Raw genomic sequence first — 1,153,433 nt, forward strand, 5'->3', positions numbered from 1 at the left:
TATTTTCGAGGGCTTTTCCCTTCCTTGTCTTTTAGCCACTGCTATTTTGGACTCCTGTTTCCTAGTCTAACTACCTAACATTAACTGTAAATATTGCCCTTGGGTATAGATACTCTAGAGCTTTGTTTTTACTTCTCTGCTCATCTCTGACACTCCATTCATCACACTTTTTCTCAGGATTCCTTACCTAATATACTTGTAAAAGAGTACCTAAGAATTGCTGCAAGCTGTTAACTAGTTTCCTAGAACAGACATTGACATTGGAGCCAATTTATTGGTTGTTTCCATTAAAATTTATTATACTTACAAAGCTTTTTCTCTGTTAATAAAACATTTAGATTTCTTATAGTATGTGCATGCATACTGACATGTCAATAGATAGTAATAACATTTTACACGTAAGTTAGCAATAGTCTCTTTTATTGTAATTTTGAGTTTTAGATGAGTGATTTAAATGTTCATAGTTCATTCTATGGGCTGAATTGTGTTCCTCGAATATTCTTGTTGAATTTAATTAAAGCCCTAAACCCTGATAGGTCAGTTGGTAAAGAATTTGCCTTCAGTGCAGGGAACCCCAGTTCGATTCCTGGATCAGGAAGATTCCCTGGAGAAGGGATAGGCTACACACTCCAGTATTCTTGGGCTTCCCTTGTGGCTCAGCTGTTGAAGAATCCACCTGCAGTGTGGGAGACCTGAGTTAGATCCCTGGGTTGGGAAGATCCCCTGGAGAAGGGAAAGGCTACCCACTCCAGTATTCTGGCTTGGAGAATTCCATGGGCTGTATAGCCCATGGGGTCACAAAGAGTCGGACATGACTGAATGACTTTCGGACATGACTCACTCAAACCTCATGGGTCTTTTAAGAGGTGATTAAATTAAAATGAAACTATTAGAGTGGGCCCTGATACAATGTGTTGCCATAAGAAGAGTAAATTTAGACACACAAAAGAACACCAGGGATGCATGCACAGAGAAAATATCCTATGAGAAGGTGACCATCTGCAAGTCAAAGAGAGAAAACTTCCAAGTAAATCAAACCTGTTATCACCTTAATTTTGGATTTCTAGCCTCCAGAACTGTGAAAATAGAAATTGCTATTAAGTGTCCCAGTCTGTGGTATTTTGTTATGGCAGCCCTAACAAACTAATGGAGTCACTTATCTATTTATTTGTTCAAGAAATATTTAAAGCAAATGTCCACTCTACTCCTGATATGCTCCTAGCGTCTGGGGACGGGATATTGAATAAAGGAGAGCATCCTGGGAAACATGAAATGCATGTGAAATGTTAGAAAAGCATGAAAAGCCTGAGAACTTGTTTTTTGTATTGATATTGTTGTTGGAGAGGATGATCAAAATCATGATCATGGCAATGTACCATGGAAAATTTCCAGGTAAATTGTTGAGAAAGGTAAATATACTTTTCATAAGAGATTATGAAATTGGATATTTAACAACCCAGGTTAAGTTGAACACACTTGTTAAGTTGATACTACTTACTTGTTTCTAATTATCTATACATTGTAGCAACTAAGTTTACTCTGGTAACTGAATGTTAACCATGGCTTATAGAAATAGAGAATGTCTTGCTTTATCCCATCTTCCTGACAATTAGTTTATCTATATCTTCTCATTTACATGTATGAATGCCTCATAGTGGAGGGGCACATGTAGACTTACAGGGTGAAAAGACTGAGATGAGAATTATGACAATTGGTGGGATTGAAAATTTTTAGAGAGAACTCTACCTTGATGAAGTGTGAATTGATGAGGCAACTTTAACAACAGATTCTGAGGCTTCTTGTGTTGTGCGGCAGCATTGACCTAGACATGCTGGAAGCAGTATATGCTGTGGGGGTAAAGAACTGTGTGAAATTCTGAAAAAAGTCATGTCCCTTAAGTCTGTATTAATTTGAGTCTCTACTGTATAGAAGCAGAATAAAGATTAAGAAGACATTTCATTGTTTCTTCAGACAATGGAGATGACACCATTGCCTGAGGCAGTTTAGCAGTGCTATAAGCATTAGCCCAAGTTGTTATTGTACAAAAGCTCAGTCATGTCCAACTCTTTGCGATCCCATGGACTGCAACACACCAGGCTTCCTTGTCCTTCACATCTCCCAGAATTTGCTCAAACTCCTGTCCATTGTGTCGATGTGTCATCCAACCATCTCATCCTCTCTTGCCCCCTTCTCTTCCTGCCCTCAATCTTTCCCAGCATCAGGGTCTTTTCTAATTATCCTGAGTAGTGCTCTGAATTGATACCCAATTAGGAAACAGAAGAGTGGGCTAAACAGAGTATGGAGCTGGCTTTGGTTCTGATGATTTTGTGCCTCTTTGGGGATACATTCCAATGGTCTGCAGATTCTGGAGTGGGAAGAATCTCTTGGAAGAGGGCTGAAGCTCTGTAGTTATGAAGGTACACAATGTAGGATTAATGACTAACCCAATTTATTTTGTATTCATGAGAGAATGAGGTCTTGGAATCACAGATGGTGGCACTGAAGCATATCCCCCAACCAACAGTGAGCTGACCAAATAGACTACTGAGAATCTTTGCTGGAAATCTTTATAAACTGTGGGCCTTTACGTTGAAACGTAATTTTTATGCTGGGTACTTTTTGCTATAATTTAGAGCCTCTCAAAAATTGCTGGAGCACATGACTCTGTGGGAATCCATGCATCACATCTATTCTTTGTCATATCTAAGATTTTGTAATGCAGAAAAGTATATGTTTTTTATACTTAAACTACATAATTTCCAAATTTTGACTCTTTTTAGGGATTTATTTTTTAAAAACTCTAAGAGTAAAGATTATTCTACTATTAGTTCCTTTATTGAATTTCTGAATGACTTAAATTTGCTCAATCACTTTCCTCTGTTGCACACACAAAAACAAGCAAGGAATAATGGTGAATTATAGTTGGGTGGCAGTTCTTTTACAGATCAGGTTAACTGATAGGAAATGTATATAGTAAAGTGAAATTATATAAGTATAAAATATACAGTGTTATTTGATTAATCACAATTTATAAGAATTATTATCTGGATTTTTGTGGGGTTACTCATTTCACCTTGAGGCAGACTGTTTCTGAATGCATTTCTTGCTCTTTCTATATAATGTGTGTTTTTCATTTCTTATTCTTTTATATAGTCTAAATTTAAAAGCTGAAATGAGTCCGTTTTACCATTTGCCTTTTTTTTTTTTTTTTTACCATTTGCCTTTTTTAAATGAAGAACTCAAGTCATTCCAGGTTTATGAGCTTCTTGCTACTGCCAAGTATTAGTTTTAACTACAACCTTTTATCAATCTGCTTACAAAGGGGGTTAAACAGGCCAGTTACCTTTCAGCTCTCCTGTCAATTCACAGAAACATAAAGTCACTTAAATTTTTTTCAATCTACCCAATTTATCTAAATCAAGTCAAATGAAATAAATATAAAACCATATTTTTTCCATTGGCTCTGTGTTTTATGAAATTCTGAATCTCTTCTAGCAGCTATTTCTATATCCACCCCCAAAACATACCTCATTACAAATAGAACAAACTTTGTGATGTTAAAATATTAAAAAGAAAATTTAAGGTTGCTCATTTAAGAGTATTGCATTGATGATGGATAGTGAATAGACAAAGGGATAGGTTCACATTTTAATGTGCAATATATAAAGTTGCACACACTTACCGGTTGGTAGATGTTAGTAGCTAGCACAGATATTAACATTCACATTTCTAGTAACTTACAATAATGGGATTAAATCTTAATATTTGAGGAAAATTTTCATAAAAACAATACATATAGTGCTGTTATTAAGATTACATAATAGACTAGGTCTGTCATAGCTTAAATTGTTGTAGTTATTCACTAATCTAGTGAATTTCAAATCTTTTCAGAGCTTAACTAGGCAAATAAGATACTATTTCCCCTCTATGTCTGGTAGTGATTTCCCTTTAAGTGTCATTGAAATTCTTAAGCTGATATGGACAGATAGCCTTACTGTCTATTATGAGACTGGAAGAGTAGATTTTGAAATTTTTATTTCCTTGATAAAGCTGCAGATTCCTCAGCCCAACCTATGAAACTTTTGACTCATGGGACCTGAGATGAGCCAAAAACTGAGTATGTGTATGTGTGTGACTGGTAGGAGAGATAATACGTCCACATTAAGAAATGTAGAAGTAATATTATTAAATACTTCCTTTGGTTTAAAAAAAAAAAAGCCGCTTTGTGTTCCACCAGTACACCTTCTAAATACTTTACCGACGGAGGAGCCTGGTAGGCTATGGTCCATGGGGTCGCTAAGAGTCGGACACGACTGAGCGACTTCACTTTCACTTTTCACTCTCATGCACGGGAGAAGGAAATGGCAACCCACTCTAGTATTCTTGCCTGGAGAATCCTAGGGACAGCGGAGCCTGGTGGGCTGCCGTCTATGGGGTCGCACGGAGTCGGACACGACTGAAGCGACTTAGACTTAGAAACCCAGCCATTGTGAAAACAGTGGAAATATGTCCGTTTTTTTAGAGAGTGCTATCAGCACTGGTGTGTTTGACTGCACTCTGCTGGCTGAGAAACTGAGAATGAAGTAACCCCAGAGTATGAGTAATGCGGCCCCACTGTGGTCTAGCTCTGTCTCTCTGCTGGGGAGAGGATGGGGCTTATACTCCACAGTGAAGACCGAGGGCCAGTTGTTTCCCTCTGGCCTTTTAGATTTCACTACCTGCAGTTGCAAGTATTGAATCAACCACAACGTTTTATTGTATAAAAATAAATTCATGATAAAGGCTTTAGGAATACTATTGCCCCCCCAATAAACCATATTGTCAATTGAATTGCCTAGTATCTTTGAAATGTAATAATCAATGATATAACAAAAACTGAAGATTATAGGAGACACATAAAACAATTATCCAACAAAAACCACTATCTTGCTTAATATTTTTGGCAAGTTATGCTTTTCTTAAAAGTAGCTAGAAAGTTATTATTCATTAAGTGGAATTAAAAATTCATATTTTACCATACAAAGCCAGAAATTAAGTGCAATAAGAAAACAGATCATTACACCAATCCCAGTTATGTTTCCTATGATGTTTGGATAGACAATAAAAAATGGTCTGTAAAGAACTGGGATGTGGCTGGCTTACTGCTTCAATAGATCATTTCCTGGTCTCCAAGAAAAACTGTCTCATGATATATTATCCCTGGCAAAGACATTTATATATTTAAGGCCAGTTTTTTTCGGTATATGCACTGTGTTAGAACTATGAGGTAAACTTTAGGTTGTATTCCTTAGGGAGTGCTCAGACATCATGCAAAGATTTCTATTAATGAACTTGATCTTGATAAATAAAATCTATAATATATAAAAATAGAAGTAAATTAAAAAATTACTCTTCAGAATTAGAGTATTCTACTAAGGTTATAGGACATCAAAGAAGCATAGTCATAACATTAGCATGCCCTGATGTCTTTCTTTTTAGCTTAAGGAAAATGGATTCCAATTTTATAGTTGATATGAGCACAGCTAGAAAAATGAGTAAATATCCTTTGTTACCAGAAGACTTTTATCAGTTAAAAGCTGTTAGTAGCATTATCTTCTCAGGAGGCTTCCCTGGTACTCCAATGGTACTCCAATTCAGGAGGTGCAGGTTCGATTTCTGGTCCAGGAGCTGGGATCTCACAAGCCTTATGGCCATAAAGCCAGAACATAAACAACAGAAGCAAACCAGAATATAAAGAACAGAAGCAATATTTCAACAAATTAAATAAAACCTTAAAAAATGGTCCACATCAAGAAATACATATATATAAGAATATATAATATATATATATATAAAAGAACATTATCTTCTTAAAGATATTTTCAATTTTACCATATTTCAGTTTGTGAATGTCCAGTTCTACTCTTTCGTTATTCTTATTGGCCACTTGCTATGTCACTTTTTCTTAGTGTTTACTTAAATTTTCTTTCTTTGAGAATCTGGTCTTTTCTAATCATGTCTGACGACTCATAAATTTTTATGAGACAATGGAATTTATAAATGCATAATTCTGATACCATTTGATCAGGCACCAGCTCATACAAGATGCTCATAATGAGAACTTAAGATCTGCAATGCAGAAAGGACTTCTTTGAATAAGGATAGATTTGAGAGACATGTATTTTTCCTTCATGTGAGATATCTTCACATGTGAAGATATTAAGCAAAGAGTGATGAAAATAAACCAAGCCCAGTTTCAGACCAAAGTCTATGAGTGTAACATTTTCAAATCTGAGCTCTAATGTTGATTTGCTACAAAACTCTGGTCATTTTTGCCCTTAAGTGCTTTACCTAGTCTCCTGAGGAGAAATTACAAGTGTTTGAGAGTCTTATGACTTTCTCTTCATGCTTTTGTTGTTGCTTAGTTGCTAAGTTGTGTCTGACTGTTTTGCAACCCCATGGACTACAGTCCACCAGGCTCCTCTGTCTATGGGATTTCCATGCCTATCTAGATACTAAAAATTAATAAACCTTCAAGAAGTCTATTATTATTTTTTGTCATAGTGAACAATGAAATGCACATGATATTAAGTAAACTATACAACAATAATATCATCTTTATCAAACTTAATAAAACATTAAATTGCTTTCATCTGGGACATGCACTGGAGGAAGAAATGGCAACACACTCCAGTATTCTCGCCTGGAGAATCCCAAGGATGGAGGAGCCTGGTGGGCTGCCATCTATGGGGTCGCACAGAGTCAGACACGACTGATGCGACTTAGCAGCAGCAGCAGCAGCAGGGACCATTAAATCAGTTTCCAAAATATATCTAATTATAACTAAGTTAGAGGCATGAAAGCAAAGAGGCCAAGGTTAAAACTTTCAACAAATAGGCAGTAAAAAAATGCAAAACTAAGTGATTACAAAATGAAATACATATTCATATGAGAATTCTGTAGGTTGCCATAATGGAGAATAAGGGAGATGTTATCACTCAAATCTGTCTTCGAGGAGGTGATATCTAAGCTGAAGTGAACTATAAGATTGACTCAATCATGGAAGAATCACGTGGACAAATACTGAGTCAGGAAGAGTCTGGAGTGCTGAAGGATCTGAACAAAAGTCTGAGCAACTGAGAAACAGTGAACATCTAAAGGATGCTGAAAAAGTGAGATGCAAGTAAATAATGCAGAGGATTGAGGGCCATGGTTGGACTTCCCAGATGGCGCTAGTTAGTGGTAAAGAATCTGCCTGCCAGTGCAGGAGACCCAAGAGACACGACTTTGATCCTTGGGTTGGGAAGATCCCCGGGAGTAGGAAATGGCACCCCGCTCCAGTGTTCTTGCCTGGAAAATTCCATGGGTAGAGGAGCCTGGTGGGCTACAGTCCGTGGGGTTGCAAAGAGTTAGACACAACTGAGCACACAGCACCAAGGCCACGGTAAAGTGCTTGTACTCCATACTCTAAACAATTTAATTTCCCAGAAATTGTCATGTTTTCTACTGTCATGCTTCTTTCCATGTGCTGTTCTTTCCTAGCCACCCTCTATGCCTAATGATATTTCTATTCAAAGCATTCCATTTTCTTTTAAAATTAATTCTATGCTCCTACTTTATATTCTAATAAACCACCCCTTTTTGGCCTCAGTGTGGCACTTATCATACTATATTGTAAATCACATATTTGTCTAAATCCATAGGCTATGATTTCTTTCGGCGGGGAATTTCATGTTAACCTTTCTCTCTTCAGCATCTAGCACAATGAATAGCACATAGCAAATGCCTGGCAAATATTTGTAGAACAAATGTATTCATTTCTTAGTGTCAGCTCTGCCTCAATGCATTTCATTCAATGTTAAGCTTGTTCAGCTCTCGAAATGTCAATCATCCCCAGAGCCAGGCAGCAGCGTTAGACATGGTGATTGCTCTCCTAAGTGCCTTCATTTCCAGCTGGGATCCTGGACCTGGTACTGAAGCCAAGCTACAAGCGACCTAATTAGTCCTTTGGTTATTTCCAAAAAAATTTGAGAATAATCAAGAACTGCGATGGCCAAAAACTGGCACATGCAGCATTTGATGGAAAGCTGAAATGTTTAGGGTGCCAGATGCAAGTCTTTTAGACAGCATCAATAGTTTCCAAAACAAAGTAGTTTGCATTTTAATTGTTTTCTGGAACTTTTATCAACAAAATATGTTCATTGACTAATCAGATCTTTGTAGCAGATTAGAAATTAACAGTGTGTTGGCCACAGAAATAAGACACAGAATCTTTCTCTCTGGCCCTGCTTTGAAAGAATTTCTGACAGAATTCAGCCAGATGCTGTGCATCTTTTTCCAGAGTGCAATTTCAGGGCTAACTAACAGTGAGCTGCTCTTAGATCCCAAGCTTCTAATCAGTGTCAGGGAGTGGATGCTAAGAAGGCAACCTTCCCAGAGGAATCAGTACTTAATGGAACTTTGACAGGCATTCAGTGCTCTTTTCTAAAGGCTCATCTCTTACTTCACAGTCACAGTTTGTTGGTGAGTTTGATGGCTGATGTCACAGATAAGTGTAACTAATACCTTGTGAAAGTGTTAGCCGCTCAGTGTTATTCAACTCTTTGCAACCCCATGGATTTTTAGCCTGCCAGGCTCCTCTATCCAAGGAATTCTCCAGACAATAATATTGGAGTGGGTAGCCATTCTCTTCTCTGGGGGATCTTCTTGATCCACATCTCTAGCATTGCAGGCAGATCCTTTACCCTCTGAGCCACCAAGGGAGCCCCAACTAATACCTTGTTGGTATCTTATTTATCCAGGGGAAAAAAACCAAGAACAAGACATTCTTTAAATAAGACAACTTTAATGGAGTGGCTAATGAGTTTAAAGTTTAGCACCATGTATTTTAGATAATGAGTGACTGTTACTAAGAAACAATATTCAAATCTTTTGAACACTCCGGCCAGTGACGAATACACAATATGAGGGGAGAAATTTTTGGAAGGGGACTTACATATCATTTGGCAGCATTGAAATGGCTATTGAAATTAAAAATATTTATTTACTTGTAAGGAAAAGAGAAGTCTATATTCAAAGACACAATTGAATAAAATATATTACATGCCTACTTTTACAGACCCTACTGTTGTCACTGACCCACTGGTGTAGGTCCCCAACATGGGTTCCTTGTTTGTTTGTTTTTTGCCCAGGTGTCTCTGGTGCCAAGACAGGGTTCAATTCAGAAGCATTGTTGTTGTTTAGTCACTAAGTCGTGTCTGACTCTTTGCTACCGCATAGACTGTAGCCCACCAGTTCCCTCTGTCCTTGGGATTTCTCAAGCAAGAATACTGGAATGGGTTGTCATTTCCTTCTCCAGGGGATCTTCTCAACCCAGGGATTGAACTCATGTCTCCTGCATTGGAAGGTGGATTCTTAACTACTGAGCTACCAGGGAAGTCCCTCAGAAGCTTAGGAAAGCTTAATTTTTGATCAAAGAATGGAGAGCTGCAAGCTCTTGCTCTAGAGCACAGGTTCTCTGTGACAGGCAGCGAATGTAGCTGCTTTATAGGTTCTTGTCAGCATGAAGGAATTCTCGCGAGATCGGGCTTGGTTGTGTTGCTGTTGATTATTTCAGTCTGAAGTGCTGCACTGCATACGGCCCTGTTGCCGCCATCTTGAGCTGCACTGTAGTGCAGAGTGCTTCTATACACAGCCCTCTGAGCTGAGGTGTTGGTGCAGCCATTTCACTCCAGGAACTCTGCTCTGAAGAGCCGGGATTGAGTCCTCTGCCCAGTCTCTTGTGAGCAAGTGAAACTAGATGAGGAATGCTGCTGCTTCTTAGTCGCTTCAGTCGTGTCCGACTCTGTGCGTCCGAGATGAGGAATAAAGGGGAATAAAAAAAAAAAACAAGGTTAGACTTCATTACGGAGATTTTTTGAAATGAATGGGCTTATAATATGCATTTCTGTCAATGACTAATAAATACTGCCTAGTTTTGAGGACAACAGAACCAAGAAACAGCTTGAGAATCCAAACGGACAAAAAGTAACTGAGCAATATTAGAACCATAATGGTTAAAGACCATGAATGTTGATTTTTCAAAAACAGCTGACATTTGAAGAAAGCCAGGTCTTCTTCTTTGGATTACTTGTGTGAAAGAGGAAACTCAATATAGTTGTGCTCATGAATGAGAACTTTTAGTTGCTTAAACATTAGAGGCCTAAACCTTTTTCTTGGGCTTGTGTGTACAAATAGTTACATTGTCATCACAGAATTGCCTAATACCAGGTGAACAGGATAAAAAAGGAGCCTAGAAAATTAAATGCAAATATCTAGGGTAATCCAGTTTTTAGTCGTTCATTTTTAACTTTTGTATTCATTAAATTAGTTCTTCCCTGTCACAGTTTAAACATTCCAGTACAGTCCTAAAGATTCACTCTACTTCAGTGAAAATGCCAGTGATTCCGTAAAGCTACTTCTGATTATAATAATATAGGTCTTTACGTTTTTCTTTATTAAACTAAGTCTTTAGTTTATGTCTTTATTGTGTGTGTACATACACTGTAGACATTAACTGAGCATTTAAATAGTATGTATTTATCTTCAAGATTAAAGCTTAAATGTATTTATCTAAAAGTCTGGACTCACTTCAGCCAGAAGTTAAGTGCATATTTTAGATGAACACCCCAACTTCTTTTCTTTCTTGTATTGGATCACATGCCTGCTCTATAAAAACTTTTTCCTCTTTTATTTTTACCTTTTATTTCTTTTCTAGGAGAAGATTAAGACATTGTAGGGCTTGAAGGACAGACATTTCAGAGGTCCCATAGAAGAAAAAGAATACAGCATTACAAAGTAAAAGCATGACTGAATATTTATTTAGAAATAAAATGAAATCATACAAACCATAAACTCTAAAAAGTTGAAAAATATCATCTTTTTAGATGAAAATTAGTTGAAAATTTTCACGTAATCTAGAAAATACCAGTATTGTTATTTAATTTCCATAAAACACTCTGTTACTATTAGCTGTCATGTGCTTTTAGTCTCTTTTAATTTGGAACAATTCCTCACTCTATCTTAGTCTTTCATAATCTTAGCATTTTGGGGGAGTCCAACTAATTATATGGTAAATCCTCAACCTTGTTTGTCTGACAGTTTCTTTTAAATGACTGAAACATTTCTTGATTGTGACAGTACTATAAATATCTTTGTTTTATTCTACTCTATTATTATTCCTACAATATTTGCAGCCCTGGATGAGAGAACACAAGCAATATATTTAGCACAGAATTTATCATCTGCATGTTACTCAGTGAATAGTAGTTCTCTCCATTTTTATCTTCCTTCTGTGTGTTGTTAAATTTCTGTCAGAGTTATAGATTTTGTTCAGTTTGGCTACTTCCTGGATCACTCCAGGGGAGTTATTTATTATTGCTGAAGTAAGCTTTTGATGCTTTCTCAAAGTCTCATTCTTGAACTCTTTGCTAACTGAAGCTCTTCACTGTGTTCTCAAGCCTTTGATCCTATGAAAATATATACTCTCAGTATCCTATAACATCTTATGTGTTTTGGCATTTATCCCATGCTCTTTCCTGTGTGTGTCCTACAGGCTTCTCCTTGACTGCACTCTCTTTTCTCCATTTTCTTGAAACATGCTCTGCTATGGACTGAATGTTTATGTCCCCTCAAAATCCATGTGTTGTTGTATCACCAATCTGTGATGTAATGGTATTAAGATGTGGGGCATTTGAAAAGTAATATGGTTTAAATGTGATGATGTAGGTAGAACTCCATTATGGGATTAGTGCCCTTCCAAGAAGAGGAAGTGACAACCAGAGCTTCCTTTCTTCATTGTGTGAGGATATGATGAGAAGGTGTCCTTCTGCTAACCAGGTAGAGGGCCCTCATGAAAAACTGAATCTATCAGCACCTTGATCTTGAACTTCCCAGCCTCCAGAACCATGAGAAATAAATGCCTGTCATTTAAGACACTCACTCTGTAATATTTTGTCATAGCAGTATGAGCTATGATATGTGCTATATTTTCAGTTATTATTAATCTGTCTCCTTTTAACCTTGTGTTCTCTCTCCCACCATTTAATTCAGTATATAGAAATAGAGGTTTTAGTCTTCTCTCTTCTCATTTTTTGCTCTGTGTGTTGTGATTCTGTGCATCCTCTGGCCAGAAGTTTGGGAATCTCATTTTATTTTTTCCTATATGTTTTTGAAATTGATGTCTCTCTTGTTAATTATTTGATATGAATGGTTCTTTCAATTTCTCTATGACCTACATGCCCATGCAAGGAGTTATGCTCATAGCACCTGTGATGCCACATTCCCAAAGTGGAGATATTCTTTCTCAGTTTATTTCATGTCTTCACATCCATGTGATTTGTCAACACCTGCTTTTAATGCACATGAAGAACTTTTGGTTGAGAATATATTTTATGGAAGGTCAAAAGTATTTTCCATGGGCACTAAGTACTTAGGTAAAAGTATACCAAAGATCTGTTGAGTTTGACTTGCTACCCATCTGTTACTCCACTCTCTGCATGCTGTCTATATCTCTAACGTTTTCTGAACTAGCCTATTTATGTATCAAAGGCCTACTTAGTTATACACTATTTTGTTCCAAAAATACATAAATGAAATTTATAACTTATAATAATACATAAAATATTCAATAGCATAAGAATAGATGGGAGAAAAAAATAAGAAAAAACAAAGGCAGGAATATAAAATGAAACCTAAAATGAGCCTAATACAAAAAAAATCATAAAGCATAGTACCTCGTAATCTAATTATATGCTCTTTATGATTAAAGTTATTTCTCCTTATGGTACCTTAAATGGTCTTTAGATTTCTCTTTGGAGGAATATTCTTTTAATATATTCCATTTATTCATACTGTAAGTGTGACACTAGCGGCAAATGAGGACTGGCTGCTTTTACTTGTCAAGTAATTCACAGTATTTCCTCATTGACTATATGAGTGAAGGAAGACAGACTCATTGAGAGGAATTTCTGAGATGCATGTCTCATTCCCCTGGCATGAGGGGAAAGTGCTTAGTTAACGTGTGAAGAGAGATGATATACTGTAACACTCGGGTTTGCATTTCTCTTTCTCTGTGCAGTTAGAGACACAACATCTACGGCAGAGTGAAATTGTTATGGCAGGAATGTGAAGATAAAGATCCAGTCAATATTTTGTCTCAGAATTCCAAAATAGGCTCTGAGAGCCAGATCAGTACAGTTATTCTGAAAGTCAAAACTTTTGATTAAAAAAAGTATTTGATCAGAGGAAAAAAATAATTTGATCTGAGGAAAATGAGGAAGTCAAATTATCTGATTGGATATTAGTATGGAGTAAGATCTAGACAACACTGACCTCAGGGAGAGTAGGTAAGCATCATCTAGCCTGGAAAGAGGAAAGAACTGCATGGTCAGTAGGGTGGGCAATAAAGTGACCGGATCTGAGAGATTATGTAGATAGACAAAGTCAGCACTGTGGGGTTTCTCTACATGCTTTTGCTCAAATCAGGGAGTTGAACTAAGTTAGGATAGCTGTACACTGTCCAATGTCATGGAAGCAAGTACAGTATTTTGCCTGTTCTGAGGAGCCGTGATAGCTGTTCTGGTTGTATCTAGTGACAGATAACATCAGGAGTCTCCTGCCTGTTGCTTATGAATTGTTCATTAGAGTAATGCCTACCTAAGTTTTAAGAAATGCTGAACCATTCTTATTAAATTACCCTATGTGGGTATATCCTTTTGAATTAAATCTAAACAAAAGATGATTTTTTTTTTTTTTTTTGCACAGAAAGGAATAAAGGAAAAGCACCAGTTTCTATGGGAATGGATATGTGTAGCCCTGTTTCAAAGAGAGAGAATCTGTTTTCATGACAGTACACTATTATAGTTGCTGTGAGGGCTAATACTAAGTAGTTTCTATGATATCTTCACAAAATTTCTATGCAAATATTTTTAGGCAATGTTGGGGATTAATTGCTTAGATAAACACCAGTGGGGGGTCTCTTCCCTTATGGAGCTTACAGTCTTATTGGTATGGTACACATTAAACTAATCATTGTGTCAATAAACATACAATTCACACTTACACAAGTTCTCAAAAAGGAAGTTTTATGTTGTTCTCTGTAGGTGTATGTTATATATACACTAACTTTACTTTTTTGGGCTCCAGAATCACTGCTGATGGTGACTGCAGCCATGAAATTAAAAGATGCTTACTCCTTGGAAGGAAGGTTATGGCCAACCTAGATAGCATGTTTAAAAGCAGAGACATTACTTTGCCAACAAAAGTCCATCTAGTCAAGGCTATGGTTTTCCCAGTGGTCATGTATGGATGTGAGAGTTGGACTGTGAAGAAAGCTGAGTGCCGCAGAATTGATGCTTTTGAACTGTGGTGTTGGAGAAGACTCTTGAGAGTCCCTTGGACTGCAAGGAGATCCAATCAATCCATCCTAAAAGAGATCAATCCTGGGTGTTCATTGGAAGGTCTGATGTTGAAGCTGAAGCTCCAATACTTTGGGCACCTCATGCGAAGGGTTGACTCATTGGAAAAGACCCTAATGCTGGGTAGGATTGGGGGCGGGAGGAGAAGGGGACGACAGAGGATGAGATGGTTGGATGGCATCACCGACTCGATGAACATTGGTTTGGGTAGACTCCGGGAGTTGGTGATGGACAGAGAGGCCTGGCGTGCTGCAATTCATGGGGTTGCAGAGAGTCGGACACGACTGAGCGACTGAACTGAACTGAAATAAACTAAAGTGTATTTAGTTTAAAATGAGAGGCTCAAGGAATATGGTTACTTATGAAAAGGATTTAGGGTTAATTGAGAATAGTGGCATTGGATGGGAAAAGAGTGGGGTTGGAGAAGGGAAAAACGTTCCAAGCCGCAGAGGAGGGCTTAGCAAAGGTCTTGCAGTGAATAGAAAGTATTGAATATAAGGCTCTGAAAAAAATCCAAAGTGTCTCAAGCCCCAAGATAAGGAGGAAATTATGGCAGTTATGGCAAGTCTTGAAAACCTGATAGGAGCCAGACAATGAAAGACTTTTCATGCCAGGTTATTTATCCTAAAAGTGGTGTGAAGCTGTTGATGTGTTTTAAACACCAGAGTGACATGGTTATATCTGCATTTTGAAGATATCATTCTGTATCTTATAATTTATGGAAAACAAATTGGTGAGAGGGGCCAAAATGGATGAAGGGAAATGAATTAGGAGTCTGGACAAAGATTGCTAGTGAGAGATGATAATAGTTTAGGCTAAGGAGATACTCATGACAACAGACTAAAAGGTACTAGAAGACACAATAATTATTTCACCCATCATCCAAAGTCACTTTTTAGATATCCAAAATATAGATATTTGAATATATGGGTCTGGAGACCAAAGGAGAGGTCTGGAAGGAATATATGCTTGTAAAGTCATAGCACAGACAGAAAATGAAGCTGGGACATGGATGCATTCCCATACAGAAAGAGTGAGGAGTACAGAAAGAGGAGGCCAGAGCCTCAGGAATTCTAACCTTAACTATAAAGCTTTGTCTATTTGGGGGAAATATAATGGGTATCCATTAAATACCACCACTCTTTAATGCTTTATTGCTTACAAACCCTTAGCAAATTCTTTCCTGTGTTCTCTAAATTATTATTTCTTTTATATTATTATCAAATGTTTCATCTTTAATATTTTTGTCTATTGTATACTATTCTTTCCCTGATTTCTATTTATTTATGTAAAGTAAGAGGATATATTTATATCTGTATGTCTTTAATTCTTCACCATGCAATGATGCTTAAATCTTTAAATTTTCCAGATATGCACTTTTAATTACCCTTTAGCACCTTCCATTCTATTCCTCTCATATCCAGCATTGTATAGTGATGCTTTCCATTTCTGTTGATGAAAGAAATGGCAATTCTTGCCTAAGCCCATCAGAGGCACTGGTCATCCTGTTGCTTGTCCATAACTGAGGCTTAGATTTGCTGGTCATTTCAGACACACTCCTTTCAAAACAAATTCTACCAGTACCCCCACTTCTTGTCATAGAAGCTACTTGCCTCCGGTGTTGTCACATACTTTGCTTTCACAATAGCAGACTAAGATAGTTTTACTTGTACTTTTATTGTATCCTTTTTGCCCTAAGACTCAAGCAAAAACACAAAGGGCTAAGCCAAGTGATATGACTGGCCACTGATGACAGTACTTTATTAAGAATTATTTCCTCACATCTATCCCCAATACTGATCAGTTACTTACCTTGCAGGATACTGTACAAATTGATTTTGTATTTCTAGAGAGACTTCTTCCCAGGTTAACTTCTGAGAGCCTTTTGTAGATAGGTCCCAGGAAAGCATTCTCTACAAGTTTTCTGAAAATGATGGAATCCTTGCATTACTCAGCTAGGTCAGCAGTTAACTCACTCATTAACTCACTGTAAATTACAAAACTGTTAAAATAACTCTTCATTTGAAGAAAGAATGCTTATTCTAAAACCCATTAGAGAACTTCAACTCCATGCTCTGTAATGACATAGAGGTCTGGAATGGGGAGGATGGGGCTCAAGAGGGAGTGGATATGTGTAAACCTAAAGCTGATTCACATTGTGGTATAGCAGAAACCAACATAACAAAAAACATTTAATCTATGAGTTTTTTTCTTTTGTATATGAAGGGTTTTTTTTTTTTTTAACTTTTTAATATCATTAACATACACAAAAATGCATGGACCTTAAATGTGTATAAAACTTCTACAAACATTCCTATACATTTTTGGGGGGAAGGGTCATATGGATTGAAAATACATCTATGTGTAAAATTGCTGACTAACAGGGTAAGTGTTGGCTTGAATCTCTGAGGAATTGCCACTTTGTACAGAATTGCCACTTTGTACAAGTGTTATACCATTATAAACTCCCACTAACAATATTTAAGGATTCAAGGGACCATATATCCCCAGACACATTTGGTATTTTCAATCTTTTCAAAATTAGTCAACTTAGTAGGAGGGAAATGGTATCTAATGGCTTTTAGTTTACATGATTTTAATTATTAATGATACTGAACACCTTTTTTGTGCTTGTTAGTCATTCATGCATCTTGTAAAGTTTCTGTTAAAATGTTTTGCCCATTTTAAAATTTAGGGGCTATAGGATTTTCTTACATATTATGGATACAAGTCCTTTGTCAAATGTATGTGTTCTAAATATTTTCCTCTCAGATTGTGACTCCACTATTGGTTTTCTTAAAGAGATCGTTTGATTAGCAGACTTCACATTGAATAAGTCCAATTTACCAGCTTTTATTTTTGTGGTAAATGCTTTTTGTGTCCTAAGAAATCATTTCTTACCCAAGTTGTGAGAAAATACTCTAATATTTTTTCTTATAAGATTTATAATTTTAATTTATATGTTAGGTCAGTGATCCATTTCAAATTGATATTTAGGTATACCATGAGACAGGAAGTGAGTTTTCCTTAAGAAAGGCTTTCCTTTTCCTATTAACTTCCTTTGGTGCCTTTGTGAAAAATCAATTGAACATATACACATAGACTCATTTCTGTACTCTCTCTTTCTGACTGATCTATTTAACTATCCTGAGAAAATTACCAAATTATCTTGATTACAGTCACTTAAAATAAACTTTGAAATCAGGTAGGATAGGTCCCGATCTTTCTTTAAACTGGATTAAAAAAAATAGTTGCTTCAATGATAGAATGAAAGAAGCTAGACAATTTTCTCTCTCATAAAGAATTTTACAAATGACAGTTGTTGTTAGAGTTAAGTGGAAGACAGTACCGAATGGCTAAGAGCATATATATTTTTTATGAACAAAGATTATATCTTCTGCTTGCTAATGGAGGATGCTTTAACTTTGAGGATGTTGTATCTGCATGTCTTTGTTTCAGCATGTGTTAGTGAGAATAATTGCACTAATCTCATGAAGCAGGTTAAAAGATTAATCTAATAGATGCTAACTAAGCACTTAGAAAAATGTCTGGCACATTGTAAGTGCTAAATAAATATTTCTTATTGTATTACTTATCTATGGAGCATAACAATTTTCCCCAAAACTTAGTGCCTTAAAGCAACAGTTTTGTGAGTCAGGCTTTTCTGCAGTCTAGCTTGGTCCTTTTTTTCTCTCACAAGACTGCATTGAAGATGTCAGCTAGGGCTGGGGAATCATGTATAGGCTTGACTAGGAAAGGAGTAACTTCTAATATCATTTACATGGTTGTTGGCAGGAATTGATGGAATTCCAGTTGAGCTATTTCAGATCCTCAAAGGTGATGCTGTGAAAGTGCTGCACTCGATATGCCAGCAAATTTGGAAAACTCAGCAGTGGCCACAGGACTGGAAACGGTCAGTCTTCGTTCCAATCCCAAAGAAAGGCAATGCCAAAGAATGCTCAAACTACCGCACAATTGCACTCATCTCACACGCTAGTAAAGTAATGCTCAAAATTCTCCAAGCCAGGCTTCAGCAATACGTGAACCGTGAACTTCCAGATGTTCAAGCTGGTTTTAGAAAAGGCAGAGGAACCAGAGATCAAATTGCCAACATCCGCTGGATCATCAAAAAAGCAAGAGAGTTCCAGAAAAACATCTATTTCTGCTTTATTGACTATGCCAAAGCCTTTGACTGTGTGGATCACAATAAACTGTGGAAAATTCTGAAAGAGATGGGAATACCAGACCATCTGACCTGTCTCTTGAGAAACCTGTATGCAGATCAGGAAGCAACAGTTAGAACTGGACATGGAACAACAGACTGGTTCCAAATAGGAAAAGGAGTCCGTCAAGGCTGTATATTGTCACCCTGCTTATTTAACTTATATACGGAGTACATCACGAGAAATGCTGGGCTGGAAGAAACACAAGCTGGAATCAGGATTGCCGGGAGAAATATCAATAACCTCAGATATGCAGATGACACCACCCTTATGGCAGAAAGTGAAGAAGAACTAAAGAGCCTCTTGATGAAAGTGAAAGAGGAGAGTGAAAAAGTTGGCTTAAAGCTCAACGTCCAGAAAACTAAGATCATGGCATCTGGTCCCATCACTTCATGGCAAATAGATGGGGAAGCAATGGAAACAGTGTCACACTTTATTTTTTGGGGCTCCAAAATTACTGCTGATGGTGATTGCAGCCATGAAATTAAAAGACGCTTACTCCTTGGAAGGAAGGTTATGGCCAACCTAGATAGCATATTTAAAAGCAGAGACATTACTTTGCCAACAAAAGTCCGTCTAGTCAAGGCTATGGTTTTTCCAGTGGTCATGTATGGATGTGAGAGTTGGACTGTGAAGAAAGCTGAGCGCCGCAGAATTGATGCTTTTGAACTGTGGTGTTGGAGAAGACTCTTGAGAGTCCCTTGGACTGCAAGGAGATCCAATCAATCCATCCTAAAAGAGATCAATCCTGGGTGTTCATTGGAAGGTCTGATGTTGAAGCTGAAACTCCAATACTTTGGGCACCTCATGCGAAGGGTTGACTCATTGGAAAAGACCCTAATGCTGGGTAGGATTGGGGGCGGGAGGAGAAGGGGACGACAGAGGATGAGATGGTTGGATGGCATCACCGACTCAATGAACATTGGTTTGGGTAGACTCCGGGAGTTGGTGATGGACAGAGAGGCCTGGCGTGCTGCAATTCATGGGGTCGCAGAGAGTCGGACACGACTGAGCGACTGAACTGAACTGGCAGGAATTAGCTCCTTGTGGGTTGTTAGACTAAAGTCCTCTGTTCATTGCTGGTTGTTGGCCTGAGGCTGTCCTCAGGTCCTTGTTGCATTTTGCTTCATTAAAGTGTGCAAGTCAAGAAGACAACAGAGAGAAAGTCAGCTAGCAAGATGGATGTCATACTCTTTTGTTACTAAATCATGGAAGTGACACCCCATTGCCTTTGCTGTATTCCATTTGTCACTGGGTCTAGCCTACACTCAAGGGGATAGATTACAGAAGGATGTGAATGCCGGGAGGCAGGAATGCTTGGGAGCCATCTTAAAAGTCTGCCTACCATACCTATGTATAAGCACTTAAAAATATTTAAGCTTCTTATTTTCACAACTTTGTATATTAATTTTATGCACAAAAGAAGCATTAGATGATTTTATATAACGTTATCTACGTCTTTAGACAAATATTGCCATATATGTTAAGAGAGTATAATATACATAATAGAGAAGTATACAGCAGTTAAAATCATATTTAAATTCCTAAGATAGACGCTACTGCCCTAATGTTACCTTTTTTTTTTTTCAGTTTGAGTAATGACTGTTTAGTTTTGTGTTGCAGCTCTCAGTACTTAATCTATGACTTTTTCTATAATGCCATGGTGTTATTTTCTCATCTTTTCATTAAGAAATTTAAAATTTCTTTTAATTTTTAAAAGGACTTTCCTCTCTTGATGCATTATTATTTTGATCTCCTTCAAATATATCTTATAGTGTTAAGGCTGCCAGCATGCTCATTTTCACCTATGCAGGCCAAAGATTTTGTGCCCTCATAGAAAACATAATGATTTATTCATGGGTAATTAAACTCATTTATGTATTTTATGACTACATTTATTTTTTCTTCTTCTAACTACCTGTGACTTTTTTGAGGGAGGAAGGGGTTCTAATACAAGTTCTACTGGTCCATAATTCCTTGTATAGACACAGACATCTTTAAAGTTCAGGACAAATTAGACAACTTTCAGTGCTTCTGGAAAAGGATTATTTTAATATGTATTAATTTGAGTGAGAGGTTTGTACTTTGGAATTCTCAGGTGAATGCTATCCTGTGCCACAGATTTATTACAAATTTGTGCCCAACTTTCCATTCCAGGATTTCTGCTTTTGATAACTTAGGTCTCATTTCTGTTATCTATAAGAATAAACAAGCCCAAGGATATTTTTCACTGCTGTAAGAAAACTGTCTTGAACATTTTTCTATGAGGATTTCCCAGTGTATGAAAATATAGGCAATATGTGATCACCCATTTATTGTCTTTAAAATTTTAAGAATAATAGTTATTTCTTGTATTGGAATAGATACTTTGCATGAGCAGAGTGCATTGTAGTCCAGTTTATCTGTTTCAACAAACATGTAAATAAGTTCATTTAGTGGTGGTATGCTGTGGCCAACTTTACAGATAAAGAGTTTTCAACTTATAGTAAGACTGAACCAAACAGATATTCTGATTCTAAAACAGTTATATCAACTTTATTTTTTGAGCATATATAGCCTGGGTCCATAAGGTAATATGAAATATACATATAAGATATTTGTATTTGTTCATTGTGGTAGAAATGCGAATGAAAACTGACCTTTTCCAGTCCTGTGGCCACTGCTGAGTTTTCCACATTTACTGGCATATTGAGTGCAACACTTTCATAGCATCATCTTTTAGGATTTGAAATAGTTCAACTGGAATTCCATCACCTCCACTAGCTTTTTTTGAAGTGATGCTTCCTAAGGCCCACTTGACTTCACATTCCGGGATGTCTGGCTCTAGGTGAGTAATTACACCATCATGACTATCTGGGTCATGAAGATCTTTTTTGTATAGCTCTTCTGTGTACTCCTGCCATCTCTTCTTAATAACTTCTGCTTCTGTTAGGTCCATACCATTTCTGTCCTCTATTGTGCCCATCATTGCATGAAATATTCCCTTGGTATCTCTAATTTTCTTGAAGAGATCTCTAGTCTTTCCCATTCTATTGTTAGCCTCTATTTCTTTGCATTGATCACTGAGAAACGCTTTCTTATCTCTCCTTGCTATTCATTGGAATGCTGCATTCAGATGGGTCTATCTTTCCTTTCCTCCTTTGCCTTTCACATCTCTTCTTTTCTCAGCTGTTTGTAAGGCCTTCTCAGACAACCATTTTGCCTTTTTGCATTTCTTTTTCTTGGGGATGGTCTTGATCACTGCCTCCTGTATAATGTCACGAATCTCTGTCCATAGTTCTTCAGGCACTCTGTCTATCAGATCTAATCCCTTGAATCTATTTGCCACTTCCACTGTATAATCATAAAGAATTTGATCTAGGTCATACCTGAATGGTCTAGTGGTTTTCCCTACTGTCTTTAGTTTAAGTCTGAATTTTGCAATAAGGAGTTCATGATCTGAGCCAGAGTCAGCTCCCAGTCTTGTTTTTGCTCACTGTATAGAGCTTTTCCATCTTCGGCTACTACCCAAAGTGACACATCTCTTAGATTGCAAGGAGATCTAGCCAGTTAATCCTAAAGGAAATCAGTCCTGCATATTCATTGGAAGGATTGTTGCTGAAGCTGAAACTCCAATACTTTGGCCACCTGATGCGAAGAACTGACTCATTTGAAAAGACACTGTAGTGGGAAAAAATTGAAAAGGAGATATCCTAGACATCATGGAATATATATTGTTTTTAGGAGAGACTGCCAATAAGTAAAAAAATTAGGAACAAAATGATTCGGTCAGAGGCTGATCTGCTTTATGAAAAGAGATAAAGATAGAAGTATAACGACTACTGAGAATGTTTTATGTTAAGTTTAAATTATTCTTTACAAAGATATTACTCATTTTTTCTAATTTATTCTTAAGCATTTAAAATTTATTTACAATTCCATGTATATCATTTATCTTCATTCTCTATCAAATTTGCTGATAATAAGGAAAGCACTGATATTTCTATATTTATGTTTCCAGGGATATTTTGTAAAATTCTCTAATTATTTTTAAAACTTTTAAATTAGTTTGTTTGATTCGTATAGACAATCATACTAAGAGGAAAAAAGACAAAGGCAAAAGAGGCAAAAGATTATCTCTCAAGGCAAAAGAAACAAAAACCAAAATCAACAAATGGAATCTAATTAACCTTAAAAGATTTTGCATAGAAAAGGAAACCAACATCAAAATGAAAAGACAAGCTACTGAATAGGAGAAGATATTTGCAAATGATATTGCTGATAAAGGGTTAATTCCAAAATATATGTACAACTCATACAACTCAATATAAAAAAAAATAATTGGCGGAAGACCTGCATAGGCATTTTTGCAGAGAAGACATACAGATGGCCAACAGACATATGAAAAGATGTTCAACGGCGCTAATCATCAGGAAATGCAAATTAAAGCCACAATGAGATATCACTGCATAGCTGTCAGAATGGGCTTTCATCCAAAAGACCACAGATAACAGGTTTTGGGGAGGATATGGAGAAAAAGAAACTTCTTTACAGTGTTGGTAGGAGTGCAAATTGATGCAGCTACTATGGGAACATTATGGAGTTTTCTCAAAAAAACTAAAAATAAAATTACCATATCATCCAAAAGTTTCAATTGTGGGTATATACAAAGTAAACAAAAAGTCTAATTTGAAAAGATACACACTCACACACACATAGAAGTGTGTGTGTGTATGTATATGTGTATATGTATATATGTACACACATACATACACATATGCAATGAAATATTACATAACCATAAAAAATGAAATGCTGCATTATGATTAGTATTACGCTTAGTGAAATAAGTCAGAGACAAATACTCTATCACTTATATAAGGAATCTAAAAAATAAAACAAGTAAATGTAAATAACAAAACAGAAACAGACTCACAGATATAGAGAACAAGCTAGTGCTTACTAGTGGGGAGAGAAAAGAGAGGAGGGAAAAGTTAGGAGTATTGCATTACTATGAGCTATTATAAACTACTATGCATAAAATAGATTAGAAAAAAGAATAGGTTGTATAGCACAGGGAAATATAGCCATTATTTTTAATAACTGTAAATGAAATATAAATTATAAAAATAGTAAATACTGTGCTGTACATCTGAAACAAATATAATACTGCAAATCAACTATACATCAATAAAAATGGCCAAAGAAAGAGAAAAGGGAAAAAACTAACTTCATTTATATTTTTTTCTTGTAGAACTTCAGGAGCTTTGTTTTCTGTTAATTTTAATGAAAATATCTTAAAATTGTTTCCATTAACTATAATGTTAGTAATTTGTCTTAAATTTTATTTTTTGTCATACTATGGAAGTATCTTTCCACTTTAAGTTGGTCAAGAGTTTTATCAGAAATAGATGATCAGTTTAATCTAAGATTTTCAGAATTTTAAAAATTATATAATTATTCTACTTTCACTAAAGAATGATCAATAACCTTAATATATATATTTTAAATTTAATAATGAACTCTCTTAATTTTATCTTCATATTTAAAAATTGCTGTAGAGTTAAATTAGCTAGTATTCAATTTATAACTGTATATTTATGGTTTGGGTTTTCTAAACATGATTTTGATATTGTTCAGAAGAATATATAAAACTTTCTAAGTAATAAAATTTTATTATTAATTTTCACATATAGTTTCTGTTTTTGTGATGGTGTAGTTGCAAATTTTTACCTGAACACATTTTCTACATATGAAATTTTGTAAAAGCAATGGATATTCTTGTAAAAACCTAGATTCTTGATTACAACATTTCACAAATCTGTATCTTTCTGATAATTATTTATTGTATTCTGATGCTTTATAATTGTATTGATCAAGCTAACATTACAGATGGAGGGATGTGTTAAAGGCTATTTTTACTGCCATGGGTTTGTTAACATATGTACATACTAATAATCTTGCATTTAATATTTAAAACAACATTATTAGCTACCAAGGTTTCTGTTAAACTTACTGTTTATCGATTGGGGCTTCCCTGATGGCTCAGACGGTAAAGAATCTGCATGCAATGTGGGAGACTTGGGTTTGATCCCGTATTAATTGAGGTACTCTATTTGCGTTACACAATGCTTTTTGCCTTGAATTTTACTTTGAAATACATAGCTGAATATGATCAGGAAGCAGTTAAATTTGAAATTCAAAGTTATTGACTAGACTAGAGGTTAGAATTGGATATCATGTACATAAAGATATTATATGAGACCTCAGAGGTAAATGGAAATATTCTGAGCAAGAGTATACAAGGACAAAGGAACCAAAAGATATATTTTTAGAAACAATAATATTTAAAGTAATGAAAAAAGGGTTAACATAGGAGACTAACAGCAAGCAGGTAGAAAAGAAGAACCATGAAACAGTTTGGCAAAGAGGTGGAGCCAAGAGAGACTAAATCAATAAGCTGGGGTTGTCAAACAGCATCAAAACATTAATGGTTTATGAGGAAGTGAACTGACATTCACTTCCAACCCATATATTCAAATATACACACTCGAGTGTAAGACTGAGGAAAGGAATGTTTTAAAATGTTTTCTTCATGGGGTGGCTCCAGAGCCTAAATCATTGCCTGCAGAGGAGATAATGATAAGATTTGTCGAATTAAAAATATAATCTTGTTAATAATTAAAATAATTAGCACAATAATATACAATTTCAAGACAAGTAAACTTTGATATTCAAATATTTCTCTATGCCCCATTCTACTATATGATAATTTACAGGATTAAATAAACCATGGAGTACAGCAGTTTAAAATAGTTTGGTTATAAAATAATTTACTTGGAACTGTTGCATAAAAATATCAAATATTCGAGTCATAACTCTTTCTTCCTTAACCCACAGTAACTATTTTCATGGAGATATACACATTTATTAATAACACTCAATTTATCTGCCCTAATGTTAATAACCCATCAGAATAAAATAGCCAGGTCCTATAAAATGGAATTTATAATGAAATGCCAGATGAATAATTACTATGTTAAAAACTTTATCTGTTTTGTGGGTTATTAAAAAGTAAAATGGAAAGTAAAGCCCTTTAGTTATAGTTAAAAACAGGTTATTAAAAGCTAATTTTACAGAAGTCCATTAAAACAGTTTATTCCATTTCAGAAATTATTTAAATAAAAGAAGACAAACATTTATCAAAGCCCCACAATTTTTAAGAGGAAAACACTTTGTTAATTTCGTAATAATAGCAAGTAAATTACTGACAACATAAATTAATGCATATAATAATGAGTGTATGCATATTAATTCAACCATAAAAATTCCCCCTCTTTATGGTGTTTACTATTTTGAAATTGTATTTAAAGTAATTAATATACTTATGGGAACTAATGCCAATGATTTTTAAAAATAAACTCTCCAGAAGCTTGTACCATTGAAAAATAACTGTTTTTTAAGGTATCACTCTCTTAGAGAGGCTAGTCACTTCTTCAAAAATGATCCTCCTGTATTTAAAGACTGTCTGGAAAAGGAAACAAGAATAAATACATGTATTTATACATAAATACGTTTGCAGAAGGATGTTGATCTAACAATATTAAATGTTTTCTTTGAAATTATATTCAAAACCTGTGACATATTCTTTTTAAAACAGATTCAAAGATGGTCAAGATTTATCATCTTGAATTTTAGAAATAATGGAGGGTTTCTACATACTAAGCTTGATTGACATTTTGACCTTGTGAAATGAATTATGCATAAAGATCATCAGTAATGCAGACGAAACAAACTATTGGCTTCACTTATGATTTTAAAGCATGTATCCTTTTGGGCATCAGACACCTTCAATTTTCCTCCTTGGATTTTGACATGTATTTTTGTATAAGCCCAGACATCCATATTTCCATTGCAATGACTGTTCTCTTTAGAAATAGGCTGCTTAACTTCCCGTGGAAGAAGAGAATGAATATCATTCAAAATGTGAAGCATGATGTTCTGTGGAAATATTCTACGTGTTCACGATGTTTTCAGAACTAGCCTATCTAAATTCAATGTTTACCATTGTCCTCACAGCCTATCTCATTCTAGAATCAATATCTGACATTTCTAATATTTTCATCAGTGCTTGAGCTAACTCGTAGGCTGTTTTGTATACCATATTGGCCATCTTCTCTATAATTTTTAATGCTTTAGTGCTGGTGAAAACTTTTATTCTTGATATTTTATAGACATGCTTTTAACAAGTCAGTTGTCTCACATGAAGATTTTATTACAGTTACACAAACTGCAAAGTCATTCTCTTCTGTGATAAAGAGCATCCCTTTCTCATCATAACTATTACTATAAAGTAAATGGTTACACTTGAATGTTTTGTTGTAATATGAAGTACACATTTGTATCATCATTCAGTGACCATGCCTCATAGTTTGTATATGCCAAAAGTTAAGCATCTTTACCTCTTACTCATATAACAAGTATGCTGACTCTGTGCTAGTCCAAGATATGAACTGTAGCAAATAGTTAGTACATTTTACTTAAACTTGCCTTTTGCCTCAACAATCACAATACCAGGAGATGGAGGCACAATGAACTTAATACAGGAACATTTTTTTAATCAACTTGTGAACATGCCCTCCTATGTTCTTTGTGTATAAGATGAAAAATAGGAGCTGAATACCTGTGGTGGCTTTGGTTGGGCTGAAATAATAGTATTCAAAGACGTCTAACGAATCATTCATTGTCAGCCCAGAGAGAGGATGCCACCATGAGCTTTGTATTTACACCCATCTTGTTCCACATTTTTAATCAATAATTTGGATTAATAATTTATCATATTTATTTATGCAAGTTACAAATTTAGCAATAGAATCAAATAAATTTAGGTTAAAAGAAAAAAATAACCTGCCTATTCAAGATGAGACGGCTAGATTTTAGCAGCAGTGTATATTTTAACAGTCTTAGGAATTTTAGTTAGAAATCTTAAAATTAGTCAATAGTGGTATCATTTCTAAAAACACACATATTTATGTTATATTTTGAGAATAAGAGAGGACATAGTCTTATTATGCTTTATTCCAGTATAACCAGGGATATTAAAGTGACAACATTAAGATAACTAAAACAGGATGGGGACTTCCCTGGCAGTCCAGTGGTTAAGACTCCATGCTCGCAATTCAGGGGGTGCGGGATCGATCCCTGGTTGGAGAACTAAGATCTCGCATGCCGCACAGCACAGCCTAAAAAACAATGATAACTAAAATAATATAAAAGAGTTTTGATAGATTTAGAGACATTTAAAAGTGTATATGATGTATGTTCTTTAAGACTGGGGAGCTTTACTTTGAATGATAGACTTGGAAGAAACTAACTTTTGCTGTTTTCAAATGTTTGAGAATGCCTGTTAGAAAGAGGCTTCTGAAGCTAATCAAATTGTAAAAAAAAGGACTGTCTTTAAAAGCAGTGAGAGTTTTGTTGCTATGAAGATGTATTAATAATCAGTGATTATTATTTCAAGCTCAGGGGATATTAGATGGCAAAGGAGGCAAGTTGGTAGGATAAGTAATCTCTGTCTCTAACTCAGTAAAATTAGCTTCATGTTTATATATTTTATTGACCCAGCTTTTATAAGAATAAAACAAAAATTTTGTTATGTTTTAAAATGTTATGCATGTGTGCATTTTCAGTCACATCCAGCTCTTTGGGATCCTATGGATTGTAGCCCCCCAGACTCCTATGTCCATGGGATTTTCCAGGCAAGAGTACTGGAGTGGGTTGCCATTTCCTCCTCCAGGGGATCTTCCCAACCCAGGGGTCAAACCTGTGTCTCCTAAGTCTCCTTGCATTAGCAGGAGGATTCTTTACCACTGAGCCATCTGGAAAGCCTTTAAAATTTTACAACTACTGAATTACATAGTCATTTGGAAATAAAATTTCTATACAGAAAATTCAAGCACTTGAACTAGGTAGCCTTTAGGGTCTTATCAAACACTTTTAGTAAGTTATAATGAAATTATAACATTGCCTACAAATAAAGTGTCTGAGATATTTACAAACTTTCTCTTTAATCCTCACCACAGCACTGAAAGAAAGCTTTATCTTTTTAACACATGAGTGTATTGAGGATGAGAAAAGTTTAACACATTGTGCAAGGGTCTATGACATTTGGAAAGAGCTGGATATTATAAGCTTGGTTCTGCTTTTACCATTGCAAGATATTATAAAATCATAGAATTGGGGATTATCTTATAGATCATATCATAAACCATTCTAGCTCTGATATTTTAAGACTCACTTATAGAACCACCATTCAGTGACTGGCTAATCTGTATTTTCATATCTCAAACTCACTTGTTCTTGAGTTATATTGTTCCGTTTGGAGTAGCTCTGAGTATTACAAAGGACCTTCTTATGTGAGCTGCCATCTGCCTTTCTACGCTACCCAACTCAGAACCTATGTTTTTGTCTTTGTCTTTTTTCCTGTCTTTATCTGCTATGGTCTCCCCCTTGAAGGTGTTTTTATTTAAATTGGGGGAGTACAACATGGGGACAAAGCATAACAACATAGGGTTTCTGTGATAGGATTCTACCTTCTAAAAAGGTCTTTTTTTCAAAATAAATTATAGTTTAAAACAATAAGGCTAACACATTCATTATTTTTTTACCATGAAAGTTTTATTCATATCCTTTAAAAATGTGACTTGAATTGACATACATAATTTCCCCTCACACCTTTTTTTTTAAGTGGAAAAGTTAAATAGGGTATATATTAACATAGAATATCATTTGGCAATAAATAGGAATGATGCATTGATACATGCCACATAAATGCATCTTGAAAACATCAGGCTAAGTGAAAGAAGTCAGATACAAAAGCCACATATTATGAGATTTCATTTATATGAATATCCAAGATAGGAAAATCCATAGAGGCAGAGAGTAGAATAGTGATTATGCATATACTGGAAACCTTTGGATTGTATACTTTAAATGGGTGAATTGTATGGGATCACTCATTATTATTTTGATCTACTCTCGCAAACACCTTTGTTATATAAGATATTGTAATAACAAGCATAGTCACAGGTCAAAAAACCAAATTCTTTCAGAATCAAGGCTCAGTTGGCAAGTGCATAAAAGGCATAGAGTAGAAATCACTAAAGAACAAACTCACTACTTCCAGAGTAGTTAATTAGAAAAGGTAATATAAATATCTTACAGAAAGCTAAAGCATGTCTCTGGGGGAAGAAAGCCATAAACTCTAGTTTGAATCTCAGCTGTTAGGATTGGCTAAATCAATCAGTAGACAGCACGCATGTACTTAAAATGGGCAGAGAGAAGAAGAATAGCAGGCGCTGACAACAGGAAGTCGTGTGTTAAACCAAGAGAGATCACGCAACAGGCACTGCAGTACTCACTCATGGAAGTTGTGCTTTCAACACAGTAGTAGTTACTTCTTGGGGCCAAGGCAAGATTTCACTTTTGCAGGCACCAATCAGAAACAAAGCAGCCATGGGCAAACAAAAGATATCTGATTACTGGGTTACAGTTCAACTTAATATGTAGGTCAATTGTTAGGCCCTGTTACCTAATTTACCTATCTATTTATCAAGCGATATTTTAGTTTTATTTCCATTACTATATGAAACTAAGTTGCTATCACTCAGGAGACAAAGTTTAGTTTTTTTAGACAGAAATATGTCTGTGTGTCAGTGGTCTAAAATGGCAAATAATCAAGCTACCCAACTGTAAAAATATTCAGAACGTTGATAAGTTATAAGTTGCCTGATGCACAAAAGGGGTACTGCACTCTGAAATATAATAATAATCACTGAGCTATACCTCATGTCCAAATGCGTCTAATATGTTTTGTACTGTCATTTGGGAATCTGTTGACCCAGAGATAGATATGCTTCCCATTTTGGTTTTAGCATATCACTGAAGACAATGAGAATTGAATACAAGTAAAAGAACATTTTAGGTCAAATTATTGTACTTATTTACTCAAAAGAATATAATGAATCCTTAGCAAAAACAACTTTGATTGCTGAAGTGAGATTCTGTACATATATAGGACTTCAAAAGGTCAAAATAAGAACTACTGCTTCATCACTATTATATGATGCTGATACAAGCAATAAAGAGGAGCTAAATGTGATTCCCTCCGTTTCTTTTTTTGTTCTTCTAGTTTCTAATTTTATGAGTTCCTAGCAAACTAGAGTCTTCTGGGAAAATACTACTTCATTTTAATGGAAATATGGAAATGAAAATAAAGTTATAAAAATTTTATACAACACACACACACTGGGAAATTGCTCATAATTCTCCATCATCCAGGAATCAGCTTCCAACTTCATTTTTTGTCCTAAGATTTCAGGTTCAGATTCTCAAAGGAAATATTTCTCAATTTTTATATCTATAATTTTATTTAAAAGAATTATAAGGTAACTTTATCATTGTACTTTTGTATTTCAGAAAAAATAAAGAATGGTATCCATTCAAACCTTTGTTTCATAATAAAGAAATCTGAGTAACAATAACTGGAAAGAACTACTGAGCATGTTGGAGAGCTAAGATAAAGTTTATAATGAGAGCCATGAAAAGCATTGGAAAGCTGTCATCATTTGCTAATACGTTCTACAATGACTGCTTAAAAGCAAGTAAGATTTTTTTCTTAAATCATATCTCATGTCACTCCTGATATATCATATTATAGCTACCCTCTTGTGGTTGTGCTTATTCTATTGTGATTGAATCGTATATGCTCTCATTTTGACAGTCCTGGGCGGGGGGGAAGTCAGGGTAGTAATAATACAATAGAAAGAAGGAAGAAATTAGCATTTCAACTCATTTTATTCTGATTCCCCTATTTTGGAAATAGTTTCTTCCAACTTGATGGAAGTTATGCTGCAGGGCAGGGTCAATTCACTTTCTAAGTTGTATTTAGTTATTAGCCTTCCCTCTTAGCTGGGAGTGGAGAAGGAAATGGCAACCCACTCCAGTATTCTTGCCTGGAGAATCCCAGGGACAGAGGAGCCTGGTGGGCTGCCGTCAATGGGGCCGCACAGAGTTGGACACGACTGAAGCGACTTAATAGCTGCAGCAGCTTAGTTGGGAGGATAATGCACAATGGTGGAATTGGCATTCAGTTTGAACTTAAATTTTCCAGGGAGGAAAAAAACACATAATCTGCTTTTCCATTCTCTGTGATTAATTTCTGGAATAGAAGATGTGAAGGAACCTGAGTGATGCTGTGCCCATCAAGCTGTGGTGGGCATCTGCTTCAAAGTAGTTAGTAACTTTGCAACCGGATCTCTGTAGGTATCACTTGTGTGCAATGATGCAGAGGGAAAATATGAGGAAGATGAAATGGAAATGATTAATGTAGTTTGTGTTTCAAATTCCATGCAGTTTAATAATGTGTATTGATGATGTATTTTGACAAGAAAGCTATTTAATAATCATTAAACAAAATTGCCATTCCCTAGTAAGAGCAGACTATGTTATAACATATTGCCTAATTCTTTTTTAAATTCAATATAAATTATATAACAGATTTTATGTATATAGCTAAAGAGGAAGATCCCTTTAGTTTAGTTTCCTAAGAAAATAAACATCTTTAGGGAAAATTGACTTTCAGGTTATAATTAGAGAACAAAACTGAAAGCTTGGTTTTTATGTTCAAAATTATCATTAAAAGATGGTAAAAGAAAATGAATATTGTTCCACTGTGGTGTTTTTCAGAAAAATACTTGTTAAATACATGAAACTATTTGGTAAATGTAATATTCAAATTTGCAACCTACAATATATTTGTTCTCAAAGACATTAAAAATTTTCCACGACTTAAGTCCAGGTATTGTTAGTACTGGATGGAAATGGGCAGTGAAGGAGAGGGCAGAGGCTCTGGTGTCTGGCCTCCCCACTGTTCTCCTCCTCACCACTGCCCAGGCATGAGCTAAACATGCTCTTTGTAGGTGGGATTAGGTGGATGTTTTCCTGTTGAGTAAAGTGTGGAGGCACTCTTCTCATCTCTGTGTATCTGCGAAGGTAAAGAGGCTTCTGGACCAGAAAACAGATATTCCTTTGCGTCCCAGTAGATGATCAAATATATTAAATTATATCTGATATTTAGAATTATAAAGACATGTGCTTGATTGAAGGGAAATTCAAGAGAAGAAAATCACCCTAAAGGGAGACATCCACATTTTTAGCTAGGCTTAGCACTAAGGCCAAGTTATTCAAAAGAAGCACATGACTCTGAACATGTACTTGACTCTGCACATCCCATTGTAATTGTTAAAAACATTGCTTATGTTTTGTGAGTTTGGGGTTGATTTTGACATTGTTCTATATATTTTTATATTTCATGTTCTTATATTTTTCAATATTGTCTGGACTTTCATATGACTTCAAATGAGAAAAACTATGTTGGAGAAAAAGAATTATAGTTGAAATGGTTGTATGGTATATAAAGAAAAACTAAAGACCAAATAAATTTAATGGCATGAAATATGTTGAATATTTGCTGCATGAAAAGTTTAGTTAGAATGAATCAAATCACATTATAGAGCTCCCTTTTCATTTAATAGAAAATAATTGTAGTGGATATCAAATAAGCAGATGAAGAGATTTTTTTTTCTTATGAACCAATCAGCTCAGTGTTTGTTTAAATGAAAAATAATATTCTATATCTAAATTGTGTCCATTTAAGGATAAAACATAATATCAGATGATTATATGAATCTATAATTAATGTCATATTCATAATTTTGAATATTCCTAGCTAAAATAATCTTATGCTACACATGAAGTTAAAAACTGTTACAGTACTTTAGATTACTCAAGGAGTTGAACATGTCTGAGCAAATTTGTGAATTGCATAATTTAAATATGCAGATCATGAGGAACTTCTGAGAATTACTCAAATTTTCCCTTCCCTTTTACTAGAAAAGGACAGTACCAAAAATCTTACTGATATTTTGAAACACTATAATGTGCTTCCAAATCTTCTAAAATTTATTTCTGTCAGCCTTCTACATTTTCTTGCCTTGCTTTCTCCAGAGTTTTCTCATGGATGTTCCTCAATTTCTATCTAGCTATCAAATTAATACCTGCTAAGACTTAATAGTGACTTCCCTGGTGGCTCAGATGGTAAAGCGTCTGTCTACAATGCGGGAGACCTGGGTTCGATCCCTGGGTGGGGACGATCTCCTGGAGAAGGAAATGGCAACCCACTCTAGTATTCTTGCCTGGAAAATCCCATGGATGGAGGAGCCTGGTAGGCTACAGTCCATGGGTCCCAAAGAGTCCAACACGACTGAGCAACCTCACTTTCACTTTCAAGCCTTAAGAGTACAAATACTATAAGCCTTCCCTAAACTGCCGCCTTACCAAATTTATTAAGGCACAAATTGTTAAATGACATTTCCTGATTTCTAGATTTCATTTACTAGAACTTTTTCTGAGGAATTATATTACAATATAAATGTATGGAATCAATGTATTATACACCTTAAAATTACATAATGTTATATGATAAATATATCTCAGTTTGGAAAAGTCATCAACATTTAACTTTAAATATGTGTAGTTGTTCCCCAGTTCTAGAGCTCAATAGTTTTGGCACATAGGCTTAGTTGCTTCACAGCATGTGGGATCTTCTCAGGTCAGGGATCAAACCAATGTACCCTGCATTGGCAGGCACAGTTCTTTACCACTGAGACACGAGGGAAGCCCTTGGGCTGATTCTTAATGTGTGCCCAGTCTTGCAAACCACTGGCCATTTTCAAACATTAGGACTTCTTTAGAAGCAAAGTGTAAGAACTAGAAAAATCTTGATAACTAGATTTGCATTAATTTATGGTATTAAGGAGTTGCACTTCATCAAAGGAGAGCCTCAACTATGATTAACAATTTAGATAAGAAAACCCGTCAGAGATAGCAAAGAGAACCAAGCTTCCTTAGCAACAGAAGGAAGAGGTGAAAATGGACACTTGCTAAGAAGCCCGGGGAAGTATAAAATAGAGAAGAATAAATGCCTTTTTCTCTTATCTCCTGATAAAAGGCTATAAAATGCTACAATACACTTAGATTATAATTGTAGAAATTTAGGATGATGAGACAATTTTAACCCTGTGCTAATAATATTCTCTGAAAATAAATAGTATCCTGGAATAGCTACATAATATTTGCAAAACACACTTATGTCTTATTTTGGCATGAATTATTTAGATGATCACTGCAATGCTCTACTCATTTACCCTGAAATTAAGTATGGTTTCAGTCTTAGACTAAACATTAGGGAATTACTTTTACAGCCAAAACAAATGAGTTTGTCCTGCATGTCAGTCTCATCCCCTTTCATTCTATCCCCAGACTCATTATATTTTAGAAATACTATTAGGATCTTTGTATTCAAAATGCTTTCTCCATCATTGGAGAATGATTAGAATTTGATGACAGACAAGCTAGCATTTCTTTCCTCAAACAATTTCAATATGGCAATCAAGCAAGAAGAGAGGGGTTTCCATTTTGCTAACATGTTTGACTAGATATATTGAATACTTTCCTGTTGTGAAACACCTAAAATACTGGATGAAAACACAAAAAGACAAATATTTTAAATATAGAACTGAACTTTCAGTAAAGAAAATATCTATGGTTCAGATTGATGAAGAGATGGAAGAGTAGAGTGGTAAATTTATAAGCTTTACTGTCAGGTAACAAAGAACTTAATTTAGTAGCTTGGTTCCAGTGTCCACATCAGAATAGAAGATGAAGTGGGGATGCTGGTAATGAGTTGCAACTGAGTCTTTGCTCTAAAGTTGGGATCCACAAAGTGATCAGTTGTCAGTGAACTGATGGAATTAAAAATAGTCCTCCCACCAGCAGCTGAGATAAACCAAAAGCTTTTTTTGTTTTACTATGACATGGTCTCTAGATGGAGAGTAAAAAATATCCCCCTTAGAATTTGAAACCATATGTATAGCAGATGCTTTAGAGGCTCTCTATATATCACGTGTTCCAGGACCATCTTCAATTTCAGCTCCAGTGATGGTGATATTTTCCATGCATTTAGCAGACTTCCCATCTCAAGTTACTACCCTTCCACCCCCACTTTTTTTTCTGAAGCCCATAGCACCTGTTGAACAATCCTCAGTCAGTGGAAGATGAGAACCTGGAAAAATATTTCTCAATTCCCTCCCTTCAAAGGCAAGATTCTGAGGCACATCCCACATTGTATCTCAGAAGACCCTTTGGAAGTTTGAGCCCCACTTGACTCCAGGCATGACTATAGCACACTAGCCTGCCCTTTATTGGTATCATATCTTTTTTTGCTTTATCATTTTACTCTCTCATTCTGATTCCTTGGGATCACCCCCAACATAGAACACCTATATGCAAATCATTGTATCAAGTAATGCTTTCAGAGAAATACAAATAAAGACAATGGATTTTTTACCTCATGTAAATTTGTGGTTCAAATTTATATAACAATTATGATCTGGGAATTCTTAAGTTAAACTATCAGTGTCAAGTTGTACACAGATCAGTGAATCCCTGCACTCACCTGACAATAACAAATACAAACAATCTGGTGCTAATATTCTTCTGGTGTCATTTCAGGTCAAATCCCTCTAAAATGGGTTCTAAATACAAAATCACAAAGCAAGAGAAAAAATGATCCAGTCAAAGGAGTGTGAAGAACTAAAGATTGTATTCCTTGTTGCCTAGTGGCTTACATTACACAAATCTCATTACTTCATAGTTTCTTTGGGTTATGAACTCAGTCTCAGATGGGATAGTTTGTCTCTGCTTCCACATCATTTGTGATATCAGCTGGAAGACTTGAGGGTGACTCACTGGAAATAGCTGAAGACTTCTGTCTTAGTCTGTTCTGGCTACTACAAAAAATGCCTTATATTGGATGGTTTATAAATAAAAGAATTTATTTTTTAAAGTTCTGGAGGTTAGGATGTTCAAGATCTTGGTATCAATGTATTAGTTGTTTGGCAAGGACCCACATCCCAGATGTGGTTTCCCAAGTGGCGCTAGATGTAAAGAATCTTCCAGCAAAGTAGGAGATTCAAGTTTGATCCCTGGATTGGGAAAATCCCTTGGAGGAGGACATGGCAACCCACTCTAGTATTCTTGCCTGGAGAATCGCATAGGCAGAGGAGCCTGGCGGGCTACAGTCCGTGGGGTCACAAAGAGTCAGACACAACTGAGGTGACTGAGCACACACACCCTTCCCAGACTGCACCTTCTCCCTGTATCCTCTGTGATGGAAGGCACAAGGGATCTCTGTGAAGCCTCTTTTATGAAGGTACTGGTCCCATTCATGAGAGTTCCATTGTCATGACCTAATCACCTTGGGCATTAAGTTTTTAAAATATAGGTTTGGGGAGGACACAAATGTTCAGACCTAAGCCTGGAAAATATTAAGTAGGTGGACAATTACCTATCTAAGAATTGTGTTACTAAAAGGAGAATGTGGATATTGAGAAAACAAATTGTAGGTTCTGACACAATGGTAAAAAAACAAAGACCCTTCCCAAGAGACCATTAACAAACATAGAGGGTTGAGGATTTTACATAGGCTAAAGCAAGTTTGAGAGAGAAAAAAGATGAAAAAAAGGTGATAAAATAGGATAGATGGAATGGGGAAAGGATAGTAACTATGAATTTTTTAAAAAATTGATTAATAGGATGAATCCTAATTTTGAGAAGCACACTGAATCTGGAGTGAGATAAAACAAAGTTACACATAGATATTTTGTAGTAAAACCAGATATAAAAAAGACCTTTAAAATCAACATAAGTACCCCCTGAGGAAAAGGAGTCTATATTCTTTATTTAAAAATCTGCATTTCAATGAACTACTGTGCTTAAAGGGAAATAAGTAAATCTCTAAGCATCCCTTGAATAAATAACCTAACAAACATACAAAAAATGACCTGAATCCTAAGAAAGAGTCAAGAAACAGTAAACTGCCTTCAAGACACAAAGGGAAAAGTAGACAGAACTAGTCTGAGATAAACACTGCTATTAGCATTGTGCTTTAAGACTAAGCCAGAGAGAGCTGATCTTGGAACCAGGCAGTACGTTAGGAAGCCTGGTTGCAGTTCTTACAAAACCAAACTCCTAGGAGAAATAATTTCTTATACCTCCTGGCGAAACACTGATTTTAGACTATCCAAAGATTGAAATTAAATAAATCAAGCTGTAGTGAATGAGGTGCCAGAAGCAACAAGTATTTAGATTCCTAACGGCATCAGATATTGGAATGATTAGAAGTTGAATGTAGAATGATCAGTTATAAAATGTTTAAGCAAATAATAGGTGGGTCACAAAATAGTAAATTACAAAATGTTATCAAGAATGAGCATATATAGAACACTGCTCTAGTCAAGATAAATAACAGAGACTGGAGTTTTCTATAAACACATAGAAAACTTAGAAAATGTATTAGCCAAAAGCTTTCAGATATAGGATAGTGGGCAACATAGGATTGTAGTCCATGGAAAAAAGAAACAGGCAAGATGAGCCCCATGATCTGCCTGGAAGTATTTTCCAAACTGTGCTGCAGAAGGCTGAGCGCTCACATGATCTCAGTGAGTTTCAGAGATCAGAGTAAGGGGATCCTGAGGTACCTGGAATGTGGCATCTGAAAAGCAGATTACCAAAGAAAAAGAAATACCTGGAGGAGGAGATTCAGGAACGAACAAAGAAGCCTCCTTTCGTCTGTTACTAAACACTAGGTTGTACTTGCATGGAAGAAATTTAACAAGCTGGGAGCTTTTAGGTGAATAATTTCTAGAGCTCAAACAGGGCTGCTGCTGTTTTGAGCTCAAATGTTTGCTTTCAAACTAGCCAGAACATCCAGTGGAGACATCAGAGGGGTCATGCCTTAGTAGCTCAGTTAAAGTAATCCTTAGGTAAAGAATCCTCTAAACCTACCCTAAAAAGCGTAAAAGTATCAAGCTGACAATAACCCTAATCTTAGATCTAACCCAGCAAAATAGGCAGCCAGAGAAAAATAACATGTTATTTACTTAGGAGTCAAAATAAGAATATTAGCACATTTCTCATCTGAAACACTATTATCCAGAAAACAATGAAACTGAATTTTTAATACATTAAAATTTTAGCAGGACTTTTATAGAAATTGACAAGCTGATTTTAAAATTTCTATGTAATGCAAAGAACCTAGAATAGTCAAAGTGACTTTAAAAATGAAGAGCAATGTTGAAGAACACACAATTCCTGATTTTAAGATGTATGATAGGTGACAGTGGATATTTAAATTAGTGAAAGAGAACATAATCCAGAAATGTATGCACAAAATATGTAGTCAGTTGGTTTTTATCATATTTGCCAATGTAATTTAATGAGGCTGAGGTGGTAAATGGTAAATTGAACAACTAAATACCAATAAAGAAGATAAATTAATCTCTCTCCTGTACAATAAAGAATAAGGGCTTCCAGATTAGTGAAACTTAGGAGTTCAATGGTTTAGGGCATCATGGGACATCTAAAAGTAAAGGAGAAATGATTACTTATTGCACTGCTCACAATCAGGAAGGAAGGCCAACATTAGGTAGAATTTTTGGATATAGGAGGTAGCATATTCTACATCTGAGGATGCTGCTCCAACCCATATATTAGATGTTACAAATGTTGACATTCATCAGTGCACACTAACTATGGAAGAAGAATTAAAGTACTAAAAAAAACCCAAAAATTAAAAAAAAAAAACCCTTGGTTCCCAGAGTGACTTGCTCAGTTGACAGCAACCTCAAAGTGCTGGCATGATGGGCATGTAAAAATGGGAACTGTGGTGGCATGAAGGAGTCTGTGCATGCTTTCCATGGTATAGGCTCCCTATCTCCAACACCAGTATGTCTATTGCCACTACATGACATGCAGACATACAGAGACAAGCACCAAGTTCCCTAGCACCATTCTGCATAGAGAGCAATCAGTCACATGATACAACAATGGCATGGCCAGTTAACATTTCCACTCAGGTGCTTAGCTCAGACATGAGACCATACAAAGATGGCATGTCATTTTCTAGGATTTGTAATTATTCTAAATCAACAACCTAGTGTGGTTTTGTTTTCTCAATAGTTAGAATACATGAGTCAAAAATCAAGATCTTAAAATAGGAATAACTCAACATCACCCCAGTTACTTAACAAAGGTAGAATGCATTGGGCCCCAGGACAAACTTAAGCTATGACTTTTTCCTGAGTACGTTGGGCAATTTTTTCCAAGGAGCCAGATGAGAAGTTCACCATACTGGAGACACTAGTTGATCTGAACTTCAGGAAGAGGTAGGACTCTTGTACAAGATAAGATCATGGCAGCCGGTCCAATCACTTCATGGAAAACAGATGGGGGAAACGATGGAAACGGTGAGAGACTTTATTTTCTTGGGCTCCAAAATCACTGCAGATGGTGACTGCAAGCCATGAAATTAGAAGATGCTTACTCCTTGGAAGAAAAGTTATGACCAACCTAGACAGCATATTAAAAATCAGAGACATTACCAACAAAAGTTTGTCTAGTCAAACCTACTGTTTTTCCAGTAGTCATGTATGGATGTGAGAGTTGGACTATAAAGAAAGCTGAGCACTGAAGAAGATGCTTTTGAGCTGTGGTGTTGGAGAAAACTCTTGAGAGTCCCTTGGACTGCAAGGAGATCCAACCAGTCCATCCTAAAGGAAATCAGTCCTGGGTGTTCATTGGAAGGACTGATGCTGAAGCTGAAACTCCAATACTCTGGCCACCTAATGCAAAGAACTGACTCCTTGGAAAAGACCCTGATGCTGGGAAAGATTGAGGGCAGGAGGAGAAGGGGATGACAGAGGATGAGGTGGTTGGATGGCATCACCAACTCAATGGCGATGAGTTTGAGCAAGCTCCAGGAGTTGGTGATGGACAGGGAAGCCTGGCTTGCTGAAGTCCATAGAGTAGCAAAGAGTCAGAGACGACTGAGCAACTGAACTGATCCACTTGAGTGTCTCTCACTGTCCAATATTGAGAGTAAATGCAATAATACAGCAGCTGGTGCCTGAGAAGGCATAGCGACTAAGGTTATAAAAGCCTCATGAATGAAGGTCTGAGTTATCCAAAGTTAGGTCATAGAAACCAACAGAGATGCTATTTAAGACTGAAGGAAATGGAAATCGGTAGTTAAGGAATGTGTTTCAGCTTGGGCGGCTATCGTGCAGTATTGTAGACTGAGTGGCTTAAATAATAAACATTTATTTTTCACAGTTCTGGAGGCTGCAAGTCTAAGATCAGGTGCTGGTAGATTCAGTTCCTGGTGAGGGGCCTTCCTTGGGTTGCAGTTAGTTTGCAATAAACTTCTTGCTGTGTCCTCACAAGATGAGGGTCGGATCTAACAGAGAGAAAGAGCACAAGAGAGCGCTGGTCTCTCTTCCTCTTCTTACAAGGACAGTGACCCCATCATGGAGGCCCCACCCTCACTACCTTATCTAAACTTAATTATCCCCCAAAGGTGCCTACTCCAAATATCATCAGGTTGGAGTTAGGGCTTCAACATATGAATTTTGGGGAGAAACAAACATTCAGTCCATGAAAAGGAGGGTGATACTGAGTATCAGTTGCAGCTTCGAGATCTGCTACACGGTTGGTAGCTGTGTTTTTTTCTCTCATGAGTTTCCAATAGAAAAATGAATAAATAAATAAAACAGAAGCACACCAGAATTAGGGAGAAGCTGCTACTCCTAACACATGTGGAAGTGGGTTCGAGTAGAATTTAAAAATGGGTATTTTAAGTTCCAAAGTGGACTTGTGCTGTAACACCTATTTACTTAGCTATTATTCTGTGGGCTCACAGAGTGCTGCTGCCTGGTAGAACTGTCCTTCTGGAAGTCCTTCTCCTTTCCCTGAAGCACAGTTGTGTTTTGTTGTTGTTCAGTCACTAGATCATGTCCAACTCTTTGCGACCCTATGGACTGCAGCACGTCAGTCTCCCCTGTCCTTCACTAACTCCCAGAGTTTGCTCAAATTCATGTCGATTGAATCTTATGTTATCTAACCATCTCATCCTCTGCTGCTCCCTTCTCCTTTTGCTTTCAATCTTTCCCAGCATCAGGGTCTTTTCCAGTTGTGGATGCAAGGGTATAAAGTCCTGGCCCAGTCCCATTATCTCAGAAGAACTCTAAAATGCCATTTGGAACTCTGTGAAGTACACTGAAGGTTTTTCGTGAAAGAACCATAACGCACCGCACCTCCTTTGTCTTTTAATTCTTTCCATTTTCCTGCAGCAGTTAATTCTAAGAACACTGCCTAATCAACCTCCTGTGCTAAATTTCACTGTACTCTGCTTCCCAAGGAGCATGACCTGCAACATCAAAAACTTGAAAACAAATATGCAAAAGTGAGACTCAACAAAGCAACAAATTTCTTCTTTGAAATGATTAACCAAAGTGACAGACCTTAAGCAAGACTGATCAACAAATCCAGAAAGCACAAATTTAAAGTATCAGGAAAGGAAAGGGCATATCACTGCAGATCTTGAAAATGTGAAAACTGTAATAATAAGATATACTCAACAACTTTATCCCACCAAAAAATTAAATTTTGATGATAAGGACATATTTCTTGAAGAGCACAATTTAGCAAAATAGATATTAGGAGAAATAGAACCATAAAAACTTTGCTAAAAAATTTGAAAGCAGGAAAATTGAAAAAATACATAGACAAACATAGCTTTCCAAATTTTGCAAAGAATAATTGAAATTCCTTTAAGTAATAGATCCAGAATTTAAAGATCTTTCCACAAAGAAAATTAGAGTTTCAATGGTTGTTAAGGAATAAATCATTTAAATTCTGTATAAAACACCAGTGGCTAAAAAATGAAAGAATGCTTTCTGAATCCTTTTTGAGTCCACCCAGTATAATACTGATATAAGTATCAGGTGATAACATGATAAAAGAAAATGATAAAGTTAGAAAATCCTATAACAAAATGTAGAAAAATCTAATTAGCAGAGAATCAAAACAATGATAGGATAGTTTGATATTAGAAAATCAATTAATATAATTAATACTATGACAACAGATTAAAGAGAAATATCACTTAATAGCTGAAGAGAATGCAATGATAAATCCTTAACCTGATAAACAATAACTAACAGCTAGAGCAATATGATTCCTAATAGTGAAACATTAGAAACATTTCCTTTAATACCACAAATATGACGAAGATGCAGAATGTCTCTACTTCAAATTAACATGGTGATAGAAGTCCTAATCTCTGTGGAAATGTAATAAAAAAGAATGACAAACAAAAGGCTTGATGAGGAATAAAATGTGAACCACACATAAAACTCTCTATGTAATTATTATATTATTGTCACAGTTCTATAACTGCTTTCTCCTCCTCTGCTACTCTTCTGCTGATCAGGAAACTTGTGTATGAGCAGAAGAGTTACGTTTAGGGTGAGGCAAGTGAGCCATTTATCTCAGCCCAAAATATGAGGGAGCACCAAAATAATCTAGCAGTTAAATAACATTTTTAATGCAATATTTTAAAAGTAAAAAGTCAATGCCAAAAAAATCTATGGTGAATATAATTATAAATAAAGACAGATTATCATTAGTTTAAGACCCTGGGTGGGTAGAAAGAATAGTTTTCTTTTTATTTCATTTTATTAAAGAATTATTTCTAACAACGACCTGGTTTCCAGGCAGGGCTGCATTTCTGTCACATCGCATGGAGTGGGTTAATGAGGATGGACACTAGCATAGGAGCAACTGGGCAATGTACGGCTTTATATCTAGTTACAAATATTAACTTTTTTCCTTGGAAAAAAATGGAATTCGTTGATATCTTGGATAAGTGCATATTGGAGAGCACATTTATGCTTTTGCCCCAGGATCAGACATGGCTCCACATGGCACTGGTGAAGAGCTTTATTCTTTTTGTGCAGTCTGGGTTTTCCCAATTCTGATCTACCTTCATGATCCCTCTGTTAAAATTATGATGACCTAGATTTATTGGACTTCATTCTTCCCCCAGACTGTCCCTCTGCAGTGGCCTCTGGGGGCTCCTTGCCTCACCCTGACTTTGAGTGCAGAAGGGCAGACTGGAGAGAATTAAAATGTAGGCAAACAAGTTTCCGTGTTATATCACCTTACTTCCTAACTATGCCCCTTTCCCACTTTCTGACACTCATTTTTTTCATGGTAGTTTTCCTTTTAATCATCTCTAAACATTAAAAGAATTTGTGGAATAAACTCACTCTAAAATATAAAAGACTGAAATCAGCTGAGTGAGCAGCCTCTACATACTCTGCACAGAAGGAGTTTCTGTTTTATACAAATCAAAGTTTTGCTAACTAAAACACTAAATATGAAATATTAACTAGTGAGTGAACAAATGGAGCCTTACTATAGCTCCTTAATTTTTTGTAACAATTATCTCTTCTTGAACTATGCATAAAGGCAGTTTTAAAATGTAACATGCTAGAAACACATAACATCTTTACCCATAAGCCTAGAGAGGAGGAAAAATTCTTTTCCATTCTACCTTCCTAGGTTCTCCAGAAATTAAATTTCTGGACCCACTTCCTAAAGTCCAGAAATTAAACTGACCAAAGACAGATTAACAATATAAAAACAAAATGAACTTTATTAGTTTTTGCATCATGCATACACATGAGAACACCTAGAGATGAGTAACTCCAAGAGATGGTTGGAACTTGGGCTTACTAGCACCTTAACAAAAGACAGTAAGCTTCTAGAGAAGTAGGAAGACAAACAAAAAGGACTTTGAGCTTCTAGGGTGGTAAATTGTAGGAAAGCAGATATATGGAAAAGGAAAATTAATGGTTTAGATGAGAGCTAGTTTTAGCAAGGTTTGTTATGGAGATTCCACTGTTACAGTCTCCAGGTTGACAGAGGTCTAAAGTTGTCCCTTGGAGAAGGAAATGGCAACCCACTCCAGTATTCTTGCCTGGATAATCCCATGAACAGAGGAGCCTGGCAGGCTAGAGTCCATGGGGTCACAAGAGTTGGACACAAGTGACTAAACCATCACCAGCAAAATTGTCCCTGGTAATTAACATCTGTCCTGCCTGGTAGAGATGGGAGAGGACATACTTGCAAATTTATGTCCTGTTAATACTTTTAGGCATATAGGGGTAGTGCAGAGAGCTTTTCTTGTACCTGATTTCTCTCAAATGCCTTTAGCTCAAAATAATCCTTATGCCAAAGTGGCACATTTTGGAGTGACATACTCTGCTATTCTACAAGGCCAAGAATTTTATTTACAAAAATAATGTATCTGGATGTGAACATTAAGGACACTACTTCTAAGAAAATTAAATTTTTGAAGTCTTAATTAAATTCAAAATAGGCAATGTGTGCCAACACTACAAAAGACTTCAAAAGTCTCTTCATCTGCCAACTGTTTCCCAATTTGAGCATGAATTTTATTCCTCTCTTGAGTGTCATGTTATACTTCCTGAAACCTGCACAACTGTCATTGAAACCCAGAAGGAATATAGAGTGTTAGATATTATATAGACTTTACTGAGCCATATTCCAGTGACTAAATCCCTATAGTTGAATTCCTGAGTTTGTAATTTAGATAAGTTGGTTTTTTATCTGGTGACTCTTGGGAAGGGAATTTGGGTAGAGATAATAGCTAGCATTTTCTAAGCACTTATCATGTGCCAGGCATGATTCTAGGTTGTTAATATGGGTTATCTCATTTACTCCTCACAATAGTCCTATTTAATCTTCTTTTGCATACTTTTCATGTGAGGAAACTGGGAGATATATATAGATTATGGAACTTGCCCTCACACAGTTAGCATATGAAGGGAAGCCAGTGAGATACACATACTCAGCTGGGAAAAAGGCTTGACGTATCACATTTATAGTGTACTTTTCTAAATCTTTTACTCACCATCACCAATTCATAGTTGACAATTATTATCTCCCTCTCTCTTTCATTAACTCATCAATTTTCCATGACTTGGTAAGCTGAACTTTAAAAAAAATCTCATAATAACCATCTGCAGCCCTTTAAAAAGTTTTGAATATATTTACATATTACATAAAGACCAGTAAAAAGGAATACCTAAAAAAATTATGCAGACCCCTGATCAATCCCAAGGAAGTCTATATGCTCCCTGTTCTAGCTTAGATGTATCAGACTACCTAAATGTGAAGAAAACAAATTCCTGCTCTCCTTTCCCATTAAGCAGATCTTCAGTTCAGTTCAGTCGCTCAGTCGTGTCCGACTCTTTGCGACCCCATGAATTGCAGCACGCCAGGCCTCTCTGTCCATCACCAACTCCCGGAGTCTATCCAAACCCATGTCCATCGAGTCAGTGATGCCATCCAACCATCTCATCCTCTGTCGTCCCCTTCTCCTCCTGCCCCCAATCCTACCCAGCATGATAGGCAAAAACAAAATAAAAGCAAAACAGTTCATTAAAGCAACAGTAACAACTGAACAGTTCATTTAAAAATGGAATTCTTTCAAACTTCTTCCTTCTACTTGTACAAAAATATTCACCCAAACTACATGTTTACTCATACAGGGCAAATTGTGCAAAATTTAATGCACAAAATAACATAAGTGGTGTCCATTATAATGAAATAAAACAAGCATCAAAGGTACAATATTCATAAAACACCTAGAATCTATAACCCACTAAAATTCAGGCTACCAGCCAAATACTACAACAGCTTCAAACATCAGGCAGCTTCAGCTGTATGATTTGAAACTGATAATGCATAATTTCCAAAGAGCTCTAGGTAGGTAAACAACGGTGACGCAATGAGTTATTTGTGCCAGGTATTTATTTCCTTGCTGTCTGATTGTTCCAGCTCCCCAGAGGTTAGGAGTCTATCACCTGCTGTTCCTCAGCTGCTGAGATCAGACTATAACACAGATGGAGGGCCTGCGTTCTCAAAGCTGCTGCTTCACGGAGATAAGGCCGCGCTGGAGAAGTGCTCAGCTTTTCCTCCCTCTGAGTGAGCCTGAACAGCCGTCAATAATACACAGTTACTTCTCAACTGTTATGTTGAACAACACTGCCTTGCACACACAGGTGAAATTTGATAAAAAGGAGTTATTTAAGTCACTTGAAATGCCTATAGCTTCATTGTTTCTAGCTCTTGGGTTATCTCTCTTTCCTTATTTTTTTTCTTCTTTCTCTCCTTCTCTCTAATCTGCCAAAATGCAGTGATTTAAGAACTCAGTGGAAATATTGGGTCACATTTCTCCACCAGTTGTTTGCCTTGAATGTTTCTGGTGAGCTATTCTTTAGCCACTTTGTCATTCTGCTGTTATTCATGGCATTATATCTCTAAGTATGAGAACACTGCAAAAATCTACTATGCCCATTCAGAAACATGCATTATATCTGGTTTTGACCTTGCGATTAGAATAAGCCACTTTTCAGAAGCCAAAGAAAGATAGTTGCAATCCCTAGCATCACACACATTTATACAGTTCTTAATTTTATCAAAAGACAGATCGTTTTCCCTGAAAACTCCTAAATATGCAAATACAAACTGCTCACCCACCTTCCTGCCACTGGAGAGTGGTAGAAAGGATCAGATTGTGCCACTAAATAGTACTTCTTATAATTCACCAGGTTGATCAAACAACTTCATCATTATTGACAACAGCTTTTTTTTTTTTTTTCCCCTGTGAGGTAGAAATCTGCTTAGCTTAGAACCAGAGATCAATTATTGCTTAATGTTATCAATATATTTTATTCTTTCTCTCCTGACAGGTCCTTGAGTATCATGTTTGGTGGCTAAATTTTCCCCCTTCAGCTACTCTGGGGATTCTTGTGTAATATTTTTAAAAAGACTTTACTCTGATGCTTCCACACTTCAGAAGTTTATTGGGAACGTGGGAAGCATGTATACCTTATGATACAGAACCAATGATAAGAAATTCACTGTCACATAATTTTTAAACATTGAACTGATTAAATATGCATTGCCTGAGTTATTACTATATATTTTAAATCCACATATTTTAATGTGTTTTCCCATTATTTCCTTAACTTCTCTTACAGTTGTTGTTTAGTCACTAAGTCATATCTGACTCTTTTGCGACCCAATGGACTATAGCCCGCCAAGTTCCTCTGTCCATGGGATTCTCCAGGCAAGAATACTGGAGTGGGTTGCCATTTCCTTCTCCAGGGGATCTTCCCTTCCAGCTCAGCAAGCAGATTCTTTACCACTGAACCACCTGGGAAGCCCTCGCTTACAGCAGTAGAACCCTATCTTTTATTGTTGATAGAGCATTTTGATTCCTCCATTAATCTCAAAGTGAACTGCGTCATCTGCTTCCCTGGTTACTCAATTGTGAAAAACCTGCCTGCCAATGCAGGGGACTCAGATTCGATCCCTGGGTCAGGAGATTGCCTGGAAAAGGAAATGCTAACCCACTTCAGTATACTTGCCTGGGAAATCCCATGAGCAGAAGAGCTTGGCGATCTATAGTCTGTGGGGTCACAAAAGAGTCAGATACAATGTAGCACCTAAACAACAACAACAACAACAAACTGTTTCTTACTGAAAATCAAGCATTGGGAAAACAGTTAAACATGACCCACCAGAGACTGAACTACCTATTCACATTCTATCATGAAAGTGGGGTAATTTAAACGGAAGTTTGTTTTGTTGTTGTAAACTTATATTGACTTACCTATACTTTTAAGTCATTCTGCCAAATATTGTCTTTGTTGTTCAATTGCTAAGTCATGTCCAATCATTTGCGACCCCATGGACTGCAGCATGCCAGGCTCCCATATCCTTTGCTATCTCCCAGAATTTGCTCAGATTCATTCCCATTGAGTCGGTGATGCTATCCAACCATCTCATCCTTTGCTGTCCCCTTCTCTTTTTGCCGTCAATCTTTCCCAGCATCAGGGTCTTTTCCAGTAAGTTGACTCTTTGCATCAAGTGAAAATGAAAGTCGCTCAGTTGTGTCTGACTCTTTGCAATCTCATGGACTGTATAGTCCATGGAATTCTCCAGGCCAGAATACTGGAGTGGGTAGCCTTTCCCTTCTTCAGGGGATCTTCCCAATCCAGGTATCAAACTCAGGTCTCCTGCATTGCAGGAGGATTCTTTACCAGCTGAGACACAAGGGAAGCCCATCTTTACATCAGGTGGCTAAATTATTGGAGCTTCAGCCTCAGCATTAGTCCTTTCAATGGATATTTAGGGTTGATTTCCTATAGATCGACTGATTTGATCTTGCTGTCCAAGGGACTCTAAAGAGTCTTCTCTAACACCACAATTCAAAAGCATCAGTTCTTCAGTGCTCAACCTTCTTTATGGTACAGCTCTCATATATGTACATGGCTACCAGAAAACCCATAGCTTTAACTATCCAACCTTTGTTGGCAATGTGATATCTCTGATTTTTAATACACTCTCTAGGTTTCTCATAGTTTTTTTTCCCAAGGAGCAAGCATCTTTGAATTTCATGACTACAGTCAATGTTTGCAGTGATTTTGGAGCCCAAGAAAATAAACTCTGTCACTGCTTCCATTTGTTCCCCCTTCTATCTGCCATGAAGTTGTGGGACAAGACACCATGTTGTTATTTTTTTTAATAATTTAGTTAACGCCACCCAAACCCATAGGGCATAATATCTGCTTCTATCATATTTATGCAAAGTATGTGAATCATATAAAACATGATCATTGATAGGTGATATTTGACATCAGGTGAATAACGAGTCTGATATACTGAACAGTGGAGTGGTAGGTATGATGACAGATATCTTTTAATGACACACCTTCCAACCTTTGACTACCAGCAAGAAATGTATCACACTTGACAGAGAATTCTGTGAGAGCTAGAGAAAGCATAAAGAAATTATTTAATTCTAACAGCATCTTCCATCCTCTCTAACCCCAGGTATTGAAACATAAGCTATTCTTTAAGCTATTCTCAGTACTTTTCTCATAATGAAAGTGTTATCAAAAGTGGGGTCTGACTGCTTGCTGTTCAAAAGGCTCAGAATATTACCTACAGCCAATGAGGAGGAGGAGGTCCTTGAGATCCTGGACTTTGCTTAATGACTAAACTATTATTCGGTCTCGGTTGACTGTTTTCTTTTCTTTCTGCATTTTCTCACTTCTCTGATTAAACTCATTGTTGGCTATATTTTTTTCACACACAGAAGGCAGGCTGAGGACCTAGTGGGGAAGGACCATAGGGTCCTTCTCCATTTCAAAAGCACTTTCAAACTGAAGAATAAATGTCACCATTGATAAAAATATTTTAAAATGTATCTAGAATGCTGTACAGCAAATTTCTCAAGGCAAATGGTCTCAATATAAAACCTCTGTGTATGTATGTGTGTGTGTGAGAGAGATTTCTTTTTGATTTGCAATTTTACTACATTTAATAAGGAAGTTAAAACCTATTTTATTAAATCATATCAAAGGTGATATCTCCAATGACAGTCAACTCATGTTTTTTACACTCAGAAGAAATTAAATATTTTATATCTCTAATTTTCAAATTGTATTCTGACTATAAGATATATTAACTTTCAGTTCAGTTCAGTTGCTCAGTCATGTCTGATTCTTTGCGACCCCACGAACCGCAGCACACCAGGCCTCCCTGTCCATCACCAACTCCCGGAGTCCACCCAAACCCATGTCCATTGAGTCGGTGATGCCATCCAGCCATCTCATCCTCTGTCGTCCCCTTCTCCTCCTGCCCCCAATCCTTCCCAGCATTAGGGTCTTTTCCAATGAGTCAACTCTTCGCATGAGGTGGCCAAAGTATTGGAGTTTCAGCTTCAACATTAGTCCTTCCAATGAACACCCAGGACTGATCTCCTTAAGGATGGACTGGTTGGATCGTCTTGCAGTCCAAGGGACTCTCAAGAGTCTTCTCCAATGCCACAGTTCAAAAGCATCAATTCTTCGGTGCTCAGCTTTCTTTATAGCCCAACTCTCACATCCATACATGACCACTGGAAAAACCATAGCCTTGACTAGAAGGACCTTTTTTGGCAAAGTAATGTCTCTGCTTTTTAATATGCTATCTGGGTTGGTCATAACTTTCCTTCCAAGAAGTAAGCATCTTTTAATTTCATGGCTGCAGTCACCATCTGCAGTGATTTTGGAGCTCAGAAAAATAAAGTCAGCCACTGTTTCCACTGTTTCCCCATCTATTTGCCATAAAATGGTGGGACCGATGCCATGATCTTAGTTTTCTGAATGTTGAGCTTTAAGCCAACTTTTTCATTCTCGTCTTTCACTTTCATCAAGAGGCTCTTTAGTTCTTCTTCACTTTCTATTATTTCACATAATAATAAATCATTATTGATTATGATTTACTTATTTACTTATATTTATTTATTCTGAAAGCCAAAAAAAATTTCTAATTTTCATTCTTGATGATTATTTAATTATGCTGAAAGCCAAAAATACAAAGAAATATTATGTATTTTATCATGCTCCTTGCTTCATAAATGACAAATTCTAGCAATACACATAGCATAGATTTATTACAACTTAATAATGGGAAATAGCATATTGATATATTATGCAATTCTTATAATTTTCAATAAAATAAATAAAATCATTATGTCAGATGTGTGATATTTCAATCTTGAGTGCACAGCATTTACTAATTTGTCTTTTAAGATGTGTGTCACTATTTGTTTCTCAATGTTTTTAATAATATTCCTTGAAACACATATTTATGCAAATTGATAAATTAAATTGGACCTTATGAGACAAAGAGAAAGAATTGGATGTTTGACTTGAAAATGAGAATTGACTTTGCTAATTTGGTTGTATTCTGGACAGTTTTTCATAAATTGAATGAAATTAATCTGCAGCTTGAAATCATCTGACAAGTAAATCTTTAAAGTTCAAGCTAAGAACATTTAAAATGATTAAATTAATAAACCTGTAACAGAACTAAAATATCTTCATAACTCCAATTCTGTGTCAGTCAAGATTCAGCAGATGACATGCTAAAATTAGAAATTTTGAAGACAGTTTACTTACAAAGAGCCTAATTAAGGGGGAATGTTGGAATTACAGAAGAACCACAAAGAACGAAATGAGAACTAGGGCCAAAAAGCTGACATTACCATTTAGCCACAGGAACAAGGGAAGGGAGGACTTATTGAACCCTGGAAGGAAAGTTAATCTTGTAGACAAGGCTGCTTGGAAATGAGCACTTTTGATTTGGGACAGCCAGTCTGAGCCGTTTTAAAGCAAAAAGATCCAGGATAATAAAGACCCAGAATAAAAGCCCAGATTTTATTCACTTCTCTCCTTCAGATAATCTGCTAGGGCTTCCTATAGCTGAAGCTAAAGAGAAATCAGGAGGCTTGAAAGCCCACTGACTTCTTGATACAAGGCAGCATACAAGAGCAGAGAGCAGGGCAAAGAAGGAAAGAGAATGAATTTGGAGGGGCACATAAAAAGCATCTAATACAAGACTTTTCTTATTATATCAAGTTAAACAAGATGCACCAAAGAGAGAGAATAACAGGTACAATCAATTGTTATTTACCTATTTTAATATTTGGTGATCCCTCTTGTATTAATGGACTTCCCTGATGGCTCAGATGGTAAAGTGACTGTCTACAATGCGGGAGACCTGGGTTCAATCCCAGGGTCGGGAAGATTCCCTGGAGAAGGAAATGGCAATCCACTCCAGTACTCTTGCCTAGAAAATCCTATGGACAGAGGAGCCTGGTGTCCATGGGGTCGCAAAGAGTTGGACACGACTGAGTGACTTCATTTTCACTTGTCTTAATGAAGGTTCTTCAGAGAAACAATCTATAGGATATACATATAGATATATAGAAAGAGATTTCTTTATGAGGGTTTGGTTCACATGATTATGGAGGCTGAGAAGACTGTTCATGTGCTATCTGCAAGCTGGAGCTTGAAGGAAAGCTGGTGGTGTAGTACAGTTCAAATGTGAAGGCCTGAGAACAAGGGAAGCTGATGATATAAATCCCAGGTTCAGTTGAACTGCGAGTCCTGAGAACTAGGACACCCAATGTTTGAGTGCAGGGAAAGATGGATGTCCAGCTCAAGCAAAGAGTAAATTTGCCCTTTCTCTGACTTTTTATTTCTGTCAGTCCATCTGATAGAATGACTGAATGATGTCCACCTGCACTGTCCACCTGTCTGTGCAACCTTCTTTACTCAGTTTGTCAAGTCAATGCTAATCTCTTCATTCGATAACCAGCTGAAATTGCTTATTAGGTATTTTACTTTTTCTTTGATTGTCTTTAGTTTATCAGTCAGTCAGTGATAATATAATCTACTATATTGATGATTTTAATTGCTTCTTTCCAATAGTAGTGTCTCCACTTCTCCCTTTTTGTGAGATTTCATTGGCGGGAACTTGCTTTAGAAAACTGAAAAGTGTTAGTGATAATATGCTTCATATTGGAATGCCTCCAGTGTTTCACAGTTCAGAATACCACTGAGTATTGATTTCAAATTGATACAGTTTAATGAAAACTTTTTGTTGTTGTTGTTTCTGCTTGTTGATGTTGTTTTCCTGGTTATTCTCCAACTGCTAACTTACCCAATCTACATGGTTAACAGATTTAACCAAATGCCTTTTGGCATACATTTTAATCATTTTAATGATGATTTTAAACTTAGATTGGTTATAATGATGTTTTAGGAATCTCGAGAGAATCACAACCAATAGGATATGTATGGATATGTATAAAAGGAAGTTTATTATGGGAATTAGCTTACATAATTATGGAAACCAAGAAGTCCCAGGATCCACAATCTGCAAACTGGTGAACTAGGAAGTCCTGTGGTGCAATTCAGTTCAAGTCTGAAGGCCTGAGAACCAGGAGAGTTAATACTGTAAACCCCAGTTCTAGTCTTAATGCCTTAGAACCAGGAGAGTGATACCAGAGGGCAGATGAAGATGGATGTTTCAGCTCAAGTGAAAATTCAGCAAATTCACCTTTCCTACCTTTTTCTATTCAGGCCTTCATCAAATTGGGGGATGCCCACCTGCCTTTGGGAGGGCACTCTTCTTTACTCAGTATATCAATTCAAATGCTATTCCCATCTGGCAACACCCTCAGACACCCCCAAAAATAATGTTTTATCAGCTATCAGGTCATCCCTTACCTCAGTCAAGTTGATCATATAATTAAGTTTCACACTTCCTCCCAACAAAAACAATGAATGATTCTAGTTACTGGATAAAAATTTTGTAATTTAGGTTATTTCATGTTCTTTGCTTTCTACAAATCTAAACCATAACCTAATCAACTGATTTATAATTAATAATAGTTTTTGATAATAGACTGTTATGTTATTTGGCATGAAATTCTGAAGGGTTTCAAAGAACTGAGTGATGTTGTTAAACTATAACCTCTTTCATTTCTATCAACTTATACAGATAAATAAGTTTCTTTACTGCTACAAGTAATAAAATGAAAGCTATCAGTAGGGTTGATTATAAACCATCTGTGCTGTGCTTAGTCCCTCAGTCGTGTCCGACTCTTTGCTACCCCATGGACCAGAGCCCACCAGGCTCCTCTGTCCACTGGGATTCTCCAGGCAAGAATACTGGGGTGGGTTGCCATGACCTCCTCCAGGGAATCTTCCCAACCCAGGGATCAAACTCAGGTCTCGCACATTGTGGGCAGACTTTTTACTGTCTGATCCATCAGATGAGCCCTAAACTGTCATATTCTAGAAATAACTCATATTTATCCATAGATAAGTTTAATAATTAAAAATTGCTTCATTAATCTCATTGAGATATGCATGTTGAATGTTAATTTTATGTTGTTTGCTTGTTAAATTAGTAATATGTTTATGCCAAGATCGATTACATACTAGTAATAATTATAATGAAAGTCGATTTAGAAGAAAAACACTTTGATAAAGCCTTATATAACAAAATGTGTAACAAAATGTAAAATTTTATTTTGTGTACATATTTTGTGGTGTAATTAAGATGGAGTATTTAATAAAAGGGTTTTTAAATATAAAGTGACATAGTATAATCATGAAATTTAGTGATGGAATAAAATGGAAGTATGAGTTCAAGATGAAAAAAGAATATAACTTTTCTGAATATTATAGAATAGGTTATGTATATTTTAAAAGGTTGACAAGAATTTCAAATCACTGTGCTCAAGGAAAAAAATAGGGATGAAATATCTTCCTGCAAGGATTTATCCTGAGCTTTCTTACAGAGTGCTGAGACTCTGGTAATTTATATCCATCTACTGCACTCCTTTTGTTGTCTCTGATTACCTACGCCTAGAAGAAAACTTCACCAGAATATCCAGCACACCTACTAAAAGTTTACCTCTGTTTTGTTTGCGTTTCTGAAATCTTTGTTGTTGTTGTTCAGTCGTTCATTTGTGTCCAGCTCTTTGCGACCCTGTGGACTGAAGCACACCAGGCTTCCCTATCCTTCACCGTCTCCCAGAGCTTGCGCAAACTCATGTCCATTGAGTCGGTGATGCCATCCAACCATCTCATCCTCTGTCATCCCCTTCTCCTCCTGCCTTCAATCTTCCCCAGCATCAGGGTCTTTTCTAATGGGTCAGCTCTTCGCATCAGGTGACCAAAGCATTGGAGCTTCAGCTTCAGCATCAGTCCTTCTAATGAATATTCAGGATTGATTTCCTTTAAGACTGACTTGTTTCCATTGTTTCCCCATCTATTTTTCATGAAGTGATGGGACTGGATGCCCTAATCTTCATTTTTTGAATGTTGAGTTTTAAGCCAGCATTTTCACTCTCCTCTTTCACCTTCATCAAGAGGCTCTTTAGTTCCTCTTCACTTTCTGCCATAAGGGTGGTATCATCTGCAAATCGGAGGTTATTGATATTTCTCCCAGCAATCTTGATTCCAGCTTGTCCTTCAGCCAGCCCAGCATTTTTCGTGATGTACTCTGCATAGAAGTTAAATAAGCAGGGTGACAATATACAGCCTTGACATACTCCTTTCCCAATTTTGAAGCAATCTGTTGTTCCATGTCTGGTACTAACTGTCGCTTCTTGACCTGCATACAGGCTTCTCAGGAGGCAGGACACGTGTTCTAGTATTCCCATCTCTTTAAGAATTTTCCAGTTTGTTGTGATCCACACAGTCAAAAGCTTTAGCACAGTCAATGAAGCAAAAGTAGATGTTTTTCTAGAATTCTCTGAAATCTTAGTGCTTATCATTTTAACCCTTTTGATTGTTTGTTTTGGTTATGGTATGAGGCACAGATATAAAAGATGTTATCTCTCCAAATTTATACTCACTTATCCCAACATTGTTTTGTGAACAAATATCATAACCTTTGATGCTTCGTCAAATCCTGTATTTCCTTGTGAATTTGTTTCTGTACTTTGTTTTATTCCACTGATGTATTTGTCTTGTGCTGTGACTGATATTTTTATTTAACAATACTATATCTTTATAGATATACTTTAAAAATTAGCTGGTATAACTATCTCATTATAATTTTTCTTCAAAATTTATGTATTTAGTCTTTCAGATTAACTTTAGAATCATTTGTTTTTTTCAACTTAAAATTACCTTGGGATTGCTGTTGGCATTATATTAAATTTACTATCACTGGTTTGGCTTATATCTCTTGGCTCAGTGGAACTATTAACCATTATTGAAAATAAGTTCCTTGGCTTTTCAACTTGAAGCATGCTAGTAACAGCAGTTTTATGAACCAATTGGAATATAAACCAGTAGGACTTGTGCCTTTCATTGCTCTGTGTTGGGAGAGTGATAATTGAAATCATGGATTTTTTTTTTTTTATCTAACCATGATGTTTTCATGCATATCTTTTGAAATTGGAAGCCTTGCAAAGTTTTTTGCTGATTCTCAAGTCAACTGTTTATTGAGAAGATCCCCTGGAAGAGGAAATTGTAACCTGCTCCAGTATTTTCGCCTGGAAAATTCCATGGACAGAAGAGCCTGGTGGACTACAGTCCATTTGGCAAAAAAGAGTCGAATATGACTGAGCACAAATGTGGTATTTTGTCTTGCATCTTGCTGAGTTTTCTCATAAGTTTGGCTACTATTAGAGTTAATGTACTATGTTAGATTATGTACTTATATTTTCTATCTATTAATGATGGTGATTGTTATCATTTGCATTAACTTTCCATTTTTCAGATGACTAAATTCTCTAATTTTATTACTAAATTTATTAGAAGAATAATGTGAATAATAATTGATGATTTGGGGCTTTTTGATGTTGTTCACTCTTAATAAGGAGTTTCTTATTGATTCCTGATAGTCTTTAATAAGTTAAAGGCATTTTCTTCTAGTCTTAGTTTGTCATATGATTTTTTTTTAAAAAAATAAAGAATGCATACTTATTGTTTCCAATTCTTCTTTAGTATCTAAAGAAATTTTTATATATTTTTATCCTTTAATGTAATAACATATTAGGTTATTAGATGCATGCGTGCTAAGTCACTTCAGTCTGTCTGACTCTTTGCAACACAATGGACTGTAGCCATCCAGGCTCTTCTGTCCATGGGATTCTGCATGCTAGAATACTGGAGTGGGTTGCCATGCCCTCCTCCAGGAGATCTTCCCAACCCAAGGATCGATCCTCTGTCTCAAGTTTCCTGAGTTGGCAGGAGCGTTCTTTACCACTAACACCACCTGGGAAGACCAAGGTTAATAGATGTCTAGTTCTAAAACATTCTCGAATTTTACCCCATAATTTTCACTTCCATCTTGCATATTTCTTTTATTTTGAGTTGATATATTGTTATTGTTACTTCCAACATTGAATATTTATTTTTTCAATCTTCTTATTTTCTCATGAAATACTTAAGAAAATTTTTTTCTGAAAAATTTCAGCACCATCAAATATTATTTTATATGTTTTATTCCCAGTTTCAGTCAGTTCTAATATGTTATATTATGTTTACATATCCTATTTAACCAAAACAATATTTAGAAACAAAAAAATTTGATTTTCTCCCTTCCTTCTTCCCTCTCTCCCTCTCTTTCTTTCCCTCCCTCCCTTTTTACCCTCTTTCCTTCCTTTTTTCCTCCCTACCAGTTCCACTAATCTCACTAATGCCACTTTCCAAAACTGAAATGTATGTGTTTTGGGCTTCAATATGTCATTGCATTTTTAACCAGACACTCAAAACACTGCCATAGTGACAAACACCATGGCTTACTCACTCAATAGCTATACTCCTATCTTGCTTACTAACGAAATTTTAATTTTGTTTTGACACCAATGTTCCTAGTATAAGAGGATCAATTATCATTGATTCTGATCATTTAAACAAATCTTATTTGCTGGGACAGATCCTTGCTTTGACAACTGTCTTTATGTAACTACAGGTGGGCACGTGACATAGTTCTAACCAATGAGTTATAGTTGGGAGTCTCCTGATGGAGCACTGGGAAAAGGGATCTCCTTTTAGACACTAGTGTGCAAGGCATTTATGTCATTGAAGGAAATCTTTTAAATATGTGACTGCTGCAGATGTGGCAATATCACTTGATATCTTAGGAAAAAACAAGAAAAGTACCAGAATATTACAGAAGGAACAGGTTTTTCATGCTTTTCTTTGTAATAGGCTTTCTGAATTTTAGCTGTGCTCATGGGTGCTTGAAATAAAGCTAAAATGTACCAACTTTTCTTGATGCTACTTGCTATCAGGTCATTAAAGATATGCAAATTCCAATAGTTTCTTTCTCTCCCTTTTCTCCTATTGTCTAGAATGAAGATAATATGGCTTTAGTTAATGCAATCCTATACTATAAGGTGAATTAGGAATGGAAGCAATATAAAAATAGTGCAACAAGATAGAAAGACACTGGATCTCCAATTCTGTGGAGCATGTTTCTGGCCATGGACCATGCACTTGAACATTTATGTAATAAATAATTAAATTTCAATGTATTGACCCTTATTTTAATTTGGAGTTTCCTGTCCCTTAAATCCCAAAGTAAACTAACACTGATCCTGATCCAGATTCTTGATTTACAAGTCACATAGTGGAAAGGGTAACTGGTTAATTTCAGATTCTCATTAAGTAAAGTAATAAATGTTTTCTTACTTTGTGGTTGGCTTTTCTGTTGTTGTTGTTTAGTCACTAACTTGTGTCCGACTCTTTGTGACCCTACAGACTATAACCTGCCAGGCTCTTCTGTCCGTGGGATTTCTCAGGCAAAACTGCTGGAGTTGAGTAGCCATTTCCTTCTCCAGGGGATCATCTGGACCCAGGATTGAACTCTTGTCTCCTGCATTGGCAGGCAGATTCTTTACCACTGAGCCATACTTGAAGACAAATCATTCACCATGATTAAAAATTAAAGCTTCACATATATATCCATAGACTTTTGTCTATATTAACAAGTTTTCTATGTGAGAAAAAGAATTTATTAGATTTGATTCTGCTGGGATACATTTTGAAACAACATGATACTTAATGACCTACACTGCTAGTTTGCATAGGCAGAGTTTTTAAAGAGAATAATCTTCCCTACAGTTCAGTTCAGTCACTCAGTCGTGTCCGACTCTTTGCGACCCCATGAATTGCAGCATGCCAGGCCTCTCTGTCCATCACCAACTCCTGGAGTCTACCCAAACCAATGTTCATCGAGTCGGTGATGCCATCCAACCATCTCATCCTCTGTCGTCCCCTTCTCCTCCCGCCCCCAATCCTACCCAGCATTAGGGTCTTTTCCAATGAGTCAACCCTTCGCATGAGGTGCCCAAAGTATTGGAGTTTCAGCTTCAACATCAGACCTTCCAATGAACACCCAGGATTGATCTCTGTTAGGATGGATTGATTGGATCTCCTTGCAGTCCAAGGGACTCTCAAGAGTCTTCCTCAACACCACAGCTCAAAAGCATCAATTCTGCGGCGCTCCGCTTTCTTCACCGTCCAACTCTCACAACCATACATGACCACTGGAAAAACCATAGCCTTGACTAGATGGACTTTTGTTGGCAAAGTAATGTCTCTGCTTTTAAATATGCTATCTAGGTTGGCCATAACCTTCCTTCCAAGGAGTAAGCGTCTTTTAATTTCATGGCTGCAGTCACCATCAGCAGTGATTCTGGAGCCCCAAAAAATAAAGTCTGACACTGTTTCCACTGTTTCCCCATCTATTTCCCATGGAGTGATGGGACCAGATGCCATGATCTTAGTTTTCTGAACGTTGAGCTTTAAGCCAACTTTTTCACTCTCCTCCTTCACCTTCATCAAGAGGCTCTTTAGTTCTTCTTCACTCTCTGCCATAAGGATGGTGTCATCCGCATATCTGAGGTTATTGATATTTCTCCCGGCAATCTTGATTCCAGCTTGTGTTTCTTCCAGCCCAGCGTTTCTCATGATGTACTCTGCATAGAAGTTAAATAAGCAGGGTGACAATATACAGCCTTGATGTACTCCTTTTCCTATTTGGAACCAGTCTGTTGTTCCACGTCCAGTTCTAACTGTTGCTTCCTGACCTGCATACAGGTTTCTCAAGAGACAAATCAGATAGTCTGGTATTCCCATCTCTTTCAAAATTTTCCACAGTTTATTGTGATCCACACAGTCAAAGGCTTTGGCATAGTCAATAACGCAGAAATAGATGTTTTTCTGGAACTCTCTTGCTTTTTCAGTGATCCAACGGATATTGGCAATTTGATCTCTGGTTCCTCTGCCTTTTCTAAAACAGCTTGAACATCTGGAAGTTCACGGTTCACGTATTGCTGAAGCCTGGCTTGGAGAATTTTGAGCATTACTTTACTAGCGTGTGAGATGAGTGCAATTGTGCGGTAGTTTGAGCATTCTTTGGCATTGCCTTTCTTTGGGATTGGAACGAAGACTGACCATTTCCAGTCCTGTGGCCACTGCTGAGTTTTCCAAATTTGCTGGCATATCAAGTGCAGCACTTTCACAGCATCACCTTTGAGGATTTGAAATAGCTCAACTGGAATTCCATCACCTCCACTAGCTTGTTGATGCTTTCCAAGGCCCACTTGACTTCCCATTCCAGGATGTCTGGCTCTAGGTGAGTGATCACACCATCATGATTATCTGGGTTGTGAAGGTCTTTTTTGTACAGTTCTTCTGTGTATTCTTGCCATCTCTTCTTAATATCTTCTGCTTCCTTTAGGTCCATACCATTTCTGTCCTTTATTGAGCCTATCTTTGCATGAAATGTTCCTTTGGTATCTGTAATTTTCTTGAAGAGATCTCTAGTCTTTCCCAATCTGTTGTTTTCCTCTATTTCTTTGCACTGATCGCTGAGGAAGGCTTTCTTATCTCTCCTTGCTATTCTTTGGAACTCTGCATTGAGATGGGAATATCTTTCCTTTTCTCCTTTGCTTTTTGCTTCTCTTCTCTTCCCAGCTATCTGTACGGCCTCCTCAGACAGCCATTTTGCTTTTTTGCATTTCTTTTCCATGGGGATTTTCTTGATCCCTGTCTCCTGTACAATGTCACGAACCTCTGTCCATAGTTCGTCAGGCACTCTGTCTATCAGGTCTAGTCCCTTAAATCTATTTGTCACTTCCACTGTATACTCATAAGGGATTTGATCTAGGTCATACCTGAACGGTCTAGTGGTTTTCCCTACTTTCCTCAATTTAAGTCTGAATTTGGCAATAAGCAGTTCATGATCTGAGCCACAGTCTGCTCCTGGTCTTGTTTTTGCTGACTGTATAGAGCTTCTCCATCTTTGGCTGCAAAGAATATAATCAATCTGATTTCGGTGTTGACCATCTGGTGATGTCCACGTGTAGAGTCTTCTCTTGTGTTGTTGGAATAGGGTGTTTGCTATTACCAGTGCGTTCTCGTGGCAAAACTCTATTAGCCTTTGCCCTGCTTCATTCTGTACTCCAAGGCCAAACTTGCCTGTTACGCCAGGTGTTTCTTGACTTCCTACTTACAAGATAGCATTTAAACTTCAATATTTCATAGCTATATTACATATTTTTCAGCATGATACAATAATCTCCATTTAATTTCATAATTGACTTCATATATTGTGTGTATATATATATATATTTATCTAGGTGTTTGAATTCTAATATTCAAAATTCTATTTCCAGTCAGTTATGCCCTTTGTTATGATATAGCCCAGATACAAAGCTCTTAATTTTTCTCAAATAGCTATGTAAAAATGGCATAAATAAATGCTTTGATCCAAATAAAGAGCATTCTTTTGAGCCACTGTATCTTATAAAGATTGTAACTAGTGCGTTGTGTTTAGAAAGTTAACATGTGTAAAGTTAATCCTTAATTATTATAACAAATATTCTGGGGGCAATAAGTATCACGAGGAAGACAGAGGTTGTTTCCTTTTTCAATTGATTTGTATTTCAGGTTCATTCTGTGTCTTTAAACTGTCAGCCTTACTACTGCTTGAATATCTTGGCTCTGCCTTTATGAACACAGTCAACTCTTTCATTGCCTTGAGCATTGCTGGAGGATATTCAAGCTATTTGCTGATCTCTAGCTATGTTTTAACCAAACTTTATTTTATAAGGAGTCCCTAGGCTCAACTATGAGGCATTTTTATGCCTCCTTTGATTGATGCTTCCTGCCATGGCCCTTAGTGATTTGGTAATATTTTAAATCCCTGCCTAAGTTGTTTCACTATTAGATAACTAGTGTGGAGAGCTGCCAGAGTATTTGTATCCTTTCTTTGTGGCCAACAATAGATTTAATAGTTCCTGAGAGAATTTTATTGTTTGATGGCTCTTCCCATTCATATGTCAGCTTTCTGTGGTTTCACAGAAAACTTACTATCTTTGAAGTCAGGCCTCCTCTACCTATCCTTCTGATCCTACTCCTTCCAAATTTTCTTTTCTCAGAACAGAGAATTAAAAGTCAACCACATTTGATTCAGAATCTAAGCCCTACTAGTATTTGTCTTAGGCCAAAATACTGACCTCTGAGCCACAAGTTCTGTAAGATGCACTTTGGGATAAGTAAATAGTTATGATATAACAGTGCCAGTGCCAGGACATAATAAATAGTTTAAGTTCAGTTTCTCTTCTTTCCTTTTACTCATATTGCAGTTGTAATCAGTCCTTTTGTACCGCAGGTTTAAATCACGAGAGATTTTTTTAATAGAAAGTGTAGTTTGTAGTCAACATTTAGTATCTATCTATATTAATATTTACTAAAGTATTTGTTTCTCTTCCTTTTAGTTCTGAATTGCCTGCTTGCTAACTCAGAACGTTACTGATTTTGTAAACAATTATGTATTTTTTAAATTAGAAATGTATTACTGAAATATAGTACCATCAATTCATTACCCTGGGATCAGTTCAGTTCAGTTCAGTAACTCAGCTGTGTCCGACTCTTTGCACCCTCATGGACTGTAGGATGCTAGGATTTTCTGTCCATCACCAACTCCCAGAAGTTACTCAAACTCATGTCCATAGAGTCAGTGATGCCATCCAACCATCTCATCCTCTGTCGTCCCCCTTCTCCTCCTTGGGATGCACATAGCTTGGGATGGTTATATGCATTTTGGAATTTACTGAATATCTATTTTGATGATTAAACCATCTATCAATAATTTTTAAAAAACCAATTTGAAGTTTTCAAGCTTGTATTCAAGCAGATTATATCTTAAAATGCAGATAATATTTTATATTCCAGTTATGTCAAGAGTATTATTTTGCTTCATTTAAGCTTTAAACAGTTCTTTATATAAAGTCTGATAAATGGACCCTTTGTTATTTCAATGAATTGCACTAGTTTTCTATTACCCTGAAGATTTGGCATAAGCAATAAATCTTTGTATTCAACATGACTTTTTATGTCTCCACAATTACCTTAGTCTCTCATGGACTTTTGTACTTTAAAATTCATAATCTTCTCTTAGTTCTGTAGCAATATTACTCTTGTTTCACATGTAGGGGAAATATTCCTTGTAATTCCTGTGGGAATGAGAATGTTTTCTGAGTAGTGTATACTACTTCAACTTCTGTGCACTGGATTCATGACTTGAGACTTGATAAATCTAGAACCTAGAAATTGTATATTCTTCTGGGAAATCCCATTGCTGGGTATCTCAAAAGTTTTAGAGAAATTAAAAGTAATAAGCTTCTAGGAATAAGAGAAACTAATTACAAATATTTTAAAAATTTAAAGCATCTTTAATGAGTCATTTTTCAAAAAGACTACTGAAGGAACTAGTCCATTAGAAATAAAAGATGAGGACTTCTGTTTCCTTCTACTTCAGATATAGAAAGAGTTGCAAGAGAATGTTCCTCCACCTTAGCAATAAGAATCTTTAAGTCATAGTTTCATAAATTCACAGAGATATGAACATGCAAAGATACCTATTGAATTATAATCCACAGAGTAATTAACTTGACCTAGAAGAGAAGTGACCATGTCTCCTTTTTTATATGGTGAAACAGCAGGAGGAGAAAGAAGCCATCATAGCTGTGACTAAGGAGAAAACAGATCCTTTTAATAAGTTCTTAAAGACTGATAATGTGCTGGTATGACAGTTTAGAATCCCAGGGAGACAGAAACAAAGAAAATTTGCAACTACCTGCCAAATCTTTTCCACAAGCTTCTTTTAGCACTGAGGAGAAAATTGTGCACAGCACAGAAGAGCTGAGACAGATTCCACCTGGGATTCAGGTATGTAGAGAATGCTGAAGTCTGAGGGGAAGACAGTGGACCAACAGAAATCCTTATGCACTTAAGGAACTCATTGTGTGATAGTGCGAAGGGCCTGCTAAAATGTAAAGGCAGGGAGGGATAACTGACAGAAAACCTCCAGGCCTCTACACCTTCTACTGAGTAGGAGACAACGTCTGTTTATGCCTGAAGGAGAGCTGAGAGTAAGCCTTCAGATGCAGGTGCACAGAGATACCTGAATGCTGAGAAGCATGCCGAAGAGAGAGGATTTCCATAGACACTCTGGATCTCACAGTGAGCATGAGGCAGAAGACATGTGTGGCTGGGTGTGGGAAAGAGAGATGAGATAAAACTCTCCAAGGTGCCTGATCATGGAGCCTAATGAAGTCTGAGGACGGGGAAACAGGGATACTGTAGGCATTCAGAACCCAAGTCTACTAAAAAAAAAGGTTTTGAATTTACCTTCAAACAATTTGAGACCTCACTAAACTAAATATAACAAAAGCAGCAACAGATTCTAGGCCAAGCTCAAATGCAGATGGGGTTGATTTAGAATAAGGAGCATGCTTTTTTCTAGACATACATATTATTTATTTTGGACTCCTTTTTTTTTTTTTTACAATTTTATGACATTTAAGAGTAATTTATTAGATAATAAGAAAGAAAACTAGACTGATAATCAACGATGAATCAGGCAGGAGACATTGAAATTATCAATCAGTGATTTAAAAATAACCATGATGAAAATGTTAAAGGGTTTCATGGAAAAGGCCAGGTATTTCAAAGTAACTATGACAAATACATCATAGCATCTAGAGCAAAAGGTGGAAAACAGCAAGAATGAACAGATGGGATGTATCATCAGAGGAATAGATATTATAAAATAATCAGTCAGTCATTTCAGTCATTCAGTCATGTCTGACTCTTTGTGACCCCATGGACTGCAGCATGCCAGGCTTCCCTATCCATCACCATCTCCCAGAGCCTGCTCAAACTCACGTCCATCGAGTAGGTGATGCCATCCTACTATCTCATCATCTGTCTTCCCCTTTTCTCCTGCCTTCGATCTTTCCCAGCATCAGAGTCTTTTTCAATGAGTGAGTTCTTTGTATCAGATGTTATTAGCATACTAATTTGTATATGCACAAATATATATATATATATAATTATTTATCTATCTGTATATCTGTATCTATATCAAGCTAAACATGAAAATGAAAGTTGCTCCGTCTTATCTATTTGCGATCCCATGGCCTGTACAGTCCATGGAATTCTCTAGCCCAGAATACTGGAGTGGGTAGTCTTTCCCTTTTCCAGGGGATCTTCCCAACCCAGGGATCAAACCCAGGTCTCCCTCATTGCAGGCAGATTCTTTACCGTTGAGCCACAAGGGAAGCCCAAGAATACTGGAGTGGGTAGCCTATCCCTTCTCCAGGGGATCTTCCTGACCCAGAATTCAAACCAGGGTTTCCTGTATTGCAGGCAAATTCTTTTCCAGCTGAGCTATCAGGGAAGCCCAAGCTAAACATGGATTCATACAACTGTCTCTGACTCGAATCCATTACCATATGGTTCATTCTAGTCCCCCTTCTCCTTGCTTACATGTGACTCTCTTTCTAATAATGATAAACCTAACTCACAACATTCACCATCCATTAATATTAACTTATTTGTTAACTGTACTATACATATGCAGTCTTTCCAGACTTGTTAACTCATGCCTCTATAAGAAACAACTAGAGGACAGTATTTAGTTCAGAGGGAAAGAATCATCTTTGGAGAAAAAATAGGTGCTATTATTTAAAAGATGTTATCTGGATATATATTTAAAAAGCAATGTTTCTAAGTTGGTAATGTTTTCAGATGTTAAGTGGGTTAAGTCAAATCCAATAAATCAAATTATCAAAAACTGTCATAAAATAATTCAAAATCTGTGTAAAGGTTTTGTCCTGCTGTACTATGAATGACATAGGCATAAATACATATCACTGGTATCAAGATGTTCTGAGTAGATAAAAGACATATAAAAAGAAAGGTTTCATTAGTGGTACATGATCACTAAGGGCTGCATAACATGTGTGTACAAGTGACACTGGAGATAAGATAAATATTTTGAACTATTATGTCTGGGAGATCACTAGTTAATAATAAGTAGAATGATAATGTAAGGGTAAGAGTTCTTACCCTTATTTCTTAAGTTCTTTTCTTATTTCTTCCACTTCTTTAAGTTTAGGAGCAAGGTTTACCATGATGGCATTCTTGATTTATTACAGGTCTCAGGTACCCCTGAGATCACCAAACTTAGCCTTGAAACAAATCCAGGGAGCAGCAGATATGTCCAAATGTTACTCTCAACCATGGCGATGAACTGTGATTTTGAGATCCATTCCAACAAAGTAATCCAAGAATCAGAAAGCCAGCAAGCCAGAATTTGTCTTATTCTGTAAAGATACTTTTCTTAGAGATTATGATGGAAATACAGGCTTCGTTTATCATAGACCCAAAATATATTCTTACTATGGGTTGATTTGACTTTCTTCATTTGCAAAAGACTCATGGAAAATGCACTATAATAGAAGATAAAAGAACTAAATTATAATGTTAGCTCTTTCATTGACTTAGTTGTTTAAACTTCTGAAAGTCACTTTACCTCTGTGAGACTTATTTTAATTTTTCGTACACTAGAAAGTAATTCTCTCCGGATGCTATAAATAAAATTCAAGTAAAATAAACAGGTGAAAGCAAGTACTGATCAGATTTTTCAGGCTATCTCAAAAAACTTTCTTCACCGCAGTTTAATTTAGGCAACTTTGTTGTATCTGTGATGCAAAAAAAATTTAAATGTGTTGTGTTTGCAGTTTCTAGTTACCTGTGATAATTATATATGTGGTGCTATTTTATTTTTAGAATCTTTACTATCTTTTATATAAATAATATATATTTATAAAGTCCATTGATACTAGCAATATAGTTGCTATTAAGAAACCTATAACATTTATTACCAAATCATTACATTTATTACCAAATTATTACATTTGGTACCAAATTATTAGAGATGGATAATATTTTAATTTATTCTAGTATTTACTGATTTTTATGGAGATAATGTCTTAACTCAAAATAGTGATTTTATTTATGAAAACCTTAGTCATTGTAGCAGACCAATACTGGAGCTAGTATTTTCTGGATGGAGATGCATTTCAGTAAATCGCATGAGGGATGTAGTTTAGGATCAGCACTATAATAATCTTAGCTACATCATTAGCAGAGTGATCTTTAAATACACAGAATTTTTAAAAGAAGACTTAACATGGATCTATTATTGCATATAAAATCTCACATAAAAATACAAAACAAATTCCAGACAAATAGAAGAAAGAAAAATGGGCAATGGATTTCATTTTCCCATTCAGGCCAGTACTATCCATGCATGTAAAATCAGAGTTGAATTTTGTGGTTTGAAACATCCCATCACCGATTTTCATACATTACACTAAGCCACAATAAGTCAAAACTTGCATCTGCAAGTCCAATGACTCAATGATCTGGTCATTGGTGAACAATGCTGATTAAGGAGCCATATGTCATTTGGCAATTATTTCATGACACAATGATTATTTCAAAGTTGTTAATTCAACAGAAGGACTTTCATAAGAAGAGTACATTTTTTGAATACTGTTTTATTCTCCAGTTAAGTGCCCATTTACTGTTTTTTTCCACCCCTCCCCTAAAAATCTCATGGAGCAAGTCAATATGTAAATAACTCATTAGCTAAGGGAAAGGGAAATAAAAAAAACCCCAAACTCAACACTAATAAGATATCAGATGGGTTCCTAGTAATAAGCATATGAAAATGATAGATATATATCCTACTTCTCCAGGAGTTTCTATCTGACCTAGTTGCAATTGTTGAGTGTGTTTTCTATACACAAATCTTGAAAAACTGCTAAGAGAAATTTAGAAAGCTTTGTGATTTCTAAATGTATTTTGAAAGTGAAATAACTCTGGTTGAAGAGGATCAATAAAAATAAAACGTTGGTTTTATGAGATTAGGGGAAAAAAGTAAAATCTCAGTGATCATATAAACAAGTGATAATTTAAATTCCTAATAAAATATAATGTAAATATCTGTATTTCTTGTTCCCAGGAGTCAACAAAAGTAAAAAAAAAAAAAATTATCCCAGGAAAAAAACTGGAAGATAGACAAAATAGACCTAAAAGAGAAAATTATAAATTTCAGGAGCTATTCCAGAGCTTAGGCCACTTGCAATCAAGGCCCTTCCTAAAATGACAGTCAGCAGGTGATATCTGTGAGCTAGAGAAACAAGTGGAGTGCAGATTCCTCAGGCTAGACAATGCAGAAGTGATTGCTTTCCCAGAAGGTTTCAGAACTATATCTCACTGCAAACACCCAGCATAGCCCTGGGTGGTGCCAGATTTTGTTGACAAAATCATTTGACATAAACTCTTCCAATATAGAGATTTTTCAAGAGTTACCACGCTGCCATCTAGAACTTATCTACTTTTGTAGTAAGAAGAAAAGAGAAAAGAAAAAAAAAAATTACCTTTGTGATTCTTCATTTCAAAGACCCCATTCAAAATACGAGAAGAGTTTTGTGGAAGCAAAATAGACCACACAGAATAATAAGAGAATTTAAATAGCTTTGTAAGAAAAATGGGCACTAGTTTGTCACATATAGAGTATCTGACATGGAACACTGAAAATTCAGTGATAAATGAGACTAGTGTAGGAGGAAGAAAAAAGTGAGTTGGATACATTCAATTTGCTGTAAAACAAATCTCAGGAGAGGAGTGGGATTTATATTACCTCAATAGCTGGGAGAGAAGTTTGTCAGGGAAAGCATGAAAATGATTAGATGTTATAAATGAACTAATCAGCATTTCTTCAGGGGCTTCACATTTCTCAAAAGACACTCTTACTTGGTTCCATACTTACTCCCTAAAGTTCAGAGAGTAATTGTCTTGATTGCAATTTTGAGGTCATGTTGGAGATGAAAGACAGAGAGGATCTGTGTAAGTCAGTGTGTTAAAATTGCATATAAATAAAATATTGATTGATTTGTCACAATAATTGTAAAGCTGACCTTTTAGATTCCTGCTATGGGCCAAGTTACTAAGGTCATAACCCAAGTAGTGATTGATTTTTGTAAAAACTTTGACCTAATTAAATCTTTAATCACAAATATGTTATAATCTGGTCAAAAGTATATATTAGAATTACATGAAAAAATTAATATTCTTCCAGAATTTTAAAGAGAAGGAAATAGACAAAGACAGGAATAAAACAATGATCCTTTCTGCCATATAAACTTTGAGTTATAGAACACTATCACTGTGGAATAATTAAGGTAATTTTTGTTGTTGTTATTGATTTCGATTTATCTGGCTGTGCCAGGTCTCAGTTGTGGGATGTGGGATCAAGTTCCCTTATTAGGGATTGAACCTGGGCCTCTTGCATTGGGAGCTAGAGTCTTAGCCACTGGACCACCAGGGAAGTCCCTAAGGTAATATTAATAATAACTTTTATTTATTGAGCACTTAGTAATCATATGATAACCTCTGGTTCTTATTATACATCGGATACTGTTCCAAGTGCTTTCATACTGTATTTCATTCAATCCAAATAATAGCTCTGGGAATAAATTTGCTATCCTTATTTTCCATACAAGCAAACTGAGTTGACAACATTTAACAACCGGATCATAGGATAGAAAGCCCAGAGATAACCCATGCACCTATGGTCGTTTCCATGTGTGTGCATTTATTTGTGATATTAAATATTTAGATCTTTATTAATTATACTAGTGATATTGAATCTTTTTCTATTTTATTTTTCTAGTGAGATTAAACATTTTGAACATATTGTGTATGTTTGTTCAAGCATGTTACTTTCCAGTAGTCATTGTAACAAATTGTACCTCAACAGGCAGATGTGTGGTTTCTCTAGTCCATAGAAATCAATGAAAACTGCAAGGAGTCTGAATACAAGGATTGGAAATGATTTAGTAAAAGTATATTTTTGGAGAATCTATACTGGAATGTTTGTTTTCCTATGGTCTCTTTCTTTGAAGAGTCCTTTATAAAATGTTTTAAAATTGCTTTCAGTCTTATTTCTAATTATACCAAAAGCAAGTATTCCAATATACATGTTTGCAAATATAAACTGAGTTGTACTTATGCTCTTTCTTTTTCCTAGATTTTTTTTTTCTCTTGTACTATGTGCAAAACTTTTTATTTTCTGGATTCTTGCTTTTAATTTCCTTACATCAGATTTTAATAATAAATGTGAATTTGATTTTCAAAAATTTTATACCTGTTTTTGCTATATATCTTAACAGTATGATACTGTGTTCCTATTAAAGAATTTAATATTATACTTCATTTACAAGGTTAGTAATCTGATTTTCTTCTTACTCTCTCCATTTAAACTAAGCTACTTGCTTTGTGTTATGGTCAAAATAGGCAGCATCTATTCATCAATTCTCTTTCCAATTAGTTTCTCCTCTTATATCTAAAAATCATAGATACTGCCTTTTCCCCTACAATTTTTACCTATCACCTTCTTTCATCACAGTCAGTACCACGTGAACGAAAACATATATATAGCATCCAACTTATAAGTATTTATTTATTTTACAGGTAAAAAATAACAATTGTTTTTAAGTTTTATCGATATTTGTTCTACAAACTAATTGCTTCATAAAAATTAAACATTTATTGGATATCCATTGAGTGAAAGAACTTTATGAATATAAAGAATCAACAAAGCAATTATCTGGCTTCATGATGTTCACATATACAAACACACATTTAAAGCTTTTCAATATGAAGAATGAGGAAAAGAGGCAATTTTATGCAGATTTTCCTCATTAATTTAGGAACTTTTATTTCTGTGGTGGGTTTGAGATATTGTTGAAGTGTTGGAGAAAATGAGGATCCAGAGAGCATGATAATGATGATAATCAGGTACCTTTAATTTTTACCTTCATAGATGGATCTGGATCTATTTTAAAAAATATATATTTTCTTTATTTATTTGGCTGCACCAGGTCTTGGTTGTGACGTACGAGCATGTGAACTCAACTCTTTAAGTTATGGCATGTGAACTCCTAAGTTGCAGCATGTGGGGTTTAATTCCCTGATCAGGGATTGAACCTCGGCATCCTGCACCGGGATCACGGTGACCCAGCCACTGGACCACCCAGGGAAGTCCCTAAATCTGTTTTTCAATTGAAGGGTAAGAATTCTGCCTACCAATATAATGTAGACTATTTTAATTACTGGGGAATTTACAGCAGAAGCAGGGTCAGGGTTAACTCTCTAACACTGTGGTTAGCTCTCTAACATTGTAAAATCACACCATGGTGAGAAATTTGAGGGAAGATGATTGGAAAAGAAGCAATGGGAAGAAGAACTGACTGGACCAGTTAGCAAAGTAAAACTGCAGGAGAAAGTGTGTAAATCATCATAGGAGCAAGTGGACTAAGCAAGCTTAATCAATAACTAATGAATATCCTGGTTGGGCTGGAACTCTCTCTTTAAAGGGAAGAAGAAATGCAGATACAAGTAAGAGAAGGATAAAAGCCTGAATAAGATGATAAATAGCTTTCCAAATTATCCCATTATAAATACTGCTTTTCAATGAAACCAATGTGAGTGGAATAATTTATGGATATTCAAAAGAAAATGTGGCTACAGACAGAATCTTAGGGGAATAAAATACTGAACAGCATTAGTTGAAAAGGAAGTAAATGGATTTAGTTCACACCAATAGGTCTGATGTGCCTTCAGAAATGGGATTTTCCCACGGTTCTAATTATGAAACCCTCAAGATCCTCAAAACTCTTCCATTGTAGTGTAACTTTTAACTTTACGGGCTTAAGGAAAATAAGTATCTTCATATAAATATAAAACACAGTAACCTTGGCTTATTTTTTTTTTCAAAATCCATGTTGTTAGTCTATAGACTTTAAGAAACATAGGGAGAGTATTAACATATCACTTATATGCCATAACCACCATGCTCATTACATTGAAGGGCACATAATTAAGACTAGTAGGATGTTTTAACAGGGGACAAGTTGAGTGACAATAAGTAAAGAGGACAGAACATTAAAATAATAATGATAATGCATAATGATAATAATTGATGCACTGAAACACAACTTCCAAAATCATTTTGATAGTCTTGGGAAATTTTCTGGTATTTATTATAAGGTATCCTTTTAAGAGGATTAGTTTGGAGCACTCCATGATGGTAGAGTAGAAAGACTTCACTAAACTTGACTTTTACTATGCTTGGTGAAAATCATTCAATCTCCTGAGATTTGTTTCCTAGTTTTAAAATAGCTTTCTGGGATTGTTGCAAGGATTAAACAATTATTTTAATATTTTGCCAATATTAGGTACAGAGAAGGCAATGGCACCCCACTCCAGTACTCTTGCCTAGAAAATCCCATGGACAGAGGAGCCTGGTGGGCTGCAGTCCATGGGGTCGCTAAGGGTCGGACACGACTGAGCGATTTCACTTTCACTTTTCACTTTCATGCATTGGAGAAGGAAATGGCAATCCACTCCAGTGTTCTTGCCTGGAGAATCCCAGGGACAGGGGAGCCTGGTGGGCTGCCGTCTATGGGGTCGCACAGAGTTGGACATGACTGAAGCGACTTAGCAGCAGCAGCAGCAGGTACATATTAAATGCTAGCTTCCTGCCTCTATTTGAGGCACAGACACAAATATTAGCTGCAGAAACAAGTCAATGATTCCTTTTTATATTTGTGCTATGGAGGAATGCTACACTGATTTTTTTTAATGATAAAATATATAGTCGTCACTGTAAGATTTGCTAAAAATTGTTCTCCTTGTATAATAGATATGTAAAGATGAACCCACATTTTAGGTGTTATGGTATAAAAATATGAAAATAGCATTACAGAGAGCATTACATACAAGAAATGAAAAAATAAGTCATTCTCATAAATTTGCTAAAAAGTAATTGATTCTTATAAACTTGTAAAAAGTTTCCCAATATCATCTTTCTGTGACAAACCAAAAAGTTTCTTTCAAAGACTGAATTTTTAATAACGCCAACTTTAATAACACTGGCTATGAAAGAGGCTGAGATATAGCAAAATTTACTCACTGAATGTAAAAGAACACTAAACAGTAGATTAGAGGCAAACATGGCAATAGTTACCACATGGATAGCAGAATTCACTGTTTTATATCTTATTCAATGCTCTCTTTGGGGGCACAAGCACACCTCGTCTGGTAATTTTTGGAGATTTATTGGAGGCATTTCTTTAATTGCTAAATTATTAAAGGTGATGGTGCATTAGTAGATAGAGACCAAGAATGCTAGACATCCTGTAAAGCATGGAGAAGTACTGTATATTTTAAGAAATTCTCTGGATACAAATTTTGAATGTCCCTCATTGCCACTTAAAATTACCTGACCCTAGGAAATAACTCTATAGGCATATATAAAATATTTTTCATGGTTGTAATATATACAAAATTTTCCTGGATTTCATCTATATATCAAAGGGACATTGTCCATTGTTTTCTTTGAATTTTGCCAAAAGTCACTTTTCAGTTTGGAAAATTATATTAGAATGGTAATATTGCTTGCAATATTTGAGCTACCAGTGTAATGTACTTTTTCAGTTTGTATTTATAATTATTACATTTTTAGAGATTCTTTATATAAGTGTGTGCTCAGTTGCTCAGTCATGTCTAACTCTTCGCGGCCCTATGGAACTGTAGCCTGTCATGCTCCTCTGCCCATGGAATTTTCCAGGCAAGAATACTGGAGTGGGGTGCCATTTCCTACTCCAGGGGATCTTCTTGACCCAGGGATCAAACCCACATCTCTTGCATCTCCTGCATTGGCAGGCATATTCTTTACCTCTAGCACTACCTGGCAAGCCCTTTTTGTTGTTGTTCAGTTGCCCAGTCATGTCTGACTCTTTGTGACTTCGTGGACTGCAGCATGCTAGGCCTCCCTATCTCTCACCATCTCCTGGAGTTTGCCCAATTTCTTTTTCATTGCATTAGTGATGCAGTCCAGCCATCTCATCCTCTGATGCCCTCTTCTCCTGCTCTCAATCTTTCCCAGTACCAGGGACTTTTCCAATGAGTCATATTTTGCATCAGATGACCAAAATAGTGGAGGTTCAGATTCAGCATCAGTTCTTCCAGTGAATATTCAGGGTTGGTAACTGAACTGAAGTGTAAATATACTTTTAAAAGTTCTTGTTTAAAACTGTTGAATATAAAGAAAATATATCAATGGTATTCAGGTGATTATGTAACACTGCATTTTGTAGTTTGTCCAATAATTGAGCAACTTCTTATATTTCTAATCTATGAACACATTTTTAAATGAAGCAATAAAAATTAGTGAAATTTAATATAAATTTTACTGAGAAACACACTGATTATGTTAGCAGGGATATATGATATTTCTGAAATTTATAGATAAGTTTGAAAACTATATTAATGTCACCAGATTGCTTTAAATATATCTGATTCAGAGGACTAAAAGTGAAGTGAAGTCACTCAGTCATGTCCGACTCTTTGCGACCCCATGGACTGTAGCCTACCAGGTTCCTCTGTCCATGGGATTTTCCAGGCAAGGATACTGGACTGGGTTGCCATTTCCTTCTCCAGAGCAGATGATAAAAAGACCAAGTAGCTTCACACAGGGATCTGTAAGTACCTTCATCTGGCCAAAATGCTGGGGGTAGGACAAGAGCAGGTGAGCCTGCACCATGCTGTCCGGATGTCCCAAATCTCCCACCTGCCTGGCTCCCCTGCTGGAGGGGAAGGGTTTCCCTCACTGCCTGTGGGGGTCCAGGGAAGCCCTGTTGGCTGGCAAGCCAGAGCAGCATTTCCAGGTGACAGACAGCGCGTTGGTCTTCAGACACCTTGGGTGAGATTCCGCATGTGACCTCGACTAGATGCCAGCACTTCTTCTCACTAAGGAGCAGAGGCCCCTGGGATGGGGCCTTAGTGCAAGGCTGACATACAGCGTTGTTCTGATGTTAATTCTATGGCCGTTCTGGCTCCATCCTATGTATCTATCCTCTGGGCTTATCCAGGAGGGAAAAGGCTTAGAAAGGGCTGGAATGCTTTCTTAGCTGGAGAGGGTGGGATGGAGCAGAAGGAGGCTGGACAGAGCAGTCTCCTGCCCTGTGGAACGGGTGCCCCCACCCAGCAGAGATCTGTTTGGCAGCCTGGAGGTGGGCACGGGTGCCTGCACTGAGACCAAGGAGGCAGGGGAGACCGGGGGCAAGAACCCTGTTCTCAAGACGTTCACACAGTGATGCACACTGCCACGAGAAAAAGACATGGAAATCGGCAAGTTCAAGTGCCGACCAAAGGGTAGCACGGTTTCCCCTCTCTCTCTGACCAGTTCCGTGCTTCGACTCAACAAAACTCAATGAGAAGACCTCTGTGTGTCAACACAAGAGGAAGACCTAGACAAGCTGGGTCTCCTGCTGGCATGCCACGCGAATGAGAGGGAAAGCAGGAGGGAGGTGGAGGGTGAAGAGGAAACACAGCTGAATTTATGGGGTACCAAGCTGATTCAGAAACCTTCTGCTCTTGCCTAGTTCAACAAAGGCATTCCACGAAGACAGCTGGTCACCAAAATCCATGACTTTCACAGCATAAACCTCTGCCGCCCACATTCGGAATTTCCCCCATCCGCTAAGTGTACAGACAAAGCATCGGTCAAGAAGAGGCATAGCTATGGTGCAAGCTTTCTTTTCAGAAGACTAAAGGTTTATTTATTTCTTACAGGATAGCACAATATATTACAAGTATGTAAAACCAAGAAAATTTTAAAAATGAGTCTAGCTGTTTAATAGCTTGTTTTATTTTATTTATAGAAAGAAGTTCAAATGAAAAAAAAAAATCTTGTGCTTTACTGAGCAATGACTTTGTATCAAGAAGTCTTGAAGAGATTGTGAAAAATGTTGATGATCATCTGTGTAATGAACTGCAGTCAAGGAAATTTTCATACAAGGGATGGAACATCCTATGTGAAAATGAATCATTACTGCTCATATATATGTCAGGTTTGTAGGATTAAATAGTAATGATAGAAATGTTACTTTCAAAATTACTGATAATGGATAAAAAGAGACTGTCAATTCACAAAGCTCTTAAGAATCTTATGTGAAAACCTATTCGCTTTCCAAATGTCACTGCTTCAATAGCAGCTATGAGGTGTCTACAAAGTGGATGTAGAGCTGATTATTAATAGCTCTAGGTACTTTAATAATTCATAATATTATTTACTGACATCAGGGATGTTAAAGAAATACTTCAAAATCAACGAAGATTGCATTCGATGTTACTAATAAAATTAAGAGTAAACCATGTCATGATAATAAAAAGAGTTTGAAAATAAGTTGACTTCAATGTAAAGTTAAAAATGTCTTTTATTATTTGAAATTATCAGATAATTCGTTAAGTGAAAAATTAAGTATCACAATTCAAATATCACAAAAATGATATGTCGAGGACATATTTATGTTAGCAAAGTTAAATGGAATCCTTTATAAGATTCTAGAAATGAATATCAATCTCACAGTGAATGGAACTATTGCAGGATTTATCAACAAACATTATTATTTAAAATTAGTTTTTGCGTCAAACATTTTTACAGCTTTCATCTTTGCAGAAGTTAGATACATGCAAATAGATTGCTTGGTTAGATTTAAAATTTTTGGTTTAATTTACAAAACTGGATTGAGTGAAAATTCATTTGAAACAGATGAGGAACGTTTTAGTCAAGATTTTCAGAAAATTTTAATTGAGCTGTAAACCACTGTTGGGGCCAAATCATACTTTATTCAGTCTAATTATGAAGGGGTTTGGATGGTGTTAAAACTTAAACACACTTCTTCAAAAAGAAAATGATTACTCTATATTTTCAACAACGTATTTGGTTGAAATGGCTGCCGAACTGTAGTGCAAAAGTACCAATATCAATACACACATTTTAGCAGAGGAAACATGAGCTTCCTTTTAATATCCTTTGAACACCTTTAATAGCATAGATAAAATTTAGATTTCTCATTGAATTTCATTAATACAGATTGTTTTAGATTGTATATATAAGTAATTTAATTTTTGTAATGCAGAAATAAATCTAGGTTTTAGAAATTACATATTGAAATAGTTTATCTTGGTGATAGAAATTACATATGGAAACAAATTGAGGGTATTCCTTATTGAAAATCAATTTTACTCCACTTCTGTCCTCAGAGGTTTATCACTCAGTTTGTCTATAGCAGCACTGTTCTGTGGAAAGCACAATGCATGCTGCAAATGAGAGCCACATATATAATTTCAACATTTCTATAGTCATACTATAAAAAGAAAAAAGCAGGGGAAGTTAAAGTTAATTATATATTATATTTAACAAACCTATATCCCTCAATTACTTCAACCTGTATTTAATAGTGTAAACATCACTGTGCTATTTTACATTGATTTAGCTTTTAATAAAAATGAATTTAATTAAAATTGAATAAAGTTAATAATTCAGTTTTCTGTAGCACTGACCATATTTCAATAGCCATCTGGGGCTAGTAGTTACCATATTGGAAATCACTGGACTATAGTCTTTGCAGTTATCATCATTAATAGTAATCTTATCAACAATCAACAACTATTAGTTAACCCAACATCAGTTTTTATTTTAGTGTCCATACATATCTCCATTCTTCCATTTTTCTGCACTTATGGTAAGCTCCTCTTAAGTTCAAACCTACTAGAAGGAGGTACAAGAACCTATCAATACTTCATTAAGTTTTTAATGTAGCCAGTTATTTTACTATAAGTTATGTTTTATTTCCTTTACAGTTAGGACATTATATTGATTCAAGAAAATCAATATAATGTATAAATTTGCATTAATAATGTGCAATTGAGTTATTCTTATGTGTGGTTTCAGGGTATGTTTTCTATAAATGCCTTTTTAGGCAGTAAAGGGAACTTTAGAAAATATTTGTTACAGGGTTTAGAGCCACTGATCTACATGAATACAGTAATGGTGGTTTTGTCTCTCTGTGTCAGGAAGAACAAGCCATGTTTTATTGGGTTTTAATGACGGTATTGTGCCATTGATTTCTAGGCTTATTAAACTACCATAACAGCTCAACTCTCTGAACACCGCAAAACCTTACAGGCTATTACACTGACCTTTCTTCTTTATTGGATTCTTCTCTATCTCTCTCCTCTCCTTTATCATTTCTGTCCATTTGACATTTTTCCTAAGGACATTAAAAATATGTGTTTTCTAATTAAGTAATCTAAAACATAAAGTGAAAATATCAAATTCTAAGAAAATGAGTAAGAAAACAGGTCATTGGTAATAAAAAGATAAAATATATTCAAGTACTTATCATGTCCTAGTCATTGTGTTAAGAGCTTAACAAATATATTAGTTGATATATCTCAAAGCACTCTTTTAAGAATGCACAATTGTTTGTCTTCTTTTACAATTGAGGAAGTTAATATTTGCCTTTGTTCAGACTAGGAGTAAGGAGTTGAGCTGAGAATTGCCCTCAGATCTTTAATTCCCCAAATCCTAATCTTGCCTCACAAGGAGATACAGCTTTTAGCAGATGAAAGCGCCACACTAACACACCTGTGTAGAGTGGAAGTTTATTACAATTGCGTGTTGTGTAGTTTTTTCTTTAGTCCTTTTGTTTTAATCTAATAAACCATTGCTGATTTATTAAACTAGCACTCAAATGAACAACACGGATGCATTTATGTAACAGTGCCCCATGACCAAAAGATTATGTGTTGTTTCACTATCTATCTAGTTCTACAATATTAGGTTGGTGCTAGTCATACAGCTTTTGCTAAATAGAGACTCCCCAGGACTGTCCGATTTAATATTGGTTTCAATCATTCTGCTGCCTATGGGGTATTAGAGCATGACAAGGTTGTAGTTGCGTTTCCAAAGCAAAGGACCTCACTGTTCTCAGCTCACATACAACCATTACACTGGTCCTACATAATTTGCCATTCTTGTTTCCCTTTGCTGTTACTTTACTCTTGGTATATGGAGTAATCTGCTTGTTAGGTTTTACAACTAGCTCATAAACTATGTTTATTTATTTATTTTTTCACTTCAGTTAGCTTGCATTAAGGGAAATAAAAATGTTAGTATATTTCCTCAAAATGTTCTCTGTACATTAAAGGACACTCATGCTTTCAAGGGGACCAATTTTAACAGATTACTCTTACTGTACTCTTTATTTTAAAGAATAGGGATTGTATTCTTACTTTGAAGGATTTGTCTAAGGAATTCTCTGATGCTAACTTTAGGCTTACATTTAACCCACCATCACCTGGACGCATGTAGAGTACTGATGTTTAGGAAAGTGGCTGAGATAGGTGCTTTTAAAATGGTGAGGAAAAATAATATTGTCAGTTCTAAAACTTAAATGTTTTCAGTATATCTATTAAATATATTAAAAGCATATTTTATTTAAATGTTAAATATATTTTGAATCTTTTAACATTTTAGCAAAATCTTAAGTCTTCTTATCTGTAAAAGAAAAATAATTATTAAAACAGGAGTTTCTAAGCCTTGTAATAAGGGTCAAAATAAATCATACGTGAAATTTAGTTTATACATGAAATTTGCATGTATTATATTTTATAAATATCTTTGGTGATTGGTAAAATTAATATGAGTTCTATTTAAAGGCTATTTTTGATAAAATTTCTAGCAAATGATGAATTCCCCCTATAAATTTACTAATAGTTAAGATTTTTTCCATCCATTAAGACATTTTCACCTAGTTTTCAAAATAAAAAAGAGGAATACTGTGCAAACACAAGATAGATTCGTGCAAGGTTAGAAAATGTATCCTCAGGTATGCTAAACTCTTACTCCATATTTTATTTTAATTATGAAAATCATCATTTTCTAGTTATTTCTCTCACAGTGGTTTTAACATTTTTCAAAAACTCCTCAGTCAAAATACATTGTCAATTTTCCTAAGCTAGATGAGATATGGCAATGTATTATAGTCGAGAGTAAAATTGTTTAATTGAAAGTTAGATGTGTGTCAGTCAGCTAGTGCTGCAATAATGCTATATGACAAACCACTCACAAATTCAGTCATTTAAAAATTTTTTAAATTAATTTTCATATTCATGAGTTATAGAGTGACTACATCATGACTGGTGTAGGCTGTATTTCAGAAACTAGGCTCCAGGGTCCCAGCTCCAGATTACAGACTGAATTCAGGTTCAGGTTCAGGTCTGCACCTTACGATGATCAGTCTTTTGGGTCTAGCAGTTGCCCAGTGCATGTGGCCATCTCCATGTATCTTACTGTGCAGTCCAGTCCAAAAGACAGGGGCTTTCTGAAGGTAGTTTCTTTTTATAGTGAGTCATCAGGGTTAAAGAAGGCAACCCAAAGTCCACAACCACATTTCAAGTCTCTATTTATAACTTCCAGTAGTATCCCACTGGCCAAAGAAATTCCATGTTCAAGTCAATGTCAAGATGAGGGCAAGTATATTTTGCCCATAATGAAGCTATACCATGGCCATAGTTGTGTGATAATATTATCAAAAAGTGAAAAATTGGAAACAGACTTGCATCTAGGTAAGTGTCATCTAGCATAAGGTAAATGGTTTGTTGAATGAGATATACACAGTAGGATTCAAGCAAAAGACCAATTCTTATTTTCCCCACTTCAGGTGCTGTGATTTCCTTATATAAAAACATCTTTCCTAGCCCTGAGTGAAACATCCCATCCTTTTTTGGTCAACCTGAAATTATAAAACAGGAAACTTAAACCTTTATATAATTCAAATCTTTCCCCCTTCTTAGTGGGAAAAGTCTGCTCTGGGCTTAGAAGTCTGCAATAGAAGGAACAGTTAAGGTTGGACACCTCTCTTTCTTGACACATTTGTTCTTTTTACTTGCTAGCCTTCAGTGCAGGGGTGTGGGAGGGCTCTTTCAGAATTTATGGGAGTAGAGAAGGGGAAGTAAGAGGTGAGAGAACATCTTAAATGACCTGTAGAGTAATAGCATGACATCAAATTCATTTTCAAGGCAAATGGAGAATTTCCTGCCTTTTTTTTTTTAATTGTGAAGCATTTGGTGGGATTTTTCAGTTGTGTGTTTCTGTTTTTTCACTTCTTGTGACTTTGTGTTTGGTTAAGCTGCTAATAGCCTCTTCTTTGATAGTTTAGACTGGGTGAGTCAACAGCTATTCCCACTGCTTTCTAGTATGCTAAAACTAAGAAAACCTAAAACCACTTTAGCCCAGCTCTCTTTCTTTTCATGTTCTGATACAATTAGGATGTTGTAATCAGAAACATATAATGCAAACAATGAATAGAGTGGTTTGTCTAGTAAAATGCCTTTGAAAAAATGCAGTTTCTAACAGGCCATTGAACAGAATTTTCTGATATATGGTGATAGATGTGTTCCTCAAAATCCTTGTTATGCTCTTTTACTAAGGTAAGGGCAACATACACAAAGATGGAAGAAAATCGCATATTAAACCCTTCTAATACCAGACAAACTGAGCCCAGGAGAAAGGTGGGGGTGAGTGGTACTATGTTCAGGGAAAGAGCGCCACCTAATGGTGCTTCCTGCAATAGACTATTCATATAGTTTGACCAGTTTTTCTGTGTTAAGGATTGACAAACTGGGAAAAACTCTTACAACCTAATGCAATTTCTATACTACACCCTTCTTATTACCTTATTAACCCTAATTCACGCAATGGGAACATGCATTTATCAGGATATATTGTTATGGCAGCTTTCCAATTTGACAGGCAGCCACCTGATCTTGGCTAGATGAGCAGTTGGAGGTCCAATTCATTGGGGCGGCCTTTGACCCATTACTACCATCTCAGGCACATTTCAGTCTCATCAGTCCTTCCAGAAATTGTCTAAGCCACTTAATACCCTGCAATAAATCCCCTTCTGTTTAATTAGCTAGAATGGATTATTTTGTCTTGTACTAAATACAGAAATATTACCTGGAGATGTTAAAGTTCAAACTCTAAAGAAAAGAGAAGGCTGATATTGTTAAATTGATCTGATATGGCTTAAAAATAGTAAATATCCCTACAGATACTTAAATTTAAGATCAGAGAATAATGCAGTGGTAATATATGACACATATTTGTGAAAGATCTACTTATATTATTGCCTGGAGTCACTTAGAATAAATAAGCACTTATTAAGTCACAAAGACTGTGTGTTGAGCTGGATATTTTTAGCTTCCTTACAGGATTTATAGGGAAAATAAAATGATAAGCTTAGAGCTTTAGAATTCCTTGCTCACTGAATTATCAGAAGATAAGATATCTCCTATGGCTTCTCTAATAGAATTTGATCCCTGAAGGCATAATGTTAAAACACAAAAATCAGAAACACAGTCTGATTCTCTGAGTTGCCAAGTTACAAATCAAGCTGAATTTATAGGTTCCCTAAATATTTTATTTAAATTTAGGGCATCTACTACTATCTACTATCAATCACCAAAATAGATTGTCACAATTAATGATTTTCTGTTATTGAACTTTGGTGCCTAACTGAAGAATTTAAAGTATTTTATGAAAAACTGACCCCATGTTTACAGCAGAACTCAGTAAAATGTGAGTAAGCAAAAAAAAAAAATAGGGCATCCAGTGGAAAACAGTGAGACTCTAAAAATTGAAATGGGATACTTTGGTGCCTTCAGATACATTTTAGTGTCTGATATCTAATTTCACTGAGCCTTGCCTGTAGAGACAGGCCTTGCCTCTCTGATACTGTTGCCTCTTCATTGTCTGAAGTTGTTGTCTCTGGAGTCACTTGACACATAATGGGTTATAACACAGTACGTTCTTTATTGTATCTGACTTTTTATTCAATACAATATTTTTGAGAATCATCTATATGTTGTTGCATATATTAGTAATTTATCCTGTGTGTTGCTGAATTATATTCCGTAAAATAAATATACTACATTTGCTTATCCATTTTCCTATTAATGGACATCCGTGCTGTTTTCAGTTTGGGGAAATGTGAATAAACCTTTTATGAACATTTTTGGATGTCTTCTTTTGACATTTTCTTTTTGTCTTGTATAAATATCTAGGAGTGGAATTCCTTGGTCATATAATAGGTACTTAACTGCCAAAAAGCTTTAGAAAGTAGTTGTGCAATTTAGAGCAATTTAAGAGTCTGGTTGGCTTAAATCTTTGCCAACAATTGGTGTTGTCAAGTCTTTAAAATTTTAGTCATTCTACTGAGTCTGAAGTAGCATCTCTTTGTAGTTTTAAGTAATTTCCTGATTGCTAATGATGTTGAACATATTTCTTTTTTATTTTTTTTTATTTTTTTTATTATTTTTTATTTTTTTATAAATTTATTTATTTTAGTTGGGGACTAACTACTTTACAATATTGTAATAGTTTTTGCCATACATTGACATGAATCAGCCATGGGTTTACATGTGTTCCCCTTCCTGGACCCCCCACCCACCTCCCTCCCCATCCCATCCCTCTGGGTCATCCCATTGCCCCGGCCCTGAGCCCTTGTCACATGCATCGAACATGGAATGGTGTTCTGTTTCACATATGATAATATACATGTTTCAATGCTATTCTCCCAGAACGTCCCACCCTCACCTTCTCCCTCAGACTCCATAAAATTGTTCTATGCATCTGTGTCTCTTATTCTGCCTCGCATATAGGGTTATCGTTACCATCTTTCAAATTCCATATATATGCATTAGTATACTGTATTGTTGTTTTTCTTTCTGGCTTACTTCACTCTGTATAATGGGCTCCAGTTTCATCCATCTCAGTAGAACCGATTCAAATGTATTTTTTTAATGGCTGAGTAGTATTCCACTGTGTATATGTACCACAGCTTCCTTATCCATTCGTCTGCTGATGGACATCTAGGTTGCTTCCATGTCCTGGCTATTGTAAACAGTGCTGCGATGAACATTGGGGTACACGCGTCTCTTTCAATTCTGGTTTCCTCGGTGTATATGCCCAACAGTGGGATTGCTGGGTCATATGGCAGTTCTATTCCCAGTTTTTTAAGGAATCTTCCACAGTGAGGGATACCCAGAAAGGTTCACTGAGTTACATGGAGAGATGAGGTGGGGGGGGGGTTGAGGTGACCAGGAGGGGAAGAGGGGAATTCAAATGTAGAGAGAGCAATCTAGCCAGTAAGCACTTCCCTCTGTGCTTTCCACAGTTTGGAACCCTCAGAGTGGTTCACAGAGATACATAGAGAGGGGGGAGGAAGGTAATAGAGGTGAGCATGAGTAGAAAGGGAGGAATCAAGAGTGGAGAGAGAGATCTGGGCAGTATCCTGTTCCTGAAGTGTTCTCTGGTACCCAGATCACCCTCAGAGATTCACAGAATTGGGTTGAGAAGAGAAGGAGGAGGGTGGGAGATAGAGGTTCCCTGGGGGAGAAGAAAGAGCATCAATAGGGGGAGAGAGTAATCAGGCCAGTGATCACACTCCATATTTCATATGCTTACTGGCCACTTTTACATATTCTTTTTTGAAGTGCCGATTCAAGAATTTACTCATGTGTTTTAATTGGGTTTTTCTTTTTATTAGTGAATTGCAAAATTTCTTTATATAAGCTAAGTTTTAATTTAATGATTAGTGATTTTTGTGGCTTGTCAGAGAAAACTGTCAAAAAGGATTTTCTCCAATTTATTTATAGATACTTTATATTAAGAGTTCATATTACTTGTCTTTCATGATGATTTAATATTAAAATTTCTACTCGTCTTCCTTTGGTTTATTTCTCCTTGCATATCGTCTTCCATTCCTTTACTATCAAGCTTTTAAAAATCCACCTCCCACCTCTTTCTAAGCTTTTTGTTTATCATATAATGCTGGATCTTGGTTTTATAAATCTATTCTGAGAATTTCTATTTTGGTAAGTTATCTTAACTCATTTACATTTATTTTAATAAACGAATAGATGTAATTTTTTGCAGATATACAGAATTTATAAATTCTATATTTTGTGCCTCACTTGGTATCTAATTTATTAAGTTCATTTAAAAACTTTTTTTTTACAACTTTCTTGATATCATAATCTTTTCTTCCTCTCCATACACCTGGCATGCATTTATTTCCTGATTGTTCATTCTTTACCTCAACCTCCCAAAGCACAATTTTGGTATCATTTTGAGTTTTTTATCTGTTGTTTTGAACATTTTTTGTTTACTACATATTTAGACAGTAGTCAGTCCAGTATGCTATTTTCTCATCCTGACATTATTAATAATGTTAATAAACATGTATTAATTAGCATCCTTATGGATTTATTTCTGTCCTTATTTGGCTATTTCCTCCATGTATAATTTCATGTAGTTTTATTTTTTTTAAACCTTTGAGATTTTGTGTGATTGAAAATAGTCTTAGTTTTTATATTTCTTTACATGAGACTCTGCTAGTGTAAAATTATGCCATTAATTAATTTTATTTTTTCCCAGTAATTTTAAAATGATGTAACTGTTACACTGTTTTCTTGCTTCAGTGTCAGTGATTTATCCTATTCAGTCAATCTAAACCTAAAGCAATCTGTTGCTTGCTTTAAGTCAGATACACTCTTTCCTAGAAACTAGGAGAACTGTCACATTATTATAGAATTCTTGAGTTTCACTGCTATTTATCTAGATTGTGTGTGTGCATGAGTGAGAGATTCTTTTGAAGTATTTATGTTTCCTTAATTCTTAGAAATTATGAATTTTTATTATTTAAAAGATTTCCTTCCTTTTATGTTTTTTTCTTCACATATTAAGACACCAATCATTTTGATATTATTGCATCTTATTCTACTACTTATATCCTTAACTTTCTTTCACATTGCTTATTTTATCTGTTTCTAGTACTTCCTAAAAGTAATTTTTGATCTTTTAACTTAGCAACTTGCTTTTTTACCATTAAATTCATATTTGATATTTTCATTTTAGATTTTCTGTGTTTTATATATAACAGTTGGAGTATCTCTTTTTAAAAAGATCTGTTACAGTAGCCTTCCTGATCTCTTGAAGGAAGAGATTTATTTTGCTTATTTTAAATTATTAGGCTCTCAGGTTCATTATGGAGAAGGAAATGGCAACCCACTCCAGTATTCTTGCCTGGAGAATCCCAGGGACAGCGGAGCCTGATGGGCTGCCATCTATGGGGTCGCACGGAGTCGGACACGACTGAAGCGACTTGGCAGCAGCAGCAGCAGGTTCATTAATTTTTCTTCATCCTTTATTATTACTCAGTTCGTTGACTTTTTTCTCTAGGGTTTGTGTTCTTTAAAGGTCCCATTAGTTTTTTTGGTTAGATTAAATTCTCTTTAGGAAAAGAGCAAAAATGGATTCAAGTCTGACCTCTGATTGGTACATTTGTGCGTAAGTTTAGAGTGGGGGAATGAAGGAGGAAGGCATATTAGGATGGTGGGAACCTAAAATAGAAATATATACTTCAATTTTTCACAGTCCACATGATCCTATCTTTAGTGAAATGTCCTCATCAATCTTCTCTGTAACTCCTTTTCTCTAAGGGTTAATTCCCAGGGTTTTAGTTACTCAGATCTTAGAGTCTAGAGGGGGTTGTGGGGAGAATATCAAAGGCAATGGGGTATTTCTGCACCATTTTATCCATTTTCCATCCCAATTTGATTGCAATCTTTATCTTAGGCTACTGTAACAGTGCCTGTTCTCCAGAGAACCAGGAAAAATAGGATATATCCATAATAACTCTACCTCTAACTCTACCTCTATCTACATCTAATCAGTGTCCTCTTTAGCACTGGAAATCCAGTCATGAGTGCCTTTAAAGCTAATCTGATTGAAAACCTATTCCAGAAATCACAGAACTAATTTAAAAAAAAAAAACCTCATTCTTAAGATTCTGCTCCTCAAGAACCACTGCTCTTGGTACCAATTCTGTATCACTCAGCATTCTCTAGGGCAACAAAATCGATAGGACACACACACACTCACAGAGGGGGTGACTTGGTTCACATGATTTGGGTTGTGGGGCAAGTTTGAAATCTGTAGTGCAGGCAGGAGTCGATGCTGCAGTCCTGAGGCAGAGTATTTTCTTCCCTAGAAAATGTCAATTTTCCATCCTAAGGCTTTCAACTAATTCGATGAAGCCTATCCACATGATTGAAGATTGATTAATATCAATTGATTGTAGATATTAACTACATCTACAAAATGCCTTCATAGCAACACCTACATTTGTGTTTGATTAAATAACAATTCAAAGCCTTGAAACAGTGACATGGTTCAGTAAATGACACAAATTACAAGGCTCTCAAATCCTTCTTCCATAATCTTTTATGTATAAGAAACTCTTTCCGAATCTTATCACTCTTTCCTTAACTCAGAAGCCCACAACAAAGAAATATCCAATCTAAAGTCTATAGTGCCAGAATAATGGAAATAAAAGCAAAAATAAACAAATGGGACCTAATTAAAATTAACAGCTTCTGCACAACAAAGGAAACTATAAACAAGGTGAAAAGACAGCCTTCAGAATGGGAGAAAATAATAGCAAACGAAGCAATGGACATAGAATTAATCTCAAAAATATACAAGCAACTCCTGCAGCTCAATTCCAGAAAAATAAACGACCCAATCAAAAAGTGGGCCAAAGAACTAAACAGACATATCTCCAAAGAAGACATACAGATGGCTAACAAACACATGAAAAGATGCTCAACATCACTTATTATCTGAGAAATGCAAATCAAAGCCACAGTGAGGTACCATTTCACGCCAGTCAGAATGGCTGCTATCCAAAAGTCTACAAGCAATAAATGCTGGAGAGGGTGTGGAGAAAAGGGAACCCTATTACACTGTTGGTGGGAATGCAGACTAGTACAGCCACTATGGAGAACAGTGTGGAGATTCCTTAAAAAACTGGAAACAGAACTACCACATGACCCAGCAATCCCACTACTGGGCATACACACTGAGGAAACCAGAATTGAAAGAGACATGTGTACCCCAATGTTCATCACTGCACTGTTTATAGTAGCCAGGACATGGAAGCCACCTAGATGTCCATCAGCAGATGAAAGGATAAGGAAGCTGTGGTACATATATACAATGGAATATTACTCAGCCATCAAAAAGAATACATTTGAATCAGTTCTAATGAGGTGGATGAAACTGGAGCCTATTATACAGAGTGAAGTAAGCCAGAAAGAAAAACACCAATACGGTATACTAATGCATATATACGGAATTTAGTAAATCGGTAAAGATAACTATGCAAGACAGCAAAAGAGACACAGATGTATAGAACAGTATTTTGGACTCTATGGGAGAGGGCGAGGGTGAGATGATGTGGGAGAATGGCATTGAAGCATGTAAATTATCATATGTGAAACGAATTGCCAGTCCAGGTTCGATGCATGATACAGGGTGCTTGGGGCTGGTGCACCGGGATGACCCAGAGGGATGGGATGGGGAGGGAAGTGGGAGGGGTGTTCTGGAAGGGGAACACATGTACACCCATGGCAGATTCATGTCAATGTATGGCAAAACCAATACAATATTGTAAAGTAAAAAAATAGATTAAAAAAAAAAAAAGTCTATAGTGTCAGTGTTGGAAAACCCTGGTTTAAAGTGACATTTATAAGTAGAAATGACTCTACTTAAAGTTAAGAATGCAATATAAAGTATAAACCATTACTAAATGACCCTTTAATATGCATATGATAGTTTAATACACTTTTGTAATTAAATTCAGTCTTCTAGGACTGAAGTAATATGTTCTAACACAAGAAATTTAGAATGTTGAAAATAATAATTTGAAACAAAGAATCTATTAATGATCCATATAGATGGGGACAAATAATGGTGAAAATATGTTGTGACATGTTTAAGCTCAGAAATAGAAAATGTAGATATGTAATGGAATAAAATATTGCCAAACACTACCAAATAAAATTTTAGGGAAAAATAACATGCAACTTGTTACTAATTGTTTTAAACATTGACTAATGCTTTTCTAACAAACAAAATAGAGCCAATGAACTTTGAGCCCAAGAGATGACTCAAATTCTTTCTTTATATGATTAGACATTTTTTTAAAAGAAACAAAGCAAATGTATCTTACCTTCCTCACCCTTTATTCTGTTATACAAACAAAATTTGTTGAAAGCATAATTTGGAAAATACCAAAAATTTGAAGACTACCACCAATCATATCTGATGACCATTAATATTTTGGTGTGTATCTTTGTTGTTTTCTTTGTTACGTAAATATATACTATCTCTATCTCTCTATATTGAACAATTTATAATCTCTCTATCTCTATATTGAGCTTCCTTTTGGCTTCCCTCGTGGCTCAGTTGTAAAGATCTGCCTGCTAATGCAGGAGATTAATGCGGGTTAGATCCCTAGGTCAGAAAGATCTCCTGGAGAAGGAAATGGCAACCCACTCCAGTATTCTTGCCTGGGAAATCCCACCGACAGAGGAGCCTGCAGGCTACAAAGAGTCAAACAGGACTTAGTGACTAAACAACAAATAATATCTAGACATATTTATATTATATTTAGAATATCCACATAATATTAGAATATCTTTTTTATTCATTACATTTTTGGCATTTTCCTATAACCTTATATTTTCTTCAAGGACACTATTTTAATGAGTATATCTTGGGGAGGTATAATGAATTCAACTGATCCCATTTTATTAGATATTTAATTTCCTCTTCTTTCATAGTGATATGATCCCATACTTTTTAGATCTGCCTCTTATATAATGTGTATAACTTTAGTATTTAGATCAATGTGAGAACTTTTTAAGCAAAGGATTCTTACATATTTACATGTATTGCTATAACTGATGTTGATCTGTCATTTTATGTATTTGAGTTGTTAATTTTCTTGCATTTCCTCTCTTTGACTATAAGTATTAATTTTCGTTTCTATTTTACCCTCAAGTGATTTGTAAGATATTCTGTTAGTGGCTCCATTATGCTATTTTAAAATATCATTATTTAAACTATTTTCCTGAAACTTTTTCTCTATAAAATCAAAACCGTATATTTCTTTCTTATTCTTAGCTTATTTATAGTGAGTGAAATCATATAAATCTCATACAGTAGGCAAACTTATACAAAGGGCATTTGAGAAAAACAGAATTAATAGATGGATTTCCTCAGTATATTTACATTAGAAAGTGAGAAACAAATGAAACTTTTCACACTAAAAATCTCTCCCTTATTTAATAATGTAAGCCCTTTTAATTTTTGAAGAATTTTAGTAAAACTTTTTTATATTCATAAATTTTTATATAAAGTCCATTGTCATAGAATATGCCACTAGAAAATTAAAAATACAAAATATGAAGTTTTTTGTTTTTGTATACCAGTCTTAAAGAATCACTTTATTTTTATGCTTCTACTGTAACTATTGATGATTGTACTGTGTGTGTAAGATTCTGAGGAAGATGGCAGTAAGTTCTACTCTAACGTATATTAATCTCTTTTAAGAAACATATCTATACTGTTTATGTACAACTTTTATGTTCCATTTTCTATCCTCAAATTTCTGTAAATTTGAGAATGATGAATAAAAACTGATATGAAAATTATTGTTCTATCATTTTTTTAATTTAGCAAATATATCCCTTTTGGTAGGTAGGGATGCTTTGATCTTTCATCTCAAATGGTGTCTACTCTTTGGCCCAAAATGAATTATCTTTTGGGACAAATTATTTTCATCTATCCTAATATGTGCAATTAAATCTTGACAATAGTGGTAATAATAAAATATTATTACAAGTGTTTTTTTTTTTAGGAATAAGATCATCTTTAGAGTGCTGTTTGAATTTTAAACTGTACTAAAACAATAACTCAATTGGAGATTTTGATATTTTTACTTAAGGATAAGAAGTTATTTACAAAATTATGGAAAATATTCTGATTGAATATTTCCATAATAAAGGAAAGTTAAATGTTCTTACATTATGAGTGACTAATTAAAATAAACTATGTAAGAGAAAACTATACATTTAGCAGAAATTTAGTTTATGTGCTATATTATTTTTTTGTTATTGTTGTTAACCAGCTCCATGATTTTTCACATTTATTTTCAAACTGATCATGAACCAACTGTCTCTAATGAATGAACGGCTGATATTTCATATTACTATGAATATAAAGAAATGAGAACAAATTTTCCATAAACATGGAAATTCTGCGCAATTTAAAAAATTTGCATAGGAAGATAATAGCACTGCAGCTTGGTGTTTTTTTTTTTTTATAGTAGATTTTAAACTCCCACAGCATACTGCCCTCCTAAGAAATACAAACTTGTTTGGATGCCAAGAATGCTCTTGCTCATTAACCACATTAACTACTATTTTTATTTGCCCTGTGTTTTAAGGGATCTGGGGTTGCTATGCTTCAATATCTTAAGCCATTCACAACCGGAACAATTTACTGGTATATGAAGAACCTCAACTCCTTAAATGCTGGAAGATATTGGAAGACTGGGAAAATCACTTTGGATGGGTATTGAAAGCAGGCATAACATGTCGCAGTGAGGCTCATGCAGAATGTGTGGGTCAGGGTCACTATGGTTGTCAACAGGTGAAAGGTCAGTCCTACAGAAGTATAGGAAGCCTGAGGGGCAATTTTCCAGACTGTGCTCTCAAGGCCTAAGGGTGAGTCAGTGTCTGTAAATACAAAGGCAGCCTTGCCTACAGGCTAGTCTTCCCTTTGTAGGGAGCTCTTCACTTGTCAGGTAAATTCCATCACAATTCTTCTTTGTAATAACTGCCCCTTTACTTAAACCTGTTCTTTGTTCCTGAAACTCTTGCTCTGTTTCTTATCCAGATTTTGTTTTCTGGTGCCTTAGTAAATACAAACTATTTACTCATAGAGGTTCTCAAATGAAAAGTGGAAAGTCACCTAGTTAAACTCTTTATTGAGAGGGAATTTTGCTAGTCTATTCTATGTAGTCTCTATGGATTTTGAACTGGACATACCAAATGTTTCTTACATATTTCTCTGGCTTTACATTCACAAAGACGTTGTAAGAATTCAAGTGCTTATTGCTCCCTACATTGACGATTGGATTTTTTTTTTTTTTAAACTGGTCTCTCTGCAATTATTCTCCTCTACCCACAATTTATTCCACATGCTAATGACATTAAAAATTTCCTAAAGCAGAAACACTTGGCTTTTCAACCAAGAAATCTAAACTCCTTGGCTAGCATTCAAGACCCTACCCAGTCTGTCACCACCTTGCTGTTCATGGATTGCTCTCCCCTGTCATACTTGGTATGCATCGTGCCCTAGAGGAAGGTGAGCTTGGTGAGGCTGCACATGCCTTTCATTTCTTTGTCACTGTCCTTGAGGTTATGCAGTTCTTTACACTAGAAATGCTTCTCCCTTCACTCTCATGCTCTCCCATTCTTGACATCTTTTAAAAACACAGCTCAAATGTTTAAGTCTTCCTTTAACTTTCTAGGATAATTTCTAATCACTATTCATGTCTCTGTTTGGTGGGGGTCCCTCAGGATGTCTCATTCTTCCTTTATTGAAATGTTTTATTCTTATATCTAATTTCTCCTACTGGGTGTTAAGCTTTGTGAAGCAGATCCTAAATCTCATTTTTTCTAATCACAGTAACCAGCAAAATATCTGGCTCATAGAAGGTCTTTAATATACATTAATTTTCATGAAAGATTATAATGTTATATTTTTATATGTATTGAATATTAAAGTAAGATAAATAAAATTAATTATATTTTAGAGAAATATTATTTCATAAGAGCAAGTATTTCCTAATATCCAAAATGTCAAATTCTTTCCTCATGAGAAAAACAAATAGTACCATTGTTAGGAGACATGAATATAGTACAAATAAACATAGAAAATAAAACATATATTTTAAAATTAATAACTTGCTGAATATGTACTGTATATTATTACCTTATAATTATATCTCATTTAAACTAAATCCAATAAAAATTAAAAGATATCCATATTTCAAAACAGTAAGATATTACAAAGAATTGAGATTTAAGATTATGTCTCTAATTATGTTATTGTGTTTAATAGTTTGAAATGACAAGATATGCTTAATATTTGGAGATCTTTTTTCCTAATACTTTTTTTCTCAGATGCTTGATTTAACTCAGTTTCTGCTGCTGCTGCTGCTAAGTTGCTTCAGTCGTGTCCGACTCTGTGCGACCCCATAGACGGCAGCCCACCAGGCTCCCCCATCCCCAGGATTCTCCAGGCAAGAACACTGGAGTGGGTTGCCATTGCCTTCTCCGATTTAACTCAGTAACTATCACTTTTTCTCTGTACTAGCATCATTTAAGAATATATGATTTTTTGTTATATTCAAGTTGTACCACTGAAACATGAACATTTAAGTTCTTAATCTTGCTTTCATTCTTGGTGCTATGTGCATACCTGTGAACTTTCATGTGAACTGATATTTTAGGAGGCAAAATAGTCTACTATTTGGTCAAGAAATTTTATATCAGCACAAAAATCAACTATGAGGGTGAATGGAAACAAGATAGATTTGTATATGTATGCGTGTGTAGGTAAGTGAAGAGAGGAACAGAGTTATATTGAACTAAAGACATATCAGAATGAAAATAGACTTCAAAATGACAGTCTCAGAGGAGAGTAATATTGTTAACAAACTAGGTACATTTGCCCAATGCACAGCAAGCCAAATGCTGGGACACTGAGGTTTACAGCAAAGACTGGGGTGACTCCAAAACCAGTCCAGCAAGAACACTGGAGAATAACCCTCAAATCCACCTCCCTGAAGGCAAGGGGCTCAGGGGTATTTTGGGGATAAAGAATAAAGAATCAGGGTAGTTTGAGGTGGGGGAAACATGTGTAAACGTGTTGGGAAAGGGAGCAACAACTGTGTAAATATTATAGTCAGCTCTGTCTAGTTTCTGTGGCTCAAACTAGACACAGCTGACTCCAAGTTACTGGAAAACAACTCAGACAAATATTATTTAGATTATGTGCTGCTTGGAGGACAGGCAAGTCTTTTGTAGCACAATTAAAGCAACCTTGATTAGTGACAACACGTTACAGGTGAAATTCATTTCACTAATGATTCTCCACAGTTTCAGCAGCACTAAAATGCCGATATGAGTCATTTCTGAATTTGCTCTCCTTACAAGAAGAACAACCAACACTGTTCATGGACAGAACACCACTGAAAGAACCGTAGAACACAAGGTGATTCTGAAGCACCCTCTGAACTACAGATACCAAGGCGGACACCATTATCAGGGTAAGAGGAGCAGCTACACGCTGACGGTGCTGGCATAACACAGTGATGAGAGGTCTCCCTTGAGCTTACGGTTTCTCCAGTGGGAAAAGAGAGCCCAGGGTGGGCTTCTTCAGTGTTGTGGGTCACTTCCTGGGAGTCGCCACTAATTCTCACTCCACGGGGATCACTGGGGAATCTGCTGGGCTTGACCCCTGGGAAAGTGATGGTGAAAGACAAGGGGGGAGGGGCTTGCAGTAACCAGCATGGGATCTCGGTAGAAAGTCTGTCTTGGTTGAGGGCTTACATGAGACAAGATAGGCGGTGTTAGGAGGAAATACTTTGGAGCCTGATGGGCATGTTAAATTCTGGTTTTGCCGCTTACTGGAGGTACATTCTTTGGCAAATTACTTAGTCTCTATTACTCAGTTTATCCTTTAGTAAAGTAAAATAAAAGAAGCTACCTCATATAGTTATGGTATTAAATTAGTCATTTTATAATAATCATTTAGAACTTATTTCTTATCAGCTGTAATTATTTTGTTGAAGTACTTCAAATATCTAGGAATATTAATGATAGCTAACTCTTTTGGTAGAACTTAATTTGTGCCAGGCACTTGACACTTGTAACTTCATTTAATCCATTCAGTTACTCTCTGTGTGCCAACAGGAAATTAATGGCATATTCAAAAAAATAGTGGAAGGAGAGTTGAACCTGCTTAAAGAAGGGGTATCTATAGCACAGGACTGTCACAGCAGGGGGCCTTTACCAACACTAGGCTTGAAGAGGCAGATGGAGTAAGTGGGACCTAGTGCCTGTAACTCTATGAAAGTTGCCAGACAGAAGCCGTAGTCTCTCACAATTGGATGTAGCCAATCTACAGTAATTTGGCAAGAAGAAAGAATAAATACTGTATAGTATCACTTATGTGTAGATTCTCAAAAACAAACAAAAAAGTCAAACTTAGAGAATGAAGAAGTAATTGCCAGGGGCTAGGGAGTGAAGGAAATAGAGGTTGGTGAAAGGATATACATTTTTAGCTATAAGATGAATGAGGTCTGAGCAACTAATGTAAAATATGGTGACTATAATTGGTAACATGTATTGTATAATATAATTGAAATATGCTAAGAGAATAGAACGGAATGTTATCATCAACAGTAACAAACACAGGTATAGAGGTGATGTGTATGTTAATTAACTACATGGTGGGAATCCTTTCACAATATATATGCATAGCAAATCACCATAATAGACACTTCAAATATCTTGTTGTTGTTGTTCAGTCACTAAGTCATGTCTGACTTTTTGCCACCCACGAACTCCAGCAGGCCAGGCTTCTCTGTCCTTCACTATCTCCTGGAGTTTGCTCAAACTCATGTTCATTGAATCAGTGATGCCATCCAACCACCTCATCCTTTGTCACCCCCTTCTCTTCTTGCCCTCAGTCTTTCCCAGCATCAGAATCTTTTCCAGTGAGTCAGCTCTTCTCATCAGTGGCCAAAGTATTGGAGCTTCAGCTTCAGCATCAGTCCTTCTAATGAATATTCAGGGTTGATTTCCTTTAGGATTAACTGATTTGACCTCCTTGCTGTCCAAGGGACTCTCAAGAGTCTTCTCTAGCACCACAGTTCAAAAGCATCAGTTCTTTGCTGCTCAGCCTTCTTTATGGTCCAACTCTCACATCTGTACATGACTGCTGGAAAACCCATAGCTTTGACTATATGACCTATGTCTGCAAAGTGATGTCTCTGCTTTTTAATATGCTGTTTAGGTTTGCCATAGCTTTTCTTCCAAGGAGCAAGTGTCTGTCTTTTAATTTTGTGGCTGCAGTCACTGTCTGCAGCGATTTTGGAGCCAAAAAAATAAAAGCAAATATCTTACCATTTTGTTAATTATATCTCAGTAAAGCTAAAATTTATTAAAGGGATAATGCAAGCAGTATTGATAGAAATAGACATAAATATTATATACATATTATATTGAAAAAGCATTTGCTTTGTCCAGATAAGGTATTTTATATTTGAGTGAGACAGTGATAGTGTTAAACTGAAAAAAGTCATGTTTATACTTTGGACATGGTTCAAGAAGAAAACATACAGGGAAAAATTATGTGGTTTGAGGCTGTCCACATTATATCATTTTAGACTAAGTTCCCATTTTCCTTCAACTTCTGCTAGGAACTGCTAATCTGAAATGAATCATAGTTACATGGAAATTAATCCCAAGACAGGTGAGGAGATTGTTCAAGAGCACTGAATCGTATTAAAGGAGCTTAAGTCACTAGTGCCAGATAAATTAACTTTGTAAGGACATTTCTGCAGTCTTAAACTTTTTCCGACTGTATGAAGGGCACTTTTGCCCAATGTCTTGACAGTAAGTCACATTCAACTTGTAAATGGCATTATTTTTTATGGCTGAGTAGTATTCCATTGTATATATGTACCATACCTTCTTTATCCATTCGTCTGTTGATAAACACTTAGGTTGCTTCCATGTTTTGGCTGTTGTGAATAGTGCTGCTGTGATCATAGGGGTGAATGCATCTTTTGCATTATACTTTTTTTTACCATCTGAGTCACCAGGGAAACCCCAAAATACTGGAATGGGTAGCCTATGCCTTCTGCAGGGAATCTTCCCAATCTTCCTAACTTAGGAAACAAACTGGGGTCTCTGGCATTGCAGGTGGATTCTTTACCAGCTGAGCCACCTGGGAAGCCCAGGTATATGCCTAAGAGTGGGCAAATTCAACCTGTAAAAGTAGTTTATCCTCTATCCCCAAACTTCTATTTTTTTTCTTAATCTGCCTGCCTGCTCAGTTGCTCATTTGTGTCCGACTCTTTGTGATCCCGGGGACTGTAGCCTGCCAGTCTCCTCTGTCCGTGGGATTTTCCAGGCAAGAATAATGGAGTGAGTTGCCATTTCCTCCTTCAGGGGATCTTGACCAAGGATCGAACCCACGTCTCTTGCATCTCCTGCACTAGCAGGTAGATTCTTTACCACTGTGCCTTCTTAATCTGAGTCTCTTAATTAACTTGATTCTCATAGCTCTGAACCTTCATAGTTCTGTCTTTCCCATTTGATGAGTCTCTATAGCCAGTTATTTTTCAGATGCTACTGGCAAGCTTTCTATGACTTTTTAAATCTCCTACCAATCCCTCTCAAGTAATCCTAGTTCAATCTTTTCCTACATTAATTAAAGAACTGCTATACTGAATGTTTATAAAAGAATACAAGGCTGTGTAGTATGCTGCTTATACTGTGAATGATCTCATAACTTAGTCTGCCTCACTCCTTCATTATTGTGCCAACTACTTTCTGGCCTCCTTTTACCCATTTTTGTGCCAGTCTGATTAATCCTGAAAGACTAACTACCAGTTACAACACAAAAAATAGGTCTGATCATGTCACATCCTAACAATCTTTACATGAGCCTTTCCTGAATCACCAAAATTCCATTATGGATGAATAAATGGTGTGCAAGTAGTTCTAAAGTTAATGGTTCTTACTGTCTCCACTGTAAGTGTTGGAGAGTGCGCAGTGAATAAATAAAAAAAGTATATTCTCTTGGAGGAAAATCTCTGGGCTGTTTGATGATTCTATATTGATGAATAAAAAGAAAAGCTCTAAGAAATTCTCCATAAGGTTAACATCTGGTTTATGAATTTGAAAAATATATGCCTTTTTGTAATTAATTTAAGTTGCTGTGATTCTAAAAGTTTTACAGTAGTGAATGGGACTATAACCTTCAAAAATTAATTATGCAACTCTTTAATAGAATTTTTATTGCTCACTTGTCTTTTAAGAATATTGCATAAAACAGAGAAAATAAAATACCTAATTGCTGTATTAGAGGCTAAGCTATAAAAGGAATAAACTTAAGTAGTTTCTTGCCTATCATTCCGAAAACTCTTAAATTCTATAATAAAATTATCATTCTACAAATTTGAATACTCTAATGATGTTAGTCATATTAGATTCAGTCATTTTCACAACTTTTATTTAAGCTTTCCTAATTTTAAGAAACAAAAAGAAGAGGAGATGGACACTACAGTACTGATTTAAAGGGATATTATAGTCACTCATGAATAAGTATTTCTCCTCCAAGCAGTGCCCAGATAGGGCATCTTTAATTATTACAATTTATTAGACTTAATTTTACTCACAACAGAATGAGACAGTTAAAATGTCACTTCACAGATAAAGAAATTGAGGTGCATAGCATTGAAATAATTTGCTCAGGGTCACATTGCTATTAAGAGCTGGAGCTGGAATTTAAGCCCCAGGTTTTGGTCACATTGACATTCCTAGATCTTTCTATTTTGCACTGTTCTTCCAATCAATATTTTTACTAGACTATTTATCACTGCAAATATTCCAAATCCAATTACAGAAGTACTCAGGAGTGAGTTAAATTTTGGCCTCCAACTGCTGCTCACTGGGAATGTGGTAATGGTTTTTCAAGAACTGTCTTGATTTATCTGTAGTCTTCCTCTTGGTTTGTTTCAGAGGGCAGAAATGCTGCTTTGACAAATACCTCACTGTTCTATTATCATCTCTATTTGTAAGGCTTTCTTACATTTGCAACTTAGTCTTCCAGACTCATTTTCCCCTGATTTTTATTTCTTCTGCATAATCTCTTTCATGTTGGTTTCTTTTTCTCCTACCCAACTCATGATTCACTTTCGTCTTTTCTTTTCCATTCTATAGACATCTGGCTCTAGTTTAACCTTAATTCCTGTAGGGGAATTTTACTTTTTGTTCCCACTTATCCTGCAATAATCCTTTCTATTCCTTTAAAACTTTGATATTTAGAAGAAAACATTTTATTCCTGAGCAAGCCCAATGAGGGAAATCAAATTTTCTCAAAAACAATGCAAATATTCTTCTGTTGCTCTTCTTCTTTCTCAAATTTAAGCCACCTTCTGCTGCAAAAAACATTTACATAAGTGACATTGTTCAAAGGTTTTTAAACAGAAACTCCTGCATGGTAAATTGCTGAATTTGCTTTTTAATCCTTTGCTATTCACCTGCATTTACATTTGTTCACCTTTTTTTTTACATAAGACTATGTGCTTTTCCTTGATGATGATGCTTTGAAAATAATACAAAGCTGTTAAGTAAATTTGCTTTCAATAACTAAAGTCTATTTAAGACTGAACCTATTGATAACTAAGAATAATTTGTAAATAGCTAGATTTCTTAACCTGAGTGTTTAGATAATTGAATTGCTAGCTCTTTCATCTCTTTCTTCATTTGTTCTTTGTAAAGACAATAGAATAGGTATTATTTGATAGATATTCCTTAAATATTAAAAAATTCCCTTACTAGTATAAATTATACTTAGAAAAATCTGATCCATTTGATTTCCATGGATATATATGCCAGGTAAAATAAGAATCTTTGAAAACTGTAGGAATTCTAAACACTTCCCAGAGTTCAACTTTTTGAATAAGCTAATTCTGCTAATTACTTAGAGTAGAAAGTGCAGAGTACCTTCAAAAATATTGCACTGATGTGGAGTTAGAGTCATATGGCTTTTTCGTTTTCTTTTGCAAGACCTAGGTGCAGTGCTGTGCTGTGCTGTGCTTAGTTGTTCATTCATGTCCAACTCTTAGGTGCACAAAGTTTGACATTTATACACTATCAGCTTTATATCAATTCTGGAAGGCAGGTACAGATGTCCTGGAAAAATTCTGATCATAAATAATTGAAAAGTGATTTCTTCATGTTAACGAAGCTTTTAGCTGCATCCTGCCAAGATCATAATGTACATGATGTTAGGATGTGAATTAGAGTGTCCGGTGAACTTTCATTGTTGTTTAGAGACAATCTTTGCGTAGTTGATCCTATTCACCTAAAATAGATATTAACAGATAAGTAGTAGAACAGCAAGGTCAACTACCCTGATTGCATAGTCACTTGAATCCTTTCATCATAGATCAACAATGGAAGGGTCACATGGTAGGAGTGGAAAAGTCAGGGAGGGGAAGGGAAGTTAGTGGATACAATAGATATCTTGGCTGGAGGTCAGGTCTACAGATCAAGTGGTCAGGCACTTGGGCACACATAGATGAAGTATGAAGTTCAGCAAACCAAGTGATGGCATCAAATGCCCACCAAAGGCGCTGGTGAACCAACATTCCCTGGTCAGTCAAAGTCTCCTGTCAAGAGTCCGAGCAGTCAGCAGCTTCTGGCTAGGCATGGAGTGTATTATTTTTGCAGAGTAAAAATAGCTTAGACTTTTATATAATCACTTCATAAATAATAAAATGTGTTAAAAGACTCCACACACCTGATTGATTCATATAATATTGAAAACCCCTGAGGGAAAATGTAATTTTTACACTGAGGAAAGTGCTAGGAAGTCACAAGAACTTGACACTTGGCCATGTGTTCTGAGGAAAGTGTTTTATGTGGATCTTGTGCTCATTAGCAGCACTGTGTTAATGCCTGAACTCACACGTGAAGCTTAGGAACATTTGTGGAATAAGAAACTACATAATTCCGACCCTGCAATTTGTTTCAATTCCCAAATAGAATAGATGTACCCTCCTTGTATTTGGCTTCTCTAGGTCTGATGAGGCAGAAAATTTTATGGAAATCCTGGGATGGTCATGTTGTGATAAGAGTTTCTTTGCAAAACTAGGTCAGCTGGACTCCTCATGGCTGAATTTTAAAAGGAAAACTGATGCTTTTGACTAGTAATTACTAAACACTGGTGCTGCTGATACTGGCACTAGGGTTACTTTTATTTGTGTGTGTGTGTGTATGAGCATGCACATGCATATATATGCATATAAATATGTACTTAGTGCTTTATGTGAAATGAGATAAGAAAGTATGCTTTTTTAAACTAAATTGATTAAATATAAAGAATTATTCCTTATTTTCACATAATGAATTTCATACATTTTTAAGAAAAATTAATTGTTCTTTTGTAAAATAATTATAAAGGAACTGAACTATAGTGAAATAGCATTTTTTTTTTTAATTAGTAGAGACTATGTGCCAGGCACTGTTCTTACCTATTATCACCTGCAAATTGGCCCTTGTCATCTCCTGCTAGAAGGGTTAAATAATGAACTGCTGCAATTGCTAACCTTCAACACCCCCTGAAAGGAGTTCACAGCTGAGATGTGATGAGGTACTTTGCGCTGTGGAAAAACCTGAAAGAACAGGTCTTCAAATAGTTAGATATTTTCAGGAGATTTCATGAGCTCAAATCTTGTATCTTCTCATATCTAGAAAAGCAATGAAATCCTTCATGGTGAAGTCTGCTTCTCCTGACTAGAAGTAACCTTCATGAGACTAGCAGAAACCTGTGAAAAATACAGGAATGCATTTATTCCCCCTTAACCAAAATCACATGTATACTGACCTTCCCCTCTACCACTTTCTCAGAACCATCTTAAATGCTGTCTCTTGGGCTATAGTCTTTATTTTGCCCCAGATAAAACTTAACTCATAACTCTCACATTGGGCAATATTTTTTCAGTCAGCACTATTTACATATGCTACTCCTTCTCTCATGAAAATGTGGAGTTTATTCCTTTTCCTTCCAATCTCTGTTATTTGCTGTGACCCATAGCAAGTGGCACAAATAACATTTTTATTACCTCCTAGGCTCAGCCTCAAGATGTTTTTATAGATTCCACTGTTTCCCAGTTGGAATGCTGTTTTTACCTCAATGTAAGAAAATGTAACCTCCAAAGAGGCCATAAGGAGGAGACAGATCAAGGTAGCCCAGCTAACCATCAGATATGTGAGGGTGGCCATCCTGAACCACCTGCGTCTAATGAAGCTCCTGGATGATAAATTCATGAATGATCCCAAGACAGGGAGTCCCAGAGGAACTATTCTGCTGATCCCTGCCCAGACTGCAGAATCCTGAGCAAATGAAGTGGTTAATATTTTAAGCCACTTACTTTGGGATGAGCATGTTATGCAATAAGAGATATCTAATGCACTTCATTATCTATTATGTCACTACTATGCTATTATACCCATTTTATAGATGAGAAAACTGAGATTTAGGGATGTTAACAACTTGTCAAAGTCATACCCCAGCACGTAGGGATTTCTTAGATTCAGGTATATGCAAAATTTTAGAACCTAGTATGTTATTTGTTCTGTTTTTAAATATCCATACCTATTTTTAAAAGTTGATACTATGTAGTCCTCTACATAAAAAAAAATTGCATTTTGGTGAAATAACAAACTTAGGAACTACTCTCAGAGTCTTTATCATATCATAGAGCGTGAGACATGGAGAAGGCAATGGCATCCCACTCCAGTACTCTTGCCTGGAAAATCCCATGGACAGAAGAGCCTGGTAGGCTACAGTCCATGGGGTCGCTAAGAGTCAGACACGACTGAGCGACTTCACTTTCACTTTTCCCTTTCATGCACTGGAGAAGGAAATGGCAACCCACTCCCGTGTTCTTGCCTGGAGAATCCCAGGGACAGGGGAGCCTGGTGGGCTGCCGTCTATGAGGTCGCACAGAGTCGGACACGACTGAAGCGACTTAGCAGCAGCAGCAGCAGCAGCAGCAGAGCATGAGACAATTATATTTAATGAAAACTCTCTATGTGCCCATTGCTCAATGTCTTAACTGAAGTCCCTGAAAGCTATGATGGAGGGAAAGTTTGGCACATAGGTGTTTTATTTGGAAAATGATTCCAGGAGACAGGAGTAAAGAAATAAGATAGAAAAATGAGAAAACTATCCAAGGATACAAAATTAAGTTGGGTTTTGTTACTGGTCACCTGATCTCTATCCAGTGGAACTTCCAAGGGGTCCTATGAAATTAGCTCATGACTCCTTACACTTTGAAGAATGGGAGAAAACTTTATCATTAGGAAGAGTTGTTTCATGGATGCTAACCCTCCACACTTCTAAGTAACTCAAGCATCTTAGAGTAGGAAAGAAGCAGCAGAGAGCACTGGCATGAGGAAAGGCACTGTCAAGTGCATTTTCACAAGCTAGTCAGAGTTTGCAATGAAATGATGACCAGAACTTTGCAGGAGGAAGAGGTGAGGCCAGGAGGATTTGAAGTGGCCATAAAGATGCATGTAGGTTTCCCTAGTGACTCAGCCAGTAATGAATCCACCTGCAATGCGGGAGACCTGGGTTTGATTCCTGGGTTGGGAAGATCCCCTGGAGAAGAGAATGGCTACCCACTCCAGTATTCTGGCTTGGATAATTCCATGGACTATATAGGCCATAGGGTTGCACTGAATAGGAAGGACATCACTGAGCGACTTTGACTTTATTTCACTAAGGTAGATCTTATACACATATTTAAATACTCATTTCACTGGAAGACATGGCAAGATCATTGCTTCATGTAAATTCTCAGTAAGGTTAAATAATCTTAGGCTGAATGCTCTAAAGCCAAAATTAGATTACTACAGGGAAGAAAATGTAAGCACTTTTCTTTATAACATCTGACTTCTGGAGATTTGCTTCCTGCTCAATGTCAAGAGCAAACTAAGATAGGTATTAAACTGCATATGGTATTTGACCTTGCCTGAACTTTCTCTAGTTTGCACTCCCTTCCTCCATCTTTCTTTTTCGCTTTTGAAGCCAAGCATTAGTAAAATACCATGCAAGAAAAATGCTAAAATTCTCTTAATGAGCTACCCTTGCATTTGGTTTATATAAGGTCAAAGGAACGTGCACTTTATATTTGAGCCAAGCCAACTACTCACAGCAATGACAGTGTGAGAGAACCAATTTGAACTTAACATTAATTAGCTTTTTAGTGGGCTGTAAAACTTGCTAAATGTATGAAGAATTTCATAATTATAGGAGATTATGGTCATATTCTGAAGAACTGAGGCAGAAAGACCCCGAATAAAGCGAATTATGTATAGGTCTGAATTATAAGAAAGTTCAATGTGCTTCATATCTTTGGAAATGTTTTGAGATATTTGTGAATTTTATAAACTTAAGAAATGATAAGTAATTGTATTAGGCATACAATGATAAAAGTGCAAATAAATACATATTTACAATTCATAGTTACATGAAATAAGATTTCTTATCACCTGGTATTAATTTTTTAAAGCAATCAACCTACTCACTGTAGCTTTAGTAAAGTACTGAATGCATTTATTGTTTATTTTTTTCTTGTCTTGTATTTGTTGAATATAGTTGGTTTACAATATTGTTTTAGTTTCAGGTATACAGCAAAATGATTTTTATACACACACACACATATATATACATACACATATATTTCAGAATCCTTTCCCTTATAGGTTATTATATAATATTGAGTATAATTCTCTATGCTATACAGTAAGTCCTTGATGGTTATCTATTTTATATACAGTGTGTGATATGTTAATCCCAAGCTTCTAATTTATTCCTCCCCATTTCCCCCTTTGGTAACCATAACTTTATTTTCTATGTCTGTGAGTCTATTTCTGTTTTGTATATAAGTTCATTTGTGTAAGATTTTTTTTTTTAGATTCCACCTATAAGGGATATCATATGATATTTGTCTTTGTCTGTCCAGCTTATTTCACTTAGTATAATAATCTCTAGGTCCATCATGTTGCTGCAAATGGCATTATTTGTTTTTTATGGCTGAGTAGTATTCCATTGTATATAGGTACCACGTCTTCTTTATCCATTCATCTGTCAATGGACATTGAGGATGCTTCCACTTCCTGGCTATTATAAATAGTCCTGCAGTGAATATTGTGGTGCATGTATTTTTTTGAATTATGGTTTTCTCTGAAGCCCAGGAGTAAGATTGTAGGATCATATGGTCGCTCTATCTTTAGTTTTTAAAGGAATCTCCATACTGTTCTCCATAGTGAACACATGTTATTTAACAGGGCATACTGTTACATCTGACCAAGTGTAATAATTTATATTCCCTTATTGGAAAGGGGCAACTACTTTACTCTCACAGAAAACAGCTTTGCTGTAACTGATACCTTTAAGTATCCATACAGCACATATATTAAGTATTTCTTCCAGAATAATGTCAGTTTGCTTGCTTGCTTCCTGAAACATTTAGGTTATTAGTTAGTGCCCAAGAGACTAATTGTAATGGGGAGGCTGATGAGGAGTTAGGGGAATTTAAAGATTAAGGTATATGAGACTAGATACAACCACTTCCTAAACCATAACTGGAAGTGTAAAGAACTTTTGTGAAATGTTTTTGAAACTAAATAGTTTTGAAATTTACTGAAGGATATAGAGTGGATGTTCCAGTAAATATTCATTTTACTAATATTAACTTAATTTACATTCTCTAACATGAGGAAAAGGGTAGAGACTAATATTTACTTTCCTTCCTTTTCTAAGTAATTGTACATAATGTGATGTGAGTGAATTCAGTTCATGAGAGTAATTTTCCCCTTAATTACTGAATGAAACTGATTTAGAGTGCCAAAAAAAGTACCCCTCAGTTTTCAAATTAGTGTTGGTAACTTCAATGACTGTAGTAGTATGTGAGATACTTAAGACTCAATATGTATCTTTTTAATATTTTGTCCAAAATTGTTTGATTTTAAAAATGATTTATTGTAGTCCTTTACATGTTGGATAAAAGTATTTTGTCATATATGTATACATATATATAAATATTTCTGTCACTTACATTATGGTGACTTCTGATGAGCAGAAGTTTATGACTTTGTATTTATGCAAGAAGTCCAGCTCCAGCAACATTTGTTGAAAAGTGTTTTTCTCCCTAGCTTCTTTCCAACTACTTTGGAATCTTTGTCAAAAGTCTACATATTTTATATGTATAGATTCATTTAAGGACTTAATGTTCTCTTCAGTTGATCTATTTATCTGTACTTACACCAATGTCAGACTGTCTTAAATATTGTAGCTTTCAAGTAGGATAGGGTAAGTCTTCCAACACTGTTATTTTGTAGAATTATTTTGAGCAATTCTAGGTCCTTTTCACAGTCAAATAAATTTTAGAATCAGCTTGCCTACATATATACCTATTGATATTTTAATTAAGATTGTACTGAAACCACAGAACTATTTGTGAAGAATTTGTATATCAATGATTGAATCTCCCAATCCATGAGCATAGTATAAACTTCTATTCATTTAAATGTTCTTTAATTGTCTGTATTTTAAATTTGGGAGTTCACAAGCCTTTTGTTAAATTTATTCCAATGTATATTTTTGATGTTGCTGGTTAAAATATGTTTTATCCTAAATATTATATTTCATTTTTTCTACAGAAACACACAGTGATCATGTACACTGACTTTCTTAAGTTCATGCCTTAGTGGTTGGAAGCTTTTTTTGTCTATTCTTTGGGATATTATAGCTAACCATGTACCTGTGAAGAAGACAGTTTAACTACTTCTGTTCCATTCTGCATGCCCTTTTATTTCCTTTATGTTCTTTACTTATTGTTTATACTGGCTAGAATCTCTCATACAATGCAAAATAGATTAGTATGAATGGATATCCATACCTTGTTTGTGGAAAAGTATTAAAATAATGAATTCAATGTTTTTAGTTGATAGAGTTATTCAGATTCTCTGATTCTTTTAAACCATCATAGTTAATTTCTGTCTTTTAAGAAATTTGCAAGCCATCAAGCATTCTTAATTAATTGGCATAAATTTGTTCACAATATTAACACAATATTATTTTATGTCTAAAGAAACTCTCAATTTTAATATTAGTAAAAGAGTCTTTTCTTTGTTCTTCCTGAGTGCTGTTAATAAGTTATCAACTTTACTAATCTTTTCAAAGAGATGGCTTTTTATTTTCATTGCTTTTCTCTTTTCTTTTTGTATTCCATTTCTTTGGTTTTTCACTCTCATCTTTGTTCTTTTTTATTACACTTACTAGTTTTGCTCTTTTTAAATAGCTGCTTAAGTTATTAATATACCATGAATTTAATGTCTGTGTGCCCCAAAATTCATATGTTGAAATTCTAATATGCTCCAATATGATGGCATTAGAAGGTGGTAGGATGGTATTAGGAGGGTCTTTGGAAGGTAATGAGGTCAGAAGGATGGAGCCCTTACAATTAGTGCCCTTATTAGTGGAGACATGAGAACTTGCTCCTTTCTCTCTGCTTTGTCTCCACCATGTGAAAATGGAAGTATTAATAGAAGATTGCCATTTGCAACCCAGGAAGCAAGTCCTCAAAAGGAACTGAATCCAATGGTGCCTTGAATTGGGAGTGGTCAGAAAACTCAGCAGTGGCCACAGGACTAGAAAAGGTCAGTTTTCATTCCAATCCCAAAGAAAGGAATGCCAAAGAATGTTCAAATTGCCATATAAATGTACCCATTTCACATGCTAACAAGATTATGCTCAAAATCCTTCAAGCTAGGCTTTAGCGGTACATAAACCAAGAACTTCCAGATGTTCAAGCTGGATTTAGAAAAGGCAGAGGCACCAGAGAACAAATTGCCAACATCTACTGAATCATAGAAAAAGCAAGGGAATTCCAGGAAAAACATCTACTTCTGCTTCATTGACTAGGCTAAAGCATTGGACTATGTGGATCACAACAAACTCTTCAAGAGACGGGAATACCAGACTGCTTACCTGCCTCCTGAGAAACCTGTAAGCAGGACAGGAAGAAACAGTTAGAACCAGAGATGGGACAATGAGATGGTTGGAACCAGAGATGGTTTCAAACTGAGAAAGAAGTAGGTCAATGCTGTGTATTGTCAATATGATTATTTAACTTATATGCATAGTACATTATGAGAAATGCTGGACTGGATGAAACACAAGCTGGAATCAAGATTGCCAGGAGAAATATCAATAACCTCAGATATGCAGATGACACCACCCTTATGGCAGAAAGTGAAGAAGAAGTAAAGAGCCTCTTGATGAAAGTGAAAGAGGAGAGTGAAAAAGTTGGCTTAAAACTCAACATTCAGAAAACTAAGATCATGGCATCTAGTCCCATCACTTCATGGCAAATAGATGGGGAAACAGTGGAAACAGTGACAGATTTTATTTTTTGGGGCTCCAAAATCACTACAGATGGCGACTGCAGCCATGAAATTAAAAGACCCTAGCTCCTTGGAAGAAAAGTTATGACCAACCTTATGACCAACCTAGACAGCATATTAAGAAGCAGAGATATTACTTTGCCAACAAAGGTCCGTCTAGTCAAGGCTATGGTTTTTCTAGTAGTCATGTATGGGTGTGAGAACTGGGCTATAAAGAAAGCTTAGCACTGAAGAATTGATGCTTTTGAACTGTGGTGTTGGAGAAGACTCTTGAGGGTCCCTTGGACTGCAAGGAGATCCAACCAGTCCATCCTAAAGGAGATCAGTCCTGGATGTTCATTGGAAGGCCTGTTGTTGAAGCTGAAACTCCAATACTTTGTCCACCTGATGCAAAGAACTGGCTCATCTGAAAAGGCCCTGATGCTGGGAAAGATTGAAGGTGGGAGGAGAAGTGGCTGATAAAGGATGAAATGGTTGAATGGCATCACTGACTCAATGGACATGAGTTTGAGTAAACTCTGGGAGGTGGTGATGGACAGGGAGGCCTGGCATGTTGCAATCCATGGGTTGCAAAGAGTCAGACAGGACTGAGTGACTGAACTGAACTGAACTGAATGGAGAATATAATATTCTCCCAATAAAAATTCTTTTTTAGATATGTTGAAAACCATTTTGATGAAAAATCTAGGTCAATGAGGGAGAAGGATAATTAAATGACACAATTACAATTACATGATTAAGGAATAAAGTTAGATATCACATCATAGCCAGAAAGCCTTCAATTGTTCTGGATCATTTGGAAGGATTTTAAGATGACTAATGTTCCCACAAGTTTTTGAGCTTTACTTTAAAAAAAATTAAGGTGGTTTTATTTTTGTCCTCAAGATGGTGTGGGCTAGGAAATGCTTACTAGCAATCATTATATACTTCAATGTTCAGTTCAGTCCCTCAGTCATGTCTGACTCTTTGTGACCCCATGAACTGCAGCACGCCAGGCCTCCCTGTCCATCACCAACTGCCAGAGTCTACCCAAACCCATATCCATTGAGTTGGTGATGCCATCCAACCATCTCATCCTCTGTCGTCCCCTTCTCCTCCTGCCCTCAATCTTTCCCAGCATCAGGGTTTTAGTATTTTTATCATTTCATGTTATCTATGTTTAGGAATTTGTTTTTTTCAATTTTAACTCTTTACTTGAAACAAGCAATTTTAGAGATAGAAGGATAGTCATGACAATAGCTTCTCACTACAATGCAAGGGCAGGCATTGCTCACTGAAGGGACAGGTCAGGTGCCTTGGAACAATATATACAATTTGAATAGTGGCTAAATTGGCGACAGTTATAAAAACATGAAAAGGAGACTGGGGAACAGCAAAACCAACAGGAAAAGAACTGAGTACCCCCATTGCCAGATGCTAAGAGTTTTCTGGCACTACAGAGGCAAGATAGGGAAGAGAGAAGATGGAGGTAGAGGGGGCAGGACCCATGCCCACAGCTCCTCACCTATACTTTGACAACAGATCCCATCCTGCATGACCCAGGGCACTCACAAGTTTGGCCTGGCTCTTACAATGGAAGAAGAACAAGAGTGGGGAATTGAGCCCCAAACCAAGTCAGAAGGTAGTTTTTGCTTTAGGAACTCTGTCCACTGAACTAAAGGGAGTCAGTTACAGAAAAGGGCTAAGCATGTTGGTACCATGGCTCCTGCCAACCTAACATGACAGAGAGAGACAAACATATAAACCATGGGGACAGGAGTCTGCTCCCTATACTTAGAGTCATTCTCTGCCTTTGAAGGAAAGAAAGCATTTAAAAGATTTTTTAAATTGCAGCACCAACAGTTCATATTTAGGACATTGAAACCTTTTTAATATGCATAAATTTTAATCTTCAGATATAATAAACAGAAATTTCACATCTGTTATAATACAGATATAATATAAATATTCACATCAGTTATAATATGCTTCTAGAGAGTGCAAACTTAATTGTGGCTCCAGAATATAAAAATGGAGCAAAGTGCAGGCTACTGTGTCCTGTTTCACTGAAAGATCAGTTCGTGTTTTTCCTAGAACTAGTGCACCATCCTGAACAAAATTGGTGCTACCTAATTCGCTTTTTTAAGGAAGGCTCAACACATTATGTATTTGGACGTATGCACAATAGAAAGTAACCAAATGATTACATTTTTAGAGAAAGCTCGGTGGTGAATTGGTAGTTAGACTAGCTGGAAGAGGAATGATTTAATGAAATTGAAATTGCACGTTGTCCCAAAGTGTTCACCACACAAGGATCGTGCTGAGAAAACTGCAGGTTTCCCACTTAACTTGTGTTCCTATGAATCAAGGCTTAGTTCCTTCACTGTGGAACTAATAAAGTCATCATTATTACTGGGTGCTAACATTCAAAAGAAAACAGGTCTTTCCTTTAAAAAAGGAAAAAAAAAACTACATAGAAAAATTGAATATATATTAAATTAAATTGAATTTTTATTTCATTCACTATATATACTTTAAATACTTTATGTTCCTTAAAATAACAGGCTTATCAGCTATTAAAACTAATTAAAAATGTTCAGTGCTCTATCCAAAGGTATATATTTTTTTATTTTATCATTCCTCTTTTGCTTTTTTTTATAGTTTTGGTGTATTAACAACTATAATTTGGCTAATTGAACTTTTGTACTAAGGAGAAATAGAAGAAAGAATTTAACCCTTAGGCTAACAATTGGGATATTCTTTACATGTTATGTTACATTCTTTTTTTTTTTTTTTTTTTGTTAAATTCTTTCATCTTCAAAACCAGTCCAATCTTGATGATGTAAACCACAACCATTATATTATATCCATATATTTTCTGAATCAAGAATTCATATTAGGTATGGATGGGAGCTTGTCTCTGTTCTGTGATGTTTGCAGCCATGATGGACAGCTTCCCACTTGACTAGAAGGAGTGATTTGAACTGTTGGGAACTAAAATCATCTAGAGACTTCATTCAGATGTGTGGCTTTTGGTCTAGGGTAAGTCAGAGTATAAGCTGGTTGAGGCTGTCCACTGATCATATATGTACCTTTTTCATGAGATTCAGGCTTCTCACAAGGATGGAACAAGCCTTCTGAGAAACCTAAGCATAAGCCATTAGCTTCTTCATGACCCATTCTCAACAGTCATGTAACATCACTTCTGCTGCCTGAAATTGGTTACAAGCAAGTCACTAAGGCCAGCCTATAGTCATGGGAGAGAGATTTCTCTATTTACCTCTCAAAGGTAGAATGGCAAAGTCACATAGCAAAAGAGCAAGCACAATGTGAGATTCAGTCATGACTACATATGGAATGTAGAATTGGCAGAATAAAATATCATAATCTTAATTTTTATAAGTTAATTAAAAGAACTACCGAGTAATGGACTTGCAACCATCTTCAGTGCTTTTGGTACCCCAAAGCCCATGTTATTTTACTTTATTAAATGCTTAATTTGTCTCATACACACAGGCCAATTTTCATATAAATTTTCAGGGTTATGGTTTTTGTCAGACATTTTATGAGATAGATTAATATTTCTTTACTTGGTATTAATTGATCCTGTTGTACATAATCAGGTTCAAAGATGAAATTAGCTTATTTTATAAAATAATATAAAACTAGAGTGCTAGAAGTTCAGTTTTGTAGACAAAGTATTTTATTTTGAACAATTGCTAGCTTTGGGATCCTTAATGGTAGCTTGGTCCAGGGAATGTGGCATCTGACATTGAAAAAGGAATATGCGTTACTTACTGTAGGGGAGAATTCTCCTAAGATCCTTTATCACCTTCTTCCTCCTGATCTCCAATTTCACCGAATAGAATCACACTCTATATAATGTAAATCTACCTTATAATTTATATAAAGTAGTCACTTGCATGTTAAGTTGGAAAGCACAACACTAGAGGATTGTATTAAAAAAAAAAGCAACTTCTTTTCTTTGTCTCTCCTTACCATTCCCCACTAGCTTTAATAGCAGATTTTTACTTGTCTATTCCAATTTCCTATTAACCCATTGATTTGAGAGTGACAAGAAATGTGATTAGTTCATTGACTGTGATATAGTTGCCCTGAGTAGGCAATGAAGTGAGTGGCTTGATCTGATGAAATGAACCAAAGAGTTCCAACTGGCATAACATTTTTGGTTTCAGCCCTTTATAGTATATGCTGTATTGGCTTTAACTGCTAGATACGCAGAGCCAAACCTGGATATGCATAAATCCATTTAAATCCACTTGCGCCAGTGTTGCCTACTTGCCAGTTGTGTCCTTGACATTCACCCCATGGGACTGTGTTCCGGAGTGAACTGCAGATTCTATCTTTCATGGTAAAAACAGGACATATGTGTGTATGTGCTAAGTCATTGCAGTTCTGTCCAACTCGGTGATGCTATAGACTGAAGCCAGCCAGGCTCCTCTGTCCATGGGATTCTCCAGGCTAGGATACTGGAGCAGGTTGCCATGCCCTCCTTCAGGGGATCTCTTCAACCAAGGGATTCAACCTGAGTCTTTTATGTCTCCTGCATTGGAAAACAGGTTCTTTACCTGGGAAGCCCCCAAATGGCAAGTTTTATTAAACATTTGCAGTTCAGAGGAGCCAGCAATGTATGTTGCTTTTCCACTTTACCTAACAATGTCTTTAAAGTTGTTTTTTTTTTTTAACTAGGCATCATATAGATGGATCTTACCTTTTTTGATCCAGTCTGATCATATCTGTCTTTCAAGTGTGATGGTTTGACATTTTTTTCCTTTAAAATAACTATCAATATAATTATATTTAAATCTATAATCTTGCTATTTGTTTTCTATTTAGCCTATCAATTCATTGTCTGCTTTTCCCTCTTCCTGGTTGCCTACCATTTTTAAATTCAATAGAATATATTTTATAATTACCTCCTTTGTTAGTACATTAGCTAGAAGGCCTCTTTTGTTATTTCAGTGGTTGCTTTTAGGTTTATCCTTTGTATCTTTACACAGAGCTTTGCCAGTGGCTCAGAAAGTAAAGAATCTGCCTGCAATGCAGGAGACCTGGGTTTGATCCCTGGGTTGGGAAGATTACCTAGAAAAGGGAATGGCTACCCACTCCATTATTCTTACCTGGAGAAGTCCATGGACAGAGGAGCCTGGTAGGACACAGGTCATGGGGTCACAAAGAATTGGACACAAATAACACACATACATATGTGTTTTTAACTTATTACAGTCTACTTTCAAATGATGTTATTCTGCCTCATGTATATTCTGCCTCATAAAGCCTTCCAGCAGTATAATTCCATTCCTTCTCTCTGCTACACCTATCCAGTACAGAAAAGCTCAAGAGAAAAAATATCCATCTTCCCTTGATGCTGGTTGAAGAGATTAAGTTGAATAATCAGATTATAGAGTATACTTTTTTTTATTAGCTCTGTAAAAGAACTGATTAAAAATATAGTATCATTTAATAAAAGAACTCTACTATACAGATCTATATGAACTCTGGTGTTTCAGGGGACCATTTTGCCTTTATAATTCACAGGAAATTATATTTTATGTGACTTGAACCTCATCTTGAATAAATGAACCTTGAAAATATATTCTATTCAACACATTTTAAAAATCAATCATACATCAAATTGATGCTGAGACAATGTCCATGAAAATATAATCATATGTAAGTCATGATCATCAAAATCCCATTATTCTATACTTTTTGCATTTATATCATCATTCAGAGTTCTTATGTTAATAAAATATATTTATCTCATGAGTAATTTCTAAGAAAATATTTAAAAAATTTCTGAGGAGTAACTCAATATCTGCTGGGGCACAAATAAGTAAGATATTATGTCTTCTATTTTCATATATAAGACTTCACATAAAGTGTGATTTGTTTTCCTCAGTGTCATTTACCATTTGGATCAAGGTAATTTTATTTAGAATTTTGCACTAAAATTTTATTTTAAAATATACTGTCTTAAATATATGATAAATATGCTATGAAATATGATTGTAAACATTTAAAAAAGGAATTATTTTATATTATTCATTTAATTGTCATCCATCCCAAAATACAATGGGAAGCTGAGCAATGATCCATTATTGTTATTGCATTAGACCATGTGAACTGACAATTCAGCACACCCAGAATTGGAAAACAAACTAAAGCCAAATATTTGGAAACTAAACCTTTCAAATTTGTTGTCAATTAAAATGGCTTATTAGTATGTTTCTTCCTTTACTTGCTTTTGATTTATCGGCAATATTGAGATGCCTATGTTGCAAGGCCAGAGTATGGAGAAAGATTCACATAATATATTTATAAATATTTGAAAGTAACAAATTGCAGCAACAGTCTACAATATGAAATATATTTTATAGTTTTACATTGATAAAATCTTCATAAAAATCCTAGAAATTCAGATTTGAAATTGCACTTCTTGAGCTCCTCAGAGTTCTGTGCTGAAATGTGATGTTAAGGGAAAAAAATGCTTCTGAAATTCTTTGATCTTCTACCATGTCTCTATCACTTTTCTACACAATCATGGCTTTATATAGGATTTCTCTGGTAGCTCAGCTGGTAAAGAATCCACCTGCAATGCAGAAGACCTGGTTCGATTTCTGGGTCTGGAAGATCCTCTGGAGAAGGGATAGGCTATCCATTCCAGTATTCTTGGGCTTCCCTGGTGGCTCAACTGGTAAAGAATGCACCTACAATGTGGGAGACCTGGGTTCGATCCATGATTGAGAAGGTCTCCTGGAGAAGAGAAAGGTTACCCACTCCAGTATTCTGGCCTAGAGAATTCCATGGACTGTATAGTTCATGGGGTCACCAAGATTTGGACATAACTGAGTGACTCACTTCACTTCATGGCTTTGCATCACCTCACCCTGACCCTACAACAGTTACCTGTTAACTACCTTCAAGTTTGCATACATGAGTACATGCTAAGTCACTTCAGTCATATCCGACTCTTTGCAAACCTGTGGACTGTAGCTTTCCAGGCCCCCCTGTCCATGGGATTTCCAGGAAGGAATACTGCAGTGGGTTGCCATTTCCTCCTCCAGGGGATCTTCTTTATTCAGGTATCAAACCTGAGTCTCTTATGTCTCCTGCATTAGCTAGTGTGTTCTTTACCACTAACACCACCTGGGAAGCCCAAAGGAGGCAAAGATCATACCAAACCTAAAAATCTTAGATTTAACAATACGGTCACATCATCCTCAACCAAGTGATTGATTATATTTGTTCTACTTTCAAATTTTGACCATAATCAAGAGGAAAAAGTTTTTTGACCGTTCTTTCTGAGTAATTAAAATCATTAGTCTAATATGTGCATTTATACAGATAATACACTATGTTTTTTGGCCACACTTGTAGTATGCAGGATCTTAGTTCCCCAACCAGAGATTGAACCTATGCCCCCTGCATTGAGAGCGTGGAGTCTTAACCCCTGGACCGCTAGGGACGTCCCCACAATATACCAAGTTTTAAGACTTTATCAAATATATAAGCATGTGTCCAAAAAAGAAACACACAAAATGACATGGGTTATAATAGAACACTTTAAGTTTGCCAAGCTTTCTGTATTTAACTTTTGGTTAAAATGGAAATATACTTTTTAGCAACTTAAATTTGCAAAGCTATATGGTCCAGAAATTGATGATATATTTTGAAGATGCTTTGAGAATACCACTATTTAATAACTATGTAATTTTACTTTTATATAAGAATGAATTTTATTTTGTAAAATCCCATATAAATATATTTTCTAATTTAGTTTTACTTTGATGAAGAATTAATTTATTTTCCATATTTCTAGTTTCAAAGGATCCTGGAGAAATTCTCTCACAAATGGCCTTTTCTTGTGTGCTTTATTTCTTTATTTGGATTAGCTCAATTATTCACTTAAGATTTTCCAGCACCACTACTTGAAAAGAGACAAAAACAAATTTCGTTCACAAAGCATCTTAGAATAACAGTTTATTCCAATGATATATGAAACCTATTATCATGTTAAGCACATTAAATTCAATTGAAAAATAAATACAACACAAAAATCATTCATTTGTCGTATGTAAATCACAATATGAAATTAATTACAAGTAGAGTCAGACATAACTGACTGAGTGACTAAGGACACACACAGGTTTTAAGAGGATTTTCAGATCCCTTAGAAAAGTTACATTTGGTACATCCCAGCTAATAGAGTAGAATCTTCCATAGAAGCAGCTCTGTATCTGTAGAATACTTTCAGATTTTCGGAATAAATATATGTGTGTGCATGCGAGTGCATGGGTGTTTAACCACCATTCTATTAACATTTGGCATAGGCCATTCATCTACCTCTGAATATGTATCTCTTAATCCATATATATCCATACCCATTTTCTCAATAAATTAAGTTGATTTTCTCACCATATTAGAGTTTTCTGGAGTTGCTTTAGTATGTGTGGGTTTGAGAAGCATGGCAGTCTGGAGACAAACATATTGGGAGACCTCCAGACCCCTACTCCCTTGAATCTGTTTTGGAGATATTCTGTTTTTATCTATATATAACCTGAGGTATTCCTGTGATTTCATTTGAAAAACATGTTCTATGTCTTAAAAATATTTGACGGTGCCTGGGCTAATATCATTAATTTAGATTTCGGTAATTGTTGTATAATTGTGAATCAATAGTGCCATAAGATTATATACTTTGTTATTCAAATGTAGTTAAACCATATAAAACCAGTTTCTTCTCTTTGGTAAGTTAAAGTAGAAATATCTATCCATAGAAAAATAAAATAAATTCATACAAAACATATCAATAAAGAGGAAAAAAAGGCCTACTTTTATATTAACAAAACTTGTCATTGAGAAGACAAGGGGATATTAGGAAAAATTTATCAATTAAAGAAAATTGACTGGTAAACCTAATTTGTTGTTCAGTTTCTCAGTCATGTCCAACTCTTTGCAACCTCATGGACTGCACCATGCCAGGCTTCCCTGTCCTGCACTATCTCCCACAGTTTGCTCAATCTCCTGTCCATCTAGTCATCTGTTGCCCGCTTCTTCTCCTGCCCTCAGTCTTTCCCAGCATCAAGGTCTGTTCTAATGAGTCAGTTCTTCGCATCAGGTAGCAGAAGTATTGGAACTTCAGCTTTAGTATCAGTGCTTCCAGTGAATATTCAGGGTTGAATTCCTTTAGGATTCCCTGGTTGGATCTCCTTGCTGTCCAAGGGACTCTCAAAAGTGTTTTCCAGCACCACAGTTCAAAAGCATCAATTCTTCAGCGCTCAGCCTTCTTTACAGTCCAACTCTCAAATACATACATGACTACTGGAAAAACTGTAGCTTTATCTATATGGACCTTTGTCGGCAGAGTAATGTCTCTGGTTTTTAATGTGCTGTCTAGGTTTGTCAGAGCTTTTCTTCCAAGGAGCAAGCGTCTTTTGATTTCATGGCTACAGTCACCATCTGCAGTGATTTTCGATCCCAAGAAAATAAAATCTGTCACTGTTTCCATTTTTTCCCCATCTACTTGGCATGAAATGATGGGGCTGGATGCCATGATCTTAGTTTTCTGAATGTTGAGTTTTAAGCCAACTTTTTCACTCTCCTCTTTTACCTTCATCAAGAGGCTCTTTAGTTCCTCTTCACTTTCTGTCCTTTGAGTGGTATCATCTGCATATATGAGGTTGTTGATATTTCTTCCAGCAAGCTTGATTCCAGCTTGTGCTTCATCCAGCCCAGCATTTCATATAATGTACTCTGCATAAAGTTAAATAAGCAAGGTGACAATATACAGCCCTCACGTACTCCTTTCCCATTTGGAGCCAGTTCATTTTCCCATGTCCGGCTCTAACTGCTGCTGCTTCTTGATCTGCATACAGGTTTCTCAGGAGTCAGGTAAGGTGGTCTAGTATCCCCATCTCTTTAAGAATATTCTAGTTGGTTGTGATCCACACAGCCAAAGGCTTTAGCCTGTGGCTAAATGAAGCAGATGTTTTTTCTGGAATTCCCTTGCTTTTTCTATGAGCCAGCAAATGTTGGCAAACCTAATGAACATTGATTATAGGCTATAGGAAGTGTCCAGAGAAAATTGACAATGCATTAACCATTAATTTCCCCCCTCTTCTAAACGAAATAAAAGATCTCCCATGTTTACAGTACTGTGTTCATGTGTCTTTCTATGAAATGAACTGCATGATTTTTTACAGACAATTAGTAAATGCATGAATATGTTGGGTGAATTGAACAATCATATTGAACTAGTTGGGGATAGTTTGTAACTGAAACTTAAAAAAACAACCAGCTTTTTATTCAAGATTAAGTACAAATGAATGAGTTAAGACTTTTCATAAAATGCTTTAGATGGATTGGTGCAACTTATAATCATGTTCTGACTTATTTTACTATATATCTATTAGAGCAGAAAATACTAAAATAGATTAGATTAATAATGATTATAATCTCCTCATATTAATGATAAATAATTCTATAAATAAGTTTTGTAAGCAATGGTAGAATTTTGCTTTAGGATAATCCAATATCATAAAGCACTTAAAACTATTTCATATTTTCATATTATGCTGCTTGAAAAATTAACTCATACCTGCCCAATGGGATTGTCAGCAAGATTGACAATATTGTGACAGACAGTAAGCAAAGAATAAGAAAAAATAACAGATCATCAAATTGGAGGAACTTGATTTAGGGATCAGTCTTAACATTAGCTTCATTAATGATCTGAAAAATGATGCAAATGGAAGTTAATTAAAACTTTAGGTAAAAAGTGATTCATTTATTGGCATATAAACAAAAATGTAAAACTTTAAAAGTAAAGAATGAATAATGAAAGAAAGGAAGGAAAAGAAGCATCACACAATAAGGACTATCAATTACCCTTCATATTGAAAACATTGGAGTACATTTCTATAATGCTTAAAATAAAATATAGATAGGCAACAGTACAAAATAAGGAGATAAACTATAGATGAGATGTGTCATATTCTATTTGGTATCACATATTGGTTATCATCTATTTATTGTGTATATATTCAGATAATAATTTCTTGAATGAGGTAATATTATTTCTAGAAAAATAGTTTGTTCTTAGTAAGTGATATTGTTTTTAAACAATAGAAAATACTATTCCAATAAAGCATAATTGTTATCAAATTAGGAAATATTCATATAAATTTCAACTATTTCCCCCCAAATCATAAGATATGTACTGAAGAAATGTAGAAATATGCTACTCTATGATTTACTTCTATTACTATTACCCTTAAAATTTCACACCTGAGTTAATAAGAAATAAGCTAATCTTTTTCAATGGAAGAAGACATAGATTTTTGTCAGAAATCCCACATATGGAAACATGTCAGTCACTGCTATATAATTATTTACACTTTCAATAGATGTTAAATTTTAACCCACTTGTATGAGAATATATCATAAATGTTACAATGCAATTTATTTAAAATAAAATATTTTACTATTGATGGATAAATGAAACCATAATATGTACTTATTTAACAGGTTAAAAGTAAGAACATTTTCCCCTGATACACATGTTTTTCTTTAAGTTCTCAAGGCAACAGTCATAGGTATGCCCAAGGATATTGAGAAATTTATTATGTTTCTTTTTAGCCAATACCTCAGCTCTCATCTAGAAAGTATATCATATTAAAATGTCTAAAACTCATTGTATTGTAGAGGTTGTTTTGCTTAAGGTGTCATCTCAAGTCATATTGTTAAAATAGAAACAATTTAATTAATGATATTTTGGCAATTGGGTTTTCCTGATGGCTCAGCAGGTAAAGAATTGGCCTGCAATGCAGAAGACACAGGAAATGTGAGTTCGATCCCTGGGTCAGTAAGATCCCCTGGTTAAGGAAATGGCAACCCACTCCACTATTCTTGCTTGAAAAATCCCATAGACAGAGGAGCCTGGAAGACTACAGTCCAAAGGGTCACAAAGAGTCAGATGCTGCTGAGAGACTGAGCACAAGTATATTTCGGCAATTGACTTTCATATATATACAAAATTATATTTTTTCTTACACAATGGAAAGAAATAGATTTCAAATCAAGACAGGCTTTAAAAGTAAAGAACCTTTAAAATGTTTATGTAATATTATGGGAAAAGTCTTTATGACATTCTGCTAACAATCAGTAAGAAAAACAGTGCACTGGAAACATGATTAAAAGACTCTGTCTTCTCACTTGGCTCCCCTGGTTCTGCGTCATCTTTAGCTTTCTTTCCGAAGACCATCTTTGCTTCTCTTGTGAGTAAGCTGGCTACTATATCTTTCAAGATATATCCCTTAAAATTTTAGACTCCATTAGCTACATCTCAGGTTCAAAAACCCCAGTGACTGTTCTGATTAATTCAACTTAAGGCCAAGAAGTCCCTCAAAGATCTTTTATTGCTCTTCTTAAATGGGCCCAATGAATAGACACTGATTTCAGCTTAGATAGTCCAAGAGAATAGCTCTCTGGGATTAAGTGTACTAAAAAATATTTACATGAGTACTACACTGCTGTCTTGAAAACTCTCTGTGTGTGGGTATTAGGTCAGATTCTCCTCAATTGGAAAACAAGGCCTGCCTGATTAAATCCTCTTTATCAGAAGTTTGAAGTGAGGTTTGGGAAGATATATGAAAGTGAATGTGAAGTTGCTCAGTCGTGTACAACTCCCTGTGACCCCATGAACATAGCCCATCAGGCTCCTCTGTCCATGGAATTTTCCAGGCAAGAGTACTGGAGTGGGTTGCCATTTCCTTCTCCAAGAGGGGAGATATATAGTCCAGTGATTAAAGCACTATGAGCTGTATTATTTTGGGTATTACTTCCGATTTCAGTTCTTCACTAGTGAACCTGACAAAATTATTTACCTTGCTTTCTATATCTGTGAAATATGTATTATAAAAATAATGCTTTCAAATATTGCTAAAGGCTTTCTTTTCATTGAACAAATATGGTTGCGAGGCTAGCTTTCCCTGGTTCTATTTCCATGTATGGATACACTAGTTGTAATAAGATATATGTCAAATACCTGCCTACATGGAACCTGGGTTTCATTTGGGGAAAACAAATTAAGAACAAAGCAAGTAGAATATATAGATTCTTAGGCAGTGAGAAGTGTTTTGGTATAAATAAGACAGTGAAGAATGGGAGTGCTGAGTGAGATTACATTTGGAAATGATGTGGTCTGGAGACTTGACCAATAGGAAGGTATCCAAGAATAGATTTAAAGGAGATGTAGGAGTTGAAGTAAGTAGCTGTGCATTTATCTGGGGGAAGAACATTCTAGGCAGGGGAAATAGCCATTGCAAAGGCAGGCATGGTCTTGGAGTTTTTTTTTTTGTTTTTTTTTTAACATAATCCTTACAAATACTACTTTTATTTTTTTTTTTTTAAGATGTCTCAATTTTTTTTTTTTTATAAATTTATTTATTTTACAATATTGTAATAGTTTTTGCCATACATTGACATGAATCAGCCATGGGTTTACATGTGTTCCCCTTCCTGGACCCCCCACCCACCTCCCTCCCCATCCCATCCCTCTGGGTCATCCCATTGCCCCAGCCCTGAGCATTTGTCTCATGCATCGACCATGGAATGGTGTTCTGTTTCACATACGATAATATACATGTTTCAATGCTATTCTCCCAGAACGTCCCACCCTCACCTTCTCCCTCAGAGTCCATAAAATTGTTCCATGCATCTGTGTCTCTTATTCTGTCTCGCATATAGGGTTATCGTTACCATCTTTCAAATTCCATATATATGCATTAGTATACTGTATTGTTGTTTTTCTTTCTGGCTTACTTCACTCTGTATAATGGGCTCCAGTTTCATCCATCTCAGTAGAACCGATTCAAATGTATTTTTTTTAATGGCTGAGTAATATTCCATTGTGAATATGTACCACAGCTTCCTTATCCATTCGTCTGCTGATGGACATCTAGGTTGCTTCCATGTCCTGGCTATTGTAAACAGTGCTGCGATGAACATTGGGGTACACGTGGTCTTGGAGTTTTGAGAAAAAGGCAGAGAGAACATTGTGGCTGGACTGCTTAGCAAAAGATAGATATATTTTAAAATAGAGCCAGATAGATAGCAAGAAAATAAGCATGTTTTGGGGAACCTTGTACACTACTGAAAAACTTTACTTCTACTTCACATGCCATGGAAACTTGCTGGAAGTTTTTAGCAGTGACAAGATCTGATTTAGGTTTGGGATAAGATGTCTCTAGCTGTGTTTTGAGAATAAACTATATGTGGAAGGAAAGGAGAAGCAGGGATGTCATTTAGGATGCTATTAAGATAATCCAAGTAAAAGATGGACCAGACTGGTAATAGTGGAGGTATTGGCATTTGATTCTGAAGGTAGTGTAAAGATAGCCTTCCTATTGAAAGTTTGGAGATATATATGTATAAAAGAAAAATTACAGGAGTAAAAGTTGACTCCAAGCTATTTTACCTGAATAGTTGGAAAGATGAAGTTGCCATTTACCAAGATACTGACAGTTATGGAAGAAGCAGTACTTTTGGAAAGAAGACCATGGTTTCTACTGTGTACACATTAAGTCTGAGATGTATATTAAATTGAAATGAGATGTTGAAATAAAAATTTGATGCACGTGTGCTCATTCTAGAGGAGATGTCCTAAATATAAATAAATGTGACCAATATATACCTAATGATATTTTTCTTCATTTACTCTCCTATCAATATGCTCTTCAATCCTTCCTTCATTTCCTTGTTTCCATCTGGATTATTTTCTTCCTGCCTTCCTGCAGAACTCACTTTAGCGTGTTTATGTTTGTTTGTTTTTAAGTACAAGTTTTCTGGCAAAAAAAAAATATTCTTTTACCTTCTATTGGTCTGAAAACATATTTATCTTACCTGTAGTTTGGAAGATTGTTTTTATTGATCATGGGCTTTTTAGACTGGCTGTTATTTTCTTTCTGCATTGTAAAGTGCCATTCCATTATCCTTTGCCTATCATAATTTCTATTGAGAAAATTTCTTTCTTATTGCTGCTCCTTTGAAGATAAGATACCCATCTTTTTCTTGATGCTTTAACATTTTCCATTTAGCTTTTGGTTTTTAGCAGTTTTGCTATGATACATGATAGAGTAGTTTTCTTTATCTTTTGAGATTTTCAGAGCTTATTGAATCTGTGGCTTGATGTTGTTCATGATTTTGGGAATATTTTCAGACATTTTCTCTTCATATAATTCTTTTAATTTACTCTCTTCCACCTCTCCATACATGTACATACATATAGAGTGTTTACCATGTCCTTCAAGTCTCTTATGACTTTTTCTATATTTTTCATGCTTTTTCTCTTTACTGCAGTTTCAATATTTTCTATTCATCTGACTTCTGGTTTTCTAAATCACTACTCTGGTGTATTTAATTTGCTACTTGCTAAGCTGCTAATACCAAATATATTAATTTTAGCTATGGCATTCACTTGACTTGTTATAAATTGTAACTGTTTGGTGAAATTGGATACTTAATGAAACTAGTTTGTATATATCAAGGCAGTTCAGTTCAGTTCAGTCCCTCAATCATGTCTGCCTCTTTGCGACCCCATGAATCGCAGCACTCCAGGCCTTCCTGTCCATCACTAACTCCCTGAGTCCACCCAAACCCATGTCCACCGAGTCGGTGATGCCATCCACCCATCTCATCTTCTGTCGTCCCCTTCTCCTCCTGCCCTCAATCTTTCCCAGCATCAGGGTCTTTTCCAATGAGTCAACTCTTCTCATGAGGTGGCCAAAGTATTGCAGTTTCAGCTTCAACATCAGGCCTTCCAATGAACACCCAGGACTTATCTCCTTTAGGATAGACTGGTTAGATCTTCTTGCAGTCCAAGGGACTCTCAAGAGTCTTCTCCAACACCACAGTTCAAAAGCATCAATTCTTCAGCGCTCAGCTTTCTTTATAGTCCAACTCTCACATCCATACATGACCACTGGAAAAACCATAGCCTTGACTAGACGGACCTTTGTTGGCAAAGTAATGTCTCTGCTTTTTAATATGCTATCTAGGTTGGTCATAACTTTCCTTTTAAGGAGTAAGTGTCTTTTAATTTCATGGCTGTCGTCACCATCTGCAAGGATTTTGGAGCCCAGAAAAATAAAGTTAGCCACTGTTTCCACTGTTTCCCCATCTATCTGCCATGAAGTGATGGGACCGGATGCCGTGATCTTAGTTTTCTGAATGTTGAGCTTTAAGCCAACTTTTTCACTCTCCTCTTTCACTTTCATCAAGAGGCTCTTTAATATCAAGGCAGAATGGGTGTCAAAAATGAGAGATAAATCAAGCATAAGGTTACTGCCAGGTAACTGGGTCACACAAATCCTCTCACCACTGCCTATGGAGGTTTAGATGTCTAGGGAGAGTTAGTGTTATTCTGAGTAGAAGTTCTAGACTTCTCTAGATTTTTGAAGAGAAAGGAATTATATAATAAAAGTAAAGCTTTTAGGACTGTACTTATTGCATGATTAAATGCTTGATGAATGTTATTAGTACTAATATTACTGGACCTTGCTGATACAAGCTCTGTGCTTTCACCTCCATGTTCTCTGTATCACTATAGCCTATGAATTTTGTGCCTGGGTGCAGAGTTAGAACTACTTACCTGCAGCTTCTGCTTTCAGCCAAGATAGACTGACTGGAATGAGACTTGTATTGATCCATTTGGGTTGCTATAACAAAATACCACAAACTGAAGGGTGTAAACAACAGAAACCTGTTTCCTCATGCTTCTGGAGACCAGAAGTTCAAGATCAAGGGACCAGCAGATTTGGTTTCTGGCGAGGTAGTTCTTTCTGGCTTGTAAATGGTTACCATCTTCTTTTGTGTCTCATCTGGTATCTCCTCTGTGCTCCTGTGGGGTGAAGAAAGAGGAAGAGAGAAAGCACTTTGATGTCTCTTCTTATAAGGACACTAGTCCTATTGGCTCAAGGCCCCACTCTCAGGACCTCATTCAAACTTAACTATATCCTTAGAGACCCCAGGTCCTAATATAGCCACATTAAGGGTTAGGACCTTGACATGTGAATTTGAAGGGATATTCTTCCTACAATGCAGGAGACAATCGAACCCACTTTAATCCCTGGGTTGGAAAGATCCCCTGGGGTAGGAAATGGCAAACTACTCCAGTATTCTTGCCTAGAAAATCCCATGGACAGAAGAGCCTGGCAGGCTATAGTCCATGGGATTGCAAAGAGTCACACATGACTGAGCAACATTTACACTTTCACTTTTCATTCTATAACACTAGCTGAAACAATTTTAAAAACAATATAAATATATGAAACAATGATCTCAAGGCTTTGAAAATAGGCAACAAAGAACAATGGTCTCTCAGAGTAGGAAACCAAATGAGGTGAACCCTACAATTACTCCAGTTTACTGCGTGTGGTAGATATCAGATGTTGGAACAGAGAAAGAAAGCAAGATGGAGCCTGATAAATCTCCTTAAGTACAAACGATAGAACTGGATATCTGTGAAGGCCAATTAGAATTTCTTTCAAAGTACTATAAAGAAGAGAAAGGAATAGAGAGAAAACTCCAGAGATTCAAATACCCCATAAATATTTAGTTGAGCACTGCTCAGGAACCGCATAGGAAGAAACTATCCAGATGTGGAAAAGAATTGGCAGAAAGAATTCGATGGATAGTCCCCAGAGCTCACACATGGCTAGAAATAGTACATTTTCCATCAGTGAAAGTGGAGAACTTCATAATTCATGGGGCATGTTGTAGCATACTCAGTAGTGAGAGGAAAAAAAAAATAGGACCTTGAATAAATGCTATTATATTAGCATCCAAAAAAGTTTAAAAGCAAGCCCCCAAAGATTACAGTGTTTCCAACTATCTACATCCCAGAATAAAGCTCAAAAATATTTATAGAAATACAAAAATGTTCAGCATCTAACAAAGCAAAATTTAAAATGTATTATTGTTGCTGCTGTTCAGTCTCTAAGTCATATCTGACAGTCTACATGGACTGTAGCCTGCCAGGCTCCTCTGTCCTCCACTATCTCCCAGAGTTTGCTCAAATTCAAGTCTATTGTAATGTCTAGGATCCAATAAAAAGTTCCAGCCATGCAAAAACCAAAGGAATGATAACCTTCAAGTGAAGAAAATCTGTCAACTGACTTTAATAATGATGATAACACTAGTAGAAAAGGTCTTTGAAAGAGTATGACTGTGTTTTATATATTCAGGAAGTTTGAGGAATGATTAAAAATGTTAAGTAGAGAAATGGAAGGTTTAAAGAGGAGAACTACAATGGATGAGATAAAACATACACTGGATATGATTGATGGCATATTAGACATTGTGGAAAAATGTAAAGTTGAAAACAGTGATAAAACTTATCTAAAACAAGAAGGAAAAAATGACTTAGAAAGAGAGCAGCACATCAGAGAGCTATGGGACAAACTGGAAGCAGTTTTTCAGGATGAGCATCTGTGAGATGGTGCTTCAAGGAAGGGAGCTGGTTTGGAGCTTATTAAGTTGAAAGCAATCACAAAAGGCCATTAGCCTATGTTAGGCTTGCCAAGATTGCTGTTGGTGCAGATGAATTAGAGGCAACAATCACGAGTTCACATTCATGCTGTTTTTCTGTTGGGTTCATTGGTAATTCTGTGTGTGTTTTTTCTCCTTCTTGGCTAAGAACTTCCAGTTTCTCATGCTGCTGCTGCTGCTGCTAAGTCGCTTCAGTCGTGTCCGACTCTGTGTGACCCCATAGATGGCCGCCCACCAGGCTCCTCTGTCCCTGGGATTCTCCAGGCAAGAATTCTGCAGTGGGCTGCCATTTCCTTCTCCAATGCATGCATGCGTGCTAAGTCACTTCAGTCGTATCTGACTCTGTGTGACCGCATAGACGGCAGCCCACCAGGCTCCTCTGTCCACAGGATTCTCCAAGCAAGAACACTGGAGTGGGTTGCCATTTCCCTCCCCCTCCAGTTTCTCATACCCTCTGCATTTCACTTTCTGCAAATCCTCATTTTCATCATGCTAAAGAGTTTTCATAACAATATAAAGCCATTAACACAGTGCTTGGCACATGCTTAAATATTTGATGAATGCCATTTAATTTCTTTAGTGCAATCCTCCTGGAAAATAAAGAAAAACCTCAAGTAGTTACCTATGTTGTACAGCAATACAACAATTTATAACACATGATTTGAACTAGTGTTTTACTAATCCAAGGGTAAACATTTGTTTGGCAGCCTTCTCCTAGAGTTAAACCAGGAGTAGTCATAGCCAATAAAGTTGTTTAAAGTTTCACAGGGGCATTTGGATTTCACATGCAATGGGGCACTCTGGTTGAGACTGTACCCTATTATTTTTTATACAAAAGGTAGGAAAAATAATAATTTAAAAGTTGTATTTTCACTTGTCTTTTGAGGTAGAGATTTCAGTTTATATTGGGAGCAGGGTCCTTCATTTTAGGCAAATCACCTTAATGGACTTTGGATTTAGCCAGTGTCTAGGAAAACTGTTAACAAGGAATTATACCAGAGGTAATATATACTGTAGGTGTACATGTACTGGAGTTGTATGTTTAAGGAAGTTTGTTATATTTGTTTGTGGAGTGCAGTTAGAAAATGGGAGAAATACATTTTTGTGTGTGCTTGAATGGAGAGAGTTTATTTCCTTAGTGAGGACATGAGTGGTTTTACTGTTGATTTTTATTCATGGGTGGCTTTTGTTGTTCAGTTTTACTTTTGAGAGTTGCTTGCAGGTTATGAGTAATTGAGAGGAGACAGAAGAACTTACTTTATGAGAATATTCTTGGAATTTTGGATTCACATACTGTGGTTTGAGGCACATATTAACAATTATAGCTCAGAGTTGAAAATGTAGTCATGTTTTTTTTGCCTATACTCACAACCCAGCCTATTCTTGTATCACAGAGAGTGGGACATTTTTGCAGTATCAGGAGAAACATCCCTGATGAGGATATTACTTATTTCTTAAGAAACTCCATTGGCAGGTGAAATAGGACATTCCTTTGGGATGATTTAAGGGGCAATGACAATGCACAGGGGGAGCTGGGGCAGCAGCAGAGGAAGACCCTGAGTTGCAACTACAGAGAACTCACTACATTATGAGAACAAAGGACACTCTCTTTTTAGATTCAAAGTAAGTAACAAGACAGCATTCTGCTTTGCTTGGTTTGAGATGCAGCATTATGAGGGAGAAACACAAACATCTGCAATATGGAAACATAACTTTATATTTATTCATATGTTGGTGAGGCCTCAACATTGGATCTACTCATGATTTGCAATTCATAGTAGAGAAGAACTAGGATCAACCAACACATTCATATTCTTGATATCTGTGATCACTAGATAACCTTATAAATAAAGAATTATCCTTGACAGTATAAACTATTCAGTTCAGTTGCTCATTTATGTCTGACCTCATGGATTGCAGCATGAACAGGCTTCCCTGTTCATCACCAACTCCTGGAGCTTGCTCAAACTCATCAATTGACTTTTGTTAAAGGCATTTATGTTTGTTTGTTTGTTTTAAATTTATTGAAGTATAATTGATTTACACTGTTGTGTAAGGCACTTATGTTTTGATATGACCAGGGAGGGAACACAGCCCTGCCCATCAAAAGAAAACTGGATTAAAGATTTACTGAGCATGGCCCTGCCCATTAAAACAAGACCCATTTTCCCACATAGTCAGTCTCTCCCATCAGGAAGCTTCTGTAAGCCTCTTAAACTTATCCATCAGAGGGCAGACAGAATGAAATCACAGAAAACTAACCAAAGGGTCACATGGACCATAGCCTTTTCTAACTCAATGAAACTATGAGCTATGCCACGTAGGGCCATCCAAGATGGACAGGTCACGGTGGAGAGGTTTAACAAAACATGGTCCACTGGAGAAGGGAATAGCAAACTGCTTTAGTATTCTCTTCAGAACCCCATGAACAGTATGAAAAAGCAAAAAGATAGGACACTGAAAGATGAACTCCCCAGGTTAGTAGGGGCCCAATATGCTACTGGAGAAAAGTGGAGAAATAACTCCAGAAAGAATGAAGAGATGGAGCCAAAGCAAAACAACACCCAGTTATGGATATGACTGGTGATGGACGTAAAGTCTGATGCTATAAAGAACAATACTGCATAGGAACCTGTAATGTTAGGCCCATGAAACAGGCAAATTGGAAGTGGTAAAACAGGAGATGGTAAGGGTGAACATCAACATTTTAGGAATCAGTGAACTAAAAAGGACTGGAATGGGTGAATTTAACTCAGATGACAATTATATCTATTACTGTGGACAAGAATCCCTTAGAAGAAATGGAGTAGCCCTCAGTCAGCAAGAGTCTGAAATGCAGTACTTGGATGTAATCTCAAAAACGACAGAATCATCTCTGTTCATTTCCAAGGCAAACCATTCATATCACAGTAACCCAAGTCTATGCCCCAACCAGTAATGCTGAAGAAGCTGAAGTTGAACGGTTCTATGAAGACCTACAATACCTTCTAGTAACACACAAAAAAGATGTCCTTTTCGTTATAGGGGACTGGAATGCAAAAGTAGGAAGTGAAGATATACCTGGAGTAACAGGCAAATTTGGCCTTGGAGTACAAAACAGAACAGAGCAAAGGTTAACAGTTTTGCCAAGAGAACGCACTGGTCATAGCAAACACCCTCTTCCAACAACACAAGAGAAGACTCTACACGTGGACATCACCAGATGGTCAACACCGAAATCAGATTGATTATATTCTTTGCAGCCAAAGAGGGAGAAGCTCTATACAGCAGAAACAAGACCGGGAGCTGACTGTGGCTCAGATCATGAACTCCTTATTGCCAAATTCAGACTTAAATTGAAGAAAGTAAGGAAAACCACTAGTCCATTCAGGTATGACCTAGATCAAATCCCTTATGAGTATACAGTAGAAGTGACAAATAGATTTAAGGGACTAGACCTGATAGAGTCCCTGATGAACTATAGATGGAGGCTCATGACATTGTTTGGGAAGTGGTTATCAAGACCATCCCCAAGAAAAAGAAATACAAAACATCCAAATGGCTGTCTGAGGAGGCCTTAAAATAGCTGAGAAAAGAGGAGAAGATAAAGACAAAGAAGAAAAGGAAAGATATACCCATTTGAATGCAGAGTTCCAAAGAATAGCAAGGAGACATAAGCAACCTTCCTCAGTGATCAATGCAAAGAAATAAAGGACAACAATAGAGGGTAAACACTAGAGATCTCTTCAAGAAGATTAGAGATACCATGGGAACATTTCATGCAATGATGGGCACAATAAAGGAAAGAAATGATATGGACCTAACAGAAGCAGAAGATATTAAGAAGAGGTGATAAGAATACACAGAAGAACTATATAGAAAAGATCTTCATGACCCAGATAACCACGATGGTGTGATCACTCACCTAGAGCCAGACATCCTGAAATGTGAAGTCAAGAGGGCCTTTGGAATCATCACTACGAACAAAGCTAGTGGAGGTGATGGAATTCCAGTTGCACTATTTCAAATCCTAAAAGATGATGCTGTGAAAGTGCTGCACTCAATATGCAAGCAAATGTGGAAAACTCAGCAGTGGCCACAGGACCAGAAAAGGTCAGTCTTCATTCCAATCCCAAAGAAAGGCAATGCCAAAGAATGCTCAAACTACCGCACTGTTGCACTCATCTCACATGCTCAAAATTCTCCAAGCCAGGCTTCAACAGTACATGCACCAAGAACTTCCAGATGTTCAAGCTGGATTTGGAAAAGGCAGAGGAACCAGAGATCAAATTACCATCTGTTGGATCATCAAAAAAGCAAGAGAGTTCCAGAAAAACATCTCCTTCTGCTTTATTGACTATGCCAAAGCCTTTGACTGTGGATCACAACAAACTGTCAAAAATTCTTAAAGGGATGGGAGTACCAGAGCAACTTACCTGCCTTCTGAGAATTCTGTGTACAGGTCAAGAAGCAACAGTTAGAACTGGACATGAAACAACAGGTTGGTTCCAAATTGGGAATGAAGTACGTCAAGGCTCTATATTGTCACCCTGCTTATTTAAGTTATATGCAGAATACATCATGCAAAATGCTGTCTTGGATGAAGCACAAGCTGGAATCAAGATTTCCGGGAGAAATATCAATAACCTCAGATATGCAGATGACACCACCCTTATGGAAGAAAGTGAAGAACTAAAGAGCCTCTTGATGAAAGTGAAAGAGGAGAGTGAAAAACTTGATTTAAAACTCAACATTCAGAAAACTAAGATCATGGCATCTGGTCCCATCACTTCATGGCCAACAGTTGGGGAAACAGTGGAAACAGTGAGAGACTTTATTTTTGGGGGGGGCTCCCAAATCACTGCAGATGGTGACTGCAGCCGTGAAATTAAAAGATGCTTACTCCTTGGAGGAAAGTTATGACCAACCTAGACAGAATATTAAAAAGCAGAGACAGACGAGTCTTGGGAGTTTGGCTGTTACTCCAAACCTGATCGAGAATGGCTACTCTGATCTATGTTGATAAGGAAAATGGAGAACCAGGCACCCATGTGGCTCCTAAGGACGGGCTGAAGCTGGGGTCTGTGCCTTCAGTCAAAGCTTTAGATGGGAGATCTCAGGTTTCAACACCACGTGTTGGCAAAATGTTTGATGCTCCACCAGCTTTACCAAAAACTGCCAGAAAGGCTTTGGGAACTGTCAACAGAGCTACAGAAAAGTCAGTTAAGACGAATGGACCACTCAAACAGAAACAGACAACTTTCTCTACCAAAAAGATAACTGAGAAGACTGTTAAAGCAAAAAGTTCTGTTCCTGCCTCAGATGACACCTATCCAGAAATAGAAAAATTCTTTCCTTTCAATCCATTAGATTTTGAGAGTTTTGACCTGCCTGAGGAGCACCAGATCGCACACCTCCCCTTGAATGGAGTGCCTCTCATGATCCTTGATGAGGAGCGGGAGCTTGAGCAGCTGTTACACATGGGCCCCCCTTCGCCTCTGAAGATGCCTCCTCCACTGTGGGAGTCTAATCTGTTGCAGTCTCCCTCAAGCATTCTATCGACTCTGGATGTTGAATTGCCACCTGTTTGCTATGACTTAGATATTTAAATTTCTTAGCACTTTATAGTTTGGGTATGTATTAATAGTTGGTATTAATAAAGCAATTCTTTATTTAAAAAAATAAAAAATAAAAAGCAGAGACATTACTTTGCTAACAAAGGTCCATCTAGTCAAAGCTATGGTTTTTCCAGTAGCCATGTATGGATGTGAGAGTTGGACTATAAAGAAAGTTGAGCACCGAAAAACTGGTGCTTTTGAACTGTTGTGTTGGAGAAGACTCTTGAAAGTCCCTTGAACAGCAAGGAGATCCAACCAGTTCATCCTAAAGGAAATCAGTCCTGAATATTCATTGGAAGGACTGATGCTGAAGCTGAAACTCCAATACTTTGGCCACCTGATGCGAAGAACTGGCTCATTTGTAAAGACTCTAATGCTGGGAAAGATTGAAGGTGGAAGAAGGGGACAACAGAGGATGAGATGGTTGGATGACATCACTGATTCAGTGGACATGAGTTTGAGTAAACTTCGGGAGTTGGTGATGGATAGGGAAGCCTGGTGTGTGCAGTCCATGGGGTCACAAAGAGTCGGACACGACTGAGCGGTTGAACTGACTAAAATGGTCATGAACTACTGGTTTGAATTAAATAATGATACAGGAAATATACCCTTTAGTAGTTCTGTAAAAGGCACCTATATACATACCTACAGTTGATAAACACTGGACAGATATCACATATATAACTTTCAATAATATTATAGCCCACTTTTTTATTTATATAGCACAGAGAACCTATTGAGGCAAACATGATGAAAGTGAAAAATTTCTGAAAGGATTTATAAAAGTTAAGCTTTAAACAAATTGTTTCATATTATGGAAAATAAGTTTGTGGTAGAGGAATGCTACATGATTATGGCAATATCTATATAAGAAATTGAGAAAATTAGGATAGTGGTAGTAATATTATGATAATTAAGCATCACAGTGGATGTTACATTTCAAGCAAGATATCAGACCATCTGACAACACTATGAAGGTATGCAAAATAATCCTTGATCTTATGACAACTGGAACAGGAAGCAAAGTAGACTACGTTAGAACAGCTTTGTTTGTTTTTGTCTATCATCTCAGATTCTAAGAAAAGTTTACTCCACAGTTAAAACTAAAATATTCATTTATTAAAGGAAAACAAAAGGTGTTTTGTTTTCACAGCCATGGCATAGAATATGAACACATTCCTACCTTTGTGAGGATAACAGGCAGAGATTGGGATATAAACTAGAATGAAAAAGACAGCTTAATAAGTGCTCAAATAGGGGAGAGTTCAGAGAGGAAACCTGGCCCAGAAGAAAGGTAGGAAGGTACCAGTGAAATTTTCCAGTGAGAAACATAAATACTGAGACCTGAGGTAACCAGAGTTAAATTTCCAGACATAGTAAAGGGCATAGGAGGAGATCCAGATGTCAAAGAGCATGAAGATATTCAGAAATTAGGTGAACAAAACCAAACAAGCGATGAAATTGTCTTATAGGCTTGTGTGTAGAAGGGTGAAGGCTTCCAATAGATGAGTCTGAAAAGAAAACTGGTTCAGAATGGTCTTATCTGCTTTGACATCTGTATTCTCTTACCTTTTACTTATTTTGCTTGTTCTGGAATTTATGTGATGAACTTTGTGATATAATCATCTGTTTCTTATTATTTATCTTAAACTTTTCAAAAATCTATCTTTTGGGAGATTTTCAAGCTTTTATCACCTCTATCTGGTAATGAATGTTATCATTTTTTAATTTCTGTTTTATTTAATTCTCTAAGTGCTTATTTTTCATTAAATATGCTGTAAATTTCTATGCTTTTTGTTTTAATTTTTTTTTCTAAGTAACATATAAATGTTACAGTTTCCACTGTTTCCCCATCTATTTGCCCTGAAGAGTTGGGACTGGATGCCATGATCTTAGTTTTCTGAATATTGAGTTTTAAGCCAACTTTTTCACTCCCCTCTTTCACTTTCATCAAGAGGCTCTTTAGTTCTTCTTCACTTTCTGCCATAAGGGTGTTTTCACCTGCATAGCTGAGGTTATTGATATTTCTCCCAGCAATCTTGATTCCAGCTTGTGCTTCATCCAGCACAGCATTTTGCATGATGTATTCTGCATATAAGTTAAATAAGCAGGGTGGCAATATGCAGCCTTGACATACTTCTTTCCCAATTTGACTGGTCTGTTGTTCCATGTCCAGTTCTAACTGTTGCTTCCTGACCTGTGTACAGACTTCTCAAGAGGCAGGTCAGGTGGTTTGGTATTCCCATCTCTTGAAGAATTTTCCAGTTTGTTGTGATCCACACAGTCAAAGGCTTTGGCATAGTCAATAAAGCAGAAGTAGATGTTTTTTCTGGAACTCTCTTGATTTCTTGATGATCCAACGGATGTTGGCAATTTGATCTCTGGTTCCTCAGCCTTTTCCAAATCCAGCTTGAACATCTGGAATTTCTTGGTGCTCATACTGTTGAAGCCTGGCTTGGAGAAATTTGAGCATTACTTTTCTAGCGTGTGAGGTAAGTGCAATTGTGTGGTAATTTGAGCATTCTTTGGCATAGCCTTCCTTTGGGATAGGAATGAAGACTGACCTTTTCCATCCTATGGGCACTGCTGAGTTCTCCATATTTGCTGGCATATTGAGTGTAACACTTTCACAGCATCATCTTTTAGGATTTGAAATAGCTCAACAGAAATTCCATCCCCTCCACTAGCTTTGTTCATAGTGATGCTATAGCAATACATAAAAAACTCAGGAGTGTGCCTGGCACACTAGACTTATGATCATACTAATTTAAATAAGATATCACAGTTTCTGATATATGGTAATGACTCAATGATTTTTAATTTTGATGGCTTACTTGCTTATTTTTTAAATTATTTGTATTTTGTTACATTGGCATTATCTGATCAAGTCATTATCTGATCAAGTAAAATATTTTTAAGTTCTGTATCTATGTGTTTGTTTTTGTTTAGTTTGTTAATTTCTTTTTAAAATTTGCTTGTTTAATTTTTATATTCCATAGAAGAGTGAAATCATATAGTATTTCTTTTTCTGACTTCTTTCACTTAGCACAGTACTTCTCAAGTTCCTTCCATGTTGTTGCAAATGGGAAGATTTAATCATTTTATGGCCGATTAGTATTCTATTATATGTATGTATGTCCATCCTAAAGGAAATCAGTCCTGAATATTCACTAGAAGGACTGATGCTGAAGCTGAAACTCCAAAACTTTGGCCACCTGATGCAAAGAACTGACTCATTTGAAAAGACCCTGATGCTGGGAAAGATTGAAGGCAGGAGGAGAAGGGAACAACAGAGAATGAGATAGTTGGATGACATCACCAACTCAATGGACATGAGTTTGAGTAAACTCTAGGAGTTGGCAATGGACAGGGAGGCCTGGCATGTTGCAGTCCATGGGATTGCAAAGAGTCGGACATGACTGAGCAACTGAACTGAACTGAACTCATGTGTATACATATGTGTGTGTGTGTGTGTCTGTGTATAATAGCATCTGTTAATGGACACAGGTTGTTTCCATATCTTGGCTACTGTAAATAATGCAACGATGAAGATACGGATGCATATAACTTTCTGAATTATTGTGTTTCATATTCTTTGGATAAATACCCAGAAGTGAGACAGCTGGACCAGCTGGTAGTTCTACTCTTTATTTTTGGAAGAGTTTCCAATGTTTTTCCGAAGTCACCGTACCAATTTACATTCCCACCAATAGTGTATGAAGGTTCCCTTTTCTCCACATCCTTGCCAATGCTTGTTATTTCCTGCCATTTGGATAATAGCCATTCTAACAGGTGTGAAGTGTTACTCTGGTTTTGATTTATGTTTTCCCAACAATTAATGATTTTGAACATTTTTTATGTGTACCTGTTGGCTATCCGTATGTCTTCTATTGGAAAACTGTCTATTCAACTCCTCTGCCCATTTTTTTTTTTTTATTGGACTGTTTGTTTTTCTGCTGTTGAATGGTATGTGTTTGTAACATATTTTGAATACTAACCACTTAGTCGATATATCATTTGCAAATATGTTCTCTCATTCAGAAGGGTGTCTTTTAGTTTTGTTGATGATTTCCTCTGCTGTGCAGAAGCTTTTTATTTTGTTGTAGTCCCATATCACATCCTGGGCTGTGCTGTGCTCAGTTGCTCAGTCATGTTGGATGCTTTGAGATCCCATGGATGCTAGCTCAGTAGGCTCCTCTGTCCATGGAATTTGCCAGGCAGGAATAATGGAGTGGGTTGCCATTTCCTTCTCCGTGGGATCTCCCCAACCCAGGGACTGAATCTGCAACTCTGGCATCTCCTGCACTGGCAGGCAGATTCTTTACCACTGCACTGCCTGGAAAGCCATAAAACATCCTGTTATTTTATTAATTCAGGAATGTTTATATTCATTGAGTACTGGAACAAATTATTCTTCAGATATGCCCACATCTTTCAAATATAATTTTGAAAGTTTGCTTCCAGATTTGAGTTATGAGTTGCATAGCTGATACCAATCTATGCATGGTGCTTCTATCAACACTAATCAAAACATCTTTCAATTAGGCTTGATCTGTAAGTGACCACAACTCAATGTTAATATATACTAAATTGAGTGTAGCTGTCTTTTATTCTTTTTACTCATATGGCTGGGAAGTAATGGATGTTCCCTCTTCCCTTTGGATATATATATATATAGCATATGCTCTTTCAATTATTTGTGAAGTTCTAATTTGATCAAAAGGAAATAACATTGTAATTTCCTAACGAGGTAAAGCAAAAGAACATTTTAAAAACAGATTCCTAAATATATTACTTAAATAGCTTCTTCGATGGGAGTCCTCATCCATACATTGTTTTCTGTTTTTATTTTTCATATTTTTGTTTCTTAGGACTTGGCATATTTGTAAATATTTTGTTAATTGTTTGTAGCCTACATATACTGCTTCACTGATCATGTTTTATTGGTTATTGGCTAAATATTCTATTCTATTAATCAATATTGCATAACAATCATAGCCTTTTATTATTGTAGATTTATGACATTTTTACAGTACTGAAGGATTTATGAGTGTTAGTGATTTAGGAAAGTAGACTGGTTGAGCATAACTATATAACTCCCTTCAGGCCTACTCAGACACTAAAATGTATAACTTTTTGGGGGATAAGTATATCTTTCTTGTTTGTTCAGTTATTTGGTGGCATATTTGCCTGTGTCCAGAACAGTGCTCACACAGAGTAGATGCTCAGTAAATATTTGCTGAGTGAATGAATTAATCTTCTTACAAACAGAAGTCTTAGATACCCTTGAAACATCATTTTGTAATAGATTTAGTCAATATACGGGGATGGAAGTAGTTCACTTTGAGATAGTGCAGCTCAATATTTTACAAATTTTGTCATATAAGAATTTCAATTATAATCTCTTTATATTAAATCTATTCCTTAAAATAATGTTTAAGGCTGACATTTCTATAATAGCCTGCATGGAGCTCTTATTACAAGAAGTAGGAATATCTTTTAAAAAAATCTTTAAAACAAAAACTTTATTGATTCTTTATCCTCATTCATATAATGTCTCCTCCCTTCCCTTTAGAGAGAAAGACATTCTAGAGAGTTATGAACAAATGCCTTCTTAAGAACCCCTATCTGCATAATCATTTCAACTCATTATATTCTCTATTAAAGCTTTATTCTTCCATTGAGGAATACCAAGTTGAAAAACTTGCCATGTTACTAAATCCAATGTGTACTTTTGATCCTGTCTTATTCAATAACTGAAGAACATTTGACATATTTAGTTCACTCTTTTTGTGCATGAAATACTTTTCTCTCTGTAATACCCTTCAGTCTAATTTTCTTCTTAGCTCTCAACTGCTTCTTCTCAATCTCTTCCCTTTTCCAACCCCATGTGACCTCTGCATGGAGTATGTCAAGTCTTATTTGTGAATCCTCTTTTCTACTTTAACTCTCTTTCTCTAGATATTATAATCCATTCCCAAGTCTGTATGTAGTAATGACATGCTAACTACTTCACCTTAATCTCTTCAGCTTTGGTGTCTCCCTCAAACTGTAGACCTTATGTACAATTGCCTCCTTGAACTCTCAGATCTTTCAAAAGCATTTTAAACTTAAAATACCTAGATTGAAACTCTTGAGTCTCCTTTTTCCCACCTCCAAACTTACACTTTCCCAAGATTTCACAGTTCAATTAATGGAACTAACTTCTATCTAGTTATTAAAGCCAGAAACATTACAGTTCCCTCACATACATTTAAAAATTCTTAAAATTATTTTCAGTCCTCACTGACACCGCTCAACTTCAAGCAACCATCATCTCTCCTCAGGACTATCTGACTTCCTTTCATCTGCTCTCCTCCTCACTACCTCCCCATGACCATCATTCTTCATTCACTTGTCAGAATATATGAATAAGATTAATAAAAGTCATACTTTTACTTAAACTAATTCATACTTTTACTTAAACTAATTCAGTTCTTTATTATTCAGAAAAAATTCTAAACTTCTTGCCATGCCCTATATTGCTTTGCATAATATGAAATTCCTATACTTCTCTGTCTTCATCTCCTATGACTCTCCCTTTTGCTTTAATTTTTTGTTAGTTTTCAGTAATGTACAAACTCTTTAATATGTTACACCACTTATCCCAGTGACAAGTGTATTCTTATTTTTTGAATTTCTGTTTAAAATTCACTTCCATGGAATAGCCTCAAACAATCATATATTCCTGTCTTTCTCAGTTATGGCCCAATATTGACTTCTTTCTATCAGCTCATCACATTTATATCTGTTAATTTTAATATCTATGAATGTACAAAATGTCTCAAATATTTTTCTATTTTAAAGTTTGTTTATATCATTTACCAATGTGCAGTAAATATAGTTTAAACATTAAGCATATAAAATTCATTGCAGTGTTTCTTCCCCCAAACACTTGTCCTCTAAAAATATATGATGCATTATTTTTAGTCCTAAAATATAATAATCTTTTTAGGTAGCATTTGTTAGTTTTTGCCTTTCTAATGATTTAAATTATATAACTAGTTTTGACTTCCATTTTGCATTAGCTAACAGAATTCAGAAAAGAAACTATGTTCATATATCTAGGTTATGTATTTATGTAATTATTTTATTTTGCTACTTTAAAACATTTCTATGTAATTAAATAAGATCTAGTGAGATGATAACATATCATTTTAATCTATATTGGCTTGCTAATATATATTTTGTATTTTAGTGTAATATAGTACATATATCTTCACTTTTGCAGATGAAAAGGCTTCCATATGGTTTTCTGTGACTTTTTTTTTTACATAGTCTTTATCATTAGGAAGAGTTTATGAAATGAAAGTCATATGTAAATGAGCTCTTATCTATCCTCTAAAATCAGTTAGACTAATTTTAATTGCTTATTTCCTTTTTACGTGTTTTCAACCTAGACTATAAAATTTGAGGGAAGAGGTTATGTTGATTTTGACAAGTATTGTATCCTTGATTTATTTTACCTGGTACTTACTAGATGATCAGTGTTTATTAGATGAAAGAATAAATGGTAAAATTTTCACCTTAAAGCAACTATTGGGACAAATATAAAACCAGTAAAGTATGTTGTTACACATATATCCTTAATGCTATCTCATGTTAAATGGCTGTTAAGATTTGAAATCTTGAGCAGTCTTCACTTTCACAAAATCCAGTCTTGCTAATTAGCTGAGGCAGTGACAAATGGAACAATAGTGCTTGATTCTGCAGACTCACTTACCTCTCTAAGATTTAAAATAAAATGTTTTATCTGACTTATCTAAGGTTATTGCCTTATTTTGTAAATGGTAGACATAGAAATAATCTATTTAATAATATGAAATCTAACATCCCTCTGGGGCTTCCCTGATAGCTCAGTTGATAAAGAATCTGCCGGCAAATGCAGGAGACCCAGTTTGATTCCAGGGTTGGGAAGATCCACTGAAAAACGGATAGGCTACCCACTCTAGTATTCTTGGAATTCTCTTGTGGCTCAGCTGATAAAGAATCTGCCTGCAATGTGGAAGACCTTGGTTTGATCCCTCGGTTGGGAAGAACCCTTGGAGAAGGGAATGGCTATCCACTTCAGTATTCTGGCCTGGAGAATTCCATGGACTATATAGTCCATGGGGTTGCAAAGAGTCAGACATGACTGAGCAACTTTTACTAACATCCCTTTGAGCAAACTTCGTTGGATTATAGGCCACATGACAGTATAATTAATACTTAGAAGGTTCACTCTGCTTATGACACAATGACAAAACAGATGGCTGTTCTTAATTTTCCACTCTGGATTGAAAGAAGCCCTGTAATGAATTAAAAGTTAGGGAGTGTTGATAGTCATATTATCACTAGTGGGAAATAATAAATAGAGTCATTAATTTAGTAAAGAAAGTCTTAAACAGCTAGTAGAGTGTGGAATCAGGTATTTAAAATGGCATGATCATATAAAAAGAAATCTCCAAAGGCGATGGGAAAGGAAAAGGGTTATTGTCAGAAGCCAAGATGTGCGTTAGACTTCAAAATGTATACAGGCTAATTTATAAGATTTCCACTTTCTGCTCTATACTTCTATACTTCGCGTTGTATATTGGCTGGGTATGTGCAGTAACTTCGACCTCAGTTTTATTTTCTGGAAAAAAAGTTTAAAAAGAAACAACATCTATGGAAAAAACTGACTAACATTGTAACTGGGCAGTAATTGGTAAGAAGTAGAAACAAACTCTAAGAACACATGCATAATAGTCTCTTTTATCAAAAAGTAGAGAGAAATTAAGGTGTAAAATCCTTTATTTTTATGTAAGGGATAAAAAGTTAAAATATCTTGCCTTGAAAATGCATATTATTATTTTTATGTTTTAATTTGATCCAAATACACTCCCAGAGATACTGTCATATTATAATATTTTGATAAATGTGTGCTATTTGCCCAATATTGTTAATGCTTTTATATACTCAGTGAAGAAAATTGGGACTGTACTTAAACATGTATATAACTAAGTAAAAAACATCCATAAAATCTATCACTAAAGAGCTACTTAATATTTAGATACATTTTAGTTAGTTAAAAATAGTACAAATTCTAGTTCCAGTTCTGATATTTAAAACACTTGGAAGTTTTCATTTCCATCCTTAAAGTATGAAAAACTTGGACAGCTGAAAAGCAATATTTTTTGGACCCATAAGAGAATTTAGTGGGCAAGTAAGACTATCACCCCAAATCTGGAGAGACAGACATATCCAGAAAATCAGTCAGGATCTGCTTACCTAGAGCAGATGCCACTGGTGACATAAATCCAAGAGATACTTGGAGTAACAGGAACAGAACATTTGGCCTTGGAGGACAAAATGAAACAGGGCAAAGGCTAACAGTTTCTCCAAGAAAACACACAGGTCGTAGCAAACACTCTTTCAACAACACAAGAGAAGACTCTACACATGGACATCATCAGATGGTCAATACCAAAATCAGACTGATTATATTCTTTGCAACCAAATGTGGAGAAGCTATACATAGTCAACAAAAACAAGACCGGGAACTGTCGGTGGCTCAGATCATGAACTCCTCATTGACAAATTCAGGCTTAAATTGAAGAAACTAGGGAATACCACCAGACTCTTCAGGTCTTACAATTATACAATGTAAGTGACAAATAGATTCAAGGGATTAGATCTGATAGACAGAGTGCCTGAGAACTATGGATGGAGGTTTGTGACATTGTACAGGTGGTGGTTATCAAGACCATCCCCAAGAAAAAGAAACACAAAAAGGCCAAATGGTTGTTCCAGGAGACCTTAAAAATAACTGAGAAAAGAAAAGAAGATAAAGGCAAAGAAGAAAAGAAAAGATATACCCATTTGAATGCCAAAGAATTCCAAAGAATAGCAAGGAGAGATAAGAAAGTTTTCCACAGTGATCAATGCAAAGAAATAAAGGAAAACAAAGAATGGGGAAGGCTAGAGATTTCTTCAAGAAAATTAGAGATACAAGGGAAAATTTCAGGCAAAGATGGGCACAGTAAAGGAAAGAGATGCTATGGACCTAACAGAAGCAGACGATATTAAGAAGAGGTGACAAGAATACACAGAAGAACTATATAGAAAAGATCTTCATGATCCAGATAAACACAGTGGTGTGATCACTCACCTGGAGCCAGACATCCTGGAATGTGAAGTCAAGTGGGCCTTAGGAAGCAACACTATGAACAAAGCTAGTGGAGGTGATGGAATTCCAGTTGCACTATTTCAAATCCTAAAAGATGATGCTGTGAAAGTGCTACATTCAATATGCCAGTAAATTTGGAAAACTCATCAGTGGCCATAGGATGGAAAAGGTCAGTTTTTATTCCTATCCCAAAGAATGGCAATGCCAAAAATGTTCTAACTACCACACAATTGCACTCATCTCACACACTAGCAAATAAATTCTCAAAATTCTCCAAGCCAGACTTCAACAGTACATGCACCAAGAACTTCCAGATGTTCAAGCTGGATTTGGAAAAGGCTGAGGAACCAGAGATCAAATTGCCAACATCCGTTGGATCATTGAGAAAGCAAGAGAGTTCCAGAAAAATATCTACTTCTGCTTTATTGACTATGCCAAAGCCTTTGACTGTGTGGATCACAACAAACTGTGGAAAATTCTTAAAGAGTTGAGAATACCAGAGCACATGACCTGCCTCCTGAGAAATCTGTATGCAAGTCAAGAAGCAACAGTTAGAACTGGTCATGGAACAACAGACTGGCTCCAAATTGGGAAAGGAGTATGTCAAGGCTGTATATTGTCACCTTGCTTATTTAACTTATATGCAGAATACATCATGCAAAATGCTGTGCTGGATGAAGCACAAGCTGGAATCAAGATTGCTGAAAGAAATATCAATAATCTCAGATATGCAGATGACAACACCCTTATGGCAGAAAGTGAAGAAGAACTAAAGAGCCTCTTGATGAAAATGAAAGAGGAGAGTGAAAAAGTCATCTTAAAGCTCAATATTCAGAAAACTAAGATGGCATCCAGTCCAATTACTCCTTGGCAAATAGATGGGGAAATAGTGAGAGACTTTATTTTTTAGGGGTTCCAAAATCACTGCAGATAGTGACTGCAACAATGAAATTAAAAGACGCTTACTCCTTGGAAGAAAAGCTATGACCAATTTAGACAGCATATTAAAAAGCAGAGACATTACTCTGCCAACAAAGGTCTGTCTAGTCAAAGCTATGGTTTTTCCAGTAGTCATGTACTGATGTGAGAGTTGGACTATAAAGAAAGATGAGCACTGAAGAATTGATGTTTTTCAACTGTGATGTTTGAAGACTCTTGAGGGTCCCTTGGATTGCAAGGAGATCAAACCAGTCAATACTAGAGGAAATTAGTCCTGAGCATTCATTTGAAGGACTCCTGCTAAGGATGAAACTCCAATACTTTGGCCTCCTGATACATAGAACTGACTCATTTGAAAAGTCCCTGATGCTGGGAAAGATTGAAGGCAGGAGGAGAAGGGGACAACAGAGGATGAGATGGTTGAATGGCATCACGGACTCAATGGACATGAGTTTGAGTAAGCTCCAGGAACTTGTGATGGACAGGGAAGCCTGGTATGCTGCAATCCATGGGGTCTCAAAGAGTTGGGCATGAGCGACTAAACTGAACTGAACTGAAATGGAAATTTTAACGATGTGCTTGAGGCCTAATATAGACTATAATGGTAGTGGGAAACTTCCATAGACTTCAGTTTTGGGGTGGCCCCTACAGTCTCACAGTGTTTCCCAGATGGTGCTAGTGGTAAAGAACCTGACTGTCAATGTAGGAAACATATGAGATGCAGATTCCATCCCTGGGTCTGGAAGATCCCCTGGAAGAAGGCATGGCAACCCACTCCAGTATTCTTGCCCAAGAGAGTCCCATGGACAGAGAAGCCTGGTGGGCTATAGTCCATAGGGTTGCAATGAGTTGGACATGACTGAAGTGACTTAGCACGCACGAACACAGTACACTCTCATAGGTTTTCTTGAGAAAGCCTCAACAGATTCTCATGGTGAAGATTCAAGAAATATCTCAGAGACGGAAAAAGATACCATTGTTAAATATCCTGGAGACTTCTGCTTAACCAAAGACTATGTCCAGCAGAAAAGACTGCTAGAGCCTTATCTCAACAGGAGGAAGGGACTCACTCCCACTTTACTCTTCTCTAGCCTTTTTGTCTTACTTAACAGTTGACACAGGGAACATAGTAAAGAGCTACCAGGGCTTCAAGGAAATAGATTGAGAATGCTGCAGTCACAGACAGAAGTAGATAACAAAGGGGAGAAAACTACACAACTGGAGAAACATTTTAAAATATCAACAAATGGGCTCTAGTGGAAAGATTGTACAATATGCAAGAAAACTGGGCAATGTGAGCAGAGAGATAGAAGGTCTAAGAAATGATAAAAATGACATGTTGGAAATCAGAAAACACTGCAAGAGAAATGAAAAAACTATCTTATGGGTAATCAGTAGACTTAACATGGATTAGAAAAGAATTCATGAGCTTAAAGAGTGGTCAGTAGAAAATTTTCAAACTAAAATGTAAAGAGGAAAGAAAATGAAAAAAGAATACCAAAGAATTATAGATCAATTTCAAAATATGTAACAAACACAATATCAGAATGACAGAAAAACAGTAGAAACTGAAGCAGAAAAAATATTCAAATTAATAATGACATAAAACTTTCTAAAAGTAATGAAGGACATAAAACCACAGATCCAGGAAGGTCATAGTAGACCAAATGTGTTAAATACCTAAGAATCCACACCTAAGCATGTCATTCTTACAAGAAGCCAGAAAGGAGTGGTATGGAATACCAATTAAAGAACAAGAAAAAGGCTTAGAGCATATATCTCATGAGAAACAATGCAAACAAGAAGAGAATGGAATAGCTTAAGTATTTTTTAAACAACAACTTTATACTGAGTGAAATTATTTCACACGTTAAATGGAAATATATATTTTTCTCAGATAAACAAAAGTGGTAGGAAGTCATGCCCAACAGACTTTCCCTGAAAAGAATGTTAAAAGAAGTTGTTTAGACAGAAGGAAAATGATACAGGTCAGAAATTTGTATTTAGGAAGAGAGGGAATGCATTGGACAAGGAATAAATGAAAGTAGAATAAAATCTTTCCTTTTCCCTTTTTTGTCTAAAAAATGTCCAAAAGTTAGCTGTTTAATATAATGATAATGAGGATTTATTGGGTGATTATAGCACATGGACAAGTGAAATGAATATAAACAATGTTACAATTGATAAATGAGAGAAAGCATGAAAACTTTGCCATAAACTGTACAACATCTGAAATGGTATAATGTTTATTGAAGATCAATTTAGATTGTAGTATATACTGTAATGTCTAAGGAAACCACTAATTATTTGCAAAAGGAAGCATTATTGATATGATCAAAGGAATAAAATGGAATCATATAAAATATTCAGTAAAATTAGAGAGGGTAGAAAAAGAGAGGGATAAAGAAAGAAAAAACAAGTAGAACAAATAGAAATCAGCTACAAATATGGTACATAATTAATCAAAATATATATCAGTAGTCATTTAAATGGAGAAGGCGATGGCACCTCACCCCAGTACTCTTGCCTGGAAAATCCCATGGACAGAGGAGCCTGGTAAGCTGCAGTCCATGGGGTCGCTAAGAGTCGGACACGACTAAGCGACTTCACTTTCATTTTTCACATTCATGCATTGGAGAAGGAAATGGCAACCCACTCCAGTGTTCTTGCCTGGAGAATCCCAGGGATGGGGGAGCCTGGTGGGCTGCCATCTATGGCGTGGCACAGAGTTGGGCACGACTGAAGCAGCAGCAGTAGCAGCAGCAGTCATTTAAAATGGGATTGCTAAAATATACCAATTGAAAGAGAGGGACTATCAGAGTAAAAAAAAAAATACAAGACCTCAATTGAATGTTGTCCAAAAAAAATGCAATTTTAACTTAAAAACAGAAGTAAATTAAAGGTAAAATGGTAAAGAAATATATGCCATGCTAGCACTAATCAAAAGAAAGTTGGAGTAGCTATATTAATTTCAAGCAAAGTAGACTTTAGAGCAAGGAATATTATCAGAGCTAAAGAGGAGCCTTAAATAAAGGGGTCAATTCTCAAAAAAGAAATAACAACCTTACATGTACATAAATATAATAACCATACCTCAAAATATATGAAACTAAATTGTCAGAACTGAAAGGAGAACACAAATCCACTATTACAGTTGGAGACTCCAGTGCTCTTCTATCAGTAATTGGTAGATCAAGCAAGAAGAAAATTAGTAAGGATATTAAATGATGTTTATAGAATACTTCCTCAAATAAGAGCATAATACAATGGTATTAAGCCCACTTAGAAGATTTGCCATGACAGATCACATTTTGGGCCATAACACCATGTAAAGTCAACTCAAGGATACTGAAATTTCCTTGACAATTTAGAAAAGAAAATCTATTCAACATATAGCATTGGGGCAAATGAATATCCATTTCTAAAAACTGAACCTAGATGCAGATATACCTTTCATAAAAATTAACTCAAAACAGATTGTGGACCCGAATATAAAATCAAAACCATGAAACTTCTAGGACATCTTGGGTTGATTGATGAGATTTTAGACACAATATAAAAGACAGTTCATGAAAGAAAAAAAACCTGATAAACTGTACTTTATTAAAATGAATTTGTGTGCTCTAAAAGATACTGGATAATTGCTTTCTTATTGTCAAATTCTGAGTGCCTTTTATATTTGGATACAGGTACATTATCAGATATGTATTTTGCAAGCATTTTCTCCAAGTCCTTGTTTTGTCTCTTCAACCTCTTCAGTGTCATAATGAAATAGGCAATTTTTTTCTCTCTCATTGTTTTCCTTTTCATTGCTCTATTCTCCAATTTAGAAAAGTGTTTGGAGCATACTAGAAATCAACATTGTTGTTGTTACTGTTAAGTCTCTAAGTCATGTCCGCCTCTTTACGATCCATGAACTGCAGCACTCCAGGCTTCCCTGTCATACACTATCTCCTGGAGGTTGCTCAAACTCATGTCCATTGAGTCAGTAATGCCATCCAACCGTCTCATCCTCTGTTGCTCCCTTCTCCTCCTGCCTTCAGTCTTTACCTGCATCAGGATCTTTTCCAGTGAGTCGGCTCTTCACATCAGGTGGCCAAAGTATTGGAGCTTCAGCATCAGTCCTTCCAATGGATATTCAGGGTTGATTTCCTTTAGGATTGACTGGTTTGATCTCCTTGCAGTCCAACGGATTCTCAAGAGTCTTCTCTAGCACCATAGTTCAAAAGCATCAATTTTTTGGTGCTCAGCCTTTTTATGGCCCAACTCTCACAAACATACATGACTACTGGAAAAACCATAGCTTTGACTATATGGACATTTGTTGGCAAAGTGATGTCTCTGCTTTTTAATATGCTGCCTAGGTTTGTCATAGTTTCTTCCAGGGAGCAAGCATCTTTTAATTTCATGGCTGCAGTCACCATCTGCAGTGATTTTGGAGCCCAAGAAAATAAAATCTGTCACTATTTCCATCGTTTCCCCATCTATTTGCCAAGAAGTAATGGGACTGGATGCCATGGTCTTCATTTTTTGAATATTGAGTTTTAAGCCAGCTTTTTCACTCTCCTCTTTCATCTTTATTAAAAGGCTCTTTAGTTCCTCTTCACTTTCTTCCATAAGGGTGGTGTCATCTGCATGTCTGAGGTTATTGGTATTTCTCCCGGCAGTCTTGATTCCAGCTTGTGCTTCATCCAGCCCAGCTTTTCTCATGATGTACTCTGCATAGAAGTTAAATAAGCAGGGTGACAATATACAGCCTTGGTGTACTCCTTTCCCAATTTGGGACCAGTCTGTCATTTCATGTCCAATTCTCAATGTTGCTTCTTGACCTGCATACAGGTTTATCGGGAGGCAGGTAAGGTGGTCTGCTATTCCCATCTCTTGAAGAATTTTCCAGTTTGTTGTGATCCACACAGTCAGAGGTTTGAGTGAAGAAAATGAAGCTGAAGTAGATGCTTTTCTGGAATTCCCTTGCTTTTTCTATGATGCAATAGATGTTGTCAATTTGATCTTTGGTTCCTCTACCTTTCCTAAATCCAGCTTGTATATCTGCAAGTTCTCAGTTCACATACTATTGAAGTCTAACTTGAAGGATTTTGAGCATTATTTTGCTAGCATGTGCAATGAGTGCAACTGTGCGGTACTTTGAACGTTCTTTGGAATTGCCCTTCTTTGGGATTGGATGAAACTTACTTACTATATGTGAATGAATACTTAATTAGTTAAGCTAATTTAGAGGCTCAGATCCAGTATTGATATAATGGGCTTACTTGGTCTCAGCCCCTTTTCTGTAGCTGCTACAAATTTTCCAAGCATCGGGCAAGCGTTTTAATTCAGGCAACTGGAGAGGCAGGTGACTTGATTGCTGATGGCACAGAAATAGACTGATACCTTTTAAATTTTACAGTGCATGTTTCTAGGGGATTGGTGAGACTGAGGATAAATTCAAAGGGAAAGATATAAGAGAAATGGTGTTAGATGGTGCTGCATAGTAGGTCACAATGGGTAAATGTTTATGCTTATTATATAACTGACAAATTGCTTACTTTTGCATTTTAGACATAGAATGGCATGCTTTTATGGCATTATTGTGGAGACTTACCCAGATCTCAGTGTATGATTTAGAACCTGCCATTTTCTGAAAATGATGTGGGAGTTCAGAAGCAGGTTGACACAGATAAAGTTATATGCCGAAATCTAGGGGAAATTTGGTGGTGGCTTAACTGGTAAATATTGAGATTTAGTTTACTTTAAACTCTGTCCTAATACCGTGGAGAGAATTCTGGGCAAGCATTTTTAAGTCCGTTACAGTTGCATTTGATATACAATAGCTTATTACAAAAATACTGGTCTGAAAGAGTAGGGTTGCTAAGGTTTATCCAGAGGGGTTTAATTCGGGGAATTTATAATGCCTATTAGACTAGTTTGCAGTGGTATTTTGGCTTTATAAATAAAGCATTCTTCCATGAATAGGATGGAAGCTATACTTGGAACTTACAACTCAATGTATAGTTGTTTATCACTAGACCATTTAGGTAGTAGTTTAAAAGGTTTATTATCAGTGTGTAATTATTTTAGAGATTTCTTAAATAGCTAAGTAATATAAGTTATATATATTCCTCTAGAATAGAAGCCAAAAAAAAAAAGATCAAATTGGAATGCATGTGGGTCAGCATGCCATAAGTGTGTTAGCAAATATGATAACTATAGTCACATCTTATAGAATGCAGTTAAGACTTAGCCTTACATTTTGAACAAAAAATCCCTTTGTTATATACAGAGAAGATAAAGTAGTAGAAATATAAGTGCATGATGTAGGGAGGCTAATTAGGAGGTTATTGCAATTGTCCAGGTGAGAGATGAGGGGTGCTCCTATGAAGATGGAGTTAATAAATATGAGTACAATTAGATAGCTTTGAGAATATTAAAGGAGAACTGATTAGACTTCATTCTGGTTACCTTAGGCATGGAGTGGAGAAAGGAAGGTGTTATGGATGTCAGTCTTCTAATTAAAGCAATTGAATCAATGGTGGTGATTTTCACAAAGAAAGGGATCTAATGAATACAGGATTATGTGTGTGTATAAGCTTATAAATTCAATTTTGAATCTGAGTATGAGATATTTGTGAGACATTTCATTAGAACAGCGAATATGTAGCTGAATATAAGTTTTGCAATTGTGAGGTATTGTCTAGATTGAAGATATAAATTTGAAAGTCATCCTGTTTATGGAGTCAGGGCAGGGGAGTCAATGTGATCTATAAAAAATGATCAGAAAATGACCTAAGATCCATTACCTAGAACTGAGGTCAATATTTTTTTTTCTGTGACAGGCCATCGATATAGAAAATACTTCAGATTTAGTAAGCTCCATGTTCTCTGTGAAAACTATACACTTTGCCATTGTTGTGCAAAACTGTCCATAGACGATACTTAAATGAATGAGGATGGCTGTAATTTGATAAAACTTTATTTAAAAAATCAGGAAGAAAGCTAGATTTCTTTTTTAATTGGATAAATAATTTACAATGTTGTGTTATTTTATGTTGTGCAGTGAAGTGAATCAGCTATACGTATACATATATCCCCTCCTTCTTTAACCTCCTTTCCTCCCACCTCCATCCGACTCATCTAGGTCATCCAAAGAGCACAGAACTGGGCTTACTGTGCTTTATAGTAGGTTCCCACTAACTATGTGTTTTCCACATGGTAGTGTACATACGTCAATCCTAATCTCTCAGCTCATCCCACCCTCCCTTTCCTCCTGGGTGTCCACATGTCCATTTTCTACATATGCATCTCATCATGCCCTGGAAATAGGTTCATCTGTATCATTTTTCTAGATTCCACATATATGTTTTTAAATACAATATTTGTTTTTCTGACTTACTTCTCTATAAGTGACAGACTCTAGTTCCATACACATCTCTACAAATGACCCAATTCCATTCCTTTTTATGGCAATAAAAAGTAATATTCTATTGTATATATGACCACATCTTCTTTATCCACCCATCTGTCATTGGATGTTTAGTTTGTTTCAATGTCCAGGCTTGAGCAAACTCCAGGAGATTGTGGAGGACAGGGAAGCCTGCATGCTACAGTCCATGGCATCACAAAGAGTCAGACATGACTTAGTGACTGAACAACAATGAACAGCATATCCTGGCTATAGTAGATAGTGCTGCAATGAACGTTGGGGATATATGTGTCCTTTTGGCATATGCCTTGAGAAAATCATAATTCAAGAAGACACATATAATCTAATGTTCACTGCAGAAATATTCACAATCGAAAGCTGGATTTAACTCATGGGCCATAGTTTGTAGACCTGTGAACTAGGGCCCTTAATTTAAACATAAGTTAAGTGAAAATGAATTGACAAAGTAGAAAAAGAAGTGAGAGGAGGTAGAAAAAAAATTGAGATTTGCACATTACAACCTCAATTCTAAAATAAAGAAAAAATTATTAATTAAAAAAATCCCATTGGATTTACCCACATGGTAGTCATTGATCACCCAGTTAAACTTTATTTTAATGTGGAGTGAAGAATTGCAATGGTTTGAAGAGAGAGTAGGAAAGGGAGGAAGGGACACTATAAATACATATAAATCTTTTATGAAAATTAAATGTGAAGAGAAGGATAGAGATAAAATATACCTGGAAAGGGAAAAGTTTTCTGAATATGGATATAAAATGGTTATAAAATGGACAGATACCTTATTTATATCAAGATTCGATATAATCCCATGTTTGTACTCCTTAGTTCAAGCTCCTCATTTCATTTTATGTTCACCCATTAAAAATAGAAGCTTTGGCACTTGGTTTGTAACATTTACAAATTGCATTATCCACATTTAACAGAAATCTCTTTCCCAAGCCCTACCCATCATTAGGGAACTAAGACCATCTTATGAATATACTTCTTTAGAACATGAGTGTGAGGTGAAATCATTTCTTCCACTGCCTGTATACCCTACCAATGACAGAACTGTATAACAAAACAAAAGTAAAGAAATTTAATGACATCCATACTATGGTAATTATAAGTAAATGAATTGTCAGCTGATATCTCTTGAAATTCAGAAACCCATTTAAACTTGTCTTAATCTTAAAGAATCTTGAGGTCTCCCTGAAATTTCTATAAAATTATCTATGGTTGACATGGCTGTGTTGTCCACTGACACCACCCTGCTCTCTCCCAGCCTGTGGAAATAAGCAGCAGCTGCTTCACTGTTTTCCACAAAAGATTCCTTGCACCAATAATTTTATGATTGTAATAGTTTTCTGGGTATAATGACCTCTCACAGCCTCCCTTTATTTGACCTTAATACGTTTCCTTTTTCTTTTCATTGATTCCAGATTCTCTGGGATTAACAATTTTACTTTTCCAAAGGTCTCAAGACGGAAGTGCTTTTTGAGAACTTTTCTAACAAATGTGGTTTTCTTTCTCCCTAACAGATAAGGTGTAAGAGTATAACAATATCTGTAACTCATTACATTGTGTACATTCTGCTCTAGAAAGGATTGAACACAGGATTTACCATAAGGGCTTCTCACAGCCACATTTTGACTTTAGTTAAAAGGCAATCAAAATTTCTTCTTAAATTGATCTCTTTCAATTAAAAATGTAACTTAAATAAATGCTTAAATGTGAACCTGCAGAAGATTTTGGTGCAAATTAATTTTTTAGAGTCACTGTTTTACTTCCCTCTGATGTAAAACTCCAGGAGAAGGCAATGGCACCCCACTCCAGTACTTTTGCCTGGAAAATCCCATGGATGGAGGAGCCTGGTAGGCTGCAGTCCATGGGGGGTCTCTAAGAGTCAGACACGACTGAGCGACTTCACTTTCAGTTTTCACTTTCATGCATTGGAGAAGGAAATGGCAACCCACTCCAGTGTTCTTGCCTGGAGAATCCCAGGGACGGCGGAGCCTGGTGGGCTGCCGTCTATGGGGTCGCACAGAGTCGGACACGACTGAAGCGACTTAGCAGCAGCAGCAGCAATGTAAAACTCCAGATCTATAAATGTTTATATGCCATCACAGGCCAGGAGAGGGCAGCAGAAAGCTGGAATTAATGGGAAAGAAATGAAGACTTGAAGGACCTGGGAAACCATGTAGAATTTGGAAGAACGTTGGGGAAAGTGGGTGAGAGTCTGTAACTTCAACTAAGAAGCAAAGCTGTTGGCCCACTCTACTAGGTACTTAAAAAGACCTTGTGAAGGTCTAAGCTATGCATAAACCCAAAATAGAGAGACACCAAATGAAGAAGGAAGATAATAACACTTATAATACTTTGTAATATCTCTTGGAATAATGTGTTTATGAAGGTTTTCAGTACTGATATATTTTCTAAGAAACAGCAACTCATTTGAAGTTATTAGTGTTTAAGTTGTCTTTTATTAGGAGGAAAAGACGTTCCCTCGACTTACCATAAACTTTCCATCACTAATTAAATGTTTCAGCATTCTTGCCAAAGGAAAATGACCAGCTGAGTTTGCTTCAGCATCTTTTTTGTTATGACTTACACTGTCATGAAATTAGAAGGCACTTGCTCCTTGGAAGGAAAGCTATGACAAACCTAGATAGCGTATTAAGAACGGGGGCAGCCCTTTGCCAACAAGAGTCCATATAGTCAAAGCTATGGCTTTTCCAGTAGTCGTGTATAGTTGTGAGAGTTGGACCATAAAGAAGGCTGAGGGCCAAAGAATTAGTGCTTTTAAACTGTGGTAGTGGAGAAGACTCTTGAGAGTCTCTTGGACAGCAAGGAGATCAAACCAGTCCATCCTAAAGGAAATCAACCCTGAATATTCATTGGAAGGATTGATGCTGGATTTGAAGCTCCAATACTTTGGCCACCTGATACAAAGAACCAACACATTGGAGGGGACCCTGATGCTGGAAAAGATTGAGGGCAGGAGGAGAAGAGAGTGGCAGAGGATGAGATGATTGGATAGCATCATGGACTCAATGGACATGAATTTGAGCAAACTCCAGCAGATAGTGGACAACGGGGAAGCCTGGCATGCTGCAGTCCATGGGATCACAAAGAGTTGGACATGACTTAGCGACTGAACAACAACAACACTGTCATATTTTTGTTCTCATGTTTAATATTAGATATATCCTTTTAGACACATTAGATACATACTGCTTGTTATTCTATTATTTCATATACTTAATTTCTTTAAACAAGTAAAAAGTACTTTAACCTGGTGTATTGCCACATACAGAATCACAAGAGTAAATAGCTATGTGCTTTAAGTGATTTGAACTATTTGTAAATAAATACCTTTTTATTGTAAACACAGCATAGGAAAATAGTCAGCTCAGACTATGACTAGTATTTGTTATATAGTGATAACATATGGTCAAAAGATAGCATCTATTTTACCTATAAAAATGGTTTAAGAAGAAAACAATGTTTTTTTTTACAAATAAACTATTTTTTTTGTAGAGCAGCTGACATTAAACACTTAATTGGAAAGTTTTTAAATTGTTGTATATATTCTGCTGTAAAGGTAATTAGGAAAAGCATCAGCTAATTATAATATTTTTCTCAGAAAGCATTAGTTGATTCTTAGGTGGAAGGAAAGTAAGGAAATATTATGTTCAATCTCAGAAAAAGTAAAAAAAGTAAGTACAGAGTTGACATAGTACATAATGCAAATGTAAGAGAGTCTATAGATATAAAAGTCTATGCTATGGATGTGAAACAGTTGAGATCTTCTAAGAAAAGGCAAAAAAAAAAAAATCAGTACTCCTTGCTTACCTTGTACATCAGAATAAGGATATCAATGAAGTGGATCAGAATGGTGTGCAAAATTTCTTCAGAATAAATTATGACAAAGCTAGACAAGAATTTATATAGGTCTGAGGAAAGATAATAAATTTATACACATATATATAGACATATATCATTACCTTTGTTAGATGAAACCAAGCTTATTCTGGTTATCTTTACTAAGAGATCGTGTGTGTGTGTGTGTGTGCACGTTTGCATAATAAACAGCTGCATAGCAGGTATCAGGGCTATGTTGATTTGCTCCAATAAAGAAACTATATATGGCAAGGAACTTTAAATAGAGTCAAATCATGATTAACTTTATAGGAATCCACTGTCATTCTGCAGTATTCAGCGGCCTTCTTCACAAAGGTGCTGTGGTAGGACTCACCCTGCTTTTCTCCTTTAAGACTTGGATGGTGGCAAAAAACTTGACCAATTTTCTAAAGGGTTAGTTTTGGTGTGGTTTCACTAATTTTATGAAGAAAAATAGTTACAATGACTTTTCCATTGGCAAATTCTACCATAAGATCTCCTGTTCTATAAGCCAGGGGCTTCCCAGGTGCCTCTGTGCTAAAGAATCACCTGCCTAGCAGGAGACACAGGTTCAGTCCCTGGGTTGGGAAGATCCTCTGGAGAAGGAAATGGCAGCTCATTCCGGTACTCTTGCCTGGGAAATCCCATGGACAGAGAAGTCTGGCAGGTTACAGTCTATAGGGTTGCAAAGAGTCAGATATGACAGACATTAAACAACAATGATAACAACCAATAAGCCAGAGAACCAGCAAGGTGATTATTCTAGTTTTTAAATAGATACATGGTAACTGTGCATTCTAGAACTAAGAAAATAGCCATAGTTGTATTTGGAATCTCTCTGAGCCTACCATGAGGTGAACCAAAGCCAAAAAACGTCATTAATAAACTGAACCCACTAGTGCCCCCTTGAATGGCAAACTAAAAAACATATTTCATGTTCTAAGGAGTTAATGTCAGTTCAGAGCCTAGTCCAGTAGTTTCTGAAAAGTCTGGGAATTTCCCTTTTCTTCATACAGACATCCTGCATGATTACATTTGTGGTGATTCAAGTTCTCAGTTTGCAGAAACCAAACAAATGCTATAAGCAGATAGCATAGGGGATCCCTGGAGAAAGAGAACCAGGCATGGCTTTCTTGACATAAGAGAAGCCATTTTAGTCTAGGTTATTTTGTGATCTAAGTCTAGCCGTGGTGTTTTTCCTTGAAGAGGACCCTGTGATTAATGATCTTAAGGGAACAAAGGAAGGCAAGAACAAAGAAAAAACAATTATGAAACAATAGTTCAGCAATAAAACAGTCTGAGTTTCTTCTCAAGGCATATAACAATATCATACATACTTTTGAGTTCTGCAGGAACTAAGGCCCCCACCTGGGTGGAGGATGGTAATTACATGCTGAGACCCCAGACTGGTCAGAACCTAAGGAATAATGATATTGCACTTTTCTGACCCTCCTGACTTAAGTCAACTAAAGCTTGGACTCTGTTGACCTTTGTTCCAATTCTATGCTGAATTCTACTCTACTCAAGCCCCTTCATGAATACAATTGTACTCTTAGCATAAAACTTCCCCAGTTTTGCTCTTCAGGGATATATTGCTTTGGGAAAGATCTCTAGTGTTCTCTTTACTTGCTGGAAGTAACAAATCTTTCCTTCTTACACTCTTTGACTTGGTTGTGTCAATTGGCTCAATACCCACCAAGAAGCAAATTGAGTTTTTGGTTAACAATGCCTCTATAAAGATTTTTTTTTTTTTCATTTACACTGCAAGTAAAATGTTAGTAGACTACACAAGATGTTAGCTATTTCAACCCAAGAAACATGAACCATTGTGAATGCTGCTCTGAGCCTGCTGTTCATTATAGTACCCACAACCATCCTGTTTGACTTGACTTCATGTATGGGCTAGATATTGCAGGACTTCCATCTGGTTTCACCAGAGGTTCCTTACATGAAAGATTCTTGACCCTAACCCTTGTCCCAGTCTGATGGGACTATCAAACTCACTGCTTTGCTCTCCAGAGGCTACTTAGTTACCTTCACTCCCCATGTACCTCTACTTTCCAGCAAATGTTGAGAAGGAAACAGGTTTAGTGATGCCTCAGCTCTCATTCCTCAATTCACATAAGGCTAAATTCTCATTCCTCTCTTTGTCACTTCTCAAATCTGTATGGCCTCCAGAGTGAACTACAAAACTCTATTCTGTCTCTGCTTCCCAAAAGAGAGCTTTGCCCAGGCAAAATCCAGATTGTCCAACTCTTGCCTAGTGGCCAGAGTTTTTTCCTCAAGGGAAAAAAGCTGCAGAATGTCAGTTCATCTCTTCATAGTTCTCTCCCATGGGGAATCTCATTTCCTTTATTCCAGGTTGATTCATTAGCTCCCTAAAGCCTATAAAGACATAATTTGTATATTTATATTTACCATTTTAGTTGCTCTCAGAAGGAGCGTCAGTGTACCACAAACTACTCCATCATACCTGGAAGTAAAAGTTATACTTATTATTTAAAGCAAATGAAATAGTTGTTATTCGTTGATTAAATTTTAACAAGGAGTGCTTTTAGAATAGCAATCCTATGCCCTATATTTCTTCCCCTATTGCTTTATAAAAAAGTAATCTTACAGATGGAAATTAGGCCATCCTGCTCTATTTTATACTTGGGTGCTTAAAGAGTTTGCTTTCATCTTTGTACCTGATATGTTTTTACTTGTTTGGTTTTTTCCCCCTAGCAATTATAATACACTCTCTATACACAGATTCAAATCTCTTGCTTTGGATATTCTAGAAACTTACTTCTGTCTTTCTTATTTCTGGTTGCCTGTATCTAGGCAAAATTGTTAAACTTTAAATTTCACTTATCTATCGCCTTAAAAATTTTTTTTTTCATTTCTCTATTCCTTCACTTTGAATTTTGAGAAGAATTTCTCAACTTTTCTTCTATGCCAGTAATATACTTTACTAAAAGGTGAGTTCTACACTTAGGATTTAATATTTTTTAATCATTTTTTTATTTGAAATACTTATTTGTCATATATATTCATATTTAAATCTCAGCTCACCTTTTGTTATGACTTTGATTATCTTTCTTGAATCCCATGTCTCTAAGTTAAGAATTTCAAAGAGTTTTTGAAAAGTTGTGCTTTTAGTTAACTGTTTTATCTCAGTTAAGATCTTTCATTGAGACTTTAGGAAACCATTCCATTTTGCATGCCCTTTAGTGAGTTTTTAACAATAAAATCTTAGATTTTTCTTTTACTTAATTAATCTATGATGAAAAGAGATTTATCTAGGCCAGGATTTTGACAATTGGTGATTTGCCATTTTTACATGTTTAAGTTAGATAAAAATCTTTATTAAAACTAAAATCAAAGTGTCAAGCAATATTATAAAGTTCTATCAAATATTCCCTACCTAGCAGGCATTCAGTATAACTTTACTGAAATGAGTTGAAATGGGCTATTGTTTAACTTCCATTCCTGATTCTAGGACACTAACCTGGAAGGGTATAAAAAAAATTAAAAGTTATTAGCATAAATGCTACCAGGGCTCTTCCTGTTTTTATCCTATACTGAGTGCTTAATTTTTGTGACCAAGAAATGCCAGGTAACTTTTTGCTAGCAGTAGTAGCTGCCCTTCTCTTCAGCTATCTCCCAACCCAAATCAGGCATTACCTGCCTCCTACATTTGGTGTTTGTTCTCCTGGAAAAACAATCTATAAATGTCTACGGAAACTGTAAATTGATGGACTACCTCAAAAACCTTTCTTATATAAGATGCAACATTCTTAGGTTTACTGTCTAGTTTTCTGGTTGGTATATGACTGGTTCGCGAACAAAAGTTTAAGCAACAGAGAAAGGAATACGATCTCTTACATTTCTTTTTTCAGAAAGATTGCATTTTAGGTTGACTAGTAGCCAATAGTTAGATTGTAATTTTTCATTGTATTCCATTGTTCTTGCTGTTATAGTAAGAACAATGGAATACAGCTATAAGGTAAATACCATGTTTATATATATATATATATATATATATATATATGCATACACATATATACATATATAGTTTCTTCTTTGTCTTTAAAACTATTTTATTTGCAACTTGGCACAGAAAATACTAGATATCATTTTAAACAAGAAAATATTTCTATGATTTTAATAGGATTATAAAAATTGTGTATAAATTTTTATTCTTAATATTTTACTCTTGGCCATTTTAGAATTTTATATAGAAGACCCATTTGTGAAATTAAATGTAGTTATTTTTCTCAGTTCTAGGCTCATTACAAGGGAAATAAAAAACCCCCTTTCAAAGTTGGGCATTACATGTAGTTGTTAAGTACCTCTACATGCATTAAAATAAACTCCTTGAGTAAACAACTTTTTGGTTTGGCATTGTATTTTCAGTTTCTAAAATGGTGCTTGACATCTATCACCCACAAAAATAAATTTGTCAAATGAATTATAATCTTTCTTTACTCTTTTAGGTCCATAAATTTGAGGCCACTGAATGGAGAGCTACCATTTGAGAATAAAACCATGAATCTCATTAGTATAGCTGGGCATTAAGCAGACAATTGAAAAAAAAAAAAGAATTATTTATTTTTGGCTGCCCTGGATCTTCTTTGCTGCACATGGGCCCCCTCTTAGTTGCAGAGAGCACGGACCACTCTCCAGCTGTGGTGCGTGGGCCTGTAACTGCAGTGACCCCTCCTGTTGGGGAGCATGGGCCCCAGGGTGCACAGCTCTCAGAAATTGTAGCACAGTAGTTGTGGCCCCTGGGCAGATCTCTTTTATATGTCTAAGTTCATTGAGGAAACTAAATTGATTTTTATCCTATGGAAGAGTGAGAATAGGCCAAGTATATTGAGATTTGGAAGGAGGGAGAGTGTCCTCTTTATTCAGTTTCCTTGGATACTAATGGGAGTTAGGACAGAGGTTGTAGATGGGGATATGGGAGAGACAGTGATTGTGGATCCCATCCTTAGTTAATACAGATGCCTATTCCTTTTGCGAGGTTCATTCAGGGTCCTGAGAATCAAGTTTAATAAAGAGGAAAATGGGCCACCAATGAAAACACCCATTTTTTCGGATCATGTGGACACAGGGAAGGACCACAGTGGCTTCACTCACCAAGGATTAAGGGTTAGAGTCTTTCCCGTGTTCTTGCTTGATATGTTTTATGATTCTTGCTTGACATGTTTTGTGGTCACCAAATAAAAGAAGGAAACACTTCACCTCCTTTAGCATTTACCCAAATGTTCGACATTTAGAGCTTTATGCTTTCTAATTATCCATTTTTATGAAATTGAGCCTCGCTGTGCATTGAATTTGGGGAAGTGGTTACATTTATTTTCTTAGACTATTTTTTAAGAATTGGAATTACTGGGTAAAAGGAACAAATGGTTTTAATGCTCTTAATTCACAGTGCCAAATTGTTTCCTCCAAAGTTGTTCAATTTTCTTTCTTTTTTAAAAAAAATCTTTTAAACTTTACTTTTCTTTTTTTCCTTCTAGTTTTATTGTGACATAATTGACATACAACATTATAGAAGTTTAAGTTGTATAGCCTTATAATTTGATTTAGATACATCATGAAATGGTTATCAGAGTAAGTTTAGTGGACATCCATCATCTCATTTAGATGCACAGAGGAAAAAAAAAAAAGTTTTCCTTGTAATCATAACTATTAGAATTTACTCTTAACAGCTTCCATATATAACATATACTGCAGTGTAAATTATATTTATCATGTTATATGTTACATCCCTAGTAGTTATTTATCTTATAACTGAAAGTTTTTACCTTTTGACTGCTTTCATTCAATTCTCCCTCTTTCCTTCATCTCTGGTAACCACAAATCTGATACTGTTTTTGTTCTCTGTGTCTATAACTCAGTTTCTGTCTTTTTATGTTTGTTCATTTATTTTGTTTTCTAGATTCCATATGTAAGTGGAATCATATGTACTTTCTCCCATTTCATTTAGTGTGATACCCTCTTGGTCCATCCATGTTGTTGCAAATGACAAAATTTTATTCTTTTTATGGCTGAGTAATATTCCTGTGCATGTGTGTGTGTGTGTGTGTGTGTGTATACACAAACATACACGTACATATACACATACACATATTCTTTATCCATTCATCTATTGATTGATACTTAGGTTGCTCCCATATCTTAGCTATTGCAAATAATGCTGCCAATAAATATTGGGTGCATATGCATGCATGCTAAGTCGCTTCAGTTGTGTCTGACTCTTTGCAACCCTATGGACTGTAGCCCACCAGGCTCCTCTGTCCATGGGATTCTCCAGACAGGAATACTGGAGTGGGTCACCATGGCTTCCTCCAGGGTATCTTCCTGACCAGTGATTGAACCCGCATCTCTTATGTCTCTTGCATTGGCAGCCGGGTTCTTTACCACTGGTATCAACTGGGAAACTCTTGGGTGCTTATATGTTGTCTCGTTAGTGTTTTTGTTTTCCTTGGATAAGTACTCAAGAGTGGAATTGCTGAATCATGTGTAGTTCTGTGTTTAATTTTTTGAGAAATCTCCATACTATTTTCCTTAGTGGCTGCACCAATTTATATTCCTACCAACACTGCACAAGTGGTCCCCTTCTCCACATCCTTGACAACACGTATTTATTGTCTTTTTGAAGACAGCTATTCTGACAGGTGTGAAGTGATATCCCATTATGGCTTTGATTTGCTTTTTCCTGATGATAAGTGATATTGAGTATATTTTCATGTGCCTATTGCCATTGTATGTCTTCTTTGCAAGCATTCACGTCCTCTCCCATATTTTAATTGGATTGTTTATTTAATAAAAAGTTGCATGAGCTCTTTGTATACTTTAGGTATTAACCCTTTATCAGATATATTGTTTGCAAAGGGAATGGATACCCACTCCAGTATTCTTTCCTGGAGAATTCCATGGACAGAGGAGTCTGGTACAGTTCATGGGGTTGCAAAGAGTCAGACATGATTGAAAGACTCTCTCCTCCATTCAGTAAGTGGCCTTTCCATTTTGTTGATAGTTTCCTTCGTTGTGCAAAAGCTTTTTAGTTTGATGCAGCCCCAATTGTTTTTTTTACATTTGTTTCCTTTGCCTGAGGATACATATCCAAAAAAATATTAATAAGACCACCGTCAAAGAGTGTACTCCGTGTGTTTTTTTTTCTAGAAGTTTTACGGTTTCAAGTCTTACATATAAGTCTTTATTCTATTTTGCACTTATTTTTGTGTGTGGTATGAGAGAGTATTCTAGTTTGATAATTTAACATGTAGCTGTCCAGTTTTCCCAACACCATTAATTGAAGAGGCTGTCTTTCTTCATAAAATTTTTCAATTTTTGCCACCATAAATGGTATATAACACATATTTAAACATTTATCTATCTTTCACAATTAAAATATCAACATATGTCATTTCTAAATATTATTTTTATATTATTTGTTTAAAAATAAGGTTGACTGGGAGGCCAGTGGTTAAGACTATGTGTTTCTAATGCACGGGGTGCTGGTTGATCCCTGGTTGGGGAACTGAGATCCCATATGCCTTGCGGTATGGCGAATTTTGGACATTTTACTGTTAAATTGGAATTTGATTTTATTAGGAGAGGAAACTACATTAGTTTATTATGCAAATATCCTACAGTTTTGAAGTTTATAAAAAGCTTTTTTTAAAGCTGTTGTTTGCTGTATTCAAGTAAAGAATAGCCGTTTTATTTTATTAAAGGAAAAAAAAACTGTATCCATCCTTGTTTCACATTAAGAAGGATTAGTATAAAGTGTCTTGAAATTTTTGATAATCTATACATTTCAAAGCTGTGCAACCATCTTTAATTTTCTAAATATTGTTATAAATTTTTTCAGATATATTTTCTAAATTAGAATATGCTAACTCATAGGATTAGCAGATCGTCTTCTCTACTTGTATGTTGTAATAATTCCTATGTTAAGCTTTCTTATTTATGAAAATAAGAACAATAAAATAATGCAGTGTATGTATTACATACACACATATACATATATATATATAAGTACATAACTATTTGTCTATATGTAAAAAGTCAAATGCATAAGACATGAGAGATGATTAAAGAATCACAAGTAAGGCAAGAATTCTAGATTTAAAGCTGATTTAGCAGTATCTTTCCAGTTTGCCATATTACAATAAGTTTTTAAAGATTTCTAAAAATAATTATTTCTAAATATATGACTTCTCTACTATATCCTCATTAAATGTTTAGAAGAGCATTTTTGTTTGTTTTGACTCAATGGACACAATGCTGTATCTATTATAGTAGTTGATTCTGTAACAAGGGAACATAAAGTTATGTTTCTTTCTCGCTTTCTCAAATGAGAGTTTGCAGCATAAATGCATAATGTGACATAGTCTATGTGTGTTTATGGATCCTTACTCGATGACATCTCCATGTGACATAAACTTTAAAATATCACCTTGAAACAAAAGCCAAGCTGTGAGACCCCAGATAGAAACTGGATTTTTAAATATATGCTGCTATTTCTCTTCAGATTTGGCTTATAGTTTTATTCCATAAAAATTAGCAGAAAACATTCAAGACATTTAAATTTTGACAGGACAGTCAGAGACAGAGGGTATTAACATGTTTAAATGATTTATCAAATTGTAATACATCTTATTAAATGATCTTTATTGGACACTGATTACATAAAATTAACTTTTGCCTGCAACTTTTTGTTAGGTATTTCACTTCCTGGTGTTGCATAGTATTGAATAGTCTTGTATCTTTTATTTTAAATGATTTTTGATTCATCTATACTCTCACTATGAAAAAATAAAATGTGTTGCATCATAACAATCTCTATTATGTTAGAAATTTGGTTAATTTGGAAACTATGTTCTTTACCTCTGATCTTTTATCTGGTGACATATCCTTGAATTAGTCATTTTATCACGTAAGGTGTGAGCTAAAACCATTCTATGTGCATATTTTAAGTCATAAAGCCTGAGATTAGAAACTTGAATATGAGTCCTATTGAGAGGTAGATACTACTGGTTACTTACACCTGTGCCCTGGCATGTGGACTTGATTCAGTGGAACTGAACTCATGCCTCATAAAACTGATTGTATTTTGGCCATATTAGCATCGTTCCATTTTGCAATAGACAATAATTGCAATTCCCCTTGTCTTCCTTAACCTGCTTTCATGAATAAACCATACAGAAGTAAATCATTTTATTCTATTAATAAAGCAGCCATAGTTATAAGAACCAGTTGAAAGAAAAAATGTAATTATAATAACTTCTTATCTAACAAATCAATTCATAAAATTTAATCTTCTTATAAACTCAGTCATTGGGGATGCAAAAAGCAGATGATTGAAATGATCTAAAAATATCCCTTAGCCATCTGGGTGTATACAGATTGATAGAGCTTCTGCTGACATAGTGATGAAAAAAACTCCTTAAAGATATTTTGATTTGAAAAAGAGAGGGCAGGGGCTAGTTCTGGATGGAGTAGGAAAAGAATAAAATGAGGGAGAATGGGGGAATGTGAATACAGACTAATTACATGCACAAGAGCCAAATGAAGATCTAACATTAAGAACATTGTTTTAGGTTTTCGCTGCTTATAATTTTAAGAATGGTATAGAAAATCGAGGAAGCTATACTTGGTAGAAAGATCCTATAATTTTAAAATATGGCCTTGAGTTTATACCATAGCTTCAGTAAATTTACCCCCAGAAACAGTAGTTAGGATTAAAGGAATCACTTTAAAAACAAATCAAGATAATGATTCTGCTTCTGCTATTTCATTGACCCCTAATGGTCATCAGAACTGAAAAAGCTCCAAGTGTAACTCTAGTTGATAAATAAGACATGTGATGTAAAGCATATGGTTAGAACTAAGATTGTCAAGTGGTGAGTTAGGATTAATGAGTAGGGGTGAAAAAATCACGTAAGGTGAAAACTCAATCAAAACAATGATAAAAAGTGATATGATTGAGATTTGGAGTCAGAAACTACTGTATTCAAATCATGTTTTCCAGCATTATTAGCTGTATGAGCTTATTTAAACTACTTTCTGAAACTCAGCTTTCTCAAAAAGTGAGCACAATAATACACATCTCACACATTTATGAGGATTAAATGAGCTAAGGCATCCAAAGAACCCAGCACAGTGACTGGCACATAGCAGACACAGTATATTTTAGTTATTATTATTGTCATGATTATTACTCATATATCGTAATGGTGGTGATGTCTAGTTGTAAGTGACAGTTTTCAGATCTTGAAACCCAAGGGGGTCATGGTTTCAGAGTCAAGCAAAAACAATACACAGGGACCCAATTTATCAATCAACTCATGTCAGGAAATGCAACAATAATTAGAAAGTAAACAATAGTGGAGATTGAAGTTTGAGACTAAGTGAAGAATAGCAAAACAATCCTCCTGAAAAAGGTAGGACATCAGGTCTTCTCAGCCTGATTTGAGAGTGCTGAGGATAGAGCAGGAAGAGGTAAAGTAAAATCTAGACAAAGATTTTTTTGAACTAAGTATAATTCAGGAGTATGAAAGGAAGAGGCAATTGCTATGATGAAATTAAAATAGAGTAAAAAATATTTAGATATAGTACCCAGGTATGACCTAGGACTTTTTAAGAGCCCCTTGACTAAGGACAAACTGGCTAAAATCTTGATGCCCACCACAGGTGAACACTAACTTTTGACAATTTTTGAGATTGCAGAAATGTTGCTATAGGGAGTTGATCATATCACTATATATATTGTGGGTCAGAGTTTTGGAAGAGTTTATGCTAGGTTTACTTCTCTCTCCTGGAAATTTCTGGTACTGGCTTTATCTTACTCCAAAAGTTGATCATGTGGTTTGAAATGACTCACCTACTATCTTATTGACTTTTTAAGAAAAGTTTTTGCTAGCAGGGGCATGGTCCATGTAGACTGGTTTATCTTTCAGTCTCCCTAAGAATTTTTGATCAAGTGTCAAGAGATGGTAATTCTTAATACAAAAATTTGGATTTAATTTTGAATTTCTAAAATTGCAAATTATGCAACTAAGATGAGGGATAAACTGCTGTTTTAAATAAATTTATACTGAGACTTCAGGTTTTAAGGAAGAAATTTCATAGAATAAATGAGGAATGCGAGATTATTAATGCTACATGTATGCTGCTGCTGCTGCTAAGTTGCTTTAGTCGTGTCTGACTCTGTGTGACCCCATAGACGGCAGCCTACCAGTTCCCTCCGTCCCTGGCATTCTCCAGGCAAGAACACTAGAGTGGGAATGCTATATGTATAAATAAATATAAATTAGAGATGGCAGAAGGAAGTGAGAAAATAGAGGTCAGAGACCAGGATCATAAGAACATTTTTGGTATATAAGTTTTGTTAAGTTCTCCTGTTTATTATATTACTATTTCTGTTTTCTTTCCTTATAATAATAACTGGTAAAATTATTAACATGTGAAGGATTCATATGTTTGTCTTCTGTTATATCAAAGAAGAAGTAGAAATAGTGTCCCACTTTATATCCAGTCTTTGAAAAAAACATCTTTAAAGACTAATATAGGCATTGGTAGCTTTATAGTGAAAATCAGCTTAATTAATCCATGCATATAATAGAAAAAAGAGAATAATATGAAGAAAGAATTTGATTTCAAGAAAATTATTGAGGATATCACTTTTTAATCTCTCCTTCTTCCAAGTAAGAACAGATAAGCTGAAAATTTATGATACAGTAGAATAATAATGTCAGTACTTGGCAAATGGTACCCTGTGCTGATATGAAATGCTCAGTGATATCTAACATTATAAAACAGAAATATAATGTATAATAGTTTCAGATTGAAGCTAGAGACAATATATAGAAGTTCAACCTATTAGTCAGACTATATATAAGAAGTGTGTTATAGCTATGAAGTAAACAAAAGATAAAAAAGTTATATCCTTACATAACAAAAAAGGAGAGAATTTGATGTGAGTGCTTTATACATAAGCAAACACAATGTGGCTAAGGATGGCATGGTGAGAAAATTAGGATATAAGGTTTCAGAGTATGGAACCAGGGTTTAAATTCCCAACAGTTAAGTATAAGATACAGCTTTGCACCTATTCAAAGTGGGGCTAGAATTAGGCGTTTTTATAAATCAAGAGCTTTAGAGACTATTGAACTTATGAAAATAATATATTTTCCAAGTATATAATATTCTCAATAATGTCTAAATTAGCACACTGTTAGTAAGTAGCTTGTCTATATGAAAGCACATCCCAGGTTGTAAAGAATCTGTCTGCCAATGCAGAAGATGCAGGTTCCATCCCTGGGTCAGAAAGATCCCCTGGGGGAAGAAATGCAACCCACTCCAGTGTTCTTGCCTGGGAAACCCCATGGACAGAGGAGCCTGGTGGCTCCGGTTCATGGGGTCCTAGTGAGTCGGACACAACTGATCAACTAACACATTCATTTATTCATATATTATATTTTGCTAAATTGATAAGTGAAATAGTGGGATAAATGTAAACCTTAAATACTAGAACCCTAAAGAAATGTGTTTAGTAGAACTTCCCTGGTAGCTCAGCTGGTAAAGAATCCTCATGCAATGCGAGAGACCTGGGTTCAATCCCTAGGTTGGAAAGATCCCCTGGAGAAGGGCTTGTCAACCCACTCCAGTATTCTTGCCTGGAAAATCCTCATGGACAGAGGTGCCTGGCAGGTTGCAGTCCATGAGGTTGCAAAGAGATAGACGCAACTAAGCACTAAACATATATAGATCTAAGCTAGATTATACTGTACATATGTATGCAGTATGTATTCATTGTAATTGTTTTAAGATATTGGAAAGAAAGCATTATTATTGCCATTTTCATCAAACTGGAGTTGGACATCTCATGATAATTATGGGTCTGATTCTAAAGGATAAAATATCACTAGAATAGTCATTTAAGAAGCCTTTAAAAGACTTCTGCATGTTTAACTTATATGCAGAGTACATCATGTGAAATGCCAGGCTAGATGAAGCACAAGCTGGAATCAAGATTGCCGGGAGAAATATCAATAACCTCAGATATGCAGATGACAACACCCTTATGGCAGAAAGCGAAGAAGAACAAAAAAGCCTCTTGATGAAAGTGAAAGAGGAGAGTGAAAAAGTTATTTTAAAACTCAACATTCAGAAAACTAAGACCATGGCATCTGGTCCCATCATTTCATGGCAAATAGATGGGGAAACAATGGAAACAGTGAGAGATTATTTTAGGGGGATCCAAAATCACTGCAGATGGTGACTGCAGCCATGAAATTAAAAGACGCTTGCTCCTTGGAAGAAAAGTTATGACCAACCTAGGCAGTATATTAAAAAGCAGAGACATTACTTTGCCAACAAAGGTCCATCTAGTCAAAGCTATGTTTTTCCCAGTAGTCATGTATTGATGTGAGAGTTGGACTATAAAGAAAGCTGAGCGCTGAAGAATTGATGCTTTTGAACTGTGGTGTTGGAGAAGACTCTTGAGAGTCCCTTGGACTGCAAGGAGATCCAACCAGTCCATCCTAAAGGAAATCAGTCCTGAATATTCATTGGAAGGACTGATGCTGAAGCTCCAATACTTTGGCCACCTGATGTGAAGAACTGACTCATTGGAAAAGACCCTCATGCTCTGAAGGATTGAAGGCGGGAGGAAAAGGGGCAACAGAGGATGAGATGGTTGCATGGCATCACTAACTCAAAGGGCATGAGTTTGAGTAAGCTCCGGGAGTTGGTGATAGACTGGAAAGCCTGGCACGGTGCAGTCCGTGGGGTCACAAACAGCTGGATAGAACTGAGCGACTGAACTGAACTAAAAGACTATTCCATTGTTTTCTGCCCCATTAAACTGGTTTTCTTTCTAAGTAACCCCTCTTTAGTTCAGCAAATGGCCATGAATCTCTTGCTCACTGATAAATGCAGGCTTTTGAAGGGAGCAAATAACTGAACACCCATTTTCATCATAACACCAGCAATGATTTTATCACCTGTACTTATAATACCATCATTAGCATGATCACTAGAACCTTATGCTTATGTACACTTAACAGTAGAATAATTTCCCATCATATAAAGAAAATGAAATAAATATATCTTATCGGTCTTTTTAAATTTTTTCTAGGTCAACTTTAATTTATTTATATTTTTGTCTGACAAACATTTGAAGTAAGTAACAAGGTTCAAAATATAAATTCCAACAAATTTCTGGTATCATGAGTTGTATTGACTTTAGCAAAGCATGTTCCATGCATATTTTAAAGGATAATACAATTACAATATAATTATTTTCTATTTTTTTCTTTGCTTTAGTGTTCCTTTCCCAATATATAATTTTTTCACAGTGTTGTAACATTTTCCATTCTTGGAGTAAAGCCAACCATAAATAGCCTGTCAGGATCAAATCTTGTATAATATATGGGCTATTAACAAAAAGAACACAACTGGTTTATGTGTATCTATGGTTTTATTTCATGGAAACTGTAGAAAATTATGAGGAAACAAGAGAAAAATACATGATTTTAATATTAATCATTAGCAATCAGGTGAGACTGAGAAAGTAGAATACAAATATTTTAAAATTTATGATATCTATATTTAAGAAAGTTATAAAATGAGATTTATTTTGTATACTTATTTTTTAATACACAGAAAAAGGTTGAAAGGTAATATCTCGCTAAGTAATTTTTCAAAATTCAAGGTTTATTTTCTTCTTTAATCATCTTATAAAACCTAAAGTTAATATTTTCTTTGCCTGATACTTATTTTTCTTTCTTAATCAAACATACCTGGTTAGGAGATAACTTTCATTTTTTCTTTCTTCCTTCCTTCCTTCCTTCCCTCCCCACTGCTCCTGTCTCACCAAATATCTCCTTGAATAACATAAAGCATTTTATCTTATGGTTATATTAACTTACAATGCTGTTTCAGTTAATTTAAATGTGAAAATAAATCTGTTACTGATCTTAATTATTTTAAAACTTAAACAGTGTGGGAGGGAGAGGGCAGGACAAATTGAGAGACTAGCATGGAAACAAGTACTTTACCTAATGTGTAAAATAGACAGCAAGTGGGAATTTTCTGTGTGACACAGGGATTGTGACAACCTAGAGGGGTGGGATGTGGTGGGAGTTGGGAGGGAGGTTCCAGAGGGAGGGGACATATGTATACCTACGGCTGATTCATGTGGATGTATGGCAGAAACCAAAACAGTATTGTAAAGCAAATATCTTGCAATAACATTTTTTAAAAATGCAATTAAAAAACTTGAATATGAAAAACATTAAAAAATATGCATCAGCTCCTCAGTTAAGATATATATATAGTCAGTTATAACTTTGTTTTCTTTAACTCATGTCTTCCTGTAAGTGTTGTTTTCTTTCTTTAAAACAATGTGTGGGACTGTTACATTATTTTGACAATGGTTGAATTTGGAATGATGTTTATGAAAATTTTGATGTATATATTTTGATTTTTTCTAAAACACTTCCCTAAGTTACGTTTTATTTTAATTTTTGTTGCAATTATATTGACCATGTAAAGAAATTTTTTTACTTTTTAAAACAAGTTAAGAATTCTAACATTTGTTCTTATAATCACTTTGGTAATGTCTTGTGAGCATCAGTGGTTTTTCCTACATATGTACACTAAAGAATTCTTGACACCTTTGCTCTTAGGCATTACTAACAGTATGATGGAAAATGTTTAGATCTTATTTGACATGCTCATTCACTGAGGTAGATGATAGGAATTAGGAAGAAACACACTAACACAATTATCCTAACTACTATAGAAGTGTGTCTGTGCATTCGTATATTCTCAGATATGATTTCATTTTCCAGCCTGGTTAACTTCTGCATTGGGCAAAGCTATGTAAAATTATGTTCAAGAAACTAGAACATTCTGGTAATAAGAGTAAGCCTTTATAGAACAGTACATGACAGTTCATCCCAAACACAGGAGAGCTGTTAACATTCCTCAGTTTCTATCTCTCAGGCTATTGACAACTCTGAAAAATCTACTGATTAATTGCTATAGAATTCCTTGAAAACAGAGAAGCAAGTTTAATATGTATAATGCAAATTTATTTTGGGGGTATTTTCTCCCCATGAATTTCTTCATGATTCTGAAAAGAAAAATATTCAACTATTTCCTTGGTGACAATATTCGAAGAAATCTAAACTAATTCTGGTACAAGAGTGTCGTGTTTTTATCACCCACCACAAGTTTGAATATTAATGACATCTGTCACTGAGGAACTGCACATTTCCATCTACCCTGAGCTCCAAGAATTCTGACTGCACCTCTCAGTTCCTGACAAACATGACAAAGAGTTTGCTCTGAGCTGCTCGTATGTTCATATCCAATATGTGTTTTTTTTTTTTTTTTTAACATTAGCCATCAAAATGGCTGTTTTTCTAGAAGAAGTATCAGGATAAGCTACTAAAATGAATAGAACTGTTTCTAGTACAATGTTGTTATGGTATTGTTACATAAAATTTTTGTGTTATATATATGAGATGAACATATGAAAACCAGATGAAGTACATTTTAACATCATATATTTCAAAAGACAGGAATATGCAGATGATTGTAACGATTTGTTACTTTTTTTATAGGGTCTCTTTTCTTAAATTGGTGCCGTTTGAAGCCATGTGGTAAGAACTGAAATTGGGCTAGTTACTTGCCACATTTTATCTAGGATTAGATAAACAAAGTGTGAAAGAATCTATTCTTAAATGTCTTTTGTTAACAGAGCTGATAGCATCAGTATTTAATTTATTAAAATAATAACCTCCTTAATGTCACTTGTAGTTAGCATTTTACATCTCCCATCACATTGGGTCATTTCAATTTGCATAGATTTGAGTGATTGTTTAATTTTGAGAAATTAAGCTAACGCTTTTAACTTTCAACTCACATAAATCACCTTTATGACTAAATGTTGAAAAGGACAAATGTAATAAATGCTTGGAGAAAAGGCAGAATTATCTTACTTCTGTTCTTGTAAATTGCTATATGACAAAGAAGCAGTCATTTTAAGAATAAAGAAATCACTGTTTCAGTTATTTCTAAAATACATATGTATATGAATAATAAATAATTTAAAAGCTCATGTTTAAAAAGACAAGTGTCTTAATATTTCAGATTGTTAGCGGAAACTAATGAATTAATAGCATTCTAAAAGGATGCTAAAAGAATAATAATGTTAGCTATAATTTATTGAACATTTGCTAGATGTCAAGATCTGTGCTAGGTCCTTGATACGAATTAATCTTAATCCTAACATAAATCATACAGATAGATGGATTTCACCTCATTTAAATTATGGAAACTTAAAACTTGAAATGTCAGTAATTTATTCATGGTATACAACAAAGCTGAATTCGAACACAAATTAGCATTCTTAAAAGCCCATGTTTTTAATCATTGTATAATCTCCAATGACCTTAGAACTGTAACAGGAGTCACACCTATATCTTCCTCTTCCCCATATGCTCCCCATCCACATCGACTTGGGAAAATAATTGCTGAGATTGAGAAAAATCAAAGCTTTTTTAAAATATGAGTACGTTGGGCTTTTATTCAGAAACAAGAGCAGAATTCTCAGGGCAACATTTCAATATGTTGTACGTTCAGAAAGTGTTTTAAATTCCCTAGGTTACACTGACTTGTGACTTCTATTTTTGCTGAGATTTCTTTCTAGGGAAATTAAAGGTGCAAGTTACAGGGCGAGGAGTAGAAGCTGATGGTGATGGTGGTGTTGATGCTCCCAGAAGGAACTATCTGAAGCTACATAATTTGATCTAACATGGGAACCTAAGTATTGGTTTCTATTTTAATTCAACCAAAAACCAAGACAAGAAAAATAGATCTTTTATTTAACTCATCGAATTATTTGTAAGCTTTAGGAAGCAAACCATGATTTTAAGGTCTGTACAGTGCTAAGATAAGTAGCAAAAGAAAATTATGTATGTGTCTTCATTTGCTCCTTATTTCTCAGAACAAAAATGAGTGGCTATCATTTCCCTCAGTAAGTTTTGAGTGCAGTCTTATTTCAAAACAAAGGTATATATTAGCAACTCCTCTAACTTTATCCTCAAAATTTCCTACTGAGTTTTTCCTTTTATCTCATGATAAATAAAACATGGAAAGGTGAGTAGATGTTGAGCACAGAGAGGGGAATTTGCAAATACAGATGCTTCTTTTTAATCTGATTTCTTATGTTTGTTTACTTTATTCTTATTTAATTTCTAGTGAAACTCTAGAGATAAAAAGTGTGGTGAAAACGTCTTTTATATATCAACTTTAACATAGTAGAATATATTCTGATTAAGTATGTATAAATCATGATGTCATCTTTTAAATGAGCAGAATGGTGTGATTAGTGTCGAAATGCCCACCAACAGTCAGACAGGTTTTTGCCAAACAAATTGCAAACAGAGCCCAGTCAACATAAACACCTCTTCCTGGTTGTAGTGCTATGAATAAATTCAGTCTATGGTTATTATCAGGCAAAAGCATGACTCCTTTGATTCAGACAATTCTGTTGGCTTTGTTTTCAGCTGATGCTGTGGTTCTGAAAGCCCTCCTGGCATTCCTTCCTCACCAATTTCACAACCCAGGCAGTTGAAAAGATCAGTGTGTATCCCTGAGAAGTCCCCAGTTGTGTTCCTCAATAAAACTTAAATCTAAAAGCTTATGGAACCCCATGACGGAGAATAAGAGAGCCCAAAGCTGCAGCACTGAACCAATAATAAAAAAAAAAGTCCTTTCAAAAAACAACCCAGTGACTTCCACAAATTCTCAGCTCCTCACTCCTCTGGGGTGTTAGCCAGCCCCAGTTATCTGGTTACATTCATTATTTATTGAAAAGCACCATGGGGAGAAACACATTGCTCCCCCCAGTGCTATTCAGTAGATAATGAATTAATGAACAGAGAAGCACAGAGATTTGAGCTTCAAGAGGAAAGAAAAAGATATTTGTGTGGTAGAAAAGAAGCTGGGTGAAAAAAATAGAAGAAGTTCTTAGTCAATATAAGAAAGGTGCTCTTGTCCCAACATCTTGCTTCCTTCTCTCATGTAACTGAAGTAATGCGGCAAAAAGAAAGCAAAATGTAAACTCCTAATGTCAAAAAGAACATTTGTGTAAGATAGACTCATATTTTGAATCTTAACACTGATGTACGTGTGTAGAAAGAAAGAAAACACTATCTACAGTTTGAGTTCAAAAGGGGTGAAAATAAATGGCTCAGGAACATCTAGTCATTAGTGTGACAGACCATATGACTGCTCGGTAAACAGAGGCCAATCCAGAGACTGATGGCATTCAAAAAATCCAAATCATCAGTCCAGTTCTGGACTCTACATGAGGTATCGCTGATCTTCTCCTGTGAAGAGGTCTACCATAGTTGTTAGATCTTTTTCTTCCAGGAGCTGTAAGAAGTTAAGAGTGCTGAATACTCTCTTTCCCAAACCTTTCTTGTGGTTTCCTTGGGCACAAGCAGATATACAGAACTGTTACTAAGTAATCATATTTTTTTTGATATTTCTGTTTTGGATTAATGGATAAAACTTCTTCAGATGGGATTCAAGACCAATCAATCTCTAGTGAAAAATGTATCAGATTTCTAATGTATTGTCACTGTTATAATTTGTATAAAAGTCTCTGTTTAAAAAGTGAATATTCAAAAAATTTACTAAATGGAATTCCATTTTGAATATCTGTTATGAAGCTGAATATATGTTATCAATGTTTTCTTTATAGTCAAACCTTCCCTACAATTCTTTACCGTACTGTTGTGAAAAGAGGCCAAGTTCTGTAGGAAGGGAGACCAGCCTCCCTTGGCTCTGCTGTGTCTTCACTTTGTGACCTTGGCTCACAGTCTGACTGTGACTGCTAAATCTAAAAAAAAAAAAAAATGAGTAAACTGTTCCAATATAATTAGGATTTTATTAGCCATAAACTATATAAATTAAGTGAAATGCTTGCAATACCAGATGCAAAATGAGCACACAATGTTATGAAACATTGTTTATTTTATAAGGCTTTAAAAATTCCTTCTTATTACTTTATAAGGTCACATAACTTTAAGTTTGCAATATTTTTTCCTAGTACTTGTTTAAAGTTTATAAACTATTCTATTTCTTACTCCTTTGTTCTTTTTAAAAAATAATTTTATTTATTTATTTGACTGTGCTGGGTCTTTGTTGCTGCTCAGGCTTTTCTCTAGTTATGGTGAGTAGGGGCTCTCTCTAGCTGCAGTGTGTGGGTTTCTCACTGCAGGGGCTTCTCTTATTGTGGGGCATGGGCTCTGGGGCACACGGGCTTCAGTAGCTGCAGTATGTGAGTTCAGTAGTTACAGCCCATGGGCTCTAGAGCACAGGCTTAATAGTTGTGGCACACTGGTTTAGTTGACCCGTGGCATGTGGGATCTTCCTGGGCCAGGGATTGAACCCATGTTTCCTGCATAGGCAGGTGGATTCTCTACCACTGAGCCACTAAATTTACACAAATCTAGTTAACAGAGTTTAGGAACAAGAGATTTAGGGGTGGTTAGTTTAAATGGCCTATGTCACCCACCTCATCTAATACCTAAAAGTCTATGTCTGGTGCTTGGCAATAAATCTCTTGTGTAAGCAAGCAAACAAACAAACAAAAATACAATTAAATTTCCTTGGCTTACATAGAAAAATTGCTAGTTACTTTCAAATCTTTTTTGAACATTCATGATGCACTCAGTGTAGATGGTCCACTTGAACATTCTCAGTGCTGCCTTGATATCATATTCATTCCAGTATCTTTATGGGTACCTCCGTGCTTTGAAATCTGTCAGGTACATAAATGCCATAGGTTTTGAGCAAGCTGAACTCACTGTCTTCCTTCATTAGAAAGCATATTTAGAATCCAGGAAAAAAAAGTGGAACAGCTATGCTTTTCCTGATGATTCCCAGAGTCACTGGGCTCTTTAGAATTCCACAGCTAGTAAAGAAGGCGTGTCCACTTCACCCTTCAATCACAGGCCCCTAACTATGAAAGAGCTCTCAAAATGTGCTAAAAAGGAGTATCCAGGCTTCAGCTCTTGCCCTATAAGGAGCCAAGCGGACACTTGTTCTATTATGTCATAATCATTCCAGTGGTGTTTTTCCTCCTAGCCTTTAATTGTAAAATTTCCCATGGCTGAGCTCTGGCTGAGAGTCTGGCCCTTCAGATATTTTCTATGCAATTATTCTTACCATTTTTACTGTGGCCTCTGGTAACCTGAGATAAAGCACTGATAAATTGTCTTGCATATACATGACTTTAATTCAGTTGCCTTTTATGCTGGAATGCAGAATTCTGCCTTAGTATTTATGAAGTGTCTTTCATGATATGACATAACTTTCAGTTTGCATGATTCACTCTATTTAAAATAAAATTTTTCTCACAAATGGTTAGGTTTTGTCTCTTTTAAGTATTCATTTTCAGAGTTTGGAGGCACTTGCTATAGTTTCAATCATTTATTAATTAGAATAAAAATAGAAAAAAAGCAATTTCTTAATTTCAAATTAAGAATTTGAAAATCTTTTTGATGTAGCTAGAAAAAAAATGATAAATACAGATAAGAAAAATAATTAAAATGCACACACCAAATGCTGCATACAGAAATTGTAAACAGTTGGCAAATATCATTTGAGATTATTTTTCATATAATGTAAAACATTACTTTAAAGGCATAGGTTCTTAGATATAAAGGTTTCATATACAGTGTAGGTTTTATATCCTATATAGATAGCTGAGGTTCTTATATTGGAATCTTTTATCTTTGGCTTTTGTTTTCTGCTGGTCACATTGCTGTGGCTGCTTTTAATATAAGTATTTAAATTATAATTTTCAGATGTTTAAATCATCTTAAAGAATTGTCAAATATTTCCTCTATTTAAAAAATGTATCCCATTATGCTTACCATGCATATAATCAAAACTTTATGGCTCCTGTTGCACAAATTTTTACAATGAGGAAAATCAGAGGTGACTCAATGCCTTGTGATTTACTTCAAGCTTATATATGATATACAAATCTTGGCTACTATGCTCATGAATATTTGTGGACTTTTGAAGGGTAACTGGCTATATTCTACACTTTTTGCCAACTTTAAACTCTACTCTGGTACAAAGATCACAAATGTCAGATTTGGTCTCTATTTTTCTGAAAGAAATTGAATCCACCCACAACATTCAAAAATTGGGAGACTTAAGAGAAATATGAATTTCTGGTTTCTCCTACAAAAGTTCAAGTTTTCACAGTGCTAGCGACATGTGCTAGTAAGCTGCGACTGCCACATCCATAAGGACACATGCTCCTCACTTCACTACAGTCGCTACTGCTCCCTATTGTAGACCCAGAGCAACCTTTTATGATTGATAAATCATAAAATGGCCTCTGCATGCATTTAAAGGAGTAACCTCAGATTTAATGCTTTTTCCTGTGTTTCACCATCAACATCCTTCTTGAGGCAATCATCCTGATTTCCTAAGGTTACCATATTTTGTTATACCCGGTTTAACAGACTGCTTAACTGTAACATGTTTATTATATCAGGCTTGCAAATGCATTTATAACAAATCTGATTTACCCTGTAAAGATGCAGGAGTATCCTTTTTTCCTAATTAAAAGCTAATGAACTAATGCAGTGTGATTTTATCATAATGGTATGTATACTTGAAATATATTACTTTAGTGGTTGTATTAAATTATACTCTTCCTGTAGTTTAGAATAGTAAAATAATAGTGAATGTCTAGTTTTAGTTCATGTTCATAAATGTTCCATCAAATGCAAAAAGCAAGGACAAACCTCAGCCTTCACTCTGTACACTGCTTAACCTTGGAGCTGGTTTTGTGATAAAGAGCAGGGGCTAATGAGAAATGGCAGCTTTCCACTTGCATGAGGATCACACTGGCCATCAGGGCCCAACAATGCCTAAAATAAAGCTAGGCAGTGAAAAAGGTTGAACTGATTCCAGACAAAGTCTGGGGGAATTAATAATTCAGGAAACCCTAGAATGAGAAAAATATAATATGCAAGAAAGAACAATTTTTATGAAATATTGTAAGAAATAAAATGCTAGGTAAACTATTAAATTCTGGAAGTAGTAGTAACTTTGGGGTGAGAAAATGTAGGTTTAAACCCTTACATTTTTGATATTTGGCTACTTAATGGGTGGATTTTAGGCTCAGAAAATTAGTTAACCTCTCTGACTTGCATTCTCCTCATCTTTATAGTGGCAGCTATATATGCATAGGGAAAAATATTTGAGATGCACATATGTATTTATGTATTTATACATATATACATAGAGTAGTCATATAATGAATAGTGTCAAGTAATGTAAATTGGTGCAGCCACTAAGGAAAACTGTATGGAGTTTCCTTGAAAAATTTAAAATAGAACTGCTATATGATTCAGCAGTTTCACTTCTGAGTATTTACCCAAAGAAAACAAAAACACTAATTTAAAAAGACATATGCATCCCAATGTTTACTGCAGCATTATTTACAACAGCCAAAATATGGATGCATTTAAGTGTCTGCCAATAGCAGAAAATGTGGCATGCATATACAATGGAATAGTGCTCAGCTATAAAAAATTTCTGCCATTTGTGGCAACATGGATGGATCTAGAGGTACTATGCCAAATGAAATAAGCATCTCTCTCTGTCTAGAGAAAGAAATAGTACATGATCTCACTCATACGTGGAATCTAAAAATCAGAGCAAACAAATGAAAACAGATTCATGGATACAGAGAACAATTGGGTAGTTGCCAGAAGGGAAGGACTGAAGGGTGGCTGAAGTAGATGAGGGAGATTAAGAGGTACAGCTTCCAGTTTTGTAATAAACAAGTCACAGGAATGTGCTATACAGCATAAGGAATGTGGTCAATAATATTGTAATGACTTTGTATTTTGCATGGGGACAGATGGTTAGTATACTTATCATGGTCATCATTTCGTAAGGTATGCAAATATCAAATCATATGTAGTACACCTGAAACTAACATAATATTGTATGCCAACTCTATTTCAATTAAAAAATAAGGGAAAGGTAATGTTTTGTTTTACAGTCTTTTCTCTATCACCAATTAACAGGAAGACTTGACATGTCACAGGTTCATGAAATAGCATGTTCTATATGCCTTAAGTGAAGTGCGGCAGACGTTGAGAGGAAGTGGAAAAAACAGCAGAATTCAAAGATATGATACTATGGTGCCAGATCATCCTATATTTTATGAGAAATGTTTAGAAACAAGAAGTCATAAGAAACAATGGAAATACTTTAAATTTGATGTTATCAATAATTTAAAAGTTCACTGGCTAGACTGTTGAAGATAGTTTAGATTGTACCTGAAGATGAAACAGCATGCCACAGCAGAAAGCAAAGCAAGAAAGAGACTAAATCAATAGAAGTTGGACAAAGTGGGAAATGATGAAGATTTGAGGAAGAGTCAGAAATTTAAACTACTGGACTTAATATTTAAGTGTTGGAAGGCAAGGCATGGGAGAAATGTGATCAGATTGGCAGCAGATTCACAGGTTTTTTATTTCTGTGGGCTGAATGGCTTTGTGGTCCACTGAAATGGAACACACAAGAGGAGGAGCAGTGACTCAGCAACAGAACATTTTCCTTAGTTATCTAACAAATTAGTAATCCCAGTCTGATGTCTTTACTTACCTTTTTTTTTCCCTCTGAAATAATGTTCTTATGTATGTTACACTGGTCCAATAGAGCCAATTAATTTAGATCTGTAAGGGACTTGTGATATCGTATTCATGATTTACAGAAATCTCCATGAATGAAAGAGAGAGCCCTCTGAGGAAAACTGAGTGATTTAAACTAAATACACTAATTTCACAGCTGATGACTTGAATAATAAAACCAGACTCTGTATGATAGCCTCTTGTTCAACATTTCAAGGAGATCCTATAACTGAAATAAATTTTCTAGAGGCAAGTTGTCAATCTTTCAGTGTTGCTTGGCTCTAATCTGTGGAGGGAATCCGATCACCAGAAACAAGGTTGAAAATGATGCATGAAATAAAATGTCCAAAACATATTGAAAAGTTAGAGGGTTGATGAGATTGGATGTGCATCCTCCTTACCAGTTTGTCTCCTTTCCTAAAGAACCACTTTCTGACAGAGGCCTTTTACCGTTTCTTCCAGGATACTTAGACTGTCCCCCTAATCCACATTCACATCCACCCAATGCAAAAGCAAAGGTGTTTGTTCTAACTCTGCTCATGGGAGAAAAAAAAAAGTTCTATCTTATCTAATATCTCTCTCGCTGCCTCCCAATCCACATGTTCCATGCATTTCTGGAGATAAGGGGCCTCTAGTGCAGCAGCAGCAGTGTAGTAAATGGTTACAAAGGAAATGTGAGATTAATAGAGGGAGGCAATGTAGCAGGATGCAAAGCATGTTCAGTTCTGGGTTCAGATCTGGACTCTGGATCTCTGTGACTGAGTGATGCTGATCATGTATCAACCTTAGTTCTCTTACGTGTAAAATGGAACTCAAATAACTCAAAATAAATAGAATTAGTGAGCTGGTGAAATGAAATACATGTCTTAAATGTAATAGTACTGAAATAAAAATAATCTACTTGGAACATTTTTGAAATGATTAGTCTAACATAAATGCTCTCTAGGTCAGAGTCTTGGAACTTTATCAGAATGTTAATACTATTAAAAGTTTTTACTTAATTCCTATCTTTTTATGTAAAGCATACTTTTATTAGTTTAGAATCTTATTTTAAATGCCACATTTGAATAATCATACAGTTAAGAACTTAAAGGGAAATTGTTAAAGGAAGAATCAACAAGATTATTTAAGGCCCAAATAACTCCAGATCTGAAAGGTCCAACAATTAAAATTATTTTTAACTTTAATTTTAATAATAATTAACTGCCCCTGGTACATAAGTGATCCTGATATGTACTTTGTTGAGAAGTACTGATAAGTAGTGGAAAATTGCTTAAAAGTTGGAGAATTATTTATCAAGTTTCTTTTAATAATCTCTATTATATACCATCTATAGAAAACTGCCTTAAATCTATGTGTATTTGTGTGCACTCATGTCTGTATTGGGAGGAGAACGGATTCTCTTCTTCCCTGAAAACATGAATGCATTTTTCTATTCCCACTTGAAAAGTTCCAAAGTTTACAAACATACTAATATTTTATATATTTGAAAAATTTTCTGCTGCTATAATACATTATGTTTTAAAAATTATTATTTTGATGACATTATCTTCTGTTTTCAGTGTTGCCATTCAATATATAGATATCAAGGACAGAAAAAATAATGTGAGAAAATAATTAGTTAAAAAGTAATAAAATCACAAGAAAATTGGAAAAATTGATATAAATTAATTTCCAGGATCAGACGGAATTTCCCCAACAGTTTTGGAAGAACTCAAGGGTATAAAATTGTTAGCCAAAGTGCATTACCTTTTGGAACAAAAGCTGGAGTGTCAGGATATGAAAAGCCTATCAGTGCACCAGACATCCAGAAGACATTCTTCAAACATGTTCTGAGAGTTAATTCTTTCATTCCTAAGCTGGTGGGATACATAAAAATGAGTGGATTATAGATCTTTTTTATATTTTGTAAACAGAAATTTAATTTTATAAGCAAAAATTAGCTTTACTAAGCTTTTTTTAAAGAATTAATTTATCAAGAATTTCAAAAAGTATTATTGACATTGCTCAACCAAAGATTATGAAATATTTTTATTTTGTGTGATTCTGTCATGTGTACTCCTTAGAGATAGGAGTTAAAAAGAGCTATACATCTAGATGCATGTGTGTGTGCTAAGTCACTTCAGTTGTGTCTGACTCTTTACAACCCTATGGACTGTGGCCCACCAGGCTCCTCTGTCCATGGGATTCTCCAGGCAAGAATACTCATGGCAAGATTGGGTTGCCATGCCCTCCTCCAGGGGATCTTCCCGACCCAGGGATCAATCCCATGTCTCTTACATCTCCTGCATTGGCAAGCTATTTCTTTACCTCTTGCATAACCTGGGAAGCCCCTATGTCTAGATGTCAAAGTGTCAGTGGCAATGCTTCACCATAAGCAATGTTTTCTTGTTGCAGGCTAAGCTGCTTCACTCGTGTTTGGCTCTTTGATCCTATAGAATGTAGCCCTCCAGGCTCCTCTATCCATGCAACTTTCCTGGCAAGAATACTGGAGTGGCTTGCCATTTACTTCTCCAGGGGATCTTCCTGACCCAGGGATCAAATCAGCGTCTCCTGTGTCTCCTGCATCTCCTGTGTTGGCAGGCAAGTTCTTACCACTAGGCCACTAAGACAAGAAAGGAAGTCCCTTTTCTTGTCTTACCTATAGTTTTAGATGTTAATAGAAAAATAGAGTACAAGTAGTAAGTTTGCAAGTATAAAATATTTTTAAATTATTGGAGGTTAGATGACACATTTAAGATCATAAAAGTTATTGTCAGCTGTATTTAACTATATAAACACACACCCATACCCACACACACACTCAAACAGAATGCATAATAGCAGAACTAAAAGCTCACACTAAAATAAGTAGTTTTTATTCAAATAAGACAATACTGGGTGGCAAGCTTGATACTATCATTATCCTATGTGCTATTGAATGCTAAAAATATAGACTCAAAAACATTGAAATTAATTCACAAATTAGCCAGTTTTTGCATGAAATTGGGGATGCTTGAAAATTCTTAAACCTTATACATTTCCTGGTCTAGATGGATTACTGCTTAGAAACAGAATATCATAAACTAATTTATATATACTGTGGTTTTTTGATGCATTTGTCTAATAACTAAGTTTACCACCTCATTATAAATAGGTGGAAAGGGAAATCAGCCTTAAGGTCTGAGTTAATATGGAATATTTAAACATTAGCATATTCAAATAATCATTATTTAATGTGTTGGTCACTGAAGATAGAAAATAATCTCTCTGGTTCTCAAGGGTCAAGCAGACATTAAATTGGACAAATACTCAAAGGGACAAATACTCCAGTAACATTGTTGTCTTATTCATAGCTTCAGCAGTGACCACGGCCTTGAGATGCTAAATGTGAAAATCCAAAGTGGCCTTTACCATCGTGTTGCCTAAAAGATGAATGCTCTGAGACACTTGCAATCTGGGCCCACTCTAGGGAAAATCCTGGGCCTGACTCTGTCTAAAACATATCCAGTTCTTAATTCTGTACCTTGATTTCTCTTTCCTCTGAAGGGAAAAAACTAGCAAAGTGGGAGAGAAGTGAATTTTGTTGAAAAGAGAATGAGGTGTAAGAACTATCTCCTCTTCTGAACAAAATTTTCTTTGAAGTTTCAAGGAAGGAAACATCTTTCATGGGAAAAGGAGAATGAACATACACAATTATTTTTTGATAAACTTGAGATGGGGACCAGCAGTGAAATATAACCGGACTGAACAAAATGGTTTAGCCAGGGGATAAGAAAATGATAAGGGAAAACACATGGAGAGTGAAGCTTATTCATTTATCTGAATTTTCCTGAGAGAAGCTAAATTTCAGCAAGTTGTTTTGTTTCCAAAACATCTGCCCAATTTTGTTCTTCTATGTTTCTTACAATCATTTTGATAGTTAGCACTGCTTCTGGGTTTGCATATATGGAAATGATTATTTGTCACAGCGGGAGTGGATATATTTAAATTTCATCCTGGCTATGGAAAAAAAAAAACCAGAATGAGCTGCTTTATGATGGTACAAAGAGGGGTCAAAGAGATCCAAATATTAGAGAGAATCATTTCCAAACACACAGTAATTGCTATTTCTTAAATAGGGTGACACTTATTTTAATGCTGTTTAAATGCATCAAGATTCTTCCATACTGTTCTGTGTACATGTATTTATGAGAATGTCTACATTCTGTCCATAATGCATAGAATTTTGAGCTAATAATGTTTCATTTTTACATAGTTACATATAAACATATATATTCATTAATAACCTGGCATTTAATTAATGTAAAATATCCATCTGATTAAATCTCAATTAGATGCCTATTTAAAACTGTGACATTTCATGTGTTATTAGACAACCTGACTGCCCACACATATGGTATACAATAAAACATTAGCCAAATATTTTACTGTGACTGGTTGAACAAACTAAAGCACATCCATCTTAATAAAATATATTATAGACTAGGCCTCTGCAATACAGCCAACAATGAAATTATTACCATAACAGATTGGTGTTCACTCTAACATATGCTGCCAATCGAACGTATTTTGCTTTTGTGTGTGTAAACAAGCAGATGCAGATGTGTAATATTCTGTCTTGGATCTTGAGCACATTTTACTTAGTATTAAGTAATAAATACCAAAGCAGATGGTTATGGTTATACAAATTTGAGTATATCTGATGACCACTTGGGATATTCATCAGAAGTATGCTATTAAAATTATTAAAAAATTATTAACCAAAATATGGTTATTCATCAGTAGAAAGATATCTATTTACTTTATCATCACTAGTTATACAGTTGGGTAAAAATGTAACTAAAACAGAATACAGTAGTTCTTACTAATAGTTATAATAAACATTCTCTATTAGAATGCATGAGGTATTATTCTAAGAGGTTTATCTAGACTGTATAATTAAATTATCAACTGAAGAAATATTAATATTACATTCTTATTTTACTGAGAAACAAAAGTATAAAGAGAGTATAAAGTCAGTTGATCATGCTGGTGGAGTTCAGATCCAGGTGGTCTGACTTCAAAATTCATAAACAATCTGCTGTGTTTTCTCTTTGAATACACTTACTCAAAGACATGATATCAGTGTTTCACTGAACAGAGAATTACTTTATAGAATTGACTGTAAGGTCAGCAAGTAAAGGGACAATTTCCATTGATTTCTGTAATCCAGATACCTAATAGAGTGCTTAAATAAAAGCAGACATTCAATATGTTTAAATGATTGATGAAGCAAATGATCTATTGGTTGCTGAGTAGCTGATATACATGATATCCTGAGAAATACTGACTTTCTATTTATTTATTTATTTTTATTAAGACATTATTTTTTGGAGTAGTTTAAGGTTCACAGTAATATTTGGGAGAAAGTACAGAGATTTCCCATAAAGAATTTTCTACCATTAGTTCAGTTTAGTTGCTCAGTTGTGTATGACACTTTGCGACCCCATGGACTGCAGCACGCCAGGCCTCCCTGTCCATCACCAACTCTCAGAGTTTACTCAAACACACGTCCGTTGAATCAGTGATGCCACCCAATCATCTTATCCTCTGTCATCCCCTTCTCCTCCTGTCTTCAGTCTTTTCCAGCATCAGGGTCTTTTCAAATAAGTCAGTTCTTTGCATCAGGTGACCAAAGCATTGGAGTTTCAACTTCAGCATCAGTCCTTCCAATGAATATTCAGGACTGATTTCCTTTAGGATGGACTGGTTGGATCTCCTTGCAGTCCAAGGGACTCTCAAGAGTCTTCTCCAACACCACAGTTCAAAAGCATCAATTCTTCAGTGCTCAGCTTTCTTTATAGTCCAACTCTCACATCCATACATGACTACTGGAAAAATCATAGCTTTGACTAGATGGACCTTTGTTGGCATAGAAGACCTTTGTTGCTTTTTAATATGCTGTCTAGGTTGGTCATAACTTTCCTTCCAAGGAGCAAGCGTCTTGATATTTCATGGCTGCAGTTACCATCTGCAGTGATTTTGGAGCGCAAAAAAAAAAATAAAGTCTGTAACTGTTTCCATTGTTTCCCCATCTATTTGCCATGAAATGATGGGACCAGATGCCATGATCTTAGTTTTCTGAATGTTGAGTTTTAAGCCAACTTTTTCACTCTCTTCTTTCACTTTCATCAAGAAACTCTTTAGTTCTTCTCTTTCTGCCGTAAGGGTGATGTCATCTGCATATCTGAGGTTATTGATATTTCTCCCAGCAATCTTGATTCCAGCTTGTGCTTCATCCAGCCCAGCATTTCTCATGATGTACTCTGCATATAAGTTAAATAAGCAGGGTGACAATATACAGCCTTGACGTACTCCTTTCCTGATTTGGAACCAGTCTATTGTTCCATGTCTAGTTCTAACTGTTGTTTCCTGACCTGCATACAGATTTCTCAAGAGGCAGGTCAACTGGTCTAGTATTCCCATCTCTAAGTATTTTTCACAGTTTGTTGTGGTCCACACAGTCAAGACTTTGGCATATTCAATAAAGCAGAAGTAGATGTTTTTCTGGAACTCTCTTGGTTTTTGGATGATCCAGCAGATGTTGGCAATTTGATCTCTGGTTCCTCTGCCTTTTCTACCATAGTCTCCTCTGTTATCAACCTCCTCCCTACCAGAGTGGTATTACTACATTTGTTACCACAGATGTACCTACAATGACACATTATAATTTCCCAAAGTTCACAGTTTACATTGGGCTCATTCTTGGTGTTATAAACATTGAGTTTTAAAGACATATTTGTTGATCATATCCTCATACAAATATTTTGGTTAGCTGGATTGAGACTGAGAAGACTTCTCAGAATTACACATATAAAATGTATACACCTACACATAATGTTTATGTACGTACATATGTATACAGATAAAGATATGAAAATATGTTTGCTTAGAGGGATTTTAGACATTGTTGTGATAGCTGAACTTTTTTTTTTTTTGGTAATGTATTTTCTTGCTTATGTCTCTTCCACGAAAGGAAAAACTGTGTTTTAGAACATAATTTTAGAGTCTGACTACTTCTTGGTCAATGAGTGAAGGCAGTAATTCCTGACTTACCTCCTTCTTTGTGACAGGAGTCTCTTTCAGCTATTAGCTGGCATGATAGTATTTGTTTCCCCCTTTTTCTCTAATGATGCATCTCTATTTACCTTTTTTTGGATACCAAGGGTGTTTTGGTTGACATTCATGTAATCATTGTCTCGATATGGAAAAAAAAAAAGTCACTTGGTACAGTAGGAGAGCATACACTAAATAACACTCCTGTGTTATTTTAAATATTTAAAATTATCACAAATCTTAAGGTTCATTTTCACATTATTTTCACATATTTTTAATTAGTGGAAATATCAGGCACCATCTGTCTGTATTTTTCAAAGCAATGGCTTGTGTAGTCCACAGAAACACATTATTCACTATAGCATTTCTCTAGCATAGATATGGAAAAGTTATAAACTTCCTAATTCCTTGTTCATCATTCAATAAGCTGTTAAGTCTAATATTTCCTTTATAAGCAGAGGCATTTCTTTGGTAAGTATAATCTTTCTAATTACATTTTCCTCCAACTTTCTTCTAATTCGTATTCTGTATCATTTCAGATTGACTTGGTTTATGAAATGTCTCATTCAGTAACTCTCCTCTTTCAAATCCTTGTTATTCTCTTGGCTTATCAGGGTTAAACCTCAATTTACTTCGAAAGACAAAAAATAAACATCAAACGTTCATTCTCTTTTCCACTACTCTTCTTCTTGATGAGTTGTTACATCTGTTCATTCTGGCAGTAATGTTCTTCTCTATTTAGGATTTGTCTCTGAGACAAAAAGACCAGTTGAGTGGACCTCAGGGTCACTGGTGATTTGGAGGTTTACAGAGGATAAAGTCAGAAGTGGAGCAGCATTCCAAAAGAAAAATCAAGAATATATTTATGAAACAAAGACACAAGGCTTTATTCAAGAGAATAGCTGTGTTCAGAATCAGAACACAGTTATACAGAGGTCTGGAGGAAAGGAAAACAGCAGAATAAATGGTGAAGTCATTGCATTGGAATTCTTAGAATATAATAACAAGGGCAAAGTATGAATCTGATTGAGCAGAATGAGTCATTCATCCAAAAGAGATATATCATAAGATGGCTTTTTACATGGTGTCCACACATTGAGTTTTGATGTGGATTGGTCAGGACACCTATTTAAACACTGAGCTAGAGTGAGCTTGAATTCACTAAAACTTTTTTATGAGACTTCTCTAATCATGCTCCATGGGAGACTGTAGCACATTTAAACACCTTTTAAAAATGAGATGTGAACTCTCCTTGATGCTGGAACTGAACTGACATCTGTGGTAACATGAGGCAAGAACCACCCATATGGAGCTCTCTCGTTCTTTTTTATTTTTAATCTTGATTGTCAAGACATGGTTGTCAAAATAGGATATCATAAAATCTGAGTTCAGAAGAGAACAGTGAAGTGCAGGCTGAATATTCTTGAGGGTAACTATGAGCTCTGAAATTGGGATTGATAGCCTGAGACACTTGGAATGAATTGAGGTGACAGGGGCCTACATTGGAATGGGCTCCTCAGCAAATGGTTCTCTCTCAACAGTGTTCTGGTAGTTGGCTTGGACCCTAGAAGGGGACTGTGAGAGTTTTATAAAACAAGAGTTCCTGACTGTCAGGAAGTTTTATCATCCTATTTAACATTTTAGGAAAAAGATTGCTGAAATTATAATTTCCATATAGGTGAATTAAAATTCATGGGTGGACTTTCACAAGTGGATTTGATCATGGGGAAAATGTGACATAATTATCCTGCTGGGAGGGGACATGTCATATACTATGTTCTATCTGGATTTTAGTTTGAAGTGAAGTGAAAGTCGCTCAGTTGTGCCCAACTCTTTGTGACCCAATGCCTATACAGTCCATGGAATTCTCCAGGCCAGAATACTGGAGTGGGTAGCCTATCCCTTCTCCAGCAAATCTTCCCAACCCAGGAATCAAACTGGGGTCTCCTGCATGGCAGGCAGGTTCTTTACCAGCTGAGCTGTCAGGGAAGCCCGGGTTTTAGTTTAGAAAAGCAGATATTGGAATCAATTATTTCTAAAGGAATTTGAACAGGACTATTAATTGAGAAACATGTCTAAAAATACTACAAAAATTTCATTGATATTTTAAATAGTATATTCTTAACTATGTTTTAAAAATATCTTTGTTAATTTTAGAAATGTAAAATAGATATATTGAACTTACATTCAATAATTTATAAAATTACTAAAATTTCTAATAAAATCTATCATCCCTTTGTGGTTTTGTATTTAGAAAATGACTTAATCTGTGAATGTGACAGTTTTGTTACTTCCTTTCCAAACTTTATGCCTTTACTTTTACTAAGCTACTACTTGGCTAGGTCCACCAGTGCACGTTTGATAAAATGTGTGTCAATTCAGTTCGGTCACTCAGTTGTGTCTGACTCTTTGTGACCCCATGGACTACAGCATGCCAGGCTTCCCTGTCCATCGCCAACTGCTGGAGCTTGCTCAAATTCATGCCCATCAAGTCAGTGATGCCATCGAACCATCTCATCCTCTGTCATCTCCTTCTCCCCCTGCCTTCAATCTTTCCCAGCATCAGGGTCTTTTCTAATGAGTCACTTCTTCATATCAGATGGCCAAAGTATTGGAGCTTAAGCTTCAGCATCAGTCCTTTAGGATTGACTGGTTTGATCTCCTTGCATTCCAAGGGACTCTCAAGAGTCTTCTCCAACACAACAGTTCAAAAGCATCAAAATCTACATCAGATATTGACTTTTCTGTAATTTGAAAGAAAAACTTCTGATATTGTTTATTAAGGGTAGTAACTCTTGTAGATTTGGTAGCTACATTTTATCAGACTAAGAATGTCACCTTTTATTACTGTTTCCTAAGTTTTCACTTGTCTGCTTATTTTTAATAATGAATGGTAAAGTTTATCAAATATGTTTTCTAATATTATCAAAATAATGTGAAAACATTCTCAAGCTTCTCATATAATCAGTAACAAACTTTTTAATGGTTTCATTGTTTCTGAAAGTAATCCTAGATTGAGGTGACTAATATATATTAAAAGTTTTCCATTTCTCTTAACTAGTGAAACTATTTAATAATTTTGTTTGCTTTTTCAATCAAGATTATTTTTAAACCAGAAAGACTGAGATGGGGTCCTATTTCTCTTTCTTATCTGGAAGAGTTTGTGTAAGATCCGAATATCTCTTCTCTGCTATTTTGCTAGAATTCGTCTTCAAAGCAGCTTGAGTTGATATTCTTAACTATTCAGTTAATTAATGCTTCTGTGATTATTTATGATTTACAATTCTTTGTAAGATTTTTATGTGTTTTTAAATGTATTGGAGCTTTCCTGGTGGCTCAGTGGTAAAGAATCTGTAAATGCCAGAGACCCAGATTCGATCCCTGTGTCAGGAAGATCCCCTAAGAAGGAAATGGCAACCCACTCCAGTATTCTTGCCTGGGAAATCCTATGGATAGAGAAACCTGGAAAGCTAGAGTCAATAGGGTCACAAAAGAGTCAGACACAACTTAGCCACTAAACAACAAATGTATTGGAACAAAGACTTACATATTATCCACTATATAGTTTCATCTTTGATAAATTTTTCAACTTGATTTATTTGTGCCTTCAATCATTCACCAGAAACACCAGATATTGGACTTTATTACTAGTCTTTAAGGGAAAAAACTGTATATTTTGATCATCTCAGTTATAACATTTTTTATCCATTAATTTCTGCTCCATTAGTTAATGTTTCCACTCAAAGCCACTCAACCTTTCTTAAAGCATGTAATGGTTCAACTTTTTCCTTATTTCTTTATTTATATACTCAAAGAATTGATTATCAGGATTTTTCTTTACTAATGTAAGAATGCAAGGAGATAAAATGTGAAAGTGTTAGTCACTCAGTCACATCTGACTCTTTGCCACCCCATGGACTGCATGCAGCCTGCCAGGTTCTTCTGTCCATGGAAATCTCTAGGCAAGAATATAGGAGTAGGTTGTCATCCCCTTCTCCAGGGAATCTTCCTGACACAGGAATCAAACCCTAGTCTTCTGCATTGCAGGCAGATTCTTTACCGTCTGAGTCACCAAGGAAGCCTTGCAAACAGAATTTTTACTTTTGAAGAAATATTGGTATATAATATTTCAATATTTCTTCAACTCAAAATATTTAACACATGAACTATTTAAATATTATTGCTTAAATTTCCAAAACTACACTTATCTTTATTTGTCTTTCTATTATTGATATTAAATTTGGTGTCACTGTAGTCAGAGAATAGTGTGTATGACATATTTTAAAAATATGTTGAGATTTTCTTTAAGATTCATGTTTTCATTTATTTTGGAAACCATTAGGATCAATGGAGCCAGATTTTTTTAAACTTGAGAATATATGCTTAATACGTGTGTGTACTGGGTCTTCAATCAGCTTTCATTGAAGGGAGTTGCATTAAATCTTTCACACTCCAATATTTCAAGATCAGAAGCTATAGCATCTTATATCATGAATGTTTTAAATGTTCCATGTGTTTTGGACAAGGTTGTGTTGGTCTAATGCCTGGATGCATAATTTATACACACATGTAAAATTAAAATGCTTAATTCCATGATTCAGATTCTCTATAGGTTTATTTCTTTACGCTTAAAGGAGCAATAATTGAAACAATTGTGTCAAGAACACTCAGAATGATGACAGATCTGTTGATTAGTCATTGTACTTCTATAAATTTTGTAACATATTTAGACCATATATTTCATGAACACAATTTTACAGTAGTTACATTGGCCTCTTTTATATGTGTAATATAATTAGTAACAAATTCAGAGGAAAAAATGTGCATAAAATTCTATTTTATACTGTTTTTGAAAAATACATACATATTTAAAGACTTTAACAAATACAGTGGATGTAAATGGGAGGAACAGAAGTTAATGAAAATATTTAAATTGAAAAAATAATAAAATGTGAAGAGTAACTCCACCAAACTGATAAACTAAGGGGTAGACTAAGGGTTAAGATTGTCTCTCTGAACTGTGTATCTAAGGATCAAGAGAAGAAGACAAAGAATAAAATATGAGATTATTCTCAGAGAGAATGATTAAAGCCTGTGTCCTTTAGCAAAATTTTCTGAGGAAATTCTTCATTATTCTGAACAATTGCTTAAACTTTTGAAAGAAAGTCAAGGGGCTAGAAAACCCACAAATGATAATATAGGAAAATCTTTCCCTTGGAAATTAGAGAGGAAAAGCAACTGACCAAAAATATGTAGGAAATAGGAAATTATTTTGTTTAAAATTTTGGAAAGCAAACACCATACCCTTTCCCTTTCCCAAAGAAAGATGTTAATATAGAAGATTCTTTGTATTTAGCTTATTTTCCAGGCTTTTAAATAATTGCTATTACCAATTTACTGACAAATATTTTTATCATTGTAAAGCAATGAAAATATGTAATTCCATGAATACATCTAAGAGGAAGATAGTGGTCTTTACTACCATCAGAAATCGTCAATTATTTTTGTATAGTAAATCACTGCAGATGGTGATTGCAGCCATGAAATTAAAAGACACTTACTCCTTGGAAGGAAGGTTATGACCAACCTAGATAGCATATTAAAAAGCAGAGATATTACTTTGCCAACAAAGGTTCGTCTAGTCAAGGCTATGGTTTTTCCAGTAGTCATGTATGGATGTGAGAGTTGGACGGTGAAGAAAGCTGAGCGCCAAAGAACTGATGCTTTTGAACTGTGGTGTTGGAGAAGACTTGAGAGTCCCTTGGACTGCAAGGAGATCCAACCAGTCCATCCTAAAGGAGATCAGTCCTGGGTGTTCACTGGAAGCACTGATGTTGAAGCTGAAACTCCAATACTTTGGCCACCTCATGCGAAGAGTTGACTCATTGGAAAAGTCCCTAATGCTGGGAAGGATTGGGGGCAGGAGGAGAAGGGGACGACAGAGGATGCGATGGCTGGATGGCCTCACCGACTCGATGCACATAAGTTTGGATAAACTCCGGCAGTTGGTGATGGACAGGGAGGCCTGGCGTGCCGCGATTCATGGGGTTGCAAAGAGTCGGACACGACTGAGTGACTGAACTGAACTGAAGAACAGTTTCCTTGTTATAAAAATAATACTTGTTCATTTTATCAAAAATTAAAAGATACAGATAGATAATTTAAAAACAGTGAAAAATAGCTTTAAGTTCCCAGTGCATGGATAACCATAGTTAGCCTGTTTAACTACATATCCTCGTTGTATATATATGCAGAGGCAGGTCTTGAAGGTCTTTTTATGTCAATGAATATTAACGACCAAAATAATTTTTAATAAGTGAAAAGTATCCACAGTGGGATGATTTATTTAATTTGGACATTTATGTTGTTTTTATTCCCCTACATATAATTTCAGTTATGATCCTATATTATTTTCTTGGGATTCATTTGCAGAAATGGTATTACTGGAGTGAAGAAAATGAATACCATTAAGGATTTTTAAACATTTGTTAAAGCTGGACTAAATCACACTTCTGAAAGCAGTTTAAAGATTATCTCTGTGCTCCTGTCAATATTTAGATTTTTAATTCTTGAACTAAGAACTACATGTGTGTTTGTGTATATGTATATATATCTAACTATATATTTGTTTGTGTATACTATATATATTATATATATGTTTGTGTATATTATATATATATATGTTTGTGTATACTATATATATATATACACACACACATGTGTATGGGGGCCTCCCTGGTGGCTCAGTGGTAAAGAACCCACTTGCCAAGCAGGAGACATGGGTTTTGATTTCTGGGTCAGGAAGATGCCCTGCAGAAGGAAATGTCAACCCACTCCAGTATTCTTGCTTGGAAAATCTCATGGAAGAGCCAACCCATTGGAAAAGACCCTAATGCTGGGAAAGATTGAAGGCAAAAGGAAAAGGGGGCAGCTGAGGATGAGCTGGTTAGATAACATCACCAACTCAATGGACAAGAATTTGAGCAAGCTCTGGGAGATAGTGGAGGACAGAGACAATTGGCAGTCCATGCAGGGTCCCAAAGAGTAGGACAGGATTTAGTGACTGAACAACAAATATATATATTTATATATATATACACACACACACATATATGAATGGATAGGAATCTTTTTATTTTTATTCCACAATTAACTCTTTAAATGGAAAATTTACTTCATGAATAAAATAGCTTTATATTGCAAGTTATTAAATTATTTGTGATAGAAGAAATATACTGTCATCCTCTAAAATATTTTTCCCTCTGAAATATACTTTAAATATATTTGATTCATATGTATGTTTTTCTGTCATGAATTTATGAAATAGTTTTTTGATTTTTTTGTTGATAAATGATTAATGTATTTTAACTTTTTTAACTTATGAATTTGAAAATTATTTGGTTCCTGTTATGAATAAATTAGAGCCTACTCAGTAATGGCTAAAATAAATATATTTTAAGCCAAATAATTGAAAGTGGCTTTCTATTTTTTAGCATTTGAATTAAGCCAAATCAGAAAGCAACATTTCATTTAATTTAAGATAAAAAGTGGTTTGTGTATGAATATTATTATAAAATGAGTTTAACTTTAGAAAGATGTCTAAATTTTTTAATATTTTTTATTTGTACTTAACAGTTCAAGCTTATACAAATGACTAAAAGAATTGGCTTTTAGATATCAAATGTAATTGACAAATTGTTATCAATTACATTTTTGTGATAATATTTTAATTTGAGATTCATAAATAATATCATATTTAATAGGGAAATTAGTCATATTCTTGACTACAAACACTTTAATTTTCTGAGGCTAGAGATTAAGGAACTTGAATTGCAGTTTGGTGTTTACACTATTGTTTAATCTTGGTGCAAGTTTTATTAATGATGTTACTAAGCAATTTTATCACTTTTGATATACCCTACCCTGATATATTTGATATTATCCTAATGGGCAATCACTACTTCTGAATGAAGTAAATGAGGACCCCAGTTAAATGAAGTCCATTCCCATATATCTCATTATATTTCATTACAGCACTTTTTTTTCTCAACTTCATAGGAGTTATCACCATTCTGATCATAACTTTATTTTTATTGCGATAAACCTCTAAAGTCAAAGGCACATCTATCTTATTCATTCTTTTTTTTTAAAGTTGAAATGTGGTTGATTTACAATACAGCATTCATTTTAGGTGTACAGCATAGTGATTTGGTTTATTTTTGGGGGGATTATATTCAATATATTGCAATAACCTATCTTGTTCACTCTTATTAGAGTCATGCTTATATTTATTTGAAATTACTGCAAACTTCTGCAAAAATAAAAAAAGAGACAGCTTTCTTTCAAAATAAGTACTGGAATATTTTGTTGATTCTGTAATTTAAATAAAACAAGGAAGCTAGCTAGCATCATGTTTTAGGAAAAAACATACACATTTCTGAAAGTTCATCTTAATTATACCTAAAATTATCACCATATAGGTGATTGTTCAGAGACAAGAAAGCAAGTGATTCTTGAGTGAACATTTTCAAAATAATTATTGTGAAATGTGGAGGTAAACTAAAGGATGGAGAGGCAAATTTCTTTTTATATCCACCAATATTGGCACTGCTAAAACAGCTGGAGATGGTGGAGGAGACTTTCAAAGAACTACAATATGCTACCCACATTAAGAGGTATAAATGTGGCAATAAAATATATTGTTAACGTCTCTCTGACTTCTTTCATGCTTTTATTTTTATAGCTCTTTTGTTCTTTCAATATTCTCTTCATGATGCTTGTGTTGGAGTTACTCTGTCAAGATTTTCTGCTCTGAAATTAATACCCATAATGTACCTTGAAAAGATTTTAGATATTACCTGTGTATTCATCAATATGAATAACTACAGAGGTCCTATTTTTTTTCATTGTTGTGACTTGATGAATATTTTCCTTAGTAATCTTAGTTATGCATGTTTCTTGGTAATTAAAAAATCAGAAGTTCACTGTAATATTTCATTTTGCTGTTCAGTCACTCAGTCGTGTCTGACTTTTTGCGATCCCATAGACTGCAGCACACTAGGCTTTCCTGTCCTTCACCACCTCTGGGAGTTTGCTCAAACTCATGTCCATTGAGTTGGTGATGCCATCCAACCATCTCATCCTCTGTCACCCCCTTCTTCTCCTGCCTTCAATCTTTCCCAGCCTCATGGTCTTTTCCAATGAGTCAGCTCTTCACATCAGGTGGCCAAAATACTGGACTTCACCACAGCATCAGTCCTTCCAATGAATATATATCTATATATACTGATATGGAAATGAATTACCTAAAATGGTTATCCTAAATGAAATGTTAAGGGACTCTCAAGAACTGACTCTCAAGAACTGTGGTGTTGGAGAATACTCTTGAGAGTCCCTTAACGTTTCATTTAGGATAACCATTTTAAATAATTCACTTATATATCAATAAAGAAAGAAAGTGAAGTCGCTCAGTCATGTTCAACTCTTCGACCCCATGGACTGTAGCCTACCAGGATTCTCTGTCCATGGGATTTTCCAGGCAAGAGTACTGGAGTGGGTTGCCATTTCCTTCTCCAGGGTATCTTCCCAACCCAGGGATGGAAACCAGGTCTCCCACAGTGTAGGCAGACACTGCTGTCTGAGCCACCAATATGCATACACAATTTCAGATTTTAAATATAGTATATGACAGTATATAACAGATGTGAGGTAATTTTTCTTAAAGTAGTCTTTTTTCTTTCTCTCTTTTTCTTCTATTTTTCCCCCTCCCACATCAAGTAACCCATGTTAATAATCTAGTCTGCATCCTATATATTTTCCTACTCATCAATACAATCATATTAAGACTTTTATAAAGATAGTGGACTTAGGGGTCAATATCTGACAAAATGAGTTAATTGTACAAGTTGTTCTAGATCTTGTTTTCCTTATTCAAGACATGTTAATTAATACTTGTATAACTCAATTATTTTTCACATAGTCTCCTACTTTTTTCCAAATATTTTATTAATATTGAATTTATCTTGATACCTTATGTGAGATGTGAACCCAATAATTTCCCCCAAAGGAATAGTCAATTATGTCCACACTATTTATTGAGTCAGTTATGGTTGATGACTCAAAATGAAAGGAATCCATGGGCAGGTTGCTAGTCTTCCCTGACGGTATCAGGAAAAATTCATACCGCTCCCCAGTCTTCTAGAGCTTTCCCCAGGAGGAGCAAGGACCTAGCCCCTTCTCTTAGTCCTTCCTTCGGCTCTGAGTGGCCTGTGAGGCCAGATCCATTCTTGTTGGGGAGTGCCAACTTTACTCACAAAGGATGATGATTTTATAGGCCAAACTCTTTCCAGAACCCCCAACATTATAATTTTTGCCTTAGATTTCAATAGTAATGGAAAGTTCTCTGATCAGTTAAATGTTGACCTAACAGGAGGAAAGTGTTGTCTTTGTTCTGGAGAAGAATACAGATTAGAGAGGGAGGAATTGATGAAAATTCAAGCTTACTGTTGTCTCAAAGATTCTCACTCATGATTCCACTAATTAGAAAAAAAATAGGAGACAGGAAAAACTACAGGTTAAAATCAAGTAATATTTTTAAATGGTAGAATTTTATCAAAATCTGGCCCTGTGCCTCTTCCCTCTTTGGAGACAGTATAAATAAGGTGATGTTATTTCAAAGCATACATGCAAATATGTATACAGGCAGATGTAATTCAGATTTATGTCCCTCTATATATACATGCACACATATGCTACCTCCAATCTAATTTTGGTTGTATCATTTACCATGCCCCTTGCAGCTGTCAGTCTCAGTGTACTGATGGAATATAACATAAAATCTGTGCTTAGGTTTGAAATGATTGCATCATAAACACAGTTGTATGTTCTGTAGAAATAAACCTTTCTTTATTGATTCCTTCAGATGTTCTCTACTGCAAGTTATCAGAAACATTTTTACAGGGCATCTGCATCAAAATTCATGTGCAACTAGCCTGCCTAGTCAACCATTGTATTCTTTACTTTATGTTCAAGACAGTTGAATGATTCTACTTAGTTTGAGTGGCACTCTGCCACATGTATATTACAGCGCGAGGAGAACTTGGAAGAATCACTGAAGCTAACCATACATTACATGCATGGTGCACACCAGATGTCTCTTCTTACATTGTTATGGTTTCATAAGCTACACTGACAATGTCATTAAGTTCAGAAATTTCATTCTGCTCACTGCCATCTTCAAAATAGATGACTCTGAGGGTTGCTGCTTTAACAAATAGAATTTGCATACAAAGAGAGTTCTGTCAGCAACACTTGTAAATAATTATGTCATTCCATTTGTTCATATAAAGTAATAAAAGAGTCAATTCAGGAATAAGAAATCATACCAAGCCAGAACATAAAGAAATTCTAAAAATTCCATCACTGAGCTTTCTTTCCCACAGTATTCTGAAACAACCACTTGCCTACCTCTCCTTTATTCACTTTTGGAGTCATTTGTCTTTTATGATGTCTACTAACATATATGGCTGAGTCTGTAGAATGCCACAAATTGGATAATACTGAAGCATTCTCCTTGTTAAAGTTTGTGTGGCTTAGTTATAGAGCTCAATTTGTCTTTGTGGTATAAACCTGGAAATGCTGAGCTTCCCTTAATTATGCCATTGATGACTTTCTGACATGTGGATGTGAAAGCCTAAGCTTGCCCAAGTAATACTGCAGAGGGCTGCAGCATTGAGAAATGCTCATGTGCTTGGAGCATTGCTTTTCCAGTATAGATGCTACAGGTATTTCCACTGCTGACATTTCACAATAATCAAGAATTCACCTACGATTAAAACTGTAGTTATTATTATTATTTTTTTTATAGCTAACAATGTATAGAAGGGTTGGGTGCTGGGATAATTAGAACCCATTGTATTTTTCTCATTTGCTTATGTGTTTCTGAATAAATTTAGCTTTGACTGGAATTACTTAATAGTTTCTATATTTACTACTGATGCTTTGATAATGTTTTGTTAAATAAATTTTTCATTTAACTATGTTTTGCTCTAATTGAGTTACTGCTAATATCTTTTATTCACTTATGCTCTTCTGTTAATTATTTTGAAAGTAAGCATCCTAGAGGATTGTTTCTATTATTAGCCATCAACATTTATCTTCTTCCCATCAACGTGTATTTCTTTGGCATTGTGGGATATTAGAATGAGGATTTTTCTTGATGAACAAATTTATGGTTGATTCCCTTAGAAAGTAGATATGTTTGTTTGGTTTTTCTTATTAAGTAAGCTTTGGTATCTGGTCCCATCACTTCATGGGAAATAGATGGGGAAACAGTGGAAACAGTGTCAGACTTTATTTTGGGGGGCTCCAAAATCACTGCTGATGGTGACTGCAGCCATGAAATTAAAAGATGCTTACTCCTTGGAAGGAAGGTTATGGCCAACCTAGATAGCATATTTAAAAGCAGAGACATTACTTTGCCAACAAAAGTCCGTCTAGTCAAGGCTATGGTTTTTCCAGTGGTCATGTATGGTTGTGAGAGTTGGACGGTGAAGAAAGCGGAGCGCCGCAGAATTGATGCTTTTGAGCTGTGGTGTTGGAGAAGACTCTTGAGAGTCCCTTGGACTGCAAGGAGATCCAATCAATCAATCCATCCTAACAGAGATCAATCCTGGGTGTTCATTGGAAGGTCTGATGTTGAAGCTGAAACTCCAATACTTTGGGCACCTCATGCGAAGGGTTGACTCATTGGAAAATACCCTAATGCTGGGTAGGATTGGGGGCGGGAGGAGAAGGGGACGACAGAGGATGAGATGGTTGGATGGCATCACCGACTCAATGAACATGGGTTTGGGTAGACTCCAGGAGTTGGTGATGGACAGAGAGGCCTGGCGTGCTGCAGTTCATAGGGTCGCAAAGAGTTGGACACAACTGAGCGACTGAACTGAACTGAAGCTTTGGTAAATTGCCCTCTAAATTTTTATAGACAATAATTTTCTATGATATGATGTTGGTCTCAACCTCTTTCTTTTCTGTGTTATTTTACTTTAGTTCATTCTTTCTACCATTTAGAAGTCAAAAGTATTTAAGATGTTTAAAGCAGGGTTGATTAATGCATTTACCACTTACTTTATTTTAATTTTGAATATCTTGTGAGAATGCTAACACAGAAAACCTCTTATTTTCTGTCAGAATTTATATTATAGCCTTTCAACTTTGCTCACTATTATCAAATAATAATATTATATAAAAAAGGATATGTTTAAAACTTAAGGAATTCACAGAATTCTAAATTCTCTATAGATGGTTAAATTGGTATTATATTCATATGATAAAGTATAATTTATTAAAATTTTTCTGTCCAATATTTAATATTTTCCCATGTTAATAATAAGACTGTAATGTAAAGGTTCTAGTATTATAACATTCAAAGATGATATAATGATGTAACATTATTTTAGTCTTTTATTTTCCTTTGGAATTTGAGTAAATAGTTCTTTCCCTGTGACAAGTCCATGATGACTCTTTGCATTAGCTCTTTGCATTAGGTGGCCAAAGTAATGGAGCTTCAGGAAGCTTCAGCAACAGTCCTTTAAATATATGTAAGGATCTAATATTTCTCTTTGAAACTAGCATCTATTATTTTAATCTCAGATGGAATTGGGACAGAAAACACCCACTTCTGACATGCTGGTCAATAAGTACTTGACTGTATCTCTAACTTATTAGTGTTGGTGTTGTATATGTCTTTATTTTCCCCTAAAGAGTAGACTCATTAAAAAGTGTCACTACCTTGGAAGATAATGGGCATTTTTAAAACTCATAAGACGTATTGGAAGATAATTTCTCAGAAAGGTTGGACCCATTTTTGTAAACTATCAGCCATCCTCTCACTAACTCCTTGCCTCTAACATTCCACTGTTACTTTTGAAGATTTGATGAGTTAATGATAGATTGCATCAATGCTTTAATTTACATGGATTTAATCACTAGCAAGATTGATCTTCATTGTATATGTTTACCAGATGTCTGTCTTTTCTTAGGTTTTATCTAACCATGTCATTCATCCATTTGCTGAGATAGCATTTTTTCAGTGCTTAAATATACACATACAAAATAAAGTATAGTACAGTAAAAATAACAGACATAATGTATAATATAATTAGTAACTAAATATCACTCAGCATAAGAACTAAAGCATGGCCAACACATTTGGAGCCCATCTGGTGTGAACCTTATGTTGGAAACAATTTTTATCAACAATATTTTTGTAAGTATTTCTAAATTGTTGCTTTTGTTATGAGTTTTCATAAGTACTTTAATTGTTAAGTTACAAAAAAATCAACAATCAGCTTGATTTCAAATGAATTTGACATATAATTTATATTGAGATTAATGTAATTTCAATCTTAACATCCAGAAACGTCTTTGCACTTATCCAAATCTTCTATAATGCCTCTCTATAAAGCTGAACTTTTTCATTTAGATCCTTGATCAGACTTGTTTGTTTATATCAAGTGCATCACTTGTTATTATAGTAACTAACAGATCTGTTTTATAACTTTTTTAACTGATATATTAGTATCAGTAATTGAAATTACTGATTATCAGTAATCAGTAATTGAAAGTATCAGTGATTGAAAATCAGTTGATATTTCTAAGTTATTGACCAGCTAATTAAACTTTGGTTTCATTTATAAGTGATTCTCTTCAGTATTCAGTTCAGTTCAGTTCAGTCACTCAGTCATGTCTGACTCTTTGCAACCCCAGGAACTGCAGCACGCCAGGTCTCCCAGTCCATCACCAACTCCCAGAGTTTACCCAAACCCATGTCCATTGAGTCAGTGATGCCATCCAACAATCTCATCCTCTGTCATCCCCTTCTCCTCCTGCCTTCAATCTTTCCCAGCATCAGGGTCTTTTCAAATGAGTCAGCTCTTCACATCAGGTGGCCAAAGTATTGGAGTTTCAGCTTCAGCATCAGTCCTTCCAATGAATATTCAAGACTGATTTCCTTCAGGATGGACTGATTGGATCTCCTTGAAATCCAGGGGACTCTCAAGAGTCTTTTCCAACACCACAGTTCAAAAGCATCAATTCTTTGGCGCTCAGCCCTCTTTATAGTCCAACTCTCACATCCATATATGACTACTGGCAGTATTACTAAAATACAATTATATTAAGATGATTCTCTCATATTTTCTCATAGATATTTATCTTACTGTTATATCCTGTCATAGTATAATGGGTAAAATTTCTTGTAATAATGTAGTTTTATGTCCCTAACTTGAATGAAATATTTCTTATTCTCTATTCATATTATTGATATTTATTGAGATACATTATTTCCAGAAAGCATCTTTCTTCTTCTACTATTAAGTATTTTATTATTTTGTTTTTTATGAGAAGAGATTTACCTTTTAATAAATACATATTTCCATATTTCTGCCAATCATTAGTCTGGCCTTCATCTAAAATGGCGTTGCTCTGCAAACACTGCAACCTATTTTCTGAATAGACTGATTTCCTAAGGAATCAGGCTTCCCAGGTTGCACAGTGGTGAAGAATCTGCCTTCCAGTGCAGGAGATGTGGGTTTAGTCCCTGGGTTGGGGAGATCCCCTGGAGAAGGAAATAGCAACTCACTCCAGTATGTTTGCCTGGGAAATCCCATGGACAGAGGAGCCTGGAGGACTGCAGTCCATGGGGTCACAAAAGAGTCAGGCACCACTTAGCAACTAAATAATAACAAGGAATTACAACACAATGTTAAGAAGTCTTATCCTGGGTTTCAGATTCTGGCTCACACAAACTCAGGCCCAGGATAGAGGGCCACTCATCCATTTCCTGGATGATATAGATCTTCCATATCTAATCTAACAAACACTGATGCAGGGGGAAGGGCTTCTTTTATAGCACATGTAGATTACATGTGTATTTCTCTCTGCTGCCATTGATTTTGGAGTTAGTGAAAACCCCCTCATATTATGGAAAAGGACACCTTTTTTTCTGAATATACACATGTAGTTTTTCCAATGAGATTTGAGTACTCTCACAGAATAATTTTATTTTTTTTCCTTTTGAAATTAATTTTTCCATTATCTCCTTATATTTTTATATGGATAGAATGAAACAATGGGGGTTTTATTTTAAATTATTCATAAGTTCATACTATTTCTCAGTTATTTTATAGCAAGACAAGTTATGGTGGTCATTATATATTAATAGTACTTAGAGAGGGAAAATAATCACAAAATTTGATGCCAGAAATGAACAAATTATATTTATTCATTAGGATGTTTCTGACTGCAAGTTCAAGAAAACTCAAGTCAAGTTGCTAAACAACGTAATGCATTGTTTCATATAACACATAGGGAAGATTGATCTAGTGGCTCTCAGCAAGAGTATCAAAGGCCCAGATTCTGTCAGTTACTCTGTCTACTGTCTGTGTTGTGCATTTCCTCAGCTCATTTCTTTGTCTGACTGTAGAAATTCTGTCACTTGCCACAGGATTCTAGGTTACCTAGTGCACCTCTGGCAGTAGGGAAAGTGAGAACACCTCTTCCTCATCCCTTCCCTTTTGTCTAATTATGCCAGGCTAGCTCACATGCCCTACTAGAGCAATAACCAACACTAAAGGGAAATCTGTAATGATTCCATGTACTGGTCCAGCCAGGATTCCCTGGTGGCTCAGATGGTAAAGAATCCACCTGCAATGTGGGATACCTGGGTTGAGAAGATCCCCTGGAGGAAGGCATGGCAACCTACTCCAGTATTCTTGCCTGGACAATCCCCATGGACAGAGGAGCCTAAAGGTCTACAGTCCATGGGGTCGCAAAGAGTCGGACTGAGAACTGGTCGGGCCCTGGATTCCTGGACTAGCAGTAAATCTAGGATTACTAATGAAGACTTTCAGTAATCAGAATTTATAACATCAAAGTCTATTGCTACCACAGAAAAAGGAGAGAAACACAGACTATATTGGGCTATTGCATTTCTTCCCTAAAATTTGTTATTTTCTGTCTTATATTGAAAGTATCTTTGTTCACAAAGGAAACAAAACTTACCTTTAAAGGTAAGAACTATTTCATATTTGTTAGTATCTTTCAGGACTTAGCCATAAGGACTAGCAATCAGAATTAAAAAACCAGAATTAAGAAATCAGAATTAGTTATTTCGTGGACATTTGTTAAATAAAGGAAATAGTTTCTTACTTCACATTTTATTTATTTTTTTTGGTATTTGGGAAACAGACAAAATAGTTTCCTACTTTCCATTTTTTTTTATATTTAGAAAATAGATGAAATAGCTTTCTACTTCCCATTTAATTATTTTGATATTTGGGAAATAGTCATAAGCTTACCCCTGTATTTTGTAATAATCATAGTTTCATCACTTTTTACTGTGACATCACCTCTTTACAGACCACAGTTTTCTATATGATTTTCCTAAATATGATTTTATATATAGATAAGCACCTTACTTATAATCATTTCTGTGGTAATGATAGGCTGTGTATATTATCTTTCATTCTGCCAAACTTGCCCTAAAGTGCTCCGTTACTTTCAAATGCCTTGTGACCACTGGGAATATGATGTTTATATATTTCTAAATTATACGGTGTTTATGAGACAGCAGAAGAGACTTTATAGTGCTCATAAAAACCTTTTTATGAGATTTTGTTTTTTCTTTGGAATTGGCACCTTACCTCATGTTAAGGAAAAAAAAAACATTTTTTTTAATATGTTCTTGGGATGTTAAGCTGATATTTAGTAACATAGGTGCTGCACTAACTAATAACATAGGTGCTTCATCTTGTGAAGAAATATTCATTTGATTTTTGTGTCTACTGTAGAAAATGATGATCTATTTGCCTAAGTTTAATGTTTTAGGCTTTAACTAAGAATAGGTTTTACTTATTGGCATGTTGGTACACATGCATCCTATTAGATAGACAACGGCAGGATTAATGAAGCACATAGATTGATACAGAATTTGCAAATTAGCATAACTAATTTAAATTTTGTTACTATAAAATAAATATCACCTTGTAAGCTATTTTCAGTTTAATTCTTAGTATTAATCTAATTTACAACAGAAATTCATGAACTATAAATTTTTCCTTTTCAGAAATGTCAATTTTTAATTTTCTCAAAATTTACCAAGCATCAGCAGAACATCATCTCAAACACTGAGAATGCAAAGATTAATAAAACAATTTCCATATTAAAGGAGCTCAAAATCTACTAGTAAAAATGAAAATAACTGAGATAATTAAAAATATGCTATAGTCATTACAAAAATCTAATTGTACAAAAAATCTTACAGAAACACAGAGAAGCTTTTGAGTGAGTTGGAAAACTTTCCTAATGGTGTTAAAACCAAAAGTTGATACTTAAACATATACATTTTTCTTAAAAACATTTATTCACTTCTTACACTAAAATGAATTTAAAACTGCATGTCTGTTCATCAAGAAAAGTGACACATAGAGTGTTCCTGTCACAATGAGGTGAGAGAAAGGCTTCTTAGATTTCTATTTTGTCTAAGAACTCAGGAATAAAATTATTTTCTCATTCTGAAATGTGTCTGATATTTAGATGACAAATCAGAAAAATTAATCATATGTGAAGTGTTGAAATAAGTAACAAAAGGGAAAAAAAAAGGGCATGAAAGTTATCAAACTGAAGGTAAAGAAAAATATTGTAAAAAGCTTTCAGTTCAGTTCAGTTGCTCAGTCATGTCTGACTCTTTGTGACCCTGTGGACTGCAGCACACCAGGCTTCCCTGTACATCACCAACTCCTGGAGCTTGCTTAAACTCATGTCCATCGACTCAGTGATGCCATCCAACCATATCATCCTCTGTCCACCCCTTCCCCCTTAGCTTCAATCTTCCCCAAATCAGAGTCTTTTTCTAGTGTGTCAGTTCTTCACATCAGGTGGCCAAAGTATTGGAGCTTCAACTTCAGCATCAGTCCTTCCAATGAATATTCAGGACTGATTTCCTTTAGGATGGACTGGTTGAATCTCCTTGCAGTCAAAGGGACTCTCAAGAGTATTCTCCAACACGAGTTCAAAAGCATCAATTACTCAGCACTCAGCTTTCTTTACAGTCCAACTCTTACAGTCATGTATGGAAAAACCATAGCTTTGACTAGATGGACCTTTGTTGGCAAAGTAATGTCTCTGTTTTTAGTATGCTGTCTAGGTTGGTCATAGCTTTTCTTCCAAAGAGCAAGATTCTTTTAATTTCATGGCTGCAATCACCATCTACAGTGATTTTGGAGCCCAAAAAAATAAAGTCTGTCATTGTTTCCATTGTTTCCCCATCTATTTGCCATGAAGTGATGGGACCAGATGTCATGATCTTAGTTTTCAGAATGTTGAGTTTTAAGCCAACTTTTTCACTCTCCTCTTTCACTTTCATCAAGAGGCTCTTTAGTTCTTATTTGCTTTCTTCCATAAGTGTGGTATCATCTGCATATCTGAGGTTATTGATATATCTTTCAGCAATCTTGATTCCAGCTTGTGGTTCATCCAGCCCAGCATTTCACATGATGTACCCTGCATATAAGTTAAATAAGCAGAGTGACAATATACAGCCTTGACATTCTCCTTTCCCAATCTGGAACCAGTCTGTTTTTTCATGTCCAGTTCTAACTGTTGATTCTTGACCTGCATACAAATTTCTCAAGAGGCAGATAAGGTGGTCTGATTTTCCCATCTCTTTAAGAATTTTCCACAGTTTTTTGTGATCTACACAGTCAAAGGCTTTGGCATAATCAATAAAGCAGAAGTAGATGTTTTCCTGGAGTTCTTTTGCTTTTTCTATGATCCAACAAATCTTATCAATCTGATCTCTGGTTCTTCTGCTATTTCTAAATCCAGCTTGAACATCTGGAAGTTAATGGTTCACGTACTGTTGAAGCCTGGCTTGGACAATTTTGAGCATTGCTTTGCTAGTGTGTGAGATGAGTGCAATTGTGTGGTACTTTGAGCATTCTTTGGCATTGCCCTTCTTTGGAACTGGTTGAAAACTGACCTTTTCTAGTCCTGAGGTCACTGCTGAGTTTTCCAAATTTGCTGGCATATTGAGTGTGCACTTAAAGCATCATCTTTCAGGATGTGAAATAGCTCAACTGGAATTCCATCACCTTCACTAGCTTTTTGTTTTGTAGTGATGTTTCCTAAGGCCCACTTGACTTCACATTCCAGGATGTCTGGCTCTAGGTGAGTGATCACACCATTGTGGTTATCTGGGTCATGAAATTTTTTTATGTATATAGTTCTGTGTATTCTTGTTACCTCTTCTTAATATCTCCTGCTTCTGTTAAGTTCATACTGTTTCTGTCCTTTATTGTGCCCATCTTTGTATGAAATGTTCCCTTTGTATCTCTAATTTTCTTGAAGTGATCTCTAGTCTTTTCCATTCTATTGTTTCCCTCTATTTCTTTTGCATTGATCACTGAGAAAGGCTTTCTTATCTCTCCTTGCTATTCTTTGGAACTCTGCATTCAAATGGATATATCTTTCCTTTTCTCCTGTACCTTTAGCTTCTCTTTTCTCAGCTATTTGTAAGGCCTCCTCAGACAACCATTTTGCCTTTTGTATTTCTTTTTCTTGGGGATGGTCTTGATCACTGCCTCCTGTAAAATGTCATGAAGCTCCATCCATAGTTCTTCAGGCACTCTGTCTATCAGATCTAATCCCTTGAATCTATTTGTATCTTCTACTGTAAAATTGTAAAGGATTTCATTTAGGTCATACCTGAATGGTCTAGTGGTTTTCCCTACTTTCTTCAATTTAAGTCTGAATTTGGCAATAAGGAGTGCATGATCTGAGCCACAGTCAGCTCCCAGTCTTATTTTTGCTGATTGTTTAGAGCTTCTCCATGTTTGGCTACAAAGAATATAATCAATCTGATTTTGGTATTGACCATCTGGTGATGTCCACAAGTACAGTCTTCTCTTGTCTTGTTGGAAGAGGCTGTTTGCTATGATCAGTGCATTCTCTTGGCAAAACTCTATTAGCCTTTGCCCTCCTTCATTTTGTACTCCAAGGCCAAATTTGCCTGTTACTCCAGGTATCTTTTGACTTCCTACTTTTGCATTCCAGTCCCCTGTAATGAAAAGGACATCTTTTTTGGGTGTTAGTTCTAGAAGGTCTTGTAGGTCTTCTTAGACCCATTCAATTTCAGCTTCTTCCGCATTACTGGTTGGGAGAAAGCTAAGGTGGTGGAGTAGAAGGATGTGCACTCATTCTCTCCTGCAAGAACTCCAAAATTACATCTTGAGGCTCAACAGCCATCAACAGGAGAATGTTGGATCTCACCAAAAGAAGATACCTCACATCCAAGGGCAAAGGAGAAGCCCTAGAAAGATGGTAGGAGGGGCCATATTGCATTTAGAATCAAACCCCATACCCGCCAGCGGTGCTCAGAGGGCTCAAACAAAACCTTGTGCACACCAGGACCAAGAGACCATACAGAGACTGAACCAGGCCTGTGTTTGAGTCTCCTGAAGAGGTATGGGTCATCAGTGGCCTACTGCAGGGGCAGGGGCTCTGGGTGCAGCTACCTGGGTCATGTAGTCTATGACATAAACCCTCTTGGAGGAGGTAGCCATTAACTCCACCATAGAGCTGCCGAGAAGACGACCCACAAAGTGCAGAACAATTGTACTGTTAAGAAAGTTCTAGGACCCACAACAGATTCCCAACCTGGGGATATGCCAAAGGGACTGAGAACCCCCAGAGAATTTGTCTTTGGCGGCCAGTGGGAATTGATTATGGAACTTACACAAGACTGGGGAAACAGACTCTTGGAGGGCACAAACAAAACCTTGTGTGCATTGGGAAGGAGCAGGAGAAAGGGGCAGTGACCCCACAAGAGACTGACCGAGACTTGCCTGTAAGTGTCCAGGAGTCCAAAATGCAGTACTTGGGTACAATCTCAAAAAAGTTTTAGAGGGGGAAAAACATTTCTTCTGAAGAGTAAAGCATTTCTAAAATGAAGATAGGGCTAAGCAAGATGAGGTTAATAAATATAAAATAAATTATTGTTATACAGTTGCTTAGTCATATCTAACTCTTTGTGACCCCCATGGACTGCAGCACACCAGGCTTCTCTGTCCTTCACTATCTCCTGGAGCTTGCTCACACGTATGTCCATTGAGTCAGTGATGCCATCCAAATATCTTGTCCTCTGTCATCCCTTCTATTCCTGCCTTGAATCTTTCTCAGTATGAGTCTTTTCCAATGAGTCAGTTCTTCACATCAGGTTGCCAAAGTATTGGAGTTTCAGCTTCAGCATCAGTCCTTCCAATGAACATTCAGGGCTGATTTCCTTTAGGATGAACTGGTTGGATATCCTTGATGTCCAAGGGACTCTCAAGAGTCTTCTCCAACACCACAGTGCAAAAGCGTCAATTCTTTGGTGCTCAGCTTTCTTTATGGTCCAACTTTCTCATCCATACATGACTACTGGAAAAACCATAGTTTTGACCAGATGGACCTTTGTTGTAATGTCTGCTTTTTAATACACTCTCTAGGTTGGTCATAGATTTTCTTCCAAGGAGCAGACGTGTTTTAATTTCATGGCTGCAGTCACCATCTTGAGTGATGCTGGAGCCCCCCAAATAATGTCTGTTACTATTTCCATTGTTTCCCCATCTATTTGCCATGAAGTAATGGGACCAGATGCCATGACCTTAGTTTTCTGAGTGTTGAGTTTTATGCCAGCTTTTTTACTCTCCTCTTTCACTTTCATCAAGAGGCTCTTTAGTTCTTCACTTTCTGCCATAAGGGTGGTGTCATCTGCATATCTGCGGTTATTGATATTTCTCCTGGCAGTCTTAATTACAGTTTGTGCTTCATCCAGCCCAGCATTTCACATGATGTACTCTGCAGAGAAGTTATATAAGCAGGATGACAATATACAACCTTGAGGTACTCCTTTCCCAATTTTGAACCAATCCATTGTTTCATGTCCAATTCTAACTGTTGCTTCTTGACCTGCATACAGGTTTGTCAGGATGCAGGTAAGGGGGTCTGGTATTTCCATCTCTTTAAGAATTTTCCACAGTTTGTCATTATCCACAGACGAAAGACTTTAGCGTAGTCAGTGAAGCAGAAGTCAAAGTATTTTCTGGAATTTTCTTGTTTTTTCTATGATCCATTGGATGTTGGCAACTTGGTCTGGTTCCTCTTCCTTTTCTAAATATAGCTTGAACATCTGGAACTTCTCGATTAACATACTGTTGAAGCCTAACTTAGAGAATTTTGAGCATTACTTCTCTAGCATGTGAAATGAGTGCATGAGGGTAGTTTGAACATTTGGCATTGCCTTTCTTTGGGATTGGTAAAAGTGACCTTTTCCAGTCTGTGACCACTGCTGAGTTTTCCAAATTTGCTGGTGTACTGAATGCAACACTTTCACAGCATCATCTTTTAGGATTTGAAATAGCTCAATGGAATTCCATCACCTCCTCTAGCTTTGTTTGTAGTGATGCTTCCCACTTGCCTTCACACTCCAAGATGTCTGACTCTAGGTGAGTGAACACACCATTGAGGTTATCTGGGTCATTAAGATCTTTTTTGTATAGTTCTTCTGTGTATTCTTGTCACCTCTTCTAAATATCTTCTGCTTCTGTTAGGTCCATACCATTTCTGTCCTTTATTGTGCCCATCTTTGTGTGAAATGTTCCCTTGGTATCTCTAATTTTCTTGAAGAGATCTCTAGTCTTTCCCATTTTATTGTTTTCCTCTATTTCTTTGCATTGATCACTTAGGAAGGTATTCTTATCTCTCCCTGTTATTCTTTGGAACTCGGCATTCAGATGGGTGTATCTTTTTGTTTCTCTTTTGCCTTTCATTTTTCCTCTTTTGTCAGCTATTTCTAAGGCCTCCTCAGACAACCATTTTGCCTTTTTCCATTTCTTTTTCTTTTAAAAATTCTATTGGTTCAGGAAATCAAAGATCTAAATTGATTTATCTAAAACTTTCATACATTATGAACAGTATATGCCAACTTTGTCTTTCTAGTCTCATGAACATTGTTGTGTACTTGATCCAGGAGCATTTGTTTTGTTATTTCTGTCTTTTGAAATAAGTCTCCCTATGCTGAAGTACTATTCATTTAAATGACATTTTCTAAAACATTTCACATGGTGAGATCACAGCTTTCAACATAGAAGTTTAAGTACTGTCTTTTTATTTCTGTTATCTTTGATAATTGTCTTTTATAGTTTGCTGAGACTTTGATTTATGTTTTCTTATTTAGCTTTTAAAATACATGAAATTTATTAGAACAATTTCAGATAAAAGCAATGATATATTTATTACATTACACTCCCCCTTGTATAGACTATACAAGAAGCCTTTGACTCTGGAAATTTAATTATGCTATTATTTACAACCATGTTATCCATAACCACATTTATTATGTAATTACCATGTGTTTGGGGCTTCCTTGGTGACTCAGTGGTAAAGAATGTGCCTGCCACTGCAGAAGACCTGAGTTTGATCCCTGTGTCAGGAAGATCCCCTGGAAAAGGAAATGGCGACCCACTCCAGTATTTTGCCTGGAAATCTCATGGACAGAAAAGCCTTGTGGGCCACAGTCCATGGGGTCTCAAAAGATCTGGACATGACTTATCAGCTAAACAACAGCAAAAACCATATGTTTATTAACTTTCTCCTATCATTCTATGTCATATAGTTCATATGGCTCCATTGTGCAATGCTGAAGCTGGAAGAATTTTGGGAAATGGGATGGATTGAATTGAACTAAATTAAATGGTAGGAAGAAAGGAGAAAATATAAAAGGAACAATGAAAGTTATATTCATACTTTAAACTAGAATATTCGTTTTGTTTCTTGTGTTTAATTCTATGGCTCTGGTGATAAATCCAAATGAACACTTCTGAAATATTTTAAGATTTAGTGATATTGTTTGAATAGGATTTCCACTTTTCTCAGTAAATCTGTAAAGGACAGTTCTAAATTTGATGAACACATTTTGGTATTATTATTAAAAAAGTAACTGCAATTCAGTATTTATTATCTTTGTCACAAAGAGAAAAATAGTGTCATAGAAATGATTGGATCATTTTACTAAAAATATCAGCATAAATTCTTAATCTATTTTTTAATGTACTTGTGATTGAAATTGACTTAGTTGATTTTGAATTATTTAGCTAGCACTAGAAATACAGCAGTAGCATAAATACAGGAGATGCTTTTATAATAAAATAATTTCATCTAAGATCAAATGAACAGACTTTGTGGGGAAGTACAGATTAGTTTATTAATTTTAATTGTATATAAGTTGTTATGAGTCTACCATTATGAGATAGTGCCTTAAGAGGGAAAAAAAATTCTGCTGGGCACCAGTCCTTATGATAAAAAATAAATTAAACTCTATTGCATGTGCAATCACAGGAAAAATTCACTAAAGGAAAGAAAAAAAATCAACAGAAAATCATGACAGAGGTTTCTTCATTTCTAACTTTTCTGTAAAAATAATGTGGAAATTATGTAAATGATATTTCTAAAGATGTAGGTAGTAATACAATAAATTAAATTACATACAATTGATTTTCTGATATATCATGTTGGTACATTTATAAAATTATCCTATTTTTATCAAAGGGCTAAGTCATATGTAGATCTATAATTGGTTTTTATCAATTTTATTGTCATTTTTATTAAAAAATAACACTAAGTGACCCATTCCCTAGATAGGAAAATTAAATTTTCTTTTATCAGGCAAGCCCTAATAATTGTCAGGGGATAAAATTCTATTTAATGGGATGACTGTATTCAATTTGAGTTTCTTCTTTGTCATGAGTTTTTGTGGTAGAAAATGATCCTCTTGCTTTTTGTGGGGAGGTATGCCTGAGATCTTCTTTATGGTATTTCAGAAACAATATGTTGACTGTGACATACCTTTTTTCAGATTCTGAGATGAAAAGAACATTAAGTCATTAAAAACACTTGTGAAGTGGATTCTGTTCCAGATGCTTAAATTTTGAGGTAATGGAGGGAGTATACAATGACCTTGTGGTGGGACCATGCCTAAAGAGTTTGGGTTGGAGGGTTGGAGGAAAACTAGGGAGTATATAAGGCAGGGGGAAAGCAGAGTAGACAGAGATAAATTTACAGAAGCAACTGAGTTGGGGTGGTGAACACAGCTAACAGGAAAGAGTTAGGGTTTTTTTTTTTTTGTAAAATGGGATAAATCCTAGTGCCTATGGCATACAGTTTTGTAAAGATTAAATAAAATAATCCTCTTTACTTCCAAGAGCTTAGCATAATTCCTGAAAAATAACTGGGCAAGATTATTATTATTCTTTAAATGTTTACTTTGTGTGTGTGTATGAGTGTTTACAAACATGAGAATGTTACTGCTTTGTTTTGATAGGTATATTTATAGTTAAGTGTTTCTCAGTCACGTCCAACTCTTTGTGACCCCATGTACTGTAATTACTATCAGGATCCTCAGTCCATGGGATTCTTCAGGCAAGAATACTGGAGTGGGTTGCCATTTCCTCCTCTAGGGCATCTTCCCTACCCAAGGACTGAACCTGGGTCTCCCTCACTGTGGGCAGATTCTTCACCATATGAGCCACAAGATGTGATAATAGACTTATTCAACAGAAAAACTTAAATTCTGGGTGCATATTGCTGGACATAAAACTCTTCAGCTTGATTCAATAAAAACTCATCTAGTGCATCTGGATATATTTAGAGAATCTGGGGCTAAGGCTTCTGAAATAACTGACAAGTTTATAAAGCCACTCAGGGTCACTTCATATAACAGGATGCTGAGCAGTGAACAATGATAAGGTAAATTTTAATTTTTTAATGAAAAGAAATTGTTGATAACAGTGGTTTTACAACACTTAGGTGATAGTAATCTCAAAATAATTAGATTTGCAATCAAAAGATGGAGATGAAAAAGGTTATTAGTGAGATTAAAATGCAAATAATAGAAAGTACAATGTTTTTGTATTAAAGAAAATATAGAGGTTAATTGGGAGCAATAACTGAAGGAAAGCTATTAATTAGAATTTGGAAACATTTAAAACATTGGAAATATTCAAAACTCCATGTTTTATGGAGACAGTTAAGATATTTAGAACTAAGCACTTCAAAATTTAAACAGAAAATAGTTTGAATGAATAAGAGTTTGATAAGAAGGGATAATAGATATCTATTAGCTTACTCCTTGGAAGGAAAGTTATGACCAACCTAGACAGCATATTAAAAAGCAGACACATCACTTTGTCAACAAAGGTCCGTCTAGTCAAGGCTGTGGTTTTTCCAGTAGGCATGTATGGATGTGAGAGTTGGACTATCAAGAAAGCTGAGCACAGAAGAATTGATGCTTTTGAACAGTAGTGTTGGAGAAGACTCTTGAGAGTCCCTTGGACTGCAAGGAGATCCAACCAGTCCATCCTAAAGGAAATCAGTCCTGGATATTCATTGGAAGGACTGATGCTAAAGCTGAAACTCCAATACTTTGGCCACCTGATGCGAAGAGCTGACTCATTTGAAAAGACCCTGATGCTGGGAAAGATTGAGGGCAGGAGGAGAAGGGGATAACAGAAGATGAGATGGTTGGATGGCATCACTGACTCAATGGACATGGGTTTGGGTGGACTCCGGGCGTTGGTGATGGACAGGGAGGCCTGGCATGCTGCAGTTCATGGGGTCGCAAAGAGTTGGACGCGACCGAGCGACTGAACTGAATTGAACTGAACTATGCCCAGTAAGATGAGAATGTGGTCCCAATATATTTATCCAAGCCTATACAAAGAATTTAAATTCCTTGATTTTCCTTTTATAGAAATGTTTACAGACATCAGGCTCTCTAAATCTTTGCAAATGGTCCCAGTGAGGCTGGATGAGAGGAGAGAGCATTGGTAGGCCTTAGCCCTTCCTGAGCAATGCATCTGATGCAAGTTTTCCAGCTCTCCAGAAAACCAACCTTCTACAACGATAAAAGGACACAATGAGTAAGTAAAGACTAAAGTATGGCTTTTAAGTGTACAAGCTAGTGACATCTTTTTCCAGGTTCTTAAATTCAAACCTGCTAGTAGAATTAAAAAAAAAATCATACTATTGAAATGATGTACTCTGATTTAAAAAAAAAAAAAAAAGAAGACAACTTGTATTCATTGATTCACCTACCTAAAATGTGGTTTTATTCTCTATGGTATTCTATTATTTGGTAATTCAGTCACAAATGAAATATCTTTTTCTTTTCAGCCTGTGATTGTATAAGCTTTGTGGCTTTAAATAGAAATTATCAAAAAAGAGTCAGCTTTTATAATCCTCTAGTAGCCTTATTTTTCTCCAGTGGTCAATAAGTAATGGGAAATGCTTTTGGAAATATACCAATTCATTATCTTGTTGTTCTAAATATCCTTACCAACCTAGGAAAGATGATTATGAAGATAAACTAATTTGAGAGTTAAATGTTATTTTTCCAAAACAATGTACATCTGCATTTAGGTTAAAAATACTGATTCAAATGAATTGTAACTGACTCAATACCATGCTGAGTTAATAGGTAACTTCAATTCTCCTTTTATCCTGATGTGATTTGCATTCATTTGGATAATTTATAGATTAAATAAGAATTGGACCCAATTTACTCTTGGACTTGGAATAAAAGTTTTAAGTTCTATCTTTGATAATTGCTAGTCATATGACTCGGAGAAGGCAGTGGCACCCCACTCCAGTACTCTTGCCTGGAAAATCCCATGGATGGAGGAGCCTGGTAGGCTGCAGTCCATGGGGTCCCTAAGAATCGGACACGACTGAGCAACTTCACTTTCACTTTTCACTTTCATGCATTGGAGAAGGAAATGGCAACCCACTCCAGTGTTCTTGCCTAGAGAATCCCAGGGATGGCGGAGCCTGGTGGGCTGCCGTCTATGGGGTCGCACAGAGTCGGACACGACTGAGGCGACTTAGCAGCAGCAGCAGCAGCAGTCATATGACTTAGGAAAGTCACTTTCTAAATTATTATTAAAATTTTCTACACACTGATACCTGATATAAATTCCTGCCTAAGTTTTGAAATTAAAAAGGCTATCTTTCATTTTCCTTTTAAACAATTTTAATTGTAGCATTTTTAACACAGAGTTAAAAACATGAATACTCTAAGACCCCTTGATTAATTCTTAGGTAGTATTGTATACCACCAAACAAATGTAAGAGTGCTGATATCAGTGGTGATCTTAATTGCCCCAAACTTGAAACTATCCATATGCTAACAAAACGGATAAAGGTATTCACGTATGGTTCTTCAGTGGAATTCTACACAACAATAAGAATCAAATGAAATATAGAGAGTAACATGTACTTCTCTAACTACATTTTAATGCTAGTTGCCTCATGTATAAAGTGAATAACATTGCCCAAATACAATCATTAATGATACTTTGTAAAAATCATAGAGCACTCAGTTAGACAAATGTAAAGTGATTTATTTGCCAATTAGATGAATATGAATATATATTTAGAAAGCCTGTACATGCTTAAGATGAGTCCATTAATGTCCTAAATATTTTTAGAACTACTAGAAAGACTTTAAAATCCTAAGTTATGCACAAGGAAATAAGAATTCACCCTTGTTTGAGTTCAGAATAATTGCAACTTTTGATTTCATAAACATGCTTTCCTTTCCCTTTGCCTTTGTTCTAGTGTCACCTATGCCAACTATGCTCTAGCATAATCATCTCTGATTCAGTTCAAATGTTATCTTTTTCATGGAGTTCTTTATTTATTGAAAGCCTATAATGTACCTCAAATTAAGTTTGGTGAGAAAAAAGGCTCTCTTTCCACTGGTATGCTAGATAAACTTGCATCCTCAAGAGTTAACATGATCTTCTATTTTGAAGTTTCTGTATTGAATCATATCACATTTCCAGTAGCAGAACCACAATTCTATTAAGATATTAAAAATGAATTGATCCTCAGACTAGCAGGAGAGAAGAGAATTCTTAAAGTATAAAATGCATAATTATTACAAATTTTCAGCCTGTGAAAGGTAAGATTAAAAAATACTAATTTTACTTACTCAAAAAAATCTCCAAGTAAGTGTAAAGATGACTCTCCAAAGAAGGGGCTTGTATTTCAGCAGGCAGTTTCCCTCCCTCCAAAACTAATTTATGGAGAGATACACAGTGGTTTCCCATAATTTACAAGTATCCTGAGGTTTAATTAGTAGATCTCCCCTATGCAGCATGATGAGTGACATGTGGAGTCTCAAATAACGGGCTTGAAAATGAAGCAATTCATGTAATAACCAGGTAATCAGCAGTCTAGGTTTTAAATCACTGACAGCGTCAAATCACATTTACGTGTGTATCACCTGTCATGGTACATCTGCCTGGATGCTACAGGCAGAGAACCTTGAGTCTTGGATGACAATTTATTATATTCCCCACTAATCTTGACATTGCTCTGGTCATTCGTAAGCTCTTCTATCTTCACAGTGGAGCAATGTGTTAGAATAATCCTAAACTGGACTTCCCTCCATTCTAGTCTCTCTTCAGGGTACTTACTTCCTTTTTTAAAATCCTATTCCTCTTTCACGGTAGAGCTAGAAAGTCTATCAAGAGCTTTAGAAAACACAAACATATAATCTCTCCAGGCAGTGAGAAGGACACAATCGTTACAAACTCAAGGACAGATTTTCCATTCCTGGAAATATGTGAAAATAACTATATAACTTTTTTTGATTCAATCTTCCAACACCTACCTTCTAACGCCTACTTCTCACACATCTCTTTTTCAGAGTAGCTGTCAACAACATAAACAAGAGTAAAAATAAAAATTCCCAGTGCTCTTGCTGCTAGTTAAATTTTGGAGGGGTGACCAGCTATATGATATATCGTGAAAATCTTTCAGTATTAAGTGATTCCTTGTAATACTATTTATAAGCTATTTACCTTTGCGCGATATACCATAGTTCAAACAGATGTCTTATTCTTGTATATTGAGGTTGGTACTATATGGTTAAGATTATTAAAAATATAAATGATAAAAAAACATAAAGGATATTTGAGCACTATGTATTTTTATTTTTTTAATTTTAAGTTATAAAATTTATGATAATTAAATTCAGAAAAAGTAAATAGGAAATAACAAATATCTGTGTACCCAAATATCATAAACAGTAACAGTTTGCAGTATTCCTTACCATTCTTTGTTTTTATGTGATAGAAATAAAACATTACGGATAAAATTGAGGATACAATTTTTGCTTACCATCCTCCCCAAGGCATTCAATTTCCTTTTTCTGTGGAAGAAACCACTGCCATATACTGCCTGTACATTTTTTCAGCCCTTTTTATAAATTTTGCTTCATATAAATGAATCCATTACTATGCATATTGTTGTATATGTTTATTTAATGTACTCAAATGCCATTATATGAAGAATTGTGTGAAATTTCCTTCTATCATATATTTCACTTAATGGAATATTTTTGAGAATTATCCGAATGGGTACATATACGCCTAGCTTCTATATATTAATTATTTCATTAGATCATAATTTTTAATTTATTTACCTAAAGTAGATCTTTGAATTGTTTTCATTTTGTTCTTTTAGAAACAATTCTACATTGACCTAAGTTGAATTTGTGTCCTAACGATGACACATTTTAGAGGAGCTAGAGTTCCTCTGAGATTTATACCTCTCAGTCATTGGCTATGTATAGCTCAAGCCTATTAAATGATGTCAAGTTATTTTTCAAATAACTTGAAGTGGAGTTTCACTTCAAGTGGAGTCTCCAAGTGGAGATTCCAATTTACTTTCCAAATTTGAGTAAGAACATTATGTCTCTCGTATTCTAGAAGATTTTGGGGGGGTGGTTAAGAGAATTTTGACTTCTGTCTACAGCTGTGGTTTCATTGATGGTTATTTATTTTCACAGGAAGTTATTTCTTTAAATTATATTTGGCCTTACTAAAAATAGCTAATTTTTACTATCCAATATTGTTGATCTAAAACTTGCATCTCTTTCAGTAGATATGTATGAAGTACCTGTCACATGCTGGGCAGTATAGGGAGAGGGACTGTTCATAATCCTGTTTGCAAATATTTCCACAGGGTTATTTTGGATGATGGTTTCCTTGGCCTTAGGTATTTTCTTCACATGTACATGCTGATCACAGTATTCAGCAAAGTAGTTTATTATCAGAAAATTAATAAACTATACCTATATATAATAAAATGGGTCAATTCACAAACATTGAGTGAAATAAAAAAGGCAAAAAAGAATATGTACTCAAATTTATTAATTTCTGAACCAGATCTGAGTAATATTTGCATATATCTAATTATATTTCCATGCCCAGCAAATATAACAGTATCACAGTACTGTTTACATATGAGGGGTTAGTGACTGAAATCAGACACAACCAGAACTTCTGAGTTCAGGGATATATTCTATTTATTGACCAGCATGATAGCTGCACAGGTATATTTTGTGAAAATTCATTAAGCTATATACTTATGATTTATAAACTATTCTTATTTGTGATATATTTTATAAATAAGGTAAGAAATCAATAGAAAATTGGAAAATGAAGTTGAGGAAACTTAAGCTAAGTAGGAAAAAATGAAACAGAATAGAGGAAAGAGATACAAGGAATCAATCTAGGATTTAAAAAATCAGATTAGTCGAAATTCTAGAAAGAGGATAGAAAAACTTGAGGAGGTAAGTTGTCAAAGAGATTATAGAAAGAGAAATTTCTGGATCTAAAGGAAAAAAAATCTTCAAATTGAAAGTGTCAACTTAGGCCTTGTGCAATGAATATGCATTAGCAAAATTAAAACAACAAAGAAAGTTAGAGGGAACACTTAAAAGCTTCTGTGAGGAAATTAAAAGTACTAAAAATAAGTAAACTAAAACATAACAAACAAATCAAAAATTTAAATACAAGTGAACTGAAGTAAGAATATTATCAGATGTCTTATCGGTAGCATTGGACTTTAGACAACAATGGACTGATGCTTTTACTTTAAAAAAATTATTTTCTATCTAGAATTCTGTTCCAAATGAAAAAAATTAAAAGCAAGGAAAGAATAAAGGCATTTTCTTTTGTGATTTACATTTATATTGCATGTTTGTTTACTAAAGAATTCAATAGAGAATTTATTTCCAACAAAACAAGATATTAAACCAAGAGAGAAGATATGAAAATAAATATATATGGATTTAACCTAGAAGAAAATAAAGAGACATTCGAAAACCATATACAAGTAGCAACCTTTGAAAAAAATGGGAATTCTGAAAAGCCTCAATTTACAATGAAGGCAATTGATAGATGGTGAAAATGGATGTTCACTTGAACTTGATGCTACGTACATTATCTGTAGAATAATCAGAGTTCAGAATTAGGGTCACATTAAAATGCAACGCAATTGCATTTTTGCTTGGCACTATATTAAAAAATCTTATTTGTATCATCCAAGTTATCTGAATAATGTTACTAGTTTTAAGTTTCTAGAATCAATTTCAGAAAACTATGTTTACTAGAAGATATGAAAGTAAAGAATTTAGGAGATGAGAGGATGTGAGGAGAAGTGAAGGGAATGAAAACGTGCTAAGGTGCTAAGGTTCTCACCTAATGATGTAGAGCCTCAAAAGATAGTGTCTGTGGTTTATAGAAAAAGAAATAGTAAAAGTTTTCTGCAGAGGCAGAGGTAATTAGAAGAGAACATATGAACGCCAATATAACTAATAGAAGGAGGAACAAAGAGAGATGTAGTTTAAGTAGCTGTGCTTTTGTCATAAACACATCTGCCTCACACTCATAGGCACAGAAAAAAAAAATCTATCTTTATGACTTGGACTATTCCATTTTCACTCTCACCTAGTGTTTGATTGCTGTTCTGATTCTATGGCTGACTAAATGTAGAGCCTGTTTTTTCTCTCAGCTTGTTCAGAGTCTGATACCTCTTCGTGGCTGATATGGCCTCACTTTGGGTCCCTCTGGCTGAAAACTGTGAGATGCAGCTACATTGTGTATCCTTCCGGCTAACTGTCACACCATGGCTAGGCTCTGATGTGGAATATCTCCTCTGGGAGTCCTCACAGCCAATTCATTACTTATCTATTTTGCATCCGTGCCACAAATGAAATGCAGAGGGCTTGGAAAGCCTTATGTCAGACTCCATTTGCCTGAATAAGTTGGCAATGTTAAAGTGATATGGTGGGAGGGTGGCCCTGCAGTCATTGCCCGAGTTCTGAAGGGAACTATATTGGTATCCTATTGCTCCTGTAACAAATTACCATGCAGTTAATAAACCTCATGTTTAAAACAACATGAGGTTATTATTTTATAATTCTAGAGGTCAGATGACTGAAATAGGTTTCACTTTAGTAAAGTAAGGGTGTCAGCAGGTTTGCATTTGTTCTGGAGGCTCCTAGGAGAATCTCTTGTTACCTTTGTGGCATGCTTAAGCATGCCACCTGCATTATTTGAGGCCACCTGCATTGTTTAGTTCTTGGCTCCTTCCTCCATCTTCAAAACCAACAGATTAACATTTTCACATCTCTTGCTCTCTTTTTCCTGCCTCTACTTATAAGGTCCCTTGTAATTACATTGGGCCCACAAAGGTAATCCAGGATAATCTCCCCATCTCAAAATCTTTATTTTAGTCACACCAGCATAGTAAGGTAACATCTTCACAGGTTCCAGGGATGAGCATGTGGACATCTTTGAGTGGTCATTTTCCCTACTACAGGAGCCAAGGGTAAAAGTCCATTCTGTGCCAATTGTCTCCACTACATTTCTAATATAACTCCCTTCTAGGAAACATAGTTGTCTGACAGTCTTGCTTTCCTATCCCCTTCTCACTGTTCCTGTCCCTTTAACTCCCAGAATCCAATGAAGAGGTTTTCCATGTGTCATTCTCTCCTTCTTTCTGCCTTCAGTTTATTGTTGAGTCATTATTAGATACAGGCATGGTTTTCCTATACATTTGGAAAACTCTATGTTGACATAAGAAATAAAGAATGCAAGTGTAGAACAAGGATGAGGTTAAATCAATTTAGAATTTCTTTTTAAAGACAGTTGCATGGATCTCAAGACAATAGTCTTTTGAGATAATCCTATTTGGCAGATAAGAAGCTGATTATTATCTTATTCTTTCTCCTTGCTTTTTTTTTTTTTTTCCTGAAGCAAATATTCATGTTCTCTAAACCCTAAGCCAGATAGATGTTTCTCAGTAGGGAAAAGGTCAGATACTCAAGAGACAAAGAAGAACTATACAAAAAAACTATCAAAATATGAATGTGTTAGAAAGTACATCCTCAACTAGCAGACAATGTGTAATGGTAGTTGTGAAAATATGAAGAAATATTATTGATATGAAGCTATTCATTAGATGTGTCAAAAATAGTGATTTCAGAATAGAATTGGAGGGATGGACAAGAGACCTTCTGCATTGTTTCTTTATCTATTACATGATTTACATAAGAAACAAAATGTCAAAAGAATTTTTAATAAAATACTGGGTGAATTTCTGTCTAAGAAATTGACCTGTAGAAAAGTGAAGGTTAAAATTATCTCTTTTAGTTACAGATATTTCAGTAATCTAAAGGGAATATTTGAACAAAGCAGAATTTGGTACGCCCTCTGGGTAAATGCAGCCCTATGGGATATACCTTAAGAAAATACATGTCTTTACGCTAACTAGTACAATATGCCACTTCCTCTGGTTAGATGCAGTCATATGTCTGAGTTCATAGCTTGGCAAGAACAAGGTAGGCTAGATTTCATCCCTCATGTCCCATCACCAGACACCCTCCTGAAGTCGACCAGCAGCAAAACCAAATGAGGTGCTAATGCATCGATAATTCAACTGTCCAGTATTCTCACTTATATTACTATAAAGTAGCTGAAGATGCAATATGTGGACCTTTAGAATTCAAAGAACTATTGGTGCTTATTTTTGTTGTTGTTTGGAGCAGGCAATGGCACCCCACTCCAGTAGTCTTGCCTGGAGAATCCTGTGGATGGAGGAGCTTGGTAGGCTGCAGTCCATGGGGTCGCTAGGAGTCGGACACGACTGAGAGACTTCACTTTCACTTTTCACTTTCATGCATTGGAGAAGGAAATGGCAACCCACTCCAGTATTCTTGCCTCGAGAATCCCAGGGACGGAGGAGCCTGGTGGGCTGCAGTCCATGGGGTTGCACAGAATCGGACACGACTGAAGCGACTTAACTTAGCTGCTCAATATAAAAGCAGTTACAATTTCATTGGCATTTCTGCTGCTTTTAAAAGTCTCATTGTTTCATAGTCAATAACAGCATTGCATTTTTTCTCTTACTTTATAAAACTCAATTTTGTGCCAAGGACAAGACAGTTAAATTAGTGTCTTAATGCAGGTGAAAAGATGATTCCTTATATATGGAGAATTCTAAAATAGTTAAATCAACTGTTAGCCACTCTGCTTCTTATTACAGACCGCTGCACTGGAAATTCTAACCATCATGCATAAGAAACCATTCCTCCCTGAAAAAAAAATTATTTAAAGTAAAAAGATGGTTGCTGTAGTTAGTGGCATGTGAGTGATTGCAAAGTTGCTTCAGTTGTGTCTGACTTTGCTACCCTATGGACTGCAGCCTGCCAGGCTCCTCTGTCCATGGGATTGTCCAGGCAAGAACACTGTGGTGGATTGCCATGCCCTCCTTCAGGGGATCTTCCTGGCCCAGGGATCGAACCTGCATTTTTGCTTATCTATCACTGACTCTATCACTAGTGCCACCTGGGAAGCCCGCAGTTAGTGGCATATGTAACATCAAATCAGCTTTTGAAATTCTTAAAATTTAACTTTATTGTCAGTATTTTTGTGTGTGTGCTCAGTTGTGTCCCACTCTTTGCGACCCCCTGGTCTGTAGCCCACCAGGCTCTTCTGTCCGTGGAATTTTCCAGGCAAGAGTACTAGAGTGGGTTTTCATTTCTTATTCCAATCAATTTGTTCATTATTGCTTTATATTTCATTTCATACTTGCTTTATACTTTCATTTGTTACCCATTAAGAAGCAGTGTATGTAATTTGAAAGTTAATATGGAAAACTCTTAGTTATAGGTATATTCAATCCCTGGCATGCACAGATTTAGCTACCTGTATTCATTTCTAGAGTACATTTTTAATGATTTGAAATTACTCCAGCTTAATTCTGGTACAGTTTGCATCTCTAACTCCTGTAGCACAGCAATTTCCTAAATTTAGCAATTTTAAAAAGTGGTAGCACAGTGATTTTCAAGACAAAGAAATCAAGCTTACTTCAATTCTATCACTCATACAATCACTCAAGGATTTTATTTGTATTTTAAAATACAAAAGTACAGATTTAAAAGAGTACAAACTATAAGATGTAATATTTTTCTTTGATAGATACAAGTTTTAGAATACGTGGAAACTTTTACTAAATTAGAATATAATCTTCAAAAAGTAAAACATCTTTTCTTTAAATTGGTTTTCTTTTTTTTTGAAACTAAGGAATGAATCAAGAGAAAGAGAGTGAAGTAATTTAGGGACAATGTTATTATTGCCTATCATTCAGACATTCAGACTATTTGCTCACTTTATTCAGTAAGCCAATACTTGTGTGCCATAGCAAGAATTTCATGGTTTTAATGCATTGTTTTTGTTGTTCAGTCACTGAGTCATGTCTGACTCTGCCACCCCATGGATTGCAACACACAAGGCTTCCCTGTCCTTCACTATCTCCTGAAGTTTAATCAAATTCATTTCTATTGAGTCAGTGATGCTATCTAACCATCTCATCCTCTGCTGCCCTCTTCTCCTTCTTTCTTCAACCTTTCAAGCATCAGGGTCTTTTCCAATGAGTTGGCTCTTTGCATTAGGTGGCTAAAGTATTGGAGCTTCATCTTCAGCATCAGTCCTTCCAATGAATATTCTGGGTTGATTTCCTTTAGGGTAGACTGGTTTGATCTTCTTGCTGTCCAAGGGACTCTGAAGACACTTCTCATCACCGCAGTGCAAAAGCATCAATTCTTTGGTGCTCAGAACTTCTTTATGGTCCAACCCTCACATCCATACATGACTACTGGAAAAACCATAACTTTGTCTATATGGACCTTTGTCAGCAAAGTGATGTCTCTGCTCTTCAATAGGCTGTCTAAATTTTTCATAGCTTTCCATGGACCAACTAAAACACTTATGGAATGAGCAGAAGTACTTGTCTATAATAGCACAGAATGATTAGTACCCAGGATGGCTGTTTGGTGGTGTTGCCAGTCCTACTGGTTACAATGTCAGTAGCAGGTAGGGTACTATTATTACAGCTCTTTCAAGACCTTGGCATTGAATTCTTGTGCTGTTGGTCTGTATCTCTGATCCTGGGGATCAACCCCCTCAGTCTATATGTTCATAGCAGCTGTCTCACATAAGTGGTATTGCTTTAATAGCAACAGAAATCCTAGATTTCATGTTAGTGAACAAGAGTTGGAAGAAAGAAAGTGAAATTCAGATACTATGGTGTGAATAGGTTCCCTGACCTCAGGTAAGATTCTTTTAGATTACCATTTAGAAGTTAAGAAGGGATGAGAATACCCAGGTGAAGGTGAGGATGGGGAAGATTAAATATTTGAGTCCTTATTTTCTCTTTAGTGTATGTACAGTGATAGGAAGTGTGTGCTCAGAAAGTTTTGTTTCTTTTGGCTATTTTAATCCTAGGCTAATTTCCCCTCCTATGTAATACTACTGTATTCCTTAAGGCAATTAAGAGATATGAATTAATGCCTTAGTACTATCTATTTTGCGAGATTCATTATTACAGTTTGATTTACCCATGCTACATTTTTTCTACTGAATAATTTTATAATGAATAAATCTGAAGGAGAGTGTTGAGTATAGCTTAAATATTATAGAAATATAATTTTCTAAGCTATTTTTTAATGAAAGTGAGTTCATTAAGATTCCAGGATTCAACTCATTTTTTTCTAGAAAAAAATTAATGAAAACTGACAAAATTAGTGTCCTACCCTAACAGTATCCTACAAATTAAAAAAGCAAATAAAAATAGTGCTGAAATCTTTGTTTTCTAGGATAGTTGGAGCTGGAAGAATTACAGGTCTTTGTTCAACAAGAATATAGTCATGAGTTGTTTAAAAGTTTAACTTAAGTGAGTTACAATAGAAAGAATATATATTCTTAACTTTCAAAAAGGATAATCACATTAAAGTTTCAGAAAAACAAATCCACAGTTATTGTAAAATTCATCATAAAAATGAGTTTCCTTGTTTTTTTAATCACACATTCTAAAAACATAGGATAATACCCTATGTTCAATCTTGATCTTATACATGTTTTGTTAGCTTTATCTTTTTTTTTTCCTGAAGTGTACTTCTTGCTAGTTATCTGTGCTGTACCCTCTGACTCTCTAGGTTTGAGGCCTGTATTAGTCAGTGTAGCCTAATTTATGCTGTGAAAAGAAACAAATCCAAAATATCAGTGGTCAACATTATGAAAGTTTGTTCAACTACACACTGAATTCCACATGGGTCAGGTGGTGCTTGAGTCCACAGAGCACTCAGGGAATTAGAACCACCGCCTTTAGATGGGTGATTGTGGAATAAAGAGCTTCCTCTATCACATAGTTGTGGAAAAATAAACCTATGAAATCACAGGCACATTTTTCAGTGCCCTAGCCAGAAAGTCGGAGAAGGCAATGGCACCCCACTCCAGTACTCTTGCCTGGAAAATCCCATGGACAGAGGAGCCTGGTAGGCTACAGTCCATGGGGTCGCTAAGAGTTGGACATGACTGAGCGACTTCACTTTCACTTTTCCCTTTCATGCACTGGAGAAGGAAATGGCAACCCACTCCAGTATTCTTGCCTGGAGAATCCTAGGGACGGCGGAGCCTGGTGGGCTGCCGTCTATGGGGTCGCACAGAGTCGGACACGACTGAAGCGACTTAGCAGCAGCCAGAAAGTATCAAACCACTTCTATTAAGTATTAATGTGTCATTGGCCAGAACCAGCCACATGACCTAAATCGAATTGCTAAGGAGAATGGCCTTAAGCTGAGCACCAAAGAATTGATGCTTTTGAACTGTGGTGTTGGAGAAGACTCTTGAGAGTCCCTTGGACTGCAAAGAGATCCAATCAGTCCATCCTAAAGGAAATCAGTCCTGGATATTCATTGGAAGGACTGCTGCTGAAGCTGAAACTCCAATACTTTGGCCACCTGATATGAAGAACTGACTCATTGGAAAAGACCCTGATGCTGAGAAAGATTGAAGGCAAGAGGAGAAGGTGACAGGAGGAGAGAATGAGATGGTAGGATGGCATCACCTAGTCAATGGACATGAGTTTGAGCAAGCTTCTGTAGTTAGTGATGGACAGGGAAGCCTGGCGTGCTACTGTCCATGGTGTTGCAAAGAGTCGGACAAAACTGAGCGACTGAACTGAACTGAAATGAAGGAGGATGGGGGAGAAAAGAGAGGAAATGGGAGATTTGGTAAATAACCCTGTCATGGGGCCCTTCCTTACTCTTGCCACCAGTTAAGTTTAATATGAGTGTAGTGTCTTGGAAACTACTCTTTTATCACTGTCCATCCCTGTTTACATTTCCAAGCATTATCTGTATCTGTACCCTTTTTCTCAGATTTTGGGATGCTATTTTTGTTAACAATGAGTGGTTGGAAGAATTCCTTAATGCCTGCTATAAAAAATGACTGTACTCATTGTGTCTCCCAGGCTCTCTGAATTAAGAAAAAAATCTTAGAATAGGCATTAAGATTAATTTTATAAATGTGACTAAAATTTGGTCAACTCTCTATTTGGACTACTTCCAATCTCTATGCCCTAGAGGCTCAGAGGATTTTGAAATACCCCAGAAATAGAAACCATGGATGACAAGGGGTAGCAAAAGACTGAGTTAAGTTCTCCTTCCCCTTCTCTTTCACTCAGTTATCTTGTTCACAGACTTTTCTGCCCAGAGTTTGTTTTTCTCTATTTGTATGAATTTTTAAAATGCATTGAGGGAAAAAAATCAATGGAACAAGGCAATATACAGGTATAGAGTTTGTTTGATTGGTTAGTTTTCCTTTAAGAAGATTTGCTCCTGGGATTTGCATAATACATCATGTAGTGAAAACTCAGGAAAATATAAGAGCAGAGAGACTGTCCTTATGAAGCTGACATCATAGAGGATTCAAACATGTGAGCATGCTCCAAAAATAAGCTAAAAGAAAAAGAATAGCAGAGAACAGATTTGAGTTCTGGTACCCAAATTCATCAATCAAATAATGACCTGTTGTGTCTTCAGGAGGAGATAGAGATGAAGAGATTAACAAGGAGTCTATCCTGATGAAAAGCCCGCCACATAAAAGATAATGATAAAAGGAGAAATAACATTCTGCAGTTTTCCCATTCTTAATCCTTATGGGCTTAGCCATTAAGCCTATGATGAACTGGGAATATGGTTAATGCCTCATAAGTACTTCCTTCCTTCAAAAGGCCAGTCTCTGGAAACAACCACAGCCTCTTGTATGTATTATGCAAGAAAAAAATAAGGGAGTTTACAATTTTACCTCAGGCAATGTTGAATGACCCAAATATTAAGATATTAAATCTGTGGATCCCCTGCCCATGGCCTCAAATAGATTCCTTCTTTTGTTTTCTCTAATCATGGCCAGAAAATTCCTCTTTGGATCAAAATGGAGTAACAGGGACTAGATTTACTCTGCCTGAAACAGAAACAATAATACAGAAAAACAATACAGAAAAAAAAAATGAGACTGGTTTTCAAAACACTGGACACCAAGCAATGAAGAAAAGAGAGATAGGAAACAAAAAAGGTGAGCTCTACTATTGCTCAGCTTACTACTCTGAGAGAGTTTTCAAGCTACGGTTCAAGGAGTGGAAACTGAAGTAGAGCCCTTGTATATTCCCTAAGTGGAAGGGACAGAGTTGAGAGTCTAGAGAGATCTAGAAAGCTAGTGTTCACAGGACACAGTAATAGAGAGGCCATCAAAGAGAGAGAATCCAGGAGACTCAGAGAGGGTCGATCTAAATTGTCCAGCAAATTACTGGTGAGCATATGTATATGAGGAAAGTACCTGAGGTTAAGGAAATAATGATGTAATAAAAAATAGAAGAATAGTTCCTGATGTTCAGGCAAGGCTGTGAAGGTGTCTTTTCCTACAAGATAAACAGGAAAAATCAATGAATTCATGAAACTTTGAACCGAGTATCCAGGAAGGTCTTGATTCAGAAGTAGCAAATAATAAATCCTAGACTGAGCACTGCTGTAGATCCACATAACAAATCATAAAAACAAGGTAGGTCCACTTCCCAGTAACTTAGAACAAAGTTCAAGAATGCAATTTTCAGTCAGTATCAGTTCAGTTCAGTCACTCAGTCATGTCTGACTCTTTGTGACCCCATGGACTGCAGCACACCAGGCTTCCCTGTCCATCACTGGAGCTTGCTCAAACTCATGTCCACTGAGTCAGTAATACCATCCAACCATCTCATCCTCTGTTGTCCCCTTCTCCTCCTGCCTTCAATCTTTCCCAGCATCAGAGTCTTTTCCAATGAGTCAGTTCTTCATATCAGGTGGCCAAAGTATTGGAGTTTCAGCTTCAGCAACAGTCCTTCCAATGAATATCCAGGACTGATTTCCTTTAGGATGGACTGATTGGATCTCTTTGCAGTCCAAGGGACTCTCAAGAGTCTTCTCCAACACCACAATTCAAAAGCATCAATTGTTTGGTGCTCAGCTTTCTTTATAGTCCAACTCTCACATCCATACACAATTACTGGAAAAACCATAGCTTTGACTAGATGGACCTTTGTTGGCAAAGTAATATCTCTGTTTTTTAATAAGCTGTCTAGGTTGGTCATAGCTTTTCTTCCAAGGAGCAAGCATCTTTTAATTTCATGTCTGCACTCATGATCCACAGTCATTTTGGAGAAAATAAAATCTGTCACTTTTTTCATTGTTTCCCCATGTATTTGTCATGAAGTAATGGGACTGGATGCCATGATCTTAGTTTTCTGAATGTTGAGTTTTAAGCCAACTTTTTCACTCTCCTCTTTCACTTTCATAAAGTGCATCTTTATTAATGCCTAAGGAAGAACAACTAGGAAATATGAAGTTACCCATATTGTCTTCATTCACATGGAACAATGTTATAAAGGTACACTTACTTATGTATAGATAATCAGAGTATCTGTGTGAATAGTCCTTCCTTAATGTGTTAGCATCAAATTATTCATAGAACATAATCCTTGTGAATTATTTCTTAGCAATGCTAAATCTTCAAAGCCTGTTGATAAAACACTCTCTAAAGGAAAAATCATACGTATTTAAAGTACATGAAATCTGGCTGCAAGGAGCACAGTTAACTTCCCTGAATATGGGATTTACCTGAACAGATGCTCTAGTACTTTTATTTGAAGTAGCAAATGAGGCCACATGTATTTTCAGAATTAGCACATATAACAGATGAAAATTGGACGTTGTACCCATTTTCACTGTTATGGGGATTGTGCTATGAAACACCCCAGATGTTACTCTTTGGCAAACAGTTGTTATTTTTTTTGTTTGGGGCTCAGAAGATTATTTTATGATTCTGGATATGTACCAAACTTATTCTCCAATTGTCTGGTCTAATTTAGTCAAGCAGATAATACAAATGGACTTCCTTACTAAAAAGGTTATATGTGAAATGACAGTTCACATGGTTTGGGAATCCTTCATGAATAACACTGCCTTTCCCATGCAGTGTGATGTACTTTGTTGTTTAATGAATGATGGTTGTTGGTTGAACAGAAGGCTCCTTGTTCAACATGGGGACAAATTTCTTAATTTATACTGTGTGTTACAACTTCCTTTGGGCTCTACTAGCTTTCATTATAGTATGAGATTTTAATAGATGCTGCAAAGCAGATTGCTTCTGTCAACAGTGGTAATTTGTTAGTTTTATTTCTCTTCAGTCTCTCCCATCAGGAAGCTTCCATAAGCCTCTTATCCTTATTCATCAGAGGCCAGACAGACTGAAAACTACAATCACAGAAAATTAACCAAACTGATCACATGGACCACAGCCTTGTATAACTCAAGGAAACTGTGAGCCATGCTGTGTAGGGCCACCCAAGATAAATGGGTCATGGTGGAGAGTTCTGACAAAATATGGTTCACTGGAGAAGGGAGTGGCAGACTACTTCAGTATTCTTGCCTTCAGAACCCCATGAACAGTATGAAAAGGCAAAGTGATAGGACACTGAAAGATGAACTCCCCAAGTCAGTAGGTGCCCAATATGCTACTGGAGAACAGTGGAAAAATAACTCCAGAAAGAATGAAGAAATGGAGCCAAAGCGAAAACAACACCCAGTTGTGGGTGTGACTGGTGATGGAAGTAAAGTCCAATGCTGTAAAGAGCAATGATGCATAGGAACCTGTAATGTTAGGTCCAAGAATCAAGGCAAATTGGAGGTGGTCAACCAGGTGGTGGCAAGAGTGAACATTCACATTTTAGGAATCAATGAACTAAAATTGATCAAAATGGGTGCGTTCAATTCAGATGACCATTATATCTACTACTAGGGCAAGAATACCTTAGAAGAAATGGAGTAGCCATCATAGTCAACAAAAGAGTCCGAAATGCAGTACTTGGATGCAGTCTCAAAAACGACAGAATGATCTCTATTCGTTTCCAAGGCAAGCCATTCAATATCACAGTAATCCAAGTCTATGGCCTGACCAGTAATGCTGAAGCTGAAGTTGAGCAGTTCTATTAAGACCCACAAGACCTTCTAGAACTAACACCCCCAAAAGATGTCCTTTTCATTACAGGGGACTAGAATGCAGTGGTAAGAAGTCAAGAGATACCTGGAGTAACAGGCAAATTTGGCCTTGGAGTACAGAATGAAGCAGGGCAAAGGCTAATAGAGACTTGCCAAGAGAACACACTGGTCATAGCAAACACCCTCTTCCAACAACAGAAGAGAAGACTCTACACATGGACATCACCAGATGGTCAATACTGAAAACAGATTTATTATATTCTTTGCAGCCAAAGATGGAGAAGCTCTATACAGTAGCAAAAACCTGGAACTGACTGTGGCTCAGATCATGAACTCCTTATTGCCAAATTCAGACTTAAATTGAAGAATGTAGGGAAAACCATTAGACCATTCAGGTATGACCTAAATCAAATCCCTTACGATTATACAATGGAAGTGACAAATAGATTCAAGGGATTAGATCTGATAGACAGAGTGCCTGAAAAACTATGGATGGAGGTTCGTGACATTGTACAGGAGGCAGGGATCAAGACCATCCCCAAGAAAAAGAAATGCAAAAAGGCAAAATGGTTGTCTTATAAGGAGGCCTTATAAAGAGATGAGAAAGAAGAGAATCTAAAGGCAAAGGAGAAAAGGAAAGATATACCTTTTGAAAGCAGAGTTCCAAAGAATAGCAAAGGGAGAGGAGAAAGCCTTCCTCAGTGATGAATGCAAAGAAATAGATCAAAACAATTGAACAGAAAAGTCTAGAGGTCTCTTCAAGAAAATTAGAGATACCAAGGGAACATTTCATGCAAAGATGGGCACAATAAAGGAGAGATATAGTATGGACCTAACAGAAGCAGAAGATATTAAGAAGAGATGGCAAGAATACACAGAAGAACTATACAAAAAAGAAAAACTTCATGATCCAGATAATTACAATGGTGTGATCACTCACCTCGAGTCATACATCCTGTGATGCGAAGTCAAATTGGGCCTTAGGAAACATCACTATGAACAAAGCTAGTGGAGGTGATGGAATTCCAGCTGAGCATTTCAAATTCTAAAAGATGATGCTGTGAAAGTGCTGTACTCAATATGCCAGCAAATTTGGAAAACCCAGCAGTGGCTACCGGGCTGGAAAAAGTCAGTTTTAGTTCCAGTCCCAAAGAAAGGCAAAACCAAAGAATGCTGAAACTACCGCACAATTGCAGTCATCTCACACTGTAGCAAATTAATGCTCAAAATTCTCCAAGCCAGGCTTCAACAATACATGAACGGCGAACTTCCAGATGTTCAAGCTGGTTTTAGAAAAGGCAGAGGAACCAGAGATCAAATTGCCAACATCTCTTGGATCATTGAAAAAGCAAGAGAGTTCCAGAAAAACATCTATTTCTGCTGTATTTTTTTCGCTTTTTTTTTAAATTTATTTATTTTAGTTGGAGGCTAATTACTTTACAATATTGTAGTGGTTTTTGCCATACATTGATATGAATCAGCCATGGGTTTACATGTGTTCCCCATTCTGAATGCCCCTCCCACCTCCCTCCCCATCCCATTCCTCTGGGTTTTGACTATGCCAAAGCCTTTGACTGTGTGGATCACAACAAACTGTGGAAAATTCTGAAAGAGATGGGAATACCAGACCACCTGACCTGCCTCCGGAAAAATCTATATGCAAGTCAAGTTGCAACAGCTAGAACTGGACATGGAACAGCAGACTTGTTCCAAATAGGAAAAGAAGTACCTCAGGGCTGTATATTAACTTACATGCAGTGTACATCGTAAGAAATGCTGGACTGTATGAAGCACAAGCTGAAATCAAGATTTCCGGGAGAAATATCAATAACTTCAGACATGCAGATGCCACCACCCTTATGTCAGAAAGTGAAGAACTAAAGAGCCTCTTTATGAAAGTCAAAGAGGAGAGTGAAAAAGTTCGCTTAAAACTCAACATTCAGAAAACTGAGATCATGGCATTCTCATCACTTCATGGCAAATAGATGGGAAAACAATGGAAACAGTGAGAGACTTTATTTTCTCGGGCTTTAAAATCACTGCAGATGGTCACTGCAACCATGAAATTAAAAGACAATTACTCCTTGAAAGAAAAGTTATGACCAATCTAGACAGCATATTAAAAAGCAGAGACATTACTTTACCAACAAAGGTCCATCTAGTCAAAGCTACGGTTTTACCAGTAATCATGTATGAATGTGAGAGCTGGACTATAAAGAAAGCTGAACACTGGAGAATTGAAACTTTTTGAACTGTGGTGTTGGAGAAGACTCCTGAGAGTCCCTTGCATTGCAAGGAGTTCAAACCAGTCTATCCTAAAGGAAACGAGACTTGAATATTCATTGGATTGACTGATGCTGAAGCTGAAACTCCAATACTTTGGTCACCTGATGCAAAGAACTGACTCATTGGGAAAGACCCTGATGCTGGGAAAGATTGAAGGCGGAAGGAGAAGGGGATGGCAGAGGTTGAGATGGTTGGCTGGCATCACCATCTCAATGGCCATGATTTTGAGTAAACTCTGGGAGTTGGTGATGGACAGGGAAGCCTGGTGTGCTGCATTCTATGGGGTCACAAAGAGTTGGATACAGCTAAGTGACTGAACTTAACTGAACTATTATCCATATTTCTTCTTTACTTTGTCATGTTGGTGGATTGAAGTTGGCATGGTGGAGCATTTATACTGCTACCTGCCCTGGGAAAGTTTTATGAGAAAATTACTAGACTCAGGGTTCTAATCTTAGCTTACTGCATCACAGAACAATGGAGAATTTTTTTAAAATATCCTGAATAAAGCTCATTACTTGTTTCAGAGTTCCTGAAACTAAAACTGGAAGAGGATTTGCATCTTCCATGCATGAAGTTTAATTTTCATCTTATTTCTCCTTATGTGAAAAAAAAAATGGAAAATGAATAAGAAACATTGGAACTTACTAGGAAGAACTGTGACATTTAACAGAATTGAGACAACTACAGGTACCCCATATTCACAGAAGTCCTTGAGCTGCCATTAGTGACAGAATTGACCCTTCTTCACCTCTGAAGATGCTAGTTCTGTCTTGTAGGAAGATCATGTAACAACCACACCTAAGTCATAAACCTTCCCAGCAAATACCAACTTCTTTTCTGCCCCGTCACTGTTACTACCATTAACTCCCGACCTGTAACTGGAATCAGATGCTTGCATGCCCAAAGAACAAACTTGAAGGTATACTCACTCGAGAAGAGGGAAATTAAGATTTTTGTAAATAAATCACAATACTAAAGAATACTTAACAAATATGGATTTTGAATTTACTTGACAAAAGAAGATAGAACAAATACTAGTTGAGACTAAATTTGTTTAGTCTCACCTAGATTAACCTAGGTGGTAAGAATGGGTATCATTATTTATTTTGTTGACTGGTTAAATCTAAATTTGTGGTGGTCTATGATGAATGGATTTGAGGTTATAAAACTATTTGGTTTTGTTTTAGTGTAGAACACAAATCTATTCCTATTAAAAATCCAAGTATACAAAGATATTGGTCCTCTCAAACCATGAGATGGGAATGAATGTGAGATTTCAGGAGACTGGAGGCCCTGTATTACAAACAATGTTATCATTTCCTATTTGTGCTATGGATTGGGAAGATCCCCTGGAGAAGGAAATGGCAACCAACTTCAGTACCCTAGCCTGAAAAACCCCATGGACAGAGGAGCCTGGCGGGCTACTGTCCAAAGGTCACAAAGAGTTGGACACAACTGAGTGAGCACAATATTTGTGCGATCATGGTATAAGAAAGTTTATGAAGTGCTAGTTAAAGAATGGATTTGCAAAAGTATGTTCATGGGAATGTTACACTTAATTTATCAGAAGTACCCTCTTATCCACTTACCTATGTTCTCTGGAAATTTTTCTTTAACAAACCCTTGAGAAATGGAGACGTGAGTATAAACATGCTTGAAAGAATCTTCAGTGACATGGAAAAGAGTGTTCATTCTCTATAGTCTGAGAATAAAAATGGGAATTGCTGCCACTGTAGTTGCTTTACTGATTTCAACTTGAACAAAAGATGCAGTGTAGGACATTATCAATTCTTAGGTTATCAAGATCCCTTTGAATAAATGGGATGGAAATTTTACTTGAGATGTGATCTTAATAGCATCATAATTTCATTCTCTAGATGTTCCCTTAACTAATCTTCAAAGTGAGCTGTAGTCTTTATCAGGGTAACTATGCACTGATGGAAGAGAAATAAGCAAAATTTAGGGGATGATTAGAGGGATTCTGAATGTCATGGTGGCACTCTCATCAGAGAAGAGGCTTATGGAATTTAAGTAATAAGTGTAGTTTTGCTCCAAGCTTGTCTCACACTGGTTCTAGTGGCATAAGTGAGACAATGAACTCATCCTGTTGATGGTCTAGTAACTATGGTAGTTACTGAGATAATAATTCAGTAACATAGTGCATTACCTCTTCCCCCTGAACCATGGAGTGAGGAAAACTCAAGTGGAAATCTCTGGGTCATAATGATCTTTCAGAATATATATCATATTCTGTTGGAGAATCAGAGAGATTAGGATCACCACTAAAGCATTGGAATATGCAGCTGTAGTGATTCTTATCATATCTATATTCAAGTCTCATATTTATACTTAAAGAGGACAGATGTTTCTTGGAGAATAATATTGACTATTGAAAATTAAATCATGTGATGAATCCAATTTCAGCTGTGCCCCAGATGTGTTAACATTATTGGAGCAAGCCAACAAAATCAGGTTGGCAGATTCCTGCTTAGGCACCAGAATGAAACCTCTCTGTGTCCCTTTCTCTGTGCTGAAATAGACCAAACCAACTTATTTAACTTTTCCTCAGCTAGTTGGACCAAGAAAAAGTAGTTACTTCCTGAAGACAGTCTTTATTTTCTCCAGGGATTTTTCAGGGTAGAGTTGTTCTTAGAATCCCTGATGTTCAGCTCCTAATCAATAACCTCCTGACTTACATCCTCCAGTCCCTTTATAATGCCCCCTGTATTCTTGTCTGATACACAGGAGGAAAATTCATGTAATAGTTCTTTGTATCAAGTGACACATGCTATTATATAAGTCCAAAAGCTCTTCTATGCAGAATGGATAAATGTGTTGGTGTTGGAGTTGTGATTGGAAGGAAGCAATTTTGTTTTGCCTCCCTACTTCTAAAGTTCCCGTGGAGTAATAAAGAATTTGTCTACTCTTTTTCTTGGGTTCCTGGGAGGGAAAATCAAACTCCTAGACTTACCTGAGTGATAAAAATGACTTTGTTATTCATGATGGGTCCCTATAGTTTATACTTTGAAGTCACTCTCGGTGAGCCTTTTGAGAGTTATGCCAAAGAGATAACTCAGAATTGGGGAAGATCATGCCACAAAGACCCACCATATGATTAGAAGGTTTGGGTTTATTATTTGCAAATATCTTCTCCCAATCTATGGGGTGTCCTTTGTCTTGTTTATTGTTTCTCTTTGCTGTGCAAAAAGCTTTTCGGTTTAATAGGTCCAATTTGTTTATTTTTGTTTTTATTTCCATCATTCTGGGAGATGGATTGAAAAAGATATTGCTGTAATTTATGTCAGAGAGTGTTATGCCTGTTTTCCACTAGGAGTATTATAGTGTCCAGTCTCACATTTTGGTCATTAAGCCATTTTGAGCTTATTTTTGTGCATGGTGTTAAAGAATGATCTAATTTCATTTTTTTCATATAGCTGTCCAGGTTTTTCCAGCACCATTTGTTGAAGAGACTATCTTTCCAAAATTGTGTTGTCTTTCCTCTTTTGTTATAGTGTAATTGATCTATATTTCTATTTTTGTGCCAGTACCATACTGTTTTGATGACTGTAGCTTTGAGGTGTAGTCTGAAGTCAGGGAGCCTACGGTAAGGGAGCCTCGTTCCTTCAGCTCTGATTTCCTTTCTCAAGAAAAGAAAAGACTAACCAATAGAAATGAAGAGCTGATAGGTTTTGTCTATTTGGAGTCTTTTGTGTTTCCATATAAATTTGGGGATTTTTTTGTTCTAGTTCTGTGAAAAATGCCATTGGTAATTTGATAAGGATTGCATTAAATCTGTAGATTGCCTTGAGTAGTATAGTCATTTTGACAATATTGATTCTTCCAATCCACAAACATGATATATCTTCCCATCTCTTTGTGTCTTCTTTGATTTTTTTCATCAGCATCTTACTGTTTTCCAATTATAAGTCTTTAATGATGTGACTGACAAGGCATTAGTCTCTGAAATTTACAAATAGCTCATTATGGTTAACAACATAAAAACAAACAAGTTAATCATAAAATGGACAGAAGACCTAAATAGACATTTCTCTGAAGAAGACATACAGATGGCAAAGAGGCACATGAAAAGATATTCAACATTGCTAATTATTAGAGTATTGCAAATCAAAATCACAATGAGATATCACCTCACACCAGCCAAAATGGCTATCATCAAAAATTCCAGGAACAATAAATGCTGAAGAAGGTGTGGAGAGAAGGGAATCATCCTACACTGTTGGTGGGAATGTAAATTGGTACATCCACTAGAGCCCTCTTTGGAGATGCCAGTTGGCACAAGAAAGTGCTGCACTGTTTACAGTCCCAGCCTAAGGTTCAGGGAGGGGATCTGGTTTAACTGGGCCACAAAGCCCAGTACAGGACTCATCTGCATGGCCCCTGACGCCATGTGATGCAGCCGGCTCCTCCTATATAAAGAAGAAGGAGCAGAAATATCTCTGAGTCTGGGTTGGACCAGCGGCCGTGGAGTTTGTGACACACTAGGTGACACCCCTCGAGTCACTTCCCTTCAACTCTGTTCCATCCCACTCCATTCCTCCCACTTCAGCAACCACAAGTGTGTTCTCTATGTCTGTGAATCTGTTTGTTTCATAGACAAGTTCATTTTTATCATATTTTAGAACCCACATGTAAGGAAACCAAACTAAAATCTTAGTTTCCTTAAGAAACTAAAAATAGAGCTACCATATGATCCTGCAATCCCACTTCTGGGCTTATATCCAGAGAAAAATATGATCTGAAATGATACAGGCACCCCAGTGTTCACTGCAGCACTGCTTACAGTAGCTGAGACATGGAAGCAACCTGAATGTCCACTGACAGAGGAATGGATACACAAGATGTGGTACATAGATACAATGGGATATTTCTCAGCCATTAAAAAATGAAGTAATTCCCTTTGTAGCAACATGGATGGACCTAGAGCTTGTCATACCGAGTGAAGTAAGTCAAAGGAGGGAAAATATCATATGACATACCTTACACATGGAATCTAAAAAGAAATGATGTTGAAGTTTGACAGAAAACAGCAAAATTCTGTAAATCAGTTATCCTTCAATAAAAAATAAATTAAAAAAAAGAAATGATACAAATGAACATACTTGCAAATCAGAAGTAAACTAATAGACTTAGAGAACAAATTATGGTTGCTGGGGGAATAATGGGTGGAAGGGATAGTTAGGGAGTTTGGGATGGACATGTACACACTGATATATTTAAAATGGATAACCAACAAGGACCTACTAAATAGCACATGTAACTCTGCTCAATGTTATATGGCAGCTTGGATGGAACAGGGCTTCAGGGAAGAATGGATACGTGTATATGTATAGCTGAATTCCTTTGCTGTTCACCTGAAACTATCAAAGTATGTTTGTTAACTGGCTATACCTCAATATAAAATAAAAAGTTTAAAAAATAAATTAAAATGAAACAAAATGATTTGGGCTTTCAGCTATGTGGTATCAGTCTATGTGATACCTCCCTCTGAGAAGGAAGAGTATAGGCTAGAGATTGAGTTCGAACATGTGATAATTGATTCAATGAGTGATACCTAGGTAATGAAACCTCAGTAAAATCTTTAGGAATTGAAACTTGGTGATACTGCCTGAGATGAACACAACATTGTGCCAAGAGGCTAATATCCCCTGCTGGCACAGGGAAAGAGCATGAGTGCTGTGTATTCAGGACCCTCCTAAATGTACTCTGCATGTCTCTTCAATTGGCTGATCCTGATTTGCACTGTTTAAAATAATAAAACTATAATGATAACTAAAGCAACTTCCAGGGTCCTGGAATTGTTCTAGTGAATTACAGAACCTGAGAGGGTTGTTGGAAATTCCAGGATTTTTAGCCAGTTTGTTAGAAGTACAGATGACCTGGGGATCCATCTGGAGTTAGGGCAGTCTCATTTGGACCCTTGCTTTTGAAATAGAGTTAATTTGCAATGTTGTGTTAATTTCTGTTGTATAACAGAGTGACTCAGTATATATGTGTGTGTGTGTGTGTGTGTGTGTGTATGTGTATGTAAAAGTGAAAGTGAAAATCACTCAGTTGTGTCCTACTCTTTGTGACCCCATGAACTATATAGTCCATGGACTTCTCCAGGCCAGAATACTGGAGTGGGTAGCCTTTCCCTTCTCCAGGGGATCTTCCTAACCCAGGGATTGAACCCAGGTCTCCCACATTGCAGGTGGATTCTTTACCAGCTGAGCCACCAGGGGAGCCCAAGAATACTGGAGTGGGTAGCCTATCCTTTCTCCAGGGTATCTTCCCAACTCAGGAATTGAACTGGGGTCGCCTGCATTGCAGGTGGATTCTTTACCAACTGAGCTATCAGGGAAGCCCCATATGTATATATAGAAGTGTGTGTGTGTGTGTATATATATATACACACTTAAAAAATATCATTTTCCATTATGGTTTATCACAAAATATTGAATATAGTTTCCTGTGCTGTACAGTAGGACTTTGTTGTTTATCCATTCTATATATAATAGCTTACATTTGCTAACCCTAAATTCCCACTCCATTCCTCCCACTTTAGCAACCACAAATGTGTTCTCTATGTCTGTGAATCTGTTTGTTTCATAGACTAGTTCATTTTTATCATATTTTAGATCCCACATGTAAGTGATATCATATGCTATTTGTAGTTTTCTTTCTGGCTTATTTCACTTAGGATGATAATCTCTAAATCCATCCATATTGCTGCAAATGGACTTATTTCATTCTTTTTTTATGGTTGAGTAGTATTCCACTGTCGGAGAAGGCAATGGCACCCCACTCCAGTACTCTTGCCTGGAAGATCCCATGGGTGGAGGAGCCTGGTAGGCTGCAGACCCATCGGGTCGCTAGGAGTCGGACACGACTGAGCGACTTCACTTTCACTTTTCCCTTTCATGCACTGGAGAAGGAAATGGCAACCCACTCCAGTATTCTTGCCTGGAGAATCCCAGGGACGGCGGAGCCGGTGGGCTGCCGGCTATGGAGTCGCACAGAGTCGGACACGACTGAAGCGACTTAGCATTAGCAGTATTCCACTGTATCTGTGCCCCACGTCTTTATCCATTTGTCTGCAAACAAAAATTTAGGTTGTTTCCATGTCTTGGCTATTGTGAATAGTACTGCTATGTACATTGGAGTGCTTGTATCTCTTTGAATTATAGTTTTCTCCAGATAGATGCCCAGGAGTGGGATTGCTGGATCATATGGCAACTCTATTTTTAGGTTTTGAGGAAACTCCATACTGTTTCCCATAGTGACTGTTGCAATTTACATTCCCACCAACAGTTTATTTGGCGGTGGTTTGGTGGTTTCGTTGCTAAGTTGTGTCCAACTCTTGCGATCCCCATGACTGTAGCCCGCCAGGCTCCTCTGTCCATGGGATTTTCCAGGCAAGAATACTGGAGTGGATTGCCATTTCCTTCTCCAGGGGATCTTCCCGACCCAGAAATTGAACCCTGAGCTCCTGCTTTTCAGGCAGATTCTTTACCCACTGAGCTATGAGGGAAGATCCCTCAGTGTGGGAAGGTTCCCTTTTCTCCATACCCAGCGTAACATTTATAATTTGTAGATTTTTTAGTGATGGTCAATCTGACCATTGTGAAGTGGTATCTCATTGTAGTTTTGATTTGCATTTCTCTAATAATAAGCAATGTTCAGTACCTTTTTATGTGCTTATTGGCCATCTGTATGTCTTCTTTGGATCATATTTGTTCCAAATAGGAGAACTATTTAGTTCTTCTGCTCATTTTTTGATTGAGTTGCTTGGTTGTTTGTTGTTGAGTTGTATGATCTGTTTGTATATTTTATAGATTAATCCCTTGTCAGTTGCATTGTTTGCAAATATTTTTTCCAATTCTATACGTTGTTTTTTCTTTTTTTTTTCATTTTGTTTATAGTTCTTTGCTGTACAAAACTTGTAAGTTTGATTAGGGACCCTTGCTTTTTAACTTGTGGCATCTGATATTAATCCTTGGTGATCAGTGTCAGAACTGAATCACTTTGCAGTGTTTTATCCACTTATACAAATTTTTAATCAAAAAATTGTTTTCCATTTGATAGAGAAAATATTTGTGCTATGATAAGTGTAATTTCAAATATTATCTTTACAAATTGTCTATTTAGTTGGTTCTACTGCCATCCAGTGAGACTAAGAGTTTATTCCTTTATACAGCTGTTAGCTTTATAATAATCTAACGGTCATATCCTATAAAAGAACTATAACACCTTGTATTAATAAATGCATCACTGTCATGACTGTTTCTGTTTACCATTTTAACTTCAGTGACTAGTAATAGAGCATAGCATATAGCATGCTGTTGTTAGTCAGTGTTCAGTCGCTAAGTGGTGTCTGACTCTTTGTGACCCCATGGACTGCAGCATATCAAGCATCCCTGTCTCTCACTGTCTCTCGGAGTTTGCCGAGAGTCCATTGAGTTCGGTGATGCTATCCAGCCATATAGCACGCTATGGCATATAGCATGTAAGGGCTCAAATACTTCGTTAATGTTGAAGATTGGTAAAATGGGAAATTTTTCTACTCTATGACTGTTCTATTCTGATTGACCAAAAAAAAAAAAAAAAAATTGGAAAGTGTATGTACTGTGGATAAAATGTAACTAAAATCATCATTTATTTCATAGAATTTTTATTCTCTTCCATAATTAACTTACAATGAACATGAGTTGGATAAATATACATACTATAAATCAGAGGTTCCTCACTAGGATGCCACAGACATATTACAGTGTTGCCTCTCTTCAAGGACCACCAAAGACCTCAGTCAGTTTCTTCTAGCCTCATCAGGACCTTCACAGGGGGAAACTCAAGCGGAATTTGCTACACACATTACCTGTAGACTGCAAATACAGAGAGCTGCAAACCAGCACCCACTACTTTGATGCGTGGCCAACGAGATTCTAAGAACTGGTCACTTATCTCACTCATCAAGCTGCAAATGCTCCCTGGCTCCTCATAGCAAGAAGTCTACTGCTGCCAGAAAGGGGATTCCAGGTCCAAAAATATGAAAATCATGGTGAACTGTCCAACTGATTGCCAATAAAATTGAGGGGAAACTAGAAAGAAAGGAAGCAGGCAGATACTTAAAAGGGTATTATGTCACAAATTCATGTCAGTTCCTTAAATTAGGACAGCATTATTATGTTTAAATGCCTGATAATAAAATACTTCAACTGAACTCAAAGTTTAATCATATTATCAGTCTTTAACATTTTTTTTCTTACTGAAGGATGAGGAAAAATGTGGATTCTTTAAATATCACTTTTACTAACATGTTTTTGGATGATGGTAAAACTTGGTTTGTAATTTTTTATCATCTACATATGCAGAGTTTCTTGAAGATAGTTACCAATAAGACTCTGAAGATAATCACTTAAAATTCTCGGTTAACATTGAGTATAATCATTTTAAGCCTAAAATCGAATATAAAAGGTTTATGTTTATGGCACGTACTCAACTATCCCAATAATAATTTTTGCATTTCCTTTTCTTGAAATTATTTAATATGCTCAAAAGAAAATGAATTTTATTGCTCAACAACATGTAGACAACTCTTGTGGTTCAGTTCTGGGTTAAGCAATCTTAGTCATTTCCTCATGTGACATAAAGTATAAAAGTTTGGGAAGTACTGCTGTAGCGGAACTGAAAAACTCATTTACCATAGAAAAGATAGTATAGATTTATATGTAATTAATTCATTTCATTGTGTTATACAGTAGTGATTTATTTTTAAAAGATATATATCAAGGTCCCTTGATATCTGTTTATTAGATAAAACTTAGCCATGATACACTTTAAAATTATATATATATATATGTATATGTATGAATATAAACACACATATCTTTTATTCATTAATTTTTAATAAAGATACTAAATTTTTAATAAAGATACCTAAGATACTTCCCAGGGAAGTAAAAATATTGTCAAGATAGATTATATTTTTAAAACATTAAAAGATCAAGCCAGAGGCATAGCTTAAGGACAATAATATTCATCTTACAGAAAAATTGGAAATGAGTACTTAACTATTATGTATAAAAAGGAAATGAAAACTGATTTATTAATGGTTGCTAGTACATAGCTTAAAGAGAAGGGATTCAAAATAATACTAGAAAATATTAACCTACTTCACCTCAGTAAATGATGGAAGATTTGGGCCAGCATAAGGTATGCCTCAGGACTTGCTTAAAATGCAAGTTGTAAAAGCAAGTTGTTCTCATGTCTGAAAAATGCATTAATAAACTCTGTACTTTCTCTTAAGTTTTACAACTTAATATAATACTATGATGTTTATTATTCCTTTAAAAAAAAGTGATCATTGAAATGATTATTCAAATGATCCTGGAAAAGACTTCTGTGTCTGCAAGTAATTTGCTTTTATCTAAATCAGTATATTTCAACACTGAATAATACTCCAGTAATTTGTCTAGTATCGTTCTCTGTTTTGTCTTAGACGAAAACTTAGTGATGGAATAACAGAATCTTAGTGCTGAAAAAAATAGTCAATCTTAGCTCCTTATGTAACTGAAGAAATCAAGCTAAGAATAGGCTAAATACCTTTCTTGACTCTTTAGTTTCTATAATTTTTATACAGCCTCCCTCCATGTGATTGAAAATATCAATGAGAGAAGATCACAATATTTCCCAGTATACAAGAAGAGCTAAGTGTTAATATTTATTGAATGTCAATATATTCAAGACACTGCACCAAATACTTTCTATATTTAGTCCGAGCAACAATACTAACATGTTGACAACACTGTCACTCTTTTACAAGAGAGTAAACTCAGTCATTGAAAGATTCTAAATAGTTACCAATTTATGTGTTTATTTAGTTGCGAAAAACAGGATTTGAATGCAGGCACTCTAGTTTTCTAGATCCAATGGGCTCTCTCACAACAATTAAACTGCTTTCGATGAGCATAATAGAGCATTGTCGTTGTTGTTCAGTTGCTAAGTCTTCTCTGACTGTTTTGTGATTCCATGGACTGTAGCCTGCCAGGCGCCTCTGTCCATGGGATTTCTCAGGTAAGAATACTGAAGTGGGTTGCCATTTTCTTCATCCAGGGGGTCTTTCTGACCCAGAGATCAAACCTGAATCTCCTGCACTGGCAGGTGGATTCTTTACGACCTGGGAAGCATATTAGAACATTACTGGTACTCTATTCTTCAATTATAACCCTAGCTATTTCACTTAAGAAAGTGAGTGTACATTAGTAAAGGTAAAGTTGTTTGTGTGTGTGTGTGTGTGTGAGAGAGAGAGAGAGAGAGAGAAAGAAAGAGGAAGAGAGAGAGAGATCTGTGGTTGGACTCAAAATTCGGGTCTATTTTTCAAACTCATTCCAGGTATCAGTTTAAAAATGAGAGAAATATATTTAATTGGAGTTCATTGACCTAAATACTTGAACGGAATTTTAAGGACAATAGTCCTTTTCAAGAGGTAATAGGGAAACTGAACTCTTTATAAAAACTAGGGCTACTCATTTTTACTGATTAACAACATTTACCTTAGAGATCTGTAAGTCTTTTGTTTCTATATTTCTGTAAACTTTTGTTTTCATCAGATGCCCAAGTGTCCTAGATCACTCATATTGCGGGGGTATATATCACCATACAATTTCACATATTATCTAATTCGTTCCTAGTAAATTTCATTGGAAAAGACCCTAGGAAAGACTGAAGGCAGGAGGAAAAGGGGGTACAGAGGATGAGATGGTTGGATGGCCTCACTGACTCAGTGGACAAGAGTTTGAGCAAACTCTGGGAGATAGTGAAACAGGGAAGCCCGGCACAGCTGCAGTCCATGGGGTCACAAAGAGTTGGATACGACTTAACAATGGAACAATGAATGACAAACTTCATTTCCAGCTAGCCCAAATCTACTTACTCTGACTTCTGAAGCTCATAGTTTGTCATTAAAGACACTAAATATCTTCAATTCCTTTTCTGAAACTTTCCTTCACTTTGGGGTCTCATTGGATCCTGACTGTATGCTGAGTCACTACTTCCCACTGTAGAACTCACTTTCCCCATGCCATTCACTTTAGGACCTAGCAGTGGAAGACAGGCCCTCCATTTACCCTATTGCTATTTACAAATCTTCTAGTGTTTTAGTATTGTAGTTGAAAAGTACTTCCATAAAGAAGAATTTCAGACATTTTGATGTATGTGACTAAATGGTAACTAAATGGAATCTATTATGAGGCAGGTATTTCCAACCATACCATATTAATTTAGCATAGAATGTAACTCATACCTTTTCATATTTATGTCTTTATATACAAAGTATCTTTCCAATTTCCTCTGCTGCTCTGCTGACGGTTCACATCACAACACGATAGGGTCAATGCAAGGACAATTAGATGAAGGAGAGCACTAATGAACACAAAGAAACCTGCTTACTTTCTTGGTGAGTTCTAGAGAAATATGTAGGTGCAGAGGAAGAGTATTGCAACATTAAGGTAGCATTCTCAATTGCCAGCCTCCCAAACCCACCAAAAGACATATTTCTTATTTTATAATGGTAGAAGAGAAGCTTCCAGAGAGTTTTTCTTTCTACATACAATCTTAGTAATTATAGGAGAAAATATTGTCCTTAGTATAGGATAAAGTTCCCATACTCACAAGTTGTCAAATTGGTCAATTTCCAAGATTATTTTCAGAACTTGGAATTTTTTTTTCATGTTCTAAGTTCATCTCTCTCTCTCACACACACATACACATTTTCAATTATATATATATTCAATATACACTTATATATTATATCTAATATGATGGTGTATATATTATAAATAAATTTTAATGCATTCTAGCCATTTGGCCAATTAACTCCACTCGCCTTTAGCCTAAACATCTGTGGTAGAATGACTGACCCCATTATCATTCAGAATTTTTCCATACTTAACATCTATTTCTAAAACTCTTCATTTTATTCTATCAGTCTCACTCTCATTCCAATTACATTTGTACACGGTCTCCTACTTTCTACCAATACGTTTTTCTTCTTCCCTATCTACAAAAGCCCTAGTATACCATCAATCTAAATGCTGTTTTGCTAATAACATATTCTCAACTTTCTGGACTTGCATTATTTCACAAAAGAAAATTTTTCCCCTGATTGACTCCAGTTTCATTTCACCTTTTACACATGAATGCTAAATGTAGTCAGAGAAAATTACACGATATCTTTACCTTGTGTTATAGAAATATGATTTCTAACTCCAAAGGGGGAACTAATAAGAAGAGATATAAAAACAAATAATCTTGCCTGTTGCCCATTCATTTCTATATGAAATAGAAGCCAAATTATCTGCTTCAAAGTACAAAGAATATGAGAAGTGTGGTAAGCATAAAATGTATATGACAGAAATAAAAATTATCTTTTTATTACTATAGAAAGTAAAAATTATCTTTATGTTACCTCTTTTCAGCATATGTGTGTGTGTGTCTGTGTTTACATGTTTTTGTGTTTTACTATGTACCATATACTGCTATTTTCTGAAAATGCCACAGAACAAGCTAGATGGCATTTGCCTTCAAGAAGCTCAGAATTTATGGGGTGAAATATGTATTTTTAAGGATGCTTGTTCAGCTGCTTAGTCATATCTGATGCTTTGAGACCCTATGGGCTGTAGCCAGCCAGGATCCTCTGCCCATGAGATTTTCTAGGCAAGAATAATGGAGTGGGTTGCCATTTCCTCCTCCAGGGGACCTTCCCAACCCAGGGCTCAAACCTGTGTCTCCTGCATTTCCTGCATTGGCAGGCAGAATCTTTACCACTGAGATACCAGGGAAGCCCATTTGGGAATTACACAAATACTTATTCACTTATAATTGTGATAAATACTTCAAAAGAAAGTTTGAAGGTACAGTGAGAGCATGAAATATAGATACTTGACCTATCCTAATTTCCTGAAAACTGATGTGAAAATGTTGCCAGTTAAAAAATACTATGTGGAAGTAGAAAAGAATATTTCAGCAATAAAGCTTAGCTTATAAATAAGCACCAAGATAGAAAGAAGTTTGTCTGCAAATACGCAAAACAACAGACAAACAAATAAGGCTTATGAGGACAGTAGGCAAGAGGAAGACTGATTTGTGATGACACTAGGGTGTTTGACAGGAGGCATGTTTTAAAGATATCTTTATATCTTTTAAAAATTTGGAAGGTGAGAATACATTTAAGGACCACAGTCAAGTGAGTTAGATGGAAATATCTTCATGTTTGTAACTTCCACTGGTTGCTCATTTATCATTACTTCAATGGAAAAGACAACATTACAGATAGGTATAAACTAGTCAGTAGGTTATTGTAATACTCCAAATAAAAGATAAAAGACAGTGAATTCCTTAGAGACAGTACAGGCAGGTAGAGATGCTCTTCTCCCTTTTTGTGTCAAGATGCAATGCCTGAAACAGTTGCAACCATCTTGCAACCAACCTGAGGGTGAAGCCATACCAAGGAGGGTGGCACAAAGGAATGAAAAGAACCTGAGTCCTTGATAACATTAGTGAGCCCTTGCATTAATTAAGCCTGGTGATCGACTAGGATTTCCAGGTATGAGAACTGAGGCCCAGAGAAAAGACCTGAAATCTGGACATGTGTAATGTTTCAGAGAACTGGATTTCTTTAGGACTTTATAGTCTTTCTTGAATAATAAGGAGGCCTTGAAGAGTTTAAGCAATGCTTTGAAAATTTGAAGAACAAGAAACCATTTCCATAGAATGGGATATTATAATTCAGTGATTTTTCTGGTGATGTTTTGAATATTGGTAGGAGCTAGGCTGTAAGAAAGGATAATTTCACTGATGATAAAATGGTCAAGGAAATGAGAGATTTGAATTGGACAGATCATTAGTGTGAAATTGGAACACATTTAAGATTATGGCAGAAAAATTGTGATGGGAGGAAAAGAATGTGAGTCCAGGATGGAAATTTTTATATAATGATGAACAGTGACAAAGAACTAAGTAAATGACAGAAATGAAAGTGAGAATGTAATTGTAGAACAATGAGTCTCAGTGAAGCAGGGAGAGAGGCATCAATATAATTGGAATGACATTGGCATCAAGATCTTGATGTATATGAGATATGAAAGAATGCACTGCTTACACTTGAGGAAGCATCAAGTAAATTTGTTCCTGAAAGCCAAATGTCGTTTGAGGCTCAGTGATGGAAATGACACTCAGAGGTAGAGAACAAAGGGAATTATAAGAAAAAAATTACAGCAGAAATTCTGAAAGACACAAGGAAAGATTTGGCCAAGATAGGGGAGCAAACAGAAACTGGATACAAAGCAAGAAAGATCAAACCATTCTAAAGAAGAGTAGATTAGAATATAAATAACAGGAGGGTGTGTTAACACATTAGTCACTGACTCATGATAGATGCATTAGAGTCTTGGTAGATTTCTTCTTGATAATGTCTTGGAAGGTTGGTGTTTATGATAAATTGTCTGCATTCTGAGAAGGAAGGCCTGCTGTTTGTTATGGAGTGAGGTATTATCTTCTTCTGCAGGAGTTGGCATCTGCAAGAATATGTGAGTATGAGTGGCTGGGAAAATAAGTGTTTTGCTTGGCCACTGGAGGAAAGAAAATGTCTCTAAGAATATTAACCTTAATTTCAAAATAAGTTCAAATAAGGCTATCATCAGTACATTATTCTTAAAAGTCTATGTACTAAATTTTATCAAATAATAATAAGTCATTCTGCTTCAATATAGAATCCTGTCTCAGTGTTTGTTTGTCTGAGGACTCAGGCTAACAAAGGCACCAAGTTCCAATAAAAGGCTAATAAAGGTACCAATTTCCAAAAAAAACAGAACTGCACAGGAAAACATTATTGATCCAAAGGATGTACAACATCATGGCAATAAATTTTAAATTTTAACTAAAATTGATAAATTCATTGCACAAGGTCTTCTCTCTCATATAAATTGAATCCATGCTTAAAAACTTTCCCATAAACTTAGTTCCAAGTCCTCACATCTTCACTTCTGGAACCCAAAAATGTAAAGAAAATATAACACCAAAATCAAAGAAATTTTCCCAGAAAGAGAAAACTCCTTGTGATTGATTTGATGTGGTTTGAATAAACTTGATACTAAAATCTATATGTCAGTCTCCCTGATAAATATTGAATAAAAATCAAAGCAAATTATTAGCAAATGAAAGACATTGATGTATAAAATTGATAATACATTATAATTACTTTGGAATACAAGTTTTGCATTCATTGCAATAACAGAATATCATAAAAATCAAATGGAAAATATCTATTTCTGATTAAAAACACAATAAACTATGAACAGAAAGGCTCTTAACCTAATTATGAATATCTGCAAACATCTACAGCAAACATTATGCTTAATGAATTATTGTAAAGTTTCCTCTGGAGAGTATTGGAGTGATGTATTTATACATTGAAACAATCAATATTGTAAATATCTATTGTCTACCTATTTAACTATGTTAATATACAAATTTATGAAATTCTGTTAATAAAAATCCAGGGATCTTTTACATATACACAATGGAATATTAATCAGCCATTAAAAAGAATACATTCGAATCAGTTCTAATGAGGTGGATGAAACTGGAGCCTATTATACAGAGTGAAGTAAGCCAGAAAGAAAAACACCAATACAGTATACTAACACATATATATGGTATTTAGTCAATCGGTAAAGATAACCCTGTATGCGAGACATCAAAAGAGACACAGATAAATAGAACAGTGTTTTGGTAAAATATAAAAAGGAATTAAAAATGTATGTAGAAATTCAAATTGTCCTAGAATATCTGAAATCATCTTGAAAACAAAAAACAAAATTTGAGAATAAAATACATTATTAAGCTAAAAAATTTGTGTAGTATTAACTTAAGGCTAGGTAAATAAACAAATGGTATAGAATAATGACTCCAGAAACAAACACATACAGGTATAGTGTCTTGATATTGTCACTTATAACAAAGGGGACACTGTACTGTAAGTAGAATATGTATTTTTCGACAATTTTGCTGGATTACTTGAATATTTATTTGGGCCACTACTTTATGCTATATGCAAAAATCAATGCCACGTAGCTTGTGTATTCAAATGTGAAAGACAATACAATTATAGAAAATAGAAAAAGGCCTTACAGGCCAATTCTGTGACATTAAAAGTTCTTAATCAAATGAAAAGTGCCAAAAAATATTTAATAAATATATATATATATATTTGCTACATGTGTATCTAAATAATCTGCATATGTAGCAAATATATATACATATATTTCTAATAAATTAATTTTAAATGGAAGATATATATACAAAGAAATATATATATATAAAGAATATATATCTAAAGAACTATATAAGTAGATGGAGAAGGCAATGGCACCCCACTCCAGTACTCGTGCCTGGAAAATCCCATGGACGGAGGAGCCTGGTAGGCTACAGTCCATGGGGTCGCTAAGAGTCGGACACAACTGAGCGACTTCACTTTCACTTTTCCCTTTCATGCACTGGAGAAAGAAATGGCAACCCACTCCAGTGTTCTTGCCTGGAAAATCCCAGGGATGGTGGAGCCTGGTGGGCTGCCGTCTATGGGGTTGCACAGAGTCGGACACGACTGAAGCGACTTAGCAGCAGTAGCAGCAGCATATAAGTAGATACCACAGAAAAAAGGATACCCCAATGGCCAAAAAAAAATGAAACAGTGATCAATATTAAATTTTTTTGAAAATAATCAAATTAACCTCCATATACAACTACCAAAATGGACAAAACCAGAATTAAAGATACCAAATTTTGATTAAATAATGGAGAAAGAGGAAGAAAAGAGGTAATGGAGAACTTATTCATGCATGTTTCATAGAAGACATGTTTGAATATTATTGCTAGCAATATTATTCATAATAGCCAAAAACCTATCAACAGAAGACTGGTTAAAAAAAACTGTGCTGTGTTAACATATGATAGTAAAATGCAAGTATAAGAATGAAAAAAATCCCAAATTATTATGTTCAACAACATGGATTAATCTTACAAATATAATGGCACTTTAACAAATACAGTTACAAAAAAATAATTGTGTATAATTACCTATACAAAGTTCAGTCACAATTAACATTAATATATAGTATTAGAAGTCTGGTTTATATGTGATAGCAACTGGAAAGAGGCAGAGGAATGACTTCTTGGACACTATTATTGTTCTAATATTTGATACAGATAGTGAAACTTGAGTTTGGTGTCTATGAAAATTCAGTCCATCATTACAAATTCTGAAAGTTTTATATGTATGCTTTGATTCAATTTTTATTTAAATTAAAACAAATTATTACTGCAAAAATCCAGAGTTACTTTTAGAGTGAGAGAAATTTATCAGAGGATTCCAATAGAATTACTCTCCTTTATTGTTTTTCATGACCAATACTGGGTCTATCAAGGGAATAGATTTATCAAATTAGCTTCAGCTGATCAAAACTAATCCCCTGGGGAATATGACTGGATGATACATAAATAATATTAGAAAAGTGAAAGTGAAGTCGCTCAGTTGTGTCCAACTCTGCAACCCCATGGACTGTAGCCTACAAGGTTTCTCCATCCATGGAATTTTCCAGGCAAGAGTGCTGGAGTGGGTTGCCATTTTTGTCTCCAGTGGATCTTCCAGACCCAGGGATCGAACCCAGGTCTGCTGCATTGCAAACAGACGCTTTTACTGTCTGAGCCAGCAGGGAAGCAAAAAAAATAATATTAAGGTTCTGTTATTAAGGAAAAAATACTAGAATGGGTCTTCACAACTACAAATTTTTAAAAAATTGCTCTCGTACAATTTTGTAATAAGTCACGTTTAACTTTGCTCTGTAGACAAAAGTCATAAGATACATCTTGGAAAGTCAAGCTGATTTATGAGCACTCACCCTTTACTATTTTCTTTTTATAAAGTGTTGCACTCTTGATAGGATCCCCTCTGTCTTTGTTTCACAGGTCTTGGAAGACTATAGAAATGTATTAACATATATGTTTGAATGAAAAAGTGCTGTATTTCTGCAATGCAATTGTATCATCCTGCCTGTATCATATTTTATATATAGTAATTTTATATAGCTATAGAGATTAATGACTTCACTATCAGCTAACTTGGTTCCATTTACTATTTCTAATCTTATGCATACTTGCTACTTTATTCAATCAGCCCAGACTCTGCTATACACAAAACCAGTTTTGAGTCAATTGAGTGATTTTTGACTGGGTCATTGTGCTATGCTTAGTCACTCAGTCATGTCCGACTTTTGTGACCCTATGGACTGTAGCCCTGCCAGGCTCTTCTGTACATGGGGATTCTCCAGGCAAGAATCCTGAAATGGATTGCCATGCCCTCCTCCAGGGGACTCTTCTCAACCCAGGGATCAAACCCAGGTCTCCTGCATTGCAGGCAGATTCTTTACCATCTGAGCCACCAGAGAAGCCCATGAATACTGGAGTCGGTAGCCTATCCCTTTTCCAGGGGAAAAACCCTGGAAATACTGACCCAGGAATCTAACTGGGGTCTTCTGCATTGCAAGTGGATTCTTTAATCATCTGAGCTACCAGAGTCATTCCAGGTGGGTAATTAGTTCATTACGGTCAAAGTAATTTCAGCCCTTTTGTTGGAGGTACATTGATATTAGCAAAATACAGTTTAAATAAACTTACATTTGTAACTATGATTCAATCCAGAGGCAAAGATACGTACTTTTAAACTTTCTGTATTTAATTAATTCAACAAATATTTGTTAAGCAACTAATACATTCAAGTACTCAGTTAGGTCTCCAGGATGGAATAGTGAACAAAAAGCAAACTATTCATATTCTTGTAGAGTGTGCATTCCAATGTCTGCAGAAGGCAGACATTAAAAAATAAGAATAGTATAAAATAGGAATTACTGAGCATTTGGAATGTTGAAGGGGGAATAGTTTCCAATTTTCAACAGAGCAGTCAGGATAAATCTTATTAGAATTGCAGCATTTGAACTAAGACTTAGGTAGGTGCAAGGGTGAATGAGTGAAGAATTCAGTTGAAGAAAACAATCTGCAGATTCCTGCAAGACTGGAGTATTCCTGATATATTAAAAGAAAGGATGATAGTGATGCCTTTTTGTATAAAGCAGAGTGATCAGGAGGGAGAGTAGTAAAATATGAAATTAGAGAGTAATTGAGGCCATTACTAGAAACTATCTTTTATTCTGAGTGAAAATATTGCTAGATTTTGAGCAAAGGAGGGAGGTAAATAGACTTCCATTTGGAAATGATCACTCTAGCTGTTGTGTTTCAAAGCAGGAAGGGAAGGGCAAAAACAGGAGCTGTAGAAAGACAATTTCAATAATATAGGCAAGTAAGAGTAAAGACAGTGGCTCAGAGAAGAACAGGTAGCTATAGAGGTGATGAGGCATTGCTAAATTTTGCATATAATATTTTAAGTCAGAGCCAGTAGAACTTCCTACTGGACTGGATTTGAGGTGTGAGAAGGAAAGTTTGGCCTTTAAACTGAAAGAATGAAGATTCTGTCAAATAAGATGATGAATGTTGCTAGAGAAGAAGGTTTGGCCAGAAAGATCAGGAGTTTGGTTCAATATGAGATGATTTGAATTATCTACTAAATATCCAATTGGAGATGTCTTGAAAGGAGTTGAATTTATGAGGTCAAGCAAGGGGATGATGTATGAGCTGGAAAAAAAATGGGTGTAATCACTGGCCTATAGTTGGCATTTAACATTATGAAAATGAATTAGTTCATCAAGAAAGTGAGTGAAGCTTGAGAATAGAGGAACACTTAGGACTAAACACAAGGACATTTCATTTTTTTAAAGAGGTTTGAGGACAATGGTAGGAATTCACAAAAGTACGAAGATAAAGTTGAGTGAAAAAAAAATTCCAGGAGAGAATGATGTTATTAAATTTTAAAATTGGGTATGTTTTACATGGCACTTTTGATCATATTTAATCCCTAATTTTGTCATTTTTGTCCTGTGTACTTAAACACAGTTTAAAGTATTTCAAGTACTGAAGTAGTAAACTTTTTGTTTTATTCTCAAAAATTTCACTAAATTTGTTGAAGTAAACATGTACATGAAATCTGCTTATGAAATTCAAATGATACCCATGATACTATTCTATGCCAGATCATACATTAGAATCATAGCATAGTTCAGTTCAGTTCAGTCGCTCAGTTGTGTCCAACTCTTTGCGACCCCATGAATTGGAGCACGCCAGGCGTCTCTGTCCATCACCAACTCCCGGAGTCTACCCGAACCCATGTCCATCGAATCGGTGATGCCATCCAACCATCTCATCCTCTGTCATCCCCTTCTCCTCCTGCCCCCAATCCTACCCAGAATTAGGGTCTTTTCCAATGAGTCAACTCTTCGCATGAGGTGGCCAAAGTATTGGAGTCTCAGCTTCAACATCAGTCCTTCCAATGAACAACCAGGATTGATCTCCTTTAGGATGGATTGATTGGATCTCCTTGCAGTCCAAGGGACTCTCAAGAGTCTTCTCCAACACCATAGTTCAAAAGCATCAATTCTTCGGCACTCAGCTTTCTTCACCATCCAACTCTCACATCCATACATGACCACTGGAAAAACCATAGCCTTGACTAGACAGACTTTTGTTGGCAAAGTAATGTCTCTGCTTTAAAATATGCTACCTAGGTTGGCCAAAACCTTCCTTCCAAGGAGTAAGCATCTTTTAATTTCATGGCTGCAATCACCATCAGCAGTGATTTTGGAGCCCCCAAAAATAATGTCTGACACTGTTTCCCTATCTATTTGCCATGAAGTGATGGGACCAGATGCCATGATCTTAAGTTTTCTGAACGTTGAGCTTTAAGCCAACTTTTTCACTCTCCTCTTTCACTTTCATCAAGAGGCTCTTTAGTTCTTCTTCACTTTCTGCCATAAGGGTGGTGTCATCTGCATATCTGAGGTTATTGATATTTCTCCCGGCAATCTTGATTCCAGCTTGTGTTTCTTGCAGCCTAGCGTTTCTTATGATGTACTCTGCATATAAGTTAAATAAGCAAGGTGACAATATACAGCCTTGACGTACTCCTTTTCCTAAAACACCTGTAATTGTAAAAACACATTTCATATGTGAAAAGGAAACTAAAGCAAACACAATCAGAAACTAATATATATGTATTACATCCTCAGAAATGTGTATATTTTATGTTTATTTATGTTAAAAAAAGACCTCTTTTTAAAGTACAGATTAAGAAATAAAGTAATCATAGTCACAAATGAAATAGATATGGGAAAATATAATTCATGAAACAAAATGAATTGCCAGAGAAAATATTTGCCAAGGACATATCTAATTATCCAAAATCACAAAGAACTCTTAAAGTTCAACAATAAGAAAACAAGCAGCCCTATTAAAAAATGGGCAAAATACCTGAAGAGACTTCATCAAAGAAGATACACAGTTTCATATAAGAATATGAAAAATGTTCAACATCATGTCATTAGGGAATTGAAAATTAAAACAGCAATGAGATACTGCTACACTCCTATTAGAATGACTAAAATCCAGAACACTAACAACACCAAAAGATGGTCAGAATGGGGAGCAATAGGAAGTCTTACTCATTGCTGGTAGGAATGCAAAATAGTATAGTCACTTTGGAAGGCATCATGGCAGTTTCTTATAAAACTTAGCATAAGATCCAGCAATTGTGCTCCCTGGTATTTACTCAAAGGATTTGAAAACATATCTACACAAAAGCCTGTACACTGTTGTCTATAGCAGCTTTATTAGTAATTGCCAAAAATTGGAGGCAACCAAAATGTGCTTCAATACATGAAACAGATAAATAAACAGTGGTACATTAGAGAATGGAATAGTATTTATCACTAATAAGAAATGAGCTATCAAGACAAAAGACATGAAGGAATCTTATAAATGCATAATACTAAGTGAAAAAAGTGAATCTGTAAGGGTTATCTCTATCTTTATTCCGAGCTCTATCTGTGTACTATAGGATTCTTACCATATGACATACTGAAAAGGCAAAACTATGGATACAGTAACAAAATCAGTAGTTGCCAGGGGTTGGGAGAAGGGAAGTATGAATAGGCAGAGCACAGAAAAATTTGGGGATAGTGAAACTTTTGGGTATGATACTATAAAGGCAGATACGTGTCCTATGGATTTGTCCAAACCTATAGAATTTATCACACTAAATGTGAGCCCTGGTATAAAATATGGACTTCAAGTGATCATACCGTTCTGGTGTGGGATGTTGATAATAGGGAAGGCTCTGCATGTATGGGAAAAGGGAATATGTGGAATTCTTTGTACTTTCCAGTTAATTTTGCTGTGAAACTAAAGCCAAAGTCGATTTTTTTTTAAATCAATCAATAAAGATAATCCTCTGGTAAAGTAAGATTTAAATACATAAATCATAGTTAGAGTGATTTAAGCCAATATGTATACAAGAGCCCTCAAAAAAAAATGGGCTGTTCATAAAAAATCTCACAGTGAATTAGCTGAAAGTGTTGTCAGGATCATAGTTTTAAAAAAAAATGCCTGAAAAATAAATTATTCTATTTAAAAATCTAATTTGATGTACAGTATTTGGAGCTGTTCTATTCTGTCTGCAGTATGAAAAATGGAATATTAGTTTAATCTTTAAAACCCTTGTTTTCTTAGTTCCAACTGCCTGATTTTCAAATATGTCAGTGCCTATGTGCTGGATTCTATTATTAAATCAAAACTGCCAAATTTCTGCTTTTTAGTAAACATTGCTATTCATACTACTGGCTTTGAGCTGATTTAAATGTATATGTTCATCTAATTCCTTTACTTTTTTCCCTTTCTGCTCTATGATCAATATACTTTTTTGACATTTTGCTTATTTGCACACTGTGTTAGGGAAAGCCATGAAAATTAATTTCAGAGGTGAGTTCCAATCGTTCATAAAGCAGGTCAGATTTCCTCTGATATAACTATTTACTTCACTGAGTCATGGAGATCTTTTAGCTAAATAGTTCACATGATTATTTTTTCATAGTGTTCTAGATGCCATTTAAATTTCAGATTTCTGACTTGAATGGCATATCTTTCTCATTAGTATCTCTTAGATATCACTTTCCTCATTAATGTGTTAAACAAATATGATTTTCAGCTATTGAAAATACATTTGCTCCACTTTAAAGAAAAACATTTTCAATAGAATGTAAATTTTGCTGGTGTGTAAGATAGAGCTGTCTGACGCTGGACAGACTTACTATCAGATTGCCATGGTATGTAATTTTGTACATGACAATGATAATGTGGGCTATCTAACAATTCATAAAGTGCTGTTTAAAGTTTGAAACTAGATAATTCCCAGGACTAGCTTGTTTAGACTTAGAGACATGTAGATTGATGACTTAGACCTGGTTTAGCCTGTTACACATTCTGGCTTGGCTGTGATACTATGTGTGCATATGTGCCAAGCTGTTTCAGTCGTGTCTGACTCTTTGTGACCCTATGGACTGTAGCCCGCCAGGCTCCTTGATCCATAGGATTCTCCAGGCAAGAATACTGGAGTGGGTTGCAATGTTCTCCTCCAGGAAATCTTCCTGACCCAGGGATCAAACCAATGTCTCCTGCATTGGCAGGAGGGTTCTTTACCGCTAGTGCCACCTGGGGAGACCCTGTAATACCAATGAGACATACACAATCCCATTGGAAAATTTTGCTCAAGCTCTCTGAAAACCAAGATTCCTTATATTCATCTTCCTGGTTCATACTCCTGAGGCAAAATGTGCCCTGTGAAACTAAGATAGTAGCCTGTGTAGCTGTGCATGGAAGTCTCTTGGGCCCCAGATATTTATTGTGCTTTCTTTCTCCTGATAACCCATATTTACTACCTTGGGTGAAGCCTATCACTAATACACCCTGAGAAATCTTGGGAGTCCTTTCATTGCCTGTGAAGTTGTTGGCTTTAGGTGGCTTAAGGAAGTGTAACTAATAACTTCTTTAATGTTGAGTTCCAAATGCATCCTCTCCCAATATAAAATTTCCTGAGGAAATAAAATATAACATCTGAAAAATATGTGAATTACCAGGAATACTGTTTTTCATTTAAAATATATTGGAGTCAAGAATTAAAGTTCTGTTTTCTCCATTAAGCAAATGGTTAAGAGCTTGGGCTTTAGATTATATCCAGATTTCAATTTGATTCTGCCCCTTGTTAATTCTGTGACCCTGGGTGAATAATAAAAAGTATCTGTGCTTCAATTCTCTATTTTGTAAGATGTGGATAGCAATAGCATCTAACTCCTAAGATTGTTTTGAGGATTACATTAAATGATAAATCTGAAATCTACAGATAAATGAATCATAGTATTCATTGTTAATAATTCCAATTAGGGTCTAACAGATGCAGAAGAGATTGGCAGAGGTGGCAAGAATACACAGAACTATGTAAGAAAGATCTTGATGACTCAGATAGCTATGATGGTGTGGTCATTCATTAAGAGCTGGACATCCTGGAATGTGAAGCCAAATGGGCTGTAGGAAACATAACTTAAAACAAAGGAAATGGAGGTGATGGAATTCCAGCTGAGCTATTTCAAATCCTAAAAGATGATGTTATTAAAATGTTGTACTCAATATGTCATCAAATTTGAAAATTTCAGCAGTGGCCACAGGACTGGAAAAGGTCAGTTTTCATTCCAATCCCAAAGAATGGCAATGCCAAAGAATGTTCAAACTACTGTGCAACTGTGCTCATTCAATGCTAGTAAGGTTATGGTCAAAATCCTTCAAGCTAGACTTCACCAGTACATGAACCAACATGTACTTCAACATGCACAACTGGGTTTAAAAAAGGCAGAGGAACCAGAGATCAAATTGCTGATATCTGTGGATCATGAAGAAAGAAAGAATTCCAGAAAAATATCTACTTCTGCTTCATTGAGTATGCTAAAGCCTTTGACTGTGTGGATCACAACAAACTATGGGAAATTCTCAAAGAGATGGGAATACCAGACCACCCTACCTATCTCCTGAGAAACCTATATGTGGGTCAAGAAGCAATAGTTAGAAATGGACATGGAACAACAAACTGGTTCCAAACTGGGAAAGGAGTATGACAAGGCTATATGTTGTCACCCTGCTTATTTAACTTCTATGCAGAGTACATCATGCGAAATGCCAGGCTGGATGAAGCACAAGCTGGAATCAAGATTGAAGGGAGACATAACAACCTCAGATATACAGATGATATATGATATCTACCACTCTAATGGTAGAAAGTAAAGGCAAACTAAAGAGCCTCTTGATGAGGGTGAAAGAGGAGAGTGAAAAATCTGGCTCAAAAGTCTATGTTCGAAAAATGAAGATCATTGCATCTGGTCACATCACTTCATGGCAAATAGGTGGGGAAAAAATGGAAATAACGACAGATTTTATTTTTTGGGCTCCAAAATCACTGTGCATGGTGACAGCAGCCATGAAATTAACAGATGCTTGCTCCTTGGAAGAAAAGCTATGACAAACCCAGACAACATATTAAAAAGCAGAGACATTACTTTGCCAACAAAGATCCATCCAGTCAAAGCTATGGTTTTTCCAGTAGTCATGTATGGATGTGAGAGTTGGACTATAAAGAAAGCTGAGCACCAAAGAATTGATGCTTTTGAACTGTTTTGTTGGAGAAGACTCAAGAGTCCCTTGGACAGTAATGATATCAAGCCGGTCAATCCTAAAGGAAATCAGTCCTGAATATTCACTGGAAGGACTGATGCTGAAGCTGAAATTCCAATACTTTGGCCACCTGATGAGAAGAACTGACTCATTTGAAAAGACCTTGATGCTGGGAAAGATTGAAGGCAGGAAGAGAAAGGGGCTACATAAGATGAGATGTTTGGATAGCATCACTGACTCAATGGATTTGAGTTTAAGCAAAGTCCAGGAGATAGTGAAGGACAGTGAAACCTGGCATGGGTGCAGTCCATGGGGTCACAAAGAGTCAGACATGACTTAGCAACTGAACAGTATCAGCAGTCAAGAAAAAACCTTTTTTATGTTCTTAATCAAGCTGTGGGGAATGTTAAAGCTGTCTTGATCAGAGTGTACATGTGACCTCAGATGAGACACTTTAAACTAAGGTCAAAGAACCATAGTAGGGGTTCACTGGAGTGAGTTTTCAGAGAAAGCAAGATAGGATAATGGTTAAGACTTGACAGGAAAAGAACTATTAATTTATATTTGTGGGGAAAAGAGTGAAAACAGGTACCAAGTAGTCCAGTATATATTTCAAGGCATGACATAGAGGAAGTTAACATTGATGGGCCTGAGAATAATTTTAGCTCAACAGTGATATAGACTGAAATGTGATCTAAGTTCAGTAAACTATTTCCTGTATCTTGAGCTAATGCAGTAAGAAACAAAGGAGTTTAAAAGAGAAAGGAGAGAGAGAAAATATCAGAGCTGGAAAAGTGTCAAATGGATGGAGTAGGGTTAAGATATCCTCAGGAAGTGATGGAAAAGGGAGTAAGAGGAAGGAAATAGTAATAGGAAAAGTGAAGGATAGTAATATTGATTCATTCAAAATGTTTGAGATCAAGGTGTAACCAGACTAACATGCAGCACACAAAGACCATGAGAGAAACAGGCAAGCAACAGATAACAGATTATGCAAACAAAACACTGGGCCAAGGGCAACCAGATAGGAAAGGATAAAAAACAAAATTTTCCTAGAACTGAATATTATTATCCCTTCCTAAAGAAGAGGGGGAAAAAGGATTAAACTGAAACAAACAAAAATCTGTAAAAGACTAATGGCTTAAAAAAATTTTTTTGACCAAGCTCCTGGTATCTCCTTAAGGCTTCTTCCATGTACTCCCTTACACTCCATCTATCTACAAGATCCTCAAAGGCCTGTGAGGCCTTTAGCAATTTGCACACGAAACCTTAGGAGAAAAAAGTGTATATAGTAGTTGTCTTCCTTTGGTTAAACTGATACTTCTCCCGTTTCCTCTTTCTTGTTCTTCAGTACTGTAAAAACAGGACAATACTAATCCAGGAGTTAAGTATTTGTTCCTTCAATATTTGATGTCTAAAGTTTTGCATATTGCTTACATTCTTTACACTATTGTTTCTTTATGTTTAAAATTGGGCATGGGCTAGAGTGTTCTCTAATGGTGACTTCCATATTTGAAACATTACAGTTCTTGCTATCTACAAATGAGTGCCGCTCCAAGTTGTCTTGAGTTAAGGTACTCTTCTAAACACAGTCCTTGCACCTAGGAACACTGTGAAGACTACAATGTAATAAATTAAAATTAGGCTATAAATCTCTCAGTCCTCCTGTCAATCAATTGTCTCAACCAACAGTCACCATGGATCATTTTTTTTCTTCTTCTTATATTTTTAGTATTCTTATTGTGAACAAATTACAAGCTCACCTGCTAAAATCTATTGCCATGTAAAGATTTTAATTGCCATGAGATAGATGAGACTTTATTTTCTAGTGTTATTCTTTTAATTAAACAACTGATGAATATAAAATATCAAAATTATGTATCAATATAAATATCTCAATGCTGGTAACAGTTTAACATGAAATCTTCTACAAATTAGCTACTGAGAATTAAAAAAACAAAACCCTTAGCAGATTAACATAAATCAGCATGTATGTTTTGAATATTCTGTGTAACACAAAATCACCAGGTGGAAATACATCTGATAATAAATCCAGAAGAAAATAATGTTCCTTTAGGAATAAAGCAGAAAAGTTTTAACTTTGTGAGCACTCTCAACAAATATGTTTTATTTCCAGTTAGAAAAGCCATTGTATCTGTCCCTGTAGATCACAGAGCAATGTGAGTGGCATAAAGGCAAGACAATAGAGCTTCGGAAACTGATTGACAAAGACCATAACCTTAATGATTGTATGGTTAGAAGAATTAAAACAAGGTCTTTCTTTTTTTTTTTAAATAAATTAATTTATTTTAGTTGGGGGCTAATTACTTTACAATATTGTAGTGGTTTTTGCCATACATTGACATGAATCAGCCATGGGTTTGCATGTGTTCCCCATCCCGAACCCCCCTCCCACCTCCCTCCCCATCCCATCCCTCTGGGTCATCCCATTGCCCCAGTCCTGAGCATTTGTCTCATGCATCGAACCTGGAATGGTGTTCTGTTTCACATATGATAATATACATAAAACAAGGTATTTCTGATGGGCTTAATGTGAGAGAAAGTGAAGCAAATAATTTAGTGGAACAGTTCAAGAACTTTTTATTTCTAACTTAAATTTAGTAGCATGATACAAAGCTCCATCCTTGTAGAGTTTTTAAAAACTCTATTTGAACCTTTTAGAAATATTTATTAATAAAGATGAACCAACATAATAATAGTAAGCAGAAGACAGGTGATTTTAGTTGTTATTTTTATAACTTAAATCTTTCCATTTTTTTGTCTTTGCATTTATAACAGTCATTTCTAGTGAACTTGCCATTCAATTTGTCTTGAGTTATTTTGTATAAAGAAATGTACTGACCTTTCAGTACTGTCAAACTTTGTCTGGGAATATTTGTTAGCATAGCCAACTCTTGAGTGTCCTATGTTGCGTTGAATTGTATCAGAAAAGAGTATATATTTAGAAAATGATTGATAAGGGCAAAAACTCCCCAATATTTCTCTTAAGAGCTTATTCTTATTACAGGACTTCCAGGTGGGGTGTTCTAGAATTTGTGAAGGCTTGAGTGCATAGGACAAAGGTCACCTTGTCTGACGTACTCACCTTACTTTATTTCATGCTGTAGGATCTCATTTCAGAACTGTTCTAAAATCAACACTTCTCAAACATTTCGTATCCAGATTTTTCCTGAAATAGATTATCCTGCCACCTGCTTGGCATAGAATATGATGCAGAGAAATTGGCATGTCTTGATCTCTTTAAGACTATCACTTTTCATTTCTTTCAGTTATTCTTTACAACAAGAAAGGTTGTTAGTAATGTCTAGCCCAAGATATAAATGGAATGGCTCTTTTATAAGGAAAATCCTTGGATTTTTTTGTACATTAAATTAGCGTAAATGTAAGCTTAAAATAGTGGTAAAGAGCTTGTGATCTTGAATCAAACTGCCTGATTTAAATTTTTTCCTTGTCAGTAATTATATGAAATTGGTCAAATTACTTAACCTCACTTTTCTTAGTACGTGTATGCATACTAAGTCACTTCAGGTGTGTCTGACTCTGTGGGACCCTATAAACTGTAGCCCACCAAGCTCCTTCGTCCATGGGATTCTCCAGGCAAGAATACTGTAGTGGGCTATCATGCCCTCCTCCAGGGGATCTTTGCAACCCACTGGTCGAACTTGTGTCTCTTATGTCTCCTGCATTGGCAGGTAGGTTCATTACCACTAGTGCCACCTGGGAAGCCCTTTTTTAGGTTTACTTATCTGTAAAACTGTCATAAATATAATAAAACACACAATATGATTTTATGAAAATTAACTGAATCAATATCTATAAAGTACTTAAAAGAATGTTTCTTACAAAATAAACACAAATTATTATTATTATCTATTCAAGTTATGCTAATTTTCTTTTGCTTCTGTTTTCTTAGTAATATTTAAAAGATGTTATTTTCTTTAGTTGCTAAGTCATGCCTGACTCTTTGAGAACCCATGGACTATAGCCTTCCAGACTCCTTTATCCATGGGATTTTCTACACAAGAATACTGAAGTGGGTTGCTTCTTCTTCAGGGGATCTTCCTGACCCAGAGATTGAACACATGGCTCCTGCTGTGACTCCTGTTTTTCAGGAGAGTTCTTTACTGCTGAGGCCCTGAGGAAGCCCATTTAAAAATTAAGGCCACCAAAAAAATACTTCTGATAAGTGAGTTATTGTGTTCAATAAATAACTTAGAAATCTATTTTAATTGTATTAAAACTTCCAGAAAAACACAAATCCTTCTGAACTCCAAGTAATGAATAATTATGTGTGTGTGTGTGCTTAGTTGCCTCCATGGACTGTAGCCCTCCAGACCCTGTATATGAGATTTTCCCAGAAAGAATACTGGAATGGGTTGCCATGCCCTCCTCCAGGGGATCGTCCCAACCAAGGGATTGAACCCATGGCTTTGAGACTCCTGCATTGCAGGCAGATTCTTTACTGCTGAGCCACTGGGGAAGTCCAATGAACAGCTATAAGGAGGTCTTAGATGAGGTCTTATGTTATAGAATTTTCTTGCATATTTTCTCTCACTAGATTGTAAGTTTATTTATAGCATGAACTTTTTATTTCCTTTTATCTGCTGTGAATTTTATAGGATTTATCAATTTTAGTACCTGACATGGAATTGGACTTCCTTCACAGAAAACTCTCCTGTGGTTGCCCTTCTTTTCTGAAGGATTGGGCTAAAGCAAATAAGTTCTGTAATGTAAGTCTCCCAGGGGCAGTTATCTAATCAAGGTATAGACATATTGATAAGGGCAGACAATTCTTACATTGTCAAAACTGATGAGGTGACCTGGATACAAAAATTTTCCCCCAAAACAAGGATTCTGGTGACTACCTCAGTCCATTATAATTATTTTTCTACAGATTTGTACTGGGATACCTTCTGCATGTCTCATTAAAGGCTGAGGGAATAAATTTAGCCAAGTATTTTCTTCTTACTCTATTTTTTGGTAGCTTCTTAATTTTACCTACTAGTGATGATTTGAGTAGACATTTGTTTATTCCTTTGGAACAAATGTCTTCAAATACTTGTACTTGAAACTAGGACCTGAGTAATTACTAATATACCAACCTTTGATTTAAATCACTCATTAATGTATGAAAAACTTTTCAATGGAAACATTTTAATGTCTGCCTGACACAACTATTTGCCATGTCTGCCCTCTGTCTTTCCATGTGGGGATTTTAAGAGCATAGAATTTTCACTGAAGATTATGATTCTGAAAGCTCAGCTTCTCTGTACACTGGTGCTGAAATGAATCTTGGAGACAGAGTTTTGGAGAAGTAGAAAAGTATAGCTTTATTACTTTGCCGGTCAAAGGGGATCACAGCAGGCTAATGCCCTCAAAATGTGTGGCCCAACTTGAAGACTATAGTGAGAAGTTTTATAGTAATCACTCAAAGATGGCATGATCAGTTCCTGGACATTCTTCTGATGGATTGGTGGTGAGATAAGTAGGAGTCAGCAACATCAACCTTCAGGTTTCAACTGGTCTGGGGTCTACATGCTTGTGGGCACATACCATCATTAATCATTACTATCTCCCACCTGGAGGGAGTTTTAGTATCTGCAAAAGATATTGGTGTATCCATTGATGGGGAACCAAGGCCTTGCCCCAAGGCTGCACTATTGTTTCACTTGACTGTTTCTCCCTGGTTGCACATCCCTTCCCTCCCACAATTAGCAACTGCTTGAATCTGCCCCTTGGAACCTATGGAGGCTGAATGAAGGCTGTTTCTTATAATCAAAGAAATGGGGGACACAGAAAGTCTTTGTGCCCAGGAGCTCTGCAAGGCCTTGCTCGGCATCAGTTGCATTTTAATAGCTGATTCAGTCTCTTCAATAGACTCAGAATTTCTATATCTTCTTGTCTCAGGATTTGGTCAATAAATTGAAGAATTTATTGATTTCATCCAAATTGGCAAAGTTATTGACATAAAATTGTAAATATCTTCTCAATTTCTTTTAAATATTTTTATATTTCCCTTTTGGTGATTTGTGTTTCTCTCTTGTTTTCTTGAATGATCTTGCAACAAGTTTTTCCAAATTATTATGTTAAAAGGCATTATTATAAGTCCATTGTTTTTTCATATTTTATTCACTTTTACCTAAAGTCATTTTTTAATCCATATCTCATTCAGAATACTGCCTTACATTTCATTGTCATGTTTAATTTTTCTCTTACTGACTGTGACAGTTCCTCAAACTTTTCTTGACTTTGATAACCTTGACCATTTTGAAGGGTACTGGTCTGGTGTTTTAAACTAGGATTTATCTGATGTATTTTCATGATTACTCTGGGATTATGGGATTTGGGGTGGAAAGCCATAGAGGTAAAATGCCTTTCTTATTGCACCAATGTTCCCCGTGAATTTGAGGTTGTTCTTTCATTGCCAAAGAATTCAGAAATGAAGTGACAGGTAAGAAGTGGATTTATTTAGGGAGAAACACACTCCACAGACAGAGTGTGAGAGAGCTCCGAAATATGGCATGGTTAATTTTTATGGGCTGGGTAACTTCATAAGCTGTAAAAGGTCAGTTTTCATTCCAATCCCAAAGAAAGGCAATGCCAAAGAATGCTCAAACTACCAACAATTGCGCTCATCTCACATGCTAGTAAAGTAATGCTCAGCCAGGCTTCCTTGTCCTTCACTATCTCCTGGAGTTTGCTCAAACTCATGTGTATTGAGTCAGTAATGCTATTCAATCATCTTATCCTCTGTCAGCCTCTTCTCCTCCTGCCCTTAATCTTTCCCAGTATCAGAATCTTTTCCAGTGAGGCAGCTCTTCATATCAGGTGGCCAAAATATTGAAACTTCAATTTCACTGTCAGTCCTTCCAATGAATATTCAGGGTTGATTTCCTTTAGAATTAATTGGTTTGATCTTTTTTCAGTCAAGTGGCTCTCAAGAGTCTTCTTCAGCACCACAATTCAAAAGCATCAGTTCTTTGGCACTCAGCCTTCTTTATAGTCTACATCTCACATCCATACATGACTAATGGAAAAACCATAGATATGACTATGTGGAGGTTTGTTGTCAAAGTGATGTCTCTACTTTTTAATACACTGTCTAGGTTTTTGATTGCTTTCCTTCCAAGGCACAAGTGTCTTTCAGTTTTCTGGCTGCAGTTACCATCCATAGTGATTTTGGAGCCCAAGAAAATAAAATCTGTAAAGGTGAATCAGGGTTTATTCAGTTCAGTTCAGTTCAGTCGCTCAGTGGTGTCTGACTCTTTGCAACCTCGTGGACTGCAGCACACCAAGCCTCCCTGTCCATCACCAACTCCTGGAGTTTATTCAGACTCATATTCGTTGAGTCGGTGATGCCATCCAACCATCTCATCCTCTGTTGCCCCCTTCTCCTCTCCCCTTCAATCTTTCCCAGCATCAGGGTCTTTTCAAATGAGTCAGCTCTTTGCATTAGGCGGCCAAAGTATTGGAGTTTCGCTTCAACATCAGTCCTTCCAATGAACATTCAGGACTGATTTCCTTCAGGATGGACTGGTTAGATCTCCTTGCTGTCCAAGGGACTCTCGAGAGTCTTATCCACATCACAGTTCAAAAGCATCAGTTCTTCAGTGCTCAGCTTTCTTTATAGTCCAACTCTGACATCATACATGACTACTGGAAAAACCATAGCCTTGACTAGACGAAACTTTGTTGGGCAAAGTAATGTCTCTGCCTTTTAATATGCTGTCTAGGTTGATTATAACTTTTCTACCAAGGAGTAAGCATCTTTTAATTTTGTGGCTGCAGTCACCATCTGCAGTGATTTTGGAGCCCCCCAAAATAAAGTCTGCCACTGTTTCCCCATCTATTTGCCATGAAGTGATGGGGCTGGATGCCGTGATCTTAGTTTTCTGAATGTCGAGCTTTAAGCCAACTTTTTCACTCTCTTCTTTCATTTTCTTCAACAGGCTCTTTAGCTCTTCTTCACTTTCTGCCATAAGGGTGGTGTCATCTGCATATCTGAGGTTATTGATATTTCTCCTGGCAATCTTAATTCCAGCTTGTACTCCATCCAACACAATGTTTCTCATGATGTACTCGGCATATAAGTTACATAAGCAGGGTGACAATATACAGCCTTGACGTACTCCTTTTCCTATTTGGAACCAGTCTGTTGTTCCATGTCCAGTTTGAACTGTTGCTTCCTGACCTGCATACAGGTTTCTCAAGAGGCAGGTCAGGTGGTCTGGTATTCCCATCTCTCAGAATTTTCCACAGTTTGTTGTGATCCACACAGTCAAAGGCTTTGTCATAGTCAATAAAGCAGAAATAGATGTTTTTCTGGAACTCTCTTGCTTTTTCGATGATTCAGTGGATGTTGGCAATTTGATCTCTGGTTCCTCTGCCTTTTCTAAAACCAGCTTGAACATCTGGAAGTTCACGGTTCACATATTGCTGAAGCCTGGCTTGGAAAATTTTGAGCATTACTTTACTAGCATGTGAGATCAGTGTGATTGTGTGGTAGTTTAAGCATTCTTTGGCATTGCCTTTCTTTGGAATTGGAACGAAAACTGACCTTTTCCAGTCCTGTGGCCACTGCTGAGTTTTCCAAATTTGCTGACATATTGAGTGCAGCACTTTTGCAGCATCATCTTTTGGAATTTGAAATAGCTCAGGTGGAATTCCATCACCTCCAATAACTTTGTTCATAGTGATGCTTCCTAAGGCCCACTTGACTTCACATTCCAGGATGTCTGACTCTAGGTGAGTGATCACACCATCCTGATTATCTAGGTCATGAAGATCATTTTGTTCAGTTCTTCTGTGTATTCTTTCCACCTCTTCTTAATATTTTCTGCTTCTGTTAAGTCCATACCATTTTTGTCCTTTATTGAGCCCATCTTTGCATGAATTGAAGAGATCAGGGTTTATTAGAGGAGATTTCAAACAGTAAAAGAACAGAATACACGTTATTTCCTATTAAGTATACACAGAGGTATACTTAAAGCAGACAGTGTTGAAGTGGAAACACAATGGAGAAAACTCCAGAAGGCAGAATCAATCCTCATAAAATTCTGCATATTTATAGGAACATCAGGGAAGGAAACACCTGGGAGACTAGCAACTTCCCAGTTGAGAAAGTGGACTTACTAGAGAAGGGAAATTTCTGAAAATTGGCATTTGTACCAGCCTGCCTTTTACTGAGGTAACTCAGATTTCCTGAGCCAGTTCCATGCTATTCTACTGAGAGGGAAAAGCAATAAGCTTTCAGAGTATCTGAGTCCATCTCTCCTCATTCTTATCTTGATTTAACCCTGGGTTTCATTAAAAATATTCTACATTTTAGTTTTTAATAACTTCACAGCATGGAGTTGCATAAAGTAATTAAGGACATGTATAAATATCTTTATTCAACATCTATACCTCTTCAGGTGTTTAGAATTAAAGTGTTTGGGTTATTTATTACTTTCAGTTCATAGATGGTTAATTACTTATGAAGATAATTTTGCTTGTGACTATATTTTTAAAAAAGGAAGCAATGTGATTAAAATTTACTTTTGAGATATTTTCAGTAAGGAGCAGTTCATCATTTAAGTATGGGATATAAATAACAAATTAGACCTTTTTTTAAACAGAGGTGTGAAATGTTTCCTTGAGATTGTTTTAATGCATGGTCAGTCCAGTTTCAGTGAGTTTCAGTGAAATGTATATATTACACTTTAGGAAGCCTTAGCCGTAATGGCAATGATTTTATTTATTATAAAATGTTATTTTGCTTAATTCACAGATTGAATTCTAGGAACCTAGATCACTTTTCAATTCTTACTCTTCTCCTAGATACAATGAGACCATTACAGTGGTGTTATTGCTCTTAATTTTCCCTTTTTCTCCTATCAAGTTATTATTTAAATGCTTTCCTGTTCCTGGGGACATAGAGTTTAATTATAGGGTTTGTATTTTCTTACCTACAGGCAGACACATAGATTAGAATGTTCCCTTAAATTGATGTATATCTCCCTATTCAGTTCTCAATTCTGGTGAATCTAATTATCCAATCTTAGCATCTGTGAACAGAACTCTCAGTCCAAAGGCAACCTATATAAAAGTGACCTTTGCTGGTGTTAAGATACTAAGAATTGTATTTTCAGGGAATTTCAAAACCTGAGAAATTTCACGACAACGTGAATTGTCAACAGCAGTTTTAGTTCCTTTCCCATGTTGGTGTGGAGAACTTGAAAGTAGTTCGAGTTAGAGTGAGGGTTAGGGTTAGTGCTGTTGAAATGCCTCTGCAGAATGTTCATAAAGATTGAATAAATTGGTTGCCATCCTCTAGGAGTCTGCATGGCTACCAAGTACATATCATTTCAGCTCCAGAACTTTTCCTGATGTGGAATGGATATTTTTTAAACTAATTTTTGGTCCCACTTGAAAGACAGAGAATAGAGGTTTTCCTTTTCTTTTTTTGCAGGGAATATTTATTTTAATATCTATTAAAGATACTTGTTCTTCCAAGGAAAAAAGATGGGACAAGGAATGAATAAAATGTACCCTTTATTTGTTACATGTGAGAACGAGTAATAGTTTTAATAGAAGAAGGTGATGCTGCTGCTGCTGCTAAGTCACTTCAGTCGTGTCCGACTCTGTGCAACCCCATAGACGGCAGCCCACCAGGCTCCGCCGTCCCTGGGATTCTCCAGGCAAGAACACTGGAGTGGGTTGCCATTTCCTTCTCCAATGCATGAAAGTGAAAAGTGAAAGTGAAGTCGCTCAGTTGTGTCTGACTCTTAGCGACCCCATGGACTGCAGCCTACCAGGCTCCTCTGTCCATGGGCTTTTCCAGGCAAGAGTACTGGAGTGGGTTGCCATTGCCTTCTCCGTTTAATAGAAGAAGGTGATGCATTGAATTGCTATTCTTTTTTTTTTCTCTAAAAAAGATTTTCAGATCAATTTTGGAACAAAATAATTTTCCATCTGGTGAATTTTAACTGCTGTAAATGTATATCCAAAATCACGACAATTTTCTTATCCCTTAAGTTACTGCAGAGGTTAAAAAACAAAGTACCATAGGAGTTATCAGGCCAGTAATTTGAAAAGGGTTCTACCATACTGCAAGTGCAGGTCATGGATATACAGCTACTCATGACAGAAAATTAACAGACCATCTTAATGGCCCTCTGATTTTTCCCTGTTGTTCAAGCAGCTGACTCAGTCCCTAACATCTATAATTAAACAGAGCAATCTGTCAAGGAAGATAGCTGCTCTTGTTAATTCTGTAAACCACCATGTTGGCTTTTCCTATTGTTCTCTGTAGCTAACACGCTATCTTGAAAGCTTTTTGCCGAAGCAAGCTGCCAGGGGACGGATGAATCTCTAAACAAGCAGCCTGTGGAATGAAGCTGAAGATACTGGTGAACTATAGCAGTGAGTTACTATTTTCAATTTGGAAACAGGCTGTCCTGGAGCGAATACAATAGAGAAATACTATTGTGTTTGTAAGTAAAAACAAACAAACAAAACCCCCAGAATTCTGGCATTACATTTTGTAGCTGAATTTCACAATAGATCAGTTGGAAGTTATTCTTTTATATTTCTGGAGATAAAGACTTTAAGCAGCTTGTTTCCTTTAAACCCATTATCAAATATGCCAAATTCTCTTGCTAAATGAACACCTCCTATTCTTATGTGTTCTCTCAGCTTCCTGACATTATAGATTATACCCCTCACATATAGAGCATTTTTGAGGCAGTTCCACTGTGTTTAAAGAATATCAGTTTATATGAAATATAGAAGTTGAATCCAGTAATAAGACCAATTTTATATGGATTTTTCTTTACATCTAGCAAACATTATTTAGCATAGTTACTATGTAATGCTTGTGTTTGGTTTGAGGTAGGTGAATAGCAGTGGAAATCAGAAGGAAGCTAAATCTCCCTGATTAGGATTAACTCTAAGAATTTATACATTGTATAAAATAAATTGCTGTTTATTTTGCAATCAGTAATTTTATGATATTCTTACTTTTCTGATTGAGGTTTTCACAAATAAAATGAGAATTGTAAAGCCCATCTTTCTCTGGACATACAAAGTTTTAAAATATGAAAATATTATTATTAATTTATGTAGATTGAATTTATGTCTATTCTCATTTTCCCTCTTGCCCTTCCTTCTCTGTGACATTTAAGCTCCCATATATGACAATTGGAATGTCTTTCTCTTTTCTTCTACTACCATAGTTTTCCATCCAGCTTTAGTTAATACATGAAATTTATGACTATCTTTGTTACTGAGTCTAAGCTCGCTCTGCTTGCCATATGATAGGCCAATGAATCCAAGAGACGAGGTGTCGAGAAAGGAAGAGACTTTAACTGGGGAGCTAGCAGACTAAGAATATGGCAGAGTAGTGCCTCAAAATAACGATCTTATTGAGGTCTGAATGCCAGATTCTTTTACAGATCTGAGAGAAAGAAGCAATGAAGAACTAAAGTCAAAAAGCAGAATAGAGAGGGAGATGCAGTGGGGAAGTAAAGTGAAAGGGTCTTCAGTCTTGCAAAACGTCTCCAAGGGAATGGCCAGCCTTTGGAAGGCATGTGTTAATCTCTATTCACAGGTGGATATGGACAAACATCTCTCCATGAGCTGATAAAAGGTTAAGCAGAGGGTCAGGGTCCTCCAGGCAACACATTGAGTATGATTATAATAAAAGAAATGAAAAGCCAGTCAAAGAAATAGTTTCCAACATGGAGTCACAGTTGGCTTTCTCCCTGCAACATGAGAGTCATGAAGGGATTTTATTCGAGAGGTGGCTAACCAAGAAGATGGCACACTAACCCCTAAAAATGAACATCTTGTCTGGCCCTGGATGTCAGATTCTTTAATATATCAGAGGTGGAGGGAGGTGAGGAAACAAACTAAAAAGACCGTTTTGTTGTTGTTGTTCAGTCACTCTGTTGTGTCTGACTCTTTGTGATCCCATGGACTGCAGCAGACCAGGCTACCATGTCCTTCACCACCTCCCTGAGCTTGTTCATAGTCATGTCCATTGAGTTGTTGATGCCATCCAATGATTGTCCTCTGTTGTTCCCTTCTCCTCCTCAATTAAAACTTTCCCAGCATCAGGGTCTTTTGCAATGAGTTGGCTTTTCACATTGGGTGACCAAAGTATTGGATCTTAAGCTTCAGTGTCAGTCCTTCCAGTGAATATTCAAGGTCGATTTCCTTTAGGATTGAATGGTTTGATCTCCTTGCAGTCCAAAGGACTCACAAGAGTCTTCTCCAACACCACAGTTCAGAAGCATCAGTTCTTCGATGCTCAGCCTTCCTTATGGTTCAACTCTCACATCCATACATGACTACTGGAAAAGCCATAACTTTGACAAGACAGAACTTTGTTGGGAATGTAATGTCTCTGCTTTTTAATATGCTATCTAGGTTTGTCATAGTTTTTCTTCCAAGGAGCAAGCATCTTTTCATTTCATGGCTGCAGTCACCATCTGCAGTGATTTTGGAGCCCAAGAAAATAAAGTTTCTCACTGCTTCCATAGTTTCTCCATCTATTTGCATGAAATGATGGGACCGGATGCCATGATCTTTGCTTTTTGAGTGTTGAGTTTTAAGCCAGCTTTTTTGCTCTCCTCTTTCACCTTCATCAAGAGACTCCTTAGTTCCTCTTCACTTTCTGCCATAAGGGTGGTGTCATCTGCATATCTGAGGTTATTGATATTTCTTCCAGCAATCTTGATTCCATCTTGTGCTTTATCCAGCCCAGCATTTCACATGATGTACTCTGCATATAAGTTAAATAAGCAAGGTGACAATATACAGCCTTGATGTACTGCTTTCCCAATTTTGAACCAGTTCATTGTTCCATATTCAGTTCTAGCTCTTGCTTCTTGACCTGCATACAAGTTTCTCAGGAGGCAAGTAATGTATTTTGGTATTCCTATCTATTTAAGAATTTTCCACAGTTTGTTGTGATCCACACAGCCAAAGGCTTTAGCATAGTCAATGAGGCAGAAGTAGATGTTTTTTTCTGGAATTCTCTTGCTTTTTCTGTGATCCAATGGATATTGTCAATTTGATCTCTGGTCCCGCTGCCTTTCCTAAAACCAGCTTGAACATCTGGAAGTTCTCGGTTAACTACTGTTGAAGACTAGCTTGGAGAATTTTGAGCATTACTTTACTAGCATGTAAAATGAGTGCAATTGTGTGGTAGTTTGAGCATTCTTTGGCGTTGCCTTTCTTTGGGATTGGAATGAAAACTGACCTTTTCCAGTCCTGTGGTCACTGCTGAGTTTTCCAGATTTGCTGGCATATTGAGTGCAGCACTTTCACAGCATCATCTTTTGGAATTTGAAATAGCTCATGTGGAATTCCACTAGGTTTGTTTTAGTGATGCTTCCTAAGGCTCATTTGCCTTCGCACTCCAGATGTCTGCTGTAGGTGAGTGATCACACCATCATTTTTATCTGTGTCATGAAGATCTTTTCTGTATTTCTTCTGTGTATTCTTGCCACTTCTTCATAATATCTTCTGCTTCTGTTAGATTCATACCATTTCTGTCCTATATTGTGCCCATCTTGGCATGAAATGTTCCCTTCGTATCTCTAATTTTCTTGAAGATATCTCTAGTCTTTCCCATTCTATTGTTTTCCTCTCTTTCTTTGCATTTTTAACTAAGGAAGGCTATTGTATCTTTTCTTGGTATTCTTTGGAACTCTGCATTCAGATGGGTATATCTTTCCTTTGCTCCTTTGCTTTTAGATTCTCTTCTTTTCTCAGCTATTTGTAAGGCCTCCTCAGACAACCTTTTTGCCTTTTTGCATTTCTTTTTCTTGGGGATGGTTTTGATCATTGCCTCTTGTTGAATGTTATGAACCTCCATCCATAGTTCCTTAGGCATTCTGTCTATCAGATCTAATTCCTTGACTCTATTTGTCACTTCCACTGTATAATTGTAAAGGACTTGATTTAGGTCATACCTGAATGGCCTAGTGGTTTTCCCTATTTTCTTCTATTTAAGTGTGAATTTGGTAATAAGGAGTTCATGATCTGAGCCACAGTCTGCTCCCAGTCTTGTTTTTACTGACTGTATAGAGCTTCTCCATCTTTGGCTGCAAAGAATATAATCAATCTGATTTCGGTATTGACTATCTGGTGATGTCCATGTGTAGAGTCTTTTCTTGCGTTATTGGTAGAGAGGTTTGCTATGACCCGTGCGTTCTCTAGGCAAAACTCTTTGTCAGCCTTTATCCTGCTTCATTTTGTACTTCAAGGCCAAACTTGCCAGTTACTCCATGTTTCTTGACTTCCTACTTTTGCATTCCAGTCCTCTACGATGAAAAGGACATCTTTTTTGGTGTTAGTTCTAGAAGTTCTTGTAGGTCTTCATAGAACTGTTCAACTTCAGCTTCTTCAGCATTACTGGTTGGGGCATAGACTTGGATTACTGTAGTATTGAATGGCTTGCCTTGGAAATGAACAGAGTTCATTCTTTCATTTTTGAGATTTCACCCAAGTACTGCATTTCAGACATTTTTGTTGGCTATGAGGGCTATTCCATTTCTTCTAAGGAATTCTTGCCCCCAGTAGTAGATAAAATGGTCATCCAAATTGAATTTGACCATTTTGATCCATTTTAGTTCACTGATTTCTAAAATGTCGATGTTCACTCTTGTCATCTCCTGTTTTATCACTTACAGTTTACCTTGAATCATGGACCTAACTTTCCAGGTTCCTGTGCAATATTGTTCTTTATCACATCCTATTTTACTTCTACCACCAGACACATCCAAAACTCAATATTGTTTCTTCTTTGGCTCAGCCTCTTCATTCTTTCTGGGACTCTTTCTCCACTCTTTTCTAGCAGCATATTGGGCACCTACTGACCTGCGGGGTTCATCTTTCAGTGTCCTATCTTTTTGCCTTTTCATACTGTTCATGGGATTCTCAAGGCAAGGATATTGAAGTGGTTTACCATTTCCTTCTCCTGTTACAATTAAAAAGATGATTTAACTGCTGCAAATATCTCCTAGAATGTCAAGCCTCAGGTTGTGAGATGTTTCAGTTTCACTTTCTTACAGTCATTTCACAGGTGGTGTTAAATGGAATGGGGCTTCCCTGGTGGCTCAGAAGGCAAAGAATCCGCCTGCAATGGAGGAGACCTGGGTTTGATCTCTGGGTTGGGAAGATCCCCTGGAGAAGGGAATGGCTACCCACTCCGGTACTCTGGCTTGGAAAATTCCGTGGACAGAAGAGCCTTCATATAAACAAAGATGCCACGTTTGTCTGCGATTCTGACCCGTATGTGAATTTCTGGGCTGAGCTGGGAAGCAGCAGACTAGGGGTGCCAGGCTCTGAGCCATTTGCCACAAAAAGAGTTCACGGTCCTTCAAAGAGGGTGAGCTCGTGTTTTCTCCCTGAAAGTGAAAGTTCCAGTTGCTCAGTTTTGTCTGTCTCTTTGAGATCCCATGGACTGTAACCCTCCTGGAGTGGGTTGCCATTTCCTTTTCTAGGGGATCTTCCCAACCCAGGGATCAAAACCTGGGTTTCCTGCATTGCAGGCAGACTCTTAAACAACTGAGCCACCAGGGAAGTTTATTTCCTCAGGGAGAAATCTACCAGCGTCTCACTGAGGCAGGCCAATGTATGCCTACAAACGTGGCAAGATAAGGATTAAAGCCACAGAAGCAGACCCAGTGTAAATTCGAAATTAGCCCTTCCTGCTTGCATCTTCACTTTTGACTATCTTTAAATTCAATAAAAATAATGCAATTATTGGGCATAGCAATATACTCCACATTCTTAAAACATTAGAACTCTCAAACTGAAACTTCAAATGTTTCTCTCCATTTGTACCAAAGATGTTTGCCTAATTTCTGTGAAAAATTAGAATTCCTTTGCCTTGTCCCATTTTAGAGACATTCTCTTATTAAAAAAACTTATTATTAAGGACATTGTATTATAGGAGAAGAAAACTGGCTCTCTAAATGAAATATATGCATTTCATACATTTTCACTGGCAATGAAACTGGACAGAAAAATCAATTTTAATGGACATTTTCTGGGCATTTCTGGGTCATTTTGATTGCACTTTGGTTGTAAGAGCTGGAAAATCTTGGCAGGCACAAAGTGACACATAAATTCATTTTTCATAAATAATTTTAGAAATACTGCATAAACTTTCATCTTTAGTACAATAAATCCCCCATAAAGCAATTTTATACTACCCGATATCCTGACTACCCAAGCAGTAGATTTGTATGAGTAGTGAGTGGCTTATTAGTTACGTCAGTATGCACTTTAATGCACACTTAAGTTCAGGATGAAAAGAAATGTTTTAGATAAGTTTTCCTGGAGAAAAAATTGTATAGAAAACACTTGAAAATTGTATGTACACTCGGTTAAAATCCCAAGTCTCTCTGTGACCTTTTAAATGGAACACCAAAAGTGAGAACACTGCAGCATTCAAACAATTATTAGCCCAAATGATTTGGTTGCTTTTCTGTGTCTTCAAATAAATTTTGGCTTATTTTCATCATTTTTAGACAGTCTATTCTTTCATCCCTCCAGCTTATGGTTATTGTTATGTTAATTACTTTAAACTACTCTTTTCATCTTCAAGTATCAGATTGCAACCCCCTTGAGAACTTCCAGGATGTAATCTGAAACCAGCTTCCAAAGTCAAGGAGGGCAAAAGAGACACAAGAAAGAGACAGACTACTCCAGATTGATAGGTGGCAGATTTAATAAGCAAGAAAAATTACTTATGAGGCTTTTGGGGGGAAGCTTAAGGATCAGCGGTTTTTTGTACCTGCCTAACAAATCTTAAATGTTTATGTAGAAGTATTTACTGCGTTCAGTCACATATACCATCCAGGTGGTCTCTACAACATATTTCTATCCCAAGCCTGTATCCTTGAGGCAGCTCCTGGGAATGGGAGACACAAGGAAGCTGCACATTTCAAGGATAGGGAAGAGTGAAGATCCTCTGATTACCTGGGTCCAGCTCATGGGTCAACCAGCTGTCATCGTCTTCTCAGTGATCCCCCTCAACACAGAGTAACCCCAAAGCAAAGCTTAGACATACAGAAGATAAAGAGAAGGGAATCAAGGAATGCCACTATGAAAACTCATCAATTCACAGAGGAGTACAGCAAGTTGTTGTTGTTCAGTCCCTAAGTTGTGTGCAGCTCTGTGTGACCCCATGGACAGCAGAATGCCAGGCTCCTCTGTCCTTCACTGTTTCCCAGAGTTTGCTCAAATTCATGTGTATCTAACCACCTCATCCTCTGCCACCCTCTTTTCATTCTGCCTTCAATCTTTGCCATCGTTAGGGTCTCTTCCAAAAAAATTGGCTATTTGTATCAGCTGGCTAAAGTATTGGAGCTTCAGCTTCAGCATCAGTAGTTCCAACCAATATTCAGGGTTGATTTCATTTAGGGTTCACTGGTTTGATCTCCTTGAAGTCCAAGGGACTCACGAGAGTCTTCTCCAACACCACAGATGGAAAGCATCAATTCTTTGGCCCTCAACCTTCTTTATGGTCCAACTCTCACATCTGTATATTTTTTTGTTGTTCAGTCACTCAGTCATGTCCAACTCTTGTGACTTCATCAACTATAGCACTTCAGGCTTCCCTGTCTGTCACCCTCTCCTGGAGTTTGCTCAAACTTACATCCATTGAGTTGGTAATGCCATCAAAACATCTAATCCTCCGTCATTCCCTTCTCTTCCTGTCTTCAATCTTTCCCAGCATCAGGGTCTTTTCCAATGAGTTGGCTCTTTGCATCAGATGGCCAGACTATTGGACCTTCAACTTCAGCATCAGTCCTTCCAATGAATATTGGTATTCCCATCTCTTTAAGAATTTTCCACAGTGTGTTGTGTTCCACAGAGTCAAAGGCTTTAGTGTAGTTAATGAAGCAGAAGTTGTTGTTTTTTCTGGAATTCCCTTGTTATCTCTATGATCCAACAAATGCTGGCAATTTGATCTCTGGTTCCTCTGCCTTTTCTAAACCCAGTTTGTACCTCTGGAAGTTCTTGGTTCATGTACTCTTGAAGCCTAGCTTGAAGGATTTTGAACATAACCTTGCTAGCATGTGAAATGAGCACAACTGTACAGTAGTTTGAACAATCTTTGCCATTACCCTTCTTTGGGATTGAAATGAACACTGACCTTTTCCAATCCTGTGGCCACTGCTGAATTGTCCAGATTTGTTTATATACATTTTCTCTTAAAATGAGCAGAACTTGACTTTAGATGATCAAGTCCTTCAGTTTCTTTTCAGTTGTAATTCTGATTGGTCATTTTTGAGCCATAACCATGTTTGAATATGAGACTAAAGCTTATTTAGGCTGAATGAATTGATTATGATTAAAGGGTCAGTTTTTTTTTTTTTTTAAACTCTTCCCTTCTGGCTTAATAAGCAATTGCATTTTGGCAATACTGTAGAATATTTTATGTACACAATAGAGGAAGCTAAAAGTGTGATAAGAATTTTCAGACATCATAATGTAAAATTATATTCCAAATGAAAGGGTAGTTTGGTATTAAAAAGAAATACCATATTCCTTATGTTGCTTTATAACACATTAAGTATAATTTTTAAAAATCATTGGCCCAAATATAATCAAGTATAACTGATCCTTCTAGGCACTGTTTCAAATTATCTTTGAAGAAAATAAATGAATAATAGAAAATATGCTGAGATGATATATTTTCTTTTTAGAAAAGAGCATAAACAAATTATTCTGAAGTTTAAAAATAAAAGATAATTATTTATTTGGTTATATTTTTTTCATAGATCAAGTAATAGGGCTCTATCTTCTCTCTTAATGTATGATCATATCCATGATGTAAGTTTGGATGATAATTGACTTAAGGAAATGACAGATTTACAAAATGTATTTTTAAAATAATTTTAAAATTTTGCCTTAAGGAACTTCCTTTGAAAAGCAGTCCTTTCAGTAACACACCCAATATTTATTTTAAAAGTTCTATAAATTAATATTGTTAGCATCACTGACTCAATGGACACAAATGTGAGCAAACTCCGAGAGAGCGAAAAACAGGAGCCTGCTGTGCTGCCATCCATAGGGTCACAAAGAGCCGGACACAACTTGGCAACCGGACACAACTTGGCAACCGAACAACAGCAATGAAACATATTCTGGGGGGGAGGGGAGCTTCAAGCAAACACTGAATTCTAAATTAGAGAGATAGTTCATTTGGGAATTGACCACAGAAAATTGAGCCTTGAGCCACTTCTAATTTTATTAATTTGGAAAAATACATATCCAGCCTTAGGTGAAATAGTTACAAATATCCAGGACAGCAGTCTGACAGAACACATTAATAAATTAATATGAAATAATTCTGGCTGATAATTTTACAAATCATACATTAATATTATGCTTATTAAAAAGAAAAATTAAATCAGAATATTCAAGAGTATATTTTTTGAAACAAATCAAGAAAAAACAAACTCGCATCAGGGCCATATCCCCAGGAGTCACCACATATCCCACAGTTTTGAATCTCTTATCTGCAGGAACACAGGGCAATGAATCTGTTATTCTTTGGAGACAAAATTATCTGATAAATGTTCCTATTAATTGATTCCACAAATTAACTACTAATCCAGAGCTTTTGATTATGATTACTACTAATCAATTTATTTGATAGCAAGCTTTTAGCAGATTGCAAATTAAAATTTGCTTACATTTTTCTGGGTTGGCTTAATTAACAGATTAACCCTAGTTGTGAGAAAGCAAGACTTTCACTTTTAATTTCCTCTTGACCTGTTTTCTCTCTCCATGGGACCTCCTTCAGAGGTTCTTTAGAAAGAGAAAATGAAAATGCTGTCAACAGATTAAAACACCAGTTAGCCCAAGGGAATTTTTCCCAGGGTCTGTACATAATGTGGAGCCATTTCAGGATGGCTTTCATGGGGAAAATCTTTCAGATCACCGGGTTGTGCTTCACACTAACACACCTGGATGAACATTGTCTTTTGCGCCACATCAAGATGCTGACATCATTACTGCTGACTGCATTACCTGCTGGAGAACCAGAGGCTCTGACAAATAATCTGACTCCCTGATTGTTCTTGTGATTACACACCTTTATTTTCCTGGAAGGCAGACAAAGAGCAAAATGTTATCAACCTAAAAAGGTTTATCCAGATTGTTCAAAGTCACCTGTGTTCAGGAGGACTAAGATTTTAGTGACCAATAATTTTGGATCTGTTTCTCATTTATATCCATCACAGTTATTTTTGCTTTATTCTGTCATTTGAGCCAGCAGAAGCTGGCTCAAAGAAGATTTTTATCTGATGAGTACAAATGACATTTAGACCTTACAACTCATCAACATATATTTTTCATAATTTTACGTACAATATAGGGAATGCATATTCACTTTTATCATAAATATTAATTTTCTGCTTAATTTTAGACAAATGATACTTGGGATCCTTGAACCAAACGTTTAGAACCTTGCCATAGGCTTATCCCTGAAACTTGAAACATAAAGATGAAAAGAATTACTATGAAAATAACTAAGACATTTTGAAGAATAAAACTTTCTAGATTTCCACAGTGCTTCCGTGTATGTTCCAGTGTCTACTGAGACAAGAAACTCCTTCACAAATATTTCCTAGATTAGTTCATCTCTTTTTTTGCCTTTTGCTGGGATAACTGAGGGAAAATGTCCTTAAATTTCTGACATTCTCTTTAATTTAACTGAGGGGATCTGTGTGTCATGTCCTTAATATCTTCAAAGAACACTTCATGAAAATAAATACCCTGATGATACAGATTTGTCATCCTACAATTCTGTAGGTCAAAAGTTTGACAGAGGTCTACCGGGGTGAAATTCAAAATGTTGTAAGAACCGTGTTCCTTTATGGAGGTTCTAAGGGAGATTCCATATTCTTGCCTTTTTCAGCTTCTGCAGTCCACCACTTTCCTTTGCATATGGCTTCCTCCTTCACCTTACAGTCAATATTGAATAAGTTCAGGATGCAGTGACTTCCACTGTGGTTGGAGAATCAATATATCCAGAAAGAGATTTTTAGTCAACAATACAAATAAGACTTGGGGTAAGGAAATGAACTTACAGAAAATTTCAGAAATTGGCAATTATTATGATTCTTTGGAACCAGAATCTATACTTAGTGATTGATTTAATATAGTGTGAAGGAGAGGAATGAGTAAAACCACAATTTCAGAAGTTTATGTTGCCACTAACAATAAATGAGATCATAAAGCATAACAGATTTGAATGAGAGTATTTTTTAATTTTTAAGTAAAAGCAAAACACTTAGCAGGCATTTAGGTAAATAGTACATTTTAACATTTAAAAGCAATACACCAAAAAATGAGAATCACCACTTTTTAATACCATGATGACACAAAAATCATATATTTGACTATATTAACCAACATTAAAATGTTAGAATATTTTTGAATTGTAAACTATAAGGCAACTATGCAGGAGCTAGTCATATTTCTTTAGAAAGAATCATATTATACTCATTGAATCTTGAATCACCAAAGGATTACTGTTGTGATGAAAGCAACAGTAAGTTCACAAGCTTATATGTAAAGTTTCCTTAAATTAAATATGATAAGCAAATATGAAAAATATTTATAATTAGACCTCAACAAATCTATTCTTGATATAAGGTATCAAATCTTCTTAATTTGGAAATATGAAAACCTGAAAAATTTTCCCTAAATGTTTAATATGAGTACACCTATAAAAATAAGATAATTCTGTAATTTTATATTAATATCAAAGTATTATTATTTTAATAAATACAAAAGCCCTGAATCTAGCTGTGTTGTATGGCATAGACTAAGTTAGAATCCTATATTACAAAATAATGATAAAGCATACTGCTTTAAAAGAACAAGTGTATTCACCACCAGACTTCCCTGGGGGTTCAAACAGTAAAGAATCTGCCTACAATGCAGGAGACCTAGGTTCCATCCCTGGATAACAAAGATTCCCCTGGAGAAGGAAATTGCAACCCATGCCAGTATTCTTGCCTGGGAAATCCCATGGACAGAGGAGCCTGGTGGGCTCCAATCCATGGGATTGCAAACAGTTGGACACCACTGAGTGGCTAACACTTATTTACCATTATACTATGTTAAATTGTGCTTATCCTTTTAGCATAAGACAGGGAAAGTGGAGAAAATCATGAATCCCTTTATTTGTACACCCGACTCCTGGAGGGAGTCCTCAGAAATATTAAAAATAGTAAAAAAAAAAAAAAAAAAAAAAAAATTTTAAAAATCCTCTAAATATTCATAAAGGCAGGTTAATTTTTCAATATTTTTCTTAAATACCTTTTATCTGCTCTTGTCAAATTTATAATAGGTAATTTCCCACTAAATCAAGGATAATAATCTGAGACTACAAAATAGGACAGTGAGTACAGAAGAACATTTATATTCTCATCTTTTTATGGTGGGGAATGAAGGGTATGTAAGGGAAACAGTGAAGCAAACAGAATGACTAGTTCTGAATTATAGTTTGGTAGGCCACTTCATCTCAGTTATATTTTTCAAATCATATTTTACATGTGACAGTATAATTGTATTTCCTACTTAAAATATTTCTTTTGGAAATTCATTACCTCCAAGGGGTATGAATATCAACTTGAAATTAGTATTGAATTATGCATTTTTAATTTAATAAAGGCAACTTCTTAAAATGGTAATATCCAGTCTTGAATTAAAAATGATTTCATGGAAAAAAGTTTCCATTTTTATCCCTAATTTGAATTAACTGGAAATAAAATTTACTTGAATTGAGTATAAGAATGTTGATCAGTTTCTTTTAATTTTTGCTTATATGGAATAAATGAGGTAAATCTTTTTTCATTTTACCACTTAGTCACTAATAAGCCAAGAATAAGACTATTAATGTACTTGCATTAAGATACACAGTACAATGAAAGGTTTGTAGCAAATTTCCACATACATGTACAATTAGCAAAGCAGTGAGCGACACATAGATGTCTCTTGGTAGAAATGAAATACCTTATGAATTCCAGTAGCAATTTTATTTTTATTTATTCATTAATTTTATATTGGATTATAATTGGTTTACAATGTTGAGTTAGTTTCAGGTGTACAGCTAAGTGACTCAGTTATACTTATTCTATTTTTTTTTCAAATTATTTTCCCATTTAGGTTATTACAGAATATTGAGCAGAGTTCCCTGTGCTATACTGTAGGTCCTTGTTGGATATCTATTTTAAATATAGCAGTGTGTACATATCAATCCCAAATTCTTAAATCATCCCTCCCCCAACACATCACACCCGGTAACCATAAGTTTATTCTCCAAGCCTGGGAGACTGTATCTATTTCATAAATAATTTCATTTGTATAGTTTTTCATATGATATTTGTCTTTCCTGTCTGACTTACTTCACTTTGTATAATTTCCAGGTCCATCCAAGTTGCTGCAAAATGGCATTATTTCGTTCTTTTTACTGGCTGAGCAATACTCTATTGTATATATGAACCACATCTTCTTTATCTATTCATCTGTTGTTGCACATTTAGGTTTCTTCTCTGTTTTGGCTATTATAAACAGCACTGCAATGAACATTGGGGTGCATCTATACTTTTGAACCCATTTTTACTCTGGATATATGCCCAGGAATGGGATTGTTGAATTTTATGGTTCCTCTACTTTTAGTTTTTTAAGGAACCTTCACACTGTTCTCCATAGTGATTGTACAAATTTACATTCCAACCAACAGTGTAGGAGAGTTCCCTTTTCTTCACACCCTCTCTTAAATTTATTGTTTATAGATTTTTTGATGGTGGCCATTCTGACTGGATTGAGGTGATATCTCATTGTAATTTTGAAGCTAGCAAGGTAATGCTCAAAATCCTTCAAGCTAGGCTTCAACAATACATGATCCAAAAACTTCCAGATATACAAATTAGATTTAGAAAAGACAGAGGAACCAGAGATAAATTTGCAAACATTCCTTGGATCATAGAAAAAACAAAAGATTTCCAGAAAAACATCTACTTCTGCTTCATTGACTATGCTAAAGCCTTTGACTGTGTTCAGTTCAGTTCAGTTCAGTTCAGTCGCTCAGTTGTGTCTGACTCTTTGTGACCCCATGGACTGCAGCACACCAGGCCTCCTTGTCCATCACCAACTCCTGGAGTTTACTCAAACTCACGTCCATTGAGTCGGTGATGCCATCCAACCATCTCATCCTCTATTGTCCCCTTCTCTTCTTGCCTTCAATCTTTCCCAGCATCAGTGTCTTTTCAAGTGAGTCAGCTCTTTGCATCAGGTGGCCAAAGTTGTGGTGTTTCAGCTTCAACATCAGTCCTTCCAATGAATAGTCAGGACTGATTTCCTTTAGGATGGACTGGTTGGATCTCCTTGCAGTCCAAAGGACTCTCAAGAGTCTTCTCCAACACCACAGTTCAAAAGCATTTGACTGTGTGGATCACAACAAACTGGAAAATTCTTAAAGAGATGGGAATACCAGACCACCTTACCTGCCTCCTGAGAGGCTTGTATGCAGGACAAAAAGCAACAGTTAGAACTGGACATGAAGCAATGCACTGGTTCCAAATTGAGAAAGGAGAACATCAAGGTTGATATTGTCACCTTGGTTATTCAACTCATATGCAGAGTACATCATGTGAAATGCTGGCTGGATGAAGCTCAAGCTGGAATCAAGATTGCAGGAAGAAATAACAATAACCTCAGATATGCAGATTACACAACCTTTACAGCAGAAAGCCAAGAGGAACTAAAGAGCCTCTTGATGAAAGGTAAGAAGAGAGTGAAAAAAACTGGCTTAAAACTCAACATTCAAAAAATGAAGATAAAAAAAAAAGAAGATGATGGCATCTGGTGCCATCACTTTATGGGAAATAGATGGGGAAACAATGGAAACAGTGATAGACTTTATTTTCTTGGGCTCCAAAATCACTGAGGATGGTGACTACAGCCATGAAATTAAAAGACACATGCTCCTTGGAAGAAAAGATATGACAAACCTAGACAGCATCTTAAAAAGCAGAGACATCATTTTGTCAACAATGTCCATATAGTCAAAGCTATGGTTTTTCCACTAGTCATGTATGAATGTGAGAGTTGGACGGTGAAGAAAGCTGAGCGCCGAAGAATTGATGCTTTTGAACTGTGGTATTGGAGAAGACTCCCTCTTGAGAGTTCCTTGGACTGCAAGGAGATCAAACCTTTCAATGCCAAAGGAAGTTAGTCTTGAATATTCATTGGAAGGACTGATCCTGCAGCTGAAGCTCCAATCCGTTGGCCACCTGATGTGAAGAGCCGACTCACGGAAAAGACTCTGATGCTGGGAAAGATTGAGGGCAAAATTAGAAGGGGGTGACAGAGGATGAGATGGTTGGATGGCATCATTGACTCAATGGACGTGAGTTTGAGCAAACTCAAAAGATAGTCAAGGACAGGGAAGCCTGGCGTGCTACAGTCCATGGGGTTGCAAAGAGTCGGACATGACTGAGTAACTGAACAATAACAAAGATTATGGAGTCAATGGTATGATAACAAGAATGAAGAGACCAGAAATGCGAATGTGTAACATCATTGGAATAGATGATTCCCTCTTCTTCAAATCTCCACATCCCCTTCTTTTGTTTATTAATTTCTTTTTTTGTGTGTGTGTTTATTAATTTCTACTTATCCTTCCACAAATAACCACATCATTTCTCACCTGGATTAAGCATAATATCCAGGTTAATATTTCCTGGTTCAGTCTCAAAACTCTTATGTATCATCCATATTTCTTCCACAGTGACACATACTTCACAGAATTGTTCCATTTTAGCTATGTTTGCCAGAGAAGGCAATGGCACCACACTCTAGTACTCTTGCCTGGAAAATCCCATGGACGGAGGAGCCTGGTAGGCTGCAGTCCATGGGGTCGCGAAGACTCAGACACGACTAAGCGACTTCACTTTCACTTTTCACTTTCATGCATTAGAGAAGGAAATGGCAACCCACTCCAGTGTTCTTGCCTGGAAAATCCCAGGGACAGCAGAGCCTGGTGGGCGGTGGGCTGTCGTCTATGGGGTCGCACAGAGTTGGACACGACTGAAGCAACTTAGCAGCAGCAGCAGCACCTATGTTTGTAGGGATAGAGTTGTTCATAGTATTTTTTTTTAAGATCTTCTTAATGTCCATGGAGTCAGTAGTAATGATGATTCTTTCATGTTTTTGTTTTGGTAATTTAGGTCTTCTTTCTTTCTTTCTGTATTAGCCTCTATTTTGGTTTCTGCCCTCAAATTCAATGAGTGTATAAAGTAGGCGTGCTTTCCCACACCAACACACAATGCTTATGACACTAGCTGAGTGTCTGACAATTCAGCTCAATTCTCATGGTACCTAATCAGAGATGGAATTAGATTCATAGGTTGAGGGATCAGTTCTACAAGGCTTTTTCCACCACCCCCCATCCTACTCCTTCCTCCCACAAGGTAGTTCAGAAGCTAGTAACAAGCTCATATTATCACCTGTGTTTCTCACTGACTGGCTATTGCTACTGGAAGTACCAACACCCCCCAAAATGCCAGTGAACACCTTCCTTGGATTTCAAATGCCAGTGGCAAGTCTATGTTGTTACCAGTGCTTCTGAAGTAAGTAAGTGTTAGTCGCTCAGTCGTGCCTGACTTTTTGCAACTCCATGAACTGCAGCCCACCAGGCTCCTCTGTCCATGAGATTTTCCAGGCAAGGATACTGGAGTGGGTTGCCATTTCCTTCTCCAGGGGATCTTTCCAACCCAGGGATCGAACCCGGGTCTCCTGCACTGCAGGTAGATTCTTTACCAACTGAGCTAGAAGGGAAGTAGCTTCTGAAGAAATGTCTATAAACAAGAGGTTCCCATGACCTCCTCCTTGAGTTCAGTTAATTTGCTATTAATAGAACTCAGAAAACTCAGAACATTTTACTTACTAGATTATTGACTTACTATAAAAAGATACAACTCAGGAACAGCCAGATGGAAGAGACACTTAGGACCGAGTATGCGAAGATAGTGCCAGAACTCCATGCTCTCTTCTAGCACCACTCTCCCCACGTCTTCACATGTTCATCAACAGGGAAGCTCTTCAAACCCCACTCTTTGGGGTTTCATGGAGGCTTCAAAACACAGGCATAATTGATTATATCATCAACCACTGGCAATCCTTTCAACATCCAGCCTCTGTCTCCTCTCCCCTCCCCAGAAGTTGAAAGGTGGGACTGAAAGCTACAACCCTCTCCTGCTGTGTTTGGTTCCCCTGGCAATGAACCACACCCTCAGATGCTATACAAAAGTCACCTCATTAACATAAGAAAGCACATCTTTATCATTTTCAGCAGTTTTGGGAGCTTTTGCCAGAAACAGAAAAGAAGAAATATATATCTTACTACTAATGACAGTATCACAACCTGGCTAGAAAATTATGTTATATTGATTTTTCAAAGAACCAATTTTGCTTAAAAAATTTTTTTTATTATTTATTTATTTACTTTTGGCTGTATTGGGTCATCATTGTTGCACATGAGCTTTCTCTAGTTGTAGCAAATGGGAGCTACTCTCTAGTTGTGGTGTTCAGGCTCCTCATTAAGGCGACTTCTCTTGTGGAGCATGAGTCTAGAGTGTGTGGTCTTCAGGAGTTTTGGTGCACAGGGTTAGTTGATCTTCAGCATGTTCCTGGACTAGGGATCAAACCTGTGTCCCCTGCATTGGCAGACAGACTCTTCACCATGGGGCCATTAGAGAAATCCCACCAGTTTTTTACTTAGTTGATTTTTGCTATCATTTCATGTTTTCAATTCCATAGCTTTCTGAAACAGTTTTTATTATTTCTTTTTATCTACTTCTTTTAGGATTAATTTGCTTTTCTTTTGCCATTTTAGGCATTAGAATCTTAGGTTATTGATTTTAGAACTTTTTTCTTTTCTATATATGCATTTATAAATGTCTCTAAGCACTGCTTTAAACTGCATCCCAGAAATTATGGTTAACTCTATTTTCATTTTTATTGAAATCAGAATATTTTTAAAATATATTTTGAGGATTTTTCCTTTACATGTGTGTTAAAGTATGCTGTTTAATCTACAGATATTTGGGGATATGCAAACTATCTGTGATTAATTCCTAGGTTAATTTACCTGTGGTCTGAGAACGTACATTTAAAATTTTGATTTTAAATTTCCATTTCAATTTTTTAAAATATGTGTTTATATCCCAAAATATGTTCTATCTTGATAAATGTACTATGTAAACATGAGAAGAATGTTTATTCTGCTGTTGTTAATGGAATAGCCTATAAATATTAGTTAGATTGAGTTAATTGCCATATTCAGGTCAAATGAGATCCCATTGTTGGAATTAGTCTGAGATATATAGATATATATATATTATGATAAGACTAGACTTACAGGGGAGAAGGCAATGGCACCCCACTCCAGTACTCTTGCCTGGAAAATCCCGTGGACGGAGGAGCCTGGTGTAGGCTGCAGTCCATGGGGTCGCTACGAGTCGGACACGACTGAGCGACTTCACTTTTACTTTTCCCTTTCATGCACTGGAGAAGGAAATGGCAACCCACTCCAGTATTCTTGCCTGGAGAATTCCAGGGACGGCGGAGCCTGGTGGGCTGCTGTCTATGGGGTCCACAGAGTCGGACACGACTGAAGCGACTTAGCAGCAGCAGCAGCAGCATATCAAGCATATGTTCTATCAAAATTAATTCTGAAAGTTAATGTTGACCTTTTTCAACTGGATGAGGTGTTGTTTGTGAACTTTCTCCTCCCTAAGTTACTCTCCAGTCTAGTACTCTTTGGAGGAAAATCACTCTGTATGTGTGCTGCGTCACTAAGTCATGTCCGACTCTGACCCCACGCACTGTAGCCTTCAAGGCTCAGACTCTGTCCATGAGATTTCCTATGCGAGAATACGGGGTGGGTTGCCATTTCAGAGTTATATTTTTTCCTTGAGGGTAGAATATCTACACAAATTATTTGAAATTCTTCTGAATGAGAGATTTTTCTCTCTTCCTTTACAACACATTTGGTCTTTTATTCCTCTCACTATTAAATCATTGACATTCATGGTAAACTTTCAGTTTCCAATACTACTTTATTTCGTTCAAATTGTATCAGCTTTGGCTCTAGGTAGTTCTTTCAACTGGTTACTGTTATTCTTTGACATACTATTATGTTTTTGTGAGGTTCTTTTTGTTGTTATTGTTGTTGCTTTGAGTACTTCCAATAAGACGCTTTGGGCTCATCTTGCGTATTCCCTACCCCTTTTTCTAGAGAATGATGTTAGAAACAACAATCTGAGAACTGCATGTAGTAACTGCTGACGTGTTTTTCTTTTCAGGCCCTTTCATTTAATGATATATGTTTATACTAATCAATGTGTATACTATATACTATATCTACAGTAACAATAAAAATTTATAGTACATACATAAATTTATACTGATATCTCTCAAGTAGATGGATTACTCTAGCTACCTCACCCTGGTTGCCTACAATAATTATTTCCAAGCTCAACTATGAGAAACCTGGCTCCTACCACTTACGAATCATCTATATAATTATTCAGTTCCAATATATGTGTTATTATATATTGACACATATAAAACATTTTTGATTCTGGTTTTTGAAGGTATGTTTCAATTTGAAAAATGAGTTAAAATTGAATATTTCAGTCTTGAAATATTAAAATTAATGAAGACATTGATGTAATTATTTTCATACAACAGTTTGGTATGACTGCACAAATGTCTGAAAACTCAAAGAAACTTCTTAATATTTTTCTCAGTATTTTCCTAATTATTCCAGTTTAGCAGTTTTTACATTTATTTTTAAAGTCATTTCAGAAAAAAATTATTAACAGTTTGCAGTGTACATACTTATATTATTATTGTGGCAAGATTACTCACATTTTATCTCTCAACAGAACAAATGACTGTACACAAACTTCTGTGTTCCGTATTTTTTATTCAATGGTATTTAACTTACAATTCATCAGGGAGTATAGTGAATGACCAAGTCTTTCCTGAGTTGGGGAGTTTGCATTTGAATTACTGAGTCAGCTGGATATTTTGTTAAATGAAATTAAACAGGATTACTTCCATTAACTATGTATCAACATGTACTCTTATAGGCCATTTATTCTAGCAAGGACTGCAATAAATTATGTATGGAAGAGAAGTTCTTCACACATTTATTTGAGATGTTTTAGGTACTTGTCATGGAATAGTTTATCTCTTGTATTGGAAAGACACCAGCAGTGTAACAATGATCTCACTGTCATCGGTATAAACAATGTCCCCTTTTCAGATGCTGCTTATACTTTTATTTCACAGATGATTTAAATTCACTTATAATCCAGGAGTATTTTGGAAAGTGTATCTGTACAGGTAATGAATGAATAATGAATCCATGTGTGCTTAGTCATGTCGGACTCTTTGTGACCCCATGGACTGTAGCCTGCCGGGCTCCACTGTCCATGGGATTTTCCAGGCAAGAGTACGGGAATGAGCTGCCGTTTCCTTCTCCAGGGGATCTTCCTGACCTATAGATCAAACCCATCTCTCCTGTGTCTCTTGCACTGTAGGCAGATTCTTTACCACTGAGGCATCAGGGAAGCCCATGTAGGTGATATATTAACTAGATTTGCTATCCTATCACATAACTAGTAAGTAGTAGTCTTTTAATTTTTATAAAATCACCACCAATAAGGAAGTATACTGTTTCATATGAAAATATGTCCACCACTACACCCACAATTAACCCAAACCCAATTTCTGGTTGACACCTCATACATCTATTTGCATCTTGCCTCCTTTACCAAGCCTCTGTTTTATGGTCCTTCCTTCTTTTACTCCTTTCATATCTCTTAAAAATGACAACTGTTGAATCATGCTCACATGTTGCTCCCTCAGTACCCAGGTCCTTCAACGTTGTATTTGCCAAAATGAAGAAACCACACAAAAAACTTGCTTGTTTGATATTTATCAATATACTTACTATTTACACTTACAGGATCTTTTTTTTCCCCTTCCCCTTAAAGAACTTCTAAAGCTGTATTTCAAAAGTTATTTTTTGAATTGCTAAACTAATCTATTCACTTAATCTATAAGAGTGGTTCTCAACATTGGGTAAATATTAAAATTAACTGGAGAGATTTAAAAATTAATTATGTTCAAGTCCTACTCTATAAATAGATTTTAATTAGTCTAAGCTATTCTCCAGGCATCCAGTTTTTAAAAATTAATCTAGTGTGCTGCAGACAGTATATTTGTGACCTACTCCCCACAAAATTGATATCTTGAAATCTAATCCCCAATGTGATGGTATTCAGAGGTGCAGAGTTTGAAAGATACTCAGATCATGAAGGTAGAACTTCATGAATGGACATTGTGCCCTTATAAAGAGATTCTCAGAAAATTCCCTTGCACTTTCCACCATTTGAAAACACAGCGAGAAGACAGCCACCTGTGAATCAGGAGACAGGCCATCACCAGACACTGAATCTACTGGCTCCTTGATCTTGGACTTCCCAGACTCCAAAAATATGAGAAATAAATTTCTGTTATTTATAAACCAAGCAGTCTACAGTACCATGCTATAGCATCCAGAATGAGCTAAGAAAAGGTGATGCTAATATACAGCTGAAATTGAGAATCACTTAACTAATGTGAACTATAAGACGAAGGCATACAGTTTGGTCTTTTTTAATTAATGAAAATTAAATCAAAATTTTTAGATGGAAATTTATCTATCTACCTATCTACATGGAACAATATATATGTCTATGTGAAAGTGTTGGTCACTCACTCATGTCTTATTCTTTGTGACCCCATGGACTGTAGGCCTCCAGGTTTCTCCGTCCATGGGATTTTCCAGGCAAGAATACTGGAGTGGGTTGCCATTTTGTTTTCCAGTGTCTTTGTATGCATGTATATATGTATACAGACTTCCCTAGTGTCTCAGTCAGTAAAGACTCTGCCTGCAATGTGGGACACCTGTTTTCGATCCCTGGGTTGGGAAGATCCCCTGGAGAATACCGGCTACCCACTCCAGTATTCTGGCCTGGAGAATTCCAGGGACAGAGGAGCCTGGCAGGGTCCATGGGGTCACAAAGAGTTGGATACAACTAAACGACTTTCACTTTTACTTTCATATATGTATACACATGAGGGGGGGAGGGAGAGAGAATTATGTGGCCTTTCTAATTATATAAATTAGGTAAATTATGTACCCTTAGGTAAATCATGTAATTTACCTTCTTAAATTATTTTAGCTTCTTTATCTGTAAAAGTTGGTGGAATGTTAATTGAGAATTGAGTTATCACAAGCATTGAAAGAGATAATAAACACTTAGTACAGTCTGGCTTGGAAGTTACTTGATAATCCTGGCTATTTATAAATAATATTACACACATGCACGCACAGGTAGCAGGTTAATAACTACAGTAATCAAGAATAAAAAATATATGGTTTAGTACAAACTATAAGTTCTACCTCAAAGTTTTCAGTTTATCTGAGTATAAGATATGTAAATTGTAGAGTTAAGGTCTGAAAACATGAATCTTACAAATATTTATTTAGCTGATTATTTTATCGTTTCCATAAAAAACTATGGAATTGTTAGATTTACATATAACAAGCTTCTCCTCTGCTCCCTAGTCATGTGGTTTAAATTTTTTAATCTAATAAGAATTATTTTTTTTAGAAATTTGGGCCTATTAATCAGATAAAATTTAATCCATTGATATATTTCCAAAAAACTTGTTCCACACCACCCTGCCTCCTCTTCCTTAATTTTAGTTATGCATATTAACACAGTTCATTGCATAAAATGCCTAGTTATGGATGTTGACATAATATTTAAGTATCTTCTTGTACTATTCACCAGCTAACTGACTTTGGGCAGGTCACTTAACTATGGTGAGAATATCTCCCTGTCAAATGGTGAGACTGAATAAGAGACATGGAATTTCTCTGGTTTGAGAATTCAGTGATTCTATTTATTCCCTTCTTCTCACTTTTGGCCAGGTCACATTCAGTCTGTTTATTTGTTTTCTCTTTTTTTGTTATGTATCTTCATGAGTACATAACTGTCTCTTTAAATTCTCTTAGCTGCAGAATTCTACATATGCTTGCTGATTTCTAGCAGAGTGAGCTCCTAAATTAAGTCAGAGGCAACACAAAATATTTTGATGAAAATTGTCACTATAAACTTGATATTTATGCTTTCTCATTACTTAAATTATGACTTTCTCTATCATTTTCTCTTTTCAAATTTTTCTCTACCAGTTAGACTTAAGATCTATGAAACCTAAATAAAGATAACATCTTCCCACCATTTCTATCTATATAATGCAATTTTTGTTTCCGGTCAAGATACTAAATCCATTTTTTAAATTATTCACAGTTAGTAAAATTGTGTACATAAAAATTCTATTCTCCAAATACTCAGGTCAAAACCTGGGTATCATCCTTAGTTTTATCTTTTTATCATATCTTCTTATCTGATCCCTTAGAAAATCTTCTTGGTTCTAAATTCAATATATAACCTGTTTTCAACTGCTTTTCATCATACCTATCATTAATATTCCCACTTATAATCGACACCTATCTAGTCTAGATTATGATAATCTACTGTAACTAGTCTCTCAGTTTATCATTTTGACCTCCTCCATTCCCAGTGGATGCACATATGAAATTCATTCTAATATGTATAACAACACTATCTGGTATATGGTATTATTAGGGATTTCCTAGTTAACATGTGATAAACTAAAACACAGAGTTTAAAAGCAAATAAGTGGCCAAAGTAATTTACATGCAGAGCGTGAACTCTTAATCATTACCGTGAATAGTTCTACAAAAAGATAAATAGTTCAGTCAAATCAATACACTCTAATGGAGGAACTGTTATATATATACATACTTGGCAGAGTGTGATTAGATTGGATATGTAAGCTGTGTGAGGCAGGTGGGAAGAATAAAGCACCTAATTTTAGACCAGATTAATGATTTGGAAAATATAAGAGTGCTAAATAAAGCATTCTAGTTGCTGAACATCATATGATCCTGGATCTCACTTAAGTTGACTAGTTAGTGCATACATAGCCATCAATATATCAGATCTTTTAAAAACAAACATAGGGAAATGAATGGAAATTTTGTTCATAATTAGAAATTGTGAATTTTGGAGAACAGCAGAATAGTAAAGTAAGTGAGGCAATTTAAAATCAAAGGCAAGTGGACTAATATCTGAGTTCATAACTTGTCACAGATTTTGAAAACTGTTTGATGAATCCTGTCACAAATTCTTGGCACAGCCAGGGGGGATGACAGGTGTGGGAAGAAGCTATTGTGAGGCATGATATGTAAGCAGCTGGGAGTTGATCAAAGGCCAGATATAAGCGACCTGGACAGCTGCTTTAGGCGTTAGTCAAGGTCAGGTTGGAGTCTGGGATGGTGGCTTGTGCCACAAAAGCCAAAAGTCAGGTTTCAAGGTAGCCAACGCAGTATTCAAGCCTAGCACAGAATTAAAGAGCTAAATAAGAGAAAAAGTACTCTAAATTAATAAATATTTATTCTAAAAGAAATAAAGTAGTTTTTTCCTTCCCTTTCAGGAAAGCGTTTACTGAGTAGCTACTTAGTGGTAATGTGATTTTCTAGCATTAAATAATTATATGGGAAAATATAAAAATCATGAGATAGCCTTTGCATTAAAAATTTCAGAGTTAATTGATATGTGCAGGACCCAAAATATTAATAATTAGTCAAAATGAATCTTGATGGAATGAAAAACTATTAGAATTAGAAAAAAGTATGAAATAAAACAATTAATAAAATCAGGATAATTACAGTCTTGAAGGATAAATAGACATCTAATAATGATTATTTTGGAAAAGCACTATCCAAGAAAAGGAATGAAAAAATATATCAGAGAAAAGCTATAGGGCATTCTTGGCAAAAGTTGAAAAACTCTGTCAACAATTTCAAGAATGTGAGACGAATTTTTTTTTAGAAGTTTTGTTTCTTTCTACATACTGTCCATTTGGAATCAAACTGTTTTAAAGTCACTTCAACCTCAGAACTTGTATTGGATTTAGAGGAGGAATATTTGTGATGACAACATGATGCTCCTGTGAAAGTCACACCACTAGCTAAGAAGGGTGAACTTGAACTCCTCAGTGAAGATCCAAATGACTGTGTCCTGTACAAATTCTAACATCAAACAGCACAGGTAAAAGATAATTGAGGCTTTCATATTGAAAATATAAAACTAGATACAACATATCTTTTTCATTTCTGTAGAATGAACTAATTAGATTCTAGAATGCCTGCCAGTTTTTTATCATGCTATGGTGGTATCTTGGCCATGTTGCCATTCCAAGATGCCACCATCTACAGCACATTAGTTTCTTGAGTGTACTTGAAGCTATGCCATTTTCAGTCCAACACATTTAGGATGGTTGTTAGGGTAGGGTTTTGAGCTAATGAGTCTATTACAGTGGTAGTGAAAAGCAAACTTTTAGTTTGTAAACCCATGAAAAGTTATTTGCTCTTCCTTTTCCAATGTTCTTTCTTATTTATACCTGTGCATGACTCTTAAATATTTAGTAATTTAAGTAGTTATAAAAAAAATCACTTATTTTATATCTATTATGTGACACATAGTTTATTAAATAATTTATGTATGTTTGCTCATGCCATTTGATATTATCTCTAAACCAGAATTTTTACTATTCAAAATAATTCTTGAAGATTTCACAAAATGAACCTCAATATTTTCTCAAATGAAAATAAAAATACAGTTGACTTATTATCTCCCCTATGGACATTAATTTTGAACTTTTACAAGGGAACGATGGCATCCCTCAGTTATAAGAGTAAGTACACCTCTATCCTTGCAGTTATCATTCCTATTGTTAAAATGAATGAATGATTTTGCTTCAAACAAAATTAACAGTAATTAAGTAAATATGTGTGAATATTCATCTTCCTCTTTCAGTTGAGTTTTTCCTTTGTTGTTCAGCCGCCCGTCGTGTCTGACTCTTTTCGACCCAATGGGCTGCAGCATGTCAGGCCTCTCTGTCCCTCACTGTCTCCTGGAGTTTGCCCAAGTTCATGTTCATTGACTTTTCCCTAAAATAACTCAAATATTGACTTGTAAATAGGTTTCATTGTATTAATTCTGGGCATTGTAAACAATCTGTTGCTTCCTTATTATATCATGTTTTAAAGTGCTTGACATGTAATTTTAGAAATTCATTTTTATTTTCATGGTTCTTGTACATTTTTAAAGGCCTTTCATGCCAGCTCAACGTGCAATACGGTTTCTGCACTTTGACCCAAGTTTCTTCATCAGTGCTATCAATAACTCAGTCCATTCTTTCAATACTCTTACTTTCTCTAAGATAAATGAATAGAAACTATTTTTAATCCAAATCTTTCTACTGTTCTTTGCCTTGCTGGCAAATTTTTTTTTTTTTTTTTTCTGCGTAAAGGTCTCAGTTGAAATGTTTGCTATATTAAGGGTATAATTTACAGTCAGTGTAAAAATTACTTTTTGTTTGGCACTCCTCCACCCTCTTCTCTCAAAATCCAACCTATTTTAAATTTCAATATTTTGGTGCATCTTTTGCTACACAATGGTAAGGAAGAAGCGTTCATGCTTCATATTTTCTTCATAGTTTTACTTATAATTTTACAGAAAAGATCAAGTTAAAATTTGAGGAAAAGATGCCCCTCAAGGATTGAAAGAAAATCATCCTGTCATTTTATTAAATATACAATGACATTCTGATCCTTGGAGATTGTAAAATATGTTCAATTTTAGTGGGAATTTTGCCAATACTTCTATATATTTAATTGATAAGAAAACCCAATGCTAAGACCTGTAACAGTGAATACCTCATGCGGAGACTCATATACATCCCCCCCTCCAAAAAAAAAAAACACACATGAAAAGGGGAAGTTGCAGGTCATTGTAAAGAATGTAATACAATGTTGGGTAAATAAATACCTACATATATGTTTGTATATATATAGCATGTATTTGGAAAGATAAATTCTGAATCCTTTTGAATAAACTTGGGCTAAAAATAGATATCAATCACATTTACCTTACCATAGGCCTACCAGTGTTGCTTAAATCTATTGTCATAAACATGTTTCTTCTAAAATTTAAGAAAAATGAAGATATACTGTAAATCAACAAAAGTGAAAGTGAAGTGAAAGTCACTCAGTCGTGTTTGACTGTTTGCAACTCCATGGACTATACAGTCCATGGAATTCTCCAGGCCGGAATACTGAAGAAGGTAGCTATTCCCTTCTCCAGGGGATCTTCCCAACCCAGGGATTGAACCCAGGTCTCCCACATTGCAGGCAGATTCTTTACCAGCTGAGCCACCGATGCCAAAAACAGTTCAGTTTAAAAACTAGAAAGAACTCTTCATGACTATTTATGCATTTCACATTAATTGTATTAGTCTTTATGCTCTGGATATTCTGTAGAAACAAAATGTCCTAAAATCGCAGCAGCCTTCAAATCCAAAAGTATGTCATTTTCCTTTGCCATTTGTCTGCAGCACATCATCCAGGATGATATAACGACACAGAGCTGGAGAATACACAGTTTTCTAAGCCAAGAGAAAGAAACTAATAGCAAGTTACATTTTGGTTCTTAAAACTTCAGACAAGAAGTAACATATCACTTCTGCTCATATTTCATTAGTTAAAGCATGTTATTTTTCCCACACATGAGTTAAACAAAGCAGGGATGAATAATTGTCCTCTGGAGAGTTGGGACTTCAAGTTTAGATTTTGAAATGACCCTTTTCATTCTATATTGTATCTTTATTCTCTTAAATTAAATGGCTGCTCTTTAAAAGCAGTGTACATAGAGTATACATTTTAGCCTCAAACAGTCTAACTGTTGTTGTTCAGTCCCTTAAGTTGTGTCTGACTCTTTTCTGATTTCATGGACTGTAGCCCACCAGGCTCTCTGCCCATCAGATTTCCCAGGCAAGAATACTGGAGTGGGTTGCTGTTTCCATCTCCAGGGGATCTTTCCAAACCAGGATCGAAACTGTGATTATGTATGAAGCCATAAACAGTCATCTACATGAAGAATATTTAACTATTTAGTTTTAAATTGTTGTACATGAAACCAAACATAGCAAGGTAGTGTGTAAACCACATGTTTTAATGAGTTATATAATTTTATAATAAATAATACACATCAAACCTACTGAAAGATATTTTAGGAAAATTAGTATAATTAATATATTCAGTTGGCAACAGAACTAAGATAAAGCTACCCTGACCTTTTATATTTAGATATCTCTTCTAATTGTACATTGTAAAGCATACTTTAGCTACATTAATCATTTATTAAATTGTAAAGAGCATTAGTATTGCCAGAGAATGAAAGATGTTTACATGGGAAAGAACTGGGATATGGACAGAGAAACAATAAACACAGTTATATCTTTGAAATACTTCTTATCATCATCAACCAGTTCAGTCACTGTCATGTTCAACTCTTTGTGACCCCATGGACTGCAGCATGCCAGGCTTCCCTGTCCATCACCAACTCCTGAAGCTTGTTCAAACTCATATCCATCGAGTCAGTGATGCCATCCAACCATCTTATCCTCTGTCATCCCCTTCTTCTCCAGCCTTCAATCTTTCCTAGCATCAGGGTCTTTTCCAATAAGTCAGTTCTTTGCATCAGGTGGACAAAGTATTGGAGTTTCAGCTTCAGCATCAGTCCTTCCAATGAATATTCAGGAATCACAGACACTAAATAATGTCTCTTCAACAAATCACCCACTTTTTTCAAGCTTGCATCTTTCAGACATTCAACGAGCAATTTTTTTTACTTTTTCAGGATGCTTTTCCTCACCAATCTCTCTTTGCCTCTCCTACTAAATATCTTATTTATCTGCTACTTAGCCTATCTCTTTGATTTTCCAATTTCCATTAATAAAAATACAATCAACAGTCAAGAAAAGCTATCTATTAACCACTTTTTTTATGTTTCAGAAATTTAATTAGCTATTAATATGCATTGTTTTATTGAAAACTCACAGCAGTTTGAGAGTTTATTTTCTCATCAATCCATTTTAAAGTGAAGAAAATGAGTAAAGCAACAGCCCAATGTCACACTGTAAATTAACTTTATGTATTATTCACATCCTATCTGACTTCAAAGACAGATGCTCTTATGCCTCAGCAGCAATGGAGGTGTGGTATCTTAAAAGAGAATTTAAAAGTAAGAAAAATAAGTTTTGCATCATCAGGCCAATAACTTCTACAGACGCTCACATGCATACATACACACAGACACAGACACACACACACAACCCATTTTTCACTTCTGTCATCCAGTTAAGACACTTGCTCTTTGGAAGGAAAGCTATGACAAACCTAGACCGCATGTTAAAAAGCAGAAACATCACTTTGCCAACATTTCTTCTAAGGGATTCTTGCCCACAGTAATAGATAATGATCATCTGAATTAAATTCTCTCATTCCTGTCCATTTTAGTTCACTGATTCCTAGAATGTAGATGTTCACTCTTGCCATCTCCTATTTGACCATGTCCAATTTACCTCGATTCAAAGACCTAACATTCCAGGTTATGCAATATTGTTCTTTACAGTATAGCACTTTACTCTCACCAGCAGACACAGTCATAACTGAGGGTTGTTTCCACTTTAGCCCAGCCTCTTCTTTCTTTCTGGAGCTATTTCTCCACTCTTCCCCAGTGGTATATTGGACACCTAGGGATCTGGGGTGCTCATCTTCTGGTGTCATATCTTTTTGCCTTTTCATACTATCCATGGGGTTCTCAAGGAAAGAATCATTTGCCATTCCCTTCTCTAGTGTACCAAGTTTTGTCAGAACTCTCCACCAGGATCCATTGGTCTTGGGTGGCCCTGCACAGCATGGCTCATAGCTTCACTGAGTTACACAAAGCTGTGATCCATGTGATCATTTTGGTTAATTATCTAGGATTGTGGTTTTCATTCTGGAGGCTGTGGGATTATAGTTCTTGCTTCCGCCTGCCTTAAATTCATAAAGTTGCTCATTTTTGAACCGTGAAACAAGCACACTGGAAATTAATTGCAACAGTATAGTCCATTGTGGGTGTTCTTGGTTGGTTCTCCAATTACATGGATTGCTATTTTCTTTAACATTTGAAAAATTACCATAAATAATTTAATTCAGTTTTAACAAGAAACCAACATATTTTGATCTACATTGTAATGAATAATTGAATCCAATGTCAAAGGCAAAATATTACTCACCATTCTTGCCACTGTCATTCTGAAAAGAAGGTTGAGGTAGTTCTGCTGATATCTTGAGGATGCATCTTCACCAGGTCCTTATTATGTCCTCTAACTATCCTAGGTCATGGTATGTTAGTAGAATAAATTCATAATCTTTAAAATAATATAATGCTTAAACAAATAAAAATTTAAATTATAAGGTCAGTGGTATTAAAGTAAGAATGAAAAGAGTAACAGAAAAAAACAAGCCTCATTTATGGTTTTAACAACCCATAAATTCACAATTCACAGCAACCCACTCCAGTATTCTTGCCTGGAAAATCCCATGGACAGAGGAGCCTGGCAGGCTATAATCCACAGGGTCACAAAGACTCTTACACTAAATGTAACTTTAAGAGGCTGTCTTCATTCTCTGTATTCATATTGCTAGAGCATTATTGTGTCCTGATGACTTTCTCTCTTTCACCCTCACTTCACCAAACACCAACAAGTTCTTCTGACTAATTCTCTAGAATCTTTCCTAAACTTCTTCCCACTGCAGTTACATTCCAACTTGATTTGCAGACTAACATTTGAAAAATAAGAATTCATACAATCAAGTGTTCCTTGTTTTCTCTTCTTATTGTTATTGAAGTATTTGTTGTTGTTTTTCAGTTGCTCAGTAGTGTCTGACTCATTGCAACCCCAAGGACTGCAGCATACCAGGCTTCCAATATAGTTGATGTATAATATTAAGTATACAGTAGAAGTGGCTTCTCTGTGGCTCAGTGGTAAAGAATCCATTTGTAATGCAGGAGACCTGGGTTCGAATCCTTAGTTGGGAAGATATCCTAAGAAGGGAATTACTTCCCACTCCAGTATTCTTGCCTAGAGAATTCCATGGACAGAGGAGTCTGGTGAGCTACAGTCCATGTGGTTGCAAAGAGTCAGATGTGACTGAGCAACTAACACTATAAAAGAATGAATCACAGGCTAAGGTTATACTCCATTTCAAGTGTGCCAAGTCACTTCAGTCATGTCCCATTCTTTGTGACAACATGGATGGACTCAGAGGGCATATGCTGAGTAGCAGACACACACACACACTCCACATCTTTTTTACCCATTCATCTGTTGATGGACATGTAGGTTGCTTCCATATCTTGGCAATTGTAAATAATGTTGCTATGAGCATTGGGGTGCATTACCTTTTTGAATTGGTGTTGTTCTTTTATTCAAATACATACCCAGGGTTGGAATTGTTGGGTCACATGGTAGTCCTAAGAAGAGAAACTAAAGGCAAAGGAGAAAAGGAAAGATATACCCATCTGAAAGCAGAGTTCCAAAGAATAGTAAGGAGAGATAAGAAAGCCTTCCTCAGTGGTCAGTGCTAAGAAGTGGAGGAAAATAATAGAAGAGGAAAGACTAGAGATCTCTTCAAGAAAATTAGAGATACCAAGGGAACATTTCATGCAAAGATGGGCACAATAAAGGACAGAAACGATATGGACCTAACAGAAGTATGAGATATTAAGAAGAGGTGGCAAGACTACACAGAAGAACTATAAAAAAAGATGTTAATGACCCAGATGACCACAATGATGTGATCACTCACCTAGAGCCAGACATCCTGAAATGCTAAGTCAAGTGGGCCTTAGGAAGCATCACTACGAACAAAGCTAGAGGAGGTGATGGAATTCCAGTTGAGTTATTTCAAATCCTAAAAGATGATACTGTGAAAGTGCTGCAGTCAGTATGCCAGCAAATTAGGAAAACTCAGCAATGGCCACAAGACTGGAAAAGGTCAGTTTCATTCCAATCCCAAAGAAAGACAATGATAAAGAATGTTCAAACGACTGTGCAGTTGCACTCATCTCACATGCTAGAGAAGTAATGCTCAAAATTCTCCAAACTAGGCTTCAACAGTACATGAAACAAGAACTTCCAGATGTTCAAGCTGGATATATAAAAGGCAGAGGACCAGAGATCAAATGACAACATCCGTTGGATCATCAAAAAAGCAAGAGAATTCCAGTTAAACATCTGCTACGTATTGACTACTTCGAAGCCTTTGACTGTTTGGATCACAACAAACTGTGGAAAATTCTTAAAAACATGGGAATACCAGACCACCTTACCTACCTCCTCAAAAACTTGTATGCAGGTCAAGAGCAACAGTTAGAACCAGACATGGGACAATGGACTGATTCCAAATTGGGAAAGGAGTAAGTCAAGGCTGTATATTGTTCACCCTGCTCATTTAACTTCTATGAAGAGTACATCATGCGGAATGCTGGGCTGCATGAAGCACAAGCTGGAATCAAGATTGCCAGGAGAAATATCAATAACGTCAGACATGCAGACGACACCATCATTATGGCAGAAAGAGAAGAGGAACTAAAGAGCCTCTTGATGAAAGGGAAACAGGACAGTGAAATAGATGGCTTAAAACTCAACATTCAAAAAACTAAGATCATGGCATCTGGACGCATCACTTCATGGCAAATAAATGGGGAAACAGTGAGAGACTTTATTATTTGGGCTCCAAAATCACTGCAGATGGTGACTTCAGCCATGAAATTAAAAGATGCTTGCTCCTTGGAAGAAAAGCTATGACCAACCTAGACAGCAAATTAAAAAGCAGAGACATTACTTTGCCAACAAAGGTCCATCTAGTCAAAGCTCTGGTTTTTCCAGTAGTCATGTATGGATGTGAGATTTGGACCATAAACAAAGCTGAACACTGAAGAATTGATGCTTTTGAACTGTGGTGTTGGAGAAGACTCTTGAGAGTCCCTTGGACTACAAGGAAATCCAACCAGTCCATCCTAAAGGAAATCAGTCCTGACTATTCATTGGAAGGACTGATGTTGAAGCTGAAACTCCAATGCTTTGGCCACCTGACGTGAAGAACTGACTCTTTGGAAAAGGCCCTGATGCTGGGAAAGATTGAAGGCCAGAGGAGAAACGGATGACAGAGGATGAGATGGTTGGATGTCATCACTCACTCTGTGGACATGAGTTTGAGCAAGCTCCAGGAGTTGGTGATGGACAGGGAAGCCTCAGTGCTGCAGTCCATAGGGTCACAAAGAGTTATACAAGACTGAATGACTGAACTGAACTTAACTGAACTGATGGTAGTTCCATTTTTGGTTTTTTGAGAAACCCCTGTCTAATTTTCATAGTGGCTGCAGGAATCACTGATATTAGACTACAACAAAAGCTACAATAATCAAATTAACATGGTGATGTCACAAAACAGACATATAGATCAATGAAACAAGGTAGAGAGCCCAGAATTAAACCCACACACTTATAGTCAATTAATCTAAAACAAAGCAAGTAAGAATATACAATGGAGAAAAGGCAGTCTCTTCAATAAGTAGTTCTCAAAAAACTGGACAACTCCATGTAAAAGAATTAAATTAAAATATTCTTAATACTATATATAAAAGTAAGCTAAAAATGAATTAAAGACTTAAATTTAAGAACAGATATCACAAAATATTAGAGGAGAACACTCTTTGACATTAATCAATGTAATATTTTTTGATCTATCTCCCAAATGAAGAAAATAAAAGCAAAAACAAATGAATTCAAGTTCAAAAGTTTAATGAGACCTAATTAAACTTGAAAGCTTCTGCACAGCAAAGAAAACCATAAACAAAATGAAAAGACAACCTACAGAATAAGAGAAAATATTTGTAAATGATGTGACTAATAAAGCATTAATAAATATCCCACATGTGTAAATAGCTCATACAACTCAGTTACCTCTTTTTATAACTTCCTGATGTTGATCCAATCTTTGACAAAGAAGTATAGGCAATTCAATGGAAAAAGGATAATCTTTTCAACAATTGATGTTAAAACATCCATGTGCAAAAATAATATTGATACAGAACTTACACTTTCTAGAAAAATTGACTCAAAATGGCTCATAGGCCTAAATGTAAAATGCTAAATGCCAAAATTCCTAGAAGAAAATATGGGAGAAAGTCTAAATGGCTTTGGGTTTGGTGAAGACCCTTTAGCTATAATTCCAAAAGCATGAATCATGAAAGAACAAGTTTATATGTTAGAGTCCATTAAAATTAAAAACTTCTAAAAAATGACAGAGAAATGAGGAATTGAAAAGCAAACCAGCGTCTGAGATAAAATCTTTGCAAGGTGTATATCTGATAAAAGACTAGTTTACCAAATATGGAAATAATTCTTACAACTGAACAATAAGAAATCAAACAACCCAGTTAAAAGAAGACACCATATCTGAACAGCTGCTGCTGCTGCTGCTAAGTCGCTTCAGTCGTGTCCGAATCTGTGCGACCCCATAGACAGCAGCCTATCAGGCTCCGCCGTCCCTGGGATTCTCCAGGCAAGAGTACTTGAGTGGGGTGCCATTGCCTTCTCCGATATCTGAACAGATACTTCACCAAAAGGAAATACATAGGCATTAAAGCATCTAAAAAGATGCTCAGAATCATATATCATAAAAATTACAAATTAAAATGAAAATGAGATACCATTATACATCTATTAGAATGGCTAAAATCCAAAACACTGACCAAAACAAATGCTAGCAAGGATGTGGACCAACAGGACAGCCACTTTGAAGTGCAGTTTGGCAGATTCTTATGAAACTGAATACACTCTTAGCATGCAATTTAGTAATTGCGTGCCTTGCTATTAGTTGTTCTTCAGTCGCCAAGTCATGTCTGACTCTTTGTGACCCCATAGACTGCAACCTGGACTCTCTGTCCCTCACCATTTCCCTGAATTTTCTCAATATTATGTCCATTGAATTGGTTATGCGATCCAGCCATCTCATCCTCTGTCACCCTCTTGTCATTCTGCCTTGCTATTTAGCTAAATGAATTGGAAATTTATATTCACAGATAAATCTGCATATGTTAATAACAGCTTTATTTATAATTGCAAAACTTGGAGGTAACCAAGATGGTCTTCCATAAATGAAAGGATTAGAAAGTATAGTACATCCATACAATAAAATATTATTTAGTGATAAAAGAAATAAATTTTCATGCCAAGAAAAGACATGGAGGGACCTTAAATGCATATTGCTAAGTGAAAGAAGACAACCTAAAAAGACTACATAATGTATGAATATAACTATATTCTGGAAAAGGCAAAACTATGGAGACAGTAAAATGATTGGTGATTAGATGAATCTCAGAGGGAGGAAATGATAATAGGTGGGGAGCATGAATGTTTAGCAAGTGAAACTATCCTATATGATACTATAATTGTGGATACATATTATGTATTTATCAAAACTCAATGTAAATACTACTATACAGTAAGTAATAAAGAAACAATTTTGGTTCCTTAAGAGTAACAAATATACCACACTAATCCCAGATGTTAATAATATGGCAAACTATGTGAGTGAGTGGGGAGTTGATGGAATATGTGGGAACTCTGTACTTTCCACTAAATTTTTCTATACACTTAAAACTTACCTAAAAATATATTATTATTTTTTAAGAGTTACTGATGGCTTAACCACTTTAGAATAATCCAAACTCTTCCCTTCTTTTCAAGTTTCTACACTCTCTGCTTCCTACCACCCTTTCTTCATCTTCTACCACCTTTCACTTATGCCAAACATTTCTCTTTATGTTTAAACATAATAAATAATTTTCAATTTAGGACTTTTAAAATTGCTATCCCTTTGAGTAATATTTTTATCATAAATCTGCATGCCTTTTCTTCATTCATATACCTTCAAATGGACCATTAATCACCACTGCATCTACAGTTCTTTTTCTTTTAGGAGTTCTTAGTAGGTGGTATTTTCTTATGTATGTTTATTGTATCTCACCTACCATAAGAATGAGATTTTAGGAGATCAGAAAATTTATCTGTCCTGGTTGCAATTGTCACTTTACAACTCTTTAACAGTCTGAGTAATAAATGTCATGTAATAGGACCCAAAATAATATTTGTTGCATAAATTGATAGCTAGCATTTTATAGATGAAAAAAATAAAAACTTGAAAGGTCAGTGACTGAGTGACTGTTCACATCTATCCAATTATAATGTTATAGGAGGGGAATTTTATTTCCTGCTGTCTCTGTGAACAGTGGACACTCCTCTTTGAAGTATGAAATAGTCCAACACAGAATATTCATAACCTCATTGGTACGACTTTAGGGAAATGTAGTGATTTTTATGAAGAGCACCATGAAGTTTCTGTCAATTACTATGTAGTAACAACCAATAAGTTCAGCTAAGATGATATCCAATTATGTATGTTAGGTTAAAATATATGGCTTTTTCCTAAAAATTAACTTTAAAGAACACATTATAGTTGATATTTATTTATATTCTTTATAAATCAAAATGGATATCCATCTTTATGGTCTGCAAGTACTATATCGTCACATCCATTGCTCTGTGCAATGACAGGATTTTCCCTATATTCTCCATATCACTTCTAGTCTCTGATTTCATCAATTAAAATGTGTATTAAATTAATTAAAGAAATTATTTTTAATTTAATTAATTAAGAAAAAAAATTAATTTAAATGCCCAGAGTTTTTTGACCTGAGTATTGATGCTGTAATTTTATATATGAATTAACAGATATTTGAGACCTCTTGTGGACTAAGGCAGGCTTCCTGGGTGTTCATTTCAGTTACTCAGTCATGTCTGACTCTTTGCAATGCCATGGACTGCAAAACGTCAGACTTTCTTGTCCATCACCAGCTCCCAGAGCTTGCTCAAATTCATGCCCATTGAGTCAGTAATGCAGTCCAACCATCTCATCCTGTATTTTCCCTTTGTTCTCCTGCCTTCAATCTTTCCCAGCATCAGGGTATTTTTCAATGAGTCAGTTCTTCACATCAGGTGGACAAAATATTGGAGCTTCAGCTTCAGCATTCCCAGATGGCTCGGTGGTAAAATTTGCAGGACATATAGAAGACTGGGGTTAGATCCCTAAGAAAAGGAGATGACAACCCATTCTGGTTTTCTTGCCAGGAAAACCCCCTGTGGACAGAGGCACCTGGTGGACTGCAGTCAATCAGTTCAGTTCAGTTCAGTGGCTCAGTCGTGTACGACTCTTTGTGACCCCATGAACTGCAGCATGCCAGGCCTCCCTGTCCATCACTAACCCCTGGAGTCCACCCAAACCCATGTCCATCGAGTTGGTGATCCCATCTAACCATCTCATCCCTGTGGTCCCCTTCTCCTCCTGCCCTAATCTTTCCCAGCATCACGGTCTTTTCAAATGAGTCAGCTCTTCGCATCAGGTGGCCAAAGTAGTGGAGTTTCAGGTTCAACATCAGTCCTTCCAATGAATACGCAGGACTGATCTCTTTTAGGATGGGCTGGTTGGATCTCCTTGCAGTCCAGGGGACTCTCAAGAGTCTTCTCCAACACCACAGTTCAAAGGAATCAATTCTTTGGCGCTCAGGTTTCTTTATAGTCCAGTTCTCACATCCATATATGACCACTGGAAAAACCATAGCCTTGACTAAACGGACCTTTGTTGGCAGAGTAATGTCTCTGCTTTTTAATATGCTGTCTAGGTTGGTCGTAATATGGTCACAAAGAATTATGCGTAACAGCAGGCACATGGACAAGGGCATTACACTATGGGCTATACAACTGAATAAGCAGTTCATTTCTTTTTCAGATTTCTGTACTTTTAGGGCCCATTTACTTCATACAGAGTAGGATTCATGTATTGTTGAAGCCTGGCTTGGACAATTTTGAGCATTACTTTACTAGCATGTGAGATGAGTGCAATTGTGCAGTAGTTTGAGCATTCTTTGGCGTTGCCTTTCTTTGTGACTGGAATGAAAACTGACCTTTTCCTATCCTGTGGCCACTGCTGAGTTTTCCAAATTTGCTGGGATGGTGACTGCAGCACTTTCACAGCATCATCTTTCAGGATTTGAAATAGCTCAACTAGAATTCCATCACCTCCTCTAGCTTTGTTCATAGTGATGCTTCCTAAGGCCTACTTGACTTCACATTCCAGGATGTCTGGCTCTAGGTGAGTGATCACACCATCATGGTTATCTGGGTCATGAAGATCTTTTTTGTACAGTTCTTCTGTGTATTCTTGCCACCTATTCTTAATATCTTCTGCTTCTGTTAAGTCCATACCATTTTTGCCCTTTATTGAGCCCATCTTTGCATGAAATGTTCCCTTGGTATCTCTAATTTTCTTGAAGAGATCTCTAGTCTTTCCCATTCTATTGTTTTCCTCTATTTCTTTGCATTCATCATGGAGCTAGGCTTTCTAATCTCTCCTTGCTATTCTTTGGAACTCTGCATTCAGATGGGTATATCTTTCCTTTTCTCCTTTGCTTTTTGCTTCTCTTCTTTTCACAGCTATTTGTAAGGCTTCCTCAGACAACCATTTTGCCTTTTTTCATTTCTTTTTCTTGGGGATGGTCTTGATCCCTGTTTCCTGTACAATGGCACAAATCTCTGTCCATAGTTTATTGGGCACTCTGTCTATCAGATCTAGTCCCTTAAATCTATTTGTCACTTGCACTGTATAATAATAAGGGATTTGATTTAGGTCATACCTGAGTGGTCTAGTGGTTTTCCCTACTTTCTTCAATTTAAGTATGAATTTTGCAGTAAGGAGTTCATGATCTGAGCCACAGTCAGCTCCTGGTGTTGTTTTTGCTGACTGTATAGAGCTTCTCCACCTTTGGCTGCAAAGAATATAATCAATCTGATTTCAGTGTTGACCATCTGGTGATGTCGACGTGTGAATCTTCTCTTGTGTTGTTGGAAGAGGGTGTTTGCTATGACCAGTGCGATCTCTATTAGCCTTTGCCCTGCTTCATTCTGTACTCCCAGGCCAAATTTGCCTATTACTTCAGGTGTTTCTTGACTTCCTACTTTTGCATTACAGTCCCCTATAATGAAAAGGACATCTCTTTTGATGTTAGTTCTAGAAGGTCTTCTAGGTCTTCATAGAACCATTCAACTTCAGCTTCTTCAGGATTACTGCTTGAGGCCTAGACTTGGATTATCATAATATTGAATGGTTTGCCTTGGAAATGAACAGAGATCATTCTGTCATTTTTGAGATTGCATCCAAGTACTGCATTTCAGACTCTTTTGTTGACCATGATGGCTACTCTATTTCTTCTAAGGGATTCCTGTCCAAAGTAGTAGATATAATGGTCATCTGAGTTAAATTCATCCATTCTATTCCATTTTAATTTGCTGATTCCTAAAGTGTCAATATTTACTCTTGCCATCCCCTGTTTGACCACTTCCATTTGCCTTGATTCATGGACCTAACATTCCTGGTTCCTATGCAATATTGCTTTCTACAGCATCGGACCTTGCTTCCATCAGCAGTCACATCCACAACTGGGTGTTGTTTTTGCTTTGGCTTTGTCTCTTCATTCATTCTGGAGTTATTTCTCCACTCTTCTCCAGTAGCATATTGAGTACCTACCGACCTGGGGAGTCCATCTTTCAATGTCCTACCTTTTTGCGTTTTCATACTGTTCATGGGGTTCTCAAGGCAAGAATACTGAAGTGATTTGTCATTCCCTTCTCTAATGGACCACATTTTGTCAGGTCTCTACACCAGAGATGGGAATACCAGACCACCTGACCTGCCTCTTGAGAAACCTGTATGCAGGTCTGGAAGCAACAGTTAGAACTGGACATGAAACAACAGACTGGTTCCAAATAGGAAAAGGAGTACATCAAGGTTGTATATCGTCACCCTGCTTATTTAAATTAGAAACAGAGTACATCATGAGAAATGCTGGGCTGGATGAAGCACAAGCTGGAATCAAGATTGCAGGGAGAAATATCAATAACCTCAGATATGCAGATGACAATACCCTTATGGTAGAAAGAGAAGAAGAACTAAAGAGCCTATTAATAAAATTGAAAGAGGAAAGTGAAAAAGTTGGCTTAAAGCTCAACATTCAGAAAACTAACATGAGAGCATCTGGTCCCAACACTTCATGGCAAATAGATGGGGAAATAGTGGAAATAGTGAGATACTATTTTTAGGGGCTCCAAAATCACTGCAGATGGTGACTGCAGCCATGAAATTAAAAGACGCTTGCTCCTTCGAAGAAAAGTTGCGACCAACCTATACAGCATATTGAAAAGCAGAGACATTAACTTTGCCAACAAAGGTCCATATAGTCAAAGCCATGGTTTTTCCAGTAGTCATGTATGGATGTGAGATTTGGACCATAAAGAAAACTGAGTGCCTAAGAATTGATGCTTTTTAACTGTGGTGTTGGAGAAGACTCTTTAGAGTCCCTTGGACTGCAAGGAGATCCAACCAGGTCATCCTAAAGGAAATCAGTCCTGACTATTCATTGGAAGGACTGATGCTGAAGCTGAAACTCCAATACTTTGGGCATATGATGCGAAGAACCGACTCATTTGAAAAGACCCTGATGCTGGAAAACATTGAAGGCAGAGGGAGAAGGGGATGACAGAGGATGAGACTGTTGAATGGCATCACCGACAGGATGGACATGAGTTTGAGTAAACTCCAGGAGTTGGTGTTGGAGAGGAAGGCCTGGCATGCTGCAGTCCATGGGGTTGCAAAGAGTCAGATAGGACTGAGCTACTGAACTGAACTGAACTGAACTGAGAGTAGGATTACAAAAGTCACCGGAAAGTATAAAATATGGGTTGGTCACATAGTTACTTCAAGTTTTTCGTCAAGACATTAATAGAAAAACCAAATGAATATTTTGGCTAACCCAATGTACAGTGAATATTATTAGAATAATTCTTAACTTGGTGGGTTTTCATCTCCTTTACAAAGATTAAATTCCTGGAAATACTTCTTTCAGTGTGTCTAAGATTATTGAAAATTTAGGAGCATATTTAAATAATTTAAATCAATATTTTAAACAAATTACCTAAATATAAAATATTAATTTAATTGATATAGCTGTTTATATCAAGATAATACATGAAAGTAAATTATCATCTGTTACCTATAATACCTTTCTATCTCTCAAAATAATTTAAGTTGATTTTATTGAGATAGTAAACATTTATTGATCAAATGAGTGGCCCATCATACATAGTGGAATTAAATTTTAGATTCTTTGAAACTCCTTATTGCTCTAAATCTTCACAATGACATTTGAATGTCATTGTCATTTCATTAACATTGCACATTATTCTATACTTCAATTAGGAAACTGCAGATCTTAATGAGATTTTAGTAGTGACAATATGCACTATCATAAAATTTGTGAGCACTCATAGTGAAATTAAGCTCCGGTGTTTATATTGAGTTGTAAACTTCCTGAGACAGTTGATGTAAATGAGGACTGGTGCCCATGGCTGACTAAAGGCAATATTTATCTGATGCATCTTTATGAGTTTTCTTGATTCTTGGCTCCTTCCTGCACAATCCATCCTCACATCAATACTTGAGCCACAGGGCACTTTGATGTCTAGGGATTTCCTTTCAGGCTTAGAAGGAGTGGCAATTTCTAAATATTTAATCTATTCCCTTCATTTTATGTAAAAAGACACTAAAGCCCAGAGAGCTGTGGTTAATGACACACAAATGTGTCATTAATCAAGTGTATATCTGGATGAGTAATATTTGCGCTAAAGTATTGCAGAATAGGCAGGGAAATGGGCCTGTGTTTCACATTGCCTCTGTAACTTTGTTGTTTCAAATCAGATATCAGTAACTTGCAACCATGTTCTGAAATTCACTGGCCAGAGTTCAAATGAATGAAAGCTTAAGATGATCAATCCAATGCTATTTTATAAGGGAGGGAAAGAAGTATGTATGAACCATACCAGCAGTAATTGTAGTATGCCAGGAGAGAAAGTGAATGATGCATGTTGGAAGATATGTGTGTGTTTGTGTCTATGTGCTGGAGGAGGGGTGACACGGGTGTGTGTCACATGCTTTGTCAAATTTACCAATGCCTCCGTAACACTGTGTTAATATTCAGTTTTTGTTGAGCCCTGATTTCTCAGTTCAATTCAGTTCAGTTCAGTCGCTTAGTCGTGTCCAACTCTTTGTGACCCCATGAATCGCAGCACGCCAGGCCTCCCTGTCCATCACCAAATCCCGGAGTTTACCCAAACCCATGTCCATCGAGTCGGTAATGCCATCCAACCATCTCATCCTCTGTTGTCCCCTTCTCCTCCTGCCCCCAATCCTTCCCAGCATTAGGGTCTTTTCCAATGAGTCAACTCTTTGCATGAGGTGGCCAAAGTATTGAAGTTTCAGCTTCAACATCAGTCCTTCCAATGAACACCCAGGACTGATATCCTTTAGGATGGACTGGTTGGATGTCCTTGCAGTCCAAGGGACTCTCAAGAGTCTTCTCCAACACCACAATTCAAAAGCATCAATTCTTTGGCACTCAGCTTTCTTCACCATCCAACTCTCACATCCATACATTACTACTGGAAAAACCATAGCATTGACTAGACGGACTTTTGTTGGCAAAGCAATGTCTCTGCTTTTAAATATGCTATCTAGGTTGGCCATAAACTTCCTTCCAAGGAGTAAGCGTCTTTTAATTTCATGGCTGCAATCACCATCAGCAGTGATTTTGGAGCCCAAAAAAATAAAGTTTGACAACGTTTCCACTGTTTCCCTATCTATTTCCCATGAAGTGATGGGACCAGATGCCATGATCTTAGTTTTCTGAATGTTGAGCCTTTAAGCCAACTTTTTCACTCTCCTCTTTCACTTTCATCAAGAGGCTCTTTAGTTCTTCACTTTCTGCCATAAGGGTGGTGTCATCTGCATATCTGAGGTTATTGATATTTCTCCCGGCAATCTTGATTCCAGCTTGTGTTTCTTCCAGCCCAGCGTTTCTCATGATGTACTCTGCATATAAGTTAAATAAGCAGGGTGACAATATACAGCCTTGACGTACTCCTTTTCCTATTTGGAACCAGTCTGTTGTTCCATGTCCAGTTCTAAATGTTGCTTCCTGACCTGCATACAGGTTTCTCAAGAGACAGGTCAGATTGTCTGGTATTCCCATCACTTTCAGAATTTTCCACACTTTATTGTGATCCACACAGTCAAAGGCTTTGGCATAGTCAATAATATTTAATATTCATTAAATATCTCATATTATCAATACTTGACCCATTAGTAACAACAAAATTGATCTTTCGGACCATTAATTTCCAGGACATTATTAATTTTTCTTTTACCCGAATAGTTATTTATACTTAGTCTCCATTATGCCCAACTCCCAGTATCTATCTGGCTGCCCCATGGGCAGCACACTGACCAGGAAGAAGTATTAGCAGCAAAGTCACCCACTCTGGAAACTCTGCCCTGTGCCGTAAGGTCACCCCCACCAACAATATTGCAGCTCTGTCCCATCTACTGAGGGCAAGCCATGTTCTTCCCATTTCACACCCATTCTCTGTCACCACAGAGCAAAAGCAGAGGCAGACAGGTTGAACGTGACCAAGAGCATCTGCTCTAAACCAGGCTAACTGCAGGCTGGACATGAACACAGGAGGTGGTGGTGGAGTGCTATCCAGATCTCCTCCATCCAGCTAGCTTCCTAACCCAGTCTTTGCCTTCTGATAGTCAACAACATGGGCTTCCCAGGTAGTGCTAGTGGTAAAGAACCTACCTGCCAATGCAGGAGACATGTGACATGGGTTTGATCTCTGGGTTGGGAAGATCCCCTGGAGAAGGGCGTGGCAACCCACTCCAGTATTCTTGCCTGGAGAATCCCATGGACAGTGGAGCCTGGTGGGCTAAAGTCCATGGGGTCGCAAAGAGTCGGACACGATTGAAGTGACTTAACACACACACACACACACACACACACACACACACAGAGTCTCCATCAGTCCCTCCTCTGCTTCTAGTCTCTGGATGTTGATGTGCCCAGGGCTCAGTTTTGGGGCTTCTTGTCTCTGTCTACACATTCTCTTGGTGATCACATATAGTATGAGACTCTTGATTTCTCTTGCTACTTCAAATCTGTTCCACCCATTTCACTCAGTTAAGTGAAATACTGGCCTTTTAGCTGTTTCAGCCAAAGTCCTTATATACTCAACTTTTTATCTTGTAAATTACATCCAATTTTTTGGAAAAATAATATCCAGATGCTGAGCTCCACATTACTATTTCCACTGCTCATATCTTGGTCAAGGTCACTGATATGTCATCCCAACATTCATAGCTTGTCTCCCTGCTTCCACAGTTAACTCTTTGCAACTCTTCTAAAAATATAAATTTATTTTAAAAATAGAAAGTAAAAATAGAACCAGCTTTGCTTTGGCCCTGCTTCTCAAAGGGGGTTTAATCTCAATTGTATAATTTCTCCTAACTTATAAGCAGAATAAATATATCTAACCATTGTTGACTTAGTTCATTTTACTTAAATGAACTAAAAGATTAATCATGATCCTTATATCCTGAGACCAGGATATGGAGACCAAGAAGCCTTCTTCTGCAAGATCCAAGCCAGTCCTTGAGGGATATCAGGCCCTATACTGCTTGTAGAGAAAGTCTTCCAAGTTCATTTCAGAGACCACAGTGTCAAGAACAGACATGAAAAGTTGACAGATTCACTGAGATAGTTGGGTGAAGTGAGGATGTAGAATTGAGATACTGTGGAGAGGAGGGAGAACTGAATAATTTCAGAGTCAACAATGTCACAGTTAAAAACAGTGATTATTGGCCTAAAAATATATACATGTGGTGATGATTTAGTAGAAGATAAAATAGTTTAAAGTATTTAAATATATATAGTATAGGAGGACATTTAGTTCAACAGAAGCTATAATGCTGCTGCTGCTGCTGCTAAGTTGCTTCAGTCGTGTCCGACTCTGTGCAACCCCATAGGCTCCCCCGTCCCTGGGATTCTCCAGGCAAGAACACTGGAGTGGGTTGACATTTCCTTCTCCAATGCATGAAAGTGAAAAGTGAAAGTGAAGTTGCTCAGTCGTGTCCGACTCTCAGCGACCCCATGCACTGCAGCCTACCAGGCTCCTCCGTCTGTGGGATTTTCCAGGCAAGAGTACTGGAGTGGGTTGCCATTCCCATTTCTTAAATTCTATCTGTACTCTGAATCACTTTATTCATTCTTTACTAGAACATCAGGCATGTAATGAAATATAATCCTATACTTTATTCATTAGTCTTTAAACTTTTATAGAAGAAAATTATTTTCAAAAATTCATTATTGAGAAACCACATACTTAAATTACACAAAAACAGATTGAGTTGACAAGTAACTAAAACTTTACACTCATATATACATATATATATAAATATCCTGTTAACAGTGTTATCTATAAGTGAGAGGAAATTGATAGATTACTTTTAAATGATAAAAATGTTAGTGTAGTAAAGCCATTATTTCAATGTGTCAAAAAAAATTCACATATAATTTTGGTAGTGAAAATAAATTTTGAAAAATTCCTTATAATACAGTGTGATAAATTTATCAAAGGGGTAAAGATACAAAGTATCATGGAAAAGCAAAAGCAAGAGCATGCACTCCAGCCTTGAAGGTATTCCAGAAGTGACATATATGTTGTGGCCTGAGGAATAAGAAATAATGTTACAGGTATATTTCTTGTGGAGGGAAGAGCAATGCTTTCTCTCAGTGGTCAATGATCATTTCTGCAGATGCAGCGTCATATTACTTCTCTGGGAAACTATTGCCTATTTCTTCCAATGTATTGGAATTGGAGTTGGCTGCCAAATTGAGAAGGTGTAAGTGGCAGCAGACTCCTTAATATCTTCCAGAGTCACATTTATTTCAGTTCCAATCCCTCTTCCTTCACTCTACTCAGTAAAATTCTGGACTTCTTCTGGAGATAACCTCACCTAGTCAGGAAATTAACTCTAGAACAGAGTTATTTATCTCTAGAACAGAGAGATTAAAGAGCCAGCTATCATTATATATATGACCTGGAGGCTAAGAGAGGACCTGAGCAGAAAAGGGTCTATGATTCATATTAAGGTTTTGAACATTTCTTGAGATGAAAGGGTAAAATTTTGAATAGTTCAAGTAGGGAAATGGCGTGATCATGTTTATGCCTTACAAAGATACTCTGAAGGTAGTAAAGCCCTTTAAGAGATTGTGGTAATGAGTGACACAATTTGCTATGGGAGAACAAAGGGTCATTTCAAGAATTGTGAATCAGGGGAAAGCACAGATATGAATAAAAGGAGTAAAAAGGGCCAGCCAGTTCCCTATAGAACTCAAGAGTAAGGTAATTTAGCCTCGAGGCATATAGTCTGGTCTGAGTGATTGTAAATATTAGCTGTCTGGAATCATATAAAACATTAATAATAATTAAGTGAATATAATTATCCCCTTTCAGAGCTTTTAAATTATTTTCTACTTTTTTTACAGATTTGATATCAACCTCCATACTTTAAATAGTTCTAAGCCTATTAGAGGTTTTAGAGATTTGTGATTTTTACTCAAAGTAATTATTGCTTTAGTCAATGAACTGTCATTTCTCTAGGACTACATTAAATTCCAATCAAAAGTCCTGGGGAATAGACTTAACTACCAATATAATGTTTTAAATTATAGCCATAGATAGATATTAGCTTCATAAGCGGTGAATACAGTTCAGGATTCTGTAATTTAAAAAAATATAAAGATAATGACAAATTTAAAGTTTGTCATATGATTTCCAAGAAAGAAGCATGGATATTGAAATATTGATTTTACCAATAATTCTGCTTCTTTCTTTAGTTATGAATAAATCAAAAGGATATACAATAAAGTTAATGCTTTATGTTTAATTTAACATTCTAGATATTGTTTAAAATGTATCTTTAAACACCTCTTTGCATGCCACCGATAACTATGTTACTGTAAGCTATAACAGTTTGCCAAGATATTTTAGAAAAATCTTTAGTCATACATGAAGTCAGTGTTTTGGTTTCATGGAAATCATTATTCAAAGGCAATTCTAGAATTCATTTTAACATTTCTGAATAACTTCTCATCAACAGATGACTATGTATAGATACAATTATGGATACACATAAAAAGATACAGTTAATGATGTGGACATAAATTGTAATCAATCATGGTTTAGTTGTATTCAAAGTATTAGAGAAAACAATTCCATTTCAAAATATGCTAATGGTGTGCTTAGAAAACTCTTAGAAGGGCTTGGAGAGCAAGAGTCAGAGAAAAATGTCATTACAGAGATTAGAAGTTTACAGAAATCACACAAGACTGGTTCTAATGAGCTCCCCTTTCTGTGACAAGGCCAGTAAATCACTCCCAATGTGCTTGAGTCTATATTAATCTTTTGTTTCTGCCCACCACTGCCAGGGGAGGTCTTTAGTCTTCCAAATCTTTTGTGAATGCTTTTAACTGAATCTAACCCAGAATCCTGCTGACAAGAGATTCTGCCAAGTGTATTTCCAAGATTTCTCCCATGCAGTGTAGTAGAGAGAGATACTGATCCTGAATTGATAAGTCCCCAAATGACACTAAGATACAGAAAGATACAGTATGGCTATAGATACAGATATAGAAAAAGTTAAATTACAACAGTTTATGTATTTGTACTTGAGAGATATTATAGCCATAAATGGAACTTATTTATTCCACCAAGCCACAAGGAATCCCTCAATCTATGAATATTTATTTTAAAAATGTTGTTCATTAATCTTAGGAAGCCTGCTGAAAGAATAGGCAATTGAGAAATGTAAAATCATGAGAAAAAATAAGGTTGGGAAAGAGCCAAGACTTTTTTTTCCTGTTCACTACTGACAACAAAAATTAATCAATAGTCAATCTAAGAAGGAAATTTTTATTCAAGCCAACCTGAGGATTATAACCCAGAAGACAGTCTTCTCAGAGAGCTCTGAAAGCTGTTCTGAAAAGATAAGGGGAAATATTCTAGTTTCATTTTGCATGTAGGTGTCCAGCACCACTTATCTTTTCTCTATTGTATATTCTTGCCTCCTTTGTTAAAGATAAGGTGCCCATAAGTGCATGGTTTATCTCTGGGCTTTCTATCTTGTTCCAATGGTTTATATTTCTGTTTTTATGCCAGTACTATACTGTCTTAATGTGATGGGGTGGGAGGTGAGAAGGAGAAGGCAGGTTCAAGAGGAAGGGGCGTGTGTATACCTATAGCTGATTCATGTTGATATATGGAAACCAACAACCAAAAAAGATAATGTGATATACATATGCATATATGGTATTTTATATATGTGACTACATACATGCAAAGGAATATCATTCAGCTGTAAATAGGATGGAAATTCTGAGGAAAAAAAAGAAAAAGATAAGGCAGAAGGCCCATACATATGTGATTTTGGAGAAAGGGTGTGTGCAATTAAAGGCCCATCTTGGTAGGAGGCTACTGCTATTCTCAAAGAAGAGAGATCTTAGTTAATGGTGTTAGTGCTTTTTAAGTATGAGAAGATGCAAGAAACTGGGTTCAAAAAATTTTCTAATAAAAATATTTAGCTATCTGAGGGATAGTTCTGCCAGTTTTCCCATAGTATAGAGTATCTCATCCTAATCTTTGCTCCAATATTCTTTTTTTTAAAAAATTTTATTTATTTATTTATTTTGGGTTGCACTGGGTCTTCTTTGCTTTGCATGGGTTTTCTCTAGTTGCGGTGAGCGCGGACTACTCTTCATTGTGTTGTGTAGGCTTCTCATTGTGGTAGCTGCCCTTGCTGTGGAGCATAAACTCCAAGCACATGGGCTCAGTACTTGGGCTCACAGGCCCTAGAGCCAGGCTCAGTAGTTGTGGCGCACAGACTTAGTTGCTCAACAGCATGTAGAATCTTCTCGGTCCAGGGATCAAAACCATGTCCCCTGCATTGGTAGGCAGATTCTTATCCGCTTCACCACCAGCAAAGTACTGCCCCAATATTGTTTCAGGGTATATTGTAGGTCAGCAACTGCAGTGGCTATTTACTTGATTTCTATACAACTAAATGGTAGGCAGCATTCTTTACTTTACCATGCTCTCCTTTTTGGTCTTATCTTCAACCAAGCTTTGGGAGGCATGTTATGAACAATTTGTCTGGAGGTTCTAGGATGTTCATTCCAAGGTCAGGCAAAGATTTTTTTGATAGTCTATTTAATGTGCTATTGCCAGATTACGCCCTGTTAACAGTACCCAAAGCCTCTGGACCCCTGTTTTGCTAGTCTGTTACAGTCTAGGAAATGCTTCTGTCTTATTGCTTCTTGCCATATCTGGAGTTACACTGTTACAGTCATTCATCTTACAGAATTATATATTTGGTCAACTGTTTCAAGTTGCCTAGTAATCATTATTTTTATTGGAGACTCAGTCACATGTTTAATAATGCAAAAAAAAAAAAAACCTTTGTAAAATAGGCAGGAAATAAGTAATAAAGCTATATAACAAGAAGGTCATAGATAAATATTTAAGCTAAGAACTGCCATTAGGTGCAGCTCAGTATTGCCTCAGGTCATCTGGACCCAGGCTATTCTGCACCAATCACTCTTTAAGGGGAATGATATATTGGCATTGTTAGTAAAGGTCACCAAAGATGTCCTCACGAACATGGCCAGTGGTGGGTCATTGTGACCCCTTATAGAATTGAGAAAGGAATGTTATTTTCTAAGAAGTTACATAGCTGGTGCCAGAAGAAGAAAAATTGAACTTTATAGTTAGATAAGTATTTCTGTTATTGTGAAAGTCAGATATGCAGATGAACAATGAATATTAGAGTGGAGGGAGGTGGTCTCAACAGAGAGAAACATTTTATGTTTAAATTTTTCTTGTCTTTCTTTAAGGTACAAATGTTATCTCATCATATAAAGGGGAATAATAAAATAATATAATCAAATAATAATGAAAACAATTATATCATGTTGTATATTTTAAACTGATAATGGTGTTTAGAGTTTTTCATTATTTTCTTGCTATAGAGATGGGAAAACCAGACCATCTGACCTGTCTCTTGAGAAACCTGTATGCAAGTCAGGAAGCAACAGTTAGAACTGGACATGGAACAACAGACTGGTTCCAAATAGGAAAAGGAGTATGTCAAGGCTCTATGTTTTTACCCTGCTTATTTAACTTATATGCAGAGTACATCATGAGAAATGCTGGGCTGGAAGAAACACAAGCTGGAATCAAGATTGCCGGGAGAAATATCAATAACCTCAGATATGCGGATGTCACCACCCTTATGGCAGAAAGAGAAGAAGAACTAAAGAGCCTCTTGATGAAAGTGAAAGAGGAGAGTGAAAAAGTTGGCTTAAAGCTCAATGTTCAGAAAACTAAGATCATGGCATCTGGTCCCATCACTTCCTGGGAAATAGATGGGGAAACAGTGGAAACAGTGTCAGACTTTATTTTTTTGGGCTCCAAAATCACTGCTAATGGTGATTGCAGCCATGAAATTAAAAGACGCTTACTCCTTGGAAGGAAGGTTATGACCAACCTAGATGGCATATTTAAAAGCAGAGACATTACTTTGCCAACAAAAGTCCGTCTAGTCAAGGCTATGGTTTTTCCAGTGGTCATGTATGGATGTGAGAGTTGGATGGTGAAGAAAGCTGAGCACCACAGAATTGATGTTTTGGAACTGTGGTGTTGGAGAAGACTCTTGAGAGTCCCTTGGACTGCAAGGAGATCCAATCAATCCATCCTAAAAGAGATCAATCCTGGGTGTTCATTGGAAGGACTGATGTTGAAGCTGAAACTCCAATACTTTGGTCACCTCATGCGAAGAGTTGACTCATTGGAAAAGACCATAATGCTGGGTAGGATTGGGGGCAGGAGGAGAAGGGGACAACAGAGGATGAAATGGTTGGATGGCATCACCAACTTGATGGACATGGGTTTGGGTAGACTCTGGGAGTTGGTGATGGACAGAGAGGCCTGGCGTGCTGCAATTCATGGGGTCGCAAAGAGTCGGACACGACTAAGCGACTGAACTGAACTGATAATAATCTTTTGGAGATCATTTTTCTTTGCTGCTAATTTTAAAATAATTTTATTATGATTTATTAAAATCGAAGTCATAGTTACTTAACACATTCTCTATTATGGCATTAAAAAAAAATTAACTCTACCGGGTCTTGGTTGCTGTGTGGGGCTTTCTCTAGTTGTATCAAGTGCAGGCAACTCTCTAGTCATGGTGCACAGATTTCTCATTGTGGGTGGGCTTCTCTTGTTGCAGAGCATGAGTTCTAGGGGTGCAGGCTTCAATAGCTGTAGCTTGTGGGCTCTGTAATTGCAGCTCTCAGGCTCTCGAGTGCAGGCTCAATATTTGTGGCATATGGGCTTTGTTGTCCCATGGTGAGTAGGATCTTCCTGGACCAAAGATCAAACCTGTGTCCCCTTCATTGGCAAGCAGAGTCTTCACCACAAGGAAATCCCTGTTACAACAGTTTTTAAAACTATTATTTTAAGGCACATTATATCTCATTGAGTTGAACAATAAACATCAATTTCTGTTATTGTTCAACTTTTAAGTTCTCTTGACATTCTTAAACATGTAACTTTTTTTTATTGCTTGGATTGTTGTGTTAGGAGAAGTTCCTAGGAATGGAGAACAAAAATATTTTAATTGTTCAAGTTATATTATCTTAGGTTATATTCTCTCTAGTATTACAATGTGTTATTTGACTTATTTACATTATTTAATTTAATCTTTACCTTGTAACATGCCAGATTTATTATATATTGATATCATATATATGATAAATATATCATATTTTCTCTCCATGTATGTGTGTATTAGTTGCTCAGTCATGTCCGACTCTTTGCAACCCCATGGACTAGCCTGCCAGGATCCCCTGTCCATGGAATTCTCCAGGCAAGAATACTGGAGTGGGTTGCCATTCCCTTCTCCAGGGGATCTTCCTGACTCAAGGATCAAACCCAGGTCTCCTGCATTGCAGGCAGATTCTTTACCATCTGAGCTACCCAGGAAGCAAATATTTTATTTGCTTCTACTGAATCTCAAGGTTCTTATGGTTAGAATCTCTGTCTTGTTCATTTTTCTATCACACCCAGTGACTAAACTATCAATGCTCAATAAATATATATTAAACGCATTTAAATGGTATGATCATAATATATAGAAAGCTCAAGAAAATTCAGACTATTGTGATGGAAAAATATGTAAAGGAAATTTTCCTGTTCATTATGTATTTTTACATTATTCTTTTTATCTATTCTTCTATGTTCTGAATGGTTTATTTTCTAACATGTTTCTTTCCACTTTATTGTATTAAAACCCAGGAAAAGAACTATAAACCTCACCTTGAGATACTCAAATATAGGAAAATGAATAAGTAACTTGAAAAGTTAAAAATGAATATTGTAATACTGTTTTAGGTAGATTGGCTTTGAATGCAATAAATTAAAGTACAGAAACCTTGTATGGAGCTCTCCCACAATCAGATTCAAGTGCTTCAAGGAAAACTCTGATATGCTCTGCTCCTCACCTTTAACAGACTTGTTCAGGGTTATTATAAAAATAAATAAAAATAATTTGCATTGATATCTATGAGTATTAATGGCTCTGTCATTCAAATATGAAGGCTAAGAAACAAAATATGACTCCTTTAACCTTGAAAGTTAATCTATATGCCTTTGCTCTCTTCTACTACCAGAATGTACTACATTTCAAACCTATTTCTCTGATAACCTTATAAACATTAAACAAAACAAAGAGACTTTCTTTTAACTATAAAAACTGCAGTCTTTTGCCTCCTGGGTTATGATCTATGACTTCTCTCTGTTTCAGAGATAACGTAAAATTTGCACACTTATTGCTTTAAAAGCCTGATAATACTAACACATCTATTTTAATAGTAAACCATCCTCTCTTAGAAAACCTGTATTCAACTTATTCCGTTTCACTTCTTCTTACAGATAAGGAACAGTTTCAACTTCAATGTTATCACATTTTGTGGCTACATGGTCTTGAAATGGTATCAATATCTCTCAGCCACATAGCAGACCTTGGAAGCTCTTTTGTTTCTTTTAAGGAAATCTCAAGGATTTGGACATTCCTGAGGTAATTATTAAAATTCAAGCAAGTTGTTGAGACATTTTTAAATGTTTAAATGTGTGCATATGTGCCTGCGAAGCCACCTCAGTCGTATCTGACTGTTTGCGACCCTATGGACTGTAACAGGCCATGCTTCTCTGTCCGTGGGATTTTCCAGCAAGGAATACTGAAATACAGGAATCCATGCCCTCCTCCAACGGATTCTCCCAACCCAGGAATCGAATCTGTGCCTCTTGAGGTTCCTGCATTTCAGACAGATTCTTTACCGCTGAGCCGCCGGGAAGTCCAGAAATTATAGCAGGCATAAATGAGAACCTAGAGAGCCCAACAGGTAATGTCCAGGACTGAAGAATACAGGAGGAAGGGACTTGAATTGTGTAAAAAAGTTAGATACAAGAAGGTCACAGAAAAAGTGAAGTACATATGGATGACAGGTTATTTCAGGAAAAGTCTATGACTACACTCAGTTTACTATAGCCTCATTCTTTTGCATTGGAGAAGGCAACGGCACCCCACTCCAGTACTCTTGCCTGGAAAATCCCATGGACAGAGGAACCTGGTAGGCTGCAGTTCATGGGGTCGCTAAGAGTCAGACACGACTGAGCGACTTCACTTTCATGCATTGGAGAAGGAAATGGCACCCCAATCCAGTGTTCTTGCCTGGAGAATCCCAGGGGAGGGGGAGCCTAGTGGGCTGCCGTCTATGGGGTCGCACAGGGTCAGACACAACTGAAGCGACTTAGCAGCAGCAGCAGCAGCATTCTTTTGCATAGTGTGATTGCCATTGCTAATCTGCATAATACTCAGAAAGGGACAAAGCATGCTTTTCTAACTATATAAAAAGGAAAACAGTATTTTAAATATTGTCCTTATGTAACTTTTTAGAGTAAAACAAATAGTTGTTAATTAATCTAAATTCAACCAGAAGATACTCACTAATAGAGTAGCCTATATCTCTCCTTGCTTATTCTCTGGAATATGCCATTGGAATTTAATTTATTGACCACCAGGCCACATATGATTACCTTTATTCAAAAGCAAGTATTTCATATTCAGACTTAGCTTGCCACTGCAAACTTCCTACTAAAGTGATAGTGCTATATTCTATCAATTTTTCTAGGGAAGTATGAGGTTTAATTAGGTGGGAAAAGAATATTCTGACAACAAATTTATGTAAATCTGAACAATTATCATGAGAGAATGAGGAATGGAAAAAGAAGGGCAAGGATATAAGATCTATAAAGAGCCAAATACTTGCTATTAATTTCCATAGGTTATCATGTTGATTTCCTGGTGAGAAATTCAACAAGGTTTCAAAGAGAAAATAAGAAATATGAAACTCTTTCTAACTCTTTTAAATCTAGTATTTATTAGATGATTTCCCTCTTTTGTAGAAATATTATAAAACTTTATAACATCATATTTGTAATATGAAAAAATTATATTTAAAACTAGATATTTTATATTTGAAGGTAAATTTTTATATATAAAGTTAGAGGCTTTATAGTCTGGGTATTAAATATACTACTACATAGGGAGTGGCAGAGATTAAAAGAGAGAGAAAATTTTAAAAATATTTTTATATATTTAGAATATATTTCTACTTTCTAATATTCTCTTTGACAGAATAAATATAGAATTGCTTTCAGTAACAATCTAATTTCAGATTATTACTTACTGTAATTCCATACTATAAATGGCAACCCACTGTAGTATTCTTGCCTGAAAAAATCCCATGGACAGAGGAGCCTGGTAAGCTATAGTCCAGAGGGTTTGAAAGAGCCCGACATGGCTGAGCAGTACAACAACTGTAATTGAAGCAAAAAGCAAAATGCTTGTATAGGTTATATGTGTCTTTACAAAAAAAAAAAAATCCAGTCTCTAAATAAACATATTACAGTCAATTTGACAATTGGATCTTTATTGGGTGGAGGCTGAGTCTGTTCTGTTTAGTAGATCATAAATTCAGTAGATTCTTGAGAAATTTCATTTACTGAAATTTTAAAAGCAAATCAAACCAAGTCCTTTGTGTATAGATAATTGAGAATCACCTAAGTCATTAAATATTAGACAAATCTAATATTGAGAAACTTTAGGTTGGATCATTATAATTATGAAATAATTTAAAACTTCTATCAAAAGATTAGTATTCCTATTATGGTCAGATTATCCAGGAACTACATGTTGGGAGGTACTTCTCCAAGAATCCCTCATACTTCTGCATGTTTTTCAAATAGAAGCATTAAGACTGCTTGCTCTGGACCATCTTTTCATAGATGTTTGTATAGCACACAGCATTGGAAGATAGAGATAGTACCTCTTCTGGAGCAAAGTTCAAGATTTTTTGTTGCTCAAATGATAAAGATAATGTGTTTCTCTGAGGCAAATGTTGAGCAGATTTGCTAGCGGCTCTCTTTAAAATATTGGCACTTCCTAAGCTTGAGGTTCCTCAGCTCTAGTGCAAACCCACTGTATGTGCAGCATCTACCTGAGCCTGCCTCTGTGTCACCTTCATGAGACCTAGGGGCCAGGAGAACCAACATACACATGAGGCTCAAATCACATGCTATGCCATGAGTAATAAAGGCCTTTATTTCTGACCCAGGAATCTTATGACACCTGCCAACATCTGGGCAAAATCCAGCTCTGTGAGTGTGGAAATGGACTTCTCACTTTGCTCGGTGATATTTATTTACACATTTCCTATTATAAACCCATTAGTTTATAAGTTTAATATGATAGTAAACTATCTTCTCGGTCAGTTGACAATGGCTTCCAGTTGACCTGCCCTTACACAGTACCTACCCAATGCCCACAGCTTCACCTGGTGGCCTGCATACAACGTGTGCTCAAAGGGTGAATATATAAACTCACCTAATGAGTCTCCTCACTTTAAGTTCTCATGATGTTTTTGTAAATATGCATGTGTTTCTATAACATGCATGTTTCTGTAAACATGCATCTATATGCATTTCAATGAATTCCTAGGAGTCGTGTAAACATGTATTAAATTTCTGTTTAATATTATAAAAAATTACTGATCAGCACAATTATTTCCATTATTTAAAGTAATTTTAGTCCTAAACAATATATATCTGTATTGTCAATAATTTTTTGCTCTCTTTTCAATAGGAATGAAAACCACTTTCCAAAAATCTCACCAAGGCTGATGTGAATCTATTAGTTGGGCTTTACGACATCAAAGCAAGTTAACATGAGACTTATTTTGACAGCAGCAGGTTAGAAATGAGTACTTTAGTATATTTTCACATTTATTTCAGAATTATTTTAATCCTAGAGAGTAGTTTGGAATCGTATCAGAATATGATCAAGGAGTCTTTAAATCTGGTTATGGATGCTTTCTCTGATAGAGATAATTCTATATTAGGCATTAGTGTCTTTTATAAAAAAGTTTACCTGTTGATTTATAGAACTACATGTTTTCATCATATTCCTCTCCTTCATGATAAACAATGGTAATAGCAAAAATTAATTTGTGTTTATATAACAAAATATAATTTAGAAAAAATATAGCAATTATTTCCTTAAAATATTTTTATTGAGATATAATTGACTTATAACAAATTAATTGCAGATGTACAACATAATTTCAATATATGTATACATATTAAAAATGTAAAGAATGGTGATTATAGTCAATAGAACTATATTGTGTATTTTAAAACTGATGGGAGAAAAACATTTCTTTATTGATATTAGCCTTTTTTAAAGAAAAGGAGGATACATTCAAGTTTGTATTTAAAAATCTGTTTAGGAATGACTAAAACATGCAAATTAAATAAAATAAATAGTTTGTATAAAAGCTTTAATTTTAAAAACTAAATTGCCTATTGATTGGCATATTTTAAAAATTCATATATTATTAACAATAAACATTAAAATCGTACTTCCAACTTCCCACTATTAATAGTTTCTTATTCTTATCCTACATTCCTAAAAGAAGTCAACTATTTCTATATGCCTTTACTGTAATAATTGCTGCAGTCTGGAATAAAAAACCCTTATTGTTGCAGAGAATGTGCATGCCTAGCTTACCAAGTGACCCTCAAAACTGCTTACTCAGATTCTAAAATTTTATGTGGCTATTTCAAATAGCATATATAATACAAACTATTCTATATCTTGTTTCCCCCCTTCTTATGTAATATACCTTGGATCTATTTATCGACTGTCTAATAACTTTTCTATAAATATATTGTGACTTATTTAACTAGTTGATTATGTTGCCAATTTCAGTTTTTTCCTCTCCATTGCTTTAAAAATTAATGTGATGATTTCTCTACTATGCTATAAATATTATGAATGTATATTTACATATGCCTCCTTTTATCTTTCTTCATGTGCATAACACACATTCAAACATACAATTCAGTTCAGTTCAGTCACTCAGTCGTGTCCGACTCTTTGTGACCCCATGAATTGCAGCACGCCAGGCCTCCCTGTCCATCACCAACTCCTGGAGTCTACCCAAACCCATGTCCATCGAGTCGGTGATGCCATCCAACCATCTCATCCTCTGTCGTCCCCTTCTCCTCCTGCCCCTAATCCTTCCCAGCATCAGGGTCTTTTCCAATGAGTCAACTCTTCCCATGAGGTGGCCAAAGTGTTGGAGTTTCAGCTTCAACATCAATCCTTCCAATGAACACCCAGGACTCATCTCCTTCAGGATGGACTGGTTGGATCTCCTTGCAGTCCAGGGGACTCTCAAGAGTCTTCTCCAACACCACAGTTCAAAAGCATCAATTCTTCGGCGCTCAGCTTTCTTCACCGTCCAACTCTCACATCCATACATTACATTTCCATAATTTTTTTTAAAACCATATAATCTCTAATTGTGAGACATGGGATTTTAGAATATGGAACAAAAGCAAAACTTGTTACATATCTGTGTAAAAATGTTTGGCAACCATGAAATAATCGATTAATATGCATGTTGTTTTTGTTTTGTGTACTCTGCATTAAAGTTCACATTATTCTAAGTTTACTTCCCTGAATCACTATGTGTTCTTAACAGTATCATTCACATTACTAATAAAACTGCTTACTATGCTTTTTCTTTTAATTAGAAAAGCACAACTTTGGCCTTGTGGTTTTCTGGAAAGGTTCTTAATTAAAGTGCAATATGGTACCAAAAGTAAACAAAATTAGCTATGTGGTACAGCCAGTAACTGGAGAAGGAAATGACAACCCATTCCAGTATTCTTGCCTGAAAAATCCCATGGACTGAGGAGCCTCATGGGCTATAGTCCACGGAGTTGCAAAAGAGTTGGACACGATTTAGCGACTAAAGTACATTTTATAGTAGGAGGATAAACTGCAGATACTTTAAAAACAAAAGGTAAAAGATTTAAATAAGATGTCTCACAGTTAAATGCTCATATCTTGTTTTAAACATGACAGCCATCATTCTCATTTATTTCTTTAAAAAAGATATATTCCATGAGATATTTAACTACATAAATGATTATATCTAATTTATTGAGTTAGTGTGAATAGAATGAAAATAAATTTATTCTAAAATGCATCATATACAAACACTATTGAGAATTAAAATATGTTTCAATTTCACCAGTGGAGCTATTTCAAGAAATCTAATCTTGTTTTTTTTTTTGAAAGCAAATATACTTTTATGCATGATATACAGTCATTAAGCATTTACTACATGCCAGGCAATCTACATTATTTCTCTTAATAGGACCATTATCTTTAAAATTATGTCATCACATATCTTCTTATAGGTGAGGAAAAATGGCAAATTGTTCACTGTCACACAGTTAAAAGTGTCAGAGTTGATATGTTAATATATATTTTTAATTTCAAATTTAGAGTATTTAAATTGCATACTGTGAAAAGGATATATTAATGAAATAAGCTTCATATTTTGTCTTTTTTGATGCCATTAATCTTATGTTTCATATTTTGGTCTTTACTCAACAAGGTGCTTTATAAACCAAATATATTATTAATACATTGTAATCTTTTGTGAGTCTATAATAGTGTGTGGATCACATTAAACTGTGGAAGATTCTTAAAGAAATGGGAATATCAGACCACCTTACCTGCCTCCTGAGAAACCTGTATGCAGGTCAAGAAGCAAGAATTAGAACAACAGACTGGTTCAAAATTGGGAAAGGAAATGTCAAGGCTGTATATTGCCATTCTGCTTATTTAACTTATATGAGAGTACATCATGCAAAATGCTGGGCTGAATAAATCACAAGCTGGAATCAAGATTGTGGGGAGAAATATCAACAATCTCAGATACGGAGATGATACCACCCTAGTGGCAGAAAGTGAAGAGGAACTAAAGAGCCTCTTGATGAGGGTGAAACATGAGAGCAAGAAAGCTGGCTTAAAACTTAACATTCAAAAACTAAGATCACGGCATCTGGTCCCATCACTTCATGGCAAATAAAGGGGAAAAAGTGGAAACAGTGGCAGATTTTATTTTCATGGGCTCCAAAATAACTGCTGACAGTGACTGTAGCTGCAAAATTAAAAGACACTTGCTCCTTGGAAGAAAAGCTATGATCACATATTAAAGATATGTAATTTGGAAGAAAACCTAGATCATTATGGAAGAAAACCTAGATCACATATTAAAATGCAGAGAAGCAATATCCCTTTGCTGACAAAGATCCATATAGTCAAAGCTATGGTTTTTCCAGTAGTCATGTATGGATGTGAGAGTTAAAGAAGGCTGAGCACCGAAGAACTGATGCCCTCACACTATGGTGCTGGAAAAAAAGATTCTTGAGAGTCCCTTGGACAGCACGGAGATCAAACCAATCAGTCCTAAAGGAAATCAACCCTGAATATTCATTGGAAGAACTGATGCTGAAACTGAAGCTCCAATACTTTGGCCACCTAATGTGAAGAGCCAATTCATTGGAAGAGACCCTGATACTGTGAAAGATTGAAAGGCAGAAGGAGACAGGGATGACAGAGGATGAGATGGTTGGATGGTATCACCTACTCAGTGGACATGAACTGAGCACATTCCAGGAGACAGTGTAGGACAGGGAAGCCTGATGTGCTGCAATTAATGAGGTCACAGGGAATCGTACACAACTTAGCAACTGAACATCAACAGTCCTTCTTACAATTTTCTAGCCTTAATTTAAATGTTAGTTTCTTTAACTATACAATTTTTCAGGTAGTGTTAGGACTTGATATATTTTTTCTAGTGAGAAAATATTCACTCTTTTCTGTATTTTTGAAGTCAAAACAAACTTAAGCCTGATTGGTTAGCACACTGGATTTCAGAAAGCATGACTACAGTTTTCAGATGAGCAGAGGTAAAAATAGCAAAGAACAAAATGTATTAAATCTCTCCCTCTTCTTACTTAAGTCTAGAGGATCTACTGATTGATACTTAGAAGAAGTTTCTGAATGTATTTCTAAATACATAGATAATAGAGCACTAATAAGTCAAGAAAATAGCTGTTCTGAATATAATCAATTGCACAGCTTTTCCTTTATATGGAGGGTTTCAAGCATATCCCTTTACAGAGCAAATGAGAAAGTAAGGAACATACTAGAGAAGTGACCATGTAATGGGGCTTCCCTGGTAGCTCAGCTGGTAGAGAGTCCACCTGCAATGTGGGAGACCTGGATTTGATCCCTGGCTTGGGAAGATCCCTTGGAGAAGGAAACAGTTTCCCACTCCATTTCTGACCTGGAGAATTCAATGGACTGTATAGTCCATGTGGTTGCAAAGAGTAGGACATGACTGAGTGACTTTCACTTTCACTTTCAATGGTTATCAATACCTAATTTCACCCTGTAACTAGTTATAGGTTTTTCCTGAATACCCTCTGCTTTTTCAATAATGGAAACATCTTCTGCCAGCATTCTAGATTATCCAAACAAGTTTACTTTGAAAGCAATGTACTCTTACTGACTTGAGAAGAGATACATATCACTATTATCTGTGAGTAGTTATGGTGGTTTGGAAAGTGGTAATATATAGATGTACAGTTTTTGAGATAGTGTGAATCCTAGAAACAAGCCACAGACCTTCCTTAGTACTATTTGTCCCCACTCTAAGTGACATGGCTGGGTTTAATCATATATAGAGAGAGCACAAATCAGAATGGAGATCTTCAGAGTTGGCTATTCACACATTTGGAAATCACACACATTTAGTGAGGCAGTTGTAAAAGATTTCCTTTTTTCTCTTACTTTTATTTAGAACAAAAATTGTTTCAAACACAGTCAGTAACAATGATCAATATTTTTTTGAATTTGACACTCTTCTTTTCCCTGTTGATTGTATTATTCTTCTGTTTGAAATAAAGTTCATTTGAATTTATAACTAAAAATTGGTAGACTGAGCCTAAGCTTTTAATATTCCTTTCCTCCCCCCAAATAATATCTTTTGACTTGATAACATAAAAATAAGATAAATATAGTGCCATTTTTAATGAAAAAGGAACAACTATATTACCTCCACATCAAAGCCTCAGCAAAATCTTCAAGTTGCAGGACACATTAAACCTATTGGGGAAAAGATTCCCCTATCTGAATTACTTTTGCCAAAAAGCAAAGGTAAAAAAATAATTAGAAGATATGAGAGCAGAAGACTGGAAATTTCTGAACTCAGAAGAGCAAATGATGGAAAAGTGGCATGATTATGTATCAGAATTTCCCTAATTCAATCTAAATTATCTTGATAATGCTATTATTATTATTATTTTAATATTAACAAAAATAGCAGTAATAGTCATTGTGTAATACTATGATTAAGTTCCAGACATTTTTCTAAATATTTACACACAATGTGTCATTTGATACATAGAGAAATCCAAAGAGACATGTAATGCATTTAGTATCTTTTAGAGATAAGCAGATTGGGATCTGGAAAATATTGCTAATGTGCCAATAATGTCTTGGGGCAGATAGGGAAGACACTAAGAAAATAGAGAACAAAAGGTATTAGCAGAGAAATACAAAAGGAGAAGCAGACTAAGAAAGAGGAGAAAGGGGAAGAGAAGACTATGGGAGAAGTAAAAAAGAGAGAAATGAAAATACAGGAGCAAATGATAAAGAAAGAAGCAGCAACTTACAATAGCCTATCAGTAAAAAAGAGAGAAATGAAAAGACAGGAGAAAGTGATGAAGAAAGAAGCAGCAACTTAATGAAAAAGAAAAGTGAAAGTGTCAGTCACTCAGTTGTATCCGGCTCTTTGCTGACTGCATGGACTGTAGCCCGCCAGGCTTCTCTGTCCATGGGATTCTCCAGGCAAGAATACTGGAGTCGGTTGCATTCCCTTCTCCAGGGGATCTTCCTGACCCATGGATCGAACCTGGGTCTCCTGCCTTGCAGGCAGAATGTTTACTGTCTGAGCCACAGGGAAGCCAACCATATATCAAGTAGATTCATTAGTGTAATAAAAATGGGCTGAATTATTTAAAAGATACTCATTAAATGAAATAAAAGATTAGCAATAAAGAAGGATGAAATATATATAATGGCAAAAACAAAATGAAAGCTGTGATGGTTATACTGTTATATAAAAAGAACTGAGAGTCAAAAGCATGGGAAAACAAGTTATTTTATGTAAATAAGGATAAATCCACAAAGAGAATATTCATGAACTTTTATGTATTAAATAATAGAGTTTGAAATACATTAAAAATATCTAGGGACAATATGTGAATAAACTGATAACAATATAAATCATAGTGTGAGACTTTAATATTACATCTCTCCTTCAGCTTTAAAGATATAATTGACATATAGCACTGTATAAGTTTAAGGTATATGGCACAATGATTTGACTTACATACACCATGAAATTATTTCCACAGTAAGCTTAGTGAACATCCATCATCTCCTACATACTCAAAATGAAAAGAAAAAAATCTTTTTCCTTGTGGTAAGAATTCTCAGGATTTATTCTCTTAACCACTTGCATATATAACATACAACAGTGTTAATGACATTTATCATGTTTTCTGTTACATTCCTATTTACTATTTATGTAGTTGGCTTCCCTGGCGGCTCAGTGGTAAAGAATCTGCCTGCAATGCAGGAGATGTGGGTTCAATCCCTGGGTTGGGAAGATTCCCCTGGAGAATGAAATGGTAACCTACTCCCAGCATTCTTTCCTGGAGAATTTCATGGACAGAGAAGCCTGGCAGACCCCAGTCCATAGGGTTGCAAAGAGTAGGACATGACTGAGCAACTAAAACACACTGTTTTTCTGGATATTTGTGGTTAACAGAGGCAGGGGGTAACCTGAAGGGGAACTATCTTCATCCAGTTACCCCCTGCCTCTGTTAACCACAAATGTGACCTCTATACTGTGAGTTTGGTTTTGAAGTATAATTGACTTAAAACACTATGTTAGTTCCTTGTATGTGTGTTAGTTGTTGAGTCATGTCAGACTCTTTGCGACCCATTGACTGTAGCCCACCGGGTTTCTCTGTCCATGGGATTATCCCGGCAAGAATACTGGAGCGGGTTGCCATTCCTTTCTCCAGGGAGTTCTGAAATACAACATAGTAATTCAGTATTTCTATATATTACAAAATGATCACCAAGGTAAGTCTAGTTACCACCTGTCACCATACAAAGATATTATATTTTTATTGACTATATTCCCCACACTGTACATTTCCTCCCTGTGACTCATTTATTTCGTATCTGGAAGTTTGTACCTCTTAATCTCCCTCACCTATTTCTCTCATCCACCCATCTGACTCCTTACTGGCAACTACCTGTTTGTTCTCTATCTCTTAAATATGACATTTTTATGTCTGTTCATTTGTTTTGTATTTTAGATTCTATATATAAGTAAAATCATATGGTATTTGTCTTTCTCTGTATCACTTATTTCACTATAATACCCTCTAGATTCATCCATGTGATTGCAATTGGCAAGATTTCATTCTTTTCTATGGCTGAATAATATCCTATTGCATGTGTGTATACACATGTATAAATAATATCTTTTTTTATCCATTCATGTATTGATGAGTCACTTACGTTGCTTTCAAATCCTGGCTATCATAAATAATGCTGTAATGAACATAGGAGTAGATATGCTTTTTTAATTGGTATTTTCATTCTCTTCAGATAAATATTCAGTAGTGGATATGTTGGATCATATAGTTCTGTTTTTAATTATTTTGAGGAAACTCCATACGTTTTCCATAGTGGCTACACCAGTTTTTACCACCAATAGTGTCTGAATGTTCCTTTTTTCCCACATTCTCCCCATCACTTGTTATTTGTTCTTTGTTGATAACAGCCACTCTGACAGGTGTGATATGACATCGCACTGTGGTTTTGACTTGCATTTCCCTGATGATTAGCAATGTTGAGCATCTTCTCATGTATCTATTGGCCATCTGTATGTTTCTTTGGGAAAATATCGTTTTAAGTCCTCTGCCCATTTTTCTAATCAAGTTGTTTTTGTTTCTGTTTTATTTCTTGATGTAGAATTGTTTGATATTTTGGATATTAACCCATTGTCAGATTTATCTTTTGCAACTATTTTCCCTTCACTAGGCAGCATTTTCCTTTTGTTAATACTATCCTTTTCTGTGCAAAAACTTTCTAGTCTGATGTAGTCCTATTTGTTTATTTTCTGCTTTTGTTTCTCTTACCTGAAGAGACAAGTTAAAAGAAAAAAATTACTATGATCTGTGTCAAAGAGCATACTGCCTATGCTTACTTCTCAGAGTTTTATGGTTTCAGGTCCTACACTTAAGTCTTTAATCCATTTAAGTTAACTTCTGTGTATGGTATGATTAAGTAGTCCAGTTTGCTTCCTTTGCCTGTAGCTGTTTAGTTTTCCCAGCACTACTTACTGTAGAGATTGTCTTTTCCCTCTTGCATAGTCCTGCCTTCTTTGTCATAGATTAATTGGCTATTCAAGTGTGGGTTTATTTCTGGACTCTCTATTCTATTTCATTGATCTGTGTGTATGTTAGAGATTTTAATATAACATTTTAAGCAATATAATGAAAAAAAGTGAATTGAAGATTTAAACTATAGCATTGTTATTCATAGTTTAAAATATGTATAAGAAAATTTATCCTTAAAAATTGTTTTAATCATCCATAGGAACATTGTTGATAATAGTATATATTAGGGGAAAAATTGAAGTTCAGTAATAGAGGAAAATTTATAGATCTTACAGAGAAACATACTAGAATAATAGCTTCCTGGTGATCTAACAACATGGAAACAATTCTCATTTTATTTTAAGAAGAAATATCAGGTTACTGTTTGACATCCCATTCTGGGATATTAATATTTTGTAAAATGATTGAATTATACAAGTAACTCTAGAATTCTTTTTTTCTTTCTATTTCCTTATAGTTTCCAAATGACCTACAATACACTACTTTGGTAATCAGATAAAGGCCAAAAATGCAATTTTAGAAACCAACATTATTTTTCCAATAAAAAATGTCAGCTGCATATTTTGATGTATGATTTAGATAGTGTTTAGAGTTTTTTGTTGAAATTTAAGTTATGTAAGAATGAGACAAAGAATTTGAAGTTGTACTTTTTTCGTCTTGATCAATGGTCTCTATCAAATGAGAAATTTCATTCAAGTGAAATATCATCCCCCTCCCCCCACTACGTATACACAAACACACCACTGTGCAAATCGCATTTGGGTCTGGTATTTTTGCTTTGAGATCCATATTAAAAATATTTTTTTTCTTGTTACATTGGTTGGTGTGAAAGAACCCTTAAAATGTATATTTCCAAACACTGTTTGGCTTCTTAAGGAACTACCTATTATTTTGAGAATGGGACTCCTGCTGCTGCCAGTTTGAATCGCTATGAAGATCAAAGATGAGAAGTAAAATTACAGCTCTTAAATATTTTTTTGAAAAGAAGATGTCAACTTTCTGACATTAGGCACTGCAATCAATCCTTATCATTCTTCTATTTGTAGGAATGAGTGGGGAAAAAGACCATTTCAAAACTAAATTATTGCCTCACTATCAGATAGTAGTTTAAAAGCTCTTTGTATACCAGATTTTTGTTTCTTTTCATATATCTTGGACATTGAAAGAGAGTTGATATAAAATTGCTTAATGTTTTCATAGATGGATTTAGTCTCTTCCCTTGTCTTTTAGAATGCCCTTACTAAAGATTCTTTTTCTTTAAATTTTTATTTTACTTTTACTTGGAGGATAATTACTTTACAATATTGTGATGGCTTCTAGCATACATCAACATGAACCAGCCATAGGTATACATAAGTACCACCTGCTCTAAACTGCCCTCCCATCACCCTCACCATCCCACCCCTCTAGGTCATCACAGAGCACCAGCTTTGGGTTACCTACATCGTGACCTGAGACAATAGTATTGAAACATATACATAACCACATGTAAAGTAGATAGCTAGTGGGAATTTGCTGTATAAAGATTCTTGATTATCTCCTTTTATCATTTCAACATCCCACAATGAGGTAACCATTTCTCTTGCATATGACCATATTAATAATTGGTCTCCCAGAGAATCATACATTAGTACCATAGAGATATGGACTAAATATTCATTACAAAACTAGGACACTTTTTTTTTGTTATCATTAGAGATATTTTCCATATCAAGATAGTCATCACAATACATAAAATATTTTAAAAATAATATGTGTGTGCACTGTAGTGACTTGAAATATCACCAATTAAATCAGTGAAAACTTATGGTGCTAACCTAGATATATTTTTGACTGACTCAGCAAACAAGATGGCCAATGTGAAAATCAAATGGTAATTAACAGCAACAAAGATTTGAATATCATCAAAATACATTCTTATAACTGAGTTTCTAGAATGATTAAGCCCTGTTATTACCAGACAGATGGATGAAGTCAGTGGGGGGAGGTGTTTTAATGAGATGGTTAATCTGTGCTTGATGGTAAAATATGTAGTAAAGACCTTTTGAGAAATATATGTAGTTTCACAAATCATGCCATCTCCTGGAAAAAGTATACAGATATAACAGAATCAAATTGGTAGCAGATGAAATTGAGAGAAATAGCAGACTGTATCAAAGTAGTCACACACATTGAATCAGCTATGGAGCAGTATTTAACATTTTGAACCTTTATTTTATACACACACACACACACACACACATATTCAGTGGGTGGTTAAAAAAAATTGCACCAAAAAATGGGTTAACAGTACTTTAGATATTCTTTTTTTAAGATATTCTTTTTTTTAAGTAAGTTAATAATAAGAGTGGAAAGTGCTTTTAAAGATTGACTTATGGTTTACCAGTACAGAATTTGTCAGAGAAATATTGGCCAGAGTTTTATTTTTCTTCATGGAGAAAAAAATATATATAATACAAGTAGAAAAAACTGGATAAAGTGAAATACTTTGTTCTTTAATGATAGTTATAAATTGGGCATAATTAACAGGCTTTTTTTTTCAAAGCTGTAGTTTTGTTAGTCACTCAGTCATGTCTGACTCTTTGCAGCCCCATGGATTGTAACCCACCAACCTTCCCTGTCTGTGGAATTTTCCAGGCAGTAATACTGGAAGTGGGTGGCCTTTCCCTTCTCCAGGGCATCTTCCTGACTCATGAATTGAACCTGGGTCTCTTGTATTGCAGGCAGATTCTTCACTGTCTGAACCACTAGGGAAGCAAACTAGCAAGTTTAAATCCACAGGAACATATCAAATATTTATTGATTCTTTATAGTGTATATGTCAAAATACTTCAATTAAAATGAAATTTGAATGTTAGATTGAGTGAACTCAGTGTAGGTGGACTTAAAACTACTTCTATTTACATTTCTGTGTAATGATTATTGTCAGATTAATGGACACCTTAAAAAATTATATAATTTTTCATCCATTGTGAATTATTTCTGTTTAAGGGGACTGATCAAGAGCTCCTACAACACAATAACAAATATTAGAACAAATTGATAGGAAAAAATAAGCGCTGAAGTACATGCCTAGGCAATCCACAGAAAAATAAATAGGAAAGGTCAATAAAGGGAAAATACTGTGACAGAAATATATATTAGGACATAAAAGGACATCAGTTTCAGTTAATTAAGTGGGATTAAAAAATTATTTAAAAAACCAAACATGTCCTCTGTAACTTTCCTTATCTAAAAAACACATTCTACTTTCCTTAACTAGTTTTCATATAAAACTGTTTACTTTTACTCTTATTATTTCTAAGTAGTTTCCATTGATTAGAATTTTAACCCTTAAAATTCTTAATTACTAATGAAAACTAAAAAGGAAACAGTTGTAGACTGTCTTTGACACAAACTCTCTGTGGATTCACAAATGTATAAATGCATTTTATAGTTTCTTGAAGTGTAAGTCCTTCCTTACAGTAAATTTTTCAATGTGGCACAAGATATATTTACTAATAAATCTACATATCTTTTATTCCTCTGTAAAATGAAGCCAAAAGTGGTTAAAAGTTATGGTCAGTAATGAATGAGGATTTTGTCTTATTTCATAATGATCTAGATATTCAATGAATATCTATCATTTAACCTATTTCAACGTAACTGAAGCTGAATTCCTCTGCCAAGTTTATGATTAACCTCTTTATCCAAAATGTTACTGTATTCCTTTTCTTGTCTAATATTTGTTCCCTTCAAGATTGAGAAAAAGCAAAGAAAAGAGGGAACTGAAACCAAGCTGTGGTGCTGAACCAAACTGTGGTGCTGTGTCCACTAGCCCACGCAGTAAAGCCAGTCTACTAATACCAGGTTATGGTGGAGAAAAGTACCGCGTTTATTGTATGGTGCCAGACACTGACTCCTGGTAGGTTAGGGCTCAAAAAGCCTCAAACTCCATGATGGGTTTTAGCAAAGCACTTTTAAAGGCCAGGTGAGGGAGGGGAAGGTCACAGGGTATGTGATGAGCTTGGCCACAATGCTCTGATTGGTTGACCTTGAGGTAAGAGGATGGTTTTTAACATTATCAATCCTTAAGCACCAGTAGGTCTGGAGGCTATCTGCTCATGATCATCAAGTAGTTAATTCTTCCATGTGGTAGTGGTTTTAGCATCTGAATATCTCAGGAAATGTGCCCAAGATACTATTATTATATAGGTACTTCAGAGAGGAACTACAGCAGAGAATATGGGGGAGGGGTCTGTCCCAGGAAGACCCTGTGGGGATCTCCTTGAGTACAGATGCCTTCCCATGCCCCCTATTCTTTGGAGGAAAAAGGCTTCAGCCAGGCTCCTAGACCTTCCCTGTGTTCCAAAGGGCAGATTCAAACAGTTACTAATCAGGGAAGGGAGGGAATGTAGAAACAAAGGAAAAAAAAATTGAACAGTAGAGAAACATGAAGCAAAGTCTTGGTTCCTCCCAAAGGAGTGCACCTCACACTTTCTTTGAGCTCTTCTGCAGAACTAGGTCCCCCACCCAGTTAGAGGATAGTAACAGGCTGCGCACAGGCTGCTTCTGCCTTGTCTCTGCATCCTCTCCTTTCTCTGATTAGCAGCTGTTTGAATCTGCCCTTTGGAACTCTGGGAAGGCAAAGGAGGCTCAATAAAGCCTGTTTCCTACGAACAAGAAACTGGGGACACAGAAAGACTTTTGTGCCTGGGAGGACCCCATAGGAACCTGCTTGGGTTTTTAAACTCACTGTTCATAATGAAACAGTTGGATTCAAATTGTGTTTCTGGTAGATGAAGTTAGTTAAGTTCACCTGCTCAGATGGCTTAAGCTTTTTACTAGTATAGATACTTATGGGGAAAACTTTCCAGATCTTTCATTCACATAGTAATCAAATAACCTCTCCTTTTTTCCACCTTCTGATAAGAATTAACTCACTGAAGTTTGCGTTTCAAATAGAGAATCCTCATTTTCTGTAAAAGACAAGATAGAACACTTTCATCTCAAAGACACAAAGGAAAAGTGTAGTTTCCTCCCAGAAGGACTTTTGTTGCATAAATTCAGAGTTTTTACAATACTTATGAGCATTTGAATATGGGAGGTTTGGGCCTTCTTAAGAAGACTAGGCAGGCTTTTTCTGTTTTTGTAAAGGCACAATTCCTAAGAAAATTTTACAAGCTGTCTTCTATAGGACAGTTGATTAATTTATCAAGGAATTGAGTTGTAACCTGAATGCTATCAAGGGTCTAAGATAACCATATTTACCTTTAATTCACTTGTTAATATCAGGGAGACAATATTCAGCTAAGAAATCAAAAGATTCCCATGTTCTCAATTTAGAGCTGTTTCTCTTTAGAATATTTTTCTTTCCCTCTGGGTATATAGTTTCATTAGCTGAGGAGGGAAGGCCTGAGGAAAAAAATTCCTCTCAGGCTCTGAATATCACCTTCCAATTTGGCTAACTTCTTACCCTAGAGCTACTTAAAAAAAAAAACAAAAAAACACAACTTTCAAATATCTTGTCAGGTTTCAGCCAGGACAAAGAGAATAAGTATTCCTGGCAGAACTGAATGACTCCCTTAGACACAAGAGGTGTCTAGCCAGAGGGTACAAATGATATTACCCTCCCAAGATACAGAGCTACTCCCTCAAAAAACAGCCAAAAGGAAGGGAGACTTAGATAATTTCTCTGAAAGCTGGCAACAGTTAATAGTACCTGATAAAGTTAATTTGTATATCAGCACCCACAAAATGGAGGCTGCTCCAGCAGCCCAGTCTACATTACCAATCTAAACTTAAGTCAGCCTACAATTAGGAGAAACACCTGTTAAAGAATCCTAACGTAATATCAATTACATGTCTCTAACTCAGCTGTAGCTAATTTACCTTGCCCTAGGAAGTACAAGCTGCTAGCCTGAAAGGGCAATTGACCTCCTAGCCAATCAAGCCCAGTTTCCCTGTTGCCTCTAAGTTCTGCAAAACTCAGTCTTGCCCCAGATCCCATAGGAACAGCATCCCCACTGCTTGTGAGTCACTGCATTTGCCCAAATCAAGAGGATTGCTTTCCTTTGAATAAAGGGCATCAAATTCATTACTAATTTTTTTTTTTTTTTAGGTTCATCAGTTGACAAACCCTAGCCATAGAGAGAAGGCAATCCACATTTCTGTTTGGTCACATTTTGGGGCCCCCTAACCTGATAGTTGAGCCACCAGCGTGTCAAAGAATCAACAACCTATATGCTGCAGACAGACTGAACGCCACGTCAAGTTCTCGGGACACAAAACGGGACAAACAAGAAGACAATAGCTGGTGCTTGAAGAGAAAAGGATAGATAACCATTAAGAAACAATGTGAAATTTTACCTTCCCTTCCCGACTGGGCGCTAGAGAGATCCAGAAGAGTTGACACTGGTAAGAATTTTCACCTTTCACCGGCTTCTGCTAGTTATCTCAGGACCCAAACTGCAAGCCCCATAGTGAGTGGGGTTTACAGTAGAGTATGAAGCCCTGGCAACTACCAGAATTTCCTGTTTTCTACCAATTTCAATTTTAGCTTCCTCTGGGCTGTTTTAGGTAATAACTCATAGCAATTTACTACAGAATCCCTGGAAGTGTAATCAACACTAGGAGGACCCTAAATGGTGGTCCTCTTTTGAAGGTAGATGGGGTGTTCAAGCTGGTGTGGAAGAATTTGCACCACCTTTGAGGACATTTTATTCCGATGTCCATTTGCAAGTTTATTGCAAGTGAGATAGCAATTTCTGGCTCAGTATTTTGATGTTGGACTCCTAGGAGGATGACACTAGGGAGGACAAGGATTGTTTTAGGTTTCTGGACTCGTTTCAGTTGTAGGATCACTAGCTTGGGCTTCTGTTTATGGTCTTGTCTCTTCAGAGTGAAAAGGTGATTCAGAAAGAGGATTGGTAGACTCTGAGTACTCAGGTAAAGGAGGATAGAGAGAGGGGAGCAGTAGGAATCACATCAGTTTCAGTTTTGCTTTGGGTCCGTCTCGTGTCTTTACTTTTTCATTAGCCTTTTGCAATGAATCTTTCAATGAAGTTATTTTAGAACCTTGAAGTTTTTTGGAGTTTTCTGCATAACAGTGAAAATAGATATCCCATTCAGTTGTTTGATTTGGAAACCCTTGCTTTTAAATGTACTCTTCGAATAATCTTTTCCAATTACTGTGTCCATAAAGGCTATTGTGTTTCTAGATTTTCTAAGTAAGATCTTTTTTTACCATTTTTGTAGGTATCTACAGCTTCTGGAACCACAGTTGTTAGATGTAAAACAAGCAGATGTGCCAGAAGGCAATGCACTCAATTCTTTGAAACTTGAGGATTCATTTGTATTGTTAAGTCTTGGATCTCTCAGAGCTAAATTAATAACAAAGAGGGATATGAAGCTGAGTTGGGGATTTTGCGGTGTTTTATAGAAATGGCAACCCACTCTAGTATTCTTGCCTGGAAAATTCCGTAGACAGAGGAGCCTGGCAGGCTACAGTCCATAGGTCACAAAGAATTGGATATGACTGAGCACACACACACGGTTTACCTCATTGCAAAGAAAATTTCTTGAGGTCAGTGAGCTACTGTCAATTTAACCTGTTTTATGACCAACTTATCCTAGCACAAGAGTCTTAGAGTTAGGTGATGAGTGCTCAGACAACTCTTAAGTGCTAAGTTATGCCTACCAACTTTGCAGCTTTGGTTTTTGAGATTCTCATTAGTAAGAGAGCTATCAATTCCTTTCACAAGAAGATTTCTTTATAGTGGTGGATGCCCTGGCAGCTTTTAATAGTTGGACTTATGCTACCTAGATTTTGATGTACTATTGGTCAAAACAGTCAAGATTTCTTTTCCTAATTTATTTTCCCAAGTCCCTCAGTGGTTTATGCTGTAGACTTAACTTGAGGCTTTGTGAGTCACTTAAAGACTGGTATCCATTGAAGACTCCCAATATAACTCTATAATTATTTGTGAACCTTTCCAGGATCCAGAACCTGGGAACTATAATAAACTCTGAAACATTTCCAGCGCCCCAGTGCCTTTCCAGTGTGTATGTATGTGTGTGTGTCTATATATATAATATATATGGTATATATTTGTATAAAATATATATACAGATACATATACCATATCTTCTTTATCTATTGATGGACACATGTTGCTTCCATATCTTGGCAAAGTAATGCTGCTATCAACATTGGGGTACATGTATCTTTTCAAATTAGTGTTTTTATTTTCTTTGGGTATATACCTAGTAGTGGAATTGCTCTATCACATGATAGTTCTATTTTTAGTTTTTTCTTTTAACTCTGTATTATTTTCTATAGTGGTGGCACCAATTTAAATTCCTGCCAGCAGTGTATTAGGGTTTTATTTTCTCTGTCCTTGCCAATATTTCTTATTTGTATACTTTTTGATGATAGCCATTCTGATAGGTATGAGGTGATATCTTGTGGATTTGATTTGTATTTCTCCAATGATTAACATCTTTTCAAGTCTGTTGGCTATCTATCTGTTTCTTTGAAAATATATCTATTCAGGTCTTCTAATCATTTTTTAATAGGGTTGTTTGTTTTATTGATTTTGAGTTGTATGAGCTGATTATATATTTTGGGTATTAACTCCTTATTGGTCATATCATTTGCAAATATACCTGCTGTTAAGTAGATTCTCGGAGAAGGCAATGGCACCCCACTCCAGTACTCTTGCCTGGAGAATCCCATGGACAGAGGAGCCTGGTGGGCTGCAGTCCATGGGGTCGCTAAGAGTCAGACACGACTGAGCGACTTCACTTTCACTTTTCACTTTCACTCATTGGAGAAGGAAATGGCAACCCACTCCAGTGTTCTTGCCTGGAGAATCCCAGGGATGGGGGAGCCTGGTGGGCTGCCGTCTGTGGGGTCGCACAGAGTCGGACACGACTGAAGCGACTTAGCAGCAGCAGCAGCAGCAAGTAGATTCTCTTTTAATTTCATACATGATTTCCTTTGCTGTGCAAAAGTTTTAAAATTTAATTAGGTCTCATTTGTTTATATTTGCTTTTTCTTCCTTTGCCTGAGAGGAGAGATCCAAAAATACATTGCTAAAATTCGTGTCAGAGAGTGTACTGCCTATGCTTTCTTCTAGGGGTTTTATGGTTTCTGAGCTTATATTTAGGTCTTTAGTCCATTTTGAGTTTATTTTTATATATAGTGTGAGAAAATGTTCTAAACTCATTTTTTAATATAGCACTCCAATTTTCCCAGCACCACTGATTAAAAAGACTGTTTCTTTCCCATTTATATATTGTTGCCTCCTTAGTCATTGATTAGTGTACCATAAGTACATGGGATTTTTTTCTGGATTCTATATTCTTTTCCACTGATCTCTATGTCTATTTTTGTGCCCATATCATACTGTTTTGATTCCTATTGTTTTTAGTATAGTTTGAAGTAAGGGAGCATGATAACTCCAACTTTGTTAATTTTTCTCAAAATTTCTTTGGCAATTCAGAATCTTCCAATACTATGTTAAATAGAAGTCAGAGTGGATATCCTTCTCTTGTTCCTGATCTTGAGGAAAAGATTTTAGCTTTTCACTCTCAAGTGTGATGCTAGCTGAGTTTGTCATACATAACCTTTATTATGTTGAGATATGTTCCCTCTATACCAACTTTGAAGTGAAAAGTGAAAGTCGCTCAGTCATGTCTGACTCTTTGCGACCCCATGGACTATACAGTCCATGGAATTCTTTAGGCCAAAATACTGGAGTGGGTAGCCTTTCCTTTTTCCAGGGGATCTTCCCAACCCAGGGATAGAAGCCAGGTCTCCTGCATTGCAGGCAGATTCTTTACCAGCTGAGTCACAAGGGAAGCCCGAGAATACTGGTGTGGATAGCCTATCCCTTTTCCAGCGGATCTTCCCAACCCAGGAATCGAACCGGAGTCTCCTGCATTGCACGCAGATTCTTTACCAAATGAACTATCAGGGAAGCCCCAATTTAGATGATAGTTTTTATCATGAATGGATGTTGAATTTAGTCACTTGCTTTTTCTACATCTATTGAGATGATCAATGTTAATGCTATCCTTCCTTTTTTTCATGTGGTGTAGCACAATGATTGGATTGCAGAGAGTGAAATGTCTTTCATACCTGGAATAAATCCTGGTGTATTATACTTACATATTGTTGAATTCAGTGCATCTATATTCAACAGAGATATTGGTCTATGATTTTCTTTAATTATAATTAAATTTCTACAATTACAAATTCAACTTCACTACTAATGATTGCTATGTTCAGATTGTCTATTCTTCCTGATTCAGTCCTGGAAGATTGTATGTTTCTAGAAATTTATTAGGTTGTCCAATTTGTTCACATATAACTGTTCATAATATTATAATTTTTTATATCTCTGGGTTATTAGTTGTTACTTCTTTTGTTTCTTATTTTGTTTATTTGAGTCACTTATTTTTTCTTGATGAGTTTGACTCAAGGCTTAATAACTTGAACTTTTCAAACAAACAAATCTTGATTTCAGTGGTATTCCCTGTTCCTTTTCAGGTCTCTGTTTTATTTATTTCCTCTCTGATCTTTATTATTTTCCATCCTTCACCAACTTTGGGTTTTGGTTGGTTTTTTTCCCTAATTTCTTAAGATGTTAGATTAGGTTTTTTAAGATTTTTCATTTTCTTGAGTTAGGCCCATATTGCTATAAACTTACATTTTGCTTTGCATCCCATAAATTTTGGAAAGCTTTTTAATTTGTCTTGAGATATTTTCTAGTTTTACTTTTATTTCCTCATTGACCTTTTGATATTTTAGTAATATAGTTTATTCTCCACATGTTTGTATTTTTTCCATTTGCTTTGTGTAATTAATTTCTATTTTCATACCATTGTAGTCAGAAAATAAGGTTGATATAATTTCTATCCTGTTAAATTTATTAAGATTTGTTTTATCACCTTCCCTGCTGGCTCAGTCAGTAAAGAATTTTCCTGCATTGCCGGAGACCTGGGTTCAGTCCCTGGGTCAGGAAGATCCCCTGGAGAAGGAAATGGCAACCCAATCCAGTATTTTTGCCTGGATAATCCCATGGACAGAGGAGCCAGGTGGGCTATAGTCCATGGGGTCACAAAGAGTCAGATATGACTGAGTGATTAAAACTTCACTTTTATGACCTATCCTGGAGAATGTTCCATGTGCACTTGAAAGGAATATATATTCTGCTGTTATGGGATGGATTGTCTTCTTAAGTGCAAGTGGTCTAATGTGTCATTTAAAACTACTGTTTCCTTTTTGATTTTATGCCTGGATGATCTGTCCATTGATGTAAGTGAAGTATTAAAGTCCTCTGCTATTATTGTAATATTGTCAATTTCCCCTTTTTGTCTATTAATATTTGTTTATATATTCATGTGCTTCTATATTAGGCACATATATGTTAGTGAACATGATATCCTCTTCTTGCATTGATTCCTTTGGAAGTGAAAGTGAAAGTCACTCAGTCATGTCTGACTCTTTGCGATGCCATGGACTATACAGTCCATGGAATTCTCCAGGCCAAAATACTGGAATGGGTAGCCTTTCTCTTCTCCAGGGGATCTTCCCAAACCAGGGATCAAACCCACGTCTCCCACATTGCAGGTGGATTCTGCCTCCAGCCTCTCTTCTCTTTGCATCTTTTGGTCAGCCCACTCTCACACCTTGAGGATGTATTTTCTGTTGCTTGCCAAATAAAACTGAACTGTAATACTGGCCCATTAATTGCATCAAATTTAGCTGCAGTGAGACAGAACGAGGAAATTACAAACTCCCCCGAAAATACTAATTTATTTATGTGGTTGATCCACAGTCTTTACAATGTATTTATCTTTACTTGTGGGATTTTTCCTTTCCCATACAGTTTTACTTTTGATGAAGCCTTTTGTTTTCCATTTACAGAAGATCCTTTAACATTTCTTTTAGGGTCATTTTAGCATTGATAGGAACCTGGAAGGTTAGGCCCATGAATCAAGGCAAAGTGGAAGTGATCAAACAGGAGATGGCAAGAGTGAACATCAACATTTTAGGAATACGTGAACTAAAATGGACGGGAATGGGTGAATTTAATTCAGATGACCTTTGTATCTACAACTGTAGGCAAAAATCCCTTAGAAGAAATGAGGAGCCATCATAGTTAATAAAAGAGTCCAAAATACAGTACTTGGATGCAATCTCAAAAACAACAGAAAGATCTCTATTCGTTTCCAAGGCAAACCATTCAATATCATGTTAATTCAAGTCTATGCCCCTACCAGTAAGGCTGAAGAAGCGGAAATAAAATGGTTCTATGAAGACCTACAAGACTTTCTAGAACTAACACCAAAAAAAAAAAAAAATGTCCTTTTCATTATCGAGGACTGGAATGCAAAAGTAGGATCAAGAAATAACTAGTGTAACAAGCAAATTTGAGCTTGGAGTACAAAACAAAGAGGATGAACAGCTGACAGATTTTGCCAAGAGAGTGTACTGGTCATAGCAAACACCCTCTTCCAACAACACAAGAGAAGATTCTACACATGGACATCACTAGATGGTCAATACTGAAATCAGATTGACTATATTCTTTGCAGCCAAAGATGGAGAAGCTCTAAACAGTAGGCAAAAACAATACTGGGAGCTGACTGTGGCTCAGATCATGAATTCCTTAGTGCCAAATTAAGACTTAAATTGAAGAAAGTAGGGAAAACCACTAGACCATTCAGGTATAACCTAAATCAAATCCCTTATGATTATACAGTGGAAGTGAGAAATAGATTTAAGGGACTAGATCTGATAGACAGAGTGCCTGATGAACTATGGACAGAGGTTTGTGACATTGTCCAGGAGACAGGGATCAAGACCATCCCCGTGGAAAAGAAATGTAAAAAAGCAAAATGGCTGTCTGAGGAGGCCTTACAAATAGCTGGGAAAAGAAGAGAAGTGAAAAGCAAAGGAGAAAAGGAAAGATATTCCCATTTGAATACAGAGTTCCAAAGAATAGCAAGGAGAGATAAGAAAGCCTTCCTCAGCAAACAATGCAAAGAAACAGAGGAAAACAATAGAATGGGAAAGACTAGACATCTCTTCAAGAAAATTAGAGATACCAAGGGAACATTTCATGCAAAGATGGGCTCGATAAAGGACAGAAATGGTATGGACCTAACAAAAACAGAAGATATTATGAAGAGGTGGTAAGAATACACAGAAGAACTGTACAAAAAAGATCTTCATGACTCAGATAATCATGATGGTGTGATCACTCACCTAGAGCCAGACATCCTGGAATGCGAAGTCAAGTGTGCCTTAGAAAGCATCACTACGAACAAAGCTAGAGGAGGTGATGGAATTCTAGTTGAGCTATTTCAAATCCTGAAAGATGATGCTGTGAAAGTGCTGCACTTGATATGTCAGCAAATCTGGAAAACTCAGCAGTGGCCGCAGGACTGGAAAAGATCAGTTTTCATCCCAATGCCAAAGAAAGGCAATGCCAAAGAATGCTCAAACTACTGCACAATTGCACTCATCTCACATGCTAGTAAAGTAATGCTCAAAGTTCTCCAAGCCAGGCTTCAGCAATAGGTGAACCGTGAACTTCCAGATGTTCAAGCTGGTTTTAGAAAAGGCAGAGAAAACAGAGATCAAATTGCCAACATCCATTGGATCATCAAAAAAGCAAGAGAGTTCCAGAGAAACATCAATTTCTGCTTTATTGACTATGCCAAAGCTTTTGACTGTGTGGATCACAATAAACTGTGGAAAATTCTGAAGGAGATGGGAATACCAGACCACCTGACCTGCCTCTTGAGAAACCTGTATGCAGGTCAGGAAGCAACAGTTAGAACTGGACATGGAACAATAGGCTGGTTCCAAATAGGAAAAGGAGTCCATCAAAGCTATATATTATCACCCTGCTTATGTAACTTACATGCAGAGTACATCATGAGAAATGATGGACTGGATGAAGCACAAGCTTGTATCAAGATCGCTGGGAAAAATATCAATAACCTCAGATATGCAGATGACACAACACTTATGGCAGAAAGCGAAGAACTAAAGAGCCTCTTGATGAAAGTGAAAAAGGAGAGTGAAAAGTTGGCTTAAAACTCAACATTCAGAAAATTAAGATCATGGCATCTGGTCCCATCACTTCATGGCAAATAGATGAGGAAACAATGGAAACAGTGAGAGACTATTTTTTTTGGGCTCCAAAATCACTGCAGATGGTGACTGCAGCCATGAAATTAAAAGACACTTGCTCCTTGGAAGAAAAGTTATGATCAACCTAGACAGCATATTACAAAGAAGAGACATTACTTTGCCAACAAAGATCAGTCTAGTCAAGGCTATGGTTTTTCCAGTAGTCATGTATGAATGTGAGAGTTGGACTATAAAAATTGCTGAGTCTGAAGAATTGATGCGTGGAACTGCGGTGTTGGAGAAGATTCTTGAGAGTCCCTTGGACAGCAAGGAAATCCAGCCAGTCCATCCTAAAGGAAATCAGTCTGAATATTCATTGGAAGGACTGATGTTGAAGCTGAATCTCCAATACTTTGACAACCCAGTGTGAAGACCTGAGTCATGTCAAAAGACCCTGATGCTGGGAAAGATTGAAGGCCAGAGGAGAAGGGGACGACAGAGGATGAGATGGATGGATGGCATCACTGACAGGATGGACATGAGTTTGAGTAAACTTCGGGAGTTGGTGATGGACATGGAAGCCTGGTGTGCTGCAGTCCATGGGGTTGCTAAGAGTTGGACATGACTGAACGACTGAACTGAACTAGCATTGATAACTCTTAGTTTTTGTTTATCTGAAAAGTTCTTTGTCTCTCCTTCAATTTTGATTGATAATCTTGCTGAGTGGAACGTCTTCAATTGTAGGATTTTCTTTTTCATAATGGTTTTTTCGTTTAATAATTTTATATATATCATGCCTCTTTCTTCTGGCCTGCAAGTTTTTGCAGAAAAATCAGTTGATAGCCTTATTAGGGTTTGCTTGTATGTGGCCCTTTGTTGTTTTCCTGCTGTCTTCAGAATTCTCTCTTTATTTTTAACTTTTGATATTTTAGCTATTATATGTCTTGGTGCAGGTCTCTTTGTATTCGTTTTGTTTGGGACTCTCTTTGATTCCTGTACCTGGATATATATTTCCTTCCTGAGGTTCAGAAAGTTTTCAATCAGAATTTAATAAAATATATTTTCAACACTTACATTTCTCTTTTCACCTTCTGGGACTCCAAAAATGTGAATGTTGTTATGCTTGATGTTTGTTGTCTTTGAGGCTTGTTAAATTGTTCTCATTTTTCAAATTTGATTTTCTTTTTGTTTCTCTGATTGGGAGATTCTTTTTTTAACTCTGTTTACCAGGTCAGTGTGTGTTATTTTGTATCACCTAGCCTGCTGTTAATTCCTTCTAGTCTGTGTTTCATTTCTTTATTCTCTTTTTCAGTTCTGACTGGTTATTTTTTATATTTTTTAGTTTCTTGTTAAAATTCTCAGCATGTTCATCTATCCTTTACCTAGGTTTAGTTAGCATTCTTTTAACTAATGCTTTGAACTGTTAATCTAGTCAATTATTTATCTCTTTCATTAGTTTTTTCCCTCAGGTATTTTTATTTTTCTTTCATTTGAAACTAATTTCTCTGTTTTCTTTTTGCTTAACTTTAGCTGTCTCTGTGAAATTAGGTGAAACAGTTACCTATCCCAATCTTGAAATGATGTCCTTGTGTGGGAGCCTCCCTATGGAGTCTGCATGTGCCCAGCAGTTTTGGTGGGAGAATTGGATCTGATGTACAAATCATGTCTCTCCCCAGAATGTGCTGACAGCTATGGGTAGGAGAAGGAGAGCCAGAGTCGTTGTGAGCCAGGGTTCTCCTGTGATTAGTGGCTTATACCACCCTACTGGGGGCAGGTCAAGTCCCATGTTGCTGGAGCAGAAGCCCTAAGATTCAGGTCCACCTTGGTTCTTTTTCTTCTGTGTATGTGCTATCCCTGCTCCCAGCATTGGCACTTTATCCTGAGAGGGGAGCAGTGCTGGAGAAAGAGGGGCTGAAGTGTGTGCCTGGTTGTGGGTCAGGGCACATGTTGAGGTGGTTCCTGCACTAGTCAAGGCTTTTCATACCATTTCTAATGCCCCAGTGAACACTAGTAGTGGTTATCATGACCCCATTCAGATGATGTGCTGGATCAGAGCTGGCTCTGTCTCTTTCAACTGCTCCCTTTCCTTGGCCATGTCAGCCATCACTCTAGCATGGGGCTGCTCTGTGGAGCAAGAGGGCCTGGAAAGATGGCTTGGGTGGAATGTGTGCTAGCATAGTCACAGAAAACTGGCCAGGTTCACTGGCATTTCAATCTATTTTTTCTGCCTTGTTATAGGAGTAAGCAAGTAAGTGCATATTCCTCATGAGAGGAATCTACACATCTTATAGCCCTGCTGTCAGTCCCATTGGTTTTCAAACCACATAAGGTGACTTGTCCTCCCAGGATCAGACCTGAGGACTGGACTACCCAGTATGCAATGTTAACCACTCACTCCCCAGGGAGCATCTCCACCTGTATAATCACCTACCTCTTCCATTTCCCCTCCTAGGGGCACAGGTCCTGACCTGATCACTTCTCTTCCTTTCCTACCTGACTCTGTGATGGCAAATATCCTTGGCAAGTGCCAATTCATAATTGACACTGCCAGTCTCCATTTAGTTTGCAGGATGTACATGTATTTTTGATGTGTTCATGAGGGGACGTGAGATCAGAGTCCTGCTCTACCATCTTGATCTCCTCCTCTCTGGATTGTATTTTATATAAATTATAGTATCAAAGATGTTCCTTGTGTTGAAAATGAAACTGTAGTTATGTAGGTGTTGTTCTTGATTTTATAAGGAGGATAACAAAATATTTAGAAATGAGTACCATCATGTCAATGATTTACTTTTAAATACTTAGTGAAAGAGAGAGAGAAGACAAATGTGCCAAAAATTACAATCAGTGAGTCCTACTAAGGAGTAAGTGTGTGTCATTAAAATAAGACTTTTGATACAACTTTTCTGTAGGCTTGACATTTTTCAAAGTAAAAAAAGGCAAATATAAACATTCCTAGGAGTTGCCTAATCTTTTATGAGGGCTGTAATACAAATAAAGACATTTATTGTAATTAAAAAGGTTCACAAGACATTTTAAGTCTTGTTTTCACATCATGAAATAAGAGTCATCTCTTAAAAATGTAATATCCCCTCTCCTCATAATGGCTTTTACAGTTTACCTTTCCTTGATTCATGCTAATATGAAAACATTATGGCTTCATGCATAATTCCATTTAACTTTTAAGCTAAATTTAGGAGTATTGCCACTATTTTTCTAATGTTATGAAACATACACAGTTATTTGATAACAATTGATGTTTTCATAGCAGTTTTGATAATATAAGCCTGAAATTAGATTTTAGCAGAGAATGAAGGGTGATAGTTCCCATTCTATATTCAGAATAACACACTATTTCTTGGAGTAACAAAAAGTAGAAAATGAAAGAAATAAATGGTGAAACTTTGAACCATGACAGCCTTGAAAATGGCAAAATACAGTTAAAGGTATAAGGAAAATGTTGAAATGTACAACAAGAAGTCATTACTTGTATTATTTTGAAAGCAGAAAGAAGAGTGGAAAAGTTTACACTTTGGGAACAGAAAAGCTCTTTAACACTATCCTTTTACTTACAATTAAGACTATATAAGACCTTTTTGCTTATAATTGAGAGACTTTTTTCACACTGTGAAAATCCCTGATAGGATTCTGAAGAAGTTGTATATGTTCAGTTGTTTGAACTATTAACATGGTGAAATATCCTTTCCTACAGACCTGAAACTGCAATTTTTTCTTCGCTTTGTAGTGACCTAATTCTTTAAAATGTTGTCTCTTTCAGAAAGTAAGTAATGCACATAATTTGTAGAAAATACTCATTATATCACAGAATTGTAATCAAAGATTAACAATTATATACTGATTGGCACAAAAGGTTGGATGCTAAACTGATGCTTACTTCTGTTTAATCTTTTGATTGCAGCTGCATTTTGCTATATTAAGCTTTCAAATTGGATGGCCATAAATAATAATATATTTACTGTATTGCAAAATTTTTGTTAATCTATTTAGACCACATGTAAACTCATTTGGAACCTGCTAGAGTGCTTTAAAATTTCTGGGTCACAGTCCAATAGCATTGACTTTGTCCCTGAGACTAGCATTAATTTTAATAAAGTAGGATAGAATAGGACAGACCAGAATAATTCTACATGCATAACAAGTAGTAGGCATAAATGTTGTTTAGCAAATGAGGATGTGTATTTATCAGTGCAGTATTGCAATATAAAATGTCTTGTTGCAGCTTAAAAAGTTGAAGGCAGTGACTCTTCCTTGCATTTTCATAGGGTTAAATAGGCGGCCACTTTTAGAAACTGTTAAACATAAGCTTAGGTTGGTGCAAAAATTATTGTGGTTTTTGCATTGTTCAACTTTTCCATTTAATATTGGAATACATTCTAAATAAATTTAGTTATACTACACATCATTTTAATGCACATTTCTCACTTTAATTATTTTTGCTAATGACTCATTACTTGCTGTTTATTTTAAGATTATTATAATGATCTAAAATTCACAGTCCAAAGCTGTAATTGTGTTTGTACCAACCTAATAGCAAATTTTGGTGGAAATTTTTCCATGCATAGCAAGATTTAAGTTGTAATTCTAAAAATAAAAATTGTTTTTATAGATAGCTTTATTTTTTCTCATGAGGAAAATGCAGGCTTAGTGTAAAATTAAAAAGCAGAGTTAGAAAATATGATCATGAATCAAATTGAGCATTTATACTCAAAAGATATTTGTATTTTACTGTAAAATTTGTATTGAAATAATTTTCAATTCAGTTCAGAGGCTCAGTTGTGTTCGACTCTTTGTGACCCCATGAATCGCAGCACAACAGGTCTCCCTGTCCATCATCAGCTCCCGGAGTTTACCCAGACTCATGTCCATCGAGTTGGTGATGCCATCCAGCCATCTCATCCTCTGTCGTCCCCTTCTCCACCTGCCCCCAAACCTTCCCAACATCAGGGTCTTTTTGAATGAGTCAGCTCTTTGCATGAGGTGGCCAAATGATTGGAGTTTCAGCTTCAACCTCAGTCCTTTCAATGAACACCCAGGGCAGATCTCCTTTAGGATGGACTGGTTGGATCTCCTTGCTTTCCATGGGACTCTCAGGAGTCTTCTCCAATACCACAGTTCAAAAACATCAATTCTTCGGCACTCAGCTTTCTTCACCATTCAATTCTCACATCCATACATGACCACTGGAAAAACCATAGCCTTGACTAGATGGACCTTTGTTTGCAAAGTAATGTCTCTGCTTTTTAATATGCTGTCTAGGTTGGCCATAACCTTTCTTTCAAGGAGTAAGCGTCTTTTAATTTCATGGCTGCAGTCACCATCTGCAGTGATTTTGGAGCCTCCCAAAATAAAGTCTGACACTGTTTCCACTGTTTCCCCATTTATTTGCCATGAAGTGATGAGACCAGATGCCGTGATCTTAGTTTTCTGAATGTTGAACCTTAAGCCAACTTTTCGCTCTCCTCTTTCACTTTCATCGAGAGGCTTTTTAGTCCCTCCTCACTTCCTGCCATAAGGGTAGTGTCATTTGCATATCTGAAGTTATTGATATTTTTCCCAGCAATCTTGATTTCAGCTTGTGCTTCTTCCAGCCCAGCATTTCTCATGATGTGCTTTGCATATAAGTTGCGTAAGCAGGGTGACAATATACAGCCTGACATACTCCTTTTCCTGTTTGGAACCAGTCTGTTGTTCCATGTCCAGTTCTAACTGTTGCTTCCTGACCTGCATACAGGTTTCTCAAGAGACAGGTCAGGTGGTCTGGTATTCCCATCTCTTCCAGAATTTTCCGCAGTTTATTGTGATCCACACAGTCAAAGGCTTTGGCATAGTCAATAAAGCAGAAATAGATGTTTCTCTGGAACTCTCTTGCTTTTTCGATGATCCAGCAGATGTTTTTCTATTAAGCAGTGAATAACTTGTTGAGTGGTAATATTTTAGATACTTATCACTTATTTTGCAAATATTCTAATTTGTCTATAGTTTTTAAGATCTGTTTATTCTGACATTTTCAAATGTAGTCATTATATCATTTGCTTCTGAGTTTGTATTTCTCTTATAGAGGCCTTTTCTGTGTTCCCATGATATATATTTTACCTTTCTACCTTATCTAATAATACTCTTACAATTTCTATTCTTTACCTATGTTCTGTCTTTTTCTTAACAGTATCATACTAGTAAAACCCTATTAAATCATGGTATGTTTATAGAACATTTTAATAACTGACAAGACTTTTCTCCATGTGCTTCTATTTTAAATATATTTATGCTTACTTATTTTATTGTTTTTGATTGTGTAGTTGATTACAAAATGTTTTTAAGAAGTTTGACATGAGTGAACAAAATTAAAACTTTATAGCTTGAAGAATGATTACAGTCCAAAAACACTCAAGTAATATCTCAGTAAAGCTGAAAAAAACGAAAAGACTCATGTAATCAAACCAGGCTCCATGCATAAAGCATCACCAGCACACCTTACCATTATCATCCCACCCAGAAATAAGTATTTAATATATGGTGCTGTTTCTCTCATAGCTAGGACTCACAGATCTAGGAATCAAGGGGTCAAAATACAAGTGACATCACTCATTTTTACCCCCAGTGATTTATAGCAAAGTTTTCATTTCTTTCCACAACTTATGCTCTACTGGCCTAGAGGACTTAGTACTAAAGTAGTGAATGTGTCCACCAGTTTAGATTCCCTTGAACTGGAAGTGAAGACTTCCACATGGTCACTTTGAACTCCTAGGCCTCTGAATCAACAGGCAAAGAAGCAAATTACTGTATTGTCTTAGATGATTGTTCCTGACTACCAAGGAGAGGTTGTACTCTTACTGCACAATGGAGGAAAGGAAGAGTATATCTAGGACACAGGAGATCTCTTAGGACGTCTTTTAGTATTACCATTTACCATGCCCTGTGGTAAAAGTCAATGAAAAACTACAAAAATCTACTCCAGGCAGGACTAGCAGTGGCCCAAACTCTTCACAAATGAAAATTTAGGTCACCCACCAGCTCAAGAATCACTCAGGTGGAGACGCTTGCTGAAGGCAAAGGCAAATCAGAATGGGTAGTGGAAAATTGTAGTAGGTAATTACCAGTTATGATCAAGTAACAAGTAACAGAAATAGAGACTGTAATTGTCATGAATTTTGTGACTCCTATTTTGTTATGAGTGTGTTTGTGTGTGTGTGCATGTGTGTGTCAAGGCTTCCCAAGTGGCACAGTGGTAAACAATCTACCTGCCAATGCAGGAGAGGCGGGTTAGATCTCTGGATAAGGAAAATGCCCTGGAGGAGGAAGCAACAGCCTACTCCAGTATTCTTGCCTGGAGAACCCCACGGATAGAGGAGCTTGGTGGATGACAGCTCTGTCACAGAGTTGGACACAACTGAAGTGACTTAGCATGCATGCACACAGGATGGAATCATGTTAGCATCATGTTAGGGATGGATTTATGATGGTTAATTTTATGTTTCAACTTGACTGAGCCATGGGTGCCCAGACATTTGGTCATGCAATATTCTAGGGTTGTCTTTGAGGGTACTTCTAGTTGAGACTAATATTTGAATTGGTAAGCTGAGAAAGAATGGATTGCCCTCCTTCATTTGGGTGGGTCTCTTGCAGTCAGTTCAGGGCCTTAGTAATATCAACACAAAACAACTAACCCTCCTATGAGTAAGAAGGAGCTCCTTCTGCATAAACCATCTTAAACTGGGACTTTGGTCTTTTGCCCTTAGACTCAAATGGAAATATCAGCTCTTTCTGATTGTGAAAGTGAGTGCAAACCTGCTGGCGCTCAGACTGGAACTATGCTGTTTACTCTCTTGTCTTGGACATTGCAACTAGTATTTCTTAGAAACTATAGATGATTTTATGACTCTCTGATAATTATTTTTTGAATTTTATTTTCTAAGAAATATAACTTGGCTGAATTTAAACTATGAAACTCAATTTCCCAAATAGTCACAACAGGACTATTTGGAGTTTTTCCCGTGTATGAGTAGTCATAGATTAGCCAGAGATTTATGCTAAGTGGCTGTAGTTACCCTAATCCTATCCCATGATCCCTCATGCCAGTGGAACTTCAGGATTTTTGTTAAATTTGATCCACAGTCAATACTGAATGCTTGAGGCTTCTCTCAGGATTTTCCCAAATGTCATTCCCTTTTTCCATTTGTCAGCTATCTGCTTGCTTCTGTTCCTCTCCAGCGCCTTAAGGAAATTGTTTGTTTGCCCACGGGGTCAAAATTGTTATCTGCAGGAATGTTGGTACAGTGGGAGATTATCTGGCCATGGCAGGCACAGAACTCTATAGGGAGTGACACTTTTTAAGAAACTGAAGGTTGTTCAGAACATAAAATAGACTAGACATTATGAGATCAAGAAAATGAAACATATCTTATTTCTGTCATTTGCATTGTCAAAGTCTACATTTGAGAGAAATTTTTCTAACATCTATTGTTTTGAGCATATTTTAAAATTTTGCTGCCAATTTTTTACATTTCCCTAAGTTAAGATTTGATCTATATTGTGAGAAAAGTTTCAGAGCAGGCCAAAGAGGTCTTTTTAAGGAATAGGAATGCTGTTAAGAATTCAGGTGTTGGTGTAAGCTGTAATAGACAGTCTGCACAATTTTGAGTTTATTTTACATGTAGCTTTGCTTCCTGCATTACTGATAAAAGTTTCTTAATTGTAAAATCCCTCTGTTCATTGTAAGTTCACTTTACTGGCACCTGTGCTGTGCTTAGTTGCTCATTCATACCCGACTCTTTGTGACTCCATGGACTGTAGCCCGTCAGGATCCTCTGTCCATGGGGATTCTCCAGGCAAGAATACTGGAATGGGTTGCCATGCTCTCCTCCAGAGCTTCTTCCCAACTCAGGGATTGAACCCAGGTTTCCTGTATTGCAGGCAGTTTCTTTACCATCTGAGCCACAAGGGAGGAAAGAGAGCTACACTATACATACCATAGTTCTACAAGAAATAATGTACTTTTAAACCTTGTTATTCATATTGCTTCATCTATGTTCTTAATATCTCCTTGGCAATAAACATTTAATATATGATTTTTACCATAATTATAATGAAGAACTATAGAAAAAATAGAGTACAATACAGTAATATATTTTAAAATAAGTTTATTAATGATAAATATTGAAAAAAATACCCAAAGTACTCTCAATAATATTTATTTTATGTGCATTATTTTTAAGTATTCTAAAACTTATAGTACAGTTGTATTAATTTACTAACTTTACAGACTAAGTCAAAACAAACAAAGCAAAAATCTATCACAAGAATTAAGTAACTTGCCCAGATTATGTAGGTAGTAATTTGTGAAGTCTTGTTCAAACCAAGACTATGAGATTCTAATAGCAGTTTCCCAGATTCCATTTTTATTACGTTTATTTTTCTTTTGCTAGGACAAAGTTGAGGCAGGGGCAAGATGAAAAAAATAGAGGATAAAATTCGATCAGTTATAAGGATTTGACAGGTTATTTAGGTTCCTAAACTTCATATTTTAAATTGCTAGTCTCAAATCAACAAAATGCATATCTATGTAATCAATCATAATAATTTTAATACTAATTCACTTGTCTTGAACGTGGAGAGTATGTACATTTATGCTTTTTGATTTCCTGCCTTTATATAGCATCCACAGATTTACAGTGGACAGCTTGAGGACAGAGTTTAAAATGAGGAAACTTTAGGATTTCATGTATTTAGAAGATTGAGAATGTAATCTTTCAGTTTAGCAAATTTTGCTACTCATTTTATGCTAAAGTAGTATGTTACTGACTCTTTTTACAGTGAATTAAATTCAGTTTTTTTTAATTTAGTAATTTATCAAAGAAATGAAGGTTTCATTTTATTTAAAAAGATATTTGTCTTCTGGGGCAGAATTTTGCAAGTCCGTTCTCTGACTATCTGGGTATTGTTGGAGGTCATTTTTCTCTATATAGTCATCTTATATATCTCATTTGTTTTTGGTCTATTCATTTTACTGAAAAAGTGATACTCTTACAATATTGACATGAAAGAACCTTTCAATTAGGGGACCTGGGAAGATAAACAGTATCTTATTGAAAAATAAATAAAATATGATAAACTATTGAGTTGCCCTGTAGATTTATTTATTTATTTTTTTACTTATGCTGTTACTACAAAGTCCGGTGTACAATGTTATTTTATTATTAATTTTCTGAATTGCAAGTTCAATTTTCACAATGGTGTGAATTCTCTATTATGTAATATGAAAAAGAAGTGATGATAGAAGCGAATAGATGAAGGGTTTGAAATAAGGTGAATTTGAGTAAGGAAGAGACCACCAATAATTCACATATCGACATGAAAATTCTTCAAAATTTATTGCCTCAGTATTTAATTCACATAGAAATTAAGCCATTTTCCTATTGTAAAAATAATAGGTATTTGGATAATTTATGTAAGAAAATGATATAAAAGATGTAGATTTGAATGAAGATAAAACAAATTTTAATCATTGAGTTTAAAATTAAATGCTAAGAAAATTTATTTGATGTTGTATTACATGGGAACTTTATAATATAGCCTCCTTTCATTATGCAAGCTTATCATTTATGTGTAATTCCCATTTTATTAAAATAACCAGTAAGAAAAACTGAAGTAATTAATAATGTAAATTGTACATCATTAAAATGAGAGCTAATTCCTAAGATCATATAAGAAACTAATATTATTATTATTACTAACAATTGTTTCATATTACATATTTCCAAAACCTTAGCATTATCCTGCTACTTTTCTGCTGCCTCACTGTCCATTGAACAATAAACTAAGTTCTATACAATCAAACTGTTATTAACAGATTAACAATATCTGTTAAAGCAGAATATTTTATCTAACTTTATCATTAACTTGTCTCTCCTGAAAAAGTATTTGGACATTGTGAATAATTGATCCGTGTCCAAATCTTTGTGACTCCGTGAACTGCAGCATGGCAGTCTTCTCTGTCCTTCACCATTGCCTGGAGTTTGCTCAAACTCACGTCCATTGAGTCAGCAATGCCATCCAACTATTTTGTCAGCTTTTGTCCCCTTCTCCTCCTGCCTTCATCTTTCCCCAAATCAGGGTCTTCCAACAAGATGGCCCTTCATATGAGGTGGCCAGAGTGTTGGAGCCTCAGCTTTATCATCAGCCCTTCCAATGAATATTTAGGGTTGATTTCTTTTGCTGCTGCTGCCACTGCATTGTGTCACTCATGTCCCATGGATGTTGGTGATTTGATCTCTGGTTCCTCTGCCTTTTCTAAAACCAACGTGTGTATCTGGAGGTTCTTGGTTCACATACTGTTGAAGCCTAGCTTGAAGGATTTTGAGCATGACCTTGCTAGAATGTGAAATAAGTGCAAAAGTGTGGTAGTTTGAACATTCTTTGGCATTGTCCTTCTTTGGGATTGGAATGAAAACTGACCTTTTGAATCCTGTGGCCACTGCTGAGTCTTCCAAATTTTCTGGTATATTGAGTACAGCACTTTCACAGCATCTTTTAGGATTTGAAATAGCTCAACTGGAATTCCATCACCTTCACTAGTTTTGTTATAGTGATGTTTCCTAAGGCCCACTTGACTTCTCATTCCAGGATGTCTGGCTCTAGGTGAGTGATCACACCATTATGCTTATCTGAGTCATTGAGATCTTTTTTGTATAGTTCTTCTGTGTATTTTTGCCACCTCTTCTTAATCTTGTCTGCTTCTGTTAAGTTCATATCACTTCTGTTCTTTATTGTGCCCACCTTTGCATAAAATGTTTCCTTGGTATCTCTAATTTTCTTGGTATCTCTAGTCTTTCCCATTCTATTGTTTTCCTCAATTTCTTTGCATTGTTCACTTAGGAAGGCTTTCTTACCTCTCCTTGCTGTTCTTTGGGACTCTGCATTCAGATGGGTATAGCTTTCCTTTTCTCCTTTCTTTAGTTTCTCTTCTTTTCTCAGCTATTTGTAAAGCCTCCTCAGACAATCATTTTGCCTTTTTATATTTCTCTTTCTTAGGGATGGTTTTGATCATTGTCTCCTGTACAATGTTATAAACCTTTATCCATAGTTCTTCAGGCACTCTGTCCACCAGATCTAACCCTTTGAATCCATTTGTCACTTCTACTGTATAATCGTAAGAGATTTGATTTAGTTAATAGCTGAATGACCTAATGGTTTTCCCTACTTTCTTCAATTTAAGTCTGAGTTTTGCAAAAAGGAGTTCATGATCTGAGCCACAGTCAGCCTCTGGTTTTGTTTTTGCTGACTGTATAGAGCTTCTCTGTCTTTGGCTGCAAAGAATATAATCAATCTGATTTTGGTACTGACCATCTGGTGAGGTCTGTGTGTAGAATCTTCTCTTGTGTTGTTGGAAGAGGGTGTTTGCTATAACCAGTCCATTCTCTTGGCAAAACTCTGTTAGCTTTTGCCCTGCTTCATTTTGTACTCCAATGCCAGACTCACCTGTTACTCTAGGGATCTTTTGACTTCCTACTTTTTCATTCCAGTCCCCTATGATGAAATGGACTTTTTTTTTTTTTTTTTTTGGTGTTAGTTCTAGAAAGCCTTGTAGGTCTTCATAGAATCGTTCAACTTCAGTTTCTTTGGCATTATTGTTTGAGGCATAGGCTTGTATTTCTATGATACTGAATGATTTGCCTTGGAAATGAACAAAGATCATTCTGTCATTTTTGAGATTGCTCCCAAGTACAGCATTTTGGACTCTTTTGCTGACTATGAGGGCTACTTCATTTCTTCTAAGGGATTCTTGCTACAGTATTAGATATAATGGTCATCAGAATTAAATTCACCGATTCCCATCCAGTTTAGTTCACTGATTCCTAAAGTGTCAATATTCACTCTTACCGTCTCCTGTTTGACCACTTTCAATTTATCTTGATTCATGGACCTAACATTCAAGACGTGGAGTTTATTATCATCTCTTTCCTTACAGAATTCCTGTATCTTTCCAGACTATTATTTAACCTGAAAAAGAATTATTTCATAATTTTTGCTATATTCAATTTCTTTTCTCTATACTGGACATTTATAATAAATATATTTACAGTAAGTGTATTTATTTTGATATACTTACTATATAAGATATGCTAAAGTTATAATAAGTACTAGAGTAAGTGAACAGTCAAAACATGGTCAATTCAACGATATTTTAAGGTTATCAAATGGTAACTCCAAACAATCATTTCAATTGATCTCTAAGGGTGTCTTTTCCCCTAAACAACATAAAAAGAAGGAGAATCTGGATTTATATAAATAATAAAATGATCACTTACAAAGCAGCATTTTAATTGTTATTTATTTCTTAAGATCATTCCTAAAATAGTTTTAAGAGTTATAATCTGTATATTTATAATACATATTATAATATAATCTTATTATATTAGATTTAATCATTTATTATTAGTTTTATTATTATACAAACTTATTATAATATGTATTATAGATTATATTATATATATAAATATAAGATTATATTTAATGCATAGATTGTACATGAAGAATGATAGAAAAAAGAAGAAAACAGAAGAAAACCAGTTACTTTTTTATGCAGTCATGTTCAGTGTAGAAGATAGAAAATAAATTGAACACAGTGAAAACATATGCAATAATTCTCCTTTTAGGTATCTGGATAGTTAACATTTTTTGCAAAATAATTTTTATACTTTAGTTGTATTCAAAGAAAATATTTGCATTATATGGGTGTGTGTATGCAAATTAGAGAAACTGAAAACCAAAACAATGATAATCTAGCTATAAAGCAATCTTTTAGGCTGAAAGGGACTAGTTTCCTAATTAAGAACTTTTATTGGGCTACAATTTCATGCACTGTTTGTTGATTTTTAGGAGATTTGTCAGCTAAAGAAAATGTTGTAAATTATTAATATTTACTATAAAGTTATTTTGCAACCAAGATTGAAATAGTGAAAGCAGTGTATGTTAGGACATTTTAACATTTATTTGTGAGAAGGTAGCATTCAAAGAGCCTGGAGAGAATAAATCCTTTTTATTTCCAGGTTCTCCAGACTTGCATATAATTTAGGATCTCTATATCTCCAGGTACTTCTAAAATCTTTTATTCTAGCTGTTAGCATAATGAATAAAATGCATCATAAACATTTTTCTGGACTTCAAGAGACTACAAAAAATGAAACATTGGATATTGCTTATTCTGTTGACTAAAGTGCATTCATAATGACAAAATAGTTGAAAATATTAAAATTACTAAAAAATACCTTCTTATTTGTGCCTCAAGAAGAAGCCTCTACTGTATTACTTGTGTTGTAGCTATTTAAGTACAATCAACTTCATTGTCTAAATTCTTGCTTTAGGAAGTTTTAAAAAGCTAACTAGAGATTATTCTTAAATTTGCAATTTAAAGGCATGATGATATTGTTTACATAAACAAACTAATAATGACTTTCTTTACACCAGGGAGAATATCCCTAATTGATATAAATATGTTGTTGAATTCTTCAAAATCACCATCTTTGCCTATAAGGAATTTTGTCACTATGAATATAACAGGGTCAAAACCAAATCAACTGTTTAATGATCTAAGTAACTGGCAATTATATAGAGGATAAAAAATAAAAATCACCATGAAATGATTCTTTCCTTCGTATTTTATAGACATGGTCAAAAAGTTATGCTATAATTATTCTCTATTTTAGTCTATAACTTCAACTTTCTAGAATATTGGCATGACTTATTTGGTAGTAAACAGATATTTTCCTATTAATTAGAAGAATTCGGACTCCCTATTCAAATTTATTTAAATTCTTTCTTATGTAACTTAGATAAAATTCAGTATGTTCCAAAGAAAAGCCATAGTGAAGTCTTAAAGATTAGTAGCAAAATATTTGTGCCAACAAGTAACTTCAATCCAGCTCACAAACTTTTGTATGAAAGTGATACTCTTGTAATTCACTCTTCACACCAGGATCTATGATCTGAGGAGCCAGCAATTTAAATATAGTGCCTCAGTGAAAATATTCTCTTTCCTTTCTTGGATTATCTCAGTGATTCTTGTTGACCCAAACTGGGTCTTCTGGTCTTTAAGCCAAAGACTGGGGCTTCTTGATTCACATTTTAGGCACCCTGTGCAGTGCAGACTGTAACTACTATTTGAATAATTGCCACAGTTGTACTCCTCACATGATCTCTATTCTCACTGAAAGCGTTAATGTTAAAAAATTAACAGCATTTCTCTGGGTGAAACATCTCTTGAGGCATTCAGGCAAGCACTAAGCAAAATGTAATATAGGCAAAACATGTGATCACCACCTGTGATATTTTTCCCACTCTACCTTCAGCTCTTACTCCTCATTTCAGAGGCCTCTCATACTGCTAGGGTTCAGCTATGCCAATAAAGAGATAATATATTATTAATAATAAATTTATTACTATAAATATTGTATCATCACCCCAGGAGTTCATATATTTTAAAACTGAAACACAGCAGAGTATCTTTCTATCTATATTTGCTCAATCGTGACTCTTTGTGACCCCATGGATCTTGCCAGGCCTCTCTGTCCATGGGATTCTCCACGCAAGAATACTGGAGTGGGTTGCCATTTCCTTCTCGAGGGCATCTTACTGACCCGGGGATCAAACCTGGGTCTCCCGCTTTGCAAGCAGATTCTTTACTATCTGAGCTACCAGAGAAGCCAAATGCTTTATCAAAATAATAACTTTCTAGTGGAGAAATGATAGATGTGACTGAAAGATATTTGGGTGGTTTGGTCACACAGCACCCTTAATTGATGACTGATGTTCTGATTGCCCTTAATACTGACGTTGTGAAACTCTCATAGTTTCACTTATTTTTCTGAATATTTAAGGATAGTTTGGGGAATTATTTAATATAGAATATTTAAAAATTTGCATGTCAAAATGAAGAAAGTGACAAACTACAAATGAGAGACAATGTCTGTCTTGTGTGTATTCTTGTTAAAAATATACCTTCACAGAATTTATTAAAAATTATATAATGAAAAAGTATCTATTTATAGGAGAAATTTCTCCTATGTATAGGAGAAATATGTCTCTTAGCTTTGTTAGATGACCATGTCATAATCTTTTTTCAGCATACTAGAAGTCTTAATCACATAGGAAAAGATAAAAAAGAGTTAATATGCATCCAAAAGAGCTATGTTTTGACTGCATAACTTAGAGATACTATTTTCTCAGTCATATCTGTTTCAGACCAAAGCCTTATGGTTTTTTCATGGAGGTATTATTCCCTTATGCTACTGGGAAAAGCCATGACCAAATTTGCAGGTAATGGGGATTGATAGAGCCACATTCCCTGCTTCTATTATTTTTAACACCCAACTTTTTATTAGCATTGGTGTATTAATGTTTAAAGTCTTTAAACTTACATGTAAGTCATAGCTGGTTCTTAATAAAAATTAGTTTATAGAAGCACAAATTCATTCGTAGTTATTCTTTTCTTTTTCTTCATTCTTGTTTATTTCCACAGTGCCAGGATGTTAGTGTACTGTTACTTCTGAATTGAAATGGAGATCAACTATTGCATTATTATCAACTAATTGCTTGTTTTTAGTTTTATTGCTTAAACATCATTTGCATATAAAAGAATATAAGCAACTTTAATGTATGAACTCATACATTATATCCCCCATAGCCTTCATAGATTAGTCGCTAAAGAATCTGCCTGCAATGCCGGAGACCCAAGTTTGATTCCTCAGTGGGGAAGATCCCCTGGAGAAGGAAATGGCAATCCACTCCAGTATTCTTGCCTGGAGAATCCCATGGACAGAGGAGCCTGGCAGGCTATAGTCCATGGAGTAGCAAGAGTCAGACACGATTTAGTGACTAAACCACACCACCACAAAGTATGAACTGGAAAAAATACTCTGACTTTAATTAGTTTAAATTTTTATATTTATTAACTAAGAGGAAAGAACTAGGAGGCAGTTTTGATTAACACCAGATTTTAATGGTGATTTCACACGAGAGTAGCAATAATGTCTGCTTTATTGCCTAACTTATTGCAGTATTTTTTTTTGCTGTTGCAAAATAGGAAGAGAATCTTTATACAAATAAGTGCTTATAAATAGACATTATCTTTCTACACTTTATCTGGATACTCTTCTGATAAACTGATCTGAAGTTTCAAAAATGAATACTACAATATTTTTATTTTAAGGCTGAATGAGCAACACTGTTTAATAATTGCTTTTATAGCTTAGTGAGTATTCAATTACTATGAGACAATGATTGGGTTTAATAAACAACCTAAGTATTAAATATTGGACAGAAAATATTCATAAATATGTCATAGTATTTTGAGAAGTTTAAAAAGTTGTTAAAACAATCTTAGCTATCTTTTTTCATGTATAAATTCAAAATTTCTAAAGACTAGTCAAGTTATCAAGTCATGTCTAAGTTTAAATATATCACTACTTTTTTATTCACACTTTTATTAGAGAAGTAACAGAATAACATTGGATTTCCAAATTAAGTTCTGATATAATCATCAAGAAATATTTAAACAACTCTGACTTATTTGAGATCTAACTTATAAAATATCTGTGAAGCAGACATAGAAACAAACTTCTGGTTACCAAAGCAGAGGGAGGGAATAAGGATAAATTAAGAGTTTGGCATTAAAATACATACATTACTACGTATAAAATAGATAACCAACAAGAACCTAACATATGGCACATAGAACTATACTCATATCTTATAATAATCTATAATGGAAGTAAAAAAGAATATATGTATGTAAACATATATACATATGTTTACATAGGTACATATAAACATATATACATATCAGCTGCTCAGAGCTGGAGTGGGAGCGACGGCTTCACGGCACTGGAGCAGTGAGCCGCCAAGAGGAAATACTCCACGTCCAAGGTCAGAGAAACCCCAGTAAGATGGTAAGCACTGGGAGAGGGCATCAGAAGGCAGGCAGACTGAAACGACAATCACAGAAAAGTAACCAATCTAATCACATGGACCACAGGCTTGTCTAACTCAATGAAATTATGAGCCATGCCCTATAGGGCCACCCAAGACAGATGGGTCATGGTGGAAGTTCTGATAAAATGAGGTCCACTGGAGAAGGGAGTGGCAAACCACTTCAGTATTCTTGCCTTGAGAACCCGATGAACAGTATGAAAAGGCAAAAACATAGGACACTGAATGATCAATTCCCCAGGTCGGTAGGTACCCAATATGCTTCTGGAGATGAGTGGAGAAATAACTGCAAAAAGAATGAACAGAAGGAGCCAAAGCAAAAACAACACCCAGTTGTGGATGTGACTGGTGATAGAAGCAAGGTCTGATGCTGTAAAGACCAATATTGCATAGGAACCTGGAATATTAGGTCCATGAATCAAGGCAAATTGGAAGAAGTCAAACAGGAGATGGCAAGAGTGAATGTAGACATATTAAAAATCAGCAAATTAAAATTGACTGGAATGGGTGAATTTAACTCAGATGACCATTATATCTACTACTGTGGGCAAAAATCTCTTAGAAGAAATGGAGAAGACATCATTGTCAACAAAAGAGTCCAAAATGCAATACTTGGATGCAATCTCAAAAATGACAGAATGATCTCTGTTCATTTCCAAGGCAAACCATTCAATATCACAGTAATCCAAGTCCATGCCGCAACCAGTAATGCTAAAGAAACTGAAGCTGAAGGGTTCTATGAAGACTTACAAGACATTCTAGAACTAACACCCAAAAAAGATATCCTTTTCATTATAGGGGTCTGGAATGCAAAAGTAGGAAGTCAGGAAACACCTGGAGTAACAGGCGAATTTGTTCTTGGAGTAAAGAATGAAAGAGGCCAAAGGCTAATAGAGTTTTGCCAAGAGAATGCACTGGTCACAGCAAACACCCTCTTCCAATAACACAAGAGAAGGCTCAATATACGTGGACATCACCAGATGGTCAACACTGAAATCAGATTGATTATATTCTTTGCAGCCAAAAATGGAGAAGCTCTATACAGGCAGCAAAAACAAGACCAGGAGCTGACTGTGGCTCAGATCATGAACTCCTTATTGGCAAATTCAGACTTAAATTGAAGAAAGTAGGAAAAAACAATAGAGCATTCAAGTATGACCTAAATCAAATCCCTTACATACAGTGGAAGTGAAAAATAGATTGAAGGGACTAGATCTGATAGACAGAGTGCCTGATGAACTATGAGTGGAGATTTGTGTCATTGTACCAGAGACAGGGAGCAAGAGCACCCCAAGAAAAACAAATGCAAAAAAGCAAAATGGCTGTCTGAGGAGGCCTTACAAATAGTTGTGAAAAGAAGAGAAGCCAAAAGCAAAGGAGAAAAGGAAAGATATTCCCATTTGAATTCAGAGTTCAAAGAATAGCAACGAGAGATAAGAAAGCCTTCCTCAGTGATCAGTGCAAAGAAACAGACAAAAACAACAGAATGGGAAAGACTAGAGATCTCTTCAAGAAAATTAGAGACACCAAGGAAACATTTCATGTAATGATGGGCACAACAAAGAACAGAAATGGTATGGACCTAACAGAAGCAGAAGATATTATGAAGAGGTGGCAAGAATACACAGAAGTACTGTACAAAAAGATGTTCATGACCCAGACAGCTGTCTGTGAGATGTGTGAGTCTTTGATGCTGCCTGCCACCCCAGGTGCATGCCCACAAAATTTATTGTTGCTGTCACAGTCCTCAGTGGCCACGTCTACTTGGGAGTTCCAGTAATTCACTCAGAGGTCCCTTAGATTTGTGAGCTCACAAATCCACCTGCACGAGAAACCACCAGAGATGCATCCTGAGCCTGCAGATAATCAGTTCATGCCCTCAGAACTGAGGGCATGGTCCTGGTCCCTGAATCTGCCAGAGCAAGAACCTCCTGGAGTGGCCTCCCTGTGCCCATATTGGGATTGCTGATAATCAGCTCAGATTTCACCCAATTTCTGTGTGTGCTTACCCACAAACTTCACAGAATCTTTGAATCTAGAGCCACATGCTGCTAAGATCTGACAATGGGGCCGCTCTGGCCGACCCATGCTCCTCCTTTCCCATGTTGACAATGGGACTCCTGTGGTGCACTTGGCTCTCTCTTGCGTGTGCCCCCACTTGCTACCCAGGCCACATCCCAGGCCCTTTGAGCTGTCTCCATGCAGCCAAACTGAGTCTCCCTGGGTCTTGTGGGCTGAAGCCTAAGTTTCAGCACCTAGCTGCAGTGCACACCAGCAGCCTGGGTCTTGGGTTGGGAAGTGCAGTAGCATGACCAGGATAGTTGTGTGGGCTTCTCTACCCCGTGCAGCTGTAGACCAGCTCCCACACCCTCCCCTCCAGCCTCTGAGGCTCCAGTCTCCGGTTGGACCTCCCAGCCCATGTTGTAGCTTGCCAGGGTGAGGGAAATTTTCTTCTTTCACGGCTCCCTCCCAAGGACATAGGTCTCCTCTTCATTCTTTATCTTCGTGTTCCCTTTGTCCTGCTTGGTTATATGGGAATCTTTCTTGCAGCTTTGGTTGAATGAGATCTTCTGGAAGTTTTCAATGGATATTCTATGAGAACTGTCCCACATGTAGATGTATTTTTCACATATATATCAAGGTAGGAGGAGGTAAGCTCAATGTCCCTTACTCTGCCATCTTGATATCCTTCTTGAAACCATTAATTTCTGGGAAAAACTATTTAATTTTCTTAAGAATTCTTGAGACCAGTAAAACTGTGCATCTTAGAAATTATTGAAAATTTTGGAAAGTAAAATTTCATACATATTATAATGGGAACACTGCATTCAGAAATTCAGAGCAATTAGAGCTATATCCTTATGTAAATTAGCTTAAAATACAGAGTTTCTCCAAAGTGACTTGCAATTTCTGAATATGATGACATTACCAATAAAGTATTCCACTAAAATAACAATTTATACATCTTAAAACATTTTCCTAACATAATTGTATAATAAATACTTCTAAATTCAGTGTTAATCAGTCATAAGTAAATAAGCAAAGATTTAAAAAAAAATAAACAGGAGTTATCTACCCTGAGAAAATCTGTCTCTAAAAGTATTGAATGTTATCAGAGCCATTTTGATTACTACGGATGCTTTAACAAATGATATACAGGCTGGAGCTGATTTGTCTGTGATGATTACTGTTGATCATGAATTGGGCAAAATGACTGGCTCAGTCACATGCTGGACATGAGAGCACCATTATTCCTTGAACAGAGCAGTTCCAGAATAACATTAGTGAACTTCATAGGATGCAAAGTACCATATTAAAAAGGAACATAAGACTCTGGGGTTGGTAAATCTTGTCTTTGTTTTCAGTCTATTCGGCTTTCTAGATATTAACCTTGGGTAATTTATTTAGGTGCTCTCAACCTCTGTTTCATCATTATAAAATAAAAACCAAATATATTCTTCAGAGTTCTCATGTGTAAAGTTAGTAGGAAGCAACATACTAATATTCACTATATGTCTGGAAAAAAATACAAAAGGGAGAGTGTAATCAATGACAAAATTATAAGTAGGCTTTACGTATGTAATACATATGAAACATCTGTGATAATAATAACCAGTACCTAGTGTGAAAATCTGACATCTTACCATTTAGACTTTACTAACTTAAGTGTAGTACAGAGGTCTGCAGCCTCTCAAATCTTTCTGTAAGAGATCAGATAGCAAATGAGACCTACCCTTGTGGTCAATGTGGCAACTATTCTACTTAACTATTGTGGCACAAAAACTGCCATAGGCAATATGAAAAATAAAGAATGCCACTGTGTTCCAGTAAATCACTATATGTGGGCACTGAAGTGTGAATTTTATATCATTATTGGGTTGTACAAAATAATGTATTTCTTTAAATTTTTCAAATATTTAAAATGTAAACATCCTTCTGAACTTAGAGGCTACACAATCAGGCAGTAAGCCAAATTTGGCCAGCAAAAGAGTTTGTAACTGGTGTGGACTAAATTAATAATATTAGGAGAATATGTATATCTGATTTTGTAAAGAGAACATTCTGGAATTAATTTTTTTATTATTAATAAGGAACTAGAATAAAACTCAAAATTTCAGTTTATTAATCTCTTCATTTCCAGTGAACTTTACATTTATTCAACTCCAAACATCTTATTCAATGTCTACATTTTGAATCTGGTCAATACATTAAGAAAAGTCAAGGGGAGTTCCCAAGTCACCAGTTGATTATTTACATATGGCACTTAGGAGGGGGGTGTAAGCAGAGGTATGTAAGAGTTATCAGAATGTTCTTGGTAATTGAAGCTTAGGGAGTAGAAGAGACTCCCCAATTTCAATAAATTCAAATTATGTGTGCACAAGGTCTGTGCCTGCTTTGTTCATTCCTGTAACTGTGCATCCTAGAAGAGTATCTACCACATCTCAAGTACTTACTATACATTTTTTATTTTTCTCACAGGATAAATACAATACAATAATGCATTGGCAATATAGGAATAAAAATAAAATAAATGAGAAGGCAGCTATTAGAAAGCCCCCAAAGTAAGTCTTGCTTTTCTCCACAAATTCTATATAGTGATGGCAAATGATGATTCTAAAACCCAATTGCATCATGCTCTTCTACTCTTTATAACATTGCAGTTACTCCTCATTGCTCACTCTGAGATGTAAATGAACTTTGGTGGTTGTTTCCCTACTCATCCCCCTCCTGCATCTCTTTCACTCATCTCTTATTTTACTTGTGTAGGATTGGTCTCAGTCTCCAGAATGGAAATTTCACAAGAAGATACTACTTGCTCTTAATCAATTAGTGCATCTTCATTCTTTTACCTGGTTGTTGAGCACATGTCTTAATTGGTCTGTCTGAATGATTCTCCACATTTTTAATCAACGGGTCCTTTTTTTTTTGTTCAGTTTAGTTGCTCAGTCATGTCCGACTCTTTGAGACCCCATGGAATGCAGCATGCCAACTTCCCTGTCCATCACCAACTCCCAAAGCCAACTCAAACTCATGTCCATCCTGTCGGTGATGCCATCCAACCATCTCATCCTCTGTCATCCCCTACTTCTCCTGCCTTCAATCTTTCCCAGCATCAGGGTCTTTTCCAATGAGTCAGTTCTTTGCATTAGGTAGCCAAAGTATTGTGGTTTCAGCTTCAGCATCAGTCCTTCCAATGAATATTCAGGATTGATTTCCTTTAAGATGGACTGGTTGGATCTCCTTGCAGTTCAAGGGACTCTCAAGGGTCTTCTCCAGCACCACAGTTCAAAGGCACCAATTCTTTGGTGCTCAGCTTTCTTTATAGTCCAACACTCACATCCATACATGACTACTGGAAAAATCATAACTTTGACCACATGGACCTTTGTTAGCAAAGTAATGTCTCTGCTTTTTAATATGCTGTCTAGGTTGATCATAACTTTTATCCAAGGAGCAAGCATCCTTTAATTTCACGGTTGCAGTCACCATCTGCAGTGATTTTGGAGCCCCCAAAAATAAACTGACTGTTTCCATTGTTTCCCCATCTATTCACCATGAAGTGATGGGAGCGGATGCCATGATCTTAGTTTTCTGAATGTTGAGTTTTAAGCCAACTTTTTCACTCTCCTCTTTCAATTTCATCAAGAGGAACTTTAGTTCTTCTTTGCTTGCTACCGTAAGGTGGTGTCATCTGCATATCTGAGGTTATTGAAATTTCTGCCAGCAGTCTTGATTACAGCTTGTGCTTCATCCAGCCTGGCATTTTGCATGATGTACTCTGCATACAAGTTAAATAAGCAGGGTGACAATATGCAGCCTTGAAGTACTCCTTTCCCAATTTGGAACCAGTCTGTTGTTTCATGTCCAGTTCTAACTGTTGCTTCTTGACCTGCATACAGGTTTCTCAGGAGGCAAGTAAGGTGATCTGATATTGCCATCTCTTGAAGAATTTTCCAGTTTGCTGCAATCCACACTCTCAAAGGCTTTTGCATAGTGAATAAAGCAAAAATAGATTTTTTTTTTGGAATTCTCTTACTTTTTCGATGATCCAGTGGATGTTGGCAGTTTGACCTCTGGTTCTTCTGCCTTTTCTAAATCCAGCTTGAACATCTGGAAGTTCATGGTTCAAGTACTGTTGAAGCATGGCTTGGAGAATTTTGGGCACTTCTTTGCTGGCATGTTAGATGTGTGCGATTGTGTGGAAGTATGAGCATTCTTTGGCATTGCCTTTCTTTAGGATTTGAATGAAAACTGACTTATTCCAGTCCTGTGGCCACTGCTGAGTTTCCCAAATATCCTGGCATATTGAGGTGCAGTGCTTTCAGAGCATCATCTTTTAGGATTTGAAATAGCTCAGCTGGAATTCCATCACATCCATGAGCTTTGTTCATTGTGATACTTCCTAAGTCCACTTGACTTCACATTCCAGAATGTCTGCTCTAGGTGAGTGATCACACCATCATGGTCATCTGGGTCATGAAGATCTTTTTTGTATAGTTCTTCTGTGTATTCTAGTCATGTCTTCATAATATCTTCCGCTTCTCTTAGGTCCATACCATTTCTGTCCTTTATTGTGCCCATCTTTGCATGAAATGTTCCTTTGGTATCTCTAATTTTCTTGAAGAGAGCTCTAGTTTTTCCCATTCTATTGTTTTCCTCTATTTCTTTGCATTGATCACTGAGAAAGGCTTTCTTATCTCTCCTTGCTGTTCTTTGGAACTCTGCATTCAAGTGGATATATCTTTCCTTTTCCTCTTTGCCTTTTGCTTCTCTTCTATTCACAGCCATTTGTAAGGCCTCCTCTGGCAACCATTTTGCCTTTTTGCATTTCTTTTTCTTGGGGATGATCTTGATCACGGCCTCCTGTACAATGTCATGAACATCTGCCCATAGTTCTTCAGACACTCTGTCTATCAGATCTAATCCCTTGAATCTATTTGTCACTTCCATTGTATAATCGTAAGGGATTTAATTTAGGTCATACCTGAATGGTCTAGTGGTTTTCCTTACTTTCTTCAATTTAAGTATGAATTTGGCAATGAGTTCATGATCTGAGCCACAGTATGCTCCTGGTCTTGTTTTTGCTGACTGTATAGAGCTTCTCCATCTTTGGCTGCAAAGAATATTATCAATCTGATTTTGATATTGACCATCTGGTGATGTCCATGTGTAGAGTCTTCGTTTTTGTTGTTGGAGGAAGGTGTTTTCTATGACCAGTGTGTTCTCTTGGCAAAACTCTGTCAGCCTTTGCCCTGCTTCATTCTGTACTCCAAGGTCAAATCTGCCCGTTACTCCAGGTGTCTCTTGACTTCTTACCACTGCATTCCAGTCCCCTATAATGAAAAGGGCATCTTTTTTGGTTGTTAGTTCTGGAAGGTCTTATAGGTCTTCATGGAACCCTTCGGCTTCTTCAGCATTACTGGTTGAGGCATTGACTTTGACTACTGTGATATTCAATGGTTTGCCTTGGAAACAAACAGAGATCATTCTGTCGTTTTTGAGATTGCATCCAGTACTGCATTTTGGACTCTTTTGTTGACTATGACGGCTGCTCCATTTCTTCTAAGGATGTCTTGACCACAGTAGTAAATATAAAGGTCATCTGAATTAAATTCACCCATTCTAGTATAATAAATATACATATTTGCTTCCTGCAGTAGCCTTATATCCATACTAAGTATAAGTTTTAGAATGATACCAATGCACAGAGAAAGATGACTCTCACCAGAAGAAAAAAAAAAAAATCATCACCCTCCTCAGGACTTATGTTTGCATTCAGCAGCATCTCTAGATGTTTTCAGCCAGTAGTTATTGAAGTATCAGAATAATTTCATGGTGTGAGGTTTAAGGCAGGCCTCTAATCATCTCTCTTCTTTTACTTCTGGGCTTCACCTCTCACTTGTCCAGTTGCCCAGTTCCACTTTTCCGTGTATCATGCTAAGCATTCTTTACCGCCACTATCTCCTGAGAGATAAAAAAAAAAAAAAAAAATAGTACTAAAGAGCTCATTGTCAAAATAAAACTTTTAAATGGAATAAGCCTAACAAAAATGCTATCTTAGAAGTTATTTTTTAAGGATAACTCCAGTATAGTAAATATACATTAGAAATTAGTTCTTCCTTTTTCAAGGTGGACAGAAGAAACATACTCAGTGCTTCAATTTCAATTCTCGTTGTAGAGAGATACACTGATGAGGGAACATTTGAAAAAATCCTGTCAATTTATAAACTCATTTCTCAAAATGGACTACTTTACACATAAGATTCTATTTTCCTTATTTCGAGGGTGAAAAATGCAGATTATGTGGCACTGCCCACCTAGCATAGACATACTTTTCACTTTTCTGCATTAATGGGTAGTAGGAAATAAAATGATAGTATTGCACTGCTATTAGTTGTAATCAGAGTGGATCACATCTTAGGTCCTTGATAGAGTTGTCTGTTAAGAGAATGGATATTAGTATCAGTACCTCCTAGTTTCTCTTTTTATAAAGATGTCAAGAGCCATTTAATTTTTTAAAAATCACGTCATTGGATTCAATTTATTGGGCCTCCATACTCTCATTTCTGAGATCAGTTATGAGCTTGGACAGCCTGTATAATGTGACCATCAGAACCTTTACTTTGAGCTAGAAATGAATGTCAAAGACTTAGCCTAAGGCTATCTTGAATCATTTCAAGGAGTAGTTATTATTTCTGAAGCTCTATTCTTATTAAAAAAAAAAAAAAAGTCTCCGAAACAGATCTAGCTGAACAGAGGGATCTTGGAATAAGACCAGTAACCCTGTATGTATGTGCTATGTAGGACTTACTCTCTGGAATATGATAGTTTGCTGATTTATAAGACTTATTTTTTTCCTTCTCTTTCAATGAGAGTTTTGAACTTTTTACTTGAGCCAATTATAAAACACCACCCTACAAATATTTGAATAAACAAACTTAATATTTGAATAAGCAATGATGAATCTATGTAGTGATGTAAAAGTCTTTAAATGAATAAACATATGAATTTTAGTGAAATCATTTAATTAGTACACAGAAAAAAGCTGAAAGGAGAGATTTAATACAGAATGTAGGAAATGCTCGGTTCTATTTGACCTAACATATTTTGGAAGAGGTACAGAGATTTTGAGATATTTCCTTGTCCAGAAATAATTTGTATCTGTGTATCTGTGTATACAAGTTTGAGTGCAGAGTTCCCAAGAATAGCATGGAGAGATAAGAAAGCCTTCCTCAGCGATCAATGCAAAGAAATAGAGGAAAACAATAGAATGGGAAAGACTAGAGATCTTTTCAAGCAAATTAGAGATACCAAGGGAATATTTCATGCAAAGATGAGCTCAATAAAGGACAGAAATGGTAGGGACCTAATAGAAGCCGAAGATATTAAGAAGAGGTGGCAAGAATACGCAGAAGAATTGTACAAAAAAGATCTTCACGACTGAGATAATGATGCTGTGATCACTCACCTAGAGCCAGACATCCTGGAATGTGAAGTCAAGTGGGCCTTAGAAAGCATCACTACGAACAAAGCTAGTGGAGGTGATGGAATTCCAGTGGAGCTATTTCAAATTCTAAAAGATGACACTGTAAAAGTGCTGCATTCAGTATGCCAGCAAATTTGGAAAACTCAGCAGTGGCCACAGGACTGGAAAAAGGTCAGTTTTCATTCTAATCCCAAAGAAAGGCAATGACAAGGAATGCTCAAACTACTGCACAATTGCACTCATCTCACACGCTAGTAAGGTAATGCTCAAAATTCTCCAAGCCAGGCTTCAGCAATACATGAACTGTGAACTTCCAGATGTTCAAGCTGGTTTTAGAAAAGACAGAGGAACCAGAGATCAAATTGCCAACATCTGATGGATCATCGACAAGCAAGAGAGTACCAGAAAAACATCTATTCCTGCTTTATTGACTATGCCAAAGCCTTTGACTGTGTGGATCACAATAAACTGGAAAATTCTGAAAGAGATGGGAATACCAGACCACCTGACCTGCCTCTTGAGAAACCTGTATGCAGGTCAGGAAGCAACAGTTTGAAGTGGACATGGAACAACGGACTGGTTCCAAATAGGAAAAGGAGTACCTCAAGGCTGTATATTGTCACCCTGCTTATTTAACCTATATGCAGAGTACATCATGAGAAACGCTGGGCTGTAGGAAGCACAAGCTGGAATCAAGATTGCCGGGAGAAATGTCAATAACCTCAGATATGCAGATGACACCACCCTTATGGCAGAAAGTGAAGAACAAAAGAGCCTCTTGATGAAAGTGAAAGTGAAAGTGGAGAGTAAAAAAGTTGGCTTGAAGCTCAGCATTCCGAAAACTAAGATCATGGCATCCGGTCCCATCACTTCATGGCAGATAGTTGGGGAAACAGTGGAAACAGTGTCAGATTTTATTTTTCTGGGCTCCAATATCACTGCAGATGGTGACTGCAGCCATGAAATCAAAAGACGCTTACTCCTTGGAAGGAAAGTTATGACCAACCTAGACAGCATATTAAAAACCAGAGACATTACTTTGCCGACAAAGGTCCGTCTAGTCAAGGCTATGGTTTTTCCAGTGTTCATGTATGGATGTGAGAGTTGGGCTATAAAGAAAGCTGAGCACCAAAGAATTGATGCTTTTGAACTGTGGTGTTGGAGAAGACTCTTGAGAGTCCCTTGGACTGCAAGGAGATCCAACCAGTCCATCCTAAAGGAGATCAGTCCTGGGTGTTCATTGGAAGGACCGAGGTTGAATCTGATACTCCAATACTTTGGCCACCTGATGCTAAGAGCTGACTCATTGGAAAAGACCCTGATGCTGGGAAAGATTAAGGGCAGGAGGAGAAGGGGACGACCGAGGATGAGATGGCTGGATGGCATCACCGACTCGATGGACATGGGTTTGGGTGGACTCAAGCAGTTGGTGATGGACAGGGAGGCCTGGCTTGCTGCGGTTCATAGGGTCACAAAGAGTCAGACACAACTGAGTGGCTGAACTGAACTGATAGAAGTTGTTTCCTTACTAAAAAGCTAGATACACTAGGAAAAACAATTCAAGTAACCAATTGAATTAAACATTAAGCTTATTAAATTATTTCTGGAGACCCTGATTTTGTTTTATTTTTCTGCCTTGAAATAGTTGAACAGTTGAATAGTTGAACAGAAGTAACAGAATAGTTATTTCTGAATAACACTAACATAGTTTCAATTAAAATTGAGCATTTTTTTCTGGAAATGATTTCAATTTCCGGAAAAAAAATACCCATAATCATTTTAACCTGAGTTATAGTCTATGGAATCAGCAGGAATAACTATTTTTTTCTTTCCATTAATTATAACTATATGACTGTCTTGGAAACCAAAGCAGGAAATGACCTTTGTTCTCATTTTAACATATGTTTCAGATTCTAAGTATCATAGTATCTGACCATGGATTGGAATAAATTCTCTCACCTTGACTATGTCTATTTAGAGTAGAAAATGGTATTAGTTTGTAAATAAGGTTAAAGTCTGTACTCTTGGAATTAACCATACACATTCAAAATGGCATTCTGGATTTATTTTGATCTGTGATGATCTGATTCATTTGGTTAATTCTTTATTTGAATTATAATGCAGATTTAACCACTGTGAAATGATTTGTTCTGTTTTTTTTTTTTTTCCTTAAGAACGAATCCATGTCTATTAATTACCCAAACCTTTAGTCCAAGTATCCGTGTTATTTAAGGATCTGGTAAACGGACCACTCCTTTACAAAGCTTTCTTTACTCATGAACTTCATTTACCTTTCTCTTCTCTAAAAATTCAGTACTTAGTTATATGTTGGCTGTGTGTCCTGTGATTTATCAATCACTACAAATGGTAGGCTTTGCTTTCAGTAAAATTGTAGGCTATCTGTTTCTTAGTTCACCTACATTCCTCACCTCAACAAATGTGGTAGTAAACAGGTATCTGTAGAACCATGATATTTCACTTTTTGGTTTATGGCTTTGAATAAGAAATTCTTAAAAATTTGTGTTTACCGTTGCTTTAAAAATCCAAGATATAGAAGTGTTTCAGGAAAGATAGTGAAACTGCAAAGGAGAAAGAAAAATGTAGAATTTACACTCTGTGTTTGCAGAAAGCCTCCCACTGTTGTTGAGGAGTATAGCAACTAGTAGGTAAGATCATTTTAATTGTAAGATTTAAAAAAAAATCATGATTTTGGAGAAAAAGTGCTAAATTTTATTTGGAATATAATTGGAATAATTTAATAGTTAACAGAAAGCATTTACTTTTTTACAAATACCCTGATGCTGGCACATTTTTTCCCAAGTGTAGTAAGGTAACTACAGTTTACTTATTACACAATTCCCTTTTTTCTTGGTCATTTTGGAAGACAAAACTTCCTAGCCTCCCTTGAAAACAGAAGGTTATCATAACTAATTTAAGTAAAACACTGAGAGTAGAAGTGTAGTGTATCATTTCCAGAACAAGGCAGCAAGTCCTTTGTCCTATCTGGCTACTCTCCTGACACTGCAAACTTGGCGGCCATGTTTTGAGATGGCAAGAACAAAAGATGGAGGAAGCTTGGATTCCACAGTCACCAGATTGTGGAGAATTTGCCCCATTTCCTCCTGCCAGCCCATATTAAATTGTGTATGAGTGCATAATAGACTTCTTTTGTGTAAAGCTAGTGAGCATTTAAGATTTGTATGTAATGCAACTAGTAATTACTCAACCACTTGGGAAGTTCATAGCAGTAATCTAAATGCCTTTTGACTTTAGGTTTGAGAAAATAAATATTCCATGGTGATTCCAGTCATATAAAATCTCCCAATATTTAAGATGGTTATATGAAAGTACATCAACATTCATGTTAATATTTTTACTAGTCAATCTCTTTTTTTGAACAGTTAGTCAAAAATTCAGAATACAAGAAAGTTTTACTGAAGAGGAAAAGTTAAAATTTTACATAACCTCCTGCTCCTTCTGCCTCTGTAACTCAGCTTGCTCCTTGAAAAATCTGGATCATGTAGGTCACGTAGTCTCAGAAAGTGGAGACTCACAATACTAGGAACTGGAGCTTATTTCACTCACCCTTGTCCTGCTCTTTGCAATCACCCAGCCTCTGCAAACCTGCTTAATCATGCCTGTCCGTGTATAAAAACTCTGTAACCCCTTTTTTGGGGGCTCAGAGCTTAGAGTGTTAACTCCTCTGGGCCTGCCAGCATATTAAACCTGAGTTCTCCAACTCTCCGTGTGGTGTTTGGTTTCTCAATTACTGGTTTCTGCAACATTTCTAAGTAGATTAACCTGAAGCTAAATTCCATTAACTGTAAATAAAGATACTTTTCTACTTTACCACCCATATCATTATTTATGAAACTATATTTTTAATTGCAAAGAAAGCAGTAGTTTCTGATGTTTCATTTTTAATATTGACTTTATAAATGATTTTAAATACTCATAATAAAGACAAACTGCAAGAATTCTGCATTTTTATAAGTTCCGCCAGCAAAGGACTAACCTAAAAGATTAACACAAAGATTTAACCAGTTACTACATAGTTTCTCTGCATAAAAATAGGTATCATGTACGTATATTATGGATTATATTATACATTATTATATATTAAACAATATGTTAATGAATAATCCATATTTTTCCTCCTAATTTGCTTTTGACAAGTCATCAGACCTTTTCTTTCTGGGTCCATATGACACTAACATTGTTGATTATATTTTCCTTACTTCCACACAGATAGCTGGAAAGTCCCCTCTTGCTCTCTTTTTGGACAACACTATATGCTTTCTTCAAAACCTCACCTAAATGTCAGTTTCTCTGTAAAACCTTCTTGTTATCTCCATCTTTGTTAGTGGCTCTTTCTTCACTCAAAGTTAATTTAACAGATGGTCATTGAACTTCAGCTAAGCACCAAGTAGGATGCTGAGGATGGAGCAGTAAACCAAAAGGCATAGAGGTGCTTCCTCTCGTGAAGTGATGTGGAAGGATATAGGAGATACATAAGGCTACTGATTAAACATTTCAGATGGTAGCGAGTGTTATAAAGAAAAATAAACCAGAGTAAGTTATGAAGCATGAGAGAGTGGAGGGAGGTATTTTTGTAGGATGAAGGCAAGGGAAAGCAAACTTCTAGATGAATTTTATTGCGGGTCTAAACGACATAGGATACCAGCCATTTGTATATTTGAGAAAAAGAAGTCCTTACAGAGATAAAGATCAAAGACAAAATCATGCATGGTGTGTTCAAGAGCATCAAAGAGGCTGTTCAATTTTTGATATTAATATTTATTAACATTATCTGGGATTCACATGTATCATTTCTGAAAGAGTGGAGTATTATTTACTATTTTGAGCAAATCTTGTGCAGTTTCTCTGTGTCCTAATTTTTACTTTTGAAGTGAGGGATAAAATGCTTCTGGATTTAAACGAAGAATACCAAATTAACAAAAGGTAAGATCTGGATGATGCTAACAAGGAGAAAGAAGAAGTACCCTCCATCTCTTTCTTGGGATTTTTTTTTTTTTTTTAGAATTTCCTTGTAAATGTAATAGGAAAGAAGAACGTAGGTCATTATTCCAAACCTTTGGAGTATACATTCATCTCTTCAGGAGAAAGATAAGACTGGTGTACTACCCAGGGGATATCTCCATGGTCCTGGATCTTACTCCCTTGAAATTAAACACATACTTCCTGAGAAGTAAATCTGTCTGTAGTTCTCACTAGGTAATCAGTGGTCATTTAAAAAAGCAAAAACCAAAAAACTTACTGAGACAAATTTGACATATCGTAGAATACAGTCATTTTAAAAGGGCACTTCAATAATTTTTAAGTAAATTTGCTAGGTTGTTTAACCATCAACATAAATCAGGTTTAGAACATTTTCATTGCCCCAGTAAGACCTTTTGTGAGCATGTACTGTTAATTTTCTTCCCCTACTTGAACTGCTAATTTACTTTCTATCTCTACAGATTCCTCTTTTCTGGGCTTCACACAAATGGAATCATACAATCTATGTCTTTTGTGTTTGGATTATTTTACTGAGAATAATGTTTCTGTCATAGTATGAATCTGCAGTTCATTCCCTTTTTGCTAAAAAAGTGTTCTGTTGATATTTTGTATGCACATTTGTTTCCAACTTGAGGCTGTTATGAATAGTGAGAATAATAACACTGTGTGCAAATTTTTGTGTGGATATAGGCTTTCATTTCTGTTTGAGAGGTAATTAAAGGTAGACTTGCTAGATCTAGGTCACATGGTAACTCTATGCTTATTTAACCTTTAAAGTGCTGGGCTGTTGAATCATATTACATTCCTGTCATAAATATGAGAAGTTTCCTTTCGCTTCACATCATCACCAGCCATCACCATTTCAATTTTTGTTACTTTCTGTCATTTTCATTATAACAATTTTAGTGAGTATGAAATGGTATCTTACTGTGGTTTTCATTTTCATTTGCCCTAATGACTAGTGATGCTGAGAATCTTTTCATGTGTTTATTAGCCATTAAAATATCTTCTCTAGTTAAAGGTTTATTCAGATCTTTTCCTCATTTCTGAAACTGGATTGTTTTGTCTTCTTATTCTTGATAAAAGTAAGGTTTAAATACCTTCTTTATATTTAAGGTATTTCTTTGTATTTATATTTTTGTATCTCCAAATGCAGCCCTTTATCTATATTTTGTGAATTTTCAGCTTTATGCTTGTCTTTTCATTTGCTCCTGGTGCTTTTTGAAGAACAAAAGTTTTGAATTTTGATGAGCTTCAATTTATCAATTTTGCTTTTCACAGGCTGCACTTCTTATGTCCTAGCTATGAAATTTTTGCCTAACCCCAAATCTGTTTTCTTCAAAAATGTTACTGCCTTAACTCTTATATTTAAGTCTATGATCAATTTTGAGTTAATTTTTTTACATGCCGTGAGCTAAGTGTCTAAGTTCACATTTTCCCATATGAATTGAGAGTTGTTCCACTATCATTTATTTAAAAGGCTCTACTTTCCCCCAGTGAGTTGTCTTGCAACCTTTTTTGGCAGCTGATTGATTGACCACAAATATTAGGATTCATTTATGAACTTAATTGTTTCATTATTTTGTGTTTATCTTAAGCTAGTAACACATTGTCTTCTAATCATATATTTATAGTAAGTTTTGAACCTGAGAAGTGAAAGTCCTCCAACTTTTGTGATTGCTTTTCAAAACTGATGTAACTGTGTTAGGGTCTTATGCCTTTCTATGTAAATTTTAAAATTAACTTTTCAATTTCTAGACAAAAAAAAAAGGCTGCTGGAATTTTGATAAAGAATACATTAATCTATAAGTCAGTTTTGGTAGAAGTACCATCCTAGCAATATTGAATCATCAAATCCATAAGAATGGAAAATCTCATTTGCTTAGATCTTAATTCTCTCATTAGTCTTTAATTATCTTTTTATGTCTTATGCTTCTTTAATAAAATTTATTATTAAATGTTTTATTCTTTCTGATACTATTGTGACAGGAATTGTATATTCCATTTCATTTGTGAATTATTTGTCATATGTAGCAAATAATTGATTGTTGTATATTGATCTTAGGTGACCTTATTGTAACTGATTAATATAATTGTCTTTTGTGAATTTCTTAGGATCTTCTCTATGCTGAGAAGACTATCATATAATCTACAAAAAGGCAATTTTGCTTCTTTCTTTTCATTCAAGATGATACCTTTTATTATTTTTTCCTTATGAGATTGCACTGGCTGTTCTTCAGTACAATGTTGAAAATAATGGCAAGACAGGCAACTTTGCCTTATTCTCAATTTTAGAGGAAAGGCCTTCAGTCTTTTATCAAGTGTGATGTTTTCCTAGGGTTTTCCACAGATGTCTTTATGAGGGTGAAAAGTTTCCATCTATCCTAGTTTGTTGGTCTTCCTTGATAGCTCAGTTGGTAAAGAATCTGCCTGCAATGCAGAAGACCCCAGTTCTATTTCTGGGTCAGGAAGATCCCCTGTAGAAGGAATAGACTACACATTCCAGTATTCTTGGGCTTCCCTTGTGGCTCAGCTGGTAAAGAATCTGCCTGCAATGCAAGAGACCTAGTTTGATCCCTGGGTTGAAAAGATCCCCTAGAGAAAGGAAAGGCTACCCACTCCAGTATTCTGACCTAGAGAATTCCATGGACATCCAGGGGGCCACAAAGCGTTGGACACAACTGAGCAACTTTCATTTTCACTGAGAGTTTTTAAAATCATCAATGGATGTTGGATTTTTTCTAAGACTTTATGTCCATTTTGAAAATTATGTGATTGTTTTTCTTTGTTCCAATAAAATGATTTATTATATTTATTGCTTTTTGAATGATAAACTTTCATTCTTGGGGTAAATCTCACTTGGCCTCTTGGTATATAATTCTTTTTATGTGTTAGATTCAACTTACAACATTTTCTAGAGGATTTTTGCATCTGTATTCATGAGGTACATAACTCTGTAGTTTAATTCGTATGGTAGTGTTATGTCTTTTTCTGATGGCTCTAGTATTAGAATGAAACTGGCCTGGTAGAATAGGTATGAAGTTTCTCCCCTCCTCTATTTTGTTGAAGAGTTTATAAGACATGGTCATTATTTAATTTTTAAAGTTTAAATGAATGCATGAATGAATCCATCTAGACCTGTACTTTACCTCCTGGGAAAATGTTTAATTGATAATTCAATTTCTTTACTTGTTATTGGTATATTCTAGTTTAATCAGTTCTATTTTTACTTCCAGGTTGGTCATAAGCTCAGGTCCTAAGGTTCAGGCAAATTTGCTCTGAAAGCCCTCCAAGTATAGAAATATATTTACAACCACAAGGATATCATAGTAGCTCTGTGGAATTAGTAAAAGAGAAGACTGTTAGAAAGTGATAACATAAGAGGTTAGTGATGGACCTGGAAACTATTTTATGGACACAATTTTGTAATGAAACACCAACAGCAAGATATTTACTAGATGTAATGATTACTATCCATATTGGATTCCTATGCTGTCCTTCCAGGATTTTTTTCCTTCTAATAGAAGTACACTTTATGTAGTTTATCTGCTAAAATCTCTAAGTGACAAAACTGTCAGTCTTTATGATTAGGTCCTAAGCCTTGTTCAAACTCTGCCCACCCTCCGGATGAGCTAGAGAAGATTAGGGTTTCCACAAATGTTGTCAAGGATTCTTTGGATTTAGCATTTAACCTTATATTAGCGATTAATATGCTTGCCATTATTTCTTTTCAGTGAATCACTCACACACTACAATGGTCAGTGAATTCTATTACCCTTTTAGTTACCATTTCCCTTTCTCAATTGTCTAAGATGTTACACAAGCTAGTATATCCCCTTCCACCCTCGTCAAATGCCATTTTACTAGCAGCGGGAGTTTTAACAATCGCACCGATGTTTTAGGCCAGGCATTATTCGTTCTCCATGTTCTAAGAGTGTTCAATTCCTCATTGACAGGCAGTTGATACATGATCAATGTCCAAAATCCCAACTGTGTATCTGTTTTAAAGCGCCACTCCTGGTGCCAGCTCTCTTAAATTTGGTTATGTGTAATAGATTATAGATAAAAAGAATTGTGTGTAATTTTACCTGTGAATAATTTTAGGAGATGACCTGTAATGAAGGAAGAAAGGCAGAAATTATCAGAGAGAGGAGCAAGACCTGCAGTACCTAATTTTTCACTAAAAATAAATCAAGTGTGAATAATCAGGAGGGCAGCCACCTCAAAAAAATTTCATATTCCCTTTCAGTTTCTGGACCTTGACACCTTTTTGTTTGGTCTTAAGTGTCCATTCTACAGCACTGAACATATTAGATTTCAGATGGATTTGTATTGTCATCTGTTGGAATTGCCCAGTCCACAAAAGAATTAGCTCACCCAAGTTTCCACTATTTCCTCGGGTGGCTCAAGGTTAATGAGTGGCTGACTAAAGACTATAAAGGCAGATTTTCTTTGCCTCAATTTGAGGCAACTCTGTCATCCCAGTTCCAAAGCTCTACATACAATTTGGTAAAGTCTCAGGCCCAATTACACTAGAGGTCAGTTTTTCTTGTTACCCACTCCTGTGAGTTCATTTTTTTTTTACAGTTGTACCTGCAAAGAGCACTCTACAACAAACCATCTGTTCTCCATTTCAGAATCTGTACCAAGTGAAGGTGATCTAAAATGAGTGGCATACTCCAAAGGAACGAAGGGTGAATCACCCTGAATGACTAAGGCAAAAGACAAAACAGCAATAGTCCTCATTTCTAGTTCTGGAAAATCTCTAGCATTGAGTCCCTTTGTATGTTGAATACCCTAAACCACCTCACTAGTTCTGTTTACACTCTCTCTTTTTTCTACTCTAACATGCTTAATTTCTTTCTTGCTTCAAGGGTCACTCTTCATTTCTTTCTGATGCTTTAACATTTTTAAATTAGTGCAAACTTCCAGTTACAAAATAGATGAGTCATGAGGATGAACTGTACAGTATGGGGAATATAATCAATAATAATCTAATGTCTTTGTATGGTGACAAATACTAACTAGACTTATGGTGGGGATATTTTGTAATGTATAGAAATATTGAATCACTATGTTGTGTACCAGAAACTAACATAGTGTTATAGATTAATTATGCCTCAACAAATTTACTCATAGGGAAAGAGATTTGTGGTTACCAGAGATGGGGGTGGGGAAAGGAGGAATTTGATGAAGGTGGTCAAAAGTACAAACTTTCAGTCATGAGATAAATAACTACCAGGGATATAATGTACAACATGATAAATATAATTAACACTGCTGTATTTTATATATGTAAATGATTAAGAGAATAAATCCTAACAGTTCTCATGACAATAAAACTTTTTTTTCTTTTTCTTTTAATTTCTATCTATATGAGGAATGAATGGCTTAATAGACTTATTGTGGTAATCATTTTATGATGTAAGTAAGTCAAATCATTATACTGTATACTTTAAACTTATACAGTGCTGGATGTCAATTATATCTATAAAACTGAAAGAAGAAAAAAGCTGAAAAAAAATAATTTTTTAGTGTATAGCAAGAAAATTAAGGAAAGAAACCTTTATTTTCTCTTATTTTTGTTATAGCATTGTATACTGTGGGGTAATTCACTTCAATGCTTTCAATCCTGAATATTGAGCAGAACAATTATAGCTGCAATTGAGACCTGTGTCTAAAAGATTATATCATAGGAAGTCTTCCTGAGAACTAGTTATTAAGCAGTGTATATCAAAATGTATACTTAGAAGCTCTTATGAAGATGATATGAACATGGGCTGGGATACTGTAGAGAAACACTGAGTGTTCCTTCATAAGCCTCTCTTGACAATGATTCCACTTGTTAATTATTTTAAATCCTTTGATGGTGAGACAAAGGTTAATTAGAAAGGGATTAGAAAATATATTGTAATGTCATCAGGGGAGTAGCTTCTGGAAATGTTGGAACCTCTGAGCTGGGCTTGAGGTTTTGCAGCAGGCTCACACAATGCTGCAGGCAACTTGAGGTCAATAAAGGTTTTTAATTTTCTATGCCAAATTAATTTTGGTCTGCTCTAAGTCATCTCAGGACCTGAAGGAGGTGGCAGGCAGATGACAGTTATTAAGGTATGTGGTAGAGGAGAGACTAGAGAGGCCAAGGAAAGGCCTTAAAACTCTGACACACAACCTTGGCTGTATTTAATAATCATGAACTACCCACACGATGTAATGTGCAGTTCCATTCAAAATAACATAAAAACAAATTTTAAAAACCTATGAATTTATAAAGCAGTTGTTGAGTATTGTGAAGAAATTTGCAAATTTTTTCTAGGCCACAGGTTTGACTTGATGATGATTATGGTTTTTTGTTTTTATAAAGAAAAAAAAAAACCTACAGGTAACCTCAAAGAATGAAACAAGCTAAATCAATATAATTTTCCACTTACTTGGCAGCAATTCCCACTAGCCTTAAGAAAGTTAACTATTTAGAAGGTTAATTTAAGGTCTTGTACTATTTCAGAAAGTCATCATAGTAAAGTGGAAAGGTTGATTGGGAATCGGGAGTCCTGTATTTTAGTTTCTACCATGTCACTAACTAGCTGTGTGACCTTGGGCAAATCACTTAACCTCTAAGGTCTCTGTTTTCTCATGTGTAAAATGAGGAGGTTGAACTACATGATCTCTAAGTGTTCAACTAAATCTGCAACTAAATCAAAATATAGAGAACATGATCCAAAAAACTCCTATGAAATTGCAGCACATAGAAACCAGTGTTGACGAACAAAATAGGGAGTTAGAATGGATCCTTCACATTTATAGGTCTCTTCTAATCTTTAATGTTCACTGCAAGCTGTTGCTAGTAATTTCTCCATAGGAGAAGGTTCTGAGAAAATAAAGCATTGTTCCTTTGGTATATTTTGAGTAGAATTAGAGAACACAGCAGTACTCTACAAGTATTTCTTTTCTGCACATCTGTCTAACAGAGTGTATTCCTCTCATGTTGGTTTTGTATTTATTTCTGATATTTCATTGATAAAGTGCATATTCAAATAGAGAAAAGTGAGAACTATCAAAATGTGCTACCAACACTTGAGAACAATGTCTGTCTCTATTAGAACAAAGAAGTAATATTTGTACAGTTTATTCTTCCTCTGGGGACATGTGTTGAAAATTCTTTTACCCTCACTGTTGATAAGCAGAGAAAGCAAATGGAGGTAATCTGCTAGCTTTTCTACTCAAGTAGGGTTCCCTAGTGGCTCAGAGGTAAAGAATCTGCCTGCTATGCAGGATATATGCAGGTTTGATCCCTGGGTCAGGAAGATCCCCTGGAGAAGGAAATTTAAAAGGATATATGTGAGCAGTACCTAAGAGACTAAATGTAAATAGCTAACAAATATATGTAGACATTTTGAAGCTCACTAGTAAAGCAAGAAACAAAAATTAAAATGTTAATGAGCCACCACTCTTTAATGATAAGATCTTCAAGAATTTTACAAGTGATAACACTCATTGTTGGCAATGGTAGAAATAAAATGGAAAATCACTTGTATTGCTGACTGGCAAATAAAGTGATGTAAGCTTTCTTTGACACATTTTGACAATAAACAGCAAAACCTTTGAAATGGCTCCACACATCAATTCTCCTGGAAATTAACCTAATGGATTACCGCTTAAGTAAGCAAAAATTTAGTTTCCAGGATGTTTATTATAAACAAAAAGCAATGTAGGAAACAAGCCTTATGTGCCAAAATGAGGGTGACTTCTCTATGAAATACATGTTTTCACATTTCGTATATTGCACATATATCCATATGGCACACATATACATTTATGTCTAAAAAATTAACATTTTAACTAATAGTTTAAAAAATTATTAAAACCATAGTGATGTTCTTATAAAAGTGAAAGGATAGGTGTAATGTAATCAATGAAAGAGTACAGGATTTTAAATAATTCATATCAGTTTTTTTTTTATTAAATTCCAATATCTAGCAGAGTGCTTTCCACAAAGTATATAACATGTGTTGAATTAACCAGTGAATGTAATTTTTGTAGCTTCTAATATAGTGCACTGCTCATACAACACTAGAGGTCCTGATATGCAGGTTTCTTTTTCTGTTTATACCTTTCTTAAATGATTGGGATTATGCCTTGAATCTGTATGTAGAGTGTTATTTTCAAAGTGACTTTGCATCTAATTTACTATATAATCTCTACTTTTATTCATGGAATATTGTATAGCTTTATCCCCATATATTTTTCTATACACTTTAAAAAAACATATTCTATGTTTAAGTTGAATATTGGGCTTCCCTTGTGGCTCAGCTGGTAAAGAATCTGCCTGCAATGCAGGAGACCTGGGTTTAGTTTCTGGGTTGGGAAGATCCCCTGGAGAAGGGAAAGGCTACCCACTCCAGTATTCTGGCCTGGAGAATTTCATGGACTGTATAGTCCATGGGGTCACAAAGAGTTGGACATGATTGAACGACTTTCACTTTCACTTCTTTTCAAGTTGAATATTACTATAGTAATCAACACAGAAATGATTAAATTATTAAAATTTAAAGGGACAACTTTATAATACTGCTCTGGAGTTCACCTTTCACCATCATAAAATAAAAACTAAATTTAAAGTACTTCTAGAAAATGGCAAAAAGCCTCTTAAGAAAATCAGATACCCCTTATTTCTCCTCATTAACAGCTCTGCTTGGCTATCTTCAGAAAACCAAAACAACCATAGACAATAATTCCCCATGCTGAACAATCTCAATCTGGCAACTCCACATCTCTGAAGTGTGACTTGGTCACCAGCTCCTGGGGCTGGAATTAACTGCTGTGCTTGCTGTTTCATGCAGCTGTTTGTGTGTGACTGTACTGATCCTGCACAGGAGCCGTTAATATGGGGAAAACTGTATCTATTTGAATCTTTAACAACGTTGCTCCTTGAGTTCCCTTTGACAAAACAGGTAGGTGGGAAGGACAGAAATAAAATCTATAATGAGTAAATCAGTGAGCCAAGCTTTCTGTCTTCTAGGACTGCAGACTTTCAGTTTTCCTCAACTCAGTGAGATGTCACCCTTCTGTGTGGCTGATTGCTGTTGGCATGAGAGCAGGATGAATGAGGGACAAGACCTGTGAAGGTGAGTCACTGGCTGTGGGTAGCTAATGTTAAGAGGAGAGGAAGGTGAGTACATCAAGTCCTCAATGAATGTGTACAGAACTTTAGAGTAATATCAGTAATGTCAGTTTATCTTATGATTGCTCATTATCTTCCCTTTTTTTGGGGGGGGGGAGGGTTCTTATGCATTTTCTTCTCTGGCCTGTGGTTTATGATCAGCCTGGTCGTTGGTCTATCTGATGCCTAGAAAATTATCACCTCTGTGTGACCTGGCTCACCTGCCTTTCTTCTTTTCAGGTCTTGTAGTGCTCATAGAGTTCCTTTTGATTGATTTTAAGCTGTTGAGTGTTGCTGGTGAATGTCACGACACAGTGGCATGTAGGTTCTCTGAAAACTTTGTCATCCAACCTCTAATGCGACTTTTCGCTAATTAATTGTTTGACACCTCAGTTCCATTCATTATATTATTCACTAATTAAAGTAGTCCGTCTGACATTCAGAGGGTGTGCCTGTAACATACCAGGCCCAAACTAACCATTTACAAAGAAAATGATTCCTGTAAATTGGCATAATAATTATCTTCCTTTTTTTTTGCTTTATCATCCCACTTTCTTCACTGTCAAAAATTTCCCTTCTCTCTCCCTTTGTTCTCCCTTCTTCTTCATTCTTGATGCACTGTGCTCTTTTGGCTTCTCTGGCCTCCATTCCTGTCCTCCTACCTCTGTGATTTTTCTGCCTGTTTGACTGGCTCCTTTATCTCCTTTCATGTCATCATTGTGGACATTCTACATGGCTTTTTTTTTTTTTGACACCCAAATCTCTCTTATGGGGTGGAGGGGTGGTGGTGGTGGCAGTTGAGGGGGAGGGGCAGTTGTGGGGGAGGGGGAGGGGCTTTCACTGCACAGCTTGTTCATCGACACTGCTTCCTGAGTCCTGTGGCTTCATCACATCTGGACTGGAAAAAGCTTCGATGCGCAGGGCCTCAAATGATTCATCTGCCCTGAACACTAGCCACACAGGGCTGGGGCCTGAGGCTGTGCTGTCTGGATGGTGAAGCCAGACTCGCCCAATGTCTTGCGGTTGTCCAGAAGATTTTCTTGTACAGCCGCTGCTCGCTAGGTCTTTACTTTCTTTTTCTTTTTTTCTCCAGATTCCTTCCCTCGGGGACATTATTCACTTTCATCATCCAGTTATTACTTTTACATGGATTACTATACAACTTTCTCTTGAATCTTTACTACTTTTTATATATTCTATCCCATATCTCCACCTGGACTTTCACTGTATCTAAACTCTGTGTAAGTGTGATCATTTACTTTCTCCACTCTTACAAATGACATGTCCAGTACATTGTTCTATACCTCAGCAACTCCTAAAATAATTAACCTCTATTAACTGTTTTCAAGAACTGTCTACTATAGGTGAATAATTGAGGTGGGTATTGGGACACAGATACACAATGCTGGTTTCTTCTCACTCTCAACTTCAACACAGTATTTATTAAAGTGCCAAATCTTCACTGTCACATCTTGTATTTTATGTTTTCAGGTCAAGAAGAGAGCTCATGTACCTTTCTAAAATGCAACTATTAATGTTGACATTTCTCTTATTTTATAATCATGAATTAAAAGTATAAATATACAAATTTCCTTGAAAATAAATGATCCAAATAGATCCAAGTCAAATTGAATAGGTTAATGCCATATATCAGACCAAGTTATTATGAAGGAGCTATTGGATAGTTTGAAGGGTGGAGAATGTCAATGGACACAAAAGATGATGCCAAGAGGAGGCTGAGATTCTGATGTTTTAACTTCATATGTCAACTATTCCAAATGCTGGTCCTTAATACATTCATGTGTATGGATGGAGAGAAACTGTTTACAGAGATACTTAATATCCACTATGGCTTCTGCTGCTGCTGCTGCTGCTAAGTTGCTTCAGTCATGTCCCACTCTGTGCGACCCCGTAGATGGCAGCCCACTAGGCTCCTCTGTCCACAGGATTCTCTAGGCAGGAATACTGGAGTGGGTTGCCATTTCCTTCTCTGCTATGGCTTCTATAGGCATGTAATTAGCAGAAGCTCTAAAGAAGATGAAATCCCCCAGACACACATATCTTGCATGACCAGGTGGCATAGGTTCTTTATGAAAACCTTACTTGGTATTGAGGCCAGTTTAGGTCTTTGTAATTATGAGATATTTTATTGAAACTGGAGGCAATCTGATCAGTGAACATTATCAAAAGTGATAGAAAGTAGTTGTTCTATTTTTCATGACAGTTACATACTTTCTTAGTTTTACTTTTCCTGTGGGCTCTCCCATGTACCCAAGTCTCTGTGTTCAGCCTCAATCTACAGCCTATCCTAAATCAGCCTCAACTCCAGACATACCTGGAGTATGTCTCACGCCAGGTAACAAATCATCTGTTTAAACCATGTTGGAGTTTATACACTATGATGATATTATGTTGATTTTTGTATGTTTGAGTAACTGGATAACTATAGACTCTTCATGCATAATGAGAATGTAGCAGCATCAATGATGCTAGTGCATATTGTCATCTCCATAATCACAGTTCCTTCACATTTTCTTAGTTTTCATTATTTCAAATGTTAACACTGAGTATAAGAAAACAGTGGAGAAAAAAAAAAATTTCATTCTGAGGGAAAATGTTTTCAAGCCTAGAATTCTACATTTATCCAAACTGTGAAGGCATGTAAAACCTGCTTGAGATTTCACCACTAGATGTCTGGAGTCAGTTCTGATCATCTACCCCATGAGCTAAGAGAACAAATCTCATTCCTGCCCGCAGAAGGCACTGAATTCTTTGCCACTGGCCAAATGGTTGATAGAGGGGGAGGGGCCGTGCAGGGCAGCAGTAGAACTTTTGTATTTGTTTAGTCACTAAGTTGTGTCTGACTCCTTACAACCACCTGGACTATGGCCACCAAGCTCTTCTGTCCATGAGATTTCTGAGGCAAGAATACTGGAATGGGTTGCCATTTCCTTCTCCAGGGGATCTTCCCAACCCAGGGAGCAAACCTGCATCTCCTGCCTTGGCAGGTGAATTCTTTACCTCTGAGCCACCAGGGAAGCCCAGGGCATTAGTAGAGAGGTGAATCACATGCCCTTCTATGTCATATTTGCTTGATGTTAGGTGAGGAGTTTTCAGGGATGTGGTTAGGCACTAAGGAGTGCAAGGTGATGAAAGTAGAAAACTGAGTTTCCAAATTAATTTCCTTGGAGTGATCCTCTGATATGTGTCATCCCTGTAGCGAAATAATTCTTGCTGTCAACACTATCCCTAACCAGGTCCCAAATCCTGATATACAACAGGTATAATATTTTATTATATTTACTCATGCTTCAGCTGTTGAAACCAGAGTCTCAGAAACAACCATAATGGACAGCCCAGTCCAACAGTTAGTATAGGTATGGCACCAACTCTGATATTTTTTTCCCTGCTAGCTGTTGTCAGGAAGTATTTCTTTGAAGTGTCAGGGAAGATGCTCTTTCCTTTCTCTGCTTCATCACCTAAGATCCCCCCCTTGCTAGGAATGGCTGGCTTGCAACTGCAGTGTAGGGTAATGACTTTTGGACTTGCTCACAGATCCTCTCATTTGGGAATTGGTGTGCTTGCAGGATGACTAGGGGTAGGCAGGTGCGGGACTGGCAGTGATGCTCCTTTGAGACCTTATTTCAGAGTCCAATCCTGGCCCCATTTTCTACCACCTCATTGCAAATTATTTTTCAGGGGCCCAATTGCCCTTTCAGTAATTTGATTTTGGCTGGGTTCCCTTAGTCTCCTTCTGTGATTATGATTGTTTCCCAGATCTGTCCCTGTTCCTGGCTTTGCTGTAGAACCACACAGCTGGCATTAGAGCCTGCCACAGTAAGGCTGTCTCTTGATTTTATCTAACTAAATGTTTGATTTTCTCCTAAATATTCTCTGTATTCTTTGAACCCACATATGACTTTAGTTAGTACTCATAATTAAAATAGAAAAGGACAAAAGTGAATTTTCCACCTTTTATTTATTAACCTCTTTAGTGGGAATGGCCAGAAGCTGGTGATATGGAATATTTTTGCATTTGACTCCCTTTACATCTTCTAATGTTAATGAATGCCAACTTTTAAATTCTGATAATCAAAAAGCAGGAGTCATAACTAACTCTTCAGCTTTCAAAGCTATCACTCTAGTTTTCTGATTCTTCACCAATTCACATAAAAGACATAGAATTTTCATTGTAAAAGGAATCTTAGAAACCAGTTGATAAAGTCAGTTTAGTTTAAAAATGAGAAGAGGAAGTGCATGTCCAGCAATTGATTATAGAATGTTATGTTAGTTTATGAAATTGGGACTATAATACAGGTCTCTGTATTCTGTGGTAAAACATTTATCCTTTTTTATCAACTTGAAAAATATTTAAGTATATTTTAATAATTATACTTAATATATGTCATATTGTCATGTGGACTATTTCTGTTGTGGCCAAGAATCCTCTTGGCTTTTAGGCCATACTATCAGTATATTTCAATGGAAACTCAGAAAAGTTTTGCTGCAATACTTGACATGAAAATTTCCTTTTTTAAAGTAGGAATATATTTTTATAAATCTAAATGGAACCACTAAGATATGTGTGTGTGTTTTAAATTTCTACAATTAGTGGAAACTGCTTCCAAGTGCTTTAAGTATTCAGAGGGAATGCTAACAATTGAATGGGCAGAGTAAGAAGCTGCCAACATGTTGTGACTTAAGCAGAATATAAATGTTTCTTACCTGAACACAAATATCTCCTATATTGACCAGCCATAAGTCATCAGTCACAACTTAAGGTGCTGCTCTCAGAAAGCCCTTGTTAAATACAGCTTATTATCTGGGAAGTATGCAGTATGTTCCATTATTCAATTCTTATTATCACCCAGCCTCACATTAGCAGCAAAATGTCACCAAAAGATGGGGACACAAAGGGTCTATTTTATCATAGGAATATAAAAGTTGCAAAACACTTTCAATGTGGGATAGCTCAAGCAAGAGAGACCAATTAGAATACTGCCCTGAGGAGCCTAAACACAGAAAGAGAAGCTGAGATTGACAGAAAGGGCCTATCAAATCCAACTGCTACCTAAAGGGCTGGGATGGGGAGGGAGATGGGAAGGAGGTTCAAAAGGGAAGGAATATATGTATATGTATGGCTGATGCATGTTGAGGTTTGACAGAAAACAGCCAAATTCTGTAAAGCAATTATCCTTCAATAAAAAATAAATTAATTAAAAAAAAATCCAACTGCTACACAGATTAGCTGAGGGCAAACTAGCTGAAAACAAGAGAACAATAACTTGAAAATAGACTCTGAAAGGGCAGCTATTTAACTATCACAAAATTATGCAAAACATTCTTAAAGAAAATCTGAATTACAACAATCATTAAAGCCTGTCTCTAATGTGAGAGTGAAGCATTCTCTATTGAAATCTTGAGTTCCACAATGACTGTTAACAAAACACAAAAACAGATGTTTCACAAAGCTACTTAGATTCTTAAGTGCTAACAATTAAGTGGTACTCAGACTTCTTAGTAGAGTGCCAATTATCAGTCAGATGTGGGCCTTGCAGAGGAGAGTGGAAGGTGTAGAAGGAGTGGGATATATCTACTTCAAGGAACAGCACACTAGAATATTCGCATTCTAAAAATCCTAATAAAATTATCCCATTATTTCTCAAAGACCAGAAATAGCATAGCATGATTTTCCAAGGAGTTTTGGTATTACTATACACACATTTCAAGATCAGTGACTTTACTGCTAATCAGAGGAAGGTTTGCCATATACTTAATTTTGGAATCAGATACATGTTTATGTATTAGTAATTCCAAAAATGATATAATAAAAAATGATTGGGCACTTACTGTCTAACAAGCAATGCTACTGAACTTTACATTTTTCTACCAGCCAAATATATTCCTTCGAGATTTTATCCCCTGAAGATTATGCAATGAAAGTGATATTTTTGTCCTTACTAAAGAGGAAGATGTCCGGCACTCTATGTTAGGATGCTAGTTTATATGTAATGCATTAAAAATACATTTAGAGTCATAGAAGTATGAGGTGTAGCAGACAGGGGAGAAAGTATATCAAATATATCAAGTATATCAAGTCTCCTCTTAAGATCAAACATTATGCTTTTTATTGTGTTTGACTTCTCTTGGGCTAGTGACTCCAGAGGAGGATATGTCATTGGACAGAGCAGGGACACTCAGAAGCAAGTTCACAACCCTACAAGACTAGTAACTTTTCTCTCTTCTAACAAACATCAAAATACAGCTATTTACGAAGTGAAAGGTAAAACTCCCTTTACGCCAGACCAATAAACAATTTCCCAAAATGTCAGCTTACTACTTATTGTTTCTTTACTTATCTTTCCCACATCCCAAAGGAAAAGTTTTATGTCACAGGAGACCTCAACTGAGTGCTTTCCCTTAAGGATGACACTTACTTATTCCTCTGTGTCCTCTAAGAAAGGAAGAGCATAAAAAAATAAAATTCCACAATGTTCTTGTAAAAAAAAAAAAAGAAAAGAGCAAACCAGTTTTGCTAGTCTCCAAAGTAATTTATTTTCTACACTGTAAATTATTCATTTATTTTAATATAGACATTTTTTCTAAAATTTAAGACATCTTAAACTGCAAATTCTTTTTATTTTTCCACTGAAAAGGCAAGTTACTTATTGAGATATTCCAGTCTCCCCTACTTTCTGCAGAGGGATTAGCAGAAATGTGCAAAGTTATGTGCAGTCCATTATCAAATCAAATTGATCTGAACCTAAGAATAGAGAAAGAATTTTATGTAGGATGCAATTTGGAGCACACAGTCAAATAGCAGTCTCATCAGGATGGTCCTCCTGAAGCCACTGTGCTGCTCAGCCGCAATGGAAAATCCTATCTAAGTGGTATTCAAAGGATTAGCATATCCCAATATGAGCACATTTTGACTCTTCCTCAGTCCATTGCCACAGTTCAAGGGCATGGGCACTTTTCTATTTCCATATATTTTTTCCCTAAATTCTCTCTTTAGTCAATACTGAAGTTTCAAGCTTTCACTGATAATTGCAGTCAGAAATGTTGTTTTGCACAAACTTACTAAAAGGCCAAGTATATTAAGCAATAAAAGAGAATTACATTTCATCAGTCAATTATTTGAATATACATGATGTTCATTGCTTTTTAAACATCAAGTTCTTTTTATAATGGGTTTTCTTGACCACCATAAACAATCAATTGAAAATGGAGCTCAAATTACAAGGTTACTATTGTTATCAGATTAATTTCTTATATACTACTGCAAATGTGCTGGAATGGAGTTTAATTCATTCGTATTCCTTAATATGAAGGATGTAAATGTAATTATGTTGATACAAACGAGACTATTGTTGTTGTTCAGTTGCCCAGTCATGTCCGACTCTTTGCAACCCCGTGGACTGCAGTATGCCAGCCCCCTCTGCCCCCCACCATCCCTCACCATCTTCCGGAGTTTGCCCAAGTTTATTTTCATTGAATCAGTGATACCATCCAGCCATCTCATCCTCTGACTCCCTCTTCTCCTTCTGCCCTCAATCTTTCTCAGTTTCAGGGGCTTTTTCAATGAGTCATTTGTTCAACAGTCATCTCTGGAGCAAGTACTAGAGTTTCAGCTTCAGCATCAGTCCTTGGGGTGAATATTCAGGGTTTATCTCCCTTATATCCCCTCATAGTACAGTTTTTCTATATTTTTAACATACAAAATGTTTTTTACTGGGTAAGTTCAGAGAATTTTTAAAAATAAAAGAACAACCATTGAAAATAATTGGAAAATCAGTACCACTGCACAAGACATGAAGAAAATGAAATGATAAATAAAATGAATTAATTCATACTGATGAACAGTAATCACTAGGCAGAAGAAGGTAGGGAAAAAAAAAGTAGGAATGAAGAAGGAAGGAAGGGAGGGAGGAAGGAAGGAAAGAAGGAAACAAGAAAAAAAGATACGATGAAACCCGAGAAGGAAATGTAACTAAGCATAAGCTACCTGGGGACAGGATCATAATTATTTATTGTGTGTGCGTGTGTACTCAGTTGTGTCCCACTCTTTGCAACTCCATGGACTGTAGCCCATGAAGCTACCCTGTCCATGGAATTTTCCAGGCAGGAATACTGGAGTGGGCTGCAATTTCCTCACTCAAAAAGAGTTGACCAAGACCCTTAGTGAGAAACTGGGAAGGAAAATATGTAGAGTTAACTATTAATTGGCTATAATAATTTTAAATTTCTAGAGATGAAGTTCTATGCCTACTTTATTTGGTCTTATTGAAGCCAACACAGAACTTGCTGCTGTGTTTTTTCTTCAATGATAAAAAAAAACACTTAGAGAAAAAAAAAACTAATAAATAAAATAAAATTCTTGGAGCTTGGTTCATATGTGCAGTAGATATGTTGGGATGAGAAAATTAACAAAGTTATATGACAACTATTTTAAGAGATTTTCTAACACCTAATGCATTTATACGGGGAAGATCTAAAAGCAATGGCTATTAATATTGATAAGCTGATTCTAGCTTAGTTTAAAGAACTTTTATTCTTGTCCAAAAGTAAAAGAATCTACCCTAAGAGTAATGTTTCTCATTCTAAGTTGAGCAATAGGTATGAAAAATACAGTGGGTAGGCAATGACTATCCATATATATTAAAACTTTAAGGTTATGATTCTGTAAAAACATGTAATAAAATAAATTTTATAAATAATATGGCAATAAAATTGTATCTGGAGTTTTAAATGCAAATGTTTAAAATATGGGCTTAAATATTTCTCTATAATGAGTTTTTTTAACTAGAGTATTACAAATTCATACAATGATTTTAGCATAATCAATGCACTTTTTGATGGTTTGAGTCCATATATCAATAATAATATTTTACCTTCATTTAACAAATCACAGAAATGCATTTTAAGGACATTTTATTTGCCTTTTAAAATAACATTTGGGGCTTCCTGAGTGGACTAGCAGTAAAGAATCCACCTGCCAATGCAGCAGATGCCAGAGATGTGGGTTCAATCCCTGGGTTGGGAAGATTCCCTGAAGAAGGAAATGGCAACCCACTTCAGTATTCTTGCCTGGAAAAATCCCATGGACAGAGTAGCCTGGTGGGCTACAGTTCATGGGGTTGCAAAGAGTTGGACATTTGGACATGACTGAGCACTTGTCAGCGGTATTTATATATATATATATATAAATTCAAAGTTATACTAATAGCTGTATTGTTGAAATGAACTTTAAATGTTATCTTATGTAAATTAGTTTCTATATTTCGGGCAACACCAAGTTTCTCAAAGTAGAAATTCTTTCTTCAGCATGGCACTAATGCATGCAATATTACACTGTATACACTTTGGATTCTTGCATCATAAACAGTGAAAATAAGTTTTCTTGTATCCTGTAGAAAAGAAAATTCCATTTGTCACCCAAGGCATCATATTTTCAGAAACATCTTTTTTCATTACTAGGCTTCATAAAGGCCATCCTCAGGCTAAGCTGCAATTTTGGGCCTTAATGTCTGTCTTCTGCCATTATAGGTTTTATAAAATTTCCATAGTATGAAATTCTCAGAGAATCTTGCAATACTTATAGGGTCATGTCTCTAACTAAAATTTAAAGTAAGATAAATAGTTTGTTCACTTACACCCAATTATTTTTGTAACTGCAAAAATGTGTGAGATATAAGAATTCATTAGAAGATAATCGATTGTCATTCATGAGTCCAAGAGTTTAGGTAATCTACTTACTTAAAACCACAGCGGAAAACAAATATGGAAAAAAATCAAACACATTAGACTCCACCTAAGAATAATAAGAGTAAACATAAGAGATGCTTTGAAAAATCAAAGATACATACATAGAGTGACAAAGATGTTAAGGCAACTCATTTCCTCTAAAAATCAGTAAATACGTCCTTCACAAATTCTTGATTATTCCAATTTGATGTTCAAAAATGCTTTGTACTCATGCTATTACCTTCAGTTTCTGATGTTCAGTGTTTCATGAAAGTTCAAAAATTTAGTTTTGGCAGCAAAATGATTGCAGCAGGGAAAGGCAGGACACCAAAGGCTTTTCATGGGTAAACCAAAATAATTGTTCCAATATTTCAAGAAAAGTACTTAAATGTTATAAAAGAAAGTGTAAGTGTTCTGTTCCTAAATTCTTCATTGCATCCCTGTTGCTTCCATTAGAAGTTGCTGTGATAGAAGCCTTTGCTATTAAACAAATCTCCATGCAGAACTGTGCTCAAAAAGCAAATTAGGAAGCTTTACAATTTATTTGATTAGGAGGGGGGAATAAAATGATTTTAAAAGACTCAGATTTTTACCTCCCAAAGAAACCATAAAGCAACCTAATAACATCTTCTTAGAATAAGGAAAGGCCATTGTCACTTTATATATCAAATCCTTGATAGCATTATTTTATAGCCAAAATTTTCAGTTTGCCTTCTTATTTTTACTTCTTAATGCATTTACTTAATTTTTCCTCTCTGGCCATTTTTGACATCTATGTATTCACTGATTTAAGGGAAAAGAAGGATTTGCCACAGGATCAGCTTCCTAAGTAGTAGATTCTTTAATTTACAGGATACATGAAGCATCTATGGAGAATAGGATTGAGCCACAGTGGAGGGAGGGCTTATGGGCTGAATTTTGCCCCCACCCTCGCTATTTCATATGTTGAAATCGAAGGTATTTGGAAATAGGATATTTAAAGAAGTAATTAATATTCAATAAAGTCATTGCAATGGGCGAAAAGGGGAGATATAGAGGGAAGACCATGCAAAGACACAGGGAGAAAATAGCCATCTATAAGCCAAAGAGAACTTCTGTTTAAGCCACCTTATCTGTGGTGTTTTGTTAGGGAAATCCTAGTAAACAATAGCCTTTTGGAGCTAAATTGTACAAGTAGAATTACTCTTTTTGAGAAAAGTAGTTTGCAGTTCAAATAAACTGGTGTAATCACACAAAATAAGAACACAGTTGGCAAACATAGGTGGAAAATAGGAAAAAAAACAAACAAAAAACAGAGACCTCCAGAAAAAGGAGTATTAGGCAGGCAGATGTCTTTATACATGAAATCTTCTAAATGGGATTCAGTATTATCCTTCAGCCTGACATTGTCTCTGCTCTTCCATTTACTAGGCTTAAAAAAAATGTTAAGCCTCACCAAGAAAAGTCTTGGGGAAATAGTACTGTTATTGTTGACACCAAGGAGAGCCAAGTAATAATGCTGTTAAGGATCACTCAGTCTCTTAGTCCACTCCTCATCTCCAATCATAAATCTGCATTCATTAAACATGGAGCCTTTGCTGCCTGCACAGCAGACTATCAATGCAACACTATATAATATTAATCATGTGCTATAATCATGTACTAATCAGAAATTAAGTTAGGCTGATAGGACTTCATTTTTGTAGTTCCTTAGGTACATGTTACATATCCTCCAAATTTATCAGGATCTCATTTACTCTTTAGATTAAAATAACAGCAAATGGCAATATCAAAATAAAAATAGCCTTCTCTCCCAAGACTACTGAAGATAGTGATTAAAAGTTAACTGACGCTTTTGTAACCATGACATCATTTGTATGTATCATCTAAATTATGCGGTTATTAATTTTTAACCACCAGGCATATAGTCTCCAGTACCACATGAAATTTATGCTTTTATTTATTTATTTATTTTGTGGTAAGAATACTTAAAAGGAAGTCTGCCTTCTTAACAAACTTTAGATAGAGGACATGGTATTGTGAATTACAAACTCAAGGTTGTGCAGTAGATCCCTAGAATTTATTCATCTTGCATCACTAAAACTTTATACCTGTTAAACAGCAGCTTCTCATTTCCTTTTCCCCCATTCCTTGGCAACCACCATTTTACTCTCTATGAGTCTAAATATTTTATATCTCATATACAGTATCTGTTCTTCTGTGACTGGCTTATTTCACCTAGCATAATGTCCTCAAGATTCATCCATTTTATTGCGTGTGGCAGGATCACATTTTCTTTATGTTTTCATGTATTAATGAGTATCAGACTTTTAGACTGCTTCCATATCGTGGCTATTGTGACTTACTGATTTCTCAAAAATTAAGACTTATTACTTTGTAATGGTTTCAATCAGTTTTGAGAGAGCAATAATTTTTGTTTAAAATATTAAAAGTATAGTATATTTACATGACACAGTATACACTGCTAACTTAAATATTAATATGCAGACTGCTCTAGCCACTCCAGTATTCTTGCCTGGAGAATTCCATGGATAGAGGAGCCTGGTGGGCTACAGTCCATGGGGTTGCGAAGAGTCAGACACGAATGAGCGATCAACATTTTCACTACACTTAGAGGCAGGCTGCCTATGTTCTGGGCCTGACTCTGCCACTTAGAGTTGGGCAAGATACTGAATCCTGAATCTTGAATGTCTCAAATGTCTACCTGTAAATGTTGTTGGTAACAGTTTCTATCCTAGGAGTGTTGGGAGAATTAAGTTATCAAAAAGCATTTAGAAAAGTGGCTTATGTAAGTACTTAGTATTATTACATTACTGATATTGTTATCAGTTCACAGATCCATTTCCTGTTTTTCTAGACTGAAAAACGCATCACTTAAAAAGTAAAGATATAATACCTAAAATCAAAATGCAGATTCATTTTCTACCAATAAAACTTTGCAAATGTAAATGCTGATAAGAAACATTACTACAGACATTTTAACAGAGATGATTAAAAGCAGAGTTAAATTCAGATTGAAGTGAGTTAAAGGCTCATTCTTCTCATTTTCTGTGTGACCTTTAGCAAGTTACAAAAATTTTCTGAACCTACATTTCCCTACTTATTAAAGATAAAATTATGATGTACATGACATAGGATTGCTAAAGAATTAGGTAAATTAATGTTTGTAATAATTTACTCGTGTCATGCCTGGAACATAGTAAATCCTCAATACGTTTTGGTTTTCGTTGTTTTACTATTATTATTTTTTTATTATCAATTGCCAAAACACCACAAAATTTGATGGCTCAAAGCAATGATTCATTTTAATTTCTCATGTTTTTGTGTGTTGATTGAGCTCACTGGGGGCAGTTCCTGTATAGAGTCCTTCGTGTCTTTCCAATCAGTTGGCAGCTGGGCTGGAAGTATCTGAAGGCTGGCCAGGTATGGACATCTAATATGATTTCTTCTAGATTTACACATATGTTGTACCTCATCTACAGTATCAAGAATAGCCTGTAGTAGCCAGGTATCTCTCACTCTCCACTTAACCTTTCCACTTGGCAGCTTGATCTTTTTGCAATGTGACTGTCTCAGGTACATAGACTTCTCAGGTTTCCCTTGGAATAAGAAGCCTGAGGCCAGAGTCAGCTATAATATTTTAAACCAGCTATTCAGGATATACAGCATCATGTGGAGCATGTTCTCTGATACAAATGAGCCATAGAACCATCCTAGATCCAAGGGGAGGAAATTATACAAAAGTGTGAAAACTAGGAGGTGAGATTCATGAGGTGTGGGTAATCTTAGAGCTACAACTTGATTATCTGTACAATCACTGTTACCATTATCGATACGGTCCTCACTGTCTTCATCTATTCTTGATTTAACTATAGCTTGTTTTATTTTTTTGAGAAAAATGTAAGAGAAAATGTTAGCACTCTTAAACTATCAACAACTTTCAGCCAAAAACCCTAATTCTGAAACCTATTGTAAGGGAATAATCTGAAAGAATGAAAAATAATTTCTTTCTGAAGTCACTTTTCTTTCAGACAGATAAAAAGTTGAAAAAATGAGAATGACGTCACTAAAAATAATGAAGTAAATTAAGACATTTACCAAAGAAAAATGTTACCAAACAATTAGAAATGATATTTTACAGGGTATTTTAAATAGTATATGCTTAATATTTATGTACACTATGTATACATTTAGAACCAATAAAGAAACATAAACATTGAGGCATACTGGAAGAAAATAATCAGTATATCAATACTGGTAAGTTATTTAGTTGAATTTCCAACTCTTTTTGTTGTTCAATCACCAATCATGTCCAACTTTTTGCAACATCGTGGACTGTAGCACACCAGGCCTCCCAGTCTACCACCATATCTTGGAGTTTACCCAAGTTCATGTCCATTGAATTGGTGATGCCATCTAACCATCTCATCCTCTGATGCCCTCTTCTCCTTCTGCCTTCGATCTTTCCCAGCATCAGGGTCTTTTCCAGTGAGTTGGCTATTAGCATCAGATGGCCAAAATACTGGTGCGTCAGCTTCAGCATCAACCAGTCCTTCGAATGAGTATTCAGCATTGATTTCCTTTAGGATTGACTGGCTGGATCTCCTTGCTGTCCAAGGGATTCTCAAGAATTTTCCCCAGTACCACAGTTTGAAAGCATCAATTCCTCAGTTCTCTGTCTTCTTTATGGTCCTACTCTCACATCCATACACGACTACTGGAAAGACCATAGCCTCGACTATATAGACCTTTGTTGGCAAAGTGATGTCTTTTCTTTTTAATACACTGTCTAGGTTTGTTATAGCTTTCCTTCCAAGAAGGAGTCATCTTCTAATTTCATGAATGCAGTCACAATCCATAGTGACTTTAGAGCCCGAGAAGAGGAAATCTGTCATTGCTTCCACCTTTTCCCCTTCTATTCACCATGAAGTGATGGGACCTGATACCATGATCTTAGATTTTTTAATATTGACTTTTAAGCCATCTTTTTCTCTCTCCTCTTTCACCTTCATCAAGAGGCTCTTTAGTTCCTCTTTGCTTTCTGCCATTAGAGTAGTATCATCTGCATATCTGAGGTTGTTGATATTTCTCCCAGCAATCTTGATTCCAGCTTGTAATTCATTCAGCCCAGCCTTTTGCATGGTGTGCTCTGCATATAAGTTAAAAAAACAAGATGACAATAAATATCCTTCTTGTACTTCTTTCTCAATTTTGAACCAGTCAGTTGTTCCATATAAGGTTCTCACTGTTGTTTCCTAACCCACATACAGGTTTCTCAGGAGACAGGTAAGATGGTCTGGTATTCCCATCTCTTTTGACTCATAAAGAGTCAAAGGCTTTAGTGTAGTCAATTTAGCGGAAGTAGATGTTTTTCTGGAATCCTTTGCTTTCTTTATGATTCAGTGAATGTTGGCAATTTGATCTCTGGTGCTCTGCCTTTTCTAAACCCAGCTTGTATATCTGGAAGTTCTTGATTCAAGTACTGCTGAAGCCTATCTTGAAGAATTTTGAGCATAGCCTTACTAGCATGGGAAGTGAGTGCAACTGTCAGGTAATTTGAACGTTCTTTACTACTGCCCTTCTTGGTAATTGGGAAGAAGATCGACCTTTTCCAGTCCTGTGGCCATTTCTGGACTTTCCAAATTTGCTGGCATATTGAGTATGGCACATTTAATAGCATCATCTTTTAAGGTTTTAAATAGCTCTGCTGGAATTTCATCACCTCCACTAGCTTTATTGGCAGTAGTGCTTCCTAAGGCCCACTTGACTTCACAATCCAGATGTCCAGCTCTAGGTGAGTGACCACACCACTGTGGTTATCCAGGTCATTAAGACCTTTCACAGTTCATCTGTGTATAGTTGCCGTCTCTTCCTGATCTCTTCTGCTTCTATTAGATCTTTACCATTGATTTTTCCCCAACTCCTAGTTCCATCTTATTTGAGGGCCAAGTTATCTGTCCCTTCATATCTTACTAGACAGTCATTCAGAACTCTTCCTATACTATTTCCATCCCATACTCAGTAATTTAGTTCTACTAAATTTTGGATGCAATTTATTAGCTTAATCTCAGTAGCAGAGATCTTCATTGCCCACTTCTAATTTCACCTGTGGATGCCATAGACAGTTTTGTGAGAATTCATTTGGCGCTACAGATGAACTATCAATATGTCAGCCATAAGTGGTTTTTCTTTGTGTTTTAAGACTTTTTCTAGTCCATAGGTACCATCTTTAACCCAGATACAAGCAACCTACCGAGTGAGGGGGACTAAACATGTCTGAAGAACTCTCAGTCACTGGAGTCACTAAGAAGCATTCAATTCTTTCCTAAGAAAGTCCTAACAGAATTAAACTCCTCTTTCTCACAGAAATTATTTAATTGCTGCATTCTAATACGCATCTTCTTCTGCATGTTGGGCCACTTTCTAAGTAATATACCTCCTCAAAATTCCTTATTTCAATCTGTTCCTTGAGGATACCAATGTATGACTTGGCCCCATGCTTTTGGTGTACTCTTCTCTCTGCTAAACTTGAAGATTCATCACTGCAATGCAACATTCTCCCTACCTTCCTGGGAATGTTGATTTATCCTTAAGAACCCCCAGCTCCAAATACACTTTTCCAGTGAGGCTTTTCCTAATACCAGGAAGGCTCAGTATTCCACTCCTTTGTGCCAGCACATAAACATCTCCATTAAGATTCAATATAAGTGATTATAAGATTCACTATACTACATTATAATTGCTTCCTTCCATGTTTGAATATTTTAGCAGACTGTGAGTTTTTGAGGGCAGTGACTTTAGTTGCACTCATGTTTGTATTTTAGCACTTGATAGTTGGTATATAATTAAGTACTCAATAGCATTTGGATAGATGACTAAATTGATAACCAAAGCATAATAATAGAGAATTAAATCTACTTTCAGCCATGTTGATGAGAATGGTTAATAACCATATTAATTCCCTGTCTTTATAGTGTCAGTGATTCTTTCTGTGTCTTCTAATCTTTGTGTGATAGCATCAGTCATAAAAATTCCTTAAAAATTATCAAAGCTGTGTGATTTAAAAAGAACTATACGTCTGTGTGGTACACTCTAAAGTGACTCATCAGTGAATAACACTCTCTTAAAATTTCCTTCTCTTGCATGTGAGCAGGATCCTTAAATTATTTCTTAACCAAAAAGGCAAAGGTGATGTGATACCACTCCTTTGATTAGATTCTATTATGTATCAAAGGTGATGGGATGTTATGACCATGGTTATATTACATTGCATAAGATACCTTAGGAGTTAGAGAATTCTTTTTGAGGACACAAAGAGCCACTTTATGAACTACATACGGAGAAAGCCACATGGCATGGAATTGTGGATGACTTCTAGGATCTGACTTCCAGTAAACAACCTGTAAGAATTGCAGGCCTTTATATGTACAGCCATGAGGAAATGTATTCTGCCAACAATCTGAATGAGCATGGCAATGAGTTCAATCAGACAAGAATGAAACCATCAGATAAGAATAGGGCCAGCTGACACCTTGATTACAGCTGTAGGAGATCCTGAGCAGAAGTTTATACTAACTTTTCCTGGGCACTTGACCCATGGAAATTTTTAGATAATAAAAAAATGTTGTTTTTAGTCATTAAGTAATTTGTTATGCCTTGATATAATACTAATAACATACAGTTTTAGAAATTAGAATTTAGAATTAAAATATTATGTTAAAGATGTATTGTTTAGCTGTACTCGTGACCCAAGCATTGGTTTATCAAAGTATTAAAGATTGAAGACTTAGTGAAGTTACAACTCAACTAGTAGAATTTTGTCAGGTAGAGATGCAAATAAATTCTATCCAGGAGAACAAATAATAACAAAAGTTACACTTTGTGGTTCTATTTGCCATGACAGTTACATTTAATCCAGCTATCTTATCCAACATTTCTTTATTAAAGTATGTATCTATGCTTCTACTATCTCTATTTCTTAGCTTATTTACTTTCCAACTACCTATCTGTATATGACTCTTTCCAGTTTTAATATCTCTGGTTCCATCATTAACACATTAAAATATGTAAAACACTCTCATTTTACATTTACATAGAAGTCTCATTATTGAGTCTTGTGAAAATTAGAGTTTAGCACTTCTGTAGGTCATCCACTGAAATATCCAAATGGCCCCACCTGTTGGAGGCAAGTAAACTGTCTTGTTGGTGAAGTGTATGCACTTAAAGTCTTTTTAAGCTTGAGCATCTTTTTTTTTTTTTTTTTGGCTTATGGTAATTTTGCTATCTCTGGGCATCTCTAAGTTTGTTTATTTGTTTGTTTTAATTGATATTATGAGGGTTTGGATTTCTGTTTGTTTCTGGTCCATGCAGATCGAAAAGTTATTTTCCACTGTGGGAACTATGGATGGAAGCTTAGTATTGTGGTTGACCATCAGTGACTCTGTCAGATTATGGAGAGCAATCTTTTCTCAGTGAAAGATCTATTCTCAGTGAAAGATGACACGTAAATCTGTATTTATTTTTCTTTGTGGTTTTTTTTTTTGTCTATTTATGAGTTCAAGGAATTAAGAATTTTGTGCCCACTGGCAAGGAGAGTAGTTCTTTTCTTTCTTTCTTTTTTTAAGTTGTATCATTTTATTTATTTATTTTTAAATTAGGGTATAGGGATTCCTAGGTGACACTAGCAGTAAAGAGCCCACCTGTCAATGCAGGAGACATAAGAGATTTAGGTTTGATCCCTGAGTCGGGAAGATCCACTGGAGGAGGGCACAGCAACCCACTCCAGTATTCTTGCCTGGAGAATCCTGTGGACAGAGGAGCCTGGCAGGCTACAGTCCATAGGGTTACAAAGAGTCAGACACAACTGAAGCAACTTAGCATGCACACATAGTTGCTTTACAATGTTGTATTTGTTTCTGCTGTACAATGAAGTGAATCAGATACATGTTTACACATATCCCCTCTCTCGTGGGCCTCCCTTCTACCCCTCAATCCCACCCTTCTAGGTCATCACAGAGCACCAAGCTGAGCTCCCTGTGCTATACAGAGAGTTCCCATTTGCTATCAGTTTTACACATGGTAGTGTATATATGTCAATACCAACTTCACAGTTCATCCCCCTACACCGTAACAATTACATCTGCATTTCTGTTCCTACCCTGTCAGAGTCTGTCATACAGAGTGAAGGAAGACAGAAGGAGAGCAGTTCTTTGACGTCATGACTAGGTATCTTTTATCTGTTGCTGAAGTTGCAATTCTAAAGCCGTAAGCTTTCGCCATGTCTCAGGTCTGTCACTGAGGAAAGTCTTTACCTTCTTTTGGACAAGTGTGAAATATTTTGCTATATTTGGACTAATTAATAACTGAATTAATAATTCAGTTCAGTCGCTCAGTCATGTCTGCATGGACCACAGCACGCCAGGCCTCCCTGTCCATCACCAACTCCCAGAGCTTACCCGAACTCGTGTCCGTTGAGTTGGTGATGCCATCCAACCATCTCATCCTCTGTCATCCCCTTCTCCTCCTGCCCTCAATCTTTCCCAGCATCAGGGTCTTTTCAAATGAGTCACCTCTTTGCATCAGGTGGCCAAAGTATTGGAGTTTCAGCTTCAACATCAGTCCTTCCAATGAACACCCAGGGCAGATCTCCTTTAGGATGGACTGGTTGGATCTCCTTGCAGTCCAAAGGGCTCTCAAGAGTCTTCACCAACACCACGGTTCAAAAGCATCAATTCTTCGGTGCTCAGCTTTTTTTACAGTCCAACTCTCACATACAAGCATGACTACTGGAAAAACCAAAAACCATAGCCTTGACTAGACAAACCTTTGTCAGCAAAGTAATGTCTCTGCTTTTTAATATGCTGTCTAGGTTGGTCATAACTTTCCTTCCAAGGAGTAAGTGTCTTTAAATTTCATGGCTGCAGTCACCACCTGCAGTGATTTTGGAGCCCCCCAAAATAAAGTCAGCCACTGTTTCCACTGTTTCCCCATCTATTTGCCCTGAAGTGATGGGACCAGATGCCGTGATCTTAGTTTTCTGAATGCTGAGCTTTAAGCCAACTTTTTCACTCTCCTCTTTCACTTTCATCAAGAGGCTCTTTAGTTCTTCTTCACTTTCTGCCATAAGGCTGGTGTCATCTGCATATCTGAGGTTACTGATATTTTTCCTGGCAATCTTGATTCCAGCTTGTGCTTCATCCAGCCCAGCATTTATTACATCCTTTAAATTAAATGAGTACTATTCATACTAATATATAAAGAGTATTTTCAAAATTCGCATCAATTAAGGAAACAGAATTTTTAATATTATGAAATGTTTGACTTGAAACAAAGTCCTTCTTACTGAAACTGTTTTCTCAGAAACATTGAATGAATCAGATGACTCTAATTAAGATGTATCTTTGGAGAAAATTGAAATGGTTTAATAATTTTGGTCTAACAAAACAAAAAGAAACAGCATTATGTATTTTCTCTGTTTTATCATTTTTAAGTGTTGTACAAGAATACATCTTATTTTCATAAGATTTAAGTTTTTCTTATCATGAAGTGTGCTCTTTAATCTGAATTTTCTAAATGTCTTATATAGGTTTACTTATCAAATGAGCTAACATTATTCATTAATGTAATATCAAAGAATTAAAAAATATGAATCAGTGTTCAACAAATTTGAATAACAATTCTTATAAACATTTAAAAAATACTTTTATAGTGGTAATTTGTTGTGCATCAGTTCAAACATTATGTCTAAGATCATAAATAACCTAAAATTTGATAAATATTAAATAAAGTTAATAAATTAATATTATTTGGATAGCTATTTTTCTCATAATAGTGAATGCTAAAACATTGATTACTGACCATAGTTTTAAACAACACATTTGTTTTTTTTTTATTTTTATATGTGTCAATAGACTATATCTTTGGATCATATTAATAAAATGCTCATTTTGCCATCTTAAAAGATATAAAAAATATATGTGGCAGTAGAAAATTGTGTTATATGTCTTCATGAGTCTTGATCATCTGATAACATGCTTGAATATCAGATTTTTCTCAATGAACTACCACTAGGCATTTTATTTTAAATTGATGTTACTTCTTTTGGTTAGATGGTATAATTAATATGAATAGAGATTATCCTGGGGAAAATGGTGACTGAGAAGCATAAATGTGTAGATAAAATAATGAAGTCTGTGTTTTTTTAGTTAATATATAAAAGAGTAGTCTTAAAGTATCTATTTATTCCATAATTTGAAAGACAATAGAGAAAAGCAGAACCTGGATGAGTATGACAATGTTTGCAATGAATGCAGAAAGGGCAATTTTACTTGTCTTGATTTATAATATCTGCAAATACTGGATCTGTAAAGGCACAAAGGGTTGTGTAAATATTTTTGCCAAACTTGGCTTAGTTTGAGGTGTTTATTTTAAAAATATGAAGCGTTAACTGCCAAGTATTAATGCCAAACTGGAATATGGCTTCCTCACTGTTAAATGATAAATGATCAACTTTTACCTTCTGTGCAGTCTGCTCAGATAGCAGAGATTCCATGGCCCACCAAAATGATTTTATCTTCTTTGAAATTACTTTATCATGCCCTTCATTATTAAAAATAGAACAGAATTGCCTCACATATGAAAGAGCTAAATTTCCTTAAAATTGTGGTGCCCAAGCACCCATGTTTCTATCTTAATCTAGTGGCCAAATGTTTTGTGATAAATCTTTTGATTTTACTGTTTGGCCCTTTATATATTTCAAAAAAATTATAAATTATAAGAAAAATGTTTACACCTGAAATTATCTTTTATGTTTCTCAGAAGGCCCCTGGAAATTCACACAAATCTGTTCTTTCATTTTATAAAAAGAGACATTAGAAATGTTTGTTATGTTCCATATTTTTTTAAATTATCTCAATACAGTTATAAGACCTACACGAGAACTAAGTCAGAAAGGATGCTTAAGATTGTGGAGCTAAAATATTATTGAGAGAAATACTTCAGGGATTATATAATCTAGATACATACCTGGAAGATTTGTCAACAACTGTGTTTTTAATTGTTTGTTCTTCCTCTCATGAGAAACACTGATCACATTCTTATGCTTTGCACTGTACCCCAATAAACAACATTACTCCTCTGATATTATTGGTGACTATAACAAATTGACTAGTCATTTAGTATCATTATCAAATATGTTTTTGCTTCCCTCTGATGGTTGCCTGAAGGCTCTGCTACAGGCAACATCTGGAATTTGTGTATGAAACTGTAAAAGGATCATCCCAATGCTTCCTGGAAAGAACTGTGTCAGGTACTTTAAACTACTTTGTACTTCAAAGAATAGGACTGCCGTGTGATGGTTTCCAAGCTGACATCACTCAGGCAACTTTCAGACCATAATAGTTGAGGAATCACTATACTCAGGTTCTGTTATAGTTCAGAAACAAAGGTCCGTGACCAGTAGGATGAGAATTGATTACCCAAAGCAACAACTGATGAGTGGAATTTAACCTTGGTTATTTTTGTGGAAAGCTGTTGATAATATTTTAAAAGATTTATTTTTATGGGTCTACAAAGTCACTATCTCTGCTGCTGCTGCTGCTAAGTCGCTTCAGTCGTGTCCGACTCTGTGCGACCCCATAGACGGCAGCCCACCAGGCTCCCCCGTCCCTGGGATTCTCCAGGCAAGAACACTGGAGTGGGTTGCCATTTCCTTCTCCAATGCACGAAAGTGAAAAGGGAAAGTGAAGTCGCTCAGTCGTCTCTGACTCCTAGCGACCCCATGGACTGCAGCCCACCAGGCTCCTCCATCCATGGGGTTCTCCAGGCAAGAGTACTGGAGTGGGATGCCATTGCCTTCTCCAAGCACTCTATAATTAAACACAATTTAATGTTTTTTAAGCTGAAATGAAATATTTTTTTATAGACTCAGGATATAACCGACTTCCTCCCTCCTCTTGCTCTTATCCAAAATTCAAAACAAACACCTTTTAGAGCCTCCTTACATTTTAAGGTAGTGTAGTAATTTGCATCCATTCAATAAAAACCTGCCTTCCAGTATGTAGTCGGACAAACTGATCATGTAGCCAAGGCCATATTGAAGCATTGTATTTGAAAACGAGTTGCTTAGTCAGGCATGGCAAGCCCACTATTAAGAGACAAGGGCTGACCTTGTGTGTGAAGTTGGTGCTTTCAGCCCATGCCCACCAAGGATTTTGTGAAATGTGTGTCATGTGGCCTGTAGAAATATCACCATATTGGCTCAAACTGCTCTAACTTGATACCTGGTTTGCTGAGTCCCACTTTCACACATGGTAAAAGAAATTGTTTCCTGGCAAGGAATATTAGCATACGTGGGGAACCTCAAGAAAAGGGATATTTACCTAAATGTATGAATACTGCACATAAAATCTGACAGAGAAAGTTTTCTGCAATTGGTTTTCTAGCTTTGGTATAGAAGAGTAAACAACAAAGCCTTTTCCAAACCCATTCTGAGATTTTGCATCCAGATTCCCAGGCAGAAATTCGTTTTCTGGCACTGTATGTGCTCAATGTGAATGGCTCTGGATTTACAGAGAAAACTCAAGAAACCTGGTATTGTTAATAAACAGTATTTTAACACCTATATAAATAATCAACCCAAATCTAAATCCATCAACCTTTTGGGGAACAAGCATAATCTTTGGAGATTATTTATGATCCCAAAGTAATACAAAGTTTAAAAAAAAAGAGAAAGAAACCTGAAACCTAAATAAGACAGAAAAGGAATGCTTTATATTGAGGCAGCTCAAGGACTATCTTGGAGAATGATTTAGCATGACATGACATTGTTACTACTGATTTACAGTTTTACACTTAGTAATGCTACATGCTAACTTATAAAGTTTTTGTAGTAAAGAAGCAATTAATTTCTATCCGGTGAAACAACTAATCCTAATGGTTATAGACTGTGGCCTTGTTGGACTTTAACCAGTTTCGTATCTAATGGAGAAATCATATACTAAAAGTTGATTTATTTTTTAAATGGCCTACCTAGCATTATTTCTCATTATTTAATTAGTTAAATAAATTATAACATGAATCCATTTGTATGAGAGATATGTTAAGTCTTTTGAAAATCATAGCTGAAGACAATATTAAACTATATGTATATGGAACTAAAAAAGAGGGGAAAGAGCCTTAAACACCCCACATTGTGCCAACCCTCAATACTAGCTGTCAGTAGAAAGTGAATTTTAGACATTCATCCAGATGTATGTCTCTGCCAGATATATTATGTGGGCACTCAAGGCAAAGATAAGTACATCAGGAAAATTTCCTGTTATAATATTTTTAAGGAAACTAATTTTTGTGGAAAACAATATTTCTAATAAATGTTCTAGGTCATAATTGTATGAATTGATAAATTTCCAAGTGATTTATATTTAATTTAAACTTTCTCTTTTACTCTTGAGAAGACTGTTTATTCTCTAAAACTTTACATTTCTGGAGATACTTGGGAAAATATTTGAAATTTGAAAACTATCTTATAAATATACATTATCATTATCTTACTAAGTTGGTAACTGAAAGCATTTCGTATAATACTATGCTCTATTTTTCCATTACCTCACTGGTGTATTGGTGTTATACACACTCAGAGTTCAGCTACTATGACGACCTATCATTATTTTCAAGTCTGTTTCCATATATCCAAGGAAAAAAATATTTTGAACTAATCTCAAAAGACTTTTATATTAAGAATGAAATGACCTCATCCTTTCTTTAGTCCTTGAGCCTTTTGAAGAATTGCTGTAGAAAAAAAAAAAATCATTTCCTCTTTTACCAATTTCATCTTTTGTCCTTGTTCTTTTTAATCTTACATTATAAATTTTAACTGTGTCTACAATGATTTAATTTTGAATGCTAAAGAAATATGCATCTGAGGATAGTCATCTTCCTTTTGGTAACAAAGTATAAAAATAAAGTAATAACTTATTCATTTTGACATCGAGCAATGACAAAATATTATTTATTCATTATGTTCAATGTTCACTAACTTTGTGATTTCATATTTTTTAATAAGTAAAGAGAATTAAAGAGTATCTTTTAAGATCACAAGAAAAGGATCCTGCTACTCATAGCCTGTTTAGCATAATCTCCCTTTGAGTTCGTATTCCATTCACAGAGATGAACCTCTTGAATGTCATAATTTCAGGATATTTCCTTTCTACACTTTGTGAAAAAACAAGATATTTAACAGTTATTTCAATATAATTATCAAAATTTCTGAGTCTTTTGTTAAATAAAAAAAAAGATCGGAAATTCTTTTCTCTATTTTTTTGGCCACAGTGCAGCACATGTGGGGGCCTAGTTCTCAACCAGGGATCAGACCCGTACCCTCTGCAGTGGAAGAACAGATTCTTAACCACTGGACTGCTAGGGAATTCTTCCCACACAACTTTTTTCAATAATGTTGACAATGGCTTTCCCTAAAAAATATAAATCTATACCTGTAGGAATATTATTATCACATTAATCTAATCTTATAATTAGTGTTTTACTAGAATAAAAAATAAATATTATTTGAAAAAATGTGGGTATTTTTGCAACTTTTAATAATCTTTTTTTTTCAAATTTCCTCTAACAAGGCTATAATTTTTACTGATAATAAGCAACTTCATCATTCCATAAAGGCAGCAATACTTCCTTTACATTTTACAAAGGAATTTACTTACTGTCTGAGTAAGGGTTAGACTTAGTTTCAAGAACAATTAAATACATTATTTTGAATATTATATTCATAATAATACAAGGTATCTCAGGATCATATTTTAATAAAATGTGATATTTGAACCAATCTGTTGGCAATCATAGAAGACAGGACACCTGCTGATACATACGATTGCTCTAACTTAAGGGGTTGGCAACCTTTAACATTTATGCCAGATGGTGACACACTAGGACATTTGGACCGGCAACCAGCCTCTGGCAGGAGCTCAACCCCCTCTGTCTTTACTACTATTTGGAGTTACTTCTACTATTCCTGGCCACTAGCTTAGTCACAATCAATACCAATCTTGGATCTCACAAAGTTATCATGGCCTTCAGGTCACTCCACCCCACCTGTTCTAAACTCCATAATAGCAAATAAAAGAGAGAAAAAGATAGTATGAATCCTGAGAGGGTTGGTTTTTAAAATATTTTTATCCTACTATAGATTGTTATAATATATGTGGCATAAGAACTCCAATGTTTCATTGAACAATATCCTCATTAAGTAGCCGTCCTGCCTTGATGGGACAGCCATAGTGATGGGGAGCTCACTGTGTTTCAAGGCTGACTTTTTTTAATAGCTAAAGGCAAGAGCAGGTAAAGAATTCAAGTTAGACTCTGGGATTACACAAGTCTTAGATGTATATGAAAACTTTTGTGGGTATAAAAATTTTATAAACTTGCTCATTGTAAAAATGAAATAGAATAAAAAGAGAAGAATGACTCCTGCATTATTCTCAGCTCATTTCTAATATTCCTTGAATTCATTAATCTATAAAAATGGACAAAGATGATAATAGTAGAATCAAAGACTCACTATTCACTCTTTAAAAGGAAATATCATTATTTGAGCTTTTCAAAGCCCATGGAATGTAGCCTGCCAGGCTCCTCTGTCCATGAAATTTTCCAAACAAGAATACTAGAGTGGGTAACTATAATCCATGGGTTGCAAAGTGTCGGACATGACCAAGCTAGGACTAACACTTTCACTTTCATTCACCGTTTAATATCTAGCATGCTATATTCAATTTTATCCATTACCACTTTTCCAAACTAGTCCATGGTATTTTGCCTACACGGTTGTGATAACCTCTCTTTTGCCTCACTTCTTTTTCTATTGTTAGAGAAAGAATTCATTTTGTTCTATCTGGTTTGGAATGATGAAGAAAAATCATTAATTTTACACAGAGGAATTATACTTAAAAGAACAGAGAGTCCCAAGAAGAAAGAGCCAGTGGAACCAATGGTTAACTATAGCTCTAGTTATATCAAGGCAGCCAGCAAATCTCACTGAACACTGTTTGGGTCAGCTTTTGATTTCCAAGGAAAAGATTCCATATGCAATTGCAAACTACATAAGCATTCTTATTTTATGATGGTTTCAAGAAACGTGTCTTTGAGAATGCTTCTTGAAAACTGGTTCCTATTGTTTATGAAGTACTTTAGACTTCTTTGTAATTCAAGAATGCTCTTTGGAAGATTCTGACACTCTGAGTTTATCTTAAAATGTAGACCTTTTAGAAATACAACCTCCACCCCCCCTTTTTTTAAGAATATAAAACTGTTATAGGTTGAGAGATTTGATGTGTTCAGATGAGTAGAAAACTAGACTGAAGGTAAAATGTCACATTTGTTTTCTTTTTCTCTCTCTGATCCATTCTCTACCCAAAAGCATTTGATATTTATAGAATGCCAGAAGGATCATTATTCTCATTAAAACATAGCAATGATGTTTTTGTGCACTGGACAAGTAGTCTCATCATATTCTGTAGGATATATATAGAATTTGGCCCTTTTACTTTTCCATCCTTAACCTACAGTGAAAATTGAAACCATCTAGACTAAAGACATACAGGCAAGAGATGAAGACTTGCTCCATAAACATGATTTTACTATCTAGGAAATTCTTGCTCAGGAAGAAAAATAACTTTACGTTTCAAAAACTTCTAGAACTGAAAAACAGGTTACTCAGCTTTCCTTCATCAGGGTAAAAGACTCCTTTATCAGCATGAACTCAACTGGGTTTCTCCATAGCTGTGAGTTGGGTTTCTCTATGTTGTTTATTCTTTGAGGTTCATTTAAACCCTCAACTCCTTGTTTCCACCAAATCTAAATTTTTATGTAAGGAACTTTTGTCAGTGATAATAAGCTTCCACATCAAACATTCTGCCTGAAATCAGACAACAAAAATGTAAAAAATATCTTGTTCTTAACATCAACCTTCAGAAATGCTACAGAGAATCTGTCAAAGTCAATGTCTCTCTTTGTGTAATAATTGATCAACGAGGGTCAGCTTAATCAACAGGTAATTGTGGTAATCTTTTATGAGGTTGCTCTATAAGCTGCAATCAGCCTTCTTCATCTCTGGCTTCTCCCTAGCTCTTCATCTGTCTGAATTACCCGTCTCCTCAGAAGTCTACTTAAATATTCTTTCTCAGAGGGGTTAATGTACCACTCCATCTACATGGGACTTGCATTTTCCATCTATTTCTCTATTACAATCCAGTGTCCATTTTCTTTTTGATAATTCATAATTTGAAATGATGGATTTGGTTTCTCAATTGTTCATTGTTTGGTTTTTTTTCCACTAGATGTAATCATGAGGAAATCAAAGACTACCAGGTTATTGTCAATAGATAGATATTGAGTGAATGTGGGGATAAATAGATGATAAAACTACTTTTAGTAGGAACTGAGTATATAAAATCAAATGAGATACAGTACTTATTCAAAGACTACTTGAGAGTCAAAGAAAACATAGAATTTATTATCTGTTTAGTCTATGTACAAGGTATTTCAAAGTGCAAACTAGAATAGTAATTGCTGGTATATGAAGAAATAAATTTGACATATCACCTCCAGATAGGAAAAAATGATATGTGCCTTGAGTGAGAAAGGGAGAATATTAGCCAGAAAAATGTCAAATAATCCAGCATGTTAAAGGACTCTAGACTATCATGCTATCAGTGGTAAAAAAAATACTGGTATTTACTAAAGATGGAGTGCAGAGTCAAAAAAAACTCTTACTGTCAAGCATGAAGACTGATTCAGAACAGCTCCTGGCTAGACACTCAGGGATGAGGTACAAAGGGTTATAAATATGGCCAGACATTTAAAGGTACAAGCCTATGAACTGTCTCCATCCCTTGAAAGATATTTGGTCCTGTCCAAAATGTCCTTGATATATGGTTCAAGGCGAAACTATTTGATATGGAACAAAAATGCTCAAGGACATTTTTAATAGAACCAAATTTCAAGGACCCTTTTGCATGGACTAAATGTTTTATGAACCTTTTAGATGGGATCAAATTTCAAGGCCCTTATGGCATGGATCAAATGACTCATGGACCACTTGCACAGGATCAAATGTCTGTTAACCATCTTCACCCTGTATTAAAGAAGCAAAGTCTCTGATGTTGACTGGGTGATGAGTTGGCACTGGGCTATAAGTTATCAACAAACATAACAAATTATTCCAAAATTGAGTAACTTAAAACAATAAACATTTACTAACGCAAATCATTTCTACAATTCTGGATTTAGAAAGCAATTCAGCTGAGTGGTTCTTTCTTAGAGGGTCTCTCATGATGTTTGCAGGACTGCAAGAATATTTGACTTGAACTGGAGAATCCACTCCCAAGATATGTGTTTATGTATGCATGTAAAAATACATATACATATGTATTACTTGTTGATTTTATATGTGTGTATATATATATACACATATACATGCTTTGTATGTATATGTGTTACATATATATACACACATATACATGCTTTGTATGTATATGTGTTACATATATATATATATATATATATATATATATATATATGTACACATGGGTTTCCCAGATGGCACGAGTGGTAAAGAACCCATCTGCCAATGCAGGAGACATAAGAGGTGTGGATTAGATTAGGTGTGGTCAGGAAGATTACCTGGAGGAGGTATGGCAACTCACTCCAGTATTCTTGCCTGGAGAATCCTATGGACAGAGGAGACTGGCAGGCTACAATGCATGGGGTCACAAAGAGTCAGACAAGATTGAAGTGACTTAGCACATATGACTACATACACATATACACAATCAAGTTAAATAGCATGTATTTTATTGGCTATTTAATAGTGTTGACTTAAAAAACGCACAACATGAGAGTTGAGAGTTAAGTTTTATTTGGGGGCAAAATGAGGACTGCAGTGCGGGAGACAGCACCTCAAATAGCTCTGAGAAACTGCTCCAAAGAGGTAGGGGAGAGGACAGTATATATGTGATTTTGCTAAAGGAGGAGTAAATGTGATCAAGCATGTTTATTTTTTAGAAAGCTTTGCTGAAGCTTCTGCTAGTCATGAAAAAATAGTTGTCACCATGAGGGGTTTTAGTGATTTATAGATATGAGGAGATACAAGAATTGGGCTCATAAAAGAAGCTTCTGAAAATGCCTACTATCTGAAGACCTGTGCTGCCAGTTTTCTGGGAGCACAAAGTGCCTCAACCCTGCTCTCAACCCTGAACTTCTTCAGGGGGAGTTGGAGGTCAGCAGCTGCAGCAGCACACGATCTGATCCTTGTAAACGTAGATGGTGTGCACTCATGGCAAGAACTAGTTTGTGGTTGACAATAGAAATGTCTTAGTTGCCATGAAGATCCCATAAATTTTGTCAAGCCTTAGGCGGAGTTAGTTAAGTCCAGTATGTTTTCTGTGAAAATGTATGCTAACCTAAGTTGCAGGGAAATTTGCCAGAGGAAGCCACAAGGAACAGTATTTCTATAACTCAGGATATTTAGGACCGAAGAGAAATATTTCTGATAAACCACCAGAATGTCCTGCTGTGAAAATCTTCCTATTCAAGGTATTCACTGATTATGCATGATCTCAATGCAAACTATTCTACTTGCCAGAAGAATAGTGTGGATGTGTGAAGAAAAACATGATGCATCCTGGCTGACTATAGAGGATGAAGACCAAAAGAAATGATCTAGAGAAAAAGTGAGAAAGCAGGGAATTAAATCAAATATGTGGATTCTCTAAGGAAAGAACATAGAGAAGAAATCTGAGTCCAAGGAGACTAAAAGTAATAATTCTTTTCCTGAAAATGATTTTATTTATCATATCATAAACAAATAGAAAAACCTCACTGTATGTAAAGCTATTAGTTCACAGGAGAAAACCAACCACAGCTCTGTGGTTGCAGTCTGGGGATGGGGGAAGATTTAGGGTAGTAACTGCTCATGATTCATGTCCTACTTAGGGAAAGGAAGAATCTGAGGGCAAGATTGCACTGCAACTCCTTCTTCCCTTCCCTTCAACTCATGAATCTTATGGTTGCATAGTTACTAAATTTGACTTCTGGAAAATAGTTTATGATAGTAAAAGGATGGACTTTTTATAAGAGTTAACATGCATTTTATTATTTGAAGTATTAACTTGCCAGGAAACACTTCAGTCTGAGTTAGAGTTCAAACTGAAATAAGAGGGTTAAAAGGACAGAAAATAGATATTCAAAGAAAACCATAAATTGCATCCTATGCACAGTATATGGCAGTACAGGAAAATGGAGAACACAATAAAAGGAAATATTCAGTAATTCTTAGGGAAAGAAAAAGAATAGTTATCTACATAGTAATAATTAGAGGCTGATTAAAAATGGATTTAAAAAATTTTAATAATATAAATGAGTATTCAGAATTTTAGGAACTCCTTATTAGATGTAGAAATAAAATCTTGTGACTTATGAAAATAAACACTCACTTCAAGGTGCTAGACCCTAAGGTAAGCACTTCTGTTGGATACTGTATTTTTCTTCTATTTGGCAATACAGCACATTCTGTGAGGTTAAATCATTTACCCAAGGGAACATATCTGAAAAAACACAAAACCTAATATGATTTCAAGCTTATTTATATTCAACCATATAATCATATACAACTGCTTAGAGTTTCATGAGTGGCATGAGATTAAAGGGGATGTCAAGTACCTTAACTGTCAGAATAAGAATTCATATAAATATAAATACATACATATATAAATATACACATATGCATATGTATACACATATAACACATTTGCATGCATAAGCACATATATGGAAATATATATAAATACATGTATTTATGTGTATATATAGAGGTACATATTTATCTCCCTCTCCAGTTCAAGATAGTGAACTAGGAATTTCACTTGTTAACCATACTACCCATGTGATGGGGGGAGGGGAAGACACTGAAGATATAGTGAAACAGAACAAAGGAAGCGCAATTATTAAAATGCTGTGGACAGAAGGAATTCATCAGTGAGTACATATTGGCATGATTTTCTGGATTACTGAAAGTAAGTGGATCACACTAACAACACATCAAAAATGCTTTTTAATTTTTTTATTGTTGATATTTTAGTTATTGGTATTACTGATATTGTTTATCTTTTATTTCTGGGATTTCCATTAGAGTCTTTGTCATAGGTTCCTTCTCTCCATGCTTAGACATGCTATCCTTTTCTACTGGATCCATTAATATATTAATAATAGTTATTTTAATTTTTCTCTGTGACTGAGCCAAGATCTGGATCAGTTCCACTTAATATGTTGATTTATCTCTTAAAAACTTTTCATTTTAATTTTTGTTTTATGTGTATCCCATAGTTGTTGTTTAATGCCAGATAGTATCATTTGATAGGACAGCAGAGATTGAAATAAATAATATTTTTATCTCCTCTTAGGCTATTAGTGAAGAAGCCTGTGTCAATCTGGTTAGAAGATGATCTAGGTTTGGGTACTGTTATTACTATTACCTTCAGTTCTCTACAGTTCATATTCTTCTAGTGGTGACTTTCTTATCTTACTCTGAGTGGGATCTGGGTGCCAAAAAAGTTACCATAGTGTTCATGATCCATTCTCAACTCCCAATTGTCTACATATCTACAAAGAGAGGTATATATCTCCATGCTCTTGCTTCACTTCTGTAGTTGAATGCTGTTGCATGTTTCTTGGTTCTAGGTATGTGGTGGAGTCGGAAGACTTGTTCTGGTCCAGCCTCAGTCTTATGCATGAGCTGTGTACCTGGGTACAATGTGTGGGAATTTCTCAGTGTGTCTTCTTTTCCCTATGGCAGCGATACTCTGTCCATCTTTAGTTGGACTGGGGCAAGATTTTCCCACTTTGCCGCAATAGAAGAAGACCTTGCTTTGATGTATTTATGGATCTTGATCCCAGGATGTATCAAATCCTGTATCTGGAGCAGAGGTATAGAAGGTCTTTGCCTACCCCTTAGGATAAAAGGAATTGCTGGCCCTCTCTTGGTAATTTACTATTTTTGCTTCATTGGGAAAGAGAGTTAAAAAGAAATGTCTGTACCTTCATTCCTTTCTCTAAGAGTGACTCAAAAAATAACACAGAATTGCTCAACAGAGGCTTCCATTAGAGCAGTGTCTAATACCAGAAGCTGCAATCATTCCTGACAAAACTGCCTTTCATATCTGGGAAGCTAAAGAATGAATACTGGAATGAACATTTCTACAGATTGGTTTCAGGATTCTCCATATGACTTACCAGGAATATCAGCCAGGAGTTATAGGAAAAAGCCTTGGTATTCAACTTACTATTCTAAATCTCATAGGAGGATATCTGTTTGTTAAAAAAAATAATTAAAAGAGATGCAAGTGGGTCTAAAAATGTACTTTATTTCCAATCTTTCCCTATAAATAAGAACTAGTATGGAGAGCCAATTTATTCCTAATCTAGAATATCCAGGAAATAAACAGAACCTGTATGTCCTGGTAATTTTATTCCCATGTAATTCATTTAAAAATATACATTGATTATAATTTTCTTTATATATGTATATTTTTCCACTTGGGTTGGTATTTTTATAATTTTCATTGGCATATAGTTGCTTTATGATGTTGTGTTAGTATCTGCTGTATAGCAAAGTGAATCAGCTATACATATACATATATCCCTTATTTTTTGGATTTCTATCTCATTTAGGTCATGACAGAACACTGAGTTCCCTGTGCTATACAGTAGGTTTTCATTAGTTATCTATATTAAACATAGTAATGTGTGTATATCAATCCCAATCTCTCAGTTGATCTCATACCTCTCTTTTCCCCTTGGTATCTCTAAGTTTGTTCTCTACATCTGTGTCTCTATTTCTACTTTGCATAAGTTTATCTGTATATTTTTTCTAGAATTCGCACATAAGCAACATTATATAGTACTTGTTTTTCTGACTTTATGTGACAGTTTCTAGATCCATCCATATCTCTGCAAATGGCACTATTCCATTCATTTTTATGGCTAGGTAATATTCCATTGCATATATGTACCATATCTTATTTATCTGTTCCTCTGTTGATGAACATTTAAGTTCCTTCCATGTCCAGGCTACTGTAAATAGTGCTGCAGTGAACCATGGGATGCATGTATCTTTCTTAATTGTGGTTTTCTACAGGTATATGCCCAGAAGTAGGATTCCTGGATTATCTGTAGCTCTATTTTTTGTTTTTCAGTTCAGTTCAGTTGCTCAATCATGCCCAACTCTTTGCGACCTCATGGACTCCAGCACACCCGGCTTTCCTGTCTATCACCAACTCCTGAAGCTTACTCAAACTCATGTCCATTGATTCAGTGATGCCATTCAACCATCTCATCCTCTGTTGTCCGCTTCTCCTCCCGCCTTCAATCTTGCTCACCATCAGGGTCTTTTCCAGTGAGTCAGCTCTTCACATCAGATGGCCAAAGTATTGGAGTTTCAGCTTCAGCATCAATCCTTCCCATGAATAGTCAGGACTGATTTCCTTTAGGATTGACTGGTTTGATCTCCTTGCAGTCCAAAGGACTCTCAAGAGTTTCTGCAACACCACAGTTCAAAAGCATCAATTCTTCGGTGCTCAGCTTTCTTTATAGTCCAACTCATATCCATACATGTCTACTGGAAAAAACATCACTTTGACTAGATAGACTTTTGTCAGCAAAATAATGTCTCTACTTTTTAATATGCTGTCTAGGTTGGTCATAACTTTTCTTCCAAGGAGCAAGCATCTTTTAATTTCATGGCTGTGGTCACCATCTGCAGTGATTTTGGAGCCCAAGAAAAGAAAGTCTCTCACTGTTTCCACTGTTTTCCCATCTATTTGCCATGAAGTAATGGGACCAGATGCCATGATCTTAATTTTCAGAATGTTGACTTTTGTTTTTCTTGTTTTTAGGGAACCTCCATACTGTTCTGCATAATGGCTATACCAATCCAAATTCCACCAACAGTGTAGGAGTGTTCTTTTTTCTCTACATCCTCTCCAGCATTTATTGTTTGTAGTTTGTGATGATGGCAATACTGACAGATGTGAGGTGATACTTCATTGTAGTTTTGATTTGCATCTCTATAATAATCCGTGATTTTAGCATCTTTTCATGTATTTGTTGACCATTTCTATGTCTTCTTTGGAGAAATGTTTATTTAGGCCTTTCACCCATTTTTAATTTGTTTGTGTATTGAGCTGTATGAGCTGTTTAAATATCTTGGAGGTAAATCCCTTGTCGGTTGCTTTGTTTGCAAATGTTTTCTCCAATTCTGAGGGTTTTTCATTTGTATTTAATTTTCTTTGCTGTGCAGAAGGCTTTAAGTTTAATTAGGTCCTATTTTATTTTTGTTTTTCTCAGGTGGGTCAAAAAAGATTTTGCTGTGATTTATGCCAAAGAGTGTTCTGCCTATGTTTTCTTCTAAGTGTTTTATAGTGTCTAGCCTTATGTTTGTGTCTTTAATCCATTTTGAGTTTATTTTTGTGTATGGTGTTAAGAAGTGTTCTAATTTCCTTCTTTTACATGTAGCTATCCAGCTTTTTCAGCAGCACTTATTGAAGATACTCTTTTCTTTACTGTATGTTCTTGCCTCTTTGTCATAGACAAGGTGGCTGTAAGTGCATGGGCTTATTTCTGGGCTTTCTGTCCTTTTACCTTGTTCTATTTTCCTGTTTTTGTGCCAGTACCATACTTTTTCATTACTGTAACTGTAGTATAGTATGAAATCAGGGAACCTGATTGTTCCAGTTCCATTTTCATTCTCAAGATTTCTCTGGCTACTTGAAGTCTTTTGTGTTTCCATACAAACTTTAATTTTGTTGTTGTTGTTTTTGTTCTAACTCTGTGAAAAATGCTCTTCGTAGTTTGATAGGGATTACACTGAATCTGGGGATTCTCTGATAGCTCAGTTGGTAAAGAATCCACCCGCAACGCAGGAGGCCCCAGATCCTAAGTTGGGAAGATCCCCTGGAGAAGGGATAGGCTACTCACTCCAGTATTCTTGGGCTTCCCTTGTGGCTCAGCTGGTAAAGAATCCACTTGCAATGCAGGAAACTCGGTTTGATCCCTGGGTTGGGAAGATCCCCTGGAGAAAGGAAAGGTTACCCACTCCAGTATTCTGACCTGGAGAATTCCATAGACTGTATAGTCCATGGGTTTGCAAACAGCTGGACACAACTAAGCAACTTTCACTTTCACATTGAATCTGTAGATTGCTTTGGGTAGTACAGTCATTTTCATGATATCAATTTATCCAATCTAAGAATATGGATTGTCTCTCCATCTGTTTGCGTTGTCTTTTATTTCTTTCATCATTATCCTATAGTTTTCTGAGTACAGAATTTTTGTCTTCTTAAGTAGGTTTATTCCCAAGTATTTCGTTCTTTTTGTTGCAATGGTAAATGGGATTTTCCCTTAATTTCTTTCCGATTTTTCAGTATTAGTGTTTAGAAATGTAAGAGAATTCTGTGTATTAGTTTTGGATCCTGCAACTTTACCAAATTCGCTGATAAGCTCTAGTAGCTTTCTGGTAGTTTATTTAGAATTTTCTGTGTTAGCTGTACACAGCGTATGTTTTACTTCTTTTCCAATTTGGATTTCTTTTATTTCTTTTTCTCCTCTGATTGACATGGCTAGGACTTCCAAAACTATGTTGAATAAAAGTGGTGAGTGTGGGCATCCTTGTCTTATTCCTGATCTTAGATGAAACACTTTCAGCTTTTCACCTTTGAGAATGATGTTTGCTGTGGGTTTGTCATAAATGGCCTTGTTACATTAAAGTAGGTTCCCTCTATGCCTACCTGCTGAGGCATATCATAAATGAGTATGAATTTCATCAAAAGTCTTTTCTGCATCTGTTGACATGATCATATGGTTTTAATTTTTCAGTTGTTAATGTGTATCACATTGATTGATTTGTATATTTTGAAGAATCTTTCATCCTTGGGATAAATCCCACCTGATCATGGTGTATGATCCTTTTAATATATAGTTAGATTACATTTGCTACTATTTCATTATAAATTTTTGTGTCTATGTTCATCAGTGATATTGGCCTGTAATTTTCTTTTTTGTAACATTTTTATCTGGTTTTGGTATCAGGGTATGGTGGCCTTGTAGAATGAGCTTGGAAATGTTCCTCCCTCTGCAATTTTTGGGAAGAGTTTGAGAAGGATAAGTGTTAACTATTCTTTAAATGTTTGGCAGAATTTGCCTGTGAAGCCATCTGGTCCTGGACTTTGTTGTTTTTGTTTACTCATGATTGGTCTGTTCACATTTCCTATTTGTTCCTGGTTCAGTGTGGAAGGTTGTACCTTTCTAAGAGTTTGTCCTTTTCTTCCAGGTTGTCCATTTCATTGGCATATAATTGCTTTACACGAGCTTCCTATGTGGCTCAGCTGTAACGAATTTGCTTGCAATGCAGATCTTCCCTGGGTTGGGAAGATCCCCTGGAGAAGAGAATGGCAATCCATGTCAGTATTCTTGCCTGGGAAATCCCATGGACAGAGGAAGATGGTGGGCTGCAGTCCATGGGCTGCAAGAGTCGGACACGCCTTAGCCACTAAACTACCACCACCAATTGTATTTAGTAGTCTCTTATGACCTTTTGCATTTCTGTGGTGTCAGTTGTAACTTCTCCTTTTTCATTTCTAATTTTATTTATTTCTTTTGCTCATGAAACATAGTTCCAGGCAGTTTCCCCCATGGAATTTGGTCATATATCATATGCATTTATAATTTAACTTTATGAATATGTATTTATAGTCAAGCTTTGTATTGACTGTGCATTTATATTCCTCTGCAGGAAACTTAAGCATGTAGAATGAATTTAAAAATTTATGAATTACCATGATGTTTTGCAGTGTCATACTGAATAGTTATTCTGAATTGTGTTATCACTATAGTCATTATTGAGTTCATATCTAATCCAAGAAACAAAATATTTTTATTTTGAAACATGTGTCAAATAATATATATGATAAAATGATATTATATAAAGGAAGAGGTTATAATGGAATAAATAGATTTTTTCAAAAATCATCTTATGCACTCATAATTTAGTAATTTTTAATATTAGAATAAAAAATTATTCAGTGATTCCGAATAACAAAATTAAAAGAAGATACAGGCAGTTTTATGAGTGGAGCTTATGGAAGGCGCATGAATGATTGTTTTTAAGTACATTATTTCAGTAAAATCTGCAACAGTGAAACACTAACATATTTTTATTAAATTAATTTAAATTCAACAAGCTCATGTGAGAATGAATAAAAATGAGAAGAAATAGTTCAGGAATGACAATGACAAGGAGTCTTTTTCCAAAGGGAAATTCATATTTCAACAAAATTGTGGTAAATATGAAAATATGACTCTGAAAAAAAAGTTGAAGAAAATATATTGCCTCTTATTTAAAAATGTAGTTACCATACTTTGAATTTAAATATGAATTTTTAAACCACTTCTTTAAATAGGTAGCAGGCAGGTGAATAAAATTGTTCATAAAGCATTTTCTCACTACTAATAGTGAAAATTCAGAAAGAATATATGTGAGCAGTTTCTTATTTCCTCACATGCTTTTTTTACATTTTGAATACTCAGATATTGACATGGAGAGATACTTTCCCAATCATCATCACGCATTTGTTATCTGATTGACATAATTTACTGACACCTGCAACTTCATTGGATTTATTGGAAACTCCTATGAGACTCATTGCTTTGTCTCATAGGAGCAATGCATCATTTTACAACAGAGAATAGAACAAAGAGTACGTGAGTGAAAGTTACTCCATCATGTCTGACTCTTTGCAACCCTGTGGACTCTACAGTCCATGAAATTCTCCAGGTCAGAATACTGGAGTAGGTAGCCATTCCCTCTCCAGGCGATCTTCCCAACCCAGGTCTGCCACATTGCAAGCAGATTCTTTATCAGTTGAGTCACCAGGGAAGCCCTGGTAGGGGATGCCTTAACTGCAATTCTGATCTCTGCTCACTCTGAGGCAGCGTGTGGTCAGTCAGATGTTCACTGAGAACAGAGACATTCATTACAAATAAAATCTTTTCTCATGGCTATGGAGAATAGAACAGTATTTGCAAAAGAAAAAAATGGTTTTATGCTATTTTTCACCATAAAGCCCTTTTCATTTTATGACTTACTGTCATATTGTACCCTGGAAAGCATTTATAGAAAATAGAGTAGGTTGAATTCATGTCAAGAAGGGTTGATGATGCATATTTCTCAAAGCCAACAACTAAAGGAAAAAAATCTCATTAAGTATATTTTTCATCAGAGATGAATGGTTATCTAGGCTTTTCAGTGTATTTCTTAATCTCAAGAAAATAACAAGATAAGTTTCTATTTCGTTCTAGCATTAGAATTTGCTGCCAGTTTCTTGATTAGATCAGGAAATTTTTATCTCTGGAATACAATAGTTTCAATATTTTAACAATTCTATGAAAGTGAGAACAAAATTTAATTCAGAAATTTTCTGAAAGAATAATTTCTATTTTTTTTCTATCTAAAAAATTTCCTTCTGATTTTGTTGTCTATTTTTGGGACATGAACAAATATATTTCAGTTCTATTAACTTTTAACCTTGATAATGGACTTTCAAAACATGCAGCAGTTAAAAGCTTCATTGTATATCCTCATGCATAATCACATAATCTATTGGCAGATACATAGAAGTGTATGTATTCCCAGATACATAATAGAATTTGAGTGGTATCTGTACAAATCACATAGTATTAATGCACTCAGGTGCATGTCCAAGAGTCAGAATGAATTTATTTCGATCTTTTGCCTTTTCCTCTTACTTCATTTCTCAGCCTCTGTCTTTTCTTGTCTCGCAGATTTCTCGCTTTCTTTTTCTCTCCAATGGCCTTTATGAATTTCTTACATGGCCTATAACAAAATATATTTGAAGAATATGTAATGGCATAAAAATTAAAAAAGCATGAGAAGTATATATGTTTAAAAATGTCTCCCCACCCCAGGCCCAAGTTTGAACCTTGGCACATCTTTTTCCTTCTCTTTTCTAGGAAGTAACCATTGACAAACACCTGTCATGCACAGTTCCAAAGATTTATCTGAAAATACCAGTATACCTGTATGTTCTTGTTTATATATTTTAGTATATGTAACTGGCTTATCACATCCATCTTTACAATCCTATCTTAAAATATTTGATATCTGCATATATAATACATATATGCATTAATATATACTAAGATGTAAAGATATAAGAATTGTACGTAGCCTGATTATTTTCTTAAGATATATACACAGAGGGTAAAATTGACAGATTAAATTGTACAAATATTTTTACAAGTTTATATTAATATATTATGAAATATCTCTTCTAACAAAAGAAATGTGAACAATTTGATCAATCATCAGTATTCAGGAGAGTATCTGCTATTCCCTACCCATACACTGACAATATTATTAAAAGAAATCCCTTGACCTTAATGTAATATATCTATCTTTGGCAACATCTATTTGAAGATCTACTTTCCTTACTATTTGACCTACAAAAATTTGTGTTAGCTTTGTCAAAATCTAGAGGATTTTTTTCTTTCTTTTTTATTTTTTTTTTTTTATTTTTTTTTTTTAAATTAATTGCTTTATTTTTTTTTTTTTGACTTTTTTTTTTTTTTTTTATAAATTTATTTATTTTAGTTGGGGGCTAATTACTTTACAATATTATGATAGTTTTTGCCATACATTGACATGAATCAGCCATGGGTTTACATGTGTTCCCCTTCCCGGACCCCCCACCCGCCTCCCTCCCCATCCCATCCTTCTGGATCATCCCATTGCCCCGGCCCTGAGCCCTTGTCACATGCATCGAACATGGAATGGTGCTCTGTTTCACATATGACAATACACATGTCTCAATGCCATTCTCCCAGAACGTCCCACCCTCACCTTCTCCCTCAGAGTCCATAAAATTGTTCCATGCATCTGTGTCTCTTATTCTGTCTCGCATGTAGGGTTATCGTTACCATCTTTCAAATTCCATATATATGCATTAGTATACTGTATTGTTGTTTTTCTTTCTGGCTTACTTCACTCTGTATAATGGGCTCCAGTTTCATCCATCTCAGTAGAACTGATTCAAATGTATTTTTTTAATGGCTGAGTAATATTCCATTGTGTATATGTACCACAGCTTCCTTTTTTATTTTAACTCTGCAGCCTGTTATTTCAGTTGTGTTCACCTCTTTACTACCCTATGAACTGTATAGCCTGCCAGGGTCCTCTGCCCACAAGATTCTCCAGGCAAGAATACTGGAGTGGGTTGCCATACCCTCCTCCAGTGGATCTTCCCAACCCAGGGATTGAACTCACATCTCTTATGTCTCCTGCATTGGCAGGCAGGTTCTTTAACTAGAGACACTTGCTCAGTAGTATGTAATTATTTAGATAAGATGTGTGCACATTCAAATAGTTCGACTTTCTCTTGCAATATTTCCAAAGGTGGTAAAAATATAGAAATAAGCTTTCTTCCTACTTTACTATCTGTTAGAGACAAAATGACTTTTATAAGCTTTTAAATTGTTAAACATCTTTGTTTAAATATTAAAAAAACAATTATTTATTCATGTATGCCTTGCTGGTCTCAGAGATAACTTTTACAACAAGGAGAGAATCAAATTTATTCATCCTTGTCACTATTTGCATTGTTTTATCTGGACATCTGCTCTTTCAAACTGTTGAAACAACTTCACGCATTTTACTATAGAATTGGTTTAGAAAAGAAACAAAAAGAATATAGCACTTGTAATTTAATAGAAATATTGGTAGCTAGATTTCAGTTCAGTTCAGTCACTCAGTCATGTCCGACTCTTTGCAACCCAATGAATTGCAGCATGCCAGGCCTCCCTGTCCATCACCAACTCCCGGAGTCTACCCAAACCCATGTCCATCAAGTCGGTGATGCCATCCAACCGTCCCATCCTCTGTCGTCCCCTTCTCCTCCTGCCCCCAATACTTCCCAGCATCAGGGTCTTTTCCAATGAGTCAACTCTTCACATGAGGTGGCCAAAGGATTGGAGTTTCAGCTTCAACATCAGTCTTTCCAATGAACACCCAGGACTGATCTCCTCTAGGATGGACTGGTTGGATCTCCTTGCAGTCCAAGAGACTCTCAAGAGTCTTCTCCAACACCACAGTTCAAAAGCATCAATTCTTCAGCACTCAGCTTTCTTCACCATCCAACTCTCACGTCCATACATAACCACTGGAAAAACCATAGCCTTGACTAGACGGATCTTTGTTGGCAAAGTAATGTCTCTGCTTTTAACTATGCTGTCTAGGTTGGCCATAACCTTCCTTCCAAGGAGTAAGCGTCTTTTAATTTCATGGCTGCAATCAACATCTGCAGTGATTTTGAAGCCCAGAAAAATAAAGTCAGCCACTGTTTCCCCATCTATTTGCCATGAAATGATGGGACCGGATGCCATGATCTTAGTTTTCTGAATGTTGAGCTTTAAGCCAACTTTTTCACTCTCCTCTTTCACTTTCATCAAGACGCTCTTTAGTTCTTCTTCGCTTTCTGCCATAAGGGTGGTGTCATCCGCATATCTGAGGTTATTGATATTTCTCCCGGCAATCTTGATTCCAGCTTGTGTTTCTTCTAGCCCAGGGTTTCTCATGATGTACTCTGCATATAAGTTAAATTAAGCAGGGTGACAATATACAGCCTTGACAGACTCCTTTTCCTATTTGGAACCAGTCTGTTGTTCCAGGTCCGGTTCTAACTGTTGCTTCCTGACCTGCATACAGGTTTCTCAAGAGACAGGTCAGATGGTCTTGTATTCCCATCTCCTTCAGAATTTTCCACAGTTTATTGTGATCCACACAGTCAAAGGCTTTGGCATAGTCAATAAAGCAGAAATAGATGTTTTTCTGGAACTCTCTTGCTTTTTCGATGATCCAGCGGATGTTGGCAATTTGATCTCTGGTTCCTCTGCCTTTTCTAAAACCAGCTTGAACATCTGGAAGTTCACGGTTCACGTATTGCTGAAGCCTGGCTTGGAGAATTTTGAGCATTACTTTACTAGTGTGTGAGATGAGTGCAATTGTGCGGTAGTTTGAGCATTCTTTGGCATTGCCTTTCTTTGGGATTGGAATGAAAACTGACCTTTTCCAGTCCCGTGGCCACTGCTGAGTTTTCCAGATTTGCTGGCATATCGAGTGCAGCACTTTCACAGCATCATCTTTGAGGATTTGAAATAGCTCACCTGGAATTGCATCACCTCCACTAGCTTTGTTCGTAGTGATGCTTCTAAGGCCCATTTGACTTCCAATTCCAGGATGTCTGGCTCTAGGTGAGTGATCACACCATCGTGATTATCTGGGTCATGAAGATCATTTTTGTAGCTAGATTTAGTACATTGATATTACTGCTATTTTTTAAAATGTTGTTATTTCACATTCATCAGTAAAAGTAGCATCCTGTAATTCATTTGCAGCATGTATGTAAAATAATTTGACATAAGTGTTTATATGAGACACAATTTTGTCTGAAGAAAATATATTAATTTAAAAAAATCTATGTTACATTATGATTACTCCTTAATAGCAAAAGTATAGCTAGCATTCTTAGTGATGATTATTATTATTTCATTAAAATAGATACTTAAAAATTTAAAACTGACCATGTTATAGGATTTTTGAATTAAGATCTATTTTAAGATAGCAGATGTACTATACATTTTCATTACTACATTTCCAGAGATGTAAAATTCAAACAATTTTGATATAACTTTGAGATTTTAATTTATATTATTTTGGTGTCATAGATGTTTTAGTTGAATAAGTTTTCTTTTCAAAAAAACCTTCATGACTTAATCTTCCCCTCAGAATTACAGAGTACATGATTTTTGCCTCCTTACGTAGGTTTATTCCTAGGTATTTTATTTTTTTTGTTGCAATGGCAAATGGGATTTTTCTTTAATTTCTCTTTATAATCTTTTGCTGTTAATGTAGAGAAATGCAAGAGATTTCTGTGTATGAATTTTTTATCCTGTAACTTTACCAAATTCATTGATGAGCTATAGTAGTTTTTCGATAGCATCTTTAGGATTTTCTACGTATAGTATTAATATCTTGTCATATGCAAAGAGTGACAGTTTTACTTCTCTGATTGCCATGACTAGAACTTCCAAAAGTATGCTGAATAAAAGTGATGAGAGGGGACATTCTAGTCTTCTTCCTGATCTTAGATGAAATGCTTTCAGTTTTTCACCTTTGAGAATGATGTTTACTGTGAGTTTATGATCTTTATTATGTTGAGGTGGGTTCTCTCTCCTTTCTGGAGAGCCTATCATAAGCGAGTATTGAATTTTGTCAAAAGCCTTTTCTGCATCTATTGAAATGATGATATGGTTTTTATTCTTCAATTTATTAACATGGTATATTACACTGATTGGTTTGCAGATATTGAAAAATTCTTGCATTCTTGGGGTAAATCCCACTTGTTTATAGTCTCTGATTCTTTGAATGTGTTGATGGTTTTTTTTTGCTAGTATTTGGTTGACGATGCTTGCCTCTATGCTCATTGGTGATATTGGCCTGTAATTTTCTTTTTTGTGTGTGATATCTTTGTCTAGTTTTGGTTATCAGGGTGATGGTACCCTCATAGACTGAGCTTGGGAGTATTTCATTCTCTGCAATTTTTTTTGAAAGAGTTTGAGAAGGGTAGGTGTTAACTCTTCTCAAAGTTTTTGTTAGAATTTGCCTGTGAAGCCATCTGGTCCTGGATTTTTGTTTGCTGAAAGTTTTTTAATCACAGTTTCAATTTCAGCACATGTGATTGGTCTGTTCACATTTTTATTTCTTCTCAGAATTCCAAAAACAATAATTCCAGACTTTTCTGGAGACTTCATAAAAACGAATAACATTTATATACAGGGTGACATTATGAGGGTTTCAAGAAGACTTTCCTGGACCATGCAGTACTCTAAATACATTCTATAAAGAATATGCTTTGTCATAAGTCAGAATTTTTACTTTGTGTAAAATCTGAAAAACATTGCTTTAATTTATGAAATATATCTAAACCTTAAACCTCAGTGAACTCTTTTTATAGACTGTCTTGTACATGGCCTTCTTTTAATGAAGAAGGTGGCTTATTATATTAATTCAGAAAAAAAAATTCTAACACTATGGTTTGTTTGAGTTTGGAAGAAAAGCTGACTGCTTGAGATTTCTTTTGATTCACCCCATGAAAAATATATAAAATGTGCATTTGTCTTATTTCAATATCTTTCTGAGTGTGTTTATCATTGTGTGTATATATGCATATGTGTATGTATGTGGAGCAGCACCGCCAGTGAAACTAACTCTGCTGTTGGAAAAAATTTACATTTTGTCACCCATGCTTTTCTGGATGACCACAATGTTAATATTCACTCTGGCTTTTTTTGTTACTTTTCCAGGATATAAAAATGACTAGTAATATGTAGGCTAATGTTAGAAAAATTTTAATTTAGTGTGTCTTGGTGTCATTTTTATGTGTTTTGTACACTAAACAGGGTTGTTTCAATCCATGGAAACGTTGTTCCTGTCTCTCTTTCTTCACTAAAATTCTTACCAAGATCACCAATGTTCTTTTATTCCTATGTTCAATGCGCAGTTTATCAATTTTCATGTACCCTGCCTGAGCAACGCTTGAAGTATGCAGCAATCTGTTTTCTTGATAGCCCATGTTGCTGAGTTTTTCTTGTTTGTCTGGCTAATCATCACTGTTCAGCCACCATTGTAGATGATCCTCTGTGTGTGTGTGTTTGTGTCGATGATTTACTGATTTACAATGTTGTGTTAGTTTTAGGTATACAGCAAAATCATTTAATTTTATATATATACATATATATAGTCTTTTATATATATAGTTTTTTATATAAATTCATTTTCAGATTCTTTTCCATTGTAGATTTTTACAAATTTTAAGCATACTTCTCTGTGGTATACAATTGGTTAGATTCCACATATTAAGTAAATTATATAATATTTGTCTTTTTCTGTTTGATGTCACTTATGATAATTTTTAGATTTCACAGATAATTGAATCATATATTTGTCTTTCTCTGTCTGACTTACTTCACCTAATATGATAATCTCTTGATCCATCCACGTTGCTGCAAATAGCATTATTTCATTTTTTTATGACTGAGTAATATTCCGTTATGTACATGCTTGTGTATGTATACACACACACACACCCCACATCTTCTTAATCCATGCATCTGTTGATGGACATTTAGGTTCTATCTGTGTCTTGGTTGTTATGCATAGTGTTGCTGTGAACATTGGAGTGCATTTGTCTTTTTGAGTTAAGAGTTTTTGTCTTTTCCAGATGTTTGCTCAGGAGTGGGGTTGCTGGATCATATAGTGGCTCTATTTTTATCCTTTAAGGAACCTCCATGCTCTTCTCCATAGTGCTTGTACCAGTTTATAGTCCCACCAACAGTGTAGGAGGATTCCCTTTTCTCCACGTTCTCCCAGCATTTATTATTTGTAGATTTTTTGATGATGGCCATTCTAACAAACATGAGGTGATAACTTATTGTAGCTTTGAAAGCTTTGTGTTTCTTTAATAATTAGCAATAGAATATTTTTTTCATGTGCATGATGGCCATCCACATGTCTTCTTTGGATAATTGTGGATAATTTTTCTTCCCCCTCCTCTCCTTATACCGCCTTTTCTTTTTTTTTTTTTATCATTGCTTTTTTTTTTTTTATAAATTTATTTATTTTAGTTGGGGGCTAATTACTTTACAATATTGTAATAGTTTTTACCATACATTGACATGAATCAGCCATGGGTTTACATGTGTTCCCCTTCCTGGACCCCCCACCCATCTCCCTCCCCATCCCATCCCTCTGGGTCATCCCATTGCCCCGGCCCTGAGCCCTTGTCTCATGCATCGAACAAGGAATGGTGTTCTGTTTCACATATGATAATATACATGTTTCAATGCTATTCTCCCAGAACGTCTCACCCTCACCTTCTCCCTCAGAGTCCATAAAATTGTTCTATGCATCTGTGTCTCTTATTCTGTCTCGCATATAGGGTTATCGTTACCATCTTTCAAATTCCATATATATGCATTAGTATATACCGCCTTTTCACTCTGATCATTCTTTCTGATCTTCATCATCTTCTCTTGCTTGAATTGTCATTTAGATACTAATGCCCATCTCGAATGTCTCTGCTAGACTCCAGATATACATGTATTGAAGGCAGCTGTTTATTGAACATTTCCATGTGGAAGCTTTGCATCATCCAACTCAACCTGCCATCCTCTTCAACTTCTGTCACCTTGTTCTCAAACTCTGCCAATGTCATGCTGAGCACATTACCATCCTACTAATTTTACAATCTCTCTAATTTTTTCTGTTTCTGAGTGCTAAATAAATCTGTATAATTACCTTTTGCCCTTAATTATCCCTCTGTTCTTGCCCAGTGAACTACTTAATTTAATGTACCTGCAAAATCCTTTTATAGCTGGCTTAATTTCCAGCTCTAGTTTCTGTTGGTTAGTATTGTATGTGAATATCCATAGTCTTTGAGTGACCATGAATATCTTCTTTGTTACTAGGTAAATCTAGTATTAATACTTCATGAAGTAAAAAATAATTGGAAAGAAAGAAAACATGCTTTTCTCAAATTTTAATGTATATTTTTGTAAAGGTTTTGTAAAAATTATAACCTCAGTGTTAGATGGCATGATAAGAACACAATAATTGTTTCTATATAGTGTAATTAACAGGCACGCACATACAGAATACACATGGCTTAAAGTTTTCAAGATATGTGTATTTCAAAAAACTTAAAACACTGTGTAGTTTTGCAAAATTCCTAGCATTTATACCACTCAGCATCTATTTGTCTTTTAGCTGGACTTTGCTGTTTCATTTTTAAGTAAAAAGTTATTGTTCCCTTTAATGTCATTAACCCTACATTAATGTAAATGGTGTTGCTTGCTTTTCAAATTTGATTAATCATATTTAAATGAAAATTTTATGACATTTAAAAACTACTAAATCATACATAAATTTTCTCATGCAATTGTATTTATATTACAATGACTAGATTGAAAATAATAAATCTTTGAAATTGAATAGTAATGGATTCCAACAATTTATACTGCAATTCAAACATGTATGTCACATTTTCAATGGTCCATGAAAGTTTCCTGTCTTTTCCATAGTTAAACAATTGTCAAGAATAACTTAATGTCTTCTTTCTTCGACTGTTATTTTTTTACTTACTCTTTCTACATATAAATCAAATTCTCATTTAATACATTGTAAGAATATTATAATGGTTTTAAGGAATTATAAATTTCTTCACTATTTTTCTACCTCTCAAACATCTAATTACTTTGAAAAATGTAACAAGAAATATTTTAGCATAGTATTAATAGACTATACTCAGTAATATAAACATGCTTTAAAATCACTTTTTGAAAGGAAATTCATTGTGAACATTAAGGATTCATTTATTCTACATTGTTTTAGCTAGTGTATCTAAGACTTGGAAGAGTCTTCATGGCAACAAAAAACTGAAAGAAAACTAATATAAATAACTTGCCTTCAAATAATACAGAATTTAGAAGTCAGATTGAATGACAGAGGACATAATCATTGATTATTATAAATATCATTGATTATTATAGATATTATTAATGATATATAGTTGATAACTTGAGCTCCTAAATTTGAAATACTGTAAGTATATTAAAATTAAATAATATTTTAAAAAAGCATTCAATATGCCATTAACATAATGTGACATAAGCAAAACACTCTGTGATAAGGGCTATATGAACAGTTAAAGATGTGGGTGACACAAAAATCACAGAATGAATTTTCTCCAATTTAGTCATCACTGAAGAAATCTATGGAATAGCATTTAAGATAAAGCTTTATTAGGAGTTTGTTAAATAAAGGTTTGGGAGTAGAGGTAAGAATATATATAAGAGAGGTGAATGCAGGCATGTACAGTTCAGGAGAAATGGATATTATATGCAGATGTGAATCATTGAATAAATGGAAATAAAATAGAATCCCTGCTGAGCTATTTCAAAACCTAAAAGATGACGCTGTTAAAGTGCTGCACTCAGTATGTCAGCAAATTGGGAAAACTCAGCATTGGTCACAGGACTAGAAAATGTCAGTTTTTATTCTAATCTCAAAGAAAGGTAATGCCAAAGAATGCTCAGACTACCACACAACTCCACTCATTTCATATGCTAGAAAGGTAATGCTCAAATCCTTCAAGCTATGCTTCAACTGTATGTGACCCAAGAATATCCAGATGTTCAAGCTGGGTTTATAAAAGACACGGATCTAATTGCCAACATCTGTTGGATCACGGAAAAAGCAAAGGATTCCAGAAAAACATCTACTTCTGCTTCATTGACTATGCTAATGACTTTGACTGTGTGGATCACAACAAAATGAGGAAAATTCTTCAAGATATGGAAATACCAGACCACCTAACCTGCCTCCTGAGAAATCTACATGAAGGTCAGGAAGAAACAGTTAGAACCGGACATGGAACAATGCTGCTACTGCTGCTAAGTCACCTCAGTCATGTCTGACTCTCTGTGACCCCATAGATGGCAGCCCACCAGGCTCTGCCGTCCCTGGGATTCTCCAAGCAAGAACATTGGAGTGGGTTGCCATTTCCTTCTCCAATGCATGAAAGCGAAAAGTGAAAGTGAAGTCGTTCAGTTGTGTCTGTCTCTTAGTGACCCCATGGACTGCAGCCTACCAGGCTCCTCCATCCATGGTATTTTCCAGGCAAGAGTACTGGAGTGGGGTGCCATTGCCTTCTCTGACATGGAACAATGGACAAGTTCAAAATTGGGAAAGGAGTACTTCAAGGCTGTATGTGGTCACCCTGCTTATTTTATTATATGCAAAGTACATGATGTAAAATGCTGAGCTGGATGAATCACAAGCTGGAATCAAGATTGCTGTGAGAAGTGTCAGTAACCTGCGACATGCAGATGACACCACCCTAATGTCAGAAAGCCAAGATGAACCAAAGAGTCTCTTGATGAAGGTGAAAAAAGGAGAGTAGAAAACCTAGCTTAAAATTCAACATTCAAAAAACTAAGATCAAGGCATCTGGCCCATCACTTCATGGCACACAGATGGGGAAACAATGGAAACAGAGACAGACTTTATTTTCTTGGGCTCCAAATTCACTGCAGATGCTGACTGCAGCAATGAAGTTAAAAAAAGCTTGTTCCACAAGACTGGGAGCTGACTTTGGCTCCTTATTGCAGATTCAGATTTAAATTGAAGAAAGTAGGGAAAACCACTAGACAATTAAGGTATGACCTAAAACAAACCCTTTGCAAATATACAGTAGAAATGACAAATAGATTCATGGGATGAGATCTGATAAACAGTGCCTGAAGAACAATGGACAGAGGTTCATGACATTGTACAGGAGGCCAGGATCAAGACCATCCCCAAGAAAAAGAAACACAAAAAGGCAAAATGGTTATCTGAGGAAGCCTTACAAATAGCTGTAAAAAGAAGAGAAGCAAAAGGCAAAGGAAAAAAGGAAAGATATACCCATTAGGATGCAGAGTTCCAAAGAATAGCAAGGAGAGATAAGAAGGCCTTCTTCAAAACAAAAAAAAAAAGAAAGCCTTCTTCAGTGATGAATGGAAAGAAATAGAGGAAAACAATAGAATGGGAAAGACTAGAGATCTCTTCAAGAAAATTAGAGATACCAAGGAACATTTCATGCAAAGATGGGCTCAATAAAGTAAAGAAATGGTATGGACCTAACAGAAGCAGAAGATATTACGAAGAAGTGGAAAGAATACACAGAAGAACTATACAAAAAAGATCTTCATGACCCAGATAACCATGATGTTGTGATCACTCACCTAGAGCCAGACATCCTGGAATGCGAAGTCAAGTGGGCCTTAGGAAGCATCACTACAAACAATGCTAGTGGAGGTGATGGAATTCCAGTTGAGCTATTTCAAATCCTAAAAGATGATGCTGTGAAAGAGCCACAAGACTGGGAAAAGGTCAGTTTTCATTCAGTCCCAAAGAAAGGTAATCAAAGAATGTTCATACTACTGAACAATTGCACTCATCTCACTTGCTAGTAAAGTAATGCTCAAAATTTTCCAAGCCTTGCTTCAACAGTACATGAACTGTGAAATTCCAGATGTTCAAGCTGGTTTTAGAAAATGCAGAGGAACCAGAGATCAAATTGCCAACATCCACTGAATCACTGAAAAAGCAAGAGAGTTCCAGAAAACATCTACTTGTGCTTTATTGACTATGCCAAAGCCTTTGACTACTTTGACTATGTGGATCACAACAAACTCTGGAAAATTCTTGAAGAGATAGAAATACCAGACCACCTGACCTGCCTCTTGAGAAACCTGTATGCAAGTTAGGAAACAACAGTTAGAACTGGACATGGAATGACAGACTGATTCCAAATAGGGAAAGGAGTACGCCAAGGCTGTGTATTGTCACCCTGCTTATTTAACTTATATGCAGATTACATCATGAGAAACGCTGGGCTGGATGAAGCACAAGCTGGAATCAAGATTGCCGGAGAAATATCAATAACCTCAGATATGCAGATGACACCACCCTTTTGGCAGAAAGTGAAGAAGAACAAAAGAGCCTCTTGATGAAGGTGAAAGAGGAGAGTGAAAAAGTTGGCGTAAAGCTCAACATTCAGAAAGCTAAGATCCTGGCAACTGGTCCCATCACTTCATGACAAATAGATGGGGAAACAGTGACAGACTTTATTTTTGGGGGGCTCCAAAATCACTGCACACGGTGGCTGCAGCCATGAAATTCAAAGACACTTGCTCCTTGGAAGAAAAGTTATGACCAACCTAGACAGCATATTGAAAAGCAGAGACATTACTTTGCCATCAAAGGTCCGTGTAGTCAAGGGTTTGGTTTTTACAGTAGCCATGTATGGATATGAGAGTTGGACTATAAAGAAAGCTGAGTGCCAAAGAATTGATGCTTTTGAACTGTGGTGTTGGAGAAGGCTCTTACAAGTCCCTTGGACTGCAAGGAGATCCAACCAGTCCATCCTAAAGGAAATCAGTCCTGGATATTCATTGGAAGGACAGATGTTGAAGCTGAAACTCCAATACTTTGGCCCCCTGATGGGAAGAACTGACTCATTTGAAAAGATCCTGATGCTGGGAAAGATTGAATGTGCGAGTAGAAGGGGACAACAGAGGATGAGATGATTGGATGGCATTGCCAACTCAATTGACTTGAGTTTGAGTAAACTCTGGGAGCTGGTGTTGGACAGGGAGGCCTGGCATGCTGCAGTCCATGGGGTTGCAAAGAGTTGGGCATGACTGAGCAATTGAACTGAACTGAACTGCTCTTTGGAAGAAAAGCTATGACAAACCTAAACAGCATATTAAAAAGCAGAGACATCAGTTTGCCAACAAAGGTTAATATAGTCAAAACTATAGTTTTTCAAGTAGTAATGTACAAATGTGAGAGTTGGACCATAAAGAAGGTTGAGCACCATAGAATTGATGCTTTCAAACTGTGGTGCTGGTGAATACTCTAGAGACTGAAAGAAGATCAAACCAGTCAAACCTAAAGGAAATCAACCCTGAATATTCATTGCAAGGACTGAAGCTGAAGCTGACGCTCTAATTCTTTGGTCACCTATTGCAAAGAGCCGACCCATTTGAAAAGACTCTGATGCTCAGAAAGATTGAAGGCAGGAGGAGAAGAGGGCTACAAAGGTTGAGATGGTTGGATGGCATCATTGACTCAATGGATGTGAGTTTGAGGAAACTCTGGGTGATGTGCTGCAGTCCATGGTGTCTCAAAGAGCCAAACATGACTGAGTGACAGAACAACAACAACAAAAGCAGGAACAGACATTCTGAGGGATACTGGGATGGATAAGTCAAATAGCATTTAAAATTTGTTCACATTTGGATAATTAACCACTTAAGGTATTTTTTAATATAAACACAGTGAAAGTGGCACTTTTGGAGAGTCTAGCTGGATAAAACTGCACAAAATTCACCAAAGTATATGAAAATGGAAACTAAGAATTTTAATGAGAGTATAATAATAGTCTACGTACTAATTATAGACATGACCTTCATGATTGATAACACCAAAAAAATGTATATGAGTGTCACTGGAATCCAAATCCATGATATGGAATCAGTTCCTTCTAGATATTGCCTGATACCTGAGCTAATTCCTCCTTTATGTATATATCAACATGAATTGTCTAATTTTTTATTTTTTGAAAGTGTAAATGATATATATAGTGCATGAAATTATTAATAGCATATTTAGTCATAGTATGCCTTACATTATAGAAAGCAAAAAATCATTGCTATTTTTTTCTGAATAAAATATTAGCCTTTTTTTAACTGATAAAAAGTCAAGCACACTAACTGAGATATATGCTGCCTAATTGGTTAACTCATGCCTTCATCATGGAAGAGGCTGAGCCCGCCTTGCCCTTGTCATGATGTGGTGTCTACATTTTCCCATTCATGTTATTACACCTGTGGAAGCATCAAAAACTTCCCAGTGAATTCTCCAAGTTTCAAACATACATTTCTCTGTGTTTACTATGTAGCCACGACCCTACCTCCTCATAATCACAAGAATCCAGTACTCCCACCAGTATTATAATTCCTTTCTTGCCTGTTGGTCTGAAAGAGTAACTCAAGACTTCAAAAGCCTCAGGTTCAGACTTGTGTTCTCTGATGATAATGTTGCTTTGCTAGCAACCAGGATCCCTAGCCAGCAGAGTTCAGTTTGTCGGGTAGCAGACCACAATCTCAAGTGATTCACTAAGAACAATAAAGAAGCCAATCTTAATTTTATCCTTTGGATACCTGACCTTGCCTTCTATATATAGAGAACATACCACCATGTATTGCCTTAATAAATATATAACATCCTAGAGGATAGCATTAACAAGGGTGGTCCTCAAGTTGATTCTTATTTGAATGTCAGTCTTTAGCCCAGATATTTCCTAGCACTTTGATATGTGGCAGAAAGAGTGAATCATTTAGACCATATGTCCATCATTGCACGCACTTCGCTATAAAATGGCTACTTTGGTCTTAGACTGAATGATGTGAAATTCCATATCAGTGTATTAGTCATACTAAGCCCTTGGATAACAGTGACTGCAGAAACACTTGGAGTAGAGAAGAAAATTCATATTGAGAGTGAGGTGTCAGTTCCAATAAGGAAAATTTCTGCCCTTACTAGAATGGAAGGGATCTATGTAAACAACTTTCCCCCAAATGGCCAGTTGTTCTCACTCAGGGCTCACTGCTGATGAAATGTTCAATATAGCAGTAGCTAGATCAGCATTGATGAAAGAAAATACATGCATTTGGCCGCAAGTATAGTCTCCCTCTCTACAAATGTGGCCGCTTCATGAATCCATTTCACAAGCATTCACCATATTGTCTATTCACCACATTGTCAATGTCCTTCTGCACTGGATCTTTCCTACAAGGTCCATCTACATGCTTCTACTCCAGAATCTCTTTTCTGTGATCTTTTAGTTTTGCTTCTGTTGGTCCTGACTGAGCAGACATCTGTACTAGCCAGTAGCCTGCCTTTATCTTTATATCAGGCATTATCTGTTCTCTGACTCTTGCCTGAGTTTTTTCCCATGAGAATCATGGGAATTCCATTACCTCTGCTGCAATGGTCTCTCTTATGAATTATCCCATAATTTAACTTATGGAAGAGGGATCATTATGACAGAGGTAATGAAGCTCTGAACCAGTTGTTCATGTAAATTTGGGGGTCGTCTGTATGTGCTAGGAGGTTATTCTGACAATATTATTTTCATCATACAATGGATTATGGATGCTCATTCCCAAAATGATGACTTGGTGGATTTGGTAACTGCCAAAGAAATGGCAACCTACTCCAGTACTCTTGCCTGGAAAATCCCATGGACGGAGAAGCCTGGTAGGCTACAATCCATGGGGTCACAAAGAGTAAGACATGACTGAATGAATTCACTTTCACTTTATTTCATAATGAGTAGCCTTAGTCACATGGTCACTTGAAGTCAGACAGTCAGGCTTTCAGTCTCACTTAGTGCTTAGTAGCATGCCACAAAGTGCTTTTCAAATAGTGAGTAGAACCCAAAATTCCTGGCATTTTTCTAGAACTTAAGGCTGTGTTGTGACTATCCATTTGGATTTTGCTAGAGACCACACATATATTCCTTATTAAACATAATTATTTCTTGTAAGATTGATGCAATCTTACACCACAGCTTGGACCTAATTGCATAAGCCTTCTTTTAATTGGAGTTTCAAAATTGTGAAATTTTGCTATTTTAAAAATTTTCATTGGAGTAAAGTTGATTTACAATATTGTATTAGTTTCTCCTGTACAATAAAGAGAGTCAGTTATACATATACATATATCCATGCTTTTTTAGATTCTTTTCCCATGTAGATCATTAAAGAGTGTTGAGCAGAGTTCCCTTTGCTATACAGTTGGTTCTTATAAGTTATCTGTCTTATATATGGTAGTGTGTGCTAAGTCCTTTCAATCGTGTCCAGCTCCCTGTGACCCCATGGACTGTAAACCATCAGGCTTCTCTGTCCATGGGACTCTCCAGGCAAGAACACTGGGGTGGGTTTCCATGCCCTCCTCCAGATATATGGTGGTATATATATATCAATTCCAATCTCCCAGTTTACCCCTCCTTCCCCTTTCCCCCACAGTAACCATAATTTTGTTTTCTATATCTGTGACTATATTTCTGTCCTATAAATAAGTTCATTTGTATCATTTTTTTAGCTTCCCCATATAAGTGATATTTGTATTTGACTTCACTTACTATGATAATCTCTAGGTCAATCCATGTTGCTGTGAATGGTATTATTTTATTCTTTTTTATGGCCAATTAGTATTCCATTATGTCATCTCATCTTTATAATCCCTTAAAATATAGAGACAATGATGGCCCCTTGGAAAATAGTTTTTGCAATATTTATCTAGCATCCGATTTAATATCTTGGCTACAAGGAGATTTTCAGAGACTTCCACCTGATTCTTTTTATAATAACGGCTCTTACTTGAAATGTCCAGGAAATTCTTGTGAAAAACATTCCAATTAATGTTAAGGTCAAATTATTGTGTCTTGCACTATTGACCATTAAAAGACATAGCAGTATGTAAGTCTGTATGAATTTTAAAAGACATATATTGTACTTGAGGATATTGTTTCCATCATTTATCAGGTGAACTGGAAACTTCACAATTCAGATATCTTACACTACTCAGAATGGCCCTCATCAAAAATTCTACAAAAAATATATGTTGGAGAGGATGTAGACAAAAGGGGACCCTCCTACACTTTTGGTGGGAAAATAAACTGGTACAAACATTATGGAGAATAACATGGAGCTTCCTTAACTAAAAATAGAACTGTAATACCATATGCAGCAGCATGTCATCTCATCTTTATCCATTCACTTATCAGTGGTCATTTAGGTTGATCCCATGACTTAGCTATTGCAAATAGTATACTATGAAGGGGTGCATATATCTTTTTGATTTAGAGTTTTCTCTGGATATATGCTCAGGAATGGGATTACTGGGTTATATGGTATTATAGTTCTATTTTTAGTTAAGGAAGCTGCATGTTATTCTCCATAATGTTTGTACCAGTTTATTTTCCCACCAAAAGTGTAGGAGGGTCCCCTTTTGTCTATACCCTCTCCAACATATATTTTTTGTGGAACTTTTGATGAAGGCCATTCTGAGTAGTGTAAGGTATCTAAATTGTGATGTTTCCAGTTCACCTGATAAATGATGGAAACAATATCCTCAAGTACAATATATGTCTTTTAAAATTCATACAGACTTACATACTGCTATGTCTTTTAATGGTCAATAGTGCAAGACACAATAATTTGACCTTAACATTAATTGGAATGTTTTTCACAAGAATTTCCTGGACATTTCAAGTAAGAGCCGTTATTATAAACAGAATCAGGTGGAAGTCTCTGAAAATCTCCTTGTAGCCAAGATATTAAATCGGATGCTAGATAAATATTGCAAAAACTATTTTCCAAGGGGCCATCGTTGTCTCTATATTTTAAGGGATTATAATATAATTATCAGTACCAGGTCCAGGTTCCATGCCAGGAGATTATATTCTTAAATCCTAGGTAAATAATCTTATTGATGTTTAATATTAATCATTTTTCCATTTTTGGTTTTATATCAGAAAACATACAACCAATATGCAAACAAGAAAAAAGTACAAAAAGAAACATAAACAAGCATTCATTCTGCAAATGTATTAAGTAATTCATCACAATATTTTGTATGATACAAAAATATCCAAATTGGGATTAAAGAAGATATACATGTTTTAACATATTTAAAATATTCATCATGTAGAGAAAATTTTAAAAGTAAGACACATAATTACATGTGTGTATTTTAGTCACTCAGTCATGTCCAACTCTTTGCAACCGCATGGACTGAGGCCTTCCAGGCTCCTCTGTCCATGGAATTCTCCAGGCAAGAATACTGGAGTGGGTTGCTATTTCCATTTCCAGGGGATCTTCCTGACCCAGGGATCAAACCTGTGTCTCCTTCATTGAAAGCAGATTCTTTACCATTGAACCACCAGAGAATAGTCCAATATGAAATTTAGAAAATTCATATATAGAGAACAATATCTCAAAGGACAAGTGTCAAAATATGAATGCAGCTATTTTTAGGTATTTCAGATTATATTTTATGTTTACCATTGGTTTTTATGTATTCATCATAAATATTTCTAGAAAAATTAAGATATATTATTAAGATATAAACTGTAATGTCTTACACAAGTGTAATGCATTAATGCTTTGAAGAGTCAGGCTGAAAATATTTTTGCAAAATATGCCACATGCAAAAATTTTCCAATGTGTATCTTAAATGAGTTTGTGTTTAATAGGATGTATTAGTACATAATTGAATAGAACAGCTATAAAAACATTTAAAAAATACCCAAAAATATTTTTTTGGCATTAAGAGTACCAAAAATTTCCTATCCTAATTAAATATTTCCTTACCCTAATTAAAAAAGGAATTCAACATTTGGTTTCAGTGCAACTTGATATATATCCAGTTATCCATTCATTAATTTTCTTTAATCTTACTCATTTCTATGTATCTTTTTTATATTATTAGATGATAAATTTTAACTATTATTAGATAACCTCAGATGACTTGCCTTAAGAAATACAACTCCATCAGAAGAAAGTATAGAAAGTGTTGTACTATTTATTAAAAAAAAAAATTTAAAGCTTGTAATAAAAATTCAATAGAGCACCAAATTTATCAGTGATTGAATAAAATGCTCAGAACTTTAAGATAATGTTCTCATTATCTCTAGAAGGGTTTAGCTTAGGATATCATTAGATTATCCAATCTGCAAAGAAGACAGTCCAGCTTCCAGCATTCTTCTAGTAATATAGAGAAGCAGTTATTCCAAAATGCTAATGAGGGTTAGACTTTACTGCTTTCAATATGCTTATAGAAGGAGTTTACTCTCTTGACTATACTCTCAGTTATATTAGGTATGTGACAGTAATTTGAAAAGACAAAGTGAATATCTTATTAAATTTAACATAGTGCTGTAACTGTTAAATTGGTTTTATAAAGTGGCCAGATGTTAAGCTTTTCTTAAAGTGATAGGCAAGTAACTGAATGATAATAAAAATGAAAGGGAGAGAAATCATGTGTGATAAGAAGAGTCAGATTGGCTATGAAAATTCAGGGTCATGTGTGCTACTATATGTGAAAGATATAGCCACATTCAATGAAGACCATAGCAAGATAAATAAAAGTTTAGGTACAACAACTTAAAAGAGGCTGATTTCAGCAGGCTTCAGTAGGTTCAAGATGTAGCAAAGGTTTCCAGCAATTTTGCTGGATGGTTCAAGAATATTTTCCCAGGTCACACTGAATATTAAAAAGACAATACGAATAATAAGGAGGTGGTAGGATCCTGAGGTAAAGGAAATTGTCTCCATTGACCCAGAAAATTTCCCCTGAGAGTTAGGGATTGTTGAAGACTGTTTACTCCTGGAAAAATGATAAAATGTGTTTATTTTAGCATGGGACACTGAGATGAAACTTTCTCCGAAGGTAGTAGAGAAAGCCAATACCTAGGCAAAACTTGGAAATTGGTAGTAGTAAAGAAGCAAGAAAGCGATTACAAATGTTAATTAACTTAACCAAACTTATAATTTTATCCCAAGAAGAGTACAGAGCTTCCTCTCTGTCCTGCTCTCTCTCTCTGCTTACTTTTCTACCACCTGCTGTGCGCTTAGTCACTCAGTTGTGTCCCACTCTTTGTGACCCTTTGGACTGTAGCCCACCAGCCTCCTCTGTCCATGGGATTTTTCAGGCAAAAATACTGGAGTGGGTTGCCATTTCCTCCTCCAGGGAATCTTCCTGACCCAGGGATCAAACCCATGGCTCCTCTGTCTCTTTCATTGCAGAATTCTTTAACCATCAGGTGACATTCTCTACCCATCAGGGAAGCCATAAACCCTTTGAAAAGAAGACAGATAGATTGTCATGACTCAGAGATAATTATTTTAACCATCTTACTTATATTCTGTACCTCATCAATTTACATTGTTGAGAGTTTTAGATCATAGGTTGGCAAACTTTTTCTGTAAAGCATTAGAGGGTAAATATTTTAGATTTAACAGGCCAATACTGTTAAAATGATTTAACTCTTTTATGTGACATAAAAGCAGCCACAACAGTACATAAATAGGTGGGCAAGACTGTCTTCTAATAAAATGTTCTTTACAGAAATAGGTTACAAGATATAGCACAGGAATCATAGTTTGAAGTCTTTCAATTTAGAACATGGGGACTGTATCATTACATATGGATTAAACTGTCATAATATACAAATTGCCAACTACAGTAACTTATGTAAGGTATGCATCTAGTTATCTTCAATATAAATTTTCAGAGTTAAGCAGTTCGGGGCTAATCAAGAGCCCATACCATCCTGAAATCTGAATCAATCACAGCCTTCTTTCCCCTTAGATCTGGATTTGGTTGTTTCTGGTCCAGTGATTTATAAACTATTTTGGTGCCTTTTACCTGATATATGATTATAGAGAAGAAACAGGATATCTACCTAAGCAAACAGAGAAGCAAAGCATAAGTAAAAACAAAGAAGCAAAATCCAAATAAAACAAAACAAAAATCTCCCCTCTTAAAAAAGAGAAAGTCTTAAAATAGTTGCCTTTGACTGATACATACACAGCAGAACATAAGAGTTCTGCTCAATGTGAGAAAGTTTTTTATTCATTGTCCTTTGTAATACTAGACTTCCCATCTGGATAAATCTTCATTTTCTTATTTAATGTATCACATGTGAATTGGACATTACACTCTATGACCTCCTTTGCAATATTGTATGTCTCACACTTCTGTGGATTTGGGGCCTAAGGTTATTTTAGAGATGGAACCATTGGGTTTTACATGCTAAATTTCTGGTATGATTGGCAGTACAATTCCTTTGCAAATTCAGAAATGTTCCAATCTGTTTGTTTTCAATTTTTTCTTTGTGAATGTAAACAGCATAGCTCAAGATTTATTTCAACATAGATTTTAAGCCAACATTTCCACCATCTCTGTCTTCAGTGTCAGCACTATTAAGCCCCCAGTTAAAAACAATGTTGTGTGGCTACATAAGTGTGAGTAAGTTCAGTGTTCAGAGTATCTGTGAACTTATATGTGCAAAATGGGAAAACTGCCCTCAGAAAAATGGAATGTGTTCTGCTCTGGTTCTTTCCTCGTTTTAGGGGTAGGATATGGGAATTGGACCTACCTTCTGGGTTCAGATACAGAAGCTATGCTTGGAGAAAGAGCAAGTCACCTAGCTTTAGGCTGGCATGCTTACTTCCTAACACTTACATGAGAGAGGAATAAATGGCTCTTTTGTTTAAACCACTTAAATTTTTGATTTATTATTTTTACAGCTACCTAGCCTCTGTCTTAACAACAAAGACCTAGTACCTTTAGAGGTTGCAATTGCTATTTCATGATTTCTCAAGCAGCTAATTAGTTAATAATCTGATCACTTAATATAAATAGAACTTAAAATTGTGTTAGTAATAATCCAGGGCTAGAAATGCCAAGAGTATAACATTAGAAATACAGTCAAAAAACTAGTTTGTTGTATTTCCTTATAATGTTTATAGCACCAACAATAATCTACTTCTTTTCCAAGTGGGCTTTTTATATGTAAGACTGAATTTTCAACAAGACTTCTGAAAGCACTGTAATGATAATGAGCCAGGAGTTTGTGCAAAATGTAAGTAATTCAATCCTTTACTTTAAAATGATAGTAGGGCTTGTATCTACTTATCTCTAATAGTCTCTAAAAATTTATTGAAGCCACAAACTATATAGACAAACACAGCATGAAGGAAAACTACGTTCAAGTTGTGTCCATATAAATACTGATATCTCTCATAGTCACATCTTCCTGATCATACTAGTATTTACAACTAATTCTGTTGAGCATTTTCTACATGGTGTTTTCTGTAGTAAATAGAAGATAATTAAGAAAGGAAAGAGACTAAGTTCAAGCTCATACAGCTAGAAAGGGGCAGAGCTGAGATTTAAATTTTTAACTTTTGAGATATGAAAAATTTCAGTTGATTCTATCAGGGTAGTGACAACCAGAAAGCATGAGAGTTCTCATCTTAAAAGAATTTATGAAGATTAGTTATTTTTTCATTCAGATTTGATGATTAAAAGTTTATTAGTATAGCTGATCTAGGTTGCAAAAGTTTTTTCTCACCAAATTCAGTTTTGAAGTTTCTCTGGGTATCTCCAATTTTAGTTAATAACAAAAAGCTCCTACTAAGCATTTTCCTGTTTCCCCTCTCATGATCTTTACATTTAAAGGGTTGTATATGAGATCCTGTGTTGATTAAAAAGGCAGTCAATAGTGTCACTTCTCTATATCCTGAGTTTTATTTTCCCATCAAAAACCAGTGATTTACATTATATTCAGCGAAAGAATATGCTTTTAAAACATCAAGCAATGAGTGTGGTGGTGAGCATGACCTGTAAGTACACAGAGGTCAGACTGTGTGATATTAACATGAGAATGAAACCAAGTCCTCTTCTGAAATTTATCAAGTGTATTCAGGACTAAGTCAAGAGGTGAGCTCTCTGATAGGCAAGACTGATATTCCAAGATAGGTCACAGACCAGTTGCCAGGAAAATTGGAGATGAGTGTAGGTACCTAGAAACCTAAAAGGAGAAGTTATTTACCTTGGGTTTTAAGATTTTTGTAAAAAATGAATTTTTACAATGTACCAGTAAATGATCTGTATCTCATTCATATTATCCTTTTTCTCTGGATTTTTCAACTTAAAGGAAGAATTTTGGAACAGTTGTGAGAAATTGGGAAACTGAAAGTATATTCTATTGCTTAAGGCTGGGTCCTGGTAACTCAGATGGTAAAGAACCTGCCCAAAATGCAGGAGACTCGGGTACCCACTCCAGTATTCTTGCCTGAAAAATTCCATGGACAGAGGAGCCTGGCAGGCTATAGTCCATGCGGTTGCAAAGAGTTGGACATGACTGAGTGACTAACAGAGAGAGAGAGAGAGTGAATTCCATCCAAAATGCACCTCCGGCTGAGTGAAGGGAAAGACTGACTCTTTTCTTGAATTTTGGAGGAGTCTTATCTCTTGAGGGTACATATTTGCTTTATTTTTCAAATAATTGTCTCCAATTACATTTTGATGAATTTTCCTTTCTTACTGGGAAAGGATTAAGATATTTTGGCTCCATTTCAGAATTTCTGTCACCTGGTGGTAATAGAACAGCCTCATTTCGGTAGTTATTTGGTTATTTTCATGTAAAGATTTTCATGTAAGTATTCAGTTATTTTCATTTTTAAGAATTTATTCTTAATTCAAAGTCTTTTCTTTCCCTCTACCCGAGGGCAGGTTGTTTCTCTGCTTGTGGTTTTCTGAGTTGAGTTCTGCTCTGGCTTTCAGACACTTCCTCCCTCTCTCTTTTCTATGTATGGGCCCCAGTGTAGGGCTCAAGGATCAGGGAGAGGGGTTAGACCAAAACCAAGGCCTACTGTCATGCCAATAAGGGCCTCACTCTAATTCAGTCTGTCTGTTCTCATTGATCATTAGCCGTCTGCTTGTGTGGTGGTCTTCACATGGTTACGTCTTTGGAATATGTCACCAAGTTGGGCGTGCCTTTACTTAACTCAATAGCTGCCTAGTGGCCCACACAGCTCCTTCTCCTCTGCTTAGCCTGCTATTCTTAGTGTGAAGTTATGGGTACAACTGAAGATTTTGTTCACTCAACCCTTAGCCTCAGATACAAGGTAAATAACCCACCATTTTCTCCCCAGGCACACAAAAACCACTTCCCCTATAACACTCTGGCACAGACTGCTTCAGAATTTACTACACCAAAGGTGGACACTACTCTTTCATTCAAATATATGCTCTGATTTTCTTCACAGTAGAGAAGAATTAATAAGTATCAAAGCCATAATGCTACCTCTCAGAATATTTCCAGAAACAATTGCTACCCCCTCTGCTCTTATTTGGATACCAGAGGGGTCTGAGTAAGCATCAAGCTGGAGAATAAGATGCCAATATCACTTTTTGCAAGTACCTTTAGTCTTTGCAAATGACTTTGGGAGTCACTTGCCTTTAAACCTCTCAAACATGGACCTTGCACTCCCTAAGAGGCTGAAAATTTTCTCAGCCATCTATTTGTACTAGCTGGAGGGCAGAGGCAGAAGCTAGGAGCTGAGTTATTAATGCTCTCAATTAACTTTGAGGAAAATTTACTGAACTCACCTACTTCCTGGTGTTTTCACCTTAGACTGTTGGGTACATAGCAATTTTGTCCTCAGCTTTGGTCTATGGCATCAGTTCAAGAACAACAGGAAAAATTCCATTTAATATTCTTGAAGATCTTATTAGCTAATTTGAGATAGAATCTTCATATGATTCACTCATTCTACTAGTTATTCTAGATGGTCAGAAGAAATAGATGTTTATTTGCTCCTTCTAATACTGCAAAAGGAAAATCCTTTTGTTCTACAGAGCATGTGGAGCTCATTTTGATTAGGAGGGAGTACAAACCTCTGCTCTTCAAATGTAACTAAAGGAAGAGCAGAAGAGCAGTACAAATCACTTTAATGAGTACAAAGGGAAAGTGCCATTCTGTTGATAGCTGAGAGAGACTGAATTTTTAGAACCAAGTCTTCAAATGTCAGCACTGGAAAGGATTTTAGAGGTCACATAGGTCAAGTCATTTTATACTGAAAAAAAAAAAGCAAGGTCCAGAGTGAAGGGAGGATGTGCTGAAGCTTCCTCAGCTATTTTGAAAAAATAACGATAAGTCAGATTGTCTGACAACAAATGATTTACAACAGAATTTATTAAGTTGTTTTGTCCAATAGTTGGGACACAGAGAGATAAGTCCATGCACATTTTACTGGAATAACACACTCATAGTTATGATAAGAAAAATATCACACATTTGTTGACATCAGCATTGAATACCATTTGCCAGTTAGAAGTTAACTTGACAGTTAGAAGAGTTCCTTTTAGTGCAACTGACAGTCTGTTACCTACCTGGCCTTTCAGGTTTACTGATGGAGCCTCATTGGCTCATTTGAAGGTATGTATCGTGTATTTCAGATGTAAAATATTATGAGATCTTCATTTACTGAGTATGCATGCCCAATGGGACTCATCCTCACTAAGTCACAATAGTCAAAGATATCAAAAGACTGGCAGTGAGAGAAAATAGTTGCCTAACTGGAAATACTACCCAACACCAGAAAAGCTTCAAATGACATAGATCAGGGGAAAAGAGAATGTAAGGTCTTTGTAAAAGGAAAGTGAAAGTGAAAGTGAAATCGCTCAGTCGTGTCCGACTCTTTTTGACCCCATGAACTGTAGCCTACCAAGCTCCTCTGTCCATGGGATTTTCTAGGCAAGAATACTGGAATAGGTTGCCATTTCCTTCTCCAGGAGATCTTCCTCCCAGGGATTGAACCCCAGTCTCCCGCATTATAGGCAGATGCTTTATCCTCTGAGCCTCCAGGGAGGCATATGCTAATTTTTCTTAAAGTATGATTTTGAAATCATCCTTTTAAACACTTTGGCATAACTTAGATTTACTTTCTTTTCTTATCCTTCTCATTTTTCCCATAAGGAATAAACCTCACCCAGAATTAGTATCAATGTATATGTAAGCTCTTGGAAATAATAATTTAGTCATATGCCATGTCAGGAAAAATGGCTGACTTTGAGATGGAATCTTTTATATTGGTTGGAATAAAATAATAAAAACTGCTTCAAATAATAAAAACTGTGTGCTAATTAGCTGACATTTCCATCACCCTGAAGAGATTCTGTAATTAGCTATCTAAAAACAGTGGTGCAGTTATGCAATTGTAGTTATTTTTAATTGCTTTATTCCTAATGAGGAAGCTTTTTGGATTAACTTGCTGCATTTGTAGTAGGTGAAGAAAACATCTTGATAAAAATAGTGTTCTCAAATATTTGTCTCTATCCCCAGATAAGTAAAAGAACATTTTTTCTTTCTTTTTATCTTGTGACCCAAAGATAGTCTGCAATCTTCACTTGGCTATTTATTAAAACTCTCTGAAAATAAAAACTGTTCAATCTTTTTCACAACAAGGGTAATATCACTGGGAATTTTTATTACTGAATCACTGGGAGAAAAAGGGCAAGAGGCTACGTATATGTTGAGTGAAATAGAATAGACAATCCAATTCAAGAATATTATATATACAAAAAACGGTATAGTCAACTCCAATTTACATATAGGAAAAAAATTATTAAAACTGCATATAGATTCAAGTAGCCTTCTAAATGATTTCTGGTTATTACTAACAGTCCCTAGTAACAAATCCACTTAAATTCTTCTGACGAGCCCTCTTCTTCAAGCTATCAAGTTTCTGACGCTCCTTCCACTGTGAGAATGCCTACTTCAGTGCCAGAGGGGAAGTTTCCCAGTTACCCTCAAACCACCACTACCATGAATGCCAACAGGAGGTCACCTACTATAATTCACTTTACTTTCGTCACATTTATTTTAGATTCTTTGTAAATTAGGTCTACAAGTATCACTACTGTGCAAAGGGTCCTATATTAACATTCTTCAGAGAAATAGAACCAATAGGAGATTTCTATACCTCTGTACATATAAATGTATAATATATATGGGCTTCCCTGATAGCTCAGTTGGTAAAGAATCCGCCTGCAATGCAGGAGACCCTAGTTCAATTCCTGAGTCGGGCAGATCCGCTGGAGAAGGGATAGGCTACCCACTCCAGTATTCTTGGCCTTTTCCTGTGGCTCAGCTGGTAAAGAACCTGCCTGCAATGTTGGAGACCTGAGTTCCATCCCTGGGTTGGGGAAATCCCCTGGAGAAGGGAAGGGCTACCCACTCCAGTATTCTGGCCTGGAGAATTTCATATAAATAACTATAAATATATAATATATCATGTTTATTATAAGGAATTAGCTCAAACAATTATGGAAGCTGAGAAGTGCCAAGATCTGCAGTTCAAAGCCTGAGGACCAGGAGAGAGGATGGTGTCAGTTTCAGTCTGAGTCCAAAGGCAGGGGAGGACTGATGTCTCCGCTCTAAGATCTTCAGGCAAAGAGAGTTAATTTTCTCTTGCTCAGCCTTTTCTCTATTCAGGCCTTCTACATTTTGGATGAGGCCCACCCTCACTGGGATGGGCAATTCATTTTTACTCAGTTTATAGGTTTAGATGCTAATATCACCCAGAAAAATTCTCACAGACCTATCCAGAAAAATGTTTAGCCAAACATGTGGGTACCATGTGGCTCAGTCAAGTTGACACAAAAAATTAACTAATATTCTTTCCTTGAGTCGGTGGTCTGCTTCTTACATCATATTAGCAATTCTTGAATCTTAACCTCTTGGTTCAGTTCAGTTCAGTCGCTCAGTCATATCCGACTCTTTGCGACTCCATGAATCACAACACGCCAGGCCTCCCTGTTCATTATCAACTCCCGGAGATTACCCAAACTCATGTCCATCAAGTCGGTGATGCCATCCAGCCATCTCATCCTCTGTCATCCCCTTCTCCTCCTGCCCCAAATCCTTCCCAGCATCAGAGTCTTTTCAAATGAATCGGCTCTTCCCATCAGGTGGCCAAAGTATTGGAGTTTCAGCTTCAACATCAGTCCTTCCAATGAACACCCAAGACTGATCTCCTTTAGGATGGACTGGTTGGATCTGCTTGGAGTCCAAGAGACTCTCAAGAGTCTTCTCCAACACCACAGTTCAAAAGCAGCAATTCTTCAGCGCTCAGCTTTCTTCACCATCCAACTCTCACATCCATACATGACTACTGGAAAAACCATGGCCTTGACTAGATGGACCTTTGTTGACAAAGTAATGTCTCTGCTTTTAATATGCTATCTAGGTTGGTCATAACTTTCCTTCCAAAGAGTAAGCGTCTTTTAATTTCATGGCTGCAATCACCATCTGCAGTGATTTTGGAGTGCAAAAAAATAAAGTCTGACACTGTTTCCCCATCTATTTCCCATGAAGTGATGGGACCAGATGCCACGATCTTAGTTTTCTGAATGTTGAGCTTTAAGCCAACTTTTTCACTCTCCTCTTTCACTTTCATCAAGAGGCTCTTTAGTTCTTCTTCACTTTCTGCCATAAGGGTGGTGTCATCTGAGGTTATTGACATTTCTCCTGGCAATCTTGATTCCAGCTTGTGCTTCTTCCAGCCCAGCATTTCTCATGATGTACTCTGCATATAAGTTAAATAAGCAGGGTGACACTCACAGCTCTATAAAAATAAGAAACTTCTGTCTTATTTCTAGGCCCAAAGGAATCTTCATGCTTTTATTAGGTGGATAATTATTTTTCTTTCCTAATGAAACTCTTACTAAAAGGACACAATGCTGCTTATAATTTCTGACTATGTGACCACATCCTATGGAGGCCCTTCAGTTCTAGAAGACTTCCCAAACTTAAATCTTTAATTTCTAAAAGACCCAAAGTTGATTTTCTCAGAATAGAAAGAACTGTACCTAAAGGTGTAATGATGCCTTATCTTTTTGGAGTAAGTTTGAAACAGCAGTCTTTACCTCTTAGAGACTACATATTCTTGGACCCAGAATTCGGGTATTAAGACTCAAGAGCTTCACTTAAATACAGTTTCTTGAAGAATAAAGCTCCCCCCACCTCACCCCACCCCCAGAAAAAACTCAACCCTGACACAGTCAACTGTAAGGGAAAATTTATTTCCTTTCTAAAATACTGATGCTGAGTTTCATGATATTATCCTCCCCAAATACCTCATATTATGACTTCCATCTATGTAACATTTTAGTTTTGAGTATCATAGTGTCCTAAGATACATACATTCAGTTCAGTCACTCAGTCGTGTCCGACTCTTTGTGACCCCATGAACCGCAGCACGCCAGGCCTCCCTGTCCATCACCAACTCCCGGAGTTTACCCAAACCCATGTCCATTGAGTCAGTGATGCCATCCAACCATCTCATCCTCTTTCATCCCCTTCTCCTCCTGCCCTCAATCTTTCCCAGCATCAGGGTCTTTTCAAATGAGTCAGCTCTTCGCATCAGATAGCCAAAGTATTAGCGTTTCAGCTTCAACATCAGTTCTTCCAATGAACACCCAGGACTGATCTCCTTTAGGATGGACTGGTTGGATCTCCTTGCAGTCCAAGGGACGCTCAAGAGCCTTCTCCAATACCACAGTTCAAAAGCATCAATTCTTCGGCACTCAGCTTTCTTCACAGTCCAACTCTCACATCCATACATGACTACTGGATACATACATAAATGTTTGAAAATAGAAGAAAATAAGAACAGGAAACATAATAGGATTGGCTTTCCCCTGGTAATATCTCCTGTCTTTGCTAATCAAGTCCATATGCAAAGCTAGAATTCAGTCTTCATTTCCAGGCAGTTCATTTCTTAGATTATTTTCCAATACTTTGTTGTCTCCTCCCTATGTTTCAACTTTGAATTGAGGTATGCACTCTTTCTGCCCCCTTCTGATGTCTATGTCAGAAGCTTTCTCTATCCCTTTTATGTTTTAAAAAAATCTTATTACACAAAAGCTCTGAGTAATCAAGACTTATCTCTGGACCCGGATTGAATTCTTCTCCTCCGGAGGCCAAGAATCCTGGCATCTTTCGCGGTCCAGCAACAACCTTTCATCTTGGGGGCTTGTCCGGGATTCTTCAGGACAAGGTAAGGATGCTTGGAACTCTAGTTCTTTGTTCTCCTAGAGAACACATTTTCTGTTATACTTTACTAACTCTATGGTGTGCTTGTGAGAATGAATGACAAGCCCTGCATGAAGCAAGTGAGGAGCCCTGCTCAGCGGTTTGGTGGTGACCTCATATGGCTTATAGGACTTCCCTGGTGGCTCAGAAGGTAAAGTGTCTGCCTGCAATGCGGGAGATTTGGGTTCAGTCGCTGGGATGGGAAGATCCCCTGGAGAAGGAAATGGCAACCTGCTCCAGTACTCTTGCCTGGAAAATTCTATGGACAGAGGAACCTGGCAGGCTATAGTCCTTGGGGTCGCAAAGAGTCAGACATGACTGAGTGACTTCACTTTCATGCTTCCCTAAGGGCTTCCCAAGTGGCTCAGTGGTAAAGAATACACTTGCCATATCAGGAGACGTGAGTTTGATCCCTGAGTTGAAAAGATCCTGCTGGACAAGGAAATGGCAACCCACTCCAGTATTCTTCCTGGGCAATCACATAGACAGAGGAGCCTAGTGGGCTATCGTCCATGGGATAGCAAAAGAGTCAGATATGATTTAGTGACTTGTTTGTTGTTGTTGTCCGGTTGCCCAGTCATGTGAGCGACCCTATCGACTGCAGAATGCCACCCTCTCTGTCCCTCACCATTTCCTGTAGTTTGCCCAAGTTCATGTTCATTGCATTGGTGATGCCATCGAGCCATCTCATCCTCTGATGCCCTCTTCTCCTTCTGCCTTCAATTTTTCCTTGCATCAGAGACTTTTCTACTGAGCTCTCTGAGGCAAGAATACTGTAGTGGATTGACATTTCCTACTCCAGGGGAACTTCCTGACCCATGAATTGACCCCACATCTCTTGTATCTTCTGTACTGGCAGGCAGATTCTTTACTTCTGTGCAACATGGGAAGCCATAATCATGGGTAGAAGACAAAAAACTCTCAGGGCTGAGTGGTAGCATCACAAAGAGCAACATAATTTTCCAGATGCACTCTTGTGGTAGAAAAAATGTTTTGTTGTCCTTCCCACTTTCTAAGGATTTGCTGCCCAAGGTATGACTGTCCTAGTGTTATTATATGTATCAAGTTTGAAACTGCATGTGAAGGAGGATTTGGGGACTAAACAACAATTTTCCTTCCCATGATGACTGTTTTTATCGAATTTTCTCTACATGATCACAGATACTCACAAAATCAATCCAATACTGATTAAACCATAATACATTTGTTCAGGATCCTATTAAAAATGATTTACATTTGCCAAACTACTTTCTTAAACTTTGGAAAAATTTATACAAGAAAACAACCTAACAAATCATTTACTTTAGGTTCTTTATTTTATAATTTGGGAAGCTGTAGCAAAGAGAGACCTAGAGACATACCCAAGCAACCCAGCAATTGGAGAACTCATGGAGAACCCCAGGAGTTGCATTTCTCAGTGCCATAGTCTTTCCCATGACATATCATATTTGAGTATCCAGATATTATGAAACATGATAAGGTGAAGGTGTTATAGTTAAATAAATGTGATATATATATAGGATTGCAAGAGGTGAAAGCGCCTCTTTCACTAGTTTTTAAAAACATAGGGAATTCTCTAGTGCTCCACTGGTTAGGACTCTGAGCTTTCACCATCAAGGGCCCAGGTTCAATCCTTGGTGGTGGAACTAAGATTCTACAAGCTGTGTGGCATGGTCAAAAAAAAAAAAAGTAAAAGGTTAAAAATATATAAAGATAAAAAGACTAAGCCCTTCCTCATTTTAAATACAGAAACACTGTAATTTCAACTGCTTCTTAAGCAAAACTAAAATATTTTTAAAACATGATTTTCATCATTGTGACATGGACATGCATAACTAGAGAGTAAACTCTAACAATGACTATAAATATGTTGATATAAATTCCTTCTTATAGGACAACTGATAAATTGGAAAAGCAAAAAGAAAAAAGATTATTCAATGATAAATGCTTATATTTCTATCAAAAACTTCAATCCCTCACCTATCAGTTTCACATACTAAAATTAACTACAAATTTAGACATATAAAGAAAGGGATATGCCCTATGAAATCAGAAATAGGACCCTTGTTTATTTTTAATAGCTATCAGATTGACAAATGGAGTTATTTTCCATTCATAGGATCACTCTGGAATAAAAGTGAATAAACCAAACACAAAATAAATCTGTTGCATTAATGAACTAAAATTTTCAACAAATCTGTGGAGAACACCATGTTAATGGGAGCTAGGTAGCAAACAAAATGAAGGAGAAATGACTCTAGGCTAGATTGTATCAGAAAAAGACTGCAGAGGTAATGGGAATGAGTTTGCCAGACAGAAGGATTTAGCATACATATATGCACACACAAATAATTGCATACACACACACACACACATTTTAAAAAATATCATTCATCTAAGCTTGTAACCCAATTCATTATTTCTATATTTTATGTTTTTATTCTTTGTGCCTGGTCTCTTTTAGTTATTACTTCCTATTGAATATTGAACTTCCTATTTTGATGCATCTACCTAGAATCTAAAAATTTACAAGGAAGCAAATATTTTATTCAGAAAAAATCATTCATTTTTCTAAACAGTTGTATATCTATAAGTGCATTTTTGTTTGTTCACACATGAACTACATTGAGGCTTCCTTACCAGCCCAGACTTTCTAAATACTAGAGGTTATACCATTTTCTTCCAATGTTTGAATGTTATATATCAGTCTTCAATCAGCTTCTTTTCTGGGTAAGATATTTTGTTGGTACCTCTGAATGTTCATTTTTCTTTTTATTATTGAAGAATTATTAGATTATTCTTAGATTATCCTTTGGTTTTGAAAGTTAAATATGTATGTAAGCATAGATCTCTTTTGATAAAATTTACTTGTAACATTATGTGCCAGTTTCAGACATAATTTTTTTTCTGTAGAAGGAAATTTTTGTCCTATTGTGTGTTAAATCATTTCATTTGTCTGATTCTCTCTTCCTGAGACACCATATATTCTAGGTTTTAAAATATACTATTTGTCCTCTTTTCCTATAAATTACACTTTTTTAGATTTTTCTCTCTTTTCTGGAAGTATTTGTGAAGTTTGTTCTCTGCTTACATATTTTATGTTTTGCTCTATCAAGTAGTTTACTTTTTCATGAGGTAGAGTATATTAATCTTGACATCTTACACTCATAATATTTTTCATTTTTTGATAAAAATACTGTTTTTTTGTATCTTATTCAGAACAGAGGTTATGGTTTTTCACTATCATTCTTCCTTAGACCACCTGGTATCAGTACAAAACAGAGGCCAAGGAAAACTTGTTCTTCAAAAAGTTGTTGAAAGTTATCTGATAAAAAATAAAATACATTCTTATAAACAGACCCACCATTTAACATCCCTCATAAAGAGGTAAGAAGTTGAGTATAAGGGGAGAAAGAGGACATAGTAAGAGATGAAAAAGTGGTACATATAACGTTCTAGCTCTGTTTGGGGTAGCAATCCCTATGATAGTCATTTTCCATATACAGAAATAAAAAGAGAAACAGGTGATGGACTTTTTGATTGGCTCAAAGTCACCTTCCTCCATTCCTTCCCACCACACACTTCCCTTCTATATCAAAGAAATTTAGCATCTTCAATTTGAAGGACTTAAGTTGTAGTTTAGGGTTTCTTCCAACTCTTTCCTTAATCTTGCAGTTTTCTTTCCCAGCATAGAGATTTCATATAAATCATGGTAAGAAAATGGGAGATGTCTTATGTACTTATTCTCATGTTATCATCTTATCTAGAATTTTCTTCTTTTAAGAAAAATGAGGGTCTTCCTTGGTGGTTCAGTGGTTAAGAATCTATCTTCCAATTCAGGGGACATGGGTTCAACCTCCAGTCAGGGAACTAAGATCCCACATGCCTGGGTGCAACTAAGACCTGGGGAGGTCAAAAATAAATACATACTTTTTTAAAAAAAAAAAAAGGAAAAATGATGAACTGCTCTTTTTTTTTTTTTTTTGGTTGGGTGGAGGGTAGTCACATATAAGGGAAAGAATACCCATCCAGTGTTCTTGCCTGGAGAATTCCATGGACAGAGGAGCCTGGTGTGCTACAGTCCATGGGGTTGTAAAGAATTGGACACAACTGAGCAACTAACACTTCTTCTTTTTCACATAAAAACTATGCTAGCAGTTCAAATTTAGGTGTCTCAAAATAATGTACTGCAACTTACATGAGTGCAGCAGAGTTTGTGTTCATCTTTCTTTATATATGGGCTATTTATTATCTTGACTGTGTGAATACAATGAGCAATCTGCTTCTATGATGGTGGGCTGCTTATGAGATGACTCATTTGTAAATACAGCAAGCAATTGTTAGAACATTGGCAAGGTCACATCGGCCTTTCTTGCCAGTCAAATCTATAAATATCTCTGGCATCCTGGAGAATGAGACTCCTGAACATATCACTGTGGAATGTTGACAGAAAATCCAGATTGCTACCCAAACTGTATGGAATACAAATGAAGGATATTCTATCTGGTTGTGCTGGAAAGGAAAAGAGCATGTAGTATAACAAATATCAATGAATGAAAAGACTGAAAACATGAAATAATTTGAACTAGTTTAATGCTGACTCAGATTGTAGTAACACAAAATGCAGTGAGGCAAGCATGTTTAATTAGCAAATTAATGTCATGGATTTGAGACTGGAGGCAACACACATATTATTTGAGAATTATTGGATTCCATTGGTGGGGTGGCCTGGCAATTCATATTCATATGGAAATATGAATTTATATTCTCAATATTTACCACTGTCACTGCTTGTTTTCTGTTTAATTTCTATTAAAACATGTATTTGGGTGAAATTAGTGGTATTCCATTTGTAAAGATGTACTAAAAATGTGCTTATTCCAATATATATCAATAATTTGTTTATATATAAAAATGCAATTGTATAGCTTTGAGAGTTTTCACTATTTCTGGCTTTCTGAAGGTATTGTTTTATGCAGTGTTGAATGATTATGCTTCAATAACTGTATTAGGGTTCTCTAAAGAAACAGAACCAATAGGCCATATGTAGATATATAGAGATTTATTATGAGGAACTGGTTTACCTGATTATGGAGGCATAAAGTCCCAAGATCTGTTATCTGAAAGCTGGAGGCCCAGGAAAGTGGTGGTATACTTCAAGTGTAAATTCAAAGACCTGAGAATTATTAGTACCATTATCCAAGAGTAGGAGAAGATGAATGTCCTAGCTAAAGCAGAAGAGCAGATTTGCCCTTCCTATGCCTTTTGTTCTATTCAAGGCTTGGGTAGTACCCACTCTTATAGGTGAGGGTGAACTTTACACAGTCTACCAATTCAAATGCTAATCTTTTCAAAAAACACATGCATAAACACATCCAGAAGTATAGATAGATAGATATATACATATTTTTACCAGCTATCTGACCATCTGTTAGCCCAGTCAAATAGAAACATAAAATTAACCATCAAAACAATGAGACGTTAAGAAAATGTGTCATTTTGTTATTACTTACATTTAACTGGGGTCTTCCCTGGTGGCTCAGAAGATGAGGAATCCACCTGCAATTCAGGAGACCTGGGTTCAGTCCCTGGGTTGGGAAGATCCCCTGGAGAATGGAATGGCAACCCACTCCAGTATTCTTGCCTGGAGAATTCTATGGACAGAGGAGCCTGGTGGATTACAGTCCATGGGGCTGCAAAGAGTCAGATACAACTGTGTAACTTTCACACTAAAAAAAAAAATTTTTTTCTTCTTTATCCTTATTTTAAAATATAACTCTCTTATGTATCAGTGCAGGTCAGAGGAGGAGGGAGAGGAGGAAAAGTAATAGAAATAATATTTGTAATACCTTATGATAATTGACCACTTATTAGGTGTCAGAACAGACACTGGATCCTATACATTGACTACCTTCTTTATTCTTCAAAAGCCTTACTATTTTAGAGCACCTGAGTTAAGTTTTAGAGATATGACTTAGCTCCGAAACCAGAATTTTGTTTTTAGCCACTGTGATATTCTAACGGGTAGACACTCCATACTAAGAGAACTACTTGAACTGCATAACCATATTTTTGTATTGTCTAATATTAAATTAGTTTGTCTATTCATTTTATACATATTAAATTTCATCCATAGGCCAGACCTGTGCTAGAGCCAATGGATACGGTGAACCAGATAACAAGATATCTATCTTCATGGTGCTTAAAGGCCATTATATTTAATTTCATATTATTCATTCATTTGCTTATCTTCCTTTTGCCATAATTACTAATTTATTCAAGATATATGTTACTGAACATCTTTCATGTTTCAAGTACTATGCTAGAGAAATGAAATATAAGGCAAAATCCCTTTTGCTCAAGAATTTCAAAGTCCAGTGATGCAGAGAGACAAACTGACATCTTTTTTTTAAAGAAAGCAGTATGTGCTGTGGTAGGGGATGCAGAGGCTATTATATTAGGAGGAGTCCTTATGGGCTCAGAGAAGCCTGCTCAAAAAAAAAAAAAAATAGGTAAGAGAATTGAAACTTGAATGGTGATGAGGAATTAGTCACACAAGTCTAGGAGAGGTGAAAATTGATAGGGTGTTTCAGGCAGAATAAATAATATGTGCATGTATATAGGGACAAGGGAGAGAGGTATCATTAGAATGATATGACTTGAAGTAGGACATGTGAGGGAGAGAGGTTCAAGTCTTAAAGAGATTTTGAACCACAATAATAAATTTGTCCTTGGAATGACAGGGACAATTGATTTATATTACTAAAGGGAAAGATATGATCAGCTCTGCGTCATTGAAGTCACTGAGGAGGCTGGGTTATATTCAAGGAATGGGGTGTATGTTGGGAGCAGACTGGAGTTTTAGAGACAGGGAAGGGATCTATTGCAATTAAACTGAGTGAAAGAGGACAAGGTTTTAAAGACACTTCAATTAATTTATTGTTCATGCCATTTCACTGGGCCTAGAACAGATATAGATAAACAGTCTGACATGGAAATAAATCAAGAAAATGTTTAAACTGCATCTGGCAATGCTGATTGCATTTATCCAATTGAATATATATGTGCATAATATTGCCCTGTTGTTTTGGGCTTTAAAAAACAAAACCATTAGATCAGTCATTTGTTTTATGAAGACATCTTTAATTCAATAAATGGTGCTTTGCTGATTTCTTTTTGGAATTGGAGGAAAACAAAATAAAACTTTTTTCAAAATAATTATAAAATATGTGAAGGTAAATTTGTAATTGCTGAAGCACTGAGTTGAGTTAAACTAGGAGGGGACAATTTGTAGACCAGTTTGAAGTATGTCAAATTATCACATCTTGTTTGAAAAGATTTATGGAAAAATCACATATTTACCATAGCTTTAAAAATCACATGTTTACCATAGCTTTATGAAATCATTCCATTATTCTGCTGTATTTAACAATTTTATTTCTATAACTTTCTTTATATTAATATGAAAATGAGAAATTCTTATTAGGACCTAATTGTTCTAGCAGATATCAGATATGTACCTGGCCCAATCTCTGCCTCATCATTAATTGGGAGCTTGCTGTATGACACCTGTGTAGTAAGGAAAATCTTTTCCTCATGGAACTCACATGTGGAGCTGAAATAAGACAATAAACAAACATGTAAGAAAACATATCTCCAACAGAGACCAAGTGCTACTTAGAAAGTCAAGCAAGTTTATAGTTAGTGAGTAGTTGGGGAAATTTTAGTTAAAGCTTCAGGAAGCCTTCCTGGGGGAAGTGCTATTGAAGCTATAGGAAGTAAATGACAGAGTGGTAACCATGCCTCTATCTGAAGAACATTCCAGATGGAGAGAATGGTCATAGCCCTTATGAAGAAAGAATAAGTCATTGGTTGGAGCAGGGAAAACAAGAGAGAACCTAAGTAGGAAAGAGTAAAGATAGGAGAGCCAGGGACACTTGAGAGAGAACAAGACCATGTAAGACCTTCTGGGCTGATTTTATTTTGATTGCAACAGGAAAATTTTAGCAAGGGGAACTTGGTTGAATGGGCCGCATGTCAATTTCTCTGGATCTGTACAGTGGTCTTACAATCCAGTCTTCAGATCTAACTGGTATGAAATAGTGAACAAATTCCAGGAGAGTTAAATTTCTGTCATGACCAAAGGGTATTTACTGTGATCTGTAGTTTGGGCAGCTTAGAGATTAGATAGATAGGAAGTAAGTTCTGCCAAATTATTTTGCTCCAAATAATTTCAAATTATATATAAAATATATAATATATTTTATTTTAGGGTATGTGTATAAACTTACTATATTTCCAAATTATTTTTAACATGGTGATTTTTATCCTTAATTGTTTTATCACTAAATCAATTCTCAAATCTTTTACTCATATATGTTTTAATTGAATCTCATCACAAGCTCAGGATACTATAGAAGATCTTCTTAGGTGGAAAGGGAAAGAAAACTCTTTGCTTCTCTTTCGCATTCTTACTTGCTTGTCACCTGTCAAAAGACAATCTTGTACTTTTGAGCCAGAGAAACTCAAATGAGAAGCAAGCCTCACCAATCCCATTCAAGTCTTCTCTATGCAAGGGTGATTCTTGTTCCTACTTAAAGGACACACTCCTACACATGCAGTTTTAAACTTGATATAATAACACCAGTGCAATCATGCCTTGGGCAACAAACTTTAGGAAACAGGAAGGACACCAAAACATTTTTTCTACCACAAGGGTGCAGCTGTCCATTTATGTTGCTCTTTGTGGCTCTACCACTCAGCCCTGACAGTTTTGTCTCACTACCCGTGATTATCACTACCTGTGATTACGGCTTCCCATGTAACTCAGTAGTAAAGAATCCTGGCAATGCAGGAGCTACTAGAGATGTGGGTTCCATCCATGGGTCAGAAGATCCCCAGGAGTAGGAAATGGCAATCCACTCTTGTATTCTTGCCTGAGAAATCCCATGGACAGAGGAGTCTGGTGGGCTACAGTCCATGGGGTTGCAAAGAGTCAAATGCAACTGAGTACACACACATACACCCGGATAATATGATAGTTCTTACCGACAGAGGAGCAGCAGCATGGGGAAAGGAGTAGTCAATATTCATTTTCTGTTCACGTTTGTGGTGCTCATTTTCACTATTTCCTCGTGTACAAAATTGTAGAGTGTGTGCTGGCCTGAGTGTATGTGGGTCTCCCTGTTAAAGACAGGTTGAAAGATGTTGATACCCCTCAGACAGATAATTTGTTAAATCCTTTCACTGCATTCTCAATCAAAAAATGACAACAGTCATCAAATTAAACATGTCCTAATTACTTTTGCTATTATAAGTTGACAATTTAACATATGTTTTTGTGACTCTAAGCTGAGTGATAATTGGTCCATTTTCCATAGTCCAGATTCAGCAACTCAGAAAATGCTAAAGAACCATCTTAAAAAAGAGCTGTAAAAAAAAAAAAAAAAGCTGTGCAAATGTTTTTGCCCTATTATTTCCCCCATATTTGCAAATAATAAAAAATGCAGGTACCATATAATCATCCAGAGAAGGGACTGGCACCCCAGTCCAGTACTCTTGCCTGGAAAATCCCATGGACGGAGGAGCCTGGTAGGCTGCAGTCCATGGGGTCACTAAGAGTCGGACAAGACTGAGCGAATTCACCTTCACTTTTCACTTTCATGCATTGGAGAAAGAAATGGCAACCCACTCCAGTGTTCTTGCCTAGAGAATCCCAGGAACGGGGGAGCCTGGTGGGCTGCCGTCTATGGGGTTGCACCGAGTCAGACATGACTGAGGTGACTTAGCAGCAGCAGCATATAATCATCATTATTGCTATTATTCATATATTAATGTATATATACAGCCACAACTGTATTTCATGTAGTGATCATTGAAATATGAAATATCTTTTTGTTTATAAAATGTATTTATTCAGCATCTTGCTAATTAGTTTTAATGTGACCAAATGAATAAAAAAATACATGAAAAGAGCTACTGATGTGACCTTTTGCTCATTCAGTAAATAGAGGTTGATTTTCAGAATAGTTCTTATAAGTTTGAATATTGAGGTTTTTCAAAAAAATTTTTTCGATGTTAGGTAAACTATGTATAGTTATTTCCTTTCTTAGAAATCATAACTGAGTAGACATTTGCCAATATGGCAATAAGGAAAGGAAGCTGCAACTGTTATTTTCCTTGCCCCACTGGGAATCCTATGTTTTATGAATGAATCAGGGAAAACAATGAATTCTGAAGCTGTACCTGGTATGGTGTTAGTCAAATAAATCATAACTTATTCTTTCCATGAAAAAAAAGTGATGAGATCTATTGAATATAATAAGGAATTTTGTTTTTGTTTTGTATTTTGCTGCTTAATACAAGAATAATATGTTTAAGGAATGCATGGGAGTATATTTTTGACTTATCAGAATTACAATAATTATTGCATTCTGTCAAAAGTCTTTAAATTTAATCAGATTGAGATTAATTTTACTTCTATATTGAAATAATGGAAATAAAATATACTCATCTAGAAATGTTGATGAGAGTGCCTTGGTCAAGAAATTATTCCTAGACATATGAGACTCATAAAGGGATTAAAATGTTTCTGCAGCCATTTAGTTGTAAGTGGTAGAATGAACTGAGAACATAATGCCTCCTCGGTAGAGGCAGCAATGCCTTAGCAATTACTGCATTTCATGGAGCCACTGTTAATTATCTGGATGGTGTAAGCCTCCCCTCATGACAATAAAATTATAATGAGAAAAATCTTCATATAAGTTAAGTAAAGAGTAACCAGAGGTGAAGCAGTAACATATTATTTGGTAGTTTGATCTGAGAAAAAAAAGGTGGCTGGGAGTTCGTGCAGCAAATGGAAGTGGGTATAATAAACAGGTTTCAGCTTATGGATGAAATTGTTAACTGATGGAATCTGGATTTAGGTTTTGCTGTTTGTCTGTTTATCCTACTGGTTGGTTTAGTTATTCTTAGTGCAAATAAATCAATTGTTCTAAATCAACTTTGATCATCTCCACAATTGTCAGCATGTCCCTTAGAGGAAACTTCCAATAGAAAAAGATAAAACTGGTATGTGTGTGTGGGGGGGGAGGTTGCTGAAAATTCTTGTAATTGTAGTAACTTGCACTCTAAAAGGGGCTCCCTACCTCTTACTATGATCAGAGGAGGCTGAGCTCATTCTGTGGGAGTAGATCACTGGGTTGAACTCAGAGCTGCTACCTTAAAAAAATCTTACAGCATTCATTATTAAAAGTTGTTGAAGAAGGAAAAACATTTACAAAATTAAAATCTATAATATTTCATGTATTGTATCACTTTTAAGTCATAGACTATTTGGTGTTGTAGTTGTTGTTGTTCAGTCACTAAGTCATGTACGAGTCTTTGCAACCAAATGGACTGTAGCACTTCAGGCTCCCTTATCATCCACTATCTCACAGAATTGACACAAATTCATGTCCATTGAGTTGGTGATGCTATCTAACCATCTCATCCTCTGCTGCCTACTTCTTTTGCCTTCAATCTTTCCCAGTATCCGGGTCTTTTCCAATGAGTCAGCTGTTCGCATCAGGTGGTCAAAGTATTGGAGCTTCAGCTTCAGCATCAGTCCTTCTAATGAATATTCGGGGTTGATTTCCTTTAGGATTAACTGGTTTGATCTCCTGCTGACTAAGGGACTTTCAAGAGTCTTCTCCAGCATCACAATTTGAAGCCACAATTCTTTAGCACTCAGCCTTCTTTATAGTCCAACTCTCACATCAACACATGACTACTGGAAACACCATAGCTTTGACTGTATGGATCTTTGTCAGCAAAGGGGCATCTTTGCTTTTTAGTATGCTGTCTAGATTTGCCATAACTCTCCTTGCAAGGAGCAAGCATCTATCAGTTTCATGGATGTGGTCATCATCTGTGGTGATTTTGGACCATAAGAAAAGAAAATCTGTCACTGTTTCTACCTTTCCCCCTGCTATTTGCCATGAAGTGATGGGACCAAATGCCATGATCTTAGTTTTTTGAATGCTGAGTTTCAGGCCAAATTTTTCAGTCTCCTATTTTACCCTCATTAAGAGACTCTGGTTCCTCTTCACTTTCTGCCGTTAGAGTGGTATGTCACCTGCATATATAAGGTTTTTTATATTTCTCCTGGAAATCTTGATTTAGCTTGTGATTCTTCCAGCCCAGCATTTTACATGATGTACTCTGCATGTAAGTTAAATAAGCAAGATGGCAATATACAGCCTTGATATACTCCTTACCAATTTGTAACCAATCACTTGTTCATTGTTTGGTTCTAACCATTGTTTCTTGGCCTACATACAGGTTTCTCAGGAGACTGGGAAGGTGATCTGGTACTCCCATTTCTTTATGAATTTTTGATCCACACAGTCAAAAGCTTAGTGTAATCAATGAAGCAGAAGTAGATGTTTTTCTGGAATGCCCTTACTTTCTCCATGATCCAATGAATGCTGGCAATTTGATTTCTGTTTCTTCCACATTTTCTAAATCCAGCTTGTGCATCTGGAAGTTCTCAGTTCATGAACTGCTGAAGCCTAGTTTGAAAGATTTGGATCATAACCTTGCTAACATATGAAATGAGCACAATTGAGGGGTTGTTTGAACATTCTTTGGCATTGCCCTTCTTTGAGATTGGAATAAAAACTCACCTTTTCCAGTCTTTTGACCACTACTGAGTTTTCTAAACTTGCTGACAAATTGAACACATCACTTTATCAGTATTATATTTTAAGGTTTTAAATAGCACAGCTGAAATCCATCAGCTCCACTAGCTTTGTTTGTACTAATGCTTCCTAAGGCCCACTTGACTTTACATTCCAGGACGTGCTAGGTGAGTGACCACACCATCATGGTTATCTGGGTCATGAAGATCTTTTTTGTATAGTTTTTTTGTGTATTCTTTCCACCTCTTCTTGATTGCTTTTGCTTCTCTGAGGTCCCTACTGTTTCTGTCCTTTATCGTGCCCATCCTTGCATGAAATGTTTCCTTGGTATCTCCAATTTTCTTGAAGAGATCTCTAGCCTTTCCCATTCTATTGTTTTCCTCTTTTACATTGCATTGTTTATTTAAGAAGACCTTCTTATCTCTTCTTGCTATTCTCTAGAACTCTGCATTCAGTTAGGTATATCTTTCCCTTTGTCCATTGCCTTTGTCTTCTTTTTTTCCCTCAGTTGTTTGTAAAGCCTCCTCAGACAACTACTTTGCGTTCTTGCATTTATTTTTCTTTGGTAAGATTTTGGTCACTGCTTCCTGTACAATGTTACAAACCTCCATCCATAGTTCTTCAGGCACTTTGTCTACTGGATATAATCCTTTGAATCTATCTATCACTATCACTTTACAATCATAAGGGATTTGATTTAGGTCATGCCTGAATGGCCCAGTGGTTTTCTCTACTTTCTTCAAATTAACCATGAATTTTGCTATAGGAAGGTCATAATCTGATCCACAATTAGCTCCAGGTCCTATTTTTACTGACTGTATAGAGCTTCTTTATCTTTGGCAGCAAAGAATAAAATCAGTCTGATTTTGGTATTGACCATCTGGTGATGTCCATGTATAAAGTTGTTTCTTGGGTTGTTGGAAAAGGGTTTTTGCTATGAGTAATGTGTTCTCTTGAGAAAACACTGTTAGCCAATGCCCTGGTCCATTCTGTACTCCAAGGCCAGGCTTGCCTATTATTCTGGGTATCTTTTGACTTCCTAATTTTGCATTCCTATCCCTTATGATGAAAAGGCATCTTTTTTTGGTGCCAGTTCTAGAAGATGTTGTAGGTCTTCACAGAACCAGTCAACTTTCAGCTTCTTCAACATCAGTGGTTGGGGCATAGGCTTGTTTTATTGTGATGTTGAATGGTTTGCCTTGTAAATAAACTAAAATCATTGTGTCATTTCTGAGGCTGTACCCAGGTACTGCATTTCAGACTCTTTTGTTGCCTATAAGGGCTATCCCATTTCTTCTAAGGGATTCTTGTCCACAATATTTGATTAAATAGTCTTCTGAAATAAATTCTCCCATTCTTGTCCATTTTAGTTATCTGATTCCTAAGATGTCAATATTCAGTCTTACCATCTCCTGCTTGACCATGTCCAATTTGCCTTTGTTTATGGCTCTAACATTTCAGGTTCTTATGCAATATTGTTCTTTACAGTGTCAGACTTTACTTTCACCACCAGACACTGGGTGGGCTGCATGGCTTAGCTCATAGCTTCATTGAGCTATGCAAGCCCCTTTGCCACCACAAGGCAGTGATCAATTAAGGGGGTTAGACTATTTAGAAATACCTTTTTTTTTTTTTAATTTCAGAATACAATGGTGTTTCACTGTTTAAGTCTCCAAAAGAAAATGCACATTGAGCCTCATACTCCTGGGGAGATTTCTTATTGACAATAAATCACATTGCTTTGAAGTCATAATGTACCTGGCTGCTGCTGACATATGAAAGGAAAAATCAAGAAAATGATTTTATTGGAGTTACACGCATATGAGTAGAAATTATGGGGGAGATCCCATATTTTGAAGCTCAGTATTAATTAGAACCATGAAAGCATATTCTCTCTCAAATCATTTTTACTAGAAAGTAATAAATATGTTCCTTACTTCAAACACAAGCTAAATTCTTGATGAGGTTAATTTTCTTCACTACATTAAATCCTCTGTAAATGATCTAAAGTCACTGCTCTCTGACAGCAGTTCAGTAGTTTATGTCAGTGATCACAGTCCAGTTCCTAGTATTAATGTGTCCACATCATGAAAGCTGTCAGGAAAATTGATATTAATGAGAGCCCTTGCTAGAAAACCCAGGACAAAGGCCAAGTGGAAACTCTATGGACAATGAACTCTGTCTTAACTTCAACAGATTCGGCCTTCTTATCAAATTAAAATGCACCAATACAAAGATTTTGTGCACACATATTATACATTTGATAAACTAGATTTAAATCTATAGTGTCAGAGGCTTTCATCTCTCATGGCACATTCAACACAGACATTAACCATTATACACTTGATCAAAATATTTAAACTTCTCTGGTTGCAGGAACAAAGGATAATAAGAACACTTTGAAACACAGGTAGAATGTGATATAAACAGGTAACCTCTTAAGACCACCTCACAGACATGTACTGTGTAAAACTCCAAGGAGTGATTGGAAGCTTGCCTCTTTTTATACAAATGTTAAGAAAATAAATTACCAGGCACAAAAATATATATTTTATGTATGCATCATATATATGTATATATGTATACACACACACACATACATAAATACATCAATTTACTTTTTCAACAGCTACCAAAATATATACTTAGGCATTCTTCCACAGGGTTTAAAGTGTGTTCCAGGCTTCCTAAGTAGGATTTTAGAAATCAGTTGTCCTATAAATATAAGTGAAATTATCTCCATGACAACCTAACCACCATAGTTAGCATGAAAAGATAATTTCAAGTTCTAAAATATTTTTAATTAATTTCATTTCATTTATTGAAGTGTAATTGATTATAATGTCATATTAGTTTCACTAGTACAACACAATGACTCAGAATATATATCAGTTCAGGTCAGTTCAGTAACTCAGTCATGTCCAACTCTTTGCGACCCCATGGACTGCAGCATGCCAGACCTCCCTGTCCATCAACAACTCCCAGAGTTTACCCTAACTCATGTCCATTGAGTCAGTGATGCCATCCAACCGTGTCATCCTCTATCGTCCTCTTCTCCTCCCACCTTCAATCTTTCCCAGCATCAGGTCTTTTCAAATGAGTCAACTGTTCGCATCAGGTGGCCAAAGTATTGGAGTTTCAGCTTCAACATCAGTCCTTCCAATGACTTTAACCAAAGGACTGATTTCCTTTAGAATGGACTGGTTGGATCTCCTTGCAGTCCAAGGGACTCTCAAGAGTCTTCTCAAATACCACAATTCAAAAGCTTCAATTATCCAGTGTTCAGTTTTATTTGTAGTCCAATTCTCACATCCATAGAAGACTAGTGGAAAAACCATAGCTTTGACTAGATGGACCTTTGTTGGCAAAGTAATGTCTCTGCTTTTTAATATGCTGCCTAGATTGGTCATAACTTTCCTGCCAAGGAGTAAGCGTCTTTTAATTTCATGGCTGCGGTCACTATCTGCAGTGATTTTGGAGCCCAAAAAATAAAGTCAGCCACTGTTTCCCCATCTATTTCCAATGAACAGATAGGACCGGATGCCATGATCTTAGTTTTCTGAATGTTGAGCTTTAAGCCAACTTTTTCAGTCTCCTCTTTCACTTTCATCAAGAGGCTCTTTAGTTCTTCTTCACTTTCTGCCATAAGGGTGGTGTGATCTGCATATCTGAGGCTATTAATATTTATCCTGGCAATCTTAATTCCACCTTTTGCTTCCTCCAAACCAGTGTTTCTCCTGATGTGCTCTGCATGTAAGTTAAATAAGCAGGGTGACAATATATAGCCTTGAAGTACTCCTTTCCCTATTTGGAACCAGTCTGTTGTTATGTCCAGTTCTAGCTGTTGCTTCCTGACCTGCATAAAGATTTATTAGGAGCCAAGTCAGGTGGTCTGGTATTCCCATCTCTTTCAGAATTTTCCACAGCTTATTGTGATCCACATAGTCAAAGGCTTTGGCATAGTCAATAGAGCAGAAATAGATGTTTTTCTGGAACTCTCTCACTTTTTCGATGATCCAACAGATGTTGGCAATTTGATCTCTGGTTCCTCTGCCTTTTCTAAAACCAGCTTGAACATCTGGAAGTTCACAGTTCACATGTTACTGAAGCCTAGCTTGGAGAATTTTGAGCATTACTTCGCAAGTGTGTGGGTTGGGTGCAATTGTGCAATAGTTAGCATTCTTTGGCATTGCCTTTCTTTGGGATTTGAATAAAAACTGACCTTTTCCAGTCCTGTGGCCACTGCTGAGTTTTCCAAATTTGCTGACATATTGAGTGCAGCACTTTCACAGCATCATCTTTTAGGATTTGAAATAGCTCAACTGGAATTCCATCACCTCCACTAGCTTTGTTCGTAGTGATGCTTCCTAAGGCCCACTTGATTTCACATTCCAGGATGTCTGACTCTAGGTGAGTGATCCCACCATCATGATTATCTGGATCATGAAGATCGTTTTTGTACAGTTCTTCTGTGTATTCTTGCCACCTCTTCTTAATATCTTCTGCTTCTGTTAGGTCCATCCCATTTCTGTCCTTTATTGAGCCCATCTTTGCAAGAAATTTTCCGTTGGTATCTCTCATTTTCTTGAAGAGATCTCTAGTCTTTCCCATTCTATTATTTTCCTCTATTTCTTTGCACTGATCGTTGAGGAAGGCTTTCTTATCTCTGCTTGCTATCTTTGGAACTCTACATTCAGATGGGTGTATCTTTCCTTTTTTCCTTTGCCTTTAGCTTCTCTTTTCTCAGCTATTTGTAAGGCCTCCTCAGACAGCCATTTTGCTTTTTTGCATTTCTTTTTGTGGGGATGGTCTTGATCTCTGTCTCCTGGACAATGTCACGAACTTCTGTGCATAGTTCATCAGGCACTCTATCAGATCTAGTCCCTTAAATCTATTTTTCACTTCCACTGTATAATTGTAAAGGATTTGATTTATGATTTAGGTCATACTTGAATGATCTAGTGGTTTTCCCTACTTTCTTCAATTTAAGTCTGAATTTGGCAATAAGGAGTTCATGATCTGAGCCACAGTCAGCTCCCAGTCTTGTTTTTCCTGACTGTATACAGCATCTCCATTTTTGGCTTCAAAGAGTATAATCAATCTGATTTCGGTGTTGACCATCTGGTGATGTCCATGTGTAGAGTTTTCTCTTGTGTTGTTGGAAGAGCTTGTTTGCTCTGACCAGTGTGTTCTCTTGGCAAAACTCTATTAGCCTTTGCCCTGCTTCATTGTGTTCTCCAAGGCCAAATTTGCCTTGAACCTGTTACTCCAGGTGTTTTTGAATTCCTAATTTTGCATTCCAGTCCCCTATGACATTTTTTAGTGGGTGTTAGTTATAAAAGGTCTTATAGGTCTTCATAGAACCATTCAACCATCCAGCTTCTTTAGCATTACTGGTCGTGGCATAGACTTGGAATACTGTGATATTGAACGGTTTGCCTTGGAAATAAACAGAGATCATTCTGTCATTTTTGAGATTGCTTATATATATATATATATATTCAGATTCTTTTCCCTTATAGGTTATCACAAATACTGAGTGTAGTTCCCTATGCTGTACAGTAGGTCCTGTTGGTTATTTATCTTACATATAATAGTGTGTGCATGTTAATCCCAGCCTCCTAATTTATCTCTCCTTCTTAGAGGTCTGAAGTGTTTTAAAACGTACATTAGGTAAATAATATCCTTATAAGGATTGTGTATATTAGTTCTGTCTTTCAATATTTTAAAATTGTCAGCAATTTGCTTTTCCATGAGTAATTTATTTACCACCTGTTTATGACCATACCTTGTATATATGTTTTTTTTAAGTGTTGTGGTAACTGAGCCATAAACTTATGGAATTGCAGGTTACTATTTGTGATTGGAGTGTGAGGGGGCTTGACCATCACAGAGCTGTAAAAAGGAACCCTTAAATGCTTATTTGCACAAGATGTTGTTGTTAGAAAAAATTAATACAGTTCACATGAATTTTTAAAATATTTGTCAAGTATAATTTAGATTAATTGAATAAAATTCATAGAACATTGTTCAAGTTTTTAGTGTTAATTTACTGTAAATGAGTTGTCTATTATTAAAGTTACTTTTACGTAAAATCTTAAAATATTTTAAGATTATCCATGTTTTAAGACATTTTGGGAAATCCTGCATTGTGTTATTCCAAGCTGTACCATTTCAATATGCTCCAGGCTCTCTAATCTGGTATTTCATAAAAATGAGTAATATTTTCAACTTTCCCTATGGTACTTGTTGACTATTGGTCTCTTGCCAGTATTTAGCCTTAGATGGAGTTTACCACCAGTTTTGGGCTACATTCCCAAGCAACCGGACTCTGGGAAGACCCAGGACCAGCATGCTGGGGGCCACTACTGGCCTCATATCATCCACGGGCTGGGCCTTGATCAGAAGGACTTGGGTCTTCCACGAGCAGCCCCTGGGGTGGCTTTCATGTGAGCTCCTGACTCGTGCACGTGTTAGACTACTTGGTTCCTGTTTCAAGACTATATATATAAAACTAGTCTCATTATGTGTAAATCCCTTCAAAATTATAATCTGGTTTTTGGTTTACTGTAATATAGTTAAATTTTTTTCTAATTGGGTTTTGAAGTGTTATATTTATTAATATTTAGGGTAAGTATTCTTTATTCAAGCTCCTCTTTTATAAAGCATTTATCCTCAGGAATATTCATATAAGATCCTTAACATCACTGAGTTTAACAGTTTCCTTTATTTCTAGACATTAATAGGTAGAAAATGAAAGCAAGACAGGCCCTAAAATGAAGAGAAACTGCACAAAAAGTAGAAATAGGACTTCTAATGTATTGAGAACACTATTTATTTTGAAATATTTTTTTATAATTTCTCAAACAAAGTTTAGAGAAACTCTAAATCTTCACTCTTGAAAATTACAGAAGTTCTCAAGGGAAGAAAGTAACTGGTTTTACTCACAACTTTCATAGTCTTCAATGACAGAAAATTTCATTTTTGATTCTCCCAGTCTTTTAAATTCTTTGGCCATTAGATGGAATATACACTTTCTCTGATTTTACTTTCCAATCTAAACAGAACAAGAAAACATTGGGTATAACAATATTTCAACCTTTCAGTATATTGTGTAGTTTGGTTATTATAAATCTGAATGACATATATAAAGACATTTCTGAAGTGATGAATTGCTTTCTAAGGACAAGTACAAATAACAAGTGTCTTTAAATTTGGAAGTAAGTCTGCTCTCTCCCTTTTATTTGTTATCCTCAATCTATGTCAAAGTGACTCAAGTTTAGTTTCCACTTAAAAAACATTTTAGGAAACAAATCACATCAACTTGATGAGATTTCTTTTTACTTCATACTACTGTTTTTCAAAATTATGAATTGCCTGTCTTGACACTAAGGCATTCATGATGATTAACTTGGCTGTTTACTCAATTATTTCTTTCTAAAATTAGAAACTTCAGAGTGCTTTTATATTTAAATGACTAGCACTCCAGTAGTACTGCTGATCAATCATTTCAAGCTAATGATTAAAAACAGTAAACATTCTCCTGCTTTCCATAGCTACTCTAAATAGTATGTCAAACACAGCAGGTTCTATTTATTGTCACTGCGTCTAAACTTGGGCCATGAAGGCAACAGAGATGAAACACTGTTCAGGGCATTTATATTTTTCACTTAATATCTGCTTTGAATGGTTTTAGAAAATGTATTTTTTCAATTGAAATATTTTATTTAGAAAGTTTTGTTCTTTTGGGATTTGTTATCCCCTGGAAAAAATTTTCATACTTTGAAAAGATGAATTTTCAAGTTTCTCTACAGAAGAGGGAGGATACCAATTTCTTAAATAGTTCCAGAGGCACTTAATTATTTATGGAGAATTATGTGTGTAGAAAACAGAGTGAAGAATCGATGCTTCTCATTGTAGACTCTGTCATTTAGACATATACAATTAATTTACTTTAATTAAAATTTGAACTCATTAATTCAACTCAAAAGTGATAATAGAGGTTTGTTTAAAAGCTACAAAATAACCATGAGCTACCTGGCTTGAACAATAAATTTCTCAATAGATTGTTTCATTATATTGTGGCCTCTTAGGTCCTTATAACTTAATAGGACTCACTTCTGAGCAATTTCTTGATACTAAGATGGAGTCAGAACATGAGATGTACACTATTTATTCATTGGCTACCTGTTTTTTCTCAATTCCAGTTCCTGGTTCCTTTGCTTTTTCCCACCATATTTGCACTTGAATAATTCAGGGCTCAGTCATTCTAGGTTTCCTCTACCTACACCCTTTCCCAAGGTGATCTCACTTCATCTCATAGTTTTATATACCAACCAGCTCTCACTTTACAACCCCTATATTCAATTTATAACTCAATATGCTTTTCTGGTACTTGTCCTTCAACTTTTAAGTGTTCTCTATAAGTAAAGTTATTAGCTGTTTTTCTGTGGTATAGGCTCTGGAGATGATCTATTAGTTTGTCAATTGTCTTTTGACCTTGTTTATTTTCACCAGGCATTGTATAATATTATCAAATTTATCACTTTTACTGAAGCTGAATTTTTTGAGTCAGAGTTAGAAAGGTTATACCAAGGTTAAAGAGTAATTCACTCAGGTTTCTTCCATCACTTCTATGCTTTTATTTTTACTTTGAGATCCCTTATTTGTTTAAAGTTTATGCTCATGTATGGTGTGAGATATGGGTCAAATTTTATCTATATGGCTACACAGTTTCCTCAGCATTATTCAGTAAAAAGTCCATCTTCACTCAGGTGGTTTAAGATACTTCCTTTATCAAACTATATCTATGTACGTTCTGAGGTTCATTTCTAGAGTTCTGTTTCAAAAGATATGTTTCTTTGTGAGTTAGCAACTCATGACTTTAATTTTAGAAATAGTATAGTATGTTTTAATGTAGGGCAAGATAGCCTCACTCAGCGATTTTTTTCTCAAATATTCTTAAATATTCTTTCTTTTTATGGTTTTTAGTGTTACTTTTATTTTATTTATTTTAAGTCAAGAAGTCAAGTTATATTTTTCCCCAGCTTTATTGAGTCATAATTGACATACAACAATGTGTAAGTTTAAGGTGTACAAGGTGATAATCTGATATACACATACATATTGTGAAAAGATTATAACAATAAGGTAATAAAGTTAGTTAACATATCCATCATCTTATGTAGTTATAATATCTTTTTGTGTGTGGGCTGAGAACTTTTAAGATCTACTCTCTCAGCAACTTTCAAGTATTCAATACAGTATTGTTAACTTTAGTCAGCATGCATATATAAGATCACCAGAACTATTCACATACCAGAACTTGGTATAGAGATACCAAGGGAACATTTCATGCAAAGATGCGCTCAATAAAGGACAGAAATGGTAGGAACCTAACAGAAGCAGAAGATATTAAGAAGAGGTGGCAAGAATACACAGAAGAATTGTACAAAAAAGTTCTTCATGACCCAGACAATCACGATGGTGTGATCACTCACCTAGAGCCAGACATCCTGGAATGTGAAGTCAAGTGGGCCTTAGGAAGCATCATTATGAACAAAACTAGTGGAGGTGATGGAATTCCAGTTGAGCTATTTCAAATCCTAAAAGATGATGCTGTGAAAGTGCTGCACTCAATATACCAGCAAATTTGGAAAACTCAGCAGTGGCCACAGGACTGGAAAAGGTCAGTTTTCATCCCAATCCCAAAGAAAGGCAATGCCAAAGAATGATCAAACTACTGCACAATTGCACTCATTTCACATGCTAGTAAAGTAATGCTTAAAATTCTCCAAGCCAGGCTTCAGCAATACGTGAACCGTGAACTTCCAGATGTTCAAGCTGGTTTTAGAAAAGGCAGAGGAACCAGAGATCAAATTGCCAACATCTGATGGATCATCAAAAAAGCAAGAGACTACCAGAAAAACATCTATTTCTGGTTTATTGACTATGCCAAAGCTTTTGACTGTGTGGATCACAATAAACTTTCAAAAATTCTGAAAGAGATGGGAATACCAGACCACCTGACCTGCCTCTTGAGAAACCTGTATGCAGGTCAGGAAGCAACAGTTAGAACTGGACATGGAACAACAGACTGGTTCCAAATAGGAAAAGGAGTACGTCAAGGCTGCGTGTTGTCACCCTGCCTATTTAACTTATATGCAGAGTACATCATGAGAAACGCTGGGCTGGAGGAAGCACAAGCTGGAATCAAGATTGCCTGGAAAATATCAATAACCTCAGATATGCAGATGACACCAACTTTATGGCAGAAAGTGTAGAAGAACTAAAGAGCCTCTTGATGAAAGTGAAAGAGGAGAGTGAAAAAGTTGGCTTAAAGTTCAACATTCAGAAAACTAAGATCATGGCATCAGTCCATGGGATCGCAAAGAGTCAGGCATGATTGAGTGACTAACACTTACTTCAGTATTAAAAGTACAGTTATTCCAAAAACTGTTGACTGCATAGACATGACAGAAGATTATGTTCTCTCAATCCTCTTGTGTATATGAACAGACTCTAAGTACAAATGCTACAAGAACAGAAGAATTTATAACTTTATTATGGGTTTTCTTTATAAAAGAAATACACATTAAATGTATAAAATTTTTAAAATGTAAAAGAGCGTAAAAATTTAATTCATCCATTCCTACTTCAATCTTTAACTGAATGCCTACCATGTGCCTCTATGTTTGCTCAGTTTGCTAGACCTACAACTTGGATGATTTCACCAGAAAATTTATACCTAACATTTTTAAGTGCACAAAGATAAAATTTTAATCAAGATCATGTTGTAGCTAGTTCTGAACCAGCCACAAAATACCAGCTCTAGAAGTCTTCTACGCTTTTGTGAGTAATAAAAGGACCCTGTTTCCATGGAAATGATTGTGTGAGTAGGGAGATTAATATGAAACAGGTAAACTATTAAATCAGATTGCAATAGCTAATATAAATACAATTTTTAAAAGAAATAATTTTAACATTATTACTAACTTGTATAGCTTTTAAACATAAGGGACTATGCTTTCTGGATTCAAGCATGCTGTGGCTTCACCCTGACTCTAGCCTACTCCTCCATATGGTAACTGCTAATACCAGTGATAAACACACTTGCCCTGAATATACAGTCATCGTCTGATTATGGTACTTCTAACAGTGTTCACACATCAAAGCAGGATTTATCTCAAAGTCATTTTGAATTCACTTAAATATCTGAGGCACTACAAAAAATGCCGCCCTAAAAATAATCTATGCTTACTGAATTCCTTTCATCTAATGCCATGTCCTGACAAAAAAGATAATCTGGGATTTTCTTGCATGAATTCTCCTTCTTGGATTTATGCCATCTTGTTGGTTATGGCTCTGCCAAAGTCTTGTTTCCTATCTCCCATTTTTCTTTCTATTACCTGAAACATAATTTTGTCCAAATATTGCTAACTCTCACATATAAGATAAGCCAGATTTTCAAATAAGGCTCCCATTACATCTTTTAATAAGTGTATATTTTACACAAGGTGTTAGCGTGCAAAGCAAAGAATGAAGACAAACATACATAAAATAATCATAACTTCCATTTTTATATCTGAAAACAGATGTTAAAATATGTTATAATAAATAATAATTTCTTTTGATATAATCAAAATATATGGTAGTATGTCAGCTGTTGGATAATTCTCTCCTGCCCAGTGTCATTCTGTTAATGATCAGGGACTACCATGAAAATACCACAATCCTATAAAGGCTTATTGTGAGTTAAAATAAAAGAGCCTGGCAGATGAACTTTCCAGTCACTGATGGAAAAACACCAATGGAAAAGATAAAAGTCCTGCTGACAAGATATCATCATCAGCACCATTATATATAAAAAGAATTTTATATAAACTGTCACTCTCTATTGTGTTTATACACTTTAAAAATTCAAACATGATTGGATCTATGACTGTGACTCTGAAGGAATGTCTTTGATACTGTTTTAGAAATATAAGTTAAAGACAAATTTTGGCCTAGGAAACAAGAGAGTTAAAACCCTAATTTATGATTATGAAGAATATGTTTAGTATACATAAAGCCTTACATATAAATACGTATTTTACATGTAAACATATATAATATAAAAATATTATCATATACATGTGTGCGCTTACATATATATGTAAAGTTACTTTCTGTCTCACTTATTTTGTAATGGTATGATAATTTCAGGAAAATATTTATACCTAATATGTTTAAGTGAATGAAATTAAAAGTCTAGTTAAGATCATGTTGTAGCTACTGCCAAGTTTTCTACTCTGAAGACATACAGATGGCTAACAAACATGGAAAGATGCTTAACATCATGACTTATTAGAAAAAGGCAAATAAGAACTACAATGAAGTATCACCTCACACCAGTCAGAATGACCATTATCAAAAAATCTGCAAACAATAAATGCTGAAGAGGAGTGGAGAAAAAGGAACCCTCCTACACTGTTGGTGGGAATGTAAATTGGTACAGCCACTATGGAGAACAGAACGGAGGTTTGTTAAAAGAAAAAAAAAAAAACTAAAAATAGAACTACCATATGACCCAGCAATCCCTCTCCTGGGCATATACCTGGAGAAAACCATAATTTAATAACATATATGCACCCCAATGTTCACTGCATCACTATTTACAATAGCCAGGACATGGAAGCTATCTAAATGCCTATCAAAAGAGGAATGGATAAAGATGTGCTACATTTATACAACGAAATATTACTCAATCATAAAAAGGAATGAAATAGTGCCATTTGCAGAGACATGTAGAGACCTAGAGACTGTCATACAGAGTGAAGTCAGAAAGAGAAAAACAAATATCATATAATATTGCTTATATATGGAATCTAGAAAAATGGTGGGCTTCCCAGGTGGCATGAGTGGTAAAGAACCTGCTTGTCACTACAGGAGGCATAAGAGATGCAGGTTTGATCCCTGGGTCGGGAAGATCCCCTGGAGTAGGGCATGGCAAACCACTTCAGTATTCTTGCCTGAAGAATCCCATGGACAGAGGAGCCTGGTAGGCTAAGGTCCACAGGATCGCAATGAGTTGGACACAATTGAAGTAATTTAGCAGCAGCAGCAGCAGTAGAAAAATGGTACAGATGAACTTACTTGCAAAGCAAAAGTGGAGACACAAATGTAGAGAACTAACTTATTGATACCAGGAGGGAAGGGAGAAGGAAATGAATTTCGAGACTGGGATTGACACATATACACTACTATGTATAAAATAGATAACTAATGAGGACCTTCTATGTAGCACAGGGAACTCTACTAAAGTTCTCTGTGATGACCTAAATGGGAAGGAAATCTGAAAAAGAGATGGTATATGTATATGTGTAACTGATTCACTTCGTTGTACAGGAGAAATTAAAACAACATTGTAGAGCAACTAAGCTAGGGTGCTCAGGGCTGGTGCACCGGCATGACCCAGAGGGATGGGATGGGGAGGGAGGTGGAAGGGGGATTCTGGAGGGGGAAAACATGTACACCCATGGTAGATTCATGTCAATGTATGGCAAAACAAATACAATATTGTAAAGTTAAAAAATAGAAAATAAACTAATTAAAATAAAAAAAATTAATTAAAAAAATAAAAATCTTCTACTCAAACTCCAGGAGATAGTGAAGGACAGGGAAGCCTGGCGTGCTACAGTCTTTGCAATCACAAAGAATAAGACACATCATAGTGATTGAACAACAACTCTATTTGTTATCATGTGAAAACTGAGCCTTTAATCCAAAGAGATAACTATGTCTTTAGCTTAAAATTAGGACTTATTAACAAGTATTACAATAGTTCAATTTTCTTTCTGTTTAGACATATTTCAAATTTATCCATTGATGAAATTTAGTAATATCAGGTCTAATTTTTTTTTTGAAAACAAAATCAGTTTTTATTTGCCCTATCATGGATGTCAATGTACTAATGCCTGAAGTTTTTGAGTGTGCATATGCTTGGTTGATAAACATCTCCATTTTCACCACTAGACTTAATGCTAAAACTGTTCTAAAAATATTCAAATTAAACCAACAATAGGCTGGAAATTAAAAGGCCTGCTATGTTCTTGGTCTGAGGTGAATAAATAACATTACCTTTACAGAATTGTTTACAAAAATGTTAGCATGAAACTTGCCATAGTAGTTAATAAAATGTGACATACAATATGTACTTTGCATGCAAAGTTTCCTTCAACCAATTAAAACTTTTTTGTAAGTGTCACTAAATGCTAATTTTAAATGATTTTAGGGTCTTGTACATTTTTATTGATGAATATGTTGAAAGGATGCAAGTTCGGAATAATTGTATAAACTTCACTGCATTACAAACAGAGGCTAATAGAGAACTTATAAAGCAAAGAGATAAGATGTCAGCTTTCCTCTGTCAGCAGTGAATCTCTGGTTTGAACATGTCTGATATCTAAGCTTAGTGACCCATGCCACATACTTTACTTTTATTTGATATGTTCAGTCAATTATAGATTTTTCAAATTAAAAAAATAATATATAAGGAATAAACATTTCCTCTGTCACTGAAGAGATTTATTTTGTTATTTTTTTTCTTTTGTACTATATGTTTAGTTTTGTTTTGTTTTGTTTTGCGATACTGTGTGGCATGTGGGATCTTAGTTTCCAATCAGGGATCAAACCTTGTTGTTCAGTCGCTCAGCAGTGTTCAACTCTTTGTGACCCCATGGACTGCAGCAAGCCAGGCTATCCTGTCCTTCACCATCTCCAAGAGATTGCTCAGACTCAGGTCTACTGAGTCAGTGATGCCATCCAACCATCTCTCCCCTGTCATCCCCTTCTCACTCTGCCCTCAATATTTCCCAGCATTAGGGTCTTTTCCAATGAGTCAGCTCTTCCCATCAGGTGGCCAATGTATTGGAGCTTCAGCTTCAGCATCAGTCCTTCCAATGAATATTCAGGACTGATTTCCTTTAGGATTGACTGGTTGGACCTCCTGGCAGCCCAAGGGACTCGCAAGAGTCTTCTCCAGCACCACAGTTCAAAAGCATCAATGCTTTGGTGCTCAGCTTTCTATCTGGTCCAACTCTCACATCCTTACATGGCTACTGGAAAAATCATAGCTTTGACTAGACAGATCTTTGTAGGCAAAGTAATGTCTCTGCTTTTAAATAGCTGTCTAGGTTGGTCATAGTTTTTTTTCCAAGGAGCAAGCGTCTTTTAATTTCATGGCTACAGTCACCATCTGCAGTGATTTTGTAGCCCCCCCAAAAAAGTCTCTGACTATTTCCATTGTTTCTCCTCTATTTGCCATGAAGTGATGGGACCAGATGCCATGACAGTTTTTTTTTATGTTGAGTATTAAGCCAACTTTTTCACTCTCCTCTTTCACTTTCATCAAGAGACTCTTCAGTTCCTCTTCACTTTCTGCCATAAGAATGGTGTCATCTGCATATCTGAGGTTATTGATATTTCTCCCGGCAATCTTGATTCCAGCTTGTGCTTCATCCTGCCCAGCGTTTCTCATGATGTACTCTGCATAGAAGTTAAATAAGCAGGGTAACAATATACAGCCTTGACATACTACTTCCCAATTTGGAACCAGTCCATTGATCTGTGTCCCGTTTTAACTGTTGCTTCCTGACCTGCATACAGATCTCTCAAGAGGCAGATCAGGTGGTCTGATATTCCCATCTCTTTCAGAATTTTCCACAGTTTGTTGTGACCCACACAGTCAAAGGTTTTGGCATACTCAATAAAGCAGAAGCAGATATTTTTCTGGAACTCTTTTGCTTTTTTGATGATCCAATGGATGTTGGCAATTTGGGCTCTGGTTCCTCTGCCTTTTCTAAATCCAATTTGAACATCTGGAAGTTCTCATTTCACGTACTGTTGAAGACTGGCTTGGAGAATTTTGAGCATTACTTTACTAGCATGTGAGATGAGTGCAATTGCGTAGTAGTTTGAACATTCTTTGGTATTGCTTGTCTTTGGGTTGGAATGAAAACTGACCTTTTCCAGTCCTGTGGCCACTGCTGAATTTTCCAAATTTGCTGGCATACTGCGTGCAGCACTTTCACAGCATCATCTTTGAGGATTTGAAATAGCTCAACTGGAATTCTGTCACCTCCACTAGCTTTGTTCATAGTGATGCTTCCTAAGTCCCATTTGACTTCACATTCCAGCATGTGTGCCTCTAGGTGAGTGATCACACCATCATGATTATCTGGGTCATGAAGATCTTTTATGTACAATTATTCTGTGTATTCTTGACACTTATTCTTAATATCTTCTGTATTTGTTAGGTCCATATCATTTCTGTCCTTTTTGTGCCCATCTTTGCATGATATGTTCCCTTGGCATCTAATTTTTCTTGAAGAGCTCTCTAGTCCTTCCCATTCTATTATTTTTCTATATATTTTGCATTGATCACTGAGGAAGGCTTTTTTTATCTCTCCTTGCTATTCTTTGGAATTCTGCATTCAGATGGGTTTTTCTTTCCATTTCTCCTAGTTTTTGTTATTTGCTTACTTGTTTGCTTTTAGGAAAATGAGAACTATAAAATCTTTCTGCACTCTACTGTCATTACCTAGAATTTTTCTGCATAAGAAAATAAATATAAATAATTATCCTATTATGATAGATAGGTTTATTTTTATTTCTTTATTGAATTTTTAATTTTCTTAATCAATTTTAATCTATATTGAGGTAACATTGGCTTATCACATTACATGTTTCAATTTTCCAACATTATATTTCTAACTCTATATACCCTACAACATGCATGCATTCAGGCTAAGTCTCTTCAGTGGTGTCTTTGTGACCCTATGAATTATAGCCCACTGGGGTCCACAGTCCATGAGATTCTCTAGGCTTGAATACTGGAGTGGTTTGCCACGCCCTCCTCCGGAGAATCTTCCCGAAGTGGAGATTGAACCTACAATTTTTATGTCTCCTGCATTTGCAGGCAGTTTCTTTACCACTAACATTACCTGGGAAGCCTGCCCTACAACATGATCACCACCAAAGTTCTAGTTTCCATCCATTATCATACAGTTTACCTCCTTTATCCATTTTACCCTACTACCAGTCACTTCTCCTTTGACACCCATGGCTCTGTTCTCTGTATCTATGTCTTTGGTTTGGTTTATTCATTTATTTTATCTGTTTTTTATATTCCACATATGAATGAAATCATACAATTTTTGTCTTTCTCTGTCTGATTTAATTCACAGCATAATACCCTTATGATTCATCCATGTTGCCACAAATGACAAGATTTCACTTTCTTAATGTAGGTTTTATATATATATATATATATATATATATGTATACATATATATATATATATATACACACACACACATATATATATATACACTACAGTTCACATCTCTTTTATCTATTTGTCTATAGATGGATGCTTAGGTTATTTTCTTATCTTGGCTATTATAAATAATGTAGTGATGTACGTATGAGTGCATATATCTTTTCAAATTAGTGTTTTTCTATTTTTGAGAAAAATACCCAGATGTGGGATAGCTGGATCATATGGTAGTTCTTATTTTTTTAAGAAATCACCATTTAAATATTTTTTAAAAAATTATTGGCATATAGTTGATCTACATTGTTGTATTAGTTTCATGTGTACAGCAAAGTGAATCAGTTACACATATACATATATTCATTCTGTTTCATATTCTTCTCCCATTTAGGTTATTACAGAGTATTGTGTAGAGTTCTCTTTCCTAAACAGTAGATCCTTATTAGTTATCTGCTTTACATACAGTAGTGTGTGAATGTCAATCCCAGTCTCCCAATTTATCCCTCTCTCCCTTTCCTTCTGATAACCATGTTTGTTTTCTACATTCCATTTGGTTTTCTATAAAGGCTTAACCAGTTTATGTTTCTTCTAATAATGTATGAAAGTTATCTCTTCACATCCTTACCAACTTTTGTTATATCTTGCCTTTTTGATGATAGCCATTATAACAGGTGTGGGGTGATCATCTCAATGTGGTTTTGATTTGCATTTTCCTAATAATTAGTGATGTTGAACATCTTTTCATGTAACTGCTGGCCATCTGTATGTCTTCTTTGAAAAAATGTCTATTCACTATTCTATCCATTTTTAAATTGAGGTGTTTTTTCTTGTTGTTCAGTTGCATGAGTTTTTTATATATTTTGGATACTAATAACTTAGCAGATATTATCATTTGAAAATATCTTCTCCCGTTTGGTTAAGTTGTACTTTTGTTTTATCGATGATTTCCTTTGCTGTGCAGAAGGTTTTTAGTTTAATGTAGTTCCATTTATTTAGTTTTGTTTTTGTTTACCCTTCTGAGGATTGCTATCTAAAAAGACATTACTAAAACTGATGTTAAAGAGTGTAATACCTCTGCTTTCTTCGAGATGTATTATGGTTTCAGGTCTTATATTCAAATCTTTAATCCATTTTGTTATTTTTGATATGATATGAGATAATGCTCTAGTTTAATTTTTTTGCATGGGACTGTCCAGTTTTCCAAACACCATTTATTGAAGAGAATATCCATTCTCCATTTTGTATTCTTTGCTTTTTTTGTCATATATTAATTGTCCATATAAGTGTGGGTTTATTTCTCAGCTCTCAATTCTGTTTAATTTTCTATGTCTATGTTTTTCTTCCGGTACTATGCTGTTCTGTTTACTATGAATTTGTAATATAGTTTGAAATTAGGGAACGTAACACCTCCAACTTTCTTCATTTATCTCAGGATTGCTTTGGCCATCTGAGGTCTTTTGTGTTTCCATATGAATTTTAGTATTTTTTGTTCTATTTCTAAATAAAATGTCATTGGGATTTTGACAGGAAGTGTATTGAATGTGTAGATATCTTTAGGAAATATGGACATTTTAACAATGTTAATTCTTTCTATCTGTGAACATAGAATATATTTCCTTTTGCATCTTTTTCAATTTTTTTCAACAGTATATTATAGTTTTCAGTATATAGGTCTTTTTTCTCCTTGGTTAAATTTATTCCTAGGTATTTTTCTCTTTTTTTGTGTGATGGTGAAATGAGATTGTGTTTATAATTTGTTTTTCTGTTAGCGTATTATTAGCCTATAGAAAATGCAGCCCATTTTCCTGTTGATTGTGTATCCTGAAACTTTACTGTATTTATTATTTTTAATAATTTTTGGTGGAGTCTTTAGTGTTTTATATATATATAAAATTATGTCATCTGCAAATAATGCCAATTTTGCTTCTTCCTTTCCAAATTGATTTCCTTTTATTTCTTTTTTTTTTTTTTTTGGCCTAATTACTTTGGCTTTAACATCAAATACTTTTAAATAAAGGTGGCAAGAGTGGGCATTTTTATGTTGTTCCTGATTTGAGAAGGGTAGCTTTCAGTTTTTCCCCACTGAGTATGATGTTAGCTGTCCATTTGTCGTGCACGCACTCAATTGTGACTCTTCACAACCCAATGGGCTGTAGCCCACCAGGTTTCTCTGTCCATGGGATTCTCTAGTCAAGAATACTGGAGTAGGTAGACATTCCCTTCTCCAGGGTTTCTTCCCAGCCCAGGAACCAAACTCTTTATGTTGCAGGCAGATTCTTTACCATCTGAGCTGCCAGGGGAACCCACATTTGTCATATATGGCTTTTATTATGTTGAGATATGTTCCTTCTTCATTTTTGTTCATAAATGGGTATTAAATCTTGTCAAATATTTTGTCTACATCTATTGCAATAATCGTATGGTTTTTATCCATCATTTGGTTAATGTAGTGTATCATGGTGTTTGATTTGTAGGTGTTCAACCATCCTTGTATCTCTGGAACAAATTCCACTTGATCATAGTGTATGATCCTTTTAATGTGTTATTTCATTTTGTTTGCTAATGTTTATTGATGACTTTTATGTTTCTGTTCATCAGGGATATTGGCTCATAATTTTCTTTTTTGTGTGTGTGGTTTGTCAAGTTTGTCAGGTTTTAGTAACAGGGTAATGCTAACCTCAATAAAAGTTTGAAAGCAGGGTAATGCTAACCTCATAATAAAAGTTTGAAAGCATTCCCTCCTCTTCAATTTTTTGAAAAAGTTTGAGAAGGATAGGTATTAAATCTTTGAATGTTTGGGGAGAAGGCAATGGCACCCCACTTCAGTACTCTTGCCTGGAAAATCCCATGGACGAAGGAGCCTGGTAGGCTGCAGTCTATGGGGTCGCTGAGAGTCGGACATGACTGAGCGACTTCACTTTCACTTTTCACTTTCACGTATTGGAGAAGGAAATGGCAACGCACTCCAGTGTTCTTGCCTGGAGAATCCCGGGAACAGGGGAGCCTGGTGGGCTGTCGTCTATGGGGTCACACAGAGTCGGCCACTACTGAAGCGACTTAGCAGCAGCAGCAGCAGACCTTACCTGTGAAGTCATATGTTTCTGGGCTTTTGTTTTTTGAGAGCTTGTTGATTACTGTTTTAATCTCTCTACTAGTGATTGGACTATTATGATTTTCTGTTTCTTCAATCTTGGAAAGTTGTATGATTCTAAGGATTTGTCCATTTTGTCTAGGCTCTCCAATTTGTTGACATATGGCTGTTTATAATGTTCTCTTATAATCTTTAGTATGACTGTGATATCTGTTATTTCTCATTTTTTATTTGTGATTTTATTTATAAAAGCCTTCTTTGTTTTTTCCTTAGTCTAGCTAGAAGTGTGTTGATTTTTGCCTTAGGTAAGTTTGTATTTAAATATGTCCCCAACACTAGTGACAAGTGTATCTCTAATTCTACAAAAGTAGCTCTTTTAATATGTCTTTTAGTATATGTGGCTGTATCTGTCATATTTATTAATTATGAAAAATTATTTTTATTTTAGAATATTTTACCCATAGATATTATATGATGTACTATTAAGTATGAAATATTTGATATAAAATGTTTTTAAGCTCAAGTAATGAATTATAAATGTTTTAAATGCTTAACAAACCAGATTTTTACTATCTAGAAGTATATTGCTTTTCTAAGCCCTGAAGGACTACAAGTATTTTATAAAGCTTCCAACCCCCCAAAATTTACTTAAATATCATCTGTTCTCCACTCTAATTTCTTTTCATATCAAAGCTAGAATGCTGTTTTACAAATCAGATATGATCATGTCACCACTTCATCTTACATAAATGATTCAATGGCTTTGATAACTCTAATGACACAGGCTGAAAGTCTTAACATACACATCATGATCTGTTTATGTCCACCTCGTTTCACACAGTCCTTCATATTCCAACTACATTGATCTTTCTGTTCAAGAATTGCTACAGTTCTTTCTGACTCAGGTAATTAATGGCATTGTTCTTTCTGTTTGGTTTTGATATCAATCATCCCCTCCTCTATCCACAAGCCCCTCTTCCATTCTTCACCAATCAAACATCTTTCACTCAGCCTTCAGATCTTAAATGTTACTTTCTAAAGAAGCCCTGAGGTTTCTCTAATGGCTCAGTGGTAAAGAATCCACCTGCCAGTGCAGGAGATGTGGGCTGGGTTGGGAAGATCCCCTGGAGAAGGAAGTGGCAACTCACTCCAGTATTCTTCCCTGGGAAAGCCCATGGACAGAAGAGCTTGGGGAGCTACAGTCCATGGGGTTTCAAAAGAGTCAGACACAACTTAGAGACTAAACAGCAGCAACAAAATAAGGCCTTACCCTTTCTCCTCCCTACATTTCCCCACTCTATATCTAGGCTGTTTTCTGGCATATGCTCTTATTATCCTGTAATTTTCTTCTTGGCACCAACAGTATATTTTTTATTAAATATTTATTAATATTTATAGTTTATTCCCATGTCCACCTCCAGTATATTCTACTAATGCAGTGTTATCATACATAATAAGTATTTAATTAGTGTGTTGCCAAATGTGTTGAAAATACAAATGAATAAGTTTAAATTATGCCAAGTAATATTCTGTATGCTTTCATGAAATTTATAGTCATTGTGAATAGATGATTTTCTTTCCATCTTTCCATCTTACCATTTTTACTCAACTAACTTGTCTTTGTCAAGATACTTTTTCCATTCAAAGCTACATTGCTATGCTCTTTAATGAAGATAAGATGAAATGCTTTGATTCAGAGGGAGAACATTCACAGACTTTTGTATTAACGAGAAGAAAAAATAAAGAAATGGCTATCTCATACCCCGTGCTGCCACATTAATTTGTATATGTTCCCAGTTAAATATTTCAACCTGTATATATGGTATAAGTATTTGTACAATAGGCTTATAGTTCTCAAATCAAAATAGGTGCTATCTTGTGAAATCTGGGCCCTGCTCAGTCTAAGCTAACTTTGCTTGTTGATGAAAATCACTATGACTATGGTAATAATACTATACCACTATAATACCATATAATGCCATACTTCTATAGTACTACTACTATAGTTGTAGTTGCTGCCTACACTATTGTATTGAGATTTTCTAAACACAGCAAAAGGTAGCCATTCCCAATTAGATTAAACTGCTTAGGAAAGTAAGCATTTAATTGAGGTTTTCTTTCTCATTGAAACCATAAATTAAAAGAGCACAAAAAATCTGCAACTTCAAAAGATATCAGATAGCTGTCAGAAATATTTTATATCGAAAAACATACCCAGTGATTTTTCCATTTGCAGGTATCACTGCAGTGCTTTTTTTTCAAATAGTAAAAGGATCTTGAATCTGTTGTGATTCTCTAAAACACCCATTTTCTCTATGGTATAAGGACAATTATTTCTTAACACTGGTGGACATAATTTAGATGATCATGCTTTAATAAGGTTTCTTTCCCTTGATACCATCTATTTTCGCTAATGTCCTTGGCATGTGAAACTTTTAGAGTTTTCACTAAATTCTCATCCATTAGTGATACATGATAAGATTTATGTGCAAAAATTCCATTAATATTAATGAGACTAACTTTCATAAATCTGATGTTATTGCTGATAGAGTAGATTCTAGTAACAGTAAAATTCTGTGAATTAATTAGAGAACAAATAGGGCTACTTTATCAAGTATATAAAAACATTGAAAGTTACATAATTAAATGTGAGCAGTTAGTCAAAGTTATGAAAATTCTAATAATTATGATAATAAAGAATTTTAAATAGTTACCATTTCATTCTGATGACTTTTTCTTTTAAGCCAACTGCTGTGAGCAATATGTATGAACAATACCCAACAAGATGGCTTGTCTGGATATTGTGCGGAAGACTGGTTATTGCTAAAACATCTTTATTTGCATGTTATTGATTGAATGGAATGCACATACTACTGTATCAATTCATGCCAGCTGTTTCATATTCATATGAAATCTTCTTCGGCTACTCAGCACCCTCAATTCTGAACTTAGATAAATTATTTGATACTGACTTTTTCCCCCTTGCACAAATCTAATGATTTTCTCAGAAAAGCAATAGATGTAGAAATGACCACATCAGTTGTCACTCATTTTCATTTATTTGGGCTTCCCTTGTGGCTCAGGCAGTAAGAATCTGCCTGCAATGCAGGAGACCCAGGTTTGATCCCTAAGTCAGGAAGTACCCTGGAGAAGGGCAAGGCAACCCACTCCAGTATTCTTGCTTGGAGGATCTCATGGACATAGGAGCCTCGTGGGCTAAAGTCCATAGAGTTGCAGAGACTCGGACATGACTAAGCGACTTCACTTTTTCACTTCTTTTCATTTATTTATTAGAATTTCAATAAACATTTATTAAACATTTATTATTTACTAGTAAATGCTGGAGATATAAAGAAATTTATCTCTTTCCTAAAGGAATCATGGTCTACCAATAAACATAAACATGCAAAATAGAAATGTAAATATATAGTGATGATTATTCATAATGAATTACGGAAGTGCAGAGAGGAGAAACTCATTGAACTTTTGGGGGTAGATGATGTAGATGGTCTGGAGCGGGTAGGAAAGCTGAAAAAGGCATCCTCTATATTCTTGTATACTAATTAGCTGGTACTCCAGGATCAATAAGGACTTCAATATCCAAGTTTGGGATTTAATCAGGAAAAACCCATAAGTTGATATTTTTCTTTTAACTGTATCATGCAATAGTTTAATTATTAATTTTTTGTATAGACGAGAAGTTGAACAGATTGAAAACAACAAAGAGGGTCTCCCTGGGCCTGCTTAGGGACACTAGACAATGCATCTGCTGATCAAATTGAGGTCATTGTCTCCTAGCCTTCAAACTCACCTTCATGCTGTTAGGATAAGCCCCATTCAAATCCCCACCTCTTGTCTCTTACCTCTTGCGATTAGTCTTCTGATAAATGAATCTCCAAGTGTGATGCCTCTGTCTAAAACCTCCTTCTCACTCCTCACAGCAAACCTCAGTAACTTGCAAGGCCCACCAGATCTTCAAATTCCATACCCTGCCAGTACTTTCAGACTTCATTACCCTCTGGTTCGAACTCGCCTGTTGTATTACATCAAACAGAATCCCTTGCAATTACCTGACCCTTACCTTCTTTTTCATGCAGATTCCTATGCAATAAAAGCTGCTCTCTCTAGCTTAGTCTTTGTTTTCTTTGTAAAAGTTCATTCTGCTTTCTAAAATCAAAGGCCACTGTATTAGTTTTCATTGTTGATGTAACAAATTGCCACAAACCCAGGGGCAAATTTATTATCTTCCAGTTCTGGAGGTCAGGAATCTGAAATAGGTTTTGTAGGGCTAAAAGTAAGGTTTCAAGAGAACTGTATTCCATCTGGAGTCTCTAGGAGACAATATGGCCCCTTGCCTTGTCCATTTTCCCAGGGCCACTTATATTCCTTGATACATGAGCCTTCCTCCACCTTCAAAGCAAGAAGTATAGCATCTTCAAATTGGGCCCACTGGGATAACTCAGAATAGTCTTCCCATCACTATATCTTTAACTTAACCACATTTGCACAGTCCCTTTTGCCAAGTAAGGTAACATATTCACAAGTTTGCAGGACTAAAATATAGATGTCTTAGGTTATTACTTTACCTACCATAGTCTCCTTCTCTGTAAGATGCATATCATCCCCATCCCTTCACCTAGGGTATATTTTTCCCTTAACATATGTATCAGTCAGCTCAGGCTGCCATGACAAAATACTGGGTGGCTTAAAAAACATAAACTTATTTTTCACAGTTCTGGGTGCTAGAAGTCCAAAATAAGGGTGCTAGCATTGTCAGATTCTAGTGAGAGCTCTCGTCTAGATTTTCACCTTCTTTTTGGGTAACATATGGTGATGAGTGACCTCCAGTGTCACTTCCTCTAAGTGTACTAGTTCTGCCAGATCAGTGCTCCCCCCCATGATCTTATTTAGCCTTAATCACGTCCTTAAAGACTCTCCAATAAATCACATGGGGGACTAGGGCTCTCAGAATCATGTACGTGAGTCATTCCTGTATTATAATTTACCTTTTTCACATCCTCCTTAGTTAGACTTGGAGATAGTTAAAGCACATGCCTTTTCAATACTATAAGACAAGTGCTTCAAAAATAACAAATATTTGTTTAACCTAAAGCTTTTGATTTAAGGTAGAAAAATCATCTCAGCACTCCTTTGAGAAGATCAAGTTAACTACATGAGAAATTAACTGTAACAGGAGAAATTGCCAACACAGACCATTGTTGTTGTTTTTGTTGTTGTTCAGTCGCTAAATTATATCCAAACCTTTTCTACGCCATGGACTGCAGCACACCAGGCTCCTCTGTCCTCCACTATCTCCCAGAGTTTGTTCGAATTCATGAGCAAAACTGAGTCGGTGATACTATCTAACCACCTCATCCTCCGCCACTCCTTCTCTTTTTGCCTTCAATCTTTCCCAGTATCAGGGTCTTTTCCAATGAATCGACTCTTTGCATCAGGTGGCCAAAGTACTGGAGCTTCAGCTTCAGCAACAGTACTTTCAATGAATATTCAGGGTTGATTTCCTTTAGGATTGACTTGTTTGACTCCTTGCTGTCCAAGGAACTCTCAGGAGTCTTCTCCAGGACCACAGTTCGAAAGCATCTGTTCTTTGGCACTCAGCCTTGTTTATGGTCCAGCTTTCACATCTATACATGACTAACGGAAAAAAACATAACTTTGACTATACAGACTTTTGTCGGCAAAGTGATGTCTCTGCATTCTAATACACTGTCTACGTTTGTCATAGCTTTCCTTCCAAAGGACATCTTTTAATCTCATGGCTGCAGGCACTGTCTGCAGTGATTTTGGAGCCCAATAAAATAAAATCTGTCACTGCTTAGACTTTTTCCCCTCCTATTTGCCATGAAGTGATGGGACTGGATGCCATGATCATAGTTTAGGGAAAGGCCTAGGGGCAGGCTATGGTCTGTGACAAAAATGATAGTGAAAAGACTGCAAGTGGTACATATACTTAATTAAAATTTGCCCATACCCATTGCCCTCGCTTATCTTTGCTATTCCTACAGATCGCTTCCATTCGGCAAGATAACAGATGACAAAATAAAAGTGAACACTGCCATGAAAAAGCAAAAGAAAAAGTCTTAAGACCCAAAATGATTAATATTTTAACTTATCTTCCAGGTCATGGTGATTGCATTTATCAGAAATCACTTGGCATTACAAACCTGTACACATTGATTTCAATTATGTTTTTTCCTCTAAATTCACTTTAGAACTAATAAATTCAGCATCACAGATATAAGTGCCTTAATAAACAACTATTTAATGAAAAATTTCAAGAATATACTAAAGTGTTTCTACTTGATATTACTAACTAATGTATAAATAGAAATGAAATTATAGCCCTGAATTGATGTTGAAAGTAATGCTTCTTACTTATATCTGAAGTAGTTATAAGATGTTTTATATCTCATTATGTTATTTCAGTGGACTACATTTGAGTCAGAATCAGAAATGAGATTTTAAAAAATCCTTATTTTATTCAGAACCAGGATTAGAAATAGTCACATGATTAGAGAGATTTTCTATGAAAGATTTTTATTAGAATGCTATATTCATCTTTGTTATATTTGAGAAGAGTAAAGCTGCAAATTGCTTATTCTCCCAGCTCATTATCCATGACCATATTTCATACAGGATAAAGTTCATGTCAATGTAAATACTAAGACAACATTCTTTATACAGATAATCTTAAGAATTGTCAAGTTAATGTATACAAACGTGCTCTATTTTCATAATAATATGAATGAAATATGATTGTCCTCATAGGGCTTCCCTTGTGGCTCAGCTGGTAAAGAATCTGCCTGCAATGCGGGAGACCTAGGTTCAATCCCTGGGTTTGGAAGATCCCCTGGAGAATGGAAAGACTACCCACTCCAGTATTCTGGTCTGGAGAATTCCATGGACTTTACAGTCCACAGGGTTGCAAAGAATGAGACACGACTGAGCAACTTTCACTTCATAGAAACTATAATTTAACAAATGATATGAATGGTTAAGTTACCAAAATATTTCACTAAATGGGTTTTTGGTTTGTTTTGTGGAACAGAAATTCACTCAAAGGGGAAAAGAGGCTTATTTTAATACTTGAACAGAACTTCATAGAACACAATAGGAAATTTGCCTCAACTTTATGAAAATGTAAAACAAGATCTTGTCTGATTTGTTGTTACCTGCAACTCTTAAAATGAGACCTTCTGAGAGAATATTAATTACCCTGCAAAGATTAGATATGAATCTATGCTCATGTCAGTCATATAGGAAAAGCACCAGAGGTTGCAAAAATGACTTCTTAGGCCCAAATCTGCTGTAGAGACCATGACTGTGGGAGGTGGGAGTGCCCAGGGTTAGGTCAGTAGGCAGGAAATATCGTTCAGGTATGATATACGTAAGACTGGCCAGATACTTGAAAACCCAATGAAGAAAATTTGGACAATTTCAAAGTTGGGACTATTTCATTACTTCTATAAAGTACATATACCTGTGGGTACTTATTGACTACTTATATCTCTTTTCAGAAGCTACTCTGAATTAGATGTGGAATAGTTTAAGATAATCCTCTTAATGGACTTACATTTTTCCTATTGTTCATCTTTATCAGTTTGTTTCCATTGTTGTAAGATTTTTCTCAACTTTACTTTCAACATTTCTGTTTTTTTTTTTTTAATAAATACCCACTATCACCATCTTTTTTTTTTTTTCATTTCTAAGACTTCTTTTTTGTTTTATGACCATTTGTCTTATGGCCTTCTGTTCTTTTTTATTGAATGCAATATCATCTTTCATTCCTCTGAAAATAATAAATTCCTTCTTGTCTTAATTTACTTCTGGTCTTTATAATGTCTCTGCCTCTGTTTTCTCAGAGTCTACTTTTATGGTTATATGTTTTGATTTCTTTCTGCCAGTTTAGGTACTTTTCTCAAATATCTGTCATTCTTTGGCACTCACGAGGATATTGTAAACTCTGTAGGTGGGAGTGGCTTGAAAAGAAAAGACTTTATTGTAAGAACCCCAGATAAAGATTTCTGTACATTTTTTTTTCTTCTGCTTGTTCTGTCAGGTTTCCTGAGATGAATTTCTCAATCTCTTCCTTGGGAGTACAAGTCTAGCACAAATGCACCCTCCTGAGGGAGTGCAGAGAAAAAACATATATATCAGGTAGATTTTCACTTAAACCTTCTGCTTGCAGTACATAATTCTCTCCCTTCTTCCTGGTATCCTTTGGAGCAGGACTTAGTTCAGAGAATCCAGTAACATCTCTAAAATAGTGTGGAAAGGTATCTATTAGTCCAACTCCTCTTCTTAAGAACTTAGCCACTTGTTATTTTTAGCTCTTTATATCCAATTCCTGAGAAATTTAGGAGAGCTTTAGTTTAGATCACTTCAACTCTAATTGACTACTTTCTCTGTAGATTTAGAGTTTAACAGATCCCAACATTCTAAGTCAGATCTTAGATTTCCATCTACTTTCAATTTTCCAAAATTTTGTTGTCATGTCTAATCTTCTCTATCTGCTGTTAGCTCTTCTCTCTCCTTCATGTCCTGGTATATTTGGTCCTTTTCTGTTTACCTTAATTTTAGTGTGCTCTCTGGGGATGGGCTAAAAGTATGTTATCAATATGTATTTTTAATTTTCATCCATTAGTCTTTTTAAACCATGTTCATGTATTTGTTAAATAAAATAAAATGAAATAGAAATAAAAGTATTCTTCCTTAAATAGTGACATTAGTGTAGCAAATACTCGGTTATTATGATAATAATATGCTTATGAAAGGGGGACTAACTTTTTAAAAAATTTATCATTGGACTTCCCATATTGGTTCTTCAAGTATTTTTCTTCACCATGTTTAAAAAAAAAAAACTCAGTCATCTTCCTTGAATAGTAGTCAACACTAAGGACACAATCTACCAAATTTAAACATCAATCTATAAAATTAAAAATTAACTCCTTTAGACCATAGTTGAACATATTTATTCATTGTTACAGGATCAAACTCTTTGCTTTTGTCATCTGTTTATTAAGATTATTTCTCTTTCAGCCATCTCTTAAAACACACACAGGTATGTGTGCACAAACACACACATATTCATATGCAAAAACATACTTACACATTACTCACACACAGATGTTCATTTTCAAACTGTCTAGTTGCATCTATGTTGCTGAAAATGGCATTATTTCAGGGTTTTTTATGGCTGAGTAATATTCCATTGTATATATGTACCACATCTTCTTTATCTATTCATCTGTTGATGGACATTTAGATTGTTTCTATGTCTTGGCTATTGTAAACAGTGCTGCAATGAACATCAGAGTTGCATGTATCTGTTTAAATTACAGTTTTCTCTGGATATATACCCAGGCATGGGACTGCTGGATTATATTACAGCTCTTATTTGTAGTTTTTTAAGAAGCCTCCATGTTGGCCTCCATAGTGGCTGGGCCAATGTATATCCCCACCAACACTGGAGAAAGATTCTTTTTCTCCATACCCTCTCCAGTTCAGTTCAGTCGCTCAGTCGTGTCCGACTCTTTGTGACCCCATGAATCGCAGCACGCCAGGCCTCCCTGTCCATCAGCAACTTACGGAGTTTACCCAAACCCATGTCCATCGAGTCGGTGATGCCATCCAACCATCTCATCCTCTGTCGTCCCCTTCTCCTCCTGTCCCCAATCCTTCCCAGCATTAGGGTCTTTTCCAGTGAGTCAACTCTTCGCATGAGGTGGCCAAAGTGTTGGAGTTTTAGCTTCAACATCAGTCCTTCCAATGAACACCCAGGACTGATCTACTTTAGGATGGACTGGTTGGATCTCCTTGCAGTCCAAGGGACTCTCAAGAGTCTTCTCCAACACCACAGTTCAAAAGCATCAATTCTTCGGCGCTCAGCTTTCTTCACTGTCCAACTCTCACATCCATACATGACCACTGGAAAAACCATAGCCTTGACTAGACGGACCTTGTTGGCAAAGTAATGTCTCTGCTTTTAAATATGCTATCTAGATTGGTCATAACCTTCCTTCCAAGGAGTAAGTGTCTTTTAATTTCATGGCTGCAATCACCATCAGCAGTGATTTTGGAGCCCAGAAAAATAAAGTCTGACACTGTTTCCACTGTTTCCCCATCTATTTGCCATGAAGTGATGGGACCAGATGCCATGATCTTAGTTTTCCAAACGTTGAGCTTTAAGCCAACTTTTTCACTCTCCTCTTTCACTTTCATCAAGAGGCTTTTTAGTTCTTCTTCGCTTTCTGCCATAAGGGTGGTGTCATCTGCATATCTGAGGTTATTGATATTTCTCCCAGCAATCTCAATTCCAGCTTGTGTTTCTTGCAGCCCAGCATTTCTCATGATGTACTCTGCATATAAGTTAAATAAGCAGAGTGACAATATACAGCCTTGACATACTCCTTTCCTATTTGGAACCAGTCTGTTTTTCCATGTCCAGTTCTAACTGTTGCTTTCTGACCTGCATACAGGTTTCTCAAGAGACAGGTCAGATGGCCTGGTATTCCCATCTCTTTCAGAATTTTCCAGTTTATTGTGATCCACACAGTCAAAGGCTTTGTCATAGTCAATAAAGCAGAAATAGATGTTTAGCATTTGATATTTGTAGACTTTTTGATGATGGCCATTCTGACAAATGTGTGGTGATACCTCATTGTATCTTTGAGTTACATGTCTCTAATAATTAGTGATATTGAGCATCTTTTCATATGCATGTTGGCCACTTGTATGTCTTCTTTGGAGAAATGTCTATGTAGGTCTTCTGCCCATTTTGGTTGGGTTGTTTGTCTTTTTAGCTGTATGTATATTTTGAACATTAATCCCAAGTAGCATCACTTGTAAATATTTTCTCCTAGTCTCTAAGTTATCATTTCATTTTGTTTATGGTTTTCTTTGCTGTGCAAAAGCTTGTTAAGTTTAGATCCCTATTTTATTTTTTTGCTTTTATTTCTATTTCCTTAGGAGAGTCAGAAAACTGATTTTATTGGCTGAGGATAATAGAAGTCTAGAATCACTATGAGACCATAATATTAAACCATACTATTATCACTACCCCATGTAAAACCTTGTTTGTGTTTAAATAATTTGTATCTATCAAATATCAGTTGTATGATGAATGTGTGAGTCATTTTTAAAAATCATGCATTAATTCAAGTCACTTAGTGTTTTAGAATGGAAATAATAAAATGTTTTTTAAAAATTTATTAAACTATAGTTTATTTACTATAGTAGTTTCAGGTGTATAACACAGTGATTTAATATTTTATAGATTATATTCCATTTAAAGTTACTTCAAAATAATGGATATATTTTTCTATGCACAACATATCCTTGTTGCTTATCTGTTTTATACATAGTAGTTCATATCTCTTAATCCCCTACCCCTATCTTGTCCCTACCTCCTTTCCTTTTCCTACTGATAATAACTAGTGTGTTCTTTGTATCTGTGAGGGAGCTATTATAGTTTCAAGCAACACTGAACACATTATATCATTAGTCTGTTCAATAGATCAAAATGAATTCTATGGAAATTATTGATCTATCAAAGGCAACATCCTAATGGATTCTATTTATAATATTCTTCTTTGAATATATTTGCTGCACATTTCTGACAATCAGCTAACTAAAGAAATGTTTTTCATATTTATACCAGGAAAATAAACTGTTATTATGTTTAGTTTTCCAGTAAACAATATCTAGCATAGTTGTATGTTTTATCTTTCTTCAATGCAGCTGTGAAGGCATAAAAATAAAATGATCATTATCATTGTTCAGGTTTAAAAATGTATCCCAGAAGGTCTTTTCTGCATTGTTCTGTAGTGTCAGGAAGATTGTGGTTTCATAGATACTTTCTGTAATTGTGCTACAAGAAAAATTTGAGTAGAAATCTTAGGGTAATTTATTCAACAAATAGTTAGTAGGCCTCTTCTAGGAGTTGGTCCTCAGGCCCAATGCAGGGCATCTATTTTAATAGTAGTTTTTATTTTCTTTAAACTTTCTTCCTGACTCACTAACCAAATAGTAATACTAAAACATACACACCAAATTAACATAAATCGGTTTTAAAGTTTAGACCTAAGTCTCTTTTCTAAGAAGAGTCAGGAGAGATGACTGCAATGAGCTTTAAATGTTAAGGAGTGTTAATTATGCCTAGACATTACATATTATAATATTTTAATATATTGAAATATTATAACTAAATCTGAATCTAAATATGTAACAATTTTATTTAATTCCTGGTATATGTAGTAAAGGTACCAGAGCATGGGAGCTATGAAGGTGTAAGACATGATATAGTCACTTAAAAATGATAAGGCACAGAAATATCTTTTTTCTCTAAGAATTTATTTTTAGTTTTAGATATAATTGGCACTGTGTGCATGTTTGTGTGTGTGAAATAGGAGGAAAACAAAGTATTTTTGTTGTACATATAACTTTTATTGTTTTGACCTCACAATCCATACGTGCTCAAATTATATTTAGCTTTCTCAAATTACTTCCATATCAAAAATCCTACTAGTTTATTTTCTGTAATTTCTTAATAGCTAGATCAATGGTGAAATATTTGCCCCTCCCTTAATAAGCTAGATATTAAACAAAAATGTAAAACCTTCTCATGTAAATTCTCATCATTTTTTAAGTCAATGGGAAATCTGATTTTCAGTTTTGTGTGAAAAGCTAGATAATAATAATTGTGTAGGTAGACAGTATCACCAGTTTGGATGCTCACAAGAGAATGCATTGTTTGATTTAATATTGAGTTTTAAGTAATATTTTTGAGAGCCTACTCTATGCCAAGTACTCTGTCAGTTACTGAGAACTGATGTGAATAAGTTAACAAAAATAGTTCTGACCTGATTTATACTTTGTGGAGAAAAGTGACAATTTAAAAAAATAAAGCTTTTCATATTCTTTGAGGACAGTGTAAACATAAATTGACAGCAAACTTTGGGGAAATGGAGGAAATCTTACAGTGTAAATGCAGCAGATGTGTAATGTGCCTCCTCACATCCCTTCAGTGAGCTGCATCTTACTTCTAATTCCAGCATCTGCATTTCTTGGCCAGATTTGTTTTTTTCTCTGAAGACATCAAAAGGGCACACAGCCTTCATGGTTAGCAAGCCCAGGAAATAATCCTCAGTCAGTGGCTGGGAGGAGTGTGTGGAGATCAAGGCTTCTTCCCTCCTGGGTGGGTTAATCCTGAGATGTGTATTTTACTGTTTCCAAAGTTTCCGCATATGTTCAATTCTAATCATCCCTTGATAGTGGACCTTTTATTGGCTGCCTTTCCTCCCTTGAATGACTCCCCAGTTTTCCTACAGGGTTTTCTTCTACTTCTCAAATAAGCTTAGTGCACTGAAATTCTGTCACATGTCTGCTTCTGGTGGATATTTGACTATACAAGTGGCTTCAGGAAGAAAATTCTGTGAATAGGACACTAAAATTGGAATGCCTGTGAGACAAATAGAAAAGGAAAAAGAAAAAAACTCTCTTTGAAAATAGTACTTAGGAGAATGGTACCCCTGACACGCTGGAGTATCACATTGGCAAGAGTCTCATATGTGGTGACTTGGGTTGAGCTGTAGGTGGAGAAAGAAGCAGTAGTTTATACGACATCTCCAGCACTTGAGAGAGTTAAGGACTTGGATTGGGCTGGTTGTTGGAAATGAAGGTAATGCACTGAAGGAGAGGAGGACATGCTCAAATTATTAATTAAATAATTAACAATTAATAATTCAGGGCATGGTGTGAAGGCCAAATGGTCTCTGTTATAGCACTTAAGGAGATCCTTATTTTCCGCAAACAAAAAGCAGATTTATAGAAAATCCGGTTTAGGAGCTTATTGTAAAACTAGAAATACCAAGAAAGTCATATTGAAATCCCTGAAGTGGTTCCTCCTACAAACATCCCACTCAAGGCCACAAATCAGAAGAAATAACACATATTAGCTGGATGAATGTCATATTCAAAGTCCTGAACGTTGTCTAAACCCATATTGATTATGAGAGATGACACTGGAATATGACAACCTTATTCAAACAGCAGCCACAATCACATCACTGTGGTAAATAATACATTGTTTGTTTTGGAAAAAATAAGTTAAACAAACATAACTTTTTGAGTACTTTATTACATTGAATAGCGCTCCCCCTCAAAAAAAAGAGATATAACTAAATCATAATCCCTGCTATCTGTGAAAGTAGTCATATGGAATTAGAGTAGACCCTAATGAGAATATCCTTGTAAGTAACAGAAAAGGACACACAGAAACACAGGGAAAAAGCCATGTGAAGGCAAAGGCAGGGATTGGACTTATGTTGCCAGGAGCTAAGAAACCACCAGGAGCTGGAGGAGGTCAGAAAAGATCCTTTGCTAGAGTCTTCAATGGAGAATGGCTCTGCTAACACTTTGATTTTGGGTTTCTGGACTCCAGTTATGTGAGAGAATAAATTTCCATTATTTTAAGCAAATAGAGCAACTTTAAATTTCTAAAATAAAAATGCTGCCTCTGACGTCACTAATTGCAGTTCGTTCTTGTGAATACCCTAAGGAAACAAAATTATCTGTGCAAGGGTAAGTTTGAAGGGCTTGAACAGGAGTGTTCATGATAAAAAGCAGTATTGTGGCACATATCCTAGGGCACAATTGCAATTTAGGAGGAAATTTGTCTTCTATACTTTTCTTGAAAGTTAGAATCCTCAACATTCATATACATTTTGTTGTTGTTGTTGTTTTCTTTTTTTTTAATAAATTTATTTATTTTAGTTGGGGGCTAATTACTTTACAATATTGTAATAGTTTTTGCCATACATTGACATGAATCAGCCATGGGTTTACATGTGTTCCCCTTCCTGGACCCCCCACCCACCTCCCTCCCCATCCCATCCCTCTGGGTCATCCCATTGCCCCGGCCCTGAGCCCTTGTCTCATGCATCGAACATGGAATGGTGTTCTGTTTCACATACGATAATATACATGTTTCAATGCTATTCTCCCATAAAATTGTTCCATGCATCTGTGTCCCTTATTCTGTCTCGCATATAGGGTTATCGTTACCATCTTTCAAATTCCATATATATGCATTAGTATACTGTATTGTTGTTTTTCTTTCTGGCTTACTTCACTCTGTATAATGGGCTCCAGTTTCATCCATCTCAGTAGAACCAATTCAAATGTATTTTTTTAATGGCTGAGTAATATTCCATAGTGTATATGTACCACAGCTTCCTTATCCATTCATCTGCTGATGGACATCTAGGTTGCTTCCATGTCCTGGCTATTGTAAACAGTGCTGCGATGAACATTGGGATACACGCGTCTCTTTCAATTCTGGTTTCCTCGGTGTATATGCCCAGCAGTGGGATTGCTGGGTCATATGGCAGTTCTATTCCCAGTTTTTTAAGGAATCTCCACACTGTTCTCCATAGTGGCTGTACTAGTTTGCATTCCCAGCAACAGTGTAAGAGGGTTCCCTTTTCTCCACACCCTCTCCAGCATTTATTGCTTGTAGACTTTTGGATAGCAGCCATTCTGACTGGTGTGAAATGATACCTCATTGTGGTTTTGATTTGCATTTCTCTAATAATGAGTGATGTTGAGCATCTTTTCATGTGTTTGTTAGCCATCTGTATGTCTTCTTTGGAGAAATGTCTGTTTAGTTCTTTGGCCCATTTTTTGATTGGGTCGTTTATTTTTCTGGAATTCAGCTGCAGGAGTTGCTTGTATATTTTTGAGATTAATTGTTTGTCTGTTGCTTCATTTGCTATTATTTTCTCCCATTCTGAAGGCTGTCTTTTCACCTTGTTTATAGTTTTTTTTTACCTCAATTGTAGTACCTCTGACACAAACTAGTTACCTAGAGTTAAATTAACTCACCTTCTTTGAGCCTTGGTTTTTTCATACACAGAATGAGAGATTTCAAATAGGAAAAACAAAAAAATCTTTTTGTTCTAAAATAATCAATTGTAATCCCCTGACATATTTAAAACATAAATCAATGAAATTTGCCATAAGATTATTAAATTGATTAATAAAAGTACATGTATAGAATTGGTCAGTGTTGTTTAATTATTGCCATAGAGATTCATTAGTTTAGTTGTCTGCATTTTAACTGCCCACATTTAATCTATTTATCTCCTTTTATTTGTGAGGTAGTACAATGATTCAAATACATGGTTTTTGTTAGCAATGGCAAAATCAAATGTTGATTCAACTCATCCTTATTCAGTGGCATGATTGGATTAAGTTCAATACCATTGATTGTTACCTAGTTTACATATTCACTTAAAATATTAGCAACTAATCATCACTATGTAGATTTAATGTTGAGATAATAAATTTGCCTCTAATAATTAAAGTTTTATTTAGGGCCATTAAAATCCTTTTTTTCTTCTTAATGAATTAAACCAGTTTGCATCGATATTTGAATATAAATGTTGACATGTGATAAATAAATTAAGGATACTTTAGATGGTGAGTCAAAGAATGGGACATACACAAATAAACATGAATACATTCAATATTTTATAAATTTGCTGTCCAGTCCTTCTACAAAATTTTTTTCTTCTTCAGATGCATACCTGCTGTTTCTTTTTTTCCTATTTAACTCATAAAATAGCATTTTGTTTCTTTATTGAATATATTAGTTTCTAAATTTATTAAATTTAGAAGATATCAGAGGTTGTTGGGGTCTTCAATATCTATTTTCCCCTTTAATTTAGTAATAGAATTCACAGTTTTTGTTGAGCCCTGATTTCTCAGTTCAATTCAGTTCAGTTCAGTCGCTTAGCTGTGTCCAACTCTTTGCAACCCCATGAATCGCAGCATGCCGGGCCTCCCTGTCCATCAACAACTCCCAGAGTTAACCCAAACTCATGTCCATTGGGAGAAGGCAATGGCACCTCACTCCAGTACTCTTGCCTGGACAATCCCATGGACGGAGGAGCCTGGTAGGCTACAGTCCACGGGGTCGCTAAGAGTCGGACTACTGAGCGACTTCACTTTCACTTTTCCCTTTAATGCACTGGAGAAGGAAACGGCAACCCACTCCAGTGTTCTTGCCTGGAGAATCCCAGGGACGGCGGAGCCTGGTGGGCTGCCGTCTATGGGGTCGCACAGAGTCGGACACGACTGAAGCGACTTAGCAGCATGTCCATTGAGTCAGTGATGCCATACAACCATCTTATCCTCTGTCGTCCCCTTCTCCTTCTGCCCTCAATCTTCCCAAGCACCAGTGTCTTTTCAAATGAGTCAGCTCTTTGCATCAGGTGGCCAAAGTATTGGAGTTTTAGCTTCAACATCAGTCCTTCCAATGAACACCCAGGACTGATCTCCTTTAGGATGGACCGGTTGGGTCTCCTTGGAGTCCAAAGGGCTCTCAAGAGTCTTCTCCAAAACCACAGTTCAAAAACATCATTTCTTCTGCGCTCAGCTTTCTTTATAGTCCAATTCTCATATCCATACATGACTACTGGAAAAACCATAGCCTTGACTAGGCGGACCTTTGTTGACAAAGTAATGTCTCTACTTTTTAATATGCTGTCTAGGTTGGTGATGGACAGGGAGGCCTGGTGTGCTGCAATTCCTGGGGTCGCAAAGAGTTGGACACGACTGAGCGACTGAACTGAACTGAACTAGGTTGTTCACAATTTTCCTTCAAAGGAGCAAGCGTCTTTTAATTTCATGGCTGCAGTCACCATTTGCAGTGATTTTGGAGCCGCCAAAAATAAAGTCTGTCACTGTTTCCATTGTTTCCCCATCTATTTGCCATGACGTGATGGGACCAGATGCCATGATCTTAGTTTTCTGAATGTTGAGTGTTAAGCTAACTTTTTCACTCTCCTTTTTCACTTTCATCAGTAGGTTCTTTAGTTCTGTCTTCACTTTCTGCCATAAGGGTGGTGTCATCTGCATATCTGAGGTTATTGATATTTAGCCCAGCAATTTTGACTCCAGCTTGTGCTTCATCTAGTACAAAATTTCTCATGATGTACTCTTCATGTAACTTAAATAAGTTCAGTTCAGTTGAGTCGCTCAGTCGTGTCCGATTCTCTGTGACCCCATGAATTGCAGCACACCAGGCCTCCCTGTCCATCACCAACTCCCAGAGTCTACCCAAACCCATGTTCATCAAGTCGGTGATGCCATCCAACCATCTCATCCTCTGTCGTCCCCTTCTCCTCCCGCCCCCAATCCTACCCAGCCTTAGGGTCTTTTCCAATGAGTCAACACTTCGCATGAGGTGGCCAAAGTATTGGAGTTTCAGCTTCAACATCAGACCTTCCAATGAACACCCAGGATTGATCTCTTTTAGGATGGATTGATTGGATCTCCTTGCAGTCCAAGGGACTCTCAAGAGTCTTCTCCAACACCACAGTTCAAAAGCATCAATTCTGCGGCGCTCAGCTTTCTTCACGGTCCAACACTCACATCCATACATGACCACTGGGAAAACCATAGCCTTGACTAGACGGACTTTTGTTGGCAAAGTAATGTCTCTGCTTTTAAATATGCTATCTAGGTTGGCCATAACCTTCCTTCCAAGGAGTAAGCGTCTTTTAATTTAATGGCTGCAGTCACCATCAGCAGTGATTCTGGAGCCCCCAAAAATAAAGTCTGACACTGTTTCCCCATCTATTTCCCATGAGGTGATGGGACCAGATGCCATGATCTTAGTTTTCTGAACGTTGAGCTTTAAGCCAACTTTTTCACTCTCCTCCTTCACCTTCATCAAGAGGCTCTTTAGTTCTTCTTCACTCTCTGCCATAAGGGTGGTGTCATCCGCATATCTGAGGTTATTGATATTTCTCCCGGCAGTCTTGATTCCAGCTTGTGTTTCTTCCAGCCCAGCATTTCTCATGATGTACTGTGCATATAAGTTAAATAAGCAGGGTGACAATATACAGCCTTGACATACTACTTCCCAATTTGGAACCAGTCTGTTGATCCATGTATGGTTCTAATTGTTGCTTTTTGACCTGCATACAGATTTCTCAGGTGCAGGTCAGATGGTCTGGTATTCCGATCTCCTGAAGAATTTTCCACAGTTTTTGTGATCCACAAGTTAAAGGCTTTGGCATAGTTAATAAAGCAGAAGTAAATGTCTCTCTCGAACACTCTTGCTTTTTTGATGATCCAATGAATGTTGGCAATTTGATCTCTGGTTCCTCTACCTTTTCTAAATCCAGCTTGAACATCTGGAAGTTTGTGGTTCACATCCTGTTGAAGCCTGGCTTGAAGAATTTTGACCATTATTTTGTTAGTGTGTGAGATGAGTGCAACTGGAATTCCGTCACCTCCCCTAGACTTGTTCGTAATGATGCTTTCTAAGGCCCACTTGACTTCCGATTTCAGGATGTCTGGTTCTAGGTGAGTGATCACACCATCGTGATTATCTGTGTCATGAAGATCTTTTTTGTATAATTCTTCTGTATATTCTTCCCACTTCTTAATATCTTTTGCTTCTGTTAGGTCCATACCATTTCTGTCCTTTATTGAGCCCATCTTTGCATGAAATGTTCTCTTGGTATCTCTAATTTTCTTGAAGAGATCTCTAGTCTTTCCCATTCTGTTGTTTTCCTCTATTTCTTTTCATTTATCACTGAGGAAGGCTTTCTATCTCTTCTTGCTATTCTTTGTAACTCTGCATTCAAATGGGAATATCTTTCCTTTGCTCCTTTGCCTTTACTTCTCTTCTTTTCACAGCTATTTGTAAAGTCTCCTCAGAAAACCATTTTTCATTTTTGCATTTCTTTTTCTTGGAGATGGTCTCGATCACGGCCTCCTGTACAATGTCATGAACCGCTGTCCATAGTTCTTCAGACACTCTGTCTATCAGATCTAATTCCTTGAATCTATTTGTCACTTCTACTGTATAATCATAAGGGATTTGATTTAGGTCATACCTGAATGGTCTAGTGGTTTCCCCTACTTTCTTCAATTTAAGTTTTAATTTGGCAATAAAGAGTTTATGATCTGAGCCACAGTCAGCTCCCAGTATTGTTTTTGCTGACTATATAGAACTTCTCCATCTTTGGCTACAAAGAATATAATCAATCTGATTTCGGTATTGACATTCTGATGATGTCCATGTGTAGAGTCTTCCCTTGTGTTGTTAGAAAATGTTGTTTGCTATGACCTGTGCACTCTCTTGGCAAAACTCAATTAGCCTTTGCCCAGCTTCATTCTGTACTCCAAGGCCAAATTTGCCTTTTACTCCAGATATTTCTTGACTTCCTACTTTAGCATTCCTGTCCCCTGTAACGAAAAGGACATCTCTTTGGGGTGTTAGTTCTTGAAAGTCTTGTAGATCTTCATAGAACCATTCAACTTCAGCATTACTAGTCAGAGTATAGACTTGGATTACTGTGATATTGAACGGTTTGCCTTGGAAATGAACAGAAATCATTCTGTCATTTTTGACATTGCATCCAAATAGTGCATTTTGGACTCTTTTGTTGACAATGATGGCTACTCCATTTCTTCTAAGGGATTCTTGCACACAGTAGTAGATATAATGGTCATCTGAGTTAAATTCACACATTCCAGTTCATATTAATTCACTGATTCCTAAAATTTCGATGTTCACTCTTGACTTCTCCTGTTTGACCACTTGCAATTTGCCTTGATTCATGGACCTAACATTCCAGGTTCCTATGCAATATTGTTCATTACATCATCGGACTTTACATCCATCACCAGTCACATCAACAGCTGGGTCTTGTTTTTGCTTTGGCTCTGTCTCTTCATTCTTTCTGGAGTTATTTCTCCACTGATCTCCAGTAGCATATTGGGCACCTACCAACCTAGGGAGTTCATCGTTCAGTGTCCTATCTTTTTGCCTTTTCATGGTGTTCATGTGGTTCTCAAGGCAAGAATACTGAAGTAGTTTACCCTTCCCTTCCCCAGTGGATCACGTTTTGTCAGAACTCTTCACCATGATCCATCCATCTTGGGTGACCCTACACGGCATGGCTCATAGTTCACTGAGTTAGACAATGCTGTGGTCCATGTGATCAGAATTGTTAGTTTTCTGTGATTGTGGTTTTCATTCTCTCCGCCCTCTGATGGAGAAGAATAAACGGCTTATGGAAGCTTCCTGATTCGAGAAACTGACTGAGGGGGAAACTAGGTCTTGTTCTGATTAGCGGGGCCGTGCTCAGTAAATGTTTAATCCAATTTTCTGTTGATGTGAAGGGTTGTGTTCCCTTCCTATTGTTTGATCTGAGGCCAAACTATGATGGAGGTAATGAAGTTAATGGCAACCTCCAGGACAGAATACTGGAGTGGGTAGCCTTTCCCTTTCTCCAGGGGATCTTCCTAACCCAGGGATCAAACCCAGGTCTTCTGCACTGTAGGCAGATTCTTTACCAACTGAGCTATCAGGGAACTTAACAAAATATAAATGACAAGCAAAAGATACAACCTGACATAGTTACTCTACAATTGTGCATAGCACCTTTTAGTGTCTCAAGATCACCCTTCATTCTTAACTAGTGCATGTCTCAAACTCAGACATGGCATAAATATGCCTTTAAGTGGTAAATATATGATACAGGCAAGAAACAAGTTCAGTACTTTCTCTACTAACTGAAGTCATCAGAAAGATAACAGATGAATATGTCCATTCTTGATCTGTGTCAACCATAAAAATCAAGGAAAATGAATGCAACACATGAGAGAAAACTCTTGTCTACCACTGCTATCCAAAATTATAGAGATGGAAACCAATACAAGAATGCCAACAATAACCAGTATCTCCAAATGTACAGTGAACAGGTAAAATCAAATGAGGAAGTTATTAATTTTGTTTTGCTACTTGTTCAAGACTTGATTTTCATTTTTCCTATTTTAGATCTTCATGTTGCCCATAAATTTCTTCATTAAATTTTCATCTTGCAGGTGATAGTCTTCAAACATTATGAATTAGTTCCATAATAGGAATCTTTGCTTGAGGCTCTGTCTGCATTTCTGAGTCAGAACATTGTTCAGGATTTCTGCCAGGGAGAATTTTTAGAGGTTGGTACAGATTCTAGAGTAAGGATTCTTTCCCAGTCTTTTCCCTTCATCCAAACTCTTCCCTTCAGTTTTTTGTATTTATTTAAACAGTCTTGCTCTTCTGGAATTCAAGCTAAGAAAGAAAAACAAGTAAACATAGAAACTGACCACCAGAGATGATATTGCCTATCATGATTTTCATGAAATACAAAGCAATGCTGAGATCAATTTTAAGGAAGTTTACTAAATCTATTAACTGAACTAAATTTATAAGACACTAACTCTCAGTAGCCTGCTGAAATTGTTGTCTATTTAATTTTTAAACTAATTATTCTAATTGCATTATTTTCTTTATATGTTATGTACCAAATGTTCTCCTTAAAAAAGTGGCTATTAAAAGCAGATAAAATGAATACTGGGATACGTTTCTGTACTTAGTGATGTATTTAGGGCTAACATATTTAAGAAATAAGAATATTGCTTCAGAAGTAGAGTAGGCAAAAATCCAAGCAAGATGTGAATCTCAAACTTCAGAAAATTGGGTTAGGGCCTTAAAAACTATGGAGCAAGCAAACACAGTAATTTAGAAAATATTCTACCCATTTTCCCTTGATTATCTCAATGTTTTAAAGACATTGGCCTGACAGAGAAGGTGCCCATGAAACAATCCTGTTTGCTTATGGATTTAAAAGAGTTGGGAAATTCAGCATTCCTGAGATGTAACTACATTTCTCAGAAAACCTATAAATATTTCTCAGATGATATTAAATATATGAAGTGACTCCAAACTGATGAAAATTGAATGGGAGCTGGAGTTTTTCCCTAATGCCTAATGTTTAGAATTTTAATCTACCAAATTCAGTCACCCCTAATTAGAGGACTTCAGCACTATGCAGACATCTATCACCATGATATGACTCTGGGGAGGCATGTGTGTGTAATTAATCGCCACGCATACCTGCCGTTTCTTCTTTTCCCTTGTGAAGCTTAGAAGGGAGAGAGATGAGTAGAGTTACCATACTGTATAAACAATTCCACATCTTAGCCGTTCAGTTATTTTACTTTCCTAGAAGAACCTTGCTTTAAAAAGTTGCTAATGTTCTTTTTTTTTTCATTCTTTTTAGTCTGTACACTCATGTGCATTTAATTCTTATAGCCCCCAAACTACAGAGCTATTTCACTAGAATAGAGGGCATGGTGGTGGGGGGCCAGGGAGGGGGCAGTTTCCTGATTGTCTTATGAAGAATATGCTGTTTTGTCTCAAAGGACAGACTTCCCCCTTGTGAATCCCCAGTACTTATCCATGAGACACCTGTCTTTTCTTTGGAGATTTCTACCCAAGTACTGAGAGACTCTGACCTTTCTTCACTCATGAGAAATGAAAAGACTGCCAAACATGTGCTGCCTCATAATTGCTTTTACAGATCTTTGCCATAAGCTATGATTAAATACTAGGAGAAAGGTCATGAAAAGATAAAACAAAGAAAATGACTTATTTATGGAAATTAATAAATTTAGAATTCTGTAGCACCTATGATAAACTATACATACAGTGAGACAATAGCATTAATTAACTTTAAATGCAGAAGAACATTTTTCTGCTGGGCTATCGACAGTTTGAGTATGGGTAGCAGCTTTTGCATATTAAATGCTGATATTTGTACTTTGCTGGACAATAATAAGAAAAGGGGTGGGAGTTTTCTTTCAGTATAAAATAATAAAGAACTGGTGGCTCAGTTGGTAAAGAAGCTGCCTGCAATGCAGGAGACCCAGTTTTGATCCCTAGGTCAGGAAGATTCCCTAGAGAAGCTAGTGGCTACCCACTCTAGTATTCTTGCCTGAAGAATCCCATGGACAGAGGCTACAGTCCAAGGGGTCACAAAGAGTTGGCCATGACTGAGTGACTAACACTTTCACTTTTCAAGGACTCATTCCTATAGGTTCCCATGGGAATTGTATTCTTTCAGTTATTCTGCTCACGTGTGTGTCTCATCCAAAATTTCAAATTCAGAAATTTGCCCACCAAGTAAGTCAGAGTAAGCAGAAATAAAATATGTCACTGGGTCCGAGGTTCAAAAACCATTGGAAGTATCAGAGTGGACCATAAATATGGTCAGAGTAAAGAAACTACTGGACTTGAAACAAAATTTGCTTTTGTGGCAGCTCTTCACTGTAGATAAAGCAATGCATCTTAAGGACATGACACTTGATTTTGGGTGCCTTTGATCTGAAGACAAGTCAAGAGGTTCCTTTTAAAGCTCTGAGGGGCGGCTCGTAAATGAGAAAGTTTATATCTGAGAACAGGAACAAAAAGGCCGCTAGTTAAAAAGCCCCAAACTGAATGCAGCAAGAGAAAAATGCAAAGCAGAAATTGTTCAAAGACACAAGTGATTCTAGCAGAAGCAAAGCAATAGAAACTGGAGTTGTCAGAATTTGGTTTCACATAACAAAGACACTTAAATGAGCCTTCCTCCTGCAAAGAAAAGAAAAACACAAAATTTTACAAAAGGCCTTAAAAATCACATCATGATTGGATATTCTACTTCTGCCTGTCTGAAGCTAAGTTAATTCCTGAGTTCCTTAATCAGAAGGAAGCATGTCTATGTTACCAAGACTTTTGACAGTTGAGAGGAAAAGGGAAAAGTCAAGAAGAAAATGCCAGTCATGCAATCTTAGCAAAGTTTATTTTTCCTGGCTCCAGTGCTTTTTAGGGAAGCACATTGTGATGAATCCAAAGTCTTCTCAGACAGAATTTGGGATTACATTTGTAAGAAAAATTTCCCAATGATTTCAAAAGTATATTTTTAAAAACACAATTAATATGAATTCAGGTATATGTAAAATAACTAGCAGGAAGAATAATGATTAAATTTGTGTAAAATGTTAAAATGAAGGCATGAGCTAATATATTGTGATCTAATGTTTAAAGCAATTTCCCACTCAAATTTTAGGAAAGGATTTAGGGAGGACAATGCCAACAATATTTTTATATAAGCATTATAAGATTACCAGTTTTTCCTTTCCTTTTATAGAATCAACCCCCTTCTTTGTAGAAAAATAATCTACTTATGATCCCTGGGTTGGGAAGACCCATGGAGAAGGAAAAGGCTAACCACTCAGGCATTCTGGCCTGGAGAATTACATGGACTGTGTAGTCCATAGGGTCACAAAGAATCGGACATGACTGAGCAACTTTCACTTTCACTTTATGATTTCTAAGTAAAGGCAGCAACAGAAAGAGAAAAGTTAAATAGCAGCAATGTTACCAGCAGTGCAAAGGAAGCATTTTATGAAGTGAGGCAAAGAAAATGTCCAATTGTCTGTACCTTTAAAAACAAAAGCTTTGAAAAGGAGAATAATGCATTATCTTGGTTGAAAGATTTTTTGTAGAGTACTCATATTTTAGGTCATCCTTTCATCCAATAGTGCTGATTCATCAGTTTGAGGAAATGAATAAATTCAATGCCAGGTACAGAGTCACATTCTTTGTGGGAACTCAGTAAACATTAATCAAGGGAGCTGATGAGAATTTACAAAGAGGAAAAGCAGTATTGTCCACCTATTTGTGACATACAATAAAGATTGCATTAGCCCTGACATTTAAAATATGGGCTACATGTGGCTGTCTTTCTTACTTTTGCAACCCTGTTTCAAATGGAAGATGACCCCTTTGGCAGATGAATAATTCTATCTTGAATTTATAATCACATTACCTTGCAAAGTTCCCTTTAAAGAAAAAGAAGATACTCAAGTACCAACAGTTACGTTTATCCAACATTTCAGAGAGATTTAACATCTTCCTAAATTATAAAAATGATATTGCTTAACTCTTCAGTACTCAAGTTGCAATAATTGGATCTGAAGATTTAATATGTTCACAGTTACGCATTTTGATAATTTGACAGATAAATACTTTGGGAACTTGCTATGAGCCAGGCTATCACAAAAATGAATACCACCTCTTTCAATTATTAAACTTATCATTATTACTTAGCTGGTACATTGCATTCTAATGAGGTAGTGGGATGAGAGAGAGAGGTGGGAAGGCACAGATCCCTTAAGAAAAGTGGGAGAGAAAAATAACATCCAGACATTCGGAAGGTACTTTATGACACCTCATTTCACTCAATCTTCTTTTTTTTTTTTTTTTATAAATTTATTTATTTTAGTTGGGGGCTAATTACTTTACCATATTGTAATAGTTTTTGCCATACATTGACATGAATCAGCCATGGGTTTACATGTGTTCCCCATCCTGAACCCCCCTCCCAGCTCCCTCCCCATCCCATCCCTCTGGGTCATCCCATTGCCCCGGCCCTGAGCCCTTGTCTCATGCATCGAACATGGAATGGTGTTCTGTTTCACATATGATAATATACATGTTTCAATGCTATTCTCCCAGAACGTCCCACCCTCACCTTCTCCCTCAGAGTCCATAAAATTGTTCTATGCATCTGTGTCTCTTATTCTGTCTCGCATATAGGGTTATCGTTACCATCTTTCAAATTCCATATATATGCATTAGTATACTGTATTGTTGTTTTTCTTTCTGGCTTACTTCACTCTGTATAATGGGCTCCAGTTTCATCCATCTCAGTAGAACCAATTCAAATGTATTTTTTTTAATGGCTGAGTAATATTCCATTGTGTATATGTCACTCAATCTTTAACATTCACCTCACCCCACTGAGATAAGAGTGATTACCTATCTTCTCTATATTTTTCTTTATGTTTCTTTCTTAACACATGAAAAAATTCCTGGCTTAAAGTTATGTGATTCTCCTAGCAATTAAACTATGTAACCAGGATTTGAAGCTGTGTCTATTTTACTTCTGATATAGTATACCAATATAACTATAGTGGTTATAATTTTAACCACATTGCCTTAGGATCTAGAGGGAACACTTCTGCTATCACATCCCTACTCAACAGTGTTATATCATTCCTAGCTATAAAACAGACTAATGGTTCCAGGAATCCATAACAACAAGTTTGAACTAATGGCCCACTTTGCTCAATGACACAGTCATTTCAAATCCCACTGTTTACCATTGCTTATTGTGCGGAATATTCATCATTTCCAGAAACTGGGCATCCCAGTTAATGCATTATCACCTGAACTCTAATTTCCTTGCCATCTTGGACATCTCTTAATCTGTTCTCATCTTTCATCCCTTTTGTGAAGGCCAAGATTAAGGCACTGTGCCCTTGGAAGCTCTGAACCAGTAATTAACAAACCATCAATCTTGAGTCTTTTACTTATGCTCACCTCCTGACCTTATCTAAAATTTAACTCTCTGCTGAAGATAATGCTTTGCCTGCATCCCTCAGATCTAGAAAGCAGATAGGAAGTTCTCAATTTTTAAAACTTTTATTTTAAGCACGTCACTTTTCTACTACCACAACTTACTGATTCATTTTATCCTACCATAGTTATTTTCATCCTTCATCAGCACCATCTTTCTGCACTTCCATTTTCACTCAGTTAGTATATAATGAGCCATCATTAAAAAAACTGCATTGAAAATATCCTTTCCCAGGATTCCATTGCATCATCTTGTTTATTCATTTTATTGCAAAATATGTTATATTATTTTACTTTTCCATTTAAATTTAAATTCAGTCAGAATCAGGGTATTGTCTATTCTGACAAGATGAGACCTGAAGCTTTCTTGCCCAGAACAGTCACCTGCACATAGTAGGTGCTTAAGAATGATTTGTTAAATTAGACAATGAGTCCATGGGTGCATCATTGTCCAGGGTTACCAGTAAGAAAACTATAAATGCCAGGTAAAAAGAGACTGTGGTACCCCAAAATTCAAAAGCTTATTACAATTTTCACACGAATTAACTTTTACAAGTGTGATAATGAAGATGTTGCTATTTCTAGCATATCAACAGAGATAGCTAATCGTTCAGAATGTGGGCAAGATGAGCCTCAGAAGTGAGACCTGAAAGGTCCAAAAGAACTATTTTTTTTTTTACTTCAGAAATTATAATCTTTAAAATTTCATCTTCATACCACTTTTGGAAACATCTCATGTTTCTTAAAAAAGTAGCTGTACAAAATATTGTAATTTGAGAGCTTCTGTGCATTTAGTCTGGAAGAACCTCAGAATGAGTTAATTTACTGAAAAAAAAATCAGTCTCTGTTATATAGCAAACTGACTAGGAAACACATAATATGCAATAATACCACAAAGACTAGCTTTTCCTCCTAGCTGTGTTTTCTTGGGTAAATATTTCAACTTCTCTAAGAAACAGTTTAGAGCAGGTAGATTTAGCACCCCATTCGTAATCCTTTTAACCACATTCTTGTCAATGATATGTTTTCCTTTGCCTTATTGTTCCACCCTAAAAATCAATCCATACATCTGGCTTTTTAGAATCTGAACTAATACTCAATTGCAAATAAAATCATGTAATCACGCAGACATGTGCTCCTCTGTATGTGTAGACTACCATCTCTAGAAGTCTTTTAATACTTCCTGGAAATTCTTTATATTTTCCAAGGCTTCTTTCTAACACGTTATCCAACTACTTCAAACCTCTATTTCTCTTCTCAAAACTTCCTTTCCTTCTTCTTTTCACATCCTGATAACTTTTTCTAGCCTCCTAAACCTAAACCTAGAAGCAGGTTTTTCTGCACCCAAATTTTCTGGTTCCATTCCTTTCGCCCAAGCTCAACTCTCCTCAATGGCTTCGGATTCCATCCTCTCCTGCTTCTCAGATCTATAGTACTATTGACTTCCTCTCTTTTATTATATTTTACTTTTTTTGTGCCAATACCTTCTATATTTTTCTTGTATTGCTGCTGTAACAAATTACAGCTCTAGTGGTGTTCAGTTCAGTTCAGTTCAGTTGTTCAGTCGTGTCCGACTCTTTGCGACCCCATGAATTGCAGCACGCCAGGCCTCTCTGTCCATCACCAACTCCCGGAGTCTACCCAAACCCATGTCCATCGAGTTGGTGATGCCATCCAACCATCTCATCCTCTGTCGTCCCTTTCTCCTCCTGTCCCCAATCCTTCCCAGCATTAGGGTCTTTTCCAGTGAGTCAACTCTTCGCATGAGGTGGCCAAAGTATTGGAGTTTCAGCTTCAACATCAGTCTTTCCAATGAACACCCAGGATTGATCTCCTTTAGGATGGATTGATTGGATCTCCTTGCAGTCCAAGGGACTCTCAAGAGTCTTCTCCAACACCACAGTTCAAAAGCATCAATTCTGCAGCACTCGGCTTTCTTCACCGTCCAACTCTCACATCCATACATGACCACTGGAAAAACCATAGCCTTGACTAGATGGACTTTTGTTGGCAAAGTAATGTCTCTACTTTTAAGTATGCTATCTAGGTTGGCCATAACCTTCCTTCCAAGGAGTAAGCGTCTTTTAATTTCATGGCTGCAATCACCATCAGCAGTGATTTTAGGGCCCCCAAAAATAAAGTCTGACACTGTTTCCACTGTTTCCCCATCTATTTCCCATGAAGTGGTGGGACCAGATGCCATGATCTTAGTTTTCTGAACGTTGAGCTTTAAGCCAACTTTTTCACTCTCCTCTTTCACTTTCGTCAAGAGGCTCTTTAGTTCTTCTTCACTTTCTGCCATAAGGGTGGTGTCATCTGCATATCTGAGGTTATTGATATTTCTCCCGGCAATCTTGATTCCAGCTTGTGTTTCTTCCAGCCCAGCGTTTCTCATGATGTACTCTACATATAAGTTAAATAAGCAGGGTGACAATATACAGCCTTGACGGACTCCTTTTCCTATTTGGAACCAGTCTGTTGTTCAAGACAAACTTACTGTATCAGAAATTGATCTTCAAGGGCTAAAATTAAGGTGTCAGTAGAGCTCTATTCCTCATAGAGGCTTTAAAAAGGAATCTGTTTCCTTGCCTTTTCCAAATTCTAGAGGATACCTTGAGTTCTCCCCTTTTGCACCCCATAAACCAATCATGTTTCCAATCTCTGCTTCCAACCTCTTACTTTTTCTTAGACAGGAGCCTTCTTCTTAGAATAACTCTCTTAGGGTTGAGCCCACCCAGAAAATCTAGGAATATCTTTCAAACTCAAGATACGAAGCTTAATTACACCTGCAAAGTCACTTTTACTATGTAAGTTAACACATTCACAGGTTTCAGGATGAGGGCATAAACATCTTTGGGGGACCATTATTTTATCTACCACACTTTCCTATCACTACTACTTGATGTTCATTCCTTTCCTATTCTTACTCCTTAACCCTACTTTGTGAATTTTTAATCGCAAAATGCTTTTCAGTTCTTACCTTACTTGACCTTTCAGCAACATATATGCCACTTACAACACACTGATTCTTGAAAATATTCTGTAGGCTTCTATGACACATAATTTTCTGGTTTTCCATCTATTACTTATTTTTTTTAATTTACTTTTAGCATCTTTTTCTGCTTAATATTTACATGATAGTTTTTCTCTGGGTTTTGTTCTTAGCTTTATTCTCTACTTACTGTACACAGTCTCTCTAACTTACCTCAAAAACTCTATCATTTCAAATTCTTTGTGTTTTAATTTTTATTGGAGTATAGTTGATTTATAATGTATTAGTTTCAGGTGTACAGCAAAGTGAATAAGTTATACATATACATGTATCCACTCTTTATTTAGATGACTTCCCCATATAGGGAAGTGATCCCTATATGGGAAATGACCCCATTTAGGTCATTACAGAGTATTGAATAGAGTTCCCTGTACTATAAAGTAGTTCCTTATTAGTTAGCTATTTTATACATAGTTCTGTGTACATGTCAGTCCCAATCTCCCAATTTATCCCTCCCCATTTACCCACTGGTAACCACAAGTTTGTTTTCTACATCTGTGACTGTATTTCTGTTTTGCAAATAAGTTCATTTGTACTGTTTTTGTATTCCACATATAAGCCATATCATATGATATTTGGCTTTGTCTGAGTTACTTCACTTAGTATGATAATCTCCAGGTCCATCCATGTTGCTACAAATGACATTATTTGTTCTTTTTATGGCAGAGTAGTATTCCATTGTATATATTTAATATGTACAACATCTTCTTTATCCATTCCTCTTTTGTGGACACATAGGCTTTTTTATAAATACCAATTATTTTCTAGCTTCTATTTTTAGTGTACATCTCATTTTTATTTCATAATATACAACTAAACACTGTAATTTTCAATGAGATGGTAAAACACTTTATGCTCTAATCTTTTCTTTTTTGCCTTTTTTTCAAAAGAAATACATGCAATTGCTAAAACTGTATAATTAATATGAATATGTGGCAGCAAATAAAACATATTATTATATATTTATGCTGATCAGGTTTGTACATATACCATAACTCAGAGAGACACTAGCATTTTGGGTTTTACCTCTGTAAGTATTGAAAAAAAAGGGAATATTTTTCAAATCAGAGCACAATTATAACATTCCTCATTGACAAATCTCTTTTTTGACTTTTACAGGAATGGCCTTTTATAGTTGTACAAATATTAGTATTATTCCGAAAAAGCAAGTCAATTGCTAGGTTTACTATGCATAGGGTTTACTATGATAAGAGCAAAAGAAGTGAAAAATTGGAGGTCAATTTTCCTGTCTTACTATGATTGCCAAAACAGTTCTTATTTGTTCTGTGTAAATAGAAGATAATGGTGGAAATGATATTAGAGTAAAAGCCTAAGGGAAAGATATATCCTAAGGTGTATTTTTTAGGTAAATGAAATAGCAGTGCAGTACATGACGCTAGAAAGGCATTGAAAAATGAGCTTCTGGAAATGTTGAAAGTGGATCAGAGTGGGAAACACTTCACCATATAATTTTGTCCTAATGTTTATCATTATCAAGTTCATCAGAGCTATTGGATGAGCCTGAACTGGTTTACAGCACTGTTCAATTATCTGGACATTATTATCCTTCATTGAATGAGGATCATCATTGTCTTGAAGCAAAATTTACATAGAATCTACTATGCTCAAGATGCTAAGATGATAGAGAATTGAAACAGATAAGCATCTTAATTTGATTAATTAAAAAAAATTTAACTGTATTTCAAATTTTATTAAAGAAGAGCCCAGGACCCTGTTCTTTGTTATGCAAATGAAAGTATGACTTTGCTTTTCTAAGACTCCTCATTTTTCTTTCCACAAATTGATTCTGCCTTATGTTCATCTAGCTGCATTAACCTAAGAGCATTTCCCACATATTTAAAGAAATGAACAGGAAGATTAACTTAGATTAAAACTTACAAACCCTATGAGAGTTAGGAAACTTATGCTAAATGATGAAACATCAAATCAATTACAAAATAAGGCAATTGAAAGTCCAAGAAAATTGTGTGATCATGACTAGCACCCAGGAAGAAAGAATCTGTATGCTGGGCACAGATGCAGCATCAGCACAAAAGACAGATGTTTTCCCTAGCACTATTATATAACCTTATTTGGGTACAGCTTGGGGGACATTGTCAGTCAGATCCAGACAGAGTTCATTAGAGAAGCAGTGACAAGTGATAAGAGAAACTCATTTTTCCCTTCCAAGAACGATCTGCTAAAGCAGAGTTGTCAGTCAGCCTTTGGGAATCTTTGCCCATGTGCAGATGTTACTATTCTCCTAGTGCATAATCAGATCTGTCGTTAACACCTCTACAGTCTTCTAAGTTTGAGCAGAGAAGAGAGTGTTTTCCTCTTATGGGGGAATCTAAGTGTTTTGCTATGCCCTAGTCAAAAATAAAATGGAAATTATTTCTGGGATTTCATTTATGTTTTACATGATCTTGGGTGAAAATTTAGGTTCCTTCTCAATGTTATGGTAAGTTTTCCAATTTGGTTGACTATTTCTCTGCCTTAAAAAATGGAGGGCTAATTAAGAAGGCAATAGACCTTTCCTCACTCTATGTTCACGATTTTACCTTTGACTATAAAATCTATTTGCTGAATGTTTTCCCTCAAAGTTTAAAAAAAAAAAAAGGGAAGAAAGTCATCTAAAAGACCTATTCACTTTTTCAGCATGTTCTGGTTTTGCTAGTTAGAGATGGAATGATTAATTAACTTATGGTTAAGTGTTGATTTCCTGTTCTGAAGAGCAAAGATAATGTGTTATTAATAATAAATAACATAAATTGTTAGACACAGAATAGGCACTCAGGATATACAGAATCTAAAAGATACATAACCAGGGCATATCATGATAAACATGACATTTTTATCCCCTAGATGAAGAAAGAGACCATCACAAGTGCTAGCCCTTCTTTTGAGCACACTATAGACTGCACTCCCACTACCCCCGTTTGAGTTGGGTATGTCCAGATGACTTGCTTCATTTATGAAATGTGGGCAGAGGTGTTGTTTTACCTTTTGCATGGAACCCTGAAGAACCAGTGCATGGTGTCTTGGTACTTTCTTCCCTATTAACTGCCATAACAATCCTGAAAGAATGAGGTAGGGCCTCTGCCAGCCCTATGGACCTGCAGTTAACAGAACCTCCTACCAACCCACATCAAACATCTGGTATGAATGCAAAATAAACACTTAATATTTTTAGCCATGAGATTTAGGGATTATTTGCTACTGCAGAGTAACCTAGCTACCCTGACTTACATGAAGTAGGATCAAAACTGAATCTGAAAGAATGAATAAGAGTTAATTAGAAACATGGAAAGGAGGAGTGTTTAAACAAAGTAGGGTATCAAAAGCAAAGAACAGGCAGATTTCAAAGTCTGTCATTTGGGGATAAAACACAAAATTAGTAACTTGGGTTTGATAAAATCAGCAGAGAAATCTCCTCAAAAAATAGGTTTTTTATCACATATTGAAGACCTGAGCAGAACTGGTGGAGTTGTTGAGGGAATATGGGATGAAGGAAATGTCAAGCATATGTTGGATAGAATGAGATTCTACTTTTCCTGGAGAGCATATGCTCCTTGGAAATCTCTGCTTTACTCGTGTGATTCTTTTCCATGGCCCGTGGCAGTTGCAATCTGTGAGACATTCAGCTTTTGACCTCTTAGACAATCTGCAGATTTTTGCCTTGGTGCCTTTTATAATCTACAGGTATTTTTAAAAGTGCACAGGAAAATTAAGCAAAAAAAAAATTTACAGATGTTAAGAGCTTTAGTGAAATTAATGGTCTAGTCCCAATTGCAAAGCAGTGCAAATGAGGAATAAGGTTGAAATGTAAACAAACAGAAGTTGTATCATATTACACTTATTTAATATTAATGTGTACACTTTTGAGGCTTCCTTGGTGGCTCAGTGGTAAAGAATCCTTCTGCAATGCAGGAAACGTAGGAGACACAGTTTCGATTCCTGGGTCGGGTCGGCAAGATGCTCTGGAGAAGGGCATCGTAATCCACTCCAGTATTCTTGCTGGGAAAATCCCATGGACAGAGGAGCCTAGTGGGTCAGGATCCATGGGGTTACAAAGAGTCAGACACGACTGAGCACACATCCATACACTTTTGAATTACTATATTGAATAGAGATGTTGTTTTTTCCTAGTTGAAGCTTTATGTAAAATGTAAAAGAAATGATTCTTGAAAATGTTGATGGATAAAGCAGAAGGATACAGTGCTTTCTTTCAGTCAGTCAATCCAAGTACAGCATAACATACAGTACTTAAGTGTTTAGTACTTAAGTATTTAAATAGCAGTTTAGTGTTAGATAACCTGCATCTTGATTATGTGGAGATTCTCAGTGTGTTATCTGGGTTCTGAGTTTATACCTTCATTAAGCGAGAACAAGAAAGGAAGGGCTCCTGCTCAAATCCCTTTGGCCCAAAGTTCTTTGCATAGCATCTGTTACAGTAGATTTCACCTTCTTTCCTAGTCAGTGTATTTGATACCAAACTCTTGCCACACTTGGCACATCAGAAACAATTTTGTACCCGAGCTTTCCAGTTCCAATCACCTTCTCAGCAGCATGTATAAAATCCTGATATCTGGAACACTTCTCGTCATCTCCCTATTTATGAATATTTCTAGACGTGCTGGGATTGGTTGTAGTCCTCTAAGTTTGGATGCCCAGTGTCTCATTACCATCCATCTAGAGCATGCCAGTGCCCCTGCTGCACCTCAGCTTTTTGGCCTATTCTTCTTTCTATAGCAGGATTTGCAGTGGGTCTTTGATCAGGAAATTTAGGAGGCCTGCTATGGAAATATGTCCTGTGGAATCATGAATAGAAAGCAGTGGTGGAAGCTTCTCCCAACCTCTTATGCAGGATTCATGATGCTCCTACAAGCCCCAGCTTATTTCCACCCCCTGGACCAGCTGTTGGCATTGGAGGGAGGGCCATGCAAATGTGTGCCCCATCTCCACAGGAAGCTGGGCAGAGGGAAGTGATGGACCTATGGAAGTTAGGGAGCCAGGAGAGTTTTTAAAAGTTTGTGTGTATTGCATGTAATGAAACCTTTAGAGTTGCTATGAAATCTTTCTCTAACAGAATTTATGTTTTTCTGAATAATCTTATATTATCTTAATCATGATGAATTTACATACTCACTTGCTAAATATTGGTCCTTAAAAAAGCACCTATTATTTTCAAATTTGTTAATGTTGTTTGAAATTGTTCTTCCTTAAGAACTACATTTATTCTTAATACTATGCCTGTTCGATTCTTCTTCTTCAGATTCTTTAAAATATAGTAACTCTCTTGGGAAAATAAAACAGTCCAAACAAAATGTGCAAACTAATTTGATTGAAAGTGAAAGTGTTAGTCACTCAGTCATGTCCAACTTTTAGCTCACCAGGCTCCTCTGTTCAAGGAATTCTCCAGACAATACTGGAGTGGGTAGCACTTCCCTTCTCCAGGAGATCTTCCTGACCTAGGGATCAAACCCGTCTCCTGTGTTGCAGGCAGATTCTTTACCATATGAGCCACCAGGAAAACCCAATTTGGTTATCAGTCTTCAAAATAACAGTGAAATTTCACTGACTATTTGGTTGTTCTATAATTAGTATGGAAATAAATGGACTATAAATACTCAGGCTTGTGGAGTATAAATCTAAACTTGTCAGGCTTAGCTAGTTAGAAACTGCTTTTGTGTGTATGTATTTTCATTAGTCATAAAATGTATGCAGAACTGCTTCCATGTCACTTTTAAGTAGCTGAACTTCCTATATATGCATATCCCCTGGGGATATTGGAAATAGAAATCCCCCCCCAAATTAAGTACCAGATTGTCTAGAAGAATAAACACAAGGGGTAAAATTTTACCTTTAGCTATATTAATGCAAATCTGGTCACAGTCATGAATATATTATTTTGAATCTTCTGGGTCTGAGATTGCTATATCAGAAATAGAATTTAGCCCATTTATCCTGTGGATATAACACATTGCATATGTACCAGAGAACTCATCTTCTTTTGATTTCTTTTTACTTGCATTACAAAATATAGCCAGCTTATTTTCTTATAGAATCTGAGAACAATCTCCAACCCTAAAATAGTAAGGGACTATCATTCCCGTGTAAACCAGAGTGGTGCTTGACATTGCTAGCCCTGGCAGACTCCCCCTCCAGAGCTATCACACAAAACAAGTTGATTGAATTGATCAGTCAACTCAGCCAACCACTGATTGATTCCATGAAGCAATCCTACCTCCCACGATGGTAACTAGTTTTTCAGCCTTGATAAAATTGAATGTTAGTATTGTATAGACACAGTTCAGATTTACCAGACTTTACTTATGGCCCTTTTTTATTTGGTTACATTTCCCATTAATATGTAGCTGCATAGTGTGTGTGTTTATGTGTGTAAAAGGGGGCCAGGATGTTGTAGTCCTTAGATATCATGTATTATATTGCACTATTATGTATACTTACTCTGTCCACTCAAAATGCAGAAACTATAGATTAAAACTAAACATGATAGGCAAGAAAATGTAATGGTTTGGGATTTTCATTTAAAATGGAAACACACCAGAGAATATGAACCTGTCTTCATTAATATTTTAGTTTATATTCACATTGCTGACTTACCTATCAGAAATACTTTTTGTTCCTATCATTTATTTTACTTGTTTTCATGTACTCCACAGCATAATTGCAAATGGACCTCCTGGGATGGTGAGATGTTCTGTATATGCACACTGGACAATCTATAAATGACAGTGTTTTTACTTGTCTAGGAGTTGACCTTGAAGGAGCAAGATTATGAATTATAATAATCAAAGTGTTAGGTCCCCATGTATAAATATAATGAATACTTACTGAGTAGTTACATTAGCAAAGCACAATCCGTGTTTTACATCAATTATTTTCATTTAATCATCTCAACAGTCCTATAAGATCTGCACTGTTTATTGTTGTTCAGTCACTCAGTTGTGTTTGACTCTGGAACTCCATGAACTGCAGCATGTCAGGCTTCCCTGTCCTTCACAATCTCTTTGAGTTTTCTCAAACTCATGTCCATTGAGTCAGTGATGCCATCCAACCATCTCATCCTCTGTCACCCCCTTATCCTTTTGCTCTCAATCTTTCCCAGCATCAGGGTATTTTCCAGTGGGTCAGCTCTTCACATCAGGTGGCCAGAGTACTGGAGCTTCAGCTTCAGCATCAGTCCTTTCAATAAATATTCAAGGTTGATTTCCTTTAGGATTGACTGTTTTGATCTCCTTGCAGTCCAAGGGACTCTCAAGAGTCTTCTCCAACACCACAGCTCAAAAGCATCAATTCTACAGTGCTCAGCCTTCATTATGGTCCAACTTTCACATCCATACGTGACTAATGGAAAAACCATACCTTTGACTATATGTACCTTTGTTGACAAAGTGACGTCTCTGCTCTCTAATACACTCTCTAGGGTTGTTATAGCTGTTCTTCCAAGGGGCAAGCATCTTGCAATCTCATGGCTACAGTCACACTCCACCTTGGTTTTGGAGCCCAAGAAAATGAAAGCTGACACTGTTTCCACATTTTCCTCCTTGCTATTGCCCATTATTTGTATATGAGGAAAGTAAGTCTTGGAATGCTTAAGTCATTACTTACAACTGCTTAACTCGTATTCTTTATTTTTCAATTTTATTGATAAGTAATTGATATATATATAATGACATAAGTTTAAGGTGTACAACATGATGGTTTGACTTATATATATTATGAAATGATCACAATAATAGGTTTAGTTAACCTTTATTTCATTTAAACACAATAAAAGAAAAAAATTCTCCTTGCAATGCTTAATGTGTGTTTTTAAGCAACATGCTATAACAATGTGGGATTTTTGTTTCAATACGTATGAGTTCCTTGAATAGGAAGACTATATAGTTATGTAATTACCGATATAAAAATCAAAGCAAGCCTTTATTCTCTTTTTAACACTAGCCACACGTAAAAGTGAAAAATGGACGTCTCAGTGTTGTCAACCATGGATTTTTGGTTGCAAGATTCATAGGATGAATATAATACCATGATCAAAAGGTAGAAGGGGAATCCTGTGGAGAAAGACTGAAAGAGGACTAGCAGTATTTCCTAGGCTTGTCACATGACTGCACTTGAAATCTCAGATAATAGACTGTTTAAAGAATCAGAGCTAATAGGCCAGTTCATTTCTTTACATAAGGTGTTCTTATTCTTCTCAGATATAAATTAGCCCAATCATATTAAATATCACGCACTGTATGTAGAGCTGGGTAATGATCTCCATCAAATAATGAGTACAGAGGGTTCACTTCACTCAGAGTGCCTCTGTTCCAGCTGTTTCTACTTATCTTAATTTTCCTAATTGGGTTACAATTAGGCTGTGATTGAGACATTAACATGGGAATTGGAGCTTTTCAACAAAAGGGTTTACTTCTTTTATTGTTTTGTGGTTCTCAACTTTCAGAGGCCTATTTCTTGCTACATGTTAATTAAAAATATTACAAAGTATTTAAGACAAGCTTATGGCATACAAAGAATAACCTATTTATATCTTTATAGAACTAGCAATTTGACTGTAAGAAAAATACTATTCAGGAATTTTTTTTCAATTTTGACTAGGGCATGAGATATTTATTTTAAAACTAGTATTTTTGTTTCTGACATTGTCCCCAGGTCTGACTTCGCTTACTAAAAGGAAAGCTATCAGATGAACAAGCTTTAGATTAGAATGGTAAAAGTCAAGTCTAAGTCCTTGCTATTCAGAGTATGATCCTTGGATCAAGAGCATCAGTATCACCAGGGAGCTTGTTGGAAACTCAGCATATCAGACTTGGTTGATTTTAATCCTATTGAAACAGAATCTGCATTTTAACAAGATCTCTGAGTAATTGATATGCATATTAAAGTTTGAGAAATTCTGTTAGAGCCTGATTATAGCAACAAATCAAAGGCAATTCCAAATTTACAAAAATTATCTCATCATGAATTCTGATCATATATAAGAAAATATGAAATCTCAACTAGTAGTCTAGTGACAATTAGGTTTAACTTTTTAATAACGTCACTACTTTAGATTTTAAAGAATAAGTTAAAAGACTTTAAAAGCATTATGTGAGTAAAGTATAGGGGCAAAGTTGAGTTGGAAATTGTTGGTTCTTTTGGCTGTTCTCTATGGAATCTAGACAGTCTAATTTTTTTCTCTGTGGGTCAGTGCTGCTGAAACTGGAAGGCTCATAATAAGGCTCCACAATCAGTGGAAAGTGTTTCATTCCATTCATAAATCTCCCCACTATGTTTTCTTATTCATTTTAGTAATCATGGACCTCTTATTACTTCTCTTTACCCAATTAAATGCACTTTGTCATTTAAAACTTTAGTAATATGTTTTCAGGACTTCCCTGGTAATCCAGTGGATTAGACTCTGCGCTTCCACTGCAGGGGTTGCAAATTTGATCCCTAGTTAGGGAACGAAGATCCCGCATGCCATGCCTCTCAGTCAAAAAACAAGTGTGTTTTCAAAATTCCTGTTTTAGAAGAGCAGATTCCTAAGGAATGCTGTGCTGCTATTTATTAGAGGGTAACCTATTGCCGGCCATTGATGTCAAGGTGACTTAGCTGAGATTTTTGCAATTGTCCTGTGAGAAGCAGGACACCCTTGTTAAACTTTTCATTCTGTTGGTGATCACTATTATCTTTCCTTCATTTGTTGCTTTGGTGTCCTGAGATATGAGAATGTTATCCACTAGTTTCATCTGTTCTTGAACTACTGGACCATCCAGTTCCTGGCTGAGGCGGAATTTTATCATTTCTGTAACTGGTTTGATAGCTAGGACTGGTACTATTTGGAGCAAGTCATTGGAGGACAGTTTACCCAGGCTTCAAATATTATCTCTGCTGCAATTTGCCATGTACTTCATCTTATCCACATTGTATATAATCAATATTCAGAATATCTATATGCCCCAGCCTCTCCTTTCTCTTCCTTCACTTTCATCATCAGCTATTAACCTTTTCAAAGAACTTGAGGAAAGGTGCAGGCCCTTGCTGCTTCACAATTGTTACAGGACCTGAATATATGTCCTGATCTGTGGCTGTATTCTTAGATAATGAAAGGATTGCTATCTTTGCCTTCTGCTCCCTTACTAAGCATTGATTAAGGCAGCAAACTCTGGTTCCTTGTACCTGGACAAGTATGTCCTTCTTTATTCTACATGGTCTCTTCATTGGAAGAAGTTTATATATTCCTGGTCAGCTCAGTCACTTTCCAAGTATTCATATAGGTGCTCACAAGACGTTTCTCCCAGGGAATCTCTGTGGCCTTCTATACTTTTTCCTACCTGAGTACCATTTTCTGACTGAAGTTCTCCTTTGTGTGTTTGCGTCTCATTTTGCTAGACATGTGCCTTTGTGGATTACCTGCGTAACAAGCTGAATCCCTAGCAATTGAAAACTCTTCTTTAAAGTGTCCCCTCCCTGACAGTTTGTTCTTTTCACTGTGGGAACTCTATTCCTAGTGACTCTGGATGAGGTGTTTCTACTCCTCATTCTTGGTGCTAGTATCAGCCACGTCTGGTCCTCATATCATTTTCTGTTACTTACAACAATAAACCTTAAATAAGTCAGGTACACACGTGTGTTCATGCTCTTTACTTCCTTATAAGAATTTTGAAAAACATGGCAAAAATTTAAAATTAAACTGAGGTGGTGAATGTATGGATTTTTGGCTTATTCTATTTACTTTAAGATTTGAATTGTTTCACAGTGATGACAGTTTTAAAATATAATTTTTTTCCAAATAGTTTTAAAGAATAAAAATGAAGAAAAATGCAGAATTCCTGTGAACAACTTTGTCAAGCTCTTTTATGGCTATGCTATTATTGACTCAGGCAAAGCAACAATGCCAGGAAAGTTTAAGCTCTGAGTAAACGACGTTGCCATGTGGTTCCCCGTGTATGGATATTCTTCTTCCCCAAAACACAAATCTTGATCCCTACAAACCAGGCATTTTATTAATTTTGATCTCAAAATGGCCTTTCTTGCTCAGTAACTACTAATACTCCAACTCAATTCTAATTCTCTTCTCTACTTCTCTCTAAATAACTCATATTATTTGTATTTTTTAATGCTCCCTGCCACCAGAATATAACTTCCATGAAGGCACACAATACATCCAGTACCTATATTGGTGCCTACAACATAGTGAGCACTAAGTAAATGCTTGCTGAATGGATAGATCAGCAAGAGAATTGATGTCAGGTAATATGCTTTTGAGGCTTCCCAGGTGGTGCTAGTGGTAAAGAATCTACCTGCTGATGCAGGAGATACAGTTTTGATGCCTGGGTTGGGAGGATCCCCTGGAGTAGGAAACGGCAATTGCACTCCATGGAAAATCCCGTGAACAGAGGAGCCCGGCAGGCTACAGTGCATGGGATCACAAATAGTTGGACACAACTGAGTGACTGAGCACACACGTACACAAATATGCTCTTACACCCTTAGGGTGTCTTGATATGTGAGAGCTGGGCCCGTACAGGGTCTCTTTTCTTAATATCTTTCACATTGGATGCTCTACAAATTCTTGACACCTAGATTCAAACTGATGAACCTGTGGATAGCTAAAATACATAGGAGCATCTACTAAGATTTACTACCAACAGGAATAGAAATTGTGAATTACCACAATGATCCAAGATCATCTATATCCTGAATATTGTGGACCCTGGGTCAATGTAAAAGATGTTAGGATTTTTTATTCCTCATAGCCACTCCACTATGAGTTAGCTGAAAGAAATTGGAATTTCCTTAAGATCTATAATAACCAGAAGAAAAGTAAATAAGTTTGATATTCCTTACACACCTCATTGGTGAGAACTAATACCAGAAAGGAAAGGAAAGAAATGGTAAGCACTCAAAACACTCACTGAAGTAGTAAGCTGGCCTTTAGATAGCAGAGAAAGATGAAGAGCATTGTGATAAGGAGCTTTTTCAGAAGGCCATGTTTCTGATTCATTTTCATACTTCGAATGCATCTTTTAAACAAGGATTTAAGGAAGGTATCTCTACTGACTACGTGTGGAGAAAGCTGCCTCTGCTCTATAATGAGTTTCTTTCAGTGAAGAGTGATACTTCACATGAGTTATCCCAACTCTTGTTAAAATTGTGGAGAGATGCATGCCTGGCCAGAGCAAATGTAAATGGCTATACCACTCCAGCGCCATCATGTGATGATGTGTAATGTCTTAAAATGAAAAGAAGGATATTTTAATTCAACTATTAAAACACCGAGTGGAAAAGTAAAAGACAACTTGGAATATTGTCAGTTACGTTTTTCCTCAATCTTAGAATAAAAATATGTTTTCTTTTCAGTTTTGCTCAAGAAATACTGTGGACCCTCAATGACCCAGAAGCCTACCACAGTAAGTGCATTTCTTTGTCTATAAAGTTGAGATCAAGAACAAATAGTCTTCAATGTTTAAAACCAAGGAACAGACAGCTTTACATTGGAAGCATATTGTGTTATTTGGATAAGGCAAGGGAAAATGGAAAAGTAAGAAGCTGTGAACAAGGTCTGGAAAGACATTTTCTCTACCTGGCCTACATAATTGCTATAGAGATTATTCATTTGCCATTAGCAGGCATTTTGTTTCCTCAGTATCATGATTTGGCCTATGTCTTTTTTTTTTTTCCCTTTTGTAAAATTAAGAGTTGAATTTTAGGCCAATGTGTTCTAACCTGTGCAGATTCCCTTCCACCTTTAAGAACTATTTTAAGTGCCTATATGGATACTATACCCTCTTAAACTACAAGCTCCACATATGGTGAATGAGTGCAATGGAAAACTGAGATTCCTACTACCGCTTTAGCACCAGTGAAAGCATCCTTTTGTGTTTTAATAATTAATATTCTACCTTTATAAATTTGGAATTTATAAGATCTTGGAATTTGTGAGATTGTTTCCTATTTTGACATGAATCCACTTGGAATTGCCAAAAGACAGACATTTTATTGGACATCTACAATTTTGCATAAATTAGATTCTTCTTCCTCTTCCCCTTTCTCTCCTCTGCTCTCTCCCTCCCACTGTTATTCACTCTACTTTTCTCTTCTCCTTCTTTCTGTTTTCTTTTCTTGGCCTATCTATTGCTTTCAGAATGGGAAAAGCACAAAGGCCCTCACTCTTTTTGCAAATATTTATCTCTCTGGTCAAAAGAACCCTGAATCTAAAGTCTGTTTACTTTTAGCCAAATGTCCAATTTTTTCCCCTAAGAGATTGTGTGTTCCATCAGTAGATTCAAGGCTAGATGTCAACCAATGGGTCTTAAATCTCTCTCAATAAGCTTGATTACTGGTTCTGCCTCTTTGTTTTCTCTTTGGAGAAATGAAGAAACTACCAGTGTAAGATACAGTTATCTTTCACCTGCAGTTGATCAACTCTGTGCTTATCTCCAGGAATACCTGGAATCTGGTACCGACATTTGATAAGAATGAAGATATATTAGTTATTGATAAAGGGCAGTTCACAGTTTGAATCTCTCATATAGGTGCCTAGTGCCAAATTCACTACATTATTTGGTGAATTGGTGGCTTATGCTTGGTTCAATCTACAGAACCTGGTCTTAGCTATGTAACCAAGTAGCATGTAAAAAAAAAAAACCACAAAAAAAACTGTTGTAAAATTTTGAGTGAGCAACTCTGAAAACAAGATGCCTTAGATATGTCTTGTTGGCTTATAATCTAAAGACAGAAAACATCTGCAGTTGAGAAAGGAATTGCAGATGTTCTGCAATGGGCTGCACCTGGAAATGTTAGACCTTCTATGGTGGTACATTCTTTTTCCTGCTGTACTGTGCTCTTTGCTTTTTTTTAAGGCTTTTTGTTAGCACATCCTATGGAGACTTGTGAGTCCTCTCAATCATCTGGCCCTTTGTAATGGATAAAATTGATCTTTTTTCAGATATAATTGAGAGGTCACTTCAGATAATGTATTATTACTTTCATTTTCTTCCTTGCACTAACTCTGACTAGAGTAAAGCATTCATTTGTAAAATGAAACACAGAATAATAATAAAAGATTTGTCCCTATTTCCAAAGCCTTTCAGGATGTGAAGCATTTTAGGGAAATGTCAGATTATAAAATAAGGGGGTGAGACTCCAAGGAATTTTGGAGGAAAAATCACTGGGAAGTGATATTTGACATCTGTTTCAATTCAGTATAACAGATTTTTTGGCTGTCTCTCATTGGGTTAGTCGATGTTTACTTAGAATCATATTATTGTCTTCTCCAAAAATATGCAAATAAGACCTTTTAAATGAATTAGCCAGTAGGTGTTCCCAACTTACAGACAATAATTCAAAATCACATTTTAGGGATAGCGAATTTAGAGTCTGTAAGTGCCTGTTTGGCTTTGGTTCACTAAAATTTTGCAATAAATTTAAGAAAAACATACCATTTAAGGCAGGCTTACTTATATTTATTTTAAAATCATTGTTATTAAATTTCAAAATAATGCTTAATTTTATTGTTTATTCCCATGGTATCCACAGAATTTTTGTTTGATGTCCTTAAAAAAGGACAGATGCATATTAGCATCTGAAAGCCTCAATAATATTTATAAGATGAATATTAAAAGATATCCCTTGTATTGGTGATTACCCTGAATAGAAGGGAACCTTATGACTTTCATGCCAATTGTCAAACTTCACTGTAATTTTTAAAAATGCCTATATATAATACATTTTCATAACACACACATATTAGTTTCTTAGTGCTGTGTTTACAAACTAGACAACAAATGGAGAAATACTAATAAAGGTATTTACTACTTTACTTCTTCCATATATTTTAAATTATAATCATGAATATCTTTTAGAAAACCTATATCATATGCATTCACATTAAAGCTGAATCAATATCATTTCATTTAGGAAACATCTGTAGTACCCACGTTTCAGGACACAAAGGTTTTAACATATCTTTTTCAGTTTACACTGCCTTCTCCACCCCTTTTCCATCCCTAAGATTGCCAGAATAGATATCTGTATTTTTCTTTTGATAAGAACATTGTCATACCCTATTTTCTGAGATAATACTGCAGAATTTTCAAAGTGATAGTCAACTATGCTTCCCTGATCTCTCCAGCTAAACTATACTTAAGGAGAATTGAATTGAAATTTTTTTTTTGCCTTTGAAATCAACTTTATATTTAAATATACTCCAAAGAAATTAAAAAACAGAGAGACTCAGCTGTGACAACCCAGTTTCTGACAATAAACAGGCTTTACTCCTTCCCTAAGTGAGCATCTCAGATGTAGTTTGACTGATTTATCACTAGAAAAAAAAAATGGAGAAATTGGTTTCTCATCTTCATTAGATTCTTGTTTTTGCCAAACTTGTATGTTGAATGTCAAATACATTCAAGGATAAGATTGATTTATCATTGTAAATTGGTGATATTTAATGAGAATACACGGGCTTCTTTTGTGGCTCAGCTGGTAAAGAATCCACCTGGAATGCGGGAGACCTGGATTCGATCCCTGGGTTGGGAAGATCTCCTAAAGAAGGGAAAGGTTATTCACTCTAGTATTCTGGCCTGGAAAATTCCATGGATTGTATAGCCCATGGGGTGGCAAAGAGTCGGACATGACTGAGTGACTTTCACTTTCATAATGAGAATAGGAGCAAATGTATCACTTTAAAATGGAAGGAATTTTAGTCAGTATATTTTTTATTTCCTCCTTCCTTCCTTTCTTTATTTCTTCTCTCTTTTGCTTCATTGGGCCTTAGCTGTGACATGTGGGATATTATCATGTGGGATCTTTTGTTACCGTGCACGGACTCTGTAGTTGTGGCACAGGGGCTCCAGAGCATCCAAGTTCAGTAGTTGTAGCATACAGCTCTTTAGTTGTGTCTCATGGGCTCTAGAGCACTTAGTTGCTCCACAGAATGTGGAATCTTAGTTCCCTGACCAGGGATCGGACCAGCACCCCTTGCATTGCAAGGCAGAGTCTTAAGCACTGAACCACCTAGGAAGTCCCTGTCAATACATTCTTTAGAAGCTTGAAGTAAACAAAGACTGAGGTGGGAAAGACCAGATGTTGGACACTGTAACCTAAGGACCAAAGAATAAAAGTATTCCTCTTATCTAATTTAAAAAGAAACAGAAAGGAAAGCTTTAAAATAATCTAAAAGCCATGATTTTTTTTTAAACAAAGCAAACCAATCTAGTATTTTTTACTTCAACTATAAATAGACAAGCTAAAAGGGATATGTCATAACACAGACATTAATATTTGAGATCTCTAATATCCTGAACATGAAAAGTGATATAAATTTTAACAGTTTGTTCAATATATTGTTGAATTTTAGTTGAGTGTGTATAGATTTGATGACTGTCAAAGTCCTTCCAGCTCCATGAGTTGCTGAGTCTCTCAAGGATCACCTTCCACTGTTTGACATGATTATACCTGCAAAACATCCTTTCATCATATATAATAAAAACAAGCTTGAAAAAATGAGATGGAGATAGGAAAGTTTAATCTAATTTCATTTTACAGATTAGAAATAAAGCACTAAGTTTTTGTAGTGTTTTTGTTTTTGTTTTTTTTTTCTCCATAAAATAGTGAAGTAAAGTCGCTCAGTCGTGTCTGACTTTTTACGACCCCATGGACTGTAGCCTACCAGGCTCCTCCCATGGGATTTTCCAGGCACAAGTACTGGAGTGAGTTGCCATTTCCTTCTCCAGAGGATCTTCCCCACCCAGGGATCGAACCCTGGTCTCCTGCATTGTAGGCAGACACTTTAAGATAAAACCCATCGTTAGATATCTTTCTACATCTCAGTGGTTTTGTGTAGCTTTGAGCAATGTGCAATGTGTTCTCCTTTCCTTGAGGCTGGCTGATGTAAGTGAATTTGTGGTGGCATAAATATATTAAAAGGAGCCATGTTGCACTGTTGAAAGATGGCCAACATCAACACTTCCGTATAAGGAGAGGGTAAATCAAAGAGAAGCTTATCTTATGTTAGGTATACATTGTTCTCTTTACACAAACCACTGCGTGAAAAACTAAGCATAAGCATTTTTCCAATAGCCGTGTTTAATAGAAATATAACACAGAGAAAGCAAATAATGGATGAATTTTAGGTGTTTGGTACACACAGACATATAGAAATACATAAAATCATTATATATTTTCAAAGAAAGAACAAGATCCTTGAGGTCTAGTGCTTTTTAATTTAACTTTAGAATACCCACCACCACATGATTTAAAAATTATCATTTCCCCTATTTATTTCTGATATACAAAATTCATGTTGAAGATACTCACATTAGTAAGTCAGACAAAGGAGGATATCTGGAACATAAAGGAGCATAGCTCATGCTTCACCTGTGATAATGATATTGTTAGCAACTATCCCTTAAAAATCTCCCTCAATAGATCTATACAAATAATCAAGGGCTAAAACTTTATATCAGGATTCTTTGATGTATAATATTGAAACCAAAAAATTCTTTATTATATAAAATATATTCAATAGCATAAAAGCTAAACTGGATACTACCAGTTTAGTTTTTATGTTACTAAAAGCTAAAGATTATTCCGTATCTCAGAAGAATAATAATGGCACAAATATCAAATAATATATTAAAAATAATAGGAAAGATACACATAGGGCTTTCTCTGTGTCAGTTACTACTGATTATAATATCAGATGTATTTATTTAAACTAATTTTTGAGGTAAAATTATCTTATCCACCATCAAGATGAGAAAATAGAGCCACAGATATTAAGCAACTGGCTAAGGTTACCCACTGAGAATTTGGTAGGACTAGGACTTAAAATGAAATAAAAATAAAACGTAAAATGTTCTGAGCTACTGAGCTACTCTGCTGAACCATATCTCTGATGAAATAAGCATAATTTTTGAAGGCATAAGCACAATTTCTGATTTTTTTCTTGCAGTTAATTTGTCCTTACTAATACATTTATAATCTTGGAATATTTTACTTCATTGTATTAGTTTTCTATTGGGCTGTAACAAATATATATATATATATATATATATATATATATATTTACATTTATATTTATATTTAAAATCTTATTTCTGGACCCCAGAAGTCTGATATAGTCTCACTGAGCTAAAATCCAACTGGCAGAGCTGCACTCCTTTCTGGAGGCTCTAGGAGAGAATTCACGTTTTTGCCTTTTCCAGCTTCTAGAGGCTGCTCTTTGTCCTTGATGTAGCTCCTTTTCATCTTCAAAGCCAGTAATGGCCAGTGGAGTTTTTCTCTTGATGCTGCCTCTCAAATTCAATTCTCCTACCTCCCTCTTCCCCATTTATGAACCCTTGTGATTACACTGGGCCCACCAGATAATCCAGGATAATCTCTTTAAAATCAGCAGATTAGCAACCATAATTTCATCTGCAACTCAAATTCCTCCTTGCCATGTAATATAACATATTCACAGGTTCAAAAGATTAGAACATATATATCTTTGTGTGTTAGTGGCTCAGTCGTAACCAACTCTTTACAACCCCATGGACTGTAGCCTGCCAGGATCCTCTGTCCATGGAATTCTCCAGGAAGGAAGTGGAGTGGAATGGGTTGCCATGCCCTTCTCCAGGGGATCTTCCTGACCCAGGGATTGAACCTGGGTCTCCTGCATTGCAGGCAGATTCTTTACCATTTGAGCTATAGATATCTTTGGGAGATCATTATTCTGCCTTCTTATGTACCCCAATTCTTATGTACTATATCGGTATTTTATACCTGTATGTGTGTATGTACGTGTGTGTGCAAAATGTCATCACAATATAATGGGAAATTTAATTATCCATTTAATTGACTGTACCTTAGACATTTTTGTTCATTAGTCTAAAATTTAGAAAATGTTACCTTATTGCCATTGATGAGTTAATTTTTGTTTGTTTGTTTTTGGAAATTCCCATTTGGTCAATAAATTAAAGTGAGACAGTGTGAGGACTGCAATTAAGGCTCCCTACAGGATTGGGAAAGTAATGGTTGGCATGGACCATCTTTCTAAGTATCTGCAGCTTGCAGCCAGTAGAGGCTTATCTACTCTTTGGAACCATACTGGTAACAATTTTGTAAGTCTGTGAAAATGTCTGTTTGAAATCTTTGATAATGTCTGTTATTATCCAGGGTCATTTGCTTACATTCACTTTGCTGTTTTAACTTGTTTCATGAAAAACAAAGGGAAATTAAAAGAGAAAAATCTGTGTTAAAATTATTTAAACAACTACAGATTCTTGTTTTGTCTTCCAAGTACTGGATTTAAACATGAGAAAGAGCACTCATTTTATTGGTATACTTTGTATATAATATTAAAAATGGAAGAAACTGCTCCTAAATATTTATAGAGTAACTTGAATCATGCTCAACTGTTTCCTCTACTTTTAAATCATACCTTACAATTCAGAATTTACATAGTCCAATAATTCTCAGCAGTAAGAGAATATATATTACAAAGCTAGAAAATCCTCTTTTCACTGTATAAACTTATTCCTGAGTGCACTTTTCTTTAGGATTCACATCCTTTCTTGGAAATAATAACCTAGAAATGCAGACCTGAAGACTGAAATATACAAGCAATGTCTATATGCAAACAAACATGGCGCATAAAATAATCACTATGAACATCTGTGTGTATGACTCACATAATGATTCTATGGAAAAGTACTAAAAGGAGTTGTAACACTAATTTAGCCTGAGTCCATGAATTAAGAAGCACATAAATGTAAGAAGCATTTTTTCTCAACTTAAAAACAAAAAACTACTCCCTCTTAAGAAACATTTCTAGGCATACTCTTCTTGTTGTTCACACCTTTCATCTATGGAATTTTAATACCATAGGTTTACTGTGTGTCTGTTTATATATGGTGCCCCTTTGGAGAACCACAAACTATTATATCTAAGATGCCACCTCCCAAAGAAACAATTGGCCGCATATTCAAGACAAAATCATCTGCATTGAGAATGCATAACACAGAGTGGCAGCAAGGAAGCTCACTGGGTTGTTATTCAAAACTCTGAATTTTACTGACAAGAAGCTGAGACACAGAGAAGGAAATTGATTTGTCTAAAATAACGAATACTTAATTTGTGTTAAAACAAAAGAAGTATAAGGCTTAGAACTTGGTCAATTTGCTTTTCTATATACCTAATATTGACCAAAACAAGAACCACTGGAAAGAAAAAGCCCATAATACCAGCATGGTGACTAAGTGATGATGTAACTGTTGGACCTTCAAAGTTACATCTTAGTCTGATATTTTAATATAAACAGAATGTAATATTATTTGAAAGTTCAAAAGCTATGCATTACTTATATGATTGGGAAAGACTAGAGATCTCTTCAAGAAAATTAGAGATACCAAAGGAACATTTCATGCAAAGATAGGCTCGATAAAGGACAGAAATGGTATGGACCTAACAGAAGCAGAAGATATTAAGAAGAGGTGGCAAGAATACACAGAAGAACTGTAAAAAAAGATCTTCACGACCCAGATATTCACGATGGTGTGATCACTCACCTAGAGCCAGACATCCTGGAATGTGAAGTCAAGTGGGCGTTAGAAAGCATCACTACGAACAAAGCTAGTGGAGGTGATGCAATTCCAGTTGAGCTATTTCAAAACCTCAAAGGTGATGCTGTGAAAGTGCTGCACTCAATATGCCAGCAAATTTGGAAAACTCACCAGTGGCCACGGGACTGGAAAAGGTCAGTTTTCATTCCAATCCCAAAGAAAGGCAATGCCAAAGAATGCTCAAACTACCGCACAATTGCACTCATCTCACATGCTAGTAAAGTAATGCTCAAAATTCTCCAAGCCAGGCTTCAGCAATACATGACCCGTGAACCTCCAGATGTTCAAGCTGGTTTTAGAAAAGGCAGGGGAACCAGAGATCAAATTGCCAATATCCGCTGGATCATCAAAAAAGCAAGAGAGTTCCAGAAAAACATCTATTTCTGCTTTATTGACTATGCCAAAGCCTTTGACTGTGTGGATCACAATAAACTGTGGAAAATTCTGAAAGAGATGGGAATACCAGACCATCTGACCTGCCTCTTGAGAAACCTGTATGCAAGTCAGGAAGCAACAGTGAGAACTGGACATGGAACAACAGACTGGTTCCAAATAGGAAAAGGAGTCCGTCAAGGCTGTATATTGTCACCCTGCTTATTTAACTTATATGCAGAGTACATCATGAGAAACGCTGGGCTGGAAGAAACACAAGCTGGAATCAAGATTGTCAGGAGAAATGGCAATAACCTCAGATATGCGGATGACACCACCCTTATGGCAGAGAGTGAAGAAGAACTAAAGAGCCTCTTGATGAAGGTGAAGGAGGAGAGTGAAAAAGTTGTCTTAAAGCTCAACGTTCAGAAAACTAAGATCATGGCATCTGGTCCCATCACGTCATGGCAAATAGATGGGAAAACAGTGGAAACAGTGTCAGACTTTATTTTTTTGGGCTCCAGAATCACTGCAGATGGTGACTGCAGCCATGAAATTAAAAGACGCTTACTCCTTGGAAGGAAGGTTATGGCCAACCTAGATAGCATATTGAAAAGCAGAGATATTACTTTGCCAACAAAGGTCCGTCTGGTCAAGGCTATGGTTTTTCCAGTGGTCATGTATGGATGTGAGAGTTGGACGGTGAAGAAGGCTGAGCGCTGAAGAATTGATGCTTTTGAACTGTGGTGTTGGAGAAGACTCTTGAGAGTCCCTTGGACTGCAAGGAGATCCAATCAATCCATCCTAAAGGAGATCAATCCTGGGTGTTCATTGGAAGGTCTGGTGTTGAAGGTGAAACTCCAATACTTTGGCCACCTCATGTGAAGAGTTGACTCATTGGAAAAGACCCTAATGCTGGGTAGGATTGGGGGCGGGAGGAGAAGGAGACGACAGAGGATGAGATGGTTGGATGGTATCACCAACTCGATGGACATGGGTTTGGGTAGACTCCGGGAGTTGGTAATAGACAGAGAGGCCTGGCGTGCTGCAATTCATGGGGTCGCAAAGAGTCGGACACGACTGAGCGACTGAACTGAACTGAACTTATATGATAATTATAATAGAAAAAAAGTCCTATGAGAAGAGCTCCGCAATGGAGACTTAACTATTACAAGGCAAGGCTTGTTTAAAGGTTAATCACTGGTATACTCTTGGTATTTTCCTTGGGTTAGAGCTTGTTCAACAAAGTAAAGAGTTCACAACTGTCAGATGCTGGCATTTTAAAGGGTAAAAGGCAGCTTCATGAAATAAGACAAAAATCTTTTTGTACAATATTGTATTAAATATCACCTAGAAAAAAGTGTTAACATTTTTCTTTCTGTTTATAAAAATTTACCTTCTTTCTTAGAGTAACACAAATACAAATAATAGTCATGATTAGAAAGTAAAACTGCCATCAAGTCCTGGTAAGTAAGTAAGTAAGTAAAGTCGCTCAGTCGTGTTCTACTCTTTGTGACCCCATGGACAGTAGCCTACCAGGCTTCTCTGTCCATGGGATTTTTCAGGCAAGAATACTGGAGTGGGTTGCCATTTTCTTCTCTACAAGTCCTGGTAGTCCTGATCTAAATGATTACAAAGATTTAGTAGAATATTGTTGTTAAGATCAGAACACTTAACAATGTGCTGTGATTAAATTCCACCATTTAGAGAGAGAAAAAACAAGCCATGTTCCTTGGTCATAGGGAGATATGGTTTCTGAGAGGTAACTACATATGTTCCTAGATGGAAGCACTAGACCTCTAATTAAAACTAGCAGGATTCTCTTGGTCCAATAAATAATTTTTAAATTGCTTTACTCTACATGATTGACTTTTAATACATTCCCAGAAGTATTAGAAATATCTGTTGTAAAGTAATACAAAGAATGTGCAACTCACAGGGAAAACATAATAGTTATTGTAGAGGGAGATATATAACTAATATAACTAAAGCATGTATTTAAACTTTGAAGACATGAATAAGTAGTTATGTCTTTGTCTTGGCCCATGTGTTTGAACATGATAACATTTATTCCCCTTGAAATCATGTTTTATCCCACTCAGCTACCCTAAATTTGTTTCAAGGTCAGTAAACTTAGGCAAACTGCTCTTCAATTTCATTATACAGATTTCCTAGGACCTTGCCACTTTTTTATTAGCCTTACTCCCAAATCAATTTTGAATTTCGCCTGGTCCCTGACTCTTGGTTTATATTCCATTGTGCTTTTCCTCTACCCTTCACATGTTGCACCCTTAAACCTAGTAAATTTTTGTCTTAATATTTTATTCCTATATATCAACTAGAATATAACACCTAATTCTCTGATCCCGGCACCATACCTCCCAAAAAGACATCATCATCTGGTGCCCTAGCTAAGAGTGCTCTATAGAAATTAGATAATTTATTTTATCATGTTTTCTTTTATTCATCACAAAAATATCTGTAGAACATTTCAATAGTCAGGGAACTCTGCTAGGCTTGGAGACACAGTGGTGAAGAGAAATGATTGCTTTTTAATTCATGGATATTCCATTCTATTTAAGGAGACAAATCTAAAAAATAATAGCCTAACTGCACAATTAATGATTCCATTATAATTTTGATAAATACTACAAATAAGCTCACAGAGCATTTGTAACTAGAAACTTGTCTATGTTGATAAGCTGTTGGGAGCCGTTCTGGACCTACTGCTGGATGACAAAGTCACGGCACCACTCAAGAAGAAACTGCAAAGCGATTTCTCTCCAGGATCAGAACCTTCCCTCCTTCCTGTTTCTATGCTTTTGTTGTGGCTAACTCTGTTTCATTCTTTGATGGCTGGAGTTGTAGGGGCTTCCATGATGAGCTCATGAGAGTCCAGTAAAAAGAAAAATGATCCCTTGCCCCAGAGAAACATTCCAAAAATGATTAAACCTACTGAGGCCCCTGCCTGGTGGGTCCCTAACATTCAGCCAGGGGATAAGGCCATGATCATTTGGAAAACAAGCCCTAAGCCTATTGTGACCTGGCCTCATGAGGAGATTGTTATTGATGACTGGAAAACTTTGGTCATGTATCAGGAAAAATTACAGAAACTAAGCCAATTGCCTTTTCCCCTCAAAATTTAAGCATAAACGGAAAAGAACTATATGAATTGTATTGTAAATGGTTTCTAGGTAAGCTGCAAAAGACTTGTCCCTGCCAGAAATAGCCTTGTGTTATGTGGGTAGATGGTAAACAAACCACCACTGACGATGGCTGTACTATGAGAAGTTTTGCCCTTAGCCACTGCTATAGTACTTATTCACTGAAGCAAGACGCTGTACTCACTGTAGTAGCAGGCTGTACAGGATAAGTAGATGGAATAATATGATTTATAGACTATGTTTTAGTAAAATAAAAATAGGTTTTTGGGTAAACATGTAACCAAAATGTGACAAAGGACTAGGAAAAAACTTTTAACACATCTTAGAATCAGGGGATGTTGATTTAATGGAAAAATATTGTAAAAATCATTACATAAAAGAACATGTGCTATATAAATAGAGACTAAAGCAATAAAGATTATGGTCCTTGGGCCATCAGAAACTTTCTGTCTCCTTTCTTTTCCTTTCGCTGATGCCGTTCATCTCTTGGGGACCCCTGGACCAGCTGGAGCAGGACTCCGGCAATAAGCCAGGGAAGATGTCACTGTATAAATGATATTTCATCTGAGGTTCAAAAAATGTAGTTTTCTTTTCAAAGAATAAGAAGAAAAACAAGAGTGAGTGAAAAGCACAAAGGACCTACAACAGCTGGGTGGCTCATTAGTGGAAGTGTGTGAAAACCAGTGAGGTAGAAAGTAAGGGATGAATCGAGGTCAACAAATGTATCAGTCAGGGAGATAGATGCAAGATTATGCAGGACAATTTTAAGCATTTTAATTTTACCAGAGCATCTCTCTCCTGGATGGTGGGGATGGCTGTGTAAAGGCCTCTCTCTGTCTCTCGCTTGTTTTGTGAGCAGTCAAACCAGATTCTTTGGGAATGACATGAATATTTAATGGAATGAAGGATAGCATTGTACCATGGGATCTGAAGGCCTGTCTTTTGAAAAACTCCCTTCTAGGTGGGGGGCCACCACTTTCATGCATCTTAAAGATTTCCACTATTTCCTGGCCACCATTGTTTGTAATGATAGTGATTTCTCAAATATTTGTTTCCATGTATGTAATGTGTCATTTTTCTCAGGCCACTTTTAAGACTTTTTCTTTACATTTGATTTTCAGCAGTTTGACTATGATATACCTCTGCATGGTTTACTTTCACCTGTATTCTGATTGGGGTTCACTAAGACTCACAAGGGCTTCCCTTCTGGCTCAGTGATAAAGAATCTGCCTGCCAATGGAGAAGATGTGGGTTCGATCCTTGGGTTGGAAAGATACCCTAGAGAGGGAAATGGCAACACACTTCAGTATTCTTGTCTGGAAAATTCCATGGACAGAGGAACCTGGTGGGCTACAGTCCAAGGGGTGTCAGAGTTGGACACAGCGTAGCAACTGAAAAACAACAACAACGATTTTATCATGAGAGTTTTGAGAAGGCATGAATGTCTATAAGGTTGTGAAATGGCTTGATCATATTTAGGCTTTATAGACTATGGATAATGAATTGAGAGTTGTAAAAAGCAGCTGGCTAAAATCAGATCAAAGGATACAATCAACAATGAAAAGGCAATCTAAGGGCTACAAGAAAGTTTTTGCAAATCTTTATCTACAAAGAGTTAATATCTGGAACTTCTATAACTCAACAAAAAAGTGAAATGAAATAATCCTGTTAAGAAATGAACAAAGAAATAAGACAATTCTCCAAAGATGGTACACAAATGAAAAAATTATATGAAAATGTGGTTACCATCATTAATCATCAGAGAAATATAAGTCAACACCACTATGAGATACCACTTCCCACCCATTAGAATGGCTACTATTAAAAATAAATGAAAATAAGTCCTGGTGAGGATATGGAGAAATTGAAATACTTGTGCTCTATTGGTGGGAATGAATGCAAAATGGTGCAACTGCTATGGAAACAGTATGGAGGTTCTAAAAAAAAAAAAAAAAGAACCTGCAATGTGATCCAGCAATCCTCCTGCTGGGTATAAATACAAAATAATCTAAGGCAGGTCTTGAAGAGATATTTGTATACCCATGTTCATAGCAGCACTGTTCATAATAAGATGTTGAAACAACACAAATGTCCATCAATGATGAATAAATAAGTAAAATGTAATATATACATGCAATTGATTATTCAGTTTTAGAAGGAAGAAATCCTGTCACATGCTTCAACATTGATGAACCTGAAGGACATTAGGCTAAGTGAAATAGGCCAATCACAAAAGACAAATACTATGTGATTCCATTTATATGAGGTATATAAGTGGTCAAATGCACAGAAACAGAAAGCAAAATGGTAGTTACTAGGGGCTCAGGGGAATGAGAAAAAAGGGATTTGTTGTTTAAAGGCTATAGAGTTTCAAATTGCAGGTTGAAAAAGTTCTGGAGATCTGTTTTGTATCACTGTGAATATACTTAACACTACTGAAATGTACACTTAAAAATGATTAAGATGATAAGCTTTATGTTATGTGTTTTTTAACCATTATAAAAAGTTATTTAGGAGCTATTGCTACAGCTCAAGAAAAAAGTGAATGATAGTATGGATTAAAATTATAGCAAATTGAGATCAAGAAAAAAGGTAAATATAATAGATATTTAGAAAACCATATTAGATTAAATATATAGACTAAGGAAGAGGAAGTAGCCTAAACAATTATTGAGATTTTTTAAATTATAAAACTGTAACTATGCTGTGTTCTATTTGAGATACAGACAGTAGGGAAAGTCATGGAAATAGAAGAGAGCATGAAAGATACAAGAGGCTGAGAGTAGATAAACAAGAAAGATACAAAGAGAATATACAGCTTAACCTAACTATGTCCAGAGTTTATAGGTCAAATCAAGGGAAATGAGTTAACAAAAAAGGTTGAGAAGTGAAGTTTTAGTAGGTGTACGCTAAATCAATTAACCATTCAAACTTATATTTACTGATTCTTTCTTTTAACCTATTAATATAACAAAAAGAGATTACATAAGGAAACAATTCTCCCAAAATCTAGTCTCACACTCTGTGATGATCAATAAAGACTACATAGTTTCAACTAATGCTTTCTTTGTTTTGATTTATGTAAAATATGTTGCTAGATAGATTAGGATGAATTTCTAAAGCAAGCAACTAATTTTCAACTTTAGAATCATATGTAAATCCATATCTATTTTAAATCAATCTGTATATTTTTAATTTTTAAAAATTTGAAGAAACAAAAATTAAACCCTTTTCAACACTAGAATTAGAAACTTCAGCCATTATGAATGTAAAAACAAAAGATAACAACAAAATATCCTTATTTATAGTGACACACAAAAAAAACTTTGTTATGTAACCAAAAGTGCTTATCTTCATTCTTCTTACAACAACTGAGAAAAATTGGATCTTATATTTGTATTTACATTAGATATCATATTAAATATGCTTGGGTTTCAAATTTTTAATTTAGGGCAGAAAGAGAAAGATTATGTAAAGGTTATTGGAATGAATACATGATACCTTTAAAAGATGGGTTAGATTAACTAATTGTGTGTATTTACCATAAATCATTTCTTTTCCATGGGGATGGTCTTGATCCCTGTCTCCTGTACAATGTCACAAACCTCCGTCCATAGTTCATCGGGCACTCTGCCTATCAGATCTAGTCCCTTAAATCTATTTGTCACTTCCACTGTATAATCATAAGGGATTTGCTTTAGGTCATACCTGAATGGTCTAGTGGTTTTTCCTACTTTCTTCAATTTAAGTCTGAATTTGATTATAAGGAGTTCATGATCTGAGCCACAGTCAGCTCCCGGTCTTGTTTTTGCTGACTGTATAGAGCTTCTCCATCTTTGGCTGCAAAGAATATAATCAGTCTGATTACGGTGTTGGCCATCTGGTGATGTCCATGTTTAGAGTCTTCTCTTGTGTTGTTGGAAGAGGGTGTTTGCTATGAACAGTGTGTTCTCTTGGCAAAACTCTATTAGCCTTTGCCCTGGTTCATCATGTACTCCAAGGCCAAATTTTCCTGTTACGCCAGGTGTTTCTTGACTTCCTACTTTTGCATTCCAGTCCCCTATAATGAAAAGGACACATTTTGGGGGTATTAGTTCTAGAAGGTCTTGTAGGTCTTCATAGAACTGTTCAACTTCAGCTTCTTCAGCATTACTGGTTGGGGCATAGGCTTGGATTACCGTGATATTGAATGGTTTGCCTTGGAAACGAACAGAGATCATTCTGTCATTTTTGAGATTGCATCCAAGTACTGCATTTTGGTCTCTTTTGTTGACCATGATGGCTACTCCATTTCTTCTAAGGGATTCCTGCTCACAGTAGTAGATATAATGGTCATCTGAGTTAAATTCACCCATTCCAGTCCATTTTAGTTCGCTGATTCATAGAATGTTGACATTCACTCTTACCATCTCCTGTTTGACCACTTCAAATTTGCCCATGGACCTAACATTCCAGGTTCCTATGCAATATTGCTCTTTACAGCATCGGACCTTGCTTCTATCACCATTCACATCCACAAATGGGTATTGTTTTGCTTTGGCTCCATCCCATCATTCTTTCTGGAGTTATTTCTCCACTGATCTCCAATAGCATATTGGGCACCTACCGACCTGGGGAGTTCCTCTTTCAGTATCCTATCATTTTTCCTTTTCATACTGTTCATGTGGTTCTCAAGGCAAGAATAATGAAGTGGTTTGCCATTCCCTTCTCCAGTGGACCACATTCTGTCAGACCTCTCCACTATGACCTGTCCATCTTGGGTAGCCCCACATGGCATGGCTTAGTTTCACTGAGTTAGACAAGGCTGTGGTCCATGTGATCAGATTTGCTAGTTTTCTGTGATTATGGTTTCAGTGTGTCTGCCCTCTGATGCCCTCTCGTAATACCTACTGTCTTACTTGAGTTTCTCTTACCTTGGACGTGGGGTATCTCTTCACAGCTGCTCCAGCAAAGCACAGCTGCTATTCCTTACCTTGGATGAGGGGTATCTCCTCACAGTCACCCCTCCTGACCTTGAAAGTGGAGTAGCTCCTCTTGGCCCTCCCCGCACAGCTGTCGCTCCTTGCACGTGGGGTTGCTGCTTTTGGCTGCTGCCCCTGACCTCGGACGTGGGGTAGCTCCTCTTGGCCACCTCTCCTGACCTTAGACGTGGGATAGCTCCTCTCCACCACACCTACAAATAGCTATGAAAAGAAGAGAAGCGAAAAGCAAAGGATAAAAGGAAAGATATTCCCATCTGAATGCAGAGTTCCAAAGAATAGCAAGGAGAGATGAGAAAGCCTTCCTTAGCGATCAGTGCAAAGAAACAGAGGAAAACAACAGAATGAGAAAGACTAGAGATCTCTTCAAGAAAATTAGAGATACCAAGGAAATATTTCATGCAAAGATGGGGTCGATAAAGGACAGAAATTGTATGGACCTAACAGAAGCATAAGATATTAAAAGGAGATGGCAAGAATACACAGAAGAACTATACAAAAAAGATCTTCACAACTGAGATAATCACGATGGTGGGATCACTCACCAACAGCCAGACATCCTGGAATGTGAAGTCCAGTGGGCCTTAGAAAGCATCACTACAAACAAAGCTAGTGGAGGTGATGGAATTCCAGTTGAGCTATTTCAAATCCTGAAAGATGATGCTGTGAAAGTGCTGCACTCAATATGCCAGCAAATCTGCAAAACTCAGCAGTGGCCATGGGACTGGAAAACGTCAGTTTTCACTCCAATCCCAAAGAAAGGCAATGCCAAAGAATGCTCAAACTACCACACAATTGCACTCATCTCACATGCTAGTAAAGTAATGCTCAACATTCTCCAAGTCAGGCTTCAGCAATACATGAATCGTGAACTTCCAGATGTTCAAGCTGGTTTTAGAAAAGGCAGAAGAACCAGACATCAAATTGCCAACATCCACTGGATCATCGAAAACACAAGAGAGTTACAGAAAAACACCTATTTTTGCTCCATTGACTATGCCAAAGCCTTTGACTGTGTGGATCACAATAAACTGTGGAAAATTCTGAAAGAGATGGGAATACCAGACCACCTGACCTGCCTCTTGAGAAGCCTGTATGCAGGTCAGGAAGCAACAGTGAGAACTGGACATGGAACAACAGACTGGTTCCAAATAGGAAAAGGAGTATGTTAAGGTTGTATATTGTCACCCTGCTTATTTAACTTATATGCAGAGTACATCATGAGAAATGCTGGACTGGAAGAAGCACAAGCTGGAATCAAGATTGCCGGGAGAAATATCAATAACCTCAAATATGCAGATGACACCATCCTTATGGCAGAAAGTGAAGAGGAACTAAAAAGTGAGATGAAAGTGAGAGAGGAGAGTGAAAAAGTTGTCTTAAAGCTCAACATTCAGAAAACTAAGATCATGGCATCTGGTCCCATCACTTCATGGCAAATAGATGGGGAAACAGTGGAAACAGTGTCAGACTTTATTTTTGGGGCTCCAAAATCACTGCAGATGGTGACTGCAGCCATGAAATTAAAAGACGCTTACTCCTTGGAAGGAAAGTTATGATCAACCTAGATGGCATATTAAAAACCAGAGACATACATTACTTTGCCAACAAAGGTCCATCTAGTCAAGGCTATGGTTTTTCCAGTGGTCATGCATGGATGTGAGAGTTGGATGATGAAGAAAGCTGAGTGCTGAAGAATTGATGCTTTTGAACTGTGGTGTTGGAGAAGACTCTTGAGAGTCCCTTGGACTGCAAGTAAATCCAACCAGTCCATCCTAAAGGAGATCAGTCCTGAGTGTTCATTGGAAGGACTGATGTTGAAGGTGAAACTCCAATACTTTGGCCACCTGATGCGAAGAGCTGACTCATTTGAAAAGACCCTGATGCTGAGTAAGATTGAGGGCAGGAGGAGAAGGGGGCGACAGAGGATGAGATGGTTGAATGGCATCACCGACTCGATGGACATGAGTTTAGGTAAACTCCGGGAGTTGGTGATGGACAGGGAGGCCTGGCGTGCTGCAATTCATGGAGTCGCAAAGAGTCAGACATGACTGAGCAACTGAACTGAACTGAACCAAAAATCAACTTATTATGTAGATTTACCACTGAGTTCAGAATATTTTGTTACACTGTAACTGATTGGCTTCCCTGATTACTCAACAGGTAAAGAATCCACCTTCAATGTAGGACACTAAATATAGGAGATGTGGGTTTGGGCCTGTTTGGAAAGATACCCTGGAGAAGGAAATGGCAACACACTCCAGTATTCTTGCCTGGAGAATACCATAGACTGAGGAGCCTAGCAGGCTACAGTCTATGGGACTGCAAAGAGTCAGACATAACTGAATGACTAAGTACACAAAAAACTGAATTTGAGAATACTAGCCCTTATGTGCATAGTTTGTGGACAACTTTCAAAGCGTGATCCTTTCTTACCACCTGAGCACACTAAAAACACTGAAAATAGCCCCTAATTCTTAAGACTAATTAATTTATTATAGATACATTGATGAATTAATGTCCAATTCACTCTTTCTTATAAGGAAATTATACTAGGATGTAGTCAAATATATTTTCAGTGTACTTCTAATCACATTATAGATGACATCTTATTGACCATAGATAGAGATTATAATAATAAAGGAAGTTTAGGTCTATCCTTGAATTTATGCCTTATGAAATGTAGAGTGTTTTAAGCATTGGCAATCACTTAATTTTTTTTTTAATTTGGTGCTCCTCTGATAGCATAATCAAATATTGCTTTCTCTGAATTTCAATTTACAAACCTGAAGTAATATAAACCACATTTATAAGGCTACATAACAAAATATTTGTGGTGTAGAACAAATACCTACTTGAGTATTCATATTGTTTTTTGATTTTAAGGTACTACTTGAATAAAATATTTCTTAAGATTTTTTTTTGTCTATATTTCATACTGGCTTTTGGAGGAAATTGAAATTAAGACTTTTAAAATTTGCAGTAAAATTAATAACAAATCATTAAAAATACTCTATTAGAAACTAATTAAGATAACCTTTCTTGTTCTAATCATCTTGCTATTTTGACATATGTTAGTCATTCAAATTTTCATGTTTACTCTGGCATGACTCTTGCTTTTTGCAGACCTTTTTTAACCCTGGGGTAATTTGTACTTTTGAATTAGGCTTTGTCCTTTCTAAAAAGACTCTATCAGGTATTCTGATACAATTAAAACCATACTCAGAGCTAACAGTGACATATTATTTACACTTTATTCCAAGAAATTAATTTTCCATGGGAAGTTTACAAATATATAAACAATGACCTTACTATTTTTATAGACTATAAATGTAGTACTGTAAAATAGGAAACATAATCTGAAAAGAAAGCTCAATTATAAGAATAAAACAAAAGCTCATGAAAGCATTTAAAAAATAATCTACCTTTTATTTCAACATGCAAACTAGATCATTGAAGATAATTATTATGTAATTTCAATTGATTTTGAGGGAAAATATTACTAAGATAAAGTAACTTTTATTATTAAAGTTTTAAAACCAAGGAAATACAAGTACATTGATGGGATCATATACATATAAATATAAGCATTTATATCAGATATATGTACATATGTATAATTTATAACCATAAAAATATAACCAGTAGTTGTTTAACTCTTTATATGGGTAGAAAATAATTATATTGAAAGATGATAGGGAGTAAATAAATACTACATATATTTCATAGGCTATAATGTTTAGAGTATTATTTTAAATCCTTCATTAAAAACTAAGTTTAATGGTTATATATATATTTATACATATATATCTGTATCAGAATTTGTGTAAACATTCTAGAACTTAACACTGCGATACATACAAAATCCTGATATTTTCTGTTTAAAAAGTTTATTTTCACCATTTGAAAATTGTGTAGAGACTTGAAATAGTTCTTACTCTGATTAAACTGGGGCACTCTTCCTTTCTTGGAATAAGTCAATATTAATATTTAATTAAAGTCAGCACTTCAGTAAATGTACCCTTGCCCTTGGAAAGATAAATCACTTACTCAGGAGAGAAAAACAGAGTGTACACAAACTCCACCTTCTATTTAGAGAAATGCTGGAGTGAGCAGGTTGTAGCATACATCTCTATCAGTCGACCCTTGGAAGGCACTGGTAGGCGAGTTTTAACAAATCAAAAATCAAACTAAATTGTTGTATGCGTTTAATAAAGAAAGCAAGTATAAGCACAAATAAGGTATTACAAGCTAAATCAAATATTGGAAAAATATTAATAAAACTTGTTACTATATTATTTAAAAGCTTTTTAAAATAAATCTGTTTCCATAAGTTTTCATCCACATCACTAAAGAGGTAAGTTGCATAATTATTTCACATCATAAAGATTCATTAGACCATTTAAATGAGTTTTATTTCCTCGTGATTGCATATTACAACAAAATTTTAAAGAGAGACTCATTTTATTCCAGTGACACAGTTCTTTCCTCAGTATACTGAATTCATGATAGAATCTGTGCTAATGAATGAAACTAGAAACTTAATAGGAAAGTTTGTAGGAGGAGTCAGAGATTCTAAAATTTTCTTGAGTACTGAAAACCAAGGGTGGACTATATGGTACTTAGTTTTAAGTACTTACCTAAGGGTTAACAGCTCCCATCACTATCTTATAACAAAGAATTATAAACTGGACCATATGACAGTTAGGCCTAGTAACATATCCAAGGACATGCTACTTCTAGATTCTACAACTCTTAGGGATCCTTTGAAAGTCGTCTTTGACTTCCTCCTGTGATACGGGTCCCTATCCCTGCTCCTAAATAGCAAAGAGTGCTCGTTTTCCATTTAACATCCCAAAGGGAAAAGGGAAAATCATGCTATTATTTAAATTTCTTCCCCCATCATTCCATTTCATTATATTTCCTCTTTCCGAGAATGATTACCAAATCTTGATAGCCTATTTAGTTATAAATGGCAGGCTGTCCACTATTCCTATAAACAGAGATGGAAATGAACCTAGAAGGGAAAAGGGAGTGATGTATTTATCAATGATTTTTCTCCTGAGAACACTGGACTTCAATTTTATTAAAAACAAATAGACTTCTGCTTTCCAGTCTGTCATATAAGGTTAGAAGTCATCACTCCATCCTCACAATAATTAAAAGCTTAATAGATTTAAAAATTAATGTATCTTCTTAGATCCATCAGAGAAATAAGCTTAAAGGGCCAACTTCTACTCCTAAAATGGAGAGACAGACAAGTGGGTAAATAGAATCATGACTCAATGGAGTAGAAACCCATGAGCAGTAACATCCATGGGAACCAGTACTAGAGTAGGAAAGCCTAAATTTCAACTGGTGAATTTTTGGAGGCTTAGTATGGAGAAGCTTAAGAGCTAAAAACTAAGGGAATCCAGTCATAGGAGGATCTCCATACTTATGAATTTTATCTCCAGGAGCCCTACCAGGTTCTCAGAGTGAAAAATCTAAGACAATCCCCTTGTGCTTCCAATGAGGGGAGGACAGAGGGAGTCATTTTGAAATATGCCAGAGGATTTAGTTTTTCCTTAACAAGTTACACCTTCAACAGAAATGGTTTTATCAGAACCTACTTGTTTGGGAATGGTGATACCCAATACTAGCCCCACTAACCATTCTGTACTACCAAAGGGGAAGGGAAAAGCTAAAAAGCACTTGCAAAGTTCACAGCCCAAGGACACAGATTCACTGAAAGACTGAGACCTAATCCTGTAACTATAGAATGCTTTCTCTCTCCCCACAGTACATCATGTTCAACTTGAAACAAAAAGTTTAAAGAAACGGTCTCCAGAACCAGACTTAGATATGGCAGTGATGTTGGAATAGTCAGACCAGGAATTTAAAACAACTATGATTAATATTCTAGGGGCTCTCTTATGGAATAAGTAGACACCATATAAAAACATGGGCTATGTAAGCCAAAAGATGGAAATTCTAAGAAAGAAATGCTAGCAATCAAAAACCAAATAACAGAAATATAGAATACTTCTGATAGAGGTATTAGTAGATTAGATACAGCCAAAGAAATAATCTCTGAGCTCGAGGGTATCTCAGTATGAGATTACAAACCTAAACAGCAAAGAGAAAAAAAGGCTGACCTATAATAGAAAAGAATACCAAAGAACTGTGGGAAAACTTCAAAGGTATAAAATATACATAATGTAGAACCAGAAGAAGAAAGAGGAAAAGGATAGAAGCAGTACTTGAATCAGTAATCACTGAGATTTCCTCCCAATAAAGACAGATGCCAAACCACAGAACTGGGAAGCTCAGAGAACAACAACAACAAAAATGCCCTCAAAACCTAGGCATATCACATTCAAGCTGCAGAAAATTAAAAAGAAAAAAAAGAAGCTTTGAAAGAGGCCAGAGGAAAAGAAACCCTTTTCCTATAGAGGAGAAAATATAATAATTAAATCTGACACCTCAGAAAATGTGCAAACAAGAGAGTACTATGAAATATTGAAAGCATTGAGGGGAAAATACCCATCAGCCTAGAATTCTGTACCTTGCAAAATTATCCTTCAAAAGTTAAGGAGAAATAAAGACTTTCACAGACAAATAAAAATTGAAGGCATTTGTAGCCAGACACCAGACTTATAAGAAATATATTTTAAAAGTTCTTTAGAAAAACTAAAATGATATCACTCAGAAATTCAAATCTAAAATTTATATGGAAAATCAAAAGAACTAGAATATCCAACATAATACTGAAGAAGAACAAAGTTGAAGGACTGACAGTATTCAACTTCAAGACTACTTGAATAGAAGCAGTAATCAAAAACTACAGAATTTGCATCAAAAGAGCCAAACAGATCAATGGAACAGAATAGTGAGCCTAGAAATAGTCAATTGATCTTTGACAAAGGAGCAAAGACAACACAATGGGAAAAGTAGTCTTTTCTAACAAATGATGCTGAAACAACTAGACAGCCACATATAAAAAATATATCTAGACACAGACCTTACAGTTATCACTGAAATCAACTCAATGTGGATCAGAAACCTAAATGTAAAACAGAAAACTATAAGACTCCTAGGTGTAGGTGATAAGAGAAAATCTACAAGACCTGGGACATGGCAGTGGCTTTTTAGATATAACACTAATAGCATGATCTCTGAAAGAAACACTGATAAGTTGTACTTTGTTAAAATTTTCTTTAAATGTTTTTCTCTGTGAAAGCATTGTCAAGAGAATAAGAAGCCTCAGAGTAAGTTTCTAGAAAGAACATATCTGGTAAGAACTATTATCTAAAAAATACAAAATACTCTAAAAACTTAATAAGAAAACAAATAATTTGATTAGAAAATGGGCAAAATCTGAAGAGACACCTCACCAGAGAAGATATATATATGAAAAAATAATCAATGTCTTATGTCATTTGGGAACTGCCAATTGAAGCAACCCTGAGATACCACCAGACCCTTATTAGACTGGCTAAAACTTCAAACACTGACAACGCCAATTGCTGGTATGGATGTGGAACAGCAAGAACACTCATTTATAAGTAGTTCAGTCCAGTTGCTCAGTTGTGTCCCACTCTTTGGGACTCCATTAACTGCAGCATGCCAGGCTTCCCTATCTATCACCAACTCCCTGAGCGTGTTCAAGTACATGTCCATCGAGTGGGTGATGCTATCCAATCATCTCATCCTCTGCTGTCCTTTTCTCCTCCTTTCTTCAGTCTTTCTCAGTGTCAGGGTCTTTTCCAATAAGCCAGTTCTTTGTATCAGGTGGCCAAAGTATTGGAGCTTCAGCTTCAGCATCAGTCCTCCCAATGAATATTCAGGACTGATTTCCTTTAGGATTAATTTGTTTGATCTCCTTGTAGTCCAAGGGACTCTCAAGAGTCTTCTCCAACACCACAATTCAAAAGCATCAATTCTTCAGTGCTCAACTTTCTTTATGGTCCAACTCTAATATCCATACATGACTACTGGAAAAAACATAGCTTTGATGAGATGGAACTTTGTTGGCAAAGTAACGTCTCAGCTTTTTAATATGCTGTTTAGGTTGGTCATAGCTTTTCTTCCAAGGAGCAAGCATCTTTTAATTTCATGGCTGCAGTCACTATCTGCAAGATTTTGGAGCCCCCCAAAATAAAGTCTGTCACTGTTTCTGTTGTTTCTCCATCTACTTGCCATGAGGTGATTGGACTGAATACCAAGATCTTTATTTTTAGAATGCTGAGTTTTAAGCCAGCTTTTTCACTCTCCTCTTTCACTTTCATCAAGAGCCTCTTTAGTTCCTCTTCGCTTTCTGCCATAAGGGTGGTGTCATCTGCATATCTGAGACTATTGATATTACTCCTGGCAATCTTGATTCCAGTGCATGCTTCATCCAGTCTGGCATTTTGCATGATGTACACTGTATATAAGTTAAATAAGCAAGGTGACAATATACAGCCTTGATGTACTCCTTTCCCAATTCGGAACCAGTCCATTGTTCCATGTGTGGTTCCCACTGTTGCTTCTTGAACTGCATACAGGTTTCACAGGAGGCAGGTCAGGTGGTCTGGTATTCCCATCTCTTGAAGCATTTTCAACAGTTTGTTGTGATCCACAAAGTCAAAGACTTTAGCGTAGTCAATGAAATGGATGTTTTTCTGGAACTCTCTTGCTTTTTCTATGAGCCAACAAATGTTGGCAATTTGATCTCTGGTTCCTCTGCCTTTTCTAATTCCAGCTTGAACATCTGGAATAGATATCTGGAAGAACATATGGAATGTCCTTCAGTAGGTGAATGGATAAACTGCAGAACATTCAGATGATGAAATATTATTCAGCAGTGAAAAGAAATGAGCTGTCACAGCGTGAAAGGATCTAGATGAAACTGAAATGCATACTGCTAACTAAAAGAAGCTGATCTGAAAAGGCGACATACTGTAGGATTAAAACAATATGATTCTCTAGAATAAGTAAAACTATGGAGACAGGAATAATATCAGTGGTTGGAAGAAGTTATGTAATCAGTAGGCAGAACAGAGAGGATTTTTAAGGCAGTAAAAATATTCTATATGATGCTATAATGGTGTGTTCTTGTCATTACACATTCATCAAAAACCATGTAACATAGAGCATCACGCGTGAACCCTGATGTAATCTACGGACTATAGGTGATAATGTTAACTGAGTTAAGGTTCAACAAATGTAAGAAACATACCACCCTGATAAGAGAAGTTGATAATGGGAGAGGCTCTGATTATCTGGGGACAGAGGAATATGTGGGAAAACTCTGAACCCCCTGTTTAATTTTGCTATGAGCTTATACAATCTTCTAAAAATACTCTATTTTTTTTAAAAAAAGAATGTTCTGATATGAGCAATTATTTAAGGCTTTTTTAACCACTTTATTGAAGTGTAAGTGAAGTGAAAGTCACTGAGTTGTGTCCAACTTTTTGCGACCCCATGACCTATACAGTCCATGGAATTCTCCAGGCCATAATACTGGAGTGGGTAGCCTTTCCCTTCTCCAGGGGATCTTCCCAACCCAGGGATTGAACCCAGGTCTCCTGCATTGCAGTTGGATTCTTTACCAGCTGAGCCACAAGGATGCCCTATTGAAGTATAACTGACATGTAAAAAGCTAGATATATTTAATATACACTACTTGATGAGTTAGGAAGTAAGTATACAACTGTGAGGGCTTCCCAAGAGGCTCAGACAGTCAAGAATCTGCCTGCAATGCAAGAGATCTGGGTTTGATCCCCGGATCTGGAAGATGCCCTGGAGAATGAAATGGCTATACCCACTCTAGTATTCTTGCCTGGATAATTCCATGGACATAGGAGCCTGGCAGGCTGCAGTCCACAAGGTTGCAAAAAAGTCAGACATGATTGAGCAACTAACATACACATACACCTGTGAAGCCATCACCACCACTAAAGCCGTAAACATAGCCTCTCAAAGTTTTCTCCCACTCCATTACTATAATTATAGCTTTTTGTGGTAGGAACATTTGACATAAAATCTACCCTTTTAAGGTTTCCTAGGTGGTACAGTGGTAAAGAATCCACCTGCCAGTTTAGCAGATGCAAGTGATGTGGGTTCAATCCCTTGGTCAGGAAGATCCCCTGGAATAGGAAATGGCAACCCACACAAATATGCTTGCCTGGAAAAGTCCATGGACAAAAGATCCTGGGGTTGCAAAGAGTTGGGCATGACTAACCACACATTACCCATTTAATAACTCTTAAGTATAGAATAGAGTATTGTTAGCTACAGGTCGGAGAAGGCAATGGCACCCCACTCCATCACTCTTGCCTGGAAAATCCCATGGACGGAGGAGCCTGGTAGGCTACAGTCCATAGGGTCACACAGAGTTGGACACGACTGAAGCAACTTAGCAGCAGCAGCAGCAGCAGCTACAGGTACTATGGTATATACTAGATCTTCAGAAATTATTTGCATTGCAAACTGAAACCTCATACACTTTGACTATCACCTCCCTATGTCCTCCTCCCTTTAACCCTTGGCAACCACCATTCTACTTACTCCCTGTTCTATGAGTCTGGCTAGTTTTAGATTCCACATACAAGTGATATCATTTAGTTTTGTTTTCTGATGCTTTGTTTTTTTTGTTTCTCTTAAGTAGTTTAAGAATACATAAGTTGAAACTCTATATTTAAATATCATTATTATTATATGTGTAATTATTATTTTGTTAGAATATGTTTCTGTCTTTTTAAAATATTCATAGTAGTCTCAGTATTCACAAAGTACTTACTAACATCTGCTAAGGTGTCTGCCAGTCATTCTTCGAGGCCCTAGAAATGTTGGGTTGGCCAAAAATTTCTTTTGGGCTTTTCTGTAACAAATAATGATTAAATACAGAAGATTTTATAAGCGGCTGTGTATATTTTAGTAAATAGATTTGCAAACAAAATGCCGTGTCATTCACCCATGTGTTAACTAGGTATTAACACAAGGGGCACTGCTAGCATCTTAATAAAGAAACACTATCAAATAATTATTTACTTCTACTTCTGATTCTTTCTATGATTGGTTATTATACTGACTTAACATTTCACCGTTAAGGTTTCGACTCCGTAAGTTTCTTTCTTATAGAAGCTCTTCTCATTTTGGAAAAACATAAAAGTATGCACCAATTGGGTTGGAACCAGCCCTGTACTATAATATGCCCATATTGAAGCCCTTTTTCTTTCTTTCTTTTTAAACCAGGTCTTTGTACAGGTCTTTGTATTGATATAAATATATTTCAATCACCATACTGAAGCTGAACTTTATTTAACATCATAATGTAGTTCAGTATTAACTAGAATTTGGAGAATGCAGAACAAAACCTTACTTTAAATATGTGAAAAGCAAGTTAGATAATCAGGTCTCACTGAAGCCACTAATTTCCACAGTAATATCAAGACACTTTTTAAACTATTTTGATTCCATTTTATATACTTGCTTATTTAAATGATTTCTAATTACAAAATAAGGGGAAAATTAGTCCAGTCATATTTTTTACTTCTGTAACAACTTAGCTGATTACATTCCCTCACTACTTAAGGACTATAATTAATATTAGCACATTTTTAATTCTAAAGGGTATTTGACCATTTTATTCTCTTATATTTATGATTAATATATATACATATATATGTATAACAGATTTTCATTAAAAGTTACTACTAATGCAAACTTAATTGCATTTGTAATTCAGCTTAATATTTACTTGTGGGTATAGATAAAGCTATAGCTACTGAGATTACCTTCATAGCTTAAGCAGAAGAAGAAACACTACAAATTTAGATCAAACTGTTTCTTCTGAGAGTGGAAAGCATGGAAGGAAATCTAATAGGTGCCTAGTTCTCTAGGCAAATAGAACTAATGAGGCAAAATTTCCATTTTGCAGAGAATGAAAGGAAAAAGTAAGATGAATAGTATCAATTGAGAAATATATGATAATGCATCCAGTTTGATGATGTAATAGATTAATTCCAAGTGCAGTTCTCAATATTGATACAAATGTGAGAGTACTGAATGAATGCTTTACCCACTTAAACATCTGCCAGGACTCTCATGCAGACAGAGCAAGCTTACCCAGATGATACTGATTACTCTTGTTGACCAATGTATCCTCTACATGCAAGGCAAATGTCAAGGGAATTTAATAAATTGGACTATACTCTGACCAAAACAACTATTCAGGCGCATGAAATATGTCATGAGTCCCTAGGAGTGAGTGACCATGACACAAAAGGATAATGTTATACAAAAAGAAATATACCCAAGTGTAGAAAAGTGTTTTGCTTTATTTAAAGAAGCAATGTGCCTTTCATTCATAAATATTGCATGTATAAATATATATATATATATATAAACTTTCATGCATGAAAGTTTCAGATATAAATATTCAAAAGGGAAAATATAATCAAATAACCTAGAAATCTACAAATATGTAATTTTGACCTGCGAATCACATGTAAGTACCTATAATTCATTTAACAAATACATGTTTTCTGAAGGGAAAGGTTTTTTTTTTAATTCTTAAAGAAATCAGTTTAATTTTACAGAAAATTCTTCAATCAGTTCATATTTTTAATTAATAAGTACAAACAATAGAAAAAAAGTTAACTAACCCTGAGAAAATGTATGGAGTCACAAGAAAAATGTTAAGGAGAGCTTAGTTGCTCTGTTTTTATATTGAAAGCAAAAAAAAAAAAAAATGAAAGGGACAAGGGTCACTTCTATTTAACCTACTAAAAAACAATCCTAGAGAAAAATGTGGCAAATTGTGTTGTTATAACAGCAGTTACCCAACTATCCAGTTTATGCTCTCACCAGTGTACGATTAAAATTTTTTTTCATTAAGAGATTGGGAAATATTTGAATTCATAGCCATAGTTACCAGTTATCTTATATTTCCAGTAATTTTTTGTCAAATAGTAAATGGTGGTCTAATATGACTATACTATTTTTTTATTTTTTATAGCCAAAATAAACTCTTGCATAATTGGCATTGCTCTTGATTTTATACTTTGTTGTTCAGTTGCTCTGTTGCATCTGACTCTTTGCAACCCGTGGACTGCAGCACATCAGTATTTCCTGTCCTTTACCATCTCTTGGAGCTTGCTCAAACTCATGTCCATTGAGTCAGTGATGCCATCTAACCATCTCATCCTCTGTTGTCCCCTTCTCCTCTTGCCTTCTATCTTTCCTATCATCACGGTCTTTTCCAATGAGTAAGCTCTTTGCATCAGGTGGCCAAAGTACTGGAGCTTCAGCTTCAACATCCGTTGCCTCACACACGAAAGGTCCTGGGTTTGAAACCACTCAGAAATATATTTTGGGGCTTCCCTGGAGGCTAAGACAGTAAATAATCTGCCTACAATGCAGGAGACCTGGGTTCGATCCCTGGCTTGGGAAGATCCTCTGGAGGGAGGGCATGGCAACCCACATCAGTACTCTTGCCTGGATAATCCCCATGGACAGATGAGTCTGGCAGGCTACAAAACATGTGGTTGCAGAGTTGGACAAGTTAGTTGCAAATTAGTAGGACTGAGCAACTAATCACACATCACAGCACATACCCTAATCTTGTCAGAAACCTCATCCTTGAAGTATTGTTATAAAACTTCCTCAGAGTAGGACACACAGTTTTTCAAGGTTTAAACCAGGTTTTTCAAGGTTTGTACTTCATCCAAATCTCTGTCTCCAATATTTGGTGTGGCTCTGGTGTACAGAGAAGCTGAACTGTTGGCATCAGGAGGAGTTAAAGTGTGGTTCTTTGTATACAACAGCCCGCACGCATTAATGATGTCAGTTTTGAAGCAAAGAGTGTTCTACAATCAGGTGGTTCAGCTGTATTCACAGCTAGAGAAATAGGATCCAGGAGAATGATAGAGTCCCTTTAAAAAGTGAGGCTTAAGAATGAAGAGTCATTGAAATGAAACAAAGAAGTGCACAGGGAAGACATGGACTCTGTAACCCATGATAAAAGGCAAAAACTAATGCACAGTAATATCTGAAGGAAATATGCTGTGTGTGCTTTAGGGAAAAGTATATCAAAGAGGAAATCTCTTCGATTTCCTTCTTCTTCCAAGAATATGTTAAAAGATCATTTATTTTCTCCTTAACACAGAAGATTGGGCTTGAAAAGAGAACAATGTTTTTGAAATATTAGTTGATGTTTTACTCCTGAAATTGCCTCTTTTTTTCTTACCCCCTGCCATCATTTCATTCAATTAAGCAGATTTGAAATGAGTATCTTGGGGTAAAGGATATGAGTTAGATGGAAAATAGAAAACACTCTAAGTTGTTACTTTTGCTTCCAAAACACTAAAGCCCTTTAAAAAATTCAGAGGGCCTCTGGCATATTTAAATGTTTGGAGAACGGAGGTTTGAGGATTGTGTCTCTTCTCTGGAGCAGTATTTCTCATCCGGGAGCAATTTTGCACCCCTGGGTAATATTTTGCAAAATCAGGAAGTATTTTTAAATGTCACCAGAAGCTAGGATGGAGCTGTGCTACTGGCATCTATTGGGTGCTGGTAAAAATCCTACAATGCACAAGACAGCCCTTCCAGCCCTAACGGAGAATTATCCAGCTCCAAATGTCAAGAGTGCCGAGGTCAAGAAACCTTGCTCTATGGAGGCTGGAGAATATTTTCTTTGTTTCATGGGAAGACAAGAGAATATAAGTGAGAAAAGAGTGTAGAGGCAGTTGCTGATTATGAAGGATAGCATCCATTTCCCTGGTAGAGTACTGGATGATATAAGGACATCTTGTCTCACAAGCTGACACCTATAGGCACAGCATGGCTGCAGTCAAGGACGGTGCATTGTGTTCAGGACAGTCTGGTCTGAATCTGGCGTAATGGTGCTTCTGTATGTCAGGGAAACTATAGAATTATCCCATGTTCAGGGCACAGGAAGGTAGAGAGGGGTGACTGGAAGTGAAAATGCTAAGCAGAGGATGGGGAGGGGGCATCTCAGGGAAGAACCTGATGAAAACCAGAGACAGAAGCCAGGGGATGCCCTCAGGTTGGCTCATTTTAGAACGCTGTGGGTTGAGGTGGATATGGAAAGCCAAATCCTAGAAAACAACAGACTCAGTTAGTCTGAAGAGGGTGCTATCCAGCAGCACAGGAAAATGTTTCCCAGAAAGTCAATTAAGTTTGTTGTTGTTTAGTCCCTAAGTTGTGTCAGACACTTTGCATCCCCATGAACTGCAGCACCCCAGGCTCCCCTGTCCTTCACTATCTCTCAGAGTTTGCTCAAACTCATGTCCATTGAGTCAGTGATGCTATCTTACCATCTCATCTTCTGCTACTCTCTTCCCCTTTTGCCCTCAATCTTTCCCAACATCAGGGTCTTTTCAAATAAGTCAGCTCTTCACATTAGGTGGTCAAAATATTGGAGCTTCAGCTTTGCATCAGTCCATCCAATGAATATTCAGGACTGATTTCCTTTAGGATTGACTGGTTTGATCTCCTTGCTGTCCAAGGGACTCTCAAGGGTCTTCTCCAGCACCACAGTTTAAAAGCATCAATTCTTTGACACTCAAACTTCTTTATGGTCCAACTGTCACATCCATATATAACTACTGGAAAAATCATAATTTTGACTACACATACCTTTGTTGGCAAAGTGATGTCTCTGCTTTTTAATACACTGTCTAGTTAAGTTTGGAAAAGGCAATGGCACCCCACTCCAGTACTCTTGCCTAGAAAATCCCACGGACAGAGGAGCCTGGTAGGCTGCAGTCCATGGGGTCGCTAAGAGTCGGACACGACTGAGCAACTTCACTTTCACTTTTCACTTTCATGCATTGGAGAAGGAAATGGCAACCCACTCCAGTATTTTTGCCTGGAGTATCCCAGGGACAGGGGAGCCTGGTGAGCTGCCGTCTATGGGGTCGCACAGAGTCGGACACGACTGAAGCGACTTAGCAGCAGCAGCAGCAGCTAGTTAAGTTTAGGTAAGCATTTTGCATGGGGAACATTTTCATAGAAATAAGTTTAAAAATAATCCAATATCAGATAACTACACTTGAGCAAGAGACATTGGTGTATATGCCAAACATTATAATATCTAAAGCTAAATTTAAATACATCTGATTAGAAAATGGAGAAATTCTTCACTTTTCTCAAATAGAGAGTTTTTAATTTAAGGCTGCACGTGGTTTGTTGCTGTTATTTGTTTGCATTTTTTCTTTTTTTTCCCCCTTTGGTTTTCTTTTTTCTTAAACTTAGACATTCTAACTCACATGGCTGGGATTGAGAACACTGAAGGAATGCTTCTTTACACACTTACAGTCCTATATTATGATTATGCCATGAAAATTTCTAGCAGAGCTTAGAGGGAGGGCAGCAGAAGTTTGTTTTCTTTTTCTTTTTTTTATTTTTGAATAACTTGACCTTTTTATATCATGGTTCTATAAGAATATCAATGTTATAACTCTTTTAATGGCTGTACTATTTAAACATTTTAAAAATACATTAAATACATCAGTGTTCTTATCTGAAAAATTCCATTGACAGAGAAGCCTGGTGGGCTATAGTCCACGAGGCCGCAAAGAGTTGGACAAGACATGATGGGTTACGCTTAAATCATGATCAATAATCAACATTAACTGAAACTACACAATGGTTAGAATAGATTATAATTTGTTATTTTTTCTTAAAGCATTTATATTCAAATAATACATAACAATATAATTATTTGTCCTTCTCCTATACTGTTATACTATAATCAAATTTAATAATAAACAAGTACATTTTTAAGAGAGAAGTCTTAGATCAGTACACCAGTATGACATGGTAATTACCATTATGATGAATTTATTTCGAGAGCAAAATAGTAAGGCTTTACAGGATTGTTTCCAGGAGAAGTCCTGTTATGATTACTGTAATAAATAGGCCTACAAGCACACCAGGATATAGAGCTTATTTTCTTGTAACCCTTTCTGAAAATTGTACCACATCATCTCATTACAATGTTTGCTTGTGAAATATTTATAATGTCATGCTCATGGGAACACTGAATCTTGTGTTCTTTAAAAACGACATTATTTGCAAATAATGCCAGTATTGTTGATCCTTCGACCACAAACATAATTTCCATATTTAGAATTTCGCTACAGGCAGTTTTGTATTTTCATTTTTACAGATAATCATGGATAGTTAGAATGAATGTTTTTCTCTTCTCAATAACTATATTGTTAACATATTTGAAAGTCTATCTTCCAATGTACTATTTTCTTCAACATGCTTTCAGCAAATTTATCAACTGAAATTTCTGTTTCAGAGTACTAATTTAATTCTTATATATTTAAATCAAATATTGTACTTGGATTTCTGTGTAACACTGAGCAAATGTCTGTCTTAGATAAGAGACAGAACTGTATTGACATATTTTTCACAGCTTTTCCTATTAATGTGCTCACAACTTGGTAGGAAACCCATATCACCGTTCCACATGGATGTTATAAGAAAACTGATGCTTTTACTAGTTTCCTCATTTGTTGACCTTCTCTCCTGTGGAAACAGTCTCATGTTCCATGTTGTCTTTTCCTTTGCAACATCTTCCTCAAGTTTATTCAAGGCATTTGGTATTTAGATTTCACTTTTATGTATTTTTGTGTCTAATTTTAATATTACTCTACTTTTATGACTGCACATACATACTCTTTTGAATTAATTATTTTTAAAGTGTAGAATAGAAAGCATCCTAATAAAGCATTTATTCAGGCAGAAGTAGGGGGCAAGGAAAATTTGAGTCTGCCCCAGGGCTTGTTTTCTCATATCATATCCACAATGGCTTTGAATAGCAGACAATTCCACTGTGGCTTTCATGTTTCCTTTTATTCTCTGTTGCTACAATGGTTGTTTTAGAAAAACTGTATTTCTCTTTAGGTCTCTAATAGGATTTAACTTCATTAATTTACAAATAGAAAAAATAAAATTATCAAGGATTTTTCATGCAAATTTCAAACATATTTGTGGAAGTGAACAATGAAAATTGTGTGAAATGCCCTAGATAAGATAGATTCAGGAAGTTCTTTTATTTACCTTTCTGATGAATTATTCCATTAATGACTATTGCTAACTAATGGGAGGGAGTAAACATTGATGATCATACTGCAGCTTAAAAGTGCCTGTCAGATTTTATTCTTTCAACGTTCCTCTGATGTATTAAATGTATGTTCACTTAAATTCTGACTTAAGATCAATAAAAAGTGACCTTTCTGTCCTGGGTTCATAAAAAAGTTAAATGTCCTTTATGTGAACTAACTCAACAATTGCACCTGCCCCAACCTGATGCTAACTCCAAAAGTTTATTGAACTTGCTTTCTGTTTTTCCCAACACTTAAATTAAGCTAATTCTGTAGTAAATTCTTGCTTCAAAAATAGTTAAGAAAATATACATGTGCCAAAGAAGCATATGAAAAGATTATCAACATCGCTTGTCATCAGGAAATTGCAAATTAAAATAGTGGGACACCACTGAATACTCATGAGATTGGTAAAATCCGCAACACTGATGACACCGAGTGCGGGTGAGAATGTGGAGCAGTAGGAACCCTCAGTCATTGCTGATACAGATGGAAAATGGTTCAGCTACTTTGGAAAATGATATGGAAGCTTCTACAAAACTAAATATACTCTTACCACAGGACCCAGCAATCATACTCCTTGGTATTCAACCAAAGGAGCTGAAAACATGCCCACACAAAAACATGCACATGGATGTTTACAGCAGCTTAATTCACAAGTGCCAAAAATTGGAAGGAACCAAGTTGTCCTTTAACAGATGAATGGATAAATAAACTAGTACATCCATATTATGAAATATTCAGCAATAAAAAGAAAACTGTTAAACCATAAAAAAAAAGACATGGCAAAACAAATACAATATTGTAAAGTTAAAAAATAGAAAATAAACGAATAAAAAAAAGAAAAAAAATGGACAAAAAAATAAAACTAAGATCATGAAAAAAAAGACATGGAAAAAGATGTAAATTACTAAGTGAAAAAAAGATGATATGAAAAGACTATATTGCAAACTACAGGATTCTAACTCCATGACATTCTGGAAAAAGAAAAAATGGAGACAGTAAAATAATCAGTATTTGTCAAGAATTTGGAAGAGGGAGGAATGAATAGATGGAGTACAGGGGATTTTTAGGTCAGTGAAACTATTCTGTCTGATATCATAATGGATACCACTTTTTCCAAAAGCTATATAATATACAGCATCAAGAGTAACTCCTAATAGTAATCATAAGATTTTAGTTAACTATATCAATATTATCTCACCTGTGATAAAAAAAAATGTACCACATTACTTATAAGAAATTAATAATCAGAGAAACTGTGTGTGTGTGTGTGCACGCGCGTGTGTAAGTGTCAGAAGCATTGATGGTAGTGATGGGGTATATCAGAACTCTGCACATTATATTCAATTCATAAGCAAACCTGAAATTTCTTGGAAAAATAAATTCTAATATTTTCATAAAAGTTATTGAATAAATAAATGTTTTGCAAAACCTGATTATATCTTCAATCTTCCCAAGGCATTTTAAAATTTTTTAAATTCACAATTCATTTTGGTTAAATTAAATTTAACATTTAATGCTTTTACCTAGAATATCCACTTGAAAAATCGGATTGCTTGACAGTGCCCAACTTTAGATTTAATTGAAGAACAAACTTTCTCCAAACTACTGAATGCAGGACCTGAGATCATTTCATGTTAGCACATAGTCTCCTTGAGGTTCATAGATAACATGGAAAAGCATGCTATTTCTATGGTGTCAAGACATACAGTGAGCGGCATCCACTACACTAGAGCTGATTCACAGTAGCTCATGCTAAGCTGACTTGTTGCCTTTCTTTCAAATTCAGTGATACCATGTTTTTGTTTTTGTTTTTGTTTCTGCTTGAATTTGGTTATGGTGGAGTATTTATGCTATAAACATCAGCAAATGCTGTGAATCAATTCATTTCTTTTTTTGGTTTGTTTTAGAGAGCAGGTTTATCAGCACACCATTGATTAATATGATATCTCAAACATATCTATAGGAAATATTTTGCCCAAGTTTAAATAGATTATAAAAAAACTTTATTCCAGTAAAGACCAAAAAATGACAATTTTGATATAAATTTTTTCAAAAAAATATTTTCTACCTATTTTATAGTTGGTTTACAATGTATTGTTCATTTCTGCTATACAGCAAAGTGCTTCAGTTATACACATATATGTTCTTTTTCAAATTCTTTTCCATTATGGCTTATCAAAGGATATTGAATATGGTTCACTGTATTATGCAGTAGGATCTTGTTTATCGATTCTATATATGCTAGTTTTCATCTACTAGTCCCAAACTCCCAATCCATCCCCCTCCCAGATCCCTCTTCCCAATTCCAAGTCTGTTCTGTAAGTCTGTGAATCTCTTTCCATTTTGTAGATAGATTCATTTGCATTATATTTTAGTTTCCACATATATATGATATCATGTGGTATTTGTCTTTCTTTCAGACCTACTTCACCTAGTATGATAATCTCTATTTCCATCAATGTTGCTGCAAATGACATTTTTCTACGTATTTTTATCCTCTTGATTTTCTAGAACCATGATAATAGCTTGATTTTGAATTTCTTATAACAGACATGAATCTAAGGGATCTGAAGCCTATAGGTAATGCAGATTAGGGATTAGCAAAAATGTTCATAAATGATTAATTGGAATAATTGAAGGAACTGAAGGAGAGTTTATATGCAGATGCCCAAGGCATTCAGATGATTCTGCCTTAAAGTAATTGTCAAAACCTAGTGATGCAAAAGCAATGGGGAGAATACTAAAGTGTGTATATGAGGCTTTTTTTTTTTTTGGATGTGTACTGTACTCCATGTTCTTTTATACTAAGCCTATATAATATTAATGCATGTCAAAAGAATTACAGTTCCAGGTTGTGGAATTCCAAGTAGCAAGATGAAGGTTAATTTTGAATTAAGAGAAAGAGGAATATAGGGACTGAATACAAAACGAGTAGCAAATACATAACTTTGATTATCAAAAGCAATTAATACATTAATTTAAAACAAAAATAATCATTCCCACCACTATGCTAGGCATAAGGAATACAAACTTGTTTCTGACAAAATTAACTCATTGCTAGTAAGGGTTCTTAAGTGATGCAATTTAGTAAAAAAGAGACAACAGAGTTCTCTGGGAACAGTAGCGATGTCTGTCAGTGATAGTTTTTCACTCTGCTTGTTATTCAAGATCTGCAGTTACGGATTTTAAGGTCTACTACAGAGACGAAATTGCCTTCTTATTATATCCCATGATATCAACATGACCTGCTAGTGATGGTAACATTGATCTCTTGCTTAAGGTGATGCTGCCAGACTTCTCTATGTAAAGTTAACTGTTTTTCTTTCTGTCCTCTGTTCTTTGGAAATAAGTAAATCCAGCCCACACAGGGAAGAGAAATAAGTTGTATCTTGTGGTGCAGAGAGTATCTGCACATATTATCTGGAAATGTTCAAGGAAGATTTGTCCTTTCTGTGCCATTTATTTACTCAATTGTCTGTATGGACTCACTGCAATTTATTAAAGGTTTGAGTTATATTCTAATAGTATGTTTTCTAAATAGCTTAATTTTAGTTCAGTCGTTCAGTCATGTCCGACTCTTTGTGACCCCATGGACTGCAGCATGCCAGGTGTCCCTGTCCACCACCAACTCCCGGAGTTTACTTAAACTCACGTAAATTGAGTCAGTGATGCTATCCATCCATCTCATCCTCTGTCGTCCCCTTCTCCTCCTGCCCTCAATCTTTCGCAGTATCAGGGTCTTTTCAAATGAGTCAGCCCTTCGCATCAGGTGGCCAAAATATTGGAGTTTCAGCTTCAACATCAGTCCTTCCAATGAACACCCAGGACTGATCTCCTTTAAGATGGACTGGTTGGATCTCTTTGCAGTCCAAGGGATTCTCAAGAGTCTTTTCCAACACCACAGTTCAAAAGCAGCAATTCTTCCGTGCTCAGCTTTCTTTATAGTCCAACTCTCACATCCATACATGACTACTGGAAAAACCATAGCCTTGACTAGATGGACATTTGCTGACAAAGTAATGTCTCTGCTTTTTAATATGCTGTCTAGATTGGTCATAACTTTCCTTCCAAAGAATAAGCGTCTTTTAATTTCATGGCTGCAATCACCATCTACAGTGATTTTGAAGCCCAGAAAAATAAAGTCAGCCACTGTTTCCCCATCTATTTGCCATGAAGTGATGGGACCAGATGCCATGATCTTAGTTTTCTGAATGTTGAGCTTTAAGCCAACTTTTTCAGTCTCCTCTTTCACTTTCATCAAGAGGCTCTTTAGTTCTTCTTCGCTTTCTGCCATAAGGGTGGTGTCATCTGCATATCTGAGGTTATTGATATTTCTCCCAGCAATCTTGATTCCAGCTTGTGCTTCTTCCAGCCCAGGGTTTCTCATGGTGTACTCTGCATATAAGTTAAATAAGCATAGTGACAATATACAGCCTTGACGTACTCCTTTTCCTATTTGGAACCAGTCTGTTTTTCCATGTCCAGTTCTAACTGTTGCTTCCTGACCTGCATACAGGTTTCTCAAGAGGCAGGTCAGGTGGTCTGGTATTCCCATCTCTTTTAGAATTTTCCACAGTTTATGATGATCCACAAAGTCAAAGCCTTTGGCATTACTAAATTTTAATAGTATGTTTTCTAAATAGCTTAATTTATGATGCTTAATTGTTCTAGCTTTGGCCATTAGGAGCTCTTTTACACGTTTATTTTTGTCTGTTTTTTGCATACGTATGTCACTTTTCTCTGTTTCAGTCATGACAACTTCTAATACTGTAAAGTGTTCCAACTCATAGTGTATTTTCTTCCTGCTTCAGGCCTGGTATTATTACTTTTTTCAAGAATATCTGATTCCTTTTCCTGGAGAATGGATGTTTGCAAGCTGAAATCTAAGTGCTTATTTCTGCTAAGATGTCACTGCTTCTAGATTCTCTCTAACATACAACATATTTGTAACAGTCTGTATTCCATTCTGGGAGTCTCCAATATTCTAGTTGAATTAAACTGTTTTTTTCCTTAAATTTCATGCTTTGTGATATAAAGTTATACAGATATTGACAAATGCAAAATACCATGGATCCACCAATCCAATATAGTTAATAATAAAAATAAAATAATGTTAAGTGTTGCCTTTGTGTATAATTAACATGATAACTCTAGGTTATACAACTTTAAGTTAAATTTCAGTATGGTATAAATTCAAATGCATATAAATATGACGTGATACTATTGGAACTTTGTCTTGTTATTTTCATTATCTTGACATCAATTTCTGTAACCACTGAGGTAGTAGAAAGGGGATATGTGCCTCAGCTACTGGTGTTTAAAATTTTTGCCCAATCATGACACACTAAATTGTGACTCAAAAATTCATCGGCCAAAAATGTTAAACGGCTATTCTAAATTCTATGGGAAAGGAAATAAACTCCTAAATTGTACCTAAAGAGAAATAAAAACTGGATATATTTGAAAAGCTGCACCGATGATCCTAGATTTAATTAATATTTCTTAGTGATTCTTGTTTTGAAATGTGCATTACCAGTTGATATATTGATAATATTTTAGAGACTTTCCCATAGATTTTGATTGAGAATGGCACTAGTGCCATTTAATTCTAAACATTACCATAATAATTTCTTCTTTGAAGTTAAGAAGCTCTTTATGTTTTATTAATTTTTTGTCCTGTTTTAATATTCAAAAAGTAGAAATTTTTTGTCTGTCTTTCTGTAATTGATTTCCTATTTTGTCATATTTTGGCCATATGATATATTTCATGAAATATTAAATTGTGGGCTAGGTAGATATTTGCCTTGTGGCCTAGTAGGTGAGGCCACAAGGCGAATATCTACCGCACAAAAAATTTTAATATTACACGATCTAATATATGTCATACATACACTAGGAAAAAGAAAATCCATCTACTATTGCAGTACAGAGTATTAGGTATGTGTATTAATTGTGTTGTTAGCATACATTTTCCTTACTAACATTTGTTATCTATTTCCTTATAAAACTGAGTTAAAATTGACTATATGATTTTGAATGCATCTATTTCTATCAATTTTATATTTCTATTCATTTATGAAATATAGAGTAATGATTATTATAGTTTCTTAAATTTTTACTTCAGCAATAAGCAATTTTTGTTTAATTTTGATTTTTGCCTTAAAATATACATCTCTGATGTTAGTATTATTCTGCTTTTATTTCATGGTCGTTTTCTTGGCATGTCATTTTCCATCTTTTTCAACTTTCCATGTTATTCAATGCAATTATTTTAATTACACTGAAGAAAAATATTGTAGAAAAACATAAATTATCAAAACGTGTATCTTTTTCAAAGAGCACCTGCAAACATATTTTTAATCCAACCAAAAACTATTTTCAGGGAAGTTTAGTCTGTTTAACATGTTTTGTGGGTGTTTATAAACATTGTTGTATATTTACTATTTTATCTGGCATTTTTTGTTGACTGTGTACTTTCTTTGCAGCTTCCTTTAAATCATTTATTGCATTTATTGTTTTCTTTCCCCTTCTTTTATTTTTAAATACATTTTCTTCTTTGGAGATTATATATTCTATTTCTATTATTTTAGAAATTTTAGATGGATACCTGGGTTAACTATGTCTAAAGTAAGTCAGTATATATAGGCTGCTTTTATAATTTTTAAACTCAGAATTTACCAAATATTTATAACTTCTTTTTAAACATCACCAGGTAACCAGTTGTTTTGTTTACCTGAATGTTGACAGATTCCTATAGTCGTTCTTATTTTTCCTGCCATCTCACTCTTTCCTTCTTACTAAGGTTTGTTTTTTGGTAGAGGGTAAGTTTTAGTGAGGATATTTGGGTAGGAAGTCATTTTTGCCTTTCTTTAATGTTTTGTTTCTTAGTATTTGTATTTTGCAATAAATTTAGAATGATAGCTTAGTTTAACCCAGAGTTATTCCTGGGTAAACAGATGCATCCCATTAGAGCTTTTGTAATATTAATCTGTTGTCTATAAGTGTTCATTATTGTTGAGAAATGTTTGTTTTCAGACTATTTTTTATTCATTTTATGTTTTTTTCCTCTATCTTTTGAGATTTTTCTGCACACTTTATAATCTCTAGTTTCAGAATGGTGTATCTTGGCTCAGATTTTTCTCTTCTACATGAACTTTTCTATTGCCTTTATTTGAGGACTCAGGATTTGTTTTTTAGATCTAAAAATCACAGCAATCTTTTTTTTCAAATAGAACTTTTCTTCCTTTTTCTACATTCTTAATGCCAAAAGTACAATTAGTTTCTATCCTTCTCATGTTATTTCCATCCTTCTTTTTTTTTTTCTTTCTGGATGAGTCTTAACGAATGTTTAGTGTTTTACATATCTTTACTCCTCCTGATTCCTTGGTTATTTGCTCAGATTTTTCAGTAATGCTATCAATTATTCCTTTGGAAAATGCCCATTTTTTAATGTTTATTTAAATTTTAATTTTAATGGTCATGTATCTAAAATAACTTTTGCTGTTTAGTTACTATTTGTTTATCTGTGTTTTATTATTTTCCTCTCTTCACATATTTTCCTTATCCATTACCCAGAATGAAGGGTGGATTGTTCTCCTTCCTGTTTCAGCAGGAAGAGGGCCCTCTCATAGTACTCTCGTTTGTGCAGGGATCTTTATTGTACCTCTCTGTCTGCTTTTGCATGGACATTTAAACCCTTACCACCAATCTCTGTCATCTGATTCCCTTGGGGATATCACTAAAGATTTAAATCTCTCTTCTCAGACTTTATCTTTGTCATTTATTACATCTAAGACTCTCTTTTTTTGTTCTTGTTGGTGGTAGTCATATCCATATATTTTAATATTCCAAATTTCTTTGTCAATGGGAGATGCATCTGCTCTCAGTATCCATTTAAATTTACCTTTAAACTTAAGTTTAACTTATTTAAGTTTAAATAAGTTAAATACCTAACTTATTTAAAGTTCATCATATACAATACAAATGCATATTTCCTTCCTCTGTTCTTCTAATCTCTTGTTCCTAGAATTTCTACAATGTATTAATAATATATAATTCTGTCTACACATGTAGAAAGCTGTAGAATTAAGATACAAGACAGAAAGTTCAAAACAAAGCCTTTGTGCTTGCAAGGAATAAGGGCATCCAATTTGTACATTAAATCCTTGCTTTTGTAGTTTGCCTGAAATATATATCTTATCCTTTATGCCTGAAATATTTAATAATTCTAGCTAAAATAGATTTTGGGGAACCAAAATTATGCCAGTAGTATCCACAATTTTATGACTCATTCTTGGTTTGTATAGAGAAATGATAAACATTCCCTTATGGGAAATCACTCTGGTGTTGTTAGTGTGATTTAGTTTAATCACTAAGCTCTTTTCCACTGAATCTGGATGCAGCCTTGAATACTTTTCAATATAGTACTCCTGGAAGCCACAACCAATCAATCAGTATTAGCATCTGAACTGAAACATATTAGTCATTTTGATCTAATATATCTGACCTAAATTGGTAATAATTTTAGTTAAGTGATATAAGGTTTGAACTCAGACCATCAACCACTTTGCTAAATTGATGCTAGCAATTTTAGACAGAGGAATTCTATTTTACAATATTCCTGCTATTTTCTATACTCTTTTCACTCCTCCCATCTTGTCCTTACAACAAACCTGTGAAATTAAAATTATTTTCATTTAAGAAAAAAGATGTATGCTAATTTCCTTAAAGACACAGAGCAAAAATTAGCAAACCTAGAATTTAAATCTTGATTTTGGCCTCCAAAGCCTATGCTTTTGGGATATTCTTGCCGAAGCCAAAATAAATTGCTCAGGGATATCTATAATCACATAGCTGTTTTGTTTTAGCAGGAATGACACAGACACTTTTAAGAATTGAGAAAGATCTAGTTCAGTTTCCTAAGACACAGTATTCTAGTTTACTGGAAAATAATTTTTTTTAAATGGGCACAGGGGAACTCTTTTTGTTGTATTTTTTGGTCCATATATTCCAAGATGTAGGCTAAAGGTATTGAATCTGGTCTACTATTTTTTTGTTCATTAAGGAACCCTTCTGAATAAAAATAGTATTTTCTGACTAGTCTTTAATCTAAAGAATTACTGAGATAAGGGAGAAGTCTAAGGAATTTTGTATGACTCAAGGGAGCTTTAGGTTCTGCTTATCTTTCTAAAAACTAAGTGCAAGTTATTAAGGGGATAGTGCTAACAGTTACAGCATAAATTGGCTTCAAGACTTTTTTTTTTACTATAGCTGATACTGTTTGTGATGTTATTAATAATTCCTTTTTAATGGGTGATTTGTCGTATACAGTTCATCATCTCTCTAATAATGCTACCATTTAACACTCTTTAAAATCTTGAAATTGAAGGTTAAAACAAATGACTAGTATTAATGCTTAAGAAGAAACAAAGCAATAGTTTTAAACTAAAATCTCTTTTTCAAGCATGTCCAGAATTATCCAAATTCATATTTTCTTTATTAAAAGCCCTCATATAAAATGTATTAAAAGTGCTCTAGCAACTGCCATGAAAATTCTTCTTGCTCATTACTTATTTCATACATCAAGTAGTTGATAAATTCGTTGTTAAAAGGCTCTGTTCTAAGTGGTGAGTATAGAGAAGTTAACAAAGCAGATGAAATATTTTCTATCCTTACAAATTATGTTTTGTTGGATTATATAAAAAGTAAAAAAAAATACAGATAAGATATGTATTATTGAATTCATTGATAATTTCTAAGGAGAAAAACAAAGTAAGGAAGTAGAATAAGTCAGGATTTTGAGGGACATTGTACAGTATTAGAGATGGAAAGTCTCCTTGTGAAGTTGGCATCTGAGCAGAAATTTGAGTGAGGGAAACATGAATATCTGGGAGAAAAGCATTTCAGCAAAGGAAAAGCAAATGCAAAATTTGAGGAGCCGACCTGTTTGAGTAACAGTTAAGAGACTAATCTTGTTTGCAGTAGAACAAATAAAGGGGATAGTAATTAAGAGATGAGATTGGTTAGAATTGTGCCTGTCATATTCTAAAGGAATGACATGATAATTGGAGAGTTTTTTGAAGACTATTTTCTAATGTGGTTTAAGGTTTACAGCAAAATTGAGAAGCTACAGACTGTCCCCTGCTCATATACATGCATGTCCTCTCCCATTATCAACATCACCCACTGGAGTGGGTGTTACAGTTTGTTACAGTTGATGAACCTACATAATCACATTGTAATCACCCAAAGTCCATAGTTCACTTAATGGTTCAGTCTTGGTGTTGTGCATTTTATGCATTTGGACAAATATATAATGACATGTACCTATCATTTTGGTATTATACAGAGTATTTTCACTGTCCTACAGGTCCTCTTTGTCAATTGGAAATTGTATATGATCAACCTGAGATACAACAAACACAATGAGCTGTTCAGCCTTTCCATCTCAGAATTAACCAAAACTATACATTTACATTTGGCCATATTTTCCAACTGTGGTGTTGGAGAAGACTCTTGAGAGTCCCTTGGACTGCAAGGAGATCCAACCAGTCCATCCTAAAGGAGATCAGTCCTGGGTGTTCATTGGAAGGACTGATGTTGAAGCTGAAACTCCAATACTTTGGCCACCTCATGCGAAGAGTTGACTCGTTGGAAAAGACCCTAATGCTGGGAAGGATTGGGGGCAGGAGGAGAAGGGGACGATACAGGATGAGATGGTTGGATGGTATCACCGACTCAATGGACATGAGTTTAAGTAAACTCCAGGAGCTGGTGATGGACAGGGAAGCAATGGCATGCTACAGTTCATGGGGTGGCAAAGGGTCAGACACAACTGAGCAACTGAGCTGAACTGTACTGATATTTTCTGATATGTGAAATAGACAGTCACGATGTTAGCATGAATCTTAGTATTTCTAAAAAATTATAATAATTTGGATACATGTTTTCACATTGCTCACTGTTTCTTTAGATATGCTGAGTATTAGCCAATGAGAGTTTGGAGAACATGGGAGCTGAGGGAGCAAACAGTATGAAAAAATACTGAAGACCCCAGGTAGTATAATCTATAGTTGGATCTGCAAGTTTAGGGTAAGGAACTGGCTAATAAATACCATTTGTTTTATTAGAATGTTGTCCATAATAACTATGTTATATCCTATAACTTCTATAGGATTAGAAATAACTTCTGCATTTACTGTAATTTTTGTAGAGGCTACTGCTACTGCTAAATCACCTCAGTCCTGTCGACTCTGTGCGACCCCATAGACGGCAGCCCACCAGGCTCTGCCGTCCTTGGGATTCTCCAGGCAAGAACACTGGAGTGGGTTGCCATTTCCTTCTCCAATGCATGAAAGTGAAGAGTGAAAGTGAAGTCGCTCAGTCGTGTCCGACTCTTAGTGACCCGGTGGACTGCAGCCTACCAGGCTCCTCCATCCATGAGATTTTCCAAGCAAGAGTACTGAAGTGGCTACTGAGTAACAAAAAATAAAGAGCATCTATTCAAGAGGCTGTATGGTGATTTCTTTTAATATGTATTAAAAATATGTTTACTTACTTGCTAATGCTTTTTGAACATAAATTTTGCTGTTAAACCTTTGAGATAGTGATCAAATGAAAAAGACAAACCTATGCAACAGTTCCAACCAGGATTATGTTTTCTTGCTTTTGTGTAATACTGTTATAAAATACTACAAAGGAAACACACTGGTTAAATAGATACTTTTTCTATTAATAGGGAAAATAATTTTTCCTGTGTATTTCTTAGCCTCTAGGAAATATGTTATTACAAGCAAAATACATAAATATTATTTGAAGGAAAGTTCATATTTTCTTCCTCTTGAATTTTGCTTAATATGGTATAAAAATAGATACAGAGGATGGAGAAAGATCATTTATTTTTAGTGAGTGAAATATTCTCCAAAGGACTTAAAAAGGTAGAGCATATATCTTGTTATAATCCCTGGCAGTCATTTTACCTGGCAGATCATTTGGAACCTGGCTTAAGATATGAGGGCTTCCCAGGTCGTGCTGGGCTTCCCTTGTAGCTTAGTCGGTAAAGAATCTGCCTGCAATGCAGGAGCCCTGAGTTCAGTTCCTGGATTGGAGAGATTCCCTGGAGAAGGAAATGGCAACCCACTTCAGCATTCTTGCCTGGAGAATCCCATGAACAGAGGAGCCTGGCGGGCTACCATCCATGGGGTCACAAAGAGTCAGACACAACTGAAGTGACTCACACATGTAAGCAAACTAAAACAGGAAGGCATTTGAAAATAATACTGTAAAAGTACAGAATACTGAATCTATAATGATAAATTAAATAAATGAAATGAGAATCATACCAAAGAACTGCACAAACTTTTTGGGCTGAATGTTTGATGCAGAATCAGAAAATCACAGGGATGAGGAAGTGACTTATACAGTTACATTAAGAATGAGTATCAAAGAATAAACACAACAATGAAATTGTAAATTTCCTATTCATTTACCATACTTGGCAAGGTGATTATTGCTCTAGTAGCCTGTGTGTGTCTAGTCACTATTTATGGAAACCTTGAGTAGTGAATGCTTGTTAAAAAGCCATCCTTGCAGAAATTCAACTTCTGCAAGTTCAGTTCTGATTCCAAATCTGTAATTGCAGCTTTTGAGTATTGTTCTTTTCACACGTAAAGCATTTGTACTTATGAATATCACACCACCATTTGGTTGTATTCTTTAGGGATATCTATGCTGGACAGGTTATTTTTGAATTATTATATTTCTTCTGCCCCTTATTTTTACCTTCTGCTACTTCCTCCTTCCCTTTGGATATTTCCCTCTTCATCCCACTATTTATCTGTCAGTTTGAAACATGCACCACTATATAAAAAGAGAGTTAATAATCCCTTTGAGTTCTTTATACCAAAACACAAATATGTAGTCTGAAATTAGCAAGTGCAGAATATTCTAACTTTAATAAAAATGAGTCTGATAGCTGTTCTGCAAGAAACATGTTGTTTTTAGGGTTAAATGGACTCTTTGGAATAAATGCCACCAATTGTAAAATCATCACAAATATGCTATAAATTTAGTCTGTCAATTTAGAGTAGGTACTTATTAATCGAACATACACTAGATCATAGAAAAAGTAAGGAAATTCCAAAAAGAAAATCACATCTACTTCTGCTTCATTGTGCTAAAGCCTTTGATATTGTGAATCACAAAAACCGTAAAAATTCTTAAAGAGATGGGAATACCAGATCACTTTATGTGTCTCCTGAGAAACCTGTATGCAGGTCCAGAAGCAACAGTTAGAACTAGACATAAAACAACTGACGGGTTCAAAATTAGGAAAGGAATATATCAAGACTATATATTGTCACCCTTCTTATTTAACTTCTGTGCAGAGTACATCATGCAAGATGCCAGGCTGGATAAAGCACAAACTGGAATCAAGATTGCTGGGAGAAATATCAACAACCTCAGAAACGCAGATGATACCACCCTAATGGCAGAAAGCGAAGAGGAACTAAAGAACCTCTTGAAAGTGAAAGAGGAGAGTGAAAAAACTGGCCTAAAACTCCACATTCAAACAATGAAGATCATGGCATGTGGTCCCATCACTTCATGGCAAATAGATGGGGACAAATTGGAGAGAGTGACATATTTTATTTTCTTGGGCTCCAAAATCACTGAAGACAGTCACTGCAGCCATGAAATTAAAAGATGCTTGCTCCTTGGAAGAAAAGTGATGACAAACCTAGACATCATATTAAAAAGCATAGAGATAACTTTGCCAACAAAGGTTTCTATAGTCAAAGCTATGTTTTTTCCAGGTGTTGTATACAGATGTGATAATTGGACCATAAAGAAGACTGATCACTGAAGAATTGATGCTTTCAAATTGTTGTACTGAAGAAGACTGTTGATAATCCCTTGGACAGCAGGGAGATCAAACCAGTCAATCCTAAAGGAAATCAACCAGGAATATTCAGTGGAAGGACTGATGCTGAAGCTGAAGCTCCAATACTTTGGCCACCTGATATGAAGAGCTGACTCACTGGAAAAGACCCTGATGCTGGGAAAGATTAGGGCAAGAGGACAAGAAGACGACAGAGGATGAGATGGTTGGCTGGCATCACTGACTTAATGGACATGAGTTTGAGCAAACCCTTGGAGATAGGGAAGGACAGGGAAGCCTGACGTGCTGCAGTTCGTGGGGTTGCAGAGTTGGACATGACTTAGCAACTAAACGACTTATTAATCCATTAGAACTGAGGCCAGAAGGCCAAAGATATGAGAAGCAATACTTTCTTATACTAAAAGTACATAGGAATTAACACATTATCATAAGAATATTTACTTTCTAAACTACTAGTTGATGACTTTGTGCCTAGATTTAAGATCTCGATAATTTTTAAGTAAACTCAAGTATGCATATCCTCTGCTAGAAATCTCAGAATTGGTTAAATCCATATCTTTATATGATTCATTTTAGCCTAATCAAATGATCAAAGAATGTTCAGAAAAGCTCTTCCTTAAGAGCAATAGTATATATAACTTGATTCTTTCTTCCTCTCAACTGTGGAGAAAAATGCCAACTCCATCTGGATTTCAATATCATCAGATAATGGCAGCTGTCATTTCTTCTTAATAGCTATTCATTTATTTTCTAAAACCCTTACTGAGTAGTATGCCAGGGGATGGGTATGCAAGAAAAGTAAAAACACTCCAGTTGCTGTGCTGACACTCTTAGCTACTCTGTGTTATCTTATGTTTTCTCTAATCTTACAAGACTTTCATGTTTTATCACTTTGATGTAGGTGGGAGAAGAAGCAAATGACCAGTTTGTGCCTATATAATTAGTAGGTAATAGAGCTTGGATCCAAAGTATGTATTCAGTTTCCTACATATACTGTTTTCTCTTGCCACACCCAGCATCCTGAGTTCTTAGCCTTCAATTTCATTTTAGATAAATATGAACAATATAGTGATCTAATTCTCTAATGTTTCTATGATCTGAGATACTCAAATATTTTTACTTTATTGTTTGTACTCTTGATTCAACCAGGTAAGTTATAACCCTGATGTGTGTTCCTTATTCAAAAATATTTCTATGATGTCACTTTTTGCCTCTGGGTCATTAAAATGTTCTTCTTTTTCTTCTAAGTTCCTATTTTTATCTTTCTCATTTTGGTACTTAGTCTATGTGAGTACATTTCTAAGTGGTGTTAGGCAGATGCTCATACTTCTAAATGGTGTTAGGCAGGTACTCAGATTACTTTTTCCTCCTGCTGCTGCTGCTGCTAAGTCGCTTCAGTCCTGCCCGACTCTGTGCGACCCCATAGACGGCAGCCCACCAGGCTCCCCTGTCCCTGGGATTCTCCAGGCAAGAACACTGGAGTGGGTTGCCATTTCCTTCTCCAATGCATGAAAGGGAAAAGTGAAAGTGAAGTCGCTCAGTCGTGTCCGACTCTTCGCGACCCCATGGACTGCAGTCTACCAGGCTCCTGCGTCCATGGGATTTTCCAGGCAAGAGTACTGGAGTGGGGTGCCATCGCCTTCTCCGCTTTTTCCTCCAAGTAAGCCAATTTTTCAAAGAAATCTATCCAATAAACATTCTTTCCTTTATTATTGATTTGTTGGTAATTTTTATCAACTTAAGTTCCATTTTTATGGGATTCTGTCTGTGTGTTGACTATCATATTTAATTGGCCTTATATTTTTCCTTTTCATGATTAATATGTGGTGCTTTTTTTTTTAACCATGGACTATAGAAACCCAAGTTTTCTTTCCTTAGTCTTCATTTTAAATCTTAGTTCTATGTGGACCTTCATTCTCCACACATTTTTTTGTTTTTGAAACACATTTCTTGGATTATTCAAATGCCAATGCACTTTAAAAGAAGATGGCCTAGAATTTATGGATAAAATGGAAGAAAACTGGCATATTCATGATATTATGCCATCCCATGTGAAGGCATAGAATATCTCTTACTTTATCCAGATTATCTACTATGTTCCTTATTAGAGTTTTAAAATTTTCCCTATAGTCTTCCATTTCTATAATTGTCTCAGATATATTTTTAGTTTTATTTACTTTCATTTTATAGCTCCTTGTTTAGAGTGAGAGAAAATATTGAGTTAAATTTTTGTGTATAGTAAACATGGGAGCTGAAATGCAGCCACATTCAGGAAACATATTCAGAGTTAACACCAGCTTTGAGGCATGTGAGTTTGTGGTGGGTTACCACTTCACTCTATTTTCATCTTCTTGGGATGCTCTTCCTATTTGTTTAGTGATATAGTTGATAAAATAGTGATATATTTTTTATACTTTATATTTTATTATCCTGTATTTTGGGTTTCACTGGTGGCTCATATGGTAAAGAATCCACCTGCAATGCAGGAGAGCTGGGTGTTATCCCAGGGTTGGGAAGACCCCCTGGAGAAGGAAATGGCAACCCAAGGGGTCACAAAGAATCAGACACAACTGAGTGACTAACATGCACACACACATCATGTATTTTAGTTGTTTTCAGTGACACTGTTCAGGAGGGTTAATTCACCAGATTGCACGAAATCTCAAAGTTCGTTCTTATGCTTTGTTAAATTCTAATTTTGGTTATTTTTTATTCCATAAATTTCTCCTCCTATTAAATTATTGCTTGTTCCTTTTACTTTCTTTCATCCAAGACTTTCACATTAAATACTAATCACCTTTATTTTGGCAGAAAACAGCAAAATTCTGTAAAGCAATTATCCAATAAAAAATAAATTAATTAACACTAATCACCTTTATTACCATGCTTTCTTGTTTTAATAACGTACTCAAGTATGGAAATTTTCTCTAAATATCAGTTTACTGTAACTCTCAATTTTAATATATAGTGTTTTCTCTGTACTTAAAGTAATTCCAAATAATTATGTCACCCATAATTTTAAATTGTTTGCTTCCTGATGAAAGTGTGTTATGTCTAGAGATTATGTCCTTTATGATATTAATTCTTCAGAATTTTTAAATTTCTTTGTGCTAATGAGCAATTAATTAATGAAAATGCTCATTTGTGATAGTTTCAGGAAAAAATAAGTCTGTTTTAATTGTGTGTTATTTCCAGAGTACTGTTTCAGCACAGGAATTCAGTATTAAATACAATGTTGACTAAGCCCAGGGAGGGCAAATGATCATGAAGTAAACAAATAACTAAAATTGGAATAATATATGCCTTGAAGAAAATGGAGTATGATAATGAAGATAGCTATAGGATCTATTTATATGTTAAAGGAAGAATTTTTTGTTAAATTAGAAAAATCTCCCATTTTTTAAAATTTGACAGGTTCTCCCTTAAGCTTTTAACAGCTGTTTGGTTTTTTTTTTTTATAATGCTGCATTAATATATATTCAAGGGTGTAACTACTAGGTTCATATATGCTTATATACTTATATTGCATATTCTTGATGGATTAACCTATTAGATATTATGTGATTCCTGTAAATGACTTAAAATAAGAGGGAGCAGAATACTAACAAAGATTTAAAAAAGAATAAATTTAGAAAACTAACAAAAATAGCAGAAAAAAGAAGAATATGTATGAAACAACCACTTAAGGATAAAACTGAACTCCACTGGCAAGTAGAAAAGAAACAAAACAAAAAGGTTGAAAAGACCCTTGGCTGCCAAGAGTAGGGCTTAGGTGGGGAAGGGCATAGGTAGCTGGTGTGTTTAGGTGTTATTTGATTTTCTGATCTGTTCTTATTTTGACTTTTGAAATTTAATTGGATAAGCTTGGCCTTTAAGTAAGTTTAATATTCTCTAAATATATTGTTGTTGTTGTTCGGTCACTAAGTTGTGTCCAACTCTTTGTGACCGTATCAACTGCAGCACGCCAGGCTTCCCTATATTGGGGCAATTCATTCTGAAGTCTTATTTTGTAATTGAAAATGTTTATTTAAGTGTATTTTTTCTCCCATTTTTCCTTTGGACTTATACTTTTCATTTTCTTTCTCTCTTTGTTCATGAAATTGTGATTAAAATAATACATAGTTAGTTCAGTCATTCAGTCATGTCTGACTCTTTGCGACCCCATGAACTGTAGCATGCCATGCTGCCCTGTCCATCACCAACTCCCGGAGTTGATAAAATTCATGTCCATTGAGTCGGTGATGCCATCCAACCATCTCATCCTCTGTCATCCCCTTCTTCTCCTGCCTTCAATGTTTCGCAGCATCAGGGTCTTTTCCAGTGAGTCAGTTCTTCACATTGAGTGGCCAAAGTATTGGAGTTTCAGCTTCAGCATCAGTCTTTGCAATGAATATTCACGACTGATTTCTTTTAGGATGGATTTGTTGGATCTCCTTGCAGTCCAAGTCTCTCAAGACTCTTCAACACTAAAGTTCAAAAGCATCAATTCTTCGGCGCTCAGCTTTCTTTATAGCCCAGCTCTCACATCCATATGTGACTACTGGAAAAACCATAGTTTTGACTAGTGGGACCTTTGTCGGCAAAGTAATATCTCTGCTTTTTAATATGCTGTCTAAGTTGGTCATAGCTTTTCTTCCAAGGAGCAAGTGTCTTTTAATTTCATGGCTGCAGTCACCCTCTGCAGTGATTTTGGACCACAAGAAAAGAAAGTCTCTCACTGTTTCCATTGTTTCCCCATCTATTTGCCATGAAATAATGGGACTGGATGCCATAATCTTCGTTTTATGAATGTTGAATTTTAAGTCAGCTTTTTCACTCTCTTCTTTCATTTTCATCAGGAGGCTCTTTAGTTCTTCTTCACTTTCTGCCATAATTGTGGTGTCACCTGCATATCTGAGGTTATTGGTAATTCTCCAGCTTGTGCTTTACCCAGCCCAGCATTTCGCATGATGTACTCTGCATATAAGTTAAAAAAGCAGGGTGACAATTTACAAACTTGACGTACTCCTTTCCCAGTTTGGAATCAGTCCATTGTTCCATGTCCAGTTCTAACTGTTGCTTCTTGACCTGAATTCAGATTTCTCAGGAGGCATGTAAGGTGGTTTGGTATTCCCACCTCTTAAAGAATTTTCCACAGTTTGTTGTAATCTACACAGTCAAAGGCTTTGGTGTAATCAACAAAGCAGAAGTAGATGTTTTTCTGGAATTCTTTTGCTTTTTCTATGATCCAACAGATGTTGGCAATTTGATCTCTGGTTCCTCTGCCTTTTCTAAATCCAGCTTGAACATCTGGAAGTTCATGGTTCATATACTGTTGAAGCATGGCTTGAAGAATTTTAAGCATTACTTTGCTCAAAGTTATATATATGTTATATTAAACATATATATTTAAAATGCATAAGTTATTTATATATACATTTCACATATATTATATATATTATAAGTAAAATATATTTTACATCTTTATATATATTATATATTTTTTTATGTTATTATAACAGTTTCCCTTACATTTTAATACATATTTTAATAAAATCTAAGCTTAATTAGTATCTTTATCCTTCTCATAAATTAGAACATTTTATAAATTACCTACTTTTTCATCTTGCTATTGTTGTCTAGTATATTAGACTCAGCTTATTTTTAATACATCCTCAAATTTGGAATTATGAAAATGGCAAATCGATTTGCCAAAATATGCTTGTTACTTTGCTGACTGTGGCTTTTGCTAGTACTTTTTTGTATTCAGTTTTCCTCTCCCTGAAGTTTACCTTGCCATGTGTTTTTTAGTGAGTTTTATGATTATTAAACTTTCAGTCTTTTAAATATCTTCCAATATATTGCCCTCAATCTGGAGAATGGCTTACTTTGATCTGGAATTCTTCAGTAACAGTTATTTCCCATCAGAAATTTTGTCTCATTTTTGTCTGGCCACTTTTTTGCTCTTTGGAAGTTTGTTATGGAAAATGGAAAATTGACAAGGGCTTTGGATTGTTTCCCCAGCCATAAAAAACTAAGATAATTATTTGAGTAAAAAGAAGGTTGTTGGTTCTGTGTATGTCTGTGTGGATGTGTGTAGGGGTGGAAGTAAATGTTGCAGATAAAGTGAAAAACTGTAATGCATCATAAATGTGGGACAGGTTATGGCTGGTAGTCTACATTTTTATCAGGAAATAATTTATCCGTGAATAAAAAGGCAAGAACTGGGCAAAAAAGAACTTGTTAGTCCCAGATTGCCATAGAAGGATTTTTTTTGCCATGAGGTATGATCCTCTGTTTCCTAAACTCACCTTGATATATACAAACTGCCCTTTCCTATCTGTGTTTGATTGTTTTCCATCTAGTATGCATTGAAAGATGAGTTAGCAAATAGGTCTATGTTTATTTTTTATTAATTTCAAAAAATACTTATTGAATTGTCTTTTTATTAAAGTATAGTGAATTGTTAGTTTCATGTGTATAGCATAGAGATTCAGTATTTTTATAGATTATCCTCCATTAAAAGTTATTATATGATAATGGCTATAATTCCCTTAGATTTGCAACATATCCGTGTTGTTTATATATTTCATACACAGTAACTTGTCTTTCTTAATCCCATACCCCTAACTTGCCCCACCACCTTCCCTCTTCCCTCTAGCAATCACTAGTTTGTTTCTGTATCAGTTTTGCTTTATACATGTATTTGTATTATTTTTCTAATTCCATGTATAAGTGATATCATGCACTATTTGTCTTTTTTCTGTTTGGTTTATTTCACTAAGCATAAAATTCTCTAGGTCCATCTATGTTGCTGGAAATGGCAGAATTTCATTCTTTTTATAGAGTGATATTTCTTTGTTTTTTTGTTTTTTTTCCCCTCAAATTCCTTTGCCAGTTTAGAGTCTTTTGTAGTTCCATGTAAATTTTAGGATTATTTGTTCCACTTCTATGAAAAATGTCTTGGGTATGTATTGTCTAGGAATTGTATGTATTGTCTAGGAATTTCATTAGATCTATAGATTGCTTTGGGTAACATGAACATTTTAACAATGTTAATATTTCCAGTCTAAAATCTTGATAAATCTTTGTTTCTTTTTATTATCTTCACTTTCCTTTATCAATATTTTATAGCTTTCAAGGTATAGGTATTTTACTTCCTTAAGTTTATTCCTAGGTATTTTATTCTTTTAGATGTGATTTTAAATGGCATTTTTTTGGTTTTAGTTTTTGATAGAAAGGGAACATTTGTTAGTGTATAAAAAAGCATCAGATTTCTATAAATTAATCTTGCATCCTGTAAACTTTTCTGGATTCATTTATCAGTTCTAATAGTTTCTGTATGAAGTATTTAGGGTTTTCATTATAGAGTATCATGTCATCGGCCTATAGTGATAATTTTACCTTTTCCCTTCTGATTTGTATACTTTTTATTCCTTTTTCTTGTCTGATTGTTGTGGCTAGAACTTCTAATACTATGTTGAATAGAAGTAATGAAAATGAGCATCCTTCTCTTGCTCCAGGATTTAGCAGGAAGGCTTTCTGCTTTTCACCATTTCGTATTATGTTGGCTGTGGGTTTGTCATAAATGGCTTTTATTATGTTGATATAGGTTCCCTCTATACCCCCCTTTGGCAAGATATATTATCATGAATGGATGTTGAATTTTTTTCAAATGCTTTTTCTTCATCTGTTGAGATGATCATGAGGTTTTGTCCTTTCTTTTACTTATGCTGTGTGTCATATTGAATGACTTATGTATATTGAAATATCTTGTGACCCTGAGATTGATTTATGTATATTGAAACTTCCTTGTGACCTTGAGATAAATCCAAATTGATCATGGTATATGATACTTTCTATGTGTTATTGGATTCAGGTTGCTAATGTTTTGTTGAGGATTTTTGCATTTATATTCATCAAAGTTATTTTATTTGGTAATGTCTTTGGTATTAGTATCAGAGTAATCTTGTACTCCTAGGATGAATTTGGATGTGTCCCTTCCTCTTCAATTCTTTGGGAATATTTTGAGAAGTGCAGGTATTCTCTATATATTCGGTATTCTTTGTGAAGCCATCCAGTCCTGGAATTTTGCTTGCTGGATTTTTTTTTTATTACAAATTCAGTTTCTTTGCTAGTGATTGGTCAAATTTTCTGTTTCTTCTTGATTCAGTCTTAGCAAGTTTTATGTTTCTAGAAATTTGTCTATTTCTCCTAGGTTGTCATATAACTGTAGTATTCTTTTTAGTTCAGTTCAGCTCAGTCGCTCAGTCGTGTCCGACTCTTTGCGACCCCATGAATCGCAGCACGCCAGGCCTCCCTGTCCATCACCAACTCCCGGAGTCTACCCAAACCCACATCCATCGAGTCAGTGATGCCATCCAACCATCTCATCCTCTGTCGTCCCCTTCTCCTCCTGCCCCCAATCCTTCCCAGCATTAGGGTCTTTTCCAATGAGTCAACTCTTCGCATGAGGTGGCCAAAGTATTGGAGTTTCAGCTTCAACATCAGTCCTTCCAATGAACACCCAGGACTGATCTCCTTTAGGATGGATTGGTTGGATCTCCCTGCAGTCCAAGGGACTCTCAAGAGTCTTCTCCAATACCACAGTTCAAAAGCATCAATTCTTCAGTGCTCAGGTTTCTTCACCATGCAACTCTCACATCCATACATGACCACTGGAAAAACCATAGCCTTGACTAGACAGACCTTTGTTGGCAGAGTAATGTCTCTGCTTTTAAATATGCTGTCTAGGTTGGCCATACCCTTCCTTCCAAGGAGTAAGCATCTTTTAATTTCATGGCTGCAATCACCATCAGCAGTGTTTTTGGAGCCCAGAAAAATAAAGTCTGACACTGTTTCCACTGTTTCCCCATCTATTTCCCATGAAGTGATGGGACCAGATGCCATGATCTTAGTTTTCTGAACGTTGAGCTTTAAGCCAACTTTTTCACTCTCCTCTTTCACTTTCATCAAGAGGCTCTTTAGTTCTTCTTCACTTTCTGCCATAAGGGTGGTGTCATTTGCATATCTGAGGTTATTGATATTTCTCCCGGCAATCTTGATTCCAGCTTGTGTTTCTTCCAGCCCAGCGTTTTTCATGATATACTCTGCATATAAGTTAAATAAGCAGTATTCTTTTATGACATTTTTTTTTAATCTCTGTGGTATCAGTTGCTATTTCTTCTCTTTAATTTCTTATTTCATTTATTTGCATTCTCTTCCTATATTTCCTCATGAGCCTGGCTAAAAGTTGATCAGTTTTGTTTATCTTTTTGAAAAATAGCTCCTGGTTTCATTGATCTGGTTTGTTGTTTTTTAATCTCTATATTATTTATTGTGTCACTTAAGACTTGTTTCCTTTTTTATTTTCTATCTGGATGATTGTCCATTGATGTAAGTGGGGTATTAAAGTCACCTGCTATTATTGTCAAATTTTCCCTTTAGGTCTGTTAGTATGCTTTATTTATTTAGGTGCTCTTATATTGGATGCATATATATTAGCAAGTATAATCGCTTCTTCTTGGCCTGTGGCATGCAGAGAGGTGGTCTCAATGAACCCCAGCAGCCCCTAGAGCAGACCTCTCACTGCCCTGCCTCAGAGACTAGTCAGCTCATGTGCCTCTCATGTGAGGGCTTCAGGCTTCCCACAGCTCTTCTGTTTTTCCTAGCCATCCTCTAACAAGTCAAGGGAGCTTGTCTCCTCTATGAAGAACCCCAGCACTAGGGCACCCAACTATGGCTTGAAATGCTCACTTCTCAGGGCTAATGTTATCTTGCAATCTCCCTTTTCCTCTGAGTCCCCTCCCAGGGACACAGATTCTGACTCAACCACTTTTCTTCCCTTCCTACCTGATTATGTGTTAATCTTTCTTACAGCGTTGGCTGTACAAACATCCTTTCTCCAGTTTCCAGTTAGCTTTCCATGGGAATTGTTACATATGTAGATATGTTTTTGATATATTTGTTGGAGGATATATGTTCCATATCCTCGTACTCCAAGATACTGATCTCTGCTGCTGCTGCTGCTGCTAAGTCGCTTCAGTCGTGTCCGACTCTGTGCGACCCCATAGACGGCAGCCCACCAGTCTCCACCATTCTGGGATTCTCTAGGCAAGAATACTGGAGTGGGTTTCCATTTCCTTCTCCAGTGCACAAATGGGAAAAGCGAAAGTGAAGTCACTCAGTCGTGTCCGACTCTTAGCAACCCCATGGACTGTAGCCTACCAGGCTCCTCCGTCCATGGGATTTTCCAGGCAAAAGTAGTGGAGTGGGGTGCCACTGCCTTCTCCAATACTGATCTCACCTTCCTCTAATTTTGAATCACTATATTGTACACCTGAAACTAGTATAATCTTGTAAATGTGCTCTACCTGAAAAAACATTAAAAATTAAAAAAGAAAAACAAGAATGCCAAAAAAAAAACCTTATTGAAAATATAGTCAGTTGGGCACACTTAGGTGCATGGAAAACACATTATTGAACAGAACATTAAAGGACTGTGCCCTATACCAGTTTCTACATTAGAAAGGAGAAATAAAATAAGCAATAGATATAACAAAACAGTAAATTATATAATATTCTAGGATATTGTAAAAGAAAAAAATGAAACAGAGTAGGAGGATAGCAAATATAAGGTATGGGATAAGAGGAAAGAAGAGTGAAGCAGATGTTAACAAGGGTAAGACTGTAATAAAATTGTGAAGTCTATTAAAATTTAGAATTGTTCATCAAGGTAAAATTTCATATAAGCTTAAGAGTAAAGTAAAATTTTAGCATTGAAGAAATATCTCCTGGGAGATGTACATCAGCAAGAAGAGAAATTTTTATGAACTGAATTGTGTCCTCCTTGCCAAGGTTCAAGTGTTCAAGCACTAAGTGATTATATTTGGAAATTAGACCTTCAGAGGGAATATTAAGGTTAAATGAGGTCCTAAGGATTGGGCCCTAGCCCAAGACAATTGGTGTCTTTATAAGAAGAGGAACAGACACAAGACATTGTGTGCACACACACAGAAAAGAAGTCATGTGACTTTAGAGAAAAGGAAGAGAAAGAGAAAGGGAAAAGAAAGATATGCCACACCAGAAATCAACCTTGGTGTCACCTTCATTTTAGACTTATAGCTTCCAGAACTGTAAAAAAGTGAATTTCTGTTACTTAAGCCGTTGTCTGTTGTATTTTATAATGGCAGCCCTAGCAGACTAACATAGAAATGAACCCAAGAGGAAGTATATATGGGCTATAATTGTGAGTTAAAACCCTTGTTAAACTATTATTCTAAATACACAGTGATCAAAGCATTAAAAATATATCAGCCAAGAATGGTTAAAATAAAACAGATGGAAGCCACCAAAGGCTGGCCTGGATCTGGAGTAACTGAAATTCTTTTACACAGGCTTCAAGATTATTATTAGTACCACATTCAGTATCTACTGAAGCTGAATATACGCATTTGTCCAGGTCCAGCAATTCATAACTAGTTATATACCCAGATAAATGTATAGTCACCGAAGACATGAATGAAAATGCCCATAGAGAATTTATTCATTCACTTCAGTTTAGTCTCTCAGTCATGTCCGACTCTTTGCGACCCCATGGACTGCAGCATGCCAGGCCTCCCTGTCCATCACCAACTCCCAGAATTTACTCAAACTCATGTCCACTGAGTCAGTGATGCCATGTAACCACCTCATCCTCTGTCATCTCCTTCTCCTCCTGCATTCAATCTTTCCCAGCCTCAGAGTCTTTTCAAATGAGTCAGTTCTTCACATCAGGTGGCGAAAGTATTGGAGCTTCAGCTTCAGCATCAGTCCTTCCAATGAACACCCAGGACTGATTTCCTTTAGGATGGACTGGTTGGATCTCCTTGCAGTCCAAGATACTCTCAAGAGTCTTCTCCAACACCACAGTTCAAAATCATCAATTCGGCACTCAGCTTTCTTTATAGAGCAGCGGCTGTGCAGTGCTGGAGCAACTGTGAGGATTTATTCATACTAGGCACAAATTAGTGAAAAATAAGGCAAATGTCCATTAATAATAGAACTGGTAAACAACTATAGTATATTTGTGTGCTTCCCCTGTGGCTCGGTGGTAAAAAGTCCGCCTGCAATGCAGGAAACAGTGGGTTGGAAACATATACACTACCATATGTAAAATAGATAGCCAATGGGAATTTGATGTATGAATCAAGGAACTCAAACTGGGGCTCTATAGCAACCTATAGGGGTGAAAAAGGGTGGGAGGTGGGAGGGAGGTTCAAGAGGGAAGGGAACATACGTGTACATATGACTGATTCATGTTGATGTATGGCAAAAATCAGTGCAATATTGGAAAGAAGTTATCCTTCAATTAAAGATGAGTAAATTTAAAAAACAGGCAAAAATAACAAATTATTGCAAATTAGGTAACAGATGGAGACAGTTGCTCTCACTGCATGGGAACCTAATATGTGGCTTTTGGAAGCAGGTACAGCTCAATATCTTGATGAGAACTTGTCACAACGTAGTGTGAAAATTCCTTAAGCACATATGACTTATAAACTCTACTGTCCTTATACTATAGTAAACTATTTTAAAATACCAATGTAATCTGAAAAAATATGTGTATATATATAGTCATAGGGTAAACAGGTCATATGAGAACAAGTAAAAGTACTTCTCTTGTGAAAGAGGAATGCAGGCATGTTAGTAAACTGAAGACCCTGACAGTTAAAAGGAACCACAGATACGTGTCTCATGTACTCAGGGTAGGAAATACACGAATGAAACAGACTGCTTGTCTTTTAAAAACACCATCAGAAAACTCTATATATCTGTGGAATAGGCATGGTAGTTAAAAGAAAAAAAAATCCTTTACATATTGGCCTTGCATCTTCTCATCTTGTTAAATTCATATATTAAATCATAGTTCAAAAATATCTTTGAATGATTTGTTAGGACTTGTTTTATGGAGACAAATATGTGGACCTCAGATAAATACAGCTGAGCAAACTTTTTTCTTTTAATATTTGTCATTTTTGTTTTGTTTGGTTTTACTTCATGAGCTGGAATCTGCAGAACATGGTGATTGACTTAGTAAAATTGTAAATTTTTGCTTGTCCCCAGTTTAGGGAAGAATCATTCAGTCATTAGCTATATGGTTTTATTTATAGATATCCTTTATTAGCTGACAAAATTTCCTTTCATTCTTAATTTACTGAGGACTTTCTTTAATTACAAATTGGTATTACTTATCTTTTATTCTATTACTATGTTGCATTACATTGATTATTTTCAAATACTAAACTAAACTTTCATTCATAGGATAAACTTTATTTGGTGATGATGGATTAGTGTTTTTATGTATTACTAGATTGCTGTCATTTTGTTGAAGATGTTTTACATATATTGTGAAGAATATTTGTTTATATTTTTCTTTTGATGTCTGTGAGATTTGTGGTATCAGGGTTGCTGCTGCTGCTGCTGCTAAGTCACTTCAGGGTTAGCTAGTCTAAAATTAAGTGGCTAGCATGAACTTCATGTTTAATTTCTTAAAGAATAAGTATCAGAATGGTATAATTTCTGCCTAAATGTTTGAATTTACCAATGAAGCTATCTAGACTTCAAGTTTTCTTCATTAAATTCTTTTTGATCTCTTGAGTTAGTTTGGTCAATTAATGTTTTTCAATGAAAGTTTTTCAATTTGCACTTGTATTACTCCAAGGACTTTTTTGACCACATCAGACTTTCTATATCCATGGCTCCTAGAATAGTATCTTATACATAGGAAAAACTGAAACTGAAAGTGTCAGTCACTCAGCTATGTCTATTTGCGACCCTAGGAACTGTAGCCTACCAGGCTCCTCTGTCCATGGAATTTTCCAGGCAAGAACACTGAACTGAGTTGCCATGTCCTTCTCCAGGGGCTCTTCTTGACCTGAGGATCAAACCCAGGTCTCCCGCATAGCATGCAGATTCTTTACTATCTGAGTTACTTTAGTACCTACCATAAAGTTCTTAGAAGGGAGAACATGTACAAATCAATGCAAGCCTCAAAACAATTTGTTAGGCAAGCAAGAGGAATGAATCGTTTCTACTCAAATGTCTGATTGCTCTATCTATTTTGCTTGTAGTCTATTCAAATTCCTATCAACAATCCAGAAAAAGGCAGTTAATCATTATATGTTCCTCTTTGCCTAAATGAAACACTAGATTGTGTTTGATATTTAGCTGTGTGTTGGCATATAGTATACTAATACTGCTAAATAGAGACCATAATTTTTATTCAATTTTAGGTATAAAAACTATTGAATCATATATAACTCTGCCAACCAAATAGATGGCCAAGATATTCCTTATTCAAGCTTGTTCTTTGTGTTTTTTCACTTAGTGTCCCAGAACATTGTTTATCTTCCTATGAACAAGCAAGTAGCTACTATTTTCATGCTCACTCTTTATCAGCGAACTCCTTCCTTATTTTATCTCACCTCCTCTTTTTAAAAGAGATACAACTGCTAACATTCTGGTTTTCCCAACTGTTTCTATGTAGCCCTATGAATTGTTTGAGGGAAAATCATGTAGCAAAAGTGAGTTCTTTCTATTCAGAAGAAATGATATACTGTAATGTAGTTTTAACACCTCTTAATCAAAAACAACCTATCATTATTATAAATATACAGTAAATAATATGCTCATATTGTATGAGGAGAAGGAAGCAACAGAGGATGAGATGGTTGCATGGCATCATCAACTCAGTGGACATGAGTTTGGGCAAACTCGGGGAGATAGTGAAGGACAGGGAAGCCTGGTGTGTGGCAGTCCATGGGGTTGCAAAGACTTGGACACAACTAAGTGACTGAACAGCATATAGTGGATACCATTCAGCAGTTTTCAGAATGTCAAGTAATCCTTCGAAGTTGAGCCAAAGGAAATGTCAAGCATGCACTAATGAGAATTAAATATTTTTGTCTTTGTTGCCAAATAAAAAAGTGTACATTAAAAGTAGAAATTTCTTTTTTCATTTTTAGTGGAAGGAAAATATCAGAATCTACAATCACTTGAAAATGCATTAACTGGTTTATATAATACTTACTTTTTAGATATAACTTACTGACATTTTTTTCTATAGTTTTTTCTTTATTAGTCTCTATTTAATGTAGTACAAATATTAAGAATGTGCTTTCATTTATGAAAATTATGTGATGGTTGTGTTTTTAGTCAAAGCTGATAGTGAACTTTATGTTCAATGATGATGAATAGCAGTTTATGATAAGCCACCAATAATGCCTTATAAATACAACTTTTAAAAGACTAAGCTAAAAGCATACTTAGTAAAAATTTGCAGTATAGGATGAAAATTAGACTATTCAGTTATCAAAACTATGGTTGTCACCTTTTAGCAACCTGTTCTAAGCTACTAGTGGGAATATTTGACTAAATATCTATTTAAAGGAAGATTGCTTAAGTGGCAAATAGAATAAACCTTCTATCTACAATCCTTGTTAATTAAATATTATATATTAATGTGAGAACTGTTGAAGCTGCCTGCTGATAAATGACTTTGTGATTCTCAGGTACACAATAAATAAATTCTAAACATAATAGATAGTAATTAAAGTGATCCATTAGAAAATTGCTGACATTTATGTATGACTTTTATTTTTAAAATGTATATGCACAATCTGGAATGATCATCAGTGAGTACACTGTTGTGAATTGTTGTTACTATGATTGAATGTACACTCAGTAGGGCTTACCCTATCGTAAGTCCATAAATCATGCCATAAAATAGCCCTGTGAGGGAGTCTTCTAACTATCCCTTAGTTTTTCATTTTAGTATCACACTCAACTATTTCTAGCCTTAGGTGGTCTCCTTGTCAAGAAATATGGGATGGTTTTTTATTAGTCTGTTCTGGTGCATACAAGTGTTATTTTATCTTTTATACTCTGTGCATTTCCTTTAGGATATATGGTGCAGTTTGGTAGAGGAAATACTGGAAAATAACTTAATTTATTTGTCAACTACTTTTGAAGGGTGAAGAAAATAAATATGAATCTTCCTTTTTCCTTCTACAGCATTATTATACCCTCTGGACATTAGGAAATAGAGTAGCATATTTTTCAGCTCTAGTCATGGCAACACAGTTGTTTGGAAAATATTTTTGTATGTTTGAGAGCATGACCTTGTCTGCAAATCTCAGAATTAAGACATGAGTAGCAGCCTGTACCCCTGGTTTCTGCTCCTAGCCATGGACATGAAGCTATTCCAGGATACATAGGGGTGCCTATGGAGAGCCTGATATGTTCCCAAATTTTCTAACTCTGTTTCTACTGCTTTCAAAGTAACTCAATACTCTGTCATTTTTAGTCTTGCTAATCCCTATCATTCATAGAGAAAAAGCATTCTTGATCTCTGCTATCACTAACTCAACAAAAATCCATTATTTGTTAAAATGTCCCTAACATGAATTCAAGAATATGTTTATAATTTTCTCAGAATAAACTTAGTTAAATATTTGTTATACTAGAAGGCTAATACATCTTTAGTTTCAATCATGTGTTAATTATGTAGACTAGAGATAGAGATAATAAATACTAATTTAATGCATACAAACATACACTCGTACCCACCCACTCTTAAATGTACTCATTTGCTATTTTTATCAAATTCCAAGGGTAGTCAGTTTACATAACATTTCCTGATAGTTAATTCCTTAATCCAAGAAGTTTCAGAAATAGCTAGAACACTGTGTAAGCAGCTTACATTGAGATTATATTGAGATTAAGTTTATATTAAATTTTAATGAGAAATCTGATGATATATTTATGAAGAATAGGCTAAAAATTTCCATGAAAATCAACCCCGCCCTTGAATGCATACTCATTTGACCCATCTAAAAACCCTTCAGATGTGAGATGTGTCTGGCTCTACAATTCTGTCATCAAAGTTCTCAACTATCCTAGAATTTATCTAAATGCTGTACCCAAACTAGAGACATTTCCATGAACATTCGGTCCTCACTTCTCCTCACAGATTGTGAACTGCTTTTGTGAGGGGCTAGAAAACACACTGAATTCCAAAACTCTTCTCTGTCATTAAAATCCAAGTTTCCCACGGGCATGTGCATAACCCATTTACAGTGCTTCCTCCAGAGAATGTGGACCATGTAGGCACTGCCTATATGCCAGCTATTTATCCAGCTCTCACTGCATGGCCCCCATAATGCAGAACAATGCAGAGTTAGTGATTGTTTTCCTTCTTTGTCTGATTCTGAAAGTCAAAAAATCAGCTCTGTTCCCCTTTGGAGTCTTATATCTGATAAGTATTAATATCAAGGTCAAGGTCTACTACTTTCTTGGGCTTCTCTGGTGGCTCAGACAGTAAAGAATCAACTTGCAATGAAGGAGACCTGGGTTTGATACCTGGTTTGGGAAGATCCCCTGGAGAAGGGAATGACTACCCACTCCAGTAATCTTGCCTGAAGAATTCCATGGACAGAGGAGCCTGGTGAGCTACAGCACATGGGATTGTAAAGAGTCAGACATGACTGAGCGACTAACACTTTGACTACTACTGTCTGGTTAGTCTTCTGATTTTGCAAGGCTCTGGTTTGACTTGACATTCGTTCTTTCCCAGAGACATCAACTTTAATTATAGTGCTTAATGAGATTTTGGAGAATTAGCCAATTCATATTTGGAAATTTAGTCTCACATATATCAATGTGACTTTGTGCACGTTAGACACATGCATATGTTCAAGGACAGAATTAGAATTACAATGTTGACCTTCTGACTTACAACCCAATGTTTATTCTCTTGGATTTCTTTGTTCATGTTATAGCAGATAAACTCAATAATCCCTTGGCTGACTCTAAAGGTATTTTTAATGGAATAATATGACAAGACATTATAACATGCTGTCGTAGGGAAAATACTGGACCCCCTACAATGATGCCCATGTTCTAATCCCTAAAATCTGTGGTTATGTTTAGTTACATGGCAAGGAGAATTAATATTCCAGATGGAATTAGTGTTGTGAATTAGCAGACTTAAGGAGGTTATCCTGGGTCTGAGAGGTAAACTTGATATCAACACAGTTCAGTTCAGTTCAGTTCAGTTCAGGCACTCAGTCGTGTCCAACTCTTTGCGACCCCATGAACCACAGTATGCCAGGCCTCCCTGTCCATCACCAAATCCCAGAGTTTACTCAAACTCATGTCCATTGAGTGGGTGATGCTATCCAACCATCTCATCCTCTGTCGTCCCCTCCTCCTCCTGACTTCAATCTTTCTCAGCATCAGGATCTTTTCAAATGAGTCTGTTCTTTGCATCAGGTGGCCAAAATATTGGAGTTTCAGCTTCAGCATCAGTCCTTCCAATGAATATTCAGGACTGATCCTTAGTATGGACTGGTTGGATCTCCTTGCAGTCCAAGGCGCTCTCAAGAGTCTTCTCCAACATCACAATTCAAAAGTATCAATTCTTCAGTGCTCAGCTTTCTTTATAGTCCTACTCTCATATCCAATATGACTACTAGAAAAACCATAGCTTTGACTAGATGGACCTTTGTTGGCAAAGTAATGTCTCTGATTTTTAATATGCTGTCTAGTTTGGTCATAACTTTTCTTCCAAGGAGTAAGTGTCTTTTAATTTCATGGCTGCAGTCACCATCTGCAATGATTTTGGAGATCCCCAAAAATAAATTCTCTGAGTTTCCATTGTTTCCCCATCTAATTGCCCTGAAGTGATGGGATCAGATGCCGTGATATTAGTTTTCTGAATTCTGAGTTTTAAGCCAAGTTTTTCACTCTCCTCTTTCACTTTCATCAACAGGCTTTTTAGTTCTTCTTCACTTTATGCCATAAGGGTAGTGTCATCTGCGTATTTGAGGTTATTGATATTTCTCCCAGCAATCTTGATTCCAGCTTGTGCTTCCTCCAGCCCAGTGTTTCTCATGATGTACTCTGCATATAAGTCAAATAAGCAGGGTGACAATATACAGCCTTGACATACTCCTTTCCTGATTTGGAACCAGTCTGTTGTTTCATGTCCAGTTCTAACTGTTGCATCCTGACCTTCATATAGATTTCTCAGGAGGCAGGTTAAGTGATCTGGTATTCCCATCTTTTGAAGAATTTTCAGCAGTTTGTTGTGATCCACAGAGTCCAAGGCTTTGGATTAGGCAATAAAGCAGAAGTAGATGTTTTTTCCGGAACTCTCTTGCTTTTGTGATGCTCCAACAGATGTTGGCAATTTCAGCTCTGGTTCCTCTGCCTTTTCTAAATGCAGCTTGAATATCTGGAAGTTCACGGTTCACATACTGTTAAAGCCTGGCTTGGAGAATTTTGAGCATTACTTTGCTAGCATGTGAGATGAGTGCAATCTTGCGGTAGTTTGAGCATTCTTTGGCATTGCCTTTCTTTGGGATTGAAATGAAAACTGACCTTTTCCAGTCCTATGGCCACTGCTGAGTTTTCCAAATGTGCTGGCATATTGAGTGCAACACTTTCACAGCATCATCTTCTAGGATTTGAAATAGCTCAACTGGAATTCCATCACGTCCACTAGCCTCACAAGGGTCTTTTAAATGTGGAACCAGAGAAAGATTTATAGATGCTATGTTGCTGGTTTTGAAGACAGAGAAAGGGACCACAAGCTGAGGAAAGTAGGAGGCCTCTGGAGGGTGGAAAAGACCAGGAAACAGATTTTCTCTTAGAGTCTTCAGAAAGTAACACAACCCTGCTGATACCTGGGGTTTAGCCATTTCAGACTTCTGACCCCCACCACTGCAGGATAATGAATGTGTTATTTTAAGCTGCTAAGTCTGTGTGAATATGTTAGACAGCAATAGGAAATTAATACATTTACTTAGTGGAGTGGAGGGTAAATAGTTCATTTTCAGGCCCTTCAGGCTTACATACATCAGTTGCTATTGAGAATGGTAGCAGTGTCATCTTTTATAGGTACAACAAGCACAGCTGTAGAATCTATAAGGTAACACACACTGTCCAGATACTGCCTCACTATCCTGGGTCAGAATGGCATCAAGGGCTTGACAAGGATAAAAGTCCCTTTACAGTTAGCTATAGCTCTGCTACACAGGAAGAAGTGAAGATGAATATTCATAGTTATGATACACAAAAACATACCCATTTGGCTGTATTTTTTCCCTGATAATACAAATACAATCAAAATATAGTCACAATTTGGAGGAAGATAAAATTCTTCTGTAATTAAGTCCAATGCAATAAGTCCATTAAGTATTTGTCTGTCTGCTATTTTTTTCTGCAAAACTGATTTATTGTTTTTTGTGTTTTTTTTACCAGTCATGTGATCTGGCAATCTATTCATATATTTCCTATTATTTTCCCCTCTCCAGAATCATAGATATAAGTGTATTTACCAAAACTTCACAACTATTGTTTTAATACTAAGATTATTTAGCACTTGACTAACACTTTAACACTAAGAACACCAAGGAATCATTCATTGTACATTGTACACATTTACACTACTATTCCTAAGAATGGAGAAAGGAACATATTTCTTCTCTCAAGATGAATAAAAACAACTTATCTTTATTGTATAACTTACAGGGTTTTCCATATGAATACTGATATAATACTTACTTGGAGAGCTAGATTCTAAACTTCCAGCAAGCTATTAAATTAACTTTCTGACATGAATTAGATTCAGAGAAAGCCTATGAGCAAAAAGAAATGAAAATAACAAACATGAATAAAATAGAAAATAAAATGTGAGTATATCTGTTTCACAGCAGGATTTTTTTGGAAATGGCCTTATAATTTCCTTTGTATTTGAAAATAAATCTTTGAATTAACAATATAATATATATATAAAATTAAATTCTACAAGTCATGCAATTGTAAACATTTTCCATGACAAGTTAATGAATTTTGTAGGATAGAACCTTAAGAATGAATGTCTTATTCTCATATGGCTTTCCTATATACATTTATTATAAACTATATAGAGTTTTTTATTAGCTCATGAATGGATTTAAAGAGCAAAAGATGCAAATTAGCTTTTGTTTCATGTACTAATTCTTTTTAGGAAAGGCTACATAAATCCTCATGCTGTATAATTTGCTTCAATGCTAGTATTTTATAGGCATTTGTATAACCATATGAATTAGAGTATATATTCTTTAAATTATAATGAACAGACCCAAAAGAATGAAAATGTTAAAGAATGCTGAAACAGTTAACTAAATGAAAATACTTCAGTATGATATTATGTCTAATTTTATACTACCTTGAGTAAAAACGATCCTCAAATACCACAAATTATTTTAGGCAAATCTATGATAATATGAATAATGAATCTATTGAAACATCTTGTAATTAAGTACTTTCACCATAAAGCATCTTTTGTTCACACATAAATATTTGTTAATATTTCTAAAATGATATTTCAATTTGAATGAGCTAAAAATAACCAGTTTTCTGTATTTTACTCTGCTACTTTTAGTTGAGGATATTAAATTACAGTCAGGATTTATAATATTGTTTTCCAGCTTTCTTTTGCAATGTAGTAGGTGTTTTCTTAGCCAAATTTTCATATCTTAAGAAACCATATTATTATTCCAAAGGTTTTTTTCCCACTATAAAATACTTTTTCACATTATATTGAAAATTATACATATTTCAAAAGAACGTTTGTATTAGAAATATTGTCAGTAGTCTTAGAATGAAAGGGCTTTCAAAACTTACCCTAATCATATATATGAGGAAAAAAAACCCATAAAAATTGAGTAGCTTGCTTGCTAGCAGCAGTCAATAATAGAAGTCACTCTTACAGTATTATTTCCACAAAATATGAATAGCCTACCTGAATGAATAAATAATACTTTGAAAGAGTGAGATTTGAAATGTAGTTTCAGCATAAGCTAAAACTATGTAGATTTCAAGCAAGTACTAAGATTATTTGAACTCAATTTTTATACCCTGATAAAACACTAATAAAAGATTTAGAGAGATATATTTTGTGGTTAAGGGCTCCTGTGAAATCTTCTGAATGGTAGAGTAAATAGGTGTACATAACAAGACATAATCAAGAGTAACTGAAGTAGGATAAACAATTAATTTGTAGGAATATTTTTAAATGTATAGAATTAATCTCAGAAAAAAACAGGTTACCAGGCCTAGATTCTGACTTCTGAGAGCTACGTAGTCATCAAAGCAAACAATATCTATACCTTATAAACTGTCAAGAACATTCAAAATGAAGGATCATTTTCTCAATCATTTATGAGGTTAGGATAACTTTCAAACCAAAATCAAGCAATGATCAAATTTAAAATGTAAGTACAGACAAATTTTACTTATAGATATTTGGGAATTTCTAGTTCTTAAATATGAATGTGTAGTTAAGGAGTAACTCATTACCAACCTCAGCTTGTCCCAGAAAACAAGGATGGTTTAACATTAGAAAAAATGTTGATTCAATCAGGCATGTTAGCTGGTTGAATAAATTGAATAGTAATGGCAATCCTGCTTTAAAAAAAATAGATAAAATTAAACTTCTCAAAGTAATAAAAATCCTTACCAAAGGTGAAACAGAGAGAAATTATGTTTATTAATAAAGCAAATTTCCTAGAAATATGAAATACCAATATTATTTATTGGTGAAATACTAGAAAAAATACCATCTAAGATAAATGAGAAATAATTTCTGTCAGTCAGATAAAAGGCAATGTAGTATTGGCAGGTCTACCCAGTGTGATTGGGGGGAAAAAAGACCTATAATTATCAGCAATGAGGAAAACAAAACTTACAGTCAGGTAATATTCACTTTGTTTAGAAGGTCAGGAAAATAAATATTTTAATTATTAGAATCAAATGGTTTAGAAAGGTGACCATATATTCTTTAGAAATTTAATAGTTTTCTTAATAATCTTTAATGAGGAAAGCAAATAACATCACTCACCAAAACCATTAGAGTATAAATTATCTGGGAAGATAGATGTAGATAGGTACAGGGACAGAGAGACAGAAATATATATATATATATATATATATTAAAAGTTTAATTGTAAAAACTATTAAAATTTTACTTCTTTTCCATTTATAATCTTGAATTCAAATTAAATTTTCTTCATTTCCTGAGAAATGTAATGTTCATCTTGAAAAGAAAATATTTAATAATACCAAAAATTTTTACAAAAATTATTCAGTTTTCAAAATGTACTATGAAACTATATATATTGCCATCCTTCTGATTAACAGAATACAGCATTTCAACAGGCAAAATAGATGGCAGCCAAACAAAGATTTATTCAATCTGTGAATTTCAAAAGCCATTGAAGAGACTGAGGGCAACTTCGCCCATGAAAAAATCACAATCTCTGGTATGACCTCTGAATTCAAATCTGTCTTCAGATCTGCACCTCAATGGTTGAAGAGGAACCCTGAACAACACTGCAGGATTAAACAGTGATTAGTCCCCTCAAATATCTATGGAAATTTACTCAGCTCATAGTATGCTGTGAAAGGACAATATTCAGAAATTTTACTACTGTAGGCCCCTGGATCTGAGTTGACACAGATACTTAATGCCTCAAAGCAACAGTATGCTCCCATCTCTTACTCTTTTTAAGGTGAAGGGATAAGGGGCTACTAATAAATGGAGTACTGGCCTTGATCTAACAAGTACTGGCCTTGATCTAATGTACAACAGACTATAAATTGGTAAAGTATATTTATATTTGGCAATTTAATAGCACCAAAATATAAATGCATTCTTCCATGATTTGGCAAATCAATTCTATGAATGTACCCTATACAAATACTCATATATGTTCATAAAGATATAAAAGTGAACATATTTATTAAAAATTTCATTTAGTAGCTTAAAATAGAAATCTTTAATGACTAGCAATAAGAGAAGATATAAATGATGGTATACGTGTTACAAAATGCTAGTAACATTACAAAATGCTGCTGCTGCTAAGTCACGTCAGTCGTGTCTGACTCTGTGCCACCCCATAAACAGCAGCCCACCAGGCTCCCCCGTTCCTGGGATTCTCCAGGCAAGAACACTGGAGTGGGTTGCCATTTCCTTCTCCAATGCATGAAAGTGAAAAGTGAAAGTGAAATCGCTCAGCCGTGTCCGACTATTGGCGACCCCATGGACTGCAGCCTACCAGGCTCCTCCGTCCATGGGATTTTCCAGGCAAGAGTACTGGAGTGGGTTGCCATTGCCTCCTCCAATTACAAAATGAAGTTCACCTAAATTTACTGACATATTTATAAAGCATATTTTTTTTAATTGAAAACATTTCAGAGCAATCCATATAATATAAATTAATTTCTAAAGGCTATAGTTAGATATAATCCATATTGATTGTTCTGAGCCTTTTCTTTTAATTTTCAATCAAATCTTATAATAGTAATTAGGACATACCCTGATTCTCAGAAGATTTTCTATGTAGGGAAATAGTGGATAATATTAAGGAGAAGGTACCTCAGCTGGTAAAGAATCCACCTGCAATGAGGAGTCCCCGCTCAATTCCTGGGTTGGGAAGATCCACTGGAGAAGCGAAAGGCTACCCACTCCATTATTCTTGCCTGGAGAATTCCACAGACTGTATAGTCCATGGGGTCGCAAAGACTCGGACACGACTGAGCAACTTTCAATTTTAAGGAGAAATCATTAAATAATAGACAGAACAGCTCATACTTTGATATTTAAAAAAAAGTTTCATTATCAAATCTTTCAAAAGTTTGACTCTAACTGGGATAGTTGCCCCACAGTTGGAGGGGCCAGACAAGTATGTGTAAGAAATGATTGTGCCAGCAGTTCTTTGGCCAGGAAAAATTAGTTATATGACTATAGATCAGGCTATCTGATTCCAAATAGCTTTATTTATTACATATGTAATTTAAACATATTATAATGCCAATGTATTGACAATTTCAAATATATTATTTAAAAATACATTTTCAAAAATCATTTTCAAAAAAACATTTATGGGCTTTAAGTTGCATTAATAATGTGATAATAAATACAGTAAAAATCATCTACTCTTGTACTTGAAATTTCATGATTAGGGTTTATTAAATAGTATTAATGAACAAATATTACTTAAAAAATGTCCAAAACCAACTTCCAAGTGCGGCAGCTTATTAAATATTTTTTGCAATTGTTGATTGTTAAGCTAGATTAAAATGTCACTGTAGTTACTATTTCTTCTGATTTAAGTGACATTTGACAGGTCTTACATTCTCAAGTTATTTACAAGTAGATGGTTTCATTGATTAAACTTTTGTTCACACTAGTTAAAAGATATTTGATAGTATAATTGAAATATGCATATTATTTCTGTTATATGTAGTAATAAACATTATAACTTCACAATGATATTTAGATTATTTTTATCTTCCAGAAAAAAGATCATATTGTATGTTTCTTAAAAACACTATTTGCTTTTTTATTGTTTTCCAATGCAAATGTTATAATAACAGGATTGGAATGATTTGATTGATAAATGAGTAGAGTTTCTAATAAGCATCTTTTGAGATGGCTCAGTGGTAGAGAATCTGCCTCCCAATGCAGGAGATGCAGTTTTGGTCCCTGAGTTGTGAAGATTCACTGGAGAAGGAAATAGCAACCTGCTCCAGTATTCTTGCTTGGAAAATTCCATGGACAGAGGAGTGTGGTGGGCAGTCCATAGGGTTGCAAAGAATCAGACACTACTAAGCACATACTTAGCACATGCATTAAGCATCAGCATAAACAATGTATTAATATATTTTCAAGTTATTTTAAAATTTTTATTCCTACACAGTACTAGGGCTTGATTAATGTAAACTAGACAAGATCTAATTAAAACTATTCAATAAAAAAATAATGTAATAAACATTTGAAATTACATAACTAAAACAAAGGAATGTCAAATAACTATAACTCAATGATATAATCTAATAATGGATACATGTAAGTTGCCACAGGAAGATTTCTAGTCGGAATTAAAATAGAATGAAGGTGTAGGGGGCAAAAAATGTGTTTTTCCTAGAGTGGGATTAATTTACCTATAGCCTTTGCTTTATTAAAGTATGTAGGTACATTTAATTCTTAAGAAAAATTTTTATCATACATGTCCAAATGCATATTCTGCTTTAATTACAAAAATTTTACATTAATGAACACAGATAAACTATTTCTTAGGAATGTTCCACAAATAATAAATTTATTTAAAGTAATTAATTTTTGCAACACCCAGAAGCAATTGCGTTGTAGGAAGTTCAACACAAATAACTGCTAATTTTCCCATCTAATTTTTTAAAAAATGCAACCAGCCACTGGAAGGCAATGAAAGTGAAAGAAAAATAATATAGTCTAAGGTATCAGCATTATAATAACCTTTTGCTACTCAAAATGACCTAAACAGTTATGCTAGACTTCTGATCTAAATGTGAGAATATCATTCACAATAAACAAATACCCAGATAAATTGCAAAAGTACTCTGGATGATTAAAAAATATTTTTCTTGATGGAACTGAATTTATGTATGGGAACTACCAATGATCTAGACTTGGAAGGATGCAAATAATGCCATCTAATCACAGTTGGTTTAGGTCTATATGAGAAATATTATCTCTTTTGTAAGTAAGGAAAAGAAGGGAACTTTAAAGAAAAGATTGCCTTTGGAAGTGAATCTAAGCTGTGTGTCTTTGGATAAATGAGTAACTTATTTGAGCTTTCTTTTCTTCTTCTGTAAAGTAAGAATATGTCAGAGTATTGTTTTGCTGATTGAGTTGTGTAGGAGACTATTAAACTCTACCTTAGTGCTGTGCTCCTGGAACATACTAGCAGACTAAGAAAAATTGTCTGCACTTGCTTTTCCTCCCTCTCTTCTCATTTTCATATCTAGCCACTGTAGAATAACATCTTCCCTATCACTCTCTTGAAATGCTCTCATCAGGAGACTAATGGCATCCTTATTAACTCTAATGTATTCTTTCTTTTTGTTATCCTATCTGATCCTCCAGCAGCATCTGACTATGTAAACATCTTGAAACATTCACTGAAATCCTTTACCTGTGCCCTATCAGTTTTCATTCTGTTACTCTGTTTTTGTTTAGTATTTTAAGAAAGTTTCATTTCCGTTTCTCTATTAATATTGATATTTCTTACATTTTGCTCTTTTCTTTTTCATATACTTTTATTTTCCCTGCATCTAAAGAATCACAAGTCAATTTCAAGGGGAAAGTTTTAGTGTCCCCAAAGGGTTCATATCTATTTAAGGGAAAAATAACCAAAAGACATTCTAAAAAGCACAGAGATGCAAAGGTGAAAAAATATATTACTTATGTATATGCTCCTTAAAAATACAAGTGCTGATGTACTTTTTAGCAAACATGCACAAAAAAGAAGTTTTGACAGAACAGTTTTATGCTAGACAAATACAATGGATTGTATTTATTCAAGATTATCATTCCCTCTTCTGCCCATGCCGTGGTTTCTTATAAGAGGAGTATATTTTTCCATTGGTTTTTGGTTTGGCCATGTGACTTCCTTTGGGCAATAAAAATTGACCTTATATATGTATCATACAAACAAAAATGTTACATGGTCTTGCATGGCCTGATTCGGTCTTTTTTCTGTTATTCTTCACTATGTGAAAAATATGTACCTAAGGGTGCCTACTCATTTAGCCTGGGTCCCATGTGAAAAGACACGGGTAAATAATCTTTAATGAGTTCAGGTGATCCATAACAACTCATCATAGCCACAACCAAACAACAGCCATCACATGATATGAGCCAGAAATACACGATCACTGTTGTCAGAAACTAAGTGTGTTACTTCACACTGGTAGAACAAGTTACCATATATTGGTAAAAACTTATTTCTTACAGTTCTGGAACCTGAGAAGTCCAAGTTCAAGAAGCCAATAGATATGGTTTCTAGTGAGAGCCCTCTTTCCAGTTTCCAGTTTCATTGTATCCTCACATGGTTGGCAGGGAGAAGAGAGAGGAGGAAGAGAGAGGAGGAAGGAGGAGAAAGGAACAGAGGGAGAGAGGAGAGGCTCTCTCATGCCTCTTTTTATAACGGCAGTAACCCCACTCCAGAGAGTGCCAACCTTATGTCCTGTTGTTGTTGTCCAGTCTCTCAGTCATGTCTGACTCTTTGCAGTCCCATGGACTGCAGCATGCCAATCTTCCCTGTCCTTCACTATCTCCCAGAGTTTGCTCAAATTCATGTCCATTGAGTCAGTGATGCCATCTAACCATCTCATCCTCTGTCTTCCCCTTCTTCTCCTGCCCTCAATCTTTCCCAGCATCAGGGTCTTTTCCAATAAGTCAGCTCTTCACATCAGGTGGCCTAAGTATTGGAGCTTCAGCTTCAGCATCATTCCTTCCAGTGAATATTCAGAGTTGATTTCCTTTAGGATTGGTTGGTTTGATCTCCTTGCTGTCCAAGGGATTCTGAAGAGTCTTCTCTAATACCACAGTTCAAAAGCATCAATTCTTTGGCACTCAGCCTTCTTTATGGTCCAACTCTCACACCCATATATGACTACTGGAAAAACCATAGCTTTGACTATACAGACCTTTGTAGGCAAAGTGATGTCTCTGCTTCTTAATATGCTGTTTAGGTTGGTCATAGCTTTTCATGTATATATCAGTTCAGGTCAGTTGCTCAGTCATGTCTGATTCTTTGCAACCCCATGGACCGTAGCACGCCAGGCCTCCCTGTCCATCATCAACTCCCAGAGTCCACCCAAACACATGTCCATTGAGTTGGTGATACCATCCAACCATCTCATCTTCTGTCATCCCCTTCTCCTCCTGCATGTATGTATATATATATATATATATATATATATATATATATATATATATATATATATATATATACACCATATACATGTAATTCACACATATACATATGTAAAATTGGTGTATATATATATTTATGTGTGTGTGCATATATATATATATATATATATATGTAGAATTATTTTTTTTCCAGTGTAGGATTGTCTCACTTGGATCCAATAATTACTCCGTGGAGCAGTAATAGTGCATCCAGGGAATATAGTTACTTAGAAGGCAAGACAATCTCCCTTTGAAGATAGATAGGCAAATACTATAATAAATATCTATCACTAAATTTTAAAGATTAAGAATTATAGGCTACACACACTATAAATTAAATTAATTTATAATTTATAAAGGCTATAAATTAAAATCCTTGTGTTAAATATGTTGTCATTAAGTTAGAAGAAATAGAATATACTGATGTAAGCATTCAGTTTAAACAGATGGAAAAATAAAGCCAACATAAAAAAGAGATAAAAGCAAATACCAGTGAACTAAAACCAGGAAAGCTTAAGAATTGATTAAAAGTTTAAAGATAGTTCTTTGAGAAAAATAAGTAAATATCATTTTTCCTGGAAATTTTAAGTAAAAAAGAACTAGAAACAGGAAATATATGTACATAATTGAATTTTTAAACACCAGATAGTTAAAAACTGCAAGGAATATAGCTGTAATCATACAACAAATCTGATTATCCACTTGAAGTAGATTATTATAAAATATATGAATGAACATAATTTACTCATTATATATAAAAACCCTGAAAGACTAACAACCGTGGTAAATATTTTTAAACTAGCAAGGAAATAGATCCACATACTCTCTGGAACAAAATATTTCATAAGAGTGTTATTTGCAACTTTTATGAAATACCTAGTTGTCATTTCATATAAGCTATTTCTGAAGCTTGATTCATTGAGATGTAATCAATTCAATTCATTTTGTGAAGGTAGCTTACCCTTTATCTTTATGTGTTAGAACACAAAAAGGAAATCACCAAAAGACAAATCACATTTAAGAACATGAATGAAAAACAGGAACTCAGAAACTTAAGCCATCTAATAATGAATTTCAACAAACTAGTTTTTATCTCTACAATGTAAGACAATTAATTGAATCTAATAAATTTGTTACACACTAGACACCATTTTAAAAGTGTATATTTTTATAATACACTTTTTATAAAAGTGATAAATAGAACTAAAATATATTGCTGTATGAGTTCTTAGAAAAACTAAGGACTCAGAAAAAATATTTTTAAAAGTATTTTAAAAAGCCCTGATCAAAAATAGTAGAATCCTTATTCTTCTCAATTGCTTATGTAACACTCACTAATATAGATGAAATTCTTAAAAAAGTATCATTTGGGAAGTTTACTCAAAATGAAAATAGGCATACAAAATCCTAATTTTTATAAATAAAATTCCGTTATATATAAAATAATTTTATTGTGTGAGATATTTCCAGTCAGAAATGAGTGGTTCTTAATTGGACCACTCTACGGTTTTGACCTGGTTGAAACTAGGGTGTACTGTCAGAACAAGAGAACTCTAGCTATTGAAGCAATGGAAATGATTTAGGTTATAGGGACTCCCCCAGAACCTAACTTGCTTGAGATACAGACTGAAAATTGCCAAAGATGAAAAACATGCAGCTGAGCCAATACTTAGTATACCATAAGCATAGGTTTTTAAGGTCTGAATTTTGCAATAAGGAGTTCATGATCTGAGCCATGGTCAGTTCCTGGTCTTGTTTTTACTGACTATACAGCTTCTCCATCTTCAGCTACAAAGAATATAATCAATCTGATTTTGGTATTGACCATCTGGTGACGTCCATGTGTAGAGCTCTTATGTTGTTGGAAGAGGTGTTTGCTATGACCAGTGCATTCTCTTGACAATACTCTGTTAGTCTTTGCCTTGTTTCTTATACTCCAAGGCCAAAGTAGCCTATTACTCCAGGTATCTCTTGACTTCCTACTTTTGCATTCCAATCCGCTATGATGAAAATAACATCTTTTTTGGGTGTTAGTTCTAGAAGGTCTTGTAAGTATTCATAGAACCATAAAACTTCAGCTACTTTGGATTAGTGGTTTGGGCATAGACTTGGATAACTGTGATACTGAATAGTTTGCCTTGGAAACGAACCAAGATTATTCTGTCATTTTTGAGATTGCATCCACTTACTACATTTTGGCTTCCCTGGTGGCTTAGATGGTAAAGAATCCACCTGCGATGCAGAAGATCTGGGTTCGATCCCTAGGTTGGGCAGATCCCCTGGAGGAGGGCATGGCAACCCACCCTACTATTTTTGACTGGAGAATCCCTATGGACAGAGGAGCCTGGTGGGCTACAGTCCATGGGGTCCCAAAGAGTAGGACCTGACTGAGCGGCTAAGCACAGCACAGGACTACATTTCAGATGCTTTTGTGACTCTGAGGGCTATTCCATTCCTTCTAAGGGATTCTTACCCACAGTAGTAGATATAATGGTCACCTGAATTTAATTTGCCCATTCCCTTCCATTTCAGTTCGCTGATTCCTAAAATGTTGATGTTCACTCTTGCCATCTCCAGTTTGACCAAATCTAATTTACTTGATTCATAGACCTAACATTCCAGGTTGCTACGCAATATTGTTCTTTACAGTATCAGACTTTACTTTCAACACCAGACACATTCACAACTGGGCATTATTTCCACTTTGGCTCAGCCTCTTCATTCCTTCTGGAACTATTTCTCTGCTCTTCTCCAGTAGCGTATGACAAACCTAGACAGCATATTAAAAAGTGGAGACATCACTTTGCTGACAAAGTTGCATATACTCAAAGCTATGGTTTTTCCAGTAGTCATGTATGGATGTGAGAGTTTGACCATAAACAAGGCTGAGTGCTGAAGAGTTGATGCTTTCAAACTGTGGTGTTGGAGAAGACTCTTGAGAGTCCCTCTTGAGAGTCCCTTGGACTGCAAGATCAAACCAGTCAATCCTGAAGAAAGTCAGTTCTGAATATTCATTAGAAGGACTCATGCTGAAACTCCAATACTTTGGCCATCTGATGCAAAGAGCCAACTCATTGGTAAAGATCTTGATGCTGAGAAAGATTTAAGGCAGGAAAAGAAAGGGATGAGAGGATGAGATGGTTGGATGGCATCACTGACTCAATGGACATGAGTTTGAGTGAACTCTGGGAGATGGTGAAGGACAGAGAAGCCTGGTCTGCTGCAGTCCATGTGGTCACAAAGAATCAGACACGACTGAACACCTGAACAACAACAACAAAGGCGTGTTTTTTAGGGCTTATATATGTTTCTACCAAAAGCTTTCAAGAATAGAAGAGATCCTAGATAATATTTTGAATACTTCTTGATATTGATGTAGGAAGAAGTACCAAAAGGAAGGAGAAAAAGGCAGGGAGAGGGAATGAAGAGATTATTGCCTAAACGCCCTTATGGCAATCACTGATGGGAAAAGATAGGAAGTTACTTTGGCAGGTAATTCATATCAATACTACTATCTCCATCTTAAATAAATCAATAGCCCCTCTACCCTCTAACAATTTCTCCTCTCCATCTTCTCAATATTTTTCTGTTCTTGGCACTTTTAATAATAAATGACAAAAGAAGAAAATACAGAATCCTTCAATGACAACAAAACTAACATTTCCTTTTAATTAATTTATGTAATTATTAATAGCTTATATAATAAAAATAATACCACCTTTTGAGTTCTTAAAATATGCCAAGCATTAAACTGGTTGTGTTACATATGTTATCATAGTCAGTCTTCATAAACAATTCTTTTAACTAGTATTAGCATTCACTTTTTATCAAGGAAGTTATTTTCAGAATCTCAGAAGTAGTCATTGGAGGGGGCAGAATCCTACTTCCTTTTCACTTTGTCCGAAATCATTATCTCCTGAATCATACGTTCCACTTTGGATGTCTGGGAGAGACGACTAAAGAATTTCATGTAATGATCATCATTTTTGATCTGGGTTTTAAGAAATTTGAAATGACAACTCCCCTGTGTCAAAATGGTAGACATCATGTTTTCCACTCTCTGCATTAGGCATTGGGAATAATTAGGCTAAACAGTTCTCTAGGGACTGAACACCACCTTATTTGCTCTTCAAACCCACTGGGAAAGGTGTAAAGAGACAAGCTACTTTAGCTTTGACCCAGACATTTTGTTCAGCCTTTTTCACACGTTACCCCGTGTTTCTCTATACAAAGAGAATCTGAATCTGCAAATATTGGATTTCTGGGTTTATTTACCAACTTTTGGTTTACTTTCACTGTTATATTTTAAGGCATAACACACAGATAACAGGTTATATTTCCAACAGTAATGTGGAATTTGTTTTCTAGTAAGACTGTATCTCCTACACCAGGGATGTGTATTTAACATGAAAGTAGTGTTAGTCACTCAGTTGTGTCTGTCTCTTTCTGACCCCATGGATGGTGGCCCACAAGGCGTCTCTGTCCACAGAATTCTCCAGGCAATAATACTGGAGTGGGTAGCCGTTCCCTTCTCCAGGGGATATTCCTGACCCAGGTATCATACCTGGCTCTCCTGCACTATAGGCAGATTCTTTACCATCTGAGCCACCAGGGAAGCTGACATACTTAACATACTTAACAAATACAACATACAGAACAGATGCCATAGCAGGGTCCTGGATCTTCTGGTATGCCAGAAAGATTATGGATTGTGATGAGGTCCTCAGAATCTCTAGGAAGGAGTTACAATAAGCATATAGCACAAGTAACCCTCAGGGACTGGAGGCAAGTACTTATTATCACCAACCAGTAGGCCATTTCAATAGTTAACTGCTGACAAAGGAGGCGATTGGCCCTGCCTAAGAACTACAAATTCCCCTGACTTTCAGGTGGCTGATTCCTCTAAAGATCCTATATAAAGATTACATTGTTCGATCTTAAAGATAAAAAATGACAGAAAGATTTTTAAAATAATTGTGTTGGTAGCTTTAACAAGTTGGTACCAATCAATCACTTTTGGGGATTGCATTTTGGAAATGTGTTTTCTCTGCTTCATCAAGTCAGCATGGTGGCAAATACAGGTGTCTTAGGCACATGGTTGACATAAAAGTAACAGAAATACATATGAATAGAATTTTAGGTGTAGCATAGGGAGACTCTAGTTTGTATTATCCCAAGGACATTGGAAGTAGTCTCTCAAGTTTAGAAACCTCATCCGACTGTCACCTCACAGCATAGTTGTGTCAAGGTAAATTTGATTTGTGTGTATGTGTGTGTTTTATCTATCTCCCTGAAATTATTCAGATTTTCCAATACATGTTCAGTAAAGAGCTAAAGTATGTTTACTATTTAAAAAGCCACAACACAAATATTCTGCTTGAGAGCAACTATAGGATAACTGCCTATAATTATATTTTAAAACATTATGAAACAATTTAGGGTAATTTTCATTATTCTGTTCATCTTTCATATTTCATTCTCTACATTGTTAATTGAACAGTGTACAGTGTTCTGTTAAGCAGAATTAGCTATAATAGTCCTGCGATTCTCATGAAGTGTAAAATGTGGAGACAATAACATTTCAAAAGAGACAATAAGAATACATTAAAAAGTAAAAAAAAAAAATCTAACTTAATTACTTAAACAAAAACATCAAGTGTCTAAGGAAGGGATAAAACTATATATGATCTTTAATTAAGCCTCAAAAGTGATATGTCCAGAAAAATTCTGGTTCTGCTCTGCAACAGCAAAGGATGGATGTCAGAGGATGTAAGATTACCCTTTAAAACAAAATCTAATATAAATTTGTGTTCCTGAAAGTGTTAAAATTAGTATGATTGGAATGTTGCAGTGAAACAATTGTAATACCGTCTTTACAAGTTTTCCAATTATTTGCTGCATCTTAATCATGCTAAAAAGCTATTTCCTCTAATCATTTTTTAATATATCCTTTGGAAACCATGAAGTTATTTATGAGTTAACTGCAATAGAATGAAATTATTTAATTAAGCCTTTTTAATTGCTTGGAGTTGATCCTAGTAGTAGTAGGGTATAATTAATAATTAAATCAACTGTATTGTTCTTTCTGTGTGTGGGTCCTCAAAATGTGAACATTTTTAAATATATAATATAATTAAACTTTACACATAAACATTTTCTATGGAAACCAAAAAAATATACATTAAGCATTTAGTTAGGGGGATTTCATTTAGTTGACTATTTTCTGATTCCTGCTATATGAACTCCTGGTTGGTTTTATATCAGCAGTACTGATTACACCAGCAGATCAAATTATCCTTGATATTATTAAATAAATAGAATGTATTAACAAATTTAAGACAGAAAATTTTAAATGAGCCTTATATGTAAAAAATATAAAAGATAGTACATTCTATGATGTGTCCTATTAATTACCAGTTAATGACATTTTTAAGAAAGATGTTTTAATAATCATTATGCTTAAAATTTTCTTAATAATTAAAATGTTTTATATTGATGATGGAAAGATATTAGTAACTATTTTAAGATATTTTTCTTATCATCTAGATAGAAACTAATATTTCTAATCATAATTATATTTGCTTTTAAAAATGTGTATCATTTGTGAAGTTTTCTAAGATGTAAATAAGCATAAAATATTCATTTCTATAAACAAAATTTAATTGTAAATAAATTTTTATTCATCTTATGAGATTTCTAAATTATGCAACTTTATTTCTCAGAATTTAAAACACTTCTTCATACATATAGGTGCCCCCAAATACTTCTTGAATAAATTAATAAATAAAAAGAGAATAAAATATTACTAATTTTCCTCATCTGTGCACATATACCATAAATTTAGAAACATCTGAACAAATATTATGGCTCATGAAATATTTTCATTTACCCTTCTTTGGTACATTGCATTTTATCAATATTTATAAAACAAAAATCAAAGATTGTCTTTCAGTTACGTGAGCTCAAAAGGAAAGTAAATATTTCATGAATATCCATATAGAAATGCACAATTTATTAGTACTTTGAGTTGGGATATCCAAACGTTGTTTCAATTATAATATTTCTAACATATTTCCTTCTTATATGCGAAATAAACATTACTAAATATTATGTAAAAATTGGGACTTCCCAGGTTGTTAAGAATATGCCTGCCAATGCAAGAGACACGGGTTCAATCTTTTTTCTAAGAAGATCCCCTGGAGAAGGAAATGGAAACCCACTCTAGTATTCTTGCCAAGAAAACCCCATGGACAGAGAAGCCTCGTAGGCTACAGTCCATAGAGTTGCAAAGAGTCGGACATTATTGAGCGACTGAACAACAACAGCAACATTAAAAATTAACCATGCCTGTCTAAATGGGAAATAGAAAAACATTAATGTTTAACTCATATTACCTGCAGGTCCCAGGACATTCAAAGTTAGGAAATTAACACATATCCTTGGTCGATAAGACCAGAAAAAACACATGATAGGGCTAAAGGGAAGGAAAGCACAAGTAAGTTTTCCAAAGTGGCAAATGTAAAATGACTTTATTGTTTGCCCATCTATGAGGAGTTTCATCATTTAAATAAAGAATGTAGCTCCATTTTTGATATTCAACTTTTGACAGCTTTTAATCACTCCTTCTTCTTCCCTCTGTCCCATATCTGGACAAGTATGCAAAAAAGCCTGGTGCTTTCTCCTTTAGCACTGGCAAGAAGTTCAAGTCACATGTCAGATTCCTCACTTCAGCCCCACCTTCTGATCACCATAAGAGATCCCAATCCAATAACATTTTCTCTCTCTCTAGCCATTTTCAGACCTGCTTAGGAGCCCTACCACTCTCCCCAGAAAGCCTCATTATGTGAGTAATAAACTTTTTCATAACCTTTTGGTGTGTGTGTGAGCACTGGTCTCAATATCAAAACCAAATTTGGAGTGGTGGTCCACCCTAATATTACAATGAAAGAAAAGAAAAAAAAGAGCAAAACTGTGTTTTTCATTGACCCAATCTTTCTCTTGGGGGAACAAATGACTAATTCAAAAGTCACTCTAGTGTTATTATTACTATCAGGTCCCCAGTCTATAGTTTGTTTCATCCATCTACCTGCCTTTGAGAAAACTGAATATTTTACATTTTCTAGACTTTTAGGACCTTCCCCTTCTATGTGATAATTTAAAGATGCCCAAAATTCATTCAGTAAATGCATCTGCAGATTTTCCTGGTGTGCTCATAGGAAACAAGTTTGAGACTTGTGGCTTATACTCCTTGAGATCAGCTGTTAATAGAAACTCTTCTATAAATTCTTACCTAGCAAGAGATTTTATCCCATCATAGATGTGCACAGGCTCTATAACTCTGAAAGCTATACAGGAAGCCATTTAGATCAACAGCTTTGAAGTACATCTGGCTTTTTAAAATACTTTATCACAAGTTGTGTAAACTTAAACCCTTTCCTTATCCCTTTTATCTTGAGTTTCCTCATTTATAAAATTGATGTTTAGTTCATGTCTTATAAAAATAGTATGCGTAGTATTTTTTAATGTTTCTAAGTAATACTAAAGTTAACATAGAAACAACAGAATTCAAACCCAACTTACCCCCTAATTATTTCAAATCAATCCCCTACGTTAATAGCCTAAGAAGAGATATGCCCAGTATTAGGTATAAATTCTATTTAGCTTTATCTCCCCTGTCCTATACAAGATGCTTGACATTCAATAAAAAGTTATGAGACATACAGAAAAGTCAGCAAAAACAAAATAATTAGCAGAACCAAAGTCAGAGAAGACTCAGAAGTAGGAGCCATCAAAGAGGTATTTAATAATGTCAAAGATTAACGTGTTAAGGAATCCAGTGGAAAAGGTAAATAATTTGTCTGACTAGATGGGGAATTTCAGAAGAGAGAAACGACATAAAGAATCAAAAGGAAATGCTAAAAAATGCAGTATCAGAGACATGAATGGCTTTTTTGACATATATATCAATGAATTTCCTACAGGAAAGAAAATAATCAATAAACTTAAGCACAGATTAGTAGATACTACCTCACGTGAAGCACAAAGGAACAAAAAGTGAAAAACAGAATATCCTAAGAACTGTGAAACAACATCACATGGTCAATATATTGGAATTCCAGAAGGAGTAGAGGAAAAGAACAGAGCAGAAGAAATGTTTGACTATATAATAGCTTGGAGTTTCATGAAAATAATGAAATAATAAAAGATTACAAGTCCAGGAAACACAGAGAAACCTAAGCAGGATAAATAAAGACACACACACACACACACACACACACAGATACACAGCTCTAGATCCATTATATTCAAACTACTGAAAAAAGAAATATAAAGGTAAAATTATTAAAGCAGCCAGAGAAGAAAACATATTTGAGACAGAGGAACAAAGACAAGAGACAAAGTAGACTTCAGAAACAAATAAGTCGACATAATGAAATAAGTCAGAGATAATGAAATAAGTTAGGGCTTCCCTGATAGCTCAGTTGGTAAAGAATCCGCCTGTAATGCAGGAGACCCTGGTTCGATTCCTGGGTTCGGAAGATCCCCTGGAGAAGGGAAAACCTACCCATTTCAATATTCTTGGGCTTTCCTTGTGGTACAGCTGGTAAAGAATCCACCTGCAATGTGGAGACCTGGATTCTATCTCTGGGTTGGAAAGATCCCCTGGAGAAGGGAAAGCCTACCCACTGCAGTATTCTAGCCTATTCTGGCCAGAAGAATTCCATGGACTGTGTAGTCCTTGGGGTCGCAAAGAATCAGACATGATGAGTGACTTTTACTTTCACTTTCAATGAAACAGTATCTGCAAGGTACTGAAAATATACATGCTTGAGTTTAGACTGAATTGAAGATTTAACTTAGGGATAAAATTCTATGCCCAGTTTTCAGCTGGTCCTACCAGTTAGTGCTTCAGAAGGGAGCTTATCTCTTCTAGAGTCAGAGTAATGTTGCTAACTATTCAGTGTTTCCTAAGCTTGCTGCAGGGCAAGTGGAGTCCTGTGTCTTCTTAGTCCGCCCTCAGCTTTTTGGGGACAAGTAAACGTGCCTTAGTCTCAGTGTTAGGGGGCTGTTGCTCCTTTTGGTAGCCAAATTTCAGCTTTCATCTGTGGTCATTCTTCTATAGGAGCATTTCCTGCCCTGTCCATGGAAGAAGAAGATCTCTGATTGTATTAGATTTGAAATCTGGACTCATGAGAGTTTCCAGCCCCACTTGCAGAAATAGTTTTTATAGTCTCTATTCCTCCATAGCAAAATGAGTTTTACTTGTGTCTTGGATGTGAGAGTATTTACTGATCTCAGTAAAGACTTAAGACTTTTGAGAAAGAAGCCCAAGTAAGTAGGGCTTCATGCATTTCTTACAGCTGCAGACATCTCCTCCTGTAGCACTAACAGAGAGGGTTCTCTTCAAAATACTCCATATAATATTTTTTCCTCATGAGTATCCAGTGGAGGGCCAAGGAAGTAAGCCTGTGAATGTTTGCAGAATCCCCTTGTATCTGCATCTCCCTGAGATTCTATATCATCATAAAAGTCCATTTTTGCCTTTTAGCAATTCTTTAACATTTTAGTAGATTTCTTCTTGCCCTTTTTTATGCTAGTCATGCAGTGGCAAATGATCTCTGCCCACTAGATGCCGTTAACACCCCCGCCCCAGGTGTAATGATCAAAAATGCCTCATGACACTGCGAAATGTTCCCTTAAGGAGAAATCACTCTGGTTGAAGACTACTGCTCTAGACAAGTATGAATAAGATGATGTTTCTCTTCACTTGTTCGCGGCATATCAACAACATGAACCAATACTTGAACTATTTTGAGAAGAATCAAGACTTCCTTAATCCAAATCTATGTCTAAAATGTCACTTTTGATCAATTGTTTTTTTCTTCAGGGCCTCATAGCTTCTCTGTCTTCAGAAGATTGCTGATTATATACCAAGATCCCTGACAATCACTGTCGAGTATGTCATATGCTAGTTATACCATAACAGTATATGGGAGCGAGGATAGGAAGTCATTCATACAGAAAATATTTTTCTTCACTATTTTGACAAATACTGTTAAGTGCATATAATTTATCAGCCATGGTATTGGGCACTAGGAATACAGTTTTGAAAGTGGAGGCATGGCAATTGCCCTCATTGAGTTTATCATCTTGTAAGGGAGAGAAGTACGGCAAATATAGTAGAAAGTAATTTCATCATGTTTGTAAATACAGTTGAATCATATATACTCTCTTGAATGCAGGGAGTACAAAGTCTAGATTGAAGCTGAGCTAGGATGTGTGAAACTGATCTTGCCTATCGTAGCATAGCATTTTGTCATGTAGAGTGTAATTCTTGTGCCTAAAAATACATATTTCCATTTGCATGGCACCTACATACAAGATAATTACTTTATTTAAGGCATGTTAGAAGAAACATGTTTCAAACTTGAAAGAATCTTGTCTCACTGGACTTGAGCATGAAATATTTACCTCCAATATCATACTTTTTGAAGGAATTTCAAAGTGCAACTTTCCTCTTAAAAACTGACTCTGTAAACCCCACAGAATATGTATAATTATTTTTCAGTACTGTAATACAGAGTGTAAAGTTTCACAAAATAATATGAGAGAACATAATCCAATCAAGGGGCTTCTAAGTATTAGGAAAGATGCTGCTAAGTCGCTTCAGTCGTATCCGACTCTGTGCGACCCCATAGATGGCAGCCCACCAGGCTCCGCCGTCACTGGGATTCTCCAGGCAAAAATACTGGAGTGGGTTGCCATTTCCTTCTCCAGTGCATGAAAGGGAAAAGGGACAGTGAAGTCGCTCAGTCGTGTCCGACTCTTAGCAACCTCATGAAGTGTAGTCTACCAGGCTCCTCTGTCCATGGGATTTTCCAGGCAAGAGTACTGGAGTGAGGTGCCATTGCCTTCTCCTAGGAAAGATGACACCTTCCTAAAGAAATTCTCCATAGGTGGAAGCTTACTTCATAAGTAGGACTACTTCAGGCAGAAGAAGATGAGGCTAGATGTGGAGAAGGAAGCAGGGAACTGGGAGGGCAGAACAACACAAATGAAGTTTCTGAGAGTGGAAAGGAGGAAACATGTATGTTGGAGAAGCAGAGAAAAATGCAGTTGTGTGTGGCAGAAATACAGTAGGAAGATGACAGTGACTAGAGATAGATGTTAGTGTTGATTAGGGCTTTGAGTATCTTATAAATAAGTTGAAATTTCATTTTAGCAGCAATTGGAAGCATGAATAAATTTTATCAAGGCATTGCTGAGTTCATATTTATATTTGGTGGGCCAAAAATTTCATTCGAGTTTTTCCATATGCTGTTATGGAAAAACTTAAAGGAATTTTTTTGCCAATCCAATATTTGCATTTAATCTAGTGAAAGATGATGGTGACTTAGAGGACAATAGCATAAGTAGATGTCAGGAAAAGTTTTAAATTGACAGAATGTGAGTTTATGTTATAGGCTACATGATTGTGACTTCCTACTCACCCCCAAATTAATACATTGAGATCATAGCTGCCAATTGGATGGTATTTGGAAATGGGGCCTTTGGGAGGTCATTTGGTCAGGAGGATAGAACCAAATGATAGGATTAGCACCCTTTTAAGAAGAGGCATGAGAGAGAGCTTGCTTCTCCTCTCCTTTTTGCTCTGTAAGGATAGAAGGAGAAAATGGCCATATGTAAACCAGGAAGAAAACTCTCACCAGACGAAAATGCACTGGTGACTTGATCTTGGCCTTCCAATCTCCATAACCGTGAGAAGGAATAAAGAAAAAAAAGTTCATTTTATAAGCCATGTCAAATGCTATTATGGGTAACAGAAAAAAAAAATTCAGTTCAGTGTTGGGATATTAAAAAATTAGGATGCCAATGTGACATTCAAGTGAAAATTTCAAAGAGCAAGTATATATATATATATGTAAATCAGGAGTTCAGAAGAGATGACTGGCCTGGTGATAATAATTAGGGAATTGTCAAGTTACATATATGTTTTAAAGCTATGAAAGATGGATTTAATCATCTATAAAAAGATATAACAAGAGAATAGAAGATGACCTGTAACTGAGACCTGAGGAACCCCAATGCCGATAGAGAAGGGAGCCACATAAGTTGTTACCAATGTACACAAGTTTGAGTTCCATATGTGTATGGCACATCCTAATTCCAATCAAATGAATACCTAGAATTTGCATCTCATAAATGCCAGGCAATGTGTTGCAGCAGTCCATGAGTCATAATAAAATAGCCCAAGTTAGATTTTCTAGTAGAGAAAGTAGAACCCTGCACTTTTAGGGAAGAAGAGTCATTGCAGGACTAGGAGGTAATACTAATGCCAAGTTTAAGAATTTGCAATATGGAATGAAGACTATCGAAAACGAAAATATAATACAATGTGTATGCAACTTGCAAATGTCACATTCTCATTTTTAAATTTAATTTCTGTAAATAGGAAAAATTAAGGCAGCTTAATTCTTCCATGTTACCATATGTCTAAATTCTTAAATTCACACTGTATATTTCCTATAGTCATCAATATTTCTATAGGCATAGTTGTGTTTCCACTAATGTTCCCCATTCTCCAAGAATCTCTAGGAAATGCGCAAACTATTTTAAAATTCTATGAATTCAGAACAGCTTCAAAGTCACTAGGAAAATGACAAATATAGTAAGGATATTTCTGCCAAGTGATTTGGCCTTGATTTCTATGAAAGCATATGCAAATATGCAGACTACAGACAGAGAAGAATATTTAGGCCAAACCATTTCTGAACTAGAATCAGTTCCATTATTCTAAAGCTTATTGTGCAATTTATGGATTATCTAGCCCTGTTCCATTTCTTTTTTGTTTATGATCCTTAGATTTTGCCAATTTTTATGCTGCTTATAATTCTTCCATAGGGTGATCCAGGAAAAAGAAAAAAATAAAAGAGAAAGAAATCTGAATGAAAACATGGCTATTTGTGGACATCTCACTTAGGAAAAAAATCTTTAGAAGGGTAGAAGGGTGAAATATTTGGTAAAATTAAATTGAAAGATTGTATGTATATTTAAAGTGTGTATGTCCCTAATTATTTTAGAAAAGTAGGTTTAAATGATTTTTAGCTGTTTGCTGAGCTCCTTTTACATTTTAATCTTTCTTTAACGTTGTTTCCCTAAATGCAACCTTATAATAAGCTTAAAAATCAAAATAAATGTAATCATAGTTCCTATGTTAAAGCAAGAGATGGATCCTGAATCTACACTCCTTTGGATAGCTCCTTACATAAACATACAAAAATATACACAAATGTAGACACACTCACAGATGTATTCATTCACACACATGCACACATAGACTAATTCATGCATGCATATAAAATCAAGTTACTCCCCAAAACTAGGTTTGCCTTTTGGTGGGAGTCGAGCCAAAAGACACAACCAAGCCAAAGATCATAGAAGAAAGGAATGATTACTTGTAGCAGTGAAGAGAACACCAGGGATCTTTCCCAAAGCAGTATCTCCATGAACTATAAAATACAGCAAGTTTTAAGTGAAGCGTATGTGCATATTCATGAAGTGGCTTAGGTAATTTAGTTGATTGAAGTCAAGAGGTTCAGGAAAGGTCAACAACATCACCCCTTAGGTGCCAGTTGAGAACTTCAGGCTAATCTTTAACACTGAAAGAGAAATTGTTGTCTTTCAGTTCAGTTCACTTCAGTTGCTCGGTCGTGTCTGACTCTTTGCGACCCTGTGGACTGCAAGCACGCCAGGCCTCCCTGTCCATCACCAACTCCCAGAGTTTACTCAAACTCATGTCAATTGAGCTGGTGATGTCATCCAACCATCTCATCCTCTGTTGTCCTCTTCTCCTCCCGCCTTCAATCTTTCCCAGCATCATGGTCTTGTCCAATGAGTCAGTTCTTCTCATCAAGTGGCCAAGTACTGGAGTTTCAGCTTCAGCATCAGTCCTTCCAATGAATATTCAGGACTGATTTGCCTTTAGGATAGACTGGTTGGATCTCCTTTCTGTCCAAGGGACTCTCAAGAGTCTTCTTTTTTTTTTTTTTTTTCCAAGAGTCTTCTTTAACACCATCGTTCAAAAGCATCAATTCTTTGGCGCTCAACTTTCTTTATACTCCAACTCTCACATCCATACATGACTACTAGAAAAACCATAGCTTTGACAAGATGGACCTTGGTTGGCAAAGTAATGTCTCTGCTTTTTAACATGCTATCTAGGTTGGTCATAGCTTTTCTTCCAAGGGGCAAACGTCTTTTAATTTCATGGCTACAGTCACCATCTGCAGTGATTTTGGAGCCCCCCCAAAAAAGTCTTTCACTGTTTCCATTATTTCGCCATCTATGTACCATGAAGGGATGGGACACAATGCTATGATCTTCATTTTTTGAATGTTGAGTTTTGAGCCAACTTTTTCACTCTCCTCTTTCACTTTGATTAAGAGGCTCTTTAGTTCTTCGCTTTCTGCCATAAGGGTGGTGTCATCTGCATATCTGAGGTTTTTGATTTTTCTCCCGACAATTTAGATTCCAGCTTGCGCTTCACCAGCCCAGTGCTTCTCATGATGTACTCTGCATATAAGTTAAATAAGCAGGGTGACAATATACAGCCTTGATGTACTCCTTTCCTGATTTGTAACCAGTCTACTGTACCATGTCCAGTTCTAACTGTTGCTTCTTGACCTGCATACAGATTTCTCAGGAGGCAGATCAGGTGGTCTGGTATTCCCATCTCTTGAAGAATCTTCCACAGTTTGTTGTGATCCACACAATCAAAGGCTTTGGCATAGTCAATAAAGCAGAAGTAGATGTTTTTCTGGAACTCTCTTACTTTCTTGATGATCCAATGGATGTTGGCAATGTGAGCTTTGGTTCTTCTGCCTTTTCTAAATCTAGCTTGAACATCTGGAAGTTCAAGGTTCACGCACTGTTGGAGCCTGGCTTGGAGAATTTTGTGCATTACTTTGCTAGTATGTGAGATGAGTGCAATCGTGTGGTAGTTAGAGCATTCTTTGGCATTGCCTTTCTTAGGGATTGGAATGAAAACTGATCTTTTCCAGTCCTGTGGCCACTGCTGAGTTTTCCAAATTTGCTGGCATATGGAGTGCAACACTTTCATAGCATCATCTTTTAGGATTTGAAATAGCTCAGCTTGAATTCCATCACCTCCACTAGCTTTGTTCGTAGTGATGCTTCCTAAGGCCCATTTGACTTCACATTCCAGGATGTCTGGCTCTAGGAGAGTGATTGCACCATCAAATTATGTGGGTCGTGAAGATCTTCTTTGTATAGTTCTTCTGTATATTCTTGCCACCTCTTCTTAATATCTTCTGCTTTTGTTAGGTCCGTACCATTCCTGTCCTTTATTGTGCCCATCTTTGCATGAAAAGTTCCCTCGTATCTCTAATTTTCTTGTAGAGATCTCTAGTCTTTCTCATTCTATTATTTTCCTCTATTTCTTTCCACTGATCACTGAGGAAGGCTTCTTATCTCTCCTTGCTGTTCTTTGGAACTCTGCATTCAAATGGGTGTATCTTTCCTTTTCTCCTTTGCTTTTCACTTTTTTTCTTTTCTCAGCTATTTGTAAGGACTCCTCAGACAACCATTGTGCATTTTTGCATTTCTTTTTCTTGGGGATGGCCTTGATCACTGCCTCCTGTACAATGTCATGAACCTCCGTCCAGTATTCCTCAGGCACTCTATCAGATCAAATCCCTTGAATCTATTTGTCACTTCCACTGTATAGTCATAAGGGATTTGATTTAGGTCATACCTAATTGTCTAGTGATTTTCCCTACTTTCTTCATGGTCTAGTGATTTTCCCTACTTTCTTCAATTTCAGTCTGAATTTGGCAGTAAGGAGTTTATGATCTGAGCCACAGTCAGCTCATGGTCTTTTTTTTTGCTGACTCTGTACAGCTTCTCCATCTTTGGCTGCAAAGAATATAATCAATCTGATTTCGGTATTGACCATCTGATGATGTCCATGTGTAGAGTCTTCTCTTGTGTTGTTGGAAGAGAGTGTTTGCTTGACCAGTGTGTTCTCTTGACAAAACTCTATTAGCTTTTGCCTTGCTTCATTCTGTACTCCAAGGCAAAATTTGCCTGTTACCCCAGGTATTTCTTGACTTCCTACTTTTGAATTCCCATACCCTATGATGAAAAGGACATCTTTTTTGGGTGTTAGTTCTAGAAGGTCTTGTAGGTCTTCATAGAACCATTCAACTTCAGCTTCTTCAGCATTACTGGTCCGGGCATAGACTTGGATTACTGTGGTATTGAATGGTTTGCCTTGGAAAGGAACAGAGATCATTCTGTGGTCTTTACAACCCACATATTTTCTCTCCTATTGTTACTTCTCTTGCCTGATAACAGTCCTTTTTTCCTACATTCTTTTGTTCCCTTAAGATCATTAATCACAGAGAACTGTTCAAGGGAAAGCACTGTGGTGGCCAAGCTTAGATCATAAAATGGCTTAGGCCAAAAATGGTTTCTTTGATATCAAAAAAAGCCATGACCAGGTCACTTTTCCTGGGACCTCCTTCTTATCTGCTTACAGTCAAGTGCCTGTTTGTATGGTCAGTCACTCAGTCCTGTCTCTTTGCAACCCAATGGACTATAGCCCACCAGGCTCCTCTGTCCATGGAATTTTCCAGGCAAGAATACTAGAGTGGGTTGCCATTTCCTATTCCAGAGGATCATCTCAACCCAGGGATTAAACCCATATCTCTTGCATCTCCTGCATTGGCAGGCAGATTCTCTACCACTGCACCACCTGGGAAGCTTATAAACATAAACAGACAAAATATAAACATAGATTGTATACACACACACACCAGCCCCTAAGAAAGGCCTCTGGATATCTCTGCAGAACTCTAGGTCTGGATGCAGTTTGAAAGTTACTACTGTAAATCACAAAGATTATGTCATGAAACAAAAATTCTTTAATTTTTTAAGCATTTTAGCAAATCACATGATATGAATATACACAAAAAGAATGAGTGTCATTATCATCTAAAGTAGAGAATGAGTAGTATGTAATGCTTAGAGAAATACTTATTTATAATTGTCACACAAATAAATGAACAGAAAAGATTACTGTTTACACAAATGACTAGTATTAGCATTTCATTATATTACTTGATTGCATACATTAGGATAGATATCTACAAGAAAGTGAGAAATGGCCAAAGGCAGAAATGTTCCACTTCAGAAGAATGAGGATCACTAACATATCTCAGCCTGCACATTCCGAATTATCAGTAGCAGATAAGCTTAAGTTCAAGGTCTTGAAGTAACACTTACACCTCACTGCTAGATCCAAGAATACACTTTGGTAGAATAGCAATATGACATAAATTAAGCTTTGGTGCACTTATCAACTGTTTCACTCCCTGTGCGGCCAAAGTACTTTATTTAACTATGTTGAGGCAGATTTTCAAGCACTAACTTGAGCTTGTAAATGGCTGATAAACTTTCTATATCAGTCAAGATGACTTGGCTGCAAGTAAGAAAATACCCAAATCAAAGTGACTGTTCAAAAATAAAGATATAATGAAAAATCTAGAATATGAGAGTTTTAATATTTATCATGATGATAAGTGTGTAGCTCCACTTTAAGTCTTTTCATTCACCCCCCATCTTCAGCCGGTATTGTTGCTCAAATCGGAAGCAATATTGTTCCATGTCTCTAGAAAGCTATCAATCCTCATGAAGGAAAGAATAAGAAGTCTAAGACTCCTGTGGCATGCTAAGTTGCTTTAGTCGTGTCCTACTCTCTGTGACCCTATGGACTGTAGCCCACTTCTGTAGGCTCCTCCGTCCATGGGATTCTCCAGGCAAGAGTACTGGAGAGGGATGCCATTGCCTTCTCCGACAGTAGGAGTCTAACACCATTCAAACTATCCTTCTCTTATGACCTCCGTACTCTGCCTTCAGAAGTAGGCATTAGAACCTTTCTGGGTATAAATTTCCAGAATAAGACTGGTTTTTGTTACATCCCCATCCTCACCTCAATTCCCCTGAGCTGTTTTAATTTATCTTTCTGTGGTTTACTAAGTTATAAATTTTCCATCCTCTTTGTAATCTCCAGAATGCTATTATTTCTCCTTTCACTGACCTCTTTCATATTGATCTAAGCTCTTTATTTATTTTGTATTACTGTTTTCTATTTTGTATGGCATTCTGAAAAGGAGGAAGGGAAAAAAATGTGTGGGGTCAATATGCTAAATTTAACTGCAGATAAAAGTTATTTAGTATTATGTAAGTCTAAACACCACAGAAGTTTATAAGTATAATACCTGTAACAAAAAACAGCAAATAAATGCTAATATTATTCTAACTTGCTTAGACTTCACTGCTATCAACTTTGACAGTACTGCTTCTGATGTTTGTTGAAAACAAGCTGTGATTTATGTTAGGCTACTAAGGTAAAATAATTTATTGTTCATTAACTGGAAAAACTAAAGGATAAGACAGGCTGACAAAACAATTTTGTCCTGATAAATTGTTGTCTACTTATTTGCAAGGCTGGCATAAATAATCCTACTTCTTCAAGGTGCAAACAACAGATAACAGGAGACCATTAGATGTCAAGCCAGCAAAGGACCAATGGAGCAGTACAGCATCCTCAGGTTTATTGCCTGAGGATCATTAATTTATGTTTTCTAGTGTGTGGGTTCATTTCTAAGAAAAGTCAAAAAGCTATTTACAATTATTTTCAATGATAAAATAGTCATTGCTGAAAATAACAGGTCTAGTCTTTGTGCTATAATTGGGAGGTGGAAAGCCCTACATTCATAAAATTAATGTATTTTTCTCTGAATTATAACATGAAAGGCTGTGATAATTTTGAGAAGATATTTGTTCTGTCATCACTATTTTTTTTGGTTGATCCCAATTTTAAAATGGATTATTTTAGGTGGCAATTGTATCATTGATTGTTGAACCCAATTTTTTAGAATTTTTAGTTAAGTAACTATTTCTGCCATATTCAGAAAGGAGTACTTGTATGCAGTAAGACATTAAAATATTCAAATATAAGAATACTGTAATTGTGGTTGAGTGTGCTAATGGAAACTAAGAATTAGTGATTTTCCCATATGTTAATAAGCTGTCTGTGACAGAGTAATATGGGAACATGAATGTAATCATTAATTAGAAAATAAATATAGAATCCACTGCAGATTCAATTCAAAGAAAACTTGACTCAAAACTGAATATAAAAAAATGCTCTTAGTTTAATTTTGTTGTAAAATAATTCAATCACTCTGAACACGTTATTGATGAATACATTTTAGATAAACATACAATTTCCATTTTATTTCTCAATCCTTTGATGCAAAAAAGAAATATCTGGGTGAATATCGAATACAGAGCATTGGATGTTTTACCCACTGAGTTTCGTATTGAGATTTATGGGCTGTGTCTTGGTTCTGTTGGAGGACTGAACTCTATTCTAGTAGTCTGCTCTATGATTAACTCTTCATACTATGCTCTACATAGCCTAATTTTTCCCCACAATTTCCAAGCGTCCCCTGATAGGTTCCATTCAAGTCATGTAACCATTCTTTGTTCTTTTAGCAGTTGGTGTCTGCTTCTCTGCTAAACACAGTAAATTCATGTTGTTTCTAAGTTCAACCAATAATATGCCCTAAAAAAATGATTGAAGATGTCCAACAATGACTACCTAATTTAGACATTTTCCATATAAGTGAACTTGCTTTCTTCATAAGGTACTATTACTTAGTGCCTTGATGTTTTCAAAATCCCAACTGCAGATTAATACTGAAATAAAAAGTACAATATCAGAAGCAAGTTGTTATTGTGTAATTTTTGTTGTTGTTTAGTTGCTCAGTCATATCTAGCTTTTTGCAACCCCATGGACTGCAGCATACCAGGCTCCCCTGTCCTTCACCATCTCAAGGAGCTTGCTCAAACTCATGTCCATTGAGTTAGTGATACCATCCAACCATTTTGTCCTCTGTCGTCCCCTTCTTCTCCTGCCTTCAATCTCTCTCAGCATCAGGGTCTTTAATGTGTCAGCTCTTCACATCAGGTGACTGAAGTATTGGAGCTTCAGCTTCAGCATCAGTCCTTCCAATGAATATTCAGGATTGATTTCCTTTAGGATTGACTGGTTTAATCTCCTTGCAGTCCAAGAGACTCTCAAAAGTCTTCTCCAACTCTACAGTTCAAAAGCATCAGTCCTTTGGCATGCAGTCTTTAGATAATTTTAATGGACTAAAAATACTTAACTTACCTTTTGTTCAGCTAATAATCCATTTTGTGCCTTCTAGGAAATTATTTCATGAATCCAGATCTTGAATTACCTCTATAAAATCACCTGAAAAAAATTTTTTTAAGAAATTATATGGGATTTTATCAGTTTTTGTCACAGAGGAAAAAAGTTGAGGTTTTATCAGGTTTATCGGATATCTAATCAGATTTCATTTACTTTGCCAGTTCTAGGTAAATGTTAAATTCTGTATTTACATTAATCCAAAGGAATATGTGTGATTTGTTGTTAAAAAACATGAATACACAAGAATAAGGACATTTCTAGAGACACATAAAAAAAAGAATGTACTCTCACAATCTAACAAATCATTGGCTAAAACAACTCAGACTCCTCACATTCATAAAATGTGAATGATTTGTTCTCTTACTCATTTCAAAGCTTTTTTCTTTGAATAGAGAGTTAATTTTATTTTTCAATGTACATTCATTATTAAATCCTTCTTTCAGTTTAAATATATTTATATATGAATATAACAAGGAGGTTTAGTGCTGAAAAATCATTTTGCAGGAAAGCAAGATGAAATCTGTTCGTTACTAATCATTTGTCAAAACTGTTTAGTTTATGTTTAATCTTCCAAGAATAGATCAACTTTTTAGCATGACATAAATCTGCAGTAAAAATTACAGTACTCGACATTGCTTACTGATTTTTAAAGGGAAAATAATGCTTATAAATCATGTGCTTAGGTGATGAAAATTTTGGTAGAACAAAGTGTGCTTTTAAATTCTGATTTCCTACACAAATTTAAAACACAGCTCCCTCTCAAACTCTGATTATTACATTTCACTTGCTCCTTTTCCAAAATATAATCCCCAATCCTATTGGTAGTGTGATTGAATAAACTCACATAGGCTCTACTAATATAATGAATATCTATTGACCTACTATTGGATTCAAAGTATTAGAATTGACTGAAGAATGGAGGTAGTGAGGAAACCAAATTTAATACGACATTATCATTGGCCTCTATTTTCATATGGTGAGAGAAATGGGATTTTTGAAATTTAAAATTTTATTTAATTTGGTGTAAAAACAAACATCTTTAAGTGCTCCTTTTATGCATAAAAACATTCCTTTGATAGTAAAGAAAAAAACCTCTTAATTATACACTTTTGAATTTATACATATACAGATAATATTTCTTGGAAAATAAAGCCTAAACTGTTTACATTGTTTGCTAGTAGGCTGAGAAATACCTACTTTTTATTAGGTTTCACCTTTGTTCTATTTGACTATATTTTGTTTTGACATGTACTGCTTTCTAAATATGCTTTACTTAGGAATAATTTACTTACAATGAAACACAATCAAGTAAAATGTGTGGATGGAGCCGAATTTTGACAAATAACATACAACCTTGTAAACACCACCTCATTCCTCATTCAAGGGATTACTAATTTTATTTCCAACACTACAGATTTTTTTGCCTCTTTTAGAACTTCATATGAATAGAATGGGCTTTGCTGGTGCTCAGCTGGTAAGAATCCACCTGCAATGCAGGAGACCTGGGTTCAATCCCTGGGTTGGGAATATCCCCTGGAGAAGGGCATGGCAACCCGCTCCAGTATTCTTCCCTGGAGAATCCACATGGACAGAGGAGCCTGGCAGGCTACAGGCCATGGACTCACAATGAGTCAGACATGACTAAGCAATTAAGCACACACACACATAAATAGAATATGATATGTACTTTATTGTTTTTGTCTTCATTCACTCCACATAATGGTTTTGGAGATTCATCAATTTTGTTACATGTATCAGTAGTGTATCTTTTTAATGCTAAATTGGATTCCATTGAATAAATACACCACAATTGGTTCATTCATTTACCTGTTGATGAGTAGTGTGATACTTATGAACAAATTTATACAAGCATGTATAGGTTTTTTGTGCAGTCATGTTTTTATTTCTTTTAGTGAAATACATAGAAGGATGATTGTATGATAAGTGTATTTTAATATCCTAAGGCATTGGAAAACTACTTTTCAGAGCAACTATATCACTTTTCATTTCCATCAGAAATATACAAAATTCCCATTTGCTTCATATCTTCACCAATCCTTGGTATAGTCACCTTTTTAAAAAAATTTTTTTTAAGTTATTTTTAATTCGAGTATGATTGCTTTAAAATATTATGTTGGTTTCTGCCATACAACAACATGAATCAGCCACAAGTATACATATGTCCCCTCCCTCTTGATCGCCTCTCCCCTCCACCCCCCACCCCTCCTCTCCACCCCCCATTCCACCCCTCTAGGTTGTCACAGAGCACCAGACTGAGCTCTCTGTGTTATACAGCAGTGTCCCACTAACTATCTATTTTACCCATGTTCACTCTTTTTAATGTTAGCTTACAATTGGGTGTGTAGTAATATTTATTACGTTGTTTTATTTTGCATTTTCCTGATGATTAAACATCTTGAGCATTGTTTTTTGCCCATTTTGGACATCTAATTATTGTGTTACAAGAGGTTTTTATATATTTTGATAATAAACCCTTTACATTATCAGGTAGTGTAAGTATATTCTGCCATTATTTGGCTTGCTTTTGGATTTTTCAGTATTGCTTTTGAAGAGGATTTTTTAATGAAGTCCAGTTTACAGCTTTTTGTTCTTTTTTTTTTTTTTGGTCGTGAGAAAGCTTGGCTTACACCTAGTTCACAGTGACAATGATTTCTTTGTAAAACTAGTTTTCCTCTAGAATGTCATAGTTTTGGGTTTTTATTTAAGCCTATGATACATTCTGAGTTTATTTTTCATATTTTATTTCGTAGGGGGCTGAAGTTTATTTATTTTTCTATAAACATACCCAGTTGTTCTCATAAAATAGATAGAAAACTCAGCCTTCCAAATTACCTTGGCACCTTTATTAAATTAATTGATCACTTATATGGGTCTTTTTTGGTTTTATTTAGATTCTGTTGTTATACAGATTTTTATGTCTAGGCTTATGTAGATTAGAGATGCTATTTAATTTTGTATCGTTACGGTATGTCTTCAAGTAAAATAGAATAAGCTCTCCAATTGGAGTCCTACTATAAACCATACACAAAAATTGCCTCAAAATGGATGATAGATTTTAATTTATAAGCTAAAACTATATAAAACTCTTAGAAGAAAGCAGAAATAACTCTTTATAAGCTTAAGTAAGGCAAATGATTTTTTTAGATGTGATGCCAAAAACAAAAGAAATTTTTTAAAAGATTTAAAGCAACTGAATTGGACTTCATCAAAATTGCATACTTTTATGCTTCAAAAGACACTATAGCAATGAAAAGAAATGAAACCTACAGATTAAAATATTTGCAAATATTATTTGTTAAAGAACTTGTATTTAGAATATAAAAAGAACTATTATAATCCAACAACAAAAAATAAATAAGAATCAAGCCACCCAAGTATATTTGACAAAGGAGCAAAGGCAATCCAATGCAAAAAAATGATCCTAAATCCTGGACACTCATATAACCAAAAAAAAAAAATGAGTCTAGAACTGACATTATACCATTCATCCAAATGAATTCATTGAATCATAAAAGAAAATGCAGACTATAAAATTTCTAGAAGTTAATATAGAAGAAAATATAGGTTATTTTGGTTTTGAGTTTTATATACAACATCAAAAGTATAATAATCCATGAAATAAAAATTTGATAAGTTAGACCTTATTAAAATTAAAAATGTCTGCTCTTCTAAAGAACATCTTACAAGAATGTAAAGATAGACAATAAACTGAAAAAGAAATTTTACAAAATATTAATCTGATAATGGACTTGTAACCAAATTATGCAAAGAGCTCTTAGAACTCAACCCAATTAAAAATAGGGCAGAAGATCTGAACAGATACCTCACCAAAGATGCTCAATATTATATGTTATTATGAACTTGCAAATTAAAACAGCAGTGAAATATTGTTACATACCTATTAGAATGGATAAAATCTAAAATATTTATAATGCCAAATGCTACCATATATATGAAGCAACAGGAACTCTCATTTATGCTGGTGAGAATGTAAAATAGTACAATCTCTTTGGAAGACAGTTTGGAACTTTATTACAAAGCTAAAAATAGTCTTACATACAATCCAGCAATCATGTGTCTAAAGATTTCACCACCAAATTTAAAAATTAAGCCTACACAAAAATCTGTGCATGAATGCTTACACTACCTATAGTCATAATTGCCAAAATTTGGAGCAACCAAGATGTCCTTAAACAGGTGAGTGAAATCAATGTCGCTCAGTCGTATCCGACTCTTTGTGACCCCATGGACTGTAACCTGCCAGGCTCCTCTGTCCATGGAATTCTGTAGGCCAGAATACTGGAATGGGTAACTGTTCCCTTCTTCAGGGGATCTTCCCAACCCAGGGATCAAACCCAGGTCTCCCACACTGCAGGCAGATTCTTTACCATCTGAGCCACCACAGAAGCCCTTAATAAGTGAATGTACAAACAAATGTGGTACATCCATTCCATAGAATATTATTCATCAATAAAAAGAGATGAGTTGTCAAGACACAAAAAGACATGGAGAAACCTTAAATGCATATTGAAAAGTGAAAGAAGCAAGTCTAGAAAGGCTACATACCATATAATTCCAAATATATAACATTCTGGAAAAGGCAAAACTATAGAGACAATAAAAAGATACGTGGTTGCCAAGGGTTTGGGAGGTGGGGGGAGGAGGCATACATTGGAGCACAGGGGATTTTTAAGGCAGTGAAACTATTTTGTATGATGCTGTATCAGTATATACATGACAGTATGCATTTGACAAACCCATGTACTTGTACAACACAGAGTGAATGCAAACTATGGACTTTTATTAATAATAATGTATCAATTGTAACAAATGTACCATACCAATGCAAGATGTGAATAATAGAGAAAACAGTGAGTAGGTGGGAAAATGAGTATTTGAGAACTTCTTGTACTTTCTGTTCAGTTTTTCTGTAAGCCTAAATATGCTTTTACAATAAAATCTATTACTTTAGAAAAAAAGATAAAACTTTTATTAAAGAGGCAAAGGTTTTGAAAAGACATTTCTCCAAAGGAGATTTACAAATGGCTAACATGCATATGAAAATGTGACTGAAAGAATTACTAGGAAAATACTAATAAGACCGGAGCACAGTGAGATGCTGCCTTACACAAATGAGGATGACTGTAATAAAGATGGACAATAACAAGTATTGGCAAGGATGTGTAGAAATTAGACCCCTCATTGCTGGTGGGAAAATAAAATGATATAGGCACTTTGGAAAACAGTTTAGCAGTTCCTCAAAATGTTAAACATAGAGTCCTTATATGGCACGTTCAGTTTCTAAACATAGAGCCAAGAAAAATCAAAACATATGTTCACATAAGAACATGTACATGGATATTCATAGTTGCATTATTCTTAATAGACAAAAACTAGAAACAATACAAATTGCCCATCAACTGATAAATAGAGCTCAGCACAGAGGCAACAGGCAAATCCTGTCTCCCAGGCTTTCCCTGAAAGGCTTTCATCTGAATACTTTTAAAGCTGCTGCCTGAGTGTCAGGATTTTAATTTAGCACAGATAAAGGAGCTGACTACAGTCCTTCCCAGAGGCCAGGCAAGCTGGCAAGCACTTTCTCCATGTGCTCTGTCTGTCCAGCTCCAAGTCACTGGTATTTACCTAGAAGGAGCTTGTACTGATGTCTGATACCTCAGCTTTTGCCTCTATTGGTGAAGGGACAGGGCCCCCAAATCACTTGCCTGTGGTCAATGAGCTTGCATTCACAAGTCTCACTAGACTGTAGCAAAAAAAAGGAAGCAGTTACTACCAGGCACAGGACATATCCCCTTTGTAGCTATATACCTGAGCCCAGCATAGAGGAGGTAGGCAAAACACTCATCTCCCAGTTTCTGCCTGATAAGGGCTTAACTGCATACTCTCTCTGCTTGAATCCAGCTTCTAATCAGCCTGCATCTGTATGCTGAATGTGATCCTCTCAATTGGGACACACTGGTCTTACAGGCCATCAACTACTGGGAGCTATTAAAGACAAATAAAACAGCTTGGAAAATCACAACAGTTTGAAACAACCGGGAGCTCAGGCCAGGTTGATTGATGAGGTTCGTCTAGAAAGACCCTCTGTCATTATGGAGAGATGGCTATTTTGTCTAGTGAGCAGGCACAAACATAGTCAAGGAAAATGAAGAAACAGAGGAATATATTTCAAAAAAGATATAAATACCCACAAACAGATCTTAAAGAAGTGTAGATAAGAGACTTACTTAATAGAGAATTAAAAATAACAGTAAAAAAGGATGCACACTGAGATAAACATGTACAAAGTAAAAATTTCAACAAAGAGATGGAAAATAGAAAAATTACAAAAGAAAAATAGCAGAATTGAAGAATATAGTAAAGCTTTATTAAACAGTTCAATAGAGGGTTTCAACAACAGTCTAAATTACACAGGGGACAGGATCTTGCAAACAGGGCAGAGAAATTCATCCAATTCGAGAAGAAAATAAAAAGAATGAAAAAGAGTAGACATCTTAAGGGACTTATGAGATACCATGAAATGGACCAATATACACATTATAGGGTTACCAGAGTAAAGGAGAGAAAGAAAGGGGCAGAAAGTTATTCAAAGAAATAATGATTGAAAACTTTGGTGTATCAAGAGTACAGAAGTTAAACTGGAAAGAGAGGAGAGCACAGTGAACAGGATCCTACCTCAGATGGAGAAAGCACAGGTAGAAAGGTGAGATCTCTTCTCTGAGGCCTATATATGGGTGAAGGAGATCCAGCCAGTCCATCCTAAAGGAAATCAGTCCTGAATATTCATTGGAAGAACTGTTGCTGAAGCTGAAACTCCAATACTTTGGCCACCTGATGTGAAGAACTGACTCATTTGAAAAGACCCTGATGCTGGGAAAGATTGAAGGTGGGAGGAGAAGGGGACGACAGAGGATGAGATGATTGCATGGCTTCACTGACGGGATGGACATGAGTTTGAGTGGGCTCCAGGAGTTGGTGATGGACCAGGAGGCCTGGTGTGCTGCAATCCATGGGGTCGCAAAGAGTTGGACACAACTGAGTGAATGAACTGAACTGAAAGGACTTTGTCAGATAGTCTTCAAAGGGAATTATCCAAGGCTAACCATGGTCTCACTGGAAACATACATTAGAGATGCAGGTGGATTCCTGTCAATATAACCCTTAAACTAGAACCTCCTTACAGAAATGGTAAGCTTTCAGGGGTAGGTTTATAAAGGCACGTGTGTTTTAAGTTTTCCATCCCCCTCCCCACTGGAATACCTAGCATGTGTGTGTGTGTTAGTTGCTTAGTTGTGTCTGATTCTTTGCGACCCCATGGACTGTAGCCCACCAGGCTCCTTTGTCCATAGAGTGGTTGCCATGCCCTTCTCCCAGGGATCTTCCCAACCCAGGGACTGAACCCAGATTTCTGCATTGCAGGCAGATTTGTTACCTTTTGAGCCCCCAGGGAAGCCCTCTAAACTCACTTAACATCACTCTATTGACAGTTGGTTACAAAGACCTTTGAAATGAAAAGTCAAAATTGGAAAATGCCTTACAATGGATATAAAATGACAAATAAAAATTTTACCCTAAAGATTAGAGAGTTTACCTAAAATTTGCAGCTGTATTTCTAAACCTAATCCTTTACAAAATAATTATCATGACTATAATAATAATATTGTAATTGGAAAATTTCTTCCCATTCAGAAGTGGATCTGAAAATATGGTTTCTATACCTGTTTCTCATTTGTATAGATTTAAAATAACATACCAATACAAAGCTCTCATATATAAAATTTCTAATTTTAACTGAATCATATCCTTTTCTTCTAAAATCTTCAAACTCAAACCTCAAGCTAGTTACAAGCAAAATATCTTAACAATGTAAAACTTAAGTGCTTAAAACTCCAAGTTCAAGCCTCCAGGCCTCTAGTGTTATAATGTCTATAATTCATGCTGAATGTCAGAATCATTGTAATAAGAAACAGTGAGACATAGTGCCACTGTTACCTGTCATATCTGTGGAGTATCAAAAATACCTTCAATGTTAAAGTTATAATTATAGGGGCAATTGATGACATGTTATAGTCAATACTTTAACCTGAAGAGGCCACCATCATTAGTCTTTACTCACTGGCTAAGAAAATGACTCTGTTTCATAGCTTAAAGTCAAAATGGATTTGCAATCTTTGTTCAAGTTCTAAGCCTTTCTGTTCAAAGTCTGGACTAAGCCTTATTTTCATGAGTTTAGCATGAAAGCAGAAGCACAGTCTCAGTGACTTTAAAAAAAATATTTTAACAGGAATTATTGGTTTTTAAAGCACCCCTTTTATATTACAGTTTATTCAGCTCAAACATTAATATTTAATGAAGCCATTTTTGAATATAAAATCAGGTCTAATAATTTAATTAATCAAACATAGCGTGTATTGGGCATACTGTATTTTCTCCAAAGAAAATGCTGATTTTCAATCTTGTTCTTGAGGAAAAAGATAGTTCTGCTTTCAGGTCTTCTGCCACATTGTATCTTTACCATATAATGAAAATGTTTGCATTTGTTACTAGGTAAACTACCTACTTGATTGTAGTTTACCACCTTCCTGTGATAATGAGATGAAAACTGAAATAATGCATTCAAGAACTAGTGAAAATTTGAAATGACCCATATAGAACTTTGAAATGGGAGTCAATTAGGAATAAATAAAAGGATTTAAAATTAGAGAAAAATTACAAAAACTAGAACTTCTGTATTTGTAGCAGAGTCAATTAATAAGTCAATGGGATTCTTTTTTCCCCTCAAAATGAAGCTTAATGGCACAATAACATGATAAAAACAAAAGTGTATATACTTGATGATCCACTGGAGTAGGCATCAAGGCTAAGATGACTCCAGACTTTCTGGTATGGAAAACTAGTGAATAGTAAGTTCTTCCTTAACATAGAAAGTTCAAGACAAGATGAAAATGTACTAAGATGGAGAAGATAATGAATTCACCTTTAGTCCCTTATGGTCAAATTACTTGAGAGACATCAGGTGGAAAGTCTATGAAATGCAGGCATTCAACATCAAAATAAAATTTATTCAGTTTTGACTTCTAATTCAAATAAGTAAATTGGACCTTGGCAAAGAACCTTGATTTCCCTAGGAATCAAATGCTTCACCTAGACAAGGAAGAATAAAAGGAATTCTTCTATAGTACTGTTATGACACATTCTCAAGAGAATGCTGTTGACAGTTGTGTATCATACAGTCTGAAGCAGTTCCCATAATACCATTAAATATACAGAGTCCGACAGAGTCACAACCCTATGTTTCCTATCTAATACCCAGATGTGATATATGGAACTATCTCCTTCAACTATGTTCAGCAATGGAGATTATTTACACTTAATTTCCATATTTTTATTTTTCCAGTGGAAATGATGAACACACATGAAGAAGGCATATGTTTTTCTATTGGCCAACATAGTTATTCTTCACTGTTTTGTAACATTTGTCTTCTATATGAATAGGTTGCAATGTATGTAATTATGTAGTAAAAAGTTTTATAACATTGGCAAAAATTACACTAATTATTATAATACTGATTTACCAAATAAATTCAAATTTATATATTTTAGGCTTTGGGGCTCATAATTTTACTTAAAAGTGTTAGAAAATAGCAAAACTATCTGTAATGACACTCTTTTGCAGAAAAATATAAAGTAAAAACTGAAAATCTAGCTCTCCAAAAGTGACCACAGCTAACAATTCCTGTAATTGTTTCAGTTCTTACAAACAAGCTCAGTAGCAGTAGGGTGAAGGAAATTGATCCTGGGTAGAATAATGGATATATAAGAAATAAAAAGTAAATGCAAGAACAACTACTAATTGGTCAAAGCAACAAACTTAACAAATCACTGTGGTGTTTTGTAAACTATATAAAAATATAAAAATAGAGGAGAAGGAAAAAGAGGAGTTAAAAAGTATTAAATATTGCATCAATTTATTGACACTGTACTGGACCTGGTCTGATAAAAGGTACATGATAATAAGTTATGGATAGCTTTAAATTTTTTTTAACTCATTTTTATTGAAGTATAGTTAATTTAAAATATTATGTTAGTTTTATGTGTACAATATGAAAGTAAAAGTGAAAGTTGCTCAGTCATGTCGTACTCTTTGTGACACCTTGGGATTCTCAAGGCCAGAATACTGGAGTGGGTAGCTGTTCCCTTCTCCAAGGGATCTTCCCAACTCAGGGATAGAATCCAGGTCTCCTGCATTGCAAGTGGATTCTTTGCCAACTGAGCCACCAGGGAAGCCCATGTACAATATAATTATTCAATGTTTTTATAAATTATACTCCATTTAACATTATTACAAAACAATGATTGTATTTCCCTGGGCTGTACACTACATCCTTGTTGCTTATCTATTTTTTACACAGTAGTTTGTATCTCTTAATTCTGTAACCTTATATTGCCCCTTCCTCCTTTCCTCTCACCATTAGTAACCACTAGTTTGTTCTCAATATCTATGAGTCTGGTTTTGTTTCACTGTATGTATGATTTATTTGTTTAGATTCTACATATGTAAGTTATAATATAGTATTTGTGTTTCTCTGTCTGACTTATTTCACTAAGCATAATATTTTCTAGGTACATCCAATTTGTTATGAATGGTGGAATCACATATTTAATGGCTGAGTAGTATTCCATTGTGTATATGTGTGTGTGTGTGTGCACACGCATGCACGTGCATGTGTATTTATATATCATACATTCTCTTAAACCATTAATCTGTTGATGGACACTTGGGTTGTTTCCACAGCTTGGCTATTATACATTGTACTGATATGAATATTAAGGTGTATTTATCATTTCAAATTAGACTTTGCATCTTTTCTAGATTTGTGCCCATGAACAGGATTGCTGGATCATATGGTAGCTTTTTTAAGGAATCTCCATACTGTTTTCTATGGTGGCTGCACCAATTTATATCCCTGTGAACAGTGTAGAAAGGTTTTTATCCACACTATTTCCAGCACTTGTTATTGGTAGAGTTTTTGACTATGGCCATTCTGATAGATGTGAGGTGATACCTCACTGTGGTTTTGATTTGCATTTCTCTAATGGCCTATTGGCGATCTATGTATCTTTGGGGAAATGTCTGTTTAGGTCTTCTGCTCATTTTTGATTGGTTTTTTTTTTAAGTATTAAGTTGTATGAGCTGTTTCTATATTTTGGATAGTAACTCCTTATAGGTTTTATCATTTGCAAACATTTCCTCTCAGTAGGTTGTCTTTTCATTTTATTGATGTTTTCTTTTGCTGCGGAAAAGTTTTTAAATTTAATTGTGTGTTCAGTCACTCAGTCATATCTGCCTCTTTATGGCCCTTTGGACTGTACCCCACCAGGCTCTTCTGTCCATGGGATTTTCCAGGAAAGAATACTGGAGCTGGTTGCCATTTCCTACACCAGGAGATCTTCCTAACCTAGGGATCAAAGCCACATCTCTTGTGAGTTTCCTGCATTTACCACTAGCACCACCTGGGAAGCCCTAAGTTTAACTAGGACCCATTTATTTATTTTTGCTTTTATTTCTTTTGACTTAGGAGACAGATCTGAAAAAAATATTTCTGTGATTTGTATCAGAGTGTTGTGCCTATGTTTTCTTCTAGGATTGCTTTGTGTAGTGTGGACATCTTAATATTTATTCTTCTGGTTAAAGAACATGGTATATCTTTCTATTTCTTTGTATCATTTTCAAATTCCTTTATCGATATTGTGAAGTTTTCGAAGTATAGGTTTTTCACTTACCTCGTTGGTTAAGTTTATTTCTAGGTATTTTTGGTATCCCTTGTAATATCTTAAGCAACTAGTAAAAGAATGATAATCAAATTTATAGCAAGTCAGATAAAAAAGATATGCTGAAATAATAAAAAATATGCAATTAATTTTAAAAAACTATGAGAAGAGAAATAAAAGGGCAAATAAAAAATGCCAATGCCAAAAAGAGAATGAAAAGAGCAAGATTTTATTCTCAAAATAGATAGACATACATGCCATGTAAGCAAAAACAAAGTTGCTATTGCTGTATCAATATTACATATTATATTTAATTTATATTAATGTATAATAGTAACATAGCAGAAAAGGACTTAAAGTTAAGAGTAACAGGAGAGATAAAGTAACACATTTCATATAGGTAATTAACAGGAATAAATAAACAACAAATTTATATAAGTTTAATAACATAGCTTTAAAATAATATAAACCAAAACATAACAGAACTATAATGAGAGAATGAAAAATCTACAATGTGAGTTGAAGATTTTAAAACACTACTCTCAGAAATTTATGGAGAAAACAGAGTCACTGCACATTGAAACAACATGATTAACCAATTTGACCTAATAGAGATTACCTAACACTACATCCAATAAATGTAGAAAAATATTTTTTTCAGGTGAACATGGAACAGCTATCAAATATTCTGGACTATGAATCATGTCTCAACACATTTCAAAGATTTAAAATAGAGCAGCATGTGTTCTCTGCATTCTGTAAAATTAAATTAGATCTCAGTAAGGAAAAGGTAGGGAGAAAATGTCCAAATTTGTGAGAATGAATCAGAATTCTCTGAATAAAAATAAAATTTTAACTTATTCACAAGGGAAATTAGAAAATATTTTTAACTCACTTGTAATGAAAATGTAGCAGATCAAAATGTTGATGCAGCAAAAGCAATAAAAATTTGGAAACTTCCATTCTTTAGTACTAGAATCCATAGATGCACTTCAAGAAAAGAATGTGACAGTGACATGCTTTCAGACACCTTTGTAAGAGAAGCTTGGAGGCCAAGCATCTTGAGGACAACAAAACAAAACATCAAGTTCTCTAGGAAGGCAGATTTCTATCACTTCCTATTTGCTCCATGGTAAAGGCCATTTTCTCGTACTTAACTGAGCTTTCTAGGACCTCACATTCCCAACAGAATATTTACTTTGTCATCTGTTGAGGTCAGTTGCTCAGTCACATCCGACTCTTTGCAACCTCATGGCTGCAGCATGCCAGGCTTCCTTCTCCATCATCAACTCCCCTTGCTTGCTCAAACTCATGTCCATTGACCCGGTGATGTCATCCAGCCATCTCATCTTCTGTCATCCCCTTCTCCTCCTGCCTTCAATCTTTCTGGCATCAGGGTCTTGTCCAATGAGTCAGTTCTTCACATCAGGTGGTCAAAGTACTTCAGATTCAGCTTCAGCATCAGTCCTTCCAATGACTATTCAGGACTGATCTCCTTTAGGATTGACTGATTTGCTCTCCTTGCAGTGCAAGGAACTCTCAAGGGCCTCTCCAACATCACGGTTCAGAAGCATCAATTCTTCAGTGATCAGCTTTCTTTAAGGTCCAGTTCTCACATCCATACATGGCTACTGGAAAAACTCTAGCTTTGACTATATGGACCTTTGTTAGCAATGTAATGTCTGTGCTTTTTAATATGCTGTCTAGGTTGGTCACAACTTTTCTTCTAAGAAGTAAGCACCTTTTAATTTCATGGCTGCAGTCACCATCTGCAGTGGTTTTGGAGCCCAAGAAAATAAAGTCTCTCACTGTTTCCATTGTTTCCCCATCTGTTTGTCATGAATTGATGGGACCAGATGCCATGATCTTAGTTTTTTGAATGTGGAGTTTTAAGCCAGCTTTATCAGTCTCCTCTTTCACTATCAACAAGAGGCTCTTTAGTTCCTCTACACTCTCTGCAATATGGGTGGTGTCATCTGCATATCTGAGGTTACTAGTGCTTTTTCCTGCAATCTTGATTCTAGCTTGTGCTTCCTCCAGCCCAGCATTTCTCATGATGTATTCTGCATATAAGTTAAATAAGCAGGGTGACAATATACAGTCTTGATGTACTCCTTTCCCGATTTGGAACCAGTCTGCTGTTCCACGTCTGGTTCTAGCATTGCTTCTTGACCTGCATACAGATTTCTCAGGAGGCAGGTCAGGTGGTCTGGTATTCTCATCTCTTTAAGAATTTTCCACATTTTGTTGTGATGCACAGAGTCAAAGGCTGTGGCGTAGTCAATAGAGCAGAAGTAGATATTTTTCTCGAACTCTCTTGCATTTTTGATGACCCAACGAATGTTGGCAATTTAATCTCTGGTTTCTCTGCCTTTTCTGAATCCAGACTGAACATATGAAAGTTCATGGTTCACGTACTGTTGAAGCCTGGTTGGAGAATTTTGAGCATTACTTTACTAGCGTGTGAGATGAGTGCAATTGTGTGGTAGTTTGAGCATTTTTTGGCATTGCCTTTCTTTGGGATTGGAATGAAAACTGACCTTTTCCAGTCCCATGGCCACTGCTGAGTTTTCCAAATTTGCTGGCATATTGAATGCAGTACTTTAACAGCATCATCTCTAGCAGGTGTGGCATTTGATTCTAAATGTGTTTTTGCCCCTCCTACCATCTTGTTGGGGCTTCTTCTCTGCCCTTTGACGTGGGATATCTTTTTTTAAGTGGGATCCAACATTCTCCTGTCAATGGTTGCTCAGCAGTGAGTTGCAATTTTGGAGTTCTCACAGGATGAGATGAGTGCATGTCCTTCTACTCTGCCATCTTGATGTCAAAACCCCTACTTTGTCGTAGGAAATAGATAATAAAATTTAGAACTTTGCCTGTTAAGCATTTCACAACATCAAATGAGATCATGCATAGCAGCAAAATAGAAATTAATCCTTTATTTCAGTTGTCTGTAGTTAAAAGACTGAAATTCATATGATTTCAACCTGAGACAATGATATGTAAAGCTGACCTCCAAGTATAGTGCTTAGATGGTTCTATGAAGATTTTCAGACCCCACTTAGGACAGATGTAGGATACGCTAAGGAATTAATCAGAATATAACCCAATGTATCAGCCATTTTTTTCCAGGCTGTCTCATAGATTCTCTCGCCATATGAAGAAAAGAGGTAGCTGGCATGATTAACAATGTCATCTGGCTCCTTTTTATATGTTTAGCCAGAAAGACTCACTGGAAGGTTAAGATACTTTAAGACATACAGAAGTCAAGTAAAGAACATGGAAAAAAATTTCCTATGTTCAACCAGGCATAATAAGCATCACTATTAGTAGCAGCATGATAAATTATCCTTAATCATTAAAATTAACATATATATTCTTTCCATTTTGTATCTTTCAAACTACTTCAGCTTTAATTAGCACCAGTCATTTTTTCTCTTAATCACATTTGTATGAACATTATTGAAAGTTATCTGTAAGTGGGTCTTTTACATTGGGGTCTCTTATATTCCCAGTAATATCTTGTTTATTAGTCAGATATAAACTTGGTTGATGAACATCAGAAAATCCTTAGTTTCCTCTTTATTTTAGAGGGTTTTAGTGGGTTTCCTGATACTGGTGTTGTTTTTCTTCTTTGAATTTATAGTTCAATAATTCAGAAACTATAAAGTGTTTATTTTTATGTCCACTTATGGAATGAATGTCCCCACATACTCATGCTAGATAAATTACATGTTTTTTGGCATGACAACATTTTCTGAACAGGAAATTCTAGGTCATCTCCTCATATAAAAAGTAAAAGTGCATAAGCTAATGTTTTTCAAAATGTGCTTCTCAATCCACCTGCCTCAGAATACTTGTTACAAATGCTGCCACTTTAGGTCCTACTCCAGGCCTTCTAATCAAAAAGGAGGGGAAGAGCAAACACTGTTTATTAATAAACTCATATAAATTCATATGTATGAATGAATTTATATTGAATTCTTATTCAATACAAATATATTTATTGAATTGTTTGATATTGTATTGAATTCATATGTACTGAATTCTTTAATGCACAAGAATGCTGGAGACATATTTATGATACACCATTTTAATCTTATATAAACTATTTCCTACTTTAAAACTATAAAGAAATGCCAAATTTAGTGTGTAGAATGGGAATTTTTTAAAAAATAGAATCTATTTATAAAAAGTTTGGAAGAGCATGCAACTTCTCTCAGAGAACTAGAATGGGTTAAAGTAGTAATTTCATTATAAACAGTGTAGGTCAGTCAGAATTTGGCGAGAGAAATTTAAGAGAGTAAATGGATGGGGCTCCTCCAGTCCATGGAATTTTCCAGGCAAGAATACTGGAGTGGGTTGCCATTTTCTCCTCTAGGGGAGCTTTCCAACCCAGGGATGGAACCCGCTTCTCTTACATCTTCTGCATTGGCAGGCAGGTTCTTTACGACTGGGAAGTCCCAAATGGATTGAACTGCAGAATGGTTAGTCTTCTTACCACTTCAAAAAAATATCTAGAGCATTATGAGAATTAAAGATTAAATCTGTTTTGCATATACACCATTCTTGGTCACCCTGGAAATAAGACCTTCACCTTATCAAAATGACATCTGAATGAAAGCACATCTAAATAAAGTAAGTGATAATGAGAGGAGACTCACTTATTCTGAATAGATTGAGAAACATTTCTGAGGCCAGGCCAAAGTGAGATCTTGAGGAAGCAGCCAGGTAATTTGGGATCCAGCCCACCCACCAGTGGGTCGGCACCATGCCTAGGACTCCTTGCCACACAGCCAGCCATACTGGGACATTGCCCTGGCCACCAGTGACTCTGAATCTCCATGCAAGACAGGGCTGGCAGTCAACCTGACCAAGCCCCAGCCATGTATACCACCATGCCCACAGTAGTAAGCCCTGCCAACAGAAGGGCACACAACACTTATGGGGGCACCCCTAGGGCATATAGGTCTGGTAACCAGAGAGAAGTGTGCTGCTGAACCCTATAGGGTGCCTCCTACGTAAGATCACTTCAAGATTGGACATATAGTAAATCTATTTAATACATAGAAATAAAAACAGATTATTCAGTAAAATGAGGTGACCAAGGAATATGTTCTAAAAGAAGGAACAAGATAAAACCCTAGAAGAAAAACTGAAAAAGTGGAGATAATCAATCTACTTGAACCCCTAATAAAAGGTTCAAGGTAATGATCAAAACTTGGAAGAAGAATATATTTTCTGACAAAAAGTTAGCAAATATAAAACTGAAATTTTAAAATACACTGGGCTTCCCTGGTAGCTCAGATGGTAAAGCATCTGCCTGCAATGCAGTATATTTGGGTTTGATCCCTGAGTCAGGAAAATCTGGAGAAGGGGATGACTGCTGCTGCTGCTGCTGAGTCGCTTCAGTCATGTCTGACTCTGTGCGACCCCATAGGCGGCAGCCCATCAGGCTCCCTGGTCCCTGGGATTCTCCAGGCAAGAACACTGGAGTGGGTTGCCATTGCTTTCTCCGAAGGCAGTGAGGGGATGACTACCCCCTCCAATATTCTTAAGCCTGGAGAATTCCATGGACAGAGGAACCTGACGGACTATAGTCTATGGAGTCACAAAGAGTTAGACATGACTAAGCGACTAACACTTTTACTTTCACTTTTCAGAAGGAATTAACAGGACAAATGAGCATAGAGCAATAGAATAGAAAAACTGAACAGAAAAAAGAATTTTTAAAAATGAGAATAAGTTGAGAGATCTATGGAACATCAGTCATACTACCATTTGCAGTACAGGGGTCCCAGAAGGAGAAGAGAGAAAGGGGAAGAGAACTTATTTAAAAAGATAATAGCTGAAAACTTTCTTAACCTCGGAAAAGAAACAGAGGTCCAGTAAGCACAGAGTCCCAAACAGTGAATTTAGTAAACTTGAAGAATACAAAATTCAATAGTCATAAATTTGTTTCATTTTTATTCACTAACAATGAACTATGAGAAGGAGAAATTAAGAAAACAGTCCCATTTACAATTATATTAAAAAGAATAACATACCTAGGAATAAATCTAACCAATTAGATGAAAGACCTGTACTCAGAAAACTTTAGGATTCTAATGAAAGGAATTAAAGATGATACAAACAGAAAGATTTGAATAATATAGTTTGAAATCAGGAAGAATTATACCATCTGTTTTACTCTTTCTCAAGATTGTTTTGGCTATTTGTGGTCTTCTTTGTCTTCAGACAAATTTTAAAATTATTTGATCAAGTTCTGTAAAAAAAATGCCATTGGTATTTTGACAGAAATTATATTGACTCTGTAGATTACCTTGGATAGTATGATGATTTTAACAATATTAATTCTTCCAATCTATGAGCATGGTATATTTTTCATATATATATAATATATAGATATAGATATACATACACACACACACACAGAGGAGCCTTGCAGGCTATAGTCCATGGAGTCACAAAGAGTCAGACACGAAACTGAGCAACTGAGCAACATACACACATACGTATGTTCAAATAGCAATGTGTGTGTGTGTGTGTATTCAAATAGTAATGGTAATAGTGCAAAATTGGCACAAAAACAGACACATAGATCAATGGAACAGACCAGAGAGCCCAGAAATGACACACACTTACATGGGAAGTTAATTTATGACATTTTCCCCATTGAAAAATGGGGAAAACACAGCCTCTTCAGTAAATGGTGCTGGGAAAACTGGACAGATACATGAAAATAAAAAATCTCTACTATTTTGTCATACAAGTAGAAAAGTAAACTCAAAATGGATTAAAGACTTGTAAGAAATGAAATCATAAAACTTCTAGAAGAAAACATATACAGAATGCTATTTGACAGTAGTCTTAGCAATATTTTTTATGTGTCCTTTCAGACAAGGGGAATAAAAATAAAAGCAAATGGTACTGCATCAATTTAAAAAAGCTTTTTTTACAGTGATGAATTATCAACAAAATGAAAAAGCCACCTACTGAATAGAAGATATTTGCAAATGATATATTCATTAAGCAGTTAATATCCAAAATATACAGAGAACTCAGAAAATTCACCTTCAGAAAAACAAACAACCCAATAAAAACATGGGCAGATGACCTGAGTAGACATTTTTCCAAAGAATACATATTGATTGCCAAAAGATACACAACAAGATGCTCAACATCATTAATTACTAGGGGAATACAAATCAAAGCCACTCTGAAATATCACTTCACAACTGTCAGAATCAGTTCAGTTCAGTCGCTCAGTTGTGTCCGACTCTTTGCGACCCCATGAATTGCAGCACACCAGGCCTCCCTGTCCATCACCAACTCCCGGAGTCCACCCAAACCCATGTCCATCGAGTCGGTGATGCCATCCAACCATCTCATCCTCTGTTTTCCCCTTCTCCTCCTGCCCCCAATCCTACCCAGCATTAGGATCTTTTCCAATGAGTCAACTCTTCACATGAGGTGGCCAAAGTATTGGAGTTTCAGCTTCAACATCAGACCTTCCAATGAACACCCAGGATTGATCCCTTTTAGGATGGATTGATTGGATCTCCTTGCAGTCCAAGGGACTCTCAAGAGTCTTCTCCAACACCACAGTTCAAAAGCATCAATTCTTCGGCACTCAGGTTTCTTCACTGTCCAAATCTCACACCCATACATGACCACTGGAAAAACCATAGCCTTGACTAGATGGACTTTTGTTGCAAAGTAATGTCTTGGCTTTTAAATATGCCATCTAGGTTGGCCATAACCTTCCTTCCAAGGAGTAAGCGTCTTTCAATTTCATGGCTGCAGTCACCATCAGCAGTGATTCTGGAGACCAAAAAAAATAAAGTCTGACACTGTTTCCACTGTTTCCCCATCTATTTCCCATGGAGTGATGGGACCAGATGCCATGATCTTAGTTTTCTGAACGTTGAGCTTTAAGCCAACTTTTTCACTCTCCTCCTTCACCTTCATCAAGAGGCTCTTTAGTTCTTCTTCACTCTCTGCCATAAGGGTGGTGTCATCTGCATATCTGAGGTTATTGATGTTTCTCCCGGCAATCTTGATTCCAGCTTGTGTTTCTTCCAGACCAGCGTTTCTCATGATGTGCTCTACATATAAGTTAAATAAGCAGGGAGACAATATACAGCCTTGACGTACTCCTTTTCCTATTTGGAACCAGTCTGTTGTTCCATGTTCAGTTCTGACTGTTACTTCCTGACCTGCATACAGGTTTCTCAAGAGACAGGTCAGATGGTCTGGTACTCCCATCTCTTTCAGAATTTTCCACAGTTTATTGTGATCCACACAGTCAAAGGCTTTGGCATAGTCAATAAAGCAGAAATAGATGTTTTTCTGGAACTCTCTTGCTTTTTCGATGATCCAACTGATACTGGCAATTTGATCTCTTGTTCCTCTGCCTTTTATAAAACCAGCTTGAACATCTGGAAGTTCACGGTTCACGTATTGCTGAAGCCTGGCTTGGAGAATTTTGAGCATTACTTTACTAGCACGTGAGATGAGTGCAATTGTGCAGTAGTTTGAGCATTCTTTGGCATTGCCTTTCTTTGGGATTGGAACGAAAACTGACCTTTTCCAGTCCTGAGGCCACTGCTGAGTTTTCGAAATTTGCTGGCATATCGTGTGCAGCACTTTCACAGCATCACCTTTGAGGATTTGAAATAGCTCAACTGGAATTCCATCACCTCCACTAGCTTTGTTCGTAGTGATGCTTTCGAAGGCCCACTTGACTTCACATTCCAGGATGTCTGGCTCTAGATGAGTGATCACACCATCATGATTATCTGGGTCATGAAGATCTTTTTTGTACAATTCTTCTGTGTATTCTTGCCACCTCTTCTTCATATCTTCTGCCTCTGTTAGGTCCATACCATTTCTGTCCTTAATCGAGGCTATCTTTGCATGAAATGTTCCTTTGGTATCTCTAATTTTCTTGAAGAGATCTCTAGTCTTTCCCAATCTGTTGTTTTCCTCTATTTCTTTGCACTGATCGCCGAGGAAGGCTTTCTTATCTCTCCTTGCTATTCTTTGGAACTCTGCATTCAGATGGGAATATCTTTCCTTTTCTCCTTTGCTTTTCACTTCTCTTCTCTTCCCAGCTATCTGTAAGGCCTCCTCAGACAGCCATTTTGCTTTTTTGCATTTCTTTTCCATGGGGATTTTCTTGATCCCTGTCTTCTGTACAATGTCAGGAACCTCTGTCCATAGTTCATCAGGCACTCTGTCTATCAGGTCTAGTCCCTTAAATCTATTTGTCACTTCCACTGTATACTCATAAGGGATTTGATCTAGGTCATACCTGAATGGACTAGTGGTTTTCCCTACTTTGTTCAATTTAAGTCTGAATTTGGCAATAAGCAGTTCATGATCTGAGCCACAGTCTGCTCCTGGTCTTGTTTTTGCTGACTGTATAGAGCTTCTCCATCTTTGGCTATCAAAACAACAACAAATAACAAGTGTTGGCAAGGAAATGAAGTCAAGCAAACCTTTGCATGCTGTTGGTGGGAATGTAAATTTGTACAGCCATTGTGTAAAACAGTATGGAGGAAGATACTCAGAAAATTAAAAACAGACCTACAATATGATCCAACAATTCCACTTCTGAGTATTTTTCTGAAGAAAACAGAAAACACTACTTCAAAAAGATATATGTACCTCTATGTTAATTGCAACTTTATTTACAATAGCCAAGATATTGAGGCAACATAGGTGTCCATCTGTAGATGAACGGACAAAGAATATGTGGTATATGCACACACAGAGAAAGAATAAAATATCACTGTGGCAACATGGATGGACCTAGAGGAAATCACACTGATTGAAATATGTCATACAAAGAAAGACAATTACTATGTGATTTTACTTATGTGTGTAACCTAAAATAAAATGAACAAACATTGCAAAACAGAAGCAGAGTAACAGATACATAGAAAAAAACAGGTGCTTTCCAGGGGGAGGTGAGTCAGGTGAATAGGTGAGGGAGATTGAAGTACAAACTTCCAGTTACAAAATAAATGAGTCACAGAGATGAAATGTACAGCATGGAAAATATAATCAATAATAATATAACTTTGTATGATAACAGATAGTAACTAGACTTACTGTGGTGATCATTTTGTAATGTAGAGAAATATCTAATCACTATGTTGTGCACCTCAACTAACAAATCATTGTAGGTCAATTATACCTCAAACAACAACAAATGAACAAAATGAGGGAATGGGTATTAGAGATTTATAAAAGGGTTAACTTGAGGCTGCATACCTAAGAAAGCAAGACCTTCTTTCCAAATATTGCTGAGTTATTATTTACTGACTATTCCAGTAAGGTTTGGCACTAAATAACCCATTAGGGCCCTACATATTCATGCTGTCTTACCTGGGCAAGGTAAGGCAATGTATTGGCCTGTCTACTTGGAGAAAAACATAAGAAATCAGAGGAGTCAGACTTGTAAAAGGTAAGTTCAGCAACCTAGGTATCTTGCTGCTTAAATTGCCCTCCTCTCTGGTGCAGGGCACAGCAACCCACTCTAGTATTCTTGCCTAGAGAATCCCATAGACAGAAGAGCCTGGTGGGCTACAGTCCATAGGGTCGCAAAGAGTCAGTCACAACTGAGTGACTTAGTATGCACATATGCTGCCCTTACAATCCAGGAGTAAGGAACTATCCAAAGTATTATAAATGCTGGCCCTTTCATCAAGGTAGGTAGCCTTTATTACCATATTTTATTTTCTGCATATATTTTTTAGATCAAAGTAATACATGCACCTTTTAAAAGTCCAGTGGTAAAGAAAAACAACTGACCCCTTCCTTACTTCTCCCTATCCCCAAATCTCTATCCTCTAAATTTTGTTACTATTTTTTCTGGCACCTGCCAACTTGGTTATCAATTTAAGACATTGACAATGCCCTTATTTATTGTGTAAGAAGAGGCTTTAGACTTTCCCTTATTAGCTCTTTTTTAATGCCAGCCTTTGTCCCTCTTGTCCTGTGCCTTGGAAGTCCTTGGGTATAGAGCTTCTAGTTCAATTTTTCTGCCAAGTAAGTCTCTGTTCTTTTGCAGGGAGTGAGAGCGGCAGATGCTTGGCTGCACTGGATTGGAAAGGGGTCCTGTGGTTAAAGAGTGTTGCAAATACTTTCAATTCTTTCTCATTTTATTCCATGTTTCATCTCACCTCTATCACACCTGGTCTTTAGGGTGAGAGCCCTTCAACTGAGAACTAGGTTGCTTGCCTTAGACATTCCTGTTCCATCTTGTGTCCACTTCTGGCATCTGTAAACTATGCTGTCAACTCCTATCTGACATTTTTTTAATTTATACTACATTTATTCTCTCTGACTTTACCCAGATTTCAGAAAGAAGAATAGATAAATGTGTATATACAGTGTACTATGTTTAACATCAAATCTCATGCACAGATAGTATAATCCATTTATTGCTTCATTGGATCACTTCTGTATGAACTGAGAGTCACAAGTTTTTGTTTTTATAGACAATGTTCTTATTGCTTTGATTTTGATAGCATAAAGAGAGAAGAGTAAAACAGGCACTTTCATACATTGATTGTGACCCTGTAAATTGGTACAACCGTTTCAGAAAACAATTTAGCAGTATGTTCTTGAAAGCAATTAAATTTTTAATACTCTTGGGCTTAGTAAAATTCTCCTTAAATGTCTATTCCTAGGAAGCAACTTAAATACAAGAATGAGAAAATTATGCACAAATATACTTTTATGCACTTATTATGAAAGTATAAAATAGGCAATAATCTCATACTATCAGTAAGAAAATGGCTAAAAGGCACAAACACCAGATAGTTGGTCGACAGATATTTATGTGTTGTTTACAAAGACTGTGTGAAAACAGTTGGAATTTGGAACCTGGGCTGAAGCTCACTCAAAATAGTTGGAGTTTCAGTGAGAAAGGTTTTTTAATTTTTTCAAAGAGAAAATAAAACCTGAGAAATATGTTTATTGAGGATGTATTTATACATTATTAGTATGTTAGAGTAGAAAAGCAATTATTTGGTCTTGAACAAGACTTTAGTATTTAAAACTTAAGTATTTAAAATATATTGTAAGAATTAATTCTTAGAAAACTGTAAGCTATGTTTTACAACAGAATTCAGTACTTGAAAAACACAAGGCAATTTGGTTCAGAAGTACTTGGGATGTATTGGAATCAACATAGCTTATTTTTATAGCAGTGCTAAATAGTTTCTGAATGTCTAGTTTGATAATGATGCATGAATGTTCTTACTCCAGGTGACAGTGAAGCTAATTACTTTGGAACATTGGTGTTTTGAATTTGTGCCAAGATTTCTTGAGAATAGTATAAACCATTTCATATAAATTAACTCATTTATTCACATCATTTCTTGCTGATACAGGTATGAAGCAAATAGTTTCCCAAATTTATAATTTGTAAACCACAAATAATATTTGGCAGCTTGTCAAAATCTGTGTTTCATATAATCCAACTCTCTTGTACCTAAGTCAATAGTTCTTTGCACTGGCCTTCCCTGTCATTTCATTGGATTGAAAAGAGATTCTTTGAGGGAGAGGAGATTAACCTCTAACTTCCTGGTAATGATGTTAGAGAATTAAAAAAAAAAAAAAAACTACAGTGAACCTGAAGCACATAAGAACATTTATTATCAATTTTGTTGTTTGAACAAAGTTTATGATTGAGATTCAGTGACTGAAGCCTTTGTGACAATATCACTTTAAGAGAATCAGAATGACTTAATGGCCTATGTTAAAATTAAGTATCACTATATCTTTTATATTATCACATAAACACAGAGAAAATAACTAACTTGAGATATATTCTGCTGATTTTCTAGGGAAGAGTGTTTATTTAAAATATTTTTTGAAAGGAATTCATTCTTCTTGATAACCACTGACTACCTTAGTCACATTAATTATAAGTATTTCATTATTTAAGACAAAAATTTGACCCCTAATTAGTATTGCACTTTGAGTGATTCTCCTATGTAGACAGAATTCCATTTTATTGACTACTATCATAGCATTTCAGACTATTCAATAACTGTTTCCGTTTTCCCAAAAAGGCTTTACTAATACTACGTTAGCGCTATAAATATAATACAGTTTATTAAAGGAAAATCCTATAAAATATCTGTATGTTTGTAAATGCTTGTCTATAATTCTGTTTGAAATAGTGTCCTTTGATTTGGTGTTAAAATGTATATGTGCAATGACTTTGCATGAATGTATGTTTAAGGTTAAATGATTAAAGAACATTATGATACTTTTCATTTCAAGAGGTGCTTTTATCACGAGGGGGGAGATGGAATTATAATAGGAACTGGAAGCATGAATAAATGTCCTTCCTTCCTATAGTGGTGTATACTAGTAGCAATAATACAGTCATCCTCTTTAGCCCCAGTCATGTGATGACTGCAGACAAAAAGCAAAGAAATGTGTAACCTTTGGTAAGCTGAAGGATTACCAAAAGTGGGGCATGTTCCTTAATGAAACATCAGGTCCTTGTGATAAGGCAGAAAAGGGAATAAAATTGCATTGAGAATAAGATTTAAGTCAGTAATTCCACTGTGCTACCAGCTGTCAAACTTCCATAGGAAGAGCTTTTCTAACAGGAAAAATAAAAGTGTCTGTACTCACAAATCATCAATACAGCATTTTGAAAAATATGCCAAGTTTTGTTGGAAATGTATTCAAATACATCAGCTGTCTTCCTTCAAGACTCTCATCAAATAATCAAATCTTGCTAAGAGTTTTTCTTGATGTATTACTGCTCCCCAATAGATTGTTGATCAAATTTCAGTAATTTTTTTGCTATTTTGTGCTCTTAATTTTCAACAAATATCTCTCTTGTTCGATAACATGTTCATATTTATCTCTTCCACTAAGCCAGAAGCTCTTTAATGTCTGTGGCTGTTTTACTTATCTTAATATTCTAGGTGAGAATCACTGTGCCATATAGACAATCAATTCTAAGTGCTTTAAAATAATTAATTTTTTATTGGCAAGCATTAATATTTCCTGAGTCCCTACTATGTGCCAAGTGCAATAGTAAGCACTGGGGATTCTGCAGTAAATAAGCCCTTTATAGAATTTATATAATAAAGTTAGGTGATATTATATATCAATATATATATATAAATATATATTACATATAGATATGTATTTATATCAGCAGAATTTACTGTTTGTTCCAAATAGAGGACAAATAGACCCCTGAATTCCTTCTTTGAGTAGTTACTTTAGGAAACTTGTAATTACAAATGCTTTTTCTGCCTCCTAGAGATATAAATCTCTTACCACTTAGAAGTGTCTTCTCAAGAACCTGAGAACCATTCTGTCTGAAATGCAAACATTCAAGGAGATAACTCTCATTCTAGTTCCCAGTCCTTGTGGGAGGGAAAGGCCCAACTTTGGCAGGCACTTTTTTTAACTTGCAACACTGCCCCCTGTCTTAAAGATACCATCTATTTGTTTCTCCTCTGGATAAGTTCCAGTTGACAAACCTGTATGGCCTTGGCACAAGGACCAGCTCCTCTCAGTACCTCAGTGTCGCTACTTTAGCACGACTCGTCCTTTACAAAGTCACCTGCTTTTGTTTCAGTGAAGTTGAGTTCATTTCACCCTGAGTCCTTTTCCTCATGGCATTAGTCATTACTGAATAACATCTACCTCAGCACTTAGTGCATATGGGGAATGATCTCTTAGGCAGAGGGAAAGGCTCTTAGCTGGAATTTGCTCAGTATTTTTAAGGAACATCAGGGGGCAAGGAGGCTGAGGAAGAGCGAAAGAGTGGCAGAGTGGTGGGAATGAGCTCAGATAGTACTGGGCTGTATGCCTTGGTTAGAACTTTGAATTTTAGGTAAGATAGAAAGCCATTGGAGGAGCTTGAGCAGGAAATATCATGATCTGATTTACTTTCCAGGAGTCACTATGGCTGCAGAATGGAGAATAGGCTGGTAGCAAGTTGGCAACAGAAATGGAAGAAGGAAGGCCAGTTAGTAGGTAACGGAGATGTCTAGAAGAAAAAGCACAGATTGGACCATGGTGGTGGTGATGGTATTGTGAAGTGGTTGAACTCTGAATATAATTTTGAGGAAAAGCTGACAGAATTTGCTGTTGCATTGGATTTGAGGTGTGAGAGGAAGAAAGGAGTCACTGCTACATAAATATCAAGCAATAGATTCAGCAGGAGAAATAAATACATGCATTCCACATTTAACTACTAGAGGCCACTCTTTTAGAAGTAGCACAAGCTTAGCTTTCACATAATGTCAAATTGTCATCCTTGGAAAATAAAATATCCACTAAAACCTGACAGAAAAAAATTGAATCTCAGTGTATATTCTCTGAATTTCTATAAGAGTTAGAGTCAAAACAAAGTTGTAGAAAAGTTTCTGATAGCTTGTGGTAATTGTGTCTAACTGGTCAGAGGTGGATAGAATTACATACCATCCACTATTTTCCATACCTTTTTGATAAAAGAAAAGCATCTCAACTTCTGGCCATAATTGTGGTCCTCTTGGCACCAGCTGGACTAATTGCCAATATCTTACTAATAACTCAATGCATGAGTACCTTTTGCATAAGTCAGGCATTTTAGTTCTGCATTAGAGATGACTTGATGTGCATGCTTTTGACACATATGCAGAAAATAGTCCAAAGTAAATAAGCTAGTCTACTCTATAGAATTTGAAAAAGTTATAACTACTCAAAACAATGGGGAACATTGCTCTGACAGCAAATAAGCAAGATGAACCTAAAGTAATGATTTTCCTCACCTTAACTTGTTTTTACAGACAATATCTTGAGTAATAAACGCTTATACAACTCTAAAGGAATAATAGAAAATATATCCAGGAGATACCACTTAAAAGTGTTTCTATAGCCAAGGATTTTCTAAAGCCTTTGTGTTGAATCTGGGAAACATGGAGTTTAGAAAAAGGATTAAAAAGAGATCTCAGGGTTCAACTAAAATCCCAATGTCTAAAATATAATTCCAAATTAAACCGTTTAAAAAGCAATCACCTGGGAGCCTATTTTAGCTGCATTTGGGAATCTAGGATAGCACCATTCAGTGGTCCTCAACCTTTTTGGCATGAGGGAGTGGCCTCGTGGAAGATAATTTTTCCACTGACCAGGGTGGGGATGGTTTGAGGATGATTCAAGTGATTCATTTATTGTGTACTTTATTTCTATTATTTTTACACTGTGATATGTAATGAACTAATTATACAACTCACCATAATGCAGAATCAGAGGGATCCCTGAGCTTGTTTTCCTGCAATTACATGGTTCCATATGGGGGTTATAGAGGCAGTGACACCTGGAGTATGTTGCTTATGTCCAGTCTACTTCATAATCTCATTTTGGTTGCTGTCACTGTACAAAACCCTGCTTCACAAAGATAGAATGTTGGAAATGAAAGCAGACTTTTCGGTGCTTTTTGTGGCAATCTCAGAATATGCCACCTTGACTGAAATACAGGATTTATAGAGATTTGAAGTTGTCTCAACCATACTTTTAGCCCACCATCATTTGCAGTCTCAAGCAGTTGATCCTTTTCTAGCATGGACAAAGTCAATTCACCTGGTTTATTCACAAATGGGTCATGGATCCATTCCTTCCCAGTTTGAGGGTCTCGTGTGGCTGGGAAGTAATGCTCAAACTCTTTTGAAAGCTGAGATGGATGCAGCTTTCTCTCCATGCACTAGCAGGGAGAAAGAAGACCCTAGTCCATCTCTTTCAAAACCTCTGTTAATGTTTGAAATGTGCAAAAATCCCAGTGGTGTTCGCTCATTACCCCCATACTTCCAGTTTGCCTTTGAATGCAGCCACTTTATCTGCTGACGTTTATACAGTTGCTGTCCTCTCCTGAAGTGACAGATTGAGTTCACTGTACAGGTTGTGTATGTCACACAAATAAGCAAGCTTTGTGACCCATTCTATATCACTGAAATGTGCTGCCTGGTGACTGTTTTTTAAAAGAAATCTCTGGAGCAGTTATCATAATTCAAAACTCTAGCCAATGATCTACCTTGAGAAAGCCATCTCACTTCTGTGTATAAGAGAGGATGTATGTGCTCTGCGTCCATCTCCTGACAGAACTGCGTGAACTGACATGAGTTAAGGGCATGTACTTTAATATGGTTGATCATTTTAATCACATCCTGCAAAACATTAAGTTCAGGTGACATTTTTCAGCTAACCATCATTTCTCTGTAGATGACACATGCATAGACTCACAATCGGAAGTGACCTCTTTGACCCAAGGAGAGAAGCCAGAAAGTCATCTAGTCATGGCAGCTGTTCCATCCATGCATATACCGACACAAAATGACCAATTCAAATTTCCTGGTGCATAATCATTCAAAGACTTGAATAGTTCTGCAGCTGTGGTATCAGTTGGCAACAAAAGGAAACATAACATATCCTCTTGCACATCCTCTGAAAGATATATTGCATAGAAACAAGCATCGTTGCCTTTTGTCAACATTAGTAGACTCATTCACCTGGATTGTACACTGCAATGACTTATTAATCCTCTCTAACAATTGTGCCTCAGTATACTCTGCTGTTTCATCAATTCATCTAGTTATGGTGCTAGCCAAAAGAGGAACAGATGTAATCTTTTGAATTGCAGACTCTCCTAAAAGTTCAAGACAAATGTCCTTGGCAGCAGGCAAGATAGACTTCACCCACAGTAAAGGGCTTTTTAGCGCTAGCAATGTGGTTAGACACTAAGAATGATGCTCTCAATGCAGAAACATTTAATAAAATGGCAGCTTTCAATAATTGCTTCTGTTCTTCATGTTCACATTAAAAAGAAAAAAAGACCTCCAAAGACTTGTCTTTTAGTACATAGTACTCAGTGTCCATGTGGCACAGCGGCTTTGAAGGTTTCATGGCTTCATTGGTTAGCTGTTGCTGCTGCTGCTAAGTTGCTTCAGTCTTGTCCGACTCTCTGCAACCCCATAGACAGCAGCCCACCAGGCTCCGCCATCCCTGGGATTCTCCAGGCAAGAGCGCTGGAGTGGGTTGCCATTTCCTTCTCCAATGCATGAAATTGAAAAGTGAAAGTGAAGTCGCTCAGTCATGTCCGACTCTTAGTGACCCCATGGACTGCAGCCCACCAGGCTCCTCTGTCCATGGGATTTTCCTGGAGTGGGGTGCCATTGCACTGGATAGCTAGTTGCTGCATATTGTACAAAGCAGGCTTGGGAAATGTGAATCACTTGTTGAAATGAATCTGTAATTTAAGAAGGACTCTTGGTATTTTCTTTTAAATGCAGCTTTCCTTTTGTTGTCAGTCTTTTGCTGTCTCATCATTGGGTCTTTCCTGCTTTACAAAGAGGGTCTCCAGTGATGTTTGTTTTTCACTTATTTTTGCTTTAGCTCGTGGGCTTACAAAAACTGTGATTGAGACAAGTGTGCAGGCACTGATGGAAGTGGTAAACAAAATATTGGGCAGGCCATTCAAGGACTAAAAAGTATTGGATTCTGAAATGTCTGCCACCAGATGCAGGTTTACAACTGAAGTACGTTAACTCACTTGCCACTCTAAAACCTGCCACCACATGCAGCTTAATTGTCACTTGCCACTCAATGATAGGGTTTTGATATGAGCCTGTAAGCAATTGATTAATTATGGTCTCTGTGCAGTCAAACACAACACTCTGAGTGTTAGCATCACTTCCTCAGCATTAGATTCTCATACAGAATGTACAGCCTAGATCCGTTGCATGCACAGTTCACAGTAGGGTTCACTGGGAGAATCTAATGCCAACATTGATCTGACAGGAGGCAGAGCTCAGGCAGTAATGCTAGTGGTGGGGAGCAGTTGTAAATACAGATGAAGCTTTGCTCACTCGCCTACCACTCACTTCCTGCTGTGCAGCCCATTACCTAACAGGCCACGGACCAATACCGGTCCATGGCCCAGGAGGTGGGGACCTCTGGCACCATTTATTCATTCATGCCTTGAAGCTGGACTGAGATTCTTCTACATACCATTCATAGTGATCCACACTGGATAAATCAGCACATTCGCTGAAGTGCTCATAACTACTGCCCTAAATCCCAGTAGAAATCCCATTCTCTCAGCAATATTACAAAACCTGATGTTACCTTCACTACTTTCTTTATGGTGCTTATCTTTAGTGTCTGAAGTGAATGTACATTCATATTTACATTGAACCCAAACCCTGACCTCGGGTTAGTTTTATGAAGTAATACTTTCTTGATTTAGTCCTTTGTAAGATAGATTGTAGAAGAGAGAATCCCTAAGTCCTATTTGTGTGTCCCTCTCTTTATAGTGTACTAACATTTTAGTTTAGAATAATCTTTAAAAACCATATGCATTTCTCCCTAACTGATTAATAATTTCAAAGACAGTCTCAGTTATCTACAAGTGACTGAGGGCCTACATAAGAATCATAGAAAGGCTTCCAGGAATTTTTTTTTGAGTTATAAGAACCGTATAACCACAACAAATTCCTAAAACAAACATGTCATATTTTTCTTTAAAGCTTGAACAGTTTTCCAAAGTTATAACTTCCATCAGTGGGGTACAGGATAGACTACTATCATCTCTCCTGATTTTGAACACTTTCCTATGACATCAGGAAAGGACATTCAACCTTCTGATTCAGACCTTTTGTGGAAAGTGTCTTACTTTTGTTTGTACTCCTTTTGGAAGCCAACTATGAAGATTAAGATATAGAATACTAGTTGTCCTTATTTTTATGATCAATCTATAGTTATTTCAGTGTTAAAATTTGGTCTGGAATTGTTTCCAAAGATGGAAAAGAGAGGATCTAAATTGTAGTGTTATTTATTACTACCATCCTTTCTTTTCTTTGACACAAGAAATGCCTCCTTCTCCTCTCCCTTCTCCTCCTTTTTTTTTTTTTAAAACAATTCTAGGCTCCCATCAGTATTGCTTTAAAAAGCTATGTATAAAAACCTAAAATGATAGGGAATAACACATTTGAGGTAAAATATACCTTTTATTCATATTTCTACCTTGGAGCAATTTATCAGTGTTATCTGAGATGCTGCAGCCCAGACTTGAAGTCCTCAGAATGTCCACCAAATAAAACATAACAGTCAGCTTTTAAGTTGTGCACTTTTTTCAATTGACACAAAAATAACCTCCAGTTTCTTTTTTCTTTCTATAGTTAGGAGAAATTGTACAATTAAGTGCAAAGAGTTTCAAATTGCCTCAATTCTTGATTGCATTTGTATGAACTATTTATGCCTTAACTGTCTGAAAAAAGCAAAAGGAAATCTTGCCTGGAAAAACAACAATAGATACTCAGATTATCTCTACATTTTTATACATGACAATCAACCTTATAAAATGCATACAGGAAGACATCAATTGAAAAGAACAGGAGGAAAAGGGAGGAAATAGGGAACAGAAACTAAAACAAGAATCAAATAATAAAGGTAACAAACAAATATAAAAGCAGTGGTAATTAATTTTGTCATGAAATTACAGGATAAAATGGACAATTTTCAGACATAAAAACTGCATTGAGAATAAAATGGATATTCTCATACTGAAAAACAATAACTGAAACTAAATATTGAACAGTTAGACTTAATAATCACATTATGTACACTGAAGATAATCATAGAATTGGAAGATATATCAAAAGAAAATATCCATACTCAGTAGTAGAAAGACAAAAGAGGGAAAATAAAAGTTTCTGAGATACCCTGTAAGAAAACCTGTAGAAAGATTTAACACACATTTAATTAGAGTCCAAAAGGAAAAAGAAGAGAGAAGTAACATTTGAAAAGATTGTTGCTAAGTTTTCAAAACTAATGAACGACATCAAATCAGAACCTCAAGAAATGCTACAAATTTCAAGCAAGATCAATACAATAAAATGATTCATAGAAAGACGATAATAAATCTGATGGAAATCAAAGGTAAAATATTAAAAGCAGTGAGAAAAAAGACATATTACTTTCAAAGGAGTCTGATAGCTAACATATCAATAAAAATAATGGGACTCAGAAAATGATAAAGTTATATTTTCAAATGGCAAAATGTAAATGACTATCAAACTAGAATTCTATGTCAAGCAAAATTTTTGTTCAAAAATGAAGATGAAATTAAGACATCTTTAGGTAAACAAAAAATCAGATAATTCAGCATCAGCTGATTAACACCAAAATAAGTATTGAAGTATTGTAGAATGTTTTTAAAAGAAAGGAGGTAATGCCAAGCTGTAGTAAGGAATACAAGAAATAATAAAAGTAAATAGAATTAGAAAAGGCATGTCTGTGAGAAAATATAAATTCAATTGATTATACTTTTTAAAGACTGGTAGGAGTTAAAATGTGTGTGTGTGTGTATATATATACATATATATATAAAACATAAAAATACAACATTACACAAAAATTAAGAAAGGAATAAGACTTATAATGTTGAAAAGATTTTGCTTTGTCTGGGATGTGGGACTGGTAGTGCCTCCTGGAACACTGATAAAGAATCAACAATCTGATGAGAAAGTTGGAATAGTTCTTCATTTATTGAAATTGGACTGATTCTGTTGACCTAAAAAATGCACAATGTGAGAGTTGTGAGTAGTTTTATTGGATGCAAAATGAGGACTATAGTCCAGGAGACAACATTTCAGATAGCTCTGAGAAACTGCTCCAAAAAGGTAGGGAGTTTTCTGCTAGTCTTATGAAGGTTACTGCTAGTCATAAGGATCAGTCATCACCATGAAGGATTTTAGTGCTTTGCTTGATATGAAGAGACACAAGAATTGGGCTCATAAAATTATCTCCTGAAGGTATCAAACTATCTAAAGATTTGTTCTGACAGTTTTTCCAGAGAACAAAGTGCCTCATTTCTGCTCTCCACTTTGAGCCCCTATCAAGGGGGTGTTGAAAGTTAGCAGCTGCAACAGCACATGATATAATCTTTATAGAGGTAAATGGCAAGTGCCAATTTGCAGTTGACAGTTCCAATTGGATTGAGTCAATTGAAGGAAAGAAAGTAAAAGGATAACAGAATTGGGACAAATAAACACCAAACTTAAGATAGTATTTATCAGTAACTATATGAAATTGAAATCTAAATGAAAGAAAGGCAAGATTGTTAACCAGGAAGCAGATAAAATTTATTTCAGCTATCTGCTGCTTGCAAGAACCAAAGCTAAAAGTTAAAAGAAAAAAGATAGAAAAGCTATATTATTCAAATATTAACTTAAAACAGCTGAAAAAATATATCACATTAGAAGAAAAATCGTAATTTAAAGAAAGAAGTATTCAAAGGCATAGAGAGCTACTTCATAATTATCAGTCAATCTATCAAGATGATATGGGAATTATAATTTGTCATATCAAGTATATATCAAGTCAATATGTACCAAATAGTACAGACTCATATAAAGAAAAAAAAGATAGAAAATTAAGAACAAATAAAAATTCACAATTGTAACAAAAGATTTTTAATATACCTAACTAAAGAAAGCAGTCAAGTTATAATTAAGGATATAAAAAGTTTGAACAGGGTTTACAAATTGAACTAATTACATACATAAGACAGTATAATCAACATTTCCAAATTACACAATTTTACTAGATGTTGATGTTCAGAGCAGATTTAGGTTCACAACAAAATTGATCGGAAACTACAAAGATTTCCCATACGCCCCCTACTCATATATGCATAGCCTCTCCCATTATCAACATCACCCACCAAATTGATACGTTTGTTACAATTAAATCTACACTGACTCATTTCTATCACCAGAAGTCCATTTACATTGTGGTTAAATTTAGTGTTGTGCATTCTGTGGGCTTAGAGACATGTATGGTGATATGTATCTGCCAGTATAGTATCATATAAATTAATTTCACTGATCTAAAAGCCCACTGTGCTCTATTTATCCCTTTGTCCTCCAGTCCCTGGCAGCCTGATCTTTTTTATGTCTCCATAGTGTTGACTTTTTTCAGAGAGTCATATAATTAGAATTCGAAAGTATGTAGACTTTTTAGATTGGCTTCTTTCACTTAATAATATAGATTTAATTTTCCTGCATGTCTCTTCCTGGCTTGAGCACTCAGTTATTTTTACTCCCTTTTGTGTTGAAGAATATCCCATTGTCTTGATGTACCAGAAGTTATAGTTCTTCTGTGTATTCTTGCCACCTCTTCTTAATATTTTCTGCTTCTGTTAGGTCCATACCATTTCTGTCCTTTATGGTGCCCATCTATGCATGAAAAGTTCCCCTGGTATCTCTCATTTTCTTGAAGAGATCTCTAGTCTTTCGCATTCTATTGTTTTCCTCCATTTCTTTGCATTGATCACTGAGGAAGGCTTTCTTATCTTTCCTTGCTATTCTTTGGAACTCTGCATTCAAATGGGTATAACTTTCCTTTTCTCCTTTGCTTTCCGCTTCTCTTCTTTTCTCAGCTATTTGTAAGGCCTCCTCAGACAACCATTTTGCATTTTTGCATTTCTTCTTCTTGGGAATGGTCTTGATCCCTGTCTCCTGTACAAGGTCACGAACCTCTGTCCATAGCTCTTCTGGTACTCTATCAGATCAAATCCCTTGAATCTATTTGTCACTTCCACTGTACAGTCATAAGGGATTTGACTTAGGTTGTACCTGAATGGTCTAGTGGTTTTCCCTACTTTTTTCAATTTAAGTCTGAATTTGGCAATACGCAGTTCATGATCTGAGCCACAGTCAGCTCCCGGTCTTGTTTTTGCTGACTGTATACAGCTTATCCACCTTTGGCTGCAAAGAATATAATCAATCTGATTTCGGTACTGACTATCTGGTGATGACCACGTGTAGAGTCTTCTCTTGTGTTGTTGGAAGAGGGTGTTTGCTATGACCAGTGTGTTCTCTTGGCAAAACTCTATTAGCCTTTGCCCTGCTTCATTCTGTACTCCAAGGCCAAATTTTCCTGTTACTCCAGGTATTTCTTGACTTCCTACATTTGCATTCCAGTCCCCTATAATAAAAATGACATCTTTTTTGGGTATTAGTTCTAGAAGGTCTTGTAGGTCTTCATAGAACCATTCAACTTCAGCTTCTTCAGCATTATTGGTCAGGGCATAGACTTGGATACTGTGATGTTGAATGGTTTGCCTTGGAAACGAACAGAGATCATTCTGTCATTTTTGAGATTGTATCCAAGTACTGCATTTCAGACTCTTTTGTTGACAATGATGGCTGCTCCATTTCTTCTAAGGAATTCTTGCCCACAGTAGCAGGTATAATCGTCATCTGAGTTAAATTCACCCATTCCAGTCCATTTTAGTTCACTGTTTCCAAATATGTCGATTTTCACTCTTGCCATCTCCTGTTTGACCACTTCCAATTTGCCTTGATTCATGGACCTAACATTCCAGGTCCCTATGCAATATTGCTCTTTACAGCATCGGACCATGCTTCTCTCACTAGTCACATCCACAGCTGGGTGTTGTTTCTGCTTTGGCTTCATCTGTTCATTCTTTCTGGAGTTAGTTCTCCACTGATCTCCAGTAGCAGATTGGGCACCTACCAACCTGGAAAGTTCATCTTTCAGTGTCCTATCTTTTTACCTTTTCATACTGTTCATGGGGTTCTCAAGGCAAGAATACTGAGGTGGTTTGCTATTGCCTTCTCCAGTGGACCATGTTTTGTCAGAAGTCTCCACCAAGATCCGTCCATCTTGGGTGGCCCTACACAGCATGGCTCATAGTCTCATTGAGTTAGACAAGGCTGTGGTCTATGTGATCAGATTGGTTAGTTTCCTTGATTGTGGTTTTCATTCTGTCTGCCCTCTAATGGAGGACAAGAGGCTTATGGAAGTTTCCTGACAGGAGAGACTGACTGAGGGGGAAACTGGGTCTTGTTATGATGGGTGGGGCCATACTCAGTAAATCTTTAATATAATTTTCTGTTGAAGGGCAGGGCTGTGTTCCTGCCCTGTTATATGACCTGAGGCCAAACAACTGTGGAAGTAATGAAGATAATGACAACCTCCTTCAAAAGGTCCCATGCATGCACTGTTACACTCAGTGCCCCCAAACCCTGCAGCAGGACACTATACAAAAAAAGATCTTCATGAACCAGATAATCATGATAATGTGACCACTCATCTAGAGCCAGACATCCTGGAAAGCTAAGTCAAGTGTGCCTTAGGAAGCATCACTATGAACAAAGCTAGAGGAGGTGATGAAATTCCAGTTGAGCTATTTCAAATCCTAAAAAACGATGCTGTGAAAGTGCTGCACTCCATATGCCAGCAAATTTGGAAAACTCAGCAGTGGCCACAGGACTGGAAAAGGTCAGTTTTCATTCCAATCCCAAAGAAAGGCAATGCCAAAGAATGCTCAAACTACCACACAATTGAACTCATCTCAATGCTAGCAAAGTAATGCTCAAAATTCTCCAAGCCAGGCTCCAACAGCATGTGAATCATGAATCCAGATGTTCAAGGTAGATTTATAAAAGGCAGAGGAACCAGAGATCAAATTACCAATATCCGTCGGATCATCAAAAAAGCAACAGAGTTCCAGAAAAACATCTGTTTTATTGACTATGCCAAAGCCTTTGACTGTGTGGATCTCAATAAACTGTTGAAAAATTCTTCAAGAAATGGGAATACCAGGCCACCTGACCTGCCTCCTGAGAAATCTGTATGCAAGTTCGGAAGAAACAGTTAGAACCAGACATGGAGCAATAGACTGGTTCCAAATCGGGAAAGGATTACATCAACGCTGTATATTGTCACCCTGCTTATTTAAGTTATATGCAGAGGACATCATGAGAAATGCTGGGCTGAAAGCACAAGCTGGAATCAAGATTGTCAGGAGAAATATCAAAAACCTCAGATATGCAGATGACACCACCCTAATGGCAGAAAGTGAAGAAGAACTAAAGAGCATCTTGAAGAAAGTGAAAGAGGACAGTGAAAAATGTTGGCTTAAAACTCAAATTCAGAAAACTAAGATCATGACATGTGGTCCCATTACTTCATGACAAGTAGATGGGGAAACTGTGGAAACAGTGACAGATTTTATTGTCTTGGGCTCCAAAATCACTGAAGATGATGCTTGCAGCCATGAAATTAAAAGACGCTCACTCCTTGAAAGGAAAGCTGTGACCAACCTAGACAACATATTAAAAAGCAGAGACATTACTTTGCCAACAAAGATCTGTCTAGTCAAAGCTGTGGTTTTTCCAGTAGTCATGTATGGATGTGAGAGTTGGATTATAAAGAAAGTTGAGCGCTGAAGAATTAATTCTTTTAAACTGAGATGTTGAAGAAGACTCTTGAGAGTCCCTTGGCAGTGAGGAGATCCAACCAGTCCATCCTAAAGGAAATCAGTCCTGAATATTCATTGGAAGGACTGATGCTGAAGCTGAAACTCCAATACTTTGGCCACCTGATGTGAAGAACTGACTCACTGGAAAAGACCCTGATGCTGCGAAAGTTTGAAGGCGGAGAAAAAGGTGACGACAGAGGATGAGACGGTTGGATGGCATTACTAACTCAATGGACATGAGTTTGAGAAAACTCTGGAAGTTGGTGATGGGCAGGGAGGCCTGGTGTAGGGTTACAGTCCATGGGGTTGCAAAGAGTTGGATTTACTGAGCAACTGACCTGAACTGACCACAATTTATTCATGTACCAAAAGACATCTTAGCTGCTTCCATGTTTTGGCAGTTATGAATCAAATTGCTGTAAATATCTATGTGCAGGTTTTTGTGTGGCCATAGTTTCTTACTCCTTTGTGTAAATTCCAAGGAGCACCGTTGCTGGAGTATATGGTAAGATACTTTTGATTTTACAAGAAATCACCAAAATGTCTTCCAAAGTAGCTAGATGATTTTGCATTCATAGAAGGAATGAATGAGAGTTTCTGTTGCTTCACATCCTTGCCACTGTTTGTGTTTTGGAATTTGGCCATTTTAATAGATGTTTAGTGGTGGTTTCTCATGGTTGTTTTAATTCATATTCCTGATGACATACAACATGGAGAGTTTTTTCATATGCTAATTTGCTATCTATGTATCTTGGAGACATGTCTATTAAGGTCATTGACCCATGTTTTTAATTGCATTGTTTGTTTTCCTGTTTTTGAGTTCTAAGAGTTCTTTGTAATTTTTGTGTAACAGTCCTTTATCAGCCAAGTCTTTTGCAAATGTTTTTCACAGTTTGTGGCTTATCTTTTTCATTCTCTTGACAGTGTCTTTAACCAAGCAGAAAATGTAAACAAAATTTTGACAATAGAGCAAAAATAGTCTTTTCAACAGATGGTGCTGAAACAACTGGACATCTACATGCAAAACATGAATCTGCACACAGGTCTTATACCTTTACAAAAATTAACTTAATTAACTTAGCTCATAGACCTAAATGTAAAACTTAAAACTATAAAACTTTTAGATGGTAACAGGAAAAAAAATCTAGATGACTTGGTTTGATGATGACTTTTTAAACACAATACCAAAAGCATGATCCTTGAAAGAAAGAATTGATAAGCTGAAAATTAAAATTTTCATCTGTTTTCACCTTATAGGTTTTCTTGAAACAAGATTATCCACACTTGTGATTTCATATCTCAGTTTTATGTTTGAACTATATCTCAGTTTGAACTAAAAAACATATCTTTAATAGAGACTTCACTCTTGAGTTACAGAGCCTTATTTATTAATGACCCTGGGCATTTCCACTTAGATGTGCCATAGTCATCCTAAGCACAACTTGTGTAAAGTCAAAATCCCTGTCTTCCTTTTCTAAACACAGTCTTCATCTTTTATTCCCTATATTGATTATTTTGATCACCAATCATTTCTTGCTAAACTTCAAAATCAAATGTCATTCTAGACCTCTTTATCACTGATTAGATATCATTTACATCACTTATTATCACTATATCTCTATTTCTATTCCTTGTATACTTCCTAAATATTTATTAAGTTAATCTCTTTTTTATCTCCATGGTCTTGGTGTTAGTTAGACACTTAATTTTGTCAGTAAGACAATTGTGATAGCCAGCTTGTCTCTCTGAAGTTCATTTTCTATAGTGTCTCAACAATGTAAAATACATAGTGAATCTGACCATGTTATTCATCCTCTTGCTTTTAATGTAGTAATAGTTAACTATATTTAAGATAAAAGGTAACTTTTTTAGCATTATATACAGCTCCCTGTATTTTCAGCCACCTCCCAGTCTTTCCCCAGAGTCTTTTCCCAGAGTTATCTCCCTCATCCATTTCCATTTACCCTGAACGGTATTCACACTGAATCACTTCATTTTCTACAACTCTCCCAACTCTATCTCAGATCCATATTTTATTGTATATTACTGTTTATGCTGGAAATGAATTCCCTTGTCTTTAACAGCTAGCTAACTTCTCCTCATCCTTTCTAATTTCAGCATAACTTCTACCTAGAATCTCTGTTCTCCTCAGGCAATGTTTGAGTCACTCTCCCTGGGTTTCCATATCACCTTGGGCAAACATTTGAGCACTTAGCACATTGCACATTGATTGATTTTGTGTGTGTGTGTCTGTGTAGCTTTACTGTAGGCTATATGACTTCTAAATTGTGTTAGATAGTTGGAGACCTTTTCTTCAAGTAAATGATTTTAAATGGGTTTATGAAATCTGTTATCAGTTTAACATTAAATGAGTTACATTATTTAGATTTGAAAATCTGGGTTCAAGTTAGCTTCTGCCACTTAACTTCCTGGCTGCTGAACCAAAGTTAGTGCTAGAAGGCTAAATTATCAGCTCCTCAAAGCCAAGAATGTTGCCATTACTGTTTAAATAGTCATTATTTGGTGATAATCTGTTTATCTGCGCTCAGGAACAGATAATTGCCCAAAGGATCTTTAGAAGAACTCACTGATAGTAATGGATGGTCACTGACAGTAATGGATGGTCCAGTGTCACTACCCCAAGGTGATGTTGAGGGGAAGCAGCTCCAGACTCAGAGCAGGGGACATCTTGACCCACTCTCCTGTCTGTAAGTCTAGAAGGCTGTCTGCATACCCACCATCCTTAAGGTGGCAGCTGCAGCAATGTTTGCTAGAGGGGATTTTTAGCTAGACTTTTGTTCTTATTGTTACCCTGACACCTTCCTCAGGTTGATGGGAATCAGATGTATTTATTTTGTTAGAGAATTTTCTTAAATGTTTATTCAACTTGTACAATTCTACAATGAATGGGACTTGCATTATTGAAAACGTTTAATTACTCTGCCTCCTTGGGTATTTTTCCATTTATGTTTCTTCTAAATATCTACATATGTCCTATTTTTCAAGTGTGTTTTTCTATAAATTTGACAAATAGCTGTGGGTGTTCTCTGTAGTCTCTCTTCTCTAGAACCTGAAGTTAAAAGTTAATCGCAAATCAGGGTTCCATAATTTTTCATGGTTACAGAACAAAGAAACATCATACATACATAAAAAAAATAAAAACTCTTAACTCTGACTTAGAAATGAATTGTCTAAAGTTCAGTTTCTTCTGAGAGGATGAAGGTAATGATATTTGCATTTTCTAGGCTGAGGTATGATAAAATGCCCTGGGATTACATGAATATTCCCAAAACCAAAACTTTTGCTTCCAGCTCAGAAAAAAGCTCAGAGATTTTAAGCTTTCATATCAAGACAAAGACATTAAAAATGCAAAGTGTTTCAGAAGTCTTAACTTTGGAGCTTGTGGCAAATTTGAAAATAAAAATTACTTCCTTTTATAGACTGTATCGCTCCTAAATCAAACTAGATGTACGAAGCTCTTTTTTCCAAATAAATATTTCTAGATGAATTATAAAACCTACTCAAATAGCAGTTTAACATTAGATGAATTATACCATTTAAATTTGGAAAACCTGAGTTCAGTTTAGGTTCTGTCACTGAACTTCCTGGCTGCTGAATTTCCAGCAGAACTGCAATCTCAGAAACTTCATCACCTAATCTCTGAACTGGTGAATACAAATAATACATATGTCACATGGCACAGGACTATTATGAACATATGAAAAAAATTGCATTGGAGAGCTGTGTATACTGTAAAATATTCTGGATATGTTACTAGTATTATACTATTTTATCATTGGGCTTCCCAGGTGGCACAGTGGTAAAGAATCTGCCTGCCAATGCAGGAGAAACAAAGACTCAGTTTCAATTCTTGGGTCACGATCTCCTGGAGGAGGGCATGACAATCCACTCCAGTATTCTTGTCTGGAGAATTCCAAGGACAAAGGAGCTTGTTGGGCTACTGTCCATGAGGTGCAAAGAGTCAGACATGACTGAGCACACACTCATGCACACATTTTATTATTATCTTTTCCTCCTCAAATTCCCCAATTATATATTATGTGATCTAAGTATTATATCTGCTTTTAACAGAGGTATTTAAACATTTTTCACTAATTGATTCAGGTGATAAATACTTGTTTTTGTTTGGAGAATCTTAGATGGAAGAATTAAGTTGTTGAAGTCATCATTTGAAATTACACATGGTCACTTAAAAAATAAATCATAGAACCCCTGATATTCATTGATTACTTTTTGGCCTAACATCTGAATTACTGCTATTCATTTCTCCATCCTCTTTATTATTCACACAATGCATTTTTATTAAAGTTCAGGTCATCTTCCCTGCATTGGATTTTATGAATAAGACAAAATCACTAAACTCAAAGGGGTCACAATTTACTGGAGAGAAAGGCAAGTGAATAGCTCCTAAAAGGCAGGATGATATGAACTATGATATATGGATGCAGAGCATACGTACTGTGAGAAGGTGGCTTCTTGGGGAGGTGACTCCAGAGTTGAGTTCTTGCAAGTGAGTATCAGAGTCACTTGCTTAAGTGAAACAGTAGGATAAGCAGAAGGGAGTGGCGGTGCTGAAGGGTCTTCTCAAGGCAGGGAAGGGCATGTATTTGCTAAAGGAGTGTATAACCATATTAATGTTAAGTGAAACTTGCTCAGTTATGTCTAACTCTCTGCAACCCCATGGACAGTAGCCTGCCAGGCTCCACTGTCCATGGAATTCTCCAGGCAAGAATACTGGAGGGGGTTGCCATTTCCTTCCCAGGGTATCTTCCCAATCCAGGGATTGAACCTGGCTTTCCTGCATTGCAGGTGAACTCTTTACTATCTGAGTCACCAGGGAAGTCCTTATTAATGTTAATCAGTGTGTATAGCCATATCAGGGGCAAGAAAAAATAGTCAGTTTCAGCAAAATCATTGTAATACTCTCATGCAAGGTTCTTTTCCTTCTCATGGGGAGAGAAGAGCACATTCAGGAACTCGAAGAGGTTCCATGCGGGTTGCTATTTCCTACTCCAGGGGATCTTCTCCACCCAGGGATCGAACCCATATCTCCTTTTTCTCCTGCTTTGGCAGGCGGATTCTGCACGAGGGCTTCCCAGTGGTGAGGGAGAAGTTATCAAACATGATGACTTCATGAGAGGAACAATTTGGATAGTGAAGAAAGATAAACATTTCAGATTTAGACACATTTGTGGACACAATGAAGCCTTAGAGAAGGCAATTGGATACTGGGACTGGTTTCCAACTAGAGGTTTGAATTCAAGATAGAATCAATAGAGAGTAGTAGTTGTAATCATGGAAACATATACATTCACCTGGAAAGGGCTTAGTGAACAGAGACAGGAACTTGGTAAGGAACTGCAGGAAGCACCAGTCTTCAAGATGCAGATGGAGGAAGACTGAAAGGGAAGCAGACTGATAGAAGAACTTGGGGAATATTTTTAGCTGTTCATGTAAATGTCAGGGACTCGGGAGTTCTTTATAAGGCATCACTACTTTCTTGTGATGCCACCCTATCCTCAATCAGGCACCTTCTTCTGGCTTTTGTCCACCTTGGTCCCTGGGCACGCTTGCTCCCCTTTTCCTATTTGTACCCTAAATTTCATTAGGCAAAATTATTTTTCTTCAGTCATTAATGTTATGAAGATTTTAGTTATGTGGTCCAAAGACCTCACGTTTAACTCCAAAGTTTCCTTCGCTTTGAATTCAGTAGCGAGACCTCTAGACCACATGATTACAAATGCCTGAGGTTAAAGTTGCCTTTATTCAGGGCCAAAGTTCCTCAAATGGGTATAAATTTTGGGTCTTGTTCTTGACATTTTTGACCTATCATTGAGAGAACATAGGCCTGTACACATAGTATATATCAGAAAGGACCTGACATGTTTTTTTTTTTTTTTTGTAGTATGATTGCTTTACGACGTTGTGTTAGTTTCTGCTGTACAACAAAGTGAATCAGCTATACGTGTATACATATATCCCCTCCCTCTTGAACCTCCTTCCCACCCACCATGACAGTGTGTTTTTGATGGACCTCTTTGATGGCCTGATACCTCAGCTAGAGAGACTGAAAATAAAATAGAGAGACTGAGAAAACATGGAAAACTGGATTGACAGTGCTTAGAAAAAAAGTAAACATTCTTTCTTAGAAACCTTCCTGATTGTAGGAAAACAAAATTTTAGTTTTAAAATAAACTTGAAACAGATTGCAAGAGAGGAAGGAAGGTCTAGTCTCTGATGAATTATCTGCTTGTTTTGAATAAAGCCATTCTTAGAAATATGTGAACAAAGACTGGAATTGGGTTGATCCTTGTGGAATAGAAGATTATTGTTAGTGAACATCAAAGCCCATGCTCCTCCTATTTCAAATATATGATGTATTCTGCCTCATCCCTGGGATTGTTACATAATAACTGTCTGTATTATGAATGAGTTTTGAGCATCATACAAGAAATGTTGTCTAACAATAGCCTGAAACACCCTGTAAAAACTCAGCTGCTGATTCCAACTGAAATTTGTCATCATTCCTAGAATTCCATTTGGAATTGCCTAATTCAATAACTGAAAGGATTATGTGTAGTTCTATAGAAAGAACTGGCAGAAGAAAACTAAGTAATTAAATAACTTTACAGGATCAAGATTTACCCCTAGACCTTCTTGAATATTTGTGCAAAGCTGCTTAATGCTAACAAAGCAAGTCACAGGAAATGAGTGTGGCATCAATAGAGAAAGATCAAAATCAGAGGAAAATGGATAGTGTCTAGAGAAATTGTGCATACAGCTTTTTAGAAAAGGACAGGATCAAATAAAATACCTTGCATTTATCATTATATGAAACCTGGAGACAATTTTTGGTTCAATGGGCAGGAAATTAGACATGCGATCCAGGCATTGTTAATGTGACTTTCATGCTTGAATCCTGGCTCACTATAATGAAAGTCACCTCTCTGCCTCTCCTAGATTTCTAGCTTTCATGACATTTTTGCCAAGTTACCCCTCCATCATTTAGTCATTCATCCTAATAGTCTACAACAGCACAGAAGCAATATCACAAAGGTACAGTCTTATGCTTCTGGTAAATGAGTTCAACCACTTCAAAAGCTACTCCCTTTGTTCCTTGATTTCTTTTTGAGCTCCTAGCAACTGCCATTATGTCAGAGTCTAAATTTAGATGCATCTCTCTGAATCTGCAAATTATACTCCATCAGTGCACAACTGAGATTAAACCTTGGGCTCTTCAATCTGACTAGAGCTAACTACTGTACACTTATTTCTTTATGCATGGGATCCTTACTAAAGTAGGTGCACAGGAACAAAGAGGCAATGACTGAGATCTGTTACAAATGGTAGGACTACTAAGCCAGCTGATTAGTTTCTGAACAACCCTCTTTCTCCTCCTCTTGTCATTATGAAACACTCACCACAAGTTCCACACTTAATTTCTCAACAGCTCTCATGCAAGTAATAATCTCTAGTTAGATTAGCTCCTGCAACCTACTGATTTAAGAGAGGGTAACAACTCTTTTCAGAAAAAGTTAAGGAGGTAGAGGATCTACACAATTGTTGAAGAAGCACTTCGCAGCATTTAAATCCATAAAAGGAGAATACCAGTTTTTGATAAGCTTTACCTCCCCTGTCTCGATTTTCACAATCCCATCAGGAGGAAGAGACTGTGTGATGCTGAGATGAAAACCCAAAGCTGCTGGTCTGTAACAAGCCAATCAAAACTTATGATGCAAATGCAATGTGAAGTGTACTTCCATCTGCTAGCTAGACTTCTGACAAAGTCTATACCGGTGATGTTTGTTACTATCTTAACTTCCTTTTCAAGAGTTACATACTAGAAAGGAATCTGCAAACTTTCCTCTTCATCCTTTTTTACATCTGGATCAACTATGATAATGTAAAATCTCTGATAGGAAATTCTTCTGCTTTAAAGATACACAGTGAATAAGCTTATAGACTTTTAAAGGGAATTAGTTCCAGCATTTCTACATTCAGAGGGATGGAAAACTCACAGGTTATTTCTTTGGTCATCTTACTGGAGTAACCGTGAAGCAAAGTTTAGAAATAAATTTTCTGGAAACTTGACAGTGTAGCCTTTAGAAATTAGCAACTCCTTCAACAAAACTCTTCTTTTACACAGTTACAAGTATGCGTTTTGGCCTTGTTAGTTGCTCTTCAAATTCATAATGTGTGGCACAGAATAAATAGTAAACATGGGCTCACAGAAAAAAATGAAATAAATGCCTTGAAAAAAATGCCTTGGCAGTTCCTGCTTCATTTCCTACCTTTTAACTTACCCAGGTGATTCTCTCTTCCTTCCACATTGGCAACTGGTCTAGTCAGTGCTTGGATCTTCAGTGTTACATCTTAGGATGTATGTTCTCAATGCAATAGCCAAAAGGATCATTGTTTTCATTTTTTTATATTCAACAAATATTTACTGAGTTCATGTTATGTGTCTGCACTCTAATAAGGTCTGGGAATAGGAAAAATTATCCCAGAGTACTGCATAATCTAAATGGAAGATGTATATTAAAGAAATACAGTAACTGCAATTTAATTAATAGCACTGGACTCTTGGCATTCTTGGGTTTATCATTCAAAGTTTTGACTATATTGTTTTTGAGACATTGATTGTGAGCCTTGTGGGGCTGGCATGCAGAAATTAGGGATTAAAGATAGCTGGTTCCATGTGAGGCCTTCATTAACAGAGCTTTGCTTATTTTGATGTAAGCGTGAGTCTTTATGTACGTGAGAACTATCTAGAAATGTGATCTTTAAAACGTGGAGTTCTTTTTCAAGAGACTGTATTAGGTATCTCAGATGATTACGTATCTCTTTCAAACGAAGGGGAAAAATCAAATCTGTCAGAGAAAACTGGGCAAACTTTATAGTGGGGAAGACAGTCAATCTTTATGTCCAAAGTCAGTAAATGCTTTCTAGTACTGTAGGGGGATAGGATACTTCAGTTTCTGTAAATCTAGCAAATGCAGACATGGAAGCAGGAAATTCCCCCATAGATGACATATAAATAGCTCACTATGCCTGAAACATAGGGCATATGTAGGAAATGTTCCTGGAGGGTGCATATCATTTGGTAGGTTGTAAGGAGCTTATTGCTGAGCTTCAGGTTCAGAAATAACAAAATTAGACATGCTTTTTTGTTTGTTTTCTGTTTTGTTTTACCCAGTAGTCTTTAAAATTAATTTATTTATTTTGGTCTTTATTTCTTTTTTATTGAAGTGTAGTTGATTTACAATATTGTGCTAGTTTTACATACATTAAAATGGTTCAGTTTTAATGATTATTTTCCATGTATGTGTATTAGTTGCTCAATTGTGTTCGACTCTGCAACCTCATGGACTGTAGCCCGCCAGGTTTCTCTGTCAGTGGAACCCTTCAGGCAAGAATACTGGAGTGGGGTGCCATTCCCTTCTTCAGGGGATTTTTCCAACCCAAGGATTGCACCTGGGTCTCCTGCATTGCAGGCAGATTCTTTACCATCTGAGCCACCAGTAAAGCCCATTTTCCATTAGAGGTTATTACAAGATATTGAATATAGTTCCTTATGCTATACAGTTAATACTGGTTTCTTCTCTATTTTATATATAGCATTTTATATCTCTTAATCCCATATTCCTCATTAATCCTTCCTTTCCTTTTCCCCCTGTGGTAATCATGAGTGTGTTTTCTTATGAAAGAGTGAGTCTGTTTCTGTTTTGTATATAGATTCTGTTGCATTATTTTTTAGATTCCACATATAAATGATATCACATAATAATGTCATTCTCTGACTTACTTCACTTGGTATAATATTCTGTAGGTCTATCCATTTTGCTGCAAATGGCAATATTTTATTATTTTTTATGGCTGAGTAATATTCCAGTGTGTGTGTGTGTGCACCTGTGTCTCTCTCTGTGTGTGGAACATATTCTTAAGACAATTATCTATCCAGAAAGCCTCCTGGATATATATTTGGCAAAGATGAAAATCTAATAAGAAAAGATACATGTATCTCAATGTTCCTAGAAGCACTGTATATAATAAATAGCTGAGACATGGAAACAACCCAAGAGCCCATCAGAAGAGGATTGATTTAGGTAGATGTGCTTTTAAAGACAGTAATGTGATCAAAAACTATGAATAGGAATGCTTTTTATATTCTATTTTTAAATAATTTTTTGTTTTGGGTTTCCCTAAAAGTTGACCCTAAACCAAAGGTTTGAGTAAAATGAGTTCTTTCTTATATAAAAACAAATATTTATATATTTACCTTTTTAGGTGCAACTGAACAACAATCCACTTATTCATTAATTATATATTTGACAATTTAGCAGTCTGTGAAATGTTAAGAATATTAAAAGAAGACATTTACCACAAGAAAATTATAAGCCCAAGATCTTTTTATCTTTACTGCCTCTTACTACTCCATAGTTATTCATTTATTAGAACCATCCTTTACTTCATCTATCCTCAAAAAAAAAAAAAAAAAGGATACAATCTATAGATATTTTGACAGTAAGTCAGATAAGGTTAGGCAGCCAATAGTTTATCATGCTACTTACCCCTTTGAGAACCTATAGACTAATCTCACTGGAGAACGCTGAGAGCCAGTGTAAAACACAATTGGCCCTCCATATTCATGGGTTCTCTACATCCATGGATTCAACCAACTGTGGGCTGAAAACAGTTTTAAAAATTCTCAGCATGTTCCGAACAGCAAAACTTGGATTTTCCTTGTATTAGTTGTTCAGTCATGTCCAACTCTTTGCGAACCCATGAATTGTAGCCCCCCAGGCTCCTTGGCCCATGAGATTCTCCAGACAAGAATACTGGAGTGAGTAATCAATCCCTCTTCCACGGGATCATCCTGACCCAGGGATCGAACCCAGGTCTTCTGCATTACAGGCAGATTCTTTGCCATCTGAGCCACCAGGGAAGCCCAGCAAATAGTCACATAGCATTGACTTTGTATTTACAAATATTTGCATGACATTTACATTGTTTTAGGTTTTATAAGTAAACTAAAGATGATTTAACGTGTTTGGGAGGATGTGCATAGGTTTTATATAAGTACCATGCCATTTTATGTAATGAACTTCAGCATCACAGATTTTGGTATCTGCAGGGGGTCCTGGAACCAATTCAATTCCCCTGTATACCAAAGGATGACTGCATACATTTAAGTACTGCATACTGCATACTGAGTACATTCTTCCAACCAGAGGATGCAAAATTATGGCTTCCTGAGCAGATAACAAAGTGGGCTCTTCTGGCCAGAAAAACAACAACAACAAAACCCAGAGCAATTACATGTGAGCCCTGGAAGGTAGATGGATATCACTGAGGTGGTAAGGAGCAAAACGGTAAGGGCAGGGCTTATCTGCCTGCCCCTACCCACTAAATGTCATCCATTAAAGGGAGTATTCTGAGGATTCATTGACAATGCAAAAAATACTGCTTTTATTTTTACAAATCCATCACCACAACTAGAAAACAATTTTTAGCTCTATTATATAGGAGAGGGTTATTAGCTTTGAATTTCATGCTCCTCTACATATTCCACTACACTGTTGAGCTCATACTATATTCAAGGATTTTTCACTAGTTTTAATTTTATTTGATTCTCCTATGACCTCTGAACTGGTATAAAGCTGATAGAATCAGTCTTGTATTACAAATAAAGAAACCAAGTTCAGAGGAATTAAAACACTTTGTCATATGGCTGTAGGAAAAACCAGATCTTCTGCTTTCTACTGTTTGTTTGTTTGTTTGTTTTTCCATTTGACTGCAGTAAAAAGAACATTTAGTTTGTCCGTATCTTTCTCAATGGTGATTCATTTAAAAATTAAAATTATTTTCATTTTTAATTCAGAAACAATTTAAATATTTTTCATTTCCCAACTATTTTTCTATTAAGATGATACCACACAGGGAATTTGTATTCTTTTCTGACTGGATATAAAAACATGTGGGCCATAGATATTGGACAGAGAACACACTTGAAGATTAGAGTTGGAAAATTTGAATATTGGACAGGGTCACTAACTTAAGAGAGGAGTCATGTTATAGGAGAGAAAGGTGATTCAATGGAGACCAGAGTTGAATATCACTTGGTACTCTGTGTGCAGAAGTAGATCAGGGTGGAATGTAGCCAAACAGTCAGAAACATTGATGAGATGAGTTGAATAATCAGTGGGTCAGAAACTAAGTAGGCAAATGAGCAAAAGAGACAAATTGCAAAGATAAGATAGGTAATCAAAGGTTTTGTAACATGAGAAGTAAACAAAATATATCAGAAATGTCTGACAAACTAGAAAGTCAGTCATTTAGATATTTGGTCTGAAGTGTTAGTTGCTCAGTCATGTCCAACTCTTTGCAGCTCCATGGACTGTACTCCAGGCAAGAATACTGGAATGAATGAAATTCTCCAGGCAAGAACACTGAAATGAGTAGCCATTCCCTTTTCCAGAGGATCTTCCCAAGCCAGGGATCGAACCCATGTCTCCCACATAGGGAATCTACAGGAAGATTCATTACCATCTGAGCCACCAGGGAAACACATAGATACATGGTCTGGGCATCAGTAAATAGGATTTCATTGTAGGAAGGATGGAACTTGGACAGGTCATTGGCTGTGAAACATGATTTAAGTTCCTGATAACCTTTGGGAAACTTCTTAAAAATCTTCCTGTTCTAGAGGATCTTGGGGAAAAACTTACTTTAATGGTCTAAATTATATATATTTTTCATTAAAAATTAGGTCATATATAAAGGGTCATACAAGAATAAATAGGTTTAAAATAATTTCTGTCAAGTGCAAACATGCACTGCACTTTAAATAAGGAGAGGATATTGGCAATGTTTTACAAAGCCATTATGAGCAAAGACACTCAGGGCAGACCTGAGCTCTAATAAGTGGCCTTTATCTGTGATTCTCACAGACAGTTGAAGGTCTTGCTAGGTAAGCATTCTAAGCCAGGTGTTACTAACTTGGTCTGTCCATTCTGAACACTCTGAAAGGGTTATTGGCTGCTACATCCTTTGAATCACTTCAGCTCAACTTTTTCTTTTTTTTTTAATACTGGAAGGAATGAATCTTGGATTTAGGGCTTGAAAATGGCAACAAAAGGATTGCTCAAAAATTATTTCACCCAACTTTAAAATGAATTACTCATAGTTCATCTAACAGCTTAAACATGAATAAGCAGTGAATTATAAAGAATATGCAATTTGATTGTGACGCCAGTTTGAAATCTGTCTCCATCAGAGAACTGGTGTAAGCCTTAGGAAATTTGTAGCAAATGTTGTCTCTTTCTTGGTCTAGTTTGACTGTCAGCACTTGCTTTCTTTGGCCTGATTGGCTCCACACCAATTCTTTGTGCTCTGTATGTTCTGTCATCCAAGTTAGAATACTCGTGTCATTTTGAAATTGAGTTTTCAAATAAACTGCTGAGAACTCTTTGACCCAGTCTGCATAGTGTTCAAAGATCAGTATCAGACATCTTTTCCATCTCTATGTTCGACTTTCCTTTTCTCTCTTTGCTTCTTTCAGTTTAGTTTCACTGCTCCCCTCCCTTCTTCTTCCCTTATACCCACCTCTGCTTCTGATACTGGTGGAGATGAGAGTCCTAAGAGGTTCACAGAAGAAAAGTTTCACCCACTGTATTTTTAAGCTACTAGCATCTTTCTTCTGATTGCATAACTTTTAGGATTATTTCTCTCTCATAATATTCCCTACTTCTTAAAAATGTATTTGCTGTGTAAATATAAGACATATTCTTCAACATACATTGCAGAAATCTGTCTTTCTCTCTGACTTGCATAGCAGTGTTGGAAAAGGAAGTTAGTGCTTCATTTTTGGTTCACAAATAACATTCTCTAATTAGATATGATCTTATAATTTCCCTCCATTGCTCAGAAAGAATGGCAATTTCTAAGGAATCATATAAAAAGATCTTTTAGTTAACTCACGATTCTATTCTTTGTCCTAATTTGTATCTCTAAAGTTTTCATGGTTTGAATGTAAGTCAGTATACAATGTGGAGTATGACTCCATCCTCATTTGATTTTCAAATTTTTCTAGTTACAGGAGATGCCTCACATTAAAAAAAGAAAAAAAAAGTACCATTTTAGAGAAAAATTCAAGCTGAGTTTATTTGAAACCAACAAAACAGTTCACCTTCACTTAAGCTATTACTTGAAAAGACAAACCTAAATTTATAGCTAAGCAAAGGATTTTGTCTTCATGTGGCAACTTTTAGGTTGAGCCTTGATGATATAGATCTGCTGAAACTGACGCAAGGGTCACTGAATAGGATCAATGTTTTCAGAAGATATATGCTTTGATTAAGAGGTTATAGTGTAGCGGTTCTCTCACACTATTCCTGGGAAAATTGTACGCTGTTTTTCAGTCAGAGCACTTATGTGTTAACTATGAATCGAACAGATTGTTATACTGACTTTGAATCCTATTTGAGGTTATAGTACTAACGAGTAGGTATTTCTGGATTTTAAGTTACCTATGTTTCTCTTCACAGACCTGGAATCATGCCTAATGAAGTTTAGAGTAAGTTGTATTCTTAGTGATTTCTTTCTAAGATTATCTCTGGCTTCCAGATTTATCCTAGATGCATATCTCATCTTTCCTACTCGCAGGCCAAACTTGGTATAAGCCCTTCTGTGAGGTTTCCTGTGATGGACATGACACAAAAATAAATGACCTGTTCACTTTTATTTCCTTTCTTGGCTTTGTTCATCTTAACTCCATTATCTCACTCTTCTGTGTATTAGTGGTGGCAGAGTTAGAAGTGAAAGGCAGGGCTTTGGCTATTGAAAGGCTCTCTTTCATGTGTCCAGAAATGAATTTGAGGCTGACAATTCAAGTTTTGTAGTGTTTTGACATTGGATAACACATTAGGAAAAGGTTATAAGATAAAAAAATTTCTAGTGCAAATATGCATGTATTTTGGAGATATAAAACTCTGAGCACATGCACAAGTCAAGGTTGAAGGTGAGGCTGCTGATACGAATGAGAACTGAATTTTTTTTTGAATACAGCTAAAGGAACAACTGACAATAAAGACTAAAGAAAACCTATAATGAAGAGATACACTTGAACGAGTTGATCAAAAAGCCATCGAGCAGCTTGGATGCCTTCCAGATGTCTCAAAAAAAAGTCTATAATAGGAAAAATTTTCCAACATACTATCTTTATAAAAATGTCCTTTTAATATTTTTAATACTTTAAATAAATTTCTATTTAAATATATTATTTATTTTATTCATATTTTATATTTAAATATATTTAATACTTTATTTATATCAAGATATTTTGATACTTAAACATAACATAATAATACCAAGGTAAAAGATAAAAGAACACCATTATGTTGTATTTTATTAAATAGTGTCTGAACATTTAATGTGCTGTTGAGTTCAATATACTAGTATTTTGTGGAGAAATTTTGCATCCATATTCATCAGGGATATTGGCCCATAGTTTTTCTTTGTTTTTTTTTTTGTTGTTGTATCTTTTATCTGGCTTTGGTATTAGAGCAATGGCTGTGCTGAGTTGGTGGCTTGGCATTGACTGGACTCTGTGGTAATCCATGTGGGCCTGCTGGCAGGCTCTATGTTAGATGGGACCACTAGATGGACTCTGAAGTCACCTCTCATTGAGTGGGGTTGTAGGCCACAGTTTAGAGTCTGGTTGGGCAGGGCTGCTCCCTGATTGGATGGTGCCCCTGATTCAATTCTTTGCTCAAGTGGGGCTACAGGCAGGGCTTGGCATCCCATAGAGCCTTAGCCTGTGTGCTCTGTGATCAGGTGGAACCACAGGCCGTGTCCAAAAATAATTAGGGTGATCAAGTTGTCTTGTGACTGTACTCATTTTTGGTTGAGGTTGCTGGCCATGCTCTCTCACTGGGCAGGGTCTCCACCTGGATCTCACAGATCAGTGAACCTGGAGACCATGGTTTGCAGCTGGGCAGAACTACTGCCTAGGCTTCCTAGTCAAGTGGTGCCACAAGTTGCGCTGGATCAGGTCACACTGGCTGTCTTTAGCAGTCAGGTAAGGCTGTTGACTGGACTCTACAGCTGAGTAGTACCATAGGCAGGACTCTGAGGCGTCCCAGGATCACCGTTCAAGCTCTCTGGTTATGCAATGCCATTGGCTATGCTCACAGATAGAGTTGGCTGCTGGTTTGTCTTCCTGTCAGAGGAAGACTGTAAGATGGCCTCAGCGATACCTGGGATCTCTGGCCAGCTCTTGGTCAGGTCAGACTGGAGGCTAAACTCAGCAGTTGGGTATGGTTGTGAATTTTCTTCTCTGCCTGGACACGCTGTCGGATATGCTACAAGGCTGCTGAGCATGGTTACAGGCCTCTCAGCAGGGTCAGGATTGTAGATTATGCTCAGCCATTGGACAGGGCTTTGAACTAGTTTCCCTGGCTATGCAGGGCCATAGAACATACTCCATAGCAAATAGGGCCTGCTAGCTGGGGACCCATATCAGGCCAAACTGCCAAAACCAAGGTCCCTGGACAGAATGGGATACCAGCTTGCTTTCAGATGGTGCAGAGCAGCTGGCGGGGGTCTCTGCTAGAACACTGCACCTTCCTACAGGCAGCCACCTGGGCTTCCATAGTCTGAGCACTGGTGGCTGTAAGCTCCAATCCCTTCTCCATCTCTATGTGATTCCCAATGGTTCAGTTCTGAAGCTTCTCCCAGTGACCCCTGACCTCAGTGTGCCTCAGTGTGAGGTGGAACCTGAGTGTGCCTCCCAAGCTGTGTCCCGTAACAGAGGGGAATCTGGATGTCCATCTTGGATTCTGTTTTCCCACTGGAGAAACTGAGATGCTGGGAGATCCTCTTGGCACAACACTGTCCACTTTATGGAGGGGCCAGTGCAGTCAAGGTGAATTGCTCCTCTCACCCTTCTAATACTGTTCTTGATTTCTATGATTTCAAGGGTGTTTCAGCCTTCCTCTCAGGTTCTGGGACTTTTCACAGTGGTTTCTTATCTATGAATTGGTGCTAATTCTTGTGAGGAGGACTGAAGTCAAGAACTACCTATGTTGCCATCTTGATGATGTCATCATAGTAAATGTATTTTATAAGGCTGATTACTAGATTGTGCTAATTAGTTTACATACACCATTCTCATAATTAATTTAAACAGATTAAATGTGATTTTAATGGTTATTTTTATGTTCAACACCTTAATTATTATCTCATTCTTATATAGTCAAATAAAACCCCATGAAGTTTTATACTGCTTACACCTAAAAGATATGTTCAAAATGCAGCCAGTAAAAGCTCAACCATAAATCATTCCCAGTGATTTGTGGATATTAAAGAATCCTTGCATTCTTGGGATAAAGCCCACTTGGTCATGATGTATGATCTTTTCAATAGGTTGTTGGATTCTGTCTGCTAGAATTTTGTTAAGGATTTTTGCATCTATGTTCATCAGTGATATTGGCCTGTAGTTTTGTTTTTGTGGCATCTTTGTCTGGTTTTGGTATTAGGGTGACAGTGGCCTCATAGAATGAGTTTGGAAGTTTCCCTTCCTCTGCAATTTTCTGGAAGAGTTTGAGAAGGTAGGTGTTAGCTCTTCTCTAAATTTTTGGTAGAATTCAGCTGTGAAGCCATCTGGTCCTGGGCTTTTGTTTGCTGGAAGATTTCTGATTACAGTTTTAATTTCCTTGCTTGTGATGGGTCTGTTAAGATTTTCTATTTCTTCCTGCCTCAGTTTTGGAAGTTATACTTTTCTAAGAATTTCTCCATTTCTTCCAAGTTGTCCATTTTATTGGCATATAGTTGCTGATAGTAGTCTCTTATGATCCTTTGTATTTCTGGGTTGTCTGTTGTGATTTCTCCATTTTCATTTCTAATTTTGTTGATTTGATTCTTCTCCCTTTGTTTCTTGATGAGTCTGGCTAATGGTTTGTCAATTTTATTTATCTTCTCAAAGAACCAGCTTTTAGCTTTGTTGATTTTGGCTATGGCCACCTTTGTTTCTTTTTCATTTCTTTCTGCCCTAATTTTTAAGATTTCCTTCCTTCTACTAACCCTGGGGTTCTTCATTTCTTTCTTTTCTAGTTGCTTTAGGTGTAGAGTTAGTCCATTTATTTGACTTTTTTCTTGTTTCTTGAGGTAAGCCTGAATTGCTATGAATCTTCCCCTTAGCACTGCTTTTACAGTGCCCCATAGGTTTGGGGTTGTTGTGTTTTCATTTTCATTCATTTATATGCATATTTTGATTTATTTTTTATTTCTTATGTGATTTATTGGTTATTCAGAATGTGTTGTTTAGCCTCCATATGTTGGAATTTTTCATGTCAATGTATGGCAAAAACCACTACAACATTGTAAATAATTAGACTCCAATTAAAATAAATAAATTAAAAAGAAATCATTCCCGGTGAGTACATTCATCCAGAAGTTTAAAGGCAATTAAACAAAAGCAGGTAAATAAGTACATTTTTGTAGAAGGGGTGGTATAGTGGAAAAGGTCAGATTCTAACTACCTCCATACTAATTGCTCATAAAATTTAAATGTTGAAGATATGTTTGTTAGTAGAATCTTGAAAGCAGCAATGAATATTCATGGAAATCAATAAATTAATAAACCAATGAAGGGAAATGCCCGGGTATCTTCTGTTGCCCCTCCACATCCTCTTTCTGCCCTTCTTTACTCTGCTATCCATAGAGGCTGTCTGTTTAGACTCATTAAATGTCCTGTATGGCTGCTGTCTTAAGGCCAGATTCTTAACTCTGAAACATTGGGAAGAGTTCAGTAGTAAGAAGGAGAGGGAATCGGTGTTCTTAGTCCATACCCTCCTTTCAGCAGAGTTGACACTGGCTGGCTGTTTTTCATAACAGAAGGTCTCAATTCCTGCCAACATGTCTATATGGACATAGTGGGAAAAGGACAGTTTCTTCAGTAAGTGGTAGTGGGAAAACTGGGCATCAACATATAAAAATATCAAATTATAACCTTCCCTTACACCATACACAAAAATAAAATCAAAGTGGATTAAAGACTTAAATGTGAGATCTAAAACTATAAAACTCCTTGGAGAAAACATAGAGGAGATCTTTATGACATAGGTCTTGGCAATGATTTCTTCAATGTGATACCAAAAGCACAGGCCACAAAAGAAAAAATAGACAAGTGGGACTATATCAAACTCCAAAGCTTCTGCACAGCAAAGAAAACAACAGAATTAAAAGGCAACTTATGGAGTTAGAGAAAATCTTTGCAAACTCTATATCTGATTTATAAGGAACTACTGTAATCCAGTAGCAAAAAATAATAATTCAATTAAAAAATGGGCAAAGGACTTGAGCAGATATTTCTCTAAAGTAGATACACAAATGGTTAACAGGATATGAAAAGATGCTCAACATCCTTAATTATCAAGGAAATCTAAATCTAAACCACAACGTACTATCTCCTCACACCCATTAGGATGACAATTATTTAAAAAAAAAAAGATAACAAAGGTTGTACAGAAGTTGCAACCTTTGCACATTGTTATGGGAACATAGAATATAAAATGGTGCAGTTGCTATGGGAAATATTAGTATTTTAGTAGTATTTACTACTATTAGAAAATAATAGTATGAAGATTCCTCAAAACATTGAAAACATAGATTTCATATGATCCAGCAACCTCACTTCTGGATATACATTCAAAATAATTGAAATCAGGATATTTAAGAGATATCTGCACTCCCATTTCTTTGCACAGACAATTTACAATAGTCTAGCTATGGAAACAACCTAAGTGCCCATCCACAGATAATGGATTAAGAAAATATGAGATGTATATCTGTAAAATTATTTATTTATGTACAAGTAATTCAGCCTTAAAAAAGGAAGAAATTCTGCCATTTGTGACAACATGGGTGAACCTGGAAAACATTATTCTAAGTTAAATAAAACAATCCTTTAAAAAATTATAAAATAAATAAATAAAAATAATTCTTTAATTAAACTCTCCTTAAATCACACAGTTTGAATATGCCATTTCTTTCCTGCCAAAATTCTGAAGGATACAGAAAATAATGGGCAAAATGAGTAGGAACAATCCCAGTATTTCAACTTATCAGCTGTGTAAAGTTAGGCAAGTGATTCAGCTTCTTTAAATCTCACTTTTCTTATGTGATAATGAGGATGTGTGTGCATGCTAAGTCACTTCAGTCATGTCCAACTCTGTGACCCTATGGACTATAGCCCGCCATGCTCCTCTGTCCACAAGATTCTCCAGGCAAGAACACTGGAGTGTTCTCCAGGGGATATTCCCTTCTCTCGGGGATCTTCCCAACCAAGGGATTGACTCCACGTCTCATGTCTCCTGCACTGGCAGGCGGGCTCTTTACCACTAGCATCATCTGGGAAGCCCATTAATGAGGATAATCATCCCTATTTTTGGTGGGCAAAATAACTGACCCTAAAAAAATCCACTTTCTGATCCCCACAAACTATGAACTATTACCTCTCATGGGCAGGGTGAATTAAGGTTTCAGTTGGGAGTAAAGCTGCTGATCAGGTGCAATTAAGTAAGGAGATTAGCTTGACTCATCCAGGTGGACCCAATGTAATTAGAGGATACTTAAATGTAGAAGAAGGAGGCAGAAGGGTTAGTATCAAAGTGAGGTGCTTTCTGAGAGATTTGACTTGCCGTTTCTGGCTTTCAGTTTGGGGGAAGAAGCCACAAGACGAAAACCATGGGCAGCAAGGAAGCAGATTCCCCTCAGAACCTCCAAAAGAAGTGCTTTAATACTTCTGACTTCAGAAAGGTAAGATAATGGATTTTTCTTGTTTTAAATTGTAATGTCTTAAGCTGTTGTAATTTGTGCTCATTTGTTAGAGCATTGGTAGAAAACTCTTGCTCTATGGGTTTGTTTTGAGAATTGGATGAAACATTGTAAAACCTCGTGTTTTTGTGCATGAGTGTTGGAGTTAGTTAAAACTGTTTTGAGCCTCTTTTTCAAACTAGTAACTATCACCTTGATTGGATTACTTAACAACTCTGTTTTTTCATCTATATTTAAGATAATATTTGGAAATGCAAAACTTTTGTCAGTTCATTGTTTATACTTTCTTATACTTTGATAATTTTCTTAGTTGGACAGAATTAGATACACTGTCTTGAGCATTAGTAAGGTAATTTGTAAAAGAAAAAAAACACTTTATAATTGATTAGGAAGGATTAATGGAAGCAAGGAAGCGAATTCATGCTAAAAGAATAATGTTGAACAGTGAATAGAGTTACAGCTAAACAACATTGCCTCCAGTCCTAAAGAGTTCAGGAGAGGACCACTAGGAGGAAGATGGCAGGGGGACAAGGGAATGAGTAAGCATCAATGTTACAGGGAGTTGTGGGGAAACTCTGTCATCTCTAGCAGCTCTTTCTTCACCATTCTGTGTTGGACTGTGGCTCCATAGAGCAGAAAAATACAAGTTGACTGTTGTTTTTTCTTCTGTGAGATAAAAGTCTCCCATTGAAAACTAACTGTACATGGTTGTCTAGCTGAATAACCCTTTTAGTGACCACGGTCTTCACAGATTCTTATGTAGACTGTGTGGACACTTGTTCTTCACCTCTGATTTCATTGGCTCAAAACAAGCGTCTTGTTATCCCCAAATAGAGTGAAGTATCTATAACAGCTGAAGAAATGGAAGCTAATAGGAAAACACTGGTTCCTATCTTATTATTGAATAGCAATGGTCGAGCACAGCCTATCTTGATAACCCCCTCACCATGTAAATAGAGGGTTAATAATCCAAATTTCTTAGGATTGAATGAGGTAATGCATACCAGGTTCTTATCTAAGATCCTGGTGATAACAACCCACACAACTAAATTTCCTATAGTTCCATAGCATTCACAAGTCAAATTTATTGTTTCTTTTTGCTTTTATAGTGAAAACATAAAGTATAAAATTCAACAAGTCCCGAAGAGTGGAGAGTAAAGAAGTCTCCCTCCTCCCTCCTCCCAGCTAGGTAGTTTCACTTTCAAGGGGCAACTATTTTATAGATTCTTGTATCATATCAAAAATATTTTACATATTTATAACTATTTTCTGTTGTTTCCTTGCCTATGACAGTACATCAGTTTTTGCCCTTGCCTTTGCCACATCAGTAAATAGAGTCCTACTTAACTACAGTTATGAAATACCTTGTGCGGTTTTGACCAGTTCTCTGTGCTGTTTTTAGACTCAGAAATATCCCCTTCACTATAGAGTTGGCAACAAGTAAAAGCAGACAAAGCCTGTTGAATGTGCACACTTGTGATAACTGCCACACTTCAAATTATTTACATAAGACCATGTTCATTCAAATAGACTCTAATTGCCAAGCAATGAATGTAGACTAGAGGACCCATTTTAACCAATGGCTGTAAATAGATGTTCACTCCAGGACTGAGTTGATAAGTGCACATTTCTTGCACAGTAAGCAGATGAGCAGACATGTAGGAGGTCTAAACAGCTGTCATAAATGCGGTCCCTCATGGGCCTGATTACAGAATCTGGATGGACTTGCCTACTGCATGCAGGTCCAACTCCTGCTTGGCTTCCCTCATTGAAGTCACTATCTTTTAGGCTGGCATCCACGTTTGACATCATTTATCTACATGAACAGGTGCTCCCATAAAATGAACTGCAGAAAAAGCAAATGCTATGGCAGAGCTCAGTGATTTCCGACTTGATGTTTCTGTAGAGGGTATGTTAGAAGACAGGCGAGGTTTCTCTATAGTCTCAAGAGGCTGAACAGAGAAAACACAGAGAACAATGTTTTCCACTGCAGAATAGCTTTTAAAAAATCTAGAAGGTTTTATTTTAAATCACCTATTTAAAAACATACCAATTCCCCCAAATTCCTTTAATATGATTTATCTTATTTCATGGTGTCTGAATTTGTGTCAGCATGATATTTGGTATAGCATTAAAACAAAATAACAATTGGTGGACTGTATTTCAACAAGATTGTGGTGTGGCAAAGAGGATGAAGGCAAGACTGGAGCAGGGATAAAATGAGATTTTTCCTAATGAAAAGCAACATATTTAATTCAAATCAAATGTTTCTGGAGCTCACACTAATGCCGAAGTACTGAGGTGACTACTGAAGACAAGCATCTCTGGAAAAGTCCAGGAAATTGGGACATAAGTTTAAAAAGGAATTGTAGAATTTACCTAATAATACAGAATGGCAATAATTTATATGTCTGACCATCAGCACTTCAGATTGGTCCAACTCCCACTTAGTTTTCAATCCAGGAAGACTTCTATATTTTAATTGTTACACAGGTGAAATCACTTTAAAATTTTTGTTCAAAACTGCATGAATTTGAGGACTGAATAACCTGTGTAGAGGTGAAGACTTGTCCAGTCCAAGGCAAATCCTGTTCATCTCATTAACTTAAAAGGTCATATCGCATCAAACTCAAGAAAATAAGACAGTGCAATACTTTAGGGGAAGGGACACTTAGAAAGTCAGTATGATATTTTTGTATCACCACCACATCCTCACTGTCAGTTATCACAAAACTGAAATATCTTCTCTTAGCAGGGGGAAAATAAAAAAGAATTAACAGATTCTTTATAAATCCCACATTTAAAATGTACAGTTTTTAGATTAGAGAAAAGAAAAATTATAAAATGAAACTTTTTGAAACTTGGAAAAAATTAATATATCTCTATATTATCCAGATAAATAGTCATCATGTAAGTAAACCCTGTACCATAAATGTTGGCTTTATTTTAAATTTTTTATTTGAGGTTGGATGCTTTAATGAATGTATATTCTTAGCTACTTGAGGCACCAAGTGGTTGGATTCTACTTGGTATTTACTAAAGAAACTGATTTTTAAAAAATACTTTGTATAAATCAAATATCTAGATATAACCACCCCCTCCCAACATTTTTCAAAGGCAATTGTCCTGATAAGTTATGTATTACAAATCTTTTTTTGTTTCAGAATTTTTATCTTGTGGCACAGTTATGCATCCCTTAAATTCATCCTTTCTCCTAAAGAAGTATTAGCTAAATCTCTCTTTACAATACCTGTGCCTACTTAAAATAAAGAGAGATTAAAGTTGTTGTATACAGCACGGTTATGTTATTTTACAATAAAAGAATTTTTGATGAAAAGCAAAATAATAATTTCATAGTGTTAATATCTGATCTTAGTAAGTAAATATCCTTAGAATGAGAGTAAGTAAACGGACACCCAGAAGCATGGAGTCACAAGAATGGAACTACTTCTTCAGTTGTCTACTAATGATAGTATTACCGTCTTAAAAACTGAACACTGTCCTGTTGAATCAGCCTCAACTGGGACAGTATATTTTATACTCATGCATTTGTGGGGGGAGAGAAGATGATGAAAAAGGTGAGATACAGTTTAATGTCTGCTTTCTGGAAGGTGAAAATAGAATCTGCTTTAAAGATTTATCCCAGAGAGCAGCCTGTTCCCATTTTCTCTGTGAATTCTTCCTGATAATATATATCCTCTTTTGATCTGGAGAAGAACTGACAAACTGTTATTTATTTTCATGTCTCTGAGCTAGCTCAGTTAGTGGCCTCTTATGGGTACAAACTAAAAGCAATTTAGTATGTTTAGGTGACTTGTTATATAGTTGATCAGGAGAAGTCATCACTAGGAAAGGAAAAGCTGTATATTCAGTGAACATCTTTTCATCATAGTCACTCTTTTTATAGAGTAAAATAACAATGAGATTGCTTTACACTGGAGATCTGTCTCTGGTATATTATGATCTTAATGTCATCACAGACCTGAAACTATATATCTAACTATATTTTCTTCTTTTTCCAACTCCGTAGTATTTTCATGGGAACAAAAAAAAATGATTAAAATTCTGATTATTAATATGAACAAAACAAAAAAGTACATCTTCAAAATTAAAATTCAGGGGAAATTGAATCCCATAATAGAGTATTCATTTATATTCAAAGAATGCTAATAATCTTCAGTCTTTGTGCATGAGATCTAAAATTCAATCAGTATATCACCTTAGCAGCAGAATCCAAAACTGAAAAGGCAAAGTAGATTTTTTTCCAAGATAACCACTTGCTGCTATTGATCAAAACTTGATCTAGGGTTTCATACTATTGACAAGCTGCAGATGGGATTTTATAGATTTATCAATGTAAATGTAATCTACCAAAAGTGTTAGTAGTGTTTTCTGTTAGCTATGACTCTTGCTTATAACATGAGCAAACACAGCAACTGTTCTTTCTTCTGCTGTAATAATCACGCTTCAAAGAATGAGCAGCTTTAGGCAAGAAGGTGATTCACTTCTTTATTTGCCAGACAAATGCAACTCATTTGCTAGTATGAAGTGTATAGGTACTTCCTACCCTGGTGCTTACCTAAATCCAGCTTCATGGCCATCCATGTTTAATATTAGTTTCAGGTTTTGGATTTTAAGACATTTCAGATATAAAAGTGTCAAAACTATAGTGATGCCAGAAAATATTACTTTTATTTGTGCTGTGGACATAAAAAACTGTATGAAAAACTTGATTTATAGTTCTTTTCTTTACTTCTGAATTTAGAACCTCTGTGTTGAGGAAGTCAGTGACCTTAGGGGCCAAATCAGAGTCACAGAAATGCATGGGGTGTTTGATGCCAGGGTGAGAAAACCTTCCACATGATATAAGATGTCCTGCAAAACAGAAAGAGAGGCAGGGGCAATGTTCTCTTACTGCATAATTAAATCTTGCCATTGTTCCTCTGGAATAAGCTATAGAAATCTTTTCAGTGAGGTACACAGCATATTAAAATCACAGCCCATCATTTGTGAGCTTGTCCTCATATTTGATGTCCCAGCCACGTTGCTGTTTTCCTGCTGTCCATGGCTCTTGTGGTGTGTCTTTGCAGGAAGGCCTACACACAGTCCTCTCCCTTAGACCTCTCTGCTGATTGCCCTGGGAGACAACTGCTGATCTTGGTAGTTCTAAAGTCTCCCCAAAGTGTATCCTGGATACATACATCACATACATTTTAAGAGTTATCATCCCAGACATAAAATTCCCACATTTGGTTAAAATCCATCCACAGTTTTCGCATGACAGATGATACAATAGATTCATGTACATGATTACATTTATCATGTAAAAATTTGAACTTCTTTTTTAAAAAAGAGCTCAGTATGCATGTGTGTGTGCTCAGTCATGTCCAACTCTTTGCAACCCCATGGACTGTAGCTTGCCAGGCTTTTCTGTCCACAGGATTCTTTAGGCAGGAATACTGGAGTGGTTTGCCACTTCCTCCTCCAGGGGATCTTCCCCACCCAGGGACTGAACCTATATCTCCTGCATTAGCAGATGGATTCTTTACCACTGCCACCAGGTAAGCCCAGAAAGAGCTCAATATATGTGTGTGTGTGTGTGTATACACACACACACACACACACACACTATATATATATATATATATATATATATATATATGAACCTACTTACATTCTTTGGTGTGTTGCAGAGGCCATGAGTTCAGGAGATGAGAAGTTTAAATGAGGAAGTAAATGAGATTAGGACTTGGTTTGGTTTTGGAAGAGATGGTTAATGAAGCCTAGGGCTGTCAAGAGGAACATGGATGGATTTAGTCATACTGATTGAATTCTTGCTCTTTCTTCCCATATAACCAGGAGTCCCTATTGGTGTTGGAGGTTTGGATTTATCTCTTATATGTAGTATCAAATGTTACAATTTATATTTGAACAGAGGCCCCATAAAACTTGCTAGAAGAGTGATGATGTCCTTAAGTCATCACACTTATTTTCATTTTAAATTTATCCTTGAAAATCATATGGTAAAAGAACGTTAGTGTTAGATTTCTCACATTTCATACATACAAATGGGGCTTTCCTGGTGACTCAAATGGCAGAAAATCCACCTGCAAGGCAGAAGACCTGTGTTTGATCCCTGGGTTGGGAAAATCCCCTGGAGAAGGTAATGAAAATCCACTCCACTATCCTTGCTTGGAGAACTCCATGGACAGAGGAGCCTGGTGGGCTATAGTCCATCAGGTCCCAGAGTCAGACACGACTGGGTGACTGACACTTTCATACCTAAAAAGTAGCAGATGAAAGAAAAAATTTGGCTTAAGCACGATAGCATTAAATTTACCTTTTTGCCTCTTACATAGGAAATCATGAGCAAGATATACTCTGCCTAAGTAATCTTAAGTTTTACTTAGGTCTCAGTTCAGAATTATATCAATTTGGACCAAAAGCCTAAGCAAAACTTTTCAAACAAAGATAACCTACTTTAATATTTAGGGTCACTTATAAAGTTTGAGGTATAGCCGAGTAATAGTGAATTTATGAATGAGGATATAGAATGTCTCACTATTGTTGTTGTTCAGCTGCTAAGTCATGTCCAACTCTGTGACCCGATGGACTGTAGCATGCCAGGCTTCCTTGTCCATCACCAACTCCCAGAGCTGGCTCAAACTCATGTGCATTGAGTCAGTGAGGCCAACCAACCATCTCATCCTCTGTCATCCCCTTCTCCTTCAATCTTACCCAGGATTAGGATCTTTTCCAATGAGTCAGGTCTTCACATCAGGTAGCCAAAGTAATGGAGCTTCAGCTTCAGCATCAATTCTTCTGATAAATATTCAGGGTTAATTTCCGTTAGGATTGACTGGTTTGATCTCCTTGCAGTCCTAGGGACTCTCAAGAGTCTTCTCTATTCCCTAGCACCACAATTCGAAAGCATCAGTTCTTGGGCGCTCAGCCTTCTTTACGATCAAACTCTCACATTTGTATATGGCTACGGGAAAACTATAGCTTTGACTATACAGACCTAAATTTAATCAAATATATTATCTTTATTATCAAAAGTAGCTATATTAGGAGCAGTCTAGGAAGGACATAATTTTTGATATGTAGGTCTTATAGTTAATAGTTGTTCTCTAATTATTACAGATAGATGCTAGCTAAAACCATCCACCCCAAGGAAACATTAGATGGTTTTAATTAATATAGAAAATACTAAAAGTAAGATGTGATGTGCTATAACTCATGGCCTGTAAATGTAGATTCATAGGAATGAATGACATCTGCCTTTGAGACAAATTACTGAAAACATGGATCTGAGCTTGGAAAATATGAAACTTGATAGATTAGTAATCAAATCATTTAAAATTATTCCATATTGATGAGAAAATTTTCCTTTTTCCAATTTAGCAAGAAATTTTAATATAGGACACAAATGTGATGTTTAATATAACATTCCCTTCTATTTGGAATGGAATCAGTTGGAAAAACTTTATGGTTCTTATCAACCTAATTTACACAATTAGCTTACTTCATATGTCACAATTTTGAAATGATTCTTAAAAGGTTAAGTGCTTATGTATGTGATTTTTAATTATTAAGATTGCTACAGCCATATGAAATAGACTGTAGTTGAGGGAGATTCTTTTTCTGCCACTGCACAAGAAGAAAAGAGAAGCATTTTATGAGAAAAATTGTATCAGGTTTCCAGTCCATTAATTAATGTAATCCTCAGTTTCAATATTAGACATTGTTGCATTGCTGTTGTGTATTGCTCTAGTATTCCATAGAAAGGTTTGGGGTTACTATGAAAGTTCCAGGGCAGGATCAATCTACGTTTTGGTAGTAAACTTTTAAGTAAACTAAGACTAGATATACATATATTCCCATCCTATCGAGAATCTCAAAGTCTGGCATTACTACAGTGTTTTCAGAATTTTTGTGTAACACCCGGAGCAGATTTCCTACTGAAAAAGCATGGCAACTGTGGGTAATTGATCAAATCCCATGGTGTGATAGTTTCCTTATAAAATTCTTTCACTAACTAAACTGATTATAAAGGTAGATTTTATTTTCTGCTTTTAAGTGATTTAATTATTTAAAATATTTAAAGAAGATGCAATATTGATAAGTCATTTTCAAACCAAAAAACCCAGAAACTAAAAAACTAAATACATTCTCTTTGAGTACTGGTCATTTTCAGTGTTAAATGTCAGTTCAACCTTGGGTATTCTAAATTCTGAGAATTTACATAGAGAATGAGAACAAAAATCTCTCTCATTTCTCTTATCAAATATGTGTAACTTGATTTTCCAGTCAATTAGTATTAATTTTTGAAGGGCATTTAAAAATAGACCTGGAAATAATAAATAATGTCATATGTTTGACAGTACAACTCATTACAAAGAAACTGAGATAGTAGTTAAATATGCCTTAAGCATCTTCATCAATAGCATAAACAACATATCTTGGTAAATTCATTTGAATATAGTTTATAAAAGCAAGCCGGTATTCAAAAGGTTGGAAAATAAAGTTGGAATTTTGAATAGTTCTTGCTGAGCTGCCTTTAAAGTTCAATATTTAACATACGTTTTTTTCCTTGATCTTATATTATCATCTATAAAACACATTTTCCCAAAGGGTGGGGGATAGAAGACTCTCCCCAGCATCCCCATTGTTGCAGCACCCCTCACTGGAATGTGCACATGTTGATTTCTATAACACAGTTGTGTGGTTTCTATATGAATGTTGTTTTGCACTTGTCTGCAGGCAGCATACGGAAGTATCACATGCCCAGGCACTTGGTAACTACCATCTAGATGCATAGGTTATATCTTTCTATAGTAAATAACAGAAACAGAAGCCATGAAGTTGCTTCCCTTGCTTTGACACCTAGAATAAATATTATTTATAATTTTGAGAGAAGAAATGCATCTTAGGGTAGAAATACAAATAGCAGAAGGCCATACATACTGTTTGGACAGTGATCCAAGCGTTTAGGGTGTAAACTAAAAAGTCATGTTTAATCTGGATCTGACCCTTCATCCTGCAGTTGCACAATCAGAGCCTCTTAGTAGGAAAAATGTGGAGTCATTTCATCTCATTTCTTCAAGGATAGAACAGTTAGAAGCAAAATGGATTTTGCTAATTGCTCTAAGGATGTGGGTTTCATCTAGTCGAGAGGCTTACTCAACTTGAGTCCAAACACACATATGATCCATGAGCTAAATGTGCATGTTTACAAAGGAAAGTTAAATACACCCAGTCCAAAATTTGAGCAGTTAGGTATTTAGAAACAGTAATCCAAAGTAAGTAAAATTCAAACAGAATTTGATAACAGATCTGAGGTCATCCCAGACTGCAGATTGTAATATGGGTCAGTGAACCAGAACGTTTTTGAGGCTAAGAGTGTTCAACTGCCTCCTGTTTAAGTTCACTTCATGAAGCCATGAAGGGGGCTGCCTATCCATGAAGGACTGGATATGCTGATAGGGAACCATAGCTGCAAGGTTTTTGTTAGAGTCTGCCTAATTCCTTATCTTGGCAAACGTTTTTCACTTATAGGTAGAAGTTCGCAGCTCCCATTAGCAGGTTCAGACCAGCTTTGTCTCTGGAAATAATCCTGAATTTTGACAGTAAACAGGAAAGCCACCTAAGACTTAAAATTAAGTTATCCATACCCCAAGTCAGTCTTCTTCTATATTTAAAACTATATTGGACTTGTGATTTATGTAGCAGATCTCCTTTTCATGTTGTCTCCAGCTTTCAGATAGCTGTGTTTGTCCTAGTGACAAAATTTGTCTTGACTTTTGACCAATATTTCATCCTCTATTGGACCAAGCCCTTGTCTAAATTAGAAATCAAGACATATCTTTAAACTTCAGTGCAGTGGTGAGAAGATTTTAACAGAGTTTAAGATGCAGATATTGTGTTAAATATCATCAGTTGGCATCAAAATTTCCATATGAGGAATGTCAGTCAGTGCATTACCTTGGGGTATGTTTGGATGTTGTATATGGTCTATCAGAGTGTGGAGCTTCTCTTGGTTTCTTTACCACTCTCAGCAACAATATTCCATTTCATGACTTGTCCCATTGGCTACAGACCATTGTGATGAACCAGGCATTTAATTATAATGTTATGTGCTGTTATTTCCTTTTTATATAAAGCTAAGGATGGTCCTCTCTGAAATGACAAGACCAATATTTGTGTGCCCTAATGAAAAATGGAATTTATTACACTTCTATTCATAAAATTTTCTCTTGTTTAGTCAACAAATGCTTATTGAAAACCAATTGTATTATAGATGAAAGGGCTGGAAAGATGAGTTTGGACACATTATCTATTTGTAAGCAATTTATGTTATTGTGGAAGAAGCTTAGAAATAATTATGTTACAATATGACAAGTGTTTATAAAATTGGTAAATACATGCTACGCAGTGGCAAAGGGGGTTACCAGTTTATGCTGGAGGGGCTGGTGCTAACAAATGTTAATTACTTTGCCACTTCTGCTCAGTATGGCTTGCTATTCAGGATAACAAATGAATTAAAGAACTCTTCCATGACAGGACACATTTGCTTCAATATCTAAAACCTATTTTCTTGCCACATTCTAAAAGGCATTTCAAATTTTCTAAAATTACATGCTAGGTTCTTGCTATGCTTGTGATATTCTAATAATCTTCACAATTTGAAATATACCTTTATCAAATGCAATTTCCATGCTGTCTGATATTTTTGAGACTATAGTCAACTCTAATGAGATATTTATAGAAAACAACCTGATAAACTTTTGCATATTTTAGTCACTCTGTTCAATTTTAAACAATATTTCCATGACACCCTGAAGACATTTATCAGCATAGTACATTATGAATCAAGTTGATACAGCAGTTTTCTCCTAACCTTTTCAAAATTGCCTTATTTCTTTAAAAAAGTTTTCTTGCACTTCAAGAGATAGCCAACTGTGTGAAGTCATCTTGGAAGCAGACTGAAAGCCCCATTCTAAGCAAGGAGCCTGGTGACCTGCGTTAATTGGATGCCCATTCTGAGAACTCTGTATAGTGAGACGTGTTAATTGCCTTGCCTTATCACAATATAATGATGCAATTAACTTGTATCACCACTATGGGCAGTTTGTTAACACATATTTTATTTCAAAGATATAGATACCCACAAAGACCAGCACACATTCTGTCTAGAAAGTATTGACATATAATTATGCTGAAATATGCTTTTTAGTGGATATTCAACCTCTACTGACCATGATCTTTAAAAAAAAAAATGTTCTCAGCATGAAGAGAAAGAAAGGAAAATGACTCTCTTGAAAAATTTAACTTATTTGCATACTTTTTCCTTGCTCAGCAAATTTACATTTATGATCCTAGTTCAGCAAGCATTCCCCCCCCCCCACTTTCAGCATGCTTATCTTCAAGCTCCTGCACAACTTTCCTTCTTTACAAGTTAGTGGTATCCAGGTAATTAGTTAAGGAGCTTTAAGTTTTTTAGTAGAAACTGTAGAGAAAATTAACAGCAGTATCTTGCATTTATGTGGGTAGTAAATTTGTTATAATCCCAGTGTCCTGAAAATCACATCTCTAAAAAAAACACAGAGAGAAAATAAGTCTACCCTGTACTGTACTTGTTCCTTCATGTGGGGAGAAAATGTCTGCATATTCACTACAACCAATAAAAGCTACCATGATTGTCATGGAAGCAGGAAGCAAGAAGGATAAGGGCCATAAGGATTGTTACCATAATGTTCTTTTTATTTTGAAAAATGTGGGGTTGATAGCAGCGCTAAGGATAGTAACAGCATATTTGAAGTTAGCGTTTTCTTGATGCTCCAGATGTGAAGGGAGAGTCTGCATGCATACATGCACACTCTCATATCTTCATGGTTCTGCAAAAAGCAATTAGATTTAAGCAAGTGCATTATGCATTTCCCTTCTCCTGGCAAAATCGCTATGATTTAATATAATTATGTTGCTATCCACAAGTGAGCACCTCCATCTGTTTTCCACAGTGGATTCAGCAAATAGTCTTGGATGGATAAAAGATCTCAAGAACTGCTCCACAGATAAGTCTTTCCTGATATCTGCAAATATCCAGGTGTAAGGCACTTGCTATCTCCTTTCATCAGTAATAAATTCACAAATCCTTACCTTTCAGGCAATTTAAATTCAACTTTTAGGGACCCATAATTTTTTGAAGTTATTTGGTCAACTTTTCTTGGTTTACAAAGAAACATTAAATTGTGCTTTTTCTGTGATTTCCTGGCTGCTTTTCCCAGTGTAATTTTTGTCTTCTGTGTTGTACTGGGAAGGCATGTGTTAGATTAATTCTTTCATTTCATCCTTATCTGTACTACATTCCATAACATGGAGCCCTGAGAAGTGCATTGCTTTATGGATGATGGTAGAATAAAAGAAGACCTCCTTTGAAAGTAGATAAGTTCATTAAATATGAATTCTGAAAGCCAGCATGTAATTTTATCCTGATATAAATAAATGTAAGGAAGAGAAATAATTTTCCCCACTATCATACTTAATCACAAGGAGTATATAATTTCATGCTGAGTTGTATTTGTATCTGCCCATAAGTACTTTGAGCCAGTAAAATACTCCATTTTTTGGTAACAACCTCACTACCAATCAGAACTGATATGGTATGAGTAATTAGTGAACTTGAATTGAGATGATATTAGGTGGGTTTGGAATAAAATGAGTTAATTCTGTTGAATGATTAATTTTTCCCAATACAACAGTGGTATCTTTTGTGCAAGAAATTCACAAAAGATATGCCTATTTCTATGTTAAAGGATTCCTGTAAGGAAATAAAATTTTCCTCTCAAGAGTAAATGGCTTCTGCCAACTTTTTCCTTGGTTTTTCCAGGAGGCAGGAGAAACAAGCCAATGAGAGATGAAGAAAATTACTGAACTTTTGATCTGTAAAATTTGTACACTGTCCATATTTATTAATGCCACACACTACATCTGCTTTTGTCTTTTTCAATAATGGTTGACAATTAGAGGATTTTGATTTCTTGGAATCTCTAACACTAAGATCAAGAGATTTAAGATGGATGTAGTGTTTTATAATTTATAATAAAATATTATGTAATATATACATTATATACATATAGTCTCTAATATATTTATATACACATGTATTTGTATGGTCTCATGGCCGAGAAATGTTAAATGACTGAGTAGCATCTTGACCTATCAAACATGTTGGACTGAATATATAGTACACAATATATTTGTATGGTCTCAGAAGTGGGCTGAATGGCCAAATATTTATGTTCCTTTCACTGACATACAAGCCTTCTGAAGTCAGTTTCCTACCTATAGCACAAATTGCATCAAGTATGCTTAAGAAGAAGCTTCCTCAGATGCATGCTCAATTATGATAAAATATTCTGTGGGAGAAAAGAGATGTTACATAGAAAATTTGTGTATATTAATGTCCTAACTTAGTCAATACAAGTTAATAGATGTCTTAGCCTACTAAGTAAACCCCTGGAGGAAGGGATGGCAACCCACTCCAGTATTCTTGCCTGGAGAATTCTATGGACAGAGGAACCTAGCAGGCTACAGCCCATGGGGTTGCATACGCTTAATATATGGGCAGTTTATTTTTGATAATTTTTAACATTGTCTCCTACTTTGATTTTTCTTTTCAATTCACATTATTTTGCTTTGCAATTGAACATCTCTTTGTTAGATTCACAACCCCTCCCATTTATTTCATTTTACCCTAGTGAAAAGCATTAATCTTTCCAAAATAATTAATAATGTACTACAATACCAGAATCATATGTATTAAATTCACAGAGATTCTTTAAAAGTATATTGTTGTTTGCCATTAAATAAAAAGACAAGAAATAAACAAAGAGCATAAAGGATAATCAGAATTTTAGCATTTAATACTCATTTGGCTCATGAGATAATTGTTTACACATGATTTTGGTACATAGACCTGTGTTTACTTTAGAATGTGTAGCTGCATAGTTTGTTATCCAAATTAACATCTTTTCAATATATTCAATGTATAACTAAATAAAAAACTGACACCCAAGTTACCATCTTTTAACCTTTTCTTGGCCTAAGATGGAGTTCTTTGCTATATATAGTATTTGATTCCTTTAAATTTATTTTTAATACATTCAACTCCTTATCTCTTTTATTCTAAAATATTTCTTTTAAAACTTACTTTTTTGCCTCCTTGTAAAGAAAATATCCTCTTTAGTATATAATTTTTCTTAACTTGTTGAAAGATATTGGTAAAGGAATTCTTTATATATTTTTTTCTCCCTGGAAACTTTGATCATCTACTTTTGTTCATTAAGGCAAAGTCTATTTTTCGTCTCCACTGTGGGTCTTTGAAGAAGGTGGAGTGTTTGCTGAAGGTTGATGCCTACATGTTCTATTGATTCTGCTCTGTAATATCTCTCATCTGTCTCCTACTTTCCATTTCCAAAGCTTGTTCTCTAAACTATTACACAAATTAAGATGTCAACTTTCCAGACTCTTATCTCCCACTTCCATATTATTACATTATGACATACAAATAATCTTTTGAAAATACATATAAATTTTCATCAATTTTTTTAATTGCATTTTCAGAGTAAAATCAAAACTCTTAAATGTCACATGTAGTAATCTTTATTATTTTGCACTTGGTTTATTTTTTCAAAATTAATTAGAATTATTAATTTCTTCTGTCAGTTTTAACTCTGTACTCATCCCTGTGGATTCTTTGCACTTTCCTGCAATGATTTCAGCAGCCATCTATTGTATGGTATGGTCTCATTCTGACATCTCCTTCCCTTCATGTGCACCCTTAGCACATGGGAAGCCTTTAACCATGAGTTTCTTAACTGCATATGGCTTTCCCAGTTATATTATAATTATATATACTTGAATTCTTCTTCTTAAGCAGCAAGTCTTATAGAGACAGAATCTGTACATGAATCATCTTTGTATATTGCTGATGTGGTGCTTTGCACACATATTAAAATTAATATTAATTTTAATATTAATGAGCCCTTAATAATGACTCAGTGAATAAAAACGAAATGGTTAATTAGGTGATACATAATGTTCTGTAGTGATCTATACCTAGAGTGGCCAACAGGTCAGGAACAAAACACTTATATTGGGCTTCCTGTGGTAACTTTCAGAAAAGTTTACCATAGGAAGGATTGCTAATAAGTTTCCTCAAGGAGATTAGTCTCATTGAGAAGACTATGTAAAGTGTGATTTAGGAATAAATAATAAAATGCAATATAGTAGGGTTCAGTAAAGATGTAGAACATAAATGCCACACACATATGGAGGAAGAGGGAATATTCTGAGGAAGGGTTAAGCCCACACATAGTTGAATGTTGAATCATGTAGAACTGATAGAATTTGAATAGCCAGAGAAGAAGTGAGAATGACCTTTTGAATTGAGCTCTCTTTAGTCATGTCTTCAGTGAGGAAAAATAAGAGCCCAAACCAAAAATGCATAATGTGTAGTAAGTTGAATGTTCTCTTCCATAGATTTCTAGATTTTATCCCAGAAATAGAACTTCCTCAGAGATGTTGCTGGATTTGAATAAATATCAAAGCAACTCTGTATACTTCCCTCTGCTAAAGCTGCTTTCAAGACTCTAGAAGTTCCATATAGGAGAGATGTTCACTCCTTTTGATAGTAAAATAAAAATTCTAGAATTAGCTTTTTTATGTCACTTCTTTTTACAGACAACAATTCAAACTAGGCGTTGACTAATCTTTGTAGAAGAGTCAATAGAAACAACCAATTTTAGCAACAATAGGCTATTGTTCTTTTTTAATATAAATTTGTTTTAATTGGAGGCTAATTACAATATTGTAGTGGTTTTTCCATACACTGACATGAATCCGCCACGGGTGTACATCTGTTCCCCATCCTGAACCCCCTCCCACCTCCCTCCCCATCCCATCTCTCTGGGTCATCCCAGTGCACCAGCCCCGAGCACCCTGTATCATGCATCGAACCTGGACTGGTGATCCATTTCACATATGATAATATACATGTTTCAATGCCATTCTCCAAAATCATCCCACCTTCGCCCTCTCCCACAGAGTCTGAAAGACTGTTCTATACATCTGTGTCTCTTTTGCTGTTTTGCATATAGGGTAATCATTACCATCTTTCAAAATTCATATATATGCGTTAGTATACTGTATTGGAGTTTTTCTTTCTGGCTTACTTCACTTTGTATAATAGGCTCCAGTTTCATCCACCTCATTAGAACTGATTCAAATGTATGCTTTTTAATGGCTGAGTAATATTCCATTGTGTATATGTACCACAGCTTCCTTATCCATTCATCTGCTGATGGGCATCTAGGTTGCTTCCATGCCCTGGCTATTATAAACAGTGCTGTGATGAACATTGGGGTACACGTGTCTCTTTCAATTCTGGTTTCCTCAGTGTGTATGCCCAGCAGTGGGATTGCTGGGTCATATGACAGTTCTATTTCCAGTTTTTTAAGGAATCTCCACACTGTTCTCCATAGTGGCTGTACTACTTTGCATTCCCACCAACAGTGTAAGAGGGTTCCCTTTTCTCCACACCCTCTCCAGCATTTGTTGCTTGTAGACTTTTGGATAGCAGCCATTCTGACGGACGTGCAATGGTACCTCATTGTGGTTTTGATTTGCATTTCTCTAATAATGAGTGATGCTGAACATTTTTTCATGTGCTTGTCAGCCATCTGTATGTCTTCTTTGGAGAAATGTCTGTTTAGTTCTTTGGCGCACTTTTTGATTGGGTCGTTTATTTTTCTGGAATTGAGCTACAGGAATTGCTTGTATATTTTTGAGATTAATTCTTTGCCCATTGCTTCGTTTGCTATTATTTTCTCCCATTCCAAAGGCTGTCTTTTCACCTTGCTTACAGTTTCCTTTGTTGTGCAGAAGCTTTTAATTTTAATTAAGTCCCATTTGTTTATTTTTGCTTCTATTTCCAATATTCTGGGAGGTGGGTCATAGAGGATCCTGCTGTGGTTTATGTCAGAGAGTGTTTTGCCTATATTTTCCTCTAGGAGTTTTATAGTTTCTGGTCTTACATTTAGATCTTGAATCCATTTTGAGTTTATTTTTGTGTATGGTGTTAGAAAGTGTTCTAGTTTCATTCTTTTACAAGTGGTTGACCAGTTTTCCCAGCACCACTTGTTAAAGAGATTGTCTTTTCTCCATTGTATATTCTTGCCTCCTTTGTCAAAGATAAGGTGTCCATAGGTGCGTCAGTTTATCTCTGGGCTTTCTATTTTGTTCCATTGATCTATATTTCTGTCTTTGTGCCAGTACCATACTGTCTTGATGACTGTAGCTTTGTAGTAGAGCCTGAAGTCAGGCAGGTTGATTCATCCAGTTCCATTCTTCTTTCTCAAGATTTCTTTGGCTATTCGAGGTTTTTTGTATTTCCATACAAATTGTGAAATTATTTGTTCTAGTTCTGTGAAAAACACCATTGGTAGCTTGATAAGGATTGCCTTGAATCTATAGATTGTTTCACTATATTGATTCTTCCAATTCATGAACATGGTATATTTCTCCAACTATTTGTGTCCTCTTTGATTTCTTTCACCAGTGTTTTATAGTTTTCTATATATAGGTCTTTTGTTTCTTTAGATAGATTTATACCTAAGTATTTTATTCTTTTCATTGCAATGGTGAATGGGATTGTTTCCTTAATTTCTCTTTGTGTTTTCTCATTGTTAGTGTATAGGAATGCAAGGGATTTCTGTGTGTTAATTTTATATCCTGCAACTTTACTATATTCATTGATTTAGGCTATTGTTCTTTTACCCAACAAGCTTATGAATTATTCTAGCAACTCATTACCTTTGTGACTGGCCCATACCTATATCAATTCAGAGTTGTCCTATTTTTAAAACATTAGTGCTATATAAATTCTAAATGGTATTAATAACACAGCACATGAATAATTGATTACATTTACTATACTTAATATTTTAAGCAAATTTTCATGATCCTCAAAGAGACTATGTACTTAAAGAGCTAAAGAAAATAGTGAAGTTTCTGTGATTTGATTAACTAACACCTCTAAGGACCCGACCTGTTCACTTGCTGAAATGCTAACTATGCAAAGGTGAAAGTATATAAGAGAATAATCATAATTACCTGGAATTAGTCCAAGAAAAAGTTCACTGTATAATTTAAAGGTACATTCAACAGTTTGCCAAAGGATCCAGGTTAAAGATTTTCTTTCAATTCCATGATGGCTCAGAAGGTACAGAATCCACCTGCAATGTAGGAGACCAGGGTTCCATCCCTGAGTCAGGAATATCCCCTGGAGAAGAGAATGGCTACCCACTTCAGTACTCTTGCCTGATGAATTCCTTGGACAGAGGAGCCTGGTAGACTACAGTCCATGGGGTCACAAAGAGTCAGACATGACTGAGTAACAAACACTTTAATTATTAATTTTAATATATTCCAGTTAATAATTGTAGTTCCTCTAATGACATAACAACAAAATTTTTTACATTGAGAAGTCACTGAAGGAGACTAGAGAAATCTTGTCTGTTTACAAATTTTCATAGGATGCAGACTTCCGCAGCTTTATTTACTCTTAAATTTTGCCTTTTATATCATTCCTTTTATTATTACTTTTTTTTTTTTTTTAATTTAAGGAGTTTTCTTCTTGCTCCATGGTTGTATGTCCAGATCCTAGAAACCTTCCAGGTCCCAACAGAAGTTCCACTCAACCCTAAATACTTGAGTATTCTTCTTGGTTGGAAGTCATCTCTCTCCTTCCAAAGTCTTCATACTTGACATTTCCTCTTAGGTTCTGTATACTTATCCTTTCCCATCATTCTTGAATATATTAATTGCATTTTTTAAAATTATAATATCTAATGTGAAACTTTACTCTTTGCTTTTGATGAATGTCCTATGATTATGTAACAAATCAATATGAGGGAAAGCTGGGTGAAGAGTACTTAGGAACTTTCTATTCTATTTTTGCAACTCCTCTTTGAGTTCAGCTTTTAAAAATCTTTTTAATAGAACACATGGTTAGTTATACTTGAGCAGAATGTTTGAAGTCAACCAAGTGATGGTGTTATGTAATTATAGGTCTCGGAAAATGTACAAACGAGAGGGTAAATAATAGATCTCAGACCAGAGCCTGTGTCAGCTTTCCCTGAACATGTAAAATAAAGGTGGAGCTGATAAAAAACTTCTAAAACTCTACAAAAGATAGAGATCCCTCATTTCAACATTTTTGTCAATCCACAACCTTCTTGAGGTCATTTGCTGACCAACAGTCCTTTCCCAAGTACTTGTTGTCTTTCAAGAAAGAAAGCTAGAAGATGAATATATGTGAATAAATTGTTATGGAGAGCAAAAAAGAATTTTGTTTTAATGAAACTTCATATCTTTGCCTTAACTTTTCTTTGTAATAAATGTCTATATAAAGGGAAAGGAGAATTTTTAAAAATGATTGATTAATTCAGAGTCTAAAAATTAAAGAAATTTACTACTTCCACATACAGTGACCAAAAAAAAAAAAAAAAAAAAAAATCTGACATCTGTGGTTGATCCATTCATTAAAAGAAGACAATCTGTGCAGCCCATTTCTGTAACTCTTTTGCAGACTGGCTAAACTTTTCATTCTCATAAAATTGGAGATGGGCTGTTTGGTTTATTGGTAATTGCTACACAAGCAGAATGGTCGTATGTTTGCCAGTCCACAAAATCCATAGATGTTTATCCACTCACTGCAGTGCCAGCCTGCTGCATTATTTCAGCAAGCAACGTTTCCTTGATGAAAAAAGAGCAGCTGCTCACTCAAAATAAACTTGTTTCTGTTTATGCTGTCAGCAGAAAGCTGTTTTAAAAATCATTAGATGTGTCATGCTGCTGCAGTATGTTAAACTGCAAAACTAAAGAAACATTCCTGAAAGATAAGCACCATGTTATCTCCATGCCTTCATCAGAGTGTTTCTATCTTCCTTCTAAATTATTCAAATACAGAGAAGACGGGTGATCTCAAGCATTAAGACACAATATTAATAATGCCAAGATGATGGCTTGAAGCTTCTTCAAGGTTAGTGAGCTCTTCAGTTCAGTTCACTTGCTCAGTCATGTCCGACTCTTTGTGACCCCATGAACTGCAGCATGCCAGGCCTCCCTGTCCATCACCAACTCCCGGAGTCCACCCAAACCCATGTCCATCGAGTTGATGATGCCATCCAACCATCTCATCCTCTGTCGTCCCCTTCTCCTCCTGCCCTCAATCTTTCCCAGCATCAGGGTCTTTTCAGATGAGTCAGCTCTTCGCATCAGGTGGACAAAGGATGGCAGTTTCAGCTTCAACATCAGTCCTTCTGATGAACACCCAGGACTGATCTCCTTTAGGATGGACTGGTTGGATCTCCTTGCAGTCCAAGGGACTCTCAAGAGTCTTCTCCAACACCACAGTTCAAAAGCATCAATTCTTCAGTGCTCAGCTTTCTTTATAGTCCAACTCTCACATCCATACATGACCACTGGAAAAACCATAGCCTTGACTAGATGGCCCTTTGTTGGCAAAGTAATGTGTCTGCTTTTCAATACACTGTCTAACTTGGTCATAACTTTCCTTCCAAGGAATAAGCGTCTTTTCATTTCATGGCTGCAGTCACCATCTGCAGTGATTTTGGAGCCCAGAAAAATAAAGTCAGCCACTGTTTCTACTGTTTCCCCATCTATCTGACATGAAGTGATGGGACCGGATGCCATGATCTTAGTTTTCTGAATGTTGAACTTTAAGCCAACTTTTTCACTCTCCTCTCTCAATTTCATCAAGAGCCTTTTTAGTTCCTCTTCACTTTCTGCCATAAGGGTGGTGTCATCTGCATATCTGAGGTTATTGATATTTCTCCCAGCAATCTTGATTCCAGCTTGTGCTTCCTCCAGCCCAGCATTTCTCATGATGTACTCTGCATGTAAGTTAAATAAGCAGGGTGACAATATACCGCCTTGACATACTCCTTTTCATATTTGGAATCAGTCTGTTCTTCCATGTCCAGTTCTAACTGTTGCTTCCTGACCTGCATACAGGTTTCTCAAGAGACAGGTCAGGTGGTCTGGTATGCCCATTTCTTTCAGAATTTTCCACAGTTTATTGTGATCCACACAGTCAAAGGCTTTGGCATAGTCAATAAAGCAAAAAATAGTGAGCTATAGACAAAGGAAAATATGTAGAAAATACTACAATAAGATCAGGTGACCTTACTGATGCTGGCTCTACCAATGACAATCTCTATGACCTGGGATATGTCTCTGGATTCATCTGAGCTGCATTTTTAATGTAATCTAAATGGTCTCTTAAGGACATCACATGTTATCATGTGATGTTGCTTGTTATCATTTTTATCAGTTTTGAAAATATGCATGACTAATGTAAATTTATTCGGACCTTTTTTTAAATTACCAAAAGCACTGTTTTACTAAAACAGTCAATAAAGATATCTTTAAGAGTGACGCTTTACTTTGTCAAGCTAAAAACATGTAGAAGTAGACTTTGAATTTTTCCCACCAGTTATCATTGGTAAAATATGGTGATGTTCGTTGTTGTTGTTTAGTTGCCAAGTCATGGCCCACCCTTTGTGACCCTATGTACTGTAGCCCACCAGGCTCCTCTGTCCATGGGATTTCTCAGGCAAGAATACTGGAGTAGCTTGCCATTTCCTTCTCCAGAGAATCTTCCCAACCTGGTAATTGTACCCATGTCTTCTGCTTCACAGGTGGATTCTTCACCACTAAGCCATCACCAAACTGGGCTTCCCAGTTGGCACTAGTGGTAAACAATCCACCTGCAATGCAAGAGATGGAGATGCAATGCAAGAGATGGAGATGCAAGAGATGCAGTTTCAATCCCTGGGTTGGAAAGATCCCCTGGAGGAGGGCATGGCAACCCACTCCAGTATTCCTGCAAGGAAATCCCATGGACAAAGGAGCCTGGCAGGCTACAGTCCATAGGGTTGCAAAGAGTTGGACAAAACTGGAGCAACTGAGCACACACACATCACCATACTGCTAGTATGGTATTCATTAGAATATTGGATTTTTTTCATTAGACTGCTACATGACCTAATAGAGCATCAAAAATAATCATCTAAAAGAAAACAAGTGGAAAAGTAGCTTTTGTGTTTCTTTATCAACTTTTTTGAAATAAAAATATGTTTATAAACTTATATACATACATGCACAAAAATGTAGAGTAAGATATTACCAAACTATATAAAAGCTGTTTTACTTTGGAAGAGATAATTATATGGGAGATCTCCATTTCATGTTTTATACTTTCATAATATTTGAAGATTTACAGTTCTTTTTCATAGCCTTTGCTTTATTAAGTCCTCTTAACAGCCCCAATAACTTAAAATACCACACCAAGGACAAAAAATCTTAAGGTGAAACCAATGTAGGCTCTTAACCCAAATATTGTATCAGGTTAGGATTCTGGAGATTAAGTACTTAATACGCTGCCTATACAAACCATGAACAACCATTCTGGAGATAATTCCTCATTTGTCCCCATGAACAGTAACACCTGAGCAACACATGGATCAGGACCTCCTGGTGGTTGCACTTCAAGACGTTCCATGGTAAAGCTGTGACATCTCGTCATTGGATCACCACCACCATCTATGTCTTCAGAGTCATTGAAATTCCACTTAAACTTGACTCTCAAGAAGGACTCCTTCTCCTGTAATTTCTCCAACTCTGCTCTCACTGTAGAGTATAAGTCTTTTTCTAACCTGGGTTTCCATAGTTTGCACACCGAGTTTTTTCAAGGGTGCCTACATTGTGTTGACTCCATCCAGCCCCAGGTCATTTCCTAAAAGGTTCAGATTAACCAGGCTTTAACTGCTTCTGAGAACTGACATGAGATGCTGGCAGCAATCAGGCATCAAATTGCATTTCTCCAACTCAAATGTCTCCACACAGTTTGGACATTTTTGAACCCTGCACTGCACTTCCATCATCCTGAACATCATTTTCCCCATCATCCAGAATTTTCACATGATTGCTTTTGAGGGCATGAGCAAACTCCTGACAGCACTTTATTGTGAAAGAACAGTCTGGCAAGTCCAAGTTCTGCAGGTTGTGATCTGGACGGCTCAGGGCATCTCACAGAAACTTAACTCCCTCATCTCCCAGGTTATTCTTCCACAGATTCAGTTTTATAAAGCTCTTGTTCTGGAGGAGAACTTCTGACAAAAACCTCCACCTGGGATGCACCAAGCTGGCAGAATCAGTGTACCAGTCTGTTTAAGACACACTTGGGGTGAGTCAGGGAAGCACACAGCAGCTTTACATCATCATCTTGGAGCTCAGGAAATTTAGTTACTTGAGTCATTCCCTGGGTGCTGGTGAGAAGCACGGCCAGGTCCTGACGGCTGGCTGCCAACAGATTGCATTTCTCTAGCGGCAGCTCTTGTGGGGGACACTTGGACATCTTAATGGGCCCCAAAAGTCTTTTCAGCTCAACATTAGAGAGATCATTGTCCCCCAGCCTGAGGAAACTCAGACTTGAGTTCTTGCTGAGCTCTATAAAGAGCTGATGACAAGCCCAAGAGGTGAGGCCGCACAATTCCAACCACTGACACTTGAAGTTGCAGGTTGAGTGCCTCAGAGTTCTGAAAAAATCATCATAGACACAGTAATCCCTAAGTTGTTAGGGCTCAGGTCCAGATGGGTCACCTTATGGTTACCATGAAGCATGGGACAGGCTCTTTCAGAATTCTCACAGAAGACATGAGTTTGCACACCAGTGTTTGAGAAATGTGTGCCATCATCTCTGTAAAGAAAGCGTGTTAGAATCTTTGTAATCTATCTTCCCACTGTGCAAACCTTGGCCCTGGAAAAACAATGATCGTATTTTTCAATTTATTTATTTTTAGCTGTAATGGAATCATATAGTATCCTCTTCATCTTTCTCTTCTTTCCATTAATATATTGATTTTTAGATTCAACCATGCTATAGTGTATTCACATAGTAGTTAGCGCCTTGGCATTGCTGATTGCATTATACAGATATGCCACAATTTGGCTTTCATTTCTCTCTCAATGGATATCTGCATTATTTTCAGGTTTTTCCTATTATGAATAATTTGATAAACATTCATGTACAAGTATTTTATAGGCAAATGCTGTATTTTTCTTGGGTTCATTCCAAACACTAACCCTGTTGGATCATAGGATAGAAATATGTTTAACCTTACAAGAAACTGCTGAAAAGTTTTCCAGTGTGGTTGTACAGAAAGAGCTGTCGTTTCTTACAGAAATGTATGAGAGTTTCCTTATACTTGTCAACACTGAATGTCATTAGCTGTTTAAATGTTAGCTATTCTTATGGGTACCCACTGGTATCTCTTTATAGTTTACATTTTATTTCCCTGGTAATAAAAAAAATGCTGGCCATCTTTTCCCATGCTGATTTATATATCTTCTTTTGTGAATTGTCTGTTCAAAGATTTTGCCCATTTAAAAAATGTTGCACCGTTTGTCCTTTTATTGTTGAGTTCTAAGAGCACTTACAAATACATTGTCAGCTGCATGTGTTACAAACATTTTCTCCTAAGATGTAGCTCATCTTTTTATTTTCTTAAGAGTAAGTTGAAAATGTTTGGCCTTTGATAAACTACAGCTGATCATTTTTTAAGACATTTTGTGTTCTGGAAATCTTTGCCAACCTAAAAGTTGACAAGATTATCTCCTGTATTTTCTCCTAGAAGTTTTATTATTTTACCCTTTGTGTTTAGGTCTTTTTTTTTTTTTTTTACTTATAATCAGAAAATATATGACAATATTTTTAGTGAAAATATGGTACTTTTAACATAAGTAAATGTAGGCTTTTAGAAACCAATTTCAAATTGTTCTCTCAGTAGTATTTATATTAATAAAAGGTCTGATTTATAAAAAATATCTTTTATCTTAGGAAAGAAAGCTACATTGTAAATCATATCCTCAGTATACCTGTGGAGGAGAGAATTTTTCTTCTCCATTTTATCTTTTTATGCAAAAACATCCTTCAGTGTAAGAAGTTTCCTATAGTGCTTGACACAATCCATCTAGTTAACATTAATAGAAATGTTTTCTGAATTCTCACCATCTGTCCTGCAATTTGCTAGTTGTTAAAAAATAATACATTACTTCTGTATGATTTAGTCCGTGTCATGAAAAAGTGGGGTCAAACATAAATAAAGGTGTAATTATAATAAATGTTACAAAAGAAAGTTCAGAAAAATAAAAAGAGGGTGTTATTGGCACTCACAGGGCTTGTAACCAGAGTAAGGCTGTGGATGGGAGCTTCCCGGGACAGGCTTTAGCATCCAAACAGTAACTGGTATTGGATGTGCCACGTACTCTTGGACAGACCATATTATTTGGAAAAAAAACCTAGTATGAGAAAATGATTTTTCTTAGGATGGCCTCAACTTTTTTTTCCTCCAGCTTTGGTTGAGAGAAGGATCGCTATGGGTACACTAAATCAGTCCACCTCTACCTCAGTACTTCTGATACTATTTTTTTCCTGAGTCTTAGACAGACAGACAGATCTGTTATAGACTGTTAGCAAAAAGGCAAGGCTTCTCTTTGAATGGTTCTTTTCCCCTTGGGGTTGTATTTACCCACCTCCTCCCCACTTTTATTTTATCTTAAGTCTTGGGGTCCAGGTAAGGAAAGCTGTTCATAGCCAGTGACTTGGTGTCTGGCTGCTGCCATTTCTTTATGTTGGCTGGTCTTCTTAACAGAATCAGGATATAGTTGGAAATTTTGCTCTTCTCATATGTGGAGCCTAGAAGTAAATACAACACCTGCAGGAATAAAATTTCAGAAGTCTTTTTATTGACTTATGACTTTCATTGTAATTTATTTTTACATGTGTTTATTTAGCACATACTGTATGCCAAGAACTAGGCTCAGTGCTGGGATATAAACGAAATAAGACAGACACACCTGCTTTCTTCCAAAGCTGAAAATGAAATGGAAATGAGTAACGCTGAACATTTAGAGGTATGATGAGTAGTGTAAGGATAAGTGTTGTGCTATAGCACGTGTAACAAAGGACTGAGGAAGTGACATTTCAACTGAGGCTTGAGTAGGCAATAGAGCAGGAAGAGGAGAATTCCAGGAAAAAAGACAAGACATGAAACAACTTGGAGGTGGAGAGGAGCATGGCACATTTCAATGTATTGGCCGAAAGAGAGCCAATATAGTTGTCACATAGAGACGAGTGAGGACTCAAGGAGCCACGGGGGCTAAAAAGTATTTAGGGCCAGATCTCCATGAGTCTTTGAGCATACCTAGCATTTTATCATTCACTTAGAATGCTATGGATTTGAGGGCAGACATCAGAAAATCTTAACACTGACTGGCTTCAAAACGGGTTGTTTTTTTTTTTTGCCTACATTAAAATAAGTCATAAGCTAGGAAAACTTTGGTTAATTCAGTAAGTCATATTATCAATTTATTTCTGTTTTTTGAATGACAATCTCAAGATGTTAGTAGTTCCCCCTCATGTTTGCAAGATGCCTGCATCGGTTTCATGTATTACACTCTCACATGCCAATATCCAGAGCTATAAACATATTTACTTTGTATTCCTTTTTCAAAATGAATGATTTACATAAGTGCCCTGAAAACTTCTCTTTTATCTCATTGGAGAGAAAGGGTCACAGGACCATTAGCTTTCTACACCAGTCACTGGTAATGTGGAATGTGACGACCATAACTGGAGTCACTCACGGAATGTATAGGGGATGAGAAAATGGAGGCACTGAATACATACAACTCTTTACACTAATAGTCTGTGTGTGGGGAGAAGGTTGGGAGATAAAATGGCAGATGGAGTGAAATTTAATCTCAACTAGTCATAATGGCTCTAACTCTTTGGCAACTTTTCAAACTGAATTGTTTCCATCTGGTCAGAAGGGGAGAATGGCTGCTGGTTGGGCCACCAGTTGTGGTGTTTTCCTAAGAAAAGACTTTAAACTTTATCAAAACTGAGATGAGAGCAATTAAGAGGATTTCAGCATGGAAAAAGCGTAATACTGCTTTTGTTAAAAGTAAGATTTCCTCCAATATGAAAAAAAAATAGAACTTTTAGTTAGTAGTATGATCATTCAAGTGGAAAAAAAGGAGTAAGAGATAACACAGGAAAAACATCTAGGTTATAATAGTTATGCACGGAGATGTGACAGCAGCCTGTCTAATTAGGGCAGAGAAAAGCTGTTATTTTATAACATAAATATACTTAGTAACTAACATCAATAAGAACTGGAAGTCTAGTGGCAGACAAAGGAAGGGGAAAGGTCAGTCTTGACACTCAGGATTCTCATTTGGACAGCTGGTTAGTGAGAGGTCCCATTCACTGTGATGGAAACACTGAAGAGATAGAAAAGGAGTGGGTTTGGGGTATGTTGAATTTGAGTTGTTAACAAGATGTTCAAGTGGAGATATCTGGTGGTCAGTATGGGTATGGTGCTCAGGGGAGAGGCTTAACTCTAAATATAATTTTGCTGGTATTCAGTATAAAATTGAAATCAGACATGAGTAGATGAGATGAGCTAAAAGAATATAGATCAAGAACAGAGTGCTTAATATGGTACTGAAAGATGCCAAGCTTCAGAAATTGGGAGAGGAAGAGTCTCTGACAAAGTGAAGTGAAAGTCGCTCTGTTGTGACTGACTCTCTGCAACCCCATCGGCTATGCAGTCCATGGAATCCTCCAGGCCAGAATACTGGAGTGGGTAACCGTTCCCTTCTCCAGCAGATGTTCCCAAACCAGGAATTGAACCAGAGTATCCTGCATTGCAGACAGATTTTTTACCAACTGAGCTATCAGGGAAGGCCTGAAATAGGCTCTGAGAAGTTGGAGGAAAACTAGTGGAATATTATGTCATGAAAACAAAGAGTTTTTCCATGAAGAGGAAATATACACCTCTATCAAATACTTCTGATAATTCCAGTAACATGAACAAAGAATTATAAACATTGGATTTGGTGTTTTAAAAGTGGTACTCTTAACAAGAGTAACTTGGGTAGAATGGTGTCACAATTCAGGCTGGAGTGAATTGAATAGTCAGTGGATAAGTAGGAAAAGGAATTTCCAGAAAGAAAAAGTATTGGGCATGAATATAGATTACTTTGTTTATAGTAAGGAAAAGTTTTCTTTGCCATTAAATTTTCATACTTGGCACAGCACATATTTTATACCAGGAAAAACTTTTCTTTGCTCTTAAATTTTCATGCTTGAAATGCCAAGGTGTTAATCAATCCCCAAAAGAGTAGAACATGCAAAAAATGAGAGGAAAATATGACATCTATTGTGGATAACAGTCAATAACTTACAGCTTTTCTTCCATACATTATTTATTTATGCCATGAAATCATAATCTAAAAAGTTGTTTGATAAAACCTAACTGTGAGAATAATCTGCCACAGAGTTTGGGAACAAATGATACCACATAGCAAAGAAAGCTAGAACATTTTACCATTACTGTACTGCTTTAGAAACTTTGGGCTTCTTGGATTTCTAAATTGATATTTTAACAGAAGATGATTAAGGAGACTCCTTCAACCATCAGAAAGTACATCTGATAGCACCACACAATAGACTCTGACATCAGACTAGATTACTGAAGTATGGACTATGAATGGAAGAGAACAGAGGTGAAAGCATCATCATTAATCAAGGTGCTTCATAGATGACTAGGTATTGGACACACAATCCTTATACTCCTTCATTCAGTTTCATATGAGAAAATATCTGTCACCTGATAAGGTAGATTAGCTTACTAGAAATGAGAATAATTGTTCCCTATATTGAGAACTAATTCCAATAAAACTATTTGTGAATTTGTGGATGATTGAAAATATCATTTTTAAAATAATGTATGTTAGCTTCCCTGGTGGTTCGGCTCAGCTGGAAAAGAATCCACCTGCAATGTGGGAGACCTGAGTTCGATCCCTGGGTTGGGAAGATCCCCTGGAGAAGGGAAAGGCTACCCCCTCCAGTATTCTGGCCTAGAGAATTCCATGGACTTGCAAAGAGTCGGACACGGTTGAGCGACTTTCACTTTCACGTTAGCTTAGGAAAACATTATATTTTTCTATTCTTTACTAAAATCATTTTACTAAATAGAAAATATGTTGGATTAGGCCATATGTAATGAAGGCTTCTAAATGGAATATATACAATGATCTGTATTAGGTGGATTGACCTTGATTAAGAAACTGAGTCAATTCTAAATATTCCAATGACTTCAACTGAACAATAGTATATTATTTTTTACTGTTGTACTTTTACTGTTGTACTCTGCTTTATTTCCTAACTTACCATATTGATTAATGGTATACCTTGTATCTACAAATTAGCCCTAATGAGTCAGGCCTATAGAAATTTATCTAAGATTCTCACATTTTAAAATATCATCTAGAAAAAGATTACCCTGATGGTTTGTCTTGGATAAGTTTCATCCTTGTTCTTTCTTTGGAGAGTACTAATTGAATTTTTCACTTATTATCTGTGGTAATCTCTATGCTTTGAACATCTGCATATATGCCCAGGAATGTATTCTGTGTTGTCCCAAGTGAGAACAGTAATGCATTTATGAAACACTCCAGTCAGAATCTATCTCAATAATAAATGCAAGATCTAGTCAGCAGTTCTGTCTTTGATGGATTGTGTTGTCAAGGCTTTCAATGAATTGGTAATTTCTACTTTTAAGCAGTTTTCTAAGAAAGATGAAAGTATTGAATATGAATAAGTACTCGAAGTGAAATGAAAGTGGGTCAGTCGTGTCCGACTCTTTGTGACCCCATGGACTATGCAGTCCATGGAATTCTCCAGGCCAGAATACTGGAGAGGGTAGCCTTTCCCTTTTCCAGGGTATCTTTCCAATGTAGGGATTGAACCCAGGTCTCCTGCATTGCAGGAATATTCTTTACCAGCTGAGCCTTAAATCAGTATATAATCATCAAATTATGTTGTATTCACTATCTTGATTTAATTAGAATGTGAAGTTGCTCAGTCATGTTCAACTCTTTGCAACCCCATGTACTGTAGCCTGCCAGGTTCCACAGTCCATGGGATTGTCCAGGCAAGAATACTGGAGTGGGTTGCCATTTCCTTCTCCAGGAGATCTTCCCGACCCAAGGATTGAACCCAGGTCTCCCGCATTGTAGGCAGACGCTTTACCATCTGAGCCACCAGGGAAGTCCCACAATTTAAAGTACAAGTGTCAGGTTACAATCTATTTCAACATAATTGAAAAATGTCACTTAGGTGATTTCGTGTTTATATTTATCATTTCAATAAATATTCCTAAATGCTCCTAAAAAGAGTGTTTGCAATGGTCCTCAGGCTTTTTTCAAGGAATAAATACAGAAACCCTGATTTCACGATTATATCTTTCTATTTAGATAGTCATTGAATTTTAAGTAGCTGTTTCATGCTGGACATTGTGCCGTGTCCTATTATATTTTATAATACAAAACTCCATGGTTCTCTACCTACCTCTTATTTTTATCCTATTTCACCTTGCCTTTCAGGCATCCCTTCATCTCTCTGTCTTCCTTACATGTTGATTTTCCTTACATAATGTCTAAGTTTCTCTCTTTCGACTCACCCAACTCTCCAGAGATGATTGTAACTCTCATTTTCTTTTTGGGGAGGAGGCAACATAACACAGTAGATAAACCTTGAGATTTGGCATGACGTGCACCTAGAAAAATAGGCTATAACTAGGAATTCGAACTTAAGAGCCTCAAAAACATCTTTAGCACTGAAATAAGATGAGGAAAATGTTACAGTAAGTGTAGAGGTGATGGCAAGAGAATGCTTATGCCCAACCACAATGTCTGGTCTTAGACGGATGCCTATTCTACTTCAAGTGAGATCCAGTCTTCAGTAGAGAATTAATTAAGGGAAGACAGATAAGTGATCTCAACTTTTAACTTAGCTGAATTAGAGAAGAGCTTTTCCCGACCTCACATTAAAATCAGTTTCACTGATGGAAGCTCTGGGGTTCCTAAGCTCCAGCCTTAATTACCTAGGAAAGGACTTATCTTGTTCAGAAAGCATAATATGTAGCAGGCTAGAAAGGTAGGAATCAGGGGAGGTTGAATAAACTAAGTGATGCATAATAATTGTACTTGTAGCTATCTTGTGAATGAATTACACTTTGCCCTCCTCCCACCTTCCTCTTCTGAGGGCAGTTTTTCATCAATATATAAAAACTCTTAAAATTTTCAAAATAATTGCACTGCTTCATTTCAATAGTGCTAGATATTTATTGGACATCTCTTGCTTTTGCTTGCTTTCCTTATCCTTTTTGTAGCAGTAGCTTTATTTTCTTTGGAGAACTTTCTACTCTTTTTTAAAATGGTCCTGGTGAAATTAATTATCAAGGTGCCAAGCCTCTTATGGGTATGGGACCTAAGTTCAGCCAATCAGACTCTTCCTTTAATTTGAATATTGGTGAAGTGTTACAAGGAGAAGAAATTATCCAATCATGGGGCCCTGAAAAGACTCTTTGTGTCCCTACTCCCTTTATTGACCCAACTGCTTTGATACCTGAACTTCCCAAGGTTTGTTCTTTCAGGTCTCCTTGCAGTTTTGTTAGTTATTTCATCTACATACTTTTCTAAAGTTATCAATATTATAACCAATAATGGTTTTTCTTTGATAGCAAACAAATATTGTTCAAAATTCTAAACAAGACAAAGCAGTACATCTCAAATCTTGCTTTTAACAAAGCATCAAACAATTTTGTTTTCAAAAGAATACTTCTTTTCTAATAAGTACCTATGATATTCATATGAATACATAGATTGTTGAGTGACAGAGACTCAGAGGTTTTGAGATTTCAGCAGTAAGTTTGGTGGTTACAACTACAGCCTCTCCAGGTATGTTGTTGCAGGTAAAATCCTGGCTCCACCATTAGCAGCAATATAATCTTGGGTAATTTTCTTAGCTTCTAAATTCCTCCATTTTTCAACTATAAACTGGGGAGAATATAACCCACATGATATGCTTAGAAAAGCGCCTAGCACATAGTAAGAATTCAATAAACATTAGGTCCATGCTCAAGCTATCCTGCTATTAAATGTTGAGCTCTTTGTAAGCAGAGGCCTTGTTTAAGCCATCTTGGTATTCCTGTTTCTGAGCCTAGATTGTACTTTTTTTTCCGGTGGCTACACTATGGTGATACAACTGGGGTTTGTTTTTATGTGGGTTGTAGTTTTATACATAATCACACAAAAATATGATATCAACTATAACTTTATTGAGAATTTAAATAAAGTCCAGCCTACTATCCTTCTCGCACAAGGTACCTTGACTTTAAATGGTTATACACGTGTGTAATAATTTTCATTGTTTATTTCCTTCCTAGTTAATTGTATTAGAATACTTCTGTTGAACAACTAAGATGCCACCAACGGTTTAACCTTGGCTACATATTAGAATCACCTGGAGAGTTTTTGAAAATACTAATTCCAGGCCAGTACCCCCAGATTAATAAAATCACTCACTCTCTGTAGTGGTAACCTGGATAGAAGCGTTTTTCTCAAGTCTCCAGGTGATCCTAATGTGCATCCAGAACAAAACCACTGCTTCCTGAACTCTGAGAGACCATCCTAGTAAGACACCAGTAGATCTGTAAAGTACAGAAAGCTGCTTTTTCCTATTAATTGTATACAATTTTAGAGCTCAGGAAGTTTGAATTTTGCTTAAGTTGCCTGAATGTGGTTAGCTTGTAACACTAAAGAACAGGGTAATGGAGTTCAAGAAAAGGCTGTTTATTTGTTTTTTTTCTATTTCTCCCTGCTAGTCTTTCATCATTAGATTATAAGAATTTACATTATTTCATTGAGGGAAGATGATACTGGGGGAAGGATACTTGAATATATGAATTTTTGGAGGTCGCATGTCTATATGAACAACTCTGTCTCTTAAGAGGCCAGATCTGTGCATTATCTGACTCCATTTTTTACTATATACTCTGTAAAAGTACAGATTAAATCCCGCCATCCAAATAACTTTTGTCCAAATTTATATTGCCTCAAGACCCTTGGAGGCATCACTTTTGGTTGGAATCAGAGATAAGATTAGTGTGTGTGTGTTTAGATTTATATTTACACACATATATATTTTTTTTTTAATATAGTATATATATGGGCTTCCCAGGTGGCTGAGCAGCAGTAAAGAATTGCAGTGGTAAAGAATCCACTGCAATGCAGGAGATGTTTGTTCAATCCCTGGGTTGGGAAGATCCCCTGGAGGGGGAAATAGGAACTCACTCCAGTATTCTTGCCTGAAAAATTCCATGGTGAGAGGAGCCTGGAGAACTACAGTTCAAAGGGTCACAGAGAGTCAGACATGACTGAGCACATGGCATAGCATAGTATTTATATAAAACATGTGCCTGTTGGCATTATTTTTCTTCTCTCATATATATACAGTAGTCTTCTTATCCATAGTGGTATGTTCTGAGATCCTCAGTGGATGCCTAAAACTGCAGATAGTTCTGATGCCTACATATATTATTTTTATATGTACACACCTATGGGGTCACAAAGAGTCAGACACGACTGAAGTGACTGAGCATGCACACCCATGATAAAGTTTAATCTATCAATTAGACACAGTAATAGATTAACAGAAACTAAGGATAAAGCAGAACCATTATAAAAATACATTGTAAGAGAACTTTATGTGGCCCCTCTTTCTTTAATCTTATTGTACAAATTTAATGCCTTTTCCATTTTGTATGTTAGTCACTCAGTCATGTCCAACTCTTTGCAGCCCTATGGACTGTAGCCCACCAGATTTCTCTGCCCATGGGATTCTCCAGGGAAGAATACTGGAGAGGGTAGCCATTCCCTTCTCCAGGGAATCTTTTTGACCCAGGGATTGAACCTGAGTCTCCTGCATTGCAGGCAGATTCTTTACCATCTGAGCCACCAGGGAAGCTCCTTTTCCATTTTAACTATGCACTTATCTCTCACTGTGGCTGTATCTTTTGCAGTGTGAATACAACAGCAAAGCTAGCATGATTTTATTTCTCCTTCACAGTTTCAGGGATAGGCTATTTGTTCTTCACTGTAGATCTTAGCAACCTCAGTGTGAGATTTTTTTCTTCTTAAATCAATAACTTTCACCTTTTCAGTTAAAAGAAATACTTTATGACTTCTTTCTTTGGCATATTAGAATTACCAGTATCAATACTCTTGCACTTCGGGGCCATTATTAAGTAAAATAATGATTACTGAACACAAGCACTGTGATACCACAGTACTCATCTGGTGCTGGAAACAGTTACTCAGTGACTTAAGGTGGTATTTGCTGGACAAAAGGGATGATTCACATCCCTGGGCAGGATAGATTGGGACTGTGCAAGATTTCATTAAGCTACTTATTTTTTTTTTTTAACTTTACAATATTGTATTTGTTTTGCCATACATTGACATGAATCCACCATGGGTGTACATGTTTTCCCCTTCCAGAACCCCCCTTCCACCTCCCTCCCCATCCCATCCCTCCGGGTCATCCCGGTGCACCAGCCCCGAGCACCCTGTATCATGCATCAAACCTGGACTGGCGATTCGTTTCACATATGATAATTTACATGCTTCCATGCCATTCTCCCATATCATCCTGCCCTCACACTCTCCTGTAGAGTTCATAACACTGTTCTATTTATCTGTGTCTCTTTTGATGTCTCACATACAGGGTTATCTTTACCAATAGACTAAATAGCATATATATGTGTTAGTATACTGTATTGGTGTTTTTCTTTCTGGCTTACTTCACTCTGTATAATAGGCTCCAGTTTCATCCACCTCATTAGAACTGATTTGAATGTATTCTTTTTAATGGCTGAGTAATATTCCATTGTGTATATGTACCACAGCTTCCTTATCCATTCATCTGCTGATGGGCATCTAGGCTGCTTCCATGTCCTGGCTACTATAAACAGTGCTGCAATGAACATTGGGGTACACGTGTCTCTTTCAAGTCTGGTTTCCTCAGTGTGTATGCCCAGCAGTGGGATTGCTGGGTCATATGGCAGTTCCATTTCCAGTTTTTTGAGGAATCTCCACACTGTTCTCCATAGTGGCTGTACTACTTTGCATTCCCACCAACAGTGTAAGAGGGTTCTCTTTTCTCCACACCCTCTCCAGCACTTATTGCTTGTAGTCTTTTGGATAGCAGCCATTCTGATGGGCATGAAATGGTACCTCATTGTGGTTTTGATTTGCATTTCTCTGATAATGAGTGATGTTGAGCATCTTTTCATGTGTTTGTTTGCCATCTGTATGTCTTCTTTGGAGAAATGTCTGTTTAGTTCTTTGGCCTACTTTTTGATTGGGTCGTTTATTTTTCTGGAATTGAGCTGCAGGAGTTGCTTGTATATTTTTGAGATTAATTGTTTGTCTGTTGCTTCATTTGCTTTTATTTTCTCCCATTCCGAGGGCTGTCTTTTCACCTTGCTTATAGTTTCCTTTGTTATGCAAAACCTTTTAAGTTTAACTAGGTCCCATTTGTTTATTTTTGCTTTTATTTCCAATATTCTGGGAGATGAGTCATAGAGGATCCTGCTATGGTTTATGTTGGAGAGTGTTTTGCCTATGTTTTCCTCTAGGAGTTTTATAGTTTCTGGTCTTACATTTAGATCTTTAATCCATTTTGAGTTTGTTTTTGTGTATGGTGTTAGAAAGTGTTCTAGTTTCATTCTTTTACAAGTGGTTGACCAGTTTTCCCAGCACCACTTGTTAAAGAGATTGTCTTTTCTCCACTGTATATTCTTGCCTCCTTTGGCAAAGATAAGGTGTCCATAAGTGCGTGGATTTATCTCTGGCCTTTCTATTTTGTTCCACTGATATATATTTCTATCCTTGTGCCAGTACCATACTGTCTTGATGACTGTAGCTTTGTAGTAGAGCCTGAAGTCAGGCAGGTTGATTCCTCCAGTTCCATTCTTCTTTCTTAAGATTGCTTTGGCTATTCGAGGTTTTTTGTATTTCCATACAAATTGTGAAATTATTTTTTCTAGTTCTCTGAAGAATACAGTTGGAAGCTTGATAGGGGTTGCATTGAATCTATAGATTGCTTTGAATCTATAGATTGCTTTGATCTATAGATTGAATCTGTAGATCTATACTCATTTTCACTATATTGATTCTTCCAATCCATGAACACGGTATATTTCTCCATCTATTTGTGTCCTCTTTGATTTCTTTCACCAGTGTTTTATAGTTTTCTATATATAGGTCTTTTGTTTCTTTAGGTAGATATATTCCTAAGTATTTTATTCTTTTCATTGTGATAGTGAATGGAATTGTTTCCTCTATTTCTCTTTCTGTTTTCTCGTTGTTGGTGTATAGGAATGCAAGGGTCTGTGTGTTAATTTTATATCCTGCAAATTTACTATATTCATTGATTAGCTCTAGTAATTTTCTGGTGGAGTCTTTAGGGTTTTCTACGTAGAGGATCATGTCATCTGCAAACAGTGAGAGTTTTGCTTCTTCTTTTCCAATATGGATTCCTTTTATTTCTTTTTCTGCTCTGATTGCTGTGGCCAAAACTTCCAAAACTATGTTGAATAGTAGTGGTGAGAGTGAGCACCCTTGTCTTGTTCCTGATTTTAGGGGAAATGCTTTCAGTTTTTACCCATTTAGGATAATGTCTTGTGTGAGTTTGTCATATATAGCTTTTATTATGTTGAGGTATGTTCCTTCTATTCCTGCTTTTTGGAGGATTTTTATCATAAATGGATGTTGAATTTTGTCACAGGCTTTCTCTGCATCTATTGAAATAATCATATGGTTTTTATTTTTCAATTTGTTTATGTGGTGTATTACAGATTGATTTGCAGATATTGAAGAATACTTGCATCCCTGGGGTAAACCCCACTTGGTCATGATGTATGATCTTTTTAATATGTTGTTGGATTCTGTTTGCTAGGATTTTGTTAAGAATTTTTGCATCTATGTTCATCAGTGATATTGGCCTGTAGTTTTCCTTTTTTGTGACATCTTTGTCAGGTTTTGGTATTAGGGTGATGGTGACCTCATAGAATGAGTTTGGAAGTTTCCCTTCCTCTGCAATTTTCTGGAAGAGTTTGAGAAGGTAGGTGTTAGCTCTTCTCTAAATTTTTGGTAGAATTCAGCTGTGAAGCCATCTGGTCCTGGGCTTTTGTTTGCTGGACAATTTCTGATTACAGTTTCAATTTCTGTGCCTGTGATGGGTCTCTTGAGATTTTCTATTTCTTCCTGGTTCAGTTTTGGGAAGTCATAATTTTCTAAGAATTTATCGATTTCTTCCAGGTTGTCCATTTTATTAGCATATAGTTGCTGATAATAGTCTCTTATGATCCTTTGTATTTCTGTGTTGTCTGTTGTGATCTCTCCGTTTTCATTTCTAATTTTGTTGATTTGATTCTTCTCCATTTGTTTCTTGATGAGTCTGGCTAATGGCTTGTCAATTTTATTTATCTTCTCAAAGAACCAGCTTTTGGCTTTGTTGATTTTTTGCTATGGTCTCTTTTGTTTCTTTTGCATTTATTTCTGCCCTAATTCTTAAGATTTCTTTCCTTCTACTAACCCTGGGGTTCTTCATTTCTTCCTTTTCTACTTGCTTTAGGTGTAGAGTTAGGTTATTTTATTTGGCTTTTTTGTTGTCTCTTGAGGTGAGCCTGTATTGCTATGAATCTTCCCCTTAGCACTGCTTTTACAGTGTCCCATAGGTTTTGGGTTGTTGTGCTTTCATTTTTGTTCATTTCTATGCATATTTTGATTTCTTTTTTGATTTCTTCTGTGATTTGTTGGTCATTCAGCAGTGTGTTGTTCAGCCTCTATATGTTGGAGTTTTTAATTGTTTTTCTCCTGTAATTGACATCTAATCTTACTGCACTGTGGTCAGAAAAGATGCTAGGAATGATTTCAATTTTTTGGAAGTTACCAAGACTAGATTTATGGCCCAGGATGTGATCTATTCTGGAGAAGGTTCTGTGTGCGCTTGAGAAAAAGGTGAAATTCATTGTTTTGGGGTGAAATGTCCTGTATATTTCAATTAGGTCTAACTGGTCTATTGTATCATTTAAAGTTTGTGTTTCCTTGTTAATTTTCTGTTGAGTTGATCTGTCCATTGATGTGACTGGGGTATTAAAGTCTCCCGCTATTATTGTGTTATTGTTAATTTCCCCTTTCATATTTGTTAGCATTTGCCTTACATATTGTGGTGCTCCTATGTTGGGTGCATATATATTTATAATTGTTATATCTTCTTCTTGTATTGATCCTTTGATCATTATGTAGTGTCCATCTTTGTCTCTTTTCACTGCCTTTGTCTTAAAGAACAGAGTGAAAATCAAATGGTATGAACTGTTTGCTTCTGGAATTTTCCATTTAATATTTTCTGAAACTGCAGAAATCAAAACTGCAGATGACCAGGGGCTACTCTGTTAAGTTTAAAGTCTTTACCATTTAACAATTTCTCAGCCATTGTGGCACAGCTGGTAAAGAATCCACCTGCAATGCGGAAAACCTGGGTTCATTCCCTGGGTAGAGAAGATCCTCTGGAGAAGGGAAAGACTACCCACTCCAGTATTCTGGCCTAGAGAATTTCATGGACTATATAGTCCATGGGGTCACAAAGAGTCAGATAGGACCGAGTGACTTTCACTTTCAGCCATTTAAGTACAACTAACAAAGTGAAGAGGAACTAGAGCCTCTTAATGAAAGTGGAAGAGGAGAGTGAAAAAGTTGGCTTAAAACTCAACATTCAGAAAACTAAGATCATGGCATCCGGTCCCATCACTTCATGGCAAATAGATGGGGAAACAGTGGCTGACTTTATTTTTGGGGGCTCCAAAATCACTGCAAATGGTGATTGCAGCCATGAAATTAAAAGACGCTTACTCCTTGGAAGGAAAGTTATGACCAACAGCATATTAAAAAGCAAAGACATTACTTTGTCAACAAAGGTCCATCTAGTCAAAGCTATGGTTTTTCCAGTGGTCATGTATGGATGTGGGAGTTGGACTATAAAGAAAGCTGAGAACTGAAGAATTGACGCTTTTGAACTGTGGTGTTGGAGCAGACTCTTGAGAGTCCCTTGGACTGCAAGGAGATCCAACCAGTCCATCCTAAAGGAGAGCAGTCCTGGGTGTTCATTGGAAGGACTGATGAAGCTGAAACTCCAATACTTTGGCCACCTCATGCAAAGAGCTGACTCGTTGGAAAAGACCCTGATGCTGGGAAAGAATGAGGGCAGGAGGAGAAAGGGACAACAGAGGATGAGATGGTTGGATGGCATCACCAACTCAGTGGACATGGGTTTGGGTAGACTCTGGGATTTGGTGATGGACAGGGAGGCCTGGCTTGCTGCAGTTCATGGGGTTGCAAAGAGTCAGACACGACTGAACAACTGAACTGAACTGAACACCTCACCTTCAAAGTTTTCTCTACTATAAACATGGGCAGATTCATACATGCCATGTTTTCATGAACATTCAGTGTGCCCACTGTCTATCCTGTTTAATCATAGTAGCTGACACTAACCAGACATCTGCTAGGTGTCAGGTACTAAGTGCTTATTATGTATTAAATCATTTAGTTCTCACAGCAACACTGTGGGAGAGTAGCTTAATTTTTTTTTTTTTTTTTTTGGTAATTAAGGAATCAGACATGTAAGGCATGTTTAGAAATCTTCCCTAAGTTTCAATTACAATTCTGTGTCTACAGTATCAATCACTACATTATAATTATTTATATCCTATGAGGTAATATATAATTGATTAAAGATACAACAAAGCTACTAATTCATTGGAAAGTGTACGTGAGGAAAGGAAAAATTTTCTTAAATTAGTTAAAAATAACTTTACAGTTTTGAGTCTACTACATGAAGCAAGAATTTGTATAGATCTTTTTTCTCCTGAACAATTCATGAGACTCTTTACTACTGTTATGCATTGATTATAATGCCTGTAGCTATTAAATAAATAAAAATTCTACAAACCATACTTGGTTTATGGTATGATGTCATAGTGACACAAATTTTAATCTTCTAGAAAATGGTTAACAACTTATGGAGCACAAATTCCATTTTGATCTGGCTTGTGTATGCACCATCTTTGAAAGGTAATGCTTTAAGAAGTGACATCTAATATAAGAGTCCCCAGTGTTCATCATACCTGCAGGTTAATCTTTTCTTTAATGCCTTCGGTTCCCACAGGCAATGAGGCAGGATAAATATATCAATCATAGCACATTTGAAGGAACAGGCAGAGGAAGTCTGTGCTCAGTGGTGTGATGTGTCAGGAAAGAAGCTAAGCCTACCAGAATGTGCACCACTGAATTTGGGCAGCTAGCCAATATTTAACAGCACCAGAGAAGTACAGTTTTATTGTAATCATCTATTCTTATGTCAAGGCCAAGAGCAGCATTTCCACCAGCTTCTATTTCCCCACCAGTTATAATAAGATGTATTCCAGGACTCTCAATGCTGGAAGTGTGAATTTGCATATTAGTAGAGCAGCAAAATATATGTATTCCTTTCATCTCTGGGAGGTGGGACAGAGAGATCATCATGGAAGCAAGGACTAACTGCTTCCAAGCTTTTCAGTTCCAAAATATATATATTCAAATCAAATATATATAATATTTGAATCATGTCAAAATACACAAAACAATGCAGTATTTTGGAATTAGCAGCATAGACGAGTAGAAAAATTATCCAGCTGCTTTTTTTTGCATGATATTAATACTTGGATCCATCCTACACTATGAAGACTGGAACATATAGATTTGCTACAAACCCAAATGAAAAAATTAACAATTGAAGCATCTTAAGTAAAAACAGAACCTGAAACTACCAAATCTACTGCTTTGATGGGAGTAATCTATCTTGTCTGTTCACAACCTTTTGAAGTCTTTTTTTTCTTTCAATGAATTGTCTAGATCAAATATTACTTGTACTTTGCACATCAGCTCAGTTCCTCACTCGTGTCCAACTCATTGCAACCCCATGGACTGCAACATGCCAGGCTTCCCTGTACATCACCAACTCCCAGAGCTTGCTCAAATTTATGTCCATTGAGTCGATGATGCCATCCATCTCATCCTCTGTTGTCCCCTTCTCCTCCTGCCTTCAGTCTTTCCCAGCATCAGGGTCTTTTCCAATGAGTCATGTCTTTGCATCAGGTGGCCAAAGTAATGGAGCTTCAGCGTCAGTCCTTTCAATGAATATTCAGGACTGCTTTCCTTTAGGATGGACTGGTTTCATCTCCTTGCAGACCAAGGGACTCTCGAGAGTCTTCAACACCACAGTTCAAAAGCATCAATTCTTTGGCACTCAACTTTCTTTATGGTCCAACTTTCACATTGATACATAACTACTGGAAAAACCATGGCTTTGACTATATGGACTTTTGTCAGCATCAGTTCAGTTCAATCGCTCAGTCGTGTCCGACTCTTTGTGACCCCATGAATCGCAGCCATAATTAGGGGTGACAAAGAATAACTTTGTCTACAACTTGTAAAATCATGAGGGTAATGAGGGCAAATAAAAACAGACATTTTCTTTTAATTCCATCACATTTTTTGCATGATTCCTTCTCCCCCGCTGATAGTCTACAGTATATCCCATGCATAGTTCATATCTTCATCTGAAGTCAGCTTGACCTTCCTGCTCCACATTCTCCTTCTGATAGAATGTTCACAGATCTTAGCCAGCAATGCTATCTCTCCTTTAATCTCTTCTGAAATTCAGAAACTTTGCTGTAATTTTGGGATGTATATCTTTTTAATGGGCTTCCAAGGTGACTCAGTGGTAAAGAATGCACCTGTCAAGCAGGAGACATGGGTTCAATCCCTGGGTCAGGAATATCCCCTAGAGAAGGGAATGGCAACCCACTCCAGTATTCTTGCCTGGGAAGTCCCATGGACAGAGGAGCCAGGCAGGCTACAGTCCATGGTTTTGTGAAACAGCTGGACATGGCTGAGCAACTAAACAACAACAACAAATCTCTTTAATAATATGTCTACTCTTCAAATGAAAATAATTCTTATACTTGTCCTCACCAATATACATGACACATAATCTATTTACATTTTCATTTTAAAGTTTCTTGACAAGTGGCACCTGAAAATTAGGGACTATTAGACCTGATATTGGAGAAGGCAATGGCACCCCACTCCAGTACTCTTGCCTGAAAAATCCCATGGACGGAGGAGCCTGGTAGGCTGTAGTCCGTGGGGTCACTAAGAGTCGGACACGACTGAGCAACTTCACTTTTACTTTTCACTTTCAAGCATTGGAGAAGGAAATGGCAACCCACTCCAGTGTTCTTGCCTGGAGAATCCCAGGAACGGGGGAGCCTGGTGGGCTGCCGTCTGTGGGGTCGCACAGAGTTGGACACAACTGAAGCAACTTAGCAGCAGCAGCAGCAGTATTAAATCTGTCAGGATTATTTCAGGCATAATTTTATCTTCCTACATGTTTATTTCACCCAAGTTTGTCATCTTAATGATGACTACCACCATTTCTTAAATTTGTTGATAAAATGTTAACCAAGTCATTTTTGTAGATTCACAAGCCTAGATTAACACACATCAGTTAATTAGTGTGTATTGGTTATGGAATCTGCTTTATTCTATTTTCATATAGCTAGAAAAACATCAAAGAACTTACCTTCTAATTTTTATTACTGTGTACAACACATATTGAAAAGAATACAGAACTTAAGTCTAAAATTAATGTATAGGCAAACTGATATATCCACCATGCCAACCATGATATAGAATATTGGCAACAGCTCAAAACTCTTCAAGTCACTAGCTCTACCCTCTTCTCTAATGGTAATTTCTTTCCTAACTTTAATGTCAGAGTGTTATACTTCATATTCATTTGTGTGTCTGGCATCACTCATGGCATGTTATGTTTGTGAGATTAACAAACGTTATTGTATATAGTAGAACTACAGAGAATTATATTGCTATTTAGAATCCCATTTTATGAACATAGCTGAATTTGTTAATCCATTCTATTGTAGATGAACAGTTTTCCAGTTTTTAATTATTTGAAAAATGTTAAATATTTTTATATTTTTGGTGTCTACAGTGTGGGTTTCTGTTGGTTGTATACATAAGGATACAACTGATAGGTAGTAGGATATATCCATGTTTGTCCTTTGACAGATATCATCAGTTTTCCAAAGAAATTGTACCATTTGTACTTCTACCTACAGTGTATGAGAGTTTCAGTTGTTCCATGTTCTCACTAACACATGTTACTGTCAGTTTTTTTCATTTTAGCCATTCTAGCAACAGGAATATAGTTGCATATCAAAATTTATCTCATCTGCCTTTCATTACCAGCTAGTGGAAAAGAGCACTTGGGTGTTGACTATTTGGATTTCTTCTTCTGTGAAGTTCTTATAATATCTTTTATGATCCTTTTAAACTAAATTTTCTACTTCTCCCTATTGATTTTACATGGCTTGGACACAAGTAATTTGGTTGTATGTATTAAAAATATATTTTTATACTATGTAGCTCGCTCTGTAACTTTTCTTAAAGTTGTCTAAAGACAGAGACTTTAAAAAATACTTAAGTAGTCCAAAACTCATCATTTTCCTTTACAGTTAGTTTTGCTTGTATCCTGATAAGAAATCTTAGCCTACCCCCAAGGTCTTAAAAATGTCTTTATTATTTTCTAGAAACTTCATTGTTTTACCTCTCAGTTCAGTTCAGTCTCTCAGTCGTGTCCGACTCTTTGCGACCCCATGAATTGCAGGACGCCAGGCCTCTCTGTCCATCACCAACTCCCAGAGTCTACCCAAACCCATGTCCATTGAGTCAGTGATGCCATCCAACCATCTCATCCTCTGTCGTCCCCTTCTCCTCCCGCCCCCAATTCTACCCAGCATTAGGGTCTTTTCCAATGAGTCAACTCTTCGCATGAGGTGCCCAAAGTATTGGAGTTTCAGTTTCAACATCACTCCTTCCAATGAACACCCAGGATTGATCTCTTTTAGGATGGATTGATTGGATCTCCTTGCAGTCCAAGGGACTTTCAAGAGTCTTCTCCAACACCACAGTTCAAAAGCATCAGTTCTGTGGCGCTCAGCTTTCTTCACCGTCCAACTCTCACATCCATACATGACCACTGGAAAAACCATAGCCTTGACTAGATGGACTTTTGTTGGCCAAGTAATGTCTCTGCTTTTAAATATGCTATCTAGGTTGGCCATAACCTTCCTTCCAAGGAGTAAGCATCTTTTAATTTCATGGCTGCAATCACCATCAGCAGTGATTTTGGAGCCCCCAAAAATAAAGTCTGACACTGTTTCCACTGTTTCCCCATCTATTTCCCATGAAGTGATGGGACCAGATGCCATGATCTTAGTTTTCTGAACGTTGAGTTTTAAGCCAACTTTTTCACTCTCCTCTTTCACCTTCATCAAGAGGCTCTTTAGTTCTTCTTCACTTTCTGCGATAAGGGTGGTGTCATCTGTATATCTGAGGTTATTGATATTTCTCCTGGCAATCTTGATTCCAGCCTGTGTTTCTTCCAGACCAGCGTTTCTCATGATGTACTCTGCATATAAGTTAAATAAGCAGGGTGACAATATATAGCCTTGACGTACTCCTTTTCCTATTTGGAACCAGTCTGTTGTTCCATGTCCAGCTCTAACTGTTGCTTCCTGACCTGCATACAGGTTTCTCAAGAGACAGGTCAGATGGTCTGGTATTCCCATCTCTTTCAGAATTTTCCACAGTTTATTGTGATCCACACAGTCAAAGGCTTTGGCATAGTCAATAAAGCAGAAATAGATGTTTTTCTGGAACTCTCTTGCTTTTTCGATGATCCAGCGGATATTGGCAATTTGATCTCTGGTTTCTCTGCCTTTTCTAAAACCAGCTTGAACATCTGGAAGTTCACAGTTCACATATTGCTGAAGCCTGGCTTGGAGAATTTTGAGCATTACTTTACTAGCATGTGAGATGAGTGCAATTGTGCAGTAGTTTGAGCATTCTTTGGCATTGCCTTTCTTTGGGATTGGAACGAAAACTGACCTTTTCCAGTCCTGTGGCCACTGCTGAGTTTTCCAAATTTGCTGGCATATCGAGTGCAGCACTTTCACAGCATCACCTTTGAGGATTTGAAATAGCTCAACTGGAATTCCATCACCTCCACTAGCTTTGTTCGTAGTGATGCTTTCTAAGGCCCACTTGACTTCACATTCTAGGATGTCTGGCTCTAGGTGAGTGATCACACCATCGTGATTATCTGGGTCATGAAGATCTTTTTTGTACAGTTCTTCTGTATATTCTTGTCACCTCTTCTTAATATCTTCTGCTTCTGTTAGGTCCATACCATTTCTGTCCTTTATCGAGCCTATCTTTCCCTGAAATGTTCCTTTGGTATCTCTAATTTTCTTGAAGAGATCTCTAGTGTTTCCCAAGCTGTTGTTTTCCTCTATTTCTTTATAGTGATTGCTGAGGAAGGCTTTCTTATCTCTCCTTGCTATTCGTTGGAACTCTGCATTCAGATGGGAATATCTTTCTTTTTCACCTTGGCTTTTTGCCTTTCTCTTCTCTTCCCAGCTATCTGTAGGCCTCCTCAGACAGCCATTTTGCGTTTTTGCATTTCTTTTCCATGAGGATTACCTTGATCCCTGTCTCCTGTACAATGTCACGAACCTCTGTCCATAGTTCATCAGGCACTCTGTCTATCAGATCTAGTCCCTTAAATCTATTTGTCATTTCCACTGTATACTCATAAGGGATTTGATCTAGGTCATACCTGAATGGACTAGTGGTTTTCCCTACTTTCTTCAATTTAAGTCTGAATTTGGCAATACGCAGTTCATGATCTGAGCCACAGTCTGCTCCTGGTCTTGTTTTTGCTGACTGTATACAGCTTCTCCATCTTTGGTTGCAAAGAATATAATCAATCTGATTTCGGTGTTGACCATCTGGTGATGTCCACGTGTAGAGTCTTCTCTTGTGTTGTTGGAATAGGGTGTTTGCTATTACCAGTGCATTCTCTTGGCAAAACTCTCTTAGCCTTTTCCTTGCTTCATTCTGTACTCCATGGCCAAACTTGCCTGTTACTCCAGGTGTTTCTTGACTTCCTACTTTTGCATTCCAGTCCCCTATAATGAAAAGGACATCTTTTTTGGGTGTTAGTTCTAGTCTCACATTTAGATAAATAATCCTTCTGAAACTGATTTGGTATATTGGTTTAAGGTAAGGGATCGATGTTCTTTTCATTGTAGAGATATACAGTCTTCTGAAAAGAGTTTGTTTGCCACCTTGCCACCTTGGCATTTGAAGTGCCAACTTGTATTTTTCTGAGGATTTTATTTTCCTAATGGTAGTTATCTAATTTTATCAAATCCTTTTCTCTTTTAATGAAATAATTATACAGCTTTTCTCTTTTATTTTGTAAAATTGGTGAATTCCATTGATTTATTTTAATGCCAAGCCCACTTTGCTTTATTGGAATTAACTCCATTTATTTAATATTATCCTTTTACGTGTCACTAGATTTGATTGTTACATTTTTCTCTCCACTTTGTGTCCAGATTTATGAGAAACTTTTCTATCTTATGTATGGAAATCCAAGCCATACACTGATGCCTTGTGTCTCTGTTTAATCTCTTATTACAGTATATTTACTGGAGAAGTAAATGGCAACCCACTCCAGTATTCTTGCCTGGAAAATCCCATGGACAGAGGAGCCTGGCATGCTAGGGTCCATGGGGTCACAAGAGTCAGACATGACTTAACATCTAAACCACAGTATATTTACACCAATTAATCATTCCCCTTCATTCTGAGGAAAGACTTCACCTTATGTATTTGGATATTTCCAATGAATATAAACACAATAAATCCTGGTGTTTATAATAAAAAAAAAAAAAAAACTGAGTCTTTAAGAAACATTTTGAAGAACATTTGTTTTTGCCTGAAAACTTATAAATATCCCACAGAACACTAATACTCTAAGGAACACATTTTGAGAAGCTTGACATAGGGTACTATCTACCTCCTAGTCTACTGTCATTTCTCGTTTCTTCCATGCACTTTTTCTGTCATTTCTTAATATTTGGTTTTAACACTCTGGAAGCATCATGCTTAAAGTGCATAAAAATGTCTGAATGCCTTTGGCTTACTGAAAATTCCCATAGTGGTTTGTGTTATATTTAGATACAAACTCTGTTGTCATGATGAAGGAAGGAGAAGTTTAGACAACTGTATTAGTTCCTCTTAGCTACTGAAATAAATTACCACACACAAAGTGGCTTAAACAACACAAATTCATATCTTACAGTTGTGGTTATTGGACGTCTGACTATTCTAAAGACTGAGGTAAAATCATGGTGTTTAAATGGCTGCATTTCTTTCTGGAGGCTCTGGAAGAGTGTGATAGGTAAAATAATGGACCCTCAAATATATCAACATTCTAATCTCTGGAATTTGTATGTTTTATTATGTGGCAAAAGGTAACTGAAATTGAAGATAGAATTCAAGTAGCTAATTGGTTGACCTTGAAATATAGAGTTTATTCTGGCTTATTTTTGTGGTCCCTATGCTCCTTAAAGCGGAAGCAGGAGGTAGAAGAAGAGTCAATGTCTAGTAAATGCAGCATGAGAAAGACAACCAGCCATTGGTTGGCTTTGGGGATGGAAGAAGGCCACAAACCAAAAAATGTGAGCGGTCTGGAAAAGGCAAGAATGCAGATTCTCGAGAGCCTTCAGAAGAAATGCAGCACTTTGGCACCTTGTGAGACCAAGTTCAGATTTCACGCCTCCAAAATATACAATCATTGTGGTGGTAAATTTTATGTCTCAACTTGACTAGGCCATGGGTTTAGATATTTGGTCACATGCCAATCTAGATGTTACTGCAAACGTGTTTTCTAGGTGAGATTAACACTTAAGTCAGTAAAATTTTAGTAAAGGCAATGATCTACCTCAAGGTGGGTGAGTTTCATCCAATCAGTTGAAGACCTTAAGATAAAGACTGACACCACCAAGGGAAATGGAATTCTGCCAGTGGACTGGCTTCCACTCCAGCTGCAACTCTTTCCTGTATCTCCTGCCTCCTGGCTGCCTTGCAGGTTTCAGAATTGCCAGTCCCCTCAATAGTATTAGCAAATCCTAAAAACAGTCTCTCTATGTATACATACATATATACCTGTATGCACACAAGTGCTATTGTTTCTCTGGAGAATGCTGATTAATATAGTAATAAGTTTGTGTTGTTTTAAGCCAAGGTTACAAGAGGAGAGTCAAAAACTCCAAATGTGGAGTTTTTGACTCTCCTCTTGTTTTAAGCTGTAGTTTATTACAGCAACAATAAGAAACTAACAAAAGAACAATCCATTTCTTTGCCTTTATAAATAATCCAAGATAATCTTTAAGGTCAACTGATTAGTAACTTTACTTCTTTTAATATCTAGAATCTTAACTTCTCTTTGGGGTTTCCCTGGTGTCTCAGACAGCAAAGAATCTGACTGTAATGCGAGAGACCCAGGTACTATCGCTGGTCAGGAGGATCCCCTGAAGAAAGGTGTGGCAAACTACTTCAGTATTCTTGCCAGAAGAATCCCATGGACAGAGGAGCCTGGTGGGCTACAGTCCATGGGGTTGCAAAGTGTAGGATATGACTGAGTGACTAACACTTTCACAATTCCCCTTTACCTTGTATCATAATATATTCATTATGATATATGGGCATTTATAGGGGTAGGAGAGGACATTGTTCTACCTACAGCCACAACCAGTATATCTATATATGAAATTAGTAACTTTGGTTTTTGAAAGAAAATGTATTATATGTTGATTTTGATAACTTGCTTAGTCCATGGAATTCTTATTCTTAAATTATTCTTGATTTTCAAACACTGAATATTTCCTCAGTGGTTCCTATCTCTAGTATTTTGAAATTCTGATTCAAAATGAATGAGGGAAGGGCTATATTGCTTCATATTTTCCAAGGCTAAACTCACAGAAGTCATTTTAAAGAGAAAACAGTGGATCCAAGGCTCTGATCACAATCATCTAAATTAATTAAACTCATTTTTTATCCATTTGCATTGCCTCTATATAAAATCTTGTGCAACTATTTATTCTTTGTAGTAAATCTTAAAATCCATTGTGTTTTTAAGTATAAATACGTTAATTCACACGTTATATAAGAATAGCATTTTTAATAGTAAACCTAGTGTAAGGACATTTGTTGTTGAGAGGGGAAATTACAAATACAATGTTTTGTTTCTAAATAACCATGTTCTTAGCACCATCTTAGCTTGTTCTTTGTCACCAATTCAAGAAACATATACTATTTTAATATTCAAGACATTTAGCATGCACTTTGGTTTTGGAATGTACAAAAAATGTTTTAATTCAGCTTGCTGTTTAATTTGCATAGTTTTTAAAAACTGATTTACAAAGACAGTACAGCATATTTTTCTTTTCCAAGGCCAAAATAGTGAAGTGTTGACTGTCCCTCTGTAGCTTCAGGCTTTAACAGAGTTTTGGCTACATCAAAACAAAAGTGGGTTTGAGCTTAAGAGCAGAAGAGTGATGAAATCATGGAGATTGCTGGCAGATATGTTTCTGAACAAACATTAGTCAGTTCTCAGCCTTCTAGGAACAACTAGGCAAATGGATTTCACTTGCCGCCAGTTTTCTCAACCGATAAATCCCAGGAAAACAAGTATTATATCAATATGTGATTTACTCTGGAATACTGAACCAAAAGCTATTAAGTATTGAACCAATGTAGGCTTTATGCTTATAAAAGATAACTATTAGCAGGAAATACTTAAATTGCCATTCTAATATATAAGAATAAAAAACAATTTTGATTAATAATTTTGATGAATTAATTTTAATTTTGATTAAAAAGTAGAAGCAGTGACAGATTTCATTTTCTTGGGCTCCAAAGTCACTGTGTATGGTGACTGCAGCCATGAAATTAAAAGATGCTTGCTCCTTGGAAGGAAAGCTATGACAAAGCTATACAGCATATTAAAAAACAGAGACATCACTTTGCCAACAAAGGTCTGTAGAGTCAAAGCTATGGTTTTTCCTGTTGTCATGTATGGATGTGAGAGCTGGACCATAAAAAAGGCTGAGCATCAAAGAATTGATGTTTTTGAGTTGTGGTACTGGAGAAGACTCTTGAGAGTCCCTTGGATTGCAAGGAGATCAAACCAGTCAATCCTAAGGAAATCAACCCTGAATATTCATCGGAAGGACTGTTGCTGAAACTCAATACTTTGGTCACCTGATAGGAAGCACTGACTCATTGGGAAAGACCCTGATGCTGAGAAGTATTGAAAGCAAAAGGAAATGAGGGCAGCAGAGGATGAGATGGTTAGGTAGCATCACCAACTCAATGCACAGGAATTTGAGCAAACTTTGGGAGATAGAGAAGGACAGAGGAGCCTGACATGCTGCAGTCCATGGGGTTGCAAAGAGTCAGACATGACTTAGCTACTGAACAACAAGAATAACAGTGCTATATTAGAAACAGCCACCATGTAGGAGTCAATACAGATATTTAGACCTACTATGGCACTCAATTGAGTCATTTAACAATCACTTAACATTCTTTTCTGCCTTGGCAAAAGGATGGACCTTGAATAGATAATTCCTATGGTCTCTGCAGCTCTTTCACCCCATAACTCTAAGAAATTTCTCTAATTTCTAAAATTTAAACCTACCTCTCTGTCTTGACTTGATGGAAAATGGACTGCTTTGTATTTTAATTTAATCATTCCTAAATGTTAGTTCCATGTCACTGGCTAGCATATAAATGTTTTAGTATAGGATCTATGTCTCACATATGCTTGTATTCACTATAACAATAAAAAAAAGTACTTGGAAGAATAGTTATTTAATACTCATTAAATTGAAATAAACTAATTTCCTAATATCTCTCTTGCATTACTGTTTTTATATTTGAGTTGCTTTAAGATATGTTTTGATATTTTAGATTATAACTTTTAATTGTCTATGCACCATGCTTTAGAGACCTAGAAGTATTTATTCATCATTTTGATTGCCTATAATTAGCTAATAGGTTCAAACAAAAACTTAAAGCCATAGCAATCTATAATGCTCCTGGCAACTAATAGGAACCATAAGCTCTACAACAATTTCTCAATGTTTACCTTTTACTGTAAGTGCTATTAGACCTGAGGACCATTTGAGATGTGAGGACAATCTCAAGGGGCTGGGCAAGTAGGTCATTAGACTGTTAACACCAGTGATATGTACTCAGCCTGAAAGATCAGTGATGGCTATACCCCCAAGGAGGGGAGACCAAAGAAGAAAGGAAAGAATGGTCATGCTGTGGCAGAAGAGTTGCAAGTGACCAAACCATATTGATGGGTCAGGATGGACACACAGATGTTTGTCAGCTTTTTGTAAAATGAACTGATCATGGAAAATTATTTTGCAGTTGATATCCTGTGATGCCACTTCTACCCAAAAGCAGCCATGCGTAGATTCCTGGCTAATTTAATTAACAGGAAAAATGTATGGAAAAAAGTATATGGTCAGCTTACAGACCACAAATTTCTTGAGGAAACAGAAATCTAAAACTGAATAAAACTTAGTAGCAAAAGAGAAAAGAAATTGATCTGTGCTAATTTTTTCCTCAGTAAGGGAAGACTGTTATCAGAATATATCCACATTACTCTTCCAATAAACATGAAAACAGAATCTAGATAAAAAAGATAGCTAGGATGAAATGTTCTACTTAAGTAACATTAAGAGAAAATAGAAAAATGCCAAATGCAGACATACATTTTCCATCAGGAGGTGACATGGAACATTTTAAAAAGAATTAAAATGCTACACTGCAGCTAAAATCAAGGAAGCCTTCCCTATATTCTATTTCTGGTTGTTGAGAGGCTATTAATAGGAGAAAATCTTCAGATGAAATGAGAATGGCTCTTGAAATATTTCAAAGGGAAACAAAACACCAGAAAAACATCTATATGCATCATGCAAATTTGTGAAAGGTCAAGGATTTTTAAGAAGGAAAATTAGTGAGGAAAATGTCTTGTGTTTTGAAAAAAAAAATCACTCCCCTCACCTCATTGCTACCAAATCCACAGAATGCTGCATATATTTCCACCATATTTTCTGAACTTAGATAAAGGGACAAAGGAAAGTGAAAATTTTAATTCCCTGTTAGCAGTGAAAAACAAGACTTCAAGTACATAGGGTCTTTTATACTTACTAAATAATCTGTCATTTTATTGTCTAGTTGCATTTTAAACCTAATATACCTGGGCTGTCTGCTATCAAATCAGACACTTACTTATCAAGCAACAATAGACTGAATAGGCCATATTAAGATAAAATAAACATAGAAGAAGATTAAAAGCTAGATCAAAGCTGGCAGTTAATACTGTATATTCCTTGTGCCTTTTTCAATTCATTGTTTTAGATAAATAATTTTAATATGTTGTCACTAACATTAAAAAGTGCTAATATTTACATGAAAATAGTTTTTTACAATGCATTTTTAATAATACAGAGTCATTAATTTTGTTTTACATTTATGCTGATACTATGTGATCATTTTCTGTTGTATTTTTATATTATGAAAGTAAATGAGTTTATACCTTTTTTCAGCATTTAAACAGACAACATAAATATATGCATTCAAGTAAATATTCTCATAATTTCAACAGTTTAAATATCTAATAAATTAGAATTTAAAGTTTTTTAAAAAAATTTTTCTGATTCTGGCGATAAAAAGAATTCTAAATCTATCACTGTGTATACAGAAGGTAAAATATTAGTTAAGTGTAGACCTAAAATAGCACTTTATTGGGAATTATTTTCAAAGATTATACCATGACATATCATATAAATTTGAGTCAGACTCTTTTCTCTCAATATATGCTTAAATTGGGTAAATTAATACATTAGTGAACAGATAGGTCTATTTTCAAAAGAACCCACAGGTACATACATGGACAATCATTCATTGACTGCCTAAAACAGGATACTTAATTATTGCTTATTGTTGTTGTTTAGTTGTTTTTTTGCGACCGGATTCTTTTGCGACCCCATGGATTATAGCCCATCAGGCTCCTCTGTCCATGAGAATTTTTAGTTATTGCTTGTGAAGTGAAAGATGCTCTGTCATGTCCAGCTTTTTGTGACCCCATAAACTATATAGTCCATGGAACTCTCCAGGCCAGAATACTGTAGTGGGTAGTCTTTCCCTTCTCCAGGGTATCTTCCCAATCCAGGAATCAAACTCAGGTCTCCCGCACTGTGGGCAGATTCTTTACCAACTGAGCTATTAGAGAAGCCTTAGTTATTGTTTAGTGGAGTTAATGAAGTCTTATCAATGAAGATGATAATTTTTTATAATCACTTATACAGAAGTTTGCAATTTGTTTGTATTTTTTTTTTTTTTTTTTTAGTGCTTGTCATCCTTAAATTCCTAAATATGAGTGACAAATTAGAAAATATGATTTTGGTAGAAAAATATTATCATACTAATGGTGAACTAATCATTAGTTAGTTCAATATTAATCATACTAATATTGAAGTAGTAAAATGCTATGCTTATAAATCTGCCCTACTGAAGGACATTTCAAAAAGACAATCATGTGAGAGTAACCTGATTTTTTTCCCTCCCCTTTTCAATTACCTTTTTCATCTTTGTACTGTTCTTGCTTTCATACTATTTCATTTTATTTTCAAGAATAAAAGCTGCCACCTATCCAGAAAGGGTAGATGCTAAACAGATTGTTGCAGGCTAATATTTGGGGTTAATTGTCATGTGAACACTATGGAATTATTGGCCCTATGAGAAATATTAATAAATTGACTGTGAACTCTACACTAATCCATTTGTCTCATCACAGTTCTATAAGGTTAGACTAGATTCTCCATTAGACTGTCAGTTAAAATTATGAGGAACATTTTGTATGATATCTGTATCATGTTCAATTCTTCTTGGGTTCAACTAACTTTAAAGTAGAACAAAATTGAGAGAGTGCAAGAGAAAGAGCACTATTAGAATCCAAGGATAAGGAAAAATAAAGTCTGAGGCAGATAAAGATGATGTTTGCAATTGGTATTTACAATGAATTTTATTTGGATAAAAAATCATTTTGCTAGTCATTTCAGCACTCTGGAGTAGGGTGGTTACGTTTTCAGCTATTTACAGCAAAATCAGTTTGTTGAGAAACATGGGGTCCTATAACTAGAAATATTTAAAATATCTTCTTATCCACTTTAATGGATATTTTTAAGTTTATTTTTTAAATTTTAAATTTATTTATTTTTTAATTGGGGCTTCCCTTGTGGCTCAGCTGGTAAAGAATCCACCTGCAATGTGGGAGACCTGGGTTCGATCCCTGGGTTGGGAAGATCACCTGGAGAAGGGGATACTCCAGTATCCAGAAAGAGAATACTCCAGTATTCTGGCCTGGAGAATTCCATGGACTGTATAGTCCATGAGGTCACAAAGAATTGGACATGACTGAGTGACTTTCACTCATTTTTTAATTGAAGGATACTTGCTTTAGAGAATTGTGTTTCTGCCAAACATCAACATGAATCAACCATAGGTATACATATGTCCCCTCCTTCTTAAACGTGCCTTCCATCTCCCTCCCCACCCCACCCCTCTAGGTTGTTACAGAGCCCAATTTTGAATTCCCTGTCATACAGTAAATTCACACTGGCTATCTATTTTACATACGGTAATGTAAATTTCCAGGTTATACTCTCCATACATCCCACCCTCTCCTCTTCCTCCATGTCCATAAGTCTGTTGTCTATGTCTCTGTCTCCATTGCTGCCCTGCAAATAATTTCATCAGTACCATCTTTCTCATTTCAGTTCAGTCTCTCAGTCATGTCTGACTCTGCAACCCCATGATCTTCAGCACACCAGGCCTCCCTGTCCAACACCGACTCCTGGAGCCCACCCAAACTCATGTCCATTGAGTCGGTGATGCCATCCAACCATCTCATCCTCTGTCATCCCCTTCTCCTCCTGCCCTCAATCTTTCCCAGTATCAGGGTCTTTTCCAATGAGTCAGCTCTTCACATCAGGTGCTCAAAGTATTGGAGTTTCAGCTTAGGATGGACTAATTGGATCTCCTTGCAGTCCAAGGGACTCTCAAAAGCCTCCTCCAACACCACAGTTCAAAAGCATCAATTCTTCGGCACTCAGCTTTGTTTATAGGCCAACTCTCACATCCATAAATGACTACTGGAAAAACCATAGCCTTGACTAGATGGACCTTTGTCGGCAAAGTAATATCTCCGCTTCATAATATGCTGTCTAGGTTGGTCATAACCTTCCTTCCAAGGAGTAAGTGTCTTTTAATTTCATGGCTGCAGTCACCATCTGCAGTGATTTTGGAGCCCAAAAAAACAAAGTCTCTCATTGTTTCCACTGTTTCCCCATCTATTTGCCATGAGGTGGTAGGACCAGATGCCATGATCTTAGTTTTCTGAATGTTGAGCTTTAAGCCAACTTTTTCACTCTCCTCTCTCTCTTTCATCAAGAGGCTTTTTAGTTCTTCTTCACTTTCTGCCATAAGGGTGGTGTCATTTACATATCTGAGGTTATTGATATTTATCCCGGCAATCTTGATTCCAGCTTGTGCTTCCTTTAGCCCAGCGTTTCTCATGATATACTCTGCATATAAGTTACATAAGCAGGGTGACAATATACAGCCTTGATGTACTCCTTTTCCTATTTGGAACCAGTCTGTTGTTCCATGTCCAGTTCTAACTATTGCTTCCTGACCTGCATACAGGTTTTTCAAGAGGCAGATCAGGTGGTCCGGTTTTCCCATCTCATTAAGAATTTTCCACAGTTTATTGTGATCCACACAGTCAAAGGCTTTGGCATAGTCAATAAAGCAGAAATAGATGTTTTTCTGGAACTCTCTTGCTTTTTTGATAATCCAGCAGATGTTGGCCATTTGATCTCTTGTTCCTCTGTCTTTTCTAAAACCAGCTTGAACATCTGGAAGCTCACGGTTCACATATTGCTGAAGCCTAGCTTGGAGAATTTTGAGCATTACTTTACTAGCATGTGAGATGAGTGCAATTGTGCAGTAGTTTGAGCATTCTTTGGCATTGCCTTTCTTAGGGATTGGAATGAAAACTGACCTTTTCCAGTCCTGTGGCCAGTGCTGAGTTTTCCAGATTTGCTGGCATATTGAGTGCAGCACTTTCACAGCATCATCTTTCAGGATTTGAAATAGCTCAACTGGAATTCCATCACCTCCACTAGCTTTGTTTGTAGTGATGCTTCCTAAGGCCCACTTGACTTCACATTCCAGGATGTCTGGCTCTAGGTGAGTGATCACACCATCATGATCAACTGTGTCATGAAGATCTTTTTTGCACAGTTCTTCTGTATATTCTTGCCACCTCTTCTTAATATCTTCTGCTTCTATCAGGTCCATACCATTTCTGTCCTTTATTGAGCCTATCTTTGCATGAAATATTCCCTTGGTATCTCTAATTTTCTTGAAGAGATCTCTAGTCTTTCCCATTTATTGTTTTCCTCTATTTTTTTTGCATTGATTCCTGAGGAAGTCTTTCTTATCTCTCTGCTATTGTTTGGAACTCTGCATTCAAATGGGTATATCTTTCCTTTTCTCCTTTGCTTTTCACTTCTCTTCTTCTCGCAGCTATTTGTAAGGCCTCCTCAGAGAGCCATTTTAATTTTTTGCATTTTTTTTCCTGGAGATAGTCTTGATCCTATCTCCTGTACAGTGTCATGAACCTCCGTCCATGGTTCATCAGGCACTCTGTCCATCAGATCTAGTCCCTTAAATCTATTTGTCACTTCCACTTCCACGGTATAATCATATGGGATTTGATTTAGGTCATACCTGAATGGTTTTAGTGGTTTCCCCCACTTTCTTCAATTTAAGTCTGAATTTGGCAATAAGGAGTTCGTGATCTGAGCCATAGTCAGCTCCTGGTCTTGTTTTTGCTGACAGTATAAAGCTTTTCCATCTTTGGCAGCAAAGAATATAATCAATCTGATTTCGGTGTTGGCCATCTAGTGATGTCCATGTGTAGCATCTTCTCTTATGTTGGAATCTTTCTAGATTCCATATATATTCATTAGTATACGATATTTGTTTTTCTCTTTCTGATTTACTTTACTCTGTATAATAGGCTTTAGGCTCATCCACCTCATTAGAACTGACTCAAATTCATTCCTAAATTCATTGTTTTTAAATGGACTCATATTTACCATTGGCTTATACTAGAATTTAATGGATGTTTTCCTTTATCATCTATTATTCAGTCAACAATACTGATTAAATTATCTTTAATCTTTGACTCTGAAAGTGCTATTTCTCCAGACCTTCTGACAAGTACTCAGTGACTTTTCAAGCATATACTTTATTGCACAGCTTTCCACATAAATGAATATTTTTGTAAACAATTAAGTGAATGTTAACTTCCTAAATTTATCTTGTTATTCTGGAATTATGTATATCATCTTCTCCTTTGGCAAGACTATGCACATGTAACTAAGCACAAGAGAGTAATGAAAGTTCTTTCTTATGACTAGTTAAATATTTCTGGAAAATATAAAGAGGCTCTAGTGTGATAAATACAAAAGATTGGCAACTGTTATGAAATTATAAAACAATTTATTGGAGTATATAAAAGCCACCCTAGCAATACAAATGCACTCTTGATACAAACTCAAATACTAAAGAGTATTATTAACTATAATTATACTTTCTGGTATTATTTTCTGAGCATGAGCTATGTAAATTCAGTGTTCTACCAATACTTAAACTTGTACAATATAGAATTGCACTCTGAAGTTTGTACAGTATTAACTGTGTTGTGTGATTAAAAACCTTCATTCAGTAGCTTTCAGTCATCAAATTAGACATTGAACATGAAAGAGTTGGACACGACTCAGTGACTGAACAACAATTTATTCATTCACTGAGAATCTATATTCATTTCCTGTTGCCCCTGTGAGAAATATGTGATTACAAACTTAGTGGCTTAAAGCAACACTTAATTGTTATTTTACAGATTTGGAGGTCAGAAGTCCAAAGTAGGTCTAATATGCTTAAATTAAGTTATTGACAGAACTGTGTTCCTCCTGGATGCCCTAGGGAGAAATCTGTCCCCTGTATTTTCCAGCTTCTAGGGGAAACGGCATTCCTGCTTTCTTGACTGTTTCCTACATTTTCAAAGAACATCACTTAAACCTTTGTTTCTGTTATCACATCTCTAACTTCGACCCTCCTGCCTTCTACTTATATTACTGAATACCTGTGAATGCCAGACTCCATACTAACTGCTGAGTATATAATATTGGTGAAGAAGACTTAGTTCATACCAATGGTGCCTAGGTTTTGGTTAGAAAGCTAGAATAAAAAGTGTGGGGATGAACATATTTATCCACTGCACATGATACTATTGTCTCTGATTTATCTAAACTTCATGAATTCATCTTTGTGAGCTGTGGTGAAAGTATTTTAGAGTGGCAAATTTATCTCTGCAATTTTTCAGTAGTTTATCTCATTCTCTTTTCAGTAAAAATGCATTATTTCCAAATTTCTTCCTCCTCTCTCTCTCCTTAAGAAGGTGATTCAGGTAGAGGATGGGAATTCTTGATCTCCCAAAAGTAGACAAGGGAGCCTTGGATCAGAAATCCATTGCCTCATCACTACTCCTGTTGTGATGACCTGATGTGGTATAATTCCTACACCCATTGAATTGATTTCTGGTGAGTGAACTTGGGTTCTCTGTTGTTGTTAAGTCACTTGGTTGTGTTCCACTCTTTTGCAACCCATGGATTGCAGCATGTCAGGCTTCTCTGTCCTTCACCATCTCCTGGAGTTTGCCCAAACTTATGTCCATTGAGTCGGTGATGCCATCCAACCATCTCATCCTCTGTCATCTCCTTCTCCTGCCTTCAATCTTTCCCAGCATCAGGGTCTTTTCCAATGAGTCAGCTCTTCACATCAGGTGGCCAAAGTATTGGAGCTTCAGCTTCAACATCAGTCCTTCCAATGCATATTCAAGGTTGATTTCCTTTAGGATTGATTGGTTTGATCTCCTTGCTGTCCAAGGGCCCTCTCAAGAGTCTTCTTCAGCACCACAGTTTGAAGGAACATCAATTCTTCAGTGCTCAGTGTTTTTTATTGTCCATCTCTCACATCCATACAAGACTACTGGAAAAACGAAAGCTTTGACTATACTGACCTATGTAGGCAAAGTGACGTCTCTGCTTTTCAATACGCTGTATAGGGGTTCTTTGGGAGAATTTCAAAGCTTAATGGTTTTCTTTGACTGATTCAATTAACAATATTTTGATTCTTAAGATGCTATTAGTATATACTCTTCAGCCTCATATTGTACCCCAGACATCCTTACCTCTTTTTCCAATGTGGATTAGATGGAATCCTTTTGACTTGTAATATTATCGTGTTACCATATCCACAAGGGCTGGCTCTTGATATGTTTCAGGAGTGAAACAGCAAGCATCTTTTCCTTTGGTTACTTTAATGGCTATTTTTTTTCTTATGAATTTAAACAGAAATTATCTTTGAAGTTTAAAGTTGAGATACGAATGCTGTGTTCTCAGTAGCATCAGCTCTTCCCCTGATTCCCATCCATTGATTTGAAAAGTGGCAAACTGTAGGGAGAAAAGATTCTCAGGACTTGAAAATACCTTGGAATCATCACAGATTGTCCCTAATTGTTATGTTATGTATAATACTTGCAGATTGTTATGAGTTAATGAGGAAATGATACAAGAAATCATAAAGGATTATTTATGTTGAGCAGCCAAAGGATACTTTTCCAAAATGTGACAGTGAGCTGAGACTAAAAAGAAGGAAATGAGCTGCCACTTGAGCATGAAGGAAAGTGTATTTTTTGTTGGCCTTTTAAATAATTTTATTTATTTATTTTTGCCTGTGCTGGGTTTTCATTGCTGTGTGTGCTTTTCTTTAGTTGTGGAGAGCAGGAGCTACTGTCTTGTTGTGGTCCATGGGCTTTTAATTGCAGCGACTTCTCTTGTTGTGGAGCTTGGGAACTAGTGCTTGTGAGCTTCAGTAATTGTGGCTCCTGGGCTCTAGAGAACAGGATCAATTGTTGTGGCACATGGGCTTAGTTGCTCTATGGCATGGCACATGAGATCTTCCTGCATCAGGAACTAAACCTGTGTCTCCGTGTTGGCAGGTGGATTCTTTACTACTTACCCACCAGGGAAGCCCAGGAAATGTGGTTTAATAAGAAAGAAAAGCATATGCCAAGTCCTGAGATAACAAAGGATTTTGTGTGTTCAAAAAACAGAATGAAGACTAACATGACAAAAGTTAAAAATGGGAAGGTACTTGGGTCAAGGTTAAGAATTAGGCAGATAGGCAGAGATAAAGTAATGAAATATCTTCTAAGTCATGATCAGAAGTTTGGATTAGATTTCAAGTATAAAAGTCATCTGAGAGTTTTAATTTCCTTTATGACATGCTCTTATGTTTCAACAAGGTTATTTTTGTTACTGTATGAAGCACTGATGTTTGATAAAATATATCATGAGCCAAAACAACCATATATGTTATTTAAAATTTTAAAGAACCTCTGTTAAATAAAAACTAAAAATAAGCTGGTGAAATTAATTTTTATAAACCTTAATATAGCTAACATGATATCATTTCAATATATAATCAATATAAAGTTATTATTTTGTATATTTTATACTAAGTATTCAAAATCACATGTGATTTTTATGCAGATAAGCTATGCTTCAAGTGTTCTATAGCCACCTGTGGCTATTGTCTATTACTGTGGGAAGAAGAAAGGTAGAAAGTAGTTTGGGCAAAAGTGAGAGCTGGAGCAGGGAAACTTGTTATGGTGTGGTTAGTATGATCAGGGTAAGACATGTCTGTGGATGGGGCAAGATACTGGCAGCAGAACTTGAGGTGATATGCAAAGACCTGAGAGAAATGAAATTAGAAAAGGAGAAAATCGTAGACACTTAAGACAAAGTAGATTGGGTATACACATCGGTGTCCTTGAAGGGAAGAAAGATACATTAAAGAAGTAATAAACAATTGAAGAAGTAATAAGCAATTTTGAAGAAGTTTATACATTGAAGAGGTAATAAACAATTCTGTATTTTGACAGGCCACAATATGTTCCAGGTGAAATTGACCTATGTTTAACATCATGTTTAACAATGCAACATATCTTATTAAAATTTGCAAATTTCAAAATTAACACACAAATCTTCATTAGGCAAGCAAAAAGATTGCTACATATGAGTATAAAAAAATCAGTTTTTTCTAATAGTCCTCTATCAAGATGTTTAGAGAATTTTGAACAATGCTTAGTGAATCTTGAGGAAAAATTGTATCTTCAACTGGAAAGTTGTTCAAAGGCAAAGGCATAAAACAAAAATGTTTTGAACGTGCAAAAACACATGAATATTTGTAAAAAAACTATGGTACAAATATTATACCAGAAGCATTAAAGAGAACTTATATCCAAAGAAATAACAATGAGCATAATTTTTATTTAACTGAAGGACTGGAATATAATTAAATGTGGAAATTAAAATTACAAAGACACATATACATCTTTCAAATCTTCATAATGAATGATTTAAGTAGCAAAAGTTGGAAGAAAATCTTCTAAATAAGGTGAGAAGTGATGAAGTATGCTTATTTCCTCATCTTTTAATGTTAGTTGTTAAAAAAATTATTCAAATCTAATAAAGAGAATAATGGAGGTATAAAAGTAGTAAAAGATAAAGTACTAAGAAAATTGACATGATCAACAAAAATTGGATTGTAGATGGGGGAAGGAAAAGGAAGAAGAAATATAAACATGCTAATTTAGATGAAAATTATACACTTACAAACAGGTTGCCAATATGTTAAATACAACACTAGCTAACCAAATCAAGCAGCATATTAAAATTACCTAAATGGGAAATTAATGTTAAAATGGTTCAGTATCTATGAAACTAATAATATACTTCATCATCTTAAGAAACCAAAAATGTAAAATCACATGTGCAACTCCAAAGTGATCCAAAGGTATTCAATAAAATTAAATATGCATTCTTAATAAAAATTTATTAATGTGTGAATTAGATTAAAAAGTTAAAAAGTATATATCTATCAAAACCTTAAATTCTTTAGGGCTTCCCTGATGGTCCAGACAGTAATGCACAATGGATAAAATGCTAGGAAAAATTATATTCAAATCATTAATAAAATAGAGATGTCCATTATCACTACTATTATTTAGCACAACAATGGAAGTACCAGCCAATACAATTACAGAGAAGGAAAAACGAAAATGGGCATATATCTATCTTTATGTTATTATAGCATATAATTCGGAGAAGGCAATGGCACCCCACTCCAGTACTCTTGCCTGGAGAATCCCATGGATGGAGGAGCCTGGTAGGCTACAGTCCATGGGGTTGCTAACAGTTGGACACGACTGTGCGACTTCATTTTCACTTTTCCCTTTCATGCACTGGAGAAGGAAATGGCAACCCACTCCAGTGTTCTTGCCTGGAGAATCCCAGGGACGGCGGAGCCCGGTGGGCTGCCGTCTACGGGGTCGCACAGAGTCGGACACGACTGAAGCGACTTAGCAGCAGCATATAATTATTTGTTTTTACTGTGCATACACACACACATACATGCTAACCAAAATATTACAAAAAATAAATCTAATAAGAATTCACAATTTAATTAAGATTTCTAGACATTTCTAAGGTGTTTCTTAAGAACACATCCGTACAATCTGTTGTTTGCACAACAGTTTGTTTAATCAAGGGGAGGACAAAGGATTATACCAAACTGTAGGAAAATAATAAAATAGGTAAAATTGTCATGTAGTTTTAAAATATAGCAATGTGTTACATAAAGTTTGGTGTCATATAGTGAAAATTACTTGTATGTTTAAAATTCTTACTTTAAATGAAGTAAACATTTTTATAGTTGGTATCCTCCTGTCTTAACACAGGAAATAAAAATGCATTTATTAATGTAGATTGGAATATGACTAACGATACCTCAACTCACTGAGAGTTTTGAATAAATGTCCCTTCAAGTATAAACATTTATATAAAATATTTAGAGAACATAATTGGCTCAAATACTGAGAAAATATTCATACTATTCTTGTATGCAACTTTGACCTCAAACTCTAAGAAATGTTCCTAGTTTTTAAGTGTGAAGAAAGTAATTCCTTTATTGGAAAGTTTACTGAATATGGATTATCACCTTTTTTGTGACAATGCTAATGCCTGTTCATGATATTTAGATTATAATTGTCAGGAACTGGCTAATATTCATTATTAACCTTAGAGGATATCTTATGCACATCAAAACATCAGAAAATATTAACCTCTGGTATGTACAGTTGAAAGGTAAGGTTTACAGAAAAAAAGGCACATTTGTGATGCTGAAATTGCACCTTTCATTCTAATAACCTTGAAAATTAAACTTTTCACACCTTAGGTAGGAACTTTCTAGTGATTGAATATTCGTGTTAAGTGTAAACACCGATAAGTATATTATCAAAATCAAATTATAAAATGGTTACATTTAAGATTTTTAAATAATACTTCCAATTTCCCCTCCCTTACTTTAACTTACCTTTGATAATCCACATGCCTGAATCTTTTTTAAAAAATTATAAAACCCTCAAACGTTAATTCATCAGTTTATAACTTCCAATCTCAGCTAGTGCTTTAGTATAATGATTTGACTTTTTTTTAACCTTACTCAACTCTCTCTCCCTTAGCCAGTTATTTCAGGAAATTTATCGCTACCCCATTACCACTCCATTTGTTTTCAGCAGACAAAAGATCTTTAATGGGGGGGGGTGCGGGGAATCTATCAATACTTTTCATTCTCTTTAGTCTGTAATGTGTGGTCAGTGGAAAGAGTGGTCACTGAGGTCAAAATTATTTCCATAATAGTAAGATATCCTTTGTCTTTTTACTGTGTTAATATTTGCAGTCATGATGGAAACGCTGTGGCAGGCGAAACTGATGCACATTAGTACAAGTCAGTGGCAATGGTGTGGGACTATTAACACTAGTCTTTCTACTTTTCATTGCCGTGCACTTGGAGAAAACAAAATGCCAGCTTAATGTAGGGATGTCCTTGATAAAGCAGTAAAACATTTTGAGTATATTGAATCTCACCTCTTGACTATATGTATTTTTCTAAATATCTTGAATGATGACGATGGTAAATATACATAGAACACTTCTGTTCCATACAAAATATGGTATTTTTTCCTTGAGGAAGAGAACTTATGTGAATGTGTGGTTTATAAATTGAACTAGTCATTTTTTTCGTGAAATACCATTTTTAACAATACTTGAACGAAAAACTCATAAAGTAAAGTTATTTTGATTGAGTATTTGGCAGATATTTTCACAAAATTAAATATAGGCCTTTTATTTCAGGGAAAGAGCTGACATTTGTTATCAATGAAAAAATGGTGAACTTTTAAGTGAAAATTAGGCATAGGCAACTTATCCACTTTGGGCTGACAACTTCCCAATACTTAAATATTTTTTGGTAAATTGATAATGATATTAGAGACTACATATATTTTACATTGTATAGTTAACCAATATTCTTCAAATGACCAAGCATAACATGCCGCAGTCCATGAAGTTGCAAAGAGTCAGACATGACTTAGCGACTGAAAAATAACAACCATGTTACAAAATCATACATGGATAAAATGTTCCATTCAAAGTACAGATACACTGAATGAATTTATTATTAAAATAGTATTAAAGGTTCATTGATATAGTTTCAGATTCCACACTGTGGTGAACCTGTAAAAAAACCTGCCACTTCATGAGTTTTAATGTAGTGTTAAGGAAGACCACTCACAAATATCTGAAAAAGTCTATTAAAATACTCTTCTGTGTGAGATGTGTTTGCCTTATGTACTTTAAATAAAACAGCATATCACACCAAGGAGACTACGATCTCCTAGATATTTGCTTACTTCTTGGAATACAACTTTGAACCAGACTGATAAGATGCTTGCTCTCATTAAGCACATATAATTGCTCCTTGCTACATCTCTGGAGCCTGGGACAAATAGGTATATAATGATTACTGATTTAATTTTGTAAGTAGTCCTGTCCTATGACCTCATATACTCAGCTACTTTTGTTGGTGTCTCTTTGCCTATTTTATACACTTTCCTTTCAAAAGTACATATTCTTCAGGGTACTGCTTTTATTGTCTGTATACTTTCTTTTTTAGATACTTATTCATTAAATATACTTACCTGGCACCTATATCTATTGACTCTTAAATATATATTGGTTATTTGGCCACTATTGTAAATTTCAAAAACTTGAAACTTGAATTTCCAGTTACCTGCTTTACTCCTTTACATAAAAATATCAAAAACCATTCAAACCAACACTTCTCAAAACAAAACCACCTCTCTATTTCCACTCCTTCATGACAAAGAGTTCTCTTTTATTAGAAAGGACATCTGAGTAGATTAGCCAATTGTATCACAGCAGCATATCATGACCGTATTTTTTCATGTTAAACCTGAGTAACAAAGTCTGTGTGTCTGTGTGTTATTTATTTCATAAATGGCCTACTTTTATGCAGTGTTTCATTTATTCTGCTTTAATCTCTAGCATGCTTTTATTTTTAAATACTTTTTATTGAGATGAAATTCATAATAAAAAGAAACACACTTAAAGTGAAAAATTCTATGGAATGTACTACATTAACAATATTGTGCAATTATGACCTCTAATTCAAAATATTTTCATCACCTCAAAATAAAAACCTTGTACCTATCAAACAGTTATTCCCCATTCCTTCCTTTCCCAGCCCCTGGCAACCACTCTACCACTACTCTGCTTCCTATCTACATAGATTTATTCTGGACGTTTCATATGAATATTAAACAGCTTCTTTCACTTAGCATAATATTTCTGAGGCTTATGCATGTATTAATAGTATTTTATCATTATTTTGTATTTTATTTCTATTTATCAGAATGAACTTTTCTGATAAAAGCCAAGAAGTATGATAGAACTTCAGAAACTTCAATCAGTATGTAGAATCATAAAGTTAGCATTAGGATTTGGAGATAAGGTTATATATACACTTAGAATAAAAGTAGTAAAAAGCAACTACATTGTTGTCGTTTGGCTGCTAAGTCATGTTCAACTCTTTGTGACCCCATACAACTGTAGCATGCCAGGCTTCCCTGTCCTTCACCATCTCCCAGAATTTGCTCAAATTCATGTCCATTGAGTCAGTGATGCCATCCAACTATCTCATTCTCTGCTGCCCCTTCTGCTTTTGCCTTCAATCTTTCCCAGCATCAGGGTCTTTTCCAATGAGTCAGCTAAGTGGCCAGAGTATTGGAACTTCAGCATCAGTCCTTCCAAAGAATGTTCAGGATTGATTTCCTTTAGGATTGATGTGTTTGAACTCTTTGCAGTCCAAGGGACTCTCAGGAGTGTCCTCCAGCACCACAAAACATTAATTCTTCGGCACTCAGTTTTCTTTATGGTCCAACTCTCACATTCGAACATGACTACTGGAAAAACCATGGCTTTGACTATATGGACCTTTGTTACCAAAATGATGTCTCTGCTTTTTAATACACTCTCTAGGTCTGTCAGAGTTTTCCTACCAGGGAGCAAGTGTCTTTTAATTTCTTAGCTGCAGTCACCATCTGCAATTGTTTTGGAGTCCAAGAAAATAAAATCATTCACTGCTTGCCCTTTTCCCTCTTCTATTTGCCCTGAAGTGATGGGACCGAATGCCAAGACCTTAGTTTTTTCAATGTTGAGTTTCAAGTCACCTTTTTCACTTTCCTCTTTCACCCTCATCAAGCCCTTAAAAAATGGACAACTTAGGGTTGTCAGGAATACATTTAGAGAAGATGTCTTGATAAGTGCTGTCATTGGAGACTTGAGTGAAATCACGTCTGATCTGAAGGATCTGAATATATCTCCGGACTAGGGAAAGATGGAACTCATGCAGTTCTGCTATAATCTTGCTTTCAGAAATAATGATGTGGTCAACATTCCTAGATAATAGAAAAGTAGATTAAAAAATTGTAAGCATTTAGCAAACACATTCTAAGGGAAAGGGAAAATGTATCTGGCAGACACAGTTATTTAATTCACAAGGGAAATCTGTTGTGAGGCAGAAATATTTCATCAGGCTTCATGGTAGACAGGATGAAATATTCAAGACAATCGAATTCTTTGCTGTGATTTTATGCACATCAAGAGACACTGAGGTCATTTGTTTAGAAGTTTTATACTTATAAGAACTGCCAAGGATAATAGACATGAGTTTTCCCTTTTGTAAATAAATCCACTGGACTTCTGGTATACAAGGAGTCTGTTTTGCATTAATCAGTCTACCTAGCACAGTACTTGACACAAGCCACGCTCAGTAAACATGAGCTGAATGAACTAGTAAGTGAACATAGCATCTATAATACTTCATTGTGCTTAACCATGATGTGGATATAACGTGAAGAAAAATATACTTTGTTAGTCATTTTGCCATTTTCTCTGCAGCATAAATAATTTGGAAAGTTGAGTTATTGAATGTTTAATCACACATTACATTACTGAGTAGAAAAGAAAGAATTCAGTAACAATCAGCCCAGGATAATTAAGTAAATAATTTTATTGGAAAAATTAAAATAATTAATATAGATATTAATATGGTAAACATCTAGTAGAAATCAGGATGATATTTTGCCAAATATTATTATTCAGAGATAGGATACACAGGGATGTTGCTCAGTAGATAAACTGGTTTCTTAAGAATCATTCAGATTCTCAGGATACACAAGGACTCTCAAGATTCCACTCTGGAAAATATTTTCCAGTTGGAGAAATTGCTAATACTATTAACTCTAGAAAGCATAAGATGCCCGTGGACTTCCTTTATGGTAAGAAATTTCAGGGATAATTACTGAGCCATTTTGAATAAGACAGAGTTAGATTGCAGATTAGTTTGTTTTTTCAAGTTACGTTTCTGTAATTTTTTACCTGAACACGTTTCTACTGTATTACAGCAATGTTGTAACTTGCTCAAAATTCAGCAGGTTTTGTTTTCCAAAGATCCTAGCTGTCTTAGTATATCATTCCTATTATTAAATCTGCCATAAATCTATTCTAAATGAATATACATTTATTGAAAGTCTTTTTTTCCTTTTTACCTTGTAATGATTTTTCAATAAAGACTATGATTTTTAAGTCAAGAGTTTATAAAAATATTTTTCTGACCATATTGCCTAGTGAGGGTTATGGCAGCTTGCAGAAGCACTTTATGTGAATGTCTTAGTCAATCACAATGAATGAGGCTTGCAGTGAACCCAAGTGGATTGGGGAGGAAAAAATGGGTAAGCACAGCATTGTCTACTTACACAAAGTACTTGATTGCATTCTCCAAACTCCAGTAAGTATTCCAAAGTTTTCTAACTTTATGATCTTATATTTTGTGGTCATCTACAACTTTAAGCAGAACTTTCCTCAAAAAGTCAAAAAAAAAATCTCATTATCTCAAAATGTTAGGTTAGAGCTAGCCAAAAACTAAGAAATCATTATTACCTACTTTTTGTGAGTTTTTTTTGAAAAGTATGAAAATTTTAGGGCTATTGTGTATTTTCTTAGAAGAGAAAGATGGTTGACTTCAAAATTATATGTGCAATCTCTCACTGAATTTAGGTGGTTACTTCTTCTGCATATAAATAGATAAATAGCTCCTGTGTTCACATAGTAGAGTGAAGTAGAAAGATTTCCTCTTGTTCTCAGTCAGAGAAAGTGGCATCAATTGATGTATTAAAGAGGGCTAGGTTACTTTCTAAAATGTAGAGATGTTAAGTCTTAACACTAAAATTTTAATAACTTTGGAGTGATTGGATGAATTGAGAAATTCTTGAAGACTTGAGGACTGTTGTGGACATTTAATACATTTCTTAGGTGTTCTCTATTTATTTAATGGACATTTTTACAAATTTGGTGTATATATTTATACGGTGGACCACATAATTTGGTCTTACTGTTTTTCAAACTTGGCAAAGTCAGTTTGCTCTCCATGCCGAGATAACCTCATAAAGTTTTCCTTAGGCTTATGTTAGAGTTACTGATACCTGTAACCAAAATATGCCTGTAGCAAATGAAAACTCTTTATTCAGGACAATTCCATTTGTGGAGTCAACAAATTTATATAGATCATCTACCATTAGCTAGAACATGGAAATGCACAAATACCATCTTTCCTGCTCTTAGTCTCACAATGAGAGATACATAAAAAGTTTATGTCATAGAGCGATTGACCTGGGGCGGTCTGGGAAATTCTCAGAGAGGAGGAAATGCTTGAGGAGGTATTTGAGAGAAAGTAGATACCAGAAAGACAAGGGACTGTGAGTTATTTTGGGTGGGAGTGTGTGCATGTGTGTTAGGGGGAGGCAGAAGAGTCTAAGGGAGCTTTAAAAAACACAGATGGGAACTCTGGAAGGTGAAGAAGAGAATAGCTCACATTTTAGAGTGAGAGAGAAACAAATGAAACAGGGAGAAAGGGTATATATTTGAGGGCTTTATAGGCTCAGAAAGATGAGCAAGCATCACAAGGTTTTAAGTAGGCAATTTATGTGTTTAAGAAGTGCCATTCCCTAGCCATATGAAGGATGGGTTAGTGTAGAAAGCCAGGAAGCAGGGACATTAGTTTGGAAACTTCTGATAGTGAATCAAGATTGAAAGTGGCATGGATAGAAGGGCAAGATGCACTCAGGTTGATATGTCTAGCTCAAAGCTAAGTATATAATGAATACAAAATGCTTTCTGTCCTAAGGACATTATAAGTTACTTACATATTTAATTGTTGAGAGACAGGAGTGAAAACTGATGAAGACGTTACAAAATGACGGAGTGTGGTATAAACATATGGTTTGATGAAAAATGTACCTATTAGTTTTTACTTTAGTGTTAGTCACTCAGTCATGTCCTTTGTGACCCCATGGACTGTAGCCCGCCAGGCTCCTCTATGCATGGAATTCTTCAGGCAAGAATACTGAAACAGTTAGCCATTCCCTTCTCCAGGATATCTTCCCAATGCAGGGATTGAACCTGGGTCTGCGGCATCGCAGGTAGATTCTTTACCATCTGAGCCACCGGGGAAGCCCCATGGTTTGATGAAAGATGCATCTATACTGCTTGGTAATTTTAATACCTCAGTAACTAATAAATCGATATGTTGAAGATATGGCTAAGTGCCTACAAAATGTATTTCTAGATTTCTCCAGCCTCCCCTTTGGTCTGAATTTTCTCCAGTGTCTTCCTACCATAGAAATAAAAATCATTATTTTCCAGATAAAGTAATCGCTTAGGATAAGGAAATGGATATTAAAGGATGGACGTGGCTTAAAGGGAAAGTTAAAGAGGTTTTTACTAGGAGGCAAACATGTGTAGTGGTAGGAACTTATATGGTGTGTGGAAAAGGCCAGGGAGGATAATGATTTAATTGAAGCAGAGAATTTGTGTGTGGCACTAAGGTTGACCAAGTATGAGGGACCTATTCCAAGTTATGGAAGATAGTGAAAACCCAGCTCAGGAATTCACCTATTAGTCAGTAGACTCATACTTATGTCATTATGCTGTGGTCATTCATTCATTTCAGTGAAGTTGTTTGTTGACTTCCTACATTCAGTACGTTGTTGTTCAGTCACCTAGTCATGTCTGACTCTTTGCAACTCCATGGACTGTAGCACGCCAGGCCTCCCTATCCCTCTCCATCTCCTGAAGTTTGCCCAGGTTCACGTCCACTGCCTTGTTGATGCCATCCAGCCATCTCATCCTCTGATGCCCACTTCTCCTTCTGCCCTCAATCTTTCCCAGCATCAGGGACTTTTCCAACGAGTTGACTGTTTGCATCATATGACCAAACTACTGGAGCTTCAGCATCAGTCCTTCCAACAAGTATTCAGGGTTTATTTCCCTTCAGATTGATTAGTTTGATCTCCTTGTTGTCCAAGGGATTCTCAGGAGTCTTCTTCAGCACCACAGTTCAAAGGCATTAATTCTTTGGGGTTCTGCCTTCTTTACAGTCCACTTTCACATGGCATCTGGCCCCATTACTTCATGGCAAGAAAAGGTGGAAGTAGTGACAGATTTCCTCTTCTTGGGCTCTAAAATCACTGCGGATGGTGACTGCAGCCATTAAATCAGAAGACAATTATTTCTTGGCAGGAAAGCTATGACAAACCTAGACATTACTCAGAGACATTACTCTGCTGATAATGATCTCTATGGTCAATGTCTTCCCAGTGGTCACGTGCGACTGTAAGACCTGGACATTCAGTATGCTTGAACACAATTTTATATATATATATATATATATATATATATATATATATATATATATATATATATAATGGTTATATAATTATATAATATAGTACTTATTTTTGAGTCTGGCTAAATGATACATTGTGATTTCTCTTTCTTTTCTCCTTCCTTCATATCTGTTTGAAAAAAAAATGATGCACTAGTGTCCCATCACTCTGATTAGTCAATATTTTAATGGGCACATTACTATAAATTCACTAAAACATAGAAAACATACCTAAGTATAAAATGTATGGAACCTTTGAATTGTTCATCTTCAGAGTATAGGCATAGTGTTTACTTCCTCATATTTTTATTCTGCCACTTCTTGTGTTTTTGAAAACAAAACTTTACCATATGATTTTTTTGTCTTTTTTATTTTTGAGTTAATAGGAGTTTTTAGTATATGTTTTGTTCAAATCTTTCCCCAAGTATGTGTGATCTAAATATTTTCTCCCAATCTTGGGCTTGCCTATTTATTTTCTTAAAGTTGTATTTTATTGAACAGGAGTTTTTTGAAGATGCTTGATTTCCATTTTTTTAATTTCATGGCTAATGCTGCCTATGTCATGCATGAAGACTTTTGTCTAGATCACAGGGATACACTTCAGTTTTTTTCCTTACATCTTACATTTTTTGCTTTAAGTGTTTGATCATTTCAAAATAATTTTTGTGTAAGTTGTGAGATTTTGTCCGTTTACACTTTTTATTTTTAAAAAATATATTTAATTGGAGGATAATTGCTTTATAATATTGTATTGGTTTCTGCCATGTATCAATGTGAATCAGCCATGGGTATATGTCCATTTGCATTTAATGCAATTATTGGTATGTTTATGTATCATTTCAAAAGTTGTCTAATTTTTTTCTTAGTGTTCTGCTTCTTCTTTACTGCCTTTTTGACTTGATTATATGTCTTCTTATGCATTTTAATTTCTCTATTGGATCTTTAGCTATAACTCTTTGCATTATATTTTGTGATTTCTATAGTTATTAAAGTATTCATGTTTAATATTGCATTACTGATACTGAAGAGTAGGTTCTTGTCTCATCACAGAAAGAATTCAGAGACAGGATAGTAAAGCGAGAATTTATTAAGTGATAGTTCACAATCAAGGGGAGAGCAGGCAGTCTCAGGTGAGTAGCTGCCATGCATTTCTCTATAAAGCTGGTTATACAGAGTGTAGAAATGAAGGAATGCAATATTTATTGGGAAGGGAGGGTTTTAAAGGTCATCTTCCATAATTTTCTTCCCAGCTCCAAGGTAGGGGGGGACTTATGTCCTTATTTAATCTTGATCAGAAGTGTCATGGAATCCATGCATGATGGGAACTTCTTATTTCCAAGGCTAATTTTATTGTAAAGAGAGCATAGTGAGCAAAAGGTTACATTCAGACCTGAAAGATCCTGCCTTTTCCCACTTTCTTTGTCTGCCTCCAGGACATTTCAGTCAGTTCAGTCGCTCAGTCATGTCTGACTCTTTGCAACCCCAGGGACTGCCGCACACCAGGCCTCCCTGTCCATCACCAACTCCCAGAGTTTACTCAAACTCTTGTCCATTGAGTCGGTGATGCCATCCAACCATCTCATCCTCTGTCATCCCCTTCTCCTCCTGCCTTCAGTCTTTCCCAGCATCAGGGTCTTTTCAAATGAGTCAGTTCTTCGCATCAGGTGGCCAAAGGATTGGAGTTTCAGCTTCAACATTAGTCCTTCCAGTGAATCTTCAGGACTGATTTCCTTTAGGATGGACTGATTGGATCTTCTTGCAGTCCAAGGGACTCTCAAGAGTCTTCAACACCACAGTGCAAAAGCATCAATTCTTTCAGACCCCCAAAACATGTGGTTTCATTGGCCTGTGCCCCACTTTCTCTGCTCATACATAGCTGTCTGCTTTAACATTACTATATGTAACATCTAACAACCTTGAATATGATTTATCTTCTTTCATCATTTGTGCTATTGTCATACGTCACGTCTAAATAAATTACAAAACCTATAGTAAATTTAAATTTGATTTAAATTTTTTATTTTAACAAAATAAAGAGAAGAAAAATATTTTGTCTAGCTACTGGCATAACATTTCAAGTTCTTTTATTCCATCCTATAAACTTAGGTTTTATTCTACATTTCATTTTGAAGCATTGTTTAGGCAATAGGATTCTGGATATACTTTTTCTTGCAGCACATGTTTCATTGTCTATTTCTCTTTATTGTTTCTGTATTTATTTATACCATTATTTGACTCTAGCTGCTTTCTCTAGTTTTGGTAGTGATTTTCTCTTCATTTTTAGTTTTCAGCAGTTGGAGTTGCCCTATATCCTCACCAATACTTAATTTTAGTTAAACTTGAGCCCTTTAGCTGAGCTATAAACTCGACTGTCTTACTGTGGTTTTAATATGTGTTGCTATGATGACCAATGAAGTTGAGAACACTTCATATTCTTACTCACCATTTGAATTACCTCATTTTATATATGTCTTACTGTGGTTTTAATATGTGTTGCTATGATGACCAATGAAGTTGAGAACACTTCATATTCTTACTCACCATTTGAATTACCTCATTTATAAAGTAACTGTTTACTTTTTTGCCCATATTTTAATATCAGGTTGTCATTTTCTTACCAATTTATAAGGGTTCTGTATGTGTCCTACTTAAAGCCTTTTGTCAGATTTTGTAAACTGCATATGCATCCAGTCTTTGGCTCACCCTTTGCTCTTTTAAAGTTGTATTTCAATGCCTGTGTTATTTTTGTCATATGTTTAGCTCTCCATATAACTTAAGCCACCTAAGACTATTACTATTGTCTTGTTTGATCCATATTTACTCACATATTTGTGCTTTTTTAAATCTTCTTTCATCTAACATTTCAGTGCTTTCATCAGGTATCGTTTTATATCTGCCCAAAGATTGGAAATTTCTTTAAGAATGTATCTGCTGACAACCACTTTGCTAAGTTTTGTTTTCCTGGTTTTCTATGTATTATTTTCTGTGTATTGAGGATTGCTATTTTAATTACATAATTTTAGTTTAGCCCATGGTCACATCATTTATTCCTTCTGTTATTCAACATTTATTAAAAGTGTTTGTATGTAATATTGTTTTGAAATATAAGTGATGAGGAATATAGTATCATAAGGTAAAAAATAAGGAGAAATTGTGTCCTAATCGTTATTGTGAGAGCATAGGATTCAAGGCATATAATGTGAAATAAGTTTTAAACAAAAACAAACTGGAATTAATAGACTAATATCCAATTATTGAGATATTTAGCAACATTTCTTATGCCTTATATACATATCCACTAATTATCTCACTTATTCATGGAGTTCTTACCCCCACCCTCCATGGGCCTAACATACGCTAGTACTATGCTGACTAGTGTATGTATTGTAGTGAGTTCTTTGGTTTCCTAGAGCTTACATTCTGTTAAAGAGGAGGGAAAAGAAAAATAGAAAATACAGTAAGTAGGCATATAAGAAAAGAGTCAACTACAACTTAGTGACTGAACAACAACAAAGGTATATATAACATAATTTTCAGATAGTTATTCCATAACAAACAAAACAGAATACTGAAATAGAAAGTGACTTTGAGAAGGAGAGATAACGTAAAATATTGTAGTCAGTGCAATCTCTGAGAAGAGACCCAAGTAGTCTAAGGAGTAGGACGTGCAAAAATCTAGGGAAAGTTAGCTTCAGATGGAGAGAGTAATAAATACAGGGCCCTGATGGTGGTGCCAGCTTGACTTGTTTATTGACTGTCTTGTGAAACAAAGTGAGTAATTTAGAGAATGATGAAAGATGAAGTGAGAAATTTTAATTCCCTGTTCCTACTTAAAAACCTCACATTGTCGAGAGACTGGCCTTTCACTCTTGAAAGTTGAGTAAAATTACCAAATTCTACTAATTAATGTATATAGTATTAATTGGCCTTCCCTGGTGGCTCAGTAGTAAAGTATCCGCCTGCCAATTCTGAAGACGCAGGTTTGGGAAGATCCCCTGGAGCAGGAAATGGCAACTCATTCCAGTACTCATGCCTGGAAGATTTCACAGTCAGAGGAGCCTGGCAGGCTACAGTCCATGGGATCACAAAGAGTTGGATGTGACTTAGCGACTAAACAACAATAAAATATTAATCACTGCTTTTTGTGTCTTTTCTGATATTTACATTTAATAGTTTTCTTATTTATGTTTTATAAACATATATTAAGGATGTGTTTCAGGTGGATTTAAAGTGATTGGAATAGGCAAATAGATTCCAGATGTGACAAGTTTGAAGAGGAAGCAGCATTTGTTTTCATGTGTGAATGCTGGCATGTATGTTTAAAATTACTGTTTTTTGCTGTAACTTTTATTTCTTAGTTGCTGCTTTGGTCACAAGCTTAAGTTAGTAAAAAATTACAATCTAAAATACAATAAAGGTTTATTCACAGTAGATATATGGTACATATTAAAGGCTAGTTCACAATATATATATAGCATATATTAAATATGAACAGAGTTCATATTAGTGCTTTTGTTTACATCAAACTGAAATATTTTTTCTGTGTTTAGAGTAAGGTAAAAAGTATCAGAACTTGTTTATAAAAGGAATTGAATGACTGAAGTTAATAGCCCCAATTTCAGAGACTTGAAGTAGCATAAAATAGTTAATGCTTTACATGGAAGCACTTTGTAGAATTTTGCCCAGATCTGTAAGCCAAAGTATACATGATCTTTATTTTTTGGTGGGGGGAGGAGGTAGCTTTAAAATGCCACTGTCATGACTTTTTAGAAAGGAATATTGAGAGTAACTCATTAAGTGAAATAATGGTAATTAAAAATTCATTGAATACTTGATTACAGACTGCCTCAGAGAATCTCTAAATTTCAGTTTAATAAGTTTTGGTGACTTTATATTTCAGATCAAATAATCTCTCCCTAAATGAATTCATCATGTCACTTTGAACCCAGTAGATTTTTTACTATAGAAGAGTTATGTCAGTAACTTTAGACATAAGTTGACAAATGGTTATAGTTTATCACATGGAACAGGTTTCCAGCAATTCTTCTAGGTGTAAACAAAAAGCACTTGGGAAATAAAATTGCAACTTGAAATTCACTGTAGCTTTTATCTCAAATCAGTATATATCCTGAATTAAGATTACTTAATTTAATCAAATTTAGTACTGGGAATGTGCCTGGTGAGTAGAAATTCTGGGGGAATGAATGCACCGTGAGTAGCCATTTAGACTCCTCTCTGCTCTATATGAACAAAAACACATGGCGGCTAAACCCCTGAAATGCTATACCATTACTTATGCTAAAGAAAGGAAGCCCTGTGAAAGTGATGCAACTTTTTCAAGGAAGTACATGGAGGAATTTGCTTAGTTTCTCAAGGTCACTGAAGTAAACAGGAAACAGATACAGTCAACTCTTAATTATAAAGACTCTCTAGGGAAATAGAGATAAAATGAAATCCTACTTTTCAACTCACATGTTAGTTTCACCTATGCCTTTGCCAACAGGAATTTGATCTGACAATTGTTTGTCAGTTGATTTAATGTCTTATCTTTTGGTGAAAGTGGCAGTGAGAGAACTTGGAAGAAATTTAATCACAACGAATTATATAACTGAGAGACAGACTGCACTCTTCTTTTACCAGCTCAATGATGTAGAAATATGTACAAAACAGGCAAATAGTTTGCAAAGTCACACTGTTAATAGGAAATCCAGGACTACCATCCAGTTCCTTTAGAATTTCTAAGATAATGTTCCTTCCTTCCTCTGGTGTATTTTGCTATTGGGATTAATTTAGTAAAAGCATGACTCAGTACAGGTTTTATTTGAAGAACATGGAGTATATTCAAATAAATAGGGTTAACATGAACCAATACACACATGTATGCATGTGTGTCTTTAATACTTAAATATGATCTCAGAGAAGAGGAGTTTCACTGCACTTGAAGACGAGATGTAAGTAGAGACAACTCAAGAAAGGGCTTGATGGATTATGTTGCCGAACACTTGACAGAAGAGAAAAAAGCAATTGCCAGATGAAATCACTGCTCTGGTGAGGAGAAAAAAGCAAAACCCTTAAATTCAGGCTCATCAGTAGTGGTCAGATTATTGCTTACTGTTTGAAGAGAAAGAAAAAAAAAATTTTAAAAAAAGGGAGAAATATAGTTTTAAAATACCTAGTTTAAAAATACTGGGAATAGATACTTTTAAGTGTCTACTGATTTTAAGGAAATAATAAAATGATATCTCCAAACTGAGAAAATAATTCCTTTTTACAAAAGTATTTGACTGTGGCTTAGTTCCAAGGTAATGAGATCCATTTGTTTTAGGTTTTGAGAAAGCTTTAAGGGTATGATTTTTTTTTTTTTTTTTACCTTTTTGAGTTTTAAAAAATATAAACTATTTTAGTGATATGTATACATAATTATCCTGCAACTTCAAACTTTTTTCTCTTTCATTGTCACTATTAATATATAACTGCTGCTGCTGCTGCTAAGTCGCTTCAGTCGTGTCTAACTCTGTGCGACCCCATAGATGGCAGCCCACCAGGCTCTGCCGTCCCTGGGATTCTCCAGGCAAGAACACTGGAGTGGGTTGCCATTTCCTTCTCCAGTGCATGAAAGGGAAAAGTGAAAGTGAAGTCGCTCAGTCGTGTCCGACTCTTCGAGACCCCATGGACTGCAGCCTACCAGGCTCCTCTGTCCATGGGATTTTCCAAGCAAGAAGAGTACTGGAGTGGGTTGCCATTGCCTTCTATATAACTACTTTAATATATATAATTATAATTACTTTAATTAATATGTAATTACTTTTATTGATATAACTGCCTGTAATAGAGATCAATATGCCCAGAAATTTGACTTTTTAAATATAGTTTACAAATTTTATATTAATAGAATATATATATTCTAGGTTATTTTATTAAATGACTAGCTGAAGCTTTTGGTTAAAAAATAACCAGGTCAGCATTTTTCTTAATATTACTGCTTTGCAATTAATTTTATGAGACTGGGGCTTCCCTGGTGGCTCAGACAGTAAAGAATCTGCCTGCAGCGCAGGAGACCCAAGTTTGATCCTTGGATTGGGAAGATTCCCTGGAGAAGGAAATGGCAACCCATTCCAGTATGCTTGCCTGGAAAATTCCATGCACAGAGGAGCCTGGCGGGTTACAGCCCACGGAACCCCAAAGAGTCAGACACGACTGAACGACTAATACTTTCCTGTATAAGCCTGGCCATTAACTTTTGCCTGTCTTTATTAGGTTATGTTAAATCTAGTCCAGTGTGTTTTTACTAGTTTTATCATCCTGTTTATATTATTTAAAATATGTGCAGGATAAGCATCATGCCTTTAATCATCAACATATACTTTGGCTTTAAAATCAACATACCAACATCAGTTGCTTATGAAAAACTATGAGCATAATACAGCTAATTAGCTATAGCAGAATAAATACGGCAAGAAAAATTTTGAGAAAGTAGTTTGGTATTTTCAAGACAGCAATTTTGAATAAATCTTCTTAGGAATTTGTGGCATCTATTATCACTTTATTGGGACAATAAAAATCAAAAATTATTTTATAGTTAGAAAAAGTAAAATTTTAGGTATATGTTTGTATAATCCACAGGTATATTTGCAGTTTACAAAAAGGAAAATGGCTTGTATTTTCTATGGTCATTGAAATTAGCAAGGGGAAAGAAAAAGACTTAGTCTCATACAAAGACTTGATTAGCTTGTCAACTATGATTATTCTAAATTAATACTTTCTTTATTCAGTTGATAATTGCCCCTTAACCACTGTTTATTATTACTAAAAATCTTAACCACTATAATTTTTTCACATATATCTGGTCATGATTTGTACACTAAAGATTTAAAGAATCATTGAAGTCATAAATGAAATATGCTTTATTCTCGATTTGTATTATATTAAAAGACTCCTGTTTGGTTTTTTAAGGTAAGGGTTTAGTTTTGTCACATGAAACAGAGGAGGTGTAAGGAATGGGAAACGTTCATAGAAGGAGTTGCACCTAAAATTAGAGATATGCAAATGCAATTTTCATATCAAATATAAATAAAACATATTAAAGTGATATTTTTCTGAAACCAAATACTTCATAGAAAGTCTTATATGTGAATGTGAGACTGATATCAAATATTATCTATCTGATGCAAAATTTATCTGCAAAGACAATAAAATAAAATATCCTTGAAGAATTAAGAAATGCTTAAGTCTAGAAGATCCAAAGTAAAAATGCAGTAATCACTTTTACTATTGCTTTTGTTGTCCCCAAATGACAATCTTCTAGGCAACCAAGAGTGGATTTAATGTGTCAGAGTAGTAACATATTGAAAAATTTCCTTGTATTCACTCACTCCTTCACTTCAACAACCTTGTTAAAGATGTGCAATTTGCCAGGCATTGAAGTAGATGTTATAAACAAACAAGATGCCTAAAGTGCAGATATTGCTCACAATTTAGTCATAATCCAGTGGGAATAATTACCGAGTGTAGACATTTGAAACTTTTTCAAGTCAAAATTGAGATCAGAATTCTGAAAATTCTTTAAATTATTTTTACCTTCACAAAGCATAGATTATTTTTAAAGTGAGATTACTGGAGTATCACTGATATACAATAAACTTCACATACTTAAAATGTACAGTCTGGTTAGTTTGGACATATGTATATATCTTCAAACCATCACAATGAAGACAATGAACACCTTCCTTTAAAAGTTACCAGGTGCCCTTTTGTAATTCTTTCTCTACCTCTTTTCACCCCCTTCCTCCAGAAAATCACTGATAAGCTTTCTTCCACTTTACATTAGTTTGCATGTTTTAGAGTTTTATATATATGGAATCATACTTTATGTGCTCGTTTTGGTCTGGCATCTTTCACTCAGAACAATTACAGATTTACCCGTGTTATTCAATGCATTTTTTTTTTTAATTGCAGAGTATTAGTCTGTTGTATGGGTATACCACAACATTGTTCATCCACTTGCCTATTCATGAGGGACTTTCAGGTTGTTTTAAGTTTCTGGTTATTACAAATAAAATTACTACAGAAATTCATAAACAAGTCTTTACATAGAAATAGGCTTTTCATTTTCTAGGTAAATACCTAGAAGTAGAAAGCCTGGGTCATGTGATAGGTATGTGCTCAAGATTTTACAAAACTGTCAAGCTACTTGGCAAAGTAGTACAGTAGTACCATTTTAAATTCCCACCCACAGTGCATGATAGGAGTTACATTTGTTCCACATCCCACCAAGAGTTGCTAAGTCAAAACTTTTCTTTGTAGTCATTCTAATAGGAGTGAAGTGATATCTCATCATGTTATTAATTTGCATTTATCCTAATAACTAAAAATGTTGGTCATCTTTTCTCATGCTTATTTTGTATCCATATTCTTTAAAATTTAAGTATTTTGCCCATTTTGATAATTGAGAAGTTTTTTTGTTTTGTTTTGTTTTGTTGTTGTTTTGTTTGTTGAGTTCTGAGAATTCCTATTATATTCTGGATAGCAGTCTTCTTTCAAACAAATAATTTGCCAATATATCTTCCCAGTTTATACCTTGCCCTTTTATTCTATAAACAACGTTTCTTAAAGTATCAAAATTCTTGATTTTATTCTTTTTTCCTGTATGGATTGCTTTTGGTGCCATATCTAAGAAGTCATTGCCTAACCAAACATTGACTATGAAGGTATTCTGCAATGTGTTCTTCTAGGAGTTTTATAGCTTTCGACATTAAATTTACATTTATACTCTAATTTGAGTCAATATTTGTCAATGATCTGAGGTACAGATAAAGGTTTATTTTTCGTATATGATTTTACAATTCTTCCAGCATGATTTGTTGAAAAGACTATTCTTTATCCACTTAATTGTCCTGGCATCTTTGTAAAAAATTGATTGACCATGTATGTGTGGGCCTTTTCTTGACTTTGTGTCTTGCCTGTTTATCTATTTGTCTATTTCTACATCAATATCAAGCTTCCCTGGTGACTCAGTGCTAAAGAATTTGCCTGCCAGTGCAGGAGCTGCAGATACAATTCCTGGCAGGAAGATCACCTGGAGAAGGAAATGGCAACCGACTCCAGTATTTTTGCCTGGGAAATCCTATGGACAGAGGAGAATGGCCATGGGGTCCCAAAAAGTCAGACACGACTTAGTGACTAAACAACAACATCAATATAAAATGGTCTTGATTACTATAAATGTATAATATGTATTTAAGTCAGGTTACAAGTCCTCTAAATTTACTCTTTTATTTCAAATTGTTTTACCTATTCTAGGTTCTTTGCATTTATTTTAAATTTATAATCAGCTTTTTGGTGGTATTGTTCAGTCCCTCAGTTGTGTCTGATGCTCTTCAAACCAATGGACTGCAGCACACCAGGCTTGCCTGTCCTTCACTATCTCCTGGAGTTTGCTCAAACTCATGTTCATTGAGTTGATGATGCCACCCAACCACCTCATCCTCTGTTGCCCCCTTCTCTTGCCCTCAATCTTTGCCAGCTTCAGGATCTTTTCCAGTAAGTTGGCTCTTAGCATCAGTTGGCCAAAGGACTGGAGCTTCAGCTTCAGCATCAGTTCTTCCAAAGAATATTCAGGCTTGATTTCCATTAGAATTGACTAGTTTGATCTCCTTGCTGTTCAAGCAACTCTCAAGAGCCTTTTCCACCACTACAATTTGAAAGAATCAATTATTAGGCACTCACCCCTTGCAGGTGGCACCACTGGTAAAGAACCCATCTGCCAATGCAGGAGACTTAAGAGATTCAGCTTCAATCCCTGGGTCAAGAAGATCCCCTGGAGAAGGAAATGGCAACCCACTCCAGCATTATTGCCTGGAGAATCCCATGGACAGAGGAGACTGGCCGGCTACAGTCCATAGGGTCCCAAAGAGTTGGACAGGATTTAGAAAAGGCAGAGGAACCAGAGATCAAATTGCCAACATCCGCTGGATCATCGAAAAAGCAAAAGAGTTCCAGAAGAACATCTATTTCTGCTTTATTGACTATGCCAAACCCATTGACTGTGTGGATCACAACAAACTGCTGAAAATTCTTAAAGAGATTGGAATACCAGACCACCTGCCCTGCCTCATGAGAAACCTGTATGCAGGTCAAGAACCAACAGTTAGAACTGGACATGGAAAAACAGACTGGTTCCAAATTAGGAAAGGAGTATGTCATGGCTGTATACTGTCACCCTGCTATTTAACTTATGAAGAGTACATCATGCGAAATGCCGTGCTGGATGAAGCACAAGCTGGAATCAAGATTTCTAGGAAAAATATCAATAACCTCAGATATGCAGATGACACCACCCTTATGGCAGAGAGTGAAGAAGAACTAAAGAGCCTTTTGATGAAAGTGAAAGAGGAGAGTGAAAAAGTTGGCTTAAAGCTCAACGTTCAGAAAACTAAGATCATGGCATCTGGTCCCATCACTTCACAGGAAATAGATGGGGAAACAGTGGAAACTTGACTTCACATTCTAGGATGTCTAGCTCTAGGTGAGTGATTGCACCATCATGATTATCTGGAACATGAAGATATTTTTTGTATAGTTCTTATGTGTATTCTTGCCACCTCTTCTTAATATCTTCTTCTTCTTCTGTTAGGTCCATACGATTTCTGTCCTTTATTGTACCCATCTTTGCATGAAATGCTCCCTTGGTATCTCTAACTTTCTTGAAGAGATCTCTAGTCTTTCTCATTCTGTTGCTTTCCTCAATTTCTTTACATTGTTCTAATCAAGCTTGCTGGGATCTTGATTGATATTTGGTTGAATTTATTATAAAATTAGCAAGAATTGGCATCTTGATAAACATTGCATCTTCCAATCCATAAACATTGTGTGTATCTCTCTACTTATTTAGATCTTGTTTAATTATTGTATTTGCTTTATCATTTCAGTATATGGGTTTTGCATATATTTTGTCAGATTTATCCCTAAGCAATTTATATATATTTTTGCTAATACAAATAAGATTATTATAAAGTTAAGTTTTTGATTGTTCATTGTTAGTAATAAACATATATTTGCTTTTTGTATGTTGATCTTGTATTCTGCAACTTTGGTTAATTCATTTATTCTATTAAAATTTTCAGTAGATTTCATCAGATTTTCTCTATAGGTAATTATGGCATCCATGGGTAAAGAGAATTTTACTTCTTCCTTTCTAATATGAATATCTTTAACTTTTACCTTGCTTTACTGCTTAAACTTTTAATAGTACCACCTGTACAATGTTAATAGAACTGATAAGAGTAGATATTCTTACTGCATTATTATTATTGAAACATAGTCCTTAACTGTGATGTTACTTGTAAATTTTCCATAGCTGAAATTTATCAAACTGAGGAAGTATCATTTTATTTTAGCTTGCTGAAGTACTTATGTATTAATACCTTGGTACTCTCTCTTTGTCCTAAGCCTGGAAATTGTCTTTAAGCTGGAAGGAAAATAATTATATTGCTCATTTTCTTTGTTTCTATCTCTCAGGAATAATTGATGTCCAAGTTTTGAAACCCTTTATTTTATATATTTTTCCAATTTTTAAAAATTGTTTCTAGGAAGAAGAAAAATATGGTCCCTGTTTTTATACCTTGGCTGAAAGCAGAACAAAGTGTAAAGTTTTACACTGCATTTTGTAAATGCATAGTAGATTAATTTAAACATATATGAAGTGAGGGATATATTTTAGGATCATGGATCAAGGATGGGTGTCTATAAGTTTGCTTCAGATTCTTTTGCTTTCATTTTATATTCCTAAGTCTGCCTGCCTTCTTTCCTTCCTTTCACTAGTATATGGCAAGTGGATGAGAAACATTGTATGCATGGCAAAGAGACAGAGATTCTAAGAAAGATCCAATCAATCAAGTCAGTACTAGAAAAAACTTACTTTGTTTAATCAAAAATTTTACTTAATTCTGTGCATCTAGCTATATTTCTCTGGAAACTGGTGATGACTAAATTACAATTGTGCCAAACTTGAAAACCCCAGTAAACCTGTACATTTTGATTAATGGCTCGATCATCCATTGCCAGCCAGGATTCTTCAGACATTAATTTTAGCAGGAACAGCTGGTTTTAGAATATAGGTGCAGACTGTTCCTTCCACATAATTTACCTGTGAAGTATTAATTAAAGAATGAAGGTTTAACTCTTTTTAATATTGTTGAAAATTGAATGTTTTCTTGAAATAGAATAAATAAGTCAAAATTTTGTTTGTCTTTAATATTTTTTATCTCAGAATCCTCATAGTATCAACACACCATTATTTGGTTTGGTGACAGGAAAAATAGAAACAGGTAAATTGACTTTAGTGGAAAAAATCATATTTTCAAATGAAGGAGACAAAGTAGTAATTATTTAGGTCTAGGAGCAAAAATTTCCATCTGAGTAAAGTACAAATTACTTTTCAGTAGTTCTTAATAGAAAAGTGAAAGTGTTTGGCATTCTGTGGTGTCCAACTCTTTGCAGCCCCGTGGACTGTAGCCCACTAGTCTCCTCTGTGCATTGAATTCTCCAGATAAGAATACTGGGTAGCCATTCCCTTCTCCAAGGGATCTTCCTGACCCGGGGATTGAACCTGGGTCTTCTGCATTGCAGGCAGATTCTTTACCATCTGAGTCACCAGGGAAGCCCATAACTTTATATTTTCAAATCAAGAACTTGTTTTTTCCCTTTGTAATTCAAAAGCCATTAATGATGTGTATCTTTATTTTTTCATCATTTGCTTAGAAAATTTACTCAATATCACAATATTGGCGTGAAACTGGAGAAATTAAATATTAATAAGCATTTCCAGCCTTAAAATTATTAATAATACATCAAATATAGAACTGAAAAGTAAGAAAAATGCAAATTTGAAAATGAAAACTGGACAGGAGTTTTGCATTCATTATGGTGAAATTATGGTGACGATCAGAAATGTTTGGCAGAAAATTTAAGGTAGAGGAAACTTTCCACTTCAGGCAGCAGGAAATAGTGGAAAGCACAAAGCTGTTGGAGTTCAGCAGACTTGAGCTCAATTCCCAGATCTACTGTTTACCACATAGTAGGAGAGTAATTATTTAGCACTGAAAATCCTTACAATTTTTATCTTGAGTTGATATTGAGTCTGATTTATAGGATTGTTTTGATGAATAATGAGAGAATATGTGTACAGTGCTTCTTAAATAGCTTTTATCTAAAAAATATTACCTTCTTTCACTGCAGAGTCAGAGTATATAACTGAAAATGCCTTGCTTTCCATTATCATGTAGACAAGCATTCTTAAAATGGATTTTTTCTTTTCTTTTTTTTTAAATTGAAGTAGAGTTGATTTACAATTCTGCATTAGTTTCAAGCTTACAGTAAAGTGATCCAGTTATATCTATATATTATATGCTTTCTTTTTCAGATTATTTTCCATTATAGGTTATTATAGAGAAAGTGGAAGTCCTCAGTTGTGTCTGACTATTTGTGACCCCATGGACTATATAGTCCATGGAATTCTCCAGGCCAGAACACTGGAGTGGATAGCCTTTCCCTTCTCCAGGTGATCTTCCCAACCCAGGGATCAAACACAGGTCTCCCACGTTGCAGGCAGATTCTTTACCAGCTGAGCCACACGGAAAGCCCAGGTTATTATAAGATATTGAGAATATTTCCTTGGGCTTTACTATAGGTCTTTTTTTGTTTATCTATATTATATACAGTTGTGTGTACATGTTCATCCTAAACTCCTAATTTAACCCTCCATCTCTTCCCCTTTTAATAACTATGTTTGTTTTCTATGTCCGTGAATCTATTTGTCTTGTGAATAAGTTAATTTGTATTATATTTTTCAGGTTTGTCTTTTATTATGTGATTTATTTCACTTAATATGATAATCTCTAGGTCCATCCATATTGCCTCAAATGTCATTATTTCATTCTTTTTTATGGCTGGGTAATATTTCATTATGTGTATATTATATGTATGTGTATATATGCATATATAGTTCAGCTGGTAAAGAATCCACCTGCAATGTGGGAGACCTGGATTTGATACCTGGGTTGGGAAGATCCCCTGGAAAAGGGAAAGTCTACCCATTCCAGTATTCTGGTCTAGAGAATTCCACGGACTGCATAGTCCATGGGGTCGCCAAGAGTTGGACACGACTGAGCAACTTCCACTCTCACTTCACTTTCCACTTTCTTGTAAATAGTGCTGCTATGAACATTGGGATGCTGTTATCTTTTCAAATTAGTGTTTCTTCCAGACATATGCCCAGGAGTGGAATTGTAGAATCATACAGTAATTCTATATTTAGTTTTTTAAGGAAACTGCATACTGTTCTCCATAGTGGTTGTACCAGTTTAAGTTCCCACCAACAGGGTAGGAAGTTTCCTTTTTCTCCCCACCTTCTCCAACATTTATTGTTGTTCAGTCACTAAGTCATGCCTGACACTAGGCTCCTCTGTCCTTCACTATCTCCCAGAGTTTGCTCAGATTTATGTCCATTGAGTCAGTGATGCTATCTAACTATCTCATCCTCTGCTGCCCTCTTTTCCTTTCACCTTCAAACTTTCCCTGCATTGGGGTCTTTTCCAATGAGTCATCTCTCCCCATCAGGTGGCCAAAGTATTCCTTAGCTTCAGCTGAAGGAACTTCAACATCAGTCCTTTCAATGAATAGTCAGGGTTGATTTCCTTAAGATTGACTGTTTTGATCTCCTTGCTGTCCAAAGGACTCTCAAGAGTCCTCTCTAGCACCACAATTTGAAACCATCAATTCTTCAGTGCTCAGTCTTCTTTATGGTTCAACTCTCACATCTGTACATGATTACTGGAAAAACCATAGCATTGACTATACTATACTCAATGGACATTAGTTTGAGCAGACTCCAGGAGATATAGTGAAGGACAGAGAAGCCTGCGGCCCATGGGGTCACACAGAGTCAGATGTGATTCAGTGACTGAACAACAACAATTAACATACTAATTTACAGTTTGGGGGAAATTTAAAATGTTGTATATATTTCTGCTATAAAATAATTACTTTCTCTAAGTTTTTAGTTATAGCACATTAGGTAATATCTGTATGTATGTATATACTACCTCATCAACAGTGATATGCTTTATGAAGTTTGCTAATTATTATTGCATGGGCTAGAGAAGTTGTTTCCATAACTTCTAGCAAAAATGTCCAATTCATAAAAATTTATTCTAACCATGAACAACTGTTCTTTTGCCTTGAAAAAAATTGTTAATGTGTAAATAAGATGACTAGAAATATAAGAGCTGAAGTGGCAATAGCAATTAGATTAAGTATAACTCTTCAGTTCAGTTGCTCAGTCGTGTCCAACTCTTTGTGACCCCATGAATCACAGCACGCCAGGCCTCCCTGTCCATCACCAACTCCTGGAGTTTACCCAAATTCATGTCCGTCGACTCAGTGATGCCATCCAGCCATCTCATCCTCTGTCGTCCCCTTCTCCTCCTGCCACCAATCCTTCCCAGCATCAGGGTCTTTTCCAATGAGTCAACTCTTCACATGAGGTGGCCAAAGTATTAGAGTTTTAGCCTCAACATCAGTCCTTCCAAAGAACAACCACAACTGATCTCCTTTAGGATGGACTGGTTGGATCTCCTTGCAGTCCAAGGGACTCTCAAGAGTCTTCTCCAACACCACAGTTCAAAAGCATCCATTCTTCAGCTCTCAGCTTTCTTCACAGTCCAACTCTCACATCCATACTTGACTACTGGAAAAACCATAGCCTTGACTAGATGGAGCTTTGTTGACAGAGTAATGTCCATGCTTTTTAATATGCTGTCTAGGTTGGTCATAACCTTCCTTCCAAGGAGTAAGTGTCTTTTAATTTCATGGCTGCAGTCACCATCAGCAGTGATTTTGGAGCCCAAAAAAATAAAGTCTGACACTGTTTCCACTGTTTCCCCATCTATTTCCCATGAAGTGATGGGACCAGATGCCATGATCTTAGTTTTCTGAATGTTGAGCTTTAAGCCAACTTTTTCACTCTCCTCTTTCACTTTCATCAAGAGGCTCTTTAGTCCTTCTTCACTTTCTGTCGTAAGGGTGGTGTCATCTGCATATCTGAGGTTATTGCTATTTCTCCCAGCGATCTTGATTCCAGCTTGTGTTTCTTCCAGCCCGGTGTTTCTCATGATGTACTCTGCATATAAGTTAAACAAGCAAGGTGACAATATACAGCCTTGACGTACTCCTTTTCCTATTTGGAACCAGTGTGTTGTTCCATGTCCAGTTCTAACTGTTGCTTCCTGATCTGCATACAGGTTTCTCAAGAGGCAGGTCAGGTCATCTGGTATTACCATCTCTTTCAGAATTTTCACAGTTTATTGTGATCCACACAGTCAAAGGCTTTGGCATAGTCAATAAACCAGAAATAGATGTTTTTCTGGAACTCGCTTGCCTTTTCGATGATCCAGCAGATGTTGGCAATTTGATCTCTGGTTCCTCTGCCTTTTCTGGTTTCTGCCTTTTCATTAGTTCTTAACTAATGATGGAAAACACTGTTATCCTTTGGAAATGGAAGTGCTTTATACCAATGTTTTATAAGTACAATTTCAAGTGTAACTTGAGTTCAGTGACTTACAAACTTTATCCACTTGAAATTCACTGTTGAATGTATTTCATAGATCAAGAGAGAAAAATCAGAATTTAAGGCTTTCTAAGTGGAATGGTGCTATGATTTAACTTCATTGGAACCTGAACACTATTTTAAATCTGATAAGAGTATGGTTAATTCCAGCAATCAATAAAAGGACGTAATGCAAAAACATTTGCTTCTATTTAACTTTTCTCTCTCTTTGCCTCTACTTTAATCGCTTGTTCCACCAGATTATGAGTGAATATATTACCTTAATGAGAAGAGGAGCAGTACAATGGAAAATTTTCTACCTCTCCAAAAACAATGGAATGGTTGTTTAAATATAATAATAGGGTTTTATTTCTTGAAACCACATTACAAAAACAAAACAAAAAGAAACTTTCCATTTTATTTGTCTCTAAAAAAAAATCCCCAGAAAATCACATCTTGATTTTTGAGGAGTTAATATTCCATATAACTTCAAAAGAGGAATGTGGCACATGTAATTCAATGCCACAGAACTGACAAGAACTAGTCAAGTCTAACATCTTAGGCATGAAACATGACGTGAGAGACTGAAAAAACTGCTTCCTTTTCTATTTTTCTGCTGAAATTGTGTAATGTTAAAATCCAAGACTTTGACTTAGCCTATTTGGATTTAAATTCCAGCTCAGCCACATGTTAGTACTGTCATCTTGAATAAGTTACTGAAACTGTGCCTCAGTTTTTTCACCTGTAAAATGGGGAAGTTGAAAGAATTAAATCAGTTAATAAGCAAAAATGTCTTAGAACAGGGCTTATCATATGCTACCCATTAGTATAACTCCTACTGCTACTATTTTCATGAAGCAATGAATTCCACGGTATAGTCAGAGGCCAGTGAGCAGGGTGACCCTGGGGGCTGCTTCAGAGACCATGTATATTCATGAAAAAACAAAACTCAAAATTAACACTAGTGATGAAAATATTTTTGTTCCTTTTAAAAATTAAGGCATGCAGGAAAAAAGAATAATTTGAAACTGTAAAAATATCTTTGCTTGAATTTACACTGGGTATGGGGTGGGGAAGTGAGGAAGAGCATCTGAGATTGGCATGAATTCAGTTTAAAATCTGATCCACGGATTATGAGTCCCGCTCAACAGTGCTCTCTATGACGAACCCAGACTAGCTCAGAAACTGGGATTGTGTCTGAGGTAGAAATGCCTTTACTTGTAATAGTATTGCTGCATTTAGCTGGCATAAGGCAGCCAAGGTCTATTCTATAAAACTTTCATCTATTTTGATATTCTCTGCTACTCTTCTAGGATGCATCACTATCTTTCTTCTTACTGGCACATTGTCTACAAATTTCTATCAATTGATTTCTAAACTATAGTTATTTATTCCTCAGAACAAAGGTGGTATCCTTTGGGAGAGAAATCCTTAGTCTTTGCTGGAATACATGGAGTTCAATACAGTGTGGTTAGGGAGCTATCAAGATCTTGAGCTTCTAGTTTGTTTGTTAGAGTAACAAACTGTGTAGGTGAAACATTGGCTTTTACGCCTCTTTTCAATGTTGAATAAATAAAATTTTACTAAGTAAATATACAATGATACTGTTAGCAACCAGGTCAGAATGATATTTCTTTTCATTGTAGTCCTTGGACAGACTGATAAAAGCTTTTTCATCAAGTCAAAATACTTGGTTCTTTAAAAGAAAAATCTTGTTTAGGATAACGAACTTGATATTCTGTTAAAATAAAAAGGTCCCATGTGTATACAGATTCCTAATGGAGGATAGAGTGATTTAATTTTATCTGTTGCCATTATGTGTATTCCTTCAAATTATTTAAATATTCATATTTTACATTTGATATGTCCTAAAAGTGTACAGAAAGCACTTATTTGATAGAAGTCAAAACTCTCCACATGCCCTAGGGTTAAGTAGTGAGAAACAACCAACTTGAGGATAAATGAAAGGTACGTAAAATTATAATTAACATTTTAAAAAATGACCCATTTTGCCTTATGGATAGTATTATCTTTTTGGTTTAAAGGAGTGTAGTCATCTGATGTTAAATTAGGTTTCATTTAAATTTTTTAATCATTTATGCTACAAACAATGTAACTTTTTTAATAGAATGGAATACCAAAAAGGAAAGGCATGTTAGATAATGTAGTAGATCATTGGATACTTTAAAATAGTCCATGTTGGTTGGATTGTGGGTAAAGCATCACAGGTGAAAATAATTCATAAAGATAAAAGATTCTTGGGTTTGTTGTCACTGCTAAATATGGTGGATTTCAATTTAGCTCCATTTTTACCAGTGTGCCTCTATTGTGCAGACTAGAAAGCTCACAGTGAGAATATCTTGCTACATGATATTGATTCTCCTTTGCTTCCTTATGAGATTGGTGTTAACATTCTATAAGGCCCTGTAATTATGTTACCTGAGGTATGCTTTGCAAGGTGATGTGATGGTATATCCCTTGCCTTCTTTATTACCATATTACTTATAACTAGACATACCATCCTGGGAAAATATAGACCAAGAATCATCTAGATAATAAAAGATTGCAAGACTTGTTATTGTAAATACTTGGGAATATATGTAGGAATGGATCCTTAGTATGATACAACACAGTGGAAGGGACATATTTTTAAGTTGAGTGAAATTCATTGCCGAGGCTAGACTCAAAGGAAGGCTTGGACTTCATTTTCAGTTCAAGAAAATGAGAATAGCCCCAATTGTTTGCTTGGCTAGTTGCTTGAAGTATGAACTCAGAACTAGATGCTAAGTGAAGTTGAAATGGCATACATTTCCAGGTAACTTGCAAAGGAAGGAATCAAAATACTTGGGAGGTAAGAAAAGTGTAAGTTTTTCATATAAGTTTCTTATATGAAACTTGTTTCCCAAGATAATATGTAGGAAGTGGGCAATAAGAAGGGCCAGCAATATACTTTCTTTAATAAAATATTTTAAAATGCAGTATTATCTGAATCATACATTCACTTAAAAATTGGGGTATAAAAATTTGTTCTTGGAGCCTGTATTATTTTAAAAAACTAAAATGAGATTCATTAAAAAGGAAACTAAGTTAGTTTGTATGTTTGACCTGTGGACATTCCTTTACTTAAAAAATAAGATTGAACAAAAATTTAATTCATTCTTCTGTTAGTGGGAGATAAGGGATCCTTTTAAAAGATGAATATGAACCACTATTGAACATGATTAAATTTTGCATTTTTGTTTTTACCATTGTTGAAACTGTTTCACAGTATACAGCATCTGTATCTGCAGGGCATTTGGGGGCTGATGGATATTTTGTCGTTATATTAAGACAAAAGCTTGAGTTGGCACATTTAGTTTGGCACAAATAAACTGCAGCACAGAAAAGATAAAGTTTTAGAATCAGCTAATAAATAAAAATCTTAACTCTGCTTGTGTAAAGCACTTTTAATGGTTTCAACTAAACATAGTCCAAAGTTACTAAGTATTAAAATTGTAGAAGACTATAATACAGAAAGAGCAAACTCTAGGTTGGCTGACTTTTTATTGAGGTTTAATTTATGGACAATACAACTGACCAACTTAAGTGTACAATTTGATGTAATTGGACAAATTTGCAGACAAATAACTATCACCGAATGACATCAAAGTGTTCACCCTAAAAAGCTGCCTCATGTCACTTCTGTGTTTGATCTACTTCCCCTTTCTCTGGACCCTGGCAACTACTGAGCTGCTTTCTACTACCATAATTTTTCTAGAATTTTACATCAAAGTATTATAATTATTTAATGTTGGCTTCTTACACTTTATATATTCTTACACTTTACTTTTTTATATAAGGTTATATAAATAACTTTATAATTCATAATAATACCTGTTCTAGTTTTTGCTCAAGCAAGTATATGTGCCTACTTTTCTGAGGATGTTTTGTGAATGTCAGTAGTTTTTTTTTTTTTTTTTTACCATTTTTGAAAATTACTGGTATCTCTCTCCTTTAGATATTCTTTAATTCCTTTTAGTAATAGATTATAGTTTCAGTGTAAATATCTTATATGTATTTTTTTAATTTATCCCTAAAGGTTTCATATTTCTTGATGCTAATGTAAATTTTATGTTTTAAATTTAGTTGTTCATTGTCTATCAATAATACACAGACATGGAATTGGATTTTGCATATTGTCCTTGTATTCTGTGTTCTACTAAATTAATTTACTAGTTATTATTGCTTGTGCATGCATGCTCAGCTGTGTCTGACTCTTTGCGACCCCTTGGACTGTAGTCTGCCAGGGTCCTCTGTCCATGGGATTTTTCAGGCAAGAATAATGGAATGGGTTGCCATTTCCTTCCCCAGGGGACCTTCTCAACCCAGGGATGGAACCTGCATCTCCTGTGTCTTCTGTATTGCAGGCAGATTCTTTACCCACTGAGCCATGGGGAAGCCCCAGTTTTTGGTATATTTGTTAGTTTTATCTATGTAAGAAATCATATCAGCTGATAATAGATTCAGCTTTGTTTCTTCCTTTCAAATCCTTGTTTCTTTTCCTATCCTCTTGCTTTCTTCCTTTTCTTTGCATTTTATGTCTTTGACACTAACCAACAACCTCTAATAATACGTGGTGAAGCAGGCACTCTTGTCCTGTACTCTACTATAGTGGAAAAATATTCAATTTTAATTTTAGCCATAGGGGTTTTTAAGGTGTCATTTGTCAAGGTTTTATTTATTTTTCTAGTTTGCTGAGAATTTTGTTTCCACATGTGATTCTTGAAATTTATCAAAATATTTTTCTGAATTTATTGGATGATCTCTGGCTTTTCTTTTTAGTAGGCTGATATGGCAATTTATATTTGGCTTTTGAATATGATTCCAACCTTTTACTTGTAGCCCTGATATAAATCATATATGATCCTGAAATATTAATCTTTTTATGTATGGCTTAATTAATTTTGCTAATTCTTGTTAAAGGCTCTTATATCTGTATTCATGAGAAACAGTAGAATCTATTTTAGTGTCTCTGATTTTGGTATCAGGGGATGCTGGCCTCTCCTTGTATGGAGAGGTGGACTCTCCTTTTCTGTTGTCTGAAAGAGTTTGTAGCAGATGGTTCAGTGAAGCCATCAGGGTGCAGATGTTCTCAGTAGCTATGTTTTTAAACTACAAATTATATTAGTTTAACACATGCAGGTTATTTATGATATTGATTTCTTCTTAAGCAGGATTTAGTGGCATATATCATTCAAGGAGTCTGTTCATTTCATCTAAGATGTGTCTATTGGTATAAAATTGCTCACAATATTTGCCAAGTGTATGGAAATATGTTTGGGAGGTAGTGATGGACAGAGATACCCAGCGTGCTTTAGTTCATGGGGTCACAAAGATTTGGACACAACTTAACGACTGAACAACAACAACATGCATCCATAGGATCTGTAGCAATGGCCCTCTCTTCTCATTTCTTATATTTATCATTTTTGTCTTCAGCATTATTCTTCCCCAGTCAGTCTGAATAGAGGTTTATTGTTAATAATTTCATTGTCTTTACAAAAAACAAATTTGTGTCTGTTAATTTTTCTGTTGTTCTATTTTCTATTTTATTACTTTCTTTTTTACTTTATTTTATCCTTTCTTTAGCTTATCTGGAATTAATTTGATCTCATTTTTCCAGTTTCTTTTCTTAAAGTTTAGGAGCTTAATTATTAAATTGAAACTTTTCTTCTTTCTTAATATATAAGTGTTTAGTTCTACCAAGTTTCCTCTTTTGCTTTGGATATATGCCATAATCTTTGAAATGTTTTGTTTTCACTTTAACTGGTCAAAAATATTTATCATTTTTTGATTTTTTTCTATTACCCCTGGGTTATTTAGAAGATTTTCATTTAATTTCCACATACTTAAATCTTTTTGAATTGCATCCTTAAACATTTTTTAATGTTGTTAGTGATTTCTGCTTTAATTCAGTTGTCATTAGACAACATGTTTTTTATTTCAATGCTTTTCAATTTATTTTTCTATTGTACAATCTATTTTCATCAGTGTGCACTTGAAAAGAATGTGCAATCTTGTGTTTTTAGGTGGAGTGTTCTATAAAAATCAGTTTCATCAATTTGGTTGATAGTGGTTTTCTTCTGGGGCTTCCCAGTGGTGCTAGTGGTACAGAACAGACGAAACTTCGATCCCTGGATGGGGAAGATCCCCTGGAGGAGGTCATGGCAATCCACTCCAGTATTCTTGCCTGGAGAATCCCATGGACAGAGGAGCCTAGTGGGCTACAGTCCATAGGGTTGCAAAGAGTTGGAAACAACTAAAGTGACAGCACGCATTCCTGCAGGCACAGGTTTTTATTCTATGCTCTTATTGATTTTTGTTCACATATCCTGTCAATGTTTGAAACAGAGAGAGGTATCAATATAATCACTAAAACTGACAACAGCTGTGGGCATTTTGCCTTCATCGATTCAAAGAAAATATTAATATAATTAGTAATTTATGCATAATAACAATAGAAATTCACTTTATTATCAAACCTATTAACTTTAAATTATAATCCTGATAATTCACAGATTTTCCAGTAGTACTTTATGATTTTCCCAAATCAGAAAGTGGTTTATAATTATTTAAATTCTGAGAAACTCAAATAGAATATTGTAAATAAACATTGTAAAAAATCTTGAAATTTGCTATTGGTCCATTAGAACATCCATATATTCCTCCATTTTAGAATAGTACAACATCAAATAATTTTTACACTATATTTACAGAATCATATGCATGATGAATTTAAACTATCCTTTCATTATTTTAGGAGTAACTCGGCCAAATAAAAACATGAAAAGGTACCAGATTACGTAGGGCCATGGGCTTCCCTGGTGGCTCAGACAGTAAAGAATCTGCCTGCAATGCGGGAGACCTAGGTTCAGTCCCTGGGTTGGGAAGATCCCCTGGAGGAGGGCATGGCAACCCACTCCAGTATACTTGGTGGAGAATCCCCATGGACAGAGGAGCCTGGTGGGCTACAGTCCACGTGGCTGCAAAGAGTTGGACATGACTAGTGACTAAGCACACATATAGGCTGTAGTAAAGAGATGGAGTTTTATTCTAAATATAACAGGAAACCGTATTGTGTTGGGAATAGGGAAGTAATGTTATTTACATTTTAGAAGAAACACCCCAGCTGCTGTGTGAAGAAAAGGCTAAAGGTGAAAATGTTTCCTTGTTATAGTAGTACAGACACAGTGTAGGGCATGTGAAGTGGTTGTATGAACCATATGATTTCAAAGGCATTTCTAGGAAATTCTGCTGCTGTACTGAAGAGAATTCAAGAGAAATAAGTGAACAGTGTCTTTCTTAGTAAACATTAAAGATATCAAAACGGATGATGTATTTGTGAGATTTTTGTTTACGGGCTAGATATATATATTTTGGAATAACCTACATATAAATAATTTTTGGAGACATAGTAGGGCAATAAGATTTCCTAGAGATTGAGAGTAGATAGGTCTGAGATGATGTTGTTGTTGTTGTTCAGTCGCTCAGTCATGTCTAACTCTTTGTGACCTCATGGACTGCAGCACGCCAAGTTTCCCTATCCATCACCAACTCCTGGAGCTTGCTCAAAATCATGTCCAAGTCAGTGATGCCATCCAACCACCTCGTCCTCTATCGTCCCCTTCTCCTCCCACCTTCAACCTTTCCCAGCATCAGGGTCTTTTCTAATGAGTCGTCTCTTTGCATCAGGTGGCCAAAGAATTGGAGCTTCAGCTTCAGCATCACTCCTTCCAATGAATATTCAGGACTGATTTCCTTTAGGATTGACTGGTTTGATCTCCTTGCGGTCCATGGGACTCTCGAGAGTCTTCTCCAACACAACAGTACAAAAGCATCAGTTCTTCAGTGCTTAGCCTTCTTTATGGTCCAACTCTCACATCCATACACAACTATTAGAAAAACCATAACTTTGACTAGACAGACAGTTGTTGGCAAAGTAATATCTCTGATTTTTAATATGCTATCTAGATTTGTCACAGCTTTTCTTCCAAGGTGCAACAGTCTATTAATTTCATGGCTGCAGTCACCATCAGCAGTGATTTTGGAGCCCCCCAAAATAAAGTCTGTCACTGTTTCCATTGTTTCCCCATATTTGCCTTGAAGTGATGGGACCAAATGCCATGATCTTCATTTTTTGAATGTTGAATTTTTAGCCAGTTTTTTCACTCTCCTCTTTCACCTTCATCAAGAGGCTCTTTAGTTCCTTTTCCTGCCATTAGGTTGGTGTCATCTGTATCAGTGAATCAGTGACAGTCGCTCAGTGTGCCCAACTCTTAGCAACTCCATGGACTATACAGTCCATGGAATTCTCCAGGCCAGAATACTGGAGTGGGTAGCCTTTTCCTCCTCCAGGGGATCTTCCCAATCCAGGGATAGAACCCAGTCTCCCACATTGCAGGAGGCTTCTTTACCAGCTGAGCAACAAGGCAAATCATCTGCATATCTGAAGTTATTGATATTTCTCATGGCAATCTTGATTCTAGTTTGAGCTTCATCCAGCCCAGCATTTCACATGATGCACTCTGCATGTAAGTTAAGTAAGCAGGGTGACAACATACAGTCTTGACGTACTCCTTTTCCAATTTGGAATCAGTCTGTTGTACTGTGTCTGGTTCTAACTATTGCTTCTTGACCTGCATACAGGTTTCTCAGGAGGCAGGTAAGATGGTGTGGTATTCCCATCTCTTTAAGAGTTTTCCACAGTTTTTTTGTGATCCACACAGTCAAAGGCTTTGGCATAGTCAATGAAGCAGATGTTTTTTTGGAATTCCCTTGCTTTTTCTATCATCCAACGAATGATGGAGGGCTCTAAAATTAGACTTTAGCGAAGAGGAAGATTTATTTTAAAAGCCTAAGAAGAAAAAGTCAGTGAAACATGATGAAAAGGAAGATAATGTCCCAGAAGCAAGTGAAAAATATTTTTTAAGAAAAGAGGTATCTTTTTTTTAAATGATGTTAGGGTGTTTTGTATGATGAGTGCTGAGAATTTAACCATGTTTTTATGGACAAGTCTTTGGTAACCTTTGCAAAAGTGGGCTCAAAAGAAAGTATATTCAAAGTGATGATTAAGGTAGAAAATGTAGAAAAGGATTATAAATAGCTCTTTTAAAATTCTCTAAAGTGTGGCACTTACGAAATATAACTAACTGTAGCTGAAGAAACTTGTCTAAATATCTTTAGTTAGATTGCACAGCTGGGTTGATAACCCTTATCTTTGTGAATACTCTTGTTAGTAGAGAGCAACAAAGCTATGTTGAGATAAAGGTTTTGTAAAGTCCATTAGTCCCACCTGTTTGGTAATTCCCATGTCACTTCATAGCAGTTTTTTGTGCACAAGATTCAACCATTTGCCTCAGCAAAAGTATAAGTTTTTATATGCCATGGACATTTGCATTTATTTATGAATGGTTAGAAACTTCACTTTTAAAATCAAGAGACTACTGGAAATCTCTTAATTAGTAGCACCAGTGAAATTCTGGGAGTTGAAAACATCATGACTAACATGATGTCCACCTTCAGTTCCTCAAGGACTGTTTAATTTTGCTTTGAGTCACCAGGAGAAAAAGGCACACACAAGTCACCTAAAGTTTAGTTTTGAGATATACTTGAATCAAATATCGAGCAGAGGTATACCTTGATGTTTTATGTTAGTAAATGTATTCTACTGTGTATTGACTTCTCATTTTTAATAAATACATTCAGCTTAAAATATTTATCGGGGTGGATTGTAGAATAAACAATGAGGAAACAGACAATAGATGACCAGGGCATTTTTTTCATCCTAAACTTTCATTTAAAGGAAACTAATAAAGGTATACTCTATTTCCTCTAAACATTTAGGAACTTTAATAACAATTGATACTTTAAAAAAATTCTAGACATTCCTCATTTAGAGTTTCTGCATGCATGTGTATGTGCACATGCCAGCATGAGCGACATATTTTGTTCTAAAGACAAGACTCTCCAAGAGGACTAGGAAGCATGAGTGTACATCAAGCAACAACATGTGCATAAAGAGATAAGCCAGGGATGCATGAAAGCACAGCAGTGAAAACAGAAGGAACAAGAAACAAAAGTGATACCGTTGAGGATAATTATTAATATATACCACTCGGGGATGAGAAATCTAACAGGGCCTGTGTGACAGATTCGACTCACTGATTGTATTGCTTTTAGAGTATTGTTCTCCTACATTAGAGATTAACTGGTGGAAATAATGATAAGGGTAAAAAGTAAATTGGTGTGAATTCCACTCAAGGAGCATACATTGTCAGGGAAAACAATAAGACAAATACTGTGTTTTGTTATGTGTGTTTATGCACGTGTGTGTCTGTATGTGTGTGTGATATCAATCTGGCACAGCAGCAAACGCAAGTGGTGACAAGACCTCTCTAGACAGCTATTAGCAGTGTTATTTTGCTAAAAGCAGAAAATTCACTAAATGCATTCTTAATGTCTCTCCCTGAGAATTTTCTTCTGATTGAAATGTGGAAAGGGTGAGGGCAGAGGGCTTCCCTGGTCCTTATCCTGAGCAACAATTGTGTGCTTAGTTGCTCAGTCGTGTCTGACTCTTTGCGACCCCAGGAACTGTAGCCCACCAAGCTCCTCTGTCCTTGGGGATTCTCCAGGCAAGACCATTACTAAAAATGCAACATATTTATTGAACACTGTATTCTAGGCACTAGTCTCAGTCACGTCCACACAGAACTGTGCTTGAGAAGTGCATGGCAGGAGGATGAACAGGTGAATATGTGCCTTGGAGTGGCACATAACATTTGAGGAAGGCTTTCTGGATGTGAAGATGCTCAGAGTCTTAGAAGATAATTACATTAGCCACATGAATAGAAAATGGAGCAGCTTGATATTACCAGATTGTGAAATTCAAGGCTAAGGTAGAGCAAGAGGAAATCTTTAAACGGTGCTAACAAATTGATTTTAACTTTTAAGAAATGAAAATATATTAAGGATGTTTAAGGTAGTCATATGATCAGTACAGTATCTTAGCTATGTCATATTGGCTACCTTATAGATGATATGTACAAGAGGACAAGACTAAATTAAAAAAAAAAAAAAACAGTGTAAGGAGAAGGGGCTTTTTCCTGGTTATGTAACACTATTAAGAGAGTAAGAACCTGCAACAGAAGCCGGCCAATAGCCTTCCTTCACATCTCATTGAACAGGACGTAATTGTATGCTTGTAATCAGACCTATCGTTGTGAAAAGAAATCAGGTGCCAATGATTGATATTGAGAGTTTGGAACTTGACCTCAAACCTGGAAAAAGAGCCACTTCTCCTCCTTGAGTCCCTGAGGGAAAAGGTTGAGCCTTGAGCAAAGCTGTGGAGAAGGAAATGGCAACCCACTCCAGTATTCTTGCCTAGAGAATCCCGTGGACAGAGGAGCCTGGTGGGCTGCTGTGCATAGGGTCACACAGAGTCGGACACGACTGAAACGACTTAGCATGCATGAGCAAAGCTAGGTTTCTACCAGTAAGAAAGTATGGTGAAATGTCTAGTTGTATGGTCTATCTTATCCATCCATCCATCTTTCTGTCTTAAACAGTCTTATATCTCTTCTGTGTAGTGAATGTAGTTATGCCCATTTAATAGATAGCAATGGAAAGTCAGATATTTTGGGGTGGCTCACAAAAATCAATAATGAGCAAAGCTAGAGTCCATAATTTTTACTCTGTCTAGCATATGGCAACCTGGCTTTGATCCCTGGGTCAGGAAGATCCCATGGAGAAGGGAATGGCAACCCACTCCAGTATTCTTGCTTGGAAAATTTCACAGACAGAGGAGCCTGGTGGGCTACAGTCTATCGGATCGCAAAGAGTCGGACACAACTGAGTGACTAACAGTTTATTACTTAATTACTTACAACAAAGTTCTACTTATGAGCATATGGCATGTAGTGATAAAAAAAAAATCAGGCAAAACCTTTAGGAAATTTGACATTAGTAAAAACTGTTACATGGAAAGAGATTTTAGAAGAAAGTGCAAGAGAGACTGAAGCCTTTCAAAGATTGTGACAGTAAAACTGCAAATGGCAAAGAGAAAGAAGGAAGGTACCCAAAAGATGATGGTAGATACAAAGAACATTATTGAACGGGCTCTGGATTAAAAGTATCTGAATAAAGTGTAAAAAATGATGAATTACAGGAGTGTAGAGGCAGGAGAATTCTGGAAACTAAGGAACTTACAGGCAGATTTTACCATTCCTCTTTTAGTAACAATCTCTTTGCTGAGAACTAAGAGGAATAAGGGGCTTCCCAAGAGGGGCAGTGGTAAAGAATTTGCCTGCCAATGCAGGAGAAACAAGAGATCCCTGGGTTTGATCCCTGGATCAGGAAGATCCCCTGGAGCAGGAAATAGCAACCCACTCCAGTGTTCTTGCCTGGAAAATCCAGCGGACAGAGGGGCCTGGTGGGCTACAGTCCATGGCGTTGCAAAGAGTTGGACACAACTGAGCATGCTGTGCACGTACATACACACACACACACACACACACACACACACACACACACACGAGGATAAAGGACAATTGAGAGCTCAGGGTCTGTAGGAGTCCTGTTGAAAGCTGGTATGGGGACCTGCCTTTCATAGGTTGAATGAATTCATCTTTTTTTTTCCCTTAATGTGTATTGGAAATCTATTATAATCTGAAGTCTCCTATCACCTACTCCTGCTCACATTCTTATTTCCTTCATAGGCATTTTCCCCCAATAAATCTCTTGCAGTTCTGATTTGTCTTGGGGACTTCTGCTTAGAGAATCAGAAATGAAACAACCTCCCTTTATATCAAATGTAAAAACATGCTGAAGTAAATTAAAGACATGAGGTAAAAATAAGAATTATTGGCAGGAAAATTTGAATTCTATGTGTACAACTTGGGGCAGGAAGCAGCCCATTAATCAAGACTGAAAATACTTAAGAAACAGAAATGTGAAAAGAGGGATTCAACTGTCTACATTATTAACTACTATAGTAAAACATACACATCAAAACAAATTTTATAGACTTTGAGACATAAAGCACATGAAAATCAAAAGACTTTACTTTTCTTTCATTGGAACTGCTATGCCCTTATAAATTAAGCATCCAACAATACATAGCAGTTTATAAAAGATATAAATTTGCAGATCCAAGTGCCAAATAATTGTTTGTCCATATATATATATATATATATATATATATGTACACACACATACACACACTATATAGATATAGTCCATCTATCCATCTGTCTGTCTGTTCATCTGCCTGTTTATCTGCATATCTGACTATATATTTTTTCATCCATCTTGCCAAATATAAAATTAGGAACACCTACTGACAGCTACAATGTATGAGGAGACTACAGTTAATTATTTTGTTTCCCAGTTTTATTGAGATATAATTGATACAATTAAAATACATTTGAAGATGTACAACATGATGATTTGATATATGGATACATTGTGAAATGATTACCAGAATCAAATTAATAAATACATCCATCACTGATGGCTCAGCAGGTAAAGAATCCAGCTGCAATGCAGGAGCCACAGGAGACGTAGGTTCGATCCCTGGGTAGGGAAGATTGCCTGGAGGAGGAAATAACAACCCACTCCAGTATTCTTGCCTGGAGAATCCCATGGACAGAAAAGCCTGGTGGGCTACAATCCATGGGGTCACAAAGAATCAGATACAACTGAGCAACTAACATTTTTCATCACCTCACAACTATCTTTTCTCTTTCATTTAGTTATCTATTTTTGATGAGAAAGTTTAAGATCTACTCAGCAAACTTCAAATATACAATGCTTGCTTGTACTTGTGCTCAGTCATGTCCCACTCTGCAACCCCATGGACTATAGCCTACCAGGCTCCTCTGTCCATGAAATTCTCCAGGCTAGAATACTAGAGTGGGTTGCAATTTCCTACTCCAGGGGATCTTCTCAACACAGGGATTGAACCCGTGTCTCTTGTGTCTCCTGCATTGGCAGCAGATTTTTTTTTTTTTAACCACTGTGACACTTGGGAAGCCCCAAGTATACAATACATTGTTGTTAAGTCATGTCCAACTCTTTGCAACCCCATGAACTGCAGCGTTTCAGGCTTTCCTGACCTTCACTATCTCCCAGACTATTAACTATATCATCATGCTGTATATTAGATTCTCAGACCTATTTATCTTGTAACTGAGATCTTGTACTCTTTGACCAGCATCACCCCATCCCCCAGGTTCTGGTAACTACCATTCTATTTACTCTTTCTGAGTCTGAATTTTCTTTTTTTTTGAGTCCACATTTAGGTGACACAAATAGTATTTTTCTGTCTGGCTTATTTTAGTTATGATAATGCTCTCTGGGTACATCCATGTTATAACAGATGGCAAAATTTCCTTCTTTATTATGGCCAAATAATATTCCTCCAAGTGTATGTGTTGTATTTATTAATCCATTTATCCTTCGATAAACACATAGGTTGTTTCCATATCATAGCTATTGTGAATAACACTGCAATAAAATCAGAAGTACAGATATCTCTTCAAGACAATGGTTTCATTTCTCATTCCAGTGATCCAGGAGTGTGATTGCTGGATCATATGGTAGTTCTATATTTACTTTTTTAAGGAACACCCATACTGTTCCATGTGACTATAATAATTTACATTCCCACCAAGAGTGTATGAAGATTTCATTTTCTCCACATCTTCATTATCACTTGGTGTTATCTTTTTGATGATAGAAATGCTGAGAAATTAGAGGTGATATCTCATTGTAATCTTTATTTGCATTTTTCTGATGGTTTGTGATGTTGAGTTCCTTTTCATCTATCTGTTGGTCATTTGTCAGCCTTCTTTGGAATTTCTATTTAGGTCCTTTATCCCCTTTGTTGCATCAATTTATTTGGTTATTTTGCTACTGAGTTGTAAAAATTCCTTACATGCTTTTGATATTAACCCATCATCAGATATATGGTTAGCAAGTATTTTCTCCCATTTCATAGGTTACCTTTTCATTTTGTTGATTGATTTTTCCTATGAAAAAAGTTTACAATTGGATGTATTCCCACTTGCTTATTTTTGCTTTTGTTGCCTGTACATTTGGCAATAAATCCAAAAAATCATCCAAGACCAGTGTCAAGGAAACTTACCCCATGTTTTCTTATATGAGTTTTATGATTTTATTTCTTAAATTTAAGACATCAATCCATTTGGGGAAGATATTCAATGTTCCTATCACCATTTATTGAAATGACTATCCATTCCTTGTTGTGTAGTCTCAACATTTTTATGGAAAATTAGTTGACCATAAATGCATGGGTTGATTTCTGGGCTCTCTTTTCTGTTCATTGATCTTTCTGTCTGTTTTTATGGCAATTTTGTTTTGATTACCTTTGAAATGTGATCCCTCCAGCTTTGGTCTTTTTGCTCAAGATTACTTTAAGCTATAAAGGGTCTTTTGTGGTTCCAAATGAATTTTAGGATTGCTTTTTCTATCTCTGTGAAAAATGCCATCAGAATTTTGATAGGTATTGCACTGAATCTGTACATAGATTTGGATAATATGGACATTTTAACAATATTAATTTAATTTTAATACTAGTTTTAACAATATTAATTTTTCTGATCCGTGAGCACAGGATATCTTTCCATTATTTTATATCTTCTTCAATTATTTTCATTAATGTTTTATAGCTTTCAATGTACTGATCTTTTACCTCATAGGTTAAATTTATCCCTAATTATTTTATTCTTTTGATGCTATTGTAAATGGGATCTTGTTTTTTGTAATTTCTTTTTTGGATGTTCATTGTTACTATGTAGCAATGCAACTGATTTTTGCATGTTGATATTATATCCTCCTGATGTACTGATTTTGTTTATTAACTCTAGCAGTTCTTGCATCGAGTCTTTAGGATTTGCTATATATAATAGAGTCATATCCAAACAGAGGCAACTTTAGATTTTCCTTTCTGATTTGAATGCTTTTTCTTTCTTTTACTTGCCTAATTACTCTAATTAGAACCTTCAAAAAAAAAAAAAAAAGAACCTTCAGTACTGTGTTGAATTGAAAAGGCAAGAACATGCATTCATGACTTGTACATGATCTTAGAGGAAATGCTTTGAGTTTAACACTGATGAGTATGATTTTTGGCTGTGGGCCTGTCATACATGGCCTTTATTCTACTGAGACACATTCATTTTGTACCTAATTTTTTAGATTTCTGTTATGAAATTATGTTGAACTTTGTCAAATACTTTTTCTACAAATATTGATGATCTTCATCCTTCTTTATTTTAGTGTGGCATATCACAGTTATTAATTCATGTATGTTGAACCATTTTTTTATCCCAAGGATAAATCCCACACTCTCATGGTGTGTGTTCCTTTTAACGTGTTAGTGAATTTACTTTACTAGCATTTTGTTGAGGATTTTTACATCTATATTTATCAAGGATATTGGCCTGTATTTTTATTTTCTTATGATGTCTTTGTCTGGCTTCAGTGTCAAGTTAATAATGGCCTAATAAATAATTTGAAAGTGTTTCTCTTCTTCAATATTTCAGAGGAGTTTAAGGAGAATTAGTTTTAATTCTTTCTTAAATATTTGGTTAAATTCACCAGTGAAGCCATTCTGGTTCTAGATTTTTTTTTATTGGGCAATTTTTGGTTATTGATTCAACCTCCTTATTATTAAATTGGCCTCTTCAGATTTTTACTAGGTTGGCCAAGAAGTTCATTCAATTTTCCCACATCAGCTATGGAAATATCCAAATGAATTTTTTGGCCAACCCAATTCTGAGAATCTTTGGGTAAAAGAACTTTTGATGAACCTCACACTATTTCAGGGCTAATTTGCTGGAAAGTGTACTGCTGAAATGATCTGTGAAACTGGTTAAACCTAAGAACGTATAAGCAAAAAATTTAATTAAAAAACCAACAACTTGTAGATAAAATATATTTTTCAAATTCCATATTCAATTTTAATTTTTCTTCTTTAATCTTTTATTATTTTTCAGAAGGTTTAAATTTTCTTTTGATGAGTTTAAAGGAAATTCAGAATTCCTAAACTGTATGCTTTCTCTATAGTATGAGAAAACACATAGGACTTGGCTCTCCATTCTAGCAGACTTATTCATTTTTAAAATAAATATATTCACATAGTCTAAGTGCATGCCCCAAAAACACACACACGTGTGTGTGTGTGTGTGTGTGTGGTAGCATCAATATAATTCTTATATATCAGAATAGTTCAGTTCAGTTGCTCAGTTAGGTCCGAATCTTTGCGACCCCGTGGACTGCAGCAGGCCAGGCCTCCCTGTCCATTGCCAACTCCTACAATTCACTCAAACTCATGTCCATTGAGTCGGTGATGCCATCCAACCATCTCATCCTCTGTCGTACCCTTCTCCTCCTGCCTTCAATCTTTCCCAGAATCAGGGTCTTTTCAAATGAGTCAGCTATTCGCATCAGATGGACAAAGGATTGGAGTTTCAGCTTCAGCATCAGTCCTTCCAATGAACACTCAGGACTGATCTCCTTTAGGATGGACTGGTTGGATCTCCTTGCAGTCCAAGGGACTCTTAAGAGTCTTCTCCAACACTACAGTTCAAAAGCATCAATTCTTCAGCACTCAGCTTTGTTTATAGTCCAACTCTCACATCCATACATGACTACTGGAAAAACAAAGCTGATGGACTTTTGTTGACAAAATAATGTCTCTGCTTTTTAATATGCTGTCTAGATTGGTCTTAACTTTTCTTCCAAGGAGCAAGCGTGTTTTAATTTCATACCTGAATACCAATTACAACGTGTATTGTTACAGTCCTTTTTATTAGGTAGTATGCTATTTAGCTGTATTTAACTTTATTTGTTGAATTTAAAAATCTAATGACTTCCTTGTAAATCAAGTTTTTCACTTAATATATAGTCATTTAATCTATGATTTTTACTTGATAGAATTTTAATTTTCTACTCAACTACTTTATAAAATAACATGTTTAAGCTTCAATTTCTGAAATTATATATGATTTATTTGTGGTCAAATACTGCAGTGAATTTTTTTTTCTAATAGTGGATAAATAGAGTGTTACACATGGATATAAGTTGATATATATAAAAGCTTTTTATAAGCTGCAATAGTGTAGGAAATTGATACATGCAGATCTATAATCTTTTAAAATTACATCTATAAGAAATAGAAATGAAAATTAAGAGGGAACAAATTCTAGCATTTCCTTCAAAGTCATGGCTTCAAAAGAATATCCATCACCACACTATTATTCATCATTGTACAAAATGTGTGCATTCGAACACATAGAGGAAAGAAAATGAGGTACATACTAGAATGGAAGGAACAGTATTATTTTCTCTGGGCAATAGAAATCTCTTTCTATAAAACAAGTCCAAAAATATAAGCCAGAAAAATAGTAAAATATTAGAATGAAAAGGTGAATAAGTTCAATCAAGTTGCTGGATACTATTGAACATATTTAAGATGATCAATAAGGAAAATGAGTCCAGCTAAAAGTAACAATCAGGACTTTTACTCAGGTAATGTGACAGTACACACAAGAGACAAAAAGAGGCAGGCTCCTCGGTGTTCTCATTTCCTTCACAGAATGGCACTGGGTGAGAGTCGGGAAGATACAGCTCAGCTAGGGAGAACCGTCCCACTGCCGAGGAGCCGGAATGAAAGACTGCTGCCTATTATAGACTCAGGAACCAAGGCAGAAGGATGAGAAGAAAGGGCTAAAAGTGGAAAGGGACTGAGTCAAGGTGGAGAAAAATGGCTCAAAAGTGACATTCTCCATGCCGAGCTACTACATAACAAAAAACATATTGTTTCAGCATTGAATTAATTCATATATTCATTATGAGATATTTGAAATACAATGAAAAGAAGGTGAATGCTAAAATGAATTCATGAACTCAATATTAGGAATTATCAATATGCTTTATTTCTTGATTCACATTTTAAAGTAATATAACCTTTATTACACAAACATGTGTACATAGATACTGTAGAAAGAAAATATATATAAATGAAAATGACAGAATGAAAACATCATGGTTATACTATTCTAAGATAATTTGATGTTGTTCAGTTGCTCAGTTGTATCTGACTCTTTGCAACCCTATGGACTGCAGCATGGCTAGGGGTCCCTATCCTTCACCATCTCCCGGAGTTTGCTTAAACTCATGTCCATTGAGTCAGTGATGCATCAGCCATCTCACCCTCTGTCGTCCCCTTCTGCTCCCGCCTTCAATCTTTCCCAGCATCAGGATCTTTTCTAATGAGTCGGTTCTTTGCATCAGGTGGCCCAAGTATTGGAGCTTCAGCTTCAGTATCAGTCATTTAAATGAATATTCAGGATTGATTTTCTTGAGGATTGATTGGTTTGATCTCCTTGCAGTCCAAGGGACTCTCAAGAGTCTTCTCCCAACAACACAGATCAAAAGCAGCAGTTCTTTGGTGCTCAGCCTTCTTTATGGTCCAACTCTCCATCCATACATGACTAATGGAAAAACCATAGCTTTAACAGACAGAGCTTTGCTGGCAAATTAATATCTCTGCTTCTTAATACACTGTCTAGGTTTGTCATAGCTTTTCTTCCAAGGAGCAAACGTCTTTTAATTTCATGGCTGAGGTCACCATCTGCAGTGATTTTGGAGCCTCAAAAAATAAAGTCTCTGTTTCCATTGTTTCCCCATCTATTTGCCATGAAGTGATGGGACAGATGCCTTTATCTTCAATTTTGAATATTGAGTTTTAAGTCAGTATTTTCACTCTTCTCTTTCACTTTCATCAAGAGGCTCTTTAGTTCCTCTTCGCTTTCTGCCGTAAGCATGTTTTCATCTGCATATCTGAGGTTATTGGTATTTCTCCTAGCAATCTTGATTCTAGCTTGTGTTTCATTCAGCCCAGCATTTTGCATGATGTTCTCTGCATGTTAAATAAGCAGGGTGAAAATATACCGCTTTGATGTACTCCTTTCCCAATTTTGAACGAGTTAGTTGTTTCATGTCTAGTTCTAACTGTTGTTGCTCTTGACCTGTATACAGGTTTCTCAGGAGGCAGGTAAGCTCTCTGGTATTCCCTTCTCTTGAAGAATTTTCAGTTTGCTTGATCCACACAATCAAAGACTTTAGCATAGTCAATGAAGTAGATATTTTTCTGGAACTCTCTTGCTTTTTCTATGATCCAATGAATGTTGGCAATTTGCCATTCTGAAAAGCTTATTGTAGACATTTACTTTTCCTTTAGTCTGTGTGTATGTATATATATATTTTTATTTTTACTACATTGTGATCATATTGTATATGCTCTTTTGTACCCTATTTTTCCAAGTAATGATTTCCATTTGTTCTTGAAATCAAGTTTGTCTTAATAATTTAATAGTTTGCTTAAACCAATATGCAATGACAACCATGTATTGCACATTACTTTCATGCCATTCAAATCACCTCTAATCTAGCACAGGTCCTTCTTTATTCTTTATACAAAAGCGATCAATGCAAAGAAATAGAGGAAAACAATAGAATGGGAAAGACTAGAGATCTCTTCAAGAAAATTAGAGATACCAAGGGAACATTTCATGCAAAGATAGGCTCAATAAAGGACAGAAATGGTATGGAACTAACAGAAGCAGAAGATATTAAGAAGAGGTGGCAAGAATACACAGAAGAACTGTACTAAAAAGATCTTCACAACCCAGATAATCACGATGGTGTGATCACTCACCTAGAGTCAGACATCCTGGAATGTGAAGTCAAGTGGGCCTTAGGAAGCATCAGTACGAACAAAGTTAGTGCAGGTGATGGAATTCCAGTTGAGCTATTTCAAATCCTAAAAGATGATGCTGTGAAAGTGCTGCACTCAATATGCCAGCAAATCTGGAAAACACAGCAGTGGCCACAGGACTGGGTTAGGTAAGTTTTCATTCCAATTACAAAGAAAGGCAATGCCAAAGAATGCTCAAACTACTGTACAATTGCACTCATCTCACACGCTAGTAAAGTAATACTCAAAATTCTCCAAGCCAGGCTTCAGCAATACATGAACCATGAACTTCCAGATGTTTAAGCTGGATTTAGAAAAGACAGAGAAACCAGAGATCAAATTGCCAACATCCATTGGATCATCGAAAAAGCAAGAGAGTTCCAGAAAAACATCTATTTCTGCTTTATTGACTATGCCAAAGACTTTGACTGTGTAGATCACAATAAACTGTGGAAAATTCTGAAAGATATGGGAATACCAGATGACCTGACCTGCCTCTTGAGAAACCTGTATGCAGGTCAGGAAGCAACAGTTAGAACTGAACGTGGAACAACAGACTGGTTCCAAATAGGGAAACAAGTACGTCAAGGCTGTATATTGTCACCCTGCTTATTTAACTTACATACAGAGTACATCATGAGAAACACTGGGCTGGATGAAGCACAAGCTGTAATCAAGATTGCTGGGAGAAATATCAATAACCTTAGATATCCAGATGACACCACCTTTACAGCAGAAAGTGAAGAAGAACTAAAGAGCCTCTTGATGAAAGTGAAAGAGGAGAGTGAAAAAGTTGGCTTAAAGCTCAGCATTCAAAAAACTAAGATCTTGGCAACCGGTTCCATCACTTCATGGCAAATATGTGGGGAAACAGTGAAAACCGTGACAGACTTTATTTTTGGGAGCTCCAAAATCACTGCAGATGGTGACTGCAGCAATGAAATTAAAAGACGCTACTCCTTGGAAAGAAAGTTATGACCAACCTAGACAGCATGTTAAAAAGCAGAGACATTACTTTGTCAACAAAGGTCCATCTAGTCAAGGCTATGGTTTTTCCAGTGGTCATGTATGGATGTGTGAGTTGAACTATAAAGAAAGCTGAGAGCTGAAGAATGGATGCTTTTGAACTGTGGTGTTGGAGAAGACTCTTGAGAGTCCCTTGGACTGCAAGGAGATCCAACAAGTCCATCCTAAAGGAGATCAGTCCTGGGTGTTCATTAGAAGGACTGATGCTGAGGCTGAAACTCCAATACTTTGGCCACCTGATGCGAAGAGCTGACTCATTGGAAAAGACCCTGATGCTGGGAAATATTGAGGACAGGAGGAGAAGGGGACGACAGAGGATGAGATGGTTGGATGGCATCACCAACTCAATGGACAGGGTTTGGGTAAACTCCAGGAGTTGGTGATGGACAGGGAGGCCTGGCATGCTGCGATTAATGGGATCACAAAGAGTTGGACATGACTGAGCGACTGAACTGAATTAATGGGCAAGTTAATTAAATAAGTATAAAATTAATGTACCAGTGGAAGGAATAAGCACAGTGAAGAGAAACAATGCACAATCCAGAGAGTGTGGTGTGGGGTGCTGTTGGTTAAGGTATGGTCATCGCCCTCTTTCTAAAGAGATAGCTCTTCAGCAGACATTTCAAATATGTGAATGCCATGTATATTGCGGAGAAGGCAATAGCACCCCACTCCAGTACTCTTGCCTGGAAAATCCCATGGACGGAGGAGCCTGGTAGGCTGCAGTCCATGGGGTCGCGAAGAGTCAGACACGACTGAGCGACTTCACTTTCACTTTTCACTTCCGTGCATTGGAGAAGGAAATGGCAACCCACTCCAGTATTCTTGCCTGGAGAATCCCAGGGACAGGGGAGCCTGGTGGGCTGCCGTCTATGGGGTTGCACAGAGTCGGACACGACTAAAGTGACTTAGCAGCTGCAGCATGTATACTGAACTTAAATATTTGAGATTTTATAGTTATAGGTTACTCATATTCTGTTATCTTCCAACCCTGTGTTTCAGAGGATTTAAAAATGGGGTATTTAATCTGATTTCTTAATGCTAATAATTAAGTTTATAAGATGGACTTCCCTGGTGGCTCAGTGGTAAAGAATCTGCCTGCCAATGTGGGACTCTAGGGTTCAATTCCTGGGTCAAGAAGATCCCCTGGAGAAGGAAATGGCAACTCAATCCAATATTCTTCCCTGGGAAATCCCATACACAGAAGAACCAGGCAGTCTACAATCCATAGGTTTGCAAAGAGTCAGACATGACTTAGTGATTAAATACAAAAATGTCATGAGACACTATTTATAAAAACAGATGTTAACACTTACAAGAGAAAGGATAAATATTAGCCTCTGAGGACTTACCTATAGGAACAGATATTAGATTTTTCCTTGATTTTTCTTTTATAAGAGCTCATTTCATTATTTTAAACATGTTATTTGTATAATTTTGTGATTAAAGAATTAAGATACTACATGAGCATTTTTTTTTCACTTTCCGTTTTCTGATTAGAATATCTAGAACGCTTTTTATTTCTTTCACCAAAAAATAAAGGGAAGCTCATTGTTGATATTTCTTCAATATGTGCTAAATATTGGAGACATTAATATTGCTAAGTATAAGTGATCCAATTATAATTTCAGAAAATGGTAAAGACATGTTTTATGCTTCAGTTCCTATATGGGTTGAATTATAATAAGAAACATTTAATGCCAGAGCCTTATCAGATGCTTTCTTAACAATCTTTGAACCCAAACTATTATAGAACCACTAAATTAAAAGCATAGAAAACACCTTTGATTTATCATTAAGTCAAGAACATATAGATTACAGAAAATCAGAAGAGCTTTCGCTAGTTTGTACCCAAAATGTTAAACATTCATTGTATTAAAAACACAAAAATGTACTCCATTTCAAGTTGGCTGACTCAGGGTGTCTACTGGGATATGTGGTAAGCTTGTATTACTAGAAACTTTACTTAGAACTGTTTGTACTTCGTCTCTCAGATTTTGAATAAATTTTCATTTGTCTGCAAGCATTTTTCAGTTTCCTCTTTGATGATTTCACTGACCATTGCTTGTGTAGTAGTGTTAGTTCAGCCTCCATGTTTGTCTTTTGTTTTTTTCCCCCTTGTAGTTCATTTCTAGTCTCATATGCTATGATTCAGTAAGATATTTTATATGATTTCAAACTTGAAAACTGAGACTTATTTCTGTGTCTCCTATCATGTGATTCAACCTCGAGAATGTTCCAATTGCCCTTAAAAAAGAAATGTATACTTTGCTTCTGGACAATATACTGGTTGTTTAATCCAGATATTGACACAGCTGGCTTTAGGTTCCAGTGATTCTCGGGCTAGTATTGATCACTGGTGGCTGAGGCTGAGGCCCACTGGGTATTAGGGCCTGTGTCCACCCACTAGTGGGTGAGGGCGCGTACTGAGGTTAGTGCCAGTCCACTAGTAGTTGTGTTGGGTCCAGGGAATTCAGAGTGTGTTGGATTCCTGGTGGGTGGGTCTAGGGCTTAGTGGGGTTGTAGGCTGATATTCCTCCTGGTAAGTGAGATGAGTCCTGGCATAGTGGGCTGAAGGATCCTTATGATCCCAGGGTTGGTGTCCACTTATTTTTGTTTGAAGCCACACCCTAGTGGGTCCTGAACTTACCCCAATGGTGGGGGAAACTCATCCTGGGGTTTCTGTGGCAGGTGCAGGAGTTCAGAATCTGATCTTGGCCAGCCCATGGTGGGGTTAGGGGCCAAGGAATCATGGATCTGGAGCCCCTGCACCTGGTGAGTGAGCATAGTTGCAGGTGGCTAGGGTTTCAGAACTTCCCACAATAGCCAGCATGCTGGTGGACAGATTTGTATCCTTGCCCAGCTACCTTCAACACACCCTGGTTTGATCCCTAGGGTGGGAAGATCCCCTGGAGAAGAGAATGGTAATCTCCACTTCAGTGTTCTTTCCTGGAGAATCCCATGGACAGAGGAGCCTGGCAGGCTACAGTTCAGAGTCATACAGAGTCGGACATGACTGAAGCAACTTATCATGAAACACACAGCCAACTATGAAGGCTTAATGGAAAAATAATTGAGAATATCTCAATAATTTTGTATAGGTTACATGTTGAAATGATAATATCATATTTATTGAGTTAGATAAAATATATTATGAAAATGATTGTTTAGTTGCTCAGTTGTCTGACTCTTTGCGACTCCATGGATTGCAGCACGTCAAGCTTCTCTGTCCTTCACTAACTCCTGGAGTTTGCTCAAACTCATGTCCACCGAGTCGGTGATGCCATCCAACCATCTCATTCTCTGTCACCCCCTTGTCCTCCTGCCTTCAGTCTTTCCCAGCATCAGGGTCTTTTCCAATGAGTTAGCTCTTCACATCAGGTGGCCAAAGTATTGGAGCTTCAGCTTCAGTCCTTCCAATGAGTATTCAGGGTTGATTTCCTTTAGGATTGACTGGTTTGATCTCCTTGCTGTCCAAGGGACTCTCAAGAGTCTTCCAAATAATCTACCTGCCAAGAAGGGACGTTGTGGGGTGCAGCATCTGGCCAGGTGAGGTCTCTGCATTCTCTGCCGGCTGGTGATGATGGCAGAGGAACAGCAGTGGAGAAAGTGGTCCTGGCTCCAGGCCTCGCAGAGAAGCTGGGGAGGTCCCTCATAGGTGCTGGACCACCCCTCCACAGGGTGGGTGGCTCCTGCACTCAGCTTTGCACAGGCCTCTGAGACCCAGGCAGGGAAGGGCTGGCCAATACACATGCAGGCACCAAAGGGGCTGCATGATGAGATGCTAGACAGGATGAGCTCTGGAGGAGGAAGCCCCCACAGTCCTGAACAGTCTCTGCGTGGTGGCCCCTCTGGTGCCAAACACCTGCACCCACAGTGGGAAGTCTCAGCTGCTAGAGAGTCCGGGAGGGGCCACGCGCTGGGGTCATGCACTGGGGCCCCGCCCTTTGCTCTGGAGTTTGCCCTCTGTGATGCGTATACCATGGACATGTCACAAACGCCAGGCTGAGGAATTGTTTCTCCAGTGCGTGTTTGACCGCGATAGGTGTCAGAAGCTAGGGAGACGCTCTCCCAGTTTCACACTCTATTCTCAGGGCGTTTGGCGCACAATCTGTCCTATATGGGCAATTTACTGTGTAAATTTGTTTCCGCGCTCCACCGCCGGCACCCGCTGGGCCATCGTTCACTGGTTTTGCCCTCTCGGGTTGCCATCACATCTGGCCGGGGCCACCCCGCTGCTCCAGCTCCTGCTTTACACCCTGGTCGTAGGCTGCTCAGCCAGGATCGAGTGCCTTTATCATCCAGCTTTTACATCGCGCCGAAAAGGCACTACCCCATCCAGCAGGCTGGGTACTCCCGTGTGGGCGTCCTACCCCTGGTGAACTTGAGGGACTCGCCGAAGAAGCAGCCCGTCTTGTCCACTCGTAATTCCATGATGTTTGGACCTTCGAGAACTGTCAGAATTCCTCCACCGGGGCGCAAAATTAGTCTCCTGCGTTCACTACCTGAGCTACCTGCTCGGGTCCTCGAGGCTGGGAAGCTGGTACCAACCAGTCACCTCCTACTTCCTTGCGCAAAGGAGAGTGAGGCGAAGGTCCAAGAAGAACACAGGGAAGGCACGACAAAGGAGGAAGGTCACACAGAGGCCGAAGGAGAGGACAATGGAAAGATAAGTCCATACCGCAACGGGGATATGACAATGACATCTAGGCCCCAGGAGACCAGCGGGGTCCTCGCGTCCTTCCAATGCAGTCCTGAGCCTCCAAATCTCCTTCCGGTGCACCCAGAAGGCAACTTTAGTGAGAAAGCCCAGGTGTCTCGGATGAACTTTTCCTCCGAAAGCACCGCCATCTGCTCAGACGGCACCGCTGGAGATGGCCAGCCTCCCTTGCAGCCTGGCCCCCTGGCCACGGTGCTCTCTGCCTCAAGTCCGTGCTGCAACCTGCTGCCCGAGAGGCCAATAGAAGAAGTGCTGGGTGAAGACCACCGACCCAGCTCCCCTGACTCACTGATGTCTGGGAAGGTGCTGCAGCGGGAACAACCTTCAGACACCCCACGGAGAAGCTCTTTTTCCCTGGGATCTGCCAGCAGTAGGCACCACCGCAAGCGAAAGATGCCCCCGCTGCTTTTTCTGCCACTGCCGCCACTGCTGCCACCACTGCCACCACCGCTGCCTCTGCCGTGGGGTCGCAGTGACCTTCCCCCACCTCCGAAGCTTCCAGGCATGACTCTTGCCAAAAACTGGGGCACCCTGAGACAGAGCTAAGCGTGGTCCTCTCAGCAGTCCCGGGACAGGAGTGTTGCCCTCAGATGCTCCTTTCAGGCTTGGAGAATGCCATAGGTACTAAGTATTGAAGCCATAGTATGGATCTCCTGTATTTGTCCAAGGTTGAGAGGCTCGTTTTTTCCTGGGAGGAGCGGGCTGATGTCTGTGGCCTCGGCGGCTCCAGGAGGCGAGATGGCGGACGCTTAGAGCCGGGCGGGCGCCGCCTCCGGCTGTCAATCCCGCCGGCCTGGCCCCGCCCCGCCCAACGGCCAGCATTTTTTTTAAGAATACCAAAATGTGAATTTCAAAGAGTATTTTAAACATAAAGAAAGTTAAAGGCTTTAAATTATAATGCCTCAATGTTTTAGCAGCCAAAAAACCAAATGCTCTTTTGCTTTATATAACAGTTCATTCATAGAACTAGCTCAATTCCTTGCAGTTAAAATGAACTGGTAGTTGCATTCTCAATATCTGATTGCCTTTAACATCTTGTCCTGAAGAAATTGGAGCAACTGAAATAAGATGATTTTTTTTTTTTTCTAAGAAGCATTGCAAGACCTTCCCTTGGTCCTAACCATTTTGACATCTATTTTCATCAGGAAAAGAAATGGAAGTGAGCTATCAGCCACTAGCATTTGAGACTGTGTTAACATATCCTGCAGGCTATGGAGTCCTGTTTTCATAGAAATAAAGTTTGGATTGTTGAAAATAGAGGATAGATTTTAAAACCAGTGTGTGCTTCTACTAGTGAAAAATCGTGCAGATGTGTTTTCACATTTGTAAGACAGGAGTGGTAGAATAATTCTATCTGAGCTTTCCAATTTGATCTGAAAGTCTATGGGGGAGAAATGAAATGTCTATAAATTTTGAGTTGAGAAGTACGGGCATATTAGTTTATTAACAATGACGTAAGAGCACCATAATGCTTCCTAAGAGATCAGAAACATCAGAGCTTTCTGTTTATTGTACTGTGAAAGCTTTAATGTACTTAGTGAGTATTCATGATTTAGTCACTTGAGAGAACACAGAAAGCTGGCATTTTAAAGCTTGAATTTAATAATTGGAAATAAGAGTAGAAATACTTTTATCCCTTCTAAGATAAAGCCAAACACTGAATGTGTATCATCATTATTTGATTGCTGATGTGGATGTACTGAAATCAAAGAATACAACTGCAAATAATTTCTATCAAGGTGGTTTGGGATATTTAACATTGTCTTCTCTTTTATATGTACCTGTATTCTTGAAATGGAATCTTATCAAAGTTTGTTATTAGAGGATCAGTGTAGGCATTTTTAATAGCCTAGGAATATTGGATAATGGGAGAAGTAAATTATAAGTATCAAATTTTCAGGTGACTACTCTTTGGAAAAGACCCTGACACTGGGAAAGATTGAAGGCAGGAGGAGAAGGGTACGACAGAGGATGAAATGTTTGGATGGCATCACTGATGTAATGGACATGAGTTTGAGCAAACTCTGGGAGTTGGTGATGGACAGGGAAGCCTGGTGTGCTGCAGTTCATGGCGTTGCAAAGAGTCAGACACAACTGAGCAACTGAACTGAGCCTGATAAAGTGAGAGCGATAGAGAAAATAATATTAAGACTTGGATTTTTTTTTTATTACATACCCTGCTTTAAATTATTTCTTTGATATCTAAAATTATAGATTTATCTATGGTTCTCCTTTGCCTCATTTCACAAAACTATGGGAATTACTGGTTTGATGCTTCCCAGAAGTTTTAACAAAGAAAAAACATTTCCATGGTAACCCTGGATTTGTCTTGCACTAATTTCTCTTAAAAAATAGTAGCCCGACTACTGTACTATATTTACTGCAAGCCTATATTTGTTATACTCTGAAAACATAAAAATCAATCAGTCATGAATATGTGACATTTTCTTTAACAGGAGGCCAAGGAAAATAGATCAAAGTAGTGTCAGATTAAAGCAAAATTATAACATAAGCATTAGCCAGTTAAATTGTCTATCCACACTTGGAACCATTCTGAGCTTGATTTAAAATAATTATGACTCCTATTACATGTTGGCTTAAAACAAGCAAACACTAGCTGATTATTGAGGTTCCAACTCTTGAACCTCAAAAATTCTTAGTAATTCTAATTTCCCAAGAGGATGTCTTGAACAGTAGATTCAGCTGATGTTAATAGAGAGAAAATCTGTAGCCATAAAATTTCAGGAACCTCGATGTTTAGGATTCTTTGACCATTCTACTCGTGGGGATTTGATGATAATATGACCTCCCATTATATTTCACACTGCTAACCCAATCCCAAATTATTAGGCTTTCAGGAAGGTTGAGGAACATACTGTAAGCCTATAGTTCTAGGATTTAGAAGTTGCAGAGAAGCATGGAAGAGTGGTTTATGGTTGAAATCTGTGTAACACTTTTGCATCTACAACTGGAGCTATTACAAAGAAATATCTCTGTACTCATTAGGGAAAATACTGAAAGGTAAGGTTCCACCCCCTTTTCTACAATGAAATGCTTCTGGATTTTTTCCAAATTGTTAGTACTTATCAACCTCATACAATCTGCTAAAAGTTAGATGATTAACAATGCCAAATGAAAGAGATAGCCAAGATCGAGGAGAAGAAATGGAAATAGATCTAGAAGTAGCATTCTCCTCATTACACTTTATTGGATGAGTCTTAGTATTTGATTCAAAGCCCTAAATGAACTAATTTCTGCCTAGCTCATGGAAATTGTCTCCTGTTAATATTCCTTAGACATTTAAAATTTTCCCGTTTAGTCCCTTATTCTCAACGTGTACAAAAACATGCAGTGTTCAGTATTGAACAAAGCAAAGTCCCTGTCCTAGGGATTTATTTTCTAGTCTGGGGAGTGGGATGGGTCAAGATAGATAAAATATAAATGATTGAAAAAGATAATTTCAGATAGTGATGAATGCTAATCAGAAAATAAGTAAAGGATAATTAATGAGTTACTGAATTGAAGAATGGTCCCTAGGATTTGGGTCTTTCAAGGAGATGACCTATGAATAAAACCTGAATAATGAAAAAGAGGCAGTCTCAGGGTATTTGAGGAGACTCTGTGGAAAGAGAATGAAAGAAAAAAGTCCTGAGATTGAAATCATGTTGCTACATTCAGGACAGAAAAGAAAGAAAAAAGCTCATATGGCTAAAGTATAGTTGGGTCTGGAGAGTTTGGAAAGACACATGTCATGTAGATACTGCATACAGTCCATGGATGTTATCAGCAGTATTGTCTGAAAGCTTATTCTTGGTCCCCATTCCAGACCTACCAAATTAGAATTATAGGGCTGGTTGTAGGTAATTTGTATGCATCATGAAATTTGAATTAGCACTAGTAGATGTACAATTCCAGGAGTGATTATTTAGGTAGTGGTATTAGTCTTGATGAAGGTAAAAGAGGAGAGTGAAAAAGCTGGCTTAAAACTCAACATTCAATAAACTAAGATCATGGCATCTCGTCCCATCACTTCATGGAAACAGTGACACACTTTATTTTCTTGGGCTCCAAAATCACTGCAGATGGTGACTGCTCCTTGGAAGAAAAGCTATGACAACCTAACAGCATATTAAAAAGCAGAGACATTACTTTGCCAACAAAGGTCCATAAAGTCAAAGCTATGATTTTTATAGTAGCCATGTATAGATGTGAGAGTTGGGCCATAAAGAAAGCTGAGCACTGAAGAAATGTTGCTTTTGAACTGTGGTATTGGAGAAGACTCTTGAGAGTCCCTTGGACTGCAAGGAGATCCAACCAGTCAGTCCTAAAAGAAATCAGCCCTGAATATTCATTTGAAGGACTGATGCTGAACCTGAAGCTCCAATACTTTTGGCCACCTGATGTGAAGAGCCAACTCATTAGAAAAGGCCCTGATGCTCAGAAGGATTGAGGGCAGGAGGAGAAGGGGATGACAGAGGACAAGATGGTTGGATAGCATCCCCGACTCAATGTACATGAGTTTGAGCAAGCTCCGGGAGATGGTGAAGGACAGGGAAGTGTGGCATTGCTGCAGTCCATGGGGTCACAAAGAGTTAGACATGACTGAGTGACTGAATAACAACAAATTAACATTGAAATTTAGGTTAATTTAAATTTGAAATCTTTGAGTAGGGATTACTACAAAAACATTGTGTGACTTAAAAAAAAAAAAAACTGGTTTCTGTAGCGACAGAAAACTGGAAGAAGAGAGACTACTTCAGAGGAAATTACAGTGTGGTAATTGAGAAATGGACAGGAAATTGAGAGATGGACAGGGAAGCCTGGCGTGCTGCAGTGCATGAGGTCAGACACTACTGATGAACTGAATTGAGAAATAATTTTGACTTGGACTAGGTTGGATTCAGTGATCATATCAAAAACATTATTACCCAAATGAATGTAGGGCAAATTGGATGTTGGGTAAAAAAAAAAAAAATAGTAACAAGAAATGTTTAAGCAGCTGTGGCTAATTGGATTCTTTTCTGAAATGGAAATAATTAAAGTCAAAAAGGTTTGGTGGGGAAAAAAATACATATAATGAAGAGTTTGATTACAGAACTGTTAGGTTTGAGAGGACCAATATGGTATGTGAAAAATGCTTACAACTCAATAACAAGAACCCAGCAACCAACCTGATATTTAAAAGAGCAAAAGATCTGAATAGACATCTTACCAAAAAACATATATGCATGGCATAAATACATAGGAAAAGATGTTTTAAATCATTAGTCATTAGGTAAATGTAAGTATAAACCAAAATTATATGTTACTACCTACTCACTAAAAAAGAATAAGAATGCTTAGAGTGGCAGTGCTTAGATTTGGTGAAAATATGAAGCAACAGGAACCCATATATTTTTGATATGAATACAAAACTTCTGAAAAGAAGGATGCAGTTACCTTCAAAGAGGAAAAAAGTGAGAATGTCATTAGACTGCTGACAAAAAAAACAATACTAGAATAATTTGAAAAAAATCCATTCAAAATTGAGTCAAAATTATTTAACATAAAACTTTATTATATTTAATGAAATGGCCAATTAAAAATTATAACCATCAACTAAAAGATACTTTTTAAATATACAGGGATTCAGAAAACCTAGTGTGCACAGTCCTCTGGAAAAGAAAATTACTATTCATAGTGGAGCAAAACAACAAGAAAAGGGACTGCGAAAAAGAGGAGGGTAGAACATCTAAGAATGACTCAGATCAGCAGTAAGATCAAATCCTATGGTGACAGACATGCTGTAGGCTAGAATAAAATTAGTCCAAATTATGTAAAGAAGTCAGAAGGGCTCCATGAAAATGTCCTTAAGAAGACTAGTATCCTCAGAAACCTGCATTGTATTAGCATGGAGTTTCTGTACAAAGAGAGGTGAGGTAAAACAAGTACTTTCCATTGTGATTAAGAGAAAATGAACAAGTTGGGGACTCAAAAAGTAGAAAAATCAGTTTTGTGGCATTATCAGTGGCATGGAAATTTTTCCCTTGATAGTCATTGGTAAGTTAAGATAATAACTTACAAAACAATTATGTCCTTCCTAACATTTTCTCCTTACATTTTCTAGTAATGGTCTCTTTGAGCAACATATATTTAATGTCATAAAATCTTCCATTTTAGGTGTCAAATCCCAGTAATGATTTCACAAGAGATCATATGTAATAGCAATGTTTTTAATTTTTGAGTGAATTTATACAGAAAACTAGGGAGTCAGTTATCTTAGAATAAAATGCTATAGTAACATGAGGATAAAGATGATGTTAGTCAGGACTCAGCCAGAGAAGCAATAGGAAACATACACACACATGAATGTGAGTATATGAATATGTTATGTACATATTTTATAAAATATTTTAAGGAACTGGCTAGGCAAATCAGAAGTCCATGGGGTAAGGCAGGCAGAAAGGGAAGACTGTATGCACATGTGCTGAAGTTTGGAGTCTTTTTACTGCATGTTGATAACAGCCTTATATATACCTATCATAAGGTAACCATTGCAGTATCATTGCATCATTTTGTCAATGTATTGATTAGAAAAGAAGAATGATTGTGAGACAATTTTGAAAGTGAAACAGTCAGTTGAATATAAAGTCATTTTAAAATATTCTTTTTACTCCATAAATAGATTTCTTTATTTTGGAAACCCTAAACTGTATCTCTTTGGTTTAAAGCAAAGAAAGAGGTGGTTAAGTGATGGAAACTACCAGGACAATTACTGATACTGAAAAATAAGCACCATAAAAATTCAGAAATTTAATTTGGCTATCGGAACAGCTCCTTAGCAGCTATTCACTCCTAATCAGCCTCAAGTTGTAATGAATAGAATAATAAGCACCATTAGAATAATTCACTATTCATCAAGAATAATAAACCACTTAGAATAACAAGGCTAAAATAATAAGCCAGTGCTTAAATCATGGGGAAAGATTAGGAGGAAGAAAAGGAGATTCTCAGAGGAGTTGAGATTATTGTTGTTGTGAATTACTGAGCTCCCCTAATGTATTGAATTCTGTATTGACCTCCTCCATCCCCTATTTCTGCATCCTACTCAATATCACTCAGTGTGTGCCATAGACCGCCTACACCAGACTCACCTAGAGACAGAAAGAGATGAGGGAGCAGGGGTTAGGAGGAGATTGATTTCTAAGACTCCACTCTTAACTGGGATCGTTCTTATGTATAAACCTATCTGCTATTTCCCCTCAATGCATTTGCTTCTGCGGTCCCTTCTACCTAGAATGAGCTTGATTTCTAAATTTAGCTGTTAAAAATCTACCCATCATTTAAGGTCAGATCAATAGCTATTTCCTTCTTTATCCTTCTTGAATCCAATACCCCACCCACTTACCCAGCCTATGCAAAGTAGAAGTAGAATTCAGATAACCTCAGGAACAAGAAAAACTAAAAATTACTCAAATTCCTTGCATATGAGAAATATAGAAGAGAAAATCTTAAGGTGTTCACTTGAAAACAATTTCCTTTCTTGGTAATACTAAGTTGCTCTTAACAAAGAAACTGAATAGACCTATGTAAAATAGTGATTAAATTACTGTTACAAAGATAGAATAAAGTAGATCTTTTAAAGTTGCTAGAATGTAAAGAAAGGCAAATACTGATCTCTTTTATATACAGAATGTAAAACAAGTTCATAGATACAAAGATACAGAAAACAGGTTTGGGGTTGCCAGAGAAGGATGAGGGGTGGGAGAATGGGTTGCTTTTTTTTTTTAATAAATTGAATTTTTAGAAATAGATCTGACTTTCAGTAAGAGATACACAGATATAAAATATAATTATATTTGGTTTTGTCATCTTTACTGCTATGTTTAAAAGAAAAATGAACACTTGAAAGTGCTAGAAATAGAGGGAATTTTAGGTCTTTTCCAACCCTGTTACTCTCTGGATCAATATTTTTCAGTTTTAGGACTGTCTTCCTTTTCAGCAACTATGTCAGTCAATTGACTGCTCTGTGATTCTCTAAGTTTAACATTATATATATATTGTATTATATATTACAATATATATATTACATATATATGTTTATGATGCCTGAATGAGAAATTGCATACATTAATGAGGTGATTTCAGCAAAGCATTTTGAATAACTTAGTCTGAAGGAATGTGTACACATATGAAATAGTAGTAAAATTAGCCCTACTCCTCTTTCTCCAATATTTGACTTTCTACAAATATAACATCTGTAGTGAAAACACCAATATTGATTTGGTCAAGAATTTTTAGCTCTTTTTAATTATCCTGCGTTTGTATTTCTGAAGAGATAAATGATTTAGGATTCATTTAGATATTCATATGATATTTGATAACTCTGTATTTTATAATACATGATAACTGATGATATCTTCCTTTAAAGGGAACATAGATAATTGTATCCAATGAAAAGCCTGACACTCTGAGAAGCAGGAAGCTCTTTCAGTACTTTTCATAGGGCTCGTTATATAGTGAAGAAGTGCATTTACCAAACTGTCTGTCCTTTGGCTGCAGCTTTGATAGGAAAAGCAAACAAGTTCTTTTGATATGTATGTTTAATTTTGCATGTGTTCAGTTGCTCAGTTTTTTCCGACTCTTTGCAACCCCATGGACTGTAGCCCGCCAGGCTCCTCTCCCCATGGATTTCTCCAGGCAAAAATACTGTAGTGGGGTGCCATTTCCTACGCCAGAGGATCTTCCCAAACCAGGAACTGAACCTATATCTCCTGCTTTGGCAGGTGGGTTCTTTATCACTAGTGTCACCAGGGTAGCTGGACTTAATGAATTAAGCTGGACTTAATAAATCCGTACAATCAGTGTAGAAATCAGAAATCAGTACTAATGTCTGCACGGTTTAACACAACATGGTCTACATAAAAATGCTGGCAAAGGAGAAAACTCTTTTTTGGTGGTTTAAATTAGGAACATATTTCCTATGCTTGAAACTGTTTTAACTACCAGTCTTATTGCAAATTCTTATCTGTTCCTTTTCTCTGTTCTTAGCAAACTCATGCAGGAGAGAATTAGAAAGAAAACATATGTTTCCAATAATTGTAGTGAACGTGTTTCCAATAGTTGTAGTGAATGCATGGGTTCCACAAAGCTGTGAAAAGCCCTTGGTAATGAAATGAAAACATTTTTGCAAATGATGCCATTAGATAGCAACTAACAAATAATGTCATCATCAGAGGTTAGCATCTGATATGACCTAAAAAAGATAAGCAAAGATACTCTTATAGAAAATAGACTGAGCTTTAATTTTATTCTCAACAAAAGTATGTTTTATTTTTTAAGTTCATCGGCTAAAGCGCTAAGAAATATTCCTGTGAAGTTCTGTTCATAGCCAATGTAAAAAATTATGTCTACCCCCCAGCTTCTTATTGTTTGAATCCATTTTTAGCTAACCAAGTCATTGTCAGGACAAAAAACTGCACACTGGGTGCTTTATCATCGTGTTCAGTTGCTCAGTCATGTCCAAATCTTTGTGCCCCATGGACTGTAGCCCGCCAGGCTCCTCTGCCTATGGAATTTGCCAGGCAAGAACATTGTAGTGGGGTGCTATTTCCTACTCTAGGGAACTTCCCGACCCAGGGATTGAACTCAGGTCTCTTGGGTCTCCTACATTGGCAGGTGGATTCTTTACCACTAGCACTATAGCAAACTCCTACAAAGTGCCTTTCATCACTATTGGCCTGTATGGAAAATTTATAAGATGATGATGATTCTGGAAAGTAAAACACCCAAAGTATTTGGCCGTATCTACAAATAGAGACAAACAAAAATAGGTGCTCATCCTTTTTTCCTTCTCTCCCTCCTCCCTGACTCCCTTCCTTTTTCCCTCCCTCCCTCCCTCCCTCTCTCTCGCACTTTTAGAAAATTAGATGCTATTGGAGGAAAACATTTTCCTCTACCCTTCTAGGTTCTTCTGGCTGGTCTAATAATTAAATTGATATGAGATAGACTAACAGGAGAAAATCAAACAAAAGTTTAATAACATACATACATGGGAGAGACTGAGGAAAACTGAGGAATTCACCAAAATGGTTGAAAGCTTCACTTTAAATACTGTCTTCAGCTAAAAACAAAACAGAATGTTAGGATAGTGGCTTGGGACTTGAAAGGAGAGGAAGGCAATTGACATGGAGATGGGAAAGAAAATGTTTGGTAAAGAAATGATTGCTGGGCTATGCAAAGACAGTGGGGCACAGAGAAGAATTTTAACACATTTGACAAGTTACCCCCATCTACATACCTAGTTCATACTATAGTCATCTATGGTGAAAGCTCCCTTCCTGGAACATGTCCTCTAACTGCATTCTTTAGGCATTTAGGGGGAGGTCATAGCTTCTTCCTGAGTCTTTGAACCTTCATTGCCAGCAGCTTGAGATGTTCTGCATGCCAAAGAGATAGTCAAGAGTGCAAATTTTGCTCCCTTGGCAGTCTATTCTAAATACAGTCAGAAGGGAAGGGTAGAACTCCAAGGAATAGGAGCAGGACATCTAGCTTACCAGTACCTTGGGAATAGAAATAGTTTGAAGGCCACTGACTATGAAACAGTGCCTTCTAGATTATCTGCTAATCTAATAGGCTCAACTTATTTGAGAACTATTTTGCCCATTCAAAGACAAAACAATGTAGATAAATAAGCTAACTGCAAAGAATTCCCTGGGAAAGGGATTTGAGCTAGATCCAGGGATCAGTAGGAATTTGATAAAAAGAAAAAGGCAGGCAATCTTATACAAAAGAAACATATTTTGCAAATACAAGGAAAAATAGAGACATTCTATGTAAATTCCAGTGTGGTTAAACTCTTGAATGTGTGGTGCTGAGGGTGGGAAGTGAGATGGCATTCAATCAGGAAAGGTGTATTTGGGATTAGCAAAGAATTGCGATTCAGATTTAGCAACAATGGCAAGCTACACGCAAGTCTTTGCACAGGAAGGGAAGGAAAACTCTTTTTATAGAGAGGAAAAAGAAGTTAGGAGGGCTATAGTACATTGAGTCCATGGCTTTTACTGGCTGAGTTGTTTCCAGGAAAGAAGATGTCTTTATTCTTTTGGTGGGACTCTTTTGGGCTTCCCAGATGGCACAGCAGAAAAGAATCTGCCTACCTATGCAAAAGATGCAGGTTTGACCCCTGGGTCAGAAAGAATCCCTGGAGGAAGAAACAGCAGCCCACTGCAGTATTCTTGCGTGGAGAATTCCATGGACAGAGGAACCCGGCGCTTCAGTCCATGGGTCACAAAAGAGTCACATAAAGCAAGGAAACAACAGACACTATTATTGCAGGGCATGAGAGCTCCCCTTACTGGTGCCTTGACTTTAATTGGGGTTGCTGTTTATTAATTTTTTTTCCCCTTTAAATAAATATCTTTCTCTGAAAGCATTGCTGATCAAGACTCAGATTTTCTGATCTCACTGGCTTTTGTCCCTTGATGCCTGGAAGGAATTTCCCTGGGTGTAGTGTTTCAAGTTGTAGGGAAAGTGTACAGACTGAAGACTTATTGAGGTCACATTTGACTAACGACAGGTAGGAAGGAGAACTCTGAGGCACTTTGAATCTCAGGTCTGTATGTTACTAAGATCATAGACACTGGAGATCATCTGAAAGTTTATGTTACCATGAAAGTTTTGGCATCAAACTTCCAAGAGGCCTGGTCTGGATATCTTGAGAAAGCTGCCCCATTAGATGTTGTCTTCTTCAATTCTGGAAAATCTTTACTTTTGGGTCACCAGATGATGTGCAGTTTCAGCCAGTGTCCAGTGCTATCTTTAGGTGTGTCTTGTGAATTCAAAAAACTGTTCCCCGGAGTCTGGCAGCACAAGGATTTATTAGCAGGGGGCCTCTCCAATGAGGATGGAGAGAGACCTTCTGGGGGTGTCTTTTCTAATAGATGAAATCTCTAGGTTGCAAGGTGTGAAGCTTAAAGTCTTTGTTTCCTGAGAGCACACTGTGAAAAGATTCCTCTACAAAGCATCTTTTAGCAACTAGGCCTTTGCAATATAGAAGTATCTCTCCTTTTATCAGTTGTGAGTCAAAAGAGGAAGGAGCCAGGTGCATTGAGTGTCTAATGGCTGTCTCCAAGAGTGTGAGTTGAGTTCCAAAGAAGATAGATCTGAGATTTAGAAGGACCAACAGCAATGCTTTTGGCCAAGGTATTTGGGAGGGCTCCAAAATTTTGCCTAATGAGTCTTAATAATGCCACTAATGCATGCATCTACACCAGAGAATTGAAAGTGGTAATTGCAGTGAAACTTGTAAATCCAGCCAAACAGCACACACTTGTCTAAGAACCTGACCAATAAAATGGGTTCCTCAATTACTGAAACTCAAGGGAGTTTCCCATGCAGGGATAGTCTTTTCCAGAAGGACTTTAGTCACACAAGATGCAGTGACCTGACTGCAAGAGCAGGCTTCAGTCCAGTGTGAATTTACAGACAATAACTAAAACATATTTATACCTATGAAACATAGGAAGTTGCATGAAATCCATTTGCCAGACCATGAATGGTCCATTAGGCAGTTGAAAATGTCTGGAAACAGTATGAACAGGCTTCCCTTGGTTGTATTTCAGATAAATGGGACAGGTGAAGTAGGCACTTTTTGAGACCTTCTTCATGTTTCCCCACCAGTATTGATTCGTGAAGAGTATCATTTTGTTGGTAGACCAAGAGTTTACTGCATGTACCGTAATAAAGGGTGGAAATCTTAGAGTCTCTAGGAGGACTGTGTTATTTGTTCAGAACCAGAGCTCTCTCTTTTCATCCAACCAATAATTGTTGAATTTCCAATTTTGTTTTCCTTTTCTAAGGCCAATTGTTGGGCTTCTTTAACTAGTTTTTCTAAGATGATAGATTTGACTGATTTTTATTCCTTTAAGGGCAACATTCTTTGTGGAAATATCACCAAGGTGACAGCTCTTAGTTTTCAGAGTCAAGTTTAGAATGCCCCAGAATCTTAATAATACCTGAAGCAGCAGGTAGTAGAAGTATTGGATCTAATAATTCCTAAGCACAGGGCCCATTTCTACTGTATTTCCACTGGAAGTAAGAAGCCATGTTGCCGCCACAGCACTCCAAAGTCATGAGTTACTCTGAAAGCGTATCTATTCTCAGTATAAATATTGATAACTCTGTCCTTGGCTAAAATACAAACCTGGGTTAGAGCTTAGACACAAACCTGTTGCACTGGAGTAACCTTAGGTAAAGGTGCTGCCTCAATAGCATCAGAGGAGTTGTTGTAACATATTCAGCACAATGTTGAACATCACCACATTTTAAATAAGAACCATCAGTAAACCATGTTTTCAAAGAATTTCCTGTAGAGCATCCTGAGTCAGGATCTTATCTGTCAGTGCTAAGCAGTTGTGAGGGACTTTGTCAGTGATAGGAAGGGAATAGCAGGGTTAGGGTTATTATAATGTAAAAGAATTATGTGAGGAACAGTTAATAAAAGGTCTTCATAGGAGTTGAAACAGCTGACTAAGAAATGTTGAGTGTGACAAGAATTCAGGAAAGCTTCTGTGCATGAGGTACAAAAATGGTTAAAAGAGATCTCACAACAATTTTTCCAGTGGCTTTAACCAAAAAGCCAGTGGTTGAAATGATTCTAAGGCAAAGAGAGAATAATACTGTATGTGTCAATAACAGTTCCCATGGTTTGGGGTGAGTACCCCAAGGGCAAACCCTTCCTTTTCATATACAAAAAGGGAAAAGGAAATCTGATCTTTGGGAGGCCCAAGGGCAAGTGGATTCATCAAACTCACATTTAAAGCCTTCAAGTGTATGTCATTTGGTTCTTTCACACAAAACTAGGTTGGAGTTGTTACTGTTTAGTAAAACATACAGAGGTTTGCCATAAGAGAGCTACTTGGAATCCAGTTTTAGTAATAATTGGGCTTCCCTGTTGGCTCAGATGGTAAAGGATCTGCCTGCAATGCAGGAGACTTGGGTTCAATCCCTTGGTCGGGAAGATCCCCTGGAGAAGGAAATGACAATCCACTCTAGTATTCTTGCCTGGAGAATCCCATGGACAGAGGAGCCTGGTGAGCTATACAGTCCATGGGGTTGCAAAGAGTCGGACAAGACTGAACGACTAACATTTAGTAATAATTGACTAACCCAAGATAATCTCTCAGTTGGCTCTTAGTTTGGGGCTTTGGGGGAACTTAGGGCACCATAAAACCTACCTTGGTCTAGACATAGACCTTGTTCTGATGCCTGAAATATTGAAACTGGGTTTGAGCAAACTACAGTTTTTCTTTGGTGACCTAATGTTTCTTTAAGGCTAAAAGCTTTAATACTGGATATAGTCTTCCTGTGAGGAAACCTGAGAAAGAGAACAAAGAAGGAATTCATCCACATATTGCAACAAAATAGAAGCCCTAGGAAACTTCCTGTCACCTGGATCAGCCTAAAGTATTTGTGAGAAATAAGAAGGGCTCTCAGTAAAACCCTGAGGCACTGCTGTCCAGGTGAAATTTTTTCCTCCCCAAATGATAGCAAACTGAAATACTAAGAATTCACAACCTAAATCAATTATAGTAAAGAATTTTCTTCCAGTGGGAATGAAGGTTAGTAATATATAAGGGTCTGAAACAACAATGTCGGAGAATAGTGATAATAATAAATGAATAATAATAACAGGGCATCAGAAGTACTGAATAAAACTCCATCCTCAGCCCTCAGGATTTCTCACCAGGAAAATGGGAGATTTATAGAGACTAGTACAAGAGATAGTGAGGCCTTGAGCTCAATAATCTCTATTACCGGTTTGATGCCCTGAAAGGCTTCTTAACTAATAGGATATTGATTGATTCTAGAAAGGGGTTTTAAGGGATCTATTTGAATCCTGATATGAAGTGCTCTGTGAATTTTGCCAATATCAGTTGGAGAGTTTGCCCATATATATGTGCTAGCTGACTCAAAAAGAACTAATGATCTATGATTCTAGAATCAGCTCTAGCGCAGCCAGAGGTGGAGCCAATAAAAGATGTTAAAGGATCATTTAATCTGGTTGGTTACTTTTATTGCTATCAAATTCTAGAATTATTTCTCCCTTTTGGGAAAAAGAAATCCCAGCATGATACTTCTCTAAGAAACCTTGGACTAATAAATGGATAGAGGCAGTGGAACTAAGGAAAAGGGTGTGTATTTCTCAAAGGGCATTCAGAGACAGGAACATTTTGAGGTTGATTAGAGAGCCCCACTATTTGAACTGCTTTAGTACTCCAAAGTGGGAACTGCTTTATATAATAGTAGTGGAATTGAGCACCCAGAGTAGAGTGCCAGTGTCAATTAGGACTGGAAGCAATTCATCCCCAATCTGCAGAAATGTTTCTCTAAGGCACTTAAGAGGGAGAATTGGGAACAGCCCCTGTTGTTTCTCAGAGCCCCGCCACTGATAACTGGAAAGGTGTTGGGAAGGCTGCTTGGAGAGCTAAAAGTTCCCACAGCACTTAAATTTATAACAATCTCTTTTCCAATGTCCTGGCTCTTTGCAATAATAGCAGAAACGAAGAGGGTTTTGGTTTCATTGCTAGAGTTGAAGATCAAGAATTTTAGTGGTTTTCCTTAAGGTGACTCATCTAGAGTGCAAGAAAGATAGTTTACCAGATGGACTAAATCTGAAGTGGGCATAGTTTCTCATTCCATTCTGATTCTTTTTGCTAGAAGGAAAAAATCCTGGTTCAGCCCATTAATAAATATAGAGTTAAAATCTCTACATCAATGAAGTACACTGAAAGTCAGTCAGTCATGTTTGATTCTTTGCGACCCCATGGACTGTAGCCTGCCAGGCTCTTCTGTCCATGGAATTCTCCAGGCAAGAATACTGGAGTGGGTAGCCATTCCCTTCTCCAGGAGATCTTCCCAACCCAGGGTTCAAACCTGGTCTCCTCCATTGTAGGCAGATTCTTTACCATCTGAGCCACTGTATACCCAAGTGGAATTGACATCTGAAGGAAGACCAGAATTTTCTTTGAAAGCGATCTGAAGTCAATTGTAATAGTTATGAATAGAGTTATCAGATTTTTGCGTTCAAGCCTAAACACAAACTAGACAAGCCCTAGAAACTGCCAAATGAAATCACTTAATAATTGCTCAAGTCTGATCATATAATAAGTTAGCCAGATAGTCTTCCAGATGTAATTCTGGAGGTCTTTTAGGATTTTCCCAATTAGTGGTTTTCATCTATTTCTGCGCCTGGCCTTCCCCAACAAGCATATGAACTAGCTGATATAAGAGAAACCAGGCTGATCTATGAGGATCATTTGTTACTTTGAGGAAAACTTTGACTATGGCTCACAGTTCAGCTTTAGTCCAGGGAATATAAGAAATTAAGAATTTAGCCTCTGGATCCTAGAAGACTTAATTTTAAAGGAGTAGGTTCTGATAAGTTCAGCGGAAAGGGAAGTTCACCAGAGAATTGATATGGGGGAACTGAGAGTATAGAGGGAGTATAGAAGGGAAGAAGGAAGATGGTGCCAGAGGCAGGGTGAGAGCAGGAGGAACCAAGGGAAACAGACAAGATGGCATGAGAAGTATGACCTGAGAAAAAGTAGCCAAGGAAGAGGAGCAGGATGCTTTAGAAGCCACTGTGTCTTTTTAAAATTGTTTACCTTAGTTAACTTTAAAAAGAGGTAATTTTAGGAGCTTCCCTGGTGGTTCAGTGGTAAAGAATCCTGCCAACGCAGGAGACACAGGTTCTATTCCTAATCCAAGAGGATCCCACATGCCATGGGGCAACAAAGTCCATGTGCTACAACTACTGAAGCCTGCATGCCCTAGAGCCCATGCTCCACAACAGGAGAAGCCACCATAATGAGAAGCCCATGCATTGCAACTAGAGAGTAGCCCCTGCTCGCCACAACTACAGAAAAGCCCACACATCAACAAAGACCCGGTATAGCCAAAAATACATAAATAAATTTTTTTTAAAAAGAGGCAATTTTAGACTCCTAATAACATTTGGAATCCTTGAAATACCATTCAAAATAGGTATTCCATTTAGTTCCTGAAATTTTAGAGCTGTGATAGTCCAATTCATTTCTTAAAATTTATTTATTTTTAATTGAAGTATAATTGCTTTGCAGTATTGTGTTGGTTTCCATCAAACATCACCATGAAGCAGCCATAGGGCTACCCATGTCCCCTCCCACTTGAACATCCCTCCCACCTCTACCCCTCTGGGATGTCATCTGGCCCCACCTTGAATTCCCTGGGTCATACAGCAGACTCCCATTGGCTTGTGATAGTCAATTCATTTTAAGAAACTTAAGTCTGGGAATTTCAAAACTTCCGTAACAGTCATTGATATTCTAAATTGCCTTTGGTCAGGTCAGTCCATTTAGTTAGAAATGCACATAAGGAAGGGCCATGGATTTTTAAACATAAAATCAACCAGAGTGCTGGTGGAGGTAGGGAGAGCACCATCAAAATATTGACAACTGGGATCCTATTTCTCAAAAGTTATTCTCTAAAGTAAAAGAATAATTTTCAAATAGTCTAAACAGCTTAAGGCCACAACAGTTTAAACACCTCAGATAGCTCAAGCAACTGGCAATTCACACACATCAAGTAGCTCAAACAACCTACAGGCTTAATACTAACCAATTCTAAGGAAGCAGCTTGGTCCCAGTGGAACTAGGTTGAAGAACTCTCAGCTCCATCCCCATAGAACAGCCTCTATCCTACAGTGATGGGCCAAAGGCTGAGTTGGCTGAGTACCAATAAAACAGGCCCTGTTCCCAAAGGAATAGACCAAAGGCATGGACAGTCTAGTTGGAACAGGGTCATTTCAAGTCAGACCAAATGTGTATTTGCATACAGAACAAGGCCTTAAGTAGGAAAGATAAAACCATAGAATAGATTCTGTATAAAGCCTAGAGTTTCAAAATGCAAAAAAAAAAAATTTAAGCTTGGACCCATGATAAAGCTGTACCTTCAAACTCCAGGGTTAGCAAGAGAAGCAGCAACAATGGACTCAGTGTGGGTAACACATCTGCTTCCTCACCGGCCCCTGATTTGTAGGGGATCTTCTCTGGATCTGTGTACAGGTCACTATAATATTAACCTAAAATAGACTGCCAGTTATATCTCCAGCAAAAATTGCTTTATTAAGGATTGACACACAATTGCAGTTCAGGGTCTGCAACCACAATGAGTCACAGACCATGATAAGTCATGCGCAAGTCCCCACCACAGCACAGGAAGGAGAACTTCTTTACAGAGGCGGAAAAGGAAATTGGGGTGAGGGGCTATAGTAAAAAAAAGAGTCCATAGATTTTCATTGACCAAGTTGTTGCCAGGAAGAAGTCTTTCTTCTTCCTCTTGGGCTCTGCTATCATTGTAGGGCATGAGAGCTCTTCCTTCGGTCCCTGTATTCTATTTAATTGAGGTTTCTGTTTATTAATTTTTTTACAAAAGAAATACCCAGGATTTTCTCTCTTACAACCTTTACATCTCTTGTGGAAGTCGCTGTTTTTGCTGAGTCCATCAGGAACCTAGCCCACCAGAGGGCACAGTTTACATTGTCACTCTCCCAACGATCTGGATAGAGGATCGGGAGGTCACATCTCTTAGGTTCTCCTCTTATTCCACACTATTCTGTTTTCCAAGAAGTTACTATGTATGCTTCAGCTTCTGGGCCATTTCCACAAATGATTTAGTATAGATCTCCAGATAAGTCCTCTCCTTTGAGCTACATACCTGTACAGCCCTTCTACTAGAGAAGGGCTTCCCTGGTGGCTCAGATGGTAAAGAATCTGCCTGCAATGCAGGAGACCTGGGTTCAATCCCTGGGTTGGGAAGACCCCCTGGAGTAAGGCATGACGACCCACTTCAGTATTCTTGCCTGGAGAATCCCCATGGACAGAAGAGCCTGGTGGGCTACAGTTCATGGAGTAATGAACTGAGTGACTGAGATATGACTGAGTGACTAAGCCCAGCTAGTACTTAGCAACAGAGAAAGGACAAATATTCAAGCTGCAAGTACAGAACTCCTGAAAAAATTGAGTATCAGCTACAGTTAGCTAATAAGGTGGCTTTGCAAGGCATTCTGCGTGAGAAGTATAGAATGAGTTCAGTTATGGGAAGAATAGAATAGGACATAGAATGAAAGAAGAAGTGAGATAAAGATACATCTAAAAAATGCTTTTATGATTGATAGTAAAGGTACTAGAACAGTAATTTATCTTGAAAATTAATTTGCTTTATCTTGTATAATGAAATTGTTCACCAGGTTTCATCTAGAGCTTTATTTTCTCTCTCAACTTGTTTTTTTTTTCTTTCTTCTCATGCAATCATAATTTTTTTTAAAGTATATGGTAGTGTATCTGAAAAACCAGAAATATATCAAAAATTCTGAAATGAGAATTAAGTAATTAAATGATTGCTTTAGAATGTTTTTACATACTATTTTGATTTTTAGTCTTTGTAACTCTCATATAATTGAACCACTACATGCAATGACAATAGCATTCTTCAACTACAGAAAAGTAAATCTGGGATTGGATTAATATACCATACCAGAGTTTATTTATTTGGCAGTAATGAAAACAGTAGGCATGCGGTTGTTGAGTTATACCACATAGTGATTAAAGAGACACTTTAAAAAAAGAAAACAAGCATATTTTCTACTTCCTGTAGGTAAAACCCAATAGCAGATGATTTACTGCTAATGGATATCTTTCCCTAAGCCTTGTTAGATACTCAGTAATTCACAACTGTATATTTTGAGTAACAGACAACAAGACTAACACAGCAAGTGTTTCATTTGTTTCCTACCCTGAGTCAAAACTAAGCAGCTCCATGCTGGCACAGCTTTGTGAAGAAACCTATAACTTTGCTTTCCAAAGAGTTTGAAACTCCCTACAGATTACTGAGGTTTTGATATGTAAAGAGAAAGACCTCATCATCTAAGCTGGAGAGTCATGCCTCCATTTTATAAATCAAATAAATATTTGAGAGTTTTCTTGGAATATACATAAAATGCTTGACATTTTCAAAATATACTATGATTTTATTTTGAGAACTCTATGATGTTTTCTGTAATATTCCACATTATTCTTTGCAGGCAGTCTTACAGGATGTGTGTGTGCATAGGTGTGTAATATTTATAAATAAACATTAAATGTGGGTGGGTGGGTGGGTGAAAGGATAGATGGATGATAGTAAAGCTCACATAGGCTTTGGGGTTTGAGTCCATGTGGTGATGGTGGGTGTTAACAGTCTATATTGGGTTTTGTGATATCTGTGTCCATGTTGTTGGATCTCAGATTCCCAGTGCCATTTGAGCTGCCCAGGGGCACAGGTCTGTATTGGAGCAGGCAATTCAGGAGATGAGGCTCCATAGAATCATGAAAAAATATCTCAAACGTGGTAGATACAGATTTCCTGACTAAAATTTGAGCATCATCATTTCTATCTGTGTGATCTTGGGTAAGTTACAGAACCTTCTTCGCTTCTGTTTCTTCAGCCTCCAGGTTAAATGCATATGCCCCTGGGAGAGAGACAATAATGTGACCACACAAAAGACTTTGGTGATGGCTGACAACAAATATTTCCTGTGGGATACTCATTCCAAAGTTTTCAGAAAGACCAGAGTCTCAAAACTGCCAGACACTACACCTTTTTTATGTATAGTTGGAATTCTAAAACCAAATAGAGAGTAATTAAATCTTTCATTCTAGAAAATCCTGAGATAGCATTTTCTGAACACCTCCCATCATGCTGCCCAAGATTCTTGCATCCAGGTCTAAAGTGACCACAGGGATGAAGCAATTAACACATTTCCTATGAGGCTAAGGGCTGACATCTTATTTCCTCTCCGAGAATGTACTTTTTAGTATCAGATCTATTTATTGCTGTCCTTTCCTCCAAATAAGACTCAGAATTAGCCTCTGTTCAAGTAGATGAAGTCTCAATAATGCAATAAAAGTTACCTTATTGCCTCATTCTCCAATTCTTTTATTAAATTCTTTTCTCTCTTGACCTTTGTCTACTTCCTTGTGACCACCTCACTGATAGCCAGGTTGCTATGCAGAGTTGCAGCAGTTTGTGCTCTGCTCAGAGACCTGACCAATAAAGTAGCTGAATACTGAAATCCAACCTGCCTTCTTCTTACCAAGCAATGTTCCCAGAAGGATGGACATGCTTTTCTAAATTACACAATTGAGTAGAAATAGGTCAATCTAAATATCTTTCTATTAATATATCATGGTGGGAGAGGATGACCAACAAATAAAATTTCAAAATGAAAATTTAAAAGAAATCCTAAAGTTCCAAAGGATAAAAAGGCCTAATTTGTGTATGTTTATGTGTGCAAGAGTATGAATACCATATATTATTCCATTCTCTTTCTCATAAAGAATGAAGTGTGAGGTCCAGGGAAAGACCAAAACTCACAGGCTCATTTTAGCTAAAACCCACTCTCTTGGGGCCTCTACAAAGTGTTACATCTTATGCGTGTCTGGAGTTTGCACACCAGCAATGCTTTTGCAAAGCTTCCTGGCAGACCTACGTATATGCTATAATCAAAGTAAAATATTTAAACCTTTAGCTGTATGGTGAACTCTCTTCTTGAATTAAGTGGTAGGAATCCATAAAGATATTTCACACATCCATAAAAAGATGAAAATTAGATTTGAGCTATTAGATATTCTGAAATGTGCTGTTTTGCTTGCAGAAAAGATCCTTTTAACTCAAGCCATGAAAACTCTTGCATAGAATCAAAGACTAATACCTGAAATTTCTTATCTTTGGCCACATTTTCAGATTTCTGGAGCAGCAGTGGGAAAAGTATTTCAAGACTAATAGCTCTAGCAAACAGGATTCATCATTTCTCCATCACTTCTTGGTTTACAATGCACTTTCTTCCAGCTGCAAGTAGAAAAGCGAAATTTAACCATAAAACACTGAAGGTCAGACTCAAATGCTGAGATTCTTGACTATTTAATAAAGACTTTTCATGCATTGTTACCACCTTCATGGTTTTGACGTAGTTTCAGAAAGAATGGGTTACACAGATGGAGGAACTACACTGGCTGAGTTCCAGGGGTCTCTTGCCTCTTTATTTCATAATCAGTGATTAATTTGTAATGTATTCAAAGCAGAAACCGGGCTTTTGGCTCTGAAGCTTTTCTTTTTTGTGCTTTGTGATATAGGTATGACAGAAATGGGTTTTGACATCGTTATCTGCCATTTAATGTGGCATTGCAAGACCTAAAAATGTCAGATATTTAGACACTGATTACAGCATAATGCTAGACCCTTCATATATGAATAATGTACACTTATCCACGTACCTTCAAAAATTGAGACAACTAAATAGGTAATGCAACAAAATATCCTTTTGAAGAAAAGTCGTCTTGTTGTCTTTGAAAGATGGGAGGAAACAATTCATTAATCATCTACATCAAACTACGTATTGTTATTGTGCAAAAGCTTATATCCATTTACATTTGTACTATTAATCCCAAATTTTCCTGCTAGTTGAGCATCCATATGTAGACCATGGATGCAAACAGGAATGTTTTCACTTTTTCCTGATATATTCCTAAAATTTGAAAATTTGAAATGTCTAGAATGGCTTTGATTTTTTTCATTTACGTTCCAAAGGAAGATAATGGATGCTTTTGAAGAAGCATTCACATGTGTACTATTTCATAAAGCGCACATATTAAGTTTTATTATTTTTGAAGAATGATCCTGCTTTCTTCCAGTTGGAATTTTACATTTCTTAAGAAAACTCAAAAGGCAACTGAACTTGTCAAATAATCAAGGTTGGGTTTGTCCCAAAATTATTTCATGAGAGAAATAAATGCTTTATATTTTTTAAAAAACATGTCAATATTAATATTTATATTGATTTAAAACTATTGCAGCATTAATAGAAACTGTGGACCAAATGACCATGTTTAGTTATAAACAGTAATAAACAGTAGATCTTTTAGTAGTGTCTGTTGAGCAGTTCATTTATCCCTAGAAATCTGCTCTGATCCAAGATAAAAAATATCTTGAATTGTGAGCAAATTTGGAAGAGTTGATAAAGATACATGGTACAGAAAAATAGGGAAATAAAGCCATCAGAGTAGCCAAGGTCCATAGCACTATATAAAATATATTGAACTTGTTTTATTGCTATCAATTATGTACATAGCTCTCTAATTAAAAGATGCTCTGTAAAACTTCCTCTCCTCTCTATAAATTGTAAAAAATCAATGAGTCTGTACTAAATTTTCAAAATTTTATGGAAGATACCTTTTTCCAGTTATTAGATGAGTAAATTTCAAACACAGCTTCTGAGAAGTAAGCAATTCAACTGTACAAAGAGCAGTGCCTAATAAACCCTATCATGCCCTGAAATCAAAACATGGAATGTGTGACTTGTGAAATTCCTTCTAAAAAAAATTGAAACCATCATATAATTTGCAACTTAAGTATATAACATTCTTTGCTTCTGGGGCTTCCCTAATGGCTCAAATGGTAAAGAATCTGCCTGCAACGCAGGAGATCCAGGTTCAGTCCCTGAGTTGGGAAGATTTCCCTGGAGAAGTGAATGGCAACCCACTCCAGTATCCTTACCTGGAGAATTCCATGGACAGAGGAGCCTGGCAGACTATGGTCCATAGAGTTGCAAAAAGTTGGTCATGACTGAGCAACTAACACTTCACACTTCATAACACTCTTTACATGAAAATGTTACATCTTCCCTATCTTTTTTTATTGGAATCTAGTTGCTTTACAATGTTGTGTTAGCTTCTGCTGTACAGCAAAGTGAATCAGTTATACATGTACATATATCCCCTCTTTTTTGGATTTCTTTCCCATTTAGGTCACTGCAGAGCACTGAGTAGAGTTCCCTGTGCTATAAACTAGTTATCTATTTTATACATAGTGATGTATATATGTTAATCCCTATATCTCCCAGTTCATCCCACCTCCCCTCCCCCTTGGTGTCCATGTTTATTCTCTATTTCTGCTGTGCAAACAGATTCACCTGTACCATTTTCTAGATTCTACTTATGTACATTAACATATGATATGTTTTTTTTTTCCTTTCTGACTTATTTCACTTGGTTTGATGGTCTCTAGGTACATCCATGTTTCTGCAAATAGCACAATTTCATTCCTCTTTATGGCTGAGTAATATTCCATTGTATGTATGTACCATTTATCCATTCTTCTGTTAATGGACATTTAGGTTGCTTCCATATCCTGGCTCTCGTAAACAGTACCGCAATAAACATTGGGGTGCATTTAACTTTTTGAATTACAGTTTTCTCAGGGTATATACCCAGGAGTAATATTGATGGGTCATATGGTAGTTCTATTTTTAATTTTTTAAGGAACTTCCATACTGTTGTCTATAGTGGATGTATCAATTTACATTCTCCCCAACAGTATAAGAGGATTCCCTTTTCTCCACAGAAACTCTCCAGTGTTTATTATTTGTAGATTTTTTGATGATGGCCATTCTGTCTGGTGTGAGATTATACCTCATTATAGTTTTGATTTGCATTTCTCTAATAATTAGTGATGTTGAGCAACTTATCATGTGCCTCTTGGCCATCTGTATGTCTTCTTTGGAGAAATATCTTTTAGGTCTTCAGCTCATTTTTTCCTTGGGTGGTCTGGTTTTTGTTTGTTGGTTTTTTTGATATTGAGCTGCATGAGTTTTTTATATATTTTGGAGATTAATTCTTTTTCTGTTGCTTCATTTGCAAATATTGTCTCCCATTATGATGGTTGTATTTTTGTCTTGGCTATGATTTCCTTTACTGTGCAAAAGCTTTTAAGTTTAGTTAGGTCTCATTTGTTTATTTTTGTTTTGACTTTTATTACCCTAGGAGGTGGGTCAAAAAAGATCTTGCTGCGATTTATGTCAAAGAGCATTTTGCCTGTGTTTTCCTCTAAGTTTTATACTATCTGGCCTTATATTTAGGTCTTTAACCATTTTGGGTTTATGTTTGTGTATGGTATTAGGATGACAATCAACAAATGAGAAAATCTTTGTGTTAATGCCTTGAAAACTGGCAAGTACCATACTCTTATTCAGTATAATTAATTTGCTGTGATTATTCCTTCGTAGCTTAGGTTGTATTTATGATGTATAAAATACACTTCAAGTTGATATTTAAAACAATGAATACTCGTTATATTATAGTTATTTGCTACACTTAACAGTCTCCTTTAGGATGACTGTCTTCCTTTATTAGTTTCCTTGGAAACTAATTTATCAGTTGCATTCAGTAATCACTGGTAACTAGCAAATAGTAATCACTTGCATTAAGATATGAAAATAGAGTTGGCTACAGTTTGATTCAGAATTTGATGGATATATGCTACCTAGAGCATTGGGGCAGCTGCCTGTGTAAGAAACAAACACATATCTGAGGTTCAGTTCAGTCGCTCAGCTGTGACCTTTGTGACCCCATGGACTGCAGCATGCCAAGCCTCGCTGTCCATCACCAACTCCCGGAGCCTACTCAAACCCATGTCCATCGTGTTGGTGATGCCATCCAACCATCTCATCCTGTCATCCCCTTCTCCTGCCTTCAATCTTTCCCAGCACCAGGGTCCTTTCCAATGAGTCGGTTCTTCGCATCAAGTGTCCAAAGTGTTGGAGTTTCAGCTTCAGCATCAGTCCATCCAATGAATATTCAGGGTTGATTTCCTTTTAGGTTGACTGGTTTGATCTTGCTGTCCAAAGGACTCTCAAGAATCTTCTCCAGCACCACAGTATGAAAGCATTAATTCTTCAGTGCTCAGCATTCCTTATGGTCCAATTCTCACATCCATACATGGCTACTGGAAATAGTAGTCCATGCAGCAAGTATGATTTTAAGAACTATTTTAAAATATTTTAAAAATTGAAACCTTTAAAAGCAAATCCATTATTACCAGAGAAATTTATAGGAAGCACATGCTGCAGTCAGTCCTCCTTGTAAAAAGGAAGTGTACTTTAACTCATTCTCCTGATTGTAAGAGGAGCTAATTTTTCAGGAATTTCATGAGCCAGTAGTAAAATAGTTTGTAGCCTGAAATTTGCCATGAAGGCTATAATTACACCACAGAATCTGGAAAACTACCAATCAGAGCTTTTCTCTCTTTCTCTCTCTCTATAGCTATCTCTATCTCTTTCTGTTGTGGGGGAAAGAGAGTTGTTTCTTCTTGCTTTCTTTGTGTCTAGAAATTTGCTCTTACATTTACTAGTATAATACTGGGCTTCAGTCACCTCTACAGTAATACTTTCTTATAGAGTAAAATCAATTTCTACCCAAAACAAATATTCATTGGTTGTCTTCTAAATGTTTGACATGACCAATTGCCCTTGATCTCATTCTATTGCTGTATCTGTATTTATATAAATAAAAATAAACATGACTTGTTTTATAAAAATTGTGAAAGAAAAAGATCAGCTTTCAGGGGCTGGGCAAGGTAGGACAGACATTTATAGGTAATAGCTGCTTTAAGAGTTGTACGTCTGTGCTGCTCAATGAGAATAGCATTTGCTTACTGCAAATCATATGGTTATATCCCCCAATTTTCTCTTTTCAAGGACACTTTGTTATCCTTACTTTTTATTGTTCCTGATTTTTTCAGTATAATTTGTTGTGTTTCTAAGCACTATATTATATTAAAATATGACATAATCCCTGCCCCAAATAAACGCATAATCTAGTGGAGACAACAAATGCAATCACAATTATTTACATGTCAGTATGTATGCTTTATGCAAATATATATATTCATGACTTTACTTCACCATGTACTAAAAACTGAGTTAGTTGTTTGAGGGGACTGTACAAACAGGTGAGAGATATTTGGCGGTACAAACTTACAGTTGCAAAATTGATGTGTCACAGGAATGAAATGTACAATGTGGAGAATGCAGTCAATAACTATGTAATACCTTTGTATGGTGACATATCAACACTAGGGTTATTGTGGTGGTCATTTTGAAATATATAGAAATACCAAGTCATTATGTTGTATAACCAAAACTAATATAGTGTTGTAGGTCAATTATACTTTGAAAACAAACAAATTTATAGAAAAAGAGATCAAATTTGTGGTTACCAGAGGCTGAGGGATCAGGGAAGGGAGAATTGAATAAAAGGCAGCCAAAAGGTATAAACTTCCAGTTTTGTAAGATACTTAAGTAATAAGGATGTAAGGTGTGTGTGTGTGTGTGTGCGTATGTGCACGCTAAGTCCTTTGGTCATGTCTGACTCTGTGTGACACTATGGGCTGTAGCCTACCAGGCTCCTCTGTCCATGGGATTCTCCAAGCAAGAATGATATAATAAATAAAATTAATACTGCCATATGTTATATGAAAGTTGGTAAGAGAGTAAATCCTGAGTCTTCATCACAAGAAAAATTTTTTATATTTCTTTAATTTTTATCTATATAAAATGATAAATGTTCATTAAATTAATTTTGATAATCATTTTATGATATATGTAAGTCAAATCATCATGCTGTACACCTTAAACTTAGATAATGGCGTATGTGAGTTATATTGGGTTGCCCAGGAACGTCATTCAGGTTTTTCTGTAACATCTTTTGGAAAAACCCTAAGGAACTTTTGGGCCAACCCAATATCTTTAAAAAAAAAACTGGAAGAAAAAGAGGGTTGACTATACATATTCACCATTATAATACAAAGAGACTACTATAAGGCATTTGATTTTGTTCTTGGTGGTGGTAGGATGATAAGAGTAATTCTAATAATTTTAAAAGGGCGTAACCATCTGGTTCTGGTCTAGGTCTCTATAGCAGCTAAAGGTCCCCTTTCCTCAGATATTTTCATTTTTAAAGGCTTAAGATGGTTGCTTAACTCCACACCTCATGTCTTCATTCTGCTCAGTATGAAGGCGGATAGGGGAGAAAATATATGTCCTCTCCCTTTTAGGGAGACTTCTCACACATTCTTCTGCATATATCTCATTGGTAAGAACTGAATCACATGGTCATTCTTAGAAGGAAGTCAGAGAAGTATAGTATTATAACTGGTGGCAATGTATACAATGATTTAAAAGTAGCTTTTTGTTATGAGAGGGGGAGAGAATGACTGTATAGTGGTTTTAGGGGGTCAGCTTTATGTGGGGATCCTGCACATGAATATTTAGGCATGGAGCATCCTACACTACAAGGAATACTGAAGAAAGGAATGTTTTCTGCCAGTTCCTGAGGAAACACAGTTCTCTGAAACAGTTCACCAGAGCCTGAACTGGTAGTTGTACCAACAATCGTTCTGGGAATAGCTAGAGGAAGTGGCACAATAAGGCTGCATTTCAGCAGATTTTTGGCTTTCAGCCAGAGCAACACAGAGCCTCCAGGAGGTGGTAAGTGGGCCATGGGATCAGGAAAAGTAGTCTAAATAATTGTAAATGCAACTAGAGAAGGCAGTAAACAGTGGTCCTCTTCCAGAATGGTCCATCCTAAAAAGAGCACTCAAGAACTCTTGGCTGAGAGGAACAGATCCAGACCTGGTTCACTTGCAGACATGTAGGACAAGCAGGTCAGAATCTGAGGCAGGTGTCTGGAGGCTGCACAAACTGCACACACAGGGATGCCTGTTAGAGCTGAGTGATCCTTTCTTTATTTGGCAGATAAGAGCTCAGAGTAAGATAACTTGCTTTATCCAAGTTAAGTGTGGCTTTACTTGTACCTGAACGGTGGAAAGTTAACATATTAATTGTAGTAGACCAGAAACTCCAAACTCTTGACTCACTGGAGAGTATCAAAGGAAAATGTCTCTTTTTTTTTCCTTCCTACCCTCTCTTATAAATGGAAATCATTGTCAGTTGAAATTGAGAGATGAATCGGGTCCCTGTTTAAACATCAATGGAAATATAAGGATTCAGATTATATCATTTATCTTCTCATTTGATAAGATGTTAATCAAATACTATGAACTTCAGAAAAAGATTTGATTAAAAGTTCCCTGTTTGTTTGTTTTTTTCTCCTCAAATGGAAAATTCTGTGCAATAATCATTTGCCTGGTCTGAGTGTAAAATCAGTCTTCCATATACTACTGCACTAATATTCAAAACACAGTAAAAATACACCAGGATATTTTATACAGATATACAGGTATAACCTAGTGGTTAGCTTTGAGGGAAGGCAGCCCTAATTTTGAATTCTAACCTTCACATTCACTGGCAGTGTGATTAGAGACAAGTTAGCGTGTGTTCTGTTTCTCTGCTTATAAAATCACAATTATATTAGTAGTACTCTGTTTGGTAATTTTTCACATGGATTCATTCATTTGCTTATTTAGAAATACTTATTGAGACTCTACTATATTCAAGACACTGTTCTAGGTGTTAGAGACACGAACGGGAGAGCACCAAAATCCTGCCCTTGTGGAGCCTACTATCTAGATGGAGATTAGCTGAGCACTTTGCAAGTATGTGGTATAGTTCCTGGAATAGGGTAAACATTCTCTCAGAAGAGAAACTGCCATTATTTCTGTCACTTGTGAAATAACTGGATGATTAAGAGAGTAAAAAATATGAGGTAGGGTGGGATGTTTTAACTTTTCAGCCAAAGGTACTATTGAAAGACTGAGTAGCGTGTATGTTTCCCCCATCAGAACAACTTTGTTCTAAACACTTAAAGCTCAAATACCACACTTCTAATGATTTTGACTGAGGAGAGATCTTTAATTCATGTTTCTAGTAGCAGAAATTATTACTTCTACAGAACTTTTAGAATGATTAAATACTACCAATGTTTATCTTTTGATATTTAGGAAGTAATATTTATTTTCCATGGATGTGATTCCTAATTTTATTTTACATATAAAAAATGGTAAATCTAGTTTATATCATAAATCTAGCTTGTAACAAATCCTGGTAAAGTTCTTGGGAAAAAACAAAAATAGACATATTTGCACATGCTTTATTACCTGTTGTTTAGAATAATGTTTCATCAGAAAACAATTGACAATACCTTTGTAATATGGTAATCACACAAAGTTATCACAGTGTATAGTCTAGTCAAGGGAAACATGGACTTTTTTCTCGAGTGTGGAAAAATATAGATGAAATAATTATTATCATTTGTGGAATTCTTTATAATTATGATAGCTCTACTTTAAACAGAAGATAGGGATAACAATTATATTTTATACTAAAATTTCTGAAATATCTGATTGGAAAAAGTGAAATGAAACTGTCTTTTTCCTCTTTATGTAGCAGTATGAGTAGTCTGTACCTAAGTCTCCAGTGTCTGCCATACAGCCATTAATGCTAGGAAGAGCCACCACATTAAGGAGCATTGTAGGTTGGCACTTTTCATTCTGGACTTTTTTTTTTTTTTGACATTTTTATGGTTTCTTTTTATTTATTTATTTATTTTTAATTAATTTATTTATCTATTTTTTACTTAACACTATTGTATTAGTTTTGCCATACATTGACATGAATTCGCCATGGGTGTACATGCGTTCCCCTTCCAGAACCCCCCTCCCACCTCCCTCCCCATCCCATCCCTCTGGGTCACCCAGTGTACCAGCCCTGAGCACCCTGTATCATGCATCGAACCTAGACTGGCGATTCGTTTCACATATGATAATTTACATGCTTCAATGCCATTCTCCCATATCATCCCACACTTGCCCTCTCCCATAGAGTCCAAAATACAGTTATATACATCTGTGTCTCTTTTACTGTCTCACATACAGGGTTATCTTTATCGATTTGCTAAATTCCATATATATGTGTTAGTATACTGTATTGGTGTTTTTCTTTCTGGCTTACTTCACTCTGTATAATAGGCTCCAATTTCATCCACCTCATTAGAAGTGATTCAAATGTATTCTTTTTAATGGCTGAGTAATATTCCATTGTGTATATGTACCACAGCTTCCTTATCCATTTGTCTGCTGATGGGCATCTAGGCTGCTTCCGTGTCCTGGCTATTATAAACAGTGCAGCGATGAACATTGGGGTACACGTGTCTCTTTCAGTTCTGGTTTCCTCAGTGTGTATGGCCAGCAGTGGGATTGCTGGGTCATATGGCAGTTCTATTTCCAGTTTTTTGAGGAATCGCCACACTGTTCTCCATAGTGGCTGTACTAGTTTGCATTCCCACCAACAGTGTAAGAGAGTTCCCTTTTCTCCACACCCTCTCCAGTATTTATTGCTTGTAGACTTTTGGATAGCAGCCATTCTGACTGGCGTGAGATAGTACCTCATTGTGGTTTTGATTTGCATTTCTCTGATAATGAGTTATGCTGAGCATCTTTTCATGTGTTTGTTAGCCATCTGTATGTCTTCTTTGGAGAAATGTCTGTTTAGTTCTTTGGCCCGCTTTTTGATTGGGTCATTTATTTTTCTGGAATTGAGCTGCAGGAGTCGCTTGTATATTTTTGAGATTAATTGTTTGTCCATTGCTTCGTTTGCTATTATTTTCTCCCATTCTGAAGCCTGTCTTTTCACCTTGCTTATAGTTTCCTTTGTTGTGCAGAAGCTTTTAATTTTAATTAGGTCCCATTTGTTTATTTTTGTTTTTATTTCCAATATTCTGGGAGGTGAGTCATAGAGGATCCTGCTGTGGTTTATGTTGGAGAGTTTTTTGCCTATATTTTCCTCTATTAGTTTTATAGTTTCTGGTCTTATGTTTAGATCTTTGATCCATTTTGAGTTTATTTTTGTGTATGGTGTTAGAAAGTGTTCTAGTTTCATTCTTTTCCAAGTGGTTGACCAGTTTTCCCAGCACCACTCGTTAAAGAGATTGTCTTTTCTCCATTGTATATTCTTGCCTCCTTTGTCAAAGATAAGGTGTCCATAGGTGCGTCAATTTATCTCTGGGCTTTCTATTTTGTTCCATTGATCTATATTTCTGTCTTTGTGCCAGTACCATACTGTCTTGATGACTGTGGCTTTGTAGTAGAGACTGAAGTCAGGCAGGTTGTTTCCTCCAGTTACATTCTTCTTTCTCAATATTGATTTGGCTATTCGAGATATTTTGTATTTACATATGAACTGTGAAATTATTTGTTCTAGTTCTGTGAAAAATACCGTTGGTAGCTTGATAGGGATTGCATTGAATCTATAGATTGTTTTGGGTAGTATATTCATTTTCATTATATTGATTCTTCCAATCCATGAACATGGTATATTTCTCCATCTTTTTGTGTCCTCTTTGATTTCTTTCACCAGTGTTTTATAGTTTTCTATATATAGGTCTTTTGTGTCTTTAGTTAGATATATTCCTAAGTATTTTATTCTTTTCGTTGCGATGGTGAGTGGAATTGTTTCCTTAATTTCTCTTTCTGTTTTTTCATTGTTAGTGTATAGGAATGCAAGAGATTTCTGGGGGTTGATTTTATATCCTGCAACTTTACTATATTCATTGATTGACTCTAGTAATTTTCTGGTGGAGTCCTTAGGGTTTTCTATGTGGAGGATCATGTCATCTACAAACAGTGTGAGTTTTACTTCTTTTCCAATCTGGATTCCTTTTATTTCTTTTTCTTCTCTGATTGCTGTGGCAAAAACTTCTAAAGCTATGTTGAATAGTACTGGTGACAGTCAGCACCCTTGACTTGTTCCTGACTTTAGGGGAAATGCTTTCAATTTTTCGCCATTTAGGATAAGGTTTTCTGTGGGTTTGTCATATACAGCTTTTATTATGTTGAGGGATGTTCCTTCTATTCCTGCTTTTTGGAGAGTTTTTATCATAAATGGATGTTGAATTTTGTCACAGGCTTTCTCTGCATCTATTGAAATAATCATATGGTTTTTATTTTTCAATTTGTTAATGTGGTGTATTACATTGACTGATTTGTGGATATTGAAGAATCCTTGCATCCCTGGGATAAAGCCCACTTGGTCGTGATGTATGATCTTTTAAAAATGCTGTTGGATTCTGTTTGCTAGGATTTTGTGAAGGATTTTTGCATCTATCTCCATCAGTGACATTGGCCTGTAGTTTTCCTTTTTTGTGACATCTTTGTCAGGTTTTGGTATTAGGGTGATGGTGGCCTCATAGAATGAGTTTGGAAGTTTACCTTCCTCTGCAATTTTCTGGTAGAGTTTGCGTAGGATAAGTGTTAGCTCTTTAAAGTTTTGGTAGAATTCAGCTGTGAAGCCATCTGGTCCTGGGCTTTTTGTTTGTTGAAAGATTTCTGATTACAGTTTCAATTTCTGTGCCTGTGATGGGTCTGTTAAGATTTCTATTTCTTCCTGGTTCAGTTTTGGAAAGTTGTACTTTTCTAAGAATTTATCCATTTCTTCCAAGTTGTCCATTTTATTAGCATATAGTTGCTGATAATAATCTCTTACGATCCTTGGTATTTCTGTGTTGTCTGTTGTGATCTCTCCATTTTCATTTCTAATTTTGTTGATTTGATTCTTCTCCCTTTTTTTCTTGATGAGTCTGGCTAATGGCTTGTCCAAGGACCAGCTTTTGGCTTTGTTGATTTTAGCTATGGTCTCTTTTGTTTCTTTTGCATTTATTTCTACCCTAATTTTTAAGATTTCTTTCCTTCTACTAACCCTGGGATTCTTCATTTCTTCCTTTTCTAGTTGTGTAGAGTTAGGTTATTTATTTGACTTTTTTCTTCTTTCTTGTGGTAAGCCTGTATTGCTATGAATCTTCCCCTTAGCACTCATTCTGAACTTTAAAGCAAAGAATTATTTGAAAATATCTGAATATAATATGAATAAAATTTAATCACATATCACATAAAATACTGTTTGTTTCATTTACTCACCATTAATCCCCATGGAAAAGAAATGCAAAAAAGCAAAATGCCTGTCTGAGGAGGCCTTATAGATAGCTCGGAAGAGAAGAGAAGTGAAAAGCAAAGGAGAAAAGGAAAGATATTCCCATCTGAATGCAGAGTTCCAAAGAATAGCAAGGAGAGATAAGAATGCCTTCCTCAGCGATCAGTGCAAAGAAATAGAGGAAAACAACAGATTGGGAAAGACTAGAGATCTCTTCAAGAAAAGTAGAGATACCAAAAGAACATTTCACGCAAAGATTAGCTCAATAAAGGACAGAAATTGTATGGACCTAACAGAAGCAGAAGATATTAAGAAGAGGTGGCAAGAATACACAGAACTGTACAAAAAAGATCTTCACGACCCAGATAATCACGATGGTGTGATCACTCACTTAGAGCCAGACACTCACCTAGAGCCAGACATCCTGGAATGTGAAGTCAAGTGGGCCTTAGAAAGCATCACTACGAACAAAGCTAGTGGAGGTGATGGAATTCCAGTTGAGCTATTTCAAATCAAGAAAGATGATGCTGTGAAAGTGCTGCACTCGATATGCCAGCAAATTTGGAAAACTCAGCAGTGACCACAGGACTGGAAAAGGTCAGTTTTCATTCCAATCCCAAAGAAAGGCAATGCCAAAGAATGCTCAAACTACCACACAATTGCACTCATCTCACATGCTAGTAAAGTAATGCTCAAAATTCTCCAAGCCAGGCTTCAGCAATATGTGAACCGTGAACTTCCAGATGTTCAAGCTGGTTTTAGAAAAGGCAGAGGAACCAGAGATCAAATTGCCAATATCCGCTGGATCATTGAAAAAGCAAGAGAGTTCCAGAAAACATCTCTTTCTGCTTTATCGACTATGCCAAAGCCTTTGACTGTGTGGATCACAATAAACTGTGGAAAATTCTGAAAGAGATGGGAATACCAGACTATCTGATTTGTCTCTTGAGAAACCTGTATGCAGGTCAGGAAGCAACAATTAGAACTGGACATGGAACAGCAGACTGGTTCCAAATAGGAAAAGGAGTACGTCAAGGCTGTATATTGTCACCCTGCTTGTTTAACTTATATGCAGAGTACATCATGAGAAACGCTGGGCTGGAAGAAACACAAGCTGGGATCAAGATTGCCGGGAGAAATATCAATAACCTCAGATATGCAGATGACACCACCCTTATGGCAGAAAGTGAAGAAGAACTAAAGAGCCTCTTGATGAAAGTGAAAGAGGAGAGTGAAAAAGTTGGCTTAATGCTCAACGTTCAGAAAACTAAGATCATGGCATCTGGTCCCATCACTTCATGGGAAATAGATGGGGAAACAGTGGAAACAGTGTCAGACTTTATTTTGGGGGGCTCTAAAATCACTGCAGATGGTGATTGCCGCCATGAAATTAAAAGACACTTACTCCTTGGAAGGAAGGTTATGACCAACCTAGACAGCATATTTAAAAGCAGAGACATTACTTTGCCAACAAAGGTCCGTCTAGTCAAGGCTATGGTTTTTCTAGTGGTCATGTATGGATGTGAGAGTTGGACAGTGAAGAAAGCTGAGCACCGAAGAATTGATGCTTTTGAACTGTGGTATTGGAGAAGACTCTTGAGAGTCCCTTGGACTGCAAGGAGATCCAATCAATCCATCCTAAAGAATATCACTCCTGGTTGTTTATTGGAAGGACTGATGTTGAAGCTGAAACTCCAATACTTTGGCCACCTCATGCGAAGTGTTGACTCATTGGAAAAGACCCTGATGCTGGGTAGGATTGGGGGCAGGAGGAGAAGGGGACGACAGAGGATGAGATGGTTGGATGGCATCACTGACTCGATGGACATGGGTTTGGGTCGACTCTGGGAGTTGGTGATGGACAGAGAGGCCTGGCGTGCTGCAGTTCCTCGGGTCACAAAGAGTTGGACATGACTGAGTGACTGAACTGAACTGAACTGAACTGAATCTTAACTACAGAAATGTTCATGGCTTGTGAGCTGTTGAAAGTGAAAGTCATTCAGTCATGTCTGACTGTTTGTGATCCTATGGGCTATACAGTCCATGGAATTCTCCAGGCCAGAATACTGGAGTTGGTAGCATTTCCCTTCTCCAAGGGATCTTCCCAACCCATGGATCGAACCCCGGTTTCCCTCATTGCAGGCAGATTCCTTACCAGCTGAGCCACCAGGGAAACCCAAGAAGACTGGAGTGAGTAGCTGTTAAAAACATAACTTAATATTAAATGTGTCACATTTTGGTAATTTTCACAATATGTTAAACATTTTAATTATTATATTTATTTTGGAGATCTGTGATCTTTGATGTTACTTTTGTAATTGTTTTGGTATACCATGAACCACACACATCCAAGATGACAAAGTTAATTGATAAATGTTGTGCATGTTCTGACTATTCCGCCAACAAACCATTACCTCCATCCCACTCCCTCTCTTTAGGCCTTCCCCATTCCCTGATACACAACTCTACTGAAGTAGACTATAAGCCTCTAAGTGTTTAAGTGAAAGGAAGAGTTCAAATTCTCTCACTTTAAATTAAAATCTAGAAATGATTAAGCTCAGTGAGGAAGAGTTGTTGAAAGTTGAGATAAACCGAAAACTAGACCTTTTACCAAACAGCCAAGTTTTGAATGCAAGTGAAAACTTCTTGTAGCAAATTCGAAGTGCTACTCCAGTGAACATAGGAATGATGTGAAAGTAAAACAGTCTTATTGCTGATAAGGAGAAAGTCTGAGTGATCTGGATAAAAGATCAGACCAGCCACAGCATTACCTTAAACCCTAGCTAACTGAGCAAGACCCTAACTCTCTTCAAGTCTGTGAGGGCTGAAAGAAATGAAGAAGCTGCAGAAGAAAAGTAGGAATTTAACAGAGGTTCTCTCATGAACTAAAAGGAAAGAAGCTGTCTCTTTAACACAAAGTGCAAGGTGAAGCAGGAAATCCTGCTTATATTAATAGAAACTGCAATAAGTTATACAGAAAACCTCGCTAAGATCATTAATGAAGGTGGCTACACTAAACAATAGATTTGCAGTGTAGACAGAAAATCTTTATATGGGAAGAAGATGTCATCTACGATTTTAATAGAGACAGGAAAAGTCAGTGACTGGCTGCAAATTTTCAAAAGATCTACTGGCTCTCTTGTTAAGGACTAATGCAGTTGGTGACTTTTAGGTTGAAGCCAGTGATTATTTACCACTCAAACAATTTAGGGCTTTTAAGAACTATGCTAAACCTACTCTACTTGTGTTCTATAAATGGAACAACAAAGCCTGGATGACGGCACTCCTGTCTGTAACATGGTTTACTGAATATATTAAGTCAACTATTGAGACCTACTGCTAAAGAAAAAAACAAAAAAAAAAATGATACCTTCCAAAGTATTACCAACCATTGACAGGTCACCTGATCTGTTAATTGCCATAACCAAAAGCTCTGATGGAGATAGATGTACAATGAGATTCATGTTGTTTTCATGCCTGCAACACAGTATCCTCCTTCGGCCCATGGATCAAGGGGTGATTTCAAGTCCTATTATTTAAAAAATACATTTTCCAGGCTATAGCTGCCACAGAGAGTCATTCCTCTGATGGATCTGGACAAAATAAATTGAAAACCCCTGGAAAAGATTCACCATTCTATATGCCATTAAGAACATTTATGATTCATGGCTATAGGTCAGAAGATCAACAAGATTTGGAAGAAGTTGATTCCAACCCTCACGGATGACTTAGAGGGGTTCAAGACTTCAGCGGGGGAAGTAACTACAGATATGCTGGAAATGGCATGAAAATTAGAATTTTAAGTGGAGTCTGAAGATGTGACTGAATTGCTTCAATTTCATGATAAAATTTTAACAGATGATGAGTTGCTTCTTATGAATGGACAAAGAAAGTGGTTTCTTGAGATGGAATCTAGTCCTGGTGAGGATGCTGTGAAGAATGCTGAAATGACAACAAAGGATTTAGAATATTACATAAACTCAGTTGATAAAGGAGTGGCAGAGTTTGAGAAAATTGACTCCAATTTTCAAAGAAATTCTACTGTGGGTAAAATACTGTCAAACAGCACTGCATGCTAAGAGGAATCATTTGTGAAAGGAAGAGTCAATTGATGTGGTAAATTTTGTTTTTGTCACATTTTAAGAAATTGCCACAGCCACCCGAATCTTTAGCAACCACTACCCTGATCAGTCAGCAGCCATCAATATCCATGCAACATCCTCCACCAGCAAAAAGATTATGACTTGTCAAAAGCTCAGATGGTTAGCATTTTTTAGCAATAAAGTAATTTTTTTTAAATAAGATGCACACATTGTTTTTTAGGCATAATACTACTGCACATTTAATAGACTACAATGGAATGTAAACATAAACTTTGTAGGCACCGAGAGACTAAAAATGTGTGTGACTCACTTTATCGTGATATTTGATTTATTCTTGTGGTGTGAAACTCAACATGCAATATCTCCAAGGTATGCCTGTAATGTTTTGGAGAATCTTTTATTGACACCCAAGTAGCAGTTGCTATTTTCACTTTAGATGATTTCAAAGTAACACCTGAATGGAATTCTTTTATTACAAAAGTAGAAACAAAGGAGCTAAATTTAAAAAAAATAGGTATAATATTTACAGTACTTACTGATGTGTTGGACTATTTGGTAGATGTAAAACTGATTATAATGTTTGCAATTATATGAAGCCTTTGTTTAATCACCAATATTCCCTTATTAAAGGACCAGAAAACTCATTAGAGCCACGAGCAAATGAAAAGATTAATCAGAAACCTAACCTTGGTCCCAAATAGCTCTTCTTTCTTATAGTCTTCTGAGTTTCACCTTTGTCCTTTGCTATGCAGTTATCTTCTTTCTAGGGAATTAAATTTCTGTATAGAAATTATACGAAAATTCTCTCAGAGACTAGCTGCATTTACTTAAGTAATTTGATAGTACAAATGATTTTCTGAATATACTGCTCTAAAATTGTATTTCTTTCTTTTTTTTTTTTTTAACAGTGTCAGACTTTATTTTTTTATTTACTTATTTTTTAACAAATTTATTTATTTTAGTTGGGGGCTAATTACTTTACAATATTGTAGTGGTTTTTGCCATACATTGACATGAATCAGCCATGGGTTTACATGTGTTCCCCATCCTGAACCCCCCTCCCACCTCCCTCCCCATCCCATCCCTCTGGGTCATCCCATTGCCCCAGCCCTGAGCATTTGTCTCATGCATTGAACCTGGAATGGTGTTCTATTTCACATATAATATACATGTTTCAATGCTATTCTCTCAGAACGTCCCACCCTCACCTTCTCCCTCAGAGTCCATAAGACTGTTCTATGCATCTGTGTCTCTTATTCTGTCTCGCATATAGGGTTATCGTTACCATCTTTCAAATTCCATATATATGCATTAGTATACTGTATTGGTGTTTTTCTTTCTGGCTTACTTCACTCTGTATAATGGGCTCCAGTTTCATCCATCTCAATAGAACTGATGAGACTGCCTAAAATTGTATTTCTATTACTCTCATCCTTTAATGTCTTTGGAAGCAAACTTTTCTTTGCCCGTGACATTTATTCTAACTACTTTTAGACATGATGACATCAGTGACCCACAGATAATCCAAAGTTCAAAGGTCAAATTTAAACTTGGGTTGTGTTTTTTAAAATATTTTAAATCTACTTGTCTTTTTAAAATATAGCATTGATAACAAGAAAATCAATTGTAACATATTAGAGCCAAAGCGCATTTTATTTTGCAAGTGAGAATAACAGTCCAAGATTTAAGAACTTTGATGACAGTTGAGGATACATTTTTTGTCATAAATAGAGGTCAAGAGTCGCTAGGCTTGTTATTGGAAATAGTTAGTTTACATCAGATAATTAAACACTAGAACCATAGACACACCTATGCCTAACTTACCTGAAAATATCCGGTGAAGTACAGTAGAAGATTCCTATGGATTTGCAAGAACCTATTCGTGTTTCTTTCCAATTCCACATTCAGTGACCTTACGTTAGTTGCTTGAAATCAACCATGGTGGGAATATTTGCACCTCAGAAATCAGCAGATACCTCAAATAAGACCTTTCTCTCCCCTGGAGAGCTTGTTATTAAATTTACTAGCACACGCTGGTAATATCTTAAGTGAAGATTGAAATGTCTGACTTTTAAAGGCACAATTTAAAGTGAGTGCATTGTGCTTGGTGAGAGTCCAAAGTCTACTTTTTTCTGTGTTTAAGAACTGTGGATGATGACATTCCTGAGTGCTACTTCCAATCTGCCATCACTTTAACATTTCCATTTTTCCTCACCTGATGCCAAGATGCTCTGGAAACCAGGATACATAAGTTTGAGGAGGTAGTATCCACTCAGGCCTACAAGGATCAAAACTCTTAGTACTAGAAGTCCATTTCTTCCTGAAATTGCCTCAAATCCTTTTTAGATGGTTGGGTGAGAATCTTAAGAAAATTAAAGATCTGCTAAAACATCAAAACCAAGAGTTCCTTGGCCCTTGTGAATGCTGTCTCTTAATACCAAAAATATTGTTAGGAGGTATGAAAGAAAGAGTTAACTCAGCAGGGTTTGGGTGCTCACTGTGTGGTAAAGGATTAACTCAGTGGAATTAGGTAGCTCAAACTTTGAGTATACTAAAGAAAGAATTAACTCTTGACCAGGTCCTGAGAGATTATCTCCAAATCCTTGGAATATTCTGCATGATGAGAGTATATTTGTATAGCAGAGCCACGATCCATGCCTGAGAGTTTACATTAACATCAAGCTTTATGATGGGGGCCTTGGGCTGTATTAGTTTGATCTTTTAGCAGTTAGAGATTGAGTAATTCAGATGAGTTGTGCTGGTGCTCCATGCTGGTAGTCCTTCATGACTCACCCTCCCGACCCCTGTGAAAAATCTCTGTCACAGCTCACGTGAGCTTTCCTTCTTGGCAGGACTTCACGTATGTTGTCATAGGTCATTGTTGGGAGAATTAAACATTATCCATGTTACTCCACTGGGAGAGGACAACTGTAAGCTTATGACTGGTTTCTCCTGGACTGTCTCCTGTTTACCTTTTGCCCCTGCTGACTTTAATCTCTATCCTTTAACTGTAATAAATGGTAACTGTGAATTTCTGAGTTTTATAGGTCCTTCTAATAAAGGATCAAATCTGAGGGGGAGTCTTGGGAAATCTTGACACAAGTGATCTTCAAGGGAAAGCACTGACCCAGAAGCCAGGAGTCCTTAAGTCTATTCCAGCCCTGTGAAGAATATAACTCTATGGTTGGAGGCCTTCTGCTCCCTTTGCTAGATTCCAGTTTATCTACATATTTTTAACTTTTGTGACTTCTCAGTTCAGTTCTATATCTGATATTCTGTGATTCTAAATACGCAATTTACCTACTATTTCTGTCTAGGACTTCAAAGTCATAACACATTCAAGTCTTGGATGTTTAAAAGTAAAAAAGCATCTGAGAATACTTTAGTGCTAATAGTAAATCTAGTTTATCTTCGATTTTTTTTGGGGGGGGTCCTCCCTCTGACCCTCTACTATAAAGGTGGCACTATTTAAGAAATCAACAAAACCACAAAAAATAAACTCATATACATATCCCTGGACTTCCCCAGCAGCTCAATGGTAAAGAATCTGCCTGCCAATACAGGAGATGCCAGTTTGATTCCTGAGTTGGGAAGATCCCCTGGAGAAGGAAATGGCAACCCACTCCAGTATTCTTGCCTGGGAAATCCCATGGACAGAGGAGCTTGGCAGGCTATAGTCCATGGAGTTAAGAAAGAGTCAGACATGCCTTGAAAGAAAGTGAAAGTGAAGTCGCTCAGTCATGTCCAACTCTTTGCGACCCCTTGGACTGTAGCTCACCAGGCTCCTCCGTCCATGGGATTTTCCAGGCAAGAGTACTGGAGTAGGTTGCCATTTCCTTCTCCAGAAGATCTTCCCGACCCAGGGATTGAACCCAGGTCTCCTGCATTGTAGGCAGATGCTTTACCATCTGAGCCACCAGGGAAGTACTTCTGATAGGGATCAAGAAAGATATCCAGGTGCCTTTCCCTTTTTTTTTAAGATAAAGAAATAGGGAAATGCATCTTTGCTTTACAGATACCAGAAGAAGAAACGGGGTTTCCCATATTATTTTATTTGGAAAGAATATAACATGAAACCTATCCTCTTAAAATATTTACGTGTGTGTGCATGCATGCTCAGTCACTTCAGTCACTTGTGTCTGACTCTGTGCAATGTTATGGACTGTAGCCTGCCAGGCTCCTCTGTCCATGGGATTCTCTAAGGCAAGAATACTGGAGTGGGTTGCCACGCCCTCCTCCAGGGGATTTTCCAGACCCAGGGATTGAACCCACGGTGTCTCCTGCATCTTCTGCATCACAGACAGATTCTTTACCACTGCACCACTTGGGAAGCCCATATTTAAGTATACAATATGTTATTGAGACTTAATATGTACAATGTTTTACAGCAGATCCCTAGAGCTTGTTCATCTTGCTTGACTAAACTTCATACACCTTGGTTAGGAACTACCTGTTTCCCCTCAACCTCCAGCCACTGGCAACCAGCATCCCACTCTATGATTTTATAAATATGACTCTTTTAGATATCTCATAACAGTGGGATCATGCAGTATTTATATTTCTACAATTGGCTTATTTCTCTTAGCATAATGCCTTCAGTTTTCATGCATGCAGTTGAATTTTGTAGAATTCCCTTTTTTTTAAAGACCGAGTGTTATTTCATTGTTTGTACAGTTGAACCTTGAGCAACTTAGGGGTTAGGGGCACTGACCACCTGTGCAATTGAAAACCTGAGTATAACTTTACAGTTAGCCTCCCGCATCTGCAATGTGGTTCTGTAGCTAAGGATTCAACCAATCACCAACCATTTAGTACTGCAGTAAGTATCTACTGAAAAAAAAAAAAATTCTTGTATAAGTGGACCCTTATAGTTTAAACAACTGTATATACAGCAGTTTCTTTATCCATCATCCTTCAATGGGCATTTAAATTGTTTTCACATGTTGGCTATTGTAAACTGCTGCAATGAACATGAGAGTACAGCGATCTTTTTGAGATCCCGATTTCAATTCTTTTGGGTAAATATCCGAAAGTGGGATTGCTGGATCATGAGGTAGTTTTTGAGATGATCTTGAGATCATATGGTAGTTCTTGTAATTTCTTGAAAAGCCACCATACTGTTTTCCATAGCGGCTATACCATTTACATTCCCACCAACAGTGTAAAAGGGTTCCAATTTCTTCTTACTTGAATATTTGTGGTGTTTGGGGATTTTTTCCCTTTTATTGATATACAATTTACATATATCACTATAAGTTTAAGGTGTATATTGTAATGATTTGACTTACATACATTGTGAAATAACTGTAGACAATATCCATCATCTCATAAATACAACAAAAAGAAAAAAAAAATCTCCTTGTGATAAGAGCTCTTAGGATTACCCTTAACTTGCATGTATATTATACAGCAGTGTTAACTATAGTCATCATGTTGTACATTACATACCTAGTACTTGTATACCTTAAACCTAGAAGGCTGTACCTTTTTTTTTATATTGAAGTTTAATTGCTTTGTGATGTTGTGTTAGTTCCTGGTATACAGCAGTGAATCAGTTAATCTGTGTACATGTATCCTCTCCCTCTTGAGCCCCCCCTCACACCCCTGACCCCTATCCCACCGCTCACCACAGAACACCAAACTGAGCTTCCTGTGCTATACAGCAGCTTCACACTAGCTATCTGTTTTACACATGGTAGTGTATGTCTGTCAATCCTGCTCCCCCAGTTCATCCCACCCTCCACTTCCCCTTCACTCCACCATGTCCACAGGTCCATTCTTTACATCTGCACCTCTATTCCTACCCTGCAAATAGGTTCAAATGTACCATTTTTCTAGATTCCATATATATGCATTGCTAGTGCCGCTAAGTTGCTTCAGTCGTGTCCGACTCTATGCGACCCCATAGACGGCAGCCTAACAGGCTCTGCCTTCTCGGGGATTCTCCAGGCAAGAATACTGGAGTGGGTTGTCATTTCCTTCTCCAGTATATATGTGCATTAATATATGATATTTGTTTTTCTCTTCCTGACCTACTTCATTCTGTATAACAGACTCTAGGTGCATCCATATCACTCCAAATAACCAATTTCATTCCATTTTAGGCTGAGTAATAGTCCATTGAATATATGTATCACATTTTTATCCCTTCATCTATTGATGGACATTTGGGTTGCTTCCATATCTTGGCTATTGTAAATAATCTGCAATGAACATGTGTCTTTTCGAATTATGGTTTTTTCAGGGTATATATCCAGTAGTGGGATTGCTGGGTCATATGGCAGTTCTATCTTTACTTTTTTAAGGAACCTCCATATTGTTCTCCATAGTGGCTGTATCAATTTACATTCCCACCAACAGGGCAAGAAGTTTCTGTTTTCTCCACACCCTCTCCAGCATTTATTGTTTGTAGATTTTGTGATGATGGCCATTCTCACAGATGTGAGATGGAGATGGTACCTCATTGTACGGAAGGTTGTGGTGGCTCAGTGGTAAAGAATCCACCTGCCAATGCAGGAGAAGCAGATTTGATCCCTGGGTCAGGAAGAGCCCCTAGAGAAGCAAATGACAACCCACTCAAGTATTCTTGCCTGGAGGATCACATGAACAGAAGAGACTGGCAGGCTAGAGTCCATGGGGTTGCAAAGAGCCAGACACAACTGAATGACTGAGCATGCACGCCCATGGAAGATTGTACCTTTTGATTACCTTCTTCTGTTCCCATCCCCATCCTCTGGTAAGCCCAAGTCTAATCATTTTTTTTTTCCCTAAAGACTCCACATATAACTGAGATCATACTGTGTTTGTCTTTCTCTGTATGATTGTTTCACTTAGTATAATGCCTTTAAGGTCGATATATATTGCCGCAAATGGTAGGATTTCCTCATTTTTAAGGTTAAATAATATTCTTGTGTGTGTGTGTGCGTGCATGTGTGTGTATCTTCTTAACTCATTCATCTGTTGCTGCGCACAGGTTGCTTCATATCTTGGCTATGGAAATTATGCTTCAATGAACATAGGAGTGCCTATATCTTTTCAAATTTGTGTTTTCATTTCTTCTGATATATATCCAGGCGGAGAATATATGATCCATATGCTGGGTCATATGGTGGTTCTATTTTTAATTTCTTGATATTTTTTCCATAGTCACTGTACCAGTGAATAATCTCACCAGCAATGCAAAATATGTCCTTTTATGCACATACATACCAGCATTTGTTATCTTTCGTCGTTTTGATCGTGGCCACTGTAACAGGTGTAAAGTGATATCTCATTTTGGCTTTGATTTGCATTTCTCTAATGACTAGTGCAAAATTCAGACTTAAATTGAAGAAAGGAGGGAAAACCGCTATGGTGGTTTCAGGTATGGCCTAAATCAAGTCCCTTATGATTATACAGTGGAAGTGACAAATAGATTCAATGGATTATCTTATACAGTGCCTGAAGAACTATGGACAGAGGTTCATGACTCTGTACAGGAGGCAGTAATCAAGACCACCCCCAAGAAAAAGAAATGAAAAAAGGCAAAATGGTTGTCTGACAAGGCCTTACAAATAGCTGAGAAAAGAAGAAAAGCAAAAAGCAAAGGAGAAAAGGAAAGATATATTCATTTGAATGCAGAGTTTCAAAGAATAGCAATGAGACATAAGAAAACCTTCCTCAGTGATCAGTGCAAAGAAATAGAGGAAGCCAATAGAACAGGAAAGACTAGAGATCACTTCAAGAAAATTAGAGATACCAAGGGAACATTTCATGCAAAGATGGGCACAATAAAGGACAGAAATGGTATGGACCTAACAGAAGCATAAGATATTAAGAAGAGGTGGCAAGAATACACAGAAGAATTGTACAAAAAAGATCTTCATGACTGAGATAATGATGCTGTGATCACTCACCTAGAGCCAGACATCCTGGAAAGTGAAGTCAAGTGGGCCATAGGAAGCATCACTAGGAACAAAGCTAGTGGAGGTAATGGAATTCCAGTTGAACTATTTCAGATCCTAAAAGATAATGCTGTGAAAGTGTTACACTCAATATGCCAGCAAATTTGGAAAACTCAGCAGTGGCCACAGGACTGGGAAAGGTCAGTTTTCATTCCAATCCCGAAGAAAGGCAATGCCAAAGAATGCAAATTACCACACAGTTGCACTCATCTCACACACTAGCATAGTAATGCTCAAAATTCTCCAAGCCAGGCTTCTACAGTACCTGAACCAAGAACTTCCAGATGTTCAAGCTGGATTTAGAAAAGGCAGAGAAACCAGAGATCAAAATGCCAACATCCATTGGATCATTGAAAAAGCAACAGAGTTCCAGAAAAACATCTACTTCTGCTTTATTGACTATGGCAAAGCCTTTGACTGTGTGGATCACAACAAACTGTGGAAAATTATGAAAGAGATGGGAATACCAGACCACCTGACCTGCATCCTGAGAAATGTGCATGCAGGTCAAAAAGCAACAGTTAGAACTGGACATGGAACAACAGACTGGTTCCAAATCGGGAAAAGAGTAGTCAAGGCTGTATATTGTAACCCTGCTTATTTAACTTATATGCAGAGTGAAGGAAAGCTACAGGGCTCAAAATAGCCTGGAGTTAAAACTCCCCTCTGGGTCCTCCCACAATTCTATACAGAATAAAGAACTTTTTCCCCCTGAAGAAAGGAATAAACATTAAGATTGATTACGTTCAGCTCCCAGCCAGTCCCAGTCTCTGGCTGGTCTCAGGAATTCTTGCCCCAGTTGTTAGAAGCTAACTAATCAAAATAATCTTGAGGAAAAACAGACCCCCTCAAAAGAATGTATCTCCACATATATATGTTTTCTATATATACCTACTTTTTTCTTGACTTAGGGCAGCAGCTCACTGGTCCGACTGCTACCCCTTCTCGCCTCAGTAAAGGTGATCTGTTCCTGTAGCGTACCAGTCTCATTCTTTCTCTGAAACAGAACTTCTCTAGTTCCTTTACCTTACACAGAGTACATCATGCAAAAGGCCAGGCTGGATGAAGTACATGCTGGAATCAAGATTGCTGGGAGAAATATAAATAACCTCAGATACACAGATGACACCACCCTTATGGCAGAAAGTGAAGAAAAACTAAAGAGCCTCTTGATGAAATTGAAAGAGGAGAGTGAAAAAGTTGGCTTAAAACTCAACATTCAGAAAACTAAGATCATGGCATCTGGTTCCATCACTTCATGGGAAATAGATGGGGAAACAATGGAAAGAGTGATAGACTGTATATTTTGAGGCTCCAAAATCACTGCAGATGGTGACTGCAGCCATGAAATTAAAAGACGCTTGCTCCTTGGAAGAAAAGCTATAACAAACCTGCTGCTGCTGCTGCTAAGTCACTTCAGTCTTGTCTGACTCTGTGCGACTCCACAGACTGCAGCCCATCAGGCTCTGCCGTCCCTGGAATTCTCCAGGCAAGAGTACTGGAGTGGGATGCCATTTCCTTCTCCAGTGCACGAAAGGGAAAAGTGAAAGTGAAGTTGCTCAGTCGTGTCTGACTCTTAGCAACCCCATGGACTGTAGCCTACCAGGCTCCTCCATCCATGGGATTTTCCAGGCAAGAATACTGGAGTGGGGTGCCATTGCCTTCTCCATAACCTAGACAGTGTATTAAAAAACAGAGACATTACTCTGCCAACTAAGGTCCATGTAGTCAAGGCTATCGTTTTTCCATTAGTCATGTATAGATGTGAGAGTTGGACCATAAAGAAAGCTGAGCACCGAAGAATTGATGCTTTTGAACTGTGGTGTTGGAGAAGACTCCTGAGAGTCCCTTGGACTGCAAGGAGATCCAACCAGTCCGTCCTAAAGGAAATCAGTCCTGAATATACATTGGAAGGACTGTTGCTGAAGCTGAAACTCCGATACTTTGGCCACCTGATGCGAAGAACTGATTCATTGGAAAAGACCCTGATGCTGGGAAAAATTGAAGGCAGGAGGAGAAGGGGACAACAGAGGAAGAGATGGTTGGATGGCATCACTGACTTGATGGACATGAGTTTGAGCAAGCTCTGGGAGTTGGTAATGGACAGGGAGGCCTAGCATGCTGCAGTACATGGGGTTGCAAAGAGTTGGACACTACTGAGTGATTGAGCTGAACAGAATGACTAGTGAGGCTGAGCCTCTTTCAAGTACCTATTGATCATTTATTTCCTTTTTTAGGAAAACAGTTTGGATACTCTACCTGAGTAGGAAAATGTTATTCAGGTCCATTGTTCATTTTCACCAACTATCTAGGTAAAATTGCATGAGTTCTTACTGGTTTATATATTTGAGGAGGATTGGAATTAATTCCTCTTTAAATGTTTGGTAAAATTCACCAATGAAGTCTTTTGGTTCTAGATTAGTCTTTGCTGGCCAATATTTGGTTACCAAATCAACCTCTTTTCTAGTAACTGGTCCTTTCAGATTTTCTATTTACTCCTCATTTAGTCTTGGTTATTCATATGTTTCTAAGAGATTTTCTGTTTTCTAGTTTGTCCAGAGAACAAACTTAGTTCATTTAAACTTTTCTATTGTTTTCCTGATTTCTATTTCATTTATTCTGCTCTAATTTTTATTATTTCCTTCCTTCTGCTGACTTTGGTTTCAGCTTGTTCTTTGGTCTTTTAATTTTTGATAGTAACTATATTGACAGGTTGAGCTAATAGCTTATTATGGATGTGATTTGTATTTTCCTGGTGATTAGTGACATGGAGCATTTTTTATATAGATTGGCCACTTTTTAACTTTTCTTTGCAGAAAATTTATATTTGTCTTTATGCTGTTTTTAAATTGGGTTATCAGGGATTTTTAAAACTATTAAGTTATAGGAATTCCTTATATATTTTAGACATTAACCCCTCATGAGATATATGGTTGGCAATAGTTTTTCCCATTCTGCAGGTTGCCTTTTTACTTTGTGCTAATTTCCTTTTCTGTGCAGGGGCTCTTTAATTTGATGTAGTCCCACTTTTCTTTTTATTGCCTGTGTTTTTTGTGTCATATCCATCAAATCTTTTCAAGACCTGTATCATTAAACTTTTTTTCCCTATGCTTTCTTTTATGAGGTTTAAAATTCTAGGTCTTATATTTTAAGTCTTAAATCTACTTTGATTTGATTTTTGTGTAAAGTGTTAAGACAAGGGTACAATTTCTCTATTTTTCTTTATTTGCATATTGTTATCCACTTTTGCAGCACCATTTGGTGAAGACTGCTCTTTCCCCATTGTGTGTTCCTGTGAAAGATCAGTTGATTTTATATGCATGGGATGCATGTGTTTATTTCTGAATTCTCTAATCTGTTCTATTGGTCTATAAGTTTGATTTTATGGCAGTTCCATACTCTTCTGGTTATTGTAACCTCTCTTTAATTTTAATATATTTTTTTAATTTCTATAAAACTGTCACTGGGATTTTGATAGAGATTGCATTGAATCTGTAGATTGCTTTGGATAGTATGGACATCATGAGAACATCGGGTTTTAGGGACTTCCCAGGTGGTCCAGTGGTTAAGACTCCGTGCTTCCACTGCAGGAGGCATGGGTTTGATCTCTGGTCAGGGAAGTTCTACATGCCAAAAAAGAATATCAGGTCTTTCAATCCGTGAATATGAGAAATCTTTACATTTGTGTCTGGTTAATTTCTTTCACCAGTAATTTGTAGTGTTCAGTATTCAAGTCTTTTCACCTCCTTAGTTAAGTTTATTTTAAGTATTTTACTCATTTTAGCGCTATTGTAAATGAAATTGTCTGCTAATTTCTTTTTGCATTGTTCATTTTTAGTGTGTAGAAATGCAGCTGATTTTTGTATGTTGATTTTTTTTATCCTGAAATGTCACTGAATTTATTTATTTATTCTAGTAGCTTTACAGAGCCTTTAGGGTTTCCTATACATAAGATCATATCATTTAAAAACTGTAACAATTTACTACTACCTTTCTGATTTGTATGCCTTTTATTTCTTTGGACATGGTCAGTGACTCAGTGATATCTGACTCTGCAACCCTATGGAGTGTACTCTGCCAGGCTCCTCTGTCCATGGAATTTTCACAGCAAGAATACTGGAGTGGGTTGCCATTTCCTACTCCAGGGGATCTTCCTGACCCAGGGATCAAACCCACATCTCCTGCATCTCCTACATTGGCAGGTGGATTCTTTACCACTGGTCCTCTTTATCTTGCCTAATTGCTCTGAAGAGGGCTTCCAGTACTATGTTAAATAAAAGTGGTGACAATGTACATCATTGCCTTGCTCCTGGTCTTACAGGAAAAGATTTCAGTTATTCCCTGCTGAATATGATGTTACCTGTGGTATTTTTTAAAATTTGGTCTTTATCAAATTGGGAAAACAGTCTTCTATTTCTGATTGTTGAGTTTTTAAAATGAAAGGGGGTTGAATTTTGCTAAATAGGGTTTTTCGCATTTACTGAGACAATCGTGATTTTTACACTTCATTCTATTAATGTAGTGTATCATATTACTAGATATTCATATATTCAATTATTCTTGCCTCCCAGCTATGAGTCCCACTTGGTTAAGGTGTATGATCCTTTAAACATGCTATTGGATTCTGTTCCTGAATTTTTTGAAGATTTTTTTTTTCATCTATATTCATCAGGGATATGGTGTGTACTTCTCTTTTTTTGTGGTGTTTTGTCTGGCTTCAGTATCAGGATTATGTCAGTCACATAAGTTTATCAGTGTTCTCTTTAATTTCTTCAGAATATTTTTGAAGGACTTATGTTCATTATTCTTTAAATATTTGATACAATTCACCAATGAATTCATCCAGTTCTCAGCTTTACTTTGAGTGGTTTTGATAACTTATTTAATCTCCATACTAGCTATGAGTTTTCCAGATTTTCTATTTCTCCCCAGGTTAGACTTAGTAGATTTTATGTTTTTAGGAATGTATCCACTTCACCTAGGCTATTTGTTTTGTTGGTATATAATTGTTGACTGCAGTCTTTTATGACTTTTATTTTCATAGCATCACTCTATATTTTTATTTCTGACTTAAGTCGTCTTTGTATTTTTTACCTAAGGGTTTGGCCAGTTTTGTTTATCTTTGAAAAAACTATTTTTTAGTTTATTTTTTTATTTCTGCTCTAATGCTACTTTCTCCTTTCTGCTAATTTTGCATCTTTTCCTCTAGCTCCTGAGATATAATGTTAGGTTGTTGCTTTGAGATCTTTCTTCCTTTTTTAGTGTAGATGTTTATCACTGTGAACTTTCTCCTTAGTACCGCTTTTGCTACATACTGTAAGTTTTGGTATATCTTTTTGTCATTGTTTTGTATGTCTTAAGGCATTTTCTGTTTTTTGTTTTTTTTTTTTAATTTTTTAATCTCTTCTTTGGCCCAATGGCTGTTTAAGAGTGTATTATTTAAGTTCCACACCTATGTGAATTCCACACATTTCACTTCTGCTTTGATTTCTAAATGTCATTCCATTATGATCAGAAAAAGTGTTATAATTTCAATTTTTTTTTTAATTTTTAAAACTTGTTTTATGATCTAACTTGTGATCTGCTCTAGAGAAAGATATGTGGGCTTAAGTAGAGTTGTGTACTCTCAAGCTATTCAGTGGAACATTCTATAAATATCTTACAGGTACATTTGGTCTATAATGTTATTCAAGTCCTTTGTTTCTTTATTGATAATCTGTCTGGATCATCTCTTCATTATTGAAAGGAATACTGAAGTCTACTGTTATTTTATTGCTATATATCTCTTCCTTCGTATCTATTTTTGCCTGACATATATTTAGGTGCTAATTATATTGGTTGCATATATAATTATAATTGCTTTATCTTCCTGGAGAATTGACTCCTTTATTTCTATATAATGCCCTACTTTTTCTCTTGTTTCAGTTTTGAAGTCTAAACTCTATTTTGTATGATATACATACAGCCATCACTTACTTCTTTAGGGTACTGTTTGAATAGGAAATCTTTTCCATTTCTTCACTTTCAGTTATGTGTGTTCTTTAAGGTACGTTTCTTGCAGAAAGCATAGTTGGGTCTCATTTTTGCTTGTTTGTTTGATTTCTTTAATCCATTAATCCACTCTCTGTCTTCATGGACCAACCTTATATAAAGTTCCTTACCAGTCATTCCAGCCTGAGATTCTGAGGGCCTCTGCTTACTCTTTCACACACTAAGGAGAAGTAGGCAACTGTTGTATGGTCCACTTATTGTGTGCTGAGCCAGGGGACAGGATCAATGGCATCTGCTAGCCTAAGCTGCTGCCTTTCCCCTGGGCAGGTAGAACGTGCTGGGTATGTGAGAACTCCAAGACTGGCGATTCAGATGCCAGACTTCTGAAGAGCCCCCTCAGAAATGTTTGGGGGCACTGGACTTATGAGCCAATCCTTCCCTCCCTTAGGTGATGCTGGGAGCTAGGAGTGGTCTCTCCTTGATCATATGGCACCATGCCAGAGCAAGTGTCACCAGCAAGGTGTCTCAAATCTCCCTACCAGATTCAGCAAGTCTAGTTTTGCAGTTTCGCAGGATTTGGAGCCTTTCGATTATTTTTCTTATATATCAGGAAACGACTTTGTTCACAAATTGTTGCTAAATCAGTATGATTATGAGGGGAAAAGATGGTGCTTCCTACTCCACCATCTTGCTGACATTACTCCCGATGATATTTCAAAACATGGTAAAATGTTGATAACATTCCACTGCAGGACTGCAGAACTCCTGAAAATTTACATTTAAAAGTGGTTATTAACAAAGCATATTTATAATTATTTAGTAGAGTCAACTACTTAAAACAGATGAAGTAGGAGACTAGAATTTGTTATGGTAGGGATTTAACTGATTTTAAGTAAGCAATTTTATAAGGATATTTAAAGTTAAGCCATAATCTGAAAGATAAAAAACAATAAAGAAAGCAAAAAATACATGATGGGATATTATTGTCTACCATGCTTGAGCATTGACTCTTGGGGTTTCCTATATAAGTAGAACCACTTGTATGAAGGGTGATGTCACCTTCATTCTTGCTATCTCTCCAAGGAAAACAAAAACACCTCTGTGTTGTTTCTGTAAAAAAATGCCTCAAAAGGATCTTATGTCATGACCTGATGTGACCTATCCTATTTCACACAAGTCTTGTGTCCTTTAGACAGAAACTACAAAAAATACTTGGCAGATCTGAAAGGTTTGTTGCTGAACCCACAAAAAGACGCCGGGATCTTGGCCTCCGGAGGAGAAGAATTCAATCCGGGGGCCAGAGATGAGGCTTGATCACTCAGAGCTTTTGTGCAATAGAGTTTATTAAAGTATAAAAGGGATAGAGAAAGCTTCTGACATAGACATCAGAAGGGGGCAGAAAGAGTACCCCCTTGCTAGACCCTTGCTAGAGTTAGCAATGGAGTTATGTACTCTCAAATTAGTTATTACAGTGAATCAAAAGAATGTCTGGAGGTTGTAAAGACCTCACCAGACCTACTCCCATAATTTACATTTTAAGATAACAGAATTAGCCAGAAGGTTTTTTCCAAAGACTATCCTCAAGCAGGATACATTATTGTTATATAATCCTAAGGCATGTAGAGGGGAAAAAAAAGTTTGTCCTTTCTTCCTCCTTGAGAATTCCAGACCCCTCTCTCCTTGGGGACCCCTAGACTTCTTATCAACCTGCCTACGAAATGACTCTCTCAGATCAAGACAGTAATTTATTTCTGACAGAAGAAAAGTAAATATTTCTACAAATTGTTATTGCGAATCTAAAGAAGCCTCACTCATGATGTATAAGAAGTCAGATGGGTGATGTACTCACCCAAAATGTCTGGGGCTTTGTGAAGTTCATTGGAACAGGCCAGTAGTCTATGCTTATGTTTCTACATCTAGAACTGAGAGGCCATGAGGGAATTTAGAACAAGGAAAAAATGTGGAAACTACACTGCTTCACTATTCACTTCTCAGTAAGATCTCAAGAGGTTTTCTTTTCTTTATCACTCTAATAGGTATGATTTCCAATCTAGTCAGGCTTAAGTGCAAAGTTGTGGTTGCAGGCCTAGAGAGTAGATGGCTTGCTGACCACTTTCTCATGAATTCTTCTAGGTCCTTACACGCAGTTGGCTCATAGAAGCCACCCAAAAAAGAATTTCAGCACCTCTCTGCTTCAAATAATATTTCTACTACTTGAACTAAATCATTTGAAAACAGCTTACCACTGATAACCAAGTCACCATCCCAAGGATTCATTTTATGTTACAATAATGGAAACACACACTTAAATTACTTCATCAACTGTGATTTTGCTTTTGTAACAATTAAAGTTTTTAATCTCCCCCAATTTTTGAAATATTCAATCTCTATATATACTTACAAATCCATTTATGCCACAGAACAAAAGAATAAAAATCATTAACCTCACCTCCCATTGTACTGGGGTATGAGAGTAGTAGAGAGAATTAATCTCTCAATGAGTAAATATTAGAGCAAGCCCAGGAAAAATATACTTTTAACACCTTGATAATATAGGAAAAGGTCACCTAGTTACATGTGAATTTTGCAAAGATAGGAAATTAGCAAAGAATGCAAGGAATGAAATGAAAATTCTGATTATAAACAATAGGTATGCTTGGAGTAGTATCTGTGATTCTACATTTCTAATGAGCTCTCAAATCAGTCTGATACTGCTGATCCTCAAAATTAAAACACACACACACACACACACACACACACACTGATGCCTGTTTCCTACTTCCAGAGATTCTGATTTAATTGGCATGAAGTGGGGTCTCAATATTTGGACTTTTAATCCCCCAGGACAACGTTTGAGAAGGACTGCTTTAGAGGACCACTCCAGTACTCTTGCCTGGAAAATCCCATGGATGGAGGAGCCTGGTAGGCTACAGTCCATGGCTTTAGAGGAAGACATTTCAAAACTTTCCAATCAGAAGACTTGTTAAAATGCCAATTCTCAGGCCCCATCCCATACTACTTAGATCTGAAACTCCAGGAGAAAAGCCTGGAAAGCAGTATCTTTAACAGGTGATTTCTTAGAATCAGCGAAGTTTGGTAAACACTGTTCTAGAGCAATCACAGAGGCCACGATGTGATGTATGTTACTGGTCCAGTGGGTCATTAATGCACTTCAAGACCAATCACTGTACTTGAGAAAAAGAATCATGCAACAAATTCCTTTACATCTCCTTGAGGAAGGTCAATGGAGAGGAAAATTGGTTCTTCGAAAGGATGGAGGAGTGTGAATCATCAACATGGGAATTATCAGGAGTGAGAGTGTCTGCCTCTTAATTTGTACCTTTTAGTTACCTCCCAAAGCAGGATTTTTAATGTCTACACATCACATTTTTAGTTAGTTGTGTAAGAATATGCTATCTGTGATACTTATGTTTGTTTTCTCTGTCTTCTTTGGCCCATAAATTGTCTATAGCAGGGTTTCTAATCAAGTTACTTTTCAAGACACTAGTGACGGCTATATGTAACATACAAATGTTATTTCTTAACAAATTTGTTGTTGTTGTTGTTGTTCAGTCACTCAAACATGTCCAACACTTTGTGACACCAAGGACTGCAGCACACCAGGCTTCCCTGTCCTTCACTGTCTCCCAGAACTTACTCAATCTCATGTCCGTTGAGTCGGTGATGCCATCCAACCATCTCGTCCTCTGTCGTCCCCTTCTCCTGCCTTCAATCTTTCCCAGCATCAGGGTCTTTTCTAATGAGTCATTTCTTCACATCAGGTGGTCAAAGTATTGAAGCTCCAGCTTCAGCATCAGTCCTTCCAATGAATATTCAGGACTGATATCTCTTAGGATTGACTGGTTGATCTCCTTGCAGTCCTAGGGACTCTCAAAAGTCTTCTCCAACACCACAGTTCAAAAGCATCAATCCTTTGGCATTCAACCTTCTTTAAGATCCACCTCTTCCATCCATACATGACTACTGGAAAACTTTAGCTTTGACTATATGGACCTTTGTTGGCAAAATAATGTCTCTGCTTTTTAATATGTTATCTAGGTTTATCATAACTTTTCTTCCAAGCAATGTCTTTTAATTTCATGGCTGCAGTCACTATCTGTAGTGATTGCAGAGCCCAAGGAAATAAAGTCTGTCACTGTTTGCCATGAAGTGATGGGACCAAATGCCATGATCTTCATTTTTGAATGTTGAATTTTTCGCCAGTTTTTTCACTCTCCTCTTTCAATTTCATGAAGAGGCTGTTTAGTTCTTCTTCATTTTCTGCCACAAGAGTGGTGTCATCTGCATATCTGAGGTTATTGATATTTCTCCTGGAAATCTTGATTCCAGCTTTTGCTTCATCCAACACAATATTTCACATGATATACTCTGCATATAATTTAAATAAGCAGGGTGACAATATACAGCCTAGACGTACTCCTTTTCCTATCTGGAACCAGTCCATTGTTCCATGTCTGGTTCTAACTGTTGTTTCTTGACCTGCATACAGGTTTCTCAGGAGGCAGGTAAGGTGGTCTGGTATTCCTATCTCTTAAAGAAATTTCCATTTTGTTGTCATCCACACAGTTAAAGGCTTTAGCATAGTCTGAAGCAGATGTTTCTCTGGAATTGTTTTGCTTTTTGGATGATCCAATGGATGTTGGCAATTTGATCTCTGGTTCCTCTACTTTGGTAAATCCAGCTCAAAAATCTGTAAGTTCTCAGTTCATGTACTATTGAAGCCTGTCTCGGAGAATTTTCAGCATTACTTTGCTGGTGTGTGAGATGAGCGCAATTGTGCAGTAGTTTGAACATTCTTTGGTGTTGCCTTTCTTTGGGATTGGAATGAAAACTGACTTTCACCAGTTCTGTGGTCACTGCTGAGTTTTCCAAATTTGCTGGCATATGGAGTGCAGCACTTTCACAGCATAATCTTTGAGGATTTGAAATAGCTCCACTGGGATTCCATCAACTCAACTAGCATTGTTCGTACCGATGCTTCCTAAGGCCCAGTTGACCTCGCACTCCAGGATGTCTGGCTCTCGGTGAGTGATCACACCATCATGGTTTTATGGGTCATGAAGATCTTTTTTGTATAGTTCTGTGTATTCTTGCCACCTCTTCTTAATATCTTCTGCTTCTGTTAGGTCCATACCGTTTCTGTAAATGAACTTGTCCCACAGGTACTAGATACATTGTGTAGATTGTATAGCATGCATAATTTTCCCTTTCAAGTGACATAGATTCTTTTTTAAAATTTTAAAAAAATTTATTAGAACATTGTTAATTTACAGTGTTGTTTTAGGTTCTGCCATATAACAAAGTGAATCAGTTTTACCTATATATATATTTAACATATCTTTTTTTCCATATTGCTTTGTTGTTCAGCCACTCAGTCATGTCCAACTCTTTGTGACACCATAGACTGCAGCATGCCAGGCTTCCCTGTCCTTCACCATCTCCCAGAGCTTGCTCAAAATCATGTCCATTGCGTTGTTGATGCCATCTGACCATCTCGTCCTCTGTCATCCCTTCTTCCTCCTGCCCTCAATCTTTCCCAGCATCAGGGTTGTTTCAACCAGTCAGCTCTTCGCATCAGGTGGCCAAAGTATTGGAGCTTCAGCTTCAGCACCTGTCCTCCCAATGAGTATTCAGGGTTGATTTCCTTTAGGATCAACTGGTTTGGTCTCCTTGCAATCCAAGGGATTCTCAAGAGTCTTCTCCAGCATCACAGTTCAAAAGCATCAAATCTTTGGTGCTCAGCTTTCTTTATGGTCCAACTCTCACATCCATACATGACTACTGGAAAAACCATAGCTGTGACTAGATGAACCTTTGTCAGCAAAGTTATGTCTCTGCTTTTTAATACACTGTCTAGGTTTATCATAGCTTTTTTTTCCAAGGAGCAAGTGTCTTTTAATTTCATGGTTGTAGTCACTTTCCACAGTGATTTTGCAGCCAAGAAAATAAAGTCTGTTACTGTTTCATTTGTTTATCCATATATTTGCCATGAAGTGGTGAGACTGGATGCCATGATCTTAGTTTTTTGAATATTGAGTTTTAAGTCAGCTTTTTCACTCCACTCTGGCACTTTCATCAAGAGTCTCTTTAGTTCCTCTTCGCTTTCTGCCATAAGGGTGGTGGCATCTCCATATGTGAGGTTATTGATATTTCTCCCAGCAATCTTGATTCCAGCTTGTGCTTCATCCAGTCTGGCATTTCCCATGATTTATTCTGCATATAAGTTAAATAACCATGGAGACAATATACAGCCTTTACATACTCCTTTCCCAGTTTGAACCTTAAATGTCATTACAAAGTATTGAATAGAGTTCCCTGTCCTATACAGTAGGTCCTTATTAGTTATCTATATATATTAGTATGTATATGTTAATCCTAATCCCCCAGTTTATCCCTCCCCCATAATGCTAAATATATATTTTACATATGTGACTCAATTTCTGTTTTATAAATAAGTTCTTTTGTACCATTGTTTTAGATTCCACATATGAGCAATGACATATGATATTTGTCTTTCTCTAACTTAATTTAACTTGGTATAATGCCCTCAAGGTCCATACATGTTGTCACAATAGGCAAGAGTTTCTCCTTTAGTGGCTAAATAATATTCCATTTACACACACACACACACACACACACACACACACACACACACACACACACACACACACACACACACACACACACTGTGCCACAGCTTCCCAGGTGGCGCTAGTGGTAAAGAACCCACCTGCCAATGCAGGAGACATAAGATACGTGGGTTTGATTTCTGGGTCAGGAGGATCCCCTTGAGGAGGACATGGCAACCCACTTCAGCATTCTTACCTGGAGAATCCCATGGACAGTAGAGCCTTACAGGGTACGTTCCATAGGATTGCAAAGACTTGGACACAACTGAAGCACTTAGCGGCAGTATCAGCATACATGTCACATTTCTTTTTTTTAATCTATTCCTCTCCTTAGGTTGTTTCTGTGTCTGGCTATTGTAAATAATGCTGCAATGAATATGGGTATGCAGTTATTTTTTCAAGTTAGTATTTTCATTTTCTCTGGATATTACAGCAGGGACACTCATCTTCCTGAGAAAGACTAGTGACAGTGGTGTGGAAGTGTTGACCTCCTCTCCCACCTCTGTGATATTGGACTTAGGCCTGGCCATCATGGCCTGACTCTGGCTACCATTGTCCTGATCTCCCCAGAAGGTGTTGGGTTATTGCCACACTGTGTGCCCTCTATCTGTTACCAATGTAAGAAGAAAGTGAAAAGAAAAAAAAAAAAAACACAGGTGAAATTACTAGATCATATGGTACTTAGATGTTTAATTTTTGAGGACTCTCTATACTGTTTTCAATAGCAGCTGTACCAATTTACATTCCCAGCCAAAGTACAAAAAGGTTCCCTTTTCTCTACATCTTGTTTTTTCTCCAACACTTGTTATTCCTTGTTTCTTCTTATAACAGCTATTCTAACAGGTGTGAGGTGGTATCTTATTCTAGTTTTGATTTGCATTTCCCTGATGATGAGGGATTCCCAACAACAGTGTAGGAGGGTTCTCTTTTCTCCACACACTCTCAAGCATTTATTATTGTGATCACGATACTTTTTACCACAAGCACATTGTTAATGAGTTGTAACTTTTTTTTTGAGACTTGAATCTATGAGACAACAAGCTCAGATAGAGGCATATAAAGTCAATGTTTTACTTAGTTGATGTTTTAAAAGAACACATAAAACAAGTAACTCTTATTTTGATGTGTGCATTAGGGTTCTCTAGGGAAACAGAATTAATGGTTTATGTATTATAGGGCTTCCCTGGTGATTCAGACAGTAAAGAATCTGCCTGCAATGTATACATACACATATATACATACATGCACACACACATACATACACACACACACACACGAGAGAGAGAGAGGGAGGCAGGGAGGGAGAGACTGATTTTATAGAATTAGTTCATACAATTATGGAGACAGACAAGTCCAAACTCTGCAGGCTGGGCCAGGAGGCTGGAAACTAAGGGAAGAACCAATGTTCTTGGACTTGAGCATCGAACTCTTGGACTTGAAGAGTTCAAGTCCAAAGATCATCAGGCTGAAGACCCAGGGCAGGGCTTATGTTGCAGTTCCATTCTCAAGGTTTTCTGCTGGCAAAGTTCCCTCTCACTTAGAGGGAGGTCAGTCTGTTTTTCTATTCAACCCTTCAATTTACTTGATCAGGCCTACTCGCATTATGAGAGGTAACATGCTTTACTCCGAGTCTACTGATTTAAATGTTAATCTCATACAGATATACTTCACAGAAACATCCAGAATAATGTTTGAGCACACATTTGGGCATTTGGTGACCTAGTCAAGTTGCCTTAACCATCACAATGGGTCACAGATTTTATGATTTACTCTTGTACATCCTGTTGAAATGGAAATTTCAATTAGCATTAGTTAGGATTAATTTTGGAGAAGGCAATGGCAACCCACTCCAGTACTCTTGACTGGAAAATGCCATGGACAAAGGAGACTGGTAGGCTGCAGTCCATGGGGTCACTAAGACTAGGACATGACTGAGCGACTTCACTTTCACTTTTCACTTTCATGCATTGGAGAAGGAAATGGCAACCCACGCCAGTGTTCTTGCCTGGAGAATCCCAGGGACAGGGGAGCCTCGTGGGCTGCTGTCTATGGGGTCACACAGAGTCGGACACGACTGAAGTGACTTAGCAGCAGCAGCAGCAGGATTAATATATCTATATCCATCTCCTATTTACAAATTTCAATTTATCAAATTTGGAGTGTGAAAAAGGCAATCATCATAGTTAAACTTACTATATTTAGAAGGAAGGTTGACTTTATCTTGTCTCAAGTAATTGATAATATATAATTAGAAGTGGCAAAATAAGAATACATCATTAGAATTCGCATTAGAACATATATACAAAACGTTATTGGCTAAATTTCTCTACATTAGCTCACACTCTTTCTGATATACTTCTATAATGAAAGAGAACATTTTAAATCTATACAGATGTATCATAGGGAAGATAAATTTCTAGATAATACCCCAAAAGTAACAGATATTAATTACAAATATTCCTTATATCTATATCCTCAGTATCTGAGTCTGTTCAGTAAAATCAACACAAATCAAATGTACATTGTAATCTAAATTAGCTGGTTTACATATATATATATAGCTGACCCTTGAACAAGTATTAATTAGGACATATTTAAAAGCGTTTTCTTAAAATAGTTGTGTATTACTCTAATTCAGAAATATGGATTTTTTAATGATCTACAAAGCAGGACATTTCTCAGGTGTGAGAAAAGTAAAAGATTGGTCCCTACTGACTCTACTTACATCAGAGTTGACTGGAAATTTGAGATTTCTCAGTTATAAAATACTCTTTTAACATCTTGATATAGAATGAGAGAAACATGTTTGTTTTTAAATGTTTTTTTAAATGTGAAAAAATCATTGCAATGGGCCTAATTCTTTAATATTTATTGTTTCTGTTACACCAACCATGTATTACACTCTTAAAATGATTATGTACCCTTTTGCTTGTTATTGCAACATTCCATTGAAGGAAGGGCCTCCTTGAGATTCCAGAAACCCATTATATTTTCCCAAAATATCACATGTACAAAGAAAATAATGAAAGAAAACTTGGTGGAATTCTAAAGGATCAAGAGGAAAAATATATATTTAGAATTTAAAAATTAATAAAGCACATTTTTATCTCTTAGAATTGATCATATGGAATGCCACTTAAAAAATCTTTTTAATATACTTTTCATATAGAGAGCTAGATACTGATTCTCTCAGGTTTTCTTTCCTTTACTTTTTTTTAAATGTAGGAATTTTATATGGAAAGAATATACCTTCTCACAAGTATTAGCCAATGGAAAATTAGAACCCTAGTCACTTAATGGGGCATAAAAGAGCAAGTAATTACATACTCGATTTTTGCCTTTCAATAAAATCTCAGTCAAATATGAAAAGCATAGAAGAGTCAATTTATGGCTATGATTATCTGTATACATATGCAATTGACAGGGCTCATATAGAATAAATTTTAGAGTGCAATTAGATTCAAATACTCCTTCACCATGGTTGTATTCTAAGCATATAATTATGAGATTGAGGTAAATTGACATATGGATAACAGTCCTTTATTGAAGTGAGAAATTGCAAATGCCAGAAATTCAGTATGTTAATGTTAATTTCAATGAGTATGTCTAGTATTCATACTATATTTAATATAAATATACTATATATAGTATTTATACTCTATTAAGTATAGTATTTGTAATACATTTAGCCATCTCCTTTTCTTTACTACCCACTCTCTTTTTTAAAATAAACTGTAAAGAAATGAAACATTTTCTTCCAAATAATGGGACTCAAATTATAGCTTTAATGGTTTGATATACAAGTCAGGTGAGTTAATAACAAAGGTATGCAGTTTTTAGTGACATGGAACAGATAAATACAGTTAGAACCAAGGTGTTTTTCAGACTGTGAATACCCAATCTGCCAAGTAATATTTCCAATGACATATTAGATAACTCTTGAGAGAAAAAAATCAGAACAGTAACAAGACAACAGTAATTTTACGCTTTGCAAAAATTTGTATGTGACTTACTAAGCATAAAGTATAGGATAATCATAGCTTTAAGTTTTCTATGAATGATGATCTATATTTTTCTGCAACAAAATAACTTGGATCTTAGGGAAGAAAATAATTAAAACAGAAAAAAAGTAGTATGTTAGAGGTAAGTTTCCTTAGTTTAACTTCACACGTTAAATAGAAGAACCTGCCATTAGAGGTCAATAGCTGGAATATGTTACTTTTTGTTATTGTTATTTTGAATATTGATGTTGTCTATTTGTTATGCATCCCTGTAGCTACTTTTACTCTACTACCTGAATGATACAATTAAAAACACTCATCTGTATGTTTCTTAACTAGATTATGCCAATTCCATTTTGAACTCTAGTTATGGAATTTAATTACTCATTTATGAATTATTATATGAAATACTATTGTAAAAATTTATCTTAAGAAAAGCTACTTGAGTGTTATGTGATAAAAAATCTGACATAGGTAATTGTCTTAGTTCAGTTGCTACCAGTTCAGTTCACTTCAGTCACTCAGTCGTGTCTGACTCTGCGACTCCATGGACTGCAGTATGCCAGACGTCCCTGTCCATCACCAACTCCCAGGGTTTACTCAAACTCATGTCCATTGAGTCAGTGATGCCATCCAGCCATCTCATCCTCTGTTTTCCCCTTCTCCTCCTGCCTTCAATCTTTCCCAGCATCAGGGTCTTTTCTAATGAGTCAGTTCTTTGTATCAGGTGGCCAAAGTTTGGAGTTTCAGCTTCAGCATCAGTCCTTCCAATGAATATCCAGGACTGATGTTCCTTTAGAAAGAACTGGTTGGATCTCCTTGCAGTCTAAGGGACTTTCAAAAGTCTTCTCCAACACCACAGTTCAAAAGCATCAATTCTTCGGCACTCAGCTTTCTTTATAGTCCAACTCTCACATCCATACATGACTACTAGAAAAACCATAGCTTTGACTAGACGGACCTTTGTTGGCAAAGAAATGTCTCTGCTTTTTAATAAGCTGTCTAGGTTGGTCATAACTTTTCTTCCAAGGACTGAGCATCTTTTAATTTCATGGCTGCAGTCACCATCTTCAGTGATTTTGGAGCTCAAGAAAATAAAGTCTCTCACTGTTTCCCCACCCATTTGCCATGAAGTGATGGGACCAGATGCCATGATCTTAGTTTTCTTAATGTTGAGCTTTAAGCCAACTTCTTCACTCTCCTCTTTCACTTTTATCAAGAGGCTCTTTAGTTTTTCTTCACTTTCTGTCATAAGGGTGGTGTCATCTGCATATCTGAGGTTATTGATATTTCTCCTGGCAATCTTGATCCCAGCTTGTGCTTCATCCAGTCCAGCATTTCTCATGCTATAACAAACAACTATAAGCTGGATGACTTAATAGAAATTTGTTTCTCACCATTCTGTAGGCTGGGAAGTTGAAGATTAAGGCTCTGACAGATCTGATATCTAGTCAGTACACTGTTCCAGGTCAGCAGACAGCCGTCTTCTCCATGTACCTTCACATGAGAGTGGGAAAGGTTGGGGGGAACATGGATAGAGGGATAGATATAGGGTACTAGCTAGTGCTAATGGCAACCCACTCCAGTATTCTTGCCTGGAGAATCCCATGGATGGAGGAGCCTTGCGGGCTGCAGTCCATGGGGTTGCTAAGAGTCAGATATGACTGAGTGACTTCACTTCCACTTTTCACTTTCATGCATTGGAGAAGGCAATGGCAACCCACTCCAGTGTTCTTGCCTGGAGAATCCCAGGGATGGGGGAGCCTGGTGGGCTGCCGTCTATGGGGTCGCAGAGTCGGACACGACTGAAGCAACTTAGCAGCAGCAGCAGCTATCCCATTCATGAGAGCTCCACTCTAATAAACTAATTATCTCCCAAAGGCCCCACCTGCTAAAACAATCACATTGAAAATTAGGATTTGAACATATGAAATTTTGGGGACATAAACATTTATTCCATAGCAGAAAATTTTACTAATTAGTGGCTGAGACTAGTTATCAATATGTGGCATTCTCGGTTGCTCAGTCATGTCTGACTCTCTGCAACTGAATGGACTGTCCCCTCTGTCCATGGGATTTTCTGGGCAAGAATATACTGGAGTGGGTTGCCATTTCCTACTCCAGGGAATCTTCCCAAGCCAAGAATTGAACTCCTGTCTCTGGCAGGCTGATTCTTTACCACCTGGGAAACTTAATTATCAATATAACTGTCTGCAAATACTACAAGGATTCTGCCTACAGTTTGCATAGTAAATATATTTTCCATATTTATAAAAGAAAACAATATAATTAATGCAAACCACATTTTATATTATATATTACTTGTATAAGATATATATGATACATTAATACACATTAGGTTTTACATTAAAATGTTTAGATTATGTAGCTCTACGTTTTTCATGATTCTCTACTTTACCTGGGCTTTAAATGGATTGACCAACAGAATTTCTGTTCTCTATATATTTTCGTTTCATGACTAAAAATGCCCTACCGTCTGAGCCACCAGGGATGCCCTAAAGTGAAAGTGGCTCAGACGTGTCCGACTCTTTGCGACTCCATGGATTATACAGACCATGGAATTCTCCAGGCCAGAATACTGGAGTGGGTAGCCTTTTCCTTCTCCAGGAGATCTTCTCAAGCCAGGGATCGAACCCAGGTCTCTCACATTGCAGGCAGATTCTTTACCAGCTGAGCCACAAGGGAAGCCACTTGTGTGTGGAGAAGATACTTATTGAAGATAGCTAGAAACGTGTGTTTCAGATGATATATTCTTGTCATTTTTACTTTCTAAACTAAAACACTATCATAATGTTGCCGAAATCCTGGCCTCTGTTCTCTGGTGCCAAATACAAACACAGAGACAGAATTCTGGGTGAAGTAGAAAAGAATAGCTTTAATTGCTTTGCCAGGTAAAGGGGGCCACAGTGGGCTCATGTCCTGAAAACTATGTGAACCACCCTGAAAGGGGGTGGGGGTAGTAAAGAGTTTTTTAGTGTCCAAGGAGAAGGGTGAGATCTGCTCGTGGACAGCTCTTGTATTGATTGGTGTCAAGGTGAAGTTTCAAGTATCATCAACCTTCTGTTTTCAACTAGTTTAGGGTCTATGTTCCTGTTGTCAGCAGTTTTCATCTGAAGAGGGGGTCCGCTTCCTGTAAAAACAACATAGGAAATTGTGTCAGGCGTTTATATCTTTCAGGAAACTGGGAGTTTGATTTTGTTACATTGCAAAATTATAGTCTAAATTGTTACCAGTTCTTTAGCCAATGGCTATTCTTTGTTTCTACGTTTTCACATTTCCCAATCATTAACTTTTGAGTCAGCATTTTACTTCAAAAGACAAGGACACAGGGGCTAGTACATGGTTTCAATAGGTGTAATTAATTTTTTAGTCCCTCATCAAATGTGTGTTAGAATGACAAATCGTTTCTTGACCACAGAAGTATATTCTGGACTTATTAACTAACTAAAAATCATTTCTCATTTTTCAGTGTCATTTCAAAGGCTGATAATAATAATAATAAGCCGGTTTTAGTTGGTCCATTTATCTAGAAATCTATTTGCAAGTTTCCCAAATAGCATTTGCAGGCTACCATCTTAAATATAAGAAGTAAAATTTAGTTATAGGTACAGGACCTTTGGCAGGTACAATGAAACTTCTGTCTACATTATACTGAAGGCAACAGAGGAAATACTTCATCATGACAAGGAGCCAGCCTCTAAGGCTGGTGTCCTGATAAAGGTGCTAGACTAACAGGACGAGTGTTGCAGAACCATACCTCTGGTTCAGTATTCTTGCCTTGAGAACCCCATGAACAGTATGAAAAGGCAAAAAGTTAGGACACTGAAAGATGAATTTCCCAGATTGGTAGGTTCGTAATATGCTACTGGAGAAGAGTGGAGAAACAACTCCAGAAAGAATGGAAACAGATCAAAGCAAAAACAACACTCAGTTGTGGATGTGACCGGTGATGGAAGTACAGTCCGATGCGGTAAAGAGCAATATTGCATAGGAACCTGGAAGGTTAGGTCCATTAGTTCAGTTCAGTTCAGTCGCTCATTCGTGTCTGACTCTTTGCGACCCCATGAACTGCAAACTGGAAGTGATCAAACAAATGGCAAGAGTAAACATCAACATTTTGGGAATCAGTGAACTAAAATGGACTGGAATTGGTGAATTTAACTCTAGATGACCATTATATCTAACACTGTGGGCAAGAATCCCTTAGAAGAAATGGAGTAGCCATCACAGTCAAAAAAAGAGTCCAAAATGCAGTACTTGGATGCAATCTCAAAAACAACAGAATGGTCTGTTTGTTTCCAAGGCAAACCATTCAATATCACAGTAATCCAAGTCTATGCCCTGACCAGTAATGCTGAAGAAGCTGAAGTTGAATAGTTCTATGAAGACCTAAAAGAACTTCTAGAACTAATACCCAAAAAAGATGTCCTTTTCATTACAGGGGAATGGAATGCAAAACTAAGAAGTCAAGAAACACCTGGAGTAACAGGTAAATTTGGCCTTGGAGTACAAAATGAAATAGGTCAAAGGCTAACAGAGTTTTGCCAATAGAAAACACTGGTCATGGCAAACACCCACTTCCAACAACACAAGAGAAGACTCTACACATGGACATCACCAGATGGTTAATACTGAAATCAAATTGATTATATTCTGTACAGTAAAACATGGAGAAGCTCTGTACAGTCAGCAAAAACAAGACTGGGAGCTGACTGTGGTTCAGATCATGAATTCCTTATTGCCAAAATCAGACTTAAATTGAAGAAATTATGGAAAACTACTAGACCATTCAGGTATGACCTAAATCAAATCCCTTACAATTATACAATTGAAGCGACAAATAGATTCAGGGATTAGATCTGATAGACAGAGTGACTGAAGAACTATGGACGGAGGTTCATGATATTGTACAGGAGACAGGGCTCAAGACCATCCCCAAGAAAAAGAAATGCAAAAAGGCAATATGGTTGTCTGATGAGGACTTACAAATAGCTGAGAAAAGATGAGCAGCTAAAAGCAAATGAGAAAAGATATACCCATTTGAATGCAGAGTTCCAAATAATAGCAGGAACAGAAAAGAAAGCCTTCCTCAGCAATCTGTGCAAAGAAATAGAGGAAAAACAATAGAATGGAAAAGACTAGAAATCACTTCAAGAAAATTAGAGATACCAAGGGAACATTTCATGCAAAGATGGGCACAATAAAGGACAGAAATGGTGTGGACCTAACAGAAGCATAAGATATTAAGAAGAGGTGGCAAGAATACACAGAAGAACTATACAAAAAAGATTTTCATGACCCAGATAACCACGATGGTGTGATCACTCACCTAGAGCCAGACATTCTAGAATGCAAAGTCAAGTCGGCTTTAAGAAGCATCACTATGAACAAAGCTAGTGGAGGTGATGGAATTCCAGTTGAGCTATTTAAAATCCTAAAAGATGATGCTGTGAAAGTGTTGCACTCAAGATGCCAGCAAATCTGGAAGATGCAGCAGTGGCCACAGGACTGGAAAAGGTCAGTTTTCATTCCAATCCCAAAGAAAGGAAATGCCAAAGAATGCTCAAACTACTGCACAATTGCATTCATCTCACACACTAGCAAAAAATGTTCAAAATTCTCAAAGCCAGGCTTCAACAGTACGTGAACCATGAACTTCCAGATGTTCAAGCTAGATTTAGAAAAGGCAGAGGAATCAGAGATCAAATTGCCAACATCTGCTGGATCATCAAAAAAGCAAGAGAGTTCCAGAAAAACATCTACTTTTGGTTTATTGATTACGATGCAGCTGTTGACTGTGTGGGTCACAATAAACTGTGGAAAATTCTGAAAGAGATGGGAATACTAGACCACCTGACCTGCCTCCTGAAAAATCTGTATGCAGGTCAAGAAGCAAAAGTTAGAACTGAACATGGAACAACAGACTGGTTCAAAATCGGGAAAGGAGTACACCAAGGCTGTATATTTTCACCCTGCTTATTTAACTTATATGCAGAGTACATCATGTGAAATGCCAGGCTGGAAGAAGCACAAGCTGGAATCAAGATTGCCGGGAGAAATATCAATAACCTCAGATATGCAGATGACACCACCATTATGGCAGAAAGTGAAGAACTAAAGAGCCTCTTGATGAAAGTGAAAGAGGAGAGTGAAAAAGTTGACTTTAAACTTAACATTAAGAAAACTAAGATCATGGCATCCGGTCCCATCACTTCATGGCAAACAGATGGGAAAACAATGGAAAGAGTAGAGACTTTATTTGGGGGTCTCCAGAATCACTGCAGATGGTGATTGTAGCCATGAAATTAAAAGTTGCTTGCTCCTTGGAAGAAATGCTATGACCAACCTAGATAGCATATTAAAAAGCAGAGACATTACTTTGTAAACAAAGGTTCAACTAGTCAATGCTATGATTTTTTCCAGTAGTCATGTATGGATGTGAGCGTTGGACTATAAAGAAAGCTGAGTGCAGAAGAATTGATGCTTTTGAACTGTGTGTTGGAGAAGACTCTTGAGAGTCCCTTGGACTGCAAGGAGATCCAACCAGTCCATCCAAAAGGAAATCAGTCTTGAATATTCATTGGAAGAATTGATGCTGAAGCTGAAACTCCAAAATTTAGCCACCTGATACCAAGAACCAACTCATTGGAAAAGACCCTGATGCTGGGAAAGATTGAAGGCGGGAGAAGGGGACAAGAGGATGAGATGGTTGGATGGCATCACCAACACGATGGACGTAAGTTTGAGTAGGCTTCGGGAGTTGTTGATGGACAGGGAAGCCTGGCTACTGCAGTCCATCAGGTCGCAAATAGTTGGACACGACTGAGCCACTGAATGATTCATTGACTCCTTGTTCCTGTGCTCAATCTACCCAAAGGAAGGAGATTCTTTTTCCCCATAATTCTCACAGAGGAGATTGAGGAGTTAGCATTGTGCCTGTAGGATGCAACGATTCCAATATTTCTTGGAAATTGGACTGTTGTGTGGACTAATTGCAGTAATCTTAGTAATGTAATCATTTGAGAGTGAAACGAGTGTGTTTTGTTCTTCTTCATCCATGTGCCTACAACTACTACTATTGCTCATGTGCCCTGGGAATAACAATATCATTTAAAAGTTGTATTTATTACTGCTAATTTCTAGGAGAGTAGGTGCAGAAGTTTATTTTTCATTGTATTTATTCTCTATGCTTTTATACCGAAGTACTCTTAGGACTGGCTTATTGGTTTGAAAATAGAACTGTATCTCAGCATCTGCCCTCATAACACTTACTTTATATAGAGAAATACTTTTTAAGTACAGCTGCATTTAACTCTCAGATATTTGCAATATCTAATCCTCAATTTTTCCTGAACTGGGACTAGATCAGATGAGCAGATTACTTTAGCCATCTTAGCTTTTCAAAATTTATATTCTTTGGCTCTTATTTATTGTTTTACTGTGTATAAGTTTGATTGTTACTTGAAAGTCTTAGCTCCCAACTGCCTACTTTTTAATATACTCAAACAGAAAAATAATAATCATGCTAGAGTGGCAAAATTTCTGCAAGGGTCATAAAACAGGATATATATATATTTTAACAAATCAATATTCAAGTAGGAATATATGTGCTGATGATCTATGTTCTGATCATTTGTTCTGCCAGGACCTGTCTTAATTCCTATGTCCCTCAGAAGGCTGGCTTTTTTCCTTAATCTTTTAGCTTTCTGGTTTTCATTTTTAGTCTTGTCTTTTAAAATTTCTAAAATTTTTGCTTGACAGCTCTTAATCTCCTGATATTCCAACCTGACCAGGTCAGTGAAGAAAGATTAAAAACCACACACACACTGAAATGCAAACAGATCCATTGAGAAGGTTTTCACTGTATATAGTCCGTCTTCACTTCCAGAAGGCTCTTTCTCAGAGCCCAGTTGGTTAATGCCACACCTGAAACCTAAGCATCTCAACATTCTTCCCAAATCAGTACAAACCTAAGCATAGAATCTAACTAAGCAAGTCTGTCAAGTTACTATTAGTTCAGTTCAGTCGCTCAGTCGTGTCCAACTCTGCAACCCCATGAGCCGCAGCACGCCAGGCCTCCCTGTCCAACACCAATCCCAGAACCTACACAAACTCATGCCCATTGAGTTGGTGATGCCATCCAACCATCTCATCCTCTGTCGTCCCCTTGTCCTCCTGCCCTCAATCTTACCCAGCATCAGGGACTTTTCCAATGAGTCAGCTCTTCGCATGAGGTGCCCAAGTATTGGAGTTTCAGCTTCAACATCAGACTTTCCAATGGACACCCAAGACTGATCTCCTTTAGGATGGACTGGTTGGATCTGCTTACAGTCCAAGGGACTCTCAAGAGTCTTCTGCAACACCACAGTTCAAAAGCATCAACTCTACTGTGCTCAGCTTTCTTTATAGTCCAACTTTCACATCCATACATGACTACTGGAAAAACCATAGCCTTGACCAGATGGACCTTTGTCAGCAAAGTAATGTCTCTGCTTTTTAATATGCTGTCTAGGTTGGTCATAACTTTCCTTCCAAAGAGTAAGCGTCTTTTAATTTCATGGCTGCAATCACCATTTTCAGTGATTTTGGAGCCCCCCAAAATAAAGTCTCTCAATGTCTCCACTGTTTTCCCATCCATTTGCCATGAAGTGATGGGACCAGATGCCATCACTTAGTTTTCTGAATGTTGAGCTTTAAGCCAACTTTTTCACTCTCCTCTTTCACTTTCATCAAGAGGCTCTTTAGTTCCTCTTCACTTTCTGCCATAAAGGTGGTGTCATCTGCATATCTGAGGTTATTGATATTTCTCCCGGCAATCTTGATTCCAGCTTGTGTTTCTTCCAGCCCAGCGTTTCTCATGATGTACTCTGCATATAAGTTAAACAAGCAGGGTGACAATATACAGCCTTGGCGTACTCCTTTTCCTATTTGGAACCAGTCTGCTGTTCCATGTCCAGTTCTAATTGTTGCTTCCTGACCTGCATACAGGTTTCTCAACAGACAGGTCAGGTGGTCTGGTATTCCCATCTCTTTCAGAATTGTACACAGTTTATCATGATCCACACAGTCAAAGGTTTTGGCATAGTCAATAAAGCAGAAATATATGTTTTCCTGGAACTCTCTTGCTTTTTTGATGATCCAGTGGAAGTTGGCAATTTAATCTCTGGTTCCTCTGCCTTTTCTAAAACCAGCTTGAGCATCTGGAAGTTTGTTGTTCACATATTGCTGAAGCCTGATTGGAGAATTTTGATCATTACTTTACTAGCATGTGAGATGAGTGCAATTGCGTGGTAGTTTGAGCATTCTTTGGCATTTCCTTTCTTTGGGATTGGAATGAAAACTAACCTTTTCTAGTCTTGTGGCCACTGCTGAGTTTTCCAAATTTGATGACATATTGAGTGCAGCACTTTCATAGCATCATCTTTTAGGATTTGAAATAGCTCAACTGGAATTCCATCACCTCCACTAGCTGCTTTGTTTGTAGTGATGCTTCCTAAGGCCCACTTGACTTCACATTCTAGGATGTCTGACTCTAGGTGAGTGATCACACCATCGTGATTATCTGGGTTGTGAAGATCTTTTTTGTACAGTTCTTCTGTGTATTCTTGCCACCTCTTCTTAATATCTTCTGCTTCTGTCAGGTCCATACCATTTCTGTCCTTTATTGTGCCCATCTTTGCATGAAATATTCCCTTTGTATCTCTAATTTTCTTGAAGAGATCTCTAGTCTTTCCCATTCTATTATTTTTCTCTATTTCTTCACATTAATCGTTGAGAAAGGCTTTCTAATCTCTCCTTGCTATTCTTTGGAACTCTGCAGTCAAATGGGAGTATCTTTCCTTTTCTCCTTTGCTTTTCACTTCTCTTCTTTTCACAGCTATCTGTAAGGCCTCCTCAGACGGCCACTTTGCTTTTTTGCATTTCTTTTTCCTGGCGATGGTCTTGATCCCTGTCTCCTATACAATGTCACGAACCTCTGTCCACAGTTCATCAGGCACTCTGTCTATCAGATCTAGTCCCTTAAATCTATTCGTCACTTCTACTGTAGAATCATAAGGGATTTGATTTCAGTCTTACCTGAATGGTTTAGTGGTTTTCCCCATTTTCTTCAATTTAAGTTTGAATTTGGCAGTAAGGATTTTATGATATGATCCACAGTCAGCTCCTTGTCTTGTTTTTGCTGACTGTATAGAGCTTCTCCATCTTTGGCTGCAAAGAATATAATCAATCTGATTTTGGTGTTGGCCATCTGGTGATGTCCATGTGTAGAGTCTCCTGTGTTGTTGGAAGAGGGTGTTTGCTATGACTAGTGTGTTCTCTTGGCAAAACTCTATTAGCCTTTGCCCTGCTTCATTCTGTACTCCAAGGCCAAATTTGCCTATTATTCCAGGTGTTTCTTGACTTCCTACTTTTTCATTCCAGTCCCCTATAATGAAAAGGACATCATTTTGGGGCGTTAGTTCTAGAAGGTCTTGTAGGTCTTCATAGAACCATTCAACTTCAGCTTCTTCAGCATGACTGGTCAGGGCATAGACTTGGATTACCGTGATACTGAATGTTTTGCCTTGGAAATGAACAGAGATGATTGTGTCATTTTTGAGATTGCATCCAAGTACTGCATTTTGGACACTTTTTTTTGACTATGATGGCTACTCCATTTCTTCTAAGGGATTCTTGCCCACAGCAGTAGATAAAATGGTCATCTGAGTTCAATTCACCCATTCCAGTCCATGTTAGTTCGCTGATTCCTAGAATGTCAATGTTCACTCTTGCCATCTCCTGTTTGACCACTTCCAATTTGCCTTGATTCATGGACCTAACATTCTAGGTTCCTATGCAATATTGTTCTTTACAGCATCGGACCTTGCTTCTACCACCAGTCACATCCACAACCAGGTGTTGTTTTTGCTTTGGCACCATCCGTTCATTCTTACCTGTGCTAAAATCTTTGAAATTTAATTCTTTCTGTCACGGGGGCTATTGAGGCCTATCACAAATCCTTATTTGTGATAGCTTCTTTATTTTGACTCTTTATACCTTTTCATTACCATTGAATTTTTAACTAACTGTATATTGTGGCTGACTGCCCATTCTAAATCACTCTTCTACTGAGGATTTTTTGAGGACACTGATGGTTTTCTGAATGGTTTCTTTAAAGATTTTTGTGCACCTGCTTTTCTGTATATAAAGCATAAAAGTAATTTGGAGTTCTGGTTCTAGAGAAGTGTCAATTAGAAAACGATGAACAAAGAGATCTCTCATTTTCAGGAATTTTATGTCAATAGTAATTCTACTGAAGATAGTGCTTTTTTTAATCACTTCAGAGTTACATAGTCACCAACTGGAGATTCAGTATTCTTTAAATTCATTTATACAGTAAATGTGTACTGAGCATCTACTTTGTATTATTTTCTATGGAAACACTGGAAAGATAATGGGGAGAAAACTTTGAGTAGCTGCCTTTTCTAAGATGACCATAGTTCACTGGAAGACTTAGACATTAATCAGTACTTGCATTGTTTCAAAGAACTCAATGATTTCCATGGAGGAGTGTATGCTGACAGTCTGTGGTCAGGAAAGACTTTCTAAGGAATTAGGGGGAGTAGGAATTTACAGTTAGTGGGGTGAGATGATCATTCTAGGACCAGCGAAGGCATATGCAAAAGTTCTGAAAGGAAGAAAGTGGCCCCTTATGAGAGACAAAAAAAGGACAAACAATAAAATTCAAAAGTAGCCTCAACTGTTTCTTTCTGACTTAAATACCATTTTTAATAGAAAAAAATCATGCAAGGAAGAAACTTGTTAATTTTCATAAACTTTCAGTTATAGGATCAGATATCCATTCCTAAAAGCCTTGTAAATTCTGATTTAGTTCAAATGGTGAATCAACTTGATTTAGTAAACTCTTTTTTATTTCAACATACTTTGTTGCTTTGACTTACCTTGTTGTTAAAAATGCATTTCAACTTCCACACTCAGCAGTCTGAAGTTGTTACTCTTAACAGCTTGTCATATAGTTCAATCTATGGAAAACTAAAAGCTAAATCAATTTTATCTCTTTGTCCAAGAATCTGCCATCAAAATAAGGTGGGAAAATTCCAACTCCATATCCTCTCCTGTTCTATTTCCTTCTCTTTCATTATTCCCCACTAATAGTCTTGTCTGCCAGCATTGCTTTTACTTTTCACATGATGTTTCTGCTATTGACTCTTTAGTTGCCTAGTTTGCTACTTATGACTATGCTCTATTAGCTTCTCACAATATTCTGGAGGGAAGGAATGTCTCCAATTCCTTTTGTTTTCCCTGCTATTTAGCACAGTGCCTAGAACATGTTGGATATTTAATAGATACACTCATACTTGTTTTTCAGAAATGTCAATGAAAACTCTTCCTTCTTCCTATTTTCTTTTGAGAGGGTTATTTAAAGAAGGCTCTGTGAAGGTAGGGATTTTTGTTTTAGTCTCTGCTTTATACCTACTCCTCAGAATAGTATCTGGCATATAAAATAGGCATTAAATAAATATTCAGTGGATTAACTTAATGTTCATATTTTCTAAAACATTGTCTATGAATTCAGAAAACTTGGATATTGACAGTAGGGCAGTAAAATTTAACAAAAATTTAAGAGCAAAGCTAGAATGACATGCAATTTACTCTCAGATACTACTTTCCTATTGTTTAGTTAACTCCATGTACAGTATAACTTTTCAGACTTACTATACATACCTTATATAATCAAGATTACTTTTTAAAAATGAAAATATACCTTAGTAAATAATATTTTAATTGAAGATCAGAATGCTGTGTGATCCTTAAGTAAATACTACATTTACTGATGATGTTGGCTGTGGTCCAAATGCAAAATATCATGGTTATTAAATATACTTGTTGGCATTTAATCTGCTAATTATCGTTTAAAGAAAAAGTCCTTGACATTTCAAGAGTTATTTCCAATCATTGCTGTTACAGTGTGTTATACTTCTTTTCATTGCAGAAAAAAAAATCACATAAGGCTATGGTAGCAGAAATTGAATAAATATTAACATCTAAATAGAATAACTTCCTATTGAATAATAATCCTGCTGATAAAAAGGCAGCCCAAGAATCTCTATGACATGAGAATCGCACACTTTTTTACATTGGGGAGGGGGCTGTGAATGCTTAGAGTGACACAGTGAGGGTGACCATGACAAGGCATGACAGTGATTGATTAGCAAGAAGTTCTAGGCTGCTTAGTTCAAGTTCTCATCCTCAGGTCAGTGAAGCAGGAATAATTTCTTACAGAAATCACATTCTGATATCTCAATTTTCTTCCTAGTTTTATAGTTGATATCAAGTATGTTCTCCAGCCTAAGCTTAGACAAAAGATTTTTACAATTATAAGGAGTAAATTTCTAGTTTTAGAGCCTTAACATGAGTCAATAAAAAATACTTCTGAGGGAGATATTAGTCAATTGCAAATATAAAGAACTTTTTAATATTTTGATTCAAGTCAAAAATACTATCAAAAATAAAAGACAACTGGACAATACAGATACTCAGTTAATCCTGATGATTTTAAGAAATTGTTGTTTAGTGTGATAATAACACTGTTGCTATGTTTTGAAACAGTCCATTTGTTTAGGGATTCACACTGACATATTTACAGATAAAATCATGTGGTATTTGGAGCTGGCTACACAATGGTAAAGGAAGGAGATGGGAGGACTTAAATGCAGATATGAATGAAACAAGATTGGTGTTGAGGCAATAATTGTTGGAACTAAGTGATGGGTCCCTTGAGTTCACTATAATATTCTTTCTTTTTTGTAAATGTTTTTAATTCTCTGTAATAATAATTTACAACAAAAAATGGAAGCAAAATTCTCTTTTGTATGAAAGAGAAGGATGAATAAGGAGAAGAGTACATGCTTCACTGCAAAGGTAAAGAGAAGTTAAATCAACCTACACCAAGCTTTTTCTTCTCAACCTATGTTGCATATAGCAACAGAACTACCACCCTGAAGTATATGTTCTTGTATTTCTTCTGTAATTTTTTTCTGCCCAGCTAGATTTTTAGTTTATTGAAGAAAGCTACTTTTTCTTAAAATGCTTTTGTATCTTCTACAGTATATATAAGCAACAACCATATACTTAGTATTGAAAATGTGCTGTTTAATAAATTTTTAACTAGTAAAAGTAAAATGAAAATTTCTTTCTGCAGTAACCATAATATTCATATTAAAATGCAAGACAGTATCAGTAGATGAATACATAAAAGCAGATGAAAACTCAGGAAGGATTGTAGCAAACTACCCCAAGCCAGAAAGTGGTAAACAAAACAGAACAGAAATCTCAAAAAGAAATACAGCTGGTCAAAAATGTAAGCAGAGTAAGAGAGTATTAAGTGCAGGGCACCTAGAGATGATGACAAAATACAACTGGAGAAATGGAAAAACGAATACTAATTTCTACCATGTGCCAGGCACTATTATAAAAAGTAGGTCTTAAGCAGCAAATAAAACAATTCCTGTTTTCATAGAACCCTTTTTCCAGCTTTATCAAGGTATAATTGACAAAGTTGTAATGTATTTAAAGAATAAAAAGTGACAATCTGATATATGTACACACTGTGAAAGGATTCTCCCCATGATGTTAACACATCCATCACCTCACATATATATCTCCTCCCACCGGGTGAGAGCAATTACGTTTTACTTTCTTAGCAAATTTCAATGCTACAACACAGTGTTATCACCTATAGTCACCACATTATACATTAGATCATCATACCTTACTCAACCTATAACATAGCTTGTACCCCTTTAATAACTTCCTATTTTCTCTACCTCTCCCCAGTGCCTGGCAATCACTTTTCTACTTTCAACTTCTATAAATTTGACTTTTTAAAAATATCCCACACATATGTGATGCCATATTTATCGTTCTTTAATTTATTGCACTTATCATAATGCCGTTCAGGTTCACCATGTTACCACAAATAACAGGATTCTCTTCTATTTTAAGGCTGAATAATATTCCGTGTGTGTGTGTGTGTGCATGGACTATCACAGTTTCTTGATCCTTTTAACCTAAGTGAAAACATTTAGGTAGTTTTCAAATGTTGGCTACTGTGAATAATGCTTCAAGGACCAGTGGAGTACAAATATCTCTGAGATAACTGCTTTGTTTACTTTGATATATACCCAGAATGAGACTGCTGGATAATATTGTAGTTATGTTTTTAATTTCTTAAGGAACCTGTATACTGTTTTTCATAGTGGCTGCACCAAATTACATTCCTTTCTTCATATCCTCATCTCCTCAGCAGCATTTATCTCTTGTCTTTTTGATAAACACTGTCCTAATAGGTATAAGGTACTATCTGATTGTGATTTTTGACTTGCATTGCCCTGGTGATTAGTGATGGTGAGCAATTTTCATGTACCTATTGATCATTTGTATGTCTTCTTTGGAAAAATGTCTACTCAGATCCTAGCTCATTTTTTGATTAAGTTATTTTGGTTTTTCACTGTTGTATGTGTTCTTCATATATTTTAGATAGTAACATTTTATCAGATATGTGGTTTGAAAATATTTCTTCTCTTTCCATAGTTTACCTTCTTGTTTTTAAAATTATTTCCCTGGCTGAGCATAAGATTTTTAGTTTGATGGTGTCCTACTTCTTTATTTTTGCTTTTGCTACCAAATTTAAAAACTCATTGCAAAAATTGTTGATGTTAAGGAACTTATTGCCTATGTTTCCTTCTAGGAGTTTTACAATTTCAGGTCTTATATTTAAGTCTTTAATCTGCTGTGAGTTGATTTTTGTCTATTGTGTAAGATAGGGGTCCAATTTCTTTCTTTTGTATGTGGCTGTCCAGCTTTCCCAACACCATTTATTGAATAGACTATCCTTTACCAACTCTATATTCTTAGATCCTTTACAGAAACCACTGACCATTTAGGAATGGGTTATTTCTGGACAGTCTATTCAGTTCTATTGATTGATGTGTTTTTATACCGATGCCACATTGTTTTGATCACTGTAGCTTTGTGATTTAGTTTGCAATCAGGAAGTATTTTACCTCTAGCTTTGTTCTTGCTCAAGATTGATTACTGTCAAGTGTCACATAACTAATAAGTACAGGAGTAAGAATCAGTATGGCATTCATGATACCAATGACTTTCTCATTTCTGCTTTTAAGTTATTTCTCTTGGAGGGTGGCTTATTTGCCCATCTGTTTTCTTCTATATGAGCCTTGGGTGATAGGGGCAAGAGGAGCAAAGCTGAAAAAAGTAGATCCAACCATAGAAGGGTCACACAAGCAAAAACTTTTTTTCCTATAGCGATGGTGCTGTATTACTAGTGGAAGTATCTTTATTCATTTATGAAGCCACCCATTCACTGTACTTTTCTGTTAACCTATCTGTGAGATTAGTTATCTTTCAGTTTCTGATTCTTTGAATCTGTACTATTTTCCACAATCCCCTGTGTCAGGCCTTCTCAAGTAATTCCAATTCTGTGCTTGGTCTGTCTCTTACCTCTCAGATTTTGCAAAGCACAGATTAGCCTTCTGTTTATAAAGTGATGATAATGATCAATCCAGCAAATTCCTGGATAACCTACATTACAACAATGAAATGTCCTTCAGCAGATGGACCTCCTGATGGGGACCAGGTAGTATATGAAAAGTAGGTAGTTTTTTGCGGTAACAGTTTATACTTTTTCCTGGCTTGGCTGATTTAGAGGTAGCATCATGCAAAATCAATGAGATGTATCAGGTAACCTCTCTCCCTCTCTTTGAAATACAGCCCAATAAGTCAACCCCTAAGGCAGTTGGTCAGTTTATTGGAGGGAGAAATGATGATAAAGAAAGAGGAGATGGAGGACAAGGAGGGAAAAGAATAAGGGCCAATTTTTGAAACTGTAAAACTTGACTTACCTTAGAGTCATCTGAGAAGCTTTCAAAATCTTGATGCCCTGGAATTACCCCAGCTCAATTATATTATAATTTCTTAGGGTGGAACTCAGGCAGCTTGTACAGTCAAGTTAAGAACAAATGACATAGTAAATAACCCATTCATTAACTGGAATTTCACTTTTCAGTCAAGTTCTGAGTAGTGTATCAGGATCAACTAAAATAACATGTTTATCATTTGTTCTCTTATCACCACTTAGCATCTATATGAACTCAGTCAATTCGGTCTCCACTTTGAGTACCAGGTTCCCAGTATGGAAACTTGAGATGATGCCATGTTCCCCTCAGGTAGCTTTGAGTATTAAATGAACCAATGTACAGTGCATGGTACACTATCCAGAACATACCAATCACTAATAAAGAGAAGCTAATGAATTAACTTCTCTTGGGAAAATAGAGTAAGTGGCCACTCAATTTTTCCCTTATATTCTGTGGTTCAGATAATGAACCCAGGTTGAGAAATACTGTTACAGATGATTTTTACAGGCTTTTGAAATCAGACAGTCCAAATTTATTCTGATCCACTCATAGCTTTGTGTCCTTAGAAAAGTTATTTAATCTTTCTGAGCTTCAGTTAGTTCATTTATAAACTGGAGATAATAAGACTCTTAAAATTGTAAGAAATAAATGTCTAAGTGCATAATATAGTGCATGATATAAAGTTCTTATGACATGTTAGCTATTACTATTTTTAACTATCATTGTTTGTATACTTTTAAATTTTCTTTGGCCAATGAAATTAATGAAGCTAGTATTACAGTACTGAAAAAAAATTGACAAATGGATTACAAGCAATGAAAGATAGTACAAATTTTAGCTCTCGTCTTTCTTTGACACCCAATATTTTGCTTTTCCTATAATTTTAGTAAGTAGAGACAGTATGAAATACAAGATAAACTAGACAAAAAGAAATATCCACCATTATGCTGCTGCTGCTGCTAAGTTGCTTCAGTTGTGTCCGACTCTGTGCGACCCCATAGACAGCAGCCCACCAGGCTCCCCCGTCCCTGGGATTCTCCAGGCAAGAACACTGGCGTGGGTTGCCATTTCCTTCTCCATTGCATGAAAGTGAAAGTGAAGTCACTCAGTCGTATCATCCACTATTATAAGGGTGAGGAATACACGACATATAAGATATTCAGTTCAGTTCAGTTGCTCAGTCGTGTCTGACTCTTTGAAACCCCATGGACTGAAGCACGCCAGGCCTCCCTGTCCATCACCAACTTCCAGAGTTTACTCAACCTCAGGCCCATTGAGTCAGTGATGCTATCCAACCATCTCATCCTCTGTCGTCCCCTTCTCCTCCTGCCTTAAATCTTTCCCAGCATCTGGATCTTTTCTAATGAGTCAGTTCTTCGCATCAGGTGGCCAAAGTATTGGAGTTTCAGCTTCAATATCAGTCCTTCCAATGAATATTCAGGACTGATTTCCTTTAGGATGGACTGGTTGGATCTCCTTGCAGTCCAAGGGACTCTCAAGAGTCTTCTCCAACACCACAGTTCAAAAGCATCAATTCTTCGGCATTCAGCTTTCTTTATAGTCCAACTCTCACATCCATACATGACTACTGGAAAAACCATAGCCTTGACTAGACAGACCTTTGTTGGCAAAGAAATGTCTCTGCTTTTTAATAAGCTGTCTAGGTTGGTCATAACTTTTCTTCCAAGGACTGAGCATCTTTTAATTTCATGGCTGCAGTCACCATCTGCAATGATTTTGGAGCTCAAGAAAATAAAGTCTGACACTGCTTCCACTGTTTCCCCATCTATTTGCCATGAAGTGATGGGACCGGATGCCATGATCTTAGTTTTCTGAATGTTGAGCTTCATGCCAAATTTTTTACTCTCCTCTTTCACTTTCTTCAAGAGGCTCTTTAGATCTTCTTCGCTTTCTGCCATAAGGGTGGTGTCATCTGCATATCTGAGGTTATTGATATTTCTCCTGGCAATCTTGATTCCAGCTTATGCTTCATCCATCCCAGTGTTTCTCATGATGTGCTCTACATATAAATTAAATAAGCAGGGTGACAATATACAGCCTTGACGTACTCCTTTTCCTATTTGGAACCAGTCTGTTGTTCCATGTCCAGTTCTAACTGTTGCTTCCTGAACTGCATACAGATTTCTCAAGAGGCAGGTCAGGTGGTCTGGTATTTCCATCTCTTTAAGAATTTTTCACAGTTTGTGGTGATCCACAGAGTCAAGGGCTTTGGCATAGTCGATAAAGCAGAAAGATGTTTTTCCAGGACTCTCTTGCTTTTTAGATGATCCAACAGATGTTGTTAATTTGATCTCTCGTTCCTCTGCCTTTTCTAAAACCAGCTTATCCATCTCATAATACCAGTGGGCACATAAACTTGGAATAGAGAATTTATAGAACTGACATAGAGAAAGATATGGAAATAAATGTTCCTAGTAGATACAGATATGAGCAGTTGCTTTTTAAATTTCTTATGATTTACTGAGGCATTTTCTTTTTTGACAGTTCAACACTACAGCTTCTCCTACTGAAGCTCAACAGTCTTTTCTTCTTGATAGCAAAAGGCTAATTATAAGCTATCAAGAGCTTCTCTAATTTTATAGCACAGTTGATTTCTCCTTGTATATATTATAATTTTTGTTGTTTATTAAGAGTCACTTACAAATATGTTTTGCTTTCAGAAATAAGATTTGCTGACTTTGCTAAATATTCACTGCATAATACATTTCCAAATTTGCAAATCAAATATAACTTCTCAGTCATATTTGAAAATTTAATTGCATCTTGATTTGTCACAAAATTGAGAAAATGTTTCCTATTATAGTGCTAGGAGCTAAGAGTTACATAGTTCTGAAAAGTTCCTAAGTGATAAACTGATAAGGTGGGTAAATTTGTTGTAAGTCAGGCTTGAGATGTCATTAGTGGTGACTAGTGTAACAAAACTCTGAAGGAGGTGCCAAAGGCCCTGGATTTCTTGAATAAAATTAACCCAATGTTGATGAGTTTAATGCTCAGCATTTTTTTCTGTATCCTCACACTATTTACTCTGTTTTATTCTTTCCTTTTACCTTTTTATTTTGACATAATTTCAGACTGATTGGAGAGGTGAAAGAACAGTACAAAGAATTCCCTGCAATCTTGAGCCAAACTCCCCAAATGTTAATACTGTCACATTTACTTTTCTTTCCTTCTCCCTCTGTCTTAGGAGGTTGCCTAGACAGAAAGAAAAATCACCCTTTCATATATCCTAGCAGATACAATCCATTTGCAACCTGGAATGAGGGACTAACCCAAACCAGGCTCCTACCCTCCTACAGAGAACTGGAGACCTGGCACTGTCTTCCCAGAAGATCATAGTGTAAAGAACTGGGTCCTAGGTCTTAAAGCTAACAAGTGGCTTATGTAGCATCTAAAAGGTCTCTTCCTGCCTTCCACATATAGGAAACTGTTTCCAACTTCACCCTGGGGTTGTGAACCAACAAAAAGTCAGAACTGCACAAAAAGTATTATTATTAGAGAAGTGTCTTCACACCTTGTAACACTGTTCATTCTCCATATGTAACCAACCCCACCAGTCTACAGTTTCTTTGTTAATGTGTTTCTTTTTAGAAAAATGAGCAGATAATCTGTATATTTTCCTATCATCTCCTTTTATTTCTTACAAAAAGAGAGCATACTATAAATACTCTTTATTCCTTTGCTTTTTCACCTAATACTTATATCCTAAACATCAGTTTGTACTGGTTTATAGAATCTTTCTCATTCTGTTTTTTTAAGACAGATCTGTAATACACTATTGTGTGTCTGTACCAGTGTTTTCAACCTCTCTCCAATATAAGGTAATATCAGTTCAGTCCCTCAGTCGTGTCCGACTCTTTAGGAGATTGCAAACAATTACATATAGTGCTGCAATAAATGTACATATATATTTTTATATTGTTGGGCATATCCTTAAGGTAAATTCCTAGAAATGGGGTTGCTGTATAAAGGGGTAAACACATACGCATTAATAATTTGAGTGACTAACAACTTCACCTTCAACAATCGTGTCCGACTTTTTGTGATCCCATGGACTGTATCCTGCCAAGCTCCTCAGCCCATGGAATTCTCCAAGCAAGAATACTGGAGTGGGTTGTCATTCCCTTCTCTAGGGGATCTTCCAGACCCAGGAATCAAACCCAGGTCTCCACTGCAGGCAGATTCTTTACTGGCTGAGCCAGCAGGGAAGCCCAGCAGTTAGATGTTGCCAAATTTCCCTCCACAGAGATTGTACAAATCTGAATCTTTTCCAGCAGTGTAAGAAAGTGCGTGCTTCCTTATTTTGTTGTTCAGTCACTCAGTTGTGTCTGACTCTTCGAGACCCCATGGACTGCAGCACACCAGGCTTCCCTGTCCTTCACCACCTCCTGGAGTTTGCTCAAACTCATGTCCATTGAGTTGGTGATGCCATCCAACCATCTCATCCTCTGTCGTTCTCTTCTCCTACTGCCTTCAATCTTTCCCAGCATCAGGGTCCTTTCTAATGAGTCAGCTCTTCACATCAGGTGGCCAAAGCCAGGCTTCAACAGTACATATTTCCGGATATTCTCTCCAAAATGTGTACTTTCAAAGGCTGAGCTGATTTAAAATTTTGCCAATCTAATTAGAGAAAATACAGGGAAAATTTTTATTAATTAGGGGAGTTTCAATTTTTATTTCTCTGGTATGGGGTTACAGGAATTCAAAGTACTTTCAAGCATTAGGTGTCTAAAGTATAGTTTGATATTTAATGAATGAAATAGTTAAAAGTAAACTTATCAGCAATTATATATTATTTTCTACACTAAAAATCAAAACACGTGCTATTGTTTTGTCCTACAAATCTTTATCTGGATAGTATCTCATTCCCTATATGCTGTGTCTTCTTTGAGTTTGCTAATGATTTTTTTATTCCTTTGTGAATATTATACTCTACTTTAGGGAACTTCCCAGGTCGTTCAGTGGTAAAGAATCCACTGCCAACGCAGGAGACACAAGACTTGTGCATCCAATCCCTGGGTAGGGAAGATCCCCTGGAGTAGGAACTAGCAACCCACTCCAGTATTTTTGCCTGGAAAATTCCATGGACAGAGGAACCTGGCAGGGGCTACAGTCAATGGGGGGCACAAAGAGCTGGACATGACTGAGCATGCACTGACTGTTATTTTTCTCTTCCTTTGTGAACATTGTACTCTATGTTAAAAGTTTTCCTGGCAATCCATTCTTAGTTCCATAGAACACTATTAGGACCACACTGGGAAAAGCCACCACTTGTGTTTTTGATGTGTTATTTGAATCATAACTATCATATTATCCTAGCCCTTTTCCAGGTTGTAGAGTTAATGGGAGAACCAGAATTTTTCCTGTTTGTTACCTGTTCTTTTGCCTAAAATTTTTAAATTGCATTTAGAAAAAATAATTTCAATAGTTAACTTTTAATACTTCACTGCTAGGCATCTTGTTAAATACTTTTTATTTATGGTCTTCTTTAAATCCTCACCATACCTCTCCAGTTTACTTTTAACATAGTATATTTATTATCAAGGATCAGGAAAGTTAACATACCCATACACAGCCTTTGAGACTCAAGGCTGAGACACCAGCAGAATTGTTTTCCAACCTGGGAGTGAAGGATTAACCATTGACTATAACAACATTAAGCAGTCTTATAAACCTACAGTATTATTTGATTGAGAGTAGTTTATCTACTTAAAAGAAAACAGCAATAAACTCTAAGTTAGCTGAAAATAAACCTTTGTTTAAAAATCACATCAATGTCAGTAAACTCTAATCTTGCATGTTTGAGTGACAGAGGTAAACTTATAGGAATAAAAACCAAACTAAGAAAAGCTCAAAAGAATTCTCTAATACAAACTTTCTCATCAAAGCACAGAACTCTTCACCTATATTAGACTTCATATTTATAGACAGATTATAAAAAAGCATAGTGCAAATATTACAAGAGCTAAATTATAAACTTTAGGAATAATTTTATTAGCAAATAAATGGCACATGTGTGGTGATAACGTTGCAGTAAAATAAATGGATCTCTGAATGCATCTCCATGACTGCTTCTGCTACTTTTCAGTGGAAAAGTAAACTTTTCGGTTTACTTTTCAGAAACCAGAGTGGGCTATTTTAATCTTTCACATGGTTGCCTTCCCAGGCATGTCAAGTACTCACAAAGTTTAGATTCATCAGTCCAAATCTCTTTTGCAGTAGTTGTTCATTTTAGGCCTTATAAGCTAACAGAGATATACCTGCCACAAGTGTGAACAGCTGCACCTTTTTCTATCTCTCACTGCAGCTGTAATTTCTAGAAGTTTTGTATATTCAGAATAGATACTGCCTCCCACTTAAGCTGGTTTCATGTATGAAAAAGCAAAAGTCGTTAAAATATTGTAAATGGGTTTAACTTACTGTAAGTGCTAAATGTTTTCATTATAGATAAGGTATATAAACCTGTCTTGAATCTCAAAAAAAAAAAGATTCCTAATCTTCTCTTTTTACTTTTAAACAATGTTAATTGCTCATGAAACACAAAAGATAGGAGAAAAAAAATGCAATCTCACTTCACAAAATGAAATTAAATAGATAATATTTTTATAGTGGATTTTACACCCACACAAATCACCAAAAGCCATCTCTTTGGGGTGTTTAAATTTTCATTGTCATTGTTTTTAAGCTTCTTTATATAGAAAATGATAACCTTGCAAATCCTATAATAAGGAAAGATTATTAACATTGATGTAAGAAAATTCAGTGACTATTACTCTCAAGTACAGCCAGAATTCTGTGTTATCTAAACATTTAATACCACAAAATTTATGTGACTGTGAATCAAGTAACTGAATTTACATAATATCAACAAAGATTTATTGAATATATAACCTAGTATAAGAAACTGTAACATAATGATTTGTATATTTATATAAGCATTATTTTAGAAACAAAGTCTTCTTAAAGAGATACTTCATCTTCTCCTAGATAAGCAGAGATACAGATTTCTGATTATCCCCCCATGGCTGAAAAGTCAGTGGGAAGATATTCCTGAATTTATGGCTTGGTTGGTGAGTAAAATGTTGATATGGGAAGACACTATGGATAGGGCATCTCCTAGATTGAAGCACGCCAGAGGTCACGTGTTCTCACCCCCGTTCCCATACTAACCTGGGTATTTTCGAAGTGTCCCTACCAACTTGAGGTTCAGATCCTGGAGAGATTGGTGCCTTACCTGTTTGATCTCCTTCCTCTTTTCTATCCTGTTTACTTTTTCCTACAAACCCCTAGAGATGGAAGGGCCAAGCTTTAGGTTTTTACATCCTCAGCATTATTCCTTTCTTTTATCTAATACAACAAATTTAGTTTTAACAAACAAAAAGATATCCTCTCAACGTTCTGAAGAATTCAAATTACAGTATATTTTATTTATTTATTTTAATTGGAGGCTAATTACTTTACAATATTGTAGTGGTTTTTGCCATACATTGACATGAATCAGCCATGGGTGTACATGTGTTCCCCATCCTGAACCCCCCTCCCACCCCACCCCATCCCTCTGGGTCATCCTACTGCACCAACCCTGAGCACCCTGTCTCATGCAGCGAACCTAGACTGGAGATCTGTTTCACATATGATAATAATATACATGTTTCAGTGCTATTCTCTCAAATCATCCCACCCTCGCCTTAAGATTTGTGAGATAGTAAAAGATATCTAAGAAAATTCAGGAAAGCCTGGTTTTTTGTTTTTTCCTTTTTTATTTTGGGCTTCAAGATGTGTTTCTTACTGCAAAATTCTGCTTTAAATAGCAAAACTGGATATTTTTCTATTTTTGCACTTTCCCATAATGACTGTATTCTCAACCTTTAACATCCAGCCAATCCCAAGGCAGATAAAAATTCTAGGTCAAATAAAGAAAAGGATAATCACATAAGATGCCAAAAGAGAAAACCCCTTGGGTGTAGTTTAGAACATCATTACCACTATTACAAGTGGATGAGATCATATTCACTTTTAATAATTATGTATCATAGCTTCTTAGAGAAGCCTCTTGTCAAATTCAGAAATGGGATTTTATAAAACTATTATGGAGCAGTTAGTCAATAACAGAATAAATATGCAAAGTCTTCATCCTAGGGAAAGATGCCAAAAGCTGTAAACTACTGACCTTTGGGATTCAGCAGTTCAATGAAAGTTTAAAACAGGAGTTTGATGTCATTTTCTCTGGTCATGACCATCAAACAGTTCCAGTGAAGACAGAGTATCGTACCATACGGTAGATATAGTAACTGCTCAAAAGAACATTTTTTAAATGAGAGAACTATAAAATGTCTTTAACCCTAAGAGAACTATTGTTGGAAACACTTGAGCATTTAATGGAACAAAATGTTCATGTTACACCATCCTGGTGAGCTCCAGTCATTGTTCAGATTTTAACAGCAAGTGCTGCTCAGAGTAACACTGAGACATTGATTTTGATGAATGAATTATTTCTTTATGGATGAAAGTTCCTCACAAAACTTGAATTTGATCAAATTGATGACCACTGGTAATTAGCACTGGTCATTCTCAAATCATATCATCTAGGGTGATCAAAAATAGTTTTAATTGAAAATTGCTGTTGTTCATTTTTTTTCTTGCATGGAGAGCCATTATGAGAATTCCAGAGGTGATACATTACTGAATTATCTGTGCCTAAATGGTGTATTTTCATTGAAAATAGATTTCTATTCCTGGAGACAGTGTTTGGAGTACACATAGGAAATTAATTGTTCCTGGAAGATATTAGCTAAAACTATGATTGTTATATATAAAATGTAACAAAAACTGTACTTAGGAATGATTAATGTCTTTACCATAGCATATTAAAGTCATCAACCTTTTAATGAGTAAGTAACCTTATTAAAAGTATTAAAATTGCAAAACTGTTCTTAACATGTTGGTAGGCTTTTCGAAATATTGTAAAGTGCTTCTACTTCAACTTCATTCAATCCTATACCAGTTATGTTTACATAAGAAAGTTTCAGATGAATGTTTTTAACTCAATGTGCAGAATTTTCACCATACTTAAGCAAATATTTATATTGAAAGGTTTATGCACATTATTAAGGATATCTTGAAATCAAATATCAGGGAATGACCAATAAGGCTTTTGCGTTTGTTTACTGTTCAAACTGCCACATTTATTTAATACAATAGTAATGCTGAATTTTTTCAGAAGGATGTGTCTATTCAAACTTGACTGAAGACTTAAATAAACAAGAATTCATTATAGATTGTTATATTTTACATTTTCATGTTATTTTTCTCCTAAACTGTTAACTATTTCCTGGGTTCTGTGCAACGAGATAGCTAGATTATGAAAGTACAAAAAGGTTCAGAGGGAAAGTAACCTAGCATGGTCTCGCTATATTTTTTTATGAGGAGAAATATTTCTTTGAAACATCTAGTATCAAATTAACAGAATAAATTTTCACTTACACCTTTTTGAGGACTAGAAGAACCATAGTAGCCTTGTTGTTAAAGATATAGCTGATAACGTTTTACCGATTAACAACAAAAAAGACAGGGAGGCTGGTTGTATCTCCAGATACTTGTAGGACCACACAGATGAAGAGTGCCTGACTTAGAAACTGAATCTAGGGTTTCTAGCTCCAAATTTGGCAAACCATCACACTCTTCTACCTATCCTCCTAAGTTCCATTATTTCCATTCCCTTGAAGGAAATAAATACAACTTGTATGCAATTTTGTCAGGACACTCCTAATATATGCTGGTATATATTTTAATTGCTATCTGTACATAAAAATGATCTCTCCTAGCAAACAATAATACTTTATGTAAAGCCTCTCTTTGTTCTCTCTCTGTGTCATTCCTAATACCTGCTGTATGCCTTATATGTATATAAAATACACAAACATATTTGATGAATAGATCATTTACTGAATATCTTGACAGATTAAGTGTGTTATAACACAACCATGGTTACTTTCTGACACATGCCACTACTATACACTCAAGTATTTCTTTACTATAATTTTGGACAGTGGCCACGTATTAAGCCTATGCACTGGTGAGGTTTATTTACTTTCATGAAAAGATACCCACATTCTTCTCTGTTCAGTTACACATTCAGTACCTTACTTGGCAATGTAGCATAACTGCATTTTCTTGATATAAAATATAACTCTGATCTCTCAGATGACCATTTCTTCAAAAATCTTGACTGCAATAAATGATATCTATGACAGACACAGCTGGTTGCCAACAAATATCCATTCTTTCCATCTCCCTTATGAAGAGAATTCCACTTTTTCTTTTGAACAGCAACATTTCTTTAAAATGTGCAGCTTCTCAGTCTCTTTTGCTTCTAGCAGTAGTCAGTGAATGACTAGTTCACTTAGTTCAAATGAATGAGATGGAAAAGGAATTATGACAATATAACAAGGTAAGATTTCCTGGAAAAATTTTTTTCAAAAGGACAGAAAATGGCTGTATCTTCCTTGACTCCTTTGCATTTCTCATTTTTTCTGCTTGAATCTGACGCACTGAAGGGAAATTTTTGTGATCAAGAGGGCGAAAGCTGCATGCTAAAACTTGCAGAGCAAGAAGACAGAATGGCTTAGGCCCTTGATGACACGGAGGAACAGTGTCCTCCCTCTTAACGTGTTTGTTACTAGAGTGACACTCCTTGCTTAAATCTGTGATATTAGGTTTTTCACACTGTCAGCTGAATATAATCCTAACTCATAGAACACATATGAAAGTTTGCCTAAAGTCATGTTTGAGGTGATCTGTGGTTCACAGAACATCTCTAACATCCTGGGATCTGCAAGTTAACAAGCACTTATGTGACTGAAGGACAGATAACCCTGAGCTAAGGGATAGGATTTTTTTATTATTATTATTTTATCCTTAGATCAACCCAGATAATCAGAAAGTTGCTTAGATAGGTAACATTGTTTTCTTGCCTTTTAAAATTTTATTTACTGATTTACCTGGCATTTGGCTTGCATTTCAGGTCAATGTAAGAATCACTCAGTTGAAACTTGATAGCTCCTTTATTACAGAGCTACTAGTGACATCCTTCATTGGCTGCTTACTCTCAGTTTTCAATTTCAATAGCAGTGGTGCTTATTCTGATGAGCTGTGTGGTTTTTACTCCTTGGACACTGTAATTTGCTTTCCTTTTTTTGCCACTAAGAAGTATAGCACCAATCTATTACTCACTTCTAACAACTATGAACTCTAGGACTTGATAAGGTATATTTGTATACTAATCTTACCTCTGGTTTTATAGTACTAAGTTTATTTTTGGTCATATTTTCTCAGCTTTTATATAGGTATATTGTTATGTAGTTTTATATATGGGTTCATTTTTCAAGTTAGTTATTCAAAACAAAGTCTCCTGCCTACCACAGGCCATCATGAATATGTGAGCAGAGGGCTGGTCCCTGGATGGTAAAACTAGTCTGTCTCTTGCACTATTCACACAAATTCTACATATCTTCCATGTTCTCTCTCTGGTCTCTTAATTTTATCCACAAATATTTTTTCTATTGATAAAAAGCAAGGGTTTATTCTTTTCCCCTTTCCCATCCTCCTCAAAATTGGCTTTAAATTCCTTCAATTGCACAAAGTGACTTTTATTATAATTTGGGATATTAAAGTTATTTTCAGACAAGCTGCTATTGATCAAAGAGACTCTTACCATATACCTCTGTCTAAATCATTTTTCTAACTAGTTATTCAGTAACCCTGTAGGAGAAACCAAGCAATAACAAGCAAACACTGAAGTACATATTGTCCAATGATTAGCTAAAGAAACGGTGTTTGGTTTGAGTACTCCCTCACCCCTGTTAAAGACCACAACACTGTCTCAGAAAAGTATTCATTTCGCTCTACATTCAGTGTCCTAATAATTGTCTAGGTATCTTAAGGAGCCCCAATTAACATTTCCTTTTACTCTTAAGCCACATTTCTGAATTGCCTAGACAACCATCTCCAGCAGTTCAGGCATAATTCCATGGCTGAACTAAAAATAACCAAACCAAGGGCTTCCCTGGTGGCTCAGTGGTAAAGAATCTGCTTGCCAATGCAGGAGATGTGAGTTCAGTCACTGGTCCGGTTAGACCCCACGTTGTTGTTTAGTCACTAAGTTGTGTCTAACCCTTTCACAACCCCATGGACTGCCATCTGCCAGGCTCCTCCGTCCAAGGGATCTCCCAGGCAAGAATACTGGAGTGGGTTATTTCCTTCTCCGAGGATCTTCCCAACCTAGGAATCAAACTGGTTGAGCCACCAGGAAAGCCCCACAACTACTGAGCCAGTGCTCCACGACAACAAAAGCCACCACAATGAGAAGCCTGTGTACTGCAACTCGATAGCAGCCCCTGCTCACGGCAACTAGAGAAAAGCCTTTGAAGCAATGAAGACCCAGCACAGCCAAATAAATAAATAAATAAAATCACGTATATATAAAATAACCAAACCATCAAGATATATTACTGAAAAGGATAGGCCACACATGATCCATGAATTACTTGAAAATATTATAGCAATAGTATTCCTAACACCCTTGAATTAACTCAAAATTTTCCAGAATATACTGGTTTATAGTCTAAACATGAATAAACTTTGTGAAAAAAAATGCCCATCTACTTTTTTCTTCAAAATGCAAATATTATAATAAAAGATATTTCATTATTAAAATGTTCCATTAGAGTCACAACAATAAATTTGGGGGAACTCACACAGTAATTAATAAAGGAGTCACTCCCAGCCACAGAAGTGGTTCTCTTGGAGCAGTTAATTGAGTTCACCACGGTAAGCATGGTGCTGTGAGGCTGCTCTCCCCCAGTTCTACATGGTGGCAGCCACATGTCACTTGCCTTGCTTTCACATGCTTTTTCTCTCATGACCTCTCTGTTTCCTTAGCATTCTGTACTCACCTAGGTCATTCTGGCTGAATCTAATCCAAATCCAAATTCTGGGAGACTGAAGATGGCAGAGGAGTAAGACAGGAAGATCGCCAGCCTCCCCACAAATACATCAAAAACTCATCCACTTTCTGATCATTTAAGGCAAGGGATGGTTTAGATAAGGGTTTTACCAGTACACAGTTTTCCATCAAGTGTCAGAAAACTTGAGAGAGGTTCATTTATATTATAGAGCATAAGTGTCACCTGCTGCCTTTAACCTTTGAAGTCCTTTGTTGTGTGAGTGCTCAGTCATGTCCAACTCTTTGTGACCCCATGGACGGTAGCCTGACAGGCTCCTCTGTCCATGGCATTTCCTGGGCAAGAATACTAGAGTGAGTTGCCATTTCCTTCTCCAGGGGCTCTTCCTGACCTGCATCTGTTTTGTCTCCTTCCTGCATGGGCAAGTAGGTTCTTTACCCCTGGGCCACCTGGGAAGCCCCTTGAAGTCCTTTAGTTTAATACAATAGAAAAATTAATTAGGTTTATTTCTCATATTTTTCCATTATACAAAGTGAAGAAAATAGTGTTTCATAAAATTCAAAGGCAAGTCATTTTTGTCCACAGCATGATGGCACCCTGCATCATTTGGCTTTTTTTTCTCTCTCTTTTGATTTGTAACTAATTAGACATTCATAACCAAACCCAAGTCCTCTGCATGTTTTAACAGGACAGCCGGGGTGTTCTACCCACCTGTGCTTCCAAAGCTGGGCAGACAAGACCTCAGTGGGGTGATGGATCCTGGGAATCAGTGAGCCTGCCCTATCTCCACTCTTGTCCATCAAGAAAAAGGGAATGGGGAGAGAGCAAAACTAGGTGGATAGCCAGGGATGAGAGAGAATTGGTCTCAGGCCCAGCTTGCCAGACAGGGGGATGTGGCCTGCCATTAGAGAGGAATAAAAACAAGTTTTCAAGCAAAGGGCAGGGGAACTCAGCAAGTCAGCACCTCTACATCAGAGGCCACCTTCTTGGCAGAGTAGGTGGAAAGTGAAAATGTTGAGTAACCACCTAGCTCTCCCAGTTGTTCCGGATGCAGATGAGGAACCCTTTTCTCTCCACCAGGGGGCGCTCAGTGACTGCGGGGAGGGAGAGGAAATGGAAGGAATCGGAGACGACCTTTAAAAAGCACTGAAGGAATATACTCTCTCCCTTGAGATTGAACACAATGAACAAAGCTAGTGGAGGTGATAGAATTCCAGTTGAGCTATTTCAAATCCTGAAAGATGACGCTGTGAAAGTGCCGCACTCAATATGCCAGCAAATATGGAGAACTCAGCAGTGCCACAGGACTGGAAAAGGTCAGTATTCATTCCAATCACAAAGAAAGGCAATGCCACAGAATGCTCAAACTACCACACAATTGCACTCATCTCACACGCTGGTAAAATAATGCTTAAAATATTCCAAGCCAGGCTTCAGCAATACGTGAACCATTAACTTCCATATGCTCCAGCTGGTTTTAGAAAAGGCAGAAGAAGAGATCAAATTGCCAACATCCGATGGATCATCGAAAAGGCAAGAGAGTTCCAGAAACACATCTATTTCTGCTTTATTGACTATGCCAAAGCCTTTGTGTGGATCACAGTAAAGAGAGTTCCAGAAACACATCTATTTCTGCTTTATTGACTATGCCAAAGCCTTTGTGTGGATCACAGTAAAGTGTGGAAAATTCTGAAAGAGATGGGAATACCAGACCATCTGACCTGCCTGAGAAATCTGTATGCAGGTCAGGAAGCAACAGTTAGAACTGGACATGGAACAACAGACTGGTTCCAAATAGGAAAAGGAGTACGTCAAGGCTGTGTATTGTCACCCTGCCTATTTAACTTATATGCAGAGTATGTCATGAGAAACGCTGGGCTGGAGGAAGCACAAGCTGGAATCAAGACTGCTGGGAGAAATATCAATAACCTCAGATATGCAGATGACACCACCCTTACGGCAGAAAGTGAAGAACCAAAGAGCCTCTTGATGAAAGTGAAAGAGGAGAGTGAAAAAGTTGGCTTAAAGCTAAACATTCAGAAATCTAAGATCATGGCATCCGGTCCCATCCCATCACTTCATGGCAGATAGATGGGGAAACAGTGGTAACAGTGGCTGACTTTATTTTTCTGGGCTCCAAAAGCACTGCAGATGGTGATTGCAGCAATGAAATTAAAAGATGCTTACTCCTTGGAAGGAAAGTTATGACCAACCTAGCATTTTAAAAAGCAGAGACATTACTTTGCCAACAAAGTTCCGTATAGTCATAGCTATGGTTCCTCGAGTAGTCATGTGTGGATGTTGAGAGTTAGACTATAAAGAAAGCTGAGCACCGAAGAATTGATGCTTTTGAACTGTGGTGTTGGAGAAGACTCCTGAGAGTCCCTTGGACTGCAAGCAGATCCAACCAGTCCGTCCTAAAGGAGATCAGTCCTGGGTATTCACTGGAGGGATGGATGTTGAAGCTGAAACTCCAATACTTTGGCCACCTAATGTGAAGAGCTGACTCACTGGAAAAGACCCTGATGCTGGGAAGGATTGAGGGCAGGAGGAGAAGGGGACGACGGAGAATGAGATAGCTGGATGTCATCATCGACTCAATGACATGGGTTTAGGTGGACTCCGGGAGTTGTTGATGGGCAGATAGGCCTGGCATGCTGCGGTTCATGGGGTCACAAAGAGTCAGACATGACTTGAGATTTCAGCAGCGACTCTGCCCATGGACCTCTAGGCATGTTCTGCTGGAAGATCCCTCTACTAGTGAAAGTCACTCAGTCGTGTCTGACTCTTTGCCACTCCATGAACTGAAGCCTCCTAGGCTTCTCTGTCCATGGAATTCTCCAGGCAAGAACTCTGGAGTAGATAGCCGTTCCCTTCTCTAGGAGATCTTCCCTACCGTTGATGGAACCTGGGTTTCCATCGCAGGGCCCTCTACTAAATTCATGGGCAATCCTCAAAGCCTCAGGTGCCAAGGCCATACCTCCCTTCACTCTGCTGCCAGTTCTGTGTGCCCAGAGAGTACAACCAGAGAACCAGTTCTATCTCTGGTAGGAGAAACCACAAACAGGAGCTGTAGCGCCACATTCTGGAATACAACTACCAGCCTGTTGAATTGTAAGAAACAAAGGAAACAAAAGATCTTAACAAAGCAAGCAGTCGGCTACTTTACATGGGAAAACAAAAGCATGTATCATTACATACTCATAAAAATCAGGGAAATATGATATCACAAATTTCAAATAATTCTTCAGCAACGAAACTCAAACACAGAATACTGTAATCTAACTGATAAAAAAGTCAAAATCGCTGTTATGAAGAAATTTACTGAACTACAAGAAAACTCAGGAATAACATTAACAAACAAACAGAAGGAGTTCTTTACCAAAGAGATTAAAATCATATAAAAAAAAAACCCAGACATTCTGGAGCTAAAGAATTCAATAAATGAAGAGTGCATGGAGAGCACAGGCAACAAGGCAGACAAAGAAAAGAAGAATGACTCGAAGGATAGAAATACAGAAATAATTCAATTCCAACTTAAATTAACTTAAATGAACTTAAATTTTTAAAAAGTGAACAAATCCTATAAGAGCTATCAGATTTGACCAAGAAGGCAAATATAAGAATAACTGATGTACCGAAAAAAAAAAAAAGAGGGAGAAGAGGGCAGAGAGTTTATTTAAAGAAATAATAGCTGAGAACTTCCCAAACCATGGATAGAATTGAATTGGATATACAAGTTCATGAAGCTAATAGAACTGGTATTTCAATGCAAAAAGATCATTTCCTGGACACATTATAATGAAATTGTCAAAAACCAATGATAAAGAATTTTAAAAGCAGTTAGGGAAAAAATAGTCATCTACAAAGGAACCCCCATTAGGCTAACATCAGACTTCCAAGCAGAAATTCTACAGGAAAAGAGAGAATGGAATGACATATTCAAAGTGTTAAAATACAAAAATTGCCAGACAAAGATACTTTATTTGGCAATGTTATCCTTATAATATGAGGGAGAAATAAACAAAGGTTGAGTGAATTCCCTATCCTTCAACATTTCTTGCAAGAAATTCTAAAAGGAGTTTTTCGAGCTGAACTGAAAAGAAGCTAATCAGAGACATAAAAACATATGAAAGTACACACCACTGGTGAAAATGAAAAATAAACACTTAGAATGGGGTGTTAACCCATCTACTACAGTATAAAGCTTAAGGAGAAGATCATTAAAAATAACTATAGCTACTATAATTTTTTAATGAATTCACAACATAAAAAAAAATCATGACACTGAAAATATAAACAAGGAGAAGTAAGGGGTTGGAATCTTTATTGAAGAATGAAAATAAGTTGCTACCAGCATAAGGTGGACTTTTCTCTATGAGATGTTATAAGCCTTTTATCATGTAAGCCTCATGATGACCACAAGGCAGTAGAAAGTGCTTGTTGCCGTTGTTTGTAGTTCAGTGGTTAAGTCGTGTCTGACTCTTTGCGACCCCATGGACTGCAGCATGCTAAGCCTCCCTGCCCCATGGATTAAGTTCACAATCTAAAAGCACAGTCTGGCTGGATGAATAACAAAAATAAAATCCAACTATGCTGCTCACAAGGCATTCATTTCATCCATATAGACAGATATAAGTTCAAAGTTGAGAGGGAAGAAGATAGTCCATGTAAGTGGAAACCAAAAGAACTTGTAAGACAAAACAGACTTCAAGCCAAAAATGGTAACAAGAGACAGAGAATGTAATTATATAACGATAAAGAGGTCAAAACATCAAGAAGATAGTATGATCATAAATATATAAACACCCACATCAGAGTACCTAAATATGCTAAGCAATTATTAACATACCTAAGTGGCTTTCCAGGAATCTGGCACTAGTAGTAAAAAAATTGGCCTGCCAGTGCAGGAGACACAAAAGATACAGGTTCAATCTCTGGGTCTGGAAGATCTCCTGTAGTAGGAAATGGCCACCCACTCCAGTACTCTTGCCTAGAAAATCCCATGGATAGAGGAGCCTGGTGGGCTACAGTTCATGGGGTTGCAAAAAGTTGGACACAACTGAGCGCGCACACACACACACAACATACCTAAAGGGAGAAACAGAAAACAATACAATAAGGGTAGAGAACTTCTATACCCCACTGTCAGCAATGGATGGATCATCCAGATAGAAAATCAGTAGATTTCCTAGAGAGAAGATCAAGATGGCAGAGCAGGGGACTCAGAGCTCACCTTCCCCCATACGCACATCAATTAACAATAACACAATAATAGTGGGAGACTTTAATACCCCACTCACACCTATGGATAGATCAACTAATCAGAAAATTAACAAGGAAACACAAACTTTAAATGATACAATGGGCCAGTTAGACCTAACTGATATCTATAGGACATTTCACCCCCCAAAAAATGAATTTCACCTTTTTCTCAAGTGCACATGGAACCTTCTCCAGGATAGATCACATCCTGGCCCATAAATCTAGCCTTGGTAAATTCAAAAAATTGAAATCATTCCAAGCATCTTTTCTGACCACAATGCAGTAAGATTAGATCTCAATTACAGGAAAAAAAAAAACTACTAAAAATTCCAACATATGGAGGCTGAACAACACGCTGCTGAATAACCAGCAAATCACAGAACAAATCAAAATATGCATAGAAATGAATGAAAATGAAAACACAACAACCCAAAACCTATGGGGCACTGTAAAAGCAGTGCTAAGGGGAAGATTCATAGCAATACAGGCTTACCTCAAGAAACAAGAAAAAAGTCAAAAAAATAACCTAACTCTACACCTAAAGCAACTAGAAAAGGAAGAAATGAAGAACCCCAGGGTTAGTAGAAGGAAAGAAATCTTAAAAATTAGGGCAGAAATAAATGCAAAAGAAACAAAAGAGACCACAGCAAAAAATCAACAAAGCTAAAAGCTGGTTCTTTGAGAAGATAAATAAAATTGACAAACTATTAGCCAGACTCATCAAGAAACAAAGAGAGAAGAATCAAATCAACAAAATTAGAAATGAAAATGAAGAGATCACAACAGACAACACAGAAATACAAAGGATCATAAGAGACTACTATCAGCAACTATATGCCAATAAAATAGACAACTTGGAAGAAATGGACAAATTCTTAGAAAAGTATAACTTTCCAAAACTGAACAAGGAAGAAATAGAAAATTTTAATAGACCCATCAGAAGCACAGAAATCGAAACTGTAATCAGAAATCTTCCAGCAAACAAAAGCCCAGGCCCAGACAGTTTCACAGCTGAATTCTACCAAAAATAAGAGCTAACACCTACCTTACTCAAACTCGTCCAGAAAATTGCAGAGGAAGGTAAACTTCCAAACTCATTCTGTGAGGCCACCATCACCCTAATACCAAAGCCAGACAAAGATCCCACAAAAAAAGAAAACTACAGGCCAATATCACTGATGAACATAGATGCAAAAATCCTTAACAAAATTCTAGCAAACAGAATCCAACAACATATTGAAAAGATCATACATCATGACCAAGTGGGCTTTACCCCAGGGATGCAAGGATTCTTCAATATACGTAAATCAATCAGTGTAATACACATTAACAAACTGAGAGATAAAAACCATATGATTATCTCAATAGATGCAGACAAAGCCTTTGACAAAATTCAACATCCATTTATGATAAAAACCCTCCAGAAAGGAGGCAAAGTAGGAACACACCTCAACATAATAAAAGCTATATATGACAAACCCACAGCAAACATTATCCTCAATGGCGAAAAATTGAAAGCATTTCCCCTAAAGTCAGGAACAAGACAAGGGTGCCCACTCTCACCACTACTATTCAACATAGTTTTGGAAGTTTTGGCCACAGCAATCAGAGAAGAAAAAGAAATAAAAGGAATCCATATTGGAAGAGAAGAAGTAAAACTTTCACTGTTTGCAGATGACATGATCCTCTACATAGAAAACCCTAAAGCCTCCACCAGAAAATTACTAGAGCTAATCAATGAATATAGTCAAGTTTCAGGATATAAAATTAACACACAGAAATCCCTTGCATTCCTATACACTAACAATGAGAAAACAGAAAGAGAAATTAGGGAAACAATTCCATTCACCATTGCAACGAAAAGAATAAAATACTTAGGAATATATCTACCTAAAGAAAGAAGAGACTTATATATAGAAAACTATAAAACACTGATGAAATCAAAGAGGACAGAAATAGATGGAGAAATATACCATGTTCCTGGATTGGAAGAATCAATATAGTGAAAATGAGTATACTACCCAAAGCAAACTATAGATTCAATGCAATCCCTATCAAGCTACCAACGGTATTTTTCACAGAACTAGAACAAATAATTTCACAATTCGTATGGAAATACAAAAAACCTCAAATAGCCAAAGCAATCTTGAGAAAGAAGAATGGAACTGGAGGAATCAACCTGCCTGACTTCAGGCTATACTACAAAGCCACAGTCATCAAGACAGTATGGTACAGGCAAAAAGATAGAAATATAGATCAATGGAACAAAATAGAAAGCCCAGAGATAAACTCACGCACCTATGGACACCTTATCTTTGACAAAGGAGGCAAGAATATACAATGGAGAAAAGACAATCTCTTTAACAAGTGGTGCTGGGAAAACTGGTCAACCACTTGTAAAAGAATGAAACCAGAACACTTTCTAACATCATACACAAAAATAAACTCAAAATGGATTAAAGATCTAAACATAAGACCAGAAACTATAAAACTCCTAGAGGAAAACATCGGCAAAACACTCTGACATAAATCACAGCAGGATCCTCTCTGACCCACCTCCCAGAGTAATGGAAAGAAAAGCAAAATAGGACCTAATTAAACTTAAAAGCTTTTGCACAACGAAGGAAACTATAAGCAAGGTGAAAAGACAGCCTTCAGAATGGGAGAAAATAATAGCAAACGAAGCAATGGACAAACAATTAATCTCAAAAATATACAAGCAACTCCTGCAGCTCAATTCCAGAAAAATAAATGACCCAATCAAAAAGTGGACCAAAGAACTAAACAGACATTTCTCCAAAGACATACAGATGGCCAACAAACACATGAAAAGATGTTCAACATCAGTCATTATCAGAGAAATGCAAATCAAAACCACAATGAGGTACCACCTCACACCAGTCAGAATGGCTGCTATCCAAAAGTCTACAAGCAACAAATGCTGGAGAGGGTGTGGAGAAAAGGGAACCCTCTTACACGGTTGGTGGGAATGCAAAGTAGTACAGCCACTATGGACAACAGTGTGGAGATTCCTTAAAAAACTGGAAATAGAACTGCCATATGACCCAGCAATCCCACTGCTGGGCATACACACCGAGGAAACCAGAATTGAAAGAGACACATGTACCCCAATGTTCATCGCAGCACTGTTTATAATAGCCAGGACATGGAAGCAACCTAGATGTCCATCAGCAGATGAATGGATAAGAAAGCTGTGGTACATATACACGATGCAATATTACTCAGCCATTAAAAAGAATACGTTTGAATCAGTTCTAATGAGGTGGATGAAACTGGAGCCTATTATACAGAGTGATGTAAGCCGTAAAGAAAAACACCAATACAGTATATTAACGCATATATATGGAATTTAGAAAGATGGTAACAATGACCCTATATACGAGACAGCAAAAGAGACACAGATGTAAAGCAAAGACTTTTGGACTCTGTGGGAGAAGGCAAGGGTGGGATGAATTGAGAGAATAGCATTGAAACATGTATATTATCATATGTGAAACAGATCGCCAGTCCAGGTTCGATGCATGAGACAGGGTTCTCAGAGCTGGTGCACTGGGATGACCCAAAGGGATGGGATGAGGAGGGAGGTGGGAAGGGGGTTCAGGATGGAGAACACATGTATACCCATGGCTGATTCTTGTCAGTGTATAGTAAAAACCACTACAAAATTGTAAAGTAATTAGCTTCCAATTAAAATAAATAAATTTAAAAAAAAAGAAAGAAAAAATACATCTACATGTGGAGTAACTCTCATTGAAAACAAACTGGAGACTAACAGAAAGACTCTTAACCAGGACTGTAAGAAAAATCCACATGGAGTCATGTAGAAAGGGAAGAGAAATGATCAGGTCAGGACCTACACCCCCAGGACAGGGCACAAAAGAGGATGCTCAGAGTTCTTCCCTGGGGGTGAGAGGTTGGAACCACATAACTGGGCACTCCAGCCCTACGGTCTGACACAAGGAAGTTGAGTCTCCTTAGCCAGTTTGAAAAATCAGTGAGACTAACAGCTGTAAGAAACCTTGACTCTGCTTGAGAAGAACACACATATGTTTGCTTACTTACAAAACAAGGCGAAGACGCAAAATTCAAGGACTCTGACCAGGTTTGTGGGTTCCTATGACTGCCCTTGTGCGTGTCCTAGCCCAGGCAAAGCACCTACCCTGGACTCACTTGCTCTGCAGTGCAGCCATAGTAGGACAAGGCTTTTGCCAAGGAGGTATATAGTTGTGAGGATTGGAGCCAGCTTGGACCCTTCACTGACATCTGAATAGGGTGAAAACAGCTATGACTGGTGATCATGGGAGTGGCAGACTGGCAGTGGTTTGGAACTCTGCTGTGCTGGGACTGTCCCTGTGTGTGCCCCAGACCACACCTGGAACCCACCAGGGCTCCTCTTGCTCCAGCTCTTCTTCCTTCTGGGACCAAGATGCCAGTGCTAGGAGGAAGGAGAGCATACACTTAGAGGGAATGGGGTCAGCTTAGACTAGACCCTCAGGGCTTCTGCTCCAGCAGCTTAGAACTTGCCCCTGTCCCTTAGAAGATGGTGCCAGCCACTAAGCAGAGGGGAAGCAACAGTTCACACTAGGTCTGACTCTAGTCCTTCTACCTCGGGCCACACCTCCCACTAATTTGATAGCAGCCAGCACACCGTGGGAGAATAACATGACTTGTGCTCACTTTAAATCTCTCCCACTAAAGCCTCTGGGGACACGCCGACTGTACAGGGAGGCTCCCACGTAACAACACACCTTCAAGACTTGGATAGGCAACTGTTTCATCTAATTTCACAGAGACAGAGGCTTACTCAAAATGTCCCATAGATAAAAGTCCATTTCATTCTGATCACAACAATGCCAAGAACACCTGATGAAGAAAGAATAGTCTCACCTCTTCAACAAATGGTAATGGGAAAACTGGATAAATACACGCAGAAGAATGGAATTGGCCCCTTATGTTCCACCACAGACAAAAACTAATTTGAATGGATCAAAGACCTGATACCATAACTCCTAAAAGGAAATGTAAGAAAACATCTTCTTGACACTGGTCTTAGCAGTGTTTCTCTGAGTGCAATGGCAAAAGCACAAACAACAAAAGAAAAAAGAAACAAATAAGATGACATCAAACTTGAAGCTCCTGCACAAGAAAACAAACACTTCACAAAATAAAATGTCAACCTACAGAATAGGAGAAATTTTTGCAAGCCACATATCAGATAAGGAGTATCTGATCATAAGTATAAAATACTTATGAATTTATACAACTCAATAAAAAACACAAACAATCCGATTTAAAAATAGGCAGAGAAACTAAGCAGACATTATCCCAAAGAAGACATCAAATGGCTTAAACATCACTAATTCATCAGGAAAATGCAAATCAAAATCACAATGAGATATAACCCCACAACTACTAGAATGGCTATCATCAAGAAGACAAGAGATAATGGCAAAAATGTGAATAATAGAGCACCCATCTATGCTGTTAGTGAGAATGTAAATTGGCTCAACAACTATAGAAAACAACATGGAGATACTTTAAAAAATTAAAAATCAATCTCCCATGTGATCCAGAAATTCCATTTCAAGGTATATATCCAAAGGATATGAAAACAGGACATTGAAAAGATATATCCACTCACATGTTTACTGCAGCTTTATTCACAACTGCCAAGTTCTGGAAAAGAAAAGATGTCCTTTTCATCATAGGAGACTGGAATACAAAAGAAGGAAGTCAAAAGATACCTGGAGTAACAGGCAAGTTTGGCCTTGGAGTGCAAAATGAAGCAGGGGAAAGGCTAACAGAGTTTTGCCAAGAGAACACACTGGTCATAGTAAACACCCACTTTCAACAATACAAGAGATGATTCTACACATGGACATCACCAGATGGCCAATACCAAAATCAGATTGATTATATGCTTTGCAGCCAAAGATGAAGAATCTCTATACAGTCAGGAAAAAAGAACTGAGAGCTAACTGTGACTCAGATCATGAACTCCTTATTGTAAAATTCAGACTTAAAATGAAGAAAGTAGGGAAAGCTACTAGGCCATTCATGTATGACCTAAATGAAATCCCTTGATTATCCAGAGAAAGTGACAAATAGTTTCAAGGAATTAGGTCTGATAGAGTGCCTAAAGAACTATAGACAAAAGTTCGTGACATTGTACAGAAGCCAGCAATTGAAACCATCCCCAAGAAAAAGAAATGCAAAAAGGCAACATAGATATCTGAGGAAGCCTTATAAATACTTGAGAAAAGAAGAGAAGTAAAAGGCAAAGGAGAAAAGGAACGCTATACCCCTCTGAATGCAGAGTTCCAAAGAAGAGCAAAGAGAGATAAGAAGATAGCCTTCTTAAGTGAACAATGCAAAGAAATAGAAGAAAAAAATAGAATGGGAAACACCAGAGAATACTTCAAGAAAATTAGAGATACCAAGGGAACATTTCATGCAAAGATAGGCACAATAAAGGACAAAAATGGTATGGACCTAACAGAAGCAGAAGATATTAAGAAGAGGTGGCAAGAATACACAGAAGAACTGTACAGAAAAGATCTTAATGACCTGGATAACCATGATGGTGTGGTCACTCACATAGAGCCAGACATCTTGGGGTGTGAATACAAATGGGCCTTAGGAAGCATCACTACGAACAAAGCTAGTGGAGGTGATGGAATTTCAGCTAGGCTATTTCAAATCTTAAAAGATGATGCTATGAAAGTGCTGCACTCAATATGCCAGCAAATATGGAAAACTGAGCAGTGGCCACAGGACTGGAAAAGGTCAATTTTCATTTGAGCCCCAAAGAAGGGCAGTGCCAAAGAATGTTCGAACTACCACACAGCTGCATTCATTTCATATGATAGCAGAGTCATGCTCAAAATCCTCCAAGCTAGGCTTCAAAGGTACATGAACTGAGAACTTCCAGATATAAAAGCTGGGTTTAGAAAAGGCCAAGGAACCAGAGATCAAATTGCCAACATCTGTTGGATCATAGAAAAAGCAAGAGAATTCCAGGAAAACATCTGCTTCATTGGCTATTCTAAAGCCTTTCTCTGTGTGGATCACAACTAACTGTGGAAAATTTTAAAGAGGCAGACCACTTTACCTGCCTCCTGAGAAACCAGTATGCAAATCAAGAAACAACAGTTAGAACCAGACATAGAAAATTCAAAATTGGGAAAGGAGTATGTCAAGGCTGTGTATTATCACCCTGTTTATTTAACTTATATGTAGAGTACATCATGCAAAATGCCAGGCTGGATGAATCACAAGGTGGAATCAAGATTGCCAGGAGAAATATCAATAACCTCAGATACAGATGACACCACCCTTATGGCAGAAAGTGAAGAACTAAAGAGCCTCTTTTGAAAGTGAAAGAGGAGAGTGAAAAAGTTGGCTTAAAACTCAACATTCAGAAAACTAAGATCATGGCATCTGGTCCCATCACTTCATTGCAAATAGATGGGGAAACAATGGAAACAGTGACAGACTAATTTTTTGGGCTCCAAAATCACTAATGATGGTGACTGCAGCCATGAAATTAAAAGACACTTGCTCCTTGGATGAAGAGCTATGACAAACCTAAACAGCATATAAAAAGCAGAGACTTACTTTTGTGGACCAAGGTCTGTATAGTCAAAGCAATGGTTTTTCCAATAGTCATGTATGGATGTGAGAATTGGACCATAAAGGAGGCTGAGTGCCAAAGAATTGATGCTTTTGAACTGTGGTGTTGCAGAATACTCTTGAGAGTCCCTTCGACTGCAACCCTCAAAAACCTGGTACTTGTGCACCGTGCTATGTCTATAGGTACAAAGGGCAGTGGGTGACAAATTAGGAATATACAATTTTATGTTGGCTATATAAAATTATTAATTGGTAGAATATATGAGATTTCTGGTTAATACATAAGATTTCATCATATATCTTTTATTTAATGTAGTACAACTTATTAATATTTTATGATTATTGTCAGACATTTTGCTTCTCCAGGTTATAAATTTCATAATATTATTTTCATCAATTTCAGCAAAATAGAAAAGCTATCTATAGACATAGCATGGTGCACAAGTACCAGATTTCTGAGTTGGATGTATATCACATCCCTAAAAGATCAGATCTTTGTGCAACTAGAGATGTGGACCTCATTACTGCAAATGAACAAAGAGGCCATAGCTTCCTCACCTCCAATCACTGCAATTCCTGAGCCAAGGCCCACAGCCCCTGCAATTTCCCAGGCAAGAATACTGGAGAGGGTTGCCATTTCCTCCTCCAGGAGAGCCTCCCGACCCAGGGATAGAAACCCATGTTTCATGTCTCCTGCATTGGCAGGCGGGTTCTTTACCACTAGCTTTACTGGGGAAGCCCATGTACCACAATATACAGTGCCAAATGCTGCTTGGAGTCAGTGGCAAGCTCAATAGCACCAACCACTGGTTCCACAAGAAGCTGCAGTTCATTTTGGCAGAAGTTATTGTCTTGGGCTTATTTATAACCACGCAGCAATGGAGAGCTCCCCCATTTATTGCTTTTGTGGACCACATCATTGAGTTCACAAAGAAGCCTGAGTCTATGAGGTCTCCAGGGTTCCCTTGAGCATGCCCAAGAAGCTGTAATTTAACATCACCCCCCAGTAAACACTGACACTGAGATCACCAAACATAACTTCATCAGGACAGAATCATGACCCAGGACCTGGATATCACAGTGATGGTGATAACAAAACATTGTTACATAAAAGCAGAAGTCTTTCAAACATTTAAAAATCAGTCTATTTATTTATGTCTTATATTTTTCAGTACTCTTCATTTATTCCTGCAGTTCAGAGTGCCTGTTTCGGGATCTTTGCCTTTCTTTAGTACTTTGTAGTGTGAATCTCCTCATAACAAATTGCTTTTTATTTTTTGTCTGAAAATAGCTTTATTTGTCTGTGTTTCGGGAACATATCTTTACAGGATACAGAATTCTACTTTTGTTATTCTTTTTCTTCAGGGATGTCGTTTTATTGTTTTCTGGTTTCATCTTTATTCAAGGTCAGCCATTACTCTTACTGTTAAATGTAATATGTACTTTTTATCTGGATACTTTTATGATTTTCTCAGTTTGCTTACGCTTGTCCTTTTTATTCAACATTGTATTGAAAGTCCTATCCAGAGAATTTAGGCAAAAAAAGAAATAAAAGGCATCCAAATCAAAGAAGAGATAGTACAACAGTAGCCATTTGCAGATTATGTGATATTACATAGAAAAAAACCCTAAAGACTCTAAAAAAAGTGGTAGAACCAATAAATAAAATCCATAAAGTTGCAGGATATAAAATCTATATACAAAAACCAGTCACAATTCTATATACTATATAATAATATACTATCAGCAAAAGAAATTAAGAAACAATCCCATTTTTATTTGTATAAAAAAGAATAAAATATCTAGGCATAAATTTAACCAATTAAGTGAAAGACACTGAAAACTGTAAGATACTGATGAAAGAAACTGAAGAAAAAACAAATACATAGAAAGATATTCCATTATAATTGATTGGAATAATTAGTATTATTAAAATGCCCATGCTGCCCAAAGGAATCTACAGAGTCAATGTAATCACTATCAACATTCAATGGCATTTTTCACAGAAAGAGAACAAAACAACCCTAAAATTTTTTGAGACCACAAACTACCCTCAATAGCCAAAGCAATCTTGAGAGAGAAGAACAAAGCTGGAGGCATCACGCTCCCTGATTACAAACTATACTAAAAAGCCATAGTAATCAAAACAATATGATAATATTACCATAAAAACAGACACATGAATCAATGGAACAGAACAGAGCTCATAAACTCATACATATATGGTCAATTAATTTATGACAAAGAAGTCAAGAATATACAATAGGGAAAGGACAGTCTGTTCAATAATTTATGTTGGGAAAAATGGACAACCACATGAAAGAGAATAAAACTAACCCCGTATCTTAAACCATACAGAGAGTAATTCAAAATGGATCAAAGACTTCAAAGTAAGACCTGTAACCATCAAACTCCTTGAAGAAAACATAGGTTGCAAGCCCTTTGACATTGGTTTTGATGATGATTCATTTGGATTTGACACCAAAAACAAAGGCAAGAAAATGCAAAATAAACAAGTGGGATTACTTCAAACTAAAAGGCTTCTTCACAGCAAAGGAAACTATCAGCAAAAATTAAAATGCAACCTACCATATGGGAGAAATTATTTACAAATCATATATCTGATAAGGGATTGATATCAAAATATATAAAGAACAAATTCAACTCAACAGCAAAAAATAAACAACAATCCAATTAAAGCAGGGCAGAGGATATGAATAGATACGTTTCCAAAGAAGACATACAGATAGCCAACAGCAATGTGAAAAGCCACGCGCCATCACTAATCATCAGGGAAACACAAATCAAAACTACACAGAAATCACTTCACACCTGTTAGAATGGGTATAATCAAAGACAAGAAACAACAAGTGTTGGTGATGATGTAGAGAAAAAACTCTTGCACTGTTGGTGGCAATGTAAATTGGTACAGCCACTATGAAAAATAGTGTGGAGTTTTCCCAAAAAATTAAGAATAGGACTACCATATAATCCAAATTCCACTTCTGGGTGTTTATCTGAATAAAACAAAATCAGTAACTTGAAAAGATATCTGCACCCTCATGTTCACTGCAGCGTTGTTTACACTAGCCAGGACTGAAAGTAACCTAAGTGTCATTGATGGATGAATGGATAAATAATATGTGATACATATACACAATGGAATATTATTCAGCCATAAATAAGATGGAAATCTTACCATTTGTGACAATGTGCATCAACTTTAAAGGCATTAAGTTAAAGAAGCCAGACAGTAAAAGACAAATATTGAATGATCTCACTTATATGTGGAATTTTTTAAAATACTTACGAATTTAAATTCTCTGAATAGGTACAGAGAACAGATTGGTAATTGCCAAAGGGAAGGGTAGGAGGTGGGGAAAATGAATGAGGGTGTCAGAAGATACAAATTTCACATTATAAAATAAATAAGTTATGGAAATGTAATATACAGATGGCATGGTGACTATAATTAATAATTAATAATACTGTATCATATATTTATTGTATACTTGAAAGTTGCTAAAACAGAGGATCCTAAAATTCTTATCACCAGAAAAAAATATAGCAACTTTATATATCAATAGATGTTAACTAGACTTATTGAGGTAATTATTTCCTAATATACAAATATCAAATCATTATGTTGTATACCTAAAACTAATATAATGTTATATGTCAACTGTACCTCAGTAAAAAATTGGAACTTTCTGGATAACTTTCCCAATTGACTTTAATGTTTATCTGAAATAAGACAAAACATGCCTTGACACAAATATATGAAGAAATAATAAAGAAAACATGCTTACGATATTAAATGTCACAAGCTAGATACTGTTAACTGCACTAAAGAGAAGTACACACACATACAAACATACACACACACATTCAACCATCAAAGTAGTGAATATATGCAAATTGAGAAGAAGGGAATTCAGAAAGATGAGCCTGGTCCACAGAGCAGCTATTTCTCTGGAGATCATTGTAAATTTTGGAAAAGGTCCCTTAGTCTGAGAAGCTGTGCCTTCATGATAATGTAATGTCATTGTTAGACTTCATGACAAGTGTCATGTTACTAGAGGAGCGAAGTTGCAGTTCAGAGCTGCTAACAAGCCAAGTCCTGATAAACCCTTCATGCTTTAGGGACCACATTTAAGGAGAAAGTGTGCCTAGGGGATATTCTCATTCTCAAGGGGACTGAAGTTAAGGTTCAAATACTATTAATTCCTTAGAATTGTTTAAAGCAATTCTAAGATTGCTCGTGTCCTAGTTGTCCGCTAGAAGCTAATGCACATGCTCTCTGAATGAACATAATATTATCCTAGGCATCATATTATTAAAATATTATAAGCAGCCTAAATCAATCAATAAAAAATCATCAGGACAGTGAGGAAAGTAAAGAACGTAAATACAACAAAGGGAAAAATATACAATAGAAATATATGCACAGAGGAACTGGATAATAGAATTATCAGATACAGGCTTTAAAAATAACTGTTAAATAAGTTAAAGACTAATGAGACAAAATCTAGAATTTTAATATAAAGCAGAAAATATAAATGAATAGAGAAAAAATAACCAAATTAAGATCTCTGAAGATGGGTTTAATAGCATATTAGGCAATGCTAATCAGCGAACTGGTAACCATAATATAGGTCAGAAAAAATAAACAGAAGGAAATGTAGTGTTTTAAAAAGAATGGAAATTTTAAAAACTAATAAAGCTGACATGGTGACAAGACTAATTTACATGTAATTAGTGTCCCAGAAAAGAGGAGAGAAAGAATACTTTGACCTTGCCACTCATTGTGATTTTTGTCCATGCAGCTTCTGATAATTAATAATCTTTCTGACCACCCCAGTTGCTATCAGTGAGCCCATTTCTGCAATGTCATCTCCTATCATAAGTCTTCCCAAAAAAGAGACACCCCCACTGAATTTCTTAGTAATCCTAACATCCTTTACACTAATTCATTCATTTTTGCCTTAGTAAACTATGTATCCTCTGGGTTGTATGTAAAACATAATAATCGAGTGGAGATTTTGCCTTATACTGTATATTCATTCCAGCATTCCTACTTATCCAAGCCTTTTAATCCCTTCCTGCACTATCTGTCATGGCAATTTTACCACACTAAATGTTAGTGATTGCTTTTATCATACTCCTAGAAGTCATCTCACTAGCATGTTTGTATTATCTCCTGGGGTCCTTGTCAAGATATTGAATCCTATGTCCTATAAGAGTAGTCCTAAATGAATAATCTCTCCCTTATCCAATTTTGTCTCTCAGCCCTTTGATCAAGAATCATCAGAATCTAATCCCATGCTTAACCTCTCAGCTCCTGCCACAACACACAGGCTAAGTTTAGCTGTCCACTCTTTTGAGCATAGGCTCTTTCCTCTTTTATCAGATGCAGGTGTCCCCAGCTGAGTTATAATTTAACCCTAGTTACTCTCCTAGTAACCCAGAGGGGTAGTACAGGCAGATCCTGAGTGAACCTGCCTCTGAGCTTTCTACTTGTGAAGACTCAGAAATTTCAGGGTAATCCAAGGATTCACAATTTGAGGGTTCCTATTCTTCCCCAATCAGGTTCCCAATCTTGACATAGATGACTTGTCTTGACTGTGAATTTAATACTCAGATCTTTGCTACTTTTACAATGACATCCTGAGCCTGGTCCTCAGCTTTGTCTGCTCTCCACACTGCAGGAGAGGAGAGCTGTTGGTACACAACCAAGGAGTTCTCTTTGTTTGCTCAATTTAGCTTTTAATTGATGAATTACTCCCTAAAAAATTACTTTGTAAAAACAATTTTTTTTCTAAATATCAACTGAGTCCAATAGTGACTTCCCAATTTCATTGCCCTTGTAAATTTTTTTCCATCTTTCTCAGAGGTTTGATCTGTGTTGTCAGTGAAAGCATTCCTTTCTATAAGGCAATCATTGCAGTCCAATGCTTGTGGAAGTCTAATAATTGGACACCTACCTTGTATAAGTATCTGGACTTCACCTACCTTCTACACCAAGGATGGCAGTCCTCACTGTTAGCTGGGTGGCAAATGATCCAACTCAAAAATTCCACCTTCATGTCTACTTTCTTGGACCATTCCTGGCATCAACTGCTACAGGTTGGGTTCCCCGGAAGAAGATACGTAGCTGCAGATTACCATGTTGCAGATGTGTTGAGGATGCTCCTGGGATCAGCAGCTATAGAAGAAAGAGGAAAGAGACAAAACTGGTCAGACGGAAAAGTTGAGATCTAATGTTGTCTCTGCGAAAGTCTTAGCCTACCCCGAGGGGAGTTCTGAAGATGAGAGGATTCTTTGAATTTTTCCAAATTGGATACATCCCTACACAGATCAGTTATTGGGTGTAGAAAACTCCACAAAGGTCTCTGAGGGTGTTGTCTGGTAAAGGCTGTCTACTTTAGCCCTCTCAACAGCCATGGTACTAAATCTTCATTTCTGAGGGGTATTTGAGTGGCATATTAGAGCCACTACCAAAATAGAATATTATAACAAATATATCTCAAAGACTGATGAAACAAGCAAAAACCAAAATCAATAGGATATAAATTATTGAAACAACATGATTAACACTATTGACTTCTTTTTAAATTGGAGTATAGTTGATCTGAAAAACTGTGTTAGTTTCAGGTATACAGCACAGTGATTCAGTTATTATAGTACCCTTGTTGTTTATCTATTTTCTGTATAGTAAAAACATCATTGACTTGAACTGGTATCAGTAGATCACTGTACCTAAACAACTGCTTAACATTTTTTTTCAAATGCTATCTGAACATTTACCCATATTGACTTAACTATATCATTTAAATACTGGCACACGATTAAGCACATTTATACAAGTTCAAAGGACTGAAATTATAGAATGTGTTATATAACCACAAGGGAATAAGATAGAAATTAAAAACAAAACTATAACCACAAAAAATCCCCAAATGTTAGGCTATTAAGCGTATATATCTGAATAACTCAAGTCAAAGAATGAGTTAGATAAAAAATAGAAATTTATCATGCCTTTAACTGAATATAATGAAAATATGACATTTCCCAACTATTAGGATGCAGGTAACACCATTCTTGTTGGCAGTCTTAAATGTAAATATCAAAAAAGAAGTCTGATAAAACTCACCTCAAGAAGTTAGAAAAAGAAGAGCAAATTAAACTCATTTTTAGAGATGAGAACATTGTGCCTATATTAAAAGTAGCATTGGTCTATTTTATTTAAAATTTTTTCATAATGTAAAGGTTTGAAAATAGTACAAATTCAGTTCCTAAATTCCATAAAGGAAAATATATATATATATATATATATATATATATATATACATATATATATACATAAATAGAAAAATTTAAAAAGGGCATAAATGTGTAGTTTAATTACATGAAAGAGTAATGAGCAATAAAAATCAGATTTAAGGTGAAATATTTTAAAATTGGTCAGATTATAAATGAAAAGCATTTTGTCAGAAACTAGCCATGACTTAATTTTACAGGAGGGACTTTACTGAACAGGGACTTTAGTAAGCAGTTGACAGTACACTGCATTTTTGCTTTGAAAATACATGCTCATGGCCCCTAAAAGTAATAATGTCAGTGCTTTTTTATGGAAATACATTCTGAAGCTGATCATATTGCTCCTGCTTGTGAGCATGTGTGAGAATCCATGTGGCCTGACTCAAGTATATGCAGATTTGAAACACTGTAGACCAACCAGGATCCATGTGGCCTGACTCAAGCATATACAGATTTGAAACACTGCAGACCACCCGTGACAATAGTACATGTCCAGCTTCTTTTACTACTCTACTAGAATTCCTATCCAGAACAACACATGGGCAAAGTTGAAGAAAGTTCCAGGGAGGAACTAAATAAATCATTATTCACAAATGACATGTTGGTGTTCATAGAAAATCCAAAATATCTACAACTTACTACTATTTAGCAAGCTCCATAGACACAAGATCAACATATAAAATCAACTGTGTTTAAATATAAACACCCTGAAAGTTAGAAAATGAAACAAAATTCATTCACACCTTTTATGATATATCAAAGTAACATTAAGTATTCAGGTAAAAATCTAATAAAAGATTTACAAGTCCTCGTCACAGAAACTATGAAATATTGACAGAAATAAAAGGGCAAAATAAATGGAAGAAATAACATTCAAGAATTTGAAGATTCAGTACCATAAAATGGAAAATTCCTCCCAAAATTGTTATACAGATTCAGTTCAATACAATCCCAATCTAAAGCCCAGCAAGTATTTGGGGGTGGGGATTGGGCAGGAAGTTCTGGAGAGAGAAACTAATAAACTGTGCCAAAAATGTCAAAGACAAAAGACAGTCTTGAGGAGAAATAACAGAGAATATATACCATGTATAAAGACTTACATTAGCCTTACAAGAAACTAAGACAGAATTCTATTGATGCAAAGAAAGACAAATAGCCAATGGAAGCCATGGAAATTTCAGACAGAGCCATACATGTATTAACCTTTAACTCATGACAGAGATGGTACTGATATTATATTTCAGGAAGTACTAACATGGAAAAACCTTGTATCCTTCCTGTACCCTCCACCCTAACATACACACACACACACACACACACACACATCAATTCCAGATAGGCTCCAAATGGAAATGTGAACCATGAAGGGTCTGGAAAACACAATAGGAAAAGATCTTGATTAGCTTGGTATACTAGGCTGAATTAATGGCCTCCTAATCTCTGAATCCTGTAAACAGCACTTTATTTGGAAAAAGTAATTTTTCAGGTGTGATTAAGAATCTTTAGGTTCAGAAATTATCAAGGATTATCTGAAACACAATCACATGTTTCCTTATAAAAGAAGGCAGAAGGGGATGTGACTATATAGAAGAGGCAAAGGCAATGTAAAGAGGCAGAGATGGAGTAAGGCAGCCACTAACCAAAGATTGTCAGCAGCCATTGAAAGTTGGAAGAGGCATACAAGAGATGTTCCCATAAAGCCTCCAGAGGGATCACAGCCATAACAACACCTTGATTTCAGCCCAGTGATGCTAATTTTCGACTTTGGTTCCACAGCTATGGTAGAATAAATTGTTCTTTTAAGCCACCAAGTTGTTGGCAATTTGTTACAATAGCCAAAGGAAACAAATATACGCAGGACAAAGATTACCAAAACTGGTCATGATAAAAAAGAGTCATCTTAAAGGAAAATTTGATAAATTAGATTTTATTAAAATTAAGACTGTCTGTTCATCAAAAGACATTAAGAAAATGAAAAAAGAAGGCTAGAAATGAAAGAAGGTATTTACAACACATAAAAGGATTTGTGTCCAGGAAAAGATATGCAAATCAGTAAGATATAAAAACAGGCAACCTGATAGAAAATAAACAAAAAGGTTTGGAGAGGCACTCAATAAAATAGCCTATCAACACAGTTAATAAATAAAAAGTTAGCAACTCTACTACTCATCAAGAAATACAAAGTAAACCTTAATGATCTACAATTACAGCTCCTCCGGAATGGCTTTGGTTAAAGGGACTGACAATATCAAGTGCTGGGATGGTTGTGAACAATGGAAATGCTGCAGCTGGGAATATAATTTGGTAACTACCTTGGCTATGTGTTTGGCGGTACCTACTGAAGCTGGACATACAAACATCTTACGACCCTAAAATCCCATCACATCCTTGGATATGTTCACAAAACATATATGTACGCACCAAAGACAAGCACAAAATCATTTACAGTATTATTATTTGTAATAACTCCAAACATGAAATAACACACATACCCATTAGCAGTTAAATGGGTAAATTGTGGTATACTAACAAAAAGTAAATAAAATAAAAACAAAAAATAAATAAATAAAAGGAAACTATACACTATATAGCATTGAAAATAAACAAAGTGTTATCATACCTAAAGAAATGGGTGAATTTTACAGACACAATGTAGAGGAAAAGAAGCCAAATATATAATAATACATTGTTTACTATGCCATTTAAATATAGTTCAAAAAAGGCAGTCAAAACTAAAATGTGATATTAGAAGTTAGAAAGTGGTTACCTCTGGGAGATGTTGCTCATAGAGAAGGAAAATGTGAAGGTGGTTAATGATGTGCAAATGATGTTTCATCTCTTAATTTGTGTAGTAATTTCATGAGTTAGTGCACTTAGTGGGATTGCATTAAACTTTAATAATTTGTATATATTTGTATATTTTATCTTGATTTTAAATCTATTTAAAAATTTCAGTTTGGCTCTTTTAAACTATTTTAGTCTTCCAATTATAAATTACCAGAAATGATCCTGTTGGAATTTTTAATGAAATTGCTTTGGACATTTTAACACAAATTGAATATGTGTTACTATGAGAAAAATGGACGTGTTTAAATATTACATCCCCCATACACAAGGATGAGATATGTTTTCACTTATTTTATATTTCTTTATGTCCTTCAGTGATTATACACACATTTTTTTTTTCTCCTATACAAATCTTACACTTTGTGTACAGCCTTATGGGGTTAGTTGCCATCATGAAAAGTATTTTTAACTAGCTGTTGGTGCATAGAAAATTGTCCTTTGTACTATTAATGTTGATGCTTCTAAATTTTTTCACATCCGCAATTATTTCATCAGCAAACAGTGAAACTTTATTTTTCCTTTGCTAGGATTTTATCTCTTCTTTAAAAAAAAAAACTTCCTTTATTGAACCCCTTGAGTGAAATATTAGATAGAAGCCATTACACCTGGAATCCTTGCTTGTTCTTGACTTTAAATTGAAAGCTTCTAGTATTTATGCCTTAATTATCATTTGTTTGGGGATTTGAGAAATTAAAATATTTTTTCAACTATTCAACAAATCTTGCATTTGGGGGTTAATTTCTACTTTACTCTGATGTATTTTAACTGTGTATTACTTTATATATTTTGCTAATTGTTTTTAGAATTTTGCCTCTGTGTTGATAGATATTGATCTTTTTCCTTTTCTTGCTGTTCTTATCTGGTTTGGTGGTAGCTCTTCAGAGTGCTTTGGAAGACCTATTGCTCTGAGTCTTCAGAGTAGTATGTTAGATTGACATTATCTTTTTTTAAGACTTTCTGAAATGCCCTTGTAAGTGCTTGTAAATTGAGGACTTTGAGAAAGTGTCTGAAAGTGAAAGTCACTCAGTCCTGTCTGACTCTTTGCGACCCCATGGACTGTAGCCTGCCAGGCTCCTCTCTCCATGGAATTCTCCAGGTCAGAATACCGGAGTGGGTAGCATTCCCTTCTCCAGGGGATCTTCCCATCCCAAGGATTGAACCCAGGTCTCCCGAATTGAAGGCAAATTCTTTACTGTCTGAGCCACCAGGGAAGCAGGACTTTGAGAGGTGGGGGGGCAAAGAACAGAACACTAGTTCAGTGTCTTTAGTAATTATAGGTCTCTTCAGATTTTTACTTCTTGAGACCATTTTAATACTGTAAGTGTTTTTCAGTAAATTGTCTATTTCATTTAACTTTTCAAATTCATTGACATTCATTTTTGTTACTATTTGAACATATAATATCTATCTTATTTTTATAACTAATGCTGCCTTTTGCATCTTCTTCTCTTTAAGATCTATTGAGCTCTATTGATATCCAAAAAAAAAAAAAAAATTGCACAGATTTAATACTGTGCTGAGATTGGACATATGCACATCACCACAATCAAGATGCTAAACATATCCATCCTCCAAAAATTTCCTTGTGTGCTTTTGTGTGTGTCTTACAAACACTTAACATGAGATCTATTCTTTTAACAAACTTTGAAGCGCACAATAATGTGTTATTAACTATATATAGGCACTATGTTATAAATCATCTCTTTAGAACTTATTCACCTTGTATAGTTGAAGCTTATATCTATATTCCGTATGCCCTCACCCTATTGCCTGAAAACCATTATTCTATTTTCTGCTTCTATGAGTTTGGTTATTTTAGAAACTTTATGTAAGTGGAATCATATAGCATTTGTCCTTCTGTGACTTGCTGATTTCACTTAGCATAATATACTCCAGGTTCATCCACATTGTCACAAATGTAGGGTTCCCGTCTGTTTTTAAGACTGAATGATATTCCATTGTGTATGTATTGAATATGTCACATTTTGTTTATCCATTCATCTGTTGATGGACATTTGGGTTTTTTCCATATATTGACTATTATAAATAATGTTGCAGTGCACATGAGGATGTGGATACCTTTTTGAACTCTTGATTATCCTTTCTTTCTAATAATTCTTACTAGAGGGTAGTTTATTAATCTTTTCAAATCATCAGCTCTGGTTTTAGCTGATCTTTGCTACTATCTCTTTGGGAAATATATTTTTTAATTCTGCACAATTGAATTTAAAGTGATCTGTCAATTTAGTTACATACAGTGGGAGATATATTTGGCTAGTGTACCAGTGAGTCATTTTTAATGGAATTTACTCCATTATTATATGGAATATAATTCACATTATTATTGAATTAATGCAAAGAGAGATTTTTTAGAAATGCTTCTATAAGCATGGCTAGATGGATGATTTCTATGCTCTAATTAAGGCATATTTCTCTCATAAGTACCAAATTTATTCCTTAGGAATCATTTTGTTCTTTCCTCTTCATTGTCTATCACATAATAAATACTCAATCTTATGTGTTGCACTGAAATGAAGAAGGCAAACTAACAAATTTTGGAGATTCTGTCATTTTTCTTAATTCCAGTTGTATATCCTTCTCATCTTTACTGACTCATTCCAAAAGCAGGTATCTAGCACTATCCTGAGCTTGACAACACAATGGCACACAATTCAAGGAAGATCCTGATCACAGAGCTTACATTCATCTGTGAGGAAACTCAAAAAATAGACAAGTAAATAAAGACAGTATTAAAAAGTGATCAGGAATTTTTTACTTAAATTCTACTGTGACAGAATTAAGTGTAATTAAACAGGTACAGGGAGGAGGCACACACTATATAAAATGAAATGATCAACAAAATTCTCCTTGAAAAATATCTGCAAGACCATAACTATGACAATGAACCAGCCATGAAAAACTTATTGTGAATTCAATGAAAGGAAAGGGTGTAACAAATGCAAAGACCACAAGAGAAGAAAGACCTTGGCATGCTTGAGTAAGAGAAAGAAAGCTCTTGTAGCTGGAGCCTAGAAAAAGAAGTGATGAGTAGAAAATAGAATAGGTGAAACGCAGATCGTGTGATATCTTGTAGGCCAAAGGAAGCACTTGGTTTTGATTCTAAATACGAAGCACTTGGTTTTGATTCTAAATACAATAATAAGCCACTAAAGAGTTTTTATTGTTGTTGTTTTATTTTTGGTTTATGTTTTAACAGAAAGCCATGACCTGATTTCAGTTTTTAAAAGAGTTTAATTACAACCTACAAAGAATGGCTTGTAAGCAGTAAGAGTAGAAATAAAGTTATTACAGTTTAAAAATGACATGGATTTGGACCATCACAATAAGAGTGGAGATGGAAAGAAGTGAACCAATTCAAGACACAAATTAAAGACAAATCAGTCAGGATCCATTAATGAATTAAATATAAGGGATGAGCATGAAGGAAAGGGAGAAATAAAGAAAAATCCAGGGTTGGTGGCTTGAGAAGATGAGCACTAGTATAATGGTATATTACAGTACAGTTGTCAAGATGTCACATTTTTTCTACTAGTTATATTGCAAAGATATTTTTCTAATAGTATAGAAACAATAAAATACAATGTGAGGAGAAATTAATTATGGGTCAGAGGACTTTGATAGGTTGCTTGCTGTACAAGGCTTTCTTGCAAACCCAAAATTATAAATATAACTACCAAATGACTGTGCAAATTAAATAAGATAGCACAGGCAAAAGTAATCAGCACAATATCTAACACACAGTATTTATTCAGTATGTATTGGTTAAATCTAAATATAGATACACTTTGATCACCTTGATGACTGATGGAAGATATTCTGGTACCACTGGATTTTTTTTTTTTACCTTTTTTTTAAATCTCATAGAGATTGATAAACACCCTATTCTAAAATGTCATACATTTATCTATCATTTCTTCAAGAAGGTGACTTCTTTAGATGTTAATCTTGTCAAGTTTAATATAGAGTAGATTTAGCTTTACTTAAAGAGGTTAATTTGTAGATGCTATCAGTGTATTTTCTAGAATATGTCAAACAATAAACTGTCAAAACAGGAATAAAAGGAAGGCATTAAATGATTTGACATTAGGTTGTTTAGGGGTAAATTCCATCTCAGTTCTTTCTTATAGTTTGTGCAAATCAGTTAAATCTCTCTAAAAAGGTTTTAATTATGGTAGCAGAGGAGTAGAATAGATGATCTTTTAAACCATATTTATGTCAGGCCTCTAGGATGGGAGGAAATATACTGCGTTCCTTGCTGATAATAGTTAATCAGATAATGAGTTTATATACATAAAAATCCTCTGTCGGTTCTAAAGTATAATTAATTCTTCCTGCAAATGTTTACTGAGTATATTCTATGTCCCTGACCAAGCACATATATTCTTAGAGCTAACAGTCCAGTTGCAGGAAATAAGGAATAATTGAATGAATAAATTGATCAGTCCATAAAAAACACAAGATAATTATTAAGGCCAAGAAAGAAATAAACAGGAAGATGTAGGAAACAGAAAGTAACTTAACTGGGTGGGTTTTTTTTACTCAATGCAGGCCCTATGAAGGAACTATCATTTCAACTGGAGGTTGAAAGATGAAAGTAATCCAACCTCATGACCCAATGAAAACAGAGTTCTTGAGATAAAAACAAATATAAATGTCCAAACTGGGAATAAGGGTTTACTGTTGAAGGAAAATGAGAAAACTAAAGTGGACAAAGAAGCAGCAGGAGAGAAGAGTATGAGAAGAGTATGAGAAGTATGAGAAGAGCTGTGAGAGTAGGTAGAGGCCAGATCATTGATGAGTGCCTAGGCCATGGAAAGTAATTTGAATTTCTCTTAGCATGATGGAAAATATGTATAAGATTTAAGCAGTAGAGCTACATACTTCAAAATAACCAACTGACAAGATTTGAGACAAATGGGTCATTTAGCAGGCTAATAATCATGGAGGCAGTAATGATGGAAAAGATGAAAAGTGATAAGGTTTGGGAAATATATTTAACATAGGGTTGACAGAAATTGCTGGTGGATTGCTGGTACAGAACAAGGAAGGCAATAGTGACTCCTATATATACTTTTTATATACAGGCAGCATCACTTACTGAGATGTAGAAGGCTAGAACAGGAGCAGGATGATGGAAACTGAGGGGTGAAACCAAAAGTGAGTGTTTTCTTGGAAACAAATGAAGTTTAGAATACCAACTACACATCTATATGAATAAAGGTAAGAAAGGTATATCATTCTTAAGCTCAGAGATTGGGGCTGAATATGTAAACTTAATAGTCATGAACCTAAGATGCTATTAAAAGTCACAGGACTACATTAGATCATATAAGGAGAAAGTGTGGACCTGAGGATACTTCTGAGATTTCTAAGTTGAGAAACAAGGATTGACCACTGGACTTATCAAGATGGAAGGCACTGGTGACTTTGACAAAAGCAGTTTCAGTAGATCATGGGAAAAATGTTAAATGAAGTGGACTGAAAAGTAGAGGGAAGGAGAGAATAGTAGAAATAGTGTGTCCAGAATACATGTGTGAAAAAGAGCAGACAAATAGGGTAGGCACTAGAGGAATATTGTGAAGACTAGAATTTATTAAGAATAAGAATTTATTGAGGAAGATACTGTAATTTTGATGGCAATTTTCAGATAGAAGAAATTAAATTGATTGTGAAAATAAATAAGCTAAACCTGCAGAAGCAAAATCCTTGAGTAGATCACAAGCAAAGAATCTAACAACCAAGTTGATCAAGTGGAAAAAACTGGCTTTCCATTGGCATGGAGAGGTTTCACTAATTTCAACAGGAAAGAAGTGAAGGTACATGGGTACAATAGTAAATCAGTCAATCCCCAATGCAAACTCTTCCCTCCATAAGAATTATTTCCATATAGTGTAAAAGTGTAGGATGCAGAGTCCAATTGTGGTTTAGTCTCTCAGTCGTGTCTGACTCTTTGTGACGCCATGGACTATATCCCATCAGGTTCCTCTGTCTGTGGGATTTCCCAGGCAAGAATACTAGAGTCGGTACCCATTCCCTTCTCCAGGAGAGCTTCCCTACCCAGGGATTGAACCTGCATCCCCAGTGTCTCCTGCATTGCAGGCAGACTCTTTACCACTGAGCCACCAGAGAAACACATAATAACCCTTATCAGCAATTAATAACTTGGAACCAAAATGGACGTATAAAAGAATCAAACCTTGTAATGAAATGAAATACTCCTTGGGGAGAATACTAGGAAAATGTACTTGGAGCTTATTAGAGTCAATATTTAATTGGGTAGTTTCTGTTGCACATAAATTTATATTCTTTCAAAAAACTGCTAGAGAAGTAGTCTCCCTGTATTTGTCTCCCTCTTTTAGTCAAAAAAAAGAAAAAAAAAAGCAAATAGAATCAAATGGTTTGTGCACAATAAATATGCTCTGCCTTGAACTGTGTATTACATAGAATCCTAAAACAAAGGTTTCACTAATGTTTATTACTGAGTATTATACTGAATCTTGGAAACAGAAAGTGCTTCAAATATGTTCAACCCAGAATATTTTCATATATTCAGAGCACTAAAAGGTAGCAGAAATGCACTCTCTCCCTGTATCATTGACATAAACTCCTCTTTATATAATAAACTTTTCTGGAAATGAAGCAAAAATCATTTTTAAATTCTCATAAGGATACTGATGAAACACACTGTCTAATACCCTTTGTACTGTCAAGAAGAACATATCTTTCACAAAACAAGATGAGAGAGTAGAAACAAATATACTAGGTTGAACCATATGAAACTCCCAAAATTTGATCCCTTTTTGTTGGCAAAAATATTTTCGTGATTCAGCTTAATAAATGAGAACAAGAGTGGCAAATTACATTAACCAGTCATATGTTTGAGGTACTTATAAGCAGTCAGTTTCCCGAGTGTGATTAAATAATAGATAGAATCTAAGTTTTGTAAATAACTCAAACTTTTAAACAGATAAAAGCTATATATGTGTTGAACTTTTAATTAACTTTTAGGACATCATGTGTAAAAAATAATAAAGAAATTTTTATACTAAGATAAAGAATATGAACATTCAATTTTGTTCTATTATCTAAGAAATGACAGTTTATAGCTATTTAAAATTTTCATGCCTATTTTAAAGGGCATTTTTTTCCTACTTTCACTTTACCACATCCTCAGAACTGTCCAAAATCCAAGAGCCACCCCAGAAGCTTCACATTAAATGTCAGATCATCTGTTGTCTACTACATTGGCTTTTTAATACAAGCTTGATATTATCTAATTAGGGAGAACTTTAATTTTGGGGGAATGAAATTATGTGAAAGCTCAATTCTTTGTTTCAAAGCTTCTGCCAAAGCTGTCCTCAGCCTCAAGGAACTGGTTAAGGAATCCACCATCCCACTACTTGATCATACCATCTAGCCTCACCCAGTGTCCCCTCGATGGTCATAGGAAGTCAAAAAGCTCTAGTACAGTGAGACAAGCAATTGTGGTTCAAAAAGAATCACTAAAAGGTCAGCAGCTTCAGTTTGATCTTTCTCCTTCTAGATTCACATATATTAAATACAAAGGTTTCCAAAGAGTCAATGCTTAAGGCTAAGCAGTAAAAAAGAACTGGGGATATATTTAACAATGGTACTTCCACAAATTTTATATATATGTGTGTGTATGTGTATATATGTGTGCATATATGTGTGTGTGTGTGTGTGTGTGTGTGTGTATACTTCAGTAGCTTAGGGCAGGTCTCACCTCTTTTATCACATACAAGTGGAACACTTTTCACCCAAAATTTATAAGAAATATTCCAATTCACAAGTGGCAGGGTTGTTATTTTGTTCACTAAAATTAAATCAGAAAAAAATTTTGAGAGTATAATTTGATAACTAATGTATGCATGAGTTAGCTCATCTTATTATAAAAGCAAAACAGGATCTCTTCAGCAGTAGATAATGCTTTTCTGTTCATAAAAGGCTTTTACAAGTGATTTCATTTAATTATTAGTAGGTAACATTGAAGGTATATAAAATCCCACTCGACTGTTGAGGAAAAGGAAGTCTAAATGGAGCAGATTTGCCCAAGTTGATATAGCAAGTAGTGAAATAAAACTAAAATTCTTATTACCTGACTACATACACACCTCTCTTTCTTAGGACATACTAAATATATCATGGCATATATGAAGAGATCCTCAGTAAGCCTTAAACATTATGCTGGCCTTTATTCCCTGTTCCGTTTAGAGACTTGGCCATCCTCAGTTCTTGTCATTACGTGGTTTTATTGCTTACAGTCATGGTCAGTGAAAAATCAATGACTTCCCTGAACTCACAATATCAGTCTAGGTACTCTTAGTTGTATTTAAGTCCTAAAAGAGGCCCTGGGAGAGGACTCTGAGTCAAGCAAAACAAAATATTCCAAAGAACGAACAAATAAAACAGAAATAACCAAAATAAGACAAAAAAAGAGACAAACATAACAAAATACAAATAAGCAAAACTGCTCAAGAAACCCAGTTTTTGCAGTAACTATTCTAAACTCTATTTTTTTTAAATATTTTCCTGCATTATTTTGTGTACCATGCTATTCCAATGAACAGAGTACTGATTTGTAGAAAAAAGATAACATTAAGATTAATTTTTTCTTTACATGTTTCTCCTACCATTCTCAGAATGAATAGTTCTTTAGCTTTCAAGGTTATTATAAATTCTGGTGATAATTTTAGGAAAGAATATAAAATTTAAAAATCTTGAGTATTTTGTATTTCCACATACTATTGTATTGCCTTCTTATATATGATACATGGGCTTCCCTGGTGGCTCAGATGATAAAGAATCTGCCTGCAATGCAGGAGACCCGGGTTCAATGCTTGAGTCTGGAAGATCCCCTGGAGAAGGGAATGGCTACCCACTCCAGTATTCTTGCCTAGAGAATTCCATGAACAGAGGAGGCCTGGAGGGCTCCAGTCCATGGGGTCGCAAAGAGTCAGACAAAACTGAGTGACTCACACTTTTACTTTCACATATGATACTTAGAAAACTAAGCTCTTGGAACATATTTTTTTGATGATTTCTTTACAGCTTTATCAATACTTACTATGCTATCTAAGCATGATTTGAGAAAACTATTACCATTGATATCTTAGCTAATTTTGCTGTTTTTTTGTTTTTTATAGCAACAGTAGTGTTAGTATTAGGAATTCAAATTATTTGAGGGTAGAGAAAAACAGATGTAAATTGCAATCAAACAAATTCTTATTGCTGTTGTGTGTGTGTGTAACAATATTACAAATAAAGATGTTAGTCATGCATGGAATAAATAATAGAAAAATTGCTCAGCTGTAAGGTGTAGGATCAATTAATTTAGTCTTCCTAACTGTGAAGACATTTGTATGCAATTCCAAGAATGTTAAAACTTTAGATCTTGAGGGGAAAATGTGACGGTAAAGTCATAAAATTTGATACTCCTGAAACAATATACCATTTAGCCTTCGTTGGGAAGATAAAAATATTATGCAGTGGGCTGCAGGGAATTTGAATTAGCTTAGTCAATTAAGTCATGATTAATTTATGTTAGATGCTGCTCTCCTGAGTCTGTAAAAGACAAGATTTTAGTTAACCAGCAGTATTTAGTTTAATAAAAGTAAAGTCTTTAAAAATGAATCCTAGAGAGAGAAAAATCTGCTATTGACACAATCAATGGACAGCAAGAGTCCTGTTTTAATTTGTGTCAATGGAAGTTAAAATAAATTTAGAAACTAATAAGAACACGGTTGCTCCCTTCAAATGGATGACCAAATTTCCCAGATAGTTATTAGCATTAGCATGGCTTATACAGCAGTGCTGCCTGGATGTGTGACAAATCATAAGTATGCACAAGAGCAAAGCCTTTCTTTCTTTGCAGCAATTGCTGCCGCTAGTGATAAGTTCATGTTCTCTCTGGGCCTAACAAGAAACATTCAATTTTCTAGCGCCTTCGGTCAAAAATGATTCTGCAGAGGCTGTGAGTAGATTTTGATTACTCTAATTATCCATCTGAACATAATACATGAGCCTAATGGGCCTTTCTGTATTTAGGGTACATTAGGAAGCATGTGGTTGTAGACCTAGCTGGGTTCCTAAACCACAGAGTAAATAATAGAGGGCTCATGCAATCTGTTCAAGGGAAAAAGCAAAAATGAATCTTAAAGAAAATGCTGCAGCTGCATTCATACCGTGGCTCAGATAATCTAAATATTGTGGAAAACATTTCATTGAAGACAAGAGTAGCACTTGAGATTGATCTTTCTTTAAAAGAAACCAATGAGGGCAGTACGCACTTTTAGGAATATCTTCTTGGCTGATGAAGAGAAGTTATACGGCTGATTTCATTCACCTCATTTGTCTGAAAACATTTAAATTAACACTGCCTGTGTAACTTGAATTCTACAAAAGTCATGAATAATGTCATAATATAGGACTGACTTTGATAGAGCAATTACTCTCTATGAGGCAATGAGTGGATACTACAAGTTCAAATATTATGCTCGCAAGAATACCATGTGTGAATTTTGCTAGGCCTAATAAAATGTTTGAGAACATAGGATCTGTAGTTCAGATTGCAGACTGCCTGGGTTTTTAGTTTTGAACTTATCGAATAGTTGTGCAATCTTGAACAATTTATTTGACTTCAATTTTCTTCATATGTACCACAAGGATAATAAAATAATAGTCTCTACTATAAAGGTTATCATTAGGAATGATGTGTATGCACACACACACACACACACACACACACACACACATTATACTTGTAGCACTTTGTCTGACATTTAGTCAAAGCTCAGGACATATCGGCTCTAATTATTGTTTTTAGCATTTCTATCACTTGCCCCCTTACTTGAATGGTATGGGAGGTGATATTGGGCCGGGGGAGGCATTATTGGTTTCTAGGCTAAAACACACAGTTACATGATTCTAAGACCTTTGCCTTGTGGTCAAAAAGAAGAAAGAGCAGAAAGGGATGAGTTGGTTCACCTAACCAAGAGCCATCTGAGGCTCTGTCCCTCTTCTCTCTTCTGAGCCATAGTCCAGGGCAAAGTGGAACATCTCATGTAAAACAATGGTGGTTAAATACAGACGGCTTTCCAAATATGTTCTTATATTCCGTCTAAATTAAACTTTAGCTTCTTTCTATCATTATTTTAAAAATATATCAACATAATGCCATTACACCTAATTAAAATCACAGCTAGTGTGTTACATAAAATATCTGAGATTGTAACAATTAATTTCCTGTTTATTTACTTATTACACTTGATTTTGAAGCATATGCTTACAAAGAAAAGGAGGCAAGGACTCTACTTGAATTTTTTTGTTTGTTTTTACATATACTGAATATTTTTTATGTGTTACTAAGAATTCTGGCTAAGGTCATCAGTGTCAGATATGAAGTAACTGTTCATAAAAAAAAATGACAGAAACAGACACATTCTCCATGATTGCAAATGCCTAAGTGCTCACATTATTCTGCATGAACCACATGCTTCAAGTAGTGATCAAGCATAGCCATTGTCCTTCTCACAGGCAATGTGGCATGAAGTCAGAAGAGTCCCATCTTTGTGACACGCCACGTTTCACTGCCAGCATGAGAGGATCTGGGCTTTTTTCTTTTTTTTTTTGGCCAGTCAGTTGGCAGGTAATGATATGGTAGCTCAAATATGTCATTTTTCAGCAATAACTATCATAATTTCTATTGCTGCAGAAAATCAACTATGGCTTGTTCACATTGACTGAAGCACTAACTGGACAATGGAAAGACAGGTATTTTGACAACAGTGGCACTTGTACTAGGGCTTCAAAAACAAAACAAGGGTATGAAAAGTGTGGTGGGTTTTTTTTGTAGTGGATGTGAAGATGCCCTTGTGTAATGACAGACTGGTGTCTCCAAAAAGGAAAATAAAAAAGTGTACTGTTTATGAGGTCTGACAAAGGATAGATCACCAGAAATAATTTTAGAGAATTGGTTAAAAGAAATAACAGAGAAACATGGAGATGTTACATGTCTGTATAAAAGTCAAGCTCTTTTGAAGACTGGGGGAAATAGTAAAAACAATAATGATCTCATGTGCTTAATTGTTACCCAAAACCTTTCTTTAAAATACTAGCAAGTTTATTTTCTTATTAAGGAATACAGTCCATCGTAAACAACTTGGAAAATACAGCTAGACAGAGTATCATTTAAATAATCCATTATCTCACTAACTACCTTTGCATGAGTTCATTTTATACAAAGCAACTTCTGTGATCTTTGTAAACTGTTCATCTGCTCAGAACCCTCTAATGGATCCCTGGCACACCTCGAAGTCTAAATGACTTGCCCTGCCTACACAGCCCCAAATGACCTGGCCCCAGGCTTTCTCTGTTTCTCCCTAATTTGCCATCCATCACTCTTACCTTACACCTCATTATGCTCCAGTCCAGAATATTGAGCTAGGATTTCTCAAACATTCCAAGCTCCTTCCTACTACAGGGCGTTTCCAGCTGCTCCTTGACTAGAATGTTCTTTATCCAGGTACTCATGGCCTTGGCTGTGGATTCATTCAGGTCTCTACTCAGCATCAGCCCTCAAATAGCCCTCCCTGAGCACCCCATCTAAAGCAACACCCTTCCCATAACCCCCTCTTCTGAATCCTACCCCTTTTTAACCTCCTTTTACACCACCATTATATAACTTTAGATTGCATATTAATTTTTTTAATCTCCATGTCATGTATATTCACTAAAATATAAGCTTCCTAAGGATGTTTTTGTTCATCAGTGCATCCCCAGTGCTGATCAGAACTCTTCACCTACAATGTGCTCTCAATAAATATCTGTTGAATAAATGAATATCCAATGTTAACATTCTGATTATAAAAATTAAAAATAATGTCTTGGGCTGCTAATTTGGGGCATTCTTCTAAATGCTTTACATGTGAAAACATATTTAATCCTCCTAACAATCAGATGAAAAAGCTGTCATTATTTTTCCCAATCTTAAGAGTGAGGAAACTGAGACAACAGGAATACTGAAATACTTGCCCAAGATAGAGTTAGTAACTGACAGAATCAGAATATGAAACCAGGCAGGCTGGCCTCATAGCCAAAATCTCAATCACTACTCCACTGTCTCCTTTCTTTCTCACTGTTATATACACAAACACACACACACTTACATGCACAAATGTGCACACAGGGGCAGAACTAACAATATTTGGAGAATATTTTCCACATAATTAAATATGCTCTGGCAAGATTACTTTATGCCTGTACCATATTTCATTCTATGAGTTTGTCAGAAGGATTTTTAAACCATTCTAATATGATGAACATTTACAGATATATTTCTTTTACTATTGTTAATATAGTTAATGTTATTTTCTATAAATCAAATTATTAGATAAACAAGTGCATTTTTTCTCAGGGTTTTAAATTTTATATTACCAAATTGTTCTCCAGAAAAAATAACATAATATCCATTTCTTCATACCATTACAAACCTGAGTATATATATTTAAAATTTTATTCATTTTGATAAGAAAATTTTATTTAATATGTGCCTGCTTTTTCAGAGGAATTGAACCAAGAAAATTAGAAGTGCCAAGGGAACATTTCATGCAAAGATGGGCACAATAAAGGACAGAAATGGTATGGACCTAACAGAAGCAGAAGATATTAAAAGGTGGCAAGAATACACAGAAGAACGATACAAAAAAGATCTTCACAACTCAGATAATCACAATGGTGTGATCACTCACCTAGAGCCAGACATCCTGGAATGTGAAGTCAAGTGGGCCTTACAAAGCATTACTACGAACAAAGCTAGTGGAGGTGATGGAATTCCAGCTGAGCTATTTCAAATCCTAAAAGATGATGCTGTGAAAGTGCTGCACTCAACATGCCAGCAAATTTGGAAAACTCAGCAGTGGCCTCAGGACTGGTAAAGGTCAGTTTTCATTCCAATCCAAAGAAAGGCTTTTGAACTGTGGTGTTGGAGAAGACTCTTGAGAGTCCCTTGGACTGCAAGGAGATCCAACCAGTCCATCCTAAAGGAAACTAGTCCTGAATATTCGACTGATGTTGAAGCTGAAACTCCAATACTTTGGCCACCTCATGTGAAGAGCTGACTCATTTGAAAAGACCCTGATGCTGGGAAAGATTGAAGGTGGGATGAGAAGGGGATGACAGAGGATGAAATGGTTGGATGGCATCACTGACTCAATGGACATGAGTTTGAGTAAACTCCGGGAGTTGGTGATAGACAGGGAGGCATGGAGTGCTGCAGTCCATTGGGTTGCAAAGAGTAGGACACAACTAAGCGACTGAACTGAACTGAACATTCTTTATAAAATTATTTCATTTTTGGACTTCCTCTTTTCAACTGAGTAAAATTTTAAAATTTCATTTTATAGAATTATTCATATATTAAGTTTAGTAACACTTACTCATGTTTTTGAAATATTTTTCAAGTTTATAACTGCCTTAAAATTTTTTTATGTTGTTTTATGCATAAAAGAAATTTTGGTTATAAAATCGTGTGTGTGTGTCTTTTATCCTGTGATTACCAACACTAGTTATATATATTATTAATCAAATGCCCTAATGCTTACCATATTTAAACTACTTCCAAGTCCTAGGTTTTATTCACATGCTTTTATTCTAAAACTGAAACCACATTTGCAAGGCACTGTGTTATGACATTCATCTTTTACACCAGATGAGTCATTGGGCACACCTGGTATTTCCTCTAAAACTGAAGTGCTAGCTAAAAGGCAGCAAATAAAAAGAAGTTAATACTCTCATCTGCATTTTATCTGCTTGTTGACTGGTCTCCAGTCCATTTGGGCCTATCAAATGGAAACAAAGATACAGATGAAGGCATGTGAATAAAAAGGAATAGGTGCAGAGTTATTTCATAAAATTAGGTTTTAGCTTTATCTGTCAGGCTACTGAGTAATTTATTGCAAAACTCCACCAGGCCAAAAAAGAGGAGGTATTTACTTTTTCAGAGAGGGATGGTGAGTTCAGTTACTTAACTTTTTACCGAGCCCTATGCCAAGTTATTATATACACTTACATTTGTACAAATACACTTACACACACATATCATATATAAATTATATATCTAATATCCATTATGCATTTATATTTATACACATATCTATTATGCATATTACCTTTATACACATTATATATGTATACAATGAAAATATAATGACAGATATATAGTTCAAGCAGTCAATCACAAAGCTATTCTTTCTCATCTAAATTGGTGGAGATCTTCCATATAACCCCGCCTGCCTCTGGCAGACATTTTCATAAGAGGAATGCACAGACAATATTTTTGTGCATTTCATAGGTGCCCAATAGTAAATAAGAAATGACTTAGGAACAGATATTCAACTGAATATTCGAAGGACCGAACCCTGAATAATATGTAAGAGATGTAGAACTCTTGGCATCTATAGTGACATAGAGAATTCAGCAAGGCATGAACCAATGCATCACTGACTATCATGGGTCAATGAACCAGTCTAGTGAAATACATAGAATCAGATGACAGAAGGAGAGGATGCCTAGAGCAGCCCAAGGATGGAATCTTTCAAGAGCCCCTCCTGAAAAAAGGTATCCCCAGTTTCCTAGAGAAAAGAGATATAGAGCCATAACTTTATAAAATAGGCAATTATACTGCACTGTGGATAAGCATCTTTTAAATAACCTTTTGGTGAAATATAAGCAATTTGTTCCAAACAGTTCTTTAACTCTTTTCAATAAATGATGATATTTTATTAAATCTTAAGATAAAAGAACCACTTTAGAAGCTGAAACTACCAAACTCAGTTGACACTAGAATAAATCACGTTGCTTCCAGGTTGATTAGTATGGCTAGGTTCCAACCCTTTTAGAATGTCACTAGTACCGTAGCCTTGGAGAAGGCAATGGCACCCCACTCCAGTACTCTTGCCTGGAAAATCCCATGGACAGAGGAGCCTGGTAGGCTGCAGTCCATGGGGTCGCGAAGAGTCGGCCAGGACTGAGGGACTTCACTTTCACTTTTCACTTTCATGCATTGGAGAAGGAAATGGCAACCCACTCCAGTATTCTTGCCTGGAGAATCCCAGGGATGGGCTGCCATCTATGGGGTCGCACAGAGTCGGACACAACTGAAACGACTTAGCAGCAGCAGCAGCAGTACCGTAGCCTAAGTCACCATCATCTCTGACCTGGAACACTATAATGGCCTCTTAATGAGCTTCCCTAAGTTCACGCTTAGTGCCCTCTCCACCCCAGACCCATACACTTTACTTTCCACACAATAGGCACAGTTTAAGTAGGGCTTCTATCTATCAAAAAGTGTGCTGTTACTATTTATGCTAATGCCTTTATAATGAATGATTCCCTCACAGGAAAGAATTTATTATTTTCAATGCAAAGCAAAGAAATAAACACCATCCCTTCTCCATGTCTCTACATGAACCCACAACACAATGTCCAGGAACACAAACTGTATCTTCTGCTTTTGTGAGCAAAGCATCTGTCCCTGTGTCTAAGAAAGAGATTACTCTAGAGAGTATTACTCCAACCAGTAGTAATCATTTCATATCAAGTTAAAAAATACTAAACTTTATTTTCCTTATCACACTGGCCAGTCCCAAATTTCCATTGAGGATTTCTACCCTGTTTTCCAATTTTGGAGTGGTTCTGTTCACCATCCTCTTCTCTGCTATTCTGAAATTACATTTGCTGAAGTCACCCATTCCCATAGCTTTATATAGCACTGTACACTGATGAACTGGAAATGTTCATTTCACCTTGGTCTCTTCTTGAGTGATCATTTTATAGGTGTAGCCACATTCAACATCTCTTTTTCAATGTTTAATGGATAATTCAAACTTAAGTCCAAAACAGAACTCTTGAATCATTCCTCTGAGCCCTGACATGTCCCCATTTCAGAAACTCTGGAGCAAAACCCACTGTATTGTTCTGCTTTAAACTAGGGAACAATTCTTAACTCTTGCTTTTTCCCTAATCTACTTACCCACTGCCATAGCTATTAGCAAATTCTATCATCCCCACCATCAAAGCATCTCAGAATTAAGAACCCATGTAGAAAAATGGTACTGAAGAATTTATTTACAGGGCAGCAATGGAGAAACAGACAGAGAATAGGCTTGTGGACATGGGGAGAGGGGAGGAGAGGGTGAAATGTATGGAAAAAGTAACATGGAAACTTACATTACCATATATAAAATAGATAGCCAATGGGAATTTGCTGTACGGCTCAGGAAACTCAAACAGGAGCTCTGTATCAACCTAGAGGGGTGGGATGGGGGGGAGATGGGAGAGGTTCAAAAGGGAGGGGATATATGTATACCTATGGCTGGTTCATGTTGAGGTTTGAAAGAAAACAGCAAAATTCTATAAAGCAATTATCCTTCAATAAAAAATAAATTAAAAAAAAATTAAGAACCCAATCACTTCTCACCACTGCTACCACACTGGTCCAAATACCAGCTACTTCTCTTTAGACTACTGCTATCATCTCCCAACTGGTCTTGCTGTTTCCATCTTTGTTCCACATACCCTGTGTTTGTCACACTGCACCTAGTGTGGTATGTTTAAAATGCAAATCTGATCACTTCATTCTCCTGCTCTGTCAAATGTATTGGAGTAAAATCGATTTTCCTTTTTCTTACTTGTCCATGCCCTAGCCCCATGCTCTGATCCCTGACCTTAATCTCATCACTCTTCATTTGTTCTATTCTAGCCTTACTATCTTCTTTGTGACCTCTCCAATAAACCAGGAACATTCTCAACTCACGGCCTTTGCCCTTTATCACTATGACTCAAAGCCTCTTCCTCACTCCCTCCACCTTCCCCAACACACACACACACACACACTCAGCACATTCACCCAACTTTCACACAACTCAGTACATTCAGACTCTGCTCACCCATCAATCTCTCAAAGAGGAGGGTCCACACCGCTGTTCTTACCCATCTCCCATTATTCCAGGTCCTCTTGTGCTGTTTCATCTTTCCAGTCTTTTGTATGTGTTCATATGCATATTGCCTATCTTCCTCCCTACAACGTAAACTCCATGATGTCAGGAATTCTGTTGCTTTCGTTCACAACTATATTCCCAGAGTCTAGGATGGTACTCAGCACATAGTGTTTCTGTAAGTATGTCAGATGAATCATTATATTAGCTAGCATTCAAAATTGTCATCAAACTTGGCTTTGCTTTACAATGGACCTGGAACTGATTAAAATATATAGCAATACTAATGCAAACATTATCAAAGTGATTCTTTAAAAAGAAATTGATACATATAAGAGATCTTATACCTGTATTTCACTAAAATAATCAGCTGAAAAAAGGAGAGTGTCATAAACCAGAATTTTAAACAGATAACACCATTTGTTAAGACACTCCCACCACTCCACCAATATTTTCTAGCCATACAAATTTTTCATTTACTCTGCACATTACCATTATGTTCATTTTATCTGCAAACATGAAGATAGACTACTTACTCCCAATATGCCATTGCTTAAATTATATTTTCAATTCTATTTGTCCTGTGTTTATTTTGTATCACCTCTATTTACTAAATAGTAGACTATATTGATTAATGACAAATGTATATCTTGAGAATATGCCTGGAAATCTCTAGATCTGCACTAGCTTATCGTACAGATTTGATTTTGAGAACTCTCCTTCATTTGGAACAACTCTATAACCAAGGGAATTTTTTAAAATACACAAAATAAAAAAAATTTCCTAAATATAAATAACTAATTGTAAAGCAACTATACACCAATAAATTAAAAAAAAATGTCTAAAATTTCATTTAAACTCTCAATATTAAAATGTCTTAAATTATTCTTTTACTAAGTTTTTGAGGATGCTCAAGGATTTAAAAAACAACAATTAAAAAGACTTAAATTCATCTAACATTTCAGATTGTTTATCCTCCATACTTGCATGTATTTATTGTCTTTTTTAATATTTACTAAGGTAAAGTCACCAGTTTCAAAGATCATGTATATAATTGGTCACATATATTTTCCAGGATTCTTTTTTTCAATGTCAAGTTGCCTTAATGTTCCAGATAGATAAGCCTGTTCTTTATCAGGACAATATTATTTTTAATTTAAATTAAATATTTTCTGAGGATTATTTATTGGGGACTTTATCTCTAAAATTTACCTGAATTTGCTTTTTCTGTGAATTTCTAAGATGTACTACATATGGCTAAAGACCAAAGGTATAGTAACCACATTCCCCCTTGACCCAAGCTAGAAGTTCTATCATAACACAGAGTCAATCTAAATTAGATTTAAAAGTTGATGCCCAAGGGAAATGTTTGCTATTAACTAGCAATGTATACAATTAAACTTAAAGCACGGTCATAGTGTTTTAATCAGGGAAGCTAAAAGTCATTTCTGTCCTGTGGGGTAATAAATGAAGGCAAAAGCAATTGAACATGCTTTCTGATGTGCTAAGTGATATATGGGCTCTCTGGAGTCACCAAATTGGAAGGGCCACATGCTTAGTTAATCAACACTGCACAGTCATATTGGGGAAGAGGTGATAAATTTAACAGATGTTATACTCGCAGGGGTCGGGGTAAAATGGACTTGATCCACCACCTCCATAATTAAAGGGATGTCTTTAAATGCTTATTATCAAACGCCTGACTATTAAAGAGAATGAATTTTTTATTCTCAGTCATTCACTGTGAGTGGATTTAGTAATACTATCAACCACAATGGTCAAAGCTAGCCACTGACTAATATGTTGACAGGAAGAATATCAGATCCCGGGAGACCAGTTAATGTACTTTCTTCCAGAGTTTTCAAAGCTGATTAGACCAAAACCACATCCAGAGAAAACCATTAAGACAACACTCAGGTGATAAATTGCTATTTCTGTAGACTGTCCTCCTTCAAGAATAAGCCATGTATTCTCGGCTGACAAACACTATTTCTTGCACACAATCTATCTAACTACAAAAGGACAAAAGGAATTCTCAGCTCAAATAGTCACCTTCCATTTCAAGTTATGCATACCACAACTTCTTGTCTTTGCAAAAGTGTTTGAATGGGCAAATGGTATTTCTGGGATTATAAGTTTGATGCCTATTTTCTGACGATGGCATATTTTCTGTTTGGAAATTTCAGTTACTGCTTAAAATTCTTAAAGGATAGAAGTTGAATTAAATGGCATATATTGATTTTTCCTACTTGTTGTTATTAATTCTATAAGTTATGTCTGATTCTTTGTGACCCCATGGACTGCAGCATGCCAGGCTTCCTTGTCCTTCACTATATCCCAGAGTTTGCTCAGATTCATGTCCATTGAGTCAGTGATGCTATCTAATCATCTCATCCTCTGTGCCCCCTTCTCCTTTTACCTTCAATCTTTCCCAGCATCACAGTCTTTTCCTTTGTATCAGGTGGCTAAAGTATTGCAGCTTCAGCATCAGTCCTTCCAATGAATATTCAGGGTTGATTTCCTTTAGGATTGACTGGTTTGATCTCCTTGCAGTTCAAGGGACTCTCAAGAATCTTCTCCAGTACCACAATTCAAAAGCATGTCTTCAGTGCTTAGTCATGTCTATGGTCTAACTGTCACATCCATACATGACTACTGGAAAAATAATAGCTTTAACTATATAGACCTTTGTTAGCAAAGTGATGTCTCTGCTTTTTAATACGCTGTCTAGGTTTGTCATAGCTTTCCTTCCAGGGAGCAAGTGTCTTTTAATTTCATGCATGCAGTCACTATCTACAGTGATTTTGGAGGCCAAGAAAATAAAATGTGTCACTGCTTCCACTTTTTCCCCTTCTATTTGCCATGAAATGATGGGACCAGATGTCATGACCTTAGTTGTTTTAATGTTGAGTTTTAAGCCAGCTTTTTCACTCTCCTCTTTCACCCTTAATAAAGAGGTTCTTTAGTTCCTCTTCACTTTCTACCATTAGAGTGGCATCACCTGCACATCTGAGGTTGTTGATATTTCTTCCAGCAATCTTGATTTCAGCATGTGATTCATCTTGCCAAGCATTTCACATGATGTACTCTGCACACAAGTTAAATAAACAGGATAACAATATACAGCCTTGACATACTCCTTTTCCAATTTTGAACCAGTCCATTGTTCCATGCCCGGTTCTAACTGTTGCTTCTTGACCTGCACACAGGTTTCTCAGGAGACAAGTAAGGTGGTCTGGTATTCCCATCTCTTTAAGAATTTTCCACAGTTTCTTCCTGAGAGGTCTTTATGGTTCAACAAATTTGAATTATTTTTCAATTTCCACCGTCCCTGTCTACTACCTTCAGGTCTATGGGATGTAATGCTGCTATTTGGTTAGTTGATTGTAGTTTAGCCATGAAAGAACAGAGTCTTGGAAAACGACCATTTCCCTTTCTTTAATAACTCTATAGGACCAGAGAAGAGAGCCCTCCATCTTTCCTCTCCCTCCTGTGTCCTCAGTATTGGCTGGAAAAAATATACTCATAAGTAAGCCTAAGGAGAGGAAAGAAGGAAACATCTCCTTTCTCATCTAATGCCGTGTCCTGGGTACTCTTTCCAATTGTAAAGCTGCATATGACCAACAACCTTTGGGTTGAACTTCAAGTCCAAGAGTGATTGGAATTAAAAATTGGGGCTCCACTGTACTGATAACAAGATTCACAAAGTAAATTATTCCTGCCACAAATCAATTTGAAGATATTATTTTTAATATCCCCATCCACTCATCTTACTGACCTCTTTTCTGTCACTATCTCACATAAGTCAGCCTAATCATTTGAGACTGTTTACTCAACAGTAAAACAAAGATTAAAATTATTCCCAGTCTATATCTTTTCACGTGTTCTTCTTACTTTAATAACAAACTAAACTAATGAATGTCCCATGTCAAAAAATATATATATATAAGCATGTATAAAGTGTTAAAAACCTTCTCTTTACCCTAAACATTTTCTCTCAGAAACCCAATTCCTCTGAGTTCATCTTCTGTAAACTGCCATCTGTCCTAAAAAGAAGCAACCCATGACTGAGTCATAACAATGGAAAAGAATAAAGCATAGGAAATCTTGGAGTAATAGTCCACGGTGGTGAAAATGGAAAGAAACATATGTGGTATAGCGTCAATGCACCATTCTACACTGTGGTCTTTGCTTTTTTATTTAGTTCTATATTTATGGTATACAATAGTCCTATTTCAGTATCTCAATATATGACATACCTGCCAGAAACTCCATTGTATGAATGTATCAAAATTTATTTAACTTCCTATTGATGGACATCAGGATAGTTTTACAATTTAATAGATAGTATTAAAAACCTCCCATATCCTTCCATAAAGATGTTAACCTATACTTTTACTCAAAACCACCTTAGAGGTGGGCAACCAGGACTCCTGTGCTAAGCCATATTTTACAGGGTTCCTTTGGTCCTGCTGTAAGCATGGCTCTGCCAAAAATGACAGGAAATCCCAGAACTAAGAGGACATGCCCAACAAGAACCTATATTCTCTATTTCAGATCATAATCTGAGAGCATGGGGCTGGAAAATTTCCTGTCCAAACATACTTGTGCCTGTTTCCAGGGACTGGAAGGGTCTCTTCTCTGGATCTGTTCTTCTTGGGATGGATTGCAAATGACATGGTGAGGTTTAACAGAAGAAGGTTTGTGAACATGGATGTGGGAGGATGGAGCTTGATGGCCACATACATGTTGCTGGGGCCCTTCTGATGAATGATTGCATGGAGCTGGGACATGAACAAGGACAGACTGAAAGCTGACAGCTTATGTTCCATTCTTAAGTAAATTTAAGAACTCATCTGCTTTCACTAACAGGACCTAACAATTTTTATTTCCACAACACTTGCTATCACTCAGTATTATAATTTTTGTTTCATTTTTGCCAATCTAAGAGTTTTTAAAAATTATGTTTTATTGTATTTAAAATTGTACTTATTTAGTTCATATTTTCACATACTGATAGTCAATTTCAACTTTTTTCCAATATACTGCCTATTTTACCATTTCCTCATTTTAAAAATCAAAATCAAATTATTAGGCTCTGGTTCAAGATGGCAATGTACAAAAAAGATCCTGAACTCATCTTCTCTCATAATCACACCAAATCCACAGCTTTTTATAAAAGAATCCACCACACCCCCCAAAAAAACTCGATATGCAACTCCTACACATCAGTCAAACAAGAAAAATCCCACATCCATGTTGAAGTGGGTGGGAGAAGCTGAGACACAATCTCACCATAAACCCCACCCTCAGCTCAGCAACCCACAATCGGGAGCAAGCACAACTCACACTTCTCCCTGCAGAGCAAAGGGTTTGAACCCCACATTTGGCACTCCACCTGTTAAGACCTGCACTTCAGAGATGAACCTCCCACACACGCATAGCTTTGAAAGTCAGTAAGACTTGCACCCATGAGTTCCACAGTTTCTAGTGAACTGAGAGACAGTTCATAAAAGGCTCCTACAGGCAGACTTACCTACCCCAGGGCCTGCCAATGCTAAGCAGCCAGAAGTTCTGTGAAAAAAAGCTTATTTGATTATGTGAAACATGTGGCCTGAGGGACAAACATCTAACGTGGCACATATCTAGAGGTCTATGGAAATACTGTCCAAAGGTAGAGGCCAGTGGGCACCATCTTTGCTCTCTCCCTCTGCCTCACTCCAGCTAGTACGCATCTCCTGGACAGAGCTTGCACCGCTGTTTGGTGCTCCATCCACTTTATGTGGCTGCCACCCAGGCGATCCCTCTAGGTCTCCTTGCTCTGGTGGTCAGCAGGACTTACACTCTTGGGTCCCCCAGGTCTGTAACAAACAGAAAATGTTCTTAACAGGCTACCACCCCAAGGGCACAGCAGAGAGGACACAACTAAGGAGGCAGTTTTTCTGTGAGAGAGATCTGTTAGCTTATCTTCATAGCTGCCGCCTGAGGGGCAGCCCTCTAATTACACACATCTAAGGGTCAGCTGAAATCCTCTCCAGAGACCTGCGGGGGGCAGACAATATCTTCACAGTTTCCCTCTGCCATGCTCCAGAGTGCACGTTTCTCAAAAAAAAAAAAAAGACCTTATACACATGTGATGTGCCAGTTTTTAAGGATGCTGTCCAGGGTGTGACTCTTGACTGACTAGCTCTCGTGGCCAGTAAGGCTAGGGTTTCTGGGTCCCCTGTCACTGTAAGAGATGGAGAGACAGTTTCTGATCAGCTGCCATCTCCAGGAAACAGTCAGACTGCTGACTGAAACACATTACCACTCTTTCTGTGAAAGAAGCCTATTCATTTGTCCTGGAACTGTAGCCTGAAGGCCAGACTTGTGGTTTGGCATAATTTAGGGACCTGCAGAGGCCCTCTTAGGGGATGGAGGCCAGTGGACACCATCCTTGTCCTCTCCTTCTTCCTTGCTCCAGGTTACTGGTATCTCTTAGAAATCTATCTACTAATCTGGCACCATGAATTTTGAGGATGCCACCCAGGGGACACCCCAAGATCACCTGGCTCTCATATCCAGTTGGGCTTATGCTCTTGATCCCACAGGATTGTATACATTTGCATACTTTAGAAGCTGCTGCCTGAGGGTCTGTCTTCCGATGAGCTTAAATCTACCCACTGTCTGAGATCCTCCCCTTTGGAACTGACAGGTCTTGGCACAACTGTAACTAAAAACAAGGGACACTAAAAACAAATAAAGCCACTTGGAAAATGACAAAGGTTTGAGAGACAACCAAAAGCTAGAGAAGGGTTGAATGATAACATTCATCTCCTACTCAGAACAATTACTTCAAGATTGAAATCATATCAAGCATATTTTCTGACCACAATAGTATGAAGCTAGATATAAATTACAAGAAGAAAACTAGAAAATTCACAAATATGTGGAAATTAAACACATGCTGTTAAACAATCAAAGGGCCAAAGAAAATACATGTGACTAAAGAATATAAAATATAAATCAAAACTTACAGGATTCAGTAAAAGCAGTAATGAGAGGTAAATTTGTAGCAATAAAGGCCAATATCAAGAAACAAGAAAAACCTCAAACAAATTTATACAACAAGTAACTAGAAAAAGAAGAACAAATAGAGTCCAAAGTTAGTAAAAGAAAAGAAAGATTAGAGGAGAAATAAATAAAAATCTAAAAAGAGATTAGAAAAGATCAATGAAATTAAGAGTTGCTTTTCTGAAAGATAAACAAAATTGACATACTTTTAGCTAGACTCACCAAGAAAAAGAGATGACTCAAACCAAACCAGAGAGAGGAAACATTAGAACTAATATGGAAAAAAATAAATAAATAAAAATAAAAATTAAGTATTATAAGGCACTAGTATGATTTATTCACAGTCTTGTAACTAAGATAAAGTAAGGAAATTATGCTAACATTAGACAACTTTAAACATATGGATCAATTCTAGAAGTATACAATCTATTAAGAATGAATCTTAAAGAAACAGAAAACCTGAACAAATTGATTATCAGTGATGTGACTGAATCAGTAATAAATAAAACTTCCCAACAAACAAAAGTCCAGGACCAGATGACTTCACTGGTAAATTTGACCAAATATTTAAAGAGGAATGAATATCAATTCTTCTCAAACATTTCCAAAAAGAAAAAAGAAAAGGAGGGAATACTTCAGAATTTAATTATGGGGCCAGCATTACCCTTATTCAAAACCATCGAGGGATACCCCAAGAAAAGAAAATTACAAGCCAATATCCCTGGTGAACATAGATGAAAAAATCCTCAACAAAATATTAGCAAACCAAATTCAACAAAAGATTAAAATGATCATGTGTCATGATCAAGAGAGATTTATTCCAGGATGCAGGGATGGTTCAATATCCATAAGATAAATCAATCAACATGATATACCACATTAATAAAATGAAGGATAAAAATCATGTGATTATCTCAATAGACAGAAAAAGTATTTGACAAAATTCAATGTCCATTTATGATAAAAACTCACAACAAAGTGGATAGAGAGGGAAGGTATGTAAACATAATCAAGCTGTATATGACAAACTCAAAACTAGCATCGTACTTAATGGTGAAAAGCTGAAAGCTTTTCTTTTAAGATCAGGAACAAGACAATTATGCTCATTCTTGCCACTTTTATTCAACATAGTATTTTAAGTCCTAGCCAGAACAATTATGAAAGAAAAATAAATAAATTTCGTCAATATTGAAAATAAAGAAGTAAAACTGTCACTTTTTAGAGTTGATATACATAGGAAATTCTAAAGACTCCATTAATGAACTGTTAGGACTAATAAACAAAATTAGCAAAGTTGCAGATACAAAGTCCATATACAAAAATCAGTTTCATTTTTATATATCAGCAAGAAAGATTCAGAAAGAGAAATTAAGAAAACAATCTCTTTTACAATCGTATCAAAAAGATAAATTTAATCACATAGTGAAAGACCTTTACATTGAAAACTGTAAGACATTGAAAAAAATTAAATAAGACATAAATTAATGGAAAGATTTGCTATGCTCATGGATTTGAAGAATTAATATTGTAAAAATGCCCATTCAACCCAAAGCCATCTACAGATGCAATGCAATGTCTATCAAAATTGAAATGGTATTCTTTCAGCCATAGAACAAAGAATCCTAAAATTTGTATGAAACTACAAAAGATCCTGATTAGCCAAAGCAATTTTGAGAAAGAATAACAAAGCTAAAGACATCATACTTCCTACTTTCAAGCTATATTACAAAGCTATTATAACCCAAACACTGTGGCATTTGCAGAAAAACAGACACATAGATCCATGAAACAGAATAGAAAGCCCAGAAATAAATTCAGTCACATAGTATCAATTAATTTGACAAAGGAGCCAAAAATATAAAATGGAAAAGGACAGTCTCTTAAATAAATAATGTTGAGAAAACTGGACAGCAAACTGCAAAAGAATGAAACTAGACCACTATCTTACACCATACACAAAAGTTAACCCCAAATGGATTAAAGACTTGAACATAAGATCCAAAGACAAAAAACTCCTAAAGGAAAATATAAGCTCTTTGACTTCGGTTGATGATGATTTTTTTGTTTGCTTGTTTTGATACCGAAAACAAAGGCTACAAGAGCAAAATAAACAAGTGGCATTTTATCAAACTAAAAACTTTTACATAGCAAAGGAAACTATCAACAAAATGAGAAGGCAACCTACTGAGTGGGAGAAAATATTTTCAAATTGTATATCTATAAAGGGTTAATTTCCAATACATAAAGAACTCAAACAACAGCAAGAAGAAAAAAAAATTTGGCAGAGGATTTGGATAGACATTTTTCTAAAGAAGACATAGAAATGGCTGGTAGGTACAAGAAAACATATTTAACATCACTAATCATCAGGGTGATGCAAATCAAAAACCACATTGAGGTACCACCTCACATCTGTTAGAACGGCTAGACTCAGAAAGACAAGCGATAACAAATTGGAAAGATGTGCAGAAAGGGAACCCTGATACACTGGGAATCTTAATTGGTTTTTTCACTGTGGAAAACAGTATGGAGTTTCTTCAAAAAAAAATAAAAATAGAACTACCACGTGATCCAGCTCTTTCACTACTGAGTATTTAACCAAAGAAAATTAAAACACCACTCAAAAAGATGTTTGCACCCCATGTTCATTGCAATATTGTTTATAATAGCCAAGACATGAAACAACCCAAGAGTCCATCAACGGATGAATGAATAAACAAATGGTATATGTATACATACATTTATACAATAGAATATTATTCAGCCAAAAGTAAGACAGAAATCTTACCATTTGCAAAAATGTGGATGGATTTTGAGGGGATTATGCTAAGCAAAATAATTCAGAAAGAGAAAGACAAATAAATAGTTTCACTTATGTGTGGAATCTAAACCAAAACAAAACACCAAACTCATAAATACACTGATTGGTGGTTGCCAGAGATGGGGGGTTTGGAAGGGGTAAAATGAATGAAGGTACAAAATAAATAGTTACAAAATAATAGATCATGGAGATATAATGTACAGCACAACAACTATAGTTATTAATATTATATTGTATACTTGAATGTTGCTCAGAGAGTAAATCTTAAAAATTCTCATCACAAGAAAAAAATATTTGTAATTATGTGTGGTAATGGATGGTAACTAGACTTATTGTGGTGACATTTCACAATATATACAGATACTGAATCACTATTTTGTGATCCCAAAACTTATAATGTTATATGTCAACTACACAGCAACACAAGATCAAAGTGATAGTTATTCATCTGTTCTCCTATATAATTTATTTCTGCTATATAATTTATTCATTTTGAGAATGTTATAAATGTTTGATTCTTTTATGTAGGATATAACTGAGTTTTCATTATTTTTATTAAATCTCATAGCCTTTCACCTTTTAGTTGGTCTGTTTATCTCATTTATATGTATGTGACAATGAAAATATTTGACCTGCAGTCTACAAACTTTGTTTTCTTTTCAGAGTTTTAATTACTCATTTGTTTTGTTATCCCATCTTGCAGTGATATGTGTATCTTCTTTCTCTTCTCCTAATAGTTGTAGTGATTTAAAATCCATTTTTAATTTTCAACTGCTTTTCCTTCTTTATCTTTTTTTTTCAGTCATGCTGCATGGCTTGCAGGATCTTAGTTCCCCAACCCAGGCCACAGCAGTGAAAGGGTGGAGTTCTAACCACTGTACCTCCAGGGAATTCTACATAATTTTAAATCATATGCTTAAAATTCAGGTCTCTAAGTTATAAAGTTTAGAAAGCATCTAATATTTCCACACTATGAAAGTTTAGATATACACTTCTACTTCCTCTAAAAACATACCACTTACTTTATTTTAGTACTTTTATATTTTGATTTGGGTTTATATTCTCATTTCTAAATGTAATATGCCTACAAATCTTTGCCCTTACTTTTACATTTATATGAGTTCAGAATAAATAGGCAGTTTTTGATACTATTGCTTCCCCATTTCCTAGGGTTGTTGTTTTGTTTTAAATTTTAACTTTTCAGTTGTATGACGGATGTCAAAACTGACCTTAACACTTCTTAATTTCTCCAAAAAGAGATGGATCTGTCTTTATCCCTTGCAAAATGCTTTGGCCAGTGGAATGCTGCAGAGCAATACCATGTGGATTCTGACCCAAGATCGCAGGAGGCATTGCAATTCCCACTCTTATGTTACTTTTGCTTTTGGGACCTCTGCCACCTCCACCTGCTAATAAGTCTAGGGCAGTCTTGTGTGTGATGAGAGACGTGACCCAACTACCCTCATTGGCTCAGCCAACAGATTGCCAACCATGGACATTTGAGTGAGGCTATTCTGTATTGTTCAACTGCCAGGAGACACATAGCTAAAAGCAGATGCATGAGAGCCCAGAGACACTGACCAAGTTGCCCAGATCAGAAAGACTACTCAGCCTACACACAGAGCCCTAAGCAAAGCGAGAGCTCTGGTTTCAAGTGACAACATTTGGGGTGATGGGTTTCTTAGAAAAGCAATCTGATACAAGTTGGTTAACAGAATTCATAACTAAGATGCTTTCCTTCACAGTATCTCATGAGTACTATACTCCCTGAATCCTTTCTTATTTAAGAAAGGACTGTTGCCTTTATTAATGGATTAAAATGTAGCTGGTTATTTAACTTCAGAATTCTGCAGACATGCTCTGCCATCTCTTGACATGGCATACTGCTATGAAGAATCTGAGTTCAGCCTATTCTTCCCTCTTGAAGGTAACTACTTGTTCTGATGGATGACTATAGCACTCTTTATTTAATCTTGAACATTAATATTTATGTCATATGACCCTTCAGTGTTGATAATTCTACTCTTTTTGGAACATAGTGTTCCAAGTTTAGGTTTGTAAATTCAGTTCTTCTTTCATGTATGGAAAGTTTTATTGCTATTTTGATATTCATTTCAGCCTGTAATTCACTGACAACTATGCAAAGGTTGCATCTCTATTCTCTTATCTTTATAACTAATTGCTTTCATTGTTTTGTCTTATGGAATCACCTCAAATGTGTTCTTGCTTCCATATTATCTAGCAGTAATGATACAGAGCTGAAAAGACTTTGCACGTATGTATAACTGAATTTTATACAGTCTGGACTCTTAATAAAGAGATATAGCTGGGGCAGGATGGCTGCACCTGCACGCTAGTGTTAAAGAACCCATCTGCCAATGCAGGAGACGTAAGAGATGTGGGTTTGATCCCTGAGTTGGGAAGATCCCCTGGAGAAGGGCATGGCAACCCACTCCAGTATTCTTGCCTGGAAAATCCCATGGACAGAGGAGCCTGGTGGGCTACAGTCCATGGGGTTGCAAAGAGTCTGAAACTCCTGAAGTGACTGAGCAAGCACACACACATAGACTCTTAATAAACAGATATAGCTGGGGCAGGATAGCTGTACCTCAGTTTCCTCATTTATAGAATAAAGACAGTAGTAATACTAACTAGTCAAGACAGCATATTAAAAAGCAGAGACATTACTTGGCTGACAAAGGTCCATCTAGTCAAAGCAAAGGTTTTTCCAGTAATCATGTACGGATATGAGAGTTGGACTATAAAGAAAGCTGAGCACAGAAGAATTGACGCTTTTGAACTGTGGTGGTGGAGAAGACTCTTGAGAGTCCCTTGGACTGCAAGAAGATCAAACCAGTCAATCTTAAAGGAAATCAGTCCTGAATATTCATTGGAAGGACTGAGGCTGAAGCTGAAACTCCAATACTTTGGCCACCTCATGCAAAGAACTGACTATCAGAAAAGAACCTGATGCTGGGAAAAGTTGAAGGCAGGAGGAGAAGGGGACAACAGAGGATGAGATGGTTGGATGACATCACTGACTCGATGGGCATGAGTTTGAGCAAGCTCCAGGAGTTGGTGATGGATAGCGAAGCCTGGCATGTTGCAGTCCATGGGGTTGCAAAGTGTCGGACGTGACTGAACTGAACTGCATACTAACTAATGTAAGTTTTCTGAGTAGTCAGTGAGCCTTATAAAAATAAGACCCTCAGAAGAGTTCTTAGTATGTAGTAAGTAAATATTAGCATTAAGCAATTGTTTATTACCATTATAAATTAACACTGGCTCTTTTTGCATCACCTATTCTACTTATTGCTTCCAATATGGTTTTAATTTTTATAAAGGCCTTATTGCTTTCTTTAATGTCTTTCAATAGCTCACCTACCTCACTTTTTTCAATTTGTTCTATTTTACTGTTCTCTTTTAACTCTTTTGCAATTTCTCTAGTATTTTGTCCTTTTTTCCCCCTTTGAGTCCCTGTTCTCTTTTATTTGCATATATACTTCTTAGTGTTTAGTTGCTCAGTTGTATCCGACTCTTTGCAAGCCCATGGACTGCAGCCCGCCAGGCTCCTCTGTCCATGGGGATTCTCCAGGCAAGAATACTGGAGTGGGTTGCCATGCCCTCCTCCAGATACTTCTTAGAGTCAAACTCTATTTTTCTAATGTAAATTAATATCATCCCATGTACACCATTCCAACTACCACTTTAATATTAAAGTGGGTTGCCATGTCCTCCTCCAGGAGATCTTCTCAACCCAGGGATCGAACCCAGGTCTCCTGCATTCTTACCATCTGAGCCACGAGGGAAGTCCCTGATCTCTCCTACCTCACCTCTATTGCACTTTTTGTGTGTTCCAATTCCAAGTTGCAGAAAGTAACAATCTTGTTTGAGGTGACGCCGCTGGTGCCTCACATCCGTCCAGCTCTGATTTCGGTTAGAGCTCTAGTGGATATTTCTGTGGGGCTCAGTCTCACTTCAGACCACCAGCATCTAATCTGAAACGGCAACAGTTCGTCCTTCTGCGTTTAGTGTAATTGCTGCCGTAGCAAGCACCATCCTTCTACATTTAGTCTCAACTCCTTTTTAGGTGCTTTGAGAGCCTGTTCATCTCTTGCAAGTACTGTTTGGAAGAACAGGGCAGGAGGACCCTTGAATCCACCTTTAAGCAGTAAGAGACAGGACCCTATAGACAAACATTCTGCCTCCTCCAACTGGAAAATTCTGAGATATTCTGTACACTTCTCCATAGTCTCAGTGGAATCCAATGTGCATCACTCACCATAGCATCTTTGATAACATCCTAACATGCTGACTTTCCCTCCATCCTTATCTCTCCCTCCCCAATTCCTAACTCCAGTATCAGGAATCACTCTCTAAACAATCTCTGCACCAAAATCCTGGTCCCAGGCTCTGCTCTGAAGAAACCCAAACTAAGACATAAATCTATAAAATCTCTCTTTAAGACCTCCCCACTGTTTTTCTGCACTATGGAACTTTACCCAAGGAATATCCCCAGACTTTCTATAGCCTATTCCTATCCCAAGTTCTTGTGATTTACACTGAAGTATTGTTCCTTTGGCAACTCAGAATCAAATCAATGCAAATAGTCAAGTAAATATGCATCTTGATTGAGATTTAGAGTTACAGATGAACTTGTCTCATACAAACAGAGGACTTTTCAAAATTTTCAAGGTTTCCATTCACCTGGGAGGATTTTTGTTGAGCAGATTTAAATAAATTCTATATCCCTAAATATAAGAGATTATTTTAACTATTACCATAGAGCTTCCAAACATAAAATGTGATTCTTCTGCAAAATAAAGGGGTTGTACTCAACATTAAATTCTCTTTGAAATATATAATTTGTGCTTGGTGCTAAGCCACAGTTCCATGGTATCAATTAGAAAATTCAAAAAGCTTCCTCTGTCTGAAAAGTTTAGAAACCTTTAGTAACTGAAGCAGAAAAAGTAGACGGTCTAAATGTAAGATAACTAAATGCAAAGGGGATTTACCCTGTGTTTCTCATTACCTGAACTGTATAGTCAGGGAGAAGGGTTGTATGAATAGCAACATCTACAAATAGGAAAAAAACACATTTTAATAATTAGTTTTAAACTTCATTTCCATTTAATTTAAACTAGAATTATAAACAAATACAACTAGCTGCAAATTTATCTACTTTCCTTTCCTTTGAAAATGCTTTCATTATTAATATTTGCATACTTCATAAAAAGTGTGATAGGAAGAAACATTACAATAGTAATTTTGTAATATGCTAATTAGAGATAGTGACTTAGAGAGCAAAGTATTCTGACCTAACATCTGTTTTGAGTGTTAGCATCCACATAATGTTGAAAATGTTTCATTCCCTGACCACAGAAAAAGATCTTAAAAAATTATAGTTGGTTTACCTACTAAGATTAGGATTTAGTTGTATAATGTTTAAACATATAAGATCACTAAAATTCTAAATGACTTACTGATTTAATACCCTTCATAGAAACAAGTTACTAAAAACTAGATTTAAAACAGCATGTCTTAAAGTAACTCATTCAGTAGTAGCATTTTTGGAATGTCTTCTGTCTTCCACACAGTGCTAGGCAGCAGAAAGGAGATGAGACTCTTGACTACACAGAGCTGACCGTCCAGAGATCATCAACATGTACACAGGCAATCCCAACACAGAATGAGCAATGTCATGATCAGCAAAATACAGAGACCTGTGGGAGCACCCAGAACTGTCTAATCCAGATGTGTAAGAGTGATTTCTCAAAAGCAATCCTTATCTAATTGCCTAATAACTGAAATAAAAAGCTTTTTCTATTACAAAGTTGGTTCCCAAAATGAGATTAAAAGAAACTATTTACTTGATAAATTCCATGCAAGTTAGAATCATTTCACATCTGCAGGTCTTTAAATAGACAAAGAGAATGCTTTCAGTATAAATCTGTCTTTGAACAGATTCCTTCTGAAAGTTATTTATTGGCTATGATTAGTTCTCTGCAAACATTCTAAAAGAACAAAGTTTTAATACTTGAAATATTAAGAAGAAAATAATCCAAGCACCTTTATTAAATGCGCTTTGATAAAAGCAAAATACTGTTGTTAATCCTATTGACAGTTCTCTATAATGTTCCAAACGTCAAAGAACAGATGATAATGACCTAAAAGAGGGACACTCATTACTTCAAAGCATCATTCTGTTTCTTTAGAAGACAAATGTTATATGAAGGTAAATCAATATTGAGAAGAAGAGTTTTATCCCATCTAACTGCACTAGTATTTAATATTTACTGAGCATTAACAATATATAGGGAATTGTTTAAAATTTCGAGTTAGTCACGGTCTCTGGCAAGAATTGGTTATTTTATTTCTAACTGCATTTGGGTCCCAGCCATAACTCTTATAATACTATGCACTCTCTTATGGAGATCTAAATGTTAATTGTTATGGCATGTAGCATGTTAGTCTCTCAGTCATGTCTGACTCTCTGCAACCCCACAGACTGTAGCCTTCCAGACTATGGTGTCCACGGAATTCTCCAGGCAAGAGTGCTAGAGTGGGCAGCCATTCCCTTTTTCAGGGGATCTTCCAGACCCAGAAATTGAACCCAGGTCTCTCACACTGCAGGCAGATTCTTTACCATCTGAAGCACCAGGGAAACCCAATTGTTATAGAACTGTTAAATTCTTCATGGGTGACTTAAATCAACTACTATGTGTTCACGGCCCCTAAACATCAAACATAGTGATATATAAAACTACTAGTATAAAATCATTTAGATATATATAAAACTTAATATAATCTATTTAAAAAAAAACTAATAGCAACAGTTCAGGATAAAAATCAACATGCAAAAATTAATTTTGTTTCTATATAGCAGTAAAAAGCAATTGCACATGGAAATTTCATAAGAAAACAATACTATATGCAGATAATTAGGTGTATATCTGACAAAATACTACATGGTCTATACACCACAAAACAATGTCAAGAGAAATAAAAGAATAAATAAATGGAGAGTTATTCCATACTCATTAGTCAGAGGATGAGATATTGTTAAGATGTTGATTCTCTCAAATTGATCTATAGATTTAATACAATCTCGATTTAAATCCTATTAGACATTTTGGTAGAAATTGATTCTAAAATCATTATGGAAATGCAAAGGATGTGAAATAGCCAAAACCACCTAGCAAAGGACAAAGTTGGGGAATGAGCACCACATGGTTTCAAAGCTTCTTATAAGTCTAGAGCAATCAAGACAGTGCGGCACTGTTGTAAAGATAGAAAAATAACCCAATGGAACAGAATAGACTCAAGAAATATACCCACACACATATGGAAAACTAAGTTTCAACTAAGTTGCACAGACAGTTCAGTAGGAAAAGGACAGTCTTTTCAACAAGTAGTGCTGGAAAAATTGGATGTCAATATACAAAAAAAATCAGCTTCAGTATATACCTCACATCTTATACAAAAATTAACTCAACTGATCATGGACAAAAAAATTAAAAGTAGATATAGGAGAAAAATCTTTGTGACCTTGGGACAAGCAAAAGTTTCTTAGAGACAGCACAAAAAGGGTAATCCATAGAAGAAAAACTGATACACGGAATTCATAAAAATTAAAATGTGTTTTCTCTGAAGTATATACTGTTAAGAAAAGAAAAAAACATAAATGGGAGAAAGCATTTGCAAATCATGTATCTGATAAAGTAATCGTAGCTAAAAATACATCTTTATTGTCTTGAAACTATACCCTTTAAATGTGTACAATCTATTGTGTGTGTCAGTTATACCTCAGTAAAGCTGTTTTGAACATTTACTGAAATATTATTCTTCATTAGGTCAAGTGCATGCTATAATGTCACCTTCTGTTTTTCTGGCGTGAACTCCTATTATTTCCCAGAATAAAATAAAAAGCAGCTTGCAAAATTCATTCTAAAGCAGTTTTCAGGCAGTTTTCTGGAGTCTAAGAAACTTTTGCAAAGAGGAATGAAAAAGTGTGCTGCCTTTTCATAAGTCTCTTTAGAGGAGTACTTATCCTCAAGTGGGTATTAACCTGGGAAAGTACAATAATCAGACCTAGTTTTTAACCAACTTTCAGACCAGTTTTCCTCCACTCATTTTCTCATCTCAGTGTTACCCACTATGCCTTTAGGTGGAAATAATTTCCACATATTCAGCCTTTCTCTTATCAATACTACGTTTTAAAGACTAGCTTTTCCTAGACTATTTGGGCAATGAACAGAGAATTTCATTACTAAATGTGTAAACTTCCCTTGTGTCAGCAAGGACTTCCTGCAATATAAATAAAGACTGTGTACTTCTAATCCATCACCTTATCTGAACTCCTGCATCAGCAAAAATGAAACAACATAATTGTGTACTAAAAACTCGCCTTTAGCCAACCATGAGGAATAGTAATATGTCCACTGAGCACCAGGGAATTACAGAGCAAATATATTTGCATGTAAATCATAGATACATTTATAAATTTAATTAAACCAAGCAACAAATCATGTGATGAAACTGGGAGTCAAACCAGGTGGGAACTGACTTTAAGTGTCTAAGGACAGAAAGCATTATTGAAAGAAAAAGTTCTAATGTGAGTGTAGACTATACTGACCATCTGAGGACAAATATTTATTAAACCTATTCCTGTATGAGAGAGACAGAGACAGGCAGAGAGAGAGAGAGAGAGGAAGGAGAGAACATGAAAGTTAGCATCCTTTCAAGATGGATGTGATTGAACCATTCCACTTGCCAAGCAAGGCACAAACTATGAATGTGTTTACCCAGTATAACTTGCAATACACTTGTAATACTAGTATTGTCACTTAACTTCTGTATCCAGAAAGGACAGTAATCAAGGAAAAAGGATCAAGACAGGGAAATTTGATGAGTTTGGTTATCGAAATGTAGCTAAACTTTCATTCAAAATAAAACCCATAAAATCTACACTGTATATCTTGAAAAGCCGATAAAAACACAAAAGATTTGTGTTTTTCCTTTTTCAAAGCATGTAAGCTTTTACTTTCATACAATTTTAGGATCCTGTAGGACCCATCTTCACTCATTATATCAAGACACCTTCTAATCTATTTAAACTGGCAAGGCATTTTCAGCACCAGGCCAGAGGGTTAACGTCATGGCAAGAAAAGCCATAATAACTCAAGTACAATTTTTATGTGATACATTCAAAGAAATTATCATAATGAATGAGAATACTTCTGTAGTACTAGGGGGCATTTTCAAGTGAAAAATGGTTGAACATGAAAACATAATTAAATTTCAGATAAAACAGGTCAAAAATAATTTAGCAGCATTATTAATATACAGTTAGTTGATTTCATTCAATTTATCACAGTCCACACGGTAAAATAAATAAATAAGTATAAGGCAATGGTAGCCTTATGATAAGCACAGCTATTCTGATTACCCCCAGCTTAGAGCATCTTTTCCCATGGAGAAAATGACCCCAAGACATTTAAATTGTCCTAGTTATTGATTAATACAAAAGCAAGGTCTTTTGTTTGAAAAAGGCACTAACTTGAAAAGCCCATTCATAGATATAACCACAGTTAAATCAGAGCTTTCTGAATTTGTTTTCCTTTACGTAAAATGGAGATCAGGTAAATACATAAAATCTAAAATTCTGCATTCACACATTCCTCGGGAAATACCAGCCAAGAAAACAAATGGTATGGGGGAGAAAGAAAGAACATGTTAACTCTTATATGAAAGACATAGAATTTTAAAATTACATGTAATAAATCCTATATTTTTCTACACACTATTTCAAGCTCCTCTGTTTTACTACCTAATCAAACGTACAACTGCATGTGACACTAGGTAAAATATTATCATCTAAAGGACCACAGGTGATATCTTTAAATCATAATATGATTCTTCAAAGTTTTGTTCTAAACCCTCCATAGTATCTCTGAAAGGGGCTTCCTACTGCCTACAAATAAAGTCCAATGTCCTTTGTTCGAAGCCCTTCACTCATTTGTAGTCAACTCCCCTCCTAGTTGCACTTCTCAGTTTCCCCAGCAGCCCCTGATTGGACTTTGCAGGAGTTGAGTTTATTCTTAAATAAACCAGATATGTTGATACTTTTTCCTCTTTTTCACTTGGCAAATTTTTATCTTTCCACTCAGCTGTAATGTCACCTCTGCTGTGAAGATTTTCCTGAACCTTTCCCGTAGAGGTAGTTGCCCCCTCTCTGCTTGCGGTGCAGTGCCAAGAGCAGAGTATTCCGAGTCCAGCATGAATCCCAAACTGCCAGCATCCACTATGATCATCTGATCCTGAGTAACCTACCAAATCCCTCTAATCTTGGTTTTCTCATCTTTAAACTACTTAGTCCAGCAACTGCTTTATTATGTAATATGAGGGCCATATATTGTAATGCACATAAACCAGGTAAACCAGAACCTAGCATAGAATAGATTCCTAACAAAGAACAGCTATCTCTATTTGTATTCCACATTACTCTATATGAGTTCACTGTCATTTTTTCGTTTGTGTCTGTCCCCTACTCTAGACTATCAGTGGAAGGGGTCATATTTAATCTTCTTTGGATTCCTAACAATTAGCATAATACTGGCAAGAGGTGGTCAATAACTGAAGAATGGACAGATGGATGAATAAGTCATAGAGCACAACACCTTGTTTCATGGTTGAAGAAGCCAAAGTCCAGCCTATTTAAGAGACTTGCCATAGACTACACTTCTAGTTAGTGAAAGAAAGAATGTGATAGAATGCAAGCAGAGATAATTTAGTTATCAGTATGTTTCTAATTACAAACTGCCTTTCCTCTACTCAATGCTTTTTGCATATTATATATTAGGTAAGCCTGCTTTTCTCCAATATCCAGGTGATGTGACCAAGGCTGACCAATCAAACCACCCTTCCTCCCCTCTGAGCTACTGTGATTAGTTCAGGAGCAGAAATATGGCTCAAACAAGGTCATGAGTGTTCTTTAAAAGCCACTACTCTCCTTAGTTAGACTGATGCTGCTCTGAGACCAAAACTTAGTTAATGATAGAGTGAAAGGGGAATAGGATAAATGTTGGTATCATTGGAAACTGTCTCAGGCTGCAGCTGAAGCTCCTTGAACTTCCACTGTTTGTTTAACCAGTACAAGTTGAGTTTCTAGCATTTGCAATGGTAAGGATCCCAATACAATCTGCTCCTATTTTCTCCCTATATATATTGCTATCTGCTAAATAACTAACACAAAATGTAAAATACCAACAAAGACAATAGCAGTACACTAAGCCAAGTGTTTCATTTCTAATGACAAATGTGATGGATTTAACCTCACCTTACCCAGAACTGTACTATGTGGGAAATCACTTCTGTATTGTCAAGGGCTTTGTAGTTAATAGATATTGTTTAATCATCATTAGGACCAAGTGGCCTCTATGCTGTTAGTCGCCAAACAATGATGAAGACCTTCCCTGATGTGTTCCTGGCAACTATGAGACTAGTTACCTATTCATAAATCTTGACTTAGGAGCACACTTCGTTTTCCCAAACGCCTACCCCCATACCCTAGGTGAATCATGAACTTGTTTCAGTGACCCCTTGGCAGTACACAGTATAGCTGTAAATGCTTCCAGATCATTGTCTGCCCAATCCCACCCTGTAAGTTAGTGCTCAAACGCTCAGTAGTATCTGACTCTTTGCAAACCCATGGACTGTAGCCTGCCAGGCTCCTCTCTCCATTCCCCCAGAAAGAATACTGGAGTGGGTTGCCATTATCTCTTCCAGGGGATCTTCCCAACCAAGGGATCAAACCCACATCTCTTATGTCTCCTGCATTGGCAGGCAGGCTCTATTACCACTAGCCCCACCTTGGAAGCCCCATGCTGTAATAAACCGATCCACTGATTATACGGAGCTGCCTGCCTCTTTTTGGATCTCAAGATACCTTCTCAGTTCAACTGTCACTTTTTGTTCCCTCTGCCCTCCTCCAAGAACAGACCAATCTCAGCTCTTAGAGCCTGCCTGCATTCCTTGCCCCATCTTTCATGCCATCAATTCTTTATCAAGCTTCAAATCAGATTTGTCTGTCTCTGATGTCTAGACTCATATTTAAAGGGCTCATGAAATTATGCCAGACTCACTAAGATAATCTCCATTCCCTAGAGTCCACTAATTTGTGATCTCAATTATACCTTCACAATCTATTCACAGCCATACCTAGATTAGTGATTGACTGAATGATTGCAAAAAACATGAATTCTAGAGGGCAGGAACCATGGAGGCTACCTTAGAATTCTGCCTTCACATAGGGGAAGAGAGAATTTGCCTAGGAAATCTGGAATTGACTTAAAAACCTCTAACTGCATGTGTTTATGTTGAACTGACCAGGATAAAGTTTCTCATTTCTAGTGGAATATAGGTCAGGAAAGAAATTAATTGATCTTGGAAAATTTCTTTGAAAGTATCTTATAATTTCTTCAAAAATGGTTCTATACACCAGAGTCTGTAACCCATGTTATCTGTACCTACTCATATTGTACCTTGTTTTACTGTATTTCACTTTACTGCATTTTACCGATACTGTGTTTTTCACAAATTGAAGGTTTGTGGCAACCCTGCACTAAGCAAATTTATCAGCACCATTTTCCCAACAGTATTTGCTCATTTGTATCTTTGTGTCACCTTTTGGTAGTTCCAATAATATTTCAATTTTACTATTATTATATTTGTTGTGATGATCTATGTTCAGTGATCTTTGATATTACTACACTGACATGCTGTAGGCTCAGATCACAATCTTTTAAAATAAAGTTTTTTAAATTATGTAGATTTCTTTAGCCATAATGCTACTTTAATAGACAACAGTAATGGTGTAAAAATAACTTTTAGATACACTGGGAAACAAAAAGTCTGTGCAACTTGCTTTGTTAAAGTGGTTCTGAAACTGACACCCACCTATCTCCTAGGTGTTCCTATGAAACTTAAGCTCATATATAAACTTGGTATCATGGTGGGAAATTGTGTCAGATCCCTTGAAAATGTTATGTGCATCCCCATATTACCAGAGTGAACATAGGTACTTGAAATTATAACCCTTGGCCACCAGTCTGGCAGCATTTTCTCTCATTAGCTAATTCTACTCCTAAGCCTTTCCGACAGTGTTTATATCTTACAACTCCTTTCACCTAAATCTGTAGCTATCCAATTTTATCTTTTTTTTTTTTTTTAGGTCATGCCTAAGATCATTGAGGAACAGGTGGAATATCAGAAAATGTCCCTGTACATAAATCAGAGTCAGAGAGGGGCTAGGATATTAGGTTTTTCTCCCTGACCAACGTCTTTACCCTCTGGGTGACAGAATCCAGGTGAGACCCAAGTCTCTGGGTCAGAAGTGCACCCGGGGAAAATTCAAAGAAACAGCAGGATTCTTAACATACTTCAAAAGCTAAGAATGGATAAGGAAAGACCAGAAGGTCCTTCGAAGAGTACTCTTGAATTCCACTTCCTGTGAGAGTACTCTGATCCTTACAGCCCAAAAGGGTTTCACTGGGAAATTGCTGCTTGAAAAAACCCTCCATTTTGACAGGCAGCTGAGAGCCAGAATTTCCTGAGAATTACAGTCCTCCCTGTGAAAATAAAGCAGAAAAACACGGACACCCTCTGCACTGAGATCCTTTCCTCAGCACCACAAATACACAGTTAATTTACACTAGAGTTGGATTCTTAAGTGTTAACATTGTAAGGTACAATTTGTCTGGTATACGGCTGTTGTTTTTACCTCATAAAACAGAGAGTAAATCAGATTTTCAGTAATGCCTTGACTCATCTATAGTTTCTGTTCAACTATTACTCGTAATTATTCTAGCCCTAACGTTGATGCTAAGAGCTCTCTCCATGAAGCAAAATAAATAACCAGTCTCCTTCGGAAATAAAGGGAAACAGAATAAATTGAAGAAAGACACTCTTCCATCAGCATCAGGAGCGCCAAGCGGCCTCTAAATTTATTCAATTCGCACTTTGTTTTTAAAGAAGACTGAGCTATTTATTTCTGTCCTGTGGGCAAAATCAGAATATAACAGACACTATGTCAGAGAGAATGAAGAAAAATGATGATATTCCCCAGCAGGATAAATACATCTTTTGCAAAAATAAAGTTACCAGAGTCACTCTAGCCCCAAGTGATCAGCTGCTAGGAGACACAGAAGTGAACTGAGATTATTGCACAGAAAACTTGAGTAAATGAGGATTTATATTTATAATGAAACAGCATCCATAAAGACTGATAACATTTTAAGAGCGGAGGCTCTGTTCTCAAATTCGTAGATGCTATCTGGATCTTCCTAAAAGGAATTTGTATCTTTGGCCCACGTTCCACTCTTGGGATCTCAGAGAGCCCTTCAGTGACGGTGCGTGTTTTGAGCTCTAAGACAGGGAGACAAATGGCCTTTTTCATGTGCATCAGTTCAGTTCAGTCGCTCAGTCGTGTCCAGCTCTTTGCAACCCCATGGACTGCAGCATGCCAGGCCTCCGTGTCCATCACCAACTCCCAGAGTTTACCCAAACTGATGTCCACTGAGTCGGTGATACCATCCAACCATCTCATCCGCTGTCATCCCCTTCTCCTCCTGCCTTCAATCTTTCCTAGCATCAGGGTCTTTTCCAATGAATCAGTTCTTCGCATCAGGTGGCCAAAGGATTGGAGTTTCAGCTTCAGCATCAGTCCTCCCAATGAATATTCAGGACTGATTTCCTTTAGGATGGACTGGTTGGATCTCCTTGCAGTCCAAGGGACTCTCAAGAGTCTTCTCCAACACCACAGTTCAAAAGCATCAATTCTTGGGCACTCAGCTTTCGTTATACTCCAACGCTCACATCCATACATGACTACTGGAAAAACCATAACTTTGACTAGATGGACGTTTGTTGTTAAAGTAATGTCTCTGCTTTTTAATAAGCTGTCTAGAATGGTCATAGCTTTTCTTCCAAGGAGCAAGAGGCTTTTAATTTCATGGCTGTGGTTACCATCTGCAGTGATTCTGGAACCCAAAAAAATAAAGTCTCTCACTGTTTCCACATCTATTTCCCATGAAGTGATGGGACCAGATGCCATGGCCTTATTTTTCTGAATGTTGAGCTTTAAGCCAACTTTTTCACTCTCCTCTTTTACTTTCATCAAGAGGCTGTTTAGTTCTTCTTCACTTTCTGCCATAAGGGTGGTGTCATCTGCATACCTGAGTTTATTGATGTTTCTCCCAGCAATCTTGATTCCAGTTTGTGCTTCTTCCAGCCCAGCATTTCTCATGATGTACTCTGCATACAAGTTAAATAAGCAGGGTGACAATATATAGCCTTGACATACTCCTTTCCTGATTTGGAACCAGTCTATTGTTCCATGTCCAGTTCTAACTGTTGCTTCCTGACCTGCATACAGATTTCTCAGAAGGCTGGTCAGGTAGTCTGGTATTCCCATCTCTTGAAGAATTTTCCACAGTTTGTTGTGGTCCCCATGTGCATATGGAAGGCCATTTGGGACTTCTGAGGGGCTACTTTAACATCTGTCAGAGCCTGGAATTTTATTGGAGAATATTGCCTCCTACTTAGCAAAGCATGCATGGCCAGTTTTTTTTTTTAAATAATTCTGTGACATCAATCACTTAACAACATTGCCTCTCCTGAGAAATATTTACCAGATTCTCCTCATCACCTCAAAAATTCACCTTATAAATTCCCAGCTGTAGGTCTCTGCTTATTCCTTCACTGCAAAATTCTTCATAGTCTTCCTAATACAGCTCAGATCCTACTTTCCTAAAGGCTCTCTCAAATCTGAGTCCAAATGATTCCCCTCTTTTCAATTCTTTTAACAATTTTTATTGGCACTAATTGGATTAATGTGTTCTTGCTTCTCCCCTAAAAGCCTGTACCTCTGTAGCTGCCTCTTGAGAAATCCCTGTAATAATTTGAATAATGGCCACCGAAAGATATCAAGTTCAAATCCCTGGAACTTCTATTTTTACCTTCTTTGGGTAAAGGGTCTTTGAAGATGTAATGCAGCCAAGGATTTTGAGATGAGACTGCCCTGGATTATCCAGAAGGTCTAAATGGCATCACACATGTCCTTATAAAAAAGAAGCAAAGGGAGATAGCACAATCACACAGACAAGAAGGCCATGTGAAGACAGAGGCAGAGTTTGGGGAGAGATAGCTACAAACCAAGGAATGCCAATAGCTATCAGACACTGCAAGAAGCAACGAATCAATTCTACCCTAGAGTCTTGGGAGGGAACACAGCCCTGCTCATTATGATTTCAGACTTCTGACCTTCAGAACTATGGGAGAATGTGTTTCTGTTGCTTAAGTCACTAGTATGTGGTGACTGATTATAGCAGTCACAGGAAACTAACACGGTCCACCAAATTAGTTGGTTGACTGACCCATTGCTTCTCACAGAGAGAGAATAAGGCAGCAAGTAGCTAACCTTATGCTGTCTTGATCAGACACATGGACTTCAATAGCTCCACATTTACATCTGCTTGGACAGGTTAAAAATTTGATATCCCCCAATCATAAGAAAAATTTAATCCTCTCTTTGCAAGGTTATTTGGGTTCTATTATTTCCAGGTAAAATGGTTGTTTGGTTCATGATTTTTTTAAATAAGACCTATGGGTTGCAATCTTAGCCCTGAAACTTGCTAAATTTGTAGGTTAGGCAATTAATTTAACCTCTTCAAGTTTCCATTTTCTCATTTATAAAAAGGTGATACCTTCATAGGATTTCTGAGTGGATAAAATAATTCATGTAAAGCACCGTGGCTGGCACACTGTAAATGCTTAGTAAATGGCAGCTATTTTTATTCTTGGGTTTCCTATAGTTTATTTGTTCAACAAATATTCACCAAAGTTCTCTTAATGAGCTAGGTCTCTACTAAGGGCTGAGATTACAAATCTAAAGAAACACATCACCTCAAAAAATTAAAAATAGAACTACCACATGATACAGCAATTTTACCCTTGGGGAGATATGCAAAGAGAAAAAAACAGTAGCTCAAAAATATTTCTGCACCCCATGTTCTTAGCTGCATTATTTATAATAGCCAAGACATGGGAACAATCTAAGAGTCTATCAACAAAAGGATGAATAAAGAAATTGTGGTGTATATATATATATACAGGGGCTTCCCTGATAGCTCAGCTGGTAAAGAATCTGCCTACAATGTAGGTGGCCCCGGTTCGATTCCTGGATTGGGAAGATCGCCTGGAGAAGGGTTAGGCTACCCACTCCAGTATTCTTGGGCTTCCCTGGTGACTCAGGTGGTAAAGAATCTGCCTGCAATGCAGGAGACTTGGGTTCAATCCCTGGGTTGGGAAGATCCCCTGGAGAAGGAAAAGGCTCCTCACTCCAGTATTCTGGCCTAGAGAATTCCATGGACTATATAGGCTATGGGTTCACAAAGAGTCAGACATGACTAAGCGACTTTCACTTTCACTTTTCAGTTTCATACATATGCATATACATGTACATATGTGTATGTGTGTGTATATATAATGAAATATTATTCAGCTATTAAAAAACAAGGGAAATCCTGCCATTTGTGACAATATGGATAGTCCATGAGGGCATTATGCTAAGTGAAAGTAGTCAGGCAGAGAAAGGCAAATTCTGTATAATCTCATTTATATGTGGTATCTTAAAAAAATCAAATTCACAGAAAAAGATACCAGATTTGTGGTTACCAGAGGTGGGAGAGTGGGGGCATGGAGGAGGAATTGCAGGAAGGTGGTCAAAAGTTATAAACGTCTAGTTATGAAATTAACAAGTACTAGGAATGTTACTCCTTGGAAGGAAAGTTATGACCAACCTAGATAGCATATTAAAAGGCAGTGACATTACTTTGCCAACAAAGGTCCATTTAGTCAAGGCTATGGTTTTTCCAGTAGTCTTGTATGGATGTGAGAGTTGGACTACAAAGAAAGCTGAGCACAGAAGAATTGAAGCTTTTGAACTGTGGTGTTGGAGAAAACTCTTGAGAGTCCCTTGAACTGCCAGGGGATCAAACCAGTCCGTCCTAAAGGAGATCAGCCCTGGTGTTCTTTGGAAGGACTGATGTTGAAGCTGAAACACCAATACTTTGGCCACCTGATGCGAAGAGCTGATTCATTGGAAAAGACCCTGATGCTGGGAAAGATTGAGGGCAGGAGAAGAAGGGGACGACAGAGGATGAGATGGTTGGATGGCATCACTGACTGACTCAACGGACATGAGTTTGGGTGAACTCCGGGAGTTGGTGATGGACAGGGAGGCCTGGAGTGCTGCAGTTCATGGGGTCGCAAAGAGGCAGACACGACTGAGCAACTGAACTGAACTGAACTGAGGAATGTATGACTATAGTGAAAACTGTTGTATGCTATATAAGAAAGTTAAAACAGTAAATTGCAAGAGTTCCTGCCACAAGGAATTTTTTTTCTTTTTTTTTCTTTTTATTTTTTATCTATATGATACTGTATACCTTATTGCATGTAATCTTTTCACAATATATGTAAGTTAAACCAGTATGTTTTACACATAAAACTTACACAGTGATGTGCATCAATGATATTTTAATAAAACTTTGTTGGAGAGAGAAACAGACTAAATCCCATAGCCATGGAACTTATAAGATTTATATTCTTAGCCAGTGAACTTTTAAAAATTCTTAAGGTGAACACTTGATTTCTCTCATTTATTATCTCTCCTCTTTAATAAGAGAACATTTAAGGCTATAAAATATCCCTTAATTTTAGCTTTTTATACATTCCATGCATATGAAGTATTCTCCTTTCCACTGTGTTTGGCACGGTTGATTTCTTAAATTTCTTCACTGATACAAGAGTTTTATAGGTATGTGTTTTCTAAATTTAAGTAGCTAAAATATTTTTTCAATTTCTTTTTTATGTTTTGTTTTTTAATTTTTACGATGTTGTACTGGTTTCTGCCTTACAATAATGCAAATCAGCCACAATTATACATATATCCCCTCCCTTTACCTCCCTCCCCTCCTCCATCCCACCCCTCTAGGTCATCACAGACTGTGCTCCCTGTGTTACACAGCAGCTTCTTACCAGTTATCCATTTTACAAATGAAATATATATGTTGATGCTACTTTCTCCATTCATCTCACTCTCCCTCAATTGTATTGATTTATGAGCAGACAGTAATTCAGTTGACCACTTTTTTTTTAATTGCAAAAGTTTTCTTTGTTATCAAATGCATTTCATGTAGTTTTATTACTAATATAACATCTTTAAAAATATTCATTTTGTATTATACACTGTCCTTTTTTATCTTGTTTGGTGCTCTAAATTTTTTAAATGACCTTATTATTAACATTGCCACCTCTTTCTCTAGGCTTATATTCACCTAGAACTATTTATCTCTGCCAGGATCTCTTAGACTGTCTGTCCACATCATTTTTATAGATTATTTCTTATAAATTACATACAACTGGGTTTTGTTTTCTAACTCTATCCAGTAGTTTGCCTTTTAGTGGAAATCAGTCTGTTCATACTTAGAATATATTTATTCTATCTACTTTATGCTGATTTATTATTTAACATCATTTTTTGCTCTAAACATTTATTCCTTAATATTTTCATTATTTTTTAGTTACTCTTTTATTCTTCCTCTGTTCACTTTTATATTTAGCTTTACTTTCTCATACTATTAATGATCACCTCCTATATTCATTAGGGTACTACTTGCTGCTGTAATAGATAAGCTCTAACATTTTAGTAGCTTAATATACAAGAATTTATTCCTAACATTCCAAAGTAGTTCCAGGCAAGTAGGGTTCTGGTCTACCAATTATTCTGGAACTCATGATGACAGAAACTCTGCAGTGAACTCTATACCTTCGACTAGACGTTTTAATAGCATCAAGCTAAAAGGGAGAAAAACATGGAGAGTCATACCTATCACTGGGACCCATTTGTGCTCACAGTACAGTCACACACAGGGGACACTGGGAAATGCATTCTATCATGTCCTAGCATCATTAGACACATAGGATTCTATTACTTAACAAGCTAACTACATACGCTGCCAAATTTCCCATGTTTCTATCATAAAACCACACATCAGTCATATATATCTACTAACATTCTAAAGTATCAATATATGCAGAAGGAAAAATAAAATGGAAATCTATAAACACACTTATACAGTCAGTTATAACGTATAATTTTATTCTCTTAAAGTAATCTAAAGTGTAATGCCAAATGTTCACCAATTTGGTTCTCCAGAATGCACATGTCCCTCAGAGACTAGCCACCTTCTCTAATTAGTTTTGGCTGCTTCCTCAAGCACTATTCACTCCATGAAGTAGGATATGGTTAAGAAGGGTTAACTGGTTACAATGATACTGTTGAACATGCATTCATACGGTATTAATCCGTGTGATCTTAAAATGCCTTCTAAATACTCCATTTAATCCTTTCTGAAAATTTTTTCATCAAAATAATGCTCAAGTTCCTGGGTTTTCTGGTAGATATTCACCAAAAAATGTGCACTATTTTATCTGGGGAAAGGGAAGCATTTCAGAAAGGAAGTAGAAGTTGAAATGTAGAGCATCAGGATCACCAAATTTCTTCATGATTCATTTCGCTCCACAGTGGCAGAATGAAGAAAAGGCCTGGAATTAGCAAACTTGCTTCATTCAATTCAGTGACCCAATGCTGAATAGGATCGTAATTCTGTAACAGTTTAGCTATTGTTGAGGAGTAAGCTGAGGCCCGGGTTACTAAGGTTAATTAAAGCACCCAAAGAAGGATCCAGAAGACAATTAGAATGCATCACAAAGCATCAGCATTCCCTTGGGTTTTATGAGGTATTTATTATAGCTAGTTTTTGCTAAATGGGCAGCTATTTTTATGTCACTCTAAATTTCATTTAAAGTTTTTGTTGCATCATTGACTACATCCTTATCTCCTTAAAATTTCTTATTTAGCCCTACATTTGAAAACGTGTTTCCTTTCACTAGCCATTCCTTTTCCCAATGCAGTCCCACTTTATCTAGGTAGTGGGAGTTTTCTTGCTTGTCCATAGTTCTGTGATCCTCTCTGAGTCAACTTCATCTTGCACCTGTCTTACTTCTAAACTTAAGTTTGTCCATGTGATAGTCAACATATTCTGCATTAAGGCAACTCACAGACAGCTAAAATGAGTCCTCATCTGTGAAAATCTACTATTAGTTTAAAATACTTTATGGCCTTACTTTAGTAAAGCTCCATTTTGTGTGAAATAGAGTACAAGGCAAGTTTCTCCTGAACACCATCTATAAAGTTAATTATTAAAAGTGCTGGAAGAAACTCATGAAAGCTGCTTTATCTTAACAGTTTCATGACATGAATCAAGAGCCCCAGTGTCACTGTTAGCACCAGAGGAAATTAAATTTTATCAGAATGCCACACAGATAAAAATTGTATCTAGTGTTAAACAGTAATCTCATAAGTATGTTTTAAGATTTTTAAATAACCTGAATGAGATTAAAATAATATAACCTATATAGGGAAATCAAAAACAAGACCAAGAGCTGACTGTGGCTCAGATGATGAACTCCTTACTGCAAAATTCAGACTTAAATTGAAGAAAGTAGGGAAAATCACTAGACCATTCAGGTATGACCTAAATCAAATCCCTTATGATACAGTGGAAGTCACAAATAGACTCAAGGGATTAGATCTGATAGAGTGCCTGAAGAACTATGGACAGAGGATCGAAACATTATACAGGAGGCTGTAATCAAAATCATCCCCAAGAAAAAGAAATGCAAAAAGGTAAAATGGTTGTCCAACGAGGCCTTACGAGTAGTTGAGAAAAGAACAGAAGCAAAAGGCAAAGGAAAAAAGGAAAGATACATCCATCTGAAGGCAGAGTTCCAATGAAAAGCAAGGAGAGGTAAGAAAGCCTTCCTAAGTGGTCAACACAAAGAAATAGAGGAAAACAGAATGGGAAAGACTAGAGATCGCTTCAAGAAAATTAGAGATACCAAAGGAATATTTCATGCAAAGATGGACATAATAAAGGACAGAAACGGTATGAACCTAACAGAATCAGAAGACATTAAGAAGAGGGGGAAAGAATATACAGAAGAACTATACAAAGAAAGATCTTAGAGACTCAGATAACCACAATGGTGTGATCACCTACCTAGAGCCAGACATCCTGCAACGCGAAGTCAAGTGGGCCTTAGGAAGCATCACTATGAACAAAGCTAGTGGAAGTGATGGAATTCTAGCTGAGCCAATTCAAATCCTAAAAGATGATGCTGTGAAAGTGCTGCACTCAATATGCCAGCAAATTTGGAAAATTCAGCAGTGTCCATAGGACTGGAAAAGGTCAGCTTTCATTCCAATACCAAAGAAAGGGAATGCCAAAGAATGTTCAAACTACCATAAAATTGCACTCATCTCACTTGCTAGTAAAGTAGTGCTCAAAATTCTCCAAGCTAGGCTTCAACAGTACATGAACCATGAACTTCCAGATGTTCAAGCTGGATTTAGAAAAAGAAGAACAAGGGATCAAATTGCCAACATCTTTTGGATTATAGAAAAAGCAAGAGAATTCCAGAAAAACATCTACTTCTGCTTCACTGACTATGTTAAAGCCTTTGACTGTGTAGATCACAACAAACTGTGGAAAATTCTTCAAGAGATGGGAATATCAGATCACCTTACCTGCCTCTGAGAGAAATCTGTATGCAGGTCAAGAAGCAAAAGTTAGAACTAGACATGGAACAACGGAATGGTTCCAAATTGGGAAAGGAGTACATCAAGGCTATATATGGTCACCCTGCTTATTTAACTTATATGCAGATTACATCATGCGAAATGCTGGGCTGGATGAAGCACAAGCTGGAATCAAGATTGCCAGGAGAAATATCAATAATCTCAGATATGCAGATGATAGAAAGCATCTGCCTTATGGCAGAAAGCAAAGAACTAAAGAGCCTCTTGATGAATGTGAAAGAGGAGAGTGAAAAAGCTGGCTTAAAACTCAACATCTAAAAATGAAGATCATGGCATCCTGTCTTATCACTTCCTGGCAAATAGATGGGGAAAAAATGGAGACAGTGACAGACTTTATTTTTTGAGGCTCCAAAATCACTGCAGATAGTGACTGCAGCCATGAAATTAAAAGATGCTTGCCCCTTGGAAGAAAATCTACAACAAACCTAGACAGCATATCAAAAAGCAGAGATATTACTTTGCTGAAAAAGGTCCTTCTAGTCAAAGCTAAAGAGTCGGACACGACTGAGCGACTTCACTTTCACTTTTCCCTTTCATGCACTGGAGAAGGAAATGGCAACCCATTCCAGTATTCTTGCCTGGAGAATCCCAGGGACGGCGGAGCCTGGTGGGCTGCCGTCTGTGGGGTCGCACAGAGTCGGACACGACTGAAGCGACTTAGCAGCAGCAGCAGCAGCAGCAGTCAAAGCTATGGTTTTTCCAGTAGTCATGTATGGATATGAGAGTTCGACCCTAAAGAAAGCTGAGCACCGTAGAATTGATGCTTTTGTACTGTGGTGCTGGAGAAGACTCTTGAGAGCCTCTTGGACTGCAAGATCAAACCAGTAAATCCTAAAGGAAATCAGTCCTGAATATTCATTGAAAGGACTGATGTTGAAGTTGAAGCCCCAATACTTTGGCCACCTGATGCAAAGAGCTGACTCATTAGAAAAGACCCTGATGCTGGGAAAGACTGAAGGCAGCAGGACAAGGGAACAACAGAGGATGAGATGGTTGAATGGCATCACTGACTCGATGGACATAAGTTTGAGCAAGCTCCAGGAGCTGGTGATGAACAGGGAAGCCTGGCATGCTGCAGTCCATGGGTCACAAAGAGTGGGACATGACTGAGTAACTGAACTGAACTCAAATATAGGGAAATCAAATACATAAATAAAACACATTTAAGTTACTTCTTCTTATGACAATTAAGTCTAAATTAAGCCACAGGTTTCTTGGTCATGCTTTTATTTATAATGAAGGAACAGCAGGGGATCAAAATGCCAGTCTGATCTCCCTTGAATGCCCTGGCCTTTAGGCAAAATGTAGCCCATATTAGAAATTTTAGCAAAACGATAAATGATAATATTTTCATTCTATTAAAGAACTTAAGGGCGCTCTTCACAAAACTGAACATATACATCACTAAGTAAAGGACTGATAGCAAAATAGAGTTAAAGGAAATCAACATTTTTAAAACTTTTTGTTGAAATAATTTAAGACTTATAGAAATTTATAAAAATAGAAGAAATCTCATACACTTGCCAAAGTCCCCAAATGTTAATAATTTAACACTGACTTCCCCTCCCTCTCTCTCCCTTCCCTGTTTTCCTACCTGCTCTGACTCTTGCACATATATATTTATAAACATATGTTTATATACATATTATTTGGTAAAGAATCTGCCTGCAATGCAGGAGACCTGGCTTCAATATTTTGGTCAGGAGTATCCCCTGGAGAATGGAATAGCTACCCGCTCCAGTATTCTTGCCTAGAGAATTCCGTGGACAGAGCAGACGGGCAGGCTACAGTCCACTGGGTTGCAAAGAGTCAAACACAACTGAGTGAGTAGCACTACTACTATACATATTATTTACTTTTTTCTGAACCATTGGAGGGCAAGTTGACACAATATCCCTTACCCTTAAAGGATTCAAAGCATATATCCTAAAAAATACAAGGGCAGTCTCTTACATTGTACGTTATGACTGAATGTACAATGTAAGAGAATTACACATTTGGTTACAACTGTGAATCAGAAAATGAACTGCAATCTAAAGTACGAGCTCTATTCAAATTTTCCAATATCCCACCTGGGGCCTTTATAGCAAAAGAAAGATAATTCTTTCTTTCTGATCTAGGATCTAATTCAGGATCAAATATTGCATTTAGTTTCATGTCTCTTTAAGTGAAGTCTAAATGACACAACAACAGATGGTTTCTTCAGACTTTGTATGTCTTTCAGGATTTGACATTTTTGAAGAGTACATGCCAGTTAATATCTATAGTGTCTCACAGTTTGGATTTGTGTGATGTTTCCTTGTGGTTGGATGCAATTTGCATCTTTAGAGAAGGATTATCACCAAGTATGTGTATGCTTTTCAGTGCATTATATCAAGAGATACAGGAATGTATTTATCTTATTACTTGTAATTTTAATTTTAATGATTAATCTAATAGTTTAGATATAGTCATCAGGTTTATCCACTTAAAATATCTCATTTTCCCTTTGTAATTGTAAGTATTTTGTGGGCGATACAGTGAGTCTATGTCAGCATTCTGTGTGCCATCACTTTCCAGTGTGATGTTACCAGTTTAACATTCATTCATGATTCTGCCTAAAACAGTCATTACTACCAATTGCCAAATGGCAGTTTTTCATATTCCTTCACTCCTCTCCATCTTTCTCTGTCAGAGAGCAAAATCGTCCTGAAAAAAATGGGACCAAATATCAGTATAATACAAAAGCCAGCATAAAAAGAACTTCATTGGTCAATCTAGGACAATTTAATCACAGCAAATGATTATAACCCATAGAAAAAAAGTAAGATTCCATGAGTTCAGACCGATATAGATAAACAGATAATAGACAGATGTATAGATAGATGGGTCGATGAAAGAAAAACTCTTTCTTATAATAGAAGGCAGGTTTCCCCCATGGCTTAGCAGTAAAGAATCTGCCAGCAAGGCAGGAGATGTGGGGTCAATCCCTGAGTCAGGAAGATCCCCTGGAGGAGGAAATGGCAATCCACTCCAGTATTCTTGCTGGGAAAATCACAAGAACAGAAGAGCTTGGTAGGCTACAGTACACACAGTTGCAAAGAGTTGGACATGACTGAAGCGACTGAGCACAGCACAGAGAATAGAAGGCAATGCACTTTTGCAGACATTTAATAAATGAATATTAAAAATCTCAAATATGATGAAAAAAGCTTCATTTCTGATAAAAGAAATACAAAGTGAAAAACTAACATGCCTCCTTACCAACAGTTTATCAAACAGCTTTCATGAATCTTTTTTTTTAGTGCAATTGGTAACACCAAGCGTTGATAAAAGAGTGAGGGAAATGAGGGCTGCTATACAGAATTGATTTGGGTGTACCTTGGTAAAATCTTTCTGCACAGTGTTATATTTTGTAACACAATATTTAAATGAATGAGATTCTCTGTCCTAGTGATTCCACTTCAAATAACACAAAGACAATAACCCTGAATATTCATTGGAAGGACTGATGCTAAAGCTGAAACTCCAATACTTTGGCCACCTGATGCAAAAAGCCAACTCATTGGAAAAGACCGTGGTTCTGGGAAAAGCTGAATACAAAAGTATAAGGGGACAGCACAGTATAAGATGGTTATTTTAGATAACATCACTGACTCAATGGACATGAATTTGAGCAAACTCCAGGAGACAGTGAAAGAAGGGAAGCCTGGCATGCTACACTCCATAGGGTTACAAAGAATTGGATGTGATTCAGCAACTGAACAAAGATAACAAAATGTGTATAAGTATTTTTATTTGAGCATCGTCAAAGAATAGCAAGAAGAGATAAGAAAGCCTTCCTCAGCGATCAATGCAAAGAAATAGAGGAAAACAATAGAATGGGAAAGACTAGAGATCTCTTCAAGATTAGAGATACCAAGGGAACATTTCATGCAAAGATGGGCTCAATAAAGGACAGAAATGGCATGGACCTAACAGAAGCAGAAGATATTAAGAAGAGGTGGCAAGAATACACAGAAGAACTGTACAAAAAAGATCTTCACAACCCAGATAATCATGATGGTGTGATCACTCACCTAGAGCCAGACATCCTGGAATGTGAAGTCAAATGGGCCTTAGGAATCATCACCACAAACAAAGCTAGTGGAGGTGATAGAATTGCAATTGAGCTATTTCAAATCCTAAAAGATGATGCTTATGAAAGTGCTGCACTCAATATGCCAGCAAATTTGGAAAACTCAGCAGTGGCTTCAGGACTGGAAAAGGTCAGTTTTCATTCCAATCCCAAAGAAAGGCAATGCCAGAGAATGCTCAAACTACTGCACAATTGCATTCATCTCACACGCTAGTAAAGTAATGCTCAAAATTCTCCAAACCAGGCTTCAGCAATACGTGAACCGTAAACTACCAGATGTTCAAGCTGGTGTTAGAAAAGGCAGAGAAACCAGAGATCAAATTGCCAACATTCTCTGCTGCTGCTGCTGCTAAGTTGCTTCAGTCGTGTCTGACTCTGTGCGACCCCACAGACAGCAGCATTCTGTGGATCATTGCAAAAGCGAGAGAGTTCCAGAAAAACATCTATTTCCGCTTTATTGACTATGCCAAAGCCTTTGACTGTGTGGATCACAATAAACTGTGGAAAATTCTGAAAGAGATGGGAATACCAGACCACCTGACCTGCTTCTTGAGAAACCTGTATGCAGGTCAGGAAGCAACAGTTAGAACTGGACATGGCACAACAGACTGGTTCCAAATAGGAAAAGGAGTACGTCAAGGCTGTATATTGTCACCCTGCTTATTTAACTTACATGCAGAATACATCATGAGAAATGCTGGGCTGGATACAGCACAAGCTGGAATCAAGATTGCCAGGAGAAATATCAATAACCTCAGATGTGCAGATGACACCACCCTTATGGCAGAAAGCGAAGAAGAACTAAAGAGCCTCTTGATGAGAGTGAAAGAGGAGAGTGAAAAAGTTGGCTTAAAGCTTGACATTCAGAAAACTAAGATCATGGCATCCGGTCCCACCACTTCATGGCAAACAGATGGGGAAACAGTGGAAACAGTGTCAGACTTTATTTTTGGGGGCTCCAAAATCACTGCAGATGGTGATTGCAGCCATGAAATTAAAAGATGCTTACTCTTTGGAAGGAAAGATATGACCAACCTACACAGCATATTAAAAAGCAGAGACATTACTTTGTCAACAAAGGTCCATCTAGTCAAGGCTATGGTTTTTCCAGTACTCATGTATGGATGTGAGAGTTGGAGTATAAAGAAAGCTAAGCACAGAAGTATTGATGCTTTTGAACTGTGGTGCTGGAGAAGACTCTTGAGAGTCCCTTGGACTGCAAGGAGATCCAACCAGTCCATCCTAAAGGAAGTTTGTCCTGGGTGTTCATTGGAAGGACTGATGTTGAAGCTGAAACTCCAATACTTTGGCCACCTGAAGCGAAGAGCTGACTCATTTGAAAAGACCCTGATGTTGGGAAAGATTGAGGGCAGGAGGAGAAGGGGACAACAGAGGATGAGATGGTTAGATAGCATCACTGACTCAACGGACATGAGTTTGGGTAAACTCCGGGAGTTGGTGATGGACAGGGAGGCCTGGCGTGCTGCGGTTCATGGGGTCGCAAAGAGTCAGACACGACTGAGTGACTGAACTGAACTGAATGATAGAAAAAATTTTAGCAAGTTAAATATCTGCTAATAAAATCAGAATGTTAGGCAGCCATAAATGTAATGATTTAACTCTAGTAATTTGGAAAGATTTGCCTAACATACTGCTAGATGAATAATTTAGATTTTAAAATATATGTGTGATTATTCCTTTGTGTGCATGCATATACATATACAGCCTTCCCTGGTAGCTCAGCTGGTAAACAATCCACCTGCAAAGAAGGAGACCCCAGTTCAATTCCTAGGTCAGGAAGATCACCTGGAGAAGGCATAGGCTACCCACTCCAATATTCTTCGGGTTCCCTGATGGCTCAGACAGTAAAGAATCCGCCTACGTGTGGGGGACATGGGTTCAGTCCCTGGGTTGAGAAGATCCCCTGGAGGAGGGCATGGCAACCCACTTTAGTATTCTTGCCTGGAGAATCCCCATTGACAGAGAAGCCTGGTGGGCTACAGTCCATGAGATCTCAAAGAGTCAGACACAACTGAGCAACTAAGCACAGTACAGCACACATACATGTACATTTGAATGCATACACTCACAAATACACACACTGCCCTGATCTCATGATGTATAAAATAGGAATAAGAACAGTAACTACCTCACAGAGCCGTTAAGAGGATAAATGAATATTTCAGTCTGAGCATAGTGTCTGACATATGTGCTTAGCAAAAAATAACTTCTATTTTAACAATATTATTAACAATTTTGTATTATGATTGTTTTTCTAAACTAGAAGATAGTTTGGAGGATTATATTGTAACCTATCTCTTCCTCTTAAGCAGAAACCCCCTTTTAACCCTCTATACCAAATGTATAACTGACTTTTTTTAAAAAAAATTTTGATTGACAGATTCAGGGGTAGATATTAAATTCTTATCTATGCTTTGAAAAACATCCTTAGTACTGAGCAGCTATCCTTTCTAAAGAATAAGCAGAAGAGAAATCAAGTGAAACAGCACAGAGATGCAGAGAGGAGTAATCAGAAATGTTGCTTAATGAACACTTTGATCATCTGGTCCAAGAACAAATATATTTAATATTTACATATATCAAAGTTTCCAAAGAGAACTACTTATGGATGATTTCATTAATAACACAAGCACATAAAAGCTGCATCAAATTATACTAATTATACTATTATCTTTTTCTGTTTGACTTGTTTTAATGTTCTCATGATTGCCACAGATCAACTGTGATCATATGAGCCAAATTCTTTAGACAAGTGTAAATCAAAGAATATAGTTGATTCATCTCAAAATTTGATTAGAAAAGTGTATCTTATGACCTTACTGTTACTGTGAGTTGAATGTTTTTCTTAACAAATGTCCCCAGGCAAGAAATAATTACTATAACAATGTGAGAATGATACACTAAGGTACATAACAATGAGATTATTTATCAGCTAATAGGGTATTTCACTGTTTGATATCATGCAAATTTTTATCATTATGGAAATTTAATTTGCACCTTTGATTTTTGTGTGTGTGCTTTCCTTTAACCCAGTTAGGCTGTTAAGAGCTACCTTTTATCACAATAATTGTAACTGTGATTTATTCCTCTTTTTTAAACAGGCAAAATAGTCATGGAGATATGCCATTAAGTGATCTGGAGAACACGGAGTAGTTCAAGGTTCCCTTAGTACTCAAAGGCAATTTAATTGTGCTTAACAATTGTGGTCAAAGTAATTCGTAGGCACTTGGCTTGATACTCAGCATAGGCACTTTTTATGGTGGTACAGCTGCTAAAACATTCCAATTGTTCATTCTGATCATCTAAGCAATCTCAGTTGAATAGCACATGTGAGTTATAACATTCTATGGCCAAACCATAAAATCAAGAACCAGTAGCTCTGTTAATCAGAGTTTAATTTAGGATGTGAGCCAGATATATATTAGAGTGATTGCCTGGACTGGCCAATAGCTTCAGTGACAAATTTCATTTTCATTCATTTTCTATCATAAACTATTGAACAACATTACTTTTGCACCCTCCTGTACCTCCTTACTGAGATATCTAATTTCTTAAAATAATTCTGACTTACTTCACTCTGTATAAGAGGCTCTAGGTTCATCCACCTCACTACAACTGACTCAAATCTGTTCCTTTTTATGACTTAATAATATTTCATTGTATAAATGTACCACAACTTTTTATCCATTCATCTGTTGATGGACATCTAGGTTGCTTCCTTGTCCTGGCTATTGTAAATATTGCTGCAGTGAACATTAGGACACATGTGTCTTTTAGAATTATGGTTTTCTCAGGGTAAATGACCAGTAGTGGGATTGCTGGGTCATAGGTAAATGAACACAGAGCCTCATATACAGAGTGAAGTAAGTCAACAAGAAAAAAACAAGTATCATATATTGACACATATATAATATACGGAATCTAGAAAAATGGTACTGATGACCCTAGTAGAGAACAGACTTATGGACACAGCATAGAAAGGTGAGGGTGGGACAAATTGATAAAGCAGCATTGACATGTACACACTTCTGTTGTTGTTTAGTTGCTAAGTCGTGTGCAACTCTTTTGAGACCCCATGGACCCCGCCAGGCTCCTCTGTTTCCCAGGCAAGAAGATTGGAGTGTGTTGCCATTTTTTCCTCCAGGGGATCTTCCCAACCCAGGGATCAAAGCTGCAGCTCTTGCTGCATCTCTGCATTGCAGGAAGATTCTTTACTGCTGAGCCATTGGGCTATCAAGTATAAAATAGATAGTTGTAGGAAGTTGCCAAATAAAACAGGGAGGCCAGCCTGGCACTCTGTGATGGCCTAAAGGGATGGGTGGCTCAGGAGGGAAGGGATATATAAAGGCACACACACAGATATATATATAGATAGATAGATATAATTATGACTGATTCAAGTTGTTGTATGGCAGAAACCAACATAAAATTGTAAAGCATTTTTCTACCGATTAAAAAGTAAATAAAATTTTTAAAAAATCATGCTACAACTAAACTGCCAAACTTTGATGACCTAGAAAAGAATAGTAAAAGTGTTGGATAGTATAGTATAAGGAAAAACACAGTAGAAAAGTTGTAGATAGTATTTTATCAAAAGGAAAACACTGTGGATAAGATGAACCTTGAAAATCCATGGTGTTGATGAGTCAGATTAAGGTGGTAGCATAGGAGTATGCAGAGCTCACCTTCCCTTATGAATACATCAAAAATACAACTATATGTGGAATAATTCTCACTGAGAACTAACTGGAGACTGGGACTGGCAGGAAGACTTTTATACAACCAAGTCTACAAGAAAATTTCCATGCAATTGGGGAGACAGGGAAGAGAAGCAATCAGATCAGGACCTGTGACCCTGGGAGGAGACACAGAAGATGGAGGAGATTATACCAAAGGAGATCCTCCTTGGGGAGTGAGCAGTTTAAGCCAAACATTGGGTGCTTGGCCCTGGGGTACAACATTGTAAAGACGAGTCCCCTTAGTTTTAGAGAATTAGTGAGACTAACAGAAGGGCTATAAACCTAGACTTTGCTCATGAAGAACCTGCACACATTTCCTTACTGCTGAACCAGGTGGAGAAAGCAGATTGAAACTGCACAGGATTTTGTCTGATTTCCCTCAACCGCCCTGGCATGTACCCCAGCCAAAGCCAAGCACTTGTTCCAGCCCTACTTGCTTTGCAATACAGCTCCACATGAGGACAAGAGCTGCAGCAGCCAAAAGGAGTGCTTAGTTGTGATGAACAGAACCCGCTCAGACCCAGAGTGGCATGGAAAAGGGTGGGAACAGTCAATACAGGTGCTTAAGGAGGTGGCACATCAGAAGGAGTATGTGACTTTGACCCGTGTCAGGACTGCCACAGCCACACCCTGGCTGACACTGAAGATGCACGACAGAACCTCTTACCCTAGCACTGCTCCCTCTGGGCTGAGGGTGGTGGTGAGGAAAGGAAATGAGTACACACTTAGAGGGAACAGAACAAGCTCAGACCCGACCCTCAGGACTTCTGCTTCAGCAGCTTGGGACCTGCTCCCACCAGGGATGGTGAGGTGTTGGCCACTGATCAGAGGAGAAGCAATGGCTCACATCTGGCTCTGATCCTAGCTCCCTTCCCCCTCCATCTTCAGCCCCACCTCTTACCAAGGTGAGAGCAGACTGTATAGGGACTCTACCACACAAGGGTAACTACTTCAAGACTACAACAGGTAACTTTTACCTAATTTCATAGAGACAGAGAAAGCTAAGCAAAACACAAAGACAGAGGAATTTGTTTCAACTGAAAGAACAAGATAAAACTCCTGATAAAAATTAAATAGAAATAATTTATTAAAAAAAGATTTTCAATTTTTTTAAGTCAAACCTTAATGAGATATTACTGCATACCCATCAGAATGTCTATAAATCAAAGTCTACAAACAATAAATGTTTATGAGGGTAAGGAGAAAAAGAAACCCTTGAACACTGTTGGTAGGTGTAAAATGGTGCAGTCACTATGAAAAATAGTATGTAGGTTTCACAAAACACTAAAAATAGAACTATCATATAATCCAACAATTCCACTGCTCGACATATATCCATCCAAGGAAAACAAAAACACTAAACTGAAAACATACATGCAGCCTATTGTTCATGGCAGCATTATTTACAATAGCCAAGATACAGAAGCAACATGAGTGTCCTTCAACAAATAACTAGATAAAGAAACTGTGGTATACACACACACACACACACACACACACACACACACACAGGAATATTACTCAGTCATAAAAAATACTGAAATTCTGCCATTTTCAGCAACATGGATAGACTTAGCAAATATCATGCTTAGTGAAATAAGTCAGAAAGAGAAAGTTGAATACTCTGTTATCACTTACATATGGAACCTAAAAAATAAAACAAATGGATAAATACAACAAAACAAATACAGTCACAGATACAGAAAACAAACTAGCAGTTTCCAGTGGAGAGAGAGAAAGTTGAAGGGGCAAGATAGGGTTAGGGAATTAACAGATACACACTACTGTGTATAAAATAAATATGTGACAAGAACATATTGAACAGCCACTATTTTATAATAATTTTAAATGGACATATAATATTAAAAATATTCAATCATTATGTTCTACACTTGAAACTAATATTTTATTGTAAAACAACTATACTTCAATAAAAAACGAAAGAATTAGAGGTAAAAAAAAAAAATCCTTGTTATTGGCAAGCCTTAGGGCGACAGATATGATCATGTCTCAACTGAAACTCTATAATGGAGGGCAGTCATAGACCATTCTAGTCATCCCAACCACCTGTGCACATTCAAAGTCATGAATCAGTAACCTATTAGAAGACTTATAGAGACTTAGTTTAACTGTCTTCCCTTCTTAATAGTAATGGTAAACATACAACTGTTAGGCGATCATTTCATTTCTTTCTACTTCATTCACAGAAATACACACCACTCAAAAGAATGCAGGTATTTGATAATTTTAGAATGAAAGATATGGGTTCTTAGTTTAAGTTTCCTAATTTACAAAAAGGGGGAAACAGTTACTCACAGAGTTTAGTGACTCTTTCATTGTCAAGCTAAAATGGGCAGAGCTAATGACTGACTTTTTTGGTATCTATACATTATGATTTTTGTCTTTTGCTGATTATTGTTTCTAATAATTCAATACCCATTTTGCCTCAAATCAAGTCCAGTTAGTAACTATTTAAGAATGCATCTTTGTGTACTTTAATATTTTAGGTTGAGAACATGTAGAATATATTTTAGTTTAGAGCTCTTAAAGGTTTGTGGTTCCAGCTAAAAAAAAAATTGCATTGTGCAGGATCACTTAGTTTAGTTTGAAAATTTAGTTTCCAAGACTTAAAGACATAAACTGTGATTGCCCACTCCTTTTAAATCTCAAAGGAGAAACATAACAGGAGAATGTGGGTCTATTATGTAGCTGACCATCTGGTATGAATTTTATCACTTTCAACAACCCAGGCAACACAGAGTAGATAAAGTAGATAACCATGTCTACAAATTGCCCCACTACAAAAGGCATTCTTCATGAGAACAATCCCAGAAATTAGGAGCATTTGCAAAAGCTCTCAAGACAAAATTGTCAAAAGAAAAGAATTGCTACATTTCTCCAAATTCAAAATTGACAATAAGCATACAGTTAATATGAAACAGTAGAGAACCAACTGTGATGCTTTATGATAGTGTGTTGAGAAAGAAATAATATTATAATAGGCTTTTCCCAATATTTCCTCTCAGCAATATTTTAACAACACTAAGCAAAAAAGACTATATAATGTGTATTGAGGGATTGAAGAGCAGAAAAAGATTGTATAGGGTGACTGTCTGATTCTTTAGAAAATGTGAAGAATTTGAATGGGTAACAACACAAATTGAAGAATATCTCAGGCAGGAAAAATATCATCAGCAAAGGCCTGTACACCATCTTGAATTAAAGCATTTTGTACTGTCATTCTTAGGAATTTAATCATATACTTCTTTTCAAACCAGTGCCTAAAATATAGCTCATCTATCCCAGTAGGTTGGTTAATATTTCATACTGGAGGTTATTCTTTATGTCTTTTGTCACATAATGATACTCTGTTGCAGATGTACAATAAATATTACATTAAGGATAACTCTATCTCATATTTGCACATAAACTTTCTGACCATCTCTTGGGCATATTACCCAATGAAAAAATCCTACATTACATACAGAGGTGACTAAATTTATTAGTAATATGAAGGAAAACAATGTTGGAAGAAAGCCTAATCTGTTAGACAAAAACATAATTATATTAAGCCTTAACCCAGGAGTTTCAATTTACACAATGCAGTACAATGTGCTGTGAGACTAGAAAGGAGACCTAACATCTAAAGCACCAGATAAAATATGAAGTTGCAAAATCACATTATCAATCTGTTTCTAAAGTATGCTCTGATTAATTTTTAAAAATTTCAGTTATTAAATTTATGTGAGTTAAATTAAACTGGACAATATTTAATTCTATAATATAGTAAGGAATCATTTCCAGGGAAGTTTTGACAATTATCAACAACCTGTCCCCTTCCATCAGAGAGCAGACAGAATGAAAACCACAATCACAGAAAACTAACCAAAATGATTACATGGATCACAGCTTGCTGTAACTTAATGAAACTATGAGCCATGCCATGTAGGCATGCCAAGACGGACGGGTCATGGTGGACAGTTCTGACAAAACGTGGTCCACTGGAGAAGGGAATGGCAAACCACTTCAGCATTCTCGACATGAGAACCCCATGAACGGTATGAAAAGGCAAAAAGATATGATATTGAAAGACAAACCCCCAGGTCAGTACGTGTCCAATATACTAGTAGAGAAGAGTGGAGAAATAATGTCAGAAGGAATGAAGACACTGAGCCAAAGCAGAAATGACACACAACTGAATGTGTCTGGTGGTGACAGTAAAGTCCAGTGCTGTAAAGAACAATATCGCATAGGAATTTGGAATGTTAGGTGCATGAATCAAAGTAAATTGGACCTGGTCAAACAGGAGATGGCAAGAGTGAACACTGACATTTTAGGAATCAGTAAACTAAAACGGACAGGAATGGGTAAATTTAATTCAGATGACCACTATATCTACTACTGTGGGCAAAAATCCCTTAGAAGAAATGGAGTAGTCCTCATAGTCAACAGGAGTCCAAAATGCAGTACTTGGGGGCAGTCTCAAAAATGACAGCATGATCTCTGTTCATTTCCAAGGAAACCCATTCAATATCATAATAATCTAAGTCTACGCCCAACTGCTAATGCTGAAGAAGCTGAAGTAGAATGGTTCTATGAAGACCTACAAGATCTTCTACAACTAATACAAAAAATAAATAAATAAATAAAAGATGTCCTTTTCATCACAGGGGACTGGAATACAGAAGAAGGAAGTCAAGAGATACCTAGAGTAATAGGCAAGTTTGTCCTTGGAGTACAAAATGAAACAGGGCAAAGGGTAACAGAGTTTTGCCAAGAGAACACACTGGTAATAGCAAACACCCTCTTCCAAAAACACAAAAGATGACTCAACACATGGACATCTCCAGATGGTTGATATTGAAATCAGATCGATTATATTCTTTGTAGCTAAAGATGGAGAAGCTCTATACAGTAAGCAAAAACAAGACTGGGAGTTGACTGTGGGTTAGATCATGAACTCCTTATAGCAAAATTCAGCATAAAATTGAGGAAAATAGTGAAAACCAATAGGCTGTTCAGGTATAACCTAAATTAAATCCCTTACAATTTTATGGTAGAAGTGACAAATAGATTCAAGGGATTAGATCTGATATACAGAGTGCCTGAAGAACTACAGACAGAGTTTATAAAATTGTACAGGACGTGGAGATCAAAACCATCCACAAGAAAAAGAAATGCAGGAAGGCAAAGTGATTGTCTGAGGAGGCATTGAAAATAGCTGAGAAAAGAAGAGAAGCAAAAGGCAAAGGAGAAAAGGAAAGATATACCCATCCCAGTGCAGAGTTCCAAAGAATGGCAAGGAGAGATAAGAAAGTCTCCTTGGTGAACAAGGCAAAGATATAGAGGAAAAAAATAAAATAGGAAATACTAGAGATCTCTTCAAAAAAATTAGAGATACCAAGGGAATATTTCATGCAAATGGGCACAATAAAGGACAGAAACAATATGGACCTAACAGAAGCAGAAGATATTAAGAAGAAGTGGTAAGAATACACAGAAGAACTATACAAAAAAGGTCTTAATGACCCAGATAACCACAACAGTGTGATCACTCACCTAGAACCAGACATCCTGGAATATGACGTCAAGTGGGCCTTAAGCACTGCGGTTATTGTTGACTCACTCAGTCCTGTCCAATGCTTTGCGACCCCATGGACTGCAGCATGCCAGGCTTCTCTGTCCTTCACCATCTCCCGGGGTTTGTTCAAACTCATGTTCACTGAGTCAGTGATACCATCCAAGCATCTCATCCTCTGTTGTCCCTTATCCTCCTGCCTTCAAAATTTCCTTCCACCTCCCTTCAATCTTCAATGTAGAAAGCATTGCTACAAACAAAGCTAGTGGAGGTGATGGAATTCCAGCTGAGCTATTTCGAAGCCTAAAAGATGATGCTGTGAAAGTGCTGCACTCAATATGCCAGCAAATTTGGAAAATTCAGCAGTGGCCACAGGACTGGAAAATGTCAGTTTTCATTCCAATCGCAAAGAAGGGCAATGCTAAGCAATGTTTAAACTACCACACAATTATGCTCATTTCACATGCTAGCAAGGTAATGCTCAATATCCTTCAAGCTAGGCTTCAACTATACAAGAACCAAGAACTTACATATGTTCAAGGTAGATTTAGAAAAGGCAGAGGAACCAGATATCAAACTGCTAACAGCTGGATCATAGAAAAAACAAGGGAATTTCAGAAAAAGCATCTAGTCTGCTTCAATGACTATGCTAAAGCATTTGACTGTGTAGATCACAACAAACTGGAAAATTCTTCAAGAGATGGGAATAGCAGACCACCTTATCTTCTGCTGAGAAACCTGTATGCAGGTCAGGAAGGAACAGTTAGAACAAGATGTGGAACAGACTGGTTCCAACTTGAGAAAGGAGTACATTAAGGCTCTATATTGTCACCCTGTTTATTTAACTTTAATGCAGAGTAAGTCATGAAAAATGCCAGGCTGGAAGAAGCACAAGCTGGAATCAAGATTGCCGGGAGAAATATCAATAATCTCAGATACACAGATGGCACCACTCTAATGGCAGAAAGTGAAGAACTAAGGAGATTCTTGATGAAGGTGAAAGAGGAGAAAGAAAAAGCTGGCTTAAAACTCAACATTCAAAAAACTAAGATCATGGCATCCAGTCCCATCACTTCATGGCAAATAGATGGCGAAACAATGGAAACAGTGAGAGATTTTATTTGGGGGGGCTCCAAAATCACTGCAGATGGTGACCACAGCCATGAAATTAAAAGACACTTGTTCCCTGGAAGAAAAACTATGACAAACCTAGACAGCATATTAACAAGCAGAGACATTACTTTACCAACAAAGGTCCGTCTAGTCAAAGCTATGGTTTTTCCAGTAGTCATGTATGGATGTGAAAGTTGGGTCATAAAGAAGCCTGAGGGCCAAAGAATTGATGCTTTTGAACTGTGGTTCTGGAGAAGACTCTTGAGAGTATCTTGGACAGAAAGGAGTTCAAACCAGTCAATCCTAAAGGAAATCAACTGTGAATATTCACTGGAAGGACTGATGCTAAAACTGAAGCTCCAATACTTTGGTCACCTGATGCGAAGGGCTGACTCATTGGAAAATACTGTGATGCTGGGAAAGATTAAGGGCAGGAGGAGAAGGGGACGACAGAGGATGAGATGGTTGGATAGCATCATTGAATCAATGGACAGGAGTTTGAGCAAACTCAGGGAGATAGTGAAGGACAAGGAAGCCGGGTGTGCTGCAATCCATCTGGTCACAATGAATTGGACACAACTGAGCAACTGAACAACAACAAATCAACAACCTGAGAGTGGGAAGGGAATATGTTCTTAGGTTGGGGGGTGAGAAGGGGTAAGAACCTCTAAACAAACAAATTGGAAAAAAAATGCCAAGATTATTTACAATTTTCTGGAGCACCACACGAATAATAATTCATATCTCTAAGCAGTATCACCAGAGATTCCATGATACTTAGAATAAGCAGAATTAGAAAAGCCACAAATTGAATTTTATAACATTTCTCACATCCAGGTTCACACTAAATTCACTAGGAATTACCTTAGCCGAAATATAACACCATTTAAAATATAAAGACCCCAACATGAAAAAGCAAATTCTAACTGCCATTTTACTTTTAAGGATGTATTTTCACACTGCAGCCCAAGTTGCAACAATAATCCCCACTAGAGTTTAGGAAACTAGATACGTAATGAAATATTCTTTTTGAAATGCTGAGTAAACCCATACATGTACAAAACTTCATTCACTACTTACCTATCAAAGAATATAAACATAGGTCATTTTTCAACTAATTTTTACATAGTCATTAAGAGATTTGACTATGTAGCAGTCAAATATTTGACAAAAATCTACACTTAATTAAAATTATTTCTATAAACAAGGTGGTATCATCTGGGAAAAATACTAACAGTGTGAATCACTACCCAGAAAAGCTCTTACCTTCTATACAACTTTAATGAACTTCTGCCTTTATAAGGTAATATTAATTAGATAGACATTTTTCAAGCCTTAGAAGAGAAACAGAATAATGCAAAAAACGAGACGAGGCATTGAGTAAACAATGTTTTCATATCTACAAAATCATTTAAATCAGCATTACTTATTTTAATTCATAAAAGCAGTCATTGAAGCATAATTCATAGTTGAATAAAAATAAACCAAAGCATTCTGAAAATGTAGACGTTTTCTCAGGTAATGCACCTTGTGTGATAAATAAGTAGTTACAGTTGACCCTTAAATAATGTGGGTTTGAACTATGTAGTCTGCTTATATGATTTTTTTTTCAATAATTACGTTAGAAAAATCTTTACGATTTTGTGACAATTTAAAAACTTGCAGATGAAAAAACCACAATGACGTACCATTTCACGCCCGTCAGAATGGCTGCTATCCAAAAGACTACAAGCAATAAATGCTGGAGAGGGTGTGGAGAAAAGGGAACCCTCTTACACTGTTGGTGGGAATGCAAACTAGTGCAGCCACTATGGAGAACAGTGTGGAGATTCCTCAAAAAACTGGAAATAGAACTGCCATATGACCCAGCAATCCCACTGCTAGCATACACACTGAGGAAACCAGAATTGAAAGAGACATGTGTACCCCAATGTTCATCGCAGCACTGTTTATAATAGCCATGACATGGAAGCAGCCTAGATGCCCATCAGCAGACGAATGGATAAGGAAGCTGTGGTATATATACACAATGGAATATTACTCAGCCATTAAAAAAAATACATTTGAATCGGTTCTACTGAGATGGATGAAACTGGAGCCTATTATACAGAGTGAAGTAAGCCAGAAAGAAAAACATCAATACAGTATACTAACTCATATATATGGTATTTAGTTAATCGGTAAAGATAACCCTGTATACGAGACATCAAAAGAGACACAGATAAACAGAACAGTATTATGGACTCTATGGGAGAGGGCGAGTGCAGGATGATATGGGAGAATGGCATTGAAGTATGTAAATTATCATATGTGAAACGAATCGCCAGTCCAGGTTCGATGCATGATACAGGGTGCTCGGGGCTGGTGCACCGGGATGACCTGGAGGGATGGGATGGGGAGGGAGGTGGGAGGGGGGTTCTGGAAGGGGAACACATGTACACCCATGGTGAATTCATGTCAATGTATGGCAAAACAAATACAATATTGTTAAGTTAAAAAATAGATAAATAACTAATTAAAAAAAAATAAAAATAAAAATAAAAACTTGCATATGAACCATGTGACCTAGAAATATGGAAAAAAATTAATAAAATAGGTAAGTTGTGAATGCACAAAATATATGTGGATAGACATATAGCATACAAATATGTGTTAATCAACTGTCTATGTTATCCATAAGGCTTCCTGTCAACAATAGGCTATTAGTTAAGTTTTGGAGAAGTCAAAGTTTACATGTGGATTTTCAACTGATCTAGGGGTTGATGACCCTGACTTCTGAGTGGCTCAAGGGTCAACTGTACTCTCTCTTGTCACAAAAATGCATTGTAATTCACTCATCTTGTAGGTTTGAACCAAAATTTCTAATAGATATATTTAGTGATGTTACATGATATGAATTAAATTTTTTAGATTTAACCTTTGTTTTTATCACTGATAGGTAGCCTATGTCATTTATATGATAAAATTTTTCAGTTGAAAAGTAAATAATTATGGAAGCTCTTTAGGGCAGTAATTGTGTCTCTTCATTAGCAGCATCTTCCCTACTCCTCACACAGTATCTGGTGTGTAGAAGTCAATTGGTAAATATTTGCTAAATTAAGCAATTCATTTAAAAGTTGGATCATAGTAAGAAAAGTACATAATAAGCAATGAAGGTAACTATGTAAAGCAGACGAAAAGCAGAATCTAGGTAATATAAAACAAACTTCCCTCTGCTAGCTGAACAAATATATGGTTTGCAAATATTATAGAAATTCAAAAAGCCTTCATAGTCATTAATAAAGATTTTGTATTCCTTACATGAATATTTATAATACTACCTTGGCTTCTGTATCAAAGCAAAATTTGCTTTGCATTATATTTTAAATGATACTTCATAAATGTTAAATGATGGTTTTCATTGTGGCTAAAGTAGAATATCTGTGATGACACAGTAAGACGCAATGATCAACACATTCCAGAACACATACTTTGGAGAACATAATAGCCTCTTGCTCGAGGGAAGAGTTTAATGCCATTTTCTATAGCATATACCACAGTGATTCTAGAAAGTAAACTTTTTCAAAGCTACATCTTATTGAAAAATTCCTCATTATTTCCCCAACTGACCAAAGGGCATGCGGGCAAATATACATGTCCATCATTAGCCATCCTATAACTGCTGCACAGATGTCCTGACCATATTATTATCAAAATAGCTTTGATATTGCCACAGCATCCTAATACGGCATAAAATTTCCCTCTTTATAATACAGACATGTACATATCTTAATAATGATACAACAGAATTATATCTTAAATATGGTATCTGCCAGCCTTCTATTAAATCTCTTGTCCAATTCTCCTTATTTTAAGAAAAACTATCTTCACATATGCATTAAATATAGGATTTAACTTAATGCTATGTGGATAGCATTGTACCAATGGCAATGGAGAGCTCAAAAGAAGTTTACACCTTGGTTCTTGCCTCTAGAAATCTTAAATTCTAACCAGAGAAATAAGATTTATACACACAAAATGGCCATCTTGTCAAATGTATAGAAATAATAACAACATAAAAACATGACAATGTATTGAGTTTTTAATAGGAAATGCTTTACCAAGCATTTTTCTTTCCTTTTCTCATTTAATTCTCACAAAAATCCAGTAATTCTTTTATTATTATCTCCACTTTACCAATGAAGAAAACCTCAGTCTCAGAAAGCTAAATATATTATCCAAGTCCACACCTCTGGAAGAGACAATATTCTACCACAGTTCCAATCTTGAAAGACAGTGCTGGGAAACACTACATCTCCTAAAACTTTGCGGATTGAAGCAGGCAGGAGGAGGTGGCTACTAGGGGGGCTCAAGGCAAGACTTAGATAGGTATGGATGATGCATTAATGAAAGACCTCGAACACTGCCCTGATGAATTTGACTAACATGGGAAATGGCAGACTAGCATACAAGTTCTAGAGAAGAAATAGAATATAAAAATATATCTAAAATACTATCCAGGAACCATATTAAACTAAGTGATAATTTCAAAAGGTTGAGATTTATGGAAATCAAAAGACATGAAGAGAAGAAAGTGACTTACATGAGTAATCGTTGTGGACACAGACCAAAGAAAGAGATCAAAAATCCAAGAAATATTGGACATTAAGTCAAAAGGCTTTGCTGCCTGGTAAAATCTGGACACTTTATTGACTGTGAGTTCCTGGAAGGCAAATAGTAACAACAATAAGACAATAATTTATAGAGTCTTCATGCAAAAAAAAAAAAAGCAATATGCCAACTGGATCACTCCAAAGGATAGAATTAGCTTCTTGGCAGGCAAGAAGACAATCTTACCCTTTAGAATTCACTACTGAAAAGAACTTCAGAGGAGCTTTCAAATGGGAAATGGGGAGTTTAATAGGTACAGTATCACAGTTTTGCAAGATGAAAAAAAAAGTTCTTGCAAACTTTTTTGAAATTGATTCTACAACAGTATGTATATACTTAACACTACTGTACACTTAAAATGGTTAAGATAGGAGATAGTAGATTTTATATATTTATTAATCACAGTTTTAAAATAGGAAGAAAAATAATTTTAAGTGGAATGTACTACTCTGTATAGGTAGTGATTGCTCATTTTTGTAAGTACTCTTTGAGGAAACATTATATAGTTTATGTTAAGAAGAACTGCACTAAACCGAAGGTTGAATCAGAGACCTTGGAAGGTCCTTTCCAAATTCCAGGCTTTAAGATTTAATCATTAAATTCTGGATTGTTTACAAGTCAATTCTCACAGGAGTAAATGACCAAAGGAGACAGAGAAACAATTTCTCCAAAGAGGTAATAATTTAATAAAAATATTGAATCCCTATTATATGAGTTTCCCAAAGCTGCCATACAAAGTAACACAAACTGGGTGGCTTACACACTAGAAATTTATTATCTCACATTTCTGAATGCTATCAGTCTGAAATCAAGGTGTCCGTGGAGCCATGGTCCCTCTGACACCTGTAGGGAGTCCTTCCTTGCCTCTTCCCAGCTTCTGATGGTTTGCTAGCTGTCCTTAGTGTTCCTTGGCTTGAAGTTACATAACTCAGCTACAAACTCTAATCTCTGCCTTTGTCATCATGCTGTCCCCCATATATCCGTGTCTTTACATGGTCTTTTTAAATAAAAGAACAACAGTCATACGGGTTTGGGGGCCCACCCTAATCCAATACGATCTCATCTTAACATTTTTCAAGGACCATATGTCCAAATAAGATTATATTCGGAACTACTGGGGATTAAGACTTCAACATTGTGAGGACTGTAATTCAACTCATTTTCAAGATCTTTAGCACTATCTTGATATCACTCTCTATGGAAAGATAAGATGAGCTGTAATGAGTTTCTAGAAACTCATACCCCAGTCCAGCAACAAAGAGTTCAGGTAATAATATACAACTACTCCAAGATGTGATCAAGAATTTCAAAGAAAAACAGGATAGTCAAACAGTTGTTGTGTAAGCAAACCAAAATGAGATCATCACAAAAAAGGGAGATTGAAGAAAGGCCTTCAATAAGCCACTGATTAACATTTTCAAGCAACTTGATACAATTGTGTAAAATTGACAAATTAAAATGATACCCAGCTATACAGGAAATTCTTTAGCCACAGCTTACAATAAACTGTAACACAATATTCAAATTGCTGCTACAGAAATGATGCAAATACCAATGCCAGGTGTACACAGTATAGAGGTGACAGGTAGTTCTATATTGTCTTTTCAGCCTCATCCGCACAGAGAAATACTATCATTACCATAGTAGGCTGTCAACAAAAGAATAATAACATGCTCAGAAAAGTATTCCTCAGACATTTCTACACTGTGCAAATCTTAAAGATTTTTACTTCTACATGTGCCTAACAAATTGTGGGAATTCACTCAACTTAACAGAAGTTGATAGCCCAGTTTCTTAAAATAAAATTCATACTACATTTAAGTTTCATGCAGCATTTGATACAAATAAAATTAATATGACAGGGAAAATAACCCAGTTTCTTCAACCATCAGGGAGGAGTGGAATAGAAGGACTTAAGCTGGTATCTCTTGCTTTTTTGATATGAGAGCAAGAGAAAGCAAGAGATACCAAGTTAGGTCCTTCTATTCCACTCCTCCCTGATGGTTGAAGAACCTGTGTTTTTCAAAAAAGCAAGAGAGTTCCAGAAAAACATCTACTTTTGATTTATTGACTACGCCAAAGCCTTTGACTGTATGGATCACAAAAAACTGTGGAAAATTCTTCAAGAGCTGGGAATACCAGACCACCTGACCTGCCTCCTGAGAAATCTGTATACAGGTCAAGAAGCAACAGTTAGAACTGGACATGGAACAACAGTCTGGGATTCCAAATAGGGAAAGGAGTATGCCATATTGTCACCCTGATTATTTAACTTATATGCAGAGTACATCATGAGAAATGCTGAACTGGATGAAGCACAACCTGCAATAAAGATTGCTGGGAGAAATATCAATAACCTCAGATGTGCAGATGACACCACCCTTATGGCAGAAAGCGAAGAAGAACCAAAGAGCCTCTTGATGAAAGTGAAAGAGGAGAGTGAAAAAGTTGGCTTAAATCTCAACATTCTGAAAACTAAGATCATGGCATCTGGTCCCATCACTTCGTGGCAAATAGATGGGGAAATAATGGAAACAGTGAGAGACTTTATTTTTTTGGGCTCCAAATCACTGCAGATGGTGACAACAGCCATGAAATTAAAAGACACTTGCTCCTTGGAAAAAAAGCTATGACCAACCTATACAGCTTATTAAAAAGCAGAGACATTACTTTACCAACAAAGGTCCATCTACTCATAGCTATGTTTTTTCCAGTAGTCATGTATGAATGTGAGAGTTGGACTATAAAGAAAGCTGAGTGCCAAAGAATTGATGCTTTTGAACTGTGGTGTTGGAGAAGACTCTTGAGAGTCCCTTGGACTGCAAGGAGATCCAACCAGTCCATCTTAAAGGAAATCAGCTCTGAATATTCATTGGAAGAACTGATGCTAAAGCTGAAACTCCAATACTTTGGCTACCTGATGCAAAAAAACAACTCATTGGAAAAGACTCTGACTCTGGGAAAGACTGAAGGCGGGAAGAGAAGGGAACGACAGAGGAAGAGATGGTTGGATGGCATTACTGACGCAATGGACATGAGTTGAGTAAACTCTGGGAGTTGGTGATGGACAGGGAAGCCTGGCATGCTATAGTTCATAGAGTCACAAAGAGTCAAACTTGACTGAGTGACTGAACTGAAGCTGGTATCTCAAGAAGAGTCTAGAGATGCCCATCTTAACAATGTCCCAGATGCCTGACCTGGCACAGAGGGTTGAGATTTTCAGTCCTAAATGGGGGACAGTAGCAAGCCAATCAGTGTCTCATCCTGGTTATGTGCAGAATCAAAACTACTGTCCTAGATTTGTCAGTTTATAAATCACCCCTGATGTTGTTGTTCTTCAGTCTCTAAGCCCCATCCGGCTTTTTGCAACCCATGGACTGCAGCATGCCAGGCTTCCCTGTCCTTCACCATCTCCTGGAGTTTGTTCAAATTCATGTCCCTTGGGTCAGTGATGCCATCCAACCATCTCATCCTCTGTCGTCCCCTTTTCCTGATGCCCTCATGAGAAATACTCTGTTCTTTTCTGGGTATTGTGGACAACAAATATTCTTCATATTTTGCCAACCAGGAACCTGAATATAATTTTCCCTCTCCCACATGGTACATAAAGCAAGGAGAATTCCATGGTATACATGGCCCACACAGCCTGGAGAATTACATGGACAGAGGAGCCTGGGGTCACAAAGAGTCACACAGGACTGAGTGACTAACACACACATGGTACATATTCACCAAGCACAAAAACATTCCAGGAATAACTGTATAACTCATGCATAATATTAATGATTTGCAAATACTTGTCTAGGATGTGTTCACATTTAAAACATTTTTAAATTAAAAAAAGAAATGTCAATTCAAAGTACAAACAGCAATTTATTTCTATTTGTTATTACACATCTGAAAGATGGATGTGTCCTCACATCACTTTATCCATTATATCAGATTGCAAACTAAGTCTTCAAAATTGCTTGCTTTCGAGTTGAGTTTAGTGTTACTTGTTATAAAATGATTCCTTACACAATTAGACACAACATAAGATCACATACAAGTGATAATTACTGACTAGTAATTAATATAAATCCCCAGAGGAAATACTCAGTAAAAATTAAGGAATATAACTCTTTTTTAGCATTTTGTATATTACCACACAATTGCACTCATTTCACATGCTAGCAAAGTAGTGCTCAATATTCTGCAAACCAGGTTTCAACAGTACGTGTACTGAGAACTTCCAGATGTTCAACCTGGATTTAGAAAAGGCAGAAGAATCAGGGATTAAATTGCCAACATCCACTGGATCATAGAAAAAGCAAGGGAATTGCAGAAAACATCTACTTCTGCTTCATTGACTACTCTAAAGCCTTTGACTGCATGTATCATACCACCTGTGGAAAATTCTTAAAGAGATGGGAGCACCAGATCACCTTACCTGCCTCCTGAAAAACCTGTATGCATGTCAAGAAGCAACAGTTAGAACCGGATATGGAATAACCGACTGGTTCAAAATTGGGAAAAGAGTACATCAAGGCTGTTTATTGTCACCCAGGTTATTTAACTTATATGCAAGAGAAGATCACGCAAAATGCCGGGCTGGATGAAGTACAGGCTGGAATCAAGATTGCCAGGAGAAATATCAATAACCTCAGATATGCAGATGGCACCACCCTTATGGCAGAAGCAAAGAGGAACTAGAGAGCCTCTTGATGAAGGTGAAAGGAAAGTGAAAAAGCCAGCTTAAAATTCAACATTCTAAAAACTAAGATCAAAAAATAAAAACTAAGATCATGGCATCTGGTCCCATCATTCATGGGAAATAGATGGGGAAACAATGAAAACAGTGGTTGACTTTATTTTTTTGGCTCCAAAGTCACTGCAGATGGTCACTGCAGCCACAAAATTAAAAGACCCTTGGTCCTTGAGGGAAAAGATATAACAAACCTAGACAGCATATTAAAAAGCAAAGACATTGCCAACAAATATCTGTATAGTCAAAGCTATGGTTTTTCCAGTAGTCATGTGTGGATGTGAGAATTAGACCATGAATAAGGCTGAATTGATGCTTTTAACTGTGGTGCTGGGGAGGACTCTTGAGAGTCCCTTGGACAGCAAGGAGATCAAACCAGTCAATCCTCAAGGAAATCAACTGTGAATATTCACTGGAAGGACTGATGCTGAAGTTGAAGCTCCAGTACTTTGGCCACCTGATGCGAAGAGCCGACTCATTAGAAAAGACCCTGATGCTGGGAAAGACTGAGGCAGGAGGAGAAGGGAATGACAGAGGGTGAGATGGTTGGATGGCATCACTGACTCAATGGACATGAGTTTGAGCAAGCTCTGGGAGATGGTGAAGGACAGGGAAGCCTAGCATGCTGCAATCCAAGGGGTCACAAAGAGTTGGACACAACTAAGCAATTGAACAACAAATTGAAGTATAATTAACATGTTGACACAAATTAACACGTATTTAAAGTGTAACAAAAGTTTTGACATATTGTATATTCATAAAACCACCATTGCTGTTGTTTCGTCACTAAGTCATGTCTGACTCTTTGCCACCTCATGGACTATAGCCTGCCAGGCTTCTCTGTCCATGGAATTCTCCAGGCAAGAATACTGGAGTGGATTGCCATTTCCTTCTCCAGGGGATCTTCCCCATCCAGGGATGGAACTGGAGTCTCCTGCATTGGTATGCATTTTTTTTTTTTTTTACCACTGAGCCACCTGGGAAGCTCAAAACCATCCCTGTAATCAAGATAATGAACATATCCTTCATCCTCAAAATTCCTTCCTGCTCCTTTGTAATCCTTCTTCCATTCCCGCCTCCTCCCTTCCCCAGGCAAACACTGATTTGCTTTTCACAATAGATTAGTTTGCATTTTCTAGAATTTTATATAAATGAAACTATACAGTATGTATTTTTTTTCCTGGCTTCTTTCTCTCAACATAATTACTTTGATGATCATCCATTTTGTTGATATGAGCATATACATTATCTGTATTCACTAATATACAGTGAACAGTCTATATAATGATTTCATTTTTTAAAATATATATAGTAATGAAAGCTCTGAAATGCATATGGCAATAAAAGAAACAAAATAGATGTATTAACATGTTAAAAGTGGTAATCTTAATATTTGAATTGTGGATACTTTTTATTTGTCTTTATATTGTATCATCACTCTCAATGTATTCATCTTTTAGGATTTGAAATAGCTCAACTGGAATCCTATCACCTCCACTAGCTTTGTTCGTAGTGATGCTTCTAAGGCCCACTTGCCTTCACATTCCAGGATGTCTGGCTCTAGGTGAGTGATCACACCATTGTGGTTATCTGGATCCTGAAGATCTTTTTTTTAATCATTCTTCCGTGTCTTCTTGCCACCTCTTCTTAATATCTTCTGCTTCTCTTAGGTCCATATCATTTCTGTCCTTTATTGTGCTCATCTTTGCATGAAATATTCCTTTGGTGTCTCTAATTTTCTTGAAGAGATCTCTGGTCTTTCCCATTCTATTGTTTTCCTCTATTTCTTTGCGTGTCACTCTCAAAATTTAATACAAGGAACATGTATTACTTTTATAAACAGATAAAAAGTATCATTCATAAAAAAAATCTAAGAGTTTCATTTTTATTGATTGTTTTATCAAAATTTATTGGTAAATGACTTGATGTGCATCATGTGTTATATGGCAGCGTGAGATATGGCTTCTGCCTTCAAGTTACATAGAAAACTATCCTGACAGATTGTGGTTCAGGAAAAATGAACCAACATTTAAAACAAACTAAAATAGTAAAAACTGAAATTAAAGTCCCTTTCTGATTATTTCACATGAGACTGCACCCAGCTGCTTTCGAAATATCAAAGCTAGTTCACCCATTAGCAAACCTTATACCTCAAACTATGCCTTTTAGAATTTTGCAAGTTTTTTTCCCAAGTGATACATTAAACAAGATTATTGCAGTAGCTATCATCATTCTGGTTTTCCCATAGGTAGTCCATTGAAATGTTACAGCCTATATGATCTTAAAGTCTGAAAAGCAAACATATAGACATGTGTGTATGGATACGTATATACAGAGTGTGTTATGCATATACCTACACACACACACTATATGTATTACATATACATATTTATATCCATATTAGAGAGAGAGAGAGAGAGAGAAAGAAAGAAAGGGAAGCAGAAGGACTCAGAGAGGAGCCAGAAGAGGCAGGAAGAGAGGTGGTAGAGGAAGAAGAGAAGTTGTTTGATACTTTGATCAAGGATTTGTGTGAACCATTGCTAGCTGTTGCTGGAATTACAAATATGAGTCAGAAAATGACTAAATCTCCAGTGAATTTTTAATCTTGGGATAACAATAAAGCTTTGCATAGCATGAATTAGAAGTCACATATTGCAGGTTACATACACAGTTATAAGTAATGAATTTCCAAACTTGAGATTCAGAAGCAGATAGAGTACTACACATATTCCTAGAAGCAATGAAGATTTCTGACTTCGTTGATCCAGAAAGATTTCCTGGTTGAAGTGTTATTTGAGCTGCAATTGTGATAAGCATTTATTCTCCTTTAAGTCAGCAGAAACCCTATATAACAAAGGACTGTTAAATGATACAGATATATTTTCCTATAGAGGAGACATACAGTGCTCACTGCCCTATGCCTGCCTCCCATTCTCACAAATAATAAAAAATTTTCTGCACATGACATCTGAATTCAGCCAAAGACTCTCCCATGAACAAGCTCTAGTTGGCTCCTGTGAACTCCTTTCAATGAGGTCTCAACCTTGGTCCCATCCTGTCTTTGACCTGTCTTTCCCTCCAGTCTTAGTAAGAATCCTGATATGTCAGTGTAGTGAGAATTTTCCCATTGTTGTTATCTGATTGCACCTGATATCTGATCAAATTCCTCATCCCTTATCCTGATGTCTAAGCCTTCAGCCTGCCTTTGGCAAGAATTCCCCTACCTTTGACATCTTACCTAGTCATTTTCCATTCACTGACCCCCTCACTCTGTTCTTTGGTGATAAATCCCCAGCTGTCTTTATCATGTTTGGAGTTGAGCCCAATCACTTTCTCTTACTGTTTATTTCTATTGCAAGAGTCCTGAATAAACCCTTTCTTACCATTTTAAGATATATCAGTGTGATGTTTTCTTTTCAATTAAGAGGGACAATTCTGAATCCAATCTATACAAAGACACCTTACTTTATCCAGTATATATGAGTACATTTTTAAAAAATGTAATTTAACTTTATGTAAATCAATTTCTATTTTTCTTTTAATGGGAAAACTTTTCAGTTACCCAACAGGTATATACTAAGAAGCTATCTCTAATAATTGTGAAGGGTCTGAGTTCACTGTACTCACGCACTAACAAGTTAGCCTGCCAGTTTCTTGGGATCTGGCAGATGACAAGAGACCCCTGGGTCAGAAACAGACTTGTATTATTTACGGCACAGCAAGCAGCATCACCGTCAGCATATCTGAAGCAGCTCCCTTTTCCCCTCAAGTCCCACATAGGTGATACAAATGAACTCGGATGAATGCTTATACACAGTGAGCTGCATTACAAAAGAGAAACCCAGAGTTTAGAGAGCCTGAATCTTTTATTTTGTGCAAAAGGCATGCCTGCCCTTTCCTCAAAAGGAAGACTAGCTCTATTCTCCAAGGCTGATCACTATTCAGACTTCTTTCAAAAGATAAAATATCCATTAATGCCTCACTTATAAATGTTTAGAAATGTGACACACCTTTAGAGAATTATATCCCAGTACCATTTTGAGTCTACAATCATAAGAATACTGTTAAGAACATAAGAATAAGGTATTTTATCAAAATATGTATTTTCATATATGTCTTTTGCAAAGCCTAAGATACACTTACATATAACAATAAATTCATTACTTAAAGAATGTCAATATCAGTCCCATTTGATGTAAATTGTTGATGGCTGGTTGGTGAAATGGAGCAAAACAAGAGAAAACATATTACACTTCTTTCATCAGCTTCAAATTCTGCTCTTCATCCAAAGAGAATTGCAAACTTTTCTATAGCTTTTCCTGTCTTCTCTTACTACTTAAGAGGGTAACAGAAAGCACTTGCTGGGTGACCACTCTAGTGTCAGGCATTGTGGTAAGTGAGCTTTCTTCTCTTCTTAATGGTCTAACCTTTCTCCAGTTCCAAACCTTATATTCAACATAAAAACCTGGCTGTTACACAGAACCTCAGATTTAGCAAAACCAAAATACCATTCCCACATCCCATAACACAAAACCTCAACCTCAAGCAGATTTGAATTTCATTGATTAGACATTGAGAAACAACCAAAGTTTAGCCAAGCATCATGTTTCTGGTTTGTAAACATTCTCACAAATCCAAAAAGAGAAGATAGAAGTAATTCACTTTTTTTCTCTCTCCCCACCCCCCACCACCTTTGTCTCCCTCTGTGGGTGTGTGTGTGTGTCTGTCTGTCTGTCTTTCTATCTCTCTCCCACCTGTCATCTTTATATTCTGATAAATTCATCAATGGGAACTTTCAAAATTCATTTATTTTCATTTTATTCAGATAAATATACAAACAATCCATCTAAATAGATCTTAAATTTTACATATTAAATCTAAGTAAATGTAGAAAAGTAACCTAACAGACTGACAAGACCATAAGTTTTAAAGATAGGAGCAGGGTCCAACATGTTGAAGACTATTCCTTCCCATATATTTTCAGCTTCAGAATCAGTCCTTCCAATGATTTCCTTTAAGATGGACTGGTTGGCTCTCCTTGCAGTCCAAGGAACTCTCAAGAGTCTTTTCCAACACCATAGTTCAAAAGCCATCAATTCTTCGGCACTCAGCTTTTGTTATAGTCCAACTCTCACATTCGTACATGACTACTGGAAAAACCACAGCTTTGACTAGACGGACTTTGTTGGCAAAGTAATGTCTCTGCTTTTTAATATGCTATCTAGGTTGGTCATAACTTTTCTTCCAAGGAGCAAGGGTCTTTTAATTTCATGGCTGCAGTCACCATCTGCAGTGATTCTGGAGCCCAAGAAAATAAATTCTCTCACTGTTTCCCCATCTATTTGCCATGAAGTGATGGGACCAGATGCCATGATCTTAGTTTTCTGAATGTTGAGTTTTAAATCAACTTTTCCACTCTCCTCTTTCACTTTCATCAAGAGGCTCTTTAGTTCTTCACTTTCTGCCATAAGGGTGGTGTCATCTGCATATCTGAGGTTATTGATATTTCTCCCAAAAATGTTGATTCCAGCTTGTGCTACATCCAGCCCAGCATTTCGTGTGATGTACTCTGCATATAAGTTAAATAAGCAGGGTGACAATATACAGCCTTGAGGTACTCCTTTCCTGATTTGGAACCAGTCTGTTGTTCCATGTACAGGTGTAACTGTTGCTTCTTGACCTGCATACAGATTTCTCAGGAGGCAGGTAAGGTGATCTGGTATTCCTGTCTCTTGAAGAATTTTCCACAGTTTGTTGTGACCCACACAGTCAAAGGCTTTGGCAAAGTCAATAAAGCAAAAGTAGATGTTTTTCTGGAACTCTTGCTTTTTCAATGAGCCAGCAGATGTTGGCAATTTAATCTCTGATTCCTCTGCCTTTTCTAAATCCCACTTGAACATCTGAAGTTCACAATTCACATACTGCTGAAGCCTGGTTTGGAGAATTTTGAGCATTACTTTTCTAGCATGTGAGATGAGTGCAATTGTGCAGTAGTTTGAGCATTCTTTGGCATTGCCTTTCTTTGGATTGGAATGAAAACTGACCTTTTCCAGTCCTGTGGCCACTGCTGAGTTTTCCATATTTGCTGACATATTGAGTGTAACACTTTCACAGCATCATCTTTTAGGATTTGAAATAGCTCAACTGGAATCCTATCACCTCCACTAGCTTTGTTCGTAGTGATGCTTCTAAGGCCCACTTGCCTTCACATTCCAGGATGTCTGGCTCTAGGTGAGTGATCACACCATTGTGGTTATCTGGATCCTGAAGATCTTTTTTTTAATCATTCTTCCGTGTCTTCTTGCCACCTCTTCTTAATATCTTCTGCTTCTCTTAGGTCCATATCATTTCTGTCCTTTATTGTGCTCATCTTTGCATGAAATATTCCTTTGGTGTCTCTAATTTTCTTGAAGAGATCTCTGGTCTTTCCCATTCTATTGTTTTCCTCTATTTCTTTGCGTTGATCTCTGAGGAAGGCTTTCTTATCTCTCCTCGATATTCTTTGGAACTCTGCATCCAAATGGGTGTATCTTTCCTTTTCTCCTTTACCTTTAGCTTCTCTTCTTTTCTCAGCTATTTGTAAGGCCTCGTCAGACAACCATTTTGCCTTTTAGCATCTCTTTTTCTTGGGGATTGTCTTGATCACTGCCTTGTGTACAATGTCATGAACCTCCGTCCATAGTTCTTGAGACACTCTGTCTATCAAATCTAATCCCTTGACCCTATTTGTCACTTCCACTGTATAATCATAAGGGATTTGATTTAGATCATACTTGAATGGTCTAGTGGTTTTCCCTACTTTCTTCAATTTAAGTCTGAATTTGGCAATAAGGAGTTCATGATCTGGATTATAGAGTGAAAGGGTATAGAACATAGTATCTTTGCCAGGAAGCCTCAGGAGCATGAAGCATGAGCAAAGTTTATATGGTCTCCCTTCTAAAATGCAAAAACTTTCAAATGCCCTGGAACATGTAGTTAGGGCTTAGGTATTTAACAGGAAGCCAGTACCACTCTGGAAGTAGAAATATAATTTTGAAGTGGGATAAATATGAAGCAAAGTGTAGGATGTTCCTAATCACAAGAGACTACAGTGGATTCAAACTCTGAACAGTTTTTAGAATCCTAAGAATCCCTAAATGTTTGGAGAGGTCTCAGGGCATAAACCTGGAGAAGGAAACGGTAACCCACTCCAGTGTCCTTGCCTGGAGAATCCCATAGACAGAGAGGCTGGAGGGCTACAGTCCATGGGACCGCAAAGAGTCAGACACCACTGAAGCGACTTAGAACAGCACAGTACAGCACAGTGGATCCAAACTGTGAACAGTTTTGAGAATCCTGAGAATCCCTAAATGTTTGGAGAGGTCACAGGGCATAATCCTGGAGAAGGAAATGGTAACCACTCCAGTACTCTTGCCTGGAGAATCCTATGGACAATGGAGCCTGGTGGGCTACATTCCATGGGGTCACCAACAGTTGGACACAACTGAGTGACTAACACACAGGGCATATTGCAGAAGAGTCTGTGCTCTGAAGGCAGACAGCCCTGGGCTTGACTTTCAACTTGTTCTGCCATTTACTATGGGATGTTGGAAAGTGACTTATTATTTCTTAGGCTGCTTTTTTTCCAATTCAAAATGGACATGATAATGCCTTCTACATAGTGCTCTGAAAGGATTTATTAAAATAATGCAAAAAGCACCCATTGCAGCATTTCACAAATGTTAGGTGTTATCATAATGATAATGACAGCTATGGGACAATGGTGTTTTATGGCCAGCTTGGAGTCCAGGCAACCAAAGGCCTTGTTTCTAGGACATTAAAACAAGAAACCTGGTATTTGGGTTTCATATGTCATAAAAATGACATATGAAATTGATTCATTATTTAATTACAAGTTTATTTTTCACTGAGTTTAGTCAAAATAGGCTCTATGTGAAAATGCATCCCAAGTCAGATTTCTTGAATTATTTTTACATGTTAGTTACCTGAAACTAAGGTTTATGTGGTCATTAATAAGGATACAAACTTTCAGTTTACTCTAAGGAAAACTTAGAGAATTTCACAAAGAATTATATTCAAGAATATTCACACTCACAGTTTTCAGTATTTAAAACAATGAAAATATGCACAATATAGGATCTACTAAGTTTTGGACTATACAAATATATGGACACATATTTGAAGTTATTAGCCTCATAGTCTTGAAAAATTATATTCATGTTCAGCATATAAAAGTTTTTTTAATTATATACAATTTAGACAGACTGAGCTATGTTTTATTTATTTTTAATCATATATACACATATATACATGGTATATATGTGTTATGTATAACATACATAACACATATATGGATATATATCAAGAATTTAGTGCTTGTTTCTTATCTATGGCTATCGTGAATAGTGATTTTTATTTTCTTCTTTATATTTCCTAAATTTGGAAATGAGAAAGCATTACCTTTATTATTAAAAAAGTTATTCCTTTGAGTTAAGTGTTGTCCCACTGTATTTTTTGCATATACAAAGTAAAATGTCCTGGGACAGAAAGAAAAATACTTTATGAGTGGATCTTTCTAGGCTGGAAATGTTTGATTTGGTGAACACACTCTTCAGTCTGGGTCAGCACTGTATTAGATTGTAGATATACTAACGTATTTATTTAAAAGTTAAATCACTTTATTTACAAAGCTATAAATTCCATCCATCCATAAACTGCCTGGGAAGGCTCATAATGATACATCCATAACCATCTTCTAGCCATCAACTCAAACAAGTTGCCAGGTTCTCATATCTAGTATAATGGAGAATAAAAGCAAGAATAAAACTAGTTTTTCCCTCTTTCTATAGGGGAATCACTGTAGACTTAACACTAATTGATGGATAATAATAATAAGTACTAACAAGTTTTCATTTACTGAGTGCTTCCATAGTACCAAACACTGTTTTAAGGTGTTTTCTGTTTTCAGATATTATCTCTTTGTACCTGAACTGGGCTTCCCAGGTAGCTCTAGCAGTAAAAACCTACTTGTCAATGCAGAGACATAAGAGATGTGGGTTCAATCCCTAGGTCAGGAAGATCCCTTAGAGAAAGGCATGGCAACCCACTCTAGTAGTCTTGCCTGGATAACTGAGGGACAGAGGAGCCTGATGGGTTACAGTCCATAGAGTTGCAAAGAGTCAGACATGACTGAAGCGACTTAGCATGCACACAGGCATGTACCTCAACTATATAAGGTACACATTTACTACAATTACCACTCACCGGATGAGAATACAAAGGCTCAGAAAGATTAATGTACTGTAGGTGACACAGATAATAAGCCATGGACCTGAATTTAGGATCCAGATCTTTCTAGAGCTAAAGTTCATTTTGGCTTCCCAGGTGGTAAAGAATCTGCCTGCAATGCAAGAGACCTGGGTTTGATCCATGGGTTGGAAAGATCCCCTGGAGAAGGGAATGGCTATCCACTCTAGTACTCTTGCCTGGAGAATTCCACAGACAGAGGAACCTGGCAGACTACAGTCCATGGGGTCACAAAGAATAGGACATGACTGAGCAACTAACACTTTCACTTTTATTGTTTTTTAACCATTAACTTACTTCCCAATTATCCTTTCACTTCTAGAATATTTTTAGGCAACTATATCTTAACGTATCTGTAAGTTACCTACATGCAATAATAATCTAGAGGCTTAATCAAGTATTTTGGAAAAAATTATCTTCCTTCCCCACTGTATTAGTTTGCTAAGGCTGCCATAACACAGTGTGACATCCTGAGTTGCTTAAACAATAGAAATTTGTTGTCTCACTCTTTTCAAAACAAAAAGTCTGAGATCAAGGTGTCAGCAGAGCTATGCTCTATCTGAAAGTGCAAAGGAAAAATCTGTTCCAGGCCTACTAAGAGTTCTTTAGTTTGTGGCAGCATAACTCAGTCTTCACATGGTGGTCTACCCGTGTGTGTCTTTTACAATAAGGACTCCAGTCATGATGGACAGGAGTCCGCTTTGCGGCCTACTAAGAGTTCTTTAGTTTGTGGCAGCATAACTCAGTCTTCACATGGTGGTCTACCCGTGTGTGTCTTTTACAATAAGGACTCCAGTCATGATGGACAGGAGTCCGCTTTGCTTCAGAATGACTTTACCTTAACTACAGTTGGCCCTTCAACATCACGGGTTGAACTGTGTGTGTGTGTATAGTGGCTAAGTTGTGCCCAACTCTTTCATGACCCCACGGACTGTAGACCACCAGGCCCAGTCCACTTATATGCAGATTTTTTTAAATGGTAAATACTACAGCACTATATGATCCTCCATTGGCTGAATCCACAGATATGGAACCGTGAATACAAAGAAGCTGAGGATACAGAGGAACCACAACACAGAGGGCCAACTATAAGCCATATGCAGATTTTCTACAGTACAGAAGATCAGAGCCTCTAACTCCCATGCTGTTCAAGGGTCAACTGTAATAACATCAAAAGCACCCCTAGTCCTAAATAAGGTCACATTCAGCAGTACTGGGAGTTAGGACTTCAAAATATGACTTTTGAGGAGAAACACATTTCAACTCAAAACACTCACCATACTGTGTTCCACTTCTGCTCCTAATATTTCACAAGCATACATCTGTGATAGGCTTTGTAAACTGACAAAGGATGTATGCCACCACAAAAAATTAAGGACCTTTTGTATAATGTGACATACAACAAAATATAAAAGTTCAAGATTAATGTCTGCATAGTTCTCAAAACATAGTGAGCCTAAGAATCATCTGGGAAGCAGATGTATACAACTCTAGCAAGTACTTTCTGAAGGTGTGATTACTCTGTGTTGTATATTTTGGGGCCTATGAAATATTGTTGTCTATATTATCAGTATGATTATCCCAACCTCACGGCAAAATTTCCGTAATACCCTAAAGCACTTACATGTGTTCATACTTAAAATGTCATTTTTAAATAGGGGTCATGGGGAAAGAAGTCATATTTTATATTTTGTATTTTTCATAGTCTTTAATGTTGTAACTTACAGATGTTATGTGATAAAGCATTTCATGAGTGCTTATTAAGTTAATAGATTGATGGATGAATGGATGTGTGTTCAAAGTTGCTCCATTTGATTCCATCTTTAACCTCTACCAGGTTTCACTTGTAGGTATCCCCCTTGAAAGGATATGCCTGGAAAGCCATGGAATCTATGGTTGTTTATACTAAGTTTGCCACACTCTACTTCATATGTTAGTTTACCACACTCAGATTATTTGTTCCATCTCAAACTGAAAACTTCTTCTCATTAGCCTAATAACGGAAATATTTATATTTAACTTCATAACATCAAACGCATAGTGGTTAAGTCCTCATACTTTGAAGCCAGTCCACCTAGGCACAAGTGGCAAATTTATTACCTATTAGTTATGTTAACCTGATAGAAATTAAATGATCCCCCTGGAACTTATATGCTTACTTCATAAGGTTGCTGTGAGAACTATATGAGTTAATTCATGAAACACACTTAAGACAGTATCTTATAGTACGTGAAAGATTTTATATGATTTGCAATTCCTTATAATTAAAAAAATATTTGTAGTGAGAATATATCTACCATATGAAAGCAATCCTAAATACCTGAATTACCTCTCTTCATCCAAATGATGTAGAAGATATTAACCCAATTTTAAGAGTATAATTGAAATATATTTTTATAAAAAAGATATTAAGGTTTCAACAATTTTAAGCATATTTAAAAAAAATTTATATGAAGAAACTTAACAATGCTTGTGTGAGTTATTTCCTTGTAGAATAACACACTGTTGGGTGTATATGCCAATACATATGTTTGGTGGTATAACAGCCATTTTCCATACAAGAGGAGGCATTTTCTAACAGTAACAAATGTACTACTGTGTTGAAAACCATATGCACTTCTTGGGGAAAAAATGTATCTGTAACATAATGAAGAATTAATTAAGACCTTTTATTTTTAAAAAGTTAATTCTTATTAATTTCTTAATAGCAAGTATTCGTATAACAATGTAATAGCATTGCTAAGGGAGCATGGTATGCTCATCCCCAGAGGTTCAAAGCCAAACAAGACAAACACTGTCTGGGACAGTGCAAGTTGAGACTGAAAACACACAGACCTGACAAGTCCTAAAGCATCTATAATTGATTCACCCAGAATTAACGTTTATACCTTAAATTTATTTTTGTTCTGATCTGACCAATTATTGTTGTGAATACAGAAAATCTGAGTACTGGAGACTTTTTAATTCAACAAACTAATCCAGCATATACTTACTAGAGGGGCTCATTATAGACTAAGTACTGGGCATATGCATGCATGTGCTCATATGTGTGCACATGGAGTGTGCTTCTTCCTTATAATTGTCTATTAAGTGCTATAGGCAAAGTGAATAGAGCAGTTAGTTCCATTAGTATAAGGAATGTCCATTACTCATCCATCCAGGCTTGACTCCCAGTGCTGTAGACTGAAGTCCACACTGCAGTCACAACCTAGATAACAACTCAAGCCCTCATTCTGAGGACTGTCAGAGCTCTGGACCATCTCTGGACCGTCACTAGCTCTGAGCCCTAGATGCATCATGAATCTAGTGTGCGACTGAGTCACCCCAAGTCAGCATGTCAGCACTATTCTGACAGCACAAACTCACATTATCTCCCCAAATAAACATGACACAGGCCAGAAAGAGAACAGCTCAAGGAGCTGCCCTCCTAGAACTTGGGCCCAGGTGCAGAGCTCCTGGAGAACTCCCAAGGCACAATCCTCAGGTCTGCTGCTCAACCGTGGGTCTAGTACAGAGGATCAGAGAAGTGGATCTGCGGCTCTAAGATTCAGCCCAGCCTGAGGCATCCTGTCCAGATAGCATCACTAGCACTAGCCAATACCAGGCACAAAAAAGAGAGGTCTTTGGAATGGTTTCTTGTAATTTTTTAGTACAACACCACTGTGAGGCATGGGGCTCTGAGCAGCCTCACTAGTCCAGGTCAAAGGGCCCAAGGCCAAAAAGGGAACCTTCTAGAAGGGGGCAAGCAGGAAGCAGGGTTCCAAGAGTCCAAGGCAAAAGCTGTCACACTCCTTCTGACCCAGCACAGAAACCCTGCAGCATGACTTCAGATTCATTTTACTGGAAACAAGAATATCACTGTGGCCAGAGCAGAATCAGGAGAAGGGGAATCAGACTCCACCTCTTGATGGTGGAGGTCAGGGTCACATTGCAGAAGAGCATGGAGCATGGACGCTGGTCTTGCAATCATATTTGGAAAATACCACCTGCCACAACCATCTTAACTGTAGTTCTTCTCTGTAGCACTTAGTGTTACTAGAGTTGTTTGTTCACTTTTTTATATTCTTCACCACATTATCAAATAATCAAATGACTGATCACCGAAACTTGAGCCCTTCACTTCCCTGGAGTCTGTTGATAGAGGCAGTTAATATGGGAAAATGAAAACAGACGTCTGAAAACTAAGAAGGCAGACCAATAAACAAATTCTCTAGATTGACATACAACTAATCACATATTTATTTGATGACTAAAAAGTGACATAGCATATCTTTTTATACTCTGTCATGGGAAAAGTCAACTTCTGTGAATAACTGTGCCAAATTCATCAAATAACTATCCAGCCCTTTGCCATAAAGCTTTTACTAATATGTAAAAACTCTTCTATGCTTAGTTCAATGCAACACGATAAGGAAAACACAGAAGATCAGCCTTTGAGCAGAGCCGTTTATATGCCATGGATGGTATTGCTTCCCAAAGACCTTGGAACAGATGTGAAGGCATCCTGAGAGTAAAGGATTGAGCTGCTTCAATAACAAAGATGAAATTAATAGCTTTAGTCTGTTTATCTATTCTCATTCCAGTCTGCTCCAGCTTACAATGTCTGGAAGCTTTCATCCTCAGAAAAAGTATGGTACTTTATGAGTCTGTCGTCTTTTGCTAATCTTCAGATGCTGAAACTCATTTTAAATCCATTCCTGTCATTTTGGATTTGCATAAGTGTCTTGCAAGAAAAATCTAAAAAGCAAAGGCTGATTTAGTGTGAATGAACATGCCATAAAACATTTCAAACCTTACATCATTCATGTAAATCTTTTATGATTTAAAAATTTTCAACTTGCCTATAAGAAGTATTCCAGTGTCGGGCTAGATGCAATAGCTAAGGCTGAGATGGTGATTTCATTAAAACCTTTCTCTTGGGACACTTTAAGTTCAGAGGAGGGTGAGAAATAAAAGAATCTTCACTTTGGCCTGGAATTTGCAATCTTAGTCATGTGTTTACATGAAACACTAGATAAGGGAGAAGAAAAATTCTTAAGAGCTTCCTTAAGATAGCAAGGTCAAATATATTATTCCCCAAAGAGATGGGACATGTTTTTGGTATTCAAAAATTGTCTATATTCAAATAAGTTTGGTTAAAAAATATTTAATTTAGTCAATTGAAGAATCACTTACATATATGGAATTTGGTTTTAATAAATCAGCCTTATTGTATTCCAAATTGGGCACTTTTGTACACTATCACTCAGAAAGTAGCTTTCACTTGTGAAAAGAAGATCTGATAAATCCTTGCCTTACAAACACATTGCACAAAAAATGCATCTGTGCTAAGCACCAATTTTTCTCAAACACAAGTTGGGTATTTATGAATTAATCTAATTCAGACTCTTTCAAAATTCTTACTTTAATTTGCACCATAAAAAACAACCATTAGAATTTCAACTGCATTTTTGAAAATCCCAAACTTGGCAGTGACTTAAAGGTATCACTCTGTGACTTTTCTGACTATATTGATCCGACCTATCTGTTGTTCTAACTTTAAAAAGAGAAATTCCATGAAAAGAAATAACTAAAAAAGAATACTCAAAGAAATTTGGCAGATACTAAGAAGCAAATAACCCTTAAATACATATATGTAAATAACATTCCTAGAGTTCTATTAATAATACAATCTAGTATTATTGAGGGTCGAGAGGGAGAATTTCATTTTTAACGCTTGTGACTTAAAACATTATGCTTTTGCTTTCAGAGTTCTTATTAATGAAAGTTGTTCAGCTTTATTTGGTGAAGAGGCCATTAGCGAGTATCATACACCTGACTACAGAGAAAGCGGCTAGCACTTGAGAGGCTGAGCTTAATAAGGCCTATTCTCACCTCTGACGATGCGGACAACTGTCTTCTACACAGTTTGTATTAAGGATTGTAAGAAGGGAAGTGTCCAAAGCAGCTCCTTAGCCAGGGAGTCACAGGGACCTACCATCAGATGTATTGTTTTACATGGACCATTCTTTTATGTTTTACTATATAAATGCCACAAACATATACTACATAAATACTACATGGAGTAAGGACTCATCTTTTCAGTTTGGAACAGTTATCCTCACCCTCACTCCCAGCCCCACCATGCACTATTTCTGCAGAAATACTTTAAATGTTACTATTTAAAGTGAGGAAACCACACAATATCTAATGTAAGCATCTGTAACACTTAACGATACATCTAATCCTTTTAATACATCTCTTTTTGACTCTCCTACATAATAACTGAATTCTCCATAGTACTTGCCTCCAACCTCTTCCAGATAATGTTGATAGTCATAAAACCTTCTGAGTATGCTAAAAAACCACTGAATTATAAACTCTAAAAAGGTTGGCATTATGGTTTGTAAACTGTATCTTTTTGTAAAAAAAAAAAAAAGAGGAAGGACTCCAAGATACAGACGAAGAACCATCCCAAAACGTCAGTGATTACTTAGAAAGTTAAAAATATTTCAGTGTATATTTCACAATATTGCCCTAGGATTCTCTGTTATAGTAGGCCTAATAAATGCCCTAGCAGTTTGCATTTTAGCAGGCACTCGAGGTCACTCCTGATGTAGGTGACCTCCAGGGCATCCTTGGAAAATAATAATATTTTTGCGGGAGTGAAAAAGAATGCTCAAGTATAAGCATTGGAGTGGAAAGAGAGAAGGACCAAGGATGGAATTCTATGGAGCATCATTCTCATTTTTAAGCTAACCTATTATTATGAGTTCATCCATGCTTATTGATTAAGATGACTTCACCATCAGGGCTTGAATGTTTATATTAAAACAGAGTCTATTGAAAGAGGTTATTTTAATTCAAAATAAGTGAAATTGATGAGAAATCTTAGACATCAGCTTAGATTAATGGGGAAGATAAGTGGTGATAGATAAAGTGGTAGAATTTTATTTTTTTCCTGAAAACATACCACATAAGTAGCTTCCTAATTGTCCATGTATACAACCAGCTTTATTCTCATGCCTTTTGACACCTCAAAGATACAATCTGACAATCAGAGTGATGTAAAATACTGACTCTGAAATCTTCACCAAGTAACCAAGCAAGTCATCACATGGCGTACTAGAGTTTGGTGTGGTCTTCAGTACTGAAAGAAACAGTAAAATAATCTATACAGATTAACGTAAACCAGACCTGGAAAATTTGAAGCCATTAACAAGGCTTTCACTGAAGACATGGTATGAAAAAATGGGGTTACCTGAATTTGTCTTAAGAGACATTTAAACAAGTTATATACTGCTTTCTTCATATTCTTTTGCCATGTAGGTGAATTTCCACTTCCTCTTTTAATGTCTTTACAAAAGCAATGGAGAATAATACATATTCCTGCTAATATTGTGAGCAACACTAAGTTATTAATTACATATCTAGAGTATATTTACATGGTTGCTGGCTTGCTTATGTATAGTAAAGATATAATTCTGTCTAAAATAGCTAATGATACATTAAACTTGAAATATAATTTGTAATCACCCTGAATACACCACCATTATAAAACACAGTCCATCTTGATCATTTGTCCTTTGAAGTCTTAATTATGAAAAAAAAGTAGGAACCAATTTCAGGAAGAAGACAAAGCTTGCGCCTTCTGAAAAGCACTAGAACCTAACTCTGAATCAGGAAGACCAATATTTTTAAACAAACTTTTGTTCAAACAGAACACCATTCCAGGTTTGATACATGAGACAAATGCTCAGGGCTGGGGCAATGGGATGACCCAGAGGGATGGGATGGGGAGGGAGGTGGGAGGGGGCTTCAGGATGGGGAACACATGTACACCCATGGCTGATTCATGTCAATGTATGGCAAAAACCACTACAATATTGTAAAGTAATTAGCCCCCAACTAAAGTAATTAAATTAAAAAAAAAAGAAAAAAAACAAACTTTTGTTCATTGTAAAATAGTTTTTCACTGTCTTTAAAAACTGTATGTAGTTATTTATGAGAATTCACTTGGGATGGAAATCTTTAATACTGTTGTCAACTTAAACTCCTTGCGGTGTCTTTTCCCTACTTACCTGCCTCCTTGCTGTTAACCGCCCCACTGAATATCAGTTCCACAATCTGCACCCACAGAGTTAACCTGATCTACTTCCTTAGCTTTACTGTAGCACTGAGTTGTGTCAGTTATCAACTTTTCAGAAGGAGTGCACAATCTATAAAATTCCTAATATCATCATTGTGGACCAGAATTTCAGGTCTTGGCAATCACAGTAAAAAGACACACTCCTATCACGACAAAAATACAAACTCCTAAAATGCATATGGTACATGATAGTTTTCAGAGTTATTCATTTAACAATTAATCAACAAGTGGCCACTAAGAAGTCAGCAATGTAGCTGGTGTTACAAATACCAAGACAAATAAGACATAAGCCCTCTCCTCAAGAGCAGACTAATAAAGATTACTGATACTTTACCACCAAGATGCAATAAAGCATTGTAAGTGCTGTGATAGATATATATAAGAAACATGAAAACAACAAAGGTAAGAGTAGCTATTCCTACTTGAATGTGGAAAGAAGGGTTCCTAAAAAGTCATACCAAAAAAAACAAGCTTAATGTGAAAAATAATAAGCAATCTTTGTTTGACGAACAAAGATGATGTATCAGTCAGGATTCAAAAAGGAAACAGATGGCATACTTCAAGTAAACTATCATGTGGAGGATTTATTCACAAAGATCATTTATTTCTGCATAACTTAATTCTGTACTAGAATAAAAACTTGACAACTTTCATGAGCAAATAATTCTTGTACACTCATAAGAACAAACGCCACCATTTAAGCATCTACCCTGAGTCAAGGGCTTCACTTATTCAGTTCAGTCGCTCAGTCATGTCACACTCTTTGCGAACCCCATGGACTGCAGCACACCAGGCCTCCCTGTCCATCACCAACTCCTGGAGTTTACTCAAACTCATGTCCATCACGTGGGTGATGCCATCCAACCATCTCATCCTCTGCCGTCCCCTTCTCCTCCCGCCTTCAATCTTTGCCAGCATCAGGGTCTTTTCAAATGAGTCAGCTCTTCGCATCAGGTGGCCAAAGTACTGGAGTTTCAGCTTCAGCATCAGTCCTCCCAGTGAATATTCAGGATTGATCTCCTTTAGGATGGACTGGTTGGCTCTCCTTGCAGTCCAAGGGACTCTCAAGAGTCTTCTCCAACACCACAGTTCAAAAGCATCAATTCTTCTGTGCTTAGCTTTCTTTATGGTCGAACTCTCACATTCATACATGACTATTGGAAAAACCATAGCCTTGACTAGACGGACTTTTGTTGACAAAGTAATGTCTCTGCTTTTCAATATGCTGTCTAGGTTGGTCATAACTTTCCTTCCAAGGAGTAAGTGTCTTTTAATTTCATGGCTGCAGTCACCATCTGCAACGATTTTGGAGCTCAAAAAAATAAAGTCAGCCACTGTTTCCACTGTTTCCCCATCTATTTCCCATGAAATGATAGGATCAGGTGCCATGATCTTAATTTTCTGAATGTTGAGATTTAAGCCAACTTTTTCACTCTCTCACTTTCATCAAGAGGCTTTTTAAGTCTTCTTCACTTTCTGTCATAAGGGTGGTGTCATCTGCATATCTGAGGTTATTGATATTTCTCCCGGCAATCTTGATTCCAGCTTGTGCTTGCTCCAGCCCAGCATTTCTCATGATGTACTCTGCTTATAAGTTAAATAAGCAGGGTGACAATATACAGCCTTGACATACTCCTTTTCCTATTTGGAACCAGTCTGTTGTTCCATGTCTAGTTCTAACTGTTGCTTCCTGACCTGCATACAGATTTCTCAAGAGGCAGGTCAGGTGGTCTGGTATTCCCATCTCTTGAAGAATTTTCCACAGTTTGTTGTGATCCACACAGTCAAAGACTTTAACATAGTCAATAAAGCAGAAATTGATGTTTTTCTGGAACTCTCTTGCATTTTCGATGATCCAGTGGATGTTGGCAGTTGGAATACTGGTTCCTCTGCCTTTTCTAAAACCAGCTTGAAAATCTGGAAATTCATTGTTCACATATTGTTGAAACCTAGCTTGGAGAATTTTGAGCATTACTTTACTAGCATGTGAGATGAATGCAAATGTGCGGTAGTTTGGGCATTCTTTGGCATTGCCTTTCTTGGAAATTGAATTCAAAACTGACCTTTTCCAGCCCTGAGGCCACTGCTGAGTGTTCCAAATTTGCTGGCATATTGAGTGTAGCACTTTCACAGCATCGTCTTTTAGGATTTGAAATAGCTCAACTGGAATTCCATCACCTCCACTAGCTTTGTTTGTAGTGATGCTTCCTAAGGCCCACTTGACTTCACATTCCAGGATGTCTGGCTCTAGGTGAGTGATGACATCATTGTGATTATCTGGGTCGTGAAGGTCTTTTTTGTACAGTTATTCTGTGTATTCTTGCCACCTCTTCTTAATATATCCTGCTTCTGTTAGGTTCATACCATTTCTGTCCTTTATTGTGCCCATCTTTGCATGAAATATTCCCTTGGTATCTCTAATTTTCTTGAAGAGATCAGTACTCTTTCCCATTCTATTGTTTTCCTCTATCTTTGCACTTCACTTATAATATCCCTGTAAAAACCAATATATATTCATTCATTCATTCATTCAGTAAACATTTGGTGAGCCCCTACCATTTGTCAGGTGTTGATTGAGCATTGGAGATACAGCTGTAAAGAAAGCAATGAAGGTCCTTCCCTTCATGGAAAATTTCATGGGAAGAAGCAGACAAGACACAAGTTAATCAGATAATTTTGGCTAGTGATGAGTATTATAAAGAAAAAAAGCAGGCTTAAGGTGTGAGGGACGTGAGAGGCTAATTTATAAAAAAAAATCTCTCTTAAAAGAAACTATTTGAGATCAGATGTAAGTGATGAGAAAGAACCCAGCTTGGCAGACTCGAAAGGAAGGTTTTGGACAGAGGGAGGGTCAAAAGCAAGGCCAGCTGAATTAACTTGGCATGTTCAAGAAAGAGGCTTCACTGAGGTGCATGGAATAAGCAAGGGAGTTCTGGGGGTGGGGGTACCATCAGACAAGGTGTGAGAAGCCAGTAAAAGCCAGGCTAGGTAGGACCTTCCAAGCTATGGGTTTGTTTTTCTCCTTTAGAGTACAGAGTACAGTAAGGTTGTCACGTACTCTGTTCACAAGGTGATTAAGCGGCAAAGTCCACATTCAAACCATGCCTGTCTCATTCAACCTATTTCCCCAGATCATAATAAAAATATTGACTGTCACTCCCACCAAGTAGGTTAGAGAGGGTAGGCCAAACATTTTTAAGAAGGTGGTAAAAGCGAAAGATCACCTAGTCTAGTGATTTTTGTACTGACTCAAATTCAACAAATGGAAAAGACATTTCTCTATTTTTATGAAATAGTAAGAGATTATGCCTAAGGAAGTTCAAATCATATTCCCAAATAAATAAGGAAGTTTTCAAATATGATATATGAACATCTGGTTCTCAACAGAGCTCAGTTAAATTTTCTGTGACCAGAAAGTTAAAACCCTAAGGTATCACTCCAGTTATGAGAATTTCCTCTGGTTAACCCATTAGAATCTGAAGTTTCTAAAATGTATTCATCTGCTTGCTGAATGTCAACACTATATCTGAATCCAGTGATTGCTTTGAGAAAAACTGTGATTGCTACATTTTCAAGCTAAGAAACATGTTGGAGGATGGATTGGAACAGGATAGACATGGAATGAAAAGATGTGAAAGGTAGGAAATTAGGGTATATTAAGCAATTGAAACTCATCTGAGCAAAAGCAGAAGCAGCTTTAGTGCCATGTGAATCGTTAAGTCAGACCTGAATGTCACTGGTTACTATAGGAACCTGGGTAATGGAAAATGAAAACAGCTGGATTTATGACGCTCATAAATGTGTTAAACAGCTGCCTACTCACTGCCAATGAATACTGTTGAGTGGTAAATGGTGAGACCTTTACATGTAAGTATGTGGGAAGGAAAATGAATAAGTTGATAAATCTTCAAACTTTAAGATATAAATTAAATGTTTTAAAATATTTGGGTCATTATCTTATAAACCACTGGTTTATCCTGAGAGTTAAAAATCATAAAGCTTCTATATCTAATTTTTAAAAATCGTTGTATTGAGTTGAATTTGGTCTTCCACAAAAGAAACCTGCAAAATTTACTGTCAGCTATTTCAAAAATTGTCTCTAATAGCTATAAGAATTCAAAAGTGATGGTCATATATAACATTAATTATAATTTAGGAAAGCAAAATTATTCATTCTAAATCATAGTAAATTGCTTACGTTCGTGTAATATTATTACGACAGAGTGTTCATCTCGTTTGTTTTTTTCTGATTTCCTCTTTTCTATCCCCAGTATCACTGTTTATTTCAGGAACTAATTTATTGATATATAGACAACTGCAATAACCACCTAAACTATTTTTTTTTCAAGCTTTCTCCTCCACTGCATTCTCCACATTGCCAGCAGAGCCATCTTTCTAATACAATTTTCTACCGACACCCAGGATTCCCAAAACCTATGGGCAACAAGTCAAATCACTTACCTAGGGATACACAGATTTTGGTAACCTGGATCCAGATAATATTTTCAGTTTCAGTCTTTAAGAGTAGGATGACCTAATGAGTGTGTCATGCACATCAGGGTACTTTTGATTGTGAAAGAGGGAGCTATTAATATCCACCCTGGGAAAGCAAGCATAAATGACTAACAACAGGCAAACCAGGAAATACAATTATCTTATGTAAGAGCTTCCCAGGTGGCACTAGTGGTAAAGAACACACCTTTCAATTCAGGAGGCATAAGAGACACAGGTTTGACCCCTGGATTGGGAAGATCCCCTGGAGGAGGAAATGGCAACCCACTCCAGTATTCTTGCCTGGGAAATCCCATTGACAGAGAAGCCTGGCAGGCTCCAGTCCATAGAGTCACAAAGAGTTGGACACGACTGAGTGACTGAGCACACACACCTGTGTAAGAGCCAGTAGAGAAGACTGTAATGATTCATTTGTTTTCCAAGGTAAACCAGTTGCTCCCTCCTCTGTACGCCCTTTACTACCAGAAAGGTACCTTTATTTAGCAATTTCACATTGTAGTGTGGGTATTCTTATATTTGGGTTTCCCAGGTGGCTCAGTGGTAAAGAATCTACCTGCCAAGCAGGGTACCTGGGCTGGATCCCTGTGTCGGGAAGATCCCCTGAAGAAGGAAATGGCTGGCTACCCACTCCAATACTCTTGCCTGGGAAATGCCATGGACAGAGAAGCCTGGTGGGCTACAGCCCGTAGGGTCGCAAAAGAGTCAGGCACAACTTGGTGACTAAATAACAACAACAAACCTTATATTATTTCCCTTGCTAGGTTCATTTATCTAGGAAATAAAAGATGTGTCTTTGCATCCTGAGTACCAAGTTCTGGGTTGGCCAAAAAGTTCATTTGGGTTTTTCTGTACCATCTTATTGGCCAACCCAATACAAACCATGTGTTTAAAAGATGTTTAATACATGCTTCTTGATGGTGAATTAATAATGACACAGAAGACTAGTAGACTTAGTTGGAATAAATAAATATCCAAGAAATAGGACAAAGGTAGATAGAGATCTGATCACCCAGGACACTCAATAAAATTATGTTGCACAGGAATTATGTGTGAGCATTCACCCCAAAGGAGAAAAATATCATATATAAATAATCTACATTGCCTATCCAAAAATATTATATAGTGTTTGATCTGTGCATTTATTCTTTCAGATGAAAATATAACCTTGCATTCTTCCTTTAGCTGATGATATACAAGATAACATACAAAATTTTTAAATCCTGGTTTTAAAATACTTTGTAACATGTTAAATAGTATTCGAGCATTTGTTATGGTTCCAAAGGCATCTCTTTCCAACCACTCAGGATGCTAGCATTCCTTTTCAAATTCTCAGTAAGGTATGATCCTGCAATTATTCTGCTTAACTGATTAGATCATTCTCACTTTACTTCTTACAAATGTTCCTCACCTGAGTGATGTTTTCCACACAGGAACATCACAGCTAAATCTGCGTAGTCACCACAGCAGAAGTAAGTGAACCAATGATGTAACTCTCATCAAAAAAATCTATGACCCCAAATGATGCATCATCACAGATCCTGATTTTAAAAAATACTCAGATTTTCAAGTCTATTTTCTTATTTTGCAGAAGCAAACATTTGATTTTGAAAACATCTGATTGAGAATGATGTAAAATAAAATGTTTTAAAATGAGAATGTATGTATATGGGCAAGACTTTGTTTTATTAGTTTTAGTTGACTTTAGCAATCTTCATGAGACAAATAATCTTTATTAGTAAAATATAAAGAAAGGGCCCTCCTCCAAAATCCTGCAAGTCCTCACCCTAAGCAAACCCCAGGTCACTTTTTAGAAACCCCAATACAGCTTCATCAGCCCCAAAACCCAATCACCTGGGATCCTCAATCCAGTATTCACAAACAAATTTTATCAAACATACTTGACGCCAATTATTTCTAACCCTTCTTCACCCCCAACCTTCTTTTCCTTCTCTGCACTTTCTCCTATATCCTCCCATTAATTTTCGTTTGATAAAATTTTCTTAGAAAAAATAATATGCTTTTATTTCAGATGATTTAGAGAAGATTTTAAAAGCAAAAAGAATAAAAGTCATTCATAGGAATACCAACATCCAGATATACACTGATTACGTATACAGGACGTTCATTGCCTGCATCATTCGGAATCATACCTTCTAGAAACTTGCCCTGCCCACAGCCCCAGGCCATGGAACAGAATCAGAGGCCTTGCTTTACCACATGACCTCATGCTCCTGGCCACAGCAGAGTAGGAAGCCAGTTCCTGACTAGGTAGAAGTCAATTTCATTCACAATTTGTCTCAAAAATTTGAGTTAACATTCAGGGAGACTGATGGTGATCATGGTAGTTATCACTGACATTTGTGTCATATAAGCAGATTAAGAGGGGTTGTGGAGACAGGAAGAAGCACAGAAACCAGAAATAAGAGAGACCATGAAGTCCTTGAGAGGCAGAGAGTTGGAACATCAATTCTCAATGGTTCCTTGGAGCTGGTTCCCAGAGGTACAGCAACAATTCAGTGCCTGTATCTGTAAAACTTCATTTTATCTTTACAATAATTCCCCATCACCTTTATTCTGTCATTTTTACTGTGTTATATGTACAGTTACACATATAAATTTCTTTATTATGAAATGATGCCATGGCCCACTCTAATGTTAGATAGTAACATGAGAAATTAATTGGACCATAAAGAAAGCTGAGCACCGCAGAACTAATGCTTTTGAACTGTGGTGTTGGAGAAGACTCTTGAGAATCCCTTGGACTGCAGGGGGATTCAACCAGTCATTCCTAAAGGAAATCAATTCTGAATTTTCACTGGAAGGACTGATGCTGAAGCTGCAACTCCAATACTTTGGCCACCTGATGCAAAGAGCTGATTCATTTGAAAAGACCCTGATGCTGGGAAAGATTGAAGACAGGAGGAGAAGGGGACAACAGAGGATAAGATGGCTGGAAGGCATCACCGACTCAATGGACATGAGTTTGGGTAAACTCCGAGAGTTAGTGATGGACAGGGAGGCCTGGCATGCTGCAGTCCATGGGGTCTCAAAGAGTCAGACAGGACTTAGCGACCAAACTGAACTAAACTGATTATCCTCAACAACTCTTCTCATTCCTTCACCATGAATTTTATTTCTTAAACTATTACAATATTGTAAAGTAATTAGCCCCCAACTAAAATAAATAAATTTATTAATAAAAAAAAAAAAAGAAGCAAGGGGCAAAAAAAAAAACAAAACATGTCTCAAATCCATCCCCTCCTATTAATCCCTGCTATAATTTCTTGCCTCTATCATTACAACAGCTTCTTAAAATCAGTGTCTTTCTATGAGTCTCCCTTCATTCAGCTGTCAAATATCTAACTAAGATCAATTTAATTGTGACTCCACAGCTTAAAGCCCTTCAAATGCTCCAGACAGTTCAGAGATAAGGGCAGGCTGCTTACCAGCATGTGTTCACAAGCCTCCATGACTAGGTCCTGATCCATCTCTACAGCCTGATCTGTGCCCTGTGCATACCATGCTGTCCTCCTCTCCAATCCTTGACTCATGGGTTTTTTTCCCCCTATTTTATTCCCATTCCCCTAACAAACCAAATGCAACTGCTCCAGTATGATCAGCCTAACTGTCACTTTCCCCAGAAGTCCCTGAGCCCTTTGAGTACCATGTCTGCTATAATGCTGCATAGATAACACTAGGTTCAGTTCAGTTCAGTTCAGTCGCTCAGTCGTGTCCAACTCTTTGCGACCTCATGGACCGCAGCATGCCAGGCCTCCCTGTCCATCACCAACTCCCAGAGTCCACTAAAACCCATGTCCATTGAGTCAGTGATGCCATCCAACCATCTCATCCTCTTTCGTCCCCTTCTCCTCCTGCCCTCAGTCTTTCTCAGCATCAGGGTCTTTTCAAATGAGTCAGCTCTTCACATCAGGTGGCCCAAGTTGGGATTTGGAGTTTCAGCTTCGGTACTTATTCATAAATATCCATGTGTTTGCGTATTTCTGAGTAATCATAAACTCTTCGTGAGGGCTTCATTTTTTCCATGCTTATATCCCTTAGAAAGAGTACAATGTCTGGTACATAGTAGATGTCTAATATCTGTTGTTTGTTGAAGTATTAAATGAATATTGAGAAATGGAATATTTAACTCATATCTATAAATAGGGATGTCACAGCCATCTGTGCTCCCACCCCTCACAATATGAATTTCTGAGCCTGGAGGGCATCCAGAAAGAACAACGCCTGTTATCCAGCAGCCATGAGCCCTCACCTTGGTGAGCACTGAGGAGCTGGGGGGGTGGGGGGGGGCGGGTAGAGTGGGGGTGTGTGTGCTTGTGTGCTTGCCCAGTCCTGTCTGACTCTTTGCAACCCCATGGACTGTAGCCCACCTGGCTCCTCTGTCCACGGGATTTTCCAGGCAAGAATACTGAAGTGGGTTGCCATTTCCTACTCCAGGGGATCTTCCCAACACAGGGATCAAACTCAAGTCTCCTGTGCCTCCTGCATTGCAGGTAGATTCTTTACTGTTTGAGTCATCAGGGAAGTCAGGGAGGGATTTAAAAAACCCAGGATACTGGCCCCAGATAACTGAGATGCATATGAAAGGAATGATTTCAGTAAGCCCAAACTCTTGCATCTTCCCATACATAGAAAAGCCCTAAATTCCTCACTGGAGCTATCTGGTTTTCCTTAATTAACAATAATCTTTTGATATTCAGACTACCTGCTCCTTGTTGCAAACTTCTATATAAACTGACTCCTCCTTCTACCTCCTCATAACAATTTTCTCAGGGTTACTTGAGATGCTGTCTATAGGGCTTGAAGTCCTAAAACTTCCCACCAAATAAAACATAACTCTCAACTTCTAGGATGTGACTATTTTTGAAGTCAACAATATATGTGTGAACAGGTAAATTTTCAAGTGGAAGGATGGGTGACTGAGACATCTCTCTTATGCTCACAACCAGATCATAAAGAAAGCAAATATTTCCATAGAGTGGCATACACTAATCATGATCTTAAAACCTGTACTGTAAGTTTAATAAAATTGCAGCTGATTTTGTAAGTACTTTAACCATACATTGTACAAAAACTTCTCTTGATAGAGGGGGCATGAACGTATTCTAGAGGCAGAATTCAGTTAACCTGATAGTGAGACTCAAGCAGTCAGAACCCTCCACAGCACACCAGACCATTTAGGCAGTAAGACTCAGGTGCCTTCCTTAAAGATGAAGGATAGACAGCTCACTACAATTCTATATCCTATTGAGGCAAGGTGAGAGATGCTTCTAAAATATTTAAGCCAAACTATTATTTTAAACTATTATTTCACCCCCATAATTTATTTATATCAACCATTATGCTAATTATCAAGCTATTAATTCTGCCAATGAAAACCCATTGCTAATGTGCTAATTGACTAATCTTCAGAGCTAGGGATAAAGAAAGCTAAAGCACTTGTAATAATGCCTCTGGAATGTGCCCTTGCTAATTAAATGTTAGTGGACCACCCCTGGAGTGTGAATACTGAATTAAGGCAACTGACTGCCCCTCTGGTGGAGATTAAAGCTGACTAATGCACATTTACATCATACTGTTTACTGAAGTATTATAAAGTAGACTACCGACATCTTAATGGTGACCAACGACATGAATATAAACCCCAACTAGGAATAAAAGAACTCCCAAACTCTGGTCTAGCTCTTCCACAGGGTGAGACAACTGTGATTCTAGATTTATTTTCTAAGTGATACTGCATGCACTTAACAAATGTGGTCTCTGCAATCAATATTTAAGACAAGAGAAAAGGAAATGTGTTAGATGTACCTGTCTAAATGTTTAGCACTACACCTCAGAGGAAAATGTTTCCTCATGTCTTTATTATGTCATCAGCGTATGACCTGAGGTATAAATATAAATTTCCCCAAGGCGCTTTTTATGAACGAGAGAAAATAAATAAGAACTTTCAGCATTCTGAGGTACAATGCTTTCTTCTTTAATATTATCGTATTAATCTTTACCTCTGTAATGGTGATGAAATACATGTGGCATTACTGTTGTTTAGTCTTGAATAAGACATATTAGCAAAGTTAATCCAAGGGAGATGCACTGTATCATGCCTCTGAAACCTGCAGTATGAATACAGTTCTCAAACCTGCAGGAAAAAGATATAATTTTCTTTCAAAACATCATAGATCAACGCATGGTGCAGCTTATGGAAACACATTTTGATATATTTCCTTTCATTTATCTAAGATATGAATAGTAGTCATTGTCATATCTCAAATATGGTTTGCTGTGTCATATGCTTGAAATACTATAGGTGACAAGGAAAGACTCCTGAATGTTAACTAGTAAATCTTTGCTCAATTCTTATAAAGAATTACAAAAATTGGCTCAAGAACAAGGGTAAGTGTTGATATACTGAGGCAATTTTAATTCTCCATGTCAGCATATTGGTGAAGCAATGCACACACACACCCACACACACACACAAAATATGTTGTAATCATATTTCCTCTCTTGCAAAATAGATGGATTATATGTGATTATGTTTTATAAATTAGTTACATCATCTCAACTCTGAATAACTTAAATAGAGTTTGATCAAAAACACTGAGTTCTGTTTTCATGTTACCTGAGACTCACTTTACTCTGTGGAATCCATTTGATCTGGAACAAAATCTTTACAGCACTATGTAAGTTCATCAAGCTGATAAGTAGGGTTTTTCTATTTTGTGTTATCATTAGTCTCTGTTCAAGAGAACAATGCCAAAAATGCAGCTAATCTACTCAGAAGAAAATTATGATGAGAGAAATTATTTTATGTAGGATTTACCCTAAGCAAACTTGTGGAAAGAAAACAAGTTTTTTGTTTTTTTGTTTTTGCAGATTCTAGAAATCCTACTTTTAGTACTGTTAGGTAGTTAGAATAGGAAACAGGAATCTAGAATGGCAATGGCTAAAAGACAAGGAAGGGAAAAGCCCGTGAAAATAGAACAAAGGAAGGTCCAAGGACCGGAGTGAGGACCTCAAGTAGAACAAACAGCACTCCTGGCTAGCTCAGTTTACCTAGGGCAGGCCCAGGGGGAGAAAAACACATATAAAAAGAGGAGCCAAAGGGCCGGGAGTCGGTCTCTCCCGCGCGCGTGCACTCTGTCTGTCTGTCTGTCTGTCTGTCTCTCTCTCCTCTTCACATCTTTTGGGTCGGCATGCCCTCATACCTCAAGGATGTATTTTCGTTTATTTTCTAAATAAAACTGAGGGAGCTATAACCCTGTCTGAGAGCTGTGACACGCCAAGGGCTTCAACGTTCATCACTTCAAATCTTTGTTGTGACGAGACAGAACCGAGGAGATTACACTCCCCTGACAGTACCACCTTTTTTTCCTACTTCCCCACTGCCATATTTTGCAGCTATCCATGGTCCACTCCAGGATTGCCACAGGTGCACCCTTTCCTGGGCTGATCCCTTCCCAACACAAGACTATATCCAAACCTGGCTTTTTCTTATTCCATTGAAATGTACTGCCCTTATCTCATTTCCTCTGGTCCTAGATGTCTACTGGAAAAGCAAATGAACTAATTTACACTATGATACCTGCTCTAATCTGGATGTTTGTGTCCTTGAAAAATTCCTATGTTGAAATCCTAACCCCCAAAGGTGACAGAATTAGGAGGTGAGGTTTAGGGGAGGTGGTTAGATATGGGGCAAAGTCCTCATGAATGATACACTTGCTCTTATAAAAGAGACCCCGCAGAGCTGTCTGACCCCCTTCCACCATGTGAGATCACAGTGAAAAGAACTATCTAGAAAGTGAGCCCTCACCAAACACCAAATTGACTTGACCCGCAATCTTGAACTTCCCAGCTTCCAGGACTGTGGGAAAGAAATTTCTGTTGTTTATAAGCCACCCAATCTATGACATTTTATGATATCAGCCCAAGCAGACTAAGACATGATTAATATAAGACAGTGGCTTAATAGGAAATCCCTTAAGGAATATCAGTTCAGTTCAGTCACTCAGTCGTGTCTGACTCTTTGCAATCCCATGAATCACAGCTGGCCAGGTCTCCCTGTCCATCACCAACTCCCAGACTCCACCCAAACCCATGTCCAATGAGTCGGTGATGCCATCCAGTCATCTCATCCTCTGTCATCCCCTTCTCCTCCCACCCCCAATCCTTCCCAGCAATTGGGTCTTTTCCAATGAGTCAACTCTTCACATGAGGTGGCCAAAGTATTGGAGTTTCAGCTTCAAAATCAGTCCTTCCAATGAACACCCAGGACTGATCTCCTTTAGGATGGACTGGTTGGATCTCCTTGCAGTCCAAGGGACTCTCAAGAGTCTTTTCCAACACCACAGTTCAAAACCATCAATTCTTTGGCGCTCAGCTCTCTTCACTGTCCAACTCTCACATTCATACATGACTACTGGAAAAACCATAGCCTTGACTAGACAGACTTTTGTTGGCAAAGTAATGTCTCTGCTTTTAAATATGCTATCTAGGTTGGTCATAACTTTCCTTCCAAGGAGTAAGCATCTTTTAATTTCATGGCTGCAATCATTCATTAGTCAACAAATATTCATGGAATGTCTCCAATGCACTAAACACTGTTCTATTCAATGCTATAAGGGATACATCAATGAAAAATATCAATGGAGAAAGCAGACAACCATCCCTAGAGAAGTTACATTCTAGCAAGAAGAGAGACTGTATATTCTTATTGTTATTCATTGTTCACTCACTAAGTTGTGTCCAACTCTTTGCGACCCCATGGACTATAGTCTGCCAAGCTCCCCTGCTCTCCACTATCTCCTAGAGTTTGCTCAGATTCATGTTCATTGAACAGGTGATGCTATCTAACCGTTTCATCCTCTGCCACCCCCTTCTCCTTTTGCCTTCAATGCCGGGATTAAGAAGTTTCCCCCCATGGCTCAGAGGGTAAAGAATCTGCCTCAGTGTCGGAGACACAGGAGATGTGGGTTCAATCCCTGGGTTGGGAAGATCCCCTGGAGGAAGAAATGGCAACCCACTCCAATATTCTTGCCTGAAAAAATCCCATGGACAGAGGAGTCTGGAAGGCCACAGTCCATAGGGTCACTAAAGAGTCGGACACGATAGAGCAACTAAGCACACATGTGGGATTAAAAGACAATTCATTCCATGGAAAGAATAATAAAATAAAACAGGGCAAGAGGGTCACAGTGCAGGGAGGGGAAGGGGACTGCCATCAATGAGAAGGTGACACATGTTCAGAGACCTGAAGGAAGTGGCAAACAAGCTATTCAGATATCTGAGCAAAACGCCTTCCTGGCAGAGAACAGTCTTCACAAAGGCCTAAAGGCAGGAGCATGTCTGGTTTGTTAAAGGAAGAGCAAAGATGACAGTGAGCAGAGTGAGTCAGGAGCAGAGTAGTGAGAGGAGATCAGAAAGAAGGTGGGGACAGGGACAGACGAGAAACACCAGATTATCTAGGGTCCTGTTAATAAAAGCCTTATGAACTTAACCTTCATTGGTCCAAGGTGCTATAGAAATTCCAGTTACAACTGCATATTTATTTCCTTTATTTATTCAATAATTCTTGAGTGGCCAATGAATGTCAAACATTCCCTGAAGTGCTGAGGATTCAAAAATGGAAAGACTACCTCTGGAGAGTTGATAATTGAGCAGGAATACAAAGCAGGCAATTACAGTTCAAGTGAAAAGTTCTATAATGGGAATATCCATAAGGCACACTCAGAATACAGGAGAAATAGCTCAATGTGGGGCAACAGATAAGACAAAAAATGGAGAGTCAAGAAGGCGTAGGCTCAACTTGAGCTGAGCTGAACAGAACTGTAGGTGTCTCTGCCATATGGGAAGGGCAGTCTAGGCAAAAGAAATAGATAAGCAAAGTCAGAAAGTAATTTTTAAAAAAGCAATATATTTTCTGGGTATTATAAAGAGCTCAGTAGCTTCACAGCAAGAGAATGTGTTGTCTTGTAAGCATCAGAGTAGAATGAGCTGTGCATCCTGTCACAGTGCCCTTCTTGAGGGATAGATTGGTTTAGGGTCCTTAATTGGAAAAATGGCAGAACTAGCCACTCATGAACTTTTCCATTCCAGCTCAAGATCAGAAATCTACATGGTCATTTATGAAAGTGAAAGTGAATGTTGCTCAGTTGTGTCTGATTCTTTGCAACCGCATGGACTATACAGTCCATGGAATTCTCCAGGCCAGAATGCTGGAGTGGCTAGCCTTTCCCTTCTCCAGGGGATCTTCCCAACCCAGGGAATCTTCCCACCCAGGGATCGAACCCAGGTCTCCCGCATTGCAGGCCGATTCTTTACCAGCTGAGTCACCAGGAAAGGGATGTTTGCAACTACAAAGGCATCTCTATTGAAGAAGACAACTGCACAAGACATGCCAGTGCCTCCTCTGAATCCACAATCCCAGACTGTGCAATTCCACAGCTGGCAGAAACAGCAGCTCCACTCAAAATCCCATCCTCTTCCTCAAGTTACTGTTACATAACTTTGAATCCTCACAACAATTCTTCTAGATAGGCATTATCTGTTTTCACTTTATGTAATACTAGTGGGAAAATGCTTTTAAAATGACTGAAATAGCTTGCTTCTTTGTTGTAGGTGATCTCTGAATTCATCTCTGCAGTGGATAGAGATTCAGTTTAAGTAATTTCAATAATGGGTCATTTTTAGTATTCATCAGAGGCAGCTGACAGAGGCTAGTCTAGGATGGGGGCCATTGAGTTGAGGACCACCTGAAAATGTCAGCAGGTGGAGCCTCAGGGGAAGGACACCAGCAAGGGAGCCCTCATGACTAAACCAAAGGCCTCTAAGAACTGTGATGTCTAATATCCAACTTTAAGTGGTTTTCTTAAAACTACAGTGATCCTTTGCCTTCCCACTTCTATCATGCCCCAGATAAAGAAAAGAGTAGTACTGATACCCATTTACAGGGCAAAGTTGTGAGGAGAGAGCAAAGTTGACAGAAAAGGTAAAATAGCAAATAGAGTTTCAAGAATAGAGGACAAGAAAGAATTTCCTGAATATATCTGCCATCATTTTGGTCCCAGAAATGGTCATCCTTGGCCTAACCTATGGATGAAACCTCTCCAATACTTTGAGACTTACTCCTTCTCCAGCATCCATCCTCAACCCACCAGCCATCTTAAGATGTTGACCATCTCCTCTCTTCAGTCATCTGCACTAAGATGTCTGCACTCAGACTGACATCAAAACCCTCCCCATGGCCTCCACTGCTGGCCCTGATTGGACACCTGTCGATATCTCCAATTCCATCTCCCACCTCTGTTAAGAGGCTTTGCACCTTTTAACTGAACAGAAGCCTGTGGGTTTTGTATCTGCTGTTCTTTTTCCTGGGAGGGCAAAGACCACTATTATACCTAGTACCTACTCACTGTTCAGATATCAGTTGAAGTTCTACCTTTCAGAACAGTTTTAAGTCCACTCCTCACCCATAACATTACCTCTATCAGAAATTTATCACAAATTGCAATCGTGTTTTTCTGTTGTTGTTTTGTATCCTGTTCTCCTAACCCACTAGATGTAAATTCTGTAGTTTCCAACTGTACATCAAGAGTTTAGCAGAAGACCTGTTACACAGTAAGTGTTTTGTTCTTTAGTTGCTAAGTCGTATCCAACTCTCTGATCCCATGGACTGTAGGCCACCAGACTCCTCTGTTCATGGGATTTCCCAGGCAAAAATACTGGAGTGAGTTGCTGTGCCCTCCTCCAGGGGATCTTCCCAACGCAGGGATCAAACCTGTGTCTCCTGCACTGGCAGGCAGATTCTTTACCACTGAGTCACCAGAGATGCTCCATACACAAGTTTTTAAATCCATTATTATCAACAAGAAGCTTGAAGTCAGGGGAACTAGAGCCAAGTGGGCATCTAGGAAGGCTTCTAGAAGAGATATGGTCTCCACACTAATTCTAGTGAGGTAGACAAACTCTGTCTGAGAAGCAGAAAACAAAAAAGCGTTCCTAAGGATGGAAAATAGTGAGGTGGCTAAAAAGCAAAAGAGCCAAGAGACAGAGCAGATTTGTTAGGCTAATAAAGAGAAGCATGAAGGTATATTATAGAAGAAAGAGCTATATTTTACATTACCCACTTCCACTTTCTACAAAGTGCCCAAGGACAGAGAACTTGACTTACTACCTCCAAAAATAAATTATTACTTCCAAAGATTTGATAGATTTTCTTGCCATGGCCAGTCATGCCAGTGCACTTTCCTTCCTTTATGTGACTCATGATGCTTTCTGTGTTCTTTCCAAGGTAAGAAATCAGAATGTGTCTGTTTGACAATATATCTTTTCCACTGCTTTCCAATTTTACAATCATAACTGGAAATAGATTCTTCCATAGTTTATAGCCCTTTTGCCGAAGATAGTAGAAATTCACACTCTGATCACCTCTGCTTTTTTCCCCTTAAAGGGCAGAAGTGATGTTTCCTGTATATGAAAGAAGAATAAGTAGGATGGTAAGATAAAAGTTTAGAGTTTAAACAGAAAAAGAAATCCCAGGCTTCAGGTCTGCTTTATAGACAGTGTTCACAATATCCTTTAGAAAACACATTATGGGTAAATACTATGCTGCTCAAAATCATTGACAACTGCCCTGGGCATTCTCCATACACCGAAGAGTATTTATTAAATGATTAAGGGACACAGGCAGACCCTGAAGAACAAGTAGGTAAGGATCAAACACCGCATGGGTTAGTGTTTTCAATAGGGACCAACCTTTAAGAGATTGTTTACAGTCTACAATCAAATATAAACATACAATCAAGATTATTTGCTTCACAATATTTATAACTAAATTAAAAACAATCTTCAACTTCTGATTCCAATTATAATGGTATACAAGGGATGGTATTGACAACCACACAACTGGACAATAGGCAGTGAAAGTCTCTGATTCCTAAAGAATAAAGGGGGAAAGTTTCAGGAGCCCCGGCACTCCAGTTGACTGCCTGGAGTCAGTTTCTAGGCCACAATGCAAAGAAGAACCCAACTAGAGCTCAGAGTTCCACTAAGTGTAAGAAAGAAAGACTGGAGTTTGAGGAGGCCAAGACGGCTAGAATGTGCCATCTGTGATGCTGGGAGAAGGGACGTGCTCAGAGAGAGCTCTGGAACATCTCTGGCTAACTACTGATCTGCTCATGTATGAGAGGAAACTACCCCAAGACCCAGGGAAATAACCACTGACAAGTGATAGGCAGAGTTGACACAGGGCTAGAAATGGACCATATTTTATCAGAGTGGAAATGCCTTGTAATACAAAGAGCTTTAAATAAAGTTCTAAGATACCGCCTTAGTAGTGGGGCTAAACTAGCCCTAGATCAAAAGCTGCTCTGGACCCATCCTAACAAAGTTGAAAATAAAGCTTCAAATAATCCAATTGATTTCAAGTAACATAACTTTATGCTAGAATAAAGTCTAACACAATTTAAAACAATATAACAGAATATAGGAACTAGGAGCATACAATTTATACTGACCATTATCCAATAAAAACATTACTTAGTTATGTGGAGAAAAAGGAACACATGACTCATGACCTAAGAGAAATATCAATAGAACTAGAACCAGAAATAACTGAGATGGTACAATTAGCATTAAAGTTAGTTTAAATGGCTATTATAAATATTTCCCATAGTTCACCAAAGTAGAGAAAAATCTGAACATGATGAAGAGAGAAGTGGATGATATGATATAAAAGATGCATATTGAACTTCTAGAGATAAAGTAACAGTCTCATCTAGGAAATGACATTAGAATAAATCATTCAAATGAAATAGATGAGTGAACTTGAAAGAAGCAATAGTAACTATTCAAAATACAGAAAAGAGAGAAAAAATGTAGAGGAAAAAGTGAACAGGCCATCAGTAACTTGTGGATAACATCAAATAATCTAACATACTTATAGTTAGAGTCCCAGAAGCACAGAAAGGAACAGAAAATATATATATATTTGAAGAAATAATGTCTGAAAAAAAGCCTCTAAATCTGATGAATACCAGCAAACTTGAAGTAAAAGAAAATTTAAAAGCCACACAAGGCCACATCATAATAAAATTGTTAAATACCAGAGGTAAGAGAAAAATCTTAAAAGCAACTTGAGAAAGAGATAAATTACAAAAGATAATGGGATGCTGCCAAATGTTTAACAACATGCTATCTGGGGAAGAAAACATGGCTTGTAGTATTTGCGGATTCTATAGTATAAATACTCCCATTTGGCCTATTTCAGTCTGTCAGTCTGATGTTCCTGAATGCCGAGTTTGGAACTGAGGCTCACAATCAACTCTCACAAGGCGATATAAGCTGGTCCCAGCACACCACTGCACACAGGAGAACAAGTTGAAAAATGGTAGCAGATTTCTTTTGAGAAGCAAGGCAAGCGAGAGGACAAAAGCACAGTTAAAGTTAGTTATAGAAAAAAGAGACATCAACTTGGAATTTTTTAATGAACCAAAATATCTTTCAAAAATAAACATAAAGACTCCTTTACTTAAACAAGAGCTTAACTTAAATGAAAAAGAACTACCTACCAGCAATACCTACACTACAATAAAGTTCTTAATGCAAAAGGAAAATGATGTCAGATAGAAATCTGAAGAATGACAGGAGTGGTGGATTCATTAGTACACATGAAAGGCATGCATCTCATTTTTGAACTTTTAAAATTATAACTAGTCAAAGAAGAAATAATAATATATGTAGACATTAATTTCATATGTACAAGTAAAATGCATCAAACAGTAGCAGAAAGGATAAGAAAAGAAATGGAGCTCTATGGAACTTACTTTGGAGGTGAAGAGGTATAACATTATTTGACACAGACTGTAATCATCTAAACATATAGATTATAAAATATAAAAATGCAACAAAATAAAATGGTATAGATTTTAAAACAAATGTAGAAATAAAAATCGAATGTTAATGCAAAAAGGGAAAAGGACAAAAAATACAGATAAGTGGAAAAACCAACATCAAGATAGTAAATTAAGCCTACATTTGTAGAAATTGTATTTAATGTAAATTACATACACAATCCAATTAAAAGGCAGATGGAAAGCTTGGATAAAAAGCAAGAGCATAATATATGCTTTCAAAAAGAAACCTACTTTAAATATAAAATACGAAAACAAGTTCATAGTGAAAGGGTGGAAAAAACGTTTCACATGAACAGTAATTTTTTTAAAAGTTCAAGTGATTATATTAATGTTAGACAAACTGCATTTCAGGATGAAAAGCAGGAATGGTCAAAAAAAAATCAACACAAGTGAACTTCATCAAAATTTAAATTTTTTGCTCTTCAAAAGACATTCTTTAGAAACTTTTAAAATAAGTAAGTCATGCTTATTATAATATATTTATAAAATAAATATTAAAGGATTTGTCAGCAGAACATAAATGTTAAGACCAACTCAGTTTTCTAAAACATGAGTAAATGATTTGGACAGGCACTTCACCATAGAAGATATACAAATGATGGAGAAATACAGAAAAATATCTACAGTTGTTAGAGAAATGCTAATTAAAGTCTCAGTGTGATACCATTAAACACCCAGGAAACACCATTTTAAAATTTTAAAGATTGATGATAATCAATCAAGTGTTAGTATAAATCATGAAGCATTATAATGCTTACGTATTTCTGGTGGGAAAGTAAAAAGGTACAGCAACTTTAGAAAGTAGTTTGACAACGTCTTACAGCATTTAACATTCACTTTTATACAATCTCGACACCCCACTCCTAGGTATTTGTCCAAGAGAAATTAAAACATTTGTCTACACAAAGCTTGTACTGGAATATACAAGGAAGTTTTATTTGTATTAGGTAAAATATTAGGAACAACCCCAATGTCTATTGTTTGACTGGATAAACAAATTGTGTTATGTAAATATGACGGAATACTATTCAATAATAAAAAGGAATAAACTTACGATATATGCAACAATGTAGATGAATTTTTAAAGCATTATGCTATGGAAAAGAAACCAGACACAAATGACTACCTACGTTCTTATTCCTTTTAAATTGAGTTCTACAAAAGGCAAAACTATGGTTACTGAAAATAAATTGGGGTTCCCAGGCCAAGAATAGGATTAGCATTGACTACAAAGGTGCACAGAGAAAATTATGGGTGACAGAAATGTTCAAAGTCATTTTGGTAGTTAGACAACTGTATACATCTGTTAAAACTCACTGAGCCTTTATCAAGCATAGCAGAAAAGCTTTTATACACACACACACACATATACAGTATGTATAACATATTTTAGAAAATGTATGAATTTTTGCCTAGCTAAAAATGTTATGACATTTTAATTCCACTTTTTTGACTTAGTATGAGTAGGATCGTAGATTTCTAATTTATATTCACTCAAAACTTTGATATAGTTCCATGTATTTTGTCATCTAGTATTACTGCTAAAAGCCCAGAAAATTTATTATCTTAGTGAATTTAAAAAAAATTTGAATGAGGCTTGAAACTTCTAATTCAATTTTGAGAATATGAAGAAATACTATGTTGTAAAAAAGAAAACCAGGAAATTAACAAGTGATATAGTATTATTAACTAAAGTACAGATCTTGTTCAAATTTCACAAAATTTTATGCTAGTGTCCATTATTTTTTTTCACATCTTATTCAAGGCTCTACACCATATCTAATTGCATTGAGCAGCTTCAGCTGCATGCAACAAATTCTGATAAATTCTCTTTTCATTTTTATTGCACTACAAATATTTTCTAATTTTCTGTGTTATGGCTTCTTAGATTTCTGTGTTTAGGCTTCTTAGTGTTATGTCCACCCTCATTTAAAGGTGGACATTTAATATCCAAATGCATGAGATTTTGTTTAAAATATCTTTAATATTAATTTCTCATTTTGATACTAATTTCTCATTTAAATACTTCCTTCTCTGCAATCATCCTCTGTGTTATTTTCAGTCTGACTTTATTGAGGCTTTCGATGGCTAAGTTGAAGATCTCTCTTGGTAAATATCACACTGCACTTGAAAATATCTGAGTTATTTCCCAATATCTTTTGATATTGATTTCTAACATAATTCCACAATGATAAGAGAACAGACTCTGTATGATTTCAATACCTTTAGACCATGAAATTTTTGTACCTTGTTTTATGTTCCTGGATATGTTTCCGTGTGTACTAGTTTACAGCCTATGGGAAGTTGAATATAATTTGTATCCTAGTGTTGTATAAAAATTGTATAAATCTAATCATGATAAATTGGTTCACAATGCTTTTTGGGTCTACTATATCCTTCTACTTCTCTGTCTATTCATTAGTTTCTGAGAGTTTGAATATGGAACTCCAACTAAAAATCTTAATTTATCTACTTAAAAAAAAATTGTAATATATAGTGGAACTATATGTAACTTTGTTCTGTATTTTCCAAGTCTCCTATAAATGTGTTCTCATATTTTCATAATTTAAAAAAAAATTGTTTTAACTAAAAGAATTCATTAGAAGGCAAACATAAGGCAAAGAATTTGATTTTGTTCTAACAAACACTTTATATTTTCTCAAATTATTATCACAAAAATTTGTTATTATAATACTGCCATAAATTAAAACTGAAAAAACAAAAAACTCATTGAAATGACTTAATATTTTATATTCATACTTCAATAAAGCAGATGATTGAAACAAACAACAACAACAAAAAAAAACACTTAAGTTCATTTCTCATCAAAGAACCAAACCCAGTTAAAACATTGGCTCACTGATACCCATAAATGAGGTATAAGTCTTAACTGAAGTCTGGAATTAATGACAGTTTTAGAGGTGAAAGTCTTAGTTTGTAAGGCCCAGGCAGGTCAATTAACTTTTCTTATGTCACACATCTTAATTTGCCTGGACATTCCTGATTTATGCCTGTTTTTCTGATGGCATAATTATTAATGGCACCCTCTTTTACTTCCAAAAATGTCCCAGTTGCTATGATGAATTCTAGGTCTACCTATCAGTTCAGTTCAGTTCAGTCACTCAGTCATGTCCAACTCTTTGTGACCCCATGGACAGGGACAGGCTTCCCTGCCCATCACCAACTCCCAGAGCCTACTCAAATTCATGTTCATTGAGTTGGTGATGCCATACAACCATCTCATCCTCTGTCATCCCCTTCTCCTCCCACCTTCAATCATTCCCAGCATCAGGGTCTTTTCCAATGAGTCAGTTCTTCAAATCAGGTGGCCAAAGTATTGGGGTTTCAGCTTCAGCATCAGTCCTTCCAATGAATATTCAGGACTGATTTCCTTTATGATGCACTAGTTGGATCTCCTTGCAGTCCAAGGGACTTTCAAGAGTCTTCTCCCACACCACAGTTCAAAAGCATCAATTCTTCAGCGCTCAGCTTTCTTTATAGTCCAACTCTCACATCCATACATGACTACTGGAAAAACCATAGTTTTGACTAGACAGAGCTTTGTTGGCAAAGTAACGTCTCTGCTTTTAGTAGCAAATTAGTAGCATTGCAAAATCTCAAACTTACTCCCAACCAGCACTTCCTATTTAATCACACTGTCATCAGTCTGTACAGAAGGAAACAAAACATTATCACCTGGAAATCATCTTGTCAGATAGATTTCATAAATAGGTCAACAGATTTTGCCTTACCACATACCTTTATACTCACATGATCTCACGCTGACATACATACATGATGCTTACACATACAAAATTACAGGCAGGAGTTCACACTTAGAGCCTCCCCATTTCCCAGAATTCAATGGATACTGACATACATTTTGTCCCAAAGAAGAACACAACTCTCTCTGAGCATCTTATCTGCCTTTAAGAGTTTACCTGGCCATGCCTATTCACTTTAGTTTTCTGTATCTCAGTTAAACCTCTGTAAAAGTTAGATTACTTCTATTAAATTAATATAGCTAAAAATCTGTGACCCTGTATTTGAGAACCAACTTAACATATGTTATGGGTTGAATTTTATCCTCCCCAAAAGGTATGAAATCCTAACCCTCAACATCACAGAATGTAACTAGACACAATGAGTTAAGATAAAGTCATACTGAATAGCGGGAACCCTTAACCCAATATGACTGGTGTCCTTATAAAAAGAGGAGAAGAGACACAGACAAGGGCACCATGGGAGAAGATAGCCATGTGATGGAGGCAGAGGTTGGAGTGATGCATTTAAAGCCAAGGAATGTTAAGGAATGCCAGCGAACACCAGAAGCTATTAATAGAAGAGGCACAGAAGGATTCTCCCGTACAGGTTTCAGAGGGAGTCTAGCCCTGCCAACTCCAACTCCATGATTTTGGATTTATAGACTCCAGGACCGTGAGACAATAAATTTCTGTTGTTCTCATCCACCCAGTTTGTACTAATTTCTTATGGTAGTCCTAAGAAACTAATACAGGAGGTGACCTACTTCGTAAATACTCAAATACCAGTATTACAAATTTTTACTAAAGTTGATACCTTTACTTCTAATTCTAGCTGGCTGAATCTTAGGATGTTTTATCAACCTTCTATCTCTCACCAGTATTACCAATTTAGGTGAAGTCATGTCTCACATCTAGCTTTTATAGAAACTTACATAGCTCAAAACACTGTTAAATACCAGTCTTTCCTGTTAGTATCCCATCACCATGACAACATATGCCTCTTCTATGTTTTCCAAAATCAGAGAGACTCAGAAACTTATGAAACTGTGTACAAGCCCTTGTGTCCTTGTCTTTTGAAGTAAAATGTTGACTCAAGAATTAATGATTGGAAGATGTAAAGGTTAGAAACAAAGAATAGCTGTTGGACTAAGGAACTGGTAACAATTTAGACTATAATTCTGCCACATAACAGCATCACTGAGCTCCCAGTTCCCCAAAAAATATAGATAAAGGCTTGACATACATTCCTAATTTTTTTTTATAGGAAGATGAAAACTGCTGAGCACTAGAACATAGGCCCTAGACTGGTTGAAATCAGAAGGTTGATCAGGCTTGAAACTTCACCATGATGCCAACCAATCCAAGAACTATCCACAAGCTGATCATGCCCTGCTCCTTTCACACTATAAAACTCCTCACTACCCTCTCTAGGGTGGGTCACACGGTCTTCATGGCATTAGCCCACTGTGGCACCTTTTGTCTGGCAAAACAATCAAAGCTACTCTTTTCTACTTCACCCAAAACTTCGTTTCCATGTTTCTATTTGGCACCAGAGAACAGAGACTGAGTTTCAGCAACATTTAACTCTATATATAAGGATGTCTCAGTCCATTCAGGCTGCTACAACAAAACCAAAAACTGGATGACTTACAAACAACAAGCATTTATTTCTGACAGTTCTGAAGGCTGGCAAGTCCAAGATTATGGTGTTAGCAGATTCAGCATCTGGTGAGAACATGCTTCCTGCTTCATAGATGGTGTCTTTCTGCTGTATCTTTACAACATGAAAGAACATAGGAAACTCTGGCCTCTTTTTAAATGAACACTAATCCCATTCATCGGAGAAGGCAATGGCACCCTACTCCAGTACTCTTGCTTGGAAAATCCCATGGATGGAGGAGCCTGGTGGGCTGCAGTCCATGGGGTCGCGAAGAGTCGGACACGACTGAGCGACTTCACTTTCACTTTTCCCTTTCATGCACTGGAGAAGGAAATGACAACCCACTCCAGTGTTCTTGCCTGGAGAATCCCAGGGGCAGGGGAGCCTGGTGGGCTGCCGTCTATGGAGTTGCACAGAGTCGGACACAACTGAAGCGACTTAGCAGTAGCAGCAATCCCATTCATGAAGGCGTTGCCCTCATGACCTAATTACCTCCCAAAATTCCTACCGGTACCATCACCTTGAGGGTTAAGGTGAAAACAAACATTCAGTCCGTAGCAGTGAATCAGTTCAATAAGAGGCAGCAGAGTGTGATCAGAATAGATGGAGATTGAATCCTGGTTTCTTTCCCCTCAACCTTTGTATGTTTCCATGAGAAAGCCTTTCTGTCCAGTGGTTACTTCTACACGTTTCTGGCATTTCACTGTATGCAGCACCAGCCAAGCAATATTAAATAATCTTCTACATGGGATAGTGTATTCTTACTTAAAACCTTATGTTTCCCCCAAGTTCAGGAAAAGATCGCATGCTGCTGCTGCTGCTAAGTCTCGTCAGTCGTGTCCGACTCTGTGCGACCCCATAGATGGCAGCCCACCAGGCTCCCCCGTCCCTGGGATTCTCCAGGCAAGAACACTGGAGTGGGTTGCCATTTCCTTCTCTAATGCATGAAAGTGAAAAGTGAAAGTGAAGTTGCTCAGTCGTGTCCGACTCTTTGCGACCCCATGGACTATAGCCCACCAGGCTCCTCTGTCCATGAGATTTTCCAGGCAAGAGTACCGGAGTGGGGTGCCATTGCCTTCTCCGAAAAGATCGCATGGAACATGGCAAGAATCGAAATAATGTGTGGTCCATATTAAGTGAATATCATAGACAAGCAACTCTCAACTAAGATGGCCCTATCAGAATCACTAATGGGGGGGGGCCCAACACCACCACCCACCTTCTCCTGACCACATGAAAACCATAACTTAATGGAAGCACTCTTTTCAAATCACTGGAAAATCCTCAAGTATGTCAGAGCGAATGGAGAAAATGACAATGATTCCTATAGATTCTCATCTATCTTGCCCATTTATTGACCTTAGAATGGGTTAAAAATGTGTTCATTTATTAGAAAATATGCTTCCAAACACTTTGTATAGTACGGTCCTAATTTTCTTTTTTAGTATTTTTTGTGGTAAAATAGCCATAAACCATTTTAGTCATTTTTGAATATTCAATTCAGTGGCATTAAGTACATCCATAATGTTATACAATCCATTTCCAGAATTTTTTCATCATCCTAAACATAAACTTTGTTTCCATTAAATAGCTCACTACTCCTCCCTTTCCCAGTGTGATCCCATTTTTGTAATGAAAGTCTGGAGCATATATACCAACTGTCTTAAAGTGTTGGTTTTATTTGACCAACATTCACTAAGTATTTGTTCAGCATCTACCCTGCACTTCCCCTCAAATGGGTAAAGGGACTAAAAGTCTTTGGAAACTACTTTGAATTTTGTAGAATAAATGATTCAGAATATTATAGCCCTTAGAAATAATACCTGGAACAATAGTAAACAGTATATTGATGTTCATTATTACTATCATTTATCTTCATTTTTATTTTCTATTTTTTCCAGAGTGAATTATTATTTTTACAATCAAAATAAAGCCTACGATTTTTTTAAAAAACAGAAGGTACATAAAGTCACTACAAAATAAGTAAAGAGTTCCTATCCAAGTCATAAAATGGTTATTTTAAAAATGTAAAAACAAATCTATATGAAGAGAGAGAACCATAGATATAAGCAAACCTATTAATGACACTGTCCCAAAATACAATACTAAACAAGGATCAACCCAGAGAGTAATTACTGCTGTTTAGTTGTGTCCATCTCTTTTGCGACCCCATGGACTGTAGCCCGCCAGACTCCTCTGTCTATGGGATTTTCCAGGCAAGAATACTGGAGTGGGTTGCCATTTCCTTTTCCAGGGGATTTTCCTGACCCAAGGGATTGAACCTGAGTTAGGGAAGACCACCCAGAGAGTAGAACACAGGCCAAACCATCGAAGAAAGGTTTGACATGCTGTGTGCCATTTTCAGACTTTTCAAGTCTGTTTCTGAACAGACAGTGTCCCAAGGTCTCTCTAGGGTCTACCTACTACTGTGCTTCTATCTCATCCAAGCCTCCGATTTATTTTAGCTGTGACTCATTTCACTTCAATCCTGGGACCAAGGCTAATTCGTTCAGCTATACAGAGGAATATAATGGCACAAATCCCAATTAGGAACTTCTGAAAATGCAGGATTTAGTCTGTGCACAGACCAGCAGGGTTTAGTTCTCCCAGGAACATAGGTCTCTACCTTCTCTTTCTTTTGTTCTCCGCACATTTTCTATCTTGATACCTGTATAGTACCACGAACATTACTGTTATTTATTGCTTCTCTGAACATGAGGGTTTGATAGTCAGTGGTGCAAAGCTTATCTACTCAAATAGATTCCTCTTTCAATACGTGTAAATGACTCCAACTGTTTAAAATGTAGCTCTTTACATTCACAGTTGAACACAGTCATTTGTATTATCTATGCTAGTTAAATTATACAGTCTCAGCTTTATCACTAAATTTCAAGACTACTCAGAAAGTCACTAAATGATGCGTTCTGCTTACCAGAGGAAAAAGATATGTCATCAGGGTCTGATGCTCTAACATTTCGGGGCCTAATGTCTTATTCAGTCCTTTTTAGTGACTAATCCAGACCACATTTGCATTAATTGTCGTAACCCCAGTCACAGGTTTAATTTGTTTTAAACTATATTTAGTCCTTTGGGAGCCTCTATAACGAATTTCATTAAACAGAAAGATTATATAATGTACTCTTTTATGATTAATTAACTCTGTCTAAAGATGATAATTATAATTAAACTCATAATTTGACTCTAGTGTCATTATCATAATAATTGATCAAGTCATTTTATCGCATAAGTGTTCAAAAACTGCAATGCATGTGAAAGAAACAAACCTAAATCATGGACAAAATGTAATTTTTACATATATTTCAGAAACTCTCATCTTTTTTCAGTACTTTCAGCTAACAGCCATTTCCTGACTCCTCTCCAAATACTTTTTAATCACTCCAAAGATGACAATACTTTTGACTATAAAATTTGCATTTCAAATCAGAATGACTCTATAGCGTAGACATATGATACTTGTGTTTTTATTTTTTTAATTTATTTATTTTAATTGGAAGCTAATTACTTTACAATATTTTGGTGGTTTTTGCCATACATTGACATGAATCAGCCATGGGTGTACATGTGTCCCCCAACCCGAACCCCCCTCCCACTTCCCTCCTCATCCCATCCCTCTGGGTTGTCCCAGTATACTAGCTTTGAGTGCCATGTTTCATGTATCAAACTTGGACTTGTCATCTATTTCACATATGATAATATACATGTTTCAATGCTATTCTCTCAAATCATCATATCCTCACATTCTCCCACAGAGTCCAAAGGTCTGTTCTTTATACTGTGTCTCTTTTGCTGTCTCACATATAGGGTCATCGTTACCATCTTTCTAAATTCCATATATATACATTAATATACTGCATTGGTGTTTTTCTTTCTGACTTACTTCACTCTGTATAGTAGGCTTCAGTTTCATCCACCTCATTAGAACTGATTCAAATGCAGTCTTTTTAAGAGCTGAGTAATAGTCCATTGTGTATATGTACCACAGCTTTCTTATCCATTCGTCTGCTGATGGACATCTAGGTTGCTTCCATGTCCTGGCTATTATAAACAGTGCTGTGATGGACACTGGGGTACACGTGTCTCTTTCAATTCTGGTTTCCTTGGTGTGTATGCCCAGCAGTGGGATTGCTGGGTCATATGGCAGTTCTATTTCCAGTTTTTTAAGGAATCTCCACACTGTTCTCCATAGTGGCTGTACTAATTTGCATTCCCACCAACAGTGTAAGAGGGTTCCCTTTTCTCCACACCCTCTCCAGCTTTTTTTGTTTGTAGACTTCTGGATAGCAGCCATTCTGATTGGCGTGAGATGGTACCTAATTGTGGGTTTGATTTGCATTTCCCTGATAATGAGTGATGTTGAGCATCTTTTCATGTGTTTGTTAACCATCTCTATGTCTTCTTTGGAGAAATGTCTGTTTAGTTCTTTGGCCCATTTTTTAATTGGGTCATTTATTTTTGTGGAATTGAGCTGCAGGAATAGCTTGTATATTTTTGAGATTAATTCTTTGTCCGTTGCTTCGTTTGCTATTATTTTCTCCCATTCTGAAGGCTGTCTTTTCACCTTGCTTATAGTTTCCTTCGTTGTGCAAAAGCTTTTAAATTTAGTTAGGTCCCATTTGTTTATTTTTGCTTTTCTTTCCATTACTCTGGGAGATGGGTCAGAGAGGATCCTGCCGTGGTTTATGTCGGACCTTCCCAGGTCCGAGCAGCTCAGGTGACCAGGTGCTTGCCAAGCACACTGTCCCAGGTGAGCGGTGCATCTTAATCACCTCCCCAGTCCTGGCAGCTCAGTTTCCCAGGTGCGCCGTGTGTTTCCTCTGGGGAGCTGATCTCAGGCTGCGACCCTCCTGGCAAATGTCAACTGTCCAGGATCCCAGGAAGACATAGTTAGCAACCGGGAGCCTGCTCAGTTTGGTGGAGGATGCTGGTCTCTGGGGCCGAAATTGCCCCTTGCCTTCCGGCTCGGACTATCGCAAGCCTGCCTCTCTGCCTCCAGCGGGGGCGGAGGGAGGGGCCTGTGCATCCAGCTAGCTCTCATCTGATATTCGCTCAATCCTTTATTCTGTGAGCTGGCCAGGCTGCACATTAGAGCCTTTCACGGGAAAGTTCTTTTTTTTTTCTCTCTCTCTGGCAATCCCACAGTTTGGGTTACTATCTCAAGTTAGCTCCCTCAGATTGTCTTCAGGGTATTCAGGGCTGGTCCTTACCCTAAGCACCGATGATGCAGCCCACGCCTCCTGGTCCAGCCCCCGCTCACTGATGCCTGACATGAGTGTCTGGGCTAGTTCTCTGCTGGCAGTTGTGGTTAGGCACGACTACTGTGGGGGGTTTTTTTGTTTTGTTTTTTTCTTTTTTCCCTCCTGTTTATGTTGCCTCTGAGATTCCAAAACTCCCCACAGACCCGCCTGTGAGAGGATTTCCTACTGTTTGGAAACTTCTCCTCCTTCACGACTCCCTCCCCAGGACAGGTCTCCATCCCTAACTCTTTTCTGTCTCTTTTTGTCTTTTATATTTTGTCCTATCTCCTTTTTGAAGAGAATGAGCTGCCTTTCTGGGTGCCTGGTGTCCTCTGCCAGCGTTCAGAAGTTGTTTTGTAGAAATTATTCAGCATTCAAATGTTCTTTTGATGAATTTGTGGGGGAGAAGGTGGTCTCCCTATCCTATTCCTCCACCATCTTGGGACTGCCTGGATACTTTTGTTTTTAAAATACAGGATTTGCTACTTCCCTCAGGTTACTCAGGTGTGTGTATGGGTTTTGGTCATGATATGAAGTCGATGGACAGCATTAATCAGAACCCCCACAAACTACACTCTCAGAAGTATGACCTGGGCCTCCTGGTGAAAGTACTGGCAGTAGATAATACGGAATATTCCCATTTCAAAACTAAGAAGGAAGACTCGGGACTCTGGTTACTCACAGCAGCTCAGAAAAGCCCACATAAATGCTCACCAGGAAGTATAATTAACCTCAATGAACTACTACAGTCTAGGCTTTCGAAGGATTTATCCTGAAACATCACTGATCTTCACAGTGCATCCCTGTATCTAGAAGAGTGGAAAATAACAGCTGTGAGGAAATGCTGCAGGCAAAACAAACAGCAGCATCATTATGACTATTTTTAAACCATTGGATGGAGTCAGCCCAAGGCTGCTGACTGGGTGTACACAACGATGTACCCACGCTTCAGCATTTCATGGCACACAGGAGCAGGATCATTTCAGTAACAAGTAAGAACCCTTCAGGAAAATCCTGACTGTGCACTGAATTCTCTCAGAAATTACTATACTCATGAAAATGTCTTAAGGAAATAGTGCATGACAGTGTGAATTTTGTGGTATAGGATGTTTTCTCATGCAAAAACATGGTCCTTGGGGGCAGGGGAGTGGTGTGAATATATAATGGCATCTTGGCCTTTATTTTTTTTCCCCCCATGTTTCTCATTTTAATTACCTTTCAAATTTTAGTGAAAGCTTCTGTAAGAAGACTTTCAGGCTCACCTGTACCAAACATTTATCCTGCTGCTCAGCAATCCATGATTTTTAAATGCCTTGCAAGTAAGAAACCATCTTTCATTCACCTCCATAGCCCCAGTACCTAGCACATACTTGACAGTAGGGCTTCCCTGACAGCTCAGTTGGTGAAGAATCCACCTGCAATGCAGGAGACCCAGGTTCAATTCCTGGGTCGGGAAGATCCACTAGAGAAAGGATAGGCTACCCACTCCAGTATTCTTGGGCTTCCCTTGTGTCTCTGCTGGTTAAGAATCTGCCTGCAATGCGGGAGATCTGGGTTCGATCCCTGGGTTCAGAAGATCCCCTGGAGAAGTGAAAAGCTACCCACTCCAGTATTCTAGCCTGAAGAATTCCATGGACTGTGTAGTCCATGGGGTCACAAAGGGTTGGACACTACTGAGCAACTTTTACTTCACTATTTGACAGTATGACCTAAAAAAAAATGTGTTGATTTCATGAATAAACAGATGTCCATTCCAACTCTGATATTCACTAAGACTGAGACAGGCTAGTCAGATACCAGCACAGACTTCAGAAATGAGGTGAAGTACAGCTAACTCCAGTGGGGTGTGGGAAGGCTTTGGGAAGTACAGAGAAAAAAAGAGAGACTTGGCTCTACAAAGGCCTGGGATGAGCACTGGTTAATACAAAGAAAGCACAAAAGGTTTCACTTACTAATTTAGCCTGGACCAACCTGGGGCTCAGTAAATAGCAAATTAAATATGATGAAGCTTGGTCATTATGGAAAAAACAAACAGAATGATCTGACATCAATCAAGATGTCTAAATATTTCATATACACTCTAGAAAGCAATAGGAGAAGCATCAAAATTCAAAGATATTTTTAAAATACCTAGACTTACAGCTTCTCTCAGTCATATGGTTCTTGAATGTCCAAAATGGGACACAGGGCTTCCCAGGTGGCACTAGTGGTAAAGAACCCACCTGCCAAAGCAGGAGAAATAAGAGATACAGATTCGATCCCTGGGTCAGGGAGATCCCCTGGAGGAGGCATGGCAACTCACTCCACCATTCTTGCCTGGAGAATCCACGCGGAGAGAGGAGCCTGGCAGGATACAGTCCATGGGGTCACAAACAGTCAGACACGACTGAATTGATTTAATTTGTTCAGTCGTTCCATCATGTCTGACTCTGCGGCCCCATGGACTGCAGCACACCAGGCTTCCCTGTCCTTCACCAACTCCCGGAGTTTACTCAAACTCATGTCCATCGAGTCAGTGATGCCATCCAACCGTCTCATCCTCTGTCATCCCCTTCTCCTTCTGCTTTCAATCTTTCCCAGCATCAGGGTCTTTTCCAATGAGTCAGCTCTTCGCATCAGGTGGCCAAAGTATTGGAGTTTCACCCTCAGTATCAATCCTTCCAATGAATATTCAGGACTGATCTCCTTTAGGATTGACTGGTTGGATCTCCTTGCTGTCCAACTGACTCTTAAGAGTCTTCTCCAACAACACAGTTCAAAAGCATCAATTCTTTGGTGCTCAGCTTTCTTTATAGCCCAACTCTCACATCTATATATGACTACTGGAAAAGCCATAGCTTTGACTAGACAGATCTTTGTTGGCAAAGTAATGTCTCTGCTTTTTAATATGCTGTCTAGGTTGGTCATAGCCTTTCTTCCAAGGAGCAAGCATCTTTTAATTTCATGGCTGCAAGCACCATCTTCAGCGATTTTGGAGAACCCCAAAAAAATAAATAAAGGGAGCTGCCTGTGTCTCAGATCATGAACTCCTTATTGCCAAAGTCAGACTTAAATTGAAGAAAGTAGGGAAAACCACTAGACCATTCAGGTATGACCTAAATCAAATACAGTAGAAGTGACAAAGAGATTCAAGGGATTACATCTGATAGGGAGAGTGCCTGAAGAACTGTGGATGGAAGTTCATGACACTGTACAGCAGGCAGTGATCAAGACCATCCCCAAGAAAAAAAAAAGGCAAAATGGTTGTCTGATGAGGCCTTACAAACAGCTGAGAAAAGAAGAGAAGCTAAAGGCAAAGGAGAAAAGGAAAGATATATCCATTTGAATGCAGAGTTCCAAAGACTAGCAAGGAGGGTTAAGAAAGCCTTCCTCGGTGATCAATGCAAAGAAATAGAGGAAAACAATAGGATGGGAAAGACTAGAGATCTCTTCAAGAAAATTAGAGATACCAAGGGAACGTTTCATGCAAAGATGGGCACAGTAAAGGACAGAAATAGTATGGACCTAACAGAAGCAGAAGATATTAAGAAGAGGTGGCAAGACTACACAGAACTATATAAAAAAGATCTTCATGACTCAGATAACCATGATGGTGTGATCACTCACCTAGAGTCAGACATCTTGGAAGAAGAGGATGGGACAAATGGAGAGAGTAACATGGAAACATATACACTACCATATGTAAAATAGATAGGCCATGGGAATTTGCTCTATGATTCTGGGAAGTCAAACCACGGCTCTGTAACAACCTCAAGGGGTGGGATGGGGTAGGAGGTCGGAGGGAAGTTCAAGAGGGAGGGGATATATGCATACCTATGGTGATTTACGTTGATGTATGGCAGATACCAATACAAGATTGTTGAGCAATTATTCTTCAATTAAAAATAAATTTAACTATTAAAATAAATTTTAAAACAAACAAAGACAAAATAAAGCTACTACCAACACTCACAATGCAAATTTTTGTGTGGACATAAATTTTCAGATGAACTGGATAAACACTTAAGACCCCAACTGCTAGATGGTGTGGCAAGACCAAGTTTGGCTTTTCATATTCCAAAATGGCTATATATCATTTTGTATTCCTACCAACAATGAACATGAGTTCCTGCTGCTCTGCATCTTTGCCAATAATTGATATTATCGGCTTTGGGATATTAACACTCTAATATATGTGCAATGTTACCTCACTGCTCTTTAAATACACAAATAACGTAAAGCATCTTTTCACACATTTATTTGCCACCTGTACATCTTCTTTGGTGAGGTTTATATTCAGCTCTTGTGCCAATTTTAATTGGGCTTTTTGTTTTCTTATTGTTGAATTTAGGAGTTTTGTATGTTTTGACTATAAATCTTTGATCAGATATGTGGTTTGTAAATATTTTCTCCTAGTCATGACATCTTTTTATTCTTTCCTAGTCACTGACTTATCTTTTCATTCTCTTGACAGTGTTTTTCACAGAGCAAAGTTTTAATTTTAATAATGTCTAATAAATCAAATTTTGATTTCATGGAACAAACTTTTGGTGTTCCATCTAAAAACTCATTCGCAAACCCCAAATCACATAGATATTTTATCCTATATTTTCTTCTAGAAGTTGCATAATTTTGCATTTTATGTTTATGTCTGTGATCCATTTTGGTTAAATATGGTGTGTCTAGGTTTGGGGGGTTTGGAGGGTTGTTTTGTTTTTGCATATGGATGCCCAACTGTTCCACATGCCATGCTGTTTTAAGTATGTGTGTCAGAGTGATGTGGTGGGGAGAACAATGGTAGATGTAAGAAAATAAAGCTAGTATCTGAAATAAAGGAGTAAGTGATGTGGCCCTACTGTGTTCACCATGAGAGCATTTTAGTTTTCTCTTTCACAGCTCCTCCAGGGAAGCGAGTAAACAAGCTTCAGAAAGCCTACTTTGGTGTTTCAGAGTTCTCTTTCCATGTCTGAGAAAAACACCTGCCTTTTCCTTACTTCACAGAGCTGTTTTACAGGACAAAGGGGATTATGAAAATAAAAGCACTTTGGAAAATCCAAAAGCCAGTTCAAATGTAATTTAACAAGCATCACTCTATAATGAACAATATTCCTTTAAGTTCCCTTCCTACACTGTGCCTAGGAGGAAGAATCATTCCCTTACTTATTGGAGAACTTTTCCTCATATAAACATTCAATCTAGAGAGCATTTTCTTGTGAAGCTGAGGCCTGATGTGCTCTGACTGTCATTCTCTGCAGAGCAGTTGTATAGGTTTAAGAGCCCCCCAGCCCTACATTTTCCTCTTTTCCCCTCTCCCCTTCCTTTTTCCGCAAATGGCTGAGTGAAGCCCTAGGGAAACAATACGTTTTGTTAAAAGATAAAATTTTAATATGCTTCAGTTTAAGAGTTTGATTAGAGCAAAATCAATTTGAATAGGGCAGCACCAAAACCAGAAGTAGTTGAAAGCTCTCCACCAACAGGAGCTCTAAGAAAGACTTTTATAGAGAAAAGGCAGAAGCAAAGCAAGGAAACCTTTGATGAGCCATAGCGTGTTCCTTATTCTCAGGTTTAATTTCTTAACCTTGAGGATATTCAGGCTTAGGTTTTGGTCTGCTGACCTACACTGCTAGAGTATTAGAACCACCTCAGTCTAACAGCCCCCTTGTTTAACTTAACAATTTACACACCTATTTAGCAAAGAGCCTGGCCACCTGTGCTTGAGAGTGAGCAAGATCCTATTCTGTGCCCTCTTCAACACATTATGCTCTACCTGGAGGAAGCTGAAATCACCCTTTGTGTCCACCTAGATACTGTAAGTAGACTGTCAGCCATAACCCCCAGTCACAGAGCTGCCCAGCAAGTAGACCTCAGTACTAGAGCATCCAAACTATCTGCCAAGACATGCATCAGGGGTCTGGTGGCAAGAAGGAGCATTAGTCTTCGAGAGACTGGAGTTTGGCAGTGGTAAACTAATCACTAAGTGAAAAGCTAGCCAACTTGTGAGTTTTTGTCTTCTTTCTGAGTTTCCCTCAGCCCCAAATAAGAAGGGGAAAGTTGAGATCCTGGTTCATCTGTGTCTTCAGTAGATTGCCGAATCATTCTAGCTCTGAAATGAATTACCTAATGCCTTCAACATGTGAAGTCTTTCTATGCCTTCACAAATTGAAATGGAAAGAAAAATATCTCAAACTGAAGATTTCAAATGCAAGATCGGAATAATGACTCAGCTCTTTTCTCCCTTTCCGCAAACTGCAAGTCTTCAAATATAAAATATTCCTTAATGAGAAAAAGAAATGATGCTTTTGAGGGGAGAAAGCAAGTGTGTAGTGAAACAATCAATATTGATATTTCCATTAGCCTGAAATCCTATTAGAGACATTTGTAATTAATTGCAAATATATTTTGAACACAGAAGATTTAACAAGAATATCATATTCACGTTGTATTCTAATTCTGTTGATCTGGGTCTTTCTCTCTCTGGAAACAACTTATGTAATGAATAACTAATCTTTGCTATGTGAAATGAGGAACTAAATGAAGCTCACATTTAAATGTAACTGAAAATGTGTAAAATGAGTTGTAAGTGAATAAAGCATGTCAGAACGATTATTTTCTAAAGGTGACAGACACGTTAGTTGTATTTACAGGTTTGTGGAGAAGCTATTAAAATTCTAGCAAGGCCTATCAGGTTCAGAGAATGACACTGGAAATTTATTACAGGTGCCAAATTCTGTCATACTCTGAAGCGTGTTAATGTTTTCCACTGCAGACTCCTATAAAATTCATTTCAAGATCTTTGTGGGAAAAATGTGTTTATGAAAATCACAGAGCCTCCAAAGAGGAAAGAGTAAGCGGTATATGTGTTTGTGTGTGTGTGTGTGAATTGCTGTATTTTCAAACAATATAAACAAAAAATCCAAAATAGCTGTTTCTATGTTCCTCATTTTCCAAAGGGTCATATATCCAATGTACTCAGCAAACCTTCAACAAACTACTGTAGCATTGGTTTTTCTTACATTCATATCTATCACCAGGGCCTTACCCACTCACAGAGTCACCAGACTTCCAAACAAACCTCTTCTTAATTAAATGCATTCCAAATAATCCCTAAACATACAAACCTTCTACCATCAAACCAGTGCTGATCAGAAAAGAGTTATGGGTGAAAATAATTTTTTTTCAGCTTCTTTCTCTAATTCCTTTCCATTTTTTCTCACTGTCTTTTGTTTGTTGGTTGGTTTATTTGGTTAGTTAAGTAGCTGGATTTGGTTGGTTAGTTTGCTTTCTTATGGCAAACCAGAGCATTCATGTTCAAGACTTATTTAAAGTGCTATACTTTAAATTGTGTTTAAAGTCATTAACCTTATCCAGCATTTAAGAAATATTCCTCACAGTAGCACACTTGTCTCCTTAGATATAGGGAACTGATTCTGCACTAACTTAGTGGAAATATGCTGGGAAGAAAGCACTGAAATTGCATTCGTTTTGTTGAAGACTTTCATCGCAATGGGGAGGGTGAACTCAGATGGGAAAGATGCACAGGGCATGTATGGTTGTGAAGGGGTCAAAGTCAGATACCCACATGTACACATCTGTCCACTGATGCAAGAAGATGTCCTGGAAAACAAACATACCACCCAGAAAGCACAGAATGAACCGCCTAAAAAGCAGAAGAAGCTAGAACAGGGAAACATGGCATCTTTCTCAAACCCTCGGAAGTTTTCTTCCTAGTTTGTTGAGTAATTTACAATCTGAAAGGTAGTGATAATTGATGGTGATCTGCTGGTAACAGCCATCTGAATGGGCTTGTATCTGAATGGCTACACCCACCCCCTGCCTCCACTTCTGGCACATCTTGTTTCTGTCCCAGTTCTGTGACCTATGTAAGGAACACGCCAACACATCCCTGGATCATTTACCCCCAGGGGCCTCTCACATACAACTACAGCAGCATCGCTTTGTCACCCTCTCCTTTTCAGCCTCACTCACATACTTCTTAGTGTGCCACCTACAAATGTCAGTTTCTCCAATGAAAGAAACCCAGCCGCAAAGCAGGAGTCTACCTGCTGTTTGAAACGGATGGTGTATTGTTGATAGAGAACAAAAAGAAAACTGAACTCCTCGACTCTTGTTTTGCTTTTGTACTCACTGTAAGGAAAAAGACATTTAGACTAAAATGAGTAGAACAAACAATTGGTTACCTGGGAAATGAAGCTCAAAATGAGGGAAGGGCTTGTAAGGGGATATCTATAGGCTGTAAATAAGTTCAAATCTCTTGACCTGAGAATTATATTTCAGGTTACTGAACAGACTTTCATTTCAGGGTAACAGACTGCTATAGGTAATCTTTAGAGAACTGTGGAAAAATGAAAGCTCCAGAACACTGAAGACAGTGAATGTGATTCCAATTTTCAAAGGGGGCAAGGTACACTCAGCACAAACTTAAATTCCAGGCAGGACCCAAATGTGAAAGAAAAGTGTGTGAGCACCATTCGCTCCAAGGTTGATAACCTTTCCTGAATGATAAGAGATCCTTTCAGAAATCTGATTCAAGCTATGGATACATTTGCCCCCAAAACATTAGATGCATAACTGAAATACAGTATGGATAGCTATCTTCCCAAAATATATACATGCAAACAAACAAAATTTTGCAAACAATTTCAGGGAGTTTATAAACTCCCTTAATTTTACTTAAAACTTGACTCAAAACCCATTAAGAAAGACCATGTCCAATTCAAATTATTTCTTCCTTAGCAAGATTTCTATTACATATTTATTAAAAGGGCCAATAATATACACAATGATTTAAACAAGACATGGTGATAAAATTGCATTCCTATGGACAAGATGACAAAAAGAGATATGGCTGTAAGTAAAATTAGTTTGTTATTCCTTTAATAAGTATTGGTGTGTGTGCTAAGTCACTTCAATCGTGTCCAACTCTGTGCAACCTATGGACTGTAGCCTATCAGGTTCCTCTGTCCATGGGATTCTCCAAGCAAGATACTGGAGCGGATTGCCATGCCCTCCTCCAGGGGATCTTCTCAACCTAGAGATTGAACCCGCGTCTCTTATGTGTCCTATATTGTCTGGTGGGTTCTTACCACTAGAGCCACCATTTTTACTACACACCTATTATGTGTCATTTATTATAGGCACTCAGGATAAAGTAATGCACAAAATAGATAAGGTCTCAGTATTTGAAGACCTTGTTGCCTAGAGGAATAGAGTTTGGAAGGTGTAGTTAGTAGAGCATGAAAAAAAAAAAAAGACATTGGGTTAGGGTCAACTATGAATTCAAATTCCTGAGATATTGCATACAATGTGCCTGGCATATTGACTGGCCAAACAGTCCACCTGCTGTTTGAGGACAAGACAAATTCTGTTGCTAAGTTTCAAATGTAACAGCTCTGATCATGGGGAAAGGTGTATATCGAATCAATGGCATTTTTGTTGTCACTATTATTTTCATTTTTATCATTGTTTTAGAAGTTCAAGTAAATGCATAACGTGTCTATCAAATAAACCAGTGCAGTTGTAGGATGAATTAACAGAAATGGAGATCTATAATTCAGGAAGTAATAAACCCAAAGTATTCTATACTGATGAAGCACAATGGGTCATTATGTTTAATTTTGTAGTGCTTATAGACATGTTTCCCTTGGAGGTCAAACAAGATGGTAAAGGGACTAACAACACATCATGTAAAGAATGTGGAGGAGATGAAGATGGTTGGCTAAGAATACAGAGGGGACATACAAAAGATTTCCACATAATAAGAAAGTATACTTTTGTTCCATGTCTCCAGGAGACAGAAAAAGGACAAAAGTAATAAGAAGACAAATTTTGACTCACTGAAGGAACTTCCTAGTATTTTGGACTTTCCAATGAAAGAATACTTTCACCAATACTTTGGCCAATACTTTGGTCACCTGAGGCAAAGAACTGACTCATTGGAAAAGACCCTGATGCTGGCAAAGATTGAAGGCAGGAGGAGAAGGGGATGACAGAGGATGAGATGGTTGGGTGGCATCACTGACTCAGTGGACATGAGCAAGCTCCAGGAGTTGGTGATGAACAGGGAGGCCTGGTGTGCTACAGTCCATGGGGTCACAAAGAGTTGGACACAACTCAGGGACTGAAGTGAACTGAATGAAAGAATGGACTCCTTCTGCAGTTGGAAAACTGTAAAACACCAGGGGTATTTGAGTATTGTCTGGTGGCCCCTTGGCAAGAGCGCTACAGAGAGAATCAAGAAACAGAAAGATAGTCATGATAGATACACACCCTAAAGGTCTTTTAAAGCCTAGTGATTTAAAGCATGTATAAACCCTTGTTTTATACATGCACAGGTATAATATTATACTGTCCCAGCTTGATTTTTTTTAAATTTTTGATAGAAACCAACAAATCACAAATTATCAGTGGTCTGTTTTTAGTTTGAGAATGTCAAAGACAATGGACATGCACACAGGCTCAGTATATACCATATATTTTCCAAAATGGTACGTGGAACATCTTTCACCATGATCAAAGCCAGTACATATGAAACTTGACAAGAGTTTGTCGTGACCTCAAATGCCTAAGATGTAGCCAATCAGTGATTTGACCTTGCTTACATGTACAGCATAGCCCCTGCTCTCGCATTTCTAGTTAGTTAATCACTACTAAGATATAATTACAGAATTTTATTTGACTCATGGAAAATTATTAAGAAATCAAGATCTTCCCTGAACTCATTATTGAAACAAAGAATGTACTTTACAAATGGATTGTAGCCACAAACCAAACCTTATTAAATTTGGTTTGTGGTTCAAAAACCACTTATCAACTGCCCAGTTCTCAGCAGAATGCAGAACTCAGCAGTTGTATGAATTCCCTCTAAGTTTTAGATTTGCATATCCAATAACATAACATCTCCACTTGGATATGTCAGAGTCCCCAAATTTAACATACCCCAAATCAGCTCTTGAGTCATATCTCAAAGCTTTCCATACCTCCAATCTCCACACATTTTTAAATTATACCTCTAGCCACCAGGCTGCTCAAGCCAAAATCCTAGAAGTCATCTTCGAGAGCTCTTTTTCCCTCTCTCTCTTTAAGATTGGTTGATTCCTCCTTCACAATACATATGGAACCATTTCCTTTCTTGCAGTCCCCTTGGCCATTTTCCTAGTCAAAATTACCATCATATTTTTCCTGATCTGTTATGGCAGCCACCTCCCAGTTGCCATCCTAACTCATTTCTATACATTCTTTTCAGAAATCTGCCAGAGAAATGCAAAGCAGATTGTGTCACTTCCCTGGCTAAATTTCTGCAATGATTTCCCACAATCACTCAAAGTATTAACTTCTTAACATGGCTCTTAAAGCTTCAATAGATACAGTGTCTGCCTATATCTCCATCTTTATCTCTTGCTTCTCACTCCTTCTCTTATTCTCCAGTATTCTTTCAGGTCTTCAGAACTACCAAGCTCTTCCCCATCTTAAATCCTTAAGGTATTCTTGCTTCTGCCTGGAATATTCCGTCCCCAGCTTTTCTCTTGGCTGGCTCCTTCTACTGATTTTCTTTCTAACGCTTACCATAATTTTTAATTATTTTACTTCTATGCATTTTTTGTTGTTGTTTTCTGCCCACACTATAAGCTCCAAAGGGCATAGACCATATCAGTTTTGTTAACTATGGGCTGGGCAGGGATATACAGCATAAAAGTTAAGGGCACAGGCTCTGAAGCCGGACTGCTTGCATTCCAGCCATGGTTTGCTAATTTATAACTTTCTGACCTTGACTTTTCTGACTTCAATAATTTCCTATGTGAAATAAGGAAAGAAAATAGTATTTACCTCAAAGGTTTTTAGGAGGATTAAATAACAGATTCAAACTGCTTTAGCATATAGCAAACACACAATAAATGTCAGCTATTGTTGATGTCATGCCTAGCATATAGAAGGTAGTGCATAAGTACTGATGGCCTCAAGCTGTGGTCTTTGCAAGGGACATCAAAATTAACTGGGGAAATCTATCAGATTAAGAAATGTTCCTTACCTGGGAGAAATTCATAACCTCCAGCAAACTGTCATTGCTATTCTCTTTTCACTCATTCTGAGTTGACATGCCAAATGGTTTATCTAAACAGTCATCACTTTCTTCAAGTCCTCTAAGAATCATCCCACACTCATTTTATAATATATCAAAACAATTAAAAAAAACATTTCCACCTAATTTTTCTCTCTTCCACCTCTAAATTTAACTCTTCCTTTAATTACCTCCTTTCCTAGCAACTAAGCTAAGGGCCCTTCCTTTTTTTTTTCCGTGGCAAACTCTTTTCTTATTTTGTAAATAACCTCTAAATTTTGTACTCTAACTCCCCTGGACATAATTTGATTTATTCTGCCTCCCATTCTACTTCTACCTCTCTATTGACTTCTTGTTCTCAGTCTACAAGTATGCCAATGTCTTCACCCAACATTATATATTTTTTCTCTCTGTGTACACAGTGGCTTTTCTCATCTCTGTAATTCTCTATCAAAAACTTGAATTATTTTTCAAAATCTGTTGTGAATATCACTTCCTTTGTTTAACCTGCTCTGTTTACTTTCTCCCTAGGCAAAATCAATCACCTTTTCCTCTGTTTCTAATAGCACTTCATTTGTATTTCCAATATATTTCAATTCTTTTTAGAATGATGTATATAGATGGATGGATATAAAGATATTAATAGACAGGAAAGTATTCACTCCACTAGCTTTTGGAGCCTCAAGGGTAAAGCATGTGTCATTCGTTTTTTTAACATTTCTTTTAATAAGTCAGCACTTACAGTGTTTCTTTTAGCTATCACAACATTTTGGTCACTGTGCTATGCTCTTTAACTTTAAGAATATTATTAAGAAACTGTATTATCTCCATTCACAGAGGAAGAAATTGAATCTTCAAATGGTCAGTTTATTTGCCAGCTATCATTCTTCATCATCATATTGTATTTCCTGCCAGAAAAATTGGGAAGTCAAGAGCAGAGGCAAGAAGGAATGGGGTAAAATAACTAAAATGAAACTAACAGTGTAAACACAATCTCCAAAAATCCTTCACCAATAGTTGTGCTTCTTTATTATCTATTTCCAGCCTCAATACATTTTTTCAATGATAACTAAAAGCTAAACGCTACTAAGGAAAGAGCAACAGGTAAGATTTTATTCTATTGCTTATTCAACTATCAGACTTTTCTTGGTTTACTTTATTCTGTAACTTTCTCAGACCACTGTTACTAGATTCTTTATTTTGGGAGGATAGCGCAGAGAAAACTCAAGTCACATTCTCGGTTTTAGAAATGTTGAAAGGAGCTTCATGGAGAGGACTATAAACATTAATATTCAATCAATATAAAATAATATAAAAACCTGAATAAACTAAATATAACTTTCTCTTACTATATTAAGCCTTTCAGAACTTAGGGATTCCTGACTCTTGTTCAATCTAAATGAACAGCAGCAAGTGAGATCAGAAAGACAGAACAAAAGGGAGCTAGAATACATAAATTAAAAGGATCACAAAAGTAGTAAGAGAAATAAAAGCAGTTAATTGGGTGGAGAGAGAAGGCCGAAGGAAGTAATTTATTCAACTCTTACCTAAGGAGCAATATTTTAATCCTCTGTCCTCAGTAGCATTGACACTAAATCTACCAGACTTGAAAAATATATTTGAAATTTATAAAGCACACGGTTAAGACTGGAAACAACCCAAATAAGCACCCATAGAAAAATGCTTAAATAAATTGTAGAATAACCATATACTGAAAAGAGTTACAATTAACAAGTTAACCATTAAATTACACAAGAAAAAAGTTAAGATTATCTGATTTAAACTCCATTTTTTAAAAAAAAAAAAAATAAACTCCATTTTTAGATTAAAAAAAATAACCCTAAAGGGTAAAGGGACTTACCCAGAGTCTCATAGATAATTCAGCATTAGATATAGAAGGAATTGATAAAGAAAAAGGAAGTCCCTCAAATAAGTTACCCGAATGAAGAGTCTGAAAATCTGTGATGAGATGCTCGTAAGAGAAAGAATTAAGAAGATAGCAGCTCATTCGTTACTCCAGAGAAATTGCTTCTGGGTCTGGGCCTCATGGTACTTGATAGGAGCCAGAGAACCTTAATGGCTACAGAAAACTTAAGAGAAAAATGAAGCATCTGGTTCCAACAGGAAGTCAAAGAGCTATTTATTTCCCACAATATGTATTGCTTTCCTACAGTGTGCCAGGCCAAACACTCTAACAATGTCAGTAGAAACAAGAAGAATAAACAAAAGGTGTACAATGTCACACAAAACTTCCAGTCATAACACAAACACCCTAAACCGAGTTACAAATAAATAAAAATAGATAATACCATGCACCACAGAGCAAAAATAATCTGAACATATCTTAAAAAATGAAAACCAAAATATTTTAACTGAATGACTAATACGATAGTACATAAACCATCCCACAAATGCTATCAAAGACTGCTTCTCAGTTATCCTTCTTAATCGAAGTAAACTTAGTCTAATGAATAAAGGGATGGGCTTCTACAATTTTGGCTGGTTTGATCAGGATCAAATGAAGGAAGACTTGCTGGCAGTTCTTTCTGAGTGATTCAACAGTGGATTATTTGAGGTTACCACATACTCTATATGCAGCTTCCTTCAAGACAGTAAGAATCAGTTTGTGCTTTTGAGGTAGGAGATAGATGGATGAACAGCTGGTGTTTGTCAAGTGGAGTGAAATTGAAGCTTTGTTTTCCCCCAGACACTCCAAGGACAAAGCTAGTGGCAGAAGCTGAGCTCTGCTGGAGTAACAAGACAAGATGACCACTCCTGAGGTCAAGGAAACTTCCCCTGACTACACAGGCACAGAAACACTACTTGGGGTCTAGAAGGAGGGCGGTGCCACCCCACAACAGGTGACGACAAAACCCCGCACAAGCCTTTGCAGTGGAATCCATCTTAGCAAAAAGTAGCCCACACATGTAGGGGAGGGTCCTAAAACCAGTCAGCTGTGGAAAAAGAAACAAGATAATTGGCCAAAGGTAAACAAAGACCAGGAAGAACTGCTCTGTATAAGTGATTTAAATCACCTCTTTACTGCATTAGGGAGGCCACCCACACACTCTCTCTCTCTTTGGATATGTATTTCTGCCTTGCTTCTGTCTTAAATAAACACTGTTTCTCTATGTATTCTCCAACCTGTTGTACTGTATCTCTAATGATTTTGTACCTGTTTTTACAGTTTTTGCCTCCTTGAAACATTCTTGCTGTTAAATGGGGCAAGAAGCAAGGGAACTTTACTTCCAGTCTCCAGCCTGTGGTGGTCTAGCAGCTAGGATTCCTGGCTTTCATCCAAGCTGAAAGAAAATGTTAATTACTCAGTCCAGCCTGACTCTGAAATTCCATGGACTGTAGCCTGTCAGGTTCCTCTGTCCATGGGATTCTCCAGGCAAGAATACTGGAGTGGGTTGCCATTTCCTTCTCCAGGGGATCTTCCCAAACTAGGGATTGAACCCAGGTCTCCCGTATTGCAGGCAGATACTTTATCATCTGAGCCACCTGGTTCAGACTTCATCGAGACTACCCAGGTTCAATTCCTGGGCAGGGAACTATTAATAAGATCTCTCTTTAAGACCACTCACTGCTATTTCTCCAAGATCATTTTTTGCCATTTTAGAGAAGATGTAATTTTTAGGTTGAAAAGCTCTAGATCTAGACCATCTGAAGAATTACAATAAAGTCATAAAAATTTCCTGAGAAAACCTTCATACACATGTAACTGATGAGGTCTGACAAAGCTCTATTGATTGTACCAATGCCAGATTCTTAGTTTGGCTATTGCGCTATAGGTGTGCAAGATGTTAACATATGGTGAAGTCAGGTGAAAGATGCATGGGACTTCCCTGTGTACCTTTTTTAAAACTTCTGTGAATCATAATTATTTTAAAATAAGAAGTGTTAAAAAAAATCTCAAGTCATACTTCTCCTAACTGAAATTTAAAATGTGGGTTAAATTATAAATTAAGTGGTCAGTCCCCTGGTTTAAGCATTAAGAATTGGGTTACCTCTGAGGGTTAATCTCTATACACTGCCAATCATACTAACCTCCTTTCAAAGGGTTTTCCATTTAACAAGCATTCAAACAGCATTCCAAGGGCTAAGAAAAATCTCACTGTTGGCAGCTGTAGGACACCTGAACCACACTTCATCTTGTTAATAGAATTTCAGTGCAGATTTGTCTGTGTTCCTATTTCACTGCAGCACTCATTTTTTTCATTTGTTCTTCATAAAGTGTTTTCACCATCAGAAAAATGATTTTATAACAGGTACTAAATAATTCCTCAAAATCATATTTTCTTGATCACATTTATCCTTCTGGTAAAATATTAATTTTATTTTGTATCACAACAGTCAATCTAATTTGCTCCAATGTTAGAAAAATTTACTCCTTGTCTTTACGTGGTACTTTCAAATTTCCAAGTAGTTTTTCTCATGAAATCATTACTTATTCCTCTTATAGAATGGAGGCATCTTACAGTAACATCTGTGAATCACACTGGAGCATGATCACTAACCTAAATAACTTAAATGTGTTCTGGGCATTACTATCTACCTTTCTGCAGGCAGCGGAAACCTGACAACACCTATGTTTATATTTTTCCAATCAACATTGAAAAGATGAAAGCAGCCAGAGAATACACACACTAGACTGAATGTTTGTGTCACCGCAAAATGCATATGTGAAACCCTAACTCTCAAAGCAATGATATTTGGAGGCAGGGCCCTTGTAGAGCCCTCAATAATGGGCCTAGTACCCTTATATAAAAGACTTCAGAGAGCTCTTTTGTACCTTCTGCCCTGTGAGAACCCAGCAAAAAGACAACCTTCTCTAAAGAAGTGAGCCCTTACCAGACACTGAATCTACAGAACGCTGGTTTTGGACTTCATCCTCCAGAACCATGAGAAAGTTAGTTCTGTTGTTTGTAAGTCACCCACTCTATAGACTTCATTTTAGGAGCTCAGATGGATTAGACAACAATAAAATTAGAAAGAAGAGTTATGATGGCAACAGAATCTTAGTGGTTGAGGCCAGAATGATAATGTTTTAGACATAGAAGGGCAGAGCTCAATTAAAGATGTTTTCTAAAGAAAGTTAAGAGTTATAGGACTAACATGAATTATTTTCTGTGGCCAACTTCAAAAACGAACAGAAGTTCCAAGGTTTGATATACAGTTGACTGTGGCAATATCATTGTTTTAGCTATTAATAGAACCTCCAAGCCTAAATTAAGCCCCCTTATTGATGCTTGACTATGAACTGCTTCTATAGACTCATTTTGCTGCACACTTGTCACATGACAGGACTATTGACCAAGTTGTTGGACATGCCTTAATTATATGCAAGGATAGTTGAAGGTTTTGTTTCATCCTCAGAACTTTTAATTATTTTTGTGGGGAAATGATGATTCACAGAAAACAGGAATCCTGGCTCTCACATCAATCAAGCAGTGAGTGGAAGCAACATTGCTAAACAGGCAGGTGATAAAGGGGGAGCCAGAGGTGTTGCGGTGTGTGGTTTTCCCTGAGGCGAATGGCTATACCAGCTGTTCCTCCCTCCCTCCTGAGATTAGAGAGAAAAACGGATGGCTGTTTTTGTAATTGCTTTGCATTTAAATCTGTTTGTAAGGGATTTCTTTATATCCTACAGTCAATACATTTAGTACACTGGGCAAAAGCCTGCTTGCAATGACAACTTCTTACACTGCATTAAGCAGCTCTGTTTGCAGCTCTAGTCAATAGATGGACTACATGCAACTCCTCTGTGATTTCTGGACTATTTGCCTTTCCCAATTAATTGACTTTGGAAGAGGCTCTTCCCTTCACTGAATTTTGTTGCCATATATAGAAAGTAACAAGAAGGTGTTACGGCTGAGAGATATATTAGTTACAATCTTCTGACCCAACCCTTAACCAACAATGATATCCTCAGCAGAAATAATGTCCCATCTTGACGAATAGCCAAACAATGACCTTCCAAGGATCTTACAGAATTCACCCCTGATAAACTCACTCTATTTAAGGAAAAACAAAGACATACTGACAAAATGGTGAGAAAATATCAGGCTGGTAGGGGTCTGGCAAGCTTAGCATTAGTGTCTGTCTCTCTTAGTCAATGGGCAAATACCATTTTAGAGTCAGTAATACCATTGTTCCACTTTAAAAGAAGGAATAAAGCCACCTGCCACAAAAGTAGAAATAGGCAAATAGAACTACAGAAAACTTAGAAACTTCTGCTCAGCAAAGGAAATATCAACAGAGTGAAAAACAAATTATTGAATGGGAAACATATTTGCAAACTCTGTATCTGATAAGGGATTAATATTTAGAATACATATATAACTCCTACAACTCAACAACAGTAAAAAAAAAAAAACTCTAAGAATGGGCAAAGGACTTAAATAGACATTTCTCCAAAGAACATATACAAATGGCTGACAAGCACATGAAAAGATGATTAACATCAATAAATATCAGGGAAATGAAAATCAAAACCACAGTGAGTTATCATCTCAGATCCATTAGGATGTTTGTGCTCTGTCATGTCCAACTCTTTTGTGACCCCATGGACTATAGCCTGCCAGGCTCCTCTGTCCATGGAATTATCCAGGCAAGAATACTGGAGTGGGTTGCTATGCCCTCCTCCAGGGTATCTTTCCAACCCAGGGATCAAATCCATGTCTCTTGCATCTCCTACATTGGCAGGTGGATTCTTTACCACTGCACCACCTGGGAAGCCCTCATTAGGATGCTGCTATCATAAAAACAGAAAATAAGTATTGGTGAGGATGTGGAGAAATTGGAACCCTTGTGTACTGTTGGTGAGAATGTAAAATGGTGTAACCACTATGAAAACCAGGATGGAGGGTCCTCAAAAAATTAAAAACAGAATTATCATATGATCTAGCAATCTCACTTTTGGGTATCAATGTGAAAGAACTATAAACAGAATCCCAGTGAGATACTTTCACATTTACATTCATTGAAGCATTATTCACAAGAGCCAACAAGTGAAAAACCTAAATGTTAACTGATGTAAACCTAAATGTTAACTGGGTAAACAAAATGTGGTACGTATGTGCAATGGAATATTATTTAGCCTTAAAAAAGAAGGAAAATTTGTGATATTTGATATCAAAGATGAATTTTGAGGACATTATGCTAAATGAAGTAAGTCAGTCACCAAAAAAGACAAATACTGCATGATTCATTTCACATGAGGTATCTAAAGTAGTCAAACTCTTAGAAACAGAAAAAAGAATGATGGTTACTAAGTCCTGGGGGGAAGAAAGTAGGCGAACTGTTATTCAATGAGTAGAGAGTTTCTGTTTCACAAGATGAAAAGTTCTAGAGATCTGTTACACAGAAGGGTGCAATATAATTAGCACTAAATTATACTTAGAAATTATTAAGCTAGTATTTTTATGTTTATGTGCATTTTGCCTCAATTCATTAATAAAAAAAAATGAAGAAGGCAACTCACTACACTATATTCAAAACAGCGATTTCTTACTGATATGAACATCAGAGGAGCTTGAAGAACATTTAGGTTATTTTTTGCACGTGAAAGTGGAAAAGAGTAAGAGAAAGACTACATCCATCACACAGAGCAGCAGTTCCCAACCTTTGTGGCACCGGAGATTGGTCTCATGGAAAACAATTTTTCCATGGACCAGTTTGAGGAGGGATGGTTTGGGGATGATTCAAGCATATTATAATTATTTTGCACTTTATTTCTGTTATTATTACATCAGCTCCACCTTAGTTCATCAGGCATTAGATCCTGGAGGTTGGGGACCCCTGACGTAAAGCGTTAGACACTCAAAACTCCAGAATTAGAGGTCCAAATCCAGAAGAACAATTTGCAAAAAGGAGGGAGGGAAGCAAGACAAATAATCCTTGGGCAAAACAACTTAAATCAAGCATAATTTTATTTGGAATTTTTAGTAGGGAGGTTTCTTTTTTTGTGTAACAAAAAACAACTTAGTCTTATATACTAATGCAGAGTTCAACACTTTACCCCATTGATACAATCAGCATAATGAACAAAATTCATTCACATCCTGAAACTTGATACTACCTACCACTTCCTTCTTGAAATCAATCCCTGTTTTCTGAACAAAGCTTCTCTCCTTTAATAAGAGAACTTCTTATCTCCAAATAGTTGCTCAGAAGTCTCTAGTTTCTCCCCTCCGGTGGATCTCATATACTACAAAGCTTCAGCTACAACTTCAATGCAGACAACACAAATCTGTGGCTGTGGAACTGCAGGTGATACTCCCCTGAGCCACAAAATCTACCTGCAAGACATGTTCCCTATGCTGCCCTGCAACTTAAATTCCAGGTATAGGAAATAAATGCATTTCCTACTCTCTTTGACAACTACTTCTTCCCCCAGTTTCCTTGGTCTGTTAGTGACAACATCCATTCAAACATCCTTGCATAAAAACTCAGAATCACGTCTTTTCCTGTCCTCATATTCTGTAAATTCTCAAGCTTTATCGATTCTTTCTCTGCAATTTTTTCCACTTTTCTTACCTTTCTTTTTCTTTCTCACCAATGTAATTAATTCAAGAGCTTATCATTTTTGTCTCCCTTTACCAATCTTCCCCATTAGAATTCCACACAATATATAAGATTAACCAGTCAATCCCAATGCCACCTGTTTCTATATTTGTAGAATTTCATGAAACGTTAAGTTCTTTAATTTGTTCCTTTTCATCTTAAAATAACTTTTCAATGAATTTTGCAGTTTCAGACAAGAGAATCTATGTCATTGAAAATAAATTGATTAAAAAAAAAAAAAGAGAATCTGTGTCTTCTCTCCTATAGAGAAGAATCTAGCAGATATTTGCCTCTGCTATGCTCTGCTATGTTAAATCACTTTAGTCATGCCCAACTCTTTGTGACCCTTTGGACTATATAACCCATCAGGCTCCTCTGTCCATGGGATTTCCCAGGCAAGAATGCTGGAATGGGTTGCCATACCCTCCTCCCAGGGGTCTTCCTGACCCAGGGATTGAACCCTAGTTTCTTAGATCTCCTGCATTGGCAGGCAGGTTCTTTACCACTAGCGCCATCTAGGAAGCCCTACCTAAACCAATGCCCCATGGGGAAAGGGATATTAAGGACAGCTGTCCATAGTAGCTCAGATGGTAAAAAATCTGCCTGTAGTGCAGGAGACTGGGGTTCAATCCCTGGGTCGGGAAGATCCCTGGAGAAGGAAATGGCAACCCACTCCAGTATCCTTGCCTGGAAAAATCCCATGGACAGAGGAGCCTGGTGGGCTGCAGTCCATGGGGTCGCAAAGAGTCGGGCACGACTGAGCGACTAACACTTGTGACTAACTTGTGGCTGAGTTTCCTTGGGTACAGAATGACATGCCTGGGTTGCGCCAAGCAGGGAGGAACTTTGCGGGTGTTTTGAATTGCATGCTTAGACAAATCGTTAAATATTGCTTTTTGGACTTAGCATCTTTCTCAACCTGGTCTCCACTTTGCTTGTGATGTCCTGTCATGGTCACTGAGGAGCTGCAGTTATTCATTATGGATTATGTGTACACATTTGAGCAAGGCAGTATCCGTCTCTGTCCTCCCTATCAGACATCACAAGGTTAATGTGGAAAACGCTATCTGGGTGCTAATCACGTATGAAAACTGCTGCTAAGCAGAAGAGGACTGAGAGACTAGGGATATCTTTAAAAATGCATTCCCTTCCTATAATATGCACAAGTAGGGATAATGCATAGGATGTATATATCATCTCGATGCATCTACAGATGAAAACAGGTAACAACACACCTCCTTTCCTGAACACAAACAGCATTCTTAGTATTTGCACCCTATACATTATGGTGCTTCAGGTGCATTTAACCACCTGTGGCCTGCAAGCTTTTCTGTTCTCAAAAGAACAGCATCTCCCAGGGCAATGTACTTCGGACTTTACCACAAAAAATAAGGGTGAGCTGCTGTTAAAAATACTTTTACTATATTATACATGGAGGATTTGTTTGTTTGGCTTTTTTTTTGAGAGAGAGAGACACTGTGAGGAGATGAGATACTGTAAAGGTGAAATGCCAAAACCCTTTTTCTTTTCCATCTTAACTATTTTAAGTGAAGATCTTTTTAAATCTTTTAGAATACATTGTGGATGTACAAAATTTATAACGTTCTTTGCTTCTCAATAACTAAATTCACCTTATTCCTTATGGGTCTCTGTTTTCTCATCTTTGCCAGTTAAAGGTAACTCAGTCTTTTCAGTTTGAAATTCGGTCTCTTCTGAGCAACTCCTCAGTTCTCCACGACTCTCCCCTCACATCCTTCCCTTCCTTCTCACTGGGTATCTGTTGGGCTCAAGTCAAAGAGGAGGGGGCTGGGGAGAGGTGGGCACCACCACCTTTACTGACTGCCCTTTCTTGAGCCATCCTCATCTCTCTGGCCTCTCCCTATAGCAGCCAGGCTCACACACATGACCTCCTGACACAGGGACACAGACTCATCTCACTGCCCTCAGGGGATCTCGGGACGGGGTTGGGCCATGAGCTTTTCTGATGGATCCTCACACTACATTAGAGAACTCCGGAAGACTATGTCCTAAAAAATCCACTGACATACAGCTACTTTATCGTCCTGGACACATGGTTTAATTTACCTGAATCTCACAGAGTTCCTACTCTACACCCTAAAGCAAAAGACACTGCTCTCAGACCTCCTACATCTATATGAGATTTTAATCACTACCACCTTCCCCAAGACTCACCAAAGCAGAAGCAGGCACTGGGCCCTTCTCAGGGACCCAAAGTGTATCTAAGCTGAAGTCACATACTCCCTCCAATTCTCTTATCCTCTCTGGCCAGGAAAATGGTGTTTACCTCATCAAACATGCTTCCCCTTCTAGCAGTTATAGTTCAAATTCTATGCACTGAATCTTCCAAGATTCTGGCCTTACTATTTAAAGCCAAGTTTTTGGAATTCATGAAATTTATTTTTCTGACCTGAGTCCCTGGCTCTTTCAAGCAAAAGCTGTGACTTTTAAGACTTTTTATCTCTGTTATAGATATATAAAAGTATGCACAAGAGCTCAAAAGCCAGGAATTTGACTCTTCTCTTTCTGTACCATCTCTTGCCTGCACAGCATAGCAACACAGATAACTTTCATGCTATTTCAATGATAAGAAGAAGGCAAGAAGTAGAAGGAATTGAAAAATACAATTTCCTATCAAAGTGTTACACAGCTACACATGACTTCTTTACTTCTTAAACAGGGGATGCTGAACATCATTATGCATTTTCTGGATAATGTACGGTCCTTATTGGTCAGGGTGGCAAATCTCAGCTGTTTCTGCATTTTAATTTCACTATCTCTGCCTTTCCTGCCAGACTATGAGTCATCACAGGCTATTTTGATGGCCACCTCCAACACTTTCTTCTCTGTCCCTTTTCCAGTTTGTAGTTTCTTGTATTCTGTGAGCTAGGAAGCCAGATAACCAAGCTTGTTATAAAACTGTGTGTTAAAGGGAGGCCAATAAGGCCCTGCCCCTAGGAGTGAAGTGTATGCCTTTGTAACTGCTAAGTCAGCCTTCAAGGCTGATTTTTCTTCCTTCTAAGTTTGGGCTGAGTTCCCAAGGGTAGAGGTTGTCAGAAATTCAACCTCTGAATAAGCAGGTCATTACTATAATTTAAAGCATAGTATGTATCATTCTCCTTCATAAAAATGACACAATAAAAGCTTTGTAATTTATACCATGGGCATCATGTTTGAACTTCAAATGGGAGTCAAAGCCCAGCAGGTTGTTTTCAGACATCTCTACAAAAGGCACACACACACCATGAGGAAGAAACGGGTTTTTTCTTTCTCTCTGTTTTCATGGACTAAAGTGAATTTCTATTTCCTATGAGAGCAATGACTTCAGATATTCAGAGTTCAGATTTTTGACCCTGCTGCCACTGAGGAGGTTTCAACCTAACGCTTTAGTTGTGAAAGATCAGTACACAAATTGGGCTATAAACCAAGACATTTCCTTATAATTTCTTGAAAATGTCTCATACTAGAAACAAAGTCAAAAATAACAGTATATAAGGCACTTAGGTTAATCCTCAGGAAATTCTTCATCATCTAAATAAATATATTAAATAGCAATTACCTTCATCCAGCCTTCTGACCTTTTGAGAGGAACAAAACTTCCTAACCTCAAAGCTCAGATCTTTCAACTCTGAGGGTGCTCAGTTTTTCTCAAGGATCAATAACAAAGATACTCCTGGTGAATAGGTGAACATGGTGCCAAGGATCAATCATATAAGAGCTACTCCACAAGTCTCACGGAACCCCAGGAATATGTAAGTTTCAGTTTCCGCAACTAAAGACATTCAATGCCAGATCACTGGAAATAGAGCCCTCTGTCTAGTTGTTGCGTTTCTGTTACTCTGCCTCTCACTTGGTAATAAAAATGTGTTACACTATCGAGGGAAACATCCAAACTTACTCCCATTTTACAACAAGCACCTAATTAACTCCAATATTTATACCTGCCTGCTCTATATTTCCCTGTATTCTCATAGCAGCAGCTTCATTGTTGATCTCCTGTACTTCTTGGTATAAAAGGAGTTTTGTCTTGTTGGACAAAAGGAGTTTTGTTTGTGTTAGACATTCTTAAAGTAATTCTTGATACTTGGTGGTGCATAACAAACATTTGATGAATTCATTCATTTCTGTAGGAAATATTTATTTGCACACTAAATGCTAGATGAACAAATTAACATAGACTCTCCCTTCATTCATTATCCAGTGCTGCATTAAAATATTACCACAAATTCAGCAGCTTAAAATAACACACATTTATTATCTCACATTTTCTACGGGTCCTAGATCTGAGCATTGGCCTCATAGGCTTTATAGTCCAGTGAGGCATCCAGTCGAATTTTGTTACATTGTGTTCTGATAGGCAGTACCTACACCTTTAGATGCAAGAGGAAGTTGGTATGAATAGGCTTAGGTGTGTGGACTACAGCATTTCACACACACGCCTGGGCAGCCCCCAGGGTGAGACATGAGGTGAGGGGATGGTGAAAGAAGTGGGGCAGGATCAAAGACGGCTCGCTCTCTGTGCTACCATGCTCCAGTTGGAAACTCTGGAGACATCTGAGAACTGTACATTTGAATCAGCCTTTTCAAGTTATCATGAGCATGCATTTGTCAACCACCAGTATGATAAGCAGGACACCATCTGTATTCTTATAACAGGTTCTTCGAATTTTAGGGGTGGAACACGTAATAATACCACGATAAATAGATGTTTTGTGGCCTGATTCAGGTCAGAAAGGAAGACTGTTTCTTATAGCCTTTGGCGTGAATGCGTAAGCAGCAGCAGTAGAGGCAATGTGGGAGGGTCTCAGGAGTCCATGCGGTAGATAAAAGGAATGGGAGAACATGACCAAAACCTAATCTAGAATGGGAAAGACAGAGTCAGGGACCTAGGAGTTTATCATTAGAAAGTGTCCAGTGTCCCAGTCACCTGAGCTTGGTGCCCCTCAGTAGAGAAGAGGCAGAAGGAAAGGATACACACTTTTAGGCAAGAGGACTGTATTTCAAGCATAAAAAATACCTCACTCTCTTGGAGGGACTGGCACCAGGACTGGGATTCCCATAATATTTACACAGGGGGTCAGAGCTAGAGAGACTATGACTTGTTGCAGTAGTTTTGTCCCCAGGCAAGGCTGGGCTGGGGCTTCCCAGATGCAGTGGTAAAGAACCCACCTGCAATGCAGGATACTGGGATTTGATCCCTGGTCTGGGAAGATCCCCTGGAGAAGGAAATAGTATCCCATTTCAATATTCTTGCCTGGAGAATCCCCATAGACAGAGGAGCCTGGGGGACTACAGTCCATGGGGTTGCAAATAGTCAGACATGACTGAACACACTCACTAAGCTGGGCTAGAGAAACGCAGGAGCTTAATCTCACAAATGTCTATATTCTGTTACTACCTGGCCCAAAGTTTTCCTTATGGTCTGAAACACATTTTTGAGAAATGTGCAAATATCATCGTCTGTTTGCTTTCAGATACGTTCCCAGCCTTTCTCTTACTAATTTCATTCTCAGGCTCTCTTCTCACGTCGGTTAGATTGGAGAGTGAGAAGAAGGGAAAAACAGGCAATTTCCTCATTCTTTCTGCCTTAGAAGCATCGCCTGGAATGGCCACATCTCTACAACTCCAAATCCTGCAGAAACAGCTCTGACAACCTTTGTTTTAGCTCCCTCCAAACAACCCATTGTCTGTCCAGCCTTATGGGTTTTAGCATCTTCCTGCTATTGCTAGCCTCTGAGTTATCCCACTGTTCTCTATTAGGTCCAAGCAAATCATTGTGTATCACACATCCCAATACTAAATTCCCTCTGGCTGAAATATCCTAAAGTGGTTTCTACTTTCCTAAATCAACCCAGACTGAGAAGCCTGTCTCATCAAGTCTATCAGTACAAGGAAATCTCAGCAACTGACTGCTAGGACTTCCTGTGATATCCTTATATTTATAGGGTTTTCCTGCGAGAGGGCATCAGAGGGCAGACACACTGAAACTAAAATTACAGAAAACTAGCTAATCTGATCACACGGACCACAGTCGTGTCTATCTCAATGAAACTAAGCCATGCCGTGTGGGGCCACCCAAGACGGATGGGTCATGATGGAGAGGTCTGACAGAATGTGGTCCACTGGAGAAGGGCATGGCAAACCGCTTCAGTATTCTTGCCTTGAGAACCCCATGAACAGTGTGAAAAGGCAAAAAGATAGGACATCCAAAGATGAACTCCCCAGGTCAGTAAATGCCCAATATGCTACTGGAGATCAATGGAGAAATAACTCCAGAAAGAATGATGGGATAGAGCCAAAGCAAAAACAATACCCAGCTGTGGATGTGACTGGTGATAGAAGCAAAGTCTGATGCTGTAAAGAGCAATATTGCGTAGGAACCTGGAAGGTTAGGTCCATGAATAAAGGCAAATTGGAAGTGGTCAGACAGGAGATGGCAAGAGTGAACGTCGACATTCTAGGAATCAATGAACTAAGATGGACAGGAATGGGTGAATTTAACTCAGGTGACCATTATATCTACTACTGTGGGCAAGAATCCCTTAGAAGAAATGGAGTAGCCATCATGGTCAACAAAAGAGTCCAAAATGCAGTACTTGGATGCAATCTCAAAAACGATAGAATGATCTCTGTTCGTTTCCAAGGCAAACCATTCAATATCACAGTAATTCAAATCTATGCCCCGACCAGTAATGCCAAAGGAGGTGAAGTTGAACGATTCTATGAAGACCTACAAGACCTTCTAGAACTAACACCCAAAAAGATGTCCTTTTCATTATAGGGGACTGGTATGCAAAAGTAGGAAGTCAGGAAACACCTGGCGTAACAGGCAAATTTGACCTTGGAGTACAAAATGAAGCAGGGCAAAGGCTAATAGACTTTTGCCAAGAGAACGCACTGGTCATAGCAAACACCCTCTTCCAACAACACAAGAGAAGACTCTACATGTGGAAATCACCGGATGGTCAACACCGAAATCAGACTGATTATATTCTTTGCAGCCAAAGATGGAGAAGCTCTATACAGTCAGCAAAAACAAGACCAGGAGCAGACTGTGGCTCAGATCATGAACTGCCTATTGCCAAATTCAGACTTAAATTGAAGAAAGTAGGGAAAACCACTAGTCCATTCAGGTATGACCTAGATCAAATCCCTTATGAGTATACAGTAGCAGTGAAAAATAGATTTAAGGGACTAGATCTGATAGACAGAGTGCCTGATGAACTATAGACAGAGGTTCACGACATTGTAACAGGAGACAGGGATCAAGACAATCCCCATGGAAAAGAAATGCAAAAAAGCAAAATGGCTGTCTGAGGAGGCCTTACAGATAGCGGGGAAGAGAAGCAAAAGGCAAAAGAGAAAAGGAAAGATATTCCCATCTGAATGCAGAGTTCCAAAGAATAGCAAGGAGAGATAAGAAAGCCTTCCTCAGCGATCAATGCAAAGAAATAGAGGAAAACAACAGAATGGGAAGGACTAGAGATCTCTTCAAGAAAATTAGAGATACCAAGGAACATTTCATGCAAAGATAGGCTCGATAAAGGACAGAAATGGTATGGACCTAACAGAAGCAGAAGATATTAAGAAGAGGTGGCAAGAATACACAGAAGAACTATACAAAAAAGATCTTCATGACCCAGATAATCACGATGATGTGATCACTCACCTAGAGCCAGACAGCCTGGAATGTGAAGTCAAGTGGGCCTTAGAAAGCATCACTACGAACAAAGCTACTGGAGGTGATGGAATTCCAGTTGAGCTATTTCAAATCCTCAAAGATGATGCTGTGGAAGTGCTGCACTCGATATGCCAGCAAATTTGGAAAACTCAGCAGTGGCCACAGGACTGGAAAAGATCAGTTTTCGTTCCAATCCCAAAGAAAGGCAATGCCAAAGAATGCTCAAACTACCGCACAATTGCACTCATCTCACATGCTGTTAAAGTAATGCTCAAAATTCTCCAAGTCAGGCTTCAGCAATTCATGAACCGTGAACTTCCAGATGTTCAAGCTGGTTTTAGAAAAGGCAGAGGAACCACAGAGCAAATTGCCAATATCCGCTGGATCATCGAAAAAGCAAGGGAGTTCCAGGAAAACATCTATTTCTGCTTTATTGACTATGCCAAAGCCTTTGACTGTGTGGATCACAATAAACTGTGGAAAATTCTGAAAGAGATGGGAATACCAGACCATCTGACCTGTCTCTTGAAATACCTGTATGCAGGTCAGGAAGCAACAGTTAGAACTGGACATGGAACAACAGACTGGTTCCAAACAGGAAAAGGAGTACATCAAGGCTGTATATTGTCACCCTGCTTATTTAACTTATATGCAGAGTACGTCATTTGAAACGCTGGGTTGGAAGAAACACAAGCTGGAATCAAGATTGCTGGGAGAAATATCAATAACCTCAGATATGCAGATGACACCACCCTTATGGCAGAAAGTGAAGAAGAACTAAAGAGCCTCTTGAGGAAAGTGAAAGAGGAAAGTGAAAAAGTTGACTTAAAGCTCAACGTTCAGAAACCTAAGATCATGGCATCTGGTCCCATCACTTCCTGGGAAATAGATGGGGAAATAGTAGAAACAGTGTCAGACTTTATTTTGGGGGGCTCCAAAATCACTGCTGATGGTGATTGCAGCCATGAAATTAAAAGACACTTACTCCTTGGAAGGAAGATTATGGCCAACCTAGATAGCATATTTAAAAAGCAGAGACATTACTTTGCCAACAAAAGTCCGTCTAGTCAAGGCTATGGTTTTTCCAGTGCTCATGTATGGATGTGAGAGTTGGACGGTGAAGAAAGCTGAGCGCCGAAGAATTGATGCTTTTGAACTGTGGTGTTGGAGAAGACGCTTGAGAGTCCTTTGGACTGCAAGGAGATCCAATCAATCCATCCTAAAGGAGATCAGTCCTGAGTGTTCATTGGAAGGACTGATGTTGAAGCTGAAACTCCAACACTTTGGCCACCTCATGCGAAGAGTTGACTCATTGGAAAAGACCCTAATGCTGGGAAGGATTGGGGGCAGGCGGAGAAGGGGACGACAGAGGATGAGATGGTTGGATCGCATCACTGACTCGATGGACATGGGTTTGGGTAAATTTTGGGAGTCGGTGATGGACAGAGAGGCCTGGGTGCTGCAATTCATGGGGTCACAAAGAGTCGGACATGACTGAGCGACTGAACTGAACTGAACATGGCACATGAATGATGATCAGCCCTTTTAAGGCAATTAACTGTGTGTTTTTCAGCAGCTAATAAAAAGAAGCAAGAACACCTCAAGCTTGGCCAATCACAAGATTATTCTTTCTTCAGCCTACTATAGGAGCTGGCAGTACTAATAGTAAGAATAACACTACAGTTATATCATTTGAAGCCAGCCAGTCTCATCACTGAATCTGTTTCAGTTCAGTTTGATGTGCAAAGTGATCTCAAACTTGTAAAGAAAGTTTCAGCAAGTCTGTCACCTTAAATAAATGCATGCCCTCTTTTTCTGTCCTTTATTCTTTTGTCTCCAGATAAAATTTTCCCTCTTCTGTGCTTAGCAGACTCTGTTTGTTTATTGCCAAGGCAGGCATTTCACTTTGGACTGTATCCTCAAGTATTTTCTAAGTTCCTGCTATCTTATGGTTCAGCTTCCTTTTCTTGATCTCTCCTTTCTTCCTCCTACATCCTCCTATCCAATTTCATACAAGATTCTACCTAATCACATGACAAAATAAGCTATGGCATGTCTAGTTTGGAGCAACCCCTCACACCATACGTAGCCAAGATCTCACCAACACATCACAAAACAGAGCCAGAAAAGAACTAGTAGCCTGCAATGGGAGCTGGTGCTACCCAGGGACATGGCAGGAGTTCACCTGTCAATATCTCACATGCCAGTGAGCTGTGTAACACTGGGAAAATATTCAGCCTTCGTACCTAAATTTTCCCAACTGCAAAATGCAGATAACTGTACCTACCTTATAAGGTTGTAGAGATAATTACATGAGTTCATTCCTGTAAACATTTGAGAGCAGTGCAAAGCTCCATAGGAAGTGCTCAGTAAATACACGATATTCAGAGAATGGAAGGTGGATCTCTAAGTTACATAAATCTTCTTAACAATCTTGAAATTCTGGGCACCTAAGACAAAGCCACATTCCTCTCTAATCTGCTATGGAGAAGTTTCACAGAAATGTGAACAAATGACTAAAGGTATTTTATATAAATATTTACATTTTACAATAAAATTGATTTTTTAAATGTACATTTCAGAGAGACCACAATTCTATGGTTACATTTGAAGATTATAAAAATATTGCCACCTGGAAGGTTACAATCATCTTACTTTTTTTTGATTTATATATTTTAGTTGGAGGCTAATTACTTTACAATATTGTGGTGGTTTTTGCCATACATTGATATGAATCAGCCATGGGTGTACATGTGTTCCCCATCTTGAACTCCCCTCTCACCGCCCTCCCCATCGCATTCCTCTGGGTCATCCCAGTGCATGCCCTGAGCACCCTGTCTCATGCATAGAAACTCTATTGGCAATTCGTTACTCATATGATAATATACATGTTTCAATTCCATTCTCCCAATTCATCCCACCCTCACCCTCTCCCACAAAGTCCAAAAGACTGTTCTATACATCTGTGTCTCTTTTTCTATTTCGCATACAGGGTTATCATTACCATCTTGCTAAATTCCATATATATGCGTTAGTATACTGCATTGGTGTTTTTCTTTCTGGCTTACTTCACTCTGTATAATAGGCTCCAGTTTCATCCACCTCATTAGAACTGATTCGAATGTATTCTTTTTAATGGCTGAGTAATATTCCATTGTGTATATGTACCACAGCTTCCTCATCCATTCGTCTGCTGATGGACATCTAGGTTGCTTCCATGTCCTGGCTATTATAAACAGTGCTGCGATGAACATTGGGGTACATGTATCTCCTTCAATTCTGGTTTCCTTGGTGTGTATGTCCAGCAGTGGGACTGCTGGGTTGTACAGTAGTTCTATTTCCAGTTTTTTAAGAAATCTCCACACTGTTCTCCATAGTGGCTGTGCTACTTTGCATTCCCCACCAACAGTGTAAGAGGGTTCCCTTTTCTCCACACCCTCTCCAGCATTTGTTGCTTGTAGACTTTTGGAAACTTAAACTTTAAACTTAGCACAGAGTCTGCTAAGCAACTTTTGTTGCTTGTTCACTTTTGGTGAATGGTATTGTTTCCTTAATTTCTCTTTCTGTTTTCTCATTGTTAGCAGCCATTCTGACGGGCGTGAAATGGTACCTCATTGTGGTTTTGACTTACATTTCTCTAATAATGAGTGATGTTGAGCATCTTTTCATGTGGTTGTTAGCCATCTGTATGTCTTCTTTGGAGAAATGTCTGTTCAGTTCTTTGGCCCATTTTTGATTGGGTCGCTTATTTTTCTGGAATTGAGCTGCAGGAGTTGCTTGTATATTTTTTAGATTAATTCTTTGTCCGTTGCTTTGTTTGCTATTATTTTCTCCCATTCTGAAGGCTGTCTTTTCACCTTGCTTATGGTTTCATTTGTTGTGCAAAAGCTTTTAATTTTAATTAGGTCCCATTTGTTTATTTTTGCTTTTATTTCCAATATTCTGGGAGGTGGGTCACGGAGGATCCTGCTGTGATTTACGTCGGAGAGTGTTTTGCCTATGTTTTCCTGTAGGAGTTTTATAGTTTCTGGTCTTACGTTTAGATCTTTAATCCATTTTGAGTTTATTTTTGTGTATGGTGTTAAGAAGTGTTCTATTTTCATTCTTTTACAAGTGGTTGACCAGTTTTCCCAGCACCACTTGTTAAAGAGATTGTCTTTTCTCCATTGTATATTCTTGCCTCTTTTGTCGAAGATAAGGTGTCCATAGGTGCGTGGGTTTATCTCTGGGCTTTCTATTTTGTTCCATTGATCTATATTTCTATCTTTGTAAGGGTACCATACTGTCTTGATGACTGTGGCTTTGTAGTAGAGCCTGAAGTCAGGCAGGTTGATTCCTCCAGTTCCATTCTTCTTTCTCAAGATTGCTTTGGCTATTCAAGGTTTTTTGTACTTCCATAAAAATTGTGAAAGTAATTGTTCTAGTTCTATGAAAAATACCATTGGTAGCTTGATTGATAGGGATTGCATTGAATCTATAGATTGCTTTGGGTAGTATACTCATTTTCACTATATTGATTCTTCCGATCCATGAACACGGTATATTTCTCCATCTATTTGTGTCCTCTTTGATTTCTTTCACCAGTGTTTTATAGTTTTCTAAATATAGGTCTTTTGTTTCTTTAGGTAGATATATTCCTAAGTATTTTATTCTTTTCGTTGCAATGGTGAATGGTATTGTTTCCTTAATTTCTCTTTCTGTTTTCTCATTGTTAGTGTATAGGAATGCAAGGGATTTCTGTGTATTAATTTTATATCCTGCAACTTTACTATATTCATTGATTAGCTCTAGTAATTTTCTGATAGAGTCTTTAGAATTTTCTATGTAGAGGATCATGTCATCTGCAAACAGTGAGAGTTTTACTTCTTCTTTTCTGATCTGGATTCCTTTTATTTCTTTTTCTGCTATGATTGCTGTGGCCAGAACTTCCAAAACTATGTTGAATAGCAGTGGTGAGAGTGGGCACCCTTGCCTTGTTCCTGACTTTAGGGGAAATGCTTTCAATTTTTCACCATTGAGGATAATGTTTGCTGTGGGTTTGTCATATATCTTATCTTTTAGGGTTTTTTTTTTTTTTTGGTGGAAGAACTGTCCTTGAGACAAAGGCATCAGCAGATTCCTTGTTAAATGTCAAAAATTTATAGAAATCATATTATTATAAGGTAGAACGGATGGTGTCAGATACACTGGATTCCTTAAACACTTGTTTAATCTACTTCAATAACCTTTTTAAGGATTAAGATGAAAATTGGTATTTTAGTGTAAGTCTTGAGTGTCAAGACATTTAGACAGTTCAGAGCTGGCATGTAATTCTGTTAAAGGTTAAATCCCACCAAACATTAATAAAATTATCATCACAGCCTAATAAACTTTAATTTCTAAAATCAGACTTTTGCAACTCCTAAAATACTGAATTTTCCCTCCTGCAATATTGCAGTTCAGAACTGTGCTATTTCTGAAATGTATTGTCTGATTAAAAAAAGCACTACAGGACCAAATGAAATGCATCCTTGTGCACAGTCACCTCCTGTGATAGGAAAATCTCACTTAGAAGTATGCTTTAGGTAAGTATCCCAAACTTAACCACTTTCAGAGTTGTCAGTGCCTCTTGCACTTATCAGCAAGTCACATGCCTTTGATTTCACCTTTGTATTAACCAGTAGTCTGGTTAGAGAATGATCAGTATAAACAGAAACTGATTTGTTTACTTGATGATCTATGCTAGTTAACTTATAAAGCATCTATTTTACAGGTATCTATGTACACTTACACTCATATTTACATGTTAGATGTGTGATTAATTTGTATTATTTTTAACCATAAACTTGAAAGAATAAAAAAAAAAGTGAGCCAGAACCACACAGAGCACAGACATTCTTTAAACGATTCTAGCCATTTTTTGTTAGATATTACCTGTTACAACCACTTGTGTTTATGATTATTACTTATAATAGTTATTTATGGATACATGTTGTATCTTTCAAATTGCCAGAGGAGAGTCATTATTGAAAGCAAACTATTATTTATTTTTATACAATTTTTAAACATTACACTCCACTTAGAGTTATTACAAAATATTGGATATTCCCCATGTTGTACAATACATCCTTCTAGCCTTTCTTACATTCAATAGACTTGTGCCTTCCACTCCTCCACCCCTATTTTGCCCCTTCCCTCTTCCATCTCCCCACTGGTAACCACTAGTTTGTTCTCTTTATCTGTGAGTCTGCTTGCTTTTTGTTATGTGCACTGCTCTGTAGCATTTTTGGGATTCCACATTTAAGTGAGCTCACACAGTATGGAGCTTTCTCAAAAAACTAAAACTAGAACTATCATAGAACCCAGCAATTCCACTCCTGGGTACATATCCAAAATAAAAACAAAAACACTAATTACAAAAGATCTATTACCCCAATGTTGGCATTATTTACAAAACCCAAGATATGGAAGCAACCCAAGTGCCCATCAACAGATGAATGTATAAAGAAGACATCGTGTATAGACACAATGGAATACTACTCAGCCATAAAAAAGAATAAAATTTTGTCATTTGCAGCAACATGTGTTGATTTGGAGGGCATTATTCTAAGTAAAATAATAGAGAGAAAGACAAAAGTAAAGCAGCATTTTAAAATGTGTTATTATTTTTATTGAAAGATAATGCAATACAGGGTTTTGAAATCTGAGAGTCCTGGTTTCAAAACATGGGCCACCCCTTACTAGCTATGTGGCTGTGAATAAATTACTTAATATCTCTGAGCCTTGACTTCCTCATCTGCCAAAAAGACAGTGTTGTCAGAATTAGGTGAAACATAGTATAGAAATCTTTTGGAAGAATGCCTGACTCACGGAGACATTCATCAGATATTAGTTCCCTTCTACTTCCCTTCATAAAAAACAAACTTGAAATGGGAAGATTTGTGATTGAGCGATGTGTTTCAGTAAATCCTAAAGAAAATCAACCCTGAATACTCATTGGAATTACTGATGCTGAAACTGAAGCTCCAGTACTTTGACCACCTTATGCGAAGAGCTGAGTCATTGGAAAAATCCCTGATGCTGGGAAAGATTAGCAGGAGGAGAAAAGAGCAACAGCAGATGAGATGGTTGGATGGCACCATCAACTCAATGGACATAAGCTTGAGCAAAGTCAGAGAGATAGTGAAGGACAGGGAAGCCTCACGTGTTGCAGTCCATGGGGTCACAAAGAATTGCACACAACTGAGCAACTGAACAATAATGTGTTTCATCCACATACAGTAACAAATGAACATTATCCAGTCTTAAAAGCACATATTAGTGGCTTTAGTTATAGTTCCTTCATAGACATTCATTTTTCTCCCCAATATGATTGCAACCCAAGAAAAACACTCCTGAGATAATAATAAACAATTTGATAAAACTCTATCTACTACAGTTATCTTCTGGCATGATCAAACTATAAGAATTTATGTTTTGGTTTTTTTTTTTTTTTTTTTACCCAGAACTCTGAGTGCCTCCCAAATGCTTCTTTATCTCCCTCATCCCTATTCTCAGGGCAACCTCCCTGTATTGCCATACAATTTGCAATCTGTCTCACCTTTCTAACACAAGACCCTTGAGCTTTCTAGAAAAACCCATTGAGATTGGAGTTGAACCAAAAATTGACCAAGTCTTAGTCATCAGGAGCTCAAGAAGCTACTTGAAGAGGTTCTCAGATATTATAATACTTATTGCTTGGTTTTGAGAAGCTTCTTGACAATTATACAACAATGAATAGAAGTATGTTTTTGATAACTCCACTCACATAGACTGGAGATATAATCACTAGGCTAATTTTTACAATAAAGTTACTTTAAAGTGCAATAGGAGCATAAAAGTAAGTGTTACAAACTCCAGGGGTTGAGGATGGGCAAAAAGAAGCTTCTCAGATGACATTTCGAATAGCCACTGAAAAATACAAGTATGGCCACCAAGATCATCAAGTTTAAGGGATTCTTAGAAGCTATATTCCAGATAAAGAAAACAACTTGGGGAAAAACATGAAGATATGAAAGAAAAAAAAAGCATTTGAAAGAGTATCAAGTACACAGGTATCCTATTTAGTGATGGTTCCACAAGTACTGGTTTTTTATAAAGTTATTTGTCCCTTAGTCCCTTAGTATTCTCTATTAAAAGAGGGAAAAATCAAACACACACTCGTGTGTGCATGTGCTTAATCACTCATTCATGTCAGACTCTTTGCGACCGCATGGATTGTAGCACACCAGGCTCCTTTGTCATGGGGATTCTCCAGGCAAGATTACTGGAGAGGGTTGCCACACCCTCCTCCAGGGGAACTTCCCAACCCAGGGATTGAACCCATGTCTCCTGCATTGCAGGTGGATTCTTCACCATCTGAGCCACCAGGGAAGCCCAAACACACACTTATACATCTGTATATATTGCTATATATATTTTTCACATTCTCAGAGCACTTCGACGTTCTCTCCCAATGAAAGCGCTTGTACTTCATACTTTCAATGAGGGTGAATAACCATCATGCAACAACTCTCAGGCAATGAGCTCTCTATTGAATAATACTGGGCTGAGTGCATCTGTGACATAAATTATCCACTTTCTGGGCCTCTCTCTTTCTGCAATTAATATTGTATTCTGACCAACAGCATTGACCCATCACGTATCAAGAGATGATACTGCTGGACCCTCAGCTAAAAAATAAAGGGAGAACTGGCACAAATATTGAAATGCCACAGACTGAACCCACGAAGGAGAGGGTCAAGGAAATGGGATAAAATTATGAGGTAATATGAAAGAGTATAAGCATCTCTCTGAACTGAAACAACTGACCAACAACTATAATAATGTTAAGTAAAAGAAATGACAGAGCTATGGCATGGAGGCAAAGGGATCTGAATTAAATATAAGAATGTAGAGCTGCTGCCAGGGTGAAAAGGAACTGGAAAGGAACTCTGGCTCTGACTTAGCACAAAACTCGACTCTTAATCAAGTGTGCTTATGGATCATTGTGGCTGGAGCACAGAGTATGCTGAGAGAAGTAACAGGAAGAAGTTTAGAAGGTAAGTTAGGCCTGATCAGAAGAAAAAAAATAAATAAATCTCATGTTAGAGACCTAAAGAGCTTGAACGTATTCTCTCAGATAGATACTAGGAAATAGCAAATGGCTTTAACCAAAGAAATAACAGAAAAATGAAGATTTGTGTTTCAGAAATAAAAGTGGTGATGGAGAACCACCATTTTTTAGGGCCACAGAATGACATTATCAGGAAAATAAACTAGGAGACTTACACTGCCACAGAATAATAGATTTTTTAAAACCAATGTAACTAATAAGCACAAACACCAAACTCTCCACCCAGGTTTGTCAAATCCAGGGAAAATATTGTAGCAGGTAAGAAAGAGAAAGCCTCCCCGGTCTGTCTCCAGTTGCCACTTGACCCATCTACTCTTACCTCTTCTTTCCATCCATGTCTATTCTCCATTTTCTTCTAACAGATTCTACCTCTACTCTGAAAATGAGGATAGTAACAAAGATTCTACACGTCTGGGGAGAAGGTGGAACAAGAAACGCTTAAAATGTCAGGTCATAGGTAAAGGTCACTCAGCAGGGACATATCTTACTCCGGTATGCCCCCCTCTAGCTTGACAGAGGAATTGAAAAGGTTGTCAATGCCTGCTAGACAATCTTACTGGAAAGAAAAGGTCCTTTTATTTCTTTTAACCAAAGGATCACAGGAAACTGAAGGTCAGGCCTTTCAATAGAAGATGAAGGTCTACTTCATCTTGAGCTTCAAACACGGATGATCATAGCCCCACAACAGGAACAAGAGAACTGCAGAACAAAGCAAACCATCGCATTTCCTACAGGGAGTTTTTCAAGCATAATTGTTAGTTTCACAGTCCTCGAGGCTTTGAGATGCTCACTCATATATTCATGGGGCATTTTCGTTGAAAATGTAACTCTTAGTCCTTTATCATTTAAGGACAGAAGTGCTGAACACATTTATGTAGCCAAAACAGAGGCATTCAGGAATATCCTGTTAGTGGTATGGATAAAATTGGTTGAACTTTCTGCAGTAATAGAGATCAGCCATCATGATTATGGCACTGTGCTGGAAAGATGACACAACTTATGAGATTTTGTTACAGTGAATGCCCTCAAAAAGGGCTCCATGTCATTCATTTTCAACATCCTTGTGGGAAGAGTGACTTCAGTGGTCCTCTGAATGTACCTTCTGTGCTAATGAGACTGGTGAGACTGCCCATTCAGAAAAGCCAGTGAATTTATCAAGTTTATCCATCTCTAAGACTTTAGGAGGCCTTGTTACTAATCTGAGTAATGGTTTTAGTATCTATAATGGTCCTTTACATGAATAATCACTTTAGAGAACAAGGAAAAGTTGGTGGTGGTAGGGATCAAAGATTACCTTTCAACCTGGGAGTATCTATAATCTACTCACTTCTCTAATAAAGCAGGAAAAATTTGTGTGCTGCAAAACACTAGAGGGAAGATATCAACTAGGATTTGTGACTGAAAAGTCAGAGCATTTTCTAAACAATGTTTAAGAATAAAGAGTCACACTAAATATTTTGCTTTTCATCACTTTAAAACTAATGACTCTCTAGCAATCACAAGGATAAAAATAATGAGAAAATTAATTCAGAGATAAAGCTTAAATTAAAATGTCCACGTAGACTTTTGCATCCTAAAGTAGATCTTAAGAACTTTGGAGCATAACTAGCATAGAGAAATTGAATATGGAAAGGTATAATTTATATACAGTAAACTACAGTATATCTCATAGCAAATAGTTCCATTTGTCATGTGAGACCTTATTATGAATCTGTAAACAAAAGTGTCAGCTACCATATGGAAATTAATTAATTAACCTCATAAATGGCATTTTTCTTATAACAGAGTACTCCAAACAACATAAAAACATAATGGTTTCTGTAGAGATGCTGATGTGTAGCTGACACTAAATTACTTTTTAAGTGTCCTATGGAGGAAGATATGTAAAAGGTTTGTGGGGAAAAAAAGCCTCATTGTAGACTGATTTGTTTAATGGCTCTAGTGAATTCAGAATTAGCCAAGATGGCTGGTCGCATCCAAAGCATTCATAGCGATGAGAGCTGCAGATCAGAAAGTGCCTCGGCAATAAGAAAACTAGTGGACCATAATGTTCACAACGAAAAGAAATAAAAATTATGGCTTACCCAAACTAATTATACCAATTGGTTCCCTACCTTTTGTGCTCTTTTCAATTGGGTGACACACTGAACCAGCTGAATCTTAAAATCCAAAGCATTCTCTTTGTAAGCATCAGTCCTGAATATTCATTGGAAGGACTGCTGCTGAAGCTGAAACTCCAGTACTTTGGCTACCTGATGCAAAGAACCGACTCATTTGAAAAGACCCTGATGCTGGGAAAGATTGAAGGCAGGAGGAGAAGGGAACAACAGAGAATGAGATGGTTGGATGGCATCACTGACGTGACGGACATGAGTGTGAGTAGGCTCCAGGAGTTGGTGATGGACATGGAAACCTGGCATGCTGCAGTCCATGGGGTCGCACAGAGTCAGATACGACTGAGCAACTAAACTGAACTGAACTTGTAAGCATCATCCACACCCCAAGAGAAAAAAACATCTCCACACACAGGATATATCCTTTTCTTAGTGCAAATACATGCTTATTTTGGGGGAAATGTTTTATTCTACCACAGGTGAAATACATCCTTCACTTTCCTAGTTTCTACATATGCACCCACAGAAATACAACTGAACTGTCTTTTAAAAGGTGTAAAATTCATCAGTCTTTGGCTACTTTCAAATACTTCATGCAAACATTAAATTTTTAATTTTTAAAAAAATCTGCCTTACGTCCTATGATATTTGTTAGGTTTAGCAAACAAACCTAAACTTACTGGCACTACATGAAAGAATAAGTTTAGGTCCCACACCTTTGAAGTTATATTAGCTTAGACTTGGTACAATTTTATACAAAGAAAAAGAAACTAAAGGCTGGTTTTATAGTTAAAATAACCCCTGGCAAGTAAGACACATACTGAGCACTGAGCAGAGCACTTAGTATGATGAACCATATCAGCAGTAGATGATGACATGGTTCCCGTCCTAGAATGCTTAAAATCGAACGCCCTTATCCAAGGTTGTTTCTACATACAATTTTGAGGAATGAGTGAAAACGGTGAAATCCAGAAACTCATTTTTTAATCAGCTCTATGTGTTTACCTGATAATTTATAAACTATACATTATATTAGTTTATTTTCAACCTCTTTTAAATAGTTTCAGTCAGTCAGTTTAGTCGCTCAGTCATGTCTGACTCTTTGTAACCCCATGGACTGCAGCATGCCAGGCTTCCCTGTCAATCACCAACTCCCAGAGCCTGCTCTAACTCATGTCCATCGTGTCAGTGATGCCATCCAACCATCCTTCCTCTGTCATCCCTTTCTTCTCCTGCTTTGAATCTTTCCCAGCATCAGGGTCTTTTCCAGTGAGTCAGTTCTTCGCATCAGATGGCCAAAATATTGGAGTTTCAGCTTCAGCAGCAGTCCTTCCAATGAATATTCAGGACTGAACTCCTTTAGGATGGACCAGTTGGATCTCCTTGCAGTCCAAGGGACTCTCAAGAGTCTTCTCCAACACCACAGTTCAAAAGCATCAATTCTTTGGCGCATAGCTTTCTTTATAGTCCAACGCTCACATCTATACATGAGGAAAAAACATAGCTTTGACTAGACAGACCTTTGTTGGTAAAGTAATGTCTCTGCTTTTTAACATGCTGTCTAGGTTGGTCATAGCTTTTCTTCGGAGGGGCAAGTGTCTTTTAATTTCATGCCTGCAGTCACCATATGCAGTGATTTGGGAGCCCAAAATAATAAAGTCTGTCACTGTTTCCATTGTTTCCCCATCTATTTGCCATGAAGTGATGGGACCAGATGCCATGATCTTAGTTTTCTGAATGTTGAGTTTTAAGCCAACCTTTTCACTCTCCTCTTTCACTTTCATCAAGAGGCTCTTTAGTTCTTCTTCACTTTCTGCCATAATCATAAGGGTGGTGTTATCTGCATACCTGAGGTTATTGATATTTCTCCCGGCAATCTTGATTCCAGCTTGTGCTTCATCTAGCCCAGCATTTCACATGATGTACTCTGCATGTAAGTTAAATAAGCAGGGTGACAATATACAGCCCTTGATGTACGCCTTTCCCAATTTGGAACCAGTCTGTTGTTCCATGTCCAGTTCTAACTGCTGCTTCTTGACCTGCATACAGGCTTCTTAGGAGACAGGTAAGGTGGTCCAGTACTCTCATCTCTTGAAGAATTTTCCAGTTTGATGTGATCCACACAGTCAAAGCCATTGGTGTAGTCCATAAAGCAGAAGTAGATGATTTTCTGGAACTCGCTTGCTTTTCCAATGATCCAGCGGATGTTGGCAATTTGATCTCTGGTTCCTCTGCCTTTTCTAAATCCAGCTTGAACATCTGCAAGTTCACAGTTCACATACTGCTGAAGTCTTGCTTGGAGAATTTTGAACACTACTTTTCTAGCGTGTGAGATGAGTGCAATTGTGTGGTAGTTTGAACATTCTTTGCTATTGCCTTTCTTTGGGATTGGAATGAAAACTGACCTTTTCCAGTCCTGTGGCCATTGCTGAGTTTTCCAGATTTGCTGGCATATTGAGTGCAACACTTTCACAGCATCATCTTTTAGGATTTGAAATAGCTCAACTGGAATTCCATCACCTCCACTAGCTTTGTTCATAGTGATGTTTCCTAAGGCCCACTTGCCTTCACATTCCAGGATGTATGGCTCTAGATGAGTGTATGTATGGCTCTAGATAACCATCCTGGTTATCTTGGTCATGGAGATCGTTTTTGTATAGTTCGTATGTGTCTTCTTGCCACCTCTTCTTAATATCTTCTGCTTCTGTTAGGTCCATACCGTTTCTGCCCTTTATTGCGCCCATCTTTGCATGAAATGTTCCCTTGGTAGCTCTAATTTTCTTGAACAGATCTCTAGTCTTAGCTTAGCGTCCACAAAACATCCTTAGCTTCCACAAAACATACAGATGCTAGATAAATATAACAATCTACCAGGTCTTCCCTGATAGTTCAGTTGGTAAAGTGCAATGCAGGAGACCCTGGTTCAATCCCTGGCTCAGGAAGATTGGATGGAGAAAGGATAGGCTACCCACCCCAGTATTCTTGGGCTTCCCTTGTGACTCAGCTGGTAAAGAATCTGACTGCAGTGCGGGAGACTCGGCTTCAACCTCTGGGTTGGGAAGATCCCCTGGAGAAGGGAAACGCTCCCTACTCCAGTATTCTGGCCTGGAGAATTCCAAGACCTATATAGTCCATGGGGTCACAAAGAGTGGGACATGACTGAGCAACTTTCACTTTCACTTCACTTTTAAAAGCAGACCTAAGCTCAATCAAAATTACAGAAAATCTCAAAGAGTCAGAAAAAACTAAATTGAAATTATGGGCTCAGAACTCTGCTGACTTTGTAACAAAGATGGTACCTAATAACTGCTCCAAGAACAAGAAATTAGGCCTTGGCATCACCAACATGACTTGTAGACTAAAACCACTGAAGAAAGAACAGGCACTCAAGTGGGCTTTACCCTCAGTGAAATGTTTAGTGGTAAAAATTTCACTCACATGCAAGAGAACTATAAGGAAACATGTTTATTTATGCTTTTCCTCTTGAGGAGGGTGTGTGAGTGGACAGTACTTAAAATGATACTCCTGGGTAGTTTTGGTAGGTATCATTCATTGGATTTATTCATAGTTTCATAAGAGATTTCTATCATTATTGATACCAAATTTTTTCAAATGTGTTTGTTGCATCTATTTATATATATGAATTGTCTCCTTTAATCTATCCTTGATTTAATTTTTCATTAACCTTGAGTTCTTAGACTAAACCCAACATGATGGTTAGATATTGTTATTTAACATTCCACTAAAATTGAATTGCCAAATGTTTAATTTAGGAATATTACATTTAGATTAGTAAGTTTTGCTTATAAATTAAATGCCTTTTCATTTCTGGACTACATATAATGTTGTCATAAAAAAATCACTTTCACATGATTTTTGAAGGTAATAAATCTTCTAAAGCTATTTATTAACATACACTTAAATCTAGAGGGGAAAGAGACAAAAAATTCCTGAACATACATGTAGAGAATGGAGTTAGATACCCTAGGTTGGATGACATCTTTCATGAGAAATAATTTGTTTATAAGGACTTCAGGTTAAAGTTTAAATTCTTTGAAAGATAACATTATGCCTTTGAAAACAATGTTTCACAAAGGACTTTCTACCGATAAGTACACAAGGACAACTAAATGGTTGTATGATAACAGGATGGCTACCAATATGAATTCTTATACATAGGTCTATTCCAAACAAGTGGTAAATACATATATTTTTGTGTGTGGTCTTGCATACACATTCTTATCTAATAGCCCCTTTAAAAATACCTTTAAAATAAGATTTCTATCTACTTACATTTCAAAAACAGTTCTTAGTTGTCTAGAAATCCTTTTTCTACTAACTGCTAATTAGAACAGCTAAAAGTCTCAGGGTTACATACAGAATTTCAAAGCCTAACTATACACCTAAAATTAAATTTAAAAGCATATGTAGTATGATATATACATATCTTTTAAAGATTAACAGTGGTCTTCTTCCATAGCATTGGACTGAGAGTATTTGTTTCTTGAATGTTTACCAGAGCTCACCAGTAAAGTCAAGTAGGCTTGGTGTTTGGGTTTGGAGACAGAAGAGCACATTTTTATTTTTAATATGTCTAATAAGGCTTTCCATTTCTTCTTGAGACAGTTTGGTATGTTTCTCTAGAAAATAGTTTATCCCATCTAAGTTTTCAAATTTATTGGCATAACATTTTGCATAGAATTCTTAACTTTTCTCTTTTATTTTACCTAGAGTTACGGTGCCTTTGCTTCCCTGGTGGCTCAAACGGTAAAGAATCTGCCTGCAATGTGGGAGACCTGGGTTTGATCCCGGAGTTGGGAAGATCCCCTGGAAGAGAGCATGGCAACTCACTTCAGTATTTTTGCTGGAGAATCCCCATGGACAGAGGAGCCTGGCTGAAGGAGGAGAGGGTTACAGTCCATGGGTGGCAAAGAGTCAGACATGACTGAGCGACTAAGCACAGCATGGTGTCTTTATCATTTCTACTACTGTTTATGTGCGCCTTCTTCCCTTATCCTTGATCAACCACATCAAATAATTAAATTATTACTATTTCCAGAATACCAGCTCTTAGTTTTATCTGCCTTCTCTGTTGTTTCTTTGCTTTCTATTATAACGATTTCTGCTATTGTGCTTATCAGAGATTGTCTTCTATTTCATTTCCAGAGTTAGATGCTTACCTAATTCTCAGCCTTTCTTCTTCCTGAGAATTATAGTCTACACATTTCCATTAAATTCTACTTTTGCTACATTTCTCAAATTTGATTTGTAGTATTTTCATTATCTGATAGCAACTGCTATCAAATCACTTGCAGTACCTAGTATTTTCTAACATTTATCAACTATAAATGTCACCCCATGAGGTATTTGTTGTTGCTGTTTAGTTGCTAAGTTGTGTCCAACTCTTTTGTGACCCCATGGACTGTAGTCTACCAGATTCCTCTGTCCACTGGATTTCCCAGGCAAGCATACTGGAGTAGGTTGCCATCTCCTTCTCCAGGGGATCTTCCTGACCCAGGGGTTGAACCTACATCTCCTGCATTGGCAAGTGGGTTCCTTACCACTGAGCCACCAGGGAAGCCCTATGAGGTATTTAGGACTTGTTAATTTCCAGAAATCTGGGGGTTTTAAGTTATCCCTTTGCAATTACTAGTTGCACTGTGATCAAAGAACATGACCTGAATGATACCAAAGTTTTGGTGTTTTTGAGACTTAGTTTATGGCATAACGGAGAAGGCAATGGCAACCCACTCCAGTACTTTTGCCTGGAGAATCCCATGGATGGAGGAGCCTGGTGGGCTGCAGTCCATGCAGTCGATCACAGTATTGTTCACTGTGATATACAAATCCTTTATAACCTAACCAAGTATTTGGTCTGATTCATCTAATTACTGAGAGAAGTTTATTAAATTCTCCATGCTTATTGACTTTTTAGACTTTCTGTATATTTTCATCAATTTTTCTGTATATACATATTTCAAGATTATATTAGGAGCATGAGATGTCACTTTATGTCTTTCTAAGAACCATTCTCTTTATCATTATATACCAACCCTCTTTATCCTTAAAGGTTTTTTTGTTTTTTGTGGTTTTTTTGGTAAAAATAATATAGCTTCACCAGTCTTTCTCTGGCCAGTATTTACCCAGTATGATTTTTTCATGCTTGTACTTTTCCCCTTTCTGTGTTTTATGTTTTAGGGCTCTCTTCAGAACTTAAGAGCAGTTTTGGCTTTTCCAAACAGGCAAGCTCTGTCTTTTAACTGTGAATTTAGTTCCTTTGGATATATTTTGATACTGACACATTTATGGTTTTACCATCATGCTCTGTGCTTTTAATTTAAATTGTGCCTTATGTGATTCTGTGATTCTCCAGTTCTCCTTTAATACATTTCATTAAACTTTTTGATACTTTTCCATCAATTTTATAAAAATTCTGTTATATCAAACCACAGGAAGTTGCTAATATTTGACCATTTTTAACTTACAAGAATGGTAATGTCATACAGCTCATAGTCAAACAACATACCCATTTGACTTAATGATATCTAAAATTAGTCAATCTTTCTACCTCCTCTGAACCATATGGAAACTTCACACTTCCATCTCTTGCCTAGACTATTACAGCAGTGTCCTAACTCTTCCTCCCATCTACCTTTCTTCTCCTGTGTTTGCCAGCCAACACAGGATCCAGACAAATCTTTGTAAAATGTAATTCCTGCCCTGTCATTCTTCACCAAAGCCTGTGGTTGTTTCTCATCCCAACACTCAATTTAGCTCTCTGCATCTTCTACCCCCACCCCATTCCTCTTCACCTTCACCTCCCATGACTCCCTAGCTTATTCTGAGTCAGCTTTACCTCAAACATGTCAGGCAAGCTCCTTCCTTGGGACATTTGCATCTACTCTGTGCCCAGAATCTCTTTCAACCTTCAGATTTGCTCAAGATCACCCTCCCAATGAAGTCCACTCTGACCTCCTATTTGAAATTGCAACCCATTCAATTTAGGATTTATTTCTGCTCTGTTTTTTAAATTTTCTTTAACTATATCCTCACCAGGAATACTATATAATTTTACTCTGATAGTTGACTGCCTCTCCCCTCTAGAATGAAATCTCCACAAGGGTCATGACTTTTGCCGTTTTGCTCACTGCTGTATCTCTTGCACCCAAAGTGTTTGTCTGACTCATAAATACTCATTAAATGAATGAATTGATAGCCTCTTGTAGGCCTTACTTGTTTCTGTTCATAAGTATTCTAGTTCCATCTTGATTTATAACCCCCAAATAAGCACTTATTACTGCTATTGCTTTACACAACTGTAATGTGTATTTTGATTTACTATAGGTTTAATAATTTGCTTGCTCAGCACTCCATTTTGCTTCTCATGCCTCTCATGACTTTTTTCTTCCTTTACTACATTCTTTGTTTGCTTTTTAGTGTCTATTAGTAGGAAACTCTCAGTGTTAGTCTGAACACGGTTATTATGCCTACATTCTTAAATTGTAGTTTGCCTATGTATAGAATTCCAGATTAATAACTTCAAAAGTCATTCTACTATTTAAAGATTTCTATTAAAACTGTTGATAAATTAGCTGATCATCTATCAACCTCTTTGTATGTCATCAGCATTTACTCTCGTACTTTTAAAGTCTTCTGTTATCTTCAACTTAATTTTAATATTCCAAATGTGAATTTAATTGATCTTGTGTTTGGAGTCATTGTGATTATTGAATCCATAGGAGCCATGTCTGTGAAAAATCCGAGAGAATCTGGAAAATTCTCAATTATTTTCTATTTCAATAATATCCCCCCTATTTTCCCAATCTTCTCTGGGCTTCCCTGGTGGCTCAGATGATAAAGAATATACCTGCAATGCAGGAGACCCGGGTTCAATCCCAGTGTTGGGAGGATACTCTGGAGAAAGAAACAGCAACCCACTCCAGTTTCTTGCATGGAGAATCCCCATGGACAGAGGAGCCTGGCATGTTACTGTCCATGAGGTCGCAAAGAGTTGGACGTGACTGAGTGACTAACACTTTATTTTCCCAGTTTTCTCTGTCTAGAACCCATTTGTAGATGTATATGTTCACCTAACATTTAGTGATCCATGTTTCACAATATTTTCTATCTTTTTACCTCTCAGGCTGCATCCTGGATAACTGCCCCTAATATGCTTTATTGGTCATGAAATTCCTCTTGAGTTGGTTGGTTGGTTTAGTCACTAAGTCATGTCTGACTCTTGAGACCCCATGGACTGGGGTCCATAGAATTTCCCAAGCATGCATACTAGATTGGTTTGCCATTTCCTTCTCTAGAGGATCTTCCTGACCCTGGGATTGAACCCACGTCTTCTGCATCATAGGCAGATTTTTTACCGACTGAGCCATCAGGGAAGCCCAAAATTCCTCTTAAGCTCTGTCTAATTTTATCTTTAAGTTCTTCTATTGAATAATATTTTTAAATTTCTAGCAACCAATCATGTCATTTTAAAAAATTAGCCTGGTAATATTTTATCTTGTTTTATACATCTAATTTTCCCTTCTTCATTAGTTTGCTAATCTTAAATACTTATATTATGGTTTATGACTGATAGCTCTACATTTTTAGAGGTTACTCCCTGTATTTGTTATATCTGCTAAGTTATTCTTAATTTTTTTCTTGAAATTTTGGTAATTTTGGATCATTACCAAAATAGCCAGGGCTTTATCTATTTCTGTACAAACAACAGGCATCTCTTTCGTTTACACCAAAGAAAATTTTTGCTAATATCATGAGGTTACATATTTGGCAAATGTGAAAGGAAGTCCTAACTACAAGCTTTTAGGAAACAGATATATCTTCATGTTCTACCCAGTGTCAAAAACCAAGTTTGACCAACTTGTTTTGTCATATTCCCTAGCCAATCAGCATTTTCCCCCTACTCCATAATATTATGATGTATAGGTTTCTGAAGGTATTGGCTTTTTAAAGTAACTCAGTTCCAACGTCCTCTCTTTATCCAAAGGCCCTTCTCCTCTCATCATTTAAGTCTTAAAATTCTAAGCTCCTCATTAAACTGCTGTTTCAGGCCTTTGCTTCCTGAATTGGTTTCCCACTACATATTTAGGAGCTGGAAGTGTTCTTTACTTTTTAGGTCCCTAGCTCTGGAACTTAAAAGGTATTTTTTTATTTTATACACTCATAAATATTTTATAATGGGAGTATTTTCAAGTTGTCTACTACCCTTTTCCTGGAGACCAAAGTCCTTTTGGATGGTTTCAAACATGGAGTGGATTTCAAGGAAACCTACATCAAAGACATTTGCCTTGAGCAAGAAGTAGCCATCAGGGCCAAGGCTCCTACAGCATATGGGAAATAATAAGGAGAAAAAGCCCTGAAATACTTCAATATCATGTGCTCCAGCGTGAAGAAACCTTGAAGAACAGGCCAGAGGAAAAGCTACTCATTTATAAATCTAAGTTAAGAATTCTACACATTCCATGTCCACAGTCTTATGCAGAAAGCACTGTCTTTGAAAAGCATTTTCTTGCATCTCCAATTCATTTTATCATATATCAAGCTTCTTGAGTATTTGCCCCATTATCCCTTTTTTTGCAAGTCTTCAATTTTAAGCATTCATAAGGGAACACAGTAAGAATTGAAGGTATTACTACACATGGTCAGAGTGACATTGTTCTGAAGCTGTGTCAAGTTCTGAACATATATATTTATGATTAATTAAAATAGACACTAATAATACTTTCACTCTCAGACTGTATATATCCAATTATAGTTTGTAAACATCTTGTGTTATAAATTCTATCCTTTCTACAAGTGTTTTCATTTTGCAGGGTATATTTTCCCTGTTAACTGTGAAAATTGGTTGCAACTTCTCATTAATTAGGACACTTATTTATATAGTCTGGCATAACTTGGAATGTTAATTAAAGCAGTTTGTGTTTCAAATGTACATGCCCTTTCCAATAATTACTGAACTGGCTGGGAGAGGGGTGCATATCTATGTGGTATAATAAAATTTATATACTCTGTTGCTTTTTTTTCATGATACAACATGACTCCAGAGACATGGAGCATTGTGGTTAGTAAAGGGACATGAATACCTCATCTACAATTTCAAAATTCACAAAGGCTCTAAAATCTGAAAGCCTTGTTTTGTAATTTATTTGGCAACAACACCCAACCCGAATTCTTTTAGATAAACTATGATCTCAACTGATATAAGCACATTTAACCCGCTTAATGTACTATTTACATATTTTATTGAATGCAGCACAATGCCCAGACCTTGATAAGGTATTACACAATACACACATATGCAAAGTTGGCATGACATTGTTGTTGTTGTTTAGTCGTTAAGTTATGTCTGGCTCTTTTGTGACCCCGTGGACTGTATCCCACAAGGTTCCTTTGTCCATGGAATTTTCCAGGCAAGAATACTGGAGTGGGTTGCCATTTCTTCCTTCAGGGGATCTTCCTGACCCAGGGATTGAACCTGTACCTCCTGTGTCTCTGCATTGGCAGGTGGGTTCTTTACCACGGAGCCACCTGTCTGAAATCCAAAAAGATCCTGAATGCTGGAACACATTTGGTTTAATATTTTCAAATAATGGATGATGGACTTATAATAAACTAATATAAAAACTAATAAGTATTTTTTAAAAGACTGAAGTATTTGTGAATTTAGGAATCCTACAAATTAACTCAAGAGAACTTTCATAATTATAATTCCTTATATAAATCTTAACAGAAAGGTGAACATATGTGGTAATATAATAAAAATGTAAGTTGTAATGCTGTAGTGAATACTATTATTTTAAGTATATTTGGAATTAAAATGTAAATTAAGTAATCAATATGGCATTTAAAGGATGGTTGAAAAAGTAGGAGAGTAAGCTCTTTAGAGTTATATACAAGTTTGGGTTTTTAAATTTTAACCCAGAGTTTCTCTACAGCCATTACTGATATTTGAGTCCAGAGCATTCTTTCTTGCAGGAGGCTGTCGTTTGTGGACTGTAGGGTCCCTGACTTCTACCCACTAGATGCTAGCAGCACATCTCCTGCCCAAGCTCTGACAAGCAAAACTGTCTCCTCCCACTGCCATCAATGTTGCCTGGTGCAGCTCAGTTGAGACACAGTCTTGCCCCAACTTTTGTATAAGATTTCATTGTCTGTAAATGTAGTTTCACACATATATTGTTATTTTAAACATATAACAAACAACTCTTGGAGATAGATATTATCATACCCAATTCACCATGAGGAAACTAAGGTCCAGAGAGGTTAAGAACTTTGCCCCAACTACATAGGTACTAAGTGATCAGCTGGGACTCCTCAGTCAGCTCAACAGTTGCCTCAGCCACGTTCTTCCTTCAGCATCATCTTGAAGAGGCTATTGGGTCAATGAAACTTGATGCAGATTGTCTTTAATTTTTTCTTTTAAGTAGAACAATGCATCTTGGAACATGTATTAGATCATTTCAGCCCAAATTATTAGAGAAATACAAATCAAAACTACCATGAAGTATCATTTCACACCAGTCAGAATGGCCATCATTTAAAAGTCTGTAAATAAATGTTGGAGAAGGTATGGAAAAAAGGGAACCCTCTTATGCCATTAGTGGGGATGAAAATTGATGCAGGTATTGTGAAAAACAATATGAAGTTTCCCCCCAAAAAACAAAAATAGAGTCACCATATGATCCAAAAACCTCATTCCTTGGCATATATCTGGACAAAATATAATTCAAAAAGATACATGAAAGCCTAGGTTCACAGCAACACTATTTATAATAGCCAAAATAGAATGGTTCAAAAGTGGGAAAGAAGTATGTCAAGGCTGTATATTGTCACTCTGTGTACTTAACTTATTTGCAGAGTACATCTTGTGAAATCTTGGACTGGATGACTCACAAACTGGAATTAAGATTGCCAGGAGAAATATCACCAACCTGAGATATGCAGATGATATCACTCTAATAGCAGAAAGCAAAGAGGAACTAAAGAGCCTCTTGATGAGGGTGAAAAAGGAGTGTGAAAAAGCTGACTTAAAGCTCAGCATTCAAAAATCTAAGATCATGGCATCCGGTCCCATCATGTCATGGCAAATAGATGGGGAAACAGTGAGAGATTTTTATTTTCTTGGACTCCAAAATCACTGCAGATGGTGACTGCAGCCACGAAATTAAAAGACGCTTGTTCCTTGAAAGCTATGACAAACCTAGGTAGGGTATTAAAAAGCAGATATATCACTTTGATGACAAAGGTTCATATAGTCAAAGCTATGTTTTTTCCAGTAGTCATGTATGGATGTGGGAGTTGGACCATAGAGAAGCCTGAGCACTGAAGAATTGATGCTTTTGAATTGTGCTGGAGAAGACTCTTTGCAGTCCTTGGACTGCAAGGAGATCAAACCAGACAATCCTAAAGGAAAATAACCCTGAATATTTACTAGAAAGATTGATGCTGAAGCTGAGGCTTCAATACTTTGGCCACTTCATGTGAAGAGCTGACTCATTGGAAAAGACCATGATGCTGGAAAAGACTGAGGGCAAGAGGAGAAGGAGGCAACAGAGGATGAAATTGTTAGATGGCATGATCAACTCAATGGGCGTGAGTTTGAGCAAACTCTGGGAGATAGTGAAGGACAGGGATGCCTGGCATGCTGCAGTCCATGGGGTAGAAAAGAGTCAAATATGATTTAGGGACTGAACAACAAGACATGGAAACAACCTAAATGTCCACTGACAGGTGAATGAATAAAGATGTGGACCATGCATACACACATACATACAATGGAATACTACTCAGCCATAAAAAGAGTGAAAGAATGCCATTTGCAGCAAAATGGATTGACCTAGAAAGTATCATACTACATGAATTCAGAAAGACAAATGTCATATCATATCATTTATGTGGAATTTAAAATATGACACAAATGAACATATCTACGAAAGAGAGCTGTCTTGCAGTTACCAAGGGAGAAAAGGGTGGGAGAGGAATGGATTGAGAGTTTGGGCTTAGAAGATGCAAGTTATTATACGTAGTCATATATAGAATAGGTAAACAACAAGGTCCTACCCTATAGCACAGGAAACTATATTCAATATCCTGTAATAAACCACAATGGAAAAGAATATGAAAAAGAACGTGTGTATGTGTGTGTGTGTGTGTGTATGTATATATATGTATATAACTGAATCACATTGCTATACAGCAGAAATTAACACAACATTGTAAATCAAATATCAGTTCAGTTCAGTCAGTCAGTTGTGTCCGACTCTTTGGAACTTCATGGACTGCAGCACGCCAGACCTCCCTGTCTATCACCAACTCCCGGAGTTTACTCAAACTCATGTCCATTGAGTCGGTGATGCCATCCAATCATCTCATCCTCTATCGTCCTCTTCTCCTCCCGCCTTCAATCATTCCCAGCATCAGGGTCTTTTCAAATGAGTCAGTTCATCACATCAGGTGGCCAAAGTATCGGAGTTTCAGCTTCAGTATCAGTCCTTCCAATAACTATTCAGGACTGATTTGCTTTAGGATGAACGGGTTGGATCTCCTTGCAGTCCAGGAGACCCTCAAGAGTTTTTTCCAATACCACAGTTCAAAAGCATCAATTCTTCAGAGCTCAGCTTTCTTTATAGTCCAACTCTCACATCCACACATGACTACTGGAAAAAGCATAGCTTTGATTACACGGACCTTTGTTGGAAAAGTAATGTCTCTGCTTTTTAATATGCTGTCTAGGTTTGTCATAACTTTTATTCCAAGGATAACTTAATTTCATGGCTGCAGTCATCATCTGCAGTGATTTTGGAGCCCAGAAAAATAAGTCTGTCACTGTTTCCACCGTTTCCCCCATTTATTTGCCATGAAGTGATGGGACTGGATGCCATGATCTTAGTTTTCTGAATGTTGAACTTTAAGCCAACTTTTTCACTCTTCTCTTTCACTTTCATCAAGAGACTCTTTAGTTCTTCTTCGCTTTCTGCCATAAGGGTGGTATCACCTGCATATCTGAGGTCATTGATATTTCTCCTGGCAATCAACCATACTTCAATGAAATAATTTTTTTAAAAAAATCATCATTTCAGGGCACACAGCAGATGACTGCTTACAAAAGCCACTTGTCTCTGGGTCTAAGCCATAAGCAGATCACAAGCATGCCAAATGGAATCAGGTGTTTTCATACTTATAATTCTTGCTAGGCAACAACTCTTATGGGTAAGGAAAACCAGCAACATAAGCTGGTTTTAATAAGCCTGTGCCATAGAAATCACTTTGTATCTTCTTACCAATAATCCCAAAATATAAAATCACTTAAAATAATTCCAAATATTTTTAAATGGAATATTACAATGAAGTGTCATAAGAATGATCCATGAAAATCAGCCTTCAACCCAGAAAATTAGTTCCCAATGGCTCCAATCATTTAAAATTCCATTTAAAGAACACGTAGGATCACATTGCATTAAATGCATAATAGGAGAGCATTTTCAATTGCACGCTTATCTCTAAGGCTTTAAATCTTCGTGAAGTTTATTTGACACTGAGCCTGATAAGGAGCAGCACAGATACTGAAGTGGGTGCACAGTTAGTCCCAGCTCTTTTCCAATTCACTATCGACAATTCCAGTGAAACCTGGCAGAATCACCACACTATTAATGCAAGTTCATTTTCAAATGTCACATTTGTGTCAAATAGTTTATTCCCAAGAGATCTTTTAATTCACAGTTCAGAGGCATAATTTTCTTATCCATCAAATGAAAATGATTAAGCACTTTTTTTATGACAGCTGCAATCTACATGGTTATTTCTTATAACCAGTGCATAAGCACACACACATCACATTCAGTAATAGTCATCAAAATTACAGTATGTTATTCAAAAGTCAAAAAGGTCAGGTGATTGGACCCTTGTCTGCCACATATGAATCCTCAACTGAAAAATAATGCTTCTCAACTATTTAAAATTTCAATAAACCTGTTTATATAAAAATACAATTGCATTACTTAAATAGTTTTGCTAGTCACCTAGAATCTGACATTCCCTGCATTTTTGTGCTGGTTTTACTTGTTCTTTATTAAGACATTATTTTTTAGACTACTTGCAGGCTTACAGCAAACTTGAAAGCACAGAAATTTCCTATATGCCCCTGTCCCCACAGATACATGGCCTTCCTCATTATCCATATACCCTATCAGAGTGGTACATTTGTTACACTTGATGAACCAGATTGACACATCATCTCCCAAACCCATAGTTTACATTATGGTTCAACTCATGATATTTTATATTCTATAGGTTTGGAGAAATGAACAACGACATGCATCCATGATTATGGTATCATACAGAATATTTTCACTGCCCTAAAAATCCTCTGTGCTTGACCTATCATCCTTTTTACCCTGAAAACCACTGATCTTTTTGCTGTCTCCATGTCTTTTCCTAGGGTCTCAGGTGGTAAAGAATCCTTCTGCGATGTGGGAGACCTGGGTTCGATCCATGGGTTGGGAAGATTCCCTAGAGGAGGGCATGGCTACCCACTCCAGTATTCTTGCCTGGAGAATCCTGATGGACAGAGGAGCCTGGAGGCCTACAGTCCATGGGGTCGCAAACAGTCGGACACAATGGAGCAACTAAGCATAGCACAGCACATGCCTTTTCCAGAATGTAATATATATTGTTGGAATCATATCACATGTAGCCTCTTCAGACTGACTTTCACTTATCATATGTATATATGGTTCCTTTATGCCTTTTCATGGCTTGGCAGCTCATTCCTTTTTAGTGCTCAAATATCATTGTTTGGCAGTACCACAGTTTATTTATTCAGTCACCTACTTTCACCACCAGTACTATGATGCAAGTAAAGTCTGATACTGTAAAGAACAATATTGCATAGGAACCTGGAATGTTTGGCCCATGAATCAAGGTAAATTGGATGTGGTCAAGCAGGAAATGGCAAGATCAATGTGGACTAAACATTGACATCTTAGGAATCAGTGAACTAAAATGAATGGGCTACTATGGGCGAGAATCCCTTAGAAGAAATGGAGTGGCCCTCATAGTTAACAAGAGAGTCCAAAATGCGGTACTTGGGTGCAACCTTAAAAACAACAGAGGTATCTCATCTCATTTCCAAGGCAAACCATTCAAAACCATAGTAATCCACATCTATGTCCCCACCACTGATGCCAAAGAAGCTGAAGTTCAATGGTTCTATAAAGACCTACAACATCTTCTAGAACACACACACACACACACAAAGACATCCTTTTCATCATAGGGGATTGGAATGCAAAAGCAGGAAGTCAAGAGATACCAGGGATTACAGACAAGTTTGGCCTTGGAGTACAAAATGAAGCAGGGCAAAGGCTCACAGAGTTTTGTGAAGAGAACAAGCTGGTCATAGCAAACATCATTTTTCCAACAACCCAAAAGACAACTCTACACATGGACATCACCCAGATGATCAATAATAAAATCAGATTGATTATGTTCTTTGCAGCTGAAGATGGAGAAGCTCTATACAGTCAGCAAAAACAAGACCTGGAGCTGACTGGGGCTTAGATAATGAGCTACTTATTGCTCATTATTTCAAAATTCAGGCTTAAAATGAAGAAAGTAGGAAAACCACTAGGCCATTCATGTATAACTTAAATCAGATCCCCTATGATTATACAGTAGAGGTGATGAATAGATTCAAGGGATTAGATCTGGTAGAGTGCCTGAAGAACTATGGAAAGAGGTTCATAACATTGTACAGGAGGCAGTGACCAAAATCATTCCAAAGAAAAAGAAATGCAAGAAGGCAAAGTGGTTGTCTGAGGAGGCTTTACAAATAGTTGAGGAGAGAAGAGAAGCAAAAGACAAGAGAGAAAGATATACCCAACTGAATGCAGAGTTCCAGAAGATAGCAAGGAGAGATAAGAAGGCCTTCAAGGAACAATGCAAAAAAAGAGAGGAAAACAATAGAATGGGAAAGACTAGAAATCTCTTCAAGAAATTGGAGATACCAAGGGAATATTTCATGCAAGGATGAGCATGTTAAGGACAGAAACCATGAGAACCTAATAGAAGCAGAAGAGACTAAGAAGAGGTGGCAAGAATACACAGAAGAACTATTCAAAAAAGGTTTTAATGACCTGGATAACCACGATAATATGGTCACTCACCTAGAACCAACATCCTGGAGTGTGACGTCAAGTGGGCTTCAGGAAGCATTACTATGAACAAAGCTAGTGGAGGTTATTTCAAATCCTAAAAGATGCTGTTAAATTGCTGCATTCAATATGTCAGCAAATTTGGAAATTATATAAACAATGGCCACAAGACTGGAAAAGGTCAGTTTTTATTCCAACCCAAAGAAAGGCAATGCCGAAGAATGTTCCAACTACCATCAGTTGCATTCATTTCACATGCTAGTAATATTATGCTCAAAATTCTTCAAGCTAGGCTTCAGCAGTACATGAACCAAGAACTTCCAGATGTACAAGCTGGGTTTCAAAAAGGCAAAGAAATCAGCGATCAAGTTGTCAACATATGTTGGATCATGGAGAAAGAAAAGGAATTCCGTAAAAATATCTACTTCTACTTCATTGACTACACTAAAGCCTTTGACCGTGTGGATCACAACAAATGTGGAAAATTCTCAAAGAGATGGAAGTACCAGACCACTTTATATGTATCCTCAGAAACCTATGTGTGGGTCAAGAAGCAACAGTTAGAACCAGACATGGGACAACAACCTGGTTCAAAATTGGGGAATGAGTATGACAAAGCTATACATTGCCACCCTGCTTACTTGACTTATAGGTAGAGTACATCATGTAAAATGCTGGGCTGGATAAATCACAAACTGAAATTAAGATTTCCGGAAAAAATATCAACCATCTCAGATATGTAGATGATACCACTCTCCTGGCAGAAACTGAAGAACTACTAAAGAGCCTCTTGATGAGGGTGAAAGAGAGGAAGTGAAAAAGCTGGCTTGAAACTCAACATTCAAAAAACTAAGATCATGGCATCAAGTCCCATCACTTCATGAAAAATAGAATGGGAAAAAGAGGAGGCAGTGACAAACCATTTTCTTGGGCTCCAAAATCACCATGAATGGTGTCTGAGCCATGAAATTAAAAGATGCCTGCTCCTTGGAAGGAAAGCTATGACAAACCTAGACAGCATATCATTGTGTTAAGAAGCAGAGATATGACTTTGCCGACATAAGTCCAGATGGTAAAAGCTTCGGTTTTTCCAGTAGCCACGTACAGATAGATGTCAGAGTTGGACCATCAAGAAAGCTGAGAACTGAAGAACTGATGTTTTAGAACTGTGATGCTGGAGAAGACTCTTGAGAGACCCTTGAACAGCAAGGAGATCAAACCAGTCAATCCTAAAGGAAATCAACCCTGAATATTTACTGGAAGGACTGATGCTGAAACTGAAGCTCCAGTACTTCAGCCACTTGATGCAGAGTCAACTCAAGGGAAGAGACCCTGATGTTGGTAAAGATTGAAGTCAAAAGGAGATGGGGGTGGCAGAGGATGAGATCATTCAACAGCATCACCAACTCAGTAGATATGAATTTGAGCAAATTCCAGGAGATAATAGAAGACAGGAGCCTGGTGTTCTGCAGTCCATGGGGTCGCAAAGAGTTGGAAAAGGCTTAGTAACTGAACGACAACAAAGCTGAAGTGCACTGTGGCTGACTCCATGTTTTGGCAATCATAAATACAGCTGCAATAAACACTTATGTACAGGTTTCTGCGTGGACATAAATTTTCAACTACTTTGGGCAATCACCAAGGAACACAACTGTCATATCTTATGGTAATAGTATGTTTGGTTTCATAAGAAGTTGTCTTCCAAAGTGGCTGTATTATTTTACAGTCCCAAAAGTAATGAATGAGAATTTTCTGACCACTTTCTCTTCCTGAACCAGGGGGAAAGGGATACGGCAACTTCCAACCCAATTCTCCAGCTCCGTTCTCATTGATCCCCAGGCAGCTAGGTTATGCCAGGTGCCATCAGCACTCTGGGACAGGAAAGTCAGAAGGTAAAGCTCCCAGAAGAGTTGTAATGTTAGATGCCTGAATAAATGCTTTTCTTCCCCAGGGAGAAGTAGGCAGCCATGGCTTTTGTCCACTTGCTCTTTACTGAGCTGAGTGGAGGTGCTATGTCTTCTATCAACCCAAGCTACCTTCTCCATTCTCCCCAAGGCAGCTAGCCTGTGCCATATCCCTGAAATCTGCAAGACTGGGGAGACAGCAGCCTGTCCTCTGGGGAGCACCCTTAGAAAAGTTAAGATGCTGGATATGTGAACCAACTCTTTCATTTCCTTGAGGAAAGCTGGGAGCTGATACCTGTAATTTCCAGTTTCTGATAATACTTTCAACATTTCTTCTACTATCAAGATAACAACAGATAGATGGCTCAGTATAGCAAAATGTAATGTCATTTAACATTATTCAACATTCTTCTCCTGTCACTTGAGCCACTGAAACTATCCAATCAGTTTCAGTGGCATAGCTTATATGTAACTGGTAAGAGCTCAGGAAGGAAAAGAGAAAAACCTATCAAGTCTAATGTTTCAAATAAATGTTTGCTGGAAGCCAATAAAATCATCTAAAGATGCCAGTTCTTAAATTTTAAAATCTATATTCCTCTTTAATATGTTTATATAAGATTATTTTTTTCTAATTTCCCATCACTGTCTGCATACTGCTTAATTTTTAAAATTTCTTTTTCTGTAGTAAAACTTATTGATATTCTAATGTACCTCTCTTCCTCATTCCATTCTGAAGAATTACATTCTTGTGCGCTCTGTTCCTCTGTATGCCATGTGAGCCCCATCAGTCTGTCACTGAAAAGTGAAAATGAAAGTTGGAGAGTTGTGTCTGACTCTTCACAACCCCATGGATTTTAGCCTGCCAGGCTCCTCTGTCCATGGAATTTCCAGGCAAGCTTACTGGAGTGGGTAGCCATTCCTTTCTCCAGGGGATCTTCTTAACTCAGGGATCAAACCTGGGTCTCTTACACTGCAGGCAGATTCTTTACCATCTGAGTCACCAGGGAAGTCCCCTGTCTGTCACTACAACCCCACAACTTCCCTCAAAACTTCCAGTTACGAGGACCCTCAATCACTTCTGAGCTGGTCCTGCTCCTGCCCTGCTCCCCAACAAAGGAAGCAGAGCTCTCAATTTGGCTGCAATTCACTTCTAACCGTTATCTAAATTGTGCTCAGCTTCTGGATCAAATTAACTTATTTCATTTCTACAGTCTGTTAGATGGTTATTTTTCTGTCACAGTGAAAACTTATTTCAAAAAAAGTGTTATAAACTTCAGTTCCTAAATGAAAAGATTTTCTAGGCTATTTCAATTCATTGTGAATTGATAATATTTAACAATACAAACAAAAAGTAAGGGAAGTCTGCTTTCCTCACTTCTCAGGATCTTTCTTACTCATGTGAGTTCCTGGAATACCTTCAGAAATACATTCTTACAAGCATAAAAAATAAAATTTCCATCATATTTACATAATAACATTCCCAGATCTCTACTTACAACTAAGAATGTTTTCAATATTCACTGGTGTTTTTAACTAAACATGAGTTTTCTGCAATGCCTGTATCTCAAAACTAATTTGGAAATAAATGTGCTAAATTTGAATAATTTTATGTGAACAGGGAGTCTTACAATATAGAAATTGGTAAACACTTTCTATGTTACTTAGAAAAGATGAGAAAAGGGACACAGTGAGTACAGAAAACAAAAAAACTGAACCGTTCTTTGGGAGTCCGGCTTCCCTCAGATTAACCCATTAAGTAATTTACACACTGATTGGAGACTAGTATACAGTTGCCCCCGTGTCCACGGGTTCACTTTCTACAGTTTCAGCTAATCTCTCGACCAAATTAAAAAAAATATTAAATGGAAAATCTCAGAAATAAGCAATTCATATATTTAAATTGTGTCCCATTCTGAGGACTGCGATGCAATCCCTGTGGTTCTGACCCATCCTGCCAGGAATGTGAATCAACCCTTTATTGCCCAATAGACAATGAGTAGCTGTCTTGGGTTTCACAGGTGGCTCAGTGTTAAAGAATCCACCTGCAGGATCCTCCATGTCCCACCTCCCAGAATATTGGAAATAAAAGCAAAAATAAACAAATGGGACCTAATTAAAATTAAAAGCTTTTGCACAACAAAGGAAACTATAAGCAAGGTGAAAAGACAGCCTTCAGAATGGGAGAAAATAATAGCAAATGAAGCAACAGACAAACAATTAATCTCAAAAAATATACAAGCAACTTCTGCAGCTGAATTCCAGAAAAATAAACGACCCAATCAAAAAATGGGCCAAAGAACTAAACAGACATTTCTCCAAAGAAGACATACAGATGGCTAACAAACACATGAAAAGATGCTCAACATCACTCATTATTAGAGAAATGCAAATCAAAACCACAATGAGGTATCATTTCACACCAGTCAGAATGGCTACTATCCAAAAGTCTACAAGCAATAAATGCTGGAGAGGGTGTGGAGAAAAGGGAACCCTCTTACACTGTTGGTGGGAATGCAAACTAGTACAGCCACTATGGAGAACAGTGTGGAGATTCCTTAAAAAACTGGGAATAGAACTGCCATATGACCCAGCAATCCCACTGCTGGGCATATACACCGAGGAAACCAGAATTGAAAGAGACGCGTGTACCCCAATGTTCATCGCAGCACTGTTTACAATAGCCAGGACATGGAAGCAACCTAGATGTCCATCAGCAGACGAATGGATAAGGAAGCTGTGGTACATATACACAATGGAATATTACTCAGCCATTAAAAAAATACATTTGAATCGGTTCTACTGAGATGGATGAAACTGGAGCCCATTATACAGAGTGAAGTAAGCCAGAAAGAAAAACAACAATACAGTATACTAATGCATATATATGGAATTTGAAAGATGGTAACGATAACCCTATATGCGAGACAGAATAAGAGACACAGATGCATAGAACAATTTTATGGACTCTGAGGGAGAAGGTGAGGGTGGGACGTTCTGGGAGAATAGCATTGAAACATGTATATTATCATATGTGAAACAGAACACCATTCCATGTTCAATGCATGAGACAAGGGCTCAGGGCCGGGGCAATGGGATGACCCAGAGGGATGGGATGGGGAGGGAGGTGGGTGGGGGGTCCAGGAAGGGGAACACATGTAAACCCATGGCTGATTCATGTCAATGTATGGCAAAAACTATTACAATATTGCAAAGTAATTAGCCCCCAACTAAAATAAATAAATTTATAAAAAAAAAAAAAGAATCCACCTGCAGTGCAGGAGATGCGGGTTCAATCTCTGGGTCAGGAAGATCCCCTGGAGGAGGAAATGGCAACCCACTCCAGTATTCTTGCCTGGAAAATCTCATGGGCAGAGAGGAACCTGGCAGGCTATAGTACACCAGGTTGCAAAAGAGTCAGACATGACTGAGCGACTAAACAAGAAGAAGCTGTGTTGCTTATCCGATGACTGTCAAGGTACCACAGTGCTTACGTTCAAGTAATCCTTATTTTACTTAATAATGGCCTCAAAGTGAAAGAGTAGTAATACTGGCAATTCAGCCAAAGAAAAGCTATTAAACTTCAGTGGAAAGAAAGAAAGAGAGAAGTCATAAAGCACTTGCTTTTAGTGAAAAGGTAAAAGTTCTCAACTTAATAAGGAAAAAAATATCATATGCTGAGGTTGCTAATATCTACAATAAGAATGAATCTTCTGTCCATAAAGTTGTGAAAAAGAAAAAAGAAATTCGTTATCATTTTACTGTTGCACCTCAAACTGCAAAAGTCATGGCCATAGGACATAAGTACTTAGTGCAGATGGAAAAGGCATTAAATGTGTACAATAAGACATTTCGAGAGAGAGACCACATTCACATAACTTTTATTACAGTGTATTGCTAAAATTGCTCTGTTTTATTATTGGCTACTCTCTTATTATGTCTAATTTATTTATTTAATAATTATTTATTATTACTGCTACTCTCTACTGTGTCTAATTTATAAACGATCATGAATATATATGTATAGAAAAAAACACAGTATGTATAGGGTTAGATACTATATCGGCATGCACTGGGGATCTTGGAATACACCCACTGTGGATAAGGGAGACTACTGTACAGAATGCTTTCAAATTAAGAGTTTACCAAGGTGAGGCAAAGATTCCTACATGCCCACATGCCCAGACGCCGCAGGATGTAAAAATATGTAAACCTTAGATCTTTGAACCTAGGTTCAGACCCCTGACCTATCACTTAGAGTCTTATGACCGTTGGCTAATCACTAAACATCCCTGAGGTTCAGTTCCCAGTTATAAAATGGGAAGAATAACTACCTTCACTGCAGACACGAGAAAATAAGTTAAATTTATGTAACAATCTAAGCACACAGTACACCTGAAAAAGCATTAGCTCTTTTCAACTAGAAAAAGAATTCCCAAGTCGTACCCTGAAGGTACTAATGTACTTCACGTGGGTTTATATATTACTTGAAAAATGCTATTTCTCTTGAATAATCAGATCAAGTATATCAATTTGATAGGTCTTAATCAACAAAAATTATTCAACATTTTTTAACAAAAATGCCAGCATCCCTAATAATAAATGAATTGAAAAAAAAAACACTGAATTATTCAACAAGTACTTAGTAAGCACTTTTTAATGTTTCCATTCAGGTTCTTATCCGCTCCAACCTTTGAGAAGGGCTCAATCTTGCCAGAAAAGACCTCTGGGCTTTTTCAGTACAAAAGAATGAGGAAAGGAAAAAGGATCAGAACCAGTCTCAGGCTGGGGAAAGTGTAGGAGAAGAAAGGTATGTGAGCAGACTTTAAGAAATGTGAGGGAAGTGAATGGGGGAGAAAATGGTGAATTAGTAATTAACACTGTGATTATGTAGACACTAGCATAGAGTTCAAGAAAAGCAAGTACAGCTCACCAACTGGTATTCATTTCAGTCTTAGGACTGTGATCTTTCAACCACAAAATGGCACATTGTATGCACACACACACAAACACACAGACACATATATACATGCCACCCTTATGATTATACACTGGAAGTGACAAATAGATTTAAGGGACTAGATCTGATAGACAGAGTGCCTGATGAACTATGGACAGAGGTTCGTGACATTGTACAGGAGAGAGGATCAAGACCATCCCCATGGAAAAGAAATGCAAAAAAGCAAAATGGCTGTCTGAGGAGGCCTTACAAATAGCTGGGAAAAGAAGAGAAGCGAAAAGCAAAGGAGAAAAGGATAGATATTCCCATCTGAATGCAGAGTTCCAAAGAGTAGCAAGAAGAGATAAGAAAGCCTTCCTCAGCGATCAATGCAAAGAAATAGAGGAAAACAACAGAATGGGAAAGACTAGAAATCTCTTCAAGAAAATTAGAGATACCAAGGGAACATTTCATGCAAAGATGGGCACAATAAAGGACAGAAATGGTATGGACCTAACAGAAGCAGAAGATATTAAGAAGAGGTGGCAAGAATACACAGAAGAACTGTACAAAAAAGATCTTCACGACCCAGATAATCACGATGGTGTGATCACTCACCTAGAGCCAGACATCCTGGAATATGAAGTCAAATGGGCCTTAGAAAGCATCACTATGAACAAAGCTAGTGGAGGTGATGGAATTCCAGTTGAGCTATTTCAAATCCTGAAAGATTTGAAATTTCCTGTGAAAGTGCTGCACTCAATACGCCAGCAAATATGGAAAACTCAGCAGTGGCCACAGGACTGGAAAAGGTCAGTTTTCGTTCCAATCCCAAAGAAAGGCAATGCCAAAGAATGCTCAAACTACCGCACGACTGCACTCATCTCACATGCTAGTAAAGTAATGCTTAAAATTCTCCAAACCAGGCTTCAGCAATACATGAACCATGAACTTCCAGATGTTCAAGCTGGTTTTAGAAAAGGCAGAGGAACCAGAGATCAGATTGCCAACATCCACTGGATCATCAAAAAAGCAAGAGAGTTCCAGAAGAACATTTCATTCTGCTTTATTGACTATGCCAAAGCCTTTGACTGTGTGGATCACAATAAACTGTGGAAAATTCTGAAAGAGATGGCAATACCAGACCGTCTAACCCGTCTCTTGAGAAACCTGTATGCAGGTCAGGAAACAACAGTTAGAACTGGACATGGAACAACAGACTGGTTCCAAATAGGAAAAGGAGTACGTCAAGGCTGTATATTGTCACCCTGCTTATTTAACTTATATGCAGAGTACATCATTGGAAATGCTGGGTTGGAAGAAACACAAGCTGGAATCAAGATTGCCGGGAGAAATATCAATAACCTCAGATATGCAGATGACACCACCCTTATGGCAGAAAGTGAAGAAGAACTCAAGAGCCTCTTGATGAAAGTGAAAGAGGAGAGTGAAAAAGTTGGCTTAAAGCTCAACGTTCAGAAAACTAAGATCATGGCATCCGGTCCCACCACTTCGTGGGAAATAGATGGGGAAACAGTGTCAAACTTTATTTTTTTGGGCTCCAAAATCACTGCTGATGGTGATTGCAGCCATGAAATTAAAAGACGCTTACTCCTTGGAAGGAAGGTTATGGCCAACCTAGATAGCATATTTAAAAGCAGAGACATTACTTGCCAACAAAGGTCTGTCTAGTCAAGGCTATGGTTTTTCCAGTGGTCATGTATGGATGTGAGAGTTGGACGGTGAAGAAAGCTGAGCGCCGAAGAATTGATGCTTTTGAACTGTGGTGTTGGAGAAGACTCTTGAGAGTCCCTTGGACTGCAAGAAGATCCAACCAGTCCATCCTAAAGGAGATCAGTCCTGGGTGTTCATTGGAAGGACTGATGTTGAAGCTGAGACTCCAATACTTTGGCCACCTCATGCGAAGAGTTGACTCATTGGAAAAGACCCTAATGCTGGGAAGGATTGCGGGCAGGAGGAGAAGGGGATGACAGAGGATGAGATGGTTGGACGGCATCACGGACTCGATGGACGTGGGTTTGGTTAAACACCCGGAGTTGGTAATGGACAGGGAGGCCTGGTGTGCTGCAATTCATGGGGTCGCAAAGAGTTGGACACGACTGAGCGACTGAACTGAACTGAAGTGTTATGAAACAGAAGTAGTAATTAGGGCATGTGAGAAAGGATTTACTCTGATGTGGGTGGGGCTGATGAAGAACACATAATACTTCCCTGAGGGAAGTAAAAAGCTAAAGGTAAGAACAAAAATGTTTGTTCTCACTCTGCTTAACAATAGCAAGCATGTTTATAAGGCTTAAAATGCACCATGTTCTGCTCCAAGCAGCTCTCATGTATGTCTTAACTCTCTTTATCCTCCCAACCACCCTATGAAGTACAGAAAATTATTTTACTACTATTATTTACTACTACCAAAATCACTGTGGACAGGGACTACTGCTGCTGCTGCTGCTGCTGCTAAATCGCATCAGTCGTGTCTGACTCTGTGCGACCCCACAGACAACAGCCCACCAGGCTCTGCCGTCCCTGGGATTCTCCAGGTAAGAACACTGGAGTGGGTTGCCATTTCCTTCTCCAATGCATGAAAGGAAAAGTGAAACTGAAGTCGCTCAGTCGTGTCCGACTCTTAGCGACCCCATGGACTGCAGCCTACCAGGCCCCTCCATCCATGGGATTTTCCAGGCGAGAGTACTGGAGTGGGGTGACATTGCCTTGCAGCCATGAAATTAAAAGATGCTTGCTCTTTGGAAGAAAAGCTATGAAAAATCTAGAGAACGTATTAAAAATCAGAGACATTACTTTGCTGACAAAGGTCTGTATAGTCAAGGCTATGGTTTTTCCAGTAGTCATGTATGGATTTGAGAGTTGGATCATAAAGAAAGCTGAGCACTGAAGAATTGATGTTTTTGAATTGTGGTGCTGGAGAAGTCTCTTGAGAGTCCCTTGGACAGCAAGGAGATCAAACCAGTCAATCCTAAAGGAGATCAACCCTAAATATTCACTGGAATGCCTGATGCTGAAGCTGCAATACTTTGGCCACCTGATGCAAAGAGCTGACTCATTGGGAAAGACCTGATGCTGGGAAAGATTGAGGGCAGCAGGAGAAGGGGCTGACAGAGGATGAGATGGTTGGATTGCATCAGTGACTCAATGGACATGAGTTTGAGCAAACTCGCGGAGTTAGTGGAAGAAGGGAAGCCTGGCGTGCTGAAGTTCATGGGGTCACAAAGAGTCGGACATAACTGAGCAAACTGAACAACAAATTTCCTTTAACAAATGACGAAACAGTCAAAAGGTGGTGAAGTAAATTGTACAAAATCAATACCCTCGAAATTTGAATCCATAGAGTCTGACTCCTTATTTTTGACAACTGTTTCATTAACACAAGTCAAGCAAATTAAACTCTCCTAAGCAATCTATGGTCTTCCCTGGTGGTTCAGATGTTAGAGAACCTGCCTGTACTTTGGGAGACCCGAGTTTGACCCCTGGGTTGGGAAGATCCCCTGGAGGAGGGCATGGCAACCCACTCCAGTATTCTTGCCTGGAGAATCCCCATGGACAGTTGAGCCTGGCAGGCTACAGTCCATGGAGTCGCAAAGAGTCAGACACCACTGAGCGACTAAGCACACACACACAAGCAATCTATCCCTAACTTAGATTAATTCCTTTCAACATTTCAAGCTGGATTTATACATTTAATTTACTTGATTTGTGAGTATTTCACCTCCCTGATAAGTGCTTACTTAAGTGCATAATGCATAATCCTTTATTAAATCTAATGAACACTATGTATGTACTTTGATGTAACATTGCCTTAAATATTACAAACATTTAAACTGCAAATGATCATCCTAAAGTCAACACACAAGTATCCAGATGAGTTTTTTTGTTCTTTTTTGTACTCAATTTAGTTTTAATTTTTCTAGGATTGCATAGTCCAACTATAGGGCACTGGGAAAGGTACAATACCAGATTAGGAGGGCTAAGATTTCTGGGCCAAAAATTCTGTCAAACTGTAGTATTACTCAGCGGTTAAAGATTTCAGACTGGACAAAGTTTCCAAGGGCTAGCAGCTCCCAGCACCATTCTACTGAAGCCCTTCTGTACAGCTGCTATATTAATAGGGCCCTTGGGTCAATGGTTATCAGAGGAGATGGGTCTGATTCCTTGCATACCCTGAATTCGATCGTTACCTCCATAAGCAAGTCTTTTTAAGCTTCTATCTGTATAGTCTAATGTGTATAGGCAGAATTCTCACCCACCACATAGGTTGCGTCTAATTTCCCTCATGTCAACATTCTTCTCATATTTTATTTCTTCTTAAAATTCCAACCACAGCTCAATAGACGATTACAAGACATATTTGTTGAAATTTTCACTTTTTATTCCATTATAAATAGGGGGTACTTGTGTGTTTCCAGGTGGTATTAACAAGAGGACCTGAAATCTGCCCCCAGATCACAGCCATTCTTCCCTAGATGGACCCCAGGGAAGGTAGGTTTACAGGATAATGATAAGTAAATGGAAGTGAAGTCCTACTTTATTAATCAGCTGTGAAAATACTCTACAGCCACCTCCTACTTAAGGGCATAGAAGGAAGAGGTGGAAAAATGTGTAAACCATGACCACATATGCCACACTTCCACCCCTTTGAAAGCCTCTCTTCCAGAAATTGAGCTGAACCAGTAAACTGAACTGTGATGACAAGTCAGATCACTGTTTCTCATTTTATGGCAGAACCAGAGAGAGGTGAAAAAAATGGCAGAGAGAGACCTTGAGATGATTCTCCTTGAGGCCTTAACTATCCTTGGTTGTATTCTTCTTACAGTTCAACTTAAAAGAACACAATGAACATTGTCATCTTTTTCATAAACATTCATATATACCTCATCATTCATGAAAGGCACCAACACATTTCAGAAACCAACAGACTAGTATTTGAATCCCTCTTTTGACTAGCTCCTACTTCTGTGAACTTGGGCAAATGGTTTAAACTTTCCGGGCCTCAAGTTCACACATTTGCAAAACGCATTCAATTCCAACTACTTACTGAAGCTATGATGATGATAAAATGAGACTACAGATTTAAAATATAGGACATATAGCACTCACAGATATTAGTTCCCTCATTCAGAAACTACCTCATCTCTTCAACTGAAATAAATTGCTCTCCTTTGCTGAAGAACACAGCTTACTGCAGTTTGGTTCATCCAAGTTTATAATATAAAACAATATATCATCTGCCTATGAATAGTGACTATCACTTGATAGCAAATGTCACTATCACTTGCTTCTTTGAATTTCAAAGTTATAACAATTACCCAAGGCTAGTTCATTACTCTCATTTCAAAATAAATAAGACTGTTTACGTTCAAGGAGAAATGATATGTCCTCAGAATTCATGATATGTCCTCAGGTATAATTCATGTTAGCTATGGTATGCCCTAGTAGTTAGTGATCTAGATCTTTGCCAAATGTGATTCCATATTAACTAATCACAACTCACTGAATGGAATAGCTTCATAATGTCCTACTGCAGCTACATGACCTACTTGTAGACAGCATTTTTCTTAGGCTCTTTTCTCATTTTTCTCAAAATTAAACAAAGGATTTAGTCTCATGAGAAAATAAAAGATATCCACCCGTTTTATGCTACAGGAGTTTTTAAAAAACAAAACTATGTCAGACCAAAAGAGGGTTTATTTATGACAGAATCACTGGAAGTAGGGCATGAATTGCTCATAATTTTAAATTACAGCCCCATTTCAATTTACTTCCATGTCTTACCACAGGAATACTCAATTACCATTGAGCAGGATCGTGCTTAAGCCATGATTTGCTGCAAACATACATTCCTGTGGCTTCCCTTCTTGGCTGGATGCCTTCGGAAAGGAACAAAACTTAACCATATCACCTTCATCTTTTAAGCCAAAAGCCAGTTGCTACAGGAGAGCAAAAAAACATCAATAAGATAAGTAGGAAATGTTCTATTTTACTTTGAAGACTCTTGAATTCACAGTTCTGCACTCCCATGTATAATTAATAATTATTCTTATATGTAAATGTCCATAAATACAGAACGATCAGTCCATATTCCTGGGTGCCTTACTTTTGCTGCTTAAAAGGTTGAGCATGAGTACAATTCATTCTACTTGGAAAGAAAGAAAAAAGCAAGCACACAATTAGCTACAGAAAGCCAGGTTACCATAGCAACATGGCAAGGCTAAAATGATCTTTCAAACTTTTGCAGCACTGTGTGTCAAAGGAAAGTTTGAGCCCTTTCATCCTTCTTCCTGGGATGGAAAAGGCACACTTTGTTTTCATCCAAAAGGAGCACCTGCTTCTTTATGATCCTCTCCAAGTAACTTGTAGCTGCTGAAATGAAGGTATACAGGACTAAAAAGACTGGAATATTCTGAGTACTGTGGGTACTAAGCTTACCTTTTAAACAGCCTATCCTGACCCAGCCTCAACCAGAATGACCTTCCTATTCCCACAGACCCCCAAATCCTGCTGTGATGCAGCACTATCAGAATTGAGACAGAAAATCCAGTGCTTTATGAACTTTTTCAGAGCACAGAACACATAAAGCCCCCAAAATGGTATTTACAAAACTAGCATAACCATGATATTAAAATTAAAAAAAAACATAGTTCAAGAAAAAAAAGAACACTAGGTCAATCTAACCTATTGACTATAGATGTAATATATTAATACTAACTAAAATGCTCACAAATCAATCTGCACATGTTAAAAAATACACAAACCAGGAAAATCAATGATTGTTTAATATTATGAGTCTATGAGTGGAGATCACAACATTGGTTCAAATTATAAATTATTAGAAACATTGACCTATAGTCAATAATTATTCAAATTAAAAAGCAGTGGTCCCCTCAATAAGTCCCAGAAAATTATTTGACAAGTTTGGTACCATATCTGTATACAAATGTAAAAAATTCTTTGAAACCAGGAAAAGAAGAGCTACTCCATAAACACAACGTTAAACAGAACTTTGCTGCAGTTTCATAGCTATTTCTGAAGTCCAGATCTGAAAAAGAATGTTATGGTCACACATTTCTAAAGAAGGGGGCCAGGATTCCTCTCTCCTCCCCATGGGCCCTTCAAACTCAAGCCTGGTGAGGGTGGAGAGGGCTTCAGATCATATGACCAGCTACCAGAGTCTGATTCAGGGGGTCTAAGGTGAAGCCCAGAAAACTGAATTTTTCATACCATTCCAAAGTACGGGGAATATTGTACTAAAGAAAGAAAAAGATAATAATGGGTTCCAGAATTTTAGCAGTTATTTCTGAGTAATGAATGAGGAAATGCAGGCTGGAGAATAGAACAAAAATAGTTCATAAAGAACATCATATCTGAAATGCTTATTTCCAGAGCCCAGAGGACTTCCCGAGCCCAATGCCTCACAACAGTGGGCAAAAGCACATGATTATAAGTCACACAGATGATGCCACCACATCAGTAGATCATGCTGTGGACAGCAAGTGACATCAGAATAGCTCTTGGAAACAAAAGTTCTGAGTACGATCTTATATCAAGGTCAGCTCAGAACAGAAATCTCACCTATAGCCAAACAGAATCCAAAATAAATTCTGATAAGGAACGCTTGTGTTCTTATCCATCTAATCCATCTTTGAGCCTCCTTCAGGTCTTACAACCAGAAACAACTAAATAGCGAGAACAAGTAGAAATAGGTTTGCACTTGTAGAGTTACAAAATATGTGCCCATACCTGACAGAAACTCATGACTTGCTGCTTTAATTCTAAAATTTCAACTTTGTAAAATATGTCCAAAATTTCATCTAGAAGAATAAAAGAAATGTACATTTTTCCTTTTGCCCGTGAATTTTTCACATTTTCCTCCAAAAAAGGAATAGCAACCTTCTAAAATGTGGCCATTACAGCTTTCTGACCAGGATACCTTCAGACAGGCTTCTCTCATGGGATCTACATTTCTAAAAAGCTATTGACCTTGGACTTCTTGATACAAATAAAATTAAGAGCCTACTTATATTCTATCATCTACTTTCTAGAGGAAGGGGAGATATTGGTAGAAAATAATAAAACCATCTTTATCATTATTCTTCTTATGAAAGGGGTATAGTGGGGGAAAGTGCTATTTTTGGATCACGCTAGCTCTTTCCAAAGGAAGTCTTTTTGTTCTGAACACCTTAATGGGTTTTGTGATTAGAAGCTGAGAAAAAGTACTTTGCTTTACAAAACACAGTAAGAAGAGTTTGGAGTTACCTGTGCTATCCAGGGACAAAAAGAGTTGGAGAGAAGAACTGGAAAGGGGGAAATAGAGAAGCAGTCAAGATGGTGTGTGGCCAGAATCTATGAGTGGTGATACCACTGATGAAAAAACCTCAGGTTACAGAGGATGAAAGAAGATTTCCTAATTTTAAATGGCACTTCTGTAGAATAAATCTGTCCATAACCCACTGTAGATTATCAGTAGAGTCAATCATATACATCTGCCCTAAGACAATAGCTTTCATGAATACTGTGTTGAAGGTTCATATTTGGGATTCCACATGGTAGAGTAAAAGAAGCAAGCAAAGAAGGGAGATTCAATTCCTGAATTAATTCTGAGGAAATAGTTTCGCATCAGATGTGAGCATAATATAAACCCTTCATGAGATCTTCGAAAAACACACTGTATGGAATGGGAAGCTCTAAGCAATCTTATCCAGATATCAGAAGAAGGAAGACATGCCACCATCTCATTTCCAAGAAATACAATATAATTATAACAAGTAGGGAAGAAAAATATTTAAAATTTCTTATACTCAGAATAAGGCCACATCCAGAGAAACAAGCCTTTACATTTGAGTATTATCCTTTAAGCAATATTTTTTCCTCTTCTCTGTATCTCTATGCACAGACACATACACATACCCACTGGTTTTATTTAAATGCATGCAATTCTTTAATCATATATTTTAAACTTCCATTCCCCACAAAATCCATTCTCAGTTTTTCTCCAAATGCCATAGAATTTCACAAAAGATTAAAAATTCACTACAATGTCAGAAAGAGAGAGTGACATTATCATGCCACAATCTTGGACTACACTAATTTGAAGCTTTTTGGAACTGGATTTAGATAAAACTATTTGGATGTCAACGTATAATATAATCTGACTTTTTGCTTCACAAATGAAGAGTTATCTAAAAGAGATACAAAGATGCTATCTCCCCCCACCAACTGCCCTCAAAACCAAGAATGAAGAGCCTAGCCCCATCAGAGAAATGGGCAGCCAACACTCTGTAACCCTTTGACTCTGCCATTTATTTGTAAGTTTTCCATCCTCTTTACTGTACATAATTGCAAAAAAAAAAAAAAACTTGCAATATAAACGTGTATACAATGTGATGAGTTAACATTGCGAAAGATTCACCCTCCCCCATCACTCATACCTAAAAAGGAATGAAATTGTGTCATCCAGTTACTTTTTTTGAGACTGATTAGCAAATTTCAATTATACAATAGTGTTATCAACTACAGTCATTATGCTATATATTAGATCCTGAGAACTTAATCATCTTATAAGTGAAAATTTATATGCTTTTACCAACCTCTCCCCATTTCGTCTAACTCCTAGCTCCTGGCAGCCACTATTCTAGATTGTTTCTAGAAATTCAATTTTTTTCCTAAGAATTCATATGTAAGTGATACCATTTGTCTTTCTCTATATGGTTTACATAATGCCCTCAAGGTCTATTATCTCAAATGGCAGGATTTCCCTTTTTATCATGGCTGAATACCCCATCGTGTGTGTGTGTGTGTGTGTGTGTGTGTGTGTGTGTGTCTGTGTGTACTCCATCTTCTTTATCCACTTTTCCATGGATGGACACTTAGGTTGTTTCCATATCTTGGCTAGGCTCTCTATTCTGTTTCATTGATCTATGAGTCTGTATTATGCCAATATTATATCCCTTGACTGTACCATCTTGAGCCAGCATTCGATTATTCCCTCACCTCCTGGCACATGAGTGTGGTTTCCTATTTGACACCTAGGATTTCAGAGGGTCACTCTCTTCCCCAAGCTTCTTAGGGAACTCTGCTCACAAGCAGAGACAGTTCTCTCCTTAACAGGAATATCTGAGTCAGATGTACGGACAGTAAATTGCTCATTATATTACCAACATCTAACAGCAAGAACTCTAAGGAAAGAAGAAAGAATTCTGAGATGATAATGATGAGAAAATATTTTCTGAACTATATGTTATGCTAAATACTCTACTGGGCAAAGGGGGAAATACATAATAAAGTGTCTTGATTCTTCAAGTGGAAGGTTAATCCTAGTGTTTGAAAAGTTATCTAACCTGTTAATGAATTTCAAGTAGCATAAATATCTAAGCACTTTGGAAAACAAAGTACTCTACAAAGAGTTTCATTTACTGCCTTTTTGGAGAACAGAAGGAACCTGGTTTGGGTAGAAATTTTTTTAAAAGATTTACCAAATGTGTATTATGGGATGTTCTATGGGATTTTTGAAGAAATCAGAATAAGAAAAACATACCTTTCTTCTGACTTTTAGGATTTTGTTTCCTAAAGGGACAGGTCACAAAGAGTCAAACACAACTTCATGAGTAAACAACAACAGAAATACAGATACATTAACTTATAGTTAGAAATTCAAATATCATATACATAAAAATTAATAGTAAGAAAAAGTGAGTGGAAGTCAAAGGAGCAGACTAAAGTTCAATGACAATTAAAATCAGGTAACTGATTTAAGCAACAGTAAGAACTGGACATGGAACAATGGACTGGTTCAAATTGGGAAAGGAATATGTCAAGCTTGGATGACACATAAGCTGGAATTAGATATGCAGATGACACCACTTTAATGGAAGAAAGTGAAGACGAACTAAAGAGCCTCTTGATGAAGGTGAAAGAGGAGAGTGAAAAAACTGGCTGAAATCTCAACATTCAAAAAATGACATCATGGCATCAGGTCCCATCACTTCATGGCAAATAGAAAAGGAAAAAAAGTGGAAACAGTGTCAGATTTCATTTTCTTGGACTCCAAAATCACTGCAGATGGTGACTGCAGCCACAAAGTTAAAAGACGTTTGCTCCTTGGAAGAAAAGCTATGACAAATCTAGACAGTGCATAAAAAAGCAGAGACATTACTTTGCCAACAAAAGTCTGTATAGTCAAAGCTATGTTTTTTCCAGCAGTCATGTACGGATGTGAGAGTTGGACCATAAAGAAGGCTGAGCACTGAAGAATTGATGCTTTCAAACTGCGGTGTTGGAGAAGACTCTTGATAATTCCTTAGACAGCCAGGAGATCGAAGCAGTCAATCCTAAAGGAAATCAACCCTGAATGTTCATTGGAAGGACTGGTGCTGAAGCTGAAGCCCCAGTACTTTGACCACCTGATGCAAAGAGCCGACTCATTAGAAAGACCCTGATGCTGGGAAAGATTGAGGGCAAGAGGAGAAGAGGGTGACAGAGGATGAGATGGTTGGATGGCATCATTGACTAAGCAGCCATAAGTTTGAGCAAACTCAGGGAGACAGTGAAGGACAGGGAAACCTGGCATGCTGCAGTTCATGAGGCTGCAAAGAGTCAGACACAACTTAATGACTGAACAACAACAACAACTGGATGATAAAGACCATTAACAAACCAAACCCTTTACCATCTCATATTCCTGTTTCTTCTGGAGGGGCGGTAATACCAGATTTTATTAATGTTTGGTCAAATCTGAAGTGTCATACTTTAGGGTTATCTTCATTCAATTCTCCTTTCCTTTCTTCCTCTTCTCCTCCCTTGTACCGAACATGGGTTCAAAAACAGTTGCAAAAATGAAACCCATAAATTAGCATCCGATGTTAATATGGAGAATCTGAAGCTCAACACATTTTTAGTACCTCACTGCAGCTTTGTGAAATATCTTAAAACAAATTATATACTCCAAGGACATGAGTTTAACTACAAGAGACATCCATCCACTATATTTTTAGTATGTGCATCGGATTGGGTGTGGGTTTTGGTTGTTTTGTTTTAGTTTGTTTTTTTTAGATATTTTTCTCTAGAATCAAAAGACATACATATTATACAGCTTTCAGGTAAGAATTAACTGATATCACACGTTCTGTTTTTAACACTCACGTACATTTTCACAGCATTTTCTTCTCATATCACTCTCAGTCGTTTTGTTAATTACACACACTTAGTCATTATGATTACAAAATCATAATTATATCCAAGTGATTTGACAGTGGCACATCCTCATTATGAGACTGTGAATTCTGAGCTTGTTTTCTGAGCTATTAACCGTCATTAGATATGAGAAATTGCAGTCAATTTTCACTATGTTATCCAATGTGTCACTCAAGGATTTAATAAATGCTTAGAAATATGCTTAGATCATAATCTGAACACCAATTTCTCTGTGAAATTTCATTATATCAAAACAAATACAAGCCTGTGTGTAAAATACTTACGTTTATAAGTATGCAAGGTTTTGACACTACAATTAAAGTTTCTTTCATTGCATATTTAACACACAATCTGTGTTTACGTAAAGTTAAGGTCTTGCAAAGAATTACTGGTTTATTCACTGAGGAAATGAAATATGCCAGCTGGCTTGTGAAATTAGATTATTTTGTTTATACCTTGGTAATCTCCAAAACCAGAAAAATACAGAACATATACTTCTGTGTATTAAAGGTTTATTTATATATGCAAGCTTCATGAGAGTATCAAAAATACATCATATACAGGTATAGCCCTTTTAAGGAAAACAATATACCAATATTTACCGAAAAAATTAAGCATGGCAGCTAGCATTTTAAAGACATTCTTTGCTATTCCAACACACTGTGCTGTGATGTTAAGTTAAAAAAGTAGATAGGACTAGCAGCACAATGTGATCTCGGTATTTTTTGATAAAGGTTATTACTCAGGTCAACTCTTGAGTGCAATAATACTTTGTTCAAATGAAAGCACTTATAGATGTCTAATATTTCAAAGACAGGTGAATAAATAGTGGCCATGATAACTCATTTTGCCTTCTCCATCCCTACTCTCCTCTCTGAACTCAGCCCAAGATAATTTACAAAACCATATTCAGAAAAACTATAGTAAAAAGTACTTAATATTTTATATCATGTTGAGGTGGGGGGTGTCACTTTAAATAGCACACTTGTTAACTAAAAAGAGGGACAGGCTTTCGTGCTGCAAATCCAAGATGACTTTCAGAAATTGAGTATGTGGCACCATTTGCTATTTCTTTTTTGTCTGGATGGGCAATAGTCCTATTCTCAGTCTATGCTGTAATATTTAACATTATCTCCAGTGAATCTTTGGATGCTGGGTTAGTGATAGAGAGCTACTAAGAAATTATCTGTCACTCCTCCATGGACAGCACATAAAAATTAACAGCAGCTCACAAGTTTATTTATCTGAGCAGTTGAGTTTTTGTTTCATTTTGTGTTTAATGTCACACTTTGAAAAAACTGAAGCAATACATTTTCATCAGACTTAAGAATGAGTAGGTTGATTTCAAACTCAAAATGAAACCACTTTATTGCTCTCTGACATGGCTATAAAGTCCATAGAAAAATAGAGCACTATACTGCTGTCCACTATGGGATATATAATAAAAGAACCCCAAATCCATTTTAAGGCTACACCAATATCAGTAAATTTGTGGAGTCAAATAGTTATTTTAGTGGGTAAAACAAAAAAAATCAGCCAAAATACTTGTTTTCTGAGTGGACCAGATGTTTGTATAATGGTCCTGGAAATAGACCTCCTGTCAGTGCCTCCCTGAGAGAGTAAGGGCCAACTGGACAATGAAAGGACTCACATAACTTTCCGATTTCACTGAACAAAGCTCAACTCTCATAACTAGTGAGAAAAATAATGAACTGTCCTTTATTCAACAAATATATATTGAGACTTAATACAATGTCATTGTTCTAGACCCCTGGAGCAAACAAAGAACCAGAAAGAAATACTTTGCCTTGTAGAGTTTACATTCTTTCATTCTGTCTGAGAGGAAAGTAGACATTTTAAAAGTTAATTTCTATAATATATAGGCATTAAATGCCATAGGAACAGAAAACAAAAGCAGGGTAGGAATGAGATGTGTGTGAGATGGAGTAGGCTTTGCAATTTTAAATAAGGTGGTCAAGGTGGCACTGATCCAAGACTTAGGAGGAGGTTGGAGAGCAAACCAGACAGGCACCTGGGGAAAGAACATTCCAGGCAGAAGGAACAGCCAATGCAGAGACCCTACGATAGCAACCTCATTTGCCTGTTCAGAGAGAAATGAGGAAGCTCTAGTGGCAGGAGCAGCAGTGACAAGAGAACAGCAGAAAATAAGATCTGCAGCCTGGCTTTACATGAGGTGGTCTCCCAACCAACTTCCTGCTCCAGGCAGGGCCAAGTCTTGGTCCACAGTTGCCTCCCCTGACCCCTAGCATCACTTAGGTATGAAAGATCTAAATCTCACCTTTGAACACCTTCAGGGGATATAGCAGTTTTAGGTCTCCTTTATCTCAAATATGCATATCCTCACTTCTTTACTGCCCATTTAGTATTTTTCTTTAGGATAATGAAATTATAAGTACAAAAGTTTTTGTTTGTTTGCTTGTTTTTAAATTATTTCTTCTAGTACTTTAGATGTTTTGTAGCCAGTTTAGAGAACTTAGGCCTGCCAACTTACCAGAAATATTTAGCTAAACCATATAAAATTGTCATATTTATAAGCTAAAAATCATCAAATATTGGAACCTCCAAATAGCCTTATCACACCTCTTGTGGTATTTTTTCATTACTTTCAATACCTTAGTAGCCAGAAATACATGTGGCATATATTTTGAAATACATGTGGCAAAGACTGTTGGTTGCCTACACAGTGGCCACTTCCTCCATCTTTTTGGTAACAGAACTTGACTTTTATTCAAGATGACACTGACCCCAGTGAACAGCACCTGTTCCCAATCTCCTTTGCAGGTAGGTATGGTCTTTGTCTAAGATCTGTCCAATGACATATAAGCGGATGTATTATTAATATGTAGAACTTCCAGGAAATTTTCTTAGAGAGGAACTTACTTGACAGGGAGGTTCTTGGTGCTTTTTCTCTTTCCTCCCTTTTCCTCCTTCCTGCTGCCTTGAATGTTATTGTGATGGCAGGAGCTCCAGCAGTCATAATAAACCATGAGCTATCACTGAATATAGTAGCCACAAGCAAAAGTGACAGGAAAAAGATAACAGGATATCAGAATCACTTATGACCTTGTGAAGTTTTCATTAGTAGCCCTGGAGTAACAATATGCAGACATTTTTAATGGAATAGATTAAACCTTATATTTAGGCCTCATTTCTATGGTTTTTTTTTTTTCTTTACTATGTGATTTATTTAAAACCTAATTTTAGACAAATACAATAGAAATTATTTTCAAAAATTATTCTATTTAAAAGTGGTAAGAGAAATGGTTTTGAGTTTTTTCCCCCACTGATTAATTCAACAACCAGTTATGTATGTAGGAAAAACACCATCTAATCATCTAGAAATGTATAGACCAAATGAGTTTTTAAATTTTTGTTTTCCTTTGGAAAATAATTTGTGGTCATGGTATATTGTTTGTGATTGCACTGTTGATCATCATCTTAAGAATGCTAAAGCAGGTATGACAATTTATGAGTAAATAGATGAAAATCTTTAGGATTTCAACTTATTCCACATGAAACTATTTGAATTTTATATTTTTCTCTCTGAAAAATGAATCTGCTATTTCCTTTTCATTTTCTTTATCAGATTTAATTTTTATTAAGTTTTACAGCACTGCATCTTAATACTAGTTTCTGTGTAAAATTAATATAAAGCATGTGGTTACTGGAGAAGGAAATGGCAACCCACTCCAGTGTTCTTGCCTGGAGACTCCCAGGGACGGGGGAGCCTGATGGGCTGCCTTCTATGGGGTCACACAGAGTCGGACACGACTGAAGTGACTTAGCATGTGGTTACTAAAACTAGAAAAACCATTACTGCAAAATTCTAATATACTGAGAACTGTTTACTATTAAGATAGTCTAATCTTTGGTTAAACTATTCTTAAGTGTAAGCTGCAGAGAAAGTTAATGTACATTTTAGTGCTTCTAATGAATACTTTAAAAGTCAGTAAAGGAGTAATAAAAATACAGATTTGAGAACACATATCAACATTTATACCTTAATAAGCCAAAGAATAATTATAAAATTTGAAATAATTTTGAAATATGTAATATGCTTGTAAGTTTTAAAATATAAGAGTAAAATGGTCCTCATGAGTTAAACTAATGAGATTTTTAAATCTCACATTAAGCTGGTCATTGTCTAACTATTTGAATCAGTGGCTCTTAATTCTATTCTGGGAAACGATGCCATTCGTTGCAGTTTTCACTGGTCAATAGTCAAATAATAAGAATAAAGACAATGCAGTAAGTGTTTAATAAAGCTGACCTAATTCAATTTATAAGGACTGGAATGTTCTTCATAGGGAATAGACTGGTGGTTGCCAAGGGGAAGGGAAATGGGGAAGAGATGGATTGGGAGCTTGGGTTTAGCAGATGGAAACTAGTATATATAGAATGGATAAACAACAGGGTCCTACTGTATAGAACAGGGACCTATATTCAATATCCTGTGATAAACCATAATGAAAAAGAATATATGTATGCATGTACGTGTGTGTGTGTGTCCTGAGTCACTTTACTGTACAGATATTTAATAGACATGTTTCTTGCTGTGTCTTTGGGGTAAGCCAGTGCTGCAGGCCTAGCAATGTCATCCACAAGAGATAGCTCTCTATACTCAACAAATTCTAAAAACAAGACACAAGCTTCCCACAGATAGCTTATTAATTGGGAAAAAAATTTTGTTAAATAACTATTCAGTGAATAAGCCAGACAAAAATTGGATCAGGTAATCACATTAACATCCCCCTTGAGGGACAGAAGGTACCACTTCAACTGTGGCACCTGAAAAGGACACGTTATCATTTTCGTGGTATTCAGAGCAGGAATGTATATCCTCCATATAATCATGAAGAAACATTATACAAAAACTAAGAACACTTGACAAAGAAACTAGACTGTATTCTTCAAAACTGTCAATGTCATGAAAGACAAAACACAGTTGAGGAACTGAACTAAATGAAAGGAGACCAGATGAGATGTGTAATCTCAGACTGAAAGGGGGAAGTTTCAGTGAAGGGTATTATAAGAACAAGTAACAGAGTTGGAATATGAATGCTATATTAAAGTATTGCATCATGTTAAATTCTGTGAATTTGATAACCTTAAATGATTATGTAAAAATATTCTTGATTTAAGAAAATTAGAGTATTAAGAGGTAAAGAAGTATGATGCACGTAATAAACTTTTTCTGAGAAAAAACAGAAAAACTGTGTGTGTGTGTATGCTGCTGCTGCTGCTGCTTAGTCGCTTCAGTCATGTCTAACTCTATAAGACCCTATAGACTGCAGTCTGCCAGGCTCCTCTCTCCATGGGATTCTCTAGGCAGGAGTACTGGAGTGGGTTGCCATACCCTCCTCCAGGGGATCTTCCTGACCCAGGAATCGAACCTCGGTCTCCTGCATTGCAGGCAGATTCTTTACAGCTCAGGCACCAGAGAAGCCCATATATATACACACACATATATATATGTATATATGTGTGTGTATATATATGGAGAGAGAGAGAAAGAGAACAATGGAACAAATGCAATGAACTGTTCAAACTTGGTGAGTCTGGATAAATGTTATACACAAATTTCTGTTGCCTCTGTTTTTCTGGAGAACCCTAATATAGAACGTAGACAGAAAACCATTCTGGTCATAACTCGGTGGAACAAATCATTTGTAACACACCAGTCTTCACAGAAATGACAAGGCTACTGGTGATTCGTCCAAAACAAAGTTACAATGTAAAGAGCTCATGATCTTTCAGCTATTGTGCCCAGGGAAAGAATTAAACTAGACAGAATCAAAGAAATTACTGGAAAAATTATATCCTAAAATTCTGCTTGCAAAGGAAATATCAAGTTCTGGGGGGCTTTGTTTGGTTTGCTTTAGGTTTTTTTTTTTCTTTCTTCTTTTGAGTTTCCCTGCCCTTTTCTCTTCTTGGTTGGAGAATGGCCCTACTGAGAACAAATAGGAATGAAAGACACCACTCCTTTTCTCTAGTAGCTATTCTTCCTTTTGGTAACGAAAACCCCAGAGCTATATCTGGGCACATGGCTCCCCAGCTCCAGATTCTATCTCTGAGACAGTTTGGTGTTGCTAACAGCCAAGTATGGGCCAATGGGATGTGAAGGAAGTGATGTACTTGACTTCTATATTGTCTTCTTAAAAAGATACTTGTCCTAGATATGGTCTGCCCTGGATCCCTCCCACTATACAGGATGTGACAATGATGGGGACAACCATGGAAGCCATACATGTTGAGGACAGTAAAGATGCCCCCCAAGTTTGGGGACCACTCACCTCCAATGGCACCCCACTCCAGTCCTCTTGCCTGGAAAATCCCATGGATGGAGGAGCCTGGTAGGCTGCAGTCCATGGGGTCGCGAAGAGTCAGACACGACTGAGCGACTTCACTTTCACTTTTCACTTTCATGCATTGGAGAAGGAAATGGCAACCCACTCCAGTGTTCTTGCCTGGAGAATCCCAGGGACGGTGGAGCCTGGTGGGCTGCTGTCTATGGGGTCGCACAGAGTCGGACACAACTGAAGCGACTTAGCAGTAGCAGCACCTCTAAACTGTTATGTGAGAGAAATAAACTTTTGTCTGATTTATGCCACTGCATTTTCAGGTCTCTATGGTATAACACTACCCTAATGAACATACAAATTATTACTGAGAATAGACTTATGTAACAAAAACATTATATGCAGCACCCAGGAAAACACGCTCTCCAACACCTTCTTCAAAGTTGGCCAAAGAAGGGAAGAACTCTCCAGAGGTCATAGCCAATGGCAAAAGGAATAACTCTATGGGCAGAGGCAGCAAGATGAGTCCCCCAGGGAACTCACCCTCCTACTAGAGGAGAGACCTTACAGTTTCTACTCAATAGGATTTGATAACTATGCTACCACTAACTGCTGTATATTCCCACTCTCCCTCTAGAATACAAAATTTATTTTCCTATTGCTACTCCACCATTGTACATCAGGTATGGTGACAGGATGGACGATATCTTGTCTTTTATTTTATAGATTAGGGAACCTAGAAGAGCTGCAACAAAACCCAGTGGAGAGGACAGGCACCACTCAGAGATCCCAGACTTCGATGTAGATGTAGTAATTAGATAGGATTATGGGTGCCTCTCTCTCAGAGAAAGGGCACCTGTTTATGTAGGGGAGAAGAATCAGCAAGGGTACACGTAGAGACAGGTATGCATGAATGAGCAGAGAAACATGGGAGGTCAGAGGGGTAGACCACGGAGAAGTCACCAAACTGTGCTCCCTTCTTCCTCAGAGGGAGCAAGTCCCCAGATTTTCAGCTGCTCATATATGGCCATACATCTGGAGACTATAATTTCTAATCTTTCATGCACTAAAGTATGGTGATGCAGCTAAATTTAAATCAATAGGCTATGAAAAGAAGTGTCAGACATAATTTCCAGTCATGTCCTTAATAATTTCTGCCAGAACTTTTCCCTCCTTCTCAAGAGCTAGGAAACGCCACCACAGTGGTCACCACTGAAGTTTTATGTAATGGTGACACAGCTACTGCTCCAGCCCGAATTCCTTAGCTCTGGGCTATTATGTGAAATGGAAATAACCTACCTATTTCTAGTCTCTTTATTGTAACATCTCAGTCAATCATTAGATAATATAAATTTAGTTTAGCTTTGGGGAGCTTGACTCTAAAAAAATATTTGACATTCCAAGAAAAGCAACAGGAAAATTCATATATTAGAAGAATATGAAAACTGAATATTCATAGCTACTGTAAGAACTAGAAGTTGTAAAAAAAAAAAAAAGAAAAAGAAGAAAGCATACCCAAAAGCATACCTGATCACTCATTTTTTCATTCTCATGAAAATAAAATTTGGCTTGTTAAGTTGAAGTTGCATTTAAGACAGAATACATAGGCATAATGTTGAATGCCTGCCTGACAAAAGAACATAGCTGCTTAAAATGAATAAACTTTGCTAACAGGTAGAAGATCAGATTTTCACTGTGTAAGAATTTAAAATGATATGAATCTCAGAAGATAAGAATTTCACTATGTAATAAATATACAATATTGCAGCTATGCTTCAATTTCCTAAATATCACTGTATGCCACGTGGAACTGTTTGAGTGTGGCAGATCACTGTGATACAATGTTACTCTAATCCCATTTAAAAAAGCACACCAAACTAATGATAAAAGTGGTAAGTAATATATTTGAAGAATAAAATTTACTTTGCTCCAGTTTATACAGTGAGAAGTAAGGCTGTAATCAGCCTCTTACATATATCACGCTAAATTTCTGGAGATAAAAGATTATGCTGAAAGTGCCTCTGTACCTTAATAGAGCTTTTTTGAAGATGCTAGAAAACGTTTTAACAAATTAATTTTTCTTATTCACTTTTACAATGGCGCACAAATCTACCATCATAAAATCAGTGAATATACTATTCTCCTCTTTGAATACTCTGCATAAAGCAAAGAAATCCAGTAATAATAAAAACACATTTGAGGTTATATAAATGTGTGTGTTGTGAGTGTGTACCCTGTCACAAGACAAAGAAGCTGATGAGATTTGAGGGTTTAGACTTAGACAACCAAAGGATATACGGGAACATTACTGAGGGAATATGACAAGGTTATTTTTTACAGAAATGTCAATAGATTAAATTTGGAGTCACTCTGCCCTTAATATAATAGTTGTCATAAACAAGGAGGCTTGAGTTATCAGCTGTTCACATAAGCAGCTTTAGAGAATCAGGGAAAAAAGATTAAATGGATATAATTTATAATCCAGGCTCTCTGTAATCCTAGGGCTTTCAGTACCGGACTTCCTCTGAGCCTCTGGTTGGGTCTCATTCCTGACCTTCATCACAACACTGGTTGACATTGGACTATCTTGGTGTCAGCCTATCATTCCTCAGAAGAGTAATACCAAAAATGCAAATACAACCTATTGGACTTTCAATCTCTAATATTTTCACAACAACAATCAATTTTTTAAAAAGTACCCAATTTCCTACTTAATTCTGTAGGCAGACAAAACACAAACCTACCAGACTTGGACACTGCACTGACCTTTTTAATATTCAGTATCCAATTTCTGTTGTGTGTATGTATTGTATACAAATATACACAAAAATACAAAAACATTTATTTATAATAGGTTCTCTTTCTTGTCTACTATATAACAAACCAAGCTTTATAAACAACTCCATGGAAAATACTAGCATCATACCATTATGTTTAGAAAGAATCTTTATTGTCTCCAGATAACTTATTAAATCAAATTACAGGTGATGAGCTTTTTATTAAAGTTATCTCTTCTAGAATATGGTATATTATTTTAATTTCCTAAGGGTGAATTTTTTCACTTACTTTATGAAATAAGTTTACTTATATATGTGAACAGTGCATGAATAGGAGAAACTGTATTAGTACAAATATGAATTACCTACTCCCTGAAACAGTTATCTTAAAGAATATAATAACAAAGACTAACAGTTTTAAAGGTAGGCTTCCTGGACTTAAATCCCAACTCTCCCATATACTAGTTGCTTAAATCTGGGCAAGATTAAGAAACTAAGTTTTATTTTCGTATCTTGTTATTTCTACACATAAAAATGAAAGTCTACTGCTAGAATCGGTCAAAAAGAGTTATGTACCTATCTATAATGGACTAAATGTGTCTCTTCAAAATTCATTAGGCTTCCCTGGTGGCTCAGACAGTAAAGAATCTACCTGCAATGAAGGAGACCCTGGTTCAATCCCTGGGTTGGGAAGATCCCCTGGAGAAGGGGATGGCACCCACTCTAGTATTCTTGCCTTGAGAATTCCATGGACAGAGGAGCCTGGTGGGCTACAGTCCATGGGGTCGCAAAGAGTCGTACATGACTGAGTGACTAACATTTTCAAAATTCACATGTTGAGATCCTAATCCCAATGTTGATGGTATCAGGAGGTGGAGCTTTACAGAAATAATTAGGTCATGAAGGTGGAGAACTCATGAATGAGATTAGTGTCTTTAAAAGAAGAGCCAGAGAGCTAGTTATGTCTCTACTCTGCCATGTGAGCATACAATGAAAAGAGAGCTATCTAAAGCCAGGAAGCAAGCCTTCACCAGACACCGGATATGCCAGCCCCTTGATCTTGGATTTCTCAGCCTCCAGAACTATGAGAAATAAATGTTTGTTGTTAAACCACAGAGCCTATAGTAATTTGCTATAGCAGCCCAAACAGACTAAGATACCATCCTACAAAGTGACGAAAAGAGGGATTTCTCCTTCTTTATCACCACTGAGCAGAACCAAAAGAAGTCAATTAAAATAAATGTAATTACTGCATAAGATAAAATATATTTTAAAACATCCAATTTGTCCTCAAGGTGTTATGCAATTTAAAATGTGCATATTAATGTATACCTTTCTTTTGCGACCATTTTAAGCATAACCCTGAATCAGTGTTCTCTAGAGAGCAAAGTAAAACCCCCTTTCTGTGGTTGTACTGGAGAAGGAAATGGCAACCCACTCCAGTACTCTTGCCTGGAGAATTCCAGGGATTGAGGAACCTGATGGGCTGCCGTCTATGGGGTCGCACAGAGTCGGACACGACTGAAGTGACTTAGCAGCAGCAGCAGCAGCAGCAGCTGTGGTTGTACATGGTCACACTTTGTCCCTTCTAAAAGGCTTTGCATTTGGAATATTCTCTGTTCCTACCATACCCTTTAATATTCTACTTTAAAATCACTCTAAAATAGTCTTTCAAAAATAATGTCATTTGACTTCCATCACTGTGCAAACCTTACCCACCTACACTCAGGACAACTCCTCTACTCTCTTTTCCTATGTCTTTTCACAGAAGGATCATCTTCTCACTCACCCCAATTGCAAAAATTAGAGTCATTTTTTTTATTTTTCATTCTCCCTCACCTCAGCACACTCACTCCACAAGCTCATTCTAGTCCATTATCAAAGTATTTGTTAGTGTAAGCAACATCCATTCCCTCCACCTTACCCCCAGGCAAACTATTACTAATTAATGTACTTTAAGTAGCTATTCTTTCTTCCTTGAAATAATGCAATATTTTCCAATTTTCCTATCTTTCAACATATGCCCCATTTCTTTTATGTCTTTGCCATTGTTTCCAAATATTTGATATTAAGTATATACATCCACAGTCTCAAGTATAGGATTGAATTTAGAATTTTCTAATTTGTATTTCTATCACAACAATTAAGATGCTTGAGGAAAACGATTAAAATTATGTATTTAATAACACAGTAGCCTCTGATGCTTAATCCTTCTTACACACAAGAGCTGTTACGGGTCAGCTCTCAAATGTACATTAGTAAGGAATGAGCCTGCCCTCAAAGCACATTACAATATGCCCTTGCTTAATAACTCACTAATAATACCACACACAAAACTGCTTAATAGTCAACCTTCCATTTGGATTTTGATTTTAAAAAGAGATAGGATACTCAATATATCTAATGCTTTAGAAAATGCAGAATTTAATGGCCAAAAATATTTCTGTTTAGGTATAGACAGAAGCTGTTAACACAACATGATAGTAAGATAACTGAAAACTACCTAAAGGTCAACCTCCTGTTAAAAAACACTGAGAGCTATTTTTAAAAATCAAATACTTTATCCCGCACGAAGGTGGTATATTTCTTTGGTGAAACTTCTGCTTCAAAGAGGTGATTAATTCTCAACTGGATGCAGAAATTCAGTAGAGTTAACATTTTATAAATGACATGAAGAGTGCTGGTGGTGCTTTACCCCAAGTTGATCGTCTTAGAGCTGTTCTCCTGAATATAGTCTTTCTTCTCTCACATTAGTATCATTTATAGCATCCAAATGCATTTGAATTCAGCAGATTTCCTGGAACCCCAGAAGGGATTTACTACAGATCTTTTCCAAAGTTAACGTCTTTTTATTTGCATAAAAATACAATCCCATCATGGCTTCCAATCAAAGGCAATAGGAGAGCATTGTAAATGTCTAGTTTAAAGACGTTCATATCTGAATAGATTGTGAGGATGGAGCTTCACATTCATTGTTGACCTTTTGCCTTTTATCACTGAATTATATACACTACAAAAAAATTTACAAGCTGAGAAAAATCATCTCTCACAAAGATGCAGGAGCTTATCTGAAGGATAGATCCTGTCATGTGTTTCATAGCAAAATGCCATCAGCCTTTTCTTCAAAGTCATGGAGAAACTTCTACACAGATTTCAAGGATAGAAAGTGTTTGAAAACATGATCTTTTAAATCTGTGTTCTACATAAGTACTAGAATCCCCCCTTTTAGGAAACTGTGTAAGGTTGGAGCCATAACACTTTGATCTTGCCATTGTTCCCTATTTGGAAGAAGATGCAAAGTGTTTAAACTGATGAGATTCTGGATGAGTCAAACATTCCCAGGACCCAGAGCCAGACTTGTTTGAATTTCCTGAACTTCAACACAGGACATTAATAGGGAATGAAGGGCATTTTAGTCATTTATTCACTCAACAGTCCTTCATTAATGGGGTGCACTGGTTGGCTTGTAATAGTGCCTGCTTACACCTATTGTCCTGGTATAATTATTAATAGTGTCCCCTCAAAAGGGCCCTTTGGACTACAGATTGTGTGGTAAGCCTATGAACTGAAGGTGACACGTATGCCAGATCTATTTCAGGTTTCAGGTAATGAACAACGTCTTCTGGTCAAGGAATGAAATCCTTTCCTTACCTAACATCACAGTCAATCACATAGGAGTATTATACTGTGAGGTAGAATCTGACGTGCCAAGGCCTTGTCAGTAAGGAAAAAACCTCTGAGCATCAGGACAGAAAAACCGCTAGGCTAATGTGGATTAAGAAACCAGAGGAGTTGGAGGCAAACTTGGATGGCAAGATTGAGATTATGTAGGAAATTTTACTTATCTGGTTACTCAGAGATCAAAGGGTGTTATCTTGCAAATACCCTAGAGACGATGGATCAGTATTTAAGAAAAGAATCACACTATAATTATACCTACATATTATTAACATTTCATATAGTGTGTGTATGCGCCTCAATGAAATATTAGCCAATGTGCACCTAATTTGGTTCACCTATGATGTTTAATTAGTTCAACCCAAAGCTTCTTTCCCCACTAAAATTATTAAGTTCCTAAATCTTTAAATGTAAGTCCATGTTTAAGCTCAAATCAGTAAAATAATTGCAACTGCCACAACAACAAGCCAAGTATGCAGCCCTCTAAAGGCAAAAATGATCATGAAATCTGAGAACATGTGAGTTCCAGAATCATGGGAAGAGGAGCTAATCTCTTAGAGGATCTAAAATTATGATATTACCCCCACGTGCTTGAAATGAGCTATTGTACAATATAGCAGAAAACACATGGGATTTGCAATCCAAAAATTTGGACTTGGGTCATACATTCTAACTACATGAGCTTACTTCAATTTCTTACCTCTCTGAGGATCACATTCTCATATAGAAAACGCAGAGGATAATCATACTGATTTCACAGGGTTATTTTTAAGATCAAAGGAGTTAAAATATAAGCATGGGGTAAAAGATGCTGGCAATAAACTTAGGATGTCTAGAACACCCTCATTTTCTTCATCCCTTTTCTAAGAGTTATTTCAAAGTGCCCAGACTTCAACTATATCAAATAAATTTCTTTCTTCTCTTGCTCATTTATTTTCTTTATCATTACTGGCATATGGGCAAAAAGAAAAGTGAGCATGTCAGTACACACAATTTTTTTTTTTACCACATCCAATTCTTTTTTTGTTGAATCCAGTTAACTCTGCTCTCAGGTTTATTAATAATATAATTAATGACACTTGTCTAAATCCTTCACTGCTTAGCTATTTGTTTTATTGCCATGAAGAAAGAACCATAGTTTATTTTTATCTCCTTCCAAACAGCAAAGATTTTTCAAATAATCACACAAGCTAGTACAACTTTGCAGTCTAAGGAAATCACATGCTTTCCCTGAGAAATAGTGTGTAATTAGTGAGTGCTTTTAGAGTTCCTGGGAGTGAGTGCATTGGTTCATATTTTTCATGATTATCTGGCCAATATTTCATTTAAAACAACATCTTCAGCTGCAAATAAATAGCCCCAGGATCCTTTCATGCTCTATTCTAGAAACCTTTTTTCATTCAATACTTCAAAGTATTCACAGTTGCCAATGTGAATTTTTTAAATACAAAATTAGAAATGAGAGTTGGAATTAGAATTAAAAACTCAATTCCATTTCTGAGAAGGAGAAAAGAATTCCAGGTCACTGATCTTTAGAAGGCAAAAATAAAACTTCATTTAACAACCATTCTTCTTACATTGTTATCAAACCAACCATCAGTACTCACTGCCTACATTTTTATGGTGGTTGACAATCTGTGCTCAGCCACTGTAATGCCAATCTTTCAGAATTAGTTCTTGATTATGTTCCTGAAAGGCTCGAGCTTTTAATACATACTGTCTGGTTCATCTTCAGCATTTCTGTAGAAAATTGGTGACAGATGTCAATGTTAACATTTCACAAATTTTATAAAATCATTAAGATGATGACACAAATTAACATAATCACTAGTGATTACATCCTAACAAGACCATGGGAAATTCCCCATGTCGCTTTATGCCTCAGTAACCTTTAATATAATAAATTATGTTTAAAGTTATCAATTATAGTTAATCAAAGGATTGTAGAATAAGCTATCAGGGCATAAATGACCATAAGGAGATTCTGAGATAAATTTTAAACCAGAGTTAACAAAGAAACACTCATGCTATATACTTTTGTTTTATTCATTTATATATCAGTCACTCATTTATTTAACAAATATTTATTAAGGACCTTCTCTATGCCAAGCATCATTTTAAATTATCTGTATATATCAGTTAACAAAATTCCTACCTTCAAAGAGCTCACATTCCACTAGATAGAGACTGACAACAAACCCTACATATAAGTAAAGTATATAGTACTTCTTAAGTCTCTAAGTGCAATGAAAATAAAAATGAAGAGGATCAACACTATGTAACAGTAAGAAGGAAGAATATCTGTATATTTTGTTACATATTTTTTTTTCCAGAAAATAGTCAATGCTTGAAAATCACTAGTACAAAAGTGTTTGCTTCTCTTAAATATCTATGAGATTTTCCAATACAATATTTTCCATTTTTCTTCACATCCCTTAAATGTATTCATAACTAGAGTTAATAAAATATGCAGCTAAAACAGAAGAGAGATAAATATACGGTCATCTTAAATCTGATATTATCTATTTAGTTCCAAAGGTGATGTCATGTCAGTTATATCAATCAAATAGTGTTCTGACACAGTACACTAAAAACAGTATCTGTAATTACACCAGATATCTCCAGGAAAAAAGATGCTGCCTGAGAACAGTTGTCAATAGAGTATAGAACTAATTTATTCCAGTGGATGTCATAACTATGATTTGTCCAATAACTTTCCAATATAGCTATACGATCATGTTTATTTTGTAAATCACTGTTACTCTCACTGTAGAATTACATTTTGTTTTCTGTGTCTCTAATGACTTCACTGTTATCAAAAACTGGGTATTAGTAACATCAAAATGTCAGCCACTAATGCAATAATCAAAACATGTATTTTCTCAATCTCTCTGCAAAACTGCCTTTGTTTCTCCTTTAGAACTCAATTCAAGAAACATTAATTGAAGGCTAGCCAATTTCAGGATTCTTGCAAAGTACTGTAAGGAATATGATGTTGAACAAATCATGTTCAACAACCATCTCTTAAAAGAGATGTCCAATAGCCATCTCTTAAAAGGGTTTGCAAAGTGCATAAAGAGCCATAAAGTTTAAGGAGGTCAGGAATTTAATACACATGAGATATTTTGAACTGTATTCTGATTTAGCCATTGTTATTAATATTTAGGGTTTTCTAGCTCTTGGAGATTATACCACACCAATGTCTTGAACCTATATTTTGATTTTTTTTATTTTTCTTATTTCAAATAACACTTGCAAATTTGAAATTTCCGAAGTGTATCATAACTTCAGGGGAGGTGAGCTCTCGTGCAGGGCAGGAAGGCAAGGCATATCCTTGAAAAACATCTTTGACAGTACTGACCAGTAAGGAAAAGAAAGAGATTAGAAAAAAGAAGCTGTTTGTGGTCTGGCAACAACCAGGGCATCTATCAAAGGAGAGACTCTTAACCTTTACTGCTGGAGACCTCTTGTCAAAATATGGTTTAAATGCATGAAATAAAATAGAAAAGAAAAACCAGTGGAATAGAAATATCACAGTTTTTATTGTCATACAGTAATACATGTGCTTCTTTATTAGCACATAAAATTACAATGGCTAGCAGTGTATCTAATAACACCAATAATTTCAAAGTAGTGTTGAGTGTAAATGATATTTTGAAATATCTGCAACAGTATGGCATAAAAACACCTGTGATTTCTATTAATGACAAAGTCGCAGGTGCTGCTAATAGAGTGTTTGTTGCCTTTAACATATAATTGAAGGACATACTAAATTTCACAGGCTATATTTTACTGATCATAAAATATACTGCTCACCCTCTACCCTCTGTCACTGGCCTGCGGTACAGACCTAACTCCTACCAACGCTCAGCGTCATTCAGCAATTTAATTTCCCAGTGCCTCACAAAAGCAACACCTTATCAACCTCACACATTTTTCATAGAAGCATAAACCTCATTATGCCCTTCAAACTTCCCTGTCACTGGTACAACTGGGCTCATAGTAATCTGAACTTGGATAAATAGTTCTATTTACCAAGTCTTGGGTCTGATAAAAGGACCACCATTACCTGTCATTTAAAAGAACAAAAACAAAAATCCTACAACACTAAACGTTACTGCAGTCTGTCAGGAACACACAAAATACAGGACAGAGCACCTAGACAACTCTATTAAGACACACAATCAAGGTTAGATGTTTGTAGTCAAGACATTATCAAGGAATCAATTGGTTAACAACTAACAGCAACAAGAAAAACAAGTTGAGGAAACTCCCTGAGTTCTGTTATTCTAGGAGTAGGCTGTCAAAGCTGGTGCTAAAAGGAAAAGAATCTTGAAAACTGTGTCAACAAAGGCAGAACATCTGTTGGGATGCAGGTAGAGGCCTGGCTTCATCGGGGTTCAAATAAAAGCAAGGCATGCCATTTGATTCATGTGCTGGTGTAGAATCACGTGCCATTCAATTTCTGGAGCAGTTTCATCTATGACACCTACAAGATATGTCTATCAAATGACAAAGCTGAGCCATCCACTCATTGAAAGAAGAACCAAATACACAATTCACGTTGGAGACATCCTCCCATCCACTAGGGGATGTTAGCACCACCTTCAGACCCTGGAACACAGCAACTTCAATGCCAACTGCTTAGCTGCTGTGCAGAAAATAGCGCCCTTGAGGGCAAAAAAAAAAAAAATGGCAGTCTCTTTTAAGCAACTAGAAGAAACAGCAATTTCCACAAAACTGAGCAAAGATGTGGGAGAAAAGAGTAGGAAAGGCAAGAAAGAGAGTTGGTCCCAAACACTAGGGAAAGTGCCCTCAGTGAGGGGACAGCAAAACAGCAGAAGGTACTCAAGGGCATGGCGTCCTTGACTGGGTGGTTCTGAATATTGCGAAGCTTCCTCTACCTTATGTGCTGCTTACAAACAAAAAGCTATCAAACTACAAAACCTCACTATGGGCCTGGAAAATGTGAACTTCATCTCCCCCCTACCTTTTTTTTTTTTTTTACTAACTTAGCCTCTCAGACTCTGGTACTACCTCATAAGGAAGGAAGCTCTGACCAAATTTTCTACTTAAAGAAAATAAATAATATCAAATATTTCCTGTTCATCCAATTTTGATAGATATTTTTGCATGGAATTTTTTGAAGTTCACTACACTGATGTCTGCCTTTTGAAACTGTTTGAACAATTTAGTCAGTCATTTCAATGAAAACAAATGTCAGAAGTCACATGAAATGTGTGTGACAAGACTTGCATATTCGAATAGAGACTATGTACAGTAAACAGACTTTGAATAAACCTCAAATAAAACCTTCAAATTTTTTATCTGGTGATTTTTGATAAATAATATACACAAAGTTCTTCTGCCTCTAAAATTATGTGATTGGCTCCTTTTTTTTAATTTCAAATCTGTATGTTTCCTGTGGCTCTTTATATCCATTCCCTGAAAATCTCAGAGCTGTAATAACTCTTTTCTAAGCTCAACTTCCCCTCAGACATGTGAATTTATTGTGTATTCTGAGATTTCTGAGTTGAAATTAATTTTTAATGCATGTGCAATTATGTGAATCATTAAGATTGCCGAGATACTACAAACAAAGTAAAACAAAAAGAATGATGAAGTTATGAGATCATTAACCCCAATAGGGACCAATGATCTCTGTCTTATCTCCTTATCTCACAGAGCCCCTGCTCATGCTGGTTACTTAATAAGCTGTGAACAGAGACAGACATGAGCCAGAGCTGCCAGCTACTGCAGTCTTTGGCTCAGCACCAGCATCCTGGTCCAGACAACATCAGGATAATTGATATCTTCCAGAAATATCCAAGAAAGTCAGAGAGAAGGAAACTGGCATAGCCCAGAAACACTTTGTCATGTTTTTAAATCCATCCAGCTAGTAAAGACAAACAAATTTCTAACATAATATCTGATATAAGTTAGGGGAAAAAACGAGAAAATAGAAAATGCGAGATAATGGTTTTGTTTTGGAGGAAGCTTGTGGTAGATCTTATTATGTTTTTCAAAATAAATATTCTTCTTCATGTGATAGGATTATATACTACTACCCTTTGGATGTCAGTCTTAATTCTGTATCTTATATGGCCAATGATATGGAATCAATGAGATGGACCCCTTCCAAAAAGAAGCTTCAAGAATCATGTTCTCTTGGGATCCTGCCACGAGGTCAGCATCCCAGATAGAAACTGCTTCTTTGGTCTGTATCCCACAGTAAAGCTGGCAGAGTTACAATGATTCGGGATAAACAGATAGTAGAGGCAAGAAATATAAACTTTTTTTTTTACAATTTTTTAAACAAGCTTTTTTATAAGCCATCAATATTTGGGGGTAACTTGTTACTGCAGCATAACTTAGCCTAATCTATTATAGGACTGACAAGATTCCACAGACCAAGAATAGGACTGGTGAGCATATTTCACTAAATACAAATGTACAGCAGATGTTTGTCATCTCTAGCCCATAATCCCAGTACATACAGGCACCTTGTGTTCATCTTTGATCATCTAATAGTTTCATTCTCCTGGAGGTAGTGCTAGTGTTTACAAACAATAAGAGTTTCCATTTTCTCTGTCACCAAAGATTAGCAGAAGGTGAAGGGGGAAACTATGAAAAGAGGAGCAAAGTAGTAAGAATCACAACCCAGATACCCAGGCACATGAGAAGAACAACCTTATTCTCTGAAGCAAGTTAATTTGCCACTACTGTTGTTCAGTCATTCAGTCGTGTCCGACTGTGCGACCCCATAGACTGAAGCATACCAGGCTTCCCTGTCCTTCACTATCTCCTAGAGCTTACTCAAACTCATGTCCATTGAGTTGATGATGCCATCCAACCATTTCATCCTTTGTTGCCCCCTTCTCCTCCTACCCTTAATCTTTCCCAGGGTCAGGGTCTTTTCCCATGAGCCAGCTCTTTATATCAAGTGGCCAAAGTACTGGAGCTTCAGCTTCAGCATTAGTCCTTCCAACGAATAGTCAAGGTTGATTTCCTTTAGGACTGACTGGTTTGATCTCCTTGCTGTCCAAGAGACTCTCAAGAGTTTTCTCCACCACCACAGTACAAAAGCATCAATTCTTTGGTGCTCAGCTTTCTTTATGGTCCAACTCTCACATCTGTACATGACTACTGGAAAAGCCATAGCTTTGACTACATGGAGGCTGGCAAAGTGATGTCTCTGTTTTTTAATATGCTATCTATGCTTGCCATAGCTTTTCTTCCAAGGAGCCTCTATATTAAACCTGTATTTTTGAGCTCCTCTGGTGACTCAGTGGTAAAGAATCCACCTGCAAGGCAGGAGACTCAGGTTCAGTCCCTGAGTCAGGAAGATCCCCTGGAGGAGGAAATAGCAATCCACTCCAGTATTCTTGCCTGGGAAATCCCATAGACTGAGGAGCCTGGTGGGCTACAGTCCACGGGATCAAAAAAGAGTCAGACATGACTCATTAAACAGCAACAAATCACTGGGTCAAGTCACAGTTCTGGAATCTGATATAGGTGAAGGAGGGGAGTTTCTAAGGAAAATAGGACAGGATGTCCTATATCATCTCAGCAGTCCACACAAATTGTCACTGAGATATTTACCGTACTACTCTTAAAGCTCCTTGCCATTGATGACTAGTGATGCTCCTGGCACACCTGGGATAGTCCTTCATGAGGCTGACTATAAATCTGTTTGCCCAGTTAGTTCTTACAGCAGTTGTAGCTGCAGGATCTTGCTGCCTCCCAACTGCTCTGCCTGGGAAACACCTCTCTGCTTCGAACAAGCTTGCCTCTTCTTCAACTGGGAATCTCTAGCATAAAGGGATATCTTTCTGCCTTTGTATTTGGGAACAAAAAAAATTATATATAGACAGGAAACTTCCACCATCCCTTGGCTTAAGTTTTCAAAACATAAGCCAGGAAGAATCAGAGTTTATTTCTGCTTTTCAACCAGCCATACTTCTAATCCAAGACAATAAGAAGAAGGCAGAGAACTTGATTGAATTGGGAAAAAAGGAAAACAGGAAAGATAGGAAGGTAAATTTTTAAATTAGCTGTTTGCTCTTCCTCCCTCAAAATTGCAAACCATTGTGGTACACAGAATTTCTAGAAATGGCCCTGAAGATTTCAGTCTAATTACTGAAGCCTGTGAATGTGATGAAGCACCACTTCTGTGGTTGTGTTATATTACATGCCACAGTTTACTCTTAAAAAGATTACCTTTATAAACCACAATCAAGAACAAAAAATGTCATTTGCAGCAACATGGATGGACCTAGAGATTGTCATACCAAGTGAAGTATCATATAATATCACTTTAATGTGGAATCTAAAAAATGGTACAAATAAAGTTATTTACAAACAGAAATAAAATCACAGATGTAGAAAACAAACTTTTGGTTATCAGGGGGGAAGGGGGAAAAGAGATAAATGGAGACTGGGACTGACACATTACTACATATAAAATAGATAACTAATAAGAACCTACTGTATAGCACAGGGAACTCTTCTCAATATTCTGTAATGATCTATATGGGAGAAGTACCTAAAAAAGAGTGGATATATGAATATGTATGTGTATAACTGATTCACTTGCTGTACAGCAGAAACTAACATAACATCTCAAATCACTTATACTCCAATAAATTTAAAAAGAACACATTCAAGTTGTTTTCATCTATTATAACTACTTCAGCTTTTAAAAATAAAGAGATGTCTCATGCTGGTGACAAAGAGGAAGGCATAAGAGAGAGTCAGAAGATATTGGAAGTATGAGAAGGATTTGAAGAGCAGTTGCTATTTTAAAGATGAAGGAACCTCCAGGAGCTGAAGGTACCCCTAACTGATATCCAACAAGGAAACAGGGACCTCAGAACAACAGCCACAAGTAACTGGATGCTGTCAACAATTTGAATGACCTTGAAAGCAGATTCTTCCCTAGAACCTTTGGATAAGGGGTCAGCCCAGCCCAGCCCAGCCCACATCTTGATTTTGACCTCGTAAGCAGAGAGCCAAGAGAGCCTGCCTGAACTTATGACACGTAGAACTCTGAACTAATTTCTGTTCCTTTCATCAGCTAAGGTAATTTGTTGCATAGCAATAGAAAACTAATACAACCATATTCCCTGTACCCAACTTCACTCCTACAAAATAAGGATTACATATTCCATAAGCATTATCAATGATCCTTCAAGGACCGTTTCTGTCTTAGTCAAATTCTTTAGTAAGGAAGTGGTTACCTTCCTTAACCCTCTTAGAGTATTAAAATAATGTTTAATAAACCTATAAGGTGATCGCATTTTTTTTCCTCTTTTAAACTTTCCATATGTGTTCACATTTATTTTCTATCCTTGCCTGGGCTAAAAAAAAAAAAGTTTTTAGGTTAACCATATAAAACTACTAATCTCAACCAGAACTTATTTTCTCCATATGAGAATGTAGTTCCCCATCATAGTTAATAGAGTCTGGATTACAAAACATGAAAAAGTAACTTTTACCAATGGGTTGAAAAAGTAACTTTTACCAATGGGTACCTCTAGGCTAGATGCAGTGTGGTCTAAATTGCCCCTGATTTTTAGAATTCAACTTTATATATTATTTGTTTCCTCCATAGTTTAAATCTTTAAATCAAAAATATCAAATACTATATACTTCAACTCTAAATATAAATAAGGTCATCCCATCTCACTTTATATGTTCATTTCCTTTGTTTTTATTAAATGGGCCTGAAAAAATTAACATTTTTTTCCAAAACACTTAAAAGTAAAAGCTTATTACTTTTGTTATTTCTGATTTTTTAGCCATCCGAAAATAGAAAGGTCAAAATAGCTATTTCCATCTTAAGTCACCATTATACACTTAGAATTCTTAAGCACTTCATCAGACAGGATTTTCAGCTTTCATCTCCTAAAGACGACAAGCATTTGGAAGGAAGTACTTCTTTCAAGGAAGTTTGAAAAGCTCCAGAACTTGTATTCTATAACTCAGAACATATCAAAGCCCTAATGTGCTGTAAAGGTGCCTTTTGATTCTTGAAATGCTGCTTCCATATAATTCTGAGTCCCTCCTGTCAGTTTGTTAGCAATAAAAGCATCATTGGCTTGTATTCACTGAAGTTTTGATCTTTAAAAAATGTCTTCAAGACACAAAGCTCAGCCAGTACATCTCTTAATGACGTCACACCCGGGCACTAGCTAACACCCTCTGAAGGCAGTTGTAACTGCCCTTGCTGAATGGCTGGAAATGGATTAGTTAATACACAAATATCATTGTAGGGTAGGTGTTTGAATATGTGATTTGCGGTGAACAAGGCAAACTCTTTCCCCTAACCAGACTACCAACCCTTTCCTACAAAAGTGTCCACGGCCAAAATTTACAAGCCAATACTCTTTTGGGAATTGCAATTCCTGGAAGCAGACGCAGAAGTAGTAGGTAAGAGAGGAGACAGGAAAGGAGGGAGAACAAGTAATGGGGAGAGGATACCCCAGTTATACTCAGCTTCCCTTCCACCAAATGCAGATGAGTGCCCTGTCTCATGAGATGTCTCCACAAAGGAAGTATGAACTGTTCCTCCTTATAGTCCACAGGGATGTGAAAGGGACAAGAATATATACCTGCGGACTTGTTTGCCCCATGGAACATGAAGTCCTTGACACTTTCAGGTTGTACCACACCAGCCAATCTGGCAAAGCTTAGAAAGCCAGATCCCAAGATGGCATTGGCAGCACCTGCAGGTTTATAGAGGAAGATCAGGGGCAGGTGCACACTCAGGCACTGCCCTCCCTCCACCTTCCCACCAGCAACGACTTGGGCTCAGCAGAACCCATGGAATCTTGTGCCTCACCAGTGATGGTGAGGTCTCTGGGAGAGAGATAAGAAGCTCTTAAGATGCTTGAGGAAAGACGCTGTTGCTGCTGCTAAGTCGCTTCAGTTGTATCCGACTCTGTGCGACCCCATAGACAGCAGCCCACCAGGCTCTGCTGTCCCTGGGATTCTCCAGGCAAGAACACTGGAGTGGGTTGCCATTTCCTTCTCCAATGCATGAAAGTGAAAAGTGAAAGTGAAGTTGCTCAGTCGTGTCCGACTCTTTGCAATGCCATGGACTGCAGCCTACCAGGCTCCTCCAGCCATGGGATTTTCCACGCAAGAGTACTGGAGTGGGTTGCCATTGCCTTCTCCAGAGGAAAGACGATGCCAGGTCATGCCCACGAGCAATGTGAGGACCTAAGAACAGCTGCCCCAATAGAAGACAAAAACAGCATTCACAGGGCCTCCCCTCTCCTGAATACTGAAACCACTCCTTTAAGGTCTGCAAGGATATACTCAGCTCCAGGCAACACTCCTAGAGACTCTTCCACAATATCAAGCAAAAAATCTTGGCTAAGCAAGCCCAGGGATCTGCTTAAACTAGCCCTGGGACATGGAGATTCTCTTTTGTCCTCTTCTGAGAAAAAAAGGATCTAAATTCTCCCCTCAAGGAGAAGTGACTCCTTCCAAAGGCTGGCTAATTTCAGTCACCAAAAATGACTTATAGATGGTTAGGAAACTAAGTTCTAGGGAATTCCCTGGTGGTCCAGTGATTAGAATTCTGTGCTTTCACTACATGGGTTCAATTTCTGGTCAGGAAACTAAGATTCCTCAAGCCATGCAATGCAGTCAAAAAAAGAAGAAGAAAAAGAAAAACTAAGTTCTAGACTCTATTGGTAAAGCTGGTCATCATGTTATAATTGAAACTCATTACTTCTCTTCTCCAATTGCCATTCTATAGTTCCCTTGTCTTCAGCCAACACTTTAGCTGGCCTGGATTATTTATCTAGTGAGGTAATCTAGACTTCTAGTACTAAGGGATCTGAGCCTTCAGCTGCCTTGTCCTGTCAGACAGTGATTGTTCTAACTGTCCATTTACAGATATTACTGGGCATGGAAGCACCAAAATACACAGCCATGATTACAAATATTTTTCTTCTTGTTTCTATTATATATCAGGAAGAACACACATACAGAGGGGAGGTGGAAAGCCACTGAAAAGACAAATTTATTATTTACCATTTTGCTTAATGCCCATCATCAACAATAACAACAGAAACAACAAAATTGCATTGCTAAAATCAAGAAACCCTAAAATATCCAACAGAAAGTCTCCATAGAAAAAAATCAAATTCAAATACACACAATTGCTTAACTGTAGACAAATGTATTGTAATATTTTAGCGTATTTATATAAATAGGCATAGCCTGTTTATAGAAGGAAAGATATTATTTGGGATATTTACATTTTTACACCAGTTTACTTATTGATGCTGAAGCTCCAATGCTTTGGCTACCTCATGCGAAGAGCTGACTCACTGGAAAAGACCCTGATGCTGGGAAAGACTGAAGGCAAGCAGAGAAGGGGCGGCAGAGGGTCAGATGGTTAGACAACATCACCGATTCATTGGACATAAATTTGAGCAAACTCTAGGAGATAGTGAAGCACAGGGAAGCCTGGTGTGCTGTACTCCATGGGGTGGCAAAGAGTCAGACAGGACTTAGTGACTGAACAACACCAACTTACTAGATTTATAAATACTATACTAAAGCATCACTCTGACACTATCTATTGAGTCCTTATTAGAGAATTAGTGAAGCAATGTCATGCTAATATCTTCATATTTCTTCAAAAAAAAAATCTTTATTTAAGACATACCTCAAATTCTATAGCAAGGCAATGATTCAGCTTTAGCGTACTTGAACACAGGAAATAATGACTACAGTTTTATAGAATTCCAGAATGTTTCCTTGCAAACCATTATAGACAGTGAGAATGCACTTGCATTGTTTTGTTTCTATTGCATTAAGTAGTAGAATAAAATTACAGCCACACTAATAAACTTAAATTTCTGAAACACTCAGTAGCTCCCTTGGAAATAGATGAACTGCACTTTGGCGCCCTGATTGGTACAGAATGTATTAAAGGAAAGGGTGTACAGGGGTAAAAAAGAAATAAAAGAATGTTTCAGCAAATTAAGATAAATTGTTCAGAAATAGCTAAGAATCATTATACTAGTAGCTAGAGTTCCTAATTAGATTTCTAATCCAAAACCAACATGTCTTTCTTCTTTAACATAGAGATGCAAATGCTTCAACCTTTTATTCCAACAAATTTGCATCCAACAATTCAATGTTCTAAGTGGAACAATCTTTTAATCCACTGTGTTATTGGCTTGTTTCCTTGTCTTACCATGTTATTAATCAACTGCAAGTTTACACAAAACATCTAGAAAATCCAAAATCATTTAAGAAAAATAATTTCAAAGGGAGCCATTACCAAACACAACATTTTATTTCTGATGAGAGTACATGATAGGCCATTAGAGAAGAAGGAAAAAACAACGGCAACAGCTAAAACAATTATACAGTGTAATGGTTTCATCATCATCATTTCACTGGCTCACATCTGTGACTATATTGAATCTGCTGCTAATTAAATAGGGACATCATAGGAAATAAAACATCTGGACCAAAATCATGGCGGAGGTGCTCATCACAAACGTTTATCTATCCCTCAGACTTTCTTTCACTTGAGAAGGCTTCATGAAGGCAAGGATATTTTTCTTCGTTAAATTCTGAAACACAGAGTTCATTCCCATAAATATCTAGTTACCTATCTCCTCCTATAATAATATAGATAAATGTTTCAAATTAGTTCTGTTAAAATATTTTTTCCTCTGATAATTTAGAAAATGAATCTCATTTCACATCTGCCTAGGGGACATGTGAGCTTTTTTCATATTTGTAATTCCTTTAGTTCTAATCACTAATTTTTAAGAAGGTTCTCCCCAGGTAATTCTTTGGCAGCCTGGTGACACAAATATCTTATTAGAGTATCCTCCTTAAGAGTTTTGAAATCTTTACCCAGCATCAGCAACATAGAACATTGCTAAGGTCTATATTAATGTTGAACAATAAAACACAAACACACACACAAAAAAAGCCAAATTGTTCAATGTCAGAAAAACAAAATAGCACAGTTCCTTATTTTGTACTGAGAGTATTCAAGAATGGAGAAGGCCTTAAGACATCTCATGATGGGGAGGAGTGCTATAGGATTCCTACCTTTCAAGCCAATCATTTAATTGTTGTTGCTGTTGTTGTTTAGTAGTTAAGTCACATCCAACTCTTTTGTGACTCCATAGACTATAGCCCACCAGGCTTTTCTGTGCATGGGTTTTCCCAGGCAAGAATACTGGATTGGGTTGCCATTTCCTTCTCCAGGGGATCTTCCTAGCCCAGGGATCAAACCCACATCTTCTGCATTAGCAGGTATTCTTTACCACTGAGCCACCAGGGAAGCCCAAATCATTCAACACAACTATGAAATGTCAAACTCCTCAAAAAACAAAAAAAAGTTTATTTCTTCCCCTCCCTCCCCCATTTATACAAAGGGACAACTTCACAGTTACCTTCAACTAAAGTCAGTTACCTTCAATCAGAATTTTCAAGGTATGAGTTTTATCGAGTTTTATCTGCATTACTTTAACTAAATGTAAGATGTTATCTATTCACCAAAAAATCATGGGATGCATAAATCCTGGCACTGATCTGAATGTACCACTGAACACAAGACTGCCCTACACCTTACATAAGCAAAGAGCCAGCGTGTGTGGAGTTTTATTGTTGTGTCTTCCTACTTGAAACAGAAAAAGTTCATAGGTGAATATAATAAAGTGCCTA

General features: G+C 36.5%; 2 protein-coding genes and 1 pseudogene across 15 annotated transcripts; all 3 read left to right on the top strand.

Moving 5' to 3' along the window:
• Positions 1 to 9,592: 9,592 nt before the first annotated feature.
• Positions 9,593 to 968,668, top strand: LOC145514141 (uncharacterized). 11 transcript variants are annotated; one of them, XM_081511229.1, is made up of 15 exons: positions 9,594 to 9,871; positions 31,115 to 31,299; positions 46,523 to 46,746; positions 182,335 to 182,520; positions 212,969 to 213,045; positions 214,862 to 215,030; positions 325,034 to 325,178; positions 328,305 to 328,411; positions 340,809 to 340,973; positions 343,170 to 343,465; positions 392,726 to 392,831; positions 537,919 to 537,968; positions 623,286 to 623,339; positions 695,665 to 695,766; positions 968,085 to 968,668. In XM_081511229.1, the coding sequence occupies exons 11-15, from the start codon at positions 392,810 to 392,812 to the stop codon at positions 968,184 to 968,186; spliced, it is 330 nt and encodes a 109-aa protein (XP_081367355.1). In that variant the 5' UTR covers positions 9,594 to 9,871; positions 31,115 to 31,299; positions 46,523 to 46,746; positions 182,335 to 182,520; positions 212,969 to 213,045; positions 214,862 to 215,030; positions 325,034 to 325,178; positions 328,305 to 328,411; positions 340,809 to 340,973; positions 343,170 to 343,465; positions 392,726 to 392,809; the 3' UTR covers positions 968,187 to 968,668. The 11 variants fall into 11 exon arrangements, 1 of the variants encoding a protein (XP_081367355.1); XR_014059862.1 differs by lacking the exons at positions 340,809 to 340,973; positions 623,286 to 623,339; positions 968,085 to 968,668 and having other exon boundaries at positions 695,665 to 699,105; XR_014059866.1 differs by lacking the exons at positions 340,809 to 340,973; positions 343,170 to 343,465; positions 623,286 to 623,339; positions 695,665 to 695,766; positions 968,085 to 968,668 and having other exon boundaries at positions 9,593 to 9,871; positions 537,919 to 539,217.
• LOC145514140 (securin pseudogene) lies at positions 132,115 to 132,814 on the top strand (annotated as a pseudogene).
• Positions 810,765 to 833,466, top strand: LOC145514139 (nuclear pore-associated protein 1-like). Of its 4 annotated transcripts, XM_081511227.1 has the most exons (4): positions 810,765 to 812,082; positions 813,362 to 813,582; positions 817,086 to 817,374; positions 833,263 to 833,466. In XM_081511227.1, the coding sequence occupies exon 1, from the start codon at positions 810,862 to 810,864 to the stop codon at positions 812,005 to 812,007; it is 1,146 nt and encodes a 381-aa protein (XP_081367353.1). In that variant the 5' UTR covers positions 810,765 to 810,861; the 3' UTR covers positions 812,008 to 812,082; positions 813,362 to 813,582; positions 817,086 to 817,374; positions 833,263 to 833,466. The 4 variants fall into 4 exon arrangements, with proteins under 4 accessions (XP_081367353.1, XP_081367351.1, XP_081367352.1 ...); XM_081511225.1 differs by lacking the exon at positions 833,263 to 833,466 and having other exon boundaries at positions 817,086 to 819,338; XM_081511226.1 differs by lacking the exons at positions 817,086 to 817,374; positions 833,263 to 833,466 and adding an exon at positions 815,544 to 816,147.
• Positions 968,669 to 1,153,433: the final 184,765 nt, after the last annotated feature.

This window comes from Giraffa tippelskirchi, chromosome 7 (assembly GCF_054371585.1).
Source record: "Giraffa tippelskirchi isolate mGirTip1 chromosome 7, T2T-mGirTip1v1.2.pri, whole genome shotgun sequence".
Lineage (NCBI taxonomy): Eukaryota > Metazoa > Chordata > Mammalia > Artiodactyla > Giraffidae > Giraffa > Giraffa tippelskirchi.

Coding starts and splice junctions, on each gene's coding strand:
- LOC145514141 (XM_081511229.1), top strand. CDS start 392,810: ATGAGGGACAAGACCTGTGAAG. Junction 392,832..537,918: donor GAGGGACAAGACCTGTGAAG/GTGAGTCACTGG, acceptor TTTTCTTTTCAG/TTTTGCTCAAGAAATACTGT. Junction 537,969..623,285: donor TGACCCAGAAGCCTACCACA/GTAAGTGCATTT, acceptor CTCTCTCTCTAG/CCATTTTCAGACCTGCTTAG.
- LOC145514139 (XM_081511227.1), top strand. CDS start 810,862: ATGGGCAATTTACTGTGTAAATTTGTTTCCGCGCTCCACCGCCGGCAC.